The sequence below is a fragment of the Macaca mulatta genome, chromosome 2 (genome assembly GCF_049350105.2).
Source record: "Macaca mulatta isolate MMU2019108-1 chromosome 2, T2T-MMU8v2.0, whole genome shotgun sequence".
In the NCBI taxonomy this organism is placed as follows: Eukaryota; Metazoa; Chordata; class Mammalia; order Primates; family Cercopithecidae; genus Macaca; species Macaca mulatta.
The window spans coordinates 167,203,977-168,357,409 of NC_133407.1; the positions used below are offsets into that span (position 1 = coordinate 167,203,977).

Here is a 1,153,433-nt window from a genome sequence, read left to right on the forward strand (position 1 = left end):
GACTAAGAGTTTCTAAATGAAGATTATAATGTAGTTTTGGCTGAAGGTATAATAAACAGCTTTACGCAAACTTTCTACATCTAAGTGCCATGTCAGAGACTTGCTGAGGAGAATAATTTGTGATGAGGCTACAAGGCTTATGTTGGGGTTTTAAATTTATTTTTGTGCAAACAACGTGGGGACAGTTGTTATATCTGTACCAGCTACACAGATGTTGAAAGAGGGTTATCAATTATTACTCTGACACAACCATCTCATTTCAAACACAGTCATGGCCAACCCAGTTCAACCACAGTTAAGGCAATAAATATTTCTGCTTTAAAAATATTGTCTCCCCAAATTTTGGGCTGACAGAGGTAATATTGGATGCTATCAATGTAACAACGTAGGTCACGTAAGATTTTACTACACATCCTAGCTCTGGCACTGATCTTATTTGTGTGTCTTTGCTTGTTATTCTTCCAGTTAGTCTGCAAGCTCCTTGAAGGTAGGAAGCATGTATTGTTCATCTTTGACACTATTCTCAGAATGTAACTTAATACCTGACACAAATTAGGCTATCAGCCGGGAGCAGTGGCACATGCCTGTAATCCTACCACTTTAGGAGGCCAAAGCGGATGGATCAACTGAGGTCAGGAGTTTGCAAATAGCCTGACTAACATGGCGAAACCCCATGTCTACTAAATGCAAAAAAATTAGCTGGGTATGATGGTGCATGCCTGTAACCCCAGTTACTTGGGGAGCTGAAACGGGAGAATCACTTGTACCTGGGAGGTGGAGGTTGCAGTGGGCTGAGATCATGGCATTGCACTCCAGCCTGGGCAACAAGAGTGAAACTCCATCTCAAAGCAACAACAAAAAAAACTAGACTGTCATATTTTTTGAATGAATTATAAAATGATAATTAATACATAATTGTTGAATTATTCATTAAGGCTTTTTGTTGATTTACACCCAGTCTCACCTTTTAAAATGATATGGGGAAGCTTACACACTTGGATACCAGTAGAAAATAAATGTATGTTTAAGTAGGGAAAGGGGAAAATGGGTACAGAGTTCGAGCAAGGATAAGTAGACACAAATATATAAAATACTGTCTTGTATAGTTGTTAAATATGGGCCCCTTTTTTACTACGTGTTTTCCAGATACCATAACAAAATGAAACTACAAAACTGTAGCTGACGTTATCAGTGCCCTGCCATATTGCCTAATATTTCTATGTGATCCTGACAACACTCAGCTAACTTGGGATCATCCGTGCTTAGGATTCTTTCCTCAAGAACTTAAGAAAGAAGATGGAAGTACTGAGAACTTATCACCCAGAGCAACTTCATTCAAAGACTTGTCTACTCCCCCACCACTTGGGAATGACCATTCTAAGGCACATGTTTCCCATCATTTCCCAGAGTTTCTCAGTGGGATTGAGGCTTCATGGCTCACACTGGTAGTGTTTTTCATCTATCTTTCATGGATTGCATCACCTCTCCACTTCTTTGCCAGTGTTCATGGCCCTTCCCAAATGAACAACTTTTACTTTAATCCTTGTCTCAGTATGTGCTCCTCGGAAGAGCCAAACTAAGATAGATATATAAATCAAAACGAGATTCCAAATATAATAAGTATAAAATAAAGCATATTGGCAGGAAGAAATTTATTCTGAAAAAAAGTTTTTTCATGGATACACAGAGTGGGGCACTGGATAGTTTGTAAAACATCTTTGATGACATTGATCAGGCAGTGTCTCCATCTCCTATGATCATAATGACTTTCGAGTCCTAAAAGAACCTGAGGAAGGAAAAAGAACATTTAGTCCAGCTGCGGAAAGTGGAAATCAAAGCTCACATCTCTTTATTCTGGAGTCTTTATAATAAAGATTAGGATTCAGATTATTCTATTACTGGTCACTTGACTATCATTGCATTTTCAACCCAGTCATGACTTTCTTTTGTCACTTTAGTCATTACAAGGCTGCTATTCGTTAGCAACTTTGTTATAGTTTTGGCTGACAAGCTGTTCACTTTTCAACTCTCTCCACACATTTGGTGTCACACATTTTTCTTATAAATTTACCTTTTAAAATAAAATTGTCATGCATGGTTCCTGTAGAGATGAGCAGGCTTTCCTTTGTTTTCTCCTGGGGAAGAAAAGAAATGATAAAAGAAAGGATGATGTGCCGACACATCGAATCCTTAAGCCAGACACTTCATTACTATAGCTGGAAGTTTTTGATCATGAGTCTGATGGACAGTGCTCGTCCATGTGTCTTTGCTGCCCTGGGACACCACTACTTGTCACTGTCTCCTGAGTATTTCCTATACAAATCTGTCAAGTACCTATGCTTCACTTTTTTTCTACTCCTGTTTCCTTTGCCATTTCCTAATTATTCAATAAAAATAGAAAAGCAACATTCCAGGAAAATGAGAGTTAACAAAGAATTAAATGAAGTGAGAGATTCAGGCCATGCTTAGACATCTGAAAATAAGCAGATTGTACCATAGGTGGTCTAGTTATTTTAGTTTCTTTGACAGCTTGTTCAGCACACAGTAGTCTATCTGTGATTAATTGTTTGGCTATCACTTGCTAATATGGCAAGATTTAAAAAAATCAACTATAAAGGTGCAGATTAGTCATGTCATATAGACTTAGCAAAAATTTGGGTTTATAGACTCAAGATAAAATATTTTGCTGAATAATTAAGTGTTGACTAATCGGTGCAAACTACCAGTGTGGAAAATTCAGCTTTTCTCAAAAACTACCACCCTCTCTCCTCCCTTCTCCCCAGCAATCCTCCTTTTTATGTGTCTGAATATGAGCTATCCGAATGTGTACTATTCAAATGTGTGCTATCTGAATACATGCTATCTTTGGTAGGAACCAAAGCTGTCAGTTTGTTTATATATGGTAGACACTATAGCTAAATGTTAATGGAAAAAAACCAGCAACTGCCTCTATCTAATTTAGGTAAGGCACTATTATTCTGGTTCTTAGAAGAGTAGATTAAAAGAATGTAGGTCCCTGGTGGTGAAGTCAATGCAGTACCAGAGAGTAGGACTATTACTGAGAATTTTATTAATAATAAACATTCACTGAAAACGCATTTAGTGCTAAACTATTTCCTAAGTCCCTTTATGCCATTTCTTGTTTAATTCTCACAATAATTCTGTGGTAAAAATCATAATTACACTGTTTTTACAAATGAGAGACTTGAGGCAGATAAATTAAATCTTTTAGATATTATTAGGCATTCTCTGTGCTAGGCATTCAAAGAATGCCTAATAATATCTGATTGGTGAAACTTAGTTCTGATTTTCGGAAAAACTTGTATTGTTAAATCACTTCATTTTAGAGAAGAAGAAATAAAGAGGTAATTCATTTGTAAATATAAATAAGTATTATTTATTGAGCACCACATGGCAGGCAGCAGTCCAGCTCCTTGCTAGTGACAGCAACCCCTGCCCTCACAGAGGTTGATGGGTTGTCCTCTCTATCTGGCAGAACAGAACAACCTCATTGACAAGCAAGAGACTTCAGTCTGTGACTTTCAGAGCCTTCCCCAGAATCAAAATGATATTTCAAAGAGATTAAAAACTGAAGGGAACATATAATATTCCCTCAAAGCTGAGACTTCAGATTTAATGAAGGCTGTATCAGAAAGATATGACTCAGATATCAAATTACATTTATTTAGTCCAGCACAGCTTAATAAATCACAGCCACATTTAATAAATATTTATCTTGTTTTAATCATCATTTAGTGTGTTTCAGTGGTCTCATCTCTCTAAATAGTTCACTTCAATATTTATTTGATATGATTTCCATTTCTGCAGTAATCTCTACATCTTTATTTTATTTTTATCACTCAAATTCCCTTTGCTCAATTCTGTGAGATTTAATTAAGCTTCTTTTTTTCCCTGAGTTTTAAATATACATTTCTACATTTTTACAATTAAATCATTAATGAGTAACATAATTTTGGTATGGATGTCCTATGGGGCAAAAACAAATTGCCGACATGGCACTAATGATTGCTAGATTAGGAAGTTCATCTTAGGTAAAGTCATTTTGTGAGAATTATGCCTCCCAATAATGAAACAAATTATATAAAGTTATAATATAGAAAAATTACAATCAATAATATTATTTTCTATTTTGTATTTGATACAGTTCCTAGGTTTTAATTAGTAAATGACAAATGAAAATACTAAACAATTTGAAAAACTCATCATCCTATAGGTCAAGGTAGACTGTATTAAGATTTAAGCTCTCACGTTTTCTTGAAGTCCAATCTGTTTAAGAGCTCTATTGTTATTACTATTTTTATAATAAGATGTATTGGGTTTTCATTATTTGTAGAACACTGAATTTGTATTAGGAGTATCTAGAAGATGAGTAGCTACTGAGAAGTGAAACCAGATTGTTGTAAATCACCACGTTTGCATTAGCTGAAAAAGCTCATTGAGGACAATCTTGAATCAATTTTATATCTTCCAGGGCCAAGTGTATTATATGAAGGTATTAATAAATATTTTTCAAATGAGCAATGAATGAATAATGAATTATTTAGTCAATGAGTACAACAGAGAATCCTGGCCACCTTTAATAACTATTTTCTAAACTTCCCTAGATTTAGAATTACAAGTTCGAAATATGAGATTTATTTGTTACTTGAATTTTTTGGTGTGGAGAAAAGTAGTCAGTGATTTTGAGGATACTTGCTCATTATTACAGCCTACAAAATAGCCATTCCCTTCCCAGAGGCAATACCTGAGAATATGTGACAAACTACTATTCATATATTTAAACATTGTTCAAGGTTCTGTTGATACTATAGCAAACAAACCAAAACGATTCTTCCCTTAAAGAGTTTATGGTGTTTTACATAAAAGTCAAATACTAAAAGCTGTTACAAATAAAAATAAGGTAGGATAAGAGACATAGAAAGGGAAGAGGTAGCACCTCTAAAATAAGATGTTCAGGGAAGGGCTTCTTGATGTTATTTAAATGGAGACCTGAGGAAAGTGAAGAAGCAGGCCATTCAAGATACCTGGAGGAAGAGTTTTCAGGAACAGAAAATAGTGAGTAAAAATGCTTTGAGGCAGAAGGCAATGAGTACCAAAGAGGCTAGTGTGTCTGAGAGTAAGTCAAAGAAAATTAATAGATTAGGTCTAAGAGTAGCATGAGCTAGATAATGCAAGACTTTGTCTGAAATTGGAAGCCAGTGGGTAGTTTTAAGCAGAGTGGCAAGACCTGACATATATTTAAAGAATTATGTATTTGTTGAGTGGAGAATAGACTCTCTGCTAGAGAATTCAGGATGAAAGGATAAAGTCTAGTTGAGATCATTGCAATTGTTCAGACAAAATAAGATAATGGCTTAGATCATGTTTATAGGCATATTAGTTGTAAGAATTCATCAGTTTTTTACATATTTTGAGGGAAAAGACAACATGGTGTGTGCATGGGTTGCATGTAGGGTATAAGAGAAAGAGAAGAGTCTAGAATCACATTGTGGTTTTTCACATGAGCAACTAGCGTAATGGAAATGTTATTTACTGAGATGGGAAAAGCCAGAGAAGAATCTGGTTCAGCAGCGGTAGGTGTTGAAATTCGGAATTCTCTGTTACTTTTGAAATGCCTGTTGGACTCTCATGTAAAGATGTTAATTAGGCAGATATAGGATTCTGGATAAAGAAAGAGGTGTTGTGTGGAGATACAAATTTAGAATTCATTAGCATAAAGGTGGCATTTAAGAGACTGGAAGAGATTACCTGGGAATTAAGTACAGATAGAGGAGAGAAGTGGTATGACACTGGACTCTAAATTATGGAGTTATAAAATTCACAAATAGAATGATAAAATTTAGTTGATATGAAACAATTAGAATTATAACAAAACAACACTAGATAAATGAAATATAGACTTTGTATTTTGAACACCAAGTTACAATCAATCTGGTAACATATTTTTCTTCAAAGGTAAGGCATGGGAATTAGCTGCCATCTTTTAAGGTCTCACCCAGCCAATTAGTCTATTAATCTTCCTTTAAACTTCTACCTATACAGGCTCCTTTCAAATTTTTTCCCTGCATTTCAGTCCCAAGTATTGCCAAGATGAGCTAAAATCACACCTCTTCTTGAGATTGTGCAACCATGGATACCACTAAGTCCAAAATCAGATATAAGATAGACCTTTATCATGCAGCCTATCATTGATGGTTTGAGAAATATGGCTCTTGGCTGTTCATACTAAAATTGATGAGGTGGAGCCTTGATTGCTGGTGGGGTCAAGAAACCCATCTTCATAGCATCTTCTTCCTCCTAAAGTAGTGAATGCATTCCTTTAAGTGTCTGAAAGGGAGAAATAAGTCCCTGACTTTTCTCTTTTGTTCTTATAGAAAGGGAGACATTGTGAAAATCATATCTAGACCAAATAATTGATTTTAAGTATTTCCTGGTTTTACTAAGAAAGAACATGTAAAAATAAGCTAATGCAGTTGAATTCAACATAGGGAAGACTGTCTTGACAGTAAGAATTGATACCATGCCGAAATATGTTATATATGTTATTTTCTAAAAATGTTAAGCAATTGAAGAAGTAGTGGGGCTCCATTTTTTTCTACTAGACTTTCAAGAGCACAAGTAATTCCAGTTTAGAAGTGTTGTAGGTGTAATTTGGATTAAAGAGTAGTGACCATTCTGAATTAATATCTTCAAAGTTCTTATATAGTACATTTTTTTAAAATTTTGTTTCCTTAGACAGATTAACTTCATTTACCTTCAATGTGGCATAGTATTTCTCCTTTTTTCATTGTATTTTCCAGATGACTGAGCAAACAATAAAGATAGGTCTTGTATAAAGAATAAGAAGGAAAAAACAGCAACAACAGAATAAACCAAGTTAAACAAATAGATCTTCTTTCATGTTAGGAAAATCAAACAGCTATCTGTTTATCATAGCAAGTGGAGAGGATACAGATCTCTGTGGGTAATTACCTGCTCCCTTGTCTTCTATATCTAGATACAATCAGCTCTAGTCATTTTTTTTGTCTGTTACAGTGCAAAAGGAAAATTGTAAGGTTACAATTTCTAAGGTAGTTGGGATACAAACTGCAAAAGCTACAGATTAAAATGTTGGAAGCATGCTCAGAAGCAGACAGAATGTAGTAGGATATTTTACCATACATCAGTGATGAAATAACAGTGTTGCTCTATTTGAATCTAAATCATAAAAGTGTAGCTAATCAAACAAAAATCTGTATTATGAAGAAAGTATTTCATTACTTGAGACAAAGGCCCATGACTACATAAGACTTATCTACCAGGATTTCAGATATTGTGAGTCCACCTCAAAATCGTGAGATTTTATTACAAAAGAAACACACACTAAGGCAGATTTTCATTTCTCCTCACCCTGGTTCTTTATGGCTACGTTTGTTAAACAATGAGAGCTATTTTAATCCTGTGGTTCTCTCTACATTTTTGCATCTCTAAGAAAGTTTTTCTTCTCCATTACTTACTTCATCCATATTCCCCTTACTTACAAAGAACAAATAATAAGGGTTTACCATGTTTGTGGTACCTCATTCTCATTTTAGTTTACATAGTATGTCATCCTACTCTTGGATTGTCAAGACCAACATCACAGAATATGCAAAATGTATCAAGGGATTATAGGCTTGTCCTATGATGAATCGTTGACATTAACTGACACAACAGAACTACCTTTATCTCCTCCAAATATTCTGGGCATAAAGTAAAGCCACTAAAAATCTTAGTGACAGATTGGCTTTCTAGCCCAATCTATCCCCATTTCATAATCTTTAAATTACACAATTGGAAGCAGCAGAGCCTCTTGGCGTCATCGAAGAGTCTCGATGGAGAGACTTACTAGTTGTTCAATATCGTGGGTAGAAAGAGTTTATCACCAAAATGTTTCACTACGGTTTTGTCTACCTTTTCGATTTCCTATCAATGTACTATCTATCTTTTTATCTATCCAACCATCTCTCTTTCTCTATCTGTATATACTTACTGAGCTAGCTACCTATCATCTATCTATCCTGTGTCATATATAGATATGTTTGAGAGCTCAGAAAATTTGGCCTGACTTTTGGGGCAGGATCTATAGAGGTAGGGCAACTGAATTCCTGCAGATTCTACCGTAGGATCCCATGCGTTTGAGTGTGTGTGTGTCATACACACACACACACGCACACACACACATACACACACACACACTGTAGCTTTTCTTCAGCATCTTTACTCAATGCAAGGTTCAAGGGTTCCAATATCAAAAGTGTTTCACACAACTCTGTGGTGTAAGGCTCTTGGAAGTCATCAAGAGCTTGGACAGTTTATAAGTGACACTACCATTAATAGCAGAGCTGGCATCCTATATTCACCTCCCGTCTCCGATCTTCAATCAGTCATAATCCTTTCCCTCTACTCCAGCTTAAATCTAAAAGTTCTTTCTCTATTAGGAGATACATAAATCAAATATAAATGACTATAAAGTACAGTAGCATTTTTAGAAAAGGGAACAATGAAGGACAAGTACAAGTAGAGTTGAAAAGTTATCAAGTTTTGCTTATTTTTTCTATGTTTAATATTTTAGCTCTTATGTGCAAGAGCAAGATGAAAAAGCAAACTTTATATCATTAATACATTGAAATGTATTTATCAAGAGTTATAGAATACACTGCCTATCAAAATAGAGTATTTTGCAAAGAATTTGATAGTTCTTTTTGTAAGGTAGTTGAAAAAGTCATGTAATAAGCTAAGGTTAATGAGTTAATATTATATTTTTATGATTTCCATCAGTATGTGAAGGACATAGAATAATCACAGGGAAACGTAATGACTTTCTAGTATTAAAAATAGTATTTTCATTGTGGTTTTGATTTGCATTTCTCTGATGGCCAGTGATGATGAGCATTTTTTCATGTGTCTGTTGGCTGTATGAATGTCTACTTTTGAGAAATGTCTGTTCATATCCTTTGCCCACTTTTTGATGGGGTTGTTTGTTTTTTTCTTGTAAATTTGTTTGAATTCTTTGTAGGTTCTGGATAGTAGCCCTTTGTCAGATGAGTAGATTGCAAAAATTTTCTCCCATTCTGTAGGTTGCCTGTTCAATCTGATGATAGTTTCTTTTGCTGTGCAGAAGCTTTTTAGTTTAATGAGATCCCATTTGTCAATTTTGGCTCTTGTTGCCATTGCTTTTGGTGTTTTAGACATGAAGTCCTTGCCCATGCCTATGTCCTGAATGGTATTACCTAGGTTTTCTTCTAGGGTTTTTATGGTATTAGGTCTAACATTTAAGTCTCTAATCCATCTTGAATTAATTTTCGTATAAGGAGTAAGGAAAGTATCCAATTTCAGCTTTCTACTTATGGCTAGCCAATTTTCCCAGCACCATTTATTCAATAGGAAATCCTTTCCCCATTTCTTGTTTCTCTCAGGTTTGTCAAAGATCAGATGGCTGTAGATGTGTGGTATTATTTCTGAGGACTCTGTTCTGTTCCATTGGTCTATATCTGTGTTTTGGTACCAGTACCATGCTGTTTTGGTTACTGTAGCCTTGTAGCATAGTTTGAAGTCAGGTAGCGTGATGCCTCCAGCTTTGTTCTTTTGACTTAGGATTGTCTTGGCAATGCGGGCTCTTTTTTGGTTCCATATGAACTTTAAAGCAGTTTTTTCCAATTCTGTGAGGAAACTCATTGGTAGCTCGATGGGGATGGCATTGAATCTATAAATTACCTTGGGCAGTATGGCCATTTTCACAATATTGATTATTCCTATCCATGAGCATGCTATCTTCTTCCATTTGTTTGTGTCCTCTTTTATTTCACTGAGCAGTGGTTTGTAGTTCTCCTTGAAGAGGTCCTTTACATCCCTTGTAAATTGCATTCCTAGATATTTTCTTCTCTTTGAAGCAATTGTGAATGGAAGTTCATTCCTGATTTGGCTCTCTGTTTGTCTGTTACTGGTGTATAAGAATGCTTGTGATTTTTGTACATTAATTTTGTATCCTGAGACTTTGCTGAAGTTTCTTATCAGCTTAAGGAGATTTTGGGCTGAGACAATGGGGTTTTCTAAATATATAATCATGTCATCTGCAAACAGAGACAATTTGACTTCTTCTTTACCTAACTGAATACCCTTGATTTCTTTCTCTTGCCTGATTGCCCTAGCCAGAACTTCCAACACTCTGTTGAATAGGAGTGGTGAGAGACGGCATCCCTGTCTTGTGCCAGTTTTCAAAGGGAATGCTTCCAGTTTTTGCCCATTCAGTATGATATTGGCTGTGGGTTTGTCATAAATAGCTCTTATTATTTTGAGATACATTCCATCAATACTGAATTTATTGAGCGTTTTTAGCATGAAGGGCTGTTGAATTTTGTCAAAGGCCTTTTCTGCATCTATTGAGATAATCATGTGGTTTTTGTCTTTGGTTCTGTTTATATGCTGGATTACGTTTATTGATTTGTGTATGCTGAACCAGCCTTGCATCCCAGGGATGAAGCCCACTTGATCATGGTGGATAATTTTTGATGTGCTACTGGATCCAGTTTGCCAGTATTTTATTGAGGGTTTTTCCATTGATGTTCATCAGGGATATTGGTCTAAAATTCTCTTTTTTTGTTGTGTCTCTGCCAGGCTTTGGTATCAGGATGATGTTGGCCTCATAAAATGAGTTAGGGAGGATTCCCTCTTTTTCTATTGATTGGAATAGTTTCAGAAGGAATGGTGCCAGCTCCTCCTTGTACCTATGTTAGAATTCAACTGTGAATCCATCTAGTCCTGGATTTTTTTCATTGGTAGGCTATTAATTATTGCCTCAATTTCAGAGCCTGCTATTGGTCTATTCAGGAATTCAGCTTCTTCCTGGTTTAGTCTTGGGAGAGTGTAAGTGTCCAGGAAATTATCCATTTCTTCTAGATTTTCTAGTTTATTTGCATAGAGGTGTTTATAGTATTCTTTGATGGTAGTTTGTATTTCTGTGGGGTCGGTGGTGATATCCCCTTTATCATTTTTTATTGCGTCTATTTGATTCTTCTCTCTTTTCTTCTTTATTAGTCTTGCTAGCAGTCTATCAATTTTGTTGATCTTTTCAAAAAACCAACTCCTGGATTCATTGATTTTTTGGAGGGCTTTTTGTGTCTCTATCTCCTTCAGTTCTGCTCTGATCTTAGTTATTTCTTGCCTTCTGCTAGCTTTTGAATGTGTTTGCTCTTGCTTCTCTAGTTCTTTTAATTGTGATGTTAGAGTGTCAATTTTAGATCTTTCCAGCTTTCCCATGTGGGCATTTAGTGCTATAAATTTCCCTCTACACACTGCTTTAAAAGTGTCCCAGAGATTCTGGTATGTTGTATCTTTGTTCTCATTGGTTTCAAAGAACATCTTTATTTCTGCCTTCATTTCATTATGTACCCAGTAGTCATTCAGGAGCAGGTTATTCAGTTTCCATGTAGTTGAGTGGTTTTGATTGAGTTTCTTAGTCCTGAGTTCTAGTTTGATTGCACTGTGGTCTGAGAGATAGTTTGTTATAATTTCTGTTCTTGGCCGGGCGCGGTGGCTCAAGCCTGTAATCACAGCACTTTGGGAGGCCGAGACAGGCGGATCACAAGGTCGGGAGATCGAGACCATCCTGGCTAACACGGTGAAACCCCGTCTCTACTAAAAAGACAAAAAATTAGCCAGGTGTGGTGGCAGGCACCTGTAGTCCCAGCTACTCGGGACGCTGAGGCAGAAGTATGGCATGAACCTGGGTGGCGGAGTTTGCAGTGAGCCGAGATCACGCCACTGCACTCCAGCCTGGGAGACAGAACGAGACTCTGTCTCAAAAAAAAAAAATTTCTTTTCTTGTACATTTGCTGAGGAGTGCTTTACTTCCAATTATGTGGTCAATTTTGGAATAAGTGTGATGTGGTGCTGAGAAGAATGTATATTCTGTTGATTTGGGGTGGAGAGTTCTGTAGATGTCTATTAGGTCTGCTTGCTGCAGAGATAAGTTCAATTCCTGGATATCCTTGTTAACTTTCTGTCTCGTTGATCTGTCTAATGTTGACAGTGGAGTGTTGAAGTCTCCCATTATTATTGTATGGGATCTAAGTCTCTTTGTAAGTCTCTAAGGACTTGCTTTATGAATCTGGGTGCTCCTGTATTGGGTGCACATATATTTAGGATAGATAGCTCTTCCTGTTGAATTGATCCCTTTACCATTATGTAATGACCTTCTTTGTCTCTTTTGATCTTTGATGGTTTAAAGTCTGTTTTATCAGAGACTAGGATTGCAACCCCTGCTTTTTTTTGTTCTCCATTTGCTTGGTACATCTTCCTCCATCCCTTTATTTTGAGCCTATGTGTGTCTCTGCATGTGAGATGGGTCTCCTGAATACAGCAAACTGATGGGTCTTGACTCTTTATCCAGTTTGCCAGTCTATGTCTTTTAATTGGACCATTTAGTCCATTTACATTTAAGGTTAATATTGTTCTGTGTGAACTTGATCCTGCCATTATGATATTAACTGGTTATTTTGCTCGTTAGTTGATGCAGTTTCTTCCTCGCCTCGATGGTCTTCACATTTTAGCATGTTTTTGCAATGGCTGGTACCGGTTATTCCTTTCCATGTTTAGTGCTTCCTTCAGGGTCTCTTTTAAGGCAGGCCTGGTGATGACAAAATCTCAAAGCATTTGCTTATCTGTAAAGGATTTTATTTCTCCTTCACTTATGAAACTTAGTTTGGCTGGATATGAAATTCTGGGTTGAAAATTCTTTTCTTTAATAATATTGAATATTGGCCCCCACTCTCTTCTGTCGTGTAGAGTTTCTGCCGAGAGATCTGCTGTTAGTCTGATGGGCTTCCCTTTGTGGGTAACCCGACCTTTCTCTCTGGCTGCCCTTAAGATTTTTTCCTTCATTTCAACTTTGGTGAATATGACAATTATGTGTCTTGGAGTTGCTCTTCTCGAGGAGTATCTTTGTGGCATTCTCTGTATTTCCTGAATTTGAATGTTAGCCTGCCCTACTAGGTTGGGGAAGTTCTCCTGGATGATATCCTGAAGAGTGTTTTCCAACTTGGTTCCATTTTCCCCCTCACTTTCAGGCACCCCAATCAGACGTAGATTTGGTCTCACACCAGTTAGAATGGCAATCATTAAAAAGTCAGGAAACAACAGGTGCTGGAGAGGCTGTGGAGAAATAGGAACACTTTTACACTGTTGGTGGGATTGTAAACTAGTTCAACCATTATGGAAAACAGTATGGTGATTCCTCAAGGATCTAGAACTAGAAGTACCATATGACCCAGCCATCCCATTACTGGGTATATACCCAAAGGATTATAAATCATGCTGCTATAAAGACACATGCACACATATGTTTATTGCCACACTATTCACAATAGCAAAGACTTGGAATCAACCCAAATGTCCATCAGTGACAGACTGGATTAAGAAAATGTGGCACATATACAACATGGAATACTATGCAGCCATAAAAAAGGATGAGTTTGTGTCCTTTGTAGGGACATGGATGCAGCTGGAAACCATCATTCTCAGCAAACTATCGCAAGAACAGAAAACCAAACACCGCATGTTCTCACTCATAGGTGGGAACTGAACAATGAGATCACTTGGACTCGGGAAGGGAACATTACACACCGGGGCCTATCATGTGGAGGGGTGAGGGGTAGGGATTGCATTGGGAGTTATACCTGATGTAAATGACGAGTTGATGGGTGCAGCACACCAACATGGCACAAGTATACATATGTAACAAACCTGCACGTTATGCACATGTTCCCTAGAACTTAAAGTATAATAATAATAAAAAAATAGTATTTTCATTAACTTGCACCAAACATAAAGTTTTCTGATCCTAGATTAAGAAACAGTTGTAACCAATTTGTTATTGATTAATGTCGCCTTGTAGCCAAGGTTGAAATGTCTTCAGAAGTGCCCAACACAGTACATGACATATAGCTGATCTTTTGGTCATAACTATGGAATGACTGGTTTCTATAAAATGGGAGGCTCCCTCCCTAGCTCACAAATTGTGCTGGTATAGGACATGCCCCTGATTTCTTATGGGCAGTGGAGCAAGGTCTTTCATATAACATCACATAGACATTCTGCTTCAATTCTTCCAGGTTACTGGGAGGTACTTGTGGCACAAGTGGAGCATCTAATCTTTCATAAAAAGAAAATAAAATTTGAGGAAACTATGCAGAGAGACCTCTGGATAAGGTGCCTTAGTTTCCCTTTACTAAGCACACTTCCAACTCTGGAGTTCTATGATAATGCTCATTCTGTACATCCATTAAGGATACAAGAGTTTCCGTCTACCAGATTTTAAGTTTTAAATTTACTTTTCTTGTTTATTTTTTAATGAATAGTTAACAAAACAACCTACTGTTATTTGTAACTAGCCTTTGGCCTCATATAGTATTTGATGAATAGGAAAACATACTATGTCAGAAATGCAGTAAGTGTTTTGAACTTTATGAACTAATTGTGTCATTAATTCTTGAGAGTTAAGAAACAGCAAGTAGTTCAAATATATTTAGGAAATAGTGTTTTTGATTGTTTTTTTGTTAAGGCTTTTTCAGAGTTAGCCACAATTTCATGACCATGTATTACTTAAAGTGCTTTCTTTTAGATGAGCTGTTCAGTGAAATACCGTAACACATTTATTTTTATAAAATAAATGCATCTGAACTATCTGAATTATTTATTATGTTAAAAAGTAGTGAATTCTTTGTCTTGGTCCCTTTTTATGAAGAAAATTAAATAATGTGTAATAGTACTATGAAAGTCTTATCCACTATTATTATTTGCTTATGAGAGGGAAAGGGAAATTAAAACTTATGGGCCAAATCTGTCTGGCCACCTGATTTTGTAAATAAAGTTAGTTTTGAACACAGCCATGTTGATTCATGTACATATCATCCATGGCTACTTGTGTGCTCCCACAGGAGAGTAGAGTAGTTGGAACTTTACTACAAATTTAAAAATATTTACTATCTGAACCTTTACAAAAAAGGTTCCTGGCCTCTGGCTTATGCTGTGATTCAATGGGAAGGTAACCTTTGTGTATTTCCCACTATTTTCTACTCTGATATCCTGGTCAGAAGATGTTATTCTTGATACTTCATAGACAGGAATCTGAAATCCTAATCAAATTTTCAAATGTCATGACATATGTAGAAAAGTATTTTCCTTGAAGCCAACATTATTATGCAAAGGCAGCTTGTACATTTCTTAAAAAAATGATTAATGTGTATTTTGTCCTCATTTCCATGAGGATATATTATTTATTTGTGGTTATTTCTTCCTCCCCTCTTCCATTCTTGTCATAGCACTTAAACAAGTTGTGTGTGTGTGTGTGTGTGTGTGTGTGTACAGTCTATAAGATGAAAAAACATTTTTCTTCATTAATTTTTCATGCATTGGCCTCTTCACTTATCCTGGAAACTATCTCTATTTTTATTCCATAACAGGATACTTTAATAGGACATCATTCAAGATTTCACTGCTATTACTATGTGTTATCATCTTCTATTTCACTCCTTTCTTCAATTCACAGCCACTTTCTTTTTCCATGCCACACTTGTTCTTCCCCAGTGTAGTGATGTGTTCCCTTTGCATACTTAATTCCTCTTGAGTAAAAGAGATAAAACATACCAATGCAGGTCTGTGAGCAAATCGTCCTGTAGTTCTCTTAGACTTCAGAGACATTTTTCTCTTAACTGGTCTCTGACACTTTGACTTTTATTAACTGTTTTTAACAAACTTTCTCTATTTAAAAGAGCCCTAAAAACAAAGTACAATATTGGCCACCACCATAATATTTACCACTGTTAATATCAAGCCAGTTCCAACACGACCTATCGTTGAATAATCTGACACTAACAATAAGCCTAAGAAATCTAATATATGGCAGATGAGGTAGCAAAATCTACAGCAGTAATTAAAAAGAAACACTTAGAAATGTCTCAAATAGAGGATTATAAGCTTTTTAAGGGCAAGAAGCTTATATTTAAATTCTTTCGGATTCTCCACAAAGTTCACTGTTTAACAAGAATGAAATAAGTGCTAAAAGCTGACTAATGTGGTGTGGACATCCTGTAGGAAGTTATGTCTTTCTCAGTAGCTGCATAACAGAAGTTAAAAGTGTTATTTTGAGTCCTTTGTCACTGCTGTTGACTACTCACTCATCCTCTTTTCCAACACTGTGGTTACCTTGCATGTTTCATTGTAAGACAAAGTAAATTCATCATTGGATTTTCTGTTCTTTAATGACACACACTTAGAGAAATTGAGCAATCTTAAATTTATCTTCTTATAGAAGAGTATACCATTATGGGTAAAATCAATGTGGAGCAAGACAAATATAACATGAAGAATGAGTGTATGTAATACTTTTGAAATCCTTATAAAGATGTACCAAAAAATAGAAAGAAACATTTCCATTTGGTCACAGTCAGATAACATATTTCATTACACTCTCATATGAGTCATATAACATTCATTTCACAGATATCTACAGTCAGAATCACTTGGGCAATATGAGAAGTAGATTGAGTATTTGTATGTAACAGTTTTAACCACCCCATGAAAGCATTCATTTTAAGGTATCTGCTGTCATAGTTTTTAATTCTACAACAGAGTAATGGACACAGATTTTTGTTCTTTGGAGTGTCTCCCACTCAATTCACCTACAACTCTCAACCAAATACTTAATGACTACTTTGTGTCAGATACTGTCTTAGGCACAATTGGAGATTACAAAGATTCACTCATTTATTCAATAAAGGTTTATTAAGTATCTCTTGTGTAATTTCCAAGCGTTAAATGTGAGAAATGAAAATCCCTACTCTCAAATATCTTGTAATCCAGTTGAAGAAATAAGACAAATGCATTTGAGTAAGAAGTGTGGTAAAAGGTAGTATGTGAAAAATACTGTTCAGATTTTACAATCAATAAATTTCAGCAACAACGAAAAAACTGAAATAGAGAGAAATTGCCTGTAGCTGTAGGAATCTGAGGCAGTCTGGGAGGAGAGGGCACCTGAACTATATTAGTTAAGACCTAATAATAATAACAAATAAATTCACGGTGTAGAGGGGAGAGACTGTAAGACAACAAAAAGATGCTGAAAAGGGAGTTGGGTGAAGCAAGTGACTAAGAACTGCCATTTTATCTGTGTTACATGCATTTAAATTTGTGGCAAGTGTGATGAAAGGTAGGGAAAATGAGGCAGGGGAACCCATAGATAAGAAAAATAATTATCCAACTATAGTAGGAAATTTATTACTTGAAAAAAAAATTTTGGAAAAAAATAAATTCACTCTTCTAATTTTAAAATGCTTTTTGGTATAATCTTTGGAACTCTATGAAGTACTTGTTTAATTTTATATCACCAAATATGTATGTATGTGCGTGTGTGTGTGTATGTATATACACACTAAATTGTATGTATTTAAAATTTTAAACTTAATGAATTTGGATGTATGCTTAAATTTTTTTAAGTTGTTGCAATTTTAGAGATAATAAATTTGCAGTTTTTCTATTAAGTGGGTTTTGAGAAAAATAAAGTATTTGTTTTCTCTAAATGTATTTAGTTAGCTAATGTCTAAGGTCCATTCTGTATTATAATGGTGGTTATTTGATTATCAATTTAAATAAGTGATGATTGCAAATATATGGATCTTTTTGTTTATTACAGAATTGTTAGGCTTCATTAAGTAGCTTCTGAATCAGCCTTGATTGTTTTCCATATGTTAGTTCTTCAATAAAAATGGTGCTGTTCTAGTTGAACTTTCTCTACAACTTTACAGTTCCAATGAATCTCTTTTTGGAGACATATCCCTCTTTGCCCTATCTTAAACACAATCAGTTCACTTACAGTATATAAATCTTTTTTAGGGTCTCACTCTGTTGCCCAGGCTGGCGTGCAGTGGTATGATCATAGCTCACTGCAGCCTTGATCTCTGAGGCTCAGGCTGTCCTTCTGACTCAGCCTCCTGAGTTGCTGGGACTACAAGCCCCACGTCACCATGCCCAGCTATTTTTTCTTTTTCAGTAGAGATGAGGTCTTACTATATTGCCCAGTTGGGTCTGAAACTGAGCCACCATACTCAGCCCATTTGCAGCATATTTTATATGCTGCATAACACATGAAATAATGTGTTCAATGCATAACACATGAAATAATGTTAGTCTAGAGTACCCAGGTTTTAACTGCACAGAAATTAAGATAGACCTTTTTTTTTTTCTCCCCCTGGGATCGTGCTCTAGGTGATGGCTTCCTTCTGCACTTGACTCTTTCCCCTGTTTTGGTTGACTCCTAGTTGTTTTTGGTATGTGTTAGGGCGTTCTTGCATTTCTATAAAGGAATACCCAAGACTGGGTAATTTATAAGAAAAAAAATTTGATTGGCTCATAGTTTTGCAGACCATGCAGAAAGCATGGCACTGGCATCTGCTTCTGGGGAGGTCTTAGGAAGCTTTTTCTCATGTCCTATGGTGAAGCAAGAGCAGGCATTTCACATGGCAAAACAGAAGCAAGGGAGGGGAGCAGGGAGGAGGTGCCACATACTTTTAAACAACCAGGTAATGTGAAAGCTCACTCACTCTGGTGAGGACAGCACCAAGCCATGAAGGATCTGCCCCCATGATCCAAACACCTCCCACCAGGCCCCACCTCCAACGCTAGGAATTACATCTTAACATGAGACTTGGAGGGAACATCCAAACTGTATCACAGGAGGTTTTAGAAATGCTTAGAAACCTTCCTTCCTTGATTGTGGACACACTCTGCCCTGATTCAATGTCCCTTTCTTCCCATTCATGCTACCATATCTGGCTTCAGGGGCTCATTGATCCCCCTACATATCCTACACAGTGTGTGGAAAAATAAAGTTTTCCTAGCTTTTAACTAAAATAAGATTAAACTTTACTTGATATTTTAAGTTTAAATAAAAACAAAATATAAGAGCAGTGAGTGGATTTTAAAAAACAAAGATTTCAGAACTGACTCATTAGCTAAAATTGGACTTACCTTGGCTTAGTTCAGGAAGCTGCTAATTTCCCTCACCTCAAATATAAGACAATTCCATGTAGAGGAATGCACACTTAACTGAAACACTCAAACAGCTACCCAAAGCCTCATTGGTTTAATAAAGATTTTGATCTTCAGGCTCTCTCATAACCTATTTTGTATTTTTATTTAGAGGCAGAGTTCCCAGAGTCATTCTTTTCATTCCAGGTTAGGTTGAAGTTTGTGCTGTTTGCCTGGCCTTGACCTTTTTGATCTTTATTTCTTGAACACCAAAATATCTGCTCCCCTGTGCTTCTCTATACTTGGAAACTCGACCTAATTTCCTATCTCATTGTGCTTTTTTTCCATCTGATTTACCTTCCAAAATGCATACCAACCTGCAGATGGGACTGGTCCTGCTCTCTGGGGTGGCCCTTTGTCCATAAAAGCCCTATGAACTTCCTGGCAGATTAACTTCCTTTCTTGGGGGCAAGGCCCCCTCACATCATCTTTCTATATTTCTTGCACCCTCTCCATTATTAAGTTTCTACTTAATACATGAATTTGACTTATTTACTCCTAAGAACTGAATACTAAAGGAAAGATGCAGAATGAGTGTGTGGTGCCTGCCTTTAAGGTGCTTATACCTAATTGGAGGGGTTACTATATATTTGCATCACTGGTTTTTCTGGTCACCATGCTTTTGTGTTCTATCAGAACAGTGTCTATATCCTCGTTTATTTGCAAAGCACAAATGATTAACATTTTTTTGTGTGCAGTTAGTCATTAGGTGTTTCTTGGCTCTGATTCCTAGATTACTTCTCCTGGTTCTCTTTGCTGAATCTACACTTAATTATCTCCAGTGGTATGATGGCACAGCACCCTATCACTATAGGTGTATAATATCAAAATTATTTTAAACCCAGACTCTAGGTCCTAGAGAAATAATGAAAGTCAAATGTTTTTATGAAAAGAAGAGAAAGGTCATGAAAAGGAGATTCATGGAATAACCATTCAAACTTTAATATGCTTATATGTTAAAGTAACTATTGGCTACTTTTGCAGAGGGAGAGGGAAAATGCCATAATATGTGATTGAACCCATAAAATGGCTTTGTTATTCCTGAAATTTTTTGAACATTGTTCTCTTTCTACAGTAGTCAAATTTTCACTTATGACCCATGAAAGCATCCTTAGAAATATGAGGAGTTTGTCTGTTTGCTCTGATGATAGTTTCTTTTGCTGTGCCCTTTAGTTTAATTAGATCCCATTTGTCAGTTTTAGCTTTTGTTGCAATTGCTTTTGGTGATCTCATCATAAAATATTTGCCCATGCCTCTGTCCTGAATGGTATTGCCTATGTTTTCTTCTAGGGTTTTTATGGTTTTGAGTTTTACATTTAAGTCTTTAATCTATCTTGAGTTAATTTTTATGTAAGCTAAGAAAAGGGTCCAGTTTCAGCTTTCCACATATGGCTAGCCAGTTTTCCCAGCATCATTTATTAAACAGGGAATCCTTTCCCCATTGCTTGTTTTTGTTGATGATCAGATGGTTGTAGATGTGTGGTGTTATTTTTGGAAGAAAATTTTCACAATCTACTCACCTGACAAAGTTCTAATATACAGAATTTACAAGGAACTTAAATTTACAAGAAAAAACAACCCCATTGAAAAGTGGGCAAAGGATATGGGCACTTCTCAAAAGAAGACATTTATGCAGCCAACGAACATGAAAAAAAGCTCATCATCACTGATCATTAGAGAAATGTAAATCAAAACCATAATGAGATACCATCTCAGGCCAGTCAGAATGGTGATTCTTAAAAGTCACGAAACAGCAGATGCTGGCAAGATTGTGGAGAAATAAGAAGGCTTTTACATTGTTGGTGGGAATGTGAATTAGTTCAACCATTGTGGAAGACGGTATGGCGATTCCTCCAGGATCTAGAATCAGAAATACCATTTGACCCAACAATCCCATTACCGGGAAAATACCCAAAGGAATATAAATTATTCTGTTACAAAGATACATGCATATGTATGTTTATTGCAGCACTATTCACAATAGCAAAGACATGGAACCAACCCAAATGTCCATCAATGATAGACTGGATAAAGAAAATGTGGTGCATATACACCATGGAAAACTATGCAGCCACCAAAAGGAATGAGATCATGTCCTTTGCAGGGACATGGATGAAAGCTGGAAGCCATCATCCTTAGCAGACTAACACGGGAACAGAAAACCAAACACTGCATGTTCTCACTCATAAGTAAGAGCTGAACAGTGATACCACATGGAGACAGGGAGGGAACAACACACACCGGGGCCTGTTGGTGGGGGTTGGAGGCGAGGGCAGGGGGAGCATCAGGACAGATAGCTAATGCATGCAGGGCTTAAAACCTAGGTGACAGGTTGATAGGTGCAGCAAACCACCATGGCACATGTATACCTATATAAGAAAACCTGCAGGTTCTGCACATGTATCCCAGCACTTAAAGTAAAATAATTAATTAATTAATAATTAGAAATATGACAAGTTTTATTTTTGATTTGTCATTTCTGACCCAGAGGTTGATAGTCATTTGTTCTGTTCTTTCAAGGGTCACTTTTATTTTCTATCAAATATTATCTTATAATCTCAATATTACATTTCCATTCCACACCTGTGTTAAGAGAACATAAGGTGCCAACACACCTTGTATGCAAATGATATAAAAATGTACAGAATGTTTGGTTTGTTTTTATTTTCAAATGTTGACTCACATGCTCCCTGCTTCAAATAGTAAGCACATGCAAACGTGTGAAAAGTACTGTTCTTTAACCTCAGCATCCTGACTCCAGCAGGCATCTTCCTTCTTTCAGGAGGTAGAGGCCACTGGTATCTCTTTCTGTTTAATAATAAGTGACCTCAAGGTGGCAGTCTTTCCGAGTACAGTATTACTCTTACATTTTGGCACCTATGTTTTGAAGATTTGGTGACTATTTAGTAATATTAAGGAAACAACACAAATATTTTCTCTTGTAGTCCTTTTGGACATCATATTGAATTTCACAGAAGGTCTTAGCATGCAGATATTTTAGCACCAACTTTTTAGTACTATTCATGGTTCGTTAATTGGATTTAAGATTTTGTAGCCAAGTCCCCTCCTCCCTTTTCTTGCTCATAACTAATGTTTCTTTATGTTCAATGTGTTTTAAAGGCCTATTTTTTGTTCCAATGCCTAAAAAATAAATCTTAGTTAGCTTACCCACAGAATATACAATAATGGATGGTTGTTAAAAACATAGTTTTAGAGGACAGATACATATGTTGGCCACATATCTTAGAAAGAGCAACAGTGAATTTTCAATCAAATCTGTACCTCTGTCAAGTTAGCTGATATATTCAGTTCCATCTTTAATAGCACCAATCCACAGGTTTATTGGTTACATTTAATGAGACTGTCCTTGTAAAACACTTAGTACAGGGCCTGGTAGCTGCTATATGCTCAATACCTCATAGCTATACTTATTAATCACAGCCAGCATCATATTCCAAAAACATGCTCCTCACAGCCCTTCTGTACTACCTAAAATATCCTCTTCATAGTAATTTTAGGATTGAGGTACTAACTCTAGCTAGAATGACATTTAATAGGAAAACAACATCACCCACTTAGTGCGGTCTGATTTGTTAAATTAGCTGATTTTACCTCCATTTCATATATAACCACAACGAAACAGAAAAGATAGACTGAAAAAAAGATGCAATTGAAGGACATAGAAAGTCCAGAACTTGAAGTGAGGATTCATGTGTGTGAGAATGGGACTTGGGAGCAGTACAGCAATTAAATTCTGGAAGCCCAGCAAGACCAGGGTGCCTGGAATGCAGATTTACATGTTTCTTCCTATTTTCTACTCCCTCTGTGTCTCCTGAAATCCAAATATTATTGTCTTATTCAAAATATTCTCATATGAAACATAGGACATCTGATGTTTCTAAATTATAGTAAAATTTATTCAGTGTATCAGCAACAATAATCACTTTGAATTTTAATAAAACACATGAACATATATGATTATGTTAACTTTAATAGTTATTGTTTTTATGTTATAGCTGACAAAATAAAGTTTAGAGAATTGCCTTCTAAGTTCCCAGGAATAAGTAGTATGCTTTGGACAACATAGACCCTAAAATAAGAAAGACTTAAACCTAATTCTGGCTTAGCCACATGCTTGCAATACAACCCAGTAATATTGAAACTGAGTCTCAGCAGCCTCTTACTGTGAAAAGTTGACAGCATGGTTTTTCCCTTGCAAGGTTTTTATGAAACCACCTCTATGAAAATCCAAGTTTGCATGTGAAAAGATGTAGCACAGTGCATGACATGTTATGCCTATTTAATTAATGCCAATTTTTGTCTGCAGGATGTTATGTTCCATATTCTTCTTGATTATTCCATGGAAAGATGGACCATTATTGAATCCTTTGTACTTCCAAGTTGAGAAAAGAGCTGACCCTCCTATATCCTCATCTAGATCCTGGACTATCTTCCTACTTTCTTTTGTCATCCATCCATCTACTCTCTTACTTACTCATTCATCCATTTTGACATTTATTGAAGTGCATTACATTCTGCTTTCTTTAGCATTTTCTTTTTTCAGTGAAAATATTTGGCACTTTATGAGAAGATTCTGATTCCCAAAGTCTTGGGACTTCCAATCACTACCACAACATTTGACTCCTACTACACATTTTCTATATTAAAGGTGGTCCTTCTTGGAAATACTGGAAGAAACAGACAAGCCATCAATGGATATTTTCTACTTCCTACACTTATTAAGAAAGATAACCCAGTTAGAGGTGGGTATGTAATAGAGAAGGCATGTTAGACTACAATAGCAGACATCCAGTTTTTAGTAGTTTAATGTTATAGCCATTTACTCATGCCTGAGTAGGTACTCAGGTCAGCAGAAAAATTCTACCCCAAGTGGTCATTAAGCGATGCCAGTTTCTTCTATCTTGTTTCATCATCTTATAGAGCCATATGATAATAATCTCTAGCCAGAGAAAGAATAAAAAGCAATTACGGATGATATATACCTCACTTTAGAGTAACCTTGGTCTGGGAGCTATACGCTCATATATGCTCATACCCATTGTCAGGACATAGTCATACAGACACACTTCATTAGTTATAAGGGGAGGTGTTGAGCCAGAAACCTACTTCTGGAGGAGAAAGCATAACAGGATGCAGTGGACAGTGAGAGATCTCTGCCACAGTGTATTAAAGAGAAACTATTTCAATGGTATGTTTGTTTATTCTAAAACACTAACTTGCTATTCTATTGATACATTGACTAGTATCATTTGCTAAAGAATCCCTCAAGGAATAGTAATTTAAATTCTGCCTCTTCCCATATGCAAAACACGTTATTTGGGAGTGTGGGTGGCATTAGTTGTAGAGGGGGGGTAATCCTTCTTGGTCTAATTTTAAATAACAGACCCAATTTAGTGCAGCACCAGCAAAGTATTCAATTAAAATCACATTATTAAAATAAAAATTAATGTTCTATTGCTGAACTGCTTGGCTGAGTGCACCAATTAAAAGTTTTCTTATCTTCCCGACCCCCTCTCCAATCTCTTTGGGAAAAAGAAGAGGCATAAACACAAATGCACACACAACTTTCTGACTAAGCAAACTGAGGTTGAAGATAAACTTTGTTCCTCAAACACTGTAATTGTACAATTACCTGTGGTGTTTAAGACATCTGTAATGTGGCAAATAAAATTAAAAAACATACAACGCAAATGCTTTACTAAAATGAGTATAGTGTCTACTTTCTTGTACTTAAAAATCTAGTTTTTAAAACTATATGAACCTTACTTTTCTTCCTTTCTCTTCTTGTCTTCTTAGGATAATTAGAGAAGTCACCAGAAATAGTTGGAAATGGTGGGGGCTGGGAAGTCAGGGTAACACTGTGGAAAATCCTTAATTTAGACTGTGGTCTGTAATTTTAAATTCAGTTTTTGTTCTCCTTCAAGTAGCCAATAGACCAGGAAAGATATCATCCTAGAACCCAGATGTCTTAAACAGGTTTTGGACGCTAGATGCGCTGGATAGGTCTTCTATACCCTCTCTGGCTACTATCGAGTATCTTCCAAACACATGTCATTTTCCCTCACTTTTCAAAATGTTTTTCATTCTTTGTTTGTAAGACATTTCTTATCCAGAGTCCCTTGATATCACTTAAATGTAAATGTGCTATACCTGTCCTCTTTTGCCCCTTGAGAGCCCTGCCACAGTGGGTATGCTTTAGCATTCATCCACCTCCAGGCAATTTCTTTCTTGTCAAGATCTCTTTGTGAATATAAGCAATACTGGGTCCTGTGAAGCAACATGCTCTCCAGCTTGATGCAACTGCCATTTTCCTTCTTCCTTCAGCCATTTGATTTTTTAGGCAGTTAGCTTTTCTACTGTAATGGAAAAATCTGCAAACTTATTTGTAAAGCTTTGAATTCATTTGAACATTGATTGTACCTTCACTATTTTTCCAACACTCTATGTGACACTGAAAATACACTGATCACAGCAACTACTGTCAAATTGGAAAGTGGCTTTCATACTTTTGTGCATTTGCACATCTGATTATGTTTTGTAAACTACACTAAAGTCAAATCTTTGTTCTTTTAAAATAACTCATCCTCCAAAAACTTTATGGACAGAATGCTAATAATTGCTTGAAGTGTTTTTAAAATGTCACAAGTAGAGTTATCACTAATCTCAGTTTTAACATTGATCCCTTTGATATCTCTGTGAGATGGGGCAACAAGAAGTGAGAAGGTAAATATTTAAAATGTACAAAAATGCCAGAAACTGTCATCTCTCAGTATTGGCCTTTTGCCACTTTGGGTTTTAGGAAAAAAGCAGGAAATGTTGTCTGGAAAGATCCAAAAATATTATTCATAAACATAGGTGTATTCACATCTTGTGTACATACCAAACACATACACACCTGAATATGAGGACACCTGCATACAAAGACACAAGACATAGTCACACACTCCAAGTAAAAAGCAAGTGGAGGAAATAAAACTAAGTGGAGGAAGACACTCTATGTGTAATCTTGAGGCCATATTCTGAAGCTGCTTTATTTTTCCAACATTCTGAAATTGTGCAGAGACCTCCTGGATAGCGGTTTTAATCAAGACCACATCCTGAAAAACATAGTCCCTCATTCGAGGAAATGTATGCATTTGTTGCAGAAGTATGGCAAGATTGAGAGCCATGAAGATGTGCCTAAGATTATGACTTGAAATGCCTGCAGGACAAGCTAATTGAGAGAAAGAGTTCCTGGTCTCCAGAAACTCTATCCGTGGATAATTCTTCATCTCATGTGAAGACACACTGCCTGTCATTTTCACAAAAGGAACATGCTTCTGATCCCAATGAGTCTCAGTTCATATTTTCCTGTATCTGTTTCTTCATGTGCTTACCAACAGGAAATTTGTTAATGCCTGAAGGCAGTTCATGAAGTTCCTGCCTGGTCATTTCAAGGAGCAACATTCTTTGTTACAAGAAGCTACAAAGCCACCAGAGGACAGAAATATTTCCTGATCATTTTCTCCACCATCTGAGACACCTCTTAGTTCCTAACAAGCTCACCTGTCCCTAATCAACTTTATCCAACCTGTGGTTTCTTTATTTGGTCTTTTGTAGACAGATAAACAATGCCTTTCTCAGGAGGTGGCTCAGTTTTTTAACTCAAAATTAATCAAATTACCTTAAATGAATGCCCTTTATTCTCTCTTCTTGGTGAAATTTAAAAAGAAAAACTTCATACAGCGCTTTAAAAAATTTATTATTTATTATTAATTAATTAATTAATTATATTATTTTTTGAGATGGAGTCTCACTCTGTTGCCCAGGCTGGAGTGCAATGGTGTGATCTTAGCTCACTGCAACCTCCGTCTCCTGGGTTCAAGCGATTCTCCCGCCTCAGCCTCCCGAGTATCTGGGATTATAGGCACGCACCACGCCTGGCTAATTTTGTATTTTTAGTAGAGACGGGGTTTCTCCGTGTTGGTCAGGTTTGTCTCGAACTCCCAACCTCAGGTGATCCGCTGTCACCACCTCCCAAAATGCTGGGATTACAGGCGTGAGCCACCGCGCCTGGCCAAGGCTTTATCTTTATATGTGATTTCTATTCGAGTTGGTTAAACAATAATTGCTTGCAAAAATAAAAAGTCTGTGTGAACAGATTGGTTTTCCAGTGGGAATGAACTCCAAATATCAGAGAGAGAAATGACCTAGAATCTTGAAAAGCTGAAACATTCCCAGGAGGAGGCAGCCTCCTCAGGCTTTGCATAGCTTCTCATCCCTGAGAAGAGCAGTGCATTGAAATAGGTCAGCATGTGGAGAGATATTAAAGAGATGTTACCTGCCCTCTGGATCATGTTATTAAGTGCTTTACTTTCCCCTAGAAATCAAGGAAAGGAAGACCTCGTTAAAGCAAATCAGGCCCAAATTTACAAGCATGTTTTGACTCTCTTGCAATGCATTCAGCCTTGAACTCAGATTTAGATTACGAGTATAACAGAAACGGGCAAAGGGAAATCTGAATGCACCCTCCATCTTCTATTTGGTAATAATTTTCCTATACCTCAGATATCTATGTCTTCACTGTTCATAATACTTGGGTAAGTGTTGCTTCGAATACATTAAAACTTGAGTTCCAAGAACTACTTTCAAGCATCTTACAGTCAGGAAAGAGCAAGAAGAAGTGCTAATAATGTCTACATTTAAATTGAAGAAATAGGCAAATTATAGTCATGTACGTATCTGATTCAGCCTATGACCTCAGGCAGTGTACACAAACTATCTCATTTAAGTCTGACAAAAATCTAGTGAGATTATTATATGCTCGATTCCATGTTACAGATGAAGCGGCTAGAGTTAAGTAACGAGTCCGAGGTCACACGATTTCGGTCCCCAGTCTCTCCAAACTTTATGGACTTTGTATGTAACTGCCAGAGAAACCTTAAATACTTCTTTGATTAGAATTTAAATCCCTACTGATTTGTTCCAATGGTCCCCATTGCTGACATAATAAAACAAAACTCTGCGATGGATTTGAGACTCTAGAGTCTGGGCCATACTTTGCTGCCCTCTCAGCTTCTACTCTCATGGGAACCAGCTGATTTTCTCTTTTCCTCTTGTTATGTATCCACATAACATATACTTTCCAGTACCTTAGCCTTTTCTCCCACCTTAAGAACTCCTTAATGTCTCCCACTTCATGAACTTCTTAGTTTATGGGTGATGAGAATCTAACCCTTCCCTGCTACAGGTAAGAAAGGCCAGTCATCCTGGCTGGGTCTCTGCCATGGCACTTGGTATTTGCTTGGGCTATACCTGGTTGTCTTTCTCCTCTGAATACTGTACTTGTACCAGTTGTCTATAATTATCAGCTTCTGCTGTTTTCCCAAGCTGACTGCCTATATTTGTCTGTAAGGGTTGCTCTAAATATAAAAGCACCACAAATTGAGTGGCTTAAACAAGAGAAATGTATTGTTTTCCAGTTCTGGATGTTAGAAGTCAGATCTAGGTGTCAGCAGGGTTAGTTTCCTCTGAACGTTGTGAAGAAGAATTTGTTCTATTCCTCTCTCCTAATTTCTGGTGGTTTTCTAGCAATCTTTGCTCTTCCTGGGCTCTTAGAAGCAACACCTTGATCACTGCCTTCATCTTCGCATGAAGTGAATTTGTCCAAATTTCCCCTTTTTATAAGGACATTAGTTATACTGGACTAGAGTTCACCCTAATGACCTCACATCTTTATTTAACTAATCACATCTACAATGCTGCCCCTTCTCCCAAAAAAGTTCACATCTGAGGTACTGGAAATTAGGGCTTCTGGATACCAAATTTGGAGGGACATATTTTAACCCATAACACTACCCCAATATTTACCCCGTGCTCTATTTATGGCCCTCTCTGATTTCCTTAGCCACCACTGAATCCTACATTCTTATACCTTTGTTACTTTATGTAGTATCCTTTGACCTCTGAATGATAGCAGGAATTCGGGAAATGAAAGCAGTTATTACAGATCCTAGGGTAAGTCAAGTCTGAGAGTCCCAACAAGTAATTGCATCACGGAGTAGGTTCCAGCAGGGAGCAGAGAGAGAGAGTTGTAGTTACAATCATTTGGAAAGGAGTAATTTGCAAAATTCGACTCCTTTTTGGTTTGCCTTTTGATTATGAACTTGATGCATTGGACACTATGGCTATGTCTACAAAGGCCCAGCCTAATCATATAGAATGAAGTATGGCTGAATAGTGGAGTTGAAACCCAGAAAAATGGTGTTAAGTCCTTCCAAATGTCATTAAGACAATATTTTGGGTCAAAGCAGATGAATAAATGTTTCCTTCCTGGATCTGGAACAAAGGAGCAAAATATAGCTTATCAGTGTCTCTTTGAGTAACTATGCAATTCTACAAACACATTACTTTACCCACATAACCCATTGCAGGTCATTCACAATAACATTATGGCTTTATCATGGCTACAAATTTGGCTTGTTAAATCAATGAGGTATTTTTAGTTTTGGCAGATGTTACTGTGACTGTGTTTAAGAATCACTGTGTCCTTTTACATTCAAACCATTTTTAAAGGTGAAGAAAAGAAAAACCAATTTTCCCAACAAGACTTAGAAAACATATTAAAAGATTGTATTGTGGCTTCTAACTAAGTTATACAAATTTGCTGTGATCCCTTTTCCAAAAGAAAAAATTCCTTCAATATTACTATTAATTACAAAGGAGGGAGAACCTTTTAAAATGCAAAAGAAATGAAAAATAGAGAAGGGAATGAGACCTTTTTCTGCAGATAAGTATATCAAGATCAGAAGCAAGAAGTCAAAAGTTTGCAGGTAATTGGTAGAGAACAAGGACTAGCTATACTTTAACTACTTTTAAAATTCTAACCTTTTCTATTTTATATCCAGGCTCCATCATTGGCTATATAACTGTGGAAAATACTTAAACTTCCAGGATAGCTTACTCAAGCCTATTCCTGACTCACCTGTAGGCAGTCACTAAAATTATTGGTAAAATATAAAGAAGGAACTAACTTGTGAACATAATACACAAAGCTAACACTATATTTTCAGATAACCAATATCTTGGATTCAGACTCCATCAACACCATTTATCCCACAAACATCAATTGTTTTATTCAGAGTTACCCAACTCTTTATTCTATTTAGTTGAATTTGGTCTACAATACAGTTCGGGAGATTTTGTCATTTGCTGTCAGAGATTTAAGGTGTTACCATGACAGGGACATGAGAAGTTGGCAACACAGGCAGAAAAACGTAGTGGCTTTTAAGGCTTTTGTCAAAAGAAACCAGGCTAAAAATATTGAAAAATAATGGTTCTATGAACAGGATTAGGAGAAACAAATGTGTAGCATAAGTAGGGAAGGCCACGATGGGAAAATGACGAAGAACAGAAGGAATTTCCGTAGGGCAATAGAGGGGAGAAGTCTCAGAGGAATGCAAAATGAGATAAGAAGGGGCTTTATTGCTCTAAGTTTGAAACATGTTTTATATGTTCAATTAATAATGAAAAGACTGGAAGACTATAATGGTTCTGTATAATTACAGAAAAGTAAATAAGTGATCCCTTTTTTGTTTCCACATGAGTACATTGTGCTATATTTCTCTTAAGCAGCAAGGGGCTTGTTTAAAATTCTGTATTTGGAATCTTCTTGTAGAATGCAGATGGACTCTTCAGCAGTCATTTAAAACTTTTCAATCACAAGAGAAAAGGAAGAAAATAAGGAGGAATTCTGAATTGGTAAAATGCTAAGAGGGAGATGAATACAAGGAGATAAATATTATCCACTGGCATCTTTCAGTCAGGAAAAAAGTCATGCCCTTTCAACAGTTTTCCATAACTTTTTTGTAACTAATATCCACTATTTTAAAATAATTCTTACCAATTATTAAAGGTTGTTTTGGACAGGTTTTTTCTTTTTTTAATCAAAATTTATTTATTATCTTATATTTTGTGCTCAGAACTCAATAAATCAAATTCTTTCACCTCTATTTCCTTTTATTATTCTCATCTGTGAAATCTAGATAATAATACTAACTAGCTCTTAGAGTAGTGTATATAAAAATGAATTGTTACCTTAAAGAAACTTCAAGCATGAAAAATAAGTCCTTGAGAAATATCTATTATTTCTGATAATAAAATAATCACTTCTTATATAAATTAAATTAGCCAAAAATATTGCCACTTTATTCTGAATTGAATAAAAGTGGGAGTATGTGTGTGTGTGCGCGCACTCACACATTTGTGTTTTGATGTTTTGGGGGAATGCTGTGAAGATACTTTAAATTTGTGGTTTAAAAATTTCATGCAATATCTTATTAAAATTATTTTATAACCATTATTTTCTGCATAATTGAAAGGCTATTTTAGAATGTGGTTTATATCAAAGCTAGTTTGAAAACACCCCTATAGGAGTATGATACTAATAGAAGTGTAAGGTAAAGATGCATATATGTACATAAACATACACTCTCTCTCTCACACACACGTACATCAAATACTATCTAGTAGAATACTCCACTACTAAAAAAGTATTTTTTACACTTAAATGTGTTTTGCCTTCTATATCTATATCTATACATGTAACTATATATTATATATGTATAGCTTAATCAAAGTGGAGAGATTGACCTTTTTTGAATGGCAAAATAACTTTGAGATAGAACTTTATATTTCGACCTTCTCAAGACAATAACTAGATACTACTCATCCTGCGTATTCCCTGGCTCATATGTATTTATGAATGAATGAATGAATGAATGAATGAATAAATAAATAAATAAATAAATAAGTAAATCAATAAGTGAATACATGAATAGGAGAATGAAAGGCAAAACATTAAATGTTGAAAACCACAAAAGGAACAGAGCAGTGACCACAGCTGTCATTCCTTTCTCACCAGTTGTTTTCCTTTTGCTGGTCAGATAGGGAGATCCTGGGGAGATGTATTTTTAGAATGCTAAGAAACTACTAAGCAAGAAACACCGTATCTGTTAAAAGATGGTAGTGGTAGTTGGCAGCCTTGAGAGAAGCTTGGTGTACTTTAATACCTTGAATCGGAAGGCCACTGAAAAACAAATCTAAACACACATTCACAGACCAAATTTAAATGTGGCAAAAGGACTTATTAAAGAATAATGATCACACTTGCAATTATTTCTTTTTAATGTGTCCTATACTATAAGCTTTAAGACAGCAGGAAAACTCTTCACCACTCTATCCTTGGCACCGAGCCCACACCTTGCAAATACTATTTGTGCTTTAAAAAGATTTTGCTGATGAATCTATTACTGAATTAATGATATTGAAAAGAGGTGTTAAGAATGAAGCAAAATTAGTTATGGGTAGAGGCTGATAGAGAAAATAACTGATAGAAGTAAATTAAAAATTGCATAGAAAGGAAGGAAAGACATTGCATGGATATGAAGAAAGGATGAGAAGACGGGATTACAGACTCTTACAGAAAGTGAACAGCATGGGAGACAGGAAGGGGTATTTGTGTAAAGGTTTGGTAATACTGTATGTGAGTTTATTTTCTCTAATGAAAAAATGTTTAAGCAATTTGGGAGCAAAATGAAATTTAAAAAATTACAACAAAAGCAAGTTATGTATTATGTTTCTCTGCAGATCTCATAAAAGAGCAATTTACTCTTGCATGTTCTCTAAATGTTTATAAGAGAGAATGGTTTATGGGCATATTGATTTTTTAGATTTCCTTCCCATCTCTGACTCTTGACTAATTATCTTAAAAACAAAAGTTTCTACACTTGGAAAACTAAAAAGGTCTTTCTATGGCTGGCGCTTTTGGATTTGAAGATAGGGGTTCTGGGTTGATTACTCTGTCTCAGAATTAAAATAATTGAAAAAGCCATTACAAAGGCAATTAGATTTCAAATAAAGACAAGTTACACCTCAGTTTCTTCAAAATCCAATAAACCTGTCAGTCTCTTGGCTTACCTCACCAAAAATTAGTCAGTGGAGGCACCATAGAACATCTGATGATGGCAGGCATCATATTAGGGCCAAAGAAAATAGGGCTGTCTCCTTCTATGATGAACAATTTCTCCCCCATGTTTATAGCTTTATAGAAATGGATATTATTATCCTTATTATATACAATAAGAATAAAAACAAGTAAAGATATAGGGCTTAAATTAAATACTGCACTGATGTCCTTGTTTAGCAAATTAGGGCATTAAAGAGAAATACAGAACTGGGGTTCAGGAAACTGCTCAAGGGACAGAAAACTGAGGGCTCCTGACTCCTTACATAGCACTTTTTTGCTCCACGATGTACATTTTAAAAATATAGTTGATTATGTTGATGATAAAGAGAAGGATATGGTAGAAGTCTAAATCCTTCAATAGCCTACAAAAGGCTATTTATTGGATATTCTAGTTTTATGAAAGCAAAGTCTGGTTCATCACTGTATTTACAGTTGTTTGCACAGAATCTGGCACTTGGTAGGTGCTTAATATATATTTATTTTTAATTGAGGTACAATTTACATAAAATAACATGCACAGATTTTAAGTATTCTGTTTGATAAATTTTAGCAATTTTATGTATGCATGTAGCCATATACAGAATACAAATAATCAGCATATGAGTCCTTTGTCAGATATCTGTGTTAGGAAAAATTTTTCCAATCTGTGGCATGCCTATTTTCTTAGTGATGTCATCTACACTACCTCAGAAAATTTCTTCATGACCCTTTTATGTCAATTTTCCTTTCATTCTGCCCACTTACAGAGTTGACCACTTTCTGATTTCTTTCTTTCTTTTTACTTAACTTTTATTTTTGGTTTGGGAATACATATGAAGGTTTGTTACATAGGTAAACACATATCACAGGGATTTGTTGTACATATTATTTCATCAACCAGGTATCAAGGACAATACCTAATAGTTATCTTTCCTGGTCCTCTCTACCTTCCTACCCTCCCCCTTCAAGTAGACACCAGTGTCTGTTGTTTCCTTCTTTGTGTCCGTAAGTTGTTGTCATTTAGTTCCCACTTATAAATGAGAACATGCAGTATTTGGTTTACAGTTCCTGCGATAGTTTGCTAAGGATGATAGCCTCCATCTCCATCCAAGTTCCAACAAAAGACATGATCTTGTTCTTTTATATGGTTGCATAGCATTCCATGGTATATATGTACCACATTTTCTTTCTCCAATGGAATTGGATGGACATTTATGTTGATTTCATGATTTTGCTATTGTGAATAGGGCTGCAGCAAACATTTGAATACATATGTCTTTATGGTAAAATAACTTATATTTGTCCGAGTATATACCCAGTAATGGGATTACTGGATTGAATGGTAGTTCTACTTTTAGGTCTTTGAAGAATTGCCATACTGCTTTCCACAATTATTGAACTAATTTAAACTCCCACCAGCAATGTATAAGTGTTCCTGTTTCTCGGCAACTTCACCAGCATCTGTTATTTTTTGCCTTTTTTTTTTTTTTTTTTTTTGAGACAGAGTCTACCTCTTTTGCCCAGGCTGGAGTGCAATGTCATGATCTCGGCTCACTTCAACCTCCACCTCTGGGCTCAAGCAATTCTCCTGCCTCAGCCTCCCAAGTAGCTGAGATTACAGGTGCCCGCCACCACGCCCAGCTAATTTTTGTATATTTGGTAGAGACAGGGTTTCACTGTGTTGGCCAGGCTGGTCTCAAACTCCTGACATCGTGATCCACCCACCTCGGCCTCTCAAAGTTCTGGGATTACAGGTGTGAGCCACTGCACCCTGCCTATTTTTTGACTTTTAAACAGCCGTTCTGACTGGTGTGAGATGGTATCACATTGTGGTTTTGATTTGCATTTCTCTAATGATCCGTGACATTGAGCTTTTTTTCATATGCTTATTGGCCACATGTATATCTTATTTTGAGAACTGTCTGATCATGTTCATTGCCCATTTTTTAATGGGGTGGTTTGTTTTTCTCTTGTAAATTTGTGTAAGTTCCTTATAGAGCTGGATATTAGAACTTTATGAGGTACATTGCTTGCAAAAATTTTCTCTCATTCTGTAGGTCGTCTGTTAACTCTGTTGATAATTTCTTTTGCTTGGCAAAAGCTCTTCGGTTTAATTAGATCACACTTGTCATTTTTTGCTTGTGTTGTGCTTGCTTTTGATGTCTTGTCATGAGATCTTTGCCCACTCCTATGTCCAGAATGGTATTGCCTAGGTTGTCTTCCACAGTTCTTACAATTTTGCGTTTTACATTTAAGTATTTAATCCCTTTCGAGTTGATTTTTATACATAAGGAAGGGATCCAGTTTCAATCTTCTACGTATGGCTAGCCAGTTATCCTAGTACATTTATCTAATTATACCTAGATAAATGGTATCCTAGTACCATTTATTGAGTAGGGAATCTTATCCCCATTGCTTGTTTTTTCAGTTTTGTCAAAGATCAGATGGTCATAGATGTGTGGCCTTATTTCTGGGCTCTTTATTCTATCCTATTGGTTTAAGTGACTATTTTTGTACCAGTGCCATGCTGTTTTCACTACTATAGCTTTGTAATATAGTTTGAAGTCAAGTAATGTGATGCCTCCAGCTTTGTTCTTTTTGTTTAGAATTGCCTTGGCTATTCAAGCTCTTGGTTCCATATGAATTTTAAAATCATGTTTCTGGTTCTGTGAATAATGTCTTTGGTAATTTGTTAGAAATAGCATTGAATCTGTAAATTGTTTTGGGCAATATAGCCATTTTAATAATTTTGATTCTTCCCATATATGAGCCTGGGATATTTTTCCATTTATTTGTGTCTTCCTTCGTTTATTTGAGCAGTGTTTATGATTTTCATTTTAGAGATCTTTCAACTCCCTGGCTAGCTCTATTCCTAGGTATTTTATTATTTTTGTGGCATTTGTGAATGAGATTGCCTTTCTGATTTGGCTCTCAGTTCGGCTGTTGTTGGTGTATAAAAATACTAAGGACTTTTGTATGCTGATTTTGCATCCTCAGGCTTTCCTGAAGTTGTTTATCAGATCATAGAGTTTTGGGGTCCAGGCTGTGGTGTTTTCTGGATATAGAATCATGTTGTCTGCCAAAAGAGATAGCTTGACTTCCTCTCTTCCCATTTAGATGCCTTTATTTTTTTCTCTTCCTTATTATTCTGTCTAGGACTTTCAATACTATAATGAATAGTAGTGGTGAGAGGGCATCCTTGTCTTGTGTCAGTTTTCAAAAAGAATGCTTCCAGCCTTTGTCCATTCAATATAATGTTGACTGTATGTCTTTAATAGATGACTTTGATAATTTTGAGGTATATTGCTTCAATACCTAATTCACTGATATTTTTTTTAACATAAAAAGGTGTTAAAATTTATTGAAAGCCTTTTAGCAATCTATTGAGATAATCATGTGGTTTTTGTTTTTAGTTTTGTTTAAGTGATGAATCACATTTATTGATTTGCATATGTTGAACCAACCTTGCGTCCATGGATGAAGCCTACTTGATCATGGTGGATTAGTTTGCAAGTATTTTGTTGAGGATTTTTGCATGGATGTTCATCAGGGATATTGGACCTAAGTTTTGTTTTTTGTCCTATCTCTGTCAGGTTTTGGTGTCAAGAAGATGCTGGCCTCATATAATGATTTGAGGAGAGGAATAATTTCTGTAGGAATGGTACCAGCTGTTGTTATGTATCTGGTAGAATTTGACTGTGAAGCCATTGGATCCCGAGAAGTTTTTTGTTGGTAGGCTATTTATTAATGATTCAATTTAGGAGCTTGTTACTGGTCTGTTCAGGGAATCAACTTCTTCCTGACGCAGTCTTGGGAGGGTGTATTTGTACAAAAATGTATCCATTTTGTCTAGGTTTTATTTTAGGTTTGTGTGCATAGAGGTATTTGTAGCAGGTTCTGATGGTTGTTTTTATTTCTATGGGGTCAGTAGTAACATTCCTTTTGTCATTTCTAATTGTGTTTACTTTGGTCTCCTCTTTTCTTCTTTATTAGTCTAGGTAGTGGCCTATCTATTCTATTTATTTATTTTTTACAGAAAACCAATTCCTGAACTTGTTGATCTTTTGAATGTTGTGTGTGTGTGTGTGTGTGTGTGTCTCAGTTTCCTTCAGTTCTGCTTGATTTTTGTTATTTCCTGTCTTCTGCTAGCTTTGGAGTTGACTTGTTCTTGCTTCTCTAATTTTTTCAGTTGTGAAGTTGTTGTTAATTTGAGATCTTTCTAACTTTTTGATGTGGGCATTTTGTGCTGTGAATTTCTCTCTTAATGCTGCCTGAGCTGTGCTCCAGAGATTCTAGTTGTGGTATCTTTGTTCTCATTATTTTCAAAGAACTTCTTGATTTCTGCCTTAATTTCATTATTTACCCAAAAATCATTCATAAGCATGTTGTTTAATTTCCATGTAGTTTCATGGCTTTGAGAAATTTTCATTGCCTTGAGTTCTATTTTTATTGCACTGTGGTCTCAGAGTGTGTTTGGTATGATTTTGATTATTTTACATTTGATGGAGATTGTTTTATGTCCAATTATGAGGTCATTTGTAGTGTATGTGTCATGTGTCAATGAGAATAATGTATATTCTGTTGTTTTGGAGTGGAGAGTTCTGTAAAGGTCTATCAGATTCATTTGGTCCAATATTGAGTTCAGGTTCTAAATATCTTTGTGAATTTCCTACCTTAATGATCTGTCTGATACTGCCAGGGGAGTGTTAAAGTCTCCCACTATTATTGTGTGGGAGTCTAAATTTCTTTGTAGGTCTATAAGAACCTGCTTTATGAATCTGGGTACTCCTGTGCTAGATGCATATTTATTTAAGACAGTTAGGTCTTCTTGTTGAATGGAACCCTTTACCATCATGTAATGCTCATCTTTTTCATGTGTGTGCGAGCTTTGATGGTTTGAAATCTGTTTTGTCTGAAATCAGGATTGCCACCACTGCTTTTTTGTTTTCCATTTACTTGGTAAATGTTCTTCAGTCCATTGAGCCTATGAGTGTCATTATGTGTGAGACAGGTCTCCTGAAGACAACATACCATTTGTTCTTGCTTTTTTATCCAATTTGCCACTGTATGCCTTTTAAGTGAGACTTTTAGCCTGTTTATATTCAATGTTTGTATTTATATGTGTGGATTTGATCTTGTCATTGTGTTGTTAGCTGGCTATTATGCTGGCTTGTTTATGTGATTGCTTTATAGTGTCTTTGACTTGTGTATTTATGTTTTTGTACTAGCTGGTAGTGGTCTTTCCTTTCTATGTTTAGTGCTCCTTTCAAGATCTCTTGTAAAGCAGGTCTGGTGGTAACAAACTCTCAAGATTTGCTTATCCAAACAGGATTTTATTTCTTCTTCACTTAGGAAGCTTCATGTAGCTGGATATGAAATTCTTGGTTGAAGACTTTTTTTTTTTTTCTTTTTTCGAGAAGGAGGGTCATTCTGTTGCCTAGGCTGGAGTGCACTGGTGCGATCTTGGTTCACTGAAACCTCTCCCTCCTGGATTCAAGCAATTCTTCTGCCTCAGTCTCCCGAGTTAGCTGGGATTACAGGCACATGCCACTACACCCAGCAAATTTTTATATTTTTAGTAGAGATAGGGTTTCACCATGTAGGCCAGGCTCGTCTGGAACTACTGACCTCAGGTGATCTGCATGTCTGGGCCTTCCAATGTGCTGGGATTACAGGCATGAGCCACCCCCCTCACATCCCTGCCCCTACCAAAGATTTTTTTATTCTTTAATAATGTTGAATAAGGGGCCCCAATCTCTTCTGGTTTGTAGGTTTCTGCTGAGAGGTCTACTGTTAGGCTGATGGGATTCTATTTGTAGATGACCTGCCTTTTCTGCCTAGCTGCCTTTAACATTCTTTCTCTCATTTCATTTGTGGAAAATCTGATGGTTATTTGACTTAGGGATGATCTTCCTGTGTAGAATCTTGCAGGAGTTCTTTGTGTTTCCTGAATTTGACTGTTGTCCTCTCTAGCAAGGTGGGGGAAAATTTCATAAGTGATATCCAGAAATATGTTTTCCAAGTTGTTTGCTTTCTCCCACTCCCTTTTTTAGAGATGCCAATCATTCATAGATTTGGCCTCTACATAATCTCATATTTCTCGGAGGTTTTATTTATTACTTTTTTTTTTCTTTCTTTTTGTCTGATTGTCTTATTTCAGAGAACCAGTCTTTAAGTTCTGAGTTTCTTTTTTCAGTTTTTTCTCTTCTGCTGTTAATACATGTGATTGCATTGTGAAATTCTTGTATTGTGTTTTTCAGCTCTGTCAAACTCATTATGTTCTCTTTTTTACTGGCTATTTTGTCCTACAGCTTGTGTCACTTCATTGTTATTCTTATTTTCTTTGGATTGGGTTTTGCATCCTCCTGAATCTTGATGATGTTTTTTTCTATCCATATTCTGAATTCTATTTCTGTTATTCCAGCCAGTTCAGCCTAGTTAAAACAAAACTCTTGTTGGAGAATTGGTGCAGTCTTTTGGAGGACGTATGACACTAAGGCTGTTTAAATAACCAGAGTTCTTGTGTTAGTACTTTCTGATCTCTGCATGTGGGGTATTCCCTTAACTGCAGTGTAGATTGAGTACAGTCAATAGACTTCTTTTCTAGATATTTTTTATTGGGCCAAGGCTTTGTAGAGTATATTTATTTGAAGCTGACTTCTTGTCTCTGCTTTCAGAGGGGAGTGTGTTAGTTAGGTATTTTGCTGCTGAAGCTTTGGGGTGTGATCCAGCAGACGGCACTTAGGCTTATTGGTCAGTTGGTAGACTCTTGCTCGGTTGTGTGGCTCTCCTATGTTTCCTCACAGTTACAGCCATGTTCTCTCTAAATGGTCAGAAAGTGAGGGTTACTCTCTTTGTTGAGTGCTGTCTGTAGTCTGTGACTTGGCACTTCTGGGCTGCCCACTGAATCTCAGGGGCAATCTCAGTGTTTATGTTCCTTCTCTAACTTGGAGGCAAGAGAGGAAGGGATCTTAGTAGTGGTAGTGTCCAAGGGTTGTTTGCTTGTCTCTTGGGGACTCTACTCCAGAGAGATGCAAATCAGCACTCACTCAGTGCAATCAGCCTAGGGTGGAGGGTCTGTACTGTGGGCCTAAGCCAGTGGTTCCCTGTCTGGTGACAAGCACTTCAGAGTGTTTGGGACCCTGTAGGAGATGGACTGGACTCCTCTCCTTGGGTCAACTGCAGATTGTTGTACGTGTGAATAAGGCAATTTGGATATTTGCTTCTTCATTAGCCCGAGGGTGGCAAGAGCAGTTCCACTACAGAGGGAGTGGTGGCAGAGAGGCTTTCAGTTACCCCTGGAGGCTCTGCCCAGGGAGCTGTCAAGTTGCTACTGGCACAATAACTCTGGTGAGGACTGGTGGGAGGCCCAGGCCTGGAAGACCTGCCCAGTGAGGAGATATGGGAATAGGTACTTGCATAACAGTCTGGTCACCATTCAATAGGTGTGTTCCATATGGCTGCTGCCATACGCTTGGGGCCTTCTCCAGTCACTAGTCACCTCAAATTTTCCAGTATCTGGAGGTATCACTGGTGAAGGCTGCAAAACAGCAAAGATGGCAGCCTGTCCCTCCTTCTGGGAGCTTTGTTCCAGGGAGGTATGAGCATGTTGCTGGCCCAAAGGCACCTGTAGGAGGTGGTTGGAGACCGCACTTGGAAGGTCCTGCCCAGTGAGGAGGAACATGGTTGGAAACCCACTTAAAAAAGAGCAGTTGTGCTGTGTCCACTTCAGCCCCAGTCACCTCAGACACTTTGAAGCCAGAAGGCTGGAGCAGCTAAGTCCCCCAAACAATAAAAATGGTGGCATGCCCCTCCCTCTAGGAGCTCTATCCAAGGGAAGTTACAAATCTCTGTCAGCCAGAAACATGAAAAAATGCTCATCATCACTGACCATCAGAGAAATGCAAATCAAAACCACAATGAGATACCATCTCACACCAGTTAGAATGGCGATCATTAAAAAGTCAGGAAACAACAGTTACTGGAGAGGATGTGGAGAAACACTTTTACACTGTTGGTGGGACCGTAAACTACTTCAACCATTGTGGAAGACAGTGTGGCGATTCCTCAAGGATCTAGAACTAAAAATACCATTTGACCCAGCCATCCCATTACTGGGTATATACCCAAAGGATTATAAATCATGCTACTATAAAGACACATGCACATGTATATTTATTGCACCACTATTCACAATAGCAAAGACTTGGTACTAACTCAAATGTCCATCAATGATAGACTGGATTAAGAAAATGTGGCACATATGTACCACGGAATACTATGCATCCATGAAAAAAGATGAGTTCATGTCCTTTGTAGGGATATGGGTGATGCTGAAAACCATCATTCTCAGCAAGCTATCACAAGGACAAAAAAGCAAACACCGCATATTCTCACTCATAGGTGGGAATTGAACAATGAGAACACTTGGACACAGGAAGGGAAACATCACACACCGGGGCCTGTCGTGGGGTGGGGAGACAGGGGAGGGATAGCATTAGGAGATATACCTAATCTCCTATGATGAGTTAATGGGTACAGCATACCAACATGGCACATGTAGACATATGTAACAAACCTGCACGTTGTGCACATGTACCCTAGAACTTAAAGTAAAATACATTAAAAAAAAAAATTCTGTCAGCCGGAGAACACCAAGGGAGGTAATTAAAAAATATTCTTGATTAGTCCCAGTATGAGTAACTGGATGCTTCAGCTGAAGGTGCTGTATTTACTTGCCCTTTCCGTTCCTCTCCATGAGAGCCACACACACTAGCTGCTTCTAGTTGTCCATCTTTCCACTTGACTTCTTTCACCATAGTTAATTTTGTCTACTCCTGGCAGTTATATAAATAAAATAAATCAGCAAATACAGTTTTCTTTGCTGTTTCTTTTACTACTCATAATGTTTTTGAAATTTATTCATGTTATTGCCTTTATCAGTAATTTCTCTCTTTATATGACGCAGTAGCATTATATTGGGTGACTATGACATTTTGCTTCTTCATTCTCCCATTGATGAATATTTGTATTATTTACTTTTGGGGACAATTATGACTGTAAAGGTTGCTAAAATATTCTTTTATAAAATAATTTTTGGACATTTGGAACACATTTTCATCCACTTATTAGCCATTTATATTTCTTCTTTGTGAAGTAGTTGCCTAATTGTTTTACCCATTTTATAATCAGGCTGAATTTTTATTATTGATTTGTAGTAATTCTCTATATATTCTGGATATAATTTCTTTTCAAATATATGTACTATGAAAACTTTCTCCTAATGTTTTTTGCCTATTTATTTTCTTGAAAATATTTCTTTTAGTGAGCAGTACATTTTAATTTTAATGAATTTCATATTTCTTTCTTTTAGGGTTACTGATTTTGTACCCTTTTGAAAACTCTTTTCATGCCCCCAAATTTACAAAGATATTATTATTATTTTTCTTCTATGCATCATGGTGCTAGATTTTATATTTAAATCTAAGATTCATTTAATTTTTAAAATCAAAATATAAGGTTTGAGTTGTTCCAGCACCATTTATTAAAAAGACTTTCCTTTCCTTCTTTAAATGAACTCAATACCTTGTCTGAAGATTAGCTGACACTATATGTATTGTCTATTTCTGGACTCTATTCTGTTCCACTGATCCATAGATTATATATTTAAGCTCATTCCTATACTGTCTTACTTACTATAGCCTTATAGTAAGTCTTGAAGTTAGGTAATGTTAAGTCCTCTAACTTTAAATAGATATATGATTTTTGGCTATTCTAGATCCTTCATATTTCCTCCCGAATTTTAGAATTGGCTTGCCAATGACTTCAAAATGGGCTCTTTGCAACATGTTAGATACCATATTGAATATATAGGTCAATTTGGGGAGAACAGACTACTTTAAAACATGTTTTGTCAATGAACATAAGCATGGGTCTCCATTTATTTGAGTTATTTAAATTTCTCAGAAATGTTTTGTAGTTTTCACTGTGAAAATATTGTATATTTTCAATAAATTATTGCCTATATATTTAATATTCTTTGACAGCATTGTAAATATTTTAGATTTTGTTTTCTAATTTTTGGTTTGTATCTAAAATTGCTCTTGATCTTTTGTGATATAACTTTGAGTCCTGAAATCTTACAAAATGTACTTAGTAGTTCTTGTCTTTTAAAGAATCCACATATATAATAATTTTCTACATATATAATAATTTTGCCTACAAATAACACAGTTCTACTTTTCCTGTTTTATTGCACAAGAGGGAAACTACAGGAAAATATTAAACATAAATGATGAACCAAGATGTTTTTGCTTTGTTTAGGAGAGAAAAAAGGAAAGTATAAAATATTTTACAATTAAAAATGTTAGCTATAGCGTTTTTGAGGATGTTTTTTATTAGGTTGAAGAGAGTTTCTTCTATTCTTAATTTGCTGAGTTTTTATTCAGAATGTATATTCCATTTTGTCAGATGTTATTTTCTACATCAATTGAGATGATTATATGGCCTTTCTCCTTTACTCTAACATACAGTGAATTACTTTAATTGCATTTTCAAAATGTTCAAGTATATTTGCATACCTGTGATAAAGTCCACCTGTTCAGGATGCATCACTCTGTGTGTGTGTGTGTGTGTGTGTGTGTGTGTGTGTGTGTGTGTGTGTATACCCTCAATTTGTCTCTATGTTGTTAAAGAATTTGTATCTGTGATGATAATATATACTGGTCTATATTTTTTCTTGTAATATCTTTGCCGGGTTTTAGCATCAGACTTACACTGCTCATACAAAAAAATATTGAGTAGTGTTTCTTCGTATTTCACTTTTCGAAATAATTTGTGTAGAGTTGGGATTATTTATTACTTAAATATTTTATAAAATTTCAGTAAAGCCATCTGAGCCTTGAGTAACTTGTAGGAAACTATTTAGTATAAACTCAATTACTTTTGTAATTATGGCGTTATTTAGCTGTCCTGCTACTTATGTCACTTTAGGCAAGTGTGCTGTTTATACTTTTGTTTCACTTCATCAAACTTGTGGAATGTATTGGCATAAAATTGTTTATTATTATTATTTTTTTTATTTCCTGTAGAATCTCTGGTGATGTCCTTTTCTTGTTCTTGATGTTGGCAATTTTTATTTTCTCTCTTTTCTCTTGATCACCTTTGCTAGAAGTTTGTCAAGTTCATTAATCTTTTTAATTATTCCACTTTTGACATTTTGGTTTTGGGTTGCTTGCTTTATATATTATTAATTTTGGTTTTAGTCTTCATTGTTTCCTTTTTCCATGTACTTTGGATTTATTCATTCTGCTTTATCTAGATTCTTAAGGTAGAAGCTTTGATCATTTATTTTCTGATATATGCATTTCAAACTATAAACTCCCCTCTAGCCTACCTTTAACTGAATTACACAAATATTAATAGCTTTTTATTATTTCATAGTATTTTCTAATTTTGCTTATTAATTATTCATTGATTCATAGGTTATTTAGAAATTTTTAGTTAAATTCTAAATATTTGAGGATTATATCTATCTACATATATATATATTTCGAATTTGATACAATTGTGTCCAGAGAATATATTCTTTATAATTTTAATCCTTTAATATTTTGAGAAATGTTTATGGCCTGGTATGTAGTCTATTATGGTTAATAATTTATGTGCACATGCAAAGACCATGTACAGTTGTTGCTGTCATGTTACACCCACACAGTTGTTTAGTAATGTGTTATATGAAATCTCTGATTATGAAGGTAGATTGCATCTCCATTTGGTCTATCAGGTTTTGCCCTACATATTTTGAAATCCTATTTTGGGTGCATATACACTTAGAATTGTTATGATTTTCTGATGAATTAATCTTTTCATAATTATAAAATGTTCTTCTTTTTCTCTAGTGATGTTCTTTGTCTTGAAGTCCATTTTGTTTGATATTACTATAGCCACACCAGATTTCTTAGTCTTGCTGTAGATGGTATATTTAACACAATGAATCATGATCTGAACATTAGGATTTTTTATCGTAGTGTTTAAGTGTTTTTTTGTTGTTGTTGTTCATTTTTCTTTATTCCTTTTTCTCTCTGTTCCTTTTATATGTATTTATTAATCTTTAATTTTAATTTTAGGTTCAGGGTATATGTGCAGGATTGTTATGTAGCTAAACATATATCAAGGGGTTTATAATACAGATCAGTTCATTAACCAGGTCCTAAGCCTGGTACCCAGTAGTTATTTTTTTCTGATCGTCTCCTTCCTCCCACCCTCCAACCTCAAGTAGGCCCCAATATGTACTGCTTCCCTCTTTGCTTTCATGTGTTCTCATTTAGTTCCCACAGGTGAGAATATGCAGTATTTGGTTTTCTGTTCCTACCTTAGTTTGCTAAGGATAATAGTGTCTAGCTCCATCTATGTTCCTGCAAAAGACATTTTCTCATTCTTTTTGTGACAGCATAGTATTCCATATTGTATATGTACCACATTTTCTTTATCCGTTCTGCTACTGGTAGGCATTTAGGCTGATTACATGTCTTTGCTATTGTGTATAGTGCTACAATGAAAATACATGTACATGTGTCTTCATGATAGAATGATTTATATTTCTTTGGGTATATACCCAATCATATAATTGCTGAGTCAAATGGTATTTCTGTTTTTATCTTTTTCAGGAATCAACACACTGCTTTCCACAGTGGTTGAACTAATTTACACTCTCACCAACAGTGTATAAGTTTTCCTTTTACTCTACAACCTGATCAGCATCTGTTAATTTTTGACTTCTTAATAGTAGCCACTCTGACTGGTGTGAGATGGTATCTCATTGTGGTTTTGATTTGCATTTCTCTAATGATCAATATATTGAACTTTTTTCTCATATGCTTCTTGCCTACATGCGTGTCTTCTTTTGAAAAGTGTCTGTTCATGTCCTTTGCCCACTATTTAATAATGTTTGTTCTTCCTTGCAAATTTGTTTACGTTCTTTATAGATGCTACATGTTAGAACTTTGTAAGATGCATACTTTGCTAAAATTTTCTCCCATTCTATAGGTTGTCCATTAATATTAATGGATTCTGTTGCAGGGCAGAAGATTTTAAGCTTAATTAGATCCAACTTATCAATTTTTGCTTTTGCTGTGATTGTTTTTGGCATCTTCGTCATGAAATTTTTGCCCATTCCTATGTCAAGAATAATATTACCTAGCTGGTCTACCATGCTTTTTATAGTTTTGTGTTTTACATTTAAGTCTTTAATCGATTTTGAGTTGATTTTTGTATACAGTATAAAGAATGAGTCCAGTTTTAATCTTCTGCATACAGCTAGCCAGTTATCCCAGCACCATTTATTGAAGAGACAGTATCTTCCCTATTGCTTGTTTTTGTCAGCTTTTGTCTAAAATCAAATGGTTGTAGATGTGGAGCTTAATTTCTGGGCTCTTTATTCTGTTCCACTGGTCTATGTGTTTGTTTTTGTACCAGTACCATGCTGTTTTCTTACTGTAGCACTGCAGTGTAGTTTGAAGTTGTGTAACGTGATGCCCCCAACTTTGTTTTATTTGCTTAGGATCACCTTGCTATTCAGGTTCTTTTTGGGTTCCACATGAATTTTTAAATAGTTTTTATCTACTTATTTGAAGCATGTCATTGATAGTTTGATAGGAATAGCATTAAATCTGTAAATGGCTTTGGGCAATATGGCCATTTTAATGATATTGATTCCTCCTATCCATGAGCATACAATGTTTGTCCATTCGTTTGTGTTGTCTATGATTTCTTTGAGCAGTGTTCTTGTAAGTTCTCATTTTAGAGATATTTTGCCCCTCTGGCTAGCGCTATTCTTAGGTATTTTATTCTTTTTGCAGCATTTGTGAATGGAATTGTGCTCCTGATTTGGCTCTCAGCTTGAATGTTTTTGGTGTTTAGAAATTCTTCTGATTTTTGGTATGTTGATTTTGTATCCTGAAACTTTGATAAAGTTGTTTATCAGATCAAGCAGCTTTTGGGTAGATATATGGGGTTTTCTAGACATAGAATGATGTCAACTACAAACAGATAATTTTACTTATTTTCTTCCTATTTGGATGTCCTTTCTTTCTCTTGCCTGATTGCTCTGGCCAGGACTTTCAATGCTATGTTGAATAGGAGTGATGAGAGAGGGCATCCTTGTCTTGTGCTGGTTCTCAGTGGGAATCCTTCTAGTCTTTGCCCATTCAGTGTGATGTTGACTGTATGTTTGTCATAAATGGTCTTATTATTTTGACGTGTGTTCCTTCAATGGCTAGTTTATTGAGAGTTTTTAACGTGAAATGCTGTTGAATTTTATCAAAAGCCTTTTCTGCATCTATAAGGTAATCAGGTGGTTTTTGTCTTTACTTCTGTTTATGTGATAAATCACATTTATTAACTTGTTTATGTTGAACAAACCTTGAATTCCAGTGAAAAGGCCTACTTGATCGTAATAGATTAGCTTTGTGCTGTACTGCTGGATTCAGTTTGCAACTATTGTGTTCAGGATTTTTGCATCTATGTTCATCAAGATTATTGGGCTGAAGTTTTCTTCTTTGTTATGTCTCTGCCAGGTTTTGGTATCAAAATGATTATGGCCTCATAGAATAGTTGGGAAGGAGTCCTTCCTCCTTGAGTTTTTGGAATAGTTTCAGTAGGAATAGTTTCAGCAATTATTTATACATCTGGTAGAATTCATCTGTGAAACCATCTGGTTTGGGCTTTTTATGGTTGGTAGGCTATTCATTACTGATTTGATTTTAGGTTTCATTATTTGTTCAGGAAATCAATTTCTTCAATCAGGTTCAGTCTTGGGAATGTGTATGTGTTCAGAAATTTATCCATCTCTTCTAGGTTTTCTACTTTGTGTGCATACAGGTGTTCATAACATGCTCTGAGGGTTGTTTTTGTTTCTGTGGAGTCAGTGGTTACATCCTCTTTGTCATTTCAAATTGTGTTTATTGGGATCTTCTCTTTTCATCTTTATTAGGCTAGCTAGTGGCCTATATATCCTATTAATTTTTTCAAAAAAGCAACATGTGGATTTTTTGATTTTTTATTATTTATTTATTTATTTATTTATTTATTTTGAGACGGAGTTTCACTCTTGTTGCCCAGGCTGGAGTGCAATGTCATGATCTCGGCTCACTGCAACCTCCGCCTCCCGGGTTCAAGCAATTCTCCTGTCTCAGTTTCCTGAGTGGCTGGGATTACAGTTGCCTGCCACCATGCCCGGCTAATTTTTGCATGTTTTAGTAGAGATGGGGTTTCACCAGGTTGGCCAGGCTGGTCCTGAACTCCTAACCTCAGGTAATCCACCGTGTTGGCCTCCCAAAATGCTGGGATTACAGGTGCCGGGCCTCATTGATATTTTTAATGTTTTTTGTTGTTGTTGTTGCTTGTTTGTTTTTTGTCTCTTGATCTCTTTTAGTTCAGCACTGATTTTGATTATTTTTTGTCTTCTACTTGATTTGGGGTTGGTTCGCTTTTGATTCTCTTATTGTTTTAATTGTGATGTTAGGTTGTTAATGTAAAATATTCCTAGCTTTTTGATGTGGGCATTTAGTGCTATACATTTCTCTTTTACCACTGCCTTAGCTGTGTCCCACAGATTCTGGTATGTTGTATCTTTGTTCTCATTAGTTTCAAAAACTTCTTGATTTCTGCCTTAATTTTACTGTTTACCCAAAAGTCATTCAGGAGCAGTTTGTTTAATTTTCATGTAATTGCATGGTTTTGAGTGATTTTTTTTCAGTCTTGATTTTTATTTTTATTGTACTGTGGCCTGAGAATGTGTTTGGTATGATTTTGGTTCTTTTGCATTTGATGAGGATTGTTTTATATCTGATTGTGGTTGATTTCAAACCATGTGGCAATGAGAAGAATGCATATTCTGTTTTTTAGAGTGCAGCGTTCTGTAGAGGCCTATCAGATCCATTTGATTCAATATTGAGTTCAGGTCCTAAGTATCTTTGTTAATGTTCTGCCTTGATGATCTGCCTAATACTGTCATTGGAGTGTTGAAGTCTCCCACTATAATTATGTGGGAGTCTAAGTTTCTTTGTAGTTCTGTAAGAACGTGCTTTATGAATCTGGGTGCTCCTGTGCTGGACATATATATATATATGTGTGTGTGTATATATATTAGGTCTTTTGTTGAATTGAACCCTTTACCATTATATAATGTAATTTGTCTTTTTTGATCTTTCTTGGTCTAAAGTCTGTTTGGTCTGAAATAAGAATTGCAACCCCTGTGTTTTTCCTGATTTCTATTTGCTTAGTAGATTTTCCTCCCTTTATTTTGAACCTGTGGGTGTCATTGCACATGAAGTGGGTCTCCTGAAGACAGCATACCCTTGGGTCTTGCTTTTTTATTCAGCTTGCCACTCTGTGCCTTTAAATGGGGCACTTAGCTCATTTATATTCAATGTTAATATTTATGTGTGGATTTAATCCTGTCATTGTGTTGTTAGCTGGTTATGTTGGCTTTTTGTGTGGTTGCTTTATAGTGTCACTGGTCTATGTACTTAATTGTGTTTTTGTGTTGGCTAGCAATGGTCTTTCCATATTTATCGTTCCTTTCAAGATCTCTTGTAAGGTGTTTCTGGTGGTAACAAACTCCCTCAGCTTTTGCTTATCTGAAAAGAATCTTATTTCTCTTTAGCTTAGAAATCTTACTTTTGCTCAGTATGAAATTCTTTGTTGGAGATTTTTTTTTCTCTTTAAATATGTTGAATAAAGACCCCCAATGTCTTCTGGCTTGTACTGTTTCTTCTGAGAGGTCTGCTGTTAGCCTGATGAGGTTCCTTTTGTAGGAGACCTGCTCTTTCTTTCTAGCTGCCTTTAACATTCTTTGTTTCATTTCAACCTTGGAAAATCTGATGATTATATGTCTTGGGGATGATCTTCTTGTGTAGAATCTTGCAGGGATTTTCTGTATTTTCTGAATTTCACTGTTGGCCTCTTTAGTGAGACTGGGGAAGTTTTGGAGAAAATTACCCTGAAATATGTTTTCAAAGTTGTTTACTTTTTCCCTCTCCCTTTTAGGGGTGCCAGTGATTCATAGATTTGGCCTCGTTACATAATTGCATAATTCTTGGAAGGTTTATTCATTTCTTTTTATTTATTTTTTATTTATTTTTGTCTGTCTTATTCCAGAAAGCTGGTCTTCGAGTTCTAAGATTCTTTTTTTCAGCTTTTTCTATTCTAATGTTAATATTTGCAATTGCATTGTGAAAATCTTGTACTGTGTTTTTCAGCTATATCAGTTCAGTTGGGTTCTTTTTTATACTGGCTATTTTGTTTGTCAACTCCTGTATCATTGTATTATGATTTTTACTTTTCTTGGATTGTGTTTTGCTATCCTCCTGAATCTTGATGATCTTTGTTCCTATCCACATTCTGATTTCCATTTCTGTTACTTCTGCCAGCTCAGCCTGGCTCAAAACCCTTGTTGGAGAAGTAGTGCAGTCATTTAGAGGATGTAAGACATTTTGGCCATTTGAGTTGCTAGACTTCTTGTGCTGGCACTTTCTCATCTCTTCATTTGGGTGTTCCTTTAATTGTTGGGCTACCTCTGATTGAAGTGGCAAGCTGGAGGCACAGTGGTTGTACTGGAGTCTCAGGTCAGGCAGCCCTGCCCAGTGAGGAGAAGTAAGGATGGGACCTGTGTGTAGAGCAGTCTGGCCACTTCTCTGTGAGGTGGGTGCTGTGTGTTGAGGGTCTAGACCAGCCTCTGGTCCTCATGGACACTTCAGAGCTTAGAGATAGTAATAGCAAGGGCTATGAGACAACAAAGATGACAAATTGCACCTCCCATTGGGAGTTCTGTCTCAGGGAGCTGCAGGGGAACTACTGCCTCAGGGAGTTACAGAGGAAGTACTGGCTTGATAGCCCCAGCACGGGGTGGCTGGAGACCCAGGCTGGGAGGACCTGCCAACAAAACAGTCTGGCACTTTTTTGTAGGACCGTTGCAGTAGGCTGGGGATCCACTCCAGTCTCTAGTCACCTCACATTTTCCAGCCCCTGAAGATAACAACAGTGAAGGCTGCAAAACAGCAAAGATGGGGACCTGTCCTTCCCTGTGGAAACTCTTTCTCAGGCAATATGAACCTGTTACTGGCCTGAACACACCAGCAGAATGTGGCTGGAGACCCCTGTTGGAAGATCTCGCCCACTGAGGATGAATGGGATCAGGAACCCATGTAAAACCATATCTGACTGCTTTTATGTAGGGCAGCTGTGCTTTCCTGGGGGTCTGCTCCAGCCCCTGGTTGCCTTGGACTCTCTAAAGCCTGAAGGCAACAACAGCTAATGCTGCTAGATAACAAAGATGGCAGCTCACACCTCCCTTTGGGACCTCTGTCCCAGGGAGGTTTGAAACTGCTGCTGGCCAGCAAGAACTGGTGGGGGTGACTGAACACCCCAGTTGGGTGGTTCCACCCAATGAAGAAGAATGGCATTGGGGACCCATGCAAAAAAGCTATCCAGTCACTTTTTTTGTGGAGCTGTTGTGCTGTGCTAGGGGTTCACTCCAGCCACCAGTCAATTTGGACTCTCCAAATCCCAAAGGCAACAATGCCAAAGGCTGAGAGACTGGCCCTCCCTCTAGGAGTTCCATCCCAGGGAGGTGTGAAACTGATGCCAGATGGAAAACACTGGCAAACCACTCACTCAGTTGGGAGATTTCTCCCAGGAAAGAGAAACAGGACCCAAGACCCATGTGAAAAAGCAGTCTGGCCCCTTCTTTGTAGAGCTGCTGCTCTGCGCTGAAGAACTGCCCCAGGATCTAGTCACCTTGGACTTCCTGGAACCTGCCGGCAACAATAGGTAAGGCTGTGAAACAGCAAAGATAGTGCCCAGTTCCAGGGAGTCTCAGAACCACTACCAGCTGGAAAACACCAGTGAGGGTGGTTGGTAACCCTGGTCAGGCGGTCCCACCTAGTGAGGAGAAGCAGGGTCAGGGACCTGCATAAAAATAGCAGTCTAGCTGCTTTCTGTAGGGTGGCTGGACCGAAGGAAACAATAGCTAAGGCTGCAAAATGGCAAAAATGACAGCCCACCCCTCCCTCTGGGAGCTCCCTCTAGGGAGGTGTAACATTGGCTGACTGGAGTCCCTAGTCAGCAAGTCTTATCCTATGAGGTGCGGTTGCTTCAGCAGAGCCGGCAGACCGCAGCTCCTCAGCTGCCTGGAATCAGCCCCTTTCCAAGGGGTGTGTATGGGAGTCTAACCTCTTGCTTTGCTGGAGTTGCGGCCACCTTTGCTGGAAATCCCTGGTGTGTAAAGCTCCCTGGGCTGTGCATGTACTTGAGTGACTGCTCTGCCAAGACTCCACATAGTTCTGCATGTCAGACTGCAGGCCCTGGTGGAGTGGGTTCATGAGGGTATCTCCCGACCTAAGGGTTGCAAAGATCCATGGGAGGGGCATGGGTCCCTGGGGTCGCTCACTCACTCACCAGTTCCCTGGGCAGGAGAGGCTCCCCTGGCTCCATGTCACTCTCAGGTGGACAGTCCTCCTGTCTTATTTTTCTTCATTCTTCCTGTATCAAGTTGTTTTCTTGATGAATCCCAACATTTGAACCTGTATGTTTCCATCAAAGTGCTGTATTTACTCACCCTTTCTATTTCTTTCCATGAGAGCGGCACACACTAGCTGCTTCTAGTCGGCCATCTTGACCAGCCTCTGGCATATTTTTCATACATTTGCTTTCAACCTGTCATTATTTTTTCTTCAAGACATGGTCTCACTCTATTTGGAGTGCAGTGACATGATCATAGCTCACTTCAGCCTAAAACTCCTGAGTTCAAGCAATCCTCCTGACTCAGTTTCTCAAGTAGCTAGAACTACAGGTGTGAGCAACCACACATGGCTAATAGTTTTATATTTTATTTCTATTTTTATTTTTATTTCTGGTAGAGATAGGTTCTTGCTACGTTGCCCAGGCTGGACTTGAACTTCTTGCCTCAAGCAATCCCCCCACGTTGGCCTCCCAAAATGTGGGAATTACAGGTGTGAGTCACTGTGCCCAGCCTTAGCCTCTGGTTGTATACATAAAATGTATTTCTTATAAGTAACATAGAATTGTTTCTCTTTTAAAATATAATATGATCTCTGACCTTTAAATGAAGTGTTTAGTTCATTAACATTTAACGTAATTATTGACATAGTTTGGTTTGAGTTTCCTGGGTTTGTATTTGTTGTTTACTTATTCCATTTGTTATTTGTTTCTCTTTCCTGCCTTCTTCAAGGTAAATCACAGATATTTGAATTCCATATTAATTCCTATTTTTAATATTTATATATATGCCTTTATGTTGTATTTTAGGAGTTTATCTAGAGAAGTACTCTCTAAGTGAGATTTCTGTTATGATGGAAATATTCTACATCTCTTCAGTCCAATATAATAGCCCCTTTTAGTTCTTTAAATGTAACTAGTGTTACTGAGGAACTGAATATTTAATTTTTATCTAATTTTAATTAATTTTTATCTAAATTTAAATACAAACATATAGCAAGTATCCATCCTATTGACAGTACAAATTTTGATATTACAATACAAATCTTAGATTCATTACTGCTCATCTTCAAATAATACTGTGCTACTTCACAGGCAGTACATATAAATGGTTTATACACATTAAATATATATTAACATATATACCTAATTAATGAATTTGATTTTTAGGTCAGTTTCAGATTCACAGAAAAATTAAGTGGAAAGTACAGAGTTTCCATATAATTCCTCTCCCTGTCCAACCTCCCTAGCACACACCCTGCCCACTGTTGACATCTCACACCAGAGTGGTCAGTGGTACATTTATTATAATTGATGAACCTACATTGGCACATCATTGCCACCCAGAGTCCATAGTTTATATTATACTTGATTCTTGGTGTTGTGCTTTCTGAGGGTTTTGACAAATGTATAATGACATGTGTTCACCATTTTATTATGTTATACAAAACAATTTAACTGCTCTTGGAATCTGCTGGTCTTTGCCTATTCATCTGTCCTCCTCCACAACTCCTCACAATCACTGATTTTTTTGACTGTCTCAATAGTTTTACCTTTTTCGGGATGTTATATAGTTGGAATTATTCAGTATGTATCCTTTTCATATTGGCTCCTTTTACTTTACCTTTTCATAGAGATGGGGTCTCCTTAGGTTGCCCAGGTTGGTCTTGAGCTCCTAACCTCAAGCAATTCTCTTGTTTTGATCTTCCAACTAGGATTATAGACATGAGCCACCACACCCAGCCTCAACTTCTGCCTTTATTCATAAAATTTATTTCTCATAAATGACATAGAGATTTTTCTCTTTTTTTTACATAATCTTTTGGTCTCTGACCTTTACATGAAGCGTTTATTTTATTAAAATTTAAGAAAATTATTTACATAGTTTGGTTTAAATCTCCTGTTTTTATATTTGCTTTTTACTTATGCCATTTGTTATGTTTCTCTCGTTGCAATTAAGGTTCATCCATGTCCTTTCATGGCTTGATAGCCCATTTCTCTTTAATGCTAAATAACATTACATTGTATGGATGTACCATAGTTTAATTATCAGTTAACCTACTGAAGGATATCTTGGTTGCTTACAGGTTTTGGCAGTTATGAATAAAGCTGCTATACACATCTGTGTGTAGGTTTTTGTGTTGACATTAGTGTTTTAATTGCTTTGGGTAAATGAAAAGGAGAACAATGGCTGAATCCCATGGCAAGAGCATTTTTATATTTCTACGAGTCTGCCAAACTATCTTCCAAAGTTACTGTACCATTTTACTCTCATCAGCAATGAAGGAGAGCTTCTGTTGCTCCACACCCTCATCAGCATTTGAAGTTGTCAGTGTTCTTGGTTTTGACCATTCTAATAGGGATTTAGTGGTAACTCACTGGTTTAATTTGCAATTCCCTAGTGGCATCTGATGTTAAACCTCTTTTCATATGTTTACTTTCTATTTGTATATTCTTTTTGGGGAGGTGACTATTAAGGTACTTGTCTCATTTTTTAAATTGGGTTCTTCCTTTTAATATAGTTGAGTTTTAAGAATTCTTTATGCATTTTGCATAATGATCCATTATTACATGAATCTTTTGCAAATATTTTCTCCCAGATTACGGATGTCTTGTCACTTTGTTGACATTTTCTTTTCCAGAGCAGAAGTTTTTAATTTTAACGAACTCCAACTTATCAATTATTTCTTTTGAGGATTATGCCTTTGGTGTTATATATTAAAAGCCGTCCAAAACCCAAGGTTACCTCAATTTTCTCTAATTTTTTTTTCTAAAAGTTTTACAGTTTTTTTTTTACATGTAGGTCTATGATCCATTTTAAGTTAATTTTTGTGAAGGGTGTACATTGTGTCAAGACTTTTTGTTTTTGACTGTAGACGTCCAGTTGTTCCAGTACCATGTTGAAAAGAGTCTTTGCCTCATTCAGCTTTCACTCCTTTATCAAAGATCAGTTGACTGTATTTATGTGGGTCTATTTCCAGGCTCTTTATTCAGTTCTATTGATCTATTTGTCTATTCTTTTAGTAATACAACATTGTCTTGCTGACGTTAGCTTTATGGTAAGTCTTAAAGTCAGGTAGTTTTAGTCTTCCAACTTTATTTTTCTCTTTTAATATTGACTTGGCTTTCTGGGATCTTTTGTCTCTCCATATAAACTTTAGAATAAGTTTGTGCCGGGCGCGGTGGCTCACGCCTGTAATCCCAGCACTTTGGGAGGCCAAGACGGGCGGATCACGAGGTCAGGAGATCGAGACCATCCTGGCTAACACGGTGAAACCCCGTCTCTACTAAAAAATACAAAAAACTAGCCAGGCGAGGTGGCGGGCGCCTGTAGTCCCAGCTACTCGGGAGGCTGAGGCAGGAGAATGGCGTGAACCCGGGAGGCGGAGCTTGCAGTGAGCTGAGATCCGGCCACTGCACTCCAGCCTGGGTGACAGAGCGAGACTCCGTCTCAAAAAAAAAAAAAAAAAAAAAAAAAAAAAAAGACTAAGTTTGTAAATAGCCACAAAATAACTTGTTGGGATTTCAGTTGGGATTGTGTTGAATCTATGGAAGAAGTTAAGAAAAACAGATATCTTGACAATAGTGAGTATTCCTATCCATGAACATAGAATACAACTCCATTTATTTGTGTAGTTTTATTTTTATATCATTCATCGAAGTTTTTTAGTTTTCCTTGTTTGGACCTTGTACATATTTTATTAGATTAATGTCCAAGTATTTCATTTTTAGGGTGCTAACATATATAGTAATGAGTTTTTAATTTCAAATTCCGCATGAACTTTGTTGGTATACAGGAAAGAGGTTGACTTTTGAACATTAACATTCTATCCTGCAACCTTACTATAATCATTTATTAGTTTGTGGAGGTTTTTTGTTGTTGTTGTTATTGTTGACTCTTTTGATTTACTACACAGAAAATCACATCATCTCTGGACAAAAATAGTTTTATTTATTCCTTTCCAAGCTTTAGATATTTTCTTTCTTTTTTTGTCTCATTGTATTAGCTAGAACTTCCGCTACGGCATGGAATAGTTGTGAAAGGGACATCTTTGCCTTGTTCTGGATGTTAGTGAGGAAGCTTATAGTTTATTACAATTAAGTATTATATTAGTGGTAGAATTTTTGTGGAAAGTATAATTTTCTTCTCTTCCTGTGCTTTGTGCACCTTTTTCTCATACCTTTATTCTACATATGCTAAGAGCCTCTTAATATATTCAGTATATATATATACTGAATATATATATACACATATATATATATCTTCTGTAGTCCTTTAAAAATATAGAAATGTACATTTAAAAATAAATACAGATTGGAGATCTTTTGTATTTACCCACTTTCATGTCTTTCTTTTATGTATGCAGACCTGGAATTACATTTGGTATAATTTCTTTTTAGACTTAAAAGTTTATTTTACCATGTCTTATAGTGCAAAGCCATGAGAAGCAAATTCCCTCAGTTTATATCCTCTGAAAATTACTCTACCTTCCTTTTTAAAGGCAACTGATATACAGATAGATAAATAAATAAACAGATATATAGATAGATCATACTTAGGTTGATGTTTTTTCTTTTAGCATTTTAAATATATTGTTACTTTTTCCAATAATATGTTGTCAACTATTTATATTGATTTTTACTTTTTAAATAATTTCAACTTTTATTTCATATTCAGGGGGCACATGTACAGGTTTGTTACCTGTGTATGTTGTGTGATGCTGAGGTTTGGATTATAATTGATACCTTAACTCAGGTATGGAGCATAGTACCCAATGGTTTTCAATCCTTTTCCCACTCCTTCCTTCCCTCTCTAGTAGTCCTTGGTGTCTATGGTGCCATCTTTATGTCCATAATTACTCAATATATAACATTTCTTTATCACATCCACTGTTGATGGGCAGCTAGGTTTATTCCGTCTTTGCTATTATGAATAGTGCTGTGATGAACACATGAGTGCATGTGTTTTTGGTAGAATGATTTATTTTCTTTTGAATATGTGTACCCAGTAAAACAACTGTTGCGTCTAATGGTAGTTCTATTTTAAGGTCTTTGAGAAATCTTCAACCTGCTTTCCACAGTGGCTGAACTTACATTCCCACCAACAGTGTCTAAATTTTCCCTTTTCTCTGCAGCCTCACCAGCATCTATTGTTTCTTGACTTTTTAATAATAGCTATTCTTACTGGTGTGCATATTGTTGGTCCATGGCATATAATGTGTCTAGTTTAATGGCTACTTTTTTTTTTTTTTTGAGACGGAGTCTCGCTCTGTCACCCAGGCTGGAGTGCAGTGGCGCGATCTCGGCTCACTGCAAGCTCCGCCTCCCAGGTTCACGCCATTCTCCTGCCTCAGCCTCCCGAGTAGCTGGGACTACAGGCGCCCACAACCGCGCCCGGCTAATTTTTTGTATTTTTAGTAGAGACGGGGTTTCACCGTGGTCTCGATCTCCTGACCTTGTGATCCGCCCGCCTCGGCCTCCCAAAGTGCTGGGATTACAGGCGTGAGACACCGCGCCCGGCCTAATGGCTACTTTTAAGTCACATTCAATGTCTTTAGTTTCTAGCAATTTGACTATGAGGTGCCCAGGATTATTTTGCTTTGTAATATCTGTATAGGGTTCACAGAGTGTATTAATCTGTTTTCATGCTTCTGATTAAGACGTACCAGGCTGGGTGTGGTGGCTCTCACCTGTAATCCCAGCACTTTGAGAGGCCAAGGCAGGTGAATCATGAGGTCAGGAGTTCGAGACCAGCCTGGCCAACATGGTGAAACCCCGTCTCTACTGAAAATACAAAAATTAGCTGGGTATAGTGGTAAGTGCCTGTAGTCCCAGCTACTTAGGAGGCTGAGGCAGGATAATCACTTGAAACTGGAAAGACAGAGGTTGCAGTGAGCTGAGATTATGCCATTGCTCTCCAGGCTGGGCAACAAGAGCAAACCTCCATCTAAAGACATACCCAATACTGGGTTATTTATAAAGAAAAAGAGATTTCATGGATTCACAGTTCCACATGGCTGGGGAGGCTTCACAACCATGGTAGAAGGAAAAAGGCACATCTTACATAGTGGCAGGCAACAGAGAATGAGAGAATCAAACAAAAAGAAAAACCCCTTATAAAATCATCAGATTTTGAGTGACTTATTTACTGCCATGATAACATTATGGGGAAACTGCCCCCACAATTCAATTATTTCCCACTGGGTCCTGCCCAAAGCACAGAGGAATTATAGGAGCTACAATTCAATATGAGAATTGGGTGGGGACACAGCCAAACCATATCATTCCACCCCAGCTCCTCCTAAATCTCATGTTCTCACATTTCAAAACCAATCATACCTTCCCAACAGTCCCCGAAAGTCTTAACTCATTTCAGCATTAACTCAAATGTCCACAGTCCAAAGTCTCATCTGAGACAAGGGAAGTCCCTTCTGCCTATGAACCTGTAAAATCCAAAGCAAGTTAGTTACTTCTTAGATACAATGGGGGGACAGGCATTGGATAAATACACCCATTCAAAATGGGACAAATTGGCCAAAAAGAAGGGGTGAAAGGCCCCATGCAAGTTTGAAACCCAGGAGGACAGTCAAATCTTAAAGCTCTAATATGATCTCCTTTGACTCCATGTCTCACATCCAGGTCACACTGATGTGAGAAGTGAGTTCCCATGTTCTTGGGCAGCTCTGCCCCTGTAGCTTTGCAGGGTACAACCTCCCTCCTGGCTACTTACATGTGCTGGCATTGAGTGTCTGCAGCTTTTCCAGGCACACGGTGCAAGCTGTCAGTGGATCTGCCATTCTGGGGTCTGAAGGATGGTGGCCCTTTTCTCATAGCTCCACTAGGCAGTGCTCCAGTGTGGACTCTGTGTGGGGGCTTCAACTGCACATTTTCCTTCCATGCTGCCCTAGCAGAGATTCCCCATGAAGGCCCTGTCCCTGCAGCAAACTTCTTCCTGGACATCCAGGCATTTCTATCCATCTTCTGAAATCCAGGTATAGGTTCCCAAACCTCAATTATTGACTTCTGTGTATCTGCAGGCTCAACACCATGTGAAACCTCACAAATCTGAGGACTTCTGTGTATCTGCAGGCTCAACACCGTGTGAAACCTCGCAAAGCTGAGGACTTGCACCCAGGCCACAGCCTGGGCTGTATCTTGGTCCCTTTTGGCCATGGTTAGAGCAGCCAGGACGCAGGGCACCTAGTCCCTTGGCTGCACACAGCAGGGGGCCCTCGGACCCAGCCCAGGAATTCATTTATTACTCCTCGGCCTCCAGGCCTGTGATGGGACTGCCGCAAAGGACTCTGACATTTCCTGGAGACACTTTCCCCATTGTCTTGGCAATTAGCATTTGGCTCCTTGTTACTTATGCAAATTTCTGCAGCCAGCTTGAGTTTCTCCTCAGAATATAGGTTTTTCTTTTTTTTCTTCTCTATCACATTGTCAGGCTACAAATTTTCAAACCTTTTATGCTCTGTTTTCCTTTTAAAATTGAATATTTTTAGGAGCACCAAAATCACATCTTGAATGCTTTGCTACTTAGAAATTTTTTCCTGCAGATATGCTAAATCATCTCCCTCAAGTACAAGGATCCACAAATCTCTAGGGCACAGACAAAATGTCACCAGTCACTTTGCTAAAACATATCAAGAGTTACATTTACTCCAGTTCCCAACAAGTTTCTTATCTCCATTTGAGACCACCTTAGCCTGAATTTCATTGTCCATATCATTATCAGCATTTTGGACAAAGCCATTCAACAAGTCTTTATGAAGTTCCAAACTTTCCCACATTTTCCTATTATCTTCTGAGCCCTCAAAACTTCCAACCTCTGCCTGTTACCCAGTTCAAAATTTGCTTTCACATTTTTGGGTATCTTCATAGCAGCACACTATGCTACTGTTATCAGTTTACTGTATTAGTCTGTTTTCATGCTGCTAATAAAGACCTACTGAAAACTGGGTAATCTGTAAAGAAAAAGAGGTTTAATGGACTCACAGTCCCATGTGGCTGGGGAGGCCTTACAGTCATGGCAGAAGGCAAAAGGCATGTCTTACATGGCAGCAGGCAAGAGAGGATGAGACAATCAAGCAAATAGGAAAGCGCCTTATAAAATCATCAGATCTTGTGAGACTTATTTACTACCATGAGAACAGTATGGGGGAAACCACCCCCATGATTTAGTTGTCTCCCATTGGGTCCCTACCACAACACATGGGAATTATGGGAGCTACAATTCAAGATGAGATTTGGGTGAGGACACAGCCAAACCATATCACAGAGTGTCTTGGATATGTGTGTTAATGTCTTTTAATCCTTTAGAATTATTCCATGAAAATTTATGTAGATTCTTTTTTAAAAAATCATATTCTCTCTCTTCTCTTTCCACACTCATGGTAGGTTTGATATTGTCCGACAGATCGCCAGCACTTTTGTCTATTTTTTTTTCTCTTTGTGCTTCAAAATGAATGCTTTCTATTGGCCTATCTTTGAGAATAAATTTATATTCTTCTCTTCTTCCAGTCTGCTGTTAAGTTAATCTAATAAACTTCATTTTGATAGTGTACTGTTTTCTAGAATTTTCATCAGATATTTTTATTTAATATAGTATCATTGTCTCTGCAAAAATTTCTCCATCTCCTCACTCTTGTTGGCTATTTTTTATATTAGATCTTTTAGATGTCTAATTATAAATTTTTTAAGAATGTGTCTGACAATTCTAACATCTAGGCCATCTTTGGCTCTACTTTTCCTTGCATATTCTCTCTTGGCCATGAGTTTTATTTACTTGCTTCTTTGAATGTCATGTAAGTTTTTATGGTACTAGAGATATTTTACATTCGAAAAACAGTAGAAATGAAAGTAAATCATATTTATTTCCAGAAAATAGCTAGAGTTAAGCGCCAAATAAACCTTATCTGTGGTTGATATGTGTTTGGGCTATGTTGCATCTTTAATTGAACCATAATCTTTAAATGTTTTGTGAGTGGAGTTAGAATTTACCTCTGGTGGACTTGGGGTCTAAAGGCTACTAAGATGCATATGTCTCTATGGTTTTCTGTCCAAATGTTGGCTTTTGAAAACATGGAGCTCTCTCTCTCTCTGCTTTTGCAGCCTGGCTGCAAGCTCTGTGGGTTGCTGGGGAGTTCTCTTTGCTTTCCTCCAGTCCTCCCCGAGGCTTTCTATGCCAGGAGGGCCTCCTTCCTCCCAAAATGTTTCAGATAAGTCTCTCTTAGAACTCTTATCTGCCCCCAGCCCTTGGAAGATAAATCCTGAGTTGAAACTGATCACTCCTAGCTCTTCCCTCCTGCCTTCAAGCCTTTGGAAAGCTGCCCCGAACACTTGGTAAAGACTCAGGCAATAGAGTTGGCAAGTGAATGCAGATTTGCTCTGTAGTTAGGGGGCTCAGAATTCCAGTTTTTCTTAGCAGTCCACACATAGGCTTTAAAATTTTGTTAAAGATTTGGTTGCTTTTTCCTTTTCCCTGTCCATAAGGGAATTTTACTTTCTCTGCCCAGCAGCCAGGGAGGAGAGCAGCTCTGTATGTCTTCTCTCCCAAAAGTGTTCATCTCTGAAGTTTAGTTTATTTAAAGTTTCTTTGCATTGTCACTTTTTTGGTGGGTTCAGAAAATCTGATTTTGTACCTCTCTGAATTTGTTTTGTTTGTTATGATGAGAGTTGCACTTTCTTATAACTTTCTATTTCTTAACTGGAAGGGGAAACTATCACTAAATACACATTTGTTGACTAAATTGAAAGAAGCAGGGGGGCAGGCTCTATTGTGCTATGTTTTCAAATTCTAGGTCTGTTCCTAATGTATTCCTTACTATATCCACGACTAGGTTTCTTTTAACATTTCTGTTTTCTGAAATGTAAAAAGAGGATAATAATTATGCCTAATTTATATACATTTTGTGAGAATTAAATGAATTACTATATGTAAAGCACTTAGACTAATGCCTGGAGCATAGTAAGAATTGTGTAAAAATGTTTGTTATTTCTATTTTTATTTCGAATAGGATTTTTCTTCAGAAAGCATATATTGTATTCAAAAACTTCAGCAAGGAAGAGAAAGGATCAAGGTAATTACCCCCTGCTTTGTAGAGGGTAGACTTAAAAACCACTACCAATTATTAAAACAAAAAGTATTTCCATAAATAGAGTAGTGTTTAATCAACCTGAATAACACTTTCAAGTTGTTGGTGAGTGAGGTGTTTCATCACTGGAATTAGACACTTAGTTGAATGGGGGAGAAAATGTGCTGTTACATAAGTTAAAATAAAAGTGCTAATCAGCCCCTCTTGCTTGAAGGCCTAAATAATCACTGCTGATCTGTATAACTCCTAGAGTTGATGGAATGCCCTACAGGACAATGCACAGCTGATACACTCACCATTTTTATGCCATCCCTCAAGCAGCACTGGCTGACTTTGCCTGGTTATAGGCTCCTGAGATTCTCTACAAATGAAAGAAATAGGCTGCAAAAACCAGAGGAAACAACTTTGTAGCCTCCAGTTTTTTCCCCTTTTAGTCTTTCTCTTCAAAGTCTTTCCTCTCCAAAGTCTCACCCCTTATTTCTTATTACCATTGTAGTACCTATCAAATATCCTCTCATTTTTTCTTTTTCTCATGTACTTAAAGTGAAAATGATAATAATAACTGATGCAGTATCACTTATGTATTAGAGAGATGAATGCATGACATTCTTTGAAAAATGTATTTCTTAGTAATCTAGGACTGCAAAACTGTAAAAAAAAAACAAAAAAACAAAAAAGGTATTGAAAAGATCTTATCAATTAAAACAAACAAACCAACAAACCCAGAATTATTTGAGTTGGGTCTAGCCAGTCAAATTTGTGATCTGACAAAATTGTGGCTCTAGTCCACAAACTCTTGTATCCCTGGCATTCATAGCTCTGTCTTCTCAGTCTTCTCAGTCTTCTCATGCTCTCCTGGGTGTCTTCAATTATTAAACATGTGGCAAAAAACAAGGTTTGTGTGTTTAATAACATTGGGAGTATTGAACTATTCCATTTTTCTCTCAGCTTCTTTCTTCCCTGATACCCTCAAACAACTCTTCTCTGTCTCTCTCTCTCTCTCTCTCTCTCTCTCACACACACACACACACCCCCAGAGAGAGAGAGAGAGAGAGAGGGAGCTGAAAATAATGCAATACAGTACATCTATTCTGATGCACTTTCAGGTCCTGTGGTTGCTGATTCAAGGAGGTATTTTTAGATAAGGGGCCCTTCCAGTATAAACAACCACATATATGTAAGTCTGGCTCTATTTCTAATGAATTTTCCAAGAAATAAGGGCTTTTGGGATGCAGTATGTATATTTTCTAAATGAAAAGTTGAAAGTGGGCAACCTGCACTCCCTCCCATCTGTCCCTGTGCACTAGGCTAGGCGAACGACCACCATCGGTCATACAATCTGCTCCACCCACTCCACTAATGGATTGTTTCCTCTTTGCCTTGTTTTCAAGGTTGATGGTGTCTGAGCCAGACAGGCAGGCAGGCAGCTGCAGAGGATAGGAGCACAGCTCTTGAATCCCGTAGATAATTGCCAAAGGCAGCTGAGTTCAGGAGCCCCACCTGTTAAAGAGCTGCCAATTATTTATATGCTTATAAATCACCTTTTAAACACTAACAAGCACTAATAAGCCTTGGCTGCCAGTTACCATGGTAACTAGCCAAGTCCCAAAGGGGAAAGAGACTACTGACATATGGACTCTGGGCCAATGGTCCAGTATCTCCTGGGACTGATGTTTTTACTTCTGCACATGAAACTGTTCTGTCCAAGTACAACCTAAAATCACATGAAAAAGAAACCATAGGACATAATGAAATGCTGCCTTTTCTCCTGCAGCCCACAGTGTCTAAAGGGAATAGAATTCTGTCCAACTTCCCATGAGCAATGGGAACAGGATGCCCTAACTTGTTAAGTGGCAGTTCCTATGTACAGCCACACAGCTGGTCTACTACCCAGGCCACCTGCCATCAGATATTTTATTCTTGAAAGCTTCCTGGGCTGCTGGGCTCCACTGCTCTAAAGAGGTTTTCCTAATACATTCAGTTTGCTGTTCCAAATAGATAAGATCATAAGCTACTTGTGGTTCGCTCAGTAATATTTAGTGAGATGCAAGGAATGGTTTTAGATGAAAAAACATATTTCTGCTCCCAGCAAACTGAAGGCATTTCTTCCTTTTAAAAGCACAGTAAGAAAGCAACCACCAGTGACCCAAAGCTCTCATTATATAATAAAGAAAGAAAACTACCTTCTGCCTTCAACTAGTTTTCCAAAGTAGTTATAAGGAAGCTCACCACAAGTGGTATCTGGTATGAGATGGCAGACACGAAAGAAGCTTATGGATGCAGGGATAAGTGAACAGTGATCTACCCAAGCAACAAAGGAATGTGATTGTAATTGTTTTGCCATGACTCACCCAGAAATGGCTTTTCCATGCTTTCTAAGAGACACTAGTTTTCAATAGAAAATTGAATTGCTGATACCACAAAGATCTTCCTTTCCCTTCAGAGGGTATTCAAATTGATACCTTTAATCTTCCAAGCTGTCAACTGTGGGGCAAACAACATTAGTTTAAGACCAAGAGTAACTAATTCAGGATTTATTAGTATTCTTACTATTTCCATGCTTTGATTGAGCTGGAGAATAGAGGAAATGAATGAGCCTCTTTGCAAATTTTAGGTTTTGATGAAAACTGTGCTAGTGGCTGGAGTATATTGTTCCCTCTACCTTGGGCTGTTTCCTGGTTTCTGCATTCATTACATTATGGAATGAAAGGGTGTTCAGAGGCTGCATAAGATTTTGTATAATACGTGACTGGATATATGTACATGTTTCCTTAGAGCTATACATATTCTAGTGCTGGGGAATGTGTCCTTTCCCTGGCATTGTTCTTTTCTACGGAAAGTGTCTATTTCATGTTTGATTTCTATCCATCCTTCCAATCTCTTATGCTTGTTAGTCTACATATTCAGATAAGGATTTAGAGATAAGGTGGGGGTCTTGAGTAGCATATTACACAGATTGGTCCCAAAAATGAGATATTCTGTCATGAGCAGAGTTGACTATGTGAATAAAAATCTGGTGGAAAAGAAGGTATAGGACTGATGAGAGGTCAAGAGAGAATCAATTGTGCTCAAAACATTGTCATAATTTAATGGTTGCAAAGAATGTCTAGGTATTGACATTGATAACGAAAGGATAATCAACCCTGTGGATTGTGCAGAAAGGTTTATGGGGAAACTTGTGGTCCTCTGGTCTTGCTCCAGCAGGTTGGTGGTGAGGTTGGCAAGGTGAATGCGTAATTTGTAAGTGTGTGCATGACTGATTTAATAAGGAATCAAGTCATTTGAAATGTCAAGGGAAAGCAGACAGACTTATCTCCTACACAGGTGAAAATTTAACTGCCCCCACCCCACCCAAACCTTGTCTTCAGTTAGAGTGTTTAAGTGGAAAGAGCGGACACTGGAAACAGGACTCTAAAACTGCTTGTGCTTCTAAATGTGTGTGGACCATTGGGCAAGTCATTTCTCATTTTAAGACCGTAGTTTTAATATTCCCCCTCTATGTACTTTATAAGGATGTATATGTTTATAACTATATAATTAATGCGTAAAATCTATAAAAGGTGAACGTTTCTAAATAAAACATTGTCAGTGTAAAAGATGATAATATTAGTCATGCTAATAATGACTCCTCCTGTCTTTTGAGAGTGAACTAATACTCTCAGAATTGATTAATAATGGATATTGAATAAAATACACAGAGAAACCAGAAGAAGACTGCTCTAGACACTACTATATAATACTGAAAGAAAGAACTGTGGAAACATTTAAAAAGGAAAAAAGTAGATGCCAACAGGATGTAAAGAGGCATGAGTAGAGGAGGGTGTAGAGGGGCAGGAAGGATGCTTGCTGACAACTCTGGAGACAACTCCTGGCTCTGTCACTCACTGGGTGGCCTAAAAAAAGCTGCTGAATCTCTCTGCAACTGGAGGTTCTCATCCTCTAACAAAAAGATCTTTTATCAAATGAGAAATTGAAAATGGAACCTGGGTGTATGAAAGTCACTTAAAATCTTGTTTCTTTTGTTGAAAGCTTTCTCAGCATTTTCTTTACTCCCACTTCACATTGTGGTCTTGGGACACATTATTTAAAAATCCAAGAATTTGGAAACTCATAGCTTGAAAACCAGGCAACTGGATGGCATCTAGTGGTCTAACTGTACTATTCTTGCTTCTGAGATTCAAACACTCTTAGTGAAATCTGAATTCCTTCAAGAAGGAAATTAAAATAGAAACTAAAGAATGACTCAGGTGGAAAAAGTAACTTCTTGTTGACTGAGCTGGTCCATAAAAACGAACATCTAGAAACAACAGTCACCATAAAAGAGAGAAGAGTCCATAGGCAAGTAATGTCTCTCAAATCAATACCATTCTAAGAACATTTGTATAAGCAGAGTAGGTAGAGCAGCCATTAAAGAGTCTATGAAAATAACCTGCATTGGCAGCCTCTACTCTCCACATTCACTGACATCTAATGCAGGCTGATCAGGTTTGCAACTCAGATGAGCTAAACATCCCAATACACCCAAGTAGAGGATCCATAGGGATGTAAACTTCGCCAGTTCTCGTTCACACAGCTTACTTTGTTATATTCTTTCCCTTTTGCCCAATAATTCAGGGAAATTTCTTATTATTATTATACTTTAAGTTCTAGGGTACATGTGCATAACATGCAGGTTTGTTACATATGTATACTTGTGCAATGTGGGTGTGCTGCACCCATCAACTCGTCAGCACCCATCAACTCGTCATTTACATCAGGTATAACTCCCAATGCAATCCCTCCCCCCTCCCCCCTCCCCATCATAGGCCCCGGTGTGTGATGTTCCCCTTCCCGAGTCCAAGTGATCTCATTGTTCACTTCCCACCTATGAGTGAGAACACGCGGTGTTTGGTTTTCTGTCCTTGCGATAGTTTGCTGAGAATGATGGTTTCCAGCTGCATCCATGTCCCTACAAAGGACACAAACTCATCCTTTTTATGGCTGCATAGTATTCCATGGTGTATATGTGCCACATTTTCTTAATCCAGTCTGTCACTGATGGACATTTGGGTAATTCAGGGAAATTTCTAAAGAGATATAGCATATGTATTGGCCCACTCCTGAAAGAGGAAAGTGAACAGACTTCTAACAAGGTTCATTCAATCTTTTGCAAACAAACAGAAAGGAGGGTTTTGGGGGACAAGATCCACCTGGCGTTCTAATGAAGTCATCAGTTTCTACCAAAGGTTTTTGTAAAATGCTACACACACACGCACACAATTCTTTTACAAGAAAGCTCATACAACTCTTTCCTGAGTTTCAGAATAAGATTACTATTGTTTGGGGTTTTAAAGCTTTGGGGAAATTCGTAATATTTTCACCTTTTCTTTGAGCCTGAAATTTCAATTTCCAAGTTTGAGTTCTCCCAGCGGTCTGTACATGCACTGCCAGATGGGCTGTACAGTTGAGAGAGGAAATGGAGAAATGCAGCTTTGGGTGGGAAAACACATTTCTCTGATAGTCTTCTGACAGCTCCTGTCTGTATATCGTTGATGCGGTAACAAGCTCGTGAAGCTTGATATTGAAATATTTTTTATCTCAAAAGGAATTTTAAATATTCTGATTTTTTAGAAGTCTATTAATATAAATGTTTCAAGTTTCTATAACACCCACTTTTGTTGGTTTTCAGATCAGATGCTACTCACTAAGGATTGTAAATCAGACATGTGGCTGAAATCTCCCTTGGCATGCCTGATGATCTTGGAAAGTCAGCTTATGTTATGGTTAATATCTGAAGGGGCAAAGGATGAGTAAGAGGAAGTGGCATTCTAATATTTTTAGCTCCTTCTTATCCAAGCAATTGAAGACCTCACATCTAGCCATTTATCTTTCATTTTTTTCTGTCTTTCCATCATTTTGTTGTTGTTCTTCTATTGTGCATGCTTATGTGTGTGTGTGTATGTGTGTTGTGTGGAGAGATTAAAAGAAAGGAGTAAGGATTAGACTTAGAGGTTTTTTGTTTGTTTTGTTTTGTTTGCTTGTTTGTTTTGTTTTGTTTTTGAGACAGAGTCTGTCACCCAGGCTGAGTGCAGTGGCTCACTGCAATGTTGAACTCCCAGGCTCAAGCGATCCTCCTACCTCAGCCTTCTAAGTAGCTGGGACTACAGGTGTGCATCACCATGCCTCACTAATTAAAAAAAAAAAAATTGTAGAGACAAGGATCTTGCTATGCTGCCAGGATGATCTTGAACTCCTGGGCTCAAGTGATCCTCCTGTCTTGGACTCCCAAAGTGCTTGGATTATAGGTATGAGCCACCACACCTGGCTAGCTTTGAGTTTTAAGGAGAAAAGAGAAGAAATAATTTTAATTTTATTTTTCATTATGTCAAGTCCTTTTCTATATCCCAGACTAAGCCCCACCTAAAATGACTATTTAATTTGGATACTTGATACTATACCTCATTAATTTAGAAAGAAAATGATTGAGGAGTGTGTATGTGTGTATGTGTGTGTGTGTGTGTTTAGTGTGTGGGATAGGTCTGTGTGTAGCTACAAAGAAAATGTGTCTCATATAATTATACATGTTGTCTCCACAACTATTGTGCTGCTAGTAAAGTTCAGTGCAAGCCGTCTGTGTTTTCACTCTTGTGTATCTCTCTCAACGATTTCTCCTACTGATAGCCTTACTCTGGATATACTAAAAAGCTTGCATTACCAAATGAGTAGAGCAATGTATAGTTTCCTTCTCACTCCTCCTTCTTCTCAATTTATAAAAAAATATATTTTGCTTTATCATCACTTTTACAATGAAGATTTACTTGAAATTATTTGCCCCATTCAGAAACGTTGAGAATACTTAATCAGTTTCACCTTTGTGCCTTCAGTCTTCCTTTTGCAAATATGTATCCCAGCATCTCAAATTTCTAGTGTGCTAATGTGTTAGTTGGCATGATATTTCCTGTTCTGTGAAAGTATAAACTGAAAGTAGGAGTATACCTGATTCCTTCTCATATTCCTATCATCTGACCAAATATCTGGACATGGAAGCTTTATACATCTATAATATATAAATCATGTATTTATTATTATACTCATATTCCAATGTCACTACATATACAGTATTGTGACAAATCTCAATTTTATATAAGGATCAGAGCATCTAGTTACTTGATGATTATTTGGGTTCTGCCTCCAATGTGCTTTTTTTTTAGGATTGGCTGGCTTTTGAGGGCACTGCTGGGAGGATATAGCAGGGAGGGGAGAGGACCTTCTGGGAAGCCAGAACTTATGGCAGGGCCACGGAGTGGAGATATGAAGGACTGACAATAAAGACTGCTGCACGTCTTGCCTTTGCTGAGCTGGTGTTAGGAATGAGGCCAACCCGAATTTCTAGAAGGGAGCTAGAAAAGGATTTCTAGAAGGAAGCTGCATGGGGCTGGTTAAGGCAGTGTTAAGAAAATGAAGCTGTATTTGACGTTCATGGTTTAAAATCATTACTTTACAAAACTATTTTCCTAAGGCCTCTGGACAGATTCTAATGTGATCCAGCAAATGTCTGCTTGGCTCCAAACTAATGGGCATCTGCTAATTTTCCTAACTGCTTTAATCATTTTCGGGGCTTTGCTTTAGAACCTTTCCAAATCTCCTCCTTCTCACTAAAGTCCCAAGCCTTCAAAGTCTACGCCAATTTTAATAAAGGACTAGGAGGGTTACCTTACATTCCCACATTTAGTATTCTTATTTAAGATTCCACTCTTTGTCTCACTTAAATATATCATAAAGCAGAATAGATATCCTTGAATTTCCAGGAGCCAATGACTTACAAAACAAAAATTCAATCTGAGATTACACATAAGCAAAAAGCAATTTGTGCATGTGCTTTACCCACTACAGTAGGATGTTCTTGAGGTCAAGGACTTTTCTTCAAAATTTTCCCCTAGCACTTTGCAGTCTCTGTCTTCTGTTTTTTTCCCTTTTGTCAAAGGTAAAAATTCAGGATTCGTTTGCTGCTTTCATCTTGAAACCCTCCTAATCAAGAATGCTTGGTGACTAAATACCAAATGGAAAATTAAGAACAAAAAATTCCAGAAAATGTTTTCAGTACAAATATTAGATAATGTTTAAATATTCAACTGTTTTTTAATAATCCGGTGTGGGGCATAGGGTGTCGAGTGAGGAGGAAGAAACGAAAGAAAGAGATTGTTCAATGAGATCACTTAGACACAGGAAGGGGAACATCATACACTGGGGCCTATTTTGGGGAGGGGGGAGGCGGAAGGGATAGCTTTAGGAGATACACCTAATGTTAATGACAAGTTAATGGGTGCAGCACACCAACATGGCACATGTATACATATGCAACAAACCTGCACGTTATGCACGTGTACCGTAGAACTTAAGTATAATAATAATAATAAAAAAAAAGAAATTAAAAAAAAAGAGATTGTTCAAAAAAAAAAAAAGATACAGGAGTGCAGAGAAGGAAAATTTTCAGACAAGAAATTAGAGTGAATGTGAGTGAAAAGGGTAGGGAAAGGGAGAGGCAACAAAGTGGAGACAGACAGTGACTGGGGCAAAGTCAGAGAAGCACATGCTAAAAAGGGCAAAGATTATTAGTAACCAACCTAATTTCCCCACCCATCAAACTTTGGTCATAATTCAGCCCAGAGAGGCCTGGATATGCAGCTTAGCTTAAATGACCTTCCACTGTCTGTCATGGGAGAATCGTTGAACTAGATGATTGGTCCTACTCTCTCTTGTTCTCAGCGGTCTCATTCACACATTCTAAAATTGTAGCCTTCTCTAAATACTGTATTTTTAGTCATATAGGAATAGATGTAACCATTCAGATATTCCCCAGTAACAAATCTTCAGGTTAGTCAATAGACCATTAACTGAAGCATCACCCAATTAAGATTAGTCCTGAAATTCCAGGTCTCTGACGAGTTTAACAAACTATGTATAAATGAATATAAAATACTATCTTCACATAGGGAGAAAAGTGAAGATTTCAAAAAGTGATGAGAAGTTATAGGTACTATTTCTTTAGAATAATACTTAATGGGAAGTGTAGCTACCAGTATTGCTTCTGAAAAATGACAATTGGTTCACCCCTAACATTCCACTACTGGTATTTATGAAAGTCAGGTCCTTATATTTTCTATAAATTTCAGAAACATTAAAATGAAGTACAATATGATGTCTACAGTAAAGATATACTTCTTCGTTAAACTAAATCCTCTGAAGAGTAGGGTTTTGCTAAATTTGTCTAAATTAAATTGAACCATTTCTACAAACCCCTATGAAATAGTTACCATAATCAAGCACTGTGCTAGTCCCTGTGCATTCAAAGGCAAGTAGCTTATGATTCATATTCTCTTATTTTTTGAGACAGAGTTTCACTCTTGTTGCCCAGGCTGGAGTGCAATGGCACGATCTCGGCTCACTGCAAATTCCGCCTCTCAGGTTCAAGGGATTCTCTTGCCTCAGCCTCCTGAGTAGCTGGGATTACAGCCACCACATCCGGCTAATTTTGTATTTTTAGTAGAGACAGGATTTCTCCATATTGGTCAGGCTGATCTCGAACTCCTAACCTCATGTGATCTGCCCTCCTTAGCCTCCCAAAGTGCTGGGATTACAGGTGTGAGCCACCGCACCTGGCCTGATTCATATTCTTAAGGAGTTTGTAAAATAGTGAAAATGGTCTATGATCTACTCTAAAGTAGTATGCAGATGTATTTTCAAAGAACTCTGATGTGTTTGACAACTCTGCTACCAAAATGATTCAAGTGCAGACAGCTCTGCTACTGTGTACTTGAAATGATTCACGTGCTTTCTATGAGAGTAAAGCAAGGGACGCTACCAAAGATGGGAGCAGAAAGCAGAAAGAGATGGTGTTTAAACAGGTCTTGATTAAGGAGTAAGAATTTGCTGCATAAGTGGTATTCACAATAGCAAAGACATGGAATCAACCAAGATGCCCATCAGTGGTAGACAGAATAAAGAACATGTGATACAAATACACTGTGGAATACTATGCAGCCATAAAAAGTGAAATCATGTCTTTTGCAGCAACATGGATACAGCTGGAGGTCATAATCCTAAGGAAACCAATGCAATCCTAAGCAAACATATAGTACATTATAATACTTTGGCTCTGTCTAGAAAACAAATACTGTATGTTCTTACTTATAAGTGGGAGGTAAAAACTGAATACACATGGATGCAAGTAAGGGAATAATAGATGGAACTGTTTGAGGGGGGAGGATGGGAAGGTGGGCATGCATTGGAAGGCTACCTGTTGGGCACCTTGGTAATGGGATCATTCATACAGCAAGCCTCAGTGACACACAATTTACCCATATAACAAACCTGCACATGTACCCCCTAAAACTAAAATTTAAAAATGATAAAATGATAATAATTCTGGTTTTTATATATTATTATTTGTGTTAGTGAGCAGATTATTCACTAACATGAGCAGATTAACCTGAATAACCTGTTCACTAACACAAATAAAAATAATATACAAAACAAGAATTTGCTGCATAAAGAAAGGTTGAAGGGAGTGGGGAAGGAAGTAGGAGAACTCTATCCACGAAACAGACTAAGCAAAGAAATACACACACCAACACACGTACACACACACCAACACAAACACATACACATATGCACATGGTCATATATGTCTTCCTTTGACAGACTGTCATTGTATTTAAGTCAGAATTCTGAACTGAGAATAAGAAGAAATGCTTTTTTATCCTGGTTCTCCTACAATCTATTATGTGACCTTGAGGAAGATCTTTAGTCTTAGGGTCTCAGTTATTCCAATTGTAAAATGAAAGAGCTGGATCTTATGACAGCTATGACCCCATCCTGTCATATGACCCCATTTTCCAATGAAAAAATTGGAAGATACAATAAAAACTGTGTGGTTTAAAGTTTATAATTTAGGGGATATAATTACAGATATTGAGAAGTGATCAGAACTACCCTTTTTTATTGCTTGTAAGGGAAAACATTTTAAATTTTGATCAACAGAAAAAAACCCCTGCAATTTAAATATGCCTTCACTCTGAATGTTTTTGCTGTTTTATAACACAGAAATCTGTGGATATAAACTTGACATTTTCTATATAAATTAAGGACATTTTCCATCTAAATTTCAGATTAAAAAAACTGCTGAGAGGACATTGACGCAGAGTACATTATAATACTTTGGCTCTGTCTAGGCAAGAGGAGATGATAAAGAATCAGTGCAGTATTCAGCACCGAGTTTCAGGTGACACAATTGAATGGCTGGAAATACAGTGGGGATGTACCAAATCTTCTTCTTATATCTGAATATCTGTAGGATTTTTATTTGTCAAATATGAAAACTCAAGCTCAGAACCTATGCATAATACCAAAGATAGCCCCAGACACATATCTTTCTTTCTGCAAACATCCTACATGACTTGGAGCTCAAGGTTTCAGTCTTCAGTTCTCTGGTTCTGCATTTCCCTCATCCAGAAACAACATGAGCACAACGAAGAACCAGCCTTGGAATCTAATCTTCTATAGTAAGGCTTTAATTAAATTAAGGATGAGTTACTGAATGAATATGTTTGCATATGTATTTTTGTGTATGTTGGGGGTGTTGGTGATGTTCTATATTTTTTCAAATTTTTAAAATATGTCTTGGGATAAATGATAATTTGTTGCCAGTTTCCAGAGGTAATACATTATTTCATTTGTGAAATGCTTGGATAACATCAGAATCTCATATTGTATTTGCAAATCAGAGTAACCATTATAAAATGATATTTGGGGGGAATGATTTCATTTCAGTTGTTTACAAGAAAAAAAAAATCCCACATGTATTTAAACAATTCCCTTCATAAAAGTCCATGATCTTCCACTTCAATGATAATAATGATGGTCTGTGATCTAAGAATTTCTCTTGGGAACATGAAAGTCCCATTATACATGTGGCAATAAACTATTGAATTAGTGTCAGTACTAATAAGACTTTGGATGAGACAAAAGGGCATATTTGGAGAGGAGACCACCCTCTTACACAGTGTGTTTATCACCTCACTATACACTTAGGGATGCCCTAGACTTTTCCTACTCTGGCTTCCCACCAGCCTTTGGTACTGATCCAAACCACTTAGTGATGAATATAGGCAGTACCCTCCTTCTATTTAAAGGTCTTGTGTATCTATTATTGTTTTTATGTTTATTATCTTAATACCTGACACTTAAAACATCTTTCTTCCAAAGAGCTCTCTGGAGTGCTATAAGGTGTCAAGTGAAGACAAATGAATGTGAAAGCATTTTGTGCTGTACAGACGAAAAGAGATCTACTCTGGTCCTGCTGCTTTTGAGGAGCAACTTTTCTTGCTTCTTACTTCTTGCTCCAACATGGCAAACCCTATTCAAGATGCAGTTATTAGACTGTACTCTTATTTTTCTTCTGTCAGTCTCTCTCTCTCTGTCTCTCTCTCTCTCTCTCTCTCTCTCTCTCACACACACACACACACACACACACACACACCTGCATTGCAACTCTTACCTCTCACCTTTACCCTGGTGACTTCTAAATCTGTATTCCACTATGGGGTACTTTCTTAAAGCCCAGATCCATATTTATAACTATATTTTGTAAATTTCTTCTTTAATATGTAAACTTAAATCTAACCTTCCCAACATAAATCTTATTATTTATTAATATTGAGGAAAACTGTTTTATAACTTTATTTGGTATTCAAAATGCATTTTGAAATGTACAGAATATATTTTTTAAATGTCTGGCTCTAGTTAGAAATAGATTAGAATAAAGAAAGGTATGAGATGCCCAAGGGCAGAGGATAATGATGAACAATCAAATTCAGTGAGCGTATCCCAGAATATTTTGGACTCCCTAAGAATTTGAAGACGAGATCTAGTTAATAAAAATAAATAGATTATTGGGTTATATTAAACATAAGTTGATGACACTCAAACTTTAGTGGATAAAGTCCACTTAAGCCCAGGTATTATGTGTATCACATTTTTAGAATGGATATTAGAGAATAATGTCATTTTATTTATTAATACTAACAAATATAAGCATCAACATTGAAAGGATCATATGGCTTTTTTTTTTGCAAGTTTTACTTTCTTAATTGTGCGCATCTGAGAAATTAATATTGGTTGAGCTAATGGAGCCAAAACCAGTAACAGGCACACTGCATCTCATACAAGTAGTTAACTAGATAGCAGACCTGATGTTTATGAAGAATTAGTTCCTCACTCCACCACCCCCGATATACTTCATTATTCTTTCTCAACTTCTTGGTCCCTATCAATGATGATTCCATTCTTCAGAAACCAGGATTGGGAGGAAGTGGAGATTCATGGGACTCATCTTGAATACCTTCCTCTTACCCATTTCATATAACCAATTAGACAACAATTCCATTTGAGTCTTCTGTTTTAATATATGTTACATTTATCTTTCTTCTTTATTCTTGACTGCCAGATCATTACCTGTTATGCTTGAATTATGGAGAAAATGTCCTAGTTGGGCCCTCAATTTCAGACAGCTGATAGAACAAGTGCCACTTTCAATAACTTGCCCAAGAGACTAAAGCCCTTCTTGTTTACTGATGCATTACGTTCAGATTTCCCTCTTTTTGTCTTTTAAGGTTCTTTATAATCCATCTCCATCCTCCCTATCTAGGGATTCCTGCTACTCCATGGTGATCCTTCTCTGGTCAGGGCCCCTTCTTTCCTGCCCCATGTCCTTGCTCTACGGTGTTGGCACCTGACTCCAAACATTTATCTCTATTGTTGACCCTCTTGAAATTTCTCCCACATTATTTTTTAACCATCAACACCTAACTCCTTAGTTCATCCCTAATTTAGGACACAGCTCAGCTACTACCTTTTCCAGAAAACTTTCCCTTCAGTCTGGATTGGAGCCCTTCAGTTGGGATTGGGGCCCTTCAGTCGGGATTGGGTGGCCTCCTTTATGTGAACGCGTACTATGTGAGTATTTGCAAAGCTAATACTATCTTTTCACTCTCTGTTCATCTGCATCTATCTCTAGGCTGTTCACTCTTTGAGTGTAAGAATCTTATCCTGTGGTACTTTGTGACTTCAGTGTTTAGTATCCTAACTGCCACTTACTAGGTTGAAGTGACCTTTCTGGGCATTTAGAGCTCTTTTCTAACAATTTCACACTTAATTGCATACTGTTTTCAAATCACTCTTTCTATGTATTGATCTTCTTTTTCTAACAATATTAAAATCATCTTATTACAGAGGAATCCCATTACAGGGATCATAGAGAACAGTTCCTACAGATCTTTCAGAGTACCCACTTACACAGTAGGTGATCATCAATAAATTTTTGTTATTTGATTAAGTAACCAAGTATTATTGCCAATACTATCACTAACCAAAAATAATGTAACCCCGATTAGTAGGAATGAAAAGAAGTTGTGAACTACTACTCAGTATTGTTTCTTAATAGAAAGGTGGTCATTTTTGTCCCAAGAAAAATCGTTTTGCCAGTTACGATATGCATTAAAACAGGCACCAGCATTAGAAGGTCTCACATCAGCTTGTGAATAAAAACGTTCTATCTCAAGAAATAATTGACCACATTACAAGTTTCCCTTCATTGCCTCATATCCTTCTTTTTCACTACCTATATTGGCTCACATTTCCTCTTTTTCATTTAATGCTGTCACAACCCAAGTTGTCTCCCCTGTCTATCCTTTCACCTAGCCTCCTTACCCTTGAAAGTGTCTTGTCCATATATCGAAGCTAGATACTTCCTAGATCAAAGCTCTACCTATAACCCAATTCTATTGAAACAGCCAATATTCCTTATACCATCTCGTTCCCATTACTTCCAAACGTCACAAATGGCTTCTAAAGCCACTTACCAGACAGATTTTATCGTAAGATCAATATTCTGTCATGCTTTCTTGAAATCAAAAAGAACACCATAGAAGACGACTAATTTTGCTCCTGAAAAAAAGCCATGTGAAAATTTTAACTGATAAATTGTTGCTGGACATGGGCATCAGGAATATCTACCAAGTGTATTGGAAAGTAGGTATATTTGTGAATTGTCTGTAGTGTTCTTATTTGTTTATATTTATATACACATATTATATAAAGTTTCACGAGTAATATTAATTTATTTATCTATTCCTGACTGATGCCTAGTATCTATATAAAAAAATTTTAATAGACACAATGTGTTGAGTCGATGATCTAAGCTAAGATTTCTCATATGTGAGTGGCTATCATGACTTGAAGGATTAAGATCATATAGATTATGTTTGTAATTTTAATTTTGCGTCTCTTAAGGTACATTTAGAGTTGTGGACCTGAAAGTTTTAAAACACAAAGGTCTTTATCTCTTGCTGGAAAGAAGCAAGATGTATTAAAAGACTCTTCTATACAAAAATATTTTTCCTAATATTTTATCTACTAGAAATGTATTGAGTTTAGGAAGCCCTCCTTTTATGATATTTCTATCCCTTCAGATGTTGGAACTTACCAGTCACTCACACACAAGTATAAATTATTTCAGTCAAATTTTATTTCCTGCCAAGACAGAATAGTGACATCCATTAAGAATGGGAGTAACTTTGAGGAGTAGTAATTCAGATGAAAAGCCAGAAAGCCATAGTAGACTGTCTATGTAGGACATACAGGGAGGAAGAAACAGTGCCCCAGGCAGTGGGAGGGTGAGAAAATTTCGCTGCAACTCTTCTACAAACACAGTCTGTAATACTCTGGAGTTCCTGAAAATCATCTCAAGCCTTGCCTATGGTTATACAGCCCCAGCCTGGACAGACAAATAGTCTATTCACACAGGTTATTGAGGATCGCCTTACTTATTTGTCCAACTGATGTAAATTCCATTTATTTTGGTGGTGTTTTCTTGTTGTTCCTTACTTTATTATAAGTTTAACATAGCTGTGGGTTGTTCTGATGCAATGTAGATTTGGCCTCAGAGAAACAGACATTTTCAATCTACAACCCAGCCTACTTCTGTAAATGCTTCAGCTATGCTATAAAAGCTTTATATCCTGATATTATTAGGCAGGCAGCATGGTATAATAGAAAGGGCACTGTTTTGAGAGTTGCGCTTTTTAAATACTAATCTCAGTCATCCTAAATAACTGTGTAAAGTCTAAGTTTCCATGTCTCAGCTATAAAATCAGAGGATTGAACAAGAAGATTTTCTGGGTCTTTTCTATCTTTAACAGTATGCAATTCTTCTAATTACATATGCTTCCTGATTTTCCTCTAATTTCATATGAGATTTACTGGCTTAAAGTCTCAAAGTAATTTTCTGACAAGTAGGGTGATAATACTTGTACAGTTTATCTCACAAAGTTGCAGAAAGATACCATATTAAATTATGTGTGTCACTATACATTTGCAAACTGCAAAGCTCTATAGTTGAACAAAACACATTATCATTGGATATGTCTATTTCTAATGTTACTATGATTTAAAAAGATTTATGATACCTCAATATGCAGCCAGCAGAGGGAGACAAGTTCAGATGATATTTTTTCTTGAATCAGAATCAGTTAATTGTTATATGGATGTGGTTTTAAAATTCAAAATGAGATTCGTTATTGGCAAATAGGTCGCTTGTCAACATGCTGTATATATAAATATATTGAAGTAACAGAAACATATGATAGAAAAAAAAGAAAAAAACACAAATGTGGGGGAAAGCATCTGAATTTCTGGACTTAGTTTATTACAGAATGCAGAGACAGCTCTCCTGTGAAGAATGTCATATTCCTAAGACAACGTCCCGAGCCTGTCCATCTGGAAGAGCAGGCTATTTGAGTACCAGTTTAGGAACCAATCCAGAATTCTAAAAGTAGAATTTGCAAATTCCCTCTGAATCTAGCTTTTTTTTTTTTTTTTTTTTTTTTTAACCCAACGTTTCTATTTTATCAACCTGGACTTCAAGAAAAGAAAACGAGAGGCATCTTTTACCCTTCCTATTTCTTCAACTTCCATATCCAGTAAGTTGACAAGTCCCATCAGTCCTGTGAAATTTCTCTAAAAGTTTTCACCTCTTTTCTCTTTTCACTGTCATTGCCCTGTAGTCTGCTTTTATCATCTCTTGCCTGTGCTGTTTCAGAAACTTTATAACTGGCCTTCCCTGACTGTGACTTCTCCAAATCTATCTTCCATTCCATTTCCAGTTAGTTATCTTCTTAAAATACTGCTTGCTCAAAGTTTTTGATGGCTCCATATTGTATACAGAATAAAGGCCAAACTCATTAACATGCCTGTCAAGACCCCCACTAGCCCCAGCTTACAGAAGCAGAGTAACTTTCCATTTTAACTTTTTGCCATCTCCGCCTTCATACACTTTCCTACAACATGTCCTTCCCCATGAATGTGAAGTCTCTGAATGAAGGATTTCATTCCTCATCATTATGAGGAAGCAACAGTATATATGATTGATAAGGTTTGCCTCTCATCATTTCATCTACAACTTTATTAGCCTTCTAACTAGTTATTCTACTTCATCTTTGTTCTACTTTCTAACTTTGCATTGCCAAAATAAGCTCCCTAAGATGTCAGTATCTCTCCTCCCTCCTCCAGAATCTAAAGTAGCCTTCTAACTATGAGATGAAGCGTGACTCTTCATTTAGGCATTTGGGAATCTTCATTAGGTAGCTTCTGTAACCCACCTTCTTCCACCTGTCCTCTCCTCTCCTTCTGTTAGTTGGGTGAGTCTTCCTGCAGCTCCATTCTTGTTGTAGACTGATTCTCATGGCCATACTTTGCTTAAAGAGTTGTCTTCCTCCATTATCTTCTTACACACCTTTCAATGATGACCTAAAATGCCATTTTCTCCACAAAGTCCCTTACTGGCTTCCCTTTTCTGAACTCCCATAACATTTTGATTCCGCTCCCTTACAATTCAGTCCTCAGTTACTCACTGACGAATCTTATTCTGTGTTTCATGTGTGTTCATCTTATTGCTCTATCTCATGAGTTTCTGGGTTCCTGAAAATAAGAACTCTGAATTTTAGTATTTTCGGTACTAATCACCACCAAAGAGAAGACTGGGCATATATGTTGATTAGTTTGCCTCTGTTCTATACTGAAGAGCAGGTTTGAAACGTTTGCCTTATAATTTTACAAGACAATATTTAATTCCTCTCTGGAAGGAGTTTCTAATGCCATTTCCTCATTAGACTTGCACAAGGGCAGGGTGGTCAGTCTTGTACATCATTGTTTCTTTAGAGGTTAGCACAGTCCCTGTTATATGATAGGTCTCAAGAATTATTCATTAATTTAATGAACTTTCTCATACATGGCGACACAACTGATTTGGCAGGGTTTGTGAATCCTCTTCCTCTCATCTAGGCAATGCTCCTAGACTCAATATTAAAAGCACAAAGGGCTGAGAATGTGAATTATGGACAAGATAAGACAGGAAGATACTTTTAAGCAGATAGACTTCTGGGACGCTTTGACCTAAATGACCTAATACTGAACTTGCCCTGCAGCTCGATATTGTCAGTAAACTTTGGAGAAAACATATTAGTGTTATTTACATGTCTTACAGCCTCAAGATATTTAACTAGGCATTTTTTTAAGATTTAGCAGGATAGATATTACCTGATAAATATAGATATGTAAGGAAATACTTAGTAAAGTTTAATAATTATATAGCATCTGTTGATCTTGTTATGCACTTCTTAATTTCTAACACACTGACTTATTACACTGATATTTAATTAACATACAATAAACATATTAATGGTAAGCAAAGTTTATACTTAAAAGCAGCAACTGGAACACTTTTTTTGACTAGCTGGTATTCATAACATCCTACTTGACATTCCGTCAATTCTTATTTGATGATTTGATGAGTGGTGGCTTTCTGTAAGGGTATACTAGAGTTGAATTAATACAGTGAGGACAAATGCTGGCATATGGAAAACATTGATCACTTGTGATAGCACACGGCCTTTTGGGGAAGATTTTCCCATTATGATCAAGTCTAGCCAACTCAATCTCCTCTCCATCTCATTTTTACCCCATAGTCTAAGCCAGTTGCCACTGGATGACTACGATTTTCTTTGTCTTGTTTGCTTGCTTCTGCCATTGCTCTTTTACAGTCCATTCTTCAATCTTTCTAATGTAAATCAGATCATGTCAATCCCTTGCTTATTCAGGTCATTAGACTAAAATCTAAATTTCTTACATGGAATGTTTTCATTATAACCCCTCCTCACTTTCTAATTTTTATTTGTCTTTTCCAATTACCCCCATAACATACACACAAACTACATCCCAGGTTTATTGTCCTTATTTTGGTTCCTGGTGTATGACACACTTAGTTCTACCTCAGGGCCTTTGTGAATGCCATTTCTTTCACCCGGAAAGGCCTTCGTGCTGATATTTGCATGGAATCTTCCTTAGATTTTGGGATTTAGTTAAAATACCAACCTCTAAAAAGAGGTGTTGGTTGACTACTTTTCTTTATGTTCCCATCACCACATCTCCAGGCCATGTACTCTGTATCACACATTTTTCTTTAATAGCATTTACTTTCTGAAATAATCTTAATATGTATGTACTTGTATAGTATTCATTTCTGCATCTAGGATATAAGTTCAATAGAAGAGAATCTTGGCCTGTCTTGATTCACTACTGTATCAATAAAAGCATATTGATCAAATGAATGAATTACAAACCTACTAGGCATGTCAGAATATGGAATTGTACACCCACCTCCACTATTCCTCACTTCTCCTTGGTCTATTTTCTGATTGTAGGAATTCAAGTTACTACAACAACCACAAATAGAGGGTAGAGTTTCCTGATTACCTGCTTATACTAACATGTTGCTATACTGAAGATGCCATTACTGTCATCTTTCCAGATGTTGCAATATTCTTCCCATATCTGGGGGGTATATCGAAAAGAGTAGTAGCAATGCAGATGCAGCATTTTTTAACTATTTCCACCTCCTTGTACATGGTGGCAGAGGGGACAACCTAGAAAGAGAAAGGTCCAAGGGCTGGTGTATGTATTTCTGGGAAATAATAAGGCACATGAAAATTGCTTTTCTGATGTGCAAATGTATCAATAAGTGTAAGCCCATATATGTTTATGCATAATCACGAGCAGGAGCAGGAAGTGAGGATGCAGGTAGCAGTTTAAGAATCCCAAAGGTCTTTCAAAAACTGGGACAGATCCAATCATCGATGCCTACCGAAATAGAACAAGTGACAAAAGTATACTTACTTAGAAGCAAGAGACTGATATGATAATAATAAACCACAAAGACATGCACTAAATGCAAACTAAAGAGTGATTTTTTTAATTGTGCAGGATGTGGAAGAGTGTTCTACATCACTGGGGGAGGGGGTCTATAGTAAAGATTTAGACAATATGTAACTGACTTGCAGCTGACTGATTTTCTTAGGCAGTGACACACATGCCAATGAAGTGTCTGTATTGGAAGGGCTAGATTCCAGAAAAAACTCACATAAGATAGTGCTATGTTTATAAGCATAAACTGGGATACTTGAATATTGCTAAATTATGATGAAATCATTGAAAATGTCATACCAGGGATCCTAAGGAGAAGTATTAACAATTCTGCATTTCTAGTTCATATGGAAATGTTAATTCCACTTAGAAAAGTAAGGTACAGGCATGGTGTTATTATGATTAAGACCTTACAACTGTAGAAATGTGGAGTAGTATATTAATATTATAGACATGTTTAGCATAAAATGCAAGCAGTGTTGCTAAATTAGTTGCACATTCCAGGCTGCATCTGGATTTCATGTGAGCCTATTACCTTATAAAGCTAAACAGAAGAATAAACCTTTCATGCTTCTTAGGGTACTCAGACGTTAGCCAGTTTTTGTTTTTCCTGCAACATTTGTCCCTGGAGAGCGCCAGAATCTTCTACAGCCTCTTTTAGAAAGGCAGTATGTTATTTTAAAGTAGTAGTTAAGATCATCTTACTTGGGTGATGATGGCTGTTTCACATGGCTAACAGCCATACTTGCCTCACAAATAACCTGAAAGTATGTTCATTTTTGCTAACCCTCTTGGAAGAATGTATATAGTGGTTTACAGAAAAATAGCTTGTGTAAATTTCAGCCACACGTTTATTTGTTTCCTTCTCTACACTTCGGAGGAAAGAAAGCAGAGAAGTTAATATCAGGATAGATTTAAGGGATTGACCATTAGGATGAGATACATTATCCAATGTATATTGACTGTTGGATTTATTAGAAAACAAAAGATCATAGAGGACAAAAAACCAGAAGGATTCTATCAAGAATTGAAAAGAGGAAGAACTCTGAGAAAGCATAATATTGAAATGGAAGTAGATGGTGCACCCTCAAATACTTTTATTATTTTGTAAATGGTGAGGTAAGCCTCTGAGTAAGCCTGAGCATTTAATCACTCTTCCGTTCTTGTAGATATCAAGTACAGAGTACTCCCTCTGGGCCAAGGGCTGGGTTAAAGAGCTGTACTTGAAGTACTCCCTGGATGTAAATAATAAATCTTAAATAAATGCAACAAACTTCGTAATTTTGAAATTGTTGAGACAGATTCAGTCTAATTGATTAGAAATAATTTCTAAACAGCCTAAATTAGAGAATTTTTAAAATACAGCCTTTTTAAAAAAACTGCGTCTTACTTTCAGTTGTCATAGTAAGTCAACCTAGTTTAACAAAAGTTGCCAAGAAATGGACTTTATTTAATAAAGATTTTTTAAAAACCTTTAATTACATTATATGATTTTTATACACATATATGCTTGTAATTTTTTTCTCATTAGGTAGGTTAGGCAATTCTATAATTCTGATTACAATCCAGATTTACTTTAATATATCCTTTTCTCATAGTGAATGTAGAGGCAAATTCCAGATTTGATTGATTTACTACAAATTCCACATTCCTACTACTTTGATATTAATTACTTTGGATTTCAGTATGTTAAGCATATGTTTTCTCCAAGCACCACCAGGCAAGTTCTTCTGGTAGTATGAGGTTAGCAGTATAGGTATTAGCTAACAATCATGTATAAACATCTTCTGTTTATAATACGCTACCACCCACCATACTTTCTCCTTGTCCTGAAAAAAACCTTTTCTTTCTTCATACAAAATCTAGTTGACTGACACAGGAGAATACTCATACTCTTTCAATGTCTAATCCTTCCCCTCAGAGTATCTCTGCTCTTACTGGGGGTCATACTATTCACCTAGCACCAGCAGTGGAAACAGATAATTCTCATAGCTACCAGTCCCTTTTATCTCTCTTTGCTTCCACTTGACATGGAAGAAGCACCAAACCAAAGGATATATGTTAATAGAAGCCTTTTTCTAAGCTAACTCTTCATTCCTAAGTGCTTAGAATTAGCCTGACAAAGAAGGTCAAGTCTGTTGGTGGTGTGGGGAAAGGGAGGGTGCTTCTCTGCAATAGAGGCAGAAAGTTATGTAATCCTTGCATCTTTGATCTTTGTGGGGGTTTTGTTTGTTTGTTTGTTTTTGTTTTTGTTTTTTGGCACTTGAAGCTCATTTTCCCATCGATACTGGGATTCACAGGATTATGAGTTCTGTAGTCAACTATCCACTTGGCCTAACCATTTCTCCTGTGGCAAAATGGATTCTAAGTTTTAAACAGCTGACTTATAACTTAGTGGTCGATCATTGGTTTATTAACTGAGCACTGCTTATAATCCCTGACATAGGACACCTTGATTTATATAAAATGAATGCACAGTACACATAAAATTAATTGAACTCCATCAATTATGAATTTGTGACAATTCAGATTCCAGTCCTCAGTTTTTTCTTAAAAGCAAAAGAGGTCCTCCTTTTTTTCCTCACGTAATCTGTAAGAGTTTATCTATCTTTTAAACTGATAACACGCAGCGGAAAAAGTGCTTTGAGTATTCTGAGGGCAAGCCAGTCTCAGCACAGGGTTTCCTTAAGGCTTGTGCTCTGGTAGGGTTTGGTAAGGAATCCTAAGCATGTTTCTTTCTTTTTATTTTATTTTTGGCAAATGTCCTAGGCTAAACATTTGCTTACATAAGAGGGATGGGTATAATATCTCTCTATGTGCATATGTATTTTCATATGTATGGAATATTTGTGGAAAGATACATAACAAACTGAAAATATATGTTGCCTCCAAAAAAGAGAAATGGGTTGCCTAAAGATAGGAATAAGAAGAAAACAACAGTTCACTCTATAGCACCTTGTACCATTTGGTTTTTGTACTATATGAACACTTTCATTATTTAAATAAATATAATCAAAAAAGAGAAAAATGAAGTCCTTGGCTGGTACAAACACATTCTTTATCCTCAACATCAGTACTGAGGGAGATGTCCAAGAGTGTGGGGCTCTCACTTGAGTGACTATCAGTGGTCTTTATGGTCCTCATCACTTGCTTGGCTCATGGAATAGAAGGAGTGACAAATGATGGTAACCTGTCTGCCATTAGCTGGAGTACTGCACACAACCTTACTTAGTGTCTCTTTGCAAATGACAAGCTTTGTGATTTACAAATCTCCTTCCTTGCATATGAACATTTTGAGAAGTAAGTGCCAGGAGGAACTTGGGTAGCAATTCAATGTGTCCTTTAAATAGTAATCCTTAATACCATTACTCATGTGTAGGATTGAGTGAGGGTTTCCTGGAGAGTGAAGTTGATTTAGGGATCAGGGATCAGCTGCTGAGGCTGGCACTTGGAAAAAACAAGCCAAGCATTCACACTCCAGACCACTCAATACCAGCATTGTCTCCAATCCATCTTTCATAAGGGGGTTCCAAGAGGGGGAGGGGACGAAGGAAGGAGAGAAAATAAACCATTTTAATCCTGTAAGAGAAAGTGCAGGAAAGAGGAAAGAATGAACAAGATTTGAACACGCAAAGCCAGTTGCCAAGAATGTTTCGTTTGAAATCAACTTTGGCTTTTATTCTTAGACTCCACTGTCACGTTTCTCCTCAGTTTCCTTCTCCCATCTTTCAGGACATTCCCCACCCTCACTCCCCACCTCAATGGTTTCCCATCCTTCTCTGTCCCACTCCCCCCATTTGCAACTCTCTTTCCCACCTCCTTTTTCTTCTTTCCTCACTCCTTTCCCTCTCCTTTCCTGGACTCTTTCTCCTGTTCTCCCCTCTCTCCTGAACAGTACCTCTAAACTCCATTCCCCCTTCTTAAGGAAATCAGCCAGGCCTCAGATGGAGCTGTCGTCCTGACAACCCAAAGGCGCATCAGGCTTTCATTGAGGCTCGCTGCTGCTGAAGGGGGCAGTTGTGCAAAGCGAGGGGCCACGTCGAGGGGAGGGCAGAGGGGATGACGTGGAGGGGTTGTTGATAACCAGCAGGGTCGGGGGTTGGGGGGGAGGTGCTGAGCAGAGAGAGCGCCGGGGACTGGGAGAAACAGGAAAGGGAGGAGGGGGAGAGAGGCTCTGGGTTGCTGCTGCTTCTGCTGCTTCTGCTGCTGCTGCTGCTGCTGTGTGGCTGTTTCTGTACACTCACTGGCAGGCTTGGTGCCGGCTCCCTCGCCCGCCCGCCCGCCAGCCAGCCTGGGAAAGTGGGTTACAGAGCGAAGGAGCTCAGCTCAGACACTGGCAGAGGAGCATCCAGCCACAGAGAGACCAAACAAGAACCCCTTCCTTTGGCTTCCTCTTCAGCTCTTCCACGGGGCTTGCTATTTGCACTCTCTCTTTTGAAATTGTGCTGCTTTTACTTTTCACCCTTCTGCTTGGGTTTTATGAGGGCTTTGTTAAGTCTTAGAGGGAAAAGAGACTGAGCGAGGGAAAGAGAGAGGCAAAGTGGAAAGGACCATAAACTGGCAAAGCCCGCTCTGCGCTCGCTGTGGATGAAAGCCCCGTGTTGGTGAAGCCTCTCCTCGCGAGCAGCGCGCACCCCTCCAGAGCACCCCGCGGACCCGCACCTCGGCGTGGCCACCATGGTCGGGAGAGTTCAGCCGGATCGGAAACAGTTGCCGCTGGTCCTACTGAGATTGCTCTGCCTTCTTCCCACAGGACTGCCTGTTCGCAGCGTGGATTTTAACCGAGGCACGGACAACATCACCGTGAGGCAGGGGGACACAGCCATCCTCAGGTAGGGCTTTCGGGCAACTTTTCTGCTGCGCGCGTCTACGTGTGTGTGTGTGTGTGTGTGTGTGTGTGTGTGCGCGCGCCTGATCTCCTTGAACTCCGTGTGTGTGTGTGTGTGTGTGTGTGTGTGTGTGTGTGTGTGTATGTGTGTGTGTGTGCGCGCGCCTGATCTCCTTGAACTCCGGCTCCTGATGGTGCAGGTTTGTGGGGGGTGTGTGTGTGGTGTGTGTGTGTGTATGTGTGTGTGTCCCCGTTTTACTGACTGGTTGGCATTATAGCTAACCAAATTCAAGGGAATTCTGGTCCCTGTCAAGCAGCAGTGGTGTTGGTTAAGTGTTGTTCGGTTCTTAGGACCTTGTTTCTCTTACCAAGGAAGCCTAACTTCACCCATGACATTAGTGGCTTCTGGGCAGTATTCTTGCTATTGTTATTGCTGTTGCATTGCACTTGAGAGTTTTGTTGGGATTCCTTAATTCTGAAGAAAGGTTGTTGGATTATGGCTCTCAGAGAGTAGTACACAGTACTGCATTCTCCTTGCTCCTCCCGTGTGTGTGTGTGTGTGTGTGTGTGCATGCCAACACACACACACACACATCAAGGCTGTGTGTGAGGGTTTCTGATAGAAGACTTTCTGTACGGATCTTCTAATTGACATGGAGGGCAATAAATCAATCTTAGAACTTTGGTTGGTTACTGAGCCTTTTCTGGAATGTGGATATAAATCAACACAAGATATGAGGAGCAGAAAGAAAAGGAACTTGCCAAACTGCTGATATTTAGAGTAGGAGTGTTAAACACAGAGGTTGGGAAAGAATTAACCTGGCATACAATGGAGATTTCAAATTGATTATTGACTTCAAAGTGTTTTTTCTGTGCAGCTCTGCCAAACTCTAAAATAATTTGAGATTGAAATTTGGAAAGGAAGAGTCCCAGGTCCTTGGGAGTTTGACCCCTATCAGGTACTGGGAGCTAGAGAGACTCAAGTGAGACCTAGTCATATTTTTATTTCTAAAATGCTCCAAGGTTATTTTTTGTGCTTCTCTTCTCTCTTCCTCCTCTCTACCAACTGTACCTACCCCTTATTCTTTTTTCTAGCTTTCCTTGAATTTCTGGCAGATGCTAACAAAAAGAAAGAAAGAACCACTCTCCTTGGAGATCTTTTAAAATCTCATTTCCTCCAAATAAAATGACCCAGTGTCAGTCTGTCTATCTAGCTAATATTGCTTGTTGTGGCAATAAAAACACAGTATACGATAGAAAATAAACCTCTAATCTGTGTGCAAGGAGCTGATAGTGCATAAACCCTGGGGCATCAGGGAGCAGTTCTCTAGCAGAGCTGCCGACAGCAGCAAAGTTTTCTTTCTTTTTCTCAGAAATAAATTTGGTTGGCTGTCACAGTGTCCTGCTTTGGGAGCTCTAGCCTTGTTAGAGAGGAAAGTGTGCGTTGTGTGCCGTGCATTGCGTGTGTGTGTGTTTTGTGGGTATGTGTTTCTCCAGATTGTAAAAAGTGAGAAAATGCTAATGTGTAAGCACTCCTTTCTTCATTTCCTGAGCATTGGTGATTATGAATCCCAAAGATCCTACTATCCAAAGCAGATTTTCCCTTCTAGCTCTTCAGCCTTATAAACCTGCATGTGTGATTTATCCACATGGAGTAGTAAGATTTATAGAGTAATTTATCTGTTTGCAAAGGGATTCGGACATGGTGCAGAAAATGTTTTTGCAAACACAAAAGCATGCCATTTCGATTGCTAACATTCATAATCCATAACATCATTAACCCTTTAATGGTGAAGCACTCTATATGAATGTATGCTATCCCTAGAAATTTTGTTCACTGGTTACAAGATTGAATATGAGAAAAATGAATAACTTGAATGTATACGTTTTTTATTTCAGTGTCCTTGAGCTTTGTAAGGTCTTTCTAAGTTAGCATCTCCTATACCTTAAACTATAGTTGTCTAAGAGTTAGATAAGTATAGAAATGTTAATTCAGAAGAATAAAAATATTCTTATACTTTTGTACAGAGGCAATCTCACCGTATACATATCTATGGATGATACATATGTGCTTTTGTATGTCTATGGTGCAATAGAAACAGAGTTTTAAATGTTACACTTTAGCAGACATTACAGTGTGGAAATAGGGACTATGAGAGAAAAAATAAACACAGAACCACTTATTCTCTGGGAAAGAAACGATAGACAAACAGAGCATGCAAATAAGTCGCCTGTGAAACACCATTTCTTTTCCAGACCTCACCTTACATGCCCTCTTTTTTGTTTCCTTGCCTTGGACAAGGGTTTATTTTGGGGTTGCTGGAGCTTCATCCGAATTAACTGTGGAGAGAATTCCCTTTGTTTTCTTAGCTGACCTTCTTCTCAATCTCTTTAAATCCAGTAAGCTTTGTGGGTCAGTTTCCTGGTGAAGAATGGTGCTCTTGCTTTCTGTTTATAAGGCCAGACAGGGAAAGGCGTGTTTTCACTTTATTTGTGACATTTTACTGGGTGCATGAGCTTTCAGGGGAGGAAAGGAAGGAGACCTCGATTCATTGGAAGCCACAGTAGATGTTTGGCACTGAGAAAGTGAAATGGCTAGGAGAAAAAAAATAATTCTCTTAGTGAGTCTGTGGCCCTGAATAATCTGAGACGGCAACAGGAGACAAGAGAGGTTTGTAATTCCGGTGATCCAGTGACAGGAGTTCAGCTGTCTGTCCTCAAAACACTTACCTTCACTGACTTAAAGTTTTCTGTGAAACAAGAGTTTCTTTTGGAGATTGATGCTCATTTTTATATAATTATGATCTTTAGTGTAATTATGCATCAGATAGGAGAGTGCACACTAGTCTTCAGGTCTTGCCCTGCAATTTCTATCATTTTGAAAATAATAAAAACGATATAATTATGGTGACAAAACTGGAGGGAAAGAGAGATAGCCTCCTGTATATATACCTAACTCAATTATTTTCTAGAGGAGATGACAGATCTGTATGAGAAATTATATAAAGAACTAAAGATAACCACAATACCAACTTCTTCTATCCCAGGGACAAAGAATCAAAGTGTGATTCATAAAGTAGTGGCAGCAGCACAGCAGCCTTGGAGGTCCTCCCTAAATAGAATAACCAGAATCTGCATTTATATTTGTGTGCACAGGAAAGAATGAGACATGCTTATCCACAGGACTTCAGTCATGAAGATGCCTCAGGTGCTTTACTAAACAGAGTCTACCTGCCTCATTACCAGCTCCCACAGGAGGAAGAGTTCAATTACTGGATAAGTTTCTAATACTGTTTCTTCCCTCTCTACCGTCATACCCATAGAGATTCACCTCCTGCTTACTATTGGCAGGTTGAGACTATGTATTAATAGTTCTCTTACAAGTCAAAGAATAGTGGAAATAGAGGGTATTTCAAACCAACCTTTAAAATGTCATTTTTAGTAGTCCTACTGACCATATTTTCAATGTGAGTGGAAGATTTCTGGAAAGATGATAATAAAATATTTGACCACAAAGAATCATGCTAGTTTCATAATACATTATATTGTCACATATCTATTCATAAGGCAACTTTGTAAGACACACATACACATGTGTATCTGGATATAAAACAAGTGGACATGTGATAAAATACAGGGATTTCACACTTGTGATTTTAAATATTCTAAATTCAAGGTAATAAAATTTTATTTACTTCATAATTCTGATCCTATTTGATGTTTACAGGATATTATAATACTTTTAATGTTAATAACATTGTTCCCAGTTAAATGTCAGCATACCTAGCAAGTATTAAAGATTCCCAAGGAAACTAAGCATCTAAATGCAGAATAGCTAATATTCAGTTTTTTTCAAATTTGGGGTCTTTAATTCCCTGTTTGTTTCTACACCAAGGGGGGAAAAGAAGAAACAACAAAAGAAGATGTGATTCTTTGATAGTAAAATGTGAAGATCTTGTTCAAATTTCTGTTTATCTTCTGTAAGTCATCTGGAATGCCAATATTCACTAAGAAAGTGTCAACACTCAAATTCTTGACACGATACGTGATTTTCTATGACTTACAATTCACTATTTGAAACAAACTGTGGGCATGGGCCTACTGGGTAAGTTTGTGACCATCATGACGTTTTCTTTTTCTGTAGTTAAATCACTAAATGTAATCAAAATTTGATGGTTAGCCCTGATACTTTAAGGATCATGCATTGCCGATAAATCCTTTATCAGATATACTTAGTAGATAATGGAGTATAGCATACTATATGTCATCTAGGAATATGGCATATTATATACATTTTGTTAAAGAATATTTATGTACCTGTGAACTTTATCATTTGTTGTCATTTATGGCCTGAGAAACACAGTGGGCAGATCTCGTAAGAAAATGGCAAATTGTGGCCATTTGTTTTTCTGTAAGTATGGGACATATAAGTGCGTCTATACACACATGCAATACACAAGAGATTTTTATTTTATGTGGTTTGACTTGAAATGACATATCTGTAGAATTGTGGAAAGAACCAAAGGTGACTAACTCATCCACTAAGTCACTGGTGAGGGTTAAATGTTTGTGTTTCTCAAAGCTGATTCCACATAACAGCAAACTCAGGCCAAAAAGGATTAGTGCTTTTTACTGTGGTCTCTGAGAGTGCCAAATACAAAGGGCTGTGACTCACCTGATAGGAGGTTGCGTGAATATCCTTGTCCCTCTCCCTGTCATCATCTGAGCCTCAGAGATATCCCTTCTCCAGGGCATGATTTAGAGCTTATAGCCATTGGCCCTGTTTTTCTCTAATGTCCTGCCTGTTAGTTTGTACGACTCAGAAGATCTGGGCTCTGAATTTGGATCTATACTTGCATGCTATAACTTTAAGCAAGTCTCTTGAATACTTTGAGCTTCAGTTTGATTTACAAAATGCTAAAACTATCGGCTGGGTGCGGTGGCTCACGCCTGTAATCCCAGCACTTAGGGAGGCTGAGGCCAGGGAATCACAAGGTCAAGAGATTGAGACCATCCTGGCCAACATGGTGAAAACCCATCTCTACTAAAACTACAAAAATTAGGTGGGCATGGTGGTGCGCACCTGCAGTCCCAGCTGCTTGGGAGACTGAGAAAGGAGAATTGCTTGAACCCGTGGGGCAGAGGTTGCAGTGAGCCAAGATCGTGCCACTGCACTCCAGCCTGGTGACAAAGCGAGACTCCAACTCAAAAATAAATAAATAAATAAAAATGCTGAAACTATCTATTTTAGTTACCCTACAGGGTTGTTTTAAGATGCTCACAGGAGGTAAGGTAGAAGTTTCTTGAACTGTAAAGTGCTACACAAATATAAACAATCAATGGCTTTTCAACCACATACAGCCAGTTATTTAGACTTCAGGGAATTCTTTTTTGTTTTCTTTTTTTTTAGGCCAGTGTGTCTCAAATTTCAGTGTGTATGTAAAGTATGTGGAGGGCTTGCTATAGCAGATTGCTTGACCTCCATCGCTGGAGTTTTTGAGTCTACAGGTCCCTGGTAAGTCTGAGAATTTGCATTTCTCACAAGTTCTCAGCTGATGCGGATACTACAGGATACTACAAGTGTGATCCACAGATGGGCATCTTAAGTATCACATAGTTGCCTGTTACAAAAACAAAATCTCAGGACCTGTGCTGGAGGGACTAAATCAAAGTCCACATTTTAACAAGACTAGCGATTCGCCAGCACACTGATGTTGGAGAAGCACTGCATTAGATAGTTCACAGCCATGGGAGTACAGTACTGTCAGCTGCGGAACTTTTAAAAATTACTGATGCCACATATACTCTCCTCTCAGAAATTTCTGATGTGGTTTGTTTGGGGAAGGGACTGGGCACAGGTTGTTGTTCTTTTGTTTTTTAATGATTCTACTATGTACATAGAGGTAAAAACCAGTACCTCACTGGATAAGGAATCTCTTTTACAAATCATTTTCAGGGCAGCACTAAATAGACATCAGTAAAAAAGCTGAAGTCACGTTGTACCATTTGAGAAGTATGTCAGTAGCTAAAGATGAACAAATTCAAACAGGAGAGAGGAAATAGACCACCATAAACCCATTTGTTTGTTACACAATTTCATCATTATAAGGCCATGGAAAATGGGGTGACTTTCTTTAATATGAATCAGATTTACATAATTTCTATCGAAATAACATAAAGCTTCTTCTGTGCTGTCTCATTTGAGTTAGACAAGATACAGAACTGTTCTAAGTTGTTTTTTTGTTGCTTCTAATGCTATCACTAAGGGAGAAAAGAGACAGTATTTAGACAAGGAACATGGCTTCTGTGCTAACATATTCAAGCATGGTAAATTCTGTGCGCTTATATATATGAATATGTGATTTGCTAAATAATTGTATTTGTATAATTCATCTCAATTTTATATATTGATTTCTCTTTAGTTAAAACTTATAGATAAGCCTGTGTCACAGATAAAAGACTTTTCATAAAGGATATAATAAGTTCAAAATGGTCAAGAAGTAGTCAGAAGACCAACCTCTAAATAGCATGAAAGACTCTAATCTATTAAATAAAGGTAACTGACAACTATTTTTGCCTACTATACAAACTATTTTTATGATCAAATGATATCTGTATCAAAGTATTTTATAAACTATGTAATGGTGTAAACTATAAGCTCTTAAGACTATAGTCATATTTACAGCAGGATATAACTTTTAGAAAATTTTAAAAATGTAAGAAAACAAGATTTGTATTATTATTTCTATGCTACACATAGGCCAGTTGCACTACAATGTTTTTATTATTTTGTTTCAATTCCTTTAAAGTCACAGGTATCTTATGATATAGTTGAGTTTCTTATCAAGAGTGCAGGGCAAGTAGCCTTTTTTTTTTTTTTTGGTAGTTACCTGTAATTAAAACTTAACCTCCAGTTAATGTGTGATTAACCTTTACATAATAAACCCTTTACTTCGGGTTTTGTTAATTACTGTAGGGAAACTTCATAGAAATATAGAATAGGAAAGGTCTTGGAGATTAGGCGGTCCACCATCTCATTTTAAAGTGAGGTAACTGAGAAGAGAAAAATTTAGCTCATTGTCCAAAAACTTGAGAGATCAATTGAGAATTAGAACTCATGTATTTTAATTTTCATTTCACAGTACCACCTGAGATTACCTTTTTGGTTTTCATTTTATCTGATGAAATGCCATTTTTATTATACATAAATGTATGCTTAAAAATGTCTTTCTCTCCTCTTCCTTCCTCTCTTCTTCTCTCCTCTCCCCTTCCCTTCTCTCCCCTTCTCCTCCCTCCAACTCGTCCCTCTTCCCTTCTCTCCTCCCTTCTCCTCTCTCCTTCCTCTCCCCTTTTCCCTCTCTCTCCTCCCTGTAAATCAAATCTGCATTTACCTGTGGAGGATCATCCAGTTAGTGTTGGTCAAGGAGGATTTGTTTCAAGGAAATGTCCCATCTTTCACATGTCTACCATCTGTCTATACCGCATGAGTTTTCCTTCCTCCACTTGAAGCTACCGGCTTATTGGTTTTTATTATTTTTTTCTATAAATTATTGGAATACAGGTGATATTTGGTTATATGAGTAAGTTCTTTAGTGGTGATTTGTGAGATCCTAGTGCACCCATTACCCGAGCAGCATACAGTGCGCCGTATTTGTTGTCTTTTATTCCTTGCCCCCCTTCCACTCTTGCCCCAAGTCCCCAAAGTCTATTGTATCATTCTTATGCCTTTGTGTCCTCATAGCTTAGCTCCCACATATCAGTGAAAATATATGATGTTTGGTTTTACATTCCTGAGTTACTTCATTTAGAATAATAGTCTCCAATGTCATCCAGGTCATTGCAAATGCTGTTAATTCCTTCCTTTTTATGGCTGAGTTTTTTATAGATAGATAGATAGATAGATAGATAGATAGATAGATAGATAGATAGATAGATAGATTCCACACTTTATCACTTTACCCACTTGTTGATTGATGGGCATTTGGGTTGGCCTCACAGATTTTGCAGTTGTGAATTGTGCTGCTATAAACATGCGTGTGCAAGTATCTTTTTCGAATAATGACTTCTTTTCCTCTGGGTAGATATCCAGTGATGGGATTGCTGGATCAAATGGTAGTTCTACTTTTAGTTGTTTAAGGAATCTCCACACTGTTTTCCATAGTGGCTGTACTAGTCAACATTCCCACCAGCAGTGTAGAAGTGTTCTCTGATCACCGCATCCACGCCAGCATCTATTGTGTTTTGATTCTTTGATTATGGCCATTCTTGGAGGAGTAAGGTGGTATCACATTGTAGTTTGATTTTCATTAGTGATGTTGAGCATTCTTTCATATGTTTGTTGGCCATTCGTATATCTTCTTTTGAGAATTGTCTATTTGTGTCCTTAGCCCACTTTTTGATGGGATTTTTTTCTTAATGATTTGTTTGAGGTGGTTGTAGATTCTGGATATTAGTCCTTTGTCAGATGTATGGATTGTGAAGATTTTCTCTCAGTCTGTGGGTTGTCTGTTTACTCTGCTGACTGTTCCTTTTGCTGTGCAAAACCTCTGTGGTTTAATTAGGTCCCAACTATTTATCTTTGTTTTTATTGCAATTGCTTTTGGGTTTTGGGTCATAAAATCCTTGCCTAAGCCAATGTCTAGAAAGGTTTTTCCAATGTTATCCTCTAGAATTTTTGTAGTTTCAGGTCTTAAGTTTAAGTCCTTAATCCATCTTGAGTTGATTTTTGTATAAGTTGAGAGATGAAGATCCAGTTTCATTTGCCTACATGTGGCTAGCTGATTATCCCAGCACCATTTGTTGAAAAGGGTGTCCTTTCCCCACTTTATGTTTTTGTTTGCTTTGTCGAAGATCATTCCTAAAGCTGTTTTCACATTTGGTAGAACCTCTACAAGGATCCCTTGGTTCTCACAACTCCGGCCCCCTTTTAAGAAAATGCCTTTTTTCTTGTTTCTGGTACCTCTGCCTGTTACTCAGTCTTCTCATCTGAATTTGACCCTTTCTCTCAGTTACTACAACCGAATTTCTAAACCTGCTGCCTTCTTATTGTTATTTATGAACTTCTGCCTGATTAGGATGGCTGTAGATATTCTTTGAACATCCTCAAGAGGTTCTCTACTCATTAGACTCCCTGTAGATTTATTATTTAAAATCCTTTGTGGAAGGCAGAACTTTTTTTCCCCCAGTAGATACAAAATTTGCCTTGGGCTAACAATGAAGCTGATGGTGGCCAGTTAAGAGGAACTGAGTATAGATCCAGCTCTGGCTCCTGAGTAGTGAGGCAGTGTGCAAAAAGCCCTCTTGCAGGTGTCTAGTGGTTTCTGGTGTGGCACGCAGGACAAGATCTCTTGAGCTTTTCTGAGCAGTGAGAGGTGGGGCCAGAGACATCCAACAAGGTCTTATCAAGAGAAGGACAAAGCACAATAAGGAGAAACAACAGGCCAGCACCCCCTAGTTAGTCCCACAGGGAGGCAGGCAGGGGTGACACGGAGGTTGTCAGCTGGTAGTGAAGACTCAGTTACAAGCCCCAGGAGTTCAGGAAAGGAACAGAGTCCTTGGGACAAGAGCTGATTTGAACTTGAGTCCTCAGGAATTAGGGACTTAGACCTGAGCACATTACCAAGATGGGTAACCTGGTTAAGGAGTAAAAGAGAGGGACCCAGTTTTTAGAGCTGAAGCTCTGTATCAAAGCTATGGTAACCCAGGGATGACTTGAAGGTTAATCTCAAAGCGTGGAGCTCCATCTTTTCAAACTCTTACTGTATAATCTCAGATCATAAAACCTGGTCTAGCTCTGTGGGGAGAAGATGGAGACAAAGGTCTGACATTAAGTAAGAACTGAACTAGTGCTTCTTCCTGCCTTATTTAAGTTTACCAGATCACATCTTCAGTCTACTTAGAACTTCTAGACTTCATGAAATTGGCAGAATGAAGGACCGGAGATGGCCTATGCAAGACCTGTGGTTTTCCAGTATTAGTCTAAATGTGTCACTCGATCCTTCCAAGAACATCCACCATAAAGTCAAAGCCCCGGCCGGGCGCAGTGGCTCACACCTGTAATTCCAGCATTTTGGGAGGCCGAGGCTGATGGATCACGAGGTTAAGAGATCGAGACCATCCTGGCCAACGTGGTGAAACCCCGTCTCTACTAAAAATACAAAAATTAGGTGGGTGTGGTGGCACGTGCCTGTAGTCCCATCTACTCAGGAGGCTGAAGCAGGAGAATTGCTTGAACCTGGGAGGCAGAGGTTGCAGTGAGCCGAGATCGTGCCACTGCACTCCAGCCTAGCAACAGAGTGAGACTCCTCCTTCTCCTTCTAACCCTCAGTCCTCCAAACATCTTTACTAGGTTACCTCTTTGCTCCTCCTTCAAGACTTAAGACTCAGTTCTGGTGCTGTCTCGTTCAGGAAATCCTCCTTAATTCTCCCAAGCTAAGCTAAGTATCCTGTTTATTATCACTGCTAGCCTCCCTGAATCCTTTAAACTTTGCATTTACTACATGTCTTAAAAACATCTTGTTTACTTGTGTCTTGCCTCAAATATAGGCATCTCATTTACTTTACCTTTTCATCCCAGAATTTAGCTCAGTACCCTTGAATGCTCAAATAAATATTTGCCTACTGAATTGAACAGAGAAAGATGGTTGTACTATAAATCAAGCTGACTAAAGTTGATTTATAAAAGAGGAAACACATTAGAAGAATATCAGACTGAAGGAAGATATTTTGATGAAGTCAGCCACCACTGAAGAAATTGTGGATGTGGGGTTGAAGAGGGTCCAGTCGTAAAATCAGAGATAGATAATTCTCTGATTATTGGTAGGGTAAAAAGGTTTGGTTAGAAATACCTTCAAAATTTCCCATTGCGGTCATTCTTTTCAGAATTGTTTTTTAGAAAATGAGTAGGGCAAATGGGGGTATTTTGGGAAGGATCCCAAAGTTTCAATGTTACAGACATAGGGACCTAGATAAAGCACGCCCTTTTCTTAGGTAAAATAGTAGTTTCTGACAGAACAAGGATTCACTCAATGGCCCTGAAGTGAGATATCTGTGAAGAGGTCAGTATCCTGGGTAGCTCTGAGAAGAAGGAATCTACCTTCCTGGAGTGCTAGATGGCTTTCTCCCTCTACAGGTGACTGAATTTTCAGGAATTAAATAGGGGATTTGGGAATTACTTAAATAGCGGGATTGTGCGCAACAGGTGTATTCATCTCCATCGATCCATTCTAGTTTCTTTTGAAATGAGGCAATGTGCATATCACTTACATATATTTGACTAAAAGTGGTTATTAACACTGATAGTGATGTTTACCTGGGCATGGCATCTTAAAGCTCATTATGCATTCCTGGAAAAATTAAAACTGGAATGTTCAGTGGAATTTGTAATAATCCCAAATTTCCTTCTGTATATCTTTCCCTCATGCACAAGGGTATTATTTATGTGAGATTGGAGGGAAATGAATAAGCCTGAGGAAACATGCAACCTAGCTTTCCATAAAATAATGCATTACTGTTTATTTTATTGTAATTGTCTAATGATGCATTTCTATATTGAATCTCTATAATTTGCCTAAAATTAATTCTATCCTTTCTAAAGTTGTACTTTAGTTATGGTACTATTTGCCACCCTATCATACCAGAAACAAAATATTAAAAAAAAGAAAGTGATGCAGCCTAACACTAAGTCACGCATAGTAAGTATCTACATGTGAAAACACTGACTGGGAAACATAATTGGTTTCCTGACTTCTGATTGTTTTGTGTCATCACACACACCTCACTCTAGCATATGTGTATTAGGGCTGTTCATTTTATGAGACGTAAGCCACATATGGTTGCCAATTTCAGCTGGTGTTTGTTTTGAGATAATTAAAGATCGCTGTCACCTTCTACATGTTCATGATGTAATTGTATAAGCATATCTAAAGATCAGCGTTCTATATTGCTGAATCATTAACTTAGCAGGAGAATGGATTTTTTTGTTTGTCTCTCTTTCTGACCTCTGTTCTATCTCTTTGGGCACTAATATGATGCACTGATCATCACCACAACAATAAACTGCTTGAAGTCTACAAGATATTACTTGATTGGATAAACCTCTAGATTGGGCATGAAAAAATTTAGCCTTTAGTTTTGCAAAAACCATTAACTGTGTAAAGTTAGAAATTAGCTTCCATTGTTCCAACTCCTACTTGGTCTTGTGAAGTGGCTTTATGTTTTTGAATATAGCTGCATTCACAAGAAGAAGAAATGCAAGAAGTTATAAATAGAATGATGATAACCACAATTTTTTTAAAACTCCTATATTATAAATGTCATAATATAGAAAACTTTAAAAATATGTTTACATTGATGCTTTAATTCTTGCATAAACATAAAACAGAACTCAAAATCTAATTCTTCTAAAAATAAGAGTACAAAAATTTGTATCATGAATATACTTGATCTATATAGTGTAGCTGTGTTTGAGTACAAGACCTTAACTTTATTTTTATGTTTATTTTTGTATATGTTTATAATTATATATAAAAAAGTAAAAGCATAAATGTGCTTTTTATATGTACATAAAATTTACATACACAAAATATGGACATGAATATTACTTTGAACTTGGGTCATGTCATACTTTAATAGGAACATAATTAATTTGATGCATCGATCATACAGAAAACCAAAGTTTTAAAGGTATCAAGCATGTAAACAGATACAGTATATAAGAGGTATCACACAATAGCTACCTTAATTTGTTTTGATTAATATGTTTTATTTTTAATTAATCATGCAAGGTGCTAAGATTACATTGTAAGGGGAGTCAAACAATGTTTTTTGCTTCTATTAGATCTTGGTGATCATATAGTTCATAAAAAATGAAAGGAAATCTAACTCTTTTTCTATTTGCTATTATAGGACAAAAATTAATGCTGCCTTAGCTAAAGGAGAAATAACTGCATTTTTAAAAAATATAATTTAATTCTTTGAATTTATGATTCCAATTCCATACTAAATTTCTATTTTCTTTCAAAGTCACAAAGAGATCTAATGATTTGTTAATGAGCATGCTTGATGAAGATGACGGAGTGTCCACTGGAAGAGAAGAATAATGTTTACCAAGTGAAATTCTCAAAATTATGCTATTATACCCTTTGCAATTTTTAAAATTCAGGGCATACGAAGATGTGATTGGAATAATATAAACAAGTTCAGCTGTAAGACTGATATGCTTTATATCCAGGGCACTAAAATAACTTGAGAGCATAATTATACAAATACTATTACTAACATTAGAAAATCTATAGAAAATAGAAACAGTTTCATAATGGTGACATAAAATATTGTCCTAATTATAACTACAAGGGAAAATCATATTAAATCACTCTACCCACCAAAAGCCTACGTGCTAGAATGTAGTGTTAAATAGATTTGGAAAAGAAAGCAGTGATCACTAGAAGCCAACATGTGTTCTCTGGGAACAAACCATAGCATGGCAAATAGATATTTTTTTTAATGAGCAAATGTAATTCCAGGCTGTTGGATCAAGGAAATGCCATTTACTTTGGGTATCTGTACTTCCACAGGTTTCTAATAGACTTGTTAATATATTATGGGTCAAAAATGAGCTAGATTTTTTTTCTCAAACAATTATGCCAAAAAAATACAGATTGATAGTGGTAGAGGTCTCTCTCATTCTGTCTCAGGCCAGGATTAACACTTGGATAAAACCATAGGAAGTAAACTTTCCATTATGTGTATGAGACAAAGATAAGGGGATAGCTGAGGTATTTGTTGATGGAATTAAAAGGTAAATATGGTTGAAAACTATAGGGAAGAAAATTTTAGCTAATGTTAAAAAAAAGTTGTTTATGTATATTCGTGATTATACCAAATCTCATTCAAAAAAGAAGAAAAGGAAGACGAATAACAGAAAGAAATAAAAATATGGTAGTTTATAATTTAAATAGAACATAATTAAATAAGCAAATCTAGTTGAATGACATAAAAATGACCATTCAAATGGCATAGTAGAAATAACACAGCTTCTGGGCCAGAAGACCTAGCTCTAAGTATCCCCCTATCAATTACCAGCTCTGCAAACATTGATAAATTATTTATCCCTACTAGGCCTCTGGTTCTTTATTTATAAAATAAAAATTATAATAATGATATTAAACTTCTCACCTAAGAAGATCATTATATGAAGGAATTAGAAGTATCTACAATTATATTTAGGCATGTATTTGGATATAGGTGTATTTATTTTGTAAATGTCAGTTTCTCTTCGGCCAAATGGAATGGCTTTCCTTTTAAGGAACTCTATTTTCATCTATTTTAGTATTTAAGCAGACCTCTATTAGGAAATGGTATTAAAATGAAAACAAAAATAAAAACACCTTTATGGAGTAGAAGATTGAAATGAGTGATTTCTCAGGTCTCTGCTAGTACTTACATTTCATCACTAGGGGATATTCTGAATTCCCTCTCTAGTTTATTTTGGAGGCGTTTTTTATGAAATTCTATTATTTGTTTATGAAGAATTTCATTTAGAAATATGTTCTCTAATAATTTTCAGTGTGTTTTAATATTCATGCCTCTATTATTTTCTTCCCATTGGAGAATTTGCAAACATGTCAAGAGAGAGGGACTGGATATCATTAAGATTAAAGATCTATTTAGGCCTTTCATCTTTCTAGGTAGAGCAATATCAAGACAAACCTGGTCTCAGAAAGTTACTTTTAACGTCAGTCAGCTTCATAGAAATGCATAAGATTAATCAGGTCAAATGCTGATCTCATCTCTTACGTCTTCTAATTCCCTCTATTACTTCGCCACACATGTTGATATAATTTTGCCTCACGTCTACACTGTGGTTTTAATTCCCACTGTATATCACATCTCTAACTGAACATTTTGCTACCATCTGAATTAGGAAATTATGAAAACAGGGTTTCTTATATTAACCATGAAATCTTTACCCTTTGTCAACCTCTTGGTTAATATGACTCGAACTGTTTACTCCCCCAAAGAGTAAAACATGATGTCATCTGCAAATCCATGCCTCATATTGGCTTTCTTCCTACTCCAAGGCCTGTGTTATCCCAGACCTTGAACCTCTGCAATTTTGGCTCCCTCTGAACCATGCCAGCACACAGCCGTCTCCCTAGATATTTGATGTAATCCTTCTCTCTACTGATTCCCACAGTATCATCAAAGATGATCTCCAGTAGAATGTGGTGGCAGTGGTCGTATGTAGACACCATTTGCCTATAAGTAAATCCGTTATTTCTAAATTGAGAAATGCTTTGTTTGTGTCACTTCTTTATTTTTCATATCAAGTGCACTCATCAGCAATAATGAAGCAAAATAATTTGCATTTCTGGCTTTCTGTTCTTATAGTTTAAAAAAATCCTTTTCTTCCACAAAATATGAGGTCAACCATCAAATGAAGGTCATCTGTCAATTATTTTACTGAATGTATCTCCACCTCTTGCTGAACCCAATTTCTTTCACCAACACCAGTATTTTGCCTTGTTAGTATTTGTATGCATGGTTCATTATTTTATCTCTTTTTGTAAAGTGACTTTAATTTACCTAAAAGTGCAACTGTTAAAACTTATAAACAGCAATTATCAGAGTATGACACCAGTCTCTTTCCTGTGGAGCTGACATGTACTTGGCTAATTACCTCATCATTGCCTTAGCAGTATTTACAGTGAAAGAAGCATTTATGCACAGCTTTGTCTGTGGAGCCAGGCAACTGTTAAATATATAATATAGCATTTTGGGTAACAGTTTTGAAATAGCTCAGAAATCCCAAACAAAGAAAACTGAGGACTTACAAAAAGTGAAAAGATAGAGAGCGTTTAGGAACCAACAGATTAGGGAAGGATCAGGTATCAGGATTTCAGTAAAACACTAATACCCCCATCCCGAAGTTAGTTATCTGTGTGTAAAGCTGAAAATATTCCCAAGAATGTTACAAATTCCCAGTGGAAAAATCTATGGATATTAAAATAAAAATGGGGCTTCTTAAAGGTAATAGCAAGGGATCCTAAGAATTATCTAATAAAGTCCTAAATATGTCAGAGTTCGTTTCTTGAAAATAAAGTACAGTTTCACTCAATTTTAGTCCCAAGAGAAAAGCTTTAAACAGTCAGTTCCCAAACCATAGGCTCCTGGGGAGCTCCAGGATTGGTACAAAGGTTCCAAACTTCCAAATACTCTCTAAGCATTATATGTAGACATTACATACCTCAAACATAAATGAATTATTCTTTTTTGAGTCTGTGTAGTCTCTTTTATAATGGAAAAATGCATTTTTTTCCAAATACATGATAGGTTTCTTAAAAAGTGGACATTTCCTTAGTTATAAACAGTTAAGAAAATTAATTTGATGACAAAAGATCTGTCACCAGGCTGGAGTGCAGTGGCGCAATCTCAGCTTACTGTAACTGCCGCCTCCCAGGTTCAAGCAATTCTCCTGCCTCAGCCTCCCGAGTAGCTGGGACTACAGGCACTTACCACTACGCCCAGCTAATTTTTGTATTTTTAGTAGAGACGAGGTTTCACCGTGTTGGGGGGGCCAAGTGGTCTTAATCTCTTGACCTCATGATCTGCCCTCCTCAGACTCCCAAAAAAAGATCTTAATAAAATTTGCAGATAATTCTAGACCAGGTAATGATATGTCCAGTTTAAATATAGGTAGGAAATTGGCATGAGAAGGTTGGCAGGAGGGTAGAGAGACAGACAGTCCTAAGTAAATAAGGGAGAGTATAAATGAAAATACCTACATGGCAAAGATGGGGAACAAATACAAAAAGACACATGGAATGAAATAGTAGATTTTCAAAATGAGATTATTTCATTGACTAAATTGAGTTTGAAAGATGATCAGGTATTCAGGTAGAGCCCATTGACAAGTGACTCTGAGGACCTGATTAAGAAAAAGCTCTGAGTTACCTGGGAACGTCAACTGTTTTCCTATTAGGGTAGAGTTTAAACTGTGAGTTTGATGAAATTGCCGAGAGAGTGTAACATGGTTAGTTAGTATGCATAGCCCTCTGCTGGAAATTCTGTGAGGATTAAATAAATGTTCAACAGACGTAGATTTATAGGGAAGCTTAGCTTTGGAGTTCCTTACTTGCATGGGCCATTATGAGGGTTTACCTCTAAATAGCTCCTATTTTTAATTTATAATTTTGTATTTATTTTTTTAAAAGAAAAACTTCAAACTGTAAAATTCCAGGCCCCACAAAAATCTGGATCCATACATGTTCTAGTCCCTCAAGGTGCTTAAAAAATTAAGTAACAATAAAAACAGTTTGTTTCTAATTGTAGCTCTGATGGCTATTCAAAAAGTGCTGTGAGCTGAAGTATTTCTATGGACATGTTTAATGAAAGAGCTGAGTCTTAACGGTTGCAATGACACTGAAATGAATGAATGAATGAATGAATGAAGGTAGAGAAAGAATGAATAGAAATACAAGCATTTCAATAAGGAAGTGAGGACACAACAACAGAGTAAATCAATCTTAGGCTGTATGCTACCAGAGAAACCCCAGGAGATTTTTGTTTTCAAGTTTCTTGGCATACTTTTTTTTTTTTTAACCTCAAGGCAGATTAGTATTAATAATAATAATTACACTCCCCCATACTATAGTCTACTTTGGTTTATAATTCTTTACCATTACATATAACCTCACTATGCTGTTGACAGCACCATGTTGTTACAGAGTTAGGAAATATGGTAAGATGATGGCCCCCGGGTTCAGAACAAAGAGAGAAGATACAGGCAGCCACAGATGATGTATTCACATTTCAGATTTGGTTTCCCGATTGTGCTGCAATGCTGTTAGGGTTTTATTATTAATTATTTTGCCTTTATTTTTCTTTACACTTGGTAAATTTAATGAGCTGTCTCTAAGTAATGGTGCTTTTTTATTCCCACTGCTATCATTCTATTCCAAATCCTTATCAGTGCATGAGTGTATTACCAACCTCAGTCTTTTCATGTTTTTCATGTATTGAGTTCTTTTTTTTTTTTTTTTTTTTTTTGAGACGGAGTTTTACTCTTTGTTGCCCAGGCTGGAGTGTGGTGGTGTGATCTCAGCTCCCTGCAACCTCCACCTCCTGGGTTCAAGTGATTCTCCTGTCTCAGCCTCCCGAGTAGCTGGGATTACAGGTGCCTGCCACCACGCCTGGTTAATTTTTGTGTTTTTAGTAGAGACGAGGTTTCACCAAGTTGGTCACACTGGTCTAAACTCCTGACCTCAGGTGATCCACCCACCTCGGTCTCCCAAAGTGTTGGAATTACAGGCGTGAGCCACAGCACCTGGCCTCATGTGTTGAGTTCTTACTTTTTGCTAGGCACTTAGTTGAATACTGGTGATGAGCAGTGGATGAGATGGAGTTTATAGTCTAGCCTTTTAGATTTTCACTACTGTTTATGTTCTTCTTTAAACATATCTTTTCATCTTTTTCTTTTCTGTTTTTGCTCAATAAACTAAAATTGGCCTCCAGTTTTTGTTGCATCAGCCTCAAATTGAAGGCACCATCAGGTCTTAAAGTATCTCTCTCATACTCACCCTTTCTTTTGGTTACAAATGTTTCCTGATGTATCATGTCCATCTTTCTTTTAGTGTGTATTAATTTTTTTTTCCCTTTAGGATGTATGGGTTTTTTCGCTTCTATTTACCTAAATTTTACTCATTTTAAGCCCATGCTCCTGTAAAAAACATTAATTTTTTTCATCTTTATTGTTTTCCCCTCTAATTACATAATTTATTTATTATTTATGGACTTACAGGCAGTATCAATTTTGTGCTTGTGTTTGCTGCTAGTTTTCTGCATTTTAGCTCTGTATCTTCAGCCAGATTGTAAGCTCCCTAAATCATAGACGGTTAGAGATGACAGGAGGAACTTGGTCTCAGTAACATTTCAATCAATATTTTTATTGACATACTCACCTAAGTATATCACATTCTCTGCATTTTAAAGAAGAAGAGATAAAACTCCAAGAAGAAAATGACTTTTCTCTGGTCAAACAACTACTTGTTAGCAGAGCCATATTTACAACAGTACTATTTCCACTAAGCCTTACCTTCCATGTTCCACATATTGCCTGGGCCAGGGTTGAACGGGTAGCAGGGCTCAATAATTTCTTTTAATGGTATGTACAGAATGAAGTATATTTGCTTCTATGCCTCATTCTATGGTTACATGGCCAAAGGTAAAGGTTGACAATACAGGATCTATTTTTCCCTCATCATAAGTAAATAAGGGATGGTGAAACATGAAGGGTCAATGAAAATATCAAAGGTGAGCATATAACCTCGCTATGTTGTTGGTTATAGGTGAGCAATTCTTTTAAAATGACTTTCTTGCTAATTTTGGGTGATAATGCAATTACTGAGATGATGACTTAACAAATGTTTTATGATTTAGACATCTAGAGGCACCATCAGATCTAAATGCCCAGCCCCTGCATGGTAGACAATTTATTTGACTTGGCAAACTCCACTCTCTCTCTCTCTCTCTCTCTTTTTTTTTTTTTCCTTCTTCAACTTCTAGTGAAGTTGGCCTCTTAGAGATGGCATTTTTAGGAGTAATGGAGATACCTCCTTTCCTATCAATAAAGCTGTGATTTACAGTATTTAATCTAGTTGAAAGGAAAGAAAAATGGAAGTCTGCATACAGAAGAAATGAAATTATAATAAAATGGCACACTCCCCAAAGTTTTCCTAATATGTAGAGTCTAAACCTGGCACCCAGCCTTATTTGCTGCATACAGAGCTCCATCGATCAGAAAAAATGGAAAGCCTGGCATTCCAAGACTCTCAATACTGCATTTCACTTACTAGGTTCTATAGAATTTATTGAGTAAGTAATGTGGTATTTAATTCACACTATGTCCTCTCTTCTGTGTAAGACTAAGTCTCTAAGTCTCTATATAAGACCTAGAAATATTCTTTTTAATTTCTTCCTCATATCTATCTGGATATTACTTTCTATCCCCATACTGCCATATTCTGTGTTGTCCTGTGACCCTCAATTGATTATAAAACGTTCACCCTTCATTAGTAAGAGATTCCTCTGATTTTTTTTTTCTATCAATGATTGCCCCTTGGAGAAGGTAGGACTATGGAAAATTGTTTGTGTTTTGTCACTAGCTTAGAAATGCTGGAATGAAATTTAAATCTTTCCCCAATGAACTATAAACTGCTCTCTCTTGCTCAGCCTCAAAATTTGAATGTGATTTAATGTTTATTCAGCACCAACAATGTACAACCACTTCAAAAAAGCATTCTGTTTATCTAGCCCTCTAAACTTCTAAAGACATGTCACATACATTGCCTAATTAGTCCTCACCAGACCCGAGGAAAGGAGGAAAGGAGGACATGCACATTATTCCCACTACACATACTGGATATAAAGCTCAGACTTTTTAACAAGATAATTGAAGCCAAAGGGCCACAGGACACGAATGAAACACACTCCCCTACTCATTCTGAACTAACCAATAAAGTACATTGCTTGTTTTTTCCCTCTCTATTCCCTTTTTAATCATTTGTTTTCATCACCTGTTTTAGACTCTGGTTCATTCTTGTCTTAATTTTTTAAAAAAATACCGATACTTTCTTTGTGATCTTGCTGTGTTCTTCTTCCCTTTGTGCACTATTATTTATGAATCTATTTCCTCTTCTTTTTTCTTTTCACTTACTACTGCATTTAAACTGTTACAGGAGACATCACAGGAGGAAAACACAGTGAGAACATTAAGATGTTCTCTCTCAGTCTCTCTCTTTCTCTCGTGTTTCTGGTGCTATGTTCAGTACTCGCTCTCTGTTCCCATTGAGGTTGCAGCTTCTCTGCTGAATCACTGCTTTGTATTCAGCCAGGGACCATGGAGTATTCCCAGTGTATTTATTTTCTATTCCTGAGCTGAATGCTGGGTGCTTCTTTGTCCTGATGCCTTCTGTAAAAGAGTTTAGGAGGTGGGGGATGGACGGGCAAAAGAGGAGGAGGGGTAGGACTGCCAATAAAGCTTTCTGTATCCCCCAGAGGAATGTGTGCAAACGTCTTTAACATTGCTTTCCTCAATGTTCTCCTCTCTGCCGCCCTTGCTCTTAATTGGATCTAGACTCCAGAGAAAACAACTTTGTTAATGGGATGGTTAAAGTAAAAGAGAGGTAGATGTTGGCTGTGCTCAGTGCTGGCATCGTGTCCTCTTTGGGAATAAAAGTCTCAGGTGCCTGATCTGGGGAAGGAATTCCACTCTCTTGATCATGAGGAAATACCATTTTCCTTCTGTTGCAAGTTTGATTCCCCTCTTAAAATGAAAGATTATATTCTGTGTCTCCTAAAGATACACAAAACTAATTTGCTTAGCAAATATGGCTCATCTATTTATTTAGCTATTTGTCTAGTCATCCATTAATCTGTTTGTTTATACCTTTGACAGATGGCTGTTAAACATGTCTTTGTGCCAGGCACTGTGCAAAATTGTGGGAATAAAGTAGTAAATAAGAGAAACAAAGTAACAACTCTCATGGGGCCTACATTCTGATTGAAGAGAAAGGCAGTAAACAAGTATGTCAATACATAAATAAGATAGTCACAGCTTGTGGTAAATGGTGAAATTGAAAATAAACAGATTATAATAACAAAACTATGAAAAGGATAATTTGGAGAAGGTATCCAGGTAAGACCTTTCTGAAGGGGTAGTATTGCGGTTTAGACCTAAAAGCTGCTTATATAAGCTTAGCAGCACCATTTAGTTTTAGCAGTTTTAATGAGGTATAACATATATATTAAAATTCACTTGTGTAAAATATTCATTTCAATTCATTATTAGTAATGTACAGAGTTTTGCAGCCATCATCACAATCTAGTTTTAGAAGACTTTCATTATTCCCAAAATTTTTTTCATGCTCACGTTTAGTCAGTCTCCCTTTGTATTCCAGACCCTGGGCAACCTCCAACTTTCTGTTTCTATATATAGTTGTTTCTTGGTATTCTGGGGGATTGGTTCCAGAACATCGTTTGATACCAAAATCAAGTCTCTTCTGTAAAATGGGGTAGTATTTCCATATAACCTACACATATGCTCAATAGACTTTAAATCATCTCTAGATTATTTATAATACCTAATACAAAGTAAGTGTTATGTAAATAATTGTCATACTGTATTGCTTTTTATTTGCATTATTTTTATTGTTGTATTGTTATTTTTCATTTTTTCAGTATTTTCAGTCAGAGGTTGGTTGAATCCATGAGTGTGGAACCCACAGATATGAAGGGCTAAGTGTATTTGCTTTTCCTGGACATTTCATATAAATAGAATCATACACTATGAAGTATTTCGCATCTGGCTTCTTTTACTTAGCATAATGTTTTTGAGATTCATGCATATTGTAGCATGACTTAATAGTTTGCTCCCTTTTAAATACTAAATAGTATTCCATTGTGTAGATATGCCATATTATGTGTAACCATTCACCAGTTAATTGACACGTGGATTGCATCCACTTTGGGGCTGTTATGAGGAATGTTGGGCATTTATGGTCAATTCTTTGAGGGAACATATATTTTCATTTCTCTTCCATAGGCACTGAGGATTGGAATTACTGGATTGTATGGTAAATCTTTTAACTTTTTAAGAAACTGCCATATTGTTTTCCAAAGTAACCACACCATTTTAGATTCCCACCAGAAATATATGACTGTTCCAGTTTTTTCACATACTTGTCGACACTTACGGTTGTCTGTCTTTTGGGTATAGCCATTCAAGTGGCTGTGTAGTGATGTCTCATTATAGTTTTAATATTTACTTACCTAATACCTAATATTGTACATGGTTTCTTGTACTTATCAGCCATTCGTATCTCTTCTTTGGTAATGTGTTATTCAAATATTTTGCCCCACTTTTGATTGAGAATTTTGTCCCTTATTATTGAATTTTGAGCATTCTTTTTTTTTTTTAGGCAGAATCTTGCTCTTATTGCCCAGGCTGGAGTGCAATGGCACGATCTCGGCTCACTGCAACCTCTGCCTCCTGGGTTCAGGTAGCTGGGATTACAGGCACCAACCACCACGCCCAGCCAACTTTTCCATTTTCAGTAGAGACAGGGTTTCACCATGTTGGCCAGGCTTGTCTCAAACTCCTGACCCCAGGTGATCCACCCGCCTCAGCCTCCCAAAGTGCTAGGAATACAGGCATGAGCCACCGTGCCCAGCCCAATAATTCTTTATATATTCTGCATATAAGTCTTCTATCTTTCAGGATATGGCTTATCTTTTTATTTTCTTTTAAAGTGTAAAAGTTTTGAATTTTGATGTTCACTTTATCAAGGTTGCTTTTATAATTCTGCTTTTGGCATCGTAGGTAAGAACTTTTTGCCTAGACTCAAATTACAAAGAGTTATTCTTACCTTCTTCTCTAAAATTATATAGTTTTAGCTCTTACATTTGAGTCTATGATCCATTTTTTATCAATTTCTATATATGCTATGAGGTAGGTTCTAAATTTACATTTTTTTCAATGTGGAGATCTGATTAGTTCAGCACCAATTGTTGAAAAGACTATCTTTTCTCTATATAATTGCTTTGGCATCTTTGCTAATTTATTTATTTTTTAAGACACAAGTCTCTCTCTGTCACCCAGGCTGGAGTACAGTGGCACAAACTCTGCTTACTGCGACCTCTGCCTCCCAGGTTCAAGTTATTTTCTTGCCTCAGCCTCCCAGGTAGCTGGGATTACAGATGCACACCACCACGCCTAGCTAATATTTTTCTTTCTTTCTTTTTTTTTTTTTTTTAATTAGAGGCAGGGTTTTACCATGTTGGCCAGGGTGGTCTCGAACTCCTGACCTCAAGTGATCTGCCCACCTTGGCCTCCCTCCCAAAATGCTGGGATTACAGGCTTGAGCCACCGTGCCCGGCCCAATTTATTTATTTTTAATTGCTCTGTTTCAGAAGAGAACAATGGTTCATGAAAGCTGAAATATGTTAATTTGTCCTTAGATCAGTCCTTGTTATCTGATGCTGAAATTCTTAGTACTTCATGACGAGTTTTTCAAAAGATGTACAAGATACAGTCTTTTGATTATCTACTTTGAAAAAAAATTAATTTGGGCTGGGCGCAATGGCTCAGGCCTGTAATCCCAGCACTTTGGGAGGCAGAGGCAGGCAGATTGCCTGAGGTCAGGAGTTCAAGACCAGCCTGGCCAACATACTGAAACCCCGTCTCTACTAAAAATACAAAAATTAGCCAGACGTGGTGGCAGCTGCCTGTAGTCCCAGCTACTTGGGAAGCTGAGGCAGAAGGATCACTTGAATGCCAGAGGCGGAGGTTGTAGTGAGTTGAGATCGTGCCACTACACTCCGGCCTGGGTAACAGAGCAAGACTTTCTCTCGAAAGAAAAAAGAAAAAATTGGTCTGTACTAGGCACAGATAGCTACAAACCCTTTTTCTGCTCTCAGTTTTCAGGAAGGAAATGATGTATCTGCCTTAGCATTCAACAAGAATAGGTACAGTGTCACTTAGATGTTACAGGAACAAAACAGAATTTCTAAGTCAAGAGAAACTGACTTGTGACAGTTATTTTTGTACAAGGTATTATGATAAATATATTACTGGTGATTTTGCTGCTTTCCGCTATTTTTTTAAATGACTAGTACAAGTAGATGAATGCTCAGAGTTATACACATCTCTATATTGGACAATGAGCAACTGATCCTATCTTTTCTGGCCCAAGTTGGATCATTTTGCTCTCATGTTTCTTATCTTTTCCCTGTGAATTTACAGACCTGGGTTTCCATTAGTCTGCCTTGTCCCTATTGATACCTGTTTTGGATTTTAAAGAAAGTTTACTGCTTTACCCCAAATAAGTGTGTTTTAGAACTTCCTTATCTTCGTACACTGAATCTTGACCCACTTTGCCCTACTTTTCTCCTCTCCTGTCTTCTAACTCCCCACTGTCTAGACCTCAGAGCACCCATTTTCTAAAAAAAGAAATTTAAGCAATTCTAAGACCAGTATTATTTAACATCTCAATTACTTATTCTCAAGCCTCTTGAAACACAGGGGATTATCTAATTTCTATAACTTCCAAATGAAATCAGTACATGATTTATTGAGTACACATTCAGGGGATTAAAAAAGGATGTCACTTTTAACTGGAATTGTCAAAAAAAAGGCTTCGAAAATTTGTGGCAAATGAAGCTTCTTTAAGGAGGATGAGATTAATTGTGTATTGATGTGGTAGGGGATAGAAAAGTAGGGAACTCAAGGCAGTATCGTTTCATTTATCCATTCAGTCATTACCAGGTATAACACCATCGTGGCAGGAAGCATGGGGTGATTCTGGAGAATATTTATGAATTATCTACCCAGAATAGGAGACACAGGGTAGCACTTCTACAAAAGGTGACATCAATATGGTGTCTTTAATGTTCAAGTAACAGTTTGCCTATGATGCTTAAAAGGAAGAAGAACAGATATGTTGGGGAGAGGAAATAGCACATTCAAAGACACAGACACATACAGGTTTATCGAGAGTTCAGGGGACTAGGAGTGAGTTGGTATGGAGGAAGCATAGTATGGATGTGACCATGAGTGAAGGGGTAAACCTGGGGGGAGCTCAAGCCATTTTAGGAAATAGTGAATCTCTTTACCTGGCAAATAAATATGAAGTTTGCAGAAAAAATTAAGATATCTATCTATCTATCTATCTATCTATCTATCTATCTATCTATCTATCTGTCTATCTATCTGAAAATATAGACAAGGATTAGTTTTGAGCCACCTGGAATACCAAGTTCAAGTTTCTGAATTTAATTTTAATTTTATTGGGCAAAGGAAAGTAATTTGTTAATACACAATGATATAATTGTGTCCCATGGCATAGTTTAAACGTGAGGAATGGCTGGCAGCAGGGCATCATCCAGAAGCTTCCTGAAGTAGTATGTATTTCATGACACGAAGGGATAAGCTAGAATAGTAAATGTGGCATTAAAAATAAATTTTAAAAAACATGAGAAATATAATGAGGAAATGATTAACAAGAATTTGTAGCTGGTTGGCTTAACATGACAAGTGTGAGTAAAGATGTCATTGAAATTTCAAGCTTGCAAATAATAGGAAATTAAGGAAGGAGAGCATTTTGGTGAGGGAAAGATGATAAATTGGGTTTCTATACCTGCTGGGTTTAAGATGACATTAAAATATCTAATAGACCATTTTTGATGGCCTATTGAGATAAGTAAGTTTCACGAGTGAGATCAGTTCTAAAGATTCGATTGGGAATGTTTGCAGTGTAGTGGAAGGAAGATTTGTATTTTAAAATAAACATAAATGGCATAAAAATACATTGACTCAACTGTGGCTATACAAGAAAGTCAGCAAGTAAAAAATCCCGATACCAGTGAGAGGGAAAGAGACAGAATAAAACACATATTTACAAAACAAATGTTCTAAAAATGGCACAACTTTTTAAGATTACATCTTCGATAACTCAAGGGAGTTTAGGTTATTAAAGCCACTGTAATTAGTCTCAAACCTCTATCTCTCTAGACTGTAAACATTTTCTCTGCAGTGTGTAAAAGGGTGCAGGCCTTTTCTATGACTCCTGCAGCAGGAACTCCATAAGACCTACAGGACCTACGCACTGATACTTAGAGACACAGCAAAATATTTTTTTACTGATGGAGCCTCGAAGATACACAGAAGAGTTGTACTGTCCTCTCGTCATCATTTATTTATTATAATCAGGACTGGCAAGTGAAACAAAAAGACTGCTATTATTAAAAGAACAGGAAACCAAGCCAGTTGGTTTTAAAAAAAATGGCCAAGATGTAAGCTAAACTCTGTTTCTCTCCCTTTTTCATCCCCTTGTCCTATTTGTGATCTGTATTTTCTTGTCAGCATTTTCTCCAGCAGGTCGATTCCTTTTCAGCTAGTACCAGTGATTTTTAAGCAAAGGAAGAAACCTACTCTTTGCAGGTGAGAGATAATCAAATTAAATATTACACAGCCCCTGAAGTGCAGGCAGCTGATAACAAGAGCCAAACTCAATATCCTGACAGATGTTGTCTTGGATTGATTAATCTCTTCTCTCACTCTGGGTTAGCCATCCTCCAGCATGGACAGCACAGCCCCTTGGCTGCATCCCAAATGGGTTTCCACGTGGCTGGGACTGACCCAGAGAAACAACCCTGTTAAGTGTGCAATGGAATCCCTTCCTTTTGAGGAGGAGGAACTGAAAACCCAGCTACCTCAGCTTTGAAATCCACTGTAGTAAGGCCAGATTCTGGGCTTAATTTACAGTGCTCAGAATAAAGATGTATTTTCTCTGAATTTTTGGTTGATACACATACACACCACTTGCTCTTGAACTTTAAGGATTGAGGTATGCACATTTTTTGATGGAGAAAAATGTGGAAGAGTTGAACAAATAGAATCTTCAAAAGAAAAGAGCAAATAGATTACAAACTGCATCCAAATTTATGTAGGGGAAGAAAAAAGAGATTCCTTTAGTCTTTCACTTTTCCTCCCTCCCTTCCCCTCTCCCTGCCTTCCTTTCACCTCTCTTGGACCCCTCCTGTGTTTTCCTTCCTTTCTGCCTCTTCTCTTATCCTTCTAACTTCCTTCTCTCCGTCTTTTATTCTGTTTAATATGTATTACTTATTATTAAGACACTTGCTAAATGTTGAGGACACAACGAGGTTAAACAAAAAAAAAAAAAAAAAAAAAAAAGAAGGAGAGGTCATCTCTGCCCTCATGCACATGCCTCTAACTCAGCAAGGGACCCAGGAGGTGATAACTCAGAAAACAGCAATGTGATAAGCCACGTGGATGGGAGCAGAAGGATACCAGGGGAGGGTTCATAGGTTCATAGAAGACACTAGGTTTGTCCTGGCCTTGAAGGATGGTCAGGTGGTCACCAAAAGGCAAGGAAAGGAGCATTCCAAAAGTAGGCATGAAAGAATGTGATGTTTTGAGGTAGTTTGTCACCTGTATTCCAGCCTTGAAAACTGCAGCACATTCACCACTCAGCTTGACACTTTCAATCACTTTCTAACTCCATTGTTTTTTTTTTTTTAATCCCCATTTTGCTTATATAACCCATTCTCCTTCAAAACGTGGTATCTTAAACTGGTGATCTAGGTTTTTAGTTTATTCCAACTCTAATCATGGTGCTCCCTTAAGATCCTGTATTTAACACTTACATGTCACTGCAACTGTGAGTAAAAATGCCTTACTCCTTTTCCAGTTGTGGTACAAAACATGTGTAGGTGCCCACCAGGGAGAGGCAACACGTGCTTGGAGAGAGAGCAGTTAAGTATGGCTTAGCTGGCACACAGAAGTGCTCAATTAGTGCTTGTATTATTTATTTCAATAATGCTGACTGAAGGAAAATGGCCCGGAACCATTTCCCATACTACCTCAGTTTTGCAGAATAAAGTTTTCATCTATGGAAATAAAATACACATGAATTATAACTCTGCTTCTTTGAATTTATGTATTATTTCTATGTTAGAATGGCAAGAATATACAGTGAAGACTTTGTGAATGTCATCACTTTAAGGAAAATGTTTGAGTTGGAATAAACATTTCATTTTAAAATGTATGCGATTTATGGAGTACATTTTCACTAGCCCTGCTCCTTTCACCCCGATCCCTAACTACACTGCTGGCCTTCCCCTTGGCAACTTCTCACCCCTCGTATGCCCAAAGCCTTGTTGATATATTCCAGAATCTTTCATTTGCATTCTCTGCAAGGGCCTATGTTAATTCAATATCAGCAGCATTACAATGCAGCATGAAGGGTAAAACACTATTATTATTTATTATGCTTTGAGTTTATATTTTACCTGTGGGAAGTTTCAAATGCCTGTGTCATGCCAGTTTCCCATAATCATCTATATACCTAACTTGAGGGATGCCAAACGCTCTCAAAAATGGAACGAGAAAACCAAGATGATCTGGGTAATTATTCCTGCCACAGTACCAAAGAGAACAATCTCCCTCCTCTAGATCATTTTGTTATGCATGTTGAAAAGCATCAAGGAATGTATTTCTTATTCTCAGCCCAGTGGCCAATGAATCTGTATCATAGCAGATTTAACTGTGTCCTCCAACCTTTGTCATTTAGGCCTGTAGGTCTTTGTATCTATAGCCCTCCCTCAGCAATGTTGTGAAGCCTGAAATACCTTTACCTTGTCCAGCAGCCATTTTTTTTTGACAAATCTATGAATCACTATAATATTCTGTCATTTTTTATGTCGTATGAGCTCAAGCCATCTCTGTGAGCCTCATTTTCTTCCTCTGTAAAATGGTCATGATAATAACGATTGTAAAATAAAAACAAATTTGGACTAAGATAGGGAGAGCCTTTAGTTAGAAAGACTATTGAAATGGGGAGAATGCTCTGATCTCAGAAATCTGTAAGCATCTTCAAATTAAGCAGATACTTTTTCTTTTTCAGTGTGAAGGAGGGGCAAGCAGAGGTAAGCAGAATCTTTGGAAGAAAAATTGGACAAGCAAGGGGAGATGGCCAATGACGTCTGATAGGAAATTACCATGCTATGGTCAGCCACTTGCCTGGAGAAACTAAGGCAACATGCTCCACTTTTTTATTGCTTGCTCAGGCTTGGGGGCAAGCAGAGTTAAGGGCCTGTAGGAAAGAGAGAAACCTTAGTAAAATTTGGTCAATACAAAGCAGAGGGTAAAAATGGGCAATCATGACTACTTGGTCACTATGTCACAATTATTTACAATTACTGTAGGAATTAAATGGCAGTGCATACACAAAAAGTCACAGGTCACAGAGTGGAAATCACAGAACTCACTGATGTTCCATGAGACAAACAGAAAACGTATTCAACAACACTAGTTTGATTTCTCTCAGACTCCATTTTCCTCCAGTTCCTCAAGATACACTAAAGAGTCTCGTCAGCCTTTTGTGTGAGTTAGATGTGCTTTAGCTGAAATATAATTTCCACTGAAATGAGAAGAACCAAACGTTGGATTATTGCTCTGTCTGCTTCAACTCGGTGAGATGTAAGATTTTTGAGGTCAGACCTATGTTTTCAACATATGTCTGATGAAGAATGAATAAATGAGTAGACGAATGAATGAACAAATGAACTGGAAGACACTGGCTGGGCAGGGCAGGACTGAAATATGCAGAAGGAATCGTGCCGTAAAATACAGAGGATGGGTGTGTTATTGAAATCCACTGCGCTGCAGGGTAGAGAATTTTGAGACACCTGTTACTGAAGGAGTAGGGAGTATTTTAGGGAAAGAAAGAGTCGGCTGGCTTTTTTTCTCCTGTAGTGAAGACTTCTGCCATTTTTGCAGTGATAATGATCCCTAGATGAGGTATAAAATTTACCCTCCTAAAATGTAATTCCCCAAAATGAAAGTTGGTGTAATGATCTGGCAGTGTACAACAGCCTGCTTAAAGATGCAGGAAGTGCTGTTTAAAACAAATAATGTCCATTCCCTCAATTGGATATTTTCATCCAGCCGCCTTTCCTGCCTCCTTCCTTTTCCACCTTCTTAGAATTGATTAACTATTAGAGACATGCATTAGGGTAAAGGAACAAAAAAGACTGATTGCAAAAAGCACTTCCCTGTTTTTTTTTGTTTGTTTGGTTTTTTGTTTTTTGGATTTTTTTTCCGTAATTTTCTGTGAGATTACCAGATGACTGTTTTCAACTTTCTTGTCCTTTCTTGTCCTTACCGGAACCACCAATATGGGAGGAAGACTTTTGCTTCTGTCACTGGATGTTCTTTCTCTTGAATTTTTCTCTTTGTTTACTGTGCACAGGAGACCCTGAACTACAATTGGTATCTGAGACTTTTTCTGTGGATAATTTATACCCATACCCTTTGATGCAGAGTGGCCTTTCTCTGCCTGCTGCATGTATATAGGAACCAGTAGATGAGAAAATACAGGACTTTGGTGCTGATCCAATTTAAAGTATAGTACCCTTGCTCATGGTGACTGAATCATTGGGTTAAGTGAGTATCTGGGCTATGAACGGTCAAATTCAACCTTTCCACCCTTTGTGGCAAGCAAGTAGAGAGCGCATAAACATACGGGGAGAGTTTTTGAGCATCTTGTATAAATATTTTAAGGATTATATAGAATATCTGCAAAGACTAGGACAGTGCTTAACATAAAATAGGTCCTTAATAAATGAGAAAGTGTTTATTTGTTTTTTAATGTTATTTTATTAGGCATTTAGGTAGTTTTCAGGATTTCCGAGTAGCTTATTCTTTTGAATAACCTAATTTATTTTAATGAAATATAGAAATATGAGTACATATATTTTAAAAACGTCACGAAAAGTATGCTCAAAGCATGATTAGTTTGAAGTCATTTATAGTTTTCTTCACAAGAAATTTGTGGTTTTAATGGGATAATCATAGGGTTGCTAAAATCATTATAAGCCATTGATTATCAAACTTGAGACTACATCAGAATCACCTGGAAGATGTGTTAAAAACAGATTGCTAGGCGGAACCCAATAATTTGTATATCTAACAAGTTCCCAGGTGAAGTTGTGGCTGGTCTAGGAAACCACGTTTTGAGAATCACTGTGGTAGCCAAATGCTGATGGTGAACAGGATCTGGCTACGGCAGTGATTTAGTGAGTATTTAGTGTCTTTATTGTTTTCTGCCTGGTAAATGGAAAAAATAATTAACTTCAAAGAAGAAATGTCTTCTTTCTTTCCAATACTATTTTGAGTGCTTCCACCTCCGATTTATTCTTAGGAAGTAAAGGGCGCTCATTTTCTTTTTGATTCTTAGGTTTATCTCAGAATGTAATGTTGAGAAAGTCACCAAACCATAACAATGTTAAATAATAACATTCAACAATAAAATCACCCATTTTAAAATAATTTAGGGATTAGTTTTTCTTTAGATTGTTGATGTGACAGCTTTTTTGACCCAAGCTCAAATGAAATGTAATTCATGATTTCTGAAGATGCTTCTAAACTACGAACTTGCTATCAGTACTTGTTTAATTCTTGCTTGGTAGATGGCTTATTTTCTCATTAAAAACCTCTTTTCATTGACTTCGGTCCTTGATTTCTTGTACAGGGGGAAGAGAGTTCAAGTGAGTGATCAGAGATGTGGAAACAATCATGAGTAAAGCATGTTTTTTGTTTGTTTGTTTTGTTTTTGAGAAGGAGTCTCGCTCTGTCGCCCCGGCTGCAGTGCGGTGGAGTGATCTCGGCTCACTGCAAACTCCGCCCGCCGGGTTCACGCCATTCTCCTGCCTCGGCTTCTCGAATAGCTGGGACTACCGGCACTTGCCACCGCGCCCGGCTAATTTTTTGTATTTTTAGTAGAGACGGGGTTTCACCGTATTAGCCAGGATGGTCTTGATCAATATCCTGACCTCCTGATCCGCCCTCCTCGGCCTCCCAAAGGCGTGAGCCACCGCGCCCAGCAGAGTAAAGCATGTTTTTATAATGCCTTTGATGTGGGAAGCTGCAATAGTGAGACTGCATGTTTTTCGGGAGTTCCAGACAGAGAGAACCAAGAGAATCCTCTGTGATGCTTTCTAGAGAACAGATCTTTTTAACTTAATCTAATCTATTGTTTTGCCTTTCTGTTCATTTCATACATTACCATGCTCATTCTGGCTATTGGGTAGAATAATCATGTATGAATAATTACAGCTTCTACCTGTGTCCATTGAAGTCCCTCAGCAGTAATAGTTTCAGGGAAGCAGAATTAATGGTAATAATGGTATCAGCAATATAACTGCCTTAGTCCGCTTCCTCTTGATATAATGGACTACCACAGGTATTTAATAAGAACAGTTGATTTTGCTCACTGAGAAGTGCAAGAGCACAGCACCAGCATCTGGTGAGTATTGTTCCATGGCAAAAAGCAGAAGTAAGCATACAAGGCAGAGAAATGGGGGTCAAACTTATCCTTTTTTCAGGATCCCTCTCCCTCAATAATTAACCTTCTCTGGCAATAACAGCATTAACCCATTCATGAATGTAGGATGATCTCAATCATCTTCCTCTTTACTGCTGAGGGACATCTCAAGGAGATGAAACATGATCACCGAATCACCTCTTAAAGGTCCTACCTCTTAATACTGTTACAATTAAATTTCAACACAAGTTTTGCAGGGAACATTCAAACCACAGCAATAACATTATAGCCAGCCACCTGTGACCTGGAGGAATAGAGCTGCTATAGGAGAGGGAGACCCCTCCCTTTGCAAGAAAGAAGACCCTGTGAAAAAGTGAAAAAGTCATTATGTAACATTTTCTGCTTCTGCTTTGGAAATTCAAGTTAGACCAGAGAAAGGACAGCTAAAAAATTCCATCTTTCCTGGCAAGTTACCGAGCTTGATGGGCAAGGAATGAAGAGGAGAGACCTGATGTGGCTATGGGATTGGAACCCTAGGAAAACAATTCTAGGAAGCATCATAGAGTTTCATGGATGAATCAAAGGACAAACATTGTGCACTTGTCTGACCATGTATTATTGCTGTGACCTGAATTTTGCTATGAAAAGTTTGGTAAGAAAAGCAGTTAAGGAGGTGTTTTAAAATAGAAGCTAGAAATAGAAGAAAGCCAAGGAAGTTTGTTCCCAGTTTTAAAAAAAAATGGCTAATTAGGTAATCCTACAAAAGATGTTTAAAACTAGCAGTTACTTTTAGAGGTAGATTCTAGCAGGTGATGGAGCTTCCTCTAATGTTAATCCTTCTGCTGTGCAGTGTCCTTCAGCTTTACCAGAGTCCATCAGAATAACACGACACTGGAGGTTTTGTGCAAAAATCCCTTTTCTGAGCTCCCCTTGTCATTTCAATATTTAAGCCTCTATTTAGTGAGGTCAAGAATCAGGAGTCTTATTAAAAAAAAAAAAAATCTGTCCCTCCTATTCGGTATAACTGTCTGTGAAGAGTGCCAAGAATCTTATTACTTAGAGTCATGATTGAGGTGCTATATAGAGATTTACCCAAAGCAGAAGAAATTATCTTAATGTGATGAAAATTGTATCCTAATAATGAAAACTCAGAAAGGATGGGAAAGTGAGATTCACCTGAGGTAAACTAAAGGACCGTTCTTGAAACAAACAAAACACTTAAGGAATCCTGTGAGTCCTCTTTCCTGTGGCACTAGCCTCAGTGAGAAATGTCCTGGCAGGGGAGGCACAGTTAGGAATCTGAGCAGACACCTAGCGGGAGAACTGGCTCTAAACGTGCCAATAATTCTCTTTTTCCTTCAGCATGCCTCCGTAAATAAGCATCTTTCTCCTTCCATTCAGCTCCTCCAAAGCATTTACAGCTCCTTAATTAGACATATGTCTGCTATTTATTACCATTTAAAAGGGCAAGTGGTTAATGTCCCACTGTTGAATATTTCTAGTAATTAATTATTAACTAAATAAGCACAGCTCTTTCTCTACTTACCTCATCTTCGGTTGTGTCTCCTTGTATTTATACATTAATAAGGAGTAATTACATGATGGCAGGAGAAGTACCTCAGAGCTAGCCAATGTCATCAGCATTACAATGGATCTATGGCTCACCCTTCCAGTCGCCATTAGTGCTATTTTTACGGATTGGAGGGAGCAGATTCTACCAGTTGTCCTGACTTCCTCGGGTCGTGAATGCAATTTCTTATAGGTATAAATTGGAGGAGATTACCTTTATTTTCATCTTTAAGGGAGATGGGATAAGTGAAAACTACAGATCCCATCATGCAAAACAGGTTGGTAGTACTCATCAGAACAAGACCTTACAAAAAGACGTGTTTCATCTCCTTGAGCTGTCCCTCAGCAGTAAAGAGGAAGATGACTGTGGTCATCCTAAAGCATCTCTGTGCCAAATTTGGCCTGAAAACTATACTTTGCCCACACCAAACTTACATCATCCCTGATTGATGCAAAGGGAAAATGCTTAAACAAACAGCTGGTGGTTAAGTTTTACTGTGTCTCATAACAATGTCAATGATAAACTTCTCTCATTCAAGAATTTTGGAGAGCTTTACACATGATAGACAAAAGGGCAAATCACTTTTTCTGTTTCTGCACAATGACTCAACAGCAGGAAATAGCATGTATGTCTCCTGACTATAGTCCACATGGGTAGGCCCTGGACCACATGCTTAATGAGGAATTCCTTGTGAGAAAGACCATATGTACAACTAAAGCAAAGAAGGGTTTATGCTTTATAATCATTGTGTATCTGACAATCAGTAAGCCAACTCATTTTCAAACTTCCAGTTCTTATGTTTTTATGTAGTTATTATTCTCTTGGTGTGACAGAAAAGCACTGACTTTGGAGTCAGACAGACTCAGCCATTAACTAGCTCTGAGACATTGTGCAATCTCTCTAGCTTCTCCCAGCCTGTTACATAGAGGAAAATAGTATCTATCATGCACGATGGCTATGAGGATTATATGCCTATTTTTACTCTGCCCATAGTTAAGACTGGATGTTTTTCAGTGTGTTGAATGTAAATTGAAAGATTGTACCAGTCATTCAGGTATGATTAAGTTGCTAGGCAGGAAAACTCAATTTAATACCCACTGCTTCTTTCTCAAATAAAATACCAAAAGTATAAGAATGCTAAATATTCTTCTTCATTCAGAGTTTATTTTCAGAAGTTCCACATTGTAGATTTGTCAATTTCAAATAAATTTTTGATTTTAGTTAACTTCTCCAAAGAATGAAAATAAACATTCTTTCTGTACTTGTAGGACAAACACATAGCATTGATGAATGTCTCATCTATCCATTTATTTACTTACAGTAACACTCACTATAACTGTAGTTTTTATATAAATCACATTTTCCAATTGTAGACAATATATCATCATTACATAAAATTTAAATGACATAGATATGTGTAAAGATGGAAAACATTAATAGTATTTGATGCATCTTTCTTTACAATCTCCTCCAAGAACATACTTCTCAGAGTCCATGTTTTGTCCCAATTTATGTCATTGGAAGTATTATGATAAGTTTGTGTGAGGATTACCTCAAGTCTACTCCTTAATAAATTTACATTAGGCTCTGATGTACCTTCTTATTCTTCAGGGTTCTATAATAGTATATTTTAATAATATATAAAATAGGATGAAATTTGTTAGAGCCTAACTGTGTTTGTAGGAGCTTAAAACTTATCACTTGTCACAAGAATGGGTCCACTTGCTGAATGATAGTTAGGTCTGGAGTTAAGAAAAAATACCATCAGTGGCCACCTGGGGAACTGGGCTTAGTACACACTGGCCTCTAGGTTGTCCCTATCATGCTCAGCTTACAAATTTTAACATGTAAATTCATCATTTTCCATGACAAAGTAGATGAGGCATGTAAATCATGTACCACAGTCATGAAGATTGCTACATTAAAAATAAACAACAATTTCTTAAAATTGAACAACCCAAGGTTGCTTCTGTAAGTCACCATTCACTTTTATGCACATCCTCAGGCTATACTTAGACCTTTCTCCTAACATAAGCATTCCTTGCAAAGGCCTGAAGATGTAGAATAGAATCTTGCTGTATCCTTGCTGGTGGGCATGGGGGGAATGGCATAGGGGTTCCTTAAAACCTTACTACTGTTGAGAATGTATATTTAAAATTTGCAATAATCAGTATTGAGAATCAACTAAAGGTCATTTAAATTTGACTTTTATTTAATTACCTTCACATTTTGCCTCTAATAACGTAACTGTTTCTGCTTTATTCAAAATAGTCTTTTAGGCTTCTCTCTGTATCAGCTTGACGTAGGTGTTTGACGGATGCATGTTTGGAAAGAAATCTGTATATATAATACAGGGTATAGACAAGTAGACGGAAGATGAATAGAGGGAAGGATACAGAAATGCATGATGAATGATGAAAATGTACTGTGTGCTCCCTTCACAGACAGATATGCTTGGCTATTTTTTTATCTGTCTCCTTAAAGAACTTGAAATTTAAATTAAAAAATTCAATTAGTGAAGGCAGAAAGTTAAAGTTTCTTCATACTCTTGCAGCAGATGCTTTGAGAATCAAAGACAGGTGGCTTAAGAATTACTAAAAAGAGCCATCACTTGTCTTTTTTATTTTCCATTCTCTTCTTGCCATAATTTCTTCCTTTGCACTTTCTCTTTTTACCTCTTTCTAGGCCTCATCTTCCTTTTCTTTATACTTACCTTTATTTAGTGCCGTATTTGCTATTTTTTTTCTCTCAGTCTCTCTTTATTTTGTTCTACCTTAGTTCTGTCAAAAGTGACCAAACATTTATTTTAGTTTTTAGTTATTATTATGGGGGTGCTGAGTGCATGGAGAACAGGAGATAAGCTTTCAAAAAGAAATAGAAGTGCTGTTCCAGATTTGCCATTTTTTCTCTCTATTGCAATAGCAAGCATTTTCTACTCAATTCCTAATCAAAGAATGAGAAGAAGATGCAAGGAAAAAATGTGAGTTTTAAGTGGAAGTATTTGGCTTAAATATCAATTAAAAATTAGAAAGGCAGGAAGCAAATCTAAGACAGCAGAGTAAAAACAAGAGGCTCAGAGAGGATAACCAAAAGGGAAATCACCAAGAAAGGATTCCTAATTATATCATGCCTCCTGAAAGAGAGCCATGCCTCTGAAAATTTAAAATCTTTGATGATAAAGCTTTAACACTGCTTATTGATTCCAAGCTATACTGGGTAGTGTAAACTTTAACCTATATCTATGGTATGATTTCCAAGACATAGAGTTGGGTGTTTGAATAAATCTCTTTGTATGCTAATTTATTCAGTGTTGGTGGTTGTGGCCTGTACTGCTTCATGCAATACATCCTCAGAGTTCCCCAAGTCTCCAATAAGTGAGTCTTCAAAATATAAAGGAATTTCAGATACCATGTTATTTGTTGACCTTTAATTTTTTTGGCAGGTGTATACTTCCAGATTTTTACCAGAGCTAAACGAGAGTATTAAAAAAGATAGAAATGTAACTGCTCTGCAAAAATTATATCATTCGAATTTGCAGCAAAATGAATACAGGAAACAACTAGAAATTTCATAAAGTTCTTGCTGAGAGTCCAGATAATTTTCTAGGCTCATACACCAGTGAGAAACTCAAGTCTTACCTGTTTCTAGGTTTTCCACCTTCAAGTAGTTATTTGTCTTTCTTTCCACTGTGGTTCACATATACCTCCTTCCCAACAGATCAGAAAGTTGGATTCTACTTCTCTGCTATTAACTCACTGCCTGATCTTGGGCAGGTTTCAAAATCTGTGGATTCCATATCAGCACCTGCAAAAAATAATTAATCAATAGCACCTTTAATGAGCGTTATAGATCTCAATATTTATAAGGCTCATTAAAAACTTTTCTCCTCTTCCTTATTTTTTTTTCATTTTTCTTATTTTATAACTTGGAGTTTCTGTTGATCACAACACTGCTCATTTGTTTGGAGTTTTGCATGTTTTTTGCGTGTTATTCATTTAAAGTCAAGATGCAACATCTCCTCTTTAACTATTTATCATATTGGAAGCATTTCATATTGCCAGTATGACTGTTACTAACAGTGCGTCAGTCAGACAGAACATCTCAGAGTGGCATTTTTGCAACCCAGACAAAGAAGTTTCTCACACTGTCTGTCTCCCAGACGCTCTCCACCTGTCTTCTGTTCTTATCAGGAAGATAAGTAAGTAGCTCATGTTCCTCATAGAAATAATTTAGCAGCTTGTCTGTCTAGAAGGTAATGGCATAGGATGTGTAATTCCTGCAATTTTGATAGTGTAACATAATAGGAAATGAGACACCCCCAAACTGCAACCCAGACAGCCCTGTTGTTCAGAGCAGTAAATTACTCCAGCCTCCTACTCACAGAAATATTGTGGTCAGTACCATGCATCTATGCCTGTTCTTTGGAATCTTTTCAAGCTGCCTATCTCTGGGAAGCAAACATATTATTTACGTACTACCTAAAACTTATAGATAGTCCAATTTCAATAAACTCTTAGCCTCTGAATCCAATGATTTTGGGCTCCTTTTATTCCAATTTCCCATTGAGTTGCCCCTTTTCAATAAATCCTGGCTTTGGGCAATGTTAACATATCGAAAGTCCTGAGGTGCATTATTACATTGACCTCAGAGACTGGAAAATGAGACATTTAGAGGAAGAGAAACAGAACTGGTCACATGTTTGAATATCTATATAGAAGAAAAGAGAAAGAAAATTTCTAGAAAAAAATATGAACCATATTTCTCCTGTAAATTCTGAGTGTGGTTTTTGATATTTACCATAACAAAAACAATTTTGTTGCCTTAGAATCGTGATCTGTCTGAGGTTGGCTAACGGGAAGAAAAAGCCATCTGTTTTATTAAATTAAATTATAGTATTTCTTTGTGAGAGAGTATATCTGTAGAGAGTTTTATTGTCATCACTATCATTGTAATAATGATGACAGCATGTCTTCCTTTGACTTTACAACTTATTTACATTTATTCACCCATCTGTCCATTCATCTACCCACCACATTCATCCATTCACCATCCATCATTAATCTCTTAATTTCTTGAATGTCTTCTGTGCATATATTCTATGCAAGGCACTTGGCAAGGAACTAGAAAGTTCCTTATAATTTACTATAACTATCTATTTAAGCCAGTCTGGTACTAACTGGCATATTTTTACTTTATGAGAAACCCTTCCAAAGCAGGGAAAAAGTAATATTTTCTGAAGCATTAAAAACAGAGAGAATTCTAACTTTCTCTATTAGATCACAATAACTAGATCCTTAAACTTGATTTTGTATTTACAACTGAATCTAAAATTTGCAATCAATATAATCATGGAACACATAGACTATTTGTACCCATTTCTGGCATCAAAAAATACCTGGTAACATTTCATATGGTGAACTTTTATGATTTTTTTTCTTTTCTAATTTCTTTATGAATTAAAACTTTAGGGGAAAAATACTTCCCCCTTTAATCTCGTATTTTAACATAAAAAAATTCTAAGTTGACTTTGGGAGGCCAAGGCTGGAGGATCACTTGAGGCCAGGAGTGTGACACCAGCCTGGGCAATATAGGGAGACTCTGTCTCTAGCTAAAAAAAAAAAAAAAATTAAAAAGTATCCGTAGTAGTGTAGTAGTACACACCTGTAGTCCCTGATATTCAGAAGGCTAAGGCTGGAGGATTGCTTGAGCCCCGGAATTTGAGGCTGCAGGAGGTATGATCACTCTACTGCGCTCTAGCCTGGGCAACAGAATGAGACCCTGTCCTTTTTTTGTGAAAAAATTCTATGCCAAATCTACATTTTGCAACTTTTAATGTGGTTAATCTATCATGTATGAGACACATTCACTGCATAAATCTTGAGAAAATATGTAAAATAATAAACCCATATGTATTTCAACCCATAAATTTTTGAGAGCACATAGAATCATTTCAATTAGACTTTTAGCTAAATTTTATTCATTTGGATTCTGTTAATGTATGCTCTTCCAGTTGTAGGTTTATTAAATTTCTACCAAGGGATTTTTTTTCTTTTTAAGAGTGTTCTGGGAAAGTACACAAATATCTCCCAAATTAATCTACCATCAGTAGTATATATTTAAGTGTTCAGTAAACAAGAGATGAAAAAGCAAACCCTTAAGATGAATATCTTAATACATTCACAGTGATTTTATGGAAATAGAAATACATTGTTTATTATTGAGCTTACATTCAGAATTATGTAGTTTTAACTACAAAGAAAAGGAAACTTTCAAGCAAATGCCACATAGAAAAATCTCAGAAGAGGGTTGCTATTATCATTAGTTTATTGTCCAAGGCACTGTCTCCAAATTTCTTGTTCTAGCATAACTATGAATAGCATTCTCTTTCAATTTCAAAAAATCCACTTTAGGCAATCAATTATTTTATGACTATACGTTTGGGAAGACTGATTAACTTGGTTTAGGTTTCATGACCTCTCTGGACTAATCACTGTGATCAGAGGAATAGGAGACAATGATTTGCCATATCTGGATCATATACTAACACTTGAGTCCAGAAACCTAGGGAATTTGGCAGCTTCCACTTGAAACATAGGTGGATTCCAGAGGTGCATTCCCTGAAGGCAAGAGTGGTTTTCACTAGACGAACAGTGTAAAGATGTACTTACCACACAGGTAAAGCACACATATGTCCATTGAGTCATAACAGAGTACAAAGAATGCTGAGCAGAGGCACAGTCAGTATTAGATGGGGTTTTATTGCATCTATTATTTTGTATAGTAGATTTATCTTTTAAAACTGAAGACAGTCATAGTGCATACTCTGAACAAATCAGCCCAGTCATTTATGTCCATATACTTGCATATATATATGCTTGATGATGTATACATATGTCTGTATATGTGTGTATAAAAACGCACAGCCTTAATCTTATTTAATGCCAGTAAATAGTGAATTATTAGCATACCTTGTAGGGTTATAATTATGTCTGTGTTTACATAAGCAATTAAAATGACTTTGTCTGAATAAAGATCTTAGGCAGTTTTTGTTTGTATGTTTTAAAAAATGTTCTTACTGTTGGTGATTGAAATATTGAGATAAGCTGTTTTTAAATTAGAGTGACACAGGTATAAGTAACATGCACACACTTTGCTTTCTTAGCCAGGCCTATCCTCAGTCAGCAGTTTCACAAGATAACAGTTTGCAGGAAAAGTCAAGATCTTTCTTAAATGAAAAGTGATTATTCATCATAATAAAATTGCAAATGATACCTTAATGAATGGATGTACTAATGTCTATTCACTATTTAGATATATTAGCCTAAATTGGTCTTTAGCCCTAACATGTGAAATCACAAATAAAATACAAAATTATCACTTTAAAATAGCACAATATCAGCTATTTCAGTTTGAGATGTGAGTCACCAAATATTTTTCATAGTGGTGTAGTGAAATGCATTATTAGAAAATGACAGCAGTTGAATTTTCTAGTTTGGGTTGTTATGTTGGATAATGGAAGCATGAACTAAGATTCTTCATAAAATAACAAGTGGTTTAATTATTTTCTTACAAATTTATGTAGTATCTGTCTACCAATACTACCTACTAGTGTACTACTAGGCAGTCAGAACACAAAAATTATAAGACCTAGCCTTTCATCTCAAGAAAATCACAACAGTGAACCAACTTAAGCAATTAAAAAAATGTATATATCTCTTTATGTGTGTATTTGATGATATTATATGATAGAATATATATAGCCTTAACTTGGTCTATCTCTATGAATAGTGAACTAATTATATCTATGAGCTGCTGTGTGAATTGAGAAAGATAAATCCCATTCTGCGCAAAAAAAGAATCAGGTTGGTGAGGTAGAACTTGAAAGAGAAGATTACGCATGAATCCTGAAGGATTAGCAGGGATGATCAAGTCAGCAACAGCCAGCCAGGCACAGTGGCTCACATCTGTAATCCCAGCACTTTGGGAGGCCAAGGCAGGTGGATGGCTTAAGAGCAGGAGTTTGAGACCAGTCTGGGCAACATGGTGAAACCCTGTCTCTACAAAACATACAAAGATTAGCTGGGCATGATGGCATGTGCCTGTAGTTCAGTTACTCGGGAGGCTTAGGTGGGAGGATCAACTGAGCCCAGGAGGTGTAGGCTACAGTGAGCAGTGATTGTGCCACTGCACTCCAGCCTTGGCAACAGAGTGAGACCCTATCTCAGGAAAAAAAAAAAAAAAAAATGTCAGCAAGGGAGATTGTAGTGTGATACAAAGAAATCGTTCCAGATGTTGAATACTGCCTGGGCAACAAGTTTCTCTTTAATAAATCTCTCTGGGGTTTTATATGGAAGCTCTGAGATATTCAGCATGTGGTAAAGTACAGAGGGATATTAGGTGAGCAACAGTTTATTGTTAGCCCTTATCTGGCTCATATCTGGGATGTCTTGGAGGCCAGGGTTTACCTAGGAAAATATGCAGCAAAAGCAGAACAACATCATTATTATCAGTGGGTCTTCTCTTGTTGGGATCTGAATTTACATGATTCTTTTGAAAGACAGGTGGTACACTATTTTCTAGTAGATCCATCCTGTGGTATGTAGTATATATCCACAGGTGACAATAGCAGTATAACCAAACCACTGCAGAGATAAATAAAGAAAAGTAAATACATTACTGAAAAAGAAATAAAAGGTGGAAGATGGAAAAAAATGCACCCAGCAAACAAGAGTGGTGCCTAAAAGAAACAAGATCAGGCTGGGAGTGGTGGCTCATGCTGTAATCCCAGCACTTTGGGAGGCCAAGGTGGGCAGATCACCTGAGGTCAGGAGTTTGAGACCAGCCTGGCTAACCTGGTGAAACCCCATCCCTATTAAAAATACAAAAATTAACCAGGTGTGGTGGCAGTTGCCTGTAATTACAGCTACTCAGGACCTGAGACAAGAGAATCACTGGAACATGGGTAGCAGAGGTTGCAGTGAGCCAAGATCATGCCATTGCACTCTAACCTGGGTGACGAGAGGGAAACTCCATCTCAAGAAAGAAAGAAAGGAAAGGGAAGGAAGGAAGGAAGGAAGGAAGGAAGGAAGGAAGGAAGGAAGGAAGCAAGGAAGGAGAGAGAGAGAGAGAGAGAGAGAGACAGAAAGAAAAAGAAAGAAAGAAAGAAAGAAAGAAAGAAAGAAAGAAAGAAAGAAAGAAAGAAAGAAAGAAAGAAAGAAAGAAAGAAAGAAAGAAAGAAAGAAAGAAAGGAGGGAGGGAGGGAGGGAAGAAGGAGAAAGAAAGAAAAGAAAGAAAGAGGAAAGAAAGATCAAACTTGGCTCAAAGTGGTGCTGATGTGGACAAGCCAGCCAAGGAAGACACATGAGTTTTTGGATGTGTAATAATTATTTTAAAATGTTGACACGTTTGCCCATGTAGTGGACGAAGGCTGTAAGAAAAAAAGGAAACCTTCTCATTAGAAAACTAAAGCCTAATAACGCAAAGCAAGAACAAAATAGTCAGCTGGCTCCTCCTGGTATATATGAGAGAATCAAGGAAATTTAGGGGTTTTTAGATTTGTAGAAAGTATTACTATAGCCTTAATATTTAGTCTTCAGATTTCCTGAGTAGTTCAGATGGAATGAAGCATAGACAAAAATATTTAAACCAGAATCAAGTTTTTTAAACATTAATTTTGCAACTTTTCTTTGATTTTCATTTTCCTTTCTTTCTTTCTGACCACCAAGCTCAGAAACACACCCAGCACTCTGAATACAGTCTCTTGCTGTATCTTGCAAATGCTTTCTACATAAGTGAGCTGAAGACAGAGTTTGGATACGTTTACGCTTGTAGATGTGCAATGAGATGTCAGAGTTGACAATTCACATAGGCTCTGGACTGCTGGTCGGTAACTATTGCTCAATGGGATATAAACTTGTGAATCAAAAGGAATTCTTTCTCTCCATGACTTCACATAGCATGTGACTTCAACCTGCAGACTCAAAAGAGAAGACCCATGCACAATTTTTTTTTTTATCACTAACTGCCCCCACCTCTGCTTATTGACAAAACCTCTGTGGTCTCATCAGTCAACAGAAATTTCTCTATATTGCCCATTTTTGGTGTTGCCCCTCTGTGTTTGATCCTAACCACTTTGCGACATCACTTTTCCTCTCTTTGCCAATGTTTTCTATAGTGTGTCCCTGTCAATGTCACTTAACATCTCTCTTCTTTAACATCTCAATTCTGTTTCTTCTTATTTTCTCTCCCATTATTACTACCCATACTCAGGCCTATATTATTTCTTGCTTAGATCTTTTAAAGCACCTCCAGTTGTATTCAATGCTCTGTGTTGCCCCTCCAATCTGTTCTACATTTTCTAGTTACAGCTTTCTAAATTTTGATTCTACTCTAATCATATCACAGCTTTTCTTACAATTATTCCATTGCTCCCCATTATTCTTAGAATGAAATTAAAATGTCTTCCAAAGATGAACAAGTCCTTTGTAATCTTGCCCCTACTTACCTATCTCTCCAGTCTTATTTTAAATCATTTTCTGCCTACTTTCTCCTTCCACCTCTACCTTCTCTTGCTTTCCAGTCCATTTGAAATGTAATCACACTGAACTTCTTCCATGCCTTTCAAAGGGCAAGTTTCTCTTTCACCCTTTGTCCAGTCTTTCCCCTGCCTAACTCTAACTTTTCCTTCAGTCCTTATCTCACTTTTCACTCTCTGTGGAAAGCTTTCCCTAATCCACCAGTTCTCTTGGTTAGGTAACCATTTTACATTCAACACTGTCTATTGGATTCTTATTGGATTCATTTATGAATCGTCATGTTTTATGAATTGTCTTGTTTCTGCCTCACAAGACTGTCAGCTCCTTTAGAACAGTGAAGTCTTGTTCATCTTTATCATCTAGTGCACAGGCTGGTACATATAGATTCTTAATACATGAATGGCCCAATTAAACTGACAACATATTTAAGACACTTATTTTCTAAATTACAGACTTTTTTATGCTTATACCAATTAGAAGCTGAATATTCTTCACCCTCCTTAAATATACTTTTCTAATGCTTTTCCAAACACATTCATTGTTTGAGTGATTTTCCCATGTAGTCTAGGTGCTGCATAGTCCAAGGACCATGTCTTTCTATTTCCTATTTCATCAAAACAATTCTTTTTTTTTTTTTTTTTTTTTTTGAGATGGAGTCTTGTTCTATTGCCCAGGCTGGAGTGCAGTGGTGCAGTTGAGGCTCCCTGCAACCTCCGCCTCCCAGGTTCAAGTGATTCTCCTGCCTCAGCCTCCTGAGTAGCTGGAATTACAGGCATGCACCACCACACCTTGCTAAAATCAAATAAGAATTATTAAATACTTCTGTCCTTCATAGAGCTTTGTCAGATAATCAGTCGACATTATTGAAATTATCCATTGATTCATGTGTATTTGAATACCTACTGAGCCAGATACTCTCCTATGGACTGGGGATTTAGCAATTAGAGAGGCGATGTCTCTAATCACACATGATCATCTCATAGAATTTTCTCTCTTCATTTCTCCTTTCCTCAATGAATACTCACTTTCCACAGTGTTTTATGTATGTTTTTAATTTTTGTTCATTGAACAGATATTATTATCTAACTAAGCAGTGTTAGATACTGAGAATACAAGTGTAGAGCTCAGGACTGTATAGTAACATTATAAATCCTAATTATGTCTTTATTATACGTCTTAAATTTATGGTTCGGAGTTTTTTATTTGTTTTTCTGCATCAGAGGGTAAACTTTGGGATGGCAGAAATTATCAAATTTACCAATCCTGTATCATATATCTACTACTAGATACAGAATGCTATGTAAAAGTGTATTTTTCCCTATTTTAGAAGTTAAATATTCCCATAAAAGACATCATGAGAAAAATCTACAAAACAATGTGAAAAGCACTCAAGTGGAAGTCAGGCATCAAAACAAATTTACAGATGTGTGCTCAAGGCAAGAAAAATGTCAGGCCTTTCCTGGGGTTACAATGGTAACCAGTGGCTTGAGCTTGACCTGCAGCCTACCACTCCTGGCCGTGTGGGACACATACTATGACTCGTGCTACAGGAGAAATGTGCTTTCTCTGAGTGGTGCCTTTCTCTGAGATTTTTTTCAGTGCAATTCCCATTTATTTTCTACTATATTCACTTTATAAGAACTTTAGCAAGACTATATTACCAGGCTGTTCATTTCTTCATTTGTGTATTCGTTGAAATAATTATTGAGCATTCACTTCTCGCCTAGGAGTATTCTAGCATTGGGCACTAAAGCAATGAACAAAACACACGGAAATTTCAGTCCTCAAGAAGCTTGCATTGTAGTGTAGGGAGATAAACAATAATATAAATAAATAAGTAAATATGTTAGATAGTGACAAGTAGTATGAAGAACAAAAATTAAGTGAAAAGGGATATGGTTGTCAAAGGTTTATGTGTGTGTATGTGTGTGTCTGTGTGGGGGATGTATTTTAAATAGGGTAGGCTAAGGGAAAAGCACTCTAGGTTGAAAGAACAGCAAGTGAAAAGGCCTTCAGGCAGGAGCTTGCCTAGAGAATTCAAGGAATTGCAAGGAGATTTCTCTGGCCCACGTGGCTAAAGTGGAGTGAGTGGTGGAGAAAAGACATGAGATCAAAGAGATAAGCGAATGTCAGGTCTATAGAGCTTTATAGGTTACTGTTAGGACTTTAACACTTATCCTATTAAGATTTACAATTACTCTGAAATGGGAAGCCATAAGTGGCATTTGAGAAGAGGAGTGACATGATGACTTAATGTTTTCAAAGAACAACCTGGGTCTTACGTTGAGAATAGAAGGCCACTTAGATGAATATTGTGATGGCATTGTAATCATGGTAGCTTGGACAAAAGCTATAGTGGTACAAGTGGAAGAACTGATCGTATTTTAAATTTGTTTTGATGATAGAAATGATATTATGTCATGATGGGTGGGATGTGAAGTATGACAGAAAGATGAATCCAAGGTATTTTGGCCTGAGCAACTGGAAGAATGGAGCTTCCAAAACTGATTCCAAAGCATGAACACATTTTGGGGGGAAAAGGTTGAGAGTTATCTTTGGTTATCAGAAGTTTGATATGTCTATTAGACTTCCACAGGAAAACACTGAGTAGAACAGTAGACAAACAAGTCTAAAGTCCAGGGGAGATGGCCAGGATGAAGACATAGTGAGTATAATGCTAGATCCTATAGAAATAGAAAGTAGCTCTAAAATACCATCTCTGCTTTCTAGAGATGTATAATTTGTTGGCTGTATATAATAGATATGTGAAAGTAATTAACAAGCAATGCAAAGCAGTAGATGTAGTATTTTTACAAAGTATGTGAGTACCAAAATGAGTGCTGAAGAAAATAAGTGTCATAGCACTTCAGAGACGGGAGATAGACATCCAGGGGAAGATCCTTAGAGAAGATGGGATTTGAAATGGACTTGAAGCAGGTGCTGAATTTTAGTAGTTACAAAAAAGTGGTGAATCCCAGGCCCAGAACAAGTAGGAAGAACACAAAACTGTTGAAACACAGATATGCTCTTTCCTTCTGCCTAAAAATGTATGTATGGAAGTCTCAAATTAGACTTTCGAGGATATAATTGCACAAGAAAACTGATCTGATAAAAACAAATCACTAGAGATTTTTTGTTAGTAAATAACAGATTAATGCATTGTTTTCAGTGCATAAATTAGCCCGGTAGCCACATTGAATATATTCAGTTTTATAAATCCACCTTTAGTACTTCCTCCAAAATATTGTCCACTAGAGCTTGGGAGCCTAGTTAATAACAACAAAAATTTCATAGCTTTTGAAGTACTTTCACTGGTTTAAAATATAAGTCAACCTAGCAAAGATATTTAAATAATATTGATATAAAATTATTATTGTGTCCTTGAGTTCACACTTGTGTCCATTATGAAGCTGTCATATCATTTTTATATATTTGGATAGTCAAGGGCAATATATATCTTTTTGCTCTAGGCAGGCTGTCCGTCAACCCTGTAAGAAAATAGGCAATTTTTCTGAGGCCAGGAAACGCTATCTTACAGAAGGGAAAAGTAACAATGGGAACCAAAGAGGTTGAAATACTTTAAAAATCAACACATAATCCCCTTCCATGAAGTGGCTTTACTTGCCCTGTTTCTAGTCACACCTTAGTTTTCCAAGCAGACTGTACAATCTGAGTCTTTCTCTAGAGATAATACTGGGTGCAGTCTTCTTCAAAGACAGGATTTGTGCTTTCTCGCAGCTCCCAGAGCTCTGTTCTGTCTAGTAGTTAAGATCTCCAGTGTGGCTTATAAGCTTTGTGTAATTTCTGTCTGCACCCAGACAACCGGACTTCATTTCATTTTATTTGCATTTAATAATAAACCATCTTTCCTTAGCCCTTAAATTGTGAATTATCAAATACTATCGAATCCTGTCTTCCCATATTCAAGCTACACTTACTTTGGAACAAACTCATTGGTAACATGCTCATCCAGCGAAGAGCTGAGTTGTGTGCCATGCATCTCAGGGTGGGAACTACCCTATTTCTTTTGGGGCTACAAATGCCATTTCTGATCTAATGTGAACACAGGGAATGGCAGAGAAAGCTTTGTGGTGGATTCATCTTTAATTAGTAAAACAGGAGAGATCATTAATGCTCCTTTGAAGTTCTTATTTCATTTCCAGTAAAAGAAATGAATGTACAGGTCACTACATGTGAGGCAAGGTAGGTAGTGAGAGTAAAAAGGAAAAAAAACCCAAATAGAATGACAGAGGAAATGAAAAAGAGAGAGGAACAGTGATGCAAAGAGGAAAATAACTGTAGAAATGAGAGTGAAACACAGAGTTGTCTGCCTTGTAGGAAGCTGATGCGCACCTCTTGATAATATTTAAAAATAAGTGGATTTGAGATCTCTTTGCTAAATCATTGTCAGTCTACATAAATGCAACTGTATATCGACAGCCACAGGGCTTATAAAAGCTAATAATCAAGGAAAGATGAAAGGTGAGAGGAAAGATTTTACATATTAACACTTGCTGAGAGATTTATGTCTTCTACCAGATGTGGAAGAAAAACACATATTAGTTCAATAAATTGGGGAAGCAGGAATGGGGCAAGGAGTTGGGAGAAGAAAAGAGTCACAGTCAGAATAAAAAGTCAGTTGATATCAAGCATCAAAGATCTCAGTGTGTGGTTTTTCTTTCTGCTTCAAATTGTCCAGTCCCAGTAATTGGAAAGTGAGCATAACGAGGGGGCTTGTCTGAGTCATGCTCTAATGAGTCAAAATTATAGCAGGTTGGCATCTGTTACACGAAAGGACTTGTGTGTGTGGAGGTGGGAGGAAGGTGTCATTTTTCAGGAGAGAATGTCGAAAAGCTTTCCTCTGGCTCAAGGTGTGTTGACAGAATTCTTCATGGCCTAGGTCAGGGATAACAGAGGGACCATTAGGGCAGGATTAAGGTCTATTAATGGCTTATATGAATGTTATCTCAATGTTACTATAATCACAGATAACATTACATATCTATATCAAAAACCATTCATTTAGTTGCCTTTCATCTATAAGAAATTTGAGTCTTCATATGCAGTGAAATATCTCTAAGGTTGAGTTTGGGTTGGGACTAGGGAGATGCTGATGATGGACACAGAATCTGAATGTTAGCCTGTGCAACAAAGTATCTCATTACTTAATTGTCCTCTAACCTGATACATGTGGGGTTAACACAAGCTTTCCACAATAAAAAGAGAGACATAGAAAGGAAACAAAAACAGGTGCCTTAGATAAATGAACAAAACACTAATACTGGAGTTAGAAGAGCAGATTCGCTAGTCTTCCAGCCATAATACAATCAGTCCCAACTGAAAACTCATTCATGAAACAGTACTTTAGTGTAAGCGATACAGCAAAATCCTCGCTTCCTTGTTGTTCCATGCAAATGTAGTGTAAATATATAATCTCATCTATTCTTAATGTCACCAGCCTTGAAATATACCAAAAACTAGTTAGAAACACATTTCCCATTTCATCACAACGTTATATTTAGTTTATCAATAAAACCTTATCTCTACAGACTTACTTTAATAGCTCACATCTATAAGTTAAAGGGATATCATAGATTGGACACCCCTAAAAAGTAGATCCTAAAATGAGTAATTATATTGTTATGGGATCTTTGGGGTGCTGCTTTTCTGGCCAGACAACTCTGTGGTCAGTGGTGCCTTTGCCTGAGTTTTTGCTTGGGCCCACTGTGCTCATTCCACCCACTCAGCCTGGTGGGCTGCACTTGACTCCCACTACCAGCCTGAGTCCCACACCTCCAAGTGAGACTGCAAGTCAGGCATGGGGCAGTGAGGGGTAGGTGAGCAAGCGTGGGGTCCAGGCACTGTGCACTGTCAGACGCACTGGCTGCTGCTTCTGGGAGGGCAGCTCCAGATGCCAGCACAGGCACTGGCTCTCTGTGAGGCTGCAGCTAGACTAGATGCACTGCCAGCAGTTTACCCAGCTGGCACCAGGGAATGCAATGGTGCCCAGAAACTTGGAGATGCCAGGAACCACAGGGGCCCAAAGAGGGAGTCACAGCCTGGTTTGGGGAGTTCCTAGGTCTGGGCTCTCTGAAGGGCTGCAGCTCTTCTCTCCTTCTCTTTTCCCACAATGTTGTGAGCAAAGGGCATGTTTTAGCTCTGTTTATGTGTGTTACAGCTCTTTTAGCCTCAACATTCAGCAGGTCCCAAATTCTTCTCCTGCGACTTGTAAGAATGACATATGCAGACAAGTGGAGGGTGAGCAAGATGAGGAGAAGGGTTATTGAGCAATAGAGCAGCTCAGAGGAGACCCCCAGTGGGCAGCTCCTCTCCATAGCCAAGGTGTCCCATCAAGTGTCCAGCTCTCAGCAGAGAGGATCGTTCCTCCCTACAGCTCATTGTGCCATCATTTCCTTAGTTCTCAATAGAGAGGAGACCCTGGGGTGGGCAGCTCCTCTCTGTAGCTTGTCATCCCGTCGTGTCCCCATTGTCTCTCCATCCTCTGCTCAAGTCTGACTGAGTCCTGGGTTTTTATGAGCCTCAGAGGGGAGGAAGTGTGTGCTGATTGGTCCATGGGCAGCCATGGGCAGGCCCAGGGAAAAGCACCACAAGTTTCCCCTCTGGTCCATGGGACTGGCAGCCCAGCCCCCTGATTTCAGGCCCTCCCCAGTCAGAAGGTGGAGCTTCACCAGGGACCCACCCTGTTCCACCCAGGAGTCTGCCTGCCGATGCCCAGGCTGTTCATGCTAAGGGGCACCTTCAGGCCAGCACCAGGCTGTCCTCAGCACCCTCCCAGCCTCCCTCCTGTGCTTGTCAGTGCCCTAAGTCCAGAGGAAGCCGAGGTGGCAGGGGGCTGGCATGTCAGCACTGCCCTGAGTGTGTGCACCTCCAGCTGGCCTGTGACAGCAGCACCTGGGCTGGGTCCTTGACCTTGCTCTGAGATTGGAGCAGGTGCTAACAGTGGGGAGAAGCCAGGCAGTGGGAGCAGACAACCTCCAGCCTGTGGGAGGTAAGAGTACTTTCCCAGGCCCCTGTGAGTACAGAGATGCCTGAGTTCGCAGCTGTGGCAGGGTGGCTGTAGCTGCACCTGGAGAGTTCCCACTCCACCAACTCAGAAAGGGCAGGGCTCCCTCTTGTTCCCACTCCCACTGGCTCAGTGGAGTGTGCACCCTTGGCCATGCCTCCTTGCAGCCTGGTGAAGGAGCTTCAGGTCCTTGCTGGGCCTGAGCAACCTTTCAGGGCAGTTGTGATGTCTCCACAATTTCTTTCCATGGTCTGGATGCTTAGGGGTAGCCCAAGGCTCCCTTTCACGGGACTCATGGCCCTGCCCGTGGGGTGCCTCTGGGAGTGGATTGCTGCCCTGGGCCTGGCCATTTGGAGTGTCAGGGTTGGCAGTCACCCTAATGGAGGATGGGCCTCAGGATGTGGCCCTGGGCAGCCCAGCAGAGAGCCTCTTCCCAAGGCGCAAGAAACCAACACCATCAGTGGGGGATGAGTGCAGTGGCCACACTGCTGGCCGAATCCCTGAAGTGGGCACCAGTCACCGCTCCCATTTCCCACCCTGGGCCAGCCCCCATGCTCCAGCCACTCCAGAAGGTCCACTGCTGCCATCAGTACTATCAAAATGATTTCCCCGGAATCGTTTCCTGGAAAAATCAGTACAAGTGTGGCACCGCCTCTGGTCCAGCTCTGCCTCTGGGCCCGTGCCCTCCCCTGCCCAGCTTCCTGCCCAATCGTACTGCTCCCCAGCTAGTGAGCGACTCCACCCAACTCCACGGTGGTGGCCCCCAGGGTGATTGGCTCCATAAGTCTCCCAGGGGCAGGCTCCAAAGACTGTCCGCCTCCTTCCCATACCCTCCCCGCAGCAGCAGCAGGCGAAAGTGGCGATGTGGGGCCAGGGTCTGGAGCAGCGGAGGTTCCTGGCCTGCGGGTGGGTCCTGCCTGGCTGCACAAGGGTGGGACGGCGCAGTCAGCTGCCTCGGGGACATGCGGCACAGGGGGCCCGGGACACAGGAGTCCCACCGCCATCACTGCTGCTCCCGCAGCTGCTCCTGCCGCTACTGCCAGCGCGATGGCAGCAGCCGTTCCAGACGGTCCGCTGCTGACATCAGTACTATCAAACTGATTTCCCCGAAATCATTCCCTGGAAAAATCAGTACAGAAGTAGAAAAATTGGTAACTAATAGGAAGAATCCCAAATGGGAGTGCAATATGAGGCAAAATCCTACTGTGGACAACTTTGGCTCAACTCCACAGAGAAGTTCTAAGGGAAATTTAAGTCCTGTTCACTTGAGGAGCTCTATATGTTAGACAGAACAAACCAGCAGCCCAAGGACAGCCCACTGACAAAGATTTTCAGGTGTCAGCTGTTCTGAGTGAACCCCACTGGAAGGCAGTGTTCGTGAAAGTGGTAGGAGATTGGAAGGGATATGAGGAGACCACTGACAAAAATCTCCTGAGAAGGTACCACACTTCATAGGCTCCCGACTATCTGCAGAATATGGATATTACTGTTACTGTTAGCATGGCCCTTGCCTTTTTTTTTTTTTTTTTTTTTTTTTCCTTTTTTGAGGCGGAGTCTCACTTTGTTGCCCAGGCTGGAGTACAGTGGCACAATGTCATGTCAGCTCACTACAACCTCCGTCCCCAGGTTCAAGCAATTTTCATGCCTCAGCCTCCTGAGTAGCTGGGACTACAAGTGCATGCCTCCATGCCCAGCTAGTGGTCCTTGCCTTTTCTTCCATTTACTACTTGCATTCCTTTCCAACTCTGCAGAACTGCTTCCATTATCTCAAATGCACCATGCTGTTATACATTTCCTTACCCTCATACCTGACTATTCTTTGGAATGTCCTTAACTAACCTCTGTCTTTTGATTCCCTGATAAATTAACCCCCATTCTGGCAGATCCTACTCAAGCTTTACCTTCTATGTGAAGTCTTCTCTAACGGGACTGGGAAGAATTGTCTTTCATTTCATCATGAAATATGGCACCTTTAGTCTTCAACATAAAACATATCCCGCTGGATTATAATTTTTAATTCACATGACTGCTTACAGTGTCTTGGTTATGGTGTCTTTGTTTATCTTTGAAAACCTAGATCCTCCAAAGCGTGTTTGGCATGTGGTTGCTATCAATGAATGTTGCTGAATGTGACTAAATGTGTGTGTGTGGTGTGTGTGTATGTGTGTATATATATGTGTGTGTGTGTATATATATACACATACATACATATATAATTTAAATATAGAAGATACACTGACTTTTTAACCTGGAAAGTGCTTTTGAGGTACTCAAGTCCACGTTCCCACCCATTATAGAAATTTCTCTCTGTAGCATTCACAACTGGTGGACATTTAATGTTCCAGCTAAAACTGTCACCTTTTGTTTAACCATACATTGTGCAGCAGTAAGAGTTAGTTATGGGAGTGCTCACTCCTTGGGCTAAAATCTTCACATTCTTCTCTTAGTAATTAGAATTTATTTTAAGTCTAATATTTTTTATTATTTTAAATAAAATAAGAAATTCACAGATTCAGTGATAGTTATATTGATGTCAATATATTCTAGGTTCAGAAGTCAGTAGAGAATTCCAACACAGAAGATATATGAACATCATTTTCAAAGCTGATACTATCCACCACTGGACATTTCATGGGCATTCATTCTCGCATGTGTATTTTCCTTTTGATTTACGTCCAGGGAAGTGTTTTCTCTGCTACATCTTTTCCTGTGACCCTGCTGTTCATTAGCAAATCATCTGACCAAATTTAGCAATGAAGTTCCTGGCTTTCAAGTAGTCCAAATGAGAAATACCCAGAATGCTTTGTTATTATTAGAGCGACAAGGAATAAAGGCCTGTTTTGGAGGGGGAAATCATGGATGATCCAAGAGTTAAGAGATATAACTGATATAAAAGTGATTGCAATACAAATTTATCCAGCATCACTGTGGCCAAGGCGGGTCCTCTCTGCCCATCAGTCTGTTAGACAGTATCTTTTCTGTTCTTAACAGGACTCTTCCATACCGACTAGCACCTTTTTAAAAAAAATTCATCTTTTGCCTATTCTATCACAGCTGGAAGTAGGCTAGCTTTTGGAAGAGACGCTAGAGAGCCTGTGTTTGCATTTTTTTCCTGTATGCCATCTGTTCACAGAATGGATTACAGTTGCCTCCAGTTAAAAAGCAGATTGTCTTGGCCCAGGGTCAGGAGAGAAGCCTCAGCATCCTGTCTGACTGCTAAAACCTTTTTCCCATCCCTCCAAGACACAAATGTAACATCTGCAATCAGAACTTGGGTTTCTTGACTGGTTCCTTTTGCTTTTGCATAGCAGTGCTCTCCTGGAGATTTGCAAATGCACCTCCTCTTTCTCTGGCCTGGCATCCTATTTCTTAATGCCAATTTATTTTCTATTGGGCTCATCTTTTTCTTTGTTGTTGTTGTTTTTTCTTGTTTTTTTTTTTTGTTGTTGTTGTTGTTGTTTGTTTAAGATGCCTTCCGTCAGTCTTGATTTACCTTCAAATGTGTTTGTGCCCAGGACTTTCAGAACTGTGGTTCCAATGTACATTAAGATTGGTGAAAAGAGCTATAGTTATATTTTGCCAGATTACTTTGGCATTATCTTCAAATGAACATTTTGGATGTTTCAGTCTCTTTACTTTGTTTATTGGGAATAAGGAGCAGAGAAAGAGAGAAGACAGTGAAGCTGAATATCAAATCTTCCCCAAATTGTTGGGCAACCACTTTGGAAAAGAAGTAAAGAGATGCAGTGTATTATCTATCTATCTCTTCTTCCTCAGAGCTTTCTGTTGGCATCTAGTAAAATATTTTCAAGTGTTTTAGAGCCCTACTTTTCATTTAAAGAAAGATTTCTGAAAGTAGGAAGGTCCTTTAGTTAGATCCCGCCAATTCCAGAGTAACGTGCCCTTGAGTGATAGAGGCAGCTCTGGGTGTAAATTGCGCAGAGCTGTAAAATGGCAAGAACAATTGAGAATCCAAAGCTAAAACAATCAAACAAACAAACAAACAAACAAAAAATACTCAGCATCAGTCCCTCCACCTTTACCTTTAGGTGAATCAACCAAAAGTTTTTCTGAAATCTGAAACATAGGGTCAATGTATGCATATTGCTAATGACTTCCTAATTTTTCAGTCAAGCAGCCTCAGTTTTTTTCTTCATGCTTCTGTGATATTTGTTCCACTACTACACCGTCTTCAGCATGTCTGTTTCTTTCCTGGCTACAATGCCACACTCTCTCTACTTGTCCCCACCACCAATTCAAATGTGGGTATATTCCTATGGTCTTCTATTTTTACACTTTCTTTTTAGTTCCAATTATGAAAGTAGATATATTCAATCACATCAAATCTATAGCTATTTCTGTATCTACATCTATATGCATGTATGATGTGTCAGTGACTCAATTTCAGTTTCTATATATTTTTTTTTTATTTTCACTAGGAAATCCCAATGTTGTTTGCCTTCTCATTTAGATGCTTACATCTAAACCCCAACTTACCATCTTTTCCATGCGGGAAAAAAAAACCCAAAACACTGCTTTCCTGCTTCAATTCCATCTTTTGTGTATGGAACCATTGGACTAAGTTTGTCTGTTAGTTTTTGTTTGTTAGTTTTTTATTGATACATAGTTGCACATATTTTTAGGGTACTTGTGATATTTGGAGTATAGTTCTGTAATGCTTAAACTCATTTACCCTGTCAACTAACATTTACTGAACACCCCTGTGTATATTAGATGTTCTCTGACTCTTCTCTATCTGACATTAAATATCTAATTAGTTCTAATTGTAGAGATTCCTTATTTATAATGCTGTGCAATATAGTCAGGCTTGGGCATTTTCTGTCCATATACTTTTAATTCTAGAGCCTCTCCTGAGTTTCTTAAACAGTCACTCTGGGTCTAGATTTTTACCTCTCCATTTATCCTGCATGCCGGACCCTGATTAATTTTCCTATCTAAATGCTACTCCTGTCAATGCTACATTATTAGAAACCTTTATTAGTTACATATGCTTATAGTATAAAGTCAATACTTCTTAGCCTGATATCCATTTTCTCCCTCATGTGATCTCAAATTTTATTTCTAAATATAATTGTCACTATTGTCCTTGACTCTCTCTATAAGATAATCATTGTTTCCTAATATATTCTGTTCTTCTGTATCTTAGCCCATGGGTTTATTTAACCAGACACATCTTCTCAGATGTTCACTTCTCCTCCTTCATTGTTTCAGCCTCCATCTGTCAAGATTCTAGTCATCCTTCAAGATCCAGTTTAAATGTCACTTCTTCCATTAAAGTTTCCCTGAACACATAAACTGCAGACTCCAAATGGAAAATGACATCTTACCTAAATGAAAATAATGTACTGGCCAGGTACAGTGGCTCACATCTGTAATCCCAACACTGTGGTAAGCCAAGGCAGGAGAATCACTTAAGCCCAGGACTTTGAGACCAACCTAGGCAGCATAGCAAGATACCATCGCCACAAAAAAATACAAAAGTTATCCAACTGTGGTGATGTGCATCTGTATTCCTACCTACTTGGATGACTGAGGTATGTGGACGGCTTGAGCCTAGGAGACTGAGGCTGCAGTGAGCTAGGATAGCACCTCTGTTCTTCAGTCTGGGCAACAGAGCAAAACCCCATCTCTCTTAGAGAGAGAAAGAGAGAGACAAGAAAGTGTACTGTATGACTGTGCTAGGATACTGTAGAGGATTAGTGAGCAGTAAGACTGGCAATGTAGACTGTGACCAGATGGTGGGGTACCTTGAATGTCTACCTGAGATGGTGGAATTTGGAAGGTAGGAGATACAAAGGCCTGAGCACTTTCTTTTAATCAGAAAATTCTGGTCAGAACTGGATTCAGAAAAATTAGCTCTTTACCTGAATATAGAATCTACTGGAGAGAGAAGAGGTTCTCAGATACCCCTTTGACTCCAAGTCCCATGATCCTAACCACTGTGTTATTGGCAGTTACTATGTACTAGGAGCTTTAGGGTTTTTAAGCAGATCTGTGTTGCAAACTTACCTCTACTGCTTTACTATTCATGTGATCTTGGGCTTCTCTCAAAATTCATTTCATCGTCTATAAAATGAAGTTTAATACTAAGAATTTCCCAAAGATTTTTGAGGATTAAATAAGATAATACATAAAAAGTAATTAGCACAGTTTCTGGCCCATGGTAAATACTCTGTAAATGGTGGCTCTTTGTAATAGTAGTAGTATTATTAATGTCAATAATAATAATGCTTTATTTCTTTTATAGAAACCTCAAAAATGTTAATATACACATAGCTACTAACACCACAAAGGCTAATCTTCTTTGGCTTATATAAAACTCTACCCCAAACAGTACTCAAGGCATTCATTATCTTTTAAATTGCCTGTTCTGTTCATTTTCCCAAATGGAAACTAGACAGACTAGACATTCTGATCAAATGCAGAGTGACTTACAAGAGTCTCTTAATAATCATGAGACATAGACTGAGACTTTTTTGAATCCTGAGATTTGCAAAGATGCATCGAGAATAGGGACATCACACTGAAGTAGAGGCTGGACAGGCTTCAAATTCCCTACACAGCAGCCGCTTTGGATTTGAGATTCAACTTGAACTTGGCCCTTGTGAAGTCACAATTTACTGTTTCCCTTGCATCTTTAAGAGTGCTCTCAAATAGAGGGAATAATAAAAACTAAATCCTTACATGGCATCCTTATATTGCTGAAGTCAGCTTATGTGCACCTTACTATTTGTATCCTAAGTTGTCTCACAGAATCGTAACACTTTAAAGCTTTCTGAGAATTAAAGGATTTTAAGCAACTTTCTCAAGCGATGTATATAGAAACTGAATCCAGAATATGGGAAATATCTTGGTCAAGATGGTGTGGCTGATTTCAATTCTCCCTAATTTCAATCTTTCTTTTTAGACTTTTAGGGAAAGAGTCATATAAATACAGGGTTTTCTTTTCACCTTCTTTCTCTTTGTTTTTTTTTGTTTGTTTGTTTGTTTTTTGTTTTTTTTTCATTCCTTCTTCTTGAGTTTCCTAGGGAAATTAAAAGGAGCTAGATTCTGACCCTGTGTCTGAGTGAAGCTCAGTGACTTACATGCATCCCTGCTTGTCCTATAATCCAGCCAGCCTCAGTGACTGCTTAGTGCCAAGCACCTCAATAATTCATTTAACATATTCTAATCGGTATTGTTTTGACATACAGCTTTTGAAAGTGAAAGGTAAGAAAGGGAGGATAGAGCTTTGCCCTGGGTATCCATGCTGGACTGCTTTGAATAAGAAAAACATAATTACTCATAAAATAGTGTGAGAAAATTGTACCTACTAAAATATGTGACTCAAAATTAAATGTGTTTTCTGTGTGGGTGGACAGGTGGTGATATGCAAGAAAAGGGAAAAAAAATCACAAAACACCTCCTCAGAGTTACCTTTTCTCTGCTTCTAATTTTTAGAATGTTTGCATGTACTGAGAACAATGCACCATCTGTCATCAATATTGGGAGTTATCCAGCTGATTTGTTAAGTTTATCACTGTATGTATCCCACCTCACTCTGTATCCTAGGCTAATGGGTCTAATTATATGTTTCAGAATACAGTAATTCTCAACCTCCAGTGTGCTTCAGACTCAGTCTGTGAGCATAAGAAAATAAATCAATATGGATACCCAGGTCCCATTTCCAAAATTTCTGATTCAGTTGGGCTGAGATGTAGGCCATGCCTCATAGGGTGTCTATGAAATATTTTTAGGTGATCCTAATGTACAGACTGTTGAGTACAACTAAGCTACTGATTTCAGAAGCCAAAGCAATTGATGACTGAGATGGTCAAAATATGAGAATATTCTTCAGAATAAAGAGGTAACCTCATCCTTAAATGAAACATGAAGTAGCAGCAGGCTAGGAAATAATCAAATGAATTGTGGAGGATACTGGTGTGGTATTTTTTCTAAATTGCTTAACATGTCATTTTAATCAGAGAAAGATGGTAGATTACTGTGCATTGCCAAGCAGAGATAGGCCAAGTAATTCCCTGGCTTGATTAATGAGTTTTTTTCTTAAACAAGTGAAATGAGCATGTACTTTTTTTTAACAAAGTCCCTTTACGTGGCTTGGTCTGAGGTTAGCAGGTTTAGATCTCAGCTGAAGGAGGAAAATCCTAGTTAGATTGCAGCTATTAGACACCAATACACTAATGAGCCAACTATGGCATCTAATCAATGTGTGAAAAATGGGTAATGCTCACTAATGCCCTGCTAATGTTCTCATAATGATCTGTCAAAGTACTAGAGCTAATTATTGTCATGGCAATTTGGCCCAAGTTCACCAGGGATAATCCTGGCATTGGTGAATAAGAACATACATTGCCAGTGTATCACACACTTTGTATCTACTTTTCTATTTCTCTTCACATGGAGATCCTGTATGTCATTTTATATATACTTTTAAATGTGTACTTATATACTTCATTTTTCTTTCATTTTCTTGTTTTTCAAGTTCCATGTTTTGTCTTTTCTTCCTATTTTCATTTCTTTTTATTGCAAAAAGTAATGACGAGAATACTGGATAGGCACTTAAGAGCCCTAGGACCTGGTCCTGGTTTACTAGTGTCAGAGCAAGGCATTTTATTCTTATAGTAATAAAGAACTAGATAAGGCATATTGTACTTATTGCTTTAAAATAATAGAATTCTACATTTCCCTTTTATGTCCACCCTATGTTTTTGTCCATAGTACCATTTTTTTTTCTTTCAAGTTTATTCATCACCATGGAAATTTGCTTTTGAGCTATGGGGCATATAGCAAGCAAGGTGGCTACTGTTAGTCAATGACACAGGAAATGGAGCTTACCTGCTGTAGAGATTTAGAGAGGGAAGAGCAAATAGAGGTTTCAGATATGAAAAAATACTTCCAAGTATTATAGTAAGGTAACACTCTTGCCTCCAAACTTTCTACTAGAGTAGTTTTTCTTGCAGAAGAGTTTTTCATTTATAATCTCTTCAATAGTAAATTGTCATAGCAATGCTTTGGATCAATACAGCACCTAGTGAAGAGCAGCTCAGACCCCTTTTTATCTCAGTTTACAACATCCTAGTGAGATAGGTGGATAGCTGGGCAGATAATAACTAAAGCAGGCAAAAGAAAATTAACATTTATGGACAGAACAATTTTGCATTACACATTTCCTTTTTGAAAGCATTCTTTATCTTAAGGCTGTTCTTTTCTTCTATGTGTGTTTACAGAAGATATTTTCAGCAAATGCAACTCAACATCGTAAGGCACTTTGCCCTTTTTCACCTTGAAGTCAAATAAAGAAAGGAGGCAACTTTTACTCCCATAATAGACAAAAGCTGTAACATATAACAAACTTGGGGCCTTTAAAAGATTTTTTTAAAAATATGTAAACATGACCTTAGATCAGAGGTTAGCAAACTTCTCCTGTTAAAGACCAGATAGTGAATATTTTAAACTTTGCAGGTCACAAAGATTCTTACCTATAGGTTCTTTTTATGTTCTGCAACCCTTTTCAAATATAAAAACCTTTTTTTTTTTTTTTTTTGGCTCAAAGACTGTACAAAACCAAGCCATGCTCAAATTTGACCTCAAAAACATAGTTTGCCAACCTTTCCCTTTGAATCATGTCCATATTGTATGATCTGAAGACACTTAGGCCCACTGGAACACTGATGTTCACATGCCGATGCTCCTAAGAGGGGATGTTAACATATCCAGATAAATAAAGTCCACATCTAAAAGGTGGTCTCTGCGGTAGTCAGCTTTATGAAAATAAGACTCATTTGTTGGAAAGAATGCACTCTCTAATAAGTAACATAAACTTGAGTTGCAGATTTCTAAATTCTATTAAAAGTTCATCAGGGCTCAAGATACATGTTGTTGTCTAGATTGTCTCCATCTTATAAAACTGATAGGTTTCTGAAAAGTAATCCTAAAATTGAAAGTTTGTTGAGTGAATCATTTTTCTCTTGTTGTTTTAATATAATATTACTGATAACTCCCCTGGAAAAAATATTTTATTGTGGGACATAATAGAGAATGCTCTTTATAATACTGTTGTTCTATTCATTTGTGGCAAATAATTTGTATTCCCTTCATTCCTTATGCAACACTCAATGAGGTTTGTCAAGAAGTAACCAATCCACATGATCTTTCATGCACATTATAATGTACACAAATACATATGTGTGTATGCACAAATACATAGTTCCAGATTTCAAGTAGTTAGTAACTTGTTCATTGGACAGTCTAATGATCCATTGAACTTGTATATTTGCAATAAAGAATTTTTGGTCAAAAGAGACAAATGGAAATATATTCTATAAAACAAGCACCAGTTAATTAAATCTAGATTACATTTTTCTCTCATTTGGATCTGATAAAACCAAAATGGAGTAACAAAGAAAAAGAGGGAGTAAATATCTCTTTTAAAATAAATACCTCTTTCCATATGATTGACAACGAAGACAGAAAACCTAAATACATTTTGTCAGAATTCATTTTAATGTGCATATATTATATACCTGTAATGAATATAACATAGGAAGCAGCAGCCTTTGATTTAGCTTCTGATGTTGATGAATTAATTCTATCAGTCAAAAGTATATCAGTTCATGTTGTGTTTAGTATAACAGTACTTGTAACAGTGTAAACTAAACCAAAGCAAACAAACAAAAATACCAAAACTATACCCAATAGAAATACCCATCAGTAGAAGAATGCTTGAAGATATTGTAATATATTCATATTCTGAAATATTTTGCAGTCATTGATAAGAATTAGATTATAATCTATTCATGTGGAAGAATGTCCTGAATGCATTAAGTTACAGAGCTCTTTATATAGTGTGAGCCCCACTTTGTAAGTACAAACTCCACAATATATTTGTATAGGTTTGTATAAAATGGAGAAATATGAGGAAAAACATATACGTTAAATTGGTTGCCTCAGGAAAGTACCAGTGGCAGGGGAGTGGAGTAGGGAGTGTGAGGAGGGCAGGCAATAATGGGTAGAGATTGTGAAACTTTATTTATCAAATTAACAACAGAAATAAAGATAAAGAAAGGCACATAAATAAAGAAAATATAGGGCATAATTATATATCACTGACCTTAAATAGATACTACATTTCAATGAGCAAAAAATCAACTATATGCCAACTAACATGTAAGAAACATTAAAAGTAGATTTTTATAATTCTATTTTGACATATAACTAATAATATTAAAAACAGCTCACAGTATCTTTAGATGCTCCAAATACTATATTCAGCACTTTCTATGGATTATAATTTTTGCTGCCTATAGCAACCCTAGGAAGTATGTGCTATTGATAATCCTTTTGTATGAATGAGAAAACCATGGATCAGTGAGGTTGTCAGTATCTCATTCACAGGTCCTGAAATTGGTAGCATGGAATTTTAAACCATGGTCTGTGTGCATCTAAAGTCCTTGTTCTCAGCAAACTCATGTTATTACACAGTATGTGGTAGTGTTCTAGAAAGACTCTGAGGGTACAGAATTTTAAACATAGGAAAGCCCATGATTATAGATAGCTTGCCAAATCAGAGATCTGGGTGAAATGAAGGGTTTATGACAATGACTAAGTTTCCATCTTTCAATCCCACATTTGCCTGTAAGTGAGTGTTTTTTATCAGGTTATCCATGTCTGACTATGACTCTTGCTTATTCAAATATTTCTTCTAATTTCCACTCTCTTGCTTACCACAAATCTTTTTGATTATGCTGATTCTTATGGTTTTCACCTCTGGTCCTATAAATATATATATTTTTTTCTTCTGTACCCTCTGACTTCCTATAAAGGATTCTTAAATACTATTTACAGTTGGCCCAGCTGTTATTTCCATTCCAACTGCCCACTTGATCCCAACAGACTTTGATCTGAGCAATCTTCCAAAAATATAGTTCAGATCATGTCACTTTCCTGCTTAGAACTCTTCAAAGTCTTCCCATTGCTGTTAAAATCGACATTTCTGCCCCAACTTATCAAAAAACCACACATGATCTGGCTCTTTCTTTATTTCCAATAATATATACTCTACTCTCCATGTCTCAACCTAACTATACTCTTATTGAAATGTCCATATCTGGATCTCTTAAGAGTCGTGATTCTTCTCGTCCTTCTCACCTATCTGATCAGAGAAACTGCTCTGGCTACTCCATCAGTTTTTATCCCAGTGGTCTGTTTTAATTCTCAGCATGACAGTGAGAACATGTGACTATATCTTTGTTAGGTTCATAAAAAATAATCGTCTTTTTAATTTACAATTACCATAGCAACACAATGTATAGTCAATAATACAATTAAATTATTCACTAATTTAATTATTTCTTTAACATTTACCTTGAAAGTCAACAGCATTCAGAATGCCCGTAGACTCACAATTGCTGTTCTCAAGAATCGGATTGTCATGGTAGGACATATGTGTGTGTGTGTGTGTGTGTGTGTGTGTGTGTGTGTGTTCTGAGCAATTACCAACAGGAAAAGGAACAGATCAAGCATAAATCCTGGGGCATGCATTACTTCTGTCCTTTACTCACTGTGTGACCTTGACCAAGGTCAATTTAACTTTGTAAAGTTAATTAAATCAGCTGTAAAATGAAATTGATCTTATTTATCTTATAGACATATTTACCTTATAGACTAGGTGAGGTTGTCAGAGTAGGAGGTTTCTCATGTCACCCTTACTTCAGTTTTCAAAATTGTAAGCAATAACTACTTATGTAGTTAGTTTAACTTTTTGTCTTCACCACTGTATTTCTCATGTCATCAGGAATAGTGTCCATTTTGTAAATCTATAAATGCTCAGCATTTAATTCAATGCCAAGACATAGAAGACCATCAATAATACTTGTTGAAATAATTAATTTCTCGTAAAGATCAAATAAAATGTTATATAGTATAGCTCTTTATGACTTCTAAAATGTACTACAAATGTACAATATTAAATGATTCTCTTTGCGAGGGAGAGAGATGTTTTTACTCATTGCTCTTCATACCTACAAAAGAAAGGCCACCCCTCAGGCGAGTAGGCTCTGAGAAATTATTTTTTGCAAAAGGCTTTGTCCATATAGGTTGCAAAATCACCTAAAATTAGTGTGCCAGCAAGAGTCTGGTAATCCAGACTGAGATGATCCCTTGAATAAAATACCACAATAGCTTCCAGGAACAATCCATTAGCCTGACCATTCACCTGGAACTGAGTGTGGCCACAGGACCCTAGGTTGTTTCCACTGTCATGAGCCTTGGTGCTCTTGCTCTTGTGAATATGTGGTCAAAGCCACACAAAGTAGAAGTTTGGAGAAAAACGTGAAGGAGAGAAACAGTTCTGTCAAGCTTTAAGCCCTAGAAGGAGACAGAAAATTTCAGGAAGTCACTCTAAAGTTTAGGTGCTCCCGGAAGCACTGGGGCCAGACTATGACTCTGCTTTCTAGAAACTGAGGTGGGAGAGCCATGCTGATGCCTGGGGCATAGTACTATCAGAGGGGTATGCTAAACTGAAATCCTGGTTCTAGGTTATTTTCAGGCCAACTGTGTGTATTTTCTGTCTTCTAATTGGTTAAAAGAAACAATGATGTTTTTCTTATCTAACTCCTAGTATTGTGTGTGTGTGTGTGTGTGTGTGTGTTTGTTATTGACACACATATACTTCATGACATACATGAAGGGCTCTATGGGATTTCAATATTATTAGAAGTCATGAAGGGCATGAAAACAAAGTAAGTGAATGGGTCACGACTTAGAAGAAATTGTAGGCTATTGACCAATAAATAGTGAGTTTGCAAAGATCTGGAACCACAAATATCATTTAACCCAGCAATCCAATTACTAGGTATCTATCCAAAGGAATATAAATCATTCTATTACAAAGACACATGCATGTGTATGTTTATTGCAGCACTATTCAAAATAGCAAAGATATGGAATCAACTCAAATGCCCATCAATGATGGAATGGATAAAGAAAATGTGGTAAATATATATTATGGAATACTATGCTGCTATAAAAAGGAATGAGATTATGTCCTTTGCAGGGACATGTATGGAGCTGGAAGCCAATTATCCTCAGCAAAGTAATGCAAGGACAGAAAACCAAACACCACATGTTCTCACTTATAAGTGGGAGCTGAATAATGGAACATATGGGCACAGGGAGGGGAAAACACACACTTGGGCCTGTTGAGGGGTGGGATTGGGGGAGGGAGAGCATTAGGAAAAAGAGCTCATGCATGTTAGGCTTGATACCTAGGTAATGGGTTAATAGGTGCAACAAACCACCATGGCACACATTTACCTTTGTAACAAACCTGCACATCCTGCACATGTATCCCAGAACTTAAAATAAAATTAGAATAAAAAATAGTGAGGTGTGCGTAGTAAATGAAATAGTATTTGAACTGGTAGACTGAAGAAAAGAGGGAATAAAGAGGGAAATAAAAGAGAGGGTATTTTTATTTCAATAAAACCTAACTGAAATTGTTTTAGTAGTAGTACAAATAGATAAGACAAATTTTGTTGATGGCTGTCTTAAAATACAGGGTTAAGAGTTGGGATTTATTTAATATCTGTGGAGAAGTTATTGAACAAGATTCTGATTTAACAAAAAAACTGTTTTAAACAGATTAATTTGGCAGTACGTGATGAATTATATAAACATTTATAGGTGCTAATTGACTCCACTGGGGTGTCTTTGAAATGTGTTCTCCTTCTTCAGCTTCCCTTAAGTTTTCTTCTGGCATCAGTAAAAAATACCTAATCTGGAGATATCCAGTTACATATATCAAAAATACTACTCTTGTTAGTTAAATGTAAAAACTGCACTAAGAAAAAATGCTTACAGACAGGTTAACTAATAGTACAAAAATATTATTTCTTTGGATGAACCCAAAGAACCATCAAGAGCAAGAATTAAACTATGGCCTTTTTGAAGTGTTTGTGGGGTTTCGAGGATAAACCTCAATCTCACTGCAATCCCCTGATATAAGAGGTTTTCTTGTTTGTTTTTGTCTCCTTTTGAAACAAGTCAAGCATTGGTATGGCCTGTGACCGTAAAATATTTTGTTATTATAATAAGAAGGAATCCTTTTTCCATCACATTTTTTATCCAAAATAAGAGACACAAAGTTTTTGTATTTGAGAAATAGGTAATTAGATGCGAGATTATCTCATCATCCATGTTTAAAATTAGTGGACCCTTGTAGTATAGTTTGAAGTCAGGTAGCGTGATGCCTCCAGCTTTGTTCTTTTGACTTAGGATTGTCTTGGAGATGCGGGCTCTTTTTTGGTTCCATATGCTACAGTAACCAAAACAGCATGGTACTGGTACCAAAACAGAGATATAGACCAATGGAACAGAACAGAGTCCTCAGAAATAATACCACACCTCTACAGCCATCTGATCTTTGACAAACCTGAGAGAAACAAGAAATGGGGAAAGGATTCCCTATTTAATAAATGGTGCTGGGAAAATTGGCTAGCCATAAGTAGAAAGCTGAAACTGGATCCTTTCCTTACTCCTTATACAAAAATTAATTCAAGATGGATTAGAGACTTAAATGTTAGACCTAATACCATAAAAACCCTAGAGGAAAACCTAGGTAGTACCATTCAGGACATAGGCATGGACAAAGACTTCATGTCTAAAACACCAAAAGCAATGACAGCAAAAGCCAAAATTGACAAATGGGATCTCATTAAACTAAAGAGATTCTGCACTGCAAAAGAAACTACCATCAGAGTGAACAGGCAACCTACAGAATGGGAGAAAATTTTTGCAATCTACTCAACTGACAAAGGGCTAATATCCAGAACCTACAAAGAACTCAAACAAATTTACCAGAAAAAAACAAACAACCCCATCAAAAAGTGGGTAAAGGATATGAACAGACATTTCTCAAAAGAAGACATTCATACAGCCAACAGACACATGAAAAAATGCTCATCATCACTGGCCATCAGAGAAATGCAAATCAAAACCACAATGAGATACCATCTCACACCAGTTAGAATGGCGATCATTAAAAAGTCAGGAAACAACAGGTGCTGGAGAGGATGTGGAGAAATAGGAACACTTTTACACTGTTGGTGGGATTGTAAACTAGTTCAACCATTATGGAAAACAGTATGGCGATTCCTCAAGGATCTAGAACTAGATGTACCATATGACCCAGCCATCCCATTACTGGGTATATACCCAAAGGATTATAAATCATGCTGCTATAAAGACACATGCACACGTATGTTTATTGCGGCACTATTCACAATAGCAAAGACTTGGAATCAACCCAAATGTCCATCAGTGACAGACTGGATTAAGAAAATGTGGCACATAAACACCATGGAATACTATGCAGCCATCAAAAAGGATGAGTTTGTGTCCTTTGTAGGGACATGGATGCAGCTGGAAACCATCATTCTTAGCAAACTATCACAAGGACAGAAAACCAAACACCGCATGTTCTCACTCATAGGTGGGAACTGAACAATGAGATCACTTGGACTTGGGAAGGGGAACATCACACACCGGGGCCTATCATGGGGAGGGGGGAGGGGGGAGGGATTGCATTGGGAGTTATACCTGATGTAAATGACGAGTTGATGGGTGCTGATGAGTTGATGGGTGCAGCACAGCAACATGGCACAAGTATACATATGTAACAAACCTGCATGTTATGCACATGTATCCTAGAACTGAAAGTATAATAATAAAAAATAAAAAAAATAAAAAATAAATAAAAAATAAAATTAGTGGACCCAGTAGCTGTTTTACCTTATTGTGGTTGTATTTATCAGAATTCAAAGAGCATTTCTTATAAGGAATTGATAAAACTCCAAATATTTAACTGCAGCACCTCTCCAACTTACAGATTGTGTTCCAAACATTTGTTGGCAGACATTATTCTGAGTAATTATCTTGAAGTTCTGAAAAGTTCATCCTGCTGTACTAGAGCAGGCCTCTTTGAATATTAGCAAGCGGTGCATTGATGAAGTCAAATAAGAATTATTAAAAGTTAATTATATACAGAGTAAAAATACACACAACAGTTATAATCCTACAAAGAAAGTTGTTATAAATGATGTACAGTTGACATAAAAGTCTACATTTTGAAGTGTTTTTGAACAAAATGAAACTTCAGTGCATGGAAAGTATGTAGGGATTTTAATCTTAAAAACACTAAAGAGAGTCAAATGATGACAATAATAATCTAGAATTATTCAAAGTAAGTTTATCAATTATGTTCAGTTTCTTTTCAACACTTAATTTCAGGATGGTTTTATGATCCTCAACTGTAAACGTTAATACCATATCTTATACATATTACAAATAAAATCTATCATTGAGTGCTGTAGTTACTATAAACAACAAAAAAAACTTTTGTTAAAAATGAGTAAAAAGGAAGTAAATGAGTAAAAAATGAGTAAAAAGCAATATTTTATGTATACTATGACATTTGTAGTATAAAGCCAAACTCAAGCATATAAAAAAAAATCCTGTAGGAAAAATATTAAATGTTAGTGGTGTTTAGCATTAGATGACAGGCTATGGGTTTTATTTTTTATTATTTTTATTTTTTATGAATTTAAAACATTTCCTAAGTTTCTTTTTCTCTAATCCAATATGACTAGTAATAAATTATCTAAATTTCATGGATACATATACTTTAAAAATTTTTAAAATAATTTGCCTGTTTTTTAATATTAACAGTTTGTTTTCTTTTTCCAATACTTTCCCAGCAACAAACAGCAGCCCAAAAATGTTGAGCGTGGAACCCTGTTTAGAGTCCTTTTCTTCCAACAGTGGTTGAAATAGCCACCCTTTCTTCTCTTAGTCAGCATATAATAATGATTATAATAGTGATGGTAGACAAAGAACACAAAATAGCATGCGTTTGAAAATCATAACATGACTTCAAAGCAATTTTCACATATATTTTCTGATTCGTTCCTCATGATATCAACTCTGTGAAGTAGATGACTTATTTATTAAAGGGAATCAACTCTTTTTTGTGCCTGGGCCCAAGGCAGGAGAAAGATTAAAGGAGCTATGCAGCCTGGAAGAAAGACATCTTAAGTCTTGACTGAACCATTGTTTATTTACCTAGGGAGAATATTTATCACCATTTCCTAATTGTCAGAATCTCTTTTGGTAGCAATTAATGTTCTGGGGTCCTAGGAGAGCTCAATTTGTGATCTTCCAGTTCTTGAGTCTAGGGTCAGTTGTGCTAAATAGCCTGTAGAGAAATTTGTAGGATGATTGTAGAGATCAGGTGGCACCAAAAATACACCAATAAATGAAATAGTGACAGTTATAGGGGCTTTGAAATATAAGAAATGAGTGCTGACAAGATTCACTGATTATTCACTATTGTATTTTTTAATTTTTTAATTGAAATTCTGTACAATTCAGAGATAATAAAAACACAACCAGAAATCCAGTAGGTAAAGTGCAGATAACCAGGTTTTGGGTTTCATCTCTATATGATTGACTTTCTTGGTGTCATGGAGTCAGACACGATCTTTTAGTATCTCAATTCATTATTACTTAATGTTGTCATAATACTTATTAAGCTTATTAAAACTCATAGGAGAGAGGTGCTAAGTTTCAAATGGCATCATTCTTACGGAATGGGAAATGCCTATCAATTTTCTCAAAAGTGTTTCATGAAAATCAAATGTCTCCATGCAAAAAGTAAGTCTCTTGAATGCAATATAAGAACAGCTTCTTCTTATATTACAACTGAATGTGATTTTATTGAAAATGACTATGGAATCACTGCTATCCTCAGCAGAATAAAGAAATTTTCAGTGTCTTTCAAGGTATTAATCATATTTTCTAAAAAGTGATTGTTAATTAATTCCACAGTTCAATCTCTTTACTGCTGACCTTTTTCACCACATACTTTGAGCTCTATATGGATGGCGTTTTCTTTCATATAAGATATTAGTGATGGAACATTGAACTGTACATTACGTGGAGGACCCTGAAGAGGTCATTATAATAAAATGTGAGTGTTCTCACTTGCTTTATGTAATGGACTCTGGGATTCTTAAGAGGTTTGCAGATACTGTCTTTGATCATGTTGGCCGACTCAGCTAATATGTTCACCATTGCCTTGATATGTGAGAAACCAACTCTAAAGTCAACAGCTCCATGAACCTCAATATTGATTATAGACTATTGCTTTAGAGTATGTTCGAATCCAGATCCTCCCATTTGCCCACACTACTGGAATCCAGTTTTCTTAAATATTCAAATAAAATTATTCATTTCCAATTCCATATAATTGAAGACATTCAGAGTCTTCTTCAAAATTTCCAAAAAATATCAAGGGCATAATTTTGGTAGGTCTTGGCAGAGTTGGGGGAATTAGGTGCTTCTCACAACTTTTTTTCCAGTTTTTAAAAAATTATAATATGCATGTAACAAAATTTACTGTCTTAGGCATATTTAAATGTACAGTTTGGTAGTATTTAGTGCATTTATATTGCTGTGCAACCATCACTAATTAGAAGATAATTCTTTCATCTTCTAAAACTAAGCTGTCTACCCATTCGATAATAACTCCCCATTCCTTCTTCTTTCCAGTCCCTAGAAGCCACCATGCTACTTTCCGTCCTTATGATTATAAGTACTCTATATACCCCATATAAGTAGAATAATGGCTTATTTCAATTAGCATAATGCCCTCAAAGTTTATTCATGTTGTAGCATATGTCAGTATTATTTTTAATGTTGAATCATATTTCATTGTGTGTGTACGTGTATATGTGTGTGTGTAGTGTGTGTGTGTGTGTGTGTAGTGTGTGTGTGTGTGTATATAGATATATATATAATGTTTTGTTTATTTATCTGTCACTGGGCCTTTAGGTTGCTTCCATGTTTTAGCTGTTGTGAGTAATGCTATTAACGTGGGTATACAAATATATTTTTAGATTATGCTTTCAATTTTTTGAATATACTTAGAAGTGAAATTGCTGGATGATATGGTAAATGTATTTTCAAGTTTCTGAGGAATTACCAAACAGGTGGTAAGAGTGTAAAATGGTACAGGTGTTGGTATTCCACAACATCTGTACCATTTTACATTCCTATCACCAGTGCAAAATTGTTTTAATTTATTTGCTTCTTAACTAACACACGTTATATATATATTTTTTTTAATAGCAGCTATATAATGAGTGTGAGATGGCACCTATTGTGGTTTTGATTTGCTTTTCCCTAATAATTAGTTATGTTGAGCATCTTTTCCTGTGCTTATTTGTCATTTCTGTATCTTCTTCGGAGAAATGTCTATTCAAGTCTTTTGCCCAATTTTTAATAAGGGCAATATTCAATTAATATTCTGAGTATTCTTTTTATGGTAGTATTTACAAATATTTTCTACCATTCTGTGTATTGCCTTTTTACTCTGTTGATAGTGTCTTTCAGTGCAATTTTTAAAAACTTTCATAAAGTTCACCTTTTGCCTTTTTTGTCTTGTTTTGTTGTCTGTGCCTTTCGTGTCATTTCCAAGAAATTATTGCCATCCAATGTTGTGATTTGCCCTGTCTTTCTCTAAGAATTTTACAGTTTTACATTTCACATTTAGGTCCTTTATTTACTTTGAGTTAATTTTTGTATATGGTATTAGGTAAGGATCCAACTTCATTCATTTGAATTTCGACATCCAGTTTTCCCAGCACCATTTGTTAATACCATCCTTTCCCCTATTGAATAGTCTTGGTACCCTTGTCAAAAATTATTTAATCATACAGGCAAAGGTTTATTTTGGGGTTCTCTATTTTATTCCATTGGAATATATATATATGTGTGTGTGTGTGTGTGTGTGTCTTTATGCTAGTACTGAACTGTTTTGATTACTGTAGCTATGTAGTAAGTTTTGAAGTCCTGCAAAAAATGCTATTGGGATTTTGATGGGGATTGTATCGAACTAGTAGTTCACTTTGGGTAGTATTGATATCTTAGTAATGTTGTCTTTCAATTTGTAAACATGGGATGTCTTTCCATTTACTTATAACTTCTTTAATTTCTTTCAGCAATGTTTTATAGTTTTTATTGTACAAGTGTTTCTTCTTCTTATTAAGTTTATTCCTAAGTATTTTGTTGTTTTTGATGCTGTCATAAATTGAATTATTTTCAAAATTTTCTTTTCAGATTGTTCATTTTTGGTGTACAGAAATGTAACCAATTTTGTGTGTTGATTTTGTGTACTACTTTGCTGAAATTATTTATTATTTCTAACAGGTTTGTGTGTGTGTGTGTGTGTAATCTTTATAGTATTCTCTAGAGAAGATCATATATCTCCAAAGAAAGATACATGTGCTTTTTCCATTTCAATTTGGATATCTTTAATTTCTTTCTCTTGCCTAATCGCTGTGGATGAGACTTAGTATTATGTTGAATAGAAGTGATGGCCGGGCGCAGTGGCTCACGCCTGTAATCCCAGCACTTTGGGAGGCCGAGGTGGGCGGATCACGAGGTCAGGAGATCGAGACCATCCTGGCTAACACGGCGAAACCCCATCTCTACTAAAAATGCAAAAAATTAGCCGGGCGTGGCGGTGGGCGCCTGTAGTCCCAGCTACTCGGGAGGCTGAGGCAGGAGAATGGCGTGAACCCGGGAGGCGGAGCTTGCAGTGAGCCGAGATCGCGCCACTGCACTCCAGCCTGGGCGACTGAGCGAGATTTCGTCTCAAAAAAAAAAAACAACAAAAAACAGCAACAACAAAAGAAGTGATGAAAGCACACACCTTTGCCTTGTTCTTGATCTGAGAGGAAAAGTTTTCAGTCTTTCACCATTGATTTTGATGTTCACCATGGGTTTTCATATATGGCTTTTCCTATGTTGGGGTACTTTTCTTCTGTTACTAGTATGTTGATTGCTTTTGTTGTAAAAGGATGTTGAATTTTGACAAATGCAAAAATTAGGATGATAATGTGTATTTTTCCTCTTTATTTTGTTAATGTGGTATATTACATTGATCAATTTTTGTTTCAAACCATCCTTTATTCCAGGAATAAATTCTATTTGGTAATTGTGTATAATCCTTTCATATGCTGCTGAATTTAGTTTTATAATATTTTGTTAAGGATATTTGCATCAATGTTCATAAGGGATATTGGTCTGTAGTTTTTTCTTGCAGTGTCTTTTTCTGCTTTGATATCACGGTAATGCTAGCTTCATGAATAAGTAAGGGGAATGTTCCCTCCTCTTCAAATATTTGGAGAAGTTTGAGAAGGATTAGTATTCTTCTTTAAATGTTTGATAGCATTCACCAGTGAAGTCATCAGTTACTGGGATGTTGTTGTCAAGAGATTTTTGATTTATGATCCAATCTCTTTACTGCTTGAAGATATATTCAGATTTTCTATTTATTTATGGCATAGTTTTGGTAGGTTTTGTGATTCTAGAAATATCCCATTTGTTGGTATACAATTTTCTCAGTACTCTCTTATAATCTTTTTTTATTTATGTAGAATCAGCAGCGATGTCTCCACTTCTATTTCAGATTTCAATAATTTTAGTTTTCTCTGTTTTTTCTTAGTCCATCTATAGCTAAAGTTTGTTAATGTTGTTGATCTTTTTGAAGAACCAACTTCTGGTTTTGTTGATTTTCCCTGTTATATTTCTGTTCTCTATTTCAGCTTGCACCTGTGGGGGGACATGAAACAACCACGGACGGCACCTCTTTGTCTGCACTTCTGTGATCACAAGCAGCAATCAGTGATCAGTGCATAGATCCCTGATATTTTGGATGGCAGGGTCATTTTTACCCTCCCTTCAACTTCCCACAAAATGTGTGCATGCTGCTTAGGTAATACGTGTACAACTGCCTGCCAAGACACTGAGGGTTGGGTGAAGGGTAGCTACTACTCTGCTAATAGATGAAATGGGACAAAATGAGTCACCATTTACTCTTCAAGCCCTTCCCAGACATTTCTAAGCCTTCAGTACACTCTAGATTTCCAAAATAATTAAGCAGACAGATTTTGCCAGTACAATTGTTATCTAGGCGGAGAGACAGATTTCTGGTGCTTCCTTCTCCATCATCTTTCTAGAATCCTCCCATTCTTCTCTCAGCTTTACTAAATTCTTGTTCTTGTTGAATTCTTAATTACATATTTATAGACTCCTTCCTTACAGCTGATGTCTTCTGTTTTATGTCCCCTCAAACATATTTTCCCTTTTTTTCCCCAAAACACTATAACTACAAAAGTGTTGTACGCACAGAATTTTTAAAAGCTTAATGATAATAAACAGATACAGACTATAGCACATACTAAAAATAAGTAACAGTACGTTTTGCTCGTTTTAATATTCTGTTTTCAACCTGACATCACTAGTTCAATGTATTAGTTTGCTGGGGTTGCCACAACAAAATACCATAGACAAACAATAGAATTTTTTTTTCCCACAGTTCTGGGGTTGTTGGAAGTTTAAAATGAAGGTGGTACCAGGGTTGGATTCTTCTGAGGCCTCTCTTGTTGGCTCGCAATTTCTGTCTTCTTGCTGACTCATCCTGTGGCCATTTCTCTGTGAATGCGCCCCACTGGTGGCTCTTCTGATTCTTATAAAGACACCAGTCATGTTGGATTAGGGGCCCACATTAAAGGCCTCATTTAACTTAATTCCTTCATTAAAGAACTTAGCTCCGTGCATGGTTATATTCTGAGGTGAGGAAGGTTTGGGAGGGGTGGGAGCTGAGACGTTAATGTATGGATTTTTGGAGAGGGACGTAATTCCAGTCAATAACATTCTATTTTCCCTAACACTTCTATTTTTAGCCACTTCATGTTTCTCCAGTGACCCTCCTCTTCCTCCTTTTCTTTAAATCTCTGTGCCCTCCTCTAAACTTATTCATTCTAGAGTGGCTAGAGGGCAAGCCCATATTTCTATACTTTATATCTCTTGGTCTCTCTTCTCTTTGATAGACCTGCCAGAGTGGGAAGAAGAGACACAGCCAGAAGAGTTACATAAAAATATTTTCTGGAAGGTAAGAGCAATGCTGTCCTTGGAATGAATACTTCTATCATTGTGGCTCAAACTGCAGCCAGTGTTGTAAATAACATTTTTTCCCTTGACTGCTCAATGTGTATCACATTCAGCCTTCTATTACAACTATTTGCTGCATCTGTCTGCCTCAACCAGTAGGTTGTAAGGTCTTCGTAGGCAGAAGCTCTGTCTTATTTATTGTTGTATTCCTTACAACCCCTAGCTGAAGCCTTCATATCACAGGATCAATCTTCTCTTTTTTTTTTTTCTTGCTTTCTTCTCTATGGAAAAGCTGTGAATTTCCTTCAATAAACATAATACAGTTATTTCTTCTGTAATTTCTGCACATTAGATCTTAAACTTTGTCCTTGAATTGTCCTTAAAATCTACCTATGTACTTCAAATAATACAAATTACCTTGGTACCCATTCTAGAATGTTTGATCATCTCATTTCCATTTATCAAAAATAAACTTTCTTTTCCAGTGAAGTAAAATTCTAACTTCTTAGCCATGAGGTTTATCTTCCATCTTTCAAAATGCTGCTTGTTTTCTAAAAGTTTAAAAAGGGAAGACTTAGAAACAACCCTGGATGGATTTTTTGTTAAGTGACGTATGATCTCTATTATAACATATCTTATTACAACATTTGGTCACTAGTTATTCTTTCATCTCACACTTATAGCTGGTGAATCCCATCAAACAGACCAACATGATGTAGACATTGTTTTTTCCTTTGAATTTGGGTAATAACCAGCCTATTTGACTGAAACAGCTTGTTGAAACCAGTCACTTTTAAGAGGAAGCTTATGACATAGATTCAGAGCAAGGCTTCTCTGACCAAAGACTCTTCATGTAGCTTTATGAATATTTTACTACATAAATCTAAAATTATTTTATCTTCAATTGGTCCTTTACTTTTTTAAGAATCTTGACAATCACTGTCAGCAATGGATATTAATAACTTCCCACTCACTCTTTCTGTACATAAAAAAAATATATATATATATCTTCAGAGATACAGGTGAGCTACCTAAATATTAACAAAAGTGGTTTTGGGGGCTTACAGCAGAGTAAACATAACTCCTGCCTCACTTGTGGCAAATGCATCTTTTGGAGTTATGAGTGCAAGGTTGCCTTCAGTCTTCAATCATTGTGTATTAGCCTAGTTTTCACCTGTAGGGAGCATTCTCCGCCTCCTCTGTGCACGGCTGCAGTGGAACTCTGTGGGCATCCTCTGAGCCTTTGCCGGTGCTCTGCTCACACTGTTAATTACATAGGAAATATTATTACAGCATTTTAAAAAACCTATCAAGCAGCTAATATTTTCCGCCCACCCACATTTACCACAAGCAATTTTGCTTCCACTTACCTGCCTGCCACTCATTTCATTAGTTTAAGAGAATGTTCGTTTGTGCTTGGAGACCAGTAGATTTCGAGATGGCACAGAGCCACAGTCATTCCACCTGAAAGGAATGTTGAATGTGTGTGGAAGCAAATACAAGAGAAGCAGTTGTGTCATTAGTCCTGTTTGTAAGCAGTGGATTTCTTGTAAATTTTTTTTTTTTAAAAAAAAAAAAAAAAAGAAAGGAAGAAAAACGGGCCAGGGGGCATGGTGGCTCTAGCCTGTAATCCCAGCACTTTGGGGTGCTGAGGTGGATGGATCACCTGAGGTCAAGAGTTCGAGACCAGCCTGGCTAATATGGTGAAACCCCATCCCTACTAAAAATACAAAAAAATTAGCCGGGCGTGGTGGCAGACAACACTTGTAATCCCAGCTATTCAGGAGCCTGAGGCAGGAGAATCACTTGAACCCGAGAGGCACATGTTGCAGTGAGCTGACATTGCACCACTGCACTCCAGCCTGGACAACAAGAGCTAAGCTCTATCTCAAAAAAAGACAAAAAAAAAAAAAAAAAAAGAAGAAGAAGAAGAAAAACAATAAATGTAAAGACGAGAAAGCAACATTCTCTACTTATTTAGAGGTAGGGAAACACAGGTGGTGAGAGAGGTACATCTGATAAATTATAGAAGAAATAAAAGGGATATACAAACTTGTGATTCAGGTGGGATTTATTTATATTCTACTGCCTTAGTAGTGGATGACTTCCTAATTTCTCTTTTTACCTTTTGCTAAGTATTTAGCATATACATATTTTATGACTTAGTTTAAGCAACGGAACACTGACACTAATTTGAAAATGCTTCTGGGTGTGATTTCTTTCATGTAATGCCTCATATTCAAGAAGTCTAGGATCTTATTGGTCTCTCTCTATTCCGATGACTCTTCTAATGAAATGATCCAATTATCTTAGCATTAATCTGATCAATTGTTATTGAATGGGTTGTTAATCTGTTTGGTCAAGTCTAATATGCCAGTTAGAAGTGTTCAGGTAAGGTGTAGAAATAATACAAGTAATTGTTACAGGTTTTAGATATGCCAGCTGTCTTACTCCTGAAGTCTGGCAAATCACATAGATCCACCCTTCCCTACCATCCATATTTTGTGAAGGGCTAGGCAATGCGGTGGCTCAGGAAGATAATGTGGGATGGGAGAGCATTTGTGTCATTGATAAGGAAGACTAAGAAAATATCATGAAATGTCCAAATCAGTAGGCCTTGGCTTTTGTACGTAGAATCATTCTTTAATCCTGGCCACTTTTATTGTAGTAAAGCAGAGAGGATGATGGCCCTTAAGAGCACAGAGTTTATCAATCATTTGTGAATTCCCAGCCCCTAGTACAAAACAGCTACTAAATAAATGAATAAAAATGCATTACTTCTGAGGCACTTCCTCCATACCTTCTTGGGGACCACATACTAGGACTTCTTTAATCCTTAGATGTTTTCCTCCATGGTCATTGCAACCTTTTCTTCACTCATGTAAATATATCTATGGGGAGGACCCTGAATGATAGTTCTTTGTGCAGCTAAGCATGGATGGTCATTGAAAGTAATCAGTGTCAAAAGACCATATCTGTCCTTGGAAAAAATACACTGATTCTCATTGCCTATCAGTCTTGGCCTTCATTTTCATGAAAAGTTCATTAGTCTTTAAAAGAGGTACTTTTTGACAGAAGTCATATGTTGACTCATATATTGGCTTTAGGCAAAAAATCTCTCCTTGTTCAGTTTGGTAGGGAAACAAAGAAAAAGTTACTTCCTATGTGTGGGCTGTATGTATGCTTTCTTTTGAGAAGTGTCTGTTTATGTCCTTTTCCCACTTTTGAATGAGATTTTTCTTTCTTGTAAGTTTGTTTAAGTTCCTTGTAGACTCTGGATATTAGACCTTTGTGAGATGGATAGATTGCAAAAATTTTCTCTCATTCTGTAGGCTATTTGTTCATTCTGATGGTAGTTTCTTTTGCTGTGCAGAAGCTCTTTGGTTTAATTAGATCCCATTTGTCAATTTTTGCTTTTGTGGCAATTGCTTTTGTCATCTTCGTCGTGAAATTTTTGCCTGTGCCTATCTCTTGAGTGTTATTGCCTAGATTTTCTCACAGGGTTTTTATAGTTTTGAGTTTCACATTTTAGTCTTTAATCCATCTTGAGTTGATTTTTGAATTTGGTTTAAGGAAGGGGCCCAGTTTCAATTTTCTGCATATGGCTAGAAAATGGTACAGTTCTCCCGGCACCATTTATTAAATACAGACTCCTTTCTTCATTGCTTATTTTTGTCAGGTTTGTCAAAGATCTGTGTAGCAAACCACCATGGCACATGCTTACCTATGTAACAAACGTGTACATCCTGCACATGTACCCCTGAACTTTAAAATAAAATAAAAATAAAAAGTTTACTCCAATTAAACTGCAGCTTGTTGTCCAGGATAATATGAGTGAAGTTTCCTAAAAAGCTTCTTAATGCATAGGCTAGGCAACCTTTACACATTGGAACCAGTTACATTTCTGACATCCAGTCGGTTTTACCAAGATGACTATGGTTGCTCTGGATATGATTCCATAGTGCTTTGTTGGAGAAAGGCCAAGCCTATGCATTTTTTATCATCACCATTTGAAAATATTCAGGTTCTTGATCTTATTTGAACACTTTTTGAGTTTGTATCACATACAAAACTTACATTTTTTCACTACCTGCTAACTCAAGGGAAAATATTTTCTTATTGATTGCTGGACTGATGAATCGTTAGAAGTATATTATACACCCAGTACAAATGTATTTTATCTTAGAAAAGACTCAACCAAAAAGTAGTATGTATCATAGACTCTGTTCTCAGTAAGTTTAATATATAATTTTAAACGTAATATTTTATAGTAACGACATTTAGAAAGGTCAAATCAAGCGAACTTTTCTTTCATTGAAACTAGGTTTAGTGTAGTTTAGTATGACAAAAATAACCCATAGATTTTATACGTGGTAAAGATATCAAAGGCAAATAGGCAGACATTTAAATGTAATCCAAAGTTTGTAACTGGAAATAACTATTTATTTCTTTATACTCAATATTATTCCAAAAACACTTTTTGATGGAGAATAATTACCAAATACATGTTTGTTCTATTAACAATTTTTAGCTTTCTATTTGTACATATTACTATTTTAAAAATTTTATTAAAACCAGTAACACCTTTCATTAAGATATGATATTAGAATGACTCACATTTTTGTGCTTTATAGTGCAAATGATTCAGTCAGCATTTCTGTGTAGAAACAGGTATGCATAAAGAGACAGAATGTCTTTTATCTAATAAATCAATCATATTAAAGTGAAAAAAGCATTTCGACCAGTGGATTTTATTATTAAGCTCTAGTAATGAGTATATTTAACAGGCTTTCATTGTTTTAAAAAATTGCTATCAGATGTAACTTTGCATAACAAAGCTTTTCCTCCTTCCAAGTGTGGGGAGGGGTTTATGCTTCTATGCCATTCCTTTTTGTATGCATTTGCCTCTGAGGTTAGTAACCTCAGATGCAGTGTTCCCAAGTCATCTAGACTATTGTCATCCAGCATCTCCCCTATATCCATATATCCTCACACTATATTACTATATACCATATATTACTCGATTACTACTGAAGTCCAGGAAACACCTATGTTGAGGGAAAAATGAAGAATAAATTCTTGTGTTGCCTTTCTAAGAGGGCTGTAGTGTTTTGGCCTGCTAGAATTCTTTTCCCTCCTTCCAGTAAAAGCAACTAGCTTTTTCTTTGAGGAACAGACACTCCTATGTTCTACCTGGTGCCATTCTGCCTGTCAACCATGAAGCATTCTCTATCTAGATTCAGGCGATTAGACTAAACAATACTTTCCTAGCAGTTTGAATATGAAGCACTCTCATTCAAGGATAGAAAGTAATTGGAACTCATGTATCATAAGGAAGAAACCCAAGGAGATTCTTCATGAATTTCTGCCTCCAAGTTTCCTAAAGTTTCCTACTGTTTTGCTTTCCTAAGACCTAGGTGTTCAACCTCTTTTTTAATTTTTATTTATTTATTTTTTTAATTCTGTGTTTTACTTTGTTTGCAAAAACAAGTCAGTTTTATTGTTTTCCTTGTGTAAGCTCCAGGGGAGATTTTCTGTTACTTTCAATGAAGAGTGAACTGATGTAAATTCTTTTTAGAGTCTTCCTTTTAGGGTTTATTTATTATTTACTTATATTAGCTTTGGAACAAGGTAATTGGGCTCAATGGTTGTAAACCTTACCTAGAACCTATGCAGCATATATATAAAATGTGTCTCAAAATAAAATTTTCAATTTGCATGTTAGACCATCTCTTTGAGGAGTATACCCTGTATATGAACTTTTTTATTGTCTTAAAATGTACTGGATAAATAATATTTTGCAATCCTCTATACCCAGTATTCTGGAAATAATTTAGTTACCATGTGAAGGTTTTAAATTATATTATTTAATTACTGTTTAAATCTATAGGTGTCATCTGTACATGCTTTGGACATGTGTTTTTACATTTGGAAAATGTGTTTTCTATCACCTTAAGCATTCTTCATTTCTTTGTGTTACGAACATTCCAATTGTACTCTTTCAGTTATTCTAAAATGTACACCAGATTACTGCTAACTAATTACCCTGTTGTACTCTCAAATACTAGGTCTTATTCATCATATATAACTATATTTTTGTACCTATTAACCATCACCATTTCCCACCGCCCACTCCCACCACCTCTATTCTTCCAAACCTCTGGTAACCATCATTCTATTCTCTATCTCCATGAGTTCAATTGTTTTAATTTTTAGTTCCCACAAATGAGTGAGAACATGTGAAGTTTTTCTTTCTGTGCCTGGCTTACTTCACTTAACATAATGTCTTTCAGTTCCATCCATGTTGTTACAAAGACAGGATTTCTTTATTTATGGCTGCATAGTACTCCATTGTATATAATATGTACATTTTCTTCATCTACTTGTCTGTTAGTAGACACATAGGTTGCTTCCAAATCTTGACTATTGTGTATAGTGCTGTAATAAACATTGAAATGCAGTTATCTCTTCTATGAAACACCAATTTCCTTTATTTGGGGTATATAGCTAGCAGTGGGATTGCTTGATCATATGGTAATTCTAGTTTTAGTTTTTTGAGGACCCTCCAAACTATTCTCTATAGTGGCTATACTAATTTACATTCTCACCAACAGTCTATCATGGTTCTCATTTCTCCATATCCTTGCCAGAATTTGCATTGCCTGTGTTTTGGATAAAAGCCAATTTAACTGGGATGAAATGATGTCTTATTGTAGTTTTGATTTGCATTTTTCTTCATGATTAATGATATTGAACACCTTTTTATATACTTCTGCTATTTATGTGTTTTCTTTTGAGAAATGTCCATTCAGATATTTTGCCCATTATTATTAGATTTTTTTCCTGTAGAGTTATTTGAGCTCCTTGTATATTCTGGTTATAATCCCTTATCAGATGGATAGTCTGCAAATATTTTCCTCCATTTCTGTGGGTTGTCTTTTCATTTTGCAGATTGTTTCCTTTGCTATGCAGAAGCCTTTGCACTTAATGTGATCCATTTGTCTATTTTTGCTTTAGTTGCCTGTGCTTTTGGAGTATTACTCAAGAAATTTTTGCCGAAACCAATGTTGTGGAGAGTTTACCCAATGTTTTCTTTTAGTAATTTCATAGTTTCAGGTCTCACATTTAAATCTTTAACCCATCTGATTTTGATTTTTGTATATGGTAAGAGACAGAGGTCGAGTCTCATTCTTCTATATATGGATATCCAGTTTTCTGAGGGCCATTTATTGAAGAGATTGTCTTTTTCCCAATGTATGTTCTTTGCACCTTTGTCAAATAAATGAGATATTTTTATACAGTAATTCCCGATCAGCAGGAATGCTTATTTTTTAAGAAAAGAATTATCTTGAAAATGTGAAGCAGACTGTATATCAATTTGCTTGCTGTTTTTTTCCTTACTGCAGATATTACTCAAATCTTAAAACTCAGAATATTTATGCACATATCCATGTGAAACACACACACACACACACACACACACACACACACACACACACATATATATGGTAAAGAACAAGTTAATTTTATGTCATGAATTTTATTTTATAGAGTCAATAGCTAATACAATGAGCTACTTATTTGAATCACTGTTGAAGCCAGTTATATATTATTATGTGATAAACAAACAGCATCTATAATGGAATGCTGGAGAATCAGTCATGCCATTTAGATATACGTGTTGTGTTCATCTCAGTCTTCTAAATTCCCTGTTCCTCAAGAAAATGTTACACACATGCACACACACACACACACAAACACACACATATACACCTAGAGAGAGAGCGCTTTTTATGTAGTTTTAAAGTCTTTGATTACTTTCTCCGTATTTCCCTCTGGAAGTACAAAACCATTGATGATGCCCCAGTGTCTATCCTGGTCCTATTACTTTCTTTTGAGAATGCATATATGTTTAGTCTTTCCTCTGACAGACTCTAAGGCAACCTATCATAAAACATCGCATTTGCATGCAATGCCCAAATCAGCTTTAAACTTGAAGGATCTCCTTAATCCCTGTCAACTATAAAATTTTATAATTATGTGTTTCTAGCTATAAGGAAATACTGAAACTTCTTCATTGCCAAGGGAAAGAAACTGGGACTATGATTCTGCAAATTCAACAAAGACTAACTCACAACAATGTTTTGGTAATTGCCAGAGCCATGTCTCCGATAGTGATAGAGACAGTGAAGGCTGAAACGACTAGGCCTGAACTAAGGTGTTTGTAACAAGGTAGTTATAAATAGCAGTACACATGAAGAGGCAGGTAGCATCAACAAGGTGTGGAATTTGCATAGAAGTGTCTGACCTTGGGAATACCTGCTTTTGCTTTTGATTCAGGGATGTCTTGGAAAGAACCAAGGGTATATGGCTGGAACACTGAAAAAGACAGGACAATCAGTTAATTTCAGATCTGGGTATGAAGGTGAAGCAAGACCAACTATTCTGTTAGCTAACAGCTTTTTAAATATCCCCTGATCAGAATTAAAAGTTTATGTTGGCATTAAATGACTCCAGCTTCAACGGTGAAAAGGAAAATGTGGGAAGGGTTTTAGTAGATCCTGGTAATACTGTCTTCAGTCAAACTCTATTAGTAATGCTCATAGTGGTCAAGTTCCAAATAAAATTTTTTTACAAAACCATTAAATTGATAGGCAATTGGGAAATTTTAGAGGCTCTCCTACAATGATTTTTATGAACTTTATTTTAATTGAATCATTAACTTAATAGATACAAACGACTATTTCCTGAAGTCGGTTAATAATTTATAATCCAGTGTTCATGTGAACGTGCTCATATATGTAAACTTTCAGTGGAAATTATAAAATAATTGCATTTCATTATATTAAAATATGGGATGGAAAATGAATTTCTTGATTTTATTACATAATATACCTATACTCTTTGCTTCTTCTCTCCCCCCATTTTTTGTATTGTCACTGGTCTAGATAGTTCTGGAAAGAGGTTTATACTATCCTAATTTTAAAGATTCATGTATAGCAATTCAATTCAGTACAGAATTGTGGAGTGTACTCTGCACGTACTGGATTATTTTGGTAGGAGGAGGTAGAGGAACCCAAATTAGGTGGGAAGACAGGATCTCTGTGTTCAAGAAGTGTATGGTCCTTTTATAAAATGTAACTTTTGCATATGAAGTAATTAAATAACAATACCAAGGCAGTTTATAATAAAGTGTTAAATTAAATATTATCAAGTACTATAATTACAGGGTTCCAACTGTAACTCTTGTGCAGAACTAGCCAGAGTTAATTGATCACTTTGAAAAATTCACTAAAAGAGTAGATGAATAAAATTTATCTTTGTCTAAATTTTCCCAGTTAGGTCACCTAACTCTTTTAATAACTTCATCATATTTCTAGGCATGCAGTATTGTTAACCCTCATTTCCTCTTGGTTTGCCTGCAGCTGTATCTCTGTCTCATGAACCTAATGTTTTTGTTGAAGCATACCACCCTGATTATCCAGAGGTCAGATTCTGGATAATCACTACCATCCAGAACATGTCTTTGAACGCAAGAACAAGTGAGAAAACTCTAAGGGTACAGAGCCCAACTCTAAGGGTACAGAGCCCAACTGAATGAGTTGTAGAGGAAGCTGACCTGTATTTAGAATCTTAACGAAGTTAGGTATGAAATTCTACATTTTACAAAAGGAAGCAAGCATCTCTTTGTTCAGACCACCAATGACACAGGGAAGAAACTATACAGCTATAAACTTAGGACAAGTATTTAAACCTTTTCACATGGAGGCAAATAACCCTATATAAATATTCAAGACATCCCAAAAAAGTCATTATTATACATTGCAGCAAGTGCTTGTTGAAGTGGAATACATATGAGTTAAAGAATGTGATTGATATATTTTATAATTAGTTACAAGAAAAACTGTTAAAACAAAAGCATGTTTTTTAAGATTAAAGAGATAACTTTCGGTTATTTGAATGTTTTGCTTTGAGGTACATCACATTCTCTGGAGAGACTAGGTAAAAGAGCTATTACTGTGTATCTAACAGAGAGTATTTCCATATTAGAGCACAAAACTTCAAAGGGGATGTATTTAATGACCCATCATTAGACTCAGTTTTGTCCCTAGCTGACACTATAAAGTAAACGAGATTGGCTGGTCTTTCCTGAGTTCTTCTGTCTCTACTTGTGACTTCTCTTGCTGCCTTCAGTTTCTCTTTGCACTAGTCACCATATGAGGTCCCTTAGAGCTCATGTAAGTTAGGGTTGAATGGCAAGATCCCATACTCTGGATCTGTTTCTTTGTCTTTTTCTTCAACCCAACTCTTCCATTGTATGTACTTTAGAACTTTGCTCTCCACTAGCTGCCATGCTAAACTAATTCCACATCAATGATAATCAGGTATTCGTGGAGTGATGTGTGGATTTTAAAGGATCCCTTTGTGTTGACTACCCTAGTGTTGGAAACATCAGAGAAGTCATGGAAAAATTTTATAAAAAGTGGAACTTTCTGCCCAAATACCTAGAGTTGTTGTCTCCCTCCACTGCCTGTACATATGGTGAAGTCTGATGAACCTTTTAACCAAACTATGGAGCTGGTGAAGAAGCGTGACACAAGGTTTGAAGGGTTAACTACAATTTCCTCTGACACTCGAAGTGCTATTTTACACACTTCGTTTCCTGAAAGAGGATGATATATATCCACATGCTGGGTGTATTAATACATTGAAATAAGGAGTTAGTTGATATATGTCCCTGAGAAGCAATGAGATATACTTTGGTTTGGTTTCTAGTTGAACATTTCTTTGAACTTCCTTGAAGATTTCCAGACATTCAAATGTATTTATTCACATTACGTGTAAGCCAGCTAGTTTGAAGGGAATGATATTGGATGGCAAAAGCATCTTTCACATTTCAGCTGCAATCCAGATAAACAGGGCTATGTTTCTATTCATTTAGTTCATCACTGCCATCCATTCTGTAGTTTCCAGTGGAGTATTATTATAATTATTGGGAAGAGGCTGTTTAGTCCAGGCTGATGAACTCTTACTGTATTCAGTTGACAAGGAACATAATTACATGTAATGTGAGAGCTCAGAACGTTCGAGAGCTCGGGTACATATGTGAATATGCTGCTGACTCTGGAAAAGTCTTTAGAATCCGTTTCCAACATAGCCATGGTGAACTCTCCTGCCATTCCCCTGTCAGGTTCCAAAGCTACTTCTCTGTTACCCAGAGACTGATGCTGCTGAGGTGTCCTCATTCTGTATCTTGTCCCTTCAGATGTCTAGCTTTTGATCATTTTCCTGTTTAATGGCATCTCTACTGGAAGGTAGGGTGTGGGAAATAAACAAAGAGAAATTTAAACTAATCAATGGTATTGTTTGTAGGACACAGCAGGTACACTGCCTTCACTCTCAGCAGTGCAGCTCTTTCTTCAGTTCTACTCCCCCAAATCCAAACTTTTGAATCCCTCCTCCTTTATGCAAACTTTTCCAATAAACTCTCAGGCAGTTTATTGAAACTGTCAGGGCTGGAAAAAAAAAAAAAAAAAAAAAAGCTTCTTTACAAAAAGTACTGAGGATGTTATAAAGGCAAATCCCCTGGTAAAAATGTGTATAGTCATTCCTCCTCTGTGGAAGAAATGTTTCCAGACCCTCAGTGATGCCTGAAACCAAAGATGGTCCCAAATCCACAAGTTTATTGCCTTTTGCATCTTAACCAAGCACTTTCCATGCACTGTGGCACCTCATAACTTTTACAGTTTAAAGTGACAGCAAAACCACCATGGATTTCTTTTATCATTCACAAGTTCATGGATAGAAGACTTCTCCTTTCTGTAGACCTTAGCAACCTCAGCATACAATTTTTTTCTTCTCTTATTAAGTAAAGAACTTTCACCTTTTCATGTTAAGGAAACACTTTATGGTTTCTCTTTCGCATGGTCAAATTGCTAGCATCGCTACTTATGTGCTCTGGGGCCATTATTAAGTAAAAAAAGTGTTCCTTGACGTAAGCACTGTGATACCATGATAGTTGATCTGATAAGCAAGATGGCTACTAAGTGACTAGTGCATGGATGAGCTGGACAAAGTGATAATTTATGTCCCAGGCAGGGCGGAACAAGACTGATCTGAGATTTCATCACCACACTCAGAATGCAGTGCAATTTGAAACTTATGAATTGCTTATTTCTATAATTTTCCATTTAATATTTTTGAACTGCAGCCGAGAGTAACAGAAATCATGGAAAGTGAAACCACAGATAAAGGAGGACGGTCGTATGGGGTACATACTGTCAGCAATTAGTATTTGTGTGTCCTTAATCAATAGTTGTACCTCTGCAGGCCTCATTTCCTTATCTGTAGAATATTTAAATGGTGAAAGAATATAGTGAAATTTTACTTAGACTGGCATTTATTTAGCACCTGCTATGTGCTGTGACTGGAAATTAATTCTTCTGATTCCAAGGCTCATTTCCATCCTCCACCTACTCTTTTATTTATTAGCTCTAATCTTCTTAATTATTTTAATATCCAAAGTAACATATGTACTAATAAAAATGTATGAAGACAGTTACAACTCTTCCAGGTTTACATCCCCAACATGTAGCCTCCCTGAAGTAATTAAATGTAATACATTCAACAATTTGGTATACTTTCATATATTTTCCTTCCATATTCACACAAAATATACAAACACATGCACTTGTTCAGAAAACATGTAAATATACTTCACCTCTTCATCTCTTTCAGGATTCTGCCCAAACGTCTTCTTTTTTATTTCCCCAGCGAGACTTTTCTTCACCACCCTGTTTGGAGTTAGTATCCCCCTAACCATTGTAGCCTCATTGGAAATCCCATGCGTGGGACTACATTGCTTTATTTTTTTCCTGTAACACTTAGCACCAGATATAATATATATTTTATTTATTCATTTATTTGTGTGTGAGAGAGTCCTCACACCTTAGAATATGTTTTGTGAGGGCCAATATTTGTGTCTGTTTTGTTTACTGCTACAACCCAATGCTGTAACAGCGCCTGACAGTAAATGCTAAAAAATTATGAAGAAATATGTGAGTGAGTGTGTGTGTGTGTGTGTGTGTGTGTATGAGTGTGTGTCTGTGCAGTTTTTTGGGGGAAGGTCATTATTCTGGTTTTTTTTTTTTTAATTTAAAGTGTGATGATACTAAGTAAATAACTGTACAGTTTGCTTCTCATACTAAAAAAATCCAGCAAGAAGAATAGACACATATATAGTATATTTTCTACATTTTGAGATACATAATATTCCACAGTATGCACTTCACATCATACTTTATTCTAATATTGATGGATACCCAGTTGTTTTCATTTTTTAAATTGAGATACAATATAATACACTTTCAATATTATCCTTATGTGCTGGTGCTTTTATTTCTAAAGCATAATAATAATAGCTGTTATTGATTACTTTTAGTGCAGAACTTTTCTAAACACTTTACATCCACTAACTCATTTAATTTTTGCAATAGTTCTATTCATTAGATACAGATATTATCCATATTCAGTGGAATACAACTGAGGGAATTGAGGCACTGGGAGTTTAAGTAACTTGCCCAGTGTCACAGGTCTGCCAAGAAGCTGAGCCAAGATGGAAATTCCAGCAGTCTGAACCAAGAGACTGCTTTCCTAAAAATTATACAGATTACAAAAGTAGGATTGACTTGTCAAACATAATACATATTTTAAGTGTAACAGCTTTAGCCAGGTAATTTCTGAAAATTAATTTTGTCACCAACTATAAATAAGAGCGTCACCAATAATAAATAAAAGTATTTGTTTCCCTTTATCCTCTTCAGGAGATTTTTGATATTTTCACCTCATTTTATTATGTTTTAAAATTTCGCAGAAGTAATAGGTTAAAAGAAAAGATGTTTTGAACGCAGCTTCTAGTGAGGATTAATTCTGTGGTTGGGAATTAATACTAGTTTGGATATATTGCTTTACAAGTAAAAAAATGTCACAAATGCTTTCGGTGAAATGGAAATGAAGGCTAATTTCTGGGGGTTACACAGTCATGGCCTCTAAATTACTATTAAGGTTACAGTGGTTTAAAAAATGCCTATTCCTAGCAATGAGGCTGTTTCAAACCACCACTTCCCCTTCCTTCTCATAGGACAGGATGAAACAAACCTTGAACGTCAGGTGCTTTGTTAAAGAAAAAGGAAGACAAATGCATGACAGGGAAATCATAATGCCAAATATACTTGGGCTGTTGATGTTTTGATATGGGTTGGTTATTCACTTAGTCTGCCATATGAGAGGTTTTCAAGAACACAATTATAGCTGAGTTTATTCTGACCTGGATCAAATTCATTGTACCGAGGCATGAACGGAATATGATCCCTTGGCAAAGGGGTCTATATTACAAACAACAGGCCATGAATGAGAAATGAGACCAAATTTATTCAATTGTAAAATTGCCAACCTATTGTGAATAATTTCTATCCTTAGGGTGACTGTATAGTTTCTGGATCAAACTGTGAAACTTTGAGAGTGGAAGGATTGCTACCAGTAATTATTCTGGAGTACCAGATATACACTGAGAACTTTCCTGGAAAGCAGAGATGTATATAGTCACTCTACATACCCCAGATTTTGATTTTTTTATTTTTCCCACATTGATGCTTCAAAATCTACTTGTAAAAAAATATTGGCTAAGTGATGGACAGTAGTATTTTTCATCTCATTCTCTTTTTATGTCTGTCTTTCCTTGTCCCTCTTCCCTTTTCTCATTTGACATTTTTCTACCATGCCATATTCTTTCATTTCAAAATATAGTATTTCTATTTCTGATTGATAAGATTATAAATAAAAGCAAAAGATGAGCTGAAGTTGGCTGTGGGTTTCTTGAGTTCTAGTGTGGATATACCATGGAGCTGTGTTCCCATTCTCTTGGTTTTTCCTGTGCTTACCCTTTTATTTTACTGTCACATTACCTACAATTTCTGCCTCATAAAATCCAGTTTATGGGTTATTCTAAAATAGAGATTCTTGAATTCCATGAAAACAAATACAACTAAATATTTTAAAATAAAATGGGGTGGGTTGGGGGAGAGACAGTGACTGAACTAGCTAGTACAAGAAAGAGAACACAAGGAAGTTTATATCAGATATAAGTTATCAAATCCTTCAACCACAGTTACTATCAATTCTCTATACACACATTAAGTTGCTGCCTGACCGTGTTAAATGAGACCAAAATAAATTTGCCTATAAGTCTGGAGAGAGCCAATATTTGTTTTCTGAAGCAGTGATTTGACTGACCTAGTAACCGTGAAAATACTTCTTCAAGTTAAGAGTCAGCATAGGGAAGAAGAAGCAAGTTCTGTATGCACAAGCAAAAGACTGGCCCTCACCATCAAAGCTCCTGTCATAAAGAGTGAATAGAAGGAGGGATTTTTATTATTATGACTTTGGTTTTATTTAAGTATAAAAGTATCAGCACTTTAATGCTCAAAGTATAGCCATAAGCAAGTTTAGAAAATGTACTTGCTGTATATTGTTCCAGCAACACTCTGGGTTTGCCCTACATTTGTGGAAAGTTGGTTTTCTGTATTAGTGTTTTATCCTAAACGGAGTATCATTTGTGTATTTTTCAAAATTACACAAATATATCATTTTATCATTTTATTTATTAAGTCCAGAAACTGATTTTAGGGGTAGAGGAATGAGTTGTGCTATTTAATCTTACTCTGATGGACAAATGAACATATGGATTCAAAGGTGCTGAGTGAGAGAAGGAGACTCTGGATATGTTAGAAGACCACTGCTCTAGGATATGTGTAGAAACAAAACTGACACATAGTAGGTACTTAATGAATGTTTGTTGAATGAATCTGAAATATCTATGTGACATGTGTGGACACATACAGCCCCTCTGATACTCAGTATCATGTTCTGAAAAATGAAAGTGTTAGACAGGGATCACTAAGAACTGTTTCATTTCTAAAATTCTGTAATGTATGGTGGCTCACGCCTGTAATTCCCGCACTTTGGGAGGCCAAGACAGGCAGATTGCTTGAGCTCAGGAGTTTGAGACCAGCCTGGACAACATGATGAAACCCAATCTCTACCAAAAATACAAAAATTAGCCAGTTGTGGTGCGCATCTGTGGTCTCAGCTACTGGGGACGCTGAGGTTGGAGGATTGCTTGAGCCTGGGAAGCAGAGGTTTGCAGTGAGCTGAGATGGTGCCACTGCACTCCAGCTTGGCGAACAGAGTGAGACCCTATCTCAAAAAGAAGAAGAAAAAAAAAAAAAGATAAGATAAAACTAACCCTTAGAAAAAAAATCATGTTTCCTGAATTTAAGAGACAAAAATCTCATTGGGCATATATGTGCACATAAAATTTTAAAATCTTATTAATAGAAACATATAACAATGCAAAGTAGATTCAATCTTCTTGAAACGGAGATATGGTTATTTGCAATGCAAAAAATTAGTTTATGTTTTTGTAAGTTTTGACTGAAGTTCTAGAGTCTAATCCTTTTAGGATGTGTAGTAATTTTAATAATTGGCACCCAGACACTTTAATTGGTAGAATATACCCTGGTTTCTTCCTTCATCTCATTTCAGAACAGATTCTGCCTTTAGATTATGTGCATGGCACACCGTATTTATTTCTATACCAAGTATGGCATTCACAGTAACGGAAAACACTAGTCGGAAGCAGTCCATAATTATTATGATTATCTCTAATTCTGTTTTCTGCTTCTCTGGGTTTTTGTTTATTTGTTTAGGTTTTGTCTTGGTTTGTTTTATCACATAAGAGCCCGAGCTTCTCTAGGCCCGGTAGCTGAACCAGCAACTGACACTGCTATACCTAATTTTAGGGAAACTTCCTGGGCTAGATAGTAACAAAATATTTTTTTTTCTTCTTTAAGTCAGTATAAACAAACAAACAAAAACCCAAACAAATCTCAGAAGTTTTAAAAAATAGCATTATTATGAAACTGGAGAAAATAAATATCTAAAAGATAAAATTTTAAAAATCAATGAAATTATGAACAGTTTTATTAGTGAATGTAACTAAGTATCCACCCAGTTGTAGTTTCTGAAATTTACTGGAGAAATACCATTCCAATGATTGCCATGTACATTTGGTAGCATTTCTCTGTTCGTTTACAGAAAAGAGAAGACTGATACACCCTGAGTCCTGAACTGTGGGGCCGATATCTAGTTCCTCTCATTTCTCCAGATGACCCCTGCCCTGAGGGGTTGACAGCCCTGCAGAATTATAATTTTGGCATTTTTACAATATTAAGTTACTTTATAACTATAGTATAATGATGATGACAACAGTAGTAATGGGAGATTGATATCTCATACTCAGTTGCTCTGTTATGTAGCCACACATTTTCTTTAATAAATTGCAAAGAATCAAACCTGTTCCTTTATTTTTTTGTACGTTGGTTACTATTTGATTTTAAAGAATCTTGTCTCATCAAGCAAAGCAGACAAATAGTAATCTCCATGAGAGCAGAGGGCATCCTTATTATTTTATCCACAGCCCTTCACACAGTACATAGTGCAGAATTATGTATTCAATAAATATATGCTAATGAAATCAAATATGTAACAGATACATACACATACATATACACAGGTATTACAATCTATTTGCTTATATCCTAAAGGAGATCAAAAACAAGTTTTAAGGAATGACTACAGTGAATAATATAGAAATCAGAGTGGGATCTAAATGGATTTACAGAAACCTATCTCTTTTTCATTGATTCTTGCTGGAAACTTTGGAGTTAGTCAAACTTGGCTTTGAACCTCAGTGCTAGACTGACTAAGTAAATGTTTATCCTCCCAGTTCCCTCTTCTTTAACATTAAGGTAATAATACTTAACCACTTAGGGTTGTTGTATTGATTAAATATGCATAGAAAGCCCCTAACACATTTTGTGTCTAGATTAATGGTTGTAGAGCTTGCATAAGAATTAGAGTTGGGATCATTTGGGGTGTGGTTTTTGCGTGTTGGCACCAGGTGCTTTCAGATGTGACAATTAAAGGAAGTAGAGTGGAAGAGGCTAGAGGCAGCAGATTTCTTCAGAGAATATGGTATGGTGAAGGTAGGGTTATGAGTATAATAAAATATTTTCTGTTGAATGATTTCTGGAATCTCCTTGCAAGTTTGCATGCAATTAAATTATAATAATGTTCTCCCCCTCCTCACCCCCTTCTTCCATCTTTGGCTATTAATCATTTAGATTTTTCTTACCCCAAAGCCATAAATGATTAATGGATTTCTGGGTTATTTGCATTTTCTTCTACAATTTATTTCTTTCAATCAAATCTTCATATATGCCTCTTTATCTGTACCAGTATAATCACAGCAGAGTTGGGCTTTTAAGGAGAAAATTCAGCACATTTGTGACCTAAAACTTACAGCCAATCCATACAGCAGAGCTACTCAGCATTTGGGGAAATGTGGTGGCTTTATTCACATGTTGCCATAGGAGCCAGGCAGGGTTTTATTTGCTTGCTTTTGGTACCCACATGATGAGCTTATTACTCTATAGTTTAAGTTCTTGTATTTCATGAAAATTTTATTTTTCCATGAATATTACCTAAATATTGTGACAAGGAGATTTTCATATACTATCCAGTTTATCTTTTACTCAGGAATAATACATTTACAGTCTTATAGTGTTTGTAGAGTGATGCTATAATTTGAAAACTACAAACTACCAGGTTTCTTTGAAAAAATTCAGATGACTACCCTATCTGGACATAGTTGAAATGGAGCTACATTGTTCAGGTATCTGTGTGTCTATGCAGTTCAAAGTGACCTGCATTCCATCTTTTGCTTATGTTGTGTTGACCCAGGCCATGGTTTCTGAAGATGAAGAAATTTATGAGATATGGCCAAAATAGTTCTTATGTTTAGTCACTAATAATCAACACAGAGACTCGTGCTATCAGTGAACGAGGAATGGCTTGAATCTATCATAAAGATTGCCTGTGGCCAGCAGTACAGGCCATTTTATACATGGCATGATGCATTTTACTGACCATGTTTGGCTAAACTGGCTGCCTCAGGTGACTATCTTGTATCCATTAAAGCACTTGTATTAGGAAATTACCTGAAACCTAAGAAGCTATTTTCTTTACTAGTAGAATATAAATAACAAGTGGACCGTGGTGATTATTATATTGCTTCCACATTCCTCACCAATTCCTTCAGGCCAGTCAGTGGCAGATCTAGGGTGGGTTTTTGCTCTGTTTGCATTGCCTACTTTCAGGGTCACAAACCTATCCTTTCTGTAACTTAGGGGCTCTTTAGTGACCTGTGTTTCACTGTGTTTGCTCTACAGCAGATGTCTGACTTTTTAAGTTTCCCCTGAGCAAGATATCCTGTCTTTCCAAATCCATCACAAGTAGGTGCAGAAATTTCACATTTTCTTTCTTTCCACTCCAGGGATCAGCAATGGATCGTCAAGGCAGATTTTGTTGTTGTGTTTTTGCTTTTGTTTTTTATTTTCCCGCTTTCATGTGCTAACCCATTATACTTCATTACTTACTTTGTTCCTAAATTGTATCTTTTTAGTATTGTAAATACTTAACACATAATGGAACAACTATTCATCTCTCTTTCACTTTCTTTCTCACATGTTCACTTTGGAAAAAATCCATCAATATTTACTCTTGAATCATGAAAATGATCCTACAGTCACTGAATTATAGAGTCATAGAAAGTTAGAGCTGAAAAGAAGCTAAGTTGTATTTCTCTTGCATCTATGCTTCCAATAGAGCATATCTTGGATCGTTGTAACTGCATAAAAATTTCTCCCATGCAGCTTCCTATGTCATAAAGCATGTCACATGCTCTTGATGTTTGGGGTTTTAATGGAAAACCCCAAATATCTATTAAATTGAGCCCATTCAATCTCTAAGACTATGATGCAGCTATTTTCATAGCCCTGCATAGTACAGAAGGCATTTCAAAATATAAGCTTTTTCCAGCTGAAAGCTTAGGGAATGTCATTTGAAGGTCATAGGGATGATCCATATCAAAACATATTCCTCATCTACTGAACAGCGACTTCTTTGTGGAAAAAAAATGTATTGTCCCATATTCATATATTTGAGAAATATATTAAACTGGTATCTAATATACTAGTATCTTAGTATAAATTGGTTCAGATCCTCTATTTTCTTTCCTTTATTGTTTGACTTAGAAGAAGAAAGTTCCTAGAGATCGATAATCAAAAGAAAGATTTGATGTGCTTCTGGAAATAAGGATTAGGACATTAAATTTAGACTAAAGAGTGGGGTAATGGAGATCAATATTTTAAAAGGCACTGAAACCACAGTACACAAAATGCAATTGTTCCCAATAACAACTCCCAACTGCTCAAGTTTCTCTACCTTGCAATTGACAAGAGGGTCTATCCAGTACTTTGCAATGACATCATGGCAAATAAAGGACTATTGTTAGTATGGTTAAGGTCAGGATGTTATCTAAATCACCAACCTCATACTAAGTCTGCCCCATCCCCTCTTAGATGCTTTCCTATGGCATTTAATACTATTACTATTATTTTACTTTTATATAGCCCTTTTCTCTGAGGGAAATTACACCTTTCAAATGTTGACTTAGTGCTACCCTAGCCCTGTTAGTCATTGCTTATCCAGCCAATATATGTTTAGCTCCTTTAATCTTTTTCCGTAAATACATCATTCCATTTCTTTCATCATTTCAGTGCTATTCTCCGTACTCAGTCCAATTTCTCAACACATTTCAAGTGTCGAGGAGCCTGATGGTACTTTAGCCTAACCAGAGTCAAGGAAGGCGGGAGTCATTTCTCTATATTTTTGCTCTGCCCCAACATAATGGATCATTGTATTCCGTTCGAAATAGCATCAGCCCCTTTGGCAGCCATATCATATTGCAAACTGATATCTAATTTGTCCTCCATTATCAGCTCCAGGTCTTTTTTCAGCATTACCACTCACCAGGTTTCTCCTGTCCATTGAATTACTTTGCTCAAGATGTATTGGTTTTCATTTTTCTACGCTGAATCTCATTTTGTGATTTTCAACTCATATTACTACCCTCTCTGGTCAATTTATATGACATCTGAGGAGCCTCAAAGGTCCCTGCCATATATCTTCACTTATCACCTGCAAAGTTCATTAATAAGCTATTTCCACTGTTTCCTTATCTAGGAGATCATTAAAATAATGAAAATAATCCTTCTTCCAGGTAATTTTAAAAGAGATTTAATAGAACCTGAGCTAACACTATACCACCGCCACCATCACCAACAACAGAAAAACACTTTTTAACACTATTTATATATATAATATTAGTTTTTTTCTACTTCTTCATAGTTTAAATTACCTAGGTTAATTTGGATTACATTCTTAATAAAGGTTTTGAGAGTTTGCTGATATTTATATATTTTCATAGAGACTCCATTTTATCTATGCATAACTTGGAGTTGTTAAAACAAAAATCTGTTTTTAAAGTATTTAAGTGTCATTACCTTAGCTACTTGGAGGCCATCTGGATCTGTAAAAAGATCATTTAGCTTCTCTTGTCTCCATATGCCACATAAGTAATCGTATCAACTTCTCTTACAGGGGGACTGACGATGATACATATAGAGCTCATCAGAAATGTTTTCTTCTCCTATGTTGAAGAGCCAGAGAAAATTACAAAGAATTTCCCAACTGGATGTGATTATGTAGTATCACTTTCAGAGAGTCTAGACACAGAGAATTAGAAAGAGACATTAATGTGTTATAATAATTCTTAGGTTCTGAGGTTTACTGAGCAGTAAAGGCACTTTTTCTAATAGAGCCTTGGATCTGTGTTTACACACAGTATTGTCTGTAGGCTGTGTGACAGATCTATACTGATATTTTTATATGTAGATAGAAGCCATGGTTAGTAACAAAACATGTAGGCTTTTTCCTAACATAAATACTACTATTATATGTAAGTCTGGAGATGATTTTAATATTTAAAAATGACTCCTCTTAAAGGCAAATGTTGGGTTCACTGATCTGCAATAAATATTTCAATAAAATATCTCATCTGTGTAAGGAAAACGTTGGAAGGACAGATTCTAGAGTACTTTTTTCCATCTTGAGTTTTGTTTGACACAATTTAGATGCATTCTATTGATTTTTCTCAATTATAAGGGGTAATAACTTTGATCTACACTGGGGTATGTAGGGATCTTGATATTTAGTTAGAATGGAGTCTGCAACAACAACAACGAATAAAATAGCAATACATATTAAATTTTCACTGTAAGAATTTATTCTCATATGTAACAGGCAACATGTCAGGCATATTCATACACAGTGCAACTTTTAATCTTTATTACAATCTTAAGATATGTTTTTCCCTCTACTTTATATTTTAGAAAATTTGTCTTCTGAGAGCATGCAGACTAAATTACCCAAAGTCACACAGGTTTTAAGAGAATGATAGGGATAATTGAGTTACAGAGCTAGAACGATCAAATTCTCTAATCCTTCCTCTGTTCCCAATAGCCTTGCAAACTTTCTAGTCATGCTGTATGTTCTACCCCTCAACTTTTAACTGTAAAATAACCATGTTGTTGTACTCTAGACTCTGGGTCAAGAATTTGGGCAGACAGTGGAGACAGCTTGTTTCTGCTTCGTGATACCTGGAAATTCATCACTCAAGCCTGGGAGTGACTCAGTGGCTTTGAATGGCTCAGTGGTTGGGAACTGGTAATATCTGGATGCATCTTCACTTAGATAGGTGGCAATTAATGCTACCTATTTGCTGGGATCTCAGCTGGGGAAGTCAGGCAAAATGTTTACAGTGACATCTTCATGTGAAACATGGCAAAACTCAGACTTCTCATCTGGTGACTCAAAGCTCTGAAGGAAACGTATTTTGAGAAAATCAGGCAGAAACTCCATTGCCTTTTATGATCTAGCCTTGGAAATCATACAGTATCACCTCCTCTGTGCTCTACCAGTCAATCATTCCTTAAGTTTAGTCCAGGTTCCAGGAGAGAGAATGTAGACCCCACTTCTCCATGGAAAAGTGTCAATTTTCAGACATGTTTAAAACCTTTACAATTCAGTATCATAATAATAATTTTAAAAAACCTTCGTTAGTGGCTGTGATGGTCATTCAGTGCTGCTGATTGTTTTAAATTTTTGAAGAACTCTCTTTCTTATGGCTTTGGTTTATTTACTATGGCACTCAACCATGGCTACAAGTCATCTCTGGAGAGCATGATAAATCTGTCAGTCCTGGCATCCACTTCTAATTTTCTGGGAAAAAAAAAATCTACAGGAGGGGAATACAGGAATATGTAGTTTCACCAAGTTCCTGGTGATTCTTAGGCAGCTGGCCCGACCTACGCACCAAGTTTTACTTACACCACTCTCTACAGATAGGGTTGTTCTCAAAAGGTTACCTGGTAAACTCCCTGGCCTCTGCTTTGAAAGCACCCTATCATTCTCATATTTTCCCTCTGCCTAGGAAAGGCACCTGAACCTTTATAAAATATCACCTTTACATTTGCAAGTAGAATCCTGAGAGCTTCCTTCTTTATCTCATCCGGAATGGATGACAAGACTCTAACAAAGTCTTTGCTGAAACTCTCACAGCAGGAGGTATACCAGCTTAAAGCTGTTGGTTGATAATCACTCTACTGTGAATCGTTGGGCTAGTAGCACCCAGCGATTCGATTTGAATATTTATGACTTGAGGTATTCACAGAAGTGCCACTTTGGGGTGCCACTGCAGCAGCTCCAATCCAATGAAAACATCTTCAAAACATCTTCAAAGAGCCTTGTCAGCTTCCTTCAGCATTCTTTTCAGATTTAGAATTAGAGGAGAATGACAGTCCACGCCGCAGAAAGAACCCTGATAAAATCTATTAACTCCTTCTCCCCTTACACATCCATCTTTCAGCTGCAGCAGCAACCAGTCCCCTCAGTGGAAGTCTTATCACTGCTTGAATTGAAAATAAAAGAGTAAGGATTTTAGCACTACTTGAATTGAAAATAAAAGAGTAAAGATGCTTGTAGCTTACCTGCCCATTTGTGGTTTTCAGATTATGAATTTTACAAACAGATTCATCTCCACATGAAGATTGTATGTGGAGATGTCTACTATCCATATATGGAATGGGAGAGAGGAGACTATAAAGGAACAGCTGGGGAGGATAAAGATATTTCTGTAGATTTGAGGCTGAAAGGGCACTTGGTAATTATCTTGAGTAAGGAGCAGGTCACTAAGGAAATTGTCCGGCAATTCAATAGAGAGGGTACCGTATAAACCCTACAGTATTTATCCACAGGATAGGAAAGGCAAACTCAGCTTCCTTAGACCACAGTCATCCTAAACTCCTATCACTTCTTCAGAGCTATGTCTAGAGGAGGATAAAAGGTAATGATGAAAAAGAATCCTTTCCACAAATCTTTCACAACATTGAGTGTCTTTGGAAAAGGTAGGTAAAACAAGCAAAAATCAGTGAAAGCTGAGTTTAATTATTTCTAGGACTGGAATAAGGTTGTGGAGGAAAAGAAGCAAATAGGTAACATTTTTCTCTTCCTTTCTTACCTCTTGGGTGATTTCAGACTCGGCCTAGCTATCTATTTCTTTAAAGTGTAATTCTTAGACAACCTATATCAAAATCCTTTATGGGAAAAACGAAGATGTCTGGAACCCAGCTTACATCTACTGAATCAGCAACTCTGGGGGTGGGCTCCTAGAATCAGAATTTGTAATGAGTTGCTCACTGACTCCATTACATACTTGAATTGAAGAAGGATTGACCTACATGCTGCTATTGCTTGGATCTGAAAGAGTGTTCCTGAATATTTTTGTTAACATGCGCCTACCTTTTCTCTGTCCTTGACTCTCAAGGAGACCCAGGGGCACTAAGAGGGTCTTTTGAAGTTTGATGTTGTTCAGTGGTTGACTTTTATAGGTAGTAAGAATCTTCTTGGATATTAATTAATCATTGGGTCAGCAAGCATTCTAAAGGACAAAGCTAGCTAGAGTGCAACATACAGTAAAAATACTCTTTGGTTTTTGACTAAAAGTTAGAGATTATATACTATATCTCAATCCAGTAAAATTGCTTATCCAAATGGCTGTTATAATTTTCCTAGCACTACATGGAAAAATGGAGACTGTGTAACATTCTAATCAATGTAGGGTTTGAACAGATATAAAATTATCTATGATTTTTTTCCCTAGCTTTTTTATTGTGTCAAAATACATGTAACAGGAAATTTCCCATTTTAAATGTATAGTTTAGTGTATCAAATACATCATAATGTTGTGCCACAGTTACCACCATCCATCTCTGTAACATTTTTTATGTTGTAAAACTGAAACTCTATACTCAATAAACAGTAACTTTCCATATTCCCTTACTTCCAGGCCCTGCAACCACCATTATACCATCTGTCTATGATTTTGACTATTCTAAGTACTTCATAAGTACAATCATTTAGTATTTGTCATTTTGTGACTGGTTTATTTCATTTAGCATAATTTCTTTAAGGTTCATCCATGTTGTAATATGTCAGAATTTGTTTTTTTTCAAGACTTAATATTCATTACATATATGCATATATGTGTGTGTGCCAAATATAATGTATATATTAGCCTTATCCATTCATTTATTAATGAACACCTACATTGCTTCTACATTTCAGCTGTCATGAATAACGTTACTGTGAACGTGGGTATATAAATATCTCTTTGAGACTCTGCTTTCAATTATGTTGAGTTTATACCTAGAAGTAGAATTGCATTTTCATATGGTAATTCTATTTTTAACATTTTGAAGCATTGCCATACGGTTTTCCATAGTAACTATACCATTGTGCATTCTCAGCAACAGTACCCAAGGGTTCCAATTTCTCCCCATCCTTATGGACATTTATTTTCACTTATTTTGACAGCAGCCTTCTGTTATTTTGAGAGTAGCTATGAAGAAGTGAATACTTTGTCAACAATGGGTGTGAGAGAGTATCTCATTGTAGTTTTTATTTGCTTTCCACTAATGATTACTGATGTTAGCATCTTTTCACGTGCTTGTTAGCCACTTCTTTGGAGAAGTGTCTGTTCAGGTTCATTGCCCATTTTTGAATTGAGACTTTTGTTTTTCTGTTTTTAAATGTTAGGTGCTTTCTCCATATTCTGTATGTTAGTTATTTATCAGACAGAATTGCAAATATTTTCTATCATTCTGTAGGCTATCTTTTGCTGATAGTGTCTTTCAATGCACAAAATTATTTTAAATTTCCAGAAGTCCACCTTATCTTTTTTGTCTATTCTTTTGTTGCCTGTGCCTTTGGTGTCATAGCCAAGAAATCATTGCCAAATCCAATGTTGTGAAGTTTTTGTCCTATGTTTTTTCTAAGAGCTTTACAATTTTATGGCTGGTATTTGGGTCCTTTATTCATTTTGAGTTAACTTTTATATGATATTAGGCAAGGGTCCAACTTGATTCTTTTGCATGTGAATATCCAGTTTTCTTAGCACCATTTTTTGAAGAGACTGTTTTTTTCCCATTGCATGGTTTTGACAGTCTTGTCAAAAATTATTTGACCATATACACTCTTTACAACTTAACAATAGTTCAACTTATAATTTTTTGACTTTACGTCAGTGTGAAAGGAAAACATATTGAGTAGAAACTGTAAGTTCATTACCCATACTACTATTGTGTTTTTCACTTTCAGTAGAGAATTCAATAAAATACCTGAGATATCCAAAACTTTATTATAAAACAGGATTTGTATTAAATAATTTTGCCCAACTTTAAGCTAATGTAAGTGTTCTGAGCATGTTTAAGGCAGATTAGGCTAAGCTTTGATGTTTGGTATGTCAGGTGTGAAAAATACATGTTTGCCTTATGATAATTTTCACATATGATAGATTTAGCAGGACATAATCCTGATGAACATATGATAGGTTTAGCAGGTGCCCACCATAAGTTAAGGGACATCTGCATATGCAGAAGTTTCCTTCTGGGTTCTCTATTCTATTCCATTGGTTTATAGTTCTGTCTATATGCCAGTACCACACTCTTGATTACTGTAGTGGTGTAGTAATATTTGAAACCAGGAAACGTGAGTCCTCCAGTTTTGTTTTCATTTTTAAATATTATTTTGACTATTTGGGATCTTTTTGATATTCCATATAAATTTTAGGATGTGTTTCTTCTATATCTGCAAAAATGACGCAGGATTTTGATAGGGATGGCATTCATTCTGTACATTGCTTTAGTTAGTATTGACATCTTAACAGTATTAAATCTTTCAATCCATGAACATGGAATGTGTTTTCATTTGTTTATGTCTTCTTTAATTTCTTTCAGCAAAATTTAATTGTTTTCATTATATATTCTTTCACTGACTCTGTTCATTGCTAAGCATTTTATCTGATGCTATTGTAAATAACATTGGTTTTGTAATTTCCTGTATAGATTATTCATTATTATTACATAGAAATGCTAGATTTTTGTGTGTTAACTTTATATCCTGCTACTTTGCTAAATGTGTTTATTCTAACAGGTTTTTGCGAAGCTATTAAGATTTTCTGTATATAAAATTTTATTATATGTAAATAGACATAATTTTATTTCTTCCTTTCCAATATGGATTCATTTCATTTCTTTATCTTTCCTAATTGATCTGGCTATAACTTCCAGTACTCTGTTGAATAGAAATAGTGAAAGTGCAAGTCCTTGCTTTGATCCTTACACAGGAAAAGCTTTCAGTCTTTCACCATTGATAATACTGTTTGCTGTGTGGTTTTCATATACAGCTTTTCTTATGTGGATGTAGTTTCTAGTTGTTGAGTGTTCAATTTTGTAAACTACCATCTTTAGAGCAACTGATATAATCAGGTGTTTTTAATTTTCTTTCCTTCTGTTAATGTGATATATTAAACTGATGGACTTTTTGTGTGTGTTGAATGATTCTTGTATTCCTGAAATACATGTCATGCTGTAAAATCCTTTCAATATGCTGCTAAATTCAGTTTTCTAGACTTTTGTTGAGGATGTTTGAATGAATGCTCATAAGGGATGTTGGTCTTTTGTTTTATTTTCTTGCAATGTCTTTGGCTTAGCTATCAGAGCAATGCTGGCTTCCTAGAATAAGTTGGGGTGTTCCCTCCTCTTTGATGTTTTGGAAATGTTTGAGGAGGATTGGTGTTCTTTAAATTTTTAAGTTGAATTCATAAATAAAGACATAAGTTCCAGGCTTTTTCTTTTTTAGAAGATTTTTGATTACTAATTTAATATCCTTGCTAGTTATAGATCTGTTTAAATTTTCTACTTTCTCATGATTTGCTCTTGGTAGGTGTTGTGTTTCTAGAAATTTGTTCATTTCAACTAGGTTTTCTAATTTGTTGGCATCTGATTGTTAATAGTATTGACTTCTAATTTTTTTCTGTAGAATCAATAGTAATGTACCCACTTTCGTTTCTGATTTTAGTAATTTGGATCTCTTCTCTTTTTTCTTAGTTCTTATAGGTAAATATTTGTCATTTTTATTCATCTTCTCAAAGAACACATTTTTTGCTTTATTATTTTTTATATTGTTTCTTCTATCTTTAGTTTGTTTATCACTAATTTTTATTATTTATTTCCTTCTTTCTTCTAGCTTTGGATTTAGTTTGTCTTTTTTTAATTTCAAAATTTGTAAAATGAGTTTTTAAAATTTTTAAATATAAGTGTTCATAGCATAAATTTTCTCAGCACTGCTTTCAATATGTCCCATATGTTTTGATGTATTTGTTTATGTTTTCATTTGTCTCTAAGTATTTTTTAATTTTACTTATGATTTCTTCCTCAATCTATTGATTATTTAAGAGTGTGTTGTTTAATTCCACAAATTTGTGAATTTTTCAGTTTTAGTTATTGTAGTGATTTCTAACTTCAATCTATTTTGTTGAGAAAAGACACTTGCTTACTATTTTTCTTTTTCTTTTTTTCTTTTTTTTTTTTTTTTTTTTTTGAGACGGAGTCTTGCTCTGTCACCCAGGCTGGAGTGCAGTGGCACAATCCTTATTCACTGCAACCTCTGCCTCCCAGGTTCAATCAGTTCTCTGACTCAGCACCCTGAGTAGTTGAGATTATAGGTGCCCACCACTACACCTTGCTAATTTTTGCATTTTTAGTAGAGACAGGGTTTCACTATTTTGGCCAGGCTGGTCTTGAACTCCTGACCTCCTGATCCACCCGCCTCAGCCTCCCAAAGTGCTGGGATTATAGGTGTGAGCCACCATGTCCAACCTATTTTCTTAAATTGATTGAGACTTCCTTTGTGGCCTAATGTAGGTCAATCATTAAAAATACCCCGGTGCACTTGAGAAGAATATGTATGTTATTAAGTGGACAGAGTATTCTGAATACGTCTGATAGATCTAGTTGGTTTATTGTGTTAGGTCCTATATTTTCTTACTTATCTTTAATCTGATTGTTCTGTTGTTTAAAGTTAGGCATTTAAGTCTACAACTATTATTCTATACTGTCTATTTCTCCCTTTAATTCTGTAATTTTTATTTTATGTATTTTGAAGGACTATTATTAGTTGTATGTTTATAATTTTTATATCTTCCTACTGTATTGAACAGTTTATTAATGTGTAATTCCCTTTATTATTTCTTATAAACTATTTTATTTTAAGTTCATTTTGTCTGATATTAATAGAGTCATCCTAGCTTTCTTTTGATTACCATTTTCATAGAATATATTTTTCTATTCTTTCACTTTCAACCTATTTGTGTCTTTGAATCTAAAGTAAGTTTCTTGTAGGCAGCATATAATTGGATCATGTATTTTTATACATTCTTCTAATCCATATATTTTTGCTTCAGAATTTAATCAACTTATATTTAAAGTAACTACAGATAGGAACAGATTTACTTCTATCTTTTTGCTACTTATTTGCTATATGCCTTATAACTGTTTTTGTCCCTTATTTTCTGCATTATTCTTCTTTTGCATTTAGTTCATTTTTCTCTAAAGAAATGTTAAATTCCTTTCTCATTTTCTTTTCTGCATATATTATAGAATATTTTTGTGTTTGGCATGGGAACTATATTTAACATTCTAAAATTGTAGCACTCTAATTTGGATTTATATCGGGTTAACTTCAGTAACATACAAAACCTTGCTCCTTTACAGCTTCACCACCACCTCTTTCAGTTGTTGATGTAAAACAATTTTATCTTTACACATTTTGTGCCCTATTTTAAATGTATTAGTTATTAAAATTGTGTATAAACAAAATGTACAGTTATAAACCAAAGTTTCAATAATACTATCATTTATATTAATAATTTCTATCATGCAGAAATCAGGACTTTTAAATCATGCAGAAAAATAGAATGAAGGCCAAGTGTGGTGGCTCATGCCTGTAATTCCAGCACTTTGAGAGGCCAAGGCTGGAAGATTACTTGAGTCCAGGAGTTCCAGCCAGCCTGGACAACTTACCGAGACACCATCTGTACCAAAATATAAACAAAAAATAGCTGATTGTAATAGCATGTGCTTATAGTCCCAACTACTTGGAAGGCTGAGGTGAGAGGACCTTTTGGGCCCAGATCTTCAAGGTGAGTGAGCTACAACTGCACCCTTGCACTCTAGCTTGTCAACAGAATGAGGCCCTGTCTCTAAAAAAATAAAATAAATTAAAATAAAGAAAGAAAATAAAAAGAAACAAAACAAAGAGTGAAGTTACAACCCATTGTTATGATAATATTAACTTTTATAATTTCCCAGATATTTATCTTCATTTGGATCTTTATTTCTTCATATGGCTTCAGGTTACTATCTGGTGTCCTTTCATTTTATCTTTCAGAACTCCATGAAAGCACTTCTTTCAGTGCAGGTCTACTGGTATGGAAATTCCTTAGTTTTCATTTATGTGGACATGCTTCAGTTTCTTCCAGGCCACTGCCATCTGGTATCCAAGTTTCTGATGTCATATCTGCTTTTAATCTTATTGAGGAGCTCTCATATGTGATGTGTCATTTTCTCTTGTTGCTTTCAAATTATATTTGTCTTTCCTAAGTTTGATTATAATGTGTCTTATCATGAGTCTCTTTGAGTTACTTGGAGTTTGTTGAGCTTCTTGTGTATTTACATTTTTGTGTTTAATAATAGTTGGGAAGTTTTGGGCCATTATTTTTTCAAATGTTCTCTCTGGTTCTTTCCCTTTCTCTTCTCTATCTGGAACTTCCATAATGTGTAGATGGTCCACTTGATGGTGTCCCACCAATCATTCGGGTTCTGTTCTGTTTTCTTCATTTTATTTGCTTTATTCCTCAGACTAGATAGTTTCTATTTTCCCATATTCAACTTCAGAGATTCTCCTTTTATAACTGGTCACCTATGTCTTTGAATTTCCCTTGTAATTTTTTTTTCAATTATTGACATTTTCAGCTCCAGAATTTATTTTTAAGTTTGCTATTTATTAATATTTATACTTTGTTCCTACATAATTTTTTTAACTTTCTCCACATATTCCTAAAGATGAATATCTTTAAGACCATTGTTTTAAAGTATTTATCAAGTAAATCTGCCATCAGGTCTTTTTAGGGACAGTTTCTGTTGACTCATTTTTATATATCTGAATGTACCATGCTACTTTCTTTCTTTGTATGCTTTATGACTTTTTGTTGTTGTTGCAAATTGGACATTTGAATCTAGTAATGTGGTAACTTTGGAAATCTTTCCCATACTTAGTTTGATGTTTTTGTTCATTGGTTTTTGAAAATTGTTTAGGCTGTTTCTGTGTCATGGATCAGCCTGAGAGTTAAACTTAGGCCCTCCTCAGGTCTTTTTGGAGCCTGTGCTTTTCCCTGGGCGTGTGTTGTCACTTTCTAATTTTCCCAGATATACAATTATTTTTGAATGTGCTAGTTGTTAATGTTTGGCTACCAAAAGGGAGAAAAAAAGTAAAAAGGTTGTGGGGGGGCATGCTGGTCCTTTTAAGTCCTCTGGAAATCTCTTCAGTCACAGGAGGTGGGGCTTGCAACAATGGAGGCAGATGTAACAATAACGGTTACCTGCTTCTTTGTCTGTCCCTCTGTGATCAGAAGAATTAATCAGAGATCAGACCAAAGATTCCTTGTATTTGTAGGATAAGGTCTTTTTTGCTCCCCTTTGTCCCCACAAGCTGTTACAGGAACACCTGCACAGCTGCCTGCCACAGAGCTGGGGATGTGGGATAGGTAGCTATTGCTGCACTAAAGGCTGAAAATGCTAAAAAAAAAAAAAAAATTAACTGCACTTTACTGCCCAAGCCTTCCTTCCTCTGGAAGTTACAAGCCTTCAGTAGACTCCAGTGTTCCAAAATATTACGTCAAACAAATTCTACCAGTGCAATTGTTGTCTCAACGAGGAAACATATTCCTGTTGCTTCCTACCATGCCATCTTCCCAGAATTCTCTCTTGTATGATGTACTTTAATAACTGAACACCATGCAAAGATTATGTGAATTAATTACACTTTTGATTAAAGTTATTGGAGGAGTGATGTAGAAAAGAGACACAGTAAGTAGTAATTATCTGGTAACTGATATGTGCCAAGCACTGTATTGAATGACACATTAAATGTTAATTTAATTTAATGTAAGTTATCAGTATTTATTTATTTTAAATCTTCTATATTAGTTAACCAGTTTTTTTTTTTTTCTGTTTTATGTATTCTGTGACACAAACTGGTTTTTGTCCCTCATACATCCACTAAAAACAGGATGAAAGTTACTGGAAATCCAAAATTAGATATTCTGCTCTGTAAAATTTGAAGAGTAGGTAGATGGTATATTTGTTCTACTCCAGTTTTTATTGTTATATCATAAAGTCCTCCTTCAAAATTTTTGAATAATATGTAAATACTTGGTACTGGAATAATGAGTTTTGAATCTTGAAAATTTGGACCATACTTCATTTGTGATTTTTGATAGCTAAGAATTTGCCTCTATAACATCACCAAATTTTAGATTTGGCAGAAACATTCACTTTTTTAGTAAATAAACAAAAGTCCAAAGTTCATGTTTATTAAAATGTATTTTTTTCTGCCAACAATTTTCAATCATACTCTTAAAAAGGAGACCCACTTTAAATTCAGCACTTTTTATCAAGTCAGAAACAAACAACTAAGATTTCTTTCATTTACCAATTTTCACAGAAAAAAATTATACTTGAATTTTAAAAGACATTGCATGTGAACTTCTCTACTTACACATGAGCTGCCTTGGGTGACTCTCTGCTTTAGTTTGTCTAATCCTAAAATTGCAACAAAAGATAGATCAAATTCACTGGGCTGTTGTAAGGATTAGAATATGTACGTTCAGTGCTTAGCACAGAGCTTATTAACGCTCAATACCTGTTTCCGATTATTTTATTATTTATCTATTAAATTCTGCCTATAGACAATAGCCTATTCTTATTAAAACCTACCCAATAATTTATAAATTTTGCTAAACCAAAAGTCTTTTACCCTGCATTATTCAGAGTTGTGTGATGTTTTACATTATTTATAATTATAAACCCATCTTGATGACAATGAAATTCTATACCAAAAAGATCTGGATATTCAAACTCATTTGCTTTTATTTCCACATACATCAAGCTATACTCCTATACAGTTGAGTCATAAAGATTTAATTTTAAATAAGAATGCTGTTAATTTTTATAAGTATATAGAAACTACACATTAATTTTTCTAAAAAAACTTAAATAAAAATTACTCATTTTCATGAATGATAATTAGCTTTTTCTCTAGAGCATTAGTAATATATAACAGCATCCTCTCTTTCCCATTTTACTTTGGCATGTCATTGTACAGATGGGCCTTCTTTGTTGACAAGGCAGTAATGATGATGCCCCTATCACTTTTCAGCTCTTCTCATTAGTGTCTAACCACTTTCATTTATTATGACTGAGTCCCCCTAGTTCAGTATATTAAATGTTAACAAATGGTTCTCATTTTACATGACAATTCTAATAATTAATGATTATAGAAGCATATTAGGCATGTAATGCCAAAACATATTACCTGTAATGTTAATCTCTAGTTTGAGTATCTTTTGTATGTTGGGAATAAAATATGCTGTTTAGAAGAAAATGAATGTATATGTGTAAACACACTTGCAATTCTACAAATCTTCTTCTCAGTCTTTTGCCTATTCATTTAAATCAATAAAGAATTTTGATTCCAGTTTCCCATCATCAATGTCAAGCTTGCAAGCGAGCTCTTTGCGGCTTAGAGAAGAACAGCATAGTTGTAATTCTTAATGGAAAGAGATGGAAGGTGGCAAAGGGAAATATATTCTTGATGTTGCATTGCTTTATTGCCCAACTGACTATGGGAGAAGATCACTTTCCTTGCCTGATGGATTACTTGTTTTCCTTCTATCCAGCTTTGGGGAAGAAGGACAAGGGTAGAGAAGCAGACTGAAACACTTGGGGGCTCAACTAATGAGCACCAAAAAGACTATACACAATGCAGCAGAAAGAAAAATGCAAAGAGAAGGGAGGTGAGTGAAACAGTGCCTCAGAAATAAGGAACAGAATTGAGGAAATGTCAGAACTTGATCACACAATTATCCATCAGGAGTCCTGACCATTTGTAATATCTCAGCACAAATAGGACAGGCACAAGAGAGATTCACTGATGTCAAGGCATATCATATAGACTCCAGCCTAATCTATGCTGCCTGTTAACATTTTTTCAAGATTCATTTTGCTTTCTTTTATTTTACGTTTCTCACAATCACATCCTGTTGCCAAATGAGTGTTATTTCTTAGTAAAACACACAATAAGATGTTATTAGGGACTGACATTCTACCCGATACTCAACTTTTCAGTCAAGAATGGATCTAAAATTCAGCGTGTTCTTTATACACTAATTAGTTGAACACATGTCTGCAAAATAGTTTAGCATGTTACAGAGAGTACTAGAAAATAAGGTTATATAGTGAAGAACCCAATGGATTTTTGTTCTTGATAGCTTCAGGATCTCGTAGAGAAGAAATGGCCATATAATCTTAAATCTTGATAGGAAAGTGTCATATAACAGAGATTTAGAGGATAAAATCCTGTAGATAATGTTTTGGTGGAGTCTAAAAAGAAGGTAAGAAGAATATTCCATACATAGAGAATAGGATGAACTAAGGTATAGCATAAACAAAATAGAACAAAACAGTAGAGTGTTCCTGGCAACTCTGAACAACTTGGCCTTACTAGAAGGTAAAATGCAAGAACATGGTTATGACAGGTGGTAGGAACTGTAGGCAACAGGTTATGGAGGGGCATGTGGCTCCTTGTTACTCAGTGTTATCCACAGCCCTTGGCATTGGCCACTACTTGAGTTTATAGGAAATGTAACATCTCAGGTCAGAAGCACTACATCAAAATCTGCATTTTAACAAGATGCTTAGGTGATACATTTGCACATTAATGTGCAAAAGCACTGGTATAGTAGATGTGGACAGATCTAAGAAAAACCTAACTGGAAGTTTAGGGGCTACAAGCTCCTCTCAGCTATGGTCTCCACCTTTCTCTTTTCCTTTCTCACCAATACTAACACCCTACAGTAGCTTCAGTTTCAACTTGGAACTTGATTTCCTGCTTTGTGCTGCTTGATTTTCATGACACCCATGACCACATCCCCATACCATTAAAAGCCTGGGCATGAAATGCCTTCGGTGTATAAGGGTAAAAGGAAGGTGGCAAAGGCATTATGGAAAACCTTGAAGACTTAATATTCTTTCAGTGCATGATGGTGTCAGTGTTTTCACATACATTTTTCTCACATCAGCCTGTGAGATCATGATCAATTTCCTCATTTTACAATGAAGAAATTGAGAAAAATGGTATCAACTGTGGAAAGTCACATGGCTGAGGAAGAAGCAAAATAGAGACTGAACCCTGGCTTTTCTAATATCAGGCTAAGTGCTGCTGCTGCTTCTTCAGGTTGTTCTCCAAGCTCGTGTGCCTCCCTATCCCTGGCCCACCTGTTTCCCATTGCTGCATTGCACTCTGGTGTCATTGTGGGACAGAGGATCCAAGGACACTGGAGTTGAGAGAGACTCAGGAGAGGTCTGCTAAAGGATGGTTGTGTTCAGCCTGTTCAAAGGAATCAGATCTGGTGAATCTTAAAGAAGTTTGGTTCTTTTGCCCTAAACAGTAATAAAAATAGCCAGGGAAAACAATTACGTTATTTTTATATTAATTCTAGTTGAGAATAGGGATTAAATCCTGATGAAAGTTGCCTTTTTTTCCTTTTTACTGCTCAAGGATACAAAATACCATGTTTTTGGGGTAAAAACCATTCCACTGGAACATGGTCAGGGTAGGGTTGAGAATTCATCTTAATGATTGAATTAAAAGGTCTATATGGTTTGATTGATTAAATTGAGATGAGTTATTACTAAAATAATTAAATTAGAAGCAAAGATTATACTGAGAAATAACTGAATGTTCTAATGTGGGTAGAATAAAATTCCCCACTCCTCAATTATTCAACTTTTGATCATCAATTGAAAATGGACAAAAGAGAACCATGGGAAAAAATTATGAATATCTTTAGATATGCTTGTGCTTTCTTCACTCAATTTCTTTTGAAGGTTTGAAATCCTAAACTTCTCTTTGGCTGGTAGAGAGAAAGCAGAGACTTTTCATCATCAAAATAGGGATGGTGTTCTGCTGTAGTGGTCAGTAATAATTTCATCACTGAGGATTCAAAGTAGCTCTATACTCAGTTTTTTCACACCTTCAGCTCAGAGGCAAATGATGTTACTTAAACCCTAAAACTCTGCATCTGAAGTGTACATAAAGAGAAAATATCTGCTATAAATTCAGGACAGAAAAAACTGAGGGAGAAGAAAAATATTTGAGTATAAGAAAGTAGAAATAGGATGGTGAGATCTTCTGTTTGTTCCTATTATATATGTCATTGTCAGCTTTGGAAGTTCTACCTTCAGTAGAAATAAAATCTCAATTCATCTCAAACTTTGAGGGACCTGTATGCCCTCATTGAAATCAGAGATGTTGACTTTTAAGACAAATATGTGACTCTCTCTCCTTACCTTGTCATTTACTTTATAATCATAGAAACACTGTTAAGACAGGGGATAAGAGATATGACTAAGATAAGATTGCAATATAGCAAAAAGTAGCTCTAAGAAAGAGGTAGTGATTCCTTGTTTAAGAAATAATATTTAGGCCAGGTGTGGTGGCATACACCTGTAGTTCCAGCTACTAAGGAGACTGAAGCAGGAGGATTGCTTGAGGCCAGGAGTTTGAAGCTGCAGTACACTATGATCATGCCTACAAATAGCCTCTGCACTCCAGCCTGGGCAACACAGTGAGAACTCATCTCTAGTATATATGTGAAATAATATATATTATGTTATGTATATTTTATATATATATATATACACACACACAAAATAGCATTTAATAATATGTGGAAACAGTCATTTGGAGTCAGATCTTCTAGATATGGCCAAGAAGCGTAAACAAAAAATGTTTAAAGCTATCATCTTGAATAATGCCAGTAGATATGTTTATCAACACTTTGCTAGTGTGAAAGACTATGAAGGAGGGTAATAGAAGCCATATGAGAGGCCGAGAGGCTCAATCTAGCCCTGGAAGGGCTAAAAATAATATCACAATCCTTACAGCCTATGAAAAGAAAGAGGTAGTTATGAGGGAATTTAATTGGCTGTAAAATCTTATATGTTGTAGATAATGACAAGATACACTGATTGTTGTCACCCAGCTTAGAAAAGACAAGCTGAAGAAGAGAAAAATAATTCCTCTTAGCTCATGAGAAAGTGCTATTCACACAAAGGCTATGGGCAGCCGGCATGACTTGTTGCAAAAGGGTGAATTCAAGGAAAGCAAGACAAGAGTATTCAGGGGCAACTAAAGCCTTACATGTTGTGATTCAGGTGTGTAAGAACTCGGAATGAAGAGATTATGACTCTAGTATTAATGAAACGTTTTATCACTACATACTCTGTAAATGTCTATATAGATCAGGAGTAGAAACTGTGTCTTTCTGTGTCCTTGCTAATCCTTATATCCACAATTCCTGGCTTTCAGAAGTAGATCCTCAATTAATTCTTGCTAAGTGAGTAAATGAATGACTATGATGCATGATAATGTAGGATGTTTAGGGAGGTAAGAAATAGTATTATAACATTGTGTTTTACACTAAGTTAATATATGGAGAACTAAAGAATGTGAGGACTGCATTAGACATCACAGCATCTTCAAATTTGTTATTGCTTCTGAGATGAATACTCTTGCACTATCCCCATAAAGAAACTTACTCCTTTTATTCATAAAGAACTTCAGAAAGAAGCATTACCAATTACAATTTACTTTCCAATAGTAATTTCCAACAAGACATACACAAAAATTAGTCAAATAAACAATACCAAAGCACTTACCCAAATGTCAATTGTCATAGTCAGGTTCTCCTGGTCTTAACAAGGCCAAATCACCTCAGTGAACATAAATAGTTTCTTTTGGTTAAACTATGTTAATGTTCTATGAAAAGAAACAATGTCTCTACCCAAAAGGCATTGAATCATTCTTTGAATAATTGCAATTTAAGCTTGGAAGGAAGGGTTGAAGATTGTTTTGGATCTTCAGTTCTTACATCTTCATGAGCAATACATAAAGAAGGGCAATGAAGCTGAAAGAATGCTATAAACAAGGCAGTTTAGCGGTATCTATGCTCAGAAAGTAGGGCAATGTATTCCAAAAGTTTTTGAGGGCCATGATGAGAGGTTGTAATTGAGCTTATGTACTTGTTGGAAGAGCCAGCAGAAGATGGTAGAATTAGATCTTAGGTGGAAAAAGATTCTGCTTTTCCAAGAACCTATGAATCTGAGACAAACAGCGCTGTCCTTTACTGATGGGAGAAATAAGTAAAGTTATCAAGATGGAAGAGAATTCATCTATGTACAGAAACATCCTTATCAAATCATCTGAGGCATAGGTTGAAAAAATATGAACTGGACTAGGGTACAGTCAATTTAAAATGATTAATTGGTTCAAAGAGATTTGCTCTGGACTTTTAATGGATGTTTTACCCCAAAATGGTTTATTTAGAAAAGAATATTGAAGCTGAATCATGCAAAGAACCCATGACTTAATACTCATAAGAAGCTTGATTTGTGAGAAAACAGATGCTATGATTGACCAGATATAGTTTGGGGGAAAAAAAGGTATGCAAAAGTAAGGGGAAATAATCACAGTTAAGGTGGAACTAGGAAGAATAATGGATATTCAGGGATGGATATTTGCAGAAAGCAGCTAAGTCATCTTTGTGATAGAAAGATATTAACCAAGTCCTGCTCTTTCTGTGATGCTATGATTGACCAAATATAGTTTGGGTGAAAAAGGGTATGCAAAAGTAAGGGGAAATAATCACAGTCAAGGTGGAACTAGGAAGAAAAATGGATATTCAGGGATGGATATTTGTGGAAAGTAGCTAAGTCATCTTTGTGATAGAAAGATATTAACCAGTTCCTGCTCTTTCTGCAACCTTGCTCTGTTATAATTCCTGCTCTTTCTGAATTCAGAGTAAAAAATTCATTAGAAAGTATATCCTTATAATGGAGCGCTAGTCTTTGTGATAAACCTACTTTACGACCAAGTACCAGATTATAACCTGTATAGTAACTAAGCCAGTTTTCATTGGCACTTTCTCAATTTTAGATATTTTGTCACATTGTTCATACACAATTTGCAGTAAATTCAGTTCTATGTGTGGTTTGGAAAATACAAACCCCATGCTCTTAGCTAGCTTGATACAATTTATAAAGCAGGGTGAGGGTAAGAGAAGGAAGGAGGAAAGAAAGTAGAGAATCAGAGAAAGAGGAAGGAAAAGATGGAGGACTAAAAGGAGAGAAAAAAGACAAAGAAATAAAGATTAAAAGATGGAAAGATTTGGATAGGAAGAATATGATCCAATGTTTAGCAAATCCCCCTGAGTTTGGAGTTAGGATTTGTTTACCTACAACAAGTCTTTTAAAGTTACCATCTGTCAAAAGACATGTTAGTCAATTTCAGAGAAAAACAATTGCTTGCCCAAATATATAAGACCTGAATCTTATGGGTAAACAAAATGCTTCCACATATAACATAAAATAAACATTCTCAGTGTTAAGATTGGTGGTGTTTGCATGTGACTTGTGTACCAATAATCTGTCCACCAGTAACATTTCCTTTCTTTTTTAAAAAGCATAACCATGCTTACAGAAACCAAAATATATTTTTTAAAAATGTTTGGATGTTCCTGGTTGAGTCTCTGCATGTTTCTGGTTGAATAAGCAGGCTTATTTTCATATAATGACTCAATGGAATGGGTATAGCCACCTTGATAATATAACACAATTTACTTGTATATTCCATCATAAAATTGCTACACCAACAGTGTATCAGTTCTTAGAGCAGCTAGTATAGGATGCTACTGAGAAAGATGTGAAATCTCTCAGATGTGTCTAAGTGTCCCAAGCTGCACACCCAAGGGAAGTATTCTCCTGACCCTTTCTGTTAATCAGCTTATGTTATAAGACATACTAGTTGATGACCCTTATAACATAGGTTTGCTTCAGTGAACAATGTAACGAGAGATTTCTTTTATTGTCCTATAAATACCATATTTTCCTTGAACAATTATTGTATTTGTCATGTGTCTCCCTCAAATTATTTTCCAGTGTTATTATTTCACATAGTAAATAAGCATCACTAAACCATATACAAAATGAGTGTATTTGGGGGAATAGCTATTATAAAGGAACTAGCCTTAAGAACAGGGAAGCATGTTGAAAATAATTGGGACCAAACTGAAAAGTCCAAACAATTTCTCACCACCAGCCTCAGACTGTACTAAATTGATTGAGTTTGAAGGAGAAGGAAAGGTCTAGAAGTCATTTTCTGTCTTATCTCATGGTCCTAAGAATGCCTGTGTGAGTTTGTGTGTCAGAGAGGCTCTCTAAAACATTAGCACTGATAGAAAGAGTGAAAGGTAAAGTACCTAAATTTGAACCCAGATTTCATCACTTGCTAACTATATCATCGTGGACAATTAATCCATCTCAATTCAGTTTCCCCAGCAGTAAAACATTAATAATAGTAACTTCTTTCTAGATGTGTGGATTCAGTGAGAAAGAGCCTGAAAAACCCCTAATATGCTAATTGGCATGTGGTAAACACTAAGCAAAGGTGAATATCCAATCATCATTATGACTATTTTCGTGATTTTTTTTTTTTTTTTTTGAGGCAGACCCTCACTCTATTGGACATGCTCGAGTGCAGTGGTAAGATCATGACTCACTGCAGCCTCAACTTTCTGGGGTAAAGCAATCCTCCCACATTAGCTTCCCAAGTAGCTGGGACCACAGGCATGTACCACCAATCCCAGCTATTTTTTAAAACAAATTTTTGATAGAGACAGGGTTTTGCAATGTTGCCCAGGCTGGTCTTGAACTCCTAGGCTCAAGTGATCCTACCCCCCCTCCTACATTGTTGGGATTAGAGGTATGAGCTACCATGCCTGGCAACTATTGTTTATATGGTCATAGTGATTAAACTGGCTCACATAAATAGAACGAAGGATATTTTCTTTTAATATTTTCTATGCAAAGATACCCTCACAAAGAGGCCACTGAAAGGGGTAAAGGACATGTTTGGGGAGGAAGCTTTTGCACCAAAGCAGGTTGAAATAAAAATGCACAGCCCAGATGATTTCAGAATGATCCTAAAGGGAGGAAGAAAATACTCTGAAGGAAAGTAAAGAAAAAAATGTTGCGAGTAAATTTACCCAAGTGTGAAACTGCATTCACTGCTTATGATGTGCCAGTCACTGTACTAGTGCTGCCACTATAATGAAGGTGGGGTTTGGGCTATAAATGGTGAGAGGGAGAGAAAAATTAGGTCATCCTTAAATATGTCAAGAGGAGAGCGAATGAATGAAGCAGAAGACAGGGTAGAGAGAAGCGGGTAAAAGTGAGAATAAATGACTAAATCTGAGCTTTGTCTTAGGGTTTGGTTCCTAACTCATTCTGACCATGATTTCTGAGCAACACAATCAGCTATATGACACAACACCCTAGGAGAATCCAATACTTCTGGCTCACAGCAGTTGTTATCTGCAGTTACATAATTGTACAAAGAGAGAAATGGAGGAAAGTTTAACTGGTGGTACAGATTAACACCTCACTAATGCTATTCATTAGTGTTATTATTATTACTATCATTATTTTCTGAGACAGAGCCTTGCTCTGTCACCCAGGCTGCAGGGCAGTGGCATGATCTCAGCTCAATGCAACCTACGCCTCCTTGGTTCAAGCAATTCTCCTGCCTCAGTCTCCTGAGTAGCTAGAATTACAGGCGTGCACCACCGCACTCAGCTATTTTTTGTATTTTTAGTAGAGATGAGGTTTCACCATGTTGGCCAGGCTGGTCTCGAACACCTGACCTCATGATCTGCCCGTCTTCTCCTTCCAAAGTGTTGGGATTACAGGCATGAGCCACCGCATCCGGCCTCATTAGTGTTATTATTTCCAAAGGCTGCAACATTGGAAACGTAATAGCAGTTTTCTTGTACATTTACCTGAAACGCTAATGTTTGACATCATTTTGATGGGAGTAGGAGTTGGGGGCTTACACATATATTGCCTTGCTGACATATGCAAATGTTTGGAAAGTCTTCCAAATTTAAAGGAGGAAAAATATATAACATAAATTGTAGTCAAGGAAAAAGCAGACCATTGTTTGATTTTCCATCTTCCCTGGGGAGCAGCTGCTGATTTCACTCTAATTTTAGCTGCTATTGCTTTGAGCTAAACTTTCCATTTTTATTAAAAAAAAAAAAAAAAGAGAAAAAACAACTTTGAGTCTAGAGGATTACAAGCGCCTGTGCTTTTGATTTTTAATAAAAAGCGAGCATTTACCTCTGAACAGTAGCAGCAAGAAAGGGAATTAAACCTGAGGCTAGTGAGCTGACCTTTAGAGAGGTGCCGATCCACAGGGATATGCGGAATTTAACACACATCCCTTTTCTTTCTCATGTACACACTCTCCAGCTAGTATTCTTTTTCATATATTTATTTAACTGGGAAAATTGATGATATTTAAAAAATTTATTACTCATTCATGTTTGTGTTCGGTGTATTAGCTAGGTAACTAAAGCCCCTCCAAGTGTTACATAGGCTGGTATGATTAGATTTCCGTATATAATATGAATGCTGATGGTGCCGATTTAAAGTACGGAATAGAAAGAGAAATCATGTAAGTACCTGTATACAAGATACTACTGAATGGGGAATCTGGGGTGACGCCTGACGTAGTGAAACTAATCACTCCAACACAGCTGACAAAACACTGCTTTCAACTGGGAATATATGTACCCAAGTTGCAGGAAAATCTCATTTTTTAATCTGTTAACTTTTTTATAGAGGAAAGGAAGCATAGTAAATTTAGTTTAATTTGCATTTGACTTTTTGGTAAAACAAGTATATTTCTATGGCATTAAATAAATACCACTGTTTAAAGAAAAATGGTTGATGATCCATGAATTCAATTTACTAATTACTGTTTGCATTATTCCCCAACTTCCCGCAGTAATCCTCCCCCCGTCCCAATTCTATACAACACTATTTTGCCTCAACAAAGGAAGCCATCCATAACTAGCTTAGATCGTAAAATGTTGAGGCTCTTGAACTGGGCCTTTCACTTCTTTTATTTTCTTCATTCTCTACTCCTGCTTGTTGTGGAAAGAGTGTCAGCCTGATAGAATAGAGGTTGGGAGTTCATATTTCTGTTAGAGATCGCTCATAGTTTTAATTCTCTCTGTCAGATGGATCACTACTCTTACAGCATTTAATTATCTTTATCATCCAAAAAGTTCTACTTTCAGAGAAAATACTTAAAGAGGCCTTGGTTACAGTATCTAAATATAATATATTGTATTGATTTTTGTTTTTATGAATTTTGCCTTCATGTGGGTATTGGTGTTAATTAGATGTGTACATTGAATACTAGCTGCATTATGTTTAATTACTTCTGTTATTTAACTTTTCTTGTAATTTTAAGTTAGTTAAAATTATAACCATGGGATAACAGAAACCTCTCTTGGAGCTAATTAGATGAGTAAAGATCATTTGTAAAGGTCAGACTGACAGTTGGCTTGGGACAAGTGAGAGACTTACTGGGTAGTGAATGGCAGTAAGGAGATACACTCTGTGTACACTTAGAGAATGTCAGACTGGAAGGACATCAGAGATGGTTGTGCCCAACCCTTTTCTCCTCCTGGTGTGGAGACTAACTGGAGCACTAGCTGCTACATCTCTCTATGACTTGCTGTGAAATCTTTAAATGAATAATTTAATTTCTTAATGTCTGGTTCATACAATCCATTACTAAACTCCAACTTTCTATTAATGTGATGTAGATTGTCTAAGGAACTTAAAAGACGTGACATACTGTGCCATGATCAAGTGCATGTTGTATTACTGGTATTACTGATTTTTTTTTTTTTTTTTTTTTTTGAGATGGAATCTCACTCTATGGCTCAGGCTGGAGTGTGGTGGCGCAATCTTGGCTCACTGCAACCTCCGCCTCCCGGATTCACGCAATTTTCCTGCCTCGGTCTCCTGAGTAGCTGGGATTACAGGCACGCACTACCACGCCCGGCTAATTTTTGTATGTTTAGTAGAGATGGGGCTTCACCATGTTGGCCAGGCTGGTCTCGAACTCCTGACCTCAAGTGATCCGCCTACCTCAGACTCTGAAAGTGCTGGGATTACAGCCATGAGCCACTGCACCTGGCCTTATTACTGATTTTATATAACACATTAGAATTAATTGGTTAAATGAAGAGACTTATGGCCTCTTAAATGGATTTTTGATCAAATTGCTCACTTAGAAACCTCTTTTCTTGCTACTAATTAAAAACAAAAATCATGAACTATAACTACTGCCTCCAGTTTCCCCCTTAACATCAGGCAGATGAGACTGGGTTCTCTTCCTATTGTGTCCGAAGTTTGTTCCTTCTGGTGGGTTCTGGTCTCGCTGACTTCAAGAATGGAGACGCAGACCTTCACAGTGAGTGTTACAGCTCTTAAAGATGGCATGAACCCAAAGATTGAGCAGCAGCAAGATTTATTGTGAAGAGCCAAACAACAAAGCTTCCACAGCCTGGAATGGGGCCCGAGTGGGTTGCTGCTGGCGGCCGGGGATGGCCAACTTTATTCCCTTATTTGTCCCTGCCCATGTCCTGCTGATTGGTCCATTTTACAGAGTGCTGATTGGTCTATTTTAGAAACCTCTAGCTGGCTACAGAAATGTTCTCCAAATCTCCACTCAAGCCAGGAAGTCCAGCTGGCTTCACCTCTCAATATCACTGGAGCAGTACTGTTGAAAATCATCCAAATATCCCTCTGGCCAAATTGAGTGACCCATTTTCAGGTTTAATCCTCTTTTATTTCATTTTGGCAATAACTTTTATGCTTGACACCTCATTTTTAAAGCACGCTTATTTTCCTTACCTTTCTTTCTTTCTTTCTTTCTTTCTTTCTTTCTTTCTTTCTTTCTTTCTTTCTTTCTTTTTCTTTCTTTCTTTTTCTTTCTTTCTTTCTTTCTTTCTTTCTTTCTTTCTTTCTTTCTTTCTTTCTTTCTTTCTTTCTTATCCTTCCTTCCTTCCTTCCTTCCTTCCTTCCTTCCTTCCTTCCTTCCTTCCTTCCTTCCTCCCTCCCTCCCTCCCTCCCTTCCTTCCTTCCTTCCTTTCTTTCTTTCTCTCTTTCTCTCTTTCTCTCTTTCTTTCTTGAGATGGAGTGTTGCCCTGTCACCTAGGCTGGAGTGCAATGGCGTGATCTCAGCTCACTGCAACCTCCGCCTCCCCGGTTCAAACGATTCTCCTGCATCAACCTCCTGACTAGCCGGGATTACAGGCACCTGCCACCCTGCCCAGCTAATTTTTGTGTTTTTAGTAGGGACGGGGTCTCACAATGTTGGCCAGGCTGGTCTCGAACTCCTGACCTCGTGATCCACCCGCCTCGGCCTCCCCAAGTGCTGGGATTACAGGCATGAGCCACGGCGCCCAGCCTTTTCCTTGCCTTTCTATACTGTTCTATTTTCTCCCAACTTTCTTTTCATATATGTTCGTTTATTCAGCAATCACTTATAATCACCTACCATTTGTCAGATACTTTGCTAGACATGGAGGGTACCTTGATGAATGATAACTCCTAAAACAACCTGAAAAGCATACCAAAACAGATCCTTCTAGAGAATACAGAGTTATATGAAATCCTACTTGCCAGTAACTACTAATGATTAGTAGTTTCAATTCTGTATCCTACTGCTTCACTAGAACCTCTGATGTTTCCCAATTATTTGAGTTGTTACAACTCAGCATTTCAATCGTCAAGGCCCTGAATCAAATACACTCTTTTCACCTCTTTCTCTCTAGGTCCCTCTGCAGGAATTGTGGATGTTCTCACTTCTGTGACTTTGTTAACATTTATTCCTTTATCCAAAATATCACACTTGAACTTCTCTAACTATTCAAGCTGTACTTTTTGTTTTAATCCCCCTCTTTTTGAACACTTGAATTCTCATTTAAATTCAATAACTTTTTTTCCCTTTAGTTTCTGAACACATAGTTGAAATTTGAAAATTTAGCTATTCATCATATACCAAAGACAGTACATCCAGGGCATAAATTCTGGAGTTAGTGTTCCATCACTTACCAATTGAGTGATGGTGCCATGCTTCTGTTTTATCCTCAGTAAAATTGAGATAATAATAGTACACACCTCCTGGAGTTATTGAGAGAATAAAATGAGGAGATAGGTAGATAGCTAGATGGTAGATAAAGATATCATTTTATCACTTAGAACAGTCCTTAAAACATAGCAAACACTTAGAAAAATAGTAGATGCTGTTTTATATTTACATTTGTAAATAACTATTGTCTGTGTAGATGTGCCATTTCTTAAAGTGTAAATTATTTAAAGTCAGGTTACTGTCTTTTTCTGCAATCAATGGAGAATTCTCTAGGTCTTTGTCAGATAGGGGATACTAAATTGACTGAAGAGTTTAACAGCTATTTTTTTTTCCACTTAACTCTGTTTCCATTTTTAACATAGATACGTAAATTTCCCTTCCCACCATTTAAAATAATTATGCCACATGCTGTGGGTCTCAATTTAAGAGGATATCTAGAACTAATACAGGACAAAGGGGATTTGGAAGAAGACAGCGTACATAAGACTGGTCCCCTATTGCATCTGAGAAAATTTTTGATGCCTTAAAGAGGCTTTAGGAAGAAGTAGGCCTCTGAGTGCATCTTGGAGACTTGGGAGGTAGAATCTGACAGATAGAAACTGGGATATGGGTAAGAACAATACAGGTGGAAGGGATAGAATAAGCAAAATCCTGGAGGCTAGAAAGCCTGGAAGTGTGTTTAGGGAAATTGAAAGTCATTCAGTTTAGCTGGTAGGTAATGATCCTGTAGTATCAGAGCACAGTATTGAAGCAAAAACCTGAAAATTGAGGTGATTTGCTAAACTGAAGGGACATTCTGTTTTGAAATTCAGGGTCATTCTATTTCAGGGCCAATGATGTTTTTATTTAATATACAGTGCTTAAACAACAACAACAACAACAACAAAACCCAAGAATTGATATTGCATTCTGATTTCTGGGAATAGTGGACGTCTTTATTTTTTTTTTTTTTTTTTGTAAGAGAAAACTGTTCCATTCTTAGAACCTATATATGGTCTTTTTGGATGAGTTCAGTTTTATATAAATGTTGACAGCTCTAAAAATAGCAGTACTAATGGTCAAGCTAAGCACTCAGTACAGCAACCCCAAAGGGCTTCCAGATGCAGGCAGGGGAGCTCTAAGTAAAACATGATTCCTGGAACTACCTTATCTGTCTTTCTCAGTTAAACCCATAACTATATTCTGACACAGTCAGTTTCCACAAAGACCATTGTGAATTTTATTTTCCTTTCGTTCAGATGGGCCCATTTCACATTTTACAGGATGGGAGATGCTAAGTAAATTCTCCTATGAGATTTCATGCCATTTTCTTTTTAATGTTATTGAAAAGTGTTTGGCAGGTTTGTCCTGTAATTAATCTGTTTATGCATCTGTCTTTCCCACCAGCCTATGAGCTCTACCGGGAGTTTCTTGAAATCTTTTGCCATGTTTCTAATCATTTTCCTAAGGATTTTACTTGGATTCACCTTCACAGCAATTCCATGAAGTTGGCACTATTATTAATTCCATTTCACAAATTAGGGATCTGATGTATAGAGAGGGTAAGAAAATTATCCAGGTTATATAATTATTAGATGTTGAACTCCATCTATTTCCAGAGCCTGAATTCTTAAATACATTGGGTTAGGAACTAGGACACTGAATCTCTAGTTCTAGGTTGGCTACAAACTAGCTGAGCAATCTTAAGCAATTATCTTAACTTCTCAGTACTACATTTCTTTGTGTGTAAAATAGCAACTGCATTCTTTTACTGTATTATTGTGAGAATTAAGTTATACAGCTGTGGGAAAGTGCCTCACACAAGACTTTGTACAGTCTTTATCTTTTTCTTTTTTTTTTTTCTTTTTTTTTTTTTTTTTTTTTTGAGACTGTGTTTCGCTCTGTAGCTCAGGCTGGAGTGCAATGGAGTGATCTTGGCTCACTGCAACCTGTGCCTCCCAGGTTCAAGCAATTCTCCTGCCTCAGCCTCCCAGGTAGCTGGGATTACAGGTGCACACTACCACACCTGGCTAATTTTTATATTTTTAGTAGAGATAGTTTTCACCATGTTGGCCAGGCTGGTCTCGAACACCTGACTTCAGGTGATCCACCCACCTTGGCCTGCCAAAGTACTGGGATGATAGGCATGAGCCACTGTGCCTGGCCACATTCTAAGTTTTTAATAAATGCTGGTTTTTGTTTCTCCCCTGCCCTTCTTTGCTCTAAGAGGCCTATTAACCAACCTTACCCTTTCTAAGGCACATGACTTCGTGTCTCAATCTGTGCCCAACCCCTATGGACTAGAAGGTGCTTGCCCTCACTTGAATAACAGAAAACACAGGCAGTGCCAGATGATTATTGAGAGGACGGAACTGGCTGAGGGTTATTGCAGTTGCCCTTCTATGATCCATAATGCAAGGGGCCATCACATCCATACGGGGTCCCGTGTGGCCTTGCTGGGTGCACCCACCTCAAGTCACTCTGTGTTGCTAATGTGAGTTACACATGTAATTATCCAGGAAGCAGGCTAAAATATCTCCACAGACAGCAAAGTTTCATCAGCAGAAGGGCATATTTTGTTTCATGTGACTCCAACAGAGTACTGCTGAGTGTTGCAGAGCTGTGGTGATTAATTGAAGGACAAATTAGAAAGTCATGGAATAGTATTTTGTCTCCATAACCAGGCCTTCATGGGTTAAGCAAAGCAAGAGGTTCAAGAGTGCATCTGAGATTTTTAGAAATAAAAATATTCATAAAGGTGTTTTTGTGCTATCGGGTCATCATCAGAATGTTTTTGTTCCAAAGAACTTAGCATCTATACTTGTGCAACGGTGTCCTTAACATTGACTAAGACCATCACTGAAAAATAAGATGAGGAATGACATTTTACATAAAAATTTTGTTGGAGAGCAATGTCATGAGTGGAATGCATGCATTCTGTGAGTTACATATGTGTCTACAGATCAAGACACACACACAGAAACACACATACACACACGCTTGCAAAGGCAAATGTTGGATTTTTTGGATCATTTGAATGAAAAAATTATTATTTTATTGCTGTCTTATTGTGGCTTCTTTCACTTTCCAGTAGACCTTAGTTTCCCGAGAGACATCCCGTAGCATTGGTTTGAGGCTAGTGACCCGCACCCCTTCTTGAGGGGAATGTAGATACCTGCTAAGCCCTGCATGCTCTGGCATATCTAAGAAATGCCTGCAAGAATTGTGAATAGGTTAGAGACATAGATGATAGAAAAAAAATACAAAAGAAAAAATTAAATGGATTCTTTTAAAAATGCAATGAAGATGGGGAGAGTAAATAACTCAGAGTGGAAAGAGGGAAAGGGAAGGAGGCGAGCGTGCTACTAGCCATTATCTTCATAGCTGCACAGTGTCTGACTCTGTAAAATGTGCTCAGAATGAATCTTAGAATATTAATGCTCATATGTTATGTCATAGCCTCTAGAGAGGTGAAAGAGAAGTCCAAAGATGGTCAGGGTTGTTGAGCCAACATTTCTAAGGAGATGTTTTTGTCTGATTCACCTGCCATCTGCAGCCAGCCTCCGTATAAACACCATTTGTGATCAACCCTGATGGATTATTTGGTTGTTTATTTGTAGAGGGTGAAATAAAGAGAGGAAAATGTGGGAGTACATGTGAATTTAGGGTGAAGAAAAATATTTTTAGCTACACAGATCAATACAACCTTTTTCTAGCTTTTTGATAAGAATGCCAAATAGAACTGAGTCAAAAACATTATTGATCAATGGATTGTATTTATTGCTTTTCCCTTTTCTGTTTGGCTTTCCACTCCACCAGAGATGAATATTAAATTGACTCATCACTATTTTCTCCTCATATATGCATTCATCTTTGCTCAGGGCTTTATTTCTTCAAATTATTCCAATGGCTTATTTAACAGATTTAGTTTCTTTCTTAGTTAAATCAAAAGGTATTTATTGAGCAAGTACTGCTAATACTACCACTGCTATTGCTGGTACTGTTAATACTACTGTCTGTACTACTGCAATGACTGGTCTCATAGTGTTTTAGGCTGCCTTCAAGGTGCATCACCTTGTTTAAATTGTACAACAAACCTTTAAGTTATATACAATTATATGAGGAACTAGGTCTCAAAAGTTTTATAATTTGCTCCAGCTTGTAGTGGCAGGGCTAGAATCCAAGCTGAGATGTGTCTGGTTGTGTGGTTCTAAACCTTTGTACAGGTCACCTTGTAAAGAACGAGGATGGAGCTCAAACACAGATACACAAAGGAATAAAATTAAGCCTTGTTCCTGCCTTTAAAATATAGTAGTTGAAAAACCAGAAGTATAAATAACTCCAATTCTGTATAAATGGTATTTTCAAATGCTTCATCAGAATCACTTGGGAGAATTTATTAAAAACATAGATTCCCAGACTGCCACCAAGAAACTCTTGGATGAAACTAAGGAATTTGGAAATTTAAAAGAAAAAAAAAAGTGAAATTATCTACTAATTTCAATGCCCAGCCACTTTTGAGAACTATATTGAAACTACTGTCTTTAATACTGAAAGTAATATAAGAAAGGATGAAGTAGTTCCACCGAGAAGGGATGGGAATTGAGAATGGTTGTTTGAGGTTATTTTTATGGTTTTCAGGGTTATCCAGATCTTAGAAATTACATAATGATTTCTACAAATGATCCTCCGTAGCTTTAGACTAGTACCTACTAATTCTGTAAGTGAGGATCCTCAACCCTTGCCAATTTAAATAGATCTTGTTATTTCAGTGTGCCCTTAGATTGACAAACTTCTCTATAAAACTGCATAGTATGATCTTTCAGGTAACCCAGTCTAGTAATCTAGTTATCCATGAACTATGAATATCCATGATTTAAAAAAAAAAAAAAAAAACTTATCATCATCAACATCATCATCCTCACCATCATCATCACCATTTTAAGTTATAACTATCAATATTTTGTTTAGATACATTTGTATGTTCTTGGTCAAGTCAGTTAACTTTTCTGGATCCAAATTTTTCCATGTATGTAAAGAGGAAATTGAACTTAGTGACCTCAATTTTGTGTAAAGTTATGACATTACGATCTTTAGACATCATTTATTAGGAACTCAATTGCCTTGAGAAATTTTTCTTTCATTGGGAAACTTACTCATCATTTAGTAAATATAGAATCACAACTTCAAAGGCCAGCTCCAGAATAATTGAGAATATTTCTGGGCAGATTTAAGGTCTGCATCTGAATAGCTATATATACAGAAAGCCTAGAGGATCAAAATAGTCCAGAGCATTTCAGGACTGGACAGCTGGTGAGTGGGTAAAGGTTGCCTGTGCCTCACTCTGTCAGTCTGTCATTTTAATGAATATCAAAATCACTCACACACCAAATTGGGAAGCCAAGGATCTCATCTTGACTGAGAATCGACACCTTCCAGAACCTGACTTAGTTTTCCAAGAGCAGTTTTAGTAGCTAAAAGTTTCACTCTCACCTGCTGCTGCAAGGACTTGGATTGCCAGAGTTGTGTGACTTCTCTTGTCCTTGGTTATAATATGAGCAAAAAACTGCCTTGAAAAGATAAAGATATTTTACATGATTTACAGTCTGACCTTAAGATGCTCTTGACGGTACGTCTGAAGGAAAAGAAGGAATGTCTGTTTCCAGATAGGTTGAGTTCCTTCCTTATCAGAAGGGTTAAAATAAATATTCTTTCTCTTTTGTGCCTTCCTAGCATTTCTCTAGTTGATAAAAGGGGAAATGTGTGTTGGACTGAGAGTTATGGGGAGTCAAATCCAAAGAGATGAGACAAACCTTTCTCTCTGCCAGTGCAGATCAAGTGTGAGCTTTGAGAAATAGAGAAGGAAGGATGTGCCAATCAAAAAAGGTTGACCATGGAAAGAAGAGTCACAAAAACAAGGGCAGCAGTGCTTGCCAAAACAATATCAAAGGAAAGCCTTGGCTGGCAGACTAAGTATTCTAGCAATAGCACTAGTCCATGTCTTTGGCCAGCTATTGTAACCAGATGTCATTAAACATTTCCATCATCCAATCACCTTCCTTATTCTGATTCTAGGCCCCCTAAATCAACCTCTAATCATAATGTTCTTCCCATGGAGAAAAGACATTGGCCATGCCCAAGAGTTTGTATGGGAGTTGTCTTTCACATCATAAAGTAATAAACTCTTGTTCTTTTTAAAGCGTCAATTTGGCTAAGAAACATATACAAAGTTTGTATTTACATTGCATGTGAAAAGGAGGGGGGTCACCCTCTTGAATACAGGGACTGGTTAGAAAGTCACTTCCTCATATAGTAAGTAGCCACTAGCCAAATGTAGCTATTTAAATTTAAATTGATTTAAATTAAACTAAATTAAAAATTAAGCTCTTCAGTCTCACTAATCACAATTCAAGTGCTATAAAGTCATACATAGCTCACGGTTATGATATGAAACAGTGCAGATTATCAAACATTTTTATTGTCACAGAAAGTTCTATTGTGCAGCTCTAGGTTAGAAAGTAATTCTCAATTACTTTACCAGATTATACTTACTTGGTAATCTGCGATGATATACTTAGACCTAGCTGTGCCTCAACATGTCTATGAAATGGGAAAAAGGATGCTGTCAACAAAATAGGAAGTATGTGGGCATTTTAATGTAATTGCTAATTGATGCTTTCTTAATAGAAGAAAGAATAGTTTGTATATTTAAATATTGATGTGAATCACATTCCCATTTTATTGTGTTCCATAGGAGCTCTATTTAACAATTTTAAATCTCTCCATCTTTCCAACTACCTTTCTGTACAATGGGGCAAAGGGAAATATTGAAAAGTTGTCCTTAATCTTGTCAAAGAATTAAAGGCTACTGTAAATTTGTAAAATGTATGTTACCAAATGTGACTTTCAAATAAGCAAAGCTTTACCAGCAAAATAACTAATGATGATATCTTACATTTGTGTGCTGCTTTTCTGAAATGCTGTCACATGCATTCTTTGATACTTAAAATAACCCTTTGAAATAGTATATTATCATGCCCATTTTACATGTTCAAAAGTTATTCAAGGTCATAGTGGCAATGTCAGCAATAGAACCTGGACTTTTGACCCCTAAGTTCATGTTTTATTCTGTTATTCCACTCTGTTTCAGTTGTTAGGACATGTATTATGTTTTAGGAAAGGTGACAATAGAAAGAAAATAGAAAAATAGAAATCTGAGAATTTGGAGTCATGAAATATAGACTGGAAATATTGTTCCTCCAGGTCAAGAAGTAGACCTGAACCTTTGGAAGTCACAGGGAAAGAAGCTGCTGTCTCATCTTTCCTCTCTGCCTGCTTCATTCACAGAATTTATCTTGCATTCATTCATTCATTAATCCAATGTAGACTGAGCAATTATTGTCTGCCACACTTGTTGGGCTGTGATGATACAGAGAAGATCAAGACATGCCCTCTAATTTTGAGGACTCCACATTCCTTCGGGGAAAGAGATACATGTTGATTTACATCTTATGGCATAGATGCTGAGAAAGGGTTTATTGTAAAGTACTCTGACAACAAAAAAGGAAGGGGTGATTAATTTTGTCTAGAGGGAGCTTGTCCTGAGCAAAAGCTTCATACTTCATATAGATGACATGTAAGATGGATCTTAAAGGGAAAGTAGGATCTAATAGGTATATTTTAAAAGATGGTAGGGGGAAAGGTTTTTAGGTTGAAGAAACAGCGTGAGCAAGTTTCTGTTGATTTAAAACAAATAAAAATAGTACCATTTATTGTGCTTATTTGGTTCCAGGCATTTTATGAATGCCTTAAACATCTCTTTATTCTCATAACAACACTATGAGATAGAGATTATCATGATGTGCATTTTATAAATAGGGAAATTGAGGCTCAGAAAGGTTAAGTAGTTTAGTCTAGGTCAAATATCTAATAACTGACAGAAGCAGAATTCAAAGGGACACAGCTAGATTCCAGCAATTTTGCTCGTAACCACATAGTGGATATAATGCTGTACAGTCAATTTTATAACGTGAAAATTTTTTTTCTTTTTATGGTATCTCATAAGCTGTTTCTCAAGTCATTAAAATTCTCTATAAATGCTATTTTAATATTACAGAAACCTATCTTATTGATGCATTATAATTTGTTTAACTAGTCCTTTATTGTTGGACATTAAGTTGTCTCCAATCTTTTACTATTTTGAATAATAGTGCATGACTATTTTTGTGAATCAGGACTTTCTTAACAGGCCCAATCTAAAGGAGAAAGCACCATGAGATTTCCTTTTGTACTATCACCAAGAACAAGAGCGGTCAGAGAAAGCGAAAACACATACTAAATGCACTCTATTTTGGATTATTTGCTTTGGGAATTATCCCCAGCATGTTGAACAACCCAAGCTGGCTCCATTTGAAGTCTTGAATATTTCTAGGCCTCTGGTACCCAGTTAGTGTATTTTAAAATATTGCAAATTAGTTTTAATATTAACCTAAAAATAATTTTAAAAGTAAATCAGCTGAAAATGTTACCGCAAACTCAAAGAGAGGTGAACTTTGGATTATCTGCTCTTCTAAATTACTTATTATAGTGTTCTGTCCATTTAAGTGACTGCTGGCAGCTTTTGATTACTTTGCCCTAAGTCAAATTTGGCAAAGAGAATGCTAAGGTTTAGGTTAAAATGTGAAATATTTTTCTCTAAATAAATGCAATTTAAATTATTAAGCTTCACTTGACCCATACCAATTATATATCTCTTTTTTTGCTTAGTGATGGCATCCATTTTAAGGGACAAACCTGGAAATGCTGAGCAAAGAACACATACCCTTCATTTCCGAAGGTTCATTTCCCACTTTTACTTTAGATTGACAATGAGTTGTAGTTCAAAGGCTGCCCTGCAGGGAAGCTCATATACACTATAATTTAAAGGGCCTCAGACACCTCTTGGGAAACTTGGTAAAACATTCTATTTAGAGATATGCCTGCTGATATGACATATATTTTTATAGTTATACCCCTTTATTGCTGGGACATAAAACCTGTTTTCACTCAAAATGTGCCTGCTTTCAGAAAATAGAACAAGAGACATGCAGAAAACAGTGATTCTATTATTGTGTAGTATGACTTTTGTTTTATAGTTCTCTTTTCCAACTCATCTCTTTTCCCTGCAGCTGTGGAATCTGGACAGCAAAATCTTGTGGACATTTATTCCACTAAGCCCAGGGATGAGATGGCTCTCAGATTGAAGAACTAACATTTTCTGAACCCTTCATTAACTTTTTACCAGCATCAGGCCCTCTAAGTACAAGTGTAAGAATCCTTCATTCAATTCTTTACTCCTTCATTCCCATTAAAAGCCACCTATATGATCAAAATTTCAGAAGCACTAGGTATGCGCTAAGAATCGTATTACATGTTGCCAAGAATACAGACATGAATAAAATATTCTGATCTGCTCTCTCAGCTCTCTCAGTAAATGACTATTCCTTGTAGAATTTTGCATACAGGAATATTGTCCACTGCCTGACTCTAAACGTTCTAATCTGACTACACTTTTATTCACCTCTTCATCCTCCACTTCCTATTACAATGGGAAGATGGAGGATGTGCTACCTTCTATTTAAAAATAATTCCTTCACTCTCCCATCTCACCCCAAACTTCAACCTATTTGAGGACAAAGATTGTACCTACTTTCATATACCATTGTTTCTTTAAGGTCTAGCACAATTCCTGGTACGTGATAGCCTTTCATGAATATTTGTTGAATAAACATTAACTTTATGCTATAGGAGATATCAGCGTCACATTGAAGCTTAGAAATGTACTGGGCACAGTGTACAAATTCAAAAAAACAACTGAAGAGAAAGTGAATATATAGTAAAATAAAAAAGCACTGAAATAATGTCATTATGAGAGGCAGAGGTAAAATATTATTCTAAAGAAGTTCAGAGTATCTCAAACTGGGGAATGAGAGAAGCTTCGTGTTTGTGTCACACTTCAATCTATTCTAATATAGGTTTCTCTTGGAAAGTCCTTTTTTTTCTATTATCTTCTCTAGTTTAAATAATTCTGTTTTTCAACATACTATTACAAAATTTTATGAGTGCAATTTGGAAATGGATATAGAATTATGATTAATACAAATCATATAGTTTTTGTAGAATTAAGAAAATTTTTTTGTGTTTTGATGTTTGCACTTTCATATCAATGTTATTTATTTTCTCTCTGTATTTTTTTTTGTGTGTGTGAGAGCTTGCGCATACTTTATTTTAAAGTATTTGAAGGAAATGAAGGATTACAGTAGAAATGGAAAACGAGACTAGAGGTGGTCATTTTTGTTTTAGTCAGAGTCTATTTGGTTCAAGGGCATCTTGCCTCAGAATCTGGGTTTTCCTGGGCCTCTTTATTCAAGATGAAGTAAGTTGGGATAGAATAAACCATACAAAATTTTAATCCTAGATTTCAGAACTGTACCAGGTTTATGGCTGTCCTCTTGCTCATTTCTATTCCCTTTTATTGACCTAATTGTGTAAATGAGCTGATCTTAAAATGAAACCTACCTGCTGTTGCAATAAATACAGTAAACTGTAAGTAGGACATATTATGAGGGAACTATAGTAGAATTATGTGCAAGGCACATTCTCATATGTATTTATTTGGGAATAGGGAAGGATATTGGAGCTATGCACTCAAACAAGGAGGCTGCCTGTTCTTGATCTTTCTTTAAAAGACAAATTTACTATAATTAGCACTAGATATCTGGTACCATCTGGAAGTCTTAAAAACACCTTTAGTAGTGTATTTTGACTTATCTCCCTTTTCATTCTGGATTCTATAACTCAGCTTCTGACTTTTCTCCTTTTCTTCCATGAGGAAATCATTCAGAAACAGAAAAGTAACTCTTCTCTTTCCTTTCCACCTTTCCATTCTCCGTCTTCCCCACCAATAAGATCCTGCCATAAATTTCTGTTCAATCTACTACAGTATCACATGGGTATTCACTGTAGATACCGTAAGCACCATGGCCTTAGTTTAAGTTCACATAAGTAGGCACCGGGGCTATTATGATAGCATTCTTGATGTTCTCCATACCCCAAAATTAATTTTCCCTGACTGCTGCTAGAGAAATCTTTCTTCCGGGAAAGTCAAATATACATCAGACTTTCCTTGCACCTGCTTGAAATCCTTTTTTTTGTCTTCATTTGGGATGAATACTTGTGTCATCCTGACCCATGCTTCCCTGCTCAGTTTCCTCTCCCATGTCTCCGCACCCTTATCCTCATTCATCCTTCATACTTTGAACTTCAGCAGATCTGGCTCACATGTTTCCTCGTAGCCACCAGGTTGTTTCAAAAAGGTTTTCCCTGTAGCTTCCTTTGTCCGAAACAGCTTCTTCTTCATGTCTGAATCTCTTTCTGACTTTCACCTACTAAGGGAAGCCTACTGTTCAGGAACTTCCCTTTCAACCCCAAGACCAACATCTTTACATATTTCCTCCTCTCTATATAATATTCCTGCATCTTATTCATTTTTTATGATTATACGTATATTGGATTAAATCTTTTCCATGTCTGCTTTCCCTCTAATTGACTCTTCACTCCTTGAGGGCACACGATTTTACTTCTTCATCCTCAAGATGTGGCACATAGCAATAGATAAATATCTTTGTTGAATCGCAGAGAACATGTTACCAAGTAAGCACACCAAGTTGAGTTAGCACAGCCAATGAGAAAATATACATACCATTAACCATGTCACATTCAGTAATGTAAAAATCATTTATTACCTCTTCAGGATGATTCTTGGGAGGTTTTATGTCTACTCTGACCCCTTATCACACTCTTCCATAGGCATTACACCAGCCATGTTATTTAAGTGATTCTGTTCCTTAAGTTCTTTTGGCTGCTTTAACACTTCCATCAGTTCACACTTGCTTTTCACAATGATATAAGGGATAACAACCCAAATATCACACACCATGTAAAAGATTGTTCTGCGCACCCAGTTGTTAAATCTGTTGTGCTCCGAGATGCCCATGCCAATCTACACGTACTGATTATTTGCTCGCGGGGTTAGTGACTGTAACATTTTTGATTAACCTCTCTGTACACTTCACAAGCACTTACTCTGGGCCATGTTCAGATCATGAAGATGCCCTAAATCACTGAGATGTTGCTGAATATCTGTTGACATAGTTTTTACCGCTGTGGAATAACTCAGTGCTCTTCAAATTCAAGGAGAGTCAAAATAGCATTTTTCTTTAGCTTTATTTGTTTTCATCTCAGAGATACTAGACACTGAATTTCAAACCAAAACAGAAAGGAAAAAAATTATTTGAGATTACTTATGTCACGCCTACATGCCAACATTTCTGTATTCATAGCCACACACTCAAATATTTGGCACCAGGTTAGTCAGTCGTTTCAAAGTCTACTTCTTCAATGTTTATAATCTGAAGTAAGCAAAATAGTGTGCATCTTTAGTTTCACGTCTAAACTCTAATGATGTATGGCAATTTTCTAAAAAAATCTTTGTTTCTCCCAAATATCTTCTATAGGAAGTAAGACTTCTGTCGTTTGCTTAATGTAAGCCAGAGACAACTTGACATTTCAGTTACTATTTACCCTCTTTGCAGATGAAGCCAGGCCTTTGCCTGAGATTGAGAAGCCCTCTCTTGCTATTTCATTTTATGGTGTTCATGGGTGCACATTAATTTCATAGTTCAAAAAATAAAAATAAAAACAAAACCACTTAGGATATGTGTAACTTAGAACTCAATCACTGATGGCAAATGCCAAAGTAGTTTAAAATTGTAGATTCTCTGATTTTGAAAAGGGATATATTTATTTTATAGGCTGACAATAATGTATGTGACTAACTTATAGGCTAGTCCTGCCCATTTTATATATCCTAATGGAAACATTGGGAGATCAGTGCTACTAAAATGTCAGCTTTCACCTTGAGTGATCTCAGCTGTCCATCCAACCATCCATCCATCCCAATATTCTTTTGATTCCACATCATGTTATTTGTCTTCTACTGTGTTCCATGCACAAATGCCATTATAGGAGAATGGTTTTCAAAGAAAACAGATCTGTAAGTTTGAATGACTATTATGTTTTACTAAAGCAAACACACGATAAAACATCATAGCCATCTGGACTAAATCAAATACTCCTCATATTTTTAGTTAAAGGTATTTATTCAACAGCCTACAAAAAGTTATGAACTACCTCCTATGTGTCAGACAATACATTAATCATTGATGTGCCGTTCTTCCTGTTTTAGAAAGTTAGCAGAATGGAGGTCTTTCTATAAATTGTGTTGTAGGGGGTGGAGTTTTTAGAGGTGATTACTGTTTTAAATAACTGTTGGAAAAACAACATTTTATGGGCTTAGAAAGATGAAGGAATGAGAAAGAGAAACAGGTAAAATGAGCATATTTACAGAGGAACAGTGAGTCATGGGGGGAAACAGTTACTTATATACAATTTTGCCTAGAGCCACACTAGGCATCCTTATTTGGAAAGCAACATTCTCTGAAAATGTGCTGCAATAAATAAACTGAACACATGATTTAGAATGCCACTGGTGATTACCATAACAAGTGGACCTTTTCTGTTGCATTATTGGGTCACAATTATCAGTGCCTTCATTTCAGAACACCTTCTTCCTTCTTGACAGATTGCCATGGTCTCTACAGTAAATGAGTATTGATTTAATATTTGGAGCCATTGAGCAGTATCTGTTACAAAAAAAGGGACCTGAGCTAGAGTATGTACCTCTTCTTGACCAGCAGAACTGCTCTGGGTGATGGAAATGTGAGTGAATTTTTACCACATCCACACAGCTGCAGTCAACCATTTTTGTTTGCTCTTTCACTGGGGAGGAGGAGGGAAGCCCACCAATTCAGATCAGATTACCAGTTCTATCATGATAGGTTTATGTCAAGAAAATATCTTGCTTGCTCAATCTATAGGAAAAAATTATTATATTTATAAGTTTTAAACTCATAATTTTATACTTTTGTTCTAACTTTTAAAATTCACCTTCTGAAGCCTTAATTTCCCATGGTTTGGCAGGAATACATTTTACTATGAATATATGCATGAGGAATGGGGCCCAGTTATATCTCCAGTGACTCAATCCAATGAAATGCATAAATTTTAGCCCATTATTAAAAATCTCTCCTACTCCCTTCAGGGTGGACAGCTTTCTCAAGAAACCGTTTTGGGGAAGACGTATAGTCTTGGAAATCAGCGAACAGTCTACCTGTTTTTCAGATAAAGAACATTAAAACATGTTATTGCCACAATCTTCTATCATCTTCCTTGATTATAAGTGTTCTAAGTCTTCATTATTGATTTTATTTATTTTTGTTTGTTTGCTTTTTGGATGTCAGGTACAGAGGGTTGAATTAATCTTTCTCCTGAATTCAGTATCAGTTGTATAAACAATAAGTTTGGTTGTCAGAGGGTCGTATTTTCAGCTGTAGCCTACAAGTAATTTAATGATCTATTCTTCAGCCTTGGAAAAATACTTTAGGTGAGACATACAGGTGTAGCTTTGTATTTCATATTTCTATTTTTGGTTTTTATTTCCATTGACATATTTAAACTAAAATGATCCTGGTTATAAGTGATATCAAATTTTCTTTCTTCCCTTTCATTTCCAAATATTAAAGATGTTATTTTAATTCCCGAAATATGTGAAAAATGTACTCAATATGTTAGCTTTTTTTTTCATTTTAAGGTACAATAATATTCTGAGACTGAATCACTACGCATTAAAAATAATACTTATTATATTTATTTTTATTTTTTCTTTTTTGTTAAGATGGACAGAGATGACCTGGAAGTTAAGTCATTTCCCCAAAATGAGCATTTTGTTTTCAGAGATTGGATTGGTCTTTCATGAATATTGTGTGCCAACTTATGTGATGAGATAAAGACACTTGATAGATCATTACTAGAAGTTTAAGTCAGCCATCCCCAAACTATTGAGGGAAACCCCACCCCTGATATTTAACATGAGTTCTTTTCTATTTCCCTAAGCATCTCGGCTGGTTTGAGAAATAAAGGGAAAGAGTACAAGAGAGAGAAATTTTAAAGCTGGGTGTCCGGGGGAGACATCACATGTCAGCGGGTTCCGTGATGCTCCCTGAGCCGTAAAACCAGGAAGTTTTTATTAGCGATTTTTAAAAGGGGAGAGAGTGCATGAATAGGGTGTCGGTCACAGAGATTACATACTTCACAAGGTAATAAAATATCACGAAGCAAATGGAGGCAGGGCAAGATCACAGGACCACAGGATGGGCCAAAATTAAAATTGCTAATGAAGTTTTGGGCACGCATTGTCATTGATAACATCTTATCAGGAGACAGGGTTTGAAAGCAGACAACCTGTCTGACCAAAATTTATTTGGCGGGAATTTCCTCATCCTAATAAGCCTGGGAGTGCTACAGGAGACCGGGGCTTATTTCATCCCTTTGGCTTCAACTGTAAAAGATGCCCCCCCCCCAGGGGGCCATTTATAGACCTACCCTTAGGGTGCATTCTCTTTCTTAGGGATGTTCCTTGCTGAGAAAAAGAATTCAGCGATCTTTCTCCTATTTGCCTTTGAAACAAGAGAAATATGGCTCTGTTCCATCTGGCTCAACAGCAGTCAGAGTCCAAAGTCTTATCTCCCTTGTTCCCTGAAGATTGCTGTTATCCTGTTCTTTTTTCAAGGTGCCCAGATTTCACATTGTTCAAACACACGTGCTCTACAAACAATCTGTGCAGTTAACACAATCATCACAGGGTCCTGAGGTGACATACATCCTCCTCAGCTTATGAAGATGATGGGATTAAGAGATTAAAGTAAAGACAGGCATAGGAAATCACAAGGGTATTGATTGGGGAAGTGGTAAGTGTCCATGAAATCTTTACAATTTATGTGCAGAGATTGCAGTAAAGACAGGCATAAGAAATTATAAAAGTATTAATTTGGGGAACTAATAAATGTCCATGAAATCTTCGCAATTTATGTTCTTCTGCCATGGCTTCAGCCGGTCCCTCTGTTCAGGGTCCCTGACTTCCCGCAACACCAAACGTTTTGGCACCAGGGGCTACTTTCATAGAAGACAATTTTTCTACAAACTGGGGTAGGGGAGATGGTTTGGGGATGAAACCCCAGATCATCAGGTATTAGTTAGATTCTCAGATCATCAGGTATTAGTTAGATTCTCATAAAGAGCATGCAACCTAGATCCCTCACATGCGCAGTTTACAATAGGGTTCATGCTCCTATGAGGATCTAATGCTGCTGCTGCTCTGACAGGAGGTGGAGTTCAGGCCTGCTCCTTACCTCCTGCTGTGCAGCTGGGTTCCTAACAGGGCACAGACCAGTATGGGGCTGGGGACCCCAGGTTTAAGTGACTTTATGTGTTACAAATCAAGTCAATAGGAGAGTGGGCCCATTGTCAATAAGGCCTGTGAACACTTGCCCAATGCTTTCTTCCTGAGGTTGTGTGGTTTCTCATGTTCTGTGTACTCAGGTTCAAACCCTTTGGGAACTGTAGTCAAGCTCTAATTTTTTGCTCTCTGTGATGACTTTGCCTGAGCAAGGGGATGCAGCACAATGCTGCTGCACAGCCAACATGCTTTCTTCCTTTACTTCTCTGCTAAATGAATGTGATCAAAATGTGCCTTGGACATGGGAACCTAAATAATGGGACTGTGTTCCCTCATGGAGCTCAGTAATGTTTACTGAGCCCAACAGCTTCATTTTACTCAGTCTCTGCTGCCTTAATGTCTGGCTTCAGGGTGGAAGGTGGAAAGGGAGGGAATGAGGAATTGCTCAGAGGGACTCAGGCAACATGGTTAACAGATGGCCTTATTAGAGACACTTTCCCTAGGCCTAAGTGAAACCTTTTTTTCTGAGTCGGCAAGAAGTGGGTCATTTTCCTGAGCTGTCAGGCTCAAAGCTTACCTGACTTGTGGCTGTGGTTGCAGCAAGCTGTTGGTTTCCCCACAGGCTTTTAGTTTCCTGAGATATGCTAAGGGTCTTGTCTTTCTGGGCCTTTCCAGAGCAAGACTGACTTCCGTATAGACAATTTATTTCTTTTCTGAGCTGTAGGTTTCTCATCATTCTGCATGCTTCCTGCACAACTAGTCACAGTTGGGGATCTCTGAATCTCTGCCCTTTAGCTGGGTCCAGTGCTGATGTGGTCTAATGGTCCAGTGATTCTGAAACCTGGAGAGCCAGAGAAATATTTCAGAGCCTTGAAACCATCTATATACCCAGAGGCTTCTGTATGTAGAATAAAGAGCAAGCCCAATTTATATTTGTGTTGCTATTATTCCCAATGTAAGTATGTTTTACAATCAGCACAATTCAAATTAATTAAAAATATTTCTGAATGCATAGTGACTTTTTATCATTGTGTACTTTCTCAGTCAGTGGATATTGAAAGCGTGACCATGGTCCTGTGTGGTTCTGCAGAATCCTTTGATGGTGTTTTCATAATGTTTGCTAAGAATTTGCTCTCCATCAATCCTATTTCCAGTATGTGAGCCTCTGTCTTCTTTAGGCTCTACCTGTCTCAGATTATATATCAGTGACCTTTCAGCATGTCAATAGTAATCCTTCTCCTACCCACAGCAGTTCTCGAAGAATTCAGATATTTTGTTTCTACTTCTCCCATTTCCCCAGTTCAAGGTCTTGTGGGTGGTCATTGTCTAGGGACATTGAAAGGGCAGAATACTTAAATGGTGAGACAAAAAACAACTTTCAGCCCATTACTTAAAAAGACTCTGTGCTCTGAGACATTTGCATAAGGCTGTGTTACTCTCTCATTTCTGCTGGATAAAAAATATATTTTTTAAAAAATTTTTGGTTCCATTCTCTTTCCCACTCCCCACACCCCTTTCTTCATAAGTCCTTAAGTGGTTGGCAAATACCCATATGTAAGGGTATACATTGCTCAATTTTGAAAACCTCTACAAAGATAGATTGTATCTGTTCCTTCTGCTTGCTATAAGGATCTGGCACAGAAGGAGAAACTCTAAATATACTGGGAAATAAACCAGTATCTCTAGACAGGCTCATGTGAATTCAAAAATTGTAAGTGCTTAATTAAGCCCAACTTGAAAATTATTTCCATCTCCAACAAGAAAAAGAATAGAAAATAAAGTGAAACTGTGCCGTGACATTAGTTCTCAAAACATATATAACATACTTTGATAGATAAGGAAACAATTTTATGGAGCTATTTTTCTCCCTCTGCCACAGATTAATGGCTACATCTTTATAGATTGATAAGAGACCACAGAAATATATTTTCTACTTAACAATATTCTCCAAGATCCTTGGTATCTCTGCGCTTTCTCCTCCTCCTCCCCTTCTCCAGCAAACTCCAGAAATCAGAGAAAAGCCTCCTAACTTCCAGTGTTTTTTTTTCCCTTCTGAACACACACATCTCTCAAATGCATTCAGACATGTTGGAGCCAGCAAATATAAACCTGCTGGTTTTAAGTCCATGATTTACTTGCTAAAACTGGGCATGATTTTGGGCAGAAAACTAGAGAGGGAAACAGAAGGAGGGTCTCTCCCTTCTGTCCATGGCTCTGCAGGGATTTCTGTTGGAACCAGAAGAGAAGAATTAGACAGAAGGTTTCTTTAGCTTCCAAGAGATAGTAAGTCAATTGTTGTATTATATTTTAGGTGTCTGTGACTGCCACAAAGCACAATGGATAGCTAGATGGATTTATAGATAGACACCTAGATGAATGATAAAGAGAAACAGAACATACATTGAGGAATTGTTGAAGAAGCATGCCTTTTGGAAGATTATTTGGCTGCCAGAGATGCCATGCATAAGGAAGATAAAGGAGATAGAGCCAAGAAGCAGGAAAGCTGGTATGACTACAGAATTAGTGGATTCTGGAAGAGGAGAAAGGGTGTTGGTCAATAGGATATCAATGAAGAAATATAATGAAGACAAAATTAGAAAACATGAGCAAAACTAAACTACTGTGTTTTCACTCATCCTATAAGTGCAAAGGATGAATATTTCCTAAAAAATAATTTTCACCTATTTTATTTTTATTACATACAAATAAACCAAGGTACAGAGAAGTTAGTTGACTTCTTTCAATTTTTTAATGTCTTAAAATCACCCCATGTTTTGTTTTGTTTTTCTCAGTCTATCCAGAAAGACTTTTCCAGGATAAGACTGACAAAAATAAGGTAAGTGGATTGAAATATAGGATGGTATATATTCAACCCCAAACTTGGCATTTAAATTTTAGGTACAGTATGTCAATAGAAAATATCATATCATATATTATCACCTGTACAAGAAAAAAAGTGACTTTATTTCCAAAGGAATAACATAAATGTTTCATGTATCAAAGAAAGTTTATGTTTTTAAAGAATCATACAGTATTTTCTTTAGAAGACAATGTTTGTCATACATCTGATGTCAGCTAGGGATCTCACTGTCCTTCGTTATCTGGGGTGAATTTCTTTGACCACCCCAATAATATCCAATCCTGGAAAAGTTCAATGGTCTCTCCAAGATTTCAGTGACCCCTTTTGAAGATTATTAATAATTCCCATGGATTTATTTTCTTAGTTTTCTTCACCTCTACGTCTTCTATCTATATAGACAATCTCTCTTTCACCTGTTTTCAATTTAAATACAGGATTCAGTCCCTTCACTAGGATCCACAGGAAACCCAGTCACAACATTTTGTTTGTAGACTCTATAGAAAATTAAGAAGCACAGTCCCTGATGCTCAGAACCCTGATATGTTTCTTGCTATACTTTTTACTTCTTCAAAGATAGGCAACAGATACGAGGAAAAGAATCCTATGAGGGCATTCAGAACATGTTTTTTATTTAGATCAGCCTCTAAAACTATGATCTGGGGCTTGTCATTTAAGTTCCACAGGACTGCCTTCTTGTTTATGTAATAACAAATTTGGACTATTTGTCCATGTTCTTTCATGGTGGTAAATTCCAGGGTCCTCCATGGCATAAGGGTTATGTCTTCAACTTTGAATTTCCCACAATTCTGGGTATAATGTATTACCCATAGGAGTAGAACCTCAGTAGACCTTTATGGGTTTCTTAAAGATAAATCATTGTTCTATATAAGCCTGACACCTGAAGAACTCTGTGGGCACTCCCTTGCTTGAGCAAAGCAAATATTGCTGTAGTTAAACAGTATAGTTCTGGGCTGCTCTTAACCAAATCCCTTCCAGTGGGGGTTGTTTGCAGAATATTTTTACAGTAAAATAAAGCCTTTAGGGTTTAAATAATCCAGAAAATGTAGCAGCTTTGTCCTGTTCAATATAAGAAGAAAGTCTTCTTTATGCTCAAAGTTTCAAAGACTAGGAGGGAATTAGCTAAGTGAGTAGAGAGTTACGACAATAGCTGTTCATTTCAGGCTCTAGCAATTGATTTGATTTTTCCATATATGATTTGGTTATGGTGACCATATTCATACTCACAGTGTTTCAGCACTTCCAGCACACACAGACATAGACTTCTAAACTTAGCGGGAATGAGTGTTTTATTATAACCTAGATTTTAATGTCTCATCCGAATTTGACAAACAAGGACATAAATTTTCTAATGTACTATTCTAAAGGCACAAATAATACTCTAGTCCCCTTCTTAACCTGAAGTCGGAACTCTGGGAGTTTATTATGTTTTTTCACACGGTATCTCATTTATGCATCTATTTACGTAACAAAATAGTCATAGAAGCTTCCTTTTTGGTACTTGGAGGGTCAATACATAATACCTTTTTGTTACCCTTCTAAATTCTAATTCAATGAAGACACCAGACACAGAAGACAAGTACCTCCTCTGTCTCATCTGATATGAGATGGTGATTTCAGTATTAGCAATAATGCCAACTAAAGAATGGAGCTATAGAACTGTGACTAGAAGGACATGCTAACACTTTCTGTGCCTTCCATCTCCCTCTAATTCCCTCTGTTCCTGGTGACTAGACCTTGGGACTGACCACATAACAGAAAGTTTAAATCTATAGGATGTGTCCACTTACCTGGAATTATAGCTTTATGCTGTTCAAAATGAAGAAAAAATAAATTCCTATAGCTTGCAAATTTTAAATAGATTAGTTCCAGCCAATCAGGAAATGTGGATCCATGAATGTCACCTGATTTTGAAATAATTCAATCTTGGAGAGTCATAAGGCCAAGGTATTGCTGTACTGGTGAAGTTCTTCCAGATGGAAAATAGAAATCAGCAAAAAGAGGCTCCCCTCATCCTTACTTTTATTCAGAATTTAAAAATTCCTTTAGCCTTGGCCAGATGTACGATTCCCCCTAGAGCAGGATAAATGCACAATGTCAATTCTGGCTACTTTTTCTTTTTCTCTTAACTATAAAGATACGATTTTCAGGTCCTATTTCATCATCTTCTTTCTTTTAGTATTTCATCAATCTTTTGTGTTCCATACAGGGGCATTCTTATACCCCCTAATGCCAAAAGATAAAGTCAGTTCTATAAGTTTTTCATTTCCTGCTCTCTTGACAATGAGTTTTAATTGAAGTTTGGGAAAAGATTATAAGAAGAACTATGCAGTTGCTACAACTCCTCTGATCTGGCCTGTAGTCAGTATAAATGCTGCAAGTTCAGTTGGTGCCAAATTGAATTTTACACACTCTGTCACCCTCCTTCACTATTCCCCATGCCTAATCACAGTAGGTTTGAAAGTTAAGTGCAGGTTACCTAGGTTATTTGAAGTTAATGGTGAAATGGCTGCTTCTATAATATTCCACATCAGATATTATCCACAGAACATATAAATTAATTTTAGATTCATAACATTTCTCAATATTTAAATGTAAATGGCGATCTAAGCTTGTAACATTGTGTGTTACTTTTAATACTTTGAGGCACAATAGGAAACACTGATTACTATAATGCTGAAATCTGTATGAATAGTATTTAAAAATCACTGCTGCTATGGTAACTCAAAAAATCTTTATTCTTTATTATAAGAGTCTGTTAAAGGATTTCTTTTTATTTCAGATTGATTTTCATATGCTTTTATTCATTTTTTATAGAATGACTTTGCTGAAAGAGGTGATTATTTATTGTTCTCCTTATTTCTGAATCCTAGAACATTCAAATACTTTAGTAAACTGTAGTAAGACTCAGCAGTCAACATCTGGAATAATTATAGTAAAATCAAGACCCCAAATTGCATAGAAATATGTTTTTCCAAACATTGTCCTTCTAGCCTATTTTATGAAATTCAACCATTAATAGTTGACAGTCTTCATGTGAATAATCCACTGTGTGGACCGATTGTTGCCAGTGTTCAATGTCAAGTAGTTGTACCCCAGCTACCTACTATGGGTCTGGCTTCTTATACCCTGATGTTAGTAGCGGTGTGTGTGTGAGAGGTGCAGATTGAAAATGATGATGATCATCATCATTACTATACATTCTATCATGTATTCAATTATTCATTTATTCATCCTTTCAGCTAGAGAATCAAACAACCAATGAAGTAAATGACTAACATATACTGAGGACACATAGCTGTCCTCATACATATAGTATATACATATAGTATATATGTACAGCATATCATTATGTTGAATGTCATCTGAAAAAGAAAATAGTACATTTTTTAGTGTTTATTTGTGAATTCAAAATAATACATGCATATAACTAAAACCATCGAAGTATAGAACAATTCCTGCCTTACCTCCTACTCAGAATATTACTTTCCACTTTTGACAGTTTCAGTTCTGGTTTAATTATCATGCTGAATAACTCCATGTATCTCACTATAATACTTATGCTGGTGCCTATGTATTTATTAACTTTAAATAATATCTATTGATTTAATGTTATAATAGATAACAACTTTGCTTATTCAAACTATGCCCTCATTTTCCTAACTCAATGTGATAATAAATCTCTTCTCAATTATTTTACTAGTCACCTCTGTATGAAATGCCTGTGACTAAATTCAAACCTCCATTTTTTTGTTCTATGAACCATATACAATATTTCTTAACCCCCATCTTGTAAGTTAAGAAGAATTTGGATTTCTGCCTGTCTCTTTACTTTGTTTCTCACCTTTTTTAAAAAAAAAAGTATTTAATGAAAATAGAAAATAAAGCATTATTATTTTACTTTTGTATATCCCTTCATAATTTGCAAAGTTTTCAGGTTGCAGGGCAATCTTCAGGACAACTGATGCCCACCATTAGAATTTAAAATGAAGGGATATCCATATATGGATATTAGATACATCCTTGGTAAAGTTCCCTGGTGTGAATACAATATGGATCTAGTACTGAGTATTAAGACCTATGAAACAGAAATCACCTCGGTAGCAGAGCCAGTAACAGTGGACATCCAAAAGAGATGTTCTAATCTCACAGGGGAAAAAGCCAAACCTGAGCATTCTGAAGAAAATGATGGTACATATGAGAGGGTGAGGGTGTTAAAATGAACATCTTTGGGCTGGTATTCATTCATGACGTGGAAAGATAATAGATAGAGAAGGAAATTGTTTCTGCTTCCTTTTGTTAAGGTTGACACAAAAGGTTTCAAGAGGTAACCCTCCCACAGGATATGGACTAAAAAAGGTTAATGTGATAGCCTTTGGTTTATTGCACATTGATATTATTTTGAGTTTTACCCTTACATGCCCTTAGGTTCACTGTGTTGTGAATGAACACTTTAAGGACAACAAAGAAACTATGTGAGCAAATCATTTAACCTTGCGAGCTTCAGTTTTCTTCCATGGAAAAGGAAGTTGGGAAACAAAATCATTTGTGAAGTCATTTTTTAGTGTTCATTTTGATACTGTGGATCATCAGTCAGGAGGCCAGATCAAGTACACTGAGTTGGACAAAAGATCTATAAACAAAATCGTACATGTGTAAAGTCCGCTACAAATTATAAACTCAAATGGTCCCTCTTGCCCTATTGATTTCTCAGGACAACTCTGAAAAAGTCACCGGGTGCATTTGCTCAAGATTTTGTAGTTAAATAGTGGCTGGGTTCAGATTAGAAACCTGATTTTCTGTTTCCTAGTAGGATTTTTTTCTAACCCTCTGAGATAGGCAGCACACATTTATACAATGTCTTTTATCCATATTAATGATTTATTTACATCACTTCCACACAGTTTTTGTCCTGTAATCACCATTTGAGGAGTTATGGTTGGAATCATCTTCTTTTCATTCTTACGTGCTGCTTTTGCATAGTGAGACCCAGGATTAAAGATGAGTTGACTTGATGCACTGACTGTTAATATCTTGAGGAGATTAAGAGCCTTGTCAGTGTGATATTATTTCCTACTTGTATTTAATTATAAAATGTACATTCCATCTAAACTGCAAAAATGAAATAAATAAAAGAAGTAGGGGAGATTAACAAGGATAAATTTTAAATTAACCCACTGCTCTGCAAGTCAGGAGAAAAAATACTGCTTCTTGTACATCTTTTGTGAGTGGTACCATTTTACATTCATGATTGCTGAGTGGTGATCTTTTTTTTTTTTTTAATTTTTTTTTAACTTTTTTTAAAAATTTATTTATTATTATTATACTTTAAGTTGTAGGGTACATGTGTATAACGTGCAGGTTTGTTACATATGTATACTTGTGCCATGTTGGTGTGTAAGTGGTGATCTTAAAGCTTGGGAAATTTGCAGTAATGAAGAAGAGAATAAGAAAAGAGATAAAGATCAAAAGTCCAAACAGTTGTTGCCTGGCAGATTTCTCTGTAAAACCAGGAGCTCTGCTGGGCACTTCTGTATGTGAATTAAGGATTATTTTTCCAGAAAAACTTTAGGTTAATGCAACTTCTAAAGTGTAGCCTGAAAATTGATGTGTCTATTTTACAAATGGGGGTCACCGCTAATGTTTCAAGTACCTTAGAGTCTATCTAAAGCTATGATGAGTGTGGGAAGTTACAATGGGGCGTCAGAAACACCTGGGCCGTAAGGGAGGAAAGAAAGAAATCATCAAAGCTTGCTTATAGATCTGAAGTGAAAGTTTGGATCGATCCCTACCCCCTATTCTAACTCAGGTCATTTCCCAATCTAATGTTATCTGTAGCAAACCAGTTGAAGCCAACTAATAATTAGAACAAAACATCTATCCTAAATTGAAAACATTCCAAGTATCATCTAGACCAAAGCATGTATTTTGCAGATGAAGATACTGAAACCCACAGAGGTTAAGTGTCTTGCCCAAGGTTAAATAGTTGGTTAGTAGCATATCTGGGATTACAGCCCAGATCTCATGACTTCTAAGCCAATGCTTTTGGTCAAATTCAACCTAGTCTGTCCATACGGCCAAACCATATGGCAGAGTCCTCAAAGACCTAGTTATCCCCCCAGAAAATCTAAGCTGCCTGTTATCTTCTCTTCAATTTTGTTTCCAATTCACCTATCCATATATGTGAACTCTAATTAGAAAGGCACAGATTTATAATTTGGAGCATATATATTCAGAGGAGTAAGTAGGTTAGATTGGGGTAAGGAGACAAAGAGGAACATGCCCAGTACAGATAATGACTTGAGAAAAGACGTAAAAATGATAATTTGACTGGTGTCCTTTGCAACCATTGCAAAGATTAACAGTTTCTGTTTGAACGTAAGGGGTGCATAAACTTAGAGACATAGTTCAGAGTCAGGATATGAAACATCTTCAGTGCAATTTTAGAGTTTGGATGGGACCATGTGTGCAAGAAGAGACACAGGAGATTTTTTAAGAGAACATTGGCTTGTCTTAACTATTATTAATTTGATTAATAGCAGACAATAGGGCTGATTATATCAAGGAGAAGTTAGAGGCATAAAGATCAACTAGGAAAGTTTATTTTTATTATTTGTGTGTGTGTGTGTGAGACAGAGTCTCACTGTGTCACCCAGGCTGGAGTGAAATGGCATGATCTTGGCTCACTGCAACCTCTGCCTCCTGGGTTCAAGGGATTCTCCTGCCTCAGCCTCCTGAGTAGCTGGGATTACAGGCACACGCCACCACATCGGGCTAATTTTTGTATTTTGTAATAGAGGAGGGGTTTTACCATGTTGGTCAGGCTGGTCTCAAACTCCTGACCCTGTGCTCCGCCTGCCTCGGCCTCCCAAAGTGCTGGGAGTACAGATGTGAGCCACCGTGCCCGGCAAAAAGTACTTTTATGTCTAGATGATTTTACATATGTAGTGGGGAAAGGAGGGGGGGGGAATTGTTCAATTTCCAGATTTTGATTTTTAATATCCACTTATGTTTGAATGTGTTACAACATATGGAGTGAAATTTAATATTTTCCCTGTGTCGTTGTAACAAGGGGCAGTGTGCAGGGACATGACATTGAAAGAAACCACCACATACAGTGTCTCCTGTAAACTAAAATGCTACTACTCCAATTCCTTGTTTTGAAAGTCACCATAGACTACTTGAATTAGAGATCTTTTTGACTAAATGAGGGAGTTGTATACCCACTCAAAGGTGCCATTCTAGAATTCATCAGATTGATTGATACAAAAGCTCTACACAATAGGGTAATTAATGATTTACTAATCAATCAGAGTAGCCGTTTCTGGTATTTATGCTAGGAAATATAAGAGGATAAGCCAGCAACTAATGAAAAGAGAAAACAGAAGAAATCCAAAGAGAAAAAGAGATGAGGCAAGCAACTAGTTCATACAGCTGCTTTGTACTGTGATCGCTTTTTAATCCAGGTTTAGCTTCAGGCTATACATGTCTTTACAATAAATCCTCTTTTCCTAAGATAGCCTGAGTGAGTCTCTTCTTTGTAGCAAACCGATAAGCATATTGAGTTAATTTTTAATATTGCCAATTAGATAATTAAAAAGTTAATAAGCAGGTTTGTGCTGGGACAGTGTACTAAAATTTCCATTTAAATGTGCCACAACGTGACTGTTGAATGATGTATTTCACTTATAGGATCTTACCACCGAGGCACTCTGACTTTACAAAAGGTCACATAGAAGAGTTTTCTGGGCCTGTAGTTAGGTAGTGGCATATATAAAAGGAACAGAGTAGAAAGGTAGGGGAAATTGATTGCAAAGTCAGTGGGTCCTCAACAGCCTTTGCAGCATCATTTGGCTATTGACCTAATCATACATTTTGCTAAGTTTGTTATGACAAACTAAGGCATGCTGTAAATGTTAGTGGATATTCTGTTTTCTTGAAAAAAAAAAATTGTTCTAAGTTAAATACAGGTAGAAATTGCTGTTCAAACAAATTAAGCAAATTAAATAGATTTTAGGAAAACAGTGCTTTTCAGAGCCTTTCTTACGTTATGGTACATTGTGAATATCTAAAAAATAAAATAAAATGTGTAGCTGTTTTCAAATGTTTGACAATGAAAGCCCCTACCTTCAGTTTTTGAGAACTGCTTATTTATATCTCAGGGACATACCAGTCTTGATTTACTCCTTTCTTTTATAAATTGGTGTGTTTTCTTTTGTGTGGGCTTTCTCTGATTGCTGTAGATGCTACTGATTGTTTCTCTCATGAAATTTTATAAAACAGATAAATAAACAAAACTCATGGTTCTAGGAATTCAGTTTTCATCTCTAAGTGTGCACTGTACTGTAAAATAAATCCTTTCAAGCCAACCTAATAAAATCATGGAATTTAAAACTGGGAAAGCACAGATCTGGTTTTACTATGCGTGAAATGGTTTAAACATTTATAAAAAATTGAACTTCATTTATTCTCAAATGAATTGGCATACTGTTTGTCTCTTTTTGGTACTGAAATAACTTAATAAATACTAAGACAGTTTTGGAAGAGTGCAGCTATTGTTTGAGGTCCCCTTATGAAAAACATTCTACCAGGTGGTTTGGTAGCAAAAGAAATTCTCACTGCCTGTGCCAGGAAACTGAATAGTGCTGTGCTGAAAACTCAGGAGATCAAAGTGGCTTGGAGAAAATTTAGATACTGCATGTTTGGGGAAGCTAGCAAATTGAAACTCTCAGTATTTTCGGGACGTCATCACAGGAAACCTTCTGACTTTGTGAGGGAGAGAACAGCATAAATGGGATGAAGTTTTTAATCAGTTTTTTAAACTTAAAAGATTAGAAGTTTCACTGACCTTCACTCTACGGGTCCCCAGTGAAGAATCAACAATGTAAAAGTAACCATATGTGAAGCAATAAATACACATTTTAATCCATTGCTTGTAATGGTCATGATAGGGGAGCAGACACTGGCTAAATGGCAGTTCTACCATTTCTCTAACAACTGTTCTGTGTTGCCCACAATTAACAATACCTCCTTTCATCTGTCTTGTCTTTGAGAATCCATTCAGAGAGGAAAACAGAAGCAGCAGCAGATGTGAATGGGCAGAAAGACAGGGATGGTGCTCAAGGGTAGTTTACATCCACTCCAAAGAGAGCACGAGTGCCACCTCCGTGCGCCTTAGTTTGCATTTTTTTCTTACTCTTTTCCCTATTCCTTCCATCTAATATAAACAAAACACTGAAGACACCAGGATCATAGGCTCTACCTCCTTCACTCTAAAACAAAGGAAAGAAACATACCTGCCTTCTATGATATGGTCATAGTATCTACTTTTTAAAACTCTTTTTGCCTCTCTTCTAAAGGGGCAGTACTCTCTGTCCTCTTTCAAGGTCAAATTTATTAGAAATGGAGAGGAAACATCATGCTTCCTGAGTCTAAGCAAGCTGGTTTGGACTTGCATAAAGTCTGAGGCTTATGCAGTGTTCTTAGCCAAGGAGGCTGCCCATTAACACTTCTTGTTGAGGGCAAACTAACAGCTCTATAAGAGCAGGCAGAGAAATCTGCATTGTGAGGTTAATGATTGGAGCATGAAATGACCAAACTGGAGGTGGGACTTTGGGATATGCTGGTGACGAGGATGGTAAAGTTAGATAAATGGCCATTTATTTTGGTTTCTATTTTTTCCATCAGGTAAGGAGAGAATATTCTAACATTTCATTCATTTTCTACATTTTTTTTTTCAGTTTTATTCTTCTAGTGGATTTTGCTTTCAGAATTCCTAATATTTTACTCTTTACCTTTTTGTCTTAGGAAATGTCAAATCCACCAAGCTGTAGTAAGTGATAGAGCCAGATTTAACACACACAAAAAGGAATAAACTTTTTACAGGCAGCTGCTCTTCCGAATGCACACAAGCTCATCATTACTGTATGAGAGCCTGATTATTATGCCCTCAGCCCACTTGGACAGAGGGATTTGTGTGGATTGCAAATTAAGTCTTCATGCTTGGAAGTGCATCTTCTCATATTACAGGGTCACGTTGTGAGAGCTATAGGTGAGAAAATCACAGAGGAGTGCTAAGCAGTTTTGACCTAATCTCCATAATGCAAACCTACGCCAACATGTTAGCTGCGAACATGCATTTATGACTCTCTCTGCATGTGACGCACTATCCTCCATATATGTATACCCACACACACACAGACACATACACACACACACCACCAAGTCATAAACAGTTAACTTTAAAAAAATTACATACAAACCTTCCAAGAAAGTGCTACCAAATTCATCCAGTTCTTGCTATATCCATCGGTGGCTACTACAAGGCAAGCAATGAGAGACTGGAGAGGAATATTCCATTTTATCTCTAGATGGTTGTAGATAGAAAGGGATGAGGGAGTCACAGCTGGTTATGGCAGTGTCCTTCCCATAGGACTTTTAGGCCCTAGTTACCTTTTTTTTTCTTTTTTTTCTTTTCTTTTTTTTTTTTTTACTTGAGATATAGTACACATGGTATGGGAGGTAGGTAATGCAGAACTAGAAAAAGTCAGTGGCATTAATATTTAATAGTAGGCTCTTCTACGGATAAAAACTAGCTAGATGCTAAACATAATTTTTTATCACAAACCTCTGCTTTTGCATGGTACAGATAATTTATGTAACTTTTGCTCTAAATAGTTTAAAAATCACTAGTTCTTCTTGAAAAATGTGATACCAGTCCCTCTGCTAATCAAGGTAAATGAGCCATAGTCAGATAGATGGAAAGACAGACCAAAAAATGAAAGGGAAAAAAAAAGCTGGAGGAGGGTGCGTTAGAGGAAGAGAAGTGATTAAAACCACAGAAGCCTCATCTGAGGACATGAGCCTGAAAGAGAACAGCATCACTCTGAGCCTGAATTGCTGTGAGAGCTGTGCCTTTCCTTCATTTTTAATGGAATGTTATTAAAGACAAATCTGGAGTAGTCAACCCTTCAGTGCTTCCTCTTAATTTATTTATTTCTGCTGAAGGAAACCCTGTTAACCCCAGCAGATAATGTATTCAACAGCTTGTATCCATGGCAAGGTTGTTTCCTAAAAATTTTATGGGATAAATTTAGTTCAACATTTGCACATATTTACACATGAGGTCTCCATTTCAAGGTCTTTGGCTTAAGTAAGAAAGTCATTCCCAAGGCAGGATGTCTGCCAGGGCTGCAGAGTATATTCCATATGCATTGCAAAGCTTCCCTGTTCCCTAGGACATAGAAAGGACATTGCCTCAAATGCCCCTCTTCTCCTCCTGGAATTTCAAAGTTAGTCCAGGACTACTGCGAACCACAGGAAGCTTTCTGCAGTTAAGTCCTCTAGGTTTTGTCCCAGACCTAGACTGGCTCCCCCACAGTCTTTGTCCTCTTTTTTGTAAGCTCTAGAGATGAAGCCTGTTTTCTCTTTAAAAGAACTCCCAAATTCCCGATGGCTGTCATCATGCTATATTTAAGACAGCCCACCAGGAAATCACTTCTATCTCATGGGCTCTCAATCCAAAGAACCCAAAGGATGGTTTCTAAACTTCAGAATCCCTCTAAAATGACCAATTCCTAAGACACACACAAATGCACAGGCCTTTTCCCTTTTCACAGTTTTACAACTAATAGTTTTGTGTAGTGGGGTGAGGAGTGGGAGGAAAAAAAACCAAGGCATTTCTTTTTATTTTCCATTGACATTTAATGAGCACTTGCTATGCACCTGGCCTGACTCTAGATACTAGGGAATGCCACAGTCTGGAAGCAAAGTCACTATTTTCATGACTTTTACATTCTAATGAGAAAAGACAGCAAATACCATCACTTGTTTCTATATAAATTCTAGGATGAAAATGAAAGCACAAGGGATGGGGGATGTTTTAGAAACTATCCTTTAAAAAAAAAAAATACACCTTTCTCAGGGGCACGTACATTAGAGCGGAGTCTTAAAGAAGAGAGAATAGGCCATGCAAAAGTTTGGAGGTAAAACATTCCAGGGAAAAGAAATGACATTTATGAAGGTCACCTGGCATGGATACGTGCCTGAGGATTGGCAGGCTCACCCGTGTATCTCTAAGAGAAAAAGGGAGGCCGAGTCTGGTGGGACATGGGGTTCCTGTGATTGGTCTCGATCACCTCCTGTAGAGACGTAGGTCAATCAGAAGTTGTGATTTTATTCCGTGAGCGACCACGGGAGGCCGTTGCAGAACAGTGATATGAGGTGATTTACATTTTAAAAAATCACCTGGTACAAATGGGGATGAGGAAGTTGAAGGGAGTTCAAAACCACTCAGCCAATTTGGAGTGGAGCCAGCCCTGCCACTCAAGCTTCAAACCAGTCTTAGGGCTCAATGATTTCAGTCTTGATTTTGAGATTTAGACTTTTGCTTTCTTTGTTGTTTCTGTTATTTATCTTTGAAAGTAGTGAGATCATTCAGTCATTTACGACGCAAAGATACTTTACCACAATGGGAAGACGTCTTAGAACATATACTTGCCGTTAGAACATATACTTGCCATGGCATATTTTCTTTTCATAAGTGTGTCATATTTTATATTTCTTCAGATAGCGTTGATGAAGAGACAACTAGATACTTTGGTATTGTGGATGAACTTGTGGACTTGATTATTTTTAGAAATCACGTAGTTGAATTTCAGATGGATTTGGTCCTTTTAGTGGAATTCTGAAGTTTGGAAACCATCCTTTGGGTTCTTTGGATTGAGAGCCCATGAGATGGAAGTGATTTCCTGGTAGACTGTCTTATATACTGCAGGATGACAGCCACCAGGGAATTAAACGCAGAGGTTATCCTTCCATCAGTACCAAAAAGTGTAAATGCCTTGGTTTGGAGTTAAGGATGGAACATACAGATTTCACCTGATGGGAAGAAAGAAGATAGGTTGCATTTCTGAGAAATGGTCCACATCTTCTATGATATAGTAGACTTGGAGATGATAAAATTTAATTGTTAATTGTAAAACCAGAATCATGCAAAAACATTACTAGCAAATTGCTTGCCTTCCAAGGTCCTTTTGAAGACTAAAGAATATATGCATTATCTCCTAGATAAAAATTATTTTAAAAAAAGAATCACAAAACTATACCGGTTTCATAACGATAGATGTGTGAGATTAATATATTTTTAAAAGCATTATTTTGGGGCATAGAACTTTGAATTTAAATACTGAGGTAGTAAATTGCCCTACAAGAGGGAACATGACTATAGGTAAGCAGTTTCAGGCACGAAGCAATAGATCTCTTTGTGGAGGGGCTCTAAAATCAGCCTCCTAATCACCTTTACCATCTTCAATTTTGGAAGTCATAAACTATGAAAATGTTTTTTACACACATTCCAGTCTTCTTCTCCTCCTGACCATATATTAAAACAATCACAAACTTGTATCAAAGAATATCTTAAGTTGAGACTTTTAAAATTTTTATTTATTTATTTATTTTGGTGGGGGAGGAGACTAAGTCTCACTCTATCACCCAGGTTTGAGTGCAGTGGCGCAACCTTGGCTCACTGCAACCTCTGCCTCCCGGATTGAAGCAATTCTTCTACCTCAGCCTCCCAAGTAGCTGGGATTACAGATGTATGTCACCATGCCCAGCTAATTTTTGCATTTTTAGTAGAAATGGGGTTTGGCCATGTTTCCCAGGCTGGTGAGACTATCTTAATTAGAAGAAAAACAAAAACTAAGAAGGACTGAGGAGGAAAGTGCCATTTTTACTAGGCACATCCCGTCACAACTTCTATCTGACTCTTACAAGAAACAAGGTTCATAGGGTTTGTTATAAGCCATCTTTATTTTTGATTCCCAGAATCTCTTTAAAACTTAGTCACTGGGATTATTCTCTTATGCCCCTGACCAGGAATTTTCTGGTCACTCTTAGATAATACAAAGCTAGTCCTAAGGTAACTTAGCCAGATGAGGTTAGATAAGAAAAAGCCCTAAGGTAACTTTAAGCACAAAACTTGGACTTGATTGAAAAGTAAACTGTCAAGCCGTTTACTCAATAATTTTTTCCTCTATCTCACGCTAAAGTGTACTTCGGTCAGGGAAAAGAGATGGCTTTTCCTTATTTCCCTCTCCCAGTCTTCTCACTCAACAACTATATGCTTGTCATGGCTTATTTTATTTTCATAATTATATCATATTTTATATTTCTTCAAATAGCACTGATGAACACGCAACTAGGTACTTTGAAATTCTGCAATTATAGGTACTTTACCTCCGGATTCTTACCTTCTTTCTTTTCTGGAATTCTAGGTACTTTTCTTTTTTCTCTCTTTCTTTACTTTTCTAAATCATTTTTCTGAGATTGGGACTTTGGGGAGGGAGGAAGAGTAAGAAGAACTGGAAACATTCTACCTTACTTACTGTTACAGCTGCTAGTACTACCCTCCTGTCATAGGTGGGAGAATAGAGAGATGCTTCCAGAAGGTGACCAGATGCCAAGGAAGGGCAGCTTGTTACGGAATCTTGATAGGGTCATGGGTGGGCAAGAGCAGGATGAGAGTAAGAAGCAGCTTGCTGGGAGACAGACAGGGGAGAGAGCAAGGCCCTGAAAAGGACACTGACAAGGAGCACAGCATTTTCATGAATTTGCCTCCGGTTTGTCTTGCCTAGCAGAAAGACATCAGCTTCCGTTTAGGTCTCAATGTCAACTCATTGTTTTTGGGGGGTGGGGGAAATATCATTGGGATTCCTAAGTTAATGGGAAACCTTCTATTTGGCAAAAAGATGTATCACAACATCCTCAGCTTAGTTACATTCCAGAGCATTTTTTGCTGTGGTTGCTCTGGTGTTGTCTGCTTATAGTTAAAATCTACATGTCAGAAAATGTGGGATTGAGAGACTGGAGGCATCCTTGTATAGACACTAAAGGACATGGAAGATGTGTTCCCTATTACTGCTACACTGAAGCCATTTAAGAAAGGTATATCACAACTGCGTGTTTCACAAGGAGATGCTTCAAAGAAAAGAACATATTAAGGAAAAAAGAATGTTACAATGACAGACTGATGTCAGTTAAATTACTTTTAATGAAGAATTTATCTGCCACTAGTTAAAAGGACAGATTATTTTTCTCAAATCCTAAAACTATAGGCTGTTTCCAGGGGACTGCCTCCCCAAGATATAGTTTGGGTATCTACGTGGTATTCTTGCTCTTACAAAACTGGGGTTGAGGGAAATCCAAGGCAACTGACTCTGGCACTCATTCCTATCCCCTTTCCTCTGCATTTTTCCCTCTGTCCTTGTAACATCAAACCAAACTGTCACTATTTCAATTAAGTCCTGCCCAGCATGAGCACAGTCTGTTTTCTGAGCATGGAAGTTTATCAAAATTACCCTCGCTTTTAGTAACAGGTGAAGATGTTTTTAAAGAGCATCTTGATTTTCTTATAGAAAATAAACAAAGCAGCAGTACATGTGTAATCACTTAGATAGCATCCCCTTCCACAACAACAGTGAACCTTCTTATTGAGAGTGTCAGAAGGTTAATTAAAAAGCTGTTAATGTGAAGATGGATGTTTTCATTTCAGATTGGTACCTCTCAAGATGTAAGTGTAACTAATGTTCGTTGGTTTAGTACTAAAATATGTCATAGACAACGTGGGGAAATACCCAACAGCCACAGAAAATTTCAACTTAAATGTGGGGAGGAGGGCAATATGCTTCAGAATGCTGTCACACTCTAAATGAAATCATATTCCTCTCAAAAGATAACTAATGGCTTTTGATTTAAGAGTATCTATTTAACATGAAGAGATGGGCTCTTAGATTTGCATTCATGCTAAAAGTAATAGTAGTAATAGCATTTTATTATCTTCTATATTACAGCATGCTTTCATAGTCATGCTTAGTTCCCACAACTAAGTTCTGTAAGGTGGTGTCATCATGTTTATTTTTACAGTTGGTGGTTTAATGCACCTTCTAACTACCACATCTGAATCTGGCAGTTGTAGAGATGAAATATGGCTCCTCAGTTTGCATTCATCAGTTATGATAGCTGTCATTCTTTCTCATTATAAAATGAGTAATTGTCATGAATGCAAAGGAGGGTATATTAAGGATTGTCTCACCAATTTTTCTAATAAGCACTTCTCTTTGAAAACAGCAAGATGTCAGCCCAGGTGAAACTTGCAAAAAAGAAGGCAAAAGTTTCAAAGGAGATATAACTTATCCTCCCCTGCCTCTATTCCCCGGCATCCATACATCTTTAATGTCCTTCTTTTCCCCTCTTCAAACACCCTCAACATTCTCCTTCACAAATATCTTCATTTCTAATTTTCTGTACTTCATGTCTTCCTTTGTTTCAGGAATCCCTTAGCTCTCATGCCTGTATTGTTTCCAAGTTTGCACCTGCTGGTTTTTCGTTCACATTTATTCTATCATTTGCATCTACTTTCCTTTCAGTCTTCCCTTCCTGTCTCTTCCCATTCTTTTTCTTTCCTTCCCTTTTCTTTCTTTCTCCTTTTTCATTTGTGTGTTCAATGTCTTCCAGTTTATTGAGGATAGAATCATTTCTTTTACTCATGAGATGGGTGTCATGTCAGAAAAAACTATCACACTATTCTGGGCTTTCCGTAAGAGGCAGCATGTTATTCGCAATCCACTGCTTCAATTTGTGCTGAATGGTCACTTTCACTGGCTAGAGAAGAACAAACTGAGAATCATAATAGAGTGAACCACGACTGTTGGAAAGAAAGAGAAGCCACTGGATATTAGCCAGTCACCTAGCAAATGCTGTAATTTGCCCTCTCCTATAAGTAAATCACATTCTCCGAAGATGTTTATTTCCAAGTCTATGAAAGTTTGTTTAGAAGCCCCAGGCCCTGAGTATCATCGAATAGCACAGCATTTTAAAAACTCCCTGGCCAGCACCATAGAAATAGATGCCAATACTGGGTCTCTTTTCAGTTGATTGAATCCTGACCCACAGCCAAGCTACTTTGGGGAAGGAGAGCAGTGTGGTGCATATCAATTGAAAATCTTAGTCGCCAAGTCCTTGAAAATGTCCCTTCTCAGTTTAGTACAAGAAAGAAAGCAGAGGACTAGGGCTCAGGAAGTTGAGTCTAGGTCTCTTCAGGTCTGCTCAGGGGTCATGTGATCCTGAGATGCTTCATTGCTCAGAACCTCCATGTCTTCATCTCTGTAGTGAAATATCTGCCATGCTTTCCTCACTCAGTTATCATGGTGGGAACTAATGTGATTTAGGTGAAATATGTGAAGATTAACAAGTTGTTATGTATTGATTTAATACTACTGTACTTTCTATTTTTTGGTCTTCATGATGTACATGTTTCTGGTCAGATTCTGTTTTCTCTTACGTTATGCCAAAATGAAAAGTTTACAAGCATCATCAATAATTAAAGCCACCGGTATTTAATTTTTTATGTATGAATAATCCCATGTAAATGCCTGTATTATAGACATAGTATTTGACCCAACTCGGATTTCTTAATGATTGTTTCTTAACTAGGATTGAACTTAAATAATGGTAAATGTTTTCAATGTATTATTAACGTTTACTAGAACAGTTGACATTGAAAACATGGGCAAGTACAGCTAACCTATCATATGATATATGAAAATTATTTATAGCAGAGTTCAATAATCATTAACTTTTGGAATTTTGGGAAAATGCTTATCATTTTCAGTGAAATTTTTATGTTGTATATAAAAACAGATTTTCAAAATTCAATACAGATAATCTATACTCAGCAGTCAGCAATCTACATATAATAGTATTATTGAACATAATTTTATGTCTACAATAATTACAAGCAATAAAATGTAATAGCCAAGAATATTGTTTCTTTAGGCAAGCACATAATTCTTTTTCAAAATATGAAAAATTTATACTACTTTTCAATATTTGAGACTAGCACAAGCAAAAATCAGGATAGCGAATCTTTCACATGAGACAGATAGAATGGGCTCCCTGCCCTTCGACACCCGTCTTAAGTCAAAGACTAGAGTTATATTGAAGATGTGATGTTTATACAAGGAGAGAAGTATACTTTCTGGACGGCCAAGAAAGCTAGTAGCCAGGGTATGCCGTCATTTTGGAAAGCCTAGCTGGAAATGAGGCCTTTCAGTGAGAAGGAGGCCATTTTGCTTTAGGCAGTGCTCTTGTGTGATTCTACTTTCTCCTCTAAAGAGAAACTCCTTGTGACTGGTACTTTATTAAGAAATGATAGGTATTGTTTTGGGGCAAGGCAGAAGACTCTCTCAGTCTCTCAGGGTTCCCTCTGTCCCTCTCTTTCCCAAGGACACATAAAATTAACCAAATATAGGATTGAAAATTTGGTGAATGCATTCCTGTGACTCGTGTCCAAATTTTATTTAAATGTCCAGTAGTAGCAAAAAGAATCTTAATGAAAATTCTCCTACAGAAAAAGCAAAAACTAGGTACAAAAACTTGCTGACAGTTTTGTAGAATGAAGCCACATTCTCCCAGGGCACTAGCAGAGTAGGAGTTTCCTTGGCTGCCCCTGGAGCAGGTGACTTTAGGATAACGTAGCTATCCATCTTCTTTGGACAGATGAGTAAATATAAAAGTATCAACAAAATGCCTAATTTGACAGATATCCATTATAATCTATTTAATAAAATTGTCTTTATCAAATATCTATTCAACAAAAATCTACTGAGCAACAGCAATGTGCTAGGTTTGGTGTTAGGTGTTGAGTTTTAACTTTATTCACATTAAGCGTGGATAACATTATCATCAAAAGTGCTAACTGTGCTAGATATTTTCATGATAGAAAAGGGGTTCCTGTAATTATCTAAAGCCACAGTTATGTCACAATGGAAGTAACTTTCTGTTACCTCAAAGCTAACTCTGCAATTTAAAGTTGAAAACAGTCATAAGTGTGCCCATCAGAGACCCTGCTTCTCCTGGCTTATTCTGCTTTCCATTTCTCTTGTTTATTTCTCCCAACTGAATATATGTTCCTGTTTGGTTGTTTTGCAGATGAGTATGATATTATGAATTGAGGATAATAACTTCAGGTGGAGAACAAGCAGTAAAAAAATCAGCTGATAGTTTCATTTAAATGTTCTTAGTAGCAAATAGCAGGAAGAGGAAACCTAGACAATATATAATCTAGGAGCCGAATTACTGAATGGAATAATGTTTAGAGTTCCACAAAGTGACAATAGCTCTGAAAATCACATGAAAGGAAAAGCTTATTGCAGCCTCTGGGTGTGTTTGTGACTTTTTTCCTCCCCAAAGCTAGAATTGCTCTGATAATCAGCACACAGAAGGGTTGCCCTGCTGGGACTAAATTATAAATAAGAGCACTCTCAAAGGATTTTACCTGTAGTAATGGTGCTTTCCATCTGTAATACACTTCACTTTTATTACAGGATTATTGCTTTCAGTTTCTCTCCTAAATGTGCAGTTTCATCAGCACAATATCTTATACAGATAATGTTAAATAGTGTTACAGTAATTATTAGACATTGCACTGACAACTTGTACATTACAGTACTAATGTCATGCAAGTGTCTAAAAGATAGGACAACTTATTTTATTAAGCAGCAAACATATTTTTCTTCTTTTATATGATGAAAATAAGAAAAGGCTGAGTCTCTCATGATTCTCTAAATAATCGGTATATTTGTCCAGGGACAGCCACAACCTTTATACCAGGTAACTGTTAAACAGCTCTGAAATGCATTATTTAAATAGGTAGGCAGATTATGGTTACACTCTTTAAACAGATGTATAAAAACAAGAAGAGCAAATGAATTCTTATATTCAAAGAATGTTGAACAAATATTAGGACCAAACAGCCCTGGAAATTCTTGTGCCTGGAGTGGTACTACATACTTGGAAATTTCAGTTAATTATCTGAATCAAGAAGTTTAGCTGATAATAATTAGGTAATATCAGCCCATGCTGACCACATGAAACTCCCTACTGGAGCCTTATAATTAATTTATTTTTACAGAGCTACTATTATTTGACATCTCTTACCAGGGGCCATGTTTTATTTTATGGTGTTTGATGATCCCTTAGGTGTCCATTGATGCATGGACTGAGTGTCCTACTGCCACTATTGCCTCTGTTCTTGATTCATCTAGAGCTCTGTCTTCTGCTCCATGTGTACTCACTTATAATCAGACAGGATCTGCCATAATCATGACTGTCAACAAACCTGAGAAACGTGAGTGCACTGCAATACTGTTCATTCCAAAGCCCCTCCTTAGGAACCCTTGTCAATCAGGCCATTCAGTAATGGTCATTCTGCCTGTCTGCCTTTCTCAGCAGGTTGTCTAGGATGCTCTCAGTAAGAATTGTCCTACTGGGCCAGCCCCATGTGGTTGGGCTAACACTATTTTTTATGGGTTTTATTTGCAGACTTCAATCTTTTAGCTTAAATATCTGCTGCAAGGACCCTGTTTTCTTTTTTCTTTTTCTTTTTTCTTTTTCCATAGGTTATTGGGGTACAGGAGGTATTTGGTTATGTAAGTACTTTATTGGTGATGCGTGAGATTTTGGTGCACCCATCACCCAGGCTGTATATGCTGCACCCTACTTGTAGTATTTTATCCCTCGCCTCTCTCCCACCCTTCCCCGCAAGTCCCCAAAGTCCGTTGTATCATTTTTATGCCTTTGTGTGCTCATAGTTAAACTCCCACATATAAGTAGAACATACGATGTTTTCTTAATAATACTTTGTATGTTTGCTATTTATGAAATTTCTAAATTTTTGAACTATATTTATTTTCAGTTTACACTGATTCTTAAAGCAATCTATACGTTCTGAATATTGACTATTTGTGCAGAAGATTGATCTTTTTCAATTCCAATGTGGTTTTTGAGGGTTTCAGAGGCACACTCAACTATAACATAATGAAGCAGGTGGGTTCATTTGTTTTCTTTCCAATCCAGACATTTACCACTTAAAGATCATTCACTCCTTGCACCTTTTCACAAGTTTTTTTTTAATGTATTAAAGTATAGACCAATTAAAATATAAAGAAACATCCAACAAGAAAAAGCCTGTTGAATCCATCAAATCAGTTAGTGCTAATGTTAAAACATAGCCTGGTGTAAGTCTAGTCACTCTTGAAACGTGTTTTTCAGGGTTGTCTTCTCTGTCTTCATGTATGTGATTATACATAGTTCAAAAAGTTTGCATAATTTACATAATTAAATTAAAAATTTACATAACTTCACCCATTCTATCTTCCCTTGATTTGGTTTTATTCAGTTACTTCTGGAATGATTCTATCGCTTACTACATCTTCTACCAGTTTGTCCTTTATGGAAATAAAATTAATTGATGAATAAGTCTCAAATTGGGAGAATGGAAGTAGGAATTAGAGATGGAGATATAGGAGAGGAGAGAAGGGGAATGTAGACAACCTCATTATTGCTAGTGATGATTTAGTCTTCTTGAGAAGCAGATTTTGAATTTCTACACACAATCCCGTCTGCAAAAGTCTGGGAAGACTATTATTTGGTCTTCACAATTTTTCTGCAGCAGTCTATGAAACCTAAAGAATGAGGTTAACAAAAAATGGAAAATGCAATGAAATTCTAGGTGATTTTTTTTCTATTGTTGTCATGCTTAACAATTAATTAGGTAAATAACATTTCTTTTAAATTATAGACTCTCCCCAATGCCCACACACACACTCATAAACATTGGAATTTTCCTGTAAAAATGACCAAGGTGGCTTAAACATAATCTTTTTAGACATTATTTTAAAGAGAAGAATAGGAAAAACAACAATTTGGGCAGAGGCGGGGGACAGGGTGTGGTGGCTCAAGCCTATAATCCCAGTGCTTTGGGAGGCTGAGGAGGGAGGATTGCTTGAGCCCAGGAGTGCCAGACCAGCCTGGACAACATAGTGAGACCTGCCTCTTTCAGGTTTTTTTTTTTTTTTTTTTTTTAATTAGCCAGGCATGATGGTGCATACCTGTAGTCCCTGCTACACAGGAGGCTGAGGCAGGAGAATCACTTGTGTGTGGGAATTCAAGGTTGCAGTGAGCTATGATGGTGCCACTGTACTACAGCCTTAGTGACAGAGCAAGCCTATTTATTTTATTTTTTAAAATCCTTTGTGTCCATGTTTATAAGGCAGATGACAAAAGTTTTAAGCTGCACAAAAATAAAAGTTTCTCTAGGCAACAGTTTTGACTATTTTTACTCAATGTTATTCCTCCGAATTATAAAAATATTCTTTTATGTATAACTACACCAGTACCTGATGAATTAAATGAATTTTGCCCATTTAATTTGTTAATGTTGTGTAGGGGGGGAAGACTACAGTATGCCTATAAATTATATCTTCCCTTCAAATTATTTTTACTGCATTTAGGCAAAATCCTTTTGCCTAGATTGCCCTTGATTGGAAAGTGGTTTAACACAAAAAGAGAGAAGAAAATAAAAAGCCAAGGAAATAAAACACCTTATTTGCCAAATCCAGTGACAAATATCTTCTGTCTCACTGTTTCATTATTTTAACCTCACATAAAGCATAGTTTTAAGTAGGCAGAGGGATAAGAAAAATCTTAGTTCAACACCTTGTAGATGTTCAATATGTGTGTTTTAAATGATTTACTGAAATTATAGCACATGGTTTGAGGATGTTTATTTCATGTGGACCCGTAGTTTAGGCATTAGAAAAATATATAAGAAAAAAAAGTATGAAAAATAAACAAATAATACGGTGGTATTCGTTTCAGTCACATAACATTTGATACATAGAAAATGAACAGTTTTATGAACATTGTTTCTTTTCTATTCCCAACTCTGGAGAGCTCCTGTCATTTACTTATTCTTCCATTACCTAAATCCCAGTGACAGAAGTAGGAAGATAATAATGAAAAAACAAAAAGACAAACTGCACAACAGAATAACAATTATTTTTAATCATGTTGCAATAGAAACTGTATGTCTGCCAAATCCTAACATATGAACCACATATAGAAACTCAGAGAGAAGTTCAAAGTCAGTTAGAAGGTGGGGTGGGGGGGAATGTTAACTGTGAAAATAGTAACCTAAATGTGAGAGAGAACAAGCCAGAAAACTCCTCTGAAATGATTTATAATGAAGAGGTAACATTTAATGAGAACACAGAGAAGAAGTGCTGTAAATGGAAAATAACAGATAGGAAGCAGTGGAGAATCTTAAATTTGGAGGAATCTTAGTGGTCCTCTGGGGTTATTCTTCTAACCTACGGGCAAACACCTTTTACTAGTGCATGCTAGGAAGCTGTTTGACCATGAATTAGAAGAATAAGCCCAGACGACCACTAAGAGAAAGAGAAAGATATATATAAAATATATATAATCTGTAATTACATAATTCAAAATAAAAATATTATATCTATCTATCTATATCTGTATCTCTCTATATATATATCTTTCTCTTTATCTTAGTGGTCCTCTGGGGTTATTCCTCTAACCCATGGTCAAACATCTTCCTACTATGGATTGCATGAATTCAAACTAAGCATCATAATTCCATATTCTAAAATAGATTACTCCAAGAGAACATTAATGCCAACTCAAAGTTTTGGTGATATAGTTATTTTGTTGTCTAATTTCCTTTATCTTTCTTGGACTAAGACTACAAACCCAGAAGTATTTCTGGGATTGAATGTTTGAATTAACTGATGTGTAATGATGATCTCTCTTTAAATGCTTCTTACATGAATATTCTACTTCTCTCAGTTTTCTGTTAAGATGGAGGCAGGTTTCCCACTTGAGGGAAGAAAATAAAGAACTAGGTAGGGTGTGGCTGGTCAGAGGTTACACAGGGAATCAAGTTGGAAGCCAGGATGAGAATGGGAAACCGTGGGAGTTCTCATCCAGTGCTGTGTCAGTCAAGGATAACATGAGGTGGAGATAGAATTGATAGGGACAGCAGTTTGGCTGGTGTAGCAGGTCACACATGAACTCACATTTGATATACAGATAAGGTCTTCTGTCCTGCTTATCTCTTTCTGAAATTATTAAGTGCTTTGATGACCTTTGAGTGAACAGTGACCAATTCTGAATAGTGTTCAAAGAATGAATGACAGTACTTAATAACACCAGAAGGACTCAAGAAATCCAAGGGAACATATTAGCATGTCATAAACCCCAGAAATAATTTACCTGACTCTGAAAGGTTATTTATGCCCAAAATGCTCCTTTCATAAAAGAACAGAAAACTAAACAACAAAAATTAGTTTACTATAGCCAAGACATTTGAATCAAATAGCAAACCAAAGTTTCATTTTTATTTTTTAAAAACGTGAATAGAATAGTCTTTTCTGTCACTTACTTAGGACAGATTCTTACACATACAGGAGGACATTATTTGCGTGTCCTGAACCTGTGGGGTCCAATATCATGCAGAAAATAATGGACCATCCAGGAGATGAATATTTATTCCTACTGTCTTTAAATAAAAACAAAGCAAAGGCAAGAAAACACCATGGCTAACGGCAACATAAATCATCAGTGTAGTTCAAGGCCTTTGCTTCAAAAATAGTCAAGACAAATTAGATTAATTCTTCATTGAGAAATTGTATCTTCTTATTAGCCAGTGGGCATGATATGACCAACTTGAGGAGTTGTATTGAACTGCTACTTCTCAAGCCATTATCAAAGGATTGACTAGGGAACAGTGCTTCGATGAGTGCAGTAAGATGGCCTTTCTATCAAACAATGAGACTTATCTTGCCCAGTGACAGAATGCCAACTCAGAGCCTTGGTGTTATAGTCGTTCTGTTGTCTAGTGTTATTTTTACCTTTCTCCAAATATTGAATTAGTTGTCTCAGTCCCATGATAAAACGGGACTCAGGATAAGTCCATGTTCATAAACAAATGCATCACAGGGCAGAAGTGTTATTCACACATACATAGTTTCTGTGTTGTTTTTATTATATATATTTGTTTATGGAACTGTAATTTAGTGAGACATATGCCATATAGGTGATCAATGCTTCCAAAGACAAAGAGATAAACAGGGCTTTGAGAATTCCTTCCATCTTTACATCCATCTCTTCTATCATTCTACTTGCTTTCCTAAAATCCAATCTCTGTTTCATTACTGGGTTTTAAATTTATTTTTCCCTTCACAAGTGAATACTAGCCCATATTTTTTTTGTATTCACTTCAGATAGAATAAATAGGAAAATACTTCATTTTACTTTCTTCTATTCTTAGTTTCTAGCTATCCTTCTCTATAACAGAAAGGAGCCCAAGAATAAATTTGCATATTATTGGATTACTCTACCCACAAAACAGTAATGAAAGTCCAGCTTCTCTTTTAGACTGACTACAAATTGGCACACTATCCCTCAGCACATTGCATTTTATGCTTGTCGACAAAATCAGTTATATTTCTGTGGTGTAAGAAGGGAAGTTTAAAGGAAAAAGTTTCCATTTGTTTTCTACTATTAGTAGAGTAGAACGTTTTTGCTCAATATTCCTAAAGCATGTGGCCCCAACTGCTTATTAACAAAATCCAGTTTTGTTATTTTGATTCTTCCACCCAAAGAAATTTAAAATTTGAAACTAACTGGGAGTGATAGAACCTGAGAGTATTATGTCAAGTTTTAGCAATCTTAAGGAAGATATTTAACTCCATGGAGTCTTATTTCTCTCTTCCTATCTTACACCACAGAAATATAATCTACGTTGTAGACAAAGCATAAAATACAATTTGCTGAGGGTTAGTTTGCCAAGTTGTAGTTCGTCTACAAGAGAAGCTGGACTTTCATTACTGTTCTGTGGATAGAGTAATCCAATGAGTACAATCAACTTATTTACTAGACAGTTATTTTTAAATTGAAAAATGTATTATGGTAATGGTAGCATAATACCTTGTATTTTTATACTAAAAATAAGCTGTTTTATATGAAATAGCTGAATTCTGTTTTTTATTGTCTTAAGTCTTGAATTAATTTCCTTCTTTGACCATCAACTCTTTAGAGTAGAACCATGGCAATATCATTATCTGATGTGTATTTACATAACCCTATATTTCTACCTTTTTAAAGATTTAAGGACTCACTTCTAGCATGTTACTTATGAAAAGAATCTGTAGTATATCTGTTCCAATCCTTTAATTTTACATATGAAGTAATTGAAATCTGGAGAAGTAAGCAAGCTTTGTTGAGATCTCAGAACTAGTGACTAACACAGCCTGAACTGCATTTTCTGACTAAAGTTACAGTAGTTTTTACTGCTTATTGTATATAATTATTCAAGTGGAATATTGGGTTTTGTATGGTGAATGTGGGTTTACCTTGAACATTTTCTATAAAGTGACATTCTGTGTTTGCAGCTTGAACAGGATAAACAGGGAGCCCTTAGAAAAGTTATAGCTGAAAGATTCCTGAACCCTCCAACATTAAACATTAAAGCTCCCTGGGCAAGTCACAGTTGTCCAGGCTCCAGCAATTATAGGGCCCTGGTGTTTCTAGGAACACATTATCTTGGATCTAATTGAGATCAACATAACCATGTTTCATTTTATTATTAGTCCTTGTTGGTTGCTGAAGGGCCGAGGCTACTGCTGATGGCCTCAGACCCATCTTCAGTATTACTGAAGTCATTCTGTAAACTCAACTGCTAAAACAATCACAGTTGTTCTCAAATGAAGTAAAGAAGCTTCAGGGTCCATTTGACACTGCAACCTGAATTCCAGACAATCCTGCTTGAGTTGTACTGGGCAGAAGGATGTTAACTCTGTGGTCATCCAGATAAATGGGGTGTTAACTGGAAGGGGAATTGACTTTTCCTATTGTACAGCAACAGTCTTTTATCTTTTCTGTTTATCATCACAGTGAAAATTTTCTATGACTAAAAGGGTCCTCAGTGACTGACTGACCAATGACATATTTATTAGGACATGTTTCATATAAAAATCTGACCTAAAAATGTATATTGCTTTGGAAAACACAAAATAAAGCCAAAGAAAATAATATTTTATTTTATGAATAAGGCAAGTAATTTGGGTAACAGGATTGCAGGTGGGAGGTAGGGTTGATGATTTGAATTCTAGAATAATTTGTCATGTTAAAATGGTTTAGCTTGAAGAATCCTTTAAATGGAATGCCCCCATGGGCATGTAGACACACATTCATTTATTAGAAATGCAGTAAACACAGTTGTTTAGGAACAAATTTGTTGTACAATGTAAGGTATGCTTATACAATGTTTGGGCAGTTTCTTTGGTTTAAACTGTGAGATAATTGAACCTGTGTGTACATAAGCACATATTCATTTGTGATCTTGATCAATCGATCAAGCAAAGAACCATGTGCCTTTTAGTAAGGTGATCACATATATGTCCCTATTTGCTCAGGACAGTCCAAATTTGTACCAGTTGTCCTACAGTAATTATTAATAGTGCCCCTCTTCACTCTCAGAAGTGTCCTGGTTTGGATAAGTTATATGGTCACTTATTTCCATGGCTGCTGTACAATGAAATAAGCCCAATATTAGCTTGAATATAGAACAGAATTACATAAAGAAAATGCAGCCAGCACTCACAGCAGTGCCATTAGGTTTAGCATCATTCATTCAACAGATTGTTATGTAGTATTCATACCTGAGCAAATATTTATTGAGCATTGTGTACCAGGCAATATGTAGGATGCCAGAGATCCAACTGTGAGTACACTCTTAAATGTTTTCATAAGCAGGGTAGATTGTAAATGTGAACAGAGTATATAATATGTGTGTTGCATATTTTATTTAACATGTAATAAGAGAGATTGCCATTAGCATTATATAAATGAGGAAACAGGCTTGCAGACATTTCAAATCTTGCTTATTATCACACAGCTTCTACATAAAAATGCCAAAATTCAAACTCACTTGTTATTAAATTCTTTCACTTATCTCTTCATCATTTTCCCTTGAAGGCGTAATTGAGAGAGTAATTAAAGCATTTTGTGCTTGGTGTGTGGGAGGGGATGAACAGAGGTGATGATGAAAAAGGAATGGGTGGACTACTATTCTATACAGCAGCTTTCTGAGTTGTCAGGACCACCCAACAGAAGGGCTTCTCTAGGCCCTGCCAGAGAAATAATTACTTGATCACTAACAGGGTCAGCGTGGCTCCTGGGCCCACAGAGTGACATGATGTTACACAGATTCTTTAATCTGGTTGGACTGCTATTTCACCGACTGTTCAAATCCCCAAAAAAGTTAGTTCCATTTCTATTCTCCATGAAAATTCCTGCCCTCTTACCAACCTGTCCTTCATCCTTCAAGAGAATAATAATATTTTTTAAAATGAGCAACAAATTATAAGCAACAAATGGGCAACAAATTATATACTTTATAATCTAAAATTATAAGAGAAAATTGTTTAAAAATGAAAGAAAAATAGAAAAAAATTGTTTAATGAAAAACACTTTGGAAATCTTAAAACACACAGAAATTATTGAGGTCTAACCAAAAGGGGAGAGACTGACTCTATGTTTGCCAAGTTCACCAAAAAGTGATAGTTCTTCCTCATATCCCCACCAGTTGCAGTGCTCTAAGCACATTAAAGAAGCGGCATGAGCCTCCAGATTCACATCTGGAAACAGCAGCATATAAAGAGCTGGTTGTCTTCCCCCATCCCCCGTCCACGCCTCAGATACAGCTGAGAAAGAAAGAAGATGCAAAAAATTTAAATTATACCTTACATGAAGGATAGGGTATGGATTTATGCCTTATATTTCCATTATAGCAAATAAGAGGCATTTGGATTGGCCAAGCAGAGGAGCATTCGTGGTGGACATGACCACTCTACTTATCAAAAAGACTTCCCTTTATAAACAAAGTAAGAAGGAATGGTTGTGTCTTACCTACTACACACACATTTTTTTTTTAATGGCCACTCTTAATAGTTTAGGCATAGTAGAAAGAAACTGGAAAAAGGATGTGTTAGGATTAGATTTAGTTGCATATTACAGAAAGGTCAAATAAAGTGGCTTTAACAAGTTAGGGTTTTTATTTTTCTTTAATGTAAAATAGCCCAGAAGAGATGTCCAGAGCAGAAATTATATCAGAATATCCCTGGCATATCATTTAATTTTGCCGTCTTGAATGTGTTGCTTTCACCCTGCTGGTACAAGGAAGAGTTTGATGCTCCAGTCATTACACACCATTCCTTCTTCACAGGACCTCCCTTGAGACTCTCTCCGTTGACTTTTACTTACATCTCATTGGCCATTCCATCAGCAAGGGAGACTATAAACTGGAGGATTTTAGCTTGGCTTATCGCTCAACCATTAATACATATGTTCTCCTACAGAGGAAGATGGGAAGAAGAAATATTGGGGAGAATACTGTCAGTCTCTGCTGCAGGCTGAGAGTAACTTCATGTGCCTAAAAAACAGATGAACAGGCCGGGCACGGTGGCTCACACCTGTAATCCCAGCACTTTGGGAGGCTGAGGCTGGTGGATTACGAGGTCAGCAGGTCGAGACCATCCTGGCTAACATGGTGAAACCCCGTCTCTACTAAATATACAAAAAACAAACAAAAAAAATTAGCCAGGTGAGGTGGTGGGCGCCTGCAGTCCCAGGTATTCAGGAGGCTGAGGCAGGAGAATGGCGTGAACCCGGGAGGCGGAGCTTGCAGTGAGCCGAGATCTGGCCACTGCACTCCAGCCTGGGCGACAGGGCGAAACTCCGTCTCAAAAAACAAAAACAAAAACAACAAAAACAGACGAACAGAGGATGGCATCAGAACATTTGTCCTGCTATTGGATGCCCCTACTATTTTTCACAAAAAGGAATGGATCTGTTCAAAGTTCGCTTACATTTCTAACATCCCATTGTTCATTTTTATTTACTGTTAAATGAGCACCTCTTATATTCTGGATGCAAAGGGGGCCAACTTCAAAAAAATGTAACATCTGCCTTGCTTTCCAGTTCAGTGTACATATTGGGAGTCTACTTTTCCTGCTCTGTTTCACAAGATCTTAGTTTTGAATCCCTGTTTAGGGATAGAGGTTAGAAATACCTGCATTGATCTTATCACATTGCCCTGTAGGATGAGATGTCATAAAGAGTCAGTGAGTTGACATGTGTAAAGTGCAAAGCACTTGACAGGTGCCTGCCACGCAGAAAAGGAGCACTCCAATAAATGTTGGTTATTAATATTGTTAGTGTTCACTATTATTATTGTTAGTATTAGTGTTGCTGTGTTTTTGCCTCTTAATAACATTCCTCTTTACTCTTTGTAATCTTTTTTCTCACAGACTAACCATATATATTATATAACTAATCTTTTTCATTTTTCCTCTCTTCCTGTATCATCTTTTTTACCTCTCTATATGCTTCTGTGCTTGCCCCTGCCTCTGTTTCTGCATGAAATGCCAATCTTTTCAGGCTGTCTTTGGTGACTTCTAAGCTAATATACTCAAATCTGGACATAAGGCATACGTACAAGTAGCTGATCAATGGTTCTCTTCCAATATGCTCATCTCCCATCACTGGGCCTACCAGAAATAATAATAAAAGTTCTCTATTTATTGAACACCTTCTGCTATGCATTCCATATTCTTTGTGGTCTCCTGTAAATCAAATACATTCCTTTTGTCTCTTGGTTTCAGCTCAAGTGTTGTTTCCTCTGAGTGATTCTGTTACTTGACCTTTCTGCCCTCTCTCAAAGTTCTTGGCTTGCAAGCAGCATAATAAATTCCCATCTCATCATCATTAACTGTCAACTGGAAATCCACAGCCAGGTGAAGAGTAGAATAGGAACCCATGTCTTGTCACTAAAGCATGCTAGATCTCTAATAGCTTATTAGCATACCATACACAAGCATCTTGCTTTTAATTAGTTACGTGGTGTGATAATTAAGTAGTATTTCTCTACAGTTTCCTCTTGTGTGGGGAAGAAAGGGAGGGAAGAGGTGGGCTAGCAACAGAAAGGGGTGTTAAAGCTTAAGTATGAAGTTTTAAGTAATTGTGACCCTGGGGACAAAATAGTCAGCAAATTCTCAAGGGGAGAAAATAAAGTACTTCTCTTCTGTTAAAAAAAAAAAAAAAATCAAGAGACAAATCTTCCCTCCCCTGTTCTCGCTAATAGTTATTTGAAGGAAAACAACAACAAGAACAACAAATACAACTTTTTAAACTAAAGATAAACACAAATGAGTAAGATCCAAAGACTGTCTTTTGTTACTCTGTCTTATGTTTTGAGATGAGAGCACAGCTGACATTATTGGACTTGTCCAGGTCAAGAGGATTGGGGGAAGACAACTGCCATCATTCTAAGTTGACTGAAGAATCCTAATGGGATCTTGATATTTCAACACAGAAACATTTCAGGAAGCCTGTATTTGAGTCCCAAAGATTGACCACAATTGTTACCCTGTTCAATCTAATGATTTCTTTTCCCAGGTGGGAAGGATGATATACCACCTCTTGGGACTGCTGTTATGCCATTAGTGTGAGACAAGGCATTGGGGAAAGAAATGCCCTTCCCAACAACTTCATCATCCTTGAACAAGTATTTAGATTCTTATGGCCAGAGCAGCAGGACATATAAACTGAAGTCATATTCTGGCAGGGTATATGCTATCGAGTTTCTTCGAATAGGAGAGCAGATGGCAGGCTATGAATCGTCTAGATGTGGATTTGAAAAGTTACTACATTGTCAAAAGGACAGTTGTAAACCTGCTATGATAGAACGCACCAAATGCAGTCCCACGTTGAGCTTAATAGTAACAGTCTCTCACACACCATATCTACTTCCAGCAAGCGCCAAACTCCCAATTAAAAACAATTCCGACATGAACCTTAGCCTCTCTCTAAGTGACCCTTTCTCAGGAAGAGCAGATTCCACAGCTTCGTATTCTTCAGCATGTGCTTTTTCATGTTGTGACATAAGAATATATTAGGTCTTTGTCCCCATTTCTGGCACTGAGTTCCTAAAACCCTTCAAAATCGCTGGGTAATTGGAATGTCTTTTGTTATTCATAACATGTCCCTTTTGATCATACCTAAGTTTATGCTAATGAGGTAGCTTAGGCAGGAGCCTCTAGAGAGCCTCAGGATGGGGCTGCTCACAGGAAAACCAAATGATTCTAAGGTTGGAACATTCAGCTCCATCCACAGACCTCAGGGAAGGAAGGCGCTGCTAGAGAGTAAGCAGACCTCTATGAAAACTTTTTTTTTCTTTTCCCCCAGCACTTTGGGAGGCCAAGGTGGGAGGATTGCTTAAACTCAGTTTTTCGAGACCAGCCTGAGCAACATAGCAAGATCTCTTCTCTACAAAAAATAAAAATTAAAAAATAGCTGGGCAAGATGGCATGCACCATTAGTCCCAGCTACTGGTAAGGCTAAGGTGGGAGGATGGCTTGAGCTTGGGAGCTTGAGGCTTCAGTGAGCCATGATTATGCCACTGTACTCCAGCCTGGGCAACAGACGAAAGCCGTGTCTCAAAAAAAAACAAAAAACAAAACTGCCACCATCTTCTCTTCTCTAACTCTCTATCCCTTAACTCTCTTATTTTTTGACAGTCACAGTAAAGCAGAAACACTAAACAATGCCCCTTAGAGCCCATGAGCCTCTCAGAGACTCTGGCCTCAGAAGGTAAACTGCAGCAATTGATGAGGCTGTTCTAAAGCCATGACTCAATGTCTTGGACGCCACCTCCTACTAGCATATGGGAAACATCATAAGGCTACTTTTTTGCCCAAGATTGGCAGTCAAGCAATTCCAGACAACCCTCCAACTTGGAACAAAATAAAGTCCAGATTAAGAATGTAATCTGGAAGAAGAACAGAGGGACAGCTTTTTTATCTCTTTATCTCATAAGAGTACATTTTTAGCGTTTACCTAGAGATTGAGTAAGAGACCAGGGAGATAGCAGAATATACTGTCTTTAACTTGATGAGCTACTACACCTAATTAGATCCTGCTGAACTGCTAGACAACATAATACTAAAAGGTAATACTTCCCTTAACCCTTAAATAAGCCAGGCCTGTGGTAACAACCAAGTGCAGGCAGACTTGTTTCGTTGCCATCCTGTTTAGAAGTAGCACAGTATCATTTTCAGATGAAGCCTCTAGGAGATGTTCTGTACTTTTCTCTACACTTAGTTCTCAGTCTTGTAAGCAGTTACATGTGTACCTTTCTCCTCTGAGTAAAGAAGCCATGGATCACTCCCTGAGACTTTTAGCAAAACTCTTGGCCTTAAAACTATGCTACCATATATTTTTAGAAGTCAAAGGATGCAACACAGAGAATACATTTTTCTATGAAGATTAATACAAGTGATATTAGTGGATATAACCATTAATTGTTTGGACTCAGCCTTATCTTACAAACACAAGGTCATTTATCTAGATTGGTACTTAAAAACATAAAATTTTATGCTAATCAAATGCAATATAAAAATTGATATAATCTTGATATGTGCTTTATGGGAATGAAGCTGAAAATATTTAACCATATCACTCAATATACAGTTTCTTATCATATATGTTACTATAAAAATATCCATCCTTTTTTTTTTTTTTTTCAGACAGTCTCACTCTGTCACCCGGGCTGGAGTGAAGTGGTGCGATCTTGGCTCACTGCAACCTCTGCCTCCCAGGTTCAAGCCATTCTCGTGCCTTGGCCTCCCGAGTAGCTGGGATTACAGGCATGTGCTGCCACACCTGGCTAATTTTTGTATTTTTAGTAGAAACAGGGTTTCACCATGTTGGCCAGGCTGATCTCCAACTCCTAACCTCAGGTGATCCACTCACCTCGGCCTCCCAAAGTGCTGGGATTACAAGCATGAGCCACAGTGCCCAGCACCATCCTTTTTTATGGTAGGTTAATCAGTTCCTGCAATTGAGAGCAGACATAGTTCATTATGATCACCTTCCTATTTTTGTCCTGATTACATTCTTTGTTGTGTTTGTTATTCATAAGTTAAACAAGTGGTCCCATGCTAACATTTTTTTGTCTTTCTCTTTTATAGTGTTATCTTGTCTTTGACCATTAGGGAGCAGACAGGCCTCCCCAGGGAAAGTGGGTAGAGTGGCAGAGCTCAACCCATATAAATAAAAGCTTTGCTTTACGAGCCTAAAAATTAAGATTTTTTAGCCTTCTTCTCACTGAGCACTCAGGAAAACAGTTTCTATGAATGTATCTGGAGTCCTCAATCCCTTCCACATGAGGAACCAACAAGAGTTTTCCAAGTGCAGAAAATTGAAAGTTTTGTGGCTTGCTTTTATTTTAATGATTTCATGTTTCCCTTGTAAATGTCCTTTCCCTCCTTCTGTCTGTCCTCTTAAGCACATGATATCCTCTTCAACTTTTTCCTTGCTCCCCTATCAAGATATGCTGAATGATTTATGACCTGAAATGTATTGCATTCTTTTCTGTGCAGTGATAGCTTTCCTGATACAATAGTCTAACTGAGTTTTAGAGACTCGGTTTTGTGTACACCCATAACTGCTTGCTGCCTATCTGATACCTACAGAGAACACCAAAGTGAATAGACTCATATGCCTCCAGCCCAAAAGCCTAGAATCCCAGACAGGGCTTGGGCATCTTTTACAGTCAAAAGTGGACAAAATATCAAAAGAAAAAGATGCATTTATGGGAGGATTTAAGACTTCAATATGGAGTCTGAGAAGAAATTTATTAGCATTTGTGTCATATATCCCATAATACCTAGAAACCTTACCACCCAAGAACACTAAAATGTTCTCACATCACAGTCTACGATCTATTGTTACACAATTTACAGTTCTTTGATAATTAAAATGAAATTCCAGATTCAATATCACCAAGTTAATAACAGCAACAGGCACAACAGATAGTAACTATTAACTTCATTCACACAGGAAATGGAGGAGAGGCTGGAATCTTTTTTCTTTTTAATATAAGTCATTGCATTTAGGTGAAAGGGTCCTAAAATGGCAAAGAAAAGATGAATATTCCTATCCAAATTTGGGTTGGAAAAATGATAACAAAATGGTAAAGAAGGGATCCATTAGTATCAATAGGGAAGTGATTTATTAATTATTACATACTTAAATTATTCTTGTGCTATAGAGATCAGCCACATAAAGTATAAAAACACTTGCTCAACTGGTCTCTTACTTTAATTTATAAAAAAATGTGAATGCAGGTATATATATACATATATGTAATTATATATTCTATCATATTTCATATTTTATTAATATATATATTATATTATTTATTATAGTAATAACATACGTGTATAACATATCAATAACACACACCTGTCACATAGAGAATAACACACATTCAAGTGAAAAAGAGAATGATCTAAGAGCATTTTGGAAAGATTTCCAAGATCAGCCACATTTTGTGAATCTGTTTTTAGTTGGCTAAGAATTTTTTGAAGAATTAAGTCTTCAGAAAGATGGGATGCAGGACACTGTGCTAATTTCCTGGATAAATAATTGTTTTTAAATCAGAAAATTGTTTAAAATACAGATAACTTTCAACAAAGTAAAACTGAAAAAGAAAATGGAATTCAAAGGTATGAGAAAGATGGAGCCAAAGTGGAAGGATGCTATGAAGAACAGAGCATCAGATGATAGCTTTCTAAATAGTGAGGTGACATGCTGATAATTCAATGTGATGCCAAGATAATAAAAATGCATAAGAGCACTGGCCTCGTAAACAGACACATGTTATTATGCAACAGGAAAGCTGTACCCTATAGCTCCTATTTGTAAGGTAAGGTGAGCTGCTATCTGGCATCCCCCTTCTAGGTTTGAATGCCCCAGGATCAGAAAGATGCTGATAACTGAAAATGAAAGAAGAAACCAACAACAAAAATGATTAAAGAACTTTAGGGTGCATGCAGAAAGATTAGAAAAATAAAATAGCCCTAGTTTTACTGGGATAACTAGGAAGGAATATGCATGATCACTATCTACAAGTGCTATATCAGAAAGTTGTAAACACTAAGGAGGCAAAGGAATAATTTACAGTACTATGATACCAAGGTGTATGTGGCTAAGGGTAATAGGATAGAATTACACTTTGCAAAATATAATTTGAAAGCTAAGGATATATTTTAGAAAAGTTAATTGTGCACAAACTGTTTTACATGCCCAGAATGTTAATCAGCTGCATCCTTTCCCAGGTGATGCTCTATCTCTGCCTCCACCTCTACCTCATCAACAAACACTCAAGGAAAAGCACTTAGCTGAAGTCTAAATCTCCCAAAGGAAATGATTTCTTGGACTTTAGGCCTTAGGCTTAGGTTCTCATTCTTTATCCTCAAGGCACAGATACACACTAATTGGCTTTCTGCCCTCTAAGCCTCACGTAGGTTGAGGACTCAGGCCAAGGAAAAGGGAGCCAGAGTTAGAAACCTGGAAATTATGCTGGTGTAGCAGGAAAGAATTCCTTTCCTAGCTCTCTCCCTCAACCTCCTCCAGGTCACCAGCGCTCTTAGAAGGTGTCCAAGTGCAAAAAGCCCTAGAAGATCATGCAGTGGTCTCAAAGATGATCCCAAGATTAGGAACTGAGAATATGAAGAAATTATTAGAAACCCTGTGTATTTTTTATCTCGCTCATTTTTATTCCTATTTTTATATATTTTACATTCATAATAGTATAGTTTATAGTAAGTTGATGTAGCAGTTCATTATTATTTATATATTATTTGAAAATTTTAAAAAATGTGTATATGAGGTCATGTGACCAATTATTATTATTTTAATGAATCTGTTTATTACTGGAGAGAAGGGAGAGTCCTGGAGATTAAAGATTCTACCTACCACTAGGCAGTGTCTGTAAATATCAAGTGAGATCAAGTGTGTTTGTTTAAGCCCTTTGGAAAGTTAAATTTACTATACAAATGTAAAGAAAGATCCTTATTGAAAGGATTAGAAGGAGGGAAAGTTTAGCATTCCTTTCCTTAGAAAAAGACAATCACAGAAAACCATCTTCTGAATGTAAATGAAAGATGTAGCCGTATATATGAGGTAAATACCGAATCTTGGAAATGTAACTTCTCCAAGGAACATACCTGGGAAATTGCAGGGGGAATATTGAGAAGAAAGACTGTAGAAAAAAGAAAAGAAGAGAATCTGGAAGATGGATAGAAGTAGTATTTTGAGATGAGGTAAAATGAGAAAAATGAGGAGAAAGCAAGCTGTGATGTTGCCGCAGAGTATAAAGACAGCTGTTTTAAAGGCAGGGAACCAAGAAGGAGAAGACCCAAGCACTCTGGTTTTTTTTGTTTGTTTGTTTATTTGTTTGTTTTTAGTTGAGAATTTTTGTTATCAAAAGTATTATCCAGTCACTTGTACACTTAACCAACAGGAAATAAACATATTTTTGCAAACAACTTTACCAAATGATTGCATAGCAACACCACCAGCACCACAGTTACACATATCACACATTTATTTAGTGCTTTCTAAGTTAAAACTACTTTCCTGCACATCATTATTATATTGCCTTCTGGTTGTGAAAGAGAAGTAATCCAGCAAAATGAAATAAGTCTTAAAATATGATAACACAAACACATATAATTATTTTTAAAAATGGGCATAAGAAGTAAGCCTTGGTGAAATTTTCCAATTTTAGTTTATCTTGTAGACTGTCAAGATTGAAAATGAACCAGTCTAAATTCTTCACCGTTTATGAACAAAGTACAGCCATTGAATACTGTCTTATACCTCTAGAGCAATGTTAGAACAAACAACCATATTTTATATAAGTGTTTTTAACTCCTGTCTCTGGGCCAGTGTCTCATAAATAAGCGAAAAAAGGTTTTTGAGTAAATGCAATTGATTGAGGCATGTGCACTGTTGGTAAGATCAGTTTGGCATTTTAAGTCTGACATGTTATCGAATTGCTAAATGTATGGTTGTGAAAATCTAACAGCTGACTGCAGAGCCACTGAACAATTTTGTAGAATTTCTCTTGTTCTAATTACGGAATATGTTGAACAGCGTTAACACCAGCAGTGAACTGATATGTTCTGATTTAATAAAAAGACAATCCTTGAGTAGGGTCAAGCTAAATCCCAATGTCTACAGATTTGGTGAAACAAGGACAGTTTATGTGTAGGAGTTCTTTTAAAAACATATTTTTAATGATGAAAGATGTCTCCCCAATAGTTTTCAAATGTTACACATAAACCTTTTGATAAGAAGGTACAAGCTTATGCGTAGTTGTCACTCTCCTCTATCTTTTTAATTGAGCAGTCTCGTATGATTATACATATAATAAGAGGTCACTTTAGAAGTATGTGCCTACCTGAAAGTAACAACTCTGTTTTACTGTTACACAAGTGTTGTGTTCACCTTTAGGAAGCAGGGCAAACACATGATTTTGAAAATAATTTTCCTGTTTCCCACTATTGCTTCATTGATTCAAACTGTGGACCTCACTGTTACTTAGAATATGATACATTTCCTTAAAAGAAATTTCTGTCACCTGATTATAGTACACAATTATAAAGGATGATTTTTTAAAATACTATTTTTTTTAGAATTCTGTTAAAATTTTATTTTAAAAATGCTTAGAAAAATGTATCCCTGACATTGTGTTTACCACTTTAAAGATTATGGGTTTTAAGTATACTAGCCTAGCATTAATTTTTAAAATGGAGGAAATTATTAACTGATTTAAAAAGAGATACAAAAGAGTTAAATGAAACTTCCATATTTAAATAAGTTGTTGGTAATACTCAGATAATAAAACATATTTTGAAAGCTATTGAGAATTCAAAGGAGACTGATATAAATGGTGAAAAAAGATGATAATGTGGGTTGGAAAATAATTTGGGAGAAGATGGATTAATCCTCAGATTCATTCATCAAATTTGTAGAAAGGCAATGGTGTTAAATTTAGTTTAGAAGGCCAAAGAATTGCACATTCTTCTTTCCTTTATGAGAATGAGATAAAGAACAAGAAAACAAGCTGAAATCAAAGAACCAGTCAAAAGTAAAAAGGGTGACAAGCTAAGGTCAATGAGGATCAGTTTTAATTCCTCCTATTTTACCTGATAATTGCCTAGTTATTAATTTTGTAGTGTTAATTAATATTACTCATACTTAATGAGGCACTGCAAAATTCTGAGTCATTAAGGAAAGTCAAAGTATATTTCCATGTTTACTGAGGAAACAAAGAATACTTCCTTTTTAAAATTTCAATAAGGCAAGTGCAACAAGGAAAAATGACACAAAGAATAACATTCACTTAACCATTCACTGATTTAACTAGTATTTATAGAATACCCACCATGTATCAGCAGTTCTGTAGGTAATGAGGTTACAGGAATAAGCAAGACTAGAAATTTCCGTGGAGATCACAGAGCTTAAATTCAAGCAACCAGAAAAAAATTACATTGCTCATTATAATTCTCTACCAGATTTCTAAGCTGACTCTGTTTTTTCTATCTGCTTTGTTGTTTGTTTATTTTATCATTAGCTGCAAATATTCAGAAAAAAAATTAATATATCAGAAAGTACAATAACATTGTTTCCTACAATCCAAATTTGTTTCGTAAAACTCACACTGCACCATTCTTTGAATACTTCTTACAAATTGAATCTTGTATGACTTCTCAAGAAAACTATCCAAAGAATGCTGGAAAGCAGAAAAGACAGAAGAGAAAAAAAGGAAAGAAAAAGGACTAAGAAAAACAGAAGAAAAGAGTAACCCCGCTTAATAGAAAAAAGAACGTTTTGCATAGTGAGTGTTTGACTTATTATTCATATCTTCACCTCCCAGCCTTCTGAGGGATGGAGTATACATGCACAGATTGGGCATACTCCATTTGTAAATGTGTTACCAGTTACATTAGTCAGTAAAATTTCCCTGTAACTATAATGCTTGGGTCCCTGCTAAAAGGGAGTTTAGTGAACACGACCTAGATCTAAGGCTGAAGGGCATCCTCTGACCTCCCATTCTAAATTTAGAATTTGACAGCCACAGATTATGTACCTCCTTTGAAGAGCACACACCTTCCCATGAAAACCACTCTCAGGATCTTGCCCAGAAGTGCCTCCAACATAGGGTTTGGAAGCAGATAGCATAAGCATAGAAGCCCCGGACGTGAAAGCAGAGAAATACTGCTTGCTGTGCCTGAGTGCAGCAGTTGAAAGAAAGGTAAAATAGGACTTGATTTCTATGACTGTGGAACAATCGCTTTTGACACTCATGACATGTGACTCAGTGGATAGATGTCAGGGTCTGATTCGTCAGATTCATCCTATCTCTCTCCTCCTCACTTGGAGTGGAGACAGTGATAGGATGAAATGAATTCAATTACTCCGCTCACAGAAAAGTGAGGTGAGACTAACACACACAAAAGAGAAAGAAAAGAGAGGACCAAGTACAGGAGAAATGCATAAATTTTAACAGCAATTTAGAGAAGATCAGATATTTCGAGCAGGCTTTCAACTCTTTACTTTCTATCCTTTACATACTAGCCTTTGTGGATATGTTGTATATAATTACAGATAAAGGCATGTTATATATTAATTATGACATCAATGGACTGTTTTATTACTTCTTTCAACCAATTCTTCAATTTTACTCAAGCTGCAAACCACACTATCAAAAGTTAAAGATGAAAAACATTTGCGAGATCACGGCTTGTCCCTTTTCCTGAGTAGGGGGAGGAAAACCAGTGTTTTCTTCAGTATTTTGTAAAAGTGGTATTATATCTTTCCACGCTTGTGTGCACTACTGAGGTCTGCGCAAATGCTCTTGCTTTGCTGGTTGGTTTTGCTCAGAGACAGGTTTTAAATGCACTAGGGGAAAGCAGCTTTTGCTAAATGTTTTATAACGTGTCAGGAAACCTTTATCGAACATTTAATCCAAAACCTGGCTTTGAACCAGGGAGGCATACAATTTCGTAATTAATTTTTTTTAACCTTCTTTTGCTAATCGCTGATAAAAAGCTTAATTCTATTAACAACTCGACTTGACAAATTGCACTGCTCAATGGAAGCGTTTAGAAATTAATTACGCATTTTATTGCATTAGATCGGATAAACAAGGAAGGTCCAGCAAGGAAAAGGAAAACCCAAAAAGAAGGAAAATGGCCAAATATATACAATCCACTAGTGTCTGACTATTTCCATTATTACTCAATATGTCACCAAAAAAATAAATAAACAAACCTCTCAGATAGCAGTACCTCCTACTAAAGTGTAGTTTTTGCCTCTAGGATGGGTTAATAACATGTTTTTGTTTTTCCTGGAAGCATACTTTTTTCCCCCTATAGCCAAAGCTGATTTGGATTTCACCAGGGATTTCTTGCTTAATTGTCATGGAAGCTTAACCCTTCCCCTCCTTATATTCACCAGCATCTGGTTTTAGGTTTCTCAGTGCCTGGCCTTCAGGGATTTAACTTAAGAGTAGCAAATTGTAATGGTAGGTGTAATAATGTGCCACCAAAGTATTAAAAATAAGAGGGGAAAAAGATTAAATTGGCTTCCACTTCACTTCTCCAGTTAAAGTTAAGTGCTCCAGCGGTCAGAAGACCATATGCAATTTTTATGGTTCTCTTTGTCTATAAATACACATTTCAGAATGACTGTTGAAAAAGACTTCGGGCACATAATCAAACTGTTCTAGTTTGTGGACTCCTGCACTGTGTCTGCTCTAACCAAAGACTTTTAAGCTGTAGCAAACTTGTCAACAAATTCATGTTTAAAGTAGCATGTTCTTTCTCTTGTATGATTTTGTAGCTCTCTGGCCAACATTCCTCTCCTTCACTTACTTGATAAAACATAACTGCCCTTTTGGAATTTCTTCTTTAGTTAGTAGTGCACTCGGTTGTTGAGTTCTTTTTTGATTCAGTAATTCTCATGTCAATACATAAGCATGTTATTAAAACAAACATCACTACTGATGGTGATGGGTGGATCAAGAAGAGGAGGGCCTTGTCTACAAAACTGTAGAATAGAGCTCTTCTTTGAAATGAGAAGGAAATGTAAAGAAAATGCAGTTTCACGTCTCGGGTAGAAGTACTGTATAAAGATATATTAAGACCAAAGAGCAAAAGAGAAAGATGCTTTCCTAACATCCAACCTCAGTAATTGCTGAAAAGTGTCCCTTTAATCTTTAAGTACCTTAGGGGTTAATTTTCTATCAGAAATCAATTCCAAGGAAATAGAATAATTCTGAGAGATTGCACAACATTCAGTGCAAAATTTAAAATTCTTGGCAAAATTATGAGTTTGTATCCAGGGAGGTTTGTGGAAAAAGACATTGTTGAACAATCTGAGATTCTGGGAAATAGTGTCAACCATTGGTGCATCTTCCAAAAAGTTAAAACTGTAAAGTCAAATAGCTTAACAGATGGTTGTCAGAAGCTCGGATCAAGCCATGGGCGAAAGTTGGCTTTTTCCAGTTCTGATGATGTCAGGGGCCCTCACTTTTAAGCTTGAGTTCTAGCAGAACTGTGCTATAACCTTACTGAAACAAAACGGTGTTAATAGAGGGAATTGGTTTTGTTTACTCATGAGAGGCACATACGGCAGAAACCACCTTAACAGCCATCTTTATTGTGGCACATTGGGTCTTCCTTTTTTCCTCCTCCTCCTTCTCCCTTCTTCCTTTTCCCTTTCTCTTTCTCCCTCTATCACCCCCCCCTCTTTCTTTATTGTTTTCTCTTTAATAATCTCTTCACTTTCCATCTTTGGCATGGCCACATTACATCATATTTCTTTTTTGAAAAGCAATTAGGCAGTGGTGAGTGAAATTGTATGTAAATCTGTATGTTGCATGAATCAATACATGGACTATTTAATAAAGCTCTAATTTGTGGACAGACTGATAGTTACAAGATGGATACAGAAGCTTTTTTTAATCAACAGATAATTTTTTACCTCCTTCTCTGTGTTGGATGCTATAAGAAGTTTGGGATACCACATGATGGTCCCTGTCTTTAGAGAGTGTTCCACATATATTTAAGGCATATTAAAAGTTAAATTACTCCATAAGTTATCAAATTAAGCATCCTTTATGAAGGATATGCAGTCAGTGCTACTGGATGTTAGAAGATAAAAGACCATCATGGAACTGCAGGGAAAGGAAATCATGTGAAGAAGCACATGGTATTTAAATTGGGAAGAACTTGATGGTCTGAAAATGCATATGCAGTTCATAAAATGCTATGGTTATTGGGAAATGAGAATGAGCTAGGTTGGCCCCTTTGAATAGAGAGCTATCATCCTGCCCCTTACAGCAACTTGATTCATACCATTCTACTCTGTTTTCCTGCCACTGTCTTTCATTCTTAAGTTTTAAACTTTGCTGGATTTATTAATTTACTTTCTTCCTGCTTTAAAACTTCTGGGTTCACTGAAGCACAATAACTGCTGATTCACAATGTTAAACAAATGAGAAATGTTCACGCCTAGAAAAGGAAGCTCCACAGGCCCTCTTGTAGCCTAGCTCCAGCTTTGTGAACAAGTGAGAAAATTCTTAAGGTTTATTATGCTTAACATTATGGAGTGCTCTTTTCTGTTGCCTTTGTAGTCTTATTTTGGGTTGCTGTGAATTACCATCTGCAAAGATATGTAAAAGATAAAAGACAAATAATAGTAATAAAAATATGTTATATGAATCACTTATATGTAATGCTCTAGAAAAGATGTGTCTCTCTAGGGACGTTAGCTGATGTTTATAACCACCACCACAGGAACTCTTTGTTAGGGGTTTGGATGTGGCTAATGGAAAATATCACCTCTTACTTTCTGTATTTCCATGGGTGATAACTGATTACTACAAATCACATTGGTTGGTATGTGCAAATGGTGAGGAGGGTTTTTTCCTGTATTTATTTTCTATATTTATTGAAGTTGCAGACTGCATTCCTTTCTTAAACCCCTTTGCAATAGTAATATATCAAGAAAACTCCTAACTCTCTCTTTATGACGAGAGAGGGGAAAGGGTGGGGCCATGTGCTGTGCTTCATAGTTCTGATAACAATCCAAGGCTAGAACAGTTTTGGAACTGCTGGTTTAGTTGAATGTCGTATTGATTCAAGAAGTCCAGAAAGGGCTGGACTGATTCAATATTTAAAGCCACTTTCTTAAGATGGTCAGGTTATTGTAAACCAAATAAGTCTCTCTCTTTGTTGATCAGTACTTATGCCTCCAGTTCAGTATAGTGTGCCCCCAATCCTTGACCACGGGTGTCAGAGTTGGCCTTTCTGGAGGCTGGTGCAAAGCAGAAAACATCCCTTAAGTTTAAATTCATAATGACATTTGTGGGGCTAGCTGAAACCACACTATTAACAGAAATGGTAGAGCTGAATGCCTGTTAAGTAGACATTTAGTGCAGTAAGGTTTTCCTCGAGTTATTCACATTCATAATGCTGAAATATTTACTTCGCTGAGAAAATTGTTATTCATTAAAAATGTTTAGTCACTTAGAATCACGGGAATTCATAAGATTACAAGAGCCTCTAGAGATTTTCCAAATGAACCACCCATCATCACGCTGATAGTGCTCCTTCTATTTTTTTTTTTTTCATACATTATTGAGAAAGGCAGCATGAGAAAAAAGCAATGACAAAATTCTTTAGCTACTTCAAAGATTGGATAAGCATCTGTCTTGCAGGTCACTGGCCACCTAAAGCCAATTCTATTATGACTGCCTTTAAATGGATGGCTTGAAAAGTCTCACTTTGTCTATACAATTGATTTCATGAGGTTTTCTTTTTGGTGTGAGATTACTGAGTTCTTTCTCCAGCACATTTCAATTGCCCCCCGTGGTGACAGCACACACTGCCAACTGCCCTGCCCTCCTAAGTGGGTACCATCAATGTGGCCTTAACATTTGCTTCTTTATGCTTATGGACGAGGTTCACATTTGCACACATGTGGCACAGGATAAGCTGTGTATACAGAGACCCCCAGGTCTCCCATGTGTTTAAGAACAATGAATGTTAATGTTGTTTCTAGCCAGCAGTGAGAAAAGCAGAGACGCTCCTAACGAGAGCTGACACAAGGAGAAATACTGGCTTTTTGTCTGTCTTGTATGTTAAACAATTCATGAGATTTGGGGTCGAGTGAGACATTTAATAAACATTGGCCTCTTGGGCTGCCTACAGCTAGTGATTTGTCACTATTGGTCAAATGTATGAGAAGCAGAATGAGTTTTTCAGCTTTTAGGACTTAAGGCTTAACAAATAATTCTATTTACCATCTATTTAAATTTAAAGGTACAACATGATTTAAGTGCTACATTACTGAATTTTGGCTTGTGTAAGAAAAACAAGTTTCTCATAAGATAAAATTAAAATATTTGCAAATTGAAATCTTTAATAGAATCTAATCACTGGAATTGTTCTTAAATGTCTTTCAGCCTAAGCTCCCACTCCTTGCAGTAATCCCTCCTGAGGAATGGGTCAGTTATCTATTCTTGCTGTAACATTTTGCCCAGCTTCATTTAGTTTCTTTAAAGGAGCTGCCCTCTGTAGTCTTGACATAAAAGGAATGACCCTCTGGGTCTGTACTATCTTATCTCACCTGTCTATATCTGTACTCCTGATCCATCCTTTGCTAATGAATGCACCTGCTTGTGATTAACCTTGTGGGTAAAGCATTTGCTGGGTGGCTTTTGCTCCCATGAACAACTTCTGTTAGAAAGGTGTTCTTGGTATTGAGGTATTTTCTGCCTGTTTTCTATCTCTACCTTTTGTACTGACCATGGCCGCCTCCAAAAAACACCACCAAATTTTGTGGCTGAATTAGGAATTCCAGATTTCAGATTAGAATGCCAGTGAGGATTTCATCAGAGAAATCATAAGTTAAATTGATGTTTAATCAGACGTTTCAACCTTAAATTAACAACAATTTATTCAACAGTTTATTGTTTTAACTAATCTGTCCAAATGGCAGGGACACGTTTTGTAAAAAGGGAAACTGTTGCTTGAAACCACATATCTTATGAAGGAGGCAGCATATTTTAGCAAAGAGGGTAGTGAACTAATGACAACACAGTGGGCACATGGACAGTTAACCTTCTGTCCGTTCCGTGGATTCCAGCTAAGGTCATCCATTCTTTGCAGAAAGTTTGTCCTGCCGCTAAGACAGATATACACACATTAAGCAATGAGTTTATTTTCCCTTTTCTTTTATAGCTTTCTTTTGTTTCCCTCAATACTCCCTTTTCTTTTGAGACAGAGTCTTACTCTGTCACCCAGGCTGGAGTGCAGTGGCACGATCTCTGCTTACTGCAGCCTCCACCTCCCAGGCCCAAGTGATCCCCTACCTCAGCCTCTTAAGGCACTGGGACTAGAGGTGCATGCCACCATACCCAGCTGATATTTGTATTTTTTTTTTTTTTTTTTTTTTTGTAGATACAAGGTTTTGCCATCTTGCCCAGGCTGGTCTCAAACTCGAGCTCGAGTGATCCACCCATGTCAGCCTCCCTAAGTGCTGGGATTACAGGCGTAAGCCACCAGGCCTGACATTTTTGCTTTTTTTGTTTTGTTTTGTTTAAATCACAACCTAGACATCTATGGAGGTAGAAAATAGATGTTCCAGTATTGATGCTAATTTGTGTTTAATTTCTGTACAGAAATGGTTCTTCCTTGGATATTTTGTAGGGATGGATGAATTGAAAGTGAATGAAAGTCAGGATAAAGGAGACACCTCTTTAATAAAGGAGATGTTGTCAAATGCATAGTGAGGAGTAGAATGTGTTCTTTTAGAGTAGATAGAAAGTCCCCAAGCTCCTGGAACTCTGTATTTGACATTATATTTCAGGCAGCAAAAAAAAAAAAAAAAGTTACCTTACTTGAAGCAAGTACATGTAGGAAAGATAACAATACCACGACTATATCTATTTAAACTAAAATTAGGGAAGAAATATAGTATGAGTTTTGTTGTCAAGCACTCTGTTATTTACTTCATCGAATATGATTCTATGTGGCACAACTCATTATTCTGGGGCAACAAAAGACATAATGTTAAGAAGAGCTGGATTTTTCTGTACACGACTATGAAATAGCTAAGTTATCCTAGGCAAGTCAGTCATCTTTCTAGATCTACGAGCTTTCGTTAATAAAATAAGATTTGTAATAATGGCTATCCTATGGGTCATGAGAAAAATAAGTGAGACAATGCTCTTAGAAGCACTTTGTAAATTCTAAATTAGAATTTTAATGGCAAGAGTTTTTGACAGTATGATATTGTCATTGGTAATAATTAAGACAATAATAATAATAAACATATGCTAAAAAAGTAGTGCTGGCCCATACCTGTGGCTAAGTATGATCTAATGGGGCCTATTATTGATTTTGCTGAAAATACTAATTTTTCAGGACTCTCTTGGGTATATGGTACCCAGAAGACTATGTATTAAAGAATCTTCTGGCCAGTCATGGTGATTCATGCCTGTAATCCCCGCACTTTGGGAGGCTGAGGCAGGCAGATCATGAGGTCAGGAGTTCAAGACCAGCCTGACCAACATGGTGAAACCGCCTCCCTCTACTAAAAATACAAAACTTAGCAAGGTGTAGTGGCATGCGCCTGTAATCCCAGCTACTCAGGAGGCTGAGGCAGGAGAATCCCTTGAAGCCAGGAGGCGGAGGTTGTAGTGAGCTGAGATTACGCCGTTGCACTCCCTGGGTAACAGAGTGAGACTCCATCTCAAAAAAAAGAAAAAAAAAAAAAAAGAATCTTCTACTAGTTTCCAAAGCTTCTGAGAACTACTAGCTTCTAAGATAAGGCAAAAAACTTGTCTTGTCATCTTGGCATGGAAGTGAAAAGAATATCAGATAAAGAGTTCGCGTGAGCTGTTAATTCTGAAATTAGGGGATATTATTTTGGACACATTTAGATGAATACTGATTCTCCCTTCACTCTCATAGTATCAAAAGTGGTGTTTAAGTTAAGGCCTTGGTTTTTTTTTTTTTTTTTTTTTTGAGACAGAGTCTCACTCTGTCACCCAGACTAGAGTGCAGTGGCACTATCTTGGCTCACTGCAAGCTCCGCCTCCTGGGTTCACGCCATTCTCCTACCTCAGCCTCTCGAGTAGCTGGGACTACAGGTGCACGCCACCATGGCTGGATAATTTTTTTTGTATTTTTTAGTAGAGACAGGATTTCACCATGTTAGCCGGATGGTCTCGATCTCCTGACCTCGTGATCCACCCGTCTCAGCCTCCCAAAGTGCTGGAATTACAGGTGTGAGCCACCACACCCGGCAGTTTAGTCCATTTTAAGGAACTGATAGGGATTATATCCAAATGCCAGCCTTTCACACATCAGTCTACACAGACATGGGTGTGCTCATGCCTACATATGTGCACAGGCATCCCTGGCCTGGCTTCTTGCTTAAGAAACCTCAGTGAGTCAGGGGAAGGAAAGGGGAGAGATGAAAGCCAAAGGGGTCCAAAGTGGCTGGCCTGGAAATTAAGCAGGTTGGCCATGATGGACACTTACCTGTCTCCTTTGCCTGAGTTTTTGACAGGTCAAGCTAACATTTGCAAAATGAGGGAATAAACTAAAGGGTTTACTCTTTCCCCATAGTCTGATACACACACACACACACACACACACACACACACACACACACACACACATTAGAGATAGGGTCTTACTATACTGCCCAGGCTAGACAGATTCAAACACTTGGGCTCAAGTGATCCTCCCATCTTAGGCTCTTGAGTAGCTGAGATTACAGGTGTGTGCACCTGTGTCCAGTTTGCCCCAAAGTTCTTGCTTAGATATGATAGCTACCTAAAATGCCATTTCTCTTTTTCTAGCTGTTAAAATCCTACCAGCCTTCAAGGCCCCGAATGATCAGATTCTATTTCCTTTCTGAAACCGTTTCTTTCTCCAGAAGGATGGTCCCTCCCTGCTCCCAAGTGAATTAGTTACCTGTGCATAAATCTTTCCGTTTAATCTGGGAGCTTGTAGAAATAGGGCATTTATCTGCTTCATCTTTGTATCTCTAGTATGTAACACATTACCTGGCACAGAGTCTGGTAACTGCTACCACCCAGATGATTAATAGTGACAGCATTGAAGAACATGTCCTTGAAAATATCTTCCCAAGGGCACCATACTCTTTTTCTCCTATGATTTCAATGCTGTGCTGTGTGGCCTTAAACCTGCCATGATCTGAAAAGCTTTATGAGGAGGTGATGTTTCACTATAATTTAGGTGAGGAGAAGTGAATGATGTTAAACTGTCTCAGATGAGTCAATATGGCCTGATAAAGATTAACGTTGGCCAGGTTCTTATTTTCACTTTATGTTTAACTACATAATTCACCTGTACATTAATAGTTGAAAACTAGTGATAAACCTCAGTTACTGAAGTCTCTTCTTTCTGAGTTCCATACTTGGTTCCAGTCCAAAATTCAGTTTGATATTTATCCCTGGTTTTTATCCACAGAGAGGCTTTTTCCCTGAGTACACTCCTAAACTTACCATAGTCCCAAAACTTCTTTCTTTCTAAAATGTTATCTACTTTCTTCCCACAATTTCTTCAAAAATATCTCTCAAAATCTCCATAATGTTATTCTTTTATGTCATATTTGTAGGATTTTCATGCCCACGTAGGCAGAAATGCCTCTGACATTCTTAAATACTTTTTCAACTTATCAGTTAGTGTGTTTAGAGGGTAACATTGATCTTATATAGCAATTTTCTTTATTCACAAATTAAGAAAATGTGTGACAGGTGCATATTGAAAAAGGGCTGGACAGTCTGAATGTATCTAGAAAGGCTCTTGTCTGTTAGAGTACAGTAGTGAGTTCTCTGTCACTGATTGTGGGTAAGCAGAAACCAGCAGAATACGGAGGTAGGGATATTAACAGAAGCAACTTAAATATCAGACAGTGGTTACTCCCAGACTTGTAATGCTCCTAACTTTCACATTACTTTGTTGAGATCAGAGTTCCATGACCTTACTTTTATGTCTAACTGAAAATGGAATGTAAGCCCTGCATGAATTATTAATACCATACTGTTCTATATAATTTTACCAGCTTGTTTTCTAATCGCATATCAATTTCCTGACCATGTCTTTATCAGTAAGAAGATGACCACAGTCTCAGAAAAATTGGGGATGGAAAAGCTGATATGAGCCTTGTTGATTTCAGAGGGTCCTGAAATGAACATTGTCTCCACCCCACCCCACCCCACCCCACCCTACCCTACCCTTCTTATGACTTATCTTCACCACTACCAGGACATTTGCAAAGTATGAGAAAGCCTCTCGGTCACGTAGCTGTTTTGAATTTCTAGGACTGCTAGTCCATTTATCACTGGTCCAAGTGCTCACTTACTGCTTCTCCCTTCCCTCACCCTGCCATATGCATCACTTTGGATGTAACTTAGGAGGATGACATGCCCTCCCCTCTTGCCCTGAGGTGCTTGTGGAGCTAAGAGAATGATGTGCAGTTGGGTTGTTTATCACGGTGCTGAAAAATGGAAGGATGGCATCGCTACAGGAGCAGATGGCACTGCACGCTTGGCATAATTTTCTCAGACAAACTAGGACTAGGGCTGTGAATACTGGCATTTGCCTGCTATAGTCATTCACATCAAAACATAACAATGAAAATAAGGTAGTACTGCAAAAAAGGTATGGAGATTTTAAATCACATGTATTTAAGCATTGTGGACTGCTGTTGTGTGCACACAACATGGTTGCACTCCTGAAATTTTATGTCAAGAACATATTGTATATGAAAAATTTTTAATATATATTTGTGTTCCTATGTATTCCCATAAATGTCTTCTGGCAATGATACATCAGAAGATTGCATTCAGGAATATAGAGAATGTTTGAAAACATAGAAAGAAAAATGATGGAAGGAAGAATAAGAATGTGTTTTACACTTTAGGAACTGTCGAATGCTCGAAACAGAAATAGGATGTCGTAAAGGGAGCATTGACTTTTGTTTAGGAAACTTGAATTAAGGTTCTACTACTCATTAATTGGTGATTTTAAGCAGGTCAGACCTATTTGACTTTTCATTTTTTTTCTCATTGGGAAGTAAAGAGTTTGGACTGGATGACTGCTGAGATTTCTTCTAATTCTTATATTCTTTGATTTGCTCTTTCTCTGAAAACTGGTGAAGCAATAATGCAGGCCACCTACCTTTTGGCCTACTTTGGGACTTTTTTTAGCTTAAAGAATCATGGAACTAGAGGAGAAAGAACATAATGAAAATGGCCATAGGACTCAGTATGCATATTATTTCTGAAGTACATACCATTTTTCTTTTCTTTTTCCCTTCTCTCTTTCCTTAGAATCAATACTTGTGTGCCTCAGTTTTGGTTGTCTTTAAGATAATGGGATCATTTCCAAGAAAATGGCTATAATCTCTCAAGTGTTTAATTAACTAACTTACTTTTTCGTGCATTCTGCTTTTTAAAAAGAATTTATAATTTCTCCAAAGAAGAAAGAAATATTACTTTATGCAGAGGGAACAATACATACCAGGATACAGGGTCACGAAAGGTTCTGGCATATTTGGGGGAAAGTGAGAAATTGAATATAACTTGCATATAGAATGTAGATGAAAAAGACAGAAGTTAAAAGCTAAGAGTAAAATATGGACCAAATTTTAAAGACTTTTGTATTCCTGTGTAAGACATTTGAATTTCATCCCTTGGGCAATAAGAAAATAGAGATTTTTATGAGGAAAGCTAAGTAACATGATCAGATTATTTGTTTGTAACATGTATTAGTTTAATAGGACAGCCATACCATAGCTGGGTGACTGAAACAATCGAAATTTATTATCTGACTGTTCTGGAGCTTAAAAGTTCAAGTTCAAGGTGTCAGCAGGGTTGACGACTTCTGGGGCCATGCTCCTTGTCTTGCAGGTGTTCATCTTCTCCCTGTGCCTTCACATGGTCTTTCTTCTATGCAGGTCTGAGTCCTTATCTCCTCTTCTTATAAAGGCATCAGTCATTGATTAGAGCCCACCCTAATGATCTCATTTTAACTTAATTACCTCTTTAGACTCTATCTCCTAGTATAGTCACAGTCTGAGGTACTGAAGACCTCAACATATAACCATTGAGGTCTTCAGGTCTCAACTGAAGACCTCAACAAATATAATACATTTTGGAGGAATGAAACCTCCTGATAACATAATAGCTATGATGATGTGATTTGATGATAATACAAAGTAAGTTTTATTTATAGACTGGACACTGGACACTCGAATCATCTGAAATAGTTCAGAAAACTGATGCTAAGAACAGCAACTGAAGGAAAGATAGGAGAAATAGATTTCTGAGGTAAGATCAACAAAATTCAGTTACTGACTGGATAACAAATAGAATGAGGTCATTGCCCATTTATTCAAATGTATTAAACACTACTATGTGTCAGCAATAAATAAAAGTGAGTCCCTGGTGTTTTTGGAGTTTATTTTCTAATAAGGAAGGGACAGAACTTACATAAACAAATAAATAACACTATCTGATGATGAGAGTGCTCTGTGGATTATTAACACAAGATGCTGTGTGAGAGTCCCTGGGCAGCTGTTGGAAGATAGCATATTTAGGTAAGTCTCACTGCAGCAAAGGGAAGAATGACAAGAATGGCCCAGTCACAAAAAGAGCAGGAAGAACATATTCCAGACACAGGAACAGGTTCCAGTCTTAGAAGTTAAATTGGTACTAGAAAATGTTTGGAAGGGAAGATAGTGACTTCATAGAGGACATGTTAGGTGGGAGGACATGGGTTTGCCTGATAGGCTTTGGGAAATATATTCAGTACATGATGAAGGATTAGGTCAAAGGACATAAATTTGGGAATAACCAGATTACAGAGGAATAACCAGATTACAGAGGAAAATTGAAGTGATATTGTCATTGAAAAAGAGATAAAGTAGAACATTTCAAAGAAAAAGCCTGATATAACCAGTTGCTAGAGGAGCTGAGAAAGGATAGGACCTACCGGGCACGATGGCTCACGCTTGTAATCCCAGCACTTTGGGAGGCCGAGGCAGGTGGATCACCTGAGGTCGGGAGTTCAAGACCAGCCTGACCAACATGGAGAAACCCCATCGCTACTAAAAATACAAAATTAGCCAGGGTGGTGGCACATGCCTGTAATCCCAGCTACTCGGGAGGCTGAGGCAGGAGAATCGCTTGAACTCGGGAGGCGGAGGTTGCGGTGAGCCGAGATCGCGCCATTGCACTCCAGCCTGGGCAAAAAGAGCGAAACTCTGTCTCAAAAAAACAAAAAAAAAAAAGAAAGGCTAGGACCTAAGACTCATGATAGCATAGGACTCAAGAGAGAAGGAATAAAGTGCTTCCTAGAGAATAAGTGAAGATGAATAAACCTGTAAGTGTTAAAGTAGATGGAAGGGAAGTTGAGAAACGTCTGTTACCTAGAGGACTTTATTTTAAAAGTCATTGGGATGTGGACTTTAAAGAAAAGTGGTAAAAGTTTAGGAAACCTGCTACAGACAGTGCACAAGAGAATTTACTAGGGAGAAATAAAAGATTTGCCAACCACAGGGAATGTGCTACTGAAATTAGACTATCTTATTCTGTTTTTTTCTACCATTGCCCAGATTAATAATTTGGAAATACAAATTTTATAATTGTGAATCCTCAAATAATTTTTAATAAATTAAGCCTGGCTTTAAGTAAAAAAAAAAAACTGTCACAAATATGACTTTCATGCACTCCCATATATCTCCTTGCCACATTCCTACAGATATTTAGTTCAGTAACAACATATGGTTTCTGAAATAAAGGTGATAGCTGCACAGATACCTTTTCTTAGCCCTGATTCTCTTCAAATTGAATGGCTGCAGAGAGAAAATTTTGTCTTTAAACATAAGAATTCTTGAGCTCTCACTGTTTCAGGGTGGATGGTTCAAAGCTAAAACATGCATTGAGTAGTTAAGACTTGGAGAACTTAGAAATTTTTCAATATTTTAGATTTTGGAGCTCTTATAGATATACGAATTCTATTTCAATCCTATCATTGACAAAATGCTAACACATAGAAAATGAAAAGTGAAAAAAATAGAATAATCCACTTTCTTCAAATACTAAACAGCTAGATTGTGCTAGCCCCGGGGTAGTTAGTCCTCAGATCTGATCTTCATACTGCCCTGCTCCTCTCTTCATGGCAGGATTTTGACTTTCATGTCTTTCTCAGACTCTTCTATTAAGCTGGCTTCATGCTGGGCTCACCCAGTGGAAGGCATGGTGGGAAATTAGAGGACAGGAGGAAAGGAACAGTTAGAATATTTCTCTCTGTCCTTTTTACCTCAGTTGGTATCTTGGGCAACTGCTGAATCTCTTCTACAGCCCCAGATCCCCAGGACAGACGTGCATTGCTGTAGGTTTTGCCGCTGAGTTCAAGTAATACCGTCTTCTCTGTCTTTCTAACTAGAGAGTAGAAGTAGTTTCCTACCTTGACTAATCACTTTGTTGCCTTAGCGTCCCCTGGTTGACTTCTCATTGTCTTTCATCCTCCTTAATAAAGTCTCTACATTAATTTCTCTCTCTGTTAATGACTCATAGAGGATTATATTTTCCTGATGAGACCTGACTAACTCAGTCAAATCAGGAGTTTACTTCAGGATAAGGAATCTTAATATTTTAATCCACATTTGAAGAGAATTCAATAACCGTTTGGACACTTCTTTCTGTCTATGAGGCAGGTAAGAGTGAAAGTGTTGGAAATATTTTTTAGAAGACAATCTTAAGTGTTTTTTTTTTTTTTTTTCAAGGTTAAAACTCAAGTTAGATAGGTTGAACATATTTGGGCTGCAAAGATCAGTACACAAGAAAAGCAAATTTATTAGGGGAAAGAAAGTGGAACCAAAGCCTTGGAATGAAAAAGCAGGAAGAGAAACAGTACTTGGGAAAACATGTTAGAAATGATTAAGGGGTGGCACAGAGAAAATAAAATTCCAAAAGCAAGAAGGAATAGTGGGAAAGCAGGGGACCTGGAAAAGAAAAGAGTCTTTTATAACAGAAAAAGGAATGAAGCTGACATCAAACATGCCCACTTGGGATGTTTTCCCACTTCTTCAGGACAACTGGGCCTGGCTGGAGTATCCAGAAAGCTTTTTAATTTCAGTTCATGACCAGCCCTTCCCTTCCCCTTCCATCAACCTGCTAATGCTTTTCTAATAATTACCATTTTTAAACTATTTTGGCTGTTAAAAATGTTTCTTTTTAATAAGCTGATTAAAAGAGGCTGCTTATTAGCATAAGCTCTTTGCTGTTCAGCCCTATTTCTAATTAAAAGCACTCATCTGTGGAGACCTTGATTTTTCCCTTCTTTCTGTGATGGGTTTTTGGATATTTTTCCTTGGCAATTTGTTTTATTTTACTCTTCATTCTTTTGGTGGTTTTCTGCTCCTGTGTTCCACAGAGATAGAAGCTACAGAGCAAAATAACACATGGGAGGTAATGTGCAGTCAGAATACTTGAGAGAGGAATGAAGTTCCACCCATCTGATTAAGCTGAGTCTAAAAAGAAAGCCTCACTTTTATGGTAGTTATGTCAAATTTCTGGGAATACAAGTTACCAAAAGTGATACGTAAAAATGAAAGGGATGAATCCAAATCTGCTGTTCTCTGCATAGGGTTATACCCCCAATACCAATGGCTATGTCCTTGGCAATATTCTTTCTCTAATAATGATAATGATGAGGGCACATATTTGGAAGCTTTTCTACAATGCCTCTAGAACATGGGGCTATGCAGTGGATGACATTTGCTGATTGTCGATGCACCCAACCCTCAGAAATGGACCTTAAATATATGGCTAGCGAACTGGGGGAATAATTAGGCATAGAATGGCATGATCTGTGTCATAATTTTATTTATTTTGATAGGCAGAAGTTTTTAATATAAAGAAAAGTATACTAAGACATTTTCCACAGAAAGAATTATCTATCTATCTATCTATATATATATTAGATGGAATATCACTCTGTTGCCCAGGGTAGATTGCAGTGGCACAATCTGGCTCACTGCAACCTCCCCCTCCTGGGTTCAAGCAGATTCTCCTGCCTCACCCTCCTGAGTAGCTGGGACTACAGGCATGTGTCACCAGCCCAGCTAATTTTTGTATTATTAGTAGAAACAGGGTTTCACCATGTTGGCCAGACTGGTCTCCACCTCCTGACCTTAGGCAATCAGCCTGCTTCAGTCTCCCAAAGTGCTGAGATTACACAGACATGAGCCACTGCGCCCAGCCAACGTTAAGAATATATTAACAGGAAGCATGGTCTACATGAAACCTTGGACAGGAAGCAAAAGATAAAAAAAAAAGTGGGAATATCTGCAGGTTTTGTTGTTGTGGTTGCTGTTGTTGTTGTTGTTTTGAAATGGAGTTTTGCACTTGTTGCCCAGGCTGGAGTGCAGTGGTGTGATCTTGGCTCACCGCAACCTCTGCCTCTTGGGTTCAAGCAATTCTCCTGTCTCAGCCTCCCGAGTAGTTGGGACTATGGGCATGTGCCACCACACCTGGCTAATTTTTTGTATTTTTAGTAGAGACGGAGTTTCTCCATGTTGGTCAGGCTAGTCTTGAACTCTCAACCTCAGGTGATCCTTCCGCCTTGGTCTCCCAAATTGCTGGGATTACAGGCATGAGCCACCACTCCCGGCTGTCTGCAGGTTGTTTAAGGAAAATAAATTTTACAAAGATGACACGTGTTTTCCTGTTTACCTGGCATAGCATGTTATTTAATGCTATTATTTGTTTTATCAACTCTCTTGAGAATCTGATGAAACTATTGCCTTCTCACTCTTGAAAATAGATATGTGCATAAAAATATATTTTTTTCTTACAGCAACTTGGGTTCCACAGACAACTTAAAGCCCAAGAGTCCATGGACATGAGGTTAAAAATTCTTGATGCACCTTCTACAATTGGTGCTGCTAGCTCTACGGATCATTTTTCCTCTTTGGCTTTACTTTAATCTCATGCTTGCCAAGTGAACTTTTAATTTCGTTTTTTCTTCTCCTGTAGTGTTTTCTCTAGGGGAGACATTGTGCCAACCATACTTAGTACAAATGTTTTTGTTTGCTTGGCAGACTAATATCTCTATGTAAATTTAGAACATTACATTCTTCCATATTGTCTTTTTTAATCTCGCTAGTGTGGATTGCTCCCCTGACCTTTTTAACTCTGAACCGACTGCCAAGGTTTTATTTTTGTAACCACAAAGCAGCAGATCCAGGTCCAATGACATGGTTTTCTCACTAAAGTCTGCCGTCTTCCAAAAGCTCCAAAAGACCTTGCCTTCATAGATCTCATAAATAGCATGCATGATAGATATCATTTTTGTCAAATCGAGTATTCATATCATGTAGCTTGCAAAGCAAGGATTCAAGGATACTTATATCCGTAAAACTTTTTGACCTGTTCTTAGGACCATACTTTCTCATAATAATCATTAATTGTATAATTTGAAAATATTTTGTGTGTATATAGATTTTGTAAGTACATGAAGAATTATTATATGATGCTATGTGTTTTATGTGTAACTGAACACACATATACTACAATACAACTTTTTAAAAATGGAAGGAACCATTGACAGCTAAATATATCCAGTGGAGGGGAACCTGAATGGCAGAGTAGATTATAAACTTATTCATATAAAGAAGTATGGAATGTAATTTAACTGATTAAACTTGCAGAAAATCAGGAAGGACCAAAGGATTAAGCAACAACAAAAAAATTGATCTACCATCTATTAGTGGTAGAATGGAAGGTATACTAAGAATTTTACATTTTAGATTTAGAGTAATTTTTAAATCTAATTCTTGTTTCACTCAAATGTAGAATGCATTTAATGGACTTCCTGACTAATGGTCATCTAACCTGTGATTGAACTCTTCCGGGGATAGAGAGCTCATTATTTAAAAGACCCAACATTGTTCTGTTTGGTCCTTCCTGATTTTCTGCAAGTTAATTTATCTTCCATGCTTCCATAATTTATAATTTAAAATCATTTTTTAATTTGGGGTACAACATGTTAATTTATTTACTGAATTAAATAACATATTCCCTAATATACTATCTTGTTTTGTCTTATAAACACTATTCAGGAATTTAAGAATAGGATTCATGGATTTCAATAGATCTTTTTATTGCTGAAAGGTTTTTCTTTCTCTCTCTCTCTCTTTTTTTTAACATATGTTCTGGATAGTATTCACTAGGATTTTGGAACTGAAATTATAATTCCAAAACCTCGTGAGCCAGGAAGCCACTTTAGTTTTCTATAGCTTAGTAAGTGAACTTTATTAAGACGGAGATATATGGCTATGTGTTCCTACTTGACCATTCAGCAGCATATACTGATTGGGACACCAAGTCATCCCCTTTACTCTACTCATGAGAGACTCTATATATTTCATAGCCCTGTAGTGAGGTCAGCAACCTCACAGAAGAAAGCCTGGAACAGATTCTCTTTATTCTAGGCTCAGACTATCACAGGTGACATGACACAAATGCACGTCTACTACTCATAGTTTCTAAAAGCATAGCTATGCCTAGCCACATGGAGAGAACTAAGCTAAATATACTCTCAACTTGTGAATCATCAAAACCTTGTCACTTGGGTTATGGCTATAGGATATAGTGTTGATGATACATGGGGTGAGGGGACAAATAAAAGCACACAATGCAGTCTTTTTCTCAGACTGCAGAGGAGTGATTTAGTATTGCAACTTAAAAAAAAAAGGTAACCATGTCATTATTTCATTTTTATATTAAGCACATTTCCTGCTGAAGTCAGAAAATACCAATACATGTGGAATGCTTTGATATCAGGTTTATCTTTTCGTATCTAATTTTAGAGGAGGGGCAGATGGACTGGAATCTGATGGACTGATTTTATTGGTCATAGCGAAGACAGACTAGAAACTTACATGACAAACTGGGGAGAGACTCTACTACCATGATGAAATAGGCTTTGTATAGAGGTATTAGGTAATTTCTTCCTCTCCTTCATTGTCCTCCCTTCCTGGATATATTGCACCCAAGTTGGGGCCACAGGGAAAGTTCCAGACAGGTGGACTCAGAATGTGCTGTCTGCCTAGTCGTCATCCCATATGTGAGTAACTCCTGCATCAGTCAGGATGGGTATTTGTGTGGATCACAATTATGCATGAATATTTAAACATTTGAAAAATGTTTTCAAAACTGCAGCTATTTTATGCTCCTGTTCTAGAATCTCAACCATGTTTCAAAAATGTCAGACAGGATCAAAATATTATGAAATGACTAAAACAGCTTAGATTAGTTTAATAAAGACCAAAATTTTGTGTGTGAACCTTTGAGGGAGCCAGTAACTTGGCAGGAGACAATCAAAAAGGTAAAAGCCCCAGAAGCCCTGGTGATAAATATGGGGATCCTATGAGGATTGATTACTCAGGTGTTCATAGTAAATGCATCATTCCTTTAGAATGGAAGTTCTCAATATGCAGTGGTTTTGCCCCGCAGGAAATATTTGGCAATATTTTTCGTTACCACAACTTGGTGGGGGAAGGGATGGATGCTACATTCATCTAGTGAATAGAAGTCAGGGATGCTGTCGAACATCCTACAATACATAGGACTGTCTTTCACAACAAGGAATTATTCATTCCAAAATGTCAATAGTGCCAAGGCTGAGAAATTCTGCTCAAGAGACTTATTTGTACTGGCCCTTGGATGTCTGCCCTCCAAACTATTCCCTCATCAATTCTAAAATATGCATGAGAACTTGGTTAATGTGTTGTTGAATTATGCAGTAATTAAGAGCATGGGCTTCAGAGTTGAATGGCGTGTGTTTGAGTTCCAGTCAATAAGATGTGTGACCTGTGCTCACTTATCATCCTCTCCAAACCTCAACTTCTTCATATACAAAATAGGGCTAACAACATCTCTAAGGTTTGTGGCGAGGACTCAGTGCTAGCATAAGCATTAAATGAATTGTGGTGAAAATGAATAAAAGGGATGGAAGTAGATACCTTGTAATAACAGTACCTCTGTATTATTGTGTAAGCAGATATGCATGAAGCCCAAGTATTTGGCCCTGTGCCTGGGGTTCCATTTCATACTTCCTTACCTTGAATGTATTGCTAAAGCTTCATGCTCACTTTTTCTCTCCTGATTTTTTCACTTATCAACAATCATTAGCATTGCCACTATAACCACAGAGATTAAACCAAGAAAGGAAGGAAAAGAGCACAAATTTACAAAATTGCTGCTGAATTGAATGTTTTGCTTACTTACAAGCACACTGAACAAAGAGTTGCACATATTACAATAAAAGGAACACACCACTTATAGGGTTTACATGTGTTGTTACTAATGCTGATGTGAGAATCGCATTAGTTTTGTTTGAGCCTTTGTGTGGAAGAGTGTAGAGAGTAGAAAGTGTATTTTATTACATGTTAGGATAGGACTAAGCCTTATATTCCAACTGAATTATAATCATATAGGCATATTTTTTATGTCATCATCAGAAAGTCATCTTAGTGTCTTCAATTTTACCTTCCAAACTTTGAAATGATTTATTTCAAACATTATGTCTAATATAAATATACCTATGTGTGTATATATATGTGTGTGTGTATATACATATGTGGCTTACATTGTAAAGATATTACATTTTTGGAGTAGGGAATGACCTTATAAATCATCTAGTATAGTTATTTTGTTTTACAGATAAAGAATCTTTATTGCGGCACTATTCACAATAGCAAAGACTTGGAACCAACCCAAATGTCCATCAATGATAGACTGGATTAAGAAAATGTGGCACATATACACCAGGGAACACTATGTAGCCATAAAAAAGGATGAGTTTGTGTCCTTTGTAGGGACATGGATGAAGCTGGAAACCATCATTCTCAGCAAACTATTGCAAGGACAAAAAACCAAACACCAATGTTCTCACTCATGGGGGGATTTGAACCATAAGAACCCTTGGACACAGGAAGGGGAACATCACACACCGGGGCCTGTTGTAGGGTGGGGAGATGGGGGAGGGATAGCATTAGGAGATATACCTAATGTAAATGACCAGTTAATGGGTCATGGCACATGTATACATGGCACATGTATACATATGTAACAAACTTGCACATTGTGCACATGTACCCTAGAACTTAAAGTATAATTAAAAAATAATAATAACATTTAAAAAAGAATAAAAGAGGAATTCGAGAACAAAAAAGAATCTAAGACCCATGTAGGCAGACTCATGTTTAAAGTCTAGCTCAAAGGAATATATCTGAATATTTCTTGAATTCATATATTGTGTTTTATTCAAATATCTTGAGGTAAAGAAGTTTGAACAATGGACCTGTTCCAAATACTATAACACTAAAGGCAACTTGTGGGCCCACAGGTGTTAACTGCGTTATGCAGTGTACAATAATTGGCTCAACTGTAGGCCAGGCGCGGTGGCTCAAGCCTGTAATCCCAGCACTTTGGGAGGCCGAGACGGGTGGATCACGAGGTCAGGAGATCGAGACCATCCTGGCTAACACGGTGAAACCCCGTCTCTACTAAAAAATACAAAAAACTAGCCGGGCGCCTGTAGTCCCAGCTACTTGGGAGGCTGAGGCAGGAGAATGGCGTGAACCCGGGAGGCGGAGCTTGCAGTGAGCTGAGATCTGGCCACTGCACTCCAGCCTGGGCAACAGAGCGAGACTCTGTCTCAAAAAAAAAAAAAAAAAAGATAATAATAATAATAATTGCCTCAATTGTAATTCTCATTTGCTGTCCTCTTATGATCTTGATTAGGATACTTTTTATTTTACCTAATTTTATAGCCTGGGGCTATAAAGAAGCCATGATTCAATGTTATGTGGTTTAGTATTTCAGAAGTGAAATCAAGGTGGGCACCAATAGTGAGTGAAAATCAAGATGAAGTTCAGATGAAGGGGTATGGATCATTAAGAATAATTTTATTCATTGTTTCTTTTTACATTTGGTATTCTTTTATTTTAACATGAACCTTAAAACAAATTGGAAATCTTATAGTTGAACCTCTCTCTATACTACACATTACTGGCCTGGAAATGAATCATTTGCCTGATCTTCTGACAAGTAGGACTTGGGTTATTTTTATTTTTTGAGTTTTATGGAAAATGCATAGCCCATTAAAAATAATACACTAACAATATTTTAAAAAATCAAATTCTAAGCAAATCATGATTTTAGAATAATGAAAATATATTTTGGAGATAAAATAAAAAAATGATTCACAACAAAGTTGTTTTTTTTTTTTCTACTTATCAAAGAATTGGGCTCCATTGTGTCTCATTATTCATTCGATTATAGTCAATATAAAGTGAAAAAACACAAGCAGTGTAAAGATGTACTATCAATTTTAATAATAAAAGGCACCAAATAAATTTATTCAGCACCTGTAATGTCCCTGCTGGTATTTTCACATATGTTGAAAAACATGTGGAAGACTAGTGTTTGGAAATGAGATCATAATGCTAGAAAGTAAAGCATCTTTCATAGTCTAAATTCCATCACAGTATCTGGGTTAAAATATGCAGTGGGATTTATTCTTCAGTTCTTTATTTATTTCAAATGTAAGAACAGAATATAGAAGATACAGGAATTGTAGAACTATGCTGATTTTTTCTATATAGTAAGACCATATTTTGAATGTACTTAGATTTCTTCAGAGAAAAATATGCTTTTTGCAATAATTATTCTGGTAGTTACATGAAATAACATATAAAGTGCCTGAAAAATTGAATGACAATGGTATTTATTGGGATGTCATTTCATTTTCCTTTATTGATATGTAGTAATACTGTTACTGATGAAAAAGGTTTGGAGATTCAATTATTTAAGACTTAGAACATCGTATCTCTATCTCTATGTCTTTCTCTCTTTCTCTCTCCTTCCCTTTCTCCTTCCATTTCTCCCTTTTGTGCACTCATGCATGAGTATATGTAATTCTTAAAGTTAATAAAGCCTGGGTGTGGTGGCTCATGTCTATAATTCCAGCAACTTGGGAGACCTAGGTGGGAAGATCACTTGAACCCAGCCGTTCAAGACCAGTCTATGCAACATAGTGAGATCCCGTGTCTACAAAGTATTTCAAAAATTAGCTGGGCATAGTATCATGTGCCTGTAGTCCTAACTACCTGGGACGCTGAGGTGTGAGGATCACTTGATCCCAGGAATTCAAAGTTGCTGTGAGTTATTTATTATTTATATATTATAATAATAAATATTAAATAATTATATATTATAATAATAAATAAATAATAAACAAAGTTAATAAAAACACACTTTAGCAGGAAAACAAGAATTTAAATGCTGGCTTACTTCAGTCTCAGTCTATTTTCTATACTATAATGGTATGTTCCAAATTATGTCTTTTAGAATTTTTTTCCTGCAGAAATATAATGCTACATTAAAAAAAAGTTTACTGTCAACCTGGTAGATACTGATTTAAAGTCTTTCTTATAGGACTTCTCAGTGCCTTTAGTATATTTATATGAGCTATCAATTTTGAAGCAAGCATATTATTGTTTAAGTGTTCCAAACTTATTTTCCAAAGAATGCACATGTGCCATGAAACATAATTTTGGGAGGTACATTCCACTTCAGAATTTAACTAATAGCAAAAAAATCTGTAAAAATTAGCTGTTTCCATTAGCAACATCAAGAAATACAGGTACTCAGGGACTCAATTCAAAGGCATATAATTAAATATTCAAATAGAGAAGAAAAGATACTTTTCATTTTTTAGAGGGCTTGTTTATCTTTCCGTTGAAACCTGTAGATTAATTTCTTTTAAAATTTTTTATAGAAACTACTCTATCAGTACTAATGCGGTCAGCTTTGATGTTAATTTTATTATTGAATTTTAAACAAGAGTAATTTTCTTTTGGTGGTAACAGGATTTCTTATTTTAATAAATAAATAGATGAATTTATTTCATAGATATATGATAAATATATGTAGATATTTCATAAATAGATGAATGAATGAACGAAATCTCTAAGCTGGCTACAGTGTCCTTCACCATGTGCTTCTGTTACTAAGTTCCACCTTCTTATCAATCAGGCAGCATTTGGTCATTTCTTTTTTTTTGTTTGTTTGTTTTTTGAGACGGAGTCTCGCTCTGTCGCCCAGGCTGGAGTGCAGTGGCGCGATCTCGGCTCACTGCAAGCTCCGCCTCCTGGGTTTACGCCATTCTCCTGCCTCAGCCTCCTGAGTAGCTGGGACTACAGGCGCCCGCCACCGCGCCCGGCTAATTTTTTGTATTTTTAGTAGAGACGGGGTTTCACCGTGGTCTCGATCTCCTGACCTTGTGATCCGCCCGCCTCAGCCTCCCAAAGTGCTGGGATTACAGGCGTGAGCCACCGCGCCCGGCCTGGTCATTTCATGAATTATTCCCTGTGTATGCCCTTTCATTCTTTCTTCTTTCTCCTAACATTCATATCCCAAGAGAAGTTAAAATGAAAAATGAATGAGCTTGTGTTCTCCAATCCATGGGATCTGTGATCAGACCTGTAAAAAGCTAAGAAAAGCCCCTATTCAACATATACAACAGAAAAAGACTGAACTATCAGGAGGAGTATGCATAGAGACAGGCTGTGTCCTTTGCAGCCAACTCCATGATCCTTGATATCACTGTATTTGTTTCTGAAAGCCACGTCTTAAAGTAGTTGAGCCAGTAGCTGAGCAGGTTCCAGCTGCTAGTCAGCAGTTTTTTGCTTGAACCAGATTTTAAGTCGAGCACTTCAAGTGGAGAGTCTACAAACCAGTCAGCAGGAGAATTTTCTGCTGCTCATAGAGCATGTTATGCTTTCTGGAAGGAGGAGGGGAGAATCAGATATACCATGTGACTGTTAAAAATTGAACTGCAGTGTGGAATTCATACACTGGAGGTCACAGGATATCAGCAATTCACCTTAAACTGGTAATTTACTGTCATTTCTATTCTGGCCCATTTTCTCCTATACTGCTTCATTACTTCAAGGCCATCTTTTCATGTATATAAGTATTATCTAGTCCAGTCCACCATCATTTCTTTTTTTTTTTCTTTTTTTCTTTTTTTTTGAAACAGAGTCTCGCTCTGTCGCCCAGGTTAAAGTGCAATGGTACGTGAAGTGCAGCGGCGAGTGAAGTGCAGAGGCTCTGCCTCCTGGGTTCACGCCATTCTCCTGCCTCAGCCTCCCGAGTAGCTGGGACTTACAGGCACCCACACCACACTCAGCTAATTTTTTTGTATTTTTAGTAGAGACGGGGTTTCACTGTGTTAGCCAGGATGGTCTCGAACTCCTGACCTTGAGATCCACCCGTCTCGGCCTCCCACAGTGCCATCATTTCTTAATTAAAATGTGCCTGCACATTTTTTCTTGCATGTTCTCAGATGTTCTAAATGGCAGTTTCCTTTTCTATAATGCAAGATTCTAAAGAATGATTAAAAGCAGCGAGAAAAGAATCAACTGTATATTTTAGCTTTGTCAATGCCGCAAAACTTGACAGAAAATTGACAAATATTAGAAAGGCTGGTTGGGGTTGGGGGGTATTAAATAAATTTCCCTGGCTTGCTAATTTCTTACTAAAGTGGCAAAAGAATTCTTGCAACTGGTAGGGGCCTTTCTCCAGTTTGAGTAGTTCAGCATTTGCTCAGAACCCCATCTGACATCCATCAAAACCCAGCTAGGTTCATTTAACCTAATAGTTCTACTTTCTCTGTGTTTAAGACCTATGCTCATCTGAGACTAGGACCTTCCTTGCCTCTGTTAGCAAACCTACCTGCTGGGGGAAAAAAAAAAGAAGTAAAGAAAATTAAAAGAAAAAGAAAACGCTCCTTAAATTGTCTCTTTCTCAGACTGAACTAGCTGGAGGTAGGATTGATTTTCCGCACTTGGAAATTGCAAATGCTGCACAACCAAGCCAAAACCTTTATAAAGCAACCAGGTAGGTTCTACAGGGCTGAACAGTCAGTAGGCTTTCTATCTCAATACTGAATGGACCAAGTGAACATTTTTCTCTAAACATCTTAGGTTGACAGGACTTTTACAAATTCCTCTTGTACAAATACAGATGGTTTTACTAAGAGAATATCAACTTTAAATCTTTAAATCTAAGGAAATCTAAATTTATAATCCGTGGGATTGAGAACAGAAGGAGAAGTAAGTCATACGATCACACTTACTATCATTTTCCTGGAAAGCTGCTACCTGGTGATGCTAGTGAAATGGCCCTAAACATGGGATGGCTGTAGAATTTGGAGGACTCATTTTAGTACTCCCAAAGATTGTTTGGAGGCACTCCAGCCTCTCTTCTTGTACTACCATTAAAACCCATGCAGAAGGCTATTGGTTTAATGTGCATTTCTCCAAATTTGCTTAGTTCATGCACCAAGACGAGAGGCCTGACTTTGAAAGATGGTGCATGCAATTATTCCCATTTGTAAGTTGTAGAAATATGTTTCTGGTTGAAAATATAACAGAGGCATATCAGGGATACAAGACTTAACAAGGTGGAATTTTCAAGGTGTGACAATCTGTGGAACACCAAACAAAACTTAAGATATCTCCCAGATATTGTTAAAGCGCAAAAGAGTGCTAGAAAGATTTCACAATTATTTACCTGCTGACAATATTCTCCCCCATTGATGGGTGACTGAAATATATAAAGATTCTAAGTTCTGAGCTGCAGTGGAAATTCTTTTCTCCTTAACTGTGTCCTTTTTTCTTACTTGGGTTCATTCTCTCCGTGAAGCCATTACTCATTTCCTCAGCCCACAGTGTCCCTTCTCTTTAACAGAACTCTTATTTTACTCCAAGTGCCAGAGGCTTTAGCCCTTAATTGCCCACTTCTCTGTGATTTATGCAGCTTAGCTTTTGTTTTTCAGGTGAGTGTATCAATTCTTTGAAGACAAGGGTTACGTTTTCCACTGTTACCATGCCCACTGAAGCACCTTGACATAATCGTAAGATACACACTAGGATCCCATTAAGCACATGTTTATTGATTAACTGATTGCTGCTCCTTTATAAAATTTAGATCCCTAGCCATTGTGCTAATTTAAAAGAAGTTGTGTCCTTTAAATAGAAATTGGAAGCAAAATTTGAAAAAATCAGGACAACAGAAGATAAATAAACCTGACTCTCACAGGTCCTTTGCTTCAGCATGGAGAACAGTCAGATTTTCACACCCAAGCTCTTATCATCAATGATTGAATATGTCAGAACTGTGTCCTACCTAAAGAAGCAGAACTTTTCACTGCATCAAGTGTTAAAAGAAAATCAGGCATCAGATCTAATTCATAATAATATAAAAGCCAATTTCACAGCCCATTATTTCAAGCAGCCTGGTACTAGAAAATTGAAGGGGGAGCTTAAACAAACATGGGTGTTCATGTTTGTGGTCTTCATCGTGACCCATAGACAAATCAGAGAAAGTATAGCTTCTTTGTGTTCTCTCACCAGCTGAAGGTTTTTGGCTCCATTAACCCAGGGTCTAACACAAAGAAAAGAGTCAGGAGAAAATTTAAAGCCCAACCTCCTCAGCTGGCTTCATTAATAAGACTACAAACTCTTCCTCAGGTTCCTCCTTCCTTTACCCCTCCTTTTCTCTTTCCGTTTCGTTTAACTGAAGGCAATTCATCTCATTTTAATTAATTTTTACTTGCAGCATTATCATCCTGAGTATAAAGGCAAAAAGTTTTTTTTTTTAATTACAAAGCTAACGGCATTAATTACTAGTACAGTAAATGCATCAGCGCACAAAAGCCGAGTGGGTTCCAAGGAGCTGAGGCAGCAATTGGTGAACATTTCAACAACTGGAAAAGGCTTAGTCACAAAGGAGAAACCTTTCTATGGTAACAATATGAAAGCTGTCTTCACACTGATTGAGCCACTGTTTAATTGAAGGTGACATAGCCTAGGGACTAGAGACAGCACTATTGCATTACAGGAAAAAGGTTATTCACAGAGAGTCTCTCTGGACTTCTTGCTGAGTCTACTGTCATATGGGAACCAAGAAATCAAACAAGTTTTGATATATATGAAAACAGCTGCAATAGCATAGCAGTATGATAGGTGTAGATATAATGTCAAACATCTTTCTTTTTACCATCCGTTCACTTTTTGCTGTACTAATTAAGAAGCAATCTCATGATGTGCTAAAAAGCTAAAACCCAATACTGAAGACATGGCTAGGAAGGCCTGCCCAACGTTGAGTGTTTCTGAGATCAGAAAGTTTCCATAGTAATCTGTCAAAAACAAAAAATGTATTCTACCCACAAGTGTGAAAGACTCAATAACTGCATTCACCAGCCCAAGTATCTGTGTTCTTGCAACTTGTGTGTATTCTTTGGCAATCAAAATGTCATGAGGAAATATTCCTGCCACTTTAGAGACAGCTCGTGAAACAAGTGGACCCCTGTTTCTGCCTCAACACTTTCTCATTCTTCTGCCAAAGGATTTTCTGTGGCTCTTTCTCTGCTTACAGCACAGTAATCATTTTTCAGTTTTTCTTCTTTGTTCACAAATATTTATAAATGCTTGTTTATAATCTTCCACCCACCACCCCATCTCCTTGTAATTCAGTTACCCTCTCTTTCTTTCCATTACAGTTTTTAGTCAATAACTGATATGCTCCTGAAAAGATAACTGTGCCCCCTCTACAATCTGAAATTATTTAAGAAAAAAGAAAATCTGGCCTAATGACTCCTGAGGGCCTTGAAAATACCCTTAAATCTTTGGAAACTCTACCAAAGATACCATATCTCTGATATTTTTTGAGTTTTGTCATCTTTTTTAAATGTGTGAAATTTAAATACAAATGGTACTTTTAAATTTTTAGAGTTCTATTTTTATTTTTGAAAGAGTGTATATTAATTGATTTTCTTCTGTAGATCTAAGATATTTCATAGTGATTACATGTAAAAGTAGCATTTGTGCGCTTACCTACGAACTTAAACACAAATTATAAGTGTTCCTGTGGGAAAACTGTGTTGCCTGTTCCGAGTGACTGAATTATAAATGAAATTTTGGAATGTGTGCTTTGTATTTTGGCAATTGCCTGTATCTATTCATCTTCAAGAGTTCAACTTAGTGATATCCACTAGCAAGTTCACCTCTAGCCTATCAAAATTTTTAAAAAGCAGGGATTTCCAAAAAAATTTAACACCATGATTTAGACTTGACTTAGACTTGGAGAATATATTATGACTTCTAGATTTCTTCTTTTTTCTTAGGTAAATAAATCATGTTCAAAGGATGTCAGAGAAAGGAGAGGCAAGCATTTTTGTTTGTTATTCTCTCAATATCTGAATTTCATAGAATAACACTATACTTCCCTCAAAAGAAACACTTTCAAGATAAGTTCCATTGTCTTTTCTTTTGTAACATTCCCACGAAAAAGCTTACAAACCATACTTTAAAAAATACAGAAAATTAATTGCTGACTTTGTTCCAATTTTTAGGAAATGTGACATTTATTTGGATTTGAATTTTTCAAGTGTTTTTACTACTTGTTTAATCCAAGTGAGTTCACTGATCCCTAGAGAAATGTGGTAGAGCCGATATTTTCCAAGTGGTTCCTGAAGTTATAATTTGAAAGAGCCTGTAGGAAATACTGGATGAGATATTGAATATACCACCTGCTTTCCCTAATGCCTCCAGGTTTCTCAGTGAGTACAGAGGGATTAATGCTAATCTCCCTTTCAGAGTCCAGGCTAGTTTTCTTATGGTACCCACATTTGATTTACTTGACATTTTCTCCTTATGATAATACTTAGAATTGGCCTCTCTTATTTTGCCAAATTGTTTTTACATTTAATAACAAAGTGACCTCTGCTTCTACCACAATAACAACACAGCAATACTGGTGAGAATCATAGTAATAGTTACAGCTAACATTTATTGAGTACTTACTTCATGTATTTACCACTATATTGGACTAATCAATTTCTAGGTTCATTTAATCATCATATCAGGTACACAGTATGATACGTATACCCTCGTTTTACGTATGAGGAAATTGAGATCCAGAGAATTTAGTGATTTGTCTAAGGTTGACATGATTAGTAGGGGTGAAATCTGAACTCAAACCTAGGTCCGTCCGATTTCAGAGCCTGAGTTGTGATTTTTCTAGTGATAGTAATGATAACGTCGTACATTCTACACTTAGGGATGTTATTTCTATTTTGGCATATCCTTTAAGAACAATTACTGTATTGTTTAGTCTTTGCAATATTGATTTATCATTAAGTACGATTGTAGAAAACTTTATGAAGGGCATCTTTTCTATAATACATTGCAATCTCTGCAAGAAGAGTTTTGATGAACATTAGAAAAATCGTGGACCACATAAATTAAGGACAATTTTTAAAGGTTTAAAGAAAACAACAGGAATGATGTCCTTCCTCTCTCCCATTAGAAGGCAAAGTCTACTAATCCTTCCCATCTTCTATTTCGGGCCTGGCTTATGCTACCCTTCAAAAGTAATACTCAATTTACAATCATATAGCAATGCATTTAAATAGTTACCGCCCTGTATATGACTAATATTAACTAGACAAGTGTAGAATGTTTTATCTTCAGTCTGCTTTAGACCAATATCCATCTGACTGAATTTCCATAAGATGTTTAAAATCAGTTATTGTGATAGTAGGCAAAATCATGTAGTTAAAAGTTATGACCATTTAAAATGTGAATCAATTATTTCCATTCTTCTGTTTATTATTTAATAATCTCCAAATAGGAATATATCTTCCATATGTGAACAGTCACCCATAAAAGTCATCCATACATTGGCAGAGGAGGGAAAAAAAAGGAACTATGGAGCAAGATGATAGCAGAAAAATGAAGAGGAGAGGAGAAAGAAAAATGGAGAAGGGTAAGAAAAGGAGGAATTTTATTCTGAGAGAAAAACATAGATTGGCTGAAAAACATATGTTCAACATCAGTTAAGCAGATTAAAGCTGGACTTTGGATGTAAGCTATACTCATTTATTTAACAAATAGTTTACCATCTGATATGTATTTGGTATTGTGCTAAGTTTATAGCAATGAAGAAAGTGGATGTGGAAAATGGCGTGAAGCCAAGTGAAGGAAGTAAAATTTAACCCACAAATACTATATAAATATATATATTATAATTACTGCTATGGTGGGACTTTTGCTGGGAGATAATCCTGAGATTAAATGGTCAGATAAGACAACTCCAAAGAGTGATTAAATTGAGACTAGAAAGATGAGTAGGCTCTACTTGAGTGTAGTGCAGTACAAGGGAAGCTATGTAGGGGTAGTTTACAGGCATATGGGTAGGTTTTCCTTTGAAAATGTTAGTAGCAGAGTCATTTCATGAATCCTAAAAATCTGACTCCATGATAATTTAGGTGCATTGCTATAAAGGGGACTTGATTTTAGAGGAACCTGAAGCAGAGTGCAAAACCAAAGGCCACTTTCAAGAAAAAAAACAAAACAAAACAAAACAAAAAATCCTTTAATTCCTTGGATGTCAGAATAAAATGTTGGTTATGTATTTCTAAAAAAAAATTCCCAGCTTTCACCTTGTTACAAAATGGAGGAAAAAGGAAGGAAGGGCTACAAAAGGCAACTCAGTGGTGCTGTGTGAGGAGCTGGGGTGAGAAGAAACTCATGGAACCCAGTTCCTCACGATCCACTGCAGGACAGGTTGGAAGAGGTAGTCTTCCTATTATCATAATGCAGCCATGCACTTTATGAAGCCTAACTGTGACATGTCTACACGACACACACAAAGTAAGGCCTATCTGTGGCATGTCTATATTACACACACAACAAAGAGAGAACAATAACCTTTGCAGGGATTCAACTACCTAATATGTAATTCTGCAAGAATGTGGGCCTTGAAAAGATGAACAGGCAATATTAAATGTCACTGATTCCAGAGAAGTGGATTGTCCATGTTCCTGGGGCCTTCAATGCTATTTCAGTGATCAACAGATAAGTTCTGTAAGCCAGAGGATGGTGTCACTGAGAGAGAACAGCTTCTGGTGATAAAATAGAGTAAACAGATGGCTTTATCCCTCTAGCAAAGATCAGCAATGAGATGAGAAGGAACCAAGGGTGTCAGAAAGAAAATTTTATTTGTTAGGATCACTTTCTAGTAGAAGTGAAATAAATGGCAATTTATCCAACTTTGATCTTGCTCTCCGTGGAATAGACAATCAGCTATTTTCAGAAACTGAGGAGACTATTATCTGAGGAAAGAACTTGACTATAAAGCATGAGAATGGCACAGCCCAGGACCTAAAGGTCAGGAGAAGAGGTGTGTTGGGGGTTGGGAGGGTAAGGAAATCATGGTTGCCGTTTTGTATAGCAGCTTACCAAGTTTCGGTGGGGGAGAATTAGAAATAGAATTTGGGAGAAACTTATTGATTATTCATTGGTTAAATCACTAATTTTCACCTGAGGAAAAGGAAGGTTTGAGGAGGTACCATGAAAAGCTTTCAGTTTGATTTTGAAAACCAGACAGAAAGATGCACAGAACATAAGCTGCAAAAAGAGCCAATGACAAGGCGTAGAGGTGAAAACGATGAGGTTTAAAGCTTTTCTTTTAGATGTTGGAAGATGATTTGTAAGATTATTTATTTGTAAAACTGATCGTTATTTTAGTTAAAGAACCAAACATCAAAATATGAGAGCCCTTGGGGAACACTTTTTGCTAACATTTTATTTAAATATTTTTAATTGCACAGAAAAAAACAACAACAATATACTAAATACCCAAATATTCAATTCCTAGGCTTAACAATTGCTATTATTTTGCCATATAATTGATATTTGATGATGCATTTTAGTCAATTAAAGATATCATATTTAACCCAAAGTAATCAAATTTTGAATGCCAACAAAGTGTATTTTTGTACATAGCCTCAATATCATATCACATCTAACACAAATAGCAATAATTTTGTTATCTGTAATAACGTTTACTATAAGGGCTATAATAGTTTCCTGGTGCTGCTATAACAAATTACCACATACTGGGTTGTTTAAAACAATAGTTTTGGAGGCTGAAGTCAACAGTCAAGGTATGGCAATGATGTGCTCCCTCTCATGGCTCCAGAGGATAATCCTTCCTTTTCCTCTTGCAATTTCTGGTAGCTCCCAGAATCCCTTGGCTTGTGGCAGTATACCTCCAATCTCAACCTCTGGTTTAAAATGTCCTTCTCTGCTATGTCTCTTTGTGTCTTCTCTTATAAAAATACCAGTCATTAAACTTAGGAACTGCCCTAAAACCAAGATGATCTCATCTCAAGATTCTTAACTACCTCTGCAAAGAACTTACATCCAAATAAAGTCATATTTATGGGTACAAGTTAGCACTTGCACATATCTTTTGTGGGGGCCACTAGTGAATCTACACATGGTCCATATTCAAATTTCCCCCAAATGTCCCTTAATATCCACTTTACAGCTGGTTTGCTGACATTCTTGTCAAATTCCTTATTTTATGAAACAAAATAAGTTATAATCTGAGAAAATCTGTCTCTGATCAATAAATCAAAATATGTAGAATCATTATTTAAGAAATATGTATTAAAACTAAGCTCTTGCTACAGGCAAGGCTTACTGTTCTAGGTGCTGGTCATATAGTGGTGAACAAAATAGAGAGTTACTTGGAAGATCATTCCAGGGCTGGTAGCACTATCACAGAGTAACATGACCTCACAAGTGTTGCTTCAAGCTGAATAAGCTCAAAAACTGTGACTTCCATGCAGGGATTTAAGATTGCCTATTCCATTGTACCTTTTGACAATATAAGCCTGACAAGCTTTTCTCTCAGGTGTCTAAATTTTTGTCATGTGTTATTTCATTAGTTTCGTGTTTACAGGCACTTTATAGACCAAAATGATAAATTATGAACTAGAACGTGAACAGGTTGTGAAGATATGCAGAAAAAAAAGGAAACATTTTTAGACCCAGAAAAATATATCCCCGTTATGTTTGTTTTTTTAAAAACACCAATCTTAGTTGCATTACCTAGTTCTGAGTTCTGTATCCTTCTGTCAGGTTCCATTGTAATCTGTCAGTGAGTTGAACAGCTATTCTAAAAGGAAAGGCAGCAACCAAGGATGAGTCTATGCGTTTTTAAAAAGGAAGTCCTTAGAAGCATGATTTTTAATATTGCTCACCTGTTTCTAGGATGTGTTATGCAAATGACTGAGTAAAGAAATCTTGTAAAATGCTTGAGGATTCTTGGGTGAAGGGTCTAATTAAATGAGCATTACTATTTTTATTATTTTCAGGGCATGGAGTACAATAATTATAGCTGGATAATATGAATAGTTGTTCATTGAAACGGCTAACATGGCAGCCTAGTAGGGAGGTTGTGATCTTGAACTTGTAAGCCTAGTTGAGTCATTAAGCAGCAGAGAGCACAATCTAATTAAATTTGACATACTCACATGCGGAATCAGACCCACAGGTAGTACTACAGCATGAAATTTCAGGAAAGATTTTTCTTTTTTTAAGAAAGTTCATTAGAAAGAGACTGAGGGGAAAAGTTTGAAACGAAAATTTATTAAATCAGCAAAGAAGCCACTTTAAAGTATTTCCCTGGAGGAAGAATTAGAGCTGTGAAAGTATCAGCAATTTCCAAAGGGTTATACAATCTTCTATATAGTTTGTATGCATAAAGGGTCAGACCTCAGGCAGCAACATTGTGGGACTGGAATCACCATGAACCTTAAGAAGACTCTCATGTAGTTAAATGCTGTCACTTTCAAACCTGTCATTAGGGAACTTGGCACTTTTTATCATTAAACAAATGTACTATAGTGTCAACATTAAATACCATCCTCAGAAGAATGACCTACAGTATCACCACTTTAATAAAAACTGTAAAGTTTTACATTTTCATATTTCTTTCAAATCTCTATATGAATACTGTTGAGATACTAGCATGCAAATTATTTTATGGTCTGTTTTTCTACTTAAAATGATAGTCTAAATATTTTCAGTAGTTTTCTTATTCTTGCATATTTTAAATCTAAGTGGCTTCATATTATTTGAATGAATTGATAAGCCACAACTAAATTTATCTCCTAATTTTGGACATTTAGAATAGTTCTAATTTTTGATTACTATACCTACATTTGCAATTAATTTTTGACTGAGTAAAACAGTTCCTGGCATAATGTAAGTGCTCCTTTTTTTTTTTTTTTTTTTTTTTTTGAGATAGAGTCTCGCTCTGTCACCCAGGCTGGAGTGCAGTGGCGGGATCTCAGCTCACTGCAAGCTCTGCCTCCCGGATTTACACCATTCTCCTGGCTCAGCCTCCCGAGTAGCTGGGACTACAGGCGCCCGCCACGTCGCCCGGCCAGTTTTTTGTATTTTTTTTTAGTAGAGACGGGGTTTCACCGTGTTAGCCAGGATGGTCTCGATCTCCTGACCTCGTGATCCTCCCGTCTCGGCCTCCCAAAGTGCTGGGATTACAGGCTTGAGCCACCGTGCCCGGCCGAAGTGCTCAATACATATTTGATAAGGAACTAAATACAATTATTTTTGTCTTAGCTAGTATTGCTGAAAATGTCATTCTGATTTTGGAATTTCTATGACTTATTCAAAGGGTCATATACTATTACCGTGTCACCAAATTATATCTGTATTCTTTGGTCTCAACCTCTTAAGTATTTTTTATCTGTTAAACACTTAAAAATGCATCTAGGCTAAAAGTTCCTTAATTTGCTTGATTGGCATTGTGCCAATTATACTGCAGAATGCTTTACACCCTTTGTGCAGTTTATGTATTTTGAAAAGAGGATTTTTAGAAAAAAATCCACAGACATTTAAGTGATACTCAAAAATAAGGAGAAGATGAAAGGTGAGCAAAAAAGAGCAACAGACTCAAAGAAATTGTTCATTTCCTTCAGAGAGCCCACTCCTGGCTTCTATAAAATGGTACATGTTGACTTTTCCTCTCTTCCTTTCCCATGCCCCAACCTATACTTTCTGTTCACAGAGCAAAACTCTCAAACACAGCTCTTATTTTACAGACTTCACACCCAGACTGAAAGTTCAACCAACAAAATTACGAGTTTAAGCCTTTTTCCTCCCTCACATTTAAATCAGCAGATATAAAAATGTGTTCATGTCCTGAAGGGGACATTTTTTAAAAGTTTAAAATGAGCACCAAGTAAATAGTTATTAAAAAACAATTTCATCCATGGCAAGAAACTGTCAACCCATAGGATACAGCACTGTGGGCATTAAAAAAAAAAAAAAGTATCTATTTTTTTTTTTGAAGTCATAAAATAGGGATAACATCATAGGATATCTGAGCCAGAAGTCTTAGGAATCCCTTCCTTTTACACATGAAGAACAATGCCCATAGAGTTAACATGGTTCTCAAGATCTCAATTTGTTTGTGTTGGAGGAGGATTAGAACCCGGATCAGTGGGCTTGTATAACCCCATCTTTAGGGATCATACTCCCAGAAAGAGAAGCAGCCCCCAATATCAAGTGATGGAGAATGGAGGTGAGTCCAATGGAGTGGGAGTGGCTTCTCAGAATCAGCTCATAAGAGATGCTTCATAATTGTCTTTTGAATAAATCCCCATGTGACCAAAAAGTCTTTTGAGAACAATAAACAGAAAAAGATCAGGACAATGTGTTTGCCATTCCTCACCTACACACACACACACACACACACACACACACACACACACACACACACACACACACTTCTTTTTGGGCTCATAGAATGTTGCACATAGAGGTTTTCAATCTGTTCTCTGTAAAGTTAATTGTAAGTGTCCCTTGGCATCTCTCTAGGACAAGAGTGGGGATGGAAGTAGTAAGACACCAGGATCTTCACTGGTGCCTTAATCAGAACAGCTCTGCCAGAATATATTGCATATATCAATGGTATGTGTAAGAATCTGTGTTCATGAAGGCTCTACCTTTCTCACACCAAACAGAGAGTCTTTTCTAGACTTTTCTGTCTAGAAAGACACACACGGGCATGTATGCAAACACATGTCTTTGGAAATCACTGATCTAGACAATCTATCTCACTTTACAGACAAATGAGTGGAAGCTCATACAGGTGGAATGGCTGAATGACTTCCCTAGGTAGTTCAGAGTGGAGGTGGGAGAGTGGACAAGGCTGTAGCTTGGAATCCTGAGGTTCTTGGTCCACCACTTGCCTCCATGAGTTCATCACGTGTGTTAACTTAGGCAAGAGTTAACTTGCAGAGTCTCGATTTTCTTGTATACAAAATGGGGTTAATTGCATTTTTATGAAGGCCAATTTTAAGATAAAATGAAGCAGTATATGTAAACAAGTAGTTTGTATATTTTAAATATATGTTTCGGTTATATATATTGCTTCTTCTTTTCTTAGTCTCAGAACCAGACTGGAACCCTGCTTCCTGAATCTGACTTAATTTTCTTTTGACTACAGAATGGCTGCTTATTCTGGCCATGTCAACATTGTTCTCCTATCCACTGTGCTTGATTACAGCAGTAGATAAGTGGCCTCCAAATCCCTTATCTCATTCTTCCATTCCAGTTTGATCCTAAAACTCTTAAATGTATGATACTTGAGAATCCAAGATTGCTACATTGTACAACAAATCCTGACACCTGAAAGGAATAAGAAATTGGTATTTCAAACTATGTGCCATCTCTAATGCTTGGCAGCTGAAAATGTCCCTAAGTCCCAATAGTCACTTTCCCAATAACTGTTAAATTATCCTCTATTAAACATTTTTCCACTTATGGCTTCTTTTCTAACTTCAGCTCGCCCAGCCATCTAGGCTAAAAGTTCCTTAATTTGCTTGATTGGCATTGTGCCAATTATACTGCAGAATGCTTTACACCCTTTGTGCACTTTGTTCTTTTTAGAAGTATCTTGTGTGTGTGTGTCATATGCAAATGACAAGGCAAAATGGCAAGATACTTTATTAAAATGAATGTAGTTATAGTTTCTCCATGTCCTCACCAACCCTTATCTTTTGTTTCTTTTTTTATAATAGTTATTTTTAGAGGTGTCAGGTGACATCTCGTGTGTGTGTGTGTGTGTGTGTGTGTGTGTGTGTGTGTGTGTGTTTTGAGATGGGGTCTCACTCTGTCACCCAGGCAGGAGTGCAGTGGCACAATCTCAGCTCACTGCAACCTCTGCCTCCTGGGTTCAAGTGATCTCCTGCCTCAGCCTCCCAAGTAGATCCGAATAGCTGGGACTACTGGCATGCGCCACCACATTGGCTAATTTTTGTGTTTTTAGTAGAGACAGGACTTCACCATTTTCCCCAGGCTGGTCTCAAACTCCTGACCTCAGGTGATCCACCCATTTTGGCCTCCCAAAGTGCTGGGATTATAGACATGAGCAACCATCCCCGGCTCATTGTGCTTTTGATTTGCATTTCTCTGGTAATTAAAGATGATATATATATGTCATTTTTATGTCCTATTTGGAGAAATGTCTCTTCAGGTACCTAGCTCATTTTTAATTTTACCTTTAATTTCAGGTACCTAGCTCATTTTAGCTTATTTTTTTGAGTTCCATTAGTTCCTTATATATTCTGGATATTATCCCCTTATCAGGTATATGGTTTACAAATATTTTCTTCCAATCCATAGGTTGCCTTTTCGCTTCATTGATTATTTCCTTTGCTGTGCAGAAAGTTTTTAGTTTGATGTAGTCCAACTTCTTTACTTTTGTTTTTATTGTCTGGATTCTTGGTAAGGTGTTGATGGAAATGCAAAATGATGCAGCCACTATGAAAACCAGTATGGAGGTAATTCAAAAAATAAAACTGGAACTACCATATGATCCACAAATTGAATTATAGGTATATGTCCAAAATAAGTAAAATCAAGATCTCAAAGAGATATTAGTTAGCACTCCCATGTTCATTGCAGCACTATTCACAATACCCAAGCTGTGGAAACAAATTAAATGTCCATTAATAGATGAACAGATAAAGACAGTTTGGCATATGCACATACAATGGAATATTATTCAGCCTTTAAAAAGGAGATTCCACAATATGGTACAACATAGATGGGCCTTGATGATATTATGCTAAGGGAAATAAGCCAGTCACAGAGAGACAAATACTACATGATTCATTTATTTGAGGTATCTAAAATAATAAAATTCACAGAATCAAAGGGTGGTTGTTGCTAGGGATCAGAAGCAGGGGAAAATGGGGAACTACTAATCAATGTGTATAAAGTGCCAGTTAAGCAAGATTAATAAGCTTTAAAGATCTGTATTGTACTATATAATATCGTACTTATAGTAAGCAATGATATACACTTAAAATTTGTTAAGAGAATGGATCTCATGTTAAGTGTTCTTACCACAATGAAGCAGAAAAAGTATATGGTTCTTTTGTACTAGGGTTCAAAAGCAGAGGCATACGTTGTTACCAATAGAAAATCTGAACCCACTCAGAATACGTTGAAAAGCTGAGGACTGATTTCATGGCATTAAAAAGGAAAGCAGCCCAGCGCGGTGGTATGCAACTTCAGTCCTAGCTACTTGGGAGACTGCGGTGGGAGGATCAGGAGGATCACTTCAGCCCAGGAGTTTCAGGCTTCAGTGTGCTATGATCATGCCTGTGAATAGCCACTGAACTCCATCCAGGACAATACGGCGACACTGTCAGCTCAAAAAATAAATAAATAAATAAATAAATAAATAAATAAATAAATAAATGGAAGTGGCAGCCCATTTAGTAGAGAAACACCTGGAAATGCAAGGTTATCAGTGAGCTCCATACATTATTGGTGGGCACAGAGAAGTCCTCAATGTTGTACACTGGGAAGTAAATTTGGCTAATCTATATCAAAACTGTTGACAGGTTGTGGGAGGGGATAATGGAAATTCAGTGGTGGCAAGGAGTGGTTTAAGTTACACAGCAAATTTGTGAATATAGTAAATCCGGGGTTGCTGTACTTTCTAAAGCAGAATTCATCAGATAAAGCCTGTCACAATTTATTGCAAATCACAGGTAGTATACATAGGTAGTATGTTGATAATTGATCCGTTTTATTTCCTTCTGAGATTGATTACATCATTAGTTTGCATCTTCTTTCTCCTAAATCTAGTCTATAAGTCTGACTTTCCAAATATCAAATGCTCCCTACTCTTCTTGGAAAATTACAGCGTGGAAGGAAGACTCCCCACTCCTTCTCTTTCTTCTCCCACCTGAACTCTTCAGAATTGTCTTTCATTCCTGAGTACCAAGACCACAGGATCCACAGCGCCCATATTTTTCAGCATCAACAGACTGCTGAGTAGCAACTTCACATGCTGAAAACGTTTAAGACTTGACATGCTTTATACCAAGTTTTAAAATGTGGTTCTTTTCACCTGAACCACATTGGGAATAAAAGCCTTCCTCAAATGCTCGCTGGATTATGGCCTGACGTAGGAGCCCATCAAGGGTTCTCATGGTCCCCTCTACACCTCCTACCTCCGCAGTTATGCATATGTAAGCAGTGTGCTACAGAGATGGGGAACAAAAGTGTCAGGATCAAAAATACATGATTTTAAACATTAACCTGGGCAAATTACTTAATTTTTCAAATTCTCAGTTTCTCAGTCATAATTGAAGACACTAATATCTCCATAGAAACCATGTGTGAAATAAATAAGCAAATACTGTGCAAAATGTTTAGCACAGCAATTGGCACATGGGAACATTTTACAAAGAGTGAAGAGAAAACTGCAATCCAATGTACTTCTTCTCGCAAGCCTGTAAAATGCCTCGAGACAGAGACTATGTTTTAATATCTGTGCAGAACCTAGAAGACACTTGGTTAATTTGGAAGAAATGAATGCAAGAATGCGTGCATTTGTAAACAAACCATAAAACTGGATCTCAGATAATTAAATAACTTGTTCAAAGTTAGTCATTGTTAGAAAAGCTAGAATTTGAGTCCAGATATATTTTAATTTATGTTGCCAGTCACTCCTCTACAACGTGAATGCTGTCTTCAGTTTCTTTAGTTTGTGGATGGTTAGCTTTTGCATAAAGCATGATCCCTTAAGCTCTACAGGCTTGGTGATGAAAACAGCCATAAATCCTTGGGACTTGATATTAAAGCATTTTGGCTCAATTACCTGCATGAATTTATCTGTTTGGTGAAGGTGTGGGCTCATACCAAAACAGCCACCAGCAGTGACAATTAATCTCCTGAGTCTTAATTAAAACAGCCTTTGGAGAATACAACTGCCTCAGAATGTGCCAGAAATCTCATTTGAAAGCTTCCTGATTGTGATATTTCCAATGTCATCTTGCAGATTCAAGAAACTTTGGTGTTTGGAATAAGCTTAGAATAAGAACAGCCTCAGTTTAAGCGCTTATCTTAACCACCAAACCATCTGTTCTTCTTCCATCATGGTTCTGAACAGTACATAAGAACAAGCATTCCCCTTCCTGTCCCATTTTGCATCTGAGCACGATCTATTTCCAAAGTAGTTTATTTCTCTCCTTTCCCCATCAAGTAAAGCAGAAACTAGCTGTGAATATTTCAACAGAACTGCAAGAATTTCCACCCCTTTTTAATACTACCTCTCTAACACTTCTTCCTAAATCTCCTGTTTTAAACTCATAGTTATTTCAGTGAAGATGTTGATTTTTTTTCACTATTCACATCTAATTCATTACTATGCCTGCTAATTTTTTTCCTAAACAGTTTTTTGTGTCTCCCACTTCCTATTCACTTCATGCATTATATTATTATAATTTTTTTTTTCTCATTCTTTGCTTCTGGATCCTCCCATGCCCATACCATCATACAAGATATAAGAGTAAATGGTTTTAAATGCTAGTAGTACTTTCAGGAAAAAATAGGCTAATTTGATCAATTACAAGATGTACACTGCTCAGAACAAGGATGGTTAAAGTCATTTTTCTTCTCTGTCCTTATCAGAGCATACCTAGGGTAGCCTGTTCAATTCTGGCACATCAAGAACATCAACAGACTGAAGAGGACCCATTACAGAGTGGTCCAGACAGTGATGGGCCTGGAAACCCATTACAGAGTGGTCCAGACAGCGATGGGCCTGGAAATCATGGGAGATGAGGGACAAGTGAAAAACCTTGAGGAACTTCTTTGGAAAATAAAAAGGTTAAAAGAAGACATGACTAGAATATAAACTAAGATTTAAAGGGATATCACGTAGTAAGAGGCTTAAACTTAGTTTCTGTCACTTTCATGAAATCATGAATCACACTGGAAACTATGGATAGGTGGATTTCAGATTCATCTAAGAACATTACTTAATGTTTAGAGCATATAAAAGAGAATGTGCACCTTTGTGATACAATGACTTTTCTGTTCAAGGAGCTGTTACATGGTTACTTACTCCAAATTTGGTAAACAATATTAATGTGTAGGTAAGAGAAATAGACCACATGACCTTGGAATCCTTTACAATGATGAATAATTGTGTTTCTACAATCATCCAAGCATGTTATTCACTGCCAATTTCTTTGTGCCTCTGTTTTGCTTTAATCAACTCTCTTATCCCCGCCTACCATGGTGTATCCTGATTATTGTGCCATTGTACATCCATACCCAACTTTGGGCAATTCATCCCTATCATCTCCCTCAAAATCAACTCAAGGAGTCTTCTCTAATTAAATGCATCTCTCTGATTGCTTGGCAGCTAATTAAAGTTTAGGGTAAGATTCTGCAACAAATATCTCAGAAAATCAGGCAGACAAAAACTGGTGGCTGAAATGCAATAGAAGTTCATTTCTCTAAAGTAAAGGTTCAGAAGTAGGCGGTCTTGAAGAAGGTACTTTTGCATTTTCAATAAGTGGCCTCCACCTCTGGGACCTAGGCAGCTGTTTTTTCTCTCCTTCTTGCAGCAGTGGGCCATAAAAAAAAAAAAAAAAAAAAAAATGTACTGAGGCATTGAGTGCTCAATACTTTAAAGAGCAAAGTTGGAAGTGGCAGATATCACTTGCACTCACATTGAATTAGCCAGAAATCGGTCTCATGTTTATACCCAACTGCAAAGAACGCAGGGAAATAGGGTCCTACCTGAGTGACTAAGGACCAGCTAAGACTTCATCACAGATGGAAGGGAGAATGAATATTGAAGAGCATATCACAGTTGGCCAGAGCACACTTCAGCAATTTATTCCTTTATTTGTTTCATTTCAATTTCCTTATTGTGATGGCACGTTTCATAAGCATTTTGAGAATAAGAACAATGTCTTCTCTTTTTGGTCCATCCATCCCCAATGTATCCAGTGTAGTGTTCTAGTATGTATGTATGTACATACTGAGTTCTTAATAATGTTTATTGAATTAATAGATAACCCAAAGTATCATTTTAAAGTCCAATTAGTATTTCCTGGAGAAGGTGCTGATTTTGTTAACTTCCAGTCCTTCTAAGACTTTTAAAAAATATTTATTCACAGTTCATTGAAATTTATTATTTCTCCTCTTCCCATTATCTCTTTACCACTTAGAGATGACCCCGTCATACCTTCCCCCTGATGGCTCCTTCATATATTTTAAAGGACCCATTCTGGCTGGTTGCGGTGACTCACACCTGTAATTCCAACACTTTGGGAGGCTGAGGCAGGCAGATCACTTGAGGTCAGGAATTCGAGACGAGCCTGGCCAACATAGTGAAACCCCATCTCTCCTAAAACTACAAAAATTAGCCATGTGTGGTGGTGGGCACCTGTATTCCCAGCTACTCGGGAGGCTGAGGCAGGAGAATTGCTTGAACCCTGGAGGTGGAGGTTGCAGTCAGCCAGGATTGCACCACTGCACTGCACTCTAGCCTGGGTGACAGAGTGCGACTGTGTCTAAAAAAAAAAAGGACCCATTTTTATTATTTATTTGAGGACTCATATTATAAACAGAAAACTCAGGGCCTTGTGCCACAGGATATAACCTGATTCCTGGCTTTTTAGCAGGGAAACATTTTCTCATAGACAGGTCAGCAATGCACTTTCACTCTGGGCTGGAGAGTTATAGAGCATTTTGTAATATGATCAATTCTTTGAACAGGACCTGACCTACAGAGCTGAGCTTAATATACACATTAGCTGAAATAATGATACGCTTTTTAGAAAGCAAACAACTTTATTTTGAGTCATAATTTGCCATTAAATTCCATTAAAATTTAGCTGTGAATTTATATCTTGAAAATTTGTAGCCCCTGGTTAATAATGTTGACATTTGCTTTTTTCAGTATGAGATGTGTGTGCTTTTAAATATCCCATAAATTTTTTAAAAATCATTTTATTGTGATAAGAACACTTAACATGTGATATCTTTCAACAGATTTTTAGGTGTACAATACATTATCCTTTACTATAGGTACAGTACTGTACAGCAGATCTCTAGAGCTGATTCATCTTGCTCAACTGAAACTTCATGCCCATTAGTTAGTAACTCTTAATTTCTCCTTGCCACTAGCCCTTGGCATCCATCATTTCACTTTCAGATTCTTTAAGTTTGATTATTTTAGATACCTTATATAAGTGGAATCATGCATTACTTGTCCATCTGCCTGGCTTATTTCACTTAGCATAGTGTCCTCAAGATCCATCCATGTTGTACCATATTGCAGAATCTCCTCTTTCAAGGCTGAATAGTATTCCATTGTATGTATGCATACCACATTACTTTTATCCATTTATCTATCAATGTATATTCAGTTTGTTTCCACATGCTGTCTATTTAGTTTGTTTCCACATGTTGGCTATTGAGTTTCATAATAAACACGAAAATGCAAGTATCACCTGAAGATCCTGATTTCAACTTGTATTAGTTCATTTTCATGCTGCTGATAAAGACACACCCAAGACTGGGCAATTTACAAAAGAAAGAGGTTTAGTGGACTTACAATTCCACAGGGCTTGGGAGGCCTAACAATCATGGCAGAAGGCTAGGAGGAGCAAGTCACATCTTTCATGGATAGCAGCAGGCAAAGAAAGAGCTTGTGCTGGGGAACTCCTCTTTATAAAACCATCAGATCTCATAGACTTATTCACTATTACAAGACCAGCACAGGAAAGCCTGCTCCCATGATTCAATTACCTCCCGCTATGTTCCTCCTACAACATATGGGAATTCAATATGAGATTCGGGTGGGGACACAGCCATACCATATCACAACTCAAAATGATAAAGCTGCTATGGAAAACGGTAGGGTATTTTCATAAAAAATTAAAAATGGAATTATCATATCATGCAGTTATCCCACCTCTGGGTATTTATTTATAAATATTATAAGAGCAAAATTGGTCATGGACAGTGAAACTTCAGGATCTTTGAATATAGTTTTAAAAATACACACAGTACAAAGTGACCCACTGCAAAATCTTATGTTACTGGAACTTCTTACTTACTGATGAGACTTAAAGTCTTTACATTTTTACTCAGATTACACCTTTACTGCAGTAAAATAGTACAACTTTGTACTTATAGAGACAAATAAGTCAGATTCCCTGTTGTCTACTGTTCCCATCCCCCTTGCAGCATTCTTCCCAAGTAGTTGGGTGAGAGTGTAACCCTATGTACATACATAAAGTAACCCTATGTTATACTCTCACCCAACTGCTTGGGAAGAATGCCATAAGGAACTAGCACTTAAATAAACTTATAACTCCAAAACAACTTTTGATGATTTTTATAAACTTTCTACATTAGATGGTCATTAAATGCTTAAATAAACATTTTTAGTATCTGATCAACTCAGAAGGGTGTCTTTGAAGATAATTTTACTTCTGTATTTTTTTTTTGAATTTTTATTTTATCTCTAAACAAAATTCTTTAAATTAAATCTCAGCCTTAACAGGGTAAATGGTAAAAATGAAATTGCAAAGTGAATATTCTCAGAAGAATGTCAATCTTCATAGACTAATTTCTCAATTACTTCCTTCTCTATTCTGTTTAAAATTGGCTTTTCCACTTAATCTGATCTTTACCAGGAAACATTATGATATTGCCATAAATGAAAAACAAAACAAAAAAAGAAACCTTCACTTTTTGCATCTTTAAATTTGTTCAGGGAGTAATTTATTACTCCTGAATCACTTGGCACCTAGAACTGAACTTTGTGCATCTTTCCAATTGGATGATCATAAGCATTCTCTCAATCCCAACTCCATTTATTTGATATCACACCACACATGGTTCATTATTCTCCAGAAGTACTAGGCTGTGAATTGCCTCATGGCTGCTCAGCAAACTGTGTCAAGCAATAAATTTCTGTGTCACTGGATTGGGTAAAAGCCTCCTTCTTTAGCACTCTTTTCATAGTCTTTATCACAAGAAGAACCCAATTGTAACCCGACCTCTCTCTTCTGTTACATGTATGGGAGCACAGTCAGAATACTGACACAAGCTTTAACCCATGGAACCAACGTCTCCTGCTATCATCTATCTGCTGGCCCTCCCTCACATTTTGTTTTTATCTGAACCTAAGGACTAGAAGATGGCATAGTCCTCATTAGATCAGAAGTGATATAGGCTTCTTCCTTTGTGATGATAAGGTCTAACCCAAAATTACTTTTCATTGTTTTTGCCAGATGGACTAGTTCTTGTAAGTTCAGGGCCCAAATATGGAATGTCTAATAAGAGCTCAATCACATACATGTAAAATCAGCATATTGCTGCCTATTAATATATTTAAGCTGTAGGTAATGGATCTGCCCACCTTATCCTCTTTTTGGTTTCTCAGTATTCACTTTGGACCCCCTAAAATTTCTTGCCTTTCCCATATTTCTGTATTTACAGAGTGCAAACCCAATTAGCTTAATAGAGTCTTGGTTATTGCTTTATTATTTATTACTTTTTTAAAATTAAATAATAATTGTTTATATTAATGGTGTACAACATGATGCTTTGAAACATGTATACATTTTTGAATGGCTCAATTATACTAATTAACATATGCATTACCTCACACATTTATCATTTATTTGTGGAGAGAACACTTAAGATCTACTCTCTTAGCAATTCTCAAGTATACAATACATTGTTATGAACTATAGTCATCATATTATAAAATAGGTATCTTAGATTTATTCTTGCTGTCTAAATGCAATTTTGTATCCTTTGACCAACATCTTGCCAATCCTTCCCCTTCCTCCCATCCCTGGTAACCATCATTCTTCCTTCTGCTTCTATGAGTTTAGCATTTTTTAGATTTTACATATAAGTGAGATCATGTGTTATTTGTCTTTCTGTGACTGACTGATTTTATTTAACAGAATGTCCTCCAGGTTCATCCATGTTACTGTTAATGTCAGGACTTGTTTTTGTTGTTGTTGTTGTTTTTAAGGTTGAGTAGTATTCCATTGTGTGTATGTACTATATTTTCTTTATCCATTCATCTGTTGATAGACCTATAGGTTGAATCTATATCTTATCTATTTTGAACAGAGGTGCAATGAACATAGAAACTAGATATCTCTTTGACATACTGACTTCATTTCCTTTGTAGTTACCACTTTTTTATTATCTGTTTCTGACTTTTCATTGTTATTTACTATTAGAAGGTTGCTCTACTTCAGCTCTATATTGCTGTATTTGTGTTTCCATATCATCATCCTTGTATTCGTGTTCTCTAAAGGGACACAACTAATAGGATATATGTATAAATGAAGGGGAGTTTATTAGGAGAATTGACTCACACAATCACAAAGTGAAGTCCCACAATAAGCTGTCTGCAAGCTGAGGAGCCAGGAAGCCCGTCCGAGTCCCCAAACCTCAAAAGTAGGGAAGCTGACGATGCAGCCCTCAGTCTGTGGCCAAAGGCCTGAGAGCTCCTGGCAAATCACTGGTGTAAGTTCAAGAGTCCAAAAGCTGAAGAACTTGGAGTCTGATATTCAAGGCAGGAAGCATTCAGCACAGGAGAAAGATGGAGGCCGGAAGACTCAGCAAGCCTGCTCTGCCATCTTCTCCTGGCTGCTTTATTCAAGCCATGCTGGCAGCTGATTAGATGGTGCCCACCCAGATTGAGGATGGATCTGCCTCTCCAAACCCACTAATTCAAATGTTAAACTCCTTTGGCAACACCCTCACAGACACACCCAGGAACAATACTTGCATCCTTCAATTCAATCAAGTTGACACTCAATATTAACCATCAAAATCATCATCATCATCATCATCATTACCATCATCAACAGCATCACAAATGAAACATGAGACACCAATGCCAAAGGAACATTATTTATTTGTAAACAGGTTCCTATTGAATGAACAATTTTAAAAATACAAAATCCCAGTCGGGCTTGGTGACTCACGCCTGTAATCCCAGCACTTTGGGAGGCCGAGGCGGGAGGATCATGAGGGCAAGAGATGGTGACCATCTTGGCTAACATGGTGAAACCCCGTCTCTACTAAATATACCAAAAAAAAAAAAAAAATTAGCTGGGCGCAGTGGCGGGCGCCTGTAGTCCCAGCTACTAGGGAGGCTGAGGCAGGAGAATGACGTGAACCCAGGAGGTGGAGCTTGCACTGAACCGAGATCTCACCACTGCACTCAAGCTTGGGTGACAGAGCGAGACACCGTCTCAAAAAAAAAAAAAAAAAAAAAAAAATCCCAAAATGTGTTTGTTCAATCTGAGACCCTAGACTAAAGATGAAATACCAGCCACGTCGTTGATCACTGTTTGCTTTTGGGCTCCACCTTAACTCATCTTAGTTCCCTGACATCAAAGCCCCTCTTATTCTTCCAACATACAAACATACACACATACTGAAACCACAGTGTACACAAGACACATCAGTTTGAACCTTACTGGCTTCCATAATCCAGCATATTCAAAAAGATTGGAAAACTATATGCATAGGAACAAACTAAATTATTTCAAAAGCTCACAAACTTCTAAAAATATAGAAATTTGAGAAAATGTGTATATAAAAAATTGAGAAAAGACATTTAATCAAATTGTATATGTATTCATGGTAAAAACATTTTGTATATTAGAACTGAAGGGAACTTCTTGACCTCATAAAGGAAATCTATGGAAGAGAACATAATGAAATACCTAATGGTGAAATTAAATATTGCCTTGGCTATCAGGAATAAGACAACCGTGCTCAATATGACAACATACTGCTGAAAGCTTCATAGCCAGCTCAGCAAGACAGGAAAGGAAAATAAAAGACATGAAGATTGGAAAGCAAGAAATAAAGCTCTTATTATTTGTAGAAAACATGATTCTCTAAAACTAGAGGATTTAAACACTCTTAGAACCTCTAAAATAGTTTTAAAGAGTAGTTAGACACAAAATCAATACACAAAAATCAATCGTGTTTGTATACTTCAGCAGCAAAGAACACAATTCTATGTGTCTTTTCCTCTGTAACTTTAGTGGTGCTTCCCCATAATGATTAAGGGCTTGAATACTTAATTTGCAGAGGTGGGAACTTCCAGACCAAAAGGCAAGGAGGCAGCATACTAGGGCAGTTTATTGAATAGTAGGAAAGGCTCCCTGGAGCAGGAGTTACTGGAATTAGTGTTGAATATATTTAGGAATGAGCCAAAAAAAGGGTGTTTGGGCGTGGTGACTCCCACTTGTAATCCCAGCGTTTGGGGAGGCTGAGTTGGGAGGATCACTTGAGCCCCGAAGTTCTAGACCAGTCTGGACAACAAAGTGGGACTCCTTCAGCTGTGTGTGGTGGCTCACATCTGCAGTCCTAGCTGCTTGGGAGGCTGAGATGGAACAATAATTTGAACCTGGGAGGTAGAGGCTGCAGTGAGCTATGATCACACCACTGCATACCAGCCTGGGTGAGGGAGCGAAACCCTGTCTCAAAAAAAAGAGAAGGGAACAAAGTGTGTGGGCTGGGCACAGTGACTCACACTTGTAATCCCAGCACTTTGGGAGGCTGAGGTGGGCAGATCACTCAAGGTCAGGAGTTAAAGATCAGCCTGGCCAACATGGTGAAACCCCGTCTCCACTAAAAATCCAAAAATTAGCCAGTTGTGGTGGCATTTGCCTGTATTCTCAACTACTCAGGAGGCTGAGGCACGAGAATCACTTGAACCTGGGAGGTGGAGGTTGCAGTGAGCTGATACTGCACCACAACACTTCAGCCTGGGCAACAGAGCAAGACTCTGCCAAAAGAAAAGGAAAGAAAAGAGAGGAGAGGAGAGGAAAGGACGGGAGAGGAGAGGAGAGGAGAGGAGTGTGGACGGGTGGGACAAGGGTAGTCATGACTGAAGTAGGCAAACCTGGAATCGTAAGGGTCAGAGAATAAATCAGAGACCACCGGGGAAGAGGGAATTTATGAACTTGTCAAGAAACACCACTACGTATACTCGGCTGAGGGGGAAACATTAGGGTTTTCTAAGTGATAGAATGGAAAACACTAGCGGTGTTTGTGCCAGTTAAATATGAAAAGGTAGCACCCTTGAGAGGGCTGAATGAATCTATTGATCTCTCCACAGCTGATTAAAATAACTTCCACTTTTCATTGGTCAGGAAAGAGTCTTCAGTTAGGTCCAGTCACGGTGTTAATATTGAGGGGAAAAGAGTCACTCAAAGTCCATGGTACTTGAAGAGCTTCAGTAGGTTATATGAGTGGCTATGAAACACAGCATTCAGTTTCTATGTCTCCTGGACAGGAGCCTTAGTAAGTAGATCATTCTCCTTTTACAGAAGTAATAATGCAGGGTGTCTGGATCTGGATTTGAGGCTTTTAAGGGGTCCATTCACCTGTAGGCAGCAAGGAGTCCAAAATACTCTGAGAGAGAATGGCACAGACAGAATTCTGCTGTGGCAACTGGGGCACTCTGCCAGTCATGCACAGGAGGCTCCTGATGGGAGTGGACTATCCATGACTCTTCCAAAGAGATACCAATTTAATTTTTTAAAAAGACACTAAAGGCACAAGGGTGACTAGGACACTGTCCCTGACTTCCCAATCAGTGTTAACATTTTGGGTGTTTGGATGAGCTTGGTGTAAAGGGGAAAGGCTGTGTTTAAATCTGTACTGGCTGATGCTGCCTGAGCTTTACCAGGGCCTGAAGTAGGCCCTGCTAGGAATGGCAATTAACAGTCTGGGCACATGGGCACATGCTAGGAGCCAATGCATGCAAATGAAAAACAAACAAACCTGAAGGTGGGATGGGGAGAAGGAGGTACAGCGGGGAGGGACTGGGAGCGGATGAAACAGCTAACCCACCCATCCGATGAATTCTCCTCTGCTCTCATTTCCAAACTGCACAGGGTTGGCTAAGCGTGCTCCTCACTTGTTAATCTCCTTTTTGCATCCCTGTTTTTGTGGCTGTCAGAGCTCCATATTATGCAAATTGGGCTTAAGCAATTAAGGCAATAATGTTTCCCTTGAAGAGTTCGACAAGGTGGTGGGAGCTTGGGATGAGTTTTGCAGACAGGAGCCTGGATGCTTATTTACCTACAAATAGAAGAGAACAAGAAAGGGGAAAACACTGCAGCATCAAGCTTACCTGAGCTGGGCTGCTACTTTCTCTTGCTTTTTATTTGGTTGCTTCATAGGAGAACAAAAGGTCACTCCATGGCATTAGTGGGTGGTAAATTTAGAACAAATGAACACTTTTCACAAGATGTAGCTTTAACCTGTTGAAGTCACAGCTGCAGAGGTCACTGAACCAAACTCGCTGACAGGGTTTTAAAGGGAACTGGGGGATTTCGTGACAAATGATACTTGAAGCCACTGGGGGCTGTGTGTCTCCTGTTTGGGGTCATGAGCTGATTGTCTCAAAGCTAGAGAGAAGCAAGTCCAGCAAGCTAGACTTTCTCTTTGATAAACTGAATTGCACAGTAGATGAGAATGTCACAGCTACCTGACTCTGAAAAATCCACTGTTATTAGGAAAACAGATAGGATGTATCAGACTCTTAATTGGGAATGGCACATTCCACATTTCTGTACTTAGGGAACAATATCCAGATGATACCATCCTCAACCTGAGCATGTGGCTGGACAACCACCTCTTATAGCTTGCCAGTTATTATTCCTCCTCTCCCAGTAGTGTGGCTGAAGCTTCCTGAAATCTCAGAGTAACTATAGAAAATGGTGCCCTCTCTTCTGTTAGCATTTAGTATGAACTGTTCAACCTCTTATTAGTTGATCAACAAGTTGTTAGGAAATTCCTGCTGTACATGTAGCTGTGTGTGTGTGTGTGTGTGTGTGTGTGTGTGTGTGTGTGTCTGTGTGTAAAGTTAGACTGAAAAACAGTAAAACTATAAGGTACCTTTCTCCCCATTTTTTTGATAATTCTATTACCATAGCCTTCATTCCAAGCTCCTTCTACATTCCTTTCCAGTTTCCCTCACCTGCAAATATTTATCATTTTTCAAGCATTTTTAAGCTTCTCTCTTCCTAAAATTCCAGATCTGCCACCCAATATTAACATCTATATATTCACCTTTCCTTCATTTTCTAAATTTATCCATGTATAGTCACTGGTTGCCACAACCACCTTCTCCCTTTCATAAACTCATCAAAGAACCAAATTCTGACCTCTCTCCTCTGACATTTTTTTATAAATCCTACAATTAAATATTATTTGCTTAATCTAATAATAGAGTCCTTCTTCTAATCTCACTCTACTTGACTGCTTTCTAACATTTCATACTGTTCATCTTCTGGAAATTCTGTCTTGTCTTCATTCTACTTCTAGCCTACACATTTGCCTGATAATGCCTGTCTCGCTCATTTATTTGCTCACTCATTTATTTATCCTAGCAGACTAGGTGCTAAGACTAGTGCTTAGATTTCTACTCTGTGCTAAGAACTGAGATATGTTCTGGGATCACAAAATTGAATAAGACACAGCCCCATTCTTAGACACTTTACTTCAGTGGGGATAAAATAAAAGCAAATGAACTAACATAATATTGTGGTCAAGTATAATACTAGTGTAAAAGAGGTAAGATTGAAGGCAGAAAGAAAGAACACCTAACTGTTGGGATTTCATATCAGGAAAGACATCCTGGAAGAAGTGTTAACTGAACTGAGTTTCAAAGTTTTAAGAAATAGTTAACCATGTATTTCTGAACAATAGGTGTTGACTAAGCTTTCCTATTCAGTCTTCTTCCCACCCAGCGCCAAACTTCCTTATAAATTTTTCCTTAAAAAAAAATTGATGATTCACAAGCAAATTATCTCAACCCTAATTTTTCTACTGAGTTCTGATTTTCTATTTTTATTTATTTTATTTCATTTTATTTTTGAGACAAGGCCTTGCTCTGTCACACAGGCTATAGTGCAGTGACACGATCATGGCTCACTGCAGCCTGGACCTCCCAGGCTCAAGTGATTCTCCTGCCATAGCCTCCTGAGTAGGTGCAACGACAGGCATGCACCATCATGCCCAGCTAATTATATATATATATATATACACACACACACACACACATATATATATATATATATATTTGTGGAGATGGGGTCTTCCTGTGTTGCCCAGGCTGGTCGTGAACTTCGGAGCTCAAGTGACCCTCCTGCCTCAGACTCCCAAAGTGCTGGGATTCCAGGCATGAGACACTGTGCCCAGTCCAGTTCTCATTTTCTTTTCTTTTCTTTTTTTTTTTTTTTTTTTTTTTTTTTTTGAGACGGAGTCTCGCTCTGTCGCCCAGGCTGGAGTGCAGTGGCACGATCTCGGCTCACCGCAAGCTCCGCCTCCCGGGTTCTCGCCATTCTCCTGCCTCAGCTTCCCGAGTAGCTGGGACTACAGGTGCCCGCCACCGCACTCGGCTAATTTTTTGTATTTTTTTAGTAGAGACGGGGTTTCACCGTGTTAGCCAGGATGGTCTCAATCTCCTGACCTCGTGATCCGCCCGCCTTGGCCTCCCACAGTGCTGGGATTACAGGCGTGAGCGACCACGCCCGGCCGAGTTCTGATTTGCTAATAGAAGTTTCCTTCTCTAAATAGCAAAACTAAACATCACTCCCACCCAGAAATCTTTTTTGTTGGAGTACTCAATCTCAGTTCATAATAAACTCTTTCATCATTCACTAACACTTGAAACTGTGGATGCATTTTGAGGTTCTCATTCTTCTCCCTTAACCTACATAACACATTAGTCACCAACTACTGGAGATTCTATCTCCGAAAGGAACATCAAATCTATTTTCTCCTTTTTATCCCTGTAAACTGTGGTCTTCACCATTTCTCACTATGAACAGTAGCAACTTCCCATCTGATTTCTTACAGAAATGCTCACAAAAGAAAGTTCATGCATTTTTAGCATATCATTCTGCCCTTATCTTTTCAACCTCATCTTTCTTCATTTTTTTATTCCAACTTTGCACATCATTCACAACGAATGGCTCTTGCTTACCTGAATAAGATATGTCTATATCTCCATGCCATTTCTCATTGTGCAGTAACCTGCCTGCCTTTCTTTGACTGGTGAAATTGGATTTATCCTTTATGTTCCAGCTTAAATATCATATATATTTATATATCAATATCTATATAAACAATACTATACATCCTATTATAATAAAGTTGTCCATAAATGTATTTGCCCACTACTGAACTGTATATCATTGGAAACAAGGATTGGATCTCGTACTAGTGCTCAGTAGATGCCCAGAAAACACATCTGTAAAATAAAAATTTGGATCCCTGACTGTCAGTTTCCCAGTGTTCTTCTGCAGAACCAGAGATTCTCATTATTAAGAATAATTTGAAATAGATGACTTGATACTGAAATAGAAAAATTAAGATTATAATGGCAAGAAGATACAGCAATTCAAAATGACTGAGTTAGAAAATGTGCTGCCCTACCTAGAAAGTGAAATAAGGAAGACATTGAAGAGTTGGCACACTGCTTTAAGCAATTTTTAACTTAATATGCTGAGTCTGTAGAGTTGTAACTTATCCAATCTAGCTGAGTAAGGTGAGTTTGTATACTTCAAACTAGTTTGTAAACCATGATTGCCTGCACTATAGTTTTAAAAAAAGATGTTGTCTGCATCTTGAAGCAGCTGGCTCCATCTGAGTTTTGGAGGTGAGACATTTGGAAGGAGAAGTGGCAAGGACAAAGTTATACGTTTCAGGCCTATAGTCTGCACTCGTGCAGTTCTTCTTTCTCTCTCCTAAACTTATCCTGGAAAGAGAGGACAGAGAAAGGTTACAACAGGGAGTAGATGACAGAACGTAGACAAAGTGAGTGTGTGTGTCTGTGTGTGTGTGTGTGTGTGTGTCAGAGTGGCAGTTACTTTTGTTTTAGGCCTCGCTAGGGGACCCCCATTTTATCAGAGACTGCTGATACAAAGTACTTGTTATTTGGAAGCGAATCATTGAATGACTTCTAGTCTGCCCTTTCATTTAATGGAACTTTTGGGAGGTACAGACAGTTTGGGCTCAAGATGAAGGGAATAACGAATGAGAGACATAGCAATGAAAAACCCAGTCAATGGATGCTCTCAGGAGTTATTCTGCAGAAGCAGGCATACAGGAGTGGAAACCCAAGAAGGATGTGAGATCCTGAATGAAGGAGTGCCTGGCGGGAGGGTAATCCAAAGGAAAAGGTCCCGGAAAGTATAATGAATGAAATACTGGGGAGCAAAGTGAGACTGATACACTTCAGCACTTTAAAATTTTGCCCATAACAGGAACTAGCTTTATATTTTGACTGCACATGATAAGGCAGGTTTCTAGGAGGAAATAATTTCTGCTACTTTTTAAAATCTAAATTATTTCTCTGACCTCTTTTTCCCTACAGTTTTCATATAAAATTGAAGTTTTATCCTGGCAATGAATAGCTCAAATAAAAATCCCTGGATAATGAACAGTATAGCTTAGATAGTATATTGGGGAGAAATAAAATCAATACTATTACTAATTATGATCTACTTGAGATAGGATTCTCAAATGTTTCCATCTGACCACTGGTAAATTCACGTGACATGAGTGAGTTTAGTAGAATTCTCATTACTTGTGTCAAAAAATATATACTGATAGTTGGACATTGTATTAGGTTCTGTGAATAAAAAGATGAATAAAATAATTAATATTATTATCCAATGTTTATAGAAGACGTAATAGAGCCAGGAATTATTCTAGTTGCTATAATGAAATGAAGCCTGACATCACTCTAACTAAGGATTAAAATCTGTCCCCTTGAGTACTTACTAGTAATCTTAGTCAAAATTATATCAGAATTTAGCTAAAGACCTCCACAGACAAAAATTTAGCTGAATATTCCTGATAGTCCTTGGATGATCAATGAGAAGATGAGGTGAAGGGCACTGATCCTTATGGCTCAGTCTCTATGCAAAAACAAGTGTTTAAATTTCTGAAATGTGGACTTTGCACTATCAAACAATTACTAGTTCAATCATTTCTAGTGACCAATAGTATTCTATTTTCATTTTTAGGGCAGTGAATCTCAACATTTAATACATATAAACATCACTAAGTATGCTTATTTTAAAAATAGATTCTTGGATCCAACACACCAAAGATTCTAATTTAGTCAATCTAGGGTAGGGACTAGGAACAATCTAATATTGTTAGTAAGAACCTGGGTGATTCCAACACACTCGATCTATGAACAAATCTTTGCAAAACACTGCTTTATGAAGAGACTTTTCCTTTAAATGATTTTTTCATTTTTTTTCTAAAAGGCTTTTCTCCTAGAACATTTTTTTTTATTATTATACTTTAAGTTGTAGGGTACATGTGCATAACGTGCAGGTTTGTTACATATGTATACTTGTGCCATGTTGGTGTGCTACACCCATCAACTCGTCATTTACATCAGGTATAACTCCCAATGCAATCCCTATCCCCGCCCCCCTCCCCATCATAGGCCCCGGTGTGTGATGTTCCCCTTCCTGAGTCCAAGTGATCTCATTGTTCAGTTCCCACCTATGAGTGAGAACATGCGGTGTTTGGTTTTCTGTTCTTGTGATAGTTTGCTAAGAATGATGGTTTCCAGCTGCATCCATGTCCCTACAAAGGACACAAACTCATCCTTTTTGATGGCTGCATAGTATTCCATGGTGTATATGTGCCACATTTTCTTAATCCAATCTGTCACTGATGGACATTTGGGTTGATTCCAAGTCTTTGCTATTGTGAATAGTGCTGCAATAAACATACATGTGCATGTGTCTTTGTAGCAGCATAATTTATAATCCTTTGGGTATATACCCAGTAATGGGATGGCTGGGTCATATGGTACATCTAGTTCTAGATCCTTGAGGAATCGCCATACTGTTTTCCATAATGGTTGAACTAGTTTACAATCCCACCAACAGTGTAAAAGTGTTCCTATTTCTCCACATCCTCTCCAGCACCTGTTGTTTCCTGACTTTTTAATGATCGCCATTCTAACTGGTGTGAGATGGTATCTCATTGTGGTTTTGATTTGCATTTCTCTGATGGCCAGTGATGATGAGCATTTTTTCATATGTCTGTTGGCTGTATGAATGTCTTCTTTTGAGAAATGTCTGTTCATATCCTTGGCCCACTTTTTGATGGGGTTGTTTGTTTTTTTCTTGTAAATTTGTTTGAGTTCTTTGTAGGTTCTGGATATTAGCCCTTTGTCAGATGAGTAGATTGCAAAAATTTTCTCCCATTCTGTAGGTTGCCTGTTCACTCTGATGGTAGTTTCTTTTGCTGTGCAGAAGCTCTTTAGTTTAATGAGATCCCATTTGTCAATTTTGGCTTTTGCTGCCGTTGCTTTTGGTGTTTTAGACATGAAGTCTTTGCCCATGCCTATGTCCTGAATGGTACTACCTAGGTTTTCCTCTAGGATTTTTATGGTATTAGGTCTAACATTTAAGTCTCTAATCCATCTTGAATTAATTTTCGTATAAGGAGTAAGGAAAGGATCCAGTTTCAGCTTTCTACTTATGGCTAGCCAATTTTCCCAGCACCATTTATTAAATAGGGAATCCTTTCCCCATTTCTTGTTTCTCTCAGGTTTGTCAAAGATCAGATGGCTGTAGATGTGTGGTATTATTTCTGAGGACTCTGTTCTGTTCCATTGGTCTATATCTCTGTTTTGGTACCAGTACCATGCTGTTTTGGTTACTGTAGCCTTGTAGTATAGTTTGAAGTCAGGTAGCGTGATGCCTCCAGCTTTGTCCTTTTGACTTAGGATTGTCTTGGAGATGCGCGCTCTTTTTTGGTTCCATATGAACTTTAAAGCAGTTTTTTCCAATTCTGTGAAGAAACTCATTGGTAGCTTGATGGGGATGGCATTGAATCTATAAATTACCTTGGGCAGTATGGCCATTTTCACGATATTGATTCTTCCTATCCATGAGCATGGTATGTTCTTCCATTTGTTTGTGTCCTCTTTTATTTCACTGAGCAGTGGTTTGTAGTTCTCCTTGAAGAGGTCCTTTACATCCCTTGTAAGTTGGATTCCTAGGTATTTTATTCTCTTTGAAGCAATTGTGAATGGAAGTTCATTCATGATTTGGCTCTCTGTTTGTCTGTTACTGGTGTATAAGAATGCTTGTGATTTTTGCACATTAATTTTGTATCCTGAGACTTTGCTGAAGTTGCTTATCAGCTTAAGGAGATTTGGGGCTGAGACAATGGGGTTTTCTAAATATACAATCATGTCATCTGCAAACAGGGACAATTTGACTTCTTCTTTTCCTAACTGAATACCCTTGATTTCTTTCTCTTGCCTAATTGCCCTAGCCAGAACTTCCAACACTATGTTGAATAGGAGTGGTGAGAGAGGGCATCCCTGTCTTGTGCCAGTTTTCAAAGGGAATTTTTCCAGTTTTTGCCCATTCAGTATGATATTGGCTGTGGGTTTGTCATAAATAGCTCTTATTATTTTGAGGTACGTTCCATCAATACCGAATTTATTGAGCGTTTTTAGCATGAAGGGCTGTTGAATTTTGTCAAAAGCCTTTTCTGCATCAATTGAGATAATCATGTGGTTCTTGTCTTTGGTTCTGTTTATATGCTGGATTATGTTTATTGATTTGCGAATGTTGAACCAGCCTTGCATCCCAGGGATGAAGCCCACTTGATCATGGTGGATAAGCTTTTTGATGTGTTGCTGAATCCGGTTTGCCAGTATTTTATTGAGGATTTTTGCATCGATGTTCATCAGGGATATTGGTCTAAAATTCTCTTTTTTTGTTGTGTCTCTGCCAGGCTTTGGTATCAGGATGATGTTGGCCTCATAAAATGAGTTAGGGAGGATTCCCTCTTTTTCTATTGATTGGAATAGTTTCAGAAGGAATGGTACCAACTCCTCCTTATACCTCTGGTAGAATTCAGCTGTGAATCCATCTGGTCGTGGACTTTTTTTGGTTGGTAGGCTATTAATTATTGCCTCAATTTCAGAGCCTGCTATTGGTCTATTCAGGGATTCAACTTCTTCCTGGTTTAGTCTTGGGAGAGTGTAAGTGTCCAGGAAATTATCCATTTCTTCTAGATTTTCCAGTTTATTTGCATAGAGGTGTTTATAGTATTCTCTGATGGTAGTTTGTATTTCTGTGGGGTCGGTGTTGATATCCCCTTTATCATTTTTAATTGCGTCGATTTGATTCTTCTCTCTTTTCTTCTTTATTAGTCTTGCTAGTGGTCTGTCAATTTTGTTGATCTTTTCAAAAAACCAACTCCTGGATTCATTGATTTTTTGGAGAGTTTTTTGTGTCTCTATCTCCTTCAGTTCTGCTCTGATCTTAGTTATTTCTTGCCTTCTGCTAGCTTTCGAATGTGTTTGCTCTTGCTTCTCTAGTTCTTTTAATTGCGATGTTAGAGTGTCAATTTTAGATCTTTCCTGCTTTCTCTTGTGGGCATTTAGTGCTATAAATTTCCCTCTACACACTGCTTTAAATGTGTCCCAGAGATTCTGGTATGTTGTATCTTTGTTCTCATTGGTTTCAAAGAACATCTTTATTTCTGCCTTCATTTCGTGATGTACCCAGTAGTCATTCAGGAGCAGGTTGTTCAGTTTCCATGTAGTTGAGCGGTTTTGATTGAGTTTCTTAGTCCTGAGTTCTAGTTTGATTGCACTGTGGTCTGAGAGACAGTTTGTTATAATTTCTGTTCTTGTACATTTGCTGAGGAGTGCTTTACTTCCAATTACGTGGTCGATTTTGGAGTAAGTACGATGTGGTGCTGAGAAGAATGTATATTCTGTTGATTTGGGGTGGAGAGTTCTATAGATGTCTATTAGGTCTGCTTGCTGCAGAGATGAGTTCAATTCCTGGATATCCTTGTTAACTTTCTGTCTCGTTGATCTGTCTAATGTTGACAGTGGAGTGTTGAAGTCTCCCATTATTATTGTATGGGAGTCTAAGTCTCTTTGTAAGTCTCTAAGGACTTGCTTTATGAATCTGGGTGCTCCTGTATTGGGTGCATATATATTTAGGATAGTTAGCTCTTCCTGTTGAATTGATCCCTTTACCATTATGTAATGGCCTTCTTTGTCTCTTTTGATCTTTGATGGTTTAAAGTCTGTTTTATCAGAGACTAGTATTGCAACCCCCGCTTTTTTTTGTTCTCCATTTGCTTGGTAAATCTTCCTCCATCCCTTTATTTTGAGCCTATGTATGTCTCTGCGTGTGAGATGGGTCTCCTGAATACAGCAGACTGATGGGTCTTGACTCTTTATCCAGTTTGCCAGTCTGTGTCTCTTAATTGGAGCATTTAGTCCATTTACATTTAATGTTAAGATTGTTATGTGTGAACTTGATCCTGCCATTATGATATTAACTGGTTATTTTGCTCTTTAGTTGATGCAGTTTCTTCCTAGCCTCGATGGTCTTTACATTTTGGCATGTTTTTGCAATGGCTGGTACCAGTTGTTCCTTTCCATGTTTAGTGCTTCCTTCAGGGTCTCTTGTAAGGCAGGCCTGGTGGTGACAAAATCTCTAAGCATTTGCTTATCTGTAAAGGATTTTATTTCTCCTTCACTTATGAAACTTAGTTTGGCTGGATATGAAATTCTGGGTTTAAAATTCTTTTCTTTAAGAATGTTGAATATTGGCCCCCACTCTCTTCTGGCTTGTAGAGTTTCTGCTGAGAGATCTGCTGTTAGTCTGATGGGCTTCCCTTTGTGGGTAACCCGACCTTTCTCTCTGGCTGCCCTTAAGATTTTTTCCTTCATTTCAACTTTGGTGAATCTGGCAATTATGTGTCTTGGAGTTGCTCTTCTCGAGGAGTATCTTTGTGGCGTTCTCTGTATTTCCTGGATTTGAATGTTGGCCTGCCCTACTAGGTTGGGGAAGTTCTCCTGGATGATATCCTGAAGAGTGTTTTCCAACATGGTTCCATTTTCCCCCTCACTTTCAGGCACCCCAATCAGACGTAGATTTGGTCTTTTTACATAATCCCATACTTCTTGCAGGCTTTGTTCATTTCTTTTTCTTCTTTTTTCTTTTGGTTTCTCTTCTCGCTTCATTTCATTCATTTGTTCCTCAATCGCAGATACTCTTTCTTCCAGTCGATCGAGTCGGTTACTGAAGCTTGTGCCTTTGTCACGTATTTCTCGTGTCATGGTTTTCATCTCTTTCATTTCGTTTAGGACCTTCTCTGCATTAATTACTCTAGCCATCAATTCTTCCACTTTTTTTTCAAGATTTTTAGTTTCTTTGCGCTGGGTACGTAATTCCTCCTTTAGCTCTGAGAAATTTGATGGACTGAAGCCTTCTTCTCTCATCTCATCAAAGTCATTCTCCGTCCAGCTTTGATCCGTTGCTGGCGATGAGCTGCGCACCTTTGCCGGGGGAGATGCGCTCTTATTTTTTGAATTTCCAGCTTTTCTGCCCTGCTTTTTCCCCATCTTTGTGGTTTTATCTGCCTCTGGTCTTTGATGATGGTGATGTACTGATGGGGTTTTGGTGTAGGTGTCCTTCCTGTTTGATAGTTTTCCTTCTAACAGTCAGGACCCTCAGCTGTAGGTCTGTTGGAGATTGCTTGAGGTCCACTCCGGACTCTGTTTGCCTGGGTATCAGCAGCAGAGGCTGCAGAAGATAGAATATTTCTGAACAGCGAGTGTACCTGTCTGATTCTTGCTTTGGAAGCTTCCTCTCAGGGGTGTACTCCACCCTGTGAGGTGTGGGGTGTCAGACTGCCCCTAGTGGGGGATGTCTCCCAGTTAGGCTACTCAGGGGTCAGGGACCCACTTGAGCAGGGAGTCTGTCCCTTCTCAGATCTCAACCTCCGTGTTGGGAGATCCACTGCTCTCTTCAAAGCTGTCAGACAGAGTCGTTTGCGTCTGCAGAGGTTTCGGCTGTGTTTGCTATTGCCCTGTCCCCAGAGGTGGAGTCTACAGAGACAGGCAGGTTTCATTGAGCTGCTGTGAGCTCCACCCAGTTCGAGCTTCCCAGCAGCTTTGTTTACCTACTTAAGCCTCAGCAATGGCGGGCGCCCCTCCCCCAGCCTCGCTGCTGCCTTGCCGGTAGATCACAGACTGCTGTGCTAGCAATGAGGGAGGCTCCGTGGGTGTGGGACCTTCCCGGCCAGGTGTGGGATATGATCTCCTGGTGTGCCTGTTTGCTTAAAGCGCTGTATTGGGGTGGGAGTTACCCGATTTTCCAGGTGTTGTGTGTCTCAGTTCCCCTGGCTAGGTAAAGGGATTCCCTTCCCCCTTGCGCTTCCCAGGTGAGGCGATGCCTCGCCCTGCTTCAGCTCTCGCTGGTCGGGCTGCAGCAGCTGACCAGCACCGATCGTCCGGCACTCCCCAGTGAGATGAACCCAGTACCTCAGTTGAAAATGCAGAAATCGCCGGTCTTCTGTGTCGCTCGCGCTGGGAGTTGGAGACTAGAGCTGTTCCTATTCGGCCATCTTGCTCCGCCCCCTCCTAGAACATTTTTAAAAATATATTCATTTACTTTTGGGCTTCCATCTTTACCAAAACTAAGTATGTGCTATTTCAACTTTCTGTCAATTTATTTTGCTTCTTGTTCATAGTTTAGACAATATTAGTTGTGGTACATTACAAACTGATGTTGGTTTATTGTCATACCAATTTAGGAGAAATTTAGCAGAACTGTTTAGGTGAGATAGTTGAATTGTATATGTTGGCTGTTTAATTATATTTGTGGTATGTTGATTAATACTAATATGAGAAAAGTTATTTAATCAGAAATATTAAAATTGCTTTTAATAATAGAAAGCCTGAAAAAAGATGGTTGCATTGGTGAAGACACACTCAGAAAACAGGAGACAGAAATCACTCAGTTTTAAAATAAAGAACATTCAATTCAAATAATTTGTAACACAGAAGTGATGACATTTTGAAAAGCCAATTAGAGGGCACTCAGTAACCCAGTGATTAGAATCAATGGAAGAGACAAAGGAGGGGAATTGGGGTTACTGGAGCGAAGGGATTGACCTCTAGAGGAAACATAGCCATTGCCAAAGATTATGACCAAGACAGAGGAAAAGGGAGATAAATACACTGCCTACTCCCTGCCCTCATACTCTAGTTTTCTGTTAGCTCATGTCTCTGAATGAACCCAGTTGGCAGGGGATCCTGGGAAATACAACCTGTACCAGTCTGCTGCACAGTGATTCAGAAAACAAGGGAAAGAATGAAGAATAACTCTTAGAATAATAGGTCAAGGACCAGCATGGAAGTGTATATTCTCTCAAATCTACTTTAATGATTTCCCCAAATCTACTTTAATTGTTTTTTCAAATCTACTTTAATGTCAAGACCTATGATTGTTTCTGATAATCTTTATAAACCCCTTTTTGTATCATACCAGACCTGAATATTGAACAATCATTTAGCTGAGCATTAGGCAGGAATTGGGAAGGATAAGAGGCATAGTGGGCTATTTAAGAATCCCACAGCCGAGCATGGTGGCTCACGCCTGTAATCCCAACACTTAGGGAGGCCGAGGCGGGCATATCACGAGGTCAGGGGATCGAGACCATCTTGGCTAACACGGTGAAACCCCGTCTCTACTAAAAAATACAAAAAAAATCAGCCGGGCGTGATACAGGCACCTGTAGTCCCAGCTTCTCGGGAGGCTGAGGCAGGAGAACGGTGTGAACCTGGGAGGCGGAGCTTGCAGTGAGCCGAGATCTCGCCGCCACTGCACTCCAGCCTGGGCGACAGAGCGAGAGTCCGTCTCAAACAAACAAACAAACAAACAAACAAAAAACAATTCCCCATATCAGTACTGCTGTTTGATTGATTCTTTGGGATCCACAGGAGAAATTGAAAAGGATGATGGCTTTTTTCGGTTTGTATCTTCCACTGCCTATATTGCTCCTGGACCCTTCTCTGCATTTCTCTCTGAGGTCTCCCATGGGAGCCATGAGTGTTTGTCCATCTTCAACTTCCTATATCCTAGTTTACATGGAAAAATCTGGCATGCATCTTCTCATGGCCATCACCCCTTACCTCTCACCTTTGCCATCTCCTCCTAATGTGATGTGCTTTTAACCCTGATTTCTCCCCTGTAGCAGTCAGATTGTGTTAACTGGTAAGCTTTAGAATGGTCAGTTCCAATTGCACCTTGACTACAACTGGCTTTTTGTTTTCTTTCTGAAACTCATCATGACTTAGCTAACACTGTGCACAACTGAAGAAGTGGATGTGTGACTGAACTAGGGTCAGCAAAGGGATGATGACTGTAGAGCTGGTGATAATGTGGTGTTTAATTCATAAAAAGCACTGCACTTATTATTTTGTTGTTTTAGCTAGTGTTTTAATGTTTAACATTCATGGCATTGTAGTCTTCATTTCACTGTAATGTTTTATTTAGTTAGATGGTATGGGTGGAAGGGTGGGAAATACTAGACGTATTTTCTTACATTTTGGTGGCCAGGATTTCTGGTCCTCTCCAGCTTCTGTTTTTCATATGAATTTGAGCTTGTTTCAATACCAAAATGAAGCATGTGTTGCAAAACGAGATCAATCATTGTCTAGCACAGTGTCTGGCTTACTGCAAGCATGATTTTTGTTTGTTTGTTTGTAAATATACCATTTTTTTTTACAAGGCTCACCAAGGTTTTCAGATGGGGAGCATTTCATTTAACTTTGACAAATCATTATGTGACAAGACAAATGGTATCCTGCTTTTCAAAACCAAATGCTTTTTTGAACTTCTCTACCAGGAATTAATGATTCCAAGGCTTGTCAGTCATGTCTATTATGACAAATAACTCCATAGATGGGAACTTTGAAGAAGAGCCTTCCTGAATGAGCTCAAGTCCTCCAGTTGCCCTAACACCAGAGGAGAAGTTGGACAATCAGGCATTGATTTACCTTCTTTTTTATGAAAAAAGAGTACCTTACTGTCCCTGTTTAACCTTGAACAGATCAAATAATTGTAAGCATAGCACTCTCATTTTTAAAATGTAATTTGTAAAACCTTTTACTCATGATTTCAGGGAGGACATAGTAAGTTTATGTCTGTGAATGTGCTTTATAATAATAAAGCATTATAAAAGTAAAGAATAATAACATCACCCTCATCCTCATTTGTAATTGTACAGGAAACCATTCATCTACCATGGAGTTGTTCTATTACAGTGCAGTTGTTGGCAAAGCACTACAAAAGTTATCTAATTAAGTGGTGGTTGAAGCACCTCTGGTACCAATGTAATCCAATTACATTTACCAGGTAGAGGAAATTAGACTGGAAATTTAGTATTTGTCATGAATGGCTCCCTGATCATTAGCCAGGCTTTCAGAGCTGAAAAGGTCCTTAGATATCATCTATTCCAATAACCTAATTGCTTCTTAAGAAAAACCACTGGAAACATGGAGCAGCACAGCACTAACCATTAACAAGGTTGTAAAAGAAATGATTTGGAGTAAGGCAGAAGCGTTGCCATTTTTCCATCTTTGCTGACTCATTACCTAATACTTTTCTTTAATTGTCCATCTTTCCAGGCGTCACTTATTAATAAGATTTTCATATGCCTTCACATCTTCTAACACATTCTCTCTAATCTCATTCCCACCAGTGCATTGGGAGATACAGGGAAAATGAGTGACACTGAAAGGGGCAAAGACTCAGGCAGAGAGAAGAAAAATGAAGGAGAGAAAGGTTTACTAAAGAAGACAGAGAAATTGAGAGTAATGGAATGCAAATATTAGTGAGAATGGCTGGGCAGGGAAGCAAGTGATTAAAGAATAAGAAGTAGATGGAGCTCTAGGATTTAGAACTGGTGTCTGGCATTTCCTCATACATCTGCTTTTGTTCCATTTCCTTCCAATTCTTAAGTTTACTCCTGCATCATCACTGCAGCAAGAGGTGCTTCTCAAGGTACCGCTCACTGATCGGAATAATCAGAAAGCCTTTGTCTAAGCCCTTGTTTGGCTCATGAATTTTTGTATTAAATATCCAATACAGTGATATCTGTTTTCATGAATTTAACAATCATGAAGCCACAGAAGTCACACGAATGTTTTAGTTACGAGAATAATACACTGCTGTAATAGAATATTTTAAATGATTATTAGGTTAGGTTATGTTTGTTATCTCTTTTTTTCTCCTCAGTAATTCAGAAATTTAGACAGATATATGTGTCCGTAGTATGTAAATGGAGAAGCTAAGGCCTGTGGCTACTAAGTAATTTACTGGAGATCACACTTCAAGTTAGCCATGTTTATCTAAGTGGTGAAAGAGTTAAATCTGATGCTTGGATATGAATGAAAAGAATTCAGAGATGTGATTTGTATATTTTTAACATTTATTATTCACCTATCATAAAAAACTTTTATAGTTTAGAAAACCTCGCTTTAGAAGCCCCATTAGGTTCCTGAAATAAGTCTTTGGCTAACTGCAGGAATACCATGCAGGAATGTTGGGAAAATGGAATGGCACAAAAACCTGATTCAAGACAGAAGAGCTAAACCCGGAAACTAGATGGGCCGAGGAAATTACTTCCCTTACCTAAACCAAGCTGCTGAATTGTCCTGGGATTCAGTGAAGCTGGCTGGGATCCAAAAGTTGAGTGGAATCCTCAGCCCTAAACTCTTTCATGCCCTGAAAGGTTCTTAACCTTCCTGGGCAGCAGAGTCATTTGGGAATCCCCCCAAAAATGTGCAGTCCTAAAAACTCACACAATGAATTCTTCACTCAGTATCCGGCATTCACAGGCTTCCTAAAACCCACCTGTAGATCCCTTAGGGTGATGTCTCAATGTGTGTCCCTTGGACCACTTCATCAGCATCTCTTATATTGCATTCTTATTAAAAGGCAGATTCCTGACCCTCACCCCAAGCCAATCAAAACAGTCTCTGGGTATGGAGGATAGACACTTGCATTCTTAACAAGCCATGCAGCTAATTTTTACACAAACAATGGTGTGAGAACCAACGTTTTAAGTATCCACTGAGCCTGGCATAAAACCATGAGTCTTAGAAAATTAAATTTGACACCGACTCACAAATTCACCTATTTTGTTCCACCCTTAAACAAGGTTTCAGAGTAGTGCATATTGAAGCTGGAATAGATGTAAACTATAGGAAGACCAGTGGTTCTTTGTTCTTGTGTTTTTCTCCACCAAAGATGCTCAAGACGGGAGGGCACCTGACTTACCAAGGCCTCAGAAGGCATCTAAGGGTAATTCTGTATTGTCTAGCACCAACTGAAAGAGGATTCTGGGTGGCTAAGAAGGCTTGTTAACAAAATGTTATGATCCCATTTATTCTAAAATTACATACATAATAATAGAGAATATTACCTTCCTTGTAGCTTTCCACTGTCTATGATCCATACAGTTTTTACTGTATCCCACTGGTTTGGAAATATGAAGCCAGTGTTGTAAAAAAGTGCATAGGCCAGTTTGTTTATTCCCATTAAAATGCAGGTACACACTGTTTGTTTATCTCCCTCTGGGAACAAGCTGGGAAGCTGTTAGTGTTGGGGAAAATAATAATAAAAAAAAAAAGTCTTAAGTGTTGACTCCACATTTTCAGGGTTTGATAAGTCCTTCTGAGTGTAGCACTCTATCACTTTTCTCAGCGGGGTATAATTACTCATAACTTGAAGGTTTTATCTCTGGACTGTGTCTAATAAAAAGGGGAAAGGAAGGTAAATCTATCATTCACTGGAAGTATAGATGCTTAATTACATATCACATATAATTGTTTCAGTTTCTTGCGTGACAAGTGCACCATCCAGGAATTTGGAATGGAGATGGAGAGATCATCCAGCAGACTTAAAAAGATTTTAGCTGTGGAGATTTCTTAATGGGTGTGTATGTGTGTGTTTGTGTCTACTACTGGACTTGAGGCTCATGGTGGTATCTGGTTTTTGGTTCTTTTAAAAACTTAATTTTTTACATTGAAAGATAAAATTATATGTATTTACCATGTACAACATGATATTTTGATGTATATATGCATTTTGGAATCACTAATACTAGACGTCTGGTTTTTGAATCTCTCATGCTTGTTAAAAACAGGAAACTTCCTCAGTATTTTTAAACTACGAAATGATTGTTTCATCTTTCTGTACAACTTATTTGTGTTCCCATTCTCATACAGGCCAATGTCTCTTTTACTTGACATTTACATGTGATGAATCTGATACCATCCCGTGACAAAAAGTACAAAAGGAAAATTGGGGTTCTGCAATTATTAAAAAGGAGGATCATGACTCCTTTTGAAATGATATAGGCCATTTAAAAACTTACACCAAAATGCATTGTAGGACCTTCTCTAATGGTTTCTTCTACCCTGAATCCAAGCAGCTTTGGAAGTTTTCAGGCAGGGTGTTCACAGGGCTGAGTTTCTGGGACTGTCCATCTCTGTTGAAGGCCTTCCCTAGAAATGAGGTTGTTTTGCTTTTCGAGGTCTGAGAAATGAATGGGCTTTTTCTCTAGATGTGTGGCATTGCCCAGACACAGTATTTCCTGAATGTCATCCAGACCCAGAGGAAGCCTTGATTTGTAGCACTTGCCAGTTTCCTTGGTGTAAACATTCCCACTACAGCCAGTTGAGAGGCTCTGCTGTACCTGTGCAGGGTTTCTTTGTGATCTGCAAAAATGCCAACACCACTCTCTTCTCAAAAATATCTCTATTGCTCTTCCTTATACCAGGAAAATTATTTATCTAGACCACTACTTAGGTCTCTCTGCCTTACTTCATTCAGGCTTCCACTGAAATGTCCCCTCCTCAGAGTGGCCTTCACTGACCCATATTAATCTTTATCCACTTTTTGCTCATAGTACTTATCATGAACCGAAGCTATATGTTTACTTGTTTATTATCTGTTTATTATTCCCCCACTAGAAGAGAAGCTTATGAATTAGTTGGTCTTTTTTTTTTTTTTCAGTTGGTCTTTATTATCATGTCTCCAGGACCTAGAATAAAGTTGACTTGTAGTAGGTGCTCAGGAGTAGTTGTTGCATTAATGAATAAAATGCATGACTGATCAATACTGATGAGATGAAGACCGCAAAGACTTTTAACAGTTCTGGAACATTTTTAATGAATGGTCAATCTCATCGTGCTTTTCCCATTTCTCATTCATCTTTCTATCATAGTATCTGCTGAGTATATGTGAGCTTTGTGTTAGACTGGGAGCCTCTTAGAGAACGACATCATTTCTTAATTACTTTTGAATTCCCCCATTCCCGCAATGTAGTAGAAGCTCAAGAAATACATGTTAACTGAGCAAATAAACTCATCACTTTGTTTTATTATTCTTATGCCCTGTTTCCCAGGAGTGATTCATAATATCTCATTAGGTTACAATAAAAGAAGCTTGTGTGAATCTAGCAGGGCCAGCAAGAACTTGAGAGCAAATAAACAGACTGCATTTTACTCCACAAACAGGCTAAAGGGAGACTAGAAAGTCAAAAGGCTGGAGTCAGTTTTGGCAGCTGCCAGTGAAAAGCAGCAAAGTCCCTGGGATTTTAGGCCAAGGAAGAAGCCCTGAGGCTTCACAGATTAATGGCTCCCAAGGGGTGTCCGTCAGGAAACATGCAGATACCAGCCATTCATAAATATGTTGTAGGGTATCAAATTAGACCTTTAATCGATAGAGCTGCATGTGATCTCAAAGTTAACTGTTCCTGGGGGGTCTTCCTGGAAAAGCATGGGTCTGACAGGAGGCCCTTTTAAGGCAATGAATTTGGACATCTGCTTTTCCTCATACATAGCACGATCACTAAGTGAGGCAAATAACTCCCACTGATAAGTGGTCAGGATAGCGAGGGCATTTAAAGGCATGTAGATATGATATTTGACACCAGTAAGGAGCACCAATGAACTTTGAAAGGGCCTGTTGTTTTTATGTGTTGGAATGATTTGCATAGAAAAATGTGAACAAAATACTGTATGTTCTCACAAATAAATGGGAGCTAAATGATGAGAACACATGGACACATAGAGGGGAACAAAACATACTGGGGCCTATCAGAGGATGGAGGGTGGGAGGAGAGAGAGGATCAGGAAAAATAACTAATGGGTACTGGGCTTAATACCTGGGTGATGAAATAATCTGGACAACAAACCCCCATGACACAAGTTTGCCTATGTAACAAACCTGCACGTGTACCCCTGAACATAAAAGTGAAAAAAAAATGTGTACAAAGGGAAGAGTATCCATTCTGTAACTATGTAAAATAAATATCAGAATGTGATATACCTTTGGTGTGGGTATTGTAAAGAAGCTATGTGCTGAGAAAAGAAAGATGCTGTGTGAGTCAGAGGGAAGTTTCATAACTCAATACCTTACTGTGTAATATCTATGAAGGAAGAGGTTTCTGTCAAGTGGAAAAAGAATAGGAAGAATATAAAACTTTCATGTTTGCTGGATTCTTGCTACTTTGAAAAAACGCACTGCTGACATTTTGAGGTAATAGAAAGATCACTGTAATTGAGAAAGAAGAGTGGAAAGTAGAGACCAGGCAAAGAAGAAATAAAAGGCTGCATTTTTTTTTTCTTTTCTTTTTTTCTGGTTCTTTGAGATAGCTAGTACTGAAAAGCACTTTAAAATTTAGGAAATCTAATATCTTCATTTTTCATCATCTTTCTGGGCCAGGTTTACCATCTGTAATTTGCTCAAAGATACCCACATGGATATCAGCAATTGGGACTTAAATTAATGGTATCTTTGGTTTCCCCTTAAGCCTGTCCACTTTTTCATTACGCGTCAGTAGGATATTCGGCTAAACTAACGTGGCACCACCCGCACCACCTGTGCACCATGTACAATACGCAAAGAGTGCAAAATAGGCCGAGAAGCTGACATAGAGCTGAAGGATAAAGGGGTTGAAAACATTTAATTTAGAAGAACTATGAAGATCGGAGACATCAGGGTAAGAGCACAATACATTCTTTGTTGTGTTTTTTATTGTCTCGGTGAATATGATCATTATTACATACACACATCACCACCCCTCCCACCACCTGGTTGCCCCTCCTTCCACCTACCACCACTAGACATAGTCTCCTGCATAGCAAGGCCTTTCTTCTATGCTGACCCAGCTATGTTCAAAGCCACAGGCTTGAATATACTGATTCAAGTATAATACCCAGTTGATGCAAACCCTGCTGGTCAAATGATTTTCCAGGACAGAGGGAAGGGGTAAAATTAAAATACCAAGGAGGAGATGCCACAAGTAGAAATAGTAATTTAGGTCTTCTGCAAGTAAAGAGAAAGATTATATCATGTGAGAAGCAAGAGTGTGGCTAAATGGATTGCAGTCCTATAATTTTATTGGATTAATTGTGAGTCCTTGAAGCTTGGTTTTTCTTTTTATAAAATGAGGGAATTTGTCAGGATGTCCTAATGGTGCCAGTGTGATGTAATTAAGTCTATTCAAGAAATTATCCTTATCTTGATTAGGTAAATAGAACTTGATTAATTCTACTCTGATTAACCACTGCTTCTCAAAATGTCCTAGAGGCTTTTACCAGTTCTACACAGGAATTAACCATTTTCTCCCAGCAGAAACTAAAAATGTACCCTGTATCACTCAAGATTGAGATCAAGCCAAAATCCAAATGCTCTAAAACAGAAAACACTTCTACCGATGGTTGTGGTTTGCCTTGCAAGAGGAGATGGCATTGGTCGGGACAAGATGATGGAGGAAAAGAGGGAGGGGGTAGGCATAAAGAAGAGTTTCCTTTAAAACATCAAAAAGACTTTATACATCTTTTCTGCCCTTTCATAAAGTCTTCATCTGGCAGCCAGATTGCCTTAATGGTCTGCCTAAAAAGGGCCACCCTGGCCTGACATAGCCAGACACACAATCTCCAGCTTTGCTTCACTTCTTTGATGCTGTCACATGTCCTTCATTTTCTGCATTTCATTCATTCTTTGCCTTTAAGCTACAAGGATAAAAGTACCTAGCATTAAAAAAAATCAGCTTACATTTTTTAAAGGGGTAGACATTTCATGCAGCCTTTGATTTCCTTCCAGGAGAAAATCATTACTTTTCTTTAAAGGAGAAACTAAAGAGGCTTTTTTTTTTTTGCTTCTTTTTCCTCCTTTCCACCTTTTACCCCAACTCCTCCATTTTCAGCAGTAAGTAATAGCACTGGGTGTGGAGCAGGAAACAGCTAGATAAATAATTTTCTGTTGGAAAGCTTTCATGCCACTACAGTGAATTTAAGAAGCCTGAACATTAATTTACTGTTAAAGAATGACAATAGATAATTAGAATGTTTCAAAGCACTGCACTGTATTCAACATCTGTTGCATATGTTAAGATAACGGTATTTAATACTAGGTGGCATGGAGGAGAAAAGGTAACCAATAGAGTATAATGAGTGTAGCCTGCAAAATTTATAAGGAAGATGCATAAGAGAGATCTGAAGCATTGTACATGAAGGAGGGTATAAATGAAAACAGAGTAAAAACCTCATAGTGTAAAGGAAACACTGTATGATAGAATCCCTGCGTGTGGAAGAACACAAATAATAAAATGAGGTCATAGGGATACACTCTAATCTGTCTCTTCAAAACATTGAGCCTGATCTTAAAATATGGAGGAACACAGAGCATCTGTAAAAGAAGAGCAAATATTAATATCCAGGGTTAAAAGTTGGCCACATATGGAGTGTATAAGTACCCACATGGGGGAAAAAAGACATGATAAGATTTTCAGATGAGGTAAGTGACTACATTCTACAGTAGGTGTTTAGAACTCAAAGGAAAAGAATATGTCTGGAGATGATCCTTATATTTAAACAAAAACTGATGCTGGAGGTATGCGTAAATGTGTAAAAAATAAAATCACAAAATTCTGGAGGGAGAGGGGAAAATGAAGAAATCTATCACCCAGCTATTAATCTCCAGGAAAGAAAACTGTGCCAAAATGTGAGAACTGAAAAAAAAATAAAGAAAGAAAAAATCTGCAAAGTTACACCACAAGGAATCTGGAAACGTTTAGAAGACTTCATTAGAAATTCAAGATATATGTATTCTGAGAATCAAACAGACCATGGAATGGTAAAAGGAAAACAAAACTGTGAATATCCAGTGAAGTCAAAGAATCTTTTGTTGGAAAGAGAAAAACAAAATCTTTGAGGAAGAGAAAAACAATTAAAAGGAACTAAGAAAAATCAACCAGCAGGATTCAGCACCAAGCAAGCAAGAATTCTAGAAGGCCCCTAAATATAGTAGGATCCCATCAAAAGCACTAAAATATATGTCATACTAAAAATGCTTTTCAATCAGTTAACCGAGTCTGTTAGCAAGCAATTGTATCTGAAGCTCAAGTGTGCCTGCAGGCACCTGCAACACAATCTTCAAAGCCTCCTGCTAAAAAACAAACTCTATTCCACCAAATTTTATATTTTTAAAGATACCCCCAAATCCCAGTTACCCCAGGTCAAAATATCTGAGTTATTTTTCCCTCCCTTATTCTTCCTCATTTGTATACCTCACTCAGTTACCTGGTCATATTGATTCCATCTTGAAATGACAGTGAACTTCTGTACTTCCCTCCAAGATTCAGTGTCATATAATGACTAAGAATGCAAATAGTAGAGTTGACTGCCAGGATTTATACCCTTGTCTTTCCACTTAGTAAGAGCTATCAAGTTACTTAACCTCTGTGGGCCTCTCTTTTCTCATCTGTAAACTGGAAATAATGGTAATAAAATCCATCATGGGGTTGTGGTAAAGTTAAATTAGTTGATACATGCAAAGTTTGATACATTTAGCTATCATGATGATGATAATGAAGCTGATGATGAAAATAATGATTTCAGAGCCTTCTAATCCTTCATGTGACCTAGTCTTTTATTGAGTCTTCCAGATTCTACTTTCTGTTCTCTTGAGTTCAACTTTTGTATCTGTACTAAAGTTGATATCGAACAGCACATATGATGATGTTTTTCCTCCTGTTCAAAAGCCTTATTGCTTATACAATTGCTCCCATATCCATTCACATGCCATTCAATGTCCTCCATCTTTAGGAATCAATCAACTCAGTTTCTACAACTTTTCCTCTGCTCATTTGCCTGTTTTCCTCTCTACTCTGATGTGTCCTACTGGTTCTTGCTCAAAATGTGTCCTAATTTTGATATCACTTTATTTTTCTTCTTGCTATTTTTATTATCAGGGAAGCTTTTAAATCTAATCTTTGCCTATTAGAAACCTTCCTAGGTCTTCTCATCAGAAATGGTGACCGTTCACTAAAATAAAAACATGATCCCTATGTTAATACTAAATGGACAACTGTCATTTATTTGAATGATAACAGTATACCAGAAACTCTATCTTATGAGGTAAATACTACCACTATCATCATTTTAGAAATAAGGAAACTTATGCCTTAAAACGTAAAGTAACTTGTTCAAAATACCCCAACCAAAAAGTTGAGAATGATGCACACACCCATTTCTATCTGCTTCAAGGGCCCATATGCTCTAACCCATTACACTGCCCTAATACCTGTGTATGTGTTTATTTCTTACCTGATACTATCCTCTATTCCACAAGTTAAAAACCTCTTCAAGGTCATTGTCTTACTTGTACATATCTTTCAACACTTTATGCTATGCCTTCCATGCAATAAGCATGCAATCGTGCTGAATTGAATTGAATTTCTCTGGTACTTAGAAAAGTGTTCATAGCCATGCTGGAGGTATGGGATCCTACCATGTCTTGTTTCCTCAGTTTTAAATCTAAGGTGTTTCCTTAAAAAGGAATAATTTATGAGTTTAGTTTTATCCCCATCACTTCAATCATTCTGTCTCTAGAGGTCACATACAGATAATTATCTACTTCAATGTATATCAAAACTAATAGCCTGAATCTGCCTAAAGTAAAAAATCTATCAATAAGGCCAAATTTCAAAACTCAAAGAAGATACTGATCAAAGGAAGTATTTATTATATTTTATGCAGGTGTAAACAGAGACGAGCAATTAGACCTAAGTTTCAACTCCACCCTGTGTTCTTTGTTTACAGATCTCTCTCAGCAAAACTACAATAGTCATTGTGATGGTATAATTTGGACCTTTATATCTGTATTACCAATATGTAGCACAATGGTTACTATAAAATAAAAACTCAAGAAATATATCTATTATGAGAATGTATAAAAATATACATTACCAGGATCAACTCTCTCCTAAAATTCAGATTCTATAGGTCTGGTATGGGACTCAGACATCTCTACTAAAAAGACAAGCAAGCAACAACAATATCAGAAAAACAGGTGATTCTTTATTGCCTTTTCTCCATTCTGTTTAGAAATGATATTAGGAAAGATTTTCTGTAGACAGTCTTCTTATCTTCTTTAATCTTTCGTCTACTCCTACTTCACCCACATGTAAACACCTACCCTTAAATAATTGGATCCCATCTTTGGGCATCTCCATAGCATCTTGTCACAGCACTCATGACGCTCTAATTGCTTGTTTTAATTGGCAGACTTCTAGATTAGACTGTAAGTGTCATGAGTGCTAGACTATTTCTATTTTGTTCACCATCATACATATATATATTTCAATATATATGTAAGTTCAATATATATTTAATTTAAAAATTCAATGTTTTTATAAAAAAATAAATGAGGTAACCAATTCCTAAAATATGGTATCTGTTTTCCTATAGAAAATGTATTTTATGAAAAGAACCTTAGGAATAACTGAAATAGTTCTTTACAGGATTATTATTTGGCTACATCATTGGATACAGAGGTGTCATGAATGTTCTTGGAATCTACCAGTACCTACCAAGTTATTTCCATGGGAGAATGATTTCTAATTATTTTAATTTAAAAGAACTTTTCAAACATAACACATTTGGAGACTACCTGCACAAATCAGGCTAGCAATTCTCACTGATGCTGAAACACAACATGTTCTATTCATTTTAAATAAAACTTGTGTCTTTTCATCTTCAAGTTTTCTTCCATGACTGTTCCACAACAATGGTTCCTAAATGCAATCATTGGATAGACTGAAACACAGTTACCTGGGTGATCTTTATAAAAATATAGGTTCCTGATTCCCACGAAAGAGATTTTCATTCAACAAGTCTGTGATGGGATCTGTAAATCTAAATTCTTAAACCTCATTCTAAGGAAATCAGATGCATAGACATCTGATTGGAAAATCAGTCTTGGGTCACAGTGGCAATGAAGATGGGAGTGCGGTATCTGAACAATAATGGCTGTCTGTCTTAGGATATTGTGATGAATAATAACAATAATTTGTCTGAAAGTGCTCTGTAAAAATAAGGGGACATATAAAGGCTAAGTATTTAGGAATGTTTTAACGCTTTTACTTTGCATAAGTTATATTGATGTCATCATTATGCAACACTTGCAAGGGTTTCTGATACTGTGAACGATGTGCCTCCTTAGGAAACAGGTTCATTTTGGATGTCCTAAGTCATTATAGACATAAACTTCCTGTGTAGGTTTGTAACTAAGTATTTTTAAAATAATTATGTCAGTTCAAAACTTCATCATCAATGCTCTACTTGGGGTTGACAACTGAAGAATTATGTGTTGAATTATGACTTTTCAGCTTGGACTGTAAATCTGCCCTTCATTACTATGTTAGCATAACTCTAGAGAAGGAAAGATCAAAGAAGCTTAAACATAATTACTCAACTAAAGGTGTTTGAATTGTTTGGCAGTGTTCTGATTTTTACAACTAAGTTATACCTGGATGAAGTATGAATTTTTCAAATTTATCATTTGAAAAAAGTGATTGACCGAATGAGCAAACATCTCCAGATCTGACTCCAAGTTGTTTGTTATAATGCTATTATAGGGATGTTATATGTGCTTACAACAAATACTACTTCTTTGGCCAAGCACAGTTCCTACATACAGGGCAAAACTAATGGCCAAAAGAATTACTTGGAGTACAAAACACTGTGAAAATTATCTTGGACTGTTATTGGCCAACTTTTAGCAGCACTCATATGCTGCTTTTATTTCAGCAGCTCTCTCAATATTCTACAAATCATATTCACGGAATCACCTAACCCATGTTAAGGATGCAGCCATCTTTGTGGTAAAAAGGAATGGCTGTTTAACACAGCACTGGCCCACAAAACATCACATTGAGGTTATTATTATCTCTTCAAAACTTTAGAGAAATTTTATAGTAATAGCCATCATAATGGCTATATTTTATATTATGCTGGTTGCTTTGCCTTACTTATAAACTAGAGATGTAATTCAATAAAGAAAGCTTAACTTTTGTATGTAACAAAATGATTAGCCTATAAAACTATTGGTCACCAAATCCAGCCATATCTCACATTTTCTCTTATTCTTCCACTTCCTCAACCTTGAAAATATGCAATTTATTACATCATAAGAAGAATCGTGTGACCCTTTTCTATTATCCAAAAGTCGTTTCAAATCACACCACCTATGTTCTTTGCTCTGCCAGAAATCTTCCCTATGGAACATCTCTTTTTCTCACCATAACAGGTATTTAACTAGTTTAATATCATTTATAATGCTCTAGCTTTTAACAGAAAAATGATTTTTTAAAAATCTGGGATAAAAAAAGATATCCAAATCTTCCTGTCTCCATATTCAGGTAATGAACTCTCATTGCATCCTGTATTTTGCATGTATTTCCTTTGTAGTTGTAATTATATGTTCATCTGGGCAGTTAATTGAATAATATCCATTGCCCCAATTGAACTCAAAGTTTCATGAGAGCAGAGACTGTATTCATGTAATCCATGGATATACCCCCAAGACAAAGCATAGCACCTGACATATATTCATTGTACATATTACCTCTGTGGTTCTGGAGACTAAGTATATGGGTATAATCTCAAAAACATTTGTAATTTGAAACGATGATTGAATGAAAATGAGCAAACATCTCCAGATCTGAGTCCAAGCTGTTTGTCATGATGCTACTACAAATATGTTATATGTACTTACATCAAATATTACTTCTTTGGCCAAGCACAAGCATTCCATTTAACAACAAGAACAAAAACTACTAAAAAGAGTAGGAGGTCAAAAGTATTTCTGTCTAGCAGCAATTAATTAGATATATTTTGTGACATTAATATTCTTGGGGACTGTTAACATGCTCACTGATACGGTTTGGATTTGTGTCCTTGCCCAAATTTCATGTCACATTGTAATGCTTAATGTTGGAAGAGAGGCCTGGTGGGAGCTGATTCAATCATGGGGCAGATTTTCCCCCTTGCCGTTCTCATGATAGTGAATGAGCTCTCATGAGATCTGGTTGTTTAAAAGGTGTGTGTCACCTGCCCCTTCACTCTCTTCCTCCTGCTCCCGCCATGTAAGACATGCCTGCTTCCCCTTCCCGCATGATTGAAAATTTCCTGAGGCCTCCCCAGCTATGCTCCCTGTACAGTCTGTAGCACCGTGAGCCAAGTACATCTCTTTTCTTTATAAATTACCCAGTTGGGGATATTTCTTTATAGCAGTGTGAGAAGGGACTGATACACTCACCTAATCAATTATTCCCTCTCTAACGACACTCCTCTACCCAAATTCATCCTCTGATGTGTAGCCATCAAGCATAGATGGCATTCTCCAACGGGAAGTGCTTGAGTACAGAAGTTATGCAGTCATGTGATGTTACTAGTGTGTTTATTTTCTAAGCAGGGAGATTGTTTGAGGAGGTGACCATAGATAAAACTGTTTCCAGATGTCTACAAAGGTTTTTGGGTTTTGTGTGGACTGAAGTACAGCAGGAAGCAGCCCAAGCAGACAGAAAGAAGTCTTAGCATGTAAGTCCTTGTTTTCACCCTGTTTGATTATATTCTTAAGAAATTTAAACTGCATCACAATCATGGGTATCATCACAATCATGGGGATTATTCTGCGGGAAGGCCTCTGCTGTTAAGAGGCATTTTTTTTTCAGTTAGAAAATGTTGGGTAGCTGAGACCGTTGCAGAGGCAGTGGGATACAATATCTTCTCATGAAATGTAAAGTGATTAAAACCCAATTTGATAAAATCCCAAAGACTGAGACTGCTACCGGAGGGGGAAAGAGGAAAGAAAAGACAGTGAGAACGTATAGCACTAAAGGAACTTCTGGTGGGAGTTTTATCAAGATATAACTTCCAGTTTTGTCTCAAATGACTGCTGAATTCCTTTTATTTCTTTAATTTTAAAATTTATTTATTTTTATTATCTGTTTTGAAGGGCAGGATAGAGAGCCAGATGAGAAATAAATTTGGTTTATCTTGGGCTCCTAAGTGACAAGAATCTGTTTCTTTGCTTGTTAGCCTTTTTTAAAAGAGGTGCAGATTATCTGTTACCTACATATCTTAAACCATCCTATTCCTTCTTAGCATTCATGGTATATTTCCTCTATTTCATACTGTGCTTTCTACTCTCTCTTTATGTTGTTGGTTTAGGTGCTAAGGCTTAGATTTATCATTGCCTCCTAACTGATCTACTTGTTCTAAATCTCTTCCCTTTTGGCCAGGCATGGTGGCTCATGTCTATAATCCCAGCACTTTCGGAGGATGAGGTGGGTAGATCACTTGAGGTCAGAAGTTCGAGAGCAGCCTGGCCAACTTGGTGAAACCCTATCTCTACCAAAAATATAAAAATTAGCCGGGCATGGTGGTGTGCACCTGTAGTCCCAGGTTCTCGGGAGACTGAGGCAGGAGAATTGCTTGAAGCTGGGAAGCAGAGGTTTCAGTAAGCCGAGATTGTGCTATTGCACTCCAGCCTGGGTGACAGAGCGAAACCCTGTCTAAATAAATAAATAAATAAATAAGTAAATAAAAATTAAGTCTCTTCCCTTTTGCATGCATATGCATTCATGCACAAGCACACATGTACACACACACACACACACACACACATACATGTACACAGGACTATCAGAGTGATTGTCCTCAAAGACAGGTATTGTTACATACTGACCCTGTTTTGGTGTTTTCTCATTTCATCATTTAAGCTCTAATCTCCTCTTTTCAATTTTCAAGACTGCCCATTGATTTAACTCCAGTATCTCTGATAGAATTTAGCACAGTCTGCCATATATCCTAGCAGCTGTTTTATAGACGCACAATTCTCTCCATTTAGATTGTGAGCTTCCGCAAGTCAGAGACATTTTTTTTAACTGCTGCATCCCCATAATAGCTAGGATGTGATTCCATGTAGTAGGTGCTCAATAAATGCTACATGAAGGGATGACTGCTTTTCATGAGTTTGAGGGCAATCTCATGTAGGCCACAAGAGAAACCTGATAAATATACCACCTCCCCTCACTTTTTCTCTCATGAGATTAATTTTCAAAACTTTCCACAAGGTTGATTATACTTCTTATCCTTTGACACTTTTAGAAGAATTATTTTTATTGTATTATTTTGTTATTTTAGTTTAGTTTTTAAATTTTCACTATTGGTTTATTCACATGTGGCATTTCACATTGTAAAATGCACATAACACATCTGTGGCTACATTGTTAAAACTCACCAACCTATTTTGCATCTATTGAATCTCAAGAAGCCTACATCCTGCTTGCCTTATGGGAGATTTCTTGTGTAGAGTATTCATGTGCTCTATATTAAACAGATTCCTACTAACTTCCATCATGGCAAGATGGCTCTTGTTTGCTTTTGACTAGTTTCCCTTGTCACTTATAAAATGTAGGATCCAAGCATTCCTCATCTTAAATCTCTGAGACATACTACAATTCAGAGATGTCAGCCTTGGAAATTATTGTTCCCTCCTATAATCAGTGTTATATAAAGCCCTAATACAAGCACACAAGCACTGCACCTTAGATACGTAATGCACTTACTGAATCTCAGGGCAGTGGTTTTTAAACTGTGTTCCAAGGACTTCTAGCATTCATTAGAGACTTCTCAAGATGTTTCTTAAAAGAAAAGCTACTACTTTGGCCAACTTTGCTTTTATCTAATTATGGAACTTGGGTTCCAAGTAACATTTACTTGGGAAAACAACACAACAATAAATTTTCAAACCTTAATAAAAAAGTGAAATTAACTATGTTAGAGGATAAATAGAAAGATATAGAAACCTAATACTAGCCTTAAGGAACGCTTCGATTATTGGAAGCTTTTTAACACCGATTTCTGATTTTATTTAATGCTCACCCCATTTGAAAGTCACTTATGAAGACCAGATGCTATTGGTTTCTGTTCCTATTGGTATGATAATCACACCACTTCCCCTCAAAAAATGACTCAGGATTTATTTTTTCCTGTAAGTATCTACTGATTCTCTCCAAGTGCCAGATATTAGATATGATGCTAGTTATAACAACTAGTTTTAAACAAACAAAGAAAAATTTGCTATGGTTCCCAACATTATGTGCCTTATTATCTAATGGAGCTTGTGTTTTCAAACTCACCATTCCTGACACTAACAAAGAACTTTGGTTGCCTGGTTGATTGTTGAGTTATTTGCTTCTTTAGTTGGTTACTTCATCCTTTTACTACTTTGACAAGTAAGATCACGGCAGTGGTTGAGGTAGGGCAACATGATGAAATGGTGCTAATTGCTCTTCCGTTTGCAATAATCTTTGGCAATGGTGCATTGTGTTTCAGTTTTAAATATGGAATTGTTACTTCTGTACTAGTACTGTACTTAGAATTTCCCTTTTATTTTTTCCTGTTTTTCCTGCAAACTAATACCTCCCTACTTCTTTTGATAGCAGAGGTTATTTTTTTCTAAATTCATGAAATCCTGCATTTTCTACTGCTTCTGGTGCAATTCTTTACACATATAGAGTACTCCATAAAGTGTTGGAAAATGCCAGTTATATTTCTGCATTTCTGGCTCTATGAGTGAGGACAATGATTAAACTATTGCAGGTATTTTTGAGCCTCATGCCAAGCTCTATCAAGGTGGAAGACTATTCTTCCCAGGGATATTATGTCAGGACTCTATATATCAAGTAAAGGGTTAAATTGGGTGACCTCCAAAGCTCCTCTACTTCTTAATTTTTATGATTCTGTGTTATAGCACAAGGATGCAATTTTATAAACAGAAAAAAAAAGTTGGCCTTTGGGTGTTAGGCTTTCACATCCTTCAATGTGAGTTTTCATTGGATTTACTGTAACCATTAGCACAGTGTTCTCTGCATTGTACTGAAAGTGTCAGGTGCATTGGCTCTGTGAAAATGTCTTTTTCACAAATCATCCTGCAAATATGTCTACGTATACCCATATGACACTCACTTTAACCCAGTCTCTTTTTTTTTTAGGAAAAAAAGGGAAAGATTATAAGGTGTAAATATGTGTGATTTAATATGGGTATGGGCATGTGCTGCCATAGATCTGCTTCCTCTTCACTTTCCTTGGGTGTACACCTCTCCTACACTAAATCAATGTTTATTGATTGATATCAATATTTATTGATATTTAGACTTCGTGGCTTCCCAGCACAGCTCTGGATGCTTTGGTGAAATCAAAGAAGGATACAACTAGATAGGACAAATAAGTTATAGTGTTCTGTACCATTGTAGGACGACTATCGTTAACAATAATATATTCTATTGTTTCAAATTACTGGGAGGAGGATGTTGACTGTTCCCAACACAAAGAAATAATAAATGTTTGAGATAATGGATATGCTAATTACACTGATCTGATCACTATACATTATAGGTATCATAAATATGTACAACTATTATATGTCAATTTAAACACTGTTAAAAATGAAAAAATTTACTTCTCAAAGAAAGAAAAAAAGAAGAAAGCAAGCATACCCTTGGCCTTGCAGAGAATAGTCTAAAGAACCATTTTGAATAGTCTAACCTAAAAAGTAACTAAAGAACAATAATCACAGCTGTCTCAGGACGAATGTTATATACTGTGAGTAAAGGCTCTTCATGTAGGTTGAAGAACAATTCCAGTGTTGTATATATTTATTAAAGAAGAATTCTTACAGTTTATACTTGTCCTCATATTGAGGGAGGAGACATTTGAGAAGGTGGGCAGTGAAGGAGTTGGCATAAACCAGTGCACAAAAGTGAGGCACAAAAGAATAAGGAAAGGTGATAGGAAATAAACTGAAGCAAAGGGTCGCACATATAGCCAGGTTTGAAGACAAGGATGGAAAAGAGAGTGGTGGATAGGCTAAATGATGGAGTGATTTTGTAGGGAAATTGATGGAGTTTGTATATGATGTGGTAGACAGCAGAGAGTCACTGTACATGATTTGGATTGAGTATTGTTTTTTGAAATGGACTTAGCTATATATAGAGGAAGAGCACAGCGATGAGAAAGTCAGCTGAAAGATGGTCACAAAAATCACCCTGTGAGTAATAAGTTGCTTACTCTTATGGCTGAAGTGAAGGAGAAGGGGCAAATATAAGATATGGCTAGATTTGATGAGCAATAGTTTTACAGGCTAATTCTTTGGGTGCTTTTTAGTAAAGTTATCAATTTTCTTTACTGAAAAATGCCTCTGGTCCATAAGTAGACCAAAAGAATGAGCACAATAAAAGACATAGCTATTATGATTGCTATTTTTATAATATCTGTTTGGAGATTTCAAGAGAGAATAATAATTTTAATGTGGTATTTGGTAGGCCAGTGCTGTGTTAAACAGCTATTACTTATTACCCTACGGTGGCTGCTTCCCAAAGATGGGTGAAGTGATACCCAAGAATATGGTTTACAGAGTATTTGGGGATCAGCTCACATAAAAGGAACCATAAAAAAGCAAGGTGTCATTATCAATAGTCATAACAGTGTTGGTTGTTATTGTTGTCTTGGGAAGTTTATAAGAACTAATTGCAGTGGCAGTTCATACTGCAGCTATAAGCTGTAGAAATAATCTTTTGGGTCATAATATTAAAAATGTCCAAAGGCAGCTAAACAGGCTTTGGAAATAAATGAGGCTGCTTTGATTTTTACCTGTGACAATGCACAAATCTGGCATTTTCTGATTTAGAAAAGTTCTGAGTCTGGAAATTAAACTGTCAGAGTTGAAAAGTATAGGAATATGAGGACCAAAAACTGTTTAATCAAAGTGCTGGATACTTTTTCAAAAAGGGTAGGAAATAGATTGTCCAATAACAATGGTAACTGTGTGAAATGCATCTTCGGAACAAGGAGACGTGGAAGAAGAGGAAGAAGGCAAGAGAAACTGGAGATTGCTTTCCCAATTGTTAACAAAAAAAAATGTTTTTCCTTCTTCTTCTATTTTTCTTCTGTTATGACAGACAAAACATAAAATGTTAAATATTCTTGCGTTGATCTTCAATTAAAGCACTTGCCTTTGTAATTCTTCTGTAGTCCAATGATTCAAGTTTCTGGGGTTTTGAAATATTTGATGCCAAAGCAGTATTATACAGATAATAGAAATCTAGTATGTGTATAGGTTTGCACACATATGTTTTCCATTTTTAAGTTTTAACAGTCCTATCCCTATTATAAAGAAAGTGGTAACAGAAGGTGACAGCAAATGATTTACACATTTTTTAACTCCTGAATTATTAGTGGGCATTTGCCACTGGATTATAAATTCTAGAGTTACTATTAGTGTTTTTCTAATGGATCTTTGTTATCCCCAAATTGATCAGTGTTCAGCCATTTAATTGGCAAACTGAAAAGGCCGTGGTATATATCATATTCTGTTGCACCAATATTTGGATGAAGCAATTAAAACAAATGTAGTGGGATTTACCCAAATAGAGGTTTGCTTTGTTACAAGAGGTCCATGCTTGCGTCCAGGACAGCTAACCTGCCTCCTTTTTTGTCACTTGTTAATCCAACATTTATTGAATGCCAGTTCTGTACTCAGCCTCATTTTTGTGCTAAGATTGCAGGGATGTGCAAGTTACCGATTACCATAAAGGACTTTTACCATAGCAAGAACACTAACCTGATTCTTTTAGTTATCATAACATTCATGTGTGTTGAAATAAGTAGATCTTAAGATTTTTGAGAATTTAGTGGATAGCACTATTTACAATGTGCTCAGCTCTTTGTGTTTTATTTGAGAAGGTGGGACTCTTTTTTTCTCTCTCTCTCATTCTATCGTTTCTCTCCCTCTTTCCCAGTAGCCATTGTCGATGTGGAAACTGTTATGTTTCATGTCGTGAAGAGGGGGAAGAAACGCTTCACTCAACAATGCCAATATAAGTGAACCAACCCTTACTTTTAGGTTATCAAGCAAAGCTTGAATCATGACACAAACATCCATTACACTAATGATTCTGAAAGCAGGCCTTCTTGAGAGAAGAACTGAGAGAAACTAGGTGCTTATATTTCTATCCCATATCCTCTCAACAACATTGCTACCATCTTTCCTGGGAGTTTTCAAATGCTCTTAAATCTAGGTTTGAAGTTGCCTTTATCCCTACTGCATGTTTTATGCTCTATCACAAGCTAAAGCAAAAAATATTAGTTGTTTGGGATGCCCCAGTAACAAATTTCAGATATTTATATTGAGCTTCTATGGATAATCTCATCCCCAGAAGAAGTAAGAGACACTGACAATTAGGGTAAAAGAACTTAAGAGCTTTCAAGTAAAAAAAAAAAAAAAAAAAAAAAAAAAGGAAAGGAAAGCCTTAAAATAATAAAATTGATCCAATTTTACTTCTTACCAATTCTCTGGTATAATTTTAACCCTTTTTGCTGTCAGATTATAGACAGTTGTGAACATATAAACTATTATCTGTAATTGTTGCATGGCCAGAAGTCATTTTTTAATCATTAATCTGTACATAGACACTGACTCAGTACGTGACATGATGTAGAATCTCAACTGATATTTATTAAATATATAAATTTAATTATTTATTTAACCTTTTGGGAGAAGATTAATAAAACTATTCTGTTTTTATAATGTTGGTGGTTACATGACTGAGGATTCATCGAAACCAATAAAATTGCACACTAAACGAAGTACTTTTATTGTATGTAAATAAAAAGTTTTTGAGTGAATGGATGCTCACCTCATGAAGGATCCATGCATGCCTATTCAGTCTTCCTTTTATCGATCAGTCATTTTTTGAGGAACCACAATTAATTGGTCACAGTCTGAACTCCAAAGACATAGAGATAAATAAATGGTCTCTTTTGCTCCTGTCTAAAAATTGATCCTCTCTTCTCCACCTGCTCCTTATACTCCAATCTCTTATAGTTTCCTTTTATCAAAACCTCACCTTAATAGGGTCCCACCGATGATGGCTCCTCAGAGGACAGAAGGGCCCAGAGATTCTGGATTCTTTGGATTCAGAGATGATTCAAGGCTAAAATAAAATCCTATTTTATTGATATTATGGGTGATAAGAAGTTGTGCTTTTATTTGCCCAAATACTTGCTGGCGAAAATATGTTCATGGTTTAGATTATTTTAAAAAATCAGGTAGGGCCACCTACAGTTCTGTCATTTGATTGTTATTTGGGGAGGTAGCGTGACGATGTTATTAAGATAATAGGAGCAATAGTAAGAGTGATAATACTTTGAGTGTAGTGATCAGACTTGGTTTTCTATTTAATATAACTCAATTTTGTTGTTAGGTTTCTATATTCCTGCATGATTCAGTGAAATGTGATCTTATCTCTAGCTAATATAGTCTTATTAATCCAAACCAATAATAGTAATCCTATTCCCCTTCTCAGCAATTGATATAGAATTTAAAAATCAAATGCTTGTTAAACATTTTCTATGTGCCAGCTACTGTTCTAAGCACATGATTTGTATTAACACATGTAATCATCACAACAATCCAATGTGGAATGCTGTATTATGACCTCCATTTATAGATAAGGAATTTGAAGCATACAGAAATAAAGCAAAGCCCAAAGTTAAATAGCTCTGACGCACAATGCTGGAATTCAAACTCAAGTCATCTTATTCCAGTTTTCATGCTTTTACCACTATATTAACCTGCGCACAACCCAATTCTTGTCCACGAGATATGAGAAAAATAAACTGTTGAAAATTTCACGGTTTTCTAGTACCTCAGGATTGAACGAACATCGAGAAAGAAGAGCCAGGAACCACAGAGATGGCAAAGTAATGGTCAGACACACCACCCTGGAGCCTGCCCAACTTGTGTACCTCTTATTATGTGAGATAATAGAAGTCCTCATTGTATAAATCAGTTTGAGTCAGGATGTTCTCTTCTTTTATAGCCGAAATCATCCAAGTAGTTATTAATATATTGAATGCTAATTTCAGTGCTTCTCACATAGCAAGTGTGCTACATGTAGTGTCTTATATAACCTTCCAACCTAAAATTGTTTTTATTATACCCCTTTCCAGACTGAGGGTTAGAAAAGTTAACTAATTCACCACAGTTATATAGCAAGTAAATGTCAGAGGCTGGTATGCTAGATGTTATAACCCATGTTCTTAAACACTCTCCACAACTATGTCTATTTTCCCAATTATAAACATTATTTCATAATAATAACTTTTTTATCCATAATAATAACTTTTTTGCCTGTTAAACAAAGCAAATTTTACCTTTTATAATAGGAAAGGTAATTATAAAATCTGGATGTTTTCAGTTGTTAAATTTTCATAGAGTAGCCACAAAGCAAGTACATTATATATATTCTGCTATCTTATGCCACTAAGCGATTAGATTAAATAAAAAATACTGGTTTCCTCTGATTGGCTTATAAAACAAGTCAAGGCAATTGATAGGCATTGGGACTTCTTTGTTACTTTTTTCTTGCTTTGTATGCAGATTGGAAAAAAATTTCCAAATTGAATTTTATTTAGTTATATCTGATCTTATATATACATGCTTGTACCGCATTGCCTTAGTGAAGAGGAACTTAAAAAATGTTGGCATCTTAAAAATCCAAACACTAAAGCAAAGTACACAGACAAGCACAATATATAGATTAATAATTATCATGAAAGCTGGCTGGCTGTATGATTATGATTTATCATAGGTGAGGTTTAAGCTCGTTAATTGGCTGGAAATTATTAGTGCCCATCATTGGTGTTTACAGCCTGTAACAAGAGGCACAAGCCTTTCTCACACTCATGCCCACTTGTTTTAAAAGTTTACTGAATGATAGACTTCAGAAATGAATGATTCTATTTGCACAACAGCATGAGTGGCGAGAAAAATCAATTAGATTTTAAAAGGTACTTCTAGCTGAAAAATTCAATAATTCTTCTGTTTCTACAAAGAATTAAATGGGTTTAAGAAAATAAGGTTGTCTTTGGAGGGTGTGATTTTAAAATGAAGAATTTATAAAATGAGTTTAATTTGTGGAAGGCCTGCCTTATAAACACTAATGTCTTTCTCTGTGAAGAATGGGGATTGTTTTGTTGGCATTGCTGGGCTTTGGACCTTCTGGACACACTCATAGGACTGTGTATTGTTCACTGCTACATCCTTCACAATGAGAAGCAGAAAGGAAGAAGAGTGTGAATAGGAGGGAAGCAGGCTCTGGAAGCTTAACCTATGATGAATACCTTAGCACATGTACCCATCCCTTTCCTGAACCTATCTTCCCATTTTTTTCTCTGGTCAGGATGTGAACTAGAAAACAGAAACAGGTCCTCAAGCACAACTGTTCCACTTCTAGATTCACTACAGTCATTTTGGGAGAAAAGCAATTTAAGTTTTGGTGTTCCTTGCTTTCTTTCCCCCCATATGCCTTATCCTGACTCCCAACAGTAGAGAGTAGAGCTATTTATTTATTTATTATTGTGAGAGATAGGGTCTCAATCTGTCACTCAGGCTGGAATGGAGTGGCGTGATCATAGCTCCCTGTAAATGGAACTCCTGGGCTCAAGGGATCCTCCCATCTCAGCTTCCCAAGTAGCTAAGACTACAGCCATGTGCCATCACACGCAGTTGATGGTTTTTTAAAATTTTTTTGTGTGTGTGAAAAACCGTGTCTTGCTGTGTTGCCCAGACTGATCTTCAAATGCTGACCTCAAGTGATCCTCTTGCCTCAGCCTCTCGGAGTACTGGGATTACAGGCATGTGCCTAGCCCTGGTTTATATCTCTGTCTCTCTCAAAATAGTCTTCATTTTTAGAAAGAACAATGGTAAGATAGCAGAGTTAGATTTAGTGTTTAGAAATATATAATGAATTGTACTGTGCTTTGATAGAAATAAATAAAAAACTGGTACCTACCAATATCTAATCCATAATATTCCCTTGATTTATCCTAAGCATTAATCACTAATGCTGGAATTGTTGGCATCAGTGGGGAAGATGTTTGGGTCATTGAGGCTGCCCTGCACCCTGTCAACTCACACCATGGGAGCAAACACCTATTGCATAGCGAGGAGTATTCCAATCAATCTGTATCAGAACTCCATAAGTTAGGAAGCAGATGTATGCTGAGAAAAAGCAGAAGGAAATGCCCTTCTCCACAAGACTTTTGGGGGACATTCTTAGAGGTTGTAAGCATCAAAATAATCTCATTAAAATTTTACATCTTATCTCTGGGATGAATTTCTATCAAAGGACAACTTGGCAATCATGGCAAGGGGTGGATTGATTGGAACAAAACTGACAATAAAATGATGGTATTTTTTTTCTCTCTTGTTTCAAATGTAAATGAATGTTCTTTGATTCTCAGGAAATGCAGCTATAGTTCTGCCTCCTGCCATGGCACAGGGAGAGCTCCCCTCCAGGGATATCATCTCTTATACCTGATAGATCCATTGGTCAGTAAAGAATAATAATAATAAAAGTTTTCAAGATGTCTTTCCCAAATCAAACACAGTGGTGATAGGCTGGTGGAGTTCTTTGTATTATTTAGAAAAAGGAACAATTTGAACAACTTGTTTATTTCCACTAATATATCTTGAAATATTTTTTTAAAAATACTTTAAGATGGATAGTTCTACTTATCCTAGGAATATGGGTTCAACCTGCTGAGTTTGTTAGGACAGAGTTGGTTTTCCCTCTTTAATTCTACTCTTCCATGGGCCCCTTCCTTTTCTTTCATCCCCTGGCTTCATACTTGCTACTTTACTGTCATTGCTCCTTTACCCCTTGCTCAGTGCTTCTCCTCTTGATGGCTGTGCCTCTGTGTCTGCTCAGCTTTCAGTCTTCATATTCACACACAGATTTATCTATGCCCTGTTTTTGAATTGGCAGTGCATAATAACCCTATATTATTATACATAGTATGTTGTATACAAGGAGTGTGGGCTGAGAGGTGTTGAGAAAAACATATGTCAAAATGTTTCTCCATGGGGGCAGAGTCAGTATCTGCCTTGATCACTGCTTATGTTCTCTACTTACATCACTTATATAGTAATTGATCCATGACAAGAATTCAATAGATGGATGGAAGGACAGATGAATGGATAGAAGAATGGATGAATGAACAGATGGATGGATAAATGGATGGATAGATAGACAATCAGAGAGATGTATATAGATCAGATACAATGGCCAGCTACACTCTTTATGAGATCCTGTAGCCTTTCTCATTTGAATTCAGCTTCATTGTGTTTACATACTCACATCTTTTCCTCTATCCTTTTGGATGAGTGGATTTGTATAATAACTTCTCAGTCCAAATAATACTGTGAAGAAATATGTCTTCACTCATGTGCAATACAACTGCATAAATTGTGAGTTGGATATGAGGATGCAAAGGCATAAGAATGATATAATGGACTTTGGGGACTCTAGGTGGGAAGGTTGGAAGGGGGTTAAGGGCTAAAAGACTACATATTGGGTATATTGTACATTGCTTGGGTGACAGGTGCACTGAAATCTCAGATATCACTGCTGAAGAGCTTATCCATGTAGCCAAAAACCTCCTGTACCCCAAAAACTATTGAAATTTTAAGAAATTTAAAATTACAGATTTAAGAGTTGTGAGCTGGATAGGTTTGATGATGTGACATCAGGTCACAAAATTCAGCAAATGGATTCTAAATGTATATACTAGATTTTTTTCTGTATACAATGACTATATATTTTTGAAGCCTATGGTCCAATGCAATTATAAAAAATGCATACATATATGTACATATATATATGCATATATACACAGACACACAATCACAGGCATAACAAAATGGCATTATTTTTTCAATGCTGAGTGCCTGCAATTGCTTATAACAATACTACAGATTGAAAGCCAATATAGCATAGTTCCTAGTAGCATAGACTGTGGAGCCAGACTGCCTGGGTCCACTTGTTAGTTCTGCCATTTGTAATTTTGTGAATACAGACAAGTCACTGAAGGTTTCTGTGCCTCAGTTTCCTCATCTAAAAAATAGGAATCATGATAGTACCTGGGTCCTTAATTTTGTGTAAGGACTAAATATGTTAGTATGCAAAGCACTTAGAACTGTGCCTGGCACATGGCAAGTGCTACAGAGAGAGCAGTTGTGAGGAGATAAATTGGGTTATTGTTCCAATGGCAGAAGGCTGCTGAAAGTTTTTCTTTCTGAGTATTTACTACTACGTCAATCATTCATTCATTGATTCAGTATGTAATTGAGCAATGACATGACAGGTATTACGGTAATCATTGGGGCTGAACAGGGGATAAAATAGAGAAGTTCCCTGGTCCACCAAATTATCCTCTATTGCGACAAACATCAGAATATATAAAGAACAAGGAAATACACACATACACACACATATGATGTTTGTAGGTGTGATAAGGGCTTTAGAGATTATGCAACAGAGCTAAAGGGATCAGGATACCCTGGATGGGGTGGGAAGGGAACTGAGAACTCTAAGATGAGAAGAAACCAATTATGCAGAGAACCAGGGGGAGATATTCCAGGGCTCAGCCATGCAGGCCCCTGGTGATAAGAAGCTTGGCATGTTTGCGGCATTAAGAACAAGAGGGGAGTGACAGCAGATGAGGCCTGTGGGGTAGAGAAAAACTAACCCATTAAGACTAGCCTGCCCTGGTCACATTTCTCTCATAATTAAACACAATCTATCTGGACCATCCTTAATTTGCAAGGCACAGATAGAGCCTCAATTTTCCTTCATTATCATTTCCTCTTTGGTGAATTTCTTAAAACAAATATGTGTGTGTGTGTGTGTGTGTGTGTGTGTGTGTGTGTGTGTGTGTGTTTATATTTATATACAACAGACATCTGCCTATCTATAGCTAAGCTTCTGATTAACCAAGTTTTAATCTATCTACCTCATTGTGCTTTGCTATTTTCTCTTACTTTATCCTCCAGTTGCTCCACTGGGTGGGGGGTCTGGAGGGCAAACACATTCATTATGTTGCCAGCAAACAAGATAGGAATTGCACTGCAGGGGACAAAATTAAATTTACAGCTTTCCCTTGTAGATGTCATAAACTATTGATTTAACAAAGAGGAGAAATCTGCAATGATGGGGCACAACTACAGTGTATAGCTGGACTGTGTCTGGGGAGAGGTCAGCAATGACTACCCACAGTCAAGCCCAGACATCTGAGATCAACTCCTGCCCACAGCCAAAGGGTGAAGGAAGCTAGACCTGGTATACATGCTAGAAGAACAAAATTTCAACCTAGAAGCAAGGTCTGCTCAGACATACTATCCTGTACACCTGGATGAAGCATTGAGTGATTAATATGGGGAGAACAGATTCAGTGAATGTTTACATCAAGTATCTTAGAGTCTTTTAACTGTGGGGGCCTTTAAAAAAGTAACAAGTGAGGAGTCAGGCTCAGAGAGGCAGATAACCTGATGAGGACAATCTATCTCATAAATAATAGACAAGTTTAGTTCTCTTCCTATACGAAGCCTTTTGATTACACCTCAGTACTAGTTAGGAATGGCTCCTTCATGCTCCCCCAACACCATGTACTTGGCATTGACATTGTTTCCTGGTCATCAGCTTTGCTAAGCTAGATGCTACTTGAGAATATATATGTGTGTGTGTGTGTGTGTGTGTGTGTGTGTGTACATATACATATATATATGTATTTATAATTGGATTAGTGATCCCCTGTTGATTTCAAATGGAACAAGATTACTTACTAAACAGTTTATTCTCCACACTCTTGGTGCAAACGTAGTTGTGGTTTTTGTCATTGCTTTTAATGGCAAAAACGGCAATTATGTTTGCACCAACCTAATAGAAACCTCTACTTTTCCTCATTTCATTTAGTATTTGGCACAACTCTTACATGATGGAGTCAGGAATGAGAAGGAAGAATGATTGCCTCTGTTGCACAATTTCAAACAGTTTTAAGCAGATTCTGTTGCTCTATCCATCCTAATAGTGCATTGGTGAGTGTTAAATAGTCTAACTGTGGAAACCAGATGCTTCTTGTTAACTGCATTTTGAATCAGTAAATAGGACAGGGATTTAAGAAGCATGGTGTATGTTTGGATTAAAAAGCACTATTACCCAATATTTGTACAAATATTTGGCATATTCATGATTCAAAGGACCCAGCTCAAGCTGATAATTTAGTAGGCACAATGTTAAAATACAAAACAAAAGTCAGTAATACATACAACATTTTTCTAGCAAACTTTAACCTCAGCTATGAATCTGTCTGGACAACTCAGAGACTCCTCAACATGCATGTAGGATCCTTATTTCCAAATGCAAAAGCATCTTGAAAACTCAAAAGTATATATGTGTGATCTTCTTCATTTTTAAAAAAATATTTTCATTTTGCCATTGCCCCTCTTTCCCAAGCTCCTTCTATTGTTCCTAGTGAGGATAGTAAGCAACAGGTCCAGGGATGGGGGAACATGTAGGCTGAAGGCCAAGCCATGGCAACCACAGTTGATCCTGTCAAGGAGCACCTTGAAAGGGAGAACAAAGCCTACAATTTTTTCCAGAACTGTAGGTCACAGATATTTATCAAGGCTGGGACATCCAGGAACATTACTGCCTTGGCAAGCAAAGTGTGTGTGTGTGTGTGTGTGTGTGTGTGTGTGTGTGTGTGTGTATGAGTGTGTATGTATATACAATATGTATGTATATACTCTCACACACTCTGCTTTCATGCAGAGAGAGAGAGAGCGAACCAGTAAAGAGCCACTGTATCTGTATCTATATCTAGATATATAAATAAAATGTACACACACACTCACACATATAAAACATACACATTCATACATATATTCACACACATGCACACACCTGTATAGGCAGCAAAACAAAGTTGTGTTTGTCAAAGTAATATGTGGAGGATAGCTTAATGAAACATTTTAATAGGGAATAGTTTCCCAACTCTGATAACAAAGTGAGTCTTAAGAACCAAATGTATGTGCTGAGTCCTCAGTATATCCTAACATCATCAGAAAAAGATTTAGGGGTGTTGGTTCCAGAATCCCTCCCTCTTCCTGTCTTCTGGCCAGAACTGGTTTTCTAGGGGAATTTCTCCCAGGAAACAGGTGACTTCACCAGACTGTGCAGGATATGAAGTTTCACCAACACCAAACCATGCACAAGGCATGTGTACTGCCAAACATAGAATTTCTAAAAACAATTCTCTAAGACCACTTATTACCAGTCACATAAGCTTGCCTAAGATTTTAGTTTGGAGAGCAGTAATTTATTATAGGCTAGCACTAGAATTCATTTTCATATGCCAAAATGCTAATGTGAATGTGCAGAAAGAACCTTTGTCTCCAGGGGTAAAGGAGGCGGTGGATCCATTAATGTTCTTTCTTTTCTGCCCTACTTCCCTTTCATTTACTTTTCTGCTTGGGGGTGAGTTATTTTGACATGATTATGTACTCTCATTTCTGCATCCAAATCCACTATTAGCCACCCTTGCCTGCCAACCTCCATCTATTGAATCTATGTGTATATGTGTGTGTTTTTGTCTGTGCATTTTCTAGCTTTTTTATCTAAATGCTTCCCAGCACAGATCCAATAAATATAAGGCTTCTTATTCCCACTAAGCCTGACATAGGAATCCAACTACTTTTTTTGGAAGAAGAAGAACTGCTGTGTCATCTTTTTTGGTGCATGGATACTACACATTGATGCTCTTTGATTTAGAATATTTCTTGGCACTAAGCCCATCTGTAGACAGTTTGGAATCTCAATTTCTTTTGCGACTTTCTTGGCAGTCAGCATTCCTAGTGTCAGCTTAGAACAGGGAGGTCAATGGATCTGGGGAGCTCTTGAAGCCTACAACATAGCCATTTCTAACACCCAGTCCAGGCTTATGTACCTGATCTGATCAGCCACAGGCAGAACAGTCATAGAGCTAACTGGTGAGGCTGCCACATCATCTAATGGCATACCCACTGCTCAGTATTCAGTTATTTCAAGTACAAATAAATGGAGTTAACCACAGATGGCACATTTAGTTCACACTATGACTATAATATTACTCGCTATTTACAGACTAGTATAGGAATAAACATGTTTACTCTGATAATTCTGAATACTAATGTAAAATCATCCTGCTATATTCACTCATGGATTGGATGGAAACATTCTGCAGAAAGTGTTATTTCATGCTATTTTTGAGATATGTATAGTGTCACTTGCTTCCTCACTGTGGTGGGTACAATGTAAAAAGCTTTGCATGCTCCTGGTCCCTAAAAAAAGTACAGTATATTCTGAAGCTAAACTCTATAATGTGGCAGCCACTAGCCACATGTGACTATTTAAACTTAAAATAATTAAAATTAATAAAATTGAAAATTCAGTTCTTCACTTGCACTAGCTACTTTTTAAATATTGCATAGCCCCATGTGGCTGGAGACTACCTCATTGAATAGCACATATGTAGAGCATTTCCATCATTGCAAAAAATTTTATTGGAAAGCAATGTAAAGTATTATTTTTTCTAAATGCAGTGTGTAGAATTGCTCCTTCTGCTTATTCAAAATGTAGATTTCTGGTCTCATTCAAGATCTATTAAATCAGAGTCTCTAAGGCATAGCCTTAAAATACGCATGTAAACAAACTTCTTAAATGTTCTTTATGTGCAATGAAGTTTCAGACTGCTTCATAGAGTATGTCCTCACATCCATTACATATTCACGTACCAGTCATCAAGTGTTGCCAAATATATTCCAAATATATTTTATTTTATTTTCAATTTTAGGTTCAGGGGTATATGTGCAGGTTTGTAATATGAGTAAATTGTGTGTCACATATGTTTGGTTGTATTGTTCATTTCGTCACCCAGGTAATAAGCATAGTATCCAATAGGTAGTCTTTCTTTCTTTCCCTCTTTCCTTTCCTTTCCTTTTCTTCTTTTTCTTTCTTTTCTTTTCTTTTCCTTTTCTTTTCTTTCTTTCTTTCTTTCCCTTTCTCTCTCTCTCTTTCCTTCCTTCCTTCCTTCTTCCTTCCTTCCTTCTTTCCTTCCTTCTTTCCTCCCTCCCTACCTCCCTCTCTTCCTCTCTCCCTCCCTCCCTCCCTCTCTTTCTCTCTTTCTTTCTTTCAACAGACTTTTGCTCTTGTTGCCCAGGCTGAAGTGCAACGGCACGATCTCAACCCACTGCAACCTCCACCTCCCGAGTTCAAGCAATTCTCCTGCCTCAGCCTTCCAAGTAGCTGGGATTACAAGTGTGCACCACCACACCTGGCTAATTTTGTACTTTTGGTAGAGACAGCGATTCACCATGTTGGTCAGACTGGTCTGAAACTCCTGACCTCAAGTGATCCACCTGCCTCAGCCTCCCAAAATTCTGGGATTACAGGTTTGAGCCACCGCGCCCAGTCAGTAGTTTTTCAATTATCACCTTTCTCCCACCCTCTACCCTCCGGTAGGCCCCAGTGTTTGTTGTTCCCTTCTTTGTGTCCGTATGTACTCAATGTTTAGCTCAATGTACTCAAAATACTGAATGTTCTCATTCTGTTTTCTGTCCTGTGTTAGTTAGCTTAGGAAAATGGCCTGAAGCTCCATCAATGTTGCTGCAGAAAACATGATCTCATTCTTTTTTATGGCTTTGTAGTATTCCATGATGTATATGTACCACATTTTCTTCATCCACTCTACCATTGTTGGGCATTTAGTTTGTTTCACATCTTTGCTATTGTGAACAGTGCTGCAGTGAACATAAGCATGCATGTGTCTTTACAGTAGAATGATTTACATTCCTTTATGTGTATGTCCAATAATGGTAGATCTAAGTTGTTTAAAAAATCACCAAACTGCTTTCCACAATGACTGAATTTGTTTATACTCCCACCAACAGTATATAATTGTTACCTTTTCTTTGCAACCTCGCCAGCATTTATTATTTTTTGACTTTTTAATAATAGCCATTCTGACTGGTATGAGATATTATCTTGTGGTTTTCATTTGCATTTCTCTAATGATCAGTGATATTGAGCTTTTTAAAATATGCTTGTTGGCCACATCTATGTCTTATTTTGAAAAGTGTCTGTTCATGTCCTTTGCCCACATTTTAATGGGGTTGGTTTTTGCTTTTCAATTTGTCTAAGTTTCTTATAGATTCTGGATATCAAATGTTTGTCAGATGCATAGTTTGCAAATATTTACTCCCATTCTGTTGGTTGTCTGTTTACTCTGCTGATAGTTTCTTATGTTTCACAGAGCTTTTTAGTTTAATTAGGTCCCATTTGTCAACTTTTGTTTCATTGCAATTTGCTTTTGGTGTCTTCGTCATGAAATCTTTGCAACGTCCTATATCCAGAATTGTATTTCCTAGGTTGTCTTCAAGGATTTTTATAGTTTTAGTTTTAGGTTTTATATTTAAGTCTTCAATCTGTCTTTAGTTGATTTTTGTATATGGTGTAAAGAAGGGGTCCAGTTTCAATCTTCTGCCCCATTTATTGTATACCAGCACCATTTATTGGATAGGGATTCCTTTACCCATTGCTTGTTTTTGTCGACTTTGTCGAAGATCACATGATGCCTCCAGCTTTGTTTTTTTGTTTTGTTTTGTTTTTGCTTATGATTGCCTTGGCTATTTGGGCTCCTTTTTGGTTCCTGTGAATTTTAAAATAGTTTTTTCTAATCCTGTGAATGTCATTGGTAGTTTGATAGGAATACCACCAAATCTGTAAATTGCTTTGGGCAGTATGACCATTTTAACTATATTGATTCTTCCCCTCGATGAGCATGAAATGTTTTTCCATATGTTTGTGTCATCTCTCATTTCTCTGAGTTGTGCTTTGTAATTGTTGTTGTAGAGGTCTTTCCCCTCCCTGGTTAGCTGTATTTCTAGGTATTTTATTCGTTTTGTAGCTATTGAGAATGGGATTGTGTTCTTGATTTAGCTCTCAGCTTGGATGTTGCTGGTGTATACAAATGCTACTGATGATTTGTATACATTAATTTTGTATCCTGAAACTTAGCTGAAATTGTTTCTCAGATAAAGGAACCTTTGGGCAGAGACTATGGTGTTATCTGGGTACAGAATCATATCATCTGCAAACAGAGATACTTTGACTTCCTATTTGGATGCCTTTTACTTCCTCTTGCCTGATGGCTCTCAGTACGACTTAGAGTACTAGGTTGAGTAGGAGTGATGAGAGAGGGCATCCTTCTCTTGTTTTGGTTTTCAAAGGTGTTGCTTCCAGCTTTTGCCCATTCAGTGTAATATTGGCTGTGGGTTTGTCATAGATGGCTCTTATTATTTTGAAGCATATTCCTTCAATGCCTAGTTTGTTAAGGGTTTTTAACACAAAGGGATGTTGACTTTTAATGAAAGCCTTTTCTGCATCTATTAAGATAATCTCTTTTTTTGTTTTGTTTTAGTTCTGATTTTATGATGAATCACATTGATTGATTTGTGTGTGTTGAACCAACTTTGCATCCCAGGAATAAAGCCTACTTGATCGTGGTGGATTAGTCTTTTGATGTGCTGCTGGATTTAGTTTGCTAGTATTTTGTTAAGGATTTTTGCATCTATGTTCATTAAGAATATTGACCTGAAGTTTTCTTTTTTTGGTGTGTCTCTGCCAGGGTTTGGTATCAGGATAATTCTGGTCTCATTCTATGAGTTAGGGAGGAGTCCTTCCTCTTCAATTTTTTTGGAATGGTTTCAGTAGAAATGGTGCCAGCTCTTCTTTATATATCTAGTAGAATTTGGCGGTGACTCCATCCAGTCCATAGCCTGTTTCTGGTTGGTAACCTTTTTATTACTGATCCAGTTTCAAAACTCATTATTGATATGTTTAGGGATTTAATTTTTTCTGGGTTCAATCTTGGAGGGTTGTATGTTTCCAGGATATTCTAAGTATATCTTATTTAAAATAGTTCTTCCCTTACTTATTTGTTTTACGTTTTCTTCCTTTCTTCTCTATTTTTTTGAAATATGTTTTTGCCATGTATTTTGGAGTCATAATGTAATTCCTATAAGGAGAGTAATTGCCACATTATTTGGTTGAAGTGATTAGCAAGGATCTTTATTCCTCCTTATTACCAATGATTGCAGCATTAGGGAACATAACCAGAGAATAAAGTAATGAACATAGGAACACCTGAGGAAACTAAAATTTCCACTGAAATCTTCTTCAACTTCAGAAATGTCCCTCTTCCTTTTTTTCTATTCCTTTAGTATTACTATCCCTGTAAGTTATGGAGAAAGACAGAATCACAGCCTCAGTGATAAAGGGACTCTTAGAAATCAGCTTCCCCTCCCTGCTTGAATTATGTCTATACAAGCAGAATGATCATCTAGCACTGGGGCTCCACAACTTAGGTGGTCGTTAGAACCACCCTGGGACTGGGGTCTGCATCTGGTTAGGAAGTTCCCCCAGGTGATTCTGATAATCCGAAGGATTTGAAAACCACTAATCTGGGCTAAGATTGATCATCTCCAGTGCTCCGCATATAACCTCTTTCCTGAGACTGCCTACTCAGTCATTAGAGTCCTTAGAATATCCTTCCTTATATGAAGGTAAACTCATGTTGGAAGCATCTATCCACAGGTCCCAGTGCTGCTCATTAAGCATCTAAAGAATACGCCTAATTCTCTACCTGACAGTCCTTTCACATGACACATTTTTCCACTTGAGACAACCAACCACATTTCTCCAGAGCCTTCTTTTCCTGTGATTTGTCCTGATTATGATGTGCTTTTTTGTAAACCATTTTATTTTACGTATGGCATTGTGTCATCTCATCATGGTGGTCCTCTGTCCTAAAAAGTTTTTGGTTTGCTTGCATCATTTTTATATGTAGCATTCTATGTTGTTCACTGTGTAGAAAATTGTTATACTCTTGAATGTAGTATTGAGATACAGAAAAAATGTAGCACTTTGAACCATTTTTCCTATTAATAAAGCCTGGCTTAATTCGTACCATTTAGTAGCAATATCATCATCACATCACACTTTCTGTCCACTGAAATCTGGGCATCCTCCTCTGTACACTGCTGTTCACCATGTCATTCTTCCCTAATCCCAAATATGTGTTTTGTTAATTTAATTGTTGGTTATATGTATCAATAAGTGTTCAGATGGAAATAAATAGCATTCTTTCCTCTGACCCCACTCCAAATTAGGAGGATTTTACACGACTTTCTGCATTTTACTCAACGTTAGGATGTCAGCAGTGATATCTGTTCCTTTCTGTAACAGGTAGTACAAGCTGATCTGATCAGTTCTAATATAAGTCCGTCCTGGAGGTCTTTTTTCCCTTCTTTCATTTCCTATCCTGCAGTGTGGGATTATACCTTTGCCACCCCCTGCCTGGGGACTCTGAATGAGATCTGAAGAGAACTGGAATTTTCACCAGTGTCCTAAATCACCATTATTAAGTCCAAAGAGCACATCCTGTACAGGAAAATTGCAGCAGCATATGGGCAGCCCCTTGCACTTCATATGTTATCCATCACATTACAGAGCCGTGCCACATGTTCCTGAAGCGACCGGGGAAGAACTTGGCTCATTGCTTGCTGAGTAGGGCCTCTTAATCTGTTTTACAGCAAACAGTTTTGCAATTACTGTGGGCATCGTGAACCCAGCTGATATTTGAGCTTTGTCCTAACAAATCTGTGGCAAATAAACTTATGACACAAAGATAGTCAACTGAAATCAATGGAAAAGGAACTAGAGAAATGGCAAAAGCGCTCGGGTGCCTGTAGTCCCAGCTACTTGGGAGGCTGAGGCAGGAGAATGGCGTAAACCTGGGAGGCAGAGCTTGCAGTGAGCTGAGATCCGGCCACTGCACTCCAGCCTGGGCGACAGAGCGAGACTCCGTCTCCAAAAAAAAAAAAAAAAAAAAATAGAAGGAAAGAAAATGCAAATCTCCACTTACAGAGCTTTCATCTTGGCTAATTTTTGTATGCATATGTGTATGTATATATGTTTTACAGACACACACACATACCCTTCTTATATACTTCACATTAAATGCTTATCAAGTACTTGTGATAAGCTAGGCAACATGCTAGGTATTATGAAGATAAAACATAATCTAAAATAGGGCTGGGTGTGGTGGCTCATGCCTGTAATCCCAGCACTTTGGGAGGCCAGCGTGGGTGGATCACCTGAGGTCAAGAGTTCGAGACCAGCCTGGCCAACACGGTGAACCCCATCTCTACTAAAAATACAAAAAACTAGCCAGACATGGTGTCGGGTGTAACCCCAGCTACTTGGGAGACTGAGGCAGGAGAATCACTTGAACCCAGGACGTGGAGGTTGCAGTGAACTGAGATCATGCAATTGTACTCCAGCCTGGGGCAACAAGAGTGAATTTCCAAAAATAAAAATAAAAAAATAAAAAAAACCTCAATACCTGCTGTCATGAGAGAATCCAGTGAATGAGAACAGACAAAGTGTCTGGTGTTATGTAGGTCTATAAGGTGAGTTTTTCTTTTGGTCTGACGTTAAAAAAAAAAAAATAAAAAAAAAATAAAAAAAATAAAAAAGACATTCATGAAAAAAATGACAGTTGAGCTGAGATCTGAAGCAGTGGATACAAACATTTTTATATAATATACTCCAAATACATATATGTTTATGCACAAATTGTATATACTCCTACCAATGGCTATTTCAGTATCTTTAAAGCATAATTTACTTTTAAGTTTAGCTGAAAGTAAGCAGAATAAAAGCTCTAAGTCTTTTTTCCAGTCCCCAAAAGAATTGTCTCATATTCCCCAAAGAATGCTCACATCCTACTTTGGAGACTTCTTTGAGGTTATGAATAAAATGACTAAGCAAAATGAGTAAGGATGGGGGAAGGATATGTGTGAAGGCTTTGGAGAAGAAGGAAGCAAAGTATGCTTGAAAAGCTGAAGGGAGCCCAGTGGGGCTGAGTGCAGATGAGAGGGACGGCATGCCTTTAGGTGAGGCTAAAAGTTAGGCTACAGACCAGGCAGGGCATTGTAGAACCCAGTAAAGTCTTAGAGCATTAACTTAAAACCAGTGGCAAGCTGTGAAATGTTTAATCAGTGGGTTAGAAGATTCCATTTGAGTTTTAAAAGCATTACTGTATCTTGTTATGGAGAACGGATTTTCAGAGCTCATGTTACATCTCGGGCAACTGATTTTGCTTAGGGTGAATTAAAGTTTATGGGAATATTATTTGTGCTCCAACCTTTGTTATTAAAAATGCTTTTCTAAGTTAGTCAAGGTATATAGTGTATCACGTAGCATAATGAGCATAATGAAATCTTTGGTCTTGCAGCTCCTCAAGATAGGCCAATAGATATTTGTGATTAATAATTATCCTGACAATGCCCATCATCATCATTCTGAATCACATTTCTTTTAGCATATCACTTTATTGTCTAAAAATATATAACAAAACAGCAAGAAAGTGCTTTACTTGGAACAACTCTGTTAATTCTCACAACCAGTCTATGAGGTACATAGGCTCAGGATAACTCTCATGTTGCTTATGTTATAGACTATTGTTACAAATTATTCTATATGAAGTGTTTTGGGAGATTGTCAATTTTTTTGAATGAATAAACACAGATTTAGAATGCTTACTTCACTAAAGCTAGAGTTGCTTGGTTGGTTTTGATGCCCTAAAACTAATGCTTTTTACAATAATTGTATATAAAATACTTTTTATATAAAAGTATTCTACTTTCTCTTATTTACCTAGTAAATCTATTACATCTCACTAGCTAAGGCAATAAATGAGTAGTTGCTAAGTACTGTAGATATTATAATTTAAACTAAGCTTAAGTGAAAGCCAAAGAGTTAAAACTATGTTTTAATTTCTTTTTTACAAGATGAAATTAAAAGGTTTGTAAGTAGAGTGTCTCTTGCCCCAAGAACAGTTTCTGAACCCTAAAGAAAAAGTGAGAGTCGATCTAATTGATCCAATTTAAATAATATAAGTGGACACCCGTAGTTTTCCAGGAATTTGTGAACATATTGTTGTTACCATCCTATAAAAGTCCTTATTATTTTCAATTAAATTTCCTGTAAGTTTTATATACAATCATTCTATACAAAAACAAGAATAATAATTATATACACTGCTACACTGAAGTTGAGAAAATAGACTGTAGTGTTTAGTAAAATGGGAGAATTTGAAGGTTCCTGGCTGATTTTCTTCTTTTTCCTTAAACACTAGAATCATTATTGGGAGATATGTGTGGCCTTTCCAGCCCCAAAGCTATTTTCATCCTTGTTGAGTTCTTTTGCCTAGTCAATTTACTAAAGAGATAGCACAGTTTGATAAGTCATCTCGTCTTAAGAAAAAGAAAGCTCTCCATAGCATGTGGCATAATTTAAAGCCATTATTCAGGAGAAACCCTGCAAAGCTGAGCTCCTAAATATGGAATCACTCTCATTTTCCTACAGTCAGCTTGAATCATGAATGTCACGTAGGTGTAGTCTGAGAAATCCCTTGCATTTCTCAGATGGTCTCGAGTGAGCCAAAAGATGATAGAAGGGCTCCAACTTTAGAGGAACTTGAGTAGAGCATGAAATCAAACTAGAAGTAATTTTGTAGTGGCACATATAGTGTTTCTAAACATTCTGTTGTTTTTCTTTTTTGAGGCAATTTTTTTTTTCAGTTTATACTTTCATTCTACTAGTATATTCTTAAAATAGATATTTTTGAAAGGATAAGAGATAGCTTTTAAAAATTATTTAAATATGGAAAAGTAAACCCTGGGAATATTTATTTATATATTTGTATAGCTGAGACCATACACAGAAGCTCTTGTTTAATAAAGACATTGCTTATGTTCTTCACAGTGTGTAAGTAATAGTGTAGTGAAATAGAGACCCGATTTTAGTTCTCATTTTCTACTGGTCTGTTTATAACTTTAGATCAGTTGTGTTTGTATACATATTTATAACAAATTTTATTTGAGCCTGATTTTTCTGTTTTGTGTACATTTGATCTGATGAGTTTTGGATCTCTTATACATTTCAACTCACATGATCTTCTTTCATTTCAATTACTGCCATAATAATTTAATCTGCATAAAAACATCAACCATGTGGTTACTCTCTCTATGTATCTATGAGCCTGGCACATAGATGTTGCTCATTACATATTTGTTAATCAAGTAATTGTTACAATAAATGTCCTAAGTGGAGAGAACAAGTGAATAGTCTTTCTAAATTGTACAAGCTCAATTTAATGCACTTAAGTGTAGTATAGCAAAGTGGCCAAGGCAGTGCAGTGTCATGGTTAACAGCGCAGGCTGTGAAACCAGGGTGCTTGGATGTGTACCCGAGCTCCATCATTGACTAGCTGTGTGACTTTCTTCACATTCCTTAGCTTTAAAACTATTTTTTAGATATTAAAACGTGGCTACCAATTGCAGATAAATTTTAGGTGATTATCAGGAATGAATGCATTTGTACATGGAAAGCACCCAGAAGGGTGCCCAGCACATAGTATGCCTTCAGTGTGTGTTCTGTCTATTAATAGTAGAGTGTATTGCAAGACTAGGGATGAGAAAAAGCCCCAAAATATCGTGGCATTTACAACTTTTAAAGCCTAAAACTAAAATAATAATGTATGTCTCAAGAGTTTATGTCAGACCTGATCTGAAGCAGGAACAAAACAATCTTAGTATGGAAGAATTTGCTTAGACTGGCAGTAAGGTAGGCCTGAGGTCAAGACCAGATAGATCAGATAAATTGAAAAGGTAAAAAGAAAACATTGGAGACAAATATAAATATATTCTTATTCTTTTGTTCTCTAACTAATTGCTGGTCTCGTTGTGGCTAGAGTCTTGTGTCACTTTTGGGTGCCTCATTTAGAAAGAAACGTGGGCCTGGTCAACCCTCTTCGTACATTGAGAAGCAAGTGGCTACCAAGAGTTTGTGGAGCAGGGAGCACAGGGTTCTATGGACTGCATTGTAATGAAGAAGTGACAGAGAGTTGAGGAACTGCTCCTTTGAGGAAAGTTAGTTATGTTCCTGGGGTTTGGTCTTTACAGACAAGTCCAGCGACATGTCAAGTATCCTGTTCACTCAAGTTTCAATAGCAAGGTCAGATTTCCCTGCCTCTCTCCCACCCTGCTCCTACTTCCAATTCTTAGCAACTTGAGGGTAGAGAAGCAACTAATGCACGGAAGACCCATAATAGATATTTTTGTATTTAAAAAGCAGAAGCATTTTCAGAAGAAAAGGGTATCTGGCCTCCCTATTTAGAGTTATACTACATTGTATGTTCACTTGCCACAACAATCTCCCTCTGGTCTGTAGGTCTCTGAATATATTATTTTCATTGCTTGGGACACTCATTCCTGCTTCTTGTACTGGCTTAACCTCTACACATTCTTAAAAGCTCGACTGCCATGTTGTCATCCCCAGAAAACCCCTTCTTACTATATCCTTTCCACGACTACTCAGATTGAGATAACATAAATGCCCCTTTTCTATAACCCAGGGTACTCTGCATATATCTCTCACGGTCATAAATTCTACTATCACTTTTCTGTTTTCCTTTTAAAGTAAGATTCTTCATGCCAATGACTTTGACTTTCTGCTGTGTATCCTAGGGGTTTACCTTTGCTTAATATAAGAAAAGATTTTGAAATAATAGGGTTTAAAATGAGCTGTGGCAAACAGTTCTATCAGCACAAGTTCAGAATGGAAAATAGGGAGTGGCTATGACCCCTCCCTCATCTGAGATTCTGTGAAATGTCTCATCCAATTCTTAAAGCAGATCCAGTAAGACACTACTTGAGAACGCTATTATTAGCCAAAGATAGTTGACTTTGCATATGCTAAGGTAGTGAAATGACATTTCTATAGTATATTTAGCAATTTAGATTTTTGCCTATTCAGCAGGTTTTCCTTCTTTCTCATTTAGTAGTTTTTATTATGCCATTACATCCTCATAATTTTATATTTACTATTTTAAAACTCGCTTCTAACATTTCAGGGTCAAATTAAAACTGCTTGTCCTCTCATAGGGCATTTTCCAGCCCTTCAGGTAGGTAGCTGTATTTCTTGTTTCACTGCATCTTGATAACCCTGACTCCTGTCACTGCAGGTCACTTATCAAACTCTTCCTTGGCCCTCAGCCCCGTTCCGACTTCAACTCTTTTTCCCCAGTCTAGCTTTTTCTCTGGCCAGCCTTTATTATTGATAATAGAAACATCATTTTCACTTTTCTTTCTGCTGCTGTTAGTTGATATTTGAATTATTTCACCTAAAGCAGACATTTATTGTAAAACTACCATAATAATAACCCCCATTCTGAAACTTTTGAAAGTTTCTTTAAACCAAGTATCTAAGGTTGTTTAAATCTACAGGCATCAGTGTTAGAGACAATTATTAGACAATGGCTCAGATCCATGAGAGGGGAGAATAGCTATTTTATGAATAAAGATCTACTTCCACTTTAGGAATTAAAGCAAAAATATTTGATGGCTTAAGTAAACCCTAGGCCTTGATTTCTTGTGTTAGTTTAAATGAAAGTGATGATTAAACTCAGGCCCCTGCTGTGAAAAGCAAGTGTATTAAATTCTAACATTCATGAGGTCAGAAGAGTGTAATTTACTAATTAAAACACACTAAATGGCTTTAATGAAGTCCACATACTTTTGAATCAGCTTTGTACATTCTGTTTCACATTCTGTAAGTCATCTAATAATTGAACTTGTTATTTTCAATCAGATTAATGAATGTAGTTATTGCTTTTAACTTACGTAACCTGAGTAATATTCAATGCTACAGTTAGAAAGATATTTGCTGTTTCAACAACACATATTTTTTGGTACAGGTAAGGATATGCAAGGGGTGTTCATATATCTCTCAGCTGCCGAAGTCAGTATGTGTATAAGAAATGCTTCCAGTCACTCATAGAGGCTTTTATGAAAGATATTTATTCAAGAGCTCCATCAAAAAAGAAGTACATCACCATTACAACAAAGTCTCCTTCCTTGAGATCTTGTGGAGTAATAGTACATATTCAGATAAATGAACCATTGAACGCTGTCTGTAATAGCAACAGCTGGCACCTCTCAGATAACGCTGAGCTACCCAGCCCCCATAGATCAGAAAATAGGCAACAACTAAGTTGAATTTTTACAGATCTGAAATCTGCTGAATACCCGTTGAAAGAGAGCAAAATGTGCATTAGACCTCGCTGACAAATGCCCAAGGTTCAATCTCTCAAACAGTTTTGCAAACCAAGAAAAACAGGAGTGAAAGGGATTATCTCCATCCTCAAATTTTCAACATGGTCAAAGGGACTGTAAAATCCTTCTGGTGAGCAAGCCAGGTTTAATGGTCGGGAACAAATGCTTCTTTAGTCACAGGGCAAGGTTTTTGGATTTGTAATTTCCTGTTAGGGACAGCAAAGGCAGTGTACACCCTCCACTCCTACTCTGCCATGCTTTCCAGCCCTCTTTCCCATATTGTTTTTCCTTCCTTTTTTCTTTCCCTTTTTTTCTAGTGAAAATCTAACTATACTGCAGGGTCTCCTGGAGTCTGCACATTGAGGGCATGAGGGTCATACTGTGAACTGTTCACCACCATTCTGCACATGAACCCACTCTCTAGAGAAGTAAATACGTACTCAAACTGCTAACTGTAAACATAATTGGTGACTAGTGGAAGGTTGAACGAAGCGCTAACAACAGCTCATTAAAGGCTGAATAGATGATCTTATGCAATCAGTTGCTCTGTGACTGTGCCCCAGCATAGCAGTGGGCCTCCTATTATAACTAGCCTTTCATAGCCTGTGCCATTTTCTCTATTGACTTCTGTGATTGCAGATAGCAGAGAGTAGGTGCTGTTGTCCAAAATCAGTAGTTTGTTAAATGCAAACTACTGACATTCTTTTGAAACATAGTGGGGAGTATTGTCCAATATTGTTACTGATTTATTTTGAATCTGCAACAGGCCCCTCTCTGTTTACCAATCACATGTTAAATTACTCTGACAGATGCATTTTAAAAAGTGACTAAATTTAGTCTGAGGTTACATGGAACAAAGATGTTGGATGGCTTATCATTAGCTTCTGGTGTTATTAACTCACTGGAACTTACATATCTATGAATTTCCCACAGGGATAGAAACTGCCTTGAACTTATTACAGGTTCAATATCTACTTCTCTACTTCGTGATCACTGGTTTGTGCCCCCAAACAACTTTTATTTGCCATTGGATATGACTATAAAAGTAATATAATGAATGTCCTTTATGTTGTAGCAACATGTAGAGTTTTTGCTTCAAAATAGAGGAAAACAAAGGCAAATTTCTTGTATTGCCGCTCACTCTGCTAATTTGAGCTCTTTGCTAGTAATCATAATCTAGAAAAGGTGAGCAAGAGTCACCATGTGACATTATATAAGTGTTAATACTAGTCTGCAAAATGATTATTTCTTTTAAAAGGACATCCACTAAATGATTAACTTGTGTGAATAAATAATGAATCAAATACAATCCTCTGTTCTTTCTTGCTTCTGTTGTTGTTGCTGTTATTTTAACTAACCTCTGAGAAAACAAGTGCAAATTGGATAACGTTCCTCATGAATTAAAAAAAAAACACACACATTTTTGTAGAACAAACAAATCAAGAACTAGATATGATACAGGAAAAATATTTAAACATAGCACGAACCTTCAGAATAGTGTTTAGAAGTCTTGATATAGAATTAGGTCAACTCTGGGAATAATTTCTAAGGACAAAATAATTGTATATATTAGTTTTATTCATATTAAGTGAAAGAATAAGGAAGAGCTAGACTCAGACAAAAAGGAAAGAATGGTATCACTTTTTCCTATTTTGCAATTGTCATCTGGGTAAAGGAGAAAGATTTCAAGATTGCAAAAGATGAAGCACAAAACATAGAAATAGTGACACCATCTGACTAACTTAAGTGAGGTCAATTGCTGTTGGCCAGGTGAAATATGCCCCACTGCCTGCTGATAAAATCAATGAAACTTACTTAGGATTTTTGAAAAATCAATAATAATGGACTTGAGGAGTAAATGTGGAAAAATTCAGCCCTGGTTTTGTAAAAAGAGTAAGGAGTTGGATGTTCTAACCATAAAATGTAGGGTCTGTTGTCAATTCTTGGAAAAATACTATGGACAAATTGCTAACTTGATTGTGAGAAAAGAAAGTGATGATCACCATGAGCCAGGATAGAGTCACCAAATATTATGTTATATCTAATCAAACTTATACTTTCTTGACCATCTTAAAAGACTATTAATTAGAAGAATGGAGTAGCAAAACATTGGAGAATATATACCATGATACCATAAATGACAGACAGAGAACAATGAATAGAATGTTAATAAAGCTGAGTTCACCTGGAGCAAATTTCTTAAGGCATCTTATAAGGATCAATGTTTCTGTCAGTGGATTGTATGGGAATATTAAACACAGAGATGATGTATGTAACAGGAATGTGGATAAGCACATAACATGCTGAATAACAGACTTGAAATTTTAAGTTTTCAGGAATTTAGAATAATGATGCAAATAGAACATATGTCAAGTTTAGCATTTAGATATGTATAAAAAATTGACTTTTGAGTTGACTACAATTTCAGCTCAAATCAATAGTCTGACATAGTTATGTCAACAATAAAGGGAATTTTAAGTTGTAGTAGAATTAAGGAAGATGATGATCCAACCTGACCCTTCTTAACCGTGAAATCCTAGGAGCCCCAATTTGTAAGGATTTAAATGTCATCTTGCTCAATTATTTTTATGGTTAGTATAACCAACCATACTTCTAATAAGTAGTGTTCCAGTCTCTTGAATATCATAAAAACAGGTCATTCTACTTTTATTTAGTAAAAAATGTGAAAAATATCTTATTTGAGGTCCAAATTGATTTGCCTAAAACTTTTACCAAATTGATATGATTCTGTTTCCTTGAACCACACAGAACAGTCCTAACCTATTTCCATTTGACAATCCTTTAGTAATCTGATAATCACCTCATTATCCTAATCAGATGGTATTTCCCTGCAAAATATACACTATCATGTCAACATCTTCTCTCAACATCTTCTCTTTTGTTAGTATTACTGTTTATTCATACAACACAAAGTTACTGTTTCTAATTGGTGTGCTAGTATTGGTGATAGAAAAAGTAGATTTTTTCTCTGCTTTCAAAGAAGCACTTTTTCTAAAAGGTGTCAACAAATATTACTGATTCATATTAAGTTTTTTGTCAACTAAAATCTCTAAGGCTCTTTTTGCTTCATAGCAGCTGCTAAGCCATGTCTCACCTACTTTAGTCATGTTAATAGTTCTGTTCCAAGACCAATTTTAGAAGTAGCAAAGAGCTGAATCAAAATTAAGAAATAGAAATCTTTGAAAGAAACAAGGACATTCAAAGCCTGAGGATAACATGAGCTGATGCCATACATGACAAGAGATAACTGACAGGAGATACATGGTTTATAGGGTACTTGTGTGGAGTCAGGCTTTATAGGCCAGTATAAATCAGAAAGCAGGAAGAGTCACTACTGAAAAAAGCTGGAACTTTAAAAAGTGTCCTCCCTGGAAGAAGGGAGCCATGAAACCTTAGCTAATTGGTGCAAAAGGCAACACTAAAGTTTACCACCTAGCCAGGCCTCAGTGGGAAAAAAAGTCTTGCATGAAATTGAAACCGAGACTGCACTGACTTAAGTAATTCATAATTTTTAAATGGAGATAATGTAGCAATAAAAACATTATAAATACTTCTAAGTAGTTATGATAATATAAAAGAAAAGATGTTTATTTTTAAAACTAGCAACTAAAATTTCTGAAATAAAAACTGTAGTCAATACAATTTAAAAAATCTATGCATAAATTCAACTACAGATTAGACACAGCTGAAAGTAAAATTAATACACTGGAAGTTGTATCTATGAAAGTCATATACAATGTAGCAAATCAAAATAAAGACATATTAAATATTCAATGAATAATATTCCTATATATTTTTATATATTCTATAAAAGATAAAATGTGTGATGGTTAATTTATGGTGTCAATTTGGCTAGGCTATAGTATTTAGTTGCTTGGTTAAACACTAGTCTAGATATTGCTGTGAAGGTATTTTGGTGAGGGAGATCGGGTTAACATTTAAATCAGTAGACTTTGAATAAAATAGATCACCCTTCTCAATATGATTGGACCTCATTTAATCAGTTGAGGCCTTAAGAGAAAAGACTGAAGTCCTCTACAGAAGGAATTCTGCTTCCAGACTGCCTTTAGACTCACAACTATAGCATTAATGCCTGCTGGAATTTTTAGTCTGTTGGCCTCATCTGCAAATTTTAGACTTGCCAGACAGCACAGTGGTGTGGGTCACTATTTAAAATCAATCTCTCTCTCTCTTTCCACATATAAATATATATGCTATTGGTTCTGGTTCTCTGGAAAACCATAACTAATACAAAATGAGAATTCCAAAAATGGCCTGATAGAATTTTCAAAAAAAGAAAATAGAAAAAATGTGGGGAAGAAAAAATATTCAAAATAATAAAGAACAAGAAAGTTTTAAGATTCAAATATAAAAAGTCTATTTGCAGAATAAACAAAAGCAAATTTGCACAAAGCCACCTTGTAGTTACACTAAAGATCACCAAAGGAAAAGTGATAATATTAAAATCAATCAAACAAAATTAAGACAGAATACTTAAAAAGAAATATCAATTCAGTTTATGTGTCATCAGCAACAATACAGACCAGAAGACAATGGAGGATTATCTTCAATGTGATGAAAGAAAACAATTTTTCTGTGGTGATGAAAGAAAACAATTTTTCTAAGTTCTATACCCAACTATATTATTTCACATAATTAGTTCAACTGAGCCTATGTATTTGTATGTGAATAGATATAGAAAAATTTTTAAACTACCTAGAACATAGAAAGTTTGAAACATACCTAGAACATAGAAAGTTTGAAACAAACAAAAACACCAGGGAAATCTGAATTAAAAAGATGTAAAAAATAACAAAATAGACTTTCATCAACAGAATATAAAAAATCTGAAGTGAAATGTAACCAAATGAAAACTTTAAATTATATCCAAATACATTTGAACAAGTAAATAAAAAACACTGACAAATATAAACATAGTGGAAAATTTAATGTACCTTCACTTAAAACTTGTAGATGCAAAATACAAAAAAAAAAAAAATAAGGTGATGATATAGAGTATTTTATTTTGTTTTGTATTGAGACAGGATCTTACTCTGTCACCCAAGCTGGAGTGTAATGGCACTTTCATGGCTTACTGCAGCTTCAGCCTCCAAGACTCAGATGATCATATCACCTCAGCCCCTCAAGTAGCTGGGACTACCGGCATGCACCACCATGCCCAGATAATTTTTTAATTTTTTGTAGAGACGAGGTCTCACTATATTGCCCAGGCTTGTCTCAAGCAATCCTCTCACATTGGTCTCCTAAAGTACTAGAATCCCAGACATGAACCAATGCACCCAGCCTGATATAAAGTGTTTGAGCAACAGAGTTAGTGAGCTTAAGTGGAAGCATATATAAAGCCGTGCACAAAGCAATTGGAAAATATATATTCTTTGCAAGAAAGAATGGTTCATTTAAAAAAAAAAAATGACAACATAAAACTTCTCAAAAGTAACTGATAAAAATGCAATGACTTCCCCACTTCCAAATTTGATCTGCCTGGAATCTAAAAAACACAGTTTAAATATATAATTTGTCAGAGCAACATTTATCATGAAAAAAATTAGAATATTTAGACTTCCTGAAAACACTTTATACCAAATGTTTTAATATGGCACTAAAGAGAGTCTAGAGGGAAATTTTGACAATATTATAAATAAATATATTTTTAAATAAGATTGAAAATTGATGAGCCTAGTATTGAGTTATAGAAAGTAGAAAGGAGGAGGAAGCTAAACTAGACAAGTGGAAGGAAATAAAGACAAGGCAACAAATGGATGAAATAAGTAATAAGAAAGCAATAGAGAAGATAAACAAATTCAGAAGCTATTTTTTTGAAAAGCTAGTAAAATAGGAAACATACACAATGAATAATCAAGTAAAAAAAAGATGGCAGAAAAATCACTGCTAGGTGAAAGGGGTCATAGTTAAAATATAGTAGACTTTTTTAATTTTCGTGAATATATGGTAGATGTATATATTTATGGGGTAATGAGATGTTTTAATACAAGCATGCAATGTGAAATAAGCATATTATGGAGAATGGGGTATTCATCCCCTCAAGCATGTATCCTTTGAGTTACCAACAATCCAATTACACTCTAAGTTATTTTAAGATGTACAATTAGTTATTATTGACTATAGTCACCCTGTTGTGCTATTAAGTAGTAGGTCTTATTAATTCTTTCTGGTTTTGTGTCCATTTAGTAGAAATTTTAGAACATAAGAGTGTCAAACAACTTTATGCAAACATATTTGAAAACAGATAAAATGGGTATTTTTAGAAAAAAACTAAATGGCAAAACTGATACATGATGAAATGAGAAATTATTTCATTTTTAAATTATTTTTAATCACTTTATTTAGTGTGGTCAACAGGAACTATGCCTGTAAGGAGTTTATAACTTATTGAAAAGGCAAAAAGGAACATATGGAGGGATTATGAATGCTATCCAATATCCATGCTTAAATGTTATATCATGGTGAACAAACAATAAATACATTATATAGATATAATGTATATGCAATAGATACATTATATAATATATACATTATATCATATGTAGTTATATATTATAGATAATATATTTGTATATATAATATAGTTAAATTATATATAACTATATGATGTTAAACTTTGGAAGAAAATTAAAACACCAGTTCCTCAGGTGAACCCTATCCTGAAATAACAGCAAAGAATATGAATGAGGACACAAACTTTGTGAAAAGGTTGTGGTTCAGCCATCATAATGTAGCAGCCTAAAGGGCTGATGTCACCTTCACTCTGCCTTAATAAAAAAGTAGCACCTGAATTTGTTGTTATTCAGATGAAACCTGATGTTTCTATTCTACTGTGAATATCACCCTGTAACAGGCCATATTTAAATTGGAATGTATTCTAAGGAGAATGATTAAAATGACCAGAGGATTTTAAACTATGTTATAAGTCATGAGCTGTCTTCAACTATCTGAAGGGATAACATGCAGAATAATTAAATATGTATAATATGGTCCCTAAAAAGAAAACTAAGATCAATGTAGGAAAATTATGAATGAATAGTCTATCTTTATGTTGAGCTAACATTCTAGCAGTTGGATCTGTCCCAACATGGAACGACTTATGGCTGCAGATTATGACCTTCTTAATTCCGGAACTGCACCTGCACAGGCTGGATGGTCACTTAGTTAGGATGTAACAGAGGGGACAAAAACAGCAGATTACAGGTGGACCAAGATGTCCTTTGGAGTTTAATTTTATGAACATAAAAACTGTACTTTCTGGGTTTGCCTAGGTGGGTCATTCCTGGGAAACAGTTTCCGTCATCCCATGCAAATTTATGATTTGCCTAGGCAAATGCGAAATAAATCTCTAACCACCCTTTGCAATTAACAGCTTTTCAATGTCTGGAATGAATGCACTGAACTCCTACAGCAGGCGGATGTGGAGTGTCCAAAAAACATAAACTACTTCAATCATTAGTGTCCGTGCTATAAGTGTTTAAATCCTGAAGAATTAATTCAGCCACAAACATTTAACCTACTCGTGAGCATATTATACTCGTGAGCATGATTTACCTCACTGAGGAAATCCAGATTGTAGTTTGGATGTTATAGTGCACTGCCCAGATCCCCTTTTCAGGTCAGGGAACTGACTCCACAGCTGCTGCCAATGCTGATACATTACCCTTGACCAATTTCCTCACTTGGCATTGCTTTCAACCACAGACAGCCACTTGCCTAAGTCATATTCTCTCCTTGAGGACAGTCCACAACCAATGATTGTCTGATAAAGTATTTAAAAACTCCCTGGCCCAAAGGTTGTATGATTCTGAAAGGCCATTCTAGCTCCAGAGCTCTCACAAGGAAATCTTGGTCTCTGAGGCTGTTTCCTGGGGAATCGGAGATGAAAAAAATTAGCGTGATTTTTTATGTCTTCCGGGCTCCTTTTTGTGGCATGTGCAGTAGGCTGACCCATACAATCACATGATGACTCTCAGGTGCCATGATTACATTGCTACAGTCATTCAGCAGTGTTAAAGAGGACCTGAGACCTAGGACCTAAGACCTTTCCTGCCACATTGTGTAATTTAACTTGGGATTTAGGGGAGGAAGTAGTAATGAAAATTGCAGCGTATAATGGAAATGGAGGAGAGGGAGAAGAAAGGTGAAATAAAAGGCTGAGAATGTGCTACTTTTTTTCGAGCTATCAGTACATTTCCACCTTTCTTTACGAATGTACACCTTTCTGAAGCAATCCCCCCTCCATTTCTTCTCACCCTTCTCCGCATCCCCTTCTTTGCATGTCTCTTCCAATTGTCCAAAAATAGAGGTAGTAGACCACAGATGTATGAGGTGCAATGCAGAGAACACTATTTATAATCAGCAGGTCTGGATATGTATCTTCACTCCGTCACTTACCATAAATACATCTTTATATAAAATATATATAGTTTCAAGTAAACTATAAATAAAATTTGGTCCCTTGGCAGTCAATGCAGATGAGACATTTTTAGTGGAATGAATAGGACTTAAGGCATCAATTCTAACATGGTGGGCAATGGCATTTTCTTTCTAGATACAAGGATGCCTTAGTGCTTAAGCTAGCTCCAGTGGATATTATTTTCATAATTCTTCCATTTAGGCCAACCTAAGTCCCTTTGAGTCACACCCTAGCCTACAGAGAAAACCACTGATCTTTTATCCTTCTCCCTCTTCTTTTCTTCCTATTCTTATTTTCCAGAAACTTGAATTTCCTTTGGGTTGGTTTAAACATTTTTCCCTCTATAATTTTACTTAAAATTATGACCATTTCAGAACATGAATCTCAGATACTCATTTTATCTGTATCAGTTAATATACACCCTTGAGCAGATATATTTTGTGGATAAAGCTTCATGAATGTTAGTTTGCTGTGAATTGATTACTACCTATTGCCTTAAAATATCAATGTTGTTGCATTTTGCTGCCATCATATAACAAATATGAATTACATTTTCCACCTTTTTAATTCAATTTAGCTGATCTAGGCCTTCAGAGGGATTACTGAATGTTAGTTTTTCAAACTGCTTAGGCACTTTATTTTTCTAAGATGATCCAGTCATTCTGGCCAATTCAGAACAAGATTAATCTTCCACCACCGTCACTTGGGTGGGGGATCTCATCGCGTTTAAATAATTGTAATCATGAAAATAAATTCAGTTAATGGTTTGACTTTCTGTATAAAAAGCAATCATGTGATTGTCCATTCATATGTCTGTTAAAATATGGCCCCATAAACAAAAACAAGTCTGGTGTCTTCAGAATCAAATATTAATTTTAGAAACACTGTCACCTGGTGGTATGTTAGAGTTATTGCACTTGGCTTTTCTTCAGGTTTTTCGATGTGCATGTTTAGAGAAGAATAAATCCACATCTAAGAAATTATACACCACATCTTAGTTTACTAAGTGTATTTCAGAGTCAGAACTACAAAAACCCTTTATGTTGTGACATAAGACTTTAAGACTATAGGACCTAAGACCTTTTCTCATTTTGAGAAGTCTAACCTAGTGTTCAGGGACCATTTGTGTTTACCCTTTTGTGTCTTTTATCACATGCGTTTGTAACTTGCAGAAATTTGAAGGAATCTTGGTAACACTTTGGACCGATAAAACCGTCTCTGCTTATTGTGCTCCTTTGCTAGTTTGTGAAAAGTAGGCCATAAATTCTACAAGAACCACAGACGAGTTACTGTAACCCCACAGAAAACTCTGTCTACAGGGACAATGCTCCCCTCTCTATACTGAAATGAGTCATAGAGTGCCTGGCTAGTGAGAGAACAGAAAGCAGTTTGTTGTCTCTAGCTGCATCTTTCCCATTCCCCCAAAGCAGGCACCATGAGAAGCATTATAGGTCTAAAAATAAGCCCCATGTGTGCTATAATATATTGATCTGGATATGCCTTTAAGGAGGAAAATAAAGGCCCATAGGTTGACGATGAATGACTTAGGCAATACAACTGTGCAGTGAATCTGGCAGCATCTATTTGGCAATGAACTAGCTCAACTGACCAATGAAGACAGCAAATCCAAACATTTCAGACCACTATGTCTACTTTGGGGATGAATGGATACAGTTAAAATTTTGAAGAAAGAATTTAGTCTTTACCTTCTGCTGTGAGATTCATTTATGGCAGTAAAAACAGTCATTTGCCAACTTCATTGACGTCATAATGAAGAACTCCAAGTTGGCCTCAGAAACCTTGGTCCACTAATTGATGGAGATGCATGTTTAATGTCAGAACAGAATACTTTGTGGTCTTAAAAGCTTCTGATCAAAGTAAGTTTAAAGGCAAAGAGTCATCCTTTCAAATTTGGGCCCATGCTTGCCATGGTGCGTAATAGTTGCCCTTTCGTGAGAATTTACTTGGTAAAAGTCAGGATACTACAACTTTCTTTGACTCTTCGGGCCTAAAAATTAAAAAGTACTCTTACCTTTCACAGCAGAATTATGAGCAGATTTGTAATAAGGCAAGTTTCAGCCCTTTAAGGACCCTCCTCATAATGTATATTATATATACATTATACATATTATATACATGTGTAATGTGCATATGCGTTATATATCATATATGTATATAATGCTCAATGCATAATTTTAGTAGACAGTGCAAACTTCTGAATCACTATTATGATCACCATAGTCTCTGGTGGATTCTTACTGAAAACGACTCAACAAAAACCATAAATTGCTTTGGCTGCCACCTGCCCATGAATTCAATAATATTAAACCAAGCTAAAATGTAAAAAAAAAAAAAAAAAAAAAAAAAAAAAAAGTCAATTTGCATAAGGTAAGACTTCAGCAACTAGAGCCATTACTCTGTAGCACAGTTCTTTGGCAATGCATGAAATTAAATTAAACAAAAAACAAGAACATATTGATTTTTCTATAAATTAAATTACATTCTTCTGAAAGTGTTTTATCTTCACTTTGTGACTGATCCCTACTCATTGCTGCATCTACTGAGACCTGCAAACTGGAACCCACAGTGCCATCCTGAATGCTGCTCCTAGAATCCAAGCAAGAGTTGCGTTGCCATGGCATCCCTCTGACAACAGTCCCTAAAGGAGACACTGTCCTCATTGCTGAAAAGTTGAATCTTTTAGAATAGAGATCAATTGCATCAGTCTTTAGAAAATTGCTTAAGATAAACCTTTATTTATTTATAAAAAATGTATTTCTACAACTTCCCTAATATTTAAAATAGAAAGTTGTTGCCAAATTTTATAATTGAAAGAAAATATCCACAATTGACTGAGAAACACTTGAGGGTTGAATTATGAATTATGTTTCATTTGTCTTTAATTTTAGCACAACTTGTATAGAATAGGAGCTCAATGAATGTTTGTTGAATGACTAAAAGTCATATAATTTTTAGCTTGTGTGACATAATAATAATTGGCAAGCCCTGTTAGAATAATTTGATTCTTTACAAGTTTGATATTCAAAGTGTGGTCCTTGTTCATTATTTAATAACTTGTGAGAAATATGGAATCTCAAGACCTACCACTGACCTACTATACTAGAATCTGCTTTGTAACAAGATTCCTAGGTGATCTGTATGTGAACAACACTGCTTCTATATAAGTCCTATTCTTTTATGAGGCTGGTCAGGTTTTGTTTTCCTTAGCTCTTGCCCTTTGAACATATTTCGTAGTTTTATGTTGATTCCTATGGGATCCTTAAGTGAAATGGGCAGAGAGGACTTGTTTATATTAATTACCAATAGGCAAAAACAAAAACATACCCACCCCCTTTTGTGGGTTTGATAAGGACATCATTATCTAGGTTAATATCAGCCTGATCTTCTCTAACGGAAAGCCCAATGGTCTCATCTCTAGAATTTAAAAAGTATTCAAGATTTTTCTGTCGTGATTCAAAGTCTACTGAAGATCAATCAATAATTTCAGAATAAATTGATTAGCTGGGGCAGCCATAAAAACAAATCAGTTTAAGCCTTGTGATTATTTTTCAGCATTAAAGATTATGTTTCACTATTTCTCAAAGGCTGTGTATGTTATATGTAAGTCTACTGGAAGGATAAAGGAAAACATAACTAGTGTAAGTTTCTTAATATTTCCATGTAATGATCCAAAATTTATACTTTTGGTTAGTCTTAGCATCCATATCATTGACAAATGAAATGTTTATTACTCGTTTAAAAAAAAAAAACTCAGTATAGTTTATTTAATTACATTGGAAGTCTGGAAATAGGTGTAGTGAGTTGAATGATGACTAACTTTCCCCCTTGCAAAGATGTCCACCTGGATCCTCAAAATATAACCAAATTTGGCACAAGGGCCTTTGCTGATGTAATTAAGATAGGCATCTCAAAATGAGATCATCCTGGATTAGGGTAGGACTAATCCAGACCCAATGACAAGTGTATATGTAAGAGACAGAAAAAAAAAAAGAAGGAGGAGGAAGGAGGAAGGAGGAAGGAGGAAGGAGAAGGAGAAGGAGAGATACTGGGAAGACAGCCACCTGAACAATCCAGCAGCGACTGGAATGCTGTGTCTGGACACTAGGAACACGAAGGACTGCTAGCTGCTATCAGAAGCCAGAAGAGGCAAAGAAAGATTCTTCCCTAGAAGCTTTAGAACCTTGTCCAAACCTTGATTTTGGATTTCTGGCCTCGATATTTTTGAGAAAACAAATTTCCGTTGTTTTAAGCCACCAAATGTGTGATAAATTTTTATGGCAGTCCCTAGGAAACTAATGTAATAACTAAATAAATGCATTGTTTTGTGGCGCAGTGACTGAAGGAGTGACTTTGACATGATATTCTTACTTGGCACCATAGCACCCTTACATTACATCATATATTATCTTCTGATCCTCCTTCTGCAAGTGTAGAGACACATACATAGGCACAGATGGCAAGACACATGCACACACAAATGAAGACTGAGAAAATAATAAGAAGTGAACAAGTGGATAAGAAGGGGTGATACCACCAGGAATGGAAAAATTGGCAGAAAAGAAAAAAGCAAAGTAAGATTTTTAAAGCAGCTTTTGAAACTGGGAGGGTAGATGTGTAACAGAATCAAAGATCTGGAATAGATATACTATTAAAGGCCAAAACATGTGTCTTATAATATTCCCGATACACAAGCAAATTAATAAATTTAATGCAACAATCGCAGATTAACCCAGGGACTTTGAAGTCATTCGAGTTAGAGTATTTTGTTCTTTCATGACACCTGGGTTGACCTCTGTCCACATGTGTGTTGGCGCATGTGCATGGACCAGAGTGACTGAGAGATGAGGTTTAAAAGTACACTCTTATCTTCTCAGAAGACTCTGCTGCACTCTTATAACCAAAATGTGACCAAGAAAGTAGCTATCGGTCTGGCTGAATGAATACCTTTGTGATTTGTTCCAGACATGCTCCAATCCCTTGCCAAAGCTACATGATCCAGCAATTATTGATATATTAGGTATGTGAAAGAAATGGGTGGTTTTAAAATAGATTGTTCCATCTGTGTCACTAATGTGGGTCTTGCCACCTTGTAACCTCACAAATCAATATCCAAATTCAATGACAAACTTTTCAAAAACATAACTCATTAAGCTTTAGTGCTACTTAAGACAAGGACCTTGCTTGTGTGAGGCCATCAAGCATGGGTATTGACTCTCTAGGACATTTTTAAGGCTATTTATATCACAATAAAGGCACTTTATTAGCCTCATCAATCAGGAAAGTGCAAATTTCACCCTGGAATCAGCCTGCCTGAGCCTGTGGAACAGGGAAGGATGAGAAATTATGGGATGCATTATCTTCAATCTCATTTGAAACTTCGTAATCGAAACAACGGACAAGCATAGTTTATTACTTTTAAAATAAATGAAGGAGGTAGCACTAATGTAATCATGAAAGTTTAGGCTTCTGGTTGTTTTTCCTCTACTTGACAGAGAGTTGGTGGTCAGCCAGCAGTGATTTCTGGTTTCCATGGTTAGTGACACAATACATCTGTCATTTGACCAAGATGAATGTACTGGTCAGACAGTAGGGCTGCACCAAGCTTGTAGCAGCAGAGGCCTAGTCTAGTGGTTCCTATCATCCGTGACTTGGCAAGTAATACTCTCTTTCACTGGGTCAGGAAAATGCAGCGCCATAGTAGTTAACAGTTCAGTCTACAGAGCCAGACAAAATTGGGTTCAAGTTCCATCTGACCTACTTGAGCTGAAATTTTCTCATCTGAATAACAAGGTATCTACATCATAGCACAGTTGTGAAACTAACATAGATAATGTCTTGTGCATAGTAAGCACTCAGTGAATGCCCTCTATAAACGTTCTTAATTTTGACAGATGTTTGCTTCTAGTTGGTATCTAGGACTGATACGAAAAGATACATGTATGGTGATGTTTGTAATATTAAGAGCGTTGAGTTTAGTGTCAGAGTTAGATTTGAATCCTAGTGTTGCCATTTATGAGCTGTGAGAGCTTGAGTAATAAGTTCAATTCCTGAGTTTTAGTTCCCTAAGCTATAAATGGTTATGAACATAATAATGCACCCCCTCAAAGTTGTGAAAACCAAATGGAAAATTCATTTTAGTAATGTATGTTGAGTGCTTTCTATATTCCTGTAGTGCCTTACACATCATAAACAGTCCATCAATAACATTTTTATACTATTATTGAGAGCCCAGCAAAATTTCAGAAAGATATATCAATGTGGATTCCCATAGAATTATTAATTTCATAGATTTTATTCATGTACTCAGCAAGTATTTATTGAGTACCTCCTAGAGGGAGACACTGGGGATAGAGGGAAGAACAAGGATGCCAAGTTCTCTGCTCATGGATCTTATGATCTCAATGAAGAAGGATATGCACTGTTATAAAGTAACTAAAACAGGGTGATGTGAAAGAGAGCGATTGGAGAATGGAAAGAGGCCATGTGGTCAGCACAGGCCTCTCTGATTTGAACTAAGAAAGAACAATCAATGCAAATATTAAGGAAAAGGGTGGACGAACACATGAGGCAAAGGGAACTGCAAGAGCAAAGTCTCTGAGACAGCAACAAGCCTGATGAGGAAGTCCAGGATGCCTGAAGCATGGTGAACAGAGGATGGGTTGGCCAAATATGAGTTAGAGGCAAGGTCGTTTAAGGACATTGAAAATTATGACAGTTTGGATTTTATTCTAAACACACTGGATAGCCACTGGAAGGGTTTTGGAGCGGATGTGGACAGGGATCACACAGTCCGATTTCTTTTTTTCTTTTTTCTTTTTTTTTTTTTTAAGGTAATTCTGACTGCAGGGAAGAGAAAAGATGGTGGTGATTTATACTAAAGTTACAGAAATATATACTAGGACTGTATCAGTGGAGATGAAGGGAAGTAAATGTAAATGGGCATGTGGTATATTTTTCTTGTTGGATATGCTGATTAATTTCACAAAGAGAATTTTTTAAAAGAGAAAAATCAAGTATGGCTTGAAAATAGTTTATTTGAGAAAATGTCTTTTTAAACCAATAATTACTCTTGTCATATTCAGCTTGGACTAAATCAATCCAAATGAGACCCCGTCTTTTATTCTAGGTGATGTTGTGGCCTGTTCAGATCATGTTCTAACTCAGTCCAAAGCTTATTCCTCCTACCCAGTTTCTTCAAAAACCTCTAAGAAACTGGAAAAATAGTTTTTTCCATCTGTGTCACTAACGTAGGTCTTGTCACCTTGTAGCCTCATAAATCAATATCCAAATTCATAACAGAAAAAAGAGTTGGGAATACACCAGTTGGGAAGAACTCACTTTGGATATCAGGTTTTGAATTTCACCTTGTGGTATATACTATACTCTGGATTTATTTAAATGATATCATTTAGTTCATTCAAAAATGCTATTAAGTGAAATATAAACTTCATGAAAATAGCATTTTGATTATTTTAATCAAAGTGTATTATAGAACCCTAAAATAATGCCTAGCTATGTGCTCAAAAATATTTGTTGAAATAATTATGTAGGTATTATTTCCTCAATTTAAATATGGAAAGAGGCTGGATCTGTGGCTCATGCCTGCAACCTCAGCACTTTGGGATGCCAAGGCAGGAGGATCACGTGGATGCAGGAGTTCAAAGCCAGCCTAGGCAACATAGCGAGACTCTATTTCTAACAAAAAATAAAAAATAAAATAAATTAAATTAATATTAGCCAGGCATGGTGGCACACACTTGTGGTCCCAGTTACCTGGAGGCTGAGGTGGGAGGATCACTGTAGCCCAGGAGATTGAGGCTGCAGTGAACTGTGATCACACCACTGCACTCCAGCCTAGGTGACAGAGTGAGATCCTATCTCCAAAACAAAAACAAAAACAAAGCAAAGCAAACAAAACAACAATAAAAAAACAAACAAACAAGGGGAAAAAAAAAGTAAATGTGGAAAGAGAGTCACCAAGTTTAAGGTAACCACACAAAATTTCCTAGGTTGTGCACCTGAGTAGAATTTGAATTTCTCTTTTGTCCTGCCTACAGCTGATTGAACAAGAAGGCAAGTGCTAATCTTTCAAATCTTTATTCTGCAGCTTCCTGTTATGAAAATGTCTGTTTCCTTCGAACACAGAGAAGAGGCTTGGCTATGTCACACACCTTTGGTTTAGTGATCTGAGGCACCATTTATAACAAAGATCTCATTCTATTTTGTCAAACCCTTCCTTATACCTCATTTATAACAACACAGAAGAGGTGTGGGAGATGCTGTGAAGCAACAGGGACTAGATTGATAGGGAGGACAGAGGTTCTCTGAGCTGAACATCACAGGGTAATTCAAGCACATGTTTTGGGACATATGTATTCTAGGGCCAACATAAACTATAAACTTATTCACTGAAGCAAACCAAGACATAATTACTCATTGTTGGGTATTGTAGTTTCAGAGAAATAAAAGTGCTAAATTATTATGAGACGTAAGAGAGAGAACTAAAGGGAAAAAGGGGAGAAGAAGAAAAAGGGGACATTTGTTAAGAAAAAAATGAGAAAAAAAATTGGCTGAGACTACTTGGCACCTTAAAAATTTGTGGACTTTTCATTCATGAGAAGTTCACAAGAAACATGTTATGTGGTAGAAGATTACATTCCTTATTTGTGCTCTAGTCTTTACAGTACCTGTTTCACAAAGGAAAGATGAATCAACATGGCTTATTACAAATAATCCATCAGGGGTGGAGCAGTGGGAGGAAGGCCACTTGACCTTTTGCGTTCTTTATCTCAGTCCTCATTGCTAAGGGGTGCTGGTTGAGGCTTATCACAGCTACTGACTGTCCTATGGGGAATGGTATGTGCTACCAGGTTAAAGATGCTTGTCTTTCAAGGCCTCCAGTGATGCTAATTTGGAGCCATTTAGACTTTTTTTTTTTTTTTTAATAATTCTATAGTTAACATGTTATTGAGCTACAAAAGATTAGAAAAGTAGTTTTCCATGTATAGCAGCAGTTGTTCAAAGGAGTTCTTGGACTTTGAAATTTGGGAGGCAAGCCTGGACATGGTGGCTCATGCCCATAATCCCAGCACTTTGGGAGGTTGAGGCAGGTGAATCACTGGAGGTCAGGAGTTCGAGACCAGCCTGGCCAACACTGCAAAACCCCGTCTCTACTAAAAATACAAAAATTAGCTGGGTGTGGTCGTGCACGCCTATAATCCCAGCTACTTGGGAGGCTGAGGCACAAGAATCACTTGAACCCAAGAGGTGGAGACTGCAGTAAGCTGAGATTGCACCACTGCACTCCAGTCTGGGAGACAGAGTAAGACTCCATCTCAAAACAAAAAGAAATCTAGGAGGCTACTGTTATAGGACTCAATCTCTCTCTTTGTTTAACACTGTTTGTGGGGTAGGCTTATCATTAAGTACTTTTTTTGGCTACAAGACACAGAAAACTTGACTTAAAGAGCCTAAGCAATGACGAAGATTATTGGTTTGTATAAGTGAAAAGAAAAAATGGAGGGGCTATCTGCAAATGTAGGATGACCACTTTTGCTATGCCTTGGTTTACTTGCTTTTCTATTGATTTGTTCCCTGGTAGACTCTCTATACATGGCCAGAAGATGGCCATGCAGCAGCTCCAGGCCTTGCACCTTCTGTGCTTTAAGCCCCTTGGGGAAGAGCAAGTATCTCTTTCCCAGAAGACAGTACAAGTCTCAAACCATCTCATTTTATGTCACTGACCCTGATTGGGTCACATGCCTGTCCCTCAACCCATAATAGTTCCATTGCTTGGTGGCTCAGCCCTGAGTACCATCCCTGCAGTCAGCAAGTTGTTGGCCAACCTACAAACTTTGAGAATGATAAAGGTGTAGAACCTTAAATGTTGTTACCTAAAGTGAAGTGAATGAATTTTGAATGACTAAGGAACAGCATATGCTCATTAGAGCAAGACAGAGTGAGAGAAGTAGAAGAATCTGAAAAGGGAGGAGGAGGAAAAGAGGGGAAAAGGGGGAAGAAAAATCTCTACATACATATGATCTCTACCTACATATATGTTTAGGATTTCTCGGTAGGTGATTTTTTTCAATGTGGAAAAACCTGTAGCTATACACTGTATTAAAAACTGTACTTTCTATACTTAGTTTTAAAATTATATTTACAAAATACTTAAAAATAGGGAGAGTGAGAATTAAAAAGTAAGAATAAGAATAGATTAGTTTGGATTCCCATTATTACCATCAAAAAGAAGCCCATATTCAAATTATATTTTCAACACACTCAATGATGTAGAGAAAAATTACAAATATCTCTCATTGCAGCTCTGAAGCCTTTAAAATGACAATATTTGTAATCCATGTTGTTTTTTATTGAATGCTTAATATTTTTCCAATCAGGTATTACATGTCTGAGCTATGTTCAAAAGGACAAGCCACCTCATGTAAGAACTTTGGCTACCTACTTTTGTGCCTTTACAATTGAGATTTAATCAACAGAAGTTTTCATATGTTTATAATCTGTGTCTTTGTATACTAAATTAGCCATCAGCTTGTTGGACTCTTTAATTAGCCAAATGACCTTCCAAAGGACTCCAGGGACACAGACAGACAATTTTGTAAATAAGGGAAACAGATAATGAGGGGATAGGAGAGGATAGTGGCGGATGTATGCAGTAAAGGAAAAGAGAAAGTCAGGTAGGTAGGGCAGCCATGAAATGAGCTAGAAAGCATATTTTCTCAGCACAATTACCCAGAATATTTGTCTCTTTAAAATACTGTCCTTGAAACTACTGAGAGTATTCCTAGATATGCTTGGAAAAGCTTGTTGTCTTTATGTTTATACTCTGCAATAAAAGAATAATTGGGCTTCTGTTTCTGGATTAGGTGTCCAGAATATAGTGAATATTAAAAGCGAGATTGATAATCCAGTCCCCAAATCATCCTCCAGAAGAACACGTAAAATCTGGAGTTCAGTGCCTCTCTTAAGGCTTTACTTTCCACTGGGCTGACCTCTGGAAAGAGACAGTACATCCCCGAAGGGCTGGATGCATCCCCAAGGCCGTTCAGGCAGAACCAGGAGCATTTCCATGGAAACATTGCATATGCTCCTATGTGCACATATTCACCTGGCATTCATTCTTCCACTGACCAAGCCAAATGAGGCAATTTGTGCTATGGCCACTGGAAGCAGGGATTGCTTCATTAACGCCACATCTTGCTAGCAGGATTATAGGGGAAAAGGTGTTCATTTCCTTTAGGGAAAGTGCTTTTCTACTGGGTCCTTGCCAAAGGTCACACTGACAATGTTTTGAGACAAGCTGGGCCATACCTTTCACATAACTGTGGGGTGTTTTGTGGCCAGATTTCCTTTTTGTAAATAAAACCTAATATAAGCAGAGACCTACTTACCTTGGGAGAGGGGGATGCTATTTACCCAAGGTAGGAAATTGGCAGTATATTATCAGTGGGTATTTTCTGAGCAAATATTTAATCAGAACCTCTCCTATTTGTCTTTTTTGGCCCAAGGATGTTCTATGAAGTGCAATGCAGTGCCATTCTTGTGTTTATGATTTCCTGAGAGCTTTGCTACAAGCTTTTGTGTATGCAGTAGAAAGTTCAGTATTTCTGATTACATTGTGCACCTAGTCTATTATCTGACATTCCTCTGTATTGCCAAATAAAAAGTTTTTATTAACAGTCCTCATTGCAAAGGATCCATATCAAGATCCTTTGAATTCACATTTTATGTTTTTCAAGGGGTATCATAAATGTAGTGTAAATATAGTTGGTTTTTTACATACTCTTGTCATACCATGCACATCTATGAACCCACCAAATCCAGTCTATTTGTGATTTTATATTTTTCAATAGCCTGAACATTTATTTTTGAAAATAAAACCTTTCAGGGATGTTGTCACATCGCTGAAAGGTTTTTACTTAACTCAGGGGATATGTGAATGGCATTGAGCAAAAATATTAGTGACATGTTGTTTTAATGTCCTTTTTCTTTGCAGAGGTCCCATGAAAGTGAGAATTAATTTTTCCCTCTTTTTCTGCATTGTGTTCTTATTCTACTTCTTAATCTTAATTGAAGAAGTACATTGGGTCTTTTCTCTAAGTTTGCTTATCAAATAGTGGGAACAGTGATTCATGCGATTGTAATGATGAAACAGATTTTTTTTTTTTTTGAAACGGAGTCTTGCTCTGTAGCCCGGGCTGGAGTGCAGTGGCCGGATCTCAGCTCACTGCAAGCTCCGCCTCCCGGGTTTAGGCCATTCTCCTGCCTCAGCCTCCGGAGTAGCTGGGACTACAGGCGCCCGCCACCTCGCCCGGCTAGTTTTTTGTATTTTTAGTAGAGACGGGGTTTCACCGTGTTAGCCAGGATGGTCTCGATCTCCTGACCTCGTGATCCACCCGTCTCGGCCTCCCAAAGTGCTGGGATTACAGGCTTGAGCCACCGCACCCAGCGAAACAGATTTCAAGTATAGTGACAATGGTCACTTAAATGATTTCATTCTTTGGAATACTGAAGTGGTATCCCAATGTGCAATACAAGTGAGTGGTAGCACAGACATTTTCTAGATTTTGTCCGTTATATCATGTGATACATACCACAATGCAATTATGGGAGCCATTACTGAGAGAATTTGTTCTGAGGGTGAATAACATGATCAAACCCAGCTAACTTCTCACCCATGGATATAGTATGGAAATCTGTGTGTTTCCAAGCATAAAAGGGAGAAAATGCTCTACCAACTTCCAAGAACATCATTTAGTCAGGAAAAAGTATGGCTTCTGAAGTCAGAAGCTCAGATGTTTGAATACCATTACTACTTCTATGTAGCTATGAGAAATTGGCTAAATTCTCTGATCATCTTCCTTGTTTTCTTGGAATAAATAAGTGAAGAGATTTCTGTAAAAATGTTTGAACATCATAGTTGTTCAATCAATATGATTGTTCTTCAACTATGTCATGCTCTTGCTAGGGTAACAATTATACCTTTACCACCAGTATTTCCAGGCCCTAGGACATTTCCTAAGACATATAAACTATTCCATAAGTGTTAATTGAATTAATGAGTAAATGTTAAAATTTGACAACTATATCCAACCAGGTACTCAAATTAAAAACTGAAACAAGCCAATAAAAATACTCCAAGGGTCCTGATCACCTAATTTGTCCTAGTTGTGATAATGAAGGCAAAACTAAGACTTGAAGAATCTGATGAACGATTCATAGTAAAGATTTTAAAACTTCTACTAGAAATGCTAAGCAGTGTGATGTATTAAGTTAATCTTTAAAAATAGTGGTTTCAGGGTAAATGTTGCTTAAAATTAAATTAACTCCCCTAATGAATAAAAGGCAGAAATATAGAAATGTCCCATTTTTTAATATTTCCATTATTTAAAAAAGGAAAGTCAAAGGGTTTTTATTTTTTATTATTTGCCTCATGATCCAACAGCTCTACCAAAAAAAAAAAAAAAAATGTACAAACACTGAAAACATTTGCCAACTCAGCTTTCAGTCTTTGTAAAAATACTAATTTTCACTTTGAGAGAAGGTATATTTAAAAGGAACTTACTTTCTCAGCTTTTATTTTTAAATGTGAGTATTTTTGTACTTGTGAATTTGCACATCTTCTCAAAATGATTTATAACTTGTAAATGTACTTTGATAGTATTATTTTGAAAATGTGTTTATTTTCTTTTTTCTGTCCTTTTTGTCACCTGTTGGGCATTCTTGCCTTTCTCTAAAAATGGCATTACTGCATTAAAGAAAGAACATTAGTTGAATCCTACTCTTTGATTACAATGGGATGTATAGATGGGAAGAGAATATCCATGTATTTTGACCAAGACACATATGTGTCACTTGGATATTATTGTCAATACCCACAGAAAATTATCAAAATAATCAGATTGGTCACTACATAACAGAGACTATAAACCAAACTTGTTTGATATCCAAATTAATTGAAACTTCATATGGTAAATTAGATAATTAAACCCTATGCATTTTGCATTTTATTAGTAGGAAATTCCTAGCAAATCCTGGAGATGCCTACTCTATCACTTGGTTTATTCCGTGTAAATAAACCACAGTAGATCAATCCAGGCATATGAGAATTTTATAGAAATAAATAATTTAGGTCTAAACCAGTAATTCTCATTCTAGTTAGATTTCTATTTCACAAAATGCCTTAAATATTTTCAGAGGAAAAGAGTTAGGGACCAGATAACTAGCATGTGCAAGTACTAGAATTTATTAACATAATTCCCTCATCTCTCTAGCTGGATTTTTTTTTTTTTTTAATTGGAGTTTTGCCCTGTCTCCCAGGCTGGAGTGCAGTGCCATGATCTTGGCTCACTGCAACCTCTTCTCCCGGGGTTCAAGTGATTCTCCTGCCTCAGCCTCTGAGTAGCTGGGATTACAGGCACACACCACCACGCCTAGCTAACTTTTGTATTTTTGGTAGAGACAGGGTTTTGCCATGTTGGCCAGGCTGGTCTCGACTTCCTGGCCTCAAGTGATCTGCCTGCCTTGGCCTCCCAAAGTGCTGGGATTACACGCATGAGCCACTGCCTCTGGCCCCTAGCTGGATTCTTAATTTCTTAAGGGATAGATCAAAATTCTATTCTTACCTGCAAGTAGGCAGCACAGTGCTCAGACTCTGGACATAGGTGCTCAAAAAAACAAAAATGAGGGGCATAATCCATGGTAAATTTTTCTATCATTCATTAGGTCTTGAATCAACACCCCCTATTTCCAAGAGAAATTTGGCAAGGGGATTGATATACTTTGGGCATGTCCCATTTATAGCACTCTTGAGAGGGTCTTGTCTTCTGACCTATCTACTTCTATATACCCTCAACAGTCATCAGCTTCACTGTGGTAGCTAGGGTGGTCATGTCTCATGTTGATGCTGCCAAGATTCAGATTGAGTTTACACATTGCCAACAGAAAATTCACTGTGAGGTCCAGATGTTTTAGCTCCACGTTTGAGCTTTCCTCTTTGGTCATGATTTTTCTTTTCATGTAGACAAAAGTTTAGAAGCTTTGGATCAATATATTTGAAGTCCAAAGCTATGTTTATTCCCATCTTCCCAAGTAAAAACCTTTCCCTGCATTCTTGAAGACTGCAGAAGAATCCTGTCTGCAAATGGATATAAAATCTGAAGCTTAGAAATGAAGACTGAGTCCAGATTTTATTATCTATTTTCCACAGTGATGTATTTCTTAACATGTGAAGGAATATTATTTACCATGAAAGAGCAATGAGCCCAGGCACAACCACAAATCTTAATCTAACCCTTACTGTCTTTTCTCTTTTGGTTACTAATTATAAATTATTTTCAGTTTTCATTTTGCCAGAAAAAAATACCATCATGTACACTCTGCTGAGTTTTTTTCTCTATTTATTTATTGAACTGCCCTAGTTTATAAAGCCTATTATAAGTAGTGGATTGAAGGTGAGGTCAGAACAAAATTTCTAGGAACCAGTTTACGAAATGCTCTTCCATATCATTGTTTATCCAACTGAAATAGGGAAGCAAATAAGAAACCTGCAGAAAACCCATTCCTGTTGAGTTCAAGACAGTCAAGTTGAGGGAAGTTAAAGAAAAGAGTTGAGAGAGTGTTAGAAAAGGGGGAAAGATAGTTAAGGTAGTGAAGGAGAATAAATGAAGGACACTGACAGTGGATGAAACTCTCAACCAGGAACGAAGGATCACAAGAAATGAACCAAGGAAAGATAAAGAAACACACTGAAAAAAAACAGTGAAGAAAACTCATCGCAGGGGATGGGGGAACTGCTATGAATAATTAATAAGTATGTAAGGGAAAGAAGTAGAGAAAGAGGAAGCTAACAAAATATCCCAAAAGAGACTCTTGATTTTGTCTGGGAAAAAAATATGCACAAAGCAGATGAAGTCTTATTTTGTTCTTGTTAAAACTTCATTATATGTTGACATTTCAGAGCTGGCTATAGATATGGAAATGAATTTGTCACTGTCTTGTTCCCTATAACAGAAGCCATTCTCTGCTTTCAAGTAGGAGAGGGACAACAGGGCTAGGGCACCACATGCAATAGGAGCGTATCAGGCAAAGCTAGAGGTCCCTGGGAAATAAAGGACCCCAAGTGCTGCAGAGAGGAATTTCTTTTCTTACTCTCCTTCCTTCCAAAACCCAAGATCTCGACATTCTTCCAAACACTGTTATCGGATTTATCCACCTAGAATCAGCAAAAACCAGTCAGTTATTCGCTATGCAAAATCAGAGTTGGAGTTTACAAATGAAAACAATATCTTTGCATGTGTAAAATGAATATTTCTTATAAAACCCCCATGTATTTATGAGCCCCATTGTGTTTTCTCTCTGAGTGTGTATGACCATGTCCATGTCTACAGCAATCTGGCTGCTGTAAACAGCTTCATTTCTTTAACTGGATCTTAATTCCACATATCCTGCAGTTTTAAAGTTTAATGGAGAATATTTATTCTTCTCCATATTTTTGCATTTTCATTTTGTGTTTTCAAATCTCTCCTGGACAGAAATGTTTTCCCAAACTGTAATTTACTTTTAAAAATATGGTTGGTGGTACAATCAGTCTTTAAAATGTTTTCAAAGTTATTTACATTTTAATGAATTTAAAATGCTTAAATGCTAAGGATATATATTTAGATTTGTTTTTTCCCAAATGACTTAATGCAAATCAACTTTTCAAAGTTTGAGACAAAGACCACACACTGAATAATTTTTCAAAGACTGGATCAGTGTCAGACAAGAATGGGATACTGTGGTATGATTCTGGAGCAACTCAGAGGCCTGGAGCCCACAGACAATTTTCATGAATGTCGTATTTAGTTCCCTGAGGATATGTGAGTGGTAGGTCTTCTATTCAAACTAGGCAGATTTCAATGGAAAAAGATTTTTACAACATTTGTGGGCCATCCACAACTCAAAACATGGGAAGTACCTCAGCAACTCTGTCCAAGATGCTGAGGTTCTTCTCATTTTTGTACATTTGTGGAAAATGCAGAGTGATTCCTTTGTTCTTTCCAGATGAAAAGATTGTCTTTCACAACACATGTGAAAAGAATGTTGCATTTGTTACTTTTCTGCCTAAAGAGCCAACCATATAAGATGGTAAGGAAGTCTTTGCCCCCCAAATTATAATCTTTCAGTTCCTCAGTGAACAGTCTTTTTATCCACATTATATCTTCATGGTAAGGAAGGCATATACTCTCTTGTTTGAGAGTTGTATTCTTATAGTTCCTTAGTGAATACTGTTTTCTGCAAATCATGCCTTATTATCTGGCACCCAATGAATTAAGTCATCTCAACATTTATGGGACATTGTAGAGCATCAAAGTGAAGGCACTTAGCATATACTCCAAAGATGGGTTGTCTAAGTCTGATTAATATCTACTGTAGTAATAAAATCTTAAGGCAGATAGTGACTTTTTAAATTTAAGATTTAGCTATATCAAACCTAGCATCATGGATACCTTTATCCATATAAAATAAAAAGATAACCCAAGGAAACATTTTTGATTCACAATGGTTTTAATGAAAGGTGTAAAGGAAAGAGGGTAGCAATTAAAGCAGAATGGCTTTTGTTCTTCAAGTTCCATAGTCAATTTGTAATTGTTTTTCAACCCAAACTTCCTTCTACATCATCATGTTTTCCATATGGCATAATGTTGCCTATTGTTGGAATCTCATCTAAATTGAAAAACCTACACTTTTGTTCCTTTTTTCTTTTTTTCATACGCATTGTGAGAAGCACAAGTTAAGTTCAGAATATATGCAGAGGATAAACTGTATCTCTAAACAAAAAATGTTCTGGCTGTGGCCCACGACTGGAGGAGGTGTCATGGCCTCCTCTGGTGGCCTTTGGCCACTTTCCCAAAGCTCCTTTTGAGACACAGATCACACATACCCAGATGAGAAGGCAGCTCTCTCCACCCTTGGTTATTTCTGTTTACGTGTGGGTAGAGCAGACATGCTCAAACACTAATAATTTACTGCTGGTTTCCTGTTATTGATATTTTCATGAAAATTGTTTTTGTCATTTTTTTGACAATTGTTTAAAACAAAATAATTTTTTTGACTTTTCTCAATCAGAAAGTAACTCAAAAAAAGCTAGTCTTTCCTCAGTGCCTACAGTTTATAGTACCTCTTGTGTATCTTTTATCACTATACAGCCATTTATTTAAAAGTCTTTCAAAGCCATTAGACATAACCTTCTAAGGGCAGGGAGCATCTCTTCCATGTCTCCCATGAATACCATAGCTCTTGACCCAGCATTTTACCCAAGGTTTCCGGTTACCTGTGATAATGTGAGTGAAAGTGAAGATGGGACAGAGGGAGAGAATCGAGGAGCTTCTTTAGACTTACTGTGAAGTTGACATTTGCTGTGGTAAAATAATATATGTTAAATGTATGTTGACTGTTAGAGATATTTATTTTTAACACTCATTAACTCATTTATTTAATAAATATTTAAAGAGCACTCACACAACTTTCTAAGTGATGACAATGCAAAAGTGAGTTAGACAGACATAATCTTCACACTCATGGAGATTACTTGTAGAGAAGATGGCTGAATGTGAAAAACATATTAAAAAGTACTAACAAATAATAATAATAAGTATTGAAGAATGGTTAGTACTTTATAGGAAGATAGAGTGATGGGGTCTCTTCATCAGACAGGGGGTCAGGAAAGACCTTTTGATAAGGTGACATTTAAACTGAGCTCTAGAAAGCAAAAGGGAACCAGCTGTGTAAAGATCAGATCATACTTAAGAAAGTAAATGAACGTAACCTATTTAAACATCACTTGGTAATTACCATCATCAATATATCCTTTATTTGTGTGTATGTTTCCATGTGCATATATGTATAAGTGGGGTTTATTATAGAACATATTTGCTTTATTCATGTAGCAATATATTGTAAACATTTTACCACCTTATTAAATTTATTTCTAAATTAATGATAGCATAGAATTCCATTGATTGCAAATAATGTTATTTTGTTAGCCTTCCCCTATTGTTCTCACATTTACCATATCTCCAATGCTTTGATGACTTGATTTTTATTTTTGCAGTGATAGCCTCTGGGGGAAAAAAAAAAAAGAGTATAGTGAAATAATGTATAGCGCAGACTCTAGAGCAGGGGTGTCCAATCTTTTGGTTTCCCTGGGCCACACTGGAAGAATAATTGTCTTGGGCCACACATAAAATCCACTAACACTACTGATAGCTGATGAGCTAAAAACAAAACAAAAAAAAAAACCTCATAATGTATTAAGAAAGTTTAGGAATTTGTTTTGGGCCACATTCAAAACCATCTGGGACTGCATGTGGCCTACAGGCTATGGGTTGGACAAGCTTGCTCTAGAGCCAGTCTACCTGAGTCTTGACCTGGCTCTACCATTTACCATCAGTGTTACCTTAGGTGAACTGATAAACCTATCTGTGCTCCAATTTTGTCATCTCTAAAATGGGCATAATAGTAATACGTACCTCATAAAGTTGCTGGTAGGAAACTTCACTGAGTTAGGAATGCTTGCTGCCAACTGAGCATATTGATAAATGTGAGCTAAAAATTTCAGGTTCTAGAGAACTTGGTGGAGAATGAAATAAATGTTCCCAAACCAACATTTCCACTATTCTAATTATGGAAGAAGCTTATGATTTATTTTTAAAGATTTATAAGAAAGTTTAGATAAAGTTAAAATTGTGTAGATAAAAAAACATCCCACTACACTCTGCTAGGAACTCACTCAAGAATAAACAAATTTTCGGGCCCTGTGAAGTTCATGGTTGTATTTTCTGGGAAGGTCAGAAACGTTGCAAACTTGTTTCTGGGCCTAATATTTGGATGTTGATAATATGCTTATCTCCTGCTCACTGAGGCCTCAATGGTAAGCAAGAATGCAGTATTTCAGTTTTAGCTTTAGGTCTTTTAGTAAATTACTATTATTGGGTGGAAAGTTCTGCAGAAAGGCCAGTGAGTTCAAGTAATGAGAAAAGTGCACACAAATGAAATGTGATTGAGATGAAAAAACTGAAGATGTCGGGACCTTCTCAACTCTAAGCCATCACATTGCCCCTAGTCTGAGTGCTCGTAACCTAGAGTTCCTGTAATGGGTTTCACAGAGTTTGTCATCCACCTGAAATTGTTAACATTCTATAATCAGAAGGTCACTTGATGAGCATAGAATTAAAGTAAAGGGAGTTAGCAAGAATATCTAAATGGCTCCTAGCCTCCTGTTATGATGATACCTTATGCGTCCATCAAATTTAGTTTGTTTTACTTAGGGTTTATGAAGAGCTTAAAAATCCTTAAAACTCTTAAACCCAAACCCAAACTTTGCATGTGTTTATTATTTGGAGTTTTGCTAAGTAGAAGGTAAACAGCCTTAGTTATATTTTCAAATGAAATAAAAGCAGGTTAAGGACCACTCATCCAGCCTACTTAACTGCTCCAGAACCTGGGACTAGCCCTAGCCTTAAGTGATTTTTGATCTGGGAACTGCCCTCACCTTGACACCCTAGAAGCTTGTTCCTCTGACTTCTACTGCAAGTAAAAAATAACTGGGCTCTTTTAATATCTGTCTCTCACCCATGAACTTCAGTCTCCCAGAGAAACTGTGTTCCACACATTTGTTGCCAAAATTCCCAGGCCCGCCCTCCCTCCCTCCTTCTTTCACTCCTCCCTCCTTCTTTCATTCCTCCCTCCTTCTTTCATTCCTTTTCTTCTACTGACTACAATCCAGAGTCCACTTAGGTTAAGATATTGTATTCTTACAGATTTTGGCAATATGTAATATGTTCAGCCGCAGTTTTATTTCTTATGCCGTAAATTAGCTCATGCCTCCCACCACCACCACCATTTCCTTGGCTAAGCTTATTTATTCCTCCTTTGGTCCATCAAGATACCTTTTGCTTCTACTATAATATATCTTATTTGAAATTTCTTGGCTGTGTATGTCCCTCCATATGACTGTGAGCTCCTTGAAAAAGTTTATATGTATTTATCTCTCCATCATCAGCATCTAAATTCATGCCTGAACAAATGTTTATTTTCTGACTGCCTTATAAAATTTTATCCTGAGATTATCTTTGAAAATATTATGTGGAACATGACCTGGCCTCCTCTTTATAAAGGTAAACTAAATAAATTTTCTTGGTCAGGCACGGTGGCTCACGTCTGTAATCCCAGCACTTTGGGAGGCAAGACAAATGGATCACAAGGTCAGGAATTAAAGACCAGCCTGGCCAAGATGCTGAAACCCCATCTCTACTAAAAATACAAAAATTAGCTGGGTGTGATGGCATGCACCTATAATCCCAGCTACTTGGGAGCCTGAGGCAGGAGACTCTCACTCGAACCCGCGTGGCAGAGTTTGCAGTGAGCCGAGATCGCACCACTGCACTCCAGCCTGGGTGACACAGCAAGACTCCGTCTCAAAAAAAAAAAAAAAGAAAGAAAAAGAAAAAGAAATGATCTCTTTAGCCTTAGTAACTTACATAAATGATTATGTATCCATTTTTGTGCTGAATGTCCAGTACTCTATTTATAATATCTCTGCTATTAACTGTAGTAGTCATGGTATATATTTTATGTACTAACCCCAATATTTGTTTTATTTTATCTTATGATAATTTTCTCTTTGCTTTGATTTACTCGTTTCCTTTAGTAAATATTATTTAGTTTGGTACAATTTATGATGTAAACATACATATATATCTATATAATCATGTAATATTTCCTATTCTAACCATTTCTGTACAGATAACAATCTTATGGCTATCTAATAGAATCTAGTTCCCACTGGAAGAAGAAAGACACAATTTTTAAAAAGCATGTTTTACTCTCACTTTTCTCCCTACATCTGTAATTAACTTTTAGGTTGACCTGAGTCCTTTCTCTGGCTCCCTTTCTCTGGAATGAGGCAATGTGTTGCTATCCAAGCCCTGACAAAGTTGTTATGCAAATAGTACCTCTATAATAGAAATAAAATGTGAAATGGCATTTTATAATGTCAGACTATATAGTGCTATAAATCTATTACTAAACATTTTGCTATACAAATCTGTGGTCCTCAAACCAGCAGTCTCAACCTCACCCGACTTACTGAATTTGAATCTGCATTTTAAGAGATCCCCAGGCCATTTTTATGCACATAAAAAATTTGAAAAGCACTGATCTGCATGATCATATGGATGATAAATTTCATTTTAAATGTTAAAAATACAAACTTTATAATAGATGAGGGGTGGAAGTTTAGTGTAATGTAAAAAATAAAAATTAACTTGAATTTGGATTTGGATTTGAGTCCTGACTTGGCTTCCTATTTTCATTTATACAAGACTCAATTAATATTTACCTCCTACTCTTTATCAGGCATGTGTGTGGGTGATGTGTATACAAAGATGAGCAGATAGAGCCTCTGGTCTCACAGAGCTAACTCTGTAATCCTTAGCAAATCTGTGGAAAGATGATGCATCAAACACACATCCAATTTTGCTCCTCTCACCCACCCCCCTGCAAACTCTACTAAATTTGCTGTAAAGGGATTTGTTTTTTTTCTAAAGACAAATATACAAGAATGGCGAGAACAAGAGAGAAGAGCACAGCAAAAACAATTTTGGAAGCTGTAGGGCAGATGGATGAGTAAAACTGACTTAGCAGATGTGAAAATGCTGAAGCGTAAGCCAGTAATGGGAAAAGCTGAGAACCAAAGCAATTCATCCCACAGACAGTTCAGGAATTGGCAGCACCAAATACAACTGGAAATAGGGGGAAGGCAGGAAGGTTGGAGTTGGGATGGAGAGCAAGTAAAATAAGAGAAATTGTTTGAATGACATTTAAGAGTCAGTGAAATCCATAGATCCTGTCCCCTTCCTAAGCCTCTGGCTGACTCTCCCTAATTTAGACTCATTCTCTGGAGAGGAAAAACAAGATCTCTGTACTGGGGGACCCCAGATATAGTTGAAGGTATGGTGTGTGACATATGCTTATTAAATGCTAAGACCCTACCCACACCCGACTTCAGCCTTAATTTTCCACTGAGACTCCATAGTATTGGCAGCCTGGATTTTCCCTCTCTGCAGAGTATTGTGAGACTTTCTCGAGAAATATAAATAACTCAAAAGAAAAACGATCTTTAAAAAAATGATATATGAAATAAATATTCTTGAGTCCGTACCGATAGTAACTTCACAGTGGACAAAACTGACAAACACTACCTTAGGCAGGAAATCAAGGTCCGAGTCAATAGTGACAAGTTATGTTGAGAGTATATACCCTTCTCAATAGAAATAATTAAAATGACACTTTACCTCTGTGGTTTCCTCCCAAAGACGCATAGCCCTAGTCTAATCATGAAAAAAAAAATTTAGACAAATATCATTAAACAGACATGCCACAAAATCCTTGACCACATTTCCTCAAAACTATCAAAGTTATCAAAAACATAGACTGAGAAGCTGTCACAGCCAAGAGAGGCCTAAAAAGACATAATGACTAATGTGGCATACTGGATGGGGTCCTGGAAGGAAAAAAGAACCTTAGGTAAAACATTATGAACATGTAAATAAGGTATAGAATGTTACTTAATACGAATGTATCACTATTAACCTATCAATTATGGGAAATGTACCATACCAATGTAAGATGCTAATGATAGGGAGAAATTGGCATGGGGTTTATGGGGAACCCTGTGCTGCTCTTAATTTTTCAGTAAATCTAAAACTGTTCTAAAATAAAGTTTATTTTAAAAATAATACAGAAAGAAAGAATGCGGGGGAGGAAATGACAGACATTAGGGGCTCCTGCAATAAATAGCACAGCCAGGTCACCCTGCAGTGAAGCCTTTAGCCAAGAAGTCCCACCCACACACTCAGAGTTTCCAATTGTAATTTTTTTTTTCTTTTTCTTTTTCTTTTTGTTTTTTTCTTTTAGACGGAGTCTGGCTCTGTCACCCAGGCTGGAGTGCAGTGGCGCGATCTCTGCTCACTGCAAGCTCCGCCTCCTGGGTTCACTCCATTCTCCTGCCTCAGCCTCCCGAGTAGCTGGGACTATAGGTGCCCGCCACCTCGCCTGGCTAATTTTTTTTGTATTTTTAGTAGAGACGGGGTTTCACCGTGTTAGCCAGGATGGTCTCGATCTCCTGACCTCCTGATCCGCCCACCTCGGCCTCCCAAAGTGCTGGGATTACAGGCGTGAGCCACCGCGCCCGGCCACCAATCATCATTTTTAAAATAATTATACAAGTTGCATTTTATTTTTCCATACCAATATTTTAGATATCACTTTTCAGTGATAGTCCATATAAGTCGAATGTTTTGATTATCCCTTGCTGCGTAAAAAATTACTCAAATCTTAGTGGCTTAAGACAACTGCCATTGTGTTATATCTCAAGATTCAGAAATTTGTACACAACATAACTAGGTGATTCTTTTATTTGACGTGGTGTTGACTGAGGTTGCCCCATGCTGTTCAGCCCACGGTGGGCTAGTTCTGGAGGGTCCAGGTGGGCTTCACTCACTTGTCTGGAAGCTTGATAGGGCTGGTTAGAAGGCTAGACTGTTGGCCAGAGAACCTATGCATGGCCTCTGTAGTACAGTGACCTCACTGTAGTCAAACTTTTGACGTGGTTCCTAGCGAGTCTTCCAAGAACCCACTTACATTTTATTCCTCGTTTTACTATTATTATTATTATTATTATTATTATTATTATCATTATTATTATTATTTGAGACGGAGTCTCGCTCTGTTGCCAGACTAGAGTGCAGTGGCGGGATCTCGGCTCACTGCAACCTCCATCTCCCGGGTTCAAGCGATTCTTCTGCCTCAGCCTCCTGAGTAGCTGGGAATACAGGCGCTTACGACCACGCCCAGCTAGTTTTTTGTATTTTTTTTAGTAGAGACGGGGTTTCACTGTGTTGGCCAGGATGGTCTCAATCTCCTGACCTCATGACCCGCCCGTCTCGGCCTCCCAAAGTGCTGGGATTACAGGTGAGCCATTGCGCCTGGCCGTTGTTCCTCATTTTAAGTATGAACTGCATATGAAGAGCTTCAGAGACCTAAGGAATGCTTCTAGCATAAAATAAACCAAATAAACAAATGATAACCATAACTTGAAGAAAAAGAAGGAATTGAGCTGGAGAAAAGTTTTAAATATTATTAATATTCTTAGACAAGAGAAGATATTACACCCATGAAATGAGAGGTGTTGGAAATTACAAACATGATGGTAGTAATAAAAAACCGAATAGCCATAATGATATAAAAGCTGAGAAAATGTCTCACGAAATGGAGTCAAAAGGAAAACAAAAATAAAAGGAAAATAGAAGAAAAAAATATACTATAGGACCAGTCTGGGAAGTCTACCATCCAATTAATAATAAATACAGGGGAAAAAAAGAAAGAAAAATGAGAGAAAATTAACAATAGTTCAATGAAACTTTCTTGAACTGAATATGAGTCTCCAGGTTGAAGGGATTGAAAAGGGTGGAAGCTGCCCAACCTCAAGGCATTTAAGCATAAAATTTCAGAATAATGGGATAAGGAGAAGAATCAAGAAAACTCAAAGTAGGAAAAAAAGAAACAAAAAACAACAACAAAAAAAGTCATGCTCAAAGGACCAGAAATCATTTTGGACTTCTCAATAGCAACACTGGAATTTAGAATTCAATGGGAAAATGTCTTCAAAATTCTATAGGAAAATGCTTTTTAATTTAGGGTTCTCAACTCAACAAAGATTTTTTTTGTTTTGTTTTTTGTTTTATTGCCCTCACTTTTAATTGATAGATACAAAATTCAGAAAATAATTTCTATCTCACAAATCTTAAGAAGTCACTGGAGGATGTTTTCTACCAAAGTAATTAAATAAACAGAAAAAGAAAAAGAAATGGACAAGAGAAGAAAGGAGACTGAACACAGGACAGAGGTAAAGAGAGGTTCCAGGATTATAGCCCTATGTGGATGTAGAGAGTAAACAGTTCAGAACAGACTAGATTCCATTCTCAGTGCTACCACTTATTGACTAGAATTCCTTAAGCAAATAATTGACCTATCTGTGACTCACTTTTCTTTTCTGAAAAATGGGGATCATTAGGGTACCTACATTACATAGGCTGTTGTGAGAATTAAACCTGACAACACATGTAAATATATTTGAGCTGCGCCTGGCACAAAATAGATGCTCAACAAATATTGGCCTTTACCGTTTATTATTAAAGCCCCTTTCACCTTTGCTGTCTTCATTCCGCGTTGAAAGTAATGCAAATATATTGGCTTATTTCAAGAAAAAATAAATTCTCCAAATGTAAGCTACATTTAGTTTTCATTTTATAATTTCATAAAACCTGAGCTAGACTAAAAATTCCCTTTAAAATGTTTCCAAAAACCTACAAAACCTGCAAACAATTATAAAAAGGTGAATAATATGCAAAAGAATTCCTTCTACTTCATAAAATACTATTGAAAAGCCTCTACATTTGCAAATTATTCTAGATTCTAAGAGCCGCCATACTCAACTGTTAACCCAGTGGCATAAAATAAATGGAAAACATTGTGAAATGTAGGGGACTTTGCATCCCACTGACATAATAGCTGAACTAAATAGACAAGGAATGTGAAATTCCTAACTTTATGACTTACATAGAGGAATGATCCAAAGTGTAGGCAGACCTATTAGAGTATACAGTCTACCCAAGGGATTCACTTTCAGCGCTTTCGTTGTGAGATTTATTTGGTGGATATCACAAGATTGTAAATGTTAAGAATACTACTGTGAGTGTTTTATAAAAGCAACGTTAGTATTTCTCTTAAATATGTGAGTGTAAAAAGTAGTACTACTGCTTTCTTAAGTGTCTGGTTTTATTACATCTCAAGATTTTATTATACCCAAGGCTCTCTGGTTTTCTAATAGCTGTCACTAAGTCCCCGGGGCGGGGGGTGGGGAGAAAAAAAACCACATTTCTAGAATGTGTACATTTTGTGAAATAAGAGATAATATAATGAACAAGACCTTGTTCCTTATACAACACAAATAAGAGTAAAAACTTCCCTTTCTTTCTTCTTCCTTCCAACCCATGCACTGCCTAGGATTGCTCTGGATGCTGCTCCCAGCCCATTGTTCCACAGGGTAAGCTAGCACAGAGAGCTTCATGATACAGGATGTGAAAAACGGAAGGCACCCAATAGTTACCAACATGTTCTTACTTAGGCTTTTGCAATAAGGATATTCATTAGTGAAGAATACCTCAGGAAAGAAGGGAGCATGGGGTGCTATAGGTGCAGGGAGTCTTTGGAGTCTATAGGTGTTATGAGGAAGGATTGAGACACGTTATGTGAGGGCGCTGGGGTCCTTTGGTTGGTTAGCCATTTTGTAGAACACAAAAGGGTGGGGGGTTTCGTAGCAATCCTTGATTCCTGGAAGCACAGGGCTTAAAGTTCAACATTTTCAACATAGTCTTCTACTATTTCCATTCTCCCATTTAGAAGTTCAACTCAGTAAATCATGCTTCAATCAGAGTTATAATCCTCCGAGTATTCCTGAGATTCTCCTCATTGCTCTTTGTAGCTTGCAGTTATTGATCCACTCTTTTCAGAAAAAAAAGTCTCATATCCATTCTTTGTCATTTTGTGTTTATGAGTAGTAAATACAATAATATCAGTAATAATAAAAACAATAGCAATGACAGTATCAACAATAGTGTGTAACAAGTATCATAAAATATAAGGCAAACGTATTTCTAAATTTCTAAACTTCTCTGAACATCATTTGCCTATCCCCTCAAGTTTATTGTTTTACAGAGGATGAATGGTAGGGTGTGACTTGGGATAAAGAGAGAGAATGACTTAACATTGTCAAATACAAACATTCTTATTCTTTTTTTCTAAATCTCCTACTTAAAAAAAAAAAATCTGAATGTCTACTAGAGAATTTTCTTTGGCTTTTCATATCATGTCTTTTTATCTGATTCTTTAGTAGGTGCTCTGTAACCACTGTTACTCTCTCTTTACTTCCTTCTCACTGTTTCTCACACTGAGTTTGTGTATGCATCCTTCTCTCTGCCTCATATTTCTCTTATGCTTTCCTTACTATTTGTTGTAGATACATTTCTGTCTTTTTCCAACTGCCTGAATCTACTAAAAAGAAGTGAGTACTGGAATTCCAAAAGCTTGAACTCATTAGTACGTAAGAGAATATTTTGCATTTTTCTGTCAGAGCCACAGAATTTTCAGGGATTATGTCTACAACACTGAGATTCAAATTTAAAACGTCAAGGGCAAATTCAGGGCAGATAACAGTATTGTTGGGTAGGGTAGCCAACGCATTTGTGAGAAGTTTCCCTGGGGAGACAGTATAGTTAATTCCCCTAATTTTATTTTCATACCAAACTCGTTCCCCACTTCCTTATCCAGTGATTGTTTAATTATCAGGAGATCCTAAACCTATCTGTGGATTCCACCAGATCCACTCTTTCCAATTGCACACTTCCTAGACTGATTCTTATGCTACCAAAATCTTTAAGATGTTCTTGAGCCATGGACCAAAAGAGCCATCTATTAAAATACTGAAGGGCTGAGTAGGGATTGTAACATCTGATTGTTAAATGAATGATTCTTTTTCAGATTGTGAGTGATTCTAATTTATAGATCATTTATTAGTTTTATTATCATAGTCATTCGCAAGCTCGTTGCCCATCTCCACACCCTTCCTTTAAGTTATAGAAAAAGGATGTACTACCTGGCTATGTTCAACCGTGTAGCCAAGCTGAATTCTGTTCTCTCCCGTCTTGCCCTCTATCATTCTTATGCGTCCTTTTATTAAGGTGCACACAATCATACTCTTTATTATTAAAAGCGTGATTGGTTTTGATTAGTTGCAGTCCCAAGATACACATTTCTAAGGAGAATCTCTGTACTAATCTTGAACTTCCACACAAAAAGTATTTTTAGGACTCTAATTTCTCTGTTATAGCTATTTAGCATTCCAGGTTGGAATAAAACTTTCAATTTTGTTATTCAGCTAAGAAGCTTTACCCTTGCAAGAAAGCAGGCCTCATCAAGAACACATGGCTTCTGTCCAGGTTAATCTCATTGAGTAATTATCCTTACATGCTGGAGAAGGAACCGTCCTACCTATCTAAACCTATTGTCTCCCTCCCTTTGCCTCTGAAAATTCAGTGCAGGCTAGCAGAAACAGAGTGGCTTTCACATGCCTCCACCTTGTGGCTAGGGTCCCCTTGATTTTGTTCCAACATCTGTTACAGTGACCATCTTAACCTTGTTGAGAACATTTTAAAACAGCTAGTTATTATATCTCTTTCATTAGAAAACTTTTGTCAGAAGAGTAGTGAAAAGGGAATAAGTGTCATTAGACAAATTAATGGATAAATTAGCAGAATTGATGAAACAGAAAAGAAACATCGTCTTGCAAATCTGTGCAATAATATACTAAGCAAATTTTTTCATAACCTACGGCAAAAAATGAGTGTTAAAAGGGGGAGAAGAAAGGAAAATGAAAAAAAGAGACTGCTAAGGTGATAAACAATATCACTTTATGAAAATCTACTTCTGCAGAGGGTATGATAAGGCTAAGCTTCAAAAATAAAGACATTTTGAAATTAACATTTGTTAAGTGATTCTAAATAAACCTTTGAACACCCTAATGGCATTGATGGAAATGAGGAATTAACTCATGTCTCAGTGAAAATTTATGAACCCACAAGTGTCAAGAAATACCTTCTGTTAGGTACCAATCAGAGGGAATAAAACTTACTATTAAGCAAAGGAAGATATTTACTACCTGTCCTACCAATGACAGTGCGTTTGACTCTGGCAGTCCGGAGCCAACTGTCCTATAGTCAACTCCAAAACTGTTTCTACTGACAGTGACCATATCTGGCAGTCAGTAGACTGCAGAAGCTGGGAGGTCTTTGTGGCAGTTAGTCCTCTCTCATCATGCTTCTACTGTGTGGCTGGAACAGAGTCTCAAAGAATTGGCTGGCAATATCTGTTTCTTTATCCCAGACTGTATATCACCAGCTGTGGCAGTTTTTTTGTTTGTTTGTTTTTTGTTTTTGTTTTTTTCCTAGTCAAATTGAAAAATATCTCTTCTGTAGCCAAAAGTTCCATAAATGCCTTCATCATGCTAACTATCCTATACCCAAGTCAAACTTTCAAACGCTTTTAGAGTATAGCTGGCTCTTCTAGGCTAGTGCTTGCTGATGGTCAAACACAAATTCTGCCGTATATTTGACACTGGTGCCTGCTATGAAAGTGCCAAAGCAATAGGTTTCTTCCACTGCTGTGCTTCTGCCATGGCAGTATGTTTTATGAGGATGACAGGTAAAAGTGTGTGTGATAAGTCTAGAAAAAGTCTGGTTTATAATATATGTCATGCATGTCCGTGTGAAGAGACCACCAAACAGGCTTTGTGTGAGCAATAAAGCTTTTTAATCACCTGGGTGCAGGCGGGCTGAGTCAGACAAGACAGTCAGCAAAGGGAGATAAGGGTGGGGCCGTTGTATAGGATTTGTGTAGGTAAAGGAAAATTGCAATGAAAGAGGGGTTGTTCTCTGGCGGGCAGGAGTGGAGGTCACAAGGTGCTCAGTGGGGGAGCTTTTTGAGCCAGAATGAGCCAGGAAAGGGAATTTCACAAGGTAATGTCATCACTTAAGGCAAGGACTGGCCATTTTCACTTCTTTTGTGGTGGAATGTCATCAGTTAAGGCGGGGCAGGGCATTTTCACTTCTTTTTTGATTCTTTAGTTACTTCAGGCCATCTGGGTGTATATGTGCAAGTCACAGGGGATGTGATGGCCTGGCTTGAGCTCAGAGGCCTGACATTCCTGCCTTCCTATATTAATAAGAAAAATAAAACAAAATAGTTTTGAAGTGTTGGGGTGGCGCAAATTTTGGGGGGTGGTATGGAAAGAGAATGGGCGATGTTTCTCAGGGCTGCTTCAAGCAGGATTAGGGGCGGCGTGGGAACCTACGGTGGGAGCGATTAAGCTGAAGGAAGGTTTTGTGGTAAGGGGTGATATTGTGGGGTTGTTAGAAGAAACATTTATCATATAGAATGATTGGTGATGGCCTGGATGCGGTTTTGTATGGATTGAAAAACTAAACAGAAGACATGAGGTCTGAATAAGAGAAGGAGAAAAAACAGGTATTAAAGGACTAAGAATTGGGAGGACCTAGGACATCTAACTAGAGAAAGCCTAAGGGGGTTCAGCATAATTACTTGCTTGGTTGGTGAGTTTTTAGGCTCTAAGTTTTTGGGGTGCAATTCAAGTTGTTCCGGTGTCTGTAATGAGACTGGGGCTTAAAAAAAAAAAGAGTGTCCACACAGGAGCTCAAATGGGCTGTACCCTGTAGCCTTCTGAGAACAGGCCTGAATTCTGAGAAAGGAAAGGGGTGAAAGTATTGTCTAATCCTTTTTAAGTTGGTGACTGAGCTTGGTGAGGTGTGTTTTTAAAAGACCATTAGTTCGTTCTACCTTTCCTGAAGATTGAGGATGGTAAAGGATATAAAGGTTTCACTGAATACCAATAGCCTGAAAAACTGCTTGGGTGATTTGACTAACAAAGACTGGTCCGCTATCAGACTGTATAGAGGTGGGAAGGCCAAACTGAGGAATTATGTCTGACAGAAGGGAAAAAGTGACCACGGTGGCCTTCTCAGACCCTGTGGGAAAGGCCTCTACCCATCCAGCGAAAGTGTCTCTCTAGACCAAGAGGTATTTTAGTTTTCTGACTCGGGGCATGTGAGTAAAGTTAATTTGCCAGTTCTGGGCAGGGGCAAATCCTCAAGCTTGATGTGTAGGGAAGGGAGGGGGCCTGAGAAATTCCTGAGGAGTAGTAGAATAGCAGATGGAATACTGAGAAGTGATTATCTTGAGGATACATTTCTAGGATGGAAAGGAAATGAGAGGTTATAAGAGATAGGCTAGCAGCTTATAACATAGATGGAAGAGGTTATGAAAAGACGACAGAATAGAATGGGCCTGTGAAGTTGGAAGGAGATATTTTCCTTGGTCTAAGAACCATTTGCCTTGTGTGGGAAGAGATTGATAGGTGGAAGTTTCAGTGGGGGAACAGGTGGGAGTGACCGATATGAAGGAGGAAAACTGTTGTGAGGGATAGAAGTTGGAATGCTAGCTGCTTTTTTAGCTAACTTATCAGCATAAGCATTGTCCTGAGCGATGGCTGGGGGAAGAAAATGGATTTTGGAAGTTATGAGAACTATAGAGAGTTGAGCACAGTTTGTGATTTTTAGGGCCTCTAACAGTATTAAAGCAGCAGCAGCCACTGCACGCAGACATGAGGGCTAGGCTAAAACAGTAAGGTCAAGTTGTTTGGACAGAAAGGCTACAGGATGCAGTCCTGGCTCTTGTGTAAGAATTCTGACTGCACTAACCATGCCTAGGAAGAAAAAGAGTTGTTGTTTTGTAAAAGGGATTGGGGTTTGGGAGATTAGCTGGACACGATCAGCAGGGAGAGCATGTGTGTTTTTATGAGAATTATGCCAAGATAGGTAACAAATGAGGAAGAAATTTGGGCTTGACTGAAGTAATGGGGGCTGTCTGTGAAGCCTTGTGGCATTGTAGCCCAGGTAATTTGCTGAGCCTGATGGGTGTCAGGGTCAGTCCAAGTGAAAGCAAAGAGAGGCTGGGATGAAGGTTGCAAAGGAATAATGAAGAAAGTATGTTTGAGATCTAGAACAGAATAATGGGTTGTGGAGGGAGGTATTGAGGAGAGTATATGGCTCTGGCACCACAGGGTGGATAGGCAAAACAATATGGTTGATGAGGCACAGATTCTGAACTAACTTGCAAGCCTTGTCTAGTTTTAGGACAGGTAAAATGGGGAAATTGTAAGGGGAGTTTACAGGCTTTAAAAGGCCATGCTGTAGCAGGCGAGTGATAACAGGCTTTAATCCTTTTAAAGTGTGCTGCGGGATGGGATATTGGTGTTGAGTGGGGTAAGGGCGATTAGGTTTTAATGAGATGGTAAGGGGTTCATGATCAGTCGCCAAGGAGGGAGTAGGGGTATCTTATACTTGTGGGTTAAGGTGAGGAGATACAAGGGGAGGATGCAAAAGAGGCTTTGAACTGGGGAGAAAGGCAGCAATGAGGTGTGGCTGTAGCCCAGGAATAGTCAGGGAAGAAGATAATTTAGTTAAAATGTCTCGACCTAATAAAGGAGCTGGGCAGGTGGGGGTAACTAAAAAGGAGTGTATAAAAGAATGTTATCCAAATTGGCACCAGAATTGGGGAATTTTAAGAAGTTTAGAAGCCTGGCCGTCAATATCCACAAGTTACGGAGGCAAGGGAAACAGGGCCCTTGAAAAGAAGGTACTGTGGAGTGGGCAGCCTCCGTATTGATTAAGAAGGGGACGGACTTAACCTCCACTGTAAGAGTTACCCAAAGTGTCTGTGATGGTCCAGAAGGCTTCTGAGGCGATGGGGCAGTGTCAGTCTTGGGCCGCTAAGCTAAGAAGGTCTGGGAAGGAGTCAGTCAGAGAGCCTTGGACCAGAGCTCCAGGGGCTCTGGGAGTGGCTGCCAGGCAACTTGGACAGTCTGATTTCCAGTGGGGTCCTGCACAGATGGGACATGGCTTAGGAGGAATCCCAGGCTGCGGGCATTCCTTGGCCTAGTGGCCAGATTTCCAGCACTTGTAGCAAGCTCCTGGGGGAGGAGGTTCTGGAGGAACCCCTGGCAGCCGCAGTTCAGGCGTTTAGAGTTGTGTGCTGGAGATGTGGCTAGGGTTTGTCTCACAGTAGAAGCAAGGAATTGCAACTCCGAAATAAGTTGCTACTTGGCTGCCTCTACTCTATTATTGTACACCTTTTTTTTTTTTTTTTTTTTTTTTTTTTTTTTGAGACGGAGTCTCACGCTGTTGCCCAGGCTGGAGTGCAGTGGCGCGATCTCGGCTCACTGCAAGCTCCGCCTCCTGGGTTCACGACATTCTCCTGCCTCAGCCTCCTGAGTAGCTGGGACTACAGGCGCCCGCCACCGCGCCCGGCTAATTTTTTGTATTTTTAGTAGAGACGGGGTTTCACTGTGGTCTCGATCTCCTGACCTTGTGATCCGCCCGCCTCGGCCTCCCAAAGTGCTGGGATTACAGGCTTGAGCCACCGCGCCTGGCCTTATTGTACACCTTGAAAGCGAGGTTCATTAAGTCCTGTTGTGGGGTTTAGGGTCGGAATTTAATTTTTGGAGCTTTATTTAATGTTGGGAGCTCATAGGGTAATAAAATGTATATTGAAAATAAGATGGCCTTCTGTCCTTTCAGGGTCTAGGGCTGTAAAGCAACTCAGGGTTGCTGCTAAATGGGCCATGAACTGGGCTGGGTTTTTCATATTTGATGAAAGAGAGCCTAAACGCTAAGTGATTTGGGAGAGGTCGGATAAAGAAAAAGGAGCATTAACCTTGACTATGCCTTTAGCTCTAGCCACTTTTTTAAGAGGAAATTGTTGGGCAGGTCGGGGAGGGCTAGTCGCGGAACGAAACTGTAAGCCAGACCGGTGTGAGGAGGGGAGGTGATAAAAGGATTATAGGGTAGGGGAGAGGAGGCTGAGGAAAAATTGGGACCTAGCTTGGTCTGGCGAGGAGGGGAGAGGTCAGATGGGTCTGTAGAAAAGGAAGATTAGAAAGACTCAGCAACGCTTGAGATTGGGACTGAGGGGACAGGCGGGAGGGAAAGAAGGAAGATTTGGCATGAGTTGCATTGGGAACAGAGACTAGGGTAAAGAATGCCAGGACGTAAGGCACCTCAGACCATTTGACCATTTTGAGATAAGAATTATTTAGATGTTGTAGGATGGAAAAATCAAAAGTGCCGTTTTCTGGCTATTTGGAACTACTGTCAAGTTTGTATTGGGTCAAGCGCCATTGTAGAAGAAAATAAGGCATTTAGGTTTTAGGTTAGGTGTGAGTTGAAGAGGATTTAAGTTCTTGAGAACACAGGCTAAAGGAGAAGGAGGAGGAATGGAGGGTGGAAGGTAGTGAACTTGCCCATAGTGAAGGAGGCAAGCCCAGAGGAAAGAGAGAGTAGAGACACGGAGAGAAGAGGTTCGGGGGTTCTTACCCTCCAGAAAAGCAGGAAAGGGGTCAGGGCATGGAGAAAAGGGGTTGGGGCACAGAAATAAAGTGTTGGGGTGCAGAGATAAGAGGTCAGGGTACAGAAATAAGGGGTAAGGGTGCAGAGATAAGAGGTCGGGGCATGGAAATAAGGGGTTGGGGCACAGAGATAAGAGGTCGGGGTGTGGAAATAAGGGGTCGAGAGGTTCTTGCCCCCCAGAAAAGCAGAGAAGGGGTAGAGACAGGGAAAGAAGGGGTCAGGGTTCTTGCCCTTCCCCCAGAAAAGGAGGACTTGCCACTAAGGGTGAAGAACCAAGGCAGGTGTCCCTGCATGGTCAGACACCTCTGAAACATGGGTGAATAATCAGAGAGGCGTCCCTGCAATGATTAAACACCAAGGGAAGGCTGCCTTCCTATGTCCATGACCGGTGCTGGAGTTTTGGGTCCATGGATAAAACGCGTCTCCACGTCTCCTTCATCTCTACCAGAAAAGGAAAGGAACTAAAATGAAGAGAAGGGAAAGATTGAAGTGTGGCGTCAAGATTGAAAGGAGAAAGAGGTTAATGGATAGTGAGAGAGGTTGGAGAAGAAGGTAAAAAAAGGCTGCTTGCCCTATTTAAAATTGGTGAGGTGTTCCTTGGGCTGGTGGGTCTGAGGACCCGAGGTCATAGGTGGATATTTCTCATGGAGCAAAGAGCAGGAGGACAGGGGATTGATCTTCCAAGGGAGGTCCCCCGAGTCACAGCACCAAAATGTCATGCATGTCCGTGTGAAGAGACCACTAAACAGGCTTTGTGTGAGCAATAAAGCTTTTTAATCACCTGGGTGCAGGCGGGCTGAGTCTGAAAAGAGTCAGCAAAGGGAGATAAGGGTAGGGCTGTTTTATAGGATTTGGGTAGGTAAAGGAAAATTACAATCAAAGGAGGGCAGGAATGGGGGTCATAAGGTGCTCAGTGGGGGAGCTTTTTGAGCCAGGATGAGCCAGGAAAGGGAATTTCACAAGGTAATGTCATCACTTAAGGCAAGGACTGGCCATTTTCACTTCTTTTGTGGTGGAATGTCATCAGTTAAGGCGGGGCAGGGCATTTTCACTTCTTTTGTGATTCTTTAATTACTTCAGGCCATCTGGGTGTATATGTGCAAGTCACAGGGGATGCGATGGCTTGGCTTGGGCTCAGAGGCCTGACAATATATCCTTATTAACTTTTCATCTGACAGAGAAGGAATGTCTGTAAGGTCTTTTTGTGTAGTTTTGGGTCCCAGATGAGCAGCAACTCTTAAAATGGTAGAGTGAGCAGACTTAGTATTATGAGGTAACATAAGAGAAATTGCATTTCTCAGTTTTAGAGAGACGTGAGGTAGTTCACTTGTGAGTGAATGGCAAAGAATCATACTGCAAGAAACATTTTCTACGCTATCTTAGTCCTGCGCAACTCCAGTATCTGACCTTTTATGTTGTTTTAAAATGGCAAAATGATATAATAGAAAGGGCCAGTTAATATTTGGTGCGAGGTTGTTAATCTCTTCAAATCTTTCTTTATCATAATACTAGCTTTCTCCCTGATGAACAAAGCCTGGGTGAGCTGCATGGAAGAACATCAGGTGCAAGCCTAGTTTGCTTTGTTGACTGGTTGAATTTTTTTTAACATTGCCTTGGGCAGGTTGCATCCAACAAGGTTAGCCTCCCAGAAACATTTTACTGCACAATGGCGAGTGCTCTTCACTTATTCGTTGCTTGGGGCTAACAGGCTGAGCTGTTTTGCATTGAATATGTATCTTTTGATCATGTTTTATGTTCCTCTTACCGTTTTGTTGCTGTTAAGAGCTGGTGATTAGGATAAATCAGTAAGTGACAACTGCCAGAAAGGTTTTGAAATTATAAGATTGGACTCTCTGGCCAGTGTTCATACTGAGTTCTGGGTGGGCCACGGAGGCCGTCTAGAACTCAGTGATGGGGAAACAAATCTACTTGGGCTTATTTAGAGAAAGCTTTCTACTTAATAAACAATGCATGCTTTGCCCACTTTCGTTCTGATTCTGTCCTCTTAGGGCATATTTCATAAAGTTCCTATTTTGTTACCCTCTGTCACAGTATTCTGTGATTCAGGTATTATGCAGAGGTAGAATGGTAAATCAGAAATTTTATTTTTGAAATTATCTTTATTGTTACAGAATTTTTTATTGAATACCCGTAGGATTTTTGTGCACTCAAATCATTACTGCACTGATACACTTAGAACAAATAAACTAGGGACTCTGACTTCCTTAATTTTACGGTCTAGCAGAGGTATAATTTTAATGTGAAGCATCATGTGACATGGCACAAGGTCTTATTTAGACAGAAGAATGTTCATAAAGAGTAAGGGACTCACATTGCATAAGAGCAAAAGGGGAAGGACATATAAATAAGCCATTTTCTCATGTCCTCAAAGCAAAGAATATAGCCAAAAAAAAAAGATGGAATGAGAGGAAGTGACACAGAACACATGAACAAAAATATATGATATGTACGTTCATGATATGATATGAACAAAAATATACGTACACTGTTGTTTTTGTTTTTGTTTTGAGAAGGAGTCTCGCTTTGCCACCCAGGCTGGAGCACAGTGGCATAATCTCGGCTCACTGCAACCTCTGTCTCCCAGATTCAAGTGATTCTCATGTCTCAATCTCCAAGTATCAGCAACTATAATCATGTGATACTATGCCTGGCTAATTTTTGTATTTTTAGTAAAGATGGGGTTTTGCCATGTTGCCCAGGCTGGTCTCAAACTCCTGGCCTCAAGTGATGTGCCCACCTGAGCCTCCCAAAGTGCTGGTATTATAGGCATGAGCCACTGTGCCCAGCCTACACTGTCTATTATATCAGTATATTCTAGTCTCAGGACAATGATCAATATAGTAAAGAAACTAGATAATCCACCTCTGACTAAAGCTATACACATCAATATTCTTGAAGTTTAAATATAAGGACATATGTTGATGAGCTAAAGTAGTAACTTCCTTTAGTAAAGTGTTTTTTTGTTTTTTTTGTTGTTGTTGTTTTTTGGTTGTTTTTTTTTTGTTTTTTTTTTGTTTTTTTTTTTGTTTTTTTTTTTGCAGGGGGGAAATACTGTGATTGAGGATAAGAGAATAAGGACTTTAAGAAATATCTGTTTAGAGTGCGATAAAGAGCAAGGTATAAAAGACAACGTATTATTCATTTGATTGAGCTAAGCTCAGCTTACTTAAAAATATTTTGTTAAAACTTGCTGTATTAGTCTTATTTCTTAGAGAAACAAAGCCCATAGAAGATAGATAGATAGATAGATAGATAGATAGATAGATAGATAGATAGATAGATAGAAAAAATTTAAAAATGACTCACATGATTATGGAAGCTGAGAAGTCTCAAAATCTACAGCCAATAAGCTGAAGACTCAGGAGAGCTGATAGTGGAAACGGAACTGCAGTCCAAGTCCGAGTGTGAAGGCAGGAGAAGACTAATGTCCTGGCTTGAAGGCAGATAATGAGAGAAAGTTCTTTCTTACTTAGCCTGTTATTCTATTCAGGCCTTCAATGGATTAGGCAAGGCCTACCCACATTTAGGAAGATCAATCTGCTTCCTCTGTCTACCAATTCAAATGTTAATCTCATCCAGAAACACCCTCACAGACACATCCAGGAATAATGTTTAAACAAATGTCTAAGCACCACTTAGCCCAGTCAGTTAGACAAATAAAATTAATCTCATTCTAAATTTTTTCTTTTGCTTAATTCAGATTGCAGATTCAGACATGATATACAGAATTCTGAGATTGTGTTTTATAATAATCCAAGAAAATAAATATAGGATGATATTTACCAAAATTAAGTAATGAAACATAGTTTTATCTGAATAACTATAGTGCCTCCTGTTGACTGAAAGAATATGGACTGCCTAAATTTTCATTGCCTCCCAGACAAAGGATCAGTGGAGAAAATTTTACTCTTTATCTCTTTATCAGCCTTCCTGTTTTTCTTGTTGATCATATTATTACCTTAAAGGAAAAAATAATTGCTCATTTCACAGTGAAATGAAGTAGAGAAAGAAAAAATTTTAAAGTTCTGTGAGACCAAATTAACCTGCTTCAATAGATCGGTGAGAAAACTGATTATGATCTAATCACAATCCCTCTATAAACTCACAGGTGCTTAGTCCTCGGTGTGACATCTGAGTATGGATTAAAAAATATTTATTGGGATGCTTAAATGTAAGCCTCTAAGACAAGAGACACTAACAAAAGATAATACAAAAGTTCATAGTTAAGTCTACCAAATAGAGAAGGGGCATCAATATATTAGAAATCAGTTTTTGTTTTCACTCTTAAGCATATTTTTAGAACTTACTTGAGTTATGAAGTTTACCCTACATATTGTATTTATTTTTTAATTTACTGTTTGGATGATAAGAAGAGATGTGTTAAAGAATACAAAATTACAGCTAGATAAGGGAAATAAGTTCTAGCACATTCTATACCACAATAGGATGACTAGGGGTAACAATAATATATCATTTCAAACAGCTAAAAGGAGGTTATTGAACCTTCTCAACACAAAGAAATTACAAATATTTGAGATGATGTATATGTTAACTGTCCTGATCTGATCACTATACATTAAATGTATTGAAACATCACATGTAATGAATATGCACAATTATTACATGTCAATTAAAAAAAATTAGAAGAGTGATAAAAAATTTACTTTCACATATCTATTATAGTATAACATAGATGCATCATAGATATCATCATTTTTCTAGACCTAGAGGAGAAGAGAAAATGATAGGAGAAATTATAGGGAAATAAGATACCTGGTTTAGATTAGAAAAACGTTTCTTGTCCTGTCACAATTCCTCCACTTTCAACACCACTTGGAATAGTAGGTTTTTTTCACCTTCAAGATATTTCAGAGTGGGGACACTCTTATGAATGTGAGATGAGAGGCAAAAAAAAAAAAAAAAACGAGACTCTCATATATGCATTCATCCATTGAGTAATTATCTAGAAACTTTTTTGTGTAAGGCACTTTGATAGGCAATAGAATTGCAAAAGTTGAGAAGACATGGTTTTGGCCCACTCTTAAAATACTGATGAAAGGCAGGAAAACAAAGACGTAAAATGCTAGCATAAGCTGAGAATCAACTAGGGAAATTGGAGAGAATGAATCACAGAGAAGGGCACATCTGAGATAGATTTTGTATAGTAAGCAGGAGCTTGCCAAACAAGACATTTTAGATAAAAAGGAAAAACCAGAGCTAGAAAAAGAGAGATTGAAGTCTGAACAAAGCATAAAATTCATAGCAAAAACAGTGTAATGTCAAGAGATCGGGCTGGAAAACTAGGTTAAGTGAACTGATATTTTACTGATCTATTTCGATTTTTACAGGTAAAAAGACCACGGACATTTAAATAAGATGAGTACGTGATCAACTTTATGTATGTACATTCTTTTCACTATGAAAGACAGATGGAATAGCTGTGGGTAAGGGGATACAGTATCACAGACTAAAACACCAGTTGGAAATCTGTGTAGTGATGCTGGTAACAAATGACAAGGCACTGAACAATGGCAGTGGAAGTGATGATGGAGAGTAGAAGTCAATTTATGAAAATCCCAAAGGTGGTGTGTGCTAAAAGTTTTTAAAAATATTTTTTAAGCAATTAGAAAAAATGTAAAATAATATGTGACTACATAAGACACATGAAGAAGAAGAAGGAAATAAGAATAACTTTGGCCGGGCACGGTGGCTCATGTCTGTAATCCCAGCACTTTGGGAGGCTGAGGCAAGCAGATCACTTGAGGTCAGGAGTTTGAGACCAGCCTGGCCAACATGTTGAAACCCTGTCTCTACTAAAAATGCAAAAATTAGCCAGGTGTGGTGGTGTGCACCTGTCATCCCAGCTACTCGCGAGGCTGAGGTGGAGGATTACTTGAACCTGGGAGGCAGAGGTTGCAGTGAGCCAAGATTGTGCCATTGCATGCCAGCCTGAATGACTCTGTACCCCATCCCCCACCCCCCAAAAAAAGAATAATTCTGTGGATACTAGCATAAATTTATAGATGAAATAGAGTTCCATTAACTGATAACAGGGAATTTAGAATAAGAACCAGAGTAAAGTGGAAGATGATGAGTTTCAGCTCAGGACATGTTGAATTTGAGGTACCTTCAAATATCTACATGAAGCAGCTGAGTATGCCGTTTTAGATTTCAATCATATTAAGTGTAATTAAAGCCAAAAGTGTATTAGGAGTGCTCTGTGAGGTCAGGAGAAAAGACAAGTACAATCCTGGAGAAAAACAATGTATAAAAATGTGCATGGAGAAAGAGGAGACAATTTTGGAAATTGAGAAATTGTGAGAGAGTTAGGAAGAAAAACCAGAAAATGAAGACCCGGTGGTGACTTGTGCTGAAAGCTTTGAAAGGGTTACGTAGGACAAATACTTCAGATAAATTCACTGGATGTCACAATCAGTAGACTATCACCATCATTCTAAGAGTGGTCGTGATAGAGCCAGACAAAGGTGACTCATCCTTGAGGGAGACTGGACATTATGAATTAGTCCATCTAATTCCTGCTGGTAGGTCAGGTTTCTGCAGAATATTAAGATTTCAACAAAATTTCTGGTGCTGTGTCAAGAGGTCTTGACTGTAAATGGCAATAATTAACCCAGGAAAAATAAGGGAACAATTTCAAAAGAACACTTTATTAATCTCCATGTAGATTTAGCTCTTTCCCTCCCTCTACCTGTCCTTTCACTTAATAGTCATATTTTGGGAGTCTTTGTGAGGGAAAATGCCTCTTCTTTAACATAATTTCAAATTCCATAGTAGCCCAGGGACAGAGCGAGTGAGAAGGTGGTATACAACTGCTCTGAGGCTAAAGAGATGGTACTTTTGAATCATAGGGTTCTTCTTAGAATTCAGAATGTGACCTTCATCCTGAAGCATCTGCAGTTCTCTCTTTAATTCAGACTGACTGTGAAATTTCTGAAGGAACTTACATGGTGAATGCAGTAGTACAAGGGGGTGATAGCCTTTGACTTCTTCTCTCTCCCAAATCCAGATACCAGTTACCTCCCTTCGCTTTCATCACCTTACCAGTGTTAGTGCTTTATGTAGGTTGGAGATTGTAGTTGCAATCATTCTTCAGTTTTCTTTGTACAGCTTGAGTGGGCTGAGTTCATTAGAAGAGCTCTCCCAGATGGGCTTTCATTTCAAACTCATCAGCTCTTGCTTTTATTCCCATTTGTCTAAAGTTCTTTTTGATCATCCGGCTCCAACTCCCATTTACGACCTGATTGTTGATCTGTTCAAGAGAAACAGGCCTCCAGCAGAAGGGGGGAAAAATGCTTTGGGGAGAGAAAGAAGAAAAACACACACACATAGGTTGTCACACAAAGATGAAGTCCTCCTCACACCATTGTCCTTTGGAAGATAATGCCGAAGAAAATAAATAATTTTGGAAATAGAAACAACTAGGAGGTGAGGTGGGGGAAAGTGTGTGATGGAAAAGCAAACATGGAAGTCATAAAAATTCTTACAATTATAATTCTCCATGTGAGAAGTGTCCTGGATTTATTTATTTATTTATTTATTTATTTATTTATTTATTGAGACAGAGTTTCATTCTTATTGCCAAGGCTGGAGTACAATGGCACAATCTCAGCTCACCACAACCACAGCCTCCCGGTTTCAAGTGATTCCCATGCCTCAGCCTCCTGAGTAGCTGGGATTACAGGCATGTGCCACCACGCTCAGCTAATTTTGAAGTTTTACTAGACACCTCCATGTTGGTTAGGCTGGTCTCGAACTCCCAATCTCGGGTGATCCTCCTGCCTCAGCCTCTCAAAGTGCTGGGATTACAAATGTGAGCCACCACGCCTGGCCTCCTTGTGATTTATATGCATCCATCAGTGCTCTATCGGCTTCTTGTCATCTGGGGGAGTAGACCACTACATTTCCTTTGCCTGTGATAGATCTGTTTGATTATATCTCCTTCAGTTTGCAGCTTCTGGAGTCCCCTATTTCACATTTATTTCCACAAACTACATTTCAAAAATAAAGACTGCTGGCCAGGTGTGGTGGCTTATGCCTGTAATCCCAGCACTCTGGGAGGCCAAGGTGGGTGGATAACCTGAGGTCACGAGTTTGAGACCAGCCTGACCAACATAGTGAAACCCCATCTTACTTAAAAATACAAAATTAGCCAGATATGGTGGTGGATGCCTGTAATCCCAGCTACTTGTGAGGCTGAGGCAGGAGAATTGCTTGAACCTGGGAGGCCGAGGTTGCAGTGGGCCGAGATCACACCATTGCACTTCAGCCTTGGCAACAAGAACAAAACTGTGTCTAAAAGAAAAAAAAAACAAAAAGACTTATTTTGTTCTTCATATGCACCTGCCTTTATCTTTGTCTCTTTTACCTCTACCTCTACCAGGGAAGGCAAACCAGAGAGTAGAGCCATTTTCTAATGGTAGTCCTGAAAACAGTCTCATTACTTACTTAGTTACGTGCTTACATACTTATTATGTGTTAACTTTGTTATAACATACATGTTGTATCTATTAATTGTCATGTCTTAGAGGGCATAATTGGATCTGAATTATGTCTAGATGCATGTAATGTAATGATGAGTCGTATTATAATGTGGTTCTGCTCCAATGATAACATTTACATAATGGTATATATGACAAGACTATAAAGTAAGGGGCTGGGTTTTCAAGTGAGCCTTGTGGAAAACAGTCCCCTGACTTTACAGCCATGCCTCATACATCACAATGCTCATCCTAAGTGCATTGTGGTTTATTGCAAGCACTTTTCTTTTTCCTTACTGCTGGAATGAGATAAAGTATAAACCCTATATGGAAAAGACCATATTTTTTTCTATCTAGAACTTAGCATGCTTTTGGTATTTGTAATGATGCAGAGGTAACACAATTTTCTTCAAATAGCTGTGGAATTATTTTTAATTGCATAGTGAGTGAAGTTTTTAACTACAAATCTGAGCTACAATTCCAAGACTAATTTTACTCTTTCAAAAGTACAACCAAAGGCAGTTTTTTCTCTTTCCAAATGAGAGGTATTTTTCACAGAGAACAAAGACTCATAGGGAGAATCAAAACAAAAGCAAAATTTAAAGTTGTTTCTCATCCTCTCTCAACTGTATAGGGAGGAAAGAGGAGAATTTGTAGTTCAAAAGAGAGGAAAAAGTTGTAGATTCTTGCTACTTTAGTGAGCATATAATTGCCACTCAGTCACTGAGGAGACAGAACAGGCCTTGTTCTTGCAACCTGAGAGTCCTCAAAGCATAGGGTGTGCTTCATCCAATTCAGGAGGAACCCTAGTTCAGCCAGCAGACCTCAGGGGATCACAAAGCACAGCATGGGCCTCTATTTCAGCTACCCTAGAGAAACAGCCAGGTATGAGTTCTGATGAAACTAAGTGGATCTGGTTGAAAGTGGTGAGACAATTAAGGCCTGTGCTGCCTATGCACAGGGATCCCAAAAATCCTTTGAAAGTGTTCCAAAGATGGCATGAGATCCTCAGTTTACACCATTGCACTATAACCATGCTGCATCATCCTGCTCTTGATTTAAATTCTGTGGGCTGTAAGAGGCCGATTGCTAACCAGAGGGACCAAGGGGCTATCAGATGCAAGACAGCCCAAGCCCCTAAAAGGGGGTTTCCCTGAAAATGCCTATTAATAAGCAAGAATTAGATTGAGTCACAATATCCGGGAGCTGCTGGATTGATCCCAAAAATGAGGTTTCTACAGAACGAATGACAAAGATTTGAATTATGGAAGGATATGGAAACAAAAATGCATCAGGATCTTCCAGAGCTCACTGTGTACTCCAAATATATCCTGTTTAATAGTCACAACAATCTGAGGAAGTAGTTACTACTCCTGTCTTGCAGAAGAAAAACCCTGAAGCTCTTCAAAAATATTGGACACATTAGGTCCAGGCACTGCTCTATATGTTTTTTTAAAACCTTTTAAATATTACTAGTGCCAAACGAGGTAGATACTATGATCATCTTCATTTTATAGCTTAGGAAACACATGCACAGAGAGGATAAACAAATGTCCCAAAACCACAGAGCAAGTATGTGGTGAAGCTAGAATTTAGAGCAGAAAATTGGCTTTGCAGCCTGAAGCCATCACCACCTCACCAAGCTGCCTTTCTTTGCTAAATAACTTGCCTAAAGCTACTAAACTACTGAACCCATAACTTTTCCACTTCACCACTTACAAAATAAGGAAGAATTTTGAGTTGTGATGTGCTTAAGAAGAGAATGATTTATTTTTCTGACATGATCCAGACTCTTGGAAAGATCCTAGAAGAGCTGTTTCCAACCACTTATAAATGTTCCTGGGATTGACTCTAACTCCAGCTGTGACTGGGACAGAAATCAGTTCTCTCCTGGTCTCAGTCTCAATATTTATCTCTTTTTGGAATTTATGTCTTATTTTTCCCATCTATTTCTTCTATGTGAATGTAGAGACAGCACAGTTCATGTGACAAGAATAGGAATAAAGATGGTCCTAGAAGACACAGTTGGTGGAGACACACTCAGGGCTTAATTGGGTGGTCCTGTTTCTTGTCCATCCACTCTTCTCTTAACCTCTACCATCTGCATGGATATGCAACTACGCTTCTTCAAAAAGGTGATTCTGAAATGTAGTCATGCATGTATCATATATAACAATGCATGTATGACTGGACAAGGTGTTCTTTAGTGATAGTAAGAGACAAAAAGCATGTCTATGGAGGCCTTTTCATTGCTCCAGGAATTGCACACCTTATCTGGGTTTTGCCATTTGCCACGGTGAACTTTTTGCACTTTCAGGTGATGATCATTGTAGTAAGTGGTAGCCTAATCACAGAAAGGGTGCTTTCACAGTAGAGCACATGTGAATAACTAATGAAAGTTTGGCATTTAGAGAAATACGTGATTGATCTGAGAGTCTGGGTAATATATATTTAGTGGGTTTCATCATACTACAAAATATAAAGAGATTAATTTTTTCAATGTGACCTAGAGAAATCAATGTTTTCCCTTTAGTTATCTCTCTTATATGACTGGGTTTTTTTTTTTTTTTTTTTTTTTGTCCTTTACAATGAGATACTATGAATATAAGCATATATATAGCTTTGCGTTTTATGAAATGTTTCTATCTACATCACCTCATTTGATTTAAAGAACTAACCTGAGAATGGTTCTAAGGGGTTGAACAGGTATCGTTAGCCCCATTTTACTTACGAAGAAACTAAGATAAAGAAAAGTTAAATGACTTATCTGTGTTCCAATAGTAAATAGGCTGCAAGGCCAGAACTAAAATGAGCCTCTTCAGGAGCTAAACTGTTTATTTTTTACACTAGCACTCCATTAGCGGTAGACAGATTTCTGAATCATTGTGGCCAGCAATATATTTACATGAATCTAGTTCCTGTGGGTTTACTACCTCTGTATTCTACTACCTGGGTGTTCTTACTCTGCCCTGACCATCCATTACTACTTCCATGTGTGTGCATGTACACATGTGCATGTAACCATTTGTACATGAATGTGTGCAAAGAAGCAAAGGTGAGGGGAGATAATCTGATCATGTAGATGCTGTCATAGTGTTAACCGGTCTACAATTTGGTATAAATCTAGAGAAGTCAACCATTACCAAACTAAGATTAGGGTCTGGGTCAAGTGGATGAAGATAAGGAGAAGAGATATGCACAACAGCAAGAGAATGATGCCACGAGAGCAGACAGGGGTCCAACCAGAGGTCAAGTGTGAAAAGAACTAAAGCTAGGAGCAAGGAAGTTAAGGAGTTGAAGGTTTTAGTTGCAGCAGAGGCTAACAGGGCTCCTGAGTGTCAGCAGTGAATTCCCACAGTTCTTTTTTTATTTCTAATTGACTCTAATCTTAGAAAATGGTAATGAAGCAAAAAGATGATCCAAAATGATTGATGATTTAAAATTCCTTAAATTTGGTTTTTAACTAACTTGGTATTTATTTTTTTGATGTGTTTGCATAGTTGTTGGAATTCATCATACTTAAAATAATGTTATAAAACCAGACTAAGGACTTCTGACTCAGGAGAATCTGGGATATTTTCATACTTTATTCCATTCTCTGCTTAGAATTTTTCTGATTCCACATTTTAATGCTGGGAATATATAGCATCACTTCCCAGACCAATTATCTTTCCTTCTAGAGTGAAATGATTCTATGATAGTTTTGCTGATTCACTAAGGGTTTTATTTGTAGGATTGAAGTTACAAGGCAAACAGCATCAAAATAACATTCTTAAAGACATCCTTCCCATCCATATCTTGAATCTTTCCACATCTTACAAAAGAGGGAGATTCACAAATGTGAAAAATAATAAAGGTCAATGAAAAAGTTTTCTGATGAACAAAGACTAATATTTTTTTTAAAAATAAATTTTCTCCAACTGATTCTCCTTTACCTATCCTGGGTGTTAGGAAACAATTACATCATTTTATGATTATGAAACTAAAAACAACAAAAGGGGCATGATTAACTACTAACTTATAGTCATTAACCATTAACTTATAACCAGAGCCTCACTAGGCCTCATTGTTGTGCCTTTGTCATGAACTTTGCTGCTGACAATTAAGTATGTGTAAATTAAAAAGCATAAGCCTATGAAAACACACTACTGCACTTTAGATATTTATCCTGTGCTTCTGGATATGTAAACCAAGAGAAAGACGTCTGTATCTGGGTATTTCAACCTCGATGCTGTCAACATTTTGGATAAGATACATCTTTGTGATGGGGGCTGTCCACGGCATTGTAGGACATTTATCAACACCCCTGGCCTCTCCCTACTAGAAACCAATAGCAACACCCCCTCCCTAGTTGTGACAACCAAAAAACGCCTCCAGATATTGCCAATGTCATCTAGGGGCACAAATTGCCTTCACTTTGGAACTACTTATCTAACTATTCTTTCTTAAGAAACAAATAGATTTCTCTTACCCATCCAGTTACACTGCTCGCAGACTCTGCAACGTATAAATATGAGTATAGATAACTGGTAAGAGATTACATAAAATGTATTTATTGTTATCAGTGAATAAATACCAGATTATACTCTTAAGAAAAGAAGGAAATTTATGCAAGGCCAAGTCTAGATAAATTTGAATCCTAAGTTGGCATGTTTTTTAGCAGTTATTAATGCTTGTTAAATATGAAATGTGTCCAGCAGCAATTGAACAGGCTTAATATCTAGTAGATACGTATCACTTACATCATAGATATCTTGTCAGTACATATGCTATTAAGTAATCTGTTGGTACAAACTGATTTTAGCATTTCTTTTCTACCTCCAGTTATATTCATTTTTAAGCAGTATAAACCCCACTCTTGTGCAATGTTACTAGAATTGTCAATGTACCTGTTTGTATAAGTCTGCATAACAGACTTGGTATAAAGTGTTTGAAGAAATTCAATGCTTAAGATTTGTATGGGTGCATTGATTTTTTGTGACAGTTTTATGGAATCAAATATACTAAACAAAGAAGATAAAAAATTGTGTGCTTACCTTTCCTAACCTTTTTTTAGAGATGATTTTTTTAAAATCATAGGTTTACAGTTCAGGTAGGTAACCCATCTGATATTCGAGGGTTCATGATTAACGCGAACAACCTACTAAGCACTTAGTTAGGATACGATACTTTTTTTCAGTTTTTCACATGCAATATAGATCATCTAGTTCCGAGAGATGATCTTTCTTTGTAGTGGACATGGGAACACATTTTTTCTCTCCTTTACTTTCATTTTAATACCACACTCAATAAGTCTTTTAAAATTTCCCTTTATATCTGATAACTTTAATTATTTCTTAAGAAATATTAAAATACTAATCCATCTTTACTGTGCCTATTAGATAATTAATGAATATTTTATAATTGACCTAATGCAATTTGTTAAATTCATCTTGTTTATTCCACATTTCAGCAAGTATCTACTATGCACGTGGTATTTATGCTGTTAGGCTCAGTGAGGGCTCCAGAGGTGAATTACAAGAAGGTCACTGTCTTAATAAGCTTATGAGAAAAGATGAGTGCAAATAACTCTAATGCGATGTGGAGTATGATAAGGTCATAAAAAGGAAGTTTTAAGAAGGTTACACTGACGAGAGAAGATTTTCTGGAGAGGTGGCATTTTGTAGTATACGTCCGTGTCCTCAGCTGCCTTCCATAAAACCCACCCAAAGTGGAAGGATAGTCTCTGATCTTCTCCTCGTGGCACTAACACCCACTGTCATTAGGGTCCAGTTCTTTCTAAACCTGGGAATTATTTGCAACATAATGTGTTCCTCAAGACAACATTCTATTAAAACAACACATAACACTAACAAGTTTTTGAAATACATCTCTTCATCTTCCTGCTTTAGCCCAGGCTGATTTTGGAGATAAAATCATTAAGTACAAAGTTTAGAACTAAACTGCAGCAACATTCTAGGTAGGTGATAATTCATTATTATCATATTATAATAGCATGGCCCAAGAATTCTCACTTACTCCACAAGCCTGCCTGATGCACAGTTGAGCCAGCATACCTCTGAGATGCAAGCCCATGATGCTTATTGGTGAGTCAGTGAATGCTGGGAACCTGGGTCTGTATTTATATCAGCATTTCTTATTTCCAGATAGCCAGGTGGTCTGTCATTACACTGTATGACTAGTTATTATCTCTTAATAAACATAGACCCTACAAATTGAACTACTGATTTTGGTTTACTATATTTTCTCTTTTCTTTTCTTTTCTTTCCTTTTTTACAAGGTCTCACTCTGGCCAGGCTGGAGTGCAGTGATGTGATCATAGCTCACTGCAGCCTCGAACTCCTGAGTTCAAGTGGTCGTCCTGCCTCCAGCCTCCCAAAGAGCTGGGATTACAGGCATGCGCCACCATGCCTGGGCCTACCATCTTTTTTTATGTGTACTTTTTATGATAAAAAATAGTTGCCACCTTAAATTAAGATTTTGAAATTAAGAAAATATTTAGTTCTGGAATTGCATTATTCCTTTACTCATTTTGTATTAAGAAAGTTTTAGTGACATTATAGAAGGATTATTTTCTAGTTTACAGAGCTAATACATTTATTTTGCAACTATTGAGTATATAAAAAGGAACCTGAAAGATCTGGAGAAGTGGTTTCGTTTTTAAAAACACTATACTGTATTGTGTTCTGGTGCTTGGAGTTTGGCTAACCATCTGAGTTAGTAAAAAGTATATGTGTATTCTAATATACTATTCACTCGTTTGTCAGTAAAAGATGAATTTTAAAAATAAATATGGATAAAACCCAAAGCAAAAATGAGGTGCTATGTAAATTGTCATAACAAAATTTCCACATAATACATTGTTTAATTAGATGCACTTTTATGCATCTGGCAATTTTGCTGAAATAGTCGATTACTTCTCTAGGTAAGATAGAGCTGAACACCCTCAAATAATAATTTAGAATAATAATCTGTATGATTTTAACTTTTCCATGAATGAAAATTGCTAAAATGTCAAAGGGCTATAAAGACCCGACTTATAAATTTTACCTTATGTTGTTAAAGAAATCTGTCCAATTTATTTGTGGATGCTATAGGACTAGGGATGGGGACGTGGAATATAGGTTACCAAATGTCCTGTGTCTGCATGTGTAACCCAGTTAGTTCACAGGACAGACATTTATCAAATGCCTTTTTTATCCCAGATTAGTTATTGGTGGTATCCAAATGAGCAAGGTAAAAATTTGCTATTTTTATTGGATTCACAGGCCATATTTATGTAGGCTATATTATATAGTACTTTCTCTTTCAAAGTGAACAGATTGGAGCCATATTTGGGGCTAAGAGGCATTCGGAATACATCTATAATGTAGCAAATCTGGCCATTCTTGTGTTAAGCTGTGCAGATGAGAAACATGCACAAGGAAAAATGATAGAAGATTTAAAACACATTTACATAGGTAAATTTCTATCCTTCCTAGTAGAATAGAAAAAACATGGTAAATCTACATTCAACAATTTCATAATGGTCTAGAGTAAGAGAGCAAACATCCTATTAATTAATTCATCAATGATTATACATTCAGAGATGCTGCAAACATCACCAAGAACAGAGAAATGATGCCTCAAGAGAGGAGAACAGCAAAAGTAAAACTGAGTCTGGAATGAGGCAGCAAGCATTCATGAAGTTAAGTTGGTGCTCATGATAAAAGGCCTCTAAATTATTAAACACATAAACTATACTCAATAATATATGCATGACAGAGAAGCGCATACTGGGAAATGGAGATATTAAATGATACCTAAATCTAGTTGTGTTTATGAAAACAAATAGGTAAAGAAGAAAAGTAAGACCTGTGTATCTTGGCACCTAACTTATTAAGTCAAATTCTTACTCTAGGGTCAGGCATGGTGACTTATGACCATAATCCCAGTGCTTAGGGAGGCCAAGTTGGGTAGATCACTTGAGACTAGCCTGAACAACATAGCAATACCCCATCTCTAAATTTCTTTTTTTTTTATTAGCTAGTCCTGCTGGCATGCACCTATAATCCTAGCTACCTAGGAGGCTGAGTCAGGAGGATTGCTTGAGCCCAGTAGTTTGAGGCTGCAGTGAGCTATGACCAGGCCACTGCTCTCTAGTCTTGGTGACCCAACAAGACCTGTCTCAAAAAAAAAAAAAATTCTCCCTCTAAATAACATATACAATTCATTTAAAATTAATAGGATAAGGAGGTCTTTGTATTACACCATAGATGGAGTATGTAAAAAGACTTAGCTTTTCTCTTTCTTATAAGAGACACAGTTGGCCTTTATATTCCCATGTGGACAGCCTAGGGGTTATGCATCAATTTTCTGTCTATGTTTAGTTGTTTTGACCTGAGAGAAAAACTGGATTTTATTTGGTTTAGAAAATACAGGGGAACAGGGTGTCTTCATTGTCCTGCTGTGGTGCTCGTGGCTCTTTCTGTTCATTCCCTCCTGCCCCCGAGTGTGGAGCAGCTGGCTTTGCAGCTGTGAACAGGGTTTGGGACGTCTCCCTATGGGGTAGACATAAATCTTGCCACAGGGATGCAGACAGAAGGTTTTGTTTTTGTTTTTGTTTTCTGCTAGATTCTTCCATTGCAAGACTCTTGCTGGAACTGAAGGAGAAAACCATACTCCCCAAAAAGTATTTATCCCTCCTTCACTAATTCATGTTCTTTGCCCCTTTCTTTCAAATTTCAGAAAGAGACCCTTTTACATTTTTTAAAGCAGTAATTCAAATAAGCGTTATTCCTTTACCCTTTTTGATACATTGGTCTATGAACGACAAAATTGTCTTCTTCATCTTTGTTAAAGATTGCCTGCATTCAGTATGACCAGAAATGCTATTAGCAACCTAACTTGCCACCAAACAAACTTCTGCCTTCAGCAGCTGGAACCAAACTTACGCCAGATGATGTTTGCTTTTATTTCCTTGTCATAACACCTATCCCCTTATGCTTGGATCTGCTCACACAATTTTTACTCCTGGAAGTGGGCATTCCAAACTTGTGAAGATTAGAAGTAAACTCAGAAGTCTAGTCTAATTCCTATAATGGTGGAGTATAACTTTAATCTATCATTACACAATACTATAGGAAGTACTTACAAAAGAGTAAACACAGGGCCGGGCGCGGTGGCTCACGCCTGTAATCCCAGCACTTTGGGAGGCCGAGACGGGCAGATCACGAGGTCAGGAGAGCGAGACCATCCTGGCTAACACGGTGAAACTCCGTCTCTACTAAAAATACAAAAAAACTAGGCGGGCGTGGTGGCGGGCGCCTGTAGTCCCAGCTACTCCGGAGGCTGAGGCAGGAGAATGGAGTGAACCCGGGAGGCGGAGCTTGCAGTGAGCCGAGATCGCGCCACTGCACTCCAGCCTGGGCGACAGAGCGAGACTCCGTCTCAAAAAAAAAAAAAAAAGTAAACACAGTTCAAGATGGAGTAAAAGTGCTATGATATCAATTGTTTAATTCTCAAAATTACTTAAAAAGACGGAGTTCTGAGTGAGTGGCCTTTTCCCAAACAAGAAGATAACGGGAAGTCAGTACTAATTTAACTTTGCCTTCATTACTCATACGCTGATTGTTTTTTGCTGAACTGAGTCTAATATGATGACATCCATCCACTGGATGGTAATTACATCTTAAATGAAATAGTGAAAATTTAAGGACTCCAAGAATGGCATGGCAGTAATTCATTCGGCATATAATTATTTTTCTTGTTTGGACTTGTTGAGTCTGATCACCTAGAAAAGAAACACAGAAACAGTTGTTGTTAAGGCACTAATATTGTTACTCTGCTCTGTCAGGTGCGTTGTAGAAGACAAGAACTCAAAGGTGGCCTGGTTGAACCGTTCTGGCATCATTTTTGCTGGACATGACAAGTGGTCTCTGGACCCACGGGTTGAGCTGGAGAAACGCCATTCTCTGGAATACAGCCTCCGAATCCAGAAGGTGGATGTCTATGATGAGGGTTCCTACACTTGCTCAGTTCAGACACAGCATGAGCCCAAGACCTCCCAAGTTTACTTGATCGTACAAGGTAAGGAAAGTGTGGGATAGAAGGGTGGTAAAAAAGAGGTGGGAGTTGCAGAAAAATAATGTACAAAATATTTGCAGAACCCTTTCTGAAAAGAAATATTCCCAAAGATACTATTGGACTTAAGTGTTGATTTTCTGTTTAAAAAGAGACTTAAAATGAGAGGACCAAAAACAATATAGAGAGTGTACTCCGTTACTGAGGCCAGTAACATTAGTGAGAATGTTTTCACCTAGCCCTGAGTGTGAAAACCCACAGCAAAAGCCACAGCTGTTGGAACAATGTAAATCAGGGATACCAGAACACACAGAATGCTTAGAGCCATATGAAGTACACTTTTCCACCCTATTAGGTACCAGATGCTCTGTTGAGTTTAAGAAAGTTTGGGTTTATCTGTCCTCACCCTGAAGATTATCACTAATTATCTTTGTTGTGATAGCAAAGTTCTTCTGGAAAAATAAAATTTTCCAGCAGACTTATGTTTTCAGCTGTTCGGGTTTCTATGTGGTTTGTATCTCTACTTAATGACAAGTTACTAGTGATCAAATCCAGTGACCAGGATCTGCAAAGTAATTGGGGACAATTTGCTTCTAGATTGGGGGTTCCAAGGGCACATCTGAGTGATAGTTTTACAGGACAAGAACCTTAAATGGCATTCACATACCCCCAAACTATTGCTGTGTTGGGTTTCTTTTCCCGTAATTGCAGAATGAGAACAAAACTGATCAGCTGCACAATTTTATTGCAAGTGAAGTCCAGCCACCAGCGGTTTCAATGTATCTATCAGGAAAGATCTAAGCACTAACAAACATTAGGGCTGTGTTCACGTATTCTTGATTTATAATTTTATGTAAATGTAATGCAAATTAGGCATAGCCCTAGGGCTCCTGTCAAGGTTCTGATGCAGTCAGTGGTGTGGCAAAGTTTGACTGTAGCTTCTATTAATGTGTTATGGAATTGATTATTGCAGTGTTTAAATTATTGCTGTCCCAACTCCTCTGATTAATAGATTGAAACTGGAATAAAATACATCAGAGACTGCCTGGTGCAGGGGTGCTTTAGTCATGTGACCTCTATTTTGGTTCGTTTGCAATGGCTGATAGCTTCATTTTATTGCTTGTAAAAGGCATGTCTACTAGCTTGCAAAGTTCCAATCACAGTCAAACCATAGAATGCTTTTCTTGTAGCTTAGTAGAGAGTATTTAAGCTCCATTACAAGAGAGACACCAGGGTATGGATCTTAGGCAACCTATTTACATTTGTAAACAAAATAGAAATACGTAAATATGCCAATGGGTTAATTTACCAACTCCCTCAAAACAAATACAAGCACACATTTATTCACACACACACATATCAAAACAAAAGAAAAAATTCTACTAAATTCAATGGCAGAAGGAGGAGAGAGAACTAGTTTACTTAGGACCCCTTAGAACAGATTTTACCTGCTGACCAGTTATTGAGATTATCTCGTGATTTTTCTTCTTTGATTTTTGATGTAAGATTGTTTATTCAAGGCCGGGCGCGGTGGCTCAAGCCTGTAATCCCAGCACTTTGGGAGGCCGAGACGGGCGGATCACGAGTTCAGGAGATCGAGACCATCCTGGCTAACACGGTGAAACCCCGTCTCTACTAAAATACAAAAAAAATTAGCCGGGCGAGGTGGCGGGCGCCTGTACTCCCAGCTACTCGGGAGGCTGAGGCAGGAGAATGGCGTAAAAACCCGGGAGGCGGAGCTTGCAGTGAGCTGAGATCCGGCCACTGCACTCCAGCCTGGGCAACAGAGCTAGACTCCGTCTCAAAAAAAAAAAAAAAAAAAAGATTGTTTATTCATATATTTCTTTATAATGGGTTATGCTTGAAAAAAACTGCTTGATTATATTATGATATTTCCACACAATTTTAGTAGCTTTATGGCCTTTGATGTCACTAAAAAGCCACTAGAGACCATAACTAAAAATTGTGTATTGTCCTATACTGAATACATTTGACAATCTGAGCACTATATCCCTTGGTTTCTAGATGAGCAAACAGAAGTTAAATTTAGGTTATACTTGCTTAAGGTCACAAGACAGTTCAGAGAATAGTTGAGTGCCAAGCAGATCTGGAAATCGAAAGCACTTTCCACTGGAATGGAGTTTTTGGGTTTTTTTTTTTGGGGGGGGGGCATGATTTTAAAGACTAATTTAAGGATTCATAGTTAAGAATTTATATTTAAGTCTGAACTCTTAGCACCAAATGCCCATTGTTCCTCTTTTTTTTTTTTTTCTTATTTATCTTTTTACTTTTAAGATACAAACATGAGCATCTCACAAGGGTTAAAACTAAAATTATGTTAGATACTACTGCATGTACCTTCCTGACATGGCAGTGCAAATGAAATTAAATTTAACTTAAGGGATGGAGAAGTGCCAAGTACTGTTTATCTACTATCTCATTTAATTCTAATAATACTACTTTTAGGTAGATGTTTACCCCTTTATTTTATATATATGCAAAAGTTTAAAGTTCAGAGACAGGAAGGAGCCTGCCAAAGGCTCTCTGTTGGCTTAGGACAGGGTTTCAAACCTGTTTGTCTGATTCAAGATATTATTGTATTTTATTCTCAGCCACATTGTTTTGACAGAAAAAATCAACAACAAAGCTTGTACTTACAAGGGGGATAAAGAAAGCATGGTCTCCTCCTTAAGCCTGAGTCGCCAAGGGAACTTTTTGGACAATTACATACATATTAGATAATTTGATCTCAAGCACCAGATGGCTGACACTTCTCCTTGGGGCATTCAGCCTTGTGGCTATCAGAGGTTCCATCCATTCACACTGTTCCCATTTATTTCTATTCCATTATTCAACCCTATACAGTTGTCACCACATCAAAGATATTACTTGTAGGAATGGCTGACCTCTCCCTTTTCCCTAACCTCACAGCACCTTTCTTTAGACTCTAAGATACTTTTGGTTTTTTACATCCTGCCATGATCACCCTCCATGGTTTCTGCAAATTCAGTTCAACTAATCGTTATGTAAATACTGTATTCCTTCTCATTACACAATGGTGAAGCCACCTTGAGCTCAAAGGTGCTACAAGATATCACTAAAGAATAGCAGTTTAGAAGGTGGGTTCTGCAGAGTTGCATTGCTTGATTCAAATCTGCTTTCATTCTTGCTATTTAAATACACTTTGGGGGTAAACCACTTAATTTCTCTGAGGTTCAGCTTTGTCATATGAAAAATATATATAAAACTAACATTTTAAGTCCTCCTAAATTTATCGTAAGGATTAAATTAGATGATCTATGTAAACCTCTAGTCCAGTGTCTGGAGATCATGTTTTCTCACCCACTAGGTTGATGATGATGTTGATAACAATGCTGTTGGCCGGGCGCGGTGGCTCAAGCCTGTAATCCCAGCACTTTGGGAGGCCGAGACGGGTGGATCACGAGGTCAGAAGATCGAGACCATCCTGGCTAACATGGTGAAACCCCGTCTCTACTAAAAAGTACAAAAAACTAGCCGGGCGAGGTGGTGGGCGCCTGTAGTTCCAGTTACTCGGGAGGCTGAGGCGGGAGAATGGCGTGAACCGGGGAGGCGTAGCTTGCTGTGAGCTGAGATCCGGCCACTGCACTCCAGCCTGGGCGACAGAGCGAGACTCCGTCTCAAAACAAAACAAAACAACACAAAACAAAAAAAAAACAAAAAAAAAAACAATGCTGTTGATGATGATGACGAATACCATGATGTTGCTGGTACTTCAGTACCTCCATAAAGCTCACTCCTGTCCTGGGGTGTTGCCCAGAATCTAACATATGCTTTCACTCGTTGCCTATTATCCTTGCAGTAGGCTCTTTCAGTTTTTGTTTTGGGTGCCTCTAGCCCATTTTTTCAGCTGTCCTTTTCCTTAGCATGCAGTCTCCAGCTTTACTTCCTTCAGATTCTAGAGAGCTTCTTTTTTAAAAATTTATTTTAGGTTTGAAGGTACATAGATAAACACATGTCAGAGGGGTTTATTGAACATACTGTTACATCACCCAGGTATTAAGCTCAGTACCCAATAGTTATCTTTTCTTATCCTCTCTCTCCTCTCACCCTCCACCCTCAAATAAACCTGTGTCTGTTATTTCCTTCTATGTGTTCATAAGTTCTTACCATTTAGCTCTCACTTATAAGTGAGAACATGTAGTATTTGGTTTTCTGTTCCTATATTAGTTTACTAAGGATGATAGCCTACAGCCCCACCTATGTTCCCACAAAAGACATGGTCTTGTTCTTTTTTATGGCTGCATAATATTTCATGTTGTACATATATCACATGTTCTTTATCCAGTCTGTCATTGATAGGCATTTAGTTTGATTCCATGTTTTTGCTATTGTGAACAGTGCTGCAATGAACATTTGCAGAATTCTACCATAGAGAGCTTCTTAAACTAGCATTTCTAGGTGTGGTTCTTGTATAGCCTGCAGCAAAGTTAACATTTTGGTTTTAAATGCAGATTCTGGATAACCACATCCAGAACAATGGAATTAGAATTTCTAAAACTGGGACTTAAACTTCTAAATCATTATGCTTTGCAGGTGATTCAGATGCACACACACAAAAAATCAAGAACTACTACTCTAAGGATCTAAGCAATCAGTGAGAGGGATGTACTGCTCCCTACCTGCTTATTTTCTTGTATGACATTGAATCAAATTATCTATAAAACTCTACAGAGCAAGTACTAGAGCCTTATAATAGTAAATAATATAAAATATCTGTGGACTCATCAAAAACATAGATTAATCTCATGTGCTTGAGCCCTGGGAATACCGGCTCCAAAAACTAGGGTATTTGTTTTAAATGTTGCATTAAAAACCTTCATGTGTGTATGAATACAAAGGAAATCCTGACATGACAATATTTTAAAAATGAGAATCTTATTTTTAAATATCCCATTCACCATACTTTACAACCCATCTTTTATCATATTTTCAATTTCCGTACTGCCTAATTGTTAAGTTGGTACAAATAACAGAGTGGTCATTTTTATGTTGAATCTTTTGCTCCCATTTTCATGCTATTCTAATTTGGTTAATGTTGTTTTCAAAATGGCCTAATCTGCAAATACTAAAATTGGAGATAATTTTTTTAGCATTTTGAAGTTTTAAATATTTTTTCTAAATAAAGACTTAAATTTCACTGTAGTGCTAAATAGAATCCCATACATTTTTCTCAGCACTGTGATTCAAATCACACACATGGCTTGTCGGACTTTATCCATTAGTTGCCAGGAAATTTATTGTATAATTACTTTATATAAAATAATATAATTGTGAAAAAATATGAGACTAGGACTCCTTATTAGACCAACATGCTTGGTGTGTATTTTTTAAAATCTCCACATTAAAAATGCTTCATTTCCTATATCTCATTAATCCTAGAATATCTATAAATACATAATGACTTAAAATTATAATGTCTCTAGATGCCCTGTAAATTTAATAATTGAAAACTTAAATAATAGGAAACCCAACGTCTTTTTTTTTTTTTTTGTTTTGAGACAGAATCTCACTCTGTCGCCAGTCTGGGGTGCAGTGGCACCATGTTGGCTCACTGCAACCTCCACTTTCTGGGTTCAAGCAATTCTCCTGCCTCTGCCTCCCAAGTAGCTGAGACTACAGGTGCGCACCACCACACCTGGCTAACTTTTAGTAGAGATGAGGTTTCATCATGTTGGCCAGGATGGTCTCCATCTCTTGACCTTGTGACCCACCCGCCTTGGCCTCCCAAAGTGCTGGGATTATAGGCATGACCCACCACGCTGGCCCTCAATTTACACTTTTAATGATTACTCTAGAGCTTATTGTTTCTAGGATTTAAATTTTTAGAAGCAAGTTTTACAATTCTGTTAACCACTCTGAATGCTGACCAAAATCTGTTACCCAGAACTCTAAGACGGTATCTCGTTTTTCTCTCAGAATCGCTCTCCTTTCCTTCTGTTACTTTCTTCTTTCTTCCTTCACTCCCACACTTCTTCCGTCCATTTTGTAATAAATATCATGTTGCATTGATTATTCTTTCAACAACTGTACATTGCCTATAAAATTTTATTGAAAAGTTTTGCCTATAGCTCCTTTTTAAAATTTAAGGCATTCTAATAAAATAAGAATTGGAAGTCTTAGATTTGTTCTTAGTATTAATTTTGTTGACTATTGAGAATCTTAGTGATTAACTGGAATTTTCTCATTTGAATTTTATATGCTGAAGTCTACTAATTTTTCTACTCTTCAGCTTAATTTTTGAGACACTAGGCTCTTGGCTGACTGTATAATCGGTCAGGCTCAGACTTGAAAGCCTTAACTATTCACGTCAGCAACCAGACAGCTAATGAAAGGGAAGAACTGCAACTTTTTAGTTAAGATGGTTAGCAATGTTACCTCATGCAGTTTTAACTTGATATGCTTCCCTGTAGAAAGGATTTCAAGTTTTGTCTAAACCAATCCCATCCAAGCATAATTAATTACTGTCTACAAACCCTTTTTATATAGCTGTAGTCCATCTTTTAGTTATTAAATTATATAACCTGTATACATCCACATACTTTCTAATCTAAACTGCTTTTGTTCTTCTTCAAAGGAGAAAAAATAAGGGAAAAGAGAAAAAGTTATCTTAGTACCAATAGTGGCACGAGAGTTGGCTCAGGATAAAAATCTAGACTTCATGAAAGAAAAAAGAAGTTACTTGAAGACAGAGATGAACTAATATTTACCTATATTCAAATATGGAATCATTGAATCTATGAAGATTTTAATACCTTATGGGGAAAATTTTGAGAGTTATTAGGAAGATGTGGAGGTTGAGATTTATTTCTTATCGTATCTGCCTTTGCTAAATATTGTAACTACATCCAGTCTATGGCAAGTTATTTTTACTTGGATTTACACAATATCATATGTGGCTATTCACACATGATCTGGCTTTTACACAGATATTTAAACTTAAGTATTAAAATAATGATATCTACCCTTTCAAATATGTTTAAATAGTACCATAAACCACTATAAATTATCGTTATCTGTACATTTATGTTTTCTACAAATTACCTTAAAAATGTACTCTTAAAAATATTAAAGGCAATTTTTTGAATTTATGTATTTAAACAGCCAAGAAAGATGACATATATATGTATATATTCAATATATAGCTATTTCTATTGTTTTCAGTTTGCTACAAATAGGCAATTTTTTTTTGACAAAACTCTTCTGTATGACATGGGTTGTCTTTATAATGTTTCCAGTCCTAGGTCTGCCTGAGTGAAAAACAAATTAAGTGTACAAAACACAATAAGGCTTCTTTCATTTTTTTTTTTCTTTTTCTTTCTTTTTTTTTTTTTTTTTTTTTTTGAGATGGAGTCTCGCTCTGTTGCCTAGGCTGCAGTGCAGTGGCCTGATCTCAGCTCACCACAGCCTCCGCCTCCAGGGTTCAAGCGATTCTCCTGCCTCAGCCTCTTGAGTAGCTGGGACTACAGGCGTTCACCACCACACCCGGCTAATTTTTGTATTTTTAGTAGAGATGAGGGTTTCACTATGTTGGCCAGGCTGGTCTCAAACTCCTGACCTCGTGATCCGCCTGCCTTGGCCTCCCAAAGTGCTGGGATTACAGGCGTGAGCCACCATGCCTAGCTGGCTTCTTTCATTCTTATTAGTTAAAAAGCTAGTAGGCAGGCTGAAATGTTGTGGAAGAGCAGCCCAACTTGTACCAAGGCTTGAAGAAGAAAGGATTCTGAATGAGGAAGCATCTCTGAAGGGCCAGGCCCACCCAAGAGAGCAGCTGAAGGGAAAACCACCTGGGAAAGTTGGGACCTTGGCTACATTGAAGAGAATTGAGCAAGTAAATAAAAATATTGAAGATAATGATAACCAGTTTCTTATTGTTGGAGAAGAGAGTATAAATGTGGACAGGGAGAAAGCTAACATGAGTCTTGTGCTATTGGATTGAAATTGAAGTTATTAGTGATTATTCATAAGTTTTAATAGAAGAGAGAGAGAGAGAGAGAGAGATGTGTACATATATTTCCTAACCCTGCCCACTAAGAGGCCCTGGAGCACTGACACCCCAGTAGCAATTCATATACCTAATACTTAGCATCCTCATTTTGGTTTTAAAATATCACTATCCACTTAAAGAAAGGGTTATTGGAGAAACAGCTGGTACCAGGACTGGGGCAAGGAAGGAACAATATAACTTGGAGCATCTCTTGGGCCAGGGAGTAAGAATGTACTCAAAAAATGACGAGTCATGTCAAAAGTACACGGAAGCCAGCTTGAGAGGGACTTTCACCAGCCAAGTATAGGACAATTGGGGTATTGAAAGAAATAACTGCAATATATTATAATTCTGATATAAATTAGACACTATTTATTAAATAAAGAGAATATAAAGCCCTTTTGTATTATAGAATGCTAATAGAAGGAATGATGGAGTTTGAAAAATATTATTTGGCAACCCTCACAGAAATAATTAATTCAAGCAAGAAATATCAATGGATACTAAAACTTGCAAGTGAAAATGAAATAAGGAATAATGTTAAAGTAGCTGCCCACAAAATATTTGTTAAATACAAAGAAAGAAAAGACTAATTAAAAAAGTAGTACAACCTACCTGACACAATATTAATCAAGTGATCGAAGTTAACACTACTAGTAATGGACAAATTGGCATCATTTGCCAAAAGATAAGAGGCAATGAGCTAAACACACATCACTTCTGTGAAATATTTCCCAGAACCTGAGTCTAATAAGAAGACATTGGACACACCCAAATTAAAGAACATTCTATAGAAAGACTGGCCTCTAATCTTCATAAATGTCTAGGTTATAAAAGTCAAGAGAGACTGAAGAACTGACCAAGATTGAAGGAGATAAGAGAGCAATGACAACTGGGTGTACTATGTGACCTTTTTGCTAGACAAGGCATGATGCAGCAATTGACAAAACTTGAGTCTGTGGGTGAAGGATACATAGGAACTATCTGTATTATTCTTATAACTTTTCTATAAACTTGAAATTATTTCAGAGTGAAAGTGAAACACAATAATACTTAAGGCAATAATACTTAAGGCAGGTATTAGGATTAAAAGCTTGCGAATAAAGTAAAAAATTATATTAAATATTAAATACAGCATAATTAAGCAGGTTTTTTCAAGCATAATCCATTATAAAGAAGTGTATGAATAAAATATACTTCATTAAAAAGTCAAGGGACAAAAATCATGAGATAATCCCATGAGGAACAAAATACATAGAATATAGTTTAACTTCTTTTTTTTTTTTTTTTTTTTTTTGGGACGGAGTCTCGCTTTACCGCCCAGGCTGGAGTGCAGTGGCCGGATCTCAGCTCACTGCAAGCTCCGCCTCCCGGGTTCACACCATTCTCCTGCCTCAGCCTCCCGAGTAGTTGGGACTACAGGCGCCTGCCACCGCGCCCGGCTAGTTTTTTGTATTTTTTAGTAGAGACGGGGTTTCACCGTGTTAGCCAGGATGGTCTCGATCTCCTGACCTCGTGATCCGCCCGTCTCGGCCTCCCAAAGTGCTGGGATTACAGGCTTGAGCCACCGCGCCCAGCCAACTTCTATTCTTGATGTGTTTAAAATACTCTGAAATTTAGTGAGCTAAGTATAGAGGATTTATTTCTTAACATGAAAAAGATGGGTAATTAAAGTCAGAACTAATGCAAGCATACCAACAATCATTATTATTACTTAACATTATATAGTTATTTATATAGGGGCTATAGTCAGTGCAATGAAACAAGGTAATAAAATACAATGGTTTAAATATGGGAAAAGAGGAAATAAATTTGTCAATATTTTCAGCTAATATGATTAACTAGAAAAACACATAAATTAGTTAGCAAATATCTTAACAATATTTAACAATACAAATATATTAACAATACTAATAAATAAATTAATTTGTATTAACAATACTAACAGTAGTTTGATAATTTGTGCATTTATCTGAAGAAATATATTAAATCATTAGTTTCTATATATAGTTATAAAAAACATGAAATATATTAAAAATGGTCATTCAAAAAGCTGCAAAAATATAAGAACATTTAAGAATAATTTAAACAATGTAGAGAACATAAATGCAAAAATTAAAAGGATGAAAGAACACACTTTTTTGTTTGTTTGCTTGCTTGGGTATTTTTTGCTGTTGTTTTACATTAGAACGAAATAATTCTTGAATGGCAACTAAAATAATATTAAAGATGTAAAGATGTTTAAAATGAAAATATAATGATCGCCAAGGTAAACTGAATTTTTTATGTACCTAAAAATTACTTTGGGGATTTTAAAATTGAAATTACACCAAATTCATCAAATTAATTATGAAGAATGGGCAGGCATAAATAACCAACTTTAAAGAATAATTATTGGCCAGGCACGGTGGTTCATGCCTGTAATCCCAGCACTTTGGGAGGCCGAAGCGGGCGGATCACGAAGTCATGAGATCCAGATCATCCTGGCTAAAACAGTGAAACCCCGTCTCTACTAAAAATACAAAAAATTAGCCAGGTGTGGTGGTGGGCTCCTGTAGTCCCAGCTACTTGGGAGGCTGAGGCAGGAGAATGGTGTGAACCTGGGAGGCAGAGGTTGCAGTGAGCTAAGACTGCGCCACTGCACTCCAGCCTGGGTGACAGAGCAAGACTCTGTCTCAAAAAAAATCCAAGCATATATATATATGTTATTTTATTGGGAAGAAAGACTTCTACAGCTAGAAAACTACATCTGCAAAACATATTTAAAAACCATAAAGTCAGTGGATCTAAATGAAAGGCTCAAAACTCTACAGCATATGGTCATGTCAAATATGATGTAGATTTAACATAATGGAGAAAGTGTGATTATTCAACAAAATGTTTTGAATGAATTAATTTTTTTAAAAGTTGTATTTTTACTAAACAGCCATGTATGAAAATTAACACCAGATCTCTTAAAGATTTAAAAGTAAAAAGTGAAGAAAAAGGCTAGAATTATCCATAAATATGTCTCTCCAATGAAGTGTGGAAGGCTGTCTTAGCATAAAAGTAAATGAAAAGTATAGAAAACAAATTTGGCTAAACATAATATATAAAATTAAAAGACGCTATAGGCTGGACGCGGTGACTCACACTTGTAATGCCAATACTTTGGGAGGCTGAGGCAGGCGGATCACCTGAGGTCAGGAGTTCGAGACCAGCCTGGCCAATACGGTGAAACCCCATCTTTACTAAAAATACAAAAATTAGCTGGGTGTGGTGGCATGGGCCTGTAGTCCCAGCTACTTGGGAGGCTAAGGCAGGAGATCACTTGAACCCAGGAAGTGGAGGTTTGCAGTGAGCAGAGATTGTGCCACTGCACTCCAGCCTGGGTGACAGAGCGAGACTCCATCTCAAAAAAAAAGCAATACTCCTTGAGAAGAGCAACTCTAAGACACATAATTGTCAGATTCACCAAAGTTGAATCCAAGGAAAAAATGTTAAGGGCAGCCAGAGAGAAAGGTCGGGTTACACACAAAGGGAAGCCCATCAGACTAACAGCAGATCTCTCAGCAGAAACTCTCCAAGCCAGAAGAGAGTGGGGACCAATATTCAACATTCTTAAAGAAAACAATTTTCAACCCAGAATTTCATATCCAGCCAAACTAAGTTTCATAAGTGAACAAGAAATAACATCCTTTACAGATAAGCAAATGCTTAGAGATTTTGTCACCACCAGGCCTGCCCTACAAGAGATCCTGAGGAAGCACTAAACGTGGAAAGGAACAACAGGTACCAGCGATTGCAAAAACATGTCAAAATGTAAAGTCCATCAATGCTAGGAAGAAACAGCATCAACTAGTGAGCAAAATAACCAGCTAATATCATAATGACAGGATCAAGTTCACACATAACAAAATTAACCTTAAATGTAAATGAACTAAATGGTCCAATTAAAAGACACAGACTGGCAAATTGGATAAAGAGTCAAGACTCATCAGTTTGCTGTATTCAGGAGACCCATCTCACATGCAGAGACACACATAGGCTCAAAATAAAGGGATGGAGGAAGATCTACCAAGCAAATGGAAAACAAAAAAAGCAGGCGTTGCAATCCTAGTCTCTGATAAAACAGACTCTAAACCAAAAGAGACAAAGAAGGCCATTAAATAATGGTAAAGGGATCAATTCATCAGGAAGAGCTAACTATCGTAAATATATATGTACCCAATACAGGAGCACCCAGATTCATAAAGCAAGTCCTTAGAGACTTACAAAGAGACTTAGACTCCCATACAATAATAATGGGTGACTTTAACACCCCACTCTCAACATTAGACAGATCAACGAGACAGAAAGTTAACAAGGATATCCAGGAATTGAACTCAACTCTGCACCGAGCAGACTTAATAGACATCTACAGAACTCTCCACCCCAAATCAACAGAATATACATTCTTCTCAGCACCACATCGTACTTACTCCAAAATCGACCACGTAATTGGAAGTAAAGCACTCCTCGGCAAATGTAAAATAACAGATATTATTACAAACTGTCTCTCAGATCACAGTGCAATCAAACTAGAACTCAGGACTAAGAAACTCAATCAAAACCACTCAACTACATGGAGACTGAACAACCTGCTCCTGAATAACTACTGGGTACATAACGAAATGAAGGCAGAAATAAAGATGTTCTTTGAAACCAATGAGAACAAAGATACAACATACCAGAATCTCTGGGACACATTTAAAGCAGTGTGTAGAGGGAAATTTATAGCACTAAATGCCCACAAGAGAAAGCAGGAAAGATCTAAAATTGACACCCTAACATCACAATTAAAAGAACTAGAGAAGTAAGAGCAAACACATTCAAAAGCTAGCAGAAGGCAAGAAATAACTAAGATCAGAGCAGAACTGAAGGAGATAGAGACACAAAAAAACCATCCAAAAATTCAATGAATCCAGGAGCTGATTTTTTGAAAAAATCAACAAAATGGATAGACCACTAGCAAGACTAATAAAGAAGAAAAGAGAGGAGAATCAAATAGATGCAATAAAAAATGATAAAGGGGATATCACCACCGACCCCACAGAAATACAAATTACCATTCGAGAATACTATAAATGCCTCTATGCAAATAAACTAGAAAACCTAGAAGAAATGGATAATTTCCTGGACACTTACACTCTCCCAAGACTAAACCAGGAAGAAGTTGAATCCTTGAATAGACCAATAGCAGGCTCTGAAATTGAGGCAATAATTAATAGCCTACCAACCAAAAAAAGTCCAGGACCAGACGGATTCACAGCCGAATTCTATCAGAGGTACAAGGAGGAGTTGGTACCACTCCTTCTGAAACTATTCCAATCAATGGGAAAAGAGGGAATCCTCCCTAACTCATTTTATGAGGCCAACATCATCCTGATACCAAAGCCTGGCAGAGACACAACAATAAAAGAGAATTTTAGACCGATATCCCTGATGAACATCGATGCAAAAATCCTCAGTAAAATACTGGCAAACCGAATCCAGCAGCACATCAAAAAGCTTATCCACCATGATCAAGTGGGCTTCATCCCTGGGATGCAAGGCTAGTTCAACATACACAAATCAATAAACGTAATCCAGCACATAAACAGAACCAAAGACAAAAGCCACATGATTATCTCAATAGATGCAGAAAAGGCCTTTGACAAAATTCAACAGCCCTTCATGCTAAAAGCTCTCAATAAATTCGGTATTGATGAAATGTATCTCAAAATAATAAGAGCTATTTATGACAGACCCACAGCCAATATCATACCGAATGGGCAAAAACTGGAAGCATTCCCTTTGAAAACTGGCACAAGACAGGGATGCCCTCTCTCACCACTCCTATTCAACATTGTGTTGGAAGTTCTGGCTAGGGCAATCAGGCAAGAGAAAGAAATAAAGATTATTCAATTAGGAAAAGAGGAAGTCAAATTGTCCTTGTTTGCAGATGACATGATTGTATATTTAGAAAACCCCATTGTCTCAGCCCCAAATCTCCTTAAGCTGATAAGCAACTTCAGGAAAGTCTCAGGATACAAAATTAATGTGCAAAAATCACAAGCATTCTTATACACCAGTAACAGACAAACAGAGATCCAAATCATGAATGAACTCCCATTCACAATAGCTTCAAAGAGAATAAAATACCTAGGAATCCAACTTACAAGGAATGTAAAGGATCTCTTCAAGGAGAACTACAAACCACTGCTCAGTGAAATAAAAGAGGACACAAACAAATGGAAGAACATACCATGCTCATGGATAGGAAGAATCAATATCATGAAAATGGCCATACTGCCCAAGGTAATTTAGAGATTCAATGCCATCCCCATTAAACTACCAATGACTTTCTTCACAGAATTGGAAAAAACTGCTTTAAAGTTCATATGGAACCAAAAAAGACCCCGCATTGCCAAGACAATCTTAAGCCAAAAGAACAAAGCTGGAGGCATCACGCTACCTGACTTCAAACTATACTACAAGGCTACAGTAACCAAAACAGCATGGTACTGGTATCAAAACAGAGATATAGACCAATGGAACAGAACAGAGCCCTCAGAAATAATACCACACATCTACAGCCATCTGATCTTTGACAAATCTGACAAAAACAAGAAATGGGGAAAGGATTCCCTATTTAATAAATGGTGCTGGGAAAATTGGCTAGCCATAAGTAGAAAGCTGAAACTGGATCCTTTCCTTACTCCTTATACAAAAATTAATTCAAGATGGATTAGAGACTTAAATGTTAGACCTAAAACCATAAAAACCCTAGAAGAAAACCTAGGTAGTACCATTCAGGATAGGCATGGGCAAGGACTTCATGTCTAAAACACCAAAAGCAACAGCAGCAAAAGCCAAAATTGACAAATGGGATCTAATTAAACTAAAGAGCTTCTGCACAGCAAAAGAAACTATCATCAGAGTGAACAGGCAACCTACAGAATGGGAGAAAAGTTTTGCAATCTACTCATCTGACAAAGGGCTAATATCCGGAACCTATAAAGAACTCAATCAAATTTACAAGAAAAAAAAAAACAACCCCATCAAAAAGTGGGCAAAGGATATGAACAGACACTTCTCAAAAGGAGACATTCATATAGCCAACAGACACATGAAAAAATGCTCATCATCACTGGCCATCAGAGAAATGCAAATCAAAACCACAATAAGATACCATCTCACACCAGTTAGAATGGCAATCATTAAAAAATCAGGAAACAACAGGTGCTGGAGAGGATGTGGAGAAATAGGAACACTTTTACACTGTTGGTGGGACTGTAAACTAGTTCAACCATTGTGGAAAACAGTGTGGTGATTCCTCAAGGATCTAGAACTAGAAATACGATTTGACACAGCCATCCCATTGCTGGGGATATACCCAAAGGATTGGAAGTCATCCTGCTATAAAGACACATACACATGTATGTGTATTGCGGTACTATTCACAATAGCAAAGACTTGGAATCAACCCAAATGTCCATCAGTGACAGACTGGATTCAGAAAATGTGGCACATATGCACCACGGAATACTATGCAGCCATAAAAAAGGATGATTCGTGTCCTTTGTAGGGACATGGATGCAGCTGGAAACCATCATTCTCAGCAAACTATCACAAGAACAGAAAACCAAATACCACGTGTTCTCACTCATAGGTGGGAACTGAACAATGAGATCACCTGGACACGGAAAGGGGAACATCACACACCAGGTCCTATTGTGGTGAGGGGGTAGTGGCGAGGGATAGCATTAGGAGATATACCTAATGTAAATGACGAGTTAATGGGTGCAGCACACCAACATGGCACATGTATACATATGTAACAAACCTGCACATGGTGCACATATACCCTAGAACTTAAAGTATAATAATAAATAAATAAATAAATTTTTAAAAAGCGATAAAGTGATTTAAAAACAAAATAAAAAACCAGGTAAGCTTTAATGCCATTGGTATATGAATAGATTCCAGCAGAGTAATGAAGACAATTTAAAAAAAAAAAATGAATAAAGGCCAAGTGTTGTGGCTCACGCCTGTAATCCCAGCACTTCGGGAAGCCAAGGCAGGCAGATCACGAGGTCAGGAGGTCAAGACCAGTCTGGCAAACATAGTGAAACCCCGTATCTACTAAAAATACAAAAAATTAGTCAAGCCTGGTGGCATGTGCCTGTAGTTCCAGCTACTTGGGAGGCTGAGGTAGGAGAATTGCTTGAACCCTAGAGATCACTGCACTCCAGTCTGGGCGACAGAGCAAGACTCTGTCACAAAAAGAAAAAAAAAAAAAAAAGAAGAAGAAGAAGAAAAAGAAAAAAAGGCTGGGCACGGAGGCTTATGCCTGTAATACCAACACTTTGGGAGCCAAGGTGGGCGGATCACCAGAGGTCGGGAGTTCAAGACCAGCTTGACCAACATGGAGAAACACTGTGTCTCTATTAAAAATACAAAATTAGCCAGATGTGGTGGTGCATGCCCATAATCCCAGCTACTCGGGAGGCTGAGAATTGCTTGAATCTGGGTAGTGGAGGTTGCAGTGAGCCGAAATTGCACCATTGCACTCCAACCTGGGCAACAAGAGCGAAACTCTGTCTAAACAAACAAACAAAAAAAGAATAAAGAAAATATGAGTAAACTTTGTCAAAGACATAAATTGCCAATTTACAAAAGAACACATGGCAATAACAAACATGGAAAATCATTAAAACCTCACTAATAATCAAGGAAATGCAAAGTAAAACAGCAATAAATTGTTATTTTTAAAACTAGTAATACTAGGAAAGTGTTAACAAAATGAGGATGGCCAGAGTTGACAAGTTAGTAGGAAAACTGACACTTTTATATCTCCCTGTTGAGAGTATAAATTAATGGAAACTTTCCCTAGGGTAATGTAGGGATATCTATCAACGTTTTAAAATATATTTGCATCATTTGACCCAGTAATTCCACTTCCATGTGTATAGAAATAAAACCATCTGAAATACAAAACGGTTTTGGGCAAAGTGGTCATTACAGAATTATTTTTTTTAATTATGGAAAATGTCATAAATATTCAGAATTAGGAATTGGGAAGTTAAATTAAGGTCATTTCATGAGAAATACTATTATAATGAACATTATAATGGTTTCCCAGGACTCAAACCTCTTCCCTGTTTGGGAGGATTTTCCTCCTTGTCAATATGGTTGGGAGGCAGACATTACCACCCACATAAATGCTGAAATAAAACAGGCATCCTCAAAACTGAGGCCTCAGTATGAGATCCAGGCTTTAAGATTCCAGTGCACCTACCCCAGACTTAGAATTTTTTTTTTTTTTTTTTTTTTTTTTTTTTTTTTTTTGAGACGGAGTCTGGCTCTGTCACCCAGGCTGGAGTGCAGTGGCGCGATCTCGGCTCACTGCAAGCTCCGCCTCCCGGGTTTACGCCATTCTCCTGCCTCAGCCTCCCGAGTAGCTGGGACTACAGGCGCCCGCCACCTCGCCCGGCTAGTTTTTTTGTATTTTTTAGTAGAGACGGGGTTTCACCGTGTTAGCCAGGATGGACTCGATCTCCTGACCTCGTGATCCGCCCGTCTCGGCCTCCCAAAGTGCTGGGATTACAGGCTTGAGCCACCGCGCCCGGCCCAGACTTAGAATTTTTAATAGATATTGTTGATAGAAGGAACTCAAAACCAAGGAGAATTTATTCAGGTATTTGGTGGCACTTGTACCAGTGAGCTTATATGGAAGTGGTTGTATCATTGATGTTTCAGTAAGGCCTGGATCCGGGGCCATGTTGGTGGTGGTGAGAGCTATGTCATTCTTATTCAGATTCAATAGCAGTCATGCCCTCTTTATATGATTTTTGGCATAATTCTTATTTTAGACTCTTCCCAGTGATGTGGCTTGCAATGATTTCCTTTTCTACCTAAGACAGCCAAAGATATTTTTTCTATTTTTTTCAAATAAAATCAATGAGTTATACAACTAAGTATATGTAACTATCATGTTTTATGAGACATTTTAATAAATGATAAAAAATATTTGCAATATATGGTTAAATTAAGTGGTAGTATGGTCTCAGCCCAAAAGTTTCTTTTTTTTTTTTTTTTTTTTTTTGAGACGGAGTCTCGCTCTGTCACCCAGGCTGGAGTGCAGTGGCCGGATCTCAGCTCACTGCAAGCTCCGCCTCCCGGGTTCACGCCATTCTCCTGCCTCAGCCTCCCGAGTAGCTGGGACTACAGGCGCCTGCCACCTCGCCCGGCTAAGTTTTTGTATTTTTAGTAGAGACGGGGTTTCACTGTGTTAGCCAGGATGGTCTCGATCTCCTGACCTCGTGATCCGCCCGTCTCGGCCTCCCAAAGTGCTGGGATTACAGGCTTGAGCCACCGCGCCCGGCCAAGTTTCTTAAGCTGATAAGCAACTTCATCAAAGTCTCAGGATACAAAATCAATATGCAAAAATCACTAGCATTTCTGTACTCCAACAACAGGCAAACAGCCAAATCATGAATGGACCCCCATTCACAATTACTACAAAAAGTATAAAATACCTAGGAATACAGCTAACAAGGGAAGTGAAGGACCCCTTGAAGGAGAACTACAAAACACTGCTCAAGGAAATCAGAGAGGACACAAACAAATGGAAAAACATTCCATGCTCATGGATAGAATCAATGTTGTGAAGATGGTCACACTGCCCAAAGTAATTTATAGATTAAATGCTATTCCCATTAAACTACCATTGACATTCTTCACAGAATTAGAAAAAAAACTATTTTAAAATTCATATGGAACCAAAAAAGAGCCCAAATCACCAGGAAAATCCTAAGCAAAAAGATAAAGCTGGAGGCATCACACCACCCAACTTCAAACTATAGTACAAAGCCACAGTAACCACAACAGTATGGTAATCATACAAAAACAGACATATAGACCAATGGAACAGAAAGGGAACTCAGAAACAGGACCACACACCTAAAACCATCTGATATTTGACAAATCTGACAAAAACAAGCAATGGGGAAAGGATTCCCTATTTAATAAACGGTTCTGGGAGAACTGGCTAGCCATATGCAGAAAATTGAAACTGGACCCCTTCCTTACAGTTTATTAAAAAATTAACTCAGGACGGATTGAAGACTTAAATGTAAAACCCACAATTATAAAAACCCTAGAAGAAAAGCAAGGCAATACCATTTCAGGACATAGGCACAAGCAAAGATTTTATGATGAAAATGCCAAAAGCAATGCAATAACAGCAAACATTGACAACTAAGATCTAATTAAACTAAAGTGCTTCTGCACAGAAAAAGAAACTATCATCAGAGTAAACAGATAACCTATAGAATGGGATAAAAATCTTGCAATCTATCCATCTGACAAAAGTCTAATATTCAGAGTCTACAAGGAACTTAAGCAAATTTACGAAAAGAAAAACCACACACAAACAACCTCATTAAAAAGTAAGCCAATAGCAGTAACAGATACTTCTCAAAACATTTATGCAGTTAACAAACATATGAAAAAAAGCTCAACATCACTGATCAATAGATAAATACAAATCAAAACCACAATGAAATACCATCTCTCACCAGTCAAAATGGCAATTATTAAAAAGTCAAGAAACTTAACAGATGCTAGGGAGGTTGTAGAGGAAAAGGAAACTTTTACACTGTTGGGGGGAGTATAAATTAGTTCAATCATTGTGAAAGTGTGGCAATTCCTCAAAGATCTAGAAGCAGAAATACCATTTGACCTAGCAATCTCATTACTGGGTATATACTCAAAGGAATATAAATAGTTCTATTATAAAGATACATGCACTCATATGTTCATTGCAAGACTATTCACAATAGGAAAGACATAGTATCAACCCAAATGCCCATCAGTGATAGACTGGATAAAGAAAATATGCTTGCTGGGCACAGCGGCTCATGCCTGTAATCTCAGCACTTTGGGAGTTCAAGGCGGGTGGATCACGAGGTCAGGAGATCGAGACCATCCTGGCTAACACAGTGAAACCCCATCTCTACTAAAAATATAAAAAATTAGCCGGGCATTGTGGTGGGCGCCTGTAGTCCCAGCTACTCGGGAGGCTGAGGCAGAAGAATGGAGTGAACCCAAGAGGTGGAGCTTGCAGTGAACTAAGATCACGCCACTGCACTCCAGCCTGCTGGGCGACAGAGCGAGACTGCATCTCAAAAAAAAAAAAAAAAAAAAAAAAGAAAGAAAAGAAAATATGCTACATATACACCATGGAATATTATGCAGCCATAAAAAGGAATGAGATCATGCCTTTTGCAGGGACATAAATGGAGCTGGAAGCTGTTTCTGTTCCTGCAAGCTAATGCAGGAACAGAAAACCAATACACTGCATGTTCTCACTTGTAAGTGGGAGCTGAATGATGAAAACACATGGACGTTTGAGGGGGGACAACACACACTGGGGCCTATTAGTTGGGGCCGGGGAGAAAGAGAGCATCAGAAAGAATAACTAATGGATGCTGAGCTTAATACCTTGGTGATGGGTTGATCTGTGCAGCAAATCACCATGGCACTCATTTACCTGTGTAACAAACCTGCACATCCTGCCAATGTACCCTAGAACTTAAAATAAAAGTTGAAGAAAAGAATGAAGTGGTAGTTTACAAAACGGTAAAATATGTAACCTCAATTTTATAAACGATGGTCAATATATCATATGTACTCATACCTCCACTGGAAAAAAACAATAATATATAACAAAATATTTTTTACATTTTTTTGGGGGATGGGTGTTGGCTTTACAGGTAGAACAGCTCAACAAGAATTGTTAAAACAACAACAACAACAACAAACTCTCATGATTATTGAGAGGATAACCCTTCAGAAAACTTTTCAGAGAGTGAAAGTTGTGATGCTCTTTTCCCCCTTTTATATTTCTTTTTGTTTTTTCCTCTTTAGCCCTCCATCATTTCTTCACCTGAGTGTTCATACTCTTCTTTTTTTCTTCATGCAAACTCACAAAATCATCTATTCTAAAGGGATTAGGCCCCAAGTTTTTAAGTTATTACACCTCGTGTAGGTACATTATTTTATTTATTTATTTATTTATTTATTTATTTTGAGATGGAGTTTCACTCTTGTTGCCCAGGCTGGAGTGCAGTGGTGTGATCTCAGCTCACAGCAACCTCCACCTCCCGGGTTCAAGCGATTTTCCTGCCTCAGCCTCGCTAGTAGCTGGGATTACAGGCATGCAACACTATGCCTGGTTAATTTTGTATTTTTAGTAGAGATGAGGTTTCTACATGTTGGTCAAGCTGGTCTCGAACTCCCCACCTGAGGTGATCCGCCCGCCTTGGCCTCCCAAAGTGTTGGGATTGCAGGCATGAGCCACTGTGCCCAGCTGGTACATTATTTTTAAAAGAGATATCACAAAGATAATGCTGCCTGCACAGTCATGCACAAGTCTCAGCAAGGAGGAACAAAGGCAAAGATTTTGTGTGGGTAGGACCTTGTCAATCTCCTCAACTCAAGTAAAATTGCAGAATAAACAATTTACTGCATAAGATTTCTAATTTAAATTTTAAAAAAGAACAGTTAAATCAAGACCTCGTGGATGCTCCTTTAACCATTTACTGACATAATTTGCCTGTCTAGCCAAGCTAGAACTTATAGTCTGACATTTCAGTGTCTGCTTTACTGGTATCCAGAATTCTTATTCGATCTTACCTTGTTTTGATCTCTTCTGTCTCTAACCACAAGCAACTCTTATAATTCTCTTGTCCTCTTTATTTAAAGGGTGTTAGATATTCCTAGAAAATTGGATATAATAACATTTTGCTGTGTACCCTATAAAGTCCCACTAATCTCAGTTGAGTCTTTAGGCTTTCAGTCTCTCCATTCATCACTTGCTAATTTTTAACTCAGTTGCCTGTCTTATTGTGTTCCATATCCTCTACTTTAGCCTCCCAGTGTCCCTCCCTTTTTAAAGAGCCAGCCTTCTTATGTCATTCTCTTTGACCTCTATTTAAGCACACTATGAGTAATTCCCTTTTTTTGCAATTCCTTTTCTCTTTATTTCCTGAAATAATGCAATATTCTCATGTTCCTTCACAGATTGTGTCAACTTGATCTCCTTTAGTTGTGTGATCTTCATATTCCTATATGTTTCATCAGAGCTGTCCTTGCTTCGCTGTCCTTGCTTCTCCTTTCCTTTCCTATTTTGTCCATTGATGACTTCATCTTTAACGGTAACATCTATATATTTTGATTCCAGCCTTTCCCTGGAATCATTGCCAGCCTTTCCCTTTATTTTTCTGAATTCTAGCCCAGAAATACTTTATAACATTTCTGTCTATCAGCCACTTTACTTTTATTATACTCAAAAAAAAATTAATCTTTGCCTCCAAAACATCTATTTTGTTTGTTTCTGATGTGCCTATTTCTGATAATGGCACAATTGATCTCCCTGAAAGCAGAGTTATTTCTAACATCTCCATTCCATTGATCTCTTCTTTTCAATCAGTGATAACAGTTTTGTAAATTGTGCCTTCTTACCTTCTCTAACATAGACCCTCATTACCTCTTTCCTGGATTTTTTTTTCTGAGGAAAGTGGTATTTCTCACACCCACCTTTCTGTATTCTAAACTGTCCTAAACATCCCTACAATATATTTATGAAATATAGCTCTGTCATTTTCATTTCTTGTCTTAAAAATCTTTCAGCTGCTCACAATAGTGATAGCCTACTCATACAGAAGAGTCTGGCCTAGAGTGAGTCCCAACGTTGTTCCAAATTTACTTCTTTCTGTGTGCATACTTTATATCCTGGATAATCAAAGTCTTCCCCAAAATTGTGAAGGTAGAGTTAGCCACATATGGAGTGTGAGAAGGATTGCAGGCAGAACTAGGACATGTGGAAAGGGCCTGGTCAGTTAGCTGAAACGTGGTAAGAAGGGGCAGATAGAAAAGAAGAGGAGGCTGATGAGGTACCCAGAAACTTGAAGGCCTGTTACGGTCTGTGTTTTGTGTTTTTTCTTTTTTGTTGTGTATGGATATTCGAAGTGTGATAGAAACTGACTGAAGGTTTTATGCAGAGGAGTAACAATGGGTTCCCATTGACGTTTTAAACATGTCACTAAGCATAGTTTATGTAAAGGGATATCTTGATCATGGCTTACCTGATCTTGCTATCCACAAGTGAGTTATTTCTCTCTAATGTGGGAAGCACATTTACCTCTCTCTTAAAATACATCACATACCACTTTATAACATAGCTGTTTCACTACACACCTTATTTCCTCTACTAGTGCAAGCTCCCAGAGTGTACAGAATGTACCTTGTTTCTCTTTGAAACCACACAGAACTTCACAAAATACTTGGTAATATATGAATATCTTACTTTCTAACATTAACATTCAAGTTCACAGGAGAGAATGCAATCATACATAGAATGTTGAGATAGTTAATGAAAATCTTAGTCTTTATTCATTATGATTCTTCATCACTCTACCTTTGTGTAGATGAAGCAAAACTTTGTAATTATTTATATATTGTTCACTCTATCTTTGAAACAGCAGTAAATGTTATCAACTCATTTACAAGGCTGTAATAAACATGACACAACTAATCATCATTGAGTACTTTAAGTTTTCTAAAGAAAATACATCAGTTTTCTCTCCTAGTATTTGCTATATTAAATTTGAGAAATAACTTATTTTTTTAACCACATATCCAGTCAGAAGACCCAAAGCAGGCCTACAAGTTAGCAAAAATGAGAGCATTTAAAATTGTTCCAAGGAAGAAGAATAGGGATGGATATAACTTTTCTGAATGCAGATTGGTTGTTGAACAGATAATGATTTATAGCACATTTTAAATTACTCTTCTGGATGGAATGGTTTATAGAGGGGGGAAATGGGATTGTTCTTTAATATCCTGAAGCATGTGAAAACCTAGGCAACTTTCATTGATCTGCTCTCTGCTGGATAATACTGCTGTTTAAAATCGATGACATATTTACTTCTCTCAGAATGCTTCCATGGTTATAAACCATTATTTGTTTGTTGAGAAGTAAATTTCTTATTCATCCCCTCGTTAAATTGGAGTTTCCATAGACTTTGGGATACCTTAGGTTTGTCAGTATTCGGCTTATTTTTTCATACTCCTTCCCATTCCATTTCCATTTCATAATCATCTGTGATAACTTGAGGGTCAGTAGTCTTCAACAGTGTCTGAAAAACAAGTTAACAAACTACTAAATTCTGTACATTGGTCATCAAGCATATATCGGCAAAATCTTTCCTAATAATTCTTCAATAAAGATAAATAAAGCATTAATTTGATACTTTTGGGGGATGTAGATTTTTTTAAAAACAACGGCAAGATACAGAAAGGTGTAAATCAAGAGATGAACTCTCCTATATCAGACAGTCACATCAAGCTTTACAGCAGCTTATTTCATCACCTTAAAATAATGTTCTTTAACGGAGTTAAAAAGGGGAGAAAACCTGCTCAAGAATGCTGCCCAGCCAAATGGCCCATGATTGATAGGGCAGCAACAACCAGGGGGTATTTGCCAGTTCACCAGTGCCAAGTCCTCAGAGTGAGTTTGATGCTTGTGACAGCTGGTGTTCTCTATTGGAAGACTGTTTCTGTATACATCTATGATTTGCATATTTATATACCTCGGCTGCTGTATGAGGTCTACATTTCACAGCAGTGTGTATAAGCTGTGTAGCCTTACTGCTTGAGTGCCTCTAGGCATGAGATGGTAGAATTGGTTTGAGTAAAATGAGAATTTTAGGTTTTTGTATTTTGCAGGTTAGCCAGTAATGCCACATTTGTGTTCATCTCTCTCTTCATCAACTTCAGTAATATTTCTGAGTCATCTATATGCATGGGCTACCATTTGAAGCAGACACATTATATGCTCTCTAGGAGGGTACAAGCTCAGATATTTAGGCATCATAGGAATATAGAAAGGAAGACATTAAAGGAATATATTTAGTCAAGTGGAAACCTGAAGTGAGAATTGTGGGATTTGCACATTGAAGGGAGTTACTGATGTTTTTCCTTAAAGTTGGGGAGAACTTAAGAAGGTAAGAACTGCTCTGCAAAGGCCGGGCGCGGTGGCTCAAGCCTGTAATCCCAGCACTTTGGGAGGCCGAGACGGGCGGATCACGAGGTCAGGAGATCGAGACCATCCTGGCTAACACGATGAAACCCTGTCTCTACTAAAAATACAAAAAACTAGCCGGGCGAGGTGGCGGGCGCCTGTAGTCCCAGCTACTCGGGAGGCTGAGGCAGGAGAATGGCGTGAACCCGGGAGGCGGAGCTTGCAGTGAGCTAAGATCCGGCCACTGCACTCCAGCCCAGGCAACAGAGCCAGACTCCGTCTCAAAAAAAAAAAAAAAGAACTGCTCTGGTAAGTCAGATAAATGAACTTCTAAGCTGAGGCTTCTCTTTCTAAATAGTAATATCACAGGGATCCTGTAACAAATGAGATTTCCACAGTTGTTTGAAATATCAAATATAGAATACTTATTTGCAGAAAAAAATGGGGGCAGGCACATTGGATAAAAAGAATGTGAAGAATGTAGCTTAAAGGAAATAGGAGTTGGATAAATAAACAATGAATATGTGAAAATAACGTGGTCTTAGGAACAGTGACAGTGGCTGGTGAGTAGGAGGAAATCTATTAGGGTGGAAGTGTCGTATAAAGAACTCAGAGGTGGTTGAGAATCTTAGCCTTTATTTGCTGTGAGATTGCAGATTTCTTAAGGTCAACTGAGGATGTTAATTTAGTAAATATGGTGGGTGGAATCTTCAAATAGAAAACATAATTTGAAGCAGTATGTTTGCAAAGGCAGTTTCTGGAAAGTGGCGGTATCAGAAATAAAGGTAACCAGGTTAGAATTCTAATGGGTGAAGAGGACGGGGTAATTTTTCAACAAATGAAGACTATAATATCTCACACAAATATTTCAGCTTTGTGTGAAGAACAATAAAGAGTTTACAAGTGAAGTGAAGATGCCTTCTATACCTCGTTCTTCTGTCATGACCTGGAGCATCAGGTAGTTGCTGGTGCAGCAGCTCCTATTTTGAAGAACATACTTGCTATAGACTGAATGTTTATGTCCTGGATAAATTCAAGTTAGAACTTTGTCCCAGTGTGATACTATTTGGAAATGTGGTGTTTGGGAAGTGATTAGGCTCCACCCTCACTTATGGGATTAGTGCTCATGTAAAATAGGCCCCAGAGAGGTGCCTTTCCCTTCCACACTCTGTGAGGACAAAGTGAAAAGTCAGCCATCTATGAACCAGGAAGTGGGTCCTCACCAGACACAAAACCTGTTGGCACCTTGATCTTGGACTTCTCAGCTTCCAGCACTGTGAGAAAGAAGTTTCTGTTGTATAAGTCACTGTCTATGGTATTTTGTTATAGTAGCCTGCATAAAGACACTAGTGTATGTTCCGAATACTCACCTTCATTATCTATAAACCTTACACAAACACATGAGTGTATATTATCATCCCTAGTGTAGATGAAATAATGGAAACAGAAAATAATAAATAACTATCCAAGTTCATGCAACTGATATGTGTCAGTGTCATGATTTGAGCTCAGGTCTGTTGGATTCCACAAGTCGTTTCAGTTTATTTGCTTGTTTGCCCATTTTGCTAACATGCTGCTTCCTTAGACACAGAGGAGGAATATAAACAAAAGGTAGTGAACAGTTCTCTTGGGCATACTTAATTCGAGCTGGCAAGGAAATAGCCATCTGGAGAAGCTGCCGAGACAAAATACTTGCTGGGTTTGTTCCATGCATACCTGTGAAATGTGTGGTGTTAGATATTACAGTCCCTATTTTATAATTTAAGAGCTTAAGAAATGGAGTGGATTATGTTAACAAAACTAGTTTATGCTGAAAGTGCTGAAAGTAAAGATGATCCACATGCTCAGTCTGTATTTATTCCAAGTATAGCCCTGTAGTACGGTACAGGTCATTGGAAAAGCATTTTGAGTGTCTAGACAGCAGACAATAATTTTTCACAAATATCAACCAAATATAAAAAGTAATATATGTAGCTGCAAAAAACTAGAAATATAATTGTCTTTGAGGCATTACTGTCTCATGAAATGACAAATATCATGAATGATATATAAATCGAACTGTTTGAAAATGTTCAGTTCCTCTTCTTATTTCACTTGGCATAAGCATAGTTCAGACCTACCTTCAGCATACTGCTTATACAGTCGGAATGAACAGCTATTCGTAGAATCCTTTGCTGGCTCAGTCACAAATCCAAATTAAATGTTATCCATATGTTTACTGGAGACTTTTTTGGGATATGTTATCTTCTAAGTAATATCTGACAAAGTGGCTACTGTCAAATTCCATTCATATGAATCAGGTAAATATGTCCATCTGACATAATCAATTCATACATTGTAAATAATTTTTAAAAATATGATTATTATTTTATATTGCATTGAACTTCACATTTAGAGCTTTAGACTATGGGCTTGCCAAAATCCCATATCTAGGCTTAATGTTTAGTATGTAGTGGCTTAAGACCATAGGTTCTAAGGTCAGACCATATGAATTTCATTCCAGTCTGACTCATTTACTAGTTGTATGATACCATGCAAATTATATTACCTTTTGTGCTTGAGTTTCCTTTTCTATAAAGAATGTGACAGTAACAATCATAGTTGTTTGTATGTCTGTGTGTGTGTGTGTGTAACCATTAAGAGAAACTGTAGTCTAAAGTCTTTACCAGACTGCCAGATATAGTAGGTGCTCAATTTTTTATTAGGTATTATTATCGTTTTCATTTTAATTTTATCTATTAATACTTTAAAAACATGTTAGTCACATAAGGGCTGTGCTTTACTGCTTTTTCACACTAAGAAAATTATTTTCAATTACTCATCAGACTGACTTTCTTTTTCTTTTTTTTCTTTTTCTTTTTTTTTTTTTTTTGAGACGGAGTCTCGCTCTGGATTGGATGGTGTGATCTTGGCTCACTGCAACCTCTGCCTCCCAGGTTCGAGCGATTCTCCTGCCTCAGCCTCCCAAGTAGCTGGGATTACAGGCGTCCACCACTACGCCTGGCTAATTTTTTTTATTTTTGGTAAAGATGGGGTTTCACCATGTTGGTCAGGCTGGTCTCTAACTCCTGACTTTAGGTGATATGCATGCCTTGGCCTTCTAAAGTGTTGGGATTACAGGCGTGAGCCACCATGCCCGGCCTCAGACTGACTTTCCATAGAGAAGGAAAAAGTTACAAAATCATTTTCTGTGTTTCTGAAAGTTTTTATATTTATCTTGCATAGGAAACTCCAAATGCTCATGATGTTGAAGAAGAAGAGGTTATACCTTTGAAGACTATTAATAAGATTTGCTCTAGTAAATTACTGAGTTTCAGTAATTTAGGGGTTTGGTCTCAGAAGAGGTACCCCCTTTTAGGGGTTTGTACCCTCTTCTGAGACCAAACCCCTAAAAGGGGAAAATAATCTATTAATTCACTCCTCTATGTTACTACCTACTTTATCATGTTTATTCAGAATTTGGACAAAAGACAACAAAAAGAAAAGCAAATAACAGTGGGTTAAAGTATGCTTCAAAATGAAGAGAAAAAATCAGATATTGGAAGGAAAGTGTTTTAGAAGCAACATGATAGATTTGATAGGGTTCCATGCCTTTTGAAGAAAAGGATTTTTGTTTTTGTTTTTTTCGCCATAGATACCTACTTTAGAGTCTATATTAAACTTAATCTTTATTTTTGATAAACTGTCATTTTTATTTTAAAATGTTCTATTTCCTAGTTGATTTTTATTTCACAATAATTTCTAATAATGTTTGTACCTCGTCATGATCAAGTATTTAACAATTTTAAATACACATAAATGCCTTGGAAGTTTTCAGTATTCAAAATTATATTGGTAAATATCTCTCAAAATGAAACATTTATTCTTAACTTTTAATGTAACAATATTCTCCAATTTGTTTGTTTTGCATTCATGTTTTCAATGCAACGTTGGGCTTTCTGAAAGTAGGATATACAGCTATTCTGTTTTTTTTCCTATAGGACTGATAAGCCTATTCTTGGAATCATAATATAAATTGAGGTGCCTTTGACAATGGATGATAATAAATCTCTTTTTCCCATTAATAAAAAAAGGCTTAGGCTGGATTTTGTTCTTCAGTGTGTATCAATAAGCTTAATTGCTAAAGTACTGTAAGAATTGTACTGTGTCTAATTCAGAAGGAGCACTAAAAACTGCAGCAATTTCTGTTGTAAAATATTTAATGAGGTTTGTCAAATGCAAAGATCAAAACACTATAAATAGACATCCAGAGTTGGTATTCAGATTAAAGTAGATAAGAAAATGTACTGTGCCCGAATCCAAGGTATTTATGTATAGACACACGCAGACACACACACACGCAATATGTATGTACATAAGAAGTGATAATATATAATAAAACCAATTTATAAGCAGTATAAGAATTGTTTATAAAAATCAAATAGGTTTAATTCTTCAAAATAATTCACACAACTTGAATGGAATACTCTTCTCATGTTGTCGTCCTTTCACTCTTCTGGAGAACTTCTCATTTACGGATAAATTTATGAACAACAAGAAATACATTTTTACAATTTTATGAAAGTTTGTTTCTTTACTGAACACAGTGTCATCCAACTTAATTATACAATGTAATTATTAACATCTGGACTTGGGCTTGGTTAATAAATATTTGTTGTGTTGGTACCAAGATATCAAGGTCTTTGAAGTCAATTTCAAAAATAAATTCCAGGAAAAATTTGAACAATAATTTCATTATTGAAATAAGAATATATTTTTGAAAAATAAATTTTCTGAAAAGCTCACAGATGACTGTTACACTTACATAACTGGCACAGATCCCGTCTATGTCTGAAGAAGGAAAAAAAAGGGAGAGAAAGAGAGACTCTCCTGCACTTTGGATTTCACACTGAGTATATACTTTTTAATTTCTTATTTCTTTTTTTTTTTTTTTTTTTGAGATGGAGTCTCACTCTGTTGCCCAGGTTGGAGTACAGTGGCATAATCCCAGCCCATTGCAACCTCTGCCTCCTGAGTTCAAGTGATTCTTGATTCTCCTGCCTCAGCCTTCCGAGTAGCTGGGATTACAGTTGTGCACCACCACACCCGGCTAATTTTTGTAATTTTATTAGAGACAGGGTTTCACCATGTTAGCCAGGCTGGTCTCGAACTCTTGACCTCATGTGATCTGCCTGCCTTGGCCTCTCAAAGTGCTGAGATTACAGGCATGAGCCACTGTGCCCGGCCTGGATTTCACACTGAGTATAAATCAATGGCCATCTATCATTAAGGGGAGGGCAGGAGAGCTGAGACTCAGTAAGGTAATGAAGCTGATTCCATTTCATTGGCTTATTAGTACTTCTTTTGTTTTTATTTTATAAGTAGTTTATGAACAGGTTTTTTAAATATAAAATATTCAAACAACACAGATAAATTGGAAGCTCCATTTTCCACAATTTCTAGTCCAATTCATCAGGAAAAAAATGTTGTAATCATTTGGAGTAAGTGCCCCTATTTCACAGAGTCACATTGTCTTTCAAGAACAAATAAAATAGGTTATAGAAATAGCAATAATATCCTTGAATTCCTTCTACTTACACCTTGCTGCCTAAAAATTTATAAAGATTTATACATTCAATGAATATTTGTTTAATATCTATCTGCCTCCTAGATGCTGGAGATAGACCAGTGAATATAAATAATTAAAGTAACAAAAAAAAAAACACAAAAACCGTCTCTTCATGAAGCTTAGATTCCAGACCAGGAGATAATTAATAAAGAAGATAAACAAGAAAAATCCACAATATATCTGATGGTGATAGTGCTCTGGAGAAAAGGAAGGAAGGAGAATATGGGGGTTGTTGGAATTTGGGGACAGGGGTTGCTGCAATCTTCAATGGTGTGACAGAGAAATCCTCCCTGGTAAGGTGACGTTTGAGTAAAGACCTGAAGGAGGTGAGGATGAACACAATTTGCTTACCACCACCACCACCTACCATGCCTTTCACCACATCTGAATGGGCTGTATCACAGAAGCACCACGTCCATGCATAGAGGATAATTAAGGCCTGGACATGACGGGTTGTTCCCTCAGCCCCCTAAGGAAAAAGAACCTAAGCAGCTTTTCATAGTTAATTACATAAATTTATTTAAAATCATATTCCAATAAGTGAATTATGGACAGTTCTCTTTCCTATGTGGTATGCTAGAAAGAGCATGAGCTTTGGAGCAGAGAGACCTGGATTCAAATGCTGACTCTGCTAATGACTAGCTATGTCCTTAATACAGAAAAGCTTCTGTTTGCTTATTTGCAAAATAAAAATATTAATATTAAAATGTTCTTGTGAGAATTGAACATTGCTACTAAATGAAATGTGATTAAAGTATATTAGATGTCCCAGCAGTCTCCTGGTCCCTGATTTCATTCTGTATGTTTATATTTCCCTGGCAACTTGAGGATGAGTAGTCTCATGTCTTCTGATAGGTTTCTGCCTACTAGAAAGTAAACTGCAAAATGTTAGAAATTAATTATAATTATTTGTTTATTATTTAATTTAATGTATTTCTCATTGTGGTATTTTATTTTTTATTTGAGTATCTCTCAAAGCCAAGTTCCTCAGGTATTATAGGTGCAAAATTTTGCGAAATGAATGAATATGTTTTTGTGGGTTTTGTTGTTGTTGTTGTTTTGTTTGTTTGTTTGTTTGTTTTTGAGATGGAGTTTTGCTCTTGTTGCCCAGGCTGGACTGCAATGGCACGACCTCAGCTCACTGCAACCTCTGCCTCCTGGGTTCAAGCAATTATCCTGACTCAGCCTCCCTAGTAGCTGGCATTACAGGCATGTGCCACCATGCCTGGCTCATTTTGTATTTTTAGTAGAGACAGGGTTTGTCTCTACTATGACCATGTTGGTCAGGCTGGTCTTGAACTCCCGACCTCAGATGATCCACCCGCCTCAGCCTCCCAAAGTGCTGGAATTACAGGCGTTAGCCACTGCACCCAGACAGATGGATATGTTTTATGTCTATATGTGTGTGTGTGTGTGTGTGTGTGTGTTTTAAAATAAATCCCTCCTGTTTAGAGATTCCATCTCAGATTTTGAAGCTACCTATACATTAGCACTTGGGTTTTCTTAGCTATTAAAATTTCACCAAATAGTAGTTGCTTTACCTCTTTAAGGGATATTTGATGTATTTGTGAGTTTTTTCAACTTTCTACTTTGATTTGAGAGAAATAAGGAAGAACTCATACTCAGAATTTATTTGGCTACCTTTACAATGCTGCTAGTGAAAAAAAAATGTATGTTGCTTTAAAGACTTAGGCAAGAGAGAGGGGAAGAGGAGAAATGAAGAAAGGGGAGGTTAGGAAAGCAAAAAGGTGGGAAAGAGAGAAAAGGAAAGGGAAGAGAGAAGAAAGGAAAAGGAAATCCCAAAGAAAGCCTTTGCTTTTTCCTAATCCCCCATAGCAAGCAATTATTGTCAGCATTTTCTGCCTGGAGGCATTGGTATGTAACATAAATCACAGAATGGCTGTGCTCAGCCAGGAACTGAACAACTCAGGGAGAACTCCAAGTGGTGGTGACAAGCCAGCCCTACCTCCAGCAGGAGGGCTACATACACAGCTGGATCCCTGAGTGTTCCTTATTACACTTCCTGGTGACTCAGACAAGCACTCACATGCTAGGGCAAGGGGTATTTCATTAGAGAGCGTTCAGGTGATTTTTCATCCTCTAAAGCTGAGAGGGAGCTGAGTCAGCCAATATAAATCCAGATACCTAATTAAAAGACCTCATTTGTATCTGCTTGGCTGCTTGTGTGTGAAGGCTCATAGATTGTCTAAGCTGAAGTATCTGTGAAAACTCCTGTGTTAGGATACACTAGCTCTACCTGCTGAAAAAGACTCAGCCCTTTGGCTCCTTTGGTGGAACTGTGCTGCACCTTTATCTAGGTGAACCATGGTGTTTGGTATGGAAAATGTTGGGAGAAAAAGGAAGATAGCTCAGAAAAGTAGAACAAAGGGGATAATTATTTCGTCTTCAGAATTCTCAGGAGCTAGATATCTTCTGCCACAACTCTTCCAACTTGATAAGCAAAATACCAAGGGATTTCCAAAAGAAGCGCAGCTAAAGGAACATATCTTCTCCTGATTATATTTTCTTGCATTAATCTGTTCAAAAATGTGAGTAGTTGAAAAGAGTTGCAAAAGGCAAAAAGCTTTGATACTTTATCTCTGCAAGATGCAAAACATCCTCTAATAAAAATAATTTACCTCTCTAATCCACTGAGAAGTAAAATAAGATTCAAGGGTGAAACATAAATCATTTGTAATTTCAGCCAGGCAGGCTCTAAATGAGTTACCCTCTTATTTGGACATAGAAATTTTAATCTCTGGAGATTTACCATTTGCAACTTTGCAGCTATAATTATGTTTAAGGCACATGTCTGTTCTTAACTAGATAGGGAATGTGTCACAGCCCTTTCTGTATCGAAGGCATCTGCCATGGTGTCTAGCACAGATAAGCATGGAGTCAGTGTTGATTGGAAATGATTAAAAACAAAATGAACAAACAAAACTCTTGTACTAGTTTATGAGTATTATTCATCTTTGCTTGGTTCCTTTCCTAGTGGCTAAGAAGCTGAAGACCTGTATATGTCTTAGAAACACGTGAGTCTTTATCAGTCTTCTCAGTTAAACGTTTATGTCCCAATGATATAAATAGGGTTTGTGCTTTTTCTATTCCTAAAGTGTTCTAAATTTGAGTATCTAAAATATGAACTTGAACACCCAAACTAAATTTTCTTAACTTTTATGCAGCATACTTCACAAAAGTAAAGACTTTGAATGTTCAAATGTGACCAACAGGCTTGGACTAAGTAAAAGCAATTACAGAAGATGACTATTTTCTGTGAGTAAATTACTATATTTCTAGTAGAAATTTTGACTTGGGGATTAACTTCAAAGAGTGTTAAAACTAAAAAGGACTTAGGAATTATCAATTCCCATTTTTTAAAAACTTAAAAAAAAATTTTTTTTCCAAAATTTTATACTACAGAAACCCTTGGAAACTGACATCCAAGCTTTGTAGATGGAGCAAAAGCTTTGTAGATGGAGTTAAGTGCTCCTCTGGTTTAGAAAACAGTTTGGATATCTCACATTCCGTCTCATATTCCACCTCTCATATTCCACTTCTTGTGGTGTTCTGTGAAACATCTAGGGATCAAAAGAGTCTAGTGGGAAAACCACTGCTCTTTACTTTACAAAGGAGGAAACTGAGGATTAAAATGTTAGAATGACTTGCCTATACAAAAGAGCTAGCTTGTATCAGAAGTGAAGCTAAAACCCAGACCTTCCCTGTATTGCTTCCGTAATAAAGCTGGCTTCACTCCTTTTTTTATTTAAAAACAAAATACATTCATTGTAGATAATTCCACATACTGTATGGCATCTAACTCCCAGTAGAATTTTATTTTCCACCGTACCATGCTGCTGCACTATAGGTTCACTAGAATAAATACCATTCACTTGTGTGTGTGTGTGTGTGTGTGTGTGTGTGTGTGTGTGTGTGTGTATGTAGCTACTATATAGTGCTAAACTTCAAGCTGAAGGGAATTCAAACCATAAGTCATGGTCTTTGAATTTTTTGGAGCGAATGATTCAATGGCAAAAATGTTTTAAAACAGGTTAAGTAGAAAGGGGAAGATATGGCCCATGTAATTGGAAAACACAAGGGTGGTTTCATTTCAAGCATGATTGAATCTGGAAGCTCGAATGACGTCAAAAGAATCATGTTTTTCTCTCTACCTAAGTGCTTCTACATACAATGGGAAAGATGACCCTGGAAATTCCAGACTAGATTATATATGAGATTTCAGAAGATAAAAGAGCCAATCTCTCTCATCTATCTTTCCCCCTTTCCTTCTCTCTTCTTCTTTTTCCAGCCATTTCAGTTTATTGAAAGAAATAATCTGACTGGCTCTGATTTAGTCAATGCTCATTCATTAGCCAAGTGCTCTTTCTAAGGGAAATAGTACTCTGATTGACTAGTTTGTCAGATGACCAGTGCCATATCAAGGGAGGTCAAGTTGTATAATACAAAGCCACACCAAGTGAGTACAATTCTTGGAAGAAAAGATGCTAGGCAGATAAAAGTGAAAGATAACTCTACATGAAGATAATTTCCAGATGCATGTATGGCTAAAAATGCCAAAATAGGATTTTACCTACCATAGTTCTTTTACCTATAATCTAATACCTGGTTGATCAGTCTTGTTTCTCTTCTGTTTCATCTTTACTTGTTTGGTAAATGTGCCGCTAAAGAAAGCAATATCCAAAGTGAGAGGTTTTAGGAACCAGTGGCTCCACAACAACCACAAATAAGAGAGTTTGTCAATGGATCTTGACATTCAGTGGAAAAGCTGTTAAGAAGAGGTCACAGCAGTTGCTACAGACAAGGTCAGGCTTTGGGTAAATGATATGTGCAAACCTCATAAGGGATCCACCCACAATTCTTCATAGCTTAATTTTACTACATATTCCTTTGCATTGCACATCAGGACTTTTTTTGTGTCATTCTCTTTATGAATGCCACATCTGGGATATCACTTAGTACGTACTAGCTAGTCACTAAAAATGTACTTAGTGAATCTGTAAATCAATGAATAATAACTTCTCAGACGGTATTGTATCTAGATCCCACTGTCTTGATGAGGATTTGTTTCTTGGTTACTTTTTCTCCAATAGCAGGAAAGAAAGGTTTATTGTGAGTACTAGGTATCTCTGGGGGATGCAGGAGACATTAACAGCAAAGAAAACACAGAAAATGGAGAGAAGGGATGCTAAAATCATATTTCATGGAGTTACCTCTCTAAACTTAAAGATAACTTTGTTATGATCAGAAAGTTAATTAGAACTAATCTTCTTCCCAGAATGTGTTTCTGACTATATGGTTGTATAATATGTTGTGATTTCTACTTTCTACTAATAATAAGTACCATTATGACATATTTAGGTTACTTAAGCCAATTTTCTGTCTGAATCATATATTTAGTTTGGGTTCCTATTCCTATATTAGCTAGGTAGGTTCGTACAAGATTTCACTTTAGCCCAAACTAGTTCAACATGCGTATTTGATCACAGAAGAGAATGGACAGGAGTGTGGATGACTTAGTCTGATTCATCCCTAATATGAGAAAGATGTGGCCTAGTGACAATAGTTCAGGAAAGCAGACCATCTTTGTGTTAATATTCAGAACATTATGCATACTAACTGTTATGACATGGCAATTCTGTCCCCAAGTTTATACTCTTTCTTGTAGCAGATACACATTCTAGGTGAAAATAAATAAATAAATAATACATGAATAAATAAAATTAGTATCAGAGTGGGGACTGAAACCCATGTCTTTTCCTTATTATCATGGCATTAGAAACTTGCCTTTATTTTATAAGAGACAAGCCTCCAGGCTTAATGAAGCTGCTCCCTCAATAGTCGTATTGAATCAGAAGAACCAGTGCAAAAAAAAAAAGCAGGGATCCTTTTCCATCTTTTGCTTAGTTATAATGCTAGTTACACTCCAACTGCAAACTCTTTGAAAATAGTGATGATGTAGGAACAGGCAGAATTTTAGAACCTACATGGAATTTGCAACCTTAGCTTGAAAAATCCTCTCTTGACATATAGACTAAGCAGATTTGCTATATAAGTGATTTACAAAGAAAGCATATGGAATTCACTGTCACTTTTCTCCAATCACTCTTCACTTCTTCCACATATATTTGAAGGATTACAAAAATGACTGATCCTGGAATAGGTCCCAGAGTGAGCCAGGACGAGCGAACATGGTTTGCAACGAGTTCCAAAGAGCCTTATTCTTCTCCATTAGGTTACTTGTGAGTAGAGGGCATTGTCATATGTAGTCATTTTCATTTTTGTGAGTGTGAGGCAGAGCAGTGTCTTCCAAAGCCTGGGCCGGGGGACCTAAGCCCTCAAGTCTTACTTCTAGAGAAAACTTGCCTACATCAATCTAAATAGACTCCTCAGATCCTCACATTCATTTCTAATTATTCAACTACCAAATAAGGTTAAATAAATACACAGTTTATGTGTTTCTGTTATGGCAATGATCACAACTCACTGTGCTTGTTTCCAGGTCACTCTTGACCACTTTTGGCTTTCGGTGGCATGTTACCATCACCATATCCCTAGTGTACCACTGTGCATGACAGATAGCACGTGTCAGTAACCATGGACAGTAACCACCATCAGTTTTGAACTTTATTCAAAGGGCTTTCACATAGGCAATCTCTTTTTATAACACATTTCCATAGCATATCAAGAGCCAATTTTTTTAAATCCCTGAGTAACACACAGAAAAATTGAGGTGCGATAATGTGTATTACTCTGCTCCCAACTGCACAGCAAATCAGGGACCAAATGGGGAGTTTGCCTGAATTGCAAGCCCAACATCTTTGTACTACTTTCTTATATCATCTATACTCAGACATCAGAATAGATGTGCTACATTCTTATATCAGCTATATTCAGATTTCAGAATACATTTTCATGTACCTGAAGCATGGAAAATAGAATAGAGAATAAGAAAAAAGACAAAGCTTCCAAAACATCAAACCCTAGAAATGAGTACCCCAAACACAGGGCACTTTTGTTGCTCAATCTTGCAGCAGAACATTACCACATGGTGGTAAATGTGACTGTAAATGTCAGACTGTGTTGCTAATTTTTCAGTCAAGGATAGGAAAATGATTTTAGTCTTCCAAATAGTTAATACAGTTTTTGTAAAAATTATGTTTTTACATTTTATATTTAGTGCAGGTAATCATTTGTATATTTATTAAATCTTTATTCTATTCAGTGTTGACTGGAAGTAATATAAAATGGCTTGAAGGTGTTGGTGGAGGAGTGAAGCCCTTTTCTCTTGGGCTACTTTGATTCACCTATGAGAGACGATGAATAGGACCAGTTTCACTGGCTGAAATCTAGAAAAGGTCTGTAGGAGCCCATGCTTAGAGCTTCATATTTCACCCCTACTTTATTCTCTGGGCTAAGTATGCCTGAGGTAGGCAGAATAATGCCCCCACACTGGAGATGTTTACTCCTAATCCTGGGAATCTGTGACTATGTTACCTCAAATGGCAAAAAGGGCTTTGCAGATATGATTAAATTAAGGACTTGAGATTAAGAGATTATCCTGGATTATCTAAATTGGCCCAGTGTCATCAAAAGGGTCCTTAAAAGAATCAGAGAAGGAAATGTGATGACAAAAACATAGCTTCAGAGTCAAAGTCAAAAAGAGATTGTCGATGCTGCACTGCTGGCTTTGAAGATGGAAGGAGCTCAGGAATGCAGAGAGCCTTTAAACTGGAAAAGCCGAGGAGTTGATTCTCTCCTCCAGCCTCAAGAAGGACCACAGCCATGCCACAACTTTGCTTTTAGCCCAGTGAGGCCCATTCTGGACATCTGATCTCTAAAATTGTAAGATAATATGTTTGGGCTGCCTTAAGTTTCAAAGTTTGAGTTAAGTTACTATAGCTGAAATAGGAAAGTAATCTGGTATTTAAAAACAAAGTGTTAAATATATAGAACTAAAAGGAAAACAGATTTACCAATTTCCTGTATTCTAAAATCCTCCAATCCGCCTATCACCTCATTATTAGAGCTGCCTTTCAAAGACACACCACTGACTATTACACTCCCATGCAAAAACACTTGAATGGCTCAACATTACCTGCTGAATATAATACCACACTCTGCCTGATATTCATCTTTCCCATGAACTTCCTATAACTTTACATTCTATGTCTCTCATTTACTTACATTTTCATGTTTCAGTCATATCAAACTACTTGTCAATCTCTGAAAACTCATTTAAGTTTGCCACCTTTGAACCTGTGCCCAAAGCAGTCCTCAGCCTAGAATTTCCTCTTCACCCCTTCTATACATTTTCATTCAACTTACTTGGCCCTAAGGTCCAGTATTATGCTGTATCCTCAAAGAGACTTTTGTACAATTCATAAATTACCTTTCCTTCCTCAAAACTCTTTTAGTTTGTTGTTTTTATTCCATGGTGTCACCCATTTCATAGTGCCGTGGTTGCCTATATTCCTGTCTCACTTCCTGGATTGTAAGAATACTGAGGGCAGAAAAGAAGGATGAGCAAATTGCCTGTTTTTTCCCGAAGTACCCTGAGCTAGAAACTCAATAACCATGATTTAATTGAATTGAAAAGCTGACCTATGTACTCAGGGCTGTGGATCTGAGATATACGGTTCTCAATTTTACTATTGAGATCCATATTTCAAGTGTGAAATAAGAATTTCTACTTTGGGTGACAGTAAACATCAGGTGAGGGCTGGTGCCACTGGGCTTAAGAGTGAACATCCTCCCTTCCTCCCCAATGACTCAGAGCAGGCTGACTTATAAATAGAGACGTTTTACCCAGATTTTATTTCCAGTGGTTTCACTCTGCATTCCACTATGCACCATTTAATGAAACCAAATTTTGCTTCAGAACTGGTTGATTCTCCACACCAGGTTAAAGAGTCCAAGGAGCATGTACAATCAAATTCCGTCCAACTAAGCAATGAGATGTGAAATAGGTTCGGGAGCACATGAGCACCTTGAATGATGTCACACTGACTTGTTTGCTACCAGAATGGATGAGTGCAGGCCCTCTCTGAAAGAAGTTTCCTGGGTAATTGAGCCCAAATGTCTGGGAACTAGTAGCAAGCAGGTAAATATTTTTTTTTTCTCAACAGAGGTTAAACACAAGAATGCTTTGTCTTGTTTGGCCCATCATCCTTTAAATTTGAACTTCTCGGCCTCACTGGGACGGTGCTTACCTACCAGAGACCTAGAGGCATTAAAGCCAGTCCGGAGTTTCCTGGAAGGAAGAAATCCTTATAGTACATTTATATTTAAAATATACATTTTATATGATTCGTCTTCTTCATTTAAAATGAATACTTATTTGTGAAAGCTACAACCCAAGAGATTTAATAGAATAAAGGGGAAATTGAAAAACACATGCAAAGTTTCTTCTGACTCTTTTCTTCTAAATTTTCAGTTGGAGTGTTCATCCCCTACCCCTTTCTCTGTCTCTCTCTTCTTCTCCTTTTGCTGCTGTTCTACCTCTTCTTTATCATCCCCTTCTACTCCTGTCCTCCTCCTTCCTTTTATCCTCCTTTCTCTTCATTGCTGACACTAAGCAGAGAGAATTTTGTTCATAATCATCATCTATCAGGCACAGCATCCTTGTGAAGCATTCATTGTTGGCCCTCTGTCTACAGTGCTGAAGTACTTGGATCACTGGCCAGCCCAAAAATGGCAAGTTTCTGTTCATGGCTCTTCTCCCTACTCTTCACTTTTCTACTTTTAAATTTTAGCTTTCCCTATGTTCTTTCTTTCTTCATGTCTTAGCACTTCTTGCTTTGCTCAACATTTAAAGAATAATACAGGATACAAAGAAGTTCTGAAGCAGTTGGTGGTGGTATGACAGCTGTTCCACTAGTATTCCCCCAGGGAGCAATTTTACTCCATCAGGAGAGGAAAATTAAATCACCCCTCCCCCGCACCCTGCACCATTCACCAATGAGCACCTGCCAGTGCCTTCCAACTGGCAGCCATGACAAGAGAGGCCTCCATCACTTTCTGGGTGGGCAACCAAACTACAAATGACATCCCTGTGACTCTGCTGGCAGCCAGATCTGGTCAAGAAACCATTGCTCAAAACTTTCTACTTTCCGTAAAGAAGGGTCTAGATTCTGTCTGCCCAAAGCTAGTGGGTAAGAAAGCTAGGGTGATGGCTTTAGGGATTGCCCTTTGATTTTTCACATCCTGATATCTCCCCAAAGTAAAAGTTGTTGGAGTTGGAAGGTGAAACTCTTAAAACAAACAACAACAATGGTAATAAAGGATTCCCAAGGAAAAATTCAATCATTTGAAGGAGAGAATGCTGCTGCCTTTCCTAGCCAGTTCTGCATTTCCAAAGGGATATTTGTGCTGCAAGAAGCAGCTTTTGGAAGTCATCTCAGGAGAAGATTCTCTTTTTTTGCCTCACTAATCAACCCTTTTGTGCTGTCTGGGTCCAGTGACGAGTCACATGGAACCTGCAGGAAAGCTATTTTAAACTGATGTTTTGCGTTCCAAATGTATGGAAGGCTAAAACCTGACAAGGGAGGTCACCGTCATTCACCTTGCTGCTCCTGGGCTGGCCTTGATGATTCACAACTTTTAGCTGTGTGCCAGGTACTGAAGTGGTTTCTTTCTTTCTTTCTTTTTTTGAATTGTAGATTTCATTACTACTGGAGGGGAAAGTGAGGCTCCCAAATATGTCCCTCACTGCTACCGCCACCAGGTTTCTGCTGGAGGCAGACATGAAGGAAGATTTTATTATAGCACCATTTCAAATACTCTGTGCTAGTTTTTATTATTTAACACTTTCTTGGAATTTTGAAGTTGTTGCTGGGAGTCCTGTTAGCATTCTGGTGTGCCCTATACTATGGCCTTATAAGGCACAATTTATCTTCCACAAGATGTCATTGATCATACTGCAGATACAAATGAATTATATGGTTCTTGGAAAAAAGACAGCATTTCATAGCAACTCATATTTGGATCTTTTAAGAAAGAAGTCATTTAGAAGTAACCGGGAAATGTGCCCTTGGCCTGGGGAGAGAGAGCAAAGCTGACTCCAAACCTTTTATTTTGCTATTAAAACCTTGGCTAGGAAGCATGCTTTAGTGGGTGAATGTGAGCCACAGCAAAACGGCCAGTATCTGTCATAAGAAATTCATCTCATTTCCTGGTGCTTTTCGAGGCTAAAGCACCCATTTCTGACCATGTGACTCAGTGGATACATTTTTTTTTCCCCTCATTTCCCTAAGGACCATATTCAGGCTTTGGAATAAAGGGAAACCTGAGTTTTAGGGCTTTTTCAGTGAGACTCCCTGCAGGAAACAGATGGCAAACCTAAATTGGATAATGTCGAAGGAGTTTAATAGAAAATATTTTTTAATGTTTGGACAAGAGGCGGGGGTAAGGAAATCAAAGGGGACAGTGCAGTGCTCTGGGGCTAGTAACATCAGGAAGCTGTTAACACCTTTATGTCTGAAGAGGGTAATGGGAGGGGTTGGTTACCAGAAGCTAGAGAAACAGAGCACTGTGTGCAGAGAGCCTCTGACAAGCACTGGGACTTGTACCAGGAGAACACAGGCAGCCCATGGAGATGCTGTGTTGTGGGAGCCAGGGAAATAAATGCCCAGATATCACTCTGCCACCCTTTCAGATCTTTTATTAATATTCTTCACTGATTGATCCCAATTGGAAGCCAGAGACAAGGATGCCATTGATATAATTCAGGTGATCAGCCTCCCAGGGCACAGAGCAGGGGGCATCAGGGGATGGGCCACCCTGTGTAAATGGAGGGTATCCAGCAAAAGAATGATTCCCAGGATTTGTGTAACCTTTAGTTTTTCTTTGAAGAGACAGCTTCTCTGTCAATAGGGTAAGTGAACAGAGCCTTTGGCTTCCCTTGAGTGAAAAACATATCTAGTGTCTAACTCAATCTTGTGTGTCTGTTTTGACTCAGCAATTTATGTTGATTAAAATCTTCATGTGATAGAAATATAAAGTGAAAAGATTCATATTTTTCTCTAATTTCTGAGGGCTTATAATTTATATTACAAATAGATATTTATAAATCCAGGACTATCCTTCAGAAAAAAATGTGTAATTGATTCAGGAACGTACGAGTAGCATCACGCATGAGGCAGCTAGAGACCTCTTACATCCATTCTAAAAAATTGATAACTTCATGCGTAGTCAGCAAAGGTAACCACCATACTCTATAAGTAACCACCCTATTGTAATCGCCATTGTAACTACCCTACAAACACAGAGGTTAAAAAGCAAATATCTTTTGCTGGGTGAGATTGGAGGAACAGGTGACAGATGCAACCAACACCTTGCAATTGATTACTGGAATTTTTCAAATACTTTATTACCCAACTAATGGTCACTGGGAAAAATGGCACACTTAAGAATGTAGAGACTGCTGAAGATGAATGGCCTGCTCCCTGGTTTTGCTACAGGCTGGCCCTGAATCAAGCTTTACTGTCCATAAATTCTACTAACAGCCACTTATATGGCCAAAAACTGCTCCTAAATTACTAACACTGATGCCTTCTGATTCTGTTTGGCAGAAAGCAGAGATAGCAAAGCCCAGTAAATCCCATTAAAGCTAGGACAGATGGACAACCCTGGCTTCAAGCTCCGGTTGAGCATTTCAATGCTCTGTGACATAGACACTGTATTTACTGTCTCCTAATCATTGTCTGAGAGTGAACCTAGAGGAGGTTCTGTTCTCAACTGAACTTCTATAGTATCAGCTCCCTTTTGTAGCATTGAAATTCAGCTAATTCATTCCTGCATATTCTTTCACCTCTTCAACTCCAGGAGCACTTTGCCCTCTTTATTTTTAATTGCCATGTCTTCTTTACATTACATTTTGTCTCATATTGTGATGGAGAAAGAAACAGGCAGTACTACCTAGTGCAAGGAGTCATGGATTGAAACCGGAACACTGGTTTGATTCTGGTCTACACCTCTAGCTCTGTGACTGAATTATATCACCTCATTACACCTCAGTTCCTGATGTTTAATATTGATATGATGATAAGACCCTGTTTAAATAATATGAAAGGATATAGCATAGTTTCTAAAATGTATTAATTCTAAATAGATAATTCAATATGATTCTGTCCTCCCTTATCATTAGCGTAGTGTGAATGCAAAAGTAGCTCACACAAAAGACTTGTTAGATTTACATTTGTTCATTTTACTCACAATTGAAGTCATGAGACTCTGTTTATATTCCTTCTTATCTAAATGTATAGTCCATAGCTAAGTTACATTATACAGAGATGTGCTTTTGTGGATACTTTAAGCATTGCCTATTGTCACCCCACTTTAATGCACTATATTTCAAAATCTCAGATATAACTAATCATTACTTAGCCTTCACAACTATATTGCACAAAATATTCCTTCCTTGGTAGACAGGATATTTTGTTTGGTGATTCTTTGACATCTTATGTAAAGAATGCATACACACAACAAAGTTATTCAAGATGTTTATGTTTGTTAACTTTATGAAGTGAAAGATACATGATCATTCAAAAGCCCTGTCATTGATAGTCTTCTCTAACAACAAATCCCTTTACCATTTGCTACCAAGACAGTTGTATTCAGTGGCAAAGTTTATTTACAAATTCATGCCTTCGACAGATATTTATTAGTAAGGGCCTATCATATGCCAAGCACTGTGTCAGATTTTGGAAATTCAAAGATGACTAAGAACAGCCCTGCCGTCAAAAGCCAAAGGCGCATGGATGCCAAGGAGGGAAGAACAGAAATGCAACCAAAAATAAGTGACTGTAGTCAATCTCAGTATATTTTTTCTTCAAAAAGGCAAAGATGGTGGATGTTAAGTGTTTTCATCACAAAAGTGACAACTATGTGAGGTGATGCATTTTTTAATTAGCTGGATTTAACTATTTGACAATATATATATACTTCAAAACATCCATTATACATGATAAATATAATTATGCCTGTCAATTTCAAAAATACCTTAAAAATTATAATGTTCAATAACAACATCTATGGAAATGTGAACAGGGTCCAGCTGGCACACAGAGGGGAAATGGCTCTTTTCCTAGAATATGGAAGATTTCACTGAGGAGGAAAATAGGGGCAGGCCCTTGAAGTCAGAGTTGTCCAAGGAGGCAAAAGGATCAAAAGAAAGAGATCATACATGTAGAAGTGGTTGGGATATTCAGGTAATCGTCTGTTTTCAATAGAGAAAAAGGTACATGGAGAGGAATTGGAAAAGATAAACCCGGAAAAAATCGGTTGAGTCCAGAATGATGGGCTTTAAACACCTTAAAATATTTGACTTTACCTTACAGACTAGAGTAAGTAAGGGTTTTTGTTTGTTTGTTTGTTTGTTTTTGTGAAAAGACTAGAGTTGTATTTTAAGACAGATGCTAGGAACAGTAAGGAAAAGATTAAGTCTATACCACTCTTTGAAATATTTGCCTCTATATAGGATTTTTCTGTTTTGGACTGAGTTGCAGCCTTTTCTTTCTTCAGCTTATTTGTGATGCATAACATTGTACTGCTTCTGAAAGAGGATCATAATCTTTTAAATGTATTCGTTGAGAGAGTAGTCATCAGTATAGACTGGCTCGTGGAGGATTTTCTTGAGGGCATCAGATTATTTTTTCTGACTTGCTTAACCGAAATACATGTCCCTAAGGATAGGAACTGCATTCCAGCATCAGTTAAGTATCTGAGCATGGCTGCATAAGAAAGAATAAATAAAACAGGGCTTGTTTCTCAGCACTTTTCAATGGGAGATAATTTGAAAAACTCTGACCTGATCAGCCATTTTATCATCTGCCTGACTTGGGTATGAGTGAGCCCCTGGAATAGTTGCTACGTACGAATGTCTAAAATACAGGAATGAATGAGATTTGGGGAAAGAAGCAAATGGGGTATTGACAATGATTATCTTCATTTCATGTGTGTTTTGGCTCTGTTGATATCTGGAGCACTCTTGTTTTGCCTTTAGAAATTCAGAAGATGCTTATTATTTGGGCAAATGCAAGAAAGGATCAGACTATTATGCACAACTGCCATGGCTCCCTAGCAATTATTGCTTCCTTTCAGGGTTGCCGCAGCAGAAGTATCTGACGTTGCTGGGGTGCTGGCAAACTCTATCTGTTGTCATTCCTCCGTCTGCTCCAGCCTCCCAAACCAGGGCCTTTGAGCTCTGCTCCCCATCTAATCGGCGCCTCCCTACCTAACGACATCCACTAATGTGTGCTAACAGATGTCTGAGGGAAAATTAGCTGTGGTGTCCAAATCAATTAGACCAGAGTTCTGTGCAGGAACAATTTCTCTGCAAGCTGTATGGGCTGTATTTTTTTTTTCCTGTTTCTTTTTTCCAAAGGTGAAGTCATGTATGTAGCTCAGGCTCAGCTTCCCTAGTCCATATTTTCCACTTCCAGGCAGTCTACCTCAGTGCTTAATGGGTTCTGATTGGACCACCAGATGGAGATGCCTCTACCAGGTGCAGTTTCCAGTAAACAAGTTAAGAACAGGAGGGCTGCCTCAACCCAAAGTCATTGTAGCCCAGAATGTCAGCTTCAAAGTACAACTTTGGTGTGTATTTAAATTCTAGGAAATGCTATGTTGACTGAGTTACCTTATATCACTTATTAGAGAAAGGCAACAATTTTTATGGATGAAGAATGACTTGATTAGCTAACATGCCTACTTCAGCTCATAGAAAGGGATTTCTACCTCCTGTCTTCTAATACAAAGGCCAAATTATCAAAAACATGAGTAAGTGGAGTAAAGACTTTCTATTCCAAGGTTAGGCGGACCTGGACTCTGACCCTGTAAGCTGTGAAACTTGGGAGAGTTTAAAATTGAGCCTAGGTTATTTCCTTACCAGAGGTGCCATTTACATTGAAACGTATTTGATCTCTTTGGGGCAAAGTTTAATTATGTGTAAAGTAGGCATAATAATATCTACATCTCAAGGAGGAATCTGGTAATTAAATAAAACATTCTTAGGCCGGGCGCGGTGGCTCAAGCCTGTAATCCCAGCACTTTGGGAGGCCGAGACGGGCGGATCACGAGGTCAGGAGATCGAGACCATCCTGGTTAACACGGTGAAACCCCGTCTCTACTAAAAAATACAAAAAACTAGCCGGGCGAAGTGGCGGGCGCCTGTAGTCCCAGCTACTCGGGAGGCTGAGGCAGGAGAATGGCGTGAACCCGGGAGGCGGAGCTTGCAGTGAGCTGAGATCCGGCCACTGCAGTCCAGCCTGGGTGACAGAGCGAGACTCCGTCTCAAAAAAAAAAAAAAAAAAAAAACATTCTTAAAACAAGGCCTGTTATGTAGTATATTCTCAATAAATGATAGGCATATAATCATTAATCTTTACATTCTGAACTCAGAGACACGTAACATTCAACTTATGAAGAATTCTCACCTTTTATAAAACAAGGCTTGTTTCTCAGTGCTTTGCAATTGGAGATGATTTGAAAAATTCTGACCTAATCAGCCATTTTAGGCTTTTTTTTTTTTCCACCTCCACCCAATGAAAAATATTTTTGAGCTGTCTGTGGTTTTACACTTTTTTTCTTATCATCTTTTCCCAGGTTTGCTGACTCTCTGAAACATGACAGCGAAACCTCCAACCACTACCACTACTGCCTTCATTCCCTACTTGTTTCCTGCCACATTCTCTTGAAAGATATTCATTGTGATCTTCTGTAAACTTTTATGTTGAGGAAATAAATACCTGTCCCCAAAATAGGACCAATGCTCATAATAAAAATTAATAAATGAATGGTAAAGATAATAAAGTACAGAATTTAGAGGCACTTGTAGAAAGAAGTTAAATTTCTTCTCTTTTATTCTACATGACTATATTTGGAGTTTCATCTTGCTTAGGTTAGAGGATCCTTTTGAACATTTTCAATAACTGTCTTTATGCTGCTCATAATCCTTCAATACCATACTGCTTATTTATGTATTCCATTTTAAAGCTAAGAACCTTTGTGAAGCCTACCTCAGGCAACCCATGTATATGGAATGATCCTATTTTCAAGAACGTCTGACATTTGCTATAAAGCTTTTTCAGAAATGGCAGCCTGGGTTTGTTTTTTTTCTTTTCATTCTGGAAATGTAATCATGACTGAAAGGCATCTAGTCTTTTCAGGGCATCTTCCACTGCTGGAGGAAGTGGGAGACACAGAAAGAAATGGAAGCCACTCCATGCAGCCTGAGCTCCCCATACTTACCTCTCCTTCTACAAGCACAAGTTTTGTTCACATTACCCTCCTGTACAGCCTTGGAGGTCTGGCCAGCTGGGGCTGTGAGAGCTGAGACTGTGATATATGAATTACCTCCTAATCAGAAACCAGTGGGGTTGTTTTATCTTCATAAAGATTGCTCGTTTTGTTTTGCATTAGTTTTTGTTTTGTTTTTGTTTTTGTTTTTTTTAGGTACAATTATATTTCTACTTTCAGCTGCTAACTGTGGCCCAGAAATAGAGACCTGTCAGACTCCCCATTTCAGTCTGTCCCCATTCTGTGCATGAAGCGGTTCTCCAGGAACACACAAACATCACACTCAGCTATGTCAGATCAGCTTCATGGCCACATTTATCAAAATTATCCCAGAGTCCCTTGCAGAGACGAATATTAATAGGGTTCATTTAAAACCAGGAGTGTTACTAATGCTTTTTTCTATGTGCTAAATGGGAGGAAACAAGAATTACACAAACAAACAAAACAAAAAGGTAGGGTTGTTAGAATAGCTAATAAGGCGAGGCGAAATCTTTGGGCAAGGGGAAATAACGCTGAGCTTTCAGAAATTTTGATACGTCAATTTACATATTATTATTCCTATTGCTTTCCATCCAGAAAGCAAAGCAGCCTTTCTCTCTGTACTCACCACACTGCAGGTAATCAAGCCTGAGCACTGTCCCTGCGTACCTTCTATCTGTCCATCTATCTGGAGCATTCTTAATAGGTAATATATTAATTAAAAAGGGGATGTTATCTCTGCATTCAATTGGTAAAGAAGGCTCATGGAGAAAGAGTAGAGCAACCTTTGAAAGCATAAGTGGAAAGACATTAAGAATGTCTTTTTTTCAATTTTCATTTTCATATAGACCCATTTGCACACAACAGACCAGGTGTTATTGGCAGGTCTGCTTCCCAGAGCAGCAAGCTAACTGAGTGGTGTCCCTAGTAAGTTTTGTTGGATAGCATTTCACACTGTGATGCTGCTTCTATGCCCAGGAAATGCCAATTTGTTGCCTTGTGTGGGGTGACATCTGCTCTGAGTTAGGTAGATACTGCCATCATTCCCTCCTCAAGCAAAGTAGTGAATCAGAAGCAACCTTTTTGTGTCCACTGGCATTAAGCTGATTTTCGTAATTATGTATTATCCTGCCAGAATTCTCATGTTTCATATTCTACATGGAAGAAGGTTACCTGAATGCTTGTCTTAGAACCTTGTCTGCAATCACCTAAATTGGGAAGTTTGAGTTGATTAGTTTGTTTTTTTAAAAAAAGGATATGGTAACCAGAGATGAGTGTTTAAAAAGTAAAAAGTAATGGTAATAAGTAAAACCATCACTTTTTAATTAAGTGGAACAGCATCTCAAAGAATGAAAAGTCCATCCAAATGGGTGAATACTACTAGTTTCCAATAGATAGAGGCCAGGGATGTTGCTTTATATCATGTAAAAACTCCCACAACAATTAACTATCTAGCCCAAAATTTCAATACTTCCAAGGCTGAGAAGCTTTGTGTTAGAAAGGTGTAAAATTTCCAAACAGATCAGGGATAGATTGAAAGAGGAAAAAAAAAAAAAAAAAAAAAAAAAGACACTGGATCATTATACTCCTGGAGTTTCTAGAATACGAACACAGTTGTTTATACAACTCTGACTGAAAGATTATTCAGTAACATCATTCTTTGCTACCAACTTTGTGTGTTTGATAGAGACACATACATGCAGAATGGTGAAAAAGAAAGAAATCATGCAGCCAGGTTACTTGATTAAGAACTGCTCATTAGGCCGGGTGCAGTGGCTCACACCTGTAATCCCAGCACTTTGGGAGGCCAAGGCGGGTGGATCACAAGATCAGGAGATCGAGACCATCTTGGCCAACATGATGAAACCCTGTCTCTACTAAAAGACAAAATATTAACCGTGCATGGTGACACATGCCTGTAATCCCAGCTACTTGGGAGGCTGAGACAGGGGAATTGCTTGAACCTAGCAGGCGGAGGTTGCAATGAGCTGAGATCGTGCCACTGCACTCCAGCCTGGCAACAGCAAGACTCTGTCTTTTAAAAAAAAAAAAAAAAAGAAAGAAAGAAAGAAAAATAAAAAAGAAATGCTCATTATTAGACTGGTAAATACTGATACTGCCGGAGTCTTAAGACCGATAGAAAAGAACAGATGTAGGATTCTAACCCAGACTATTTTTTCATCCATAAAATAAAAATATTTGGTATTTCCATTAATACCATTAATAGCTCCTAGAGTAGTACAGAGGATTAAATGAACTGATATGTGCAAAACACTTAGTAAATGCTCATTGAATGTTAGGTATTGTTATAATCCTTCATATCTTATCCTATCATGGTGAGAACATGGTAATAGGTAATCCTAAACTTCATAGAGCCACACATGCTTCAGAATAGTGGATAAAATTTTTAAGGCAGTGAAGATCCTATTCATCACCTAACATTATCCATAAACTTAGTGCACAATTAAATCTAAGTGAATTGTATAATATATACATTTGTTGGTTCTACTAGAGCAGTGTGTTGAGATATATATCAAGGAAAAATAAGTAAAATAGTTGACTTCAAGCATAAATGAATCGTCCAAACATATCCAAGTAAAATAACCATAGGAAAAAAATGCCCCCACATTTATGAAGTTTTCAAAACTGGTTGCTACATAAAATGATGTATCCCGTTTTAAAATCAAGGGTTTTCTTTGCATGCTTTTGTTTACTTTTGTGGTTCCCAAAACATGTATATGACTTTGCTTCCTTCTTGCTGAATCGAAGTGTTATCTCAGGAGTTGTATCTATTGAGAGGACTGAGAGGTTTCTGGTTGGTATCAAGCATTCGCTTCTGCTGTCATTTTTTATGGTACACATCTCTATGGCACGATCAATGTCATTTTGAAAGTATAGCACCTGAGTTCCTCCCCTCTTTCTCCACTACAGGAACAAGCAGAAGAGGCTTCATCCCAGGGACACTCAGTTTAATCATGTACTTGCAAAAGGACTGAACTTTGAATATAAATCATATTCATCTGGCTAAATTCAGAGGTCTTTGATTCTATAAAAGGGGAGAGATGATTTTGAAATCATACGTGTTTCACCAATCTTTGGCTAAACCTTGGACAAGCATGTTCAATACATTGATGTTCATTAACAAGCAACTGTACAATTCAGAAATCACTTATTTGTTATATACTGTTCTTTTGATTGTTCCTCATAATCAATTTACTATTTTGTTAGCTAGTGTGGGCCTAAAAAATACATAGGATCAGGCATAGTAGCTCATGCCTATAATCCCAGCACTTTGGGAAGCCGAAGCAGGAAGATTACTTGAGGCCAGTAGTTTGAGACCAGGCTGAGCAATATAGTGAGACTCAATCTCTACAAAAAATTTAAAACTTATCCAGGTGTGTGGCTCTCACCTGTGGTCCCAGCTACTCTGGAAGCTGAGGTGGGATACTCACTTAAGCCCAAGAGGTTAAGGATGCAGTGAGCCGTAATCACACCACCACACTCTAGCCTAGGTGACAGACTGAGACCCTGTCTCCAAAAAAGTAAATAAATAAATAAAATTAAATTAAGAAAATAAATAAGCCAGGCATGGTGGCACGTATCTGTAGTCCTAGCAACGCAGAAGGACTGCTTTAGTCCAGAGATCTGAGGTTGCAGCAGGCTACGCTCATGCCACTGCATTTCAGCCTAGGCAGCAGAGTAAGACCCTGTCTCTTAAACAAAAGAAAGGGAGAAAGAGAAGAAAAGAAAAGGGACCTCATTTACTCTAGCCGCTTCAGGTTTCCTAACATGAAGCTGCCTTGGGAGACTCTTCCATGGCCACTTCCATTCCACCAAAGGTATTCCAAACAGTATTATCATAACTTTATTTGAGATTATGTTCACTTCTTTTGTGGAACTGCTAGGGCAGTTAATAATGACAGAAATACAGAAGTGAAAAACCAACCAATAGAATAAGAATGGTGGGTACACAAATAAACAAGCGATGGCATGTAGAACCTGTGCATTTCAAGGTCATGTGTGCTTTATGTAGAGGGAAAAATGAATGTGGTTTTTTGTCCAGAAGAGCCTACACAGATAGCCATCATTTCTCCTTGCTTATCTGAGACCGTTGGACAACTGTCACCTCCCTTCATCTCCTTTCAGTGAAGACAGATTGCTCTCATCAGCTTTCCATTCTGAATTCTTCTCCCTTGACCTGTGTCTCTTAAGTCCCATTCTGGCAGTGGAAACACAGGCAGTGAATTTTCTTCCATCTATAAAAACACTGGAGTGAGGTCAGAATCATAGTGTTTTGCCTGAGAGTTCTCCTCCCCTCAACTGTGTTTACCCAGGAAGGACAAAACTATCTACACATAACAGGAATTTGCTTTCTCTTTGAGTATGTCATTCCACTGTGCACTGTGCTTCAGTTCAGCAAGCTTTCCATTGCCTTCTTTTTAATTCCACTCCCAGTAAGTAGAAAAGGGGCCAGGTTTTTGTTGTTTTTTGTTTTTTGTTGTTGTTTTTTTCCCCCAAAGAGAGGCAGAGTACAGAGTTGCTGTTACCTGGAGCGTGGGGACTCAAGATGAGACAGGGCTTTAGTGATGTATGTTGAGGGCAAAAACGAGGACTTTGAAAGGTGAACCTTAAAGAGACAAGCTGGTCATCGAAAACTAAATTGCCAAACTTGCCTCCAGTGAACAAATGCACCTGCCATTCGTATTGCAGCCAATTTGCTGTTTCTACTTTTATCTCTCTCACGCAGCAGGCTCCAAACTCTCAAAGGTTTTCCTGTGGCCTCTCTTTGTGATGCCCCAACCAGCAGGACTGTTAGATAGAGGCTTCTGTGTAGGCATTTTATTGCCACCTTCTCCCCCACTCATTGCGTTAAAATAAATTGAAACAATAATATTCAAAAGAGAAGTAAAGTTCTAAGGAGCAACAGCTCTTCCTCCAAACCCTAATGCTACTGGAAGCTGTCCAGCTTTTCAAGATGGTGCATGGCACCTCCATAAAATACAGGCACTGGAGCCTAGCCACCAAGGGAGAGACACTCTGTGCTGTTACCACGTTACTTAGGTGTGAAATAATGCTTTTAAACGTACTCTCAGAGTGAATAATAGCTTCTGGAGAAAGACTTCCTTTGAAGGATGAAATTGTATAAGCAGGGTCTCAGCCCCAAAGCATTTTTTGCAACGTGCAGAAATGTTTGATAATGAATGATCATCAAGTGACTAGTTTTAATTACCTAAACAGGAGGGAGAAACACCATCTTTCCATAAAAAGAATTCAGAATGACAAATGTAGATTTGCTTATGTGAAAACATCCGATTCAATCATTTCCAAAAGATTTAATTATTTCAACATGTATTGTTGAGCTTTCACAATAGCTTACATTTCTCAACCCTAAAAGATGCTTCCAGTTACAGACTTCTAATTCTCTATGCCTGTGGTTCTCTGAAGACACCTCTATACATTTAAATATAGGCTATTGCAAACTCTGGCAGGGAAAAAAGAAAGACCTTGGAACTGCATCAAATATAGGTTGCTTTTATCCTCCCTCTCTCGTGAAAACCTGAAGTAAATGTTACGCAAAGTATTCTAATGCTGCCTTAAGGTTGGTATTTTTATTTGCACAAAAGAAACATTATTCAATTGTGGTTTCTCAATCAACTATAACTCTTACCCAATGTAAGGGAAGATCTCAGTCTTTTGTCTTATGACATGCAGAAAATGACAAGCATTTGAGCAATGTTTCTATTCTGTTGCCCTTCCTGGCCTTTCTGACTTGCACTTCTCTCTCTTACTTTAGGCCAGCCAAATGAACAGCCTTCAATTAAAAGTGGAAGTGCTAAGTGACTGTAGTGTGTATCTCAGAGAATGAGAGGCGGGTGTGTGTGTGTGTGCGTATATATATATATATATATATATATATATATATATATATAGTATACATCTCAGAGAAGGGGAGAGAGCTCTCATCTGAGAGCAAAGGAATTAGAAATAAAAAGAAAGTATTCAAGGCATTCCATGGTTCAAGAAATAAATGCTATTTAATGCTTTAGTTTTCTCTACAGAGATGTCACAGATTAAAGTAAATAGAAGTTGCTGGTCACCTGTTACCTCCCAAAGTGTGTGTCCAGAGAGAGGTCTCTGGACTTCACTGATACATTTATTCATGCTTTCCCTTCCTGTGTTCCAGAGAAATATTTCAAATCACTATTTCTGGTGTTCCAATCAGGTGGCACTAGCGTCTTCAGAGATCAGTGACATTTATTATGAATACTTCCTATATTCCAGGCGTAATGTATTTCACATGCATTTTTTTATTTAAAATTTGAAAAAAGCCTATAAGTTAATTTTCCCATCCTGCAGATGAGAAAAACTGAAAGACTAAGTAATTTCCCCAAGATTAAATAGCTAGTAAATTGAACACCCGGGATTGAAACAAGGCTCTGAAACCCAGTGTCTAAAGGCTCTGAAAGGCCGGGCGCGGTGGCTCAAGCCTGTAATCCCAGCACTTTGGGAGGCCGAGGCGGGCGGATCACAAGGTCAGGAGATCGAGACCACAGTGAAACCCCGTCTCTACTAAAAATACAAAAAATTAGCCGGGCGCGGTGGCGGGCGCCTGTAGTCCTAGCTACTCAGGAGGCTGAGGCAGGAGAATGGCGTGAACCCAGGAGGCGGAGCTTGCAGTGAGCCGAGATCCCGCCACTGCACTCCAGCCTGGGCAACAGCGTGAGACTCCGTCTCAAAAAAAAAAAAAATAAAATAAAGGCTCTGAAACCCAGTGTCTAACCACAAATTATACCCTATGAATACATATTGAAAGAGATGGTCCCCATCCTCCTGAATCTTCAGACATCCTTTGATCAGAGCACTGATGACACTCACATCTTTTGTTCTAGATCCCTGGCTTCTTATGTTCATCCATATAAGGAAGCATTAACCATGAGACTATGGAAGTTCAGCTCAAGGGGTAGTCCTCCTGGTTCATTTCTAAAATGCTCATCTAAACAGAATAAGCTTATACCACTGAAGTTGGGTACAATCTTGTCATATAGGACATTACTGGTGTGTGTGTGTGTATATATATATATATAATTGTATATATATCTCTGATTATATATATACACACAAACTATAAAGGTGTGCTAGGCCAAGTATAACCACATAGTCATGGGACATATTCTGCAAGCCCCGCATAAAAATCAGTAATGTTACCATACAATTCTGGCTCAATTTTATCTTCCTTTTGTGCTTTCTGAAAAGAAAGGTTACATAAAAGAAAATATTCTAAGCGTATACACCCAATATACTTTCCCTAAATGATTTAGTTAATCCTTGTGTCTGTCCTGGAATCTAGAAAATTGGAATTTTATTTTTATCTCTTTGGAGATAAAGACACTGAGCTATGGAAAGATTTTGTAGCATGAAGGAGCCCTACTGAGAGTCAGAGAAAGTACGGGGCTCAAAATCTAGGTCTCCTGAAGCCTTGCATTTAGTGAATGGGACTGCTCTTAGATAACTGCTTACTTATGTAGGTCAGATCTTATTTTCTATTCAGAGTCACACATTTTCAGTTTGTCCCTCTCACTATTATCCTGAAACCCTCCCTGGTTGGCCTTAAAAATAGCTTCTGTACTGGAAATATATTCAGTGAAATTCCTTTATGTTTTTCTTATGAAGAAATGATTGTGTAATAAGGAAACCTGCAAAATGCCAAATATGGAATTGTTTCACTATGGGAAACTGAGAACATACTTAACCTATGTTTGAAATCTTATTCGTTCTGATAAAGTCTAATTTTGTATTTCGGTAAGGGAAACTAATACAGAGGTCCCCGAGTCCTTGCATTGATTATGTAACAGACTTTCCTTAAATAATTCCTGAGGTATTGTCTTTCTCCTCTAGCTGGAGGGAGAAAGAAAAAAAGATCTGCAGGTACAAAAGATACCAAGACAGAGAGAAAGTCAAAAATATTATCCAGGACTCATTTATTCCAGCAGCTGTGCTATTTACTAGCTAGCATATGCAAATAGAGAGAAACTTGGTTATAGTACCTGGACTGCAAAGTAAGAATTTTTAGTACACTATTTCCTCAAGCAATTTCTAGAAATATTTGGTACTGTTCATTGTCTTAACAGTTGTGAATGGAAGTTGTGACTCTATGGATGAGAATGCCATTTTGCTAATTCAAATAATATTCTTTTATATCGTCTTTGTTTAGATCTTACAGAATACTTTCTTTGACACTATGCATTTTATAAAATTCCATTTTGAGATTGCCACATTTCCAGGAACAGTGACTTATAGGTTAGGGGCCTGGAAGTAGCCACTTACAGGTTTTTAGCACCAAAGGTTTATAATCGGCATGGGCTCACGGATAGCGAACACCTGACAGGTGGTGAAGACAAAAGTGAGGCACAGAATTAGTCAAAGACAGCGATTTCTGACTCTGAACTGTGGCTTCAAAATCACAGAGCAGAGAAGTTCCTGTAAGGCCTATATCTCTTATATAGTGATGGCCTATGTCAGGCAGGAGGCTACAACTCGTTAGAAAATAAAGAAGAAATGGATGAGTAGACTGGAGGGTTAATTGTGTACTCATTAACAACAGCCAAAGTTTCCATTGAATGGAGAAAGAAAGGGTTTCCATTCAATGGTCATAGTCATGAAACATGAGGGACCCTGAGAGGACATCATATCAAGTTTCTGTCTTTCAGACCCATATACTCCTAAATAAAACTTGTGTAATTTTCTCTTCTTAATGATGCTTTCATCAGAGCCATTTTAGTCATTAATGTTAGTGGCTGAAGCAGATATTGCTGAGTTCTCATGACTTATTTCTTGCTCATGTAGTCCAGTTCAGTTTATGCATGCCTCTGTTATGTAGCAGCTATGCCTTCTTGATCATGTATCCACCACAGTCGCTGTGACAAGGTAAGAAGGGGCTTTTATTTTTTATTTATTTATTTATTTATTTATTTATTTATTTATTTATTTTTGAGGCAGAGTCTTGCTCTGTCGCCCAGGCTGGAGTGCGGTGGCCGGATCTCAGCTCACTGTAAGCTCCGCCTCCCGGGTTCACGCCATTCTCCTGCCTCAGCCTCCCGGGTAGCTGGGACTACAGGCACCCGCCACCTCACCCGGTTAGTTTTTTTTTTTTTTTTTTTTTTTGTATTTTTTAGTAGAGACGGGGTTCACCGTGTTAGCCAGGATGGTCTCGATCTCCTGACCTCGTGATCCGCCCGTCTCGGCCTCCCAAAGTGCTTGGATTACAGGCTTGAGCCACCGCGCCCGGCAGAAGGGGCTTTTATTTAAGGGCTAGGCCTCCATATTGCTTACCTCACATTTCCCAACATTTTCTTGGCTACAGCCCAGTTGTGTGGTCCCAAAGGAACCCCAAGAGGTTGGGGAATGTCAAGAAGCAACATAGATACTTGGTGAGCACTGACAGCCTTCTCCACAACATCCAGTGACATAATAGACAATATATTGGGAATACCATTCAGAAGCACATTGAAAGTTAAGAGCACACACTTTCATTTTTCCAGGAAGCAGATGGACTAAATGGTGAGGTCCATGGTCACTGGACAGAGTACAAACAGAGCTAATTTAAGAAATGTCTGGGCGGAAGCCTAGTTTACAAACCAAAGATTAATTGTTAATGTGTTTGTCTTTGTTTTTTGCATCGATTAGGAGAATATATAGCATTTGAAATATTTTAATGAAACATGTTAAATAGAAGAGGCTAGATCTGCATTTGGAAAAATCACACATCTATGTAAAGTGTCACCCATTTCCCCACCCCCTTTTCCTTCTCTTGACTAATTGTTATCATATTAGTAGACGAATTTGATGTTCCCTTTGTCCAGTGTAAGTGAAGCATTTCTATTACTCCAGTTAGGACCTATAAACTAAGGTGTACTTTGAGTCAAACAATGTAGCATCTGATTGAAACAGAGAAAAAGGTTATACAGTTTTTCACGTGTGAATGTGGATTCACGTTTCATGAATAGCCAGAGCATATAAAATTTAACATGTGACTGTCTTAATCCCAAACATGTTATCAATTACCAGCATAGCAGGTTTCTGTTTGGTTCATAATTTTCCTTTTTTACAGTGTTTTAAGATACTTTAAAAAACATCTATAATAATTTACTCTACTTTGTAATTAGACTTAGTGATTAGAATCTTTTTCACTTACATAACTGTTTTCCCTTACATGGATGGCACCAGCTGGCTTATAGCTGAAACCTGATCTGACTCCCAAAGCCATCAGAGGGACCAGCATAAGGCAAAGCCTAATGTGTTGTGCAGCTTCATGAAAAGTCAGTAGTGAGGAGATGTTTTGCATTCTTTTACGTTTCTTTGGTAACACTATATATATGTTAAATATGTTGGAGAAGATTTTCTTTGAGACTTAAATCTTAGCTTCTCTGGGCATACCTTCAATTTTCGTAACATGGAAAGAGGCTAATATTATGTTCTGTCCCACAGCCTGTAATCATTAGAGGAAGGGCAAATAGCTAAAATTTGCAGTTTGGAGTTGAGCCACTTGGGGTATTTTACCATCAGGAGAAATGTGATGGCTATATAATTAATGAAAAAGCATTAGCAAAAGGCTAAGAGAGCAAAGTAATCAAAAGTGGCCCTGAGTATTGTTTCCTTGTAATTTTACACATGGTATTGAAGATGCGTTAACTCCCTTATCACACAGTTAATGAAAAGCCATATCAAACTAGGCACTGTGCTTTCTGCTGGTGTGACAAGTCTGACTCTTGGAAATAAAACACCCTATGTCCAAAGTCTCTGGGGGCCAAGTTATATTCCAGATGAGGTTAAGTGACTTGCCAAAGGCAGAGGGAGGATGGGTAGAGGGACAGACAGAGGGAGCAGCTCGCCCTTTCCTCATGGATTAAAAAGGAAGAGATATGGGCTGAGAACCAAGAATATTCCTGGTGGCCACCAGGCCTGGTTCTCAGTCCATCTGGAGCTGTTTGGAACCGATCAAAACAGGAATCCTACTCACTGCTGCTGCATGTGTCTCTGCCTTGTGCAGTCTGTGGCTCGTTGAGAACAAAGGATCCATCATATCAGGTGCCTTAACTGGCTGTGCCAATGTGCATCCAATTGCATGACCGCCATGACCATCTTGTCCTAATTCTTGCCTTGTAACCCATCTCATGCGCTGGTGATGGGACATAGAGACAGTGGGAGCTGCTCACTTTCCTTATCCTGTGCTCAATTTCCTTAGAGTTTCTATAGAATCTCAAATGTAGTTTCTATAGATTTCCAGCCGAGGCCTTATTGAAAAGCTACTACCCCTGCTAGCCACAAGGACAGTACCAAATATAGAGCTGATGCAAAGTCAAGCCAGAAAAATTCTTCCTTTCTTCCCTTGTGGATGAGCTGCTGATTCCGACTGGTTCTCAGGGGCATCTGCATCACGTTTTCCCCACACCGAGCCCTATTTTTCCAGCAGTCAGGTTTTTTTTCTATGTGAACTCAGAGTTCCAGTGGCAGTTAAAATCATTTCTCGTTGGAAGGAAGGGTCAGTGGACACATCGTGTTGTATAAGCACAAGCATTACCAGATGGATACAAACACAGTCGCAGAGGGTCGCGGCTGCCACAGAAATCATTCGCTAGAGTGCTCCGGCCCCGCAGCATGTTATGGAGAGACTGCTTTTTGTGAGAATTGATCAGCGCTCCTAAACACAGGTGTTGTGCATGTTTATGTGTGAGACTGGGAGCCACGACGGGGAGATTTCTATAGGCAGTGTTTGTTTCCTTAGGACATAGAGGTTTGAATAAAACATCACGGCAGGGTGCAGAAGTAAGAGAAGAGAAATCTTTTGACATTTTCTCCATAACATGCCCAGGGCTCTGAACAAACAGGTGGAACAAGAGGCCTCTCCATGTCTAACTTCACATTTAGCTCAAGATTAATGAGAGGCTTGCCCCATTTGGGATTTATCTGTGGAAGCAGAGATGGAATGCTCCTTCTCACCATCATCGCCATGCCCCCCTTCTTGAGTTTTAAAAAGAGAAGGGAGAGAAGAGAAATGCCATTTCATGTTGGCCAAAGGGAAGGGAAATGTGATACAGGCAGTAAATAGGCTCATAGAAATGGATTTACTTTTCATTGCAAAATTGTTCAAGCTTTTCAAGTTGCACATCTGAATATTATCACCATTATTTAGAAAAATACCTCCAAATCAGAAAGTAAATCCTTAACCACATAATCTTAGAACTGAATAATGCAGGAGAAAAACTAACTTCAGTAAACCAATCTCCCATTGCTTCTATGCGATCAGTGGCATTTCCATTTCTATGCTCAGCACAACTACCCACCTACCCAGACTTTCTTATCTCTAGTTGTGCCCCAGTTATCTTGGCCTCTGTTTAATTAAATCAATACGATAGCATCTACTTTGTCAGTGGTCAATTATTTATTATTTATTTAATTTTTTTTTGGAGACAGGGTCTTCTTTGTTACCCAGGCTGGAGTGCAGTAGTATGATCATAGCTTACTGCAGCCTCCATCTCACACCTCGACCTCTTGAATAGCTAGGACTACAGGTGTGTACCACCATGTCCAGCTAATTTTTTTTCTATAATTTTTTCATAGAGATAGGATCTCGCCATGTTGCCCAGGCTTGTCTCAAACTGCTACTTCACATCTCAGCCTTCCAAAGTACTGGGATTACAGACATAAGCCACCTGGCCTGGTCAGTGGTATATAATTTAGTTTGTGAAATATCAAAGCTTTCCTTTCATCTTGACATAATCAAAATAACTGGTCATGAACTTAGTACTTTCACTCTTTAGCTCTGTGATTCAGCCAAGAGACTGGAATTCACTGAGCCTCAGTTGTCCAAGCAATTTAAGGGTGAGACATAGTTGTAATGATACCTGTCTGAGCTATCACACAGGGATATGGTATGGATGAAATATGGCAAGGCATATACCAGTGCTTTGCAAATTGTATAATGTTATGCTACCTTAGATGTTATTATTAATTACTATCATTATTATTTTTATTAAATCTTCTCACTTTTCTACTTGTTTGCATTTTCTTTTATTATGTAATGTTTATTTGCCCCTCCAAAGAAGGGCAAACAAAGATAAAAAGGAAAAAAATCTAACACATATTCATCAATTCAAGATTTTGTTTGGGATTTCTCTCTCCTATCCCCATCCCACACCCGGCATGACATTATGTACCTCTCTGGAATTTTCAAACTTAATTAAAATTACAGAAATTCTATCTCTCCTAGGTATGTTTAACCTTTGCAGCAACTACTGTGTTTTCTATCATTATTATAATTTTTGAAAAACTTAAAATTGATATGAATGTATTAATTAAATCACAATGGTAACTCTATTTGTTTAGAAGGAAATAATATGTATGTTCCACATTCTGTTTAAAATGGTGTATGGTAAGCTTTGAGCAGGGGCAATGCAAAGAAAGAAATTCTAAAACCTCCTGTGAATCATATTCTTTGTCTAAATATTCTATCCTCTGGGCCCTTAAGCAGTGGCAAGAAACAACTTTTATTATTTTCATTGTATTCTAGGCATGCTTTAGTTCACCCTAGTTGTTTCTATTAGAATCTACCTCCTTCCCTACATGCAAAGAACACTATATGCCTTAAGCAACTAAAAAAAAAAATAAAATAAAATTAGGCAGCTAGTTATGTAGGCATGAAATCATTACATTTAAGAGATTCTTACAAGCACCAGAGTTATCTCTACACATTTCTGATTCCCAAAATGAAATGAAAAATAAGATGAACAGTAAGTCATTTTGAAAATGTAAGAGTAACTCTTCATATTATTTTCATGATAACCTCCAACTGGCACTTCTGTTGAAACAAGAAAACATGGTTGATCTAAGTCATAATTGTTATTGTTTTATCCCCTCCTCACCTTTTCTCATGCCTTGCACAATGTCTGTATGTGTTGTAGGCACTCAATAAATGTTGTTTTGTATGATCCTTAAGCATAATAGACAATAAATTGGTCCCCGAACCCTTTATACTTCTGTTTCCTATTCACTTCTGGGTCCTTTCTGTCTGGTTTTAAATCTTTCTTGCTTTTGATATAAGGACTTATCTTTTATCATATTGTCTTAGTAGCTAAATAATTCATTTATGGGATATAGGCAATATTTCCTCACATTCAATTTTTTAAAAAAAAAATTAATAGAACACAGAAAAAGTATTTTGGTTGCCCATGAAGTGTTTTGAAGTTTTTAAGGATATGTCATGTTTTAGGACTAAATCCTACTGGCTTCCCCTGGAATAAGCAGTGGATTTCTGGTAGATGCCAGGAATGCAACCCGAATTTTCATCTTGTCTAAGAATTATACCATGCAACTTCCTTTCACATAGAAAAATATGTCTTTTAGAGTATAAAGGGGGAAAAGTACACTTTTCTTTTCTCTGACAATGTCTTAGGGTGCCACTTCCCAGTTGGAATTCACTCAATTGCTATTTGCCACCTACCCAAGGTAGCCTGATATTTTTTGAGCTTCCCTCTGTTAACTACCCACATTTCTGCCAAGTAAAACCATCTGCTCTGGTTGGACAGTATCTAAATCCTATTCTGTTCGTACCAGAAACATAAAAGATATTTTGCCTAGGTAAAGGAAAGATAGTAATTTTATTCATTCTATCTACTTAAATCAGCATCTGCAGGCTTTCCAAAATTAGCAAAAACAAATATCCAAATGGCTAGAATAAGAGTCTGGGAATATGAGATTTCAGAGAAGTTGCTGACTTGCTGAGTAACTGCAGCTTCAGTGAACAGACTCAGAAGGGTTCCATTTGCTTTTATTTAGCAAGGCAATGACCCATCCATGGGAACAGCCACTTGATATCCCACAGAGTGCACCTATTGCTGAAGCAGCAATAATGGGCACCCTTAGCTGAATGCACATGCTGGTGTCTGGATAATTTGTCCCATTTCTAAACTTGAACACTCACTTAGATTCTGGGGTGATTGTGAACATTTAATACATATAGAAAGATTTCAATTTAATATACCTTGATTTTAGGTAGACTAAGGGACTCTCAGTTCGCAGATATCCACACTACACATGTGTCACCAGCAGAGAACGTTCACCACTGGTTGGTATATAAATGAGCTATGTAACATTTATTTGTCCCATGGCTCCCATGTTTAAGTTATTTAGAGCCATCTAATTCAAATTAACCTTCCTTTTTTTTTTTTATCAGGAGAACCCACTCCTGATGTTTAACATGGGTTCTTTACTATTTCCCAAGTGTCTTGGCTGGGTTGAGAAATAAAGGGAAGGAGCACAAGAGAGAGAAATTTAAAGCTGGGTGTCCGGGGGAGACATCACATGTCAGCAGGGTCCATGATGTTCCCAGAGCCTTAAAACCAACAAGTTTTTATTAGCGATTTTCAAAAGGGGAGGAAGTGCACAAATAGGGTGTGGATCACAGAGATCACATACTTCACAAGGTAATAAAATATCACAAAGCAAATGGAGGCAGGGCGAGATCACAGGACCACCAGATGAGGTGAAATTAAAATTGCTAATGAAGTTTTGGGCACGCATTGTCATTGATAACATCTTATCAGGAAACAGGGTTTGAGAGCAGATAACCTGTCTGACCACAATGTATTAGGTGGGAATTTTTGTCCTAATAAGCCTGGGAGTGCTATAGGAGACCTGTGCTTATTTCATCCCTTTGGCTTCGACCATAAAAGATAGGACGCCTTAAAAGGGGCCGTCTATAGGCCTACCTTCAGGGCGCATTCTCTTTCTCAGGGATGTTCCTTGCTGTGAAAAAGAATTCAGCGATATTTCTCCTATTTGCTTATGAAAGAGGAGAAATATAGCTCTGTTCCGTCTGGCTCACCAGCAGCCAGTTCAAAGTTACCTCTCTTGTTCCCTGAACATCGCTGTTATCCTGTTCTTTTTTTAAGATGCCCAAATTTCATATTCAAACACACATGCTCTACAAACAATTTGTGCCGGTGACACAATCCACAATCACAGGGTCCTGAGGTGACATTCATCCTCCTCAGCTTACGAAGAAGATGATGGGATTAAGAGATTAAAATAAAGACAGGCATAGGAAATCACAAGGATATTCATTGGGGAAGTGATAAGTGTCCATGAAATATTCACAATTTATGTTCAGAGATTACAGTAAAGATAGGTGTAAGAAATTATAAAAGTATTAATTCTGGGAGCTAACAAATGTCCATGAAATCTTCACAATATATGTTCTTCTGCCACGGCTTCAGCCGCTCCCTCCGTTTGGGGTCCCTGACTTCCCGCAACACTTTTTGATGATGGCAACTGTCTGGATGAGTCTCTAGGGACTGTTTTGTTGTAAATCTGACTTCCTGGGACAGTGCTTGGGACTCATAAGGCCACTTGAGAATGTAATAATGTAGGGCTCAAAGGCCCAGAAGAGTATGCTTTACCCAGCTTACAACCTTAGCCAGCATACAAAAATGCCGGCTACATCTCGGAGAACAACATCACTGAAGCGTCAGGCACTAACTTTTAGTTACATGTGCAGTTCAGAAACTGCTCCTGTCGGATGAAAAGAGGATTAAAGGAAGATGGCTTTTTCTTGACCATACATTGTCTTAATATGTCATTTCTATTAGCTTCCTGCTCCAGTTTCCCTGAGTTAACTACATTACCACACACGGTACCTAGCATAGATTTGTTTTGTGCATACATTTTATCTTTTCTTCTAAATAGTTCGCATATTATCCCTCTTACCTTATTTGGATCATCACTTAATGCAGGCACGAATGTAGCATTAGTAATCACTCCTGGCAGAGAAATTTGAGTAACTGATACTTATAATGAGTTTTTTTCTTCCCTCAGCTTCACCTGACACTCAAAGAAGCTATGGTTTCTGTATTTTTTCTACTTGCCCATGAAATTTGTGTCTAAATGAAATCATGTTCCGATAGAATGTGGTTCAAATGCCGACCCCACAGGCTGATGTTTCTTGCTTTGCAAATGGATCCTAATAGAAGTGGGAACTAGTGCTAGTGGAAAAGATATTCTCACTGCCAGCTGTATTCTACTACAAGGTCTAAGGCTTCAGAGACTCCAATGACAGCCACAAAACACCTGGCAACATCTGTTGTTTACAAGGGCAACAAATTAAAGAAGACCAATTTTTTATGGAGACATGACAAATTATGTAAAATTGTGACAAAATTTAATTTTGGCTGCTTTTTCTTGGAAAAAAGAGTCAGCTAAGTTTCTTAAAAAAATGGTGAAAATTATTTCACTGATGGTATATATTCTTGCATCTTTGTGTCACTTTTTATTGGAGATATAAAGTATCCAGACATTTATTAAATGGCTAAACATACTGGCAGAGCTCTCCATAATAGTAGAGAAAAGCTCAATACAGATCTTTGGGGTAATTTATTTTTAATGCCACAATTAATGATTAATTATAAATTATAGTAATTACCTATACCTTTTGGCAGTCATGGAGTCCGCAAAAATATAACTAGAATGCCATTAGCCACAGAAATGCATGGGCTATTTTACCATGTTATCCTAGGAGGGCTCAAGACAACACTTCTTTATTAGCTAGTTTTAGTATGTAATAAATAATAGGTACATTTGGCAGACCTCTTACTGCTTTATAGATAGACCAAGTTCACATGCGTTATCTTATTGGACCCTAATATCAATCCTGTAATATTGCCTAATGCTAACCTTGTACCTCCAATTGCTAGGTGAGGAAACTGAAGCTCAGAAGGATTTAAATAATTTGTTATAGTTTGGTCATTTATTCACTCAAAATTGGGTAAGCACCTACAAAGTGCCTGATGATGGGGATTCAGAAGCAAAATGTTAGAGAATATTCTGTTGCATTGTGAGCTAGTCGCTGGGCAGGATCACAAATCCCCCGGCTCTCAATCTAGTACACTGTGCTACATTTCCCAGTCCTGTCATCCATCCTGCAAACTCCCACACCATGCAGCAAAACATGCTTTAGTGGCATTTTCAGAAACAAAATGCCAGGTTAGATGGATGTTTGATGTTTCACTAGATGGCATTTATGTGTTGCATTGTATATTTTTATTCTCATTGTTGAATCCTGGGAGTATGCTTACTAAATACAGCAAGTGCTGCTCAAGAAACATTCTGTAGATTTCTGAACCCAGTTCTTACATAGACACACCATATTCTTTCATAGCCTGTGACATATGCAAATAAACAGGGCTTAAGCTCTTCTTGCTGTACCAAAGAAAAGTTAAAAATTAGGGAGTTGATGGTGTTTTTTTAAGACCCCACCATCACCACATACCAGTAGTGTATACACCTTGCCCCATCTTTGAATGAACAATAACTAATGAGACTAATTTGTTGCTAATTTGTACCATTAGAAATGGCACTTTGAATTGAGTACAAGTAATAACCGCTAATTATTTGAGGTTAGGGAAATGAGCCAACTGACCACTTTTCTCTCCTACTCTGGAACTGATTAGTTTCCTTCTGTTGGTTGTTCAGCTAGGAACCAAGGATAAACGCATTAAAATATTCACAGCTGGAATTAAATGGCTTTGTAGATCTAAGGTTATTTTAAAGCAACCAAACTGACAGATACTCAACCAATGCTTAACATGCAACAAAGCTAGCATGTGGAAGCCAACGGAGTATCTAGGCAGAGATGACAACAGTTTACCTCTGTGGAAAGTCCCCTCTTCAGATTTTCCCCTTATTATGGCTGATCCTTAATTTTGCAACAATTAGGATTCTTTGGTTTAAGCAATAGAAATTGACTGGCTAATCTGATGTATAAAGCAGGTGGTCCATTGGAAGAATATGAAATAACACAGAATTGAAGGAAAACAGAAAAACTTTACTTCAGCAAGTACACAAGGGCTGTATCTCTGGATATCCAAACCACAACTTCAAATAATTAGTGGCAAAAACTAGGGAAGAATAATAGTCCTTTTAGGTGGTTAGCCTTTCATGATGTATATTAACCATTGCTGCTGAACAAATCAAAATCGGGAGCATAAAATAATAGTTATTCTTTATTTTGCACAAATGGGGAAGTCAGCTGATTGAGGCTGAATTTCTTGAGGTGACTCTGCTCCTGGGGTTACCAGATTTGACAAGTCAAAATAAAGGATGCCCAGTTAAATTTGGATTTGGGGTAAATGACAAATAATTTTTCTTATAAATGTGTCTAATGCAATATTTGGAACACATTTATACTAAAAAAGCATTTGTTGTTTGTCACAAATTTATATTTAACTGGGTACACTGTATTTTCTCTGACAATTCTGTCTGGCATCTCCCATCCTTCTCCTGGGATGAAGAGGCTCAGCTGAGCATGTTCTTCTGGTGGTCATGGCAGAGGCACAAGCACAAGTGAATTCAATGGTACCAGCACTTTTCAAAACTATGCTTGTGTTCCAGATGCTGACATCCTGTTGGCAAAAGCAAGTAACATGCCCCAGGGATGAAAAAGTATATGTCACCCTCTGTAGGAGGGCATAGATGTGGCAAAGGACGGGGATAGAGGGAAGGGTACAGATTTGGGGCCATTAACACAGTCTGCCAGCAAGAGATTAAGTCAGTTTCATCCTCTTTTGAATCATTCCTCATAGAAACCAGGTTCCAAGCGGGGAGGTCTGAACAGTACAGCTTAGGTCTTGTCCCCACTCCTTGTCCAAGAATTGGTCACTTGATTAAAGAGTCCCAACAAACCAATAGCTGTGGGTGAGCAGTGGTTTTTCCAAAGGAAAACCAGGATGTCTTACCAGAAGAAAGAGGCATGGATTCTCGGCAAGTAAATCATATATGTCTATTCTACTTATGTCCCTGACTTTGACTCCATTTCTACTTTTTGGCATATATAAGAAATGTTAGTCTTATACAAAAAGAAGGAGGGATGATTTGTGAACCTACAGAGCTGTACAAACACCTCTGGACAGTCAACTCTGGGTCTGTAAGATTCAGGGCAGACCCTGGAGATCTGGTAGAGGGTGCATAAAGGAACTGCAAAGACAATAAGGAGGGCCAGAAAAACAGGTGGCAGAGCCAGACTGACTGTGTCATAATCTTACTTAAGGCTGCCCCATTGCACAGCTGAGGGAGTCTACATTATTAGATGCACCTAGATTTTAGCATTATTTCAGAAATCACCATTCAATTTTTACTAAATAGAAAAAAAGTATATAGGCCCAATGCAATGGCTCATGCCTGTAATCTCGGCACTTTGAGAGGTCAGGGTAGAAGAATCGCTTGAACCCAGGAGTTTGAGGATGCAGTGAACTATGATCGCTCCACTGTGCTCAGAAAAACAAAAGAAAGAAATGTGTATTGTAATGCAGAATTTACGTGCATTTCAATAAAGAATATTACCCATTTAATAATCCAAATTTTAAAATTAACACAAAATAGTATAGTATCCAAAAAATTAATTACATATTTTAGAAATATTTTGGTTGAATTAGTTAGCATGGTAAGTAATGTTTATATTTACATGTTTCCCAGAAATACTGAGCTGGCCAGTTTGGTAGCACTTTATAGGGTAATTCTGAAAACCAAAAGAGTGTATGCACTTTACATCATTCAACAAATGGTATTGTGGACATTGGCTAAAAAAATTATAGGGAGGAAAAAACTGATTATTTCTCATACCAGAAATAAATTCCATATGATTTTAAGAATTCAATATAAAAAAAGAACCAATTAAAATAAAAAGAAGAAATAGAGATAAATATTTCACTGTTCTTATGTTGGAAAAGGATTATTTATGCACGAAAGCAATGGAAGAAATAACAAAAGAGAGATCAATAGATACAACAACAAGGAAGTTCTAAACTTCAGCAGAACAAAAATAATCATAAACAAAAGACAGAGCCGAAGAATAAATTGTAAATATGACTGCATGACAACAAAAGGTCAATTCCTTACAATATAAGTAGCTCTCATTAATCAATAAGAAAAACAAAATAAAGGCCGGGCGCGGTGGCTCAAGCCTGTAATCCCAGCACTTTGGGAGGCCGAGACGGGCGGATCACGAGGTCAGGAGATTGAGACCATCCTGGCTAACACGGTGAAACCCCGTCTCTACTAAAAATACAAAAAAACTAGCCGGGCGAGGTGGCGGGCGCCTGTAGTCCCAGCTACTCCGGAGGCTGAGGCAGGAGAATGGCGCAAACCCGGGAGGCGGAGCTTGCAGTGAGCTGAGATCCGGCCACTGCACTCCAGCCCGGGCTACAGAGCAAGACTCCGTCTCAAAAAAAAAAAAAAAAAAAAAAGAAAAGAAAAACAAAATAATCCAGACAAATGTAGTTATCACTGAAACTGAATAGATTGAAAACATTGAATAAATGGTTCATGACATTATATATAGGAAAATATAATAAATCTCACTAATATTCTGTAAATAAGAATTGTTAAGGGATTGTCTAGAAAGGAAAAAAAAGCACTACACAGAGTACTATGTTGTTCCAAGAATTCGGCATAAATCAATATTACAGTGATTTTGAAAAATAAACAACTTACGTTTGCTGATTCAAATAGGCGTGTTATATTAATAACAGTACTTTCTAGGCAGTCATTCCTACTGAGAATTAACCTAAGGAAAAAATACTATCTCTATCACTTTTGCAGAAGTGAATATGATCTAGAGGAAGAGTAAAGTTTGTGAAACATACAAATTCTAGGTTTTGGTTCTACCTCTATTATTCATTAGCTATGTGATATTTACCCATTTTTGTCCCGTTTGCCTGCATGTGGGAAATGGTAGTAATAGTAGTAATAATGATGATGCTGATAATAATAATAATAATAATAATACATTTTACTTCCCAGGATTTTTATAAAGATTTTATGGGGTAATAGAATAAAATTTTTGAATTGCCACCTGATGTTATTGGTGATTATCTAAATTTAATTCTATGGAGGGCTACGGGAAACTAGGAAAGAAATAGTAAACTATTACACTAAGAAAGGTATATCTATCTATCTACTTCTTCCTCCTCACATAAAAAGAAACAAAGACACTAAAACTCAGAAAAAAGCCTGTAGTTGAGGAAGTTAGACACCAAGTTCTTCTTGGTTGCTATGTTCCTGAAATATACAGACACTTCTCTACCTCATGGTTAATGTTTTTTATTAAGAGTCAAATAAGTTGATAGGGAAAGAGATGACTAAAGGGTAGCTAAATAAATATTGATAAGAGCTCCATTTTACTCGTTCAAAATGAAAACTTACTCCTTTCTGACAAAAATTCTGTGAGATACCCTTCTTGAGTGAAGTAAAAAGTTGGGAAAAACTAAGTGAATTTTTTTCAGCACCTGCTATGTTCTAAGCACCATGCTCTGTAAGATTCAGTGGTTTAGAAAACACTGTGTGGCTCTTACGGTTTTGTGAAAGGCACAGGTAAGTAACCCAGCTGTCACGGTTCAGTGCCGTGAGGGTGAGACACAGGGCGTTTCACCCAATATGGCCTCATGAGTGGGGCATGAGGTGAGAACACAGCAGGGCGTTTCACCCAGTGTGGATCCAGGAACAGAGTGGGAGGCAGCAGGGTGGGGAACAACAGGAAGGTCTTCCGCAAACAAGTAAGGAGACAAGCTGACAAGCTGAAATTTGAAAGGGGAAGAGGGTAATTGCATGAAGAGTTGAAAGAAGAATATTTCATGTAGGAAGAAATATAATCTCAAACGCCAGAGTGTGAGGAGAGCACTTCCAGAAGCCAAAATTTGCCTGATGCCACTGGATGATGCAATGCAAATGGAGTGGGAAATGAAGCTGGAGAGATAAGCAGGGCCAATCATGAATGACCTATTAAACCATATTTCAAAGTTCGGATTTTATCTTGAGGACAATGAGATTAATCAAGAGATATTACATTCACATTTGCAATTTAGGAAAAAAATATCTGATTGTAGTATGGTGAATGTGTGGCAGTGAGCATGAAGAGCGGAAAGCTAGAGACAAAGAAACCGTTTTTAATATTTTCTCATTTCGGTAATTTAGGCCCTCCCAGAAAGAAATGTTAATGTCTGAAACAAGGTTAGTGGGAGTAGGGACTGGGAGTAAAGAATGAATCTGATATATATATATATACACACATACACACACACACACACACACACACAGGTATATATACATATATATTTGTCTATATACATATATATGCGTGTATATATATATGCGTATATACATCACACTCATATAATATAAAATTGATCCTCAATACATGACATAAACCACAGAACATGACATAAACCACAGAACATGAGGATCAATTTTTTATGAGTGTAGTGAAGGGGAGACAGCAGTCAAGGGAGATGCTTCGCTTTTTTTGCCTAGACAATTCTACCTGATGACACTGTTAACTAAGATAATAAAACACAAGTGTTTTGTGGGAAGGAAGATAATGACTTTAGTCCTGAGTTTGTTGAATCTTGGGTGTCTGTGAGGCAAACAGTAGAGATACAGAATAGTCCATTGGAATGTAGGTATAACAATCATGAAAAAAATCTGGGCTGTAGGTGGTGCTTTAGCTTCTGAAGCTAGAAAATAGGTAAGATCCTTTGATGAATGTATAGATTGAGATGAAGAAAGAGGTAAGTGATCAAACTCTTAAATACAGATAGTTAAGGAAAGGACAAGATAAGCCTAAGAGTTAATCTGAGAAGGCTGACTATAAGGATAAGAGGAAAAGCAGTTAAATTTGGTGTCCTAGAAACCAAGGGAAATAAAAAATAACAACTGAAAGGAGTATCAACGGAGCCAAACAGTTCAGAGAAAAACAAGATAACAGAAATTGTCCATAGACCTAGAAACAATATGATAATTGGTGAGCTTCCTGACAGTAATTTCATTTGAGGTTAAGGAGAGAATCCAGATTGCACTGAAGGTTGAGGTGTGGATGGGAGATGACGATGTGGTGTAGGACAATTCCCTCAAGAGATTTGGAAAGAGAGATTGAAAGTAAATAAGGTGGGAAAAAATAAAAAATAAAAAAGGGACGCATGTTCTCAGGATCTCCTGAAAGCTAAGTCACAGAAAAAAAGAAAGAAAGAAAAAACAGAAGTGAAAAAGAGTTTAAGGAGAAATTTCTTTTGACAGCAGAAAAGACTGTATCACATGTACATGCTTATGGGAAGAAGCTAGTACAAAATAAAATAAAAGTAGGAAAACAATTGATGAAGTAAGACCCACTGAAAGTGATCCAGAGGCACATGGAATACAAGGTGGTTACATTCCTAACTATTCAGCACGAACACTTTCTCTATCTCCAGTCTCTGAGACTCAGTACTTAAATAGATTGTCCTTAATTAGGAGATGCAGTGTGGTTTGGTGGCCAGAACATAGCCCTGCAGTCAATTATTCTAGATTTTATTCCCAACTTTATCAGTACCTGTCTATGTGAAATTGAACAAGTGGCTTAACTGGTGTGACATGTAAATGCAAAGTCTTTGCTCTATGTCCTTTTATTTAAAAGAGAGAGAGAGAGAGAGATTGTCAGTCAGTTGTACCACAGGTAGTAATTCTCTGGGATTTTTTTTAGTTGTGGATTTTTTTTCTGTTTTATAAATGTGCATGGTTTTATATTAGGGATATAGAGCCTTTTTTTTTTTTAATCACAACATATCTGTATTTCTTCTCCTCACACTGTGTCCCATGTTGCAATTCAGATGTAACTACAACTTTAGTAATGCGGAATCTTAGAATTACTATATAGCTTTCTGTGATAGGTTTTGGATTGTTGAGGATGGCACCTAGTATGTCCACATTTTGTTCTGAAACACTATCATTGATTTATAGTTCATTGCAGTTGTTTCGAAGATGTTCAGAGCACTAGCCTACTCATCTGAGAGTTAGTAACTGTGAACTCCAAACAATGGAACAATCGGACATTCAGGAGCTCTGAATTCTAAGTCCAGCCATAGTTCTTGATGGGCTCGTCCTTAACAAGCCATCATTTTTCTCTGTGCCTGATATTCTTCCCTGTAAAATATATATGATCTTTCAGGTTTTCACTGCAAAAGTCTGTGAGAACATATTGCAAGACAGTGTGTGAATTTGAGAAAACGACCCTTAACCCCAATAGCCAAAAGGAGGATTCGGAACTCTGTAAATAGAGATTGCTAAATATTTGGAATCAGCTACAGTCTGCTGCCCTTGGGTTTGACTTGTAATGACCGGTCCCCTACCCAGAGGCCCTACAAGAGTGGAAAGCTGAGGTGGAGAGAGTCCTCATCCTGCTTCCTCCGTGTCACACTCTGAACCAGTCAGTTGCCCAAGTACCATCAGTGTCTCCTAATGAAGATTTGCAGGGATCGTTTGGCTGTCAGGTGCTTGCTTCTGCAAGCAGAAAATGTTCCTGTTTTATTCGTCACTACACAGAGTCCCTAATGGGCAGTAAGAATGAGAAAAGATAAAATTCATTATTGAACTCCTTCATGCTCTTTTGTCCTCCTCCTTCCCCCAGACACATACTTTCTCAGGGACAGCCTAAACAAGTGAGTAAAAAAGAAGAAATTCATAGTCAGACTATAAACCCTGCTATTTTTAATCAGTGCATAACCTCTGTGATGAAATTTGTGAGTAATTTACTCCCCACTTAAGCCTACCGACGTGTGATCTAATGTTGCCACCCTGAACACTAATGAAGGAAGTCAGACGGCAGTACAGCTTGCCCTTGGGGACTCATTTCTCACATCACCAAAAACTAATTTCTGTTGTTTTCAGCCATCTGGTAGCCTGGGTTGTGAAGATGAAGTTGCAATCAAGTAGTACCTATGAGCAAAGGCCCAGAATTGGCTGGGATTCAAACTCATTTTCTGCCCCTCACCTAGCCCCCTCTATGCCTCAGCTTCCCACCCATAAATAAAAACTTCATAGGATATCATTGCTTTATTGTAAGAAGTTATTGAAGTAATATTTGTTAAATACTCTATGTTGGGTTTTATGTATAATAAATGTTTAATTACAGTTAGCTATTAATTACATTGTTAGTAGTAGTGGTGTTGGAAGTATTAGAAGTAATAGTATTTTTTAATGTCTACCTGTCTGTGACATAGGCCTTATTAATTCACATTTTCAATTCTAAGATACTTCATGCAGCCTGTTATACACAAAGATGATATTTAAATGCTTTCTATTGTGATGATTAATCCATGTTCATTATGTTGCTAGATTATAAGTAACCAGGTATTGCCACATCTTAATAATACAGTAATGTAATCTTATGCTAAATAGCATTGTTTTTCTTTTGCTGGTACTTGGAGAAGACATTGGATTATATTTATATACACATAAGAAAATAAATTTAAACAACAATGATAAGAAATAATATATTATTAATTTGCATAAATGTGCATGCTGTCTAATATCTAAATAAGGTACATTCTAGTATTTTTAAAAGCAAAGATATTTTCATCTTACTAGTTTGTGTATTTCCTACAGCACTCAAATGGCCATTGTGAAGGGTGTTCTTACCTTCACAATGTATGTGCTTAAGGATAACTTACAGATTTGGTAAGCAGATGACAAGCATGGGTCTTAAAAGCACCTTACTTCTTAACACAAAAATTCAAATTAAGTTATAAAACCTTGAATTTGCCACTTCCAGTTGTATGGCTATAAGCCTAATCTTACTGACATGGTTACATATTCCATTTGCTTTTATTTTCACAGTCCCACCAAAGATCTCCAACATCTCCTCGGATGTCACTGTGAATGAGGGCAGCAATGTGACTCTGGTCTGCATGGCCAATGGCCGTCCTGAACCTGTTATCACCTGGAGACACCTTACACCAACTGGTAAGCAATGCTCCAGGTTCTAATATGCCACATACTGTTTAAAATATCCTCATGCTCCTGAAATTCTGTTGAATCAGAAATATCAATTCAATTCAGAATCAGAATTGAAATTCTGTTGAATCAGAAGGACATGCATGTATTTTGCTATTAAAATACTAAGAGAATGGCAACATAGGTCTTATTTAGGGTCCTCATGGTCTTTGCTAGTGTGTTAATCTCTATAAGGTTTATAATCATTGTACTGAGTATATATGTAGATCTCTATCTATCTATCTATCTATCTATCTATCTGTAAAATTTCAGTTTCAATAGAACAGCCCCCTGCAATGCAACAAATACAGAAGCATTAAATGGCTTGATATTATATGTAAAATATATGCCAGTTTGGTGATTGAGTGTCTTGGGGTGATATTTTGTCTGAATTAATTTTACATAGTTGTTTGTAAGTTTGTTTGCGTTGCTTTTAACTACAGTTTTCTAACTTGTAGCACCTTGTGAAGAAATATATCAGGAAAATACAGAATTGTTTCTCACTTTTATTGTCCTGTCCTTGGCATCAGGTTCTGTGATGGGCATCAGACATGGACTAAGTTGCATGAACTCATTATGAGTCCCAGCTATTGATACTAATTCAGTCAAAATCAGAAACTCATTTCCCTGGAATGTCTTCAGCATCCTTTCTTCCCCCTTCTTACCATCATTGCCGTGAAAATGTTCCCAGGCCTCCTGCTTTTTGAACTTTATTTAAATGTTTGAGCAAATTATTTAAGATTAGCTGCATACATACTCCTCTACTCTACCAATTACATTTTCTGGTATGCAAAACTATGTTTTGTCAAATAACACAGTCTTTATAGAATGTAGCATTCTATTTAAATCTTCCAGAAAGATAGGCAACAGGTCAATTTTTCTTATAAAATATTATTGATTTTGTAGAGAACCCACAAATTAAACTAATTTATATATTATAGTCACAACATTTTCTCATGTAAGCAACTAGAGATTTGTTACAACATATTCATTTTAGAATGAACACCATAAAAATATTATGCAAGACTAGATGCACAACAGGAGCTAAACTGAGACACTTCTAAAAATCCAGGATAGTGTTTGGTTATAATGTGTTTAAAACTATCTGTATTTTGTGGTGTGAAAAGATGGGTCCTCTGTTTGATAGTAGATCCCAAATTGATTTCTCAAGTAAAATTTGGACCAACCTATAGAATAGTTTTATATTTAGGCAGATATTCTTATTAGAGGCCTCTATTTTCTTGAGAAAATGTCACGCAAAACTCATCCTTATTAACACAGGCAATTTCTCATTTATTGATAATATATACATGAGACATTTATTTGGGAGAGAAATCTCAAACTCATTGACTCACATACTTATTTTAGACCTCATGTGGAAAAAAAAATGTATAAAGGATTGTCTCGAGTACAAACGTGCAGCTATTATATCTTTCCCTTGGAATGAATTAAACCTTCAGAGCACATTCTACTTGGATGGCATTGTGTTGGCTCCAATCCCATGCCACCTACCCGTGTCCCAAGTAGCATTGCTTTTACTGAATAGCAATTTGGTGTAGAAGCTATTGGCTCATATTTAAGGATGTTATAAAAGACACCTTCTAAAATCATTGTGTTTACTGTAATGTTATAATTGAGAGATTGTTAATTGTTTTACAGTTTTCCTTTGAGAAGACCATTTGAGGAAATTTGTTTTGTTTTTCAGTATCTCTACTTTCTTTTTTCCTAAGCAATCATTTGCTTTTTAAGAAAGGACCCAGTGAATTTTCATAAGTGATTGTATGCCCTTTATTGTAAACTTAGAGTCAAATTTATGGACCATCTGTAAAAATATATAAATTATTATACATAAATTACACATTAAAAATTGATTATAAACAAGCTATGCAGAAATTTATGGGATCAAGTCCATTTCAGATCACACTTGTGCTATCATCTTGTTTTCTTACCATTATTTTTATTTTGTCTCACTTTTTCTAATTAATTTAAATGTCTATGTAAAGATACTATTTATAATTTCTTACTCTTTTGTGGAACAAGGTGGTAGATAAAAGAAGGGATATGGGAGTTAGAAAGGAAGAAAGAGTCTATTCAAGTTACAATCAAATAATGAACTGCATTAATAGAAAATATTTATTTTGGCACAATGTTGGCTAGCAAGTAGGCTTTTCAAGAAAAATTTTATATGGCTGAATTGATCCTAAAGATAGATTCCTTTTTATCCCTTGAATTTATAAAACTTCTGATGTGGAACCAGAGTTTCAGAGCCTTTCCCACCTTGTCTAGGAGTTTGGGTAGTCATAACTAACACTCATAAACTTTCCCATGATAATGAACATGTGATTTGACCCCTTGTTTTTCTGTAATGTTTCAAGTCACCAACAGACCAGAGGACAAGCTATGTCTTCCAGAGTAAAGGCTGTATTTACATAAACTCAGAGGACCCTGGAGACTTCAGTATCAACCAGGAAAATAGATACACTCACAGGGATTCTCAGTAGTCAGTAACAGAGGTCAGCAAACCACAGCCTGTGTATCAAATTTAGTCTGCTCCATTTATGTGCTGCCTGCAAGTGAAGAATAGTTTTTTAATTGTTAAATGGGGAAAAATCAAAATAATTTTATTTCTTTGACTTGCAAAAATCTCTCTCTCTCTCTATATATATATATATATATTTACACACATATATATATAAAATTCAAATTTCAGTGTACATACATAAAGTTTTATTGCAACCCAGCCATGCTCATTCATTTACAAATTCTCAATGGTTGCTTTTGTTCTAAAACAGCATCACTGAATAATTGCGACAAAGATCACTTGTCCCACAAATGTAAAATATTTTCTATTTGACCCTTTACAGAAAAGTTTATAGACTCCTGTTCAAGGCCATGGCTTGGGACACAGGACAAGGATTTGCTGCACTCATCCATGGCCGGGTAGGGCTTTGGGGATATCCCCCACCAAGCTCCTTCAGACATCTCAAAGGAAACAACTTTACTCTTCTACGGTCTTCCATCTAGGCCCACTTTGTAAGTCAGATTCTACTCTGGCACATGCAAAGCTAGCTTTCTGTCGCATTTGCAGACTTGAGGGCAGACTACTATTCTCCTTTCGATTCCCACGCCTCCTCTTTCATTTCTTTTACATCTGACCTAAATAACCAACTGATCATAATCATATTCCTGGTGATAGGAGAGAGAACTTTCCTTTGCTATTTTATAAAGGCAACTAGGATTTTTGTTTGTTTGTTTTCATGTTTTTTTAAAAAATTTCTTTCAAAATACGGAAACAGTAGGTGATTCTTTTCAGCCTATAATGTGAAGTCTTCCTTGGAGATTATCAACAAGCTATGTGGAAGAGACCCAAAGAAGAGACTCTGCTCCCTGTGTGACAGCAAAGCTGCCTGCAACCCGTGGCCATGTGAGGAAAAAAAAAATGGCTAGCTTTGTTCAATTATTAATTGTGCCTTCAACAGTACAGAGTGTGACTGCCTTGCAAAGGAAATGTACCTGTAATTAGCTCGACCCCACAGGGACATTGAGCCCTGGATAGGGGAAGATTCTACGCAGGGTTCACAATACCTGATTGTCATTTGATGACATGAGAGAAAGAAAAGAAAGAAATATGCATGGTATATTTTTATGAGGAGAATACTTATTACCTCTTAATTTAGTTTAAAAAAATTGGCAAGGCCATTTTGTTTCTTTCTTTTTGTGCCTGAAATTTCCTTTTCAAGTATACTGCAAGTGCTTTTAAAAAGGTAAATTAGAAGAATGGTGAATTTTTCATACATACAAAATAAAAAACACCTGAATTAGATGAAGTCGAAGACATTTATGCATTCTCTGCGTGCCTTCTTACATTTCTGATTTCTTAATTTTTCTCCCCTCTTCAGTTATATAGTTCAAAATGATGTGTCACACATGTGGTTATTAAATGTGACCTATTTTCTTCCTTAATTAAGTTAGACTTTCATAATCCTGTGACTCCCAGAGGGCAATTGCACCGTAACGTGTATTTTCTATGGAGTGTTTGATCTTCCTTCTGTGAGCAATGCTGCTCCCATCTTCATTTAACTTTATTTCTAAATCTTTATTCTCACATTCATGAGGAAGTCCCTTTCTCAAATGTGCATCATGTGTTGTCAGGATTGCTCAGGGTCACAGAAAGAGTTTCTATGCATTTCATTTCTGCAAAAGTTTTCACAACCTCCGTAGCTCTCCAGCACTGAAAAACTCAAAAGGTACACTGAGGATTTAACCCTTTAGGCTGAGAACAACCCAAGAGGTACTGTGTAATTTTCTTTTTCAGCCACAAGTCAGATCTCACTTAAAAAGTATTTTGCAATTTGATGGAGTGAGTGGGAAAATATTGTGCTTGGAGAAGCTAAGACGAGTCCGAAAAGTGTGAAATCCCATTTTCTCATTGGACATTGAGTTTTAACCACTTGATCTGAGATTCTCCTTTCAATTCATTTCCAAGTCTGAACCCTTGACTGATGGTACTTTTTAATTTCATTAATGCTATTACTCCCATCTGTTTTACTTCTAATTGTAAACTCACCCAATAAGACCAGCCTAGACTCTGACCTCATGGGCTTGAGAGAAATATATAATGTTAAACTGAACTCATTTACTTAAGTTGCATTACAGAAGTACCTGTTGCGAGTAACATCTGGTCCTTCAAGTTAGCATGTTAGAATTTGTATGATTTCATATTTAACACAAAGAACACATTGTCTACAGGTTAAGTTTCAGGAAATTATTTCTCTGGGGCTTTCTTGTGTGGACCCTCCAGAAGATTCAGTGAGTCAAACTTGGTAGCATATGGATGTGGAATAGTCAAAGTTATGCATTTTGCAGGTGAAGACTGTTGACCATGCAGTAACATTCAAAAGAGAATAATGACGCAATTTATTCTATTAATTGCTTTCATTTATTTCTTGCATTTTTAATTTTTTTTTTTGTTATTATACTTTAAGTTCTAGGGTACATGTGCATAACGTGCAGGTTTGTTACATATATATCCTTGTGCCATGTGGGTGTGCTGCACCCATCAACTCGTCAGAACCCATCAACTCGTCATTTACATGAGATGTAACTCCCAATGCAATCCCTCCCCCCTCCCCCCTCCCCGTGATAGGCCCCGGTGTGTGATGTTCCCCTTCCCGAGTCCAAGTGATCTCATTGTTCAATTCCCACCTATGAGTGATAACATGCGGTGTTTGGTTTCCTGTTCTTGCAATAGTTTGCTGAGAATGATGGTTTCCAGCTGCATCCATGACCCTACAAAGGACACAAACTCATCCTTTTTGATGGCTGCATAGTATTCCATGGTGTATATGTGCCACATTTTCTTAATCCAGTCTGTCACTGATGGACATTTGGGTTGATTCCAAGTCTTTGCTATTGTGAATAGTGCCGCAATAAACATACGTGTGCATGTGTCTTTATAGCAGCATGATTTATAATCCTTTGGGTATATACGCAGTAATGGGATGGCTGGGTCATATGGTACTTCTAGTTCTAAATCCTTGAGGAATCGCCATACTGTTTTCCATAATGGTTGAACTAGTTTACAATCCCACCAACAGTGTAAAAGTGTTCCTATTTCTCCACATCCTCTCCAGCACCTGTTGTTTCCTGACTTTTTAATGATGGCCATTCTAACTGGTGTGAGATGGTATCTCATTGTGGTTTTGATTTGCATTTCTCTGATGGCCAGTGATGATGAGCATTTTTTCATGTGTCTGTTGGCTGTATGAATGTCCTCTTTTGAGAAGTGTCTGTTCATATCCTTTGCCCACTTTTTGATGGGGTTGTTTGTTTTTTTCTTGTAAATTTGTTTGAGTTCTTTGTAGGTTCTGGATATTAGCCCTTTGTCTGATTAGTAGATTGCAAAAATGTTCTCCCATTCTGTCGGTTGCCTGTTCACTCTGATAGTAGTTTCTTTTGCTGTGCAGAAGCTCTTTAGTTTAATTAGATCCCATTTGTCAATTTTGGCTTTTGTTGCCATTGCTTTTGGTGTTTTAGACATGAAGTCCTTGCCCATGCCTATGTCCTGAATGATATTACCTAGGTTTTCTTCTAGGGTTTTTATGGTATAAGGTCTAACATTTAAGTCTCTAATCCATCTTGAATTAATTTTCGTATAAGGTGTAAGGAAGGGATCCAGTTTCAGCTTTCTACTTATGGCTAGCCAATTATCCCAGCACTATTTATTAAATAGGGAATCCTTTCCCCATTTCTTGTTTTTCTCAGGTTTATCAAAGATCAGATGGCTGTAGATGTGTGGTATTATTTCTGAGGACTCTGTTCTGTTCCATTGGTCTATATATCTGTTTTGGTACCAGTACCATGCTGTTTTGGTTACTGTAGCCTTGTAGTATAGTTTGAAGTCAGGTAGCGTGATGCCTCCAGCTTTGTTCTTTTGACTTAGGATTGTCTTGGAGATGTGGGCTCTTTTTTGGTTCCATATGAACTTTAAAGCTGTTTTTTCCAATTCTTTGAAGAAACTCTTTGGTAGCTCGATGGGGATGGCATTGAATCTCTAAATTACCTTGGGCAGTATGGCCATTTTCACGATATTCATTCTTCCTATCCACGAGCATGGTATGTTCTTCCATTTGTTTGTGTCCTCTTTTATTTCACTGAGCAGTGGTTTGTAGTTCTCCTTGAAGAGGTCCTTTACATCCCTTGTAAGTTGGATTCCTAGGTATTTTATTCTCTTTGAAGCAATTGTGAATGGAAGTTCATTCGTGATTTGGCTTTCTGTTTGTCTGTTACTGGTGTATAAGAATGCTTGTGATTTTTGCACATTAATTTTGTATCCTGAGACTTTGCTGAAGTTTCTTATCAGCCTAAGGAGATTTTGGGCTGAGACAATGGGGTTTTCTAAATATACAATAATTTTTTAATATTTTCATTTTTTTCTTTAAAAAGAGGAGAAAAGAGATAAAAAACAATCTTATGCTTTATTTTCAGTGTCTTACTTGTATATTGTTTTTAAAATATGCCATCCATCAATACAGAATTATACTCAGATTAATCTTGATCTCCATCTGACAATTTGTTCATTTGTCAAGAATTATTTACAGTGTTCACTCTGTAAACAGACACAAGGAAGAGCAAGACAGACATGGTCCTTGCACAAATGAAGCTTACAGTTCAATAAGAAAGCAAAGCATTAAACTAATACACACGCCTCTTGACTTAGGATGGGCTTATCCAGATATAACCCCATCCTAAATTGATGCACATGCTAAATGCATATGGCTTTCACACTGTCGTAAAGTCAAAAAATTGTAAGTCAAACCACCATAAGTCAGGACATCTATAATTGCATGAAGAGCCCCATAATTAGATTCATTATGAGGAAAAATTACAGCATTCAATGAGACCATAAAACAGGGCCATGTAGCAAAATCTGCAAGACCAGCAAAGCTCACCTGAGAAGTATTATGCTGAAACCGCAAGAATGAATAGGACCTAGCCAAGAAAATAGAGGAAGAAAGAGTATCCCAGGTATAGAAAACAACATATATAATGGCCTAGAATGATAATGCATTTAAGAATCCAGGCAAGCATCTGTATGTGAAATCATGATGTAGGGGTTTTGTTATGCTACTTTTCTTTTAATATTTAAATCTCTTCTTTAAATCACACTTTTTTTTTTTTTGCTTTTTAATATATCCGTTTCCTTCTTCCAAAAGCACTAAAATAAATTTTAAAATGTTTGCTATATTTTATTTTCAGTGCCTTACTTGTATATTGATATTATATATACTAATGTATATACTACTATATATACTATAGTAAATAACAGTGTATCTACTACATTATACACACACACACTCACAGAGAAAGTTATATACTTTCCCAGTATAGTCCCAGTATAACAGTAGCAGGTATGTAGACAGCTGTTTGTGTGTATAAAATATCTTAAATTTAGATTTGAAATATGTTTTCCCAATACAGACAACTCCATAATGGGCTAATCAAGTAAATACAAATTCTTTTTTAGTAACCTTATTGTTAAAACATACGGATCATTTAGAAAATGACTACAAAATTTAACCACATGATTACTGGCCTCCGCAACCCAAACTTTAAAAATCCTGTATATGTTCACAGTAACTGACATGGTCAGCCTTTAAGTCATTGAGGAGATCTGCGCAACCTAATGTGCTAGCTATTATTGCAAGTGATGGACAAATGCCCTAGCATCACCCTACAACCCCACTCCTACCCTACACAGATGTGTCATCAGATTCCCAGGGCACTCTGCCTGAAGAGAAGTGAATCAGCCTGGATGTGTTCTTGGGGGACTAGCTTGGCCATCAGTGCTCCAAGACATGGTGGAACTTTGGGTGGGAAGAGGTAATAACTTAATCAGAAACTTTGTCCATGGCCTAGTAAAACAGAAATAGAGTCCACATCTCTCAGCATCTCACTCCTTCAAATACTTCTTGCCACTATTCCAACTAGTCTATGTTTAAAATACATTTAAAAATAGAATACGTATCATATATTTACCTTGAAAATTAAAATAATATGTAGGCAAAGTTCTTGATGTAGTGTTAGCTATTCTTGATATTATTATTATTACTATTTATTGTAATTATTAGTTAACTATATATTAGCTGCCTATAGTGATCATTTTGGGTGAGATTAATAATTTGACTGAAAACCACCTCAGTCTCTTCTTTATTCAGGTCTATCCTTCATTCCAGCACAATAACCAGGGGGATTTTTAAAAAGCTAACATCCAAGTTAGCCTTAATATTTTATATATTATGTTACATTTTATCCCAATGTACCCACTTAAGATCTATTTTTCAAAAGGCCATGACAATGACAGTCTCTTGTTTGTTAGAGGGAGAAGTTCTGACATGGCTTATTCATATATTCATTCTCACCTGAGAGGATAGTTTTCCCATAGTCCAGTTATATAACAGTAAATATTTTATTAACTATAGCTATATAGAACCTATAATGGTGAATTACAACCCTTGTTATTTTTTAAAAAACTGGTATTGCAAGAGATGATTATACTATCACACACAAAAAAATGACCTGCAGTGTTCAAGAGTGAGCCATTGAACAGCAACAGAGAGGAGTTACACAGAAAAATAAACAAGCAAACAAATAAGCCAATAAACAAATACAACATTATAGTTTCTTCAAGGAGCATATTTAAAAATCAAAGTGACCATGGAATTGTTGAAATGAGCAGATATTTGCACAATAAAATTCATCACAGTAAGTGCAGGTAGATTTGGGAGTTCACCAAGCCACTAAGCAACAGGATGCAAAAGAATTCACACTGTGTTGATAGGGCTTATCTATACAGGAAAAAGTCTCATTTGGTTGTACAGCTCCTGTGGACTGTCCACAATGGACTTTCCCATGTTGTCTATGGATGTCAGCTAAGATCTATTTCAATATCCCTCATGAGATGCCAAGGTAGGTCTGATTTAGATCCTTGCCAAGGGGGACAATCTCAGGTCTCATGACTCAAGATACGTACCCAGGGTTGTCAGAAGCAAAGGGGCCAGAGAACAAGTTCTAAGAGATGTTCAGGGTAGGAAATAAAAGTGGTCTGAGTCAGAAAGGTGAAAATGATCCTGGCCTCTTTTTCTTCCTTTGCCCCAGCAATGATTAATTTCATACATTATCTTGAGTATTTTCCTTGGAAACTACTAATTCATTCACTTTCCTTATTGTCATTGTCACAATGTAGTTCAGCCAATATTTCCTCTCACCTGCATTTCATCAGTTTTCCAATTGGACCCTTTGCTACTATTTCTAAGTATGGAAATGGTCAGGTTAATTTTTCTGCTTAATTTTCCTATTCCCAGCACTTTTGGAATAAAGTTCAAACTACTTAGCATGACATTAAATCCCTGATTCAAGTGATTATCCTATCCCTGGAACACTCCTGAAATTATACTCCTTTTATATTTCAAGAGTGTACTTTATTCACTTGCTTTTGGGCCTTCACATTTCTGGCTTTCTACTTCATACATGATTGCTTATCCCATTCATACTATCATTTTAACAGTATAACTTGTTCTTGCAAGACCTTCAAGATGATACTTCCTCCAGGAAGGAATATCATAAAATTAATAAAACTGCATTTTAACTATGTGCTCATTCATTCTCCCCCTAGTTTATAAGATCTCTAAAAATGCAAAAACTGGCCGGGTGTGGTGGCTCACACCTGTAATCCCAGCACTTTGGGAGGCCGAGGTGGGTGGATCACAAGGTCAGGAGATCAAGACCATCCTGGATAACACGGTGAAACCCGATCTCTACTAAAAATACAAAAAATTATCTGGGCGTGGCGGCAGGCACCTGTAGTCCCAGCTACTTGGGAGGCTAAGGCAGGAGGATGGTGTGAACCCGGGAGGCAGAGTTTGCTGTGAGCCGAGATTGCGCCACTGCACTCCTGCCTGGGCAACAGAGCAAGGCTCTGTCTCAAAAACAAAAACTATGCCTTATTCAAGTGTATATTTTCAGGATATTAATTGGCATATTATAGGTGTTCAACTGAGTTACTGAATGGAGGATTTCATTCTAAAAAAATAGAAGTATTAGTGGGAAATAACTTATATCATGAAGTATGAACTAAATACAAACTGATAATAAAGCATGAGTGAATATAAAGCAAACTACAAATGATACAATGAAATTATAGAACTTAAGCCTATCCAATTAATACTTTCGGTAATTTATTGCCAAGAAGATTCTGGACATTTCAGGAAAGTTCTCTGTCTAGGTCCAATTCAGATTCTTCTCGCCTTGAGTTTCTCTGACGTGCTGACCTGCTTCCATCCCACTTGCATCATTTTCCAATGTTCTATGGAGAATACTCCCAAATCTCAACATTCTTGTTGCTGGCCCTTTCATAGTCTCTTATCACCCATTTATTATCAGCAATTGTTCTTTTCCTGTCAGCAGTTATCACACTCAGTAATTGTTTTAAACATTTGTTTACTTTTTTACTGTCTATTTTCCTCATGAAAGCAGCCACCTGCATGTCCTTAGTTCCCATTATAGTGCCTGGCACAGACTAAGTGTTCAATAAATATTTGCTGAATGAATAAATGAATTACTTATTCTAGGGAAAAGTCAGACTCTGTTGCAACCTGCTTAAAGTTTACATTTAAAGAACAGAGTCCTCATAAACTATAGTTTTACAGTACTGTATAATATACATCTTTAAATATAGGACATTTCCTTTCCTGAAATCACTGTGAAATGTCAGGCCGGGCACAGTGGCTCATGCCTGTAATCCCAGCACTTTGGGAGGCCAAGGTGGGTGGATCACAGGAGTTCGAGACCAGGTTGGCCAACATGGTGAAACCCCATCTCTACTAAAAGTACAAAAATTAGCTCGGTGTGGTGGCCTGTGCCTATAGTCCCAGCTACTTGGGAGGTTGAGGCAAGAGAATCACTTAAACCCAGGAGGTGGAAGTTCCAGTGAGCCAAGATTGTACCACTGCACTTCCACCTGGATGTCAGAGTGAGACTCCATCTCAAAACAACAGCAACAAAGCAAAACACTGTGAAATGTCTATTGCAAATTTCGTATCTGGGAAAGGATTTTTTTTCTTTATGTATGTTATGACAAGGATCTCAACACTATCACTCCAATGAACTTGTGCTATAGTGGGGGTGAGGGTGTGGTAGGGAAGGGTTCAGTCCCACTCTGACAGTTAATATGTTGAGTCAGACAGACGAAGGAGCCCCCATTACAAGAGCTGGAAGTTTAATAATACTTCCTGTAATTTACTATAAAACCCTTCTGGTGGTGGCCACCTGTGGCATAAATTTTGCGGCCACTATGAGATGGCTGCTGGATTTACAAATTTGGCTGATCATCAGAATTACCCAGAGTGGAAGAAAAGGTATTGAACAATATAGATTCCTTAGCTAGTCTCACACTTAAATTATCTCTTTTGGTGAATTTTAGGATTCTATAGAAGTAAAGCCTCTCAGGGAGTTAGATTACAAGCCAGGTGAACAGAATGATGACACTATAATCACAGGGGGATTGCAAAGACTATTGGAAGGACTTCTCTTACAACTGTGCTAGGAAATGATCTGATTAAAATGTGGATTCTGATTCAGTGGGTCTGGGTGGGGCCTGAAATTCTGCTTTTCTGGCAAGCACTCAGGTAATGTGAGCACTGCTGCTCTATGGACCACAGTTTGAGCATCATCCAGGATCTTCAGAACAACATAGTTTGGAAGATTGTGAAATATTTAAGTAGTCTAGCACAGAGACACACCTAAGTAAGTCCCACGATGTGTGTAGTACTCACCAAATATTGTTACAATGTTTTATATTTTCAATTTTTCAGTTTCAGCCTAGAGATTGAGAGGTGGTTCAGAGAATGAAAATAATAGTTTTGAGAAATAAGGTTGTTCCTTGGCTACAAGTTTGAACCCTGACCATCAGAACTGGCATCACTGTGGAAATGTAGAATATTGCTCCTGGAAGAAGTAGTAGAGGAAACAAGGAAATGCAGAATATTGGGTACCATCATTGACCCACTGGTTGAAAATCTGCATTTCCTCAAGATCCCTAGGTGCTCATTAAATTTTGAAAAACCCTGGGCTACAGGTGGAGAAAGCTGCTGTCCTTAGTATTCAAAGTATAGCAATTAGGGACCTTTCGCCACATTCCTACCAATCTGGTAACACTAAAGTTCATCCCCACTTCCTTTCCCTTCAAATGCATTTCTACCATGAAAAGAGAAAAAAAAATGTTGGTGGGGAGTAGGGTGTGCAGTTTTAATACTTTGTCATGGAATACTTATCACTGGAAAGAACAACATCTAATGCTGTACCTGCTACATCAGGTGCTGCTACTAAATATTGCAGGAAAAATGTTGCCTAGTGTACAGAGATGCAGTCTGAACGACAGTAGCTACTTTTCTCATCATCTTTTGTAATAGCTTTATCTGCAAAATGTACACAATAATATGTGCCCTGCCTACTTCAGACTGTTGCTTTCAGGGATCAAATGAGATAATGAATATGAAAGTAGTTTGAAAAATGTATAGCTCTCTATAAATGTAACGAATTGAGAGGAAGAATGATTTGATGATTTGATAGAAAGAATACAGTCTTTAAAGTCAGAAAGCCTTGGTTCGAGTCCCTGCTGTCCATAATTTACTTGTATAGGAGTTTAGGTAAGTTCTTTAAACCCTTTACTTTCCGTCTGTAAAACATGAATAATAGAATGCCTACTCACCTACCATAAACCTTGTATTGTCTAAAGTGAAATAATCCACACAGAAGTGATTCATTAATGAAAAAGTATTATTCAAGTATTTGTTGTTATTGTCTTAGGTTCCACAGAACAAAATAAAGACTTAAATTACAATCATCATTTTGGTTAGATAGTAGAAAGAACTAACTTCAAGACTGGAAAGCACTCCACTTGACTAAATAAGTAATAAAACCAGTTTCTGGATAGTCCAAAACATTGGTTCTTAGAGTATAATTCCTAAACCAGCGGCATCTGCATCACCTAGAAACTTGTTAGAAATGCAAGTTATCAGACTCCACACCAGACCTACATGAATCAAAAACTCTAGGTGTGGGCCCCAAAAATTTAGTGATTCTGATGCAAAGTAAACTTAGAGAACCCCCGCACTAAAGAAAACACATCTTTTTGAGATAGTCAGGGTTGTGTACTGTTTCTACCAAGCACAAATATAGGAGCATTTGAGATTCTTCCTGTGCAATAATAAGAAATCAACAGCAAATGTTTTAGTGACTGTGTGTTTGTGTCTGCTTATAAAAATATCTTGATATAGATGCACTATCACATTTGTTTGGTTAGAATTTCTGTCACTTTAGATGAAGAGGTTTAGAAGTAACAACTGCGCAAAAATTCCCACTTTGTCTTTTTCTATCTACATTCTAATGATGTTTGAGTCTAACATATCACTTAAAATGTGCACACATTTCTGAAATCCTCATCATTCTCTTGGCATATTCATTTGCAAGTCTCCCAGTACACTGAGGCTGCAATTCATTCTAATAAAAAAGAGAAACCTCAATAGGTAATTCAAATGGGGTCTTGCTGCCCATAAAAGACATGCCAATAAAATTGCCCCATGTCACTTATGAAACTTTGTGAGAAGCAAACTCCTTGGCAAAAAAAAAAAAAAAAACCTTGTCATTTCCTTTATGTGTCACCTGCCTTCATTTCATGCATCAAGTCAGAAATTTTTCTCAAGTTGGTCAACTCAAAAGCCCATGAGGCTCTGTGAAGTCACAGATTGCGGCTTTGTCTGCAGTTGACTGGAGTGTTAAAATCTGATGAAGGGAAGAGAAAAAGAAAAAAAAAAACTTTAATAATTCAGTTGGCAAATATCAATGCAAATCAGATCTAATTCTTTAAGGTATTCTAGTAATAAAAACTAAAATGTCAGTCTTTGAATGACACCAGTCTTTTTTTCTTTAATTTTTTTTTGGCCTGATAGCTGAGTCTTTATGCTGTTTGGGCTATGGAAGACAGATCCAGATCAGGGGATGAGAAATTTGAAAAGCAGATGGGAAAATAGTCACAGAAATTTAGTCTTCATAGAACAATCCAGCAGACATTTTATATTTTTCAAAAAATAGGAAAATTGCTTCAAATTGCACCAAATTATATATTCAATAATTTCACCTCAGAACAAAAGTCATTCTGATGATAACACATAGTATTGAGGACTTAGCTGCCCATTGCTTATGGTCACGTCTGTGATATGGACACAGAAGTAGGCAGGGGGCAATTATTTGAGTAACTCTGGAATTTAGACAGGCTGACTTTTTTGGAGCCATCTAGGTGAAGATGGATGGATGGATTCCCATGAAGAGAGCAGAGATAAACATCTTCTATTTTCTAGTAAAGTAATTAGTTTACTAGTCTACATTGTATCCATCAGCTGTGGCCTATAATAAAATACCATAAACTTGGGGATTTAAATTGCAGAGATGTATTTTCTCACAGTTCTGGAGGCTAGAAGTCCATGATCAAGGTGCCAGCATGCTCAAGTTCCGATGAGGGCTCTTTCTGGCTTGTCAATGGCCACCATTTTCCTAGGTCCTCCCATGACTTCTTTGTGTGTGTGGAGACAGTGAGCAAACTCTCTGGTGTCCCCTCTTAAAAGAGCACTAGTCCCACCATGATAGCCTCACCCTTGTGACCTCATTTTAACCTAATTATCACCAAAAAGCCTCATCTCCAAATACTATCACATTGGGCATCTGGGCTTCAACCTAGGAATTTTGGAGGGACACAATTCAGTACATAGCATATAATACCTGCTCACATGATGCTGATCATCAGGACTTCCGGCTCATCTGTCTTTCTTTGAGCTCTGGGGTCACAGACTTTTAATTGCCCTGCTATCATGTTTCTTTATGACTGCTATATCTTAGAGGTAAATCCTCTCTTAAACTCAGAATATGCAGCCATAACCAAAGGACCAATTGGAACCTGTACTGCCGCCTATTGCTAGCTCCCCACCCCAAAGTGTGAATGGCCTATCAGTAGAGCCAACCCTGGTCATCTTCTCTATAATGCCAGAAAACTAGAAGGAGACCCAAAGAACACCCCATTGGGTTATTCCTGTAACCCAAGGCCAGCCTGAAAGGAAAACGTGTTTTATGCCTGTGTGAGCAGCTATAACTTTCTACCCTTGGCAGTTATGTTACTGATTGTTGCTAGAGGGGATAATTCCCCCAGGAACAATTAAGCACTCTAAGCTCTCCACAGCAGGCTGACTCAGCTGCTGCATGTCAGAGTGGATCATGGGCTCTGCTGAGGCTAGTGTGTGATGTTACTAAGCCTTTGAGAATGTATGTGAATCTTCACTCAGTTCTGTTTCTTGTCAAAGGTGTGGTTCTGCCAAGTAAATGTCTGGCAGCAGGAGTAACCCATAATGTCATTCTATCATGCTGTGTAAGATTGGGAGACTGGGGACTGAGATGGGATAAAGGGCTGCTACCATGGCCAGTCTGTAAGGACTGAATCTTGCTTCTGACCTGATCATAAATACAGTCCTCATGTGGAGATAGGTGAAGAATTATTTCAGTAGATCCAGAAAATTTATTATTGATCTCAGTTGCCTGAGGTAGTGCCTTTCTGGGTTTGAAGAGATTCTCAATATCCATGGAAACACTAAGATAAGGAGTTAACTCTCTTTCTTTAGGGCTTCTTTCTTATGTAAGAGAATTACATTAGATTTGGACAAACTGTAATGAATATTCAGATATTTTCTCATCATAGTATCTATCACCACCAGTACTACTATTAATATTACTACCTACTGCTACTACTACTTCTACTACTATTACTACCACCACTAGAACAGTCACATTAGTTTCAACTACTGGTGTCAATAATGGGGTCCCTACTTCATGTCAGTCATGTCCCAGGTACTCTGCATTGGCAATTTCTCACATATGTAGGAGCTACTGGGAAGCCACCCATGTGTGATTCTATGAATTTTCAGTACCCAAGCCCAGAGCTCTACAGGCAGTCGTTTATAAATCATGAATTGGGTTCAGAGAGAATTGCCAAGGGGTATTCCTGGGTTTTACCAGAAGAGCAAAATCTACCAGATACCAGGAGGGATTCCATATTCACTTGTTTCCCTATTGACCATTCATAAGAAATCAATCAAATGGGCAATAAATAGTATAAAAATGGTATAAAAGTACATATATACATATATATACACATGCTTATGTATATGTGTATATATGCATACATATGTATATATAGACATGAAACCAAATGTATATATGTATATATACATATACACACACATTTGGTTTCATGTATGTATGCATAATTGTGTATATATGTATATGTGTATGTGTATATGTATGTATACATATATATACATTTGCTTAGATTATTTGTATGAACTTGATATTGTTTTTATTACTAGTTTTAATGAAAATTTGTTGCTTGTATCACTATAACGATAAATATTCAATTACAATGAAATACTTGTTAGCCTTGGCCTGAATTTTTACCCTCAAAGCACAGGGACTATAAGTTTTCATTCTGTTCCTGTACTAGAAAAAAAAACCATTTGGGACCATACTGAATATTATATTGAAGCCCTGAATGTCAATTGGACTTTTAGATTTTTAGTAATAAATATTATAACACTTTATGATTTCTCAGTTTGCATCAGTAAGAAACTAAACTACAAAAATGTATCCCTGAGACATAGTTGCAGTCATGAATCACAGAGTTTTTCTCAGTAATGTTTGTCAAACTATCTTGACATCTGCACCATCAGCTACATTTGTGTATTAGTTTTCTAGGGCTGCCGCAACAAATAATCACAAACGTACATGGCTTAAAACAACAGAAAGGTAGTATCTCACTATTTTGGAGGCCAGAAGTCCAAAATCCAGGTATTGGCAGGGCCACACTCCCTTTGAAGGATCTAGTGGGAAAACTTTCCTTACCTCTTCTAGCTTCTTGTAGCTCCTGACTTTCCTTAGCATGTAGCAGCTTATTTCCAATCTCTGCCTCTGTCTTCACATGGCCTTCTCTTCTGTGTTTTTGTATCTGTGTGTCTCAAATCTCCCTTTCCTTTCTCTTATTAACATCATTGGATTTAGGGTTCAGCTTTAATCCAGGATGATCTCATCTTAAGATCCTTAAATTAATTACCGTTGCAAAAGCCCCTTTTCCAAATAAGGTCACATTCACTGGTACTGGGGGTAGGGACTTGGATGTATCTTTTGGGGGACCATTATTCAACCTACTACAATCTGCTTTACAGAATAAAAAGATTAGAGAATAATGAGATTTGAGTGGAACAAACCCAAATGTCTTTTGAAAGACAAAATGTGGGGAGTTCCAACTCTTGCAATATTCAAATCAAATGTAATTAGGTATTGCCTTTATTATCAAATAATCTGAGAAGAGATTTTCTATACCACACAATTCTCTGAGTTTATCTATAAAGTCAAAGGTATTAGGTAAACAGAGGAAATATGTAATACAACTAAAAGGATGCAATTAGGAAGTAGGCTAACCTACATCTGAGCTTTAGCTATGATTTGCAAACTGTGTGACCTCAGTAAAGTGACTTCCTTCAGTCACCTAATGATCTACAAAATGATGCTATCATAGAACTTTCTCATTACTGTTGCATACCATAAAGACAATCTTCATGAAGTCCATTCCACAGTACCTGAACTGCTAAGCTCTTGGTAAAGATAGTGGCTATATTGTTCTTCCATTAAAATTTCTGAAGTAAAATATTTTAAAAATACTATCACAGTTAACAATAACATGTTTGCATCTTTCCTTCACCCTAGTGCTTTAGTTATAGCAGACTTCCTCTATGTCTTAACCAGTCTTGAAATGATGAATTTTGTTCTTTCAAACACTGCTCGTAAAAGATGTGTCAGGTTTCCTATTTAAACCCTAATGGTTTTGTAAATATCAGGCCTTATGAAAACCCAAATATGAGATAAAAGAGAAACATTTAACATAATTCAGAGGCAAGCAGCCAAAGTGAGCTGAGGGCAAAAGGTTAGCAGAGAGGACATTTGTCTACAGCTGAGAAACAGAAGCCCATTTTGGCTCCATTTGCATGTACTTTCTTCCTGTCTGGACATTTTATCCACACAGCTGTAACCTCCACTACCCCTTGGCTAGTATCTCTCTCAAAACCTTAATCATGACTTCCCCTTATTCTCTGAGTGCACTGGGACTTTTTTTCCAAGGGATGCTTTCCTGCTCCTCCGGCAATGTACAGAGGGATGTAGGGGTATGTGGTGCAGCTGGGAGGGCAGCCAAAACTGCACATTCAAAAGGCCTGTCAGATGGCATCCAAAGCTTCTTTCAGCCTGGCTTTCTGCCTTTGCATTTATCCTTCCTAATATCCCCGTGTGTTCTCCAGTGTCTGGCACCAAGAAAATATTCTTCATATTTTTTTCTTTTATGATCTAACTTCAAGTTCTTCTAATCTTTAAGTGAAAGCTCTAAGAAACAGAAGTCTAAGCACCTGCCCTCTTTAGGGCATAAGTGCTAGTAAGCCACACACGGTGGAGTTGGCAATTGCCAGGGGAACCTCTCTCCTGCTGGCTTGGTCCAGAGCAAGGTGAGAATCTGACAAATATTAGCAGAGAGTCTATGTGAACTTGATTCCCATGACCTTATGGAATTCTATAATTTTCATTTCAGGATCACTCTACTCATCATCTAAAGAAAGATGATATTGTTTCAAAAGTTAAAGTCAAAGAGAAAAGAAAGAAAAGGATAGCATTGTGATGAAAAGTTTGTTAAGAGGAGGGTGATAGACAGAATAATGACCCACCCCCAAAGATGTCTATATTTGAACCTCTGACACAAGGGAATATGTTACCTTACATGGCAAAAGGGACTTTGCAGATGTGATTAAGTTAAAATCTAAAGATGAACAAATTAGTTTGGATTATTTGGAGAGGCACAATGTAATCACAAAGATCTTTATCAGAGGGAAGCTGGAAGGTCAGAGTGCTAATGGGATGTGAAGATGGAAGCGAGGGTTGTAGTTAGAGAGATTTGAAGATACTACACTGGTGGTGTGAAGATGGAGGAGGAGGCCACAGCCAAGGACTGCAGGCAACTTCTAGAAACTGGAAAAGACAAGGAAACAGATTCTCCCCCTCAAACCACCAGAAGGAGCTCAGCTCTGCTGACACTTGGATTGTAGCCCAGTGAGACCCATTTTGGACTTCTCACCTCCAGGACTGTAAGATAATAAACTTACATTATTTTAAGCCACTAAGTTTGCATAGCAATAAAAAACTAACACAAGCAGTTTCCCCTCAGAGTTCTTCATGGGCAGACACTCAGTTATGTAAAATTAGCTTGAGCTTTTCTGGAAGGAAATGAAAGATACGAAATATATGTCTGTACAGAATTCCTTTTTTTGGCATAATGGCGTGTAATGGGGAATTGAAATGCTCTGATCAGTGATGTTAGCACATATTTTATTACTGGTGACTAATAGTCAAAGAACTGTGTTATGTTCCATTGTAATGCAAAAAACGACAAAGGGAGCTTTTCTTTTTTTTTTTTTTTCTTTTTTCTTTTCTTTTTTTTTTTTTTTTTTATGATCCACAAAGCACTTCAGGAACTTGCACTGCCTCAGGGTAATCATTGTGAACATCAATTATCATTGTACCATTGAAGCACAGAAGCACCCGCTAGTAATAATATTTCTAGGTGATGAACACCAGATAAACCATCATTTACTATGATATAGTGCCTCGATTACGCCTGTTAAATTACAACTTTGGGAAAACTGCATAACTGTTTCAGAATTAAAATTTACTCATTTCAGGTATTTGCCTTGAAACTCCATGAAGACAGAAATAGAAAGAGAGATAAAAGGAGGTCCCATGGTTACTGTTAAATGCAGCTCTTAGAATACTGATATGAGAACTCCCCATCAGTGGTCTCTACTAGAAAAGGGGTTAGGTAAGCAGGTGTTTTGCCTTAGTCTCATTTGGTGAGCATGTGGGGTGTCCTCAACTTCAGGGTTATGAACCTGTCATACAGATACAATATTTTTATTGCCAACACCTGATTACATGTGTTACTTGAAGGAAGAGCCAATATTGTCTTTCCTCGCTCCCCTTCTCCATGTGTTATAATTCGTAGAATAGAACCAGGTCCACGACAAGTACTCAGTGAATGACTAAGCTGATGTTGAGTTCTTTAAAGGGCAGTTGCTGACATTGGTGCAGTCCTGGGGGTACCGGGTGCTTTCCCACACATGGCTTTGGTTGATCACTCAAACACATAGTGAGGTGGCCATCTGCGTTTGAGGAGGTACAGCTCCTAATTCATGATGACTCACAGTCACATAGTCTGCCATGGAATTCTGTTTCCATTATCTCTGTCTAGGGGTTCTGGGGAAATTTACTTAACCTTCTCAAGTCTCAGTTTTCTCATCTGCAAATATATATACATATATAGTTCTTGTATCTTCAGGTTGTTGTGATGATTAAGTGAGATGGTTTCCACAATGGACTCTAGCACAGAGCCTGGCACTTACAAAGGAGTGTATAAATCATAGATTTTTGCTATTCTCAGTTGGTGCAGAAAAACAAAGACCAGAGGCATTAAGTGACTTACCCAAAGTCCCTAATTCCCAGAGAGAAAATCTGGCTCGAATCTTCTCTTGATACTGGGTAAATATCTGAGTCCAGAAACCATTGTTTAATCTCTCTTTTTTCTTTGTGGTCTCTTCCCAGCGTGCACAGATACATGCACACACACAAACACACATACCACACACACCTTCGGATCACTGCCCAGCTTGATTTGCTGGGAAGAAGGCCTGGGGAATGCCACATGTTCTTGTCAGGAACCTGCTAATGGCAGCTGACAGCTGTGCAGTGACAGAAGCTGTGTGCTTTCAGGGGCCAGTCTCTGACTGAGAGGAGCAGTTTCACACCCAGTCCTAAAGAGGCATTCAGCTTTTTCCTCCTTTCCATGAGAGCCTGAGGCAGCCTCCCTCCCCACCAACCACTGTGCTCGTAGAGCGGTTGGTTTATCTGCCCTTCAGTAACCTGCTAATTCCAGGTAATGGAAAAAACCCTTGGCAGAAGTGGTTTACCAAACCACCTTCAGGATTCTAAGGAATCGGCTTCCCTCACATGTCCAAGGTTTAGAGATGGAGGTGGGTACCTTGACCCATGAATGGTAGCCTCAGGGATTTGAATCTCTTTTTTTATTCTTCTTTCCCCTGAAGCTCATCCTTCAAACCAGGCTCTTTAATTTAGGACATGATGGGGTCCACATATTAGGATAAGCACCACATATTAGCCCTGCAGGAGCTGCCAGAAAGGACAGTAGCTATTTTGTGCTTTAGGTTTTGAGGAGAAGAGAATTTGACAAATGGCCCATGTCCTTGGGGGATAACAAAGCAGCAAGTCTAGAGTAGCCAGAGAGGAGAATGATAAAGACAAGGGGAACACTGACTGATATTCAGCTTTCCAAAATCTCTCTTCCCATCGAGGGAAAGGAAACATTGTTTAAGTTGCAAATCCTGCTGCTTGTTTGTGATCCGGAAGATTCCTGTCACTGAATATGCAGCTGAGCAGCCCTCTTTGCAAGGGATGATCTCAAAGCCTCATCATTGTTGCCCACACGCCAATCCTGGCATCGCTTTTCAAGGGATTCGTTTTGTATTTTCAGTATTAACACTCTGAGCTAGGAAAGAATGACAGCCCCATGAGCAGCAGCAACACAGCTTGGTAATTGGTTTTTAAATGCTTTTTGCTTTAAATTGATACCATGGGTCTTTTATTCTTCCTCTCTCGGGGAATTTCAATCTTTTATTTTTTGAAGGGTGACTTTTCTTCATCCTATGAGAATTAAGGGACAGATTTATAATTCCTGGCTCTCTTAAGTAAGGACCCCTAAGAGGTGATAGATGTCATCCTACCAGGCAGGCTGTCGGAACATGGGCGGGAGATGGGAGAACTGGGTTCCAGTTCTGACTCTACTCCTGATTGTCTGTGTGACCTTGGATAGATCACTCTTCAAATCAAAGCATCTGTTTTTTTAATAAGTAAAATTTGAAACTTAGCTTAGACTTGTGTGTCTCAAACTTCACCTGCGTATCAGTCACCTGGTGATCTTAATAAAATGCACATTCGGATTCAGCATCTCTGGGTGGGGCCTGAGATGGTACATCTAAGCTCCCAGGTGATGACAGCACTTCTGGGTCAAGGACAATGCAAGGGTCAAAGATGTTGTTTTTCTGAGCGTGGTCTAGCGACCACTGAAAGTCCCGTCAGGGCTTCAACCATTACACTTTGTGAATTCAACATGTTCTCACTATTCTAGCTGCTAAACACCAGTTTAATCCTATCATCTCTCTGCTAGACTATTCGGCAATCCACCCACTGGTATCCTTTCTTCTGCTTTCCACACCCCCTATTCCCTACCCAGCCATCATAGAGCCCTTTTGAAAACATAAATCAGATCATATCACTCCCCTTACCCCAGTTAAAACCCCCCAATGACTTCCAGAATCTCTTGAAATGAAATCCAGGGATTAGTATGGCCCTACATAATTTGGTCACTCGCTATCACCCCACCCCCCTATCTTTCTCCCTCTCTTACTGTGCTCTAGTTGAGTGGTTCTCAACTAGGGGTGATTTTGCTTCCCAGGGGACATTTGTCAATGGCTGGAGACCTTTGTTGATTGTCACCGACAGGAAGGTAAAACCAGCATCTAGCGGGTTGAGGCCAAGGATGCTGCTGAAATTACAATGCACAGAAAAGCCCCATACCACACATACAATATATATATGTATTATATATAATATATATTTTTAATATTTTATATTTTTAATATATGTATAGATAATATATGTATATATTATATGTATATGTATTTTATCTATTATAATGTATAAATAATATATGTTATATAATACATTATAATATATTATATATTACGTTATATAGTATATTATAATGTATATATTTTATATATTTATATAATATATGTTGTAATATATATAATATATGTGATATATAGATATATGATAATAATATAATATATAATATATGATCTATTATATATCATATAATATATAATGTATATTTATATAAAATATATAACATTATAATATATGTTATACAAATACATTATGTATTTTATATATTTACATATTTATATTATATACTTGTATAATATATTAAAATACATATATATTATATATTATAATATATAAAATACATTTATTTAGTATATTTAAATATATGCATGTACATATTTAAATAGATATGTGTGTGTGTGTGTGAATATATATATATCACAAAATGTCAATAGTTTCCCTCTTGAGAAACCCCACCCTAGCCACACAGTCCTGCGTTGTATTGCCCGCGCTTACCAAGATCCTTCCAACCTCAGGGCCTTTGCACTTGCTGTACCTCCTATGCCTTCTGTGCTGTACCTCCTGTGCCTCAACTCACTATATGTACACACACACATACACACACATTCTTCTCATCATTAAGGCCTCAATTCAAATATGGCATCCTAAAGAAAGCTGTCTCTGATCACCTTAGCTCACACACACCCCCATGCTACTCTTTTCCCATTGTGCTATTTTATTTCCTTGTAGCACTGTCACTATTTGAAAGTTTATTATTTGTGAGATTTTTATCCATAGCCGCACAGTAGAATATAAGTCTCATAGTCCCACAATGGAATGTACATTGTCCATTTTATTCACTGCTTTACCCTTGGTGATACTAATATACTATGGAAGGGTGACCAGGGCATATTTACTGCTCACAGATACATGTTGAGTTACTTAGCATATAAATGAATGCAAAGTAAGTCTACTATGTATTTTTTAAATATAGCATTCTAAGCCCCATTCCAGATGTACTGAAACACAATCTCAGGAATCTACATTTTAACAAGCATCCTTTGTGATTTCTGTACACACTGGTGTGTAAGGTCCACGGGGCTAGAGAACAACTAACTAACTCTTATGGCTAACAGAGAGTGAGTCACATGGTCACCCCAGCCTGTACATGGATCTTGCCAGCTGATCAGCTTATCTTCTGTTCTGCTTGGAAAAGGCCAGCAATACTGTCTTTGGTTTTATTTCTGTGGGTGGGAGATCGGGACGACTCCCAGTTGGGAAGACAACTCTGGCCAGGCTCCAATCCTTCCTTACCCTGAGGTTGAATGTACCTGGTTTATTTTTCTTCATAAGTTGAAGGGAGCCTGAGGGGAGGGGAGGAAATGACCTTTCCTGAGCAAATAGTAATAAATAAAGAAATGAATAAAGGATAAGCAAAAACTACATGAATTTAACCTCAAATAATGAGATTTATATGGACTTTAAAAAATTGTTAGTTTTTTTTTCCCCACAGCCATACCAGTGTCTGTGAGATCATAGTCAACTAAAACTTGCGAGTCATTTCACATACGAAGCTAATGAGCCATGTATTTCCCATTTTGAATTTACATCATTTTTTTTTTAATGTAAGGGGGAAACTGTACATTTATCCCTGTTACGTGTTAGCAGATTTGCTTTATTACTGAAGTCATAATGCTGTAAAGCAATGATTTTGAAATCCTTGTTACAACAGACCAAAGAAAACCCCAATTCCCTGTAGATCTCTCTTGAAATCAAAGATGGTTGGGGGGATTATCTGCATATGTCAGCCCAGAAGTAAAACTCACTAACTGGGTACTATTCTACTATCCAACTATTCCTAACATGTAGTAAATGTCAATGTGTAGTAACTATTATTACTGCTATTCTATGGTTTGGCTATTTTAATTGGTTATTCTCAGTAAATTTGATTATCATGTCCTTTTCTAAGTCCCTCAAATTGATATCAATCCTTTAATTAGCACAGTTTAGGAAAAAATTTTAATCAGTTATGAATCAACTTTACTATAATCCAGTTCACATATTCCTTGTTAATTATAAAAATGGGATCTAAATTAAATATATTCTAAAGTATATATTTAAAAAATATTCTAAAGTGTTTCTTTAACCAGTTGTTGGGTAATCACAGTAAACTAATCTCAGGTATTCGTTCAATCTAGAGTTCTGATTGTTAATATATTGTATCTCCAGCTAAGTTTTCTCTGATGATTATTCACATATCCCCATAGACTAATCACTTGTTGTACTCAGAAAAAATACAAGTTTCCTCACCAGCTCCAAATAAATGTCTATTAATTTTCCAAGAAAACTTGATCATGGAGATAAGTCATTGGGGGTCAAATGTGACATGAGTTTTCTTAATTTCGTATTGAATGATACTTCTCTATTACTAACATGTAAAGTCAATTGAACTAAAACATATATCTTCACATTTTATTATTTTTCTCTCCACCTCCTTAAGTCTAGTGAAACATTGGTCATTGAATAGGTTATTGGGGGAAAAAAAACCCTAAAACTGTCTTCTGAACATCCTCTGAAATGTATGCGGTTTTTTAATTCATTGACAACAAAAACATAAATTCAATCATTAGAAATTGGTGTTAATCAGAGAAGGCACTAGTGGTCTGTGGTATAGAATAATTATCACCATCATCATCAACAAGTATTCCGTGAGTGGCTTCTATCAATGTGCCATGCAGTGCTCGAGATCCTGAACACTGTGGAAGACGAGGGGCACTAAATCTAGCAAGAGGAAAAAGCACCCCTTGTCTGGGATCAGTACTGACCTTCACTATGAACAGGCACTTTTAGGTGAAGATAACAAAGCTCTGGAAGGGGCAAATCTATTGATCATGTGTATCCTTAATTACCTGGCTACTGATAGGAATAATGGTGACATTACACAGAGAGTTGATAGCCCCTGGGGCAGGGCAGGCTTCTTTCCTTATTTCAAAAAAGAATTTATGGAAACGTGATTTAGTGAATACTATGTACAGAAAGTTGACAAGCTTAGATAGACCAGCAAGACTTAAAGATGGCTGGTGTACAAGTACAGGAAAGCTTCTAGGACTGCTTTACACAAATCTTCATTTGTACTTTTCTCTGAAAATACGGGCATTGTGCAATGCCCAGCATCTACATTCTCACATATACCTGTATCAGACTTGACACATCTGTTTCAGAAAGGGATGTGGAAAAAGTCATTCTCTGATAGGTTATCACCCCAGCATCTCCACATGCAAATGCCTGTTATCAACCAAATCCCTATCCAGGTAGAATGAAAACACAACTGTTCAACTTGACTATAGTTTCTTTTGAGTCCACAGATTAAAGCTACAAGAAGAGTGAAGGCACCTGTGGCCAAATTTCATTTTTCATTCTAGTATAAAACAAAGTTCTCAAATTAAAGATTTGATCTTAATGACTCTACATTAACATTGTTTCTTTTATCTATTGAAATCCCAAGACATTTCACTACCAGTATTTGAGGAATCACTCATCCATGCAGAAATGAGGCTACCTGTCAGCAGTTAAATGTGGCTAGTCTAATGATTATTCAACAGCACACTATATCGGTTACAAAGACTGAAACACATTAGGAGAAACCAAGCTTCATGAAAGGATCATAAAGATCATGACTTTTTATAATTCAATAATTTCATAACTGATATGACACACTTCTCAGGTTGCATTACCAACTGAAGTTGCATTTTTGAGGGTAGTAACTGTTATTATAATGACTAGAGCTCCCTTCATATCTATAGTGAGACTATTCTTTTCTCCTCTTTAGAAGTCACTCCTCACAAATCCCCAGGTGGTAGACTCATAAAATTTCATCCTGGTTCCTCCCTCTTTCCCTGAAGCTGACTTTTTTTGTTGTTTGTTTTTGTTTTTTGTTTTTTTGTTTTGTTTTGTTTTTGGTTATTGTTTCCCGAATATGCCAACAATAAGAGCAGGAGAGCTGAAGAGCTGATTCCATACTGACATCCAGGAAGTCGCTCTCTTCATTGCTGTTGTCAGTGCTGCAATGCCAGGTTGTCAGTGGTCATTTCCAAAGGCCAGGTTCAAATCAAAAAAGGTAGAGAAAAAACAAACAACCAAAAAAAACCCACCAAAGTTTCTTTTTTCCAACTTCCACCATGTAGAAGCTCTAGAACTTGAACCACTAATTTTTAGTCTTCCAAAACAAAGTTCAAAACTAGAAGACACCTCTGCGTTTTTTCTAAGGGTGTCCTGATGTGACCCAACGGCACCATTCCCTACAGGTGTAAAGTGTTTGCTGAGATAAACCGGCATTCTCATTTTGATTCATCTACTTGTCAGTAATAAAAAATTGCATACTAATAAGAAAGGAAAGGAATTGAAAATGCAATGAGATGGGGAAAACTTGATCATTTTAAATTTTTTACAGATACCACATTTTTTACTTAAATTTTTTTTAAAAGCCACTATTGCAGATGTCATAATTTTCAGGGCAAAAGGTTTAAAACATGTATGTTCATGTCTATAATAATACACAGAGTCTGTTTCTTTATGAACACAAGGAAAATATCATAAAAGTAATCAAATTAGCATAACATGTCATGACTTAGAAAACTTTGAGTAGACAAGTTATGAACAAATTTAAAAAGTGGAATAGATGAATTTAGTTTACATAATCATTAAATGTTAATAATATTATCTGAACATACAAAATATAGTCAGAAAGTTTGAGGAACTGATTCCTTTATGGAATACTAAATTCTTTCTCCTAGATGCACTAAAGAGAGGATGAATACACCAACCCAGGCAATACAGCAGTAGAAATGAAAATGCTAGATGAATTTTTTTCTAACACTTTCAAGACTGTTATGAGGATGTGTAGGATTTTATAGTGGCGCTGAGCTCAGATTTCTGTTAACATATCCAAACTGCCACTAGAAAAACTTAGGGGGCTTCTTGTTTGCTTCTTTTTCCAAGCATTTATTTATCACCTTCTCCCAAAAATCTCTGTGCTTTATAAGCATTTGACTTACAAATAATACTAACCATATAGAGTATGTAGGAGAAATATAAATGTATTCCTAGCTTACAGAGTAAAAACTACTTAGGCACATACAGCTTTGAAGCCAGATGTCTATGCAATATTGAACTTCAGAAAGCTGAAAACAACTACAGGAGAAACTGATACCATCCATACATCCAGTATCAGCTAGGTAGAGAGAGAAAGAGAAGCAGAAAAGAGGGCTCTCCCAAGCCCTGAAAGTCCTGTGACTGAAGAGACAGCCAGCACCCAAGGGAGGCCACTGTTACCCCGACAGCATTAATTAGAGAAACAGATATATTAATGAGCAGTCATATCAATGCAACCTCTTAATTATCCATCCTTAGATGGTATTGTTGTCATAAATTTACCTTTTATTAAATATATTCTATTATTACCCTTTAGTCATCTTTATGAACTGTATCAACATTATCTGATAGTCTTCTACAATGGTAGAAAGGCCATCAATACATGAAATAAATGCATTTTTGAAAAGCTTTTTATTTAAAAAGTTTGTGTAATGAATCTTACTTTTATGTTTATTTGCATCTTATGAGAAGATTTGACTCTGTGGTTTCAAATGGCCAAATCTACTCAGTGGTATCATCTAATATGTATGCGGATTTAACCCTGATAATAGAAGAGGGAGGGTGTCTTTGATCATGCTACTCACCTGTAGGAGCCCAAACATGTACCTTAAAAACTATAAAGAAAGAAGACCAGCAGCTACAGGAAAAAAAAAAAGAAAGATTTTTTTGAACTGGAGGAGGAGAGTAGCAAGATGAGAATCATCACTTGGACACCCTCACCCTCCTCTGGCCCTCATTAACTACTGCTGTCATTGCAAACGAGAGTTTAGACTGCCATCTTGACTGGGTCCTTATCTGTATCACATAGGCTGATGCTGGTGTAAAGTTGGAGCTGGGGGCTGGGGACTTCTAATCTGGCAATAACAATCCAAAGTATTATTACTCAGCTAAATACTTTGTAAAATATTTTATACAAAATGTATATGCTGCACATTTTCTTCTCAAACTATACTGGAGGCAAAGACAATAAAAAACTTCGTTTCCACATCCATGCTGTCCACCTGCCCCCTTTCAAAACAAGACATTGGGATAATTGAGGGGGGAGAAATCTAGTAGCATGTGCAAGAGCAAACATGGGTGGAGAAAAGAAGATAGCTCCAGATAATCTCCTTTCTCCTTTACCCTGGAGAATGGCATGGTCTTATTCCTGCCATCAGGGCTTGCAACAGTATTTACTGCTGGGCACAAATAACCTCAGCACATTTAGCAACCGGCAGTGCAATCAGTGGCATTGCTTTCATAGAAACTGCCTGCCTGTCTTTAAATGGCACTTTCCCTTTCTTGGGGTTTCTACTACTTTAACTTTACCTATAAAGAAGAATAGGTTAGACAGAGTGGCTAGAAGCCACATTTTCTTTTCCCAGATAGATATAATTTGGAGATGTTAACGTTTGTTTCTAACCCCTTGATTACAATGGCTGTGTAAGATTACTCTGATTTAATCATTCCACCTTGTATTCATGAATTAGCACTTTTTACCCCACAAATTTATACAATTATAAATTATCAATTTACAATAAAAAGATCACTCTGGATCAGGTATTTTGCTAAGCCATACATGTGTGTTTGTGCTGTGTGTGTCCACAGGCAGGCACACATATATGTATGTATAATATATAATTGTATTTAATTTGATGGAGTTCTATATGACATGTATGACTATCCCTCTTTTACAGATGAGGATACTGAGGATTAGGAAATTAAAGAAGTAAAATCTACATACTGTAGGTGATATATCAGTTCACATCCCATGCTCAAACTGCTATACTGTGAGTTATAATCTTGGCAAAGCTTTCCAAAGTCTAATCCCTGTTTAGTTTCAAAATCATGCTATGCAAATGAAAAAGCTCTGTATTTTTCGTCTTGCTTTTTCCAAGGAAGTAAATGCACTCAAACATTCATTTACAAAATACTTTTTTAAAGTGATTATTTAGTTTAGAAGAAATGGAGGCACAGTCGGGGGAAAAAAAACGAAAACTATTTTATTAATGTTTTTAGATAAAATGCTGAGATGCCTTCATAGCAGCCAATCTACTAGGAATTGGCCTTACACAATATTTCTCAAAATGTGATTCAGGGCTACTTATATCCAAATCACTGGGCTGATTGCTAAATGGAGTTTCCTAGGGCCTTCCAAGACATAACACATAAAAGCCTCTAAGGATAAGCCCTAGGAATCTACATTCAAATAAGCATACTCTCCCTGTGATCGTCACGTCCACTAAAGATTGAGAATAAATGCCCTAAGACCTCGTTTTGTTTCTCTTCATGTTAATGTGACAGGTATTAGACAAGGCCGTTGATGACAGGAAAATGGTAAATTTTAGGTAGATATAGTTCAAAAATATTTCAATATCATTCAATGACAGTAACAGAGCTAGTTTGGGAAGTTCAGGTGCATTTTCGCCAGCCACTTAGAACCAAGCTACATTTGGAATTCCTGAGAAAATAGAAGTTGATTGGTGTGTTCAGACTGTTTTAATGGATGGCTAGGAAGAAAATGAGCATTTTGGAGGAAACTTCTCTTACACATGACCTTGTATGCAAGCTAAGATGCTACTACTAGGTCACAGAATTTATTTAAAAGAAATGAACATTTTACCAAAGGTTTTGCAACGTGTGCTAATCAGAAGCTGCCTGTCAAGTTGAAGTGGCATCAAGAGGCTCAGAATAAGGGCTCTTGGGCATTAAATGGTTCCTCCCAAATACCAAACCTATTATCATGATTGGCTGTTATAGCCCTCTAAACGGCAAAGTGATTAAATTGGTCATTATGAAACCCTAAAGATGCATAATTATGACAAATAAGACTCAAGTGCAGGGAGATTTCTATCTCACTCACTGGATTACATTTCAAGGAAGAATCAAAGAAGGAATGCTTTTAAAACCACAGTCAGCTGTGTGTGGAGGCTGGTTAAGAACTAGATTCTCCTGATCTTTACGCAAATCTCTTTGTATGTCATCTCAACACACTCAGTTCAGAAATCTATGCAGCTCTTAACTCTGATTTTAAATTCCAATCCCATGCAACAATCTACCCACTTGTATTATAACTCTGAATGTACATGGGATGCTCTTTTTTGATCATTTGTTAAGTGTCAGGTGCCTCTAACAGGATCTTGGGTTTATTCTGAGTTACTCTAACTTGCTCTAAATCAAGCCCTCAGCCTGGATGTGCTCACTTGATTCACTTATCATTAATAATAGCAATGGCTAAAAAAGAGGGCTATGAAATAAGTTGTTTCTACCCAGTCTAGTCTACATCGAAGAATTGAGGACAATAATTCCAGAGACTAAGTACATTACCAAAAAGACAATGGTTCCCTCCTGGAAATGCACAAACTAAAAACCCTTCTAAAATATGCCTGGATTAGTGACAAAAGGGTATACCAAACCAAGAAAGTCTAACACAGAGTTAAGCATTTTTTTCTTTAGCACTATAGAGGAGACAGATCATACAAATTCCGTTTCTTGATAGCGTACTTTTCAATTATTGACAGATGGGCAAAGAGAACATGGAAAGAGAATAAATAAAGAAGGCTTTATTGTACTTTTGGAAATTAGCAGCTAGATGTAATACTAATGTAGTGACCACTACCAAGCTTCATTGCAATATCAAGCTTTGTTTTTCGCAAAAAATAAAGTACTATTTACAGAATACTAATATTTTTCTAATTACCAATATCTTCTTTTAAAAAGTCCCTTCTAAGAATGTGGTGTGAAGTACAATGCAAATTATAGTTGTGGTGGTTGATATTTCCTTAGAACAGAAAATCACCAGGAATGTGGTTAGCATTTATTTTCTCTGTTCATATTGCACACAGAACGTAAGCTATTCACTTTTCTATTTTTCCTTTTTTTCTCTTCTTCTCTCCTATGAATTGCTTTCACTTTCTTCAGTTCTATTTGCCACATAACTTGAACTGTACTCTCATCCTCTGAACAACTCATTTAGTGTGAAAATTGAATGCCCTTTAAGAAATGAATTGTCAGTGTTTGATATCACTGTGCTCCTCTCATTTAGAAAAATGCTATGGTTTTATTGGTGAGAAGGGAATATAGCAAGAGAAAGGGAGTCAAAACATCCTGAAGAATGAAAGAGTTTTAATTGTTTTCAAGTATATCTTAAGACTGTCATAACAACATGGGAAAGATAACAAAATAGATAATGTTGATGAAAATAAGCGATGACATCTGGACCACTGTTATTGTATCTCAACTGAAAGAACAAGGATTGGAAAATACCAGCCATGTTGATAACTGAAAGTGTTGTTTTGCTATTAAAAATGAAGGAAATCAAAAAAGAATATAAAGAAGTAGATATGTGTTTAAATTTATAGTTCGCTAATTTTCAACATTAGCCCAGTCTAAAGAGTTCATGCTACATCCACCCACAATTATTATCAAGGCACTCTCTAAGGCACAATGGTGTGTAACTGTAATCCCAGCTACTCAGGAGGCTGAGGCCGGAGGGTCACTTGAGCTCAGAATTTTGAGTCTAGCCTGGGCAACATAGTGAGACCCCATATTTCTCTTAAAAAAACAAACAGACAAACAAAAACAACAACAACAACAACAGAAAAAACACTTTGCTCTACAGACATTCTATTCCCTGTCCTGACATCCAACATTTAAATTTTGTTCCAGAAGTAAGCTTGAGAAAGTGTTTCTTGTCTTGGCACTACTCTTTTAGGCATGATTGTTTCTATGTGCACATGAAAACAAATTAAACACTATGTAAAAAGAGTTAACTATGAGATTTTAAGTGAAATATAGTAGATCAGAATGGAAATGCATCACTTATATAATATTCTGAAGCATTGTGGTGAAAATTTTCATGTGATTTTGTTATCTCAAAAATTAAGAAATAAAGAAGTTACTCATTGGAGTAGTTTACCTTTGTCTGGTTTACTTGTAGTTAGAAAGCTTTTAAATGAGATGAGTCTTTCATCTTTGCAGAGGAGATGGGATCATGAAGATATTAGCAGAATAAAAAAGTCATCCAGTCAGAGAAAGATTAGAGAAAAATTACATATTTAGCTTTATACAAATCACATACATATAGTTTATAAAATTGTCCTTATGTACATAAAAGCTTAGAAGGAAAGATGTCTGACCTGCTGGATGAATTTGAAGAGTTTGAAGAAGTTTGGCTATGCAATGATAGGAAGTTATTCCATGCAATTTTTAAATAGGAAATCTTATATTCAAGAATTTTCTCCTGACTGTAAAATATGCTTGCACTAAAGGTCCTATATCAGAGGTATGATTTGGATGTGTAGTCCAGAACTCAGTGTATACACTAAGTCCTAATTCATAATCATCTGATAGCATATACATGAATTCACACATCATGAACCATTCTATGCATGAAACCTTGTAAAACTATATTCTATCTGATAAATGTTTTCTAAACTTTCAAGATGTTGACCTAAACAGTGTTACTTATTTAGTGGACATTTTAATGTTCTTATGTGATATGGAGAAGTGAAGGGAAAGTGATCTAAATTAATTGGGATAATTAATCCCAGCTGCCACTGTAGTTCCTGAAATCTCAATAACACAATGTTAAGAAAATATTGTTTAACACAATAAAACTGTATTCCTCCTTTACATTGCAGTCCTGTGTGTATCATTCTTCTCTACCTTGCAGCTCTGCCACTGGAAAAACATGGCCTCCAAGGTCACTGTGATGGGCAAAGAGGGAAAGAACAGGAGAGGCACTAGCTCATAACTACCTCCACCAGAAGAAACATGTTTCACTTCCACTCACAATTCACTGGCTAGAAGTCATTCTTATGGGGGAGACTAAACACAGGGGAGGCTTAGAAATGTGATCTTGTTTGTGATCAGGAAGAAGAAAATGAAATGAGGTATGGTAAATACAAAACATTTTTTTCTGTCGTGGTCAGCACTCTGACCTCCAGAGAGCCATATATTTCCTTTTGCACATAGTATACTGTCCCCTTCTCCCTAAGGGGGAAAACCTGGTAACTGCAGGCACCTCCAGTTCCACAGTCTTACCAAAATACACACCCTTACTCATGAGGTTCAGATATTTTTTCTCTTAGCCCAGCAATTAAGGAAATAAAAGGATAAGCTGTCTGTCTCCTCCCCTCTCCATCACATATATGCCTAATATAAAATGATAGAAGAGAAATGGAATGAGTCTCCCTGGGAAAAAGGTATAAATGGGAGAAACATTAGTCATTGGTTCAAAGCAATTCCAAAATTCCACAGGGTGTTGTGGAAGCTCCCTCCTCCCACCTAGTGGTGAGGTATGATTGTTGTTGAGTCTCTGATTTTGTGTTCTTCCTCACTGCCCCCCACCCCCACTTTTTCTTCAGTGGCTCCTAGAACTGCCATCTAGAGGTAGAGATGATCACTCACCTACTTACTATTTCCTCAATCACATCTGAAGTGGGTATTTAGAAATATGCTTTCCTTAGGGGCTGCACAACTTTTTCAGTTCACATTCTTCTCGTGGTGGTCCAGAGTTTAAAAAGAAAAGCAAATCTTCAGTCAATTTCTCAATTAAATAAAAAATCAAAAATCATATGTTTTTCACAGAAATTCTGGCTTTCTTAGTCTGGGCTCGTTATTTTTTGGTGATCTATATATCCCTAAGATATATTAGTGAAATGTGTCTTAGTAGGCTTCTAATCTATTTGCTTCTAGTCAGCTACTCATGCTAACTATGTTCGATGTTCTTTTGAACTCAGTTAACTCAAATAGTTCTCAAGCATGTTTTATTTCGTTTGCTTTCTAACCCCTACATTCCCTCTCCAGCCAACTAATTGTAGCTACCTTGAGCCCCACCCTTAATATGGTCTTTGCCCCATGTTTCTTTTATCAACTAAGAGGTTTCATTGGCCCTTTGTCATTCTAAGTCTTTTAAAATTCCATCTGTTACCATTTAAGATACCAAGAAGCAGTTGGCTTTTTTTAACCCTTCAAAGCCCCAAACTTCTGGATTCTTCTTCTTCTTTTTTTTTTTTTTCCACTTGCAAACTTGGCAATTATCTCCTTTGCTCATCTCTTCCAAAAGCACCTGTATTCATTACATATTGTTGGGTAACAAATCGGTCCAAAAGTTTGTTCCAGCAATGCTTTGGTGCTGATTTTTTATTAGCTAGGATATTTAATAATAGCTATCACAGTAAATGTTAAATTATTCTTAAATGTCTCTTATTTCCAGGCTTTCTTGCAACAAATCCTTCCTGTGTAAAGTGATCAGAAGTTCGTCTGTAAAATACGTGTTCGAGCATATTAGTCTAAATGAAAACATTTTGGCTTTGATACCTTCAGGACAAAGTTTATCTTATTATTGCTTCTTACAAGGTCCTTTACAATCTGACCCTAGACTATATTTCCAGCTTCATTTCCAACTGTTCCCCATACATAATCTAAGCTTTGATCACAAGACTGCTCACCATCTGTGGAATATAAGAAGCACTCTCACACCTCCGTGTTGTGTACATGCCAATCACTTTACCTAGGATTACATGTCCTCCCTTCAAACCTATATAGAACCCTGATGTCACCCTTTCACTCATTTTACCATTGCAATGTATGCATAACTTTACTGTAACAGTCTTTACAATGAATTACGTCTATTGCACTATAGTGTTTACTCCAGAAAGGAGCTACACAAGAAATTACTTACCATTATCATTGGGCTTTATCAATCTGACTTTCTAACTGGGTTCTTAATATTAATACTAAGTACTGCTATTTACTAATTAGTATACTATTTAATTTTTAGTAATATGATAAACATTTATTGAACCCATAAATGATTAGATAAATGAATTGACAAGGATCATTCATTCCTTCTTTTTATTCTCACCATATAGCTAAATCCCTCACATCTTGTACCTATAGTAGACTCTCAGTAAAGGTTTAGCAACTATAAAATGGAAAAAAATCACTGATTCTTTCTTATTGTACCTGTTCTCCTTGGATGCTCTCATTTTAGCATACATCTAGCCTAGACTTATATCCTGAGTTTAAGGCCCATATATCTAACTCTTTGAAGGAAATCTCTGTTTATAATTCCCAAAATAAACTTGATTTTCATATGTAGAAAATTTGAATTCATCATGTTTCCCATTCATGTCCACTTTTACTCCTGATTTTTTTTATTTGTGAATAGCACCCCCATTCAGGCATGCCAGAAGTGTGGGTGTCATCCCAGACTCTTCCTATTAATTTGCTCCCCACACCCAGCTTGTTTCTAAGCTGTGACTTAAATATCTCTTGAACTGTTTTTATTTCGTGATTTTTTTTTTCAACTTGGTATTATGTCTCATCTAGAGTACTGCAGGAGCCTTTTAGCTGGTCACCCTACTTCCTCTCTAACATTCCCTCAGTTTATTTCCCATAGTGCTGTCAAACGATTGTTCTATAGCACAAATTTGCAACCTCTATTTCTGTGTAAATGCCATCAATAGTTTCCCATTGTCTCTTAATGTTAACATTGCCACTTTTGTGCCAACATCAAGAATACTCTGTGGTTCTGCCCTTGCCTATCTCTGGAGACTCATCTCTTGCTTGTTCTCCTTCTTCCTGCAGGACCCTGTGTAGGGAGCCATATCTTGTAAATCATCTGTGTTTTCCACTAGGCACTGTCTTCTCATGTGTTCTGCCCTACCCTCTGTATGACTCTTCTTTGACTAGATGTTAATTACTTATTTTGGAAAATCTTCCTTTTAGGCAGACCTTTCTGTAAATAGTTGTTGGCTCAATGTGTGATTATCAGAAATCTTAATACTGATGAGCATAAAACTGAAAAATAGAATGTACTTTGTAATTTAGTCATTATTATTATTATTATTATTCTGAGACAGGCTCTCATTCTGTTGTCCGGGCTGAAGGGCAGTGGTGCAATCATGGCTTACTGCAGCCTGGACCTCCTGGGCTCAAGCCATCCTCCCAACTCAGCCTCAAGTAGCTGGGACTACAGGTGTGCACCACCACGCCAGGCTAATTTAATTTATTATTACTTTTTTCTTTTAGAGATGAAGTCGATAGTGCTTAGGCTAGCCCTGAACTCTGGTCCTTAAGCAATCCTCCCCGCTCAGTCTCCCAAACTGCTGGGATTACAGGCATGAGCCACCATGCTTGGCCATTAGTTTCTTTATTGACACTGCTAAATACCACGTCAAATGTTAAGATTTTTCTATAGTGACCCAGATGACCCATACTCATTTTCGTTTTTGTGTCTCAGAAAGCCAAGTTTTTAACTTGGTGTTTGTTTTTTGTTGTTGTTGCTATATTTTGGTATTGGCAGGGGCAGCAATGAAGGAGTGAGATATGGAAGTTGGATTTTCCATAGCATTACTTTTAAATTGAATCTCAACTGACCTCTCTGGCAAGCTATTCATACTTTGCCTTAGACTGGTTTAAAAAAAAAATAAAAGTCTCCATAGGCAATGATTGGTTAAGATGGAGAAAAGAGATAATGGTGACAAGCAGATAAACAGAAAAAGAGGAAGTGATTAAAAATAAAAATAGAAATCTCAGGTACTTGAAAAGCCCTGGCTGAGACAGTGATGGAGATAAAAAGAGAAAGAGGAGAAATAAAATCAGCACTGCTGGTAACTGGAGAGGCTGGAGGAATGGCGGATGGAGGCTCAGAGACTGAAAGAAAAGAAAAGAGAGAGAATGCACAATACCGGGGAAAAAGGAACATAGGAAAAGGTTTTTAAAAACCTGAGAAACTAGTCAAAGAGTGTAGAAAATGGGAAATTGAGACACTGAGAACCTCTTGGGTCCTACTTCAGCTGTTTTATTAACTTCTGTACCAGAAAAATCTTGGGCAATTTGAAGATTTCTCCTTTTTATTTAAAATAAACAAGTAAAGTCATGTTTAAATAAAGAATCTGTATCTTATGAGACTAAGTTCAAAATCAGTGTGGACTAATAGGCATCCAGATGATTTGGAAGCTGTTACTAAACTAGGAAGTGAGAGAACCTGCAAGCTTATCTCTTGAATGGGACTCACGCCATCTACATTTCTTGCAGTCACCACCCATCCCTAACTTTCTGCCTGTAGATATCTCCTTCATACACAGTTCAGTCTCAAACATCCACCAGTTGTATAAAGGTGTTGTTCTCATTCATCAATAACAGCTTATGAAAGCCTTAGGATGTCTCGATTTTATTCTTTCTCTATCCGTAGAATGAATTGATAGTGATGATTAAGTTTTATTTTATATTTCCTCCTTCCTTCAAAGATAAATAAAATGTGGAGGCATTGATGTTAAATTATCTAAAGAAAAACATTTTGACCAAAAAGCATACAAGTGATTAAGATGGGTGTGCTTTGGACCTCCAATTTAGACTTTTCCATTGTTAGTGACTCTTGTCATTTTTACCCTTAGATACCTAGTCGCATATGGATTGGGCTTCTTTAGATAAATATGTAAAGGTTTTCTTGTGAGACCATTCAAAGGAAGGTGGCATAAAAAGAATAATGTAATTTTCATAGCTGGAAGTTGGAAGGAAACAAGGGTTCTTGGTTAGAATTCTGATGTGCAGATTTAGTTGTTTTTTGTTGTTGTTGTTGTGAAATAATGCTCTCAGAAATCAGGTCTGCAAGAGAACATGGGACAATATTGACTAAAGCACAAACAGTTCAGCAAGTGACCTTCATGCTTCTGAGCAACTAGCCAATCAGAATTCATGGCAAGTAGATGCCATCCACATCCAATCAGTATTCATTTCATGTGACTAGCAACCTGCTGATGTCAGAAAATGGATGAAAGGCAGCATTCAGGTATATAATATGATTATAAAATAATAGATCAGAGTGCATTTCTATAAAAAATACAAGGTTAAAGAGGATTGAAAAATGTATTTTGTAGCTTTCAAAAGATACAATTTTTTTTTAAAGATCTTACTGTCAAAAATAGGGAAAAAATAGAAGCTCAAAGCCACAAAAAGGAATTCACAACACTTGTTGCTTTCATTGCAAAAGGTCTAGCTTTACATGAATATCTAAGGACTTGCCTGAGAAACAATTTTACTATAAAGGTGAAGTGGGTATTAGTTTCCTGACATCTTTCTGAGAACTCAGCTTTGGAGGGCAGGACCTTTTAGCCCTATCCAAATTTTCTCTCTGACTGATCACTGAACTTACTTGCTTTTCTCTTTTGAAGTGTATTTTCCATGATGCAGCAACTTCTTATGAAACAACATTCATTTCACACCAAGAATGCCATGCCATTGCTGGGTTATAGTTTATGAAGTTTAAATGGGAAGGGAACTCAGTCTGGGACACTGGCATTGTGACCCAGGGTTGAAAACAACTAGTGAAGTACTCCCCAAAGCTCTGGTTATCACCAGTGAAATGACAATTCACCTCTCTGTTTTCTTTCACTGAAACTGACACTGTAAGTTAACAGAACGAAGTGAGATTTCAAAGAAAGGAAAATGACCTTTAAATTTTCTGAAGTATAAAGGCCACTTCATGCAACAGAGAACGGCAAAAGATATATGGCCTTAGGAGGTAAGTGAGATGACTAGATTAGGAGATAAAAGGGGAACACAGCTGGGACCTTGGGGCTTGTCCTTTCTGAAGTCATAGAACCAAGGTCCTCTTTAAATGGAAAATAGAGGTGGATGAATCTCAAAGCACTCGGTACAGGTAATAACCCAAAGATCTCAATAATTATTCAAGGTATCTAAATGTTCCAAAATGGATTGCCAAATTGCTGTATTTCAGTATTTTCAATTATACTTTTATAAAACCAGAATCAAAGGGAGTATGTGGGAAAATTAATATAGAAATGTTTTCTGCTATCTATAATCTCAAAGTAGAAGTTCAGACTATTTTCTTTCTAACAGATAGAAACCAAACTCCAAATTGAGAGATCACCATAGGGCTTATTTTACTTTTATACAGAAAAAAGATTGAGGAGTTGGAAAATAGTATCTATTTTGAAGTTCTGGAAACTGGAAAATTTCAAAATTATAAAGAGAAGACATCAACAGCTAAATTTAACAACAACAAAAAAAACTTACAATCTTCTTTAGTATTTTTGTGAAACTCTAAGTAACAAATCTACAGTTTAAATTAAGTGATCATTTGTTAAGAGGGAAATGAATTGACAAGGGATTAATAGTCTGAAAACCTGAAAGAATATTTTACTTCATGCATGTTAAAATATCTTCTTCCACTTCTAGGCTAAACTCTCAGAATGTCATGGGGTATCTTAAGTATTTTTCTAATAATAAATGTAACTTTAAAAAATTTAAAGTGAATTGCATGTACTAATCTTACTGGAAGTTCAAATACAAGTTGACTTTAGAGTCAAAAAGTATGTTAATTTAACTTAACAGACTATGTAAAGAAATACGCTAATGATTAAAGGGCACCTGTAAGCAGAAAAATTATAAGCCTCACCAAAGTACCTCAATGTGTCCAAAACCTATTTCCATTTAGAATTAGTTAGCAAACACTTATTAAACAACTACTATATGCAGCTATAAGTATTTGAGCCAATGGAAGATGCACCATGATTAGAAGGAATAATCTCTGTTCTTTATTTAGAGGAGAAAACTTGATGTATGGTGATCAAAATTACTATTCATGGAACCATAATACTCCAAGGAACTTCATATTCTTTGAGGTTTTAAGCCATGGAGATTCCGGCCGGGCGCGGTGGCTCAAGCCTGTAATCCCAGTACTTTGGGAGGCCGAGGCGGGTGGATCACGAAGTCAGGAGATGGAGACCATCCTGGCTAACATGGTGAAACCCCGTCTCTACTAAAAATACAAAAAACTAGCCGGGCGTGGTGGCGGGCGCCTGTAGTCCCAGCTACTCGGAGGCTGAGGCAGGAGAATGGCGTGAACCCGGGAGGCGGAGCTTGCAGTGAGCCGAGATCGCGCCACTGCACTCCAGCCTGGGCGACACAGCGAGACTCCGTCTCAAAAAAAAAAAAAAAAAAAAAAAAAAAAAAAAAAAGCAATGGAGATTCCTCAGTCTCCCTTGGAAGCTCAATCCAAGGTTATATGAAGAAACTATATTCTAAGCCTCTAATATGAATACTAGCCACTGTCTAATTTCTGGTTATATTTCAAGGTACTTCTAAAGAAAATCATGGGCCGGGCGCGGTGGCTCAAGCCTGTAATCCCAGCACTTTGGGAGGCCGAGACGGGCGGATCACGAGGTCAGGAGATCCAGACCATCCTGGCTAACACGGTGAAACCCCGTCTCTACTAAAAAAATACAAAAAACTAGCCGGGCGAGGTGGTGGGCGCCTGTAGTCCCAGCTACTCGGAAGGCTGAGGCAGGAGAATGGCGTGAACCCGGGAGGCGGAGCTTGCAGTGAGCTGAGATCCGGCCACTGCACTCCAGCCTGGGCGACAGAGCGAGACTCCGTCTCAAAAAAAAAAAAAAAAGAAAAAAGAAAATCATGGAACCATCAAAGCAATGCTTTCTCATGTCAACTGAATCCTGCTGCTAATCAATACTTGTATCTAACTCTTTCTGAATATCTCATATATATTTCATAATGGGTATAATAAAAGTTTTGCATTCTCTTCAAATTGGTAAATCTCACAGTATTGTTGTTCTTCTCACGTCCTTCCATATAAACTAGAGCCCTTGGACATGGGCATTTTCACCTTTTATTTTCTCCTCTTTTAACTATTCCTCCTAAAACAAATACTGGTGGAAGCTAATTGTTCTAGGGTTGATGGAGAAGCTTCAACACGACCAACTTAATCTTTTTTTTTCTTCCCTCTCTCCCCTCTTTGCTTTTCTTCCCCATGTCTAGTCTCTCTATCTGTGCATTCCTTTTAAAAAAAATCTTTTAAATACTCCATGTCTTGAACCCTTAGATATTGATCTCCTTTTGCCTTTTCAGTATCTCTTTATTCATGCTTAGCTCTCTGCCTTAAATGTATAAAACTCAGTTCTATTGATTTTTTTTTCTATTTTACAATATTTCCCACTCTACCAATAAATACATTTCTTATTCCTTTAGTGCCAAACTTCTCTAGAAAGTTGACTTCATCTCCTTACTCAACTCCTTTTGATTTCAATTCATGTTGGTTATCACTGCTTTCTTCCTAACTGCAAAATCAAATAGTCTTGGCATCCTCTTAATTCTTTTATCATGGTAGCACTCAACTTCTCAACCAAAGCCTTTATCAGCAAGGCCACTGATAGGCCATAAGTTGATAGCCTGCCCTATTTTTTCCCCCACTTTATCATTTCTGCCAACTCCTTAATTTTTTTTCCCCATTGATTCTTTTCTTAGTTTCCCATCTATGAAATAAGATGGGATCTGTTTATTTGTTACCTTGAAGATAATCACTGTAGGATAGTTTATTTATTTAGTAGAAATATTGCCAACAATACTGCATTTCTGAGCTTGTTTTCTCCTTGTAATTTGTCAGTATCATTTAAAAAAAAATTTCTTGCTTTACACCATTGTTATTCAAATATTTAGAGTAAATTACTGATGAATAGTTTTTGATGTGGTGGGAAGAGTACTGGATTAGAATGTTAAAGATCTTGGTGGTGAAGAACAGGTCACTTAACCTCATTTACCTTGAGTTTCCTTACCTGTAAATGAGGATTATAATGTCTGCCCTCCCTGATTGTCGTGTTTATTTCAATCTATAATCTCTTCTTACTGGGAACCAATGTTAAGTAGATCCATGTATTACCAAATTTGTCCTTTACTTTTCTTTTTTATAGAGGGCATAGATTTTGCCTCCGCTATAAGAAGGAAATAACTACCATTACCTTGCCCTAAGAAAGAAGTCACTGGGTGTGGTGGCAGGTGCTCATAGCTCTACAGGCTGAGGTAGAAGGATCACTTGAGTCCAGGAATTCGAGGCTGCAGTGTGCCATGATTGCACCACTGTACTCCAGTATGGGCAACAGAGAGACCGTGTTTCAAAATATAGAAAGAGAAAGGAAGGGCAGGAAGAGAGGAAGGAAGGGAGATAGGAAGGAAGGAAGAAAGACTATGGGGTATGTCATAATATCTACCAACTTTTTAATAACTTAGGATAAATTTAATTTATTCAGTTCTTCAGTGCCATAAAAACTATGTCTTCTTTCTATTTTAGTTTGGCTTTCTTTCCTTTCTTCAAAATTGGAACTTGCTTTAGTCAACTATTCATATTTAAATCTCAAAGAGAGAAAAAGAGAGACAGTGAGAAGAAAAGACAAATATTTTTTTTTCGGTGTTCTGTTATATTCATTCCTGCTCTGCCATTTAATAAATATTATACCCAGGTTGGAAAATAGGGAGGAGATATTTAAGTTGGGAAACATTCAGTAAGAAGGAGTTATTTAGATTGGACTTGCAAGAGTCAGTACAATATGAACTGGTGGAGTATGTAAGCATTTCAGGCAAAGGACAAAATCTAAGCAAAGACATTGAACTGGGAAGGTGTAGAGTAAACACAAGGGATAGTGACTAGCTACGTCTGGCAGGAACCTATGGTAAATTATAGTGGTTGGGTCAAATCTGCTTTAGAAAGGTAGATCCTAGATTCTGTGATTTGGGAAACACCCCAGAGATCATGTGGATCAATTTGTACTCTTGATGCTTGAATTAACCCTATAATATTTGTTCAGAATTGTTACTCAGAGTAAATTTAACCTGTGATGACAGAAAACTTACTCTTTCTTGAAGCAACCTAGTCTGTCTTTTGACAGCAGTGACTATGAGAATTTTCTTTTCTACATTGAGCATGAATCTATCTTCTTTTCATCCATTGTTCTTAATATGCTAGTCTGGGCCATACTGAAAAAGGTAAAATACCATTCTTCTTGATCATTCTTATATATGTAAAAGGCATCTTGGGCCATTCCAAATCTTCTCACTTTCAAGCCAAATATTATTCCTTTCTTCAATAATATTTCATATTATATGAAATAGATTTCATTTCTTCCACTCAATGTTATGCTCCCTCTCCCAAGGATGTTCCCCAATTGTTCTGTCCTAAAAGATAATATATAGTACAGAATGAAATACTCACTGTATTAGTCCATTCTCGAATTGCTACAAAGAACTACCTGAGAGTAGATAGTTTATAAAGAAAATAAGCTTTTGATTAACTCACAGTTCCACAGGCTGTGCAGGTGGCATGGCTGACAGACCTCAGGAAACTTACAATCACAGCAGAAGGCGAAGGGGAAGCAAGCGCATCTTCACATGGCAACAGAGGAGAAAGAGAGTTAAGGGGGAGGAGCCACACACCTTTAAACCATCAGGTTGCATGAGAACTCACTCACTATCATGAGAACAGCAAGGGGGAAATCTGCCCCCATGATCCAATCACCTCTAACCACATTCTTCCCCCAACATTGGGGATTACAATTCAATATGAGATTTGGGTGAGGACACAGAGCCAAACCATATCACTCACTATGAATTCTGACCAAATGGAATAAAACAATACTGTATGTACTATTCATCTCCTGGAGATCTTCTTTGTAAAATTGCTTCTGAAATCTTTGTCTTCAAACAAATAGAAGTCCGTTCACAGTGATGATGACTTCTCTTGTTTATTGTTTACGCTCAGCCTCTTTTGATTCAGATTGATTTTATTGTCATGTATATATTATGTCTCCAAAAATATTAGCCGATTTGTTTTTGCAGTTGCTAAATCAGTTTTTCTGTCCACTCCTTTCCATCTCCCCTAATCTTCTTGTGAATTTAATTGTTTTGAATTCAAAGGATTGTTTATTCTCTTGAAAAAATGGAAATATTTTATGGAGAATATTTATTGAAAGTATTATAAGTTTGCACTTAGTTAAGTAGACAGTGACACTCCACAGAAAACTTTTGACATGATCCAAATTCTCTTTAAGGAGACTAATCATGCAGCCACAAATAGAACAGATTAAAATGGGAAGAAACAGGAATGCAGTTTGGAGAAGATTTCAATTGCCTTCTGGAGTGGTGTCAAAGAAAATAGAGAAGGGTGTTAAGCATGGTGAAAGAAGCTGAAGAACTTATTAATGATTACCATGAAAGAGTTGAGAAAAGTAAAGTTCCCTGTAAGGTTTCAACCTGTAGTGACTGGGAGAATGGTAAAACTAAGGAGAGATGTTGCTTTGGAAAGAGGGGACTCTTGGGACATTTTGAGTTTGAAGTCAGGTATACGGATGTGAAAATGGCTGTGCAGATGGATGGTTAGAAATGATAGGATGGCCGGGCGCGGTGGCTCACGCCTGTAATCCCAGCACTTTGGGAGGCCGAGGCGGGCGGATCACAAGGTCAGGAGATCGAGACCACGGTGAAACCCCGTCTCTACTAAAAATACAAAAAATTAGCCGGGCGCGGTTGTGGGCGCCTGTAGTCCCAGCTACTCGGGAGGCTGAGGCAGGAGAATGGCGGGAACCCGGGAGGCGGAGCTTGCAGTGAGCCGAGATCGCGCCACTGCACTCCAGCCTGGGCGACAGAGCGAGACTCCGTCTCAAAAAAAAAAAAAAAAAAAAAAAAAAAAAAAAAAAAAAGAAATGATAGGATGGATCTCAGGAAAGAGACAGGGACTAGAAACATAGATATGTATCTTATTTACACAGAAGATTATTGGTTAGAGATTTTCAAGAGGTCAGTAATGTAAGATACAGGGAAAAAAGTAGTCAATGCTTTGGCAGTTTAGAAATCTCTGATAACTTAGAGGTCACAGAAGTACAGGAGCCAGGAGAGTGAAGTGTTTGTTTTTGAATGAGTCATCTCCATTCACCATCCCCACACTATCATCTCCCTTCTCACTATCTTGAATAACCAGCTGCCCGCCCTTACAGAGATTGAAACTGATTTCTCAGAAAACAACTGACTGTCTGTCTCATTTGCTTTTTCTTGTCTTCTAACTGCAAGAGCACCCCAAAGCTCTGTCTCTGCTTCAATCATCTGCATAAATTGGGAAAATGCTAAAACTTAACCCCAACCTCTTTCATTAGTTCGAGACCTGTATTTACAGGCTAAGTGCCATGAAATCAACTTGGATGTCTCTCATTTTTTTTTTTTTTTGGTCAGGTTCTTTTAATTCTGTTTATTTATTTTTATGAGATGGGGTCTCACTGTGTTGCCCAGGCTTTTCTCAAACTCCTGGGTTCAAGCAGTCTATCTGCCTCAGGCTTCTAAAGTGCTGGGATTGCAGGAATGAGCCACTGCACTTAGCCAGTCTCTCATGTTTGCATCTCACACACAAAGTATCCTAAATGGAATCCATAATCTTCCAGAACAATATCATTATTGACTCAGGAACACTCCAAGATGTCCATGTTGTAAACCTCCAACATAGCTCTGATTTGCTCTTCTCTTGCCCCTTACTGTTGAGAAATAAAAATAAAATCCTAAGCCCTCAACTGACTGAACAGATCCCCTCTTGGCCAAGGGGACCCCAGAGAAACCTTGGAAAGTGAGTTCCCAGCCATGGCAGGATGAGAGGTTGGACATGCCTCATTATAACCACCTCCCTCCTTAACCACCATTATACTTTTTTTTTTTTCTTTTGAGACGGAGTCTCCCTCTGTTTCCCAGGCTGGAATGCAGTGGCACGATCTCGGCTCACCGCAACCTCTGCTTCCCAGGTTCAAGCAATTCTCCTGCCTCGGCCTTCTGAGTTGCTGGGATTACAGGCGTGCGCCACCACGCCTGGCTAAGTTTTTTGTATTTTTAGTAGAGACGGGGTTTCACCATATTGGTCAGGCTGGTCTCAAACTCCCAACCTTGTGATCTGCCCTCCCAAAGTGCTGGGATTACAGACGTGAGCCACCATGCCTAGCCTGTACATTTTTTCTTAAGGGCTAAACAGAATCCAGCCCTTTCAAAAGACTCCACACTGTTAACATCTATTACTAGCTTATCTTCCCAGTACAAAACAAAGACAAGATGAGATTAGTCATTTTTTCACCCCTTCCTGAGACATCTGCTTCCTCTATTCCCTTTGTCTTCAAAGATTCACCTTACTCTATGTGAAATGAAAATTTGGGCACGAACTAAAGCCTCACAAATATGTAATCATTGTCTCATTGCTGCCCTTACTTTTAAGGAAAATGTGTAAGTACTAAACCTCCTGAGAACCTATTTGGAAAAAATAGTCAGAGATGTGTCTGTGATTCACATTTATTTTCTGGGTGCACCCTCAAGCTGGCTCAACACACCTCAATTGTTTGGGACATCTGCCTCAGTCACTCATTTTAGTTGTCACTATCATCCATTTCTTTCTTATTTCTTTTTTCTTTTAATTTTATCATTATTAATATTTTTGAGACAAAGTGTAGCTCTGTCGCCCAGGCTGGAGTGCAACGGTGCGATCTCAGCTCACTGCAACCCCCTCTTCCTGGGTTCAAGCAATTCTTCTTCCTCAGTCTCCTAGGTAGCTGGGATTACAGGAGTCTGCCACCATGCCTGGCTAATTTTTGTGTTTTTAGTAGAGGGGGTTTTCACCATGCTGGCCAGGCTGGTCTGGAGCTCTTGTCCTTAAGTAATCTGCCCACCCCGGCCTCCCAAATTGCTGGGATTACACTATCCTCCATTTCTAAGGCCAAATCTTATAAATTTTACCCACAAAACATATTCCAGATCCATACCTTCAGCGTTATATTTTTCACAACTACCACCATTCCCATTCAAGACCTCATTGTTATTTTACAAGTGGTACAGGTTGTGCATTCCTAATTTAAAAATTCAAAATTTTCAAAAATTCCAAAGTTTTTGAGCACCAACATGACATCATAAGTGGAAAATTTCACACATAAGTACTTAACACAAATGTTGTTTTGTGAACAAAATTATTTAAAATGTTACATAAAATTACCTTTATGTATATAAGGTGTATATGAAACATAAATTAAAATTTTTTTTTTGAGATGGAGTTCCACTCTTGCCACCCAGGCTGGAGTGCAGTGGCACCATCTCGGCTCACTGCAACCTACACATCCTGGGTTCAAGCGATTCTCCTGCCTCAGTCTCCCAAGTAGCTGGGATTACAGGGGCCTGCCACCATGCCCAGCTAATTTTTTGTATTTTTAGTAGAGATGGGGTTACACCATGTTGAGTAGGTTGGTCTTGAATTCCTGACCTCAGGTGATCCACCTGCCTCAGTCTCCCAAAGTGCTGGGATTATAGGCATGAGCCACCATGCCTGGCCAACATAAATTAATTTTATACCTAGACTTGTATCGCATCCCCAAGATATCTCATTATGTATAAGCAAATATTCCAAAATCTGAAAAAGATTCAAAATCTGAAACACTTCTGGTCCCAAGCATTTTGAATAAGAGACACTCAACCTGCATTATTCTTCTAGATGGACTTCTCACATCTAACCATTCTCATTTCTAATTTGTCTTTATAGACTGCTGCCAAATTAATCTTTCTAAAGTACAATTTAAATCATATAATTCTACTATCCCAACATGTTTAATCGCTTTTTATTACCCATTGAATAAGATCCAAACTCCTTAAAATAACATTTAACACCATCACCATCTGGTGATATCCTATATTTCTAGATGTATCTCCCATTTCTCCCTTTCAAAGATCCAATACTGCATTTAAACTACAACATGTCCTTCTCTTGTCAGCCTCAATCTCTTCATTCATTCCACTATTTTTGCCAGTAATGTCCTTTCTTCTCACTCTTCTTTGTGAAACCATTTTGATTGTCCCAGCAGAAAATATTAATAATATATAATTCAAAAAGTATTGGGCTAATACGTTAAATGTGTTGCATGCATTGTCATGCTAAATTCTCACAATAACTGCGTCACATATCTGCTATTTTCTATATTTTAGCAATGAATAAGCTACTGTTTTATGGGTTTGTTAATTTAGCTAACAGTATCATAACTAGTAGCTTTCCATATTAATATAATCTCAAAGTCAGTGTTCTTAAACTTAATTCAAATATTTTTAATTTTATCTTTACCCCTTAAGGTAGAACAATGAGTTTCTTGGCTTTCCTGAAGCCATAGTAACAGGGCTTCAGTAATTTGAATTTTATTTGAATTCAAATAAAGGAGAGTTTATTCCCTTGACAAAATGGAAATACTTTGTGGGGAATATTTTAAATATATTAAAAATTTTAAATATTTTAAATGTATTAAAATACAAAAATTTTAATAATGACATTAGACACTAATAAAATGTCTTTTTTCTTAGTCATAGTTTATTGACATAACTTGTATATGGAAAAATCCATGCTTTTTAGTGTATAGTTCTATTAATTTGGTCTTTCTAACTTATTTCTATGCTCTCTTTTTAGAAGCAGATAATTTACTTTTGCAGTTCCTTTTCATATGATTTAGTTGCTATAAATTTTGGCTTTCCTTTTATCCTACCATTTCTTTGGAAATGCAGTATGCTATCAACATTGTTTTTTTTTTTTTTTTTTTTTTTTTTGAGACGGAGTCTCGCTCTGTCGCCCAGGCTGGAGTGCAGTGGCCAGATCTCAGCTCACTGCAAGCTCCGCCTCCCGGGTTTACGCCATTCTCCTGCCTCAGCCTCCCGAGTAGCTGGGACTACAGGCGCCCACCACCTCGCCCGGCTAGTTTTTTTTTTTTTGTCTTTTTAGTAGAGACGGGGTTTCACCATGTTAGCCAGGATGGTCTCGATCTCCTGACCTTGTGATCCGCCCGTCTCGGCCTCCCAAAGTGCTGGGATTACAGGCTTGAGCCACCGCGCCCGGCCACTATCAACATTGTTTTTAGTAATTCTCTGAATCTTCTTTATGAACTCATGCTTGTTCATAGAATAAAGAGTTCAGAGTTTGTTCATGGAAGGAGAAGATGTCTATAATTATAGCCAGAGTTTATAGATTTTCTTCCATTAGAGCTTTTCTATTACTGTGCTAACCCTAATGAAATGTATATTCTTGAAAATTATTTTCTACATCTTTATTTAATAGATGTATAGGATTTATAGGATTTGTAGCAAAAAAAAAAAAAATGTGGAAAATGTGCCCTCTCAAATGATCATTGAATGCAACAAAAGAAAATAATGTAAGAATGGAATCTACATTATCAGAAGTTATACTATATTTCTACTAAGACTATAGAATTAATCGATTTGTTCATTCCTTCACTGAATAAGCTTCATTTATTGAGCCCCTACTGATGTGAAACTTTCCCTTAAGCAGCTTACCATCTAATAGGTACAATTGATTAATGTTATATACAGTAGGGAAAGGAAATTCCCATAGTCATTATCACTTTTTCTTTTTTTTTTTTTTTTTTTTGAGACGGAGTCCGCCCAGGCTGGAGTGCAGTGGCCCGGTCTCAGCTCACTGCAAGCTCCGCCTCCCGGGTTCACGCCATTCTCCTGCCTCAGCCTCCGGAGTAGCTGGGACTACAGGCGCCCGCCACCTCGCCCGGCTAGTTTTTTGTATTTTTAGTAGAGACGGGGTTTCACCATGTTAGCCAGGATGGTCTCGATCTCCTGACCTTGTGATCCGCCCGTCTCGGCCTCCCAAAGTGCTGGGATTACAGGCTTGAGCCACCGCGCCCGGCCCATTATCACTTTTTCAATAGTTAATGGCTAAGTTATTTAAGTATTGGAGTCACCAAATGATAGAGAGTCTTTATGATTTTTACTAACTTTTAGAAAGAGTTGACACAATAATATCTGGCATGTTACTGATGTTCAGCAGCAATGAAATAATAATTAGGTTTAAAGCCAAGAGTGGTTCCAAAGCTTCATAGTATTAGGTCAGTCAGTCCACTAGAAATAAGAGGACTCTGTTTATATAAAGCCAAGAGTCCTTGAGTATCATGAAGCAAAAGAAAAAGCATTTTCCTTGAGGGCTTTTAAAGATAAGATAAAGCCCTTTTAAAAGCTTTATCATGAACTTCTAACAAAAGTTTTGCCACGTATAGTATAAAACATCATCTTGTTTCGGATATCTGTTTTATTATGAAACTTTTAATGGAACAAACAAAATCATGTACAGGCATATCCAGTCATATTGCATTCCTCATTAATTGTACAGGCACAATTTTTGAACTTTTAAAAGGCAGTGTAAGAAACCTGTTTTATAGCCCTTTCATCACTCCAGGACCACAGTTCCACAGCTTCTCCTCCAGCCCCATATGCAAAGCCTATCCATGCTAGGATTAATCCTTATGCCTCTGAATAATCTGAATCAGCGCTTGAAATTTCTTGCCCTGGCATGGCTTGGAGGAGCTGAATAAACTGTTCCCATTACTCTGTCTGTCACCTTCCTCTCTCCCATCCTCAGCTCTCATAACAAGTCATTAAAATAAAAAGGGTTAAATGAATTATAATATACAGTGATTACTATGAAAAACCCCTAACACATATCAATAACAGGTCTCAGGACAACATATATGTCACAGAATTCAGAGGAAGAAAAGTTCTCTCATGCACTCCACCTGCTAACCAGCATTACCGAAAGTACTGTTTTAATAAACAGGTAAATATACTATTTTTAAAGATTTTTTGCAAGTACAAGTGTCACATTTCCACCCTAACAATCTGAATTTTCACACCCCATAGAAATCTGTACATATATCTGTGATATATACATTCAAATGCATAGCTAAAATATTCAAATGTATATAATAAGTCAAAGCAAGAACCTCTTCGTTCTGACCTAAAAGTACCTCATTAGCGCCAATGTCCAAGATAGACAGCCCCAAGTACACTAAGGTCCAAGGGCATGAAAGAACCCTCACTTCTGTAGACTAACAAACAGATTCATGCAAATTAGTGTGTGAACTTGAAGATATTATCCTGCCAAACTGATTGGTACAGACATGCCGCCAAGGGGAAAACACCAGCTAGGCAGTATTATTATTACTGTTATAATTATTGCTAAAACCATAAGACCTTAAAGCTTTCTGGATGAAAGGCTTGCAAGGGAAAAACAATCTATCCTAGGGTTCACTCTGTGGACTTGAAATTACTTTTCAACGTTTTCTTCTTATTTATCCAACTCATTTCAAAAGATGAAACACCTATTCCAAGGTGAGGAAAGAGGCTTCTGGGGAAAGGAAAAAATAAATTCTTTAGGACGGTCTTATTATTTTCTGTTCATTCTGATTCATTTTCTCCCCTTCCTGCCTATTTCCCTGGTTTTAATTTGTATTACTCTGTTTCAGAATGTTCTGCATCTTTTCTCTATGTCTCATCTTCCAACCTCTCAGAAGTATTCCAACCTCTCAGAAGTATGAATATATAATCAATTATATATTCAGTCTATTGCTGCTACTCCTTTAAAACATCCTTATGAATATTGCTTTGGAGAATTCATGGTACACATTATTGTCACTGAAGGGGTGACAGTACAATATATATATTTGAAATTAGGCAGTATGGTGTGAAGTTAAAAATAAACATTTTGGAACCCAACCGGTGTGCATTTGAACCCAAGAACTGCCATTTACTAGCAGTGATAAGGCTAGTTCATTCACTGTGCTGAGCCTTACCCCAGAAGATCTTATGATTAATAATATCTAGCTCACTAGTAGTTGAGGATTAATAAAGATAATAATATTTTTAAAACACTGAGTAAAATGTCAGAAACATGAAAGCATTTAAAACAAACAAATGATATCAAGATGGTGGTGAAGGCGGTAGCAGTGGTGGAAGCAGCTGTAATTGTGGTGATTATAGACATGAACTTTCAAAGAATTTTTTCACCAGAAGGAGTGGGTCACCTTCATCCATTGGGATTGCAAGTCTGTGATAAACACTCATGTATTTAAAAGGAGAGGAAGAAGTGCTCTGCTGTATCAATTGTACTTCAATATGAAGGTTATGATCAGGCTTAAATCTCTTCATGTTCCTAGAGATAGATTCACTTCACACACACATACCAAACTGTGAATGCTACTCTGCCCTGCCTACTCTTTTTCCAACTATTATTGTAAAATTATTCATGCATTCAAAAGAATACTTACACATACACGTGAGGGGAAGTGGTCCTCTCTGCAGAAATGTCATATTTAACAACTATCCACACACAAAAGCACCTTTATAAGAACCAACAATCAGATAAGCAATCACAGTACCTGGTTTTAACTTCATATCACTGAAAGAGGCACTGAAGTGGATAGGAAAGACATTCTTGACTTGCCGACACAACCCCTGAGAGTGGTTGTATGGGCCAGAGAATCTGTGGGGAAGGTGAGCTCAGTGATTGTAGGACCTTGCATTGGAACTCGGTGCTGCTTGTTACAGCAGAAAGCAAGACTGGGTAGACCCCAGCCAGTGGTGATGGAAGGAGAATGTAGATCAGTCCTAGCCAGAGGGTAATTGCCCATCCCAGTGGTCAAAACCTGAGTTCCAACGAGCCTTGCCATTGCAGACCAAAGCACTCTGTGGTCCTAAATAAACTTGAAAGGCAGTCTAGGCCACAAGGACTGCAATTCCCTGGCAAGTCCTGGTGCTGTGCTAAGCTCAGAGCCACCAAACTTGGAAGAAAAGAGACCTAGTGAAACATCACCTGGTGTGGCCAAAGGAGTTCTTGCACCATCCCTCCCCCAACCCCAGGCAGTGCAGCTCACAGCTCTGGGAGAGACTCCTTCCCTCTGTTGAGGAGAGGAGAGGGAAGAGTAAAGAGAACTTTGTCTTGCAACTTGGATACCAGCTCAGTCAGAGTAGGATAGAATATCAGATAGAGTTCCAAGGTCCCCATTCCAGGTCCTACCTCCTGGATGACATGTGTAGACACACCCTGAGCCAGAAGGGAACCTGCTGCTTTGAAGGAAAGGACCCAGTCCTACCAGGATTTATCACCTTCTGACTAAAGAGCACTTGGACCCTCAATAATCAGCAGCAATACCCAGGTAGTAATTGCCATAGACCTTGGGTGTGACTCAGAGGTGAGCTCACTTCAGATGTAACTCACCCACATTCCCAGCTGTTCTGGCTATAGGGAGGGAATCCTTCTGCTTGAGAAAAAGAGAAGGAAGAGGGAGTTTGTCTTGAAGCTTAAATACCAGCTAGGTCACAGTGCAATAGAGCACCAAGCAGGCTCTTGGGGTTCCTTATTCCAGAACGTGGCTCTTGGATGGCATTTCTGAACCTGCTCTGGGCTGGAAGGGGGCCAAATTCCCTGAAGGCAGAGTCTCAGGCCTGGCAGCATTCACCACAAGTTGACTGAAGAGCCTGTGGACCTTGAGTGAACATCAGTGGTTGCCCGGCAGTACTCACTGTGCGCCTAGGATGGTGGTGGCCACAGAAAGGGACTCCTCTGCTTGTGAAAAAGGGAGGTGATGTGATTTGGCTCTGTGTCTCCACCCAAATCTCATCTTGTAGCTCCCATAATTCCCACATGTTGTGGGAGAAACCTGGTGGGAGATGGTTGAATCATGGGGGTAGGCCTTTCCCATGCTGTTCTCGTGATAGTGAATGAGTCTTATGAGATCTGATGGTTTTAAAAACTGGAGTTTCCCTACACAGGCTCTCTCTTTGCCTGCCGCCATCCACATAAAAAGTGACTTGCTCCTCCTTGCCTTCCACCATGATTGTGAGGCCTCCCCAGCCACGTCAAAGTAAAAGTCCATTAAACCTCTTTCTTTTGTAAGTTTCCCAGTCTCAAGCATGTCTTTATCAGCAGTTTGAAAATTAACTAATATAGTAAATTGGTACCAGGAGTGGGGCACTGATGAGAAAATAAATGGAAATGTGGACGCAACTTTGGAACTGGGTAACAGGCAGAGGTTGGAACAGTTTGGAGGGCTCAGAAAAAGAAAGGAAAATGTGGGAAAATTTGGAACTCTAATGACTTTGACCAAAATGCTGATAATAATATGGACAATGAAATCCAGGCTGAGGTGGTCTCAAATGGAGATAAGGAACTTCTTGGGAACTGGAGCAAAGGTGACTCTTGTTATGTTTTATCAAAGAAACTGGCAGCATTTAGCCCCTGCCCTAGAGATTTGTGGAACTTTGAACTTGAGAGAGATGATTTAACATATCTAGTGGAAGAAAGTTCTAAGCAGCAAAGCATTCAAGAGGTGACTTGGGTGCTGTTACAGGCACTTGGTTTTAAAAGGGAAACAGACCATGAAAGTTTGGAAAATGTGTAGCCTGACAATGTGATAGAAAAGAAAATCCCATTTTCTGAGGAGAAATTCAAGCTGGCTGCAGAAATTGCATAAGTAATGAGGAGCTGAATGTTAATCACCAAGACAATAGGGAAAATGTCTCCAGGGCATGTCAGAGACCTTTGAGGCAGCCCCTCCCATCACAGGCCTGGAGGTTTAAGAGGAAGAAACGGTTTTGTGGGCTGGGCCCAGGGTCCCTCTGCTGTGTGCAGTCTAGGGACTTGATGTCCTACGTCCCAACCACTCCAGCCATGACTAAAAGGGGCCAAAGTACAGCTCAGGCTGTTGCTTCAGAGGTTGGAAACCCCAAACCTTGGCAGCTTCCACATGGCTTTGAGGCTGTGGGTGCACAGAAATCAAGAACTGAAGTTTTGGAACCTCTGCCTAGATTTCAGAGGATGAGTGGAAACTTGGATGCCCAGGCAGATGTTTGCTGCAGGAGTGGGGCCCTCATGGAGAATCTCTGCTAGGGCAGTGCAGAAAGGAAATGTGGCGCTGGAGGACCCCAACAGAGCCCCTACTGGGGCACCACCTAGTGGAGCTGTGAGAAGAGGGCCACCATCCCCCAGACACCAGAATGTAGATCCACCAAGACCTTGCACTGAACACTTGGAAAAGCTGCAGATACTCAATGCCAGCCTGTGAAAGCAGCCATGAGCGGGGGTATACCCTGCAAAGCCACAGGGGCGGAGCTGCTTAAGTCCATGGGAACCCACCTGTTGTATCAGTGTGACCCCGATGTGAGACATGGAGTCAAAGGAGATCATTTTGGAGCTTTAAAATTTGATTGCTCTGCTAGATTTTGGACTTGAATAGGGCCTGTAGCTCCTTTGTTTAGGCCAATTTCTCCCATTTGGATGGCTGTATTTACCCAATATCTATACCTCCATTGTATCTAGGAAGTAACTAACTTGCTTTTGATTTTATAGGCTCATAGGCAGAAGGGACTTGCCTTGTCTTAGATGAGACTTTGAACTGTGAACTTTTGAGTTATTGATGAAATGAGTCAAGACTTTGAGGGACTGTTGGGAAGGCATGATTGGTTTTGAAATGAGAAGACATAAAATTTGGGAGGGTCTAGGGGCGGAATGATGTGGTTTGGATCTGTGTCCCCACCCTAATCTCATCTTGTAGCTCCCATAATTCCCACATGTTATGGGAGGGAACAAGTGGGAAATGTTTGAATCATGTGGGATGGTCTTTCCCATGCTGTTCTCATGATAATGAGTGAGTCTCGTGAGATTGGATGGTTTTAGAAATGGCAGTTTCTCTACACAAGCTCTCTCTTTCCCTGCCACCATCCATGTAAGATGTTACTTGCTCCTCCTTGCCTGCCACCATGATTGTAAGGCCTCCCCAGCCATGTTGAAGTGTAAGTTCATTAAACCATTTTCTTTTATAAATTGGCCAGTCTCAGGTATGTCTTTATCAGCAGTGTGAAAACAGACTAATACAGGAGGGAAGAGTGGGAAGGACTTTGTCTCATGGTTTGAATGCCAGTTCAGTCACAGTAGAGTAGAGAACCAGGTAGACTCCTAATGTTTCCAACGCAAGGCCTTAACTCCCAGATGGCATTTCTGGACCCACCTGGGGCTAGGGGAACCTCATCACCCTGAAGGGAAGGACAAAATCCTCGCTGGCTGTGCCACCTGCAGATTGTAGAACTCTAGATAGTAGCCAGAAAGTGGTTACCACAGTCCTCAGGTGAGACTCAATACTGTGCTGGCTTCAGGTCTGACCCAGTGCAGTACCAGTGGTGGTAACCGTAGGGGTATTTGTGTTACCACTTCCCTAGCACTAGGCAGATCAGCACTGATAGAGAGAATGTTTGCTTGGGAGAGAAAAAGTGAAGATAATAAGAATCTCTTAATGGCAATCAAGAAGATTCTTCCAGATCTTATCTGAGACTGTCAGGAGATATCTCTACAACTCTGCAAGAACCATGGAGATATTGGGCTTGGGATTTCCCCTAATGCAGATATGGCTGCAAAGACCGAAAACTTAGGTGAAAACACTCAAGTACCTTCAAATATGTGGAATGTCTTCACAAGAAGGATGGTTATAAACAAGCCCAGACTGCAAAGGTTACAATAAATTCCCAACTCTTCAATGTCCGGACAATGATGAATATCCACAAGCATCAACACCATCCAGGAAAACAAGGTCTCACCAAATGAGCTACACAAGGCACCAGAGGCCAATCCTGGAGAAATGGAGATATGTGACCTTTCAAGCAGATAATTCAAAATAACCATTTTGAGAAAACTCAGTGAAATTCAAGATAACACAGAGAAAGAATTTAGACTCCTATTAGATGAATTTAACAAAGAAATTTAAATAATTAAAAAGAATCAATCAGAAATTCTGGAGTTGAAAAATGCAAGTGGCATAATGAAGACTGCATCAGAGTCTCTTAAAAGCAGGTTGATCAAGGAGAAGAAAGAATTAATGAGCTTGAAAACAAGCTACTTGAAAATACACAGTCAGACGAAACAATAGAAAGAAGAATAAAAAAGAATGAAACATGACTACAATATTTAGAAAATCTCCTCAAAGGGGCAAATTTAAGAGCTACTGACCTGAAAGAGGAGGTAAAAAAAAAAAAAAAAGATAAGAGTAGAAAGGTTTATTCAAAAGGTTAATAACAGAGAACTTCCCAAACCTAGAACGAGGTATCAGTATTAAAGTACAACAAGGTTATATACTACCAAGCAGATTTAACCCAAAGCATACCACCTCAAGACAATTAAAAATCAAACTCCCAAAGGTTACACAGGATCCTAAAAGCAGCAAGTGAAAAGAAACAAATAACATGCAAGTTGCTCCAATATGTCTACCAGCAAACTTTTAAGGAGAAACCTTATAGGCCAGGAGAGAGTGATGGGTCATAAAGTGCTGAAGGAAACAAACCTCGAATCCCAGAATAGTATATCCAGCAAAAATATCCTTCAAACATGAAGAAGAAATAAGTACTTTCTTAGACAAACGAAAGCTGGGAGATTTAATCAACACCAGACCTATTCTACAAGAATTGCTAAAGGGAGTGCTTTAATCTGAAATAAAGACATTAAGAAATGATAAGAAATCATCAGAAGGTACAAAACTCTCTGGTAAGAGTAAGCACACAGGAAAATACAGAATATTATAACACTTTAATTGTGGTTTGTAAACTACTCATATCTTGAGTAGAAAGTCTAAAAGATGAAATGATGAAAAATAATAACTTTTCATGACACAGATACTACAACAAAATGTAAATAGAAACAATAACAAGTTAAAAAGTGGGGGGACAAAGTTAAATTGTAGAGTTTTTATTAGTTTTTTCTTTGCGTGTTTGTTAGGTTGTTTATTTGTTTATACAATGTGTTGTCATCTGTTTAAAATAAGATATAAGATATTGATTATAACATATAAGATTATAAGGTATTATAATTAGATTATAGGATATTATTTGCAAGCCTCATGGTAATCTCAAATCAAAAAATATACAATGGATATGAAAATATAAAAAGCAAGAAATTAAAACATACCAGCAGAGGAAATCAACTTCACTGCAAGGAAGGAAAGAAGGAAGAGAAAACCACAAAATAACCATAGTACAAATAACAAAATAACATGAATAATTTCTTATCAATAATAACATTGAATGTAAATGGATTAAACTATTCAATTAAAAGACACACAGTAACTGGATTACAAAGACACCAGACTCAACAATTTATTGCCTACAAGAAACACACTTCCCTTATAAAGATTTATTCAGACATAGACTGAAAATTAAGGTATGGAAAAAGATATTCCATGCAAATGGAAGCCAAAAAAGATCAGAAATGGCTGTATTTATTTCAGACAAAATATGTTTCAAGACAAAAACTATAAAAAGGGTCAAAGAAGGTCAAAGGGGTCAATTAAGCAAGAGGATATAACAATTGTAAATATATGTGTACCCAACATTGGAGCACTCAGGTATCTAAAGCAAGTATTATTAGAGCTAAATGAGGGACAAATCCCAATACAATAATAACTGGAGACTTCAACACCCCACCTTCAGCATCAGACAAGCAGAAAATCAACAAATAAACAATGAATTTAATCTGCCCTGTAGGTCAAATGACATAACAGAACATTTCATCCAATGGCTGCAGAATAGACGTTCCTCTCAGGACATGGATCATTCTCAAAGATAGACCATATGTTTAGCCATAAAGCAAGTCTTCAAAAAGTTTTTAAAAATTGAAATTATGTCAAGTATCTTCTCTGACCACAATGGAATAAAACTAGAAATCAACAACAAGAAAAAGATTGGAAACTTAGAAAATTCAAGAAAATTAAACAATGTGCTCCTAAGTGACCAGTGAGTCAATGAAGAAATTAAGAATGAAATTTAAAAGGCTATTGAACAAATGATAATGGAAACAAAACATACCAAAACCTATGGGATACAATGAAGGACAAAAACCATATGATCATTGTAGTTGATGCTGAAAAAGTATTTGATAAAATTCAGTATCCTATTATGATAAAAACTCTTTAAAAACTGGGTATAGAAGGAACATATCTCAACACAGTAAAAGCCATATATGACAGACCCATAGCTATTATCATTCTGAATGGGGAAATGTTGAAAGCTTTTTCTCTGAGATCTGGAACGTAACAATGATGCCCACTGTCACCACTGTTATTCAACATAGTACTGGAAGTCCTAACTTAAGCATTCAGACAAGAGAAGGAAACAAAGTGCATAAAAATTGGAAAGGAAGAAATCAAATTATCCTTGTTTGCAAGTAATGTGATCTTGTATTTAGACAAACCTAAAGACTTCACCATAAACTATTAGAACTGATAAATAAATTCAGTAAAGTTGAAGGATACAAAACCAGTGTATGAAACTCAGTAGTATTTCTATATGCTAATAGCAAGCAACCTGAAAAATAAACAAAGAAAGTAATCCCATTTACAATAGCTGCAAATGAAATAAAATACCTAGTAATTAACATAACCAAAGAAGTAAAAGATCTCTGAAATTAAAATTATGGAATATTGATGCAAGAAATTGAAAAGAACTCAAAAAATATATATTCCATATTCATGAATTGGAAGAAACAATACTGTTAAAATGTCCATACTATCTAAAGCAATCTACAAATTCAGTACAATCTGTATCAACCAATGACATTCTTCAAAGAAAAAAAAATATTTAAATTTATATGGAATCACAAAAGACATAGAATAACCAAAGCTATCCTGAACAAAAAGAACAAAACTGAAGAAATAATGTTACCTGACTTTAAATTATTCCACAAACTATAGTAACCAAAATAGCATGGTACTGGCATAAAGAGAGACACATAGACCGATGGAACATAATAGATCGCACAGAAACACATTCATACATCTACAAGGAACTTACTTTCAACAAAGGAGCCATAAACATACATTGGGGAAAAGACAAATTTCTTCAATAAATGATACTGGGAAAACTGGATATCAATACGCAGAAGAATAAAGATAGACCCTGATCTCTTGCCATATACAAATATAAAATCAAAATGGATTAAAGCCTTCAATCTAAGACCTCAAACTCTGAAACTGCTAAATGAAAACATTGAAAATACTCTCCATAACATTGGATTGGGCAAAGATTTCTGAAGTAAGAAATACCCTACAAGCACAGACAACCAAAGCAAAAAGGAACAAATGGGATCACATTAAGTTAAAACATTTCTGCACAGCAAAGGAAACAATCAGCAAAGTGAAAAGACAACCCACAGAACGAGAGAAAATATTTACAACTATTCATCTGACAAAAGATTAATTTCCAGAATATTTAGGGAGATCAAACCACTTAATAGGAAAAAAAATATTACTCTGATTAAAAAATGAGCTAAAGATCTGAATAGATGTTTGCCAAAAGAAGACATAAAAATGGTAAACAGGTATATGAAAACATTCTTGACATCACTGATCATCAGAGAAATGCAAATCAGAACTACAATGAGATATTGAAATGGCTTTTATCCAAAAGACAAGCATTAACAAATGCTGGCAAGGATGTGGAGAAAAGGGAACTCTCTTACGTTGTTGGTGGAAAGGTAAATTAGTACAACCACTGTGGTGAACAGTTTAGAGGTTCCTTAAAAATATGTGAAATAGAGCATATGATCCAGCAATCCTGCTGCCAACTACATACCCAAGAGAAAGGAAATGAGTATATAGAAGTGATATCGGCACTCCCATGTTTATTACAGCACTATTTACAATAGCCAAGATGTAGAAGGAACCTGTGTCCATAAATAGATGAATGGATAATGTGGTACACATACACAATGGAATACTATTCAGCCATAAAACAGAATAAGATCCTGTCATTTGCAACAACATGGATGAAACTGGAGGTCATTATGTTAATGTTAATGATTATGTTATGTCATTATGTTAAGTGAAATAAGCCAGACACAGAATAACAAATTTAACATCTTCTCACATATTTATGGGAGCTAAAAGTTAAAACAATTGAAGTAATGTACATAGAGAATAGAGTGATGGGTACCAGAGGCTGGGAAGGGTAGTGGACAGAGGATGGTTCATGGGTACAACAATATATTATAGTTAGATAGAATGAATAAGATCTAGTATTTGATAGCACAACAGGGTGACTACAGTCAATAATAACTTATTGTATATTTTAAAATATCTAAAAGTATAATTGGATTGTTTGTAACATAAATTAAGAATACATGCTTGAGGCAATTATTATGTATTGCATGCCTGTATCAAAATATCTCATCTACCCATGAATAAATACGTACACCTACTATATACCCACAAGAATTAAAAATTAGAAAAAATTTATAGTTAATACATAATACAAAATACAAGTTAAGATTAAAATAATAAAATGAGTATTTTTGTATTTAGCACCTAGATTAAGAAAAATAGAACCTTACCAATATCTTTAAAGCTCTGATTATGCCCTTCCCTGTTTACATCTCCTCCCGCTTCCTTCAGGATGCAATCAGGGAGAGGCATAAGCAGAATTTCAAAGATATTGATAAGGTTCTATTATATTAATCACTATCCTGAAATTTAGGTTTATTATTGCATTGCTTTTACTTATAAATTTCCTATATGTAGGTATCCTCCAAATAATAAATTGTTTAAATTTTGTTGTTTTTGAATTTTTATTCAACATTATGCTTATGGATCATATTATGCTTATGATTTCTTCAGAGATTGAGTTTATTCCTAGCTCCATATTAGTAGTTCATGGGATAAAAATGTAATGAAATTAACTATTCTTCCATCCATGGATTTGGTTATTCCAATATTTGGTCTTAGAACCATGGTGGTTCTATGAACATTTTTATGAACATTTTTTTGTTTCCTGATGCATGTAAGGATAAAGTTCTTCAAGGCATATACTTAGGGAAGAAAATTGTGGGACTATAGAATTTGCACACTTTTAACTTTATGGAAGAGTGTCAAATCTTTTTCTAATGAGGTTGTATTGGTTAAGATTAGTTGAGGCTGCTGTGGCTAATAAAAATTTCAGAATCACAGTAGTTTAAATGAAATAGCCATACATTTCTATCTCAGGTTCAAGAAGCCTGGAGGTGGTTATTCCAGAGATGGTAAGTCACTCCACAGTGTCGAGATGAAGGCTTCATGTACTGTGTAGGTTACCTTGTATGAACAATTTTCATTCCCAAGTTTATCCGTCAAGGTCGAAAATGGTTTCTGGAATTCCAGCCAGTGTATCCACATTTTGGCTGGCAATAGGAGAAAGAACCAAATGGTGCATAGTGCTTCCCTTCAAGATGTACAGAACACTTTTATTTTCATCCCACTGGTCAGAATTTACATGGCCATATCATTACATTGCCCCAGGGCAAACTGGGAAATGTAGTTTTCTGCCAGTTTGCCATGGAGCCAGCTAGCAATAGAGAAATCTTATTACTGAGAAAGACAAATATTAGTAGATAACTAGCAGCTTCTGCCACAGTGGTTCTACTAATTTATATTAATTTCTACATACATAAAACTAACGAGAATTTGTGTTTCTCTACATACTTTCCACACTCAAAATGATCAGCCTTTTAAAGGTTTGTCAAAATGCTATTTATAAAATATTATGCCGTCTTAAAAACTTGTATGCCTTTCATTAATAATAATTATTATCTTTTCATAATTATTAATTATTTTAATTTTTAAAGAAACTACCTGCTTATATTTTTCATTTTTGTGTTGTTTGTCTTTCTTTTTTGGACTTTAAGAGTTTTGTATTCATATAGAAAATAACCCCTTACTGGTTATATAAACCACCAACAAAACCCCACAAAATACGAAAGTCTTCTAGTTGGTGTCTTAACTTTTTATTTTTCAATTGCTGTTTGATTAAAAGAGATATTTTGTTTAATTTACTTGAATTTATTAATCTGTTCTATTATGACTTAAACTTTTTGTATCTTATTTGAGAAGTCCTTCTCCACCCCATGGTTATAAGATATTCTTATGATTTCTTCTAAAAGTTTTGATTCTTTTTTTTTTTTTGCATTTCAATGAATTAGAATTGATATTTTCTGTACATTTTGAGTAAGATTACGATTTCACTTCTTTCCCTCTGGAAAATTAAAAACTAATAGTCTCAGCACAATTATTATAGTTTAAACGTTCACTTATCTGAAATGCCAACTCTGTAATATTCAAGTTTCCTTTCTTTGTAGATATCTGTTTCTGGGAACTAGTTACTTATTTCTATGTCTATTTATACTTTCTCTGTATATATTAAATATATACTTGCCTAATATTTATAAGTAGATGTGCTATTTAATAAATCAAGACCCTCTTTCATATCATATTTTTTGCCATCAGGTATTTCTTAGTTACTCTGTGCTCTTTGTTCATACACATAAATTTTAGAATCACTTTTACAAGTTCAACAATATTTTTAAAAGTCACACATTAAATCTGTTGGTCAATTTGAGAATAACTGATATGTTAATAATATTAGGTATTCTTATTCATGAATATGGTACAATTTTCATTTGTGGAGGTCTTCTTTAATGGCTTTCAATAATGTTCTATGATTTTATGCCTAAAGGTTTAGCACATAGTGCTTTAGATTTATCTCTACATTTGCTATATTATTCTTACCATTGTTAATGTTACCTTTTTAGAAATATCCCTGTTCAAGCTAAGTTTTTGCTGCCTTCTAGAAACGCAGCTGATTTTTGTTTTTTCATTCTGTATTCACCCAATTTTCTAACCTGTCTAAATCCCAAAAATGTATGGATTTTTGGGGAGTTTTATATAGATAATTTTATCATCTGTGCATAATGAACATTTTGTTTCTTTCCTGCTAGTTTTTATACTTCTTTTTCTTCTTTTCCTATACTACTGGCTGGAACCACCAGCCAAATGCTGAACACAAGTAGTGATAGAGGGCATTCTTGTACCATTCTAATTTTAAAAGAAATGCTTACTAACACTTCACCATTGAGAGTAATTTTCATGTAAATAAATTAGGTACCTACTTGGATGTACTTCTGTATATATGGCTATTGTTGCGTTTATATAGTGACAATTGGACTGTACCATAACTCATTTGTTCAACTAATATTAATTGATTAATCATCATGCCCAAAGTTTACTCTAGTTGATATGTGAGATTCAAACATGAGTAAGACACATATCCTACTCCTAAATAGTTTACTACCTAAAAAAGGTGATGAGAACTACTTAAAACCAAATACAATAAAACACAAAAAGTAAGTGCCATAAGAGTTCAAACAGGATACAATAAAAGCTATTAAGAACAGATCAAAAACTGTCAATTGAACACTGTCAGGAAAATTCTACTAATTGAGATGGCATTTAAACTAACACTCAAGAAGGCTGGGTGATGTGGCTTACACCTGTAATCACAACACTTTGGGAGGCTGAAAAGGAAGAATCACTTGAGCTCAGGAGTTCAAGAACAGCCTGGGCAACATAGGGAGACCCTGTCCCTACAAAAAATAAAAAAATAGCCAGGTGTGAGCTCAGGAGTTCAAGAACAGCCTGGGCAACATAGGGAGACCCTGTCCCTACAAAAAATAAAAAAATAGCCAGGTGTGGTGGTGTGAGCCTGTGGTCCCAGCTACTTGGGAGGCTGAGGTGGGAGGATTGCTTGAGCCCAAGAAGGCAAGGCTGAAGTGAGCTGTGATTGTGCCACTACACTCCAGCCTGGGCAACACAGCAAGACCTCATCTCAAAAATAAATAAATAAACCAGCATTAAAGAATGAGTAGAGTTTTAATTGGAAAAAACATTCTGGGTATAGAGACAGCAAGAACAAAGGCTTCTACCTCTTATGTCGGTATTCTAAGTGAAGTTAAAACCCTCTTACACAGATTTCAAATAGTCATACCCACCATTCCCTCAATCACATTCAATCATATACTGAGGTCACATCTAATGGTCAGAGTTTTGTCTTAGCATGATCTATTCCCTCTTTCAAGCACATGGGTAATGGGATGGGTCCTTCAACTGACCACAAATAGGATTATCCTGCTTGATTACCTCCCTTAATAACCAGAATACCATACTTTCAAACTTCTTTTAACTGCCTCCAAATTTAAATATATTCTCAAAGAACAATTTGTCACCTCTGAGAAGATTCAAAAGAATAAATAAGCATGAGAAGGCAATTCTCAAAGGATTCCCTAATTTTGGGTCATAGTAGTAGCATCAGAGCAAGTGTACACATTTACACGATGGCAGTTTGAAGCAACCAATCATTTAGATTAATTATGGTACGTGTGTTAAAATTCTAATCACATTATTTAGTAGTTGTACTTATATATTATTTCTGGACCCCTTGTTACAATGAAACATGGAGATCCTGTAGTCCCACACAATCAAGTTGTTCAGAAATTTTTAGGATAGAAAATAAGAAGAAAATTGAGAAATAAAAACCCTCTAAATACATAAATAACCTCATCCTATTGCTCAGTAGTAATTTGGTCCCTGGCTAATGTATTACTCATAATTTATTGCAAATTTATTAAACCTCAGTAGCTCAGAACATAGTAGCTTATGGATGATCCTCTAATTAGTGGAATTAGAGGATGATACTGTTTCCTCTGATTAATTGGCACATGTGGAGACTGGGTGCCCTCTGAGGCCTATCATTTGCATATTAAGTTACCACATATCAATGTGCTGAAATCCAAAGGGCTGGGGGCTCCGTCTACCCATGCGAAGGCAATGTCCTGTGGATCTAATTAAATCACTATGCTCTTGGCCCTTTCCCTTTTCTACTCACTTTGGCACAATTTTCCAAGGAGTAACCTGAAAGTTGAAAAGTGAATAAACAATTTATGTATATGTAGCAATTTACCACTTAGAGATTCCTTTCACATATATTATCCGGTTTAACTCTCTCACAATCCTCTTGAGTATACACAGTTTTATTCCCGTTTTGCAAATAGATAGTGAGATGGATAGGCCTCCCAATTTACAAGGTAGTAATTGATCAAGCTGGGACTCACACCTGGATCTTCGTTCTCCAAGGTCAGAGCAATCTTTACTATGCCGTGGTGTGTCATTAGAGAATTATCCCAAATTGTATAATAAAAGACATGAAGAAAACGTTCCTCTTCCAACATTGACCCTGTTTTGTATAAAGCACTATCATACTCATTGCCTCTGGAGAAAGCAGTCAGTAAAATGGAATTAGGAAAAAGAGAGCCTAAGCACATGAAGGAAAAACATGGTGGTCAGTGACAGCCAGCTTGCAGGAGGTAGTAACTTCTATAATTCTTCATCCCAGGATTTCAAGCTGAGGCTGAATGGCCATTTGATTGCAGTTCTAATTCAAACGTCAGCTGTGAAGTTGGGCAAGTCGATCATTAAGGTCTCTTTACTGTTTACGTGATTTTGAAGAAAAAATAGCAGACCACTTTGCTGGGTCAAGAAAAAGTGCAGGCCAGTGCCTTTGCTGGGCATTTGTCAGAGTCTGGACACAAATCAGGGAGTTATTTTAGACAACAGGTAGTTCCAGGACCCAAAAGCTGTGCAGCTATCTTTTAGGCACCTGTCACAAAGCATATTATCTTTGCTGGAGAGAAGTAAGAGAGTATATTTGAAAGGATTTAATAAAGGTTCTGAAGGACCCTCTTGGTATAAATGCCGATTATTGTTGTCAGTGTTATTTAAGAGCAGCAGGAGGGAGGCATTTCAAATAGAAGTTCAGCTTCTATTCCCAGAAGCCCCACTAGATCCAAAATTACTGTGGTCTTTAAGCAATCTGTGAAACTGGCCTCTCAGAAGAGAGTGGAGGAAGGAGGCTGAGCTGTCCCACGTGGTGTTCTCATTGCCACCTCAGGGAATTGATTGGGGAACTGTTTTTCAGTTTAGTTACTGAGTCATTTTTCATTTTGGTCTTAGTGCCACAGGCTTATGCCCTTCATTGGCAGCACCGGGAGAAGGCTAGATCAGCTTCCCTAGTGGTGATGTACACTGTGAATATGCTTCAAGCCAGATTTGTCTAAGAGGGTAAAAAAACAAACACAAAAACTTATGCTTTTCTTCATGCTTCTTGCTATGAATTCTAAAGGAAGCCCCAGCCCTAAAGTTGTAGCTCATCCTGGGAGAAGAGGAGAATTGGCAGTGTCCTCTAGTTACTCCATAAGATAAAACTGTGTGAATGTGACCAGTTTGCTATGATTTAGTGCTTCCTAACTCATCTCCCACTGTCTCTTCTGACTTTAGGAGGCTGGAAAACACATCTGCATAGAAATGACAATGTGAGAAGATCTTATGAGAAAAACCCTGTTGCTTAATGGCCTATATCTAGCTTTTCTCCACTTCCACCCCTCTCTCAGCTTCTCCCAGTCCCTCTGAAATAGCATTTGCCTCTTGGTGATGGCAGCTCCCTTACCTCGTTAAGCTGCTGCTGAAAAGCAGACCCAGGGATTGATGGCAGACAGGTTTAATGTGGCTTGCACAGAGCAGTCAAGTTGGGCGTGTGGGAGGATGCTGGGGAGATATTACCGCAGGCGCAGGCACACCAGCTGATTGAAGTTGCTGTGAACTGACAGCTAATGGGGGAGCTTTCTTTGATAGCTCTTTCATTTTGACTGTGCTGGATTTTTAAAGAAAATTCTCCATGGGGAAAAAAATTAACGATTTTTTTTTATTTGCCTTTTATTAACAGTTGATTTCAGGGTATTCCAGGGCATTATTTTGGCAGGCATTTTATTATCTGATATGAACCTGAATTGATAACTCTTTAAGTCCTTCTTGTAAGTGGTGCATATGGCAGACTCCAGCGTGCAGGCGGAAAGCCACGCCAACCATGTGCTAGAGAGGCCATTACAATTGTCCAGAAAGGATAACAGTGTTGGGGAGCACCAGATGAAACGCTGCCGGAAAAAATTAACATGCTGACTTGGTGGATGCCTAAAAGATGACAACATGAACCAGTAGAATTTTACTAAGGAAAAAAGAAGAGCAGAATTGGAATTTCAAAGGAGTACCAGGCCCTGGTGTGTTTTCTCTGCATTTGGATTGGTAAAGAAAAGCCTGTTTTCTGAATTAAACTAAAATTTGAAGTCTCCAAGGCTGACATAACAAAATAGCACAGACTGGGTGGCTTAAACAACAGAAATGTATTTCCTCACATTTCTGGAAGCTAACTCTGCTTCACACCTCTTCCCTTGGTTTGTAGGTGGTCCTGTATCTTCAGATTGTCCTTCTTCTATAGGCATTGTGTCCAAACCTCCTCTTTTTATAATGAAACTAGTTATATTGCATTAGGGCTCACCCTAATGGCCTGATTTTAACTTAACCTCTTTACACACCTCACTTCCAAATGCAGCCACATTCTGAGGTACTAAGGATTGGGACTTTAGCATATGAACTTGGGGTACAGGGGACACAATTCAGCTCATAAGAGTAAGGGACACAAATCTTCAGTTTGGTAAAAGGGATGTTCACCAGTCAGCATGGCCCAGACCCCAAGACACCATTTCTCCATGAACTCTCTCTATATTCCCTTTGCCACCAGAACATTTCATATTCTTTTTTCCTGAGTTGGGCGGGGTGGGGGTGGCTGCCATTCACATTCAGATCATTGAACTCCCATGCCATTCTACCTAAATTGCAAACTAGAAAAAGGTAATAAATCCAACCTTTGGAATAGATCTAATAATAATAGCAAAAATAATAGTAATAGTGATGATAAAATTATAACAGCAGCTACCTTTTAGTGAGTGTTTAGTGTGTGCCAGTCTCAATGTCAAACACATCCATATATTACCTCATTTAGGCCTCATTACAAACCTGTGAGATAGGCACAGTTACTATAGTTAGGGGCACTAAAGCACAGGGAGGCTAAGCAGGTTATCTGAGATCACAAGGCTAGTTAGATGCAAAGTAAGATTAGTCTTATAACCAATACACATGCTCTGAACTACTACATTTTATTAGATAAAAGCAACCATTCCCTAAATCAGGCTTTTAAAAGTGTCTTTCAGTTACGAAACCCTCAATTTTTCCAACCAAACTTTTACATTAAACTCTTATACAGCACATATTTACAACATATAAGAAGAGAAGAGGGGTACTGAACCTTCCCTATGCAGCCTCTTCCCTTTCCTCTTCTTGGTGGATCCACCAATTTGAAAACCACCACCCTAAATCATGCCTAAAATTTTGAACCTTTAGACTCTATGCCTTGAATGCATTGAGCTTTGTCTCCTTACAAACCCGATATCACTGTGTCTCACAAGAAAAACATCTCAGGCTGAAATCCAGAATAACTTGCCCAATGTACTGAATGAAGCCCTAAGTGGCATCAATAATAGTGAGAAAAGAAATAACTAAGTCTTATTATGAACGTAGAATACTGCAGATTATTGCTAAAGAAGATAGAAACATCTAGATCAAGAGACAAATCTATAATTTGTGTCCTAACTACAGGGTGTGGTTTGCTGAGGAAGGAGAAGGAACTGGCATTTATTAGGCACTCCTCCCTCTATGCACAATTCTGGGGCTCTGGAAGATCCTTACTTATTTTTACTATAGCCTATAGGTGGCCTACAGTCCTCCTGGCCCCACTTCCACTGGCTTTCCCTGACAATGAATGCCCAGAAACAGATCTCATTCAAGGGGAAAAGTTGTATCATTTGGAGACAATTTTTTTTTAAGTGCTTGCTTAACGCTTCACTTGCTGAATCCTGTGCAGAAAAACAGCCTTTACGTCTACTTGCCTTCAGAAATGAATCCTGCCACAGAATATTATCTTCTCATCCTCTCTGCCATATGTTCAAGCAATCTGTGTTTCAGTCTATATTAATACACTGAGTCAGAGGCAGTGGGGTTCAGTGGGCTAAGCAACAGCCTGGAAAATTGAGGGGTGTGAGTTCTAATTCCGTCCTTTCCCCTAGCTTACTGGCTGACCTTCGGGGAAGTTATATCAACCTCATATCAACCTCCATTTTCTCCTCACTTCTCACACAGGATTTATAATGTCTGAGCAAATTGAAGAAAAATACTAAGAATATTGGCATAGAATCTCATAAACATCTTTGAAACTTTTACAATTCAAAACCCCTACTTAAAAACACCGTTGTAAGGTTGTCAAAGAGCCTGAAATAAAAGATCTTTACCCTATAGTCATTTGTAATTTAGAAATCAAGCATATATTTGGAAAATTTGTCAAAATTAGCATCTCAATAATTATAGATAGACATTTTCCCTTAAAAGTTCAAGTTATATTAGTCTTGATTAAGAAGTTCAAGTTATATTAGTCATAATTAAGAGGGCATCAAAATGGGCACTTTGCAACCCCTGTAACAATGTTTTTCTGCGACACCTCAAGTCCTTCCTAAAATGAGCCAAACTATGTGCATATGTATGTATGTGTGCATGTATGAATAGATTTTTTTATGTAAATATGTTCATCTAAAAAATATAACAGGCTCAGAACTAGTTATGACTACATTCCTGACAAGAGTGGGATTTGTTATATCCCCTTTCATTTGGGGCCAGAAAACCTTCCACCTCTCTTACTCCACTCCTGGGAAACCTGAGCAGCAAACACCTGGAAATGTTGATAAAAGATAGAGGTGGTATAGAGCTAGTAGACAAAAAGTCTTTACAACTAGATGATCACTCAGTTACAGTTGGAAATCCTAGGGTTTGAGAAGAACATGTTTTTGAAAGCCCTTCTGGATAAGTGGGTCACCATGTCTTCCAAGGAAAGGTACAAAATGGTCTTGCTGTATACATTAAAACTACAATAATGGCACCAGAGCTTTGAGATGGAAGCAAGAGAATCATTACATTCATTGAAATTATACCATGCAGGCATTTGAGGCTAATGTGGAAGACACAAATTTCCTGGCACCTTTGTCTTAGCTCAAAGCATACAATGGTGACATACTTATCATAGATAGCAAGAATACTGATGAATTAGCTGTTGTCCTAATGTCCCTTTGAGGATCATGTCGTTCCATTAGGTTGCCGCAGCTGCACTGGGGTTTAGGTCTTCTCAAATGAGGCATTAAAAAAAAATTAGGTGATGGGGCCTCAGGCTGGTCAGGATGAAGTTTGGGGCAAGGACATTATTGAAAGACATCATTAAATATTAGTATGGACTTCATATCTAAAACACCAAAAGCAACAGCAACAGAAGCCAAAATTGACAAATGGGATCTAATGAAACTAAAGAGCTTCTGCACAGCAAAAGAAACTACCATCAGAATGGGAGAAAATTTTTGCAATCTACTCATTTGACAAAGGGCTAATATCCAGAACCTACAAAGAACTCAAACAAATTTACAAGAAAAAAACAACCCCATCAAAAAGTGGGCAAGGGATATGAACAGACATTTCTCAAAAGAAGACATTCATATAGCCAACAGACACATGAAAAAATGCTCGTCATCACTGGCCATCAGAGAAATGCAAATCAAAACCACAATGAGATACCATCTCACACCAGTTAGAATGGCGATCATTAAAAAGTCAGGAAAAAGCAAGTGCTGGAGAGGATGTGGAGAAATAGGAACACTTTTACACCATTGGTGGGATTGTAAACTAGTTCAACCATTATGGAAAACAGTATGGCGATTACTCAAGGATCTAGAACTAGAAGTACCATATGACCCAGCCATCCCTTTACTGCGTATATACCCAAAGGATTATAAATCATGCTGCTATAAAGACACATGCACACGTATGTTCATTGTGGCACTATTCACAATAGCAAAGACTTGGAATCAACCCAAATGCCCATCAGTGACAGACTGGATTAAGAAAATGTGGCACATATACACCATGGAATACTATGCAGCCATAAAAAAGGATGAGTTTGTGTCCTTTGTAGGGACATGGATGCAGCTGGAAACCATCATTCTCAGCAAACTATCGCAAGAACAGAAAACCAAACACTGCATGTTCTCACTCATAGGTGGGAACTGAACAATGAGATCACTTGGACTTGGGAAGGGGAACATCACACACCAGGGCCTATTATGGGGAGGGGGGAAGGGGGAGGGATTGCATTGGGAGTTATACCTGATGTAAAGGATGAGTTGATGGGTGCTGAGGAGTTGATGGGTGCAGCACACCAACATGGCACAAGGATATATATGTAACAAACCTGCACGTTATGCACATGTACCCTAGAACTTAAAGTATAATAATAATAAAAAAATAAAAATAAAAATAATTAAAAAAAAGAAAATCAAAAATAAATAAATAAATAAATAACCAAAAAAAAATTAGTATATGGCCACAAAGTGTTTATAAAAGTTTCCTAAACAAACAGGCTCTGTTTTTCAACATGAGCCATTTGTGTAGTGGCTATAGCCCTTGGAGATGGATGTGGTATGAAAGGGACTTCTACATCTGTAATCAGAGGTGCTTCCTGAGTGTCTGATATAAGTTTTGACCTCTATGGGTACTTGATTTCTTCAAATGAAAATGTCAGGATTCTCATGCCTATCATGCATATCTTTACTACATAAATTATTCAGTTGATTTGAGTTAAACTCTTACAAGATATTCACAAAGAGGAGTGGAGATAGAATCAGAGTACTTTCATTAAAAATGTGACAAATATAAAAGTTTGAGGTATTAGTTTTGACCATAAATCATTGTTGGGAGTATACTAAATGGGTCCTCACAAAAGTCGAAGAAAAGCTAGATTTTAGGTTCTTGAAACCTTCTGGCACCTGAAGAATGTTGGAATGACTTCTTCAAGAAGCCTGGAAGGGGAGATTAGGGCTGAAGAGATGAAGCTCCTAAATCCAAGAAACCCTTGAACATCCTTAACATGGTAGGTTACATACAATAAATCCTCATTTAAGATCGTTGGTATTGATGACTTCTGATATCTCTTATTTGGAAATAGTTAAAGAATTATAAAATTTTAACTATATAAGCTTCCAATTTTTTCTCTCCTTTGTTGCCTTTTGGATTTTTATCTTGAAAACTAACTGACATAAACCTAAATCCAAATCTTTAGTGAATTATCTTCTGGGTGATAAGTACACTTGCCTCAGCTCTCAGGGAGGACATCTTTAAAACATGAGTATCCTCTACCAAAGAATAGTCTGAACTAAGAATAGAGGTGGGCAACCATCTGGATGTTAAGAATCAATTGAAGTCCATGGTGCAGAAAGAGTGGATTTAATGGGGGTAGATTCTCAGTTGTGTCAATCTACCATGTCAGAGTTTTTCTCCTCTATGGGGATTAAGATCACTGAGAAGTGACTAGATGGACTACAGTTGGAACTTATCTCTTCTATCATCGTTTGGTCAAAATGATGCACGGCTGCTCATTCTTGGATGGGAAGCCTATGAGATCAGATCTGTCTTGCAGAACTCTGTATATGCAGCTTCTGGTTCCAGCCTGATAACCTCACATACCCTAGTGCTTTCCCAACTCTTCCTCTCTGGTCAGACTGTAAGTTTCCCTTTACAGCTATATGGAGATAATAATCATGGGAGAGCACACAAGCCCTAAAAGTTATCATAAATAATAGTATGTCTCTAGGTGAAGTTTTGAGCAAAGAAGTGAATCGTGGTAGCCTACATTTGAACTGAGTCACATTTTGAACTGGTAAGCCTCTTCTATGGCTCAGTTAAAGTTTTATCCTTGGCAGTAGCTTGAATTTTCCATAAAAACTCTTTTTAAAAAATGCCTGATGCTGGCCTAATGAGGACTTTGGGAGTTTATTCACAGGACTTCACTCCTTTCATCTGCCCAGATGTTTAAATGAGGGATGCCACTGACCTTCTCAGGACCAATATCATTCATGTCAGAGATTTTTGTTGGAGGCAACTCTGAAGACTCATGAGCTCCCTGCCCAGTGAAGCAGGTAGAGTATGGGTGCCATAAGAATAGCAACCAGAGAGGTTTTCTTTTGCTGCTGTCTATTAAAAGTACCTGGGTAATTCTGACTAAATGTTTTATCTGATAACACACAGGGCACACACACACAACTACCTACTGGGCTAGCAGACCCTTCTTTACTCATCAGCAGTTAATACAATGGCTTGTTTAAATACCTGTCTCCTACATCCAATTATAAGTTCCATAAGAACAAGTACCATGCTGATTTTGTTTATGGTTATATCCCTAGCACTTAGTACAGTGTCTAGCATACAGTAGGTGCTTAATAAGTATTTGGAAAGGAATGAATGAAGTCTAATACCACCACTACTTTCATGAGAAGTGAACATGGTCTGCTGGGATATTTTAGTAAAGAAACTATCAGGGCTAAACCAGGAGCAAGAGAAAAACAAATTATAATTCTAGAGAAATATGAAACCTGAAAAATTCTATTTAGGATGTAAGGATTGAGAATGAGATTTAGGTTTACCAACAAGTTACAAATAAAATATCAAAAAAAATGGCCAGGTGCAGTGGCTCACGCCTGTAATCCCAGCACTTTGGGAGGCCGAGGTGGGCGGATCATGAGGTCAGGAGATCGAAACCATCCTGGCTAACACAGTGAAACCCCATCTCTACTAAAAATACAAAAAATTAACCGGGCGTGGTGCTACTCAGAAGGCTGAGGCAGAAGAATGGCATGAACCCAGGAAGTGGAGCTTGCAGTGAGCGGAGATCGCGCCACTGCACTCCAGCCTGGGCGACAGAGCGAGACTCCGTCTCAAAAAATAAAATAAAATAAAAAGTAAAAATAAAAATAAATCAAAAACATTAGGAAGCAAATAGGTGGAAGGGTGATGTCAAATTCAAGTATAGAAAGCCTGACAAAAAATTACCAAAGACTAAGGGGACCCATGGGCTCAGGAATGCACAGAAGCCAATCTGGCAACAGGATCTGGTGCATTGAGAAATAAATAATAATGGAGCTATTTTAAAAGCCTGAGCCAATATCTTCCTGATTAAAAACTACCAGAAAGGTAGCATCTAACAAATGCTGGGCTCTAGAGAGAGAGTGCCTTTTCTTTGCCAGTCATCTTAAAATCATATATTTGGTTAAAAACACATTGTCCTTTTATTCTAATCTATATTTGGCCCCAATATGGAAAGAACTTGGCTTTATTACAAATGAATGCTTTATCTCAGTGAAGCAGCTGATGTGTCAAAGAGGAATGTATCAGACTTTTATATTTTTTCTGTCTCCATTTGCCATGTCCATTTCAACTTCTCTAGCTTCTTGCTGAAAAAGTCCCTGCAAATTCAGAACTTAATCTTTCTTGCTCCCCATGGTAGTATCTCTGTACCTGTCTATCTAGAGGAGTAGATGGGTCAATTTCTTCTCACCAGAAGATCTCACAGAGCTAAGTGCATGAATGGCTCAGCATGGAGTTATGGAGGTAGGGCCTGTCCTTCAGCAAACAGCAGACCCAATGTAGGCTATCCACAGTAAAACTGTGCTCCCAGGCTGGCTGTCCATAGAAGCACATATGCCAGAGATGAATGAGGGAAAGTTGCAGACATTCCAAATAAGCAGGCCCAGAAAATATAGTAAAGGAAAAAATAAATAAACCCTCAACAAGTATTCATCAAGTATCTTATGGATATAACATGCAAACTGGGAATCCGGATGAGGGAGTGGGGAAGAAGGCAGAAAATAAACAGTTAAAAAACAAATAAACAAGATACTCTTAGATTGTCGTATGTGATACAAAAAAATTTAAATTACTAGGATGTTCTAAGAGGCAGTCAAGTGTGCAGGGGCATTTGCTTTGGCTAAGGAGGACAAGGATGGCCTCTTACAGAAGGAAACATTTGACCTGAGAACTGAAAGATAAAAACGAACCAACCATGGCAAGAACTGGACAAAGAGCATTCCAGGCAGGGGGATCAAGAGGATCAAAGGGGTCCTAAAGCAGGAAATGACTAAAGAAATGGAAAACTGGACAATGTGGTTACAGCACAGTGAGAGGACTCACTCTTATAAAAAAGACTTTGGAGAAGTAGGCAGAAGCCAGACTCTGCAGGGTAGAATGTAACAAAGGTAAGGAATTTTGCAAATTTCAAGATCTTGTTTTGTTATTAAGAGTCCTTAAAAGCTTGCCCTTTTAATCTCCAAGTTTTCCTCAGAACACGTTTATGGCAGCATCTCTCCTGGTCACCAGCATTTTGCTCAGTGTGTCACTAAGCTTAGTTATCCTGATGAGGGAAAAGTTTGGCGAAGGGAAAGCATGACTGCAGATAATATTGCAGAAAACCCAAAATTGCTGATCTACAAGGAATTTTTATTCGGCTTATTTTAGACATGTGTGTGTGTGTGTGTTTAAGCACAGTACATTTTGTTTCATCCCATTAAATTTGTTTCACTAATCAGTTTTGCTAACTAACATTGGTCTGATTCTACTACATACATACATTCATGACTAGGATATGTAGAAAATGGCTCAAAATGAGAATTTGCCTGAAAAAATCACCTAAATAATGAAAGTTGGTTATACTATATCAGCAAAAATAAAATTAATAAATAGGTGTACATGTGGAAAAAATGGGCAGCAATTGGATGAGGAGATCTGAGATGCAGACACGAAGGACATACCCCTTGGCCATCTCCTCTGGATGAGGAGGTTGATGAGGTATAGTGGCTGAGAAGAAGCTCTGAATCAGACCGAAAATTTTCAAGCCTCAGTTCTACCACTATCTCTTATGACTTTGAGCAAATTATTCCCTCATCTGTAACATGGAATTAACATTGACTTTGCCTAGTGTTTTTGGCAAGGTTAAATAAAATAATAAAGCACTTTACAAAGAGACCGTATACAATAAGCATTCAGTAATTATTTTTACTATTACAATAATTTTTCTTACATCTCAAACTGATTTTTTTCTGTTGTTCTTTACTTTTACATATTTTGATACCGCTTTATCCACTTCCCAAGTCTTTTCCACAAGAGATCAGACCCTACACAAGCTTATCAAGCCCAAGAGCACACCAGGACTTCTAGTTTTTTTATTTCAATAGTTTTTGGGAACAGATGATGGTTTTTGATTACATGGATAAGTTCTTCAGTAGTGATTTCTGAGATTTTGGTGCACCCATTACCTGAGCAGTGTACACTGTGCCCAATATGTAGACTTTTATCTCTCACCCTCCTCCCACCATTCCCCCTGAATCCCCAAAGTCCGTTGTACTATTCTTATGCCTTCATGTCCTCATAGCTTAGCGCCCACTTATGCGTGAAAGCATATGATATTTGGTTTTTCCATTCCTGAGTTACTTTGCTTAGAATTATGGTCTCCAACTCCATCCAGGTTACTACAAATGCCATTGTTTCATTCATTTATCTACTCATTGGTTGATGGGCATTTAGGCTGCTTCCATATTTTTGCCATTGTGAATTGTGCTGCTATAAACATGCGTGTGCAAGTGTCTTTTTCAGATAATGACTTCTTTTCCTCTGGGTAGATACCCAGTAGTGGGATTACTGGATCAAATGGTAGTTGTACTTTTAGTCCTTTAAGGAATGTCTGTACTGTTTTCTGTAGTGGTTATACTAGTCGACATTCCCACCAGCAGTGTAAAAGAGTTCCCTTTTTACCACATTCATTCCAACATCGGTTGTTTTTTGATGTTTAAATTATGGCTATTCTTGCAGGACTAAGGTGGTATCTCACTGTGGTTTTAATTGGCATTTTCCTGATAATTAGTGATGCTGAGCATTTTTTCATGTTTGTTGGCCATTTGTATATCTTCTGAGAATTATCTATTTACTGTATTAGGGTTCTCTAAAGGGACAAAACTAATACTATATATATATATGTGTGTGTGTGTGTGTGTATATATATATATATGTATATGCCTTTAGTAAGGAGTATTGACTCACACAATCAGAAGATGAGGTCCCACAGTAGGCCATCTGCAATCTGGGGAGCAAGGAAGCCAGTCTAAGTCCCAAAGCTGAAGAACCTGGAGTCCAGTGTTTGAGGGCAGGAAGCATGCAGCACAGGAGAAAAATGTAGGCCAGAAGACTAAAACAGTCTAGTCTATCCATGTTCCTCTGCCTGCTTTTATTCTGGCCACATAGGCAGCTGATTAGATTGTGCCCACCCAGATTGAGGGTGGGCCTGCCTTTCCCAGTCCACTGACTCAAATGTTTATCTCCTTTGGCAACACCCTCACAGACACATCAGGATCAATACTTTGCATCCTTCAATCCAATCAAGTTGACCCTCAACATTAACCACCACATCCACTTCTGATGGGACTGTTTTTTTTTTTTTTTTCTTGCTGATTTGTTTGAGTTCCTTATAGATGCTGGATATTAGTCCTTTGTCAGATGCATAGTTTGAGAATATTTTCTCCCATATTGTGGGTTGGCTGTTTACTCTGCTAATTATTTATTTTGCTGGGCAGAAGCTTTTTAGTTTAGTTGGGTCCCATCTATTTTTGTATTTGTTGCATTTGCTTTTGTGGTGTTGGTTATGAACTCTTTGCCTAAGCATATGTCTAGAAGAGTTTTTCTGATGTTATCTTCTGGAGATTTTATGGATTCAGGACTCAGATTTAAGTCTTTGATCATCTTGAGTTGAATTTTGTATAAGGTAAGAAATGAGGATCCAGTTTCATTATTCATCATGTGGCTTGCACCATTGTTGATTATAACAGCACCATTTGTTGAACAGAATGTCCTTTCCTACGTTATATTTTTGTTTGCTTTGTCAAATGTCAGTTGGCTGTAAGTATCTGGCTTTATTTGGCTGTAAATATTATCTTGGGTTTTCTATTTTGTTCCCTTGGTCTATATGCCTGTTTCTATACCAGTACCATGCTGTTTTGGTAACTATAGCCTTGTAGTGTAGTTTGAAGTTGGGCAATGTAATGCTTCCAGAAATTTTTTTTTTTTTTTTTTTTTTTTTTTTTGGCTAAGTTTTGCTTTGGTTATGTGGGCTGTTTTTTGGTTCCATACAAATTTTAGGGTTTTTTTTTCCTAGCTTTGTGAATGATGATGATGTTTTAATAGGAATTGCACTTAATCTATGGATTGCTTTTGGCAGTATGGTCATTTTCACAATATTGATTCTACCCAGTGATGAGCATGGGATATATTTCCATTCATTTGTGTTATAAAAGATTTCTTTCAGTAATGTTTCATAGTTTTTCTTGTACAGATCTTTCACGTTCTTGATTAGGTATATTTCTAAGTTATTTATTTATTTATTTATTTATTTATTGCAGCTTTTCTAAAAAAGATTGATTTTTTTCATCTTGATTTAATTCTTAGTTTGGTCGTTGTTGTTGTATAGCAGTGCTACTGATTTGTATACATTGATTTTTGTATCCTGAGACTTTACTGAATTCATTTATCAGATCTAGGAGGCTTTTGGATGAGTCTTTAGGGTTTTCTAGTTACATTATTATATCATCAGTGAACAGCTCCAGTTTGACTTCCTCTTTACCAATTTGAGTGCCCTTTCTTTCTTTCTCTAGTCTGATTGTGCTGCCTAGGAATTCCAGTACTATGTTGAATAGAAGTGGTGAAAGTGGGCATCCTTGTCTTATTCCAGTTCTCAGGGGGAATTCTTTCAACTTTTTCCCTTTCAGTATAATGTTGGCTGTGGGTTTGTCATAGATAACTTTTATTACCTTGAGGTATGTCCCTTCTATGGCAATTTTGCTGAGGGTTTCTGTCATAAAGAAATGCTGGATTTTGTCAAATGCTTTTTCTGTGTCTACTGAGATGATCATACGGTTTTTGTTTTTAATTCTGTTTATGTGATGTATCATATTTATTGATTTGCATATGTTAATCCATCCCTGCATCCCTCATATGAAACCCACTTGATCATGGTGTATTATCTTTTTGATATGCTGTTGGATTTGGTAGTATTTTGTTGATAACTTTTACATCTATGTTCTTCAGGGATACTGGTCTGTAGTTTTCTCTTTTTTTATTATGTCCTTTCCTGGTTTTGGTATTAGGGTGATACTGGTGTCTTAGAGTTATTTGTGGAGGATTCCCTCTTTCTCTACCTTTTGGAATAGTTTCAATAAAATTAGCATTAATTCTTCTTTGAATGTGTGATAGAAAGTTCAAGTGTGAATCTATCTGGTCCTAGACTTTTTTGGTTGTGGGCAATTTTTTTAATAGTATTTCAGTCTCACTACTTGTTATTGGTCTGTTCAGAGTTTCTATTTCTTCCTGAGTTAATCTAGGAGGGCCATATATTTCCAGGAATTTATCTATCCTCTAGATTTTCTAGTTCATGTACATAAAGGTGTTCATAGTAGCCTTGAATGACCTTTTGTATTTCTGTGGTATCAGTTGTAGTATCTTGCATTTAGTTTCTGCTTGAGTTTATTTGGATCTTTTTTCTTCTTTTCTTGGTTAATCTCACTAGCGGTCTATCAATTTTGTTTATCATTTTAAAAATAGTTTTTATTTATTTATTTAGAGACACAGTCTTGCTCTGTTACCCAAGCTGCAATGCAGTGGACCAATCTTGGCTCATTGCAATCTCCATCTCCCAGATTCAAGCAATTCTCATGCCTCAGCCACCTGAGGAGCTGGGATTAGAGGCATGCACCACCATGCCTGGGTAATTTTTGTAGAGACAGGGTTTTGCCATATTGGACAGGCTGGTCTCAAACTCCTGGCCTCAGGTGATTCACGTGGCTTAGCCTCCCAAAGTGCTGGGATTACAGGCATGTGCCACCATGCCTGCCTAATTTTGGTATTTTTTGTAGAGATGGGGTTTTACCATGTTGGACAGGCTGGTCTCAAACTCCTGGCCTCAAGTGATCTGTCTCCCTCAGCCTCCCGAAGTCCTGGGATTACAGGTGTAAGCCACCATGCCTAGCCTTCGTTTATCTTTTGTATTATTATTATTATTATTTGCTGTTGTTGTTATTGTTTTAATTTTATTTAGTTCTGCTCTGACCTTTGTTATTTCTTATGCTGGGTTTGATTTTGGTTTGCTCTTATTTCTCTAGTTCCTTGAGGTGTGGTGTTACATTGTCTGTGTTCTTTCAGACTTTTTGATGTAGGCATTTAATGCTATGAACTTTCCTTTTAGCACTGTTTTTGCTGTATCCCACAGGATTTGATAAGTTGTGTCACTATTATTGTTCAGTTAAAATAATTTTTAAATTTCCATCTTGATTTCAGTGTTGACTTAAAGATCATTCAGGAGTAGATTATTTAATTTCCATACATTTCTATGGTTTTGAGGGTTCTTTTTGGAGTTAATTTCCAGTTTCATTACACTGTGGTCTGAGAGGATGCCTGATATGATTTCAGTTTTCTTAAATTTATTGAGACTTGTTTTGTGGCCTATCATATGGTCTATCTTGGAGAACGTTCCATGTGCTGATGAAAAGAATGTATATTCTGCAGTTGTTGCGTAGAATGTTCTGTAAATCAGGACTTCTTAAATAAATAGGGAAGAAGGGAGGCAGAAATGAGCTGGAAACCAAATGAATGAAATCTTCATTCAATAAATCGTGTCTTTGTCATATGATTTGTAACTTATGAGGATGTGTGTATCTGGAAATTCACATCATTTCAACTAGGGCATGTATATTATTTAGACATGATTCAGAAGAGATTGAAATGTTCTTGGACTTTACTATTTTGTCCCCAGATTTTCTTTATTGCACACTCTCATGCTAGGGTAATAAGATTATCACCTTACTGCATAGCTCAATCAAAGGTTCCACCTATACATAGATGCATTTTATTTGTGAGTTTGTTCCTTAACATTCTCTCAAATGTGCAATTCTGAGACAGACCCCAGAAAGTGGCCCTCCCATCAGCCAGCTACCTGGTTGGAGGTGCCTAAGGAAGCTGTTATATCACAAGAATGCACAGAAACACAGTCAATAATATGTTACCCATGAGACTGGCTCATTCAAGTTCATCCCTCTCTTACTCTTTCATCAGCTCATGCACAAACTTGTATCACATTTAATTACCAGTTGGAGTCTTTCGGCATGGGTTATATGTCAATAATTTATCAATTATTTTTGTAAACTTTTTATTGAATTCTAATGTGCATATAATAGAAATTTTAAAAACTTATAATCTTGATGACTTTCCACAAAGTGAGCATACTAGTGTTTCTACAACCCATGTCAAGAAATAAAACATACCGGAAACCCAAATGCCTCCCTTGTGGTCAGTATCACTTCTCCCAACGTAACCACTATCACGAATACTGTTACCATAAATAGGTTTCCCCTTTTTATTTTAATATGAATGGGATCCATAGTGTATACTCTTTCATGTTTGACATCTTTCACTCAGTAGTATTATGTATATGATCCATGCACACCATCATGCCATCTGCAAATCATGGGAGTTTTAGTTTTTCCTTTATAATTCTCCTAATTTTCACTATTTTTCTTGCCTTAATTCATTATTTGAGAGTTTCAGTATAATATTATTAGAAGGAATAGCAGATATCCTTGCCTCATTTCTGCTAAGTGAAAACTTTCAATATTTCATAATTAAATATAATATTTACTATAGATGTTTGGTTAATCTTCTATATCAGATTGTGGAAATTCCTTTCTATTCCTAGTTGTTAAAGATTTCTGTCATTAATGAGAATTACTTTTTTAATAAATCCTTATTTTGCATATGTAGAGAAAAATAATATTGTCTTTCTTATTTATTCTGTTAATATGGTGAATTACATTGATTTTTTTTCAAATGCTAAACCAACTTTTTATTTCTTAGAAAGAATCTAACTTGGTTTGGCATGTTACCATATATGTACAATTATACATACATATATATCTAAACATATATGTTTGATATGCTAATATTTTAGTGTCTACATTTATAAAAGAAATGGGCTTGTTATTTTACTCTTCATTTTATTTGTATTTTTTGGTCAGGCTTTCTTATTGAGATTATAGTGACCTCAAAAAATAATTTTGGAAATACTTTCCCTTTTTCGTGTTCTCTGGAAGAGTTTTTGCTTCAGATTTTTATTCTTTGCTTAAATGTTTGCAAAAATTTTCCAATGAAGGGCTTGCAATTTACTTTGTAGAAAGATTTTCATTATGCATTAAATTTTGTACATAGATATTGGACTATTTAGAATTTCTGGTACTTTTTGTGCCAATTTTGGTAAATTGTTTTTCAAGGAATACATTATTTTCACTCAGGTTTTTAAATGTACTGGTGCAAAATCTCTGTTTATATTTTCTAGCTTCTTGGCAGCTGTTTTCTGCCTGGCTTTTTGGCATTTGCACTCACATAGACATCTTAGAAATTGACATCTGCCTATAGGGAACATTTCTTGTAGATCCCAGGATCACAGCCTAGCATGCCTTGGCTGCTTTGGTAACACTCCATTCCTTTTGTTCTGTTACTCTTTCTGGCTAACCGAAAGTTTTTATTCTTTGACCTACATTTCCCCAGTACTACCACCCTAGCCACTGAGCCCCTAGTAACCATCATTCTGCTCTCTGTTTCTATGATTTCAACATTTTTACATTCCACACATAAGTGAGATCATGCAGTATTGTCGTTTTTGTTTGTTTGTTTTTTAACCCAGTTTTTATAATTTTCCTCAGTGGGAGGGTTAATATAATACCAATTACTTTGTCATACCTAGAAATGGGAAGTCTCCTTATGGTATTAATTTTTTATATTGACTGTGAGGCTTTGTTCAATCAAAATGTGTTAAATATGTAAGCAGAGTTTTCAAGGGATGTTCTATTTAAGAGTTTGACTTTAAAACAGTCTTTCTTTCAAACTCATTGTATTTAAAAACTTCAGTTGAAAAGTACGCTAACGTTGCCTTAACAAAGGATTTAACTGAACTAAGTAGGGAATAATGTCAATAAGAACTCAAAAGCAAAATTTGTTCTTGATGATCCATCTGTGAATAATTGAGAGGTGTCTAGTTGAGCAGAGTTCTAGTGACAGTACAGTCTATTAGATTGAAACTTATTTTTAAAAGCTGTTAAGCAATTTTATTTCTTAAAGCTGAGGTCTGATTTCCTTCAGTTTCTAGTCACATTAGAAAGGAAAAGTGGTTGAATGCTAGGACCAGAGAAATTGATGACAAGATATTCTAAATGTCACTGGTCATTCTGTTTGTGTCAGCATGATGTAGTGAAAAGAATATTGCAGGAGTATGAAGGTGATCTGAATTACAGTTTGGTGGCCCTGAAGCTTCAAAGTTGTGTGACCTTTGGTATTTACTTTCTCCTACCTCCCATTTCTCACCCCTTTACAATATCTGAAGTCTTGTAGAGCCCAGAAATTCATATCACAACGCTCTGTCCTTCACGTCGGAGACAGACCTATGATCCCAGGCTCCCATATGTGAATACCTAATTAGGACAAGTCCTTAATCCAAGCTCTGACCCAGATTAATCCTAGGAATGCTTTCAGTGCATTACATTGCATCGATATTTTTGAGCACCTACACTATGGGTAATATTTTATTTGTCTTTTGGGAATGTATATGAGCCATAATTTGAAAGTTTCTGTTGAATAGCAAAGTAAACAAAGCAAATATGGGAATGTATATGAGCCATAATTTGAAAGTTTATGTTGAATAGCCAAGAAAACCAAGCAAATAAGATAAGAACCCTATGAGTTTTATGGAAGGTACTGAGATTACTCAAATATGGAATCCGCATCTGGTTAGAGGGATGTAAAGAAGAGGAAAGAAAAATTAGAATAAGCTTCCTAGAAAAAGATGGTACTTAAGATCAGCCTTGAAGCAACATACAAACTTTTGATAGGCAGATACAGGGAAGGAAAGGAATATACATAGAGAAACTATTTGGGTGGCACAAATAACCTGAACAAATGCACAGTGGGAGGGAACATGGATGCCCTCCCAGTAGACTGGAGAGAGGCACTATACCATAGAGGTTAAAGAGCTCTGGCTATGGTGTTAGATATTCTTCGATTTTAATTCTAGCACAGCCACCTCTAAGATATGTGACCTTGAACAGGATCTTAACTCATTGGGCCTCAATTACTTTATTCATAAAATGTGAAGTGAATAATGATAGCTAACTCAGAGTGCAACTGCAATTAAAAACTAAGATAATTTATAAAATATTAGCCACAGTATACAGCATACTTAGTTTTGCTCCATAAAATGGAGTAAATGGCACTTATTTCATAAATGGTAGCTAAAATTCTTTCAGAATTGGCAGAACAAGTTACACTAGGACCTCAGAGACTTTCAAATCCACCATTTGTTGTTTCCATCAGGAAAAATTAAACTATAAGAGGATGGAGTTTCAGGGAGCTAATACTTAGCTGATGTAGTCCCCTTTAAAGATTTCAATCGACAGTCACCCAAAGGTTCAATGTGAAACATGAGGCTGAATTTCAAATAGGCAAAACTGTCATGTTATTGATAACAATGCATGTATCCAAAGAGATTGTCTTTAATTGCCTAGGGTCGATATGTTCTTACTTTCAATGAGAGCTAATACCTCACTTTCAGACCTTCATCTCCTCAGTAGCATCAGCAAGGACATTCCTACTGAGAAGAGTTTAGCAGAAATTCTAAATGTCTTAGCTAGCAGCAGCTTTCTTCCCTAGAGAGCCCCTGGCAAGAGTATACAGTCAGAAATTTATCATTACCGCCAGCCATCATCCTCATTAAGTACTGTGGGAACACTGCATTAATGATTATTTTTAATGCTGCATTATAAATCTGTGGATTTGGTTATGTATCATGTTCTTCTTAAGGAATCCCTGGATTTTGAGCCACCAGGACAGCTTCTAGGGACTTGTTTCTAAACCAACCTGTTACAAGATGTATTTTCCCACAGGGAGAGAGAGAAGCAGTTCGAAAGCAGTTGAGGATTTCCCCAAAGACTTGTTTGAGGACTGATTCAGGTGTTTTTGGTGAGGTAGTATCTTCTAAGAGATACTCATAACCTAGGATCCTACCAAAGGCTCTCTGGAGGCAGTGATGAGGGCTGATGAAGAGCAGGAAGCTCTAAATCTACACGTGTACAGTTTAGTTCCTGTTTCGGATTAGATTTGAGAAGGTTAAGTAGCATCTCTCGGGCAAATGCCCATTTAAGTGACAATAGCTTAATCAGGACATGCAGATGTTTGTTAGTTAAAGGAAATCTCAGTAGGAGTTTAAGGAGGTAAGAGCCCAGGGAGCTGAGAACAGATAGCCTGTCAGGCATGTGCTCATCGTCTCCCTGTATAGGAAAAATTAGTCAGCCTAACTCTAGGAGCAGAACGGTAAGAAACCAGAATCTATCTTACTCTCTAATTAAGGGTGGTCACCTCAATGAGGGGGAAGAGAGGTCCATTTTGACTTCCCCATGAAAGAGGAAGGAACTACCAGCTCTCCACCTCCCAAGAAAGATGTATCTAGCTGGTCTCAAGGAAGAGTCAATCTGGATAAAGTATTCTTAAAAGAAGTGAAAGTCAAATCAGGAGAAATGAGAATAGACCCATAAAGTAACTCAGCCCAGAGGACCTCCCCAGACACTCTTCCCAGTGCTCTCTGACACAGGTCCAGTGCTGCTGCCTTACTAGCTCATCAGCTGCACCACAGGGCGAAAACTTCCTCCTCACGATGTGTTCCATACTTTTCTTTGTTACTGAAATGTGCCCCCCTCATAAATGCTCAGCTTTTAAATCCTATGTCCTTACAACTGAAAATAATGTTTATTTCTTCTGAGTTCGTCTTAACATATGTTGTTCATCCATGCAAGTCACTAATACCTTTTTATTGCATTGTATTATTTTTATTTGAGCCTATGCTCATCTCCCTCTACTACACTATAAAATTGAGTTAAAGCACTAATGTTGATAATTGAATGTGAGCAGTTTGTTAAAGCCATGGATGATGCTTCCATGATTCTGTTTTCACCTTTAACATAAACCTAAACATTCAAGATAAGTTTTTACCCAGCTTCCCAAAAGTGGTCTGCAGATCACTTGCATGAAAATTTATTGGCAAGCTTTAAAAATACTTATTCCTAGGCTTTCCCATAGACTTACTGAATCAGAATCTCTAAGGATGTGACCTGGAAATATACATTTTAACAGTGTTAGCACATCAGAGATATCTAGTACATGCTAAAACATGAAATGATGGAATCATCATGTTTATGTTTATAAAATGCAGCAAAAAATATGTGAATGAAACTATAAACATTGCAGTTCAAATTTTTAGAGAAACTCTTTTCTCAGATTTGTAGTCTCTTAAAGTACTTATTTTCCTTTCCACAGTGTTTCTGTAACAGTGTGAGATAATTATCAGCTTAGAGAGGAGAAACTGACCCAGTCATGATGGTCTGGCTTTGTCTGATGACAAAATTTTTACAAGTAGACACCTTTTGCTGCTTTGAATTATGGCCGTTGGTGATGAGAAATACTTGCACTTTTAAAAGGGATACAAGTTTTTATATAAAGGAGAAATCAGTAAAGACACACACTTGAAGCTAGGCAACATTTATGATGGAATTCAAAAGAGACACTAAATTTGTTTGCAAAGCTATTTATTTCTTTGTTTTGCTTCCTTAACCTCTCCTTCCATTTTTGTTTTTTTATAGCAGGTATCTAGTATTTTTTCCTTTATTAATTAGCCAACTAGCCAGATTACCGATTCCCCTTTGTAATATATTTCTTTTAGTAGAATTTTAAAAACAATTGTCAAGTTATTATATAATTAATAGAAAAAAATATAATTAAAACAAAATAATTCTTATTTTAAAATATCGAATTGACAAAGATTGTACATATTCAAGGTATACAATGTGGTGATTGTATGTATTTATACATTGTATACTGATTATCACAATCAAATTAATTAACATATCTGTCACCACCAAGTTGTGCATTAGATCTCCAGAACTTGTTTACCTCATATTTGAAAGTTTCCATTCTTTGATCAGTATCTTCTCATTTCTCCATTCCCCAGCTCCTGGCAACCACTGTTCTATTGTGTTTCTATGAGTTCTACTTATTTAGATTCCACATGTAAGTGAGAACGTATTTTTCTTTCTGTGCCTGTCTTATTTTACTTAGCATAATGTCCTCTAGTTCCATCCATGTTGTTGCAAATGGCAGGATGTTATTCTTTTTTATGGCTGAATAATATTCTATTGTGTGTGTCTTTGTGTGTTTGTGTGTGTGTGTGTGTATGTATGTGTGCCACTTTTTAAATACATTTATCTGTGGATGGACATTTAAGTTGTTTCCATATCTTGGTGATTGTTAATACTGCAGTGAACATGGTGGTGCAGATACCTTTTCAAGGTAATAATTTCATTTCCTTTGGATACATACCAAGAAGTGGGATTGTTGGATCATATGGCAGTTCTGTTTTTAATTTTTGAGAAACCTCCATATCTTTTTCATAGTGACTGTACCAAGTTACATTCCCACATTGTACAAGGGTTCCCTTTTTTCCAAACCCTTTTCAACACTTATTGTTTTTTTGAGGATAGCCATCTTCATAGATGTGAGATGATATTTCAGTTTGGTTTTGATTTACATTTCCCTGGTGATTAGTGATGTTGAACATGTTTTCATATATCTGTTGACCATATGTATGTTTTCTTCGGAAAAATAATGTCTATTCAGGAGTTTCTTTGCTCATTTCTTTTTTTTTTTTTTTTTTCTTGGAGTCGGAGTCTCGCTCTGTCGCCCAGGCTGGAGTGCAGTGGCCGGATCTCAGCTCACTGCAAGCTCCGCCTCCCGGGTTCACGCCATTCTCCTGCCTAAGCCTCCCAAGTAGCTGGGACTACAGAGGCCCGCCACCTCACCCGGCTAGTTTTTTGTATTTTTTAGTAGAGACGGGGTTTCACCGTGTTAGCCAGGATGGTCTCGATCTCCTGACCTCGTGATCTGCCCGTCTCGGCCTCCCAAAGTGCTGGGATTACAGGCTTGAGCCACTGCGCCCGGCCTCTTTGCTCATTTCTTAACTGGGTCATTTGAGTTTTTGCTATTGAGTTGTGTGAGTTCCTTATGTATTTTGAATATTAACCCCTTATAAGATATATGGTTTACAAATATTTCCTCTCATTCTGTAGGTTGCCTTTTTATCTTGTTGATTATTCCCTTTTATGCATAAAAGCTTTTTAGAGAAAAGGAAATGGAACTAAAAAAGACCCTGAGTAACCAAAGTGATCTTGAGAAAGAAGAACAAAGCTTCTTTGTACCACACTCCCTGATTTCAAACTATATTACAAAGCTATAGTAATCAAAAATACTACAAAGGTATAGTAATGAAAACAGTATAATACTGGCATGAAAGCAGACACATAGACTGATGCAACAAAACAAAGAACCCAGAAGTAAACCCACACATATGTGGTTAACTAATCTTTAACAAGGACAACAATACACAATGGGGAAAAGAAAGTCTCTTTAATAAATGATGCTAGTAAAATTGGATATCCATTTACAAAAGAATTAAATTGGACCCTTGCCTTTATCATATACAAAAATTAACTCAAAGTAATTAAAGATTTAAATGTAATATCTGAAACCATAAAACTCCTAGAAGAAAACATAGGGCCTGTAATCCCAGTGCTTTGAGAGGAGGAGCAGGATAATTGCTTGAGCCCAAGAGTTCGAGACAAGCCTGGAAGTGCTAGCTAGAACCCTGTCTCTACAAAAATAAAATAAAATAATTAATAAAGTGTAGTAGTGTGCGCCTATAGTTTCAGACACTTGAGAGGCTGAAGTGGGAGAATCACTTGAGCCCAAGTGAGTCTCAAGGCTGCAGCAAGCTATGTCCCACCATTGCACTACAGCCTGTCTCTTAACAAAAGAAAGAAATAAAGAAAGAAAACATAGAGAAAAAGCTCCTTGACATTGATACTGATCTTGGCAGAGTCTTTGAATATAACATCAAAAGCACAGGCAACAAAAGCAAAAATAAATAAGTAGGACTACATCAAACAAAAATAGTTTTTTAAACAGAAGTAAACTATAACCTTTTAGGCAGCCATCTAATGTAGTGAATAAAGTGCAATGCTGCATCCCTAGATAAGGTCAATGCCTACTTGGTTTGTTCGACTTCAGGTTATATATTTCCTCCTCGCTTTTTATTATAAAATAAAAAGTCTTCTTAAGATGGGGAAACCTAGACTGGGGATTCAGTGAAAAATTACATCTCAATGGTAAATTTATTTTATTATTTATTAGAACCTGCTTTCTATTAGTTGGACTTTTCTACTAATATGCAATAAACTAATCTTGTGACAGGTATCAAGTCATTTTATGACTTTCAATACCAGTTTCTAAGGTCAAAGTGCATTCCCTTTGTTACTATGTTCCTACGTATTTCAGAAGTCTAGATGCGACATCTGAAAGGCAATGAAACACATAGAATAAAAATGATCAAGTCCTATATTGTTACAATAAACTGATGTTTCCTAAATACCTGCTCTCTGGTGCTAGGGATTCAAAAAAAACTAGGCATAGTACTGAAATGGATGAATTCCTTGTCTTTTAAGGAAGATACGTATGTAAACAAAAGATGCACTTCAGTTTGAATGAAGACTTGTACAAATGCTTGTTTCAGTGGCCTTATGCAACAACATGACTGCAATTGTTGACATACTTAAATTCACTACTTCTCCTTCTATATTGACATGTCTACATTTAATAATATTTTATTTAATTTGTGTGCATTATGCATCTTCTTTCGTACCTGCATTTTGTACAAGGGAAGTTTTTCTTAAAACTTTCTCTAAGTCAAAACTCATGTTATTCAAGATTAATTCTACCAAAGATGGAGTGGATTGGTATTTTGCTTAAAATTGTGCTTCCATGTTATAAGGACGTAAACATAGTTTACAATGTATTCAACATGTTATTTCTGATAAATATAATGCTTGACTTTTTTGTTAAATACTTTAGGTGATACTCATTAAAGAAGGAACTCATTATAAAAGGAATGTAGTGGGAAAACTAAGTGGTTGAATGTTGGAAAAGTCATTTCAAACATGGAAATAATAAAAAAAAGTATTCCATAAACATTTCCTTATTTCAGTGTAGGCAAATGAGTGTGCACTGATATACTTATTTTGTGATTTAGAATCAAGGTAATTTTGGCAAGCATGGGTCTGCTCAGTAGAATTCTGGGTCTTCTTTCTCTCATAAACCACATTCATAAGAAATTGTCTATTCATTTTCTGGTTTGGACTTTTTTTAATGCAGTGAAAATCTAAAGACCTTTGTAAAATAATATGAATGCAGTGTTTTAATCTATTTTTAGTTGTTTTCGTTCTTTTACTGTTGTCTTGGCCACATTCAATACAAGAGTACTTTTTAAGCTACTTGCCTTTAATGAATACTTTCAAAGAATTGACTATAGTTTAAATAAAAACCTTTTCTTTCACACATATATTTTAACAGCCCACACAATACTAAATTAAATTACTTAATTATAATTAATAGTACAACTGTTAGAAAGAGATTTCATAGTAAACACAACCAGATCATAGTAAGTATACATCTTCACTGTGGAAGAAGTAGCTGGCCATACAGGATTAGCCAATATCATTTAGCATGCTGTGGGCTTCCCTTTTAGCAACGGAATAGTGTGTTTGTTAAGTTAGCATGTGTAAAGATATAAACCACTGTATTTTAAATGTGTTACATAATGCGAGACATTACCTTTTTTTTTTTTTTTTTTTTTGAGATGGAATCTTGCTCTGTCGCCCAGGCTGGATGCTGTGGCGCGATCTCGGCTCACTGCAAGCTCCGCCTCCCGGGTTCACGCCATTCTCCTGCCTCAGCCTCCCGAGTAGCTGGGACTACAGGCGCCCGCCACCGCGCCCGGCTAATTTGTTTGTATTTTTAGTAGAGACGGGGTTTCACCATGTTGGCCAGGATGGTCTCAATATCCTGACCTCGTGATCCACCCGCCTCGGCCTCCCAAAGTGCTGGGATTACAGGCGTGAGCCACCGAGCCCAGCCTTTTTTCCCCTTATTTAGACAGGGTCTCACTCTGTCGCCAGGCTGGAGTGCAGTGGTGCATTCATGGCTCGCTGCAGCCTCGAACTCCCGGGTTCAAGCAATCCTCCCACCTCAGCCTCCCTAGAAGCTGGGACCATGGGTGTGCACTACCATGTTTGGCTACTTTTTTTGATTTTTTATAAAGATAGAGTGTCACTTTGTTGCCCAGGCTGGTCTTGAACTCCTGGGCTCAAGCAATCCTCTCACCTCAGCATCCTATAATGCTAAGATTACAGGTATGAGCTACCATGCCTGGCCAAAACGTTACATTTCTATGCCATCATGTTTTGATTTTTAAACTACAATCCACATAAAATCCTATTGTATTGACTATATCCTTTATTCATTGTGCCTGAAATTCTAGAAGCTGACACTAGGTGCTGCTGTTAATGGTTTGGTTAATTAAATAGTAGGTTCTCTTCAAAGAAAAATTTTATATATAAAACATAAAAAGTAGATAGTTGGATAGATAGAGCACATGTTTTCAGGTTAAATTATACTTTGTGATCTAAACAATGTATTTTTTTAATAGGACCTTGTGATGCAACATATAAATCTTAAAGAATACTACAATTTTAATGGTACCTTTATTATAATTCATGAGTATATGAAAGCAATATGGTACAACGTAAAGAAACTTTTAAAGTAATTAAAATATTTAATGTAGTTTATGCACTTAACTAAATGAAAACTACTATTAGTTGCAGCTCTACCTAAATCTGAATTTACTCAGATCTAGTCTGTACATTTCCCCAAACTTCCTTCCTAGAGTCAGAATTCTCTTACTTTCGCTGACATTAGTGTGGCTACTCTGCTCTTTGCTCCATTATATGTATTCCCAGCACCCACAATTGTGCCCAGAATACTGCAGGACCTTAATCTAAAAATGTTTAATGAATGAGTTAAGAAAATGAACTTTGGACATGACTTCTTCCTTGGCTTAAAAATTCCCTCCAGGTTCCCAAAGGCTAATTTTTTTAGATTGCTGCTTCTCTTATCACCTAAATGTCTCAGTTTTCCTCCTTAGCTCAGGAATAGTGATAGGTCTTTGTCACCTCCCTAAAAGGTCCAAGTAAAAATGACCTTCTAGCATTACTCCCAGAGTCCCACAATCATTATATGGCCAATCCGGGATTCTCTTTTTATGACAGCTCACTCTGTCTGCATTTTCATAATGGATTAATAAATAAAGAAAAAGCACACCACATTAATAAAAGCATGAAGCAATCAAGCTGAGGATTTATTTTGTTCTGAACTTCTGAAGCGTCAGGGGCAGCAACCCAAATGCACGCTAGTCTTCACTAACAGTTTAAATACGACCTACAGAACATTTGGCAGGATACACTCTCTCTGCTCAAATAAAGATCCACATGAAATCTAGTCCCTTAGCTATTCCAGCTACCAAAGAATACTGACTCGCTAAAGCAAACCTGGGATACTTTAAGTAGGAAAACACTGAAAGAGACTGGAAGTGTTGTAAGAAAGCATGGTTCTCTTGGACTTCGAGATTGATTTGCTTGTTTAGAGAGGTTTGGATGTCACTTATAGAGAAGGTTAAAGACCTTGGCTTATGGGTGTTCAAGAAATGTTAACTGAACTGAATTGAATTTAGACCCAAGTTCAAATCCAATTTAATACCAAAATAGTAGAAGTGTGGTCGGATCATAAAGTCACAGCTGACAGTATTGCCTGGGACAGGTATTACAGCATGTGTGGTGGGAAGGAAAGGGAGGAGATTGGCAGGACGCTTCAAATTACGTTCCAGGTTCTGAAAGAGTGCTATTTACAGCCAAGAAGTGTCATGACACCTTGCTAGATTTTACAGACACTAAAACATTTTGCTATTTCTTGGAATTGTCATGATGTGAAAAATTTTTGTCTCTTCCTTTTCTGCTTCCCTGAAGACATACCCCCATCCTGCCACTCTGAGATGAGAATTTCTTTTCATCTAAAAGACAAAAGGTGCAGAGGTATGTCTCAAACCCAGAAAGAAATAAGGCAGTGTCTACCCAATCAACTCCCATCAGATAAGACTTTTTTTTTTTTAATACTTTATGTTCTAGGGTACATGAGCACAACGTGCAGCTTTTTACATATGTATACATGTGCCATGTTGGTGTGCTGCACCCATTAACTCATCATTTACATTAGGTATATCTCTAATGCTATCCTTCCTCCCTCCCCCTGCCCCACAACAGGCCCCGGTGTGTGATGTTCCCCACCCTGTGTCCAAGTGTTCTCATTGTTCAGTTTCCACCTATGAGTGAGAACACGCGGTATTTGGTTTTCTGTTCTTGCTATAGTTTGCTGAGCTGGAAACCATCATTCTAAGATAAGACTTTTAAATCATTTCCCAGGAGAATAGAGAACAGGATGAGATAACTCAGTGATAAATAGCAGAGCCTCCAATACCTGGTGGACTTCCATTCTGCTGGGACGAGCAGTGTGTGAAGCACAGCACTCAGGCTCTGTCCACTGCCCTCAAGGACCATAAAGGCAAGACTGTGGTTTGCCATTGTCTCTAGTTCATTCCACTTGACTCTCTCAAGAGCCTCTTTATCCCACACCACTCTCTCACAAAACAGAGAAGTCATCCTGGGGGGCTTCTGATCCCTGCAGTTCATTCATCATCCTCAGGATCAAGCCTTCCTTCCATCTAAAACTAAGCACAGTAAAAAACTGCCTGTACTAAATGAACTTTACTGCCTCTATACCCTCTATTTCCTTCCTTTCCTAGTTTATTCCTTGAGTTACCTTTTTCTTTCATTTTCTTGTTCAAGATTATATTTAACATTTCAGAAGCCCTCATTAACTCTCCTTTTTTTTTTTTTTTTTTTTTCATTATTTGGTGAGTTTTTTGTTTGTTTGTTTGTTTTTGTATTCGGTCTCATTCATGCCCTTCCTTTATTTCCCAATAAATAATTTAGTACTCAATTCTTGAAACTTTTTCTTGAAGCTTGACCAATATTCTAATCTTACCCATCACTTGTACACAGTGTTTTTAAAATCTTCCCCAAAATAGAGCTAGAGCAAGGAAGGGAAGATATATAACATTTCCTAGATGTAATATGCCTAAGAACTCATCAAGTCTGAAACTTTGATTTATAGAAAATGGCACAGAGGCCCAGAAAAGTCAATTAATTTTCTCTAGGCTTCAAAGCTGGTCGGTCACAAACCCAAAATCATTCTTCTACATATGGAGTCAAGCTGATATAAGCAATCTGTGTAGAAAAGAAAATAAATTTTCTCATTTAATGTCAAAACACATGTTCTATCTACTCAAACCATTAGTTCATCAAGTACTATCTTACATAATACAGTATCCATTTTATCATGATCCAGAGGTTCAACTAAACTATAGTATATATGTATTTTATATAAGATTTTTCTTCAGCTCCATAACACTTTTAAAACACCATATCAACTATAAAGCTGAGCACAGTGGCTCACACCTGTAATTCTAGCACTTTGGGATGCCGAGGCAGGTGGATTGCTTGAGGTCAAGACCAGCCTGGCCAACATGGTGAAACCCCATCTCTAATAAAAATACAAAAATTAGCTGGGCATGGTGGCAGGCACCTGTAATCCAATCTACTTGGGAGGCGGAGGCTCGAGAATTGCTTGAACTAGGGAGGCAGAGGTTGCAGTGGGCCAAGATGGTACCACTGCACTCCACCCTGGGTGACAGAGTGGCACTCTGACTCAAAAAATAATAATAATAAAATAAAAATAAAAAATAAAACACCGCATCAACTATACATTTGAGAAAAACATTTGAGGAAATTATTTTAAGGTAAATAAATCTAAGCTTTTGAGTTGCAAGGTCCCCTTCAAAACACATTGATAGAATTTTGTTTTCCATAACAAAAACTTTATCAGTGCTGTTTCCTCAAGTCACTAGTCAATCCTTCTCCTTTCCTTTTAATGCCAACATTTTTAAAAGAATGAATTACATTTGTTGCCTCTGCCCCCTTGTTCCATGTTAAGTCTACCTGCTAACTTCTATCCCAAACACTCTACTATATAGTGTTTCCCTCCCAGAAGACTGACAACATCAACAGGCACATTCTCACTGACGGCACTGCAGCTTTGACTCTGCTGACTCTCCTCCATTTCAATAACATCTTACTAAGGGTCTACTGTTTCCTTAGATGGCTGATCATTTTCTTGTCACCACAATGTGGAGATACTCATTACGTTTCTGCCACTGATCTTTTCTCTACACACTCTTCCAGGAGTGCTCCTATGCCTGTACAGACCAGAGCTTAAAAACAGGCTGTTCTGAGCTCTAGATATAAGTATTTTTGCCTGCTAGCCATGTTATTTGGTGTCTGCTCGTGTTACAGTTGTCTCAATTTCAACGTGGTCAATAGGTCTTCTAATTTTGTAACAACTAGTTTCTCTTAATGTTAATAATTTTTCCTCTACTCATCCAGCATTCAGTTGATTTGTTTTCTTCTTTATTCCCTAAATTTACTCATTCACAAAGCCTGTGGATCTTTACTCTGTAACATCTCTCAACCCATCCATCCTTTGCATTGTTATTATTACCACTTCCCTAAGCAAATGCTGTAGACTTCCAACCAGTCTTTCAAATCTCCAGTCTCTCCCGTCCTGAACCATTCAAAATCACCACTGTAGAATAATGTTTTTCTAATGCTTTGCTGGTCTCCTATTGTCACTATCCTATGAACAACCTTCAGTGGGCTCCCAATGCCTTTTTAAAAGCTTGACATTCCTGGCCACAACAAGGTCTCTCCATACTTGTCGAGTGAAACCATTCCCTTTTGTGAGGTCTATGCTCCGGCCATCCTTGACTGCTAGCTCTCACTTCACTTATTCCATTTCCCCACTTTATTTTCTCTTTCTTCCCCCTGAAACATTATCAGTTGATGCTCAAGAGCTAGTTCAGTTTCGCTTCCCTCCTCTAACACCCAAGTCACCACCTCTTTCCTCTGCGTGCCCACTGTTCAGCATGAAGAGATGTTTCTGCCAGTGCGTTCTCTTCATTTGGATTATATATTCCTTGGCCATTACTCTCTTATTTATTGAGTTACTTGAACATCATTAGTAATTAGAAAACAAATGAATAATAATTGAATAATATTTCTCTACTAAATGAAGTCATTAGATATATATCATTTTTTAAAATGACTACAGTGTTGGAAAAGACTAGTTAAAAAAAAAATAACTAGAGATAGTCAAGAGAACTATTCCATGGGTTATAATTCTTCTTTCAAATTGACTACTTTATGATTTTTCTAAAGTGTAAGTTATACTATACATGCCAAAAATCTGCACGATTGTCTCTTCAGCTTTAGCTTTAGCAGTGAACTGTTTCTCTTCTCTTCACCTCATTGTCTATTCTGTGATTCTGGAATCCACCGTGCTATCCTATCCCACTCTGTACCTGTGCACACATTTTTCCACTACCTGGAATGACCTACTCCCCTTTCTTACCAGAAAACATTTTTATTTAAAAAAAGAAAAATTATCCATTCATGCCTAAAATTACAATTTCTCTATAAAATAGTTTCTTTCACTGACAACCAATTAGTGTAATGTGAAAGTTAAAAGTGCAGGTTCTGTGGTCAGAAGACACAGGTCCAAATTTCCTTTCTCCCATTTTCTCAGCTTGTATCTATAACATGGGATCAGTCATTGTATCTTTCTTATAAGTTCTTGTCAGGTTTAAAATAACATAATAAATGATAGCTATTTTATTATCATCTTACTCTCACCTTAATGTTATCAAAGCATTTTTTTGTACTCCTACCATGGCATAACACTTTTCACATTCTCTCTTTTGTAATATATAATTTATGTTAACGTCTTTCTCAACAATTATACTGTAAACTGCTCAAGTCCATAACATGGCCTGTTTCATATTTGAATCCCCCACACCGCCCAGCTCAATACTAGACATCTATTACTTGCTGTATCAGAGGGTTGGGCTTATATATTTTGAAGACAGATTAAAAACTGGGTAAAAGTCTTCATTCTGCTATTTACTAGTCCTTTGTTTTGGAGACATTTACTCAACATTTCTGAGTCACAGTTTTCTCTTCAGTAAACTTGGAATAATAACAGTCTACCTCATGGGGTTACTGTTAATAAGATAAGGTATACAGGATTACTGTTATAGGAATGTATATATAATGAGCTAAGAGCTCCAAAGAATAGCTATACATATGAGATATTCCATGCATCTTTCTTGAAATCAATTTAAAAATTTGCATGAGAGATCCTTTCCATAGTTTTAAAGATGGGTCATGACAAGGAGAAAGAAGAGACATGATGGGGGTGGAGACATGCTCTCAACAGGACCTTCTCTGACCCAACGGCTCATTTGTACCTGCAGTCTGACCCTGTGCCTCAGAGAATAAGAGCCACTTTGATCCAACCCCCTGACACTTGATTTCATTCTTCTCTTTGTGAAACAATCTCATTAGAGAAATCGTGCTGCTGAGAAAGCAGGTCACTCAGCTGGGGGCAGGCAAAGAAAGTCTTTCTCGGCTTAGTCATGACCTCCATGAAAAGTGAAGCGTTAGTGAGGGACCCTGGGATTTACAGCATTCTGTGGCCGAGGTTTTCACCAGAGGCTGCTGGGATTTTAGGCAGAAGGAAGAGTAATGAAGGGGTTGACTGAACTGCTGCTGTGGGTGTTGGCGTCAATTCTCTTCTCTGGGTTAGTAATGAGCTCTCTCCCCATCTGGTGGGAAATCCCGGGTGGAAGGAGGAAGTGGGGTGCTGCCAAGGGTTACACTGGCAGTGATATATTTAGAATAAACATGCAACTGGGTTGCTTATCATCTGCAGTCAACAATGACCTTATCACATTTTCTGTAAAAATAGAATTGTTCAATAACAAACCTAGGACTGGCTTCAGTTTAAGAGTATTTCTTTTCAAACAATTTATGTAATTTTTATCTTATTGTTTTTATAAAATGTGATAGAAAAAAATATAACTATTCCATTAAGATTTTCAGACTTAGATCCTCATCCCAAGGAAGACCAGATGATCTCCGCAAAACAAGCCTGGGAAACCCCGTGGTGTCAGGGTGTTAGGAAGAGGAACCTCTAAAGACCCAAGTTGCTGTTAATCTCCTCTCATCTCACAAAGTGAAAAATGCAAAGGTTAGCATTTGACCATTAATGAAGTGCTTGACTGCACTTTAAAGTCGTTCAAATCTAAAGATTTACACAGGTGCATGTTTCACTTGACTTGTAGGCTGTTGGGTGACCCAAAGCTAAGAAGTGATAATAATGAATGCTAGTCTCATTTGGTTGGAGTGGATTTTCTTCATCCATATACCTCTTCTTTTTACTTACCCTGGACTGGGTTTCCCAGCCTGATTTCCCTAAGAATATAATAGGAGACTAACCTAGCTAAGAAAACTTATGTCCTTTCCCTAGTAGCAAGTTAGCCACCTCATAGCCATATTGTTACTGTTGAATTTCCCAGTATCCCTCCGCAAGGAGGTGCTCAGATAATAAAAGTAGAAGTACCTAACCCTGTGCCTGGCCCGTAATCCATGCTTACTGGGTGTTTATTCTCTTCTTTTAGCTGTGGGGCTAGAGGCTAAAAAGCTACATTCTCTCAAAAATAAATCCGTAATTTTGTTGAAGGAGGTTATTTTCATAATTCAACGTGCTGAGAAGAGCATACCATTGCCCTTCTTTATGGCATCAGAACCAACTGTAAAACAGATGGAGCTGGTATAGAGTCCCACCCAAAGTCACTGGTTATATAGCTAATCCTTTTCCCAGTCTAATTCTCTGCCCATAGGCTTTAGTACTTCACAAGACCTATCTATTGTATCACAAAAAACAAAAACAAACAAACAAAAAACAACACGCTGCTAAATTTATAGATCTGGATAATAAACATTTATTTTATGTATCTATTATCTGTCAGTCACTGTCTCTTCCAGAAGTTTTGCTAGAGTTTTTAAGTTGGTCACTAAAATAGGACTATGCTTAATCACAAAAGGCTGAAACAAATAGTAGAACTCCAAGAAGCTAGTGGGTGCACGGTAGAAGGGAATGACTCAGTCCTTTCAAGCTACTTTGAAATTTGCCACTTTTATTAGAACTAGCCCTGTGAATCTCAGGAGAGGTTCTTTTATGCCTTCATTACATTGTTTTTCTTTATAAATATATTTAGAATTTTATAGCATTTATGAGTAGGAAAGGAATTTACAATCCACCTATTGAACAGGTAAAATTTATTTAGCTAAGGTTAGACACTTGGTCAATGAGCAACATGCTGCCAAGAAATTTTAGGAACTATATTCTCCCTGTTTGATGTGTATTTTCACCTGCCTGCTCAGTAGATCAAGAATGTTTTTTCTCTTTGGAGCGACCACCAAGAAACTGAAGAAGGGAATTTTTTATTTTCTCCACTTCTGTACAGAATATACAATTTATTGAAATACCACCTATTTGAGAATTGAGGATCAAAGTAGTGTCACAAGTAGAATTCCATGTGATCTTCTTAGCTTGCCTAGATTTCTAGTTCTCACCAATCCTTTCAGACCTTTCCTGCCTCTTGAAATATCTATGCCTCTCCTCCTGGCTCTTTGGGATTAAGGTGGGATTTTGTTTTGTTAGTTTGGAGTTTTATTTTGTTTTGTTGTTTGTTTTTTGTTTTGACTAGTCTTCCTATCTTTCTACTCTTCATTGCAGAGTTACTCAGTTGCATTTATTTTCTTAATTTGATGCACTAAAAGACTAAGATGCTTTCCTGGTAGGTTCTAGGGACACCCCTCTATCTAGTAAGATTTAGGGCCCACATTAATCAGCCAATATTCGCATAGAATATTATTACAGCTGAGCGCTACCTAACTAGCCCTATAAAACAAACAAAAACACACACAAAAAAAACCTAGATGATAAACCGTAAGTCAAATAGAAAAAAGAAGGTATCTTAACATCCCAACATTCATGAAACTGGTCTTCTTCCGTATGTCCTTAGCATTTCAAATGAAAAATACCTTAACATTCTTTCAGAATTCCTATTTTCTCTTAATTTCCTTTCACTGGCCTGTGACCTGGGATCCACAATTACAGAATATAATTCCCACACCTTGGGGTTAAGTGTCCTGAATATGCTTGATTTATGCTTTTGTTTCTCTCACCCTTTTCCTTTATAGCCCCTCCTCACCCACCCTGCACTCTGCAGGACTCTGCAGTCTTTCCTGCCAGGGGTCATTTCACTTGGAAATAAATCAACAAATCCTATAAAACATCTCTAGAGATTCACAATATGCACTTAACATTTTAAAGGAAGTTCCCATCTTCTCCCCCAAATCCCTGACTTCCATTAAGCCATTAAAGCTATTTTGTTTCTCGCATTTACATTTTAGCAAAGGAAATATAGTGTAAGCCTTTTTTATAAACCACAGTCTTTGAGAAGGGGACATTTTTATCAATGTCTTCTCTTCATATCCACATCGTAAACTCCTAGGCACTGTCTTCTTTTACTTTTGCCGCCTTCACAAGCTCAGTAAGATGTTCTATGAACAATGGTTTTAAATAAGAGCCTGTTGAATAAATTAATCATTGAAGAAGAGAAGCAAATATGAGAAGCTAAGACGAAAGCTAAGGGGGAAAGGGGAAGCTAAAGTAAAAAGTGAAAAAGACCAAAGATTCCCAGGTTTTTTCATTTGAATTAGTGTTATTTAATGAATTTCTTCTTGGTTTTATTTAATTTTTATCTATCATTTATTCATTTTGTTATTCAGCAAATTTTGTTGAGCATATGCTATATGCTAGGCACTTTTCTGTTCATGGGGATTGCAATTTTAAACAAAACAAAAATTTTTCACTGCCCTCATAAACATTCTAGTAGTTATTGTGGGAAGGCAGATAATCAATTAGACACAGTAAATGAAATTTAAAAGTATACTTATCAAGTAACAATTACTTGGAGAAATGAAAAATGTAGAGCACAGTGATGGTCTCGAGGTATGTGGCTGGAGCAAGGTTGCTCTTTAAATGGTGTTGTCAAAGTCAGACTTTACAAGAGGGTGAGATTTGAGCAAAGACTTGAGCAGCAGGAGTGTATGGAGGGGATGAAGGGGCCAGGTGGCCTTCTGGAAAAAGGCCTTTCCTGGCAGCAAGTACAGTGTGTGCAAAGCCCTAAAGTGGGCATATGCCTGGCGTGTTTAAAGAAGAGCAGGAAGTCCAATGTGTCTGAAGCAGAGTGAGCAAGGGCAGGAGTACCAGAGGAGGAGATAGAACGCCAAAGAGTTAAGAGAAGGAGGAATGCAGAAGCTTTCCATCAGAAATAAAATAATACATAACCATGGTTATGTGGGGTGGGGTTGTTTCTTTCTTTGGGAAAGAAGAAGGGCTTTCTGGGAATAGATGGCCAGGCCAGGCAGCAAGCTGCTATGTGTGGGAGGCAGGTAGGAGGAGGAGGCATAGAAAGCTGCAGATTACAAATGCTTTCACAGATCCCTCAATGCACATCTGTTATTTCAGAGTGTGGTGAATATTTCAACAAGTCAGCTGCCATAGCCAGCTTCTCAGCAGGCTGTTTCACTCCATTGCTCTCTAGTTCCTTCTTAATTCTGCTGTCTTTTATGCCAAGCCTCTCCTCATCTTCTTTTTTCACCATGCCCTATCTATTCGTTGTGGCTGGGAAACTTTTGAGATCAATGTCCTTTATGATGTGTGATTTCTCCCAGAGCATCTTTGCTTGGTCAGCAAGCGTGGGGTTGAATATATTTCCCATAAAGAAGAGTACCATTCAATTTGTCAGTCAAACAGTCAACAAATAAGCAGTCATTCATACATTTATCTTCTCATTAATTTAACAAATATTTCTTAAGCATTTATTATTTTCCAGACTTCATTCTAAACATTGAATATGCAGTGAAGAATAAGACGAAGTTACTGTGCTTATGGAGCCTATATTATAGTGGCAAGGAGACCAATTATCAGATAGATTAATAGAATTTTAGATAAAGAATGAGTACAAAAAAGAGAAAATTCAGGAAGGATGGTAGATGGTCTTATTTTAGATCAAGTGAAGTGAGGCAGTAAAACTTTCAGAAGCCTGGGGAATAATATTCTTGACAGAGAGAACAAATTCAAAGGTCCAGAATCAAGAAATTAATAATCCTTTAGCATGTGTCAAGTCCTGTATTTCACAGTAGGACTGTGGTTCTCAATTCCTGATGCACGTCTGCATCCTTATGGAGCATTTCAGGACTCCAGAGGAGCACACCCCCACAGGACTCCCAAATCTGAATTTCTCGCTAGGGAAGCTGAGTATGCCTATTTTTTCAAAAGTTTCCACCAGATGTTCATCCATGTTTGAGAACAACTGCACTGGTGATCCAACTGTGAACATGGCAAAAATTTTATCTGTCCTCATGACACTTTATTGGTGAGCTCTCAATGCTAGAAAAATGTTTATATATTTGTTGGTTCAAAACCATTTCCCTGTGACTTCCTGTCCTCTGCTCTTATGTTCTCTAAGACTACAAAGTTCAATCCCCTTGCATGTGGCAGTCTTTCAGGTATTTGAAGGCAGCACTTGTTCAAATGAGTTCCCTTAATCCCTCTGTATTAGAGATACCAGACACGTTACCATTCCATTCACTCTCATCTAGCTTTGCCCCATGTGTCCAGACTGTTTTTTAAGTGCCATGCCCAGAATTAAGACAGAGGTTCCCTTTATGATCATAGAAGCAGCATGTGCCCATCTCCAGGCACTTGTTTTCTGTATTTCTTCATACATCTCACGTAACAATGTAGCAAACTCCCTTACAAGTTTTTTGTTTGTTTGTTTGTTTTTTCCTTTAAATGCTCTCTGGGATGTACTGTTATCCTTCTCTGTTATTGTTTCTTTGTGTCACATGTAATCATCATTTATGTTCTTCAATTCTCTTTCATTGATTTTCCCCTTTGGATCCGAAGTTCTCTCCCAAATAGCAAGGTTAAATGCTATTTTACAGTTTTCGTTTGCCTTATTAAACCCATTCCATTGATTCAGTATATCATATTCCTGTTTTTCTGCACTAGGCATGTCAACATCTTCTATCCATTCATAAATAATATTATTCAGGAAAAGGTTAATTGACCCAATTAACTGGAACATTCAATCTGTGGCATTCCACTTTTAGAATTAAAAATGAAATTTTAATAAATAAGCCAGTAACCCAGTGTTTAATTTCAAGGTGTGTTTCAGGGTCAGTTCATATTAGTTACACTCAAAAAACTTTTGCAATGTCTCTGATCCATCATTCTCAAATAATTTTATTGTTATACAGGTTGCAATATCAAATATAGTATTTTTATAATACTTAATATTGCCAAGACAGATAGGGCTTTCTCTAACATTTGTGAATCTTGGAGCAAAAGTGCGAATGGAGGCCCATCATTTAATTGCTATATACTTTAAAACTACAAATCAAGCTTAAAAATTCTATCTTCTAACTTATAAAATTATTTCAAAATGGCATAGAAGTCAGGTTTGAATTTAGATTTCTTGGATACCTTTGAGTTCTATGCCAGAAAGTGGTAGTGTTAACAGCTGGATTCTGAACCCTGGCTTGTAGTGATCCCTCTCCTCTTTTTACATTTGACTTTGTCCCACAGCACAAGGAGCTTTGTGAACACATGTGTGGACATCATAGCCCATGTGTCCAAGCTCCATCTACGCTCTCCACAAACAGCTCTCCCTTGTTCACCCCCCAGGCCCAGGAACACACATATACCCGGGACATGGCCCACCCCTCAAAGAATGGACTTGGAAAGAAACCCAGGCAGAACCAAGGAGCAGACTATGAGCCCCACAGGCAGGGAATTTTGGAGTCTCATATACCTAGAACATGGTCTAGAATGGGTTGTGGAGTGGGTATTGTCTGTGGGAGGGAATGTCCCAGTGGTCTCATGAATTTCTTATAAGGAAGAGCATAGCAAGAGAGAGGCCAGAGCAGGGCGTGTCAAAGTGTAGGGGATTTTCTAGCCTGGGTCTAAGTGCACTGTAGTACTAAGGAAGAAGTAGGACCCAATGTTTAGAAGGACTTCAGTTGCAAAGACTCAAATAAAATGGGCCTCCAATTAACCCCAATTTGACCCAACATTTATTTAAGCATAATTTTTAATGTAGGTATTTTTAAGGATATTGTATTTCCCCTTAATACCTTCCTAAAAAACTCAAATAATTCTGCAGGACAAAAAACTTTCTGCCTACTTAATCAGCATATCTTATGTAAAATGAAATAATCTTTCAAAAGTGCCTTCCCTTTTAAACATATAATGAGGCAATGTCTTCTCTGTCTCTAAATGTCCAAGTGATTTTAGACAAGTTTCTCTATCCCTCTGGCAAATATGAAGGCAATATTTGGACAACCTGTAAGGTCCCTTCCAATCAAACATCCTCTCTGTCACCCTATATATTCACTGTTTTCCTAGAGGCCTACAAAATAAGTCCATTGGCATTTGTAAAATTTAATGAAAGGCGCATGTAGAAGAAACACAGAAGAACCAGAAAAGAAGATGAAAATGGAAACTATATGTATTGATGAACTTCTGATCCAAATAATCCAAATAAAGAAGATTAGATCGCCTTAATGGAAGGGGCCTAAGGTAATTAGAATAAGGCCGCACAAACGGTGATTAATAAGGGCAAGGAGCTTACTATTTCACTCCAGCTAAAAATTTTACTTAAGGTTTAAAAAAATCCAGATTCGAAAAAGACAAACAAAGTGAAAAATTCAGAACTTCAGTATCTTTGCTAATGTGAATTAGGATCAGGTTCCTAGAAATTCAAGTTAAAGTCGCATAACTGCTCTACCCAATTCACTCAGTAAACATTTAATAAGCCCTTTATACTGATTGCCTTGCTAGATACCGGACGAAAAGAAAAAAATAGGCATCATGAATAGAAATAGATAAATTTAAGTAGTGGTCCTCTTCTGAAAATGTTTGGAGACACATAATGATAAAAACCTATTACAATACAATGTTATATGAATACTAATATAAAAATGGAAAAAAATGCTATTAATATTTTAGAAGGGGGAGTTATTCTCTGGTAACTCCCAGTGCAAGTGAAATTCAGGCTTGTTCTAGAAAGCTAAGTAGGATTTCACTGGGCAAAAAAGGAAGGAAAAGCATTCCAGGTAGGAGAGACAATCCAAAAAAAAAAAAAAAAAAAAATGGAAGCATAGTGTATTCAGGGAATGATATAAATTTTCGTTAACGGGGAAGATGATTGTGATAATCATAGTAGCCAATAGGACATACTAAGCAGATACTATATATCAAAAATATATTAAGCATCTCACATAGATTATTTAGATTAAGACTTACATGGAAGTAATATCAACAAGATAGCAGAATAGGAAGTCCCAGTCCTTGTCTTCCACAGAAACACTGATTTAACAATATATGCACCAAAATATCTTCATGAGAAATCCATGTACATACATACATACGTATGTGTGGAGGGGAGAAATGAAAGTGTAGAGAATTTGTATACAACTGAATTGTCACCTTAAAACAGATTGTTTTAAGATGCTTTTTGTAGGCGCATAGAAAATATCTCTAGAAGACACACAAAGGAAAATGAGAAAAGAATCAATGTATGTCACTACAAGATCAATGAAACATAAAGGAAGACAACAAGAAGAAATGAAGGACAAAAGAACTACAAGGCAGAAAACAACGAATAAAATGGTGATAGTTCTTCATTATCAGTAATTACTCAAAAGATATAGAATGACGGAATGGATAGGAAAATAAGATCTAACTATATGCTGTCAACAAAACATTTACTTTAGATTTAAGGACACATACAGGCTGAAAGTGAAAGGATGGAAAAATATATTCCATGAAAATAGTAACTGAAAGAGAGCAGGGCTGGCCATATTTCTGATAGTCAAAATAGACTTTAAATCAAAAACTGTCAAAAGAGACAAAGAAGAACATTATATAATGATAAAACTCAATTCACCAGGAAGATATAACAATTAAATATATATATATGTGTGTGGGTGTGTATATATATATGTACCCAACATCAGAGAACCCAAAAATATGAAGCAAATATTGATAGAACAGAAGGGAGAAAGAGACAACACAGTAATAGTAGGGTATTTCAATACTCCACTTAAAATAATGGATAGAACATCCATATACAAGATGAATAAGAAAACAGAGGATTTGAAAGACACTATTGTACAAATGGACCTAACAGACATATGCAGAATATCCCACCCAACAGCAACAGAATACACATTTTCAAGTGCACATGAGCCATTGTCCAGGATAGATCCCATAATTCGTCACAAACAAGCCTTAACAAATTTAAGAATATTGAACTCAATAACAAAATATCTGATTTAAGAAATGGGCCAAGAACTGGAATAGACATTTCTCTGAAGAAGACATACAAGAAGCCAACAGGTATATGTAAGATGTTCAGCATCACCAATAATTAGGAAAATGCGAATCAAAATCAAAATGAGACATTATCGCACGCTTGTTGGAATGGTCATATTAAAAAGAGAGAGAGAGGAAAAAATAGAAAATAATAAGCGTGGATAGATGGAAACCAGTAAAGAGTTTCCTCAAAACAATTTAAAAATTAAGAGTTATCCTACGATCCAGTGATCTCACTTCTGAGTATTTACACAAAAGAATTGAAATCAGGATCTTTAAGAGATATATCTACTGCCATGTTTATTGCAACATTATTCATAATAGCCAGGAGGTAGAAACACCCTAAATATTCATTGAAAGGATAAGAAAAACGTGGTATATATGTAAGAGAATATTATTCAGTTACTGACAAGGAAGGAAATTCTGTTATAAGCTACAAGATGGTTGAAGCTTGAGGATGTTATGCTAAATGAAATTAGCCAGTCACAAAATGACAAATGCTACTTCAGTTATATTGGTATCTAAAGTAGTCAAAGGGCCGGGCACGGTGGGTGGTTCACTCCTGTAATCCTAGCACTTTGCCAAGGTGAGCAGATCACCTGAGGTCAGGTGTTTGAGAACAGCCTGTCTAACATGGTGAAACCCCTTCTCTACTAAAAATACAAAAATTAGCCAGGCATGGTGGTGCATGCCTGTAATCCCAGCTACTCGGGAGGCTGAGGCAGCAGAATCACTTGAACCTGGGAGACAGAGGTTGCAGTGAGCCAAGATCGTGTCACTGCACTCCAGCGTAAGTGACAGAGCAAGACTCCATCTCAAAAATAAAATAAGTAAATAACCTGTTTTGTCACACTTTCATATGCAGAAAAGAAAGAAACAAGCAACAGAGATGATAATGTTCACATCCCAGACCCCCATTCACACTCATTTATACATACACACCATATTTATCTATGCACATACATGCTCAACCCAAAACTGACCTCTAGAATTACAGTGAAAACAAAGTGTTGGCCAGCAGAAGCCTGGGCCTGATGTAAGGCAGTTATACCCTCTTTCTCAGCTGGTATGGTTGAGCTGCTTTAACTAGTTGAGAAGCTATCTAGTTATTAAATCTTCCTAGACTATGCATTTATGAGTCTAGCAAGCACAAGAAAGGTCACCTGCAACTCTTTTTCCCTAAGGGCCAAAAAAGCCCAGGTGTACAGAAACAGGACTATGGATGGATCATGTTGGCATTTAATTTCTAGATTCAGGAAGCTAAATTTAGAATGTCCTATTGACAACCCAATATCCAGCAGGACAGTCGGGATGAGGAGTGAGGAGGGAGGAAGCAGAATTTTTCAAGTGCTGTGTGGTCTGCCCTACAGGAAGTAGAGAAGCATCAACTCTTCCAGAGCAGATATTTCATCTCTCTTAGTCCCTCTCCCGAGAGATATTGTAGATAGTGTTAAGATTAGAGGTGTGAGTCCATTAGGTCCGAGTTTTCCCTATGCCAGTTTTGTAGCCTCAGGCAATCATTTAGCCTCTATTTCATTGGATTGTTACAAGATTAAATGAGAAAAATACATGTAAGGAATTTAGCACAAAGGCTGGCACACAGAAAACGCTACAAAAATGATAGCATTATCTGATGTGGCCAAATTTAACTCATTCCAAACTCCTTTGGAGCCAGTTAAGAGTACCTCCCATCTCTCTGAGCTATAAGTACCACGAAGCAGGGACAAAAAAAAAAAAAAAATCTGTTCTTTAAGATTTTGTCCCTAATCTAAAAATGAAGCTATCGAGGGATTTACTCTGAGCAAAGCGGCCACTGAGCGCTGCAGTTCATCATCACTCAGCCAAAGCCACAGTCAGGGCCAGAATAATTGAGCTGACTGTGGGACTGGTTCCTGTGCTTTCCTTTACAGCCATGCCAGTGAGAGACTGATGTAGGTAAAAGTCTTGGCCAGAGAGATAACAAAATGCAACCTTCTCCTACCTCAAAACTTAGTAAGCTATTCTAAGAGGTTATCATGATTTCAGAAAGTGTTGCCTGAATGGTTGAATCTGGATTTGTTTTGCTGAAAGAACATGTAATATGATAACAGATAACATCATTTATTTCTCAGCTTTGGGAGAAATCTTGTACATTTCATTTCACTTGGCTATTTTTTATCCAGGCCAGGAAGAATAATCGATAACCTTTGCATCATTTGGAATAATGTGATCTTATCCTAGATATGTGCTAGTAATCTCCCTATGTAAGAAGCTACTAATAGACCCGGGGTCTTAATGGCACTGGAAAAATAAAAGTCCTTCTTTGTCCCACAGTAAGAAGCAATGGCCAGTGACCTGAAGGATCAGAGAGCCAGAGAGGTCAGTAGATAAAAATGTGCAGTTGAACCTGACCTGACCCCTGCCCACAGCCACAGCACTGGCCCCGAATTCTGCTCTGCTTCTCATGCAACTTTAACTGAAGGGTACTTGCATTTTAAGGACTGTTTCAATTTGAAACAGGAGGTGCTTTTAGAAAATAATAGTATATAATTAAAATAATTCTGAAGGACATAGAGATAATGTTTATATTTATGGAAGTTGGTGAGGCAGCAAGGTACTAGCATATTTGCAAGGTTAATGTACTTTGCTTAATAAAGTGTTTTATAGTATTTCAAGCAAATTGTAAAAATGGAAAAAGTGAAGGAAATCCCATTATATTTTGTGTATCTAAAAGATACCAAATTAACCCATATCCCTACTGGGGGTGCTATTTTCCTCCAAAGCATGCTTTCAGATATTTAGTAGCTATGAACTTGGAAAAAAAAAAAAAGAAGTCATTAATTTAAAAGAGTGTTTGATGCCAAACAGGAGGGAATGGAATAAACTGGAAAATATTTAAATATGTAATGACCTTTAGGGATGCTGAAAAATAAAAAGATATGAGTTATTCAGTTTCTGAGTGTAGGAAAAAGTAAAAGGAAAAAAGTTTTAGAAGTATCAGGAAGGAATGGGTGTGGTAATGGAGCTACCTCTGGAAAAGTGATAAAGAGGAAATTACTGAGAGATGGGTCCTATTGCTACAGAAGTTCTATGATCTCTGGACTGAAACATTTTATTTCAGAAGGCAGCAACAATATAGAAGCAAAGGCACATAATAAACAATAGGCTAAAGTGGTAGAAAGGGAAAGGTTGCTTGCAAGTAAGAAGTATGGAAGCAAGTGTCTAGGGATTTCCCAAAGCTATTGGAGCATTGTTTAATGTCCTAGTTCAACTCTCACCTTAATATTTTATTTTTCTCTTAAGTTTCCCAACCTAGGAAATATCTGAAACCATCTGCAGTAAGTCATTTTGTGCCTTGGGATGCAATCATTTCCTTCTTTCCAGCTGCAAGCCCCAGGCAAGTTTCAGGAACTCATTATCAGAGGCCCTTGTTCCTCTACTTGGTATTTTGCAGAACTATTGTCCTCTTACTTAGACTTTTTAATAATATACACGTTACGGATCTCATTCACAGAAAAATGAAGCTAGCCTTTGTAAGGAGACTATTACCACTTACTTTCTATCCTACTACTTTCTATTTCTATCCTCCCCAGGATTTCAGAAATATAAAGGCATTCATGCAATGTGTGTAATGCTTGGTTGACAGAGACAGAGAGATAGACTTGAATATGATTCCTGACCTTAGGAGAGTGATTTAAAATCTCACAGCTTTAATTTTCCCATCTGCAATAGAAGAATATCTACTTGATCAGATTGTTATCATGAGAAATAAATGAAATTACATTCATCTGTTTCTGTATTCAAGAAATATTTTCAAGTTACTAATAGGCTACAATACCTGGAAAGTTGGATGTAAAATGAACGAAAGAATGGGTGGATGGATGGATGGATGGATGGATGGATGGATGGATGGATAAATGAGTGAATGAAATTAGTACAACAGAAGGTAAAAGTGACTACCACTAAACACCATAGAGATTTTTCTTAATTTGATATACCTTATATATCAGTATTATAAATGACTGGTCCTCTTTTCTCTTGATCTGAGCTATACAGAACAATTGAGATCTGTTAAATGATGGGAATTTACACTTGAGGTAAAGGAGGTGACATTTGGCAGATATATTAAATTTCTATCTGCTTATTGTACATTTCATATGTGTTGACTTTCATGTCCCATTGCGTAAACATCTGTTTGTTTTTATCTTGGCTGCTGAGCCCCTTGCAGCTCTCCATTGTTTTTCATTCTGAATCCCTCTACTGCTCACACCCCAGCTGATTAAGCAGCAGGTTTTGAAGAGAAAAGGCAGGTGGGAGATATCCCCTAAAGTGGAACCAAGCATTCTCTGTGGGCTTCTGTGTCTGCTTGCATTTATTTCTCTATTGAATGATCGGTGTTGGACCTTAAGCTTTAATATTCTACATTTCAGATGTAGCCTATTCATCTATAAACTAAAAAAAAAAAAAAAAAAAAAGTCTCACTCATGCTCTGCCAAAAGAGTCTGACTGAAAAGAGGATGGTCTTTGCAAGGCATTTCTGGTAACTTTTATGTTAAGCATTGTTCCTTCTAGGCCAGAATTAGCATAGCGTTCTAGGGGCTGTATCTAGTAAAAGATATTCCAGCACTTTGCGAGGCCAAGACAGGCGGATCACAAGGTCAAGAGATTGAGACCATCCTGGCCAACATGTTGAAACACTATCTCTACTAGAAATACAAAAATTAGCTGGGCGTGGTGGTGTGCGCCTATAGTCCCAGCTACTCAGGAGGCTGAGGCAGGAGAATCGCTTGAACTTGGGAGGTGGAGGTTGCAGTGAGCCGAGATCGTGCCACTGCACTCCAGCCTGGCAACAGAGTGAGAGTCTGTTCAAAAAAAAAAAAAAGGATATTCCTAATTTCCATCCACAGATCATATCCCAAGACTGCCACTTAAAAGGCTGCAGCAAGTGAACTCGGGAGTTTTATGTACAGTGACGGAAAGAAAATCCTGAGAGCGAGAAGTTATAGATTCTTAAACCATTCCAGTCTTTAACTGCTGGGAGATCTCAGTCATATTGTTTCACCTGTCTAAAATTCTTTTTCCTATCTATAAAAAAAGGAAGGAACTGACCTAGTTGATATCAAAGGTCTTTTCCAGCAGAAAAATTCTGTAGTCAACAACACCTTTTACAACTAGGCAAGCAGACACAGGAGAAACTCTATCTCATTTCTCTACTTCTATATTTATCACTTCAGTCATCAACAAGATATTGCCCAATATAAGTGAGCTGAGTTAGCCATCTTTAATCGCATGGGACTTGTCTCAGAGAAGTTAGTAATGTCAAACTTCACTCGAGTGTTTGGTCACAACTGAAGAAAACCATAGGCAATGGAAAGGTGCGGCAAATCCCAGGTGCCCCAATTTTAATTTAACTTACATAACAGCAAGGAAAGAGTAAGAGGACATCCCTTTTCAAACTGTTTCTATATCGCAGCAAGATGCCAGCCTCTGGCTGCTTTCTGGCTTCCAGGAAAATAAAAGAAGTACCTAACACACCCCTCCCCACCTTGCCTCTTTCAAGGTGATGATTCTTGCACCCCCTTTGGAGTCTAACCCAGGATACAGGCCTTTTAAGTATAAAAATGTACTTCCTAATTCCATCTTCCCAGCAGTGCAGAAGATTCCTAAAAGGTTAGGAAGAATGAAGAAGCCTCTAAAATCTATGCGCTTGAGAGTACTTAGCATCACATTCTTCCTGACACAACAGGTAGGGTTTTATGTGATATGCAGCTAAAAAGAAAGATCTAGGGGTAACAAGGAGCAGTTCTGCCTGTTTACGAGAGAAATGCTTATCTCTTCAGTTTTTCTAACTATTAGAGGTGAAAGAAAGAAATATAAAAGGAGGGATGGAGGAAAGAGGGAGCCTCTCTAATCCACTAGTAAACAAAAAATTATCCTGGTACTTGTTAAAACAACGTCAAGACTATCACAATAGGGAAGAGAGATTGGGCTCAACTCTGAATGCAACAAGAATAAGTGCAGATTTATAGACACTTGGTGGAAAGCAGGGTCAGTGTATAGAAAATTATTTAGAGGAAACACCAAGGATAGGGGGATTTTTGCTAAACTAACCTAACAGGATTCCTGCTGAAGGCAAGCCAGAGTGAACAGATATTATGGTTGGGGTGGTAGGGGATGAGAAATTTGATCGGATATTGAGGGTGATTGGATTTTGAGGATTAGGGGATTCCCTCTAAACTGACTTAGTAGGATTCTTGCCAAAAGTGATCTATGCGAGCCCTGCAAGGGGAATGGATTGTGGAGGTGGCAGACCAAAGTCAACATCGATTCAAAGAGGGCTCAGAGGAGCTTGACTAAAGTTTGGTCAAGGATCTCTAGATCTTCCATGTCTTTGAGGGCCTTTATTTTTTCTTTTAATCACTCTAACTTGTATCTGCAGAGCTGCCACAGTCCTATGATTTTTTATCTTATGAAACTCATTGGTCTTAATAGTCTTTGGTTTCTGTATCTTGACTTTTCTTGTTTCTTTTCTTTTTATTTTTTTAAAGGTTTAAATACAGTTCCCTGGAATTCTCTTCTCAAGGTCTACACAGGGTTTAATACATAATTCATTTAATACATGGTTCATTCAGCGTGGCATAGATGGATTTCGGCCCTTACTCTGCGCCAGGCATCATGGTAGGCACTTGGAACACATGCATGAAAAAGTCCTCTTCTTATGGGAAATACCTCATGGGAAAATTCAGGTTTTGTCACAGAGCCCACATAAATGAGGCATTACTCTGTTTTCTCTTTCATTTCCATGTCAAAGAGAGATTCCTCATCAATTAAGGTGAGTGTAATTATTTTTATTTTCTTAAGATAATACTCAAACCAAGCTTCAAAAGAACTTTATTGAAGAAAGGTATTTCCAGGGCATTTTTTTCTAACCTAAAATACCTGTGTACCCTTTAGCTGTCTGACAGTCCTTGCCCTGGGGAAGCTGAGGGCCATAGTACACTGGCTCCTGCTAGTCTGCTAAGCACCCAGCAAAAGTCTCTACGCTGAGGGGCATTTGGTAAATATTTGCAGCCTGTCAGAAGCCTGCAGGTCAGAAAGACCATGGCTTTGTCATGCAGCCAGGTGATCTGGAGATGTCAATAAAACCAACTGCATGAGATAGACAAGAAACACTGTTCTACAAATGTAGAGGAACATGAAGTCAGAGAGAAACACATTATCATTTATATTCGCTCCACTAGGTGTCATTACGTAGGCAGACTATACGACTGATAAAGACCAGTTTTTTTCTCTTAATTTAATCATCAGCGTTAAAATTCTGTAATTTATTGATGCACCTGTCCTCCCTATAGCCTTGTGCTATGGACTTTGAAGAGCATATTAAAATAATAATTGTCTGCCGGAATAAACATCACGTGTTTTCTAGACCATCAAGTTCTACTTAAAAATCCAACTGGGGGAAATCCACTTTTGAGAAGACAGAATACACATATTTGTTCCTATACTTCCAGAAAAACACAACTAAAACCCCTGAATATTCCATATAAAACAAGCCCAAAAAGACTCTGAAAGTTGGAGAGAAGAACAGACTAGGTAGGAACCTCAGGATGTAAGGAGCAGTTCCCTGGGTATTCTTTTTGTCTTGCATATCCCAGAGTTGAAGAAGCCAGCAACTTGAAAATGCAGTGGACACAGACAAAGGAAGCCTCAACAAAAGCCTGCTCTCTAAAGCCAAAAGACCAAAAAAGAGGCAGAATAGGAAGACTAAAATTTTTTAAACAATAACCACTCTAGACCAGCCAAATACCACAAGGGAAAACAAACAAACAAAACTGTATGCCAGCAAAGGTCAGTATGGAGCCCAGACTTCTGCATTCATATGGCTGCAATGAGGCAGCACAGTATCCCTTGCCAAGGTGGTGTCAGAGGAGGCCAAGCATGGAGCTGAGATTTTCATATTCCCTGACCAGTAAGGAGCCACCTCTCACTCTGGGTTTCAGTGGAGTCCACATGGAGAGTCTGGCTTTCCACACCCACCTGAGAGTAACAAGGGGTCCCTCCTCCTCCCAGTGGGATTGGTGTCAAAGGGGTTTGCAGTAGTTGGACATGCATGTGCAAAAAGAAAAAATTAAACATTGACCTAAGACTAACACCGGGTACAAAAATTAACTTCAAATGAATCACAGACTTAAATGTAAATGTAAAACTATAAAACTTTTTAGAAAAAAGTCTTCATGATCTAGGGTTAGGCAAAGTGTTCCTAGACATGACATCAAAAGCATGATCCATAAAAGGAAAAGTCAATAAATTGACTTCATCAAAATTAAAAACTTTTGCTTTGCAAAAGACTTGTGTAAAGAATGAAAAGACAAGGTACAGAGTGGGAGAAACTACATATCAGGCAAAGGAGTGATAGCTAGAAAGTATAAAGGACTCTCAAGACTCGTCAGCAAAAAACAATCTAATTTTAAAATGGACAAAAGAACCAACCGTTTCACTGATGAGGTTATATAGATGTTAAGTAAAAGATGTTTAACATCACTAGCCATTTGGGGAAATGCAAATTAAAGTCACAATGAGAGATCACCACACACTTACCAAAATGGCTAAAATAAAAAATATTGCAACACCAAATAATGACAAGGATGTGAAGAATCTGAATAATTCATACTTTGTTGGTGGGAATGTAAAATTGTATAGCCACTTTGGAAAATAATTTTGGCTTTTGCTTTAAAAATTAAGCATACAGCTACTATATGCTCCAGCAGTTGTACTGTTGACATTTGTCCCAAAGAAATGAAAGAGTTATGGTCACACAAAAACCCATACATAAGCCAGGCACAGTAGCTCAGACCTGTAATCCCAGCACTCTGGGAAGTCAAGGAGGATGGGTTACTTAAGCCCAGGAATTCGAGACCAGCCTGGGAAACCTGGTGAAACCCAGTCTCTACAAAAAATTAGCCAGGTGTGGTGGCAGGCACCTGTAGTCTCGGCTACTCAGGAGGTAAGAGGATCACCTGAGCTCAGGAGGTCGAGGCTGCAGTGAACAGTGATTGCTCCACTACACTCCAGCCTGGGTGACAGAGTGAGAATCTGTCTCAGAAAAACAAAAACAAAAACCCATACACAAGGGTATATAGCAACTTTTTTCATAATAGCTATAAACCAAAAACAACCCATCCGTTTCTCAATGATTGAATAAACTGTGGTACATCCATTCCACAAAACACTACATAGCAATAAGAAGAAAAACTGTATATATTTTTACTATAGCTGTCATTTATTGAGCTTTTACCATGTGTAAAATGCTTGATACGTAATTTCATTTAATTTTACAACTCTTCAAGTACATGTTCCAGATAAAACCAACATCTAGCAATAGTAGTTCCCAAACCAAGATGTACTGAACGGGGATTGGAAGAAGCAGGATTCTTACATTGCTGCTGAACAAAAGACAAGAACTAATGTAAGCTAGGTGAATGATGATACCAATGGAACAACCACCACCCACAAAAGATACCTGAGCATTTGTCACTTATTTGGAGCTCTTCCAACTGGTTCTTATACTCATATCTCAAGACAAAGACAAGCATGAAAGGAACACTTGCAAGACTGTGCAGACTCAGAAAAGCTTAGATGGAAAACTAGCAGAGATGTGATGCCTGGGCCAGTAGGCAGAGAATCAAAATTCTAGAACCAAAACATGTGGAATTTCAGAAAGCTGGGAGCCAAAATCTGTGTCTTTGGGACGGCTAAAGAGAGATGAAAGCTAAGGATGGAGGAGGAGAAAAGACTGTCTATAATAAAGCCGATTCCCAGTCCTAGACGGATATTGAACTGGACGGGCCATTAGGACAGGGAAGGCAGTATAACAACAATATAGGAATTCAGTTATTTTTCAGAATTAGCCTCTAAGTTGAGACTTCGAGAAAAAGCCGAAAGTTATGTTATTTAAATTTAAGTACATGATCATGGGATGCAAAACAAACAGGAAGGATGCCTTGGTCTGGAATCCTAAAGAGTGACCTAGAACAGCTTATGTCACTCCTGACTGAGGACGGAAGTGCCAGGCAGAAGGTCAAACATCTAGCTGGGTTGGAGATGAGGACAGGCAAGCTGCAGATAGAGAGGCTTTTGGAAAGAAAGCTGTAAATTCACTGACACCTATACTTTATTTCCTGCAAATTCCATGCCTAAGATGACTGAAAAATAATGCTTTTTGCACTTAGAGGTATAATATTAACAGCAATCAGAGTGATAATGCTACCTCTTGTGCTTTTCCTCCTACATTCTTCCTTTGTGCTCTGATAACAGTAGGAATAAGTTCTATATAAATATCAGAGGCTGCATATCTGAAAAATCACAGAGTAAAAAGGTCAGGTTATAAGCAACTTCAGAATCAGGCTTTGGGAGGATCAGAACACGACTCCACCTCATCTTCCACTTTGCTAAATACTAAGGTAGGTTCCTGTGTTCAGGTTTTTGCAAATCTGGCCATCTGCAAAGTTTTGTTCTGAGCCTTGCAGGTAGACAGATATACTAAAGCTTCTCTGTTAGCTAGATAATAGCGAGATAAAATGTACTAAGTCTACAATTGAATAAGCTTGCTACAATATTCTTTTGTAAAGTTTAGGGTAAACTAGAATCATTTGATTGGATATTGAGGGGTAGGTTTGAGTGATAGGTGATCTTTTTCATATATATATATATGTAAAAGAGCTTTCTTATCTTCCCTGTATGGTCAAACATGAGGATTTCATACACTGGGCTCAATCTCCCCATGATTTAAGTGTAGATTACTAGCCTTATTTTAACATTAAAGATCCTACTTTAGACAGATGAAGTCATCTGTGACATGAGACAGGGCTACGTTGCCCATTTGAAAACTGTCCAGTAAGTGTCATGTTGATCTTCATAATAAAAAGGCTTTGAGAAGCCCCAAAATTATGTCACGTTTTACTCAGCAATAGCTGGTGCATACAGCTCTCTTTTCTTCAGCAAGATACTTCATACAAAAATCTGTGATTTTACTTTAATTACAAACTAAATAATTTCAATGAAAACTTTTTATTTTTGAGTTTGCCATAGACTCATAAACCATTTCTCAATTATTTGAGAACTACTTTTTGCAATTTTGGGTGTTCCTAAGTGAATTTTCTTTCATGCAGGGTCAGATGGGTCTGACTGGGAAGTGAGTTTGAAGAAGAGATCAAAGTCAGAAGATGAATGTCTTAGTCTGTCCAGGGTACTATAACAAAACACCTTAGACTGGGTGATTTATGAACAACAGAAATTTATTTCCCACCGTTCTGGAGGCAGGGAAGTCCAAGACGAAAGTACCAGTGGATTCGATGTCTGGGACAGGCCCACTCTCTGCTTCATAGCTGCATCCTTACTTGTGGAATGGGGCAAACAAGCTACCTCTTTCTTTATTAATCCTACTCACGAAGGTGGAGCCCTCATGACCTAATCACCTCCCAGAAGCCTCATCTTTTACTGCCATCATATTGAGGATTAGGTTGCAACATATAAATTTTATGGGTGACACAAACATTCAGACCTTAGCAATGCTTCGGCAAAATCAGGAAGAAAAACTGAAGCCAATGTCAGAAACTAGACAGGAATTAGATCCAAGTGGGAACAGGCTGGAAACAAGCAACAAGACTTGAAGGAGAGTGTAGCAAATAACACTGGGTCTGCTGTAGTTGTTTAATAGTACAAGGTTGAGATGGAGAACTAGCTGACTGGTGCAGTTTGTGAAAGAAAGGGAGTTTGTTTTAAATATTCAAATTATTCCAGTATAGTACTAACATTAAGTTATTAGGATTGTTGTTTACCTCCTGGATTTATCTATGTAGAACCTGACCAAGAATTAAAACAAAGCCCCAAAAGTTATGCTTCTCATTCTCTGAATTTAAGCTAGCAAAGATATAATTAGCTGCATCTAATTCAGTTTAATATGTAATACTTGGTTATGGGACCACATCTTTTCTCTGAGCTCCCTTAGCAAAGTATGTCTTAAAAATAAGAAACAGGACTTAACATTCAATGGGCACCTGCTGTGTGCCAAAAACTGTGTCTAGCGCTTTATAGATAGTAATTTATTTAAAGCTTTCAGCAAACAAAATTATTAGTTTTACTTTACAGATAAATAAATTAAGGCTTTGATGGTGGAAATAACTTGCTCCTGGATATGCAGCCAGTAGGAAAGAGAAATGGGCCTCCAAAGTTAATGCTTTGTCTGCTCTTCCTTTTTGCCTCCCTTCTTTGGATTCCAGAGCTGTGAACTGCCTTCTCTTCAAAGTCTAGTCTGCAGGAAACTAGATGTTGCAATAACCATGATAACAACTAATAATTAAGTTGGTCTCTTAGTAATACCTACACCCAGACAATATCTGATTCATTTAAGTCATTTGCTGTCCAAAGCAGTATTATTTTTCCCAGGACTTACATGCAAAAACAATAAAAGAGAACTGAGGGGAAATCAAATGTCATCTCAGCACCATGCTTAATAAATGCTGGTCTCAGATAGATGAAACGGCATAAATAAAAGTAGCATTAGTAAGTTTCTTTTCTGCGCTCCCAAAGTGACACATATTATAAATGGCAGAACTCCATCATTAAACGCATTTCTGGCATAATACTGAAGAAGAGAGCCACAGTGTGAAATTCCTCGGGCTGGTAACCTTGTCACCTTTTTGACATTGGCAAAAGCCTGTAGTCTGGATAGAAGCTCTAATTGCTTTCCATAAGGTTCCAGCACCTGTTTTCAGGGTCCAGTGGTCAGAGGATCAGACTGAATGCCAAAAGTCGTGTTTGCTGTTTCCAGTCTTGTACTAGTCTCATGACCTTGGCATTGTAGTGTCCCCTAGCCTCATCCCACTTCTTCAGCATTCTCCAAAAATAGGAATACCCAGTAATTTCACACCATCAAGACCCCTCGCAAAAATGTCCTTACATATTTTGAGTTCCTGACACCCTAGAATGAGAGATGCTCCTGAGCAGCTGCCAGGATGAGACCGCCTCTTCCTCTGGGAACAGTAGGTACCAATGCAAGGGGAGGGGAATGAGCGTCTTAGCATCTTTTATCGGCCTCGTAAGTGGCTTCTCCATGTAAGGCTGTGTTTTCTACAGCACATGTTCTCAAGTATGTCCTGTGCACTGCCTGTGACTTTAATAATTCTTAAAGCCTTTTTTTTTTTGGTTTTGTGTTACTGACTCAATAGCAATGGATCAATTTATATTAAAGGCCAAATATTAAAAATTCTAGGGAGGACTCTGGGGTATCTATTTTGGAATTTAATTGAAATCAGTGTTGTTCACAGATGAAAAACTGAACAGGTACATTTTGGGGGCTTATAATGATAGTTCTCTATTGTGAAATGAAACTCAGCAGGGAGGAAGGTAAAACATTGATTTTTTTTTTCAGGATGCCATGTGTCTGTGCACTAAAGAATGTTTCCCAATATCATCGGTATCTCATATTAGAGCAACTGTGAGTTTCCTGTCTTTTGAAAGTACCTAGGAGAGAGAGGTGATGCTTTTATTGTCTCTCCATACACCAAACTTGTGAGAAACTTTTCATCACTAATAGAGACAGACTCTGACTTAGAAATAGGTTATACTCTAAAAGAGCAATTTTGGCTGTTCATTGTAACCTGGAGTGTATCTTCCCATAGATATAGGATTCTACTTGATGATGACTGACAGGCTGTATGTACCAAAGAGCATTTTATCTAAGATATGCCTGAGGTAGAGCATGTAACCCACCATGTGCCAGCCATGTGCTGGACCCTAAAGACTCACAAATTCCTTCAAGGAGTTTGAAACATCATGAGGAAAACAAACTATTATAATAAGCAGAGTTCAATAAGGTGGGATAGGTATTGTGAAGACAGGCAAAAGTTTTCTACGAGTCCAAAAGAGGGACCAACAACGCCTAGTTTTGAAAGGCAGGAGTGTGAAGTCAGAGGACATGTGAGTAAAAATCAGAGGCATCTTTTAAAAACTGCAACAATAGCACTATAGGAAGTGGTAAATTATGAGGTTGTAAAGGTAGGCAGAGATGAAACCAGTGAGGAGACAGGTTACTAGAGGAAGGAACGTTGATGTTTTGTTCTAGTGATAATGAAGAACCCCTGAGTGTCCCTAAAGGACTGGCGTGATCGGATTTGCATTTTAGAAAGATCACACTGAGAGTGAAGGGTAGATCTGGGAGAGGTGAGAGAGAGGACAAGGACACAGGTTAGGAAGACATTTTAATGTTTTACCAGCCTAACAAAATAAGTTGTAAAGTGTTTGGTTGCTATTTTTATAAATGCAGGAGTTGTATGGTAAATTTGGATTGTTTTTATTATTTTTTCCTTCAGTGTTGAGTAGAACTCTTCTGTAATTTTATCTGGGACTGACATTTTCTTGTGGGAAGATTTGTATCCACTAGATCAATTTCGTAAGTTGCTATAAAACTGTAAATATTTCCTATTTCTTCGTGGATCCCTTTTTCTAAGTTATATTGTTTTAGAAATTTAAATTTTTCATTTACATTTTAAAAACCATTTGACAAAAGTATTTTTAATTTTCCAATAAATAATTCCTAAAATATGTTTAATAGCGCCTTATTTTTTAATCTATAGCGACATCCAATTTTTGACTAACATCTATATAGACAGGTCCACTTAATTATTCCTACATTTATTTGTTGCTTCACTTTTTTCAACTACCCTCGACAGATGATTCATAACATCTTTTGGTTTGCTCCATTCACTAACATCTCCTTTTGAGAATGAGTTTTATGTTTCAGACAGTGAAATTCAAGCCACATTTTCAACTTTCTGCAGTAATGTGTCATTTATCTGGAATCGCTCATCAGTGAGCTATGCAAATCCAAGACAGTTTTTCAAAAGAATTTTGGAAGGAAGCATTTATTTTTTAAAAACAAGTTATAATATAATATCTTCTTTAAATATTAAGTACCATTTAAATAAGAGTTTCCCAAAGTGTATCTTAAGGCATAGTAATCCCGTGGGATATTATTTCATAAAATATATTGTATTGTCTAACCTATTAAAATCTGTTAAACCTATTCAGATCCTATAAAATTGTTCCTTTTAGAGATACATTTTTATCAGAGGCTAACTTACCTTATCCTCTTTCCAAATAGCATCTCAATAAGGTAAAATTTATACAGAAATAAAAGCTAATGTATCCAAGTGAACATCTCTGAGAAGAAGATATAAAACATCTCCATCATCCTATGAGGGTTCCTTATGCCTTTTTCCAACAAATTCCATCTCTCAAGCCAACCACTTTGTTGACACCTTTTTTAAAAACTTTTATTTTAAATTCAAGGGTACATGTACGGTTTTTTTATATAGGTAAACTCATGTCACTGGGATTTGTTATACAGATTACTTCATCACTCAGGTATAAAGTCTAGTACCAATTGGTGATTTTTCCTGATCCTCTCCCTACCCTAACCCTCTACCCTCAGGGAGACCCCAGTGTCTGTTGCTCCCCTCTACGTGTTCATGTGTTCTCATCATTTAGCTCCCACGTGTAAGTGAGAACATGCGGTATTTGGTTTTATGTTCCTATGTTAGTTTGCTAAGGATAATGGCTTCCAGCTCCATCCATGTTCCTGCAAAGGACATGATCTCGTTCCTTTTTATGGCTGCATGGTATTTCATGGTGTATTTGTACCATATTTTCTTTATCCAGTCTAACCATTGATAGGCATTTGGGTTGATTCCCTGTCTTTGGTATTGTCAATAGTGCTGCCATGAATATATGTGTGCATGTATCTTCATGATAGAACAATTTATAATCCTATGGGTATGTACCAAGTAATGGGATTGCTGGTTGAAGGTAGTTCTTAGTTCTGTGAGGAATTGCCACACTGCTTTACACAATAGTTGAAACTAATTTACACTGCTACCAACAGTTTATAGATGTTCCTTTTTCTCTGAAACCTCACCAGCATCAGTTATTTTCTGACTTTTTAATGATAGCCATTCTGATTGGTGTGAAATGGTATCTCATTGTGGTTTTGATTTGCATTTCTCTGATGATCAATGATGTTGAGCTCCTTTTCATATGCTTGTTGGCTGTATGTATATCTTCTTTTGAAAAGTGTCTCTTCATGTCCTTTGCCCACTTTTCAATAGGGATGTTTGTTTTTTTCTTGTAAATTTTTTAAAGTTCCTTATAGATGCTGGATATTAAACCTTTTGACTGATGCATAGTTTGCAAATATTTTTTTCCCATTCTGTAGGTTGCCTATTTACTCTCTTGATAGTTTCTTTTGCTGTACAGAAGCTCTTTAGTTTAATTAGATCCATTTGTCAACTTTTGCTTTGGCTGCAATTGCTTTTGGCATCTTTGTCATGAAATCTTTGCCCTGTTCCTATGTCTAGAATGGTATTGCATAGGTTGTCTTCCAGGGTTTTTATAGTTTTGCATTTTTTAACCTTCTTAAAGAGTAAGTAACAAAACTAAAAGTTTTGTTAATTTTTATATTGTTTCCTATTGTTGTCTTTTCCAATACTATGGGCTCTTATCTTTATTATCATTTCCTTCCTACTTTCAATGAGTTTATTAGAGAATAACAGTAATATATGATACTATATATTTATATGAGCGATTCTTTTGGTAGCTTCTAGAATGCGTGAGCTCATTTTTAATAAGTATTTCTTTATAATATCAACACTTAATGTTATAGATTATCCACTAACATCTGCTTTAACTAAAATGCGTAAGATTTGATCTGTATGTTTTTATTATTTTTCATCTTGCTTTATTGTGATTTCTTTTGTTGCCATTGAGTTATCTAGTTTCTAAATGGACAGGGTTTTTTCTTATCTAGTTCAATTTTATTATTGATTGCTAAGGTAATTGCATTTTTCCAAGAAATAGTTATCTGTAGATAACAATTCTGTTTATTGGTATTTGCTTTTTTTATTTCTGAATGTGGTCAATTTTTGTAAACAACCCATATGTGTTCAAGAGAATTTGTATTCTTTGCTTGTAAAGTGTGATATTTTATATGTGCCCAGGAATTAAATTTTATCATTTATATGTGATAAGATGTTGAACTAAAGCCATGATAAGGGAGAAAGGAAGAGAATGTATTGGGGGCGGTATTTAGAAGATTTTATTTGGTGATTAGTTGGATGTTAAATATTATGGCAATTAAAAATCCAGGATGGTTTAACAATATTCTGACTTAGGTTACTGAGTGGATTTAGATGCTATACATTGAGATAGGAAATACAGGGAGATACACTGGTTTTGTGGGAGATAAGCTGGTTTGAGGGAATAGAATGAAAAGTTGGGTTTTGTCATGTTGCTTTTGAAATGTTTGTGTGTTATCCAGGTTAATATGTGTAGGAGACAGTTGAAACTAGGTATCTGTAACCTAGACTTGAACACTATTTTGTGAAGCATCTACATCAAGGGAGTAATTGCAGCCCAAGTAAAGTAGGTAGAATGAGAAGAGAAGGCAGCCAAAGACGCACTTTGAAACCTACAAAAATGTGTTATTATACATATTACCTCCTCACATGCCTTCCTATCTAGTATTTTACTGCTACATTGTCAAAAGCCAGTGATTATATAAGTTGCTCTCGGCTGCCATAACTGACAGGTTAAGTACAGACTCTCAGACCCCAAATGATTCTAGAGGCAGAGCATCCAAAGGTCTGTCCAGAGCAGCTAATAGCAGAGAATGTATCCATAAGCATGCTCCTCCTGCTTTAGCTTCTCTTACTCAGCTGGCATAGCAGAGCCTGCTACTCACTACTAAGCAAAGGTGAATATAGGAACGGCAGGGAGAAATGTGTTGGTGGAGGAAATGAAATTTGTTTTTGTCTTGCCAAAACTGAGAAGGAAGAAAGTAAGAATCTCAGCAAAGAATACTTCCAAATAAATGAGAAATTTGTTTGTGCTGCTTTAGACATTTTTAACTCCAGGATCTATAGCCATGAACCAAAATCAGCTGTTTTCATCCTGATGCAGAATCCACTGTGAATGCCAAAGGCCCAGTGTGGTACCTGAAAGCAAATAATGGTTTTTCTCCATTTAACCATTGTTCTTTCACTGTCGACATTTCCCTTGATGCTGAAGACAAGAGACAGGAAACAAAATAAATGGAGCAGCCAACTTCTTTCCTTTTGGTTGTATGCATGCTCATGTACCCTTCCATCCTTTCATGATGCAGAACATTAGCAAATATTGAGAGTTCTCAAATCCCTGATCTTTTAGCCTTATGGCCAGACTTTGTGGCAAAAGCTGGCTCTGGTATCAAATAGCATTTTTTTAGACAGTCTCACTGTATTGCCCAGGCTGAAGTGTAGTGGTGCTATCTTGGCTCACTGCAACCTCTGCCTCCTGGGTTCAAGAGATTCTCCTGCCTCACCCCCCAAGTAGCTAGGGACTACAGGCATGGGCCACCATACCCAGCTAATTTTTGTATTTTTAGCAGAGTCGGAGTTTCACCATGTTGACCAGGCTGCTCTTGAACTCCTGACCTCAAGTGATCCACCCACATTGGGCTCCCAAACTGTTGGCATTACAGAGGTGAGCCACCACACCCAGCTCAAATAGCAATTTAAACTTGAGTGAAGCTCTTAGTTTTGTCTTGCCCCAGTTTCTTCATCTATAGCATTTGGAACTAGAGAATAATATCTTTAAGGTCACAACCCACACTGAAATTCTCTGATGTACTGAATGTAGGAAGATAGGTAAAGAAACAAATATCCTAAGAGCAAATAGTTAAGTGTAATTCTACATCCAAAATTATTTATCATGCTTACAGCACCACTGTGAGGACATGAAGGATTATAATACATAGAAGCTATTCATCTTCTTTTTTCCTTCACGTCTTAAGAAAGCAGGTCATTCCTAATGGTCATCAGGAAGACCATCTTTCAATTTGGAAACTGGGTCTGTCCCTCTGAAATAAATTAGATGTGAATAAATATAGACTCCCATGCCATTTTTAGAGACTTCTGTTGTTGGCAGTAAGCACAATTTAAAGCAGAGCCAGATGCCATGTCCCTTTCTCAGGATATTTAAGAATCTAGATTGTTGCTGACTGTGCAAAGTTGATGTTTGGACTATGTATAGAGTTAGATACAAAATCATTCTAATCAACAGAATAAAACAGCATCACATCTAGATTTTATGGCAATTTGACACGTAAGATTTAGTGGATGTGCAGGATTGAGTTATTGGAAGAGTTAAGTCTACATCCCTTATTGAATACTCATTGTGTTCCAAGGAAATGGTTTAAAAATAGGCATCAGGCAGTTATGTATACAAGGGTAATCACAGCTCTCATAATAATAGTTTTTTAAAGTACCTTTCTCTTATTCACCAAGGAAAGTAGACTTGGTGATTTATAGGAATTGTGAATGCTCTGCACTGCCTCTTCTTTCCAAACTAAAGCATCCTTTCTTTATGTAATTCCTTTTCTGGAGTGTTTCCTAGGAAGGCAGTGCCCTCTGAAACAAACAGGTGTTAAAGAAAATCTGATGCAAATAAGGACTCCTGCTGCCACAGAGACACATGCTTTGTACCTATATAAATGCATTTCTCAGAAAGCTCTCACTGTTGAAAAAAACTGTTTGAAAGGAAGCCGAGCTAGCTAAAAATGTTATTCTTTGTACCCTGAATACATCTGCTTCTGTTTCAGATTGGCTGCCTTAGTTATGTGTGTGTGTTTAACATATTAAAATGAGGCTTCTTTATCCTTTTCCACGATTTCAGCACAATTCTCTCCTTTGAGTTCTGGATACTGAACTGATTTGACTATATTTATACTGTGTTGCCATCTGAGACACCCATGGCTGTACACATTGATGCATGGCTTCAAATGGCCATTGCGTGACAGCCCCTTGGCCACTGCAACCCAGACTTAAGTGTGCTTGCTCATAGCACCCAAACGGAATTTACCACACGCTAGTCCCTTTCGTCCTTTTGTCTAACTTCCCTTGTGGCTATGTAGTGGGTGGTCACCACTGGAGATGCCTCACAACCTTCAAACAAAGAAGCACCATGCTGCCCATCCCCTATCTTTGAGCTTTCTGCTAAGTGAAGTCTGCTTGATTCAGGCACAGCCAGGGAGGCTGCACCATTGGCTGGGTACTAGGAGAGTCTCAATCTAATTGTATCTTGTTAAGACCAAAGGAATGTCTTTTGGGTGCCTGTATACATGCATCTTCATGCAATGAGACAATCATATATTGTTACTAAAGTGGACTAAAGCAACCTCAGTAGGTTGTTCAGATTTCAGCTGAATTCTCAAATCTACTTTCTTGACTCTTCTGGAGATTCAACTCTTTCTAGAAAATCCTTAGGCTGCCCAAAACAGAAAGAAAAATCTGTAGGTGACCCCAGAACAGTATTTCCCAAAGTGCACCTTATGGCTCGTCCTGATGAACACTCTAGAAAACAGTTCTGTAGTGAAATAAATTTGGAGAACACACTGTCTTTATCTTTTGGAAATTTTCAGCTCACATTAACATATGAAAGGTTTTAGGAACTCCTACAGTTAAAAAATAATCTGTTAATTTTTTTTAAATACATTGTTTCCCAAATTTATCTTGATGTAGAAACTACTTTGCATAGCATTTACCATCATCCAAAATTTGGGGAAACACTAAACCCTAAACACCCTGAGAATGAGCCAAGAGTTCCCCATTGTCCCAGGTTTCTGAATATAAATCCTTAAGCAGATGGTCTTTCTTGAGCTCATCCTAACCCCTAGGACTTCCTCAGGAGGGATATTATGGACTAGCATTTTGGATCTGGAGTGAGATTTGAATTCAGCGTGGAAAGCTGAACTGGCCGGAGCTCACGATCTGTTCCACATGAAGCGGTATTTTGCCTGCCAACATGGCTTCCTGACATTGTTCCTCTCATATACCAAACTTGCCCTCCCAATTTAATTAACATAGGAAATTGGAGGTGGGAAAGCCAGTGAATTTTTGCCAGAGGCACTTCTGAATCTATTCTAACAGGAAGTGAGTCAGTGCTCATCTTTTTATTTTAAAGAAAGTCCAGACACTCTTAAAACACGTTCTATTTTTAACAAAACACTATTAAACTGTCACATACCCTTCTTTCTGTTTTCTTCTCCACCGCTGCTGATGGTGACCAAGATATTTGTATGGAAAAAAAAGCTGTCTCCTTTATATTCAACTGACATCTCTACTTCCCTGATATTATTATTTTGCATTTCTATAGACTTTTATCTTTCTGAAAGGCTTTACAATTATTCATTAGTTATTCCCCCCAGCTTCTTTATTAGGTAGAACACTATGATTTACCACTTTTACCATTTCATAGCCCTCCATTCAGTTCCTCTCCTCTTCTCTTCATGGAGAGAAGAGGGAGGTAAATAACTAAATGAGGGCCCACTGTATGTCAAGCTTTTTTTTAAAAAAAAATCATCTAATCACCATAATCCTCCAACAGTAATAAGATTTCTTGATGGAATTTAGTGAGTTTCATGCTGCTCTGCTTTTCTCCTTCCAAGTCTGCTATAGAAAAAATTATATACAACAACAACCCTGGCCAAATGAGGGGACAAATGATCAGTTTTATTAACAGCTGGGTGAGCATCTAAGCAACACCTCCCCCTCCCCCTGCCACACACATACCATAGCTAACCCCATGCATTTCAGAGATTCTCTGGTAAGAGTCACCAATGAGAAGCTTAATCTTGGAATCATAAGCAAGGCTTCTTATTCCTTCCCTATCCCCTAGCCTTCATACCTAAATGTCTAGGACTGTATTTACCCATCACTGACAGAAGCAAGGAGTGGGAATAGATCCAACCCCAAAGGGCAGGCTTTGCTCAGAATGTGTTTCCAAGGAGGACAAGACGTTCTCCATGCAAGAGCATACTGGAACTTAGAAACCCTTGTTCAGGGCATAGAAATCCTGCACTTACAAATCATGACCGTAAGAAACGGAGGCCCTCTTCCCTCACATTTGAAAGTCCTTCCACTGAGGATAATGATGCGTGGGCCACATGGAAAAACAGTAAAAGCTGAGACCAATTTAGAAAAATGAGGAGAACAGTAGAAATTGTCCTCACTTCCTGAATACCTAAACCAATGGTATTGATTATCTACGTCATTTTGCAAACGAGAAAACCAAGCCACAGGTTTGATTAAATGAATGGTACAAGTTCATAAAAGCCAGCGAGAGACAGATCTCATTCTACACTGTTTTTGACAGTGCAGGATGGCCCCAGTATCTTGGATCCAGAATCACCTGGCTTGCAGCTACTGATTTCATCTTTCTCTACTCTGAGGATAATTTTTGTCTCAGATACCACTGTATATATCCACAAGGAGTATATTACACCTCACTCAACTACCTGGGAGTTAGCCACCTTATAATTAGGCCAACTTGGAACTGAGTAGCAATCAATTTCAGTTGAATACATATGTGGCCAACTATTTTACAGCTAAAGACCATTATTTTTAGCTACTAGTGTACTTTTTTCACAGAAACCCTGTTTGGACCTTAAATTGTTTTTTTGTTTTTTTGTTTTTTATTTACAAACAATTCTAAGAACTGAATTTATTTCCTTGCTGTCTTATTTATAAATCTTAGTGAGGGGTAGAGAATTTTACAAAACTTAGAAAGGAGAAAGAATAACAGTTAATAGCTTGACTTGGGAGAAAACATAAATGACAACATAAAAACATAAGCAAAAAACACGGATGCAAAAACTTAAAGCTCACCCAAGTATACAAACATTTAGTGAAAGGGCAAATAACCCAACAAATCTTTCAGTTAATTTTAATGGTATCAATGTTGTACAACAATATGTTCATAATAATAACCTTGGCTCTTCAGGGAAAAATAATTCATAGCAGTGTTTTCTTTTTGAAATGGCAAGAATATATGCATGACACATTTAAGAAAGATTTTCATCCCTAGAAGTTAGAATGTAAAATGTTTTACTACTTAAAGAAGTAACCCCTCAACGTTTATGAAAACAAACAAAATATTTCTCTCCGGAACAAATCATTCCCAAGGAGCCCTGGATAAATATGGTCTTACAGATATGCTTTGTATTCTGCCAGGAATAAATACAATGAAAGGAAATCACAAGTTTGTCACATATTCTTCTTATGTATTAAATACGCACATCCCTCCTCGTCATACTACTCCCCTTCCATTCCATAGATCCGTTCAAAGAAATATTCCCCCTCTTGATGCACTTCCAGCAAAGGGGTCTTATACTGAAGAATTATTTGTTTTTACCTGAAATTCAAATTTAGCTGGGCTGTGTGTATTTTTGTTTACTAAATCTGGAAACCACACTCAGGAAGTTCTAATAATCAGCCAGTTTTTGAAACCAACAGAGTTTCTCCCTTCCCTGTGGAGACCCTTGCTCCCAATACCCAAAACTTGCTAGGAGTCATCTGACCCCATCTGTTTGGTCCTTTAATGAGTGTTTGGTCTCTTGACTGTAAGTAGAAGAGCTTTGACCAACAATACCAAAATGATCAATCCCTAAAGTCTTCGGTGATTTTCCTATCCAGCCTCTAAACCCTCACAATTCACAGTGAAGGGATCGAACTGCTCTGATAAGAAGAGCCGTGACTTGTGAAATAGAACAAAGAGCCATGGAAGAACAATCTGATAGTTAAAGGACAAAAGCCTGCATTTATACCTGATGATTCTGGTAATTGTCAATGGGAAGGAAGCATACCAAGGGTTTTTTCATAGGCCGTGAATAAACACATTCTTTTTTTTTTCTGTTTGTCTGACTTTAGCTAGGTGTATTAACCCTTAATTTTTCTTCCTTTTTATTCTCTATTCTATTCATCCGCATTTGGTTCTCTTGAGAATAATGAAAGGAAATCAAAGCGCCTTTGTGAGTCTTGACAGCCAAGTGCAAATAGATTGATTGAAAACATGGTGTTTCTTTTTTAAATTTAAATAAAGGAGAGATTTGTGGGTAATATGCATAATATGTGTTCACTGGTAACAAGCTAGCAGTGGGAAGAGGGAGGAAATATGGAGGCACCATCAGCATTGTTCTGCTTTTAAGCACAAGATTGATTTTAAATTTTTCCTGCGTGTCAGTTTCATTACAGGCAAATTAATTATTCTTTCAGTGGCTTGAGATTTTTTTTCTGAACATCTCATAGAAAAAAATATGTTATCAATCGTTTCCATTTTTCATGAACAATGCATTAAATCTGAATGCTGAATTACTGGTCTTAACTCAGAAGATGGTATTTCTGAATAAGATGGTCTGCCAAATAAGCCGTTTTCTTCTTACTTTATTATGTTTTCTTCGTCCCCAAATTCTAGCATAAAGGTAGAGAGCTCAGAATGAGTTCATTCTCTCATCTCATTCACATAGTATTTTAATAGAAGAGTATTCCTTTATCCAGAGAGTACTGAGGGTCTTGGGCCAGTTCATGCATTGTGAGCACATACTTTATTTCCCTTTGCCCTTCAGGTGTTGCATGTAAATAGGGACAAAAATGGAAATAGAAGGAAATATTAGAATATAGGCACTGGCAAAAGGCAAGGAATTGTTAGTGGTGAATAAAATGTTAAAGCTCTTGTTTGACAAGTCAGAGATCTGGGCAAGGTAACCTGGATGAAAATAGGTGCATCATAGACTTTTGTCCAACCAGGCTAGAAGACAGATGGTCTAAATTCTTGCAGTGTGGTTGATGCAATAGTTGTGCATATTTCTCTAATTCAAATAATACTGCAGAATAGGATTGTCTAAATTAAGAGTAAGAATGTGAAAAGGGAAAAAGCAGACATAAAAAAGGAGAAAAGGAGGTTTGGCTTGCAACATAGGAAGGGTCAGAAGCTGAAAGGGGATTTGAAGTGATGACAATCTGTCTGCCAGGAGACAGTCTTGCAATTGGGTCACATGGCTGTGGAGTATGCATGTTGATTCCAGCATGCTCATCTATCTCGATTCTGTGGTACCTGAAAGTTCTGTAATTTGTAAGTCCTCTAGAAAAGAAGAACACAAGTTGGGTGTAAAAGTCAATTTCTATTTAGAGTAAAAATAGAAGTTAAACATAAAATCAAGAGAATATCACCATCATTTTATGAATTAATTGCCTGCTATACATCTAATACTTTTATTCCTAAATTTTTGTTTGAACATATTTTGATTGCTTCTTCATAAGACTACACTTTCCTAATATTTTTATAGAGCAAATAAAGAAACAACTCAATTTTTCTCTACTATGATTGATCAAAAATTGTATGTTGATATTGATAGTTTTAAAAGTTCCTTTGATTTTCACAATTCTTCCTGCCAATATTATGCAAATGTTTAGGACTGTCATCAATTTGGGGAAAAAGGAACCTCTACTGAGACTGTTTTGTATATGAGCTATAGGAACTAAGTGCATTTCAAGTTTTCTTGTGTGCTGATCACTCTTAAATAATATTTGAGTCGACAATATTCATTAACCAGTTTGTTGTCAGTGTTCTCATTCTAGTAGCAAACCAAAAGTTATTTATTCTTGTTGATTTTTTTTTTTTTTTTTTTTTTTTTTTTTGAGATGGAGTCTCGCTCTGTAGCCCGGGCTGGAGTGCAGTGGCCGGATCTCAGCTCACTGCAAGCTCCGCCTCCCAGGTTTCCGCCATTCTCCTGCCTCAGCCTCCCGAGTAGCTGGGACTACAGGCGCCCGCCACCTCGCCCGGCTAGTTTCTTGTATTTTTTAGTAGAGACGGGGTTTCACGGTGTTCGCCAGGATGGTCTCGATCTCCTGACCTCGTGATCCACCCGTCTCGGCCTCCCAAAGTGCTGGGATTACAGGCTTGAGCCACCGCGCCCGGCCTATTTTTTTTTATTATACTTTAAGTTCTGGGATACATGTACAGAACGTGTAGGTTTGTTGAGCAGGTACACATGTGCCATGGTGGTTTGCTGCACCCATCAACCCCTCATCTACATTAGGTATTTCTCCTAACGCTCTGCCTCCCCTAGCACCCCATCCCCTGACAGGCCCCAGTGTGTGATATTCCCCTCCCTGTGTCCATGTGTTCTCATTGTTCAACTCCCACTTATGAGTGAGAACATGCAGTGTTTGATTTTCCATTCCTGTGTTAGTTTGCTGAGAAGATTTTTATGTTTTGTATAAAGTTGATAAGAAATTTAAGTATTCCCTGATTGAGTGATACAGTGAGACTTCACATACAGCTTCACATACTCCCATACCCAATATTTGTAGTTCTGTGACAGATGTCTGCCCTAAAAAGAGATTCTGATAAACGCCATTTCACACAGTTTAAATTAAAATAATATATATAAATATAATTGATGTATATTATATGCATACTCATATATACTACTTCATCAAGTATATTCCTGAAGGTAAACTTTTTCCATTTTGATGATAGCTGTATCCTCTGTTTATAATTTTTCAAATATTTTATTGAAGTATATACGTACTGAAAAGTGTCCATGTTTTAATTGTATGGCTCAATGAACATTAACAAATGTATATCATGACACTGATATCCAGATCAACAAATAGAACACTACTAGCACTCCCGAAACCCCCCTTATGCTTTCTTCCTGTCCCTACCTGCTAGAAGAGTAACCCCTTTGCCTGCTTTTGTACTTGACATAAGTGGAATCATACCTATGATACTTCTTTTTGTGTCTGGCTTCTCTCACTCAACTTTGTGTTTGTGATATACACATAGTTTGGACAGTTTATCTTACTCTGTAAGATTTTCCAATGTGTGAATACACCACAATGTTTAGAGTCTATTCTACTATTTATAAACATTGGGTGGTTTCTATTTGGGGACTATTACAAATAGTGCTGCTGAGAATGTCTTGTACATGTCATTTAATGAACATATGAACCTGTTTCTGTTGGTTATGTTTTTAGAAGTGGGATCACTGGATTCTAAAATATGTAGCTATTCTGCTTTAGTAGATTCTACCAAATACTTTTCCCAAGGGTTTGAACCATTTTGCTTAAAATTTACGGGTCTGATGCTTGGAAGAATTTTTCATTGACCAGCTTCTGACTTTATACATTTTGTCCTCTACTATTCTTATAATTCTTGTGCTGGGTAATCTAAGACATGTTCATATCATATTACAACCTTTGTTCCTGCAATGCTAAGTGATATAGTACAGTGAAAAGTAAGTACATTCCAGCAGTGGGGTGCTAATAATAACTTACCTATTCAAAGAACCAACTGTGAACATCATAATCATATCACTTTCAACTTAACTATATGCAGCACCAACTGAACTTCCCTTTAGCAGGATTCCCAAGATAACTGAAGCAACTAAAATGCCACCTACTACCAGGAGAAGTGTGATGGAAGAGAAGAGGGATAGTGGGAGGCAACAACTCTAATCCTGTGATTAAAATATCATATTTTTGCAAAATTTGCAAAACATCTGACCAAATTGAACAAATAGTTAAGTGGTTTGGAATAGGGCCTTGGCAAAAGACCGGCCCTGAAGCTGCAGCTTTGTTAGACTATTCATTATCTGTTGCTTGAACCCTGCCATATAACAAACAACTATAAAAACTCATTGGCATTCAACAATAAGCATGTTGCTCATGTGTCAGCACTGGTGGTGGGCCAGGTGACTCTGCTAATCTCACTTGGGATCACTCATATGTTACGAGGTCAAATGATGCAGGAAGACTTTGACTGGGACGATGTGGCTCAGCTCTTCGCATGTCCTTTATCTTTTATCAGGCCAGCCCAGGCTTGTTTCTTCTCATGACAGTAGCAGGGAGCATGAGAAGAACAAGCTCCAGTGTGCATGCCCATTTTAAGCTTCTGTTTATATCACATTTACTAGCATCTTGATGGGTACAGCAAATCACAAGGCTGGGCCTACAGTCAGAAGTGGGAGGGGCCTACAAACTTCCATTGCAATGAATATGTATAGACGGATGGAGGAAGACTGGGGCTGTTCCTGATGTCATGTCACAACAATTAGGTATCCAGTGTATGCCTCTGGTTCCCCGCCTTCCCTCCACATATAACTGAAAGTATTGTTAGGAGTAAGCTACAATTGAGTGAGCAAAGTTTACAGAGGGCAAAAGTGTAGTAAAATTTGTGTCATAATGGAAACACTCCTTATCAACCTTATTCCTAGTTAAGCCTCCCAAAAACTTTTTCCCGTCAAGGCACACATGGAAAATGTCAATATCGTTACAGGGTACTGAAATGGGATGCTCATGATGAAAGGCAAATTGGATAGATCCTTTAAGGGATGTGGATCCCAATATCTCTGTATACCTGGAATGAATTCAGACTGAGACTGCTCAGGCTTTCACCACAATAGCTACCCTTTGGCTGCATGAAACTGTTTTCACAGAGAAGCACCTCTGGGATGATGCAACATAAGCCTCATCAGTCATTTACATATGAGTACATGAAGGCTTACTGGCTACATCTTTTACTGAGGTTTCATTTTCATTTGTTTTGTTTCCTGGGAAAAAGGGAAACAGAAACAGGCAAAGACTTTAAGCAGTAAAGAGTAGGAGAATATGCGTTTTGCAAATGTAGAGAAGAAAGAATGGATAGGAAGTGAGAGGACTTAGAAGGCAAATATCTCCCATAATTCAGATTCAACTTTAACTGGCTGTGAGAACATCTTATTCTTAACGGGAAAAGTGAGGAATATCATCATTCCAAACTAGTAATGTGGTCTTTAAGAGAGGCTTAACCTGAACTACTAGTTCCATGTTGATTAAGAGACAGTTTAGAGATAGTAAAGGAAAAAATTGTGCTTGTTGGATTATCATGTAGAGTTACATGACTATTATGTGACATATAGTTACATGACGGTATGACTATCTGTTAGGTCACTGGTAATTTTAGCTGGTCGATGCTCCGATATTCTCTCTACAAGTTCAGAAACTTGTTTGCAAAATGTCCCAAAGAGAGCACATTAACATTGTCTGTATTGAGCCAGCATATAGAGCCGTGGATGCTTTTGAGATTTAGGAATTCATGTAAAATCTTATTTTAACCAACTTGAAAAGAAATCACAATTGCTGTACTGAACTCAAATCTCATTAAAATGGAAGTTTACTGCTATAGAGAATGAAGGGATATACTGTTTATTGAGTTTTTTATTTGTTTACATAAAACAAGTGTTAGGTATGCACTGTGTCTGCAAACAATAACAAATGGGAGAGCTGCAAAAGAGTATGTTTTGCTAGTTCTGAGGGAGTAACTAAAATTATCTCTCCCACTGTTACTATATTTAAATGCAATATAAGATGCTCTTAATATGATTTGTATGTTTTTCACATTGTTTTAGTAGTGATGGAAGCACAGACAGGATTCTTTTTGCAGTGCTCAATTTTTAGTACTATGTCTTAGCCTTGTAGAAATGCCTAAACACAATTACTAATGCCATATTGTTTATAGAGAATTCAGGTAGAGTAAAGAGGTAAACTTTTCCTATAGGATTACTATATAGAGTTACAGACTATTAATCTCTAAGGTCACTGCTAGTTCTTACTCTCAAAGGCTATTCCACTTATACTCCAATGCCACCTTCTCCATTTATGTTATACTTAAATGCGGGCCAAAGCAGGACTGAAAACCAGTCCTTCTAAGATCTAATCCAGTGCTGTGTTCATGTTAGAAATATCAGTTTTGCCTGGACTTAGATCTACCACCAGACTCTACAGCATGACTCCCTCTCAAGTTCTTAGACCTTACCTAAATATAACCCCAATTTGAGCATCAGAATCCAAGTTTCATTCTTTAGTAACCGCTGCACACACACAGGCAAACACACCCATTCTTATCAGTTCATAGGTCTCTGAAAATTCACCAACACAACAGCCAGCATAAGTGCATTTAGATTACAGATATTCAACCTCAAGTTTTATACTTAATTTCAAAAGAGTAGTATTTGCATTTGGTAGAATGACAGCTAACTTCATTCATATCCAATTTTTCAACACAAGGAACCTTGCCCACCTTCAGGCTCACCTTTCCATTCCAGTCCTGTACTGGGTGAAAAGGACCCCAACTCCCTACCCAACTGGAACACATGTGCGGTGAGTGCTTTAGAGAGAGGGAGAACATTCACAGGAATCTCAACAGATGGTATAAACAAGGCATGGTTCCACTTTGCTGGCTTTCTTTCCCTTCCTGTCTATTCTCTCTGTGTGCTAGAAGAAAGAGCCTATCCCTGAGGGAGACTAATATCTTTAGGGTTGGTATGGGGTGGCTGTCTCTTATTCCTCAGTATTTCCTTCTTCTAGCCACAGACTTAGAATAGACTAGGATTCCATTCTAAATAATCTCACCAACCAAATTTGCCACATAGTTAACTTTCCTCTTTTCTACACTTATTATACTTCCAAACAGTCTGAGATCAGGATGGTAGATGGGAAGGAATTAAGAAGAAAAAATAGAATTTTGTTCAATTTAGGTATTCCTTGGGAGAATTTTTTAAAACAACAAAGAGAAGGGTTATGAGCTTCAAGAGACCAAGTAATAAGTCTGGAAGTCTGGTTCTCAGAGAAAACAGTGGACCAAACTTTGGAGTGGATTCAGATCAGTTTGATTATATCCCTCACTTCTTTTTTAAAATGTAATTGGAACTCTGAACAGCATGGAGGATGATTTATACCAGAAGACTGAGTATGATGTGAGGTCAAATGCTGTGTAAAGTAGTGGAGAGGTGTTAAAGAGGTAATTAACAACAATATTCCAAGTAAATCTAGGTTTGGGAACAAATGGGACTAGAAGCAAAAGAAAAGGCCTGGGGAGGTTATAGAAAGATAAACAGCAATGTATTAAGAGATGGATGTTTTTCTACGGTTATGTTAATGACAAAATAATTAATTGACACTTAAAAAGCATTTATTTCTTTTAGTCTTGTGGTGGTATTTCATGGTTTATGAGAAGAAAATGGAAAACGACTTTTATGCTTCTTTCTAAATCAAAATAATTGTATATGTAAATAGTTATACACACATCCCCATGCACCTAAATGTATTTTGAGTGAGAATATAAAAAGACAACTATTTGCCTTACTCATCAATGCCTGACATAAATTCAATCAGTGACAAGATGAATATCACTGTACTTTGCTAAAATGTGTCCACTATTTAGCCATTGAGACATGGGGATCTGACTGCCTTTACTGCCTATCAAATAGGTTAATTTTAGATTTAATGGTAAAAATATATTAAAATACTTATTACTTCAGAAATATCAATGAATACTTCATTCTGCGGTCTTTAAGTGTGATTATGCTCTCACTGTAGCCAGGTAAAGCAGATTCTGTGACTTACCAAATCTCCCCAAGGTCACCTGCTCTAAATTTCTACCTATTTTCTATCCACTGCTCCTTGTCACTAAAAATATTGTGGATATATATAGATACCCAATGCCTGCTAAACTGATAATTCATTAAATGACAGGCTGGCCTCAGCTTCTGCCTGTGGCTCTGAAAAACACATTTCAGAAAACGTTAAATCCACATCTTATTTCTGTCCCCCAACAAATTGACTACAATTCGGAGAAATGGGTTAAATGTAGTTAAAATATGCATCTTCCTGCATGAATTCATTCAATATAGTTGTTCTGCTTAATGCAAAACCAAAAGAGCAACATTTGAGTCAAATAAATTATTAAATGGCAGACACTTGTTAAAGTATTTCATTCATTTCATCAAAACAAGGTAGTAGTCTTAATATGCAGAACTTTGTTATTGCTAGTTATTAAAATAAAATATTTCTTTACTTTGATTTCATATTATAAGACAAAAGTTACAAGCTGTTCTTATATATGCATAAATAGACAGACATAATAAAATTATAAAATGATATATTTAATGGGAAAGAGAAAAGTTGCTCTTACATAGTTACCCCTCTAATCATAATCAGTCTCACCATAGAATATTTATTTAATATTAGAAAGTATTGAGTCAGTTGAAAAAACTGAATTTGCTAAAACTTAAAAATTGTTTAAGCTTTCCTGTTTAGATAAGCTATTCCTTTGTCCCATGTTTTAAGGTCAAGGGGGTTCCAAGAAAACCTGTTTTTCTAATATCAAGAATGTGTAAAATGCCTTGTATGTTAATAGTTGCTGATACTGGCATGGCATTTCATATTAGGCCTCCATCATGGGAGAATAGTTTTTAAAAAATAATTAAAGCTGGGCATATTTATCCAAGATAACATTATTGCTGAACTCTGTTTACATAAGCAACAATGAAACACTCAACCATTTGAACAAAAAAAGAAGTAGACTTAGCATCTCAAGGTGGTTTCCAATTTCCAAAATACAGAAAAAAAGATAACACATTGTTAACCTAAAATGATATCCCGTCCTCAGAAACAACTGCTCCATTTCGTCTTGGGCCACAAGTGAAGTGGGTTTGTGGAAATGCAGCTTTAGCCTATTGAACTGGCTCTATTTTCCCACTTTGTTCCTGACAAAGACTTAATAGAGGATAAGGACTAGATTAGCTAGAGGCACTAAATATCAGAAGTGAAAGCACCAATAACCTTTTGTTTAGGGAAAATCTAGGAATAAAATACTTACCAGTATTTCAAATCTGAAAGAAAAGCATGGAGAATTTAGAGTTGAGTTTTGGAATTTTGGAACTTCATTTGCTTGGATGTAGATTCTTTCAACTAAGTAACCACCTTTGGTTGTTCTGATTTTAAATAGTCCGTGTTGTCATTTACATCATTGCCACTTAAAGTGTGACCCATGGACTGGGTCATGGCCAGTTGGTAAACTATTAACAGTCCACAATGAGATAAATATAGAAATTAAGAATACATGTTTGGATAAGCATATATACCTGGTGGGCTGGTTAATTTTATGTGTCAGTTGGACTGGGCTTAGGGGTACCCTGACAGCTGTTAAAATATTTTTTTTCTGAGTCTGTCTGCAAGGGTATTTCTATAAGACATTAGCATTTGCAACAGCAGTAAGGAAGATGCCCCCTCACTGATGTGAATTAGTATGAAAAGGCAGAGGCAGGGCAAGTTCTTTCTCTTTGGTTGAGTTTAGACAGCTGTTCCCTTGCCCTCAGACGTTAGAGCTCCTGGTTCTCTGAACCACATAGAGAATCTGTGCTCTCAAAGAGTAAGTCTTTGCCAAATAATTAAAGAAACCAATTAACCATTAAAAGTCATATCTGAATAGACAAACCTCTGTTGCAGATGAAAATTCCAATGTTGTCTTTTATTCAGTGCTTTAAGAGGTCAAGTACTCATTTTGTAGTTTTGGAGATGACAGGGCAATAGTTTTTTTATTCAGGCTCTCCAGCCTCAAGAGAGCTCTAGGTGGTACTGTTTCAGATCCTGGTAGCATCAGCCTGCATGATTATTGACTCTAACTTAAACCTTGCTGTTTCTAAGTTGTTTCCAGTATTCTGATTGATAAGAAGTATCTATCTTGCTTTATGCAGCAGATAGTTTCCTCCCCACCCCCGCCACTCACTCTCACACACACACACACACACACACACACACACACACAAGTTGTTTACCTTTCAAACTGACCTCTGCTGGTACAGCATGAATCCAATCTGGATTCTGACTAGCTGCCCAAGACTTTGGCTGATATTACACTTACCTCTTTCAGTCTGTCCTCATATTTTGTTGTTCAATATAACCTAGCTTCCCCACTAGTCTTCTGATTTTTCTTCAGAACTAATAACCATGAAATTGTAATATAGAAGGGAACTGAGATTATCTCTCCTGGGCACGTAAACAATCTCATAATCATTATGAACCCTGGATCTCTGTTACTCCAACTGTCCTTTTTGCAGTTTCCACACTTACAACTCTTAAAATTATTGAACACAAAATAGGTTCTGTTGTGTATAAATCTCTCTCCCAAAGAAGAATGAAACACTGAAGGACAGGAACAGACAAATGCAAATTCTGCTTTTTCCCACCCGGAACACCAGCCACATGGCACTGCACATTGCAGGTGTTAAATTTAAGTACTTGTTGAATGAGTTTGCATCATTCCTGCAGTTCTCTTTCTCATTTGTGTTTTTCCCTTCCTCTTCGCTTTTGTAAGTTCCCTAAATGTTTTTACTTGGATTATAAAGATACCAAGTTCAATTTTATATATTTAATATACTTTCTTCTGTGAGAGCCTTTTTTAGTATTTTGTACATACTACCTATTAAATGACATTTCTTTTCAAAATCAATTTGCCTGACCATTGAAGAGTGCTTCCTTACACTCCACATCTAAAGGAATAGCTCTTTTATTTACATTTGCTGTACGCAGAATATACTTGTGTTTCTTATATTCATTCATGTTTTCTTTTTTTATGTTATTGATTTCCAGGTCCATCTTCTTAGCAAATATGTATGTTTGTTAGATTGTTTTATCCTCTACTAAAGCGTGTATTTTTCAAAGCTCAATCTGATTTTAGATGATTTCTGCTCATATTTGTAAATGTGTTAGCATTCCTTGCATTGTTTTCTGTTCCCCGATATTTGCCATATCTTATATCCAGTACCATCCGCAACCCTCCATAGTCATCTTCTATACAGTGATGAACCTTATAATAGAGTCACTAGAGAGATCACCAGAACCACATCTCTAATAAGCCATGATCAACCTTTACTAATTGCCAATCCAATAGCATTAATTTCCGATTGAATTTGAATTGAATTATAATATTTAATGCCTGTTTTACATTTATTGAAATTCAACTATGAGTTGCCCTCCGTTGACTTTTATTACTTCCTTAGAATTCTGTCCTCCATAAAGCTATCAGAAATGATGTCCACTATTTGTTCTTCTTGAGATAATATTGCTTACCTGTCATCTTGATGTTTAAGATTGTTCTCTAAGAACATCTGTTCCTTTCAAAAACTGCTTAATTCAGCCTCCAAAATCATTCTCTGTACGTATTATGAAGATTAGTTCCATTCACCCGTTATTACTACATCTTTTATATATACATAGAATTCTCTCTTTTCTTCATACCTTTGCAAAAATCAAATTCAATCACTGTGACACCCTACTATCAAGTCAATTGTGGGCATCATATTCCCAGAATCATTGATTTGTTAATGTTCCAATTTTCCAATTACTACATTCTCTGCTTTTAGAAGCTTTTTTTGCAGAATCTTAATTATATCCTAATCATACACAGTAATTGTTTCCTTATTAAAGCAAGATTTAAGAAATTAGTTGAGTTTCTCAGTTTGACTTACCATTAATGTCTCTCATTTTTTCTATTCCATTCACTCTCTTATTTTGTCTTTCACTGTGTCCCCTCTTAAGATAAAAATACTTCTTTTTACCTTTAGCCATCTGTGCCGAATCCTGATTCATTCTTCTTTTTTAAGGTTCCATTCTTTCCTATGTTATAATACCTATCATTTGTGTATAAATACAGCTACAATAAGGCATAAAAAGAGAACAGTCAGGATTACTCCTCCTCACTAGATTTAGATCTGGGATTCCTACAGAGGTGGATTCAGTGGTTGCTTGAGGACCCAATCAGTTACAACTTGAAGCTGATTTCCATGCGTCTATCATCTACATACACTGCCTACATTATATACACTGTAGTCTCAATTATATGCCCATCCCTTCCAGTGCATTCAGTCTGATTATTGAGTGTTTTCCATCCCTGGTTTCCTCAAAATATATCACATTAGGACTACAGTTTCAACCTCCCTGAGGACCGTCACTAGCCAAGTGCAGGTTGGCACTAAGGCATCTACATTGTGCAGTGAGAAGGCTCCTCTGCATTCCTTATTATTGATCCTCACCGTTCCCAATCACTTTTTCTTCTATTTACCTTTCTATTTATCTTCTCACCTCCTTACCTTTACACTTCCTATCCCTTTTAGTCACTTCCCTGTTCTCTAACAGATTGTGTTAGAGACCTCAACTGATCTTCCCGCCTCGGTTTCTAACAGATTGTGTTACACTTCCTATCCCTTTTAGTCACTTCCCTGTTCTATAACCCAAATGTGTTCTGATAGATGGCAATGTACAAAATCCTCTGTTTAATCAGTGTGTTCCCCAGCCCTACCCAGTTGCCTCCTTGTTACCAGTAGCAATTGATGAAATTAAGTTTTAAGAACTGAGAAAAATATAAATAATGCTTTGGAATTTAGTGAAACAGGAATTAACCTCTAGTTCTCTTTCTCCTTCAATCTACCTGCTTCATTCTCGCTGCACAAATTCTTCCATATAGTTATCTATATGGAAGATAGTAACTACAGAATCTATAGTATCTATAGTAAGTATAGTTAACTATCTTCCAGATAGTTATCTATCACATAACCTGAGCATAAGGATACAAGTCGGGGAAAACTGCTAGGGTTTTGTTTTGTTTTTTATCAGCATGAGGTAAACTCAACCGGATGGAGGAATTGGAGCCAGCTTGTTACAACCATAAAAACAGGGATAGGAGTCCAAAAATAAGAATGGGGTGAGGGAGAGAGACGAAGGAGAGAAGATGCCAGAAAATTCCTTTGGTATCAAAGCATTATCCAGTAAAGTAGTCCCTTCTTTATGTCAGTGTGACATATGAAAATTCATATTTCAAAACAGATGAGTTTAGTGATTAATAATTCGGTTTATGGAAAAATTAACAATAGTACTTAAATAGTATACTCTCTTATACCATTTCAATTATGAGTCTATGGGAATTCTATTATGCAAATTTTTAGGAAAATGGCTCTGCTAAACTATCAAAAATGTGTGGATTCAGAGAAATTGGAAATTGTGAGTCAAGAAAACCATTTATTATTCAGCAATTATTGAATCAGAATGTATCTGGGAAAATTCAGAAGGAAATCTCAAGCCCTTGAAGGAAGGGACAATCTTATTGAAAAGATTGTCTTATTTACAAAAGTCTTAAAAAATCCTTGAGCAAAAATTTTATTAAAATATTTAGCCCTAGTCTAGTACCTGGTACAAGGTGGGTAGTTGCTTTAGGTCAGATTTCTTAGTTACAGAGCCTGAGACAGTGTGTTAGGTGTATTTGAGTTACTGAGGAGTGTTCCTCAGAAAAACCTATAAGCAGGAGAGAAGTGGGATAGGAAAGGGGAAAGACTCAAAAAAGAATATTGCCTTAGGAAAACTCTCACCTTGTCCTGATACATGGTGATGCTCTATACTGTAAATAGCACTGCAGAGTTGCCTCACCTTGAGAGAAGGGGCTTCACTTTTTAAACCTTGAATCAGTCTATCATTAATCACTTGGGAGCAGGGAAATTGTAATCAGCCAGGAATTTCTGGACATATTGGCTATCACCCACCAACAATTCTCCAGAGAGGGCCCCAGGTGCATGTTACTAATCACAGTTCTAAGAACAGCTGAGAGACAGGTGCACATTCAGGAAAGGGAATCTGGACTGGGTATTTAAGGCATCTACTGCAATAATCAATAAATATTTATTAGATGAGTGAAGGGATGGGTATGACCCAATCTGACTCTAAAACAAATTCTCATTTTATGGGAAGGGTGATATTTTCCAATTTGTCTTCGTGGCGATGAATCTTATTCAACATACTGCACATATCCCATCTGGCTTAATCAGTGTCATTTTAGAACCCACATTTAAGTAGCAAGTGAATATAAACAACTACCAAGTCCAAGAACATAACAAGTCAAAACGCAGTAAAAGGATGCTTGCTCTTAATATAGCTCTTATTGACAGGGAAGGCAACACTATTTATAAGCAACTGTATGGATGAGATTATTAACAAAGTTGGTGGAAGAAATACTAACCTAGCACACCGAAGCAAGGCTGACAACAGTGCAGAATGACTCTATAATACTCACAAAAGAATTGGAAATACAGAGTAGACAAGTAACATCCAATATGGATTGCTTTTTCTAAATGGGTCCAAGCTAGGCCTCAAATGTTAGAAGGCACAGGAGTGACAATTTGATTTACTGATGCTCAGGAAGTTTTCAAGAATGCCCAGACTGGCAAAGAGAAATGGTTATGTGCATAATACTTTTTGTGAACACAGTCAAATGCCACCCTTAGCAGCAGCAGCATTTATGAATGCAAGTGACAAACTGTAAAAATACTACTTGTTGAAGTATGATATTAATAACTTGGGTGTAAGGATGACAGAATCTTACTGGAAATGGCACATAATGGCATTATGTACATTATTTTATTTATTTATTTATTTATTTTTGAGATGGAGTTTTGTTCTGTCACCCAGGCTGGGAGTGCAGTGGTGCAATCGGTTCACTGTAACCTCTGCCTCTTGGGTTCAATGGATTCTCATGCCTCAGCCTCCCGAGTAGCTAGGATTACAGGCGCCCACCACCACATCTGGCTTATTTTTCTGTATTTTTAGTAGAGACAGGGTTTCACCATGTTGGTTGGCCGGGCTGATCTTGAACTCCTGACCTCAACTGATCTTCCCGCCTCGGTCTCCCAAAGTGCTGAGATTACTGGTTGAGCCACCACACCCAGCCTATGTACATTATTTTAATAGAGCAGATTTTAAATGTTTAGGCCTCAAAGTAACCATGATCTTTTAATCTGATTTTCAAACTTATTAAAAATATTATCTATTTCCTCAGTGATTACATTAATTTTACTCATAATCCTGACCTTATGTTTTCCCAGTGATTTAGAAGTTTTGGTAAACAAACAGAATTTTCAGTGTAGTCCTTTATTAAAATAGAGACTCTGGGATATTGAAGTTGTTTTCAAGAGCATCTCAAGAGGAAAATTTGGTTGTCAAATATTTATATTTGTTGATGTCCTTTGATTGTAAGCAACAGAAACTAACTCACCTGACAAAAGGCAAAACAAAATTTATTAAGAATTTGAAGTAAATTATAGATTTAAAGGAAAAATGGAGCAATATATTCTTTATAAGGCAAAATAAGGCAACTCTTAAAAAGGAGTTGTTTGGGGAGTTTCTCTACAACATGATGCCATTAATGAAACTCATTATTTGATATACTGCATTCAAGTTTCACATTTCCAGGACAGAGTTTTATTAGTCTAGCCTAAGTCGTTTCTCCCCCTTGGATCAGTCTGTCCAGAGAATAGTGACACACAAATGGTCACCAGAGAAGTCACTGATTTCCACTCTGCTATCCCAGTATGTGTTGGCTTAGGCATTAGTTTCTCCTTGGAATATCTGTTGAATTCAGTGTATTCAAATCTGTAAGAGCTTTATATTTTTATTTTCGTGTTTCTTTGCTGATTCTTTTTTTTTTTTTTTTTTTTTGAGACGGAGTCTAGCTCTGTCGCCCAGACTGGAGTGCAGTGGCGCGATCTCAGCTCACTGCAAGCTCCGCCTCCCGGGTTCACGCCATTCTCCTGCCTCAGCCTCCGGAGTAGCTGGGACTACAGGCGCCCGCCACCACGCCCGGCTAATTTCTTTTTGTATTTTTAGTAGAGACGGGGTTTCACCGTGTTAGCCAGGATGGTCTCGATCTCTTGACCTCGTGATCCACCCGCCTCGGCCTCCCAAAGTGCTGGGATTACAGGCTTGAGCCACCGCGCCCGGCCTCTTTGCTGATTCTTAACTCTTACACCTAATTAGAATTTTTTCGATGCTATGCTACGTTGAATGAATTTAGATTCAGAAACACCAAGCTTATGTTTTATGTTAACATTTTAGACTCACATTAAGGGTTTTGATCTGTGACATAGGGATTACCATCAAATTTTTTTGATAAAGAACCTGAAAAGAAGGGCTATATTTGTAGTACCCAGTGATTATATCCCACGGCTCTGAGTTTTACCCAGGCCTCCTTTGTGAAAAGTTAGCCTCTTTCTTAATAAGATGCCATTATTTCTCATCTACACATTGGCTTAGCCAAGTAGCCAATTTTAAATTGTTCAGAGGTAACTACTAGTCTTAAAATTGTCACTCAACTGTGAGCCCCTGAAGGGCAAGAACCCTGCCCTCCATTGGTACAACCCATGCTTAGTGGAGCATGTTATAGGCACTAATGATATGTTTTCTTAATGGATGAGTGAATGACTACATCTCTTTCTACCTTCTAATGTCAGCTTTTTATTTATTATTTACAGTATAAACCAATGCATACAGCATCTATAGAAACTTATAAAACCCATATTAGTCACCTTTTCCACCTGATATAACTAATAAATGTTTCAGTGACTGGGGTAGAATTTGAAATTCTTTACTAGTATAAAGTTTAAACTTTATCTTTGGGTTTTATTTGTGTATTTATGATATTCCAAGTCTCCAATGGCTTGGGTAATTTGAAATTGACAATTTCCATTAATTTTGTCAAATGTACACATTTGTAGATCTGTGTCATGGGTAACTGAAAAGGGTAGATAAGTATATCTTCACAATAAATCTGAACCCATTTACCTGCTTGGCTGGACTTGTACTTCTTGGATCATAAAATTTGTCCTCTGTAAGCCCAAGGAATGGTAATAATGATATAAACTTGACTGAACTTGCAGCCCCAAAGGCGTGAGAGTGATTATGTAGGGCCTGTTATAAATTTGCTGTCATGTAACTTTAATAAACATTTTGAGACATGTGTCCTGCAGCTTTGGAGTAATGTATTCAACTTACAGACAGTGCAAATACCAAGGCTTCAGAAGCATCAGTCTCCACTCCTCAAGTTGACCCCATAATTCACCAAAACGAATCAGATCCATCATATCCTTTATAGATGCCACACACATGGCATTCGCAAGTAATTCTAACTCCTGGTATTGGTGACATGGGCCACCATCGTTGTTGTTATTGTTATTACAATGATATTAGAATAGCATGTTCTGAACCGAATGTGGTGACTCACGCCTGTAATCCCAGCACTTTGGGAGGCTGAGGCAGGTGGATCTCTTGAGGCCAGGAGTTCTAGAGCAACCTGACCAACATGGTGAAATCCCATCTCTACTAAAAATACAAAAATTAGCCTGGCATGGTGGTGCGTGCCTGTAGTTCCAGCGACTCTGGAGGCTGAGACAGGAGAATCGCTTGAACCCAGGAAGCGGAGGTTGCAGTGAGCTGAGATCGTACCACTGCACTCCAGCCTAGGCAACAGAGCAACAGTCTGTCTCAGAAAAAAAAAAAAAGAAGAATAGCATGTTCTCAAAGTATCAAGTAAATCTTTTACTGGTTAATAATGTCTGAGGCAGATACATTTTCTTGCCTCTTCCTTGTTTGTCACTCTTTATAACCAGAACAACAATACATCATTGTGTTTCTTAAATGTAATGTATCCCATAACCAGTGGTAGTAGGCTTGGTACAAAGTGCCTTCCATCACCTTCCCCTTAGTCTCCATCTTTCTAGATGGCCTCATGCTAAGACATTACTGTTCTTGGAGGACATTCATCAAGTCTCACTTTTCTGTGATATTCCCCCTTCTGAGTTCTGATTATCTACATTTATGACTGTGGATGTCGAGAATCCTCATCTTAGCAATCAGCGTTGGTACTCCCACACTTTACATATACTGCAGAACAATCATGTCTCCGGGTATGGCCCAGGGCGATGGAGCTCATTGGCCTGATGGCACACCTTCTTTCCCGTGAAGTTTAAAATCCTTACTATAGTAGAAGGTCAAAACAGCTCAGTTACTGCACTTATTGCTACTGTCATCATTTGCTTGCTTAGTTATCTCTTCAGTAGCCTGTGATCTACCTAAGGATGGGAACCACATTTAAAAAAAATTTTGCAGCCCCCCTCCCCAAAATATCATAGCACCAGATACATAGTTTCTGATGCTCCAACAGACCAAATTATTCCCTTGCTGAAGGGCACAGAAAGCCCACATGATTGGAAGCTTTGGCCAGGATATCACATTTGTGGCAGCAAAGTGAAAACAAAACAAAGCTTCAAAATATTTGGGAGAAAGGAGAGAGATGTGTTAAAAGTCCAGAAACTCTCCTCTGCTGCTAGTAGGGAAGGGATGCCTTTTTTGAAACAAAATACTACACTCTCAGCCCGTGATCTTGATGAGATCAGCACATAATGCTGATAAGATCTGAGCTACATTGTCGTTCTGTTTTTATTTTTTGTAGGCATTGCGCTCATGTGTAAATGTTTGAAAAAGAAAAAAACTACTCATTTTGAAATGTTATGTCTGTGAATAAAATATGTACATGTATTTGAGACTCGGTTTGACACTACAACAGTATATTTAAGATAAACTATTTATCTTCCACAAACACATTTCACTGTTTTAACACATCCATTTGTTTCTGGAATGAAGGCAGAGGCATGAGGGTGGGAGGGAGGAAGGAGGCAGGAAGGAGAAAAAAAAAAACAGGGAGCTTTGTGTTGTGATATTTCAGCTTTTCTCTTGATGGCAAAATTCTAACTGGAATAAGGTTTTGTTATCCCGGATGTCAGTTCACAAATCATGAATTAAGCAGCTCAAGCCAAGTGGCACCTAGCAGTAAAACTGGCATTTCTCAAAATATTGGCAGATCGAGCGAGCAACTGTTGATTTTAAATGTTTAATGAGCAATATGTTACTTATTCCGGTAATATTGTTGTGTTTGCCTAACCTTTCTCAGACTGCCTCCTTCTGCTTTATTGCTGGAAAGCTTCCAAAATAGAAGGGGCGAGTTAGGGAGGGGAGAGTATGTGGACAGTTCTTAAGAAGAAAAACTATAAGAAGAAAGAATTCATTAAAATTGCTCTCCTGATGATGAAGAACTATCCATGTCTTCTCAGAATCATACGAGTCCCAACATATTTTTTCCTCACGCATTTATGATCACAATGGAGAAAAGAAGAATATAGGAAGAAAAAAATAGAATGAAAGAGGGGCAGGAAAACCTGCTGAGGGGTGGTTGTAACAAGAATTCTGGAATAACTAGAAAGTGCTGGATGAGGAGATCTTGAGTGAAATCGTGATGACAGAAACCTGGGTGAAGTCACTGCACATGCTTATGATGGCAAAGTTGATCCAGAGAATGAACCTGTGGCAGAATTTTAACAGAAATCAAATCAGTGGAGCAAAAGGGTAAGATAGAAATCAATAGTAACCTCGTACTACTCAGTGGCAGACAGTGCCTGGCTTTTGGTCCCGTTTTACAGTTAAACACTACAAGTACACACTCATTTCTTAGCAGGACTGGTTGGTGAGTCTGAATGCATTACTGGTCAGAGTGTGTAAAATATCTGATGGAAATTAAACCTCTGTCAAGGTAAAGTTAATGATCCCTGTGCAAACTAAGAATATCATTTGTAGCCTTTAAAAAAAAAAGCTTTCTTTTTCCTTTTTTTTAAATCAGAACAGTTTCTTTTAGCAAAAGTGAATGAGGAACTTCAGGCATTACTGGGTAAGTTTGAAATCCTCTACAGGACTAATGCAGATAATTCGTGCAAAAGATCTAAATCAGTAAGGATGTTAAAATGAAGACAACCCTATGACTGATTAGCATAAAAAATTAGCTACAGAGACAAATCTCCTGAACAGAGTTCTCATTATAGTTGGGAACAGAAAGAAATTTCTCAGGCTCTAAGAATTAAAATAAAAGAAAAAAATCAATTACCTGTTTGTGGAAGTTAGGGGACAATTTTGCCTTTGTAAAAATACACCAGAAGCCTGCTGTTAATGGTACTTAAGGCATTATGATATTGTTTATAAATTTCAGTAGAAAAATACTGTTGTATAGAGCTCATTCACGATCACATTTTTAAAAGTAATTTCAAAATATATATCTATTTCCACTCTTCCACGCTGGTGTTCATGTAGATGGAAACTATGATTTTTTTTAACATAATCATAAGGCCTATTTTTGGTACTGGGCTCAAGAACCCTGGAAATAATGCTAATGAGGAAAGAACAATGAGGACAATTTCCCTAATCTAGTGAGCTTTGCCTTGTCCTTTGACCACAGTCTTTCACCCTGAATGTGACCCCTCACATGAATATTCAGTCACAATAGCAATAGCTTGTCAAAGAAAAATTATTTGAGATTCATCATTAAGGAGTCATCATTTATTGAGTATCTACTATGTGACAGGCCTAGCACATAGTGATATTTGGGATAATATTGTAATTATTCTGTACTCTTTAGTAATAGGTTTCTATTTATAGAGAGACGGCTACAGTGCAGCAATTTTGATAACCCATCACATTCGTTAAAATAAAATGCAGCGGCCACTTATCAAACCCCTACTTTAATATTTCACTCAATTAAATATTTCAGTACAGCAATGAGTGAGAGCAGGAGGAAAATCTTATTCAGGAAGTGAAGTTAAAGAATACAATTGGGACAAATACATTCAAATGTTAGGTTAAGGTTACTGGCCTCGCGTCTTCTGATGGAAAGGAAAAAGATAACATCTCTTCCGAGAAAAATATTTGGGTAAGGATCTCTAGAATAATTTGTGATCGGGACTGGAAGTAGTAGACAGTTTGTGTTATCTTTTACTCACTGTCCAATTCCTAATCTATCTTTTGAATTTGTTATAAAAAGAAATAAAAGAAACAGTGTTCTCTCATGTGGTTGAGAATTACCTGAGATAATATTGATGTGTGTAGAAAGCCTTAGGTAAATAACAGCTATTTTTATTAAATGTGTCTGTTTAATTTGAGGAAACCTTTCATTCTTTTTTTTTTAGGTACCTACTATGTGCTGAAAACTCATTTGATAACAAAATACTTCTCCTTTGGATCTCCACTTCAGTGGCTTTTTCCTGGGTGATCTTTCTTAACCTCCGTAACCACGTGAAACCTCTCTTTGATCCACTCTTTCATTCGAGATATCTTGCCTGCTTCACACTGAACAGAGTTATAACTTAGGCTCAATCAAATAATCATACATACATACATTAAGATAGTAGCTTCATGAAATTGAAGACAGGCTGATTTATTCACCCCTATATCTTCACTCAGCATCTAGTGCAGGATCTGGCCTGTAAGAGGCACTCAACGATATATTTAATTGTATGTATAAATGAATGTACAAGTCAATGAAGCAATGGGGAAATATATAGATAAATGGGCCTGGAGCACAGACTTTACAAATCTTATGGTATAGCTAGGGAGACAAAACGTATACAAATGATGATAGTACAGCCTGATTTGGGCTACAATCACTGCAGGAACAAAATTCTTTGAGAGAAGAGAGAGACAAAACAAAAACATAGGGGTTGAGAATAGGGATAGTTCCAAGCAGGGCTTAGGAAGAAGAAGCAGGAAAAGGAAGGGTGCTGAGACAGACTTCCTAAGGGAGAGGGTATTGGAGCTGGTTCCCAAAGACTGAGTAGAGGGAACCCAGAAAGAGAAAGGAATGCCTTTTTGGAGGAAGAGAGACAGCATGTGCTGTTTACATTGATCAATCTATGTGCTGAAATCTAAAAGCTCCAACTCTGTTACATCAAACAAAACTGATATTTTGCAATATTCAGAGGCAATATTCAGAGGCAATATTCAAGGCTTCCTTAGATGTAAATATACAATTAAAAACTATGAAAATCCTCCAAGCGAGAAAGATAAACGTAGAAAAGGACAGAAGCTCAGAGTGTAATATATTTCTTATTACGTGGAGGCTCTGGCATCCTGCGAATGGGTAGTGGTCAGTGCCTTCAGAAATGCACCATCATAGACTGATTCCTAAGTGGAAGGGCAAATCCTGGGGTGACCTTTAGAGGGAACAAATGAGAAGCAAGCTAGAGGCTCTCCAGCAGGCTAGGACAAGACAGCTATTAAATATAACTGTGTGCATTTACTTACAGATCTAATACTTGGTAATTTGCATTTATTATCTCTTTTGAACTTCTTAGCAATCTTATAGGTCATCAAAACTGGTATTATAACCTCTATTTTACAGAAAACTAAATTTCAGAGATTTTCTATAACTTGCTCAAAGTTAGTGGCAAGCTATGAACTCAGGTTCCCCAAATTGAGTTCTAATGCTCTATTATACTATATAGGATTAATTATTTTGTAAAACAAAATGAAACAGTAAAATAAAATAGAATGACCAGAAAAAATAATTACTAAATAGCTCATATTTTAGAATATTTTCCTCCCTTTTTTTCCCTTATTTTCTAGACTTGCTCTGTCTTATGCCATAGATCTCCTTTTAGCCTAGTCCTTTTTCTGAAACAGAATTTCTGCCTTAGTCTAAAAAAGCATAGACTTTTTTTTTCCCCAGAACCTTACTCTGTCATCCAGACTGGAGTGCAGTGGCGTGATCTTAGTTCACTGCAACTTCAACCTCCCAGGTTCAAATGATTCCCCTGCCTTAGCCTCCCAAGTTAGCCTCCTGAGTATCTGGGATTACAGGTACATGCTACCATGCCCAGCCAATTTTTGTATTTTGGGTAGAGACAGGGTTTCGTCATGTTGGCCAGGCTGGTCTTGAACTCCAGACCTCAGGTGATCCTCCTGCTTCAGCCTCCCAAAGTGCTGGGATTACAGGCATGAGCCACTGCGCCCAGCCTGAATTTAAATCTTGATTCCACTACTTTGTAGCTTTATAGTTGTGAAAAACTAATTCGGTTCTCTGTCTCAATCACATTAATGAATGGGAATGTTTACATATATGTACGCATGTGTATGTATGTATCATACATATGTTTCATTTATATAATCATGTTATACTTAATTAAACTAGTATTAGTATGTGTCATGTTGCTTAGCACATGCCTAGTTCATAATAAATTCTCAGTAAATATGTATTTGGTGAAAGAGTATTAGTTCTCTTCTCCTTCCCCACTACATGTGTAATCTTAGATCAGATACGTAACAGCTATGAGCCTCAGCTACCTCATCTGTTCAGGGTTTAAAATATTTGTACTTCAGAGTTTTCAAAATGGTTAAATAATATAATTCACGTGAGAATTCTTAGCACATAGTTTTCACTGAATAAATACGTATGTTCCTTCCTCTTCATTTCTGTATTTTTATTCTGCATACCATTTAAACACTTCTTTCCATTCTTCCATTCTCAGGAGGCTCAATTCTTTTCTCTTTCCCACCTCCTATCGGCCTCCTGCTGTCGACCTTCATACCCCTCCTCTTTTCTAGACTTCTACCTGCTCTTTTCTCCTGCACTCTCCTCTTCTGTAGTTTTCATTCCTTGATCGCCTTATGCCTTTCTTCTTGCCTTTGCTAACTCTTTGAGCTCTATAGTAAGGTGCAGGTGAAGCCGCAGGGTGGCACATGGGGCAGCCGAATCTACCCGGAGGACTGTCTAAGTAGTTATAACAACTAAAGGATCAGTGATCTAGATATCTTTGATTTAGGAGAATGGAGGCAAGAAAAAATATTTAACAGTAGAAATGCTCTTGATTCATCACCTTTCCCATTAGCATACACACACACGCCCACCCAAGAATTATGCATTTTATCACTTCTTCACCCATTCTTGTGGGTCCTTTTATCTTTGTATTTATATTTAATACTAATTCACTTATTTTCAGAGCATCAAAAATAATTGGGCCTGTAAATCAACCGAAATCTAAGAAGAGAGAAAAAGGAGATAAAAAGGGAAATGCTGAGATGTTAATGACAAGTAGACATGAACATTTTAACTCTCTGAGAATCAGCACCCTCTTAACTATACCAGCTGAGTTGTACACTTGTTCTAAGCTGTTTGCAACTCTTTCTTCTTTCCCACAAGACTCTCTGCTACAGACTGTAGGAATATTTCTGAGTCCAGTTGGTGATCAGTTTATATCCCGAGGCAAAAGGATTGATGGTGTGTGCCATACTTTTTCTAGCTTATATAACTCAGATGGTATTCCTGCTTTGCTCATTCGCACAGAGGTTTAATTCTTCCTAGAGTCTTACAAAGCTTCAAAAGTAACCGAGGAAAGTCTAGCAATAGGGAACCCTCAGGTTAGAAAAAACATGTCAAGGAGTAGGAAGTTGAAGCCATCTATCTCTCTGTCTCCCTCTCTCTCTGTCTCTCTCTTTCTTTCTCCCACACACACATACACTCACACACACGAGATACAAGTTGGTTTTCTTTAGATAGCTTTGTTCTTTGTATACTGAAACAATTTAAAGAGGGGTATCGTATCTTTGTATCCTTCATTTCAGCACTGCACTGCTAATATTTTTTTTCCTTTGACTGTGCCTTTCCTGAGGCCTCCAAGGGCCTTTGAAACCTTCCATGGTAAGGTTGATTTCCCAGGAATACACCTGTCTAAGGATGATTGTCTTCTGATTCCCTGTAGCCATTTTTTTTTTCTGTCTCTGCTGAATAAACTTAGTCTTGAGTCTTGACCCTGGGCAGAGAGGACAATTTAAACGAAGGGAGAAAAATGAGTATCTCTGTGTTTCGGGGTTTAAACCGTATGGCCATTCTAGGCTGCCAATCCCTATGAGAATGCAATGCCATTTTCTCTATGGTCTATCAATTTTAAGAACTCCCAGGCAGCATAAAATGAGAAAGAGGTTTACTGTGAATTTGGAATAATACTATTCTCAGAGGAAAATCTTTTCAACTATTGCAAATATAATTTCTAGTTCCGTAATTTGAAAGCTCCGTGGCTGATGCCTATGTATTTCTTTCCCATCTTCTTGTTGGGAGTTTGCCTGTGACTTCATATAATGAGTTTTCTCTGCTGCGGGGAGTGTAAACACTGTGCACCTTACAGGTCTATGATCACCATCTCTCCAGCAAGCAGAAGAAACACCTGGGGCCTTTTTAGGTTTTTTAGAAAGAAACAAGTATAAGGCCGTTAGTCTGGTTCTAACTTTTACTGCATTTCTCCTGGGATCAACTCCACAGCAAATGCAGCAATCTCTTCCCTAGAAAGTCTCAGGATACACGCTGAAATAGTATAGTTCATACCAGTAGCCAGAGTGTTTAAAGCTTTCTTTATAGCATGGCTAGTTTGTTGAGGCCAGAGCAAAGGAACCAGTGAGTTGGGCCACATTTGTGAAGCTTTTGCAGTGAGTGTGTACATCAAAATCACCACCAGAGTGTTAAAATGCAGATTCCTGGGGCTTGCCCTAGACTTAGTAGATTAGAACTTTTGGAGATGAGCCTAAGAATCTTCCTTTTCGAGGAGTTCCCTAGGTGATTTTTCTTACTTTGGGAGCCACAACTTTAGAAAAATATTTAGGAGAGCTAAAAATGTAAATGTACTGACAGGTACTGGTATCATAATTACTTGAAAATAATTTATTGGAGCCTAGGCCACAGAATGTTACTTCTGAAATATACTTTTGTTCTCATCTACTATACTCCCCAACTTAAAAAATGGGAAGTACAACAGCCCAATGAAAAATACACTTCTTCAGACTTGCATGTTAGAGTTTGTTTCTCTACACCATGGTTCAACAAACTTTTCCATGAAAAACAAGGTGGTCAATATTTTAAACTTTGTGAGCCATAGGATCTCTGTTGCAATTAAATTCTGTCATTGTAACAGAAAGCAGCCATAGACAATAAATAAATGCATGGGCATGGCTGTGTCCAAGTAAAACTTTATTTATAAATACCAAAAGTTAAATTTTATATAATTTTTATGTGTCAAAAAATATTGTTATTTTAATTTTTTTAACTTTCAAAATGCAAAATTCATTCTTAGTTATGAGCTGTACAAAATCACGCAGAAGATCAAATTTGGCTCTTGGGACATAGCTTGCCAAGTCCTGCTCTATAACTCTCCTGGTTCCAACTTAAGACAAATTTGGGAAAAAATAAACAACAATCTCAGGAAATAATTTTATACATACACATATATATAAGGATATACATATCCTTATAAATGTCTGTGCCTAGCACTACAGGATTTCTGTTCAGAAAAGAGGTTGCATTTAATCTACAATCTAACATCTTACAAGTGATTCACCAGACACAGGAAGTGTTTCTCAAAATCTAAGAGGTAAAAACTCTTGACAATTATTGTAGCAGAAAGAGAACGAGCGATTTAAAAAGAATTAATATTTAGTGAATACCTACTGTGTCTGGGCACTGTTCATCATATTCAAAAGTAAAGTACTAGAACATCTACCAATAATGAATATTAATGGTAAGAGCAAATTTAATTTATTACTAATTAATTGTTATCAATATAATGATAGCTTCCCAAATAGTGGCATCTTCTTTACTTTTTAGTATTGTCTTACGATGCCTTGTTTCATCTCCCCAGCATAGTGCTGGACATACAACAGTTGTGAAATTAAATTTTCTATTAGGTTATTTTACTCCAGAGAGCTGGCACTTATCCAGGAGGGATTTCAAAGGGAGAGTCATTCTTTTTGTATTTGTAGGCAGTCTCTCTCTCTCTCTCTCTCTCTCTCTCTCTCTCTCTGTCTCTCTCTCTCTCTCTCTCTCTGTCCCCAAGATAGAGGTTATGAAGGATTCAAGAGATGTCAAATGATCTCCTGACCAAATCTAGCTTTTTGTTTATGGCTATCAAAGTTTGAACAATTGTCAGTTGGTCTATGCAACAGTCGTGCTCTTTACTATACTTCTAAGTTATTTGATTTTAGTGTAACCACTGAACATAGTTGCACTGATTTCTGTTTCTGAAAATGAGTTAAATGGTTTTCAAACTATATGCTACAAAACACTCATATTCTAGAAACTGAGCTTAACAGCTTTGTCACTAAAATAAAATGTGGGTACTTTTTTCCTGATTTATAAAAGACAAATATTACTGAGTATCATTTTGTGTATTGAAGTTTTTACCATAAAATATTATTAGGTTTTTTTACTGTCTGCACCATTTTTCTCAATTAAATTCTAACAATCTAATGTAAAAAAGCACAATCAAATATTTTCTTTTTGTATTTGGACCTACCACTTGAGCAATTTTGAGAATCTGTCCTGGATTGTATTTTGGAAAAGTTAGTATCTTTTCTAGAAAAAGAATATTAAATCCATATGGTTTTGATTAAATTATGTGAGAACTTTCCTTCAACCTCATTTTAAATCTATGTATTTAAAATGAGTTAATTAAGTTTCATATCTTCAACTCTTTAGTGAGAAATATATTTATGCTAGTTTAGGGGACAATTCCATGTTCCTGCAAATCCAAGTTTAGTCAGGTACCATTCTCTAACTGGCTATAAATATGTTACACCTATCCCACATATACACCGATACCTCTATTTTCTTCCAAATACTTTTCATCCTTAAGTTGCTTTATAATATTCCTGTTTTGACGGCTTGATGGAAAGAGGGATAGATTTCTCAATGGCTGGTTCCTGGGTTGAGGAAGTTGGAGATCAGGCACATGACTTTTTTGGAACTGTATCTTCTGATTAGTGTGGATCCAGCCTTGCCATGCTCTAGCCAATGGCTAACTAGTCCCATCACAGCATGTGAAGTTTAATATGTAGCCAGCACGCCATTTCTCATGCCAATGGCCCACAGCTCTTTCTGTTATAGCATTCAACAGTTCTCCACGTAGACAGGACACTAGCTATGAGTTGTATGTAGGAACTAAATTTTCCATTACCCCTGATGTGCAGAAGGTGCCTTGATAACCTTCCCAAGCCTAAATCTAAAGCACTTAGACCACCTGTAACTATATTAGGACTAGGGATATAGGTTGAAAACAGATAAACAAACATATTTTAGACCTCCAGTCCTTTAAAGAGGACAAAAGCTTACCACTGTATTATCAGGAATGAAAACTCCAGTTTTGTGAATTGTAAGTTTTCCTCATTCAGCTGCCTTTGCAGTCACACGCTCATCTATTTACTTACCCCCAGATATGTAGAGTGCCAGGAGAGCACTTCTTATAATGATTGTTATATGTCATATCAAAACGAAGTCTCATAGCAAATCGACTTTAGACTCAACCAACCAAAACAAACCTCTCTGTTTGCCCTGACCACCAACAAAGCTGATTTCTTTTCTGAAGGCATCTGTGAGATTACTTTAGGCTGAGATTCATGGCATTTTCTTCCTGCTCTTCTTCTTCCCCATGATTTGGCTGGCTTGATTTCTTCTGTGATCTTCCTGTGTCCCACCCTATTACTTTCTTGTTTGCTCAGGACGTCTCCCTCATGTTTCTCTGCTTACACGTCTTTCCCTGTGTCTCCTCTGCCCCTCGGCACAGCTGGTCAGATAATGTCCCCTGAGAGCCACTGCTAGGTTTGCCTTCAGGTAAAGCCATCTGTCAAAAGGGGAGGATTTGTGGGGCTGAACTTTTTTCATCTTGAAATTGTGAAGTTTTTCCAACTAGAAAATTAAAATTGCATCAGTATATGATATGTTGAGCTACTCATACAATAAGGTTTACCCTTCCAGAAACCGACAGTATTTCAGATTAGTATACGAGGTTGGGAAGGCTGAGGAGATTTGAAAGCCTAGGAATTTACTGAAAATATTCCAAGGCCTCCTGCTTATAACTTACCCAATTATCTTCTGAAAAACTGAGCATTAATGTTCTTATCAGTATTTGGATTCACAATTTTAAAAGACCACCAAGATTTACATATTAGTGAGAATGATTTTCTGTCTCAGTGTTTGCTACTCAATTCCTAGCTACCCCAAACTGTTAGATACATGAAGCCAGCATTGTGCAAAATGTGACATCTGAATTTGTAACCCCCCTCTTCCCCTAGCAGCATCCTCTTCTTTCATTCTAGTCTTTTTCCAATTCCACAGAACCTATTCCCACAAGTACCAATCCTGATTACCTGCAGGCTGCGAAATCCCTTAGGTGTTAATTGAGAATTAAGACGTTAGCTGATAAAAGGTATAACCACTTGCATTAATATTTGCATTGCAAAAGGAGCCTTAATGGGAAAATAATTAAGCTTTAAAGTTTGATATCTTTGAGGCAATTTATCCTGCTTGGCAACCTGTCAATTCTGCTCACTTTACATCACCTTCCCTTTACTGCACCTCAGGTTGGCCACATGTTATTTGAATGTAACTTTGCAAACCAAGACTTGAATGTGGGGTAAGAGAGCTCAGAATTCTTCACAGCATGATGCAAAGAAACTCTCACCTATTTACAGATTAACTTACTCTTAATGATCTTCCAACACTTGAGAAGGTCAATAGCCCTCCATCTGTCATTCTCCAAGTTCACCAACAGCTTATCCACCCATCAAAGGTGCTTTTGTAACAAAATCCATGCATAATGAAGCCAAGAAAGGTAGTGTATGTTTTCTTGTTCAACTTTGGGTGTAAATGACCTATTCTCAGTGATTTTTACAGTAAGGAAATCTAGTGATTAGACCAGGCAACACTGAGCACTGTAGGACAGAGGAAAGAAAAGGGTAACCCACAATTGGGAGTTGAGATCCAGGCTTTTGTGGAGTTCCAGGCAGGCCAGAAGGCAGTCAGCATTGGATTTTGTCATGAATCTAGTGTCTAGAACTGGTAGGCAAATGAGGATCCATCACAAGAACAGAGGACTTTACAAATATGATATAATTGATTAAAACACTGGAGTCACACAGGCATCTTAGCTCTGCCATTTACTATCTGTGTAATGTTGGGAAAGTGCCTTAACATTTCTAAACTTCACTTCCTTCATTGGTTAACAAGAGACACACAGAGAGAAAAGAAGAAGCCTGTATAGATAAACTAGCAGATGTAAACAATCCACATGACATGAAGGGCTACCCAACAAATGGAGACTGAATTGTAAATTCAGAAATGGGAATTGAGTTCAAGACAGAATGTTGATTCTCCTCGTAATTTAACTTGTCTCCTTCAATATTTCCTGACCTAAATACTGGATTGATCCCTGATCCCAGGTCAAGCTGATTTCTGTGTCTGGAGTTAACCTAATTCCCTTGAGAAAAGAAAAGGTATATGTTTCTGAATGCCAAACTAGTAAGATCAGAAGGATGCTTACCAAATGTAGGGGTTCTTGATTATCACCTGGTAGATTTTGTAAATTAATGGATTCCTGAGCCTCATCCCAAGAAATTCTGTTTCAGTAAGTCTGTGAAAGAGCCCAGTGATCTGCATGTATTAGCAGTTTCCAGTGTGATTATCTTATAGGTGGTCCAGGGATCACTGAGAAACACCTATACAGATGCTGATCAGAATCTGAGATAAGCTGATCACCACACCTGGATGCTATATTTGTATAATTTTTTAAAGTGAAAGCAAAAGGGAAAATAAATAGATTCACATAGTTTATTTTTTATTTCAAAATAGTAGCAAGAGTTGAAAAAGGCATCTACAGAGACATATTTTCTGGAAACTAAAAAGATCCTTTTATAACGAATATTGAGTAATATGTTAGACAATATGTTTGACTGAAATTTATGAAATGCATAGAAAATGTGTTCAAAGGGGTAATTTTTAAATAGTCTTTATAGAAAAGTCCATGGTCTCACTTCAGTAAAGCCATTTCTAGGAAGTACTGAAATAATTATGGTCAAAATGGTTTGCTTTCTAAATATGTGATTCTTGGATAGAATCCAAAGACTTGAATAAACTGGTAGTAGCATACCAAATAGATATGCCTTGCAATTATTAGGTGTCTTAAACAAGCATTTGATAGGTTGTACATTGACATCCATTAGCAAGTGATCTCTAGACAGTTATTCTGCGTGGTTGCATGAGGTCGCATGTGATAGGTACAGGAGGCGAGGGGGTCAATCTTCTGGTCAACCCCCAAGAATAAAATGAAATAGCTTCAGCAAAGGGCTAAGACATTGCACAATAATGTTTTTCTCTCATATAAACAAATGATTGAGTACATTTAAGTGCTTGATAGAGATCCTAAGTTCTGTGCTATATATAATAGAAAAATACTGCACAACCTGACACTTTGTATGGCAGGTATTAGTTAGCTCCCTCTATCCATGAAAATTCTCCATGTGCACTCTATGAATCGTACACTTTCATGAAAATCATTTTGCGGTTCACACTCTTTAGGCTGGTAAGATTAGGGGGCGGTACTAGGACGCTAGGGAACTTAGAAGTTCCCAGTGAGAAAGGAAAATAAGCTGTTTCCTGGGCTGAGGGAGTTTAAAAGACTTGAGTTAAAACAAAGGATGAGTTCTTTCTACCTCCACCTCAGAACTTTTCCCCTTTCCTGTAAGATTTATAGTTCATATAATTAGGGAAACTCAGGTTGGGCTTGTTCTCAGAATACTCAGATCCAAAGGGGTAATACCAAAGCACGGATATTTCTTGGGAATGATTCTGCACCAATGCAAGTAGGCTATTAGTCAACTATAAAATACAGCGAGAAGGGTTCAGCCCTGTAGGAAAAGTGATGGTGACAACTAAATGATGGGTCAAATTCTTAATTTAGTTCAACTTTAGTGCAAGCTGGGAACTGGAGTGCAATCTGACTGCCAGTAACAAGGATCAAAGAGCAATCAGACAAACTGGTACCATGGCGTGGAGAATAGTAAGGAAAATTCATTTGAGTGCACATACAGCTACCTGCCACCTTCAGAGTCAGCACTCTTAAGTCCAGACACCTGTCCATCATGAGCAAAGTGCTTCTAACAATTGGCCAGGCCCAAGTCTCACTGCTTTGGGGGCCAAGTGGACTGGATCTGTGGTTACAATTCTTTAATAGACACAGTTGAACAGTAAGGAGGTAGGTTGCAACACACGATGCCCATGGATAGTCGCTGAAAATTTTTGTCCATCTAATTAGAAAATTGTTCTGATTTTATATAATGTCAACTTGCTTACTATTCCTCCTGTCATTCGGAATTGGTGTCTAATTTTCCTAATCATTCTTTTTCCCTTATGCCAGAAATAGAAAAATCGTACAGATTTTCTTTTTCATTCTGAGAAACCCGCCCTTAGGTTACAGTCAGAAGAATAGGTATGTATTTCCCCAACACTGAAATTATTAAATTCAGTTTCCTTTCAAAATATTGCATTATAAAAGTGATATATATATAATCTATGTCAAAAATTCAAGCAGGATAGGAAGGCATCAAATGAAGAGAAATTCCCTGACCACACACTTCTGGGCCTCCTGGTCCCACAACCCAGAAGCAAGATTGTTAACATTATGTAAACATTATATATATTATATATATGTATATAATATATATACACACATACACATATATATATGCAAATGTGTTGTATATGAATAAGTATTTTTATCCTTTATTTGTATCCCATTGTTTAGAAGGAATCTCCATTTGAGTGTCCTTTAAGCATTCCAATTCAATAGATACAAAAACTCATACTATTACCCCCCCAATCACTCCCAACCACCCATAAAAATATCATCCAGTAGACAGATCAGTCAAACCAAGAACCCTGGGGTCATCCCTCTCCCTCACTTGCCATTTTAATTAGAGGTGAGTGTGTGAAAATAGCACTGTCCCTCTGATGTCCACCCCTCAGGATAAGACAGTCTTGTGGACTTTCTTTATTTCAACCATTTAAACTTCTGAGGTGGACTTTTCTTCTCCCTTTGTTTTTATTTAAAAAGGAGTGGAGGAAACACCCTTATACTGCGCTTTTTTTTTTTTTTTTTTTTTTTTTGAGACGGAGTTCACGCTGTTGCCCAGGCTGGAGTGCAGTGGTGCAATCTCCGCTCACTGCACGCTCCGCCTCCCCGGTTCCCGCCATTCTCCTGCCTCAGCCTCCTGAGTAGCTGGGACTACAGGCGCCCGCCACCGCGCCCGGCTAATTTTTTGTATTTTTAGTAGAGACGGGGTTTCACTGTGGTCTCGATCTCCTGACCTTGTGATCCGCCCGCCTCGGCCTCCCAAAGTGCTGGGATTACAGGCTTGAGCCACCGCGCCCGGCCCATACTGCGCTTTTTAAATGAAGTGACTTGTCAAGTCCGGGACTGTAGCAGTGATCTGAAAGGCAGTAAATTTAGCGACCCTCACTTGCACTGACAGCCTGTCGAGCACTTGAAACATAAATAGCAGTGGAGACAAATCGCTGCTGTTTTCCTATTAAGCTTTGGCCCAGTGGCCTCATAGCCTTCTAGGAGCGCATGGGCCCAGCCTGGGAGAGGGACTGCTTTCAAGAACAGGCAAGTTCTCTCTTCTTTTCTCTCCCACTCCACCTCTACCTGCACTCCTGATACTGCAGCTGGGACCTCCACTCCCACTGTGACCCATCTCCTTTACAGAAAGGCTAAAAATCCTGAGCCCAGATTGAGGGGTGATGGTAAGCAGAGGCCTGCAACCCAAAATGAATGTTGATGGAGTAATTTTTAGCTTGTACCTTTTGGTCAAAATGAAGAAGCCAATGGCTGGACCCTTTACTAATAATTTGTTTTGACCTTTGAGATGCCTACCTTGTGTTAAATGGAAACATTCCAAGAACATCACTTTAGTTCATACCTAAACCTTTTCCTCTTCTGCCCCACTCCCGCTCCTTACCCTTCTTTTCTCTTCATTACTTATGTATTGACTTAAAGTAAGAACAGTTCTCCAAATTGGATCAAATAGCTCATTCAGCACTGGGCCTAGCTGAAGAAGCAGATCTGGGATTTTAGTGTGAACCCATATGAGGTCATTGCAACATGAGGGTCTGTTAAGAAAGGGTGAAGGGCTAGATGGTGTTATTGTCTGCTTTCTTTTAATTACATTTCAAAGGCTTCTGTGGCAGCTTCAAAACTCTGCCTAGCAATCCTTCCATAGTGCAATCACCCTGCTGAGTTTAACACATTCACTTACTAAATGCCAATTGATTTATGTGACTCTTAAAAACAGCAACTGCTGCTCTCATCTCTCTTGATATTTAATCCTGAGCCATGGCAGAGTTGCTAATAACAGTTCTGGTAATACCCCCACAGTTCTGATGACAATGGTGAGTGATCTTGCTTGTTGCTGACTCTGTCCAGCAATTCTAATCTTTGGCTCTGCCAACCAACCCCCGCCAACCAACCCCCTGCCCCCACGTTTTAGGAAAAAGCCTAAAAAACAATTAACATCTGCAGGAATCTTTACTTCCATTTTATTCCCAAAGGACTCTTTAAGTATTTGGGGCTTTTTTAATCCTTTGTTTTCAGTTTTGCCTCTTCTTCCCCACACCCCTAAGGTCATAAAAATGAAGTAGGAGAGTGGGTGCTGGCTTTATGAGCTACATCCTACAAAGGCTCTGCAGCCCCTGCTCCAGTGATTTGAATTACAACCCATGTGTAGATTACAAATTTAAATCCACAGTTAGCTCAAATCTCTTACCAACCCCATATTTCCAAGTACCTATAGAATGTACTCCACAGTATGCCCCAGGAAAACCTAATACCAACCATATCAAGAATGAAAGTCATTATCTTCACTCCAAAATAAGTACCCCCTCCTAATTCGCCAAGTGATTCCACCTGCATTTGCACTTAGGAAGTCATTAGCTTCCAACCTACATACTGCATTTAGAATACATTTCTTTATACCTGAGAAAACCAAGTGGACTGCAGGAAATTCAGGGCAGGTGAGGGTCTGTGTACAGGGACCACATTCCTTCCCCTGCCCTCCAAGGGGACAGTGCCACTCTCTCCCACTGAGCCCAGACACCACCTCAGAATCCTTCTCAACATCATTCCCCAGGCAGCCACTTCAGTTAAACAAGGTTGATCACAATTCTTTTGAAATCCTTGAAGAGCCCATCTCCACTTTCACAGTAATTCACAGGAAGGTTCATCAAAATACATGTTAGTACTCAATGTTAAGAAACAGGCACTGAGAGTAAATAGTGTTGGTGTATAAAGGACTTCAAACAAATAGAATTTTCATAGGATTTTATGCTTACACATCATGTTTCCTATATGGTGTGGAGGGAGGGAGGGAGAGAAGGAGGGAGGGAGAGAAGGAGGGAGGGAGGGAGGGAGTGAGGGAGGGAGGAAGGAAGGAAGGGAGGGAAGGAGGGAGGGAGGGAGGGAGGGAAGGAGGGGAGGAAAGAGGGAGGGATAGGAGGAGGGGAGGAGGGAGGAAAAAAGGAAGAAAACAAATTACAGAATAATGCCATTGTACTCAGTACCCTGTGGGTGCTGGAAGGCTTAAAGAGGATTTAGCAGTACCTAACATAGCAAACCCAGAGTCCTCATACCACCCCTCACATCCCAGTGCATGTCTTCATACATCACCGTGCTCATTTTTCCTGCTCAGAGACTTCAGTTTAGTCAGGTTTATCAGATTTCCACACCCTTTTACAATTTGCCAGCTCTAATTTTTTCTCCACTTGCATTTCTTAAGTTCCTGAAAACTTATTTCTCCCAGGAAATCTTCTCTACTACTAAGTCTACTCTACACTGTCCATGTGGCTCCTTTGCTGGTTGCTGTACCAATAGGTTTTTATTGCTAATGGAGGGACTCCTAAAAATAAATGGTTAAGAGGCTAAATTTTTAAAGACCAACTATTTTCCCCTCATTTATTGGTTCATTTGATCTTTTCAATAAGGAAGTTAAGTGAAGTGGGCAAACCTCATAAAAAATGAAGCCTGTCTTTTTACCTTCTTTATCAATAATTGAGCTGCATTGCTTTGGAAATTTCTCACATGTCTTATTCTCAATCTCCCATTCTATACTCGAAAGAAAGAAATAAAGCAGATTCTGAGAGCTAAGAATTCAGCCAACTATAGCATCTTTCAGCATTCTAATGATAAAAGTAGGCATGCTTAGTTAGGAACATGAATCCCAAAAGTCCACAGACCTGGGTCAAAGCTCATGTCTTCCTTACTAGATTATAAGCTTGGGCAAGTTTCTTGTCCAATCCTAACCTGTGTTCCTATGTGTTACACATATGCAAGCAATCTTAAAACTATTGTGAATTAAATAAGATAATATATCTGAGTCACTCAGCACAGTGCCTAACAAGTGTTTATTAAGCAGTAGCTCATTCAACAGTCACTCTACAATATTTCTTAAACTTTTAATAGGTTCTGACATTGTGCTACACGCTAGGGAAAGGATACAGTGATGATCAAAACCAAATGTGGTTTTTACAGTGGTAAAGCCTTACAATGTAACCATAGCTATTCTCAGTACAGTTCCCTTCAGAGAACTAAATATAGGGGATTCTGACTTCAAGCATCACATTTAGAAGGGCAGGGCAGTTTCTAAAAACTGACACCAAGTAGGGGGTAATGGCTTAGTATAAATACAATAAAAGAATGTCATGGCCCAGGACTGAAAAAAGGATGCATGCATGGCAGCCTCAGGTTGGAAGCTGAGCTCAAACTATTTCAGCTGGCTTATTTTTTATATGTGAAAGCAAAAATGCAAATCATAATGAATTGGATCTCTCTGGATGCCAGGAAAAATAATCCCAGGGTGTTCTTTTTCGTTTGGCCCATGCTCATTCATAGAGCCAAAGCCAGTTGTGAATCTTCCCTGGCATTGTTCTTGTCACTGGTTTCTGTGTACTAACTACATCCTTGGGGGTTGCATAAGGCATGGGGCCAATTTGCATAATCCACCCCCTGTTGTGTCTTGTTATTCAAATAGGGAACATTTCTATAGCAGAGTAACCCACCCCTTCCCTTGCATGCAGCTCAAATGTCTTAATAGTCATATGCCTCTTTCTTCAGAGAACTCTCTGCTTTCATTTCCATTCCTCCAACTCTTCCCTAAAATCATTCTCATTATATCACATCGCTCCGTTTTGTTTTGTTTTGTTTTTTCTTCATCCCCTTCAATACCTTGTTCTTCCCTGTGTCTCATCTTCCTGTGGTTGTTGCTTTTGACGACTGCATCTACCCCTTCCCTGCCTTCTTTCAATCAGGGATCATTTACCACTCTTCACCCCTCCCTTTTAGTGGTGAAAAGTGAGGATGAGAAGTGGTTTCAGCCTTTGGACAGCAACATTGTCAAACACTAAGGGATCTCTAAGGTGGAATGTGAAGCGGAGAAGCAAAAACTTCAAAGAATCTGGAGAGAAACATGGCTGGAAATACAAACAGAACCCTACTGCAGGCATCTTCTAGATTTCTTGTGTGTCTTTCTGTCTTCCTTTCCTTATCATTTTTGTGTAGAACGTGATGTGCAGGAAAGCAGGGAAGAAAACAAAAACAGGAATAGGTGAGCATGTCCTTAGGGGAAAACAAAAGGAAAACATGAAACATACTGTAAGAACAGAAACATGGTACAGCATTTGAAGTTCTCACAGGAAACTTCAAATGGCATCATTGATTCGTGATCTTTTGTCCTCTAATTTTCACAGGTAGAAGTTCATAGCTTGCTTTTCTTGCTTGCCTACTTCATTCACGTTTCCAATCACAGACCCACACAAACACAAATATGCACACATATACATCTTGCAAGATAAATTCCAGTGCTTTGCTTTTCATTAAACTGTATGTATGGTTGTGTTTATAGCTAATGTGTTTATAGCCACTTACATGTAAATATTCAAACGTGGATGAGTAAAAGGAATAGCCACCTCATTTCAAGCACATCTTCCCATCTGTGAAACACTGATCTACTGAGATGCTGTACTTACAAAAGTCTTCTCAGAACAGTGAAAAAATGATCCATTCATTTCCTAACATACTTTCCTTGGAATTCTAAATTTTTAAAGTCACGAAATGCTCGAATTTAGCAAGTTTCCTAAATTGTATTTTTTTGTATCTCAAATGTAAGGAAAGATAGGTACTATAATGATTATTAAAGTAATAGTCTTTAAAAAATGTTTTTCATTACAAATATGGGGCTGCTTGTCATGTCCTGGGAAGCTTTTGAAACTAGTACTGCTCTGTTTAGGAAGCAAATATTTGAGGATGAGGAAATGTGTGTGCTGCTCCCGAAAAGTTAACAGTAAAATCTTATATGTAAATAACTAGTTATTTGTGGGTGTGTGTGTGGGTGTGTGCGTGTGTGCGCATGGGTGTGTGTGTGAGAGAGAGAGACAGAGAGACAGAGAGAGATATGGGAGGATAGAAGGAGGGAGAGGGAGGAGAGAAAGAAAGGGAATGAGAGAAAGCAGCACCATGGAAATACATTTAATTTCAAATGGCTCCTTGTTACAAATGCTTGGTTGACCTTATAAATCTAAATAAGTCAACATTTTGCATAGGAACTTCAGGGTTCACTAAAGTATGGGACTCTGAAGGCACTGTACTCAGAAGGCAGCACCTGGCATACTTTAATTGGTGTTATTCCTGGCTGATTTGCCTCCACATTTGGGAACATAGGAGAGAACACTTTTCTCTTGCCATTAGCTCTAGGCCCTTCTTTCTGACTTATGAAGAAATATTAAAAGAACTAATATGTACAACTTCAGTAAACAGTGACTAAGAAGGGATATGCTAATTATGTGCAAGAGTTTAAAAGGTGCATACACTGAGGAGGATGAGAAGTTATTTAGCCTGGTAGCTGAATATTGCCAGGAGACACAAAAACACATTAAGCAAAGGGAGATTTAAACTAAACATTAGATCCCAGAATAAATATAACACTCAGCGATGTGAGCAGGCTTGTGGAAATTGGTTGAGATGTTTAAAATACCAAAATACTGAAATTTGCATTTCAAGTAAACATTTCTGTAAGGACAAAAAATAATAGGAACAAGAGAACGACCCAAATTGTGGCCATAGAACCCGTCTACCAGAGAACTTAAACAGTAGGTTTTGTGTCTGTTTCTGGCCTGAGGGTCTTTTTAAGGTTGAGAGAATAAAAGACAATATTGGCAGGACCCTGGGGTTGAGAGTAGCCAGTCAGGGCGAACTGAAAGAAATGGAGAAAAGTTACCCTCTTGGGGACAGGCACATGGGGACAAAGGGAAAGAAAGGAACAGGAGAATCTGAGTGCATTTTAGAATTTTGTGACTCAAGATTCAGGTGGTATATTCCATGCCTTAAAACAAGAAATGGCACTTGCTGAGATTGTATCGTGCCTGTGTCCACAGGGAGTTCTGTTGGTTTCCAAAACGATAACTCGCCATGGCAGATAATTCCTTGGGACATGGCCAGATATGCCCCCGTGCAGTCATTCAGCAACAGAGTACTCAGCACACCCTTTCTTCCCCAGTAAAAGAGAACTCTATTAGGATCATTAAAAGGCAGTGGAGTTTTATGCCAACTTCTCTGACAGAAATACTTAGCCACTTTTCAATACTTAGCTCTATCTCTTAAACTACAGGAAGTGCTGACAATAACTCTAGAATCTCTTTGAGTTTCTTAACTCAGTTCGGATTTAGCTCAGTCCATTCAGGTTACTATAACAAAAATACCATAGACTGGGTAGCTTATAAACAACTGAAATGTATTTCTCGCAGTTTCAGAGCTTGGGAAGTCCAAGATCAAGGTGCCAGCAAATTTGCTGTGTGATGAGGGCCCAATTCCTGATTCAGAGACAGCTGTCTTTTCTCTGTGTCCTTACATGGCAGAAGAGGCGAAGGAACTCTGGAGTTTCTGTTTTCTTTTCTATTTTCTTTTTTTTTCCTTTTTTTTTTTTTTTTGAGATGGAGTCTTGCTCTGTCGCCCAGGCTGGAGTGCAGTGGCTCAATCTCAGCTCACTGCAACCTCCGCCTCCTGGGTTGAAGCAATTCTCCTGCCTCAGCCTCCCAAATAGCTGGGATCACAGGCATATGCCACCACGCCCCGCTAATTTTTTTGTATTTTTAGTAGAAACGAGGTTTCACCATGTTGGCCAGGCTCGTTTCGAACTCTTGACCTCAAGTGACCCACCCGCCTCGGCCTCCCAAAGTGCTAGGGTTACAGGCATAAGTCACCATACCCAGCCTGCAGCTTCTTTTATAAGTGCACTAATCTCATTCATGAAGCCTCCATCTTCCTGACCCAATCACCTCCAAAGAGGTATACTTCCAAATACCATCATCACTTTGAGGATTAAGTTTCAACATATGAATTTTGGAGAAACACAAGCATTGAGTCTGTAGCGAGCTAACTCAACAAACATTTATTGAGTGACTAATCTGAGTCAAACCCTGTGCTAGTTCATGAGGATATTATGCGTAAGGCATGGTCCCTGCGGCGCTTACAATCTGGAGCTTTGGCTTTCCAGCAACAGAAAAGCTCCCATTTCCTGTTAAATTTCTGTGAATTGGTAAGAAATTCTCAAGTGAAGCAATAGAGATAATGCATTATGGGAAAAGTCTCCCGGGTGTGACTAGAACAGACTAATCAGGAAGGGCCAGGGAATGCAAGAGTTTCAACTGGAGGATCCAGGGATAGGGAAAGGAAGCATGACAAGAGGGAGGGCCCAGGGATGTCTCTCAATGTTTTAAATTCAGTTTCTGGCCTGAGAGTCTTCTTAAGGTTGAGAGAATGAAAGGAAATACTGGCAGGACTCTTGGGTTGAGAGCAGCCAGTCAGAACTGAAAGAACTGGAGAAAATTTGCTCTCATGAGAACGGACACATCAGGGAAAAAGAAAGAAAGGAGCAAGAGAATTGTTGGATGAGATTGGTTGGATGATGGAATACAGTGCAGTTTCCTCTGCCTGTAGTTGGTTTGCACCTTGAGCCTGCTCCCACTTTATTGAGACAGCTATGCACATCGTGTGCTAGAGACAGAGGCTGCCATTGGAGAGGAGGAGAGCTATCACAGGAGAAGCAAAAATAGTGTCTCTGCCTCCCATGTGGGTCTCTTAAGGGAAAACTCTCCTTTTATCCTCAGGTAGTTTAGGGGAAATTCTAGAGACATGAGATTGAAAGTTTATCTGATAAGGACATGTTTTGTTATCTGCTTATCAGGAAAAAACCAGATTATTAATATTTATATTGGTAACGTAAGAATGCCAGGCCCCAAACACAATAAATATTGTTTTATTTTCTCTCATTCATCTTAGTACTTACTCTCACAGGTGCCATCTTCCAGAATCGGTAGGGCTTTAGTTGGTGCAGCTAAAAATAATCTTTCTCTCTCCTGCAACTGTTTTGTTTTTGTTTCTGTTTTAGAAATTCAAAAAGCAAAGTAGGGACCCATAATCCACCATTTCTAGGTATTTCATGGGAATTGGAAAGAATTCAGTGTTGCCAAGCATCTCTAAGATTATCCTTGTTCTCTCCTTCTACTGACAGCTCTGTCCCCAACCAAGGTTAAGATTATGGGTGGGGAATATGCAGGATGGGAAGAAATACTAAAACATTCTAAAATTATTATTAACTATTTTCTCATTACAATTTACCATTATGCTCAAAATAAATAATGCTATCTTACTTTCTATTCCACCTCTGCATTCTAGGTTTTCAATGAGCTTATACCTATTTCTGCCTGCTAAATAAAAAACTAATTGTCAAAGTTGCCATTAGCCTTCAGGGTATTTATGTTCAGCTAGAAGAGTCTTAGCATCAAATAGTTGGCATGACACTTAGTCCATAGAAACAATATGCAGGAAAGATCTTTTTTACCTCTTCAATCCCAAATCCTGCCCAATTAATCCAGAAAAGTGGCCAGTTACCTTTCTGAGATTACTTTTTCTTCCCTACTACATTCTACTTCTGTAACATGTAAAATCAGATCTAAGTACTTGCTTTAAATTTTAGCAAGGAAGAAGAGAAAAACGTAGACAGGAAAAAAATAACCTCTTATAAAAAAAAATTCTCAGTAGAAGCATATGCTAGATAATGTGCAGAACTTCAGAACCAAATAATGGTATATTACTCTTGCCTGTTTTTTTAATCAAGATTGTATAGTTTCCTCAAAACTAGTGATATTGACAATTGAGAGAAGACTTGAAGCTTGGAATATCCAGAGAGTTGTGTTATAGAATGTTAGCAGAGAAGCCCCATGTTCTGTTGGGAGCCTAGTTAACAGGTTTAACTGACATATTTAGAGTAAATTTGTCTCCTTGCTAACTGTCTGTTATGTTGATTTGGTCATCGGGGACTTCCCAGAAAAGGAAAACAGCTTGTGGCATTTGAGCAGAGCTAATGACTGGTTCCATTTAGTGTGGAATGACCAGGAGCATCATGGTTGCAGGACTGTGTTCTTTAACACCCTTCCCAGCTGCTCTATCCTAACTCGTGTAACAGTGGAGTTTTGAAATTTGGGGGCAAGGGGGTTCAATTTAGCTAGAGTTGAAGTCCTTGGGCCTTTCTGGCCAAGCTCTGGCTAAGCTCTTCCTGCTGCCCAATCTCATTTCCTCATCACCTTCTCTTTCTTCTTTTCATTTTTCTCCCCCTCCACTTCTTCCTTATTTCTCTCTCCATCTCTTCAGGAAGAAAATAGTTTAATCAATTATACTCCACATAGGGGAATTTAAACAAGGTTTCCTTAGTTGAGATTACTTTACTAAAATGCACACACTCAATTATGTAGATTTTTCCAAACAGGACCTCCCTATTCCTAATCCAAACTTTTAAGCCAGTGATATTTAACTCCCTACCCCAAACCCCAGATGACACAGTCCATCACAAACACACCATCAGCAGCACATTCTCATGGATCTGGCCCATGGCCTAAAAGCCTCTATGATGATGTAGTTTGATATAGGACACAACTGTCAAGACAGTCTAGCATACAATCCTTATGAACAGAATTTAACAGAATCTAGAGAAGAGTGGTGGCTTCTCAAAAGGAAGCCACTTTGTCTAATAACAATGTTGGTGTAAAGAGTGCCTTGCACAACAAAAAAAGAGTGCTTTGCAGCGTGGTGTGACAGATGATGTTGGTGCCATAGCCCCTCACAGCACTTTATGATTTGCATGTACCTCCTGCCAGCTCCCACTTTGTTCCAAACCCTTAACCAGTGACTGGTGAGTGCCTGCACCTATAAACACCCCAGCTCCCAGCCTCATGATCAGAATCATTTTGAAGTATGACATGAGCTGTCCCCAGGCCTCCCTGAAAGACTGAGCCACAGTTGCTCTCTGTGGGACTTAGCTTGACATTGCACCCTTGCTTGACTTCTTTCTCTTCCAAGTCCCATTTTCCCATTTTCTTTCTGGTTTTTCCTGAGAGCATTTTCTACTCAATCACTTTCACAAGACTTTTTGTCTTGAGGTCTGCTTCTGTGGAATCTGATGTCAGACAAAGTACATTGTCAAATCATTGAAAAGAAATATGGATTTATTGCTTTTAAAAAGAATAATGAGAGGATCTGCTGCCTATTTCAGACTTTAAAAAAGAATCATGAAAACCTCTGTTTTTCAGGAAGGGAATTTGAAGGAGAAGAAGAATACCTGGAGATCCTCGGCATCACCAGGGAGCAGTCAGGCAAATATGAGTGCAAAGCTGCCAACGAGGTCTCCTCAGCGGATGTCAAACAAGTCAAGGTCACTGTGAACTGTGAGTACAGCAGGAGCCAGCAGGTACTAGGTGCCCAGGGTGCACCTCTACCTCCAGTGAGCTCTAAATTAGATTCCATTAGCAAAAGAGCATTGTACTTCAAGCAGATGCTCCTCTGGCCAGGAATGCACATTTATACATTGAACACATCCAAGGGCAGGACTTGGCCTTTGAATTTGATAAATCAACTCTAAATGTAATCCATAACACATTTAACAATACCCTTTTTTACTCACACTACAGGATTAAGAAAACATGATCAGACAGCACTAACATTGCTGGCGGTCACTATGCTGGTCTTCATGGAAATCAAGGTCATACTACTTAAGAAAAAACAGCAATTTGTATCTGGTTTAACTGGAATTTCCATCTTAACGCATTGTTTGTCAGGAGGGAATGCCTCAAGATTATATTTTATCCTCCGCTATTTAAATAATTGGCCTTGGAAACAAATTAGAGCCACTGTGGTCAGATACCATGTGTCCCTGATGGCTAACACAAATGTCTGATAAGTTAATTTCCGTTACCTATTTGTCCCAAAGTATGGGCATTAGAAAGGAAGATTTCACTAAGATGCATAGGTAAGTGGGCATACTTTGAACTTCTCGGATGAAAGGATTCTTAGATGTAGTTCAAAAGAGGGTGGGCGGAGGGAGGATCTATATGATGTGTGTCACCCAGCAAAGGAATAAAGAGAATTCGTTTACCCTGTTCAGTTAGCACTGACTCTACATCACTCAAATTCAAGTTCCCACATCACACAACTGTGGCTAGTGGCAGGGACAAAGGGAAGCTTTGACAGTTCTTCCCTTCTATGCATTGAATGCACACACATCCTACATACACACACATAGGCACACAGACATACATGTACAAATATCTTAACCCATATTTGAAAGTATCCTTTAGGCTGTGATGAGTACTTTCTGTCATCTCATGTCTTCCTATGTACTAGGTTTTTTGTATAAATTCTCTCTTTTCTACCCAACAACCCCAGCAAGGTAGATATAATTGAGACCATTTTAGAGTTTGAAAAACTGCAGCCCAAGGAGGTAAAACTGCCCCTTCAAAATGACACAGAAAGTAAATGTAAGAAAAGGGATTCAGACTCAGGTCCATTTGATTCTAAAGCCCACACTCTCACGAGGAAGATAAGGAATTTTCAGTTCCACATACCTACTATGTGCAGTATTGAGTTAAGAGATTTATATTGGTCGGGCACAGTGGCTCACCCCTGTAATCCCAGCACTTGGGGAGGCCGAGGCAGGTGGAACCTGAGGTCAGGAGTTTGAGACCAGCCTGGCCAACATGATGAAACCCTGTCTCTACTAAAAATACAAAAATTAGCCAGGTGTGGTGGCAGGTGTCTACAATCCCAGCTACTCAGGAGGCTGAGGCAGAAGAATCACTTGAACCCAGGAGGTGGAGGTTTCAGTGAGCCGAGACTGCCACTGCACTCCAGCATGGGCAACAAGAGTGAAACTCTGTCTCAAAATAAAGAGAGAGAGAGAGAGAGAGAGAGAGAGATTGATTGATTGATTTACATTTGTTGTTTAATCCCCACAGCCATTTTAAACCTATGAGATAAGCATCATTAGTCTTACTTTAGAAATTTGGAAACTGAGGCTTGGAGAGCTGAGGAAACTTGCTAAAGTTTACGCAGCCTGTGCTGGGATGCACCATTACCTGTGGCCTTGCTCCAGCCTTGCAGACTTCTGAAACAAGCAGCAAAATCTCTTTCACACCAAACCTAGAGGAATCCAATAGATACAAATGACTCTGCTATAGTTTATGGCACTCATTTCCAAGAAGCAAGGGGCTGCATTTCATGAGTTCTGAAGTGCTTCTATCCCTAGCTGTTTTCAAATTTTTTAGTAATAGAGTTTTGAAATGCCAGTTATTACTATTCTTTTCTAGTGCTGGGTGTGTTTCAAAGACACATTAATGATTGCAGTGTTATAAAATGCTTTAGGACCTTTATGTCACATGAAAGGAAACTTCTCTGGCTGTTTGTATAAGTTTATAATTAGGTTAGCTTCTTTTATGTACACACAACCATGCCATCATCTTCCATCTCTTCCCTGACTTTTGGAGTTAAGATTTCATTTTCTCTTAATTGACCTTCAACTTAATTAGATTTGTGAAAGTCCAATCATAGTGTACATAGAAAATATTTATGCTTCCATTGTGTGAAACATCAAAGTGGTCTGGATTGCAGATGGTTCCCAAGATCAAAGCTAGCCGCCTGCGTCCTATTATTATTGGTGCAATTAGTCTGACATTGCTTCTTCTTGACTGTCCCCAAAGTGTAATTTAAAGCAGAAGAAAATACTTACAATTTTCAAGAAAAGACTTTTATGAAAATGTGAGCTTTTGCTAATGATGAGTGAACCACAGAATATGGACAGAACCCTGAGATTCTAAAAAGATACCTCATAACAAATTATATGGAAAACTATAATGAGTTTACTCACACATCCAGTATGTCCTAACAAGCAGGACCTAACATGTGCCTGACTTTATCAAAATTGCTCAGTAAATGTGTATTGAATAAGTAGGTGAAAAACTCACAGATAAACTCTGCCCTCTTAACATTTCTCCGAATTTTGCAAATAATATGGTCACAAATCTGGAAAAATATTTTATCAATTTCCTTTGGAATCACCTTTTACCAAAACCTCATGAGCTGTGTTTTTATTATATCAAAACTAGTCATCACAGCACTTGTCCTGTTCAAACAATTCATCCAACTTAAATATAGTTGTGTTAAGTAGATGAAGTCTCTCAGATTGAATTCTGGAACCAAGTCTGCCTAGCAACACTCTTGCATACAGAGAAATGCCCAGGATCACCTCTATCACTTCATCTAATCCTGCTGGCCATGAAATTTATTATTTAAACTGATTCTGTTTCCTTTTCAAAACACAGGCTTTGGAATTAGGTCAGGGGATCAGGATGGTTAAGATAACTACTGGCCAAATAGATTATTGTAGTGAACAGACCCTGAGTACTACCACTACAAGAAAGAAAAAATCTCAGGGCTGTTAACTTTCTCCCACCAGCACTTCATTGACTCATTTACTCAGTTGTTAACAGATGTTTGTTGCAGGGCACTGAGAGACTAGAGCAGTAAAGAAGAGAGACTAACAGTCTCTCCTGTTGAGCTCACAAGCCGGATTCTATGGTCTCTCCTTTTTACTTCTTTTGGATGGCACTTCTCTGCAGTAGGCAGACAGCATTACACATAGCCACTTTTATATGCAAAATCTATTTTCTAAGTGGTAGGAGGTCCTGGAATTTACAGAAAGCTAAAATGTTGGCTCAAAATCTCTTCAACTGAATAGGCTTAGTATAAATTAGACAACAGACAGGACTTCCGGGTTTCTGTATCTCACCCAACAAAGTAACTGTTAATTTCTTTCAGATACCAGTCCTAGGGACAGTCTGTTCTTTCATTGCAGGTTCTAGGTGCAGTTCCTCAATTTCAGTTCTCACAGTGCATTAAATGTAACTATTTTTGAGTTTGTCTCATCCTAGTGCCCAGTACACCTAGAATAGTATCTAGCACCTAGTAAATGTTTAACAAATACAAACTGTTAATTTTATCTAGACTCTTGCAATACTGGACTCCTTTCCTATTCCTGGAGAATTTTTTCTCAAAAGTTGCTCCCAGCTCTCAAGCCTGTCTCCGCCCCATTGACCAGCTGATGTTCCCACCTTCCACTTTCCCACAGGTCTCTCTCCAAATAGGTTCACATTGTCATCCTCACAACTCCTTTTCCCTTTATTTGTCTCTCTCTCTCTGAATTCGTTTCTGCCTCCACCCTGGTGTCCAGAGCTAATCAACCCAATCAACACCCATGCTGGGGCACTTGGGGAGCTGACATTTCTTAATGTGGGCTTGCCTTACATTGGAGAGCCATTTATTTAGTGGAAGCAAAGGTTGTCACAAAATACACAATTGGGCTGGAGAGACCTCCAGATAATGTATATATATTTTAACTGGTATCTTCAGTGATTTGATTCAAAAATCACCTAATGAGAAAACATTAGGAAAATAACTTATTGTTTGTTTGTTTGTTTTTGAGGCAAGGTCTCACCCTGTTGCCCAGGCTGGAGTGCAGTGGCCCAATCTCAGCTAAGTGCAACCTCTGCCTCCCGGGTTCAAGCAATTATTGTGCCTCAGCCTCCCAAGTAGCTGGGATTACAGGCACGTGCCACCACACCTGACTAATTTTTGTATTTTTAGTAGAGATGGGGATTCACCGTGTTGACCAGGCTGATCTCAAACTCTTGATTTTAAGAGATCTGCCTGCCTTGGCCAGAAAAATAACTGTTTAACATGGAACCAGACTGGCCAGCTTTTCTAGCTTTTCATAGTTACACCTATTCAGTCTCCATGCTCATCTTTAGTTTATTCTTGCCTTTGGGTAGGTAATGGTAAAGACATATCCTAATACTTATGAATCGATTATGAGGTCTTCAGAGGAAATATTCAGTGACAACCCAGAGTACTACAATGTTTCATTATAATTTTGCAATATGGACAGGAACCATAATATTCTAAGTACCTTCAGAGTACCCAGACTCTCCTAGAGATTTCATATCAATTCACTGTAATCATCACACCAACAGTGGCCAACTATATTAATCCATTCTCACACTGCTATAAAGAACTGCCCGAGACTGGGTAATTTAGAAAGGAAAGAGGTTTAATTGACTCACAGTTCCACATGGCTGAGGAAGCCTCAGGAAACTTACAATCATGGTAGAAAACAAAGGGGAAACAAGGCACATTCTTCACAAGGCGGCAGGAAAGGGAATGAGTGCAGGAGAAACCACCAAACCTTTATAAAACCATCAGATCTCATGAGAACTCATTCACTATCATGAGAACAGCATGGGGGAACTGCCCTCTCGATTCAATTACCTCCACCTGGTCTTTTCCTTGACACATGGGGATTATGGGGAATTACAATTTGAGATGAGATTTTGGATAGGAACACAGCCAAACCATATCACCAACCAAATGGGAGGGTGTATTGGGCCTGGTCTGCCCCAGTGAGAAGTATTTACTTTATCACTGTCATTGTTTAATATTACTGGCACATGGTGACTTTAAAAAAAAAAAAGCAACTCTAAATCAGTCTTATTATCATTTCTAAATTCTCTCAGATAATGTGTTTTTTATTGCCTACACCCTCTGCCTCTGTTGCTTTTTACACCGCTGCACACTACCCATGGGAGATGATCTATATCATCCCCATGTAGAGAGGACGAAAACAAAGCTCAGTGAGCGTAAGCATGCTCTGACACAAAATCAAACAGCTTTTGTGAGTGGTGGACTTGGAACTCAAACCCAGGTCTAACTCCAAAGTTCTTTCTTTATCCATGATACCAAGTGAATAATACTATAAAATAATACATGTAATCACTAGGTGTTTAAAGTGCTCTCATATTAATGACTTCATCTGATATTTACATCAAACCCTTGAGATAGACAGACAGGCATCATTGTCTGTATTCCTAGGTGAGGGGCTGCAAGGGAGCATTGTGTCCCATGGTAACAACCTAAGTGGCACTAGCAGAGATTGCATCTGCATTTCCTGACTCCTAATACAGGTTTATATCCACTGTGTCACCGCATGTTGTGCCATTGTTGGTACCCTATAAATAATAGAAATATGCAGCATTTATCTTTCCATCTACCGGCCTGCTCCCTCCCCAGATGGTATTTTTTTCCTGTTAGAAATTCATTGTTCTTCAAAAGAATTCATTCAAATAGATGTACCAGAGCAGAGAGGTTCAGAACATGAGTTTCAGAGCATGACAGACCTGGGGTTAAATCCATGGTCCATCAAATACTGACCATGTGAATTTGGACAACTTAATAACCCTCTGTAAGCTTGTCTTCTCTTTCATAAAATGGGGTTAATCATATTTACCTCCTAGGGCTAATTGTTTGGATAAAGAGGATATCTAAAACCTAGTAGAGTGCTGACATGCAGTAAATGACTATACATTAAATTTTCTATTCAGAATATTCTTTTATATGAATATTCCCAATATTAGTAAGATTAAATGAATGATATTTTATTTCCTAGTCCTCTGTTTTGTTTCCCTATTCATTCTGATTGAAAGAGTCTTGTTATTGGTGATGTCAGAAGAAGAAAGGCCCTATTAATATTTTCAGAACATGGAATTTTGAATTAATGTAAACTGGAAGAGTCCTTTGACAATTGTAAGCTATTCCAAAGTCATATAAAGAATAACAATGGACCTCTCTGTGCAGCATTTTTATGAAGCCACATTTTTATTATAACCATATTTTGAATAAGGACATCTATTATTTTAACTACACAAGGCATGCTGCAGTATGATTTGTAATAGTCTTTCTTAGCCTCACCTATTCAGAATTCATTACAAATGAATTTTGAAATGTTCATTTCAATAAGCCATGAAAAAATAAACTTGCACCATGGTGTCATTTGAAAAATATTAGAAACAATGAGCTCTTTGTATATTTATCAGTATTCATATATTTACCCTGATACAAGAAAATTCCCAAGTTTTCAAAGAGAGAAGCAAGTAGCTGGCCTTTGTAACTGACTAGATTAATGCACTTGTAAGTGCTCAATCCTAGTTGACTGCCAGCTTCCCCATGCTGGGGTCTCTGAAGGGCTAATAAATAGCTTACTGCTTAGTAATTCAGATTCCAAACAAATTGACAAGTAAGGAAAAGAGTGGTCAGGAGACCTAAATGTTCCCATTTTTAGAGATCAAGGTGGCTAGAGATGATAGGTTAGTGTGGTCGACTCACCTCCCTAATCATGGCAGCCCTGGGATGGGATGGGCCTGCCCACATGAAAGCAGAAAGGAGAGAGCCCAAGTAAGACTTCTGTCATAGAGAAACAGAGGAGAACCTCTGCTACCAGCCAGAAGCTTGGTCCCAAAAGGAAGAAAGGAAATAGATGAGTCAAACAGGCCCAGTTTCTTCTTCCTAAATTTTTCAATCAGAAAAATCATTTATTTCCCCTGGGTCCTGAAGTGGTAGGGGATGAAGGGTAAATAGTCACCAGTTTGCAGTTATAACCATGTGGCTCCAGAAACTCACAAACAGTGGTTAAATTTTATCTTACAAATTGGGAAATTGAACAAACAAAATTCATAAGCAAAATTATCTTCAGTCAATGTCAATGGGCCACTGTGCTACAGATGATGGAGTCATTGGCAGCTTAAGGACACAATACAGTGAAAAGAAATGAGGACTGGAAAGTAATGTATATTGAGTATTCTACTGCTGGTCGTCTATTTCTTTACTTATGAATCTTATCTCAGTGGATGGCGTTACCCAGATGCCCAAGCCAGAAATCACAGTGTTGCCTTTTCAACACTGCTTCTTTTCCTCACCCTTATGAAATCCATTTCTAGTCTCATCAGTTCTGAGGCCTACTATCTCTCAGCCTTCAAATGTACTTCCCTGCCTTGGGTTCCACATTTTTTTTAGTTTTTGAGACAGAGTCTTGCTGTGTTGCCCAGGCTGGAATGCAGTGGCTCAATCTCTGCTCACTGCAACCTCCATCTCCCGGGCTCAGGCAATTCTTGTGCTGTAGGTTCCCGAGTAGCTAGGACTACAGGTACACACCACCATACCCAGCTAGTTGTTTGTATTTTGGTAGAGATGGGGTTTTGCTATGTTGGCCAGGCTGGTCTCAAACTCCTGACCTCAAGTGATCCACCTGGTTGGGACTCCCAGAGTGCTAGGATTATAGGCATAAGCCATCATGCCCAGCCCTAACATTTTATAAGTGAGGAAACGGAAGCAATATGACTATGGGCAAAGTATTAAACTCTCAAATGAGGAAGGACAAGGAGGAACAGAGCCTGGATTTGAGCTCATGTCTACCAGACTTTAAATCCAAGCCCAGAACCTCTATTCTGTGTCCTTTATTAATATCTCCCCACAGCACCACTACTACTATTGCATTATCCTTTGAACTGATGTGCTCTAATGATCTATATAATCAATTTTAGAAGCTAGCTTCTTTTTTAAAAAGATAAAAAAGAAAAAGGCTCAAACTGGTACAGATGTTTTCCCAGACCACAGATCTGTTTAAGAGTAGAGTCAAAATCAGACCTCAGATTTCCTCTTCTCGACTGCTAATTCTGGTTCTTAAACCACGGAATAGATAAATGAGTAATTGGGAAAGTTAGCAATTTAAGAGTTAAATTAGTTAAGGGTTTGAAAATACTCTTGGATCATAATGATGCCAACCACCCATTTGTAAAGAATGAGCAGTTTTAACTAGAATTGGGATAGTTTACAGTTGGAAAAGATGCTATAAATCATTAAAATAGGATCCCCTCATTTTATAGGTAATAAAACCAAGGCCCAGAAAGAAAATGTATGATGGGAAGTCCAAACAGCCAAACTCAAACTAAATCCCAGGACTCCTAGTTTCCAATCCAGGTTTCGTTTTACGACAGCATCTTCCCATTTAGTGCGTATACGGAAATAAGGCAGTAAGTCTAAAGCAAAACAATACCAGCAGCAGTAAAACAACAAAACCCCATTTAGCATGCCTGTTTACATACAAGTGTTTATTCAAATGAGCTCTAACTCTGACAGTGATTTAAAAATGTCTAAGCTTATGGAAAAGTAAAATCAAGAAGGAAATTGAAGACAAATCAGATGCTTTCTCGTACACTCTTTTAAACTCAGAGAATTACAGTCTTCTATAGGTAGAAAACTTAGGCAATAGTTTTTTAGCATTAAAAAAAATCAGAAATAAGGAAGATAGACCAGGTGCCAAAGGGCAGGGTTTAAATGAGTTTACCCACTAACGTTCACTTTACTAATTTTCCTAAATGAGCTTTTTCCTCTACAGAGTCTAAACAGAGTGTCTGGGTCTGTTTTCCCCATGTGTACATAGCCAAGTTGCCATTTTCTAGCAAACAACCTTTGGATAGGAAAGGCCTCTCCTTGAAGGTCCATAACCTGCACAAACACAGCATCATCCGGTGCAGGAGGCTGAGTCTACAATCCTGACACAGTCAAGTGGACATGCAAACACTCTTTCCATCCATGTAGGACTGTTTGAATGAGTCATGGAAAATTAGAGTGTCAAATGTGTTTCCCAGCTGATTTAAAGCCTGTGATAGTTTTGTAGGCCCATTCCTGGGCATAAAAATCAAGGGCCCAACTGCCAGAGAGAATAGAAGGCTGATATAGCAGTAAGTCTTCTATGTACCAGGATAGGCTTTAAACCATACCCCCACACATAAAAGCTAAATTTACCTGGGTTGTGATGATAAGGGAACACATTAAAGAAAAGAAGGTAATCACCTAATATTAGTTTTGTTTGTTTGTTTGTTTGTGAATCCTGCAACAGTATCAGACCAAACTTGCTTTGGAAAGGCTTTAGCTGGCTATTATTTTCATCAGACTCCTCAAGGCCATCTTAAACTATAATGACAAGAAGAAAAAGAAAAAATGGTCAAACTATATGTTGAGATTCCTAAGTCCTTTGGTATCATTGCTTCATTTATAAAAAGAAGCTATACAAATATTTATAATCTATAATTGTATACCATGACCTATTGGAGGAGGGATAAAGAAATTCTAGATTCCATTTCCATAAAACCCTGCTAAGTGTCTCATTTAAGTAAACCAAGTCTATGTTTTCATTAATTATCTCTTATTTTTATTTAGTTTTTTGGTGATCAACCCCATTCAGCTGATCACATAATTCATACAAATGGAGCTTTAAGATGGCTCCCTTCCTGCCTCTCTCTAATCAGATTTTCCTTCTTCATTCCTTCCTGAATAGAAATTATAAGCACCCCGACCCTCATATAAACTTATGTGCCTGTCCTTCCTACAGATCCTCCCACTATCACAGAATCCAAGAGCAATGAAGCCACCACAGGACGACAAGCTTCACTCAAATGTGAGGCCTCGGCAGTGCCTGCACCGGACTTTGAGTGGTACCGGGATGACACTAGGTATGTGCCAAACCTACCATCCCCCGTGACTCCACTGCATGGGCCTGGGGACACCGGAAGCCCCACAACAAAGCCAAAGCCAAGCCAGTTGTAATTGTGTAGAACTATATTCTCACACTCTTCCTTTTTAATATCTCTTACCAAATTCTTTGGGGCCTGTAGCTCTTAAGCTGAAGCCCAAAAGCAGTCAGGTAAAATATAAAAACAGTTCAACGGGTAGCTTTCACCTACATGTCTTTCTTGCCTATAACAGAAACTCAAACCCATTCCCTAGTTTTCTCTGTTGATGGACATAGATTCTGATAATATGGCATTGCACAATTAAAATAGGAATTGGGCATGGAACCACAAATCCTAGCTACTTCCTTTCTCTCCTTTTCCTGCAGTGTCAGGATGGGGAAAAATTCCTAAGCTAAAACCTTCACCAGTGTTCCTTTCTATTCTTCTGTTTTTGAACTCTTAGGATAAATAGTGCCAATGGTCTTGAGATTAAGAGCACGGAGGGCCAGTCTTCCCTGACGGTGACCAATGTCACTGAGGAGCACTATGGCAACTACACCTGCGTGGCTGCCAACAAGCTGGGGGTCACCAATGCCAGCCTAGTCCTTTTCAGTAAGTATGCCAAAGCAGGGCCCAACTTGGTGGAATTAAATTGACTTTTCACATGAAAAACGTGAAAACCATTCCCTTATCTATTAAAGGTTCCCTTAAACACAAATAAGGATCTATGCACTGAAACAAAAATGCAAGGTTCTCAGTCCCTGTGCATAAGAGAGATTTACAAATGGAGCAACTTCTCTCTATAGTCTTTCTTACTTCTGATAACGGCCTTGTTGTTTGTTTTCCTTAGTTTTTGTTTTTTTGTTTTGTTTTGTTTTTTCCTGGTTAAGCTGAAATAATATTCAGAGAACACAAGTCTCTTTGGCAGTGGTCCTTTAAGAAGCAGAGGTGATGTAAAAGCCTGGAAATGGATAACAGTGTGTGTGTGTGTGTGTGTGTGTGTGTGTGTGTGTGTGTGTGTGTGTTCTGAAGGCAGTGATAAGAGTGATTGAGGAAGAAATATTCAGTGAGAATAGATAAGGTGCTGAGAGAAGGGAGAGGCTGGAAAAAGAAAGTACATTTTTAACAACACAAGAGGAAGGGTGGAATAAATGATTCAAACGTAAAATCTAAAGGAGGAAAAATGGTTGCAGAAAGTTTTCTGTATGACAGTAAGAGACATTACTTTTCTGGTATATTTTTGGAACAGAGATGGAATGGTAGGAAACAGGAACATTTCTGAAGACCAGAGAAGATCCTGAAAGTAGACCAAGGAGGGCGCAGTCATTCTAAAGTCACTGATGTTAATAGGAGACCCCACCTTGGAGTCCTGCGCTTTAGCAGCAAGTTAGAGTCAAGTCTCCCACTCCCAGCTTTGCTGGGCAGGTGACTATGAGCACAGAAGAAGACACCCTCTGAGAAACAGGAGGAGGCTAAATGGAGTCTCAAGAAAATGATAACGTTTGGAATAGAGACACATTTATCAGAATAAGCAAAACAAATCAAAAAGTTAGCTCATGATGAATCAGAAAGTTCATTTGGACTAAAGGGAAAAGTCCAAAAAAAGTACTGTTATTATTTTGGAATAACAAACCACTAAGTTGTTTTTTTTTCCTGCACAGATTCTATTGGAAAAACTGGAAATATTATGACCAGAAGAAATCTTTCTATCTTGCTATATTCCATTTAGATGAGCCTTCGAGAAAAAAAAATATTTTTAGGAAAAAATCAACTTAAGTGAGAGTTCTCTTGAAATGTAGTGTTAAAGCCATTTTAAAACCGTTTAAGATTAAACTCCATTTATAAAAGCAACAACCACAAATGACTCTAACTTTGGCCTTTAGTTTCTCATTCATAGCCCTCATTGACTTCAGTCTGTGACAGTTTGATGAGATACAGTTATACAAATGCTGCCTCCACACGAAGTTTAAAATTCACAACATGTTTACTTGTCTCCAAAGAGCAAACATCAGTATTCTTTGCCGCAACTAGAGACATCAATATCCCTAAGACATTTGAGAATATACTTCTTAAGAACTGTAGTTACCTGATTCATTCCTAACATTAAGGATTCCATAAATGGTAGCCGGGGGAAAACAGCCGCAACTGGGAATTTAAGATTTACCAAATCTAAGTTGACCTGGCTAGGTAGAACAACATACACTTAAAAACTTAAAAAGAAGGTTGTTTAGAGATTAGTGAAAAGAAGGTAGAACAACTGGATGAGTTACAGAAAGCGAGCAATTATACATTTGCATTAAAGTATATTTTCTTTCTATTTAACCTAGACTAAGAACTATGCTAATGATATATTTCAAATCATAAATAAAATACCGCCTATAGCCTGAGAGAGAGGAAAGGGAAAGAGGCTGGAAGGATGGAATACTTGAGGGAGGAGGGAAAGTGAGCATAGACTAGGTCAAAGGCAATGAGATCCTGCTAGAGTTCATGAAAGGTAACATCAAGCCCTACAATACCAATGCCCTTAACCCAGTAAAATTGAGAAATGTCAAAAATCTTACAGAGTTTCTGTTTGTAAGCTGAAAATCAGGGAATAATCAGACAAGTGTATCCTATCACACTGCCCTTTATGATTTAGTAGAAGTCACCCTCCATTATACATTTGAGGATTTTGTGGTGCAGTGATTAATGATGTAGTACTTCCTGGTGGTCCCTCATAGGCACTACCATAGTTGTGTCTTTGGCAGCATGCAGAGGCACCACATGCATCAGCATTTGGTTTAGAATGGATGTCCCACTTTTACGGGAAAGTTAGGAGGTATAATCCTTACTGAAAAATAGAATATGGGCCGGGCGCGGTGGCTCAAGCCTGTAATCCCAGCACTTTGGGAGGCCGAGACGGGCAGATCACGAGGTCAGGAGATCGAGACCATCCTGGTTAACATGGTGAAACCCCGTCTCTACTAAAAAATACAAAAAACTAGCCGGCCGAGGTGGCGGACGCCTGTAGTCCCAGCTACTCGGGAGGCGGAGGCAGGAGAATGGCGTGAACCCAGGAGGCGGAGCTTGCAGTGAGCTGAGATCCGGCCACTGCACTCCAGCCTGGGTGACAGCGCGAGACTCCGTCTCAAAAAAAAAAAAAAAAAAAAAAAAAATAGAATATGAAAGATCATTAGGCTTTGAGGTAAAAAGGAACTATTCGAATTGCAGAATATTGTCAAATCTATTGCACTATTTCTTAGATCCAAGGCCTAAGAACAAACATTTTGGGGGAGAAGCTCTCCTTCTTTTGTAGCAGGACTGGCAGTCCCTCCACCCACCCACCACCAGTTAGTTTTGGGAGGTCCATTGTTACAACCTGCATAGTTAGAACCTTATATTTCACAGAGTTCTAAAAGAAAAGAAAGAAAAAGAGAGGGAGGGAGAAAAAAGAAAGGAAAGATGGAAGGAAGGAAGGGAGGGAGGGAGGGAGGGACGGAGGGAAGGGAAAAAAATAAGAGTACATGTGTGGGTCAATTGTCTGCTACTTACGTTCAAATAAATGGGATTAATGGGGAAAGGAAGACACTGTGCGAGTGTCAGCAGAGGTAATTTTCCACAGAACAGAGTCAGGAGGGGAGAAACGCTCGGGGGCAGGTGTTTGTGGCCACAACCCTGATGGAAGCACTGTGTGGGCAGCGGGGTGCTCTGCTGACCAAGCCAGTCCAGAGAATAACAGGCAGCTGGTGAGCCTCTGCCAGCCAGCGGCAGCAGCAGGTAGAGACCCAGAGCCAGAGCCCCTGAAGAGTTAGCGATTATTCATCTTCATTGGTGTGTCAGCGCATTTTCAGCCGTATCCACAACAGTGATGAGCTGACTTTTCACACAGTGTCAACTTGCGGTCACATGCATACATATACTTCCCCACTCTCTATTCAAATACTGATCTCCAGAGGGGTCAAAGTCATGGAATGAGAGTGTAAGAATACATTGCATTCATAGTAATTTTTCCCCAAGCTGGTGGAAGCATTCCTTTCTCATTCATCTAGTTCTCCACACATTCTAGCACTGTGTCTGTCTAAGATCCACACTACCTCAGTCGGTATAACCAAGTAATGCCCTGTATATCTTTTTCTTCATCCTTGGGCTAAGCATTACCTTATCGAACGTTTTGAATACATTAATCCAATGGCACAATGTATGGACAAGGATTCGGCTCCCTAGTCTTTGTCAGACAGGGGGATATGCATGACATGGATGAAAACTTGGACTTCAAGTGATGCCAAGACAAGTTCCATCATCTGCATAAGTAACTCAACAGACTGTGTTTCCACACTGATAACTAAAATTCACCCACAAAGGTGATAGGTGTATCTTGTTTCATGCTCTTGTTGAGTTAGAATTAAAATAACCGACATGAAGGAAGAAAGGGTGATGGGTGATAATTTAAATGTTGTCACTTCTTATTAAGTGAGTGCAACGTACTCTGCAGTATGCACTGTGCTAAATGTTTCACATGCATGATCTGATTTTTACAAATTATATTTTTGTGTCAGAAACGGGTCTTGCTATGTTGCCCAGGCTGGAGTGCAGTGGCTATTCATAGGCACGATTCCACTGCTGATGAGCATAGGAGTTTTGATCTGCTGCATTTCTGACTTGGGCCAGTTCGACCCTCCTTAAGCAACCTGTTGGTCCCCGACTTCTGGGAGGCCACCTTGTGAAATTTAGTGCAGACACCCAATCAGCATAGCACACTACAGCCCAGAACTCCTGAGCTAAAGCAATCTTCCCACTTCAGCCTCCTGAGCAGCTAGGACTACAGGCACGCATCACAACAACCCTACTATGTACTTGTGTTTCTCCATTACATAGAAAAGTTAAGTGACCAGTGCAACTAAGTAAGGCTGAGCTTGAGATTTAAATTCAGGTAGTCTATTTCGAGAGTCCAGGCCCTAAATCAACACATTATCTGCATTGGTGTATGTGGGCATAAATACTAGGAGATATATCTTGTAAGTTAGGAGGTGAGCAGAATCTATTTGTTTTTCTCCTTTTTTCACTCAACGAGGTCTTTCCACTGTCTTTATACTGCTCCATCCCTTCCCACCCAAGGGCACTGCTTGTGTTGCCTCCCACTTCCGTTTTCATTAACCCCCAGTAGCCTGCTACCACCAGGTAAGTTCGATGATTGGCTTCTCTTTGGCATGTTGACGTTCTCAGTGAATATTCCAGCCTAGTAGTCAGCGTTTGGTCTAGGAGGAGAATAAGGAGGAGAATTTTCCCACACATTAAAGAACAATCCCATTGATTGATTACCTTGTGCCTTAGAGAAATGCATGGATTATAAAGGTCTTTTGAGGCTTTTGAGTACAAAAGAATAAAAATACAAAAAAAAAAAAAATCTACACTGGGCTTTGCTGCATCCATGTGTAGGAGGTGTTTTTAATTTTCTTTTTAAACTTTAAAATATCATTAAGTTGTAAAGCCGTAGTTGACTACATTTCAAGTACTACCAGAGTAATCCAGCCCTAGAGGGTGTCTTTATAATGAGGGCCTCCCCGTTTTCTTTAAAAAGTATTTTGTTATCGGAAAGACTTGCTGTTTAAACATACAGCATTTGATGATACCAGTCAAGACTTGGCAAAGCCTAGGCCAAGCACAGTGGCTCGAGCCCGTAATCCCAGCTGAGGCTGAGGGGGGTGGATTTCTTGAGTTCAGGAGTTCGAGACCAGCCTGGGCAACATGGCAAAACCCCATCTCTACCAAAAATACAAAAAATTATCCAGGTATGGTGGCGTGCACCCGTGGTCCCACCTACTCAGGAGGCTGAAGTGGGGGGATTGCTTGAGCCTGGGAGGCAGAAGGCAGTGAGCCAAGATCAGGCCACTGCACTCTAACCTGGTTAACAGAGTGAAGATTTGGCAAAGCATTTTAACCAGCTACTTTAAGATGCCGCACAATAAAACAGCTTGAGCTGCTATTTACCGACATGTAGTTTGAAACACTAGATGCAAACTCCTTAAATGAGTTCTCTGTGGATACATTTCTCCTCCCCTCGCCCACCCACTTAGCAGGTAAGAAATCAAAGCTCAGAGTTAAGAGACCTTGCTAAGAGCCATATCATATAGTACTAGGGCCAACCTTATAGTTCTATTCCCACTACCTCCCAATCAGCTGCTAAGCATGTTATCCTCCTCAAGTAGCAGCAGCCAAAGGAGAAGTGCATAGCACCAAGGGTTCTGCCCACCCTTAGTTTTGAAAATCAATAGTTGGAAAATTTCTTTTTCCTTATAAAGTGGTATTTACTTCACATTACACTCTTACAGGATCCTGCAAACCCTAGCATGAAGTATAAAACAGCAGCAGAAAAATGCGCAAAGAATAAGAATGAAAATTGGGAAAGAGAAGCATCTAAGGAAAGATACGTGAATAGGATGGAATTAAGAGAATGAGAATAACTAATGGGGCATGATAAGCCTAAGACGATGATAACAAGGTGGAGCTAAGACGGTGATAATAAGCTGAGAAGCAGTTGAAAGGCACTGAAAGGAGGGTGGGTGAGATGGTTTAGCAATATAAATGGTCATGTGGAAATAAGGGCAGAGTGCATTTACCCAGCTGTGAACAGCATGATGAGAAAATATTAAATGGAGTCATTTAAACAGTCTTAATAATAATAGTAATAATAAAAATAAAATTCAGTAGAAAGAGTATAATATGGGACAGTGGTCTCCAACTGCTACATAAATGCTAAAAGCAGTTTAGCTATTTATTTGCAAAGCTGGAAACTTAATACCAAATAACCAGTGGAGGCTTAAACCATTTTTCTACTTGACACTTGTGTAACTAACATACAATTGTTAGTTGTTGCTGTTGACCTGCTTCATCTTAGTGGACTTAGGAAACTTTCATATTTAAGTGACAACTTCAGCCAAGTTAGAGAAAAGCTGACTCTGCAAGGAGACTGAGTTTTCTCAGTGTCCAGATGTATCCAATGCCCAAAGTCCAGGTAAAATCTACTATTTTTAAGCATATGGCACAAGATGATAGGCTATCAGATTTGAATATGCACATATGCTTTTCTCATTGTGGTTTTGATTTTTGTTGATTTTCATTTTCCATTAGTCTTTATTTAATCAAGCTGCTAGGAGAAACACAGAAAAGTGTGTGATAATTATGTTACACTATCACATAATTTTGGAGTTAGCAAACAATACATCCTATCCCTAATATTCCATTCTATATTTCTGAAAGAGCCTCAGAAAAGGATTTAAGCTTAGGTCTTTCATGAGATAAATGAAGGCCACCCTAAATTCTGAACTCTGTCAGTACATTCTATTTATGGTCAGTAGCTTAAGTATGGGACTATCAGATACTTTTAAGCTAAGACCTCAGTGTTCAAAAGAAAAGTACTTCTTATTATACTCAACAGGATGTATCACCAAGCAAATTTGATTGGTTGATCAAATTTCAGGTAAGATTGTATTATAAAAAGAGGGGGAATTAAGGAATAGACTAAAAATAAAATTATATCATGCTAAGAAATGTATTACCTTGACATTACTCCTATACTGGTATCAGTAATGTGGAAGTAAAAACCTGAGGGAAATGTTGAGCTAACATTGCCCACAGTAAGTTCTTCAAATGCTTGGCTAAAACTGATGTGAACTATAGGGCTTAGAGAGAGGAAAGAAATCTGTAGCTGACACACGTTCATGTCATGAGCTAAAGAGATGAGAACCAAGACCAAGATGTATCACCTGAATTTGATCACGATTATAAACCCACCCTCAACTTCAACTCTCTAAAAGATCTAAAATCTTGATGGTGGGTTTTTTCCAGTAGGATTCTGTATGTAGGGTTGCCACAATCTGATGTTGTCCTCCTACACTAGCTAAAATTTTTAAATGCTCTGCATTTTTAATTTTGTTAATAAATTTCTTTGATAGTTTAATGTTAATAGGAAGTACAGAGAAATGTTTTATGAGAGATATGATCCTGTAAGCATGGAAATTCGTCTGTTGTATAATTGTTTGAATAACTAAACATGAGAAAATATATATATATATAATATTTAAAATCTCCATGATGATTACTATTTTTTCCCCTTTAGAACGTGTTTTACCCACAATCCCCCACCCCATTCAAGGTCAGTATGATTTTTATCACTGTAGCTCTCTTCCTGGGTCATTCTCCATCGTCTTTAACATGCAAAACACACAAAGGGGGGAAAACACATTCATAAAATTCACATACAGTGTAAATCATTTTTTTCCCTTAAATCTTTTTAGAAAAGCCAATTAGTTGCTTCCAACACCAGTTGAATAGGCATGGAACAAGACTATTACCCGACTCATCTTCAAACTCTGACTCATCTTCAAACGGGTCAGTAGCTGTGAAGGCAATGCTAAACTTAGCAAGCAATTTTTTCCTACAGTCAATATTTATTACAAGTAAACAGGAACTCACCTATTTGGGACACAGCCAGTTAAATTCTCTAGCCACAAAAATACCAATTCTCTGACTAACCACCCTCATGGTTGAAAGTCTATACAATCCAAATCTGAAGTCATTGGTATTACTTATAAAAATTAATGTATATGCTGCTAAAGGTTAACCAACTCAACCGGATTATAACAAAGATGTTATCTTTTCTTAAAATCATGGCCAATTCATGGGTTTTTTCCTGTCCTTTTAAATATACCTGTCTTAGAAAACACAAATGAAAAAACAAGATAATCATTCTGAATTCCTTTTCATAAACTTTCTATGCACTTAAATTAAATTTTGCCTCCTGCATCATATTTAGATGCAAGGTGCAGGCACAACTTTCTAGCTTAAGGCTATTTAAAGGGAAATTGGCAAATAAAATTAAAACAATATAAAAAATCTGAAATGAAACCAACCTACCATTGAAATTAAATTCCAGAAAAGTGATTTGCAAATAGCACTCAAAGACCTGAGAAAAAACAGAAACTAGGCCATGCGTGGCCTAGCGTGGAAAAAATAAATCCAATTAAGCAAGATTATCATACACACTATAAAGGCAATGTGCTCAGAATTAAAGGTAGAAGGCTGCTGTTTTATAAGTTTGAAGATGAATCATGTTTCATTAACATTTGTCCAAACTATAAATTCTTGCAAACTTGTGTGTAGATATTCAGTGTCAATAATGCAATGTTTTGCATGTATATGCATTCACATATGCAAATGTATTTTAATTACTTTTGAGCTAAGGATTGCAAGGTTTCAAGGATCAACAAGACAGCTTAATAAGGGTTATTATCAAATTTTTAAAAGAGGACAAACTATTTTTAGTGTGAAAGCTTAGAACTGTTGAATTAAAAAAAAACAAAAAAAAAAACAAAAAAACTTCCCTAAAACAATGAAATCTGTTTCTAATCCCAGCCACTAAAAATAAGACTGTTAAAATGTGCCTGTTTTTTAGACTCGACATGATACTTACTGTTAATGGAAAATATCCCATTTTGAATTCCTGACATGCCACAATTATTTTAACACATTTATGTTCTAGTGTTGCTGCAGAGATTGACACCACTTTATCATGTTGCCATCTTGCAAATGTCCTGATATGAAAAACACACACATATGCATTTGTACCATTGGATAGCATTTTCAAAGAAGTCATGCCCCATCTGAGATGAGCTTTGTATAGTATCACTGTGACTCTAGTTATCCTTTGTGAGAGCAGTTCTGCAGCCGCCAACTCAAATATTTATCTGATCACGCATTATGATATATGTAACTTTAAACAAAGTGAAGCCAGACACCGTTCACAAAGGGCAGCTGTCAGATACTGAAAAACAGTCTGGACTAGGGATGGAGCACGAGGGATTTTGTTGAACTTCATGTTTCCCACAAACTGAACTGTTGATTGGAGAATGACCCTAGTTTGATTTTACATTGTAGGTAGACTGTAGTTAGCTTTCTTAGATCCAATAGTTTTAGAGAATATAGTTTATCTTATACTAATACTTTGGTCCTCTGCTAGTGGAAATTGAAAAGCTGTTCATTAAGACTTGGGATGGCTGGTGTGAGAGTTTGCTATACAAAGATAGTCCCCTCTTAAGTTTTCTGTTCTTTACAAGGACTTTAACTTCCTAGGGATTGAATCACTGTTCTTCTCGTCTTTCCAATCGAGGTTAACCCAAGTGAAATGCAGCTTCCCATTGAAAGAAATACTAACAATAGGATGCTTAAGCCTTTTTATGGTGCCAATTAAGTACCCAAATATCTATGAGAAGCATGCCTCACTGTGGTCATAGCTATAATGCAAGGTATCTTCATTTAATTGAATATCATATATTGTCACCATCTTTGTGAACTCTTAAATTTCATTCCTAAAATATCAATTGTCTCTTAGAAATTGGTTGATGTAAAATAGCCTAAAATTTTTAAGACAATTAATTTCCTTAAGGTGTTTTGAAAGTGGGTGTTTCAAAAGTTACAAAGATTTTTTTCTGCCTTCCCATTATAAAAAGGAGAACTTTCTTTCCTAATTTCCAACCTCACAAAGATATATGTTTCATTTCAGCTGCTTTATTGTTAATATCTCTCATTGGAGGATCTTTCCTCCTATCCCCACTCTACATGGCTCATCAAGCTGACTGGGGATGCACAGCAGAGTCGCAGCAGGAATGCAGTCCTAAACCCCTTCAAGCTGTGATTAAACAAAAACAAGGCTCAATAAATCAAATGCATTTCCCTTGGGTTTCCTTCATCATATTGCTTGATTTTCTGCAGTGATAATAATAATACTGGAATTCCACCAGCGGGTAATTTACATTGGCTGTGGCCAATCAGAAATTTCCGAATGTCCTTCCCCCATCTGCCAAAAACAAAACAAAATATAAAACCAGTTGCTTCCCTGCTCCTTCGTTTAAAACATGTAAATAAAATAGTGTTTTATCCTTGATCTGTTTCTGATAGGTGTTTTCTTCCATTAATTTTAATTTAGCTTTATTCTGAAATGAGTCCTGAATTGCATAAATTTGCATAAATACCTCCGACTATATTGCTGCAGAAAATCCACTGAACTGCAAAATGAGGAAAGAGTCAGCTCTCAATGTCTGGGGGAACTTTTCTCACTTTGTGAGGTTGACATTGTTTCCTGAGGTTTCTGGGTACTGAGCAATGATATTATTTCTCCCCATCAGTTTACTTGTGCCTAGCTCTTCTTCATAATGGAAGTGCACCCAGAGACACTCTCACATTGAGGACCATAGGTTCAGAATGAAGTGTTGAAACCGCCTCAGAAAATTAAAAAGAAGTGAAACAAGGGGCAAGGACAAGGGCAAACAACCTTTTTGTTTATGGAACTCTCAAGCGAAAAATTCCCTTGAGCGTGGGGCTCTCTGGACTCAATCAGCCTATCCCTTTCTGATCACTGCCACTTTGAAACAAAACAAAACAAATTCTGGAATGTGTCTCACTTGTTTGCCTCCCATCTGATTATTTCTCCCAAGTGAACAGCCTTTCCATTCACTAACCCCGTGTGGCAAGTGGGCTTGGGAAATGTTGAGATTATCTTCCAGGTTCAGGCATGGCACCGGGTTTGTTCACAGCTGCTTGCCATTCCATCCCTGTTTTTCCATTGATAAAATGCATTGCACATGGCTGGGTTTGCATGATTAATACAGCTGTCCAAAGCTTTTTCAGAAAACAAAACAAACCCCCCCTCCAAAAATTAAAGTTTCGAAAGAAATTAAAATCCAAATCACAAACAAGCGAGGCTTGCAGAAATCTGAAGTTGGCCTGGCATGTCTTCTCCCTAAGGGAGACTGATGTTCCTACAGGCAGGCCTGGCATCAGAACAGCTATATCCTAGCTACAGTCAGAGGAGTGGGTACACCCGCCCTCACCTGGCATTCCCAGTAATAGGTTCTTGAAATCAAATTCCAAAATGATGAAAGGTAAAATGGGAGAAAAATTTTGAACATATCCCATGCTGTGAAGATCACTGAATAATTTCCAGTTTCATTTATTTTCTGTAGAATACCATCCTTAATATTAAAAAGAAAAAGCTTCTTTTCAGCTCCTTAATACAACAGTATTTTTCTTTGTTTAATAATGGTAGTAATAATAATAATAACAATAGTTAACATACATAATGGCCTTCTAATGTACCATTAGAGTTTTAAGGGCTTTTGCCTATATTAACTCCCAAAACCCTGAGAAAGAGACGTGCAACTTTCTCCTACACTTTTTAATGATCAAAGGACACCTAAATTTCAACCTACCCCTTATTGCACCCAGGCACATAAACAAATCTATAGTATATTAATAATCACCCTTATGTATACATTCATGTTCATTAGATATGCATCTTTCCAATGAATTTTAAATGTTCATGTAATTTGTTTTATGTATTACAATGCTTATAACACTCAGTTACTTTGTCTACACAGTTTTACAAAATCTATTTTCAAATATGCTTAGCACAGTGAGCACACACTTATGCCCAACTTACACAGATTTATATGAAAGCATTCATCTTTTAAAAACATGAGCAGAGCTATCTGGCATCGGCACATCTAATTTCACACACTTATTCAGGTTGATTTACATATACACCTCTATTAATCATGGATAATTACTAGCATTGTTCCTGTAATTCAGTGTTTCCAACTGTGAAATGGGAAAGAAATTATACTTTTCATGCCTACAAGCTCAAAGTGGTATTTTAAATAATATACAAAAGAGAGCTTCAAGTTCCTAGAAAGAAGGCATATTGAATTTAAAATAATCATATTCGGATACACATGTCTCTTATAATTTTTAAAAGCACTGATATTGGCAGGTATAGTCATATCATATTGCATGGACATAAGCTAGATATAAGTTCAATGTGCTCTTATTATATTTTGATGTGTTATGGATTCTAAGGATTTCTGAAATCCCCACACTGCTAAAGTTTTAATGTAGAAGCATCCTAAGGCCAAATAAAAAATATTTTTCACTGTTTTCTTACCAATATCATAATATTACATTTAAAAAGAGCTGCAAAATTGCACAGTCCCTTGTTGTGTGGCACACACATAGACACACACTTTCAGTGGATGCCTTTTTTTTTTTTTTTTTTTTTTTTTTGAGACGGAGTCTCGCTCTGTCGCCCAGGCTGGAGTGCAGTGGCCGGATCTCAGCTCACTGCAAGCTCCGCCTCCCGGGTTCACGCCATTCTCCGGCCTCAGCCTCCCGAGTAGCTGGGACTACAGGCGCCCGCCACCTCGCCCGGCTAGTTTTTTGTATTTTTTAGTAAAGACGGGGTTTCACCGTGTTAGCCAGGATGGTCTCGATCTCCTGACCTCGTGATCCGCCTGTCTCGGCCTCCCAAAGTGCTGGGATTACAGGCTTGAGCCACCGCGCCCGGCACAGTGGATGCCCTTTATACATATTACCACATGACTGCCAAACCATCAGCCTAAAGGACCTGCCGTTTTTGCTGGTCAAGGGTATAAAGTATGCCCTAGGAAGGATTTCCCTTTTTAGATACTTCTCTCCTTCCCACTGGCTGGCAGAAACAAGGATTTTGTTTCTACAAATAGAATTTAGGCAGCCATGTCAGCACCAATTTACAACAAAATGATTGGCTCTGATTAATACACATGAAAATTATTGAGTTGACCTTCATACCTCATTCCCTGGCTCCTTTATGGGAACAATAGTCTGATTTCCTTCTGATTTGCTTTAGTGGTTAGAGACTCAAGTGGGATAATTGTACCAATATTTCATGTGGAATCAATAGTTCACTCATCAATCCAATGATTTTGACACCGTGTAATAGGTGAGGTTTACTCCCCATTTCTATGTCTTATCTCCCCCACCTCTTTACTCTTCCTTCTACTCTGTTTCCTAAACTGTTGTTCTCTCCCCTGCTAAAAGTTTCTATCAAGAATAAATCCAAAATTTATTCACACCATTATTTAAATGTTCAACAAGAGCTTGGAAGTGTTATTTCTCTCAAAATTTACATTTAGCTTCAAGCTAAATGACTAAAAATCCTACAGAGTCAATTTAAAGATAGGAGAATGTTTAGTCCTAGAACTCCTTCCTAATACCTTTTCCTGCTTTTCGACTCTGGATCTGCCTGTACCAGTCAGCCTTTCCTGGTGATCTCCCTGTCCTTAATGCCTTGCTGTGCTATTTAGATGTCTAGAGCCAGCAGGGATTTGAAAATGAGTATTTAAAAAAAAAAAATCCAAGCTTCCACTAAATTTTAATTTGACAGAAATATTGCTCTTCTATGAGCTTTATAGAAAAAAAATATTTCAAAGTAACAGTTACATTTGGGGATTAGGTTTAAGTAATTGGCAGTCTTGTCTTTTTAATTAAAAGGAATAAAGCTGCCTAAGAGGAGCTCAAAGAGATTTGCAGCAGAAAAAGTTGGCATGCTGCCCCAAAGGGTGAGAAGACCAGGATTTTGATGGACAGAAAACTGACATAGGCTCCTCTGGTCTTCAGAGTGCATGGCGGCACTGCTTGCTCTTGAGTCTGCCTCACGTGCCAGTTAACATGAGCATAGCAGTCAACTGTGAGAAACATTGCTGTGTGTAGACAGGAAGGAAGTCCTTCCTTTGGGAACTGAGTTCTGGGTACAGAGACTCTATGGAGCGAGAGTCTTTTTTAAAAAGTGATAGTACATAGAGGAAACAAACAAAAAAAAAAACAGCAAAAAAACTCCTCTAAGAATTAAATCATCGGCCGGGCGCGGTGGCTCAAGCCTGTAATCCCAGCACTTCGGGAGGCCGAGACAGGCGGATCACGAGGTCAGGAGATCGAGACCATCCTGGCAAACACGGTGAAACCCCATCTCTACTAAAAAATACAAAAAACTAGCCGGGCGAGGTGGCGGGCGCCTGTAGTCCCAGCTACTCGGGAGGCTGAGGCAGGAGAATGGCAGAAACCCGGGAGGCGGAGCTTGCAGTGAGCTGAGATCCGGCCACTGCACTCCAGCCCGGGCGACAGAGGGAGACTCTGTCTCAAAAAAAAAAAAAAAAAAAGAATTAAATCATCAAGATAGTCCCAGCCCCTGAAAAATGTCTTATCATAACCCAAAAAGTATAACCTTAATTTTAATCTGTTCCTTGGCTCCTTTCTCTACATTTTCCACCGTATTTACCAGGCATTACCTATGCATGTTCTCTTTGACGTCTTTCAAACAAAACCAAAGAAAATGTTTTGATAGTATTGACATTCACTTCTAAACACTGATTACTAGCCATGCAAGCACCACTAGGCCATTATCCCATCTATCTGGAGAAAGCATCAACTTCTGAAGAGGCAAGATACAAATTAAGCTTAGTAACAATTTCCCTTATACAGTCATTCCAGCCTCATGATATTCTTTCATCATCACAAGTTATTTGTAGCTCTTAAACTAAACAAGCACCTTTATGGGGAAAAAAAAATCAGTGTAAGACATCCCACCTTACACCTCCCCTTGTATACTGCTGTGAAGAAACACACCTGCCAAGTAAGAACACAGCATGGCATAATGAGTTTGGAATTCCAATTTAAGGTTTTCCTACGTACTGAGATGTATGGTGGGAGTAGGCAGACTACTCACTAGGACTCCACAGAGAATGTCAGCTTATATCCACCACAGATCAGTGGGGGAGAGACCTTACAAGTCATTTATCATGCTTCCTAATTGGACCCTGGGGAGCCAAGCACTGCCATAGTTTACTCTACAGTTTCGCTTATCACTGAGCTGATTGTAAAAGAAAATGCTTCCCACATGTCTGTAACACATGTGTATGATTAGCACCCAGACATTACCACTAACATAGTATCTTTACTGTCAATGGCAGCTAATAGTTCATTCTACTTTTTATCTGCCCCATACTCGCAATAAAGATTCTGACTTAAGCACCCACCTTCTAAACCTCGGAATCTCAGCATGACTTTTTTTAACTGCCTAAAAAGCCTAAAAAGACATTTGGGGGCAATAGTAGCATCCTGTAGGAAAAAAAAAAAGCAGTAGAAGGTAGCCATACCTTGGCTGAGTGTCCATTCTGTTTACCATCCCATGCTCTGTAGCTCACACAGCAGCAAGCATTCCCAGCCAAGTTTTATGTTGGAAACTTGCTTGGCCATTCTACAATGGTTTTTCAACTATACGTGTGGGTTTTGTATGAGTTGGAAGCTGGGGATGTTTGGAGAGCAGAAATAGCTAGAAACAAAACAAACCAAACAAAATGAAACCAAGCAGTAACTTGCACTTCTCCGTTGAATTGCAAGCTAGAGTAACTTGGGAAATGTGTTTTCTTTTTCTCCCTTGAGTTCCAGAACACAGGTAAGTTGATCGCTGACAGCTGTTAAGAGCAGCAGTGCTAAAAGAAAACAACAACAAAAAGACGGAATTATCCCATTCATTGGAGACACCGGTCTTCCGTTGGGGGATCAATCTTCCCATTCTAACTCACAAATAGTAGGATTTTTTGTTCTGTATTTAGAGGTACTCTCCACTTGCTCTTGCCTTTGCTTTGTAGAATTTCTTTTAGAGGTCACGTTTTCTTTTCATGATGATTTCTAATCATTAGGAGCACAAGAAAGAGGTTTCATTCTTGATAGGCAGTTAAAACTCATTTTTTGGCACAGATCAAGTTAACGTAACATGCTTAATATCTTGATGACACCATTCATTTACTCAAAGAAATATCTTAGTATTTGCTCTGAGCTGGGTTTTGGGGATGACAAAGGAGAATGAAGCAGGTACAGCTTCTGCACTAAGAGGATTTACAGATCAAATGGAGAAGCACTTAATGAACTAAGCAACCACAGTAAACTTTAAGTCGATGTAAAGATAACTATGAGGTGTTTGGGGAGAACAAACCAAGGCACATTAGCTAGTCTGGGCTGGTCAGGGAAGACTTCCGGGTCAAAGTGAAGTTTAAAAGACAGAAAGAGGAGAAGCGGGGGAAGAGAAGGACAACCCAGTACCTGCAAAGGTCCAGAATCCAGAAAGAACTTAACTCACAGGGATCCACTATAAAGCCTAATACATTTTTTAAATCTAGAAAAATAATAGTTTTTACCTAATAGTTTATTCTCTCTTGCGTCTGGCCTGTTTACAAAAAGAAATAAACATGATAAACCTAGTGGAGTTAAAGGTGAGGAATTGCTATAATAAACAACAATGTATGTACATTTCAGAATAGCTAGAATACTTCAAATATTTCTAGAAAAAAGAAAATGTAAATATTTAAGGTGATGGATATCCCAATTACCCTGATTTGATCTTTATACCTTATATGAATATATCAAGTTTTTTTAAAAAAAGATAATTTCTAGAAAAATACAAATAAAGATTAGAGATTGGGCATTTTCACCTGTATTGCACTCAGGACCAGGAAGAGCACTTGTGGGCTTAATTGTATAGACACACATTGATATTATGTACTGTGTGGCAGGTAGCAGTATTTAGGTTAAGCTTCCTGGAGGATACTGACAGCCTGTTATCTAGCAGAATGTCTAGAGAAAACTTGCAGCCTTTCAGTAAGGAGGTTTGATGGTAGGTTTTTATTTTTAGTTGTAGAAATAGGTTGTAAGGAGTCATCAGTATTTTCAGAGTTGCACAAGAACCTGGTTATAATGTTATATTTGGAGTCACTGACATAACAGGAGTTACAGATAACCAAACTTGTTATTGAAGCATTCTGGAACTGCAAGGAATAATGTTGCTGGAAGTAGTCCAAAGCAGAACTACCAAGAACATTTACCAAGTTCTGCACTGCGGTGGTTAGTGCAATAGAGGTAGGTCCAAGGGTGACTCAGAGCATACCAACATTTTTTAATCCCTTATCTCCTTATTTCCAGAAGCTTTAAAAACCCTGGGAAATCTCACAAACTCACTTGTTATCTTTGCATTCAAATTCTGCAGGCCAGTTACCTCGTTTCATGGTATTTGAATGGTTTTGATTTTAACACATACAAAATCAAAATGCATATTACATTGATTAAAGATGGTCTTGCATGCCTTAGGATTTTGAATGTAAAATGCATTCTAAAATAAATCAGAAATTCACAATTTGGGGCTGGAAAATAGAAAGTGAGGAGTAAGACCAGAAAGAGTGTAAATCTCTGGAGACCTATCCGAACCTGTAGTTTTACTCTTTCTTACCAAATCAGATACATGAAAGTACAAAAGGCTTTAGAGTATACATAAAGTTTATGTTTTTAAACACAAAGAAGACATATATAATCTATTTTATGTTTCAACAACTAAGTAGAATAAACAACTGAGTAGATTTAGGTCCGGAAGCTAGTTCTTTTTTTTTTTTTTTTTTTTTTTTTGAGACAGTGTCTCGCCCTGTCACCCAGACTGGAGTGCAATGACTCAATGGTGCAATCTCTGCTCACTGCAACCTCTGCCTCCTGGGTTCAAGCGACTCTCCTGCCTCAGCCTCCCGAGTAGCTGGGATTACAGGCGCCCGCCACCACGCCCAGCTAATTTTTTGTATCTTTAGTACAGACGGGTTTTCACCATGTTGGCCAGGCTGGTCTCGAACTCCTGACCTCGTGATCCGCACGCCTTGGCCTCCCAAAGTGCTGGGATTACAGGTGTGAGCTGCAGCAACTGGCCTGGAATATAGTTCTTTATTAAATGAGTTGGCTGGTCTCTTAATTACAAAGGTCAAAGGGCCAGGTTGCACCCATAGACAAGTGCCAAGGTGCGTTTTAGGCACAAGAGCAGAGAAACCTGTTTCTTCTTTATGACAGAAGCTGCATGTGTAGTCCTGAGTACCTTACTGACAGCTGATCCAAATAAATTTACTTCTGGGATTTCTAATCTTATACATATTTTCAGGTGGCATAGCCCAGAGAAACCCCTTTATTAAACTTAGCCTCTTTGGCATTCTGGAACATTTAATTCATTGATTATTAAACACTAAACCTCTCAGGCTAAATAAGAAACTTTCAAAATGTAAGAAAGCTGACTTAGTGCAAGAGACTTAAGAAAGTATTTTCTTTATGTTGAGAGTGTTTAGTGAGACTGCTCTTTCTGTAACAATCCGTATCACCACTGAGCAAAGCCCATAATGGTTAAAGTCAAATCATATACCTATACTTACTTTATAGGACAATTACCCAGTATATCAAGCCTCTGGTCCGTAGGACCTCATCAACCTGGATGATAACTTTTTTTTATTGCATTGCCATTTCATACTGTTAAGACCATGTTGCTTTGGAAATTAGGACTCACCCATCTTAGCTTCTCTTTTGCTTTACTATATGGTATCTCCCAACTGAAAAATGGAGAAAAAATTTTATTCTCCTTGTCATATTGTGAATTCCCAACAATAATCTCACATTGGGTTCACCCAATGCCAATGCCAAATAATCAGAAAGTGATTAATTCCTTTTCTCCGCATTTAAAGGTTTTTTAAAAAAAGAATGCATTGATTTGTTTTTATAAATAGTTTTCTATTCTGATGATAAATGTTATGCATTCTCATTATGGAAGAATTTGAAAAATATGAAACTATAATGAAGAAAATAAAGCTCATATGTTATCCCTATCCTTAGAGATAACACCATTAATGCAATATAAACAAATGTTTTGTCTGAATGTTTGAGCTGCCAGTGTACTACAGAATGTTGAAGTTTAAAACCTAAAAAGTCTTCTATTTTCCATGCTCTCAGAAGCTGGGCATGTTTCTGTTACTTGTTCAAGGTTATAGCAGAGGCAGGCCCAGGAGCCACCCTCCTACCTGGGCCAGGGTGCTCTCCACAGTGATGTGCACACCCAAAGTGCTTTCAGGTCTAAGTCAAATCTTGACTCACAAGGGATTTCCTTCATGCACCTCCAGGATCCGCAGTAAGGGTCCTCCTTTCAGATGTGGGGGCTCATCTGTTCTCTCTCCAAGTTGTCATATTAATATTGTCCATTTAATAGATGTGTTCTTTTTAATGCAATGACAATTTAATCTTTTTTTCACATTCTATTCACTATAGAATATTTGATATAAGAAGTGAGGCCCAAATATTTTATTCACATTTTTCAACAAGAAATTATACCAGCATCATTTTAGTTTGGTTTCATTCATTCATTCAGTGAAGAATTAACACCATTTGTCTAGGGCTGCAGTATTCTGGTACTGTCTACTCATGCCTATGTCATTATTTACTCTGACAGAGCATTAAACTGAAGTCCATTTCCAGTCACAGACAACTATAAAGAAGAAAAGCCTTTAGCGCTATTTGAAAGTAAAGTGTAGCATTCCTTGCTGGCCCAAATCTGGCTAAGGGAGGCCAACTTCCTTTCTCGAATATTGATGACATGCTAAGCTTGCTTAGTTTTCTCAGCTGGTTTGATATATTCTCTTAGTCATGAGGACAATGGTCCACCTATTAACTAAGAAAATAGGAAGGCCGGGGATGTTGGCTCACACCTGTAATCCCAGCTCTTTGGGACGCCAAGGCAGGCAGATCACCTGAGGTCGGGAGTTTGAGACCAGCCTGACCAACATGGAGAAACTCTGTCTCTACTGAAAATACAAAATTAGCTAGGCGTGGTGGTGTATGCCTGTTACTACTCGGGAGGCTGAGGCAGGAGAGTCGCTTGAACCTAGGAGATGGAGTTTGCGGTGAGCAGAGATTGTGCCATTGCACTCCAGCCTGGGCAAAAAGAGCGAAACTCTGTCTCAAAAAAAAAAAAAAAAAGAAAGAAAGAAAGAAAAGAAAATAGGAAGAATCTTAAGGTTGGGATTCAGATCCATTTCTCTATTTTGACTCTTTTCCCACTTCACTAGACCCAGAATGAATACTCTGATCTCAGAAAACATTATTCTAGAAATATTAGGCGTTGAGGTTTATACAACATGAATATCATACATGGGAGCAAATCAAAAGTTCTAATAATTCAAATAGGAATCACAAGACAAATACTTTTCTATGGCAAAAGAAAAAAATAATATTTGTAAGTACAAGCTGCTAGTCCCTAAAGCCTCTGAGTGAAGAAATCTGTGAGAAAGACATTGATAGCTTTCAAAGTGTGACTTGAAAATTGAATTAATAAAAATTGCCCCCCTTTAAGCCACTATAATTATAAAGGTTTTATTTTTCAAAATGGTGGCCAATAAATAAATAAATAAACAAAGGTCAGAGGGCAAAATCCATAAATTTCCATGGCAGAATCTTACAAATGTGATGCCTCAGGTCCTTGGCGTCAGTGAGGAAGCAGCAGCAGGTGCGACCTCCTCCTCTGTTTCTTTTATTACATTTCTTAATAATTTTAACCCTACCCCTTTCTGCAATTTCCAGGAACTGGAGAATGAAATCCCTATTGAATTTGGACCTTTTCCTGTCCCACTTCTGCAAATACACACTCTTACTAACTCTGGCCCAGAATTTTTAAAGTGCCATTAATTATTCTTACGTCATTTTCAAAACCTGCAGCACATCAGAGGGTTGGCCTTATAGAAAGACTTACGTCACACACATAGAGACAATGTTTGCTTTTACAAATGGCTGCAGCAGGTTGAAAAATAAGACATTCGTGTTCAAGTAAATACCCTAGAATTAGAACAACTGTGCAAACAATATAAACTCCCCAAACTCTACGTTACCTACATGCCAATGTGAATGAACTCTTATGAGTAGGGGATTGGAGAAAAGTTGTCCAAAGTCAAGATTCAAAGTACTAAATGTCAATTCTTTTCCTTATAAATGTGTTGTACCCTCACTTCATCTCCCAGATAGAACTCAAAGAAAGCAAAATGCCAAAATTTTCCACACATAAATATATGAAGATTTCCTAAGATAATGAGGGAGTTCCCGAACTATAAACTGTAGTTTCCAATGGAGCATCTTTCATCTTTGCAACAGTCACTTGAATTTTTTCAGGGATGTGGATGGAGGGAAGGGGAGAAAGAGAGACAGAGAAAGAGAAAAAAAAATCATGTCACATAGTGAGAGATAAGAGTAAGAGATTATAGTAAAGGGTAAGAGGAAGAATATATCTTCAAAAGAAACTTGGAGTTTTATTTGTTAAGGTTTACATTTTTATTAGTCATGAAGGTATTTGAAAATAAAACTCAGCCCTCCAAAAAATGTTCTACCTGCCAGGATTTGGGAAATAATACAAGGACCTCTTGTCCCCATGTGGCTCTTCAAATAACTGTGAATTCCCAACAATAATCTCACCGTGGGTTCGGACACTGCGGTTCTAAAAAGAAAATAGAATCTCCCCTCTCTAGAATCTTAACTAGGGTAACACTTGAGGTATTAATTGATTCATTCAGTCTCTCATTCACTTATTTCTTTATGCATTCAGGTATTTGTTCAGCATATCTACTGGATCCTTCTTCTGTGCTAGACAAATACCAAGCTGAGGATACAGTAGGGAACAAGGCAGATATATTGTCTATGCCAATAAGAGAGCTCGAATCAATGTTTTTAATGGTGCAGGCTAATGTGGCTGGGTAATGAATCCGAAAGTCAAAAATCAAGGACAGATTAGCTTAAATAAATGTCTCAAGGCACTCGCCTTTCCTAATATTAAATTATTTCCCCACTGCCTTCTTCTACTACCTCATCAGGAGCTAAGATCTAAGCATATGATGGTAAGGCTCTTAAGAGAAAGCCTAGTACATTCTCTATACTAGAATCCCCCAGTGTTGTGTTTTGCATTGCTTCAGTCGATTTACCTTTCTCTATTATGCCTTGTACCTTCACTGCCACACTTAACACTTGTTAAGTGTATTTGCTGAAGCAAGATTAATATGTAGTTAGAAGTTTTCCTGAAAGGCATAAAAATCATAGGTTCCAGGTTATGTTCTAAGCAGAGTGCCCTGGAAATCTCTGTAAAAATTATATCCCTGGCAATGCAGTTTGATTCACAAACATGAGATTGCATTTTCACTAGAAAAGCAACAATAATGTTTAGGTGTTAAATGCAAAAAGAATTCTGTCTATAACGACAGAAAAGTCCCCTCTTGAAGAGTAATATTTCATGCCTGGCCTGACACTGGAAAAAAAAAAGTGTTTATTTTTCTCATTATTGCCACCTCGTGGACAAAGGTGATTTATTTGGACAGCACATAGGAGCATGTCTTAGTATTACCACAAGATGGCAACACATAACCACATTTTCAAAAATGTGCTCAGACTGTTCTGCTCCTACAGAAGGTGGTGGTTAGGAAATAATAGTCCAAAATAAGCATTCCATTCCCTTTTCCTAAAGAAAAATGGAATTCCAAGTGTTAAGATCTTTAGGATTCCACAAAGAAGTTGATTTATTACAGGCATAGGGAGGAGTACTTAACATTTAACTGGCAATTTATTTTGCTTTTTAAAGATATTTCAAGCAAATGTATATTTCATATCTGAATTTTTCTGATATTAGCTTCACAGAGAATATTTGGGAATGTTTTTTATATGCTTCTTGCAATCAACTGTCTCTAGTTGATTCATAGGGGAGAATCTGTTTCCTAAGAGATCCATTAGAATCCATTAGAACATGTGGATTCTTACCCACACCTAGGCCAGTGATAGGTTAATGCAGGCACATTGCTAGACTTTTCCTGATCAAAATGTACTCTAATCAATCTGCTTTCCTGTCACTTTTTTTTTTTTTTTTTTTTTTGACAGAGTCTGACTCTGTCGCCAGGCTGGAGTGCAATGGTGCCATCTCGCTGCAACCTCCACCCCCACCCAGGTTCAAGTGATTCTCCTGCTTCAGCCTCCCGAGTAGCTGGGATTACAGACATGCACCACCACACCCAGCTAATTTTTTGTATTTTTAGTAGAGACGGGGTTTCACCGTGTTGGTCAAACTCCTGACCTCGTGATCCGCCCACCTTGGCCTCCAAAAGTGCTGGGATTACAGGCATGAGCCACTGAGCCCGGCTACTTTTATTTTTTTTTTTTTTTTGAGATGGAGTCTCGCTCTGTTGCCCAGACTGGAGTGCAAGGGCCTGATCTCGGCTCACTGCAATCTCCGACTCCCCGGTTCAAGTGATTCCCCTGCCTCAGTTTCCCAAGTAGCTGGGATTACAGGTGCGTGTCACCACGCCAGGCTAATTTAGTAGAGATGGGGTTTCACTATGCTGGCCAGGCTGGCCTCAAACTCCCGACCTCAGGTGATCCACCTTCCTCAGCCTCCCGAAGTGCAGGGATTACAGGCGTGAGCCGCACCCGGCCTCCGATCACCTTTTTTGTGCTACAATATCCCAGTGTTTGTTCATCATGTTGTTGCAATTATGTATATATATAAATTATTTGGACTTGTAATGCCATTACTTACTTGTTAAGATATATTTTTCTGTCTCCACTAAAATTGCACTGATATTGTGTAAAATCCACTAAAATTGTGTAGAAAGGATTTTACCACAAAATTGACAACTTTCATTTATTGAGCATTTATTGTGTGTCTGGCACCATTGTAAGTATAGTATGTTGATTAATTGATTTAATTCAGAGCACAAATTTATAAGGCGCATGTAAAACTCATTTTAGAGATGATGAAACTGACACAAACAGAGGGTAAGAGAAAGCTTTCAGCAGAATCACTGGGCTTCCTACCTGTCTGGATTTCTGAACAATTGCTTGAAATCATTCCCATGAAGCCTGTGTACCAGAAACTTAGTGTTCTTTAACTGAGGATGGCCTCATTGAGGATTGAGGCCTCTTTTAGGAAAGAGCATCGCTCTGTAGCCTTAAGGGGTTCTTAAAAATTCTTATCATAATAAGCTATGAGGCTTAATGCAAGAAAGAAGGAAAGTTGCACTTTGCACAAAAGTCGTGCCTTTCCAACCAGTATTGAATCATTTAAATGTCCCAGTGATACCTCTTGAGTCATACAGGCATTGCTTTCACAAAAACTGCTGAAGGGTATTGTGGAATAATGGGCTAGGTTCTGTCTAGAGAAGTGGGAGCCCTAAATTTCAGTCTCAGCTTTGCCTCTCACTTTGCAAATGACCTCTTTGGGCCTCAGTTTCCTCATGTTTTCATGAACACATTCTCCACACTGCCTTTCAATATTTTTTAATGCAATATGTAGATCCAAAAGAAAAGATGTCAAAGCTGGTATTATGAAAGGAAGCAAGTGGCAGTATGTTTAATATACAACTTAAAACAGCAGTGGTTAGATGATGAGACATATACAGAACGACTAGAGACAACAGCTGGAGACTATTGTTTCATGTATTAATAGAACCTGGCTTCACTTCCAGGGTGAGTGCTGGCTTCTGCTAGGAGAGGAGAATTCTTACTCCATCTTTCTGTATGGACTTGCAGCATGTTGCATTTGTTAAATAGAAATAACTGGAAGTGATGGGCTTCAAGGACAAAAGACAGGTTCTGTATTCCACCAGTAGTTTGGGCTCTTCTATCTGAGCACCCACTAAGTTGTTCCTGAGCTTCAAAGTGGTATCCTATAGAAATTTTACATGCTTGCTTCTAAAGACCTAAGAGCATTGTGGTTCACTTGATAAAGATACTTAAAAGAGAAACCAAATATTTAACCTACCTGAGCTCTTCCGACCCTGAGACTTATTTATAAATTAAACAAATATTTATTGAATATCCACTACCTGCCAAGCTCTAATCTAAGCACTAGGGATACAGTATTTGAGAAGGTATACACAGCTGCTGCCCTCGTGGAGCATATATTCTAATGGAGAAGATAAACTATAAACAGGCAAAAAGTATACACATAACATGATGTCAAGTTAGAGGTAAGTGCTATGTAGATTAGTAAAGCAGGGTAAAGGAATAGAGAAAATAACAGAAAATGCTATTTTTAACAAGATGGTGAGAGGAGTCCTTTTCAAGTTGATGTCATTTCAGCAGAAATCTGAAGGAAGTGACTAAGTGATCAATACAAAGATCTAGGGGAAGAATATTCCAAGCAAATGAAAAGCGAGTGTGAAGGTTTTAAGTTGGAATAGACTTGATCTGTTGGAAGAAGAGCAGGACGGCCAATTGGCTTGAGTGGAATAAACCACAACGAAATGGTAGGATGAGGTTATGGATCAGACACATTCTATTGTTCCACTGAATTGCAATCAAGAGTACCTTTACATTCCATACTCAGAGTTCTTGAACCTGTCTACATGCATACAATGTAGCATCAGGTATTTGAAGCTGCAAATCATTTTTGCCACCTCCAACTGCACAATATCTGTTCCAATAAAACAATCTCTTTCCATTTGCCTTTCTTTCTGTCTCTACCAATATTCTTTCCTATTAAAATGTTCTTTCCTCCTTTTCTCTTATTCTCCTTTCAGTGGAGAGTATCAGACTACCTTTGTGTTTCTTCTTAATTGATAAAGATTTTTTATTTGTTTTTGTTTTGCTTAATGTTTCTTATTTTAGAAATTGGTACCACCGTGCACTTCAAGCAAAAAGGTATGGTTCTTATTTTTGGTTACCTTCCATATGTCAAAATTAAGGTTTCACAGCAATATATTGTTGTCTTATATACTTGAGTTTCAGTGGAATAATTTGTGATAACGATTTCCTTAACACAACTGGCATTATTTTTTCCAAATTGTGAACTTTTTCCTTTACAAATAGTTCGTGATCAAACCCATGACCCTTACATTGCTCTTGACAGTAATTTATTTTTAAATCCCTGGAACAGAGTAAGTTATGCTTTGCCCTACTCCCTGTTCCTACTTTCCCTTTCTTAAGTATTCATGGTTCATTCTGACAGAGCTGCAATTTTGGAAATGCTCATTGCCCAGTGACAGGGCTCTCAGAAGAGATGCAAAGCCTAATTTACATTCACTTGTTGACTTCATAAAACAGACCCCAAAATGCAAGTAGTTACTAATTCTGAGGTGCTGTCTTTACAAGTCCAATAAATCATAGTCCCTAACAGTGTGTATCTCCAGACCAGAGCCACAGAGGCACTTATGTGGCCAGACCCCACCCTCTTCACTTCCTGAAGGTCACCTACATGATTATAATTGTCTCATATGAAGGCGTCTTCCTCTGTCAGTGTCAGAGGGGTGAGACAACCAAGATCACTCTCAATTGTGGAAACCTATTCTTGTGGAACTTATGTCCACCCATGATCAAGAGCCACAGAGATTATGGACACTTTGTTGCTTACTCCCAAGAAAGGGCCAGCACCGTGTTTATGGTCAGTGCTACAAGGTCCTCCCTAAGGGAACAGGGAAGAGGCGGCCATGAATATATACTCGGAAACAGGATCATTTGAGGCCTTCAAGAAGGCATAAAATATTGTCCCTTTCAGCCCTTCTTTACTTCCCAATGCCATCATTACCAATTATGTTTTAATCTTAAGTGGCTAGTATTATATGTGATGCATTATGGATTTGATATGTGGTTGAAGAAATAGGGCATAGCTTTTTTTTTTTAATTTCAAAGACAAGATAAACTGCCAGTGTCACCAGAAGTTCTACGTATTAGACTACAATTTTAAAAAATTGTATGCCAAAATTCCTGCTGCTGTGTTGATGAAAAAGATGTGATGATTCTGACTTTACTGTGAGAGTTTTACCAAAATCTCACTTTATAGAGAGTAGAGAAAATGCATAAAGAGCTAAAGAAAATGTAGGAAGAGCTCACATTGTATTGATTTTAAGACCCATTACTCAAAGAAAACATCGACATAGTAGTTCCCCCTTATCCGCAGGGGATATGGCCTCAGGACCCCAGTGGATATCTGAAACTGCAGATAGTACAGAACCCTACCTATACACACTATGTGTTTTCATATACATATCTATGATGAAGTTTAATTTATAAATTAGGCCCAGTAAGGGATTAACTACAATAATAATAAAACAATTCTAACAATATACTGTAATAAAAGTTATGTGAACGTTATCTCTCTCTTTCTCTGTCTCTCTGAATATCTTATTATACTGTATGTACCTCAGGTAAGTGAAACGGCAGAAAACAAAGCCACTGTTAAGGGAGGACTACCGTATTTCCTCTCCTCTAATTTGCTGCAGTCTGAGCTTTAATCCTTTCACCCAGAGGAAGCTGTACTGGCAGAAAATGGACAGTAGGTGGCGCCAAAGTCAATTTTATCAGGCTTCCTTTTAAATATGTCTTCCCAGGATGCGAGCATGCCTTAGTCGGCTGCGCTAGATGTTACGGGAGGCAGATTCTTAGGAGACTTTGTAGATTCGTGTTCTCCTTTGTTAAACAAGTGTTTTACAAATTGTTTAGAATTTTGTTCTATTTTCAGTCACTCAATCAGCCCTTAATAATTCTGAGAGAATTCAAACTTTAACTCCTCTAGCTTTTTTTTCTCGTATGGCTGAACTACGAACTGGAATAAAATTATGATTTATCTATGATTTCTTAGTGGCTGAAAGGAATACCTAAGGATCACTGAGAGCATAATTAACAACCCCTTTGAATGAATTTAGTCCTAAATCCAAGAAATGGGCTCTCAGGAGGAGCAACAGAAAACTGTTGACCAGATTTGAATTACAAAGTGTCTCTAAGCATACGCTTTCTTAAATAGGTGTTGAAAAATCATCTGGTCCTTTCCTTGAGATTTTACTGAAAGACAAATCAATTGGCTCCAGATCCTGAATGAAATTTATAGTCTAGAGACTTGCCGAAAAATTCTCATATCCCTCAATTTCAGAATGTTTTATCAATCTTGCCCTTAATCACAAATTCCCTTTCATTGTTATGGGAAAGTGCAATCCAGCATTCACCTGGACACAGAATCTCACTTAATCCACCTTGGGGTTGAGAACCTTGACCTGCCATGTTGACTTACGATTTGCAGTCCTGCTGCAGCTGAATTTTGCTCCTTAGAGTCAACATTTAAAACCTTGACCCAATTCACAAATCAATGCCTTTGATTCAGGTTGGTATTTCATCTCTTTCTGTAATCCAAACTTCTGCATTTGGATTAGTAATAATGCAATTTACTAAATGTTTACCAGATACCACATATATTAGTGGGTGTGCACATATATAACACGCATATACAGTGTGGTTAGAGACTAAAATATGATTTTTGTCTGTTATATGAAAAACACGTCGCAAATTTTTGAATTGTGGTTCTATTTGCCCATCTATTCTTAAGGCTAATTTATGTTTGCAGACTCTTGCTTTCATTTTATCTGTCAGTATATGAAAGCACTTGCTGAGCTTGGCCATCTGGTGTGGGAAATAAGATTTATCATTTGCATTTCCACAAATAAGCAGAAATTTCATAACTCTGAAGTAAAACATAATTAATGATTTTGCTGATTATTCTTCCCTGAAATAGCCATTAACTGAAGTAGTCTCCTATGCAGTCACATATATCTATAATTGCATACACACTTGTGATGATTTCCCAACTACCACCCATTTACCCTTGTATTTTTAAGCCTATTTATTTACTCTCAAACCCAATTATGAAAGGAGTAAGTCATATAAGTAGACTAAATAGCTATATGAGAGCACTTAATAAATAATAATTGATAGAGATGAAGATATCTTTAACTGATGCACAAAGTAAGTTTCAAATATACTTGTACATCACTTAATGACTGGGATACATTCTGAGAAATGCAGTATTATGTGAATTCATTCTTGTGAGCATCATAGCATATACTTACACAAACCTTGATGGTATAGCTTACTACACACCTAGTGTATATGGTATAGCCTACTCCCAGGCTAAAAACCTGTAAGCATGTTACTATACCGAATACTATGGGCAATGGTATTTGTGTATATAAACTTATCTAGACAGAGCAAAGGTATAGTAAAAATGCAGTGCTATAACTTTATAGGACCACCTTTGTATACATGATTCATCTTTGACTGAAATATAATGTAGCACATGACTGTATATAATAATATTATAAAAGATAAAATTAAAGATTATTAACATAGTTATACTGGGATTCCCCATTATAACATAGAATAGCATGTGAAAATAGCAGTTAATTCTGAATTATTTGTAAAAGATCAATAATATGTGTGCATATCATGTGTATATATAAGTATATAACATATATACTTTGTATGTATGTGTATGTATACATGTATTATCAAGAATGTTATATGTGAATGTGTTTATCTAGGTTCATTTATTCTGTAATATATTTTTCAATAATGGAATTTTGGCTTTCTCGAATACTTACCACCATCAAATAAAATGATAAGATTAGTCTTAACCTTGCCAAGATATCACTCAGCTCCAGGATGTCAACAAGATAATCTAACCTGCCCTTGCACCAAAAATGAGATTAAGGCAATCAGCAGAATTGGACTCTTTCTGAAAACCTCTTGTTTTACACTATCTCTGGTGCAAACACAAGTATTTTTTGCCTAACCCTCTATGGCTTTAATTTTTGTGTAGTTTTTCTCTGTTTTGAAAACCTCATCAATAACACAAATACAACCAAACCTGCCAAGGAGCTCTTGCCATCTAGTGTACATAGAGAGACTAAAAGGTTAGGAAAGTAACATTCCTACCAGCCCAAAAGCCCTGGGGGAAGTTGCCACTAAGAAAGCTTGAAGGTCCCAAAAGTCCAAAAAGGGTGGGAGCAGGAGACATAGAAGTAGATTAGGAAAGGCCTTGAGCTGACTTAAGACACTTGAATTAAGCTCCTGGTCAACAATTACTAATCGGGTGCCTTCATGCAAGATACAGCATCTCATTGAACTTAATTCCTCATGAAATAAATGCATGAACCTGAAGGTAGCTAAGGTGTCTTTTGTTAATATGATCCTATAACAATTCAGAAAATTAGATAATTAATTCATCGAATCTCTATTCTGTGTTTCCATAGATTTACACGTAATAAAGCTCATTTTATAGTGTGTGCTGATCAAAGTTTGTATATGTTCATATTTTTATATTAGGTGATGTTTTTAATATTCTCAAGAAGGTATTCCAGTCAAAACCCTCCTATCAAAAATCTTCTTTGCAACGATAATAGTTGTCTCCTTGTTTTTGTTTGTGCTGGCCATTTTAATCAAACCCAAGTTTAATTTGCTGAATGTTGACCGAAGACTTACAGGTACCCCTTTACTGTGTAGTAGTGACAGGCAAAGACTCTGGAGCTAGAAACCTGGGTAAAAACCCCAGTTCCTCTGCTTGCAAGTTGTGTAAACTTGTACAGTGGATCCAACCTCCCTGTGCCTCGATCATTTCACTGTAAAACAGGTTTCATCATAGTATCCACCTTATAGCATGGTTGTGTGCTTATATTTATAGGGCAGCTGTGACAAAATCGTGTTGTAAGTGCTGTATAAGTGTTTGTGGTTTTGTTTTTATTGTTGTTGTTACTTTTATTATTTACATAAAGCATAGATTAGGAGACCATGGAATTCAGCATTTTTCCCTGTTATCCTATCTCCGATTGGGTATGTTTGTAAACAGTTTTGGAAAAATTCACATACCAGGGGATGCTTCCATCATACCTGCAAGCCATCATAGTTTCACACACACACACACTCACTCACACATAATCCATCTGCATATGCACCCTCAAAATTTCAAAGTGACTGACAATTACAGTCACACAAGTTTCTCTTTTGAACATCATTGTTTAAGTATGTAGTCTTAAATCCAAAAGTCCCTGTAGTGAAAAATACTATTTTTTTTGCTTTAATGGAATATGAGCAGAACTATACAAAAGGAGAAAAGTGGAACAAGCAAAGCACAGACGATAAGCTCTTCTGCCAGACCACTGATTGCCTCCTCCCCAATCCTCTCTTTTATGAACACACAAGCCCCTTCTCCAGCTGCCTATCCATCCTATTTCCCCTCTCAGACCCACACCCACATCCCCCAAATTGTGTCCACATTGGGAAGACTAAGATGGCAGCAGGAAACACGGATTGCCATTCCAGGTTAATCTGGGTGAGTTCAAATCTCAGTTCTGCTCATGGTTGGGACTTGCCTCTCAACCTCTCTAGGTGTGTTTGTTTATTTTTGTTGTTGTTGTTATCGTCTTTGTTTTTGTTTTTGATTTTTAAAGTGACAAATGAAGAGTTTGGAGGAGTTGATCCTTTGCTGCCTCTTAAGATTTTAAAATGTATTGACGTATTTTATCCCTTGCTAAGGTACCATCTAGCCATAAGCATTACTTTAAAACAGTTCTCCTCCCCATTAGCAAATAAGTAATTACTGCTTCTCCCCGGGGACAGAGGTAGTCATGGTTTGGTTCTGTGCTTTATTGGTGGAGATGCTGTGATGAATTGGCTGGAAGACCCGTGTCTGACTGCTGAAGGACCCTCACCAATGCTTAGAACCTTAACGAGTGCTGGCACCAGAGGACTACTGAGGGCAGGGCCAACAGGAGGAGGCTAGGTGAACCGGAGCCTGCTGCATCATGAGACACATTAGTGATAGCCAGTTTAAGGACTTATCTGGCAAGAGCATTTTGTATTTAGAAATGTTTCAGCCAATGATGCCCCTTAGGATACTTGTAGCCTGAGGAGGAGAAGGATTTAGGAAGGTTTTGAGCCTTTCTTGGGCTGCACGTAAATCAGTAACTTTGAGACGCTAGTACCCGGCTAGGTCTTACCTCTGATTCCGTCAGCAGTCAGCTATAACATACAGTGGGCCCATGTAACTCATTCTCTTTCTCTCTCTCTCCTTTTTTGCTCTGCAGGACCTGGGTCGGTGAGAGGAATAAATGGATCCATCAGTCTGGCCGTACCACTGTGGCTGCTGGCAGCATCTCTGCTCTGCCTTCTCAGCAAATGTTAATAGAATAAAAATTTAAAAATAATTTAAAAAACACACAAAAATGCGTCACACAGAATACAGAGAGAGAGAGAGAGAGAGACAGAGAGAGAGAGAGAGAGAGATGGGGGGAGACCGTTTATTTCACAACTTTGTGTGTTTATACATGAAGGGGGAAATAAGAAAATGAAGAAGAAAATGCAACATTTAAAATAATTTTACAGTCCATCATTAAAAATTTATGTATCATTCAGGATGGAGAAGGTTCTACCAGGATATGTTTATATCTACTAAGCAAATGTATGCTGTGTAAAGACTACACTACACTAAGGACATCCGGATGCTGTAAAAATAAGAGAAGAACCAGATGGATATTAAGCCCCCAACACACACTTTATCCTTCCTTCCTTCATCTTTTTTCATCTGTGGGGAAAAAAATAAGGTCTTGCCTTTGGTGTTTATATTTCCATAACCTTTTAATTCTGTTTTTCATTTGAGCTGACTTGTAGCCACTTCAGACTATCAATGGAATCTTATGTTGAGCCTTTCTCTGGCTTTCCTTCCTCCACTATCTCTCCAACTTTAGAGATATCCGCTCTCCCTCCAGTGTGTTCTGTCTCCCCTACACCCACCCTAGATACTCCCTTTTTACCCACCTTTCCTCCCTCACCTCTCCTCACCCCCACTCCCTCCGCAGAGCACTAGTCATGCCGCAAATGCTAGGAAGTGTCATTTTAATTTTCTCCACTGTGCGTGTGTGCTCAAGTCTTTCGCTCTCATGTGGGTGTACATGTGTGTGAGCGTGTGTGTGTGTCTCTCTCTAAAGCATGCCAAGGGAATGGTCCATGTGTACATAGACTCATTGTGCTGTAGATACTGTCCTGCATTGTAATTGTGAGATGCGGCTGTAACAAGTTGCTGGGGGAGATGGCGGGGAAAGAGGCAAGGAGCAGAGTCCTCCTCTCATCCATGGCTGTCACATGGCATCAGTGTGTATTCAAACCAAGCTGTGCCCCTTCCAAGGGCAGGACCCCATATTCCTCCTAGTCCCATCATCAGAACCGAGTGGGGAGTCACTCAGAATATCACTGTAAATGAAAGTGCCTACTATCGATGGGGTAAGCAAACAATATAAGGAATTATGACATGGATGAGGTGCCCTAGGAGAGAAAATTTCAGATTTTACTCTCGTTTCATGAGTCTGAGGGATTCATATATTTCCTGGCTTTTAACAGGGTGGGCCCTGCTCTGCTGCGAAAATGAGCAGCATGTGTTGAGTAAATCCCCAGAAACAGGAAGGTCTCCAAGTGTCAACTCCCAGTGGAAGAATGATGAACCACTTGGAGATCCTAAGCAGCCCTGTTTTACCTCCTCCCTAATCTTCAAATAACATTTGTCCCATGAATTCCCCTGAGCAGAGATTGTTTCCTATTTCAGATAAAATACAGTGAAAGTGAGCAAGGCAGAAAAAGTCAACAGATGCCCAGGCTCCTACCGTATTCTGGAGATACTGTCAGAGCTCTAATACAGAGCATTGGCCATAATGAAAAGCAGTCCATTCCTTGTGCTCCTCTGCAGATGTTTTTCCCAGTGTTCTAGGTTAACATTTTATTTGGTTGCCTGCATAATCCCTGTTCTGTTTCACTGATGGTGTTTGCAGCATCACTGTTCATGGTGGTCCACTGTTATCCTATGCCAGGGTGCTAAAAATTGCATGATATTCACCTTCCCTGCTCTATTTAAATTTACATCTGTAAGAGTCATCTTGACATTAACACTGAAATGTGATCTAGGTCCTTAACCAAAATTGCTGGGCAACTTGTAATAAATTTAGACAGAAATTTTATGAGTACCACAAAGCTTGGTGTTACCACATCACCAGAAGGATTTCTTAGGAAATGTCTTGCAGAGAGAGCTGGCTCTCTGCATGTAGATATCTTTGTCAGAAAAGCGACCCTTGCTCTCACTTACACAATAGTAGGCATTAAAAGTGGTTCAGTTCATGAGAGGACAGAGGATTATTTTGAGATTATATTTGAATATAATCTTGTAGAGCCAAATATGGTTTGTCGTTAAGTTGGAACCTTGTAAATAGCTGTTACATGATATAAAATGAGAAACTTTGTAACTGGAAAGGAAGGAAGGAAGGAAGGAAGGAAGGAAGGAAGGAAGGAAGGAAGGAAGGAAGGAAGGAAGGAAGAGAGGGAGGGAGGGATGGAGGGAGGGAGGGAGGGAGAGAGAGGAAAAAGGAAGGAAGGAGGGAGAAAGATCTAAGTAGCATTGTTAATTTCTTCTAAGGGATTGTATTGTTTGTTTTAGAAGCTTATCACAGCCTTCTTTCATGATTTGGCAGTTTAGACTTGAAACAAGGAAAAATTCAGCTTGGGGATAGTTAAGAGTGTTTATAGCAGATTCTGACATAGGGGAGAAAACAAATTCTCAACCAAGAAGGTAGCTAGTAAAATATAGGGAAGGTGAGCCATATTCCTATGCAGCATCAATTTATTGACAATCAGGTATTTCTCTGAACAGTTTGGTCTTCTTAGTTCAAGAATAAAGGGTATCATCTTTAATAATAAGCATTCCCCATAAATTGAAGAGGCAGTCACACGCTTAAGTGTGTGGCTTTAGAAAAGTGCATGCTAATTTAAAGATACACAGGAAGAGAAAAGTAGAAGAGTTAAGTTGGATGTTAGTATTAGCTTCAGGAACAGATCCCCATGGCATGTCACAGGCCTTAATTATATACCTGGCTTTCTTATTGTCTCCACTTTATCGTGAGAACAAGGTCTTGGTTTCATGAGAGGAACTTCTCCATTGAAATAAATGTCTCTGCCATGTCAGCACCATTTGTTCCCTCGGTTTTAACATAATGAACCATATATTAAACATAACTAAACAAATATTTAAATGTGGTGTTTGCCTATATCTCTAGCAGGATCTGGGAATTTTAAAAATTTGCTTCTGGCTCCTGTTTCAGAGAAAACATTGTCCCCAGAAATCTCATAGGATTGAAAGTGTTCCCTAAGCAATGTGAACAATGGAGGAAAATATAGTTTAGAGAAAGGTCAGGAAAAGGTAGGGCCAGAAGACTGACACCAAGAAATCACTGAGTCTCAACGTAAGACTTCTTGGAATTTAGTTAATCATATTGGAATAAATTCCTTCAAGAATCTTGTCCCTTGATAATCAAAGCTTGAAACCCTGCACTGAAAAGCACCAACTGGTTGGAAATAATATACTGAGAGGAGTGAAATTCATCAATCTGAGTGGCTAATATATTTAATATCCTTTCTATACAAAGTAAAACTCCACCATTCGTAAAACAAAATCCTTAGCCGGGCGCGGTGGCTCAAGCCTGTAATCCCAGCACTTTGGGAGGCCGAGACGGGCGGATCACGAGGTCAGGAGATCGAGACCATCCTGGCTAACACGGTGAAACCCCGTCTCTACTAAAAAATACAAAAAACTAGCCGGGCGAGGTGGCGGGCGTCTGTGTTCCCAGCTACTCGGGAGGCTGAGGCAGGAGAATGGCGTAAACCCGGGAGGCAGAGCTTGCAGTGAGCTGAGATCTGGCCACTGCACTCCAGCCCGGGTGACAGAGCCAGACTCCTTCTCAAAAAAAAAAAAAAAAAATCCTTAGACCCAACTTTCAGTTGACAAAAACAGAAATGACTTTGACCCAGGGCGCTTCCTGAAGAACGAGAACTATCCAGGGTTTTACAACAGCAGAATTGTAATCATGCTCTGTGCAATTGTTGAGCAAAGGTTTTGCCTTGTTGGATAAAAAGTCTTGCTTGTTTTGAGACATAAAATTCCCCTGTCTTAAAAGAACTAAGGCTTATAGAAAACCGTATGTGTTTTCTGTCAGGAAGGACTGCCCCATTGACCTTTGCCTTCTCTTCCAAGTCAGACAGACTTCTCGCTTGCCATGGGCATTTTTTTACTACGTAGTCAGACTACTGGGACTATTCATAGAGACCTTGTAAAAGTACTCGTGATTTTCACGTTCTTGGAGGACCAAACAAAAATCTGTTTCTCCTTCAAAAATGGACTTACCTCCTTTGCACACAAAAGCTAAACTCCTCAGCATGAAATTATTTGAGTTATTACTTTACCAAGTTGTGAGCTTCTTGAATCCTCCAGAGTCACAGATTCCATCCCTGAGTTGGTTGTGGTTTCACTGTTTCTATTGGCTAGTCTCCCTGAATTTTTCATTTTGTTCTTTGCAGGGCTCGAATTATTTGTGGAAAACAATAATATATATGTGTGTGTATTTTTTTTATCTTATCTTTATAGATGCTATATTTACAATAATGTGTGTATTATAAGACAAATTAAGAATAATGTTTTGAACTTAAAAGGAAGAAAAGTACTGAATTTGGTTGTTTGGAAAAAAAAAAATCTATGCTCATGTGGAAAGACATAGAACCCCACCTTTTCCATTTTGTAATTATTTGCCAAAAAGAAATTTGCTTGTCAAACATGTATAACGGGATTAACCATGTCCTCATTTTTCTTTTCATCCTCATAAACTTTTAGCCTGCATTTAGTCTTGGTTACCAGTATCATTTTTTAAGAGAAATGAAAGTACAATGCTATATCTGACCTACATAAACTATTAATATTTTGAAGACAAATATGAAACATACCACAAAAATGGTGAGATAAGACCCTGAATTAAGAAACAAAAGTGCAGTTTAGGAAGCCTCCTCCCTTGCTTAAATGTTTAGAATATTTCTTCTCCAAAGACTGCATTTGCCTCAGTGATGTAAATTTTCCATCATGGTTGGCATAATATCTGTAAACATCTCACTAAATGCAAAATGGAGTTTACATTTATGTGCATACTAGCAGAAAAGAAGTAAACTATTCTCATTTGCATGTAGCTATGCTGTTCAAATGTCGCCAACCAAAATTTAGGAAAGAATTTGTTTTCACCCAGCAATGTACATCACTTTTCTCTTGGCAAGGAAGCTGGTGTTAACGTTGGGTTTAGGTTTAACATTTACACCAGCGAAAATGTTTATGAATATTATGGAAAACTTATTTTAAACCTTGATTTCTTTTCAGCACATTTACATACTGCGTGCTGATTAATAAATTAGGCACCAATCATGTGTAAATCAATGTAAATCACTAGTTTATGTACATAATATAAACTATGTAAACTTCATTTTTCATGCAGTGCCCAACTACTGCTAATCCTATGATTCTTAAGGAAAAAAAAATCAAATAAAAATAAATAAAAACCGAAATGTTTCACAGTTCAGAATGGGAAGAATTATGACTAAAGCTCCAAATACGAGGTTGCCTTAGAAAAGGAAGCAGACCCACAGGAACAGTTGAAGGTTTATATCCTGCTCTTCACCTCTCTGGTCTTTCAGGATCTAAGTGGAGATTGTCCCAACTGTTGCTGTAGTTGTCTCACCCGACCCCAAAGCAAAGGAAATAAAGGGAAAAAGAGAGGGAAGGGTTTTAAGGGCTATGTGCCTGCTGTATCCACTCCCAGATATCTTCTTTTTTAATCCTTTCTCACCATCTAAGATGTCTTACTCAAATAGCTCCAAGGAAGTGACCTAAACCTTGATGAGCAAAATATTACTCAGTTTTTATTTTCCATTCAACAAAAGCAGTGAGACAGCTTGCCATCTGGATTCTAAGAAATTGTGCGATATAAAAAATGTGATATCTTCGAGAAATATCTTGCTGAGTCACCCTAGGAAATAACTACCTTTACTTTATCTGGTAGCCTAATGTTTCCACATATTTATCCTGAATATTGCAAATGAGGGACTGAATCATTTTTAATTGGGAGTTATCTCTCTCAGGCATGTTCTCTTGGAGTCTTTTTGAAGTGCCTGATGCGTGTAACAGGATGACATATATATCATTCCTACAATATGAACAACTGTTACATAAAAAATCATCAAGGAGATGATTTCAGGAAACAAGTGAACTCTCTGCAAAGACTTAGAAAAATTTTAGGTCAAATTAACTTCAGGCTTTAAATGCACTAATCTACCTAAGAGAAAGAAAAAAAGAAAGAAAAAACAGAGAGGAAGGAGTTTTAAGGGCTCATGTGTCTGTTGTATCAACTCCCAAGTGTCTTCTTGGTCCTGCTTCCTCATCATCTAAGATAAATGACAACTTAAAGGGGGGTAGAAGGTGTATTGAATTGGGAGTCAGGAGAATTGTGTTCGAACCCCAAGTTCGGCCACAAATAAAGCTGTGAGACATTGGCAAGTCATTTAACCTTCCTGAGTCTTGGTTTTCTCATCCTGAAAGTGAGGGATTTGGTTGACCTCTCTAAAATCTCTTTCAACTCTAACCTTTATTCTGAATAAGAATTTAATATTCACTTAGTGCTGTGCCCAGCACTGTTTGTAAACAGCAGCTGTTTGTTATCTCTCGTTTGGTCTCTGTATTCTCATCACTTCTCAGAACTATCATTCTACTGTCTTCATTTCTAAACCCAAAACTGCTAGAATACAGGGACTCTGGACTGGGTCTGTAAATTTCTTCTGATCAAAACTTCATAGCAGTGTAGAGAAGGGACACATTCAAATTACACTAAGGACACTGACATAGCTGGGGTTGTTTCCTTGTTTATAATATTGTAAAACCTAAATGTGGAACCATATTCTAATAATCTTTCATAGGAAGGAAAATAGCCAGACTGGGTATTATGCATGTAACAAATGAGGACGTTGTGCATAAGAAAGGAAACATTAGTTTTCTCTCATCCTGGGCCAAGTACCTCATTACAGTAAATGTGTGTCCTTGGAAACTCTTTGCTTGTGCTGATGGCGGTAAGCATGTGGTCCCAGGCAGGTTCAAAGGCTGATCTGTGAGAAATGGGCAAGACAATACATTTTGTTTTGGAAGGAATTTCTCATGGAATAAGTTTCCCAAAGCTTGAATTATAGGCTATGAAATAAAGCAAATAGATGGAGAGAAAACAAGTACTGTTTTCAAAAAGTACAAGTCAATTCTATTTAAAGAAGACAAGCTGAAAATAAAACAAAAATAAACACAATTTAGGAGGTTACAGAGTTGAAGACAGTATGAATTGTTGTGAAGGCCAAAACCAAATGTGAAAGTTAGGTTCTCTGAGAAGAGGGTAAGCAGAAAGGATGATTTCTCAAGCAATTAATAAGGAATGATTTTCTTGTGCCATGTTCTGGATGCATTTGAGCAGAGATCCTCTTGTCCCAAGCTGTCCTAGAGGCTCAGGTTAGCATCTATCCAAAGTTGTCCTTTGATTTTATTGTCTGAAAGAACAGAAGGCATTGGAGTTTCCAGGCACTAAAGAGTAGGGTTCGTTCATCACTTCCCAGCATCACATCACTTTGTGTAGGTAAGGATATATGACGTGCTTACAGTACTTATGAAGCTCTCTCTAAGTGGGAGAATGACCTGTCCATGGGAAAACTCCCTGTTTTCATGGTCATTTCAGAAGTACCTCTTTTTGGGCAGTGCTCCTGGATCTACTTCTACAGCCACATTCTTCTCTGCACAAGCCCTCCTTGTGTAAAGCCAGGCACAGTACAAATATGCTTCCTGCAAGTGAAGAAAACCCATGGAAGTCCTAGCTTCATGGCACGCTGCAGCAATCCCAAGCTACCAGGAGCCTCTTTTGAACCCACTTCCCTAGGTATTTGCTCTTCACCAGAGAATGGAAATTGTTCATCCTGGTGAACTGTGGCCAAGTTCTGCTCCCTAAGTATTTACTTGGAGTGGGGAGGTCAAAGGGAAGAAATTCAGGGGGAGAGAAGCAAAGGAGAACACTTCCAACTCCCTCCCCCATCTCCCAACGCTCCCCACCTTCCTTCTCACTGCTCTACTGAAGGGTGTATAAATCCTGCTCTTGGTTAGAATTCTCCTTATTAACAGTGTTATATACATATAAATATATATATAAATATATTCCTTTTTTCAGCCCTGTAGACATGAACTGATCTTCCCTTGAAGATCAGAACAAACACATGGCCATTTTTTGTTTGGGTTTTTTTCTTATTCAAGGATTTTCATTTTTGTTTATTGGGTGGATTTTTTTCCCTGGGTACTAGCTCTGTGAAGGAAATAAAAAGCGCAGTGTGTGTGTTTAAAAAAAAAAAAAATTAAAATTAAAAAATGCTTTTTTTCTTTTCTTTTTAAATGTATTTAAATTCTGTTTCTCTCTTCTGTTACTTTACACGTATGAATGCTCTGCTCTTCTGTGATCTTAAAACAAAATGAAATAAACGTGAAAAGGAGATGTGTCTTCATTGACCTGAGTCAGTGATCATGTGGTTGACTGCACTATTTCTTGGAGGTTTTCATGAATAAAATAGAAAATGAAGCCTATGATAATGAGTATCATGTAAGGGAAGGGCAGAAAAAATACTGAAAAATCACTTGAAGGCGTTCTAACAATGAGTCTTCTGTCACAGAAACGAATGTGGGATTTACAAGAATTTTCTTCACCTAAGCAAAGAGGTTCTGTGAACGTGTTTCCCCCCACCCACCCCTTAAGGGACCAAAAGAAATAAGTATAAATTACCACTGAAATGCTATAAATAAAGTATTAAGACACTTACGTTTGTTAGACTTGACTGCGACCTTGGGTTATGATACCAAAAACGTTAGAAAATATGCTTTTTCTTTAAAGTCTCCATAGTAGTGGTTATTTTTAAGGGTTAGTTTTAATGAGATGCTACCTATAGCAGTAGAAGGAACTAAGGTACCTTCTACAGCCACCTATTATTTCTACTTACAAAAATGCAGGTTGTTTTCTTTACTGCTGAGAGCTATTATCTTCACGAAATGTTTCCTGAATCTCTATAGAATCCCTATTGCATTACACAGGACACACACACAAAAAAAATGAGAAATAAGCAATCTATCATCCAAAGAGGTGAGGTTGGCTAATCATACATCAGAAGTCACTGGGAGCATCTGAAGTTCTACTCTTAGGAGTCAAAGTGGATTTGAAACACCTCTATGATAATTAATCCCAAGTTGGGGTGGCTGGGGGATAGAATGGAAGAATGAGCACTCATGATGGGTTTCAATAATGGGAAAAGGATCTCAAACAGAAACAAAATTCCTAGACCCCTCTGGCCAAAAGAAACAGATGAAGGGCCCAATCTCTCCACATTTTGAATTTTATTAAAGAAAAAACAAAAACAAAAAAACAAAAAACTCTAAAAATGTTCTTCTGCAATGAGTTTTTCAAACTCAAAGTTAAAGACACAGCCTCACTTCAAAGACTATTCTCACTTCAAACCTCAGCTGCAAGGTTGGGGTTCTTAAACCACTCTCATTTCTATCATTTCAAATCCAGGGTTCTTACTACCCTTTAAATTCAATAATTTGCTAGAATGACTCACAGAACTAAGGGAATTATACTTAGGATTTCAATCTTACTATAGCAAAGAATACAAATCAGAACCAGTCAAAGGGAGAGGCATATAGGGTAAGGTCTGAGAGAGTCCCAAGTATGGGGGAGTTTCTATTGTCCTCTTCCTGTGGACTGAAGAAGTACTAACCTTCTAGCACACTAATAAGTGACAACAAACAGTATCACCAACCAGGCATCTAGACTTTTTGTTTTTGATTCTAGATTTCATTACCTAGGCATGATTGATTGAATGTCCAAGTCTCCTCCCCTGCCCAGAGGTCAGGCTGATATCATGTGATTCAATGCCTCAGTACTGAGTTACACGGGTGGTCTTTCTAATATGTGCAGCCACTGTCCTGAGTCATCGAGTTAGTATAAACTATCTAGGGGCCCACCCTGAGTCATTTTATTTATTTTATTTTGTTTTATTTAGATAGAGTCTTGCTCCGTCGCCAGGCTGGAATGCAGTGGCGTGATCTCAGCTCACTGCAACCTCTGCCTCCCAGGTTCAAGCAATTCCCCTGCCTCAGCCTCCTGAGTAGCTGGGATTACAGGCACATGCCACCACTCCTGGCTAATTTTTTGTATTTTAGTAGAGAAGGGGGTTTTACCATGTTGGCCAAGATGGTCTCCATCTCCTGACCTCGTGATCCACCTGCCTCGGCCTCCCAAAGTGCTGGGATTACAGGCATGAGCCACCATGGCCGGCCCACCCTGAGTCATCTTATTGGCACATGCTATTAGGTGTGATCCAAGGAGCTCAACATGAATAATGAAAAAAAGAACTTTTACTTGGAAAATCCTTGGGAATTACAGCTTATCTCCCAAGACCTGAGGACAAAAGTCAGCCATTCTTTATCATATACTAAGGGAGGAGACCACCCCTCATATTGTCTTATGCCCAATTTCTGCCTCCAAAGAAAAAAAGAAGCAAAAACTAAAAGGCAGAAATGAAAGGCAGACAGGCAGACAGCCCGGCGCCATACCCTGGGCCTAGTAGTTAAAGATCCACCCTTGGCCTAATCGGTTATGCAATCTATAGATTAAAGACGTTATATAGAAAAGCACTGTGAAAATCCCTGTCCTGTTCTGTTCCGTTCTAATTACCGGTGCAGGTGCATGCAGCCTCCAGTCATGTACCGCCTGCATGCTCAATTGATCACAACCCTCTCACACAGACCCCCTTAGAGTTTTAAGTCCTTAAAAGAAACAGGAATTGCTCACTCGGGGAGCTTGGTTTTTGGAGACATGAGTCTGCCGATGCTGCCAGCTGAATAAAGCCCTTTCCTTCTACAATTCAGTGTTTGAGGGGTTCTTGTCTGCAGCTCGTCCTGCTACAATACCTTATATTACCAATCTATAAAAAAATTACTTGGAGTCTCTAAGTTTTCCAAGATGGCCTGAGATTTTATTTCTCTTAAGCCATAGAAGCTTCAGGGTTACAAAGTCAACACAACCTTGAGGCTTTGCTATCATTAGTGCCTCAGAAGAAATTCTTTCTGCTCTGCTTCCATTTTATAGTCCCTTTACATCCATCTATTTTAAAGTATGCCTAAATGAGCATGTAAGAGCTCAAAAGAAAGTGGGTCTATGATTCTAAAGGAAAGAGTTTTCAAATATTTGTCAATATAGAATTAAGTTGTATCCAATTCAACCAACTACACCAACCCACTATACCTGAAATTCTTTTCTATCATCAATCACTGTAACCTCACCATAGCTGTAGAGGATACCTGAATCCAAATCTATGAAACAAAAACTGTATCTCTCCCTTACCTGCTAAAAAGAAAATTATTACACAAACGTGGAGAATATGGTTGCCTGTAAGCCCAAGACTGAAGTCTTACTGTTTGTTGGTATGAAGAGGAAATGAATTTCTCTTCACTTTCCTTTCTAAATTATTCTCTACTGTTCTCCAGACTGGCTACTGGCCAATTGGGATATCCTTTTATCAGTCAAAGCTATGTCCTGGTCAATGGATTTCAAACTGTTGAGGATCTATGGTGAGCACTGGGGACTGTGTCCGAGAACATTCATTGAGGGACATCTTCTAACTCACCTTTTAAAACCCAACCATTCTCAGGTGCTACCACAGAATGTAAGGTGCTACTGATTTGCCATGTGCTTTTAAAACAAGGAAGTTTATTATTAACTCACACGATCACAAGGTCCCACAATAGGCCATCTGCAGGCTGAAGAGCAAGGAAAGCCAGTCCAAGTTCCAAACCTGAAGAACTTGGAGTCTGATGTTCAAGGTCAGGAAGCATCCAGCACGGGAGAAAGATGTAGCCTGGGAGGCTAGACTAGTCTCTCTTTTCACATTTTTCTGCCTGCTTATATTCAGCTGCACTGGCAGCTGATTAGATTGTGCCCACCCAGATAAAGGGCGGGTCTGCCTTCCCCAGTCCACTGACTCAAATGGTAATCTCCTTTGGCAACACCCTCACAGACACACCCAGGATCAACACTTTGTATCTTTCAATCCAATCAAGTTGACACTCAGTATTAACCATCACAGGAAGTAAAACAATTTGACTCAGCCTTGTTATCTTTACTTACTATCCTTATCATTTTACCTCCTCACCCTGCCCCTGCCTGGTTTCCTAGATCAAATTAGAAATTAATCTTACAGCAAAGACCCCCTATTGCAAAAACAAACAAACAAACAAAGAAAGCTCTGTCTCAGGTTCTGCCTGCCCAAAAAAAGATGTGTCTACTAGTCGGAACAAACATCAGAGATGGACCTTGATCAGAAACTCAGGAAGTGGGAGAGGATGCTGGTCAGGTTAAGAGAAATAGTGCAGTTCCAACCCTGGGCAGCCCTAAGTAAGAGTCATCAGAAGCTTCCAGGCAATTGTCACTGAAAAATAAGTGATACAGCACTACCTCAGCTGCTGCAACCACAGACCTCATTCAGAAATCTTTATCGTATTAACCCTTGGACTCTAAACATTCCTCTCTATTTTCTGGCTCTTAGACAGTTAACTCAACCTGCACTTATTATTCTTAATATATAAACCCCGAGGCTCTACATTAACAATCATGAGATTACAGAGCCTTGAAGTAGCATTGATTTACCCAGATATATTAATATTTGGGCCAATTCTCAAAGGAAAACAAAACAAATAAAACTCCCAGAATCAAGACAGCTCCCCAGGGAAAGAACTGAGAACTCCTTCTGAATGAAGACACTTCCTAGGTGCAAGGGAGTTGAGTTGTACATTTGAAAAAGCTCATTATAAACACGCTCCCCAGGTCTAGTCAGCCCCTCTTCACTTAGCCCTTCCCCACCTGCTACACTGCCCTGAACCTACCAGGCCTAATGAGTCATGTGGCCCAGCCAAGAAGTGAGTCAAAGGGAGACAGGGGTCATATGCATTCAATACATATGGCACTCCCAACACACAAAGGCTTCTCTACCTAAACCTCACTCTCACTGCATATCCATGTTCTAAGACTTGCAGAATCTGTCTCAAGTTATAACCAGTGACACAATGTGGAAAGAGACAGAGCTCTTGCTATGCATCTATTACTTCTTTGTTTCACAAACTCCATTTTCCAGCGATAAAGCCTAATCCAGCCTTTTTATTGTTGTTCTGAAAAGATAAAGTATTTATTCTTAAATATCAACATCCTGGTGTTTTTTCCCTTTTCAGTCTTAATTTGTGATAGTATGATGATACTTTCAGGAAGACAAAATATTTGTTTACCAACTAGTTGGACTGCCAAGGATCCTACTTACCCAATTCTATCTTACATCCTAAATGAATATTTAGAAGAAATGACAAATGAGAACAAAGGAGAGTTAGTCTCCAAGTACATTTGGTGTTAATAACATAGGCATGCAGCCTCAGGGCTGCTGTGAACAGAAAGTGTATCGGCTTTCCCTATTTAAAATAACATACATAGGCAATAAGTTTCTCACCTTCCCAAAGTCCTTTTGAAAATAAAAAGTGAGAGAGCCAGAAGTTAAAAAAAGAAAAAAAATCTTGGTGGTTATAATCACTGTTTTCATTAACATTTTAAATGGTTATTCTTAATGGTACATTTAACTAAAGCTAGCTTATCCATGGGAAGAGAATATAGCCATTAAGATCGGCATCTGTTGCACAAACTGAGGCTTCACATTCGGTGATGCATGATTATAACACCAAGAATATTACATGCTAACAGCAGACTCATTAGCATTAATTGCTGCATTTAGTCCCACTTAAAACCTCCTATATCTATAACATTTGCTAAATACATCATTCTTTCTGAAGTAAAGACACCCTAAAATATTATTACCTAAGTAACAATGGAACTAATTTGAGATGGGCATGTGTGTTGTAGTGAGGACAAGAAAAGAAAGTAATGATGGACAAACAATTTGATGATAGAAAGCTGCTACTTGTTGACATGGTGCAAAACTCAACTTGAAAAAGGAAGGTCATTGAGAAGTGTGTGGCAGCTACAGATACAAGGCTGCTTCACAATAGTTAACACGTTTTTCTGTGTGAATAGTGGAAAAGACCCTGGAGAGGGGCAAATACACAGATGCCTATGCTGTGCGTTCACTCATTTGGTCATTCTGAAATCTTCATGAAGGAACTGCTAGGGGCCAGGTACCATGCCAGTCCACTTGCTCCCTGCGGGCCAGCTCCTGTCTTTATGGAGCTTATGTCTGGCTAGGAAGGCAAATATTTAATGAAGACTTGTAAGTCAATCTTTTCATGATACAAATAAAGTATTTTAATGACCCTTTCATTGTCCTGTCATTTTGCCAAACACATTATGCCTAGAGCTGGGTCTAGGTGGAACTGGGGTCACTAAAACATGGGGCTCTGAACACCCTCTGTGAATCAAAAGGCAGCTTCTCAGAACCCTTTAACATGGATGATGTCCCAATCCCTCCTTTTCCTTTAAGCTATTTGATTCTGAACTGCACTTCCTGCTACTCTCTCAACATCTCTCTCTCTCTCACACACACATACGCAAACATACACACACACACACACACACACACACACCCGCCTCCATGTCAGTGTTTCCTTGGTTTTTAAGCTTCACACTGTCCCCCATCAATATTCCCTCTGGAATTCTCCCCACTTAGTAACTGCCACTAAAAAACCAATGGGTTTAGTGTTTCAGCTACTCTCTTGTCAACACACAGCCCATTTACTCATTCATTACCCAAATATTTGTGGGTTCTTATTATTTGGCTGGCACCGAGCTAGGTGCTGGGACGCCGTGGTGATTGAAGGCGAATACTGTTTTTGTCCTCATCTCTACCCAGCTTACTCAAACTTCAGGTTGAGAAGAATGTGTGTGAAAATGTATAAGTGAGATGAAATTATGCCAACAAGTCGCCATCGCATCTTGAAAGAAATGACTAAGACTCAAGTATGTGGTATACCAAGGGATTACTTTAATGGAAAGGAGATGAGAGATCCGCCAAGGGAAGTAAGTATATGAATGCTTGTCCTATCGTCACAGAAGGCCAAAGCTCCATCCATTGAAAGCTGGCTGGGGGAAAAGAAGAAGAGGCAAAAAGATCAACTGAAGGATAAACTGCTATCATTGGCACAAAAGAATACCACAAAGATTATTTACAAAACTCAAATCAGGAATAGAACTGAACTCCATGTGGAAGTTCAGTTGTGCTAAGAGGAAAGAGGAAAGGGAAAGAGTTTATAGAAATAAATTAATGATAATGATAAACTATTTTCAAGCCCTCACATTTTTTTTTTTAAATGGAGTTTTGCTCTGTCACCCAGGCAAGAGTACAATGGCATGATCTCGGCTTACCGCAACTTCCGCCTCCCTGATTCAAGTGATTCTCCTGCCTCAGTCTCCGAGCAGCTGGGATTACAGGCATGCGCCACCACACCCGGCTAATTTTGTATTTTTAGTACAGACGGGGTTTTGCCATGTTGGTCAGGCTGGTTTCGAACTTCTGACTTCAGGTGATCCACTCACCTTGGACTCCCAAAGTGCGGGGACTACAGGCATGCGCCACCATGCCCGACTAATTTTGTATTTTTAGTAGAGACAGGGTTTCACTACGTTGGTCAGGCTGGTTTTGAACTCCCGACCTCAGGTGATCCACCCGCCTTGGCCTCCCAAAGTGCTAAGATTACAGGTATGAGCCACCATGCTGGGCCCAAGCCCTCACATTTTATTGTATTATTTTCCTTAATCTTCATATTAATTCTGTCTGTTGTTTATATTATTGGTCCTATTTTACACAAAAGAAAACTGGATCTTTTAAAATTAAATAATTACCCAAGGAAGTGCTATGGTTTGAATCTGTTCCCCTAAAGGCATGTGTTGGAAACTTAATCCCCCAAGTAACAGTGTTGGGAGGTGGGGCCTAATGAGTAGTGATGAGGTCATAAGGGTGAATGGATTAGTGCAGTTTTTGTGGGAGTGGGTTGGTTATGAAAGGAGGATGATGCAGCAAGAAGGCCTTTGCCAGGTGCAGTCCCTCAGTCTTGGACTTCCCAGCCTTCACAACAATAAGCCAAAAAATGTCTGTTCATTAACAAAATTGACTAAGACAAGAAGTAAATGGACTGAAATTCAAACTCAGATCTGTTGCCTTTACAGACATTGCTCTTAAACAATACATTGTCTCCCAAACACTAAGAAAAGTTGCCAGAGAATTAACTATAAAAATGCTGTGCAATGAAGCAGTACATATCATTTCACAGAACTTCTTCATACAGCTATCTTAGGCAACCGAATACTTATAATTACATGTAATCATAATTAATAATAATGGCAAAACACTAACAGTTAGCTCATGTTTCACAGGCAAGGTGAATTGAGCCTCAGAAAATTAACTATCTGACTTGAGATCACACAGTCAGCTGAATAATAGGACTCCAGCACCCAATCTCTGGGATTTCTGCGTCTAATATGAGTGCTGTTTCTGATACAGACTTCTCTATCCCTGTGGAACCTGGAAGACTACTCTCAGTAGCCCATGTGAATATGTTTGGAGAATCTTATGGAGTAAATTATGTCCCACCAGATTTGTATGTCAAAACCCTAACCCTTAGTACCTTACAAAATCTATGACTCTTATTTGGAGATAGGGCCTTTTAAAGAGGGAATTAAGGTTAAATGAATCAATTAAGACTGGTTCCTAATCCATGCTGTTTGGTGTCCTTATGAAAAGAAGAGACATAGCAATATGCATGCATGAGGGAAAGGCCATGTGAGGACACCATGAACAGGTGGCCATCTGCAAGCCAGGGAGAGAGGCCTCAGGAGAAAATGAACCTGTTGACATCTTAATCTTAGACTTCCAGCCTCCAGACAGGACTGTGGGAAATACATTTCTGTTGTTTAAGGCAGCTGCACTGTGGTATTTTGTTATGGTAGTCCTAGCAAACTAATTCAAAGAGCAAGCTCTATGTGAGATTTTGTTAAAAGTTCTCACTTTTCAACCCTACGGTGATAGTTACTATAGAGACATATATTCTACTCTCACTCCAAATATGAACGCAAACCACTGAGTCTTATAAAGTGATAAATTTTGTGTGTAGGGGTAAGAAACATTGGTAGGTGTGTGTCAGGGTAGGAGAATATATGTACTGTGAGATTTTATATACATATATGGATATATGTGTGTATATATATGCAGTATACATATATGTGTGTGATATATATATATTATATATATATAATCACTGCATTTCTACTATCAGTAGAAAATGCAATTCCCATCCCCATCCCATAAAGACCTAGATTCACAGACACATATAAGTGCTTTGTGATGAGCTCCCTGTAGGGCACAGCAGCCAAGCATGGATCTGAGCAGGTGAGCAGGGAACTGAGCAGCACTCATTGACTGCTACTGTAGACTCAACTTGGTCACAGCATCAATGAACCCCAACTAAGAGTAGGGGTTCCTTGGCTGAAACCCTGATGAAGGATCCTAAACAAATGCACTAAACAGATTCAAGCAGAAAGACATATAATGGAGGAATACAAAGGAAACTAGGGAAGTGAAACGTAAATGTTCGCATGTTAAGAGGATAATTAAAAAATTATTTAATGATTTGAAGATAACATAGTTAATTGGTTTGGAAACACTTGTGGCAAACATCCCTTTTCTCCATGGCATTGTTTTGCCTTTACTCCAGGGAGCATCCTCTGAGTTTGCAAAGCATGTCCACCTACATTATCTCTTTTGAACTTCACAACAACTGATTGAGGCAAAAATATTATAACTCTTCCCCTCTGATATAACCATGTCAGAGAAAGGTTTTGTATTTGGAAGTCCCAATGCATTTTCCTCTTCCTGTTGCTTATGTGCATCATAATCCATTTACTAAAATTACAAAAGAATGGTTTATCTCCAAATTGAATTTCTATCCTCAATAATCCCTGGGCATGCCTCAGTATGAAGGTCAAACACCGAGGATGGCCACTCTCCTGAGAGCTCCCTCTGAATGAATTAAGCAATGCTGACCCACAAGATGTCCATCCTGTCTGTGCAATCCCACAGATAGGCAACCACCTCTCAGTATGCCAAAATAAGCTGTACTGACCAAAATATTTTCATGAAACCATTTGTTATGGTAAATGAGTTTGGGCATTACTGCCCACGCCCATATGCAATGATTTATCTTCTGCCAAAACAATTTTTATCATCCTGTCCAGACTTTCTAAATGTGACCCCCACATACACACTTGTGTGTGGGGTAATGTTGGCAAAATAGTAACTAAGAATGGGATATAGAAAATCCCTTTTAACCTTTTTGCCACCATAACAAGCTATAGCCTAACACAGACCCTGCAAAATCTCTCTCTCTCTTTTGTTCTTCTAGGGAAAATGAAAGGATTAGGTCAAGAGTTACAGATGCGATCCAGAAGAACCTTTTTTTGTGGCTATTTGTTGCTGTTGGGGCTTTGTTTTGCTTGTTGGTTGATGAGTAGGTGGCAGAAGCCTTTTCAAGAGTGTTTGTCACATACATTTGGATTCTGAGCAGCTACTGGTCTATTTCCCAAAGGACAAGCGAGCCCACAGAGGTCAGTGGAGAGAGGGAGAGAGTGTGTGTGTGCATGCTGGTGAAACGTGGATCAGAATAACAAAAGCAGATGTAGCTAATGGCAGAGGGGCAAGGCTGGAGTTAATAAACCAGCGCGCACAGAGGGTTCTGTCAGATGCAGGGGATGTATGGCGTAATTGTTTCTGCCTCTAATGATCTTAGTGATGTGGGAGACATGAGAATATTAAAACAAGACAGAAAAATGGAAACTCATTTCTAGCAGCTGCCAAACAAAATGGGATGTAAAACAGGAGAGAGGTATATTGGAATGTTCACAAGGTTCACTTCACCAAAATGAAACTTTACCTCTCAAGGATGTCAAATCCTCCCCTCTCTGTCATGCAAAAGTCCCCTCCCATTTCCCATCAAACTGTTGCTCCCTGCATTCTTTCTGCATCCTTCCCTGTCACTCTCTTCCCTCGTCACTGTCACTTTGCCTCTCTTGCTTTTTAATCTCTTTCATCTTACCCCTTCCTTCCTCCCCTCTCCATTATCCTGTCACCACAAACATGCTCTTACAGTTGTTCTCCCTTCCCTCTCTCTGTCTCACACGCATACACGCACACACGAACATACACGCACACACGAACATACACGCACAGACCACACCCCTTCTTATTCATTAGTAATCAACCTGGGAGTCACATCTCCTAATCCCAGTAGTTGAATGGAGCTGTAAAAATGCTCCCTTTGAAAAACACCCAGAAGAGACGCTCCCCGTGCTGCAGGTGGGCGGTGGGGTCGGCGCTGCTGCGATGCTTGCTCCTGCCACGAGGGGGCAGCGGTGCGCGCCGAACGCCCTGCTGCCGGTCCGCGCAGGGAAGGCGGCGCGGAGGTCTGCTCACCCGGTGTCACCCGTCACTGCGGCTGACAGCCTGCGTCAGGATTCCGCCCGCGTCCCAGGCGAGCACGGAGGGGCGCAGAGAATAAGCAAACGATTTCTGATGAGTGCGGGCGGGGTGAATTCCGCCTCAGGCTAGTACAGATAGATCCTTTCCAGAAACAAAGGAGTGAGTCAGGCCGTCTGTGATTCGAGAAGGGAGAGAGGCAGGGCTGGGCGCGCCCGCTCGGGCCCCGCCGCGGAGCTTCTCCCCGCCCGCCTACCGGCGGCTTCCTCCTGCCCTGCGGCCCGCGCGCCTCCCGGACCACCCGCCAACCCGCCCACCCGCTCGCGCAGCCGCGAGGCTCCCTCCCCAGGCAGCTGCAGGCGCCGCCGGGTCGGGAGGAAGCTAGAAGGCGGCTTTGCTTGGCCACCTGGGGGCGGGGATGGAACCGGCCTGCAGAGAGGGAACGCGGGTGTGTTGGGGGCAGGGTGGGTTTGCAGCCCTTCCCGGGGGTGCGGCTTCCAGCAGTGACTGCAGGGTGAACGCGGCGGCAGGGGGCGGCAGCGCTTCTGTGAACCCGCAGCCTCCGCGTGGCTGGGGACTAGAGCTCTGCACGTTTGTCACAGGTCAGCTGCCCCGACTCGCGCACACGCGGGGTCCTGGGGTCTCGTTGCGATTCCGCCCCCTTGTACTCCAAAAGAGGGGTAACATCGTCAACAAGCAGAATAATAAAAAGCGTTTATCGAGTGCTACGCGCCAGGCAGGCTCTGTTTTTACAGTAAATTTATTAATTATTAATTTTAATAAAGTGATAGTAAATAATAGCAATATGCCCGTGATGCTGATTAACTATCTTATTTCCTTCGTTATAAGTTGAGAGGATGCAGAAGTATATTTTTCTTTTTCAAGAAGATAGGTCTGGTTCTCCCTATTTCCAGAGGAGCAAGATGCCTTTATATTTATGTTGGAAAAACTAGGGTTATAACTGCTGTTGGACAGAATTCAGGCTCCAGGCTGTTTTCCCTCCATGTATTTTTTTTTTTTCTTTTGAGACGGAGTTTCGCTCTTGTTGCCCAGGCTGGAGTGAATTGGCGTAATATAGGCTCACTGCAACCTCTGCTTCCCAGGTTCAAGCGATTCTCCCGCCTCAGCCTCCTCAGTAGCTGCTACTACAGGCATGCACCACCACGCCCGGCAAATTTATTAATTTAATTTAATTTAATTTATTTATTTATTATTATTTTTTAATTATACTTTAAGTTCTAGGGTACATGTGCATAACGTGCAGGTTTGTTACATTTGTATACTTGTGCCATGTTGGTGTGCTGCACCCATCAACTCGTCAGCACCCATCAACCCGTCATTTACATCAGGTATAACTCCCAATGCAATCCCTCCCCCCTCCCCCCTCCCCGTGATAGGCCCCGGTGTGCGATGTTCCCCTTCCCGAGTCCAAGTGATTTCATTGTTCAGTTCCCACCTATGAGTGAGAACATGCGGTGTTTGGTTTTCTGTTCTTGTGATAGTTTGCTGAGAATGATGGTTTCCAGCTGCATCCATGTCCCTACAAAGGACACAAACTCATCCTTTTTTATGGCTGCATATTATTCCATGGTGTATATGTGCCACATTTTCTTAATCCAGTCTGTCACTGATGGACATTTGGGTTGATTCCAAGTCTTTGCTATTGTGAATAGTGCCGCAATAAACATACGTGTGCATGTGTCTTTATAGCAGCATGATTTATAATCCTTTGGGTATATACCCAGTAATGGGATGGCTGGGTCATATGGTACTTACACTTCTAGATCCTTGAGGAATCGCCATACTGTTTTCCATAATGGTTGAACTAGTTTACAATCCCACCAACAGTGTAAAAGTGTTCCTATTTCTCCACATCCTCTCCAGCACCTGTTGTTTCCTGACTTTTTAATGATTGCCATTCTAACTGGTATGAGATGGTATCTCATTGTGGTTTTGATTTGCATTTCTCTGATGGCCAGTGATGATGAGCATTTTTTCATGTGTCTGTTGGCTGTATGAATGTCCTCTTTTGAGAAATGTCTATTCATATCCTTTGCCCACTTTTTGATGGGGTTGTTTGTTTTTTTCTTGTAAATTTGTTTGAGTTCTTTGTAGGTTCTGGATATTAGCCCTTTGTCTGATGAGTAGATTGCAAAAATTTTCTCCCATTCTGTAGGTTGCCTGTTCACTCTGATGGTAGTTTCTTTTGCTGTGCAGAAGCTCTTTATTTAATTAGATCCCATTTGTCAATTTTGGCTTTTGTTGCCGTTGCTTTTGGTGTTTTAGACATGAAGTCCTTGCCCATGCCTATGTCCTGAATGGTATTACCTAGGTGTTCTTCTAGGGTTTTTATGGTATTAGGTCTAACATTTAAGTCTCTAATCCATCTTGAATTAATTTTTGTATGAGGAGTCAGGAAAGGATCCAGTTTCAGCTTTCTACTTATGGCTAGCCAATTTTCCCAGCACCATTTCTTAAATAGGGAATCCTTTCCCCATTTCTTGTTTTTCTCAGGTTTATCAAAGATCAGATGGCTGTAGATGTGTGGTATTATTTCTGAGGACTCTGTTCTCTTCCATTGGTCTATATATCTGTTTTGGTACCAGTACCATGCTGTTTTGGTTACTGTAGCCTTGTAGTATAGTTTGAAGTCAGGTAGCGTGATGCCTCCAGCTTTGTTCTTTTGACGTAGGATTGTCTTGGAGATGCCGGCTCTTTTTTGGTTCCATATGAACTTTAAAGCAGTTTTTTCCAATTCTGCGAAGAAATTCATTGGTAGCTTGATGGGGATGGCATTGAATCTATAAATTACCTTGGAGTGTATGGCCATTTTCACGATATTGATTCTTCCTATCCATGAGCATGGTATGTTCTTCCATTTGCTTGTGTCCTCTTTTATTTCACTGAGCAGTGGTTTGTAGTTCTCCTTGAAGAGGTCCTTTACATCCCTTGTAAGTTGGATTCCTAGGTATTTTATTCTCTTTGAAGCAATTGTGAATGGAAGTTCATTCATGATTTGGCTCTCTGTCTGTTACTGGTGTATAAGAATGCTTGTGATTTTTGCAATTAATTTTGTATCCTGAGACTTTGCTGAAGTTGCTTATCAGCTTAAGGAGATTTTGGGCTGAGACAACGGGGTTTTCTAAAGATACAATCATGTCATCTGCAAACAGGGACAATTTGACTTCTTCTTTTCCTAACTGAATACCTTTGATTTCTTTCTCTTGCCTGATTGCCCTAGCCAGAACTTCCAACACTGTTGAATAGGAGTGGTGAGAGAGGGCATCCCTGTCTTGTGCCAGTTTTAAAGGGAATTTTTCCAGTTTTTGCCCATTCAGTATGATATTGGCTGTGGGTTTCTCATAAATAGCTCTTACGATTTTGAGATACGTTCCATCAATACCGAATTTATTGAGAGTTTTCAGCATGAAGGGCTGTTGAATTTTGTCAAAGGCCTTTTCTGCATCTATTGAGATAATCATGTGGTTTTTGTCTTTGGTTCTGTTTATATGCTGGATTATGTTTATTGATTTGCGTATGTTGAACCAGCCTTGCATCCCAGGGATGAAGCCCACTTGATCATGACGGATAAGCTTTTTGATGTGCTGCTGGATCCGGTTTGCCAGTATTTTATTGAGAATTTTTGCATTGATGTTCATCAGGGATATTAGTCTAAAATTCTCTTTTTTTGTTGTGTCTCTGCCAGGCTTTGCTATCAGGATGATGTTGGCCTCATAAAATGAGTTAGGGAGGATTCCCTCTTTTTCTATTGATTGGAATAGTTTCAGAAGGAATGGTACCAGCTCCTCCTTGTACCTCTGGTAGACTTCAGCTGTGAATCCATCTGGTCCTGGACTTTTTTTGGTTAGTAGGCTACTAATTATTGCCTCAATTTCAGAGCCTGCTATTGGTCTATTCAGGGATTCAGCTTCTTCCTGGTTTAGTCTTGGGAGAGTGTAAGCGTCCAGGAAATTATCCATTTCTTCTAGATTTTCTAGTTTATTTGCGTAGAGGTGTTTATAGTATTCTCTGATGGTAGTTTGTATTTCTGTGGGGTCGGTGGTGATATCCCCATTATCATTTTTTATTGCGTCTATTTGATTCTTCTCTCTTTTCTTCTTTATTAGTCTTGCTAGCGGTCTGTCAATTTTGTTGATCTTTTCAAAAAACCAACTCCTGGATTCATTGATTTTTTGGAGAGTTTTTTGTGTCTCTATCTCTTTCAGTTCTGCTCTGATCTTAGTTATTTCTTGCCTTCTGCTAGCTTTTGAATGTGTTTGCTCTTGCTTCTCTAGTTCTTTTAATTGTGATGTTAGAGTGTCAATTTTAGATCTTTCCTGCTTTCTCTTGTGGACATTTAGTGCTATAAATTTCCCTCTACACACTGCTTTAAATGTGTCCCAGAGATTCTGGTATGTTGTATCTTTGTTCTCATTGGTTTCAAAGAACATCTTTATTTCTGCCTTCATTTCGTTGTATACCCAGTAGTCATTCAGGAGCAGGTTATTCAGTTTCCATGTAGTTGAGCGGTTTTGATTGAGTTTCTTAGTCCTGAGTTCTAGTTTGATTGCACTGTGGTCTGAGAGACTGTTTGTTATAATTTCTGTTGTTCTACATTTGCTGAGGAGTGCTTTACTTCCAAATATGTGGTCAATTTTGGAATAAGTGTGATGTGGTGCTGAGAAGAATGTATATTCTGTTGATTTGGGGTGGAGAGTTCTGTAGAAAATTTTTGTATTTTTAATAGAGACCAAGTTTTCACCATGTTGACCAGGTTGGTCTCAAACTCCTGCCCTCAGGTGATCCGCCTGCCTCAGCTTCCCAAAGTGCTGGGATTACAGGTGTGAGCCACCGGGCTGGGCCCACTCCGTGCATATTTTTTAAATGGGAATTTTCATGTAACTGTCCCAGTTTACAGCATCCTTTGAACAAGAGAACATCTAGAGACTCGACCTAAATGGTAACCCCATTGGTGGGAGTTGAGGAGCTGTTACTGCCATTAGAAGGGGCAAGTGGCTCTCCAGTTTGCCACAGTATCCACCTTGCCCTAATACGGACTGTTATTACTTGAAGCTGCACTCCTGGGGTAGGGTTACAAGTCAACCCTCTCTCCCCTAACACACGCACACACACACCACACACACACACACACTCTCTCTCTCTCTCTGTCTCACTCTGTCTCTCAATCTCTCCTTTATTTATAAAAGTAAATATTAGATTATAAGTTTCACGAGAGAAGGAATTTTGTCTTATATTTCTTTTGAATCTCTCATAGAAATTCATTGATCTGGACATATATTGTAGATACCAGTAAGAACTGCTGAATGGAAATTTGTTGAATAAAATGAGCAATGGAACATTGTTTAAAGTGTCAGGCTACCACAGATATTGCATCCATTATTTTTTAAGGAGTATAAAAACATTCATACAAAGCACAACAATTTCTGCCATACATGCATGCATAAACAGTTTGATGTTGAAAGCAAATAAAATGTACAAAAAAATTAATGTATATGTCCTTAACTATAAAAATAAACATTTTTGTTCCTTAGTAATCAGACACAGTAATAGTCTGAGAAATACTAAAGAATGACAGAAATACTCTTTTATAAGTATTTCCATCTATAGCAAGTTTCAAGCCTGCTATAGAGATAAAAGAGATATGATGTGATAAAAATATAAATCAAAATCATAGTGGAAAAATAAACTAATATTCTTTTACACTGTATGGAAACTTTAGCTATGCGATACTACACTGCATATGTATCGTTTACAGTTCTATTAGGGAAGTAGAACCATTGTGAGTGATATAAAACCAGGGATTTATTACAGGGTTTAGATTCTATGCAATTATGAGAATGTGTTAAGTAGTCTAAGGCCTCTGCATCTGTTCTTGAGCATGAAGTCTGCAGGGCTGACGATCAAGAAGGAAAGATGCATATGAAATGGATAGAGCAAGGAAAAAATGAAACTCATACTTGCTTCTCGTGGTCTCCATGTAAATGACTTGCAGGATAAACTGACGCTTTTCACCAAAGAAACATACACATACCTAGCCAGGGATTCAGAGAAGTGGAAGCAGGGGAATCTAGCAGGACTTGAAGGAGCCCATGCCAACAGGGTGAACCAGCAGATCAGTGACAACTTAGGTGAGCTGGCAGCCACGGCTGGCTTCACACCTACCTTCAAATCATAAAGATAGCTGGTGCTGCTTTTCTGCCTTCCAGATCTTGTTCATTTTTTCCTTGTGGCCAGCCCTGACCCGGAAACAAAAGGAGTTCTTGGAAACGTGGTTCTGGCTTAGCAAAACAGACACACGCAAAGTCATAATAAAGGAATCTTTAAGATAGCAGCATAAAAATCACTGCGATACTTGGGCTAAAGCAGGGTATTTTGAATATTCAAAAATAAATCATAAATATATGGGCCCAAACGATATCTTTTTAAGTTATTTATCAGATTCCTTTCTTAATCTGGGAGCATGGGAATTCAGTGGAGAATAAACAGCAAGAAGGAAAGTACTCAAGGTGATTTGAGGGGATGGACTCCAGAGGATATCACAGATTAACTTGGATGGAGTCACTTAGGCCAGGTATTTTAATAGGATTTAAGACAAGGGGAACTCAGTAGCTCCCTATGATATAGAACTGTAGCTTCAGATCATAAAGAGAAAAAATGAACATGAAGAAAAACTACCTATTATCTCTCTGGCATAAATGGCAAACACAGAAAAGGCCAGCCACCAACAGTGATGCTGGGTGATGTTTATCACCACATTGAAAACTGCACTTTTAATTCTGCCCCTCACCACCTGCCCCTCTTTCAGGCTTCTCCCTCTCTGAAACCAACCTTGCATCCACCCAGTTTCTCAAGCCAAAAATTTGGGCATCAACCTTGATTTCTCTTTCTCTCATTCCCTCTGCTAACTTAGTCAACTCTATCACCAAAATAGATCTTGAATATTTTCACTTCTACTGCCACCACCATAACACAAACCTGATCTACTGTTTCAGCTTTTCAACTGATTTGCCGCTTTCATTTTTCTCCTTCTAATCCATTATCTGAACAGCAGCCAGCATGCTAGTATAAAAAGAGGAATCATACTATGTATTAAGCACATAATATCCGTATTTGATAGTATTATCCTGGATGCCAACCTATGGGTTCTAGAGCAGACCGTATTATTATTTACTTACACACAGGACACACTAGCTATCCTTTGCCCCAGTTCTTACCCCCAGGGCAATATAGTGAAAACTGCATGTCGTGATACGTGTGAAGCACTTTACTGCAGACAAGGGGCCTGATCACATGAATCTGGGCATTTATGTAGGAAAAAGAGGGGCAGCTGTCCCCCCATGTCCAGCCTTGAGACCTGGAGATGTCTCCATGGTCCTGGTTCTTATCACACCTTGAAATGTAAACAAATATACTTCCCGATTAAATAAATCTGCCAAGTCCTCAAGGCCTTGTTTATGACTTTTCTCTCCCTTCACTTTTGTTTCTGCTGTGCTCCATTCCCACTGCTGTTCTTGTTTTTTTGTTTTGTTTCAGTTTTTGTTTGTTTGTTTGTTTGTTTGGGATGAAGTCTTACTCTGTTGCCAGGCTGGAGTGCAGTGGCACCATCTCCGCTTGGCTCACTGCAACCTAGTAGAGACGGGGTTTCATCATGTTGGCCAGGATGGTCTCAATCTCTTGACCTCGCGATCTGCCCGCCTCGGCCTCCCAAAGTGCTGGGATTACACGCCCGGTCCCCACTGCTGTTCTTTCTAAAACATGCCAGTTCGCTTCTTCCTTCGAGTCTTTGTGCTTGTTGTTCAGTGGTTCTTTGCAAGGCTGGCCCCTTCTCATCATTAAAGGCCAAGTTCAAATAAAACTTCTCAGCCCTTCCCTGACCATCCACGATACACAGCATGCCAGCATCTTTATTACATCATCCTGTTTTACTTCTTTCATTCCACTTAGGATTATGAGAAAATCTTACTTAGGGAATTATTTACTTATGTATGGCTGTCTTCTCAACCAGACTGAGAGTAAGAACTTTTTCTTGTTCACTACAGTGTACCAAAAGCACATCACCGTGTCTAGCACATAGTAAATGCCCCCCAAATATGTGCTAAATGTCTGAATACATATTTTACAGAGTTTAGTCAGATCCATCTCAACTGAAAAATCAGAAGCTCACTCAAGTCAGGGATAATTTATACACTTTCAGAGCCAGTTTGTCATTATATCTACTTATCCACCATGTGGGCTACATTATTAGAGAGGAACGATGCCATAGTGGAAAGTGCATGGGCTTTGAATGAGAGTCATGCATTCAAAAACCAACTCTGCCACTTACTTACAATGTGACTTTTTTTTTTTTTTTTTTAAATGAGGTGGAGTCTCTCTCTGTTGCCCAGGCTGGGGTGCAGTGGTGCCATCTCAGCTCACTGCAACCTTTGCCTCCCAGGTTCAAGCGATTCTCCTGCCTCAATCTCCCCAGTAGCTGGGACTACAGGCACTCACCACCATGCCTGGCTAATTTTTGTATTTTTACTAGAGGTGGGGTTTCACTATGTTGACCAGACTGATCTTGAACTCCTGACCTCGTGATCCACCCATCTCAACCTCCCAAAGTGCTGGTGTGAGCCACCGCGCCTGACCTGCAATGTGACCTTCTATAGATACGAAATCTGAGGCTTTGAGAGATGCAGGGACTTGTCTAAAGGGGACCATAGCACTAACTTTACAGAATCTTTGTAAGAAAAAAATGCAAAGTGCCTACATAGATAACCAGCGTTCTTCCCTTCTTCCCATGCCCTGCCAGCCTCTGTCCTCTCCACTCCCTTACTAACAATTCAGAGTCATCCTGGAGTCCCCTTTGATCTCCAGTCTCACCCACATCAATAATCATTGATTATCGACATAAGTAAAGAATTGTTCTACATGTAGAGAGCCTGTATGACACATTTCCAGTCATGAGGTACTACATATATCTAATGGAGTGATAACAAGATATAGACGCCTGCATTTCTGGTTCTCTGTTTAAGACATCACTGTTTTAACAAGAATTCCAGGGAACTCTTTAAACCCATATATGCTGATACTCAAAAGCACCAGCCTTTGGTCACCCTGTGGTGATAGTGAACTTGTTTCATACTTTCTGATTCAAAATTAAACGCATAAATAAATTACCGTAATTCAATCCGTCTGCTAGTATGAAATCCTAAATACTAAATAAATATTTAAATAAAAGGTAAGTGGTTTGAAAGCATAACATGCTGAATAATGTAATGTGCTATGGGACCAGGCTCTATCAAAGAAGTTAAAGTCAGAATTGGCCACAAACCCTCAATGGGAATTGTTATTTTTTCTATAGATATAAAATCAGTAATGCTCATTCATTGACATCTCAATACTAGTGGCCTCCAAACTTTTGATCACGCATCCAATCTGGAAAAAAAATAATTTGGGCATATGTCCTCATGTGTATTTATTTATAAAGTATGTCGCTGCATTTCTGTACTAATAAATTATATATCATTTAAAACATACACAAATAATAAACCTTTTTAAAGAATGACATAAAAATACATGAAGAGAAATTTGAATATTTTCTTTTTATACTCTATTGGATCATCTTGCAATACTCTAGAGATTACTGATAGATCTAGTTGTTTGTAAATATTTTTATGAGGTGGAAAAAATCATGCAAAATGTTAAAAAACGAGTAATTACACAAGTAAACAGTCTTGTGTTTTGATATGACCAAGGAAACGGGATGAGAATGGAACAGTGGATCCATGACTTTCCCGCCACACCCACCCCATCACCCATTCCATGCTGTACTTTACACGGAGAAAGTACAGCAAAAAGATAAGAGGAGAAAAGACTTCACATAAACTCACTTTGGACATTAGGCACTTTCTCTTTACTTAACTAGACAATGAATATGGGATCCAGATTGGAAAAATGGGCTAGGGACTGAGTTGTGATACGAATTTCTATCAGTTAGGACCATGGCAATTACTATTGTTTTAGGGTTTAAATGAAGGTGCTTCACAGTATAGAATTTAGCTTTTAGCAGCTCCACCAAGCACCTGGGTAACAGGAATTAAAGTGGGGTGTAAGTAACACTATGGGGCTAATTCTGAGAAAGGAGATATAGAAAAGGGAAAGGAGCCAGCAGATAAGTCTCTCTCTTCTTCCCTCCAAGAGATCATTCTGCATTAATTAGGTCCACCTCACCTTGTTCAGACATTGTGCTGCGTGACAGAGCAATGGGCTGTGTTTTCTTAAGAAGTGTGGCTACCTTGGTAACATGTCACGTTTGCAGAGATGGTCTGGTCACATTTGGAAACTACCCCTACTTACGGCCCTTATGATGAAGGGTCACACCTGAGATCTGAACCAAGTATTCACACACCTCCAGCTATACTCTTTGGACAAAAGATTCAAGGCCATCTCTCCACTACTGGACCACTGCCTATAGCAGATCATAAAGAAAAGCTGGGCCAGCTTCTCTTCCTGGGAATTTGGGGTTGGACAATTCAACTGAATGATGTTTAGTGTCTGTAAGTACTGGAGTTGTTAATTCTGAGGGCTGAAGTGGCTGCTTTGGGCCATGGTGGTAACACCTCTCTAGAACGAAGAAAAGAACAGACATAAAGATGAGGGTAGAAATGACTAGATAAGCCCAGAGAAAGAGAGACAGATAAAGAAACTGCCTTGTTTCTTTGCAGTTCCCAGAGACACTTCCCATGGGACCCAACTATTCTTTATTTATTGTGTTTGCATTGTGTCAGTCCTGTCTGTATTCCTACATCTTTTTCTTGCATCAACTTATATGAGTCTCTGTTCCCTCCCACCAAAAATGTCCCTGACTAAAGTGTTGTTGCTACCCAATATCTATCAAAAGCTCAGCTGAGAGAGCAGGTGAAGCCTGAGTTTGCAGTGCATCCATCTCTTTAGATACTGTACAAATCTACCTCTGGATTAAGTCAAGCCAACAGAAAGCTGCAAACTGGATGTATTTTATGTTGTCAATCTCTTTCCAATTTCCATAGAATAGCTTCTTCTAAATTGTATCTAGGGTAATACCAACAGCCCTGTTTTGAGGGACTCTTTAAGAAGCAATGAAATGCATTGCCTCAAATATATGAATGTTGTTGAGGAATATGCTCATGATATTGTGGTATCCTTATAAAAACTCTCAGGAGGCTGAGGCGGGCGGATCACCTGAGGTCTGGAGTTTGAGACCAGCCAGGCCAACATGGTGGAAACCCCGTCTTTACAAAAATTAGCCCAGCGTGGTGGCCTGTGCCTGTAATCCCAGCTCCTCAGGAGGCTGAGGCAGGAGAATTGCTTGACCCTGGGAGGTGGAGTTTGCAGTGAGCTGAGATAGCACCACTGTACTCCAGCCTGAGTGACAGAGCAAGACTCTGTCTTGAGAAAAAGAAAGGAAGAAAAAAACAAAAACAAAAAACCTCTCAGGAGAAATATCTTTCTAGTCTAAGAAACAAATCTATTTCAGCCAGGCGCAGTGGCTCACGCCTGTAATCCCAGCACTTTGGGAGGCTGAGGCGGGTGGATCACGAGGTCAGGAGATCGAGACCATTCTGGCTAACATGGTGAAACCCCGTCTCTACTAAAAATACAAAAAATTAGCCGGGCATGGTGGCGGGCACCTGTAGTCCCAGCTACTCGGGAGGCTGAACCAGGAGAATAGCTTGAACCCGGGGGCAGAGCTTGCAGTGAGCTGAGATCCGGCCACTGCACTCCAGCCTGGGCGACAGAGCGAGACTCCGTCTCAAAAAAAAAAAAAAAAAAAAAAAAAAGGAAACCTATTTCTTGCTGAGAAAAACTCATATTTTGACATAGAAATAGTTTCAGAATTTATATAAATGAATGCTAGACAGTGTAGAATAGGAATCTATTTTTATATTAAGTTCATTTCTAATTCTAATTTATGTCCTGACCCACTATTTAACTTTTTAAAAATTTGCTTCTAATTTATGTTACCTATTGTATGACATATATCATTGAACTCATCTTAAATGCTTTCTGGAGTAGTGAAGATGCAAAATAAAATATCTCCAATACTGATAACACAGAAAGCAAAAACCCATGACATTGTTTATGATAATCGACTTAAAAAAATCAGAAGAGTCAGACTCATACAAACATGAATTGGTTTTTAATATAAGACAAGCTATCTAAGGTAACAATTCGGAGAATTGCTTCGGAAAATTCTTGTTTGTTTCTACATCAGGGAGCTATCAAAGACACCACCCAATACACACACACACACAGAGAGAGAGAGCGAGAGGGAGAGAGAGAGAGTCATTACAGAAAAAACCCAAGGAAAAAATTAAACAAAAAACCTAGTGACAGTCTATCATAGTTTGTCTCACATTGATCTGAACTTTTAGCATCAGTCTGGGACTCTCATAAAGCATAGTGGCATTCAGCAATAAAAAGAAGGCAACAGAAAATTATTTCTATCAATACGGTCTGTCTACAAAGCTCCATTTGCTAATAGAACTGAGTGAGTTTAGGAAACCCTGTTAACTGCTGATCTCAGGGCCCTTTTATTTTTCTTTCCAATGTCTGGGGGAAAGATCGAGCTGATATTTCTGCAGGCACTCTAAATTCATAGAAGAATTAATACTTTTAAAATATTTTTCCTTCAATTGATTGACAGATCACATTCTTTCTTTTCTATGATCATGTCCCTGATTCCTAACAAAAAATTATTCTACGTGGGGAAAGTATAGAATGATGATTAAGAGCATATCCGTTATTGAGGAGAAATAGGATATTTGCACAGTCTCAAAGCATATTCTCCCAATACACTTATCAATTACAAAAAAATAATAATTTTATAGTAGAGCTATCTAGCAGGCACTACCACTTAACCAACTGAAAATACCCTGAAAAGGACAGTCATAGTCTGTTTAGACTGCTATAAGAAAATAGCATAGACTGGATATCTTAAACAACAGAAATTTATTTCTCACAGTTCTGGAGGCTGGAAAATCCCACATCAAAGTCCTAACAGACTCAGTCTCTATTGCGGGCCCACTTCCTGGTACCTAGATGGCTGGCTTCTCACTGTGTCCTCACAAAGCAGACAGGGCCAGGTAGCTCATTGAGGTCTCTTTATAAGACTGCAAATTCCATTCACAAGGGCTCCATGATCATGACTTAATCACTTCCCAAAGATCCTACCTGTAAATACCATCACATTGGGGATTAGGGTTCAACATATGAATTCTGGGGAATACATTCAGTCTACAGCAGACACACCGTCACTTCTGTGGTATTCACACCAAAAAACTCACAACCTCCATCTGATTATGAGGGAAACACCAGACACGCCAAAATTGAGAGATATTTTACGAAGTAACTGACCAATATTCTTCAAAAGTGTCAAGTTCATGAAAAAAAAAAAAGGAAAGAATAAGAATCTGTGATAGATTGAAGGAAACTAAGGAAACACAAAAACTAAATGCGATATGGGATCCTGGATTTTATCCTGGACCAGAAAAAAAAAGGCATTAGGGTAAAAACTGGTGACATTCTAATAAAACATGTTCCTTCATTACTAATTTTGTATCAATGTTCATTTCCTGGTTTTGATAAGTGTACCTTAGTTATACAATATGCTAACATTAGGTAAGCCAAGTAAAGGGAATATGGGATTCGCTTTGTTTTTTTTTGTAAAGCGTATCCCCTGGAACTAGTCAGCCTAGAGCTAAATCCTGCTAGTTGTATGACCTTGGGCAAGTTGTACGCCTGTGTCTCAGTTTTCTTATGCTTAAAACAGGGTTAATAATAGGGTTTACCGCATTGAATGGTTATGAGGATTAAATGAATGAAAATATATTAGTACCTTAAGACAATACTTGGCACTTAATAAGCTCAATATTTATTGACTATTTTTATTTATCTTCTTTGTCTTTCCTGCCTTCCTCCATGCTCCCATAATACTTTTTGTCTTTATCAGATCATTTAACACATAGTTGACTTTCTATTGCAGACTTCTCAGGTATTGGAGACATGTTTACCTGACTTCAGATTTGTGCTTGAAACTTGACTTCAAGTTACTTAACCTTGCAAAGCCAATTTGCTTATATAAAATGAATATTAATATAATATTTATGGCTTTGTGAGATTAAGTGATATGTGTGAAGTGCCTCATAAAGCTCAGTGACTCATAGTAGGCGTTAAATACATGTTAGCTATGTTTCTACTTTCTTTCCTTCTGGTAAACTACCTACATATTTTATTCATCTTTCTAGACCCCACTTCCCATAGAACTCTCACTTTTAATATAAACACATACACACAACATACCATACGCACACCACGCGAATATCACACACACTTATGTACACACAACACATATAGATTAGCACAGTGCTATGCATACAGTATTAGGCTGGTGCAAAAGTAATTGCATACTATCCGTTTTATTTGATTTTTATGGAAATAGTTTATGATCATCCTGCAATGAATTAAAGGTGAAGCAGGTCTAGGAAACAAATAAATGCATTTTAGTATAGTTTTTTATACAATAAATTTTCCCCCTTCTAATGGCAAAAACCAATTATTTTTGCACCAATCTAATAGATGTTAAATAAGTACATTTGAAATAAAGAGGTAAACCAGAGGTTGTATTTGTTCCCTCCCTGACTCTATACTCTTTTCTTCAGTACGTGCTCCACATTTCCCTATATATCCAACATGAATTTCATATAAAAATGTGTTTATTTATTTCCTAGGTCTGCTTCACCTTTACTTCATTGCAGGATGATCATAAACTATTTCTATAAAAATGAAATAAAGACGGACAAATTCCAATTTTAAATGTCACAGTAAGTGCTTTTATAATCCACATGAGTCAGAGCCCCAAATAGTCCTGCCTTACTTACAGTGACATTCAAAAGGACTATAAATTTAACTCTACAAACTCTCAAAAATGATCTAAATTTTTGTTGTGTGTTTTCATAGAGGGCAGCTGAGGGGTTTTATACAGTAATGTAAACATATAATCTACTGTCCAAAGTGCGGTGTTTTTGAAAATGAGAAATTTTTCTTAAAAATCTTGTTGGACCAATAGGAATAGACCAAAAGTAACCCAGGAACAAACCGAGCTTATCCTAGTCTTTGCCATCCAATATAAAAACTTTTCTCAAATATTCTATTTAGTCATTTTTCCTTTCCCCAAAGTTCCAAACTCACAGCTGCCTCTAACATTGCTCCCTCCTACTCCAATCCAAACAGTGGCCTCTCACCATGCTGTTCCCTGTATTCTTTCTTCTCTTTCTGATGCACTTGGCTACCCCGTCTCTCTGCTGGAAGTCAACAGGGACTTTTCCTGATTTAGCTAAGTCAGTCTACGGAGGTTAGAGGACACAATTCCTCCATGAACCCACTCCTCATTTACTTCCTGAGAAAAGAAGCAGCTGAAACTCCTGAAACATTTAGCTTCTCTAGATGATTTTCTTACAAGAAATATCTAATTATCAGCTTTATTACCTTTCCTCCTACTTAACATTATACTTCTCTGCCAAAAAAAAGGTGTATGTTTGAATCTCCCAAGGGTCTAGATCAAATGTTATATTCAAAAAGTCCTTCCTTGACTACTTTTTGACTAGCAAATCAACCTATTTTATTTACTTGATAGTTTTTAGTACTATCTGAAATTTCTTAATTTCTTAATTTTTGTTTAATGCTTTATTTATTGTCTTCCTCCATGAAAATGTAAGCTGCATGAGGGCAGAATTTTTCCTACCTTATTCTCCTCACAGCACTTAGAATACTGGCTGTGCACTGGGTCTGAGGTCCTGCCTTCCTGGCTCTTCACTCTCTATTAGATAGGGAGAAGAAACTCATGCTCTTGACAGTGCGCCCAACTTTACCAAAATGCCTTTATTTAATCAACAGGGTTCGTGATTTGGCATATACACTCAGAGAAAGATCACCTCTTTACCACCAAAAGTTCAAGTGTGAATCTGAGCAGTAGAAAAAGATCACACCTTTTTAAACCTTCCATCTCTGCATCCAAGGCTAAGAGAAGAATTGTGAATTGGGATCAATCTCATGACCCTTGAAGGCCCTCTGAGCCTACTCCACAAAACATAGAGCCCTGAGATCCCTGAGATTAATCACATCAGCCCTTCATCTCTCTTAGTTCACCTCTTACCTCTCGAGCACTAATCAACATAAAACATAAAACTCTTCACACTCCCCACCCATTCAACCTCTTTCCCCCAACTCCACCTGTATTAGTCAGAGTTCAAAAAAAAAAAAAAAGGAAAAACATAATCAACAGGAGAGATATATGTTTTAAAAATTTTTTATGATTAACTGGCTAATGTAATAATTATCGAGGCTGGCAAGTCCAAAATCTGTACTGTGGGCCAGCAGGCTGGAGACTTAGGAGAGCCAATGGTGCTGATGAAGTCTAGAAAGGAGTCTGCGGGGGGGTTCCTTCTGGCTCATGGAGGCCAGTCTTTTTGTACTATTCAGGTTTCCAGCTGATGGGGTGAGGCCAACCTAGATTAAAGAAGGAAATTCACTTTACTCAAGGTTCACCAATTTAAAAACAGATACTTGAGTATCCCATGGACTATAAGAAAGGTTAGTAATTAGGCCCTTGTAGAGACTGATATTATGGAAACTTAGACCTCAGACATGGGAGTTTGAAGACCTTCCTTAAGAAAGTTTTACCACTATTATAATCCACACCCAGCTGCTACTCCTTGTATCTCTGTTCAAATCCTCCCCCACCCTAAAAAAAGGATGACTGTTTGAACTTGAATTTGTTATCTAGCTGTGGCCAAGGTAGCAAGGTCATAGAGTAGAAATCTGGCTTCCAGAAGTCTAGAGAAAATAGTCTGATTAGATACCACTAATGTATTTATTACATGACTATTTTTCGAAAGAGTTTGATCATAAGAGAGCATGGGATGTTTAGGAACAGGATGATCAAAAGGAAGCAGAAAAGGGAGCTTTGAAAAACAGGAGGATCTACCAGGGCTAGAAAGATAGGTTTACAAGTCCAGGAAGACATGGAGAAGAATTTAGAAATAATACTTCAATTCTAGACTGTCAAAGGGTCAGGGTGTATGAGGTCTGAGAACATCCTTTCAGCAGACCAAGTGGTGAAATCAACCAGAAATCGTTAGTATGATATTTTACAGAATTAAAATTTCATCTGGAAAAGAAAGATTAAAAAGAAAACTTGAATGAACAAATGTATAAGTGACTTTTTAAAAGAAATTTCCAAATTAGTGAATCTTGGAATCAGAATAATATTTGCCGTCAAATGAGATATTCTCATGAGGCCTCTGATGAAGGAGAAATTACTACAACAACCAGCTTCAAAACTGGTCCAGGACATAACTGCAAAGCTGTCAGGGCAAAGCCAGAGCTAAATACTTAGAGCACATGATTCAGCTGGCTTTTCTAACATGCCCAACAGGAGGGAAGGTGAAATTGTTCTGCAGCATGAAATTGATTAGGAGGATCTGTGAAAATAGGAGGGAAATGAGTTTTAGCTTGAATCGATGCAAGCTGAATCATCTGGGGAAAATACCCAAAGTACTACATATCCAATGAGCAGGAGAACGCTGAACAATAATGATAATGAAAGTGACCTTGAGGTGATGGTGTGCAGCAAATTCGGTGGGAGTCGGCAGTCAAAAGTGGCCAATTTGGGATGCTTGACACAGGAAGAGAGGGAGTACCCAGGGAAGTTGTGTCTGGGAAAGTGTGCTCCCCTCCAGACCTTTAGCGCCACTAAAATGGACTCATGGGATTACATCATTGAAATAACTTGAAAATCAGGATTTGGTAAAGAGGAAGTTGTAGACGCAAGGTCCTGGCCAAAATAGGGATGGAGACCAGAGGTTTAGTTCAATGCCCCCTCTTAATTCGTTGAGTTGATTTGTTCCTAAGTGTAAACAAGAGTGGATTTTTTCTTTCTTTTAAAATAAAACAGAATGCTGCTGTTGTTCTTCTCATTTGTCTAAAAATCCAAGAGATCAGAAGCTAATTCCTGAAATTCTCCTGTTGCTTTCTGATTGCAGAATTGCTGGAAGTTGCTTTATCCATGAGAGATGGGTGATTATGGAAGTATAGATAAAAATGTGGCATTTGAAGTGAATGCTAAAGAATATGAGCAGATGAAAGTAGAGGGCTTTTCTGACAGATGGTGTGAGAAATGGCAAGATGTACTTCAGACCTGGCAAAAGGCTATCTAGCTGTCCCTAAGGAATATTTATTAGCCAGGGGCTGTTTGGTTGCAAGAAATAGAAATTCACTCAAACTACCATAAGTTAATGGGAATTTATTCTAAGAACTGGAACCCATGGAAACAAAGGGCAGGGACAGCAGCTAAGCTTCATTTTTGTACAGAACCGAAAGTAGTCATGCCTTCAAGAATAAAGCCATCTACTTTCCATCTCTTGTCTCTCTCTTAAAACATCTAATTTTTACCTTTTTCTGGATTTTGGCCCCATTTTCCTGCCTCTCTCTGCAGAGTACTCCTTTCTTCCAGGTCTCAGCATACAAATAGCTGCTGCAAAATGATGTATCTATAATGTCTTCCAGGGCCAGTAACATTAGGTAATTGATTGGGCTGAGTTGCTGAGTCTTAAATCCAAATTCCTTGGGCAGATAATCTGATTAATCCAGCTGGGTCAGGTGTCTATCCCTGCCAATCAGCTATGTTCAGAAAGATGGGGCCACAGAGCTACTCAGGGAGATGTGGCATAGTGGACTCTGAAGATCTTACAGAAGGAAGTATACAGGTAGCTGGGAAATGATGGACAAAATGAAGATTTATAAAAGGTGATTTAGGCCTTTTTATTGGGGACCTTAAATGCTAGGCTGAAGGGCTTTAATTTTTAAATAGTAAATAATTTAATCAATTCATTTAAGCCAATAATTCAAACCTTTTAGGCAAAAGAGAGTTAAACAAAGCATTGCTATTACAAGATTGCTTTAGCAGCAGGAGAATTTGAAGAAGGGAATGACTGAAGACACAAAGATCAGGATAAAAACTACAATAACCATAGTTCCGCATAATAAAATTTTAAACTGGGTGATTGCAGTAAGAATAGAAAACAGAAGGATTTGGGAGTCATCCCACTGATAAATTTGGCTACACCCTGGTTGTAGGAATCAAGATAATGTATGTGAATGTATGTTAAAACCAAAAAAGAACTATATAAATGTACCAATAAATGTGTCTGAAAGGATAAGAATGATGATATTTTAATGCCAGACAAGGATTTGAAGAAAATCCATGTGATAAAGTCTGACAAACTATTGGGAAAGCAGGTCCCAAGATGAGGAGAGAGTAGAGGCTAAAGATAGGACATTGGACAACGCTCTGGGACTTGAATTTGAATCATAATAAAAGAGAATGTGGGAGAGTTTTCTTTAAAAAGGTTGATATAGAACATAAAAATGCCTAAGGGAGATAAAATTATTTTCACCTATTTATAAAATAATTATAATAACAAGACTCTTTCCTTTCACTTTCTCCTTTAAAAGAGTTTTATCTTTTCTGGCTGATTATGTGAATCCAGCTATGGTTATGAAACAAAAATCGATCTTGCTGGTCTTAAAGTGATGTCCCCTCCTCCCTGCAAAACAAGGAATGGGCATGACCTCACATAGCTGCCTTTCATGGTCCTTTGATAAATTTTTGATTGTGTAATTTCCCTATTGCCGGATGATTATGCATGGCAGGCTGATTCAGAGGCCATTGTCTGTTTTGAAATGAACCCCTAGAGTGCACTAATGGGATTTTGTGCCATTAATGCTGAATAGAGTGGGATGAGAAATCACTTTTCTGATCTGTCTGCTCCTTGGTCTCAGTGCTCAATGAGAGTACAAGTGACTACTATTAGAAAAAGGATTCACCAAGATCTTGGGCCCCGTCTATCCTTCCCCTAAATCCCTACAGTGAATTAACAGGGCCTTACCTTTCCCATCTTTTTATCTCTTCTGCTAAATGTGAATACATCAAGTCATGAGCTCTAATTTGTCAGGGTGGGTGAGTCATCTGTCACTCTCGCGATAGCCCACTTCATACAGAATAAAAAGCTTTGTGCTATGGGGACATTTTATACCAGGGAAAATCAGCTTTGTAGATCAGGCCTTTTGCCAAATTTCTTTTCAAAGGCTTTCCTTTTCAGATTTTCCTTTTCTGGTCCTTCTAACTTTGAAGAATCTGACTGTGTTGTGCCCTGTGTGAAGGAGTCAAGATGAGCTGAGTCATAGCTGAGCTGATTATACTTCTTTTGTCTTACTACCATGTAAATCACTCTCCAATTCTGTTCTGCAAGAACAAAACCTAAGAAAGGTTGGAAGGTCAGAGCTGGATTTGGGTGTCTCCTTCCCTGCAGGACAGCTTTTCAGTTATAAACTGACAACTTGGAGTTAAACCTGTTGTTCCCTCTCTTCTTGTTAGGAGTCTAAGAGCATGTTTGCATTCAATGTGTCCACAATAAAAGTTGTCTTAGTCCTTTACATGGTTTTCCATATCTAGAGGGTGGTAAAACAGAGGTAATATATTTTGTGCCTATAGGAAATGCAATTTAACAACATGCACCTACACAGAATGAAAAAGAAAACCTGACCTAGAAGTAATACCCTCATAAAATATAAAACTAAATCTATTTGCTGAGAAGCACCACCTGGGGTGGGCATTTCCTCCTCATGAGCTAAGACATTCTGCAGCCTTGGGAATTTCCTCTGGTCTTCATCAGGAAAGTGCATCCTTCCACCTGCTTTTCACTTCCGAATGACTCTGAGTCTCTAAAAGGCAGGGTGGACAGAAACATGCCACCTCACTCAACGACATGCCCCTGTAGAACAATCTGTGGGAAACATAGAAGGCATATGAATACCTGATAAGTGGAATGATTCTGGGAACATTAGGAAGATTTCATGGCAGCGATGCACAAGCTGTGAATGCTTTGATAACCATTTCCCTCTTGGAGAGTGTGTAGGCAGTCAGGTGAGTATTTTCATGATTCGAATAAATATGTGAATGTCGTGGCCTCCGCTCCCACTCCACCACACTACCTTCCAACCTTGTTATGAGAAAAGTGGAGGGGGAAACATGTGTCTGTGTAAGTATGTGAATGTATATGTAACTGCACGCACACACACGTACACACACACGTACACATAAATATAAATACATAGTTGTGCTTAGAAAGAAATGAAAGAAGAACAGACTCTTATATCCTAAAGTAGGGGCTTTAAAATGTATGTTTGAAATGATGAGTTCTGGACTCTACCTGCAAGCAGAGTAGACTAGACCACTGAATCTCTCTCCATAGATTTGAATTGGTCTGTTTTGCTGATAAATGTGGGGAAAGGAAGCGATTCATTTCAGACAACTAGTTGAAGTTTTAGTTGTCCCAAATAATTATCTCCTACTGGCTGAGCGTGGTGGCTCATGCCTGTAATCCCAGCACTTTGGGAGGCCAAGGTGGGCAGATCACGAGGTCAGGAGTTCAAGACCAGCCTGACCAACAAACATAGTGAAACCCCGTCTCTACTAAAAATACAAAAATTAGCCGGGCATGGTAGCCTGTGCCTGTAGTCCCAGCTATTCAGGAGGCTGAGGCAGGAGAATCGCTTGAATCCAGGAGGTAGAGGTTGCAGTGGGCCAAGATCATGCCACTGCACTCCAGCCTGGGCAGCAGAGCGAAACTCCATTCAAAAAAAATAAAAACAATTATCTCCTACCACCCCCACCCGCTCAAATGTTCTACATTGAATTATATTGTCCTTAAACCAAAGGACAACATTCAGGTATTAGTGGGCAGTTTGAACCATAAGGCTGTAGCTCAGGATAGAGTCTAACCTTGAGATACAGCTTTTGGGACCAGGCACAGTGGCTCATGCCTATAATCCCAACACTTTTGGAGGCCAAGGCAGGTGGATTATTTGAGCCCAGGAGTGAGCCCAGGAGTCTGAGACCAGCCTGGGTAACGTGGCAAAACCCAGTCTCTACAAAAAATACAAAAATTAGTCAGGAGTGGCAGCATGCGCCTGTACTCCCAGCTACTCAAGAGGCTGAGATGGCAGGATCAATTGAGCTCAGGAGGTCAAGACTGCAGTGAGCCGTGACCATGCCACTGTACTCCAGCCTGGAGGAGAGAGCGAGACCCTGACTCAAAAAAAAAAAAAAGATAAGGCTTTTGAACTTACTGGCATAAGAAGTAGATAAAGCAATTGAGGAGGAGGGGATTCCCCAGGGAGAATGTATAATCTGGGAAGAAGTGAGGATTGAGAACACAGTCTAGAAACATCAGAATTAAAGAACTGATTAAGAAGTCTTGAAGAAAGCTGAAAATGATCTTTTCAGAGGTAGAAAGTAATAAGGAGAAGTCAAGAAGAGGGAGTTTTAAGTGGGCACACTGGGTAAAAATGAAGTATATTTTTTGTTTTTCAAAATAATTAATAAAGAGAGAAAGTATCTTAGCAAAAGTGCCAAAGAGAGGGAGCAATGTTATTTGAGTATCCTCTATATATCCGGCATTGAGCTAATCACTTTGCATGTGTGTCGAAACATGACAACATTCTCAGAACTGAAGTTTTATGGGTAGTAATTCAAGATTTAAGAAATTATTTCTAAAATGTGGGACTGTAAGAGTGTTTTCTGAGGAATCATGAATCCTCAGAATCCATGATGTTCCAGATACATTCACAGTGACCTGAAACAAATCAGTCCGTCTTTCTGGAATTTAGCGTTCTCATCCATAAAATCAATCAGAGAGTTTGAAAAAATCTCCAAGTTTCCACCCAACTCTATGTAAATGCCTTTACAGTATACTATTGCATGCTGAATATAGCAATATGGTACAATGGTTAATGGCAAGATTCCTGGGGTCCATTAGCCAAAGATCTAATCCTGATTCCACAGCATTGATTTTCTTATTTGTTGAGGGACCTTATGGAAATTAACTTTTCTGTGCTTTAGTCTCTTCATGTATAAAACGCAGATAACAATAATGGCTCCTACCTTACAAGGCAATTGTGAAAATTAAATTAGCTAATACTTATATACCTTTGCAGCGTTGCTGGAACATAATAAGTGCTTAATAATTGTTTTGTACTTGGTGGTAGTGATATCATTGTAATCATCTGAGGTAAGGCATTCACAAGCATTGATATTTTTCAATTTCTATTTCACAATCAGGACTCAGCAGGAAAGAAGCAGTCCAGTAGAAGACGAGTTGTTTAAGACTGTGCTTTAATTGAGTGATTAAAATAACAACTTTTAAAATACCTGGTTAACAGCTAAGGGATCAGCAACAAATTTAAACATCAACTCTGTGCAATGCTCTTTGTACTCCTATCCTTGATTATATTGGGAAATTCTCTAAATTTGATTTCAACTAATAAACAGAAACAGTGGTAAGGCCTGTGTATCACATCAACACATGTTATTAATAATAGTGTTGACACTGTAGTCCACGTATCTGCTCATGATGGTAGATACTTTATAAAGTTGGACCATGGTCAACCCAGATTAAAACTACCTAAGGCCATGGCAAGATTGTTCTTTATTTAAAATCATATTAAGATTTATCATCAAGTGTGTGCTCACGCTACAGTTATTGACAGTAAGTTTAATGTTACGCACCTGTACTAGGAAAAATATTCTCAGAATAAGGGCACATTTCTAAAAAATATATCTAAAATATCCAAATGCCAACTCACCCAACCTTGTGAGAGAATTTAATGTGTTTTCAATTGAAGAAAGATTTGGCCAGATTTCTTTGTCCCATTATTCCCTCAATTTAAAATCTAAATCAGGATAAAAACAGTTTGCTAAAAAATGGTGTCAAATGAGCTACAAGGCTTCCTGAAGGGCAGGTAATTTAGGCCATCACAGGGAATCTTAATGACCATTCCACACACACCTGTTTATTTTATTTTTTTAATTTTTTTTTTTCTCAACTGGAAATAGTGTGGCACAGAAAAATGTAGAGTTGTGGTTCTCAAACTTGGCTGCACATCAGAATCGTCTGGGGAGCCTTAAACAATCCCAGAGTCCAGGCCACACCACACACCAATTAAATTAGAGATTCTGAGGCTTGGACTCAAACTCAGCATTTTATTTTTATTGTTATTTTTATTTTTTTGAGACAGGGTCGCGCTCTGTCACCCAGGCTGGAGTGCAGTGGTGTGATCTAGGCTCACTGCAATCTCTGCCGCCCAGGTTCAATCGATTCTCCTGCCTCAGCCTCCTGAGTAGCTGGGATTACAGGCACATGCTACCAGACCCAGCTAATTTTTGTATTTTTAGTAGAAATGGGATTTCACCATGTTGGTCAGTCTGGTCTTGAACTCCTGACCTTGTGATCTGCCCACCTCAGCCTCCCAAAGTACTGGGAGGCTGCACCCGGCCAAGCTCAGTATTTTTTAAAGCTCCCTCGGTGATTCCAGTATATAGCCAAGCTTTTGAACCAGGCCTTAGGATCTCGCCAATAAATCTTGCCAAAATTTGATTCATGGATTTTTATGTGCAAATGTGTTTGTAAACTATTGCATAGTTTTAGCTATAAAGATTTTCCTTCCTAATTCAAAAAAAAGGGATTACACATTTTAGTTTTAGGTTCTAAGTTCTATGACTCTAACTAGATAGAGATGAGTTCACTCAAAAGAGGGTATGAACTTTAAAGTATGAGAAGGGAAGACTTAGAGCATTGGTTCTTATTTGTCACTAAGAATCACCTGCGGAGCATGTTAACCATGCAAATGCCAGGTGCCTGCACCTCTAGTTGGTGATTTAGGCCTGCGATAAATCCTAGAAACATGCATATTAAACAAACATCCCAGATTTGGGTTGTGATATTATAAAGGTGCAGAAACCTGGGTTCCACTTCTGGGCCTTCTGATCCAGAGGATCAAAATAAGGCTCAATGTATGCATAATTCCTTGATTCATAACAAACCATCCCCAAATTTAATAGCTTTGAACAGCATTTATTATTGCTTGGAAGTCTATGGGTGGTTCTTCTGTCCTTGACTGACTTAACTCATGCATCTGTAATCAGGTGGGTATTGTCTTTGCTGAAGTTGGCTGGATTCGCTCACGTGTTGGGTGCTGACTAGCTGTTGTCTGTCTGTTGCCTGGTTTAGGACAATTTTGGTTCTTTTTCATATTTCTCTTACATCCCTCTGACAAACTAGTCCAGATTTATTCATGGAAAATGCATCAAAGCAATAGAGAGGCACATCTTCTCTTCTGCCACATCCTGTTGTCCAATGCAAATAAAAGACCCACCCAGGACACAAAGAAGGAAACAACACACACCAGGGCCTACTAGAGAGTGGAGGGGAAGAGGATGGTGAGGACTGAAAAACTACTTGTTGGGCACTATGCTTATTACCTGGGTGACAAAATAATTTGTACACCAAACCCCTAGCACACAATTTTACCTACATAGCAAGCCTGCACATGTACTCTTGAACCTAAAAGTTTTAAAACTTATAATAAAAAATAAATAAATAAGACTAGTCTAGATTGCTAGATTGGGAAATAGACTTCATCTCTTAAGGAGAGGTGCCCCAAAGTCACACTACAAAAAACTTGGACATAGGAAGAGGTCAAAAACTGCAGCCATTTTCACAATAAACCTACCAGATTTGGACATCTTTTTTTTTTAAACATTCCTACAGAAATCATTTCATGTAATTGTCACAATAATCTGATGACGTATGTAGTATTAGCTACATTTTACCAGAAACAAAGGACTTCAGGAATCTCAGAGGGTGGTAAAACAGTTGCTAGAGATGTGTGAGGACGGGCATTGGCTACACTTTGCAGATAAATATTTTAACTTAAATGAGCAGCAGAAGATGAGGTCATTACCCGTTTGGTAGTGAGGGTCTATGATGAGTGTAAATGCACTGATTATGTGAGATGAAGATATTTTATGAAAGAAGAGGTAGCGTTCAAATTCAGTTCATTTAGATCTCACAAAATTCTTCCATTTAACATGATCCTCATCCAGATAGATTGCACTGGGTCTGACACATGGGACATAGGCAGCTGATGTCCAATGATTATGTTTGGCCCCATCTTAGGCCTTAGAGATGGGAAACTGGAAGATAACCTTTATTTGATCTTTGGGGAGAAATTGCCTGGTGATCTAGTTAATTAAGGTTACAAGGAAAACTCCCAAACCTCTGACCCAGCCAGGTTGGTTTTGTAATATCATTTTGTGTTTTAAAGTCTCTGCAAGAAAAGTTAACTTTTATAAATAAAAGAAATACATAGCAATGAGGTACAGGAACTATGATTCTGACGCTGCACCAGCCCATTTAATCTGCTGTGCTGTTTCTCATCTCTGGTTCTCTTATCTCAGTAGTTAAAACAGGGGCCTTACCCCCTCCCTACAGAACCAAGGGAGAAAAGCTCTATTTTTATATGTCCAGACAGAACTGCCTTTTCAGCGTATCAGGGCAAGTGAGGCAAATGGTTTTGCAGATAAAAACAGAGTTAGACCTAACTTCAATTTTTACCTTTCTCCCTTAGGAGGTTGCTTATAGGGAATGGTGCAAAATACTTTAATGTAATCTTTACACTCATTTAGTGTAATCTTTACATTTAGTGTAATCTTTTACACTCATTGGACATTTTTTACCCAAATAATTCGGTAGCAATTCAACATGAGCTCTTTAATGGGGAACAAACGCATTTTTTTCTGGGCTTTTGGGGCCTTTCTTCACTGGAATGTCAACATAACATGGGATATTTGGGGGACTTGGGTTGGAGGAGATAGGTGACGGTCTGATCTCAGGCTTTATTTCCTAGAAGACTGTGACATCCTTAGAGAGAGCTGTATGTGTCTTTGTCATCTTGTGGCCAAGTTCAGAGACTATATCTACTTCACATCACTCTGAGAATTTAATGAAACAATATATCTAAAATAATTAGATCAGTGCCTAGAACACAAGTACTTAATAAACATTACTTATCATTGCTCGAAATATATATTCAGTGAATAGAAATGCTATGTTAATATCATATAATCTGACTACAGATGATATTAAATAGTAACATAATTTATAGATTATAAAGAATTTCTAGGAGAAGAGAGAATATATTTTAAAGCCTAAAGAAATAGTATTGAGGACTAATCTCAGATTTTTTTAGGTACTCTTTTCCTATCTTGCTTGCTTATTATGCTTTTTTTCTTTTTTTTTTGAGACAAAGTCTTGCTCTGTCACTCAGGCTGGAGTGCAGTGGCATGATCTTGGCTCACTGTAACCTCTGCCTCCTGAGTTCAAGCGATTCTCCTGCCTCAGCCTCTCAAGTAGCTGGGATTACAAGTGTGCACCACCACACCTGGCTAACTTTTGTATTTTTAGTAGAGACAGGGCTTCACCATGTTGGCCAGGCTAGTCTCAAACTCCTGACTTCAAATGATCATCCCACCTTGGGCTCCCAAAGTGCTGGGATTACAGGCGTGAGCCACTGTTCCGGGCCTGCTTTTATTGCATCTTTAAGTTTTGTCTTGCTTTTCCTTTGTACACATCAGTGCAGTTTTACAGTTCTTTCTCTTAGGAATTCTTCCATTTAACATGATTTGTAGTCTGATTTATAATATGTATAAATCATATATATATATGATTACAAGGAATAATTATTATGGTTTTTGTTTAGTTTACACTCTTATTTTTAACTTCTTTAATTGTGGTTATCAAAGAATTCCCTGAAATTTAAAATTAGAGTAGCCCCATTTGGCTTGAAAAACAATTTTGATTATTAATTTTTTAATGATATTAAAGGCTAGCACTGTCAAACTTCCCATAGCAAGAAAGGCAGAAAAGTCAAGATCTTGGGTGTTGGAATCAGAGTGGAGTTCCAATCATAGCTCTTCCAACAGAAGTTGATTTCTCTGAACCTTGGTTTCCTTATCCCTCAAAGATGATTATATTTATTTGATAAGATTGTTATGGTACCTGGCACGTAGTACTCAGTGTAGTACTCACAGTAAGCACTCAGTAAAGGATAGCTTTCTGTTTTCATTTTAGTAAACCAGGATTAAAATCACTGAGAGGCCCTGATTGACAGGGAAGAGCTGGATGACAGGAGGGAAAGGAGCTGGGTGAGTGGTCTGAAGGCAGGGCAAGGCCCCCAAAAAGCTATGAGAAGGTGCTATTTTGAGAAGTGTGAGGTCAAATAATGCTGTTTTCTTATTTGCTGACTTTTCACCAAACCTCCCCATGAAGACAACTTCTCATGATTCCTTTGGACCTGAGTAGATTCATATATAATGAAGAGAGAAGACACAGGTTGAAAAATGACATAGTCAAATCCCTTTTCCCAGAATGTGCCATTTCTTCACTCCCTTTGATCTGGGGAAAGTACACATATCAGCTCTAGGGAAAGAAGACATGCTCCTTGGGAGATGAGCACTTTCTTTTCCCTGCTAGAGCTGGGAGTAGGCAGCCACCACACACACACACACACACACACACACACACACACACACACACACACACCCCTATCTCCTGCACCAGGTTCTTCTTCTTTAGCTCCTCCAAGGTTTCTTTCCTAATGGAGGAGACGGTGAGCATGAAAGAAACTGCTAAAGGCCCATGAATATTTCAAGAGGAAAAGCCAGGGGACTCCATTAAACCTTGTACACTATTCTGTAAATGGAGAAAGAGGCTGAATAATGAAATGCTCAGAGGTATTGAGGCAATTTCAGAGAAAAACAGGCAGATATAAAATAAAATGCTTCTCACCGTGATGAAGTTTCAAATTTATTTTGTAGCCTTCTCTCTCAGCCAATTTTTTTTTAGATCTCCAACTCCTCTTGCCTATCACTACAAAAAGGCACAGAGGCTACACTGTACAGTGTCTAAAGATAGAAATTTTCTAGTCCAAGAGTCGTGGCTGGGATCTGGTGTCTCACACTGATCGTCTGCATTACCGTAGAACTGTAGGTTATTTTATCATGGCGTCAAGATGAAGACAGTGAGGGAGAGAGAGACTGTAATAGAGTGCTAACTTTAGATGAGAATGACATATGGCAAAGCACGTAAATCTCAGAGCATGGGCTAATCACTTATTAAATGTTTCTTCTTATTATTATGTATTCCTCATCCACATTTTTTCTACTTTCATAAAAACTGTCTTCTTCTCCCAACTTCTTTACAAACCACAGCTGTGCAAGGCACCTGCCGCATCGGTCAGGTCAGTAGGCAGCCCTGGCATTTCCAGTGGTAATCAGCCATTCTGCCTAGCAGACACATATGTTGTAGCAGACCAAGTCCTGTTTCTAATGGCCCTGGGGGAACAGGGCTTTTAAGCCTGTACATGCATGCGACAGGCTAGAAAGCTTTTGTTAATGGCCCATGCACTGTCAGGACCAGTTAAGTCAGTTGATGTGTAACAGACGGTACCTTCTGCTTTCTGGTCTGGGCTGCTTTCTGGTCTCTTTTCTTTCCCTTTTTTTTAGCTACCTCCACAAAATATAAAAGTTGCTTCTGAGTTTCAGACCATCTGTGGTTTTCATTATCACCTCAGAGTGCAATTGGATATCTGTTTTGAACTCCAACCTTGGTGGAGTAGGAAACGTGAGAAATATTCTCCTCTAAGGTTCTCTGTATAAATTTCTTGAGGGCAGAGATAACAGAGGCACTGACCAAGATATTTTGGTATCAGTTAATCTATGTTCTCCAGATTACAGAATTTTTTGAGTCATTAAAAAAACTGCAATTTCTACTCACAATTATTATTGCATGCCCACTAAACTGTCATCCACAATGCTAGATGCTGGCTATGCAAAGCCGTCGTGCTCCCAGCCCTTAGTGTCTTGGTGTCTAATAGAGAAGGTAGAAAAACTAAATGCGTGATTATGATACAGTGGAGAGCTAGCATAGCAGTTACATGCCAGAGCAAGGCACATGTAGGAGGTGCCCTAAAGTACATGAGGGAGTCAGAAAAGACCTCTCAGAGGTGGTAACATCTGAACTGAGCCCTACAATATGGGTAAGAATTAACCGATTGTTTGGTACAATACACAATTTCAACTTTTATCAGAGCAAATTCTTTCTAATAGAATGCTATAGATTTGCTCTCAAATCTCATCTCCTACTTCAGATAATCTCACCTCTTTTTGATATCCTATAGCTTATTCATTTACACCTATAATTTAGAACCTAAGCAAAACCAAACCTTGCATTGCTGTTTCTCAACCATTTCCAATCTTTTCAATCCTAAATAGAATGCAGGTTTCCCAAGAGTAGGGGTTTTATTAATGTGAATTTTATATTTCCAAAGATTCCTATGTGGTTTTGTAAAATGGTAGCCTACTGGAAGGCAAAAACAGCGGGATCTATTCCTAACTCTGAAAGTGTTTGTATGACTTGCCGAAATCCTCATGGAGAGTAATTGCTGATTTTAGTTGCCCCATCTGTAAAATGGGGATAATATCTCTCTTCTAGCTGCCACATGGGATTGTGTAATGTCAATGATAGACTACTTCTAAAAACACTGAGGTAGTAAAATTCTGTAGAATGGCTTGTGGAACAGGCCTCTGATAATTACCCTTTATTGAATATAATGCTAGATACTCTGCTCATTGTCCCCTGTATCAATTAGAACAGGTGAGAGTAGGCTGTGATCAAGAACATCCCCAAATATCAATGACTTACATTGACTAGGGTTTATTCTTGATTATTTAACTTGTCCCTTCCAGATTGTGGGTAGAGAATGGGAACTCTGCTCATTGCAGTCACTCAAGTACACAAGCTATTGGCCAACCACAGTTTTGAGTATTGCCAGGTGCAATGACAGAAAGAGAATTTGAGGGTCTCACATGTTCACATATTTGCTCTTGCCAGGAAGTCACTGCTACTTACATTTCAATGACTAAAACCAGTCCCATAACCTCATACAGTCACAAGAACAAGAAGTAAAATCTCACTGTGTACCCAGAAGGTAGAAAGCCATAAAAATTTGGTGAAAAGGAAGAATGTTCTGAAGCCTGTATGTGAATGGTCTACTGCCTTTGGACAGCCCTCAGCAAAGTGAAGGAGATAGACAAAGACCACACAATAAGTATAGTAAGGGGCGACTTCATAAAATAAGGGACACAGATAGTGGACCAATTCATTAATGCAAGAAACATTTATTGAGTACCTGCGTAGTACCAGGAACCAGGGATCCCAAGAAACCAATCCCTGCCTTCAAGGAGCACATGGTCTTAACAAGTTGTAGAAACAGAGAAGAGCATGAATTGAGTGCCACTAAGTGTCAAACTCTGGGGTATCTTTCTGATTTGGTCTCTACCACTATCCTCCATAATTGCTACTGTTCTCCTTATGTCATATGTACCCTAGTCATTTCTAAGGTCACAATGTTATGGTGACAGAGCTGGAAATGGAACCAGGTCTGTCTACTTACTTCATGAGCCGTGCTCTTTTCATCATGTCATACTGATCCCTTGGTCAAATAGAGAAAATATATAAGCAGCAAATTACAGCATGGGAAATATTGAGATAGCAATATGAACAGTTTATGTATTGTGTACTTTCCCAATACCCTGGAGATGCAACTAAATGCCTGGGGAGTATCTGAAAAGCTTCTCCATGGAGGTGACATTTTAGCTGGGGCTTCTGAAAGCTGAGTCAATATTTGCCATGCAGAAATCAGTTCAGTCTAAGTAGTAATAAATGGAGCTTAAAGAGGCAAATAACCAAGTTGTTTATCTAATGTCAAATATCCCTGCAATCACATATTTCCATCTGGCTTCCTTGTCACCAACATCCTTCTAAAATCTCAAACTCATAACCTCACAGCAACCCTCAATACCCTTCTCTTTCACCTTTACATACCATTGTGAATCTATTACCAAATTTGGACGAATTCTTCTCTGCATTGTTTCTCAGAACTCTACCACATGACCAGATCCCAGAGGGTGGTTGTCTGGAGGAGAGCAATGTTGCCTGGTGTAATCATGGACCTTCTATCTGCTTATGGTTTTTTCAACATCAGCAGAGCTGAAGTCATATCGAAGGGATAGAGAAATTCTATTTTTCTCACACAGCTTTAGCAACTGGAAGCTTATCTCTGGCTGGTTCTGGCAAAGGAAGAAGAAAGGATGCAATGTGATGAATTGTTTCTAAAGGTGTAAGCCTGAAGCTGGAATAATTGTAAAGGTAACCCTATTTATAATAATGTTGCTTTAGCACTTCCCTGCAGATGCTTCCTTCTTTTAGCTCCTTACAGAAATAGAAGTTTTAAAAAATTTCCATTTCTCTTTGCTAAATGAGCCAATTTAACTTATAAAAAGAGATTTAAAAAAGAATAAATATAAAATATTGATACGTATTTTGGAAACTCTGGATTTATGCTCTGTTCACTCTCTTAACAATTCAACTTGATCATTCCTATCAGAACATGTTCTTTTATTTTCTCCAGTGGTCAACATTATACATTTTATCCATTAGTGAAAAATTTATCTATTCATTTGCTGGTAATGAAGTATGAAATAAAGACCAAACAGTTAGAAAGAATCTGGAAATTTCATCAATAATGAACAATTCCACTTGCTATTATTTTGCATTACTTTGGAATGTTCTCAATTAAGAGCTGACCCATGTTAAGGAATATTTATCGGGCATTTGCTAAAGACATGGAGAGTGGTGCTATTTTGCAGGTAGCATTGGATTTATCCGTTTTCTAAGCAATTGCATGTATGGTAGGTAGTTGCAAAGAACCTGGAAGGTGACCTTTAAACTAGGTTGGCAATATTTAAAACAGTCTCCAATGACAGATTTTTGGAGGCCTTCAGTGATGGGAACAGTGCTGGCTCTGAATCCACATAGAAAATGAGAACAAACAGGTGCTCTCCAATATAGCTAAGAAAGATGTTTAGAGGAACTGAGAATCAGGGTCTTCCTGAGTGACAGGACAATGAGGAATCGAAAGTGGGAAAACAGGCCCTTGCCTATCTATGTTATACATTTATATTATAAATATACATATTTATAACAATATATAATACATTAATATAATGTGTATGTTTATACATTATTCATTTCCTGAATTCCTAAACTGATATAATAATATAATTCTAAAATGGGATTCATCTTCAAAAAATATATATACCTAATGCGATAATGCTCTTTTTCTTATATTTTTTAAAAGAATTTTTTTTTAATACTTTAAGTTCTGGGATACAGAACTTAGTTCTGGGATATCAGATTATATCTATATCTATATATGTAACATAATATATAGATATATATGTATCTAGAATATATAGATATATCAGATTTTATATGTGTGTATCTTACAATACGGTGTAAGAAGGTAAATGCACATATTTTAAATTTACTGTTCAATAACTTTTGACAAATATATACACAGATGTAACTCTCATTATAGTCAAGATAGAGAATATTTCCATTAACTCCAAAAGTTACTTTCTTTGCTTCTCTCCGGTCAATCTTCATTTGTACCCCGACTCTCGGGCAACCACTGAGACTTTATCACTGTACATTTGCATTGTCTTTTCCAGATTTTCATATAAGTGAGATAATACGTCATATACTCTTTTATGTCTGGCTTCTCACGAGCAGTATGTTTTGGAGATTCATTCATGTTGTTTAATGTACCATTAGTTTATACCTTTCTATTGCAGAATACCTTCTGTTTTTGGGGTACACTCTAATTTATTCATCCACTTACTTTTTGAACTTTCTCACTGTTTCCAGTTTGAGTCTATCACAAATTAAATTGCTATGTACAGTTTCTTGTGTTAACATATGTTTTCATTCCTTTTTTTTTTTTTTTTTTTTTGCAGTTGCAAGATTTAATAAAGTGAAAACAGAGCCCCCACACAATAGGAGAGTACCCAAAGGGGGTTGCCAGCACCAGCTTGAATGCCTGGGTTTATATGTCCCGATCATTGTCCCTCCCCCTGTGCTCTCAGGCAATAGATGACTTGACTATTTCTTTACCTCCTGCTTTTAGCTTAATTGGTATTTTGGTGAGTTCTCTTTACAACCTGATTGGTCAGGTGTGAGCTGATTTACAAGCACCGTGTTTAAAGGTGGGTGTGGTCACCTTCCCCAGCTAGGCTTAGGAATTCTTAGTTGGGCTAGGAAATCCAGCTAGTCCTGTCTGTCAGTTCCCCCTCTCAACAGGAAAACCCAATTGCTATTGGGGAGGTTGGCTGATGACTGCTCTAACTGCCTCCTGCTGTATTGGGGCATAGTAGGGGTCATGCAGTAGAGATTTCCTCAGGAGGGGTGTGTTTGATGTCATCAACATTGGAGCATGGGCTAGCAGACCAGTCCAGGGGTCCACAGTAGATCTTAGTCATGGACTGCATCTGGGGCTCCATTTGAAGAACGATTTATAGTCTTACAGCTTCAATTCTGGAAGAGACAAACTTAACAAGGAGATTAAAGATACAGGGATTGAAATGTATGGCCTGAGTGCAGAGGGAGGCACATCCAACAGTTAGTAGGGTTTGGGACTGAGGCTTCATGGAGCCCAGTGAAGGTGGTATTAAATAGGCTTACCAGGAGAGTATGGGTATGGAGGGTGAAAGTGGGGTTTCCTTTAGAAAAACTCCTGTACGATGGGGCATCAATATTTCTGGGAAGCCATATTCTCCGTAGAAGCTCTTGGTAAGGGGAACTACTGGTAGTACAGCAGCATGGAGGAGGTGCAGTGACAGTGAAAGGGGGTAAGAAAACAGTAAGGAGACAAATATGACAAGAGAGGGCCATGGGGATCTACGACTCTAGTTACTTTCCTTATGGTTGCCATGTGAAGAGCAGGCGCAGATCCTCTAGATGTTCACAGGAATAGCTAGCATTGTCTCCTGCATTTTTGGGTTCCTTTGGCAGTATCCAGGGTTTTGGGATGAGGATAAGCCAATATAAGCTGGAAACGTTCCTCCTTGAGGGCCTTGGTTCCTTTGGGTAATTTTAGCCCTAACTATTTAAACTGCTGTGAACAGAGCTGAGCCTTTGGTTTGGAAACCTTGTAGCCACTGGTAGCAAGGAAGTTTAAGAGCACTTGGGTGGCTTGATGGCACAAGGTTTCTGAACAGGAGGCTAATAGTAAATCATCCACATACCAAAGGACAAGAGTGTCCAAGTATGAGAACTGGCTCAATCTTGGGCTAATGCCAGGCCAAATAGATGGCCTGAACCCTTGGGGTAAAACAGTCCCAGTGAGTTGAGACATTGAGTTCACAGGATCTTCAAAGGCAAACAAGAATTGACAGTCAGGATGTACAGGGATGCAGAAAAAGGCATCCTTAAGGTCCAGGACTGTAAACCATTCTGCTTCCTCTGGTATCTGGGAAAGCAGAGTTATAAGGGTTTAGGTGCAGCTAGGTATAGAGGGACAATGGCCTCATTGATAATCCTGAGATCTTGCACTAACCTCCACTGTCCGTTGGGTTTCTGTACTCCTAAAATTGGAGGATTGCAGGGGCTATTGCATGGTTTTACTAGTCCTTGGGCTTTTAGGTCCTTAACACTCTTTTGGAGTTCTTGTTGGGCCTCAGGTCTAAGGGGGTACTGCCTTTGGTAGGGAAAGAAGGCAAAATCCTTTAGTTTAACTTGAACGGGACAGGCATTCTTCTCTTGTCCATATTGTCCTTCTGTTGCCCAGACTTCAGGATTAATTCCTTCCTCAAGTAGGGGACAACAAACATGTGTTCCTTCTCCTATGTTCAGGTATATAGTAGCCCCTGCTTTTGCTAGGAGTCTCCCTCTAACAAAGGAGTGGTACTTTCTGGCATACTTAGAAAGGCATGTGAAAAGGGTAAAGTTCCTCAGTCACAACTTAGAGGCTGGGAGAAGTATCTAGTGACTGTCTGTCCTAGGATCCCTCAGATAGTGACAGATCTGGAGAACAGTTGTCCGGCACAGGAGAGTAAGACAGAGAAGGCTGCGCCAGTGTCCAGGAGACAGTTAACCTCCTGGCCCTCAATGGTCAAGCATACCAGAGGCTCTGTGAGGATGATGGCATGAGCTGGTGCTTGCCCTGGGCACCCTCAGTCCTCCTGCTGGATCATCTGGTTAGTGGCTTCTGACTCCAAGGACCTTCATCCCCTGGGGCAGTGGGATTCCTTTGACATAAGGGAATGGTGATTCCACTGATTCCTTTGACATAAGGGGCATGGACAAGGGGACAGCTTATTTCTATTCAGACAATCTTTTTTAAAGTGTCCTTGTAGACCACACTGAAAGCAAGCCCTATTAGGCATTCAATTTGCCCAGTCTTTCCCTTTTCCAGAGCCTCCAAAGTCTGCCTGCCTGAGGGCCATGACTTCTTTATCTTATCTTCTTTTATCTCTTGTATCTAAGGTAGTACAAATGTTTAATAGGTTTTTGTGGATTCAATTGATGATGTCTTGAACTAGTAGTAGTTTCTAGGCTCCTGTGGAGTACCTATAAAACAAAAATTGAGGCCAGATGTAGTGGCTCATGCTTGTAATCTCAGCATTTTAGGAGGCCAAGACAGGACAATGGCTTGAGCTCAGGAGTTTGAGGCCTGCCTGAGCAACATAGAGAGACCTCATCTCTACTGAGAATTGAAAAAATTAGCTGGGTGTGGTAGTGTATGATTGTAGCCCCAGCTACTCAGAAGACTGAGCCAAAATGATCACTTGAGCCGAGGAATTTGAGACTTCAGTGAGCCATGATCATGCCACTGTACTCCAGCCTGGGTGGCAGAGCAGAACCCTGTCTCAGAAAAAAAAAAAAAAAAGAAGAAGAAGAAGAAGAAAGAAAGAAAAGGAAACAGATATTGAGCATGTATAAATTGGAGAAGTGAGTCCATCCAAGTTACCCAGATCATAGCTTTAAAGCAGCAGATGAAGACTTGAACTTAGTAACGCGCAGCATGATGTGATAGCTCCAATTTAGTGCTCACAAGGGTTATCTGGAGAAAAGGAGCAAAAGTAGGTGGGGACAACAACAACATGACTTTGCCTCTTCAGAAACATAATAAAACCCCTTTCCAGGGCAATCATTGATGCTGGTTAATGATCCCTATTTTTAAAAATTCTCTAGTAAAATGAGCTCTTCCTGTATCCTAATTCCTTTGAAAAAGATTCAACATAAGTGCAAGTGAGACTTAATTCTGTGTTATAAATGTTGACATGAAGCTTGAAGCTTCGATGGCTTTATTTTGTTTTCAAGTTTGTATTTCTCATCTCATTTTTCTGTATCTCATCAAATTATACATGTATATACTATGTATATATACATTTTTATATATGTACCTGCATGCATATACTCATATATGTGTATATATGTACATAGATACATAGTGTTTTCTACTCCAAGCAACAAAACCATACCAATTTTCATTTCATTAAACACCCACTCTATTGTGGCATAACATAAATATATCCAGAGTAAATATTTAAAAATATTTGTTCAACATAGTTTGCTAATAGGAAAGAATTCATGTTCATTAAAATGTATAATTACTTTTACACCATATGCTCTTCTGATGTAAAATAAACTTAGAGTTTTTAAAGAGACACCTATGGATTCAAAATTAGATTGCATAGACTATCCTGTTCTTCTAAGCATAAAATGTGCTGAAAGTCTGGAGAGGGGAGAATTGTCATTGGTAACACCTAACCTCTCTTCCAACTTTAGTTGTATATTACTACATGTTCCCTCTTCTGTAGACATAATGCTGCTGTCCTTCAGCATTTTTAGTTTGTGGATTCAATCTTGAAAAAATATTGGACGACAATCAGCTGCAGTTGGAGGCTCCCACTGAGAAGAATGAAAACGGTGAGTGAATCCTGCATCAGCAACTAAGGTATCTAGGTTCTCTCACTGGGACTGACTGGGAGATTGGCACAACCCAAGGAGAGCAGGGAAAAGCAGGGTAGAGTGACGGCCCATGCAGGAGCCGAATGGGGCAAGGGGACCTCCCACCCCCAACCAAGGGAGGTGTTGAGTAATTGTGCTGCCTCACCCAGGAAACCATGTTTTTTTCGATGGATTTGTGCAACCTGTGCATCAGGAGATCCCCTTGTGAGCTCATGCCACTAGGGCTTTGGGTCCTAAGCACAGAGCAGTGCAGATTCTTGGTAGCTGCTTGGCTAGAGACTGCCTAAGACTACCCAGTTCCTGGGGGGATGGGTGGCTGTCATCACTGTGGTTGCCTGCTGCCTAAAATGACTGAGCTCCCGATGGGAGGGACAGCAGCCATCACTGTAGCTCCAGTTGGCCATTTTCCCCTGCCAGTGCTGGGGAGACTGGGCGGTTTGGCCCCAGGAGGAATTTCCCACGGCACAGCACAGCTGTTGTGGCAGATTCGTCAGACTGCCTCTTTAAGCTGTACCAGGACCCATCCCTCCTCATCAGACAAGGCCTGGGAATTTCATCAACTACAGCCAGGGGTTTAGGGACAGAACTCTAATCTCCCTGGGATGGAGGCCTTGTGGGGAGAGACAACTGGAGTCTTCATGGATCAGTGGACTTAGTCTTTTCCCTTGCTGGCTCTGAGGAATCCAGGAAGTCTAGACAAGTGGGATTCTCCTAAGTGCAGAGCTCCCCCTCCACCAAGGGGCAGCCAGAGAGCTTCATTAAGCACGTCCCTGATCTTGTGCCTCCTGACTGGGTGAGATCCCCCAACAGGGGTTGCCAGACACCTTATACAGCAACATTCCTGCTGGCATCGAACTGGTGCCTCTCTGGGATGGAGCTCCCAGGGGAAGGAGCAGGCAGCCATCTTTGCTGCTCTGCAGCCTCCACTGGTGACACCTCCAGGTGTGGGAGGGACTCAGGCAAACAGGATCTAGAGTGGTCCCCCCAGCAAATCACAGCAGCCCTACAGACGAAGGGCCAGACTGTTAAAAGAAAAACAAACAAACAGAAAGCAACAAAAACAACACCAGCAACAAAAAAGTACCCATGAAAACTCCATCCAAAGGTCAGCAACCTCAAAGATCAAAGGTAGATAAACTTGTGAAGGTGTGAAGAATCAATGAAAAAACACACTGAAAACTCAAAATCCGGAGTTCCTCTTCTCTTCCAGAGGATGACAACACGTCTCCAGCAAGGATCCAGAATTGGGCTGAGGCTGAGATGGATGAACTGGCAGAAGTAGGCTTCAAAATGTGGGTAATAATGAACTTTGATGAGCTAACAGAGTATGTTCTATCCCAGTGCAAAGAAGTTAAGAACCATGGTAAAATATTAGAGGAATATAAATGACCTGATAGAACTGAAAAACACAACATGAGAACTTCACAATGCAATCACAAGTATCAATAGCCAAATAGACCAAGCAGAGGAAAGAATATCAGAGCTTGGAGACTATCTTGCAAAAATAAGACAAGCAGGCAAGATTAGAGAAAAAAGAATGAAAAGGAATGAACAAAACCTCCAAGAACTATGGGATTATGTAAAAAGACTGAACCTGTAATTGATTAAGGTACCTGAAAGAGACAGGAAAAATGGAACCAAGTTGGAAAACATACTGCAGGATATCATCTAGGAGAACTTTCCCAACCTAGCAAGGCAGGTCAACCTTCAAATTCAGGAAACTCAGAGAACCCCAGTAAGATACTCCAAGAGAAGATCAACCCCAAGACACATAATCATCAGATTCTCCAAGGTCAAATGAAAACAAAAATGATAAGGGCAGCCAGAGAGAAAGGCCAAGTCACCTACAAATGGAAGTCCATCAGACTAACAGCAGACCTTGCAATAGAAGCCCTACAGGCCAGAAGACATTAGGGGCCAGTATTCAACATTCTTAAAGAAAATAATTTCCAACCCAGGATTTCATACCCAGCCAAACTATGCTTCATAAGTGAAGGAGAAATAAAGTCCTCTTCAAGCAAGCAAATGTTGAGGGACATTCACACCACCAGGCCTGCCTTGCAAGAGCTCCTGAAGGAAGCACTAAATGTAGAAAGGAAAAAGCATTACCAGCCACTATAAAAACAAACTGAAGTGCACAGACCAACATCACTATGAAGTAACTACATAAACAAGACTATAAAATAACCAGCTAGCATCATGATGACAGGATCAAATTCACATGTAACAATATTAAACTTAAATGTAAATGGGCTAGATGCCCCAGTTAAAAGACACACAATGGCAAGTTGGATAAAGAGTCATGACTCACTGGTGTGCTGTGTTCAAGATACCCATCTCACATGCAAAGACACACATAGGCTCAAAATAAAGGGATGGAGGAAAATCTACTACGCAAATGGAAAGCAGAAAAAAAACAGGGGTTGCAATCCTAGTTTCTTACAAAACAGATTTTAAACCAAGAAAGATCAAAAAAGACAAAGAAGGACATTATATAATGGTAAAGACTTCAATTCAACAAGAAGAGCTAACTATCCTAAATATATATGCACCCAATATAAGAGCACCCAGATTCATAAAACAAACTCTTAGAGACCTTCAAAGAGATTTAGACTCCCACACAATAATGATGAAGGATTTAACACTCCACTGTCAATAGTAGACAAATCATCAAGACAGAAAATTAACAAAGATATTCAGGATTGAACTCAGCTTAGTCAAGTGGACTTGACAGATATCTACAGAACTCTCCACCCAAAAACAATAGAATATACCTTTTTCTCAGTGCCACATGGCACTTACTCTAAAATTGATCATGTAATTGGAAGTAAGACATTCTTCAGCAAATGCAAAAGAACTGAAATAATAACAAACAGTCTCTCAGACCATGGAGCAATCAAATTAGAAGAAGATTAATAAACTCACTCAAAACCACACAACTACATGGAATTTAAACAACCTTCTCCTGAATGATACCCGCTGGTGATACCCAGGCAAAAAGGGTCTAGAGTGGACCTCCAGCAAACTCCAACAGATCTCTGGGTAAATCATGAAATTAAGGCAGAAATCAAGAAGTTCTTCAAAACCAATGAGAGCAAAGAAACAATGTACCAGAATCTCTGAGATGCAGATAAAGCAGTGTTAAGAGGAAAATTTATTGCACTAAATGCCCACATCAAAAAGCTAAAAAGATCTCCAATCTGCATCCTAACATCACAACTAAAAGAACTAGAGAACCAAGAGCAAACAAACCCCAAAGCTAGCAGAAGACAAAAAATATTCAAGATGAGAGCAGAACTGAAGGAGATAGAGATATAAAAGACTCTTCAAAAAATCAATGAATCTAGTAGCAGTTTTTTCAAAAATTTAATAATATGGATAGACTACTAGCTAGATTAATAAGAAAAGAGAGAAGAATCAAATAAACACAACAAAAAATGATAAAGGGAATATCACCACCGACCTGACAGAAATACAAACTACCATCAGATATTACTATAAACACCTCTAGGCAAATAAACTAGAAAATCCAGAAGAAATGGATAAATTCCTGGACACATACACCCTCCAAGACCGAACCAGGAATAAGTTGAATTCCTTAATAGACCAATAAAAAGTTCTGAAATTGACACAGTAATAGTCTACCGACCAAAAAAAAAAAAAAAAACAAACCCAGGACCAGACAGATTTACAGCTGAATTCTACCAGAACTACAAAGAGGAGCTGGTACCATTTCTTCCAAAACTATTCCAAACATTTGGAAACAAGAGAATCCTCTCTTATTTTATGAGGTCAACATCATCATGATACCAAAACCTTGCAGAGATACAACAACAAAAAAAACTTCAGGCTAATAACCCTGATGAACATCAATGCAATAATCCTCAATAAAATACTGACAAACTGAATCCAGCAGCACATCAAAAAGCTTATCTACCACAGCCAAGTTGGCTTCACCCCTGAGATGCAAGGCTGGTTCAACATATGCAAACCAATAAACATAATACATCCCATGAACAGAATCGAAGACAAAAGCCATGTGATTGGTCTGTTCCAAGATGGCCTAACAGGAACAGCTCCAGTCTGCAGCTCCCAGCATGATCAATGCAGAAGATGGGTGATTTCTGCATTTCCAACTGAGGTACCTGGTTCATCTCATTGGGATTGGTTGGACAGTGGGTGCACCCCATGGAGGTGAGCCAAAGCAGGGTGAGGCATTGCCTCACCCGGGAAGTGCAAGGGGTCAGGGAATTTCCCTTTCCTAGCCAAGGGAAGCCGTGACAGATGGTACCTGGAAAAATGGGACACTCCCACCCCAATACTGCACTTTTCCAATAGTTTTAGCAAACGGCACACCAGGAGATTATATCACACTCCTGGCTCAGCAGGTCCCATGCCCACGGAGCCTTGCTCACTGCTAGCACAGCAGTCTGAGATCCACCTGTGAGGCAGCAGCCTGGCAAGGGGAGGGACATCCACCATTGCTGAGGCTTGAGTAGGTAAACAAAGCAGCCAGGGAAGCTCGAACTGGGTGGAACCCACCGCAGCTCAGCCAGACCTGCTGCCTCTGTAGACTCCACCTCTGGGGGCAGGGTATAGCTGAACAAAATGTAGCAGAAACTTCTGCAGACTTAAGTGTCCATGTCTGACAGCTCTGAAGAGAGCAGTGGTTCTCCTAACATAGTGTTCAAGCTCAGACAATGGACAGACTGCCTCCTCAAGTGGGTCCCTGACCCCTGTGTAGCCTAACTGGGAGACACCTCCTAGTAAGGGCTGACTGACACCTCATACAGGAGGGTGCTCCTCCGGGATGAAGTTTCCAGAGGAAGGATCAGGCAGCGATATTTGCTGTTCTGCAATATTTGCTGTTCTGCAGCCTCTGCTGGTGATACCCAGGCAGTGTCTGGAGTGGACCCCCAACAAACTCCAACAGATCTGCAGCTGAGGGACCTGACGGTTAGAAGGAAAACTGACAAACAGAAAAGAATAGCATCAACATCAACAAAAAAGACATCCACATCAAAACCCCATCTGTAGGTCACCAACATCAAAGACCAAAAGCAGATAAAACCACAAAGATGGGAGAAACCAGAACAGAAAAGCTCAAAATTCTAAAAACCAAAGCACTTCTTTTCCTCCAAAGGATCATAGCTCCTCACCAGCAATGGAACAAAGCTGGATGGAGAATAACTTTGACAAGCTGACAAAAGTGGGCTTCAGAAGGTCAGTAATAACGAACTTCTCTGAGCTAAAGGAGGATGTTCGAACCCATCACACAGAAGGTAAAAAACCTTGAAAAAAGATTAGAGGAATGGCTAACTAGAATAAACAGTGTAGAGAAGACCTTAAATGATTGGATGGAGCTGAAAACCATGGCACAAGAGTATGTGACGCATGCACAAGCTTCAATAGCCAATTCGATCAAGTGGAAGAAAGGGTATCATTGATTGAAGATCAAATCAATGAAATAAAGTGAGAAGAGAAGTTTAGAGAAAAAGAGTAAAAAGAAGCCAGGCAGGGTGGCTCATGCCTGTAATCCCAGCACTTTGGGAGGCCAAGGCTGGTGGATCACGAGGTCAGGAGATCAAGACCATCCTGGCTAATACGGTGAAACCCTGTCTCCACTAAATATACAAAAAATTATCCGAGTATGGTGACAGGCGCCTGTAGTCCCAGCTACTCAGGAGGCTGAGGCAGGAGAATAGCATGAACCAGGGAGGTTGAGCTTCCAGTGAGCCGAGATAGTGACATTGCACTCCAGCCTGGGTGACAGAGCGAGACTCCATCTCAAAAAAAAAAAAAAGAGTGAAACGAAATGAACAAACCCTCCAAGAAATATGGGACTATGTGAAAAGACAAAAGCTATGTTTGATTGGTGTACTTGAAAGTACTTGGAGAATGGAACCAAGTTGGCAAACACTCTTCAGGATATTATCCAGGAGAACTTCCCCAACCTAGCAAGGCAGGTCAACATTCAAATTCAGTGAATACAGAGAATACCATAAAGATATTCCTCGAGAAGAAAAACCCCAAGACACATAATTGTCAGATTTGCCAAGGTTGAAATGAAGGAAAAAATGTTAAGGGCAGCCAGAAAGAAAGGTCAGGTTGCCCACAAATGGAAGCCCATCAGACTAACAGTGGATCTCTTGCCAGAAACTCTGCAAGCCAGAAGAGAGTGGGGGCCAATATTCAACATTTTTAAAGAAAAGAATTTTCAACCCAGAATTTCATATCCAGCCAAACTAAGCTTCATAAGTGAAGAAGAAATAAAATCCTTTACAGACAAGCAAATGCTGAGACATTTTGTCACCACCATGCCTGCCTTATAAGAGCTCCCGAAGGAAGCACTAAACATGGAAAGGAACAACCAGTACCAGCCACTGCAAAAACATGACAAATTGTAAAGACCATTGATGCTAGGAAGAAATTGCATCAACTAAAGGAAAAAGTAACCAGCTAACATAATAATGACAAGATCAAATTCACACATAACAATATTAACCTTAAATGTAAATGGGCTAAATGCCCCAATTAAAAGACACAGACTGGCAAATTGGATAAAGAGTCAAGACCCATCAGTGTGCTGTATTCAGGGGACCCATTTCACATGCAGAGACACACATAGGCTCAAAATAAAGGGATGGAGGAAGATCTACCAAGAAAATAGAAAGAAAGAAAGAAAAAAAAAGCAGGGGTTGCAATCTTAATATCTGATAAAACAGAATTTAAACCAACAAAGATCAAAAGAGACAAAGAAGGCCATTACATAATGCTAAAGGGATCAATTCAACAAGAAGAGCTAACTATCCTAAATATATATGCACCCAATACAGGGGCACCCAGATTCATAAAGCAAGTTCTTAGAGACCTACAAAGAGACTTAGACTCCCACACAATCATAATGGGTGACTTTAACACCCCACTGTCAATATTAAACAGATCAACAAGATAGAAGGTTAATAAGAATATGCAGGACTTGAACTCAGTTCTATGCCAAGCATACCTAATAGACATCTACAGAACTCTACAACCCAAATCAACGGAATATAAATTCTTCTCAGCACCATATCACACTTATTCCAAAATTGACCACATGTTTGGAAGTAAAGCACTCCTCAGCAAATGTAAAACAAAAGAAATCACAACAGTCTCTCAGACCATAGTGCAATCAAACTAGAACTAAGGATTAAGAAACTCACTCAAAACCGCTCAACTACACGGAAACTGAATAACCTGCTCCTGAATGACTACTGGGTACACAACGAAATGAAGGCAGAAATAAAGATGTTCTTTGAAACCAGTGAGAACAAAGACACATCGTACCAGAATGTCTGGACACATTTAAAGCAGTGTATAGAGGGAAATTTATGGCACTAAATGCCCACAAGAGAAAACAAGAAAGATCTAAAATCAACACCCTAATGTCACAATTAAAAGAACTAGAGAAACAAGAGCAAACAAATTCAAAAGCTAGCAGAAGGCAAGAAATAACCAAGATCAGAGTAGAACTGAAGGAGATAGAGACACAAAAAAACCCTTCAAAAAATCAATGAATCCAGGAGCTATTTTTTTGGAAAGTTCAACAAAATTGGTAGACCTCTAGCAAGTCTAATAAAGAAGCCAAGAGAGAAGAATCAAATAGAAGCAATAAAAAATGATAAAGGGGATATCACCACCAATCCCACAGAAATACAAACTACCATCAGAGAATACTATAAACACCTCTATGCAAATAAACTAGAAAATCTATAAGAAATGGATAAATTCCTGGACACATACACCATCCCGAGACTAAACCAGGAAGAAGTTGAATGTCTGAATAAACCAATAACACGTTCTGAAATTGAGGCAATAATTAATAGTCTACCAACCAAAAAAAGGCCAAGACCAGACAGATTCACAGCCGAATCTGCCAGAGGTACAAAGAGGAGCTGGTACCATTCCTTCCGAAACTATTCCAATCAATAGAAAAAGAGGGAATCCTCCCTAACTCATTTTATGAGGCCAGCATCATCCTGATACCAAAGCCTAGCAGAGACATAGCAAAAAAAGAGAATTTTAGACCAATATCCCTGATGAACATCAATGCAAAAATTCTCAATAAAATACTGGCAAACCAAATCCAATTCTCAATAAAATACTGGCAAACCAAATTTGAGCACATCAAAAAGCTTATCCACCACAATCAAGTTGGCTTTATTACTGGGTTACAAGGCTGATTCAACACATGCAAATCAATAAACGTAATCCATCACATAAACAGAACCAATGACAAAAGCCACATGATTATCTCAATAGATGCAGAAAAGGCCTTCAACAAAATTCAACAGTCCTTCATGCTAAAAACTCTCAATAAACTAGGTATTGATGGAATGTATCTCAAAATAATAAGAGCTATATATGACAAACCCATAGCCAATATTCTGAATGGGGCAAAAACTGGAAGCATTCCCTTTGAAAACTGGCACAAGAGAGGGATGCCCTGTCTCAACATAGTGTTGGAAGTTCTGGCCAGGGCAATCAGGCAAGAGAAAGAAATAAAGGGTATTCAATTAGGAAAAGAGGAAGTCAAACTGTCCCTGTCTGTAGATGAGGTGATGGTATATTTAGAAAATCCATCATCTCAGCCCAAAATTTCCTTAAGCTGATACGCAACTTCAGAAAAGTCTCAAGATACAAAATCAAAGTGCAAAAATCACAAACATTCCTATACACCAATAACAGGCAAACAGAGAGCCAAATCCTGAGTGAACTCCTAGTCACAATTGCTACAAAGAGAATAAAATACCTAGGAATCCAACTACAAGGGATGTGAAGGACCTCTTCAATGAGAACTACAAACCACTGCTCAATGAAATAAAAGAGGACACAAACAAATGGAAGAACATTCCATGCTCATGGTGAGCAAGAATCAACATCGTAAAAATGGCTATATTGCCCAAGGTAATTTATAGATTCAATGCCATCTCCATCAAGCTACCAATGACTTTCTTCACAGAATTGGGAAAAACTGCTTTAAAGTTCATATGTCTTAGCATTGCCAAGACAATCCTAAGCCAAAAGAACAAAGCTGGAGGCATCACACTGCCTGACTTCAAACTATACTACAAGGCTACAGTAACCAAAACAGCATGGTACTGGTACCAAAACAGAGATATAGACCAATGGAACAGAACAGAGGCCTCAGAAATAAGACCACACACCTACACCCATCTGATCTTTGACAAACCTGACAAAAACAAGCAATAGGGAAAGGATTCCCTGTTTAATAAATGGTGCTGGGAAAACTGGCTAGCCATATGTAGAAAGCTGAAACTGGATCCCTTCCTTACACCTTATACAAAAATTAATTCAAGATGGATTAAAGACTTAAATGTTGGACATAAAACCACAAAAAAAACCCTATAGAAAACCTAGGCAATACCATTCAGGACATAGGCATGGGCAAGGACTTCATGACTAAAACACCAAAAGCAAATGACAACAAAAGCCAAAATAGACAAATTGAATATAATTAAACTAAAGAGTTTCTGCACAACAAAAGAAATGACCATCAGAGTGAACAGACAACCTCCAGAATGGGAGAAAATTTTTGCAATCCACCCATCTGACAAAGGGCTAATATCCAGAATCTATGAAGAACTTAAACAAATTTACAAGAAAAAAACAACTCTATCAAAATGTGGGCAAAGTATATGAACAGACACTCCTCAAAATAAGACATTTATGCAGCCAACAGACACTTGAAAAAATGCTCATCACACTGGTCATCAGAGAAATGCAAATCAAAGCCAAATTGAGATACCATCTCACACCAGTTAGAATGGTGATCATTAAAAAGTCAGGAAATAACAGATGCTGGAGAGGATGTGGAGAAAGAGGAATGCCTTTGCACTGTTGATGAAACTAGTTCAACCATTGTGGAAGACAGTGGGTGATTCCTCAAGGATCTAGAACTAGAAATACCATTTGACCCAGCAATCCCATTACTGGGTATATACCCAAAAGATTGTAAACCATTCTACTACAAAGACACATGCACACGTATGTTTATTGCGGCACTATTCATAATAGCAGACTTGGAACTAACCCAAATGTCCATCAATGATAGACTGGATTAAGAAAATGTGGCACATATACACCATGGAATACTATGCAGTCATAAAAAGGATGAGTTCATCTCCTTTGCAGGGACATGGATGCAGCTGGAAACCCTCATTCTCAGCAAACTATCAAAAGGACAGAAAACCAAACACCACATGTTCTCACTCATAGGTTGGAATTGAACCATGAGAACACCTGGACACAGGGTGGGGAACATCACAACCTGGGGCCTGTCATGGGGTGGGGGGCAGGGGGAGGGATAGTATTAGGAGAAATACCTAATGTAAATGACGAGTTAATGGGTGCAGCAAACCAACATGGCACATGTATACCTGTGTAACAACCTGTACGTTGTGTGCATGTACCCTAGAACTTAAAGTATGATTTTTAAAAAAGGGGGAAAAAAAACGTGATTATCTCATTAGATGCAAAAAAGTCTATTGACTTCAATAGAATTAAATTCTATTGACTTCAATAGAATTAAAAATACCTTCATGTTAAAAACTCTCAATAAACTAGGTATTGATGGAACATACCTCAAACTAATAAGAACTATTTATAACAAACCCACATCCAATATCACACCGAATGAGCAAAACCTGGAAGCATTCCCCTTGAAAACTGGCATAAAACAAAGATGCCCTCTCTTACCACTCCAATTCAGCATAATATTGGAAGTTCTGGCAAGAGCAATCAGGCAAGAGAAAGAAATAAAGAGTATTCATATAAGAAGAAAGGAAATCAAACTGTCTCTATTTGCAGATGACATGATCCTATATCTACAAAACTCCATCCTCTCAGCCAAAAAGCTTCTTAAGCTGATGAGCAACTTCAGCAAAGTCTTGAAATAAAATATCAGTGTGCAAAAATCGTAAATATTCCTATATACCAACAATAGACAAGCAGAGAACTAAATCATGAATGAACTCCCATTTACAATTGTTCCAAAGAGAATAAAGTAACTAGGAATATAGCTGACAAGGGAAATGAAGGACCTCTTCAAGAAATACAAACCACTGCCCAAGGAAATCAGAGAGGACCCAAACAAATGGAAAAACATTCTATGCTCATGGAAAGAAAGAATCAATATTGTGATAAAGGCCATACTGCCCAAAGTAATTTATAGATTCAATGCTATTCCCATTAAATTACCATTGACATTCTTCACAGAATTAGAAAAAAAAAAAAAACTACTTTAAAATTCATATGGAACCGAAAAAGAGCCTGAACCACCAAGACAATCCTAAGCAAAAGGAAGAAACGCTAGAGGCATCACGCTACCTGACTTCAATCTATATTATGAGCCTACAGAAACCAAAACAGCATGGTACTGGTAGAAAAACAAACACATAGACCCATGGAACAAAATAAAGAACTCAGAAATAAGACCACACGTCTATAACCATCTGATTTTCAACAAACCTGTCAAAATCAAGCCATGGGGAAAGAATTCCCTATTTAATAAACGGTACTGAAAGAAATGACTAGCCATTGCAGAAAATTGAAACTGGACCCCTTCTTTACACCTTATACAAAAATTAACTCATGATGGATTAAAGACTTAAATATAAAACCCAGAACTATAAAAGCCTAGAAGAAAATCTAGGCAATATCATTCAGAACATAGACACTGGCAAAGATTTCATGATGAAAACTTCAAAAGCAATTGCTTGTTGCTTTTGTCAAGCAAAAATTGACAAATGGGATCTAACAGACAACCTCCAGAATGGGAGAAAATTTTTGCAATCTCTCCATCTGATAAAGGTCTAATATCCAGAATCTATAAGGAACTTAAAAAAAATTTACAAGAAACAAACAAACAAACAATATCATTTAAAAGTACATGAACAGGCAAAGGACATGAACAGATACTTCTCAAAAGAAGACATTTACGGAGCTAACAAACATATGAAGAAAAGCTCAACATCATTGACCATTAGAGAAATGCCCATCAAAACCATGATGAAATACTGTCTCACACTAGTCAAAATGACAATTATTAAAAAGTCCAGAAACAACAGATGCTAGTAAGGCTGTGGAGAAATAGGAACACTTTTATACTGTTGGTGGGAATGTAAATTAGTTCAACCATTGTAGAAGACAGTGCGGTAATTCCTCAGAGACCTAGACCCAGAAATACCATTTGACCCAGCGATCCCACTACTGGGTATATAACCAAAGGAATATAAATTATTCTATTATAAAAATACATGCACATGTATGTTCATTGCAGCACTATTCACAATAGCAAAGACATGGAATCAACTCAAATGTCCATCAATGATAGACTGGATAAAGAAAATGTGGTACAAATACACCATGGAATACTATGCAGCCATAAAAAAGGAACAAGATCATGTCCTTTTCAGGGACATAGATGGAGCTGGAAGCCATTATCCTCAGTAAACTAACAAAGGAATAGAAAACCAAACACCACGTGTTGTCACTTATAAGTGGAAGCCAAACAATGAGAACACATGGACACAGGGAGGAGAACAACACACACTATGGCCTTTTGCAGGGGTCGGGGGAGCAAGGGGAGAGAGAGAATCAGGAAAAATAGCTAAAGCATGCTGGGCTTCATACCTAGGTGATGGGCTGATAGGTGCAGCAACACACTTACCATGGCACACGTTTATCTATGTAACAAAACTGCACATCCTGCACATGTATTCCAGAACTTAAAATAAAAGAAAATATAAATAATAGCAAAAAAAGAAAATATATTATCAACCTAATGGGGGAGAAATGATGATATGCTATGCTCATTGCATTAGACAACAAATATTATTCTTATCCTACAAATATTGTGAAAATGTCCAGGAGCCAAGAAGTCAGGACCAGCTGGGTGGGAGCTTCCCTGGAGAGTCACTTATGCATAGAGGTTTACTGGGACTGGGGCAAACATGGAAAGGCTAATATATCATGAATCTTTTAAGTTGTAAATGACAGAAATACAACTTAAGCAAGCTTAACCCAAAAAGGGTATCAACACACATTACTAAGAGTCCAAGAATAGTACTTACTTCAGGCATTGTTACATCTAGAGGACAAATGTTACCAGGAGTGTCTTTTTTCTTTTCTTGGAAAGGCTCTCTCCATGTGGTGAGCAAACAGCCATTCTCTATGGAAGACTCACATTCCCTTGTTTAGAAATCCTACCAAAATGAAAGGGGGGTTTTGTTATGTTTGTTTGTTTGTTTTGCTAGCTTTGGCAGAAAGCTCCAAGGGAGAGCATGTCTCAAGTCATGTGTCTGTGCTTAAATCAATCATTGCACCAGGAGATGTGATGGTCTGATTGGCCAGACCTGGTTCTTGTATCTCTTCTATGTTGAGGGTGAGGAGAAGAATCAGAGTCGGCTCCACTGAAGCTAAATAGAATAGGAAGAGGTAACTTATCATCAGAGGAATGTGAAAAGATGCTGAGTTGGCCCGAACACAGATGCCTTCTGCTAAGGAATGTAACAAGACAGTACTCCATGGATGAATCTACAGTTAGAAAGAATGAGTTTTAAGGAGCAAGTAAAATACTTAAATTAAAAATTGTTCATTTCCCATTTATTGAGATCCTACTGGATGTCAGGAAGTGTCTTAAGAGCTAGAGATATAAACATAACAGGGAAAGTTCTTACTTTTGTAAAGCTTATATTCTAGTAATGGAAGATGGGTAAATAAAATAGTTGAGTAAAGGATATAGTATTTTAAATAGAATTAAGGTGTATATCTATTTGAAATATTTTTATAGGAAGGGTAGTAGAAAATACTAATGGGGTGGTCTTTGAAGGCTTCAATGGAAAGGTAGTATTTGAGAAATGACCTGGAAAGTGCCATGTGAATATCTGTGGAAGAGCATTCCAACCAGGAAAAAAAAAAAAAAGCAGAAAGGCAAAGGCAGGGATGAAGTAATGGAAAGCCAAAAATACAAAGTCAGGAGTGGAATAGACAAGGATAACAATGAGGTCATTGTGGCTGAATCTCTCGGCTGGTCGTTTAGTGAATGAATACAACTTAGATTCATGTGGTAGTTTGTTGCCCCAAGTTCATCATCAGGTATGATATGTGAAAGCGCTGAGTTCTCGGGAAATACTTCTCCCTCTTGGACAAGGGGCCTGAGTTGTATCTTGGTACCCCTATGAAAAGTTTGTGAAGCCACAGGAAGGGAAAAAGAGGATAGAGACTGATAGACAAGAATTAGAAGTCATTTATTCATTCATCCATTTATTGAGTTTGGCCTGCTATTTTCAGATGCTTCTGGAGTACAGAACCAAATAGGACAAAATATCCCATGCCATGCCTAAGGAATTTACAGAGTACAGAACCAAATAGGACAAAATATCCCATGCCATGCCTAAGGAATTTACAGAGTACAGAACCAAATAGGACAAAATATCCCATGCCATGCCTAAGGAATTTACAGTCCGGCAGGAGTCATCTAAGCAGACAGGGTGGGTTAAATCAAGGAGAAGAAGGCAGGATTCACAAGTCTAGGCTGGCAGTGTGGTTCAGAGGCAGGAGGTCAAAAAGTAGGCAAAGGCAGCACTGTCGAATCCTATTGGTGGCCTCTGATGCTAAGGCAAAGGCTGCTGTTGCCCTTCAGGTGGAGGTAATGGTTACAACCTTCACTGAATCTTGAGACTGCTAAAGCTGGAACAGGGGTGCTGCCTCCCTCATGCTGTCTCTCCATTTCCCCTTACTTAGTGAACACTCCAGTGTCCCTAGGCTGGAGATCCTGTGCTCATTTTACTTACTCTAGGAAGAAAGGAGAAAGCATAGGGGAAGATAGAAAAAGAAAAACAGATGCCATTGTTCTTCCTTTCATTTCTATGCTTGTTCTATTTTTCCAATGTGGCAGAAAAAAAATTTTAAAGCATGTTTTCCTTCCTATGCTTCTTTTCTAATTCCAAGAGAGAGTTATATTCTTTTTACTTCTAAATGTAAAATGAAATAGCCATATTCTTATCTATCGCTTAAATATAAATTTGCACCCATGGCGAGTTAATTAATTAGTACTTGTTTCCCACAACACTCCAATTTATAAAAGGTTCTACTTGATCAACTTCTTCAGGAGTACAATTTTTCTTTTTCTTTTAAACTTTTACTTTAAGTTCAGGTATACAAATGCAGGTTTGTTACATAGGTAAACTGGTGTCATGGAGATTTGTTGTACAGATTATTTCATCACCCAGGTATTAAGCCTAACATCCATTAGTTATTTTTTCCGGATCCTCTTTCTCCACCCACCCTGTACCCTCCGAAAGGCCCCAGTGTGTGTTCCCCTCTATGTGTCCGTGTGTTCTCACATTTGGCTCCCACTTATAAGTGAAAACTTGTGGTATTTGTTTTTCTGTTCCTGTGTTAGTTTGCTAAGAATAATGGCCTCCAGCTCCATTCATGTCCCTCTGAAGATATGATCTCATTCTTTTTTATGGCTTCATAGTAAGAACACAATTTTTCAAATGATCACATCTAGTTTCATAACTGTACTCTTCCCAAGTGCAACCGTGAAGAGTGGTTGGCATTATAAATTGGTGCTTTGGTTTGATAGACCCAGTTTTATTCTTGTTTAGTTTTTAATGTATTTTCAGAGGGTTTAGATAGATCATGAATTCTCATTTCTCCATAGCCCAAACCAGTTTCTAACCACTCCTTGTTGTCTGTATCTAGCTGTTTTGTAATCTATACTTTCTAAGTCAGTTTGGGCTGCAATAACAAAAGTGCCTCAGATCAGGTGGCATATAAACAATAGAAATTTATTTTTCACAATTCTGGAGGCTGGAAGTCTAAGATCAGGGTGCTAGCATGGTCAAGTTCTGGTAAGGGCCCTCTTTCAGGTTGCAGAGGCCGCATCTTGCCTGTATCTCCACATGGAAGAAAGAGAGAGAAATCTCATGCCCCTTCCTCATTTAATAAGGGCACTAATTCCATCGGGGTTGGGGGGTGGTCTACCCTCATGGTGTAATTACTGCCAAATGCTCCACCTCTACGTACCATCACATTGGAAATTAGGCTTCAATATACAAATTTTAAGAGGACACTAACAGTCAGTTCATAGCAATGGCTTCTCTAAAAAGCAGGGAAATTTCTTAGTTATCTTGTTAACTTTCTAGGAATATTAGATATTTAATTCCCAGGTCCGCATGCCCCATCTATTCTCAAACATTACAGTCCGTGGGTGTCACTAAGACCTCACATAATCACAGCTGCCTAATGGGCCTCAGAAAATGTTTGGGAACCAATGATTCTACTATTCCCTTTGGGAGCAGCAGGGCCAGGATTGGGGTGAGGCAAGTTAAGGTTACTTGCCTTAAGTGCAAAATGTAAGGTTACATCAAAAAATTAGTAATCAAGATAGTATTGGGGCCGGGCACGATGGCTTACACCTGTAATCCTAGCACTTTGGGAGGCTGAGGCAGGCAGCACTTGAGGTCAGGAATTCGAGACCAGCCTGACCAACTGGTGAAACCCCATCTCTACCAAAAATAACAAAAATTAGCTGGGTATGGTGGCGAGCACCTGTAATCTCAGCTACTCAGGAGGCTGAGGCAGGAGAATTGCTTGAACCCATGAGATGGAGGTTGCAGTGAAGCGAGATCGCACCACTTCACTCCAGCCTGGGTGACAGAGTGAGAATGTCTCACCAGAACAAAAAAAACAAAAAAAGGATTTGAATATAATATTCCAAAATTCAAAATTAATACCTATGGAAAAACAAAATACCAAAATTTTAAATAGGGACAGACTGTTTGCTTTATGATGATATTATTGTGCAATAGAATAAGTCCCTTCCACTCAGCCCTCAGTTTACTGGTCTGGCAAAGCAATACAGTCCACCAGTCAAACAGGAAGCATGTTTATGAGGGTTGACAACAGCACATCAACAGTTTGGGCAACACAGGGTTTTATATATAATCATGTTTTTGTTTGTAGATCTGTTTTTAACTTTCTCACTTTGTTCAAACTATGGGACAATACTTTGATAAGTGTATGCAAAAGGTCTTCAACTTACAATAGGTTGATTTACGATTTTTCAATTTTACAATGGGTTTATTGGGACATAAACCAATAAACCAATCATAAGTTAAAGAGCATTTGTATAAAGTTGCACATTTTTCCTTTTGTCTCAGGCTTCTGAGGCTTGGCATGACACTGGAAAGTCACAACGGAAACCACAGGATTTAAAGTCCTCTGTCTCTAATATGGTAATCTATATAAAAAGCGTTTAAAGTACTCATGTCCTTTGACCTAATTTTTCCATTTTTACGGATCTGGCTAATGAAATTATATTATAAACACATTATTAAAAATTTGCAGTTAAATGTCTAAAGATATTTATAAAACTACTGGTATAACATGAGTCCATGTTTGTCTTAAATAGATAAGTGGATGATATATGGGAAGAGAGGAGGCAGTTAGGCAGGTAGACATATTATCTAAGGCTGAATCTTTAAATATAAATATGGCTTAATTCTGCATAGTAAACCTTGGATTATTTTTATCTTTTTCCTTATTTGTATTTTCTACCTTTCTATAATAAAACAATATTGCTTGGATAATTAAACAAAAAAATTAACTTAAAATTTCATTACAATTTATGTACTTCCATAGCCAGATCTTATATAATATGAGATTAACTGAAATTTTTCACTTCTATGGAGAGGCATCTCACTTCATTGAAAATGCACTTAGTAAGGTACATCTGTAACACTAAACATGCTGTAATTACCAACCATGACACATACCTGTAAGAAAACAAATCAGGTAACCAATCTGCTGGAAAATGTACATTCAAAATGTCTCTGCCACCTTGATAATGTTCTCCAAGAGGATTTAATAACTCATCATTCTCATAGCTCAATCTTGTACTCATTCCTGATGATGGAATTTTTATCCATGAAGAAAGGGAAAAATATGAGGTTATAGCAGGGTAAATTTGTGGCTGAAAATGGTGGTAGACATGGATGCAGGCCTTGCCTACATGACAGGCAGACATAGGCTTTGACCCCTCAGGAAGAAAAATTAGGCAAGAGTTCTATCTAAAATTAAAGACGCTCATGTTTCTAATGCTCATTAGCTGACATTTATCTAGGAGGATCACCAATCATTGAGTTATTTTTATAACCAGCTTAACAGAAGCTGTGTTTCCATGACAACAGTCAATGTTGGGAAGGTAAAAAAAAGAAATTAATGGAACTTGTGGTGATCTTAATAATGCTGTATGGAACTTATTCATTAATCTGGTTTTCCTATTGTCTGGGCTTCCATGCCACTGCAGAACTAACTGGCTTCTAGGGGCTGTCTGACATTGGGAATAATGCATTTTCGAGAACGCCAAGTGCCTCTAACCCAGGTTACTGACAGAGTATTCTAATTCTTCTGTGATTTTTCTTTTGAACTGAGTATGGGGTGGAATCATTGTAAAAGAACCCTTAGATCACCACAAACTGACCAAGAAAAGTGCAGGATTGGTCGGAGCAAGAGGCACAAATTTTATCTTTATTCTCTTTTGAAATCCACAGCAGCAGATTTGCTCTCATGAATTAAATGTTATGTGAAAAGAAAAAGAGGAATCAAGTTTCTTTCTAGATTTCTGACCTAAGCCACTGGGTAGATGATAGTGTAAAAGACAGGAAAATCAGCCAAATGTGGATTGGGTGATGGAGACAAAGAGTTCTATTTTAGAAATCCTTTTATCTTCAAAGAGACTTAAATTGTATTACATCATAACTGAACATTTTAGACACAAATAATACAGCTCAGTCAAAAGACCTTATTTCATACAGACAACGTGATGGTTTTGCTATCAATGAGATGTTGGGTCTGGAGCACACTGTATGACCTTATTACTATTTGAAAAAAATCACCTGTCAGTGTTGAGGTCATTTTTACTTGTCCTCAACCTATTTTTTATTTTTCAAAGTAATCCAGATTTAGGTGTTTCAGAATCAACAACTTAGGTTGCTTTCTGAACAGAATTTAGAACCCATATGTTTCTGTGTCTTGAATGGCCTATGCATCCCAATTGCTCCATGACTTTGTGTGTTGTCTGTAAGTGTGAGTCACGTTGTTTTGCGTTTAGTGTTAGGGCTGCAATGATTCTTGGTATGTCTTTTGGGAGCCTCTCTATCGTGTCTTAGAGGCTCTATTACGAGCCTCTCTAATGCGTATTCCTCCACCTTTACAATTCTATTAAGGAACCAAAAGTTTATAAATGAAATAAATTTAGATACTAATGAGTTAAAAAAAAATTCCCAACCCTAACACAAGTAATAAGACCACTAAACAGTATATATTAATATATGCCTAAAAGATCATACACTACTGTTTTCAGTATAAATGTGGATTCAGCAGAAGAAGTTTAGAATTGTGTTTTGAAGAAGCTGAATTTTTCCAAGCCATAGGAATGTTGCTTTCAGGTGTAGATTTGAGAAGGGGATTATAGCATTTCTTACCAAAACACAAACACAAAACAAAAACCTTTGAGGTAAAATAGAATTTTTAAAGCAGTATGTAGACAGATATGCTATGTGATATAACTTCAATCTATGAATGATCTTTTCAATAACTTATTCCACATCTGATGAGACTCTAAGCAGATCATGACTGAGCCCCAGACATTCTTGCTTCCAAGTCTTCCATGAAATTCAGACCAACTCAGAATGAAATCAAACTCTTAAACTATTTTAATATATGTTATTGATACTTTCTTTTTTCTTTAGAGTTGTTTCTCCAAATGAAAATTCAACTTAGTGTCAGTGACCAAGGAAAGACCCTGTTGATTCAGTGAGGACTCATTTTTCATTTTTCATCTTTCTTTGATTAATTAAGCACGAGCTCTACACAAAGCTGAGCATAGTTACCAAGGTACAGGTTGAAACTGCGAGGATGACTTATTTCATTGATCTTCATTAGTATAAGGACTTTCTCTTTGACTTAGTTTTCTCTTCCTAGCTAGGAGGTTCTATCTGCAGATAAGGGTAGAAAGCTAAAGGGAACCCCCTGGCCATGCACGTCTATGAGAGGAGACTCAGGGCCAGAGCAGAACATGACATGTTCAGAATCTGCACCAGAATTGATTTAGAAAATGTAGGAATACAGAGCATAGATACTTCAGATAGTGCTTTGTTTCCTATAAGAACTACTTACCTTCTAATAGAAGGCATTTTAAAAACTGAAACTGGAAAGAAATTTGAAATGGATGTGCAAAATGTATACCTTTTCTTTATATACTATCAACATCAGCAGTGATATCAACAATGATTATAACTAATCAAGAATCTCATAGCTGCCCTGTGTAGGAATTGTAAATTCAACATAAATTTATAAGCTGATAAAGATGCAATGGACTGGCTCAATACTTGGGTTAAAATAAATTAATTAAAACAAAAGCCTGGGGGTTTCCAAAAGTTGTAGACATTTCTATAATGAACGTATTTTTTATAGACAGGGTCACTTTAGGTTGCCTAGGCTGGACTTTAACTCCTGAGCTCAAGTTATCTTCCCACCTCAGCCTCCCAAGTAGCTGGGACTACAGGCATGTGCCACCTTGCCCAGTTCCTCTTTGTAATATTTATCTTAGTAAAACCTAGAATAACTTTTCATTGGATAAACTAAAGTTCTCTTAAATAATGAAAATGCTCTGAGGTTATTTTAGTAAGAGTGAGTCTCAGTGTCCTTTTTTTTTTTTTTTTTTCAGATGGAGTCTCACTCTGTAGCCCAGTCTGGGGTGCAATAGTGCAATGTCAGCCTCAGTCTGCCGAGTGGCTGGGATTACAGGCACCCGCCACCATGCCAGGCTAAGTTTTTGTATTTTTTTGTAGAGATGGGGTTTCACCATGTTGGATAGGCTGGTCATATATTAGTGTCTCTTGTGGGCTGAATTGTGCCCTGTCGCCCAAAGTTATATGTTGAAGCCTTAAGCCCCAGTACCTCAGAATGTGACCTCATTTAAAAATGAGGCCTTGACAGAGGCAGTTAAGTTAAAGTGAGGTCATTAGGGTGGGTCCAATTTTGTATCACTAGTATCTTTGTAAAGTGGGGAAATTTGGACACAAAGAGAGGCATAAAGGGAAGCTGTGAAGAGGCACAGTTAAAAGATAGCCACACATAAGCCAAGGAGACAGGCCTGCAACAGATGTCTCCCTCGAGGGCTGGAGCTATTGGTCCTGACAACAGCCTTAGGCTTCATCTGTGTTTTCTTTATCAGGGTTGTTGGTCTCAAACTGAGAGGAGAGGAAAAAGATGAAATGTAAGACCCTAGCATGTCCAACCAACTAATGAGAAGGTAGAACAGAAACACAGAGCCGTTGGACCTTGATTACTCTCATGATTTATTAATATTCAGGTTGAAAAAGGAGCCTTAGAGCCGCAAGTTTACGCTAATTGGCACATTTGCTTTATTTATTTATTTTTAAAACAAACTGGGTTTTTTGAATTTTTTCCTTTTTGTTCATTCCATCACATTGAAAAGGAGGAAAACAAAAATGGTTTTGAATTCACTCGATATTTTGGACTCCTCAGATGAACGGAACATTGCACACACACTTGGAACAGAGAGAGAGAGAGAGAGGAAAGTGGACTCCCACAGGGCCACACGCACCAGATCAAATAACTTGGATACAGTGCAAGAATTTCCCAAAATGATTGAATCATCATTACCAAAAACTCGCCATAACAACACCAAGAAACAAAAAATGTTTAAGCCACACTGTTTGACTTGGGATCTTTCCTGCTTTTTTTTTTTTTTTTTTTTTTTTTTTTTAAATGTTTGCCACACAGAGAGAAAGAGGGCTAGTGGGTGGGAAAGGACAGACTCACAGACGTGAGCAGGACAGGAGGGGACTTCAGAGTGGAGCTGAGAAGAGGGTAGGGAGAGACAGGCTCAGGAGAGGGGAGGGTGGGGATGTGGAAAGCCATTTCTTAGAGTTCAGGCATGTTCTTGGTCAGCCTCGGGTTCCTCTTCTTTACCCTCATCCTGCCGGGCACTTTCCTTAGGTTTGGTTTCGTCTACAGCTTCTGAGAAAGAAAACAAGATAGGGTGGGGGGAAAAGGAGAGAGTTAGTATTTTGTCTTATCTGTTCATACAATGGTGCAATGCATTTCTTCTTTTTATGTCATTTCATAACAGCATTAAGATTAAAAGATTATTAATATCCCAGTTAATATAAGTTCCAAGTTCAGAAGAGTTTACCTCAAGGAAGCTGCTCAGTGGCACCTATGGAAGAACTCAGGAGCAAAGGTATGGGAGTGACAAGGAGCCCACTTAACAGAAGGTACTGTGGTCTTTAATCTCTCAGCCTTACAATCGAGGTATCCACATACAGGATCTTCACATAGGGAATCAATGACAATCTTGTATTGCTGTTCTATTAGTGTCAGAAGAATTGTGACAGATAATTTATGTGGACCATCGAGCATCCATTCCAAATTTCTTACCACTCATTTCCAGTATTGGAAAGTGAAGTAGTTGAATTTTCAGCTCCTGCGGGACAGCGCTGGTCAATTCTAGAAGTAGAAGTCCCTAGAGAGGGCAGAGTTGGGTTTTGCCCTTCACATTCTCCTATTCCTGATCACTTGGACCTCAAACAATACATGGCACTGTAGCAGCTGCCTTGTGACCATGAAGACAAAAACTACACACTAAGGATGGTGGAGCAAAAAGAAAAACTCATCACTGAGTGACTGTACTACTCCTAGATACCTTCCCTCAGAGACAAGTCACTAGCCTCTTTAAAGCATTGTAATATAATAGTTTTCAGTTTCTTGCAGCCAAGCACATTCCAACTGAATACACTTATCCATAGGGAAAGTACTGCTTTGCTCAACAACGAGGATATCAAGTATTTTTGAAGAAAAATATTCCCTTGGTTTCCCGACAGAACTCAGTCAACAAGTTTAACACTACCTGATAGTTTACTAATATGCTAGCTTGTAGAAAAAGAATTCATTTGCTTTGAAACAACTTGTGTTGCCAAACAATCAACTCCCTGTGTCAGGGTCCCCCAAGACCACCCCTAGGTTCAGTGATTTGCTAGGAGGACTCATGGGACTCAGCATGCAGTCTGCTTCATAACTAAAATTTATTGCAGTGAAAGAACACAAAGCAAAATAAGCAAAGCAAAAAGTTGCTCACGGGCAAAGTTTGGAGGAAACCAAACAAGTTTCTAAGAGTCTTCTCCCCATGGAGTCATCCAGGATGTGCTTAATTCTTTAAGCAATAAATTACCATAACACATGGAAGATGTAATCTATTAGGGAAGTTTAACTGAGTTTGCATTGGTAATTGGTCATGTAGGCACCCTCCACCTAGCAGGTACAAAATTCAGACTCCCAGAAGTAAAATAGATGTTCGGCATAAACCACATTGTTTGTACTATGGTTTTAGGCACCTGGAACCACTCTTATCAGTTAAGGAATGATGAGAATCTTCTCAAAATCCAAGTTCCCAGATGCCAGCCAATGGTCAACTTTACAAACAAGCTTTTCTAAGGACAGCAGTCCCAGGCCTATTATATTAACTGTTTTTTTTTTTTTTTCCACCTCAATCCCTTATATTGGCGATGCCTATGTCTTAAAATGAAGCTATTGTTATTGCTTGTCCTCCTCTTAACAGCTACTAGGTGCTAATTATTCTTGGAAAGCTAAACTGAAGTCCGTGGAATTTTGTTAGGCTAACAAATTTGTGTTTAATTAGAAGACAATAGACCGTTTGAAAGCCCTTGAGCAAGGAATATAATACAGCTATGCTTTGAGGAGATTAAACTAGGAATATTAAATAAAATAGTTTTGCTGTATGTAGATGTTGAGATTAGATAAATGGGGTCATTAAGGAGACCATTAGAAAACTCATCAAAATGTATGTCTCTTTTAAATCAGCCAGCTACATATTTACATTCAGATAAAGCTGAATGTTTATACCCACCATTATTAAACACATTTCTGGAATTTCTTCTCTGAAACATCTATCAAAAAACATTCTTTTAAAGCTCTTCAGTAGCAGAAATGCTTATTTTTTGAAAATAGGTTAGACTTTTAAAATCTAACTAGACTAGTCTGGTATATAAAGTAAGCAGCTACGATAGGTAACTTTACCTTATAATACTCACTTTTGACCAAGGTTTTAAAGTCTGACTTATTTTATAGGGTTCATAACTCACTATAAGCTATTCATAAAATATAGTTATTCTAGTGATGCTACCTACTACTACTCATAAGGTTTTTTTAAGGCTACGGCTTTCCAAAGTGACTATGATTACCTCTTGAACAACAGTGCACCTATATAAGTTTTGCATGAAACTAACTCAATTCTGATCATTCTAATACTCTATGCATTAGCAGTATTCCTCAGGAATTATAAAAATTTTGGTGTGCTAATGAGTTATTTAATTTTCTACCAGAAGAAAGATTCCAGATTTATTTCAGCGAAGTTCTTCTAAAACAATCAGGAATTCTTTTGCTTATTTCCCCAACCCTGCTCAAACCTTTGGTATCACAAGTATGCCCAAGGTAGTTTACCATCCTTATCAGTTCCAAGAAGCAATGTTTTTAGTGCCCTTTTCAAACTGCAAAATAAACATAATATTGGTTTATACAACCCAGAAACATATAGAAAGATAGTAGCTCTACGAGCAAAAGAAGACTTCAAATCTCTCCTACCAAAATAAAGACATGGGAGCTATTCTCTATGCTTAGAGAGAGATCAGGAAATGAGAGAAAAAGGGAAGTAGACCGGGAAAGGTGAGAAATGCATGTTTGTTGAATAAAGGGAACAAAACTCAAAAAATGCAGAAACAGAAACCTGAACATTCAGATGGTTCTGAGACTTTCTGTTCCCTTGTTGGAATACAATCAAGTTAAATCCTCCCAATTCTCCCACTTTCTCTTGTCATCCATTGCCTGGTCCTAGGACAAAAGATGAAATTTGGCACAAATCTGTTTATTATGACAGGAAATTATTGCTGTCTGTTCCCTATTGAGAGCTTCAATACATATTCATTTTTTCAAATCCTTCAAAGTATTTTAAACGTAAGTATTTATTAATTTATTTGTTCAATAAGTTCTTAATGGACACCTGCACTGTGCCAGCCATTCTTCTAGGTACTGAGGAAAAAAAAAAAAAAAAAAAAGCTAAATCCTTGCTCTCCTTAAAGCCTTTCATAACATACCTTTAAAAGACAATAAAATTTGGGCTGGGTGTGGTGGCTCACACCTGTAATCCCAGCACTTTGGGAGGCTGAGATGGGTGGATCACCTGAGGTCAGGAGTTCGAGGCCAGCCTGGCCAAAATGGTGAAACCCCGTCTCTACTAAAAATATAAAAGTAGTTGGGCATAGTGGCACATGCCTGTAATCCCAGCTACTAGGAAGGCTGAAGCAGGAGAATAGCTTGAACTTGGGAGGCAGAGGTTGCAGTGAGCAGAGATCCCGCCTTTGCACTCTAGCCTGGGGAACAAGAGCGTAACTCTATCAAAAAAACAAATAAACAAAAAAAGACAATAAAATGTATAATAATAGAACGTTACAAATGAATGGACCCTTTAAGATCATCCAGTCACCAAACCATGAACTCTTCAAGGGTAACAGCAGTACCTACTTCAGCTCAACCTTGAATCCCATGTCCAGCATAGAACCTAATTCAGGAAAGACCCTCAGTAAATATTTGTTGAGTGAAGGAATGACTGGACAGCCTCATTTTACAGGTGATGACACTGAAGTCTAGGTGCATAAAGGAACTTTCCCTAAATCATATGACTTGCTTATGACCAAGCCAGAACTAAAACTCAGGTCTATTTGTTCAGGTTTTCTGATTATATCAGGTGGCCAAACTCATTTTACCAATTCAGCACTAGAAACTAAGCAGCCCGGGTCCATAGGGATTTAGTGACCTATAAAACTTCAGAGATTAAAAAATCGTTGGCTCCAAAGTATAAAATAAAAACCATAAAATTAAAATTGATGAAGCTCGATTAGATGGCTACAAAAGGAAATGTTAGCTGGAACACATAAAACTATCTATCTATCTATCTATCTATCTATCTATCTATCTATCTATCTATCCATATTTGTCTGAGATTAAAGTAATTTTTTACTTGAAATTATTGAATATTAAGCAAAATATTTGCTTTGTTTTAAGTGAAGGGATGACTAGTTGGCAGAAAACAAAGTGGATCAAGTCAATGGATGCAGTGAAAGTTTTATAGACCACCAAGAAATTATGGGGAGGAAAATAAAACATGGATGGAGGAAACAATGTAAAGAAACAATCTTTTACAACTTCCAAAGTGAGATAAACTAAGAACTCATGATAACATTTTTTTAAAATTCTGCATCCAAATGAGGGAACAATAGCCAGATATGGACAATATGCCCGCTCTAGCTAGCTCTACTTTGGTAGGAGACTGCATATGAGTTTGGGAAAGGTTTTAACCTCTGACAAAGCGGAACTTATTATAAACAGAATCCAACTTTTGTATAAATAGGTCCATTTAAGCCTGAATACCAGAGGGAACATTTTGATATTGCTGGCTTATTCTCCCACTGATGTCAACCCTAGATAAATCATTGCAGTGATAAATCATGTTGACCGTTTAGTTTACATCTACATTTTCTTACCTGTTCTATTCAGCAGCTTAAAAAAAAACTGCCTGGAAAGAATTATGAATTATGACTTACCTGGTCCTTTGTATAAAGTATTTAGCTATAGTTAACATTTTGGAGCTCTTACTATGTGCTTAGAATAGTGCGAAGTATACTTGCATCATTGCATTTGATTCTCACATCTACTTTAATCACCCCATTTCACAGCTGGAGAAACTGAGACAGAGGGAGACTGAAGGGTTTACCTAAGGCCACACTGTAAATTCCAACCTAGGACACAGTTATCGCAGCAGCTCTTCCTTTAGTTGCTTTCCCTGGTTTTACCTTTGCCCAGAAAGAATGGGTGAGTTCAGAGTGATAACTAAAGCAGGGAGTCCAGTCCACAGCTATGCAGGCCTGAAGCCCACAATGTTTAAAAACTGTCCCATTAAAAGCAGCTAAAAATGAAAGGAAGAATCCTGATTAGTCTTCTGTAATATAAAAATCTGGTCTTGGCACTTTCCAGCACTAATTACATGATTTGTAAATGCTAGAGATGAGTTACTATGTAATCTTTAGTATTTTGTGCAAAATCTTTGATCATCATGGTGAATGTCAAAGACAAATGAATGACTGAGGCCAGCTGGTCACTCCAATTACCATGATCCAATTAGAGTAAATAGTCACATTCCTCATCTAGCAGATCAACCTCCCTCTGAGACAGTTATTACTTAGGAAGAGGCTACAGAGGCTGAAAGATTGCAGTGTGATTTTCAACACCAAGTGACATAGAACAAGTGAGTAGAAGCAATGACCTGGAGCTGGCAAATGAAAGCCTGGAAGTGCTAGTGTGAGGGCTGAAATCCAGCAAGGTGAAGCATAGAATATGCTTGTTCTTTTTCAGTTTGCCTCTAAATAGTACTTTTACTTGTATTAAACATGAAAACCTAATATTAGTACTGTTATTTTGTTTAAGACATTACAGGGGCTGGGCGCGGTGGCATAAGCCTGTAATCTCAGCACTTTGGGAGGCTGAGACGGGCAGATCACGAGGTCAGGAGATCGAGACCATCCTGGCTAACATGGTGAAACCCCGTCTCTACTAAAAAATACAAAAAAAAAAACTAGCCGGGCGAGGTGGCGGGTGCCTGTAGTCCCAGCTACTCGGGAGGCTGAGGCAGGAGAATGGCATAAACCCAGGAGGCGGAGCTTGCAGTGAGCTGAGATCCGGCCACTGCACTCCAGCCTGGGCGACAGAGCGAGACTCTGTCTCAAAAAAAAAAAAAAAAAAAAAGACATTACAGGAAAAACAAAAATGAGTCACAGTATTATGGACTAAATGTTTATGTTCCTTCAAACTTCATATGTTGAAATTCTAACCCCCTAAGGTGATGGCACTAAGAGTAGGAATCTTTGGGAGGTAGTTAAATCATGAGGGTAGAGGACTCATGATTGGGATTAGTGTCTTTATGAAAGAGACAACAGAGAACTAGCTAGTCTCTTCCACCATATGAGGACACAGCAAGGTACAGAGAAAGCTGGCCTTTAGCAGAATTTGTCTGTTGTTTACAAGCTGCCTAGTTTATGGTATTTTATTATAGCAGCCAAAGACACTTGGGCTATGTGTGTGTGTGTGTGTGTGTGCGTGCGTGCGTGCACATGTGTATGTATATAGCGACCACTGAATGAATTTCCTAAGACTATTACTATTATATACCTAGTGATGGCTTCTCCCCAAATCCATCTTTACCAGGGAAAAATCAATCCCCCAAATCCGGTTCTATTATAAAACAGAATATGTCTAAAACAAAAACAATAAACAAAAACTGATGATGTGTTTTAGTTTTAGATTTAGTTTTAGTAGTTTAGGCTTTTTTTCCTTTTAGGGGAAAAAAGTTTTTTCAAGACATAAATTTTTCAAATGGAACATGGTCCTATTTTCGGGAGTAAATAACCTTATTTATATGAGAGGCTTAAGCTAGAGGCTCAAAAACTTGATTAAATTATTTAATTAAGTTGATTAAATACTCTTGCTGTGCCATGATTTAGTCTCAAAAATTATATTCAGTCATTTGGACGGATAATGTTAGAATCTGATAGAACAATGGCATTTTAGCCTTGACAAAAACATTGCTCTTCCAAGCCCAAAGACTGCTTAGAGATTACCACCACGTTCACTGGCAGCCTCCATGAATTTTGTCATTTCTGTGTTAACTTAAAAAGAGAAAGTTAACATCACAGAAAGTAAATTCATACATTATTGATGCATCGTAGTTCAAGGATCCTTCAGAAGGGAAGAAAGAAAATGTTTTCGTTCATTCATTTATTCATCCAGTGAAAGAAATTGAGTCTTACTATGTTCACACACTGCTCCATGAACTGCAAATATAGCAGTGGTGACACAGCAATGAAAACACAAAGCAAAAACCTCTACGTTCTTGGAATTTATATGCTAGCAAATTACTGTAACAATGTGTTGTTTATTGGAGAAAGAATGGTAAAGGAAAGAATAGCTAGATAAGAAGCACTCAGCCCTAAGGAGCATAATTTGTCCTGGGTAACTTCTCTTGGATTTGCAAAGCTGACTAACTTGAATGAATCTCAGAAATTTTGAAAAATGAAAAAACCATAGTAGTTTCCATATTCTTGATCCACAACCACAATTCCTAAGAAAGATCAAAACCACACTAAGACAGCAATAAAGTTATCTCTGCATGTGTTTGCAACAATGTAATGGTAGCCTTAAAAGACTCAGCGGATTAGGTGGACAATTTCACAGTGGTCCTTGAAAGATATATGCCAGACTTGCTCTCTGATTCTTGCTAAAATAGAGTCTGGAAGCAGTTCTTGCCTTTATGCATTCCATTCATTTCCTCGAAAGGGTGAGAATAGCATGTCGATGCATTCTGTTGGTGAGCAAATACCAGAAGCATATGCAGCAGCGGCTGCTTGTGTGCTCAGCCAGGCAGCCTGGTTGCAATGCTGCTGGAGGGATGGCGATGTTCCCAGCTGCCATTGCCTACGCTGAGCTCTAATGGCCCTGTTTTCTGGCTCCAGTCCAGGCCCCTCCACAGCCCTACATTACTGAAATTAGGTTGAGTGGATTTCCGAGTAAAACATTACCTCTTGGGACCTGCCCAGCTCTCCCCAGCCTTGTCAACATTGATTAAATAGAAGCTGCTATCATCCTGGGGCCATGCCCACAATTACTCTACCAATCACCAATGGGCTGGGTGTTTGCTTCCTTTCCCTTTTTATTTTCATCTTTCTTGAATATTAAGCATCATCACCTCAAAAGCTCAAAGGAAAGTAATAATAATAAAAAAAAATTTGGCAGCTAACTCACATATGGCCCTTTTGTTGCTCACATAGTCTTTTTCTTTAGCTATATACCAGATGTCCATCTGGAGCCTGGATCATGGCTTTCAGTGGTCACTGTAATCCACATTTTGCTCATTTCATCACCATGTTTCACATTTTAAGTTTCTTTCAAAACACTGAGCCAGTATATTTCATTTTGATGTAAAGAGAATTATGCAAATAACACCTCTGCCCCCATTCCTTCCTTACTTTCCAAGCACTTGAAAGAGAGAATAACCTTTTTGCTAATAACACTATATACTTAAGGATTTCAAAGAGTAACCAAGAAGAAAAATCAGAGGCAGCATGATGGGGTCCCAGCGACATCTGCCATATGTCATCTACATGTCTACTTTTTTCCTCAAGTTTAGGCCTAAGACCAAGCTGATTCCTATTGTAGCCTAGACTTTGCCACTAAGTAATCATATGACCTCAGAGAAGAATGCTTTCCCTTTCTTTGTCTCAGTTTCTTAATCTACACATAATGTGAATAATAATGCCTACCCTACCTTATCGTAGGTTGTTTGGAGCTTGAGGGGAGGTATTTGAAAGTGCTTTATAAAATCTAAAGTGCACAACGTAGTTTGTCGAGATTTTAATCCAATTTATGGGGTTTGAGATTTGCTGAATTTTAATCCAACCTTCAGGAAACGAAGGATTTGGGAAATTGACTCAACCTAATTCTAGCTGCCAAGTCTTGAGAGGAAAAAAGCAATTCTTCCCCTTCCCCCCAAAAAAACTTCTTTCCCAGACAGATGATTAAGATACTTTCTCCCCTAGAATGTTTCCATAAAGTCTGACTCTGATGAGAAAACAAAGATATGAGTGACTAATTAATTAGAGAGCAGTATTCAGAAAATAAAGATATGAGTGACTATTAATTAAAGACAGCTATTCTTATAAAAGCTACGACAGAATATAATATTTCTAGTCTACAGAACAAAAGACAGTGTTTTTATCTGAATGGAGAAAAAAACCCAGAGATATTTTTTTAAAAACTAAAACTAAAGCCAAAGAAGGTACAAGTTGACTAGCCTTGAAAACTTCTTAAAACATTATTTACAAAGAATGGCTACCAAATCATCAAAAATTAGTGTTCTCTCTTCTTCCCCAGCTAGAAATATGCAGAAACGTCAATAATTTACATGGCTTGCCTACTTGCCCTCAATAATTTTTGGAATAAGATGAAGTAAAGATGTTAAGTTAAATGATGTTAACTTTATTTCTTACCATTACAACGAATAAGTCAACTTCTAAAGGTTGAAAATGAAAACAAGAAATTAGGGGTATTTTCACTTTAGTATAACAGTCAAAACCACTCCTTCATTTCTGCTCCCAGCTAAATTACATGCTGAGCTGGCAGTGGAATCTGTGGGTCTATTGAGGCATTGCTTCATTGCTTCAGTTTGTTTGGGGGTGGGAGGGAAGAGGTAGAATGCAGAATCAGCCTAAAGATAAACACTGATGGCTCCGATGGCACTGAGAAATTATGAGAAATGCCATGTCAAGAATAGAAAAGTAATGTGATAGTGAGTGTTGTTAACTAATAGTGATGATTAGAGACATTTCAACCTAGGATTTTTTGTTTTCCTCCTTTCTGTAGAAGTGTGTGTGTGTGTGTGTGTGTGTGTGTGTGTGTGTGTGTGTGTATTTAGAACTGAAAAATCCCATGTGTGCCCAAACTTTATCATGGACTTCTAAAGAACTGAGTTTCAGGAGCTCTGTTCTCTCAGCATTTTCAAGTTCTTATGAGCTTGTCATAAATTGATTGCAAGTGGCCATTATCACAGTTGCAGTGTTGGCTCACAGCACTTGCCCTTCAAATAATTTCCTGAATTCTTTTTGAAATAAGGACTATTCTATTCTTCCAGGGGAATTCCAAATACATGCGTGCGAGTGCACACACACACACACACACACACGACCATGAAGAATTTATAGCTTTATTTAAGAAGTTTGATATATGGTATAATCACAGAACCCTAAAGCTTGAAGGAACGTAAGAGATACTTTAACACTCAATTTCTTGATAAGAAAATTGAAGCTGTAGGAGATTAGGTAATTTCTCCATGGTCATAAAATTGAAAAAGGCAGCACTGTAATCCAGGACTCCTGACTCGTAGCCCAGTACTCTTTCCTTTATCTTACGATACTTTTCTAGGGGACTGGTGCAGATGACATTCAAAACCCAAAAACGTGCTTTATCTTTATGCTTTGACAGGCTGGATTCACTGAGACAATGAAGCTGATAGTTTGGTTTAATTATTTTACCAAACATAAAAATGGAAAAGAAGGAAAAAAAAAAAACAACAAAAAACAAACATAGGCTATATTCTTAAATAATTTGAGTAGACATAAATCGTAGAACCTAGGTTTCATTTTGGGAGGGTTCATCTTTAACAGAATTTTATTATTAACTATGTTTTTTTTTACCCAGTTTTCACTATGAAGGGACATTAAATAATGAAAATTTTTTGCTATGAACTGTAACCATGGACACAAGCAAGAGGTTGAAGAGCTAATTGGTCTCAATAAAAAGAGTTTATATATCCTAGAAATTTAGTTCAAAACAATTTTTAATGAATTTTTCAGAGATTTGAACTAAACCAAATTATAAAACAAAGACTGGAATAAGCAGAACCATCTCACTGAAATTCAACTATAGAAGTGCTTTTTTATATTGATCAATGACTCAGAAAAAGATTTTGTTATTCTCTTTCTTTAAATACTCCACAAATCAGTTTAAATCAGGTTTAAAACCAACAAATATGTTTTAAATATTTGAGTTAAAATATCTAAATTATTTTCAAACAAAATTTGAATTTAACACTTATTTCACTCAGTTCAAACTTCTCAATTTTCACAGCAAAAACTGGGTCAAGGTATAGCCTATGATATCTACAGAAAAAAAAAAGAGTAGGTGAATAATTTTTCTAGGTTGACTTAGAATGTGATTTCCTAGAAAGCAAACTTTTGGGAAACTTTTATTTTATATGGTAACCATAAGTTATCTACATTGCTTGGCACATTATAGTGAATCAGCATTTTAAATTGTAGTTCTCAAACCATACACATGAATCCGTGGGCGCTACAGTGAACTCACAGGAGTGCCAATATATAGTTTTAAATTTGAGAGAAACTATCTGTTGGATACTGTGCAATATACTATTATTAAGCTCCTTGAACCTAACTACCTAATAAGCAGAGGTTTAGGAGTGCCGTGAAAAAGTTATCGACCCATAAACTGAAAAAGTTTGAAAACGTCTATTTAAAATTAACATTAAAATCAGTTGCTCATATATATATGTATATGTTCATGTATACTTGAAAAATGCAGTAAAAATTGAGAATTCTGTTTGAGACTTTAATCTGCTATAAAGGACAGTTACAATATAACTGATTATCCAGTAATAACCTTTTTTCATATTAGCATTTTAAAAAGCTACTTAGTCAATGTTTGTACATCACCTTGAAAATGAAAAAGTGATTTATGATTTGGTTCATTAGCATATATTCTTTGACATAGGCCTTAGAGTGAAATAAGCACATTTATGCTATTGTTTTAGAACATGATCAATTTACCAACCTTTAATTCTAGGAGGTCAATGTTAATTGTATGTACTTAAATGTATTTAACACTCTGAAAAGAAGTTTACAAGAAACACATCAGTAATTTCAACTCTACATCTCCCTGTTTTACTCCACAGGATCCCAGTTAAGAAGAATCCCAGCTAGGCAAAAATCTGAGCTGGGATTTCAGTCTCCAGCCTTCACAAACTCAATTGCCTAAGAGGCCAGGCAGACAACATTAATGTGAAAATCTGGCCAAGGGTAAAATTGGCAGTGGGGTCTGTGGGGAACTGGAGAGTGCAGGTTTTGCCTAAAGGCATGAAAAAATGCTAAATAACTCTCCTTGGAACAGCAAGAGGAGGCAGGGTGTCTGGAGTAAGACATGTAAATCTGTGGACTCTGACTTAAAATGAAAGAGGTTCCCATTAATCAAAATAAAAGACAGTCTCATACTTGCCTCCAAGAATTAACCGCAAATCTGGGGTTCTGAATGACAGTGCTGCTTTTTCTATTTTACTAAATTTAAACTACTGGCATTTAAGATTTTTCAGTGAAGTAAAAATAAATAATACCTGTTTCAGATTTTATAAATGTCCCACTAAGCAAAAAGAAATAGAAAAAAAAAAAAAAAAAGCCAGTTGTCAGTATCATCTGTCCCCTCACTTGCCACTCAAATATTCTACAACTCTACATCCATCCCTCCACATGCCTTTCAGATGTTCAACATTCCTTGTAGTAGATGCTGTTGATGCCCCTCTCAGATCTTCTTTACCAGGTCCATGCTCTCATCCCCCAGCTGCCGGAGGTGTTGGCTGCTAACAGCCCCACCTAACACGTGGGTAAGGGATAGAAAATAGGAGCCACCTCAACCTTGTTCCTGAGGGGTCATGCCCCTCTGCCTACTGTGACTCCACTCCAGTACCCTTGTTTTTGGACAAAACGACTGCTGTGGTGCAATTTGTGCTTCAGAGCTCTCTGTTGGATCAGGCTGAGACCACATTTCCCCCCCACTCTCATCTTTGCCTGGTGTCTTCCTCTGCCCTGTCTTCTTTTCTCACTCTCTTATAAGTTACCACCAATAAATTACATTCACAAGAATTCCCTTCTTGGACTTTGATTATGGAGAACTGGACCAAGGATATCTCTTTAACCAAAAATTAAAAACTGGAGTTGGGAGGCAGACCAGCCAATGATTTCAGAGAAGGATGTAGTAAATCTTCAAGGCTGACTCATTTGGATATACTGCTTATAATTCCTATGACCCAGCTCAACTACATTTTCAACCTCCAAGCTTACACTAAACAGAATTCATCACTTCATTCTCATACGGAAGTTGTATGCCTTGCACTATATCACAGTTTGCGGTATCTTTTTAGTCTTCAGTTGACTGTGGACTAAATTCTCAAAAGAAAAGTATACATTTGTTGGTGTTTTAACTCCACGAAAGCAGAGATTTTTTTTTTTTTTATTTTGTTCACCAATGAATAACAAATACCTGGAAACATGCCTGGAGAGTATGTTTCCAGGTACTTGGGATATATGTGTGTGTGTGTGTGTGCACGTGTGTGTGTATGTAGATAGACAGACAGATAGAGATATAGATATATATCTTGAATGCTTTGTGACATGTAGATGTCACCAAAGTAATTGAAGTAACCTCAATTACCTCAGGCAGAACACCTGTGGTCCTACAATGTTACCATGATCAAAGGAAATAGCAAAAGTTTGTAAATTTAAAAATATTGGATTATAAAAAGGAAACCCAATGCTATTCTGTTTCATAGCCATGAAAATCATTATCCCATCATTCTCCATTTTTTTGCTAACTTTAATTTTATACCTATCTTCTAATTTTATAACCAAGTATTCATATATAAAAACAAAATAAGAAATAGATATCTACTATAAGCATAACTATTTTTAGATGTACAGAGTAGTAGTTAAGAGAGTTGATTCTAGAGCCAGTGTGTTTACGTTTAAATTCTCTCATGCTGAGTGCAGTGGCTCATGCCTGTAATCTCAGCACTTTGGGAGGCTGAGGCAAGAGGATCACTTGAGCCCAGGAGTTCAAGACCAGCCTAGGCAACATAGGGAGACCCAGCCTCTACAAATAATTTAAAAATTAGCTGGGCATGTATCTGTGGTCCCAGCTATTTGGGAGGCTGAGGTGAGAGGATCACTTGAGCCTGGGCAGTCAAGGCTGCAGTGAGCCACTGCACTCCAGCCTTGGTGACAGAGCAAGAACCTGTCTCAAATAAAAACAAATAAATAACAAACAAATAAATAAATAAAGTCTACTTCTGACACTATGACCTTGAGTAAATTACTTAACCTCTCACTGCCTAAGTTTTCATAATATTGGTACCCACCTCACATGGGGTTGTTATGACAATTAAACATGTTCATTTAAACTCCATATAAATAAATGACATATTTAAGTAAGTGCTTCTAAGTGTTGGCCATTATAATATGACTAGAAGGAATATAACATTGGTTAATGTTTACTATGTGCCAAGCATTGTGCTAAGAGGTTTCACATATAGGTAATCAATATGCATCTTCGCTGCTTTCCCATTTCTTCACAAGTAAAATAGGAATAAAAATATCTACCTCATAAACTTGCGATGAACATTAAATGACAAAATTTTTAAAATGCCACTTCTTTGCTCACATGAATGCCTAATAAATGAGTTATCTTCAACATTTTCCCCTCTAATTTATGCTTATCCAATCATAACTCACAGCCAAAGAGAAACTGTCTTCAAATATCCTGACAAAGAAAGAGAAGAGTCTCTCTGACTTGTAAAGTTTCTGCTTGTGGAGTGAAAAAAAAATAGTTTTTTGAAAAAGGCTTTGAAGTCAGGGACCAAAGTCCAAAAATGATCACAAAGGCAAAGGTGACCACTGGCCAAACTTGAAGGGCAGCAAAGAAGAAAGTCATGATTCAGTGATACAAGAATTAAAGCTACTAAGCAGTAATGCGTTCAAGGGCAAAGACTTTTCTGACATCGATGGTATTTAAAAGCAGAACAACCTTCTCTATTTCACATCTAAAGAATAGCAGCCAGTTGATTAAACAAACAAAAACCTTATCTTTGAGCTTAGCTTCATTTGTAGAAAAACTATGTTTACCATACTGAATGAGTAAGAGGCCAAGTCGCAGCCTACCCCCAGCTGGGTAGTAAATCTTGCATCCAATAGGCAAGTTACAGAGACAATGGCAATTCTCCAGGCTTAAGACATTCCATCCAACTTCAAGAAAAATTCCCTTGTTCAATCATAATGCTGGAATCCTATACTTGAAAAGGACCCTAAGATTTCTTTTTAATAATTGATCCCTTAAGTTTCAGGAAAATGGTAAGATGCAATGAGATTTTTCGGCTTTTTTGTGAGAAAGTTCTTCTCATTTCCAGGAAGTACTGAAGTTATTTGGGGACAGGCATATGATGAAGGAGAAATCCTTTGAGAAGACTGCGCTGATGGAGTTACTCTTTCTACTTATGCAAAACAATCTCTCGTTTCTGGACCTTCTCAAATAGGGAATCCCAGAAGACTTTGAAGAATAAAGAATCCGAATGGGATAGGAAGTGGCTGTTCTCTTGAAAGATTTCTAGGCAAAGAGATGTCATACTTCTTTTGGAATCTTGTTCAAACATGATTGAAGTTAGCACCGACCCCCACCCTCCACAAAGGATTTTCTATAATTCCTCCTGCTGCATTCTGGAGGAAATTAATAATTTTCAAAAAATTATACCTCCTGTATTTGATGTTAATTATTTCAGTCCATACTTGAGAGGTGAGGAAAAATTAAACAGGCTAATCATGTTTGTTGGTAACTTTTTATTGAATCCACTTTCTTAGCTTTTCCTTCTCACAGTTTTTCACATTCATTGAATGATTGCTTAGGCATTGTACCAGCCTTTTCAAAAATTTGGGTTTTTTATGTTTAGGTATTTCTATTATATCCATTGTTTTCCACAGTGTCACCCTAGATCTCACCTAATGAAGTCAGTCATAAAAGTGTTACTGTAGTAATTCGTGTCTGCCAGACTTTGAGAAAGTTAATGAACTATCTTTCAGTTATACTGATTTCCATTTTAAAATTCAATAAATTATTTAAAATGTTTTAATATATGATGAGTTAATATTCTTTATTATAAAGTTGGTATTTCCAATATTTACCTTTAAAAGCAAAAGCAGACCTAGGTTTGCCAAATCCCATGATCTGGTATTTGATTAAATGATTTAATTATCTGACACCAGGGTTAAAATACAGAAACTAAAGCCAGACATAATTTTAGCTCTGTAAGAATGACACCAATAGTGACTACAGCTGCCTAAAAATATTTCCTATTTATATCTATTGCTTGGGTAACATTTAAATTTTTAAATAAAAGCACTGCATTTATGAGTCATATTCATTCAGCTCATGCCTTGCCACGGTTCGGCATGATGTGTTTGGGTAGTACTTGAGATTAGCCAGACAATTATTTATCTTTGTTGTTTAATTTTCCCTTATGGCTGTATCTACACAGCACAAAGCAAACTAGAGACTTGGCAGTTGTCTTGTTAATTTTATCAAAGCAAATGGTTAAGCCACATAAATCAGGACAAAAATACAAAATCTGTATATACTGTCACAGACTCAGCTTGTAGTTGTTCATGAAATTACAAAGTAACGGAAGCTGAAGGAGACCTTAGAGATTATCTGATTTCAGTTCCTTATTCTCTATAAGAAAAGCTAAAGATGAAGAGTTTTTGTGACTTGTCCAAAGACACACAGCTAATTAGAATTCAGCGATCCTCCATTAGATCGTATTGCCTTTCATAGCCTTGGGGAATGAGTATATTACACTGCTTGATTTTAACTTGTATCTCTTCCCAGAGTCCTAAATGTACTGTATTACTCTACTCCTCTCTCTCGTCTTTCTTCCTTCCCTCCATTCCTATTTTCATTTGAAAAATGCAAGGTAATTCAATATAATTTTGCTTTAAGGCCTACCAAAAGTAATTTTAGATACTCCAGAAGCTTGCAGAATCATGGCTGAGGATTACTGTTTTATCAAATTCTAACATGTTATGTTCAAATTGTGGGAGGTGAAGTGAATATTTTATGCAGAAAGAAAATAAGTGGAGACCTCTAAAATTAGTAACTTAGGTTGAATAGTTAGCATTCGATTATGGTAGGCTTCATAGACTAAATGGCTTAAGAGTTACTGGAGAATGAAAATCCAGAGATAGTTAAAATTACTACAAATGCTGTCATATCTAAGAATTTAAGAGATCATTTCACTATCCTGAGGAAGAGGAAATAAAAGTGTAGCTAATTCTTCCCATCTACCACCCCCTTCACCTCCAGTGCCAGCAGAATGTTAAAAAGCCAACTGTGAAGGTTTAACTCAGTTTGGGAGTTAATTTTTAAAATATTATGATAACAAAAAAGCCTTGTATTATATGCTTGCATGTGTGTAAATAAATGCAATCTCCATCTCTTACTGGGACAATTCATTTTGCAGTCATTGTGTGCCTTGGCTTCCTGGGGCCTGTCAAATTATGGCGCTGCTTTTGAGTAAAAAAATCACTTTAGGAATCAATAGCACTCACTGGAACACAACCTGAACTATATTGAAAAAGTGATATTAGTATTTGTACTGATTTTTCATTCTTTAGTCAAAGATCTCCAAGCTCTTTACTTATTTTTAGTGGCAAAGAATGTTATAGATTTGACTATTTGGGAACACTGAAACAATAAACAGTTAAAGAACAAAGAGTCATGGAGAGTCCGTGTTTTTAGAGGATAGCACTATAGAGTCATGCACGCTCTGCCTATCATATAATACAGCCATTTGAAAAATCATCCTTCACTTTTCTCAACCCAATGTTTATTCCCTCTCCAATAAAGCCATTTTCCAAGACATACTTTACATCTAGAAACTGCCTCCTATTATCTACCTTATTTCAAAATCCTATTTATTTGAAAGCCATCAGAATACGTACAGAAACTTCAGAGTAGAAAGAGGTTGTGGAGATCCTCTAGCATTTCCCCACCTAATGCAGGAATCCCCTATGATACCCCAGGCAGATGGACAGCCTCTGCTTTAACAGGCATTCCAGCTCTTCTGTAAATTATTCAGATACGCAGCTGAAATCTACTCCCTCTAAGTTTCTATGGGGTTATGTCGTCTGGAATAACACAGAACAAATATATCTCAAATATATTCTCTTGAACATGATAGCCCTTCAAAAAGGCAAAAATAGCCTCTTTCCTCATAAAGTTACAAACATCTTATTTTCCTCTTCAATCATCAAACTTCACTAAATAATAAACTGGAATTGTGCCATCTTTTCCTCACCTCTCCTTCCTTATTTCTCTGTGAACTGAATTTTAGCTTTACTGTTTTTAATAAGTGTTCTCCTTGATTTCATAAATATATATATTCCCAATCCTAAGGCCTTTGCTCATTTACCATTATTCTTTATCTTTCTTTAAGTACTCTTTATTTTGACTGTTGACCTTTACCTGAGCACTGTACTCCAGAAAACAGCAACAATTAGGAAAGTCCCTTAGCCTTTTGCTTTCTTAAATCTCCCACATCGTTTTGTACTCCAGGAAATGGTTAACCTTGAAGAACACTCTTCTCCATACGACTTGCCTCAGCTCTTTCTCAGGACTCCTGTAAGACTCAAGGATGACCCCCTTCTTTACCTGTAACAAGTGCAAATATAGACCTTTCCCCTTTTGCCTGAACCTGATGACAAAAATAGATACAGATACTCTAACTTTCCATTCTTTGTCTCATGGATGTTTAGCTGAGATTAGAATTGCTTTTTCCTTTGAAATGAGCTACACACAGAGAGAAACAAATCCTGTTTAGTTGACTGGACTTCCCCTGATCGCAAAACAACACAAAATCACCTCACCTATAACTTGTCTACTCCTTCCTATAAAAGTCTAATGGAAAACCACCCTGCCAAGACATGATCTTGAGACCTGGAGTCTCTTGCAAAAGATTAAGTAAAATCATCTCCTTAACTGTTGGTGCATTTTGGCTTTGACACCTTCTTAAAATATTCCTTTTTCTTAACTTCAATGAGCACTATATTCTGGATTTATTTCTGCTGTTTTCTAGATTTTCTTTTGCCATTCTGGGTCTAGTTTTTTTCTTTCTGTCCCCTAACATGACCGCAATCCAAGATTCAAGTCTACATTATCCTTGTAGACTCTGTACCAGAAAACTCATTCCCTCTAATGACTTCAATCCTGACCTCTATCCAGGTAACCACCTGATTTATATTACCACTGTCTTATCATTAATCCTTAAACATCACTGTAAGCATATTACTTTCTTTATCATGAAATCTTAACTCCTTATCTCATACCCATCAAATTCTAAATTCTACTTCCGAATATTTATGTACAATCTTGACTCCACTCCTGGCTCCAATCCTGTATCTTTATTTGAGACATCACCTGACTATTATCACTACAAATGTAACCAGATTGGCCTTAACATTCTCTCAGTGGTCCAAATTTAAAACCCTCTCTCCCAAATGCACCTATATCTGTTGATTCTTCTTTGTCAGAGGCACATCTCTCTAACTGAGGCCAAGAAATGGAAAGAAAAGATTTAAAAATAAGAACTGCACTAATACAATTGATGTTAAATATATCAGACTCAAAGAGAATTGAGTCTAGCAATACTGCTACAATTTGGGCATGGAACCAGTAATAGCCAATGGGAGGAAGGACAGGTGTGGGGTGGGGAATGTCTGAGGTTTATGATTATGGGAAATAGTAAAATAGAAGGTCAACAGCAGAAGTAGTCAACATACATTGGAGGTTGGTAGAACACAGCAACTAAAAAAGTCCAATGTAAATCAACCATGGACATTTGGGGAAATCTATCAGCCAACAATAGAGCCTCCTAATTACAGGTCCAAGAACAAGATTACCATCTCCAAGAGAATGGATGAGAATAAGGCTAGGCCTTAGTCTTGGAGAAACCAGAATCTAAAAGAGATAAGATAGGAATATAGGTAATGTAAACCAAGCAGAAGTCTAGTTAATGGAACTGTTCCCAAGTAAGAAACCAATTATTGGTGTGTACCATTTGACTTGGTGTTGAGCCAATTGTGTGTAGGGCTCTTTAAATGATCCTACCCCAGGAATAACAATGATACTGATTCCAAAGCCAGGTAAAGAACTCACCTGAAAGAGATGGTGAGTGGTGAGTGATCTTACAGAGGGGCCGAGAGGATATATAACAGTACACCAAACTGGCATTTCAGGGGGTGGCAGAGAAGATACTAATATCAGAACAAGTAGAGTCATATCTTAACATGTCATTCTGTTCCCAAGGTGGACTTCTTCCAAACTTCTTCTCTGTTGTGGATAGTGGTAGCTAAAATAGTCACCTAAAGCCGACAGATCATAACATGAAAGGGAGAGGAGATGGTTGCTCCCCCAACAAATTATCTGACACCCTTGAGTCTGAAACAGGGAACATAACTTTCTTTGGGATTTAAGGAAAAGTGTACTAAATTTAAACATTTTGTCATAGTCTTACTGTCATTTGACTGGGTCATGTTTGATGTCTGCCGTCAGTCTGATCTACATGTCCTTGTCATCACTGCTAATTCAGGTAATAAATTTCTCAATGAGTAGTAAAGATAATTATAAACTCACCTGTGCCCTGAGGCATCCTGTGTAATTATTGAGATCAAAAATGGGAAAATATTAGAGATAGAAAAAATAGAGTTAATTTTGTCTTCTGTGTTAGGTTTTCATGAGATTTCAGAGGGAGAATTAGTGAATTCAGGAAGGTGTAGCAATAAATTTGGGGTAAAGATGGTATAGAAAATATTTAGATGTGGAAGAAAATGAGAAAAAGACCTTTTCACTGAAGTTAACTTCAGTGTACATAATAATACAGAGAGAAATTCTATGGAGCATCAACCACTTATAGCCAAGACTGAAAGGAACACATATAGAGTTGAGCAAAGGTGGGCTTATTTACATGTTACAGCTAGGAAGACTCTATGCCATGGAGAATCATGAGGTGTCTCACAAGAAGGGATTAGAAAGGGCTTTATTTGGGCAGGTGTTAGGTGATTTGGAGGTGGTTTTAGGGAAAAAGAACTTTGCTCTGGATTGGAATGCTGTCACAAAACAGGAGTAATTTTATTTTTAGGCATCTCAATAAATATCATCTAGGAAGAGGCAGGAATAAAGTAAGCATCATTATTCATATTGGCCAGGCTGAGGAAATATTCAGACATTTTATGGTTTGGACAATGTGCATATTTAGTCTGCGTTCAGACATGATTACTATGGTGGTCTTGTTTTGTCCTGATCCATCACACAAAGTGCCCTTGTCTGATGCTGGTGTTCTGCAAAATTGTTTATATTAACAGGAGAACACTAAGGCTAACTTGTGAGCTCCAGGACAGCTCCTGGCTGTCGGAGGCTGCTTTTCTCTTTCTTGAGACAAATAAGGAACAGTTAAACTTGACTTTTCCAGATCTGAGGTGTCATTTAAGGCCCTTTCTTATACTTGCCTGTATCCCATTGCATAGTTTCCCATCTAGTAATACTACAGGCATGTAATTCCCCTGAGCATCATAGAAAGAGAAATTACATTGATTGCCCAGACACAGTGAAAAAAATTTTACCTCAACCCAGTGCCATCAGCTCAAGCTCTATCCTGAAAATGCTTTTACTGGCTCTTAAAGATGCATATGACTCCCAATGGACTAGTGGCACTGTTTCCTAATTTAAAATATTTTAATTAAATAAAATCCTTCTTAAAGGAGAAAGAACAAACCAGATCAGAGTCTGTCACCTCGGTTGTCTTCTCACTGCACTGATATGACAAGACAGTAAGTTGGGGGTTTTCACCCTCTCTCTCATCCCCTCCTTCCTTTAATGGCCTGTCAAAAGGAAACTCCATCCAGTGTTGGCATTAATGCCTGCTGTAAATAAAAAGGAAATGGGAGGAAAGAGGAGGAGGGAAGAGAGGGGGTGTTTGATAGAAACTAGATTTGCAGCTCAATTGCAAGGCATCTCTCAGAGTGTCTAGACACCAGCTGCCTGGTTACCATGGAAACCCACTAACTTTGGCTGATGGGCTGAGTAGTAACGACTCTCAGGAGATCTGGGTGGGCGCATAGTGGTACGGGAAGAGGAAGGAAGGTTGGGAGTGATGGCACAGAGGGTATTAGAGCAATATGGGAGAGAACAAGTAAAAACAAAATTCTCTTTGTGAGAGAGTGGCATTAACCCTGTTACTGTTTCTCACATGCACATCACACATGTGGTGACAAGGTACAAATCTGTCTTACTCAGCAGGTGTCAGGATGCAGCATGCTGAAGATGAATAGCGGAGGTAGAATGATTGTATTCTCATCCACCTCCTGCCAATGCCAAAGTACTTCCTCAGTAAACCAAATCTTTCCACAGTAGACAGACACAATCAACAATTGTCCACCTAAGATCAGGAGCAGGGATTTCCAATCCATGAGAATGGCTGCCACTTTTACAAGGACTCAGCAGTAAAGATGAAACGCAGGCTTTTATGCCTAAGGTGTCCTGCCTTCCTGCTCCTCCCATTTTCTCTTGTCATAGGTAAGGGTTGGGCAGCTGTTCCAATAATGGAGGATGGTGGTGGGAATGTTGAGGCTATGAGCAAGACATGAAGGATTACCAGTTCAGGGCCAAGTCATTATGTGTACAAACATATTTTGTTCTCTTACTTACAAACAGATTCCTATTATCAGGGGTTCTGGTCCGTAGATTTTAAAGTTTTATAGTTGCTTGCTGTCACCCTGGTCCCTTCCCACTTTCCTTTGGGATTGGGATTTTTCAGGTAGCACAGACACTCCCACATCCTCACCTCTCTCGTCACCTAATTATGTGTTCATTTCCTCCCTCTACCCACACTTTTCCACTCCACTTTCTAAATTCCACCACATACAAACATAGCCCCAAAGACATAAGAAGCAGTCTTTTCTCACCAAAGATTGTCTACAGCTATACGAACTAAATTTGTTTGTCTCACAGTCTTCTGCCTTTATTCTTACCAACTACAGTTAGAATCTAAAAGAAGACCGTTTTACTGGAGTAATCTGAGTCAGAAAACTATTTTCTAATTGTGCAAAGCTAATGGATGATATGGGACTTAATCCTCGGACTCTGATCATGACCATCAGAACTGATTTTATACACACACACACACACACACACACACACACACACACATACACACACATATTCTGTGAATTTTTATGCAGTGGTTCCTTTGAAGAAATGCTCCAGTATGGAAAAACCCTCCAATCACATTGAATTATAATCAATATGTAAGCAAATTTAGCATACTAAAAAAGGGTTACTAATAGGTAAATGCTGAGTTAACTATAATTTATATGTGGAAAATTTTAATCTGCCAGAGAGTCTTTGTTAGACATTAAAGTTTCTATGATTTTGATTTGATGATTCAACATAAAAGAAAGGCAGCTCACTGCTAAGCAAAAGTGTGTTTTGCCATCTATTTCCAGTCTGGGCAGAATTCCCAGTGGTTTTGAATTTGCTAAAATGGTTCTCTGCTTTTAGAGATATATCCTTTGCACTGAAAGATAAAACAATTTCCTCCCTGTGGCCTGGGCTCCGTGTAGGGAGGGCTTGTGAAGCAGTGAGGATACAACAAGGAGCTGGTGCCCTGATGCCACAGACACAACCTAGTTATAGTTGCTGTCCAGCGACCACCATCTTCCAGTCATTAGGAGGATGGCATTACATGTAAGAACTCTATGAGTCACCAAAGAATGTACAGGGACAAAGGAAGGTGAGGAAACATGTGCTTAGGTGGTGGAGAGGAAGTTCCTTCAGAACTGCCTAATACATGTGCTTGGTATCTTCACTCATCGAAAGAATTGATATTTATTGAGCATTTACTGCTTGTTCTAGTTGCTGAGAATACCATAATGTAGGAAATAATAATAAAACCCAAAATACCCTGTCTTCATGAAGCTTATATTATTATTATAAATAAATAAATGTAATGTATAATATATTAGACGGCAGTAAGCGCTATGAAAATAACAAAATTGACTGGGTGTGGTGGCTCACGACTGTAATCCCAGCACTTTGGGAGGCTGAGGTGGGTGGATCACTTGAGGTCGGGAGTTCGAGACCATCGTGACAAATATGGTGGAACCCCGTCTCCACTAAAAATACAAAAATTAGCTGGGTGTGGTGGGTGCCTGTAGTCCCAGCTACTCAGGAGGCTGAGGCAGGAGAATCACTTGAACCCAGGAGGTGGAGGTTGCAGTGAGCTGAGATTGCACCACTACACTCTAGCCTGGGCAACAAGGGTGAGACTTTGTCTAAAAAAAAAAAAAAAACGAAAACCAACCAACAAACAAAAAAAATCCTGAAAATAACATTGGGAAAGAGAAGGGCAAATGCTGGGATAAGGGTGGGGTGACAATATTAAACAAAGAGAAAGTTGCTTTGAGAAGGTGATATCTGAACAGATAGCTGAAGATGGTTAGAGGGTGAACTCTACAAATTTCTAGAGTAGGGAGGTTTTGAGGCAGAGGGAACAGTAAGTTGCAAATTCCCTAGACATGAGCATACCTGTTTGTTGGGGTGGGGGTGGGGGGCAGCAAGGAAATCAGTATTGCTAGAAAAGACCAAAAAATGGAGAGTAACAGGAGAGGAAATCCAAGTGCTGACCTGGACACGGAGCTTTGAGGCCACTTTAAGGACTTGACTTTTACTGAAGTGAGATGGGTGCTAGAAAAAGTGAGATGTGCTGAGATTCTGGATATACATTGAAGGTGGAGTCAATAAGACTTGCTCATAGATTTAATGTTGTCAAGGGAAAATTAAGGAATAATTTTAAGACATATGGCCTAAGTATCAGGAAATGATGGACTTGTCATTTCCTGAGATGGGAAAGACTGGAGAAGGAGTAAGTTCAGAGAAAAAAGACAGAAGTTTGGTTTTCAAGGATTCAGTTTGAGGTATCGATTAGATATACAAGTTGAGATTTAGAGTAAGCAGTTGTCTCAAGTGGGGAGAGAGGTCTGGGCTATAGATGGGAGACTGGGGCTTATCACATAGTAGACAGTATTTAAACCCATGGGCTCGGGGAGATCACCAAAGACATAAATGTAAATGAAAAAAAAGAGAATGTAGAAGAGAGAAGAGGAGAGGACATCCAAGAACTAAGCTGTGGGGTAACTCAACATTTAGAAATCAGGGAAATAAAAAAGGAAGGAAATCAGGAAACTGAACGGGATTAGCCAGTGGGTTGGCAAAAATAATCAGAATAGGTAAAATCCTGGAAAAGCAGTCATGAAAGTGTTTCAAAGAGTGGAAAGTGATCAACTATGTGATGCTGTTATTAGGTCAAAGATGAGGCCTTAGAATTGGCCATTAGGTTTTGGCAATGTGGAGGTCATATGTGAGTTTGGCTAAAGTTGTTTCACTGGATGGGGAGTGGGGGAAGTGGGTAGGAGGTAGATGTGATTGTTGTGGATTAAAAGCAGAATAGGAAGAAACAAATTGGAGGGAGTATAGACAACTCCGGTTGAGAACACGGACTCAGGAGCTAGACTGCCTGAGTTTGAATGTGTTTCCCAAATGTGATACCTCAGGCATGTTATGTGTTCTCTGTACGTTGAGTTCTCCATCTATAAACTGGGGTGTACTTACCTCATAGGGTTGCTGTGTATGGATGACACACGTAAAATGCTTAGATTATATGCTCGCTAAGTATTAAATAAAGCAATCCATATTGTCACTTCTCTTAATTCTTAAAAAGTTGGGGGTCCTTGGAAACAAGTTCTATTTTCACTTCTGGAGACTAAAATAATAAAAAACGTTATTTGAGAAACTGTGATGAAACTTCTGGAAATGTTGGTCTATTTTAACAGTGCTTTATGACAGACTTGCATTGAACCACCTCAAGGGTGTGTCACATTCCATTTTCCAGTTAGTCTAAGGTTCCAGTTTTACAAAGCATAGTCTAAGGATCCAGAGTATTTAATGCATTGAAGGTTTTTCAAGCACTAATATTCTTTAACTCTGAAAGATCCTAAAATTTTTCTTTTCTGATCACATTGAACTTCTGTGGTAGTTTATGTAAAGCACTTTGAAATCTACAATATTCAAAAGTGTTAAGGCACTGATATTTCCATGCTATAAAAACAGTTCAACTGGCATTTTGTCAAACAGAAGTCTTTATCAACGAACACTTCTGCACTACAATAAAAATTCACGTTTGTATAATGATCCTGAAGCATTTTATGTCTGTGATTACTATACTTCTAATGTTGTGTATGTTTTATTATATCCCAGATCTTTCCCATTGGAAATCCAATCATGACATGGATAGCAATTATTAATCAAAATATTTGATAAACCAGAATGTTTCATTCCCCAGTTAACATCGGATAGCACAAAATTTACTGTAAATGTGCTGTTCCTTTTCTATGTTGAGGATACCCATGTTGAATAATAAAAAATAATTACATAAAGGGAGCAGAAATGAGACTCTGATATACTCACTAGCCCCGTGGCCTAAGATAAGTCATTTAAGTTCTCTTGCTTCTGTTTCCTCATTTGTAAAAAAGGAGCAGTGATACCCCTCATCACAGGATCATTGTGAAGCTTAAACAAGAAACTCCATGTGGAGCTTTTAGCAGAAAGCCTGGCACGAGATAAGTAAATGTTATCTGTATTTTGATCATCGTCGGTATTATTGTTGCTATTGTGATTATTCTATGGTGAGGGCCTAATAAGTGAAGCCAAACCAAAGACTGAGTAATTCAAAGCTATCAAATATGCATTAGGTTGGCTTCACATTTTAATTAAGGCTTGAGTTAATATTAGAAATATAGAGTCACCATTGTCTTTGTGAGGAAGCCCCGATTAATTATAGAAGCTCAATAAACATACAGGGTGTGTGATATATTCATATGGATTTATTCCAGATAGATGGCTTTGGGGTGGAGCTGGAAAAACAAGCTTTGCTTCGATTTCTAAGCTGCCTGTAACAGCAGCCGCAGCCACTCAGGGCTTCAAGAGACGCTCTCACAGCCTCCTGAATGACTGCTCCCCCCGCCCCCCTGCAAGTGACAGGGGGACAAATGGCTGCTGTCTCACCACACATCTCCTCTTCCCATCTCCTCCACCCTCCGCCAGCCCACCGGGCACGTGCCAACAATGAGCTGCCTGCCTCACTGGGATGCTCAGCTCCATTAATAAGCCCTGGAAGGCTGATAATTGGGGATTCGTGGAGCCTGCAGTCTTTCAATAAGCCAGGTTGTTATGGAAACCAAAGGCAGACCTTCATGTCCATATTATTGATCCTAAACAAAATAAAATAAAATAAAAGTGAGGAGTTGGAAAGGATCGTCTCAATCCATCCTCTCCCCTGCCCCGCCCCAGCCCCCACCATTTTATTTTAGAAGTTCACTACCAATTTGCACACATGAGAATTCACAACTCTTCTCTCGTTTGGTTTCCTTCTTAGCACTCCCCAACCCCTTTCTTAATAACAACTGAATGTTTTTTCACCTCTAGCAGAAAAATCAGCTGAGCAGGGTACCAAAGGCACACCAGAATAGACACTCTAAATCGAATTTAACACCATAGCATTAATGCTGTTTATTTGAGCCAAGAAAATCAGCAATGAATATCAATGTGCTTTCCTCACCATTAAAATAATAATAATAATAATTCAACAGGATTTTTTAAATGGCCCCAGATTCTCCCGTGGCTCCTACTATGTATTGCTCTGTAGCAAGACGGCCAAGCCACCACCCGAGATGAGTCCCTGCGTGTGTTGAAAGCAGGGCCCAGCTCTCAAACCGCGGGAGGAAAGGAGGTGGCATTTTCTTGGACTACTTTTAAAAATTAGCTGACAACCTTCTTACAATAAAAGCCCAATTACTCCTTTTGGTTAATAAATTCAGGCATGATGCAAAGAAGACACCTGACAGGGAGGCCTGGAGAGAACACTAAATGAATCCAGCCTGGAGGCTGCGGTGGACCCAGAATCTCCACCTCGGTCTCTACGTTGAAAAGACGAGGACACCATTGTTTCCTGATGAGCTTCCCATTTCATCCCAGCAGAGGGCACCAGTGTAATTCTGTTCCCAGCTGTGGAGGCTGAGTGGAAGGCAGGCGCGTCAGGCGTCACTCTCCGGAAAGAAATGACCTCAGGCAAACTGCATAGCAGTGCAACAGGAACAACTATTGTGATTGGGTCCTATTTTGAAGTTAATCCTACATCAATTTTGATTTTTTGGTCCTTCATATATGACCAAAAACTCAGTCTAGAAGTAGATAAAGTCATTTTAACAAATAAGCTGAAATAATATTAATAGTCTTTGAACTGAATTCATTAAGGGTGCACTGTGCTTTGTGTACGCTTCATAGAGACATCAGGGTCATTCTGGGAGCAAAAACAATATGGTGAAGTAAAAACTTTAACCACCTTCTATTTGCTGTTGGACCAAGACTGAAAACTTCTGACCACTTCAAGGTCCAACATGCCCTACCTTCTCCTCACTGGCACAAACTACTACCGCTGGTATCCTCACCAATGCTTCATCATAATGCTCACTTCTTTTCTTCAGACCCTACCCACTATCGTAGCCTCTGAGTTCCTTTGCCACAACTACAGACTGCAGTTTGCAAGCACTCACAAACTTACTTTGTTCTGTACTGGTCCGGAGTCTTTTTTGTTTGTTTTCTTTTAAGAGCCTTACTTTTCTCCCCATCCAGACTGTAACTTTCATGACAACAGATATTCACTTTTATAATCTACATCCCTCACAATGCCTGTGTGGAATTTATACGTATTAATAAGTACAAATTAATTGAATGACAGTAGAATACAGTCCTTGAGACATCTGGGTTTATTTATCTCCTCTATTCTGATGTTAACCCATTGTGGGACTATGGCCAGATCATGCAACTGAATCCCAGAACATGCTTCATTGTTCATTAGAACACAGGCACACACAACTTCTCCTGGAGGTTGTTCGAGCATAGTGGATCATATTTTTGTGCAGTGGTCCCAGTAAAGTATCTGACGAAAGACAAGGTCATTTCGCCAAGAATATCATCCATATGCACACACAGTATAATATTTTGCAAATAATCTTAGGAGATTAAAGAACCCTCCTGAAGCCCATCCAGTTCCCAGGCTTAGGCAATTTTTAAGTTTCCTTTTAGGTCTAAGACTGTAGGATTGAAATCCAAGGTGTGACAAGTTATAGCTGGTATCTACCTGGAAAGAGTGTGTTAGCTATTTCCCTTAAGGTATCCCAACGTTTTCTATTGAATCCCTAGATTGCAGTTTCTGAGGGACCAATTACATGAAGCCCAAATTAAACCCAACATCACTACCTGGTGGCCTTGGCTGACTTCCAGGCTCAATCATTACTGATAAGGTAAGAACTTGGTAATGTTGCTGAGCTACAAGGTAGGCCAAATAGAATAGTCTCTGACTCCCAGAGGAGACTGCAAATCATTATGTGTCTCTCTTGCTGGCCATAAATCATGTCCTATTTGCACATTAATTTCCTTCATAAAACCAAGTGTAGTACCAAAGAAAAAAAAGTTTCCCAATAACTTCAGCTGAAAGGAACAGGAACAATGGTGACTTTCTATTAGGCACTTACTATGTGTTCAATAAAATACCATAATAGACACTTTTTATGCATGATCTATTTAATACTGACAACCACCAAGTTCAGCAATGAAGATATGACACAATGACAAAGCTGATGTTGAGTTAATGGCATAGAGCTGGTTAGGGACTGGACCTTTGATTCAAACATAGATAGGTCTGATTCCAAGACATCTCTGATATTTTTCCTGCACTGCAGGCCTCCAAGCAAGAGACTTGGCTAAATTCATGGTTGTTGCAATTTTGTCTATTGTTACAGTATCCATTGGATAATACATTTGTCTTTTGTATTACTTTGAATACAAAATAATACTTTGAAGTACTTTACTTTGGGTCACGAAGAAACCATTGTTCTCTTTATTTGCTGGATAAAATACTTCCTTCCACTATTCTACCTGTAGGAAGATGACAGATTATCCATGCTTTTACCATCTTCAATTTTAAGATTTGCCCAGAGGATCTTCATATGGGCAGAGGAGAGTATGAAGATGAGAAATGATTATTTCAGATTATCAGAAAAAAACTAAGGCAAAATGATATTAATTGAGGACCTACTCTATACCTGATTCTTTAAATATGTTACCTCATTAAATCCTCACCACAACTGTTTAAGGGTAACATTTTAATCTCCATCTTATAGATGAAGACATTGAAGGTTATACAAATAATTAAAACCATGCAGTGAGGAAGCTGGGGTTGAACTCAGAACTGTCCAGTTCCAAGACTGTTTCTCTATGAGGTGTTCAAAGTTAAAAATGTTTCTGAAACATGCCTTGTAATCTGAAACTTCGCATCGAAATAGGCCTACATTTAAAATCGTGACATTTTCTTTTCCTCTCTGGAAGCAAGCAGAGACAACATCTCCTGGTTTGTTGAGGCAGCGCTGGCTAGGGACTGAAGCTGCAGAAGGGCTCAGACAATGATGGGCAGGGGGTGGAGGGGGTCTCTCCTAGGGGAGCTGTGCCCCATCTGCCACTTAGATCTGCTCAAAGACAGAAAATCCATTTGCCAAGGAACCCTTTAGGGCCTGCTGTTTGTGAAGCCAAGAACAGAGAGCGCTAGTGCTGGAAGATCCTGTAAAACCATCTTCTTTTACCAGCAAGGAAGGTAAATTGGCCTTGGCCATGGCCAGAGAGCTTGTCAGAAACAGAGCTACAAGAAAACCATGGCCACCTCTTGGTACTCAGCTCAATCAGTGCCTTCCCCTGCTGTTCAGCGCCCCTCTAGTCCTGTTTCTTCCACGCCTCTTGCTTTCTCGCCTATTACCCCTTCTTTCTCTTTTCTACCCTCTATTCTTTCTCCACTTTCCCCTTGCTTATTCTTTCTGCCTCCCCTGATCGATTTCTGGTCCCCTTCTGCTTTTTTTCCTCCCATTTTTTTTCTCCATTTTCTATCCCATTATTCTTCCCTCTTATTCTCCCTTTTCTCTATAGGAAATGAAGAATTTCTATCCACATCCCCACCTTTTTCCTCCTAAGGGCCCATCTTCCTTTTTCACATTCTGACCAATTTTCCTTCTGAATCAAATACGCTCATTCAAACTCAGAGTGTCTGGGTGCCTGGGAAATATTTAGAAATGGGTCATGGAAAAGAAGTTGCTGATGTATAAAATTCCAAAGAACTGGGCTGCAAGTAATAAAAATGGACACTTGCCTGAAAAACTCTTAGCTTTTCTTGTGGGACTTCAAATTTTAAAAATTAAATGGTTCTTTCCTTTTCAAGCTGTTTATGAAAAGAAATCTCTCCATAGGTGCAATCCATATTATTGGCCAGTCAGTGGATGTCTATTGAGAGCCTTCTATGTGCTGTGCTCTATTCTGAGCACTGGGGCTACCATGCAGCCTTCAAGAAATGAAAAGTCTATTGAGAGGGAGAGAAACTGAGGACAACACAGATAAACACAGTCATCTTAGGCACTAAGAATGCCATGGAGAAAATAAATTGGGTAATGTGATATAACTGTTGGCACTGGTAGGGGTAGTGCTGTTCTGACCAAATGATCAGGGAAGTCTTCTCTGAGTAAGGGACATTCAAATGGAGACCTGAATGCCAAGAGGCAAGGGCTAAGAGATAACCATGGGAAGCTCAAGGGAGAAAGCAAGTGCAAAGGCCCTGGGACAGGAGTAAGCTGTATGCACTCAAGAGACCTTAAGAAAGCTATTAGGGCTAGAGAATGGGGAAGAAGGGCAGAGTAGAAGGACATCTGATCAGAAAGCTAACACATGAGATCACATGAGGCCTCCTAGGCTGTAGAAATAAGTTAGATTGTATTCAGGTTGCAAAAAGCAGGCAAGCATTGGGAGGTTTTATGTGGGGCTTTGATATGGACAGGTATAAATTCATAGCTTTGTATGAGTGGTTTTTCAAGTAGTCCCCTCAAACCCTAAGCCTACAGTGAGCATGGCATCATGGGACCTATCCCTTTTACCCAGTTGAGTTGTGTCACTTGTGATGTTAATCGCTGAAGAGGCATTGAGGATGTCAGTCCGTGGAGTTAAATAAGAATTGGCCCCATTGCCCATGCATGTTTCCCTTTGGGGCACTTGCTTCAACAGAGGCACCAACAGCTATCGTCTACCAGGGCTAAGGAGTGGGAGAAAGAAAGGCAACAGATTTTTTAGAATTTTTGAGACTGATTTTGGCCTTTAACCTTCTAGAAATTTTATTTTTGTGGGTATTTCAAAATTGTATAGATAGAATTTTTTAAGCTGTATCCCATCAGAAGGAATGCATTATTTATACAATTATGTTGCACACTGGAGTAGAACTAAAAAGTATTACTGCATTATTAGCCTATTTTTTAAGTTAAAGACCCAGTACCCATGGATATAATAATTTTAATAATTTGGGGCCAGGTGCAGTGGCTTATGCCTATAATCCCAGCACTTTGGGAGGCCGAGGAGGGTGGATCACTTGAGGCCAGGAGTTTGAGACCTGGTGAAACCAACATGGCGAAACCCCGTCTCTACCAAAAATCCAAAAAATTAGCCAGGCATGGTGGCACATTCCTGTAATCCCAGCTACTCGGAAGGCTGAGGCAGGAGAATCGGTTGAACCCGGGAGGCGGAGGTTGCGGTGAGCCAAGATTGCGCCACTGCACTCCAGTCTGGGTGACAGAGTGAGACTCCATCTCAAAAATAAATAAATAAATAATAAAATAATTTGGTTAGTAACCCTGGGTGAGTCATTCAAATTCCACTTGTTTATGATTTATACTACAAGTCAAATTTTAGAATTTGAGCAGTATCTGTTTATAAAATAAACAATTCAAGCTAAATACAGAGTGGGTGCCTGCCTGAAAAGATGAGTTTTGAATTATGTTGAGTTTTAATCTTGCCAAGATTGAAGACCTCTTGAATTTGGCCTTAAGCTTAAAACAGTGATTTTTAACTATTATTAGTTAGAATGTCAAATCAAAGTTTAACCAAGATCAAGAAATAGTTTGGTAGAGGTGTAGGGGCTTGTGAGATAGGACCCCAATCCTTGTTAACCTGGCCTCTGCAAAACAACCCAAATTCCCAGAAACTACTGCTGAGATGCTGCTCCATGGAACTCCAGGCTCCAGCAACACAGCTCAAAGTTCACTGATTGAGGATTCTAGAAAATAAATTTTCTTTGGGACTACTATCTGTAAAATATCATTTAGAGAACAAATTCTGCATGGTTTTAATACCAATGGAACTAAAATTAAATGGAACAGTGCTTAGTTACCTAAAACCATGGTTAGAAGTTACCTAAGACCAGTCCTATCTGCAACTAAAAAATAGGACTGTAATATGAATCAATTTTCTGTTGACCTTATAAGTAATACACGGAATCTACTATATCATCAATATGGGTGCAGTTATCCATACTCATTGTAAAGATCAGCTTACAGTACAGTAAATGAGATCGACTGGCACTGACTATTTTGTTTCTGTCCACATGTAGACAATAAGTAGCTGAGAAATTTCTTAAATGTGCATTTTTCAAACTGTACTTCAGGGCTCAGAAATGATCCACTTAGAGGGTAGGGACAGATGCAAAAAAAAAAAAAAAAATAGGGATTTCTGGGCATTTTCAGTCATCTCCACTTTCCCCTATCATTCTCAACCAAAGCAGCTCTCCTTTGGGGTTTAGTGTATATATTTTAAACTCATTTGAGCAAAGAGTGCCTAGGCTAACAATTTTGAAAATGTCTGCCTTCAGCAGTTACTCACTCATCTGATTCTACCTCTGTGAAGGCATTGTTTCACAATGTTCCTCCTAGCACTAAAAGCATCTTTCTCACTAAACATTAGTATGAGGGAAGGAAATAGTCAATTCTTCCTCTGCATTAAATGTGAAATGGTTGTAAATCAATCTGAACCCTGAAATCATCTCTGAGAAACCAGCTGAGAAGAACTATTGCCTCCATCAACATGTCTATTTTTAAATTTTCCTTCTTTTCTCATGAAAGAACATAATAATTTTCAAACTATGTTAATCATGAGAAAGAGGTTGTAAGAAAATTCTAAAATTTAATATTTTGGGTTCCAAGATTTGAGAATTTTATATCTGATGATTACTTTTAACTCATGTTTAAAGTTCCTAAGTATCCATTTTATTATAACCTCAAAAATGTAATAAATTATGCACTTTCCTTTAAAAAAGATAAAAAGCCTTTCAATGCATTAAAAAGATACAGCTCAGATCAAATTTTGAGGACAATGTATGAATTCCTTCAGTAGCAATTGTTTTTCTAATTGAATATAAAAATACCAATTCTAAACTTTACTTTTTTTCCTTAACCTTTAACAAATGTACAATGCTCAACAGAAAAGACTGAATGTTGAAAATACTTCTCATGTGATCACATATGTATGTACATAACTATGTGGTTTTACAAATGGATATTTATATGCTTTTATACTGATACATTATTTGGAAGTTGATAATTACTATTCCTAGTATTTTAGAATTATCAAAATAAAATTAATCAAATTGCTAAAATATAATTATTTGGGGTATGCTGGAGCTGACTAACATTGGCTGCTGAGAGCAAGATACTAGCACCTCTTGCTAACTGCTTATTTGGAAATAACACATTGGTAGCCTGAAATCAGCTAGGATGGGAGTATTTATACCATAGAAATTGGCAAAAACTACAAATCAAAGCTTTTAGAGTTTTCTTTTATTTTTTGGAGAGCCAGTTTACCAGCACGCTGCTGCAGATATCTGATAAAATCATAATGAATGGTTTACACCTTGATGGCAAGAAAAATAAAACTAACATATCTTCCCATAGGGGCCAGGTTCTCTTATGAATCTATTATAATTAAACCACAGTATCAAAAGAAGAGGAAGGAGGAAATCAAAAATCTTCCACCACTAGTTTTCCTTCTAAAAGGATTTGATTACACCAATGGGGAGAATGCTGAAACCACATTACTGAACTCTGTGCTTTCTTAGCCCTTTAAACTGGAATAGAATTTCACAAAGTGGGGCACTTTCTGTCTTTTTACCAGATACATGAGGGTGACTTTAAGTTGCAGTTTTTGTGTGGGGAAGAATCCTTTCAGCCTCCCATGGCAATATCCCTCATGGTCTGTAATCTGAATAGCCCACAGGCTGTACACAAATTACGTTTGCACTAAGGAGTGGGAAAGCCTGTTTACTGGTCTGTGTCCCAGCACTGTTGGTTTGGGAACACATTAACAATTCACCCTATAGTGGAGCAACAGCAGGTTCAGTAGACTCTTACACACCTTGCAAAGATTACTTAATTGTGTCAGATGAGGAAAAGAAGCCAAGGAACCTGGCAGATCATTTCTTCCCTGGGTGTTCCTGTCACACACTGGCAAGGGCCACCCACAGGTCATTCATGTGGCTGGAGTGAAATTAATCACCTGCTTTCAGTAGGAAGCAGCCTTGACTTCCTCTAGTTCTCAATATGTTTCTGAATATAATGCAAAATGCTCACACTGGTCTATGAAGCCCTAAATGGTTTGAATTCTGGCAACCTCAGGGATGACATGGGCCTGAGTAACAATGGAACTTTCCAGTGAGCTTCTGTATTCATTTTCCTGGGTCAGTTTAGGATTTTCTCTACGGCATAATATTATTCATTCAAATTATTGTCATAATGCAATAATAAACAACAGGAAATGCAATAATAAACAACACAGACATGAAGCTACTTTTTCCACTGAAGGTTAAAAAGCTGCTGCAAAATTATGACCTGAATCAATTTATTTATATGTGTGTGTTAATTTGAATGAAAGGTGGTTTCTGAAGTTTTTAAATAAACGATATCCCTTTTCATTGGATGTATCCTTTAAGATTCAGCTGAGGCAACCTCTACACCAAGAACTCTTCCTGGATAACGTTCCCCTAATTAGCCAAACCAGGGTTTTAATTTTTAGGCACTATAAATTTCATCTTAGATAACTTTAGTCCCAACTCCTAGCTCTCCCCAACCCACTGTAGGTTCACAAACATACCCTGATTACATGACCAGCCGAGAAAGGACCATTACTCTTCCCACACACCCTCAGAGAGACGAGGGGTGTTCCTGGAGCCATTCTCTACTTCTTTTGGGCCTGAAGGGTGACGAAAATGTGGAACTTACCATTCTTCCAGATTTTCCCTACAGTCTAATTTCTTGGGCAGCCCTTTCCCTACACATTGAATGTGAGTGTATACATAAGTGCCTGGAAATTGGCAGAAGGGTATACTACAGGCATGGATACAGTGCTTAAACATACCTAAATTATATTCTTCACTTTGTCACACACCATAGAAGAGAACATTTTTTCCAAGGCTACAGAAATGTTCATCTCCACTTTATCTGAGAGACACACACATTCATCATGCCCCAGTAAGGAGGGATCATTTTAGGTAAATGGCTTCTTGTTTCTATTCTAAATTCCAAAAGATTCTACTAACTCATACTGGAAAAACAAAATAAAACAGGGTAGCCTTCAAAAGTTATTTCACGTGTATGTGCCACCAGGATAGAACATTTATGTTGAGTATGATTTACAAAGAAAGGCAAAAAACCTTCCTAGAATACTTTCTTCCCCTGAAGATATGTTAAGAACTACAATTTCCCTTCCAAGTAGAGGGGTGTGAGATGATCAACCTGAAATATTTTAATTCTCATAATCCTCTAATTTGTGATTTGGAGATTACAAATTAGTGTGAGGATTGCTGAGTAATCACATCTAACTTGTATATCTTCCATACTACCTTTTCTCAGGACATTTGATAGCCCAATTCACACACTTAGGCCTGTTAGCCAATTTCACTAATCGTCAAAGATCCAACTACTGTGAATGTAGAGTTAAAAAAAAAAAAAAAAAGAAGAATTGGAAGAGGCTTGTATTAGCTTGTCTATATAATACTTTATGTTTTAATGACAGTCTACTGACGAAATTTTAAAAAGCTTATCAGATGTCTATCAGATGTATCCATTGCTCTACATAAGCATCCAAGGTTTTATTAAACCTTGAAGCTGTTTAATTACTTTAATGAAATAAAAGCATATAGAAATACACTGATATTGAATTAAGTGTAAGACAGAAGTGAAACTGCTGATAGCAAATGATGGCTGTCTATAGGCTATAGCCACTGTAGCTATTACAGCTAGAGTTTTCCATCCAGAGACAGGGTTAGGAGGATTATAAATCAGGAGTCCAGTCATATCAGAAAACATCATTTTCAACTCTTTATATTCAATCTCAAGTGTAAGATGGGGTTACAAACCTCTACTGAGATATTCTTGCTGTCTTCTGGGTCTCTAGTCTAATAACAAACTTTCTTAGAATTGACTCTTCCTAGATTCTTTGCCCCTCTATCTAAACCTCTCTACTATCAACCCCATCCCTTAAGCCCATTATCTAATAGTTAAGAAAATAAAGGACTATGGAAAAGTGAGGATGGGTGGCTAAGAAGCCCTATATCCCCCACTTCAGAGATGCCTCCCTGGTCTACCATTGCAAGATTGTCGTGTGTGTGTGTGTGTGTGTGTGTGTGTGCACATGTATGCAGAGAAAAATGAACAATATTTTATGAATGTGTATTAATATCTGAATAATAGTCTATATTTTAAGAAATATTAATTTTTAGTTCCAAATATAGTTTCACAACTTTAAAACTGGGGGAGGAACATGTCTTTCTGTTTTTCAGCTTCTTTTATGAGGTGATAGTAACAATTTAATATAAGCTATGAAAGAATGAAGGAATGGCCTCAATAATTTGAGTTCTGTGACTCTGTAACACATTCCTTCATCTTGTCTTTTTTCTACTTACTCTTTTTAACTAAAGAGTTAATGAAAGGGCCAGGCGCAGTGGCTCACACCTGTAATCCCAGCGAGGCCTAGGCAGGCAGATCACCTGAGGTCAGGAGTTAGAGACCAGCCTGGCCAATATGGCGAAATCCCATCTCTACTAAAAATACAAAAATTAGCCGGGCATGGTGGCGGGCACCTGTAATCCCAGCTACTAGGGAGGCTGAGACCGGAGAATCACTAGAACCCAGGAGACAGAGGTTACAGTGAGCCAAGATCGTGCCACTGTACTCCAGCCTAGGCAACAGAGCGAGACTCTGTCTCAAAAAAAAAAAAAAAAAAAAAAAAAAAAAGTTAATGATTGCTCTCTAATTTGTCTCTTCTATTAAATTCTTTAATATTTTAGTTATAAAGGTACCAGATCCTTTGGAAATGCTCTTGCAAAGGGGGGTAGACCTAAACAAGAATATAAAAATGATACTAATTCTGATAAGCTAAACTTAGGGTAGCAATTGCCTACAATAAATAAAATGACTTTCATCTGATTAAGATATTAAAATTTCAATTTTTAATTTTCAGATCCTCCTGGAATAACTGATGTATTTGATGGAGTCAGTAATATACCTGTTAGGAACAATCAATTTCAACTGATCTTTATAGGTCTCTCAGGTCTAATAAAACAGTCCTTGGAGTGTTTTTTGAAATAAGAATCTAAGACTCAGAACTAGTTTAATATCCCCAATAATTCTGGGGTGATAGGGCTGTGAGGGAATTATGATCAGGAATTTTGGTAGTTACTAGATACCCATCTGTAAATGCTATCCCTAATAATTCCCAGACAAGAGTCTGGAGTATCCAATTATCCAAAGAAGAGAGATGTTCTTATATTATAACACATTGCTGGGGTCCTTAGACATTTCTCTTCTCTTTGTTTCTTCCAGAATATCACTTGGATAAGTGTCAGCATTCAGCATGTGACCTCTCAGACTCTCAGGGTTAGGCTTCTAGTTCAACATTGCTAGCTGTCAACAATGATTAAGTGCCATAGTCTCTCTAAAGCTAAGATTTCTCCTTGTAAAAAGGAAAGGGAAAATTACACTATTACGTTACTACCACAGAGTGGTTATGATGATTAAATGGAACAATCCCCACATAGCACTCAGCACAGTACCTGGCAGTTAATAAATGCTCATTAAGTGCCACCTATTATTAGACTTTTATATTTTAACTCTTGAAAGAAAACCTTAAAAACCAACTATCGTAGTCCCTTTTCCTGAGGATGACACAAATGAGGTCCAGAGAAGCAATAACTCTCCTAAAATCTCTCATCTTGTTGGTAGAAATATTGAGACTAGAACCCTGGTCTCTTTATTTCAGTTCAAAGATCTTTTACCCTTATTATATTACAGGGCAGGTAGGACAGAGAATGTCCTAGTAAGGTCCTTGTTGGTATTTCCCAATAGCATCAGATCATCACAACAGCTAAGAAAAAAAGAAAATGAAGAAACTGAGATAAAGCATAACACCTTAATAGAAAGAACTGTAGGGCTACAGTGAAGGTGAGGATTTAGAGTTCTATCAGTTTGACCCTTGTTTTGTCACTGGCTGTATGTGTGGCCAGAATACCCACTTACTTTGTCCCTATTCTTGGAATGTAAAAATAGAAAGAAAAATGTTATCAAATGACATTGGGCTGTTGTCAAGAAAAGCCAATAAAAATGATTACTCTAGCAATATGAAAGTGCTCCATGAAAGCTTAATAATCAACAGTATTTAAGAGGTATACCACTGAGTATCTGACAGGGTGCCATGTTTTATAAACAGCATTTATGGACTTCCACAACCAAAATTTTCATTCTTTGTGAGCTGTGTATAAATTCAGGAAGTGGTTGAAACCACATTTCAAATCAAAACTGCTCATGAAGCACCCTGCCAAATAAGTGTAAATATCCTTGGAAAGTCTCACATCTAACACACAGCTTGGTAGAAGTGGACCTATCTTTTGGAAAGCTGAAAAATAGATGGTTACCTTGGACCTTAGGGAAACTATTGTTCTGGGAAACATAAATAATTTTTAATCCAGAAATATGAGCTGGGTATCTCATTTTCTTACAAATAATTATCATTCTAGAAATTATAAATTTTGCTTCCATTTTCTTCGTTAATCATTTGAGTATCAGGACACACATTCTATAAAACATTTTTATAGTAAGTAGTAGACTGCATCTTGGCCCCTGAAGCACTGCTTCATTCATATTTTGTCCAAAGTGCATTGGTAGAGAGAATACCCCATACCAACTGCAGAATTTAATTGAGATTATAAATATGATTGTTTTCAATGTCATTCCCTGAATTTCACACTACCCCCACTATCAAGTAAGAATTCATTAAGGTCAAAAGACTATATCTTGTTTTTGTTTTGTTTTGGTTTTTCTGAGACAGGGTCTCACTCTGTCACCCAGGTTGGAGTGCAGTGGCACACAGTCATGGCTCACTGCAGCCTTGATCTCCTGGGCTCTGGTGATCTTCCTGCCTTAGCCTCCAGAGTAGCTTGGACTACACCACCACACTCTGCTAATTTTTTCTATCATCTGTAGAGATGGGGTCTCCTTCTGTTGCCCAGGCTGGTCTCAAACTCCTGGACTCAAGTCCTCCTGCCTCGGTCTCCCAAAGTGCTAGGATTACAGGCATGAGCCACTGCATGAGGCCAAAGGATCATATCTTACTCATCTTGGTGACCCGAATACCTAGCACAGAAGAAAGTTAACATAAAGAGAAGGGAAAAAGAAAGGAAGAATAGAATAAAAGGAGAGAGAATGGGAAGGAAGGAGGGAGGAAGGAAGGATAAAAAAGAGGAGGAAGAGAGGTAGGGAGACACTAAGCTAATTTTTCTATTCAGGGAATGGCAAAAGGAAATTCCTCCCTCTTTTCTTGATCATTACTGATGGCATCAATTTGCAAGATGTACTGAGACCATGAAAATACAATGCAGCCAAGATCAACATGCAGAACATATGAAGTCACTCAGAACTCCACTTCCAACTAGCATCAGTCAAGGACCCTGTGGCAGTCACCCAATCAATATCACTGATTGATAGCCTTCTAGATAGGTTACCTTGGTAGTACCACATCACTGAATATGACCACAGTAGAGTCCTCTGTTGGGGAAAATCAATAGGCTACCATGGAGAAGAGGAGACATAACAGAGAATTCCTTCACTGAGAGCCAGTGAGCACAGTGGCACTGCTCGGCAGGAGACCCCAAGGACATAATCATTAAAGGGGGCTTGAAAGTTCTCTACTCATGGCTGAATGGGGCAGTGTCCCACAGATGTTTTAAATCCTCCTCTCCCTCTAAAGGAATCATTATCAGAGGTGCACTGAAATGTTTTGGTTCAAGGCACATAAAGAGCCGGGCAGGCAGAGTGGCAAAGTAGGGCGAGGGGGACATACTTGGAGAATTTAAAACAATGACAATAATCAACCAACCTCAAAGATCAAAATACAAATGACATCCTCCCATAACAAACAGGTTGGTAGTAAGTAGTAAAAGAAGTAAAATAAATAACATTTATAATTCCTGCAACGTTTCCATAGGTATTAAAGTAATAATCATATCTGATCTAAAATTTTTAAGCCTGATACTGACAGAAATTATTTTCTTGGATTCTCTCTTTGTACCTATTTTGCCCCTTACCCTATTGCACCCTCTTAGACTGTCCATCCATGCCCCTCCAGGCAGCTGTAGAATCCTAAAGTAACCCATGGTAGCCACACATTTCCAAACAGTACAGCCCAGTGGAAAATGCTGCTACTTTAACCCAGGTTAAAATGAAATACAGTGGAAGAAAGAGGAAATGCAGTACAGGGCACCTGGGAATTTGGACCTGATATGATGTGATAGATATCCTTGTCATCTCTACCTTCTGTGATCCCATGAGATTCATCACAGCGGGGTAATTTGTGCTTGTCACATAGAGCAGGCAAGGCTAATAGATACCTCAATCCAGAAAGAAACGACAGGCAGCATTTCTGAATCTAACCAAGAGGACAATACCTACCCAACTCTAAGAAATAATGTAAATTGCCCTTTGTGATTACCTTCAAGTTGAACTTCACCTATTTTTTCAATCACCTTTGAATGCACATGATAAAGTCTGATTAATTAAGATATTTTTCAGTCAGAAACTGTAACATTTAGGGCAGAGAAGAGTGCTGTTTGCTTTCACTGGCCAGACACATTTTTAATCAAATAAATGAACAGAATAAGCAAATATGCAAGAGAAATATATAAATGAGTGAACAAATTATTATCTAGAATTTAAATTTCATCAATTTATATTCACTATTTGACATTTGTTGACAACTTACTACATAAAATATTTCATTAATTCATTTGGAGTTATCATAACCTGAAAAATAATAAAACTTAATTTCTTTTAAAATATATATTAGACTTCTTACTGATTCAAGAAATCCTTCTATCAACCCAAATCATAAGCATATACCTAAAATAACATCATGTCTCTGTTTCTCACAACTTTAGAAATCCCAGTTAAAAAATATGGTCTGTGCCATGTCAGATCTGTTCTGTATTTAAAAGCATGATTAATTTCTAAGATTTATGAAAATGACACATTACGTAACTTGTCTATATGCAAAGTGATTTCCAGACATTATATCTGAGGCTCAAAGCTTAAATCTAAAGAAAAGTAGTTAAGTTTTGCTTTGCTGAGTAAATTAAAACTCACACCCCACTTTTTATCACATGCCTTACCTTTTCCAGGGAAAAATTCCCATCTTCTAAACCTCAATGTCTGGCCCCTGGGACAGTTGTGTGGTTAGAATAAAGATTCAAAATGAAAAGAAGCATATGATTTATCCAGAGCTGGAATATGCTAATAACAATGTTAATTAATATTATCTGGCATCTTATTCACAGAAATTTAGGGATAAGATGAAAGAAGTGTAGACCTAAAATATCTAGAATACCACCTACCATATTGTAGTATCTGATTTTGGAGAAATGTATATCAAAGTAAATGTCCAATCATTACTTTCTCAATCTGATGGTCAGATATCAAAACATTTCTCAGACCATTCCCATGGAATAGTTTTTCTCCCAAGGAGCACACTGTGGCTCAGTCCGTATTTGGACTGTTGGATGACAAACATCATTGGTTAAACCGAGGCGCTTCCAAAGGAGTAAACCCAATCTTTTAAATGGACATAGAAGAAACTTTATCTTTGAGGATCTTTGGGGCTGGAAAGTATTTATGGGTCATATTAGACTAGAGAAAGATAATGGAAACTGTTGGCCTCCTTTACCCACTGTGGATGTGTTGGAGATGAGGGAAGGATCTAGTCTCCAGGGACAAAGCTCTGTTGAATTTATCTTGCTCTGGGAATATTCTATTCCAATTCTGCACAATTGAGCAGTAATAGTGAAAACACTCCAACTTTCAAGTTACAGTTCCAAACTGAAGAGAATCCAGTACCTTTTTGTAATCATAGGAACCCTCAATTATTTATGCATATTGTAGAAAGTTGTGTCTTCAATAATAAAATGATTATTTATGTTTGACTTCACAACATATTCTGTATTTGGGGTTTTTCTTTTGTTTTTGGCAACATCGACAGACTTATTTTCCCAATTATGTTTGACCCCAATTAATGTTACAATTAACATTCTCTCAGCATACCCACATATACACACACTACTCACCAACTGATGGAGAGAATGCCCAGAAACATAATGTGAGATAGGGAAGGGTGGTCTGAGATTATACATTTGCTGCCAGCAATTCACACACTAGATAATCTGGATCAAGAAGAGGATGGCTGTATTTATACCAGGCACTTTCCAGAGCCAAATAATCACATTAGCTAATTCCCATCCATATAATATATGTAGCCTCAGTAATTACTTATTAAACTAAGTCTATCAGCACACAGAATACTTTTTTAAAGCAGATTTATCTAGTTTGACTGCATATGTCTATCCAATTAAGATAATTGCCAGATCTTTCTAGTACTGGCTGCTACATAGACCTGCCTGCGTCCTCTCTCAGGCATGGAGATATTTGGGAATGTAACCTTAGCTCTTAGTCCTGCCACTTTGGGAAATTAAGCACAGCTTCCCTTGATTTCTGGAAAACACCTTCTAGACTTTTTCCTCTCCCTTGATGACCCAGGTGGCCTGGCCTTCCAAATAGCAACTCCCCTCCCCATCCACCCATTGCATCTGACCCTCGCGGTTGCTCACCTATGTTCTCTTCGGCTTGGCTGCTCTCCCCAGTCTCCGTTGGAGGCTGGGCTGTTGCCTTGGCAGCAGCATCCTCTGCAGCAGGGGTGGTGGCAGCAGCAGCAGTGACAGCAGCAGGCACATCGGCTTGTTTAGGCTCCTCCTTGGCTGGGGCATCTTCGGCCTTGGAGGACGGCGAGTTATCAGTGGAAGCTTTAGTGGCACTTTCTGTCTCAGCTGAGCCGGCCTTCTCCTCTGAGGATGCAGGAGCCTGAGGGGCTGCCTGCTCTGTGGCAGCATCACCCTCTCCCTTCTTCTCCTCGGAAGGAGTTTCTCCTGCTTTGCCGGGTTCATCAGGCTTGGAGCCAGTGGCTGGGGCTGCTTCGGTAGCAGTGGTGCCTTCTCCCTTCTTCTCCACCCCATCGGCAACAGGGGCTTCATCCTTCTTATTGGCTTCAGCCTCAGCAGCTTGAGCATCATCCTTCTTCTCTCCTTTGAGCTTTTTCCTCGTTATGTGTCCACGGAAGCTAGCCTGAATTTTGGTCGCGGCCTTATGAGCTTTATCTTCTGGTTTGATACCATCTTGTTCAATCTTTTGGTCCTCATCATTTTTTTCAACCTTTGTGGAGAAAAGAGGGGAAAAAAAGGAGAGGGCTCCAGTGATGTTCTTCTCCTTTAAATCTCAGCATTCAACAAATATTTATTAAGTGATTTATTTTGTGCCAGGCACTGTTTGTGGAGTTAAGAATTCAACAGTACTCTGGAAGTTCAAGTCAAGCCTCATCTTTTCCCCACAGTATTGTATGGGAAAAGTAATGTCCTTTGGACCTTCCAGAATCACTGGCAACTTTTTTTTTTTTTTTTTTTGAGATAGAGTCTCAGTCTGTCACCCAGGCTGGAGTGCAATGGCATGATCTTGGCTCACCATAACCTCCGCCTCCCAGGTTCAAGCAATTATCCTGCCTCGACCTCCCAAATAGCTGGGATTACAGGAATGTGCCACCACACCCAACTAAGTTTTGTATTTTGTAGAGACAGGGTTTCACCATGTTGGCCAAGCTGGTCTCAAACTCCTGACCTCAGGTGATCCACCCACCGCTGCCTCCCAAAGTGCTAGAATTACAGGTGTGAGCCACTGCATCCGGCCACTGGCATTATTGTCTATGTATTTCCTTTCCCCAGCTCAATGTTGCTCCACGTCAAACTTAAACCAGCCTTTTTTTTTAGATGTACTTTGACAACTCAAATCACATTTACAGGCTGGGTACAGTGGTTCACACTTGTAATCCAAGCACCTTGAGAAGTGAAGGCAGGAGGAACTTGAGCCCAGGAGTTCGAGACCATCCCTGGCAACATAGTGAGACCCCATCTCTACAGAGCTGGGTGTGGTGGCATACACCAGTGGTCCTGGCTACTCAGGAGGCTGAGGCAGGAGGCTCACTTGAGCCTGCAAGGTAGAGGCTGCGTGAGCTGTTGTTGTGTCACTGCACTTCAGCCTTGGTAACAGAGTAAGACCCTGTCTCAAAAAGCAAACAAACCAGAAACAAAAACAAAACACGAATCACATTCACCCCAGGTTTTTATCACAGACCTCTGAAAGATACAGGGTTTTCAGGGTTTTTGAGAAGGACTTTGTATAAAACTTTATGGCTTAAAAAAATAGTATGCAAAAGTCTACTTTCCCCCCAAGTTTTAAGCCTGATAAGGAAATTAATAAATTCAAGACAAAGAGTATAGTAAAAGTTTAAACCATAAATTCCATCAGGATTTTATGCAAAATGCAAATGAGTTCCACGTCTTTAGGGGATTTGTTCAGAATGTGACAACTTACAATGCTGGTCACAAAATAACGTCTAACTTTCTCTTGCATGTGGTCCAACATTAATAATAAACATACCAAACCTTCAAAATCTGAATAAAAAAAGACCGTTATTCCTGAATTTTAAAAAATGATGGGAAACACTGTTTCTCCTTTTGAAAAAGCAACATATATTCACTAAGTCACAATTCCTTATTCCCAAAGCAATTGGGAACCTAAAATGTGTTCATATTATCATCAATAGAGCCATCTTAGTACTAAGAGACTAGCATATAGAATTTTACCTTTTGATGGCAACATTTGTAGCTTAATGTATGCTGCAAATGACTATTTTCCACATGAAAATTAAATCAGAGGATAGGAACAGCAGGTATGGTCATAGAAAGAATTGTGTAGGCAAGTACACAAAATTCTATCCAGTTCCATTGTTTACCATGGTGCCCCAACATGCCTACTGATAGTCTCCATTCTTAAATTTCTTTAACTTTCGAGCATTGAACTTTTGTTCACTTTTGTGAACACTGTTCTAGCAGAAATAATAGCAAAGAACAGCATAGCAACTTTCCCTCAAAAGACCACTAATAAAAGAGTGTTTATCATGTAACATGTTCAGAGCCTGTTCTCAATCTTGGATTGGCCTTGACCTTTGCTCCATTTTAGGAGGTAAGCTAATACAGAACAACTCAGGACAAGTTTTCCACCTGTCAAACCAGCTCTGCCCCACTGACCCAGCTCCTGCTAATCATGATGTGGAACTGTTAGACGTTCTTTGGACAAGCATACAGACCTGTTGCTGCATAGGACCATCAACATACCAGTGGATACACAAAAGTATTTTTGAAAAAGAGATACATGTAAGAGTAAAAGCAGGTTTGATAATTTTCTCAGTCAAATTCAAGTCAACTTTTCCTTCTTCCTTAGTTAACCATGCATGTATATACACGAAGATTAAAGGAGTAAGTGAAAAGCACTTTGGAGAGGCCCGTCCTGCTCCCTCCTCCACTACTCAGTTCTCTGATGTACTATCACCTTCTCGCTACCCTGCTGCTCTTGATGACACCTACTGGGATGAGCACAGCCCAATCTGAGACACGGGAGCAGCTGTCCCTGCCAGGAACTCTCTGCTCAGAGATGGAAGCATAACCCTGTAAAATTAACAGTTGTGATTGGAGCATGGAGCCAAGATGTTGATAATTTATTTTACTCTATCTTGAGTTTTCTGAATGAAGCACCATCTTATATGTTAGGACACCTGCACTTGGGTATTGATGCCAACTGGTTCTTTAATACAAATACTGTTCTTTGTGAAAGTAGACAAGTCAATTATTTCAGAAGGGGCAGGTGTCCACAAAAGGCTCCCTAGTGACTCAAGAAAGCTAAAATTTTAGATCTCTGCCTTTTCTTTATGAACATAAGGCATAGGGGGATGAAACTCTTGAAAATCTGGAAATCACAAAGAGAAGGAAGCTGAGAGTCTACATGATATAAAGAAAGAAATTACATGGATAAAAAAAGGGCTCTCAATTTTCTCTCTCCTCCTCTTTCTCTCTCTCAATTTTTTAAAGCATCTGCAACTCTGATTTTCTAAAAAATCAGAATTTAAGCTTCTGAACACAGATTCTATGACTAGGGTGACAAGATTGTGAGACAAACCTCACCTAAACAACCCAGAAGTATAAGAAATTCAAGGGAAGCAGGAGTGAGCAGAATGGGGGAGAATCATGAAAAACAAGAGTTAGGAGAGAGAGGGGAAGACAGTCTTATAACAGCCAGGTACGCAAATAAGTGACTATCCCCAAAAAGATGCTCAAAGTACTCCACAGGCATGTAGCTCATCCTGGAGAAACTGCTGGACTTCATCATTAGAGATTTAGGAAAACTAAATTTTACAGATTAGTTGGGGGGGAAAAAAAGACAATTAATAGAAGTTTTTCCAGATAGCAGTAAAGAAACAGACCCAGGGAAAGGAAAGGAAAGGCAGGAGAGAGGAAGAAAGGGAAGGGGGGAGGAGATGAAGAAATGAAAGAAGAGGGGGGAGGAAAGGGAAGGAAAGAAACCAGGCTAAGAAGAGGGCAGACTTCAGCGATGGAACAGAGACATCCATAAATAAAAATACTTTAAGGTAAAACTGGGTTCAAAGCTAGACAACACTGGATTGTGTTTGTGTGTCTTTCTTTTGTATTTCTAATTGATTCTATTAATACTCCTTAAATTACAGGTTATTTCCTGGTAAAATTCTTTTCACAGTACAGTATAAAGGAAAGTGGACTGGGAGTGTATTTTGTTGTGTATTTTGTTAAGGAGAAAAAGAACATTTCCCAAAACTGGCTATGTGGAGTAGCCCCAGGTTCTGAGAACACTTTGACCCTTTCCCCACTAGAAATAGAAGAGCTTACTTAAGATGAAGGACATTCAAGCCCAGAGAAACCAGAGACTACTCAGCACATTCAGCACAATACTTTCACTTTCCAAAAGGGGCAGCCCTGGCTCTGAAAAGTTAAGTGACTTGCCTAAATTCACAGAGCAAGTGAGGGAGGCAGCGGCCCAGCTTGTATTCGACCTCAACTCTTCTCCCCTCCCACCTACCTTCAAGTCCAATTTTATTGCATGACTGACCTGGAATAGCTTGGACTTACTTGTAGTAGATAATCCACAAGGCTTCACGTCAGCATTTTCATTCATTTATTAATTTTAAAATATTCAGTGCCTCTGTGAAGCACTGTACAAATGCTACTGAATGGAAGGATACTGTGTCTACCCATATAGAATCCTTTTGAAAATACACTTAAACCACACCATAGTACTTTAACAATCAGTTACTTCCCAGGAATTTGCAGTAGACACCTGATCTTACACTCATCTTTTCAAGTGAGGACAACACTCTAAAACTGTGAGTTACAGATGAAATGTCCAGAAAAAGAATCCTGGTATCTAAATGGCTAAAAAGTCAGCTCATAAATGTCACTAAAGATAGATTTATTTTTTAAACTAAGCCTTACCACAAATAAGCTTTGTAATGAACTCAAATGTTTCTGAGGGAATTTCAAAGTTATTTCATTTTTACACAGAATTGTTGATATCTACGAATTAAGTAAAGAGGACATTCCAATGCAGTACATTAGAGGTAGGAAGGGTGTCATTATGAGTTACCGTAAGTTTTTCAGGAATCTTTATTGTTATGGCTTAATAGTTCTTTGATTTGTTTGAGAGCTCTGCAATTTATGATGTCTTAAAGGAAACCAAGGTATAGGACATCCCTACTTTTTAAACAAACATTAAAATCTCAGATGAATATTGGTTGGAAAATGAAGAGTACCATTATAGTAACTTGTTGACACTAATGAAATTTCTAAATCCATTAGATGAATAAACAATAATTTTAACTGATATTTAAAAATTACAGATAAGAAAGCCAGAAATAAGAAGTAATTACTTAAATATCCAACATTGTTGCTCTGGTCTTCTTTTCCTTTGGGGAAAGGAGGAATGGACAACTTAAGATTTATTCTAAAATGTCCAAATGTTTGCATTCAACATGTTACAAAAGAGCTCTAGGCAAAAATCCATGAATGGCTAACATTCAGAACTAAAAATAACATCATCCATTCATCTGGGATACCTCAATGCATTTCACTTTTCCCCATTATCATAGGAATGCCTCAACCTTCCAAGCAAATTAAAACTTGGCCCTGTATCTACTTCTGCTAGCTATAAATAGTACTATTATAATACTTAAATTTTTAAAAAACAGGATTGAATTTTAAGTGTATTACAAATCATTGATGTACACAAATTCTTCTTTCTGAGAACATCTTTAGTAAACCAAAATATAACCATTTGATCAAGCAAAGTTATTTTTGAGAACAAACTTGAAAGGCCGGAGATATCCTAAGCAATATTTTTTTAAACATCCTCTAGTTTTCATGCCTATCAGAATCTTGTACAGCCTGTAAAGGAACCAGAATAAAGTGCTGATAAATATAAATGAAATCTAGGAAGTACCTACTTATGGCTCACTCTATTTTTTTATTAATAATTTATTGAGGTGAAATTCACATAACAAAATTTTACTCTATTTTTAAGCATCATTGATACCATGGCAATTGACTTTAGGGAAAATGTGCAAGTATTAAAGTAGTTCACAGTGGAGCTTCTGTACTTTCTTTAAACCTAGACAAAGATCAAAAACACAGTAAAATATCCCTTATGGAGGAGAGAGAGGACGGTGGGCCAGCCTCCTCCAGTTCTATAGATGGAATGTCACTGCAGGTTTCGGTGCAGGTGTAAGGAAGAAAGTGTCCTTTAAAAAGATGAAAAGGCACAGCGGGCATACACCGGATCCCTCAACATGAAGTCTGGTTTGAAGACCTAACTAAGGGATGAGCAGAATGGGGAGCAGGATGCACAGAGAAGCAATGAAACTGTAAAAGGAAACAAAATGTCTCATATTGGAAACTGCGGTAGTAATGTTAACTTTTCAGATAAGAGCTGGTGATCAAAAGCTGGGTCTTCAGTCCACTTTAATGTATTATTTATTCAACATGTACAATCCACCTGCTTCCAAGATAATATGAGGTTGTATCTTCAACATAGTATAAAGCATTATCAGAGTAGAACTCAGTTTCCACTCTGAAAAGTTATGTTTTATTTTATTTTATATATCTATAACCCTATTATGTCCCACAAAGACATAGAAGAGGCAAATAACATATTGCAATTTATGTCTTCAAACAGAAAAAAACTCAGCCTTTGAGAAGTACCTTGCCTATTTTACTTACAGCTGAATGCCCAGTTTCTAGAATGGTGCCTGGCACAAAGTAGATGCTCAATTAATATTTGTTGGATGAATCCAAAATCTGAGCATCTCTATTAGTGCCATTTCAGAAAGATAATGATAGGTGAAGAAATCTGGATTCGATTTTGTCAATTTTGTTAAAATCCTTCACTTCTCTGGTGGAATTCAAGAGCATCTGACTACAACAGGTATATGATTCCCCAATTATAGAAATTAGTAAGCAGAGGTTTAACAAGGAGAGAAATAGCAAAACTGTAGAAATGCCATTGATCATAATAATAAACAAGCACTTGAAAATAATAATACATCTAAGATAAAGACAACTGATTTATATTTATCTATTGACTTGTTAGAGTCATATCAATAAAACTATTTTTCCTGTGTGTCTGTTTACTTTTTCTTTCTTTCTTTCTTTTTAGACAGGGTCTCTCTCTGTCACCTAGACTGGAGTGCAGTGGCACTATCTCAGATGACTGCTGCAGCCTCGACCTCCCAAGCTCAAGCAATCCTTCCACTTCAGTCTCTCAAGTAGCTGGGACTACAGGCATGTGCCACCATGCCCAGCTAATTTTTGTATTTTTTGTAAAGATGGACAACATTTCACCATGTTGCCCAGGCTGGTCTCAAACTCCTGGACTCAAGCCATCTTCCTGCCTCAGCCTCCCAAATTACAGTGGGAGGGATTACAGTGTGAGGCACTGCTCCCTGCTTATATGCTTTTTCACTAGCAAAACTGGTGAAAATGGCCGGGTGCAGTGGCTCATACCCCTAATCACAGCACTTTGGGAGGCTAAGGTGGGCAGATCACCTGAGGCTGGGAGTTTGAGACCAGCCTGACCAACATGGAGAAACTCTGTCTCTATTAAACATACAAAATTAGCCAGGTGTGGTGGTGGATGCCTGTAATCCCAGCTACTCGGGAGGCTGAGGCAGGAGAATTGCTTGAACCCAGGAGGTAGAGGTTGCTATGAGCTGAGATCACGCCATTGCTCTCCAGCCTGGGCAACAAGAGCAAAATTCTGTCTCAAATAAATAAATAAAATTGATGAAAATATCCATGGGAGATTGCTGGAGAATCTCTGCTCCCCTCTATTTACATTTAATCTGTGTATTGCTCTCCAAGGCTTAAGGGGAGTGGGCTGGGAATAACTAGTCCCTTAGTTATTCAAGAAAGGAAGTCTCCTTCCTTAAACTGGGGTTGGAAGGGCCCACTGTTGCGACGAGGCACATTAATCATGCTGATCATGTACCAAGGCACAAGCCAGACAGAATAACTTGACTAAACTCGTCTAGAAAACTTTGGGGTATAGCAGACATAGGTATAAGTCATGTAACTGAATCAAGGGTCAAAATCTCTGAGACTCAGGAAAATACCTATGGGAAGTCAGCCCTGGGAGGAAGCATCTCCACTCTTGAGCAGTGGGAGCAAACCCTCTAATGAACACTGCCCATTGCAGAAGCACATGTTGACTCCCTCAAGAAATGACAGGCTCAAAGGACAGAAGGGCTGGCAAAGTGAGGGGGACACTAGACTCTGCTCTCAGAGAGGTTGCTATGCCTTTAGCAGCCACTGTGAGCTAGAAACAAAAGGGTGGAACTCCCCACCACTCAGGCAAAAAGGCTATCACAGACCAGTCCATGAGAGGGACTGTGAGGCCTCTTCTGCTAGCAACTGAAGACAGAAGAAGAGCTGCAGGAAGCCAATGCATCAAGAAAAAGACAGAAAAGCAGTCTACCAGCAGACAAACTCCTGTACTACCACCAGCGGCAAATCTTTCCCAGTTGAGAGACCCCAAGAGCAAAGCACATGCCAAGCTCCTGAAGATGGTCAGAGCTCACCAGCAGGAAGACGGCCCCAGAGCCCAGGGAACTTAGCATAAAACAATCTTCCTTCCAGGTAAGACACTGTGAAGTGTCTTTTGTTGGATACTTAAAAATGTGAGATGCAATAAGATAAGTATTTACTTAAATTACTATAGTCTTCCTACTATAACAAATAATGATTGTTCATCTATTTTTTCTTAATTAAACCCCCTTCACAAGTTACAGTCTGACTCAGTAGGTACTTGAGACATTTTGTTCAATGAACAAATGAGTGAGAGACTTTTCTCACCCACTCTACCACACACCCTTCTTCAAATATTGTCACTCTTGGTCCACTTCTCTGTCTTTTCCCTCTTAGTTCTTATGATCATCTGCCATATGTTTTTATTTTATTACTAACTGAATCTTCCCTTGGACTATAAACAATCTGAGAGCAGAACTTTATCTGGTTTTCACAATCTTCGAAGCTTCAGTGGCTAAAATACTACTGGCACATAGTTGATACTAAAAAAAAAAAAAAAAGTTATTTTTAGTTGCTGCATGACCACATGCCACACTGCGTTGGAGCTCAGAGAGTATAAATGGGCAGCACTCAGCTCACTGGCTGGGTGTTCTCGCTCCAGGTTACTCATGCTGGAGCCTTCATCAAGCCACTCTCCAGCTGTCATTCTCCTTTCTCTTCTTACATGTATAAGTGCACAGTATGTACATTTAGTATTTCAATTCAATCCTCATCACGATCATGTGAGGAACACATCACTGTGCCTGTTTTATAATCAACACAGATGAGGAACCAGGAAGGAGCCCAGTGTCATCCAGCTTCTGAATGACAAAGCCCACGCTTAGTCCTCCTCCCATAAAAGTTAATATTCCCTGGTGCTTAAGAGCATAGGCTGTGGAGTTAGACATGTGTAAGTTCAAATTCCTGCTCTGCCAGTTACTTGGTAGATCCTGACCTTGGGCAAGTCAGTTTTAGGTTCCTCATCTGTAGGCTGGGGGAATAATAAAACTATCCCATTGTGCTGATAAGAGAATCAAATGAGTTAATGTACATAAAGCACCCAGCACAGTCTCTGACACTTTGCACATACTCAGAAAGGGGTGGCTGCTACCATCATTCTCATCATAGTGATTGCCATCACCATTATTCTCTCAGAGTAATTTCTGCATCATCATGACACTAAGTTAAGGCATGTTGATGAGATAAATATCAGAGGAGATATGGTCACGAGACTGTATTCATCTCGATGGTTGCAGGTATCATCACTCAGAGAGTGGAAAAGCTGTTTCTTAACTCTACAGTACTACTGAGCTATCTATTCTCAAAGAGATAAGCAGAAAACCATGTAAAATGTGCTACAATACTCAACTCTGTTCTTTCTTATCTTGGGAAGGGGGAAGATCTGTTTACACTGTCAAAGTTAAATCACAGTCCCACTCCACTATCACCTGACACACACCAACTGATTCTTTCTCAGTCTTCTCTAACTTATCCATCCCCCAAATCTTCACCTAGTGTAGCAGCTTGATGATAGAAATTCACTGAAACTAGAAATCTCTTCATTCCCAAAATATGTCCCCTTCACCTGACATCCCCCAACCACACACACACACACATACACACATACACACACACACACACACACACAAACTCATTTAGCCACTATTTCATATACAGCATCTATCCCATTGATCCAACTATATCCCTCACACATCTAGTAAAACAATTGCCTCTGCAGGTTCTGAGAGCTACTCTATGTGCTTATGTGTGGTAATACTCAAAACCTGATAAAAGTTATAAATGACGCTGCCAGACATTTTGTAGGGGACTAGCTTAGGAACATCTGGTACTAATTATATCATTATAATTTGAAATTGCCAAGCCACGTATATCCAATGCACCCCCATTGGATAGTTAGTAAAGCCTGAATATTATGTACCTCATATCTAGTAAGGATATACAAATGTGTCAGAATGCATGCTAAAAGTCTGGTTGGTGGGAGATAGAAGGAATTTAAGACCCCATTTGCCAAAGGCTGTGGTGGGGGGAAATGACAGTGGTTTAAATTTAAGCATTATAGGTTATGAAGTACTTTCAACTTAAAATGGTTCCTCTGAGAACTATAATGAAGAAGGCTAAACAAGTGTGCCATCCCCTTTAAAAAAATAAGGAAACACAGATTGTGGAAAGCCTCACAATTAGTAGAATGGGTCTTAAACTTAGCCCTCCATTCTCTTACATTTTAAGGAAGCTAATAGAAAATTCAATCTAAGAATTCAACACTAAATACTTGAAAAGTATTATTGAATAAGTAGCAACCCTAATATCAGCTCTAGGACTACTTGAAGTAGTTTTAATGAGCAAAATTGGTCTATATTTCAGATATTCTGAAGGGGGTGGCTCCAGAATCTCTGTGTAGGAGGCATTCGGGGAAAGAACACATTTGCAAGGGAGAGCTGAGTGATTTTTCTTAAAACTGTACTTGGATAGCAAGCATACTGCTTTTTGAAGTATACCTATTTATTTGAGGCAGGCCCATGGGATGATTTTGCAGGGACAGTGCTATCTATCAGCAGCAACTTGTACACACCTTAACATTCTATAATAATCACCAGGTGAGTAATTATCCTTGTAGAACAGTATTTGAGAAATCTAAAAAAAAAAAAAAAAAAAAAAGAGCAAGTACATTTCTGTATTTTCCCTTGATTCTAGAAGGTATGTTGTTATATTCTTCCACTTGTAGAAGAAAATAACTGAATGCCCTTTTTTCGGGACTGGGGTGGAAGCGGATTGTATCAGGTACAAGGCATGTAGTTTGAGCATGCATAGACTTCCATTTTAATTAGATTTCTGTCCCCAAGCTGCTGGACAGTTTAAGGAAAAATACGCAGTCTTCTAGAAAAATCTTTAACTATTAATTTTGGATCTAAGTTTGTTCTTGTTGCTTATGTTGCTATTGTCCTTGTTCTTATTTTCTTGACACCCTCTTGATTTTTGGCACTGAATTCTCTCTCGATGATCAGTCATTGACACTCATTGATTACTTGTTACCTGGCATGGTTTTGGGGTCAAAAGATCAGAGTTTGAATCCTGGCTCATTCATTGCTTAAATGTATGACCTGGGATAAATTACTTAATTTCTCTAAATTTCAGTTTTCTCATCCCCCGTATTAGAATCCTAGTACCTATTGTGCAGAATTTTTTTGAGGCTGAAAGAAAATAGTATTTGTAAAATGCCGGGAAGACAATACAAGTGAAGTAAAAACTGCTACTTTCTGGAGACTGGGGAGTGAGTGAATTATATGGTAAATATTTTATAGTTTGTATATATTTTATAGTAAATATTTTATAGTTTTCTTTTATAGCTCCATAGAGGGATGTTTCAGTGATATGCACACTTAAAAAAATAATAAATGCCTCCCACCAACACATATAAAAAAGTGACCTTTAAAAGTAATGACATAAAATACCTTCATATGCTTGGAGAACATAAAAATGATAACAAATTTTAAAATTATATGTCAAGCACCCTTCTAAGCACTTTTATATGATATAGACACACCCCTAAACATATTTATAACATATAGTTTTTATATTAACTAATTCAATTCTAAGAACAAAACTATGCAATGGGTACTATTATCTTATAAATGAAAAGACTAAGTAGAAGGACATTAGTTAAGTAATTAAGTAATTTGCTTAAAGTCATACAGCTAGTAAGTGTCAGAGTCAGGGTTTGAACCTAAAATACTTGTATAGGTTACATGTGAGGTAAAATTACCCTGGAAAGCCAAAAAGTCAAGAAGCCAAGTGAATGAGGACTAGGCCAATCTGCTCTCTGAAAGTTTTTCCTCAAGTCTCCCAGGCAAGGTAAAAAGTGGAGTGCAGGGTGGGATAATTCAGAGCAGGACTTTGCCATCATCAGTGTCTGCCAATGCCGGCCTAGTTCACTGTCTAAAAGACTAGGCTGCAGAGTTGTCACTCCAATTTTATCTTCCTGTTTTGAGATCTCTTTACAATAGAAAAGTAGAAATAAATTTTTTAAGCAAGGGCCGAGGTGTTATGACCTCGTCACCTAGGTGATGCTGTGACTCATTTTCCTTGTGAAGATTTTGACAGGGAAAATTCACACTTGAGATGTTGAAAACATCCCAGAGACCAGGTTCCCTTTTAATTCTGAAAGCAAGAGAGAAAAATATCAGAGAGCAAGGAAAGCAATACTGGGAGAAGAGGGAGGGAGAGGGCATCAGGTCGGGAACTATGGCTATTTAATAAATGAGAAAAGCAAATGAATGGACTAGAGTTAGACTTATGCATTCTTATCAGAAGGAAGGGGTTGAGCAGGTGGTAAAGAGAAGGTTCTGCAATTTATTCCTGAGTGTGAGGATTTAAATTCAGCCTGAGTTCCTGAATTAAACATTGCTTTTTACTTGAACCAACTATTCCTGTTCCTTTTTTCACAATCATAGTGAGGTATATAAGGAAATCCATTTAGAGCTGTTTCATGCACGCCATACAAATTGCTCTGAATCGAATGATACTCAAAAAGTATCATATTATTTATGCAGCAAAGGTTGTGGGGAAAATGTTGTATATGTTCGATGACTGTGTAGTTCATGGTACAAAGCACCAGCACACCTCCCAAACCCTTTGGAGCCATCAAAGAAAGAAAATTCCCTTTTATTTGGTTTGGAAAGCTGCAAGCAAATTTTACAACTCCTGAATTAATTTATATGAACCTGCATTCAGTGATTAATAATAATCTAATCTTTGAATGAAAGAATTTGGCTAAACTGGATAAAAATAGGGAGATACTGTCTAATTCTGCGGTCTTGAGGTCAAAACGAAAATAACTTTCCACTTGATATATACACTACTATGAGATGTGCCATCACCCTCTCATAAGTGACATCACACGGCCCAAAGGGATGTACAGAGCACCAAATTAGTGAAACTCCAACAATGGGGAACTTTACAGATGTGTTGCTGCATGGTGGAGACTCTCCTGAGTTCAAGAGGTGATGTCGCCACTCTTACCGGGATTCTGATTTACTCATCAGAAACCAAGGATTCCCCATATTACTGTATCAGCTTAGAATTATACCCAAGACTAGGAAAGTTGATTTCCAGAAAAATCCAGTATCCAACTCTCCCTGTGGTTTGCAATTTGCCAGTTCCTAGGTAGAAAATTCCCTAATTTCTCCCCAAGCCAAATTTGCAATTCAAAGTCATATCAAAGCCCAGTAAGCTGAACCAAAGTGGCCTGATACCTCTGCAGCCTCTGGTAAATGAGTATGCATCTGTGTGACTATGCCATGATATGGAAGCACCCAAGAAACATACAACAGAAGATTTAAATCACTGCAGAGAATCAAGGCAGTAACAGAGGTAGCTGGTGGCGATAGTGCAGTGGGTATGCAGGGAGGACCTAGACAAAGATTCTCCTTTTACCAAATGTCAGAAATTCTACCTAGGAGTACTGTTCTCATATTTTAAGGTTTAAAACTGACAAGAAAAGCTAACACTATAACATTCACTCTAAGAAGCTCTCCTCCTTAGTCTGTCTTCCACTCTGTGCAACATATTTTATCAGAGTAAGCTAAAATAGAATTGTGGTTTCATTACAATATGCCCTTCCCCTTCCCCCCAACCCCCACCAAAAACAAACTTTAGACATTCCCATTGCTTATCAAGCTAAGAAGATATTCATTGCTTTGGCATTTGAGAAATTCATGAAATGGTCCCAATCTGCCCTTGCCACTTCTCTTGTGAGCACGCTCTGTGGTTTGCAATTTGACAGCTCCTAGGTAAAAAAAAAAAAAAAAAAAAAAAGGCCCTAGCTTCTCCCCAAGCCAAACTTGCAATTCGAAGTCATATCAAAGCTCAGTGGGCTTGACAAACCAAAGCTAAGTCAAACCACCCTTCCAAAGCAGGCAAGCTGCAGAAAACCGAGAAATGGGTGACACTTAAGTTTGCCTGCCTTAGAAGAACCTCTGCCCAGTTATATCTTAGTGGCTTGCTCAACTCAGATGCTGCACAAAGGCACTTAGAGCTAAATCTAGACATCACATGCAGAAGTGCAGGACAGAAGACAGTGTTGAAAAAAAAGCACAAAAAACTCGCTGGGTTCCAGTGGAAGCTCCAGGCTGGTGAGCTAGCAGCATGCCAGCTGCACTCCCAGCTGCAAGGGAGTGCAATAAGCTGCAGCTGGGAGGACACTTGTGGAGGGAAAAAGAGTTTTTTTTAACCATCTGAGTTCAGTAAATTGCTTATGTGTGACAGAAACATTTTGTGGAACCAAGTTAAATGGTGCTAAGTCACTAGACAAAGGATCGCACCCTCCAGCTCAAGACACCTGTCTCTAGGGACTATTTCTAACAATATCTCAGATCTGGATGAAGACAAGGCAGTGAAAGGTATCCAGATTAGCTAAGGGAGCACAGTGACCTGATAACAGAAACAAAAAGGGCTTCTTAAATCCCCAGGGCTGTTCCCTCAGCAAGAAGGAAAGGCAAGGAGGAAAGATGCTGTCTACAGCCTAGCCGTTCCACATGTGGACCAGCAACATCTGCACCACTAAGGGCAGTTTGGGCTGGCCATGCAGACTGTTGCCGCGCCCAGGCCCACTGAACCAGGATCTGCATTTTAATAAATCTTTTGCACATTCAAAGATGAAATACACTGGCCCACAACACTCAGACTAAACACACCCATTCTGAGAAATCTACAGTTCTTTTTGAACATCTCTTTAAATGAAAAGTTTCAGACAGTTTCAGAGGTGCCTCTATTATAAAATTCAGAGAAATAATTAGCAGCAAGAAATAATTAGCAGCAAGGCGGCCAGGCCTGACATATCCCAACCTGACTCCGACTTTATGAAAGTCTCTTCACTTCTCTGGGCCTGTTTCTTTGTCTGTACATTAAGGGAGTTGACTAGGAGATTTAAGACAGACATTCAAAGTGTAAGTTTGAATTGTGTGCAAATGTATATATGTTCCATTTCCCTCCTTCCCTAGAAAAGAAACATCTAAGAAGTTATCTGTGATCTTATTCTATTATCTGGAATGGACAGTGTCTCCCCGACACTTTGGTCTGTATTGTCACTTATCTTCTAAAATTATACATATATATGTGAAATTACATATATATATAAGTAATTATAGGTATATAATTACTGGAAATTTTGGAATATGTATACAACATGAGGATCACCAAACTGAGAGAGCACAAAACTTCTCCGCTGGCCAGCCTCCCATGCGGCAAGACCCTTGACTCCGCACAGTTCAGGATGACTTGACCCGCATGCTTCTATGAACTGCTAAATAAACCACCTCGACAGGAAAGCAAACACCTTTCTTTAGGCACCTAATTCCTACACTCTCAGAATGCAGTAACAAACCCTTCATGATTCAGCAAAAAGCTAAACATTCCCCCAAGCCTCTGCGATGAAAAAGTGAAAGATTCTAAAGAAATGCCTTCCTTCACAAATTTTAAAGCCAAGTTTTCAGCTGTGTTGAAAATCTGAATGGAACTCACTGTCCTAGTTGCGGGGGAGGGGGCTGCTAAAAATAAATAAATAAGATAGGCGAATCACTGTTATCCTCTACCACAGTTGGCTTCAACCTATTTAAAAAGGAAAAGAGGTCAGTAAACTGAGAGGGAAGGTTCTAACCCTCATGAGCTTCACTCATCACTGGCAGATGCAGTATTGTCTCTCCACTGCTCGTCTACACTCGTTGGTCTCAGCTGTTCAGTCATCAGCTTTTAGGGATGGCGACCCATTCGGACCCTAAGAAGCTTGCTGCCTGACACCTTGCCCCTCTTCCCTTTTCTCTCTCTCTCTAATGTTTTATTTTAATTTTTGGCTCCCCTTTCATGTGGACCTGAAGCCACTTACAGCCTGTGACAAAGCCCATCACATCGTGGTGTTCAAGGTTCATTCACATTATTGAATGAACAAATGCATGCTGGTGCCATGTGTTTCCAAGCGAAGAGGAAATCTCACACCAAGTCTAAATTTGGCCACGTCTACAATCATTTCACTTCTTTCCACCTGTTTCATTTACCCTCTTCCCCTGAAAAAGAAACTTGTGTGTAATTGTCTGTAGAACCTACATTTCATAGTGAGAAATGGAAAGTTCAAATGAAAAAGCTTAGAAAACTTTTCAAAAATTGTAATAATCATGAAGGGCCATTGTTTTCCAAATGGAGTCTCTGACCTTGACTCCTTAGCTGTTTTTCTTTCCTGCGCTGTCTTCTAAAGACAGGGTATTGCTGTTTAGTTTCCAAAGGTCCGCTTTTGCTGACAAAGAAACCTTCCTGCCGGCCGCTCTTCCTCTCCCTTGGCCCTGCTAGAGAAAGAGGCGCACAGTCCGAGGAATGCTAAAGTGCTTTTTGCCGCCTCTAAGCAAGGAAAAACTGGGCGGGACGAGAAGGTTACTTCCAATTGACCCAGCTTTCTCTCCTCTTCCCCACCCGCTGCTTAACCTTGGCTGACCCAGGGCTGCTCAGTCCGCGGAAGCCGGCTGCAGTTGCTGCTGCGGGTGGGAGGTGAAGGCCAGCGGGCCAAGAAGGGCGAAGGCGAGAGCCCGGTGCATTGCCCCTGGGTGCCCTCCTCCCGTGGAGAGACCTGGGGCTCTGGGCTGACGCTTTTGTTCTCCAAGAAGCAATTATCTCCCAAACAAGAGATTGTGGAGGTTCGTTAAAATGAAAGCGAACTCCCGAGTGTTCGGGGAGCACGAGGCCTCCCCGGAGTTCTGCAGAGTTGGAGGAGGGGCCTCGCGGACGGCGAGCGCCCGGTGGCTGCCTCTGGGGGTCGCTCCCGGCAGCGGGCGGAGGCCGCGCCACGCCCTGCGGTCCCCAGGGTCTCTGCGGCCGAGGCCACGCCCGCAGCACGGCCCCGAGCCCGCGCGGCGGGGGCGCAGAGAGCCGCTGACTGACGGCAGCCTGGGAGAAACAAAGAGATGAGATCACACTGCTGAGCCGCCGAGGGAACGCCTAAAGAAGGCAGAAAATGAGACGCGAAGAGGGGCTCATGGAGTCAGAACGCAGAAGGCGGGGCAGGAAGGCCAAGGCAGAGAAACGAAGCCCTGACTTGGAGAAGGGAAACCAGACAGTTTGTAAGTCCAAGAGTAAGAAGCAAAGTGGGGAGAAGGAAGACAAGCCAGAACCAGCCCTACTTAGGGGGGAAAAAAAAGTTTGCTTCAACCCTGTCCTCTCCTCTGCTGCCCGTCACGTTGTTCTCTAAACTCCCACGATTTCTGTCAGTTCTTTAAATCGTATTTTGTTTTGAGTCTGGGTCTAAGGATGAGCTTCAGAGTATCCCTGAAGTAGTATGCAGTATATTTAGTTTATATGATTATTTCAGTGTTGAATGTTCATAGCTTTTCTATATGTCGAAGGTACGTAATACCCTAAAGAAGGTTAACTGTTACTCGGCCACACCATTAGGGAAAAGAAAAAACAAATAGAAAACACCTAACATGGAAATGTTACCAAGGATGAGGAATTTAGTAATACTTTGTCTCTTTGGTTAATCAGATTAATACCAGTCATCCAATCAAAATAAACGTTTTTGGCTGGGTACGGTGACTCACGTCTGTAATCCCAGAACTTTGGGTGGGGAGGATTGCTTGAGCTCAAGAGTTCGAGACTAACCTGGACAACATAAGGCAATTGTGTCTACAAAATATATTATTTTATATATGTTATAAATATGTGTATATATAAATATATATATAAAAGCCAGGTGTGGTGTTGCACACCTGTGGTCCCATCTACTCAGGAAGCTGACAGGTTGGAGGATCCCTTGAACCCAGAGGTCAATGCTGCAGTGAGCCATGATGATGCCACTGCACTCCAGCCTGGGCGACAGAGTGGAGACCCTGTCTCAAAAAACAGACAAGCAGAGATAAACATTTTGAAGGCAAGAGGCCAAAGGCAAATACGTTTTTAGTTAAGGGAAGACTGAAGATTGGATTATGAAAGACCAAGGGGTAGGGAAGAGAAGCCTGCCAGGTGCTGCCCTGAGATATGGGCTGGATGGTAGAGAAAAAGAACTCCTGGGCGTTTCTTTTGGTTTTGCCTGGGGCTCCTTGAGGTAAGTCACCAAAGGAGCAAGGCCAAATCTCATTACATAAGATTATTTACTAGAAATCTAAGACTAATTTGTTCTAGGGCCATACTTGTACCTGATAGCTTCTCACCCAACTGTAAGTTGATTGAGGGCAGTGACCTTATCTGGTTTGTCATTTTAACAGCAGCTCCTAGCATAGTCTGTGGGACTTAGTAGGTACTGAAAAAATATTTGTGAAAGAAATTAATGAATTAACAAGTGAAAGACAGTCTTCTCCCCACCTCCCCATAAACTGATCAACACCCAAGAGGCCCTGGATCAGTTTCACCATCTGGTGGTAACTATGGGTAGTTGACACATTCTCACCCAGTGTTCCTTTCTTCGGCCTGTGGGTGAACACACACCCAAGCGGTCTTTCTCCTTAGACCCAAGCAGCTCACCTCTCCTACACTTCCACTTTAGCTCATCACCTGCTTACATAAGCCACTCATTTCCTCTTTTATTCTCTCTTTATCTGTTTTATCTTTGCCCTTTCCCCACATGGTGTTTCTTCCAACCTTTGCCCATCATGAGAAATAATTTTCTCCATACCTCTTTTCATTTATCTTGAGAATCTCATTCTGACACAAAAGTAACTAATACAAAAGAGTTTTGCTATAATTTTCATTCTCAGTACTGTTGAGGGGGCCTAGCACAATACTTGTAGACTAGAAAAGGGAAATTATATATATACACAAATATGTGTGTATATAGTTTTTTATATATTTGCATTTTTAATGAAGTTATATATGAAGAAATGGTTCTATTACACTCCAAAGCCCAGTAACATTATTTTCTTCTATGTTTCCATTACAAACACATAGAATTTCAGTTACATTTTGGATCAATCTGAGTTTTACAGACAGGTCTGGAAATTTTAGGATATTTCTGTAGGGAAAGTGTTTTATGTTTCAAGTTTAACAATTTATTTTTAAAATACAATCCATTTTTTACTAGGGAATGGCTTGTTTTTCTAAGAAACTTCTCTAAGAGGCTGTTCCACTGATACTCACACTTTTACTTTCTGAGAACGATGGAAAGATAACATTACTATTATTACAGAATCAAAGTTTAAGTAGATTACATAATTTTCTCCCAACCAGATTTCGGATTAGCAGAAAAAAGTCCTCTTTTACCTAGATCAGGGGTTCCCCACTCTCAGTATACATATTTACACCAAAGAGGCTTGTTTAAATCCGATTCATAGGTTCAACTTTCAGAGATGCTGATTGAGGGAGCCTGGTATAAAGAGCCCAAACTGTATTTTAGTAAATGTGCTAGTGGGCTGCATCTGTGGTCCTTAGACCTGAACCACAGTCCTGTTTGGAAACAGCTTCCTTGATCTTATTTCAAACAGTTCAGAATTTTCTATTTCTACCCTATTACCTCTTTACTTTCAAGTCAAGTGGATACCCAGCAGCCGCTATCCCACACAAATGACCAAGAAACGCTATTCTAAATTCCAGCATGCACAGACCCACTGAACATAAGACACAAGGCCTAGAAGAGACCATCACACCATGTCATTTCATAGCCATTGAAACTGAGACCAAGAGAGTGAGTCAGTAGAGCCCCAGATAGATCTGGGGCTACCCTCACCACCTCCTGTGTTTTTGTTTAAGTCCCCAGGGCATGGAGTATGAGATGGCTGAATTTTGGACAAAGTAGATAACTGAATTAGATCATTAGTGTCAAAGGCATGCTTTGGACTAAGGCATGTGGCAGGTCTCAATTTATTAACCTTCCATCCCAGGCCTGAAAAATCCAGATTAGCAGACTAGACTGTTCCTGTTGTATTTCAATCATTCTAACATGCCTTGGTCCTCCTGGGTAGTTCGTGTGGAATTATAAAAGCATAGCTTGAAAAAACTAGATTATGCTTTTCTGTCCCAGAAGCAAAATCCCCCAGTTTTGCATAATGTCATTGAATATTATAATATTCAGTGTAAATGCAAATTAACTTTCAGTGTTTTATCACATTTACTAAGTTATGAAATACATATTGGTCTTATGCAAAGTTTTGGTACATGTGAAGGTACAGATAGCCCAGTCCAGGAGAAATGCCATCCTTTAGGCAGACACTAGATCCCTGTATATAATATTCTGCACATATTTGACATAATTTAAGAGAATTATACAGAGAGAAGATAGCGAAGCTTATAGTGATAGGCATATTTGCAATAACAGACCTGTTCAATAGCTATTCTAATACAATAAACTGACGTTAGTGTTATGTTTTAATTTTTAGGGATAATACTGATTACCGTATAGTCACATAAATATATATTCTGGGGAAAAGCAAGTATCTACAACAAAATAAATTCATTAGTAGAAAGGATTTCATCTAATTCTTGTGTGCAAGGTAACATTGGCTTTTTAAATAAGGAACCATTGACTCTAGTTTCAGGAACCCTGATCCCTGCCAGACCCTTCAGCAATGAGTTTAGAAATATTCTGGTGTTCACAGATCAAGAATTTGACCACCTTGATGCAACCTGACCTCACTAAAGTTTAGTTCATATCTAAGTTACACAGATCTCAGAGGTATGTGGGGCATGAGAAGTTTCCTAATCCTTCCCTCTACTCAATACGTATTTCTTTCCTGGAAAACTTTATAATCGAAGATTTTTACTACTTTCTTTAGATGTGGAGATTTGCCCAATATCACTAGAAATTTTTACATATACCAAAACATCTGAATCATTTCCTAGGTGTCTCTGGACTTCCCTGCTAGATGCCACCCCATGAATTTCCATATTCTTTAAATGTCACCTCACTCAGCAATAGATACTAATGAGACCTCTGCACAGAATGTTACAGCTGCACTGTACTGTGTACATTTCTGGAAAATGGACTTGGTATTATTTTCCCCCAAGAAACCACCAATTTACACATCTGTTCTTTGCAGCAGTGGATATAATTATCATGATGCTGTTTATAGGAACATGACCCTCTGAAGGGGCACTGGCTAAACATCTGTAAACAGGGATAAACATACTGTGTTTCTTTCTCAAGCAATTGGAGTAATTTTTGCTGGAGGGGAAAAAAAGCCATCTTTTGTCCAGCCAACGTTTGGCAGGATTCGCCTTTCTGAAAGTGTGACTGTGTGTGATTCGTTATGCCCCAGGAAGGCGGATTTACTGAAGCACTCTTTTGACTCAGGAACATAGTGTTCAATTAAAACAGGGCTTTAAAAAAAAAAGACTGCTAAGAGAGGTGAGCAGAAGTAGCATTGGGTCTGCTTATCTTTTCCTCAGATCTTCCTGGGATGAGCTGGGCTCTTCAGTAAGGACCATTTGTATTTTCTAAGTATCTTTCTCCAGAGAAGAACTTTTCAGATAAACTCTCCTCCTTTGCTGTTTCATCTACTGGATAAGTGGACAAGTATGTGACTTGCTTAAGTTTATATTGAAATTGAATAGAATAGTCAATATTTGAATCACTTGGTACTTCATTCTGAGCACCAGGCAATTCTGTTTTATACATATTGTGGCCAACTGATAAATTAAAGTGAAAACAATTGAAATATGGATGTATTTTTTATACCACAGCAGAAAACTTCAAATCTGTGAGAGTCAACTGAATTGAATTTTTCAGCCTTAAAAGAGCAAAATCATCCTATCACAGAAGGAATGCATAAATGCCTATAGACAGTGGATTTGATGTTGGGGGAGTGGGAAGGGGAGATGTGGAGACCAGTATTTTCTCCCTACTCTTGATCCACGTATTGTAGAAAATGTTCATTAGGGCTCAATTTTTTTTTTTTTTAATTTCATATGTTAAGTATCTGAAAAGTGATACATGAATCTGTCTTTCATAGGAAAATTCATTAAACATGAACAAGGCAAAGTGTTATTTTTAATATAATAGCAATATCTACATTTGGATGGAATTACTCAAACTCTAGGGCCAGTGCAGAGTGGGGACTTCAGAGATAAGGCCCAGAGGCAAGATTAGTAAACCTAACATACAACCAGGATTAGGAAGCAGGTGGCAAGTCTCTAAACAAGGGATTTGAACCAGATGGCCAAGTCTTTTTCAACTCATTAATTCTAAGAATCTATAAACTTAGTCTTGGGAGAAATAAAAGTTTAGGAGGCAGAGGTTACCCTTGGTGAAATAGTGGTATTTCACTCTGCCACACAAAGTGGAGGCAGACACCATTCTTCAAAAACTTTTTCTAGTCTCCTTTGACATGGGAAAAATTACCCTTTTGTTTATTTTATTTTATTTTTAAGACAGAGTCTCACTCTGTCACCCAGGCTGGAGTGCAGTGGCAAGAGCTCAACTCAACTGCAACCTCCGCCTCCTAGGTTCAAGCGATTCTCATGCTTCATCCTCCCGAGTAGCTGGGATTACAGGCATGCACCACCACACCCGGCTAATTTTTTTGTAATTTTAGTAGAGACAGGGTTTCACCATGTTGGCCAAGCTGGTCTTGAACTCCTGACTTCAAGTCATCTGCCCCCCTCAGCCTCCCAAAGTGCTGGGATTACAGGTATGAGCCACTGCACCCAGCCCAGTACCTCATATTTTGGGCAAAAAGACAAAAATTTATATGCCCTGTTGTCATTATTCTCCCAGATGAGGTATAGAAACCCAGTCTTGAAGTTTTAGCTCAGCCTTACCTCTCATTTGAGTGTCTGCTTAGTCTAACCTAACTAGATCCTTCAACTTGCCTTACAATTTCTTTGGCTGGTAACTTCCTCTTTCAGAAGTTCTGAATAGCAGAACACATTCAGTTGCAGGGGTGTATAAAATTGTACAGAATCCACTGTTAATAAGTTATAGAAATTCTCCTGTCAGTACATTTAGTAGCTACTATTTGTCTCAAGATGGTGGTCTGAACCAAAATTACACTTCATATCTATTCATTTCCATCAAAATCTGTCAAGCCTTTCAAAAATTACCACAGTGAGAAGTATATGGAAGATATTAGGAACTTAGCTGAGACATCTTAATAAAAATAATTTATTGAACACCACATAGGAGGCTGGGCCCAGAGGCTCATGCCTGTAATCCCAGTGCTTTGTGAGGCTGGCGTGGGAGGATCACTTGAGCTTAGGAGTTTGAGACCAGCCTGGGCAAGAGCGAGAGCCTGTCTCTGCAAAAAAGTTTGTAAAATTATCTGGGCATGGTGGCACATGCCTGCAGTCCCAGTCACTCGGGAAGCTGAAGTGGGAGAATTGCTTGATCCCAGAAGTTGAGGCTGCAGTGAGTTATGATGGTGCCACCACTGCACTTAAGCCTGGACAACAAGCAAGACTCTGTCACACACACACACACACACACACACACACACACACACACACACACGAGTGCTGGATAAGAATCATCAGGAATACAGGAATACAGAGATGTAGAAAATACAATTCTTTCCCTCAAAATAATTACTGTTTACATATGGTAACAACAAATGAAAGAATTCAATAAATAATACAAAAGATAGTATCTTCAGAATTAAATGAGCGGCACAGTTTATTTGTGGAGAATTCAAAGGGAAAGATGGATTTTGGGGAAAGGTGACGGACTCAGTTTCAATGGTGAAGGTTTGGAAGGAACTAGACACCTGGTAAGCAACTAGAAGCATCTCAGTACAGGAAATATAAACTTGAGTGTCTTATGAGAAGGTGATAGTTGAAGCTATGGAGGTGGAAGAAAATTCTAATGGAGAGAAATAAAAATAAAAGATCAGAAAAACTAAGATTGTGTTTTTGTATCGCCTCTATTGAGAAGACAGAGGAGAAAGTAAAGCCAGCTTAGAGGAGGGGAGTAACAATTGAAGAGCACCAGAACAGGGGCCAAGAGTAGAGAGGATCCTAAGAAGCGGTGTTCAGCAGAGTCAATGCAAAGATGTTAAGTGAAGGCTGAGAATTTGCAAATGCAAATTACAAGGCCACCAGGGACCTCAGGGAAAGCAATTTTCGAACAGTGGGGGAGGGAGGGAAGAACAGATTACATGTGTTTAAGAAAAGCATGGGCCAGATAAAAATGGAGGAAATTACTATATTCTTTTGAGGTGTTTATCAGAAAAAGGAAATAGAGAAACTACAACCTTCTATTTCTGTGTTGGTAAATAAAATGGAATGCAGCAAGAGGAAAGAAAAATATAGAAATGTACATATGAACTGAGTTTAGGATAGATTTTTCTCTTGATGCCAAGGTTAGGCAACAAGTGAGGGTTCAAAGTTGGCTCCCTCTCATCCTAGATAACTGGTAGTAAAATTTATCCTGCCAAATGAACAAAAAAATTCATACAACAAATTAAAAACAAATGATATACTTTTCAAACACTTAACTTTTCAAACAACAGGTCTTTCGTATGTGCATGAGTTTGCATGCATATGTGTGTGTGAGAGAGAGAGAGAGAGAGAGGGAGACTTGACTTCATTTAGCAAGAAACTCATAATGTTACAGAACCCCACCTCCAATGACCGTGCTTTACTGAGGGCCTCCTGGCATATGGGTTCCAAACAATAAAAGGTTTCTCGGTGTGACAGAATTGGATTTTACTTTCTTTATTATTATTATTGTTATTTTTTTTTTTTCCAGACAAGGTCTCTCCCAGAGTGGAGTGCAATGGTACCATCACAGCTCACTGTGACCTCCATCTCCTAGGTTTAAACAATCCTCCCACCTCAGCCTCCCAAGTAGCTGGAACTACAGAGGCATGCCACAATGCCCAGCTAATTTTTTGATTTTTTTTTTTTTTTTTTTTTGTAGAGACAAGGTCTCACTATCGAGACTGGTATGGAACTCCTGGGCTCAAAAAAATCCTCCCACCTTGGCCTGCCAAAGTGCTGAGATTACAGGTGAGAGCCACCATGCGTGTCCAGATTTTACTTTCTTCCACACACCTTTTCCTTCCCTTTTAATTTTTAGAAGGAGTAAGACTAGAGTAAGAAATGGTGACTTGTAAAAATAATAGTTATATATCAAAGTTATGCTACTAGAGATGGTTATGTTAGCAAGAAAGCACCTGTGGATCTTCCACATGTGCAGATTCTAGTGCTGACTAGTGTCTGCAGAATCTAGTGCTGAGTCTCTAGGGTAGAGCTCAGTGCAATGCGCAGAACCATTAAGATCTAATGTCCCCACTCAAGTCGAAGATGGAAGTGGGATTGGGGAGAAGGAGGAACAGAAGAATAGGAAATGGTATGGGAGGGAAAGAGAAAAGAAACAGGGCTCACAGAGAGAAGGGGATCCCATATGGCTACCCCAAATAAACTCTTAATGGACTGAAAGGTAATTTCAGTATAAAAAATACATGGTTTACATTCCTCTGAAACTTCATGTGTGCACATAATAAGTACTGAGGTTTTCTTTTGGGTTGTAGGTATACTATAATGCCCTCCCTGATATTTTGGACCTAACCAAGAGCTTATGCTGGTGTATGCTGGGATGAGTTGCACTCTTTACCATAGAAATACACCCAGTGAAGGGAGCCCTGTGAGGGATGTGAAGAGAAAAATAACCACAGGATGAGAGACAATGTAGCTTCCTGCTAGGTTCCTAAATTAGTCAGTGTTTTCAAGATGGCTCCACCTCCAACAAGGCACTCACTCCTGGACGTTTGCAAGCATCATAATCATCTGAGGACCTTGTGAATGAAGTGTCTCCTCCGAGATCATTTTAAAAACCTTCTCCGGGAGACACTGTCAGGTGATCCACAGAACACTTGGGAAAATGTTGCCTAATTCATTCCTGTCAGTTAGTAAACTCCCCTGAAGGTTTTTGCTTTCCCATTTTTACTCTGAACAGCCAACCAAGGTTCTTCACTAAGGGGAAAAAGAGGGGAGGGTTTCAGGATTTTCTTTTTCTTTTTCTTTTTTTTTTTTAGAGACGGGGTCTCACTATGTTGCTCAGACTGGTCTTGAACTCCTGGCCTCAAGCAATTCTCCTGCTTCACCCGACCGAGCAGCTGGGATTAAAGGTGGGAGTCATCACATGAAGCATCAACATTCAGGATTTTGACAGGATCCCCTGAATATAAACCATCTCATTTCTTGTCCTCTTCTTTTTCCTTTCTGTTTCAAAGCTATATCATTTTTCCACAAGGAACTCTGCTGAGATCTAAACATTTGAACTTATCCCTTCTCTAATGTCACATTGATTTCTTCTGTTACCCATTCAGTCTTCCCTTCTCTATTATTCCCTTTGCTTTAACACAGGTTTCTCCCTACCTTGAAAAATAGCACCTTTTCATTACAGTCTCATTTCTCTTTCTCCATTCAACACTGATATGGTTTGAATGTTTGTGTCTTTTTAAAATTCAAGTTGAAACTTAATCCCTAATGCAATAGTATTAAGAGGTGGGGCCTTTCGGAGGTGATTAGGTCAAGAGGTCTCAGCAAGTGTCCTCATTAAAAGTATTGAGAAAGTGAATTTATTCCTTGTTGTCCTTCTGCCATGTGAGGATGCAGCAGTAAAGCACCATCTTGGAGACAGAGACCAGGTTTTTACTAGACACCAAACCTGCCGGTGCCTGGATCAGCATACAGAACTGTGAGAAATAAAATTCTGTTACTAATAACCAATCTGTGATTATTTTTGTAGCAGCAGGAATTGACTGAGAGAAATACCGAATTTCTAGATTTGTGGTCTATGCCAGTTATCTGTATTTCTTCCACTTCAATCCTCTTCTAAGCCTTTAAAATCTGGCTTTCATCCTCACTACTCTACAAAACTACCCACTTGGAGGTTATCAATGGTCTCTTTATTCCTATATTCAATGGTCTATTCTCCATTCTCATCCTTCTTAATCACTCTGATTTAATAGTACTGACCATTTATTTTAGAGCTTTCTTTTTGTTGGCTTCCCTGATCCCATATGCTTTTACTAACTGCTCTTTTTCTCTTAATGAAGTATCTTCTGCTATTGAAGGGTGAGTAAGCCCTTCTCTCAGCTCTTTTCTTTCTAACCCTTCCTCAACTAATGCCATGAAGATGAGTACGTTCTCAATCAGCCTTTGAGTCATTTGCCCCCTGTACCCTCTGCCTCCACTTCCGGACCTTCAGTTAGTCATTTCTTTCTGGACGTTTTCCTCATGCTAGCCATGCTGGAAATAAAAATCATTGTCTTCCTCACCAAATCAGTTCTTTCTTTTATCAGTTCTGCCAATAGCCCATCCATTCCAGTAAATCTAAGCTAGAAATATTATAATCATATTTATTTCTCCACCCATCATAGGGCAAGTTAGGGGGATTCTCCTGGTTTATAGGGTGCAATAGGTTGGAAATGGGACAATGGAATTCAATGCTGAAGATGGTGTCCAAGGATAGAGAACAGAGCAGGAGATAGAGTCCAGTGGATAGAGGAGTCCCAGTCTCAGAGGCAAGGACAGCATATCAGATAGGGTCTACCTAAAGGAGTCAGAAGCAGAAAAGAAGGTTGCGGTATACAGCCAGCAGTCCAAGAATTAGGGAAATAAAAATGGAATGCAAGTAGATCTGCAGAAGGGCCCAGTGTATTGCGTAAAAGAAGGATTACTTCCATGACGAGCCTTGTCATACCGTCATACAGCCTAGACTACAAGACAACTGGTTAGCCAAACTGAAAGGGTCATGGACCACATGTATTGGCAGAGACTTTTCTTCATGTGTCATAGGCACTGAAAATGACCCATTTTTCTTCAAAAGATCTGCAATTCATTTCACATTTATATTTCAATTATGAACACTCTAGTCCATGGTTTCATTTTCTCTTCCATACACATGTTTCAAATGATAACCTCTTAACTTGCTTCCTGCCTCCAGTCTCCCATGCAATCCTACATGCACAGGTGCCATAAATGCTTTTTACATCACTTTGCTCCCCTAGCCAAAAGCTGCTAATGGCACAAATTTCTTGCCCTATCATGTTGGGTTTTGTTTTGTTTTTTTCTTTTTTTGGCTATGGTTTATTAGGATGGTCTCCTCAAGGCTTCATGACCATGCCCCATGTTATCCCACTTCTCTGGAATGCCTTCTCCTCTCCCTTCATACTGGGTACTCTCCTAGTTTTTTCCCTCTTTAAAGCTTTCACTTTCCCCCGCCTCCTCCTGTGAATCCTGAGCTTTTATAGTACTTGTATACTTTAATTACAAACTGCCTTGTTTTGTTATTTTTATGAGTGTTATTCCTTAATTTGTACATATTTCTTAAATATCAGCCTTCCTTCTTCTCTGTTTTAGTTCCCACTGGTATTAAAAAACAAAACAAACATAAACTGGGTAACAGTAGTTAACGACAGAAATTTATTTCTCACCATTCCAGAGGATGGGAAGTCCAAGATCAAAGTGCTGGCAGATTTGGTGTCTAGTGAGGGCCTGCCTTCTGTGTAATAGACCGAGCCTTCTCATGTTCTCACATGGCAGAAGGGTTAAGGAAGCTCTATGGGGTCTCTTTAAAACGGCACTAATCCCATTCATGAGGGCTTCACTCTCCTGACCTAATCACCTTCCAAAGTCCTCACCTCCTAACACTATCACACTGAGGATGAGGATTTCAACAGAGGAAATGTGAGGGGAACAAACATTCAAATCATAGCACCCTCCTTGTTGGTGGGATTTGTATGCCTCTGCCCCCAACACAATGCCCCATGCTACCTCTAATAGACTTTGGTTCATTGTAGGGGTTCAGGAAATACATGTTGGTTGTTTAGTTTCCTGAAAAGAGATACTTAACATATAAAGTGGAGTGAGAAGAGGGATTCTGACACATATTTTATATTAAGACTCATTTGCAATCTGGTGCCAAATCGCAAATGAGTCTTAATGGAGAGGTCTCTTGTGGTTGGGGTCCATTCTAATTATGTCGCCTCCAAAAGAAATGACAATCTACTAACTTAGAGCACTGCAAATATTTCTGAGGGTTTATATTTAATTCAAGATATCCAAAGGGCTTTCCCTCTTTTGTCTTAGATTACTTCTGCTTTCCTCTATTTCTTCAGTATGATTTGAAGTTCTCTCTCTCTCTTTTTCTCTTTCATTAGAACCCTTCTGAGCCCCCACCTATCCTATAAGGCAATATTTGCCTATCAGGCTTATCCCTGAATCCTTGTCATATCACCAAGATGCACTGTGCAAAGTTTAAATGCTGTGATCTTGAGGTCTTATTCTTCAGCTACTATCCTTGACCAAAAGGCACTGGTTAATTGAGTCTTTCTGGGATCCAATAAATCGAGAAAAATTTCTAACACAGTAGTAATTAGTTGTACAAGCAAAGCAAACCTAGGAAATGACAGCTTTGGAAGTTTCCACTGTGCATATAAACAGTTGGCATAAGCAGAATTGCTTGCAGGAAAAAAATCTTTATAGGTCACAAATGTTGGACAGATTGGTGGCCTAGGCCAGACAATCTGTTTATCTAAGGCTGACTTACCCTTGGCACTGAGTTTCTGGATCCTGACAGTGAAAGAATAATAGGAGGTTCTTAGATCATGGTTTAAGAATAATCTTGGCAAGAGGCATAATCCAATATGGTTTAGTTATAGGAGTAAATTTAAAATTTTAAAAGTTAGTCCAACACTTAATTTTTTAAAATTATTATTAAACCAAAGTTCCAATAAGTGACAATTGACCATTATCTTAAACCCAAACTAGAAATCTCAAAAATCCCTAAAATTCCGGAGTTAGAGTTTTGTGTCTGCCTATGTTTGCATGCTACTTTACTTTTTATTTTATGAGACCTTGAAATGCCTTACATCTTGCCACAGACAATGCTGAAAAGCCTTAAGAAATATTTTTCTGGGGATATTTCTAAGCATTTTACAGATACAGTCATTTCATTTTCTCTCTTAATATTTATTCCAATGCTTGATTTGTGTATGCAAACAAAACTAAACTGAGTTAAGTTTTCATTCAATAAAAAGAAAGAGTGTTCTAAAATATATTAAGAGGTTTGGGGACTTTTAGATCATTTTTGTTTTGTTTTTCTGTCATGAAGATACTAGTATTTACTGGGTTACAAATATGAAAATTTAGTATTTCGCTTCCATCTCTGGATAGCACAAAGAATGACCAGGTACAGTGAAGTCTGACAGAAACCAAAACAAGAAGATAAGGTGAAAGAGTTCACTAAGTTAACTGTTCAGCACTTCCACTCTGATTCTTCTTCGATCCCTGCATCTGACTTCTTGAATGAGGGGTAGACAAGAGTTGACTGGGCCTCACTACTTTGAGTGAAGGCTAATTTGCTTTTACTCACTTGAGAAGTGTTGTATTAAATGACTAGCATCAACACAAAAAATATTGGAGATACTGCACCAAAGCCTGAACTCCAACCTAACAAGGATGTCATGGAAAATAATTAATGAATCCTGTAAAGGGAATGGACATATTTGATTCATATATTTATCTACATCCTTTAATTTATAGTAGGCACTAAATAAAGATTTCCTAATGAATAAATGAATAACTCATAGATAAGATGCCTTCTGAATTTCTTCTAAATCTTGAGATACCATGAAAGCAATAGATGATCTGTTGATAAAAATGATATAGGGGCCAACAATACATACACTTTAAAGTCATTTCTCCTTGGGGAAAGATAAAAGACTGAATAGCTTTGGCCGGGCACGGTGGCTCACACCTGTAATCCCAGCACTTTGGGAGGCCGAGGCGGGCGGATCACAAGGTCAGGAGATCTGGACCATCCTGGCTAACACAGTGAAAGCCCGTCTTTACTAAAAATACAAAAAATTAGCCGGGCTTGGTGGCAGGTGCCTGTAGTCCCAGCTACTTGGGAGGCTGAGGCAGGAGAATGGCGTGAACCTGGGAGGCAGAGCTGGCAGTGAGCCGAGATCGTGCCACTGCACTCTAGCCTGGGTGATGGAGCGAGACTCCGTCTCAAAAAAAAAAAAAAAGATCGAATAGCTTCTTTAGGCTCCTGGCCTCAACAAGACTGTTAGATGGATTCAGACATGCTGAAGTTACCTTACATTAGCAGAGCTATGACCTCACTTCTATCTGGAACAAAACCTCTGATGATCCAGCTTTGAGAATGCCAGGGGCATTGGGTTTTGATTTGAGATCAGGTTATAACCACAGAACCCAGTGTCTGACATTGTGCTACTTGCCATTACACATTTTATCCTTCAGTTCCCACAAATCAAATTTTCTTCTGGAATGTTTTCAGAGATTCATTTTTTAAAATTTCTCTATTTATAAATCACTGATGCTGAGAAAAGAAATATGCAGCATTTTAGCTACAACCACAACTATGTGGATTCACAGCATACTCAGTAATACTCAGTAACCATAAAGGATTTTTCTTTTTGCGTTGAAACTTAAATCTTTTCTAGAAGATCTTGCTATTTTTATCTTGGAATGTTTTTTGCCATGTTGACTCTTTGAAGATTAACCGGGAATGCAAACAGGGCATGGAATGGATGTTCTATCTTATTCAGTGCTTAGAATGCCTCATGGTAACTGACTTATTGCTACAGGTTTCTTATCCTTTTTTCAACCAGTGTTTGAACTCCTCCCACTCTCACCCATTCATCACCCTGATAGTCCTGTCCAAAAACTATCAGGTAAAATACAATAATCACTCAAAGCCAGATGGTGCCAGTGGCAAAGCAAGCATTTCCCCTACAGTGCCTGCAATAAATAAATAATACAGTTACACTTGACAATTTAATGAGTATAAATTTACCACAGCAGGACAATCCTCCCCAAATAGTTGAACAATTAAAATATAAAAGGAGAAACAAATAGGCATTTTGTAGTGGTGAGCAGGACCAAATTCTTCTTTCCTCACTCTTGGGAAATCCACTGCATCACACACCTTAGACTGACAGCTAGGCTGAAAGAAATATATGGGTTACTGCTGGTTCAGATTAAGGAACAGAAATCAGGAAGGATGTGGAGGCAGGTGGAAATGGATGCATTAGCTGTAGCACGTGTTTAGCTTATTCTTATTATTACATCTGAACATAATTTAAGTGCATTCATATATTCATAAAATAAATATTTGTTGAGTACCTGATATATACCAGGCACTGTACTAGGTTCCAGGAAATATAAGCCACCAAAAGAGTATTGGAGTTCTCACGGAGTTTACATACCACTGGTGCCAGCAGATTATAATAAGTATTTTGAGTAGATACAAGGTTGTAGAAAATAAAATGAAAGAGAACAAAAGAGGACAGATAAGGAGTGTTAGGGTGGGTGGCCATTTTGCATAGGGTAATGAGAGAACTTCTCCTTGATAAGATTTAAACAGGTGAGTTTGAGTAGAATCCTGAAGAGGTAAGGAAGCTACTCATGTGAATATGTTGCAACAAAGTATTTCAGGGAGACAGAACAGTGAGTACAAAGCTCCCAGACTATTGCAATAATCCAGGTGAAAAATATTAGCAGCTTGCACCTGATTTCTCAGTACAGGGTTACATCAGTAAGATTTTTCAGTGCAAGCAATAGAACTTGAAATGGAGTAGGATAATATCAGAGAGTTCACAGTATTAATGGCAAGGCTAGAGAAACAGGCTCAAAAATTAGGCAGGAACCAAGTGAAGGTGGACCCGGGAAACACAGTCAAGGCAAAACCACCAACTGATTAGAACATGGGTCCATAGATACCATAGCCACAGACAGTGGATACCACCATCACTGAAGATAATTTGTAACTGCCAATTGCATCTTTACGTCATTCCTTGAAGATACAAAGTGGCTGAGTCTAGGTATTGAGATGTCTACATTTCAGCTCCTTGAAAATGATGAGCCTCTCTGGTTTCTAAGTAGAGGCAGCCTGAAAATTTTATTCAACCTTTATCAGCCACATCTTTAAGATAAGGCTAATTATGTCTCTGAGTTCTAAGACTGCAAGAAACAACGTATATTAGCATTAAAAAGTGTTGAGAGCATAGGACATGCAAAGTTTAAGTCAGTGGCATTAATAACTCATTTGTCAGTTAACCAATTGTATGTTCATTGAACTTCAGATGTGTATGCATACATTCACACGAACACACACATATACCCCCAAAATCCAGAAACTAGTCCTTTAAGAATCACCACAAAAAGCTATTTAGATATATGATTCACTTAATATAGATAAAATATCATCTTCAACAATAGCATCAATGATAATGAGTAATAACTAATGTTAAGTGCTTACTATTTGGCAGGCATAATTATAAGTATTGTAGGTGTATTAACACATTTAATTCTTAAAAATCTTTTGGAATAGTGGTACTTAAGTCTGTAGATCTATGGATGTTCTATTATTTACAAAATTTATCCCCCAAACCTCTGAGGCTTGTTGATAGTCGAATCTACACAAGAAGAAACATTAGTGTAAGCCTATACTGGGAAATATTCTTGAACAATTAGGAAAATACTACCTGAGATGAAGTAAAATTATTTAAGAGCACATTCTAGAATACAGACTTTTAAATTGACACACATATGTCTACCACACTATACTATGAGCTAATTCAGGGTAAAGAGTGTTTCTTTAAAAAAAAAAAAAAAAAATTCTGTATTTCCAGTACCCGGCATAGTTCTTGGCTCATGGTAGATTACTAATAAATGTTTTTTGAATGAATAAAGGATTTTCATATAATATTACAGGAGATATTGTCTCTAAAATTGGTCTTGGTGATACAGTCTAATTGAAAAATAAGATGAGTAAGAGTCAAAAGGTAGAAAACAAAAAAATAACTTCCAAGTCTTCATTTGTAAAAGAACCCTGTTTACTGCTGAATCACATAAATGCTGAGTTAACTTTAGAAAATTTAGGCATATGTACATCTAGGAGTTGGGAGTATGGTCTTCTTTCACTCCTCTGAAAAGAGTAGCACTGACATGGGAAGAAATTCCATCTTAGCCCTTTCGAGTTGAATGGCCTTGAGCATAGAACCTCCTAACATCTACACCATGAAGGACAGGCTGTACATCAGTGTTTCAAAACTGCTCCCCAGTCTTCAACAGGGGGTTTCAGAGGAGAGAGGAGGGAGCTGACCAGACAGATCTCTGGGCCACCAAACTCTGCTTTAGTGGCAACAACACCTTTTTATCTGTTTTACATTATTGGATTCTGAGAAACATTTCAATCTGGGTCAAAAAGATGCTGTGGTTAAATAAATACAAGATAAAAGAAAGACAAACTAGGTAATTCCTAAGCTTTCTTTAGCTCTACTAGTCAGTGATAATTATCACCATCAGGTATAAAGACAAAGAAGGTGACAACTTTTCCTTTGGAGCTTGAATAAAAATTTAGTAGCTTTAACTGTGGACCCAGTATGTGCAAGCATTGCATAGTGCCTTGTGAAATCTAAAACAGAGGAAACCTGAGGAATGAGCCTTTTAGCAGTCTCTAGGGAAACAGGAAAGCGCTGTGTGTGTGTGTGTGTGTGTATATATATATATAATATATGCACAAAACATATAAATGCACTCTTTCTCTCTCTCTGTATATATATGTGTGTGTTTTTATATATATGTGTGTGTGTGTATATATGCACACCCCTATGTGTGTATGTATACACATACACACACACACGCACGCACACACATAGACAATATGAGAAAAGGGGAATTGCTAAGGAGGTTACTATAGTGAATGCCATATGGAACCAGGTAGGGAATGAGGAAATGTTTTAAATGATTTTATGAAGAAGGTGATTTTTCAACAGAATTTTTGAAGGCAGAACGTGGTTTGGTAGAATGGAAGAAAAAACATTTCAGGGCCAGATGTGGTAGCTCTCGCTTGTAATCCCAGCACTTTGGAAGGCCAAGGCAAGAGGATTGCTTGAGCCCAGGAGCTCAAGACCAGCCTGGGCAATGTAGTAAAATCTCTCTTTCTTTTTTTTTTTTAAAGAAACAGAATAAAGCAAGAAAGAGAGAGAAAGAGAAATGGAAGGAAGGAAGGAAGGAAGGAAGGAAGGAAGGAAGGAAGGAAGGAAGGAAGGAAGGAAGGAAGGAAGGAAGGGAGGAAAGAAAGGAGGGAGGAAGGGAGGGAGGCAGGCAGACAAGAAAGAAAGCAAGAAAGCAGAAAGCAAGAAAGCAGAAAGCAAGAAAGCAGAGAGCAAGAAAGCAAGCAAGCAAGCAAGAAAGAAAAGTGAAGCAAAGATTTCAGGTGGAGAAAATAGTACCAGTTTTATTGTTAGGTGGTAATAAAAGTTCATACATAGAGAGAGGGCCCAGTAAACATCATTATTCCTTAATCTCCGATCTTCTTGTGCCAACATAGACCTGACCTCTTACCCTTCACTGGAATCCAAGGGAAACCCCCTTCTTAGTTCCAGAGAATTTGGAAGAAATTTGGTTTAATCAGAGTAACCCAGACTTGTTGAGTATTCTTGGAATATCATATAATTACTGGCAATTTGAATTTACAGTGGACTGACACTGCAGTGTCTCTGGGTATACATCAATTGAGGAGTCCAGAGCCTTCAGGTGGAAATTGTATTCCACTCTGTCAACATATAGTTTGTTGAGTAAACAGCCTAATAGAAAAGCCAGTGAAAACTGGAAGCAAAGGAATGTATGACCAGATAAGTGGAATAGAAAATGTAAAAGCTAAAGTGTGTGATCTCAGACAAATTACTTAACCTCTCTCATTCACAGTTTGCTTCTAAAATTTTCTTTTCTCAATTCTGTACCCCAAAGGGTACATGCAGACAATTTTGGAAATTACTGGTATAGTGAAAAGAAATAGGCTTTAAAATGTAATGTCTTCATGAGACTAAAAATACCACCCCTCATAGAAGTATAGTTAAGAATAAATGGGCCGGGCACGATGGTTAAAAAAAAAAAAAGAAAAGAAAGAAAAGAAAAAAGAAAATGAATTATCTTCCAGAAAAGGCTCCAAGTGGTTTTACCCATGACTGATGGGTCTCTCAAAATTCTACCATATCCCATCAAATCAATGTCTTCAATATTGAATACTTGCCTGTCTTACCTGCTTTCTTGGCAACCCAAACTACTCATGCATCTTCTTCACTTTTGACATAATTAAAATTTTTAAAGTACAATGGAAAAAAAGTGACATTTTTTTTCAGCTAAAGGGCACTTCACCTTGCTTTCCTTATGATCATCCATTCTCTAAACAGAAAAATTATATTCTTTTGGTCCTTCCTAAATTTTATTTTTGAGTGAGAACTATCCCAGCCTACAAGTGAGATGTATTTCCAAAGTTTATTTTCCAAGATACCAGTTTGAAACTTAGACTAACATTTCCTGAAAAAAAAAAAAAAAATTCAAGAGAGTGTTTAAGTTTCCCATCTAGACTTCAAAGAGGTATATTTAATTCCTATGTTATTTAGCTTCACTTCAAAAAGATCTAGCTACCTAATGTTCATGGACCATTCTTTTCCCTTCTTGATTCTCTTAAATATTCTTGCAAAGGGAACAGACTTAATTGGAGATATTTTTCCCTCACCAGAATTATAAGGGGAAGCCCATTCCTTCCGAGATCCCTCCCCCAGTAATTCAATTTTTGTGTGTAGGAGATATAAGTTAGGTGTTGAGAAGTCATTGATTTTTCTGGTCGTTTGTTCTTTTATTTCCCTATGGGAAAATTTACTAGTATTTATCCTTTGTTTATTGGTTTGGGGATAGATATAATAACATCAGACAGATGGATACTTCCCCCGTAATAAAGGGGGACAAAAAATAGTAATAACTAAGCGTTATTATACATAGTTTTTTTTAACTAGGGAAGGAAAGAGACAGTGTACATGCAACTATAAATCATATTATTGACAAAGGAGAAGATCTGAAACCTCACTAGGATTCCTGTGGGAGGAGTACCAGAAGATACAAGCTTTAAATGTGAGGAAAGGCCAAGCTTCCTAAGCACCAAGTTTAGGAAACAGAATAATTGGCTAAAATGATATAGCTGTATATTTTACAGTGAATACTCATCCTTAGCCTAGATAATAAGAAGTTTATAGAGTCAAGGATGGCTATCTTTCTGACTACTAAAGTATCTCTCTATAAAATGGTGACTGTTATTTGCTGAAGTAACCAGCTGGTATCAGTTGAGTGAAATCCAAGTCTGTATGGTCTTAGCTCTGTGTGAAATATCTATTAGCTGCCCAATTATGGGCTGTGCCAGAAGTGAACAGTTTCCATGACTGATCATTGTAAGCTGGTCAACCTTTGCCTTAGTCCTAACCAAATTTTGCCATCTCATACTACTCACTGGACACTGGTATTTGTTCATTCTTGTAGACTGCATTTATTCAACTCGAATTTAATGAGAAATCATAGTGTGCAAAACATTCAACTAGATCTATACACGGACATAATGCCTCCCTGAAAGGAGCTCCTGGTATAGCAGAAGAGATAGACATATACATGAATACATATAATAAAGTCTGTTGAATGTTGTAATAGAGGTATGTACTAGACATAATGAAGGCAGGAAAGGAAGGATAATTGTATCAGACTGGAGGATCAGAGAGTCTCCATAAAGAAGAAAACAACTGCAGCCACATCATAGAAATAAACAGGAAACGTGTCATGTAGAAAAGGAGAGGAAGGAAGACATTACAGACAAAAGGAACAGTGTTTAGAAAGGGAAAAAGGATGAAATAATATGGGTCATTCCATGAAATAACACAATTGCAATAGAGTCTGGAATGTGAAGAGGGGTAGGTTTTAAAGCTTGAAGAGATAGGCAGTGACCAGAATATTGAAAAGTAAATACTTAAAAAAAAAAATCAGATTGAGAGCAATCCCAAAAAGATTTTTAAAAAGTGTGATGTGTTAGAGAGTGACTTGGACACCATTCAGATGGGAAGGCTTCTCAAGTAAAGAGCCAGAGAAAGAGTATTCTGTGGACAGGGAGCAACACATGTAAAGGCGTTGTAGAGTGAACATGTTTTATGTGTTTTAAAAACTAAAAAGAGGCCAACAGACTTTGTGACCAAGAGATGCATGGTTGTTAAGCAGAAGCTAGAAAGGGAGGCAAAGCCTGGATAATGTAGGATTTCTTAGGCCTTGTAATGAGTTTGGTTTTGATTCTAAGTGGAATGGGATGCCATCAAAGATTTTTAAATAGGGGAGATACACAATCTTATAGACACTTTTCAAAAGACCACTCTGGCTGCTGAGGGAAGGATTGTCAAGGGTTTAGGGTAGAAGAAGGTGATTATAGGGGGAGGATATTGCGTTAGTCTCCATGAAAAATGGCTGTGTTACAGCTGACTGGAGATGGTGGATAGAGTCAAGACATATTTCTTTCTTTTGTTTATTTATATTTTTACTATGCTCCCATCTTGCATGAATGACGTATTTTTGAGAAGAGGAAAGAAAGGAAGGAATGAAAAGGTTTTTTATTTATTTGGTTTTCACTTATAGAAACCAAAGAATAGTAGCATCCAATGAAAAAAAGAAGATACAAGGAAGAAATGAAGGGTTCTGTTTCTGAATTACATGACTGGATAAGAAAGGGGAAGAGATTTGGGAACACGACATAGTGACTTACTTTTAAGACCTGTTGAGACTGGGGTTCCCGTGGGTCAGAAAAATATTTCCCAGAGACAGTAAGATATAAAGCTCTAGAGCTGAGGAAGTAGGTTTGGATGGAGAGCCTGGAGAATTTGAGATTCACTAGTCCAAGTGAGACTTATGGGCACAAATTAGATTATTCATGGAGCTTGTGTTGAGTAAGAAAGTGCAGGTATAAGGACAAAACGCTGAATAACACCAACTTTTCAGAGGTTGGTAGAAAAGAGAAGCCAAGCAGGGGAAAAAAGTGCAACCAAAGGTGTAGATGGGAAAAGCCAGCAGAAACAAATGTTATGAAAGCCAAGAAAATAAAGAGATTCAAGAAGCAAGGTATGTTTCATGTGTTTCATGATGTCAAATGTCCCAGAGAGGTAATGTAAGATAGTTCCACTTGTCTTTCTGAGAAATTATTTGACTTGTACATTCCCTTAGAGTCTAATACAGAGCTTATCACAGAGTAGATACAATATGTTTATTGTCATGCACTATATTGGATATCTTACCCTTAAACAGTTTGCAAACCAGTTGGGGGAATCAGGTACGTAAAAACGCAAACGGATGGCTAAGGCTCTGTTTGGTGAATGTCAAAGCAAGGGGACAGGTAGTACGTGCTGCAAAAGATCTAAGAGGCAGAACGGGTCATGGAAGACTGTGTTAATCAGGAAAGCCCTTACAAATGAGATAAGTCTTGATTCAGGACCCGGAGTTTAGGTGAGATTGAGCTAGGCCCAAAAGGGGACTTTTCAAGTAGTGGCAGTAACAATGAATAAAAGTATAGGAAAATTAATACTTAAATTTATACTAAGTCTGGGTGGGACAGAATATCCAAGTAAAAGATGCATTTTGTTATAGAACTGTTCGTTAAAAGTTGGAAAGCCTTAGAGATGATTTCATTCAATACTTTCGTTTTACGTAAAAGGAAATGACAACTGAGAGAGACTAAATTTATTTAAATTCACAAGCCTAGTCAATGCCAGAGCCAGTAGGAGATAAGACAAGAATAGGAGATTGGTAATAGATCCTAAGGAGCCTTGAAACACAACTGTAAGTAAATAAATTAGAATTAACCTTGGAAATAAAGAGAAAGCATTGAAATTTGGGAAAAGGGGGAATTAAACATAATATTAGCCAGCAGGCGATATGTAGAGGTGATACTGAAAATAGAGAATTTTGGTAACTGTCCAGCCCTGTTTTCACGTGGAGTTTCTCATCTGAACCACAGAACACGAAAATGAGTGATATTTTCTCTTCTTCCAAGGATGGTATATAACTGGTACCCATCTAGGTGTACAAGAGAGGGGTTAATTCTTTACATACATATGGACATTAGGGCCCTAGGGCTTTAAGGGTTGCGTTTGGCTGTCTTCTGGAATGCTGGTTAAGAAAGGCTGGCAGAAGATGAAAAGAGCATATGTGAAATACATTACAAAAAGAATTTGGTAACTGATAGTAGGACTTTTATAAGGGAAGGAGAGTAATTAGTTATTTCTGTTATGAGCTGGAAAACTGAAAATATGCTGGGATCTCTAAAAGATATTGTTAAGAGTAGGGGAGTAGAAAGTCTAATTTGCAAAGAAGATAATTAGTTTAACATGACACTTTTTGAGGGAACCACAAAGAGCAAAAGGAAAAATAGTATTTTTAATGTTTGAAGACCTCGAATAGTGGGAAAGTTAATTTTCCTATTGGTATTCCTATGGTTCTTATGGTTTGATTCTTTACAGATGGAGTTTTACTATATACCCAAGTTGAGCAAAAGTAACAATTTTGGTAAGATATGATTAATAAAATAGACTTAAGTTTGTACACAAACCAATCAGTTTCCATTGACACGGGAATGATAACACAGGAGAACGGTAGAAGCTTGCAGGAAAACCATTCATTGCTGAAAGATTTGGTCTAGCATAAGATACGGCAGTAACTATGACGACAAAATTGGCAGTTCTCTTTTTAGCTAAGATTCAATAGTTTCCTTTCACTAAGTGAAGATAAAAACTGAATTGGGTCCTAAGTTTGATTATGCATATTTAAGCATACTAGTGCTCATACTTTTTTTTTTTTCTTTTCATTCCTAATCCTGCAGAGTATTTCTTGGATTCTTTTCTGAATATTGTTTCTCTTGGGCTTATTGTGTTTTCCAGATGATGTTCAGAAGTGAGGTCTGAACCATCTGTGATCATTAATGATCCCAGGACAGTTTTTACTAGAAGGTTATGGCCCAATTCCAAACTGAGTAATTTTATTTTATAACTCTAGACTCCTTCTCCCTTTTCAATTATAGAAATCCTCATTTCCTCCTCCATACTGTTTTCACTCAAGAGGTGTAAGGTACAAAGTTTAAGATGGAAGAAAGAATGTGTAAGCAAGGAAGTCTTGTCCTTAGGTTTTCTATACAGTTCTCCAGTTAATTGTCCATCATTATGGATGCACAAATCTGGCTGAGTTATCAAAAAGCTATCACCCTGTGTCTTTCAACCAAAGGCAATCAAAGCCCTGAGGCACACTGAATTAAGAGGATTATCGTGAAAGACTTTTTCAAATGAATATTTAATACCAACCTGAGTTCTCCAGAGTAACTTTCCCAGGTGATAGAGAAAACAATTTCCTTCTCTTTCATTAGGATAAACAAGTCCCTGAGAGTTAAGGAAATATTGCAAATGGTGCATTTCAGGGAAAAAAAAAATGACGTTTGAATAAATCAAACTCCCAGTTTGGATTTTACTGAAGAAAGAATTGGTATTTTTTAAGTAAGACAATATCATTCTCCCTTATGAAGTCTCTTAGTCCTTCCCACCTCTCAAATAAAATATTACTTTTTAAAATTGATTTAAAGAGAAAAGACCGAAATGCAATGTCCACGCAAAATATAACTCAATGCTTATTCCTTTCCCCACTGGAATGTTAGTAAGAGTCTGGACAACCAAAGTGGGCTACCCTCAGTACAACATGGACCTATAAATCTAGACGCAAGTTAATTATTTAGAAACTGGGGAATTTTTATTTTTATTTATTTATTTTTGAGGCAGGGTCTCACTCTGTCACCCAAGCTGGAGTACAGTGGTGTGATCCCAGCTCACTGCAGCTTATACCTCCCAGGCTGAAGCAATCCTTCTTCATCAGCCTTTAGAGTAGTTGGGACCACAGGTATGCACCACTCACCCAGCTAATTCTTTGATTTTTTGCAGAAACAAGGTTTCACTATGTTTCCCAGGCTGGTCTCGAACTCCTGAGTAATCTTCCAGTCTCACCCTCCCGAATTCCTGGGATTACAAGCATGCGCCACAATATCCAGTCAATTTTTTTCTTTCTTTCGTTTTTAGGTAAATAATGAGACAATTGCCTCTATTAAAATTTGTGTAGACCTGTAGAATACATCCTTTGGAAACAGCTGTTATCGGAACTAGTTTGGCCATTAAGAGGAATTTAATTCTCAGCTTATATTCCAACCTGATAAATTGGTTCTGGAATCAAAGCTAAGTAAGAATAGGAAGAGGATATGCATCCTCACAGGTTCTAGTCAAGCCTAGTTATGCTGACTAAGAAGTTCTGCAGCCACTTAAGAAAAGCAACCGATTTCTGAGTTTGCTTAACCTTTGGAGATCATTTTGTGTATTATTATTTATTATTATTATTATTTTGAGATGGAGTCTTGCTCTGTCACCCAGGCTGGAGTGCAGTGTCGCGATCTCGGCTCACTGCAAGCTCCGCCTCCCGGGTTCACGCCATTCTCCTGCCTCAGCCTCCAGAGTAGCTGGGACGACAGGCGCCTGCCACCGAGCCCGGCTAATTTTTTTTTTTTTTTTTTTGTATTTTTAGTAGAGATGGGGTTTCATTGTATTAGCCAGGATGATCTCGATCTCCTGACCTCATGATCCACCCGCCTTGGCCTCCCAGAGTGCTGGGATTACAGGGCGTGAGCCACCGTGCCCGGCCTGTTTATTTTTTTTTCTTTGCCTTATCTAGCTCTTTTATCTAGTCATTAATGAAAATATATTAGGGTCTTTCCAACTTTCATTTAAAAATAACATTTTTGAATAGTTATTGGAACTGGAATTATAAATAAAGGATGTAAGGCTAATTACCGATATTCTACATTTAGAGCAAACTGGTGCATATGGAGACAACGGCTCAATATTTTACAAAGTGCCAATTTGCTAAAAATAGATAAATGTGGTTATTATTGCTGGAATTAATTCAAGAACATTCAAAATGAGATGACTAATGTCAAGGAGTAGCATTCCTGTAATATAAATCCAATTGAGCTGTTTTACACCCATGATGGTCCAATATTTTTGCAGAAATTAGATCTCACAACCTGAAAAAGAGATTTTACACCATTTCAAGTTAGCAAGAATATATGGTAGCTAGTATTCCTCCTAGACAGGTGGCACCTGCCAGAGTTAAGCCTCAGGAGGATGGTGAAAACCCAGTGTCTGTCATCTCCATAACTGAAACCAGTAGGGAGATTTGCTCTGGCCTTTCTTTTTTACATGTGTAAGCTCATAAGTTCAGTTATCTGTGCGGTTACTACTTCCTTTTAGAGCCAGCAGTGACAATAACCCTATGTAATACAGACCAAATTGTAATACAGACCAAATTGAATAATATGTAATACAGACCAAATTGAAAATAACTAAAAGGAAAAATGAATAGTCCACCACATTTGAGATAAGTTCCTCCTGACTCGGGTAGCTAACCCACATGTGGACTATGTGAACATAGAGGTATATATGCAGAAGACTAATTCTCAACCAACTTACCCTCTCACTAGATTTACAAGTGTGGGCTTACCTATCACCCAGCCTTTTTTCCAATCAGAGATATTGGCCCTGTGGCAGTAACTAGGTGACCCAAGCAGAACCAATAAAATTCATTCAACCTCATTCTGTCTCTCTCTGTCTCTCTCCCTGTCTCTCTCTCCCTTTGTCTGTCTCTTTCTTATCTCTCTTTTTCTCTCTCTTCATCTAGAATTTAGAATTATAGTGGGGGTTGTTAATAACTGAGTCTTTTTTTGATGCAGGGCCCTATAAATAGTTTATGAATTCCTGTTATTGAAATTCTACCCTGGTTCCCACAGGCATGGTTGTTCAACTTATTAATTTCCTATGATCCCTACTTTTTTTTTTCCAATGAATTCCTTTTATAGACTCTGAAAGTTGGTTTTGGATACTTGTTCTCAATCAAAAAACCCATATATAAGTATTGTGTTCTGAGACAGAAGAAAAAAGAAAGAGGGAGTAAGGGATGTAGCTAGAGTGAAAGATTAAAGGTGATACTCACTGTTAACCAACTATAAGTATAATTAAATAAATCATTATTTTCTTCTGGACACAGGTTTATTTTCAAATTTCTAGTTAACACACCTTTCTATTGCAGTCTACATGAGCCCTTTGTATACAAGTATTTTGGCAAAATATGTACGATACTAAATTTTTTATGCTAAACCTTTGGTTTCTAGGAAAAATAGAATCTCTTAGAGTAATTTGATCCAGTTATTATACTTTAAAATATTTCTAAATGTTAGTCATATGTGCTTCCCCCAACCAAACTGTATCTACGTTTTCAGTCTCCCAACCAGCATTGCATTTTCTCTCCACTCTTCTGCCTGATTGGGCCCTCATGTGATGGATATGAGCACAGCATGGCTGGTCATCCAGTGCAGAGAACCCTGTGTAGAGGTGAAGTGGGGGTGGGTATAGAGGGGGAGGCAGCAAACTTAGCAAATGAAGAAGTAAAGAGATCTAAATATGAGGAAAAGATGAAAACAGAGAAAGATAAAAAGAAAAACAGTGGGTATTTCTAATCATTTGAAGTAATCCTTGGGTCTTATAACACTTTGAGTATTGGCTTATCTAAATTCTGTCACTGAAGTTTTCAAAGAAAATAATAAAGAGATACTATGTTCCCATCCATTAGCATGGTTAATATTTACTCTGAGCTGGGCGTGGTAGCTCACGCCTGTAATCCCAACACTTTGAGAGGCGAAGGTGGTGGATCACTTGAGCTCAGGAGTTCAAGACCAGCCTGGGCAACATGGTGAAACCTTGTCTCTACTAAAAATACAAAAATAAGCCAGATGTGGTGGCATGCACCTGTAGTCCCAGCTACTTGACAGGCTGAGACAGGAGAATTGCTTGAACCTGGGAGGTGGAGGTTGCAGTGAGTCGAGATCACACCATTGCACTCCAGTCTGGATGACAGCAAGACTCCGTCTTAAAAAAAAAAAAAAAAAAAAAAAATTTGTAGAGTATGGGAGTCAGGTGGAAATGGGGAATGTGTGTATTCTATACAGAGAGCAAGAGTACTCCTTGTTTGCTTAGAGCCATGAATACTTTAGTGTTCGATCTATGAAACTCTGTAATTAATAATAGCTTATATTTCAAAAACACATTGTTTGCAAAACACTTTTATTATAATCTCTTCATTTGAGACTCACACCAACCTACTTTTTTTAAAAAAAAACAGGTAAGACAGGATTTGGAGGGTTCTTTTTATGTACCCACTACACAGATGAATAGACTAGTCTCAGAAAGGTTGAATTACTTACCCAACATCACATGACAAGCAATTGGCAGAACCAGGTCTAGAACCCAAGGAAAGGGTTTATTCCACTACAAAGACATGAAACAGGACATTAAACAGACAACATCTAAGAAAATAAGATCTGTAAATAATTAAGGACAGGAAATCTGGAAGATCACATTCCCATGCTAAACCTGAATGAAATGACTGCAAGTGTGTCTCTCTGATCTAAGCAAACAGGAGTGGGAACTGAACTTTGACTATGTCCACCTTGTGAGGGGGACCAATAGAGCTGAACTTGCATTTACACAAAGCCCACTCTGAACAGGTAAACAGAAATGGTCATCTGTCCCAAAACATCTCCCCTAATGACCCATCATGATGCTCCCACCCTTCCTACATTTATTCCTTCAACAAATATTTATTGAGAATCTAAGATGTGCCAGACATAGCTTAAAATGCCTGTTTTGTCTATAAATACTTTTTAGAAAGTTTGAAGAAACACACTTTTTCTTAAAGTTCTCCTTCCATAGCCTCACCCACTAAACACTAGCATGAACTGGTATTACTTAATCAGAAAAACTCTACCTGGGTCTGACAGGAGGAGAAAATAATAGAAAAACTCAATGCCAAAGAGATTGGGAGCAGTAAGCAAGATATCAAGTGAGGGTATGGCAATTGACAAATACTACTGAACCTTACCAGTTGAAGACAAACTTCACTTACAAATTATTTAGTCTTTCTGCTGTTCTCAAGGACATGCCAATTCAGTCAGAGAAAATACACTACTTAGTGTTTGGCAAGAGTGTTTTCATGGAAAACAGTGGTTGCGATATGTTCCATGCTGGGTACAATAGGCCTACTTCAGAACCCAAGTCCCTTCAGTCTATTTAAGCCTAAGAAAAATCCAATTCATCTGATATTAACATTCATTTAACAGTCATTTGAGGGACTACTTACCATTCACCCTCCCTGTACTTCCAATCATGATTTCTCTTTGTGAAATATTATTATGTGGATACTTCAGAGGGAAGAAAAGAAATCCAAATGAAGGTAAAATTAATTTTTGAGCACACACACCTAAGCACAGGCCAGCACTACATGCATTTAAAGAAAAAAAAATCTTGCTACTCTTAGTTGATTTATTTCATGGATCACACAGATTGATTTACGGTCTATTTGTAATAGTTGTGAAGCAAAGCAGTGAGTGTAAGTACTTGGAGCCTCAAAGGAAGGGCACGTGAAGATCCAGGGTTGTGGTAACCAGAGAAGGTGGGGCTATAATGCTGGTTGTTGGATGAGGAGGACATGGAGGGGAGACAGTGCCAGCTATGAGAGTTCAGAGAAATACAGTCTATAAATGGGTTCATTTTGTAGCTGCTTTTATTAAAAACTGATGGCTGTCATGTCTATAAGTGAATAACAAGAATCACTAATGATCAGTTCCACTTTAAAATTTCATGCCAAGACATTTTTAAAAAAAATCTCCTAGTGATTCTGTCCATTTAGATATGCTATAGCTTGTGAAAATACTATAAACCTGGTTCCATATAGATTTAGCAAACAGATTATTCATGGTTAACATGAGCTATTTTATGTACCATGTATTATGGTAGAGATAAAACAATAATTATGTTTTCATCCTTTTCCCCAAGAAGCTAACAGTGTGGACCCCAGTATGTGAAAAAGAAATGTCAAATAGTACAATAAGTGATAATAGAGATAGTACAAAATACAGCATGAGCAAAGAGAAGGTAGAAGAAAACTTAATTAGGAAGGTTAAGAATGGCTTCAAAGAGCTAACTCTTACAGGGAAAGTGGGAATATTTCAGGCGGAGAGGGAAGTGTAATGTGGGCAGAGAGTAGAGTACAAGCGACAGCACCAAGGCCTGAAATCTTGGCATGGTATCATCAGGTAAAAAAACAAAAAAGGCAGGGGTGAGGGTTGGAGTTTGGCACTAGAAAAGCAGGCAAAACTAGATTATGTCATTCATGCTGAAGAGTTTATATTTTAACAAGGAAAATAACAAAACCAGATTTGCATCATGTAAAGATAGCTGCGGTGTTATTTGCAAGGTAAACTAAAGAACAATGTGGTGGTAGAACTCCACGTAGAAAGTTATTGCTTTTGTCTAGATGAGTAGTCATGAAAAGTCTGAGCCAGGTTATTTATATAAACAGGGTAGAAAAGCAGAGGATTTATTCAATCTTTTAAACAAGATTCAAAGGATTTAGAAACTGGATATAGGAGTTGAAATAAAATATATTCAGTATTACTCTCAGGTTCCTAGAGCTCTGAGGCTGGATGGACAGTGTCAGAGCAATAAGTGTAGTGAGGAAGATCAAGTGTGATACAAAACAGAAGACACTGAGTTTGGTTTTGTACCTAATAAACTTGAGTGTCTCTGAAATGAAGCACTTAGACCAAGATAACTATGGATCAGAAGCTAAAAACAGATATCTGGTCTACAGATCTGGAAATCACACAGGTGGCTAAAGATTTGGACGTAGATGACACGATGAGATCACCTAGGATTAGTGAGTCAAATGAGAAGAGTGGAATGAATCAAGATTATGATCCAGGAGATCATAGATTTGGGGAGGTGGGTGAAGAGAGCAAGAGAAGCCTATAAGGAGACTGAGCAGGGTCTTATCTGAGAGGGAGAATAAGGAGAGCTATTCATATCATGCAGGCCCAGTAAGGGGACAGTTTCAGGAAGAAGGATGGCCAGCAACACAAAATGCCAAAGAGACATTAAATAAGATGTGCAATGAAGGGTCACTGGATTTGGCATCCTTTCAGAATATGTTTTTCAGTGAAATTATGAAAACCAAAGCCAAATTAAACTAGAAGGAATAGTGAATGGGGAGTGAACAAGAGGAGAAACTGAGGGTGGAGAGTACTTGGAACTTTGTTCTAAAGGGAGAGTGAGAACACTATAGAGATGGGTACATAGAGTCAGGAGAGGATCTTTTAAGATAGATGAGGCAAAAGCATATTCATAAGCTATAAGGAAAGGAGCCAGTGCAGCACGAGAAGATGAAATCTCAAGAGAGAGCAGGGCATGAAGGAGTGGGGTTCTAGGGAAAACACGGCGCGGGGAGGAGCAACAGCACAAGCAGAAGGCTCAACTAAGACTAGAAGGAACTCATCTCTAACAGAGAAAAGTAGACATAGCAGGCACTGGATCATCCTGCAAAGCTGGGGGCGCTAAGACAAGCCTCACACTGCAAAACCTGGGGACAAAAAAATTTCTTATATTGATCTTTGTTTTCACATCAAGTATGTTTAAGCCCTACAAAAATCCTTAAGGTAAGCAAGGTGTTCATGTGTGTTTGGTTTTTGATTTTTACTCTTCATTCTACAGAAGGAAACTGAAGCCCAAGGTGATGTGATTCATTCAAATCACAGTCAGTAAGTGGCTTCCACTAAGGACTCACAGTATATTCTTCCCAACACTTCTGAAAATGTTATGAAGATTTATACAAAAGTACAAAAGCAACTTCAGAAATTCAAAAGGGAGAATTCCTGCATGAAATCACTTCTTTGGTTTGCAACAGCCACTGCTTGGTTGCCCTAATGCCTTTATTAATACTAATAGGGAAGTGAATAGTTAAATGCTGCTGTACCTTCTCTTGAGATGACCTGGTTATGTGCATTCTTTGAACTATTAATAGAAGAAGACTTGTCTTACTTTATCAATATGATTGGTTAATATGTATGCTCTATTCTTGCCTGAAAGAACACCAGTACCCTTCCTCATGGGGCCAGGTAAAAGTCTGAAGTCTGTGGATTAATTCAGCCCCAGGCATAACACTGGCAATTTCACTGACAGAGGGAAAGGAGACCCCAAACCACTCTCCCTCTCAGTGAGCAGGAGTACTGCCCTTTAGCGTGAAACATCAAAGGAGGGTTCTGTAGTTTTGCCAGCTCAGCAAGATAGAAAATTAACTCTGCATTTTCTTATTCCAGTTGCCTCAGCATGGGTTGGTAGGGGAGGGGGTGGGGAAAGAGAGTCACACAGACTCTGTCAGCAGGAGAGATCAGGGCTCATTGTGTATGCACCCTGGCCTGGGTTAGAAGGAATTATAGAGTCACCAGAAATGAACACTTTCTAGACTCACCATGATTTTTCTAAGGTTCTCTGCAAGTCCAGATAATTTGGCAAAAAAAAAAAAAAAAAAAGAAGAAGAAAGAAAGAAAGAGAGAGAGAGAGAAAGAAAGAAAGGAAATGCCCTTCAAATGTTTTTTCTGTTTAAATTTGGAAACCTGTGGTGAAAATCACTATTAAAAAAAAAAAAGAACAAGAAGCTTCAATTATATTAAATAAAATGGTTCAGTTTAATTAATTCACTAAGTCCCTGGGTGACACTGGGTGTGGCTCAGAGAGATTTGGGAGGAATCCAATTTATCACTAGGAAGAATCTCCTGCACCAAGCAGCAAGGCAGCATCCTTCCATACCTTCCCAACACTGCAAGGAAAAGGCACAGAGAGGTCGGAATTCTAAACCACAGATCACACTCTCAGAGATAAGATTTATTTGTTGCATAAGGGAAAAAGCAGATGTTGGCATGGATGGGGGGCTGGGGAGTAGAGGGACTACTTGCTTGCATGAAATTCTTTACACTTCAATTACAAACTAAAGTCATTATTTTTCAACAAAAGAAACACCTCGTAGTTTTCTTGCTTTGTAGACATAGCTCACACCTTGCCAAGTTTTTAATCATCTGCAATACACGTGGCAATTAAGCTATTTCAAGTAAACTCCAAGATATTTGAATATCATAAGGCAATACAATCTTAGGGATTCTTTTATTTTATTCCTCCTTTGCCCACTCCTTTACCATATTCTCATCTCTACCCCATTCTTATTCTCTTCTTCCTGCTATAATAATCTATAGTGATAACTAATGGCTAATATAGATCATTTATGCTTTCTTCTCACCCACTGGCAATGTATTCCAACTTAGAAATCCAAGGTTGCTTCTTTATGCCGCTCAAGTGGAAGAGGAAGGAAGTGCAAGCCCTTCAGCCCCCTCCCACGTTTCTGCTGGATTTTATGGGTGTGGCAGAGCTTAGACCTTTGCAGGTTTTTGCCCTTGTTTTATTCCCTGTTAAGTACTAAGATGATGAATAGATGCCAGCAGAAGGATGGACACCACTGGATTTTGTCATAAATGATATAGAGTTTCATCCACAAGCAGGCAACCTGCATGAGACTTAAGTACTCATGCTACATAAATGCCAGTGAGTGTAGTGTGAGCCCACGCCCTGAATACACCATTTCCTGTAGTCTGATTGAATGGTATCCTAAATACTGGCTAATGTGAATGATACACAACAGTGGTATATAAGAGACATGAGCATTTCACACAGAAGTACACATTTATAAAATGCATGAGCAAAACAGGACAATTTCTATACCTTTAATTTTCTCTTGAATATAAATGATGCTAAAACACAGGGAGGCATGTGGAAACCACACTTACACATGCAACTGTAGCATATGAAGTATGTGGATGCTGTATGCATTTACATGAGAATTTCTGCAACTCTAAACACACAATTTCATCTTCATCACTTTGCACATCAGAGTAAATGCTTGAGGCTGTTGCTGAAATAGAGCCCCAGGGAAGGCAGTTGTCTTCATTTTGGGAAGGGAATTCCTTTAGCTCTAATTCCTTTTCTAAAAATCATACATGATTTCCTTTATTAAAGGAGATGTATGTATACTCGCATGCATACACATAGGGTGAGAACAAATTTTGAACCTGAATATTTTTCTTTCCAAAATCAAAGCTTTTTAAGTGGATAGCTTTGGCTTACTTAGTGCTCTACCTTCCTAAATTTTATTTCCCCAGCTCACCAGTGAAATAACCTCAGGACTTTTCTTTGACAGTGTTCTTAACCCAGACACCTGTATTTATTACATTTATATATTAAAATGAAGGAGGACACGGAGAGAAAATGCCCTGGTTTGATAAAATGAGCCAATGGAAGCATCAATCTCTGTAACCATAGGGCAGTTTCAGGAGATGCTGCAAATACTGCCCCCCACTCAATCCCCCACTATCCGACGTTTCCCCCAAATAGCCCCACACAATCCAGGATGTCTGCTACTTTATTTATTTATTTATGCCAAACCTCTACTCCCATTGCTCTGACATTCTGCTCATTCTGCTTCAGTCTCCCTTCCTCTTCCTGCTCCTTCTCCTTCATCCTCACTCCCCACCCTTCCTTCCAGGGCGCTGGCTAAATGTGCTAAGCTGGCAGGCTGTTTCTTCTCCACTCTCTTCCACCCCCTTCGGATTCAGAGAGTATTACAAATTGCCCAATTTCCAATACCTGCACTGGAAATTATACCCAAATTCCATCTCTTGCACCCCACCCCTAAGGCAATCAGTCTGCAAAGGGCTTCTTTGACCAAGATTGCTCCCACCACACCCCCACCCCCACCCCAGTCAAGCACACGCACACACTCACCCATATCCCACACCCATTTTTCTCCTTAACCTTCGCCAAAATCACTCAAATGCATTCCAACAAATGTTTGAAAGCTTCTTTTGGAGACTGTCATGGCATGGTCGGTTGCTGCGGAATACCACACTCGTCATTCCTTCCCACTCTCACCCCAGTCAAGTTTCTAAAATGTCTTTCAAGAAATAAGCGAGCAATTGAAATGGCTGTAAAACCTGGGCAGTGGGGGAGGGAAGGAGGGGCTCTGATTCTTCCTAATCTTGGATGTGTCCCTCTTCCTGATGAAAATGAGTCACCATACTTATTATCCAGGATGTTAGCCTGTCTCTGGTCACTGACAATCCCAGGAAAGAAGCAAGGGAAGGGGAGAAGAGACAAGACCTGGTTTCCAACAGGTAACACCCGGCTGTCTTTCCCATCCCATCCGAGCTCCTAGGGGCGTGGTCCACCCTCTCCTCCGACCAGCTGGTGCACAATCGGCTGCTGATCTTAAGGAAGGGGATTTTCCCCTTCTGCATGGCCAATTTCTCCCCCAGCCCCAGTTGTCTTAGCTTCTCTTAAAAAAAAAAAAAAAATCTATCAAATCATAGTTTCATTCATTCATTGAAAAATAAATAAATAAATAAGACCTGCACGTTTTTCCATAAATACCTGCGCCCCTTCGAAGCTCATGCATGTACGAAATAAGGCATCTTCCGCAGCACATGTGAGAAAATTGTATGACAGAGAGGTAATACTCAGTCCTGCATATTATTTCCTCAACCCTGCTTTTTGCAAATAATATAAAGAATTGCCTCCCCATCTTGTAGGTAGAGCCCACATAATCTCCCCCACACCCCTTTCTACGTCCACACCCTCAAGACCAGAGACCTCAAACGCTGAGCATTCACTAATAAGCAAAAAAAAAAAAAAAAAAAAAAAAAAAATTTCTAGCCAAACAGGCATGTTTTTTCTACCCTCACCCTAATTAGTAGCAGCATTCCAAAACCGGAGCATGAAAGACAGAAAAGAATAAAAGCTGGGATGCAACCATCAGTTACCATATGCTAAGGAAGCGCGAGCACCATGGCCAGAGCAGAAGCAGTAAAAAAATTGTTTGCCTTTATAGGGAAATACTGTACTCTGGTTATTCCACAACAGCAAGAAGTAAAAATCTTTAGCTCTACCTGTTTGGTTCTTCTCATACAGCACAGCATGGTTGTCTCGTCCCTTGCCTTCTTCCTGCCTTCTCTCCTTTCCTTCTCTCTCTTTCTTATTCCCCCCCTCTCCACCTCTTTTCTGCTCGCTTGCTCACTCGCTCTCTCGCGCTAGCGCGCTCTCTCTCCCTCCCTCCCTCTCTCTCCCTCACACACACCAGGGCAGTTAGCAGCAACTGTAAGGTCCACAGCTATTGCTCATCGCACATGCTCGCTCTCTCTCTCTAGCACACGCTCTCTCTCTCTGGTGCTCTCTCTCTGCTGTCCTCTCTTCTCTTCCCTCTCTTCTCCTTTTTTCTCCTCCCCCCAGTATCTGTCTGTCTGTCTTTTTCTTCCCTCTCTCTCCGTCTCTTTCTCGGAATTGTTCGCTAGCCTTCAGTGACTAATCACTTCCCCCAGCCCCTACCCCCATTCTAGACAGTCACCCCCTCCCAGTCCCCTGCCAGCCTCATGAATATTTAAACAACTCCAATCTGGACCCAATTACCCACCGACTTTTCCACTGCATTGAGAGGGTAATGGGGTGGGGGCAGAGAAGGATATTCCAGTCAATCCAGGAGATATGATAGAGCATGTTTTAGGGAAGAGGGGCTTGAGGAATCCTTGTATTTCTTTAAGAACTCTTCTCCTCTTTTCCTAGTATTATAAAAGCAAAGAACAACTATTTCTAAAGAGGAATTGCAGTCAGTCCTATACAATATATCTGCCATTACATTTTATGCATAGTTAATAATTGTGGAGGTTAATTTCCCTCAAAAAATGAAATAAGATGTAACTATCATACACTGTTTATATATTCTTCTCAGTATACATATAACCTGAAATAAATACAAAGCTTAGATATGCACAAGCATATTTTATGTATGTTCCAATATCCTGGAAAAAATCCACATAAATATATTGCATTTTAAACATTCTAAGCACTAGAGCTCAGAAATAATAAATAATGTTTAAGAATTGGCATCCATATATCAAATCACATGGTAGTTTTTTTTTTTTTCTTAATGCACATATACCTGTTTGTAAATTGTGGTTTCTTCTAATTTTACTGAAAAACCTGAGCACATTGAAACAGGTCTGTGTAATATTGATGGTGATCAAAATGATATTTTACAATGTGGGCATGATAGATTAAAGTGAATCCATCTGAGATGAGAAGAAACGATATGTCATGAAGCCTACTTCTTGAATTCGTTCTATGGCCTTTCATAATTTTGGAGGAGGAACATGTGACTCTTAAAGTGTGTATAGCACAATTTTTAGTTATTTATTGTTGAATGAGTTTGAGTGTGTTACTGAAGCTCTTTGCACCTAATTTTCTCATCTTTAAAATGGAGATAATAATGCAAACCTTGCCAACATGTTTTGAGGACTAAACGACATAACGCATGCAAAGCACAACAGAGTCTCTCTGAGTGTATAGGAGATTTACTCCAGAGACTGTACTTTTCTGAAACTCGGGTGACATTTGCAAGCGAATATCTCGAAGAAGTTTTAAAACTATTTCTTGTTGTTCATTAGTGATGACAAGTACCCCTAATTAAACAGCTCTTATTCTTCACAGTCCCTCCTAGACATAAACCTAGTTAATAAGTGGCAACTAGGCAGCTTACTATTAGGCATATTTCAGGATTGCTGAGCTCAATAAGTGCTTAGTACATTTTAACATAATTTCAGGTGTATCTATTTCAAAATGAACTATCTCAGGTACCTGGGGATGATGATGGTGATACCCAGGAGGTGATACTTCAAATTAGTCTTAATTATTCCTCAGTAGTCTTCCTGAGAATGGCCCGCTTCAGATCCAGCTGACTTGGTCTTTCATTCTTCCAGTTTGCTTCCTAGTTTTCATATTTTATGATTAAAAAACAGAATTAGTTTCTGAGTTTAATAATTTTTTAATGTTACAATGAGCCCAGTTTTGAAAGCCCAGCTGCTTTCAGAACAGCCTTCCATGATTTTAAGTGATAGAAGAGGACAAAGAGTAGGTGAGAAATGGCTCCTACCAGAAACATTCCAATTGCAGATTAGGAACACCCTACCTAGCCTGCTAGTGACTAAAGAGTAATGAAGAGAGGAGGCAGAGAAGGTGGGAATTTGGGATGATGGAGAAGAAATTGCTCCTTTTGGTGTTTAAACAGGATAACTTCATTGATAAGGCCATTTCATTAACTGTGTGGCTAAACTTAAACAGTGAGATTAACTCCTTTCCCTTTCAATGTACTCACCTCAGCCATCCCATTTATACTTTTTCCCCTTTATTTATGTGAAGGAAATTTGGAAACAGTGGCATAATGAAGTTAAACAAGCTGGGGCTTAAAACTGGGCACAAGCATTGATGAAATTTGTGACTAAATATGTGAAACCACCCAGCTCAGGATCAGCTTCCTCATCAGTTTACATGCGTTATTTTATCTAATACTCAAAATGAGGTAGGCACAAGCAGTAACCCCATTTTGATGGGGATGCCAAAGCTAAGGAAAGTTAAGTGCCTTGACTAAGTCACAGAACTAATAAGTAGTAAAGCTAGGACTCTAAAAGGCTCTTAACCACTAGGCTACATCAGTCACCACTCAATAGGTGTCTACTCATCATTACTTCTGGTCCTTAAGAGATTAAACTACATAGTGGAAGTTTTAATGCTGAAATGAAATCAGCATTCAATGTTGAAATGAAATCAGCAAGATCCATCTTTTAGGCCCGACTCTTACCTCAAGAGCCATGGAGAACAAGCTAATATTTTCATACAATAGAGAGCCCTCCATGTATTTCTGACGAGATGTCTGCTCCTTCACCTACCCTCAGGTATCTCAGTGTGTAAGGTTCTCACAATTTCTTGATGCCTTCCGCTGGACGTACTACATTCTATCAAGGAACCTTGAAAAATTACCTCCCAATTTGGGAGCCTAAGATTCCAAATTTAATTTGCATAACACGGAATCAATTCTAATGCATCTTTTTCTCTAAGCATTGACGGTTATGGGTGGCAAAAGAATAAGGAAGAGAAAGCACAAACTGCTCTGAGCTTTGCAAAAATATATAAAAAATAAAATAACCGATGTCCCGATTTTTGCCAAGCAACAACACAATAGACCTACTAATCCTTGTACTCTTATAACTAATCCTAGAAAATGCATAGGCTTAAACCCCATGACTAACCCTTTTACAATTTTAGATTAGCAAATTAACTCATAAGACTATCAATTAACTTCCTGACTATAGGTTAGACAATAGTAACAGTCTAGAAAAAGATAAAGAGTGGTAGAGGCCAGGTCCCAGTTCCACGCTCAGATCTCTTTGAAATTTATACTAAAGTGATACTGCTTGTATAATGAACCCAGAAATCACTGGTCTTTACTAAGGGTTCTGTCAAATAGTTTACCATTTTAGGATTATGGCTGGTACTTGAGAGAAGATAATGTCATCAATTCAGGTAGAAAATATGTTAGTCTTATTTCTCCCTTTTTTCAAATTTTATTTTATTCTGAGACAAGTTTTCACTCTGTCACCCAGGCTGCGGTGCAGTGGTACAAACATAGCTCACCACAACCTTGAAATCCTGGGCTCAAGCAATCTTCTACCTCAGCCTTCTGAGTAACTAGAACTAAAACTACACATCACCACTCCTGGCTAATTTTTTTTATTTTTTATTTTTGCAGAGTTCTCATTATGTTGCTTAGACTGGTCTCACACTGCTGGCTTCAAGCAATCCTCTTACCTCGGCCTCCTCTTATTTTTTCAGTGCCTAATCTAAGCCTCTTACTTGCTGCATTAGTTTTCTAGCATTGCCATAACAAAATAGCACAGACTGGGTGGTCTAAACAACCAAAATGTAATTTCTCACAGTTCTGAAGGCTAGAAGTCCAAGATCAGGCTGCTGGCAGAGTTGGTTTCCTCTGAGAGTCCTAAAGGAATGTTCTTTCCAAACCTCTTTCCTGCACTTGCAGCTGGCTGCCCTCTGCTGCCTCTGCCCATGGTATGGTTGTCCCTCTGTGTGCATGTGCACCCCTACTGTCTGTCCCTGTGTATCCTAAGCTCTCCTTCATAAGGACACCAATCAAATTGGATTAGGGCCCACACCTATGGCCTCATTTCACCTTAATTTTCTCTTTAAAGGGTCACATTAAAGATCTCCAAATACAGTCACATCTTAAGGTACTGGGAGTTAGGTTTCAACATATGAATTTGCAAATAAGGGGGACATAATTCATCCCAAACACCTGCTTTCTCTGTCCATGCTTGCTGTTTTCACTCATTTAATCTACAGTTTCTATGTTGCAAAAATCATTCTGCCCTCAAGGAAAGTCACACATATGTGAAAAGAAAACCAAACACTGTGTGTACAAAATATGATTCAATGTCAAATTGTTTGATAAGCATTCAAAATAGGAAACAAATCACTGTAGACTATGATGGGCCTTTCGTTTCAGGATTAGGATTTGAAAGAATAGAGAAGACATAGGAGTTTTAGACAAGGGAAAGGGATCACATTAGAAAAGACAAAATGCACAAATATTCACTGCATGATCAAGGGACTGGAAGGATACAGAAGTGGGGGAAGCTGTAAAGGATACTGGCAGGAGACAATGTTGAAAACGTAGGTTAAAACCAGATTAACAGGGATCTTCAAGATCAGGCTAAGGGGATACGTTGGTTTCCTAGGCCTGCTGTAACAAATTTGGTAGCTTAAAACAGCAGAAAATTACTCTCTCACATTTCTGAAAACCTGAAGGCTGAAATCAGTTGGCAGGGTTTGTTCCCTCTGGAGGCTTTGAGGGAGGATACCTTCCAGATCTTTCTCTTAGCTTCTAGTGGCTGTGGTCAATCTTTGGTGTTGCTTGTTTTGAAGAAACATCACTCCAATCTCTGCCTTCATCTCCATAAGAACTTCCCCTCTCTGGGTCCCTGTGTCTTTCCCTTTTCTTCTTCTTCTTCTTCTTTTTTTTTTTTTTTTTTTTTTGAGACAGAGTCTTGCTCTGTCACTCGGGCTGGAGTACAATGGCGAGATCTTGGTTCATTGCAACTTCTGCTTCCCAGGTTCAAGTGATTTTCCTGCCCTAGCCTCCTGAGTAGCTGACACTACAGACGTGTGCCACCATGGCTGGCTAATTTTTGTATTTTTAGTAGAGTACTAGTTTTGCCATCTTGGCCAGGCTGGTCTCAAACTCCTGACCTCAGGTGATCCACCCGCTTTGGCCTCCCAAAGTGCTTGGATTACAGGCATGAACTACTGTGCCCAGCCCCATCTTTCCCTTTTTCAGAAAGACATCTGTCATCAAATTTAGGGCCCTCCCTAAATCCAAGATGATCTCATCTTGATATCCTCAACTTCATTACAAATTACCTGCAAAGACTTTTTTTTTCCCAAGTAAGTTCACATTCAGTGGTACCAGGAATTAGGACTTGGACATAGCTTTTTGGGAGACGCAAGTCACCCCACTACGAGGTATTAGACCTCAGATTTATGAATGCGGACATTTTAAAGAATGCCTCTGGTAACGTATAGTATAAAATGGTGAGAAAGATAAACTGGGGTCCTGTTAAGAAAAACTTAGAATTGTTCTAATGCTATATCTGGGAGGAACCGTGGAAGAAAAAGTGAACTGTCACCTGTTAAGTGCCTAGTGTGTTCCATATACCACATATTTTGTGCTTTACGTATTTTGTTTCTTTTATCTCACAGGAGAATATCTAGGAGGGAGAGAAGAATGCAAGAACCAAAAATTGTGCAGAGATTGAACCTAGACAGCCTGGAAAATGAGAGTTAAAAAAGTCGGAAAGGGACCTGGTTTTGTGAGAAAGGTGATGAGTCAAGCTTGAAAGTGTTCATTTTATGAAAGCATTGACACATTCAAGAGTAATACAGGATCAGATGGTAAGAAACAAAAGTCAGAATTGTCTTTCTACGGGTCATTGTTGGAGCCATCAAAGGGAATTCATTTTGTGAGCTACAGTGTGCTATAGAAATCAGAGGACCAAAGAATGAACTTTGAGAAATGTTCAGGATTCAGGAACTCAAAGACAGGATCAAGAAAAGAAGCCATCATGGGGGTAAACTAGAGGTAACAATAGCCTAAAAAATGCTTGAGAAAGTTCCTTGCCTTTATCCTCTTAAAATGTCATTTATAAATTCAATTGACTTGTCGTTTAAATACCTGCATAAGTAAGTAAACCAGGTGTGATTTTATAAGTATCCATAGTGAGAACTATTCAAGGAATGACACACGTCTTTCCAGAGGAAAGGATCGTTCTACATTGTGCTGTCTCAAGATGTTATTTTTAAACATCCTGAATGGAAATATTGAAATTCAAAAACCATAACCATAACAATAGCTGGTCAGAAAACAATATATCATCAAGACCCAAGATGTAAAGTAGGACAACATGGAGGTGCACTGACATTAAACTAACATCCTCTTACCTAAAAAGTAACAAAACAAAAAACAAAACAAAGAAAACTCCAAATTAAAATCTTTACTTTTCAGTGGTGAGAGTCATACAGCACTTGGTTTCCACACCTTCTCAGTTATAGTGGGGCATTTTCTACAGTGGAAGATGCCTCATGTGTGTTTACCAGGTGAAGAAGCAACAGCAGCAGAAATCACAAAATTAGATCCTTGCTCTATACAGATCAAGCTGCAACAATAATTATATCTAGGAGTGTACTGGGAAATATTCAATACTCCTGTGGACTTTTAAATACTTTTTAACAGCATTCAGGGCTCAGATGACCTTGGTTTGGGGCACATTTCTCAAGGTCTGTTAGCACCAAACCACCCTAAATATGGATTACTCATGTTTGCCCTGTTCCATGGCTTGGCATTCAGCGGTACAACATTAAATAAAATCTCTCTCAGATAGGAACTTTAGAACTAGGTATTCATCTACTTGCTGTGAATACACACAGATGGCTCATAGATACCCCAATCTCAAACTAAAACTCAACTTGGCCTCTTGGCTGCCAGCTTGTTCCTTTCCCTGTATTCCCAGTATTAGTAAAGCGCCCCATGATTCATCATTCACCCTAGTCAGCATCACCTCCTCCTACTCCATGACAACCACACTCCACAACCAACCAGTTTTCATTTCCTCCTAAATGTTCTGCCCATCTTTATCTCTGAAATATTCTTTTTTAAGTCGTTCTTCTTCAATTCCTCTAACACAGGCCTTCAGCATTTCTGGCCAAGATTATTGCAATAACATTCTAATTGGTTTTGCTATTTTTGTATTTACCCACCATTTAGTTCTACCTTCAACACTGCACCCAGATGGATCTATCTAAAATGAAAATCAAACAACACCCTTCCCCTTCCTAAAATCCCTCTGTGGATCCCTGTGCCATAATTAGTCTGTCTCAAACTTTCAGCGCACAAAAGAACTGCCTGAGGAACTTGCTAAAAATGCAGATTATCTGGAGCTCTTTAACAGATCATTGGACTCGGTAGATGAGAGGAAGTGCTCTGAATCTGCAATGTGTATAGTTATCATTTTGGGATAAGGTTAGAACAGTGATACTTGGATCACACTTTGAGAAAGAATGGTCTGAGGGACAAAGCTTAAGCTCGAATTCATGACTCCTGATACTGTTCTGACAGTATCTTCTACCTCTCCCCATTTTACACTTTATAATGTAATGAAGAAATCATTCAATGAACACCTCATCTTGTTTCCATTCTTGAAGCCATTCTGTTCCGTATACTTAGAAAAATTTACCCACTTCATATGAGTCTTGAAAACTCAGTAACCAGACAAATAGTAAATTTCCCTGAGCAGCCTTCACTGAATGCCCAGAAGAGACTTGCTCACCTCCTCTGGGTCCCATAACATGCAGGATACAGTATTTTATTGGCACTTACCACACTAATATTATTTACTGTCCTCATTCAGATGTAAGTTCATTGTTTGCAGGGGCCCTCTCTTATTCATCTTTTTACTCCTAGCACCTGGTCTGGTGGCTGGCACATAACAGGTACTCAGCAAACATTTTCTGACTGGACCTGGATTGTTGTTCTGAGATGATGCTGCCAGGCAGAGCTTGCCAAAAGCTTTCAGGCAGACATGGCTGCATCTGGTTCCAAGGAGAGGCTTGCCTCTATGATATGATGTCACCATATTAATTAGGTTGATAGCATTTCAGTATGTCCTCACTGCCGGGATTCACCCTGCTTCCTGTAGGCAGACAAGATTTCTGAAGCCAAGATCTGGCTGATTTAGGGGACCCTCCAAATCTCCACCCATCTTTCCAGACTTGTCTCAAGTCCTTTCAAAGTTCCTCCTTCCAGCACACCATGGAGGCTGCCTGAATTTCTCAATAGCCAATATTCCAGAACAAAGAAATCTTAATGAGGGAGCCCTGTGCTGGTGGCATGGGAAGAGAAGATTTTTGTCTATGTAGCCCATAAGTTAAGACTTAACCTGTCACTCAGCTCCAGAGGAAGTTTATGATTGAGTGAACAAATCTAACTCATGGCTTACTAGTGCATTAAGCAGGTAAGGTGAAAAATCCCATTAAATTACACCAACTTCCACCACCAACACACCATCACAGGCTGAAATCAAAACATTCCATTGGACTTAGTCATTGAAGTAGCCACAGAACTTTTTGCATACCTCTTTTGTATTCCCCTTTCGGTATTGTGACAATTTGTTTACAAGCCTGTATCCTGCCTAAAATGCACATTTCTCGATGGCAAGCACCATGTCTCAATTTTTAAATTTGTTTTACATTTGTTTTTAATTTAAACAATTTAAACGCCAATATGTTGGTGTTTCCAGCAGAGAGATATATGGACCTTATCGGACTTAAAGAGTATATGATTTGGAGGGGTCCTTCTTCAAGAAAAAGAATATGAGTTAAGTATGAAATTAATACTTATGTAGAATAAGGAAAGAAATCACAAGTTATATATTTTTAAACATTGATATCTATCACAAACATCACAACATTCAGAAAAATAAATGTATTATTTTCTTTTTTCAATTTATTTTAATTTTGCATTCTGGGATACATGTGCAGGATGTGCAGGTTTGTTACATAGGTAAAGGTGTGTGCCATGGTGGTTTGCTGCACCTATCAATCCATCACCTAGGTTTTAAGGCCCGCATGCATTAACTATTTATCCTGATCCTCTCTTTCCCACTCCCCTTCTCCCAACAAGCCCCAGTGTGTGTTTTCTCCTTCCTGTTTCCATGTGTTCTCATTGTTTAGCTCCAAATTATAAGTGAGAACATGCAGTGTTTTGTTTTCTGTTTCTGCATCAGTTTGCTGAGGATAATGGCTTCCAGCTCCATCTATGTCCCTGCAAAGGACATGATCTTGTTCCTTTATATGGATGCATAGTATTCCACAGTGTATATGTATCATGTTTTCTCTATCCAGTCTATCATTGATGGGCATTTGGGTTGATTCCATGTTTTTGCTATTGTGAACAGTGCTGCAATGAACATACGCATGCATGTATCTTTATAATAGAATGATTTATATTCCTTTGGGTATATGCTCAGTAATGGGACTGCTGGGTCAAATGATATTTCTGGTTCTAGGTCTTTGAAGAATCACCGCACTATCTTCCACAATGGTTGAATTGAACTAATTTACATTCCCACCAACAGTGTAAAAGTGTTTCGATTTATCCACAGCCTCACCAGCATCTGTTGTTTCTTGACCTTTTTTTTTTTTTTTTTAAGAGATAGAGTCTCACTCTGTTGCCCATGCTGGAGTACAGTGGTATAATCTCGGCTCACTGCAAGCTCTGCCTCCTGGGTTCATGCCATTCTCCTGCCTCAGCCTCCTGAGTAGGTGGGACTACAGGTGCCCGCCACCACGTCCAGCTAATTTTTTGTATTTTTACTAGAGACGGGGTTTCATCCTGTTAGCCAGGATGGTCTCAATCTCCTGACCTCATGATCCGCCCACCTTGGCCTCCCTAGGTGCTAGGATTACAGGTGTGAGCAACCAGGCCCAGCCTCTTGACTTTTTAATAATCGCCAATCTGACTGGCATGTGATGGTATCTCATTGTGGTTTTAATTTGTATTTCTCTGATGATCAGTGATGTTGAGTTTTTTTCATATGTTTGTGGGCCACATAAATGTCTTCTTTTGAGAAGTGTCTGTTCATGTATTTTGCCCACTTTTAGTGTTTTTTTTTTTTCTTGTGAATGTATTTATGTTCTTTGTAGATTCTGGATGACCTTTGTTAGATGAGTGGATTGCAAAAATTTTCTCCCATTCTGTTGGCTGTCCACTTTTATGGTAGTTTCTTTTGCTGTGTAACAGCTTTTTAGTTTAATTAGATCCCATTTGTCAATTTTTTGCTTTTATTACAATTGCTTTTGGCAATTACATCATGAAATATTTGCCTCTGCCTATATCCTGAATGATATTGTTTAGATTATCTTCTAGGGTTTTTATAGTTTTTAGTTTTACTTTAAGTCTTTAATCCGTCTTGAGTTAATTTTTGTATATGGTGTAAGGAAGGGGTCCAGTTTCAATTTTCTGCATGTGGCTAGCCAGTTTTCCCAGCCCCATTTGTTAACTGTCTCTGTTTGCAAATGACATGATCCTATATCTAGAAAACCCCATCCTGTCAGCCCAAAGCTTCTTAAGCTGATAAGCAACTTCAGTGAAGTCTCAGGATACAAAATCAACGTGCAAAAATCACTAGCATTTCTATATAGCATCAATAGACAAGCAGAGAGCCAAATCACGAATGAACTCCCATTCACAATTGCTACAAAGAGAATAAAATACCTAGGAATACAGCTAACAAGGGAAGTGAAAGACCTCTTCAAGGAGAGCTACAAACCATTGCTCAAGGAAATCAGAGAGGACACACAAATGCAAAACATTCCATGCTCATGTATAGAAAGAATCAATATGATGAAAACGGCCAGACTGCCCAAAGTAAAATGGCCATACTGCCCAAGGTAATTTATAGATTCAATGCTATTCCCATTAAATTATAATACCATTGACATTTTTCACAGAATTAGAAAGAAACTACTTTAAAATTCATATGGAACCAGAAAAAGAGCCCACATAGCCAAGACAACCTTAAGCAAAAAGAACAAAGCTGGAGCATTATGCTACCTGACTTCAAACTATACTCCAAAGCTACAGTAACCAAAACAGCATGGTGCTGGTAGAAGAACAAACACATAGACCAATGGAACAGAATAGAGATCTCAGAAATAAGAACACACATCTACAACTATCTGATCTTTGACAAACCTGACAAAAACAAGCAATGGGGAAAGGGATCCTTATTTAAGAAATGTAATATTTTCTAATAACTGCCTGGCAGATCTCTGTAATAATTTTTTTTTTTCATTTTTAGCTCTCTGCTCGTCAACAACCTCTTTATGTGAAAATGACTTTGTAATATAATTTTTTTATGGGAGAATGGAAAGATAATCCAGTATTTCCTCTAAAATAGTTGGATTTGATTTTACTGTTGAGAGTTGGGATTCTTAAAACAGGAGACTTCATGTACAGATGTATTTGTTGTGTAGGGCACTAGCAGTAATACAAAAACACATGAATTCTGAGAAATTCTATTTCAAACAATTGCTATTGAAAGAGGAAAATATGTATGTTTATAGTTGTATACACAGCATTATCAAACTTATTTTTGATAAAAATAACTTTGATTTTTATCAAGTTTTGATAAGAACTGAATTATCCCACTCACAATTTCACACAGGTAATGATCAGAAGAATTTCTCCCAGACCAGCTTCTGGCTTCATACATTTCAAACTTTGATTCTCATCTTTACTATGCATTTCAGGTGCCAGGTGACATATGACATGCTTATATTGTAATTCAACCTCTGGTCCTGCCCTTCTGGTCACAATGCCCAATGAGTTGGCATATTGCATTACTTGAAGCCATTCCTACACCAGGATGACTGGCAATACCTTAACTCTACATAAAAGTCCCTAGTTGCAACATAAATATATCCCATTAAACCCAATCTGCATGTAATACCAATACAATTCCTCATCTTAGCTGATTTCCTAAATTTCCTACAGCCACTCAACACAACCTGACCTGAGGGGATATATTGCAGAGGGGAAGTTTAAACAGAAAGAGATAGCAGTCTTAATGGATTGCTATTAAAATATTTTTGCTATTTCAAATATTATACAAAAGCAGAACCATGGACACATGGTCCATTCAAGTGAGAAGCTCTGAAGCTTAGGCCACATTAGTTTCTTGGTTAATGTGATTCTGGCCTCTTGGATTGAACACAGAGCTATTGAATCGTCAAGAAACAATTCATTATTAAAGAAAAACAGGAGGGAGGGAGAAAGGAAGAGATAATGAAGAAAACTGGAGAATAAGGTAAAAAAAAGGAGGGAGGAAGGCTGGTTTAGCTAAATTTCAAACACTAGTTTTCAGAATACCAAATTGTTTCAATCTGTTGTTGTTATTTTGTTCTGCACAGACTCGGCTAGATTTCTCACCGTGTCCACTCATATCCTGCATTTGTCCCACTCTAAATTTTCTTCTGGAATACACATGGTTTGGAGAAATGATAAAACACAGCCTTTCTGGTGGGCTTTAAACATGAAGCTCTCCATTTGGGTTCCATTAAATGCTAACTGTCATCACACAGGGTATCAGAGAGGTGTTTTTCTTCAAAACCCATATCCCTAAATGCATCACCTTTTATCTTCTCTTGTCTTATGATACCTCTTTTACTATAACACCTTATGATACCTCTTTCTAAAATACACTATTTTCTACAGACTGGGGAAGTGTTGGGAGGTTTCATATATTACAAAATTTACAGTTGTACGGTAAAATAAATTTCAGATATATAGCATCATTTTACTTAATTTGCTTTCTTGCCTTGAGGCACAGATACATTTCACTGATTTCAACCCTCATTCAAAGAGGGAAGTTCGTTCTGTAATTTAATCCTTTGGGTTATTGTTCCCTTTCCCCACCCTTCTATAATTCTGTCAAGCCAAAAACTGAGCTTTTTAACTTAACAACCTTGGTCTTTTTATGCCTGAAATCCATCTACCCTTCTCCTTTAAATTAAAATTCTTCATAGTGGAGGTATCAGAAACGCACCTAGAATGTCTAATGTAACCCATCCACAGAATTTTCTTGAACAAACTTCTCCATTTTCTCTCCTTAAAGTGCTGGGATAAACATTTGCAATAATCTTCATTCGATCTTCCTTTAAATTGCTTCTAGTACCTATTAGTTACTCCAAAATTATTTTGCTGGTTTTCAGTTCTTTACTTCCAAGTTCTCTACATCAAGTTCTCTATTCCTTTGTTCATCTAAAAATCCCAAACTTCTCTAAAATTCAACCAAACACGTCACCATTAAGGCCTTTCAAAGTTATTTGTTGATAAAAAAGGTCCCTCACTGAACTTCTAAGACAATGTTAGCTATCTACACTGCATTATACAGCTGATTCTTGAACAACAGGGGTTTGAACTGTATAGATTCACTTTACACAGATTTTCTTCCACCTCTGCCAGCCACCCCTGAGAGAGCAAGACTGTTGCTCCTTCTTCCTTATCTTCCTCATTCTATTCAACATGAAGATGATGGGGATAATGATGATTAATTCCACTTAATGAAAAGTAAATATATTTTCTCTTAAGATTTTTAAATAACATTTTCTTTTCTCTAGCTTACTTTAAGACTACAATATATACTACATATGCAAAATATATGTTAATTAATTGTTTATGTTATTGATAAAGCTTCTGGTCAACTGCATGGTGTTAGCAATTAAGGTTTAGGGGAGCCAAAAGTTATACTAGAATTTTCAGCTGGGTGGAAGGTCAGCACTCCTAATCCCCGTGTTGTTCAAGGGTGAACTGTATTTTGATCCATACCATAGTCTCCCTAATCCACATATGAATGTTGAGTATAAAAGGGTGATTTTATACATACATTAATTATATTTTTAATTCATTTCTTTAGACTATACAGCATTGGAAGGTTACAATTTTTGAAGTTGGAGCTCAAAAACATCTTCTTGTCTATTTTCCTACCACTAACTAGTTACTCTGAAGTTTTACTTTTTCTTTTAATCAAGGAAGTCTCTCATTAGTTTTGTCATTCTCATTCCTAATATCTGATATATTAGGAGTGTCTTTCCTTCATGTTAGCAAATTGTCATCTTTTGGACCTCCATCAGAGTGGATGTGTTTAATGGTCTGAATGACAATGAGGATATGGGCTCCCTCTTAATAAGCTTTGAAAAATTAGCTTCACAGAAATTTATCTCTGCTTAACTTCAATCATTTGCATTGCATGTGCTGAACTTCAAAGATTCCAGGTTAGACAATACCTATAAGATCATCCACACAGCTCCCCATTTGATGTTACCAAATGTTAAAACATCCTGTGCTTGAAGGAAAGCATATTACTTCCAAAGCTTTTCATTTTTAACTTTTAACAACTGTTGAGATTCTTTCCTGTAAAAACTGATGTTTGTCTCCATATAAGGTTCACCTGTTTAGTCCTGTTTGGATGCCTTGGGGCCACCAACAATAATATTACTTTCACATATTATTTCAGCAAGTGGTTTAATACAAATCCTGCATCCTCCCCAAGTCTTCGGTATGCTACACATCTCTTGAGCTAGTCTTCATTTTACAAGATTTTGAGTCTCCTCATTTTGGATACTCTCCTATCTTTTTTGAACACACTATAATTTATCTATATCCTTGAAAATGTAGGATCCATAACTAATAATTATATTTGAGGTGACAAAGGATGAGATGGGAAAAGTGAGTAAATCACTGCCATAATTAATATTAAATATTAAATAATATATCACAGAACTTTAAGAGCTCTGTTCTGTCTCTCTCTCTCTCTCTCTCTCTGTGTGTGTGTCTCACCATCATACCAATTAATTGTGAAATTATTAAGTGGTATGGGCTGCTAAATGTTTAACGACTGGCTCTCAGGGGGAAGGAGAAGGTATTATTTGTAACATTTTTCAATTTCCATGATGTAAACATTCCCACCATGACATATTTCAAGCCACCAATGAGCATCATTAAATGCAGAGCTGGAAAATTATGCACAGCATAACGTTATATAGTACGTCTACCATACAGATAAAACAGACATAAATAATCTCGAGAGAATAGATAATAATAATTAAGAAGTGATGCATTTTCAGTATTTATCATTGTTTTAATATAATTATTTAATTTTGTGTTCATAAAATTTAATTTGTAATAATGACTGTTTACCAACTGGCTTTCAAAATTCTTAAAAACTTAATTGGCTCACAAAAAAATGACCATATTGCCAAAGGTAATCTACAAAGTCAATGCAATTCCCATCAAAATACCACCATCATTCTTCACAGAACTAGAGAAAACAATCCTAAAATTCTTATGGAACCAAAAAAGAGCCCACATAGCCAAAGCAAGACTAAGCAAAAAGAACAAATCTGGAGACATTATGTTACCCGACTTCAAACTATACTATAAGGTCATAGTCACCAAAATAGGACAGTACTGGTATAAAAATAGGCACATAGACCAATGGAACAGAATAGATAACCCAGAAATAAAGCCAAATATTCACAGTCAACTGATCTTTGACAAAGCAAACAAAAACATAAACTGAGGAAAGGACACCCTATTTAACAAATGGTGCTAGGATAATTGGCAAGCCACGTGTAGAAGAATGAAACTGGATCCTCATCTCCCACCTCACATAAAAATCAACTCAAGATGGATCAAAGACTTAAATCTAAGACCTGAAACCATAAAAATTCTAGAAGATGACATTGGAAAAACCCTTCTAGACATTGATTCAGGCAAAGACTTCATGACCAAGAACTCAAAAGCAAAGGCAACCAAAACAAAGATAAATAGATGGGACTTAAACTAAAAAGCTTCTGCAGAACAAAAGAAATAATCAAAGGAGTAAACAGATAACCCACAGAGTGGGAGAAAATCTTTGCTATCTACACATCTGACAAATGACTAATATCCAGAATTTACAAGCAACTCAATCAAATCAGCAAGAAAAATACAAACAATCCCATCAGAAAGTGGGCTAATGACTTGAATAGACAGTTCTCAAACCAAGATCAGTAGATGGCCAACAAACATATGAAAAAAGGCTCAACATCACTGATTATCAAGGAAATGCAAATCAAAACCACAATGTGATGCCACCTCACTCTTACCAAGAATGGTCATAATAAAAAAAAAATCAAAAAGTGAGATGTTGGCATGGATGTAGTGAAAAGGAAACACTTTTACAGTGTTGGTGGGAAAGTAAACTAGTTCAATCACTATGGGAAATAGTGCGGAGATTCCACACTATTTAAGTAGATCTACCATTTGATCCAGCAATCCTGCTCCTGGGTATCTACCTAGAGGAAAAAAAGTCATTATACGAAAAAGATACTCACACATGCATGTCCATAGCAGCATAATTCGCAATTGCAAAAATATAGAACCAGTCCAAATGCCCATCAATCAATGAGTGGGTAAAGAAAATGTGGTATACCATGGAATACTACTCAGCCATAAAAAGGAAAAACATAATGGCAATTTCAGCAACCTAGATGGAATTGGAGACCATTATTCTAAGTGAAGTAACTCAGGAATGGAAACCAAACATTGTACGTTCTAACTCATAAGTGGGAGCTAAGCTATGAGGATGCAAAGGCATAAAAATGATACAATGGACTCTGGGGACTTGGAGGGAAGGTTGAGGGGGGTGAGAGATAAAATGCTACACTTTGGGTACAGTGTACACTGTTTGGGTGATGGGTGCACCAAAATCTCAGAAATCACCACTAAAGAACTTATTCATGTTAGCAAACACCACCTGTTCCCCAAAAACCTACTGAAATAAATAAATTTAAGAAAAAATTGGCTCACAAAAGCCCATACTACCATGTCTAGAATACCACTAATTTACTCCAACTAGAATATCAAAACATTTCTTTATACCATCTTGAACTTTTCAATTCTATTATAGTTTTGTTTCATTGTTTTCACCAGGGTAGAATATTGGATATATATTCTTGTTTATTTTTATCTTCTTAGATAAAACCAATCATTTCACTCTGTCAATATTCTTTAAATCTTAATTCTGTCATCCCAGATCTCCATCATCTTTGTCCCTTCTGGCTTGTTTGTACACATTTAATGAGCAAGCCTTATATTTTCTGACCCAAGGTATTGAATTTTTCGAAAAACAAAAACAAAAAAACCTTACAGGACAGAGCCAAGGACAGAATCCTTGGCCAGGCAAATAGAATTCTCCCTCCACACAAACATCAAATCATTAATCAACATTGATTCAGCAAGGTATTTTGCCTACTGAATTGCCTTTTTATCTAGTCCAAATTTCTTTCTTCACCTTGTGCATAAGACTCTGGAAACATTATTTATTAAATGAATAACTGAGTCCCAAATCCCTCACTTAATTCCTTCTTATGTCAGAGGAAAAGGTTACATTCCCCCTATGAAAAGCTGATCACACTCTCCAGGATGCATCAATTACGCCTCCTCTCATCTCTCTTTTCAACCTGTCTCTCCTTCTACCTCCACTCTCTAGCATATAAACATAACATATAAGCTGTGTCTGAAAATTTTTTTTTTCTCCACTCTGTCTTTTATCCCATGTGGCATATTGCAGATTTCAGTTTTTTCCACTCTCCTTGGGCTTACTATTCCATCTGTCCCCCTTTATTCTCAGCAGATGACTAATACCATGACCCTGCTCCCACTTACAAAGTAGATGCATTCAGGCAGGGACTCCACCCATTTGCTGCTTTGCCACCTTCAGACTTATCAGCACCCGAACCTGGCCAAGTGGAGGTGGAAGTTTCCCCTCCATATTTGGAATATCATCTTCTCACAGTAATTCCTCAGAGACATTGGTTCTCCTATCCCATCTCTTATATCATCACCCTCTTTTCAACTGAATGTTTAGCCTCATCCTTTAGATGGCTCTAGCCTCTTTCTTCTCTTTATAAGTAAAACATTATCCTTCAACTCTAGTTCTCCATCTTACTGTACTCCTTTGCCCACCATCTGCACTTGTTCACCCCATCTTCAACTCTCAGCTCTCAGCAATTTGCCTTTTGGGTTCACCACTACATTGGTTCACCAGGAAGTTCATAGTTGCAACACACACACAAATACATACATATGGACCCTTATTATTTCTTACCTTATATGACTTCTCTGAAGCTTCAAGACTAACCACTCCTGTTTTGTTTGGCTTTTTCTTTAATTTTCTCTTACCTTTGTTTCAATGACACCTTACTCTCCTAATTTTCTTTCTCCATCACTGGATGCCTTCCCTTTCTTTTTGTCAGGTTTCTCTTCCTCAGTCTCCACTTGCCTGGGCATTCTCAGCAATCCCCACAGCTTCCACCACCACCACATCTTTGGGTATGACTCTAAATTCTCTATTTTCAGCCTAGACCTTGTTGGAATTTTGCTTCAAATGTAGATCTCCATATGCATGATTCATTCTCCCAAAATGAACATTTTTTTCTTCCCCCTGCATCCTCTCACCAAAATATGCACCTCTTCCTGCAATCCCTATTCTTGTTTATAGGACTACCACTCACCCACTTGCCCAAGCCAGAAATATCCTGGAAACCTCTCTCTTTCTCTTCACCCACGTTCAATAAGTCACGAAACCTTCTAGATGTCAATACTTTAAATTCTCATTTTTTTGTCAGATTTTTTAATGGTAGTTTTCCAATTACTTCCCCTGCCTGTAGTCTCACTTTGATAATCTTTCCTCTACTTACAACCAGAATCAGTTTTCTGAAACAAACCTGCCAGATCATGGTCCTCCTCTACTTAATACCCCGCAGTGGCTCTCAGTTCATGTCAGAAACATGTCTAAATGCCTCATCATCACGTAACCTGTCTGCCTACCTCTCCAATGACATCCCTAAATATTTAATTTACTGCATGTTCTAAATATATCTCTGCTTAATTATTTCTATGTCTTTATACACACTGATTTCAATTCACAGAATAATTTTCCCCATTGTTTAGTGATTGAATTCTCATTTTTTTCCGAGTAACAGCTAAAACTGACTCTCCTCTGTGAAAAATGACATTCCTCATACCACCATTTCTTATGTTACAATTCTTTCTTGTACAGGCCACTGTCAAGCATTTATCACATGTTGACAGTATTTATTTACCTGCCTATTTTCATCACTAGAGGGGAACTAAAAAAGTAACAAATTTGTGAAAGGAAGGAATTAAATTGTATTTATCTTTGTATCTCCAGTTCTTAGCACATGGCCCATCACATCTTAAGTCACTCAGTAAATCTTCAGTGAATGAATGACTTTCCTTTATTTAATACATTATATCCCATTCAAAGAAATGTAGAAACTAGCATGATTTGCTCTTGGTGAACAGAGGCTGGTTCTTTGGGATTAGTACTTTTTTATCTATTCTCAAAACATAACTGCAATATTCAACTCTAGATTAGTGAACCAATAATAAATTCATTAGTTTTATGAATAAACATTTTTCTCCTCATTTTAATTTTTTGAAAACAGAAATAAAATTTGCTTAAACCCAACTCCCTTGCACCAGAAATGCTACTTATACTCTGCCATTTATATAAGACTCATGACTGTTGGGTAAAATTTTTTGGAGTGTATGTGTGTATGTGCAAAACCAGGCATAGAACGGATGTACCAGGAAGGCTTTAAAGCTCTAAGTAACTGAACCCAATTAATAATGACTTAAAAAATTAAGAATTGAAGCAGGGCACAATGGGGTGCATCTGTAGTCTCTGCTACTCAAGAGGCTGAGACAGGAATATCATTTAAGCCCAGGAGTTTGAGTCCAGTGTGGGCAACATAGCAAAACCTTGTTTCTTAGAGATAAATAAATAAATAAATAAAAATAAGAGTTGAACATTATTCCATAATAAGAAGCATGGCGGTAAGTAGTTGCTTGCATTTATTCATCTCATGGATGGCATCATTAGGGACCCAAGCTCTTTACTTTTGTATGCTGGGACATCTTTAACCATTTTGTGTGTGTGTGTGCCTTCCCCCTTTCTGCCTTCCTCCCATCCTTTGGGTGTTGTCTCTGATGGTGAAATGGCTGCTGCAGCTCCAGATATTACAGATGTTTTTTAGGCAGGTAAGAGAGGAAGCGGGAGTACCAATACATGGCCCTTTTGTAAAAAAGTAACAACTTCCCCAGAATCCTCCCAGCAGTCTACTCTGTGCTGCATTGGTCAGAATTGAGTTGAATGATCATACCTGGACAGCAGGGAGGTTGGAAAAGTAAGTATCTTGCTTTTCCCCCGACTGTGTTCATAGCTGAAGGAAAGCAAGAGAGATGGGGTTGGAAAACAGCTCCTGGTTGCCATAGGGGATAAGATCAGGTGTCACTCTCTAATCATCGCTCTGTTTCCAAGTTAGAATTGATTTTCATCTTATATTACTCTACTGCTTTCTTAATTCAAAATTTTTATGGAACTTGTCTTTGAATAGTTTGGACATGGATTCTACTATTTTTCTTACCTGTGTAACATCTATTTGAATAATATTATCCCTGATATATTCACTGGCATTTTTATAGTCCAAATACTAATATTTTCTACCTGTCTTCTAAGCACTTTAGGTCCATTTATATTATTTTGTCTTCAATAAGTTAAATTTTAATATAATTTACAAATTTCACTGTGTGCTGCATACTCCCTTCTAGATCATGAATATAACACTAAATAGAACCAAATCAGAATGTATAATATTGACCTTTATGTCATCCTAACAGGAACATTTCTCACCAACTTTATGAATGCTCATTTTACAATTTCTTCACTTTTCTAAACCAAATATTAAGCCTTTCTGTAGAATAAATGAAGATCAAAATCAAATGGAACTTCTGGCATTGTGCTCCAACAGCTTTTACTTTGTAGTTCAGATAACTGAGACTGGAAAATTAAAAACAACTAGTTAGTGTCTGAAATAATGCTAGAAACTGGTTTCTGGGCCTCCAGTTTGATGTTACTTCTAGTAGGTTGAGGTATGAAGGGGTTTGGTATAGGAAAGATGTCAGATATTAGAAGCATCAGACTAGTGGAGCAGAAGCCAAGGAGATGAAACTGTAATGTTAGTTCCCGAAATGGCAAGGACAAAGCCCAGCTGAAAAACACGGAGGAAGTTCAGGCATGGTTCAGGCAATCTTGGACACTAGGTCCAATGTGGTAGGACAGAGCACAGCAGTGGGTGAGCCCTTGGGAGCCAGGCAGGTGGCAGTCATGGTTCTGGGAGATGTGCCCATATGTTGCAGAATCCCCTCCAGAAGGATGAGTTCAGGCAAAGCTCCAGTTCCTGGGGTGGAGCGCTGACAGGTGCCAGGTGGGGTCCAGGCTCTAGCCAGATATACTACAGTGCAGAATTGGGCTCTGGGAATAGGGAGATGGATGCCTGTCTCATGATAACTGGTCACAAACCAAAAAGAAGTACGTTAAGCAGAAGTAAGATAACACAGCCAAGGCTAATTATCAGGGGGAGAGCTCTAACATGGGCTACAAGGACACCTACGATTCACCCTGCAATTACAGTTTTCGGGTTAAACGGGCAGGAAAAGACAGTTGTAAGTCATGAAAAAACCCCTAACAGTCATAGATAAATTTTCAGGCCTCCAGTCTAGGTGTCTAGATTTATTTCAAGACCTCACCAGCCTCAATAAGCACTGCCTCAGGATGGGAGACAGGGCTAAGCCTACAGGCTTGAGGCTCTATTGAATGCAGCTGGGAGATCAGGACACCATACCCTGAAGTTGATAAAGTCCAATTTATACTTAATGACATAAAATTATACTGTGGGTGGAGGATGGAAAAAGGCATGTCAGGATCTACAAATCTCAATTTAATGATTCCATAGTGGAAGTTTTATCTTGTACCTTTTTTTTTTTTTTTTTTTTTTAAAGCATCTCAGTTGTAGGTACTATTTTTAAATTCTTTATCTACAATATGCTTACAGATTTGTGTCTTAATATAGTTATGTTATTAGTTTATGTTCATTTTAGACCTTCTTTAGTGGCAACTTAGTTTTCAGAGACTTTTTAAAAAATAGAGGCAACATGAAAACAGCTAGAAGTACAGTTTATGGATTATAAGAATATATCCATTGAAGATGGAGAGAATGCATGGCAGTCAGGCTTCTCCACGGTCAATGCAATTGGGTCATTAAGGTGACTAAGATTGCCAGACCATGAAACACTTGGTCCAATCATTTCATCCATCTTAATGACCAAATCCAACCAAGTGCACAATGATACAATCAATTGCTCAGTAACTATTCATTATAATGGCAGATAACAAAACAAAACAAATTGGCAGTGTTTTGGTCAGTTCAGTAAAGCTACACAGACGAGATTGCCAAGTGTATACTGGCTCCTAGCTTTTATGCCTTTTGTGGTTCAGATGCATTTCCCTCATTCCAATTGCTTAGAAATACTCAACTCACCAAGTTTTTATCTTCAACTTTGCTTATTACCATTAGTTTCTGTTGATTTTACTTTTCTTCATTTCTTCTATTAGGACAGATTTTTAAGGCAATTGGTACTTTTTTATTTTTTAGCCAGCTTTCATTTTATATCCCTACTTATTTATTATGTCTTGTTAGAAAACCTATTTTTTTCTGTTTCAGTTTTCTCTGTTACATTTCTATGAGCCTTCTGATTTGCTTACTTCTCTTTGATAGCATTAACTCAAGCAAAACACTAGTATAAATTAAATATTTTACATATTAGCAAAGACATAATAAATGCATCTGACATTTTTGCATTTACCTAAATGTGCTTAGCTTAAATATATACCCACCTATGTATTTTTGGATTAGCTGTAATCCACGTCCAAATACTTAACCATCTATTCTAGATATGCCATCTCATATCTTGCAAGTGGATTGGTCTGTTTTTTCCCTCATGAATTCTACTTAACTGTATATCCAGCTTTAATACTGCATATCTTTTTATAGGGGTCAGATTCCACTGCTTTATCACTGTTTTGCTCTCAGCTTTTCTAGGCTGAGCATACACAACACTTCATTAGCCAGAAGTTAAATGTTCGGTAAACTAATAGTTGTCTTTTTGTGTGAATTTGGGGAAAAATTAACTTTTTTTCTGATTTTTTAAATGAAATGATTAGAATTGATCAAATGCTTGGTACATGTAGTCACAGAAAATAATTTTGTAAAACTTTTGTTTCCTGAAAAGACTTTTGTTTCCTGAAAAGACTTTTGACTGAAGAGAATGTTTTATATAAAAAATATAGCTTTCTTTTTTAAAAAAGAAAACTGGATCAGAATTATCTTGACTTTCTGTTAATCTTCTTTCTTATAACCTGATAACTTTTAAGTGTTGCACTATTATTGGTGTGTGTATGTATGTGTTTGTGTATGTGTGTGAATGCATATATGTGGGTGCATTTTTTATGGCAGTTATTATAGTTAAAATAGTAGCAGTAGGGGACTCACTGCAACAACTTTAGTACAGATGCTGTGTGTAATTGCCTCATGTTATGCTACTGAAATGGATGATAGTTGAGGTCAGATAAAGTCATGGACAACCAATTGGATCAGGAAACTGATTATAAGGATTAATGATGGGCAGATGTGGATCTGATGGGGTCAGGGTGGGCAGCTGTTATTAAGGGTGCTTGAAGTCAGAGAGACAAAGTTCCAGGCAAGGCAGTCAGATGGGTGGGTGGCTCTGGATATATAAGAGAGCACTTCAGACAGAATCTATCCATGGTCTGAACAGCTTCGTGGAAGTAGCTTTAACACATTTGACAGCCTGAGAAGATTTTAGTCTCAAAATCTCGGACTTCTCCGTTGTTTCTTCTAGAACAGTGGTTGCCAACCTTTTTTGGCAGCAGGGACAGGTTTTGTGGAAGACCATTTTTTCCATGGAGAGGGTGGGGTGGGTATGGTTTCAGGATGAAACTGTTCCACCTTAGATCATCACGCATTAGTTATATTCTCATACGAAGTGTGCAATCTGGATCCCTCACATGCTCAATTCACAATAGGGTTAGTGCTCCTATGAGAATCTAATGCTGCCACTGATTTGACAGGAGGCAGAGCTGAGGTGGTAATGCTGGCTCCCCCACTGCTCACTTCCTGCTGTGTGGCGAGTTCCTAACAGGCCACAGACCAGTACCCATTCACAGCCCTGGGGCTGAGGACCCCTGTTCTAGGGAGCAGAACTCCAATTAGCTTAGTTGAACCAAACTGTTGTCCCTTATAGATTTCCTCTTTTAATTAGTATACGTTAACTAAAAAATCATCTCCATAATCTAAAAGACCGTCCCCGATACTGTTCTCATGGTAGTGAATAAGTCTCATGAGATCTGATGGTTTTATAAGGGGAAACCCCTTTCTCTTGGATTTCATTCTCTCTCTTGCCTGCCACCAATGCAGGATGTGCCTTTTTACCTTTCACCGTGATTGTGAGGCCTCTCCAGCCATGTGGAACTGAGTCCATTAAACCTCTTTTTCTTTATAAATTACCCAGTCTTGGATAGCATGGATTATCTGAATTTTATAATGATAATACAAGGATTATCTGAAGAGTTTTAAATTGGCTACCATCGCTTCTTCTTACAGATGTGTATTAGTCCCTTTTCCTGCTGCTGATAAAGACACACTCGAGACTGGGAAGAAAAAGAAGTTTAATTGGACTTACAGTTCCACATGGCTAGGGAGGCCCCAGAATCATGGCGAAGGCACTTCTTACATGGTGGCATCAAGAGAAAGTGAGGAAGAAGCAAAAGTGAAAACCCCTGATAAACCCATCAGATCTCTTGAGACTTATTCACTATCATGAGAATAGCATGGGGAAGACCAGCCCCATAATTCAATTACCTCCCTCTGGGTGCCTCCCACAGCACATGGGAATTCTGGAAGATACAATTCAAGTTGAGATTTGGTTGAGGACACAGCCAAACCATATCAAGATGTAAGAGTTGAGAATTTTATGAATTTCATACTCATCTCATTAACCGCTGGAGAAAATACTCTAGACTTTGTCCCCTGTTTTTGGCGCAGAGTGCCTAAAACCCTAGGAGTTTATTGAGTGATAGGGATGTCTATTGTTATTCATAAAGAACCCCTTTGGATAACTCTTTTTATGAGGTGATTTATGTTGGGCCTTCTAGATAGCTTCAGGATAAGAGCTGGTCACTAGAAAGACCACATGTGTGTTAAACGAATGGGAACTCTCAGCTCTGCCTCTTGACCTCTGGGGAGGGAAGGAGGAGCTGGAGATTGGGTTAGAAAATGCACCCACCTCTGTTCCCCGCTTTTTTTTTTTTGAGATGGAGTTTTGCTCTTGTTGCCCAAGCTGTAGTGCTTGAGCACTACAGCTCACTGCAACCTCTGCTTCCCCAGTTCAAGTGATTCTCCTACCTCAGCCTCCTGAGTAGCTGGGATTACAGGCGCCTGCCACCATGCCTGGCTAAATTTTGTATTTTTAGTAAAGATGGGGTTTCACCATGTTGGCCAGGCTGTTCTCAAACACCTGACCTCAGGTGATGCACCCACCTTGGCCTCCCAAACTACTGGGATTACAGGCGTGAGCCACTGTGCCTTGCCATGGGTTACAAAAACTCTTGAAGAAGGAGGTTTGGAGAACTTCCAGGTTGGTGAACATTTCCACTTGCTCAGAGGATGGCATGCTCAGAAAAGGCATGGAAGCTTCATGCCTCACCCCTCGTACTTTGCCTTATGCATCTCTTCCATTTGGCTATTCCTGAGTTGTATCCTTTATAATAAACTGGTAGGTGTAAGTAAAATGCTTTCTTGAGTTTTGTGAGCCAACCTAGTAAATTATCAAACATCAGGAGGGTGTCATGGGAACTTCCGATTCGTAGCTAGTTGGTTAGAGTATGGGTGGTCTCTGAAACTTACCATTGGTGCCTGAAGTCTTATGGGACGGAGTCATTAAACTGTGGGATCTGAGATAGTGTCAGAATTGAACTGTTGGACACCAAGTTGGTGTTATAAAATTGGAAAGCTCGTTGGTGTCAGAGAAAACGCCCCAGAGGGGAATATTGGTTTGAAAGTCATTGACAGATTCAGTCAGTCAATTCACAGGTTTTAAAAATGATAAGACAGAGAGAGAGTACTTGATCTAATTGTACCATAGATCTTTCCACAATGAAACATGAAAAATCTTCTATCGACCCGAGTAGTGTATTATAAGAAACATGCAATTTAGGGACAATTTACAGTACATTAGTTTAAGCAGTCTAATGTAATTTTGTCAGCAATTAAGTTTAATTTCTATTTCTCACTCACAACAAGCCAAAGTATCAGAAGAATGCACTTACTCTTTATCACTTATAAAATGATGAAAGCAAGGGCTGCTTGATCAACGGTAAATTACAGCTAGAGAGAAAAAGAGAGCAGCTCTCATGTTGTATTCCTACTCTTCATCCTTCTGTCTGCCAACTCTCTGAAGATAGGGCTGGATAACTCAGGAAAAGCAAGAGCGTTATCCATATCAGTTATGATTTATTTTTGCTGTAAGTAACAAAAACCTGAAAAATAGTGGCATAAACAGAGATTGGACTCGTTTATCTCACGTAACAAAAAATATGAAGGTATATAGTTCAAGGCTGATGTAGCCATTCAAAGGTGTTCTTACAAACTGAGGCTCATTCTATCTTCTTCTTTCTCCATCTCCAGCCAGGGCTTCCATCTTTGTGGTTACAAGATGACGGTTACAATTTTGCAAATCGTATCAATGTTCCAGGCAGGAAAGTGAAATGACAAAAGCTAAGGGCAAAAGGAAGTGAAAAGCCAGTAGTTGCCTGTCCACTTTTAAGAGGCTTTCCATAAAGACCTTCCAGTGATCTGCTTACATCTTGGGGGAAACTCAGTCACGTGGCCACTCATAGCAGGAGGAAGTATGGGGTCATTCATATTTTAACTGAGCATATTTTATACTTAAAAAACAACCCCATAGCTCTGAGGAACAGATTAAGGGAAAATGGATATTGTGCTAACCAATAGCACTGATCCTTTTACTAACTACAATATAAACACTGACCACCTACAAAACAAAAACATAATTCATAGTTACTGACCAAATAATTCCAAGTTTCAAACACAATTTGACTATTATACCTATTCCACAGGAGATGTTCTTCTTCCTTTTATTTCTCTCCCTCTGCCTTCTCCTCATCTTCCCATTCTTTTGGTCACATCTCCTCCTGCATCTCATCTCCCCCTTTAGGCACTTGTTCTCTCTTGTATTCTTATTTCTCTTCTTCCCTTTGCCTCTCTTATTGTATCCTATGCCCACTTAATGAAGACTTACACTTTTCTCTAGCCACTTGCTCCATTTATATACTGTGTATAACAAACCACTGCTGAAGTTTGACAGGGGTTGGCTAACTTTTTCTATAGAAACTGTATGGTAGACATTTTCAGGTTTATGGGCCATGTAGTCTCTGCCATTGTAATGCAAAAGCAGCCATAGATACGATGTAAACAAATGACCCTGCCAGTGTTTCAGTAAAACTTTATTTACAAATAGGTAGCAGGCCAAATTTGGCCTGCAAGGCTATCGTTTGTAAATTTCTGGCTTAAAACAGCAATAGCTGTATCATTTCTCACAATTCTTGGAGTTGATTGACTCAGCAGAGCAGTATTTCTGCTCCATAGCATAACTGAGGTCATTTATGTGGTTGCATTTAGCTGATAGTTTAACTACAGATGGAACATCAAAGGTGGCTCCTTATCCTCCAAGGCCTCTCTCCACATAGCTTCTGATGATTCATTAGTCTGATCTGAGCTCCTTTATCTCATGGAATATGGCTTCCAGGAAGGAATGGACCAAGAGTTCAAGCCCCACATTGCAAGTGCTTATCAAACCTCTTCTTCCATCATTTTCCTAAAAATCTCATTGGCTAACAAAAGTCACATGGATAATCCCCAAGACAATGTGGGAGTGTGACTCCTGGGAAGCATGGATCATTGGGGGCCAGCAATGTGACAGACCACCACAGTCAGCCTTCAGGCCCTCAAGTATTCATGTCTTTCCTACATTCAAAATATACTTACCTTCTTTCCAGGACCCACAAAATGTCTTTACTTGAGCATCAGGTTCAGGCTTGGCATCTAACTTCTTGGCATATAAATCAGTTTCAGTTCCAACTTGATTGTCACAAGGTGACAGTTACAGTTTTGCATAGATGACAGCCCTGGGGTGTTGTTCCTCAGGTACAGAGAAATGTGAAGTAAAACAAGAAATCTGCCCCCACACATCCAACGTTCAATGATAAGAAAGAGAAATAATCACTGCAGTAGACATTTCATTTCCAAAAATGTAAGTGAGGAGGAGGGCCAGAGGTATACAACTATTACCCCCATAGCAATTCTGTCATCCACTGAGCACATATCACTTGGGGAAAGGAAATGGTTGTTGTGCTTCCTGAGAGTGGTTTCTGAATCCATTGCTCTCCTCAACTCTGATCTTCTGAGTTCTTGGCTCCACTTTGTGAGATGGCTTTCCTTTCCCTAAAGAACGGCTCATGCCTGCAGCTGAGTAGTACTCTCAGGCCGTTTCCTGCTGAGAGTAAGTTGATGACTCAGAGGCTTCTTTTCATTTTGACCTGTCCCTTTTATCCAAGCTGATACAACTCCTTTAAAAATGGTATGGGCTTTCTATATATCAAATTTAAAATTTAAAATGCATTGCATTACACAAAATCTTGCACACACAAATCTCTTTACATACGTCTCTCCCTAATTTGAGCAGAGAGCAAGTATGTTGTGTAAAATGTCTGTGAGATCTTCAGAAGAGATATTTTTTTTAGCTGAGAGGTTGTAAATCTTTGACCTGATATTTACTCTTAGGCCTCATTTTACTGATAGCCCCATGGAGTTGATATTTATACCTGAGGACATTTCTTACTTTAAAACATTTTGCTAGCTGGAAATATAAGAAATGAGAAACAGTTGTATTGTCTAACCCAGAAAGTCATGAGCTGGAAATATTTCCTTTAAATTCTGTTAGAAAACTCAATAGTACTCTAGCTTCTCTCCATTTTTCTTGCAATATCTTATCACAGATAACTTAAAACACCAGTTGACACATTCAGTGTTTTGCTTGGAAATCTCTTTAGCTAAAGTTTCAAGTTACTAGTTATATTCTTTTATCTTGCCTTCTATGTTACTGCAGGTGACAATCTCCTTCATTTTTCTACTAATATATAACACAGGTTCCTTTTTCTCTAGCTTTCAGTAGAAATTTTATTGTTCTTCCAGCCTCTACCCATCATTTTCTCATTTTTCAGGCCTCCTTCTTCTGTCTAGTCCCAAATCCTGTATTAATCATGTCTTTCATATTTTGTATTTGATGATGCTTTGACATCTTGAGGGACTTGCTCACATGGGAGAGACCGCCCCTTCCAGAGCTAGCTAATTCCTAGAGATAGCAAGAAATTCCCCCAAGAGCACACTTTTTCTATGCAAAAGAACTTTCTTCGTCTGCTTGGGCTACTCTAACAAAAGATCACAGACTAAGTGGCTAAAACAACAAACATTTATTTTTCACATGGGAGGCTGGGAAATCCAAGATCAGGGTTCCAGCATGGTCCGATTGTTGGCAAGTCTTCTCTTCCTGGCTTGCAGATGGCTGTCTTCTCACACAGCCTGTCTTGGCAGAGACAGGGAAAGGTCTGGTCTCTTCTTCTTCTTCTTAAGTGGTCACTAATTCCATCTGGGAGGCCCCACACTTATGACCTCATCTAAACCTAATTACCTCCCAAAGGCCCAAACTCCAAATTCCCTCACATTGTGGGTCAGGGCTTCAACATATGAATTCTGGGTGTGACACAAGCATTCAACCTAAAATACCAGTCAGTCTAGAGCCCACTCCCCAATTACCTCTTTTATGAAGATTTCACCTGTCATCCACTGCCCTAATCGCCCCAGGGATAAATATGAGACAACTCAGGACAGCTCCTATACCCCAGAGCCCCCTAAAATCTTTCAAATTCTGCAATCCTAAACCTGCTTAGCCTAATTAGCCTGCCTCACTCATTGAGTACTATGAAAACTGTAATAAGGACTTTTGCCCATGCTTTACCCTCACTTCTTTTGCTTCCTGACAGACCCTGGTGCTTCCCCATGTGGCCCTGGGTAGCATGGTATGCCATCTCCTCTTGACAACGGTGGGTAACCAATTGTCTTTTCCTGACATCTCTGTTGTCTTTCATTTAGACTTGAATTACAAAACAAACAAACAAAAAACATATCTTGAAACAAACAAACAAAAGTATATTGAAAGACAATTCAGTGCCATTTGCTTTAGGTTTTTGTAGGTAATTGCTCTGTTAATTATTTGTTGCTACGTAACAATTGTCCCAAACCCAATGACTTAAAACATTAATGATTTATTATTTCTCAAAATTCTGTGGGTTGACTGGTTCAGCTGAGCATTCTTGTGCTTCATGTAGGAGAGAGCTTAGGTCACTTAAGTGACTGCATTCAGCTGGGAGTCAGCTCTGGCTGGATGTCCAAGGTGGTGCTTCAGGGCCCCTATCTACTTGTCTTCTCATTATTCATTGTCAAAATCAAGCTTCTTTAAAATGTGGTAGCTGGTTTTCAAAAGCAAATGTTCCAAAAGACAAGCTCAATCTGCAAATATTAGGCCTCTGCTTGAGTCATGCTTGCTAATGTCTCATTTTCTAAACCGTTGGGTTTCCAACTCCATGTAGGCAGGAACTACTGAAGGGCTGAATATTAAGAGGTGTGGGTCCTTGGGGCCCACCAATGTTGTTACAGTCCACCACACTGCTATACATAATGCTATTCCAAGTTTCTTTTTGCTTTGGGGGATAGCCCATGGACAATAGCAGAAAATGTATACACGCAAGGATGTAGTGAAGACAAAAGACCTGTGAAATAAGGATGTAGATAAAGTAACCCTAGTGGCTTGGTTTTTTACTACTCGACTGGGCATTTTGGCATCCTAAAGACACAACTTTGCATTTTGGTAGAATGTACCTTCATTTAGGAGTAATTGGTATTGCACTGCCAGTAAGCTTTTATTTAATTGATATCCCCATCACTATTAAATAGGCCTACTGTGGCTAACTATATTTGGGACTAAAAGGTTTTCCTTCTAGTTATAAAAATGTTTTTCATTATTGTCATTTGTTTCTGTTCCCCTTTCCTACATAGATTCCTTTTGTTACATTGACATTCTGAGAAGAGATAGGCCTCAGCAATTATCCACATGGAAACATGCACTACTTATGGCAGGCTGCTCTTGCTTGTTTCCTGTCTTGCTAATTTTGTGAAGTTGGTTATTTATGAAGAGTTACTTGATTACGGAAATAACTTGCCTAAGCCTAGAATTGTGGTAAAGACTTGGACAATTAAGGTCATCTACATGAGTCTGAATCATTGAGATGAATAGAGGAAAATCCAGGCTACCATCTGACTATCAAACATCTAGATACTTGGGGATAGCTTTAGGGTTTTAGTCACATAGTGAAAGTCAAACTGATAGCTGCTTTATTGAGAGGATGAAAAATAGCAGGGCCTCTGTTCATCAGACAACTCACTCCAGAGGTAGTCTTGAGTCAGGCCTCTCTTAAACATAATTACTACTATACTCTGTACATTAACCTCTGCTTACACCTTCTATTTACGATGCATCGCCACTTCTATGTCTCAGATTAATTTACATAACCTCTGTCTTGGAGTCCTCTGCAAGTTTTACAAAGTAGGATCTAGCAATAACATGCATGAAAATTACTTGAATTGCCATTTTAAAATATAGATCGCTGGGCCTTACCTCAGATTCGCAACATCAGAGTCTCTTAGGTTTGAATTCTGTAAACTGTGTTTTAACACGTGTCCATATTTGCTTTTATATATACTAAAGTTCAAGAATCACCATTCTTAGGGAAAAGACAAAAATAGAGCATGAAACCCAACCTGAGTGAAGTAATGTCTATGTTTGACTCTGAGAGGAGGGACAAGATCTGGTTTTGGCAAAATCCAGAATTGAGATTTGTCTATGGGGACCTTCTCGTCTCCCTTTCATCTTTGCTCCCTTTCATTTTTCAACAGTTCATCAGTACTATGATTTGTCTTGCTTCCACTATGAGGTAGGCACTGGGTCTTGGGCTTCACTAAATCCTGTGGGATGAGCAAGTGTCATCCCTCCATTTTGCAAGTGAGGCTAGTTGAGCATTTGTTTAAGACCAGGAGCTAAGAAAAGGTAGAGCTGGGATTTAAACTGAAATCTGCTCCCTAGTCACCTGCTTGAGAAACTAATTCACATCAGTGTGTTAGTGGCATTAGGTTTTCAGGTCCTTGAGTGTCCCCCCATCTGCCCTCTGGCTAACCCCTGTTTACCAGGACCTTCAAAGGCAGCACCCCTCAGAAGTACCTTTCTCTCCTTTTTTTTTTAAGCCTCTCTCCAGTTTCTTTTGTGTAAATATTTCCCAATTCTTTATACCAAAGGATTAGAGGTTCCCCTCCTCAGCCCTTTCTGGAATGTTTGTAGGCCAAATGCAGCCTCTTTGGTTAAACAACTAGCTAAATATCTCCAGGAAAAAAAAATGAGTACAGGGAGTCTTATTGCAGAAGCCCTGTCTTGTCCATACATGACTCCAAACAGCATAAACTCCATGTTTATGTTTCAGTCATTATTCTGGCTCCAGCACCCAGAAGAGTGTTTGGTGTATCAGGACTCACTAAATATTAATTGAATAAATGAATGAGCAAACCCATTTTAACTTTATGGCTCTCACCAGAAACTCAGAAGGTAGAATAACTCAGATCTGGATTTAAAGTTCTGGGAAGGGAAAGTTGACCTTCTAGACAGGGCAACCCTTGCCCTATGCATTTACCTCAGTAAGCAACAAGCTGTAGCTGTAACCCAATGTGTGGCCAAGGAATGGGAATTTCAATTGTTTCACTAGGAATATTTGGCCAAATGCTGATGGGTGTCTGTATTAAAGCTAAGCTATGCATTTTCTGATAAATGTATACATTTATTCTTTCCCTTATTAAACAAAAGTTTATTGAGCACCTGCTATGTACCAGGCACAGTTCCATGCACTGGGAATACATCAACTAACAAAATAATCGAAATTCCTAGCTTTCATGGAGTTTATTATATTCTATTTGGGGAATGGGAATGAGGTAGCAGTTAGTGAAATGGAAACAGAGACCATGACTAGTCTGGTTAACAGAAAACTACAGAAGAACCAACACTCAGACTATGCACTGAGGAGGGAGGAAAAAACCACTCGAGCATGATATCTGAGAGAGTTGTGCAGTACATGGTCCCTTCTGCACAGGGCTATCACTCCAGAAAGGACTGGGCTCCTGGGGATGGGCTTGGTCTGAGGGAAAAAATGATGCCACGAAGGTAGTTACCATGGTGATACTCTCCAGTTTCCCGTCCTCCTGTCTTCCCAACCCCTCTTCCTTTGCAGCCTGCATTTCTATGTTGAAAATGCAAGGGTAGAAAGACTGTTTCCTGTCCACTATGAAGCTTGTAGTGTAGGTTGATCTGCTTTGAATGCTACAGAAATCCTGAGCTTGTATATCAGGGTCTGCTGTAGAATGGGTGACATGAGCAGACAGAAAGGCTGTGCCTGCTTATCCTGGGCTGGTGGGGTGCATGAGGTGACATTGCTGGGGAAGACTATGCTTCATCTTACACCCTCTCCTGGGCCCAGCCCTGCCTTATCTGGGCCTTGGTGACACAGAAAAGTTTTTGTTGCTCAAATAACAGAAATATTTTCCATTTTGAGACCCAGATATGCTTATTTGGGCAATCTCAAACAGAATCAGCCTGGGCTCTCCTTCCTCCTCTGATGCATATGCATCTGAGATTACTCTGAACGTTTGAGTTTTTCTGTTCACCTGTTCTGTGAAAAGAACTGGGATTTATGGTTCCCGAATTATCATTTTGTCTTCTTCCAGAAAATATCTTGACCCACTCCTGCTTGAAGGACTGGTACATTTTTATTTCCTTTTAAAATGCAAATAGTCTAAGGAAAGTTAAATTATTAAATTCTTAACACATGCTCATGAATTAATTTATCAGGTTGGTGACAAGAGAATTAAGAATAAGAAAACAGGATAGGTAAAAGGTGTATATGAGTGCAAAGAATTGGGGGACTGGGAGCAAGAGATTGAAAATAGAATAAAAATAAGCATGCATTCACTCACAGAGACACACACATGCACACAACCTGAGATCACCAAAGCCAAACTTCTCTTTTGCTATTCTTGCTTGACATGCCCAAAGTGTGGCAGTTCAACAGTAAGCTGTAGGGATAAGTGCTTGAGCTCTGGAGTTAGAGAAAATGGGTTCTCACCCTAATTCATTTCTTTGTATCTATATTACCTGCTACAAGTTATTGAATCTTTCTGACCCTTAACTTCCTTATCTGCAAAAAGGGATAATAACACTTATTTCTTAGGAGTGTGGTGAAGATTAAATAAGATGATGTATACTGAGTGATTGCCACAGTGCCTAATACATAATAAATCAAATTAAAGGGCAATGAGCTTCAGTATACATTTGGGAGGACTCTTGGCTTTTAGAAAAGAAGTCAGAAGACCCCAAGTCCCTCCCATTGCCTCTGTTGCATTATTTTACTGGAAGGGATTAGGGAGGGGGTGGCAAGAAAGAATAGATGATGTTGCTCTGCTATTCATTCTGGCCTAACCAGAATCTGCAAATATTTCTCTTCAAACTGGGCAGCACTGAGGCATTTACTTCATCGCACAGTGACTTTCTTCTCTAGCTACTGCTTCTCCAGCCAGCATGCAATTAGCATGATTGCTAGTTCTCCCTGGGGCCCTGCGCTCCAGGAGGTGTTAGGGTGAGGACAGGGCAGCCTTGTGGGAGATGCTTTCTCAAGGCCAGCCAGGCTCTCTCCTAGCTGGGAAATGCTGACACTCCAACAACAACTATACCGCCCCTCCCCCTTCAGTCTATTCTCTTCTTCTTCCTGTTTCCGCACAATATGCAGGCACACATTCTCTGGGGTTCTATTTCTAAATCTCATTTCACCTTTTGCTCTCAGCCTCAGGCTTTTGCTAGACAATTTTGGAGAGTGAGAGCAGAATTTGGATTCACCTTTATAAACAGAAGCCAAGATTCTCAGAATCAGCTGCTGGCTCCCCAGATTCCCCAGCTTTGGCTTCAAACTTTGTCCTCAAGTGGCCTGGTTCATTGACCAGGGAACTTCCACTGAATCCATGGCAATGAAGAGAATGTGAGGCAGTCCCTTTGAGCTTTGAGCAGGAAGAGAGCAGTTGAAGTAATAATTCCTCACCTTGTTACCAAGGGTGGCTAATGGATTAATCAGTGCCTTTGTAGCAAGCCTTGAATATTAGTGTGAAATTAGCTTGGTTAAATACCCAAGGCAGGAATGTGCATGTTCATGCATACATGAAGGAAAGGGATTTAGTGAGTCTTCTGAGAAATGCTCTTTTTTCCAAGGCTTACCTTCTCCATCCACTTCTGCCCGACTCCACCCCCAGCAAGGTGCTTGGTTTTTAACTCCATGCTGACCCCAAGTGTAAATCTGGTCATCATTAGGAGAATGAGCAGGGTTTGTTCTTGTCCATCTGTAGACAATGGTCATTCAGCCATTTTGCAACTTCCATAATAATTGATGAGAAAAATGATTATGTGAGGACTGTAGAATATGGTTGCTCAAGTCTGAAATCTCTTTGGGACAATTACTTTTATGCAAATAATTGATGTAAAGCTGAGTTTCCTCCTCAATAAAATGTTGATAGCAGCATCTACCTTGGAGGGTTGCAGAAGAGTTAACTAAGCTAATGAATATAAACTGCCAGCACAATGCCTGGCACATCATAAGTACTTAATAAATGTCAGATGCTATTAATAATCCTCTACGTCTTTATAGCACTTAATTATTTTCAAAGTACTTTCACGCAGTCTCACATGACTCTCCTAACCAACCCATGGGGCATAAGATGCAAAGTACATAGTATTATCCTCATTTTTACAATTAGAAAATTAAGTTAGCACAGGATTAAGTATCATAGCTGTAATTAATGAGAATCCATTCCTGTCTCACGCCCTTTCCACCCCTCACAGCTGCCTTAAGAAACCAGACTAGGAGAAATTCACTATTTACATCAGAAAAAGCAGTTGACCTGAATTATAACGTGTGCTTCTCATCAAATAACAATCTCTCTGAGTCTGGCTTTTGCATTTGTGATGTTAGAGGGCTCCTTCCAGGGCTGATAATCTGTTGCCTTCAACTCTCTCTTAATAATGGGGCTGGGTCCAGAGATAAGCAGCAAGGAGAGAGAGCCACTGCTCACTGGTCCCCATCCTCTACCACTCCCATGACCCTGAGAATGTAGCCTGTATTGTAGCTACTTCTGTGAATATATTATCTTCCCAAGTAAAGCTGAGCTCCAGGAGAGCAGAACAATTTTATTTAATTATGCTTCCCCTAAAGCAGCTAGCACAATACTTTCCACACAGTTAGGACTCAGTAACTACTTGTAGATTGATGATTTTGTAATTTGGGGCTCTAATTCAGGACTAACTAATGCCTGTGTGAAGGTCAGCCTCGTTATCCCGTCAAGTATTTGGCATTCTTATGATTCTAACCATTTCGGTTTGAAAACTGTAGCTTTAAATGCTGTGTGTGGTGTTGTGTGAGGGGCTGTGTGATTGTGAAGTTACCATTTTCTCCTTGTGTTAACAAAGTCTGTAAAGAGAGATTTTGAGGTTACATAAATATCCTGTTTCTTACCGAACTTTCAGCAATTGTTATAGTACCCATTGGTGATTCTTACCTGATTGCCATGGATAACTAAAATGGTTTTACCAAAAGGGTAGAAGGGGAACACATCTCTATAATCTAATATATTGTTTAAAAAATGTCAGCTGCTCCACAGGTCCCAGAGATACCCATCATAATCCTTGTTAGTGAAAAGAACCAAAAGTAAAGTTTTCCTGTATATACCAGCATTAATCTTTCAAGATATTAGTTAAAAATGTGCCCCGAGACATGTACTAGACAAAGTAAGAACACCCTCAATTAGGGGTAGCTGAAAATCATCTGTTACATGTGAGGGCAGGGATTGCAAAGAGGTGACACACTGCCATGCTCCATCAGGGCTCTTTACTCTGCAGTACTCAAGTAGCCTCACAATCTTTTGGAATACAGAGTCTTAAGCAGCCATAATAAATGAACTGAAACTGACATGTCAGATCAAATCTATTTGGCATCTCTGATGTGAGGAACACGTTTATAAGGAAAAGCAACTGTATCAGTAGCATTTCTCCCCTTACGTGGACTTGGATTCCAAAGCAAATCACTTTGCAACTTTCAAATAAATTAGGTAACTTTCTCTGGACTATGATCATGAGTAACTGAAGGCCTGGGTTATTGTATATTCTATAGTCAACTTGTCTTTACTTTAAAATTGAACTTTAGCATGACAGCAAAGTTGAACAGTCAACTAATGAGAAGATGGTATACAAAAATAATAAACTACTTGAAGGAATACAAACAGATATATGCTAAAGAAATATAAATACATGATATAATAAGACACCAATATGTAACTCTTAACTATTATCGATGTATGTTTAATTTAATTCCGATTCTAGCCCTGGATAATTGTAAAACAATTCATCCTGAAATTTTTTTGAGGGATAAAATTTATATACAGCTTCTGCTTTTCCATGTTTGGCTTGCCATCAAAGACCTTTGAAAAAACTTTACTCCATTTTGCTTGGCACCCATACTATTTAATATTTCCATTGTTCTGTTTTCTCTTCAAATTCTTTAAATTTCAAAATGGTGATTTTTTTTGTTCATAATTCTGAAAGAATATTATAAAATAGTCATACAACATGACTGCAAAGATATATGTAAAATCCTTTTTCCAAATAATTTCCATCTAACAACTTTCCTCTACATAAGAACTTCTTTTGAAACCTTGGACTGAACTTTAACTTAGAAATTAAATTTATTTATTTATTACTTCTTAACTACAAATTTCCAGGTTGGCCTCTATCAAAACCCATTGGCAAAAATGCTTCAAAAATTATTTTGAAATTACATTCAAACAGAGTACACCTAGGTTTTAAAAAAATTTTAACTCATTATTTTGAAATAATTTCAAATACAAAAAAGTTTCAAAAATAATAAAAGTAGCTCTGGTATTTTATTAATTCAAATATACTGATTGTTAACATTTTGCCACATATCCCTTTTCTCTTTCAAAGTATGTGAAAATAAGTTGCATAAATCAAGCCTTTTACTCCTAGATACTTCCATATCTCTTAAGAATAAGGACATGCTTTTACATAAACATTTAACTGAGAACATTTGATATTTATTCAGTACTATTATCTGTTATAAGAGTCACTGTATGAACTTTCACTATTAGGGTAATCCTTTCTGTCTCATTCCCAATTTAGAATCCAATCCAAGATAATACATTTCAATTAGTTGTCATAAGTTTTTAGTCTCCTTTAATCTGGAATAGTTTTTCAGCCTTTGTCTTTTATGATATTGGCTTTGTTAGAAAAGTACAGGCTAGCTGTTTGGAGCTTGATATTTCTTCATGTTCTCATGCAGGTGATGCATTTTCAGCAGCTACAGTGTGTAAGAAATGCTGTGTCCTTCCCAGTGCATGACATGAAGAGGGACATGATGTCAGACTGTCCCATTGCTGGTGATGTAAACTGTGCTTGCTTGGTTGAGGTGCTGTGTGTCAGCTATTTCATTGTAAGGTTACTGTTTTCTCCTTCATGTTAACAAAGTCTGTGGAGAGATATTTTGAGATTATATAAATATCCTTTTTCTAATCAAACTTTCAGCAATTTTTATAGCACCCATTGATGATTCTTACCTAATTTCCATGGATGACTGAAAAACGGTGATTTTTAAATGCCATCATTCTTTCCACATTTATGATGTAACATGCTATTATAAGGGTTTTCCTTTCTCCCCTCTTGTTTATTTATATATTTCCTTATTATCAATATGAACTCATTGGTTCTTATTCAATGGGCTATAATAAATTACCATAATTATGCTTTTCAATGCACAAATCATCACAGATTTGATCAGAGAGAACCCTTTCAAGTTGGTCATTGCGTCCTTTTAACAGGTGTACATCTTTCATTTAAAAAAAATTACTTCTTTACTTTGTAGCACTGTAAGATATTCTAAATTCATCTTGTATTTTCTCTGCCCCAACCCTAGAAACAGTCGTGTGTGTGTGTGTGTGTGTGTGTGTGTGTGTGTGTATGTGTGTTTTAAATGAGAGAATGGTATTTACAAACCCAAATCTAGACATAAAATTAGATTTTAAAAGATATTTAGTGTTTCTTCTGTTGTGGCTAAGTGCCAGTTTGGACAAATTTAATTGTCCATATAGTCAAACAGTGGGTGATCTATATTGGCAGACCTAGTATTACAAATCTTAACAAAAATGTAAAATACTATGGCATTTCTTCTATTTTAAGATACTAAGATGCACCATAGTTTTAATAATAGCTTCTTGGAGGGTGGAAGGAAGGTAAAAAAACTCTACATTAAATGGTTCACATTGATTATAAGCATCTACTGGTTTCAAAAACATCAGGACGTGAAGAAATTTGCATCTAAGAATCAAGAAAATAAGCAATTTGTTTCAAAGAAAATCATATCATTATGGCTTCATGTAGAATCATTCAAATGATTTAAGGAAAGCATTGAATAATATTATAAATAGATTTATTTATGTTAATTCTTTCTCTTTTATCCTTAACTGTACATTCTTTCATATTTGGTAGGTTGTAACAAAAATTTAGGGGATAGGTCAAAAGAATCTATTTTATTTTTTAAAGATATATGAAAGATAAGAAGAAGCTACAGTCAGGTCTACCCCTCAATAACTGATCTTAAAGAAGATATTACTGGAAACATGTTGATTTGTTTTATATATTCTCATGTGTCTACATTTTAATGGGTCTGTTGTATCATCTCAATGGCTTGGAAAACTAAATGTATAGTAATAATAATAACAAGAATACTTCACATATAAATAGGACTTTATGTTAAACACATTACAAAGGCAATGGTATTAAGGGTAGCATAGTGCATTAACTAACTAGAATTTTATTGCCTAGGACAAGTTCCTACTCTGCTACTTACTAGATTTGTACCCTTAGGCAAATTACTTATCCTTTCTAAGCCTCAGTTTTCTCATCTGTCAGAAGAAAATAATATCCTAAAGGAAACATATCCTAAAAGGTCATTGTGAGGATAAAATGAGACAATTCAGGGAAAACGCACAGACTAGTACAGTGGTTGGTATTCAGTAAGCCTCTCAGTCAATATTAGGTAATGAAAAGTAGTTCAAATAAGAGGTTTGTATCATTCTAATATCTCAAATGAAAATTTTCTTTTTACATCCCTTATAAGACAATTTAGTACATTTTTCTATTTATGAACCCAAGTAGAGTCAATAGTGTCATGGCCCAACGGGTTCTCCTTGCCTACTGCCTAGACAGAGCTAATTTATCAAAGCAGGGGAATTGCAATAGAGAGTTTAATTCACACAGAGCTGGCTATACAGGAGACTGGAGTTTTATTATTACTCAAATCAGTCTCCCAGGGAATTCAGGGATCAGAGTTTTTAAGGATAATTAGGCGGACAGGACTGGTGAGTTGGGAGTGCTGATTGGTTGGGTCGGTGATGAAATCACAGGGAGTTGAACCTGTCCTCTTGCACTGAGTCAGTTCCCAGGTGGGGACAACAATACCAGCCAGTTTACAGATCTGGGTGGTGCCAGTTGATCCACTGCGTACAGAGTCTGCAAAATAACTCACTCACTGACCTTAGGTTTTACAATAGTGATGTTATCCACAGGGGCAATTTGGAGAGGTTCAGAATTTTGCAGCCTCCGGCTGCATGATTCCTAAACCATAATTTCTAATCTCGTGCCTAATTTGTTAGTCCTTCAAAGGCAGTCTAGTCCTTAGGCAGGAAGGGGGTTTGTTTTGGGAAAGGGCTGTTATCATCTTTGTTTCAAAGTTCAACTATAAACTAAGTTCCTCCCAAAGTTAGTTAGGCCTATGCCCAGGTGTAAACAAGGGTAGCTTGGAGGTTAGAAGCAAGTTGGAGTCAGTTAGGTCAGATATCTTTCACTGTCATTGTTTTCTCAGTTATAATTTTTGCAAAAACAGTTTCAATAGGAAGAATCTTCTTAAGTTCTAAGACAGGAATATGAATTAGGAAGCCTCACCAAGGTGAACAAGTACGCCTACCTATGATGGTTTAATTATCTAGCTCTTTGTTTTACTCACCAGCAGCAGGTCCTAGGCTGACAAACCTATCCTGTGTTCTCATCTACTACTCTCCCATCTATAGGAAAACAATGATTCACAGAAGCCATTGGTTTAAAAGACCAAGCAAACATATTTGAGACACAGATAAGCAGAGAAAAGAAAAAAAGAGCACATACACAACAAGTTTAGATTGCCCCGTCTCTCTCGGGTTTAGATTGCCCTGTCTCTCTCTCAAGTTGTGTCGCTCTGGCTGACTCACACTCTGTCATAGTGCTACTCATAAACAGTCCCGAGGGTACTTAACCCAGGACAATACCACACAGATGATTAACATCAAAGAAAGAAGAGAGACACTCTTTATCATCCATAGTAAGAGATTCACCATTTCCCTTTTAATTCTTTAATTGGCCTTCTAATTAGAGGGATTTGCTGCTTTACTTGGCAGTAGTTGGCTATGATCTGTATGCTTTCTGCAACACTAAGCTTGATTGTTTGCATCTTAAAGGGATTCTGGGGACTCCCTACCCTTTCAGGGGTTCCTTTGATGCTCTTCGAGGGTTTTAGAGAACTGAGGTCAAGCATGATCCATTAGCATGCAGAAGGAAACTGGGACTCCACCACTTTTTCAGAGCAGTTACATCACTCACTCTGGCTCAGCTCCCATATTGTCAAGTGAAGCAGTGGATGAAGCAATAAGTGTGATCAGGCTGTCACAGGTCCCCTGCCATTTGCACAGCTCCTGTCCTAGGAAGTTTTAACATTGGATTTTTCAAAGTTTTCACCTAACTAAAAGCTGACAAAGAAAATAAATTGTTTGGAAAATGTTACGGCATGCGGAGGTATGTGGGAAATCAGCGTGAAACATAGTTTACTAGGGGTTGTACTATAATGCTCCTTAAATACATAAGGATAGAACAGAAAATGTAATTATACAATCATCATAAGAAGCAATTTGTAACAATTAACTCTTCAGGGAGGCCTGTTTCCACCTCGCCCTGTGGAAGCCTCAGGTGTTTTTTCCGAGGGACCAAACCCACAAATGGCCAAAGTCCTTTTAAAACTGGGAAGCCAACAGCACTGAGTTTTGCACTTTACTGCTCAGGCATTTCTTGTCTGTTAACGCCCATCCTGCCCCCTCTTTCCCAGGCCCCCATCACCCAGCGTTCACTAAAGTTAGACTCAGAAGTGTCTCAAGTCCCATTTTTCTCTCATGCTTTGCACAGAAGCTTAATGCTTTGTAGAAGCTGGACATGTGGCTTCCTTTTCCCCTCTAGCTACCAGTTTACTGACCATGATCTGTTTGACCTTTGGCTATCAGCCTATATCCCTTCAGCCTCAGGGGTTTTCATGGCTATTCCTGGTCTAAGATTTTCATCTTTGAGTTCAGTGGCTTACCAAAGATCTAATTCAGCAGACTGTCTGCCTCTGGCTCCTTAATTAGCTCCCGGGAGGCTTTTCTTGAAAGTCTTTCTGGATCATTTTGAAAGGGGCATTTCCTGTGTCTAAAGCTCCCTCCCCATCAGGAGGTATAGCCTAAAGCTCCGCTTACTCACCCTAGACACAGCTCACCAAGGCCTCTGATTATAAAAACATGCTATGAGAAGGATCAAGGATGAAATAATTTTTCTCTTTATGCCTTTGTTTCCTCAAAGGATGTTACTTGGCCACCTATTATATTTAATACACTGAAAAGGCTACAGTGATGAATGTATTTTCGTTCCTGCCTTAGAAGATGTACAGTGGTTCTTTAACTTCATTGTACATAAGAATCACCTGGAGAGCCTATTAAAAACAAGACACTCAAGCTCCATAACTCGGATATTATGATTGCACTGTCTCAGTGTAGAAGGTGTAGATGGTGGCCTGAGAATCTGTTTTCTTTTGTTTTGTTTGAAACAGAGTCCAGGCTGGAATGCAATGGCTCCATCACAGGCTCACTGCTGCCCTGACCTCCTGTGCTGGAGTGATCCTCCCACCTCAGTCCTACAAGTAGCTGGGACTACAGGCACAGGCTACCACACCGGGCTAATTTTTAAAATTTTTTTGTAGGGAAGGGGTCTTACGCTATTGCCCAGGCTGGAGAATCGGTGTTTTGAATAAGCACCCCAAAGAACTGACATGGGATCCTGTGGATATTTAAACACAACTCTGTCAAAGAGGTATTTCAAGCTTACATTATCCACTGTCAGGTACACAGTTCTGGAAACCAACAGACAAAACATGGCCATTCTGTTTGGTTTTCCTAAATACAATGTGGAACTTGTGTTCTATCTGTATTGTTTATTCCCTCCAAAATACTCATATTGCTTTATATCCTTTTACTTTCCTTTGTCACTGAAGTGAGCATGGTGTGTCTCTATTTTAGAGATAGGGAAGAAGTTACAAACCATCACTTGATCTACCCCCATTGCACAGCAAGTTGTAGCAAGTTCAGGTCTCCAGCAAGTAAACCCACCACCTTCACAACATAACAAGACAGCATTCTTTTTTAACTTCAGAAAATACAGTGGCCACCCTAAGCTCCTGTGTGCATTGACTAGTCAATGATGCAAAAATAAGAAACAATTTGACTTTCTCAGGTTCACCAAGCTATGGGTGTTGCCTAGGAATCTGAAATTTTTAGGAGGTCTCCAGTGAAGCATGCTGCTGGGAATGTATAGAGGGTTATGGAGGAGGAATGCATAGAGGGTTCAGAACAGAGTAGGTTGAGTCTCCTCACCTGCAAGTCCCACAATGCTGTTCAACTTGTGGCCATTGACCTTTGTGCTCATGTCTATTCTTATTCTTTTCTGGGCTCCTTAACCTAAACCTTTTGTTGTTTTTACTTCCCTTTAGAAATAAGCTTTCTTGTTTTTATTTCCCTTTAGAAAAATATTCAGGGCACAATTACCTCTGTCTATTTGGAGCAACGATTGTGGTCTTTCCATATGTGATTGCCCAAGTCCATTTATCTCTAGTGTGAATGAAACCTGTGGATTCTCTGGTGTAATCTAAATTATTCTGGTATTAAAAGATAAACTTGGGAGTATAGAAAATTATAAATAAGGTAAATATGCATATATGTGTAAATATACGTGTGTGTGTGTGTGCACGCGTGCATTTTGAGATCGGAGCTTGCTCTGTCACCCAGGCTTGAGTGCAGTGGTGCCATCACTGCTAGCTAACTGCAACCTCTGCCTCCAGGGCTCACACGATCATCCCACCTTGGCCTCCTGAGCAGCTAGAACTACAGTTGTATGCCACCATGCCTGGATAATTTTTGTACTTTTTGTCAAAACAAAGTTTTGCCATGTTGCTCAGGGTGGTCTCAAACTCCTGGACTCAAGGGAACCACCCACCTAGGCCTCCCACAGTGCTGGGATTATGGCCGTGAGCCACAGCTTCTGGCCAAGTATGCACATGTTAAATAGATGTATATACCTATATATAATAGGTACACATTTCAATAATCTTTTGAAAGGTCCATTTGCCATCAGTTCTTTTATTGCAACCCCTTTTCCACCTTCAACTTCAAAGATTATATGAAGCTTTTCTCAAAACAATTTGTAATGGAAACACAAGGATTTATTTGCTGGCTCTCATCCCAGTCAGAGAAATGCTTTGTAGATGGCCATGTCAAACTCATGTCAGGCATTCTAAAACTCTGGAGAAAGGCAGTGGAAAAAAAATCTCCAAGTATCCTCATCTGTATAATCTCTGCTTGCAAGACTGGTTCACAGTAAAACCATGAAGAGCACCAACATTCTAGTGGGTTCCAGCTTCTCCTCTTCCTCTCAGCTCTGCAAGTATTTCCCTGTTAACAATTCCTTTGGTCTATCTCAAGCATCAGCATCCTCTACCTTGATGAAAGCATAGATTTTTGTGTTTTCTTTGTGAAATGTAAATGATCACTTGAGGAGAATTGGAAAGTTCTTGATAAATGCAAAAAGGTTTCAGAATCTATAGACCTTCCTCTAGATCCTGCTTTTTTCCCCTGCTTTTCTCTTGAGCTTGGACAAATTGTGTGGCCTCTCTTAGCCTCAGTTTCTTCAGCTATAAAATGAGGTTAATAATAGTGCCTCCTTCAGAGGGGTGTTGTAATGAATAAATGAGAAAGGCACACAAAATGCTTAACATAGCATGGGTTCATAATATGCATTCATTAAAGGTTTAATAATTATTATTTGTCTTGGGAACATCTGTGTGTTTATTATCAGAACTTTAAGAAAAATAAAACTTTATTAAGATTATCAACAAGCAAATTGATGAGTATTTGTTGGGGGTGAGGGGACTCAATAAATGTTCTTGCTTAAAATAATACCGTTAGCTTTTTTCTTTTTTTCTTGACAGAGTCTGGCTCCATAGCCCAGGCTGGAGTGCAGTGGTGCAATCTCAGCTCACTGTAACCTCTGCCTCTAGAGTTCAAGCCATTCTCCTGCCTCAGTCTCCTGAGTAGCTGGGATTACAGGCATGCACCACCACGCCCAACTAATTTTTGGTACTTTTAGTAGAGATGGGGTTTCTCTATGTTGGCCAGGCTTGTTTCGAACTCCTGGCCTCCAGTGATCTGCCCACCTTGGCCTCCCAAAGTGCGGGGATTATAGTCGTGGGCCATCATGCCCAGAGCCACTGCTAGCATTTGATAATCTGGCTGCTGGATGCCTGAGGAAGTTATTGTTTCCTTCCGATCTATTTGTTCAGCAAAACTGTACCATGCATATGGTACATGAACTACATGTCAACAAGTTAAACACACACACCACAAACACAGAACTGTACTGTGCACTCTTCTATATGCAGAGTACTGAGATAAGTGCAAAGGATATTAAGATAAAGAAAGCATAGTTCCTGCCCCCTGGATGTGAATGGGAGATCATCAGAGCTTTGTTCATATCTTCACTCTCCATTTAATACATCCCTAGAGCACGCTTCAGCACTCAAAGGAGAATGTACCTGAATGAGTCAATGTTGAAGATGGTACACAAGGTCCCCCACTCTGAATCACCTAACAGCTTCTCTAGTCACCATGGGAGTCAAGAGAAGTCCTTTCTCATTTCACTTTCTTTCCTTGCCCAACCTGGTGTCGGAGTGACCTCTGTCAAGAGTCTCCTCAATAAGGAATTGGGAAGTGGTTATTATGGGAATGGAGATGGTAAGGACCAGATGATCAAAACGGGATTTCTACAAGTGCCATGGCAGGTTGGAGCAGTGGTATAAAAAGCAAAAAACATACATTTCCTGTCACTTTGAGTCTCAGACTTCACACAGTACGAGTTCTCCATTGCTACAAGGCTGCAGAGTGCTCCAGCTAACATTCCCTTGCCAGTGTGAAGCCACTTCTACCTCTCCTCTCCCTTGCCTCAGGGTTTAGAAATGCTGAAGTTATGAGTAGAAGTTTTCCATTGCTTTGCCGTTTTTCTTTTTTTTCCCCCAAAGAAAGAAAAATGTTAGTTTTCAGGGCAAGATAAAATGAAAAACAGTTTGGGTAAATCAGCCAGGCCAGCAAAGAATAGTTTTGGACCAGAAATTATTCCGGCTTTATGAAACGGAAATTAAACAAAAAAAAAAAAGATGATGACTCCTTGGCCAGAATGAGATGTCTTTTTTTCAGTAGCAGGGGAATGTTCTGTAATACAGCAGAGGAGCCCTGAGCCAGGAGTTAGTTGAGAAGCATGGGTCTTATCCTGGCTATCAGTGGTTTCTGTGATCTTAGATAAGTTGTATCACCTCTCTTGCCTCAGACTCATCATCTAGAAAAGAAAACAATATGATCCTTGAGGTCTCTTCCATCTTAGACACACCATCTGTCTGTGAAGTATAAGAGTATAACGTCACGCTCATGGAGCTATTTAGATTATTTGGTGGATTTTCTTCCCAAGTCTCATCACAATATAGACATGCAGTTATAACAGAATGTTGGATGCATACTTCTAACTCTAAATCTTGCCTTTTCAAACCCTCAGCCTAAATGATTCCTAAGACTGGCATTAAATTTCCCCCAGCCAACTATGTGTTGGCGGCTCACAAATCAATTTTCTATACATTGTTTTATGTAACTTTTATCACCACCCTGTGAGGTATTATCTTTCCATTTTACAGATGAGAAAAAACATGAGCTCAAACAAGTGAAATACTCTATCTTCCACAGATGATAAGTGGCATAACTGGGACTCAGGTAAATATTTTGATTTTCATGTTAGTTCTCTTACGCTATGTCTTTGTGGTAATCCTGGTTAATGTGGAAAGAGCTATGAAGCCTTGGTTAAATAAAGTTTCAAGTTGAAATATTTTTGTCATCTGTTAACTGAGGCCCTGCCTATATCACTTCTAATAGAATGAATTAGCTGCCACTCATCCATATGAAACACTGACTGCGAAAGACCTAGAGACATTACTTTAATAATACCACCACATCAGATTATGGCAAATTATTCTTGTCCTCTTCTACTTCTCATCTTGTTAATATGTTATCACCATTTGTGCATTACCCAAGCCCAAACCTCCAGGATCCTTTCACTTCTTTTATTTTATCTGCTATGTCTAACAGGTCACTACATCTTGTACTTTTTTTCCCTTGGAAATATGTTAAATCCATCTCTCCCACCTATACCACTGCCAATTCCCAGGGTCAGCTCAAATCACCCAATCTCCTTGACTCAAGCTCTCCTGTCACTAGTCCATTTAGAACCCACAAACAATTATTTTTCAGAATCATAACTTTATGCAACTCCTGTTCTTAAGAACGTTTCATCCATACCCACCATGACCCCTGACCTCCAAATTAGACTCTATATCATAGCATTAACATCTTTCCTCAATCAGCTTCCAACTTAAATGTTCTGGCCTTATCTCTTCATTCTTCCCAATGTTCACCTTATACTTAGTCTCCAGTTCCCTCAGGAGAGATGATATAAACTGAGAAGAATAAAATTAAATGGTCTAATTCTAGAATCATCAACATTTAAATGTTAATTGAAAGAAGAGGAATCAGTGGAACTGAGATAAAGCAGCCCCAGAGGTAAAAGGTCCTGCATTCATTAAACAACAATGTGTAAGGTCTTTTTCAGAAAAGATCTGAACATAGCTGCAATGTTCTTGGTAAGAAAACAGGAGCTTCAGAGGGCACAAAGAATAGAGAACAGGAGGAAATGGGCCCAAAAAAGGAAGGGGCTGAACTGAGCAGAAATGGGAGAGTCAGAACAGACAGCTCAGTACATCTCAGGGATAGTAAAGGAACAAAAGCACTGTGACTGGATCCCACCTTAACACAAAAGTGTGGTTGCATTCTAACTACTTCCCATAATTAAATTATCCTCAACTGGTGATTCATTCATTCAACGAGTACTTTCTGTGTGCTTGGCATAAGAATAGGAAGTTCAGTTAAGCAATGTGACCCAGAAATCTAAAAGGAAAATGAAAAAACAGAAGAAAAGAGAAGTATGAAAAATTCCACAATCCTTCTATGAAGGAGCCTGTAACCCAGTGTTTGGGATTGTCAGTTGTTTGGGACTATTTTACGACTTTATCATAAAACAATGATGAATACAAACACAGGATTTGGGGGTAGATAGAGACCTGAGGGGTCCAGGAAGTTTTCTTTTTATGGAAGATGTTGTGGAACTGATTTTGGAAGCTTTAGCTTCATTTCCTGGGTTTTGAAAGAGTTTGACTAGTTCACCTGTACTAAAGAAGGTAAGGAATGACATCCTATTACACTGACAGGGGGGCTGAGAATCATCATAATTGAGGTACTTAGGTTACTATAAATTTCTACTTTCAGACTTTCTTTCAACATATTCCATAAGAAGAAAACTTCCTGGATCTCTCAGGGCTCAAGCTACCCGAAAATCTGGTGTTTGCCTTTATGATTGTTCTATTTACTTGACAGTCCAAAAACACTGGGTCATAGGCTCCTTGAATATAAGGATTGTGGAATTTTTTAAACTTCTTCTCTTAGTCTGAAAGTATGGGCACATTTATAGCAACCTAAGTACCTCAATTATGATGGTTCTCAGCACCACCTGTCAGTGTAAAAGGATGTCAGTCCTTACCCTTCCTCACCTAGTCCTCTCCTCCCCTAGTGTCCAGGATGGTGCTGTGCAACCAGGATCCTTTGTCATTCTGGGCCTCTGCCTCTTTTCCTAATCATTAGTGCTCTGGACTTACCAATTCCACTCTATCTATACGCCTATTGCACATCTGCTGATTTCCTCCTGTGATCTGGGAAACCTGACCTCCCTGGTGAATTCCGCAACCATCCCACTAACCTTGGAGTGAGATGGAGATGGGGCCAGAGGCTGCCTTCCTGTATGACATTTCATTGAATAGATGGAATGCACCCTTTTCTTCACTTCCCATAGCAGAGTAGAGCCCAGGCTGTGTCTTTTAATAGGACTTTATTGAAGTTCCTCATCGACAAAAGGGAATCACAACTCATAGGGTAACACAACTGCTTCTGGATGTGGTTGTACTCAGAGCTCAAGGGCCAGTCATTGCACACCCAAATATTCCTTAGATAGTTCCTGATGAGTTGTGAGGCTCCCTGCCTTCTAAGCCTTCCTGTGAGGCAGAGACCAGCATAACCCTATCACCAGAAACCGACTCAAGCATCTCTAGAATTCTGGTTCCAAGGGTCAGAAGGCTCAGAAAAATAAAAACCTAGACTTTGTGATATGTTTATGTCATATATTCCAAGATCTCGTTACCTCTCCAAAGGTCAGTGGCTTGCCAGGTTGATTGCCAATAGGAATAATGACCTTCCCTAAGAGAATTATCACCTTCTACTCTCTGGGGTGTGACCCTGTTCTCAGGTCCCAACAAGGTAACACATCAGTAAAGCTGATAATGATAATAATAGTAAATGGTTTTATTGTGCAAAGTGCAGGGTACTGTTCTGAGCACTTATGTTATTAATTAATCTTCAAGGATATCTCAAGAGGTGTGTACAATTATCCACCCCTTTTAAAGATGAAGAAATTGGGGCACAAAGTAGTCAAGTAACTTGCCCAAGATCACATAGCTTGTAAGTGGCAAAGTTGTACTCAAATCCAGGCAGTCTGATTCCAGAACCCATGCTGTTACCCGGTGCATCATACTAGCTTACATCCAGGGGAAGTACTTTTCCTAAATTCTGAGTGGTTCATTTTTTTAAACTTGAGATTTAATTCACATACCTTATGATTAATCCATTTAAAATGTTTAGTTAAGAGGTTTTTGGTATATTTTCAAAGTTGTATGACCGTCATCACAATCTAATTCTAAAATATTTTCATCACCCTCTCAAAAGCACTCATAACCATCAGCAGTTATTCTTCATTTATCCTCTGCCTCACATACCCCGTGGCAACTATCACTTTGTCTCTGTAGGTTTCCTTATTCTGGATATTTCATATAAATGGAAACATACACAATGTGGTCCTCTGGGATGGGCTTAATTCATATACCACAATATTTTCGAGATTTATCCATGTTGAGCAGATATCAGAACTTCATTATTTTTCACTGCTAAATTATATTCCACTGTATTGATATGCCACATTTTGTTTATCCATTCATCAGCAGGTGGACATGCTGATTGTTTCCACTTTCAGGTTGATATGATTAGGCTTTGTGTCTCCACCAAAATCTTATCTTGAATTATAATCTGAATTGTAATTCCCACATGTTAGGGGACAGACCCTGTGGGAGGTGATTGGATCATGAGGCATGGGGGAGAGGGTTCCCCCATGCTGTTCTTGTAATAGTGAGTGAGTTCTCACAAGATTTGATGGTTTTATAAGGGGCTCTTCCCCCTTTACTCTGCATTTCTCTTTCCTGCTGCCTTGTGAAGAAGGATGTGTTTGCTTCCCCTTCTGTCATGATTGTAAGTTTCCTGAGGCCTCCCAGCCATGCTAAACTGTGACTGTATTAAACCTCTTTCCTTTATAAATTACCTAGTCTCAGGTATTTATTTATAGCAGTGTGAAAACAAGCTAATACAGGGGTATTATGCATAACACTGCTGTGAACATTCATGTACAATGTTTTGTTTGGCTATACGTTTTTATTTTTCTTGGGTGTATATTAGAAGAATTATTGGTAACTCTGTGTTACCAACAATTACTGGTAACTGGGTTTATTTGTTTTAAATTGTTCAAAATATAGGTCAACAGGAGCACAATCTAATAAAATTTACACTGGTTCGCTATTATTATTTACTTTCTTAAAATAGTTCTTACAGTGAGAAGTAAAAAATTCCACATGCTGATCTTCTGTTAGCTTCTGGGACTCAGCTCAGTGACTCAGGAATCCAAGAACACATTCACACACACACCTACATTCACACACACACACTTTTATATATACACATATCCTGCCATTTAAAGTGCAAAGTCAACTTTTCTATAATTGAAGGAAAATCGGGGATATAAAGTCTATGTACTAATAAGTAGACCTGGTAGTTTAACTATTTAGTCATGTGTTTCTTAGGCTTTATACTTGTGTTCCTCCCACATTAGATGGCTCATTCCTTTAATTTTCCCTTATCTTTGCATTCCTGTGGCACCAGTGCCACCCTGCAGCTTGAGGTCAGTGTTACTTTCCTCAAAGCCACCTGAACATGGCCCACGTTGGCTCCCTGCAATTCTGGTTGGCAAGCATTTCTTCCTCTGGAGATTTTCCTGAGGATTGAAAAATACAGGTTTGAAAATGGCCTACTGAACCTTCAGGTATTTTGTGCAAGGTAGGGAGAGTCTTGGAGAAAAACAAAGAATGAAAATTCCCCTCACAGCAATGATTTCCAGAGACAGGATATCAGTTTAAACATGATTCCCAAAGTCACAACCTCAAAATTTTTGAAGATTGTTGGGTGGATGTCATCTGATTTTGGTGATTTATCTGAATTTATCATCAAACAGGCTTTGGTTCTACATCTACGTTGAGCTGCTACCTCTTCTTTTCTTCTTTTCAGTCTGGTGACTGACCTCTCTCCCCAAATCTGCGAGTTCTAGGCTGTTCACATTAAGGATTTCTTTCCCAATAAAAATCTGCAAGAAATTTCTGGATGAGATAGAATGATGCTGCACCAATAAAAGACTAATAGTTCCCTGGTTGCTGGGTATATATTTTTTTATTTTAATTTTTAAAATTGACAAATAATAACGGTACATATTCACAGGGTGCATAGTAATGTTTTGATACATATAATATACGGTGATCAGAGCAAAGTGATTGGCATATGCATCATCTCAAATATTTATCATTTCCTTGTGTTGGAAACATTCCATTTCCTCCTTCTAGTTATTCAAAACTATGTATTATTGTTAACTACAGTCATCTTAAGGTAGCATGGAGCGCTAAAATCTGTTCCTCCTATTTCGCTGTAATTTTGTATCCTTTAACAAATTTCTCCCCATTCCTCCTTTCCCACTATACTTCCCAGCCTCTAATATCCTCTGTTCTACTTTTTACCTCTGGGAGATCACGGTTTTTTTAGATTCTGCATATAAATGGGAACATACAGTGGTTAACTCTTTGTTCCTGTCTTATTTCACTTAACATAACATCTTTCAATTCCATCCATGTTGCCATGAATGACAGGATTTCACTCTTTATTATGGCCTAATAGAATTCCATTGTATATATATGTCACATTTTCTTTATCCATTCATATGTTATTGGACACCTGGACTGATTCCATATCTTGACTATCGTGAATAGTATTGCAATAAACATGGGGGTGCAGATGTTTCTGACAGAATGATTTCCTTTCCTTTGGATAAATTCCCAGTAGTAGAATTGCTGGATTATGTGGTCATTCTATTTGTAGTTTTTTGAGTAACCTCCATACTGTTCTCCATAGTAGCTGTACTAGTTTACATTCCCACCAACAGTGTTATAAAAATACTCTTTTCTTCACATCCTTACCAGCATTTGTTCTTGTTGTTGTTGTCTGTTTGGAAATAGCCATCCTAACCGAGGTGAGATGATATCTCATTGTGGTTTTGATTTGCATGTCCTTGATGATTAATGATGTTGAGCATTTAAAAATATATTTCTTATCCATTCGTATGTCTTCTTTTGGGAAATATCTATTCAGATCATTTGCCCATTTTAAAATCGGGTTTTTTTTTACTGTTGAGATTTTGAGTTACTTGTCTATTCTAGATACTAATCCCCCACTGGATGAGTAGTTTGCATATATTTCCTCCTACTCTATAGGTTATCTTTTCACTCCTTTGATTATTTCCTTTGCTGTGCAAAAGCTTTTTAGTTTGATATAATCCTACCTTATTTTTGCTTTTTTTGCCTGTGCTTTTAAGATCTTATTCATGCAATATTTTCCCACACCAATATCCTGAAGCATTTCCCCTATATTTTCTTCTAGTATCATTCTATTTCTTCTAGTATATTTTCTTCCTTTTATCACTTCAGGTCTTACATTTCAGCCTTTGATCCAACTTGAGTTGATTTTTGTTTAGGGTGAGAGGTAGAGATCTAGTTTTATTCTTCTTGCATATGGATATCCAGTTTTCCCAGCATCATTTATTAAACAGACTATCCTTTCCCCAATGAGAATTCTTGGCACCTTTGTAAAAAATCAAATGGTTGAAAATATGTGGATTTCTGAGTTCTCTATTCTGTTCTATTGGTCTATGTGTCTGTTTTATGGCAGTATCCTGCTATTTTGGTTACTACACCTTTGCAGTACATTTTGAGGTCTTTGTTATTTTTGCTCAGGATTGCTTTGGCTCTTTGGGGTCTTTTGTAATTTCCTACAAATTTTATAACTTTTTTCTATTTCTGTGAGGAATGTCATTGGTATCTTGATAGAGATTGGCTTGAATGTATAGATAGCTTTGGGTAGTATTGTCATTTTAACAATATTAATTCTTCCAACTGTAAGCATGGGATGCTTTTTCCATTTGTTTTGTATTCTCTTTAATTTCCTTTATCTGTATGAGTCTGTTTTCATACTGTTGATAAAAACATACCTGAGACTGAGTAACTTATAAAGAAAAAGAAGTTTAATGGACTCACAGTTCCATGTGGCTGGGGAAGCCTCACAATCATGGCTGAAGGTGAAAGGCATGTCTTACATGGTGGCAGGCAAGAGAGAAAATGAGAATCAAGTGCAAGGGGTTTCCCTTTATAAAACCATCAGATCTCATGAGACTTATTCACTACTATGAGAACAATACGGGGGAAACTGACCCTATAATTTAATTATCTCCCACCAGCTTCCTCCCACAACATATGAGAATTATGGGAACTACAATTCAAGAGGAAATTTGGGTGGTGACACAGCCAAACCATCTGACATCACTGTTTTTGTAGTTTTCCTTGTAGAGGTCTTTCACTTCCTTGGTTACATTTATTGTTGGGTACTTGGTTTTTTTTTTTTTTTTTGGTAGCTATTATAAATTGAATTACCTTCTTGATTTATTATTGATTGTTGTTCATGTATAGAAGCACTACTGATTTATACATGTTAATTGTGTGTTCTGCAACTTCACTGAATGTGTTTATCAGTCCTAAGAACTTTTTGGTAAAGCCTTTAGTTTCTTCTATATGTAAGATCATATCATCTGCAAACAGGAAGAGTTTGACTCCCCCTTTCCAATTTGAATGTCCCTTATTTCTTTATTTTGCCTAAATGTGCTGGCTAGCCCTTCCAGTTTTATGCTGAATAGGCGTAATGAGAGTAGGCATCCTTACCTTGTTCTAGTTCCTAGAGAAAAGCTTTCCCTTTCAGTAAGATGTTAGCTGTGGCTTTGTCATATATGGCCTTTATTGTGTTGAGGTACTTACCTTCTATACCTAATTTATTGAGAGTTTTTTGTTTGTTTGTTTGTTTTTTGAGACAGAGTTTTGCTCTTTCACCCAGGCTGGAGTGCAGTGGCATGACCTCGGCTCACTGCAACCTCCGCCTTCCACTTTCAAGCTATTCTCCTGCCTCAGCCTCCCTAGTAGCTGGGATTACAGGTGTCTGGCACCATGCCCGGCTAATTTTTGTATCTTTAGTGGAGACAGGGTTTTACCATGTAGGCCAGGCTGGTCTCGAACTCCTGACCTCGTGATCCACCCACCTCAACCTCCCAAAGTGTTGGGATTACAGGCATGAGCCACCGTGCCCTACCTATTGAGAGTTTTTATCATGAATTTTGTAATACTGAATTTTATAAAATACTTTTTCTGCCTCTATTGAAATGATCACATGGTTTTTGTCCTTCATTCTATTGATGAGATATATAGCATTTATTGATTTACATATATTGACTATCTTTGAATTCCTGGGATACATCTCATTTGGACATGGTTTATCATCTTTTTGATGTGTTGTGGATTCAGTTTGCTAGTATTTGGTTGTGAAGATTTTTGTGTCTATGTTCATCAAAGATATTGGCCTGTAGTTTTCTTTTAAGGTTGGGTACTTGCTTGGTTTTGGTATCAGGGTTATGCTGGCCTCATAGAATGAGTTAAGAAAAATTCACTCTGCTTTAATTTTTTTGGAATAGTTTGAGAAACATTGGTATTAAACATTTAATAGAATTCAATAGTAAATATTGCTTTTTGCTTATTTTACTTTTTTTTTTTTTTTTTTTGAGATGGAGTCTTGCTCAGTCTCCCAGGCGGGAGTGCAGTGGCATGATCTCGGCTCACTGCAAGCTCCACCTCCTGGGTTCGCGCCATTCTCCTGTCTCAGCCTCCTGAGTAGCTGGGACTACAGGTGCCCACCACTATGCCCGGCTAATTTTTTTTTTTTTGTATTTTTAGTAGAGATGGGGTTTCTCCATGTTAGCCAGGATGGTCTCAATCCCCTGACCTCGTGATCCACCCACCTCGGCCTCCCAAAGTGCTGGGATTACAAGTGTAAGCCACCGTGCCCAGCCACTTATTTGACTTCTTTACCCAATTCTTAGCCTGCTTCTCTCTTGGATTCTTCACACCTGCTGCCTGCCTGCCTGAATATGTGGTTATGATTCATTTAATTTACTAGCCATCATTATGCTCTGCCCTTCTTTTCTGGTATTGAGGGTCCAGTCTCCTTCATCTCCTTCATCACTCAACTGCTGATGGTCTATTGTCATGTAGAAACATCACTACCCTTGTGGTCTGTTCACCATCCTGTGGGCTGTCCCCTGCTCTCCTTGTTCAAATATCCTCCTTTATCCTCTGGCTCTACTGCTGTTGATGGTGCCAGCATGACCTAGAACATTTACTCCTATTTTATCAAGTATCTGACCTCTGCTCTGCATTAAAAGATACTTGACCAAGATGAATTCAATTCTATTCCTTTTTCTATTCTGTTTCCACTTCAATAAAATCCATATAGGTTACCACAAAAAAAGAAAAAAGAGACAGAAAAGAAAATAGCAAAGGAATATCACAGGCAGCATTTTAAGGTGATTCAAAAATTTTCAGTGAATGTGTAATGAACCATCGTTTGATTAAAAAGATACTGTTTCTCTAAGTCTAGCATAACTTAAATTCATGGAATTAAATAAATTTGAATACTATTTTTAAAAGGGAAACATCCAAGGGAAAATAGAAGAAAAATAATTTAAAGCCTATGATTGCCTAACACTTTAATATTAATAGACTGATTCTGAAAGCATTAGCAAACCTAGTTTTACATATGAGGTAGTATCAGATGTACTATCAGATAAAGAATTGGAATGAGACATTTACTCCATTTTGTTCAACATAGCTGCCCGATCTAGACGTTAAACTAATAATGAATTCCATTGGGTTTCAAAATTAGATTGATTAGTCAAGTATTTTGACAATTATAAAATATAGTAACTAAGATTCCTTTATGTGCCAAGAACTGTGTTGAAAGTTTCACATGAATTTCCTGATTTAATTCTAACAATAACCATATGAGGTGGGTATTGTTTTTATCACCATTTTAAAGACAGAAATGCTGTTGCCTGGACAAATTAATTTCCTCTCTCAAGGCCACTCATCTGTTAAAAACTAGATTTGCGATTCCTGCACAGGCTACCTGACTCCAGAATCAGTGCAATTAACCACTAAGTGCAACAGTGAGAGAATTCTTTTTTTGTTTGTTTGTTTTTGAGACAGGGTTTTGCTCTTCTTGCCCAAGCCAGAGTGCAATGGTGCGATCTTGGCTCACCGCAACCTCTGCCTCCCAGGTTCAAGCAATTCTCCCGCCTCAGCCTCCCAAGTAGCTCAGATTATAGGCATGTGCCACTACACTCGGCTAATTTTATATTTTTGGTAGAGATGTGGTTTCTCCATGTTGGTCAGGTTGGTCTTGAACTCCCAACCTTAGGTGATCTGTCTGCCTTGGCCTCCCAAAGTGTTGGGATTACAGACATGAGCCACAGTGCCTGGCCCAAGAATTCTTTGATTGTTCCTTTTTATTCTTCATGTTCCTATGCTATGTGTTCTGACCTTAACATGAAGGAAAACTACCTTTTTGATTTATTTGGGCTATGCTGCTTATGTCAATGGAGGGAGCAAAAGGTTAGGTCAGTGAGCATGTTCTTAAAATAAATAAAATGTCTTTTCCCAAGATATTTATTCCTCAGTACCTGAAGTGGCTATTAGTACTGGAGGACAAAAAGCAAGTTACATGTACATTTTTCTAGTCTTCAGAAGGAATTCATCACTCAGAATGTTCACAAGCTATAATGTGGCCACTGCAAAATGTATCATATTAAAATAACACTTCTCAGCACGCTTCATGATAACTATCACATGTTTAGTACACATGTTTAGTGTAATTTTTCTTCAGTTGAATTACCCATAGTAGGCACTCTCTTTCCTTTGATAGTTTTGGAATAGCATCTTTATCTAGTCTGACTTCCTCGTCTTTCCTTTTCCTGTTTTACCTTTACATAATCTTGCTCATCTGTCTCTCAGACTCCACCCAGCCCTCACCCTCACTATGTTTTCTCAGCATTCGTTTCCCCTGCATACTTTTTAGGCTGAACACATTTTCTTTCATGCCTTCTTTTCTTCTGAATCTATTCTCAGCATAAATTCAACAAATGGTTGGATTCAACTATCTTAAAAAGAAATCCATTTTGTTCTAAAATCTACTTTTTAAGTGAATTAAACTGTAATTTTTTTCCTTGTCAAATTCTGACCTCTCTGCTCACATGTTCCACTAATAGGTCCTTATGGTTTTGTTACCTGCATCTCCCTCTGTTTATCATGTTCACATAAAGCCCCTTTCACCCATTCCTGAGTGTCTAAGCCATCCCATCTTTGGCAGTAGGCCCATCTGTATTCCAGCTGCCTTGTCCATCTAAGACTGTTATAGCCATTTCCATTTATGTCTGTCCCTGCAGCCATCTTGTACATTTTCCCTAAATGGTGCTCCCAGCCCAGCTGACCTTTCTTTCCTAGTTGCCCCCTTTCCCTTGTCTTCTAGAAAAGAACACTGACAGATGAGATCCATTTACAGTCCCTCCACGTTTTCTCTGCAGATCACAGGCATGATGTGTTTCAGAACATTCAAGGGATACAGAGTAGCTGTTGGACGTGGCTGCCCGAAGAGGACCATGTGCCTGACATAAATCTAAAGGAAAGGGTCCTGATTCTTGATCTCTTGCCCCTTTCTTTCAGACTTTATATTAACACTGAACGCCTTTTTTCAATGTATTGCTCTGACACTGAATCAATGTATACAATAACCTGAAACTTCTACATGTTAAAACTCACTATTAAGTTATGTGTGCAAAGGTAAGCTATTTTTAAAAGAAGGATTAATACTTTCCTTGCTGATAGTCATGCCAATAATTATGTTGCAAAGCATTCTTCTATTAAGTCAATTTCTTTGTATAATGCATTTAGAAGGATTAGAATGAAAAGATTTGGTCAAGTTCAGTATCCACTGCAGCCATTACCAGTGGTTTGTGACCTGCCCACACCAGCATCTCCAGGGACACAGTGGATTTCAGCTGCTGCATCACCAACCTGTTGCCAAGGAAACAAGAGAGGGCAAAAAAATCCTCAATGACATTCACTTTCAAGGCAGTCAAGATACCCCTGAAAAGGATTTCAGTAGTGCTATGAAGGAAGCTGAAATAAGCTTCTAATTATAAATTCTAAGCTATCTCCTCTTATATCAAGTATGCTGTTTGCTTAGATTTCAATCTTTCAGTCATTCTCTATTTACCAAGTCATATACTCCAGACTTCAGAATAGCAAGGATATTTCCTAAAGAAAGGAAGAAGCAAAGGGAGAAAAGAGAGAGAAGCTAGGGGGCAAACAGGTAATAGTAAAGCAGTTAAATGGTATAAGACACACTTACAAAGCAAGTGAAGTTGTAAGTCCTCGCCAAAGTAGGGCTGGCATAAATTTCTCTATATTTTTAGGATTTTAAATGCATTCATAAGTATATTTGTGTAAAAGCAGTTGAGAAATTTTATACACGTTTATGCCCATATTAGAAAGTGTAAACCCGGTCCAGTATTTTGAGTTTTTGACTTTTATTCAGGTACAAAATACACAGGGCAGAATGTTTATGTTACTGCTTTGTATGAGAGGCGTCCCCTTCTCTTCCCAATATACAGAAAACAGTATATTTAACTTATTAGTTTCATTAATGCTTGTAACTTTCAATGTTTGGGGACATATATATAATTGTGTAGAAGAGTGTGTAGATATGTAACATACATCTTTGTGAAGACATTGATGAATTCATCACGGTGTAAGCTAGTGGATATTGATGTCCTGCCCAGATACCCACACTGGCCCCTTTTTAATGTTCTCTCCTGGGCTTCTGGTCAGCTTCGTTCTCTCCAGCAGCACTTACCCATGCCTACCAACTTCCTGACCTCAGGCGCTTGTCCTTGTAGAATTTGACTCTCAAATTCATGGGGCTCAGAATAATGTTCTTTGAAGGTAGTAGCTATGAAATGCCCTACACTAGTGCTTCTTAACCTTTCACTTACATACGAATCATTTAGATTCTGATTCAGTAGTTCTGGGTTTCCCATAATCTCCCAGGTGATGCTGTAGATGATGGTTCAAGATAGTAGACCATAAATTTCCTGAAGATAGCAGCTGATTCTGGTTGATGTCTAATACAATGACTGCCAAGATGAATGTACTTAATACATCTCTTCTGAATGAAGTTAACCTTATTATACCTCCAGACCCCATCTCACTCTCATTGCTACCCCTGGAAAGGGGTGGAAAGCTTTCACACTTTGAGAAATTCATGGTCCAATAGCACTCTGGATGTACCTCTTGTGGTAGAATCTGGCTAACTGATTACCACATCCATCCTCTGTCTGAGTAAAGAGCATAACTACACTTCCTGGCTTCTCCTTCAGTACGATGTGGCCATATGATGGAGTTACAGCCAATGGGACGTGAGTACAAGTGATGTGTGTACATCTATTTCCTCTTCTGTTTCTAACCACTACACCCAGGAGTAGAATAGCCTAAAAGAGGGAAGGATCCTGGATCCCTGAACTCTGTCTTGGAGAAAATTTACACACTGATCAATCATCCATTTTAAAGTATGAAATATTATGAATGAGAAATATTTACTATCATATTTGAACCATTATGTGATTTTTTGGTTACAGCAGCTAAAATTAGCTTAAATTGTGTATCTTTCTTATAGATTTTACATTTTATTGTAACTGTTTCTCACATTGAAATGTGAGCTTTCAAAGGGACTTAAATTTTTTATCATCCTATGCATATTACAATGACTGATTACAGTAGGAGATCAAATTTCCTTTAGTAATTAGTAAATAAAGACGATGTTTTTATTTCATCATTCACCTTTCAATTTATAGAGCACCTGCTGTAAATATCATTTTACTCTCTTGTTCCATAAAAAAGAGAACTGGAGAAAGAATAAAGCTAATTTAATTATGCTTAGACTTTAGTTTCTTTCTTTGGGGCATATATGGTAATGAGTGGGGGAGAGGGAAAGATATGCTTCAAGGGTGTCTTTAGCTTTATTCTGTGGTTATGTGTGACCTTTCCATGACAGATTTGATGTCCATGAGAAATATGATTGTACCGAATGAAATAGGGGTGAGAAAAAGGGTGTAGAGAGTGGAGGAGAAACTTCAGTGAAGGTGAATGGGCACTGAGCACGATGAAATAGAAAATTATCAGGTAGATTAAGGCATTAAAGGGAAAAACATGTGAATACATATATAGGAATCATATATTATATGTTGCAATAGCTGGCTATACAATCTACCTTCTATATAGGCTTAGTCTTGTGTGGCACTGTGTTAGACTTTCCATACATTATTCATAATCTTTATAACAATTTTCATAAAGTATTATCTTCATTTTACAGTCCAGAAATTAAGTCTCAGAGAGGATAGAAGAACTATCTGATGATTTGAACTTCATTCATCTGGTTTTGAAGCTCAGTTTTTTCCTGTTTCATTACATAGTGCAAAAAATGTGTTTAGGGAGACTTTGTGATGAAATATTTAAAACACAATTATCCTGAAAAATCCAGGCCTTGTGGTTGTTGTAGGTACTCTGTGGAACTTTATAAGCAAGCATACTAGAGAACTACATTGCTTGGATTACCTGCTTCTATGAGAGGCAGTCACACTGGATGTGTGAAATTCTTTGGGAATGGATGGAGGAGTAAGGGACACTGTTTGGGAATCATCATATGCTTGCTGAAACAGAGGCAGAAATAACATTATTTGTTTTTTTTACCAGTAAGGGAGGAGAGGGCTGTGATGGACATTATGACATCAAAACTTAGACAAGGTATTAAGAAGCAAAACCTTAGGTTTCTTGACTTCTAAACCCCTGCCTTTCCAAAGGACTAGCCCTTCCTACACTTGGAGATGTGGGTCAGATACCTGCATGGCCTGTGTGAAGAAGTGGCTTAATGGCCATTTTATATTCCTTTAAATGTTAAACCCTTTTACAGTATACTCCTTTGAAACTACAATCTGGGTACACGTTCCTCAGTGCATTTTCTAATAGATCTAACTGTATATATTTTTATAAGGAAACTCAATGGATCCCAAATTCTGAATCTAGCTTCATTATGTTATTTTATAATTTTATTTTCTACATAATCCATTTGGAAATAGTTCATTCCTGAGTCCACCATGAATTTCCCTTGTATTTTTCAATAGCCATTGCAGGTCTCATTCTGAAATGTAATCTAATGAGTTCTTTAAGTAATATTCTTTCCCTCTTTCCAATTGCAACATTATTCCTACTTCACATAACACTATTATATTTGTATAATTCCCAAAATGCTTGGTGTATGTGAATCTTGTTGGCCTCATTGAATTGTAGGAGCTGGAAACATGTCTTGGTACTAGATGTAAACTTCTTAAGGGCAGAGCTTTTACTTCTATAAATTCCTGTAGCTCTAGAGTACTTGTGCATGTACTAATTACATAAAAATATTTGGCTAAATGAATTTTACTTCTTTTGCAGTCTCATATTGCTTGGTACAATGCTAGGTCCATAGCAAAGTATCTACACAACTGTAATCCCCATATACACAGAGTCTTAATTTTTCTTTGCTGTGCCCTAGCTCTTAGCACAGTGAATGGCCCATAGAAGGCACCCAATAAATACAAGTTGAGTAAATGTATAGATGTTATGAATATTTATTGCATGGTTTCCCTGCATTCCCTTTCCATTCCTCTATAGCTACAAAGGAAATCTCATAGATCAAAGCTTCTCCATTTCTAGTGTGCATACAAATCGCCTGGGGAGCTTGATAAAACACAGATTCTGTCTTAGTAGATGTAGAATGAGTCTGGATTTCATAAGTGTGGGCAAGGCATCTCTAACTAGATCCCAGGTGATGCCCCAGGAGTCTACAGATCACATTTTCAGTAGCAAGGATATCAACAAGCTCCCAAAAGATGCAGCCTTCCACATTTAAGTTGAACACTATCACTGAAATTCAGCACATGTATTTCATAAAATATGTTTAAAGATCCTTACTTTTCAGCCTCTTGGGAAAGAGACTCTGGGGCACTAAATCTGAATGCACCAAGATGAGAATTATACAGTTATTGAAATATCACCATCAACAACCAGTCATCCAGATCTGCTACATAAGTATCGATCAAATTTAATTCTCCTCAGTGTTAGGCTGATGAAAATATAGCCATAAATGTAAGGGGAAAGCCCAGAGAGGCTGACATTTGAAGACTAACTAATGATGTTGCCACAAATTTTATGTGTATGACAAAGAAACAGTAACAATGCTGGGAGAAATTATACAGGAAGATTATCAATGAGAATGAAGATTTCTAGCTATTGAAAAAGGAAAGAAAAAAATCTTCCAGTGCTGTGTGAGAGATCAGCTCAGCTCATTATTCATTTTTGAATTTGTCTTACTCCTGATACCAAAGAATGTCAAACTAATTGAATTGAGTTAAAGTCTTGGAACCAAGAAGAATTTGAATGTAAATGTTTAGCCATAATTGTGCTACAGAGTAGATAACAACTTAAAAATATATCTTGTTTTTTAGATACTTTATTTCAGGTGCAAATGTCTATAATTTACCACACCCAGCACTTAAAGAAGTGTATTTATTAGCTGTCATTTGATGACCTCTTATCTCCTCTCATAAAACAATCTTTTACAATTAGGGCTGCTGTCTATCCTCTAAATATTTTTAAATGCAAGTTGGCAAGCTCCATGGTATGCAAGGTAAGGTAGAGAATAATAGGTTCTGCTGGTTATTAAGCAGTGCTATGTTTTAGTCAAAAGTCAAAGGGCTCAATTCGGTCATAAAAGGAGCTGATTTTTTATTTGTTGTTATTGCAGTAGAAACCATAGTAGTCATCATTATTGCTACTATTCTGTAGAAAGACATTCATTTGAGAAGCTCTGAGTACATTTTCAGAATGTGCAATCAAATTTACTTCACTCATTTGTACATATCATAGAATATTTTGAATCTATTCAGGTAATGCCTTGATATTGAGTCTCATGCATGCAACTTTACACCATGCCCAAGATGTAAATATATCAAGACCATGTCGGAACAGAGTTTAATGGATAGTTGAGTAGAAAAGATCTTAGGAGGTGATATAAATTAGATATGTCAGCCCCATTTTCCTCTCATATTTTTTGTCTCTGGCCCTAAATCTCTTTCTGGTCTTGATCATCCCAAACTTCACTCTCCCATTAATGAAACTTGAGCTATGGGAGAGAGATTATGGATAAAAAGAAGCAAAGACAGCATTAGTGTATTAGAAGAGATGCTGGCAAAAGGAAAAGTGCAGGTGAGGGGGAAAGCAAAAGGTAGGGAAATTTAAGGTTTGAGAGAAGGATATCTCGACCTTGAAGAATAAGGGTAGGGGAAAGAAAGTAATCTGGATAAGGAAAGAAATAAAGCCAGTTTTAGTGTATTCCAAAAATCTCAAGACAGATTAAGACTTATTAAAAAAAACACACACAATAGCAACTTATATTCTCTTCCACTCACTTTAACTTCAAAAACAAGTTCCATGGAGATTTTGGTTATTGGATTAGTCATTATCCTAGACACTACTCGTATTGTAATTCTTGACAATTTCAATATCTATGTAGACGATCCTTCCAAATCCTTCACCCCCATGCCTTGACCATTTTTCAGTCTTAAGCCTCTTCCTCTTAGACTGTCATCATCATCTCTCCAGCTCATACTGCTAGAACCATGACTGCAAGGTTCCTTGGATATCACCAGATCATGTGACTTCATCACTGCCTTTTACCTCTGTCAAGTCAATAGTTGCCTCCTTATACAGCTTAATTCCGTTGTCTATTGTTAGAATACATTCATACACTAGCAAGCATTCTTCATTCCCTTTTCCCTCTCTTTCTTTGTAATACTAGTAATTTAACAAAACTTCATCTCTGGTTAATTCTAACTCTGCACTTACTCTTTATCTGCACTCCTGAGGTGAATAGAGAAAAATACACAAAAGCTTCATTATCATTCTCAAACAGCCCCTATTTCCCTGATCTGTTTATTCTTTCACTCTCCAAGATGGTCATTTCATTACTTTTTCTCTATCTAAAACTTCTGTCACCTCCTATCCAATCTTCCATCTCATCTCATGACTTTGCTTCCCTATTCACTGAGAAAATAGAAATAATCAGAAGAGAACTTCCATAAGCTTGCATCACTGTGTTTAAGTAACCTACTAAAACCTGTGCCCACAAACGCTGCCTTTCTTTTCGTAACTGTGGTCCGTATTCCTAAGATTAACCTTCCACTTGTACTTTAGATACACCATTTTCTTCTCTAATGCAAGATCTCATTTTTCCTTGCTATTAAATTATTCCTACCAGCTTAGAAAAATGATGATATTCCTTCAATTAAAAAAACAACAACAAAAATTTCTTGGCCTTGCTTCTCTCTCTAGCTACCTTCCTCTCTTAAATTCATTCCAAGTAAAATTAGTTTTCTTATAAAAGAGACCCCAGAGAGCTTCCTTGCTCCTCTACTATGTGAGGTCACAGAGGGAAGGCAGCTGACTCTGAACCAGAAGAGGGTCCTCACCAGACACCAAATCTGCCAGTGCCTAGATCTTGGACTTCCCAGCCTCCAGAACTGTGAAAAATAAATTTCTGTTGTTTTTTAAGCCACCCAGTTTATGGTATTTTGTTACAACAGCCTGAAAGACCAAGACAGTCTCTTAACTCTGACCTCTCTGTTTCATTCATTTTCCCACTGTGTTTGACCCTCAACAGCAAAATTATTATTTAAAAATATAAATCAGGTGATATTACCCTGTTCATAACCTTCTGATTGCTTCTAATCTCATTCCAAATAAGAGAAAAATTCTATAATGTTTACAAGGCCCCTTAATACTTCTTTGACTTTCTTTCTTACTATTTTCTGCATTGCTTTGCTCTATTATTCCTTGAATATTCCAGGCTTATCTCACCTTAGGGCATTTACACTGTTTGTTTCTTCTGCATGGAATAGACCTCCTTCTAGATAGCCACATGATTTACTTTTTCACCTCTTTTTCATCTTATTTCCCAAGCCACCTTCTTATGACTTCTCTGACCAATCTCAAATTCTAACCCCTGACCTCTCCATTTCCATCTCCTGCTTTTATTTTCCTTCACGGTATTTATCATCATCTGATACTATTTGTTATTATTTGCTTTGTTTATTATCCCTCCTCTAGAATGTAAGTATTTTCTATTTGTGAACTATTGTAAGCCCAGGAATACAATTCTAGGTCCCTAATGAATGTTTATCAAATGAACCAGTAAAGTACAATTCTGGTGTTTTTCCTTGTGAGTAGCATATAGTATAAGGAAAATCTTAACCCCAGGTACTTTTGCAAGAAGATTCTAAGGTTATTCATCTAACACAGCACTAAACCATCCTAATTAAATAAGAACTATCCAGCTGGTTATCCAGCTGTTTTCATGGCTCACAGTAACCAATCTCTCCCTTTAGTTACTAGAATGGTTTTAGGATCACTGGATTCCTGGTAACTAAGCCTGGGTCACAATTTCACTGCACAGGCTGAAAAATCATAAGACCAAAGATTTCATTTAAAAGTAGAAACCAGTAGAAAATGGGATCCAAGATTAAAATTCACTTTCAGTTAATTGTAATCAATTGAGTAAACAGTACTCAATTGAAATCAATCAATTACCTATCAGGTTATATATATAGTAGTCAGTAAAAACACAAATAGGTTCAGTCCCTCAACACAAGAAATACCTATGTGCTCAATTTCTATTTGAATCTCACTTTCTTCTACATAAATTTGGGAATATTTATGTAGATATTTATGTAGAAAATATTTACATTGTATTTTGACTGAAAATGTATGAATAATTTATAAGCATACCTAATGCACTGTCAGGAATTTAGGTTATCTTTCCTCCTTCCTATTTTTATTGTTTGCAATGATTTTAACACTGCTTGTGGAGCAAAGTAGTTCTGTGTTTTCTGTCAGAATTTCAGCCAATATCAGTCAGGTGAGAGAGGCTTTTGGTTTGTGTTGTTTTCAATGGGAAGCTACTTCTTGCCTCTAAGCTGATATCAGATTTGGAGACTCATGTTAGTGACCTAGAAGAGGCCTGGTTACTACTTTATTTGTCCAAGGTAACAAACAGTAATCTTCCTACTTTTTAACCTTCCTAGGATGAAAAAAAGCAGGAAAATCCTAGATTCACAGAGCTTCACATGGAATGTAAAGGAAGGGAAGGAAGGGAAGAGGGAAAGGAGATGCTGGAGTCTTTCAGGACAGTTTTATCATTCTGAAGATTTCATTGAGATATTAACACTATTTATCTTCTTATGCAAATAGAATTTGGGCTCATGGGTATCTCTCTCTTGAGGAACTCAACATATTTGTATTTTTAGTGGCTGCTATGTGTTTCACCTGGTATAGAATTGATTGATTCTAGTACAATCAACTAGAAAATGAATTTTCATGTTAATAACATGATGGCCAAGTCCTCCCTCTCCATCTCTCCTTTACCTTAGCTCCTTGTGGGTTTGACCATTGCCTCAAGATGTCCTGAGGTAGAGGATATCCTTCCCACTCTTACTGTGGTCTGTCCTCTCCCCTAGGCCATCTTGGACTTGGATCTCGCATTCCCTAGTTTCTCTCTAAGGATCAGACTTTTCCCCATAGCCTTTAACCTCAGCTTTCGCAGCCACTCTGCATTGTTCAGCAGTTCAGCTGCATACCTGTGGGAAAAAGTGGCCGAATATAGCCTCAGGTAGGAGGTGAGAGGCAGGGGAGGCATGGCAGACTGGGCTGGGCAGGAAGACTAGGGCAGGAATCCTGGTGCAGAGTTGGTCCAAACAAAAGGTAATCCAAGAAAAGTAAGATGAGTACTTATACTTTCAAAGTTTATGAGAGTCATTATTTTTTAGTAATAAATGATGAATAACAAAAAAATGCTCTCAGAGAAAAGTGTTATGGAACATACATATATGGGCACTAACAAGTGAGAAGAGAAACTAAATTTCACTTGCCTATTTAATTGTAATCTTGAGGGTTCACTGTGGTGTGCTCTACTTCTATGGGACGGTTAGCTTTCAGTGAATTTTCTGGACATGTGTACTTCTTACAAACATTTTAGCTAATTATTTCTATCTCTCTTGTTTGTGCATATCTTGGCTAACATTATAGAAAACATCATTTCTAAGGAGAAATTGAGATTTGTATTTTTTTTCCTGTTTTTAAGATTGTGTGAAGGAATAAATGTCTAATTTTCTCTTGCAATGCTATAGCATGTGGGTTTTTAAAAGACCTTCACACAGTATGAATGAAAAACCAGAATGTTAGAAACTTGCTAATAATATAGTACTAATCAGAGTTAATTATGTGTTGAATGAATAATTGGTATGTTAGATAAATAATATATATTAGTTTGAAATCAGTATCCATTCCAAACACATCTTTTGAGCATGTCCTGTGTGTTAAGTGGTAGAGAAAGAGAAGCATTAGATAGGGCTCTGCCCTTGAAAAAACCCACTGCAGTGATTCTTGGAGCTTAGTATATATAACAATCACTTGAAGAGTTGATTAAAGCAGAGATTCTCAGGCTCCACTCAGAAAGATTCTGATGCAAAGAGAATGAGAATGAGCCAGGAATCTACATTTTTAATAAATATCTCAGGAGATTCTAATGCAAGTGGTCTTATTATCATGCTTGGAGAAATGCAGGTCTAACAAGATAAACAGATGTATGAACTGGCAAATTACAAAATGCAGTAAATGCTCTAGCAGAGAGATGGTAATTGATGGCCATCAAGTCACCCGATCTAAAGAAGTCAAGGAGGGTCCCTTAAGAAGAAAACATTGGACCAGGGTCCTGAAAGGTGAATCAGAGTTTTCCAGGTGCAGAAGAAGATGAAGAACATTCCAGGTCTTGGGCAAAAAAAAAAAAAAAAAAAAAAAAGTATGGGAAATATGATGGTGGCATCAAGAGAATGGCATGACATTCATTGTGAAAGGAACAACCCAGGGTATGGAGGGCAGCAGCAGAGTGACGCCAGAAAATAGGTTGAATCCCAATCCAACATGTTTGTATATTTAAAACTATAAGCATTGGGTAATCAAAAGGGACTTTTGAATAGGAGCCAGAAAGAATCAAATTATGTCTGAGAGCCAAATCTCTCTTTCTGCATGATGAAAGATGGACTGGAGAGATAAAAGCCTAGTGACCAGTAGAAAAATACAGAACTGTGGCAATAATTCATGAAGTAGATTACCTTCAAACTCTGAAATGACACCAACACACACCCATTTTCTCAAGCAAGATACTTATGAATCATTTCTGATTCCTCCATTTTTCCCAACTACCACACACCATCCAACAATATCGAGTCCTATTGCTTATGCTGAAACATTCATATTAAATCCACTGGCTTCCATTCACATCTGCTGCCATCAGCTAGTTCAGTTATGCATCCCTCATTTGAACTCCAACAGCCTCTTAAGGGATCACTAATTCCACTTTCTTCTTAGTAGCAAGAGTAATAATAAAGAAGTGAATTACATTGCATCAATCCTTTGCTTAGAATAATTCAGTTCCTTTTAAATCTACCCAAAAGGGAATCCAAATTACTTTTCAGGACTTCAAGATCCTGCATTATCTCACTATTATGTTTTTCTCCAAACTAGTCTTACAATACCCTCTCCCAAGTTCATTTTCATCCATTTACCGAGGTCAGCAACATTTTCCCCCCTCAGCACCTTAGCATAAGCTTATGCTATTCCCTTCACTTAGAATGGTCTTAACTCTGAAGACTCTCGCTAAGCTGTTTTATGTGTATCATTTAATTTATGCCCAAATGTTCCTTCCACAGAGACCATCCTGACCATCCTATCTGATAGCAGATTTCATATGTTCTTATTCATCTCCCCTTGTTTGTTTCATGCATGAAAATTGTTAAATTGTGAAAATTGTTAAAATGTGTTATTATTTTCATTCATTTTCTTGTTCAGTTGTTCAGTTGTTTTTTGTCTGTCTCCTCCATTAGACTGTAATCTCCATGAGGGCAAAGATCATGTCCTTTTTACATATTCTTGAATTTCCCAGGGTAGTGGTTAGAAAAGAGTAAATGCTTGTATATATTTATTAAAGGAATAAATAAATGGATTATTGTGATATGATGGAGAGATAGAGTTATTAGCACATTAATGACAGTTAGAGACTCAGAAAGTCAGTGAGATCACAAATAAAGCATGTGGATCTAAGAGGATTGTGGACAAAATATAGAAGGAAAATCCTAATAAGTATGGAGCAGACAGAAAAGAAGTGGCTTGCTAAAGGGGGAGAGGAGGCCATCAGTGGCTTGAGAAAAGAGAGGACTGAGAAGATAAGGGGGTAGCTACAACACGCCACATACTCTGCTGAATCCCCAGCACCCAGCACAATGCCTGGAGTTTAGTAAGTACTCCCCAAACATTTGCCCATCTATGAGATGAAAGATAAAATAAGAATAGGCGCAACAATACCTCATGCTCGGAGGAAACCAAGAAAGGTAAGGTGTTGGTAATTAAGATGCTACCGGCCACCTTAACAAGAACATTTACTTCCCAGCATACTATAAAATGAATTTGTTTAATCCATTTATTTCTATTGTTTTCTTCCTCTTCTAGAATGTACACCCCATGAAGTCAGGAAATCTTTCATTGTTTACTGATGATACCAAGCTCCCAGAATAATTTCCGAAAAAGGCATGGAGATGAGTATCGACCTTTTCTTTAAAGCCTCAGTGTATATACAAAAATAACTGTTTTTAAGAATGCTTATTTCTTCAGTGAGCCCAGATAATAAGAATATCACCATATTATCAAATCAGCCCATTGTTCTACCAGTGGATCAGTTGAATATTAAATGATTCTAAGACTTGTGCTCAATCATCCCCACAGATTTACTGTGTGATCTGGAGATAGGTTTAAATGTCAGCAGCCATTATTTATTGTTCAATCTGCTCAGTGGAAGTCAGTCCTTTAAATCTTTTTATGCAACGACAATAGCAAAGACCAGAGGGCCCTATTTTGTCTTTATCATCATGGCACACATCGCTTCCTGCTCACTGAAGCTATTGCAGATAACATTTTCTCCCTCTCTCTCCACTCTCCCAATTTATTTAAGGCCAAAAGAGACTGAAGTTTTATGCAGATCAAGGGTTCACTACCCCAGAGAAATCTACAACCACCTTTTCTAATCAATGTGACTAGTCGCACAATTGGCAGATTATTGTCAAATGTGATTTATTCAGTTTTAAACTTAGACTATGCTTCTAAAGCCTCTATTTTCTTTCTTCACATTTTTCTTGAGCTTTCCTAAGAAACAGATCTGTTTATATTTCCTGGACTTACAGAGAAATGTGAAATTGCCTTTCTCATGTGTCTGGTGGTTGAACCCTCTTGTAGTTCTGAATATGTTTTTCAAGTACTTAAAAAAAATTAACTCTAAAATTGGACAAAGTTTTAAATTGACTCATGTTGATTTATATTTCTCCATGTTGAAGAAAATGCTACCTGCTAATAGACTAAGGAGGTTTGGGAAAGCAAAGGGGAGGGAAAGCAAGTGAGCTGGATGGTGTAAGGAAACAGCGAGTAAAAGGATTAGGAGTGACGGATGCAGAAGATATTTAGAAAATACTTTGGAGGGAGAAATAACTGCCTGTGAACATGTTTGTACAGAGAGATTGAATATTTTAAGACTAATCATTTATACATCTGATTTTTAAATAACAGGTGTGAGTCATATATTTAGATGTCAAAAAGCTATTGCTACAAGTGGCAACAGAGCCAAAAGGATTGCAAGAGCAGGACAGCAGTTCATCAGGACTGCAGAGGAGAGGAAGCATATGTTCTGACTACTCTCCATTGATTGGTCAGCTGCTGTTTCCATAGCAATCCATGTACAGCTCAGACATTTTTTTTTCCCTATCTGCATTACCTCCATTACATAGCAAACAACATCAAGATTAATAAACAGACATAATTGGTGAATGTAATAAGACACTGAAACCACTGTTCTTGTGGCTGATTTTCTAATTGTAGAAAGTTACAGTCTATATCAAACCCCAATCACTGACGAAGCAGCAAAGAAACCATATATTTTGTCATATTGTTGGGAAAAATGACTTCTATCTAGATATTTTCTTGGACCACACCCATATATTTAGGAAAATAATGGAGTGTGCTTTAAGCTGGAAAGAGTGAATCCACTAGGGTTTCTTCAGATTTCTTCATTTACATGTATATTTAGATTTGCATGTAAAATGAACACATTTATTTAAGTTGTGGCTGGCATCTAAATAGTTCTTTCAGACTATTTAAAACTATTCCTTTGCATTGTGAATCTGAAAATGTATTAATTTCTTTTTTTTTTTTTTTTGAGACGGAGTCTCGCTCTGTCGCCCAGCCCAGGCTGGAGTGCAGTGGCGCGATCTCGGCTCACTGCAAGCTCCGCCTCCCGGGTTCACGCCATTCTCCTGCCTCAGCCTCCCGAGTAGCTGGGACTACAGGCGCCCACAACTGCGCCCGGCTAATTTTTTGTATTTTTAGTAGAGACGAGGTTTCACCGTGGTCTCGATCTCCTGACCTTGTGATCCGCCCGCCTCGGCCTCCCAAAGTGCTGGGATTACAGGCGTGAGCCACCGCGCCCGGCCAAATGTATTAATTTCTAGTCCTCAGAATCTTGAACCAGAAAGATATGTTTCGTCCAAATAGCTTGATGCACTGTTCTCTTCTCTAAATGCAACCAAAAATTTCTGAGTCCTCATTGTAGTGGGATTTGATGCTGTAGTGGAAGTGGCCATCTGCTTTCCATTTACTCTGCTTTTGAAAACAGTACTTGGTTTATCTTTGGGGAAATATTCCATCCTTTACTCTGAGGTCATGTACTTTGAGGCAGCTAACTCCATTCCCAGCTCCAGGGGTGGGTAAGAGTTTAGCTCAGGAATGACATATCAGGGTCTAATGTTCCCTTAGCAATGGGGCCAAGAATGGGGTCAAGGCCAATCCAGGAGGCAGGACCAGAGTTAACTGTGAAACTTTTGCCTGAGCAAGTGGGAAAGAGGCAAGAGTCATTTTGTGGACTTTGGTCTGAGGGAATGAATCTGGAGCAGCTAGAGAGAGAGAACCTGCCTGGGAATGAGGCCATACAGAGGAGAGCAGAAACAGGAGATCAAGAGAAAGCTGTAAAATGGGAATCATAGTTGTATTTTCTTCATAGAATGCTGTGAAAGTTAAATGAGTTAGTTATATAAAGTACATAACAGTCCCTGACATGTAGAAACTGTTCAAGAAATATTCACTGTTATTGATATTAACATTGTTAAAACCCTTGAGTCAAACCGTACCTAAAGTCAGGCTTATTTGAGTTATGTGGACCAAAAACTTTCTCCTACCTCATTCCCTCAGTTTTACTTGGTTTTCTGTCTTTCGTAAAGGAAAAAAAAATTTTTTCTCTCTCTCTTTATATATGTAATGTATATATGATACTATATATATTACATATATGTAAGAAAGGAATATACATTAATCTAAAATTTGTATTTCTTACCCTACTATTCTACTTACAGGCACATATGTAAAATGTGGATGATGTTTATGCACAAAGACAGTCATTGTAGTGTTAAAATATAATAACAAAAAAGCTCAAACTCCTAATTTGTTGAAAAAACCAGGAAAGATGAAGTACTTTAAGGTCTATCTATAGAATCATATATTGTGCTGTTGTTAAAGTTATGTCCAGTAACTATTTTTAATGTGTTGGCTTATGATGTTGTGATGTTATGTTAAATGAAAAAAAGCAACAGAACAAACCACATGTGTTTATAGTATGTGTGCATGATCTCAAATATATTAAATAATTATATTAAAAAGACTGTTTTCTCTGTGTCTTGGAACTATGCATGATTCGTTTTCATTTTACTTTTCAGCATTTTATAAATTATATATAATAAGCACTTAGTACTGTAAATACTATTTATCTATACATTTATAGATTTTACATAGTCCAAAAATAGATTTGCTATTATTTTAGATCTATATTTAGAAAAGGGAATTTTGACAAATGAAGAAATAAAAAGAACATTTTGAAGTGTTCTCTAATTTCATCATTTTTAAGATTTTATTGGAAGTTCAGGCTAAGAAGTTGTAGCTTATTGAACATCTCCGTATTTGGCAGACATTTAAGACTCAGAAGACATGAATGTGAATCATATTTCAGTTTTTTTATTTCTATTATAACATTTTTTTTTTTTCTGTACGTGGTAAAAAGTGGACGCAGATCTAAATTTGCATCTGGTTTCCATAGTAACTGCTTTTTGGCCTTTAACATTAGGCACCACCTGTTGTTCAATGGACAAACCTCCAAATAACATCACAGGTTACAGAGGGGAAAAGGGATGCACACACCTGTCTAAAACAGCACTTCTCTGGTGTACTGTTTCTCATTAATAGCCATAAGGTATCATATACCTAAAATATCTTACACACTATCATATACCTTTTTCCTATGTTTGTACATACAGCAACTGCATTTTATAAATTTAAAATATTAAATGTTTACTCTCATACATTGCTATGCCAATATGAATCTCACAACCAAGCAAAACAGAACATTATAGAACTGCAGAACTATGCTGCGTATTTTACGTGATACTTGAAGATTCTGAAAATTACAACATAGTTAAAACTCACACAAGCTCTCTGGTTTTCTAGATTTGCACAAGAAAACACACACAGAGTCACACTTCTAAATATATCAAGTTATTTTAGAAATTGTGCAAACCCCTTTTCTCTGATTCATTTTTAGTCTTTCCTACTTGCAAGCAAACCAGCTGTTGGGGAAGACTTAAGGGTTTTCCTTAATTAAGATGATTTCTCATTGCTCCAATTTAAAGACCCTAAATTATGATAGGAGGAGTCTCTCTCCCTAAAAAGACTTGTTTTGCAAAGGGCAAAATAATTTTCAGAAACTGGCTTACTCACGTTTTACCGTCCCTTGGATATATGTGATTAAACTTTTAAGGTCAGTTAGAAAAAAACCTCAGATGCATTTTGAAGGAAAAAAAAAAAGATCAGCTGCTCAAAATAGTTTATAGCATATATTATGAAAGAATGTGGCTCACAGTCTAAAACAATCAATTTAAACAGGGTTATTTCAGCTGTAAATTGAGTATATGTATTATTTTTTATTTCTCTATTTGCTTCCCAACATCTAATTTTTCCTACCTTCAGGTTAACACAGCCTCCTATCAATCCAGCATCTAAGTCAGGAATTCTGATCAGGTTCTGTCAGTCTTAACCTCTTAACTTCTGATGTTCACGTTGCTTTTGTAAATGCACAATTCCCCTCCCCACCATGCCTTTTTCTCTTCTTTCCTCTCCATTGTGAAGCGAGGAAAAAGGTTTTTTTGGTTTTTTTTTTTTTTGAAGGCTAACAGGACTAGTTCAAGCCCCAGTTTCACATGTATGTTGGTCCATTTTCTGCTGCTTGTAATAGAGTACCTGAAACTGGGTAATTTATAAAGAAAAGCAATTTATTTCTTACAGTTATGGAGGCTGAGAAGTCCATGGTCAAAGGGCTGCATCTTGTGAGGGCCTTCTTGATGGTGGGGACAATGCAGATTCCCGAGTTAGCAAAGAACATCACATAGCAAGGCGGCTGATTGTGCTAGCTCAGATCTCTCTTCCCCTTCTTAGAAAGCCACTAATCTTATTCCCATGATAACCCATTAATCCATTAACTAATGAATAGATTAATCCATTCATGAGGGCAGAGCCCTCATGACCCAATCACCTCTTAAAGGCACGCCTCTCAGTACCACCACATTGGAGATTACATTTCAACATGATTTTTGAAGGGCGCAAATATTCAAACCATAGCAACATGCATTAGCCATGTGACTTGTCTGAGCCTCAGGTTTCTCTGAAGACAGACGTAATAAGACCAATTTCACATAGTAAAGTGAGGATGAAATATAGCAAAGCATATATTACTAAGCATGATACTTAGGAGGCACTCACAAGTTTTATTTCCCTGATCCTTCTTCACTTCCAAGGTTTTCCAAGATCCTCAGTTGGAGGTTAAAGCAGTCAATTCCTGGTACCACTCAGAAACCCAGCAATTTTCCCTTCCATACAGCTGCTACATGGCCTTTGTCCTTATCTCCACTTTCTTACTAACCACCGAGGTAGCACAGCAGGGTGACCCCAAGGCTTCAGGGAAATGAAATGCATTTCTTTCTCACAAACAGTTATAACCTGTTGGTTCAAATCATGGTAAAGCAGAATATAACTTCCAGATCCCTGAAAAGAAGCAATCAAAATAGGATTAAAGGAGATGGTATTTGCAAAGTGTTTAGCACAGTACCCAGCACACAGTAAATGCTCAGTAAATGTTACCCCTTCCCATAGATTATTTTTGGAATGAATGGCTAAATAGGTCAGTAAGGGCACCACAAGATGTTTAGTTGAACAGTATTAAATGAACAAATAATAATGGTGACCATGAGTATGAAACCAATTTCTGGTTAAACAGGAATTTGCCGAGATGAAATTTCAGATGAAACATAAAAGGTAAGATATCTCATTTCTCTCAAGACAAAGTGGTAGATTAAATTAAGTAGAGACAGAAACCACAATACTTTTACTTCATTCACAGCTGAAGTCAATATAGAAAGACTCCCCCAAACTATTTCATCTTGGATTTTAGAAATATGATTCTGGAACATAATAATCTCTAATGTGAACAAGAGTAAGAGATGAAATTGTTCTGAACTTTTCATGTTAGCTTCAACACTCTATCAACTTTACCATTAAAACAGAGAAAAATAATAAATTAAAAAGAAAAAGCTGTATTGCTGGTCTGAAAGCTGTAAACATGAAAGTTACTCATTCCACCCCCAAATCCTCCCACTGTAGTCTGAAGGAATACTGGTGATAAGAAAACTATTATAGCTTGCTTAGAATGATAACATTTAGCTAGGCATTATGGCTCACGCCTGTAATCTCCCAGCACTTCGGGAGGCTGAGGCAGGCAGATCTCTTGAGCTCAGGAGTTTGAGACAAGCCTAGGCAACAGGGCGAAACCCCATCTCTACAAAAAAAAAAAAAAAAAAAAAATTTAGCCAGGCATGGTGGTATATACCTATAGTCCCAGACACTCAGGAGGTTAAGACTAAGGATGAGGATTGATTGAGTCCAGGAGTTTGAGGCTGCAGTGAGCCATGAGTTCACCACTGCACTCCAGCCCGGGCAATGGGAGTAAGGCCTTGTCTTTAAAAAAAAAAAAAAAAGATGATAACATTTTAGATGTCAGAAACATCATAAAGATACTCCAGATCAGAGACTCTTAATCTGGAGTGCATGGGATAAATTTGGGGGAGTGTCTGAACTCTCTGAAATTATGTGCCAAACCGTGCACTGTGTAGTGTGTGTATGTGGTGGTAGGGGGGGCGGGGAAGCGGGTGTGGGTGTGGGTGTGTGTGTATGTGTGGAAAGAAATGATTTATCTATTGAAAGTCTAAAACAGTTGATGTAGCGATCAGGGCATTGATTTTGCTTTTTCCCTAGATAAGACTGTGGCTGAGCTGATACCATTCGATTACAGAATAAAGAACGAATTTTCTGTAAAAAATTTTCTTAACTGGAAGTTCACAGGCTGTTAGTGTAAGCTCACCAATGGAGATACAAGCCTTGAATATAAAGGAGAGTGACACAGCAAGAATTCCCCCTCTTGGATCAGGTGAGATTCTAATTTGCACAAATAGTGTAATTGGCCCCTGTTAGGCACCTTAGGCCCAAGAGAAACTACACTGGGATTGATTGCATCTATTTCTGGTTTGTGTGGCCACTTCATTTCTCAAATATTTTGTATTTTTGGGAAAATAAGTTAGAAATCCAATCTAACTTTGCAGAGGATGCCTGCCTGTGTATGCTCACTTTTTGCTAATCTGTAATATTGCAACATGCATAAATCTAAGGAGAGAAGTTGTGGCTTTTATCAGATTCTCAAATGGCACTTGACCCAAAGGGCTTAAGAATCGTCTAGCTACAGGAATAAAATAATTTTATAGACATGAAAAGTGCAGTCTTAGAGAAGTTAGGGGTTTTCCCTCAGAACAATTGGCAGAACCATGACTAGAAAATAATTCTATCTAGTCCCACTTCATCACTTTTGCCACAAAACCCTAGGAGAAACTAAGGACTTTAGAGGCCTCATGGGTGATCAGGTAAGCTACTGTTAACATCACATCACTCTAAATTAGGAGTAGGATGTTATTCCATGGGTTGTGTTTCTCCTTTTTCTTAGTCTTTGTTTCAGAAAGAGCATGATAAACCAGAGCAATCAGATAACGAGACAACAGTCAAAGCACCAGGGACCCATGGAATCTTACACAGATATACAAGTACATGAATAGAGTTGAAGATCCTCTGCTATTACTCAGTGAATAAACCCTAGGCATAAAAACTAACATTTCTCCCTCTTGGTTTTAGCTGCATGATGGAATGACTTTGACAGCCAAAACTATTCTAGTGAATTTATGTCTCCATCTCCAATGGTCTTGTCATTTGTGTCTCTGATGAGATTAACCCACTAGACTGTTTCTGGGAGTATTCCAGGGAATTTCACTTAGCACACTAACAGAACCTTTTTACTCAAACAACATCTCAACCCAATGGATTTTTGAGGTCTCTCCTTCTTCTAATAGCCTGCTCTTGGTTTTGGTGCCCTCTACATTTGTTTTTCTTCCTCTGACATCACCACCTCTTTCTGCTTGTGCCCATCTTTCTTGCTTCATTTGACTGCCTATCTTTCTTCACAGATTAAACGAGTATCTGACTGGGTTAACTAAATCACATAGCTTGATAAATAATTTCTTGAGCTATTCATCAGCATGGCAACAAAAAGGGTTTTCTGGAATATAATATTAGGTATGCTATTCTGAAGTCAGACAAATGGCCCATTTTGTGCAATGTTCATGTCATACAGAGTCACAGCAGGATGTTTGTAGAAACACATGGCAGCTCTCTATGAAGTAAAATTCTAATGGGTAAAATATTCTGAACATTCTCAACTTCCCCTTAGTAACTCATTCCATCAGTAACAATATACAAATAATGTTTATTGAGTAACTACTGTATGCCAGACATTGTGCAAGCTTCTTTAAATACATTTTCTTATTTAACTGCCAAAATTAAATATAATGAATACCATAATCCTCCTAATTTTACAGATGAGGAAACCTATTTAGAGAGTTTAAGTAGGCACTAAGGGGCAAAGTAAACTCAATCCAGGTCAGTAGGCCTCCACAGATGGTTTTATCATTATGCGTATCACATGCACACATTAAAATATCTTAAAACATACATATCATTAGTTTCAGTTTTAACCACTTCTTGATGTTAAATTCCATTTTATGGCTATAGCATATACTGTTTCTGTGTGTCTTTCATAAAGGGAGTACTTTCAAATTTAATAATGCAATTCATCTGGGTTAGCATTTGGTGAATGAGTCTACATTCATCTTATCTCTCCAGGAGACCCACAATCTAATTAGTAGGAGTCCCAGAAAAACAAAAAAGGAGATGGTAAGAAACAATTTCTTAAAGAAGTGATACAAGAACATTTTCTAGAATGAAAAGACATGAATCTCAAGCCCACTGAATTCCTGGCATAGCAATTTTTTAAAAGATATTTCTGTCATGGAAATTCCAAACATTAGGAGTAAAAACAAGATCTTCAAAGTTTCCAGAGAGAAAGACAGATTACATAGAAAAGAAAAACTTCAAACTTCTTAGCAGACACATGCAAGAATCTGGAAGATAATGGAGACTTGCCTTCTACATTTTGAGTGAGACATGTTTGACCCGGAATTCTTTCTAGAGCTTCCAGAGTCCATACTTCACCAAAAATGGTAGATAAAACCAAGAATGAGGAAGACATGAAACACAGGAGACAAGAAATGCAATAGCATAGAGGCAAAGAAAAAACCCCAGGGTAACTGGGAAGTGAATGCCCAGGGTGGTGATTTTGCAGAAGACCTAGGAGCAACAAGTATAATTGGAGTAGGAAGACAGAGGACTCTAGGAAACATATCACCAGAAAAAAAAAAAATAGAACTGATGGGATATGTGACAGGTTTAAACACATGGACAACTGAGAGATACTTAATAGAGCCACTGGGGGAGTGTGGGGAAACTTAGCCAGTAGACATCTTAGCATATAAAATACATTTTTTATATATATATATATTTATGTATAATCACATATATAAATATATATATGAGGTAACTGATGGCTTCAGAAAAACAAAAACATTGTATATAGATAAAAGTGTGATGGTTTATTAGTTAGCACAACTATAAGCCATATTTATATAGACATAATAATAAAAATGCTAAATATGAACTAAACAAAATTAAGAAATGTGCAAGACTTGAATGAACAAACAAATAAACCTTATGAACAGAATAAAATATGTCTTGAGTAAGGAGAAGTATGCCATGTTCCTGATAAGGAGACTGGGTTTTATACAGAAGATACATTTCCCAAATGCATCTGTAAGTGCAATGCTATCCTAAACAAAATGCCAAAGTGATTTTTTTTTTTTTTGAGACGGAGTCTCGCTTTGTCGCCCAAATTTTTCAGTTGTTACTAAATTTCCAAAAAGTAAATACATGAGAATTGCATTCAGGGTGCCTGCTCTCTAAAATTTAAAAATTTACTATAAAGTTTCAGTGATTTTGGCATCCGTCGAACACACAAAAAAATGACCCAGGGTCAAATATGGGAATTAAATGACTCATAATTGGGGTGTTTAAAAGCAGAAGGGGACAAACCAAATTAGTAAAAATCAAAAGAATTTTAGAGCAAACTGCTAAAGAATAGCTAATGCTAATACAGAGAAAGAGACACTCTCGTACACTGTGGGGACAGTGTTGCAACTTGGCAATATCTATCCAAATTACCCTTTGATCTTGCAATGGTCTTTGCTCAGGATTATTACTATAAAATATAACATATATGGGAATATTGGTGCAAGACTTTTTTATTACAGCAAAAGACTTAAAGTGACAAAAATCTGATAGGAAGTGATCTCTAAGAAATATTTTTAAGTGAAAAAGCAAAGTACAGAACAATATCTATACCATACAGGCATATATTGCTTTGTGTGCTTCACTTTATTACGCTTCAGAGTTATTTGGTTTTTTATAAATTGAAGGTTTGTGGCAACCCTGCATCAAGCAAGTCTATTGGCGCCATTTTTTTTTCAACAGCGTGTACTCACCTCATGTCTCTGTGTCACATTTTAATAATTCTTGCAATATTTCAAACTTTTTCATTGTTGTTATATCTGCTATGGTGACCTGTGATCACTGATCTTTCGTGTTACTTTGTAATTGTTTTGGGGCACCATGGACAGTGCCCATATAAGACATTGAATTTAACTGCACTGTGGTGTGTGCTCTGACTGCTCCATTGACCTGCCGTTCTTCCATCTCTCTCCCTCTCCTCAGGCCTCCCTTTTCCTTATGACACAATGATATTGAAGTTAGGCCAATTAATAACCCTACAATAGCCTTTAAGTGTTCAAGTGTAAGGAACAGTCACATCTCTCACTTTAAATCAAAAGCTAGACATGATTAAGCTTAGTGAGCAAAGCACACCAAAAGGCCAAATAGCCTGAAAGCTAGGGCTCTTGTACCAAACAGTTAGCCAAGTTATAAATGTAAATGAAAAGTTCTTAAAGGAAATTAAAAGCACTACTTCAGTGAACACAGGAATGATAAAGAAGTGAAATGGCCTTCTTGTTAATATGAAGAAAGTTTTAGTGGTCTGGATAGAAGATCAAATAAGCCATGACATTTCCTTAAGCCAAAGCGTAATAACCTAGAGGAAGGCCCTGATTCTCTTCAATTCTATAAAGGCTGAGAAAAGTGAGGAAGCTGCAGAAGAAAAACATAAGGCTAGCAGAGATTGGTCCATGAGATTTAAGGAAAAAAGTCACCTCCATAGCATAAAGGTGTAAAGGGAAGCAGCAAGGGCTACTGGAGAAGCTACAGCAAGTTATCTGGATCTAGCTGATTCAGAAGATCTAATGTCATTGATCAAGATGGCTACAATAAACAACAGGTTTTCAATGTACATAAAAGAATCTTATATAGCACTGGAAGAAGACGCCATCTAAGACTTCCATAGCTAGAGAGGAGAAATCAAAACCTGGCTTCAAGGCTTCAAAGGACATGCTACCTTATGTTAGGGACTAATGTAGCTGGCAGCTTTAAGTGGAAGCCAATGCTCATTCACCATTCTGAAAATCCTAGAGCCCTTAAGAATGATGTTAAATCTGCTGTCTGTGTCCCATAAATTGAACAACAAAACCCGGATAACAGCACATCTGTTTACAGCATGTTTTACTGAATATTTTAAACCCACTGTTGAGATCTATTTTTCAGGAAAAAATAAAGATTTATTTCAAAGTATTACTGCTCAATGACAATGCACCTGGTCACCCAAGAGCTCTGATAGATATGTTAATGGAGATTAATGTTGTTTTCATTGCTGCCAATGCAACACACATTCTGCAGTCCATGGATCAAGCAGTCATTTGGACCTTCAAGTCTTATTAAAGAAATACATTTCATAAGACTATAGCCTCTATAGATAGTGATTACACTAATGGATATGGACAAAGTAAATTGAAAATATTCTGGAAATGATTTACCATTCTAAATCCTATTAAGAACATTTGTGATTCACGAGAAAAGGTCAAGATAACAACATGAGCAAGAGACTGGAAGAAGTTGATTCCAATTTTTATGGATAACTATGTGGAGTTCAAGACTTCAGTGAAGAAAGTAACTGCAGATGTGGTGGAAATAGCAAGAGAACTAGAATTAAAACAGAGGCTGAAGATGTGACTGAATTGCTGCAATCTCATGAACAACTTAAACAGATGAGGCATTGCTTCTTATTGTTGAGCAAAGAAAATGGTTTCTAGAAATAGAATCTGCTCCTGTTGAAGACGCTGTGAACATTTGGAAATGGCACAAAAGATTCAGAATATTACGTAAGTTTAGTTGGTTAGGCAGTGACAGGGTTTGAGAGGATTGCCTCCAAATTTGAACTAAATTTGAAATAAATTCTGTAAGCAGAATGCTATCAAACAGCATTGCATGCTACAGAGACATATTTAATGAAAGGAAGAGGCAATTGGTGTAACAAACTTTATCCTTTATTCTTATCCAACCTTCAGCAACCACCACCCTGATCAGTCAGCAGCCATCAACATCAAGACAAGATCCTCCATCAGCAAAAAGATTATGTCTTGCTAAAGGTTCAGGTGAATGTGAGCATTTTGGGCAGTATTTTTAAATAAGGTTTATACTTTTTTTAGACATAGTACTTTACTTACTTAATAGACTGCATTATAGTGTAAACATAACTTTTAAATGCACTTGAAAACCAAAAGCTTCACAGGACTCTCTTTATTTGCTTTGTTGCAGTGATCCAAACCCATGGAACCAAACCTACAATATGTCTAAGCTATACCTGTACTACTATTTATGGAGAAAAAACAGGACAATTGTCAGTGCATACGTGCATGTGGATGTAACTGGAAGTGTACACACAGACTCTCCATATGTATTTGTTTGTCTTTGTGTAAAGTATCTTTGGATGCTGATTACACTGGATTCTCCAAGCTAAGGGAATGATGGATAACTAGGTGACAAATTTGGGATAAAAACCTTTCACACGTACCCTTTTGTGACTATTGGATTTTTAACCACAGTGCTGTAAGTAAGCCAACATTTTTAAAATATTGAAAAAAAATTAGTCAGTATATGATGGAATTTCTACATTGATTTTGAGGTTTGAGTTGGCTAGTTCTTTGATATCCTAGTTAAGCATCATTGTAGGAAGCATTTCCTGACACTGCTGCTAGGGAGAAATAATACGTGCCTTCTTCCATGGCACTTTGAATATCATTCTGTTATCACCTTTTAAATATTGTATTATAGTTAGCTATGTATAATTTTGTCTCCTCTATTAGAGTGTGAGGGCCTCTGTAGGACAGAGATAGATAGATATTCATAGATGCATTTATTCATTCACTTATTAAGTGAGTACTAGACAAGGTGTTTATTCAACCACGTATCTTTAGTACCTGGCCTGGTCAGATATATAAGAATTCAATGCACTGCTTTTGAATGAATGTATGAATAAATGAATAATGTTGAGTTCAGCAATTTATGATAAGATTCAGGATGATAGCTCCACCAAATCAGTATTGTTCATAATCCTGAGGACTTTCAAAAAATACCAACTCTTCTTGCCTCAAAAATTAAGCTGCAATTATGTTGAACACAAATTTCAAGTATTTGTTAAAAAAAACTCTTAATCTACCTGTAGACAGATTAAATATATTCATCCAGACACGAAGGAGACCCTAAAGTGTCTTCAAATAATATTTCATTACTTTCCTTCCTGGTATATTTGCAAATACCATGATTAAATCTAACAGAATAAACTGACATAAGCAATTACCATTTTTAGTGCAAAATATTTTATAATTACAAGTATCATGCATAACTTGGGCAAAATCTTTCCCACAATAACTCTGGGAAATAAGAGATTTTGATAGAGATAACCAGATAAATGCAGCATGATTCCTACCAAGTCAAACAACATGTCAACAGCATTACTGGATTGAACACAAATGGATCTGTGCTCTAAAGCCACGGTTTAACCTGTTTCCTCTCTCAAATTAAAAAACATCTTTAGGCTGAAACAGAAGAGGTAGTAGAAGAATATTGGTAATCTCCAACCCAAACACCTCTGATAAGAGAGGATATGGTGCTGGAAGTACTGAGTCCAATCCTAAGTGACACACACAAAGGTAGGGACTGACTACCTGGGTGGTGATGGATATTTTGCTTGAAAACCATGATTGTAAGTGGCTTTTCACAGAATTCCTGGGATCTATGAAAAAGAAGATTTGTTAAAACATTGACTTCCTGAAGGAGTCAAATGGTCTCGCAGCTTCCTTTGCAGAACTCTGTATTCACCACTGTATCTTACTGCAGTTTCATGGATTTACTCCTCCATCCCCACCCCACCTCCCCTGAGAGTGCTTCTCAAGAATATATATTATCATTTTTTGTTTTTAATCCCCAGTGGTTTGCCTAGTGCTATGCAGAAAATAGGACTTAATAAATATGCAGACGAAATATTACAGTTCTTATTCAAAGTCAGTATGATATAGTAGAAAGTGGTCTACTCTTGGCTCTGTCCCTAAGAAGCAGATTCATCTAACACATGTCACAGTAAATCCAGTTTCAATCTACTCTTCTAAAAAATGAGTGGGTCAATAGTTGACTTCTAGTAATATTTTTGGTTTTAAAGTTCTATGATTTTATGTAAGTGTGACTATTGGAGCGAGAGAGAGGCAGGGTCATGACAGATCAATAAAGAAATAAAATCTAAAACAGTAAGGCTGTATTCAATCCTTACTATGTACCTGGAACTGTGCTGAGAAAGGTCTTTACTTTCATTTTTCTCATTTACTCTTCACAACAGCCCTGGGATTCAGAAACTATTGAAACCCCATTTCATGCATGGAGAAGTTGAGGTACAGGGAGATGAGTAATTTGGATGAGTTCATAAAACTAGTCTGACTAAGGAGTTTGAGCTTTTTAATCACAACTCGATTTGTACTCTACATAATTACAGTCCCAAAAAGATGGCTGGATTTACATCAACCTGAAAATGATGATCTAGCCAGTGGCATGCAAGTAGTCATGACAGATAAATAACATAATTGATTTCTTATCAGGAAATCTAATTTGTGTAACTGTATAATATCCTTCTCTTCCCTTTTCCCAAGACTTTAAAAGGGCATAAATATTTAATCCTCTAGTTCTTTTTATCAGACTTACTGCATACTAAGATATGGGCAGCTCTGGGTGGGCTTAGTCAGCTTTAAGGATAGGTCTACAGTCAGGATGGATGAATTCAATATAATCCTTTCCATTAATACACCACTCTCATTTAAAATTACCAAAAGTGTTTAACACGACACAGCTTTCCTAAACTTTATTTGCGACTAAACTTTATATAGCCTTTGAATCATCACAGCATTTATGGTTTTTTCTGTTCCATCAATCCACCGCTATTGGGAGGCCTACATAACTTGGGTGCCGTAAAAGAATAGATACCGAGAAAGTCATGGTCCCTGCTTTCAATAAACTCGTATCCTGCAATGGTTTGTACAAAAGCGTGCAATTGAAACATACATGTTGATTGAACAGGGAAATTGTTCTATAAAATGGCAGTACCACAACACAAATATAGATCTCTCTGTAGCTAAAGCTTAGACACACACACACACTCTCTCTATCTGTATCTATCTATCTATCTATCTATCTATCTATCTATCTATCTATCTATCTATCTATCCCACAGGTAACATCTTGGTTGAGAAGTTCCTTGATATCAAGGACTAGATTATGTACTCTGTAATGAGGTCATAGTGTCATACACAGAGCAGAACTCAGTAAATGCTGTGGATGGTAGTGTGGAATAAAGTCAAACCAAACAGTGATATTAAAGGAAAATAATATTTCCTTACGGATGCACTAAAAAGAACATGACGTGTTTCCATAGAATTCTTGCAAAGAAATCATGACTGTGACTTGAAACAGGTCATGAGGAAACATCAGGCAGACCTAGGTTGAGGATCATTCTGAAGACTAATCAGTGTCCAATAGAACTTTTTCCAATGACGAAAATGTCCTATGTTTTTAGCTGCACTGTCAAATTTGATAACCACATGTCAAATGTGCCTATTGAACACTTAAACATGGCTAGTATGACTGAGAGGTGGAATTTTAAATTTTATTTTAATTAGTTTTAACAACCACATGTACTTAGTGGCCACCATATTAGACGGCCCAGCTATAGACCCTCAACTATCTAATGAGAAGACGAAAAACAAGGGCAGAGTGAAGAACTGGTCACAGGTTGGAAAAGACCAAAGAGATATGACAAGTAAATGCACTGAGTTCCTGGATGAGATCCTGGAGCAGAAGGAAAAAAGAGTCATCGCTGGAACAGTTTGAATAACGTCTGTGTTTTAGATAGAAGTGTGGTATTACTATTTCTTGACTTCGAGCGTAAGAAAGTATCCTTGTTTTTGGTAAATGGGAGAATTCTGGGGTGATAGGAAATACTATTTGCAGTTTACTCTCAAATGGTTCATAAAAGACTAATATTAAAAGAGTAATAAATACAATAAGAATTTACATTACATAAGGAAAATTCTAAATTGCATGAAGAGAAAGCTTATTTGGAAGATTTTATCTTTGTCTCAAAGGGTAAGAATCATTTTTATTTTTATTTTATTTACTCAATTTATTTATTTATTTTGAGACAGGATCTCGCTCTGTCACCCAGGCTGGAGTGCAGTGGCAGGATCTTAGCTCTCTGCAAACTTTGCCTCCCAGTTTCAAGTGATTCTCCTGCCTCAGCCTCCTGAGTAGCTGTAATTACAGTCATGCACCACCACGCCCGGCTAATTTTTGCATTTCTAGTAGAGACGGGGTTTCGCCATGTTGGCCAGGCTGGTCTCAAACTCCCAGCCTCAAGTGATCGGCCCATTTCTGCCTCCCAAAGTGCTGAGATTACAGGCATGAGCCACTGCGCCCAACCAGGAATGATTTTTAAAAGTGAAGATAGTGTAAGAGGTTATTCATGTCAGTGAAAATAGTATCCCTAAATAAACTTCAGAAGCCTAAAATAAAAATCATGGTAAAGCTCCAATTCCTTGTCTAGCAACTTCATAAGAAGTCACTCATCCCGTGCTTGAACACTTCCAGAAACAAAAAAAATCATTACCTACTCTGAGGAAGCTCATACTGTCATCAGACAGGTCTAACTTTTAGAAAATTATTCTTTATTCTAAAACAAAATCTATCTACATAAATTCCTCCACCTTCACTCCTTTGGTCATACTGCTTCTCTTTAAGGCCATAAAGAACAAGTCTGACCCCTGTTTGTCTTCCACATGATGGTTTTCTGCATATTTTAAAACAATGGACTCTTTCCTAAGCTAAATATCATAAATCCCCACTTTTTTTAGTCTTTTCAATCTTACTTTTCTGAACATGTAAAGATTTTTCTATATCTTTCTTAGAATGTGGTGAGCCTACAAGAGTCCAACATTCTTCATATCATCTGACCAGGATGATAGGAATTCTGCTTTGGGAGAATTCTTCCACTGAGTTTAACAATAGCTAAAAGTTCTCTTGCTTGAGCTGTCTTGCATATTACTGTGGGGTACTTGGTTTTTACAACTCAAATGTAGGAATTTACATTTTATCACTATTGCCTGAATTTTCTTGGAGTCCAGTAATCACTCCAGCTTGCAGAGATCCTTTTGGGTCCCGACTGAAATACAAAATATTTTATATCCCTCCCAGCTTTATATCATTTTTAATTATAATGAGATTAGTTGTTATGTGGTTATTATTAAAATTTAATTATAATAATTACTGTAAAATGAATTAGAAAATGATTTATGTTAAGAGATAAATCACAAAGGATAATAAAATGCAGAATTATAAAAATTACTGAAAAGACAATGGTTTGTATGAAGAGATATTGAGAGAAACTAGGAGTTAGAATATGTCAAAGAGAGAATCATAAAGTAAGCAATTGGTAAAACATAGAAGAACAAGAATTTTACTTATGAATTAAAAGTCACTGCTCCAGAAAGGCACAGGCATAATTTCATCTAAATCTTAATGTATTTAATAACAAGAGCTATTTTGCTTCTATTTGATAAGATATTGGGATATGCCATCCAAAGTTGGTGTGCTTGAGCTATGTTGTAAATAAGGTCTTAAATCTGCTGCTAAAATTTTTTAGTGATTTCCCCTATCATCTAAAGAGAGAATTCATGATATGGAAAGTAACACTCTCTACACCTAGCTCAGGTGCCTTAATATCTTGCCACCCTTCTCTACATGGAGAAGTATATAATGTATATACATAAGATATATCATATATTAATTATATTATTGTATGTATTATGTACATCATATATATAATTTCTGGGCACCCTTCCTTCCTTCACTTGATAAAACCTTTGCTCAGCTTAGTTAAGGCACCACATACTTTCAAAATGACTATGTTTCTTCCTTTTGGCCTCCATTTATTTGCCATGTGTATCTATTTTGTGCATATGTTGACAGAGGACACCCTTATAATTACTTCTTTGTCTTTATAAGCTACTGCAGGGAGGCTAACAGAGGAATATTTGGCATATAGTAGATGGTTAATCTCTATGTGTTGAATGAATGAAGAAGGAATATAGAATATCGAGTATATAGATGCACCCAGGTGGAACAGCTGCCACTGAGGGATCGAGATGACTGGCTCACTCCTAATAGATCTTCAGAAGGAAGGCACTGAAAGTGGATGGAGGGAAGAAACAGAAGCTGGGCTGAAGGGAGAGGAAGCTGGGAACCCTGCACAGAGCAACTGTCCACCGGGACTCATTCCTGGCCCCTGACAACTCTGGGGGAAGGAGTGAGTTCAACTGGCAAGGAGTAACCTGCTTTTGCCAAAGGCCTCTAGAATCCCAGCAGGAGGAGACTCTTCACCCACCACGAAGACTTGAGTTGGTGAGGAGAACTGCTTAGAGAAGTAGCAGGGGCAGCATGCCAGGTTTTGCAGAGCTCAGGGGATTTGGTGCAGGAGTATCGGTAAGGGAGCATGGTGAGGGATGCCCATCCCTCCAGGCTCCACTTGCTTCCAGAGGAGACTTTAGCCCTAGGGGAACTGTCAACCTGAACTCTGCAGGGCAGTCTTGCCCATCAGATGGGGCTGGTCTGACCTGAGCACCTCTTGGTCTGCTGACCTCTCCCCGGGCCCCAGTCTGGCCGAGCCTGCTGACAGTGCAGACACAGGTGCCCTGGGGGCCCACACCGTAGCTCCTACACAGGCAGACTGCACCTGACCAGCAGAGAGCTCCAGCAGAGTGGTCCCCAGAGCAATGCACCAACTCACCTGATCTCTCCCCCATGGAGCTTGCCTGGGCCCACTGCCACCCCACATATTGCTCTGCCAGCACGTGTGTGTACCTGTGGATTTTGCCTTCCCTGACCCACCAGCATGCATGTGTGTGTGTGCTACCTTACCACCATTGCACTTTGCTCCCCCTCCCTCGCCTTACCACTACTGCATTCAAGCCTTGGAGGGCACAGAGCCCACTAGCTCCATCCCCACCTGTGCCCTGCCCTTGCACCAACACTGCTGCCAGAATGAAAGTAGGCAAGGAGAACAGAGTCCCTCCTCCACCCTGACTAGCCACCTGGGCTGGGTTAACATACAGAAATTACACATTCAGACCCACTCCTGCCAGCACCCTGTCCCTGTGCTAACAACACCACCAGAGCAACTGTGTGTACAGTCACCAGTGGGAGACCCCTGACCCCCCAACTGTACTGCCTCTGCCAGTGTTGTGAATGCCCACAGAGAGGCTGGCACCCTGAAGCCAGTTTTTCACTCTGCCACAGCTGACAAGCATATGCCCTGCAGCACTGCCGCTCTGGAACATGTGAACGAAGATGGATCCTGCTGCCACTGCCCTACAAAATGCTTTGGCTGGCAACACCCACTGGAGTGTAGAGACTAGTGGTCTTGGAGCAGCTAGGCTCCTCTAGTGAAGTGGGTTCCTGACCTTGAGGAACCAGAGAACAAATTCAGGGCCAACACAAGTCCCCCAGAGTTAGAGCATATAGTCCAGCAGTTGGGAGCTGAGCCTTGGCCCCCTAAAATTGCCCAGAAATGAATCCAGTCGACTGAACCCACCTTATACTATAATCAAACTCTCAAGGGAATAAAATACAATGAAGTAAGAAAAAAAAAAACCCTTCCAAAGAAAAGAAATTCCAATGCCAAATTTAATATCTGGCCAAACTAAGCTTCACAAGCAAAGGAGAAATAAGATCCTTCTCAGACAAGCAAATGCTGAGGGAATTTGCTATCACCAGACCTACCTTATGAGAGCTCCCAAGGGAATACTAAATATGGAAAAGAACGACCGTTACCAGCCATGATAAAAACACACAGAAGTACACAAACCAGTGACACTATAAAGCAACCACATAAACAGGTCTGCAAAATAACCAGTTAACATCATGATGACAGGATCAAATCCACACATATCAATACTAACCTTAAATGTAAATGGGCTAAATGCCCCAATTAAAAGACACAGAGTGGCAAGCTGGATAAAGAACCAAGATCTATTGGTATGCTGTCTTCAAGAGCCTCCAATGCAATGACAAACATGGACTCAAAATAAAGGGATGGAGAAAAATCTACCAAGCAAATGAAAAACGGAAAAAAAGCAGAGGTTGCAATCCTAGTTTCTGACAAAACAGACTTTAAACCAACAAAGATAAAAAAAAGACAAAGAAGGGCATTACATTATGGTAAAGGGTTCAATTCAACAAGAAGATCTAACTATCCTAAATATATATGTAACCAACACAGGAGCACCCAGATTCATAAAGCAAGTTTTTTCTTAGAGACCTTCAAAGAGACTTAGACTCACACACAATAATAGGGGAGACTTTAACAGCCCACTGACAATACGAGATGCATCATTGAGAAAGAAAATTAAAGATATTCAGGACCGGAACTCACCACTGGATCAAATGGACCTGATGGATATCTATAGAACTCTCCACATTAAAATAATAGAATATACATTCTTCTCATAGTCACATGGCACATACTCTACAATCAGTCACATAATCAAAAGTAAAACATTCCTCAGTAAAGCAAAATAACTGAAATCATAACAAACAGTCTCTTGGACCACAGTGTAATCAGATTATAAATCAAGACTAAGACATATACTAAAAACCATACAATTACATGAAAATAGAATAACCTGTTCCTGAATGACTCCTGGGTAAATAATAAAACTAAGGTTGAAATTAAGAAGTTCTTTGGAGCTAATGAGAACAAAGATACAACATACCAGAATCTCTGGGACATAGCTAAGGCAGTGATAAGACAGAAACTGATAGCACTAAATGCCCACATAACAAAGTTAGGAGGATCTCAAGTTAACAACCTAATGTAACAACTAAAAGAACTAAGGAACCAAGAACAAACTAATCTCAAATTAGCGGAAGACAACAAGTAACCAAAATCAGAGCTGAATTGAAGGAGACTGAGACAGTATGAAAAGCATTCAATAGATCAACAAATCCAGAAATGGGTTGTTTGAAAAAATCAATAAGATAGATAGGCCACTAGTTAGACAAATAAAGAAGAAAAGAGAGAAGATCCAAATAAACATAATTAGAAACAAAAAAGAGGATATTGACCCCACAGCAATACAAGCAATCATCAGAGAATATTATACACATAGAACATCTCCATGCACATAAGCTAGAAAATCTAGAAGAAATTGATAAATTCCTGGACATATACATATTCCCAAGACTGAACCAGGAATAAATTGAATCCCTGAACAGACCAATAACAAGCTGTGAAATTAAATCAGTAATAAATAGCTTACCAACAACAACAACAAAAAACCAAAACCAAAAATCCCAGGACCAGATGGAATCATAGCCAAATTCTACTTGAACTATGAGGAAGAGTTGGTACCATTACCATTCCTACTGAAACTCTTCCAAAAAATTAAAGAGGAAGGACTTCTCAACTCATTTAATGAAACCAGCATCATCCTGACACCAAAACCTGGGAGAGACACAACAAAAAAAGAAAACTTTAGGCCAATATTATTGACAAACATTGATGCAAAAATCCTCAACAAAATATTTGAAAACCAAATCCAGCTTATCCACCACTATAAAGTAGGCTGTAATCCCTAGGATGCAATTTTGGTTCAACATATGCAAATCAATAAATATGATTCATCACATAACCAGAACTAAAGAGAAAAAACCACGTGGTGATCTCAACATGTGCAGAAAAGGCTCTCCATAAAATTCAACACCCCTTCATGTTAAAAACTCTCAATAAACTGGATATTGAAGGAACACACCTCAAAACAATAACAGCCATCTATGGCAAACCCACAGCCAACTCATGCTGAATGGACAAAAGCTAGAAGAATTCTCCTTTAAAACTGGCACAAGACAAGGATGCCCTCTCTCGCCACTTTTATTCAACATAGAATCCCTGGCCAGAGCGATCAGGCAAGAGAAAGAAATAAAGGGCATCCAAATAGGAAGAGAGGAAGTCAAACCATGCCTGTTTGCAGACAACATGATTCCATATCTACAAAGTCCCATAGGCTTGACCCAAAAGTTCCTTCAGATGATAAACAACTTCAGCGAAGTCTCAGGATACAAAATCAACCTACAGAAATCACTAGTGTTCCTATACACCAACAATAGTGAAACTCAATCCCATTCACAATTGTCACAAGAAGAATAAATACCTAGAAATACAGTTAACCAGGGAAGTTAAAGATCTCTACAATTTAGATCTACAAAACACTGTTCAAAGATACCAGAGATAATGCAAACAAGTGGAAAAACATGCCATGCTCATGGATAGGAAAAATCAACATCATTAAAATGGCCATACTGCCCAAATAAATTTATAGATTAAATGCTATCAAACTACCAATTATATTCTTTATAGAACTAGAAAAAACTATTTTAAAAAACTATTTTAAATTTTAAAATTCATTTGGAACCAAGAGAAGCCCAAACAGAAATTAACTGGAGGCATCACACTACCTGACTTCAAACTACACAAGACTACAGTAATCAAAATAACATGGCAGTGGTACAAAAATAGATACATAGACTCCCAATGAACAGAACAGAGAGCCCGGAAATAAGGCCATACACCTACAACCATCTGATCTTCAACAAAGCAGACAAAAACAAGCAATGTGGAAAGGACTCCCTATTCAATAAATGGTGCTGAGATAACTGGGTAGCCATATGCAAAGGATTGAAACTGGATCTCTTCCTTACATCATAAAAAATCTACTCAAGTGGATTAAGTACTTAAATGTAAAACCAAAAACTATAAAAACCCTAGGACAATCTAGGCAATACTATTCTGGACATAGAGACAAGGAAAGATGTCATGATGAAGATGCCAAAAGCAATTGAAACAAAAGCAAAAATTGACAAATGTGATCTAATTAAAATAAAGAGCTTCTGCACAGCAAAGTAACTATCCATAGAGTAAACAGACAACCTGAAGAGTGGAGGAAAATATTTGCAAACTATGCCTCTGACAAAAGTCTAATATCCAATATCTACAAGGCCCTTAAACAAATTTACAAGAAAAAAACCGTTAAAAAGTGGGCAAAGGACATAAACAGATACTTTTCAAAAGAAAACATATATGCAGCCAGCAAGCATATGAAAGAAAGCTCAACATCACTGGTCATTAGAGAAATGCAAATGAAAACCACAACGAGTATTAGTCCATTTTCACACTACTAATAAAGACATCCCCGAGACTGGGTATTTGTAAAGGAAAGAGGTTTAATTGATTCATAGTTCTGCATGACTGAGGAAGCCTCCGGAAACTTACAATCTTGGCAGAAGGCGAGAGAGAAGTAAGGCACCTTCTTCACAAGGCAACAGGAAGGAGAAGTGCCTGCAGGGGAAATGGGAGATGTTTATAAAACCATCAGATCTTGTGAGAACTCAGTCACTACCATGAGAACAGCATGGGGGAAACTACTCTCTTGATCTAATCACTTCCCACCAGGTCCCTCCCACGACACATGAGGATTATAGGAACTACAATTCAAGATGAGTTTTGGGTGAGGACACAGCCAAACCACATCAGGTGCCATCTCATACCAGTCAGAACAGCTATTACTAAAATGTCAAAAAATAACAGATGCTGGCAAGGTTTCAGAGAAAAGAGAATGGCCTATACACTATTGGTAGGAGTTGAAATTAGTTCAACCATTGTGGAAAGCAGTGTGGCAATTCCTCAAAGAGCTAAAAATAGAACTACCATTTAACCCAGCAGTCCCATTATTGGGTATATACCCAAAGGTACATAAGTTGTTCTATCATAAAGACACATGCACACATATGTTCATTGCAACACCATTCACAATAGCAAAGACATAGAATCAACCTAAATGCTCATCAGTGACAGACTGGATAAAGAAAACATGGTACATATACACCATGGAATACTATGCAGCCATAGAAAAGAATGAGATTGTATCTTTTCCAGGAACATGGATGGAATTGGAGGCCATTATTCTTAGCATACTAATGCAGGAAAAGAAAACCAAATATCACATACTCTCACTTATAATTGGGAGCTAAATGATGAGAATACATGGACACACAGAGGGGAACAACAGACACTGGTATCTACTAGAGGGTGGAGGGTGACAGGAGGGAGAGGATCAGGAAAAGTAACTAAGGGGTACTAGGCCTCATACCTGGGTGATAAAAATAATGTGTACGACAAACCACATGACACAGGCTTGTCTATATAACAAACCTGCACATGTACCCCTGAACTTAAAAGTTTTTTGAAAAGAATATTAAGTCTGGAATCAAGTTATTGTATTATTTAGGACTCTCTTTTATTGCCAGCGTGAGATACCAAATCAAATTAGTGGAAGCACTAAAGAAAAGGGGGAAGGGTATAGATTTGTAGAGGTGGGAAAGTATCTCTCAGAAAACTTAAGAGAGCAAACCAGATCCCTGGAAGATCTGAGATCAGGACCTAAAAGGACATGAAGACACTGTCATTCTCTTTTATTTCTACTTTTTTCAGATAATTTGTTGTGTTCTTTCTCACTGCAAAACAGCTTTTTCATCCACCTGTCAGCTCTTGGATTTACATCTAAGAGCTTCAGCTGCATATTATGGCTGTCTCACAATCTTTCTATTCCAATTCCAAATGTGTGAGAAGGAACTGTGATTGATCCAGGTTGAGCCAGGTATCACCATTTTCCAATCAGCCAAGATCAGGAAGGAGGTGATATTGCAGTGCAATATGGCTGCTAGCCAGGCATCCTCAGAATGAGAGAGTGGCTCTAGAACTCAGCAGGCACTCCAATATGATCTACTACAGGCTATCAAGTCTTCAAAGAATGCAGGGAATTGCAGCAAAAAGGAGAGTTTTGGTCAAAAACTTGGATTTAAAAAAAAATATTTGGGAATTTTGAGTTGAAACAGTGACAAAAATTACCGTTTCTTTTTTTTTTTTTTTTTTCTTAATCATGGGTGATCTGGGAAAGATCTATCTTGAACATCCACTCTTTAACTCAGATAATTATAAATTATGTGTGAAAGACGATATGCCTATTGTAAGCACTTGGTCTCTGAGATTCTCTGAGGTTCTCATGGGACAAGTATGTGGATGTGGGGCAGATACCTCTTTTTTTAACGTTTATTATGAGTCAGGCAGTTGATGTATTTTACTCACTAAATGGTCACTTTAACCGTAGGAGAAAACATTTTCTTCATTTTACAGATAAAGGCTCTGAAGCTTTGAGACTAAGTAAATTGCTCAAAATCATACAGTTCATCAAACAGCAGAGTGAGACTTGGAATCTGGGTCTCCTGGACTAAAACCTGTGCTCTTATACCATACCAGAGTGCCTCCCTGCAGGCAGTTAGGAAGCCAGCACAGAGCTTAAAATTGTCATTCTAGTCAGTGCCAAGCAGTTTAGAGTTGAATTGTTCTGTAAATGTTTTTGTGTTTGCCAGGTCTTCACATAGAGGATATAAATTCTTTAAGGGTAGTGATGGTGTTATACATTTCTCTTGCCTCCTTCCACAGCATCTCATGCAGCTCTGGATACTGAAGAGGCCTTACTGAATACTTAGACTGATCAATGATTCTGATCCCTGGTGATAATTGCATAGCATCTTCACACTGAGGTTGTAATCCTCATGAATCTTTTATTTAGAAGCCTCCCTCCTTGGGTACAGTGGCAGGTACAGCATAGGGGAAGATGGAGCATTGTAATAATAGTAGCTAAACAACCAGTTTTATTCTCCAAACTTACCACCTCCCAGTCTGAATCTTTGTCCTTTTTCATGTCATGCGATGTCATTATAGGGAATACCAAGGAGCAGTGCTTAGCTGTGTTTTCCAGAGTCTTGGAGCATCCCTAAGCTATATTGTCAGTGCTCCTGCCACAGATATTCACTATTCCTTCCCATATAATTCGTTAAATAACTCAGCCATGACTGAGCTGCAGTCTGATATTTGACCAATTCAAGTCTGCTGACCTCATGCCTCTTCCCAGAAGCAACTGATGACTACTGCCTAAAGTAAGGACTTAGAAAAGTGATTTGAAGAGATCAACAGATTCACATGAGAGTTACTGATAGCCAACATATATTTCCAACACCAAAAATAATTCAAAATTGTCAGCTGGGCCAATTTTTCCCCATGATTTCTTAAATAGCATAATGGTACTATCACTAACAGCTATTATTTGTCTTACCTACTTTTGAGGGGAGCTTGCTAAATACTTTAAATATATTGACTTATTGAATAATTCCCTGGGTTACCCTAAAGTCTGTGCAATGGACTATAGAGGGAATCAAAGAAGGTAGGACAGAGACAACCTGTGCAGCTTACAGATAGAGCTGTTCAAAAGCCCCCAGATAATCCACACATCCCTGAAACTTCCTATTTTGTTAGGACCCAGAGGGCCCTGTAAACAACGTCTTACCTAACAAGTAGGACAGTATCTGTCTTGTTTACTATTACATCCCCAGTGCTTGAAACACAGTAGTTGTTAAAAATGTGTGTAGAATGGATAAGTAATTTATTAAATGAATGATTCCATGAAAGGTCTTCGTCACATGTAGAAAATATGGGTGATATCTTAAGCTACCAATCTGAGGAATAAAGAGAAATACCTGTAGCATTGCCTGCATCCCATTACCTGTATCCCATGATTAGAGAGTGTCTGTTTTAAAACAGTAAATGTCTGCCTACCAGCAAAATCATAGTAAGCTCTTGGCAATCATTTAGAGCTTAGAGAGAATCGGGTTATCAAATTCCTTTCTGCCCAAGCTACTAGCTGAGGCATGACTATGGCCAGAGAGTTCAAGGGGAGACAGGGAGGTAGGCCTGCAATTCTGTGGTTCCAAGAAAAATTGGACAGATGCTCTGCCTGCACCATCTAAGCTGGAGCTGGTCCTGGGAGAATCTAAAGGTCTGGAGTGCGTGAGTTGGTTCTCAAGACGTAGAGCTGAAAGCATAACCTGGAGCTATTCCACCGCCAATGGGTTTTGAGCAAGCAAAGTTGATCCAAAAGGAATTTCTGCCAAGAGCAGCTGTCATAGAAGCAGAGAGCAGCCACTGAGAGGTCACCCAGGAGACAATGGCTGACGTCATTTTACACTAGAGATACCCATCCTCTTTTTTAACATAGCTAAGTAGAGAAAACAAGAGATAATTGATCAACTGCAATTCTCTCAGAAAAAAAAGATAATGACAATTTCCTGCAAGTTAGTGAGGCAAGGGAAAGGAAGGAAGATCATGTTTTAAACAGTTTCTTTGCATCTCGATTCATATTCCAATATCTTTAGTGGATAGCAAGAGGTAGGCAGAGGCTACAAATACCTAAGACAGAGAATGCTAAATGTTCACCAAATTGTCATTTTCTTTTTGATCTTGGTCCATAGACAGACTACATTTCTTAGCCTTCCTTGCATTTGTTCTCACAAACAGTATGAATGTAAGGGATATCTGCCACTTCCAGAACCAAGGTATTTTAACAAGCAAATGAACTACTTCTATCCTCTCTTTCCCACTTGTATTCAGCCATGGAAGATGGCAAATCCCTAAAGGATGGCAAAGCCACAATACAGAAGAAGCCTGGGTCTCTGAATCACCACAAGGAGAAAGCCATTTGCTGACAAGGAGTACCAATGTTGAACTTTTGGGTGAACAAGAAATATGCTTTCATTGTGTGAAGCCACTACACAATTGAGATGTGCTGGTTACAACAAACACTGTCATCTTAACTAATATATACCCTAAAATACACCCACTAGACTTATGACAATAGATTATTGAGCAAAGTTTAATGAGACAAAACCCTTGGTAAGGAAGACCTATGACCTCATTTAACAAGATCATACACGATATGAAAGAGGATCATCATCAACAAGAGTCATTTTCTAAAGTTATATTCCCTCTTCACATGAGTACTTTGGAGACTCATTGCTGGTATCATCAGGGCTCTAGGAGTAAGTGAAATGAAGGAAACATTCAAGGTAAGATAAGAACATATAACAGGGATGTGATTATATTGCCAATGCGTAATTGCTCCAGGATGAGCTGGAAAACTGAGTTTCTAAGTCTACAAACCCAAGAATAAGACCACAGGGTTTAAATGGAAAGCAAAACATGGAGAATTTCAGCATAGTCAAGCTAAATCTGCCTCTAGCCTTTTGATCATATCAGATGTTCACAAAGAGGAGGATGTCATATCAGAAAAAAAATCATGGCTAACTGCTGGTCAACTTCCAGTCTACTGGTATAAATTAGGTAGGGAACCAACTCCTTTAAATATTCAAAAATAATCTACCTGTAAAACCCAAAAATTATTTTATTTTAGGGTTTTGGAGTATGGAGTAAAGAGCTGGCCTTTCAGGAACTGGTAAAATCATAACAAAATTCTTGTAATTGTAATATCATTTAAGGGGTTGTTTCCAAGTTGGGATTCTGATCACCATAATAAATTCTCAAAAGTCAAATGGAGATGAGGGCTGATGAGCTATTTTCAGAATTTCAAAATGCCCTAATAAAATCCATATATCTATAGAAGATTGTGTAGCAGTCACTATTTGAAATACTTGTGTTCTTTGATTTGACAGGAAATATATTGTCTAGCATGGCAACAATGCTGGTTATCTTACATCAATCAGAGAATCAGACAAACCATTTTAGATGTCTTAAAATATACTAGAAAAACATTAATTGTTATTTAACTAATGTTAGATCAAACCATTTAAAATATGGAACCATTATTTTTAAAACAACAATAAAAGACCTTTTGTAGAGAAAAAGGATACCAGAATCAAAATCAGGTTAGAATTGAGTCATTCAGCTGCCATTTTATTTTATTTTTTTGTTTTTTATTTTTGCAAGACAGAGTGTCACTCTGTTGCTCAGGCTGGAGTGCAGTGGCACAATCTTGGCTCACTGCAACCTCCCCTTACTGGGTTCAAGCCATCCTTCTGCCTCAACCTCCCAAGTAGCTGGGATTGTAAGCGTGTGCCACCATACCTGGCTAAATTTTGTATTTTTAGTAGAGATAGGGTTTCACCACATTGCCCAGGCTGGTGTTGAATTCCCGAGCTCAACTGATCCACCCACCTCAGCCTCCCAAAATGCTGGAGTTACAGGTATGAGCCACCGCACCTGGCTCAGCTGCCACTTTAGATTCAAAGAAAATTTATAAATGTCCTCAGCATAGACTACCTTGAATACCTCATTCTATTCACCTTTGAAATGGAAGTGATAGCTTCCTCAACACCTGTCTTTTTTAAGAGCATTCTTGGGAGACTGGTAAGAAAGCCTACAGAAAAGTAGATACTGGGAAGGAAGGAGGAACAGTGGTAGGGAGAAAGAGAACTCTGTGTGTGTGCGTGTGTGTGTGTGTGTGTGTGTGTGTAGTTGTGTAATAGCAAAAGAGAAACAGACTGTCATGGGTGTGTGCCTTTCCCACTGTGGAAACAAATTAAGACCACCCAGACCCCCCAGATGAGAACAAGCAGAGGCCATTTACTTAGAGCTTGCTATATAACAAGAGATTCAGCCACCATCACTGGTGTTTGGCAGAGACTCAAAAGCAGGCAGAGGAGTAAGAAAGGTTTATAATGAGAAAAAGGGAAGGTGATAAGTATGCTCTGATTTGAGGCTATTGGCATGGGAAGCTGGATGCAGCCTAACTAGAAGTGGGGTGTTCTATGTGATTGGTTTGGGGAGCATATTTGGCTTTCTCTCCTTGGTCCTGAGTTGGAAGTGGTGGGAGTCGGTTGAGGGGAGGGGAAGGGAGGCAAAAAATAGGGAAGCTGGTGGTCATTCACCACTTGCTGCCTGTTCTGGGTTGTTTGCTGCAGAGGCTGTGGTTTGGCTTCCTGCACACTGGTTGCTGCAGAGGTTGTAGATCAGAGTTCTATTGTCATATGTGATCTGCCCATTGTTTATTTGTATATGGCCTCTCACCCCTCCTCTACATTATCTCTCACACAAATATACTAAAACCCAGTTTTAGGCCAGAGGTTTTATTTTTTCTTCACCTTCCACTACTTACTGTTTCTACCTCCTCCCTATTTCTTGCCATCAGCGTTTGACATGCAATCCCCCAAGCCTGGCTAGTCTGGTACCTTCACCTGACTACGTAAACACTATCCTCACATCATAGGCAGCTTATGCTCCATTTCTGTCATTAAGTTTCCTTGGGCAACATTTGCTTCAAGAAATTTTACTTTTCTGTAAACTCCTGCTTCATTTAGAATTTGTGCCACATCATTAAACACTTGATTATAACATGTTTTTAACTGATTTCCATTAATTTGTGCATGTTAATCTTATCTCTCCAACAAAATGATAAATTTGAAGGCTAGTATTATAGCATATGCTTTCTCTTATATTTCACGATAGTTTGCAGTGCTGAGTTCATGTAGTAAATGCTCAGTAGATAGTTGGTAATTGAATATTTTCTATACATACTATTCAATTGAAGGGATAAAATAGAACTGACTCATAATTGTATCCATCGCCATTCTGGGTACCGATTTTACCTCTGATCATCCCAATTTTCTTTTTTAAAAAGTGCATTTATTATTTTTTTCTTTAGATGGAGTCTTGCTCTTTCACGCAGGTTGGAGTGCAGTAGCATGATATCAGCTGACTGCAACCTCCGCCTCCTGGGCTGAAGCGATTCTCCTGCCTCAGCCTCCCGAGTAGCTGAAATTACAGGTGCCCACCACCACTCCTGGCTAATTTTTTTTTGAATTTTTTTAGTAGACATGGGTATTTCACCACATTGGCCATGCTGGTCTGGAACTCCCAACCTTAAGTGATCCACCCACCTCAGCCTCCCAGACTGTTGGGATTACAGGCTGAGCCACTGCACCCAGCCCTAATTTTATTGAAATTGGAAGATTTTGCACATTAAAATTTCAGAATCCAAAAGGGTTTCTTTCACACCCAGTGAAAAGGAGGAAGGATTCCAGTGATTCTTTTTCAAATTTTAAACCCTGTATAGCAAAAGCGAATCTTCCGAACATTCATGAGATGCATATTGGTTTTTCCAACAGAAAGAATATGGGGTCCTAGGGGTCAGAAGAAAATACGAAGGGTCAAATGGCTCCCTGAACATCCCTGGGAGCATCAGAGCAGTGGTGGAAGAAATGGGAATTCATATGAAGAGCTATATAAACTGGACAGTTTGCTAATAAGAATTCACATGTTTTCTGAGAGGGTTTCACATAAATTAAGAATAGCAACTGGAATAGAATCAAAGAGAAGTTGTGAATATCTTTTCATCCATAACCAAAACAAAGATATATATGGCACATATCTTAGTGTGTGAACAATCCAGTTATGTGTCTACATACGGGAGACTATTCATTGATGCAGCTTTATCTAGATGGGAGAGAACTAGTGGTGTACTGGAGCAACTCATACTAGCCCATAGAAGCTAATTGTTCAATTTTCAAAAGTTTTGCTAATTGTTAAAGCATTGACAGCTTGAAATCAGCCATGTTGAGAATACTTACACCAGGAAAATTAGCAAACTCTACAACACAGTGCTCTTCTTTTCAAAGCACGCTAATGGCAGAAGAGTGGGGTTATCCGTCTCTCCTTCCATAGAGCACCATCAGGGAAGAGGCAGTGATGACCTGTCAAATTCTGTATCTTCTCATTTTCATAAAGCGTTCTTTAGAGTCAGAAGTATATGGTATTAGAGTCGCATAGGACTTTAGAGGAACTAAAGTCCAGAAACGAGAAGTACCTTGCCCAAGGTATGTATCTTACCTGATCACATAGGAAGTCTGAAGAAACACCCAGATTTTCTTACCCTCACCCATTACTTTCAGGAAATGTAATGTCTGATTATTCACAATGCTATACTCTCTTCCCTCCTTCCCCTCACATCAAGGAAAGCTCCCGCTGGTAAGGCCAGATCACTCTCTTTTGTCAGAGCCCAGCTCATAAAATGCTATTAAGTAAATTACTGATGACCTAATTCCCAGCTGCAGGACATGTTCCATTAGAGGCAGACTGCCTGCCAAGAAGTGTCAGCGATGACTGGATGGCAGGAGTGATTGAAACCATCCTGCCAGGGATGGCTGGGCCTCTGAGAGTGCAGTTCGTGGTAGGGAGGAGGTACTCCTATTGCCCAACATCAGTCCTATGTCTTTTTCTGGGAACCGAATTCATCAGCTTCAAAGAGAACTTTCTCAAGATAACAAGGATCACTACTGCAGAAACAACTGGAGGTAATACCTCCTCTATTACAGATGTCTAGAATAACAAGCAAATTTAACCACTATCATCTATGGCACAAACTTGCAAAAGCTGTCCACACCATTTGTTCTCTCTTGCTTGCTTTAATTGTCAGGCTCTCCATTCCTCCCACTTCTGTTTTATTTTCTTAAAGCATAACGAGTTCCTAGTTGATAGTATGGTGGAGAAGAGTAGAAAGAGCATGGTCTATTTATCTTATTTTTAATTCACCTAGTATTCACAAATAAGAAATGGGTATTTGTGGGAAAAATATATCATATATAAAAAGTAGATAAGTCCCATGTAGGCCATTTTTTAGCTGGTATTTACTTATTGCAGATTGATACAAGGGTTAAATTAGATAAAACACTTTGCATGCTGCAAATAAACAATAGAAATGGAAAAATACAATACAGTTAGATGTTAAAGTACAAATGGAAAACTATTTACATTTCAAAGGAACTTTGGATTCAGTCAGCCTTTATAGGTATAAGAAATGATGTAGCAGAACTATCACTGGACTAGCAGTAAGGAAACCTGGGCTCTAACCTTGCCTTTGTCTCTAAATGACTGTGATATTAGAAAAGTCCCTCATTTCCTCCTGGCTCTTGCTTTCTCATCTGTGAAATGAAAAGATTTCCATCTCAAATTAAAATGAGAGTAAACTAGAGGATCAATATGGTTTGGAACTATGTCTGCATCCAAATCTCATGTCAAATTGCAATCCCCAGTGTTGGAGGTGGGGCCTGGTGGGAAATGATTAGATCATGGGAGGGGATTTCCCCCTTGGTAATGTGTTGTGATAGTGACTGTGTTCTCGTGAGATGTAGTTGTTTGAAAGTGTGTAGCACCTCCCCCTGACCTTCCTGTCTTCCTCCTGCTCCAGCCATATTAAGTGTCTCACTCCCCCTTTGCCTTCCACCATGATTGTAAGCTTCCTGAGGCCTCCGCAGAAGCAGAAGCTGCTATGCGTCCCACACAGCCTGTGGAACTCTGAGCCAATTAAACCTCTTTTCTTTATAAATTACCCAGTCTCAAGTATTTCTTTATAGCAGTGCAAGAATGAACTAATACAGAAAAGTGGTACCATGAGTGAGGCATTGCTATAAAGATACCTGAAAATGTGAAAGTGATTTTGGAGCTGGGTAATGAGCAGAGGTTGGAAGAGTGTGAAAAGCTCAGAAGAAAGGAAGATGAGGGAAAATTTGGAACTTCCTAGAGACTTGTTGAATGGTTGTGACCCAAATGCTGATAGTGATATGGATAATGAAGTCCAGGCTAAGGAGGTCTCAGATGGAAATGAGAAACTTATTGGGAACTGGAGTAAAGGTCACTTTTGATGCGCTTTAGCAAACAGCCTGGTTGCATTGTGCCCCTGCCCTAGGGATCTGTGGAACTTTGCACTTGAGAGTGATGATTTAGGGTATGTGGCCGAAGAAATTTCTAAGCAGCAAAGTGTTCAAGATGTGACCTCGCTAACAACCTATGCTCATATGTGTGAGTCAATAAATGACCTAAAGTTGAAACTTACATTAAAAGGGAAGCAGAGCATAAAAGTTTAGAAAATTTGCAGCCTAGCCATGTGGTAGAAAAGAAAAGCCCATTTTCAGGGGAGGAATTCCAGCAAGTTGCAGAAATTTGCATAAGTAAAATGGAACCAAGTACTAATAGCTAAGACTATGGGGAAAAGGCCACAAAGACATTCAGGAGACCTTCACAGCAGCCCCTCCTGTAACATGCTCAGAGGCCTGGGAAGGAAGAATGGTTTCATAGGCCAAGCCTAGGGCCCCGCTGGCCTACATAGCCTCAGGATACTGCTCCCTAAATCCTAGCCACTCCAGCTCCAACCATGGCTAAAAGGGGCCCAGGTATAGCTCAAGCTTCTGCTTCAGTGGGTGCAAGTCATAGGCCTTGGTGTCTTCCATGTGGTGTTAAGCATGCAGGTGCTCAGAATGTAAGAGTTGAGGCTTTGGAGCCTCCACCTATATTTCAGAGGATGTACAGAAAAGCCTGGATGTCCAGGCAGAAACCTGCTGCAGTGGCAGAGTCCTCACAGAGAACCTCTGCTAGCTCAATGCAGAGGGAAAATGTGGGGGTTGGAGCCCCCACGCAGAGTCCCCACTAATGGAACTGTAAGACCCCCGACCCAGAATAGTAGATCCACCAGCAGCTGGCACCCTGAACCTAGAAAAGCCACAGGCACTCAACACCAGCCCATGAGAGCAACTACAGGGGCGGTTCCCTGTAAAGCCACAGGGGTGAAGATGCCCAAGGCCTTGGGAGCCCACCTCTTATACCAGTGTGTCCTGGATTTGGAATATGGAGTCAAGGAAGATTATTTTGGAGCTTTAAAATTTAATGACTGCCCTGCTGGGTTTCAAACTTGCATGGGGCCTGTAGTCCCCTTCTTTTGGCTCCCTTTTGAAATGGGAGTATTTACCCAATGCCTATACCCACACTGTATCTTAGGAGTAACTAACCTGTTTTTTATTTTACATGCTCATAGGCAGAAGTGCCTAGCCTTGTCTCACATGAGACTTTGAGCTGTGGACTTTTGAGTTAATGCTGGAAAGAGTTAAGATTTTGGGGGACTGTTGGGAAGGCATGATTGGGTTTTGCAATGTGAGAAAGACATGAGATTTGGGAGGGACCAGGGGGAGAATGATATAGTTCAGATCTGTATTCCCACCCAAATCTCATCCTAAGTTCCAACTTTAGATCATTTCTTGGCTCACACATATGAGCATAGGCTATTAGCCATGTCATATCTTGAACACTTTGCTGCTTGGAAACTTCTCTGCCACATACCCTAAATCATCACTCTTAAGTGCAAAGTTTCACAGATCCCTAGAGTAGGGGCACAATGCAGCCAGGCTTTTTGCTAAAGCATAGCAAAAGTAATCTCTACTCCAGTTCCCAATAAGTTCCTCATTTCCATATGAAACCTCCTCAGCCTGTACTTCATTGTCCATATCACTATCAGCATTGGGTTTACAACTATTCAACAAGTCTCTAGGAAATTGCAAATGTGGAGCTGTAATCCCCAATGTTGGAGGTAGAGCCTGGTGGGAGATAACTGGTTCATGGGAGCGGATTTCCGCCTTGGTACTGTGTTGCCATAGTGAGAGAGTTCTCCTGAGATCTGGTTGTTTAAAAGTGTGTGGCACCTTCCCCACCTCTCTCGCTTCCTTCTGCTCTGGCTGGGTGAAGTGCCTCACTCTCCCTTTGCCTTATGTCATGATTGTAAGCTTCCTGAGGTCTACCCAGAAACAGAAGCTGCTATGCCTCAGGTACAGCCTGTGGAACCATGAGGCAATTGAACTTCTTTTCCTTATAAATTACCCAGTCTCAGGTATTTCTTTATAGCAGTGTGAGAACGGACTAATACAAGGATCCTAACCTCTTCAAGGGATTAAGACGTCCTGTTCTATATCATTTTTTCCCTTAATGTCTTGTTTCACTACTTATTTTTCCCCCTCCATCTTTTCTACTATTTATGACCCAATTTCTTTTTTATGTGTTTATTTTATCCCTTCTGCCTCTTCTTTAAGCTATTAGTGATGTCAAGTGGTCGTTCTTTAAATTACTAAACTCATTTTTAGGAATTGTCATGCCATATTGACTACCATTAAAAAGTGTCTCATGTAAATACATTTGACTGTGTTCAGATGACTGAGGTGCCCACATGACTATGGGTGTTTATTTGAAGTAAAGAAGCTAGAGGGTTATCTTCAGTTATCCCGAAACTTGGCAGAATGGCATTAAAGAAAGTAAATTAAGAGTCCAAAGATTCTGTAGTGAACCATGTGAGAAGAACGAAACAATAAAAATAAAATAATTTGACTCTCGGCTTTCTGCCTTTTTTCATTAAAAAATTGCTAATATTCTGCTTCATTGCCAAAACTCTGGGAAGATGTTTTTTATTATAGGTATATTCCTCAGCCAACTGAGAGTAGGACCTTAAAAACAAGCCCTTAGTAACTAATACCTCAATGACACAGAAACTATGACTAGTTTGAGCACATATGGCTTCTTTTTCCTGTCCTTTCTAGAAATAATTGCCCTCCTTTAATTTCATTTCTGCCTGGTATCTTCCATCCAAAGGCCAAGACTTAGCCTTTGGCTTCTGTGTCCTTTAATGTATTCCTGAATATCTTCTTATTTTCTAATGAAAACTTGATAGTTCATGACTGAGCAACATGCACTAAGTTCAGACCATAAGTGTCACATATTCTAAAAACCATTTGTGATGGAGCTGCCAGTCATCTCTTAATTCCTATGTGCCATGACTCTGAAAATGAGCCCCAAATGGCACAAATACCTTCCTTATTTCAGTCCTGTCTCAACTACAAAAGAATCTCAATGCCCTTCACATACCTATGGTTCTTACTCAGCCTAAACCCAAATACATTTTAAAGCATTCTTTCTCACAATTCTACCTTCTGGGTTTATTTTTAAATGAAACCATTAAAGCTTGAACCTCTAATATCAAAATAAAATGGGTTAGGCAAGTGGTAAAAATGGAATAGAGGCCAAGCCAAAGTTTCCTATAAGTTGCAGCAATAGCAATACATCATCAGAGAGGGAAAAAATAGGAAAATTAGCTTTCTATGTCACTTGACAGACAATTTTACAGAATTGGAATTTTATATGGAATGGGCAATTGGGTTAAACTTTTTCTATTCTACCCCTGCAGAACTTTTCCCTGTACTTCTCTCTTCTGCATCTGTTATAAAAGTCTGGACCTCAGAAGCATCTAATATAAACTGCTTCCCCCAACAGCCTTGTATCTAATTAATTTCACTTTCCTTGGAGTGCCCATGGTATATATTACCTGCTGCCAGGCACCATGAGTCATCTGTGAACATATCCCCCTCCCCAGTCAGAGTGTATGCACCTTGAAGGCAAAGAACATCTCACTCTTTTTTCATACACTTAGCTCCAAGTAGACCTCTGAAAGTGTTTATTAAATTGAATTGCTTTCACTTTGTAAGATTAGCAGGCACTTTGATTAATGGCTTTTTCTTTTTTCAAAGACTTCCTTTTTTTGGTGCAAACTCCACGTGACCTGCAGTTATCTAGGGCAGTAAGTAATGTTCAAGTGATTATAGCAGAAAGCTTAGATTCCACCAGAGCTCTGGGAGTTGCAGGGGAGATCAGCAGATTCACATGCTTAATGTTTTAAAGAAGTGGCATGGTCCTTTCAGGGAGGTTTCTGCCATCGATCCCTTCTGAGGATTCAGTCACTCAGCCACATTTAGCATTCACTAGGTCAGACCTTTATTCAAGCTGACGTCATCTGAACCCTAGTGCAATTCAATCCTAGCGTACATTCTGCCCAACCTCCTCCTATTCCTCCCCCAGGCTCTTGCTAGGGTGTCAGCCAATAAACAACAGTTAATCCAGACCCCAGAGCTTTTGGAATCCGTCTTTCCAGAGCTTCTATTTAGATATGTTGCAGGGAAAGGGTCGAGAGTGAAAGACAGAGGTGTGGCCCCTCCCATAGCAGCAATGAATCTTTAAGACTTGAGACTCTGGGCAGAGCGAGAACTCTCCCTTGCTTCTTGGAAATGAAACCGAGCAGCACTATCAGCCAGGAGCCAGCCACATGAAAAGGGATCCCTAGTTGCCTGTCCTTTACTCCGGATGTCAGAAAGAAGTCGGATATTTCTCACGCAAGAAATAAACACCCCTCTGCCCCCTGCTGCTTCCTCTGATTTCTCCCCAAGCGTGAGATGACTGAGTAACCCAGCTGGATTTTTCTAGTCCTCTGAGTTCATGAACACCCGCGGCTCACCTCCACCATCCTCTCTTCTGTTCCCTTCCTCTTTTACTTCCCCTTCCCCCACTTTCCCTCATTTAAATACAAACGCTTAGGTTTCCCTTGCGCTCCGCAGCCGCCATTGACACCAAGCAGGGTCTCCATGGAAACCAGGAGGCGCGCAGCGGGCTTCTGCAGCCCCAGCACCGGATTCCCAGGCAGAGGTGTGGCTGGGTCCAGAGGGGCTGCGGGGAGACCTTCTCCTTATTAATGTGAACCTGGGGAGGAGGAGACAGCGTTTAGGCAGAGAGGGCACGAGACGAGGTAGAAACAGAAGGGGCTAAGGGAACAGATTATCTGTTAAAAATGTTTGGTTTTAGCCTAGGAACATTCAGAGAAGTAGTCCAAGACACCCCAGGATCAGAGTCCTCCTCCTCTCAATTTTTCATGTACTCAACAGATCTCAGCTTAATGTGGAGATTATTTGGGGGAGCCAGTTTCCAGTGTTTAGTTACAATGAAACAGCTGCCACGTCCTGGACTGCAGCAAAACATTCTTCCTGAAAGCACTTAAAATGGGCAAGAGAACGACACATTTGCCCTCATCTTTTTTGCCTAGACATTTTACATGGTACCTCATTTTATCCTCACGAAGGTGGCGTTATGACCCCCATTTCATAGACAAGGATGCACATGAGAGGGTGGTTTATAGTTATTCTGTCCATAGCCTTACATCTAATGTCTTGAAGACATTGCACCTCCAGAGTAGAAAAGTCTTTATTTTCCCTTCTCATCCTCATTCTTCTTTGGCGGTCACTCCTCTGACCTTCTCCCATCTTTCTCCTCTCACCCATGGTCATAAAAAAATTCCTCTGAAAGTAGATCATAAGGCCCCATTCCAGAAGAGGGGTCTGGCCCTATTCCTGGAAGCAAAGAAGAATTTGAATAAACAGGACTTGCTGAATTCCCCCATTTTATTACCACTAGAACATAGGGTTTTGTTCTCCAATCACACTTCTGTATGGCTGTCCATAAAAATATCAGTTTTCCCTGGAGTCTTTGGGTCTTCATTTATGATGCCTGCCATGTCACATAAAACTTTGGTCAAATAAATTTGTTACGCTTTTCTCTTGTTAATCTGTCTCTGTTATGGGAGTGTCAGCTGTGAACCTTTGATGGTTGAAGAAAATATATTACCTGCTGTCCCTTACATTTTTTTTTTTTTTTTTTGCTTCACATATTAAAGATTCTTGTACTAGTTTCCTATTGGTGCTATAACAAATTATCACAAAGTTTTTGGCTGAAAACAACACAAATTTATCTTTATCTCACAGTTCTGAAAGGATGTCAGAAGTCTCACTGGTCTAAAACCAAGGTGTCTGCAGTGCTGTGTTCCTTTTGGATGCTCTAATATAAGAATCAGTTTCTTGCCTTTTCTGGCTCTTGGGGGCTGCTGGCATTTCTTGGCTCACAGCACTCTTTCTTCTTCAAAACCAGCAATAGCATCCCTCCAACCTCTGTTGTCACATTTCCTTCTCTGGTCCTGACCCTCCAGCCTCCTTCTTTGAAGGATCTTTGTGATTACACACGGCACACCTGGATAATCCAAGGATAATCTCTCCATCTCAAAATTCTTAATTTAAACACAGCTGCCAAGTACTGTTTGCCATGAAAGAAACTATATTTACAGTTCCAGGGGATTAGGAAAGAAGGAATTATTCTACCTACCACAAACATCATGTCTTTTATAATCTTAAAAATAATGACACTTTAAAAATCTTTGTCTCTCCTGAATTGTCACCCAATTTGTCTGTTTCCTAATACAGTCAAGTGTTTTGTTGCTGTTGTTGTTTATAAACAAACAAACAAAATCCATTCTCACTATGTCTATTTCCTTAACTACCATTTATTTCCTTACTGTTAATTAGCTCCCCACTATAATTTACTTCTCTCTCCATAGTACAAAAACTCTTCTGTCAAAGTTCAAAATTACTTTCAAATTGCCAATTTCGTAGACATTTACCAGTCCCTTCTTACTCTATTTGTTAGTAACCTTTGACTTTGTTGAACATTTTCTTCTTTATGAAATTCTCTCTTTTCTTGGATTCCAAGACAATACTCCTATTTACTGTGCCCCACTGCCCTCTCCACACCCACCCACCCCCGGCCCCACCAACTCTCTTCTTAAATCTTTGACTTCTACTCAATCCTTTTTGTGGACTTCTCTTCATCTTCCTGTCCTTAAACACTAGTGTTTTCTACAATATTGCTACTCAAAGTGTGGTCTGCATACTTGCAGAATCAACATCACCTGGAAGCTTGCTGGAAATTATGGCGATTAGACCCCACTCCAGGGCTACTGAACCAGAACTTGTATTTTGACAGGATCCTCAGGTGACTTGCACACACACTAAAGCTTGAGAAACACTGTCTTGAATTTCATACTTGATCCTTTAATATACTCCCTGAAAGAGCTGATCTACCATTCCATGTCTGGCCATAAGCCTCAAATTTATATCTTCAGCCTATATAACCTTTTCAGATTTAACTTGTATATTGAACTATCCATCAGACATCTGTCTCCAGATGTTCCTAAAGCACTTCAAATTCACCCTATTCAAAATGAGCTCATCATCTCCAACTCCCAATGTTCTATTTTAGTAAACAACAACGTTTTCACCTAAATATCCAAGCCAGGATATTAAAAAACCCTTCCTTTCTTCATTCCTACATCCTCACAATCATCTTGTCATGTTAATTTTCAGAAATGCCTTCTCTCATCTTCAACCATCGCCAGTGATCTATGTCATAGTGGCATCATCCATCACCTTTGAATTGGTGTATTTTTCTGCAATAATACAAGAGCCTCTTGACTACTACCACTCCCAAGTGTTTGAAAGATTCCTAACACACATACACACACACACACACACACACACACACACACACACATTTGATCCAAGCAGTCTGTGGTTTTATAACTTTCCTATCGTGTGCAGACTAATGTCCCAACTTTTCAGCATGGTGACGAAGGACCCCTTGATTTGGCCCCTAACTCTCTTTCTCACCAGCGGTCCCCTTGCCACACAGGTATTCTGAACTGTGTGCATTATTTGACCACATAACTTTATACTTCTCCAGCCCGTGTAATTCCTGCCACTTGACACAAGCTCCCTAACATTTTGCAACTGATATTACAAAATCCTTATAAAGCCCTTCAAAACTGAGGCACCATATCTTTTTCTGACTTAATCTCTCCTTCTTCTCATAGAAAGGAGTATTCATTCTTTTATACACATACTGTACTTCTTCTTTATAAATACATAGATATACTTCTCTGTTGTTTACAACACTTACAGCAATGTTTTGAAACTGTAACTACATGTTTCCTTGTCTACAGCAAAATTTCACTGAGATGGTGATTTTTTTTCTTATCTTTACCACTTTGCATAATGCTTAGCAAATAATAGGCACTCAGTACATGTTTTATGAATTAATGAATAAAATCAATTAATCAATTAATCAATTAGTCTAACAGCAGCCCGTGGGTCTCAGATTACAGAGGCATGAAAGTAAGAACCCCTGAACCCACTCACCCCACTCAGCTTTCCACTAGCAACTTAAAATGAAAGAGAGCCTCAAGCCAGTGCTTTAGAGAGTGCCTGGATGGCGAAATAAATTCCACTGTATAATGATACTTTGTCTGGTTGTTGGATTTTCTCTTAAATTAGCTGGAAGACTAAAGGACATAAATATAAATGAGTGCTGCAATGTGATTATAATTCAGCACCTTGACTTTACATGTAAACATGTTTAAAATGTAAGAATGTGCACAATTTATAGTTACATGCTTTTAAGAAAGTGGTGGGTGGATTTCTTGTGATTGAGCATCCTAACCACTGGTTGCCTGTACACACTCAGGAAGGTGTGGCTTTCTGCATAAAGAGGCCTGTCACTACAGCTATCTCTCTGAAGCAGAGTACACCCCTGGTCTATGAAGCCACCATGGGATCTACTGAGACTCACAGAGAAAAGTGCTTTTCCTCCCATGTCTGGACAAGGCAGTTCTTGGTTTCCACGAGGAGCTTCAGGCTGCCATGGCAACTCCCAGTCCTTTCTTTACTCTTTATGTGTGCTATTTTACCAGGAGAGGTAGAAAGCTACAATCTTTTTCACTTCCCTTTTGCTCCTCTCCTTTCTTCTGTACTTGGTCCAGGATGGCAAGAGGTTAACACTAAATTCTGCTTGTGATTGTTCATTCCTTATGAGTCTGTGTCTGTGCAAACGTCAGTGATAGAGACAAAAAACACCTGGATTCTAGTTTTTTCTCTAGAATGATGATGTGAACTCTTAATCGGAACAACACACCGTTCTAGCCCTGGCTTTTCTAGTCAACGTGGAGAATGGGAGTAAAGGGGTCTAGGCTATGGTGGAGAGAAACTAACTGGGTAAATGCCAAGTATTAGGATGAGCTTACTGGTATGTATAATCCATTTCAATTCAAAATGGGTGGGGTCATAGAAGACCCTAGAGCAGAAGTTCTCAAACAGGTCTGCATGTTAGAACCTACATCACAGGCTTTTAGAAACACAGATACCCTGCTCCAGAATGCACTATATCTAAACAGGAGGTGACCCTGAATGGTCAGCACCAGAAAAAAACAGACAAAGAAATAAAGTGCCTGGAACGAAATTCTTTGAGGGATAAAAACCAAATCAAAGGCTGGTTGGAAAAACTGAAGTAGGATGTCAGGACAGAGAAAAAGGGACTGGATTATTTTATCAATATTGTGAAATCAAGGTCTAAGAAGCCAAAAATAGAACCAAAAATGAACAAGGCCCTCAAAGTGAGTTAGGATGTCACTATCAATATTGTACATTCCACATACCCCAATCCTTAGGCTTAGTGATTCCTCTCTCTAATGCTGCACTGTTTTTAATTGTATTATATAGGGTACTAGTTTTTGAATTGTAATTTGCTCATTTATTTGTTTTAATCACAAGGGGCTAATACTTCCTTGCCAAGAGTAGGTTGTCAAAAAGAAAAGGTGGAATGAGCTATTTAATAATCAATGCTTTCGGTGCTGGACATGATAGTGTGGCAACAACTGAAGGTCAAAAGTCAAAAATATTTACAGGGAACAAAAACACCCCAACTGTAATCCTTGGCATGTAAGAATGAGATGCTTCTATACATTTTTATTAAAACCAACATGCCCACTTCTGGAAGACATTGACTAGATTTGGGTTACTGTTTTGGAGACCTGAAGTCAATGTTAACTTTCTTTCATTCTATCAAGAATGTCAGTAGTAACTAGAGGTATCAATGAGTTGATAATTTTGTAGTAAATAATGTACCATCATTTTTCCAATTTTAAATTCATTCAGTCATTAAACAAACATTTTATTTGAGCAAGGAACTGTGCTAAACATTTGAGAATAAAGTGATAATTGTGTTTGTGTGTGTTGTGGATAGGGTGTGATTTTATAACCTTTTTAAAATGAGGGACTATTGTGTATGATACATGTAAACATGAGTATTTACAGATATTAATTTACAACAAACATACCTTACAGGAGGTGGTATATGTCAAGTACTGTGAATGATCCATGATTTTGCCCTACTTACAAAATAATATGTTAGTCTGCATAGTTTTGTTTTGTTTTTTTTTTGTTTTTTTTTTTTTTTGAGACGGAGTCTCGCTCTGTCGCCCAGGCTGGAGTGCAGTGGCCGGATCTCAGCTCACTGCAAGCTCTGCCTCCTGGGTTCACGCCATTCTCCTGCCTCAGCCTCCCGAGTATGGATGCTGACAGAAGATATGAAACTCCTGGTTCAGAGAGAAAGGACTTTATTACTAACAGTACAGCAGGTAGCATGAGGTTCATGTTTGTGTCAGCTCTCCACATCCTCTAAGACTCCCAAAGGTGACATAGGTAGTTATACATAAATGCTGTTGGTTAGACACGGTTGGTTTTTGGAACGGCTGACAAAATCTGAGCTTACAAAACCACATTTTTTTTATAGTGGGCTGCAAGAAAATCTACCCAATCTTTGCCCTAGAGGGAGGCTGTATTAGTTTGTTCTCATGCTGCTAATAAAGACATACCTGAGGCTGGTAATGTATACAAAAAAAGGTGATTTAATAGACTCACAGTTCCACATGGCTAGGAAGGCCTTACAATCATGGCAGCAGGCAAAGGAGGAGAAAGATACATCTTACACGGTAGCAGGCAAGAGAGCTTGTGCAGGAGAATTGCCCTTTGTAAAACCATCCAATCTTGTGAGACTTATTCACTACCACAAGAACAGTATGGGGGAAACCACCCCCATGATTCAATGATCTCCACCCAGCCCCGTCCTTGACATGTGGGGATTATTACAATTCAAGGTGAGATTTGAGTAGGGACACAGTCATACCATATTATTCTGCACCTGGCCGCTCCCAAATCTCATGTCCTCACATTTCAAAACGAATCATGCCTTCCCAACAGTCCCCCAAAGTCTTAACTTATTTCAGTATTAACTAAAAGGCCACAGCCCAGCCTCATCTTAGACAAGGCAAGTCCCTTCAGCCTATGAGCCTATAAAATTGAAAACAAGTTAGTTACTTCCTAGATACAATGGGGGTACAGGCATTGGGTAAATACAGTTATTCCAAATGGGAGAAATTGGCCAAAACAAAGGGGCTACGGGTGCCATGCAAGTATGAAATCTAACAGGGCAGTCATTAAATCTTAAAGTTCCAAAATGATCTCTTCTGACTCCATGTCTTATATCCAGGTCATGCTGATGCAAGAGGTGGGCTCCCATGACCTTGGGCAGCTCCACCCCTGTGGCTTTGCAGGGTACACCCTCCACATTCCCCCATCCCTGGCTGCTTTCACAGGCTGGCGTTGAGTGCCTGCAGCTTTTCCAGGTGTACGGTGCAAGCTGTCAGTGGATCAACCATTCTGGGGTCTGGAGGATGGTGGCCCTCTTCTCACAGCTCTACTAGGCAGTGTCTCAGTGGGGACTCTGTGTGGGGGGTCCAACATCATATTTCCCTTCTGCACTGCCCTAGTAAATGTTCTCCCTAAGTGCTCCATCCCTGTAGCACACCTCTGCCTGGACATCCAGGTGTTTCTATATGTCCTCTAAAATCTAGGGGGAGGTTTCCAAAACCTCAAATTTTGTCTTCTGCATATCCACAGAACCAGCACCACATAGAAGCTGCCAAGGGTTGAGGCTTGCACCCTCTGAAGCCATGGCATGACTGTATGTTGGCCCCTTTTAGGCATGGCTGGAGCAGCTGGGATGCAGAGCACCAAGTCTCAAGGCTGCATATAGCAGGGGTGCCCTGGACCCCCCAGCCCAGGAAACCAGGTCTTCCTTCTAGGCCTATGGACCTGTGATGGGAGGGCCTGCTGTGAAGGTCTCTGACACGTCCAGGAGACATTTTCCCCATTGTCTTGGTGATTAAAATTCAGCTCCTTGTTACTTACGCAAATTTATGCAGCTGGCTTGAATTTATCCCCAGAAAATGGGTTTTTCTTTTCTACTGCATCATCAGGCTGCAAATTTTTGAAATTTTTATGCTCTGCTTCCTCTCAAATGCTTTGCTGCTTAGAAATTTCTTCTGCCAGATACCCTAAATCATCTCTTAAATTCAAAGTTCCACACATCTCTAGGGCAGGGGCAAAATGCTACCAGTCACTTTGCATAGCAAGAGTCACCTTTACTCCAGTTCCCAACAAGTTCCTCATCTTCATCTGAGACTACTTCAGCCTGGACTTTATATTTCATATCACCATGAGCATTTTGGTGAAAGCCAATCAACAAGTCTCTAGGGAGTTCCAAGCTTTCCCACATCTTCCTGTCTTCTGAGTTCTCCAAGTCTGTAGGAAGTTCCAAACTTTCCCACATTTTCCTGTCTTCTTCTGAGCCCTCCAAACTGTCCCAAGCTCTGCCTGTTACTCCGTTCCAAATTCACTTCCACATTTTTGGGTATCTTTACAGCAGCACCCCACTCTACCAGTACCAATTTTCTGTATTAGTCTGTTCTCATGCTGCTATAAAGACATATATGAGACTGAGTAATTTATAAAGAACAAGGGGTTTAATGGACTCACAGTTCCATGTGGCTAGGGAGGCCTCAGAATCATGGCAGGATGCAAAGGAGGAGAAAGGCACACCTTACATGGTTGCAGGCAGGAGAGCTTCTGCAGGGAAACTGTCCCTTATAAAACCTTCAGATCTCAGGAGACGTATTCACTACCATGAGAACAGTATGCGGGGAAACTACCCCCATGATTCAATTATCTCCACATGTCTCTGCCCTTGACAGATGGAATTATTACAATTCAAGGTTAGATTTGGGTGGGGACACAGCCAAACCATATTAGAGGTATTATTTTTATTATAATGGACAGCAAACAATTTTTGCTCTTTGTCTGGAGCATGACACTATATTTTCCAAGACTGCTATATAAACATCCTTGAAAAAGATAGTCTAGAAAAAAAAACTGTCAGCTCTTCTGCACTCAAGATGTGCAGAAACTCGAGGGATTCATGAAGAACTGTCTTCCAATAGTATAATGATAAAGGATACTGTTAACTTTGATATATAAAGAGGAGGACATTAAAAGGAAGAGTAATTTGAGAAAAGCAGATACCAAAAAATAAACACAGCTAAAATAAGAAATCCTAGGTCTCATTAAGCAAGAGCAGGAGCTAGAGAAATGCAGGTAGAACAGTTGACCTATGCTTAAATCATGGAGAGAAAATAACTCAAAAGCTTTCTGTGGGAAACAGAAAGTATAAGAAATTTTTTAGAGAATATAGAGGTTATCTGAAAGGGCATCTTCAGGTTGCAGTGGCAGCTTGAAAGGACATTATTCCTTTTAAAATTATGTTTCTAAGAAATAATACCTAGCAAATCTGGGAATAAATTAGGGTAAAGGTAAAAAGAAAATCCAGGTTTATCTATGTGGCTGTTACAAAGATATAGTCTAAAGCTACTATTCTCTGCTTATAATGTGCTGACTTACAGAAAATGGGGGTGGTGGATGGTCACTACTGTCCATCTTTTTGGAGAAATTTCAAACTGGATCCTTTTAATCCTACCCAGTTTGAGGAGCTTGGGACTTTCCCTTTCATGGCATCATAGCCCTTCAGTTTGAGGGGCTAAGGTATTGAAAGTGGGGAGGAATTATTATATGAAGGTAATTGTAACAAATAACTCAAAAACCTTAAGGGCTTAAAGTTCATTTGTCATTCACAAAATCCATTTCTAATGCCCCTAGTCAGGTGATATTTTAGTCCATTTTGCTGCATTCGTAAAGAAACTCAAAATCCTAGTGACTTACAACAATAGTCCACATTATATAGTGGTGGTGGCTGCAGATGTTTTGTCTCTGCTTGATTCCATTTGGCTCTGCTCCAAGTGTCTTTTTATTCCTGGGTCCAGAATAAAGAAGAAATCTCTCTGTGGGATGTACCATTTTCATAGCAGGAGGCAGAAGCAAAAGAACTGGCAGAATTTCACAGTGCCTCCGAAAGCTTCCAGAAAGTAGTAGCATGTATCATGTATGCTCACATTGCATTAGCTCAAGCACATAGCACAGCTGAGCTTGACATCAATAGGTAGGGGTTCTTCCAGGGAAGTGAATATACCTGTGAGTGATAATATAACTTATGATGGATTTTTGTCTTGGAAAACATTTCTTCAAACTGTCACCCGGGGATCTTTCCTCCATCTTAGGGTAAAACCATTGTCTAGGGTCTCTCTGAGAAAAAGATACAAATAATGAGTAGGAAACCTTCTAGAAAACAATAGACATGAGCTGTGTGTATGGTGGGAAGGGAGGGTCCTAATCCAAAAGGAAGTTCAAAAAAATATATATGAAAGGAGGGAAGAGGTACCAGTCGAAACATAGCTTAGCAATTACTGACCATTACCATGGTGCCCTGAGGGTTGGGTCACTCAGGACACTCAGAGGAACTTTTCTAAATACTAGACAGGGAAGAGGCACCTGCAATATGTTTTGCAATATGTTTTTCTGTTTCTAACAGTTCACCAGCTATCCCAGGCAAGATTCAGTAGACAGAGTTCCTTTTCCTTGACTCAAGTTGTTCAGTGGGGATCTCTAGTTGAAACCCATCCTTCTGGTTCTCTCAACTTCACGGGAAGGTACACCTATTTCCTTTACTCTGTAATCCTGAGTGGTTCTGCTTTTAAATGAACTTTTCTCTTTATATTTATTAAATGGGCAGAGTTGCCACAGTAGAATTAGAAAAATAAGGAAATGCAGTAAGCCAGAGAATCATCGTTTTTGAAGAAAGAATTTCTCCTTTATTTTTAGGTAGAAGCAATAGAAAAAGTTAGACTGACAGCAAGTGATAGGCAGAAGGTACCTGAGGAAGCCGTCAGTCTTTTAGAGGTTACTCTTTCTCTGGACTGGAGTCCTACAACCTAACTCATCATATGGGTAAACAAGAGGAATGTGCAGCTAGATTAAGATTCAAATATGAAACAAGATCTTGAGGAAATTCTTTACGCACCAGAGTCCCAGTTTTATTTGTTCCCCAGTCTCTAACTAACTTTCAGTTTCCCATGATTATATTCCAAACATACAGAGGTTCATTATTCATCTATTTATTTGTTTATTAACCTCATTTCAACATCCTGGCTTTAAATTGAGAGCCCAAAGCTGTTTAAATAGACCCATTATGCTAGTAAAATCCTAGTGTTTTCAGTAACATGCAATTGGAGATGGCACTTTAATTGAAATTACTTGTGTGCATCAATGAATAAAAGAACTCCATGGTGACTAAAAGCATTGCTCATCATGATCCCTCAATTCTTTTTACCTTTTCTCCAAAAAATTACTCTGTTGATTCTTTGACTATTTAAATGTCATTGTCATTCTAGCCACAAATGAGTTTTGACATTCTGAATAAACAGTTGGCTTGCATGCTCCAAATGGGAGGAGGAATGTCAAGAAGAAGCTCCTGAGAGTGACAGAGAGCATGGGAGGACATGGTGCATGAGACCATCTGAGTCACTTTCGTGAAATGGTTGGAAGCAGCAGCTTTATCTCCACTGTAATGGATAAACTCCAGACCGCAGTGGCTTTATAGAAGGGCATAAAATCCAAATGGTTGCAGGGGAGGGACCCTCTTGTTTGGTAGACTGCTTAAGTAGTTCATATAAGGGGACATAGACTCTATATGTCTTGGGGCACTTTCCTTCTCTAGAGTCTCAGATTCCTCCCCACTCAGTCTATGGATAAGGAAAGAGACAGAAAGGGATCCTGAGTCAGGCCTGGAAAATTGCATCAATCACTTCTTCCCATATTCCATTGGCCACATCTCACTGCATGACCCCACCTAACTGGAGGCAGGGGATGGCTGGGAAACATAATTTAGGTGAATGCTCAAAATAAACAGGATAGGACTGTAATGAACAGGACAGTTTTGCAACCAGTTAGTCCTAAAATTAAGAATGCAATGAAAGCATTCTTACTTTAGTTCTTCAGTGTTTACAAATTATCGCTAAACACCTTTTCCTCCATCTTTCTGGGTAAAGCTGCTGCCTGAGAAGATTCTACAGTGCTTACAGACCCCAGAAGGCCAGTTCTCTCCTCTACTCACTCACCCCTGTCCCAAGCCCCACATGGTAAAGGTATTGCTGATGACAGTAAAGTGCTTCTTTGAGTAGGTGTGGGGCAGTCAACCTACTATAAAATGTTGCTTGGGCCTCTGAATTTATAATAGTACCACTGTCCACTTTTCCAGCTTCATCCACTTCCATGGTATTCCAGAGCTAATTTCTTTCTGTTTTCTTAGCCTACAGTGTAAGCTTATTTTGAATACCAGTGCCCATCCTCAGGATTTCCTGACACTCTATGGGCAAGACTGCATGTCCATTTGAGGATATAAAATAGGTGTAAAAATAGTCTTTCTGTCCCCATCTATAACTTTTAAGAGAATAAATATAGGGATATTCTTGTGGGAGATAAAATTGATGCTTATCCCCTGCCCCAAGCTTCCCCCTCATTTTTAATTACTTCCTTCCTCCCACTGTTTTCCAGACTATCTGAATTGTATCAGTCCCAGGCATATGGGAAAGTGGGTACCACCGGATGGCTATTGTCAGTCAGGAAATAGCTACCATTCAAACACTATTTGCTAATGATCATATTTGATGTGATAAAGTGGATGTGAATATTAAATTTGAACCATCTAGGCACCATCTCAGATTTTAAAAGCAGGCATGAGAACTGACAGCTTTGAATAAACCTCTTTCTTTCTATTTTCTGTGATTCTGACATATTCACATTCCACTAAATAAGAGTGAACACCACCACCCACCCACTCACCAGGCGTTCACTTTATATATAGCTATAGATATTCAATGCAAAACAAAGAATAAATGGATTCACGTAACACAGCATTTGTGGTGGGGTTTTGAGGAAAGCAGGGGCTTAAATATCTGTATTTAATTTTTGGTCTTGGTCTCGGTTCTACAAAGTTCCCTTAGTTAAGGCACTATACATGCTTGTATCTATTACTCACGCATTCAATATTTATTGTTTATTTTATGAGTACCTGAGACTATGCTAAAATTCTAGGGATACAAAGTGGAATGATCTTGTTTTTGCATAAGGAGCTTCATGGGTGCTATTACAGAAGCATACAATAGTAATTGTAATGTCTGGGGAAGGAGGAGAATGCTGAATGTTTGTAGCCCTGAATGGTCTTTAAAGATGTGGTATTTTCCAGACAGGAGACTTTATCCTACATAACTTTGTACTGAGTGCTCTTCCTGGTCTGGCTACATTGTTTGGGAAACTACAAATGTGATGAGACCTAAGACCACAGAGGTTGTTAGGCTTTCAATTTTAGAAGGCCTTATATATTGTGTATGAATTCTGGCCTTCATATCTAAAGATTTTCTGAGTAGAGAATCACAGGATGGGTTTCTCAGAACTCCTTTCTTACTCGCTGTCATGGTGGGGAACACAAAAGAATTACATAGATTCAGAGGTTATGTCAGTATTTGGCAACTCTTTCATTTGTTCACTCTTGGGTCCTTAACTTCATAAAATGAGACATTTCACATAGTCAGGGTTATTCACTTCTATTTGTGTTCTCACCCTGAACACATTCCACATTTTAATTATGGTGAGCGAAAACATTACGCTTGGCTGAAAGTTCTATTCTTCATTTCTTTTCACTCCTTGGGTATTGTGAAGTCTCTGAAATCAAAGCTCTTGGTGCTTAATTTGAGACATCTGGGAAGTATAACCCCCTACAAAAGAGATAGGATGTCATGGTATGTGCCTTGGATTCTCTGCAGACATCAAAACGTAGAACATGAAAAGGGAAGGCGTGGAAGGCCTTTATTTTGCATGCTTCCAAGAGCATGGGCCTAGCATTCTAAACAGGTTACACTTAGTTCCAACCACAGTGGGACTCCCTGCTTGCTTTCAAGTTCTGGTTATAACCTACTGACTTCAACCACTGACCACCAGCCACTCTCATCTCAAGAAATTCTGGCTCAATAGTCACCTAATTCTGGCCTAGGTAAGTCAGTCTTTAGGAAGCATATGTTTTCCACACAATGTCTGGAATATAGTGATTTGTTGTCACCCACTAAGAATGCCCACTGCCTTCTCCTTGCCCTTGCCCTTCTCTCCTTGCTACCTCTACTCAGAGGCCCCAGTAGTCCTGGAAAAAATTAAAGCTTACAAGACAGCCTAGCATGGACCTCTTTTCCTTGCTGTCCAGGAAAGGTCCATGATCTGCTCTCAAATCCCCAAGTCTTCCAGTGATATTGGGTCTGGAGGACCTCCCTTGTCACACTCCCTCTACAGGTGTTCTGAACCACGCCAGTGAGAACTGGCTGGGTTGGTTTCCTCTCAGAGGATATCAGAATCCACTGTCCTCAGCAGCTGTCTAACAGCCTGCAGCCAAGTACACCAGCAGCTGACTCCAAGAGAGCCTATATATCTGTGTTCTAGGCCTTTTTAGTTCTTGTTGTATTTTCCTTTCACACCAGTTCCTGTGGATAGGTGGGCAGAAGGAAATATTTTGCAGGAAATAGCCACACTTTATTCTTTTCTCTTTCCTTGAGCAGTCTTCAACCATTGGGGGACTGTTTAGTTTTCAACTGAGTTCGTTTAGAATGGAAAGTTCACTGAGAAATCCCAGCCCACGTTAATCCCAGGTAGGATAATTTACAATTCCTATGCTTAAAGCTAATTGCACCAGTATTCTCTGAGCCAGTTCTCCAGTGCAGGGTATATGAAGGTCACCTCCTACTAACCTCACAGACATTCCAGAGGGTGACTTACCCAGCTTTTCAGTTCTCTTCTTGTCCAAAGATTTGCTCAACAATGCTTAGGCATTAAGACCAAAGACCAAAATGTTAATTCAGTTTGGGAAAGTTGATGACCTCAACCCCTGAGAGTGGGAGGCTGATGGCTCTGAGACATGTCATTTGCCTTCAGCATTTCTTAAGCTCATGAATCTGGTATTTTTGAAGCATTATAATGCTATTCCCTAGTTAAGGTTTACATGCTTTCTCACCAGCACCAGAAAAGCACTCCTCCTCACCAAATCTTAACTTGCTACTTGCAATAATGTCCTTCTCCCTAACTATATTTGCTATGTCATCTAAGGTCCAGAGCTCTCCCTTCAAAAATGAGCTCATTCTTTTTTAAGATGGATGAAGAGGGATGAATTTGTGGATCATGTTTCATGGCCCGCTTAGAGAAATCAATTAGGGTCAATAGACTGGGGTACCTTATAAAAATTACATCAAAATCACTATCCTTCTCATATAGTAGCCACAAGAAACGTATTTCTTGCATGATTTTAATTCTGACCTTATGATGCCTGTTATCTTCTAGTCTTAATCATAAATCGAAGATTACTCTGACATCCAAACACCTAGGAAGAGTTTCTTTCTGTCCTCCTAAACCATTCTGTTGACAATAGAGTCTTATATAGTATTAAGAGTGGTGTTGGAAAAAATACTTTGTTCTAGTCTATCTGTGCTAGTATGCCGTTGATGTAACTTAAGCCTCAGCCAGACTGACATGTTAATATTATCATGAATGATGGCTACATACAATAACAGTATCCATCCCCTACTGGCCCAGCTCAGTCTCTTCACGGCTATTCCCAAGCCAAAATTCCTTGCAAATTCCTTGATTGGTATCCAGGGGCTATTACCGGAATACGGCTGTCCCAGAAGACTCTGCAAAGAAAAGTGCTGGGTGCAGATGAAGAGACAGGTCCTCTCTTTTAAAGACCAGATAATTGAAGTACTCAAGTCCTAGATGAATGCAACCTGAAAGTCCCTCCTACAGGAAGACAGTCTTTTACTGGAAAGAATTCTAATTCAACAAGATTCCTTGGGGTTTCCACAGTGTCTTTCATAGCAACTCAGCAACTTCAAGGCTCTTCTATCCCTTTTTATCAATGTTTATGTATGTTCTCAATAAATAATGATTTAACACCCAGTATATGGAAGGAATAATTCTAGGCCAGTGGTTCTCAAACATTAACTTGCACCAGAATTGCCTGGGGGGCTTCTTAAAACACAAATTGCCAGAATCTTGTTGCCAGAATCTCTAATTCAGTAGATGGGGGTGAGAACCAATAATCTGTGTTCCTGATGAGTTCCCAAATGATAAACATGCTGGTCTGGAGCATACCTTGAGAACCATTGTTCTAGCTACTACAAAGAAGGAAAAAAGATGCAGACAAATTTCTATTCTCCTGAAAATGACATTCTTTTCTATTCTGTCACAATAGCTACCTTGATGGGTTAAAACTATAGTTAAACAGTCCAAACCATTAGCATGAGGAAAGTTGGCTTTCTTTCCTTCAGTGCATGATGGACTGTATCTTCAAAAAAACAAAACTGCTTGGCCTCCATTCCCTAGCAGATGAAATGGTTTCATCCTTTCCTACAGAATGGGTCAAATCACTTTTTATAGTGGTATAAAGCAAAAGAGAAAACAGGTTTAATCTTCACTTTAAAAACAGATAAACATTTCATTTCACATGAGTTTTGCAAAGAATTCTATTGTGAAGAGTGGATTGGAAGAAATAAGATGAAAGGTGCGAAAATCTAGGAGACAATTATAGTAAGCTTGATGAATAAAAGATCAAATTCTGAGATAATACAATAATAATGTAGATTGGTAATGGGAAAATCCTGGCGTGGCTACTGAGAAATAAGGCTGAAAAGCAGGTTAGACATATCAGAACAGGTAGTTAGAGGATTCTGAAAAATATGTTTTCACAAAGAAAATATATTCTTTGTAACAAGCAGTATACATAGGAAATGTGAGGATAAAGTAAGTTTATATGAGTATTTTAACTACAATGAAAAGTAAAAACAACTAGAAGTTTTAAGAGAAGCATATGTGAGAGTATAAAAGTCATAGTACATATCTGAAGCAAATAAAAATGAGGCAGGATTTTGAGCAATTGATATTCCTCCAAAAGATATTCTTCTCCAGGAGGACTTTCTTTGGCTTTTGACCCAAAGAAAACATCACCTTCTTCATAGGTCATTCATCTTCAGCGAATAACATTTCCACAATTTATATAATTCTAATTTTTATAATCAATCACCTTCATAACCAAAGTATAGATATATAATAGACACTTACATTTTACCTTGCATGGTAAAGAGTCAAAAATAGTGTCTATAGTAGACCTACGTAGGTAGGTAGGTATTAGATAGGCAGATGGGTAGATAATTTGATAAGTAATAGATAGATGATAGACAGATATGATAGATAGATAGATAGATAGATTGAATTGATATGGCTTTAAATCTACTGTTTAAAGTTATAAAGGTAACCAATGGAAGAGCTAAAAAAATTAAATTGTACATGAAGAGGGGAGGGAACAGGATAGTGTCAAGGGGATAAATTATTCATCTTTCATAGTTGATAGGTGAGATATAACTGTTTAGAGTTGCTAAATAAAATAGCAGAGATATATTATTTGTAGTAATGTAGCTTACCAACAGAAATCTAAAAACAAAAGTGTCCACAAGTGTCTTTGAAGTAACACTATGGGAGAGGGAGAGAGTTTATTCTTATTTCATGCCTATATATGATTCTTGGATTTTTATTACCACTGCTTTTATGACTTAAGAAACCAGTCAAGATGGGCTAGAAAAGTGAAAATTTTTTTCTACATAGACTACGCCCAGTTTCCACAGTTGTAAGATGAGCCTAGATAACCAATGTGTGGATACTCCATAAGCCTCATTATAGCCAGTAGCTTCCACATTCTCTCCACTGTCACAATAGTTTATTTTCTTATCCATTACCAGTAAAATAGACAGAATTGATTTTTACATCTTTTTCCCTGGCCACATACTGGGGGGTTCTAATGAGCAGCAAAAAGACCAAAAGCAAAGCTACTGTAGAAAGGGGAAAAAAAATCTAAAGACCTCACTGATTCTCTGACTTGAAAATAAGTCCCTGAATAAGTGGGAACTGCATCAGGGAAGGCATGCCTACCATAATTCAGAGCTCCTTCACACAAGGATGGATTCCTTTACGAATCCAGTAGGAAGTTAATATGGTCTATAGCATGATGAAGATATTTTAAGGTCAGGATTAGGGTAGATCTACTACAAAATTTTATTATCGTCTCTAATAAAATTCCAATGGCCAAGTCTGGGGCAAAACTTAGGAGGTGAGCTATGGGTGCATTTCATCATGGGTGGGGCTCAAATGTACTTTCATGACAGAGGTGGGAGATTGGTAAGTAAATTCACAAACACTGTTTTCAGCTGAACTTTCGGTAATTGCTGATTCAGATCTTTGTATTGAACAAGTACCAAATGCCTCTCAATTGTATCTGACGGTCTGGTGATCAACTGAATGGAGTGTTACGGGAAGGAACAAGAATTCCTACTGGCTAATGTAAGAGTGCAGACAGGGAAAGTGTACCTTCCCATCTGCTGCCTCTGGCACTCATTAATCACGCTGGCATTTAAGAAATGGCAGGGCAGGTGCAAGAGCAAACGCTGGTGGGTAAGGGAAGCTATAATAAGGAAGAAAATGAAAGGAGGATTTGTTTTTCTGAAAACTGTCTTATGTACTATGAGAAAGGAATGAGGGAAAGTGTGCCTGGCCCAATGGTGAATACACCTGCAGCAAGAATATATTTGTATTTACCAACTTCCTGCCTCCACCCCAGAACCAGGGAAGAAAAGTATGTGGAAATTTTAGAAAAATGGTTTTTATCCCTGCTTCTAGTTATTAATGATTCAGAAGTTTTGAGGTTTAATCTCAAAACAACCTACTATGGGATCAAGTAAATTTGTTGTTTAATGATTAAAGAATGGCTATTTATATCTGGTTTTAATTTTCTATTACTCCGAAAAATCCCCAAATATCAGACTATTAGAGTTGATACCAGGCTCCGGAAAATCTTATTTCAGGCTAGAGTGGTGAAATTTTTCTATAATAATTATTGGAGTTTGTACAATTTAATACTATAGGGAAAGGAAAATTCTTTTGATGACAAAAGGAACAATAAGGATGAGCACTAAATTTAGAGCCAGGTGGCTTTTGCTTAATCTCAGTACTACGAGTCTCTATAATCATTGTCTCTCTGAGTCTAAATTTTCTCATTCAATGTTATATTTAAAAAGATGGACTAGGCAGTGTCTTTCTTTACATACCTAAGAATACATAGTAGTGTGTGTGTGTGTGTGTGTGTGTGTGTGTGCTTTGAAGGATAATTTATTAAATCTTTTAATGCAGAGAGCTGAAATGTTGGAAGTGTGGGGTAAAAGTGAATTCACCATAGAGTTATTTAATGAACAAAATAGAGAGGAAGACATAGTTGTGATTGCAGGTTTAGCTTGCAAAGCTAAGAAGATAGAATCAGTAATTGAATAATGCATAACTGTAACTTACTTAATCCAATTATAGTTTCAACCCTCATATTCCTTTGCAGTAAAGTGAAATAGTCATGCCCATTACAATAGCATACTGCAGGAAACAACACAAGATAGTGATGTTTGAAAAGATATAAAAAGGGGAAAGACCTTGAGTCTCAGTGTCACATTCTTTGGAGGAGAACTTAACACAGTACAGAAAGTAGTGGCAATAAAAACTTACACCAAGAATCTCGGGAGATTTCTTTTTGGCAGAGTGAATGATGGGAAAAGCAGAACAGAAAGAGAAAGGGAAGCTGTTTCATCTTAATTTATTAATTAGAAAAAGAGAGCAAAGAGGATGGAAGATTTTGAGCTCAAAACCTCTGACTAGAAGAATCATTATCTACCTGGCCCCAACACCACTACTATATCCTCATTGCTAATTATTTACTACAACACAGTACTTTAACATTAGACTTAACCTGCAATCCATAAAAATTTTAGAAAGCTTCAGTTGAAATATCTCTCTCTCTGTTTCCTATTTCTTCTCCTATATTAGTTACATTTCCCTGGCTCTTCTTGCCACATGAACCAAAAAAGATCTTACACCTGAGAGTCTAATGTTATAAATTATGTTACAAAATTATAAATAATGTTACAATGTGTAAATTCTAATGTAATATAATAAACTCTATATTGTATGTCAAGGAATGCCCTATATAGAAATGTCACCAAAACCTCTACATTAAGAGAGACCTGAGTTGAATTATCAAAAAGGATGTGCTGCAGTTTTTAAATAATGTACAGACAACTCTCTTCCATATAACAATCTGTGGGATAGATTGGATAGCTTCCTCTGAAAAGATCAGTTAGATTGGTTAATTGTTTTGGCAGTTAATATCACGCTGTTTTAGGCCATCATTTTTCGTAGTCTTTTTCACTATGATTTAAAGCTTTTTAGTTAAATATTACACGTTTATACCTCACTTCCCCTATCTAAGTTCACTGAGAGCAAAGGCCACTTACACTTTCTTGTATTGTACAAAGAGCTCCATACCTTGCAGTAATAGGTGCTCAACCACTAAATGAGTGCTTCGATTGGCTGACCTATCAGTTATCTAACAACCCAGAAATTCTGATTTTATCACTCTGGTGATTCTTTGATTTGTTCACAATATTATGTCTGAATATCAAACTTATAAACAGCTTTAATGAACAAATGAGACTCATTTCTATAAACATTTTCTGTTTATATGTCAACAGACATTAAGTAGCAAAGGCCTTGAAAATACTTTCTCTTATGTAACATTGTTTACTTTATCAAAGTGTTTAGCAAACATACTCTGGCAGATACTGTTAATAAAACCCTAAATTCCTAAATCCTTGTGTTCAAATTAATACATTATAAATTAGAGGTGTCAGAATTAACTACTTTTACTGAAATATAAATAATTGATCCCAAGTCCAGAGCATTATAAGAAACAAGACGTATACTCAACTTTTAACATAGACCAGAAATTTTCAAAGAGTTTTTGAGAGCAGTGGGAGCTTTTCCAAATAAAATGTATACAAATCCTTTCAAGTAAAACTGACAAATGTATGTCATTAATGTGAAAGGATTTCATAGCATCAAATTCACATCACTAACTTATAAATTCCATTAATAAGACCAAGCCATTTTATGAAGACAAAAAATTAAAATTAGTAACCATAAAATCTTAGTCTCAACAATAGAGTTTACTTCCATACTTTATTTTGGGTATGTGGTAGTAGGAAAAATCTGACTCACAGGCTAAGAAGTAACAATGAACAATAAAATATTTTCTTAAGGATTGTTGCTTCTTCATCAGGATATTTCTCAATTAAACCCGGTAAGAAACTTGAAAAGGGAGCAGGTGAGAAGATCTTTTATGTAGGAATATAACACTAATATCAACCAAACAACAGGATTATTCTGAAATTATTTGAATGATCATTCACTCCTAATAATCCTACTATTGTAACAACTTTAAAAACCATTTGCTAAAATACAGGCACATATTGAGGGTGTAAGTCTGACTGAAACTGACCATCAGTGAGGAGGGCCCAATCAAACATAATTGAATTGAATGGTCCAAATCTGTAATGATTGAATCAAAAAATTAGTCTCTCAGAGGCAGTGAAAATCACTTGGCATTTTATGGAACAAAAGTCATTAACTGCTGGGGAGGAGATAGTGCTCTTATGCAACTAAAAGGTAGGCACAACAAGGAAAGCTCGAGCAAGAACAAGCACATGATGTGCTCTATCTGACCTTTTCCAAAGGGCGTTTACATCATCTTCTCTTTTTGTGTCTGCTGAAGGTATAAAAACAGATCTCAGTGTAAATGGTTTTGCTGTACTTCCATCTACAGACCAAGAATTTCTCAGCAAATAGAAGTTCCATTAAAAACTTATTTCATGATACTTTTATGATGATTGAGGAAATGAATGGGCATTGCAAATTCATACTTTGGGAAGAAAAATTGATTAACAAAAAATGCTATTATATTCCCATCATTAAATATTTAAGATATCGTATAGTTTTCTGTCTTCACAAACATCCTAGATACTTGTGATGAATGTGAAAGGACAACAGTTGTTTCAATTGTTTTCTAAATAATTTACATGATTTGCCTACATTAAGTTACAGGTTTCTAAGACAAATATTCTTTTTAAACTCATTCATTTCTTATTATATCTTATATACTATATTACCTTATGAATTCAAAAGTTATTACCTGTGGCTCCTGGCTCTGGGAGCAGAAGTGTGTGTGTTTGTGTGTGTGTACCCATAGGGATGTGGTTGTATAGAAAAGGTGTTACTTTATTGTCACCCTTGTAATCTGCCTTGGGTTTCATTGGCTGTGGAAGTTCAGTGCTGACTCCTAAAATCAGAAGTGTTATGGATTGTGCAGACACTCCCTCCTCTTAAGTACTGGGGAATCTTCTACCTGAAGTTCCCTTGACAGTACAAATGTATCTGCCCAAGCTGCTCTCTTTTTTTGCCATTAACCCTAGGCCTATTGGCTGATGTCTCCTAGCTTTTACAAACAACCCTTGCAGGCAGCATTGGTGAGAACTCTAGGCAAATTTCCCTAGACCGTACGCACCAGTCTATGGAAAATAGCTGCATATCTTTGGCTCATCGAACTCAGCATGCAGTCTCTCCCAGACACAGGTACCTCTATTTGCCTCTTGTGAGAGCAAGAAGTTCCAGACGTGGCTTCTTGCTTGTGTCAAACACAAGTTCACTGTTCTTCAAACCACAGTTTTAAGCTGTTTGGTTGGTTCCATTGAAGTCTCTTGCACTTGTAATTAGGGGACAAAGCCCCATCTTCCACCTTCGGCAGGGTAGGGGTGGTGAATTGACACAACTTGAACAACTCTCTAGGGAAAACCTTTCTCAAGCTCCCAACTTCCCTTTTCTGTATTTTCTTTTATAAGCTAAAAGTATATAGTCAGCTAAGGATCATAAGACCAGTATTTTCAAGCTGCCTTTGCAAACCCTTCAAGTATGGTTCATCCTCTCACTTTGAGCTATGAATTTGGAATTTGGCAACTTTGTTTTGCTCCTGACCTTTTGGGGGTTCAGTGTAAACAATGAGTTTAAAAGAGATTCATTTTAACATATTGCTATATGTAAAGGTTTTTTCTATAATGATTTCTAAATACACAAATAGTATGTGATGTTTTCCATAATCACTAGTTTGTACCCATGTGACTTCTAAACCAGAAGTAGAGCCTGCACCGAAGCAATGTGCCTGAGCCTTGCTTGGCCTTTGAATGAGCTCTGTAGACATGGGCAGCAAAGATGTGCAGGTGTAGTTTTTTTAAAAGGTTAATAAAATATTAGAGTTTTCTTAATCTGTGGCATGTTACGCAAAGCTCAAATGTATGCAGAGTAATGACAAAAACATCATTCTGAGGATTTGCATAAAATCCAGGTCATCTCATAACATAAATAATGGGTGCAGTGTCCAATACATTAATTTATATAACGTGTTTGTGTGTATTTGGTATCATTTACTATATGATTACAGTTTTATAATTAAAAGTACATTTAAAAGATGAAAATATAATGAGACATTTTTAAAACAAGGTACAAAGGAGAAGACGATGGCTTCTGGTTATTTTTATTTAACTGTTATTTTAAAATTTGTTAAGTTCTTTTCTGCATTTTTATTATCACCATAAATAAAGAGTATTAACTAAATAGGTATGGTAGAGTCCCTACCATTACAAAAGTTGAGGTCTATAATTGTGTGAGTATATTAAAAGTAAAGAATTGATATAAATACAGGAAATTTTCATTTTTTGATTTGTGGTATACATATTGGATAGTGGGTCTACCCCTACAACTTGTCTTTAAGTCCCATGGAATACAGAAATATTTACAGGGGTCCCAAGCAGTAGGCATATCAAGCAAAGCTGACCCATTGTGAAGCTGGTTTATTAAAGGAAGAGTAGAGGTGGGGAGATGTCTGAACCTTGGGAAAAGGCTTTCCTCCCAGCATCTATCTTAAATCTAGACCATCAACTAGTGTTTCACTTAGGTTAAAAAGTGCAAATAATTTCAGGAGTTGTTAAATCCCGGTTTTTAATAATTTAATGTGAATTAGCATAATTGAATACTTTCAAGAATGAACTGAACTGTATTCCGAATCTCCTTTTCCAATCTGTTACACCCGTACCCCACTGCATTAAAGTGAGAAGATAAAACAGCTTATTCAAAATAATTGAACAGTAGGCACCTGTTGTTATATTCCTTCATTTCCTGAGATAATTTGGCAGCCATTTATCCACTCAGTTTGGGAGTTTACTTTCAAATTTTCTCTCTACTAGGAGAAGAAAAAGATTAAGCTTCACCTTTTGCAGCCATCATGAAGCTAGAAATTTAATGGATTATTGGAGCTTGTGGGGAGCTAGTACGTATTGTAAAAGTAGCTTCCTTCAAAGCTGATTATAAAACCATTCCGGCTCCCATCTCACCTCCTGCCCTCCCCTGGCCACCCAACACATATACATAAATCACAACTTTTTCTTAAGCTTTCATCTAATCAATCATATTAGTAGCCTTGAAAATAAATTAACTTGCTGATTTACCAGGGGCATAAAAGAAATCAAGTATGAAATAATCTTTTTGAATCTACGGATAGATGGGCAAATGTGTGTCTGAATGTGTCTGGGGCAGTGGGGATGAAGGGTGGAGTTCTGTATGTTTGTTGTATTTTTCATTTAATAGAAACATTAAGGGGATAGAGGAAAGTAAATTTGACTTCTGGAAACGAAAGCAACCCTGAAAATTTGGAGTGAGACAAACACAAATTTGATAAACAAAACAGATTTTTTCCAGGTTTAATTATTTTAGAGGACCATATAAAATGCTGATATGGCATTTTTGTCTTGCAAGCCCCCTTTAGGGCCTCCAAACAAATAATACAGGATAAACCTATCAAAAAAGAGGCTCAATTCCAGATTTCTACCTTAAAAGAATGGAAATGGCAGGATTGTCATTTCTATTTTATCTCATGGATATTATTTGCCGCTAAAGACTTATGCAAAAATAAAAAGAGAGTGAGTTAGGGGGTGAGAGGGAGAAGGGCCTCACTTGTTTTGAGTGCCTATAGTGAACCAGTTACTACGTTGGTATTTTGCATGCATGTTATCCTTTATCCTGGAATTACTAGGCTGATAAAGAGCATGAATGATTCAACAAACTATGTGCTAGCAACAACAATCTAGAAGTGACATTAGCAATGAAAGCCTTTATGATTTTAACATTTAACATCCAGGGCAGGTCCTGTGTGGCTAATTAACAACTAAGGTCATTCTGACACTGTGTGGGCAAGTGCCTTCTCACAGCTCATCGGGATTATCCTAGGTCATATATGCTGTCTCACACCATGCATTAAATCTTTGCAAGAGCACATAATTTCCACCTTTGAAACCTTTACATTTATTTAAAATCAACACAGTAACAATGCTTCTCTCAAAGGTAGGCAATCTTAAACCAGCTTTCGTCTCACTCCCACATTTTCTACGATTTGGGTATAATTTCTACTGTCTTTTTGTCATGTGATATTAGGTGTCAGATTAAAAATACAATTACACATAGTTTAAAGTTTGGCTAGAACAGCAGAATTTATGTGAAGACACTGAGCACAGTGGAGCAGTCTCAGAGGGATGGAAAATGGCCGACACGTGGAAGCTGAACATAGCAGAAATGGCAAGTAGGAAGTATTCACATGACTGAAATCAAGGAAGAGCCTTTAACCTGACAAACTAGGATTCTTTTCTCCAAAACAAAAGCGTGACCCAATTTTGTGTTGGGTTGTAGAGATCTGTGAGAAATTGTATTTCAACTTGATAACTTGGTAGATGGGAAAAGAAATTTGAGGAATTACGGGAATAAGGCAAGACTTCCTTTTAGTTCCTTTTAATGCCAATGTTGTCCTTAATTTTTTGATGTCAGTTCATGCTAAGTGAAAAAAATTGTGGGGAAAAAAATGAGATTTGGGGATGCAGCTAAGACTAATCATAGTCCTGAGAGCTCATAGCACTACTAATAACAGAAAGAAATGTATGCATTGGAAAGGTGGAAACAAAAGTCCAGCACTGCAAAGTGCAAAGTCATAATGGGTGGGGGTAGGAGAGGAGAAATGTGACCATCCTGAAGAGGTTAATTTGGTGGCTATGCTAGGGAAGTTTTATTTCATTTCATTTAATTTAGTTTTTAATTTAATTTCACTATTTTTGCTTAGACTTTGGAGAAGGAGATGAAAAGAAAATTTGAAAACATCCTTTCAGAATGATGCCCTCTGAGGGTTGGGAGGGATCTGGGAGGAGTCAGACCTTTAGGCTGTGACACTGCAGCCTTGGCATTCTTTCTCCAGGACTGCTGACGAATGGACAGTTCCCACCTTGGCATTTCCAGGGACTGTCACATTGTTGTTGTTGTTGTTGTTGTTAGAAAACTCCTCCAGAAACGGAGTTACAATTTTTCCCTCTCACTTCCTATTATTGATCTTCACTCTGTCTTCTGGAGCTACACAGAACAATCACAATCCTTCTTTCCTTCTTTCCCAGGGGAACAACCCAAACAACCTTGGAGAGAAAAGTCAACGCAAAATAGCAAAGTGGTGGGACTGTCACTATTAAGGAAGGATTGTGAGGTCCTTTCTCAGGTAGATCTAACTTTGAAAGGAAGAGCTAGGAAAGATGCCTGATGGGGGGAGAGGGAGTGGAAGACTAAGTCGATTTCCAAATGAAGAGAAATTACAATAAAACACATGAGCAAAGTGGTATTCTTATAAATATAAACTGGAAGAAAGGAAGCTGTTTCTAGAATGAAGGATGCAGAAAGTAATGCTTGGAATCTAATTGGAGAGATAGGAAAATATATAATCAGCATGCATAACAATACCATGCATTGAAGCTAAGATTAAACTACAGCAGGTCATTGTCATTAAATCATGATTCATGTGGCTACTGTTGTACTTTTAGGTTTTGGAGTCAAAAAGATGGTCTAAACTGCATTCAAGCTTCATTCTGTAGAAGGAAAGAAATGAGAACTTAGGCAGCACTATCAGCATCTCCAGGATAAGAGTAAACCCGTGTAGCCCCTGTGATCTCCACTTCATGGTAGTCATGTTTTTCTGTATGTAATCTCCTATTCCTTGAGTGTAGGTAAGACTGTGACTTTTTTTCTGATTGATAGAATACAGAAAAGGTAATGGGAAGTATGTAATTATGTTACGTAAGATTAGTATGCCTGTCTTGCTGGAAGACTCACTTTACCCTTGCTTTCAAGAAGCAAACTACCATGTTGTAAGCAGCTCCCTGGGACCCTCAGCCTAGCAGTCCACGAGTCACTGAGTGCTGTCCACAAATAAGCAAGCAAGTAGACCCTTCCTAGGTTGAGTCCCAGATATGAGACCACAGCCTGGCTGACACCTTGATGGCATCCTTCCATAGAATCCTGCTAAGCCATAGCTGGATTCCCAACCCACAGAATCTGTGAGATGATAAATGTACATTGCTTCAGCTTCACTGGATGTAGATTGTTGTAATATTATCACATAACAATGGGTGATTAATATTGCCAGTTCAATACTCTTCAGGCAAAGGAGCCACAGGAAGAGTTGATAAGTATTGGCAACTAGACTGTGTTCCCAAGCAGAGAGTTGTACCTTATTCTGGACTACACTATTCTGAACTTCTACAGGAACCTTTAGACAGGACTTTTACTATTAATACCAAATATATGACTTATAAATGCATATCTTTGCGTTGATTTAGCATATGGAATTTTCCTACTTATAAATGTTCCTTCTGAGAATGGGGCTATATCATGGACAGTCTCTCTTTTATTAAATTTTGAAACCCAGCTGGTTGGGATGGTGTCTACTCTTTTTTTTTTTTTTTTTAACAAAGCTTCAAAGGACTGGAAAGGAAGTGGGCAGTAAAAATGAAATCTTTTCTTCCTGTATGGAGATTAGAAACAACGTGTCTATCACCTGTAGTTTTCTTAGAAGCTTCAGGGTAGAGAAAAATAAGTTAAAAAGAAATTGAGTTCCAGTGGCTTCTTATCTCACCCCCATGACCATGGAAGCCTCAAGAGAACTGAGGGATAAAGAGAATAACTCTTTATTAAAGCAATAATTTCAGGAAATTGAAATAAAAGATAGCAAACAATATTTAGATTTGTCCTTAACCCACAGAAATTATTATTGGTAAAACGTCACCACTAACTCAGAAAGAAAAACTGTTATTAATTGAGCTTATAGTTTAGTGTTCGCTTGCATAATGATCTGCTTTAATGCATTTCTCTCTATGGTAGAGACCACTTAACTTTTGTCTGTAAATTCAGTTTTTTATGGGCATCCCACATCTGAATCTAAACATAAAAGCAGTCCCACCACAGCTCCCTCTCTTAATCTCAACCTAATTTCAATGAAATGAGGTTTACTAGTTCTACTGTGACCCAGGCCCTCCTTTGTATTCAAGGAACTTGTCCCCTTTCTTGCCTCACCCTCTTTACTGTTGAGTTCCCATCTTCAGTCTTCCAGCAAAGTAATAGTTCCTGTTAGCTACCAGAGGGCATTTGGGAGCCTGGAATCCTTACCCTAGACTCTAATGCAGGGTAAGTCCCTAGTTCTCATGGCTGGTTCTTTCCAGTGACTTCTGCTCTGCCTATGCCCTCTCCTTGCTGTCAGCTGTTAGACCACTAACCATCTGCCCCTAATGTTCTCTCCAGCTGAAGCTCTCCCTAGATTGCCCAGCCAAAAAATCACCAAGCTTCTAGGGTGTGTGGTCATTCATACATTGCAAATTATTCAGAGAAATAAAGCAATTCATTTCACAACACTATTGAAAACATATTAATCCCAAATACTTTCATTTTGACTAGAGAAATTATTTTAGGTAAAGAGTGCCTCACAGAACTTAAACCATTCTCCATTAAGAAGAAGCATGATGTAGTAGAAAATTCAATGACTTTGAAGTCAGAACTGGATTTCAATTTAGGCTTTCTCATTTACTACAGGATCTTGGCTTAATCATATTTTTTCCCTGAGCCTCACGGGGTAAGATAATAGTTTCTACCTCCTTTACCTAAAATGTGAAAATAAAATCAATTATATGTAAGTGCTGTGTGCAACAGACTATAAATTTTATGTAGAATAAATTAGTGTTACTAAGAGAGAGAAGTAATATGTTGAAATAGTGTGAGTCATTCTTTCCAGTCTTTTTCTTCGGTAGTTTAACTGAGATAGAATTTACATGTTGTAGAATTTTCCAATATAATTACAGGGTTATATAATTATCACCAAAATCTATACTTAGAACATTTTAATCACCCCCAGGACACTCCGTGCCCGTGAGCGGTAATGTTCTAGTCCCACCATCCTATTTCCAGCCCCAGGAGAGCACTAGTGTACTTTCTGTCTCTATATTTACCTATTCTGGACGTATTGTGGTTATGTCGTTTTCTGTGACTGGCTTCTTTCATTTTAGAATAATGTTTTTTGTTTTTGTTGTTATTGTTTGTTTTTTTAAGTTTGTTTATATTGTAGCAGGTATCAGTACTTCTTTTTTTCAAATTATTTTAAAAATCATAGTAAAATACCCATGACATAAACTTGAATGTTTTAGCCATATTTAAAAATACAGTTCAGTGGTATTAAGTACATCCATATTGTTGTGCAACCATTACCAACATATATCTCTAGAACTTTTTAATCTTGCAAATCTAAAACTTCATATCCATGAAATAATAAGTACCCATTTCTTCTTTCCCATAAGTCCCTGGTGATCACCATTCTATTTTCTGTCTCTACGAATTTGACCACTCTGTGTACCTCATGTAAGTGGAATTGTACAGTGTTTGCCTTTTCCCAAATGACTTACTTCACTTAGCATAATGTCCTCAAGATTATCCATGTTGCAGTGTACATCTGAATTTTCTCCTTTTAAAGGCTGAATAATATTCCAGTGTGTGTTTATAGCATATTTTGCTTATTCATTCATCCATCAATGGGCACTTGAGTTGCTTCACATTTTAGCTATTGTGAATAATGCTGCTTTGCATATGGGTGTATGAATAACTCTTTGAGACCCTGTTTTCAATTCTTTTCAGTATATGCCCTGAAATGGAATTGCTGAATCATATGGTTTCTATTTTTTTTTATTTTTTGAGGAACTGCAAAACTGTTTTTCACAGTAGCTATACCATTTTATGGTTTTATCAACAATGCACTAGGGTCCCAATTTCTTTTGAACTGGGTTTTTGTTGTTGTTGTTGTGTCTTATGAGTTATCTGGTAGTTCATTCCTTTTATTGCAGAGTAGTATTCCATTGTATAGATTTATCACATTTTGTTCTCAATTTCTAGTCTTTTAAAATTAGAATGCCTTTTATAGTGTTACTGTTAACACAAAAAGATGGCCACTGAACATCCTCATGTGACCACTACTGCAAGAAAACCACTCATTCATTCAACAGACGTCTGTCAAATATCTATAATATGTCGAGAACTGTGCTAGTCATATAATTTTCATAAGGACATGGATTTTAGGCCATAATATACACAAACATTCAAATATCTCATGCTTCTCAGGACTTAATACCTGCAAGGATATAGTTTAAACACATCTTAGATTGATATTATCACAGACTCTTTGAGGAAAGCTTTTCTAAAATCTAGAGAAGAAAGTGACAAAGTCTGTACCAGAATCATCAATAAATTGCTGTATGCTATAGTACCTGCAAATGGATAGATGAAAGCATAAGAAAACATCATTATAAACTTTGTGATATCTGCCAGAGTTTTTACCAAAAGGGTGAAATTATAAAAAATAAAACATTGCAATTGCAAAACATGTGAAATACTATAAAAGATAAAGAAAATATATAAAATATAGTTTCCTGAGTAGATACGTCAGATAAAAGTAGACCATCATGAACAAAGCTTTCATAATAATCAGAATGTGCAACCATTTTTAATGATATGCAGTTAAGTAGTTTAAGAAGACCTAAATATAATAAAACCCCAGAGTCAATATACTTGTCGATATTTTATATTTATATAATGTCTTCAATAAGACAGTGAAGTAAATTAATAAAACAAGGAGGCTTTCACTCTCATAAAATAAAAGGTTATTTACCAAAAACAAAAAAGCATAAAGTAGCAAAAACAAAATGGCTGAATAACTGATGAATAACCCCATTACACACACACACACACACAAACTCTTTAGAAGTACATTAACATATTCAAAAACATTGAACATGCTTTCCTTTCTACCACCCTCTATACATATGTTGTGCTGAGTCCACCTCTAAATAGAAAATATTTCATCTTTCTATTTCTTTCTGTCTTTTTCTTTTCACCTTAGTCTGGGACGCCATCTATGCTCACCTGGATTACAGCAACAGCTGCTTACCCACCTCCTTGCATCCACTGCTGCCTCATATTCCATTTCACAGTAGCGAGAGTTTTTACGATTTTTTGTTTTGTTTTGTTTTTTGCTGTTGTTGTTGTTGTTTTAAGACAGGTCACTCTGTTGCCCAAGTTGGAGTGCAGTGGTGCAATCATAGCTCACTACAGCCTTGATCTCTTGGGCTCAAGCCATCCTCCCACCTCAGCCTCCTGAGTAGGTGGGACTATAGGCATGCACCACCACACCTGGTTAATTAATTAATTAATTAATTTTTAATAGAGACAAGGTCTCCCTTTGTTGCCCAGGCTGGTCTCAAATTCCCGAACCCAAGCGATCCTCCTGCCTCAGCCTCCCAAAGTGTTTACAGGCATAAGCCACCACACCCCGCCCAAGAGTATTCTTCTTAAAATGTAAGCCAGATCATGTAGAGTCTCTGCTTGAAATCTTTCTATGCTCTTGTACTTTACATCTTTTCTAAGGCTCTATGCCATCTGGTCCATGCTCCCAATCTCATCTTTTGCCTCTCTTGCCCCTCTCACTTTGCTCTCCAGACTCCAGCCGTGCTGGCCTTCTTTCAGTATCTCAACACCTTGGGTCGTTTGCACTTTCTGTTCTTCAGCCTGGACTGCTTGTTCCTCCCTACACTTTCTATGATTAGCTCTTTCAGATCTCACTTCCTAAGAGAGGTCTTTCAAACTACTCTATCTGAAGTAGCAACCCAACACTCATTCATTTTTAATATTAACAAAATATTGCTCTCCTTTTTGACATTTATCCCAATTTGCAATTTTTGTCATTTATTTGTTAATTTCTTTGTCATATGTAATGTCCTAGTAGACTATATGCCCCATAAGACTGTGTCTTTCTCATTTACCATTGAATTCCCAGAGCTTAGCACAACATGTGGCATATAGCAGACATCAATAATTATTTATTAAATGAATATTTAATGGTGACTATGTTATCTAGGTTTACCTTCCTTAATATTATAACCACATTTTTTTATAACATCTAAATCAGACAGTGCATTATTCTCAGACATTTGTATTGACAAATCAAGATAAAACCAACTCATTTGGAGAATCTGTATCTCTGCTGACAACCAAATTATTTGTGTTTCATAAGATATTTACTCTCTATGATTCTATACTTGAAAGGAAAAACATATGGCTGAAAATGCATTTGTCTCAAGAATTAAAAATCCATAACATAAAACTATGGAGTATTAGAATTAGCTGAAAGGCAGTAGGTCATCTGCCCAGTATGTTACTCAGTTTAGGCAAGGATCATCTCTCTGTACATCTCTTGCAAAAACTATCAAGCTTCGACATTTGCTAGATTAAAGAGTGTATTAATTCACAAGACAGTCTGAGGTCCAATTCCTAGAAAATTCTTCATTTACTTGATGACGGTACCTACCACTAGTCCTTGTTCCATCTTCTGAAACATTACAGTAGATACTCTCTTTCACCTCATGGCATCTTGGTTTTTTGAAAATAGTTTTAAATTAAGTAATGACAGCACTAAGACTACCTTTACCTGGATTTCCGAAGAAATGGCATGTTCAGGACTTGTGATGCAAACACAGGGCACCTTCAAAGTACCGGTCTCTGCACAAAATAAACTCTGTCTCTTCTGCCCCTCATTTACCATAGAGTCTTCCATCTTAGTTAGGCCAGGGAAGAAACTGGTCTATTTGGTGATGATACCTGAAATTGAGAAAAATACATTGAATGATTGAGGAAGGCTGACTTTTCTGAGCTCAATAAGGCTATATAATAAAGATTGGACAGAAGCACCAACTAAAGAGAATGACCAACCCCAGAACGGGACTGACTGCTCTATACTTCATGGGTTTTAATTAATAAATTTAGGCATTTTGTTTTTATTCTTTTTTTCTAACTCCTTTACTGTGAATTACTTACCACCCTACTAAGAGATGCTCATTAGCTTAGAGATTGTCACTTCATAATTCTATTTAATAATAAAAATGGAAAACTAACAAAAATAGACTAAATTAGTGAGCTTGTAATTATAAAAAATAACTTTTTCTCTTAAAGTTAGGCTCAAAAATATTTTAGAAGCTATCGAGGGGGGTGTACATTTAGATCTATATCTTATGTTCCTAAACAATTTAAATGACCTGTAAATGGCAGTGAACAGAAGCCACAGAAGGAGCCTTGCATTCCATATTTCTCCATATTTCAATATTTTCCCCAAAACTACACATATTTCATGACTCCAGGACTTTTATACTGATCTCTACTTATCGTTTTTAGCAATTGAGACTGAATTATGTCATGATCCTTCTTACTTTTCAACCAGTGAAGACTTCAAGTTTCCTCACACAAATTATAGAATGACTTCTAGATATATACTACAAGGAAGAGAAAGTCATCTTTTTTATTTAAAAAAAAAGACAGCAAAATCTTTCTGATTCAAAGTGTCTGGGGGGAAGAGAACACGAATTAGTATACATTGTTGAATTGCAGCATATAAAGAAACTAAGTTTTATTGATCTCAATTGTCCAGTGAATCTGTAATTTAGGAACATATTGCCAAGCACTGGCCCCACTGAGATGAATAAATTAAAATTGGAGAATGCTTTATGATGAAAATATCAAACCCCAGCACACACAGCTTTAGTTTCTCTTTATTTCTCAATTACATTCATTTATAAGTAAGCTGCCCTCTCAGTTCTCTTAAATGGGTAAATCATCTTTTCAGCTGAGTGTTTACTTTTGTCACTTTACTCCCCAGCTTACTCTCTTTATGAAGAAGAAAGACAAATTTTCCTAGCTGCAGTCCAGTTCATAGAGAGTGTGACTTAATGACTTCTAAGAGCCCTCCTAACGCTGAGACACTGAAGGTACGGGGCAGCAAATTAATGAATTTCTACTGGTACTCACAATCTGAGTTAAAACATTCTTCCGTATTTGCTATCACTAAACATTTCTTCAGCACCTATTTGTGCCCTTCAGAACAAAGGTTAGGAAACTTTTAAAATAAAAGTTGTTAAAGCAAACTAAATATGGCCTGAGAAGGACTCTGTGCTTGATGCCTTGTGGATGAACTGCAATCTAACTCAACGGGTAAACAAGATTGAAAACCTAACTTAGGAGTAAAGGTTGAAAACCTAACTTAGGAGTATGTGCCTGTAACAATAGCTGAGTCTTGGCCAATCACAACCGCGGTACTTCAACCACTGATAACACTGCTGAGTGTTCAAACTGTGTTCAAATAAGGCAAATGCCAACTTCTAACCAATCCAACTGTTCCTGTACCTCACTTCCGAGTTCTGTACATCACCTGCCTTTTTTGTCCATAAATTTGTTCTGACCACAAGGCATCCCTGGAGTCTTTCTGAATCTGCTGTAACTCTGCGGGCTCCCTGATTCGCGAATCATTCATTGCTCAATTAAACTCCTTTAAATTTAATTGGGCTGAATTAATTTTTTTCTTTTGCAAGGTCCAGAGAGTAAATATTTTAGGCTTTGTGTGCCATACAGTCTCTGCAAAACTACTCAACTCTGGTTGGAGATCTGTTGCCCTTTTATATACTGTTCTTTACCTGGATAAAGGCACCAGTATAAGCTTGCTTCCACATTATTATTTTTTAAAATTAGGACTAGTTAGCAGTTTATAACAGTCCTTCCAGGGTTTGAAATCTGTTTTCTTGTTTTATTTTCAAAGTGCAAAGCAATTTTAAAAAGTTTTAGTTTCTTTGGGACATTCGAGGTTTCTTCTTAAATGTGATGAAATGGCCACATTGTAGAGACTGACTTTGGAATTTTAGTAATATCATTGTATGAGTAAACTGGACCTATTAGTTCATTAGAACTCAATCTATTGAGTTCTCCCCATATTTTCCATAACGTCAAAGTTCTCCTAACAGAAATGCCTGTGTCCTTTACTCTTTGTTCGTGACCATTTCCTTGAGGATGACGAGCCCCTGTAAAACCTGTATGTTACAATTCAGTGTAATCATACTAGAGTTGTTGCAAAGGAAGTCCATCTAGGGCAAATATTTTTATAAGTAATGAGAGTCTAAAATTATTTCCTAGAAGACAAAATAACAGCAGAGGGAGAGGCCACAACTGAGAAAACAGCCTTTTAAAAAAAATTTACCTTAGAATAATAGACAAGCATCTTCATCAATTAAGAATGTTTGCAATGCAATGTGGTAACTTCATTAGCCAAGAGTATACAGAACAAGACTGCTATGCTAGCCCTCAGTGGCCAAGAGAGAATGAAGCCATGAAGCATATATGTCTATATAAATAGGTGCACTGTGCTGAGTAAATTATTACATATGTGGCAATTTTATTGGAAATTATTTCAGAAACATATAGTGTTAGATCAGCACTGTGCAGAGGTAAAAGGAACATATATATTATACTTTGTGAAACTTATCTAATAGAGAACAGAATCTTTATACTCATGGAAGAAACTTGTAATACAGCAGCCTTTAAAAATGGGGATAACATATTCAAATATATAAACATATATTTAATACTTCAGCAATTTGTGGTCAGCCTGAATATAACCTTTTTTGAAAGAACCAACCATAGAACACTTGATTTGGCAGGCCTTCTTTTCCATGGCTTTGCTTATGTTTGCTCTTGTTCAGCTCTTTGTACTGTTTTGGAAACATAATAGTTGTTCACTGAATATGTATTCAACATCTGCCTTGGTACTTCCCTCCACACCTCCTTTCTCTCTCTTTCTCCCTCTTCCTCATTTTCCCTTTCAATTTCTACTTTATTTCTGGGTTTTGTTTTGTTTTGTTTTGTTTTGTTGAGACTGGAGTGCAGTGGCATGATCATGACCCACTGCAGCCTTCACCTCCTGGGCTCAAGCAATTTTCCCACCTCAGCTGGGACTACAGCTGCTCATTTTTCCATCTCCCTTGCTCTTATCTGTATGTCTTTCTTTTTTTCCTAACTTTAAGGCTAAACAAAGAAACTAAACTATATTTCTAATTCCTTCTTACAGATACTGAATTTACTGTGTGAACTCGGTTTCTAATTTTGAAGTAAATGATATTAGTGTGTGTGTATATACACATATATACATACCTACAGACAAAACCACATATATAGTCATTACCTATGTCATTTAATGTTATATGTGTTCACATTATATGTGTTGCTTAGCAACAGGGATACATTCTGAAGGATGCATCATTAGGTGATTTTGTCATTTTGTGAACATCATAGAGTGTACTTACAGAGACCTAGATGGCATACTCTACTATACACCTAGGCTATATGGTATAACCTATTGCTCCTAGTCTACAAAACATACACAGCATGTTACTGTGCTGAATACTGTAAGGAACTGTAATGCAGTTACAATTCTATGTTTAGATACATAGAATGTAAACATAGAAAAGGTATAGGGAAAATACCGTACTGTAATCTTATGAGACCGCCATCATATGTGCAGTCTGTCATAGACTGAAGCATCATTATGCAGTGCACGACTGTGTATATAAAATGTTATGTTTTTCTCTAAAAACAAAGGCAACAAAATGGAGTTATTTTATGTACGGGGCATTCCTTTGTGGTTTTTTTTTTTTTTCACATTGTTTCTTCCTGTGGTCCCTCCCCTAACATAGTGTCTTAGCTATTCAGAAATAACACCTTGACCTATGAATCTTCTCCTGACCTTTCAAGGATCAATACATCTCTACATTAGCCACTTTTTATCCTTCAAAATGAATGGAAACTAATGCCAAACTTTTCCTTTGCAAACATAAGCATTTTGGAAAGGTGAGAGGAAAGAACTGTTCAGTCTTACATTTTACACAATTAAACAATCTGCCACCTTGGCACAGTACACCAGGAAAATATATCATACCTCTGAATAGTTCTTTTCTAATGTCATTATCTACTCCAGCCACACAGCATCCAAATACCTCCTCCGTCAGGAGAGCCCAGGCCCCTTCACGTAGTATAGAGCTCTATGACATTACAACACTTCTTATCTCACAACCTATTTCTGGGCTCATTTATATGCATGCAAAAGAGGGTTTCTGTCCTCTGGAGAGCTGGCAGGCACCCTGCGGTCTGATTCCTCTTGTCCCTGAACATTAGACACTCTGTTGCCAATGAAAAGCCGCCAGAGAAATCATGTAGATCGACAGTCTTAGAAATTCCACTTTTATCTCAGTCGATTAGCATGTTTTTTTTTTCTTCCTACTGTCAGCACGAAAAGATGACAAGTTAAGGAAAATGTAAAGTTAATGCTGATGGAAAGGCAACTTAGAAACAGAGAATTATACAGCTCAGTTTTCAGGAGCAAAAGGACACATTTCTACGCTAGTTTCTCTCCCACAGATTATAGAAGTTCCAGCAATATCTCACCTTTCTATTGTCTTTGATTATGAAATAGCTGGTGTGTCATACTACGACACTTTGATTTCTCTTTTCAGTGCCAAAGTTCTTAAGCTAGGGACCCATGTTAATTGCCCTCGCATTCCTGCCTGAATACTCCCTGCTGTGTTCTTACCCCTTTTGTGTTATTGAATTCTTTCTCAAGTGTCACCAATGACCTCCTATTTATCAGATGCAGTCTCTCCTCAGTTTTCATCCTCCTGACCTCTTTATGGTTTTTGACACTGTTGAGCACCTGCTCCTTCTTTCTTAGTCTTCTCTTGGTTTCCGTGACACTGCACTCCTTTGTCCTCCAACCTTGGCGAATAGTTCTTTCTTGTCTTTGTTGCTGGCTCTTCTCCCTCCTCCCACAACTATAGATTTCCTCCAAAGCTATGATCTTGGCTTTCTACTCTTCCTCATCAACAGTTATTCCATCTTCCCATCTTCAAAATCCATCCATATATATACATATATAGTGTGTGATGTTGGGCAAGTTAGTTAGCCTCTCTAGGCCAATATTATATATATATATATAAATATAATAAATATTATATATATATAAATATAATAAATATTATATAATATATAAATTACATTTATTATATTTATATATATATTGCACTCCAAGCACTGGAGTTGGGATTTTGTGTGTGTGTGTGTGTGTGTGTGTGTATATATATGAGGGAGAGAGAGAGAAAGTGTGTGTGTGTGTGTGTGTGTGTGTATATACACCCGCACTGGAGTATATAGACCCCACCAATCACCAATCCCAGTGCTGCTCAACCGAACTACAATATCTTAATTCAAACTAACAGAGCATATTTACTTGGATATAGAGCCACTAACATCTTAAATTCAACTTAATGTCAATGTTCTTAAAGTTTCCCTGCTTATTTTCCCTTCTCTTCTCCCATTTGGTGCACTGTAATGTTTAATTTTATGTTTTACATTGACTGGGCTTAGGGACACCCAGAGAGCTAGTAAAATATTATTTTGCTGTATGTCTGTGAGAATGTTTCAGAAGAGATTATCATTTGAATCAGTACATTGAGTGAAGAAGATCAGCCTCACCAAATATGGGTGGGCATTGTCCAATCTGTTGAGGATCTGAGTAGAACAAAAAGGCAGAGGAAGAGTGACTTTGCTCTTTTCTGGAGCTAGGATATCTGTCTTCTCCTTCCCTGGGATATTGGTCTTCCTGGCAATTGGGCCTTAGGACTTGGACTCAGATTTGCCCTCTTGGTTTCCCTGGTTCTCAGGTCTTTGGGCTTGCTCTGGAACTATCCCCAGCTTTCCTGATCCTCCAGTTTCAGGCAGCAGATAGTAGGACTTCTCAGGCTCTGTCATCACATAAGCCAATCTCTCATAATAAATCTCTTCCTGTATATATCTGTATCTCTTATTGGCTCTGCTTCTCTGGAGAACCCTGAGTGACACATGCACATATATGTCTCTCCCAGACACCATTAGTCAAAGGCAACCTACCAAATAATCTTTACTACATCCTGCAAACTGCTGCCTTAGTTTAAGGAATTCTCTGACACTTTAATGCCAGCTTCATAAATTCAAACTCTTTCGGGTGACTTCTAAGGCTTTCAACATATGATGTTAATCTATCTAATCTTGATTTCCATGACTCTTCAATATGGGCCATCATACTCCACCAACCTCTACATCAGTTCTGATTCTCCAGCTTTTCTTCTTTCCTTCTAGGTGAAACTACTTTGTCTAGTCAATATATCTATTGGCTGATTCTAATTTCTTATAAGACAGACAGTTGTGTGATACCCAAGTATCACCTGGCAATAATCAGTGGTTTTCTGGAGACGCATTGTTTACTAGCGTTAAGAACTTAGCCTTAAGAGTGAGTCAGGGTTGTGTTGGAACCCCTGTTCTGTTATTTACTTATGATGTGATGTTGGGCAAGTTACTTAACCTCTCTAGGCCCCTGTTTTCTCATTTGTAAAATGAGAATAATATACTACCTACCACACAGGTTATTGGGAGGAATACATGAAATAATGCATATATTCCTCTTAGATGTGACCCTTTAGCACAGGGCCCACCCCTCAATAAGTGCTAAATAAAGTTAGCAATTGTCATTTTTTTTACTTTAAGTTCCGGGGTACATGTGCAGAATGTGCAAGTTTGTTCTATAGGTATACATGTGCCATGGTGGTTTGCTGCACCCATCAACCCATGATCTACATTAGGTATTTATCCTAATGCTCTCCCTCCCCTAGCCCGCCACCCGCTGACAGGCTCCCATGTGTGATGTTCCCCTCCCTGCGTCCATGTGTTCTCGTTGATCAACTCCCACTTATGAGTGAGAACATGTGGTATTTGGTTTTCTGTTCTTGTATTAGTTTGCTAAGAATGATGGTTTCCAATGTCATCCATGTTCCTGCAAAGGACACAAACTCATTCTTTTTTATAGCAATTATCTTAAATATATCTGTCTTCACCCTGCTTCACCCAATTTTATAATTTGTTTATTTAACAGATCAATTCTATGTGGGACTGAACATAACAATAAGCATTCTTTGGAGACTGAAAATGTACAAACGCTGGATGTTAATGAGTTGCTGGCGACTGAAAGGTCATTCAGGTGCAGGATGGCAGGCAGATGCTGGCACCATAACGGTAGGCTCTGTCTCTGCTTTGTTGGTCATTGTATCTAAGGTGGGTACAGTGATTCAAAAATGTTTAGCTCCTCATACATATGTATTGAATGAACTACAAATAATCCCCAAATCTGAAATTTGAATTTAAAACTTAATGAATTCCTCAAGTGAGGGCTTCTAATTAAGGCGTTTCTGCTAAGCCAAGGGAGCCCTTGAGAAAGTGGTCTAGAGTTCTTTCTCATTGTGGATCATAAAGAGCTTCTCCCATTGGGTGACTGAGGATGGGAGGAGTCACTGGGTTTATGTTCGGGATCTTCATTCACTAGCTTGGCTTCTGACTTCCGTTGCATATTGTTAAGAGGTACTGCTTGAAAATAGTCCAGCAGTAATGCTTCATAAATGATTACTCGTTTCAAGTAGTTTCTTAGGAAAGAACATGATGCAACCACAGAAATGTATGTAATAAATCTTAAACGATTCTGTAACAGTTCTTTCCATCAAAGTATCTTCAACATCAAAATTAAGATAACAAGATATTCTCATTGCTTTTCTAATTACATGGAAGCAGTACTTTCTTAGGATCCTCTACATATCTTTCTGGATGCTTCTTCCACATCTTAAAGGTAACTATTTTTTATCTGTTTCACTCTTAAACACAGTTCTCAGACTGACAAAAATAAAAGCCACACATGATATTGCCCTTGTCCAACGTTTTTGTTTTTGTTTTTTTTTAAATTTATTTATTATTATTATACTTTAAGTTGTAGGGTACATGTGCATAACGTGCAGGTTTGTTACATATGTATACTTGTGCCTTGTTGGTGTGCTGCACCCATCAACTCGTCATTTACATCAGGTATAACTCCCAATGCAATCCCTCCCCCCTCCCCCCTCCCCCCTCCCCAATATAGGCCCCAGTGTGTGATGTTCCCCTTCCTGAGTCCAAGTGATCTCATTGTTCAGTTCCCACCTATGAGTGAGAACATGCGGTGTTTGGTTTTCTGTTCTTGTGATAGTTTGCTAAGAATGATGGTTTCCAGCTGCATCCATGTCCCTACAAAGGACACAAACTCATCCTTTTTTATGGCTGCATAGTATTCCATGGTGTATATGTGCCACATTTTCTTAATCCAATCTGTCACTGATGGACATTTGGCCAACGTTTTTAAGGGTTCAATATCACGCTTTCTTTTTTACTCTCCTATTCTTCCTTTGCTGACATCTCCCATGTTCAGCAAGAGCTGAACAAAAAGAGTTATCTGATTATCATAGTAAAAACTACTGAGGTATAAATGAGTGAGAGGCTCAGCACTCTCAGAGAAGCTTTTAAAATATGAGCCAATTAACACACTTGAATCTCTAACTTTTGAGTGGTTAGAATCTTAGATTTGGATATTTCACGTAATCCTCAATAGACAAATGACTCTTTGAAACTTTATTGCAAGGAGGGAGTTTATCACTGACAATGCTATTAAGCGCAAGCTGATTAACTGTTCTCAGAGTCATTGTAGTGATCCATTTGTGATGGGTGGTCACTATCAGTAAGCTACCCCTCCTCCTACATGCCATCCTATTTTTGTCGGTTCAGTTTCCTAGGTGCTTCCATTTACAGAGATTTTTTCGAGGTACTGTCCTACATGATTACTAAAAATAGTAATAAGACAGAATCTCTTTTTCTCAGGAAAGATTAGTCAGTTTTCCATTCTAATTGTTCTAGGATGGGGATTAGAAAACACAATTTGAAAAGGTCCAGATTACAAATATTTCAGTCATTATTGGCCAAGAGGCAAAATCAAGGATATTATGTAGGTACTTACATAACAAGAGAGAAAACAAATTTTTGCACATATTTTATTCATGAAATTAAAAACTTTATTTATGAACACTGAAATGTGAATTTCAGTGATGATATTATGTGCCACAAAATATTCTTTTTTCCCAATCATATGAAAATGTAAAACCCATTCTTAGCTTGTGCACTGTACAAAAACAGACTGGAAAGGGTGAATGGGAGTGGGGCAGGGTGGTAGGTGTGGTGAATTTGGCCACAGTTTGTCAAAGTCTGCTTTAGGGAATGCTTTAGGTTGCCCAAATTTATTAATCCAGGTTCTGAAAGAAATATAATTTACCACCAAATATCTTAGAATTGGGCACCTGTGATATGCTAGTTTCAGTAAATAATTTACATGGTATATTGGTTAGGGTCCTCTTTAATGGTTGCAAATAACAAAAGGCTAAATTAAATCAGCAGAAGCAAAAAAAAGGGACGTATACTGGCTAAAATAAAAGGAGCTGTGGTGGAGCTGATGTTAGGGATGATTTCAAGTGAACCTGAGGCACTCATTGTCAGGATTTTCTATCCCTGTCCTCTCAGCTTTTCTCTGAGTACAGATTTCATTCTCTGCCACTGCAAACAGGTCTCCTCTACACAGTGGAGAATACAGCTACAGGCAACTTTAGGCTCACATTATGCAAACTCAACCCATCTCAAGAGGATGGTTTTTCCATCTCTGCTTCAGTATATCAAGTCCCATGCAGGATAGGTGTAGCAAGTGCTGTCAGCACCTCACCCATACTTCCTCAAGGTTACGTCCATTTTCAATGCACATGTCTCCCACTGAACCATCACTCCCAACAGCCAGCACCTGCATCACTTTGTTGGAGGACTTGCCCTCAGGCAGCTGGAACCAGCTGAGCCTGCACATACAGATTGCTAGAAGTTCCTGAAGATCTATGTCCCTGGCAGGTAGCCTTTAAACAATGACTGACAGGGAAACACATTCCACCTCCTGCATCCAAAAGTGAGGTATAAGCTACACAGTTTTCAGAGCTTTCCTATGGTATTGAGCCAAAAGTACCTGTGCAGAAAAGAGTTAGCAAGGCTGAAAATGCTAGCCTTAGGGAGGCCTGCTTGCAAGGTTAGCCCTTGGCTGGCATCTGGGAACTTTTATTTCAGGAGGATTTCCACCATTCTCTGATAAAAGTCACTTTTCCTAAATTATTTGTACAAATAATGTGATTTATGCTAACACCTGCTTTCTTTTAGGGAGCTTGAAATTCTTGTACGTGCTTGGCAAAGCGGCCCCTATGTGACCTCAATAAAAGCCTTGACTCTCAACCTCTGATGAGCTTCCCTTTTTGGCAACATTTCATAAGTAGTCACAATTTGTTTACTGGAAAAATTAAGAGTGTCCTGTGTGACTCCACAGGAGGAGGGTCCTTGAAAGCTTATGCCTTGTTTCCTGTGAGCTTCACTCTATGCGCCCTTTCTCTTTGCTGATTTTGCTTTGTATCCTTTCACTTTAATAAATCATAGTTGTAAGTACAACTATATGCTGAATCCTGTGAGTCCTCCTAGTGAATCACTGAACCTAGGGGTACTTTGAGGGGCTCCCCCAACACAGCACCCATCATAGGCCACTTCTTAACACTGCACCCTTTCACGGCTTTCCCAGGACCACTTCCTTCCTCCCCAACTTTTCTCTAGATTTTTCTTGAGAACTTTTCCTATTAAATCACTTTTACATGACTCCCTATCTTAACATCCACTTTCTGGGAACCACGTCTAAGATTAATTCTGATTGTCCCAAGTCTTAACTAATTACTGTGATCAAGAAAATGAGGTCCTATGACTGCCTGAATCTTTGCCATATGCTCATAACTGTAGCCAGGAAGAAAAGGACCTTTCACCAGAAGGTGGGGGAAGGAAGGGCAAGTGCTGGACTAACATAAATAATAGCTAAACCACAGGCAATATGGTCATGTTCCAAAATATAATGGCTTATTGGCTAACACAACATAATATTCTCAAGTGAATAGTCTCACATGATAATTAATACCTTTCTTCTCCCTTATTGGCTTCTTTTTCTTTTTCACAAAGTGGGATTGTATTATTTCACAAAGACTACAGTATATGAAATTTTTTTAAAAAAACTAAAGCCTTATTGAAATGAAATCAAGGCCTCTTGCAAACCTTGCTAATAGCTAAGTGACTTGCTTCCCATATACCAGCTTTTTAGCACCTAACTCAACTGGGAAAAATGATCAATTATTTGCATCACAAAATTTCAGTGAAAATTCTGAATGTTAAACCCATAAAATACAAATATTTAATTTATCAAGCTAAAATTTCATTATGAGTTTACTAATATTTGTGTTAGGAAAAAAAAATCCTCAGGAGGTGGAGTTCACACATGCCTCGTGCATCCCAAATCCATAAGCATTTTCTCAGTAGGTGTTTCTCTCCTATCCTTCAACAATTCCCTCCTGGAGCATCTGCCTTTTGTTTTGCTTTTTCATAACTAGGATTTCTTTTATCCTTTTTTGAAAAAAATCTAATTATAAAAGAAATACATTCACATTGAAAACATTTCAAAAGATACAGATATGTGCAAATGAAAAACAAAAGTCATTCATAATCTCACCTGCCAGAGATAAGCATTGTTAAGGCTTTTTAGTGAATATGTATTTGCTTAGAAAGAAAGAATCATACTACTAGCACCATCCTGTGATTCACTTTTTTACAGCTAAAAATATGTCACAAGTACCTGCCTATGTCATACTACTTACATAGAAATCCACTTCATTTTTTTATGATGACCACATAGTATTCCAAGTTATGACCATCATCATTATTCATTTAATTATTTCTCAATTAATTGTGGCATGTAGGTTGTTTCAGATTTTTTACCATTCAAACAACCACGCAGTAAAACATCATGGTACATATTTATTTATAAATTTGTGAGAGGTTACTGTAGGGCAAATTTCTACAAGTTGATTGGCTAAATCAAAACCATGTACTTTAAAATTTTTAAAACTAATATTTAAATTGATTCAAAAGAGACCAGACCTATTTGAATCCCCTGAGTAGTATATCAGAGTACCAGTTTCCCTGTACTTCCATGAACATTAAACATATTTTAGGTCTCTAAAAACTTTTGTAACCATGTAAGAAAAATATAGTTCTAATTTGCATGTTTTGATAATTAGTGACTTTGAGCATCTTTTCAACTGTTTGTTGGTCATTAATATGTCTACCTTAATATGTTATTTTTCATGTAATTTTTCTATTTAAAATTATGCTGAAAACTTTTTTCTAATAGAAGAACTTTATACATTTTGGATATTAACCCTTTATTGTTCATATACGATATAACATTTTTCTATTTTTATTTCTCCTTTAGTGTTTTTAATGCAAAACATTTAAAGTTAAGACTCTAAAATGTCTCTGTTATCTAATTTGTTCATTTTACTCTTATGGCTTCTCATTTTGTTGCCATGTTAATAAAGTTCTATCCCATTTCCATATTACAAAAATATTTTCCTGTTTTTATTATAAAACCGGTACAATACATGCATCTTTCTCTTTGTATTACCTTACTTCTTCTTTGAAGCTTCACCTTTAAAATATTGTCCCTTATCAAATTCCACTTAATTATCACTTAGTCTAGCTATGTACATTTCTTTCCTTTCATCTTTACTCAAAGCCAACCCTCCATTCTCATAAATTCCTTATCTGAATTTCACCCAATTTACCTAATTGGTTCCTCTCTATCCATCTAAAGCTTAAGGGAGTCAGTGTGCTTTTCAAGTACAGATTCATTAGTTACAAGCAGAGGATAAGTTCTCCCATTTTTACATAATGCTTTCCTTTCCAACTAAATTAATGAGGACAATGTTCCCTGCTATATCACACAAAAATTTCAATTTGCACACATGTCTCTTATGCTTCATTTTAATGAATCAGTTATGCCAGAAATTGAAGCACTGTCTTCCATCTCTCCTCTTCTCTTCACATCAGTTGGGTTCCCACTCTTGGCTTCCTTACATTTATTGATGGCATTTAGTTGCCTAGTGTATTAGTTTCCCGAGTCTGCCATAACAAAATATCATAAACTAAGTGGCTTAAACAATAGAAGTTTATTTTCTCATAGTTATAGAAGCTAGAATCCAAGATCAAGGTGTCAGTACTGTTGGTTCCTTCTGAGGGCTATGAGGGAGAAATCTGTTCCATGCTTGTCTCCTGGCTCTTGGTGGATGGCTAACAGTCTATAGTATTCCTACATCTTGGAAATGTATTGATCCTCCTAAATTACAAATTGTAAACTTTCAGTTACTCTTTATTACCTATGGATAAAATGAAAGTGGTTTACCTTGGTATTCAGACGTTGATTGGTCTTGGCTCTCCTGAAAAGAAAAGCCTGAGACAAGGACTAGAATTTATGTAAATTATTTTTGGAAGATATCTTAAAGAACATAACTGTGATCTAAGAAGGATGAAACCAGAAAAGAGGAAATGCCAATTCAAATTGTGTTATCGAGCAGGTTACTTACTGCTGTGGGTAACTGGGGCTTGATCCAGTCCTCTTGAGGACTCTGAGAATGTCCATGGAGAACAGGCCCTAGAAATGTCTACCTTATAGGCAAAATAAATGAGCATTTATCCATAAGCTCCCAACTCCCCATTTCCTACTTGTCAAAGGTTGCCCCGTATACTTGTGTCAGAATGGCTGAGCAGGTTCTGTAGAAGTCCTGTAAAGCCTAGGAACCCCAGATCAGGAAGTGACAGAAATGTGGTGCAGCTAATTTAAGGTGTCTTCAGGTTGTAACTTTGTGCAGCTGGTTGCTGTAGCAATGACTAGAGTACACAGGTGGACCATTAAGATGTGAAGTGGGGTATTAGGGGTATGCAGTACAAGTGGGAAGAAACACAGGCTTTGCCTTGAAATCAGAGTTATGTATCTCTACAGCCCATATTTGTAATCTGCACAGAGACCACAGATGAAGCCACCGGAGAGGTCCTTTCCAGCACAGAAAAATGATTTCCACTTTCCTGGGGCAAAATTTGAAAAGTTTTCTTGCCTAATGACAAAACGGAACAAACAGAATACAGAACATGTTCCGTATGTTCAGGTTTGTCAATAGGCAAGAGGATAAAAAATTTGATGTTCACATTATTGATGCTGGTGGGGTCCTGATAAAAAAAATAGGAAGCACAAAACAAGAAAGAGATATGGGTAATGAGAGGAGAAAAGATGATAAGTTCTGTTTGGGGGCTGTTGAGTTAGAAGTGCCACAGAGAAGTTAAGATGGCAATGTTCATTAGACAGTTAGAAATAAAAGCTTAAGAGCTCAGATGTGGCTTGGAACTGAAAATGAAAGGCCATTTGCAAAGATGTCTTAATTTTAAAAAGTCAGCATTATCGTTGAGATTATCAATGAAACTAGATAGAAGAAAAAGGAAGAAGCCAAATAAAATAATTTAAGGAATATTTATATTTAGAGTTTGGAAAGATGAAGGGAATGAGTCATATGATAGATGAAAGAACTAGGGGAATCAAAAGAGTATTTTGTCTCAGAAGTCAAGAAAAATAGGAAATTTTAAAGAAAAGGAAGAGGCCAATAATATCAAATGCTGCAGAGCTACAAAAACACTAAAGGAATTGAATGTAAATAGTCTGCTGTTGTGGGATTTTATGCTAATACACCAAGAGTCATTGTTGGAGCAAACATCTGGATAATTTACAAAGCATTTATTGAATGCCTACCAAGGACTCAGTATTGTGCTACTCATAACTTCATGTATCCTCTCAAAAAGTATACATTATGATTGGGACTGGAAGACAGAACCTATTATATCAGGTAACAACATAATCAAAATAAGCTCTGTCTACTTAACATTTTAGGGATTTAGAGAGAGAGTTGGCTATATAGTATCCCATGTATTAAAGCAATAATTTTTTAAAGAAACGCTTTTCAATTCTGAGATAATTATGAATTCAAAGGCAGTTATAAAAAATAATTCAGAGAGATTCTGTGTGCTCTTTACCTGGTTTTTCCCAATGTTAACATATTGCAAAACTATAGTAAAATATTACAACCAAGGTATTGGCATTGATATGGTTAAGATATAGACATCTCAATTCTTTTTTATTGCTGAGTAGTATTCCATGATATGAATTTACCACAGTTTGTTTAACCATTCACTATCTGGGTTGTTTCCAATTTTGGCTATTATGAATAAAGCTACAATAAACATTCGTATACAGGTTTTTATATGAATATGTCTTCATTTCTCTAGGATACTCACGTGGGCAATTGCTGGGTCATATTTGGTTGGATGTTTAGTTTTCTGACCATTCTTTCTTTAACTTCTTCATTAAAATGATCACTTTCTGCAATTATATTATATATTCACTTATTTTTTTTTATTATTTGTATCTCCCAGTGGCCTATAAGGTTTGTAAAGGTAGGAACTTTGCCTTGTCCACTGCTGCATCCCTAGCACCTAGAACAATACTGATATATAATGCACATACAATAAATATTTGACAAGTGAAAGAGTAGTTAAAGGAGTCTTGTATGTAATGACATGGAAATATTTTGAAAAAAAATTATTCTTAAAATCTGATCTAGTTTTTACCTGTTGTAATTGTTTTCTAATTCAAATCACACAAAATAAGTTTTGAAAATAATAGAGAACTATAGTTAGTTCTTTTACATTTTCAATAGGTTACATATCTATAGGATACATGAGATACTTTGATACAGGCATATAATGCATAATAATCACCTCAGGGTAAATGGGGTACCCATAACCTCAAGCATTTATCCTTTCTTTCTGTTATTTTATCCACTAACTTAAACATTCAACAAACCCTTGCTAACACTTGACACTGTGCTGAAGTCTTGGAGAGATACCAAATGGAGTAAAGCTCTGACACATAAGTAGCTTAGAAATTGTTACTTCTGTCCTTGCAACATGAGAAAAGCTGAAACAGCTGAAAATCAATAACTATACTTGGGCAGGCCTATCAAAGAATTGAAGCGTAGGAGCCAAGACTTGGCCCTGTGAAGGGTGGTTGTACACTCAACTCATGAAAGTGGAGAAAAGGCATACAAATTTATTTAACGTGCATATGTGGGAGCCTTCAGAATGACAACCTAAAGATACAGGGGAAATTGTCCATTTTTATGCTTAGGTTCAACAAAGTATAGACAGTATGTAGAAATATGATTGGACAAAAAGGGTGTGCTGTAATGCTAATAGACTGAATGGGACACTCAGCAAGGCCTGACTATCCTGATTCTTCCTGGCCTCTCTGAGCATGCGTTCCTTCCTTCTGGCTATGAGGCAAGACCCTCTCTGGAATGAGGGTCTTAGACCTATAGTCAAATAAGGTAGGTCAGATAATTTCTTTATGACCAGTTTTTACAGAGAAAGGCAGAGGAAAAATTAGAGTAATACTTATAGGTTTTATGGCTGGCCATAGGGAAAGGGGGTTCTGGTTTCTATGCTCTGTCTTGGAGAAGAGGATTCTAGTTTCTATGGCTAGCCTTGGAGGAGAATAGGGCCTAGAGACAACAGGACAGGAGAAGGTTAGAGAAAAATTTTTGCTTCTGAGGCCTTTATTATGGGGTATTATCTTCTGAGCCCCAACACAAGTCACTGGGCAAGCTGTCATCCTGAAATCTGGGGAGACAGGAAATTACGGAGAATTACAGCCAAGATTATTTTATCTGGAGTAGGAGTCACTGGAGCCATTCACTGGTAGAAATGCTTAAATTGTAATTTTGATGAATTGCTGGAGGCTGAGAGTAGACTATCCTGAAAATGAGAAATTCCTAGAAGCTTCAGTCTTAGGGAGGCTCCCATACTTTAATGGGCTTATACCTCAAGGGACCTTATCATGTTCTCATGGTGATGAGCCAAGAAAAAAAAATTACCATTTCTCTGGTAAGGGGAAGGGAAAAGGGCATTCTCCATCACAGAACCTACTTTGCAGTGAAAAAGACTTTATCAGAAGCCTATCTGCCGAAGGAGAGACTTTTCCCCAAAATTCAACTTCATCTATCCCTCTTGTCTTATATAAAGGGTTGAGGGTGAAAAAATATATTTTTGAAGGTTACAGCCCATTGGCACAGACACCCTATAAGACTGAAATTTAATAAGATGTAGGATAATTCCTCTTCCTCACTCCTTACCACCTCATCAACAGGGCTCTAGTGTAATAAAATGGATTATAGCTGAAAGAGCTGCAAGGCTCAGACTATGTTTAAGAGGGAATTCCTAGGTAAATCTAAAGACAACACGGAAGAAAAAATAAGGACACTAGAAAAATTTGAAGCTCCTAAAACCTACAGCTATGGCAGATATTAAAACAGTCTACCTGCTGACCAAATTAACATAAAGCTTCACACTATAGGCCTATTTACCTCAGTTCCTGTGCTATTACCCCATATTTCATGTCTGCCTTTAAACAAAAAAATTATACAGCATACTAAAAACCAAGAAAAAGTACAGTCTGAAGAGAGAAAGGAAGCATCAGAACCAGACCCAGATTCATGCAGGTTTTGCAATTATCAGACAGTAAATTTAATATAAGTATGATTAATATGTTAAGGGCTTTAATGGAAAAAGTAGACAACAGGCAGAAACAGATTGATAATACCATAATGGAGATGGAAATTCTAAGAAAGTATCAAAAGGACACTAGAAATAATAATAATAATAGTAAGAAGAAGAAGGTGGAGTAGGAGGAGGGAGAAGAAGAAGAGGAGGAAGAGGAGGGGGAAGAAGAGAAGGAGGAGGAAGAGAAAGCTTTGTAACAAAAATGAAGAATGTCTTTGATGGGATTATTAGTAGCCTGGAATAGCCTGGTAATGAATCAGTGAACTTGAAAATATGTTGATAGAAACTTCTGAAGCTAAAATAAAAAAGGAAAAAGTAATTTTACAAAAATAGAACAGAAGATCCAAGAACCATGGGACAATTTCAAAAGATATCAAATTGCATAATTGGAATACCAGTGGAAAAGAGGAAATATTGAAGTAATAATTGCTTAGAATTTTAGCAAACTCATGACAGACATCAAACCACAGAGCCAGGAAGCTCAAAGAACAACACAGAGAATGCATACCAAAAAGTCTACACCCAAACATATAGCAGACTGCAGACAAATCAAAGAAAAGAGGCTATCTTAAAAGCAACCAAGAGAATAGGGAGAACACCTTCCTTCTAGAGGGAAAGAAGTTAAATATTACATCAGACTTCTCATCAGAAACCATGCAAGCAAGAAGAGAGTAGAATAAATTTAAAGAGTTAAAATAATCAAACCAATAATTTAAAATTCTATCCAGTAAAACTATCCCTTAAGAGTGAAAGAGAAATAAAGAGTTTCTCAAACAAATAAAAACTGAGGGAATTCACTGATAGCATACCTACCCTGAATGAAATGTTTAAAGAAGCTCTTCGGGGAGAAGGAAAATGATATAGGTCAGGAACCTGGATCAACATTAAAAAAAAAAAAGCCTCAGAGAAGAAATAAAAGTAGATTAAAAGCTTTTATTTTTCTTATCTTTCATTAATCTAATGGATAACTGTTAAAAATAATAACAATGTATTATCTAATTATAGTACATTGATAAGTAAAAATAATTGTAGTAATTTCATAAGGGATGGGAGAGAAGAATTGGGACTACTTCATTAAAAGGTACCTGCATAATCTGTGAAGCAGGATAGTGTTACTTTAAGGTTTATTTAGAGTAGTTGTAAATGCACATTACAAACTCTTGGGCAACACTAATTTTTTTTTTTTTTTTTTTTTTTTTGAGATGGAGTCTCACTCTGTTGCACGCAGTGGTGTGATCTCGGCTCACTGCAACCACTCCCTCTCAGTTTCAGCCTCCTCAGTAGCTGGGATTAAAGGCATGCTCCACCACAGTCGGCCAATTATTTTCGTATATCTAGTAAAGACGAGGTTTCACCATGTTGGCCAGGCTAGTCTCAAACTCCTGGCCTCAGATGATCCGCCGCCTTGGCCTCCCAAAGCTCTGGGATTACAGGCATGAGCCACTGCGCCTGGCCCTAAAATTTTTTGAAACAAATATAATTTGTATGCTAAGAGAAAGAGGAAAATGGAATAATATAAAATGCTTAATTAAAATGAGAGAAGGTGGAAAAAACAAAAGAAAAAAAGTGCAAACAACAGAGAATAGTAATAAACATGGCAAATATTAATCTAAATATATCAATAATCACTATAAATGTGAATGGTCTAAGTATATCACTTAAAGACAGAGATTGTCAGAGTGGATAAAAAACAAGCTACAACTAGACATGCTGTCTACAAGAAATTCACTTTAAATATAAACACACAAATATGTTAAAAATAAAGGGGTGGAGAAAGATATAAGACAATGAGATTACCTATATTAATTTTAGATGAAGCAGACTTCAGAAAAAGGAAAACTATCATAAAGAGAGGCATTACTTATGATAAAGGGGTCAATTCCCTAAGAAGACATACAATCTTTAATGTGTATATACCCAACAGAACATCAAAATACACAAGGAAAATACAGACCAAACTACAAGGAGAAATAGACAAATCCACTCTCATAGCTACAGAGTCAACACTCCTCTTACAGTAATTAATAGATCAAGCAGGCAGAAAATCAGTAAAGACAAAGTTAACCCAAACAGCGCTATCAATCAACTTGATCTAACAGACATTTTTATAGAATTCTCCATCCAACAACAGAATATGCATTCTTCTTAAGCTCACATAGAAAATTCACCAAGATAGACCACATTCTCAGCTATAAAACACATCTTAACAAATTAAAATGAATTAGATATCATACAAGTATGCTCTCAGACCTTAACTGAATTAACATAGAAATCAGTAATAGAAAGATAGCTGAAAAATCCCAACATATTTGGAAATTATATTATATACTTTTAAATAACACATAGATCAATGGAAAAAATCTCAAAAGAGACTTAGAAAACATTTTGAAGTAAATGAAAATAAAACATTAAAATGTGTGGGATGCAATGAAGGCAGTACATAGAGGAAAATGTATAGCATTAAATGAAAACATTTGAAAAGAAATAACAAATTAATAGTTTGAGTTTCCATTTTAAGAATAAAGAAAAAAGAGTATCTTAAGCCCAAAAAAATCAGAAGAAAAAAATTAAAGCAGAAATCAAGGAAATTGAAAACAGAAAAACAACAGACAAAATCAACAAAATAAAATTTGTTTTTTAACATCTAGTAAGGCTAACCAAGAAAAAAGGAGAGAAGACATAAATTATTACTGTCAGAAATTAAAGAGTGGCCATCAGTATTGATCCCATGGACATTAAAAGGATTGAAAATAAATACTATGAATTATTTTACAACCACACATTCAATACCTTAGATGAAATGGACCAATTCCTTGAAAGACACAAACTACAAAACGAAAAGAAGGAGAAACAGATTGTCATAATAGATATAAGAAGGTATCTATTAAAAATATTGAATCAATAAATAATAATCTTCCTAAACAGTAAGGACTAGGCCCAGATGTCTTCAGTGGTGGATTCTACCAAAGGTTTAAGGAAGAAATGATACCAAATCTCTACAATCTATTTCAGAAATTAGAAACAGAGGGAACACTCCTATTTCATTCTATGAGGCAAACATTACATTAACACTCAAACCAGATAAAGACATGACACAAATAGAAAACTATAGAGCAATATAGATGCAAAAGTCCTCAACAAAATATTAGCAAATCAAATTCAGCAATGAATAAAAAACAATTTTCCACTATCACCAAGAGAAGTTTACTTTAGGTATGGAATGCTGGTCAGCATCTGAAAATTGTATATTGGTAAAATTACGTGGAAAATTAGTGTGATCTGCCACATCAACATGCTACAGAAAAAAACACATATGATCACATTGATTCACCTAGAAAAAGCATTTGACAAAAATTCAACATCTATTCATTATGCAAACTCTTAGCAAACTAGTAATAGATAAGAACTTCCTCAACTTGATACAGCGCATCTACCAAAAATCTACAGGTAACGTCAAACTTAATGATGAGAAACTGAAGGCTTTCTCCCTTATTGGGAAAAGGCAAGGATGTTCCTTCTCACTACTCTCACTCAGCATTATACTGGAATTTCTAGACAGTCCAATAATACAAGAAAAGGAAACCAAAGGTATACAAATTGGGAAGAAATAATAATGTTATTGCCTCCAGATGACATGATTTTCAATGTAGAAAATCTCAAAGAATTTAAAAAAACAAACATACCTGGAACTAATAATAAGATCTTGTAATACAAATTTAGTATACACAAATTTCCTATGTACTAGCAGTGAACAATTGTAATTTGAAATTAAGAACACAATACCATTTAAAATAGTAACAAAAGACTGAAATTCTTAGGTATAAATATAACGAAATATGTACAATATTTATATATAGGAAACTATACAATTCTGATGAAAGAAATCAAAGGAGCTTTAAACATATAGAGGGGTATTCCATGTTTGCATATTGAAAGACTCAATATTATTAAGATATCAATTCTTCCAACTCACCTACATATTCAGTGTGATCCCAATTAAATCTTAGCAAGCTATTTTGTAGATATTAACACACTGATTATTAAGTTTATGTGGAAAGGGAAAAGACCCACAATACCCAACAGAATCAGAAGGACAGAGTTGGAGGGCTGACACTAACCAATGTCAAGACTCAATATAAAAGTTACAGTGATTAATACAGTTTACACCATTGAAAGAATAGGGGCATAGATAAGTGGAAAAGAATAGAGATTACGGAATTAGACCCCACAAATATAGTGAACTGAACTTTGACAAAGCCAGGAAGCTATTTCAATTGAGAAAATAAGGCCTATTCAACAAATGATGCTGAACAATTAAATGTCCATTTGCAAATATATATATAGTAATCTACACAGAGTTTATACCTTTCATAAAAATTAACTCAAAGTGGATCATACACCGAAATGTAAAATGCAGTCTTGTAAAACTTATAGAAGAAACATACAGACAATGTAGGTAACTCTGGGATTGGCGATGAATTTTTAGACACAATAACAAAAGCATGATCCACTAAAGAAAAACAAATAATAAGTTGGACTTCATTAAAACCAAAAACTTCTACTCCATGAAAAATACTGTTAAAAGAATGAAAAGACAAGCCACTAGGAGAAAATGTTCATAAAACACATATCTGGAAAAGGTCTTATATCTGAAATAAAAATTAAAATATTAAAATTCAACAATAAAAAAACAAATAACCCAATTAAAAATGGGCAAAAGATCTGAACAGACACTTTACAAAAGAACAGATGTAGAGAGCAAATAAGCATGTAGAAAGATGTTCAACATCGTATATGAGGGAATTGCAAATTAAAACATTAATGAATCACTGCTACACACTTATTAGAATGGATAAAATGACAAAACACTGACAACACCAAATGCTAGTGAGGATGTGCAGCAACAGGAACTTTTATTCATTGCTGATGGAAATGCAAAATGACACAGCCACTTTAAAAGATAGTTTGGCAGTTTCTTACAAAGTGTAACTTAATCTTACCATAAGATCCAACAATTGCACCCCTAGATATTTATTCAACTGATTTGAAAACTTATGGTCACACAAAAATCTGCCTGCAAATATGGCAACTTTATTCCTAAGTACCAAAACCCAGAAGTAACTAAGATGTCCTTCAATTGGTGAACGGACACAAAAGCAAACTACTGTATATCTGTACAACAGAATATTATAGATTCAGCAGTAAAACAGAGTGAGCTATCAAGACATAAAAAGACATGGGAAAACCCTAAATATATGGCTAAGTGAAGACAGCCAGTTTGAAAAGGTTACATATTTAAGATTCCAATTGTACAGCATTCTTTAAAAGGCAAAACCTTAGAGACAGTAAAAAGACCATTGGTTTTCAGGAGTTTGGGGAAAGGAGGAAAGGACTGAATAGATAAAGGAGAGGGGATTTTTACAGCGTGAAACTATTCTGTATGATACCAGATACTCTCTTTTTTTTTTTTTTTTTTTTTTTGAGACGGAGTCTCGCTTTGTGGCCCAGGCTGGAGTGCAGTGGCGCGATCTGGGCTCACTGCAAGCTCCGCCACCCAGGTTCACGCCATTCTCCTGCCTCAGCCTCCCGAGTAGCTGGGACTACAGGCGCCTGCCACCTCGCCCGGCTAGTTTTTTGTATATTTTAGTAGAGACGGGGTTTCACCGTGTTAGCCAGGATGGTCTCGATCTCCTGACCTCGTGATCCGCCCGTCTCGGCCTCCCAAAGTGCTGGGATTACAGGCTTGAGCCACCGCGCCCGGCCGACGCCAGATACTCTTTCAAAACCTTTATAACTTTATAGCACAAAGAGTGAATGTTATGCAAATTAAACACTATTTACAAGGTCAGAAGATCTCATAAAGCAATGCAGATTGTGAAAGAGGACCTAACTGTACAAATGTATGAAAGTATCATACTGAAGGAGACAGGGTAGGGATGGGGGAGAGGAAGCAACTTTGAAAATGAGTGGAGTCACTAAGACTATAGGCAAAAGAAACTGCACATAAGCACTATACTCTAGTTAATTAAGTTGTGCCCACGGAGGTATGGGTTAATAATTCTGGAAACATTGTCTGCTTAAGTGGATGGTGGATGGTGGCAACCAGGTTTCTTTTTGTTGTTTTCATTTTTCTTTTGTGACTCAACTGAAGTAGCAACCAGGTTTCATACTAATGAAGTGAGAATTTGCAAATAGATAAACAAGAGGAGGCTAGAATGATTCATGTGATAATGGGTCAGAGCTGGAGACGTAAGTATGAACTCATGTTTTTGCTTAATAAAGATACAGATGGTTATGTAGAGAAATATTCATAGATATGTGTATATACATAAGATAATATATACATGTCTATATTTCTTTGCTATGTCAGCTGACAGGGCCTAGAAGCAGCAATATCCCGGTAACAATGAGTACATCTACCACCAAGATCTTGGATTCTAATACCATTTTTCAGTAACAGGAACCAGGACTCTTTGGAGAAAAGGCTGATTTTATCACTGGGACAGGAAATGTGTACTATGAGCCTGGAGCATTTTATAGTGCCAGGAAGTGAGGAAGTGCTTAAAAAACAAAACAAAACTAAACGAACAAAAAATCCATACATTGATGAGGGTATGTCAAAGAGACAACTCAGGAGCCAACTGAAAGCTCCCAACAGCCAAAGCTGGAACAATTTGAAGAATAAAATAAAGTAATATTGGACTACAACACAAAGTGTAAAACAAATATCCATAAGTCCTTAGTGGTATGAATAAATTATTGAATAACTTAATAAATAGGGGAGAAGGAGCAAATATCCCTTGTAAAAGAACTCAAAATAATTGATGTCAATACTCTGCCCTCAAGGAGAGGCCCCATAAATCCTCACTCCCTAAGTGTGGGCTGCACATGTGACTTCTTTCCAAATAGTACAGTATGGGAAAGAAGTGGGAGGCAACTTTATAGTAGACAAACCTGAAAAACACTACCTCAGCTAGGAGAACAAGGTCAATATCAACAACCATAAATCATACTGACTCTATTCACCTTTGATATGATGCAATGAAAATGGTACTTTTTCTCTGAGGTTTTTCCCCGAAGACCGGTAATCCCAGTCTAACCATTAATAAAACACCAGACAAATTCCAGTATGGAGGAATCCCATAAAACACTTACCCAGTTCTCAAAAACTGTCAATGTCAAAACAACAACAACAACAACAAAAACCTAAGAAAATCTGGGAAACTGTTGCAGCCAAGAGGAGCCTGGGGAGACATGAAAACTGTGATATGGAATCGCGGATGCGATCCTGGAACAGAAAAAGACATTCGGTAAAAACTAAGGAAAGCTGAGTAAACTATGGACTTTAGGACTTTAGGCAATAACAATGTATCAGTACTGGTTTATTAATTGTGACAAAAGTGCCATACTAATCATGTGAAATGCTAATAGGAGAAATCCGAGTGCAGGATGCATGGGAAATCTTTGTACTATCTTCTTAATTTCTCTGTATATCTAAAACTGTTCTTCAAACTAAACTCTACTCTAAAAATCTGGTTTGAGAACTAAATCTATTCCAATATGGATGACATAGAATGGGAAAAAAATGATGAATAAAACATTTTGTTGGCAAAAAAAAGGGAAGAAATCTAGTTTTGCTAAAGATGTTTATAACCACTGAGAAAAAGATGTTGGACAATGATAGAACAAGATAGTTCTGTATATGGAGAGTCAAAAACAACACAAGAAGATGTGAAGAATGGAAGGGAATGAGCAGGATAAAAGACATTTCAGATTGAATACAACACAGAAACCTGATCTGGAGACCAACTTGACTGAAAAATAGTGCTATACAATAAGGAAAAAGGAAATAAATTTGGACACAACTACACAAATCTTTGAGTAACTAATTTAGAAGTTTGCTACTTTATCAAAAGGTACTGTATTTATACTACATATCAATGCTATTTGCGACTAACAGTTTAAATCATTTTATTTTTTACTCAAATTTGGGACTTACGTAAGAACTTACTGAGCAGAGAGTTACACCTTGGATTAGACAAGATAAATGAAATATTTTTGAATAATTTACAGAGATTTCTTCCATATCCATAGTTACAGGTAAAAAATTGTTTCTTAAGTTTTAGAGCTAAAAAATAAATTTTGCATGCTAATACAAAAGTGTGTAAGGTGTTTGGTTAGTAATATTTCTCTTATTTATGTTATTACTCTGTTATAAGAGCATGATGCTTTTTCTAATGAAAAATCAAGCATAGCAAAGTGTTATCCAGATTTCTCTTACTCCAACAAAAATCAGAAAATAAAAAAGCAATCAATTTTAAAATGTTTACATAATATCTTTAAAAAGTTATCACAGAGGTAACTATACAGTGACTCAAAACAGGACATTCAATATTACATTCGGATAAAACATTTATTTGGAGTCAAAAAGCGCTGAGTCTCAAACTTGGCCCTGTCAGCTACTACCTATGTGGCCTCAAGTGAGTTATGTCACATATTTGAACCCCATTTTCTCTTCTGTAAATTGGTAACAACAGCTTTTTCTCAGTTTTCTCATTACATTTAAATAGGAAAATAGGTATGTAACACATCTCAACCTCTTGCACATAGTAAGCCCCAATAAATGGAAGGTATTATTATTTTAAAATAATAATTAACAAGGCCCTTCATTAATGTTCTAAAATAGTATTTATCATTTTCCACCATATTCTTCTATACATAAGTATAAATAACCTTCTTGAAAATGGAATGGATAAAGACACGTTTAGGTCTTAAAAGCCTCACTTGGTAAAGCTCTACATTTCTTCTTCTTTTTTTTTTTTATACTTTAAGTTCTAGGGTACATGTGCACAATGTGCAGGTTTGTTACATATGTATACATGTGCCATGTTGGTGTGCTGTACCCATTAACTCGTCATTTCTATTAGGTATATCTCCTAATGCTAAATTTCTAAAGTCTTTATCCAGCATTCTTGGAAAACCTCACTTTCAGTTGGTCACTATGATAAATAAAAGCATACAAACACTATTCTTTCCCATCTCATCCTAAAACTAAGATGCTGCTGCTGCCTCTGAATTGCAGGATATTGGGTGGTGTGAAGTGCAATTAATGAAGGGAAGTTTAAATGCACATTGATTCCAAAAATATAGGGTGATAATTCAAGCCCAAACTTGTTTTCAAACTGTGGCACCTCAGAAATAATGAAATCATGAGCAGTGCAAATGAGAGGAATATCAGATCAGATGATCCCCACAGTCTTTGCCTTTTTAAAAAAATTTCCAGTGAAAGACCAAGTTTCCAGAACCTGTGAACAATAATGGCTAACTAATAAGAGCAGCAGCTGTGAGACCAGAGGTTTATCTAAGCCCTCTCAATCTGCATGCCTTTTTTGGAGCATCTGAAATTCAGATTCTATTTATCAAAGACTCAGAAGACTTTTCTCCATCTAAAGCAATGACAACGCTTGTGTGAGCATCACTGGAAATGGACATTTAAATTTTTAGTTGCAGAGTACCAGTCATACATTAATCTTATAAATTTATGAGATCATGGCTCTACAGGTGATGATTCCAGAATACAAACATAGAAAAGGAAGAAAGCTTAAACATAATAGAAGAATGAGTCCTATGTTAACTAAAGGAATATTAGGAGGGAAAGAAATAAATAAAAAAATGGAAACATAAAATAATTATTTTTAGAGCCAATTTTTAAAATGCCACAATAAGAATATGTAACAGAAGGCTTGACATTGTCTGAGTGTATGATCCCATACATGTTGTGCTTGAGACATAAAATACCAGAGGGAAAAAAGAGAGAGTAAGAAAAGAGCATGCGTGAAGGGAGAATACATTTTTTAAATTGAAGCAATAAATTACCTGGGATTTCCCTAGAGACCTGTAAATAGGAAACTGAAAGCATTTCCTTCTATTTATTTTATAAGTACAATAAACTTTATCAGCTTTTAGTATTGGAAACTTGTGCAATATTTATAGGCTGCTTACATTCAATGTTATTCAGGAGATAGTATCAGGAGACTAATGAAAAAGAAAATTGGGGTAAGGTTAGGGGTCTTTTTCCCTCCTGTCCGACAATCAGGATTTATCATAAAGATTTATCATTTTGCTTCCTGGCCCATTCGCCAGGGCCAGCATAAAGTGCCCTGTCTAGCCTGTGATATAATTGGGCTAGCCACAGACGTACAGCTTCCTGGCTCTATAGAAGGTCATTAGAGACAGATGTCTTGCACCAACACAGTAACAGGTGTTCTCTATGTCTCCGAGGAAGAGAAATGAGGAAAGGAAAGACTGAACAGGCAAGAGACTTCAGGTGGCTCTGTGTCACACATAGCCAGATAAATAGAGAAAGGTTCTTTGTAAAGCCATTGTCTAACAGAAACCTTCAATCGTCAATGACATCAGTTGATGCGGCACACACTGGTCCTTAAGATCAGGCAGGGTATACAGTTAGAAGTGGTTAAGGACAGTTCATCTAGGATTTAAATTTCTTTATATCATACAAATTTCAAGTTTGTTGATCAAGGTCCATAAACTTAAAACTTAGGCACTCTCAAACTTTACAAAATTATGTTCAGTGTCCTTCCATTTCTGATGTGTCAAAAATGTTCTTCCCATTTATGACTTTCGTGGATTCCTCGGACCTTCCATGGGTTAAAGTGTGGTGGCTACTTCCATTCCTGAATCTTTATAGAAGTGTGTACAGATTGGTCTGCTTTCATCTTTTCATCCATTGGCACTATCTTGCCATTGCCATCAATTTAGCAAATTATGCTCACAATTTTATCTCAAGCTGTTTCTAAATCTATTTTAACATGTCTCTTTCTCATATTTTTATAGGTAAAGATTAATCTTTTCATAAATATAGAATATTAAGAACCAATAAAAGCAAACCTTGCTATAACATTTTATATAATTGCTAGGAATTTATAAAAATAATTCAAAATCGCAGGGTGCAGTGGCTCATGCTTGTAATCCCAGCATTTTGGGAGGCCGAGGTGAGTGGATCACTTGAGATCAGGAGTTCGAGACCAGCCTGGCCAACATGGTGAAACCCTGTCTCTACTAAAAACACAAAAATTAGTCGGGCATGGTGACAGGCACTTGTAATCCCAGCTGCTCTGGAGGCTGAGACAGAAGAATCACTTGAACCTAGAAAGCGGAGCTTGCAGTGAGCCGAGATGGAGCCACTGCATTCCAGCCTGGGTGACAAAGTGAGACTCTGTCTCAAAAAATAATAATAATTCAAAACCAACACTTTAAAATCTCAAATCCTTTGACAGTCTGCTTTGTAATATTAAAATAAAACATAAAGAAACTCTTATCAGCATAAGTAATGAATATTTTCTATGAATTCAAACCAGAGAAAATTACAGAGGGAAATCTAGACAGAAGTCTTACTTGGTATTATTATACAAACATCTGACAAGGGCACCAAGTGCAAAAAACCTACAAGCAATGATCAACTTTAGCCAGTGTAGGGATAAAGATTGCACAAGAAAATTGCATAAGTCATTGTATTTCACACCCAAATCTCTTTATAATTTTCTAAATCTCACATCCCTAAGTAAAGAGGGGCTGTGCTGTCAGCCAAAGTATAATAATAATTCCTAAGATCCTGCAAGGCAAGGACAAAGTCTACACGATACTCTGGTATGGCACTTAGAACTGTAATGAGAAATAGATATTTAACAAAGTTCGTTTTGATTTTGTTTTTGCTTTTTTTGTTGTTTTTGTTTTATTATTTTATCTTGGATAAACAATTCTACACATCCCTCAGGGCCCACTTCAGCAACCTAAGTGACAGTGAGATGGGGAGACTATATTATATCTTCCACCCCTGTGGTCCCATTGAAAGATAAGATTTCCAATCTCTAGTCCATTCCAGATTTCCAACTCTCTAAGAAAATAGAATCTGAATTGCAATTTGGATCAGCTGTTTTTGCAGATTATTGAACCTGGTGGAGAATTTTGTTTAGGCCTCTGCAGGATGCTGTCAGTCCTGGGAAGTCCATGGAGTCTGATTTCATTCAAATTCCCACTAGGATGAATGCTCCAGGAGAGCAGGGAATTTTATACTTTGTCCAGTACTGTATTCCCCATGTCTTATGCTTAATGAATGTTTGTTCAACAAATGAATAAATCCTGTGAACTTTCTTAGAGTCTACCAGAATATTTCACTACATCTCAGGTTTTCTGGGAATTCTGAAAAGGCCCCAACACCCTGAAGCGGCTGAATTGGAAGGGGAATGTTGGTGGGTGCAACACTAGTTATAGGGTCCGTTGCAGCCATTATTAAGAATACTGCACCAATATTACAGGTCCTTGGAAATAATAAACTGTACATTTAATACATTATGAAATTGTAGTCCATATAACATTTCTGTTCTCTTTGTCTTTTAGCTAGACCCAAGAACTAAAAGGGTAAAATTTAGCAAGTAATAAGGAAGAGCAAGGCATATGAAAATTAATTCAGTTGTTTTTACTTGACAAACATTATCAAATATAAACAGTAGAGATGGTTTTAATGAAGCATTTGCTTTACTGCTTGTCCAAACTTCCCTTGTAAAGAATATTTTTAACCATTGTTAGAGACCACTTTTACTAAAATTGCAACAGGCTGGGTCAAATTCAAACAAAATCAAATGTCACTAACACAGAACATACAGCTGTGTAACTGAATGGAGAAAACTTTTTTGGGACTGATTTTCCAAATATAAACTATTATCATAGTTAGCCATTTTGTCTATCTGATGTTCTTTTTTTATTGAAATTTTTCTATTGTTCAGCTAGCCCCTGAATTCTTCTCAAGGTTACCCTGTGGCTGTTCTCAACCTGAGAGGCTGTCATGTTTTCATCTGGAAACAGACACACTATTCCAATGACAACCTTTGATTGTCCATAAACCACATGTGAAGAACCTTAAAGCATCCTGAAAACAAACTTTTGTGACCTAAAATATACCAGCCCATAGTAATCTAGCCAAGTGACACAAAAACACCATGTTAAATCACTAGCAATCACACCTCATTTCAAGGAGAACTGATCTTCCAGACATTTGTTCTTTCAAGCATAACCTGTGACTCATGAGGGTTCCATACTGCTGGGGACATCCTGGTGGAAAATGAACCCTCAGTAATATGTAGGTCTGCATGTGCTCTCTTGCGCCAGTTTCAAATGTCATGCCACAAACTGAATTGGTGGCAGTCTAAATGCTTTCTTGCTAAACCAATATGCATAAATTTATTTGTCATCATTACTGATGGCCTGTACATCTAAGTTCTCTTTACTCTGTAAAAATTACTGTACATAAATAAGGAGTATATATAATAGAGTTATGGCTTTATGATCTTCAAAATCAACATAGAATATCATCAGATCTGAATATTATCTGATAATGTAATATGGAAACAAGAATTATTTTTAAAATTCTATCACCTTTCTATTTATATATTAAGTTGGTCAAAAAGTTTAGATATAGGCCTGTTTAGGTTTACAGAGTTTAAGATAGCCAAATTTCCAGCAACAGAAAAAAAACAGATTAAGGAGGTGTCCTAATGTAAAGTGTTTAATTGTAAAGAGGCTGATTAAATAAAACTGATAAATTCACTGAAAAAGTTAAATGCTTGTTTATTTGATGCCAAACAGCAATTTAGAAGCAACTAGATATTTGTCTAAATTTTTTCTGATAACTTAAAATTTGCATCTATGAATCCAAACATTTGGCTTCCTGACTGCATATTAGCATTTTAATAGCCATGGCTAGCTTTATGTGGAAATGGTCTAAGCAAGAGTGAAGACTCCAAAATTAAGGAACCATAACATTAAAGCCCAAGTGAATTCAGAGGAAACTGATTACAGGGTGTAGGTTTATCCTTGTTCAGCCCACCCGATGAGATCTCAGTACAGTTCCTCCCATCTAAGCTCCCAAGCTACATGTGACACTTTGTCATGAAACCTGTAGTGCTTTAAGCATTCTTATTTCAATCTCAGGGAAATAGATGAGATCCTATGGAGAGTTTGGGAATCTGAGGTCATTTTGACTGAGAAAAATTGCAAATGCAGCTCCTACATTGCGTTCTGGAAGAGAAAGCCCAAGGGCCAACTGTGTATGACTCAGTCCATTTTATTAAGCAAAATTTCCCTTTCATCTATATTTGATTAAATAAGAATCCAAACAGCTGTACCCTTCGTTGGCACAGATAAGGTGCCATATTTCTTTATACTCAATCTCCACAGTCCCAGGAAATCACTTTACCTAATCATTGATTCCATCTACTTTCATTCAGCCTTTTAAAAATGTTGGTTGGAACTGCCAAACTAACTTTTTCAATTGCTCTAAGAAGTATTTGCAATATTCTCTAGCAGAAGAGAGATGTATTTTAGAAGCTGGTGAGTAGATCATGAAGACTCAGGCAGTCATCACCATTTTTTATTTATTATTTGTGAAACATCTGGTGCCTAGTGCAGGGATAGACTTTTAAAAAGGTACAGATCTATCACACACAGGGGCCTGTCATGGGGAGGGGGGAGGGGGGAGGGATTGCATTGGGAGTTATACCTGATGTAGATGATGAGTTGATGGGTGCAGCACACCAACATGGCACAAGTATACATATGTAACAAACCTGCACGTTATGCACATGTACCCTACAACTTAAAGTATAATAATAATAAATAAATTTAAAAAAAAGAAAAAAAATAAAATAAAATAAATAAAAAGGTACAGATCTTAGTCAAGAAGCTAATAACCTATGTCAGACAGATAGAGCAATTCAGTCATAAAATACACCTGCAAAAAGATGGATCTTAAAACTTAGGATGGAATGGTGCCTTGGATTCTTTTCAATTTGTAAAGGGTAGCGGAGGAAACATTTTAATGATAAAGAATCAGTGAGGCTATTTGCCAAGGAAGTGAGAAATTGAGTTCTCCAGAAAAATTGGAAATTATTTTATGACTTTATGCATTTATTTGATTTGAAGTATTTATGACATATGGTGATTATGTCATATTTCCCTACCCTGCTTCAAGGAAACATATTATATGTGGATTTTCTTAAAATCAAGGACCAGTGCTTATTCCCATCAGAGTATATGGTACATAGCATATGCTCAGTAAATTCTTGTTAAGTGAATAAATGAATGAAAGCTTAGTAATTTTGAGGATAATACATATTCAGAGAGACATGGCAAGTCCTGAAAAATTAAAAAACATTTTGGTAAGGAGATGAGTTTGAGCAAGAGGAGTTAGATAGCCTATGAAAAAAAAGCTAACAAACAGAGCCCCATAAAGCACAGTGTAAGAATATGTTGCCAACACCATTTAAAAAATAGGGAATCCTTTCCCATTGCTTGTTTTTGTCAGGTTTGTCAAAGATCAGATGGTTGTAGATGTGTGGCATTATTTCTGAGGCCTCTGTTCTGTTCCATTGGTCTATATATCTGTTTTGGTACCAGTACCATCCTGTTTGGGTTACTGTAGCCTAGTAGTATAGTTTGAAGTCAGGTAGCATGATGCCTCTAGCTGTGTTTTGTTTTGTTTTGTTTTGTTGTTTGTTTTTGTTTTTTTGTTTGTTTTTGGTTTTTTTTGCTTAGGATTGTCTTGGCTATACGGGCTCTTCTTCAGTTCCATATGAAATTTAAAGTAGTTTTTTCTAATTCTGTGAAGAAAGTCAATGGTAGCTTGATGGGAAAACTGGCTAGCCATATGCAGAAAACTGAAACCGGACCCTTTCTTTATACCTTATACAAAAATTAACTCAAGATTGATTAAAGACTTAATGTAAGACCTAAAACCATAAAAACCCTAGAAGAAAACCTAGGCAATACCTTTCAGGATATAGGGATGGGCAAATATTTCATGACTAAAACACCAAAAGCAATGATAACAAAAGCCAAAATTGACAAATGGGATCTCATTAAACTAAAGAGCTTCTGCACAGCCAAAGAAACTATCATCAGAGTGAACAGACAACCTACAGAATGGGAGAAAATTTTTGCAATCTATCCATCTGAAAAAGGGCTAATATCCAGAATCTACAAAGAACTTTAAAAAAATTACATGAAAAAAACATCAAAAAGTGGATGAAGGATATGAAAAGACACTTCTCAAAAGAAGCCATTTATGTGGCCAACAAATATATGAAAAAAGGCTCATCATTACTGGTCATTAGAGAAATGCAAATCAAAACCACAATGAGATACCATCTCACACCAGTTAGAATGGCCATCATTAAAAAGTCTGGAAACAACAGGTGCTGGAGAGGATGTGGAGAAATAGGAACACTTTTACACTGTTGGTGGGAGTGCAAATTAGTTCAACCATTGTGGAAGACAGTGTGGTGATTCCTCAAGGATCTAGAACCAGAAATACTATTTGGCCCAGCAATCCCATTACTGGATATATACCCAAAGGATTATAAATCATTCTACTATAAAGATGCACACGTATGTTTATTGCAGCACTGTTCACAATAGCAAAGACTTGGAACCAACCTAAATGCCTATCAATTATAGACTGGATAAAGAAAATGTGGCACATATACACCATGGGATACTATGCAGCCACAAAAAAGGATGAGTTCATGTCCTTTGCAGGGACATGGATGAAGCTGCAAACTCTCATTCTCAGCAAACTAACACAGGAACAGGAAACCAAACACTGCATGTTCTCACTCATAAGTGGGAGTTGAACAGTGAGAACACATGGACACAGGGAGGGGAACATCACACACTGGGGTCTCCGGGGAGTGGAGGGCTAGGGAAGGGACAATATTAGGAAAAACACCTAATGTAGACGATGGGTTGATGGGTGCAGCAAACCACCATGGCACGTTTATACCTATGTAACAAACCTGCACATTCTGCAGATGTATCCCAGAACATAAAGTATAATAAAAAAAGACAATTACACTAGAAAAAGAATATGTCACTCTATGCCTTAAAATTGTAACTTCTCTTGCCATATTTTGAAAGATCTAAATTAATTTTTAGTAATTATGTTGACACTGGCTTTGAGTTCCTTACAAAAAGCTGGCATTGGACATAAAAAAAGTTGTTTTATTTAGGTCAGATACATGCAAATTAATTGGCATTTTGCAATGTTCCTTATTTTAAAGATTATGTAAAGACACCTATATAGCTAAAATGTTTCCACATTTTCATGCTTTGATAAGGATAGGACTGTATATGGTTAACCCTGGTAAGATTATGAGCAATAAGAGCCATAATGGAGATGAGTGAGAAGCAGAGGAACCAGGATGGAAGAAGGGACACACACTCACATGGTTTGGGTGTTTGTCCTTTACAATTCTCATGTTAAAATGTGATCCACAATGTTAGAGGTGGGGGCCTAGGAGGAGATGTTTGGGTAATGGAAGAGGGAGGTCCCACATGAATGGGTTGGAACCCACATCGCAGTGATGAGTGAGATCTTGTTCTCTTAGTTTAAGCAAGAGCTAATAGCTTAAAAGAGCTTGGCGGCCAGGTGCAGTGGCTCCCGCCAGTAATCCTAGCACTTTGGGAGACTGAGGTGAGAGAATCGCTTGGGCTTAGGAGTTTAAGACCAGCCTGAACAACATGGAAAAACCCCATTTCTACAAAATATACAACAATTAGCTGGTGTTTTGGCACACACCAATGGACTACTGGTGTACTGTTACTCAGGAGGCTGAGATGGGAGGGTCTCTTGAGCCTGGGAGGCAGAGGTTGCCGTGAGCTGAGATCATGACACTGTACTTCAACCTGGGCAACAGAGCTAGACCCTATATCAAAAACAAAAACAGAAAATAATCTGGTACCTCTTCCTCTCTCTCTTCCTCCCTCTCTCACCCTGTGACATGGCCTGCTACCCCTTTACCTTCTGCCATGAGCAAAAGCTTCCTGAGGCCTTACCAGAAGCCAAGAAGATGCTGGTGCCATACTTGTGCAGCCTGCAGAACTAAAAGCCAAATTAATCTCCTTTCTTTATAGTTTCTGCAGTCTCAGGTATTTCTTTACAGCAACACAAAATGGATACACACACACACACACACTGAGACAAACATGGAAATAAATTTTCTGTCTTCTCAGTGGTTCTTCATGCTAGCTATGCATACAAAAATTGATCATAAGGAACTCTGGCGTGTGTCTCCGTCATATGGTTAACTCCTTTGTGCTGTACTAACGCAGCCAGATCCCCCTGTACCCATTGAATGTCAACATTAGGCATACTTCATTTATTTTCTGGGGTGAACTCACAAATTAGTCTGTAGAGATACACTTGCCTATAATTTTATTCCTATCTCCAGAATAGAACAGAAAGAATGAGCAGCCTAAATAATCCAGTTTGATTGGATATAAAGAGGAGACCATGATGACAACTAGAATGCCCATTGGTGCGAGGCAAGGTAAAGCCAGATTGATTTCCCTGGGAACATCACTGCTGAGCAAACCTGTTGGTAACTCATTTTGTCTATTTCAGGTAGCAACATTTTTCAGAACTCTGGAGTTGAACCCTAAATATGTCTTTTCCACCTCTCCAGCTAATTTGCTAAATGAGGCAGGAAGCTGATTTGTGAAAGTCCATATGTATCTTAATACTATGTCAAGGGAATCTTGACTTACTGAAATACCAAATTCAGGTTTCTCCTTAACAGGATTCTGACTAGAAATAACACTGTAACCATAGAAACGCCCATTCAATGAATGGTCATGGGAGAAATGACAGCACAATGCCATTTTAAAAGGAAAAAAAAGGAGCATTCCTGCCAAATTTGATATGGAGAAGGATTTTTTTCTCAACACAAAAGTACTACAAAGTGCTCAGAAAAGAAGATTTTGATGTTTTTTTCTAACTCTCTCTACAAGTATACGTTTTCTCTCTTTTGTTCATTCATCAAATATTTTTTGAATGTCAGTCACATTCCAGGTAGTGTTCTAGGCACTGCGGTAAACAAAGCAGACTGAGTTTCTGTCGTCTAATGGGGAAACACAAATAATAAAAACACCTAATATGTAAAAATGTGTTAGATGTAAAGGAGAATAAAATGGGGAAAGGAGATAGCGCATGATGATAATAAATGTCAAGAGAATGAAATTTATTATGACCAAGAAAGACCTCCATGAAAAGGTGACAATTGTGCTGAGACCTGAAGGAAGTGAGGAAACAGAGCAGATTTCTCATACGGAACAAGGGACTAGCCTGTGCAAAGGCCCTGCAGTGGGAATATGTTTTGGGCGATGGAGCAAAAGTGAAGATTACTGAAATAGAGTAAAGGAGGGTGAGAGAGCTGGGTGACAAGTGTTGGGTAGTGGGCTCAGAACATGAAGGGATGCATGGTCTACAGAAGGACTTGTAGTTGGAATGATAAAGGAATCCTTTGGAGGTCTTCACCAGAGGAATAATGTGATTTGTCTTGAGTTTTAGAAGGATTACACAAGCTGCATTATGGACATGAAATTGTATTGGGGATTACATGAAAAGCAGGGAGACCAATTAAGGAGACTATTATGATAATTCAGAAAGGAGAAGATAATGACTTGGGCCAGGATGGAAATAATAAAAATAAAGAAGAAGGGAAGGAAGGAAGGAAGGAAGGAAGGAAGGAAGGAAGGAAGGAAGGAAGGAAGGAAGGAAGGAAGGAAGGTTGGTTGCTTTTCAATATATTTTGAAGGCAGTCCTGACAGGATTTGCTGATGAGATGAATGAGAGTGGCTAGTATAGTGCATTATTGGCATATGAATAAGTAAATATTAATCAAATGAAACAATCAGTCAGATCCATTTTGCTTGTTTTTTTTTTTCCAGAGAAATTTGCAATTTAGAGAAGTAAAGGTACTACTTCTTTTCCTAACAATGATAACATTTTGAATTTACATAGTAGCCCCTTCCGTGGTGGTTTTGTTGGTTGGTTTGTTTGTTCATTTGTCTTTGTTTGCTTGTTGAGGCAAGGTCTTACTCTGTCACTCAGGCTGGGATGCAGTGGCACAATCACAGCTCACTGCAGCCTCAACCTTCCAGGCTCAAGTCATCCTCCCACCTTGACCTCCCAAAATGCTGGTATTATAGGCATGAGCTATCACACTTGGCCCTATGGTGTTTTTGATGATCTTTTGATACGTCAACATGTCTAGGCTACAGTCTCCAGTTATTCTGTTAAGCAGTAATCTAAGTGTTGCTGTGAAGGTATCTTGCAGATGTGATTAAAGCCCATAATAAATTGACTTTAAATAAAGGAGATTATCCTAGGTAATTTGGGTAGGCCTGACTCTATTAGTTTTTGGTTTGCTTTTGGTTTGTTGGTTTGTTTTGAGACAAAGTCTAGCTCTCTCGCCCAGGCTGAAGTGCAATGGCATAATCTCCGCTCACTGCAACCTCTGCCTGCCAGGTTCAAGCAATTCTCATGCCTTAGCCTCATGAGTATCTGGGACTACAGGCACATGCCACCAAGCCCAGCTAATTTGTGTGTGTGTGTGTGTGGTTTTTTTTTTTTTTTTTTTTTTTTTGTAGAGACGGGGTTTTGCCATGTTGGATAGGCTGGTCTCTAACTCCTGACCTCAGGTGATCCATCTGCCTCGGCCTCCCAAAGTACTGGGATTACAGGCATGAACCACTGCGCCTAGCCATGACTATTAGTTGAAAGGCCTCAAGGGCAGAGCTGAGCATCTTCCCTGATGAAGAAGGTATTCTGCCTGTGGACAGCAGCTTCAACACATACCTGAGGGTTCTCAGCCTGTTCTTCCTAATGTCTGGCCCTATAGATTTCAGACTTGCTGAGCCAGCCTCCCCAATCACATAAGCCAATTCTTTTTGAAATAAATCTCTTAATGTAATATCCTACTGGTTCTATTCCTCTGTTTGAACCCTGGCTGATGCAGAACCGAGTTAAATTCTTCCAGTTTAAGCTACCAAAAGGAAACAAGTTATTAGTCACCTGTTAGAGCTCTAATTCTTGTGGTCTACTCCTTTGTTTAGACATATATGAAACATACAGTTGGACAGAAAATTTAGCCCTACCCATACAAATAGGATGATTGGTAATATGTTTATTCAATAACAGAGTCACCATAGGATTAGAATACATTTTTAAAAACTAGCAATTAGTTAGTCTGGTTGTGTTTGCGACAGTCACCTTAATAATAGATGGCATACTTAGTATAGATTTTATGAACTATGTCTCATGGACCACTTGCCTCCCTCCGCCCACAATGTAGGCTGTCTGGGGAATATTGGTCAGGAAGTAGAGGAGGAGACCTATGCAGGTACAATGGCCACAGGATTCAGTAGAGAGAGCATTGATTGGGAGAAAGAAAACTTGGGTTCTTCTCCTTGTTTCTGTTTTAGTTACGTTCTCTTAGTCACAAAGAACAATGTCTCATTCAGGTTATCTGAAGAAGAAGGAAGTTTGTTATAACAACCGAGACATTGATTGGAGCTGGAAGTGGAACTAGAAAGAGGGCAGCTTCAGGGAGCCTCCGCTTCATACCTGCTACCTTATCGTGGACTATACGAATCTCTTTCTCACTTGGCCTCCACTTCTTTGCCCATCCACTTCAACCTCCTCTCCAAGCCACCTGCATTTGTTGAACCTGAGTTTAAACTAACCTCTGCTTTCATTGCTTAGGCTCAACCTCATGCATGGTTGACTACATAGTCTCTTTCAACTCCTCTTCCACTGCTAACTCGGCCATTTTCACATTTCCTAAATCAAATTGTCAAGAAAAGGAAGAGAGAAAATCTGATTGTTCCAACTACAAAAAGAGTGGTTGTTAAAGGTTAATTGCGAAAGGTCATAACATAGGTTATTGGCCATCCACAAAGGCGTGGTTGAAGTAGAGGAAGGAGGACAGCTAAAATGTGACACCCATAGTCAAAAGCTACTGTTATCTAACCTTTCTGTGCATCAGCACCTTGACATGCCTGCCTCTCTTCGTTCTGCAACATTTTAAGGGAACTTTTCTGATCTCCAGCCTATCTTTCCCTCTATCCTTGTAGCTACTTCTTTTCCCACCTACTCTTATGTATCAATATTCCAAGGGTTACATCCTGGTTTTTATTCTCTTTTAGAAACTCCTGGGAAGAACTCTGTAATCAAAAGAAGTCACTGCACTAGGTAAAGCTGAGGAGGATGGATGAGGATACTCCAAGTAGTCACCATGTTCAGAAGCCTGGAAGCAGGGAGAGTTTTCCTTTTACCTTAGGAGAAATCTGTTTAGAAAACAAACTCTGAGACAGATATTTGCATGCAGTTCATTTACTAGGAAGTTCCAGAACAACACCTATAAAGGAATGAGAGAAGCAGGACTGGGTAAAGACAGAAATTGACGGATTTATGAGGTCTCTGGAGCTCAGACCTATGCAAGGTCTGGAGCTGGGATACTCCTTCAGATTTGTTCACATCAAAACAAGAAGGCTTGACCTGTGTAGTCCTGCATCAACAAGTCATTGGATTGCACTATTCCTGGAAATAGGTGTAGACTTGGACAAGTTAGGTTCCTTTAACCAAGGATAATTTCCAATGACTACATTAGCTATAGACTGCCAGCAGCCAACAGTTTGGTAGCTGGGGGATGAATGCATTAGTTCTGAAGAGGAAATCCAAGTAGTATACCAGAGCATCCAATCAAATATAGGCCAATCATTGCATCCCTTGGATTCACATGATTCACACAGTAAGTTTATTCCATCTGGGAAGAGCTCCTTCAAGTTTCTGGTTGGTCTCTTTTTCTGGGAAACTTTACAAAAGAAAGATGAGTAGCATGAACTATATAGCTTTTGCCAATATAGCTGGTTCTACAGCTGAAACTGAAACTCATTTTCTTCCTCCTCTACAACCTATTCCAGATTGTTTTCACCCGAATTTAGCACTTCTGGTGGTCTAGATGGCTTACCTGGTGGGGTTACCCAGACAGTCATCCCTGAGTGCCTAGGCTTCTGGTAACCACACCATACTGTGACTGCTATACTTGTCCATTTCTTAAAAAAATCAGGAAAATATCAAGAGATGATCCAGTAGATAACCTGACAACCAAACTTATGCTTTCCAGATCCCACTGTGTACCCCATTAGGAGGATGGCCTCTACCAATTACCTCTACCAATATTGTTTTCTTTTATTGCTTACTGGACTCTTGACATGAAGAAACTTAAATGACCCTACAGTAGCCATAGCTTAAAGTTTAATGGTACTCTTACTGGGTCCCCTGCTAAAACAATTTCCACTTTAGAATCCAGAACCTAGTTTAGAATCCACAGAACCAAAACACGCATTGTTGAGGAAACATTTCTCAACTTAGTCATTCACTGGGAGTGATAAGTAGAGACATCCTGGACCCATTGGAGAATAGAACTGTAAAAGGGTCTTTGATTTAGGGCATATATTATATCCTGAAAGATAATGCCCTATCTGTGCAAGGTATCATCTGCAAGCCAGTATTTAAGTTGCTCCTTCAAAACTCAATTCCATCATCTTTCAGACCTGCAACTTCAAAGTGGTGCAGAATGTAACAGACCCAATAGATACATGGTTATGTGTACACTGCTACAACATTGTTGTTTGGTCTGAGGCTATGTTACACCATATATGGTGTGGGTAGATATTCCGTAATATTTCTGTAAACCTTCCGATGTTGCTAGCTGAGGCCTTGTGGTAGGAAAAGGAAACTCATACCACAATATGTGACTTTTCCAGTCGAGATTAATCACTACCTTTTCCAGGATAGAAAGTTTCCAGTGCAATCAACTTGCCACTGAGTGGCTGGTTGGTTTCCCTGAGGGTTTTTGCTGCATCAGAGACTCAGTAATGCTCTCTTTTGCTAGCAAGTTGGGGAATCAGCAGCTAGATGGAGTTGGAGAACAATACCTAAATCAGCCTTGGTTAATGAGGATGAGTGCCACTGAGCCCATCCCTCAGCAATGATGAGTTTCTTCATGCATCCATCAGGCCAGCATTGTGGTGGCCAATGAAATGCTGATGACATCAACTGGCTGAGTCACATTGTCTACATGGCTGTTTAATGCCTCATTCTTGGTGAATGTTTCCTAGTGGGCAATGCCATGAGATGCAAAGATATTCAAACTTCCAATCTACAGCCACAGGCAGAGGCACATGCCTCTTTCCAAGATCTTTTTATCTATGATCTTTCCATCTCTCTTCTTCCAAGCCCCCATCCAATCAGCCAAAAAAGAGGTCACTTCCTGTAAGTTCCTATTTATTCTTACCTCCAGCCATAAAAATGGCTGTGACCATCTGACCTTCTAAACATTGAGAGGGGTACTCCTCATTACTGTCTCTCAGGGACACCATCAGAAGGTTTACAGAAATATTATAGAACATCTACTCGCACCAAAAGTGGAACTGTAGAGTAGCAGCAGTGCTTTCTCAGCTTGGACCCCCATAGACAGCCAACCCATTCATGAACCAGACGTAACTTTTTCTTCCTTTGTCAGTCAGTCAAAAGGGACCTCTATGTGGCTATAGGGAAAGGCAACAGTATAACAGTGAGCTTAGGGGAAGGTGACAGTATAACAGGGGTGAGCTTAGGGAAAGGTGACAGTTTAACAGGTGTAAACTTAGGGAAAGGTGATAGCATAACAGTGGTAGGTTATCTGGAGGTCCATGCCCTCTGAAACTTACTTGTATCTTTTGGCTCTGCCAATTCCCAATTCCAGATATATCACTTCAATCTTACAGTGGATTGCTATTGGTTTAGCTCAACCTTATGATTTGATGGAGGTTGGAAATACCTAAGTTAGGACAGGCAGTTCTGGCTACATGGTCAATTATTATCATAATGGTGATCACCTAGTTAAATGTTACTACCTGACCTCTGTTATTCTGGCATCCTCTTTATTGCTATCAGGATTCCCAGTTTTTTTTTTTTGTTTTGTTTTGTTTTGGTTTTTTTTTTGAGACAGAGTCTCGCTCTCTCACCCAGGCTGGAGTGCAGTGGCGCAATCTCAGCTCACTGCAAGCTCCATCTCCTAGGTTCACGCCATTCTTCTGCCTCAGCCTCCCAAGTAGCTGCGACTACAGGCACCTGCCACCACGCCTGGCTAATTTTTTTGTATTTTTAGTAGAGACAGTGTTTCACCGTGTTGACCAGGATGGTCTCGATCTCCTGACCTTGTGATCTGCCTGCCTCGGCCTCCCAAAGTGCTGGGATTACAGGCGTGAGCCACCGCACCCGGCCCAGTTCTATAAAAGCATCTTCTACTGTCAGCTCTGGTCTACAGAGGATGGCCACCACTGAGTTTCTCACATATGCTGGTTCCCCTCTCAGCAGTACACTGTATTTTTTTTTCCTGAGACAGAGTCTCACTCTGTTACCCAGGCTGGAGTGCAGTGGTGCAATTATGGCTCACTGTAGTCTTGAACCCTTAGGCTCAAGTGATCCTCCTGCCTCAACCTCCCAACTAGCTAGGACTATAGGCATGCACCACTATACCTGGCTAATTTTTATGTTTTTGGTTTTTATGTTTGTTTGTTTTTTGTTTTGTTTTGTTTTGTTTGTAGAGATGGGGTCTCCTTATGTTTCTAAGGCTGGTCTTAAACTCCTGGCCTCAAGTGATCCTCCTACCTCAGCCTCCAAAGCACTAGATTACAGGTGTGAACGACTGTGCGTGGCCTCGTCTGTACATTCTTTATCACTCTGGTAAATGGAGTACCATGTGGACCGTTAAGTGAAATGTGGTTAGCAGATGGGTTTACTGTTTTACATAGTAGAGCTACTCTAGCATAACCATTCCCCTGAACATTTGGATCCTTTCTTTTACTGTGGGCTATGGACGTTCTGACAGTTTTAGTTGTGTGTAGTAAGTATGAGTCATATCTTTTTCCAAGCTTCTAAGAGTCACTCCAACAGCCTGTTAGCACTGTCCACTGGATCCTTGACAAGGTATTAAAATGCTCTGTCAATAGAGAGTTATCAAATAAATTTATTCTCCTTTATCGAAATTTATGTTGTAACCCCACCCCGCCTTGATCTAGGACCTCAGGATCAATATATATTCTTATATATTCTCTCCCAGTTTCTGCTGATACATGTTGGCTAGGTCCTGCAGCTTTAGGATGTAGCTCCTTTCCTCCCCTAGGAGACAACCAAACACTTAGCCAACTATGTGGTGACTAGTTACTGGTTTGATAGCCAGGAGGAAAAGTGGAGATAGGTAGTGGGAAAAGGGAAACGTAGCATATGTTATCGTATAATATTGCAAGAAAAGGGGAAGAGATAGCTTTTAGCAAGAAAGAATAAGGTACTCCTGTGAGTTCAGAGGAAACTAAGGATTCAAGATTTTCAAGTGCACAAACCCAGTTGACCCCATCCCAAGTCTCAGAGCTTCACTCCTTTCCAATTAAGGTCCTGACCTTGATGAAGCAGATTTGTCAGGGTTGACATATCCTTCTTCTCTGGAGCTCTGCTATACTTTAAAATCTTTTCTGGGTTTGGTCCTCAGGGTTTCTATGCTCAGGCCTCTGGCTTTCATTCTTTGCTCTACATGGTAGATTAATCAATCTCAGTTCTTCATTGCTTTTCTCTAATGACATGACAGCACTCAGCCAAAGCCATCTGAATCCACAGTCTTTATAATTACTTCTTTCCTAGAATTTTTCAAATGTCTGAGGCAGTACACCCATCAGTACATTCCCTTTCAGCATTCCATCTCAGTTTGCTACTGATGAAAGATTTAACATTTGCTACAGCATTCCATGAGCTATCAAAATTCACCTACCACCAGTAATGAGGTCCTCACCGTCAGCCAGCCAAAGAGTAATATAGCTCCAAAATCTCATTTTAGAGTCACTGCCTAGCACCACTCTGGTACCAACTGTTTTAGGTCAGACTTCTCAGGAAACAGACTGTGGGGTATATATTTGAATGTATATTTATGGAGAGGGCTCTTGGAAAGAAAACCACTTGTCAGAGAGTGAAGGGAGCATGATAAGGTGGAGGAAGAAGTTAAAACAGCAGTGGAGTTCCAACAGAGGACTCAGCCACTTCTATGGGAGAAGCTCTTGACCTGTAGTAGCCTCAGAGTAGTCCCTCTTGGAAGAAAAATGACTGGGCCTTATACCCCTGCACCAATCAGTCATGTAATACAGGCTGCTCCCATGGGTTGAGGGTGTAACTTTGTGCCTGGTACCTCCTTCCAGTGGAGGGCAATTCTCCCAGAAATTCTCAGCTATAAGTGGGCAACAACCACCAGTCCTGGCAGCTGTGGAAATGTATGCCTCGATCTCAAAGGATGGATATATGTGGGGTACTATGAGATCTATTACGGTATATGTTTTTGCTCAGCTGCCAGTAGTTCAGCAGAGCCCAAGTGTAGAGTGTGAAAAGGAGAGAGGTACAGGATAAGACCAGATGGGTAAGGCGAGATCAGGAAGGGGTTTTGCTTACAATGGCAACCTCCAAAGGGTGGTAATACCCAATAAGAACTTCAACATACAAATATGGAGTTAAAGAGAAGCACTTGATACGGAATTACCTTAGGCCTAAGACATAAAGTTGAGAGTCATTACGGAAAGCCAAGTCACCTGAGTTTGAATTCCAGCTCCACCCATACCAGAGACGGGACCATGCCAAACTACTTTGAGTTCTTTGAACCTCAGTTTCTTCATCTGTACAGCCCTGTAAAGGGCTGTTATGAGGAACAAATGAGATGATTCATACAATGCACTTAAATACAGCATGGCACATTGTAAGCATCCAATAAATGTTATGTATTATTATCACTGGTATAAAAATGGGGATTGAACAGCAAATGTAAGAATTATGGAGAATTTGTAAGAGAAAAAGGAAAAGGATGGCAGGGTGTCATTAGCAATATGTCAGGGAATAAGAGTGGACTAGAGATCTGGAAAAATGAATGGAAAATGGAAAACAACAACAAAACAACAACAACAAAAAAACTAGAGACAAGACTTCTTCCCAGTCTCCTGATCCCTTTTTATCCTTTTCCTGAATGCATCCACCTCGATGTCTAAGAGGCACCTGAACCTCATTCATCAAAAATCTGAATTCATTGCCTTTCCCCAGAAATGTATTACTTCCCTGGTATTCTCATGCTTGGTGAATGAACACACCACTACCCTCCTGGCACTCAGGCCAGCTCCAAACATAGATTTAGTGCTTTCCCTAGAACCTAAGAATTATCTTATAAGTTATTTTTTTCTCTCTTGATTAACCACCAATGCATGTTATCCCACCTCCACAATACCTTACTCTCTGTCACCAATGTTAACATTGGGCATTAGCTAGTTTCTTTTCCTCCGCATTTCCACCTTTATCTTGTCCAATATTATATGTTTTTAAAAAACGTACAAGTTATATATGTATGCATAATTGTGTCATGCCCATGCTCAAAGCCCTTCAGTGGCTTTCCATTGAGTCTAATTTCCTTGTGACTTGCAAAGTCCTTGATGATTTGCCACACACGTCTATGAAGCTTCATTCTTGCCATCACTCCATCACCAAATGTTCCAGACACATGGAACTACTGCAGGTCCCCAAACAAGTTACAGTCCCTCAATCTTGATCTCATCTCTAGCCTTGAAGAGGCTACATTCCCTATACGTGCAACACTCTTTTTACCCTCTTATCTATTTGGCAAAATCTTACTCATCTTTTCAATGTCTGCTTCAACTTAACTTCCAAACAGACAGATAGACTTGCATTTCCCTTATTACACACATAGTACATTTGTCACTTAATTTTTTCCTTTTCCAACAGCAGTTTTTAAAAAAACTGTTTGTTTTTCCTTATAACAAACGGAATAGGAGTTCATTGTAGAACATTTAGAACTTTCTGTCTAAACAATAGCCATTAGCCATTTGTGGCTACTAAGCTCTTAAAATGCAGCTACTCTGAATTGAAAATACACATCTGATTTTTTTTTTTTAATTTTACTCTAAGTTCTTGGATACATGTGCAGAACATGCAGGCTTGTTACACAGGTATACATGTCCCATGGTGGTTTGCTGCACCTATCAACCTGCCAGCTAGGTTTTAAGACCTGCATGCATTAGGTATTTGTCCTAATTCTCTCTTTCCCCTTGCCCCCCATTCCCCGACAGGCCCTGGTGCATGATGTTTCCATTCCTGTGTCCATGTGTTCTCATTGTTCAACTCCCACTTATGAGGGAGAACATGTGGTGTTTGGTTTTCTGTTCCTGTGTTAGTTTGCTGAGAATGATGACTTCCAGCTTATCCATGTTTATGGCTGCATAGTATTCCATGGTGTAGATGTGCCACATTTTCTTTATCCAATCTATCACTGATGGGCATTTGGGTTGGTTCCAAGTCTTTGCTATTGTAAATAGTGTTGCAATGAACATACGTGTGCATGTGTCTTTATAGTAGAATGATTTATAATCCTTTGGGTATATGCTCAGTATTGGGATTGCTGGGTCAAATGGTATTTCTAGTTCTAGATCCTTGAGGAATCACCACACTGTCTGCCATAATGGTTGAACTACACTCCCACCAACAGTGTAAAAGCGTTCCTATTTCTCCACAGCCTTGCCAGCATCTATTGTTTCCTGACTTTTTAATAGTTGCCATTCTGACTGGCGTGAAATGGTGTCTCACTTATGAGATCATAAGTGATCTCACATGATCTCAAATGATCGTAACCATTGATTATGATTCATAAGTGGTACGGTATCTGATTTCAAAGACTTATGAACAAGAGGAATGTAAACACCTCATTACTAGAGTTTATATTGACTACATGTTTAAATAATATTTTTTGATATCCTGGGTTAAATAAAATATAAAAATTAATATATTTTTACTTTTAAAATGTAGCTACTAGAAAATGTTAACTTATTTTACATAGCTTACATTATATTTCTATTGGGCAGTGCTGATCTACAAGATTAAAATATAGGATGAATATAATTTACAATTCTACTACTTAGGAGTAATTACTATTGAGATTGTGGTATATGTATTTCCAGTAGATTTTTGGTGGTTGTTATATTGTACAGACTGTTTAATACTTTTCTACTTCATACATGATCTAGTGTCTTTCTATGTCATTACAAAATCTTGGGTAACAATAGTATGTAACTGCATGCTTTGTATTTAACCAGTGACTATAGTTTCTAAAAATGTTTCCATGCGGCCACTTATTGTACTGTATATGCTTCATTTTCTATCTTCCTGACTAGACTATGAGCCCATTGGGCAGGAATTGTCTTGTTTACTTGTATATCTGAAGCATATTCCAATAAATGTACAATAAATGAAAGAATGAATTAACAAATCAATGACTACATTGCAAGAATATCACGTAATTACAATTTGATCATATATGTTAAATACTATTATTATTATTATGAAGAGGCTTCCAATCCTGTGTATTGTGATTAAGACAAATTTTTATTTAAAGAATAATGTTTCCCTTAAGCATATTGCTGTACTGTGTAAGTATAGGTATCACAGTTATACCAATAATTGTCTGACAAACAGTAGAAGCTTATAGGAAAAGTAAATTGATAGGTGCCGAACTGGAAAACAATGTATATCATCTCTATTGGAGCTGAGCAATGGCATTAAATTAGGAGAAAAGTAATTTCATTGAGAGTTGAGTTCCTATGGAGAGGAACCCCACCCCCTCCCACCACCACCACCAAATAAAAAAGAGCTTGCAGCATATCTCAGGGAGAGCAAAGAGGTTTGGGTGATGAAAATAAGAGAGTTTCAATAGGAAATCAAGAGCCTGTGCCTGGAACATTTCAAGGGCAATTTACTGGTGACTCAGCACTGTGACCCCAATGATTGCTAAGATCCCAAAACAGAGTGGGTATGACATGAGTATGCATTGCTTGAATGAATAAATAAGTATACCATTAAGTGGATTTTAAGTCTTATGTGAGAGGGACCAAGTCCTCCTTGCTTAGCACAGGATCCCAGTACTTTGCACAGTTGCACAACACATTATAGGTGCTCAATATAATTGGTAAAAAAGTGAATGAATGAAGGAAACACGTGAAGATAAAGAGAGGAAGGGGTAAGAGAGAGGAAGGACATGAAAGAGAGGAAGAAAGAGAGATGGTTTTGGATTAAGCCATGATACCCTGGATTAAAGTTTGAGATATAAACCTGTAATTTAACTAGCTGTATTCTGTTTTTACCATGGCATTATCTCACTGTGGTGGAGTAACTTGCACTCTAAAAAAAGAGTTGAATGAGTGTGTGTGCAGGGTGAGCTTATCTGAGAAGGGTTGGTATAGTGGTGTAGAGGAATAATTACACAAGGTCAAACTTGTGCAGTCTGATAATCAGTCAATTTGTTCATCATACAAGGTGATTACTATGTTAGTAAATATTCTTTTCTAAAAAAGACTTCTTTTGAGCTGTTTTAGATTCACACATAAAATTGACAGGAAGATAAAGAGACATCCTGTGTGACCTCTGCCCCCATACACGCATAACCTCCCACATTATTAACATGAATATTCTTTTTTTTTTTAAATCTTAATATCTTTATTTTTATTTATTTATTTATTTATTTTTATTATTATTATACTTTAAGTTCTAGGGTATATGTGCATAACGTGCAGGTTCGTTACATATGTATACTTGTGCCATGTTGCTGTGCTGCACCCATCAACTCGTCAGCACCCATCAACTCGTCATTTACATCAGGTATAACTCCCAATGCAATCCCTCCCCCCTCCCCCCTCCCCATGATAGGCCCCGGTGTGTGATGTTCCCCTTCCCGAGTCCAAGTGATCTCATTGTTCAGTTCCCACCTATGAGTGAGAACATGTGGTGTTTGGTTTTCTGTTCTTGTGATAGTTTGCTAAGAATGATGGTTTCCAGCTGCATCCATGTCCCTACAAAGGACACAAACTCATCCTTTTTTATGGCTGTATAGTATTCCATGGTGTATATGTGCCACATTTTCTTAATCCAGTCTGTCACTGATGGACATTTGGGTTGATTCCAAGTCTTTGCTATTGTGAATAGTGCCACAATAAACATACGTGTGCATGTGTCTTTATAGCAGCATGATTTATAATCCTTTGGGTATATACCCAGTAATGGGATGGCTGGGTCATATGGTACATCTAGTTCTAGATCCTTGAGGAATCGCCATACTGTTTTCCATAATGGTTGAACTAGTTTACAATCCCACCAACAGTATAAAAGTGTTCCTATTTCTCCACATCCTCTCCAGCACCTGTTGTTTCCTGACTTTTTAATGATCGCCATTCTAACCGGTGTGAGATGGTATCTCATTGTGGTTTTGATTTGCATTTCTCTGATGACCAGTGATGATGAGCATTTTTTCATGTGTCTGTTGGCTGTATGAATGTCTTCTTTTGAGAAATGTCTGTTCATATCCTTTGCCCACTTTTCGATGGGGTTGTTTGTTTTTTTCTTGTAAATTTGTTTGAGTTCTTTGTAGGTTCTGGATATTAGCCCTTTGTCAGATGAGTAGATTGCAAAAATTTTCTCCCATTCTGTAGGTTGCCTGTTCACTCTGATGGTAGTTTCTTTTGCTGTGCAGAAGCTCTTTAGTTTAATTAGATCCCATTTGTCAATTTTGGCTTTTGCTGCCGTTGCTTTTGGTGTTTTAGACATGAAGTCTTTGCCCATGCCTATGTCCTGAATGGTACTACCTAGGTTTTCCTCTAGGGTTTTTATGGTATTAGGTCTAACATTTAAGTCTCTAATCCATCTTGAATTAATTTTCGTATAAGGAGTAAGGAAAGGATCCAGTTTCAGCTTTCTACTTATGGCTAGCCAATTTTCCCAGCACCATTTATTAAACAGGGAATCCTTTCCCCATTTCTTGTTTCTCTCAGGTTTGTCAAAGATCAGATGGCTGTAGATGTGTGGTATTATTTCTGAGGACTCGGTTCTGTTCCATTGGTCTATATCTCTGTTTTGGTACCAGTACCATGCTGTTTTGGTTACTGTAGCCTTGTAGTATAGTTTGAAGTCAGGTAGTGTGATGCCTCCAGCTTTGTTCTTTTGACTTAGGATTGTCTTGGAGATGCGGGCTCTTTTTTGGTTCCATATGAACTTTAAAGCAGTTTTTTTTCCAATTCTGTGAAGAAACTCATTGGTAGCTTGATGGGGATGGCATTGAATCTATAAATAACCTTGGGCAGTATGGCCATTTTCACGATATTGATTCTTTCTATCCATGAGCATGGTATGTTCTTCCATTTGTTTGTGTCCTCTTTTATTTCACTGAGCAGTGGTTTGTAGTTCTCCTTGAAGAGGTCCTTTACATCCCTTGTAAGTTGGATTCGTAGGTATTTCATTCTCTTTGAAGCAATTGTGAATGGAAGTTCATTCATGATTTGGCTCTGTTTGTCTGTTACTGGTGTATAAGAATGCTTGTGATTTTTGCACATTAATTTTGTATCCTGAGACTTTGCTGAAGTTGCTTATCAGCTTAAGGAGATTTGGGGCTGAGACAAGGGGGTTTTCTAAATATACAATCATGTCATCTGCAAAGAGGGACAATTTGGCTTCTTCTTTTCCTAACTGAATACCCTTATTTGCCATTTTATTTGACATCAGTTAGGCTCACAGTTTCCTAACTATGTGGTGAGGTTCTCTGGGGGCACACTCATAAACTCATATCAGCACTGAGAGACATTTTATCTTTTCAATGATATCATTGCTTTGCAAAGCTAGGTGATGAAAAGCAAGGCCATGTAAAAACCAATGTGGAATAGGACATGAGGGTATTCATGTCCAATATGAATGCCAGGATTGCAAAGCTGTGCAGTAGAATCACACATCCCATTGGTAAGTAATTGTGTTTACTTAAGAAATAAATTTTTAAAAACTTTTTTTCAATTTGTGTGTATTAATTTTTAAGCAGCCATGAAGTTGCTAGGACATAAAGACTTTTTAAGTTGTTTTGGTCCAATTAGTTAACAAACAAATTTTTATTGGCAAGGGGCATCATGAAAACCATTCTAATATTGGCAAGGGATATCATGAAAAACATAGTAAGACACAAGAGAGTTTGGGAACTCTGGGTTAAGTTCTTTATCTGGTAACAGATTCAAAGGAGAGCTCTCCAACAAAAATGATATGGAAGCAATTTGAAAAAAATTTAAGAGAGACATACTTTGATTATTAAGCTATCTGTTAAAAAAATGCGAAAGAAAAAGAGGAACTGTTTGATTGGGCACAGTGGTTCATGCCTGTAATCCCAGCACTTTGGAAGGCCAAGGCGGGTGGATCACTTGAAGCCGGGAGTTCAAGACCAGTCTGGCCAACATGGTGAAACCCCATCTCTACTAAAAATACATAAAATTAGCTGGGTGTGGTGGCGCATGCCTGTAATTCCAGCTACTTGCGAGGCTGAGGCACGAGAATCACTTGAATCCAGGAGGCAGAGGTTGCAGTGAGCTGAGATCGCACCACTGTACTGCACTGCAGCCTGAGCAACAAGAGCGAGACTCTGTCTTCAAAAAAAAAAAAAAGGAATTTTTATGCTACTCCATCACATGCATTCCCATCTTGGCATCCATCTTCTCCTTTCTTATAATTTTTCACTCCATATTTTATGTATTTTGGTGCCTGTATTGTTATTCTTGTGGATAGAGTTTTGCTTTATTCACCTGAGTATTCACTTGGCATTCAGTACTTAGGTCATGCTCACGGAATGGGAAAAGACCAAGGAATAACTTAATCATGGTCTCTGCCCTACGAGACAGACATTTATACCAGAAATCATGGCCAGTTGTCTTTCATCTATTGTGAGGACAAACCAAGAAAACATGGGATTGCTTGAAGAACTTGGTTGGGATAAAACAATGTCCTCATTGCCCGAACAGTGTGCTTGAGAAGATTTTGTTTTGGACAGTTTCAGCAGTCACCACCCCCTTCTGGTGGTGAAAAGACCAGGTGCCCATTCTAAGGTCTCTGAAAAATCCTACACCTTTACATGGCATGCCAAACAATTCCAAGATTGTTATCCAGCCAACTAAAGGATTGGTCCAGACTGACAACATGAATATCCCTATTTATCTTTTAAATATGCCCATGAAATATGTGTGTGTGTGTGTCTGGGTGTGAGCTTTTATGACATCACTATTTGTCTTTTATGGCTGGAAAATGGAAGGCTGCACTGTGAACTCCTCAACTGAAGTTCCACAGCAGGATAAGCCAGGGCATACAATTCAGATCCTTACACTGCTCATGCCACGGGGCTCTGTAGTCACCAAACTGATTACCTACTGGGAAAAGAAAAGCCCGCTGATGTATAATGATAATCCTGCAACAGACGAAAGTAACTTCAGGGTCTCTTTCTGAGACCGTCGCTCAGGGGTCAGGCCCCAGGTGTTGAGAAGAGCAGGCATTAAAAGGTTTATTGAGAAGAATATGTCAGGGATGCATTACCAGGTGACAGCATGATGAGGTGGAAGACAGGACTGCACCAGCCTCTGAGGTCAGCCTCAGGGTGAAGGAGGCAATATGTTTGACTCTGTGGTTGGGGTGGAGAACTCTCGGTCACTTCTCTTTGGAGTGAAGAGATGACAGCGAATCAGCTTCCAGTCTAAGGCAGCAGCCTTCCTTTCCCAGGTCTGATCAGTTCCTTAAGTTTCCTTTATTCTTGTAGCCTCTTTTTATACAAATGTTATTTCAGAAGAAAGGGTGGAGAAGCTGCACTGAAATTTCCAGCTTTGTTAGCCACATGCAAAATGGAGCTACATGTAGAACACAAATGAGAATTAGTGGACATCCCCCTAGTGCTGTGGGAGGAAGGAATACACTCACCAAAAATAGGAGGATTGGCTGCAGGGGGAAGGGGAGAAGCAGGGAAGGAGGAGAGGTGTGACTGGCAGCAACTATCAAACAGAAAGATTTATCTGTTTGCTGAGAAGGGGGAGGGAGGCAAGGTAAACCAGAGCTTGCTAAATATAAATGTTAGCTGCAAACTTGAACTATAGAGTAGTGAAAATAGTCCCTAATAAAATTTGGTAAATGCTGTAAGTCAGGGTTTTCTTCCCTCCCCCAAGATCCAAGTGTTAAACATTTAGGAGCATACCACTGATAAAAAACCTTTGGAGAGTCTATTGATTTGTAGGCCTATCTAAGATTCTATCAAAGATTCTAATCTAATAGGTCTGAAGTGAGATCTAGGACTACACATTTTCAACTGACTCCCTATGTGATACTATTGTGAGTGGTACCAGGATTGTACTTTGAGAAACACCATTCGACATGGTCAGTGCTCATCCTAACTTTAATCTAGCACCCAGGGGCATCTTCAGGGCAAATATTAGGCTGATGCAAAAGTGATTGTGGTTTTTACCATTACTTTCAATGCCAAAACCACAATCACTTTTGTACCAATTTAATAAGTAGCTGTTTGTTTGCGGATCCAAATAAGAAACTGAGATAATAACAGTATTATCAGTATAGACACTCCTGTTCCCTTGAGAGTTTCTTCTAACCTAGGAATCTACAGAAGACAGCAAAAGAGTTATTTAAAAAGTGTTGCACATTGTAGAATTAAGTATATATAGCTTACTACCTGTTAGATATAAATGTCAGTTACAAATAATACATCAAATTCAACTACTATATGGTTTATGTGCTTACTACTCATATCCCACTCATTAAGAATACTTGAATCCTTAAAGAGAGGTGGTTGGAGCAGTATCCTCTGAAGGTTCTAGTATAAAATCTCTTTTAATCTTATGATATTTCTTTGTATGAAGTCTTATCTCTGACCTTGTTATTGACGTCTGAAGCCAAGTGCTATACGAAGTATAAATTAAGGAGCCAGACTGACATGGTATTGAATTCTGCCTTCATGGCTTAATAATCATTAAGGATTTTAGGAAATTAATTTCCTAAAATTAGGAAAGCTACATACTGTCTTTTGGCCTTCGTTTCTTCTTAAGATGGTAACATTTTTAAAGAAATGATCTAAGGATAATAATTAATATTAAGTTATTGGCCCAGGCTATAAGCACTCAATAAATGCGGGTTATTATTCTGCTACCTAGTACCAGAGCTGATAGACTTTTTGCAGGCCACTTACTGTCTAGACACAATTTCTCAAAATCGAGTCCCTGATGTACACAATATCTGCCTCAATCATTCAAAGTGAAGTAATCCTTTCTATTGCACTTGCTATATCTATTTCTGTTTCTCATGCCTATTGTACAAATCCAAGCAATATGGAAATTTCAAGAGGTACGACTCACACACCCAACCCCAACCCACCCCAACCAATGGATGCCTATTTCACGCTGTGGTGAGAGGGTTTTAAGCGGAAAATAATATCTTAGGAGCCAACTGGTTCCTGGAAGAGTTATACTTATTATTATAAAGCCTTTCTTTCTCTGATTGGCCCTATCTATAGATCCCTGTTCTGCTAAGCACCTGTCTGCTTTAGGTTCTGAATTCACCCTAACTGAAAATTATCTATCTCAATGTCTTAATAAGTATCAAGGGATTATACTCCCTTTTTCCATAGCCAGACATATTTATACTTATTTTAACAGAACTGTATTGAACATCTATTAGGTATAAAGAGAGCTTGCTAAATATAAATGTTAGCTGCAAGCTTGATAGCTTGTCTCTATCCACTGATAGAGACAGACGTGAAGAGTGCTAGCATAAAGGAATAAACCAAATTTCAAGACAGAGAGAATCAGACTGAGTGTGGACTGAGAATGAAGTTGTTGACCTAAAGCCAGCCCTTACCTGGATTATTGCAAAAACTACCCAAGTGGTCTCCCGGCTTTGCTATTATTCTCTAGAGTCCATTTTCCACTCATCAGCCAGAGTTATCCTTTTAAAATGTAAGTTAGATTATATCAGTTCTGTCAAAAGCACTCTGAGAGCTTTCCATCTTATTCAGAGAAACATCCAAAGTCTTTGTGATGACCTAAAAAACTCCTTACCTTGCTGATTTCCTCTCCTACTAGCCTCCCCTTCACTCACTGTGCTCTTGGTCTTTTGGATTTGTTACTGAGGTTCCTCAAACGAAGCACTATGATTTGAATGCATGTGTTTCTCCAAAATTAATGTGCTGGAACTTAAACCCTGATATGATAGTATTAAGAGGTGGGGTCTTTAGCAGCTGATTAAGTCATGAGGGCTCTGCCCTCATGAATGAGATTAGTGCCCTTATATGAGGGCCAGAGAGGATTAGCTAGGCCCCTTTGCCCTTCTGTCCATCCTGCCATGTAAGACACAACTGTCTTTCCCTCAGGAGGATGCAGCAACAAGGCACCATCTTAGGAGCAGAGACCAGACCCTCACCAGACACTGAACTTGCCAAAACCTTGATCTCGGACCTCCCAGACTCCAGCACTGCAAGAAGTAATTTTCTATTATTTGTAATTTATACAGTTTATGATATTTTCTTATAGCAGCATGAATGAACTGAGACACACAATAATAGTGCCTCTTCTTTAGGGTCTTAGCAATTGCTGGTCTCTGTCTGAGATGCTCTCCATCAGATATCCACATAGCTTGCTCCCTCACTTCCTTCAGTGCTCCAATTAGAAATCACTCATTCAAGGGTCTTCCATACTCACCAATCACTCTCTATCCCTCATCCTCCTTTGTTATTTTCTTCTCTGTACTTATATCATGGAACATGCAATCTAATAAAGGAAGACATTTAATAAAATGAAATAATCAAACAAATAAATAATATATAAGGTGACAATAAGGGGCTTTTTCAAGTTTGTTGAAACTTGAAAGTTTGTTCATTCCTAGTGCATAGGAGCATGCCCAAATCATAATAGTACTCTATAATTAATAAAGAAATAAAGGAATGATAACTCCTCCACCCCACTCTATTGTCCTTCCACCCATAGCACAGCTGAGACCAAGTCTTGTAACTTTTAACAAGACTTGACTGAAGACCTGGGGATAATGAAGAGACTATAAACTTGCTACCGCAGTGTCTTAACGCCAGACACTCACACTGAACCTCAGGGTCCCTTCTGCCTACGTCCTGGGTAATCTTTACGTTACATGGCCCAACTGACCACAGCGCAGGTATTTCCATCTTTCAAGCTCATGGCCAACTCCCTAGACTCAGAAATAGGGGAAAATTAGTTCATCATCCAATTCCAAGATTTCCTCTCTAAATCCATCTCTAGATAAGCTTTACCCCAAGATAACTGAAAGAGTGCATATCCATTTCTCTCAGGGAAACATCTTCTTCTAAGTCTAGGGATAGAGTCCAACTTCATATTCCCCAAAAGAAAAAAAATGCCTCAATAATCTGATAACATGTTTCTCGTCTGGATCATTTAGTATTAGATAAAATAATGCTAAGGCACTAATGCTATAATCCAGGGTTTATATGCCAATCACAATCCTATTCTTTCACAGTGTTTCCTTAGGGAGTGTGGAAGAAGTGATGGATAATTCAGGCCACATATCCCTCTAGTCCTCCTGTTCTAAGCAACTGCTGAAAGACAGACACATGCAATTCCATGAGAACATGTGATAATGCATAGACATAGGGAAGTTTAAGGAAAATTTCTGTAATTGAAATTATCTGGAGGAGTGACTTCTACTAAAAGATGTCCTCAGTTTACATTACTGTACAGAAATCTTATCATTTCAGATCTTCCCTTATTACACAAAATATTCACATTGACATAAACCAGAAATGCATGCTAAACGGCTCTTCTTGAAACAGAGGATAGTCTACTTCAAAGTTATACCCTGGAAGACAGAACTGCTGGTAACTTTTTTTTAATGTGAGGTTTTATTTTTTTAACCTTCAAAAATACTACAATTTAGTCTATACCCTATTACAGGTGTAATACCAAATCCTAGCCCTAGACCACTTTTCTCACTTTCCAGAAGTACGTGGAATTGCCACACCCTTGAACTCATTCTTGAATCAATTACCATGGTCAGAGGGAAGTTGCTCTGCTAATAAGCTGAGTCCTAGGTGCTCCACATCTAGAGGCCACGGCTGGGCACCCTCTAAACTAAGATTGGGAACAATGAGGTGACCATTGCCCAGAAAGTTAAAGTGACTTTTTTCTCATTGATTCATCATAACTCACTGAGCACTTACCATTTTCCTGGTGCTCTTGTAGGTGCTGAAAATACCATAGTAAACAACATGTACACAATCCCTTTCATTGTAACAAAAAAGCCCAGATTTAAAAGCCACATAATTAATTTATGACTCTATTTTGAGTAATATACCTGTCTTCTGGAAATAGGGGATGTACCCAGGTTGACTCCTTTTCATACCACAGAAGAGAAGAACCACTCAGCACAACTGCCAGTTCTCTTCATTTGTAAGTTTTGCATGATGTGACTCTTCTGCTTCAAAAAGCTACAATCACCCAGAATAATCATAACTATCCCCCTGAACTCAGAGGATGTCAGCTGCTGAAACTGTTTGTCTACGTCCCATATCCAAGCATATGCATGCATCAAAAGGAGATTGAGGGCAGAAGCATGGATGACGGGGTCATAGTTTCCCCCAGACACCAGAAAAACTCAGCTCATGCCCTTCTGACAGAAGAGTATTTACTGCATTTTAATATAGTGCTCTCTGCAGATACTTCATTTTCAGGCTACAGTAGACAAATAAAGCATCAGAAGAAAGAATGCTGACGGGGTTTTGGGGTTGATTAAAAGTAAGAGAAAGGTAGCTAATAAACATTTCCCTTCCAAGGCAATATAAAAACACCCACATTAAAGAGAAGTCACTTGCTTGAGAAAACATAAAGTCAAAATGAAGTATGAATAATTGATTTTTAGTAAGGCAAGAACTAACATTCCGCTTTTACCCCCACCCCATGCTCTCTAATTTCAACTATAATTTAATAGCCTCTTTCATGCCCATAAGTCTGCCCTTCAAATACCATCCAATACTTTCATTTTATCTTCCTTTCGTATTCTCATTCTCTCCCTTCTCCTTTTCTCTTCTTCTCTTTCATCTTTTCTCCCCTTCTGGTTCTCTTTCTTTCATTCTCTTGCTTCCTCTTTTTTCTCTCCATTTAGCTTTAGGCTGTATCCTAGCAACAACCATTTCAATTAAAAGAGGATGGGAAGGGCCACCAGTGTTGCCAAGGTTACCAGTATTTCCTGCTGCCACTAAAGGAAGTAACCTGTGAGTTGATCACAATGCAATCACATGCTATGAGAGACACTATCCTTAGCTACTTTTCTGCTCAGCATCAGGAGGTAATGAGCCTTTCACATCAAAAAGTTTGACTGAACTGTCTCATGGTGTCATAGAGTTATCATTAAGTGAGAAACAACTCTGTAGCCCAGATGCTTATAGAAAAATTAAGGGAAATATAAAATGGCAATCATGACAATAATTGGATGTTGACATCATTTCATTGGGCAGTGATTCTATTCATTTTGATATACTGTCAGATTTCCAATAACAATAGATAAACAGCCATGTGGTTGACCAGCACAACCCATACATACTATCATAATACTCAATATCAGATACATTTGCCCTTTAAAAATACAACAGCCATAGAAATTTGTACTGTTAAAGCAAACTAAATATGGCCTGAGAAGGGCTCCATACTTCTATATTTGAGTCCTTGTGGATGAACTACCACCTAACTTAATAGTCCGACAAGATTGAAAACCTAACTTAGAAATATGCCCCTGTAACAATAGCTGAGTCTTGGCCAATCCCAGCAGCTTTACTTGAACCACTTAGACACTACCAAGTGTTCAAATTGTGTTCAAATAAGGCAAATGCCAAGCTGTAACCAATCCAGTTGTTTCTGTAGCTCACTTCTGATTTCTGTACGTCACTTCCCTTTTTTTGTCTATGAATTTCTTCAGACCGCAAGGCATCCCTGGAGTCTCTCCGAATCTGCTGTGAGTATGGGAGCTGCCCAATCCACAAATCGTTCATTGCTCAGTTCGACTCCTTTAAGTTTAATTTGGCTGAAGTTTTTCTTTTAACAGTACCTATATGCCTTCATCACTTAGGTGGATGCCTAATTTAAAAGGTGAAAATATTTTATAAAGTTTCTCTACATTATTCTCATCACCATACAAAATTAAAACTTCATTTGGCAAGATCTTTTTTGTTCACCATAAAAATACAGCCATTAGTGTTCAGGATTAATTCAAAGACTGCCTGACTGCAGGCTTGGAGCACACACATGGGGCTCAGAGGGCCTATGGCCAGCCTTCATGCATGGCCCTAGTTCTGCACTCATTCCCCAGACCAGTCAGGTTCAAAAGTTTACAGTTTTCCTAATATCCTAGAACCTGACATTGGCATAATACCTTAAAAACCCCTCATATCTCCTTATTTCGTCCCCACAATGGTTCTGTAAGAATGTATTTTCCACATTTTATAGGTGATCAAACTGAAACTCAGGGAATTTGAGTGACTTAGGTGGGACAGGACCTGGCTCCAGGCCTTCTGACTCCCAGTAATCCCTAGTTCATTGCACAGCACCTTCCTTTCACCAGGCACTGATGCAGTGGTGCTCACCCATGGCTTCTTCCCCTTCCCTGTTTCCCCTACGTCTTTACAAGTTTCTCCTGGGGACATTTTCTAAATAAACCACTTGCCCATGAGTCCTTCTCTCAGTTTGCTTCTGAAGAACCTGACTTAAGAAGGGATACAGCCTCAGGGTGCCCTTTCTTCCTCGCCCCAGCTTTCACTATTTCCTCCCCTTAACCCTTCTTGCCTGGGATTGGTAACAATTCCCACTGTTGCTCTTTTCCCATTGTGTTACTAGTCTTGACGGTTCCCTTTATCCCACTCACACTTACTTTGTAAGTAGTTCTTTAATTAAAGTCTCATGAGATACTTTAGTTGGTTTTTATTGCATGTAGATATCATGACTGAGAAGGCCCTCTAAATGGCATCCCCAATTTCACTCTTGCTTCCCATCAATCCGTTCGTCATAAGGTAGCAGGAGTGATATTTTTAAAATCTTAATTAGGTAACCTCACTCCCTACCTAAAGTCCGTCAGTGAATTCCCATCATGCACAGATAATGTCCACGTTCTCTACCATGAGATAGGTCTTTCATGCTACAGCTGGTATTTCAGTCTCAATTCTGACGACTTCCTTTCTGATATATTGCAGCAGTACCAAACTACATTTAATTCCCAACACAGACCAGACTACATCTCACCGCTGTGCTTTAGCTCAACTCATGCTGCTGCCAAAGTGTGGTGCGTACCGTGCTCCTCCAAATGTCACTCACTGGTTCCTCCAGTGCAAGCGAGTGTCATCTCTCCGGGAAGCTTGTGAGCTCCTAGAGGATGGGAATTCCTCATTTCTTAATTGCTATACTTTCAGTTTCAGCAGACACAGAATATAAAAGTTGTTGAATGAATGGCCTTTCAAGGAGTGGAAATAGCTACTACTGTGCTGAAGCACCTTGACATATCCTTATTATTGAAGACATATTTGAAAAATGAACCCATAATGTTAACAACTGACATTTACTTGTGCCAACTCTTTACCAGACACTTGATACTTAATATATGTTATTATTTAATGTTCAGAACAAAAACAAGGTATTATACTGTTTTTAAAAGAGGGGAAAATAAGGCTCTAAAAAATAAGAAATATTCCCGGGTTACACAGTTAATAAGGAGTGGATTTCGGATTTGAATTCTGTCATGTCTGTCTTCATTCCAAGGACCGTGCTCTCTCCTTTATGGGGAAGCTGCTGTGTCATAATGGAAAACAGCATTTCTGATCTCATATGGGAAAAGCCCTCACTCAACTTCGATTTCCAGGCTCCTGGTTTCATATATCCACGTTTATATTACATTCACAAAAATTTAGCTACATAATCAATACTTTATGTGTGTACCCATTCCTATCTTTTTTATAGGAGGAGGCATTTTGTTCTGGGGCACCTCATCTGAAAAGATGTTAAAACTAGAGAGAGCCAGGTATTTACACAGGAAAAATAAGTCCTTAATATATACTATATATAATAAAATACTCATGGAACATTACTTCCCTGCAAGAGCTACTATTGCAGCCTGGATTCCTGTGAATGTGCTCCACCAGTTCTCTTTAGACTCAGCAAGACCCTGATCACATGCTGATCACACACACAGAGCCAGATTCACACAATTAAAGCTGTGATTTGCTTTTGCTAGCATCAGAACTTGGTAAGTCAATGGTAGCATTCGTTAATGTAGTATTTTATAAGCAACAGTGAATTACCCACAGTTAGTGACTAATAATAAATTAGCACGATTATACTCGTCACAAAAAGAAGGTCTACAAATAGTAGATCATATTATAGCATGAAAAACAGAAAGTTTGAATCAGGTTACACAAAATCACTAAATGGACAACTCAAGAAGACACATTTGCCTTCCTTTGACCTATGCCCAGTTCTGAAGCTTGTTTCCAGAGTCTCTTTCACTACTGCAGGATGCAGCCTCCACCAAAGCAATATTGCTCTTCTCTGTACATTGACACCTCAATTAAGGAACCAACTTGTCTCTGTTTTACCCAGGACTTTGCTAGTTTTAGTACAGGAAGTCCCACATGGTAACTGTAATAGGCAGTTATGGTAACTGTAGTAGGCAGAACAATGGCTCCCCAAAGATGTCCATGTCCTAATCTCAGGACCAGCGTACTTATTACCTTAAATGGCAAAAGAGACTTTGCAAACGCGATTATATTAAGAATCTTTAGATGGAAAGATTATCCTGGATTATCCTGGGTCCTATACAATCACACAGGTCCTTAAAATTGGAGAACATTTGGCTGGGCGTGGTGGCTAACGCCCGTAATCCCAGCACTTTGGGAGGCGGAGGCGGGTGGATCACCTGAGGTCAGAAGTTCGAGACCAGCCTGACTTACATGGAGAGACCCCGTCTCTACTAAAAATACAAAAATTAGCTGGGTGTGGTGGCGCAAGCCTGTAATCCCAGCTACTGAGGAGGCTGAGGCGGGAGAATCACGGGAGGTGGAGGCTGCAGTGAACCAAGATCGTGCCACTGCACTCCAGCCTGGGCAACAGAGTGAGACTCCGTCTCAGAAAATATAATAATAAAAATAAAAACAGATTGTTGGGTCTATCCCCAGGTTTCTCATGCAGGAGGTTAGGAATAAAGCATAAGAATGTGCATTTCTAACATGTCCTCAGGAGATGCTGATGTGCTGGTCTGGGGACCATACTTTTAAACCACTGTCCTAGAGACAAAAACCTCTGGGACAGCATTGAATAGAATTTCACCTGTTCATCTATATCCCAGACATAGGTAAAAATGAGAGGTTTGTGGCCAAATACCACTTATCAGACCTCAACCATACTGTGGTAAAGAACATACTGTGAAATCTCCCCCAACATCTGCTAGAACATTTGGTAAGGGTTCTAATCCCATTCCTGCCTTCTACAAGTTTTGGGCCCCTGGGCAAGTTACTACTGTGTCAAGTCTCAGAACTGGAACTAATCCATGTAAAGTACCTTGCATGGTATCTGGCATAGGATATATGCTCAATAAATGACAGCCATGCATGAAGCCAGGTCTTTTCAAAATATCACTCACACAGCTCTTACAATCTAATGAGAATATGGAAGAGAAAGGTGGATGTTTGCCTTTCAACCTTGATGTGAGGTTTTGCTCATAACATCCAAGCTCAGCAGTATCTCTGTAGATGCTAATTGTACCAATTTCCTGGATTCTCCCGACTTTTAAAAAATTCATAAACATGTTGGAAGCACCCCTTGTGTACAAATATGTCCAAGTGAAATGCCATGTTCTCTTTTAAATCTAGGATTCATTCACTTAATTATTTGTTTCACAAGTATGTATTAAGGACCTACACAGTGTGTCAGACATTATTGTAGATACTGGCATTGCAGCAGGTAAGAAAAGAGAAAAGATGTCTGTTTTCACAAAATGTATGTTTCAGGAATATGAAATGGAAAGGAAGATATGTGGAGGGGAGAAAAGAGGAGAATGAAAATTTCAGTACTGACAATTACTGTTACAAAATAAAACTGGCAAGGGATTACTTTATATTAAACAGATGGCCAGGTGCAGTGGCACACACCTAGAATCAAAATCAGCACTTTGGGAGGCTGAAGCAGGAGAAGGATTGCTTAAGCCCAGAAGTTCAAGACCAGCCTGAGCAACATAATGAGACCCCCATCTCTACAAAAAAAAAAAAAAGGAAAAATTAGCCAGGCATGGCAGTATACACCTGTACTCCAAGCTACTCCAGAGGCTGAGGTGGCAGTGTTTCCTGGGCCTGGGAGACTGAGGCTACAGTGAGCTGTGATCATGCCACTACACTCCAGCCTGGGCAACAGAACAAGACAGGTGTTCTCAAAAAATAAAAAACAAAAACAGGTGTTCAGAGAAGTCCTCTATAAGGAGGTGACATTTGAGTTGGGATCTGAATAACTGGGGAGAAATTATTGCAAACAGAGGAACAGCTCATATAAGCTAAGAAGGCATGAGCTTGGTACATAAAAAGAGTAGTCAAAGGAAGGACAATGGGGCTGGATCATAGACAGCAGTGAGGAGGATGTGAGACAGCAGGATTCTATGATCTATGATGGTATAAACTTGGGTTGGCTTGGTTCCTAGATTCTGACTGAGTGGAAAGCCTTATAAGGCAGAAAGAAAAAAAAAACTGATTTTAAGGTGCATTTCTCATGCATGGTTAGTTTCTTAAGTCTGTTATTCTGATATCCAATCTGGCTTCTGCTTATAGCAGACATTTGTTGTTATTGTGAGTCTAACATCCCCTTTTCCTTTTCTTCTAGAAGAGAAAAGAATGCTCTTCTGATTGTCACTATTTGGTTGACTGGAGTGAGGTTCTAATCAGTGTTCCTGTAGCCAAAGAGAGGATAATATAGGCAAAACCAATCAGAAACTCTTCCTGGGAACTTTCTAACTGAAATTTATAGGGAAAATCTCTTTTTCATTACAAGTGATGACACTTTAAAGATAAAGTTCTCTGTCACCCGAGCACTTTGGGAGGCCGAAGCAGGCAGATCACGAGGTCAGGAGATCGAGACCTGCCTGGCCAACATGGTAAAACCCCGTCTCTACTGAAAACACACACACACACACACACACACACACACACACACAAATTAGTCAGGTGTGGTGGCGGGCTCCTGTAGTCCCATCTACTTGTGAGACTGAGGCAGGAGAATCACTTGAACCCGGGAGGCGGAGGTTGCGGTGAGCTGAGATTATACCACTGCGCTCCAGCCTGGGCAATAGAGTGAGATTCCATCTCAAAAATTTTTTTAAAAATAAAATATATAAAGTTAAAATTCTGAGGCAACTTGTAACCATGGGTTCAGGCTTATGGGGAGAGCAGGTCTCAAATAGTGAAAAAGAAAAAAGAAGCAGAGATAAAAGATTGGGAGATAGAGACAGACAAATAGACCTGAGGCTTTCATTTTCCTAGGTCAAGGCTGCGGGATCATCTCTACTCCTACAGCTCTCACAGTTTGGTTCCCTAACCCCCCAAAATCCTCTATGGTTTAAGGTAGCTTGAGTCGGACTTCTGTCATTTCACCAAGTCCTCACTGTTACACAGTTCACGTCTCCATCTTAAACCCAAGTGCTTCCCAATTCCTGTCTTCCTCCCTGGTTCTTGCCTACAGTCTCCTCAGATACCTAGCATCTATCTACATACAGTTTCTCTTGGTTCTCACAGTATTGGGAAGGGAAATGGCATAGTCATTAAGGACCTGAGTTTAAAGAAGCAGATTTATGGCCAAACTCCAGCTCACTTCAGTCTAACTACCAGCCTAAGCCAAATTACTTAGCCAGTCTGAATCCCTGTTTCTTCACCTGGAAAGAAATAGAAAAAGCAAGTGCCATCTTCCTAAGCTGGGGGAGCACTTAAATGAGATCATGAAAGTAAGGCACTCTGCACCATGCTTGGCACATAGTCAGTCTTCCATAAAACGCAGACTTCATTACAACTCCATGTTTCAATATTGCCGTAACTTCCTTTTAGCATTTGTCTTCTGTGGCTGGCCAAATGAAATTAAATTGCTTCATTCTCCACCTCCCTTTCCATCCCAACTTTCACTGCTGCCCTACTGACTAGCTTCTTAATCCATCATAGATATATAAAAATCATCATACACACACACACACACACACACACAAAACATTGGGCTGTGTGCCCATGAAGATCTAAATAAAACTGAGGTGTGTGACCCCAGTGCAGGTGCTGTGTACTTCAGATCATCAATGCTGATTGCAGTATATTGTGTCACTGCTACGACATGAGAAAGTGTGAGATTGGCTGAAATGGTTGTACAAGCTGATACGTTTTTGGAACTCAAATATGATGCTGTTCTAGTATTGGGAGTGTTGACAAGATAATATATGCAAAGCATTCGGTTTCCTTGGAAGACAGGTATGAGCAAAATACAAAGTCGGATTAATTATTGATTATCTGTGAGAATGAGAAATGGGGAAGTAAAGATACATACTTCTCTTTTGGCACATTTTACATTCTGCCTTCTACTGTAATTATTGCAATTATATTGCAAATGGACTATATGCTTCTCAAGAATAGGGACTTTGCCTTATTAATTGTTGTATCTCCTATAATTCCTGGAAAATAGGAGGTTTTCAACAAATGTTGCTTAAATGAATGTTGAATAAACAACTGGAATACATGGTTAATAAGAAGACATTAATTCACGTGTGGTATAATAAACAATAAGCAAGAAACAAGGAAGTGTTATTCTGTGAAATGAGAACAGACTTTGGGTTTAAATATGAGCTTTCTCGTTGATCAGTTTTAAAAACCTAGGTTGATACTTGATATAGTTAATCTTTTCCTTTTCACTGAAATAATAGGAACCTACTTGATACTTTGTGCAAAAATTAAACATAGCAATGCCTGGAACAGCTCAAAAAATAATAAAATTATTAGTAGAATCCTAGTGCTTCTATTTATACCCATGGTGATTCTGTTTGTTTCCCTCCAGTGGACCAGGTTACCTCTCTGAACTGCCTTGACCAGATGCATCCTTAAAATAGCCCATTTCCCTCAATTACATGGGGAGAATGTTGCTTCTTAAAGCACTTTTTTCTCTTGTTAAAAATGTAATTAAATCAACATCACAGGCCAAGTAAGAAAAAAAGATTTCACACTTACTGTACTACAACTGGGCATATCTCCTACTTTGGTCAGGCTTTCCAGATGGCTGCTGCATTCCCTTGGCTGTTCCTGTGCTTCAGGTTTTTCTGAAATTGAGGTTTTGTTTTTTGCTTTTTTTTGAGATTATTTTTTAAGAGGCATCAAAGACCCTTGATGCAACATGGCAGGTGTTCTTTAAAACGTTCTTTAAATTTATCACTTCGTTAAAAAATGCATAGGAGACAAATAAATCTGCTTGTGGGTACAACTCAAGAAGAAACTTGTTTCTTCTTACAATAACAAGAATTATAGCACAGAAAATTTACCCACAAATTGCTCACTAGGCCCAGCAAACTCCAAACTGTTCAACAGTTTTTTTGTTTTGACTTATGAAGGTATACCAATGTTGCCACTCCCACCCTCCATGATGAATACTCCATACAACCAACAAATCCTCTAGTTCTTTACTCAAGGCCAATTTCAGGGAATTTTTTTTATGACATCTGGATGGAAACTTCAGGGCATGGGTAGGTAGGTAGGTAAGGGACATAGGGCTTCTAGCAGCCTGGACTCAAGAGTATAGCTCATAAAACCCAATCATATACCAGTAGAAGGTCAATCTTTTCAGCAAAATGTATTTTCTTCCTGTCATTATGATAAAAAAAAAAAATTCACTTCCATAAGCCTTGAATTAGCACACAAAAGCCTCCTAACAATCTTAGTGCCCTAGGTACCAGGTAGGCTTCAAGGAAGAAAGGAGTCTGACTATTCTATAAATAAAGCACAGAACAGCAGACTCAATCTGGATGAAATGAGAAAGAAGATTGTGGATTCCACCTCTAGATCAATTCTTCAAAAGTCATTCTGTTATGGCAGAATTGGCCAACAATTGGCCAACAGACAAGCTAAGAGAATACACTCATTGCCTGGTTTTCATTTTGTCTTCATAACAATGTTTTATGAAATGTTCAAGTTGTCTCTAACCTAGTGCCTTTCTGCTGTAGCTGGAGGCAGCAGAGAACAGAATTATTTGGAAGCCTTCATGGGCTGCTGCAGTGATGAAGGGCATTCTCAAACTATAGTGACCTGGTACAATGATCAGGGGTACAACTAGTCCAATCTTAGCAATAAGTATATTTTTCCAGGAGGTTTGTGGGCAACACTGCCTTCTAGTTTGGTCACCTGCCCTTCTCGGGCTCTCAAGGCTGCTCTAATGTCCTCTGACTACCCAACACAGGTATCCACCTCCATTCAACCCTCCTGTTATACCTGTCCATTTTTCTAGGCCACTTCCACCATCCTTCTTTCTTTTTTCCATTCCCTGGAACCTCACTATCTGGTTTTCAAGGTAAAACTAGTTAAACTGACAAGCAAAAGGTATTTCTCCTCCCAGGACGTATACTCATATTTTTGTGAGTGGCTTATGGAAGAATAGCCTTTGAATACTAAAATAATAAATAGTTCCTACTTACTGTGCCTCTGCTACACAGCAGGCTCCAAGAAGCAGTTTATAATCATTATTTGTATTCCTTACCACAATCATACAAGGGATATAGTATTTGCAATTTTGCACGATGAGGAAACTGAAGCAATCTTCCTAAGGTCCTAGATTCACTAATGGACAAAGCTAGAATATGATACTGGGCCTATCTGGTTGACTCTGATTGTGCATCTCTAATGCAGGACTAAGTCCTAAACATAATACAGAACAATCACAGAGCACTTTCAATACCATAACAGGAGAGCCATTTGTGTTTAAATGGGGCTGTCAATGACCTTCATGTCACACCTAGTCATAGTTTCCTTTCTCCACCAATGCATATAGGCAGCTCTGCCCACCAGAAAGATCCTGATCATTTTACTGATCATCCATCCCAAAGTAAGCTTATCTAAAGAAGTCTTTTGATCTCAATTCTTGCAGGGCCTCTTTTCTTTCTGCTTTCTCCAGTTCAGAAGTGGGGATTTCCTTTTTCCTGAGATGGAGTTTTGCTCTTGTTGTGCAATGGCATGATCTCAGCTCACTGCAACTTCTGTCTCCCGGGTTCAAGTGATTCTACTGCCTCAGCCTCCTGAGTAGCTAGGATTACAGGCTCCCACCACCACACCCAGCTAATTTTTGTATTTTTAGTAGATGTGGGGTTGCACCATGTTGGCCAGACTGGTCTTGAACTGCTGACCTCAGCTGATCCACAGAAGTGGGGATTTCAAAAGACAGTTCGTAAAACAGGAGCCTTTTAGGAGGGAGTTGAGAGGGAGAGTTCAATTGAAGCTAAAGACCACTGTTGGGTGAAAGGTGAAGCTTTCTGTGATCATGGCAGTGGCCATGGAACCCCAGAAAGCCCAGCTTGGTCTACTGAGAAAAGAAGGACAAGATAGGTAAGAATGTAGTCTCTGTGAATACTCAAGAAGAAAAAGATGTGGATCAAGAATAGCACAGCAGTGTATTCAGAAATGTTTAATCTTATCTGCAAAGCTGAAAAAGTTGGAAGTTCAGTCTGTTTAGGTTATCCCTTTATTGGTGAATCTAGACTCTCACATCTTTAGTAAAGCAGAGTTTATTGTATCCAAGACAATAAACATGAGAGTGGACAGTGTACTCTGTTGACAATGTACTCTGGTAAAAGTACAAGAGAAAGAAGAGGACTACAATAATTCAAGGTCTTTGAGTCCTTAATAGCTTTGCCTTTAGCTTTACCCCCATCTTCTCATCCTTCATACACACTCACTCCCTACATCCATCCCACCCTAGTCAACTGGAATTCATTGAGTACATTTTCAACATAAGGCTTTGTGCTTGGCAACTGTGAGGAATGCAAAGGTCCATGAGACAGCTTTAGCTCTTAGGAGGCTTACATTTTAGCAGTATTTCCTAGACTCAGAGAGTCACAGAGCTGAAAGTAAAGGCCTTTCAGTTGAATTGCATCAAAATTATTTTGAATTTTTGCAAGTCTTTCAAAGGCAATCTCTTTTCAAATATTCCACTGCAAAATCTATGCACCTAAAAATAGCAGGCACTAACATTCTGGGACCATTTGGTCCACATGTATTCTTTACCTTAACCCTTAGAGAGAGGCATTGTTACCCCTGTTTCAGAGATGGGTAAATTGAGCCCTCAAAAGATTAAATAAGCAGTGGCAAGGCTGGCACTCATAGTGAGGTCTGAATCCAAAGCCCATGTCAATACCTACTTCTCTCTACCATCTCCCACTTGCTACTAGAATGTGATGAAAGCTGGTATCTAGGATCACCTCTGCAACAATGGTGCAAAGCAGACACCCTGTTCTTCCTCTAAAATCACAGTGGGTAGGAGGATAGGTGGGACAACCTGTTTCTCCATCACTCTCTTATCATCAACTAGGGGAAATGTTGGTCTTTAATATATCAAGTGAAATGATAAGTAAGAGTATTGCCAAGAATTGCAAGGAGGATGAAAGTCTGTGTTCTACAGGAAATAGTAAAATAGATCCCTGAAGCAGGTAAGGTTGCCATCTGGAAAATAATATAGAATTTTAGATAGTTGTCACAGCACAGTGAAAGGCAGCAGAACACGGTTTATTGAGTTTCAAATCTGCCACTTACTAATCATGTGACCTTGGACAAGTCAACGTCTTTCAGAATCTGTCTTGTCATCTGTGAAATGGTCATCACAATGCCTGCCTCAAGGCCTGTTGTAGAACTCAATAGAATTACAAACGCAAATCAATTAAAAAACTGCAAATGCTCTTGCAAAATAGGCTATTCTAAGCTTTAAGTTATTTCCAATTCCATGGAGATCTCCTTTAAGTAAAATTACACATCCCTATTCTGTATATCTCCCTGTCTTACACTGTGCCATTTTCTCAGAAAGCTACAGTTTTCAGTGTTTGAGAATCAAATATGATTTATTTGTGATAAATCATTCAAGAAAAGTTTCATGAAAAGGAGACCAGGATGCTCAAGTCAACAGCTCATGGCATGTGTGACTGACACTCAGAGCAGCACCTTCTCACTGTGGGCTTCAGGAATCCTGAGCTGGATGGCAGGCAAATCCTGCTGTTTCTTTCTGGTTTTCATCTCTGCAGGCTGGCATTAAGGAAAAGCAAACTCTTCTCCATTTGCCTGAGGGAGGAGATGCCTAATTACCATCTTTCTGATTTCCCTCTGGAAGGCTGGCGCCAGGGCCTGAACTCAGCTCTCCCCCAAGTCTCCAGGGACATATGCTCGTGGAAAGTCTAATCCATCGCCCTTCCCCCCGCCGCGCACGTGTACACAAACACACACACACACACACACACACACACACACACACACACCCCTGAGAACATGGACAGCCGCTGTCAGCATCAATCCCACCTAGCCCTGCACCACCACTCTGAGACCAGGATGGAGACAGGAAGCAGTGGATGACTGGCAACCACCCTGTAGTGCACAGAATACCTCATGGGGCTTTGACCGTGCCTGTTTTAAGTATTCCATTCACATGGATATTCCACCACTGCATTGACAGTTTTTCCTTTGCGAGCAGACCCTGATTTTCTTATGTCTTCTCCTTGTATTTAGAGAGCTTGCCTTGTAGGAAAAAGTACCCCTCCCCCACCCCGTATGGTATTACTAACTAAAGCTGTTTCCAACCTTCATTTTCTGCCCTCTCTTCTATTGCTTGGAAAAACTATACAGTGAAAACTCAGAAAATATTTCATGCCCCTTAGGAAAAGGCAATTTGAATGATTTAGCAGGGAAATCACTTCAAAAGCATCTGTTTCCACCCACCCTCTCCACCAGCCTGAGAAGCCAGAAAATGAAGCCATATTCTACAGTACAGACACCATCAAGGAGTAAATCAGCACCCCAGCGACTGCAGCAAGGGGCACTCTTTTGCCTAAATACCTAGCCACAGCCTGCTCAATGCAGCTGGTTTAACCAGATCACAGGGCTTTCCTCTGGACTTCTAACCCCAAGGGCTGCCTTTATTCTCATTGCCAGTCTGCAGCATAATATCTGCCAATTTCGTGTATAGGGTTTCCTGTCCTCTTTCACAAAATGGATGATGTTGACCCTGCTAAATAAGAGAGGTTCCAAACCGGTGTTGGGCATATGCTATTAGCATCGTATACAGCTATAGCTTGGTTCTGACCACATACTACGTTGCCTATCTGGTATTCTTTTTTCGTTCCTTGTTGTTCTTTTATTCCTTTCTCTCTTCTTTGCCACCCTCCTTCTTTCTTTTCTTCCTTGGAAAAGGTGGAAGTTAGGAAGTGGTGGAAGAGATGAGAAAGTGTAACGACACTGTAGTTATGACTTGTTTCTTTCAGATCATTGGCTCCACTTAGCCTTTAAAGCAAAGGTCAATCTTGAGTTCCCTTTGTGAAAGGTTGTGCATTTCTGTCCCTGGGAGAGTGGGAAACTGGTCCATGAGCCAACAGTATTGGCATCACCTGGGCACTTGCTTAAAATGAAGAATCTCAGGCCCCACCCTGGGCATATTGAACCAGGGTCTGCATTTTAACAAGATTTCCAGGTGATTAAAATACAAGTTAAGATTTGAGAAGCACGGGCCTATGGTATGGTGAAACATTACATTCACCTGCCAAGACTTTTCCCGTTCATTAAGTCAGATGGAACAACCTCTGCTACTGTGTGTGTAAAATTACCAAGTTCAGGGGGTCCAGTGATGGTATATGCACAGGATTATGCACGGGCTTAGTGAGCTCCTGGAGGCTGAAATATAAAGAATTGAAACACTGGGAGAGACCATAGGCCCTCTGCCCCTAGAAGTCAGTGCTGTCTAATGACTCAGCTTCAGTTGAGAAAGGACTCTCCAGGAAGACAGGCTGCCTCAGGCCTGGATCTTCTTAGCTGCTCCAAGATAGCCCTTACGCTCCTGCTGGCTCTGACATGATGGAAACATCCTGGACCAGAAAGCAACAGACCTGTACTCGAAGTCTACCTTTCATCTCATCCCGACTCCATGACTTTGGACGAGTTACTAAACCGACCCTCAGGCTCCTCATCTCTGCAGTAAGACTTAATATAAGCTTAGCCAACTGCATAAGCTAGTTGTGAGAATCAAACAAAATCACATTTAAAACACTACACAAACCACAGTCAACAGTCTTCAACTGACATTTATTATTGTTAATTGGCAGAGCATTGTAGAATTGTGAAAGGAGAATAAAATCTTGGGAACCCAAACTCACTATGCCAATGGGAAAAGTTAAGCTTAGAAACTGAGTCATGCAAAAATTGCCTTTCCTTTTGTACCTAAACAGACAGCTACAAGATAGAAGGCCACATGTCTTCCCAGGTGGCCTCCTTCACCCTGACAATGTAAATTAACACCTTATCTTCACAGTTCTGGGACAAAGACAAGAAATCATCCTTCCTCCCATCCAGGAAAAATGTTTAATTGACCGTTCTTCTACTCGCTCCTTTCACATGTAACATGTTGATTCAGTGAGTGCTAATCAAAGCCTCACAGGAATGTGACCACTTATCTCACAACCTACCCTCCCTTTTTTCCCTTTCCCTTTTCCCCTCTTGCCTAATCTTTACCATTTAAATATTGAAGTCCTCAAAATCCTCTTTGTAAAAAAACATGAGCCCCAGATACTACTGTGGCTTGTGTCTCTTTTTTCCAGGCACATCCTCAATTTTAGCAAAATAAACTTCTAAATTGATTGAGACTTGCCTCAATCATTTTCTTTGGTTTATAGAATAGAGGTAGCTTCAGACTGGAAGGGAATTAATAAATTCATCTCCTTCCTTAACTAAGGATTCCTTTTTGCTAGGAAGAGAAATCACCAACTCAGTTCTATGATTGCCAAAAAGGAAAAAATGGTCATAAAAGAATGGATGGATGGAGAGATGGACAAATAAACATTTTATGGGCATGAACACTGTGTTGTTTTCACATACATTCCACTGATGCCCGATAGAGTATGACAGCACACAGACATCCTGTGGTAGAAACCAATTATTATCCTTCAGAAATGAAGGATGTATTCTTCCAGCTGTTGGAAGTTATACTGAATAAAGCCCTCAATTGTCAGCCTCCATTGGAGATTCCTTAAGCTAAAGAGAGCCACTTCATTCCAGGCTTCATCCAATGACTGCTCCACAGAAAGGTATTAAAGCCCAGCCCACTTTCTCAGCTCAGGACACCTCTGAAGATTCATCTGTGTCTTCCACTGAGACTGTATCATAGCTTTACTTGTTCCTCTGCTCAATCCTGCTTCATTCCCTTCTATTTCATAGGGATTGATCCCAGAAGCACTTTCTAATAAACTACCTGCTTGCTAGTCTTCATCTTAGAGCTTGCTTCCCAGGAAACCATCCTACGACATATCCTTATATGAATTTTTTGTGTGACATGCCTCTCTTGTCAACCACATGCATTCCTTGAACACCCTCACGGTGACTCACAGAGGAGCAAAGACTATTGGGGCTGGAAGGGAACGAACTTAGGGAGCATTTTATTCAACCACTTCATTTAATAGAAAATATTCTTAATTTAAGTAATTTACCCAAGATCACTTTCATAGTTAATGGCAGAGCAAAAACCAAACTCCAGATCTCCTGATTCATAATCCAGTATTTTTTCTATTACACAATGATAATTTCTCAGAAAAACAAAGGGTCTTTGGGCACACTTGAAGAAGAATGTAACACCCTAAACATCAACTTACAAAGAGCAAGAAATCATTCAATAAAAAGCAATCCTCCTACCATGGTTTTTGGTTTATTTTCAAAGGCAGATATGTCTAATATTTTGAAATATTGCTGGTTTTCTATTCTTCATTAATATAAATAAACAGATACATCAGCTTGGTTGGGCCAACCTCCATTTTTGATGATACACTTGAGTTGGAAAATATCTTAAGGAGCAGATTCAACAGGATCTGTGCTGGCATCCTGGAGGGCCTGCTGTAGTTAAACACAAACTTTAAAATGCTTCAGATAATTTCTATAAATTATCATCCTCATCCTAGGCAAAATGATCATAATTCAGATCCTGAGTTAAGACACAGAGCAGACCAGGAAGATTAACAATGAAGGTTCCAAGGAGGAGATGAGGAATAGTGGAGACACTTACTGTTCTTCTTAGCTTATAAATAGGGCATGACAACTTTTCTTCTTGTAATAAATCTTATTATTCCCATAATACCTTGTATGGATCTTGATTTTCTGACCACATGGATTATGATTATCCTTTATCTCCCTCACTAAACTAAGAGTTCTTTGCAGTCAGGCACTGTGCTTAGTCACTCTGTTATGGCTGGAAGAGATCGAGTTATCCCAAGTTACTGGCAACATATTCGTCCAGGTCTGTAGCAACTTCAGTCCTTGCCTCCTCAGAAGAAAGAATTCGGCTGAGAAAGCAGAAAAAGAGACTGAGACAAGTTTCAGAACAGGAATGGAAGTTTATCAAAAAGTCTTTAGAACAGGAAAGAAAGGAAAGAACCCTTGGAAGAGATCCAAGTGGGCACCCAAAGGTCAAAGATAGAAAAAGAAGCAAAAAAAAAAAAAAAGTCGGGGGGCTTTAAGCTTGATCCTAGGACTTTATAGGCTCACCTCTTTCCCATGATTCTTCCCTTAGGGTGGTCTTCCTGCTGGCGCGGTGCTTTCCTTACCTTTTGGAACTGAGCACAGGTAGTGTGTTTAGGACATTATACTCATGCTCACCTAAGGCTTTCTTCCCTTTTCTGGTGGTGTGTTCCAGGAACATCGTACCTTGCAACTTTTGTCTCTTAATGCGCATGCTCAGGAAGTTGCTTTTCCCTAGGGCCTGCATTCAATTAACATTTTGATGTTCACAGGTATGGACCATGAGGAAATGGCCTCTCCCTGTTGCTGCCAAATTATAATTTTTAGAGAGGCAATGCTGTAATTGCTGAATCATCACCCGACATTCCTAGTGGGGTACAGGAGACAGCCCCTTCCTGTAACAACTCGAGTGCCTAAGTCTGATTAGCACTGACTGAATGTTTGTCAAATGCATGAATAGTTGAATGAATGACCAATGTTGTGGTCTCCTCCTCATTCTTTCCTCAAAATATCTTGCCCATAGAGGCCTTTATAGGGGGCCTGAGGACCTCATGGGAGTCAGGAGCAGAGAGGAATGTTAAGAATTATTTTATGTTATTGCAACACATTTTACCTATTAGGAAAAGAAGCCAGAGGACTGAAGAGATAGAAGGATTTTGACCTTATGCTATCAAAATAATTGTGTTTTGTGTGGGGTCAATGCTTCAGAGCTGCGAGCAGGATCTCAAAGTATGTGAGTCCACAGTTGTCTCACCTTCCCTAGGTAAGCATTCTCTGTTCTTATGTTTTAAACCTCTTCCTTTGAAACCTACAAATATTCCTTCAGGTCTAAACCTCAGGATAAACAGAGCCCCAAATCACATGCATAGTCCCCAATCTACAAAATAAGGGCCTTTAGCCACTGATCCTTCTATGTACGTGAAATGGGAGCGAGCACAGCTGGGATGCCTACCTCAAGTCTTATTAAACTGGGAGCTAATCTGATCAGAGGCCCAGCTTAACTGAGGCCAACTATATTTCCTCAGGGTTTTTGCTGTCCCTGAGGAGGAGAGGAGTCAAGACGCAGATCAGAAATACAGCATAAGTGCTTTTACTGAGACATGCCTACATTTGCAATTCAATTCAGAAAGAGAAAAAAGAAGATGGAACGGCCTACCAGGCTAAAGCTAAATGCCATGGGGTCACTGTGTTCCTTAGCAGGAGTGGCTGTTCAAAGGGATAGGGGGGATCTAGGGCAGGGTAAGAAGCATCAAATGTATTCTCCATCACTATGGAGAGAGAGGGGCCTCCTGGGAAATGGGAAAGATTGCATCACCGATTTGATTAGCAGAAAGAGCCAGGCCAGGAGTAGCTGGGGTAATCCTATGCGATTTTTTTAAAACACCTCTATTATCTACTGTTGTTGCTTCTGATGCTGCTTATTAAACAGGCTATCAAATCCAAGCAGGGAGGCACTGGATAATCAGAAATATCATCATTATTGTTGTATTATTATTTTTGTATTGTTACTAGTTTCCAGAAATGTGCTTTGCATGAAAATATTTTTTATTACTAGGATTAATGAGATACTTCTGAGGAGCTCAAAGCATAGAATTAGCAGCAGGTTACTGAAGGTAAAGCTCAGAACAAAGGCAGACTTAATATACAGCAGAGGCCAGGCACCCCAAGGGAGCATGAGCCCTCAGAATTAGAAAAATTAGGAATTACTAAACTGGAAAATAAGTGAGAAGTAATAGAGAATTATCAACAAGCCTACTTTTGGATTAATTTAATGTGAGAAATGATTTAGAAGTGATTTGTACTCAGATTGTCATTTGATAAAGAATTAAGTGGCATAACTTGATTACCTGGTTATTAAATCCAAGAGATGAACATTATGCATACCAGGCCAAATGTATATCTAATAATAAAACTGGAGAGACCAGTGTTAAAAATCCCTGTGCCTGGGATAGCCTAGAGCTGCAAAGTACACCTTAACTGTATTCACCTATGAAACCCAAATGTCATAAACTACAATAATTTCTACTTAGGCAGGACGTGAAATGAGAAGTTTCCAGAACATACACCTAAATAATACAAAGCAAATATAATAAACAGTTATGCCTAGCATCTCAGTGATCCTTTATATTCTTCAAAATGACTTTGTGAACTCCTTGATCTTGCAGTAACTAAGACAAGTATGGCAGTATTATTAGGTTCATTTTGCCATTTTACCTCTTTTCCCTTAATTGTCACATTAATTAGTGAGAAAAACTAGGTAAGTTTAGGAACAAGATGTGCCAATTTATTCTATGGAATTAGTTTCATGATAATGGAAAGTTCAGAATTATATTTTAGATATGTGCTTCTGGTATCCAAACTAGATTCTATGAACAATGGAGAGCCTGTCCACCATGACAGTTCATCCTGGGAAATAAGGAGTCTCAGGACATCTGTCTACTGTCACCATTGATCAGTTCAGGAAGATCACTGCAATAAAATACAGCCACAGGAGCCAAAGAGGATCACGAGTGTTCCAGTCCAGGAGTTACAATACAACCAAAGGAAATTCATACCATGTTGAATCAGTCCAAAGGGAGCACATTAGCCTTCATCAGTGGGCTTTTGCAAAGTCAAATGACAGGTCCTGATGAAAAGATAAGGGAGCTTCAAAGGGAAGAAACAAAGGTGCCCTCACCCTATTTCTATTTTATGTGCCATTAAATAGAATGAATTTCTAGAATAATCAATTTAAAGGGTCATCAGCCTTTAGACCACCCAATATGACTCCTGTTACCTTTAGAAAGGTCTCTAAAACTTGCTGAGCATGGTGGCATATGCCGATAGTCCCAGATACTTAGAAGGCTGAGGCAGGAGAATCCCTTGAGAGTCCCAGATAATTAGAAGGCTGAGGCAGGAGAATCCCTTGAGCTCAGGACTTTGAGTCCAGCCTGCAGCCTGGGCAACATAGCAAGATCCCATCTCTTTTAAAAAGTCTTTGAAACTCTTCTATAAATTTAATCAATATTAAATTTCTTTCTTTTTCTTTTCTTTTTTTTTTTTTTTGACAGTGTCTCACTCTGTGCCCAGGCTAGAGTGCAGTGGTATGATCATGGCTCACTGTAGCCTCAACCTCCTAGGCTCAAGCAGTCCTCCCACCTTGGCTTCTGGAAGCAGCTGGGACTACAGACATGAGCCACCACACCCAGGTAATTTTTCTTTTTTCTTTTTTTCTTTTTAACTTTTTATAGAGATGGAATCTCACTGTGTTGCCCAGGCTGGTCACAAACTCCTAGGTTCAAGTAATCCTCCCACTTTGGACTCTTATATGAAATTTCTGATAAATTTAATCAATATAAAATTTCATAACTAGAGAGCATAGTTATGAGGGCACTTTAAAAAATATAATTACATGGTTCATAGTGTTTCCATTTTTAAAATTATGTATAATTTTATAATCAGAAAATATCAACAAAGCCTAAATAGAAAGAGAAAAACCATCTAAGTCCTGACACAGGATATTTTTGGTGCCACTTCACAAGCCAGAGACGCCTGTGACTGGTGGGGCCTCTGTTTCAGTTTCATTCATGTCCACTAGGCTTGCTCTCCCCACTCAGCCCAGCAGCCTGTACTTGGATTGTGCTACTAGTCTAGATGCCACACTCACCATGGGATCCACACTCAGCCCACAGCTTCCACCTTGGGTGCCAGTGTCTAGACAAGGGGAAAGTGGTCGTGCCTGAAAAATTCGAAGACATCAGAAACTGCAGAGCTTCAAAGGGGGAGTTACCATGGTTACAGCTCTAGCTCTGGGAGCCCTGAGGTCTGGGCCCCAGGAGGGTCACAGTTCATTTGTGTTATAGTTTGTTCCTGTTGTCAGCACACTTTGGCAAATGGGTGCATGTCCCAGCTCATTCAGTCCTGTTGCCCCACTCCAGCCCCACCACTGCTTCCCGTTGTGTGGGGTGGCTACCTGGTGCCAGCAGAAGGCAGAGGGCTACAGTGTTATAGCCTTTTTTGTACCTGCATTTGGTAGGCCCCAGGTTCTTGTGCCACATCCAAGAAGAATAAGGTTACATGGACAACTGAAGAGTAAGCATGGTGGAGAAGTTTATTCAGTAACAGAAGAGCTCTTGACAATGAGATGGGACCCAATGTGGGTAGCCCTCTGTGTGAGAGGAGGCCCAAAGGTGAATAGCCCAATGTGTGGCTGAGTTCGGGTTTTTTATGGGCTCAGAATGGGGGAGTGTGTGCTGATTGATTTGTGAGTACATAAAAAAGGTTAAAAAAAGACACCACTCAAAGATGGACACTACAGTGTAAAAAACCAATTAGGGAAAGGTAGGTATGTGTAAAATAGGTGAAGGGTGGGACTCAATCACAGGAAAGCTCACCAAATGGGAAGAGAGGCTCCCAATCCAGTCTGTGGATTTATCTAAGACTGGTAGCTTGGTTTTCAGGATTTAAGCTGTCTTTGGTATGAAGACCAGGTTTCACTGGGGACTCACCCCTGTCTGCCTCCTGCTGCTATCAGTTCTAGGTTGATGCTAGCATTTTATAATTAAAACTCAAAGTCAGAGGGATAATTTTGTTCAAGTAACATGGCTAGTTTTTGGCAAACTTAAATTACCTACTTGATCGGAGTTACGGAAACTTTTCCTCAGTGTCCACATGGTTAGAGGCCGGCAGATAACTCTAAAGGCCCTTCCTGCTGTAATAGCTGGTTCTAAGAGTTGGAAGGTGCTTTGGAAATGTCATCCTTAATAGAGTGATCATGTTATTTATTAAAAAGCGTAAGACATGTCTGCAGATGACAGGGGAGTGCTATTGACAATGTCGACCTAAAGGAGGAAGCTGAGGCAAAATTAATTAAATAGAGAGTTCATTTGGGCCAAATTTGAGGACTGCAACCAGGGATGATAGATTTAAGTTACTCTAAATATACACTCTGATTAGTTGCAGTTACAAGTGGATTTTTAAACAAAGAGTCAGTTTCTAAATTGTTTACCAAGAATTTACATTAAAATAACATAATCTTTTGATTGGCTATGCATTGTTACTTGCATCACAAATTCCAGAAACCTAAGATAATGGTGAGGAAACTAGGCAGAAACAAAGTGACTCTAAAAGTTGCCCCCAGGGACTGGGTGTGGTGGTTCATGCCTGTCATCCCAGCACTTTGAGAGGCCGAGGCAGGTGGATTGCTTGAGCCCAGGAATTTGAGACAAACCCATGTGACACAGTGAAAACCTGTTGATATGGTTCAATTGTGTCCCCACCCAAATATCGTCTTGAATTGTGGTTCCCATAATCCCCACATGTCATGGGAGGGACCTGGTGGGAAATGATTGGATCATGGGGCGGTTCCCCCTTGCTGTTCTAGTGATAGTGAGTGAGTTCTCACAAGATCTGATGGTTTTATAAGTATCTGGCATTTCACCTGCTTGCACTCATTGTCTCCCCTGCTGCCTGTGAAGAGGTGCCTTCTGCCATGATTGTAAGTTTCCTGAGGCCTCCCTAGCCATACAGAACTGTGAGTCAGTTAAACCTCTTTTCTTTTATTTATAAATAACCCAGTCTCAGGTATTTCTCTGCAGCAGCGTGACAATGGACTAATACACCTGTCTCTATAGAAAATAAAATATTAGTTGGTCATGGTGGCACACATCTGTAGTCCCAGCTATTTGAAAGAATGAGGCAGGAGAATAGCTTGGGCCAAGGAGGCAAAAGTTGCAGTGAGCTGAAGTCGTACCACTGTGCTCCAGCCTGGGAGATAAAGCGAGACCCTTTTTCAAAATAACAATAATAAGAATTTTTTAAATTGCCCCCAGGCGTGGGAGGGCAATGACTGAAGTCCCATACTCAAGTCCTTCTGGGCCTACATACTCACATAGCTCAGACTGTTCCGAGTTATTTTTCTTTTCTCAAAATTATTTGCAGATGCCAGGTATAAAACGGAACGCTCTGTGCACACTGGGTTATATGGTAAGCCTCTCTTTAATAGATGATAGATTTCCACACCGTCATTGGGATTTTAGACTTTTAACTTTATATTCAAATGCCAATATTTCTGAGAGTAAAACAAAATAATATTACCCTGTGAGTATCTTTTGTCTTTTCAACATTTTAAGAGATGTATGAAATAGAGGAACAAAATTTTAGCAGTTCACAATCTTTCTGTTAAATGACTAATTGAGGCAAGAATTGGAATAGAACATTAAATGAGCTCTAGGATATCATAAAATGCAGCAAAGTTGAAAGAAGCAAAAAACAGTGGTAGGGAAACATTTCAGGTGGAAGAGAGCAAGATGGAGAAGAACCAATCTATGATGGGTGAGCTGTCCAGTCACATGAGCCCCTCAAGAAGTAGTGTTTACACTAACAAAGTCACAGAAATAACAGCTCCGGCCCACAGATCAGGGGAATAACATTGATAAAGTATTGTCAAAGTCAACATCATTCTTCACTGTGGTAAGAGAAATGCTGAAGTATGAGGATGCTATGCAGATATTCCTTCTGTATTTCCTCACTTGAAGGCTGTAAAATTCCCAGCCATGATAATGCATATTAATTGGAGGTTGGAAGTTAAATAAACATAATTTGAGTAAGCCAATTCTCTGTGGTATGCTTTCTGTAATGGGTAAAAGCTAACTGAAAGGATTAGTCATTGTAGAAATAAGGCATTGATCATATAATAATAATAAGACTTGGCTTCCAAACATCATTTATACAACATGAAGCACTATACAAAAGCAATCAAAGATATGTCAGTTGGTCCTCTTAGCAGCCCTGAAAGGCAAGAATTATATTATTGTCCTAATGTTGTACATGAGATGCCTGTGGCCCAGGGGAATTCAATAATTTGTTTATTGTTTTACCTCTACTGGAGAAATTGGAACTAGAATCCACGTCTCTTGATTTCCCACCGACACCTCTCTCTTAATCCAGTGTTAATTGTATTTTAATGCCTAGAAAAAGAATTGACCTTGAGAAAGTTGTGAGTTTAGTGACTTCTAAACATCAATTTTGGCCAAAGTCCATCTCTTTAGCTTTCATATCCCCTCAGGGGTAATCTATCTCACTCAGCCACTACCCCATTCACCATCTGACCTGCCATGCTCTCTGAAAATTGCAACTGTGTTTTACCTTTGGAGTAACCAAATTCAATTATAGTTTCTGCCTTTGTGTTTCCTCAGCCTTTTTTCCTGCACAAATTGATGGTGACAGCAGCGATACCAATTCAATTACATACCATCTTCTGGTTCCCAGTAATGTTTCTGAGTAGGTCAACAGAGACCAGCTAGGAACTAGAATGACCGTGAATTAAAAGGAACTGATAAGAAGCCAAAGCCTGAATTAGAAACCCATTTTCACTTACTGGGAAAATTTAAGCCAACTTTTCTCATAAAATAAGCAGGGTAAATCATGGAAAGATGGAAAGAGAAAGAAAAAGGGTAGGTTGGTCAATTTATGCAAGAAGATTTCTAGAAAGGATGAGAGAGCTTTACAATTATACTAGCTAGATGAGCAAAATAGGAGGGATGTCAAATAAAGTAGCATCCTACCAAACAACTGGGTCTTATAACAAACATGTCATAGAAGAGTCAAATACATTTGGTATTTGAGTTTATTTAACAGATATTTATGTATTGCACTCTTACCATGCAGCAAGCTGTTCTAGATTAGAGAGGGGATACTGCAAAGATCAAAATAACAAAGTCCCTGCCCTCATGGTAATTACATTCCAGGGAAGAAGATAGATGGGATTGTAAGTGTTACGAAGAAAAACAAAGAAATATAAAAAGACTGTTGCAATATGACAGGTACATGCTATTTAGGTAGAGTGGTCAATGAGGATGAGGGCCTCTCTGAGAAGATGACATTTTTTAAAAAATAAATGAATTGAAGCACAAACATAGTTATAGTAAACACTACCACATTCATTGAGGGCCAAACAGTAATGAAATTTAATTGTTTAGTTTTTGTGTATGTATATTACTAGCATAGACTTTAAAGTTGACTATTTTTACAACCCTCACTCACCCTGAAAATGACTCTAAAAGACTAAACAAATAATTATTGTTTCTCAAATGCTAGACTAAGTCCACTACAAAATGGAGAGAGTTTACCAAATTCAGTGATTTTTTTTTTTTTTTTTTTTTTTGCATCCATGACAATCCTTTAGAAAACCAAGTGCTAAATAATCTTCTTCTCCCTCTTGCTCTACAACATGTTACCTGGTTGTCTGCTCTTGGTCAGCTACTTATCTTTTTGTTTTCAAAAGCTACTTTTTATGGATTTTCATATTGTTTTACATAGAAAAAAACCTAAACAAGCAACAATTTTGCTATGTTTTTCTAAATCAGACTTGATTTGCATTTAATAAACCGGCTTGTACTACAGATTTAAGTCAATCCAAAAATACTTGTGGTAAGATACTACTAGCAAAATAATGTGTTAAGCACCAATGGGAGGAAAAGATTCACAAAACACTATCCTTGCACTTAGACAACATGCAATGTAGCTCAGTAGATAAACACACAAATAACTACAATATGAGGAAGAACTGAGTTTTTCTCTCAAAGAAAAGAGAATTTCTTAAAGTTGAAAGAGGTGTAGATAAGGAACATAATTTCAGGGAGGAGGTGAAATTTGAGATGAGTCTTAAAAGCAGAGTAGGATTTCAAACTAGAAACGCAAACTAGAAGCCATTTCAGACCAAAGGAATATTATGAATATATTAATGAAGGGAGAAAGAGGTAAGGGATGTTTAAAAAAGGGCAAATACTCTGGTTTGGTTTAAATGTAGGTCATTAATAGGAAAGCAGTGCAGAATAAATAAGGTAGTGATAAATAGGCTAGGACGTTATAGAGAACCTGCCATGCCGGAAGGCAGAGAGAGCCACCAAGGTGTTTTTCAGTGTGTCTTTAAGTGTGTCTACTCTGTACGGGAAAGAAGTAGACACGAGATGGGAGACCAGTTAGGAATGTATTTTGAAGGTCCAAGGAGAGGTAACAAAAGTCTGAAGTAGAAGGATGGTATTGGGATCAATAATTTTTGAAGAGAAAGACAAAGTCATGATGATTCAATTAATATATTTTGGCAACTAATTAAATGTAAGGCAAGATAGGAAGAAAAGAGTAAAAGGTTGTTTTGAGAAAATAATGGAATCTTTTGGAGGAAGTTATTAAGAAGAAGAAATGAAGAGTTCAGTTTTAGAAAGATGAAGTTATCTCTAGAAAATGCGGATGGAGATGAGCAGGTGGAAATCCGGCATTGGACCTTGGGGAACAGTTAGGTAGAAGAAGTCATTTCAGAGGTGAGAGTTGTGGCCTTGGGAGGGAATCAGAATGTTGAAAAAATTGTAGAAGAAAAGAGTAGAAAGGTGGGATTTAATTTCAGGGGGATATTTTTGTTAGGAGCAGCAGGAAAAAGAACCAGACAAGGAAAGAAATCAGAAGCAGTTAAAAGTGGCATAGCAACTTATGGAAACCAAGGGAGGTGGCACTTTCACACACGCACAAAAAGAGTGGTCACTAGTGTCAGATGTGACCTTGAGATCAATGAAGCCCAGAAATGAGAAAAGACAGTGGGACTTGCTACTTAGTGATGAAGAAAAGCTTTTTAGGGTATAGCATGTGCAGACACACATATACACAAAGCAAAAAAAAACTTAGAGAGCTTACATAAAATGTGAAACCCAGGTAAGAATTCTTAACACAGCACCAAGGGAATGATAAAAACCAATGCCTATTTTGTCACAACTCTGTGCAAGATACATTTATGTCACATCACTTAGGTCTCATACTAACATTGTGAGAAAGGTGTTATCATTTTGTATTAAAGAAGAAAATCTAAGGTGCAGGAAGGTTAAACAAGTTGCTCCAGGACATCTATGAGTCTGAAAAGAGCCTGAAATTCTAACACTTGGAAGGCTAGAGCGGAAGGCTATCTTTTCTCCATAACACCATGACACTACTGTGAGGTAGGAGGCCTTGGACTAGGTTCAATAGTTTCATCAGGGAGAAAAAAGAGTCCCTCTTCCTCAAAAGTGGAAACAAAAAAAAAGGGAGATGGTAAAATGCATAGTAAAGAAAGTCATCTGCTCAGAATAATTGACTGGAAAAGTAGAAGAAGAAAAATTAGAAGTGGCAAAAAGCACAGGAGGCAGGACATTCTATAATGACAGCTGTTGCATAATTGACACAGCCCACCATCCCTTATAGGCTGGAGAGGTAGGAAGGTGAGGCCAGAGCAGAGTTTATAGGCAAGAGAATGAGTTGAGGGCCTGGAGGTCGTAAGGACAAGGAATAGGTCATGCAAATGAAATGAAAGGAAAGGAAGCATCAGAGTTGGGAATCTGAAGCTCAAGATCACAAGTGTGTGACAATTTTGAGTGAAATAACAAGACTTGAAGAAATACAAGAAGTATGGTGTACAGTGCCAAGGCATTTATTATAAAGTCCCAACCATATGAATGGCTAAGTCTTGCAAAGGACTAAATCATGAGAAATGTGCTAGACAAAAATAAATAAATAGCAAGTGTGGTTAATGTATTGAACTTGGAGGTGAAAGGTTTCCTAGATATGAGTAGTTTTCTTAAAAGGAAAGAAAGAACATAATATAATCAAATGGAAGAACCTTAATGAAGAAGATGTTGCTATGGGAGAGTGAACTGAAAGTAGCCACAGGGAAGCTAGGCTTGACTGATCTCTTCTCCTGGTCATAAGAGACAGGGAGTTTAAAACTGATGGGGTTCCATCTGGGAGAGTTGGAAGAGAAGGGGTATCCCTGAAGAAAATGCCAAATGGCTAACTAAATCTTTGAGGAAAGATTTGAAGACAAAGAGAAATTTATCCACATAAGACAGAGGGGAAGGAACTGGTTGAGGGGTGGATAGAATATATTTATTTTATTTTAAGAGACAGAGTCTCACTCTGTCTCCCAGGCTGGTGTGCGGTGGCACAATCACAGCTCACTGAAGCCTTGAACTCCTGGGCTAAGCAATCCTCTCACCTTAGCCTCCCAAGTACATGGGACCACAGGTGAGCACCACCATGCCCAGCTAATTTTTAAATATTTTGTAGAGACAGGGTCTCCCTATGTTGCCCAGGCTGGTCTTGAACTCCTGGGTTCAGGCGATTCTCCTACCTCGGCCTCCCAAAGTGCTGGGGTTATAAATATGAGCCACTGCACCCGGCCTAAGAGAGCCCTTTAGATGCCCATTGCTGAACTGAATAGGGAAGCAGATATTAGGAAGGAGGATTTGCATACTGGCTTGGTGCAGAACAAAAATTAGAGGAACAGGGTTAGGAAGTGGGTGAGAGGAACTTCTTAGTAACAGAGCAGGGTAAGTGCCAAGTAGGTAGTGATTAATGTAGGCAATTGTAGAACTAAGTAGCCCCAGCTTTCTAATAAAAGAAGTGAAGCAATGGGGAAAGGGGAATTGATGTTTTATAAACCTGCCTCTCTAACTGGTTCATCACAATGATAGAAATTCACACTTCCTGCTGAGAGAGAAAGATTTTTTCTGAGACGGATTCTCGCTCTGTGGCCCAGGCTGGAGTGCGGTGGCGCAATTGGTTCACTGCAAGCCCCGCCTCCCTGGTGCACGCCATTCTCCTGACTCAGCCTTCCAGTAGCTGGGGCTACAGGCGCCCGCCACCTCGCCCCGCTAATTTTTGTATTTTTAGTAGAGACGGGGTTTCACCGTGTTAGCCAGGATGGTCTCGATCTCCTGACCTCGCGATCCGCCCGCATTTTTTTTTTTTTTTTAAAGAATCTGAGGAGAACCACACAGCTATTTGATGTCTCAAATGGCTATGTTAACAGGACAACTGTTCAGAGCTTCACCTTAGGTCTATTTCAAATTAGTTCACTATAATATTTTTCTTCACTGACCTTAACACATCTAGCATTTTATTTACATTTATTTTTTTTCCCCACCTGTGTTTCCCCATCTCATCCACCCCACTCCCAACCAAAATATAAGCTAAGTGAGGTCAGGACCTTTGATTAATTCACTGCTGAATCCCAGCACCTAGAATGGTAAACAACAGTTGGTTGTGATACATAAATAAATTAGATATAGCCCCTGCCTAAAGGATCTTGTAAATTAGGAGAAGAAAGAGGTCAAAAAATATATATTACTATAGAGGCACAAAAGAGAACATAATCAATTCTGCCTCAGTAGGGATTATCTTAGAAGACATTGCAAATTAGAGAAACTGGTCTACCAAATTTAGTGCTCTTACCCCAAGAGACACAAGCCAATCCATAGAAGTGAAAATAAAACTTGGAAACTTGTAGTTATTTTCTATTTCTATTTTTGTATAGATTTTATAATGTGTATATAAATGGTTTGTATAATAATACAAGTATATAACTTTGAATAAACAAATTAACATACCTAAATTTTGGTTGCATACTCTTAATTGTTGGCTCATGGGGTGCAGAACTGAAATGATTAGTCACCGCTGGACTAAGGAACTAGAGCCTTAAACTGCATCTTAAAGGATAACTAAGACTATCCCTTCCAGGCAGATGTGTGATGGGACATCCTAGAGTGAAGGTAACAGCATGCATCTGTGAAAAATCCAAGGGAATACTGGGAAGCCTCATATGCCTATGCAGTACAATGAGCACAGGGATTAATAGGAAATAAGCTGAAGAGCAATTCTTTTGAAAAAGGGAAATTATCAATAGAGCTATAAGTAAAGGAATGGCAAGATGAGATTTTCATTTAGATTATTCACCTCAATGGCAGATGAATTTGAGTGGTAAAGAACTGGAGATGTGAACACCAGTTAGGAATTATTTTAGCAATCTGAGTCAGAGATTAGAGGCTAAACAAAGCCTAGGTTAAAAGACATGGAGAAAAGGAGATAGATTTGGAACATAGTTTGAGGTTAAATCAGTAAGTCTTGGTGATACTTAGATATGGGTTTTACATTGTTCAGGATAAGTTCAACTGTGAGAACAGAGGCCTGAAAAAAAATTAGTACACAAGAAGGAAGTGTACTTCTCTCCTACATAAAAGAAGTCAGTCTAGAACTGGCTCTTACTCTCATCAGGGACGCAGCTCCTTCCATCTCTTTGTTGTGTCTTCCCTGGCGTGGAGCTCACTCCTCACTATCAAAAATGGCTGCTGGAGTCTGAATAATTGCCTTCATGTTACAGGAAGAAGAAGGAAGGAAGGACAAAACTATGTGCCCCTTGTCTTTAGAGAAGATGTCCTAGAAGACTTCTGCCTGCATTTCAGTGGCCAAAACTGAGACACATAGTTAAGCCTAGTTGTGAGGCAGGCTAGGAAATGTAGGCTTTATTCCAAGTACCCAAATAAACATTTTGGTTCTTTATTATAAAAAAGAGGAGAATAGCTATTGGATGGCAACTAGAATTCTTGATAGGGAGTAAAGACAAGTAAAAATCATAGATAAGTTCCAAGTTTCTAATTTGAGTGAGTGCATAGATGGTAGTGACACCAAGTGAATGAAAGACTGTAAAAGTAGGGAGTTTAGGGGAAATAATGATGTTTAATTTTTTGAATGTTGAGTTTGCAGCGAAAGACATGCAAGCAGAAATGTCTCACAAGCAATTAAACAGCAGGCAATGACTTAGATTTAGATATTATTAATGCATGAGCTGGGATTACCAATAAAAAGTGTAGAGAATTAGAGCTGTGAGCTAAGGATAGAACCCTAGTTGATGGGCAGGGTGAGAAGAGGTTAGCAACATTTACAAGGAAATGAATCTATGAAGGAACCAAAGAAGCAATAATCAGAGTTTTTAGGAAAATAAGTTGTATGTATTCAAAGGAGAGAATGAGCAGCTCTGTGAAATGAAGCAGAGAAGTACAATAAAATACAAGCACTGACAGAAAACTAGGCATACATTGTCACAGTTGGAAGTCACTGGGCAGTATTGAGAGAATTTTCACAGGAATGGAGCGGGCAGAAGCTAGATGGGGTGTAATCAGACCTGAGGAGGTGGGAATAATAACTAAAACCAGCACTTGCAAACTTCAGTGGGCATGCTAATTTCCTAGGGATCTGGTTTAAAATGCAGACTAAAAAGGGGACTCAAGATTCTTCATTTTTTAATCATTTTTAGTGATTCCCCTGACGCTGATCTGCAAACCATATTCTGGGTAGCAAGGTTGTGGGCCAGTGATTCTGTAACATTAATTTGAATCAAGATCACCTGGAAGACTTACTACACCAGATTTCTGTATCCCCCTCCCAGAGTGTCTAGTTAAGTAGATCCATTGGTGTGGGACCTGGGAATTTGCATTTCTAAAAAGGTCCCAGGGGATGCGGCTGCTATTGGATGGGGGACCAGACATGGAGAACCACTGCTACAACTTCTTGTTTTGATAACAGATCAAAAAAGGCTGGACTACAGCTAGAGAGACATGGTATCAAGAGGGGAGGGGTTTGTTGATAGTTCTACCTTCATTTTATTGTTGGTGATAGCAGTGCCAATGCAGTCACACTCTCATTGGATGAAACACAAACATCCACTATAGGCTAGTCTGATACATATTCTCAAGTTTTCTCCCTCCATATTTTCTGTGTGTTAGCCTACATTATAGACGTACTGCAATTCAGCCAACCATCTGTACCCAGTTTCACAGTCTGTGAGTGAAATCAATATATAATACAAAGAAATTAAAATATTCTAGTATCTCTAGCCAGAGCAGCCTCCCCATCATAAAGGGATATTTTCTTCTTAGTTGGAAAAATCAGCCTACTCCACTCAGTCTCTTGTTTGTTTTCTATGTCAAAATTACTGGGTTACCTACTGATTACCAGACCTGGCCAATTAGTCTGATTATCTCATCACATATTTTCAACTTCCCCAGCTGTGAGAGTTACTTTTTATGTTGACTCTTTCAGTGAAGAATTCCCCAAGCTGAGAAAAATGACGAGTAAAGCGATAATCGCCCACCAGCAATTTAACCTGAATACTTACTTAGAGTAGCATAAGCGGTACAACTAAGCCATGGATTAGAATTCAGGGAATATATTGTGGTGCTGTACTTTGAGGCTCTGAGGAAGTCCACAGCTCCAGGCACATACAATTGGTGCTAGTTTCAAATTGAATCCTATTCCTGTTGTGGAATATATTCATATGAAAATGGATGCAATTACTTTGGGAAAATGCTAAATGTTACCCCTAAATAAAGATTTATTGGTGTTTGGAAGTCTTTATTAGAGGGGTAGAAATAAGAACAGCAAGCTGGCAAGGAAGTAGGATATAAAAATGAATAAGATGAGCCTCCTGCACAAGAATGTATAAGCTAACACTGTCCTGTATTCCTCCTGCACAAGAATGTATAAGCTAACACTGTCCTGCAAATACACTAGGAAATTCAGATACCTCTGTAACCTCTCTTGGAAAGCAGGAATACAGGACAGTGTTAGCTTATACATTCTTGTGCAGGAGGCTCCTTAGGGAAAGAGAGTGACATAGATGAGCTGTTTGTGTTTTTCCATAGTTACCTTCTATACAGAGAGCAGCGGGGTAGATGATATGTCAAAGAAACCTCACAGTTCCAGTTTCTTCCATATGGTCTACTTGTCTTCAATGGACAAAGTAGTTATGTTCTGAAAAGCCACCAAAATAGAAAGAACTTAACCTGCTATCCCAAGTCTAAGGTGGGCCACTTCTTTCAGCACGGCCCCTTCTAGCTATTCTTTGATTCTCAAAAAAAAAAAAAAAAAAAAAAAAAAAAGTCACCTTAGAAGTTCCAGGGGAAAAGAAGGCTACTCTTAGGATACATTGGAAAGCTCAAAGTGTCTTTATCACTAAGACCATGTCCCCATTAGCGAGATGGTTGGCAACTACCCTATGTCTTGTTCAAAACCTGCCTTCTCTCCAGGCTTCCAACCTGTTCCCTCCAGCTTGCTCTCTGATCAGTGAGATTCTCCATGTCTTTGTGTAAAGGTCATGAAATTCCAACAGCCGCAAAACATACCGAAGGGGGATTAACTGGCTTGATTCTAACCTACTGGCTCAAATTCATGACTCAGAATGAGAATCCCAGATTAATATTACAGATCATCATCCCAGACACTGGGTAATTCAGATACCTCTGTAACCTCTCTTGGAAAGCAGGCTATTAATATCATTTTTTTGAAGCTCTTGGGAAGAAAACAAAAAAACAATCATGAAGTATTCAAAAACTCCCTGATGGACATGTTCAGATTCAGTCATGAGAGTTGTAAAGACAATTGCAAGGACCAAAATCCATTCAGTCACACAATGTATCTTACGTTTTAGAGATTACAGTTGAGATCAATGTAAGAAGAGACTGCATGTGGACCAACTACCCACTGCACCCCCGCCACCAACACACACACACAACAATTTGCTAAATTGACTGACTAATTGAAATAAACACATAAACCAAAGCTGGTTTCCAGTGGTTTGGACAAGTCTATGAGCAAGAGTGGAGCAGGCAAGTTGAAGTTTAGTGTAGACATGAAGAGTTTGAGAGCAGCAGCATGTTTATTTGTTCCTAAATAGAAACACAGATAGCTAGTCCAAGCAAGAACTTCCTCCACAGAAAGAAACTGCAAATAATCCAATCCCTGGCTGCCAACTAGAGCTTATTTTAGAAAGAGTAAGTGGGAACAGGCTGCCTGGCCAGTCCAGGAGAATTTAGAGGTGCTCCTCCTACACACCAAGCACTCATTAGCATGTCTACTCAGTTTCTTAACCATGTAACAGCTGCAAACAGACAATAGTGGGAAACTGTCACAGAGAAGGGAAAAAAATACTGGAAAACGCTGTTAATTAAGAAAAGATGGAGGGGGATGATTTCTTTAGAAATGAAGCTCTTGGACAGCAGAAAAGGTTTTACAGTAGAGTTTTGAGGGAAAATAACTCAAGGACAAGAATCATAGCAAAATATAATATCCTGCTCACAAAGTTAACACTATAGTCACTTGTTCCACAAGCATTTATTGAGCACTTACTGAGTACAGTGCACCATGCTGAGTTATATGGATGGGAATAGAAATATTATCAGAAAATTCCTACCCTTAGGCAATTGGCATTTAGTTGTGAAGAGAAAATATTTATATCAACCATGACTGTGCAAAATCATGAGTTGCAGTACATCAGGTTCAGAACTCTTGTCTTACCAGGTACATTTCTAGGTGAGCTTGAGAGGATGACAACTTAAAATGCCACCCTTGATTTTAAGGAAGGAAAGGAATGTAGACTATAGAGTCAGGATGATTGCCTTTTGTTCACTTTCCTCTCCTTAAAACCTAACAGCTAAGGAAAGCACCTCTAAATTTATTGGCAGCTCACTCCCACCATAAGCTATATGTTATTTACCCAGCAGAGAGAAAAGAGTTCAGAGCCACTGTCTGCAATGGAGATATCAGAAACCTTAGGGGATGGAAACTTGAAAACAGCCAAACAAGCCAGGTAAAAGCCAACTCAAAGCAAATAGAATCAAGAAAGCACGGCAAAGGTACCCAAGACACAAATGTGAAAGAAAAAGTTGTTTTAAAAAAGGGAGAGTCATCCGGGCATGTTAGCTCATGCCTGTAATCCCAGCACTTTGGGAGGCCGAGGCGGGCAGATCACGAGGTCAGGGGATGGAGACCATTCTGGCTAACACGGTGAAATCCCGTCTCTACTAAAAATACAAAAAATTAGCCGGGCATGGTGGCAGGTGCCAGTAGTCCAAGCTACTCGGGAGGCTGAGGCAGGAGAATGGCATGAACCCAGGAGGCGGAGTTTGCAGTGAGCATAGATCGTGCTACTGCACTCCAGCCTGGGCGACAGAGCAAGGCTCCATCTCAAAAGAAAAAAAAAAAGGGAGAGTCAATACAGAAGTAAAAATAAGATTGCATTTGATGAGAAATGGAGACTAACCATTTACAGTTTAATCATTATTACTGCTCATCATGACCTTATGAGGTGCCAATAGTAGTTCCATTTAACAGAAGTAACTGAGACTTGAACAGGTTCATAAACTTACTATAGAGCAGAGAGAGAGCACATTGCACAGCCAGAGTTTAAACTTATCGGTCATTGAGCTAACCACTATGCAACATGGACTCCCACTATATGGAACCTGCAAATAACAGTAGTAGTGGGTTCCTGAGATGTCCATCCTATGTCCACGTTTCTTCTCCTACCAGGTTTCAGGTTGGGCCATGTGTATCAAGTTTCTACAGGCAATAAATAGCACAGAATCTAAGTGAATGGTATATTTAACCCACAACAGACAGCAACACTGCTGTGTGCCATCATTTTCTCCCCACCCAATTCCATTATGTTTCTCCTCTGGGTGTCATCTAGAGCCTTTGTTCTTCTAGGTAGGCCAGAATGACTTGAGGAAAATTAAACTCAGCAATCACAGGTGCAGAGACCAGACTCATACCTTCAAGAAGAACAAAGTCCTTTCTTCAGAGCTGCATCAGCTCATCCAGCCCATAGCTACCTGCCCCTTTTGTCTCTGCAGGAAAGAGATCAGGATCCAGGGCTCATGCAGGCCTTTGGTTCATGTGAATGGACATCCAGGAGGTTGGGGTGAGAAGTGCAACATTCAGATAGGGCACAATGGTCAATGGCTAACTTCAACCAGCTAAAGAAACAAGGTTAAGCACTGAATACAAAGCATAATGAAAAATATCCTAATTTCTCACATTTCTTATGGCCGGCTCTGAAGTGGAGCTGCTTAGTGTGTGCATGTGCATATATGTTCATTGTCTGAAAGGAGCAAATCCAGGACCTGTGATTCAGCTTGCTATTCCATTGTTGCTTTTAATCTCCATGTTGAGTTTGCCTTCTAACACATCCAGGGAGTGTATCTAAGCAGGAGGCCAAGAAGGAGGGCACCAATGGAGCAGAGATGTGCTTAATGCAGACGCCATTAATAAATCACTGATAGTTAAGATATAGATTGGCTGATGGGCGGCAGATGGGAAGGAGGTACATCAAATTGCTTTTCTCATATAGATTATTGGATTAACAAGGAAGCAGCAGGCAAGTGGCAAACTGGTGTAACAAATTACTATCATAAAAAAAATTGAACTTATCCCAGGATGGTAATAAGGCTTTGTCGGCCATTAGCCCTCTGGAGAGGTGCTTGAAGCGGGAATATCCCTCTGAGATGGTAATACAGAGAACACTCTCCATTTTCCTCCTCCATTATTGTACCTAAGTACATCCTGGTGAGGGCTGGGGGATGGGAAGAAAGCCCAACTGCAGAGGCTAATTAATTAATTAATGTGCCTATTAGCAGGCTCTTGCCCAGCCCAGTAAGTGATAAGTGAAGATGTCTATCACACCATTCTGGCAACCAGTTCTGCTTGCAACCAATACTGCTCTATTTTTTGCACTCTCCTTTCTCCACTCAACTTTTTATTTTGAAAAACTTAAAACATACAGAAAAGTTGCACTAGTGATACCATAAATATATGACACTATTTACCTAGATTCACAAATTGTAAGTATTCTGTCACATTTTCTTTCTCTCATTTGGTGAACTATTAAGTGGCAGGCATCATCTCCTGAGAACAAAGCCATTCTGCTACATATCCACAGCAGAACTGATCATTTTCAGGAAATTTTAACATTGATTTGTACCATGACATGTAATATACATTCCACATTCAAATTCCCCAAATTGTCCCAATAATGTCTATTGTAAATTTTAAAAATCCAAGATCAATCAAGAATTATGCATTGCATTCAGTTGTCATGTCTCTAGTAATTTCAAATCTAGAACTGTGCCTAGTATTTTTTTAAAAAAAACTTTTAAGACATTGATGTTTTTGAGGAATCAATTTCTTTAGTTGACTAGTGTAGTTTCTTTTGTTGTTTAAACAATTTCTTTAGCTTTTGTGTTCTCCATATTGTTTCCTTTCACAGATGTTTGTGTGTATGTATGTGTGTATTATTTCTTCTTCTTTCTTACAAAAATTGTACCTTACTATTTGTTTTGCAGACTGTTTCTCAATTTGGACTTATCTAACTGCTTCCTCACAACTAGAATGAAGTTAAACACTTTTGGCAGGATGTTATGTCCTTTCTAGTGCATCACATCAGGAGGCATATGTCGCCAGTTTGTCAAACTTGGTGATAGTAACCATAATCATTTAGTTAAGGTTATGCTGCCAGATTTCTCCATTGTAAATACACCATGTCCCTTCTGAAATTAAGAAAGCATTAATTAAATTATTATAAAGACCAATATTTAACACAATAGTTTTAGCATGCTTTGATGATTTTTGCTTGAATTATTACAACTGTGATTGACAGCCTTAGAAAATTATCATTTTACATTCTTTCTACATTTATAATTTGCTATGCTTCTATAGGGATGAACGTTCTTCTTTTCATTCACCCCCTTTGTTTTTGGTACCATGATGGACTTACAGTTATAAAAACAAATCTATTACTATGAATCACTGGATTCATTCCTGCCATTATTTGTTTTGATATTGCGGTTCTCTCAGATTTGACCAGTGGCAGTTCCTTCATCTGGCTTCTTTGTTTTTTGACATTTTCCTATCACTGTTTGAGCACAGCTTCACTTTTTGGTGCATCTCAATGCTCAGGCTCACCTTGTACTTCATTGCCCCAGACTTAACATCAAATAGTTTTCCAGGGGCCTCTGGTTCCTTTGGAAAATGGTAGTTAGAAACCAAGATCAGGATAATAGGTACATTCATTGCTACTGTGTGTGATTGCTTCTAAACTTTTTCATTGTACCAAGCAAGTAAATATGCTTTCGTGAAGTCATGAGTTCATATGCATACCTCCAATTCTCATCCAATACAACAGAGTTCTCCTTCTCCTTTCCATACTTGTTCCTTCACTCTCCTAAAATAAAAGCTCCATTCCCTCAAAACACAGCATACCTGCTCATTTGTTCACTTCCTACAATGCATACAAAATAATTTAAAACCATTTTACTATCAATGACAGTTTCTTTTTGTCTTTAGAAAATATCACACTGAGGGTGAAATGCAGTTATAGTACAGTATTTAAAATTTACTTGCATTAATTCTGGTTTTGCTTCTTTGTGTTCATATTATCAATTTGATTGGAAGTTTGATACATGTGTTTCTGTTTTTATTTAATTTTAGGAATTTATGCTTGCTAGATTAATTTTTAATATGTGAAATATTAATATAGTTTTAAAACAAAAGCTATATTGAAAGGTAAACTTGGAAAATTATCATTCCCTTTATTATTGCTTCTACTTTATATCTACTCATCCTCAATAATAAAACAATTTCTTTAGTTTCTGTGTTTGTGTATATGTATGTGTGTATTCTTATTTCTTCTTCTTTCTTACAAAAATTATACCATACGATTTGCACCTTGCTTTTTAAATCAGTAAGATATTTTGATAATAGAAGCTGCTTTCTGAATCCTCTAGTTCTATTTTATTCAACTTCTTAGGCAACCAAATCATATCTCATCTCTAGGTAAAATGAGTGGTCATTGCAAAAAAACGAAAAGGAGTTAGGAATACGAATAAGAGGTGGATTGCATTAGCTTTGTAACTGACACAGGGATTCATGTGCCAATATCTCAATTAATATATTTCTAAGTGTGTTTCAAATGAGCTTGACTCAGATAAAGATGCCATTAAAAATTATTATTTCAAGACCCCACTCCCAACCATGTAGATGTAGCTAGGGAATCTCCATTTTAAAACTCAGATAATTCCATGGACCTTCAGAGGAGCTTGTTATAAGTAGAATAAGTAACTGGGAAAGCCATAACAGTAAGTTATTATCCATGATCAATTCTTTTAACCTGAGGAGCTGAGATACTTTTCCTCTGAGAGCATGGATTTTTGTTTTTTAATAAAAAGTTTGGATTTTTGATCATAAGTTTTGAGCCCATGTCCTCTGCTGGGGTAAGTCTGGTGGAAAAACTCTTTATCAGTCTAAGATCTTTGAGATGAATCAAACAGCTACATGGCATATTAGACCCACGTGGTCCCTTCTCTATGTTCCAAATATCAGGGTAGAGTTTCCAAGGAACACAACAGTCTTCCAAATGTTCATAGTAGACCAATTGTTGCTACATTTTCACCAATGAAAACACATGCCATCTTGGGAAAATAGGCAGGAAGAGGTAACTTTAAGAATCATAAATTCCTAACGTTTCCATTGCTTCTACCATATTGCCTAACTCTTTCATATACTCCAAAGATATTGTGATTTGAAGATGCCCCAGGACATACTGCCCCATCTAAAATTAATTTCTTTATAATACCACACGAGATATTCTTGGTAGGATGGTAGGCAGAATAAATCATCTAGTTCACTTCGAAACTGTGAACATTAAGATGCAGAGAAACAGTAGGGATGAGAGGACAGCTGGCTGGATCAGCACCTTGACATTAGGAGGGCCCTTCACAGCAATATGAAGTAGGTAAATCTTGCCTTTAACAACCTCCTCATTTGCAGTAGCCAGTGTTTATCAAGTACCTAGTACAAGCAAGGACTTTACAATGTGCTTTACCTACTTTAGCTCATTTGATCTTTACAACAACTCCATGAAGCAGGTACTTTTACCATCTGTCTGTTATAAGTAAATAAACTGCAATTTAAAGATGTTGTTACTTGCCAAATTCACACAGCAAAGCAAGAGTCAAATCCATGTTGCTCTAACCAGAATCTGAGCCCTTAATTCCTGTACAACCAAAAAAACTTTTTTTTTTTTTTTTTTTTTTTTGAGTACCAACCTAGGTGCTCAGTGTCTTGGCCTGTCGACTGTCCACCCAAGAATCTCCATGTAACACTCAACAGGATCTATCCCTTGAATTCCAAAGAGGCAAGGATTCAGGAAACTTGCTTATTATCTTAGCCACGCCACTGTATTTTCTGAGAGATCAGTATTCTCATTGTGCAAAAACAACAGAAATGGATAAAAACTTACATACACACACATATATTTCTGAGGTCTCTGTCATTTCCTGATAGCCTATAATCCAAAAGCCAAATGCCTGATTCATATTTTCACACTGAGGCATTAAATATTTTTGTTTTCTCCCTCTTTATTGTTTTAATATTATAATGTGCCTTTTTAAATTCCCAGTAGCATTTGAAATCCAAAAGAGGGTAATGTATTAACCAAAGAAGTGAGTCTTTAAAGTGGAAATTTCCAGGCAGAGGAGCCAGTGATTGTTGGAAAGATGCTGTATTCTGATTATGTTTCTTTTCCCATGTAAGGATGATTGTGTTCAGAGAATGCTCTCTGAGATAAGGTTGGATAAAGTGGGAACCAGGCCCAGCTCTCTGAAACAGAGTTGGCAGAAATAAGGTGAGAAAACAGGGCCCACGAGCCAGCTGGCATGCATGGCAGAGGTCCCTCCCATGCGGCAGAGATTCGGGGGAACCATAGAAACCATATGGGAGAGAAACCCTGGCAGAAGAGGGATTGCATATCAGAATCCTCTGTGCATGGGGGTAAATCCCCAGAGCTGCAATGTGATGGTAGTTTCCAGAACTCCTGTCTTCCAGTACAGAGGGACAGAAACTCTTCTACACTACATCCCCCACAACCTGACTAATGAGGCAAGAACCACTACTCTTTCCCTCTACCTTACTCTGGGTAACCTCTCCTGGTTCAAGGGCCCCTCATTCGGCAGTGGACTGACTAGTAATGACTTGTATTTCTCTTCTTCCCAATTGTAAGCTGATGAGGACAGGATAAACTTTATTATATTGTGGTATTCTTCACAGCTTATCACTCTTCTACAGAGCAGGTACTGACTGCATGATACATCAAAGGAAGAATAAAGAATGAAGCCAATTTGCCTCCCAAGTGAAGCGGGTCAATAAGTAGCCCTGGTTCTTTTTAATATTGTTTGCAATTCATTCAGTTATTCAACAGATATTTTTTGAGCACTTACTATGTAGCAGGCACCACACTGGCAGCTGGGGATACGGCACTTAACAAGACAGATACAAAATCCTTCCCTCTTGGAGTTGATTACATATTGTAGGAAGGCAGGAAATTAACATGCAAGCAAATAAATAAGAATCCTAGATAGTGATAATTGTTATGTATAAAATAAAACAGAGTAATTTGGTACACAATGATTAAGATGAGGCAGAGGAAAGTACTTAAAGCAGGGGAACCAAGGAAGGAGGATGAGGGAAGACCTCTGAATAGGTGAAGAGGTAAGTAGAGGTAATTCTGAGCGTGCTAGACATGACCTCTGACTAGGAGGGCCTCATTAATGCTTGGAAGCTATTTCTAAATCCATCAACTACTTTTGATAATAGTTATAAAGGCAATACATGCACTTACTAAAACATTTTTTATAGTTTGGTAGCATATAAAAGAGGTAATATCTACCTCTGAACTCTACTATTCAAGGCAATACTCAACCATTTTCTTATGTTTTCTTGTAAATACTTTTATTTATTTTTGTTTTTTTTTTTAACTTTTATTTTAGATTCAGGGGGGTACATCTGCAGGTTTTTTACATGGGTAAATAGCATATTGCTGAGGGGTTTAGGGTACAAATGATCTAAGAAGCAGCCCCTTCTATCACAGGCCCTGAGGTCTAGAGGGAAAGAATGTTTCCAGGGTTCAGGTCCCCCTACCCCACTGCCCTGTGCAGCCTCAGGATATTGCTCCCTGCATTCAGGCTGCTCCAGCTCCATCCTCAGTTCAAGGGCCCCAGATATAGCTTGGGCTGCTGCTTCAGAGGGTACAAGTCATAAGCCTTGGTTGCTTTCACATGGTATTAAACCTGTGGACATGCAGAGTACAACAATGAAAGAGGCTTCACAGCTTCCACCTAGATTTCAGAAGATGTATGAGAAAGCTTGAGTGCCCAGACATAAGCCGCTGCTAGGGCAGAGCCCTCAGAGAGAATATTTACTAGGGTAGTGTGAGGGGAAAATGTATGTTGAAGCCTCCACACAGAGTCCCCACTGGGGCACTGCCTAGTAGAGCTATGGGAAACGGACCACCGTCCTCCAGACCCAAGAATGGTAGATCCACCAGCAGCTTGCACTCTGCACCTGGAAAAGCTGCAGGCACTCAACTGCAACTCGCAAGACCAGCCATGGGGCTACACTCTTCAAAGCCATAAGGGTGGAGCTGCCCAAGGCCTTAAGGGGCCCACCCCTTGCACCACTGTGCCCTGGATGTGGGACATGGAGTCAACAAAGATAATTCCGGAGCTTTTAAATTTAATGACTGCCCTGCTGGGGTTTTGTTATTGTTGTTGTTGTTTTGTGTTATTTTTGTCTGTTTGTTTGTTTTGTTTTTGAGATGGAGTATCTCTGTCACCTGGGCTGGAGTGCAATCATGGATCTTGACTCATTGCAACCTCCGCCTACCAGGCTCAAGCGATTCTCCTGCCTCAGCCTCCCGAATAGCTGGGATTACAGGTGCCCACCACTACGCCTGGCTGATTTTTGTATCCTGCTGGGTTTTAAACTTGCCTGGGGCCTGTACCCCCTTTCTTTCGGCCAATTACTGCTTTTGGAATGGGAATGTTTACCCAATTCCTGTACTCCCATTGTATCTTGGAAGTAAATAACTTATTTTGATTTTATAGCTCATACATAGAAGGAGATAAGTCTCAGATGAAACTTTGGACTTACACTTAAGACTTTCGAATTAATGCTAGAATGAGTTAAGACTTTAGGGGATTATTGTTTTGGGAAGGTGTAACTGTATTTTGCAATGTGAGAAAGACATGAAATTTGGAGGAGCAGGAATGGAAGGATATAGTTTGAATATTTGTCCTCACTTAAATCGCATGTTAAATTGTAATCCCCAGTTTTGGAGGTGGGGCCTGGTGGGAGATGATTGGATCGTGGGAGTGGATCCTTCCGGGTTTAGTGCTATCTGTGCAATAGTGAGTGAATTCTCACAAGATCTGGTTATTTAAAAATGTGTGGTGCCTCCCCTTACTCGCTCCTGCTCCCATCATGTGAAATGCCTGCTCCCCATTCACCTTCCACGATGACTGTAGCTTCCAGAGGCCTCTTATCATGAGCTTATTACACCTCTTATTATATATTATCCCATCTCAGGTATTTCTTTATAGAAATGCAAGAATGGACAAATACACATCTGTTTTTGTGGTGTTTTACTACAAAAAACAATGCAACAAGTAATATCTTTAAACATATATCTTTATAATAGAATGACTTCTATTCCTTTGGGTATATACCCAGTAATGGGATTGCTTGGTTGAATGGTGTTTCTGTCCTTAGGTCTTTGAGAAATCACCACACTATCTTCCACATTAACTAAACTAATTTACACTTCCACCAACAGAGTATAAGTGTTCTTTTGCACACATATGTTCATTGCAGCACTATTCACAATAGCAAAGACATGGAATCAACATAAATGCCCATCAATGATAGACTGGATAAAGGAAAGGCGGTATATAGGCACCAGGGAATACTATACAGCCATAAAAAAGAATGAGATCATGTTCTTTGCAGGGACATGGATGTAGCTGGAGGCCATTTTCCATAGAAAACAAACACGGGAACAGGAAACCAAATACCACATGTTCTCACTCATAAGTGGGAGCAAAATGATGAGAACATATGGACACATAGAGAGAACAACACAAATTGGGGCCTATTGGAGGCCAGAGGGTGGGAGAAAGGAGACGATCAGGAAAAAATGATTCTTTAATACCTGGGTGATGAAATAATCTGTACAACAAACCCCCATGACATAAGTTTACCTATGTAACAAACCTGCACTTGTACCACTAAACTTAAAATAAGTTAAAAAAAAAATGTCTCTTCATGTAAGAGTGAGCGCTCATTTTCTTGATCCAATATGTTCAATACCTAATTTGTAATCTATGTTAATCTGATCAAAGAAAATTGGCACTTCATTAAAAATTTTATATTCTAATTGCCTTATTACAAGTAGGTTCAGAATAATTTTGTATCTTTACTCACCACTTGTATTTATCTACAAACTTCCTGTTGGTATTCTTCACCATCTTACTACCAGGCATTTGGTCTTTTTTACTGATTTGCTGAAGGAAACAAACTCTTTTCAACAATTTTTGCAAGTATGTGTCTCTATTTGTGGTTTTGAT

General features: G+C 37.9%; 2 protein-coding genes, 2 long non-coding RNA genes and 1 pseudogene across 5 annotated transcripts; 2 read left to right on the top strand and 3 right to left on the bottom strand.

Annotated features, from left to right (window-relative positions):
• The first annotated feature begins 87,357 nt into the window (after nt 1–87,357).
• LSAMP (limbic system associated membrane protein) lies at nt 87,358–737,319 on the top strand. Its single transcript, XM_015129946.3, has 7 exons — nt 87,358–87,866; nt 439,575–439,807; nt 514,508–514,633; nt 689,995–690,129; nt 700,014–700,134; nt 700,598–700,746; nt 732,696–737,319. Exons 1-7 carry the CDS (start codon nt 87,712–87,714, stop codon nt 732,791–732,793), a joined length of 1,017 nt encoding a protein of 338 aa, XP_014985432.1. The 5' UTR covers nt 87,358–87,711; the 3' UTR covers nt 732,794–737,319.
• On the bottom strand, nt 716,087–744,451 carry LOC144339408 (uncharacterized). The gene is made up of 3 exons (XR_013414396.1): nt 744,312–744,451; nt 732,609–732,698; nt 716,087–716,308 (listed from the first exon to the last, which is right to left on the bottom strand). It is a non-coding gene; the product is annotated as an uncharacterized LOC144339408 (long non-coding RNA).
• A 41,832-nt stretch (nt 744,452–786,283) lies between these two features.
• Nucleotides 786,284–790,448, bottom strand: LOC144339483 (uncharacterized; annotated as a pseudogene).
• A 20,883-nt stretch (nt 790,449–811,331) lies between these two features.
• GAP43 (growth associated protein 43) lies at nt 811,332–909,019 on the bottom strand. Its single transcript, XM_001107824.5, has 3 exons — nt 908,882–909,019; nt 855,742–856,339; nt 811,332–812,033 (listed from the first exon to the last, which is right to left on the bottom strand). The coding sequence occupies exons 1-3, from the start codon at nt 908,909–908,911 to the stop codon at nt 811,945–811,947; spliced, it is 717 nt and encodes a 238-aa protein (XP_001107824.1). The 5' UTR covers nt 908,912–909,019; the 3' UTR covers nt 811,332–811,944.
• LOC144339409 (uncharacterized) lies at nt 872,649–915,369 on the top strand. Of its 2 annotated transcripts, XR_013414398.1 has the most exons (4): nt 872,649–873,278; nt 880,997–881,085; nt 882,114–882,206; nt 914,595–915,369. It is a non-coding gene; the product is annotated as an uncharacterized LOC144339409 (long non-coding RNA). The 2 variants fall into 2 exon arrangements; XR_013414397.1 differs by lacking the exon at nt 914,595–915,369 and having other exon boundaries at nt 882,114–886,140.
• The last annotated feature ends 238,064 nt before the right edge of the window (nt 915,370–1,153,433 follow it).

Coding starts and splice junctions, on each gene's coding strand:
- LSAMP (XM_015129946.3), top strand. CDS start 87,712: ATGGTCGGGAGAGTTCAGCCGGATCGGAAACAGTTGCCGCTGGTCCTA. Junction 439,808..514,507: donor AGTTTACTTGATCGTACAAG/GTAAGGAAAGTG, acceptor TTATTTTCACAG/TCCCACCAAAGATCTCCAAC. Junction 514,634..689,994: donor GAGACACCTTACACCAACTG/GTAAGCAATGCT, acceptor TCTGTTTTTCAG/GAAGGGAATTTGAAGGAGAA.
- GAP43 (XM_001107824.5), bottom strand. CDS start 908,911: ATGCTGTGCTGTATGAGAAGAACCAAACAG. Junction 856,340..908,881: donor GTATGAGAAGAACCAAACAG/GTAGAGCTAAAG, acceptor TTCTCCACAAAG/GTTGAAAAAAATGATGAGGA. Junction 812,034..855,741: donor CCAAGCCGAAGAGAACATAG/GTGAGCAACCGC, acceptor TTTCTTTCTCAG/AAGCTGTAGACGAAACCAAA.